The sequence below is a fragment of the Pseudorca crassidens genome, chromosome 8 (assembly GCF_039906515.1).
Source record: "Pseudorca crassidens isolate mPseCra1 chromosome 8, mPseCra1.hap1, whole genome shotgun sequence".
In the NCBI taxonomy this organism is placed as follows: Eukaryota; Metazoa; Chordata; class Mammalia; order Artiodactyla; family Delphinidae; genus Pseudorca; species Pseudorca crassidens.
In genome coordinates this window covers 39663956-40727204 of record NC_090303.1, presented here as the reverse complement: position 1 = coordinate 40727204, position 1063249 = coordinate 39663956, and the positions used below count along the sequence as shown (strand labels likewise).

The window sequence follows — 1063249 nt, the reverse complement described above, 5'->3', positions numbered from 1 at the left end:
CCACAATTAGACCCAAGGCTCCAAGAGAACAGGGACTTCATGTTACTCATGGCTGTATTCCTATCACCTCAGTCATCTCTGAGGGATGACTGTTAAAGGACTTATTAAACACATCCTCTTGTTAAAGATGCGTGTATGGACTGAATGTGTGTGTCCCTCCTCCCCAAATTCTTATGTTGAAGCTCTAACCCCCATTCTGATGGTATTGGGAGGTAATTAGGGTTAGATTAGTTCATGGGGGTAGGGCTCTCACAAGAAGAAGAAGGAGGAAAAGAAAGAGGAACTCTCATTCTCTCTCTCTCTCAAATCCCTTCCCTCCCTCCCTCTCCACTCACAGCTTCTTGAGCACAGTGAAAAGCCAAGCCAGGAAGAGAGCTCTCACCAGAACATGACCATGCTGGCACCCAGATCCTGGATTTCCAATCTTCGCAACTGTGAGAAAATAAGCTTCCATTGTTAAGCCAGTCTGTGGTATTTTGTTGTGGCAGCCCGAGAAAACTACAAGAACTTCAAATTACAACACCATTTAGTGATTTAACGCTTCAGGATTGGGATGTGCTTAGTAATAGCTAAACTAAATCCCTTATGCTGAAGTGGAAACTTATTTCCTCTTATTAAATTCTCTGTTCAGCAAATGAGGAAGTGCAGCTGCAGGTCTCAGCACTCATCATCACAGCATACCAGGCACTGTGTTATATGAGGAAGACACAAACAACATAGCACCCCCAATAGATGAAAAACGTAAGCTAGAAGGAGAGATATCCCAGCCAAGCAGCCTTTTAGAGGGGCCCTCCATGACCCACCCCCCGTGTTTCCCCTAACTCACTGTTTCTCTGGCATATTAATCTGCTTTATTCATCATAGGATTTAGCTTGTTTAAAATATTCCCACTTGTTTACATACAGGTCCTGGTTTTTGTTTGTTCCCTGACTCTTCCTTACCCACTACAAGATGTAACTCCAGGAAAATTGGGTGGGTCCTGGTGGTCTTGTTGATTATTTTATTTACAAACCTGCCTGGAATTGGACTGAGCTCAAACGAAGTATTCACCAAATATACACTGAATGAATACAGTTAACTAGAGGTACGTTCAAGGCAAGATGGGATCTGTTACGCTTTTCTATAAATCCTGTCTCAAACTGTCCATGACAAGGCCTAAAATTCTACTTTGTTCATTTACGCTTTCACCTAATTTCTGGCCTTTCAATATTTTGATCATTGTTTTTTCCCTTCACTCCGTCCTCTTCTTCCGGCTTTTTAAGCTTTGGAGCCACAGTACAAGCACAATATTCTCGTGTCTGTTCAGTGATTCTACTTCATCTTTGGATCACCTAATATAGTTTGGAATCAAGTGACATCAATGGGAGTTTTGCATGAATAAGGGTTGCAGATGAATCTGTTCAAATTAAATGGAAATTAAAGAGATGTTTTCAAGGACATTTGTTCTAAAAATTGATCTGCTTTATAATTAGTCTCATGTAAAATTATTTTTCAGTAGTCATGGAAATTGCCAGGTAGCCCACTAACGCAAATGAGTAAATTAACCATTACCTAGGAATTTATAAAACTCGGATGGGAAAGGCTTTTTTTAATCAGAATTTTTTTTGGTTAATATTTAACTGTTTATTTGTGAAAAGAAACATTGAGTTCTGCTCTGTGCTAAGCTGTGCAGTGGGCATATTATATACTGCACGATTTCTCTCACTAGATCTTCAGAACAATACTGCAACAGTGGTACTGGTGTCCCATTTTACAGTCTAGGAAACTGATAAAAAAAAAAGGAAAAGGAATCACCCGAAGTCACAGAGCCATCAAGTGGAGGAACAGAGCTGCAAACCGCCGCTCATATGACTCCCAGGCACCTCAAGACCATGAATAATTGGCTGCTGAATAATTGCTCAAGTCTGGTTTGAAGCACTTTCTAATGTGTAGTCGGGACAAATGTGACTACACAATAAACAGAACAGAGTTCCCCAAAGTTTTTCTTGAGGGAAGAACTTGATCTTGAAATACTAATAGATATCTGGAGAGGAAAAAGTTGCCAGGGTAGGTTTGAAAGTTTGAGAAATCCTGAAGGGAACACAAATCAATTTACGACAAAACAAAAGAAAGCAAATAACCCTTTGGCACTTATCAGAACCTTCAACGCACTAATGCTCTGGGTGAATTAAATCTCCATGGTGGTGGTTTAGAGCCCCCTAGAGATGGGGAAGGTGGGGACCTGGATTGAGACAGTACAATAAAATTTCCAGAAGTAGTTGATCATCTAACATTTTTCCCTCTTAGAACATTTTTAGGACTAAAACCCTATGGGTTACAGTTTGTAAAATACTTGCGTAAATTATTAGAGCAAAAAAAATCAGCAATTCTGAAGGAGTTTACAATGAGGGCTGCTAATTATACTGATTCAATATTACCATGTGAACACAAAAGATGCCCTTTTCGAATGCTCCTACACTGTTGGTGGGAATGTAAATTGGCACAGCCACTATGGAGACCAGTATGGAGGTTCCTTAAAAAACTAAAAGTAGAGCTACCATATGATCCAGCAATCCTACTCCTGGGCATACATCTGGAGAAAAACATGGTTCAAAAGGATACATGCACCCCAATGTTCACTGCAGTATTGTTTACAATCGCCAAGACATGGAAGCAACCTAGGTGTCCGTCGACAGAAGAATGGATAAAGAAGACGTGGTACATATATACAAGGGAATATTACTCAGCCACTAAAAAGAATGAAATAATGACATTTGCAGCAACATGGATGGACCTGGAGGTCATCATACTAAGTGAAGTAAGTCAGACAAAGACAAATATCACTGATATCACTTACATGCAGAATCTAAATTTGAAAAATGATACAAATGAACTTATTTACAAAAGAGAAACAGGCTCACAGACTTAGAGAATGAACTTGTTTGACTTGAGTCCTAGGCTTTGTGAAATTGACCTCAGCTACCTTTTATTGTGTCTACTTTTCCTTATGACTGTCAGTATGGGTTTAAAATTTATAAGTGATATTTGCATGAAAAGGATGATTCTTATTTCTTAATTTGTTTTGGTTGGGAAAAGATAATAGCATGCCATTGCCTGGGAAATATGAAGGATGCTAAATAATAGGCAGATAACTTTTGGAGAAAGTTATTTCTACAACAAAACTTAAGAGTATTTGACTGTGAACTTTATTTTTTAATGAGAGGCAGCATAGCACAATGGTTAAGAACATGGCTAGATTTGACTTCTTTGAACCCTGAATATCTTTGTTTTCATGGGCTCTTTCCTCCATTAAAAATTAATAGTAAAACTATAAAATTATATTGTTATATTTTAAGACTGTCTTGGCATAAGAAATCTGAAATTATATATTCAGTGTTATGATATTAGTTATATCATACACTTGATATTATACTTATTATCTACTTATTATTAAATTCATTTTTTGCTTCTGATTTTAAAAGAAACTTAAATTGAAACATTTTTTATGGTCCTCTAAAATATGGCAGGCCCTTGCCTCTATGTCTATGTGCCTAATGAGAAGTCAGCCCTGCTTAAGAATGTAGGTTCTGAAGCCAGACTGCCATGTTGCAAATCCTAGCTTTTCTACTTAGCAGCTGTGTGAGCTTGGGCAAGTTATTTTACTTTTCTGTGCCTTTATTTGTTCTTCTGCAAAATGGGGATAATTAAATACCTCCATCACAGAGTCGATAAAAGGAATGATCTCTTGTCAAGTGCTTAGATCAACGCTTGGCACATTCACTTTCTAGTAGGTTATACCAATTTATTTTATCAAATTAAAAATAGCTGATATTGGAGTTGAAGTTCTTTTGAATAGAAACAGGCTTCTCCTTGCCCAGGAAGACAAATAATAATAAAGAAATGTGTTGCATTCAGCTGAGAGAAGATGGGAGAGGAGGTGGACATTGAGAAGGATGACTTCCTGGGGCTACATTGCCTGATTCCAAACTTGCTTCGGCCATTTAATAGCTGTGTGATCCTGGGCAGGTTGCTTAATCTCTCTAAGCCCTGTTTCTACATTTTTGAAATGCGGATAAAAATAGCATCCAGTTTATAAGGTCTTTGTTAATTGAAGTGACCAGTTTATGATATGCTTATAATAACAGCTACATACTATCAACAATTATTTTTTTAATTTATTTTTTCTTTGCAGTACGCGGGCCTCTCACTGTTGTGGCCTCTCCTGTTGCGGAACACAGGCTGTGGATGCGCAGGCCCAGCGGCCATGGCTCATGGGCCCAGCCGCTCCGCGGGCTGTGGGATCTTCCCAGACCGGGGCACGAACCGTGTCCCTTGCATCAGCAGGCGGACTCTCAACCACTGCGCCACCAGGGAAGCCCAACAATTATTTTTATTTCTTAACTTTCTACCAGCTGTTTTGCACTTTAGTTCTCCCTTATTACTTCCACCTTTCCTTGGAATCCAGAGTGTTGGCCTCAACTCCATGGAGTGACAGCAGTAGCTGTAGTTGGGGAGCCCAGAGTAGCCTCCTCGATCCAAAGTGTGTAAGGAACTATGAAACTAAGGAAATTTTACAGTATAAATACAAATTTTTTATCATTAAAAAATTCTTTGTCTCCATTTTCTCACCGATCTCCACAAGCACAAATCCTTTCTTGATTTGTATTATCAATTTAGCCATTACTAAAATACAAAAGTGGTGGAGTGTGAGGAATGAGGATGTAAGAGGGAAATATTAAGTGTAACTTCCAATGACATTTGCTGTATACATCATTGGTTCTAAAGAAGAATCTCTGATGTATGATCATTACCAAGAGTGGCTGAAATGATGTTTAAATGCAAGCTAGTCAATCTTTTCAGGGCAAAATTATATTTGGGGATAAAAATTCATGTGAAGGCCTATATAAGTGTGGGACCCGTGTCAAGTATGAGTCCCCTCTTGTCTAAGGACAGAACTACTTGGCTGCTTCATAAATCTCTTCTATTCCCTTCTATTCTTCCACACTTTTAAGAATGAAAAGGCGTATGACACGTATGTACATTTGGTATTCATAACCTCATTCTAATGGTTGGCTTATGTTCAACAAGTCTTTAATTCAATGAAATGGCATATCTTTAATGGAAGAATAACAAAGAAGGGCAATTTGCATTTCCTGTTTGGTAAAGTGAATACAATATATAGAATTTAGGAAGTGACTGCTAATATTGTCAGGAGGTAGTTATATACTATTACAAAAGATTTGTTTTCCAAATAATATCATACATACAGACATAATTTTTAAGTCTTTAAAAAAAAGAGTTGTGAGTTTTATTTATTTTTTTAAAGATTTTTTGACATGGACAATTTTTAAAGTCCTTATTGAATTTGTGACAATATTGCTTCTGTTTCATGTTTTGTTTTTTTGACCCCAAGGCATGTGGGAACTTAGCTCCCTGACCAGGGATCGAACCTTCACCCCCGCATTGGAAGGCAAAGTCTTATCCACTGGACTGCCAGGGCAGTCCCCATGAGGTGAGAATTTTAAATCACAGATTGAAAATATGGGTACTTTAGGGTGAGTCTATGCGTGCATAGATAAATATACGAATATAAAGACATTTTTTAAATATCGGGAGAAAGAAAAATATTTATGACATTTGTCTATTCATACAAGTCTCTACAATTTGACTGCTTATTTTCTGTGGGTTAAAGAAACCAAAGATATGATTTCTTTGCTGTTTAGATGGAAAAATTTCATACACACTTCACAAGACAGACTGCATTCCCCCCCCCACCCCCGTATTATCTATTTTGTGTTAGTTAGTCGTATAATTTTCCTTTAGGGAATGGGCAAAAACTCGCCTTATTGGCTAAATATTCTTGTACTTCAGTACGTACAAAGTATAGCCAGAAAGTTTTACTGCGAGACTTAATCTAACTTTACTTCTTTTCATCCAATGGAAGATAAATGGCTTACGATTCTTCTTTTTTTTAATGGAAGTATTGTTGCTGTACATTTTTGTGGATTTTCCATTGAAAATTTCAGCAGTTCTGTTGATGTCACATGCTAACTGAAGTCCACATCGATTGCTCTTGATTTCTCGGAGTCTCATGTTTTGGTCCTGATACATGAAAGGGGCTCCAAAATGTTTTAATGGGAGGATTTGAGACAACAACCAGACAATAATCTGTCCTGGCTGAGAGGAAGGGCAGTGGAACATGGCAGCTGCATTTGCCTCACAAGTTTACTGTTCTTACGTAGATTTTATTTAAGGTGTCTTGGGACACTGATCTTCAACTCAGATAGAAAGAGAAGAAAAAAAAGGCCATAGTCAATATTAGAGCTATGTTAATTTAAATGTCTTTATTAGTTATATATTTTTCAAAAAAATGACTTGTTGGGTAGCTATTAAGGTACTAGAACTGATAAATGTGTACAGGGTCCTTTTGCAATAAAACTGCCTATGACTTGAAAAATAATTCTTTATGTTCTAGATTTAACATCACCTCCTCCATAAGTTTTGGAACTCAATTATGCCTCTGCTTCAGTTTTCCCAACTGTAAAATGGAATTACTACCTTCTCTGCTTTCTTTCCTGCCCTCAAATCCTGTGGAGTCCTCTGAGTATTGAGTTCAAATGAAAGCCCTTGTTTTAGTCTCGTTAAAGTATTGCAAACAGTTCCCATTGATAAAGGCTAATGTACAAAAAATATGTATGCATATTGTGATTGTGTCATTATTGAGCTGATTTCCAGCAAACATTCTAGATCTTTCAATTCAAAAGAATGCTGGAGCTTTGATATTTTGGCTCTTTGGTTAGCAGTGGGCATATGCCTAACAGATGCTTCTAGAAAAGGGCATTTCTTGAAGAAAATCATAAATAAGGCAAATATACATTCCTTATATTTAGTGAGTTGAATACAATATATAGACTAAAGGATGATGTTTATTTCAAAGACACCGCCATCACCTAAAGCACTTTCAGGTTTCATCCTTTGTAGCTGGCATCAATGCTGGCAGGATATTCTTATTGAATAATTTTAACATAAGGGAGTCTTTGAGTATGGATTTTCTTTGAAACAACTAAAACCTTTTGGAGGGCATCTTGTGAATAAAACAAAGTGGGGGCTTCCCTGGTGGCGCAGTGGTTGAGAGTCCGCCTGCCGATGCAGGGGACGCGGGTTCGTGCCCGGGTCCGGGAAGATCCCACGTGCCGCGGAGCGGCTGGGCCCGTGAGCCATGGCCGCTGAGCCTGCGCGTCCGGAGCCTGTGCTCCGCAACGGGAGAGGCCACAACAGTGAGAGGCCCTCGTACCGCAAAACAAAACAAAACAAAACAAAGTGGGTAATGTTGCTTTTGTTCAAACACTGATGTGAGTTTAACGTACTAGTATTGAGACTCATTCTGTTGTGTAACTCAGATGGACTCTGAAGACAATAAGAAAAGGGAATTCCAAAACTGTTAGCTGATGAGAGAATCGTTGTAGTGACTCCTTTAACTTTCAACATTAATACATGAATGGCAGTTAAGATGGCAGTTCTTAGGATATCGGGCTAAAGGCCAGGGAAACAAAGTATTTGGAAAAAATTACCATTATAATAGAAAATTCAAGTTGGCCGAAGCTTTGGAGCCTCTTATCACAATCTTTTTAACTTACAGAGGATACTTTTGAGAATCAGAAGAGTTAAGCAATTTAACCAAGTCCACAGATGTAAAATCAGAAACTGGGACTAGAGTTAGGATACCTGACACACAGTAGAGTTTTTTTCGCACCACTGCATCACGAATGGTGACAAGTTCACTGGGCTGTCTCTCAAAATAACAAAGCTTTGTAGAGGCAAATCTCTTGAATGTGTAATGATGTACACAGATAAGGGCTAAAGAATGCTGCATTTTTTTTATGTTAGGTCTCACCCCTTGAGCTTGTAAAAACAAATTTGAGAGCTTTAAATTTTTCTGTGCATTGGAAAGTCCTAGAGAGTTTTTACCTACGATGATGCATTCTAACAAACAGAACACTACTTTCATTTTATTGGATCATATATGTTTATTTGATATATATATAGTTTGAACTTTGCCTTTGGATGTTTATAGCAGAGGAAAGTAATTCTAATTTAATTATTCAGTTATGTTTATAGTTAATTTTCAAAGGAATTTTTATTGCTCAATACTTGCAGCCATTATAATTTTCAGTTTCTAAGTACATGAGCAAGAAATGTCACATTATCTTTCTTGTCATTAAATCAAGTTGCATCTGACTCCAAGCCTCTCCTTGTTTGGCTGGTAAGAGATCCAAATTCAGTCATTTTGGCAACATCCATCTGCCTCTCTAGGACCACACAGAAATCTACGTATTTAATAGGAAGACTGGAACATGGAAGAAGGCCTCAGTTCTTTAGTCAAATATGACTTTAGTGATATGCTCAATATCCAACCCCAGTTTTTTTCCTAAAAAATAAATTATATTTTAATTTTATTTTTTAGTTAACTTATTTAAACTAAAAACAAACAAACAGTTCTTTCATTTATCCCATCCCCATCCCCAGCTCTGGCAACCACTACTCTGTTTTTGGACCTATAAACTTAGTTTTAGGTTTATTCTTTTTTATGCACTAACACACACACACATATATAGTATTTGTCTTTCTCTATCTGACTTATTTCACTTAGCATAAGGTCCTTGAGTTCCATTCATGTTGTTGCAGATAGCATGATTTCATTGTATTTTACGGCTAAGTAATATTCCATTGTGTGTGTGTGTGAGTGTGTGTATACACACACCACCTCTTCTTTATTCATTCATCCATTGATGGACACTTAAGTTGCTTCTATATCTGAGCTATTGTAAATAATGCTTCAATGAACATGAGGCTACATATCTTTCTGAAGTAGTGTTTTGGTGTTCTTTAAATAAATGCCCAGCAGAACTGCTGGAACATATAGTAGTCCTATTTTTAATTTTTGAGATAGTGTTTTCCATAGTGGCTGCACCAATTTACATTTCCACCAACAATACACAATGGTTCCCTTCTCACATCCTCGCCAACACTTGTTACTTCTAGTCTTTTTTATAATATCCATTCTAACAAGTATGAAGTTGTATCTCATTGTGGTTTTGATTTGCATTTCCTTGATGATTAACGACGTTGAGCATCTTTTCATGTACCTGTTGGCTATCTGCATGTCTTCTATGGAAAAAAGTCTATTCATTTTTTCTGCCATTTTTAAAATTGTTTTTGTTTGCTTGAGTTGTATGAGTTCTTTGTATATTTTGCATACTAGTCCCTTATCAGATACATGATTTGCAAATATTTTCTCTCAGTAGCTTACCTTTTCATTTTGTTGATAGTTTCCTTTGCTGTGCAGAGCTTTTTAGTTTGATGTAGTCCCACTTGTTTATTTTTGCTTTTGTTGCTTTTGCTGCTTTTGCTTTTGGTGTCAGATTCAAAAATCATCAACAAGACCTGTGTCAAGGAGTTTACTGCCTATGTTTCCTACTAGGAGTTTTATGGTTTCAGGTCTTACAGTCTGTAAGTCTTTAATCCATTTTGAGTTAGTTTTTGTATATAGTATAAAATAGTATTCCAGTTTCATTCTTTTGCTTGTGGCTGTCCAATTTTCCCAATACCACACATTGAAAATACTCTCCTTTGCCCGTTGTTTATTCTTGGCTCCTTGTCATAAATTAATTGACCATATATGTATGGGTTTATTCTGTTCCATTGATCTATGTGTCTGCTTTTATGCCAATACCGTACTGTTTTAATTACTATACTTTTGTAATACTTTGAAATCAGGTAGTGTGATGCCTCCAGCCTTGCTCTTTTTTTTTTCGGATTGCTTTGGCTGTTTGGGGTCTTTTATGATTCCACACAAATTTTAAGATTTTTTGTTCTAGTTCTGTGAAAAATGGCATTGGAATTTTGACAGGGATTGCATTGAATCTGTATATTGCTTTGGGTAGTATGGACATTTTAACAATATTAATTCTTCCAATCCATGAGCATGGAATATCTTTCCATTTATTTGGTCTTCTTTCATTTTTTTTCACTAATGTCTTATAATTTTTAATATACAGGTATTTCACCTCTTTAATTAAATTTATTCCTAGATATTTTGTTCTTTTTGAGGCATTTGTAAATGGCACTGTTTTCTTAATTTCCTTGATTGTTCATTATTAGTGTATAGAAACACAACAGATTTGTGTACTGATTTATAACTACAACTTTACTAAATTTTTTATTAGTTCTAACAGGTTTTTAATGGAGTCTCTCAAGGTTTTTTATATATAACATCAGGTCAACTGCAGATAGTGACACTTTTCCTTCTTCCTTTCCATGGGTGAGTTATTTTTTCCTGCCTAATCGTTCTGGCTAGGACATCTAAAACTATGTTGAATAAAAGTGGCAAGAGTGGGCATCTTTGTGTTATTCCTGCTCTCAGAGGAATAGCTTTCAGCTTGTAACCACTGAGTATGATGTTAGCTGTGGGCTTGTCATACATGGACTTTATTATGTTGAGGTATGTTCTCTCTCTACTCACTTTGTTGAGAGCTTTGATCACAAATGGATATTGAACCTTGTCAAATGTTTTTTATGCACCTACTGAGATGATCCTACGACTTTTATTCTTCAATTTGTTAATGTGGTGTATCACATTGACTGATTTGTGGATGTTGGTTTATTCTTGCATCCCTGGAATAAGTCTCACTCACTTGATTGCGGTGGCGTATGATCCTTTTAACGTATTTTTGAATTCAGTTTGCTAATATTTTGTTGAGGATTTTTGCATCTGTGATCCTCAGGGGTATTGGCCTGTAATTTTTTTTCTTGTGTTTGGTTTTGGTATCAGGGTCATGCTGGCCTTGTAAAATGAGTTTGGAAGAGCTCCTTCCACTTCAATTTTTCTTGGAATAGTTTGGAAGGACTGGTATTAATTCTTTGAATGTTTAGTAAAATTTACCAGTGAAGCAGTCTGGTCCTGGATTTTTGTTTGTTGGAGGTTTTTGATTACTGATTCAATCTCCTTACTAATAATCAACATATGTTAAGATTTTCTATTGTATCATGATTCAGTGTTGGTAGGTTGTAAGTTTCTAGGAATTTATCCATTTCTTTAGGTTGTCCAATTTGTAAGTGATTATTCATGGTAGTCTCTTATGATCCTTTGTATTTCTGTGGTATCAGTTATAATATCTCCTCTTTCATTTTTGATTTTTTTTAATTTGAGTCTCTTTTTTATTGGTGAGTCTAGCTAAAGGTTAGTCAATTTTGTTTAACTTTTCAAAGAACCAGCTCCTAATTTCATTGATCTTTTCTATTTTCTTTTTAGTCTGTAAATTCATTTATTTCTGCTCTGACATTTTATTTCCTTCCTTCCACTAACTTTGGGCTTTCTTCTTCTTTTTCTAGTTCCTTGAGTTGTAACGTTAGGTTGTTTATTTGAGACCTTTCTTGTTTTTTTTTTTTTTATTTATTTAATTAATTTATTTATTTTTGGCTGTGTTGGATCTTCGTTGCTGTGCACGGGCTTTCTCTAGTTGTGGCGAGTGGGGGCTACTCTTTGTTGTTTTGGTGGCTTCTCTTGTTGTGGAGCGTGGGCACTAGGTGCGTGGGATCCAGTAGTTGTGGCATGCAGGCTCAGTAGTTATGGCTTGTGGGCCCTAGAGCACAGGCTCAGTAGTTGTGGCTCATGGGCCTAGTTGTTCCGTGGCATGTGGGATCTTCCTGGGCCAGGGCTCGAACCCGTGTCCCCTGCATTGGCAGGCAGATTCTTAACCACTGTGCCACCAGGGAAGCCCCTTTCTTGTTTCTTGAGGTAGGCATTTATCTTTATGAACTTCCCTCCTGGAACTGCTTTTGCTGCTTGCCATAAATGTTGGTATGTTAATTTTCTATTTCCATTTGTCTCAGAGTATTCTTTGATTTCTTCTTTGACCCATTGGTTGTTCAGTAGCATGTTGCTTAATCTCCTCATACTTATGAATTTTCCAATTTTCCTTGTGTAATTAATTTCTAGTTTCATAACACTGTGGTCAGAAATGATGCATAATATTATCTCAATCCTCTTAAATTTACTAAGACTTGTTTTATGGCGTAACATATGATCTATCTTGGAAAATTTTCCATGTGCCCTTGAGAAGAACATATACAATTGACCCTTGAACAATACAGTGGTTAGGGGTGCTGACCCTTTGGTGCAGCCAAAAATTCCTGTACAACTTTTGACTTTCCAGAAACTTAATAACCTACTGTTGATCAGAAGCTTTACTGATAACATAAACAAATGATTGACCTGTATTTTGTATATCTACATTTTTATTCATTCATAACATACCTTTTTCTTATTTTTTTGATATTTCTACGCTATGCAGTTCACCTGTGAGTTTTTCAAATTGTTTCAAATCTCCAAAAGATTTTCCAATATCTTTATTAAAAAGAATCTATATATAAGCGGATCCAAGCAGTTCAACTCATGCTGTATAAGGATCAACTGTATTCTCTTGGTTTTGTACGGAATGTTCTGTAAGTACCTATTAGGTCTATATCATTTAAGGCTGATGTTTCTTTATTGATTTTCTGTCTGGATGATCTATCCATTGAGGTAAGTGGGATATTATAGTCCCCTACTATTACTGTATTGATGTCTATTTCTTTCTCTAGGTCTGTTAATATTTGCTCTATATATTTAGTTGCTACTATGTTGGGTGAATAAATACTTAAAATGTTATATCTTCTTGGTGGATTGACTCCTTTATCATTATGTAATGCTCTTCTTTGTCTCTTATTATAGTATTTGTTTTAAAATGTAGTTTGTCTGATTAAATATGGCTATTCCAGCTTTCTTTTTGTTTCCAGTTGTATGGAATAACTTTTTCCATCTCTTCACTTTCAGTCTGTGTGTTTCCTTACATCTAAATGAGTCACTTGTAGGCAGCATATAGATGGGTTTTGCTTTTGTTTTTGTTTTAAATCCATTCAGCCACTCTGTGGCTTTAGATTGGAGAATTTCATCTATTTACATTTGAAATAATTATTGATCAATTTATGCTTACTGCCATTTTGTTAATTGTTTCTGGCTGTTTTTGAAGTTCCTCTCTGTTCCTTTCTTCTTCTCTTGCTTTCTTCTTTTATGATTTAGTGACCAAGCCCACTTCTTTTTTTTTTTTTACATCTTTGAGTATAATTGCTTTACAATGGTGTGTTAGTTTCTGCTTTATAACAAAGTGAATCAGTTATACATATACATATGTTCCCATATCTCTTCCCTCTTGCATCTCCCTCCGTCCCACCCACCCACTTCTTCTTGAAGGTAGGTAGTGCCAGTGAAAGGAATCTTTGTTAAGTCCTTCAAGAGCAACCTCCCTAGAAGTCCCGTGTACTCAACCAACCTCCCCCAGCTTCTTCCGTACTCTTGGGGTTTCTGCAAGGCCTGAGGCCTGGATCCCTATAAATCAAGGGTTCGGTAGTCTTCCATTCCCTTCCTTTAATGCTTCCTCTACCTTGCATCTTTCTCCATTCCTCTCTCTCTCTCTCTCTCTCTCTCTCTGTCTCTCCAATCTTTAGTATAACTCCTCCTAGTAAACTGAAAACAAAAGCTGGGGAGTGAGTTTATCTTCAGGTAACAAAAGGAACACAAATTCTGGTCACTTACTGGAATGAGGACGGGAATGTAATAGAAATGTCAAAGTAAAAATAATTCATGTTCTTTCTGATCCTTCCATAGCAGTGAAAATGAAACACAAATTAATATTTCAATAAATTATCCTATCACACATTCTGCCATGAATGTACATTGTATTTTGATCATTATAAACACTGGTATATAAAAATAATGGTTAAGCACAATTCTTTACTACTCCAGTATCCTATCATCAGAAGGGACTCTGAAGCTGATACAGTATCAATTCCCCATTTTATAGGAAATGAAACTAAGACCCAGAGTGAGACATTTTCATTCTTACCATCATATACTTTGGTAAAGTTAGTATTAACTCCCAGTGCAGCAACTTTGTATTAGAGAAATTCAAACACTTTTCCTTATCAATAGGAATAAATGACTCCAATGAAAACCAAAGAATTTCTTAAAGCACCAACACTGCCAAACTTGACAATAGTTTCAGAGTAATTTGCACATAGCTCTTCCCTGATACAGACTTAAACTCTAGTTAAAATCAATCAATAAAACATTGAATAAATGCATAGAAATATACAATTAATTTTCATTACAAATTACTTCAAATTAGAACATTCTTCCTGCCTCTCCACCCCACCTTATAGAGAAAGCAGAAAATCAACATGGATAGGCATGAAAAAATGAATTTTTTGTTTGTTTCCCTTTTTTTTTTGAAAGAGAAAGCACCTTTTAATTGAAACAAATATTCATGCAGTATAGGTCACAAAAATCCAGGTCTTACAAAAAATGCAGATAGGAATAGAAAATAACCACTTTTACACTGTCATCTAGTAAATCCCTTTACTGCAGCTGAATTATGAACATTTATAGGTAGTACCGGTGGTTGTGTTTCCTCTTTAATGATGTAATGATAGTTTGGGGGCCCCACTTTCTTACGGAATCTCCCTTACCTTTTCTCTAACCATGGCAACTAGGCGCAAATAACATACTTGATGGGTTACCCTCTTCAGAATTCCTTATAAAAAAAAGAGAGAGAGAGAGAACAGCAATTATTAAACTGTGGGCGAAAAAAAAAGTCAGAATTGTTAGGCCCATTTTGACATGAAATTTCTAATAAAACTGGGCAAAGGATTTTTGGGTTGGATAGCCAACCCAAACAAATATAAAATAACTAAGAGAGAAATTTTAGTACTGAATCTTTAGGTTACAGTAACACCATTTAAACAACTTTATATTTTCAGTTTTCAGACCCCAGGTCTTCAGTGTGAGTGTTGTACAATAATTACTAGCTGCATATTAATTTCCAAGGGGAAAAAAAACAGTTAATCCCTAAATTCTCATTATTTTGAGCTTTCTAAAATGGTTCCATCTTGTATATAAGGAGTTTAAAAGCAATTTAAGGGTTTGACCATCTCAGTATTATTAATGAAAAATATAGCTAAATGTATAGCAGTAGATCTTACTAAGTATCATGGCAAAGTAGTAGGAATTTTGAAATAAAATTGTATGATATATAGTATTTTGCTTCTCATATAATATTTTGATTAGACTACAGGCAATCACTAGCAATCACTCAGGGAGGCAAAGTTTTGGTAAAATTAATAAATGCTGGATATTTTGTTTAATGATGTCATTTTCACATGGAAGTCAATTTAAATGTGTAAAATATTCTGGAGTGTATCTATATAAACATGATTCATGAGGTTTCCCTTTTAAGGAAGGGTTGACTGAAACTGATTTTGGGTAACGTGTATCAGAATTAATCTGAGTAATTGTTAAAAGTTCAGATCTTAAGCAATTTTCTCATGAATTTTATTACTGCAGATTAAAAATTGTACCTTTTCATTCTTCTGTTTGGTGCAAATAGAAAACAAAATCCAAATTCCTCAATATTTTAAAACATAGTTTTACTCATTTAAATTGCTAGCATTGGGGCTTCCCTGGTGGCACAGTTTTTGAGAGTCTGCCTGCTGATGCAGGGGACACGGGTTCGTGCCCCGGTCTGGGAAGATTCCACATGACACGGAGCGGCTGGGCCCGTGAGCCATGGCTGCTGAGCCTGTGCATCCGGAGCCTGTGCTCCACGGCAGGAGAGGCCGCGACAGTGAGAGGCCCGCGTACCGCAAAAAAAAAAAAAAAATTGCTAGCATTTAAATGAAGTCACTGTAATTTCTCCCACTAGTAGAAATATGAATAATCAAAAATAATCAGTATAGGCCAGTCATATAAACATTTTGTCAAGTATGAACAAAACTGAATATATATATATATATTTTTTTCAGTTTCATAATGGAGATACAGAAACTAAATTTCTATATTGGTTAATTTTCATTTATTTTTTTACAAGTTGCACTTATAACAAGGAATATCTAGAATTGTATCTTTAGAAGTTAAACCATTTTGACATATATACATATTTCAGATATTAAATATAAATGTAAACATAATAAAAATTACTTCCTTTGGCCAATGGAATGTGGGCAGAAATGATAGTTTGACAAATCAGAAAAAAGCAAAACAGCATGCCCTAGGTAGCTGCTGCCCCTTTCGCTTCCCATCAGAAAGAAGACACATGAAGAAAACCTGAACCCACCCATCAGTCTGTAGCTAAGCCCAGCTGAATTGTAGCCTAATGCAGAATTCAGTGTAGTTCAGCTGAAGAACAGTGGACATCAATCTCCTAAACATGAGGATCGATGCTTCTTGTTGTATGCCAGTAGAACTGTGATGATTATACAGCATTCTTGAAACAACAGAATAAGCTTATACAGGACACTTACAGAAATGTGAAAAATAAATATACTGATGTATAAGTGTACATATATACAAATGAAATAAGTGTGTAAATCATCTGAACAGAGAATTAGTCCAATATACTTCTGGACTGAGTGTCATCCTTAACAGTATGATTTGGGCAAGTCATTGTGTTACTCATATTTCTCAACTGTCGTGCTAGTGTTGGATGGGGTAGTTTTTAAGGTCCATATACAGTTGATAAAGCAAGAACACCCTTGCATTCCAAGAGTAATTAAAAGTGCCAAAGATAAATATTTCATAAGTTGAGCGTCTCTAGAAAACTATTATTGCAAGTTACGTGTTATGATCATTAATTCATTCAGTGGTTCCTTTGAAACAACCATCCTGAGTCCAGTATTTATGCCAAGCACAACAAGGGATGAAGAGAAAGAGATAATGATGTGTTTTTTTTGTCTGTAAGAAGTGAAAAACCTAACAGGTGACATAATACAAAAAAGAAAAATCTAAGTGTTTTAAGAATATTACAAACTAAGGGCTTTAAGAAGGTAATCTCTTGCAGCTGAAGAGATTAGGAAAAGCTCTTGGGAGGAAGTGCCATTCACACTGGATCTTGGTGGACATGATTTCAACGGGAAGAAATTTTAAGTCATTTGTTGACTGAAGGAAGGGCATTGAAACAGGGCAGAACTATTTATTTGAAATGCTGAGGGTTTTTTTTCTTTTTCTTTTCTTTCAGTAGAGTATACTGTGTCAGGGACAGGGTAGATATATGGCTTAAAAGAGAGGTAGGGGATATATTTTGAGGATTTTGATTTCTATGTTCAGAAGCTTAGACTTTATCATGTACAGGATGATTAACAACTAAAAATTTTGAAGTGTGCACAGTGAGTGCTAGAAAGTTCCTATGGGTTATATGCAGGAAGAAAAGAGATGAGGAAGACACAAGGGGAGTTGGAAGCAGTTTTCAATGGGCCTGAGCTAAGGTGAGTGGGGGGGTAACAGGCATTTTACTTTTTTTTTTCCTCCAGTTTTACTGAGATATAATTGACTACAGCTCTGTGTACTTTTAAGGTGTAGGCGGACTTTTTGTTTTGTTCACTGTGCAAAAGCTTTTTAGTTTGATGTCCCGTTTGTTTAGTTTATTTAATCCCACTTGTTTATTTTTGTTTTTTCTTGCCTGAGGAGATAAATCCAAAAATATATTACTGTAACTGATGTCAGAGAAGTTACTACGTATATTTTCTTCTAGAATTTTTATGGTTTCAGGGCTTATATTTAAGTCTTTAATCTATTTTGAATTTATTTTTGTGCATATTTTGTGCAGAAAGTAGTCCTGTTTGATTCTTTTGCACATAGCTGTCCAGTTTTCCCAGCACCATTTATTGAAGAGGCTGTCTTTTCCTCATTATATATTCTTGCCACTTTTGTCCTAGATTAATTGTTCATATAAGCATGGGTTCATTCTGGCCTCTTTATTCTGTTTCATTGATATATATGTCTGTTTTTGTCCTAGTACAGTACTGTTTTGATTATTGTAGCTTTGTAGTATAGTTTGAAATCAGGGCACATGATACCTCCAGCTTTCTTGTTCTTTATCAAGATCATTTTGGCTATTCAGGGAAGGGGGCATTTTAAATACAAACCCCAGCAATGTGCATTTATTTTCTTTCAGGTAGTTAGCATATTGATAAGATAAAATGGAGTTACTAAACAGTGACTTTAAACTACTGCCAGATGATAAGAAAACAGCATTTTAAAAAAGGAAATTCAAGTATTAAAGTAATGTTTCTCAAACTTTAGTAGAAGAAGTAAAACTGTCGCTGTTTGCAGATGACATACTATACATAGAAAATATGACACTATCAGTAAACTACTAGAGCTCATCAGTGAATTGGGTAGAGTTGCAGGATACAAAATTAATACACAGAAATCTGTTGCATTTCTATACACTAACAACAAAAGATCAGACAGTGAAATTAAGGAAACAATCTCATTTACTGTCACCTCAAAAAGAATAAAATACCAAGGAATAAACCTACCTAAGGAGGAAAAAGATTTGTACCATGAAAATTCTAAGATGCTAATGAAAAAAACTGAAGACCACACAAACAGATGGAAAGATATACCATGTTTTGGATTAAAGAATCAATACTGTTAAAATAACTAAAATGCCCAAGGCAATCTACCAATTTAATGCAATCCCTATCAAATTACCAATAACATTTTTCACAGAACTAGAACAAAAAAATTTTTAATTTGTATGGAAACACAAAAGACCCCAAATAGCCAAAGCAATCCTGGGGAAAAAAAAGGAGTTGGAGGAATCAGGCTCCCTGGCTTCAGACTATACTACAAAGCTACAGTAATGAAAACAGTATGGTACTGGCACAAAAACAGAAATATAGATCAATGGAACAGGATAGAAATCCCAGAAATAAACCCATTAAATTAATCTTTGAAAAAGGAGGCAAGAATATACAGTGGAGAAAAGACAGTCTCTTCAATAAGTGGTGCTGGGAAGACTAGACAGCTACATGTAAAAGAATTAAATTAAAACATTCTCTAACATCATACATAAAAATAAACTCAAAATATATTAAATCCCTAAATGTAATGCCAGACACTATAAAACTCTTAGAGGAAAACACAGGAAGAACACTCTGCAATAAAGTGCACCAATATCTTTTTGGATCTACCTCCTAGAGTAATAAAAATAACAACAAAAATAAACAAATGGAACCTAATTAAACTTAAACTCTTTTGCACAGCAAAGGAAACCATAAACAAAACAGAAAGACAACCTACTGACTGGAAGAAAATATTTGCAAATGAAGCAACCTACAAGGGATTATTCCCCCAAATATACAAACAACTCATGCAGCTCTATATCAAAAAAAAAAAAACAAAAAACAACCCAATCAAAAAATGGGCAGAAGATCCAAATAGACATTTCTCCAAAGAAGACATACAGATGACCAAAAAGCACATGAAAAAGTGCTCCACATCACTAATTATTGGAGAAATGCCAATCAAAACTACAATGAGTTATCACCTCACACCAGTAAGAAGAGCCATCATTGAAGTCTACAAAGAATAAATGCTAGAAAGGGTGTGGAGAAAAGGGAAGCCTCCTACACTGTTGGTGGGAATGTAAATTGGTAAAATCATTATGGAGAACAGTAGGGAGGTTCCTTAAAAAACTAAACATAGAACTACCATATGATCTAGCAATCTCACTCCTGGACATATATTCAGAGAAAAGCATCATTCAAAAAGATACATGCACCCCGATGTTCATTGCAGCACTATTTACAACAGCTAAGACATGGAAGCAACCTAAATGTGCATCAACAGAGGATTGGATAAAGAAGATGTGGTACATATATACGATGGAATATTACTCAACCATACAAAAAGAACAAAATAATGCCATTTGCAGCAACATGGATGGACCTAGAGATTATCATACTAAGTGAAATAAGTCAGAGAAAGACAAATATCATATATCACTCATATGTGGAATCTAATTAAAAAAATAATACAAATGAACTTATTTACAAAACTGAGACAGACTCACAGATTTTGAAAACAAACTTATGGTTACCAAAGGGGAAACATGGGTGGGAGGGATAAATGATGAGTTTGGGATTAACATATACACACTACTATATATAAAACAGATAACCAACAAGGACCTACTATATAGCACAGGAAACACTACTCAATATTCTATAATAACCTATATGGGAAAAGAATTTGAAAAAGAATGAATATATGTATATGTATAAATGAATCACTCTGCCATACACCTGAAACTAATACAACATTGTAAATCAACTATACACCAATAAAACTTAAGTAAAAGAAAATATACATAAACATCAATGTTCATAGCAGCACTATTTACAATAGCCAAGACTTGGAAGCAACCTAAATGTCCATTGACAGAGGAATGGATAAAGAAGTTGTGGTACATATACACAAGAGAATACTACTCAGCCATAAAAAGGAATGAAATAATGCAATTTGTAGCAACATGGGTGGACCTAGAGATTGTCATACTAAGTGAAGTAAGCCAGACAGAGAAAGACAAATATAATATGATATCGCTTGTATGTGCAATCCAAAAAAAAAAAATGATACAAATCAACTTATTTACAAAACAGATACAGATTCACAGACATAGAAAACACACTTATGGTTAGCAAAGGGGAAATGAGGGGAGGGAGGGATAAATTAGGAGGCTGGGATTAACATATGCACACCGCTATACATAAAAGAGATAACCAACAAGGACCTACTGTATAGCACAGGGAACTATACTCAATATTTTGTAATAACCTGTAAGGGAAAAGAATCTGAAAAAGAACAGATGTGTGTGTGTGTGTGTGTGTATACATATATATATACACACACATTGTACATGTATATATGTATAATTGAAATCACTAGGCTGTACCCCTGAAACTAATATAACATTGTAAATCAACTATACTTCAATTTTAAAAATCAAAAAAAAAACTGATTAAAATTGGAAAAAAATGTTTTAATATGCATAAAATCACCTGGGGTTCTTGTGAAAAATGCAGATTTCTGGGCCTCAGCCCTAGAGATCTTGAAACAGTTGGTGTTGAGAGAGACCCAGAATTTGTAGTTTAATAAGTACCTCAACAGATAACAATGCAGGTGGTTTGCAAATCATTCTTTGACACTGGTTGGAATATATAACAGTAACAATAAAAGGAAACACTTATTGCCCACTTGGCTAAATGCATGTATACAGTATCTCAATTTACCCGTTTAGGAAGCCTAAAATGTAGCTATTAATATTATTTCTCAAAGTTACAAAAAACCAAGAATTAGAGGGGTTTTACAGCACTTTAAAAGTCATAGAGTTAATAAGTGATGAATTCAGAAGAAGAGTCAAAGACTGTCCAACTTCAGAACTCACATTGGATAAGTTCATGTTATTAAAGACTGTAGCTTTTGCCTCTCTTCTTATACTTTCTCTTTTCGAAACTTTCAACTGATTGGGACGAGTGCCACATTTAACAGGATTTTCTGATTAAATTTACTCCAGTAAAAAATTTCATTCCTAAGTAGAGAAAGACCAGCTGGAACATAATCAGTCATCATAGTGGGATGCCCTAGATATGAAGATGCCCATCCTACCAAGAATAATACATATGTGCATAGCAGTAATTCTAAAATAAATATAGGAAATTTCTGCAGCATGTGTTATTGTAACTATTTAAGCAAACACATAAGAACTTTAAAGTAGGACGTTATCATTGCCTAGAACATTTTTCTCTCATTTTTCTTTCTGTCTTAAAACTGACAGCTCAAAATAAATCCATCATCTAGAATTTGAAGCATTAATTATTGAAAGGAATGGTCCACAATAAAACATGCTAAAAGTCAGATTTAATTTATTCTTCTTAACTATCTCTTGACCTAAGCTACTATTTTTTTTTAAGACTGAAGGTCCAGTCATTTATCTACATTTCCTATGATAATGGAAGCAGTAGTAGCTTACGGTGTTTGAAGTAAAGGAAATGAGTTAAATATGTTATGTGCCACTATTCGGAGTACAATCAACCCAGAAAAGACTTTACAAACACACTGAGAAAAAGGCCTAAAGTGGGAATCATTAATAGATTCTTTCCTCCAAAAATTTAAGGAGAAATGAACTCAAAAATTTTCCAGAGTTGGAGAAGCAATTGATATCTGTTATCAGTTGTAATTTTCCAGTTTCAAATCCAACAACTGTTCATTGTTATTTGTTCTTGAAGATGGTGACTGAGAAAAAGGTGATGGTAGTATGTTGTCACTTTAAACTGATAACAGAATTTTTATTTGCTTTTCTTGTCAATGATATTCTTTCCAGTAGTTCCCTTGCTCCGCAAGTGAAAAGGATAGTGTTAGAAAAATTTCCTTTTAATTTCAGACTTACTAATCAAGGTCCATTTACAAAGTTTTCACTGTTTTTTCTAGGCCACGTAGAGGGAGCTTCTTTTATTTTTTTCTAATACATCTTTATTGGAGTAAAGTTCCTTCACAATATTGTGTTAGTTTCTGTTGCACAACAAAGCAAACCAGCCATATGCATACATATGTCCCCATATCTCCTCCCCCTTGAGCCTCCCTAGAATCCTCCCTATCCCACCCCTTGAGCTCACCGCAAAGCACTGGGCAGATCTCCTTGTGCCATGCTGCTGCTTCCCACGAGCCAACTATTTTACATTCGGTAGTGTATATACCTCGATGCTACACTCACTTTGCCTCAGCTTCGCCCTCCCACCCCATATCATCAAGTCCATTCTCTATGTCTACCTCTTTATTCCTGCCCTGCAACTACATTCATCAGTACCATTTTTTTTTTAAGATTCCTTTTTTTCCCCACATCTTTATTGGAGTATAAGTGCTTTACAAGGGTGTGTTAGTTTCTGCTTTATAACAAAGCGAATCAGCTATACATATACATATATCCCTAGATCCCCTCACTCTTGCATCTCCCTCCCACCCTCCCTATCCCACCCCTCTAGGTGGTCACAAAGCACCAAGCTGATCTCCCTGTGCTACGTGGCTGCTTTCCACTAGCTATCTATTTTACATTTGGTAGTGTATATATGTCCATGCCACTCTCTCACTTCATCCCAGCTTACCCTTCCCCCTCCCTGTGTCCTCAAGTCCATTCTCTACATCTGCATCTTTATTCCTGTCCCGCCCCTAGGTTCTTCAGAACCATTTTATTTTTTAGATTCCATGTATATGTGTTAGCATACGGTATTTGTTTTTCTCTTTCTGACTTCACTCTGTAAGACAGACTCTAGGTCCATCCACCTTACTACAAATAACTCAATTTTGTTTCTTTTTATGGCTGACTAATATTCCATTGTATATATGTGTCACATCTTCTTTATCCATTCATCTGTTGATGGACACTTAGGTTGCTTCCATGTCCTGACTATTGTAAATAGAGCTGCAATGAACATTGTGGTACATGACTCTTTGAATTATGGTTTTCTCAGGGTATATGCCCAGTAGTGGGATTGCTGGGTCTTGTGGTAGTCCTATTGTTAGTTTTTTAAGGAACCTCCATAGTGTTCTCCATAGTGGCTGTATCAACTTACATTCCCACCAACAGTGCAAGAGGGTTCCCTTTTCTCCACACCCTCTCCAGCATTTATTGTTTGTAGATTTTTTGATGATGGCCATTCTGACTGGTGTGAGGTGATACCTCACTGTAGTTTTGATTTGCATTTCTCTAATTAGTGATGTTGAGAATCCTTTTATGTGTTTCTTGGCAATCTGTATATCTTCTTTAGAAATGTCTATTTAGGTCTTCTGCCCATTTTTGGATTGGGTTGTTTGTTTTATTGATATTGAGCTGCATGTAAATTTTGGAGATTAATCGTTTGTCAGTTGCCTCATTTGCAAATATTTTCTCCCATTCTGAGGGTTGTCTTTTTATCTTGTTTATGATTTCCTTTGCTGTGCAAAAGCTTTTAAGTTTCATTAGGTCCCACTTGTTTATTTTTGTTTTTATTTCCATTTCTCTAGGAGGTGGGTCAAAAAGGATCTTGCTGTGTTCTGCCTATGTTTTCCTCTAAGAGTTTTCTAGTATCGGCCTTACATTTAAGTCTTTAATCCATTTTGAGTTTATTTTTGCATATGGTGTTACGGAGTGTTCTAATTTCATTTGTTTACATGTAGCTGTCCAGTTTTCCCAGCACGACTTATTGAAGAGGCTGTGTTTTCTCCATCATATGTTCTTGTCTCCTGTGTTGTAAATTAGGTACCCATATGTGCGTGGGTTTGTCTCTGGGCATTCTATCCTGTACCATTGATCTATATTTCTGTTTTTGTGCCAGTACCATACTGTCTTGATTACTGTAGCTTTGTGGTATAGTTTGAAGTCAGGGAGCCTGATTCCTCCAACTCCGTTTTTCTTTCTCAAGATTGCTTTGGCTGTTCGGGGTCTTTTGTGTTTCCACATGAATTGCAAGATTTTTTTGTTCTAATCTGTGAAGAATGCCATTGGTAGTTTGATAGGGATTGCACTGAATCTGTAGATTGCTTTGGGCAGTATAGTCATTTTCACAATACTGATTCTTCCAATCCAAGAACGTGGTATATTTCTCCATCTGTTTATGTCATGTTTGATTTCTTTCATCAGTGTTTTATAGTTTTCTGAGTACAAGTCTTTCACCTCCTTAGGCAGGTTTATTCCTAGGTATTTTATTCTTTTCGTTACAATGGTAAATGGGAGTGTTTCCTTAATTTCTCTTTCAGGTTTTTCATCATTAGTGTATAGAAATGCAAAAGATTTCTGTGCATTAATTTTGTATCCTGCAACCTTACTAAATTCATTGATTAGCTCTAGTAGTTTTCTGGTGTCATCTTTAGGATTCTCTATGTATAGTATCATGTCATCTGCAAACAGTGACAGTTTTACTTCTTTTCCAATTTGTATTCCTTTTATTTCTTTTTCTTTGCTGATTGCCATGGCTAGGACTTCCAAAACTACATTGAATGATAGTGATGAGAGTGGACATCCTTGTCTCGTTCCTGATCTTAGAGGAAATGCTTTCTGTTTTTCACCATTGAGAATGATGTTTGCTTTGGGTTTGTCATATATGGCCTTTATTATGTTGAGGTAGGTTCCCTGTATGCCCATTTTCTGGAGAGTTTTTACCATAAATGGGTGTTGAATTTTGTCAAAAGATTTTTCTGCATCTATTGAGATGATCATATGGTTTTTATTCCTTAATTTGTTAATGTGGTGTATCACATTGATTGATTTGCATATACTGAAGAATCCTTGCATTCTTGGAATAAATCCCACTTGATGGTGGATGATCCTTTTAATGTGCTGTTGGATTCTGTTTGCTAGTATTTGTTGAGGATTTTTGCATCTACATTCATCAGTGATATTGGTCTATAATTTTCTTTTTTTATGTGATATCGTTTTCTGCTTTTGGTATTTAGGTGATGGTGGCTTTGTAGAATGAATTTGGGAGTATTTCTCCATCTGCAGTTTTTTGGAAGATTTTGAGGAGGATTGGTGTTAGCTCTTCTCTAAATGTTTGATAGAATTCACCTGTGAAGCCACCTTGTCCTGGACTTTTGTTTGCTGGAAGATTTTTACTTACAGTTTCAATTTCATTACTTGTGATAGGTCTGTTTATGTTTTCTATTTTTTCCTGGTTCAGCCTTGGAAAATTTTACCTTTCCAAGAATTTGTCTATTTCTTCGTGGTTGTCCATTTTAGTGGCATATGGTTGTTTGTAGTAGTCTCTTATTATCCTTTGTATTTCTGTGGTGTCTGTTGTGATTTCTCCTTTTTCATTTCTAATTTTATTGATTTGCATCCTATCCCTTTTTTTCTTGGTGAGTCTAAGGGTTTATCTTTTTTTTTATCTTCTCAAAGAACCAACTTTTAGTTTTATTGATCTTTGCTATTGTTTTCTTTGTTTCTATCTTATTCATTTCTGCTCTGATCTTTATGATTTCTTTCCTTCTACTAACTTTGGGTTTTCTTTGTTCTTTAGTTGTTTTAAGTGTAGTGTAGATTGTTTATTTGAGATTTTTCTTGTTTCTTGAGGTGAGACTGAATTGCTATAAACTTCCCTCTTAGAACTGCTTTTGCTATGTCCCCTAGGTTTTGGGTTGTCGTGTTTTCATTGTCATTTGTTTCTATGTATTTTTTTATTTCTTCTTTGATTTCTTCAGTGATCTCTTGGTTATTTAGTAGTGCACTGTTTAGCCTCCATGTATTTTTTCTGTAATTGATTTCCAATCTCATAGCGTTGTCATCAGAAAAGATGCTTGATATGATTTCAATTTTCTTAAATTTTCTGAGGCTTGATTTGTGACCCAAGGTGTGATCTATCCTGGAGACTGTTCCATGCGCACTTGAGAAGAAAATGTATTCTGACACTTTGGGGTGGAATGTTCTATAAATATGAATAACATGTATCTGGTCTATTGTGTCATTTAAAGCTTGTTTTTCCTTATTTATTTTCTGTTTGGATGATCTTTCCTTTGGTGTAAGTGGGGTGTTAAAAGTCCCCTACTATTATTGTGTTACTGTCAATTTCTCCTTTCATGTTTGTTAGCATTTGCCTATGTACTGAGATGCTCCTACGTTGGGTGCATAAACATTTATAACTGTTATATCTTCTTTTTCGATTGATCCTTTGATCATTATGTAGTGTCCCTCCTTATCTCTTGTAACAGTCTTCATTTTAAAGCCTATTTTATCTGATACGACTATTGCTACTCCAGCTTTCTTTTGATTTCCATTTGCGTGGAATATGTTTTACCATCACTTCACTTTCAGTCCGTATGTGTCCCTAGGTCTGAAGTGGGTCTCTTGTAGACAGCATATATATGGGTCTGTTTTTTGTATCCATTCAGCCAGTCTGTGTCTTTTGGTCGGGGCACTTAATCCGTTTACGTTCAAGGTTATTATCGATATGTATGTTCCTATTACCATTTTCTTAATTGTTTTTGGTTTGTTTTTGTGGGTCTTTTTCTTCTCTAGTGTTTCCTGCTCAGAGAAGTTTCTTTAGCACTTATTGTAAAGCTGGTTTGGTGGTGCTGAATTCTTTTAGCTTCTGCTTGTCTGTAAAGGTTTTAATTTCTCTATTGAATCTGAATGAGATCCTTGCTGGGTAGAGTAATCTTGGTTGTAGGTTTTTCTCTTTAATCACTTTAAGTATATCCTGCCACTTCCTTCTGGCTTGCAGTGTTTGCACTGAAAAATCAGCTGATAACCTTATGGGGATTCCTTTGTATGTTATTTTTTGTTTTTCCGTTGCTGCTTTTAATATTTTTTCTTTAAATTTAATTTTTGTTAGTTTGATTAATATGTGTCTTGGTGTGTTTCTCCTACTGTCTATCCTGTATGGGACTTTCTGTGCTTCCTGGACTTGGGTGACTATTTCTTTCCCCATGTTAGGGAAGTTTTCCACTATAATCTCTTCAAATATTTTCTCAGACCCTTTCTTTTTCTCTTCCTCTTCTGGGACCCCTGTAATTCGAATGTTGGTGCATTTAGTGTTGTCCCAGAGGTCTCTGAGATTGTCTTCAATTCTTTTCATTCTTTCTTCTTTCTTCTGCTCCTCAGCAGTTATTTCCACCATTTTGTCTTCCAGCTCACTTATTCGTTCTTCTGTCTCCGTTATTGTTATTGATTCCTTCTAGTGTATTTTTCATTTCAGTTATTGTGTTGTTCATCTCTATTTGTTTGTTCTTTAGTTCTTCTAGATCTTTGTTAAACATTTCTTGTATTTTCTCAATCCGTGCTTCCACTCTATTTCAGAGATTCTGGATCATCTTTACTATCTTTACTCTGAGTTCTTTTTCAAGTAGATTTCCTATTTCCTCTTCATTTATTTGGTCTTGTAGGTTTTTACCTTGCTCCTTCATCTGTGACATATTTTTTTAACGTCTCTCTTTTTTTTTTTTTTTTTATGAGTGAGATTGTGTTCCTGTTTTACTGGTTGCTTGGTCTGAGGCTTCCAACACTGAAGTTTGTAGGCTATTTTGTAGAGCTGGGTCTTGGTGCTGAGATGAGGAGCTCTGTGAGACCTCACGCCGATGAATATTCCCTGGGGTCTGAGATTCTCTGTTAGCTCAGTGGTTCAGGATTGGAGCTCCCACTGCAGGAGCTACCCCCCAACCCCAGGCTCATGAATCAAGATCCCACCAGCCACGTGGGGCAGCAAGAAAAAAAAAGAGAATAACAAAGTAAAAAATAAAATTAGACTAGGAAAATAAGAGATATGTTAGAAAGAATGTAAAAATAAACATACAGATGAATCAACAACCAGAAGGTACATCAGTACCACAATAGTAAAACAGAGGAGGAGGGAAAAGAAAAAAAAAAAAAGGCAGAGGTGGGGCAGGAAAGGCCTTGGCTGTGGTGAGCGGGGCTAAGCAACAGCGAGGTTTGTGTGGTTTGTGGGGCCAATGCTTAGGACCCACAGGGCTGGAAAATGCCCTGGGAGCTGTGGGGGATGGGGCTTAGGCTCAAGGAACAGAAGGGGCCCAGGCATGTCTCCCTCCCCTTGTCTCAGAGGGCAGGGGACCTCACCTGGGAGCCCAGCAGGCTTCCTGGGCTCAAGTGGGTGGGGTAAATGCCTTCCTCTCTTCTCCTCTCCTGCTCCTCTGGTCTGGGGTCTAGGAAGTCCCCTCTCGCCTGCCACTCCTGATCTCCCCGGCCTCCCTCCTATGCCTCCAGGAACCACACTGCCTGGATGGGGCTTTGGAGGTGGGGGAACCAGCTTGGGAGCTCAGCAAGCTCCCCCACCCAAGTGGGCCAGGCGATCACCCTCCACTCCTCTCCTGCTCTTCCTAGAAAGTCCCTCCCACCTGCCTCTCCTGATCTCCCCAAGTTCAGGGGCACCAATCTTGTCTGGCCTCCACTTCTCCTCCCCCCCCTCGGTCCCCCTATGTCCTACCAGTTCATTCTAGGGTTCCTCCCATCTCCTTGGGGTCAGAGTTCCCCACCAGTGGCCGGCAGGCACCATAGTTGTGGGGAGATGCTAACTCTGCATTTTCCCACACCGACATCTTGATTCCTCAGGAGCTTTTATTTAAAGTTTATTTAGAACCAACTATGTCCCAGACACTGTGCTAAACTATATGCAGAGCCCTGGTGGGTACTCATTTCTCTGCTTTGCTTTCCATTTGTATCCAGCTTGCTGTGTATCTTCTTTTATCCTCCAGGAGCTTATTAACCCTTCAAGCATAAGGGAAAAATTAAAGTCTACTCAGTACCATGAACAGAAATTTTGATATATGATAAAGTATGTACATTTGAAAAATCTATCAAATGAGAGTGGCAGAATTTCTCTAATTCCTTTAAAAGAATCATTCATCAGAGGTGCTAGACATTTGGGGCTGACAGAAGATGTATCAGATAATCCTTCAAGATCCCATTTTACATATGTCCTCTGGTTTATACTTCAGTATAAACTTTTTGATTACTTGATAATGTGGAGAGAGCCTGGCAGTAGTTCTAGAAATGGAAGACTGAAAACAGGGTGCCATAGTTATTTACTTAGGATATGATTTTATTTATTATGACACCAAAGAGAATCAACTGACTGTTTAAAACCAATGTATAAATACGAAAAGCAGATACAAAATGAATACATCTAAATCAATATTCTTACATTTATCAAAAAAATGCATCAATAATAAAAAGAATATCCCACTCCTAGCAAAGAAATACAAAGTAATAAACCTAAAAAATGGACAGAAATTATATGAAAAATCTCTAGAAAATTATTATCTCTTTATGTAACATTTGCATAAATGAAGAGATAGCAGATGTGAATACCCAATATTGCAAAGATTTTGATCCATTCTAAGTGAATCCTATAAATTTAGCACAATTCCACTCAATATCCCAATTAGATTTTTCTTATAAAAATAAATAAGTGCATTTTCTTTTTGATGGAATGACTTTCTATCTCCAACTTTTGTTTCATTTTCTAGCAGCAACTTATATTCTTTAAGTGAATTATCAGCCTGCAATACTTGTTTTATTTTTTTCAGTTTAGAAAAATCTCTCTCAACCTCACGTATTCCTCAAGCTGCCATTTGTTTCCTTTTTCTCTTTACAGCAGTACTCCACCAAAGATTTGTCTATATTTTTAGTTTCCCTCTATCTAGTCTTTCTTCAATTCACCCTAACTCTCCACCAGAATGCTTTTATCAAGGTCACCAAGCAACATGACATCCAACATCCATGTTACTAAAACTAATTGTCCTTTCCCAGGTCCTTACTGTATTTGACCTGTCAGCCTCCTTAAACACAGCGAGTTGAGGCATGTTTTTCTCCTGACCTCCAGGATACCACACTCTCCTAGTCTTCCTATTTCCTTACAGTTTTCTTCCTCTCAGGCTCCTACTTATGGATCCTCCTCAGCTCCCTGATCTTTAAATTTTGGGGTGACTCCCAGTTTGGTCCTTAGATCTTTTTTCTGTTGATATATAAGTTCTAGGTGGTCTTATCTAAACTCAAGTCTTTAAATACCACCTACAGGTATTCTGAACATTCCCAAATTCATGTTTGCGATTGGGCCCTTTCCCTTGTTATCTGACTCATACATTCAATTGATGACTTGAAGCTTCACTTGGATGTGCATTAGGCATAGTCAATGGACAGTTGTCAGACTCAGCTCCTATTTCCATCACCTCCAAACCTGCTTCTCTCATAGCATTTCCCCATCTCTGTAGATGGCAGATCCATCTCGCCAGATACTTTGGAGACATTCTTGACATTTTTCTTTCCTTTCCATACCCTCCATCTATTCCATCAGCAAAGTCTTTTGGCTTTTTCTTTAAATGTATCAGATTCTGATCACTTCTTAACACATCCACTACTGTCACCCTAGATTAAGCCTCCATCTTCTCGCTTGAGCTAGAGCAAGCAAAAGCCTCTTAAAACTTTGCCATGGACTGCATGTTTGTGTCCCCTCAATTCATATGTTGAAACCTAGTGCCCAATCTAATGATATTAGGAGGTGGCGTCTTTGAGAGGTGCTTAGGACATGAGAGTGGAGCCCTTAAGAAAGGTATTAGTGCTCTTATAAAAGAGGCCCTGGGCTTCCCTGGTGGCGCAGTGGTTGAGAGTCCGCCTGCCGATGCAGGGGACACAGGTTCGTGCCCCGGTCCGGGAAGATCCCGCATGCCGTAGAGCGGCTGGGCCCATAAGCCATGGCCGCTGAGCCTGCGCGTCCGGAGCCTGTGCTCCGCAACGGGAGAGGCCACAACAGTGAGAGGCCCGCGTACCAAAAAAAAAAAAAAAAAGAGGCCCTGCCCAACTCTGTAGCTCCTTTTAGCATGTGAAGATACAACAAGAACTCAGCAGTCTACAACCTGGAAGAAGAGGGTTCTCACCAGAACCCAACTATGCTGGTACCTCATTTACACTTAAAGCCTCCAGAATTGTGAGCAATATATTTCTGCTGTTTATAGGCCACCTAATTTATGATGTTTTGTCATAGCAGCCTGAAAGTACTAAGATACTCTTCTTCTTGCTTATGACCATATTCCCCTGAAATTACTGCCAGTAGAGCAGCAAGCAGAATCCTTTCAAAATGTAAGTCATCACAGCTCCGCCCAAAATTTTGCAAGAGCTTTTCATCTCACCCAGAGAGATAAAATGTCACCACAGTGGCCTATAGGATCTTAAATGATATATTAGTCATCTATGGCTATATAACAACTTACCCCAAAACTTAGAGGCTTAAGACAAGAAATGCTTATAAATCACAATTTTTGTAGGTCAGGAATCTGGGGGCAACTTAGTTGGTTCCTCCAGCTCAGGGTCTCTTAGAAAGCTGTAATCAAGGTGTCAGCCAGGGCTGTTGTCTCATAGAAAGGGTCCACTGTGGAAGACCCACTTCTAGTCTCACTCAGGTGGTTGTTGGCAGGCTTCAGTTCCTTGCTGACTGTTGGATGGAGGTCTCTCCTAGTTTTGTCACAGTCCTCTCCTTAGGTCAGTTCACAACGTGGCGGCTGGCTTCCACCAGATCAAGTAAGCAAGAAAGTAAGAGAAGTAAAGCAAATTTAGAACCAGAGTCTTTTTACACTTAACTTTGGAAGTGATATCCCAGGATTTCTGCTTTATTTTCTTTACCAGAAACAAGTCACTAGGTCCAGCTCACACTAAATCGTTGGTAGTGAAACACTAGCATGAATGCCAGGAGGTGGGCATCATTGGGAACCAACTTAAAAGCGGCCCACAGCAAATGACTGCCCCTCTTCCATTACACATGTGGCTTTTTCTCTTGCCATTTTCATCTCAGTTGCTCTGCTTTAATTACATAGGCTCCATGGATATCCCATGGGTGAGCTATACCCTCTCAGGCCATTTGGGCTAGACAGGTTGAAGAGATTTTTGATTTTTAAATGTTGCACCCAAATCCTAAGAAGTTGTCTGGAGGATCAAGGATGGTAGTTATCTCATCTCAGCTTCATAGGAATCCACTGTTGTCCTGAAATCAGGAGCATGTTTAGTATCTTGCTGCTGAAACTAGGCTATGTGAAGTAGTACCATGAATTCACAGCATCGTGCATGATGGAAAGCATCTCAGAAATCATATGAAGCTGGCCTTGTAAACTGCAGGATTCTCTTGACCAGTTATGATTTTACCAGCAGGTAGGAAGTGAATCTCAATTATCCCAGAGCTTGTTCATTAGTTAAGATAAGAATGTCATGGTGGCTGCAATGTTCAGAATGATCAATAGCAACAAACAGACAAACCAAAAACCAAGAGGAAAGCAAAACTATTATAAAAGTTTACCAGGTTGAGCTTCACAGGACTTGAAGCAAAGGCTACAGACAACCTAGAAAGCCTGTGAACGAACTGAAAAGTGAATATGATAGGATAGGGGTAAAATATACCATTATTATAGAAGCAAGGCCAGAAATGAGTACCTAAATTGTGACTGTGAAATAGTACACATCATTAATCTGTTCTGATGGAATGGTGAGAGGAAGCGAGAAAGTCTAAAGGACAATAGTATTATAAGAGCTCCAGTTTGATACAATATCTTGCCTTTGTTCCACCAGCTCTTTCATTAGGAACTCCTTATAAAGGTTGGCTACATTAGCAGATACTCCTTCAGACAAAGATCAGGCTTTGTGGGTTTCCACGGAACTTTACTGACAATTAATAAGTATTAAATAATTAATTTCAACTCAGCAAACAATGACAGGATCTTCAACAATAGCACTACATTTTCCCATTACATTATCTACAGATAAACAAATAAAAAAAATAGTATGATTATTTAGAGTATATCTTTTTCACTAAGTTGCTATCTCCTACAAAACACTTACAGCGTATTTATTATGAACTCATATTTTCTATTTAAATATCAGGTAAAATTTGAGTATAATTACCAGTGTAACTATCAAACACTAAGAAAGAATACTTAAAGAGAAGTAATTTTACCATAATATTAAAAGTTCTAGACCTTTAAAAATTCTTAGTCTGTAAAAAGTTCACTGTAAGTTAGACTACTAAGGCAAACATTCCCAGTTGCTCTATAGCACATAAATAGTAAGGTTTTTTAATATTATATGGTAATGGAAAGGGGTCATGGTTTGGATTAAATGTTTCTAATGCTAGCTAATCATATTCAGAGTTCTCTTTACCTAACATGGTTCACCTGACATTTAAAAATGGGAAGAAATGCATCTAAATCTATACTACACGTTTGAAATTGATAGTTTATATTTGGTATAAAAGGGATAAAATTTATAGTCCTGAGTGACAATTTTATGTAACAAGGCATGAGAATGTAAAATTCCATTCAAATTTCCCTCTTATCACTATTCATGAAAACAGCATTTCTCAGCTGGGAAAGCTAACAGCGATATTACATGGTGACATTATTTCAGAAGAGTTGTCTACGATGCAGAATATCTAATTTTTTCACACATGAGTAAGGACTATGTAAAATTTAGCATTTAAGTTGCATTCTGTACACAATACTTTAAAGGGCAAGGGTAAGTACTTTTTGAAATAATATAATAACCTAAATTAACTTCAAAACAAAATTTAATATTCATGTACTTCTTTTCTTTCAAGTCTTTCCAAACAGCTTTTCCAAAAAGAATAGTATATCTTGATATACTAAAAATAACAAACACTCTTATTGCTGCTTTAGTAAAAAGGAAACTGGAGCATGGAATTGCATAAATGATTTTTCGAAGGGAACCCAAATAAAGTATAGGGGTAGAAGAATCATAATATAGCCACAGTATTCCTAATTTTAGTGCTTGATGCTTTTCTTTTAAATATTAAAACCAGTGGAACAGCCTAATAACATCATGTGCAAGCAAGGAAGATGTTAACTGCTTTGTTTTCACAACCTTATGGAATCACAGCTGATGCAAAACCATGCAATTTAATCCCCTGTATTTATGGACAAGGAAATTTAAATTTAGAGGCACTGTGACTTGTTCAAGGCCATCGAGTATGTAAATAGCACATACAAGAATCAAACTCATGTGTCCTTTATCCCTTATATAGTGCTGTGTCCACTATGATTAAAATGAAAGAATTCATTCCGGTTGCCAGATATCAATACTTTGATCCTTTATGTAATTAGATTAATGGTATACAGAGTTTTGGTTTTGACTTTAGTATGTTTCAAAAATAGTCTGCGCATGAGGCATTATACTGCACCTGCCTTTTATATTTAAGAGGTAACATAAGTTTAATAATCATTTTTACCTAATTCAGAAATAACAAGAAAATATTTGCTACTCTTCACAGCTGATTTTCCACTTATTTATTTTTTAACAAAATAGCCACCAACTCTTATATTCCTGCAACTTAGCCATCTAAAGCAGGTGTCAGCAAGCTTCTTCTGTAAAGAGCCAGGCAGTAAATGTTTTTGTAACTACACAATTCTGGTGTAACTCCCAGGGTTTGTAGCATGAAAGCAGCCACAGACAATAGGCGACTGAACGGAAGTAGCCATGTTTCAATAAAACTTTATTCACAAAAACAGATCATTGGCCCATGGGCTGTAGTTTGTTGACCCTATCTAAAGCATGGTGATTGCAGAATGAAGGACCAAGATGGTGATATGCTATGGCATTTCAGTTCAGGAGTATCTTAAGTTCTGTAATAAGAGCACCATCAAAGTCTGAGAGTTCTGGTTTTCCTAAGTGATATCTAGAAACCAGCTGAGTTGGCATAACTTTTAAAAAATAAAATATCTTGACCTTTCTCAGATTTCTTTTTTGTAATACTTATCTTAGTGTTATCACTGGCATCCTATTTTTAGGAGAGAATTAGACAATATACAGAGTTTAAACTTTTCTTTTGGCCATTTTGCACGGTTTGTGGGATCTTAGTTCCCCGACCAGGGATGGAACCTGCTCCCTTGGCAGTGAAAGCGTGGAGTCCCAACCACTGGAACACCAGAGAATTCCCTACAGACTTTAAATAACACATTATATTCCTTCTTAATTTGAACCTTTCCAAACCTTTGACCCTCACACCCATTTGTCTCATCACTCATTTTTGTCTCTTCAGAGTCCCAATGAAACGTCAATAAAAGAATTGGAAACAAACTAGTGAATGTAACAAAAAAGAAGCAGACTCACGGATATAGAGAACAAGCTAGTGGTTACCAGTGAGGAGAGGGAAGGGGGGAGGGGCAATATAGGAGGAGGGAATGAAGAGGTGCAAACTATTAGGTACAAAATAAGCTACAAAGACACATTATACAGCACAGGGGACATAGTCAATGTTTTATAATAACTATAAATGGAGTATAACCTGTAAAAATCGTGATTTACTCTACTGTACACCTGAAACTTAAATAATATTGGACAGCAACTATACTTCAGTGTTAAATAAAGAATTTAAAAAGGTATAAACTCACAAGTTTACAGAGAACCAGAGGAGTCAAATGATGGGCCAAAATTCTAAGCCCATTTTTGGAAGAAGGGAACCAGAGGGAGTGGTGTTGAGACAGATTAGTGGAGGAAGCTAAGTGTAAAGTACCTGCAGGGGAGGCCCTGCAGGGGAGAGGGCTGATCCCAGCTTCAGTGTGCAAAGTACCGGGAGACTCAGCACTTGAAGGCAAGTATCAGGGCAAGTTGACAAGGAAGTTAAGATGTGAGGCATGGAAGCAAAAATTGGATTAGAGTTTGCATATAAAAAGTGTAGTTGCCTTTTTCCCACTCCCAGAGTCCAACTGTCTCACAGCCTTACGTCCCTTCAATGCCTCCATAATTAGTAGGTACTGGACATTTACTTGGAAGTAACTGAGCCAGAGAAGCTCAGGGCTCAGGGACATCCAGTTTGATGGGGAGCTGGAGAGGAATGGGACAGAAAGCAAGGAGATCAAGCTCCAGTCAGCACAGTGAATTCGAGATCCTCTAGGCTTCCTTGTACCTTGTTCCCAGAACACCAGCCATAAAGCCCAAGAAGATGTCTCCTGAGAAACTAATAGTCCTGGAGAAGAAAAGAGAAAACAAAAAAGCCCCACGAAAGGACTTCCCTGGTGGCACAGTGGTTGAGAGTCTGCCTGCCAATGCAGGGGGCTCGGGTTCGAGCCCTGGTCTGGCAGGATCGCACATGCCACGGAGCAACGAAGCCCGTGCACCACAACCACTGAGCCTGTGCTCTAGAGCTCACGAGCCACAACTACTGAAGCCCGCACACCTAGAGCCCATGCTCCACAGCAAGAGAAGGCCCCGCAACGAGAAGCCCGCGCACCGCAACAAAGAGTAGCCCCCGCTCGCCACAACTAGAGAGAGCCTGTGCATAGCAACGAAAACCCAATGCAGCCACAAATAAATTAATTAATTTTTAAAAAACCCACTATGTCTTAACATATGAGGGTCTCAGTTATTCACCCTAAATTCTCAAACCTCAGACTAAGGGCAAGTGGATTATGACACGCTGGGATGATATGGTGAGAATAAAACATCAAACAATGAAAAATCTGGGTCCTAGAGCTCAGGATAAAGATCATTAAAATTGGAAAAGAAGAATATAATTATTCAATGTTAATTAAACACAATGCATCAAGTGGTAAGATAAGCATTTGAAACATGTACATACTGATTTAGTCTCAATGACAATCTTGTGGAATGATTATCGTTATCTTCAATTAATCAATTACTAAACTGAGACAAAAAAATACAGGTGAGTTGCTATTGTTATAAAAGTAATTTTCACAGGTTGTATATTGTTCCCAACGCCTTTCCAGTAGAAGGATTATATATGTCTGCTCCTTGCTGTATCATTTGCTATGCCTCCCTGAGGAAGGAATATACTTTTGCAGATCATGAGCATCATACTTGTTTATATGACTTACTCTAGACATATACATAAGCTATATTCAATTAGAAACTTCAAGAACAATCACATGAATTTGTTCTTGTTCTTTTCCTTTTTCCAGAAGATAGGATTTTTCTCCTTCAGCCTGGCTCCAGTATAAATAAAGCATGTGAAACAGAGTAGAATACATATGACATAAAATATAAGCAAGGAAGTAAAATTTTGTGTTGTAAACAAACAAACAAACAAAGTTCTCAAATCTCACTTCCCTGTCTCTCCTTTCCAATCTCTCCTCCCCACCCCAGCTCCTTTCAGCTTTTCAGCATTTTATTATTATATGTGGTTTGTCAGCTAAAGATCACCTGTTATTGCAAGAAATTCTCTGACACAAAAGCAAAAGACACCAAATAAAACATTAAAAACAAGAAAGAAAACTCCAGAATAGGAACCTAGAGGAAAGCCCTAACACAGGAAATAGAAGGATACTTACATTTAATAGCGTCAGAGGGATAAGAATATTTATTACATCTCCAAAATGGGAACGGAATGCTATTATAAAGGAGCAGTGATAGAATAAAAGGAAATCTCTTAAAATGAAAAGTATGACCATGACTATAAATCAAAGGTAGAAAGATAAAAAGAGAAAATCTCATAAATTAGAACAATGAAGCAAGAAGTGAAAAATAAAGAAAAAATAAAATCAAAGGATTGATCCCAAGTGACAAACATCCAACAAAGAGAGTTTTCTGGAAAGACACAAAAAAGAAGGAAGTTCAATTATCAAAGAAGCAACAAAAGAAAAATTTTGAGAAATTATAAATACTTAAAAAAAATTCATAAAGTGTTGAGCATATTTTAATATTTTCTAGTCTATAGTACTTTTATATATAAAGAATGGTTATAATAGAGATCAGAAAATGTGATACTATAAAATTTAGAGCAATTTTGAAACATTGACAAATGAAATGAATTATGTATAATGTAGGAGAGGCTAATTTTGATCTATTCTGCTTTAGTCAGATTGGAAATGAGAATACTGTATTCTGTATCATACTTTCAAGGGATAGATACTCCAAGGATGGAGTGATGGAATGAGTAATGGGCAATTTACTGTATCGGTTATTTACTGGTAGGTAGATTTGAAACCAAATCTTTGTGGTTTCAAACAACAATCATTTCATTTGTTTGTGATTCTGGAAATCAGCAATTTGAGCTGGGCTCAGCCAGGCAGATCTTCTGCTGGTCTTGTCGGGGGTCATTCATACAACAGTCATCTGGTCACTAGACTAGGACTGGAGACCTCCTTTATGTGTCTAACAATTTGTGGTGGCTAACATCTGAGCCGCTCTCATCCTCCCAGAGACCAGCCCAGGCGTCTTCACACGGATGTCTCAGATTCCAAGAAAGTGAGACTAGAGGCAACAAGACCTCTTTAGGTTTATATTCAAGCCTCTCATAACTTCACTTCTACCGTATTTTATTGGTCAAAGCAAGCTGCAAGGCCAACCCGGATTCAAAGCGGTGGAGCAACTCTATCTCTCACTTCTTGTGACGAGCTACAAAGGCACGCGCATACAGGGATGGGAAGAAGCTGTAACCATTATTTTTCAATCTGTTATATTTACTCCAAACCATGTCACATGAAGAATGCTTGAAAAAGTTAGGCATGACAGTATAGGAGCAGTACAGTACAGGAGCTATGGTCATTATTTTTGACATTTGAAGTGTTGTAATGTGGAGGGGACATCACTCTTATTTTTTATGGACACTACAGATCAAATGAAGTAAGTATACAGAAGTTTCAGAGAGTCAATTTCCGTCAAATACAAGAAAGAAGTTTTAAAACTTGTGAAATGCTCTATCAACAGGAAGGATTCAGGTGTATGTGGGACATATCTTTCCTGGGAGGATAAATTACCACAGCTGTGGGTTTAAAAATCTTTGGTTACCTTCCAACCTCCTGCATTTTTAACTGAGTTTATATTTGGCCTCTTCTGAGAGAAACACAACTAAACAACCAGGAGAAGGTTGCATTACCTAATCCAGTTGTACATTCGTTGCAGGACAAAAACAAACTCTAGCCCCAATAAGCAAGGTAGACAATTTCCTGGAGACTCTTGTGTTTCCTACTTCTCTATTTAGCTCTTACCTGGGACTGACTCTAGTATAATGGTGATACAGAGACACCTACATTCTTATGAATCCCTCCCGACTCATATAGCAACAAGACCTTTATAAATTTAGTCGCTGAAAGACCACAGAAAGAATAAAAGCAAAGGTGTCGATAAAAGATTAATTATGAGAAAGTTTTCAAATAGAATCATGAAGCCTGCAGGTATATTGGATCAATGTAAAAGAGAGGAACTTAATATACGCAGTAGACATTATGTTCAAAGTAAGAATGGGGTTCCTTCCAGACTTAGAGTTAGCACTGGATGTCATTTGATGTGGGTGTGTCCCTTTACTGAGGCGGCTTAAGGAATGAGGAGGGAACTGCTGGGCTGGAAGAATCCATGGATTCGTCCTGTGCCTTCCTCCAGCCTCGCTGGAGAGCAGACCATGATCAAGCAATGTGAATGTATGCTTTCCTGTCTGGGTTTTCCTATCTGGAAATCCCCTGGCTGGCACAATTGGCACTCATTTCCTTGCGGCATTTCTAGCAATGCAGATGTGTGTCCTACTACACCCATCATTAATTTTTTTCTACATCGTCTAAACTGGACTATGTCTAGGAAATTCATATTCTTCCTTCCAAATTCTTCTGGATTTTACTGTGGCAATCTTTGACGACTAGGTAACCCACATAGTGCCCTTTTCCCCAGCTTTCTAAATGAATCTCAAATTTGGACGTTTATATTTATATAAATTTTACTTAAATATATGTTGTATATAAGAAAAAAATTTATGTGTATTATATATAAAAATTGATTTAGAGACATAAATATATGCCCATATATATTTTCATATATATGCATAATTATTTCCAATTTCTCTTTATCTTATAAAGTTTTAAAAAGTCAAAATAAGGTTTTTAGGAGACTTTAAGTAGAGTTTCCTTCCTGGCAGCTGTTAGCTTTGGTATTTGTCCTCAGTTACCAACAACAAAAATGCCCAGCATTTTATTTATACTCCCAAAGCAGAAAAAAAAAAAATACTGGGATTAAAGTAATATGCTCACATTTCAATAACTTCAGCTTCTAATATATTTCTTTTTCCAATAGTTAACCAATCCTTGCTTAAAACACTTATTGCATATTCCTCAGAATCAGCAAGAACACCCCTCACTTACTTGAGAAATCACTAATTATTATTTTTGTTGATCCATGTTTTTATGTATTATTACTGATTCATATTCACATCACATTAGCGGGAAATAGATCAAGTAAGAGGAGAAAATTCCCTACACTTTTCCTCTAACCCCAAGTCTCAAAGGCCATTCCTGTTAACTATTTTATGTCCATCAGAATTCCCAGCTCCCACCACTCTGTTCTTTTATTCCTGTCATTAACTGGCATCGTGCCATACGTTTGGATTTTGATAATTATATATCACTGACATTGTTCCAGATCAACATACATAGCTTTCTCATTAATCTTAATAGCTTACAGAATATTCCTCTATTTTATTTATTGATTTCTTCATTGACAGACATGTAGGATTTTTTTTTTACCCTATTACAATCAATGGTGCAATGAACATAAACACAGAGGCACAAACTTACACTTTTTTTTTTTTACTATAGAGCATTATTTTTTAAGTGGAATTATTGAGTAATAAGAAACAAATTTACCTGTTATAAAAGACAGGTATATAAAAGTATCAAATTTGTACTCTCATCAACACGTTTTGAGAGTATCTTTTCTTCAATAATCCATGCCAAAATATTTTTAAATTTTTTAACTATGATGGGTAAAAAATATTAAAGTGGTACTTACTTAATTTTTAGTGGGAATAACGATTGCTACATAACCTTTGCCCATTTTTGAGTTGGGCCATCTTTTTTTGCATTGATTTTGTATCTAATGATTTGGCAAATTTTATATCTCTATATTTATGTCTCAACAGATCTGTTATAGTTGTTGCAAATGTTTTTCACCTGCCTATTATTTTTTCCATTTGTTTTTTTTTTTTTTCACACCTTTATTGGAGTATAGTTGCTTTACAATGGTGTGTTAGTTTCTGCCTTACAACAAAGTGAACCAGCTATACATATACATATATCCCCATATTCCCTCCCTCTTGCATCTCCCTCCCACCCTCCCTATCCCACCCCTCTAGGTGGACAGAAAGCACCGAGCTGATCTCCATGTGCTATGCGGCTGCTTCCCACTAGCTATCTATTTTACGTTTGGTAGTGTATACATGTCCATGCCACTCTCTCTTTGTCCCAGCTTACCCTTCTACTTCCCCGTGTCCTCAAGTCCATTCTCTACATCTGCGTCTTTATTCCTGTCCTGCCCCTAGGTTCTTCAGAACAATTTTTTTTTTAGATTCCATATACATATGTTAGCATATGGCATTTGTTTTTCTCTTTCTGACTTACTTCACTCTGTATGACAGACTCTAGGTCCGTCCACCTCACTACAAATAACTCAATTTCGTTTCTTTTTATGGCTGAGTAATATTCCATTGTATATTTGTGCCAAATTTCTTTACCCATTCATCTGTCATTGGACACTTAGGTTGCTTCCATGTCCTGGCTATTGTAAATAGAGCTGCAATGAACACTGTGGTACATGACTCTTTTTGAATTACGGTTTTCTCAGGGTATATGCCCAGTAGTGGAATTGCTGGGTCGTATGGTCGTTTTTCTTATGAAAGAACTCTGTGTGCTGTCTCCTAATCACATCCTCTTACCTGTTCCCACTCCACAGAGATAATAATTGTCTAGAAATCTCTTTTCTCATTTCTTGCTCTTTTTCATAAAATATAATTTTAGCACATATGTATGTATTCCTAGACAACATGTTGCTGAATTTTGCTTGTTTTTGAATTCTAAAAACATGGAATTGTACTGTTTATATTCTTCTGTATCTTGCTTTTTTCACGCAATGATATATTTCCAAAGTTGAATTCACGTTGATATTTGTAGCTGAAGTTCATTTCTTTTCATGTATTACTCTTATGTTCAAAAAACTGGCTAAACCCTATTTTTAATTATAATAGATGATCCATGTACTTTGTTGTGTTTTCTATGTGGGCGATCATAACACCATTAAGTAATGACTGTTTTATTTCTTCCACCCCAACTGCTATCTCATTCATTTTTCTTCTTTAACTGATCTTACCCAGCCCTCTCTACTAGGTCGTGTTTTGACAAACCAGCTCCCTCCTACTGAGCCCCATTTTCCCCCACCCTCTACCCTGAAATCCTTGATTTGTAATATTTGCCAGATTCAGTAATGCAAATAACCATAGCCATTTTCAAGCTACCAATAGTATCTTGGAGATGGGAAGAGGGAGAAGGCGTACCTAAAGGACTCTCTTTGAGCCTATACAAGCAGGGTCCACGAGCCCATCATACTGTAGGCACTTTTGTCTGGTCCCTAACTTCTTTTTATCATTGAATCAGATGATTGCTGTAAGTTTTTTTGTTCTTGTGGTATTTTTTTTTTAATAGATACCTTTGATAGGTTAGACAGTTCTTTTCTATTTCAAGTTTGCTAAGAGTTCTCATCATAGTTTTTTAATATTCCAGCAGGTTTTCTGTGCCTAGGGAGATGATTTTTTTCCTTCCTCCTTTACCTGTTAATATGTAAATGAAATTTAGAAATTTTCTTGTGCAGATACCCTTTATTCCCTTGGTAACCTAACTTGGTGATTATCTATTATCTTCTTTACATAATGTTAGATGTAGTTTGCTAGTATTTTCTTCGGGATGTTGTATCTGTGTACAAGTGGTAGTTTAACTTTATACATACTATTTGGCAATATAATACCCTTAGTTAGTCTTAATGTAGTTTGGGAAGCTTTTCTTCTTTATCTGGGTGAGTCTATACATGTTCTCAATTATCTGTTCCAGAAATATTTGGTAGAATTTTCCTAAAAAAAAAGCAGGTTGAGACTGGTGCCTTCTTTGTGAGAAGATTTTTAATTAATAATTAAATTTAATTAATGAATATAGGAAATTTCAGGGTTTTTGTCCATAGGTTTTAATCACTTTTGATAAGATTTTTTTCTAGGAATTTTCCATTTTTTGTGTACTTTTAATACTAATGAAGTATTTCATAGTGTTTACTACTATTTATCCTTTATTTTATCCCTAATTATGTCCCATTTCTAAATTGTCTTTTTCTTTTTTCTTTATTAGTCTTATTAGAAGATTGTACATTACATAGTTTTCTTCAAAGAACAAATTTTGTTTTTCTTGGTTGAGCCGCTATTGTAAATTTGTTTTTATTTTATTAAGTTCTGCTTGTATATTTATTATTTCTTCTATATTCTTTAGTTTTTATCTGCTTTTTAATAAATTTATTCATGGTGTACTTTAACATACGCAAGGTAATAAAAGTGGTATCATATATTTTCTTCCAGTACTTTTACCATTTCTTTGTTGTTGCTACTTACGTATTAAATCCAGTTGGGATTTACTTTTGTTATGGGGTATGTTATTTTTCTCCCAAACTGACAGTTAATTGTCTCATCAAGGTTTAGTAAATGCTTTCAAAGTTTGATATCCTCCTTTGAAAACCATATATTAAATTCCCCTCTCTGCCTGGGTTCTTCATTCCATGCTACCTAGCTAGTTATTTATTTGTCTTGTGGTAATATGCTCTTTTAACGATAATAGCTTTATAGATTATTTTAACTTTTAATAATAAAGTCCCCTCTAATTATTTTTGTCATTTTCCTACAATTTTCTTAGCTATTTTCACACACTTATGTTTCTTGATGAACTTTATTCCTTTTAGGATTTGGTAATATGTACGTGTGTTACAAAATTTACAAAAGGAAATACAGAGAAAAGCCTCTTTGTACACCTCTCTGCCAGCTCTTTAACCTCTTATTGGAGACAATTCCTCTTATTAGAGACATTCTATGCAATAAAAAAAACAAAACATATAAATATATTTTCCTTTTATTCTCATAAAATAATAGCATTTGTGATGTACTTTGCCTTTATTCACTTACTATCTTGGCCATTTTCTCAACATCAGACATAAGGGTTTATGTCTGATGAACTTCAGAAACAATTTGGCAAATTTTCAACCAAGTCTATATGTTCTCTCAAGCATATGACCAAATGCCATTTTCAAATGCTATTTCTAGCAACTTAAATCAAAGAAAGTAATATTTTATCATGTCGTATGAGGTCAATTTTTCAATTCAATCAAATAACAAATTATATCAATTTGTGGATAATATTCTTTAAAAGATGAAATATACCAGCTTTCCTGTTATCACATTGTACTGAGGCAGGAAATGTTAACTTAAATATAAACTTATATATATATATATACATATATACACACATATGTATACATATACATATTTTTCATAAATTTGGGCAAAGTACTTATTCTCTCTATGCTTCAATTTCCTCATCTTTTACAGCAAGTATGAATAACTGAGATCTCTTTCAGCTCTAAAAGTCTACTATTTTATTATATTCTCAAAGTAATTACTTCCTGTTAGCTCAAACACAGCAATGTATTGGAAGGATAATGTAAAACATCATTGCCTTTTCTGGAAGAGGTGAATCGTTGATATTTAAAAAGCTTTGTGATCATAGCAGCATCAGTGGCCTCAGCAGTAGCCAGCCATGGGCTGCTTAGCAAAGTATTGCCATTGATATGATTCAGCCTTCTAAACTTCCCTTCTCCCTGTCTCTGGGTTCAAAATTGCATGTTCTTAGGGTGGAGTATCTGGACTAGCTTGACTTGACTTGAGCCTCCAGCCACCTCTGGAACAAGAGGCCAAAAGGAGCAAGAATTGGAGCATTTCACTGTGAATTGAAGCTTTTCTGAAAAGAGAACAACATTGTTATGACTTTGGTAGCTGTATCAAGAGGTGTTTATTCATCCAATATGAACGGTACTCTGAGTATAATTCTGTATACTAGGCATATTATAGTTTTCATAATACATTAGGGAAAGAGTACTGAACACCATTATTAAGTACATATTTTGATTTCACAAGGGCAATTCAATTGTAAACACTAAATTTGCACTGCTTTATTTCTGTATACATAAAAATTCTTGAATTTTCTTTTCAGTTTACCTCCTTCTTGTTTGGGTGTGGGATTACTGCCAAAATGTAAGGTTGATTCCTTAAAAATATTTTAGAGTCTAATAGAAAATGAAGTAGTATTGATTTCACGAAGAAGTCAAAGATTTCTTATTATCTTACCTAATTTCTAAGATAATACATTCATGTTTGTTATTATATAGCTATTTATTTAATGGACATGGCAGTAGACTGAAAACCAAGGCATGTTACTTTATTTATCTACGAATGAGGACTAATAATTTTGACCTAAGGAAAAAAGAGACTGTAAGGGTTAAGTAATGTATTTAGAGGAACTTGGGAATAAAGGAAGTTGAAAAGGTGACATTGTAAAGGTTTATTCGTGGTCTAGCTTTTCCTCAATAGCTTTACCAGACTATTGCTAGTTTGTGAGCTCTCTAAGGGCTGGAATCAAATCCTTATCACTTATTATTCCTAGAAATTATGGCAAATACTCAATGTCTCTGTATTTGATAGAAGGAAAGTGGTACTAAGAGAAAATACAAATGGAATTACAATACAAAATATACTTAAAATGAGACTAATAAAGCCATAATTGTAAAGGTAAACTGGCATAGAAGCTCGACAGGAATGCATACACAGAGGAAACAGAATCAGGGAAAATGGAGGTCATAGCCCAGCTGGGCCAGACAACAGGCACACACAGAGGATTTGGCCAGCCCTCAAACTCTACTACCCTAGGTAACTGTTGATCATCTTCTTGTCCTTGCGCCAGCCTGTCACTCTCCTCTGATTCTTTGAAACCATACAGATTCTGAAGCCATCCAAGGAATATTTCTCTTTTATGGCTTTGAATCTTGAAATCATATTCGGTTGATATTTGACATACTTGTTGACAGCCTAAATGGATTTTTTAATAGTGTAGCTTAGATAGATCTCTCTTCTATTGTAGGGGAGCCAAAAATGTTTTTATGGCTAACTCTAGCTTAATAAGCAGCCACAGCTTTAAAAAATTCAACCATTTAATTTTTAATATGGATTGGTTCCTTTTGGTAATTAAAAACAAACATTTTGTAGAACTGCCAACATATTAATCAAAACAATATAGTGTTACGTACATCAGGCACTTAAATATGTTTTAAACCTTTCTGAGGTGGAACCATGAAATAAAATTAAAATAGATGGAAACAAGGCCTTTTATTGCTTATTCCCAGTATAGACCAAAGGTCATATATAAAGTTCAGTTATGGCCACAATAAACTTTAGTAGATTCTAAAGTTTGCTTGGGGTAATACATATCTAAATGTTGTGTCACTGTGTTAACATGTAGGACCAGGAAATAAAAGAACTATATAGCACTTTGGTTATGCAAGCCTCAGAGTTTTTGCCACTAGTCAAGGCTGATCAATGATGACCCAGATCTCTTACATTTTTCTTATTAGCAGCAGGGCGAATATGCTGCTCTTGGGTGAGGATAACAATGTAGCTACACCTTTTTTTGGAAACTTAGAGCTAGAAACTCTCTGTTTTAGCTGGAGACCAAATTTAAAAAGCCCCAAAAGAGATGTTTCTTTCTTTTATTTTCTGCCTAGAAAGCTAAGTAATTAGTATGCTCCCAGACATAAGGATTATCAAGTATAATTATTTCAAGGGCTTGAAATGGTTGTGCTTTGTGTAGTTCTATGCAGTGTGCTGGCGTTTCATTCACTTCTATTATTTCTGTACTGCTGGGGGTGTTCTAGAATTATTTTTTGCCATCTAACTGTTATTACATCAGTAAAAAGGAAATCAAACACTAGTTATCTTACATTGGTTTGTAATAAAAGTCAACATGTTAACACTTTTATCTTAATATTAACACGATGTGTCTTACTCTTTGGCTAATATCTTACTAACTTTCCAACCTCAAATCCTGATATATATGTATTTGTATAATATTTTATTATGCCATCCTTGCAGTTCTCTTGGTTTAATCAGATTCTTAGATTATTGGAATATTAAGAATGATCAGACAGCATATGGAACCACAGAAGATCCTGAATAGCCAAAGCAATCATGATAAAGAAAAGCTGGAGGCACCACAATTTCTGATTTCAAACTATATTACAAAGTTATAGTAATCAAAATAGGATGGTTTCGCCATAAAAACAGGCATGTAGATCAATGCAACAGAATAGACAGTCCAGAAATAAATATGTGTGATTAATTTTCAACAAAGGAGCCAAGAATATACAATGGAAAAAGGATAATCTTTTTGATAAATGGTGCTGGGAAAACTGGATATCCACATGCAAAATAATGAAACTGACCCCCATCTTACACCATACAGAAAAGTCAACTCAAAATGTTTGATTAAAGATTTGAACGTAAGATCTAAAACCTTAGAAGTCCTAGAAGTAAACATAGAGGTTAAGCTCTTTGACATTGGTCTTAGCAATGATTTTTGTGGATTTGATGACAAAACCAAAGGCAACAAAAGCAAAAATAAACAAATGGGACTACATCAAACTAAAAAGCTTCTGCCCAGCAAGGGAAACGATCAACAAAAAGACAACTTACGGAATGGGAGAAAATATTTGCAAACCACGTCTGATAAGAGGTTAATACGCAAAATATACAAGGAGCGCATACAACTCGATAGCAAAAAACCCAAATAATCCAATTTAAAAATGGGCAGAGAATCTGAATAGACCTTTTTTTCAAGGAAGACGTACAAATGGCCAACAAGTACATGAGAAAATAACATCACTAATTATCAGGGAAATTCAAATCAAAACCACAGTGAGATATCACTTTACACATTCAAAACGCTACACCTTCAAAAAGACAAGAGATAACAAATACTGGTGAAGATGTGGAGAAAAGGCAATCCTGGTACACTGTTGGTGGGAATGTAAACTGGTACAGCCACTGTGGGAAATAGTATGGAGGTTCCTCAAAAAATTAAAAACAGAACTACCACATGATCCAGTAGGTCCACTTCTTGGAGAACCTAGCAGCAGGACAGGAATAAAGATGCAGACATAGAGAATGGACTTGAGGACACAGGGAGGGGTAGGGGTAAGCTGGGGCGAATATATATATATGGTGAAATCACAATCTCAAAGAGAAAATCTGTAGTCCCATATTCATTGCAATATTATTGACAAAGGTATGGAAACAACCTAAATTTCTATAGATGGATGAACTAATAATGAAAAATTAATGAATTTGTGAATATGAATATGGATATTATTGGCCTGCCATTTGTGGATGAAACTGGAGGGCATTATGCTAAGTGAAATAAGCCAGACAGAAAAAGACAAATACTGCATGTTTTCACTATATGTGGCATGAGAAAAAAATAAAAATAGAGACAGAGATTAGAATGGTGGTTGCCAAGAGCTGGGGGTGAGGGAAATAAGGAGAGGCTGTTAAAAAGTACAAACTTTTAGTTACAAGATGAATTGGGGCAGATGATCTAATGTATAGCATGGTGACTATAGTTGACAACATTGTACTGTGTAATTAAAATTTCCTAAGAGTTGAACTTAAGAGTTCTCAAAAAACCAACAGAAAACACACAAATATGTGAATTAGTGGATGTATTAATTAACTCGCTGGGAATTGCTTCACAAAGTACACTATCATTTCATTGGTCAATTATACCCCGATAAAGCTGCAGAAAAAAAAAAAGAATGATCAGACATATTTGTCAATTCCACCCTTTCAAAAGGTTGAGCTGAGAAGGTCATAAAGGTCTTAATTCTGAACTTAATTTTTCTCAGTAAATAAATCTAGTTTAATAGTAAGTGATCATCAATTAAATGATGAACTCAGTGTAGTTAGTTCAACACACTGAATTCAAGAGAACATTCCCTCTGCTCAAAGACAATGCAGCATCATTAATTTTCAGAGAACTGATAAGTTCCAAGTGCCAATAGTTTGGCCTATATAATATTTACAAGTTTTAAGCACTTTGAAATAATGTGAAGATGCAGATGGAGTTTGGAATGAAACTTGAACTACCATATAGATCTGTCTGCTTCCTCCTGATTGTTAGTTTTTCCATGTACTTTTGCAGAACTATGAAGGTGAAGATCACTAGACTCTCATTTTCTTTATGTTGATGGAGCCACTGAAAGCCCCAAATCACCACAAAGTCAGGAAATGTGAACTGTGGTCGCTTTCCACAACCTATTATGAAATAAAACTGCTTAGTCTTCTTACCTTATGTGAGGTCTCAGATATTGATCTGGAGCATACATCATCAACAAGCAAACAAATGAATGTGGCCCTCTTCCCCCCTTTAGTCTCCATAATAATCAGCCTGATATTATAGCCAGCTACAAACTTCTTTCTGCCCCCCAAAAGATTAGCATAGGTGCGCTACGAAAAAAGTGTTTTTTATTATTATATACCATTAATGTTCAGTTTATTTTTGCAATGAGACTCTAAAATTACCTTTTTTTATAGGAAGATTTCCTATAGTTCTGTGTTTGGGAAATTCAAGTATAAACAGTAAGAAATGCTCCACCTGAAATACAATATACTGAATTTTGGCCGTTGGAATGTAAGGCCATTTTATAGATGCCACTGAACTGAAATGGTCTTTATTCACTGAACAAAAGATAAGACGTATTTTGCCAGTTAATGCAGCTCTTCAAGTAAAAACGTATAGGTTGATATAAGCTTCCATTTAAAATAAATTTTTGCTACAGCATCATTAAACATGTTCTTTAAACTTTTCATGTTTTCTTAAGAAATAACTTTATCAACTTTCCCCTGAAATAATCAGCCTCATTTGCAGCTGTGAACTAAGATTATTTATTGAGACAATTTGAAAATTCTTAAGAGTTTCTCTAAGGCCCCCAAAAGTCTGTAATGCAAAATACTATAGGATTTAAATGTGTTCTTTGTTTTACTATCACTCTCCGCCATTACAAAAAGTAACACAAATGCAAGCCAAAATCCAAAACTAAAAACCCAAAACAAATTCTGTCATGACAATATAGTTGTGGAACATGTAGAATTTGGAACACAGTAAACTCGGGTTTGAATCTCAGCTTTCCTGTATTACCTTGAACAAAATATTAGCTTTTCTAAATTTTAAATTTATATGTAAAATTCTGGGCAATGATAGTGTCAATCTTGGGAGATTCTTGGAAATATTCCATGATATAGTCTGTTTAGAAGAGCAGCTGTCTCACAGGAGACAGTGGTTTTCAGGCAAATGCTTGTTGGCTCTTATCAGACTTTATCTATTGTTATGAGCTGATTTATATTCCCCCAAAAGTCGTATTGAAGTCCTAATGCTCAGTAACTCAGAATGTGACTGTATTTGGAAATAGGGCCTTTAAGGAGGTGATTAAAGTAAAATGAGGTCATATGGGTTGGCCCTAATCCAATATGAATAATGTTCCTTCAAAAGAAGAGATTTTGACACAGATGTGTGGGCACACAGAGTAGAGAGAAGTCAGCTACCCACAAGCCAAGGAAAGAGGCCGCAGAAGCAACCATGATGGCACCTTGATATTGGACATCTGGCTTGTCTATCTATGAGGAATTAAATGTCTGTTATTAAAGCCTGTACTGTTTTGTTATGGCAGTCTTATATATCTCCCCAAATTTCTCCTCTTGTTTCAGACTTACTGTGTTGGACAGAAGGGCTGAGCTTATGACTAGGCTAGGCTGTGACCCTAGCACCTTATAACAGCCATAGTCATCAGGTACCCAGAGAGAAGTAAAGGTGAGAGGCAGAGAGAGAGAGAGTCCCAGAGCTGCCCTTTGATTCAGCCACTCTCTTTAATTTTGTGAGCTTCCCTCCAAACTTTTTTTCTTTTTAAGTAGGGTTGCAGTTACTTTTAGCTAAAAGAATACTGACTATTCTTTTGATTATTGTTATAAAATTGAACATATGGTTCCATGAGGAAAAAAGCATTCTTACATCAACAGAATTGACATGTTATGGGTTAAATTGTATATTCTCAGTCCAAAAAATAAGGTGTGTTGAAGTTCTAACTCCCAGTACCTCACAATGTGACTTTATTTGCAAATAGAGATTTTGCAGATATAATGAGTTAAGATTAGGTCATACTGTAGTAGGATAGGCCCCTACTCCAATATGACTGGTGTTTTTATAAAAAGATCACCATATGAAGAAGCAGAGACATGCAGGGAGAATGGTTTTTAAAGGCAGGCATCATTTCACATTTTTTAATAATACCAATGGGCTTCAATACAGTAGGTTTTCAAAAACTACTTGTTGAAGCTATTTTCGTATGAGGGTTCAGTTCCATGAGCAGTATGTCTTGTTTCAAACCTTGGATCACTACACTACTAGGTATGAGAAGAGTGTCTACCTCTTAAATTGTTGATTCTGAAGTTAGTCTTTACTTTTTCTGCTATTACGTTATTTTATTTCACTTTCTTATCATTTTTCATGTTATATTTTCAGTTTCAACATGCTATAATATTAATTGTATGAAATATCCAAATGAATGAGTACATTTCAGGTCTGTACTGCAACAGGTTTTTCTATCTGGGAATACTGTAGTATTGACAAAAATTACAAACATTTCCATAATTCTCTCAGATTCATAGCTGATAAGTTATATCTAATTAAGTAATGGAATAGCCTCTTATGGAATCCTTTTGGCTAATCATTGTAACTTTGTTCTTTATGAACAAAAGAAAATCATAATATACTAGGATTTTTTGATATCATAGAGATGACAAGTAATGATCACTTATCAGAGAAGAAAGAATATACATAATTTCACTGAAATGTTTATCATTTGGGGAAATGTGTTAGAAAATCTTTTACATAATGGGAACCTAAAAGTCCCTGGACTGAATTTCCGAAAACCAGATTGAGGTTTAACTGCATAGTAATTGTGATTTCGAACCAAATGACTTAAATTCTTAGCATCTCAGCTTCCTTTCTTATATATTATTTTCAAAGCATCTCATCAAGGTAAATAAATAGGAAGCCTTATTTTTCTCTTCTTTTAACAAGGTCTTATTCATACTTGTGTGTGAAGGTTCAGCCCTTTCTTTAAAATAAAAAATTTATGGCACAACTAGTCCTAAAATGAACATTTCAGCAGACATGCAACTAGTATGCAGTAGGGAATCTAGGCTATGGTTTCCTCACCTAAACATTATGTCCTAGTCATGCCATGTAGATTGAAAAACTGAGACATTTTTGCTTCCTTTCAAACTGGCCACTCAACTAGCATTCAGAGAGTTTTGCATTTGAGTCAAACAGATGCTAAAGGGTTGGGAAGAAAGAAAAGGAAGGAATCAAATCTACATCCACTGCAAAAGGAATCTAAAAGACTAAATGACTTGTTGGAAGATATTCTAAATTGCAGCTATTACAAGAACGACATTTTAAAATGAAATTCTACATCAGGGGTTCATAACCTCACATCCACTAACCCCTGGATCCATAAACAAATTTCAAGGGCTGTGTGAACTTGTATGAGGAAAAATTACACCTTTATTTTCATTATCCTCCAACTGAAATTTACATTTCCTTCAATTATAAATGCAGGCAACCAAAGTAGCACTATATATAATTTAATCACCAATAGAAATCAGAGATATTTAAAATCACATTACAGTTGTTGGTGATATCACCAGCTACTGTTTACGCTCACACTGTTTTGACAGTGATTTTACACATTGCTAAGTCTTGTTATTTAATGTGTTAATGGAGTCACACCATTTAAAAAAATTAAATAGCTGCATTTTAATATAATTGGCTTTGCTTTTTTTTATAATCCTATATGCTTTGTTTTATGCATTTCAAAACATCATTCTTAGAACTTAGTCAATAAGTGAATACCAAAAAGGTCCAAGACACAAAAAAATGTTAAGACTGTCTGATATTCTGTATTAAATTAGTATAATCTGCTAAGATTTGTGTTTTAAACCAATTTCAAGGACAAAGTAAAAAGAATTGGGGGAAATTTTCCTTAAAATTCTCAAAATGGTATAACAATGTCAATTTTAAAAAAGCACTATTGAAAAGAATATAAATGAAACTTATCAGTTTATGTGTATTATTAAATGGTGGGAGGGTAACTATCTTCCAATAAAGCATACTAATACAATCCTAAAATGCTGACCCTGTGCCAGAAAAGGAAAGCTTTCTTATCTCTCTCACACAATTTCTGTAGTATGAATATGTGTCTGCCAGAGAAAAGACAACACTCACTTTCCATTACTTTGACATTGCCTTTGAAGAGACATGTGTGAAAATTCTCTCACAGAGATTTTGATATATTTAACATCAACTTCCGTATTGTTTGCACATTTTTGTTGAGAAATTTTCTAGACACTATTGCCCTTGTGACGGAAATATACCAAAAAAAAACCAGGTGTCTTTTTGTAAACCTAAAAGAAAAAAAAAACTTTAAATGTAACATTGGGTTTGGATGCCCAAGAATAAGATTTCCATCAATCTTTACTCTAAGAGCATCTCTACTTCTAGAAAGAGATAACTGAAATTTTTCCATTTTCTTTTTTAATTTCTGAGGAATTATTGAGGTGTTGTTTTTTTCCTTGAGTTTTGCTTTTTTAAGTGGACATAAAACGTCTTTTATGTTACCATAACATTTGAAAAAACTCTATAGGCAGTGAGAAGTCACCAGATTAGTTCTGAAGATAAAAAGGAAGCATACTGAAAAACAAAAATAAGCCCCAACATCAATAACAAATTGATTGTGAGGTCAAGGCATTACAAACCTAATTCAAAAAAATACTGGGCTTTAAAATAGGGTAAATAAATATTATTTATTTTAGGAAAGCCATACTCTGTTACATAGTCATTTGCATATTAGTCCTGATTTGTACATGAACATGACCCTAATATCCTCTAATTTCTTTTTCTCTGTATCTATCTTTCTTGAACTTGTGGAGTGAAGTAAAGGGGTGAGGAAGAATGATAACAAGATATTTTAATCTTGCTTGAAAACTTAATGGTACAGTGCATACCAGCTCTTCTAACCATAATCTAACCATAATACACCAAAATAGATATTATGATAACCTTTAATCTCTCTATTGGGATTGTTTTCAAGGTGTGTTTTATGAGAGGTTAAACCAGAAATATTCCTTTTTTAAAAAATGGGGTAAATTAATTCAGAAATTATGAAACTAGAGCCACAGGTATTCAACCACCATCTAGTTTATATTTATTTTTCCACTTTGGGAAACAACGTATGAGCCACAAACTGACAATAAAATATAGAGAGTTGAACAACATGGGGTACCTTCTATGTACCATGAAAAAGATGTCACTTTTTGAAGTGTTAGTAGTTAAATCTTTTTCACCATATCTCTTATTACCAAATAGAAAGGAGTCTTGCAATTGAAGGCTACCCAGTATTCCAGAAAAAACTGACTCATAACTTAAGTCTTTCAGAAGTTTTATAGTTGGTCCTTCTATCTATAGAGAGAAGCATGTTTAAACAGTAAAGTTACAAGAAAGAACGACTGAATTGATCAATTTTTTAGACCTTGAGTGAACAAAAGGTTAAAATCTCCCTCTGTTTTTATGATCAGAAAGCCTTTTCTCTCTCTCACCTAGGGAAATTTAACTCGTTCATTAGCTTGTTAGTTATTCTCTGTTTGAGGATGCGTCATAAATTCCAACACAAATAAGGCAAGAACTGTAACTTTTGCTTTTCTTACTTTCTCTAAAACGTCTCACAATAATAATGGTCCTTGATGTTTGTATGAATCGATTCTTAACAAATGTAGGCTCTCCCTCATACATTATTTTATTCAATTCTTACTAAAACTCAGGAGTAGATACAGCAGTGTTCTGGAGCCAGCCTGTCTCAGCTCCTGAGACCCAACTGCTAAATTTTCAGAAATAAGTTTAATAAAATTAAATATTAAGCTATATAGCTTATAATCACATAAATTATATTTGAAACAAAGGTACTAAATACTCAAGACTCATCATTTCCTAATTACCACAAACTCTATCAATCAGGGATCTTTTTCGTCTACTAAGTAGCTATTATTAGCCTAACTTTATTAATGGGAAAACTGAATCTTGAAGAGTGGAGAAAGTAAGTGACTTACTTAACACAATAGGGACTGGAGCGGGGCCTCTAACCCCTATCTTCTCACTCTCGTTTTAATTTTTTTGTGTCAGTTCCATAAGCCAAAAATATTGAGCACTAATCAATAAGTGAAAAGCATTATAACTGGAAATTTACAGGGAAATCCCAACACCACCTCCATCCTTACTCTCAGATGATGACTTTTCTCTCCACTCCATCAAGAACATAGAAAGTCTCAGGAGAGAACGTACTCAAGCTCCCTCAGCCACGTGTGATCTATCTCCTTGCGTCTACCCCTCACCTTAGGTGAGTTATTTGCATCATTTGATAGTGAGGACTACTCTTCTCTGAAACACATCCTTCTCTGGGATTCCAGGATATCACTGTGGGCTAGTTTTTCTCCCTACCTTTCTGACTGCAGTGTCTCTCTTGCTTTCCTTCTCATCTCACTGACCTCCAAGTGTTGGGCTGTGACTAGGGAAGCTCACCATGTCTCATGGCTTTATAATCTGTCCATCTGTCTATTTATCCACCTTTCTATCAGATTTATATATCTCCAGTCCAGAAAGCTCCCCAGAACTCCAGATCTCTATCTCTCACTGACCTATTTGACATTTCCACTCAGATTTGATGTCTTAAATTTAACATGCCTTAAGCTTAAGACTGAGTTCCTGATATACCTGTCTGCTACCTAGTGCTATAACAGCTCTTCCTACAGTCTTCCCATTTCAGGCCCCAAATCTTGATTCTTTTTTTCCCTCATCCCCCCCAAATGCACCTAAAAGCCAATTCTTTCAGTAATATTTTCAAAATATATGCAGAATTTGGTTACTTCCCAACACCCCCGTTGCCACCACCCTGGTCTAAAGCGACCATTCAGCTCTCGTCTCGACTATAGCAAAGGCCTCTTAACGCACCTTTCTCTCTTCCCTTAGGCACCTGTTGTCTGTCACCAACACAGTAACCAAAGCGACGCTCTTAAAACTTGTCAGAACATGCCACTTCTCTACTCAGAACTTCCAATAACCCACCTCACCTGGAATAAAAGCCAAAATCTGTACTGGGATGGAAAAGGCTCATCGTGATTGTGGCTCGACGTCTGACTCCCTCCTGGTCCCACCTCCCCACGCCCAAGGCTCTCGGACCTCATCTCCTAACATTCTTCCCCTTGTTTATTCTGCTAGTCTTTGAAAACACCTGCCAGAGGTCTCTGTGTTTGTTTTCCCCTCTGTCTGCATAGGATTTTCCAAGTATGCTCATAGTAATGCTCTTCTTTACTTAAAGTCTTTACTCAAAAGTAATGGTCTCCCTGTGGCTTATTCTGGCCACTTTAAAACTCAACATCCCGCCTTCCCTACTTCAGTGTTTCATATTCCCTTCCTTTGTCTTATTTACTGTCTTTCTTAGCATTATCACTATCTTATAAAGTATGTTTAACTTATTCATCTTCTTTATGGAATATCACTTTCTGTAACATAATTTTCAGGAGATCAGGAATTTATTTTTGTCTTTCTTTATTCAGCATCTTATCCTAAAACTTAAAACAGTGCCTAATGTTACTCAATAAATGTCTGTTGAATAAAAGATTAAATGACAAGACAAGAAATATGGAAATTAGAGCCGCGAACTATCCAGTTATGCTTATATTGATATAAAGAAGGGAAGTTCAGCCAAGCTTCTCCAAGTTACGAGGTAGTGATTGTGGGTATATATACCAGGAAGTCAGGAATTCTGAGGTTTATTACCAGGTAATTCCAAGTCAGTTCAGGGGACATGGGCTGTAAGAATTTGTGGATCCTCACTTAAGCACTGAACCATTTACTTGATTTTTTTCTCCCATCCTGCTAACCTACTTTCAGACAATGTATTCTTTTCTGCATTGTAGAGTTTTATTCTCTCATGCCTTTGGCTTGAACATAGCCCATGTCCCGCCCACCCCACTTCTGGCTTTATATATCAGGAACTTTCAGCTTCACTGCTCTTTACTTTTGTCTCTTACATGTAAATCATAAGAGGTATAGTCCTCTAGTGGATATTTTTACAATTTAGGTAACTGGTCAGTCTAAGAATTGGCTGTCTTTGTTTCAGACACACTCTTAGAATATCATCTGGTACAATGGCAGTCAGTGTCTTATTTTACAAAATGGTTTCCTAGGGACGAACACTTTTTTAAAAAAAATGTTTAACATGTCAATTTTAATTGGAGACAAAATAATATGCTATTGACTCTCTCGACAAATCTCTATTTCAGGATTAATGGCTACTATCAGTAATTTGGATTTAACATTTTCCTCACATCTTTCAGAAAATAATGTCAGAAATACTGCTATCTCATCTCATGCATTCAGTATAATAATTTTAGGTTAATTCATGCAGTTGAAAATATTTACTAGTATTTATGCAAGAAAATGGAATATACAGAAAACCAAGACTGAGTCCTAAGGACTAACTCTTTAGCAGAGGCTATCAACAAGGAATGCTTGGCATCAAGACTGATGTATTCAGTAAAATCTAATGGCATAAGAAACATCATTATCATGTTAAAAATAGAACCATTATCACAATGCATGCTAGAGTGGTCAGTCATTCAACACATATTTATGGAGCAATTTTTATCTCCATACACTGTTCTAGGCACTATGCCACAAGTGGTAAACAAAATCCATAAGGTCCTTGCTTGTATGATACTTAATGCTGGAGGACAAGATGGACAATAAACAAGTAAATAAAAGAATTTCTGACAGCAATGACTGCAGTGAAGAGAAGCAAAGTCCCGGCTGTTATTCTAGATTGGGAAAGAAAGTCTCTCAGGGATAGGTATTAAGCAAGATGTAAATAACAAAATGATACCAGTCATGTGAATATTGGGGAGGGGGCAATATTGCAGCTTAGTGTAATAAACTTGGTAAATTTGAGGAAATTTTATGATAGTGTGACTAGAGCATAATGGTTGAGATGTAGAGCCTAGACATTTTAAATTGAGGATTTTGGACTATACTCTAGGTGGGATAGGAAACCACAGAAAGTTCTTAAGAAGAGAAGCAGCCTGATCTTACTAAGATCAGTTTGGTTGCATTTGTTGTAGGCAGACACAAGTGGAAGATGGGCTACAAATCAGTAGACTATCACAATTAGCAATCATCTAGGTGAGAAATGGAGGCCTAGGCAAGGAAGGTGTCAGTGGAGATGGCAAAAAGCGGGGAGACTTAGGATAGTTTTAGGGATTAAGTTGATGGACCGTGTTGATGAACTGTATTTAATAAATTAGAACAACTGCGGAGTAAGAAGTTTGGTTGCACCTAAATATTATTTGTTGTCTCACAATAAACTCTACACTTTTAAATTGTTCTGTTTTGCAATGACTGAAAACATGGAACCAACGGTACTCCAACTCACTTTTCAGCAGGTACAGATTTCAGGTTTGCCAGTGAGGGATTCTTGTGTGTGGTTTGGAAGTTGGACAAGGAAGAGGCATCGTTAATTTTCGGTGGGAGCTGTAAGCAGCTGCATGGCCATTGGAAACAGCAGGTACAGAACTTTCCCAGTGACTTTCAGTTTCCTGGGCAGCTAAGATTGGTAACAGTAGTCTCCTGCTTACTTCAATTTCATCCCTCCTTGGGGCTTTCCCAGACTTGCTAGTGGTTGTGTAGTTCTCTAGTTGCCTGAATTAAGTCATTTCCTGTATGAAATGCTTAGAGTGGTTAATATTTTCCTAAACAAACTCTGACTAATATAGGGAGAATAATCAAGAATTCTACTTTCTGGATTTCAAGAGAAAAAGATCAGAGCTGGAGATATAGAGTCACTAGTGTTTAGATAATGAACATGGGACAGGACAAGCTTCCTTAGTAGATAAAAGAAATAGGGCAGGAAAGCATCCTGTGGGTTCACATCTGCTGTCATCAAATAAAACAGAAGTTTTATTGATGAATAAAATAAAGAATACTGAGCAGGAGAGGTCAATCAAAAGGATACTCAGATGGGCATGGCATTATAAATGCCAAGGGAAGAACATGTTTCAACAAGGAGGGAGGTTACTGAAATCTAGAATGGTCAGGGGAGGTTTAATAGGAGAGGAAGGGCCTTGAAAGGTAAATCTATTTTGAATTAGAAGGAACAATTTTTAGCTACTTACTGAAGACAGCTAGAAGAGTTTGAGCATGGGAGCAGAAATGCTAGTGTATACAGGATCTTTGTGGATGGAGTAGGGTGTAAGAAACATGAGACCCAGTAGAACTGGTGAAAGTTATAGGTGGGGCAGGTTGTTGAAAAAAATAAGGTGAGGGCTCCCTGGTCGCGCAGCGGTTAAGAGTTCACCTGCCGATGCAGGGGACACGGGTTGGTGCCCTGGTCCGGGAAGATCCCACATGCCGCGGAGCGGCTGGGCCCGTGAGCCATGGCCTCTGAGCCTGCGCATCCGGAGCCTGTGCTCCGCAACGGGAGAGGCCACAATACTGAGAGGCCCGCGTACCACAAAAAAAAAAAAAAGAAAAGAAAAAAAAGTGAAATAAGCAAGAGGCTTTTCAATAGAAGACATTTAGTAGGTCTTGATGGCATTGATCATTGACATAAAATAGCTTGTTGGCAGTTTTAAGTTGGACTGATTAAGAGTAGGATAATATTATTGACAAAGAGGGAAGTTAGGAGAAGGAACTGATTCTGCCTTGTCTGTAAAAGTGGCAATTTTTTTTTTAACAGGGAATAATTGTCATTCAACAGAATCAGAGTTAAAATTCATTGAATAAAAATTTTACTTGGAAATAAATTGCTTTTCTCTTTTGCTCTCTTATTATAGAAGTTCCAAACTTAACGCAAAGTAGAAAGACTAATCTGATAAATCTATGTGTTTTTAAAATCCACTTCAACAAGAATCAACACATGCCCGATCTTGTTTCATTAAACTTCCCCTTCAGCCCCCAGATTATACTGATGCAAATCCCAGTCATGGTATCATTTAACCTATAAATATTTTATGATGTAACTCTAGAACTCGAAAAAAATCATAACCACGCACAACTGAAATATTAACAAAAAAAATCCCTTAATGTCAGTCCGATGTTTAGACTTCAGATTTCCCCGATTTTCTCATATTTCTTTGTTGGTTTGTTTGAATTAGTATCCAAATTATGTGGACAATTCTCTTTGGAAAAAACATGACGTGATGTTAATACCCACAGAAGAATATACATATAACATATGGGAAAGATACAAAGCAGATAATACAACAAATTATCTGAACCCCAAATCCCAACTCAAGAGCTAGAATTTATCAACACTGATGAAACTACCTGTTTTCCTCTCCCCTGTTCAAACCCTGTGCCACTGTATCAAAAAGTAGGACTATGCTTGATTTTATATTTATCATTTCCTTGCTTTACTCCTCTTTAAAAAAATAGTTTTACCACATATATATGTGTTCTTAAACAATATGTTGTTTAGTTTTACTAGTTTTTAAGCTGTAAGAAAATATCGCATACTGTAGTTTTCTTTTCACGCAACATAACATTTCTAAGTTTCGTCTGTATCGTTTTGCATAGCTGCAATTAATTCATTTTCACTGCTGTGTAATCCTTCATAGAATGACTATCATCGTTTATTTATCCACTCTCCTGTTTATGAACATTTTGTTTCTGTCTAGTATTTTTTCCTATTATTAACTATGTGTCTCCTATTACACATGTAGAAGAATGTCTATAATATTAACCAAAGAATGACATTGCTAGATCACAGGTTATCATCACATTCAACTATGCAAAATAATGCCAAATTGTTTATCAAAGTGATTATACCAATTAATACTCCCACTAGCAGTTTATTAGAATTCCCATTGTAGCACATCTTTACCAAAGCAAGAACTTTTAGAGTTCTTAAATTTTGCCTGTGTAGTTAGTAAAACCAACATCATCTTGATTTTAATATGTGTTTTCCTGAGTACTAGTGCAGTTGAAAACTTTTTGTATTATTTACTGTGAAACTTCTCTGTGAAGTATCAATAGTAGATCATCTATTTTTGTCCTTTTTCATGGGTTGACTTTTTATAATTATTAATGTAAAGCTTTAATCTGGTTATCTATAATCCTATACTATTAGCATGATTTGAAACACTTTCTGCGAGGTTGTAGATTCTATTTTCACTTTCTTTGTGGTATTTCTTGATGAACAGACATTACTTTAGAATCATTTTAGTGTTAGTGATTTTGGAGTCGCTATTAAGAAAATTTTCTTACCTCAAGCTTATAAAAATTATTTTCTGTTTTCTTATAAAATTGTAGTTTTACTTTTCACATTTACATTTTTATTTTAGCCAACTTTTGTTTGGATAATTCTGGAATAGCTCAATATTATTTTCTTTTAAAGTATTTCATATAAAACTTTACTGATTATAAAATAAGTACCATGGGCTAGACTCCCTGGGAAAGACTCTGAGTTTTTTTGACAAGAGGTTGATTTGGGGAAGAACATCTGTGAGGGGTGAGAGTAGCTGGACTGGGCAAAGGGAGAGGCTGAACGATGAGGAAATCACAACAGAGGTCTCAGTGACTCCAAGGAGGCACTCTGGAAGCCAGGCCATGCAGAGTAGTCCCAGTTGGGTTAAGGACCAGGGCTTTGTTCTGCCACATCCACCAGCCACCAGTGCAGCTGCTACAGGGGCTAAAACTTTAAAAAGGCAGCCTCCTTACACCAAAGGCAGTTCCCGGAGAGGGACTGAGGTCTGGGCCTTCAGGGGGCAAAAACCCCTGGCAGCTGAGGGAAGGATCACGCTGAGGGGCATACGAGTAGCACACAAGAATGTAAAAACTTTAATGAGTTTACAAAATAGGGTAGAAAATTATGTTCCCTGCTTTATCTCCAGTAAAAACATGATGTCAGAAACAGAGAGGACATCCAATAAATGTTGAGGGAATGAATGTAACGTGAAGTAGACACAAAGGGAAAATATTTCTATTCCCCCTAAGCTGTTTTGTATGTATTTGATGTATTAAATAATTGAGTATGCCACACTGAATAGACTCTGTTGAAGTCTACACTCCGATCATCTTAATTGGAAATTGTTGTGTTCAGTTGGATCCTTTGGTTGCACACAATGGAAGCTTAACTTGAGATAGATGATTGCCTGCCCTCCGTCCCAACTTATTCACCTACCTAATCTGCCTCTTACCATGTGCCCTCCACTGAACTGACCTTTTACTTTACCATTCAATTAAATAGCTATAAGATTTTGGTTGGAGTCCTTTTCCTTTCTAATGAAGTGTTATGATAATGATCATTAAGATAATTATTATCTTAATGATTATTGATAATTATCATTAAGATAATTAATTTTGGAATATTTCATTTTCATTAGTTCCATCAGGCCATGAATGTTGGTTTGCTTAAATACATGCCTCTCAATTAACGTATATGGAACACAATACTTGCCTGAGATGTTTCTTCTTCTTTATATGTGAAATTGATGTACCTGGGGGAATTTTTGCCATGTCATTTTTTAGTTTTTCAGGTAGCAGCCTACCTTAGATCACCTTATAGTCTATACTGAGAAGTCATGGTAAAGGTTCTTCTACAGTTGCTAACAAAGTTCTGTTTTAGAATTTGAGATAAGTTGGACAAATATGGCTAGATAGAACTTTATTTTTATTTTCCAAAGGAAAAAAAGGGACTTACTGAACTAGTGAGCCTTATGTGTTATGTTGCAGAGGAAAATACTTCTCTCTTAAGAGAACTAGCTGCTTTAAACTTGTGATAAATTTTTTAGTCATCTGAATTATACCTTCATTATAAAGCAGCTAATTTTAGTCTTAGGTATTGTTCAATTTAGCTTGGTTCTTTGCCATCCTCATTTTAAATTATTTTCTACCTACTAGAGAAAAATATCTACATTATTTTCTTAAGTTTGTTGTGCGTTCAGAAATGATTATATGTATCTTTTAAAAATGGTCAAGAATTCAAGTTTTATAGTACTTGAATAGGCTTTCTCCAATTTCTTTGAACTCAGAATTTTTTTTAATGCAATTCTTTTTTGTGTGTGGGAGGATATGGTAGAAAAGAAGTGATATACTTAGAAGAGTAATTACCAGAGGTTTTTTTTTTTTCTTTTTTGAGAATATTTTTATCCAAGACAATCAGAATTTTTTGATCAAGTGAGCATAAGGGGATGAGGACATGTAGGTGTGATTTTCCATGTGTCTGATTTCCCTCCATGAGACTGATGGCCAATACTCCCTACTTTGGAAAATTACCTCCTATCCTCATATGTACAGTTATGGGGGGAGTGGGTGAGCAGTTTGAGATAGTCTGTCTCTGTCCCTCTTGTCACAGTTTATCCATCCAAAAATGGGCATCTGACTTAAGTCTGGTTCTCCAGAACCCTGTCTCAGGATTTTCAGCATTGTCATCCAGAATACTGTTTGTCTCTTTCTACTGATAACTGTAACATGTAAAGTGTGAGCTCTATTTTGGCTGACCTGAAGAAAAGTGAAGAATAGAGCTCAAAGAAGAGCAGAGCTGAGAGATGCTGAGAATATCCTGTGACATTTGTATCCCTGTATCTAGCGGTTCCTCTCACCCAGGCACGTTCTTGTTCTTGAGTTCATGAGACACAGTATCTTACATTAATGATCTTTTTTGTTAGTTATGAGAGACGAAATATTGTTTATGTCACATGCAACCAAAAGACTCGGGCCCAGTATAATTACTGTTTCCCCAGCAGGCTCTAGATAGTAGTCAACAGGTTTCATTTTGAATTCCAACTATGGTCCCTATTGGAACTAGCTGCCTGGGATATTGGGTTGAGAGGGAATTTGAGGTATATATACCTGATTGAGAGAGAGAGAGAAGGGGGCATGATCATGTAGAACAGGGCTTCTCGACCTCACACAACTGACATTTAGAGGTGAACATTTTTTGTGGTGGGCTGTGGGCTGCTGTTCTATGCATTGCAGGATGTTTAGGAGAATCTTTGGCCTCTACTCTCCACCCAGTTGTGACAACTAAAAATGTCTCCAAACATTGGTATATATCCCCTAGGAAGCAAAACTGCCCTTGGTTGAGAACCACTGGTACAGGGATATTTGCAAGGGATGGCACAGTAGCAATACGTAAACCAAATGTTTTCTAAAGCAATTTAGATCACATAAAGTGTGCATCCAATTTAGCAAAGGGAAATTAATAATGGGTATTTATTTGTAAATTAGCTGCCCTTTCAGTTAAAAAGATAATCACGTGTTTACATATAAGCTAAAGAAATCCACAGAAAGAAAAGTACATAAGCAAAACCAAATTTTACACTTCTGTTGCTTTTACTTGGGCAGCCTGACAGTGGTCCTCCTTGACATTGCTGTCACTCCTGCGGGCAGCAACCACAGCCTGAAACTGCTCTGACACTCTTTTAAAAACGACAGAAGTCGAGAGTAGTGAGGGCCCTCATGTAGAGGAAAACTATAGAGGATGAAGCCAACACAGAGGAAAGCTGACCTGAGAAATGGGTAATACCGTTTGAGTCTGGGATCCAGCAGGAACTGAAGTCAGTATTTTTCAGATACTTGAGATAACATATCTCCCTCTCTGACTTAGACTGATTTTAGTTGTTCCCTTCTTTCACAACTCTAAAGGTCCTCAGCAATGCAGAAAAGTACGTCAAAGAAAGATCAGGATATAATTCTTTCATTATAAATTGACTTAGATTTATTTTGATGTTTGCATACCACAAAGAGAAGTTATAAAAGCACTGAAGATGGTGTAGTGAAAAAGTTTTATGAGGTAGGAAAATGAATTTTATGAATAGGATTTGTAACATATCTAGAGAAAATAAAATATAAACGTGCTTAGATATGGTTGACTGCTTTCCAGGAAAATTTTGCCATGTATATAATATATATACACCAAATTTAATAGCGATATCATCCATCATTATGGCTCTCGGTATGTGGCTCCTCCCCTTGCAATCGATGGGGAATTATTTCTCTATGACTCCTGCTGAAGCCTTTCCTGGGAGCCACGGTTTATACCATGTGACCCAATCCCCAGGTACAGAACCAATTAGACTAGGAATGGTCTTGAGGACAGTTCATCTGTATGCTTAATGATGTCTGGAGCAAAACAATGAAATTTGCTAAACAGATTCCCTCTTTTAAGGACTTGGACACTAGGTCCTGGTAGAATACACCTGTTAGAAATGTAAGTTGAAGCAGAAATGTCTCCCACAGAAAGCGGTTAGAGACTATGATGAACATATACAAGTTACAATGATAAAGAAGGAACCCAAGAATGAAGAGAGAAGGGTAGATTTAAGAGAGAGATCTTGAGACAAGACTTACAGTCAGGAGAAACAGAAAAAAAAGGAATGGCTCCCTAATTGCAGACTTGATTGTTTATGATTTTCTAGTGTCAGTTATAGGTTCATTCCATTCACAATCGTGCCACTTATCACTTGAGTGCCTCTCAGCTCCAAATTCACCCTTCAGTACCTGCTCTGCAATAATGGATTTGACATCAAGCATTTCTCCCTTACAGGAACACATATTAAACCATCAGTAGAGGGCACAAGAGAGGCACGGGGGGGAGGAAGAAGGCTGCTGACTCTGGGGTGCTGCCCTTTATTTTGTATTTTATTTTTGGCTCCTGCTGTGTGTTCTGTCAGTGGTGGAAGTGTAGGGATATCCACTGATACTGTCCCAGTTGTACCCCCAGAACTTGCAGTCCCTCAGTGACCACGCACCCATGGCTCTCTGGTGACCATCTAGGTGGCCTTCTCTCCTGGAACACATCATGTACGTAATGTTCCCTGCTCTGCGTGCTTGCCCACTGGCCTGCGCCTTGGACAGTTTTTCCCACAGCCCTGCCTATGAACACCAAGCACTTCAGGACTCACGGCAGTCCTCATGCACTCTGTGCACCTACTCCAGCATCGGCTTGTCTGTACACCTGGAAAAGCTGCTTCCCAGGGCCCTGTCTACACAGACACCACTGGCTCTAATTCTCCAGTGAAAGCTCCGCCGCTACTCCCTCTGTATACCCTTACTTAGGAATCTTGGCAAGCTGCGACCTTATATCCTTCTGTCTCAGCTGCTGTGGTGGACTATCTCTGACCTAAGTAACCTCACAAACTTTCCAGGAGGCTGCAACCACAAGTTCTCCAACGAGATTCAATGCCTACCTTGGAAATCCCTTGTCCAACCTTGTCCTTCACTGCATACTTTTCCTCTGCCCTTAATTAACCCATAGAGTTCTCTGTATATCCTTGTAGTTTCTCCCCTATCTTAATCATTCATTATACTAAAATTTGTACACACTCAAACTGCTGTGACTTTTTTCTCCTTATTGGACTCAGATGGATTCACCTTCTTTATAGTAAATTCCATTTCTCTCGGGCTAACTTCAATCAATTTCTATATCTTGTGATCACAAGAGCTGGATTCAAGCGGCCGGGACACACCACTTAATTCACTCTGAGATTCAGATGCTTCTGCCCTTTTCTTTGACTCCCACGGAATTTCATGAAACTGACCTCAAGGCCTAGATCTGACTGTACCTGCCAAGGTGTAGAACACTTAGATCAGTTTTGATGAACACAAGGTTTGACATATTTGTCAATAGTACCAGGAAGAGTTGTGCATACTATAATACTTAAACAACCACAGGAGAAGGGCAAACCTATATAATTAAGGTTAAGTGTATGTGGAATAACTGACTGAGAGAAGCTTAGTGTGTCCTTATTTCTATTTTAACTCTGTTCAGGTTCATGAATCAATGAGCTAAAGCAAAGACATACAGAAAGAGTAAATATTCAAACAGGATTTGCTCAAGTTTCCCCAGATGAATTGTTAGTCATGCAGGTTAATGTATCCTTTGAGAAAGCAAGTAATTTTCCTGACATACCCATATGCTCTGGGGCTGCAGGTCAATTCTTTCATTTAAGAAATAAAAAATGACAAAATACCTTCAATAATTATCAATGATTGATCTCATTAAGATGTATGCCCAACAAATTTCTGCAAAGTTAGATTCACAGACGTTGGTCCACTTTGGCACAGAAAACTTTGAAAGGTGGAGATTTGGAACAAAGCTCCTATAACATATCAACCCTTTCTATTTTTAAATATGCTTAGTCATTAATTACATCAACTAACAAGCTAAAAATTTGCTATACAATTTTTTTTTAAATTAGCACTGATATAAAAATATTCAATCATTTTAGGAAAAACGGATATAACACAATATTTCGGGGATTTTTATATATTTTTAAGTGATGTAGTTTATACTAACAAGGGAGAATTAAAAGTAGTCCGACAATCAATAATTATGTAATAATACTAGAAAGAGCAAAGCACAGTGATTTTCAGTATAGCTGACTCTTTAATTACAGGTAAAACATCTTACAGAATATGAGAAGATGAAGAGCATTTCTGCTTAGAAAATCTGAGTAAACATTATAGTGTGCAATCAATATGATATTTGCAGCACATCAAAAATTAGTACTGAAATATTAACTACCTCAAAGAAAATTATGGCTAGGTCATGCCATATTAGAGAGTGACGTTGAAAGAACTGATGAAAAATGTCTTTCTGCATAATTTACTTTTTCATAGTAAAATGTAAGGAAAAAGTTTTTAAAATGCCTTAAGAAATATTCTTGAAATAACATTTAACTGAGATCAACACTTCTACCATCTCAAGATAAAAAGAATAAAGGCATGAGCATTTTTGGTGAGAAGTGGAGTACCAATTTGGATTATCAGAGAAATTATCTCTCCTGAATTAAGCACACAGATATTATTTAACTATAATTTTAAGAACGTACCGAATAAGACATTTCTAATGCAAGTATTCTTGCTCTGAAGAGCACGCAGTATTTTGTGGGGATATTTCTTAACTTAAACATACTATTTACAAGTAGAATTACATACTTTGGGTATAAATCAAAGGTGTTCAGAAATTTTAAGTGTTCAACAAAGTTTAAATTAAAAAGATTGAAAGAAAACTCCCCGAAAAGTAACTACAGATTGTTAGTGAAAAATACTTGAATGCAAAAAGAAAAAAAAAAGATATTAGGGGAAAATATTAAATGTCTAACTCAGGCTCTAGATAAAAATAAACTTGTGGAAAGAACAAAATGAAAATATATACAGAAAGTGAAACCCTTATGCCTTGTTTTTTTATAATTGAATTTCTGGAGAGTATAGTTCAAGAGCTAATAGATGAGTTTGGGAAAAAGAACTCAATTATTCCTTAGAGATACTGAGCCAAAATTGAAATATTCAACATACGAGTCCAAATGTTGTCCATTCCTGTTCTTTTGAAAACTCTAAAAGCTTTTTATTTCCACAGGACTCTGGAAGGGTAACATCACACGTTGGTTAAGTGTACAGTTCCACTCAGCTCCACACCTTATTACCCGGCTGAACTTGGATAATTTTCTTAGCTCTCTGTACCTTAGCTGCCACCTGTAAAATGGGAAAATAACACCTGTCTTCTAAGGTGATGTATCAAATAATCGCATATAAAGTGGTTAGAACAGTGTATAACTCATAGTAGCCACTCAATATTATTAGAATACAGTCTGATTATTTTGGTTTTTGGTTTTTTTGCCGCTCCACGCAGCATGTGGGATCTTAGCTCCCCAACCAGGGATCAAACCCATGTCCCCTGCGTTAGAAGCACAGTCTTAACCACTGGACTGCCAAGGAAGTCCCTACAGTCTGATTTATTTAGTAACCTTTCAACAGCATTGATTTTTATACACACATGACACAGTGATAATTAAAGATCATAATTATCGATTCAATCAGCGTATTCATTCCTTCCAGAATAGTCTTATTTAATTTTTCATCATTCTATTTCACTGTTCAAGAACTAATAATGCTTCCCTACTGCATAGGCCATCAGAGCTAAGTTCTATTTGGATTCTAAAACTTCTGTAATTGAAGCCCATTTTACTTATTTGAGCTCCTTTCCTTTTTCCCCCACATTACATCGCATCTGTTGCACTTGAGATTACCCATTCTTTCCTACAAGTGACGTGGATTTGTTGATCTGTTCCATTGGCCTAAACCAGCTTTCTCTTTTCCATTCTTTCAGAAACAGTTCCAAAGCATTTCACTGAGTCTTTGTGCTTGGAATTCCCTTCCTCCTCATTCTTTAACCAGGAATATTTGAATACCTAATCTTTGCAAGGCCCTGCTAGGTATAGCAGGGAGTTAGCCAGCATGGTCCAATGATCTTTAGTGATGATCTGTAGAGGAGATGCACAATGAAATAAGCAACCAGACCATAATCGATCTGCCTAGATTGTTCTTGCCAAAGCTCTTCACAAGACCTGCTCCTCCTTCACTTTCAGGACTTAGCTCCAATGGTACCTTCTCTAAGATGGCTTTTTTTTTTTTTTTTACCATCCTGTCTAAAAACAGCACCTGTCCTACCTACAGTCAGTATCTGTCTCATTATCTGTTGAATAATTTTTATAGAATTTACATTATCTTAAAACGTCATTTCCACAAATGGATTTACTTGTCAAGAAGAGAGTTGCACTGTCCCCCAGCCCAAACCCCCAATTATCCATTAACAACAGTGATGTTGGTGCTTGGCACTGATATTCCTCAGCTCCAGTGTGGGTCTTGATGGTCACAAATTCAACAGAATAATTTCTCCACCCTTGCCAGAGTAAATGGTTCAGGAAAGGTCAGTAACCCAGACCTAAGCTATTCAGTGCAAGACATCCTCCTGGCCACAACACTACAGCTCAGAGTCCAATGTTTGGAAGGGGAAGGGAAGAAAAGATTTCTCTTTTGCTCTGGACGGTATGGTATACACATGAGAAGTCTGGAATTGCTGCAGCCGTTTGGCTGCAAATAGGGAAGTTTTATTTTTTCCTTTCCTAACTGTGTGCCTTCTATTTTCTTTTCTTATCCTACTACGGTAACCAAATCTTCCAGTAATATGTTGAATATGAGTGATGAGAGTGGATATTCTTTCCTTCTTCCTGATCTTAAGAGAAAATGATCCAGTCTTTTACCATTAAGTACTGTGATGTTGGCTATAGGTCATTGTATAGACGCTTGTTAGCAATTCAGGTGACTGTCTTTTATTCCTAGTTTGCTGAAATTTTTTTCCCGAATTGGTGTTGGATTTTGTTAAATTCTTCTTCTGGGCCAATTGATATGATCCATATGATTTCCTTTTCAGACTATTGATATTAATCTCGGGTGGCCTCGGCCTGCTGCGGCTTGAAGCATGGTTTCAGTTCCCAGCCAGAAACTGAGGTTGGGTCGCAGCGGTGAGAGCACTGAATCTTAGCCACTAGACCAGTGGTCAGTGACAAGGCCCTGGCCCTTCAGCTTTGCATAAAAGAATTCCCACAAAGACGGAAAGTGGTGATATAAGTAAAGTATTTATTAGGGAAAAAAGAAGTACACTACGTGTTGATAGACACATGGGCAAGCTCAAAGAGAGAGTCGCACCCTCATGGCAGTTTAAATCACTTATATGGGGCATTTCTTCTGGGTTTCCTTTGGCCAATCATTTTGATTTGCCTCGTTCAAAGCCCGTTTTTGGTATAGCTCAGGATTTTCCCATGTGTGCACGCACATCTCTTAGCCAAGATGGATTCTAAGGAAGAGGCCTATGGGTAGGTTTAGTCACTTGGCATCATTCCCCTTTTGACCTCCAAGGAGCCTTTCTGCACCATGTGTAGTCAGGGAGGTCACCTGACTTTGAGAATGAGGAATATGTGGTCTCTTATCTTCTATCTGGGCAGGGTCCAGCCTCCTCGTTCAATTGTCCTGTTATTCCCATCTCGGAGTATTGGTCCACAGGGAACGAACTCAAACCGTTTACCCCGGGGCCCGTCTGTCTCCTGCCTCAGTATGATGGATTATACTGATTGATAGTTGAATAGTTAACCACCCTTGTATATTCAGAGTAGTTACCACTTGGTCATGGAAAAAGTTCTTTCAATACTTGGTTGGGTAAGTTTCACTAATGTTGGTATGGAGGATTTTTATGTAGAAAGTCTTGAGAGACACTGGTCTGTCATTTTTTAGTACTGTCTGACTGTGGTATCAGAATAATTCTCTCATTCACAAAATAGGTTGGGAAGTGTCCCTTCCTCTTCTATTTCTGACACAGATAGTGTAAAATTTGTAAAATTGGTGTTAATTTTTCTTGAAGTGTTGGTAGAATTTTCCAGTGAAACCAGATGGTGCTGGTGATTTCCACTTTCCTCTCTGGGAGATTTTAAAATATGGATTCAATTTCTTTAATAGTTATGGGACTATTCAGATGATCTATTTCACCTCAGTTCAGTTTAGGTAGTTTGCAGTTTTCTAGAAATTGGTACATTTCTTCTAAGTTGTCAAATTCATGAGCATAAAGTTGTTTGCCCTATTTCCTTAATATTCTTTTAATGGCTATAGGATCTAAGGTGACATTCCCTATTTCATTCTGGACATTAGTGATTTGTGTCCTTTTGTTTTTATTGTTGTCAGTCTTGCTAGAGGTTTGTCAATTTTATAGACTTCTTTTGAAGGCCAACTTTTGTCTAATTGATTTTCTCTATTGTTCCCTTGTTTTTAATTTATTGATTTCTGCTCTTTTCTGTATTTCCCTCCTTCTACTTTCTTTGGGTTCCTTTTGCTCTTTCCTTTTTTCTAGATTCTCCATGTGGGAACCTAGAAAATTGATATGAGACCTTTCCAAATTTCTAAAGTAAGCATTTAGTGCTATATATTTTTTTCTCACATGGTTGTTGCTGCATCCCACATATTTTCCTATAATATGAAATTTACTTACTGAAATTTTCAGTTCTATATTTTCCATTTTCTTCTGCTGGTTCTTTTTTTTTATAACTTCCTTTCTTTCCTGAGTTTTCTCTTTTCATTTGTTTCAAGACAATTTATAATTGATCTTGAAGTATTTTTATGAACTGCTTTAAACTGAATGCTGGCAATTCCAACATCTGATTTATCTCATGATGTAAGTTGATTGTGTTTTTTCCATTCTACTTTTTATTTCCCTAGTTCTTACTATGATAAGTGATTTTTGCTTATACTGTATAAGTTTTGCTTGTATCCTGTAAGTTTTCCCATTGTGTTAGGAGGCTCTGGTTCCAATCAGATCTTTAAATATTCTATTTTAGTAATCATTCACTCTGTTTAGCATGCAGATTTCAGCCTAGTTTTGTTCCACTGACAGTTTAATTTTGTGGTGTTTTTTTTTTGTTTTGTTTGCCTTCATGGTTTTATTTTGGTCTTCTTGGTTCATCTTATGCTACTGCGGCTCTCACTGCTTCTTGCTGGTATTGCCTGGGGGAATGGATGGGATAGGGATTTAACCAAAGCCGTCTCCTTTGTGTTGCTCAGTACGAAAATCTCAGGCCCACAGGTTCCTGCTTGTGACATTCCACCACTATGGAAATGAAATCCCTAATGGATGCCTGTCCCCCACCCAACTGTAATTATACTGTAATAAAGGGACTCCTACTAGGAAAGCACTAAAGTGACTTTTGCTGTGAGAACTGTAGGAAAATGTAGAAGCAGCCATCACAGATCTTGTTTCCTAGCTTCCTCATAAGGGGCTTTAACATAATAAAAGGAGACAGCTATTCAGGGCATAATTACATGGGAGTCTCGAGATGGTTAATTATAAATGGTATGTATACGGAGAAAACTGACAGGGTGTTCACTGAAAGCTTGGTGGAATTTTATAGGAAATTTAGGAACTTACAACTCTCTAACCTCGAACTTTCTAGGATATAAAAACCTCAAGGCATATATGCTCAGTCTGAGCTTAGACCAATAACTAAGAAAAGTTCTGATGCGGCTCCAGTATTGGTTGTCAAAATGTCCTCTTTTAACGTTAAGTTTGTAATATAAGAAGAAAATTGACATGAACGTCAGGGTCCCTTGACCCAGTCTCCAATAAGTTACCCCAATATTGGGTGCAATGGTTTGAAGCCTGAATAGAAATGTTTAAGCCTATTAGATAAAGGAGTACAGTGTATAGTACTGCCTAGACCTGCCAGTAAGCCTGTTCCAGGTGTAGAATGAATGTATGGGGATATGGAGATGCTACAGTAGTTGGGAAAAATAAATGTCTGCTTAAATTTTGGAATGTATGATAAAAAAATGTATGTCCTGGTGGCATCTGCATTACTTGAGTGGATAATTGGTATAGACATAATATCTGAATGAAAATTCCTCCTAACCAGGTACACAAGAAAAGATATCTTCCCTTTGTCAAATGCTAAGTAGACAAGCAAAATTGAATCAGAATTACCCAAGCCAACTCAAATCAGAAAACATCAGATTCAGGTGTGTATTCGTGTTCAGAACTCATTGTATAATAGCCTGGTGTGGACAGTGAGGCAAGCCAATGGAATTAAGACACCAACAATAAATTACAAGAGACTTAATAACTCAGTATTCTCAATATCCTCACTTTGTGACATGATATAACCTATTCAACTGATGAATATTTGAACTCTCCCTTATACTGTCACAATCTAATGAGGTGGGACCAAGTCTAATGCAACTGGCAAAATTATAATATACTACACTGATGATATTATAATTATTTCTGAAATTGAGGATCAAACTCAAAGCAACCTTACTATGGTCATGAATCACATGATAATCAGGGATTATTGACTAACCCAACAAAAATCCAGAACCCCACATAGGCTGTGAGGCTCTTAAGGATTACTTGGATGGGAGCAACATATGGCTTATCACAGATCACTAAAAACAAATCGTTTTCACTGCCTGTCTCTCTGTATGAACCATGCCTATTGGAATTTCTTGACTTTTGGAGAATTCATACTCCTTGCTTTGGGATACTGTTGGCTAGAATCCTTAACACCATTGAAAGAAAGTCCATATTTAACTGGAAGCTTGAGCAAAAACAAGTGTTCTTAGAACGGCAGAAGGTTGTAAATCAAGCTATTTCTTTACGACTACATAGCCCTAATGTTGAAATGACATTAACAAGTGTTGGCCACCTACACTCATGCCAACTGGAACCTCTCACAAAAGTCTGTACCTACTACTACTACTTAATGGCAACCTATCTAGTCTTTTGGACTAGAAAATTATCAGATGCGGTTCTCTGGCATACTCCCTTTGAAAGACAGTTACTGACTTGTTATTGAGCACCTTTGCAGACAGCCAAAGTAAGTAAATGCTTAAGATTGTATTAAGACCTGAAATACCTATAACCATAGGTGATAGCTGGAAGGCATTCCAACAGAGGGCAACACCTAAAGAAGCTTCCTCACAAGATGGAAGGCAAATGGTATGTACAAGAACATGCTTTTTTTTTTCTGCAAGAAAGGGTCACTGCATTCATAAGCAAGTAGTCTCATTTCTCCTACAACCTACCGTAGAGCTGCCTGAGGACTTACTGATAGCTATTGCTTAATGCGCTTGCTTTTGACCGGGTGGCTAAAGACGCCAGGCAATTGGTCTGGTTTAGAGAGTGCAGTTCCAGAAGCATGACTGGGCCATGACTCAGTGTAAAAGTCAGCTACCCTGCAAACAGCAAATAGTAAAATCCTCATGTAAGAGCTGAATTACAGGCTCTGCTCCTTGCAAGGATAAAAGAACTGGGAAAAAAATAAAGCCCTACTATTTGGGTATACTGACTCTTGGGCTTGTAATTTGTTCTGCAATATGGGTCATGAAAAGGACCTTTATAAGGGATACTACTCTTTGAAAATCTCGATGGAAATTCTGAGATAAAATCAAAGTGAGGTATGCTGACACTTAACCAAAACAACCCTATGGCCAGGATCTGAAGATGATCACAGTCAAGAAGTTGACACTCTAGTTTGATCTCTTGAAGTGGCAGCTTAGGTCCATGACAGGAACAGACGTAAGGGAACTCAAGTCATGCAACCATGTGCCAAATGGTGATATGTACTGGTAGCCCCCACCAAAGTCAAACGTTTAACAACCAGAAAAGGCAAAGTCTAACGTTTACCCTTGCCAGCACATAGTGGGCTAGTAGATTACTTTCGCTTTTTACTTATGGCTGGGGGTAGGGAAGTGTACTTAAATGGACACTGACAGGACTTGATTCATGTTCCGGGTTTGGATTTCCATACCCAGTAAACTGAAGCCAATGTTGTTAATACTGTTAAAAGACTGGGACAAAAAGGAGTCAATGCTAATACTATAAAAAGACTAGGACAAAAAATATTGTACCAGTTTGGTCTTCCCAGTTACATTTCATCAGATCAACGCATTCACTTCTCTATCCACCTAATGCAGCAGTGGGTATAGAAACATCACTAACAATAAACATTTCATATTCTTTACATAATAACTGACATGGTCAATTAAAATATCTGTTTAAAATGATTGATGGTGACAAAAGATTAAAGGGCTAGTCTACAAACTTCCGGCCTTATATTTTGCAATTTAATATCAAGAGGTCTAATTATGGGTCTTCATTAGCTAAATTGTTATGAATTTGTGGTGAAATTGGGGAAAAGGGAATGAGGGAGGATACAGGAGCTTATATTCAAGACTTATATTTAAGCACAATATTTTTTCAATGCCAGAATTAGTAGTTCCTAGACTAGAGCTACTGTCCCAGAGCGTGAAATGCCCAAAATGAGAAATTATATCTGTTAATCTGAACCTACCTAAAAAAATTCCAAAGGGATGAGTGGGATGGATTATTTCTTCTCCATACCTTGCCAAGTTGGGGCTGATGGCTGTAAATGTTTTGTTGCCTAGTGAATGTGATAGTCCCATTCCGAGTATTTGTTCAATCTGACCCTCTGTAGGCAGAAATGGAATAAAGGAGATGTTTCATCTACCTACCAGCAATATGAAGGGTCAGTGCCTGAACCTATCTCAGCAGGAAAGGTTTAGATGAAAATTAATGATAAATGAAAGAAAAAAGAGATTGTAAACTGAGGGGAAGGAGTCAGCGAATGCATATAACAAAAGGGAAATGCTAATATAATTTTGGTGCCTTGAAAGAAACTTGGAGAAAAATAATAGCTACCTTAGATTTGACTCATATGCACTTGGAGGGAAGCACTCTGTTGAAATTTCCTCCTCATGTAAAGAACTAAGTAGTGAGGTGGATGGCAGCCATTCAACACATTCAGGAGTTGTCTGTGTACTCAAACTGGATAAAATGATAGGAGCTCTGACTATGATCATATGAAACAATATTAACATGGTTATGTATTTTGATTCTAATTTTCCGGGATGTGTCTATTACCAAAGAGACATGAAAGGAAGAAACTTACAGGGAATATTTACTCAGTGCAATCTGGAGAACACAAATTCATAATAATCTGAATAAACACTGTGAGGCCATTAATTGTGAGGGTAAAAGTTTGAAAAGGTGTTGAGATTTGCTCATGTAAGATTATCTGCTGCATGTCCCAACTGTCATAATATTATATATAAAAATAGGTAATTGCCCTGTTTTTGTGGGTAGAAATTAATATTGTAAAATTTAATAAAACTTAAGATAAAACTGATATTAATGCAACTAAACAACAATAAAAACATGTAACCCAATTTTAAGATTAACAAAGGACCAGAACAGATACTTCTCCAAAGAGGATATACAAATGGCCATCAAGTATATGCAAAGACACTAAAATCTAATCATTAGAGAAATGCAAATCAAATCCACAATGAGATATCACTTCACACCCATTAGGATGATCACTATAAAACAACAACAACAAGTGTTCATGAAGATGTGGAGAAATTGGAATGGTGGTGCACGGTTGGTGGGAATGCAAAATGTTGCAGCCGCTATGAAAAATAGTATGGAGGTGCCTCAAAGCATTAAAGATAGAACTACCACATGATCCTGCAATTCCACTTCTAGGTATACACATATATACAGAAGAGCTGAAAGCAGAATATCAAAGAGATATCTGTACACTCATGTTCATTGCAGCATTATTCTTGATAGCCAAGAATTGGAAGAAGCCCAAATATCCATGGACAGATGAATGAATAAAGAAAATGTGGTATATACATACAATGCAATATTATTCAGCCTTGAAAAAGAAAGAAATACTGTCACATGCTACAATACCATTGAAATTTGAAGACGTTATTCTGCGTTAAATGAGCCAGTAACAAAAGGACTATTACCATATGATTCCACTATATGAGATACCTAGTGTACTCAAAATCATGAAAACAGAAAATGGAACGGTGGTTTCTGGGGGCTGGGCAATGAGGCGGAAATCGGTATAGAGTTTTAGTTTTGCCAGATGAAAGAGTTCTAGAGATCTATAACAATTAAATACAGTTAACACTACTGAACTGTACACTTAAAAATGGTTAAGAGGGTGAATTTTGTATTTTTCTTTCTGCTACAATTAAAAATTTTTAAAAACCACTGATATTGATGTCAAATGCATAGGTAGATTAAGTGAAAACCTCCCCAGGTCTTTACATCGATGGAGGAGAATTGCCCTGAAGAAGATTCAGATTTGACTACTGATATATATATATATATATATATACATATATATATATATATTTTTTTTTTGGCGGTACGCGGGCCTCTCACTTTTGTGGCCTCTCCCGTTGCAGAGCACAGGCTCCAGACGCACAGGCTCAGCGGTCATGGCTCACGGGCCCAGCCGCTCCGCGGCACGTGGGATCCTCCTAGACCGGGGCACTAACCCGCGTCCCCTGCATCGGCAGGCGGACTCTCAACCACCACGCCACCAGGGAAGCCCTACTGCTATATATTTTTAGACTTATTATAGTTGTTAATCACTCAGTAAATGTGTACCATAAAGTACAGATAGCTGAAGATCAGAGATGCAAAAGAATTGTAAAGTTAGTACAAAAATACAAGAAAGTTTGTGCTAATGTAATGGGATGATTCAGCTGTCTGTTTAAATCCATACCAACTATTACAAAAGTACAAAATGTAATCTGTAGGACATCTTAATTGTGTATTTAATTATGCAGTGTTGTCAGACAAGGGAACAGTTAATGACTAATGGAATCACTATCACTTCTGAATCTATTATTTCACCATAATACATGCACATTTGACCCAAACTATATACTTTGTTTCCTACTACTACTAGGTTTTGTGGAATGACATATACACAGGAATAATTGTCATTTGTGGCCTGTCTTCCTATACCAAAGATATTTCTACTTTTTAGTTCTATTCTTCCTCTAAAGAACAGTACATGCTGATAGATTTTTTAAAAATTTGTTAGATTGAAAAAAAAAAAATTGTTAGATTGGGGCTTCCCTGGTGGCGCAGTGGTTGAGAGTCCGCCTGCCGATGCAGGGGGTGGGGGTTTGTGCCCTGGTTGGGGAGGATCGCACGTGCCGCGGAGAGGCTGGGCCCGTGGGCCATGGCCGCTGAGCCTGCGCGTCCTGAGCCTGTGCTCCGCAACGGGAGAGGCCGCAACAGTGAGAGGCCCGCGTAGCGAAAAAAAAAAAAATTTGTTAGATTTTAAGGAATATAGGGGAAAGGTCAATTCCTTTATTCGTACTAAATGATTAAAACTGGTATGATAGTTATTTTAAAATCTGATACTTCTTCCATTTATTATATAATTTTTATGACATCAACTGTAGAGTTACAGTATTCAATTATTATTGCCTTTTCTACAGCTACACTGAAGGACTTGTCTGTTAAGTTTATCTTAACGGTTTTGAGACCTTTATCCCAAGTTGGAATAGTTAGTACCATATTGGATAATAAATATTAACTATAACATATTTTAAAAAATGTTTTTTGATAAGATGCTTATTGAGCACATTGGGGATTTTCAGAACAGTTTTGAGGAAAAAAAGAACTGTTGAGTAAAAAGTGATGTAAATATTTCTACCAGCTATCTTACCACATATATAATTATTTGGCTATTTTTAAGGAAATAACACACACATACGTATAGATTTCGAGAAATGAAGCTATAAATAGTTGTCTATAGTCATTAACAACTCTTTTCCTCAAAAATAGCATTTTTAAATGTCTCTGCAAATTCTTTATTAATTTAAATGATGTTATAAATTTGGTGCTTTCCTGTATTTCTTTCTATTTTTGTGTACCTTCTTCAGTTCTCTAGTTGGTCCATTTGAATAACCATAAAACTTAAAGTTAGGAGAAACTGTCAAAATTCTCTCATGGGTTAGCTGTGAATTAGCCTCTGGGAAAGCCCTTCATCTCTAGGTTTCCTTTTTGTTTGTTTGTTTGTTCTTAGACTCCAGAGTGAGACATTGAAAATGTCAATGACTTCAATTTTTTTTTTTTTAAGGTCCTGGAAAGTTCTTTCAAATCAAATCTTACAAAGAAACAATATGCAAAAACAGATGAAAGTCAAGCTTCTCTGATCATGATGGGAAGGCCTAGAGGAACCCTGCTTACTTCTATTATCCACATTCCCCCACCCTTGTTTCCATTAAATCCCCACCCAAAGGGACTCTTTGAAATTACCAGAAATCCATTTACCTCAATTTGAAAAACCTATGGATTCAACTATTGTCAATTTCATTTATTGACTTAAAATCCCAAGTACAAAACCTAATTTACATGTCAATGATTCACCTAAAATCAGTCTAATATATTAGCAAATTTCTAATTATTTAAAGGAATTAAATAAGATGTCATTTCTAATTTGTCCCTGCAAGGTTTCAGGACTAAGTAACATAAAAATACAGCAATGTGATATTTTATATTTCTGTAGTAAGGGGGTCAGAGTTTGAGATACAGTAGCCTAGAGCCTCATAAATTAAAGTAGATCCCATCTTTTTGTGAGACAGCCAAGAGAAAGTATGAGATTCCTAAATCTCATACTCAAATCGTATTTAGTTCAAGTCAAAACAAGACTAGATACACAAAAGAAATATGTTGTCTTATTAAAATTCAGAACTCAGGTTAAGAACCCCAGTTTTATCAAAGCATTTAAATTTTAAATAATTGTTGAAAGGGCATTGTTACTTATTTTGTGTCAATGGCAATTCAGCAATATAGAGGAAAAAAGCACTTAGCCCAAGAAAGGTAAAATAAATGCAAAGGTGAAATAAGGTACAGGGATGCTTTGGGCAACCGTGCCATGAGTATTCTGATGCTCAGTTTTCATTTCCTTCATTAGACCCAGATGGTGCAGTTTCTCAACATACCTAGTAAAAAGGCAACAACAAGATGTTTACAAACTATCAGGCTTCCAGAGATGAAAATGTGACTGTTAATTGCAAAGTTCTATTTCCAGATGTTCAGATAGCTGAGTGCTTTTCAAACAGCACAAAAAGATTCACAGAATAACTCCAAGAAAGTAAAGTAAGGCAAGAGATTAAAAAAAACAAAAAACACCACTGAAGTTTGAGAAATATGAACCCACCATAAAGGAGTGGATATTCAAAAAATCTTGGTGATGGGAACATCTGGAAGATATGTAAAAGATGCACTAGGAAATAGAACAACCAGTTTAGGCTCACTTTATGAAAGATAAAGCTCATCATAATTTATTTAACTTGAATAGTAAAAAACATGATATACTTCTTTTATTAGGCCATCAGTTGTGAACACCAAGAATTCAACAAGAAGAAAACTAGTATGTTGGTTACTCGTTTTAATAAGTAAAATGATTCTCAGCAAAAGGAATATGATTCTTATCTTCTTTTTTTAAAGTGTTCCTATAGTTCATCATTCTTTCAAGAAAAAAAATTCTTCCAGTGCAGAACATTGCTATATCTTTATTTAAGGACAGCTGCAAATTTCTGTGGATATATATGTCCTATAAAATCAGATTCTACATATATATCAAAATTTTTCAGCAAAGACCATTGAAAAGCTTAATTTCTTCTGGAGCAGATTTGTGAACATGCTAAGAAGTCAAATACGGGTGGTTTTTGGAGCAGTGTAACAGGGTAATTTTCATAAACTGATCTCTAAACACTGCTGATCATATATCAATATTAGTGAAACATTTTAAAGTATGTACACCCTGTATATGTGTATTAATTTTGGTAATAAAGAATAAACCTGTACTTTTATTCTAGCATTCAAGCTACATTATAAAATATATATTATATATAATTTATATCTATATTTTAAAGGATTAAGTGGCTTCTGTGTTGGATGTAATACATCGTGGTAGGTATAACAACTAAACTTCAAAAGGATATCATAAAGAAAACTAATTTTGAGAACATGAGAGTACTCTGGATTAGCAAAGACTAAGTGAAATAAAATTCCAGAAATGAAAGGGCTCTCTGGGAGAGCTCCAGACCTCTAGCTGTTTCCTTTCCTGGGAGTATTTGCCAAATATTGGTATGAGCTGAGGTTAGCTTGGTTTAGGGAGAGGGTCCCTACTGGGGGGAAAGGGAAACCAGCAGAGCTTTAAACAACTGTACATTTTTAAATGATGGATTGATATTTGAGGAATCTCAAATGCATGACTGGCTTTCATCCTGGGATATTTGCTGACTTCTATGGTGGTGTGGGAAGCTGGGGACTGAGAAACATTTTAAAGGCAGAGTGAAATATTCTGTAGCCTTTGTGGTGCTTAAGAGAAAGTTCTCCTAGAGGGACTGCTTCAAATTCACAGTCATCTCTGTCTCTAGATATATGTCATATTTTGAACCTCCACAGGGTAGAAGTTTAAAAAGCTTTTCTCAAAACCTAATAATGGTGGAAATTAATCCCTCCCAGTGTTTCAGGACCAAGGAAGCAGAGATCTGCCAGGCTCTCAATCAAAAGCCAGATGAAGGTCTGACTGAAGGTCAAACTCATCCAGACCCAGCCTTTCTTTTTCTTTCAAACTAAATAATTTACTCCACTCATTTCTTGCTTGCATGGTTTCTGAAGAGATGTATGATGTAATTCTTAACCTCTGCCTGCATAGGTCAAGATTTGCTGTTTGTCTATGGTTTCTGCAGCTTGAACATGATGTCGTTGGTGTAGATTTTTTTGGTGTTTATCTTGTTTGATATTCCTTAAGCTTCTTAGATCTGTGGTTTGGTGTCTGTGATTGAGTTTGAAAAATTTTTAGCCCATATTACCTCAAATATTTTTTCTGATTTTTTTCTCCCTTTTCCTTCTGTTATTCTCATTATGTGTGCATTACACCTTTGTAATTTTCCCAGTTTCTGGATCTTCTATTTTTTGTTGTTGTTGTTCTTTTTGCCTCTTCGCTTTTCAGTTAGACAAGTTTTATTGACATATCTTCAAGCTCACTGATTCACTCCTCTGCTGTGTTCAGTCTACTAAACAGGCCATCAAATGCATTCTTCATTTGTTACAGTGATTTTGATTTCTAGCATTCCATTTTGATTCTTCCTTAGTGGGTCTATTTCTCTGCTTATATTACCCATCTGTTTTTGCATATTGTCAATTATTTTTTCCATTAGAGCATTTAACGTATTAATCCTGTTTTAAATTCCCAGACTGATAATTCCAAAATCTCTGCCATGTCTGCATCTGGTTCTAATGCTTGCTTTGTCCCTCTAGACTGTGTTTTCTCTAGCTTTAAGCATGCCTTGCAATTTTTTTGTTTAAAGCCAGACAAGATGTATCAGGTAACAGGAACTGAGATAAATAGGCCTTTACTATGAGGTTTTATGTTTATCTTCTAGTGTTCTTGTTATTACCTTTGGGCTTCCATAGAAACTCCATCTTAAAGTTGGTGTCTTTCACCTCTCTTAGTTGTAATCTACTGTTATTTTCTTAGGGTCTCTTGATGTGTTGGTAGGCATTGGGGAGATGAAGTATTCTATAATATTTTGCTTAAATCTCAGGTTTTTTAAAGAGGCCTTAATTTCTGGTATATGATTTTCAGAGTTTCTTAGCCTTTTTTTCCCTTCCCTTATGTAGACAGGAAGGCTAGCATGGCTGGAGTTGTCTAATAGCTCTCGCTCTAGGCTAGATAAGGCTTTGCCAAGGTAGTTTGCCTTGAGGATCCACCTTCGATATGGAGACCTGAAGGCTCTAGTCATATTTTGAAATGGTTATTTTCCTCCTTTTGCCATTCTGGAGCACAAGGGGACTTTTCTCTGATCTTTACCATGAGAATCTGGTGAGGATCCTGAAGGTAAAACTCATAAAAATGTGGGCAACCCCCCTAAGACTGTGCTCTTTTAAAATACATTAACTTTTTTATATTTAATAATGATTATATAGTGAAATTGTCCATTATAGAACTGAAACCAACATGTTTAGAATAAAATATAAAAATCCTCTTGGTCCCCACCAATTGCCATCTTCTCCTCAAAATTAACCATGTATCAGAGTTTTATGTGCCTTAGATTTCAAAGGCAATCATATGTTTTGCAAACAGTTTTATCTCTTACTTTCTAACATTTATACCCCTTGTATTACACACATCTTACGTGAGGCTTTAGATCCTCTTTCACTCACTCTCTAGTTTTGCCAAGGCTCCCACTGTTCACCCCAGCCACAGACTTCAGTGCTTCCTTCTTAATAATGAAGGTATGAAACCCTATTGATTCTCAAGTATTTAAAAACAAAAAGTTTGGGTGTGTTAGCTCACTATGGGAGACCAAAGGGTCATAGAAGTCACTGGCTAAATCTTTAGCTTAATTTTCCTCCCAGACAAGACTTTTTAAAGATAGTTCTATGAGACAGAGCAACTAATTGTGCTTGACACCAAGTGATGGCCAGCTCAGGAATGCAACCTTGTATTCGTTGTTTTTCTTTCCTAACTCACTCCTGCTTCCCTATGATTGTACTCCTTAAAAAAGTAGCAGCACAAGAACTTTTGCCTTAAGGTCTGCTTCTTAACCTAGGGTAAAACACCATTTTTTTCCTTTTCTTACTCTATTACATTGGCCAGGACCTCCAAAAACATGTTAAAGAAAGATGATAATTATATAGATTTCATGTATGTGAATTTTTCTTTTTTCATTTTCATTTGACTTCCTGCTTGTGATGAGAAGCCTGATGTTGATTTCTTATTTTCCTTTTTTCTTCTTTTTTGAAGGAATCATACACTATTAATTTTTTAAAGATTTTAAAACTCCTCTTTTTTACACATGATTGGTTTGGTCTAGGACCTGGGAGTTTCTTAAGTGGCCTTAGATCTTTGTATCACCTCCTACAGAGGGCTACCAGTGCCTTCCCAGGACGTGCTGTGTGGCTACAATAAATAGTTAAGATCTCTGTTCCCTTCCATGAAATGGGATGGTTATAGTGATTAAGTGATTTGAATAAGGAACTACATCAGAGGTGCTTTATTCTTACCTGGAACTGATAGAGATGAGATTCTGGATTCTGGAGCTTATATACTTTTCTGGGATGAGAATTTGGGGGAACTTGGGAGGGGATGAGAATATTTTGCCTGTGGAAGTGTTGTGAATTTTGGATGTCGGAGGGTGAACTGTAATAAATAGCCTCTAAGATATTCTATGCTTTTTATTCTGAACTTCCGTGTAGTATGTATCTATATATGTTTTTTTCCTTATATTTCAATTTTGTCTTTGATATTTCCTTTCCATTTTAAGACTTGAGTCTTTTCTTCATCTTGGGAAAATGTTTTTTAGCTGTTCTCTCTCTCATTTTCTTTCCTTCTTTTCAAATTTCTTCCTTTGCATTCTTTTCCTTCTAACCCTCTGGGGATGAGATGCTGTATTTTCTGAGAACATTATGTCTTTCAACTTGATAATCTACACTTTTTTTGGTTTCACTCTGTAGTCCAGAAATTTGATTTTATCTTGTATAGTACTATTTATTCTTCATCTACTTATGATTTTACTCTAGTAAATTTTTATTTTGGCAATGACATTTTAAATGTTTCTTGTTCATACATTGAATCTTTCCTATAATCCCATTTTCTCTTTTTTATTTTTCTAGGTACAGTAACTTTCAAACACTCTGAAAATATTATAATTCTTAAATTCTTTTACTTCTTGTATTATATTTCTTTCTGTGGGCTTAACTGTTCTATTCATTCACTTTGGTCTTTCTTTTTTCTGCTGTCAATTTTCCATGACAGATAAATCTTAATCATCTACTTTTGCTTAAGAAATTAATGGAATATATTGACTTTCATAAATGAAATCTCTAGGAATGAGCAAGATCTCTCTCTTCCATTTCTAATCTCCATTTCTTATAGGTTCTTTTTTATTTTCAGGCAACAGTCTCCCAGTAGAGAGATGGCTACAACAACTCCAGGTTAATATTACCACCTTCATTCCCAAAACACTAGCTTTACTTTTGAAAACTTCAGCAAATGCCCCAGAAAATAATTTGTTTAGCCTGATTTAGATCATATATCTTAAGTCCATTTTTGAAGAATTACCAAGGATATACACATTAGTTATAATACATTTCAATCTTAAACATAACATTCTTTTTAAAAATAGACCTCTTGCTCTTATTTCAAACTATAATATATATATATATATTTTTTTCAAAGCTTTAGGTTACATGAAGTCAATTACTTTTTCCAGTGACATTTGAAAGACAGATTCTTCACTTTAAAATTGCTCTTTCCCATGTAACTAAAGGCTTCAAAATTCTGCCTTCTGATACACAATATTATGAAATCGTAAGGAAGATTTTCGTTCTATTAGAATAAATACCAATAGATTGGACAGCTGTCTTGGTAGAACACAAATGAAAGGGTGAGGCCCTGTGAAAATGTAAAATGTTACTTTTTCTTTTTTACATCTTCTAAATTTGGGAGTTCATTTCTGAACATATATGGAATATTAGCACAAATGTAGAATATAAACTCTAAGAAGCAATTATTTTTACTGTGATTGTGTCATAAGCTCATATTTATTATAGTGTTTAGTTTGAGTCCTGCAAATTTTAAAAGACTACATATAAGTTCAAATTTATTAGTGTTTTGATTGAGCCCTGTAAATTTTAAAAGATTGCATATAACTTATGTCCTCAAGGAAAGGTTATTCTGCACAATCTCTTTCATGTACTACCAAATCTATAAATTATCCCAAACACCAATAGTAATAGATTAAATTGTATTGACATGAAGAGGAGGACTTGCCTGTTGGAAAGAGGAATATCTTAAGTACAAAGAGATCACTACCAACCAGTAAGAAGTAGAATAAAGAACCGTAAAGATCAGCAGGAACCTGGGATAACTGCATTGAAGACATGTAATCTAGAGATAAAAAAGCCTATTTCAGAAAAGGATCAAAGCCCTAAGAACAGAGAGAAAAACTGCAAAAGGAAAATTTGGGGAGGTGATCATGGAAATAAGCTCTCTCCTGGGTTTTGGCACCAAATGCTCAGAAATTAAAGTTTTACAAAAAGTGGAAAAAAAAAAAAAAGAAAGAAAGAAGCTCTCTCCTATTGGAATGAACTTGCTGAAATTTTGTTGCCTCATTCCAAAAATACTTCGAATACATCATAGAAGGGTTTCTTCAGAGACTCAATATATCTAACATCTAAAAGTTCTTCAGTTGAAAGAGGGAGAAGAAAGGATTTTGTTATGTAATGTGCCATGCTTGATTTGAAAAACTTTACAGGTCTTGAAATATCTACTGTGTATATATATAGGTTAAGAAAGGGGAAGACCTTCAAGATGGCGGAGGAGTAAGACGTGGAGATCACCTTCCTCTCCACAAATACATCAGAAATACATCTACATGGGGAACAACTCCTACAGAACACCTATTGAATGCTGACCGAAAATCTCAGACTTCCCAAAAGGCAAGAAACTCCCCACGTACCTATGTAGGGCAAAAGAAAAGAGATAAAACAGAGACAAAAGAATAGGGACGGGACCTGCACCAGTGGGAGGGAGCTGTGAAGGAGGAAAGGTTTCCACACACTAGGAAGCCCCTTCGTGGGCGGAGACTGTGGGTGGCAGAGGGGGGAAGCTTCGGGGCTGCGGAGGAGAGCACATCAACAGGGGTGCAGAGGGCAAAGCGGAGAGATTCCCGCACAGAGAATCGGTGCCGACCAGCACTCACCAGCCCGAGAGGCTTGTCTGCTCACCCGCCAGGGTGGGCGGGGGCTAGGAGCTGAGGCTTGGGCTTCAGAGGTCGGATCCCACGGAGAGGACTGGGGTTGGCTGCGTGAACACAGCCTGAAGGGGTCTAGTGCACCACAGCTAGTGGGGAGGGAGACTGGGGAAAAGTCTGGACCGAAGAGGCAAGAGACCATTGTTTTGGGGTGCGCAAGGAGAGGAAATTAAGAGCGCTGCTTAAAGGAGCTCCAGAGATGGGCGTGAGCCGTGGCTGTCAGCGCGGACCCGAGACACGGGCATGAGACGCTAAAGGTGCTGCTGCACCACCAAGAAGCCTGTGTGCAAGCACAGGTCACTCTCCACACCTCCCCTCCCGGGAGCCCGTGCAGCCCACCACTGCCAGGGTCCCGTGATCCAGGGACAACTTCCCCAGGAGAACACCCGGCACGCCTCAGGCTTGTGTAACGTCATGCCGGCCTCTGCCGCCGCAGGCTCGCCCCGCATTCTGTACCCCTCCCTTCGCCCAGCCTGAGTGAGCCAGAGCCCCCTAACAAGCTGCTACTTTAAACCTGTCCTTGGGGCTTCCCTGGTGGTGCAGTGGTTGAGAGTTCGCCTGCTGATGCGGGGGACACGGGTTCGTGCCCCGGTCTGGGAAGATCCCACATGCCGCAGAGCTGCTGGGCCCGTGAGCCATGGCCACTGAGCCTGCACGTCCGGAGCCTGTGCTCCACAACGGGAGAGGCCACAACAGTGAGAGGCCCGCGTACCGCAAAAAAAAAAAAAAAAAAACCGTCCAGTCTGGGTGGGGAAGAGACGCTCTCAGGCGACCTACATGCAGAAGCGGGGCCAAATCGAAAGCTGAATCCCAGGAGCTGTGCAGACAAAGAAGAGAAAGGGAAATCTCTCCCAGCAGCCTCTGGAGCAGCAGATTAAATCTCCACAATCAACCTGATGAACCCTGCACCTGTGGAATACCTGAATAGATAACGAATCATCCCAAATTGAGGCAGTGGAGTTTGGGAGCAACTGGAGACTTGGAGTTTGCTGTATGTGACTGACTGGTTTCTGGTTTTATGTTTATCTTAGTTTAGTATTTAGAGTTTATTAGCATTGGCAGATTTGTTTATTGATTTGGTTGCTGTCTTCCTTTTCTTTTTTATCTGTAGATATATATATTTTTTTCCTTTCTCTCTTTTTTGTGAGTGTGTATGTGTATTCTTCTTTGTGTGATTTTGTCTGTATAGCTTTGCTTTTACCATTTGTCCTAGGGTTCTGTCTGTCCGTTTTTCTTTTTTTTTTTTAAATGTAGTTTTTAGGGCTTGTTATCATTGGTGGATTTGTGTTTGGTTTGGTTGTTCCCTTCTTTCTTTCTTTTTTTCTCTCTTTTCTTCTGAGCCGTGTGGCTGACAGGGTCTTGGTGCTCCAGCCGGGTGTCAGGCCTGTGCCTCTGAGGTGGGAGAGCCGAGTTCAGGACACTGTTCCACCAGAGACCTCCCAGCTCAACATAATAACAAATGGCAAAAGCTCTCCCAGAGATCTCCATCTCAACGCTAAGATGCAACTCCACTCAACAACCAGCAAGCTACAGTGCTAGATGACCTAGGCCAAACAACTAGGAAGACAGGAACACAACCCCACCCATTAGCAGAGAGGCTGCCTAAAGTCATGATAAGGTCACAGACACCCCAAAACACACTACCAGATGTGGTCCTGCCCAACAGAAAGACAAGATCCAGCCTCATCCACCAGCACACAGGCACTAGTCCCCTCCACCAGGAAGCCTACACAACCCACTGAACCAACCTTAGCCACTGGGGACAGACACCAAAAACAGCGAACTTGCCGCCTGCAAAAAAGGAGACCCCAAACACAGTAATTTAAGCAAAATGAGAAGACAGAGAAACACACAGCAGATGAAAGAGCAAGATAAAAACCCGCCAGACCTAACAAATGAAGAGGAAATAGGCAGTCTACCTGAAAAAGAATTCAGAATAATGACAGTAAAGATGATCCAAAATCTTGGAAATAGAACAGACAAAATGCAAGAAACATTTAACAAGGACATAGAAGAACTAAAGAGCAAACAAACAATGATGAACAACAGAATAAATGAAATTAAAAATTCTCTAGAAGGAATCAACAGCACAATAACTGAGGCAGAAGAATGGATAAGTGACCTGGAAGGTAAAATAGAGGAAATAACTACCACAGAGCAGAATAAAGAAAAAAGAATTAAGAGAATTGAGGACAGTCTTAGAGACCTCTGGGACAACATTAAACGCACCAACGTTCAAATTATAGGGGTCCCAGAAGAAGAGAAAAAGAAAGGGTCTGAGAAAATATTTGAAGAGATTATGGTTGAAAACTTCCCTAACATGGGAAAGGAAGCAGTGAGTCAAGTCCAGGAAGTGCAGAGAGTCCCATACAGGATAAATCCAAGGAGAAACACGCCAAGACATATATTAATCAAACTATCAAAAATTAAATACAAAGAAAAAATATTAAAAGCAGCAAGGGAAAAACAACAAATAACATACAAGGGAATCCCCCAAAGGTTAACAGGTGATCTTTCAGCAGAAACTCTGCAAGCCAGAAGGGAGTGGCAGGACATATTTAAAGTGATGAAAGGGAAAAAACTACAAACAAGATTATTCTACCCAACAAGGATCTCATTCAGATTTGATGGAGAAATTAAAACTTTTACAGACAAGCAAAAGCTAAGAGAATTCAGCACCACCAAACCAGCTTTACAACAAATGCTAAAGGAACTTCTCTAGGCAGGAAACACAAGAGAAAGAAAATACCTACAAAAAAAAAAAAAAAAAAAACCCAGAATTAAGAAAATGGCAACAGGAACATACATATCAATAATTACCTTAAATGTAAATGGATTAAATGCTCCACCAAAAGACATAGACTGGCTGAATGGAAACCAAAAAAAAGACCCATATATATGCTGTCCACAAGAGACCCACTTCAGACCTAGGGACACATAAAGACTGGAAGTGACAGGATGGAAAAAGATATTCCATGCAAATGGCAATCAAAAGAAAGCTAGAGAGCTTCCCTAGTGGCGCAGTGGTTGAGAGTCCGCCTGCTGATGCAGGGGACATGGGTTCGTGCCCCGGTCCAGGAAGATCCCACATGCCACGGAGCAGCTAGGCCCGTGAGCCATGGCCGCTGAGCCTGTGCATCTGGAGCCTGTGCTCCGCAACAGGAGAGGCCACAACAGTGAGAGGCCCGCGTACGGCAAAAAAAAAAAAAAAAAGAAAGCTAGAGTAGCAATTCTTATATCAGAAAAAATAGACTTTAAAATAAAGAATGTTACAGGAGACAAGGAAGGACACTACTTAATGATCAAGGGATCCATCCAAAAAGAAGATATAACAATTGTAAATATTTATGCACCCAACGTAAGAACACCTCAATACATAAGGCAAATGCTAACAGCCATAAAAGGGGAAATCGACAGTAACACAACCATAGTAGGGGACTTTAACACCCCACTTTCACCAATGGACAGATCATCCAAAATGAAAATAAATAAGGAAACACAAGCTTTAAATGATACATTAAACAAGATGGACTTAATTGTTATTTATAGGACATTCCATCCAAAAAGAACAGAATAAACTTCTTTCTCAAGTGCTCATGGAACATTCTCCAGGATAGACCATATCTTGGGTCACAAATCAAGGCTTGGTAAATTTAAGAGAATTGAAATAGTATCAAATACTGTTTCCAACCACAATGCTATGAGACTAGATATCAATTATAGGAAAAAATCTGTAAAAAAAATACAAACACATGGAGGCTAAACAATACACTACTTAATAACCAAGAGATCACTGAGGAAATCAAAAAATACTTAGGATCCAATGACAATGAAAACATGACGACCCAAAACCTATGGAATGCAGCAAAAGTAGTTCTAAGAGTAAAGTTCATAACAATACGATCATACCTCATAAAACAAAAAACATCTCAAATAAACAACCTAACCTTACAACAAAAGCAATTAGAGAAAAAAGAACAAAAAACCCCCCAAAGTTAGCAGAAGGAAAGAAATCATAAAGATCAGATCAGAAATAAAGGAAAAATAAATGAAGGAAACAACAGCAAAGATCCGTAAAACTAAAAGCTGGTTCTTTGAGAAGATAAAATTGATAAACCATTAGCCAGACTCATGAAGAAAAAAAGTGAGAAGACTCAAATCAACAGAATTAGAAATGAAAAAGAAGTCACAACTGACACTGCAGAAATACAAAGGATCATGAGAGATTACTACAAGTAACTATATGCCAATAAAATGGACAACCTGGAAGAAATGGACAAAATCTTAGAAAAGCACAACCTTCCAAGACTGAACCAGGAAGAAATAGAAAATATAAACAGACCAGTCATAAGCACTGAAATTGAGACTGTGATTAAAAGACTTCCAACAGGGCTTCCCTGGTGGTGCAGTGGTTGACAGTCCACCTGCCGATGCAGGGGACACGGGTTCGTGCCCCGGTCTGGGAAGATCCCACATGCCACGGAGCGGCTAGGCCCATGAGCCATGGCCGCTGGACCTGAGTGTCCGGAGCCTGTGCCCCGCAACGGGAGAGGCCACAACAGTGAGAGGACTGCATACCACAAAAAAAAAAACTTCCAACAAACAGAAGCCAAGGACCAAATGGCTTCACAGGGGAATTCTATGAAACTTGTAGAGAAGAGCTAACACCTATCCTTGTCAAACTCTTCCAAAATATAGCAAAGGGAGAAACACTCCCAAACTCATTCTACAAAGCCACCATAACCCTGATACCAAAACCAGACAAAGATGTCACAAAGAAAGAAAACTACAGGCCAGTATCACTGATGAACACAGATACAAAAATCCTCAACAAAATAGTAGCAAATAGAATCCAACAGCACATTAAATGGATAATACACCATGATCAAGTGTAGTTTATCCCAGGATGCAAGGAGTCTTCAATATACACAAATCAATCAATGAGATAAACCGTATTAACAAATTGAAGGAGAAAAACCATATGATCATCTCAATAGATGCAGAAAAAGCTTTTGACCAAATTCAATACCTATTTATGATAAAAACCCTCCAGAAAGTAGGCATAGAGGGAACGTACCTAAACATAATAAATGCCATATATGACAAACCCACAGCCAACATCGTTCTCAATGGTGAACAACTGAAACCATTTCCTCTAATATCAAGCAGAAGACAAGGTTGTCCACTCTCACCACTATTCAACATAGTTTAGGAAGTTTTAGCCACAGCAATCAGAGAAGAAAAAGAAATAAAAGGAATCTGAATTGGAAAAGAAGAAGTAAAGCTGTCACTGTTTGAAGACGACATGATAGTATACGTAGAGAATCCTAAAAATGCTACCAGAAAACTACAAGAGCTAATCATTGAATTTGGTAAAGTAGCAGGATACAAAATGAATGCACATTCCTATACACTAATGATGAAAAATCTGAAAGAGAAATTAAGGAAACACTCCCATTTACCATTGCAACAAAAAAGAATAACATACCTAGGAATAAACTTACCTAAGGAGACAAAAGACCTGTATGCAGAAAACTATAAGACACTGATTAAAGAAATTAAAGATGATACAAACAGATGGAGAGATATACCATGTTCTCGGATTGCAAGAATCAACATTGTGAAAATGACTCTATTACCCGAATCAATCTACAGAGTCAATGCAATCCCTATCAAACTACCAATGACATTTTTCACAGAACTAGAACAAAAAATTTCACAATTTGTATGGAAACACAAAAGATCTCGAATAGCCAAAGCAATCTTGAGAAAGAAAACCGGAGCTGGAGGAATCAGGCTCCCTGACTTCAGACTATACTACAAAGCTACAGTAATCAAGACAGTATGATACTGGCACGAAAACAGAAATATAGATCAATGGAACAAGATAGAAAGTCTAGAGATAAACCCACACACATATGTCACCTTATTTTTGATAAAGGAAGCAAAAATATACAATGGATAATAGACAGTCTCTTCAATAAGTGGTGCTTGGAAAACTGGACAGCTACATGTAAAAGAATGAAATTAGAACACTCCGTAACACCATACACAAAAATAAACTCAAAATGGATTAAAGACCTAAATGTAAGGCCAGACACTATAATACTCTTAGAGGAAAACATAGGCAGAACACTCTGACGTAAATCACAGCAAGATCCTTTCTGACCCACTTAAAAGCTTTTGCACAGCAAAGGAAACCATAAACAAGACGAAAAGACAACCCTCAGAATGGGAGAAAGTATTTGTAAATGAAGCAACTGACAAAGGATTAATCTCCAAAATTTACAAGCAGCTCATGCAGCTCAATATCAAAAAAACAAACAACCCAATCCAAAAACGGGCAGAAGACCTAAACAGACATTTCTCCAGAGAAGATATACAGATTGCCAAGAAACACATGAAAGGATGCTCAACATCACTAATCATTAGAGAAATGCAAATCAAAACTACAATGAGGTATCACCTCACACCCATCAGAATGGCCATCATCAAAAAATCTACAAACCATAATTGCTGCAGAGGGTGTGGAGAAAAGGGAACCCTCTTGCACTGTTGGTTGGAATGTTAATTGATACAGCCACTATGGAGAACAGTATGGAGGTTCCTTAAAAAACTAAAAATAGAACTGCCATAAGACCCAGCAATCCCACTACTGGGCATATACCCTAAGAAAACCATACTTCAAAAAGAGTCATGTACCACAATGTTCATTGCAGCTCTATTTACAATGGCCAGGACATGGAAGCAACCTAGGTGTCCATCGACAGATGAATGGATAAAGAAGATGTGGCACATATATACAATGGAATATTACTCAGCCATAAAAAGAAATGAAATTGAGTTAGTTTTAGTGAGGTGGATGGACTTACAGTCTGTCATACAGAGTGAAGTAAGTCAGAAAGAGAAAAATAAATAGCGTATGCTAACACATGTATATGGAATTTAAAAGAAAAAAATGGTTTTGTAGAACTTAGGGGGAGGACAGGAATAAAGATGCAGATGTAGAGCATGGACTTGAGGACACGGTGAGGGGGAAGGGTAAGCTGGGATGAAGTGAGACAGTGGCATGGACTTATATATAGTACCAAATGTAAAATAGCTAGCTAGTGGGAAGCAGCCGCATAGCACAGGGAGATCAGCTCAGTGCTTTGTGACCACCTAGAGGGGTGGGAGGGAGACCCACGAGGGAGAGCTATGGTCATATATGTATATGTATAGCTGATTCACTGTGTTATAAAGCAGAAAGTAATACACCATTGTAAAGCAATTTTACTCCGAAAAAGATGTTAAAAAAAAAAAAGAAAGGTACACAGGGACACACTTTATGTAATCAAACTTAATGCTAATTCAGTTTCCACTTGTCAAATGCGGAAAACACTGCACTCTGAGGTACAGGCTAGAAGATGGATGTAATAAGAGTAAAAGATATCTTGACATGATACATTTAACACACTGCTTTAGATTACTGAGACATTGTGCACATCTCTGTTATATAGCAATATTTACTTTTGCTAATTGTGAGAGTGACTTACAGCCCAAGTCTGATGGACAGAAATGAACTTCAGCTAGTGAGTGAGATGACCACTGAGCACCCACATTCACTGTAGATTTGAGTTCTTGTCTAACATTTATAGTTTATAAAATCCTAACGAAGTGCTATAAAACTGTGTTTTATTGTGAAAAATGACTCTGGAAAGAAATCCAGCTGCTAGTGGTAGATATTCATTAAAAGTATTAATGTTTTTATCCATAAATTAACATTTTGGGTAAATTCAAAGTGGATTGTCACCTTATATGTTGGCTTGGAAATCTGAAGTTTTCAAACGCACCATAAGTTTTACATGAAAACAAAAATAAGTGATTTGTGAATCTAATTCAGCAAATGTTCTAAATAGTCAAAAATTTGTTCTTATTGTGAAAGATAAAACTTTAGTAAAGTCTGAAAAAGCAATTAACCCCTAGTAAGAAATATGTAACTTCAGAAGGAAACGTGCTTTTGGAGACACATATTTTAATAGCTGTATAAACAAACAGTAGTCCCATATAACACATGCATGAAAAGTCCAAAGATATCACTGGCATTTTTCAGTTATATGCTATTGCATTTAAAAGCATATATGCTTAGAGCTGTGTTCTCAAATTTGAGAAAGTCTCAGAGAGCACTTTACCAGAATATGAAAGCTCTACTGTATTTCACTCATAATTATCAGGAAGAATTCATGATGGAGTGGAAATAAAACATGATCCACCGAATCTGGATTCTAGCCTTGATATTGGTACCAGATAGATGTGCCGTTTTGTTCAGGGCACTTATTCTTTCCTGGGTGTGGATCCTTTCTCTTTTAACTGTAGGGGTGAAGGGTGGAGTAGTAAACTCAAGTGGGTCCCTTCTAACTCTAGGCTGCCATGCTTCCTCTGATGTTCTCTGTCTAAAAACTAAATACCAAGGTCCCAAAGTATCTGCAGGTGATTCTAAATCGTTTCAGCTGCTTCTCACTTTACATGCTGGCAGCACTACAACTAAAAAAAGCCTTTCTGTCACGAGATGAGTAAGCAATTGGGATCCATCTACTCTGCGAGCAGCCTGGCTCCTTTTCCCTGCCACACGCCCTCAGAGTGAGTGGGATGTGCCTGCCAAGCCAAACACGATGAAACTGTGGATTTGAACATTAGCCTAAAACACAGAAAAAGTTAAATGCTATGACAACTGTCTATGATTCCATCTACACTTTAACTATGTATTCAATGATAGTATTCTGTCCTTTAAATCCATTTTTGTTGTTGTTGTTTTTTTGTTTTGTTTTGTTTTGTTTTTGTTTCTTGCGGTACGCGGGCCTCTCACCGCTGCGGCCTCTCACCGCTGCGGCCTCTCCCGCTGCAGAGCACAGGCTCCGGACGCGCAGGCTCAGCGGCCGTGGCCCACGGGCCAAACAGCTCCGCGGCACGTGGGATCCTCCCGGACCGGGGCACGAACCCATGTCCCCTGCATCGGCAGGCGGACTCTCAACCACTGCGCCACCAGGGAAGCCCTAAATCCATTTTTATATTCAAATATTTCTATAGTGTTCCCCCTGCCACCTCAGCATTTTATCCTTGAGAATAGTGTTTGTGGCATTTTATCTGTGAAGAAATATAAGGAGGGGGAAATAATGGGTTTCATCATACAAATCACTGATGCTCTGTACTCATCTGTGACTCTTGTGACAGAGAATTAAAGAGGAGCAAGGCGTCTAGAGCTGGTGCGAACCCCATGCCTTCACCTAAAATTGCAAGAGAGGTGCTAAGGTCAAGTTCCATTACACATTTAATTTTAAAGGGCAGAGATTTTTACCATGTTCCTTGATAGCTAAGATGTTTAATCACTGAAATAGGCTGGGGTTTGTAGTAGGTTTCAGGTTCTGTTCACATGGGACCCCCTCTGAACCTTGCTTGCCTCCCCTGAGCAGACTCCACTGCTCTCTCCCAGTCCACATGGTGAACATGCACCTTAGCACCCACCACTTTTTTTTTTTTTTTTTTTTTGCGGTACGCGGGCCTCTCACTGCTGTGGCCTCTCCCGTTGCAGAGCACAGGCTCCGGACGCGCAGGCTCAGCGGCCATGGCTCACGGACCCAGCCGCTCCGCGGCATGTGGGATCTTCCCAGACCAGGGCACGAACCCGTGTCCCCTGCATCGGCAGGCGGACTCTCAACCACTGTGCCACCAGGGAAGCCCAACACCCATCACTTCTTGATGCAATCTATCTCCTTAGATGTTTGCAAATATGATGGAGCAGTCCTAGAGCAAAGACTTGTCCATTTTTTCTACTTTAGCAACTAAGAGCCACCTGTCACCTAGTAGGCTGTTATTAAATGCTTGTTGGATTGACCTATGAGTAATGTTCCCCAGATACTAGTTACATCCTCTGGAATTTCTTTGCTACAAGTTCTGCAACAGATGATGGCAGAACTTTGCCCAAGAAATTAATTGCCCAAATTTAAGAGGAAGTGAGGTTGCTTTTTTGAAAATAATAGAGAAAAATTTTATTCTAGCTAATACCTATTGTAGCTAATATTCAGGTAGAGTTTAATTCATGCCCAGCTATGTCCTAAATTCTTTACATATATTGACTAATTTAGTCCTTACTCAACCGTATGTGAAAGATGTCATTATTATTCCCATTTACAGATGAAGAAACTGAGGCCCAGAGAGGCTAGTAACTTCAGCCAAGTCATACAGACATTGGCAGAACTGGGAATCAAAGCCACACACACAGACCTTTTACAATGTTCCTGTTCTTAAACATTCATGCTATGGTTCTCTGGAGCTATATTCCATTGTCAGTCAGGTGGAACCGTAATTTTTTTTATATAAGTTATTTATTTTTGGCTGCTTTGCGTCTTCGTTGCTGAACACGGGCTTTCTCTAGTTGCAGCAAGCGGGGGCTACTCTTCGTTGCGGTGCGCAGGCTTCTCATTGCGGTGGTTTCTCTTGTTGTGGAACACGGGCTCTAGGCACACAGACTTCAGTAGTTGTGGCTCACAGGCCCAGTACCTCTGGCTCACGGGCTTAGTTGCTCCGTTGCATGTGGGATCTTCCCTGGTCAGGGATCGAACCTGTGTCCTCTGCATTGGCAGGCATATTCTTAATCACTGAGCCACCAGGGAAGTCCCAGAACCGTAAGTTTTGAATTAATAAAGCTGATTTAGTTCATTAGAATTGGAATACATCATTCAGAAGAATTCTTAATCAGCTATACTGGTTAAAAATATTCCCTTTGGTGTTGTCTTTATTATTTAAAAAGAAATAACTCTATAGGATAAATGTAAAGGATTGCCCCATTTAGAAAGAGGATTGATTTTGCAAAAAATCTTTTGCCATCGACTTTGGTTTGCAAATCTGAGAAAGTGTAATTACTTAGCTCTCCCACATAGTTCTAATGTAGCTAAGTTTGTTAAACCAATGAGCAAACTCAAGAAAGCTTTACATATTCTCATATGGCTAGCCACTTGTGATTTTTTACTTTTTGCATTGCCTTACTGACCTTCCAAAACCATATTGGCTGCCTTATGATCCTTGTCAAAATGAGAATAGAAGTATGATAATGTAGACTTCTGTGGTCCAAAAATTGAAAATAATCTAGACAGTCTTAAAAAGCTAGTATCTGGGACTCCCTGCAACCCACACAAGCAGATTGCTGCCTTGCATTTCAGCAGTGGAATAAATATATTATGAATCTAAGGCTGCCTTAAGAAATAGAAAAGAAGGCGGAAAAAAGGTTAAAAAGTAGACACATACTTGGCATCAAGCCCTGTATTGTAAAAACAGATTTTGAATCTGCTGGGTCCATAAGTCATTATAGTACTGAGCAAATAATAAATATGCATTTGTAGGGGAAAAAAAAGTAGTGTTAATAAAGCTGTCAGACTTGAGAGAGGCATTTCCTAAATTGTCAAAGCACTTCCTGCTGCTTCAAATTCAGCTTCTCTTTGGTAAACTGATTATTGCAAAAGAGTATCTGAGGATCTGACAGGATCTATAGCAGTTTTAAGTTAAATTTCTTTTCCCACGTAAGTTACATTTTCATTAATTTCATTAATTTGTTTTTGGCCTTTGAAAAAATAGTCAAGGTATATTTACTATACGTATAATAATTTATTAGGAAATGGAAATTTGAATTACAAATCCAGAAAGTTTCATACAAAATTCCCATAGATGTTGTATTTCATGCAGAAACTGTGCTGCATAATGATCATATGTGATGGATTATTTTACTTTACAAATTATTTCTCCACTATTGATGAGTATTTGGAGTTTACTCTAAAAAATTGAACTAGTACCTGTACTGAAAATGGCATTTGCAAAGGGTGATGTATTTTTAAACTGCTATACTTAAATATATTATCTGATAATAGTGTTATTTAAATTACTATATCTGATACAATCTTTTAAAAATAGATTACGCATACATTGATGAAATTAAGATATATTTGAATATAGTAGAATGATTTTTAGAAAACCTGAAAATCCAGTAGAGTCTCATTCCAGAAAATTTTGGGCAACTACAGAAGCAGGAATGGTATGTGTCCCATGTCACACAAATCAATTAACACTTTTGAACCTTCTTGCTTATTTACCTGTTGGCATTTTTTTACCTTATTGATTTATCTCTCCCTCTTGTTGTATGACTCTTATAATACAGGTCCCTACTTGCTTTTCTCTTAATTCTCTGGCTGTTTCTTCTGAGTCTTCTTTGCTTTCCCCTTCTACTCAACCTGTAAACGTTGATGTTCTTCTATATCCACAGCACAGATATCTCTCCTGAACTTTTTTGCAGATATTTAATGAAACATCTCCATCTCCATTTGAATAATTAATTTGTCCTTTTCCTCTTTCAAAAACAAAAACAGACCATGCTACCTATGCTCCTGGGGCAATGTTTCCTATATTTGATGATTACACCAATAGCCATTCCATTGTTTAAACCAGAAATGAGGGAGTCATCCTTTTTTATTTCTTTTATCTCTTCTACTCAGTCACCAGTAACTCTGTATTTTACCCTTCCAATATTCTCGCATATGTCTTATTTCTTTTCTCTGCATTCTCCCCTCATGCCAGGAGCAGCTTCCTTAAAGAAGAATCCAGAATAATACTAAGACTATCGCTTATAATACTTACAGTCCTATAACTGCATCATACTTTCTATCTCTGCTCATCCCGGTCATGACCAGATGTGAGAGCTTTCCAGGTATTACCATTCTACTTTCCTCTCCATGCTTGGTATCCACTCATCTGACCCAAGCACCCACACAGTCTTCTTCACAAAAACCCCACAACTACCAGTTCACCCACTGTGATTACAAATCTCCCTAGTACCTTTAACCTCCCCTTGAAATTTTCTTCTCTTCTCCTTGCCTCATGTAAACTCCAGATATCTACTGGGGTAACTTCTTCCTATTCTTAACTTGAGGTTGTTTTCTTTCTCCTCCTCCCAATATTCCTTGCAATCCATTACTTCAACTTCATTTTTTTCAGATTTATTCCTCTGGATAAGTTACTTCATCCTTCTCATTCACACTGTCATCTAACAGTCTTCCTTTCACCCAGCTCGTTCACTGAACGCTAGAACTTACCTAATAATTCTTCTCCCTACTCATGTCACTTTTCTTTCCAACTTCAATATGTACAAATCCTCTCCCCTGGTCTTTCAGTTTTCTGCCGTTCTCTTTTCCAAAGACCTTTTCATCCATTTTAGTGCTGCCATTACCTCTTCTGATAATATGAATAAACCTTGTTATCACTAGAAACTTTTAAAGTAGACTTAAAGTAATCCACTGTGAGATCAACAACTTCATTTTTATAGCTTTTCTATCAAATATTTCTATGGCTACAAATATCTGACCTCCGATATGTTAACTCCATCACTTTTCCAGTATCCATCTGCTTCCTAGATCAGCCTGGTTTCCATGGTCCATAAATAACATCTCGCTTTTGCAAATATTCTCAATTGGTTGTGTGGCTTTCCCTCTATTTTTCTCAACTAGTAGGTCTGGATGAGCCCTAACAGCTCTCCTTTCTGTATGTGAACTGAACTGCAGAATAGCTGTTGAGGAAATCACCCACCTGAGCCAAGGAGATTTTGCTGCATACGTGTGACATTCACATTTACAAATTTAACATGGTTAATTTAAGATTTTTTGATTTGCACTCAGTGTGGCCCAATAATCATATTACATCTCAAATAGACTTATTGCCCCACTACCTGAAATTATTTTATACCGCTATCTTGGGGCAAAAATTGGTTAACTCCTTTCCAAATCATTTTGTTTTTCTCGTGGACTCACAAGCTCCCCTTGCCTCCTTTGCAGCTGGAAGTAGTCATGTTCCTGAGTTCTGGGCAATGGAATGTAGGCAGAAGATATACCCATCACTTTGGGACCTGCCCCATAAATATCTTCTACATACAATCCTTCTCTTTCTGTGGGCTGAATGGAAAAGCACAGTGAGGACCTAGAAGATGGTGAAGTCACAAGTTGGAAAGAACCTGGGTCATGAGTGATTACGAAAACGATAACTTGTCTATCAGGAATATTCACATTGGTTTTGTGTACACAATAAATAGGTGGGGTTTTTTGTTATTTTCAGCTGCTGAGAAGTTGGGATTTGTTTTGTTATAATAACTAGTATTTATATTCTAATAGAATATTATTTCCTCCTAGTGTATGGTCAGGTAATATACAATTCATTAAGAAAATTGAAACCACCAGAAGCAAATTCTCTCCATTTTCCATCCCTAAACAACCTGCTTACATTAGTACCCATTTTTTCCTTCTTCTCTTTTGTTACAGTGGAATGATTAGCCCTCCTTGTTTCCAAGGACAGTCATTCTGCTAACGTTCTGTGTTCTATCCTTTATAACCTCTTTAAGGAACTATGGCCCCTCACTTAACTATCTCCATCTCACCCACAGCATCAATTTCTAGCTACATAGGATCTTTCACATTAGCATACAAACATGCTCTAATCCTCTAATAAAAACCCTGCCTTGGGCTTCCCTGGTGGCGCAGTGGTTGAGAGTCCGCCTGCCGATGGAGGGGACACGGGTGCGGGCCCCGGTCCGGGAAGATCCCACATGCCGCGGAGCGGCTGGGCCTGTGAGCCATGGCCGCTGAGCCTGCGCGTCCGGAGCCTGTGCTCCGCAACGGGAGAGGCCACAACAGTGAGAGGCCCGTGTACTGCAAAACAAAAAACAAAAAACCCTCCCTTAAGTCCACATTTCCTTTCAATTATAGCATTTTCTCTGACTTAACCAAACCTTTTCAAATACTTTCTTACATTTACCCATTTAACACTTTCCTTACATGCATGTTTTATAAATTTTGACAGTAAAGTGGGGTGAAGGGATTCAGAACACAGCAGAAAAAAAAAAACCACAAGAAGAAAATAATCATTCACATGTCTACCACCCTTAACGCTGATAACATTATGAAATTTATGATTTTACTTTTTAAAATAACTTTGTTTTTCAAAGTGATAAATACAAGTTATACAGTTTAAGTTTTGCAGAGAAATTATAAAGATGAAAGATTTGGAAAACAATCTCCAAATACACCTCCAAATACATCTGAAATTATCTTCATTTATACAAAGCAAACGCATATATCATTCAATACATGTAAAAATGAATGATATTTTTTATAGAAATGGAATCATATTGTACATATTATTTTAAATAAGATGCTTCATTTGAATTTTGCTATTAATATTTTATATTCTGCAAACCTATGACTTACTTCTTTTATAAAAATAATTATTTTCAATGTTGTTTACAATTGGATTTCTGTGGGGTTTTTTTTTCAGTTTAATGTTTACCACTAATTATTTTATGCTTTTGTCTTCATTTTCATCCTTCTCTTAATTTTCTGAATTTCTTTGTCAAACATTGTTTCCCTCCAAGAAGGGTGTTTAGGTTGTGTATTCCCTGATATTTTTCACAGCTGAGAATATATCCCTGTTGCCTTTATACTTGACTGATACTTTGGGCATAATATTGTTGGGTCACCCTTTTCTAAGACTGTTGTGGAAACTACTTCATTGTCTTCTGGCCTTGCAGTTTGCTAAGGAGAATTTTGATGTGAGCCTCATTTTCTCCTGTTGTAGGTGAGTTGATTTTTAAGTCTAGATGCTCTAAAAAGACTTCTTTAAAATACCACTTAAATAGCTGACTTAGAATATACGTTGGTCTTGACATTTCTATATCAAATCCTTGAAGAGCATTCTCTTTCAATTTTCAGATTTAATTATTTCTTTATCTCAGGGAACTCCTCTTGTATTAAATTTAAAAATAATCTTCTGTTCTAATGTTGAGTTTTTCAACATTGAGAAAAATTATACTTAATGTCAGCTTATCTTGCTCTATCATCCGTGTCCAATTGTTTCATTCTGTTTCTTTAAGCTTTTTTTTAAATCTGTGATTATTTCAAACACTTGCTCTATGTCAGCAATTTTATTTTTAGTTTTGTCATTTTTGTTCTTTGTTTCTAATTAATTTATTAATTCTATTATGATGCTTTAATCCTCATTCTCCCTTACATTTGCAATTCTTTTCAAATTAATTTTTATCTTATCATTTCCTCTTGGAGCTTTTTTATAGAAACCACATTTCTTAATTTGTTCTACAACGTGAAACAGTTGGGAAGAATTTCATTTTGTTCTTCAAGTAATGATTTCCTATTGGATGAGCTCTTTTTCTTTCTTCCCATGCTTTCTTTCTTAAGTTTTTTGCCATAGTGTATTTGCTTAGATGCCATGACAGTTAATTTTTCTTTCTTATTCCTGGTTGTGCCTACCTAGACACTACATTTGCTTGCCTAATTGTGAAAGTAACTTAGCTATTTTCCTGCAGTATCAAGGCCAGCACTGCTTTATTTTCTCCCTGAGATATGGTGTGAAGGCTGAATAATTGTCTCTATCCAACTTCTGTGGGACAGGGAACAGTCAAGAGGGTAGAGGTGGTGGTGTTACTTCTAACAGAATCTCTGCTTTTTCCTTTATGAAATTTTTATGTACACTACCAAGGTTTCCTCTTGTTAGTTATAGGCAAGGGTAAACTGACGTTTAGTGAGCTTATACAAATTTCAGGGCCCTTGTTAAGGAACATAAGGCAAAATTATGAAAATAAAATTAGGTTCAAGGCCTTAAAAGGGACTCATGTAAGTGAGTGAAACCTGAAGCTTAAGCTTTATTACCCTATAGTAAATCTGCCTTAACTAGGTGCTGCCTTAATTCCGTACCCACGTGATTCAAGATTATTTTTCTTATGCAATGTATAGTCCTGATGCCCTTCTCTCCATCAGAGTCACCTTCTGTTTTCTTTCTCCACTTTACATAACTCTACAGCACTTTCCAGATGCTGTTTCCTTTGTTTCATGATCAGAAGAAAAAGAGAGTGTACCACCTTTGGTGGCTTCACTCAAGATTTTGCCATATTGCTCGGGATTGCCTTTGCAAATGTCAGCATGTCTGAGTCAAGGTTCTCCAGAGAAACAGAACGAGGAAGATACATTTTTGATAATATACATATGAGGAGATATATTTTAGGAATTGGTTCACGTCATCATGGAAAATGAGAAGTCCTAAGATCTGCTGTCTGTAAGCTGGAGAAAAAGGAAAGCCAGTGGTATAATTCAGTCTGAGTACAGAGGCCTGAGAAATGGGGAGGCCACTGGTATACCCAGAGTCTGGAGGCCCAAGAACCAGGAGCTCCCATGTCTAAGGGCAGGAGAAGATGGACTTCCCAGCTGGAGAAGAGAAAGACAATTTGCCCCTCCTTTGACTTTTTGTTCTATTCGGCCCTCAGTGGATTGGATGAGGTCCATCCACATTGGTGAAAGCCATCTTCTCTACTCAATCTACTGATTCAAATACAAACCTGTTCCAGAAACACCCTCACAGACACACCCAGAAATAATGTTTTACCAATGCCCTGGGTACCCCTCAGCCCAGTCAAGTTGAAACATAAAATTAACCATCACAGGGAGGGGGACAGGATCTGTACCATGCTCTCTCTTTCTACTCTGGTATAGAGTCCTATACTTTTTCCTTTACCCAGTTTACTAATTTAGGTTATTATTGCTTGTTTGACCACTATTTATAAATTTTATCACGGGTTTTACTCTAGGAGACAAGAGATAGATTTTGTGAGGAATTTCTTAGGGTAAAATTCTCTATTCACTCCTAATCCTTCCAAACTGCTCCCATCACTCCTCTGCTCGCATCAGGGGTACAGTAATCTCCTTGTGGAAAAAATAAGCAATTCTTTGAATTTGTCTTTCTTGATCTCCCAACATAATTTACTAAGACTGTCCACTGGCTTTTTAAAAAAATATTTTCCCCTCTGGGCTTCCCTGAAACAAACTGCTCTTAATTCACTGGCAGGGATTTTGCTGTCTTTTGGCTGGATTCTTCTCCTTGTCTTCTGAAGGGAAGTTGCCTTCAGGCTACAGTCTTGAGCCATCCTCATTTCCTCTGCACTCGTTCATTCCTGGCTTACGTACCTATTCCCGGGGCTAAGATTTCCAAACTGTTATCTGCAGCATGAACTTCTACTTTGAGCTCCAGAAAATGAATGTCTGTCTGTGCTTAGATATTTCACAACTATCTGCAACTTAAGTAAACAAAACAGAATTTTACTTTTGTCTCAGATCTCTACCTTGCATTCCACGTGATTGTGCATTTTAGTAAACAGGAAAAATAAATCATAATCTTGCTCATCTATTTACTGTTGAAAAATAAAACAGATGTACAAAAGATATATAGGTACATAATATATGTACAATTTAATGACCATTAAATGACTATGAACAAAGTAAATACATATGTACATGATACTGACCCTAAGAAATAGATTAATATTAGGAACTTTGATGTCCTTTGCATGACCCTCTCAGGTCCATCTCCTACCCAACTCCCCCATGTAATCACAATCCTGACTGCTCTCGATTTTTCTTATGGTTATTGCATGTATGTAGGTGTCTGAATAAAACCATATATGTATATGTTTATATAAATATACTCATATATATATACCTTATTTTAGAAAAATTAACCAATGAAAATTCAATAGTGAGCTCTGAAGCTAACACCTATATGAAAATATGATATATAACAAAGACGGTATTCAGAGATCATTGGGACAAATCTATGGAATAAATGGCACTGGGACAATTAAGCGTATGGAAAAAGCTAAATTGGATTTCTGTACCACTCTGCTCATACAAAAATCACTGTTTATTTAAAACAAACACATAAATACAACAAGGCTTGGGAAACAGGGGTGGCACCCATTAGAACAGGAAGATCAAAAAAGATGTCATCCTCTTACACATGATGGCCATTCTGTCCACTGTTCAGCTATGATCAAGATAAGTGAGAAAAATAAAAATAAGGAATGGGTAACTTTAAGAAGGAAATACGGTTATTAAAAGAAAGGGAGGGCCTTCCCTGGTGGCACAGTGGTTGAGAGTCCGCCTGCTGATGCAGGGGACACGGGTTCGTGCCCCGGTCCAGGAAGATCCCACATGCCGCCGAGCAGCTAGGCCCGTGAGCCATGGCCGCTGAGCCTGCATGTCCAGAGCCTGTGCTCCGCAACGGGAGAGGCCACAGCAGTGAGAGGCCCGCGTAACACAAAAAAAAACAAAAAAAACAAAAAAAAAAAAAAAAAGGGAAAACATTCAACCAGTATTAAAGCAAAATTTTAAACCTAACAATTGATTTAAATGAGAAAGAGATAACCAAAAATTAAAACCAGAGACTAAAATTTGGAAAAGTATAAGACTAAGAATTTGTAAGTTAGAATAAAATAATACTCAAAATGAGGAAAATTTTAAAAGTCAGGGAGATATTTTTTAAGTGGTAAAATTGAGATACATCTGATAGCCAAAAGCTAAAAGATAAAATTGACAAATTCTTAACAATTTGAAGAAACAGAGTTGAGAGTTAACAGAAGAAAAAAAGTAAAAACAAAACAAAACAAAAAAACATTAGAAGGAGACAGGCACTGTGTATTATGGAAAGATTTTTTTTTAAATATTTATTTATTTAATTTATTTATTTGGCTCTGCCAGCTCTTAGTTGCAGCACTCGGGATCTTTGTTGTGGCCTGTGGGATCTTTTAGTTGCGGCATGCGAACTCTTAGTTGCGGCATGCATGTGGAATCTAGTTTCCTGACCAGGGATCAAACCCTGGCCCCCTGCACTGCGAGCATGGAGTCTTAACCACTGTACCACCACGGAAGTCCATTATGGAAAGATTTTTGAGGGCTCTCCAACTTCTTTGGAAATATCGTATTCTATCACGTATTTCATTTTCTCCACATTCTTTTTGGAGATGTGAGAAATAGAATCATTGATTGTCACTCTTTTTTATTTTATCTTTCATTCTACAGCACATCACAGAAATTTTTTATTTCTGGTATACTCTCATGCTTATATTGCCATTTTACTCTTTTGTTTTTCCTTTCCTTTAGAAGGGAAACCTGTTTGTCCATTTCAAGTCACCAAAGTTTTAACATTGTTTTTTGTACAAATAAACCCATGCACAAATAAAACTCAGACGGCAAACTTTTTACAGGTACTAAGCATAATTTATGTATTTAATAGGTATTTGCTCAACACTCAAGAGCAAGAAGTACCATTATGGTTATCTAAAAGCAAATTGAGATTCCCAATATAAGACGTTTGGATCTCTCTGTCACTCTAAGGCAGAATCTTTGAGGTTTACAAAGTGCTTGGAACACGGGAGGATTTGCTCCTTAAATCACGGTAAATCCGATTATTGCTGTTTCTCCTTCCAATCACAACTAATGAACACCTGCTCTTCCTATTTCTGTCAAGCAATGATGCCTCTGAGAGGCTAAGGCATGAATCTCACTCCTAGCAGACTTAGCCATAAAGAAACTTGCTGCGGCTCTGCAGGGCTCACGTCTGGGATCCAGGCTTCCCAAGCATCCTGCCCTGCACCCCGCCTCCTGCCTGCCGAGAACAAACAGGGGCCCTACGTCATCACTGAGAAAACTACACGAACTTCACCGAAACCTCTTCCCTTCCTAGTCAAGGAAGATGAAAAGTGCTGCCTTTCGGGTCCACTACCTATGCTCAATAGCATCTGCTCAATTCCATTCCCTTCCTACACACACACACACACACACACACACACACACACACACACACACACACGTATAAACTATATATTTAAATCCAGATGATGAAATAATATTGTTTTAGAGGTGGCAGATCTCTGTTCTGGACCCCTAAAACAATTGAGCCCTAAGGAAAGAGGGTAAAACACACACACACACACACACACACACCTTTCATTCTTTCAATCCCTTACTGTGGTGAAATCAACATCTTAAGGAAGAATTTCTGTGTAAACATGGTAGTCTTATCTGAATCCCTTTTGCATTGCATCCCCTCCTTTTGCACTACTGGTCCCACATCTGTAGCTCTCAGCGCCAATGTTCCACAACCGTTTATTTCTACAATTTCTCAGACTTTGTCACCTATATTTCTGTGGTTCTAGCCGCTCTGGATTCTACTGGTATTAGTGATGCCATCTGCGCCTGCATCGTCTACTCTGCTAAAAATTCTCCTGACTTTGACCCTTGTAAAGTATAAGGTCGTTTCTCTTTGTCTGACTGTATCTTTACTTTGAATATTTTCTTTGCTCTCTTCTATACTCTTCTCCTACTCAGAAAAACTGGGAGGAATAGTATGGTCCAGGCTGTCTTTTAGATGAAAGAAAGAAGCTTTCAGATCGCCTTTGACCCTCAGCCTTCTTTGATACATCTTGAATTGAAGCTTCAAACAGCATCTCCATTCTCCACTCCACCTGAAATGGCACAAAATTTTACAGCCTAACTCTTTCCTGCCCACTGCCCTGTAGGCTACGTCAAGAGATTCTAGTGTGCTTCCGTATTCAGCTAAATCATGAAAAGATTTTAATTAGAACTTAGGCTCATCAAGGAAAGCTTCCATTTTATCAGCTGACTTTCTTCTCTTTATGAAAAAAGAAATGGTGGCAATGTCTCCTATTAGCAACAAACTCTGCCGTTACCTAGTCTGATAAAACTCAGACAGGGCTTCTCTTGTCTTTCCTAAATCACCTATTCTTAGGTTTTTCTTTCTTCCATGTTAGAAAAAAGATTAAGCAGAAGAAAAAAACAATGGTAATTAGCTCTTTGGGATTCACGAATTACCTAAGACTTTGAAATTTTTGTTTTTATGCTAGAATAATTTTCTGGGTGACTAAATTATGTAATTTAGGTAGGTTTTTCTCTCAGAATTTTGCACTATCTAAAATGCATCTTCTGGCAAATGTTTAAATTTAAACTCAGTGATATGTTCCTACAATAGTCTGCTCTAGCCCTATGCTCAAAAATGCTACTATTCTTTTACTGTTTAGAAACATTTGAATGAAAATTTTCAATTTCCCCATAATTGTCTTAAAATCTAGAGCCCTAAAAGGGAAGATGAGTTTAAAAATCCATTAGCAGTTGGTAATTTCTTTTCCTTAAGTCTCAAAACTGTCTATGATATTAAACTATCTTGTATTAGAAGGCACTCTGCTATAACACAAGTTAGCACTGCTTTCATGTTCACAGGTCATTCCAATTCTTGTAAATTGCATAGAATAAACACTGACAATCATGTTGCTTTTCAACAACTGGGATTGAAGTTCTTTATCATCAGAAACCACTGAAAAATTCTTCGAACGCAAGTTGGGATGAGGGTATCTACTTTATAACATAACTGGGAAAATTACTCAGCTGTCTGGATGTACACTGAATGCAGACATTCTTGGAGAGCACCTCTCTGTTATTTCTTGTTCTATTAGTACTATTTTTGACGTTTCTGACCTTTAGTGTCAGAGAAAGTTCTCGTGATGCCAGTATTTGATCCATGTGCGCTGAAATTCAGAAGGAGACACAACATAAACCTAGCTTGAGAGAAGCAAAAATATTTATAGGTTTGAAAAGTTTTGCTGGTCTTGGCTAAACATTTTAGCTTTCGAAACCTAATTTACTAGAAATTAAATATGAAATATGTTAATACATATAGTAGTTATATAAGTATTTTATACTGCTTTAATATGGCTCACCTATGATATTCTATGAAACTCTGAAGTGATATTCAGAGAATGGCTCTCTCAACCCCCTGCCTCTGCTCACTGTATAAACTTTACCCCCTTATCTCTAACAAGAAATGACATGACATCATCTCTTTGCCTAAGACAACAATGTATCCTTTTGTTATAGAGAGGTTCAAAAAGTTAGCCACACTAAATATGATTCTGGTTTTTATTATGTAACAAATGACACAACCTGTATGGAAGACAGAGTAACATCTCTCTACTGCAGATAGAAAATGAGACAACTGGAACTTGCTGTGCTAAACTGCTGAGATCACCATCATGCATTATTAATTGAAATAAATAAGAAATAAAAGAAAAAATGACTTTTGCTCCTGCTATTTGAAAGGTCTGTAGTGCATTATCTAGTCATCAGTTTGTTTTTACCACATCATGCATCCAGGCTTAAATGATGTAGGTGACAAAAACTCTTTCTGACCTTGTCACTTTAAGTTTTTTCCCCCACCCCAGTGTCTGTCTCACAGTCATTAGAAACTCACTTCCTTGAATCTTGTATTCACAATCACAGAGCCTTGGGAAAAAAGTACAACTGCTGTCATTGATACGTTATTTCAAAATAACCAAAAATAATATGAGTGAATCTGTCACTTGGAAAACTTAGAGTTCCACATTCTGCTGGGTGACCTTGGAAAGAACACGTAAGTGATACCTACTAGATTTCCAAACAGACAACTGAGGTGGCCAATTGGGCAAAATAGCAGATTTTAGAAAAGAGAGGAGGAGCTGAGGAGAAAGAAGGAAAGGAGGAAGGAAGGAAGGAAGGAAGGAAGGAAGGAAGGAAGGAAAGGAGGAGAGGAGGAAAGAAAGAAAAAGAAAGAGAAAGTTCAATTTATTGAAAAAGCCAATTATGTTTTAGTAAACTTACTAGCTTTTAGACTAAAGTAATCAGTATTTTAAGTTAAAAAATGAGGAAATTTTAATCTCCCAAATAATCTTTGGTGATTTAAAAGTATTTCTGCAAATTCACTGACATTCCTTTTTTCAAAAGGAGTCTAATTTCCCTACCCTAGAATGTGGGCTGGACTTGGGAACCATTTTTAATAAACAAAATGTGGTGAAAACCAAGGCTAGGCCTCAAACAGGACACATTTTTTGGTATCACTTCTAGAGGAGACCAGTTGCTATAATATGAGGATACTCAAGCAGCCCTGAGGAAGGTTTATGCAGAGAGCTGAGGCCTCTCAACCACAGCCAGCACCAACTTGCCAATGATGTAAGTGAGTCGCCTTGGAACTGGCTATTTCTGACAGAGTCAAAGACACCAGATAACTTCTCACGTGACCAATATCTAACTACAATATAATGAGAAACATCAAGCCAGAACTGCCCATCCAAGCTGCTCCTGCATTCATGACCCGTATAAGCCATGAGAGTTTAAGAGTGTGTTGCTTTCTTGAGACTAAAGTTTTGGGGAACCAGACAAGGACATTACAAGGAAAGAAAACTACAGGCCAATGTCTTTGATGAACATAGACGCAAAAATCCTCAACAAAATATCGGTAAATTGAATTCAACAGCACATTCAAGGTATTACACACTACAATCAACTGGGATTTACCAAGGGATGCAAGGATGGTTCAACAACTGCAAATCAATTGATGTGATACAACACATTAGCAAAATGAAGGGAAAAAAAGCATATGATCATCTCAATAGATGCAGAGGAAACATTTCACAAAGTTCAACATCCTTTCATGATAAAAATCCTCAACAAAATTTGTGAAGAGGGAACATATCTCAACATGATAAAGGCCATATATGACAAGCCCTTAGCTAACACCATACTCAATGGTGAAAATTTGAAAACTTTTCCTCTAAGACCAGGAACAAGACAAGCCCCATTCTTACCATGTTTATTCAACTTAGTACTGGAAGTCCTAGTAACAGCAATAGATAATACTTAGCCATGATATACTTTCATTCTTTAGCATCTACCCTTTGACTTAATGATGGAGATAAATGTCTATTATATATATGTATATATATATACATTCTACTATGAACTTGGTTCTTATAGTTCTCTGCTTAAATTGCAAAAGAAAAATAATGTAATAGAAACAAATATGAATTCCTATTAAAGATGGCTTTAATATGACGGAATAAATAGTCTCAAGGGTAGTGCTCATTTCTCTCTTTTTCTTTTTTGCAGCTAATTCATTCAACAGACATTTATTGAAGTCCAGCTCTGTGCCTGGTAGTGGGAATGTAGCAGTGAATACTATAGACACTAAGGACTTTACAGAGAAGTTAATCTATAATGTATACAATTAATTTATGCTATAAAACAAAGAATTGGAGTGATTCAGCATATTCACATTGTAGCTAGCAAGAAGGCCCTCCACATTTAATCTCTTTGCCTGTGCTACTCAAAATTCTTGTCTATGAGGACGTACATGAGTGTGCCTGAATGGAAATCAACACACTGTTGCCTTCACTGCAAAAGTCTTACTAAGAAAAAAATAGCAACTGAAGTTAAGAGTGCGCCTCATGATATAGGTAACTTATATTCTGGTACAAGCTCCTTATCTCATCACGCACATTCTACCAAGGTCCTTATCTTGCTGTAGACTAGCAAGAAACAGTTTGCAGATGGGCAGCCAGTCTTCTGACCTCACGTTGGATTACACTGCTCTAGACTACATTCCAGCCTTATTAAGAGTTATCACCGGGGCTTCCCTGGTGGCACAGTGGTTGAGAGTCCGCCTGCCGATGCAGGGGACACAGGTTCATGTCCCGGTCCAGGAAGATCCCACATGCCACGGAGCGGCTGGGACCGTGAGCCATGGCCGCTGAGCCTGCGCGTCCGGAGCCTGTGCTCAAGGGGAGAGGCCACAACAGCTAGAGGCCCGCGTACCACACACACACACAAAAAAAAGGGTTATCACCTGTAGCTCAGTTCACAAAAGCTGTAATTTGACTGCATGCATAAGAAAAGACTAAATCTTAGTATAAAAGGTCCCTAACAAATCCCATTGAAGAGTATACTCTGGGGGCATAGTGCTTGTTTGTTTCATACCTGTCATGTGTGGTAGATGAAGGGTAAAATTTTACAACTATAATTTTTAGAGAAATGGTTTCTTTTTTAAATTTAATGTTTACCATTTTTCCCTTTCATCTGTATCATCCACTATTCCTTTTATCATTCTTTTCTAAGATTTATATTGGTTTCATATATAATAGGAAATTAGTTACAATGCTGATCATTAAATATCATGGAAATGGTTAGGGGAGAGAAATATCTAGGAAAATGCTTTCCTTTGCCTGGGGTTAGGGAAAGATAAATTTTACTCTTTTTGTTCTGTATTGGCATTTATGTCATTTTTTCGCTTGCTTTCTATAACAAAAACAATGTTTATTTAATATTATTTATTGAGAGTTCCAATTTTAAAAATTATATAAACGATTTTCAAATCATTTAAAGCAGAGTAGTATAAAGGAAAGTTATTACAGTGAAACATTTTAAAATTATTTTCCTTGTCAGTAGGTTAAGACACTAAAATTTTAGAGCCAGGATCTTAGGATTTACCTGGTCTCACCCTCTCAGTTTATACTGTATATATTTTTCCTATCGAAAACTCAAAGCCCAATGAGATTGGGCCAAAAGTGGGGGGAATGATGCTAGAACTCATCTAGTAGAGGTTTTTACCACTTCTTTATCGTCTTGCTGCTTGTTTTAGACATACTTTTATCAGCGTGCCAAATTTACATTCGATATCATAGTTGCTATTTTATTCTCAAAATCTTACACGATTTTCTTACTTTCCATCTGACTACCCAAAGGAACATGCTTTTCTCTATCATGAAAACACTATGAAGCTACAGAACTAGAAATGGTTCAGAAAGACCAGAGGCTGTTCTGACTCTGCACTCTCGAATCCATCACCTGGGTCACTAGTGCATAGTTGCAGGTGAATAATTAATGCAATTGAACTGTGCTCTGGTTCAGTAGTACCTGCATGTGTACCCGTTATTTCTCCTCTACACCTATTTTCTTGAATGTATAATCAAGTTACTAAAGAACAGACTATGAAAACTTTTTAACTGCTTGTTCCACCGACAATAGGTCATCAGTGAAATCCCTCACATTCTTGACTTTTTTGCAGAAGTTGAAATCTGCCTACCTTGGAATCATTTCAAGTGGCATAGGTTTGCCTCTTCACAGACTGCATGTTCCTCTCCTGGAGGTGCAATCAGCCACTTTCCTGCTCCTTTTTCTTTAAAAAATCCAGTTTTTATGCCCATGATTCCATGTCATGAGACTATCCTATCAAGTATCCTTCCTTGCTGCAGTTGGTGTTTGGCTCTCTCATCACTTTCTTTCATTCCTGGAAAATTTTAGTTCCTGGTTCATGGTCACTCTCTCCACCACTATTTCTGCCACACTTCTAAAGAATTTCAGTATCCACTTAGATGGTCCTTTCAATATCTTTGCCTAGAGTTCTTTGACATCCTTCCCTCCAATGCCTGTGTCTCCAACTATTCACTTTCAAGGTCCACGCCCTAAAGCTTGTCATTGCCAGGAACTACAGTCCCTCCACATTCCACTCACAAGCATTCTTTTTTCCCCCAGCAACCACATCCTGTCTTTCCAGTTCACTTAGTCTAAAATTCCAACTCCAACAATGGTCTATAACAACAATGGTCTATATAGGCTCATGGGTCTATAACCCATTGACTGCACCATCTTTGATTATCTCTCACCCATCCTCATGTTTCTACTTCTCTCCTTATTCTGCTTAAATTCCATGTTCAGTCACTATAATCACTCCCTGACCTCCACCCTTAGCTACCTTGACTTTCACTCATTTTCTCTGCTCTCTTGGCAAAGCCTGTATGTATCTGTTTACATCCAACTTGTCTCATTTTCCAGTCCTGCCCAGACACATACAGCTGAACACACTGGAGAAAAGCATACCACATGTCTTTAAATATGACTGCCAATGAGTTTTTCATGATGCCTGGAATTAACATTGTATTTCCCCAATCTAGTGTCTCTTCCATTTTCCTAGATAACTATTTCAAATCGTCTTCTCTCTCCTCAAATCTCCAACACCTACTCTTTCATGCACATTCTTAGTCCATGATGTAGCATGCTGTTTTTCTGAGACTAATGAAGCAACAGAAGAGAATTTCAAAATGCCCCAACAAATGCATATACCTAGACAGATACCATATATCTGTCCCTGTGCCTATGAACTGTGTCTATTGCTATAAACTGTTTGTACTCCAAGCAGTGATCAACCTTTCCACTTACGTGCTGGTTTCTACTCAACCACTCCAGCACATTGCTTTGGCCAATCTTCTCCCTCTGCTCCATCATTGTTTCTTCTCTGAGATTTTTCTCATAAACACAAAATATTCTCTATTAACTCTCACCTTAAAACAATTTTCCTTGGAGCTCTCTTCTTTCTTTAGATACTACATCAGATTTTTTCCATTACTTTACAGAAAAACGTCTCAGAATAGTCATCTTCATAGCACTCTCTAAATCCTCTTCCTTTCTTCTACCTTGAACTCACCTCATTCAAGTTTTCATGCTTCCAATTCCACTGAAATGACTCTTGTCAGTGTCACCAATAACCTCTGCATTGCTTCTATTCTTAGTCCCCATTTACTGGACTATCAATAGCATTTGACAGAGTTAATGGGTCTCTCATCCTTAAAACACTATCTTAACTTGGCTTCCAGTTGTCATGGATTTTCTCCTGTGTAACAGGTTGCTCTTCTCGTAAGCTTTTTTACGCTGGGCTCTCCTCTCCTTGCCTACCTGTAAACTTAGAGTGTTCCAGGGCTCAATCTTTGGACCACTTCGCTTTTTAAACAACATATTTTTTTCTCATAAATCTCAACCTTAAGATCATTTAAATCTTGATGAATTCTAAGTGAACATCTTCAGCCCAGACCTCATCCCTGAACTCCCAACTTGAACAACAAACTGCCTACTTGACCTTTACACCTGAACGTCTAATGGGAGTCGTCAAGTTCACATATTATAAAATGAACTCCTTAGGTTCTAACCTTCCACATCCCATTTCCCTGCAATCTTTATCATCACTTAAACCCATTCTTCCAGTTGCTCATGCCAAATATCTTTGGAATCATCCTCTGACATCCTCGTTCTATCTGTCAGTAACTTCTTTTGGCTTTACCTTCAAAACGTATCCAGAATTTAACCACCTCTCACCACCACTTTTTTTTTTTTTAAACCTCTCTAGTCCAAGCCTCCATTATTATTCACTCAAATTAATGCTCAAACCTTCTTACCGATTACCCAGCATCTGCCACGGGCCTTCTCACTCTGTTCTTATCCCAACTGTTAGAATGCTTCTTATAAGATATAAATCAGATCAGATCATCCTTCTGCTCATGATTCTTCAGAGGCTTCCCATCTCATTCCATGTACAAGCCAAGTCATTGGAAAAGATCTGGCCTTCTGTTAACACTTCTGGCCTCACCTGTTACAATATCTCACTTTCTCACTTTATTTAAGGCATATTAACTTGCTTTCTCTCCCTGAGACAAGTCAGACATGCTTCCACACGAGGGCCTTTCTTCTTGCTGTTTCCTCTGATGGCAATGTTCTTCTTAGGGACCCATATGTCACTTTTTACCTCCACCAGATCTTGGCTCATACGTCCCCTTCCCCAGGAAGACTTTTTGCAACTCTATTTAAAATTGTACCTTCCATGCATTCCCTACAATTCTTTCATTTTTTCCAGTAGCGCCATCTAATATACTATGTATTTCATATAGTTTACTTATGATCTGCATTCACTCACTAATAAACTAAAAGCCCTGTGAAAGTATGGATTCTGCTTTGTTCCCAGCTATATTTCTAGCATCTAGAATAGAGCCTGATGCAGAATATAAATATTAGTGGTATCTATGTTAATTATATTACACAAAGTAATGTTACAAAATAATGAATTAATGTTGCAAAATGGTTTTTTTTTTTTTACATTCATGATGGTATGAGCAACATATACTAAAAGTGTGTTCCTTTTATTCCTTTAGAGGTGTTTAGCAATGGGTGGTTCAATACAGAAATGATTAAGAATGGAGACACAGGGTCTTCTAAGACTGGGTAGATATGGCAGGCCAGGATGAAAATGGTTAGAAGGGGAAACGTGAGGACAATTAGGACACGAAAGGAATATTTTCTGTGGCTTCAGAGTTAAAGCTGAGAGTCAATCAATTCAGGTACTCACGTGGTGGGAAGATCAAGGTACGGAAGATAATTTTATGAGCTACCCACGTATCCAGTAATTCAGACCAAGAAAAATGCACAGTTTTATCAACACTTATAAACTAGCAGGAGCCAGCATTCACCTTTTAAATAAGGTGCTAAGGACTAGCAGTCACTGATGGGGGCATATAGCTCTTTACTATTTTCAAACACATTTTCACGTGTTCCCTTATTTGCCTTGGAAAAAGGCAAAGAATCATTTCAACTACAGAAATGAAGTTTAGAAGTTATGTGCCATAGGGGCAGGACAGGAATAAAGACGCAGACGTAGAGAATGGACTTGAGGACAGGGGAGGGGGAAGGGTAAGCTAGGACAAAGTGAGAGAGTGGCATGGACATATATACACTACCAAATGTGAAATAGATAGCTAGTGGGAAGCAGCCACATGGCACAGGGAGCTTTGTGACAGCTCGGTGCTTTGTGACCACCTAGAGAGGTGGGATAGGGAGGGTGGGAGGGAGACACAAGAGGGAGGGGATATGGGGATATGGTATACATACAGCTGATTCACTTTGTTATACAGAAGAAACTAACACAACATTGTAAAGTAAAGCAATTATACTCCAATAAAGATGTTAAAAAAAAAAAAAAAAAGCTATGTGCCACAGCTAATGTCGTATGGCTTTAAATGAGTAGAATTGGTATCTTAGCCAGTCTCTCAGTTCAAAACACTTCCCTTTGCATCATTCCCAGCAATAAGCCAGGCATCCTGATTGGGCTCAATCTACCCAGAGAGGAGGAGGGTTTCATCTCTAGGGCACAAAGTTGCTGTACGGCCATTGGCATGGGACATTCCCTTCCAAGGTGCCAAAGGCTCTTTAGTGTGGCTTCAGTGAGGCAGGGCTCCATAACTGTTCAACACACGGTACTGCTGCTATATTAGCCATCTACTGCACATAGCAATTTATCTCCACACATAATGGCTGAGAACAATAAACATTTATCATCTTTCAGTTTCTGTATTTCATGGTTTTGGGAGCATCATAACTGGGTGGTTCTGGCTTTAAGTCTCTCATGAGGTTTCAGTAATGATATTTGCCATCATCTGAAGGCATAACTGTGGCTGAAGGATCTCCTAAGGTTGTTCTCCCACGTAGCTGGCAAGTTGTTCTTGACTCTTGGCAAGAGGCCTCCTTTCCCGGTGACACTTCTTCCCCACAAGACTGCTTGAGTATCCTTCTCTAACAATACCTGGCTTCTCTGTAATCGAGTGATCCAAGAGAGCAAGGTGGAAGACGCAACGTCTTTTATTACCTAGCTTTAGACACCACATTCCATCATTTCTGCAGTAGCCTGTTGATTGCATATGTCAGCCCCACTTAATATGGGAGGGCCTAATAAAAGTGTGTGTTTATCAGGAGGTGAGGACCATCAGGGACCACTGTGGAGGCTGGCGCCCACAGCTGCCCGTGGGAGAACCAGGTCTCTTATTTCTAGCAAGAGCATTCTATTTTTGAGAGGATGGGTCTAAATGCTGAGGCCTGGATAAATGGACTTTTCTAATGTTAGAAAAATATTTAACGTAGCTGTTTATGTTTAAAAAATAGTTTTCAATTCATACTTCCCTGCCTGCATTCAAAATATATCTCAGCATTCAATTCTTCAGGAAGCTTGGCCACATCAATCAGAGTAAGAGCAAAACAGTGACAAGACGGGATCTCTCTGCTCACATCATAATAAAACATCTATTACTGGCACTCTGAGAGTAGTCATGGGTGCATAATTCTCATTAATTTCACATTAAATGTCCAGCAAGCATTACCTCATCATATAGGTCCTGTTGCTATAGCACTATCACTTCAACTGTTTTCTAATCAATTTAAGAGTATTTTTGAGCAGAAATAGTGGTGTAACCCAAGTAATCTGTAGATTTATAATGTAATTTTTAGGTTTGAGGAAAAAACATACACAATCCAATTGAACTGGATTGATTAAATTGAGAATTTCATAACTCTCAGGGAGTTAGTATTGTTTTTTACTCATTAACAGATAAGAACATGATTATCCACATTAGTAAAACAATTTGCTCAAGATCTAACAAGAAAAATACAGAATAATCACAATTTTAAGGCATCATGTAAAGTTCAAAATAACCTAGTCTAACATAAGTAACAGGTAGTCATCCAGACTAGCACTCAGCCAACTATTTCTGTAAAGGGTCTGATACTAAGTATTTTAGATCTGAGGACAAGGTATTCTTCCACAAGTACTCAAAGAGCCATGGGCTATACATAAATTAATGAGCATGGTTGTGTTCCAGTACAACTGTATTTATAAAAACAGGCAGATACCTGGATTTGACCCATAAGCCATGGTTTTCCAACCCCTTTTAGACTATGGCTCATACACTGGTAACCCAGGCCTACATGAAAACAATAGTAGTTGCCTTTGATTACTATCGAGTTCATGTGTGTGTGTTTGTTTGTTTTTTAAGAATGAAATCCATTAAGCAAACATGTTCTTGGAAATACAGCCATCTTACACTCTGTTGTTTCAAACTCAGTCAACTTTGAAACAATTGTGTTTATTGGCCACGTCCAAGTGCATTTGAGTCCAGTTCACAATTGGCTCAAAGGCCCTCTGTATTTGGGATCTCACTATCTCTCGAGGTAACTCATTAACCGATTGATTGTATTTAAATGAATTAATCACTACATCCTCAGCTCTCCCTTAGTATATTGCATTCATTTATCACATTTTATTAATTTTAATAGTATAGATACTAGTTTCTTCTGCCTGATTGAAACCTCTTTGAGACGTGATATTTTGTCTCATGTACTTTTTTACCTCTGCATCAGGTGCATTGTTCAGCATATAATACATGCTTCAATGGTTTTTTGTTGCTGTTGAATTTATGTCCAAGTTTATCTTCCCCTTTGAACTTCCTTCCATGGGCCTCTCCTGCCATTGGGAGACTAATATTCTAGTTATCACTTCCAAATCCAAACCGTGTAGTCATGGCACACCACTATGCCACTACCTTCACGTTTTCTCTCAGGCTAAATAAATTCATTTTTTCCGAGGACTCATCACAGGGCATGGCCTTTGGACCCTTCATGACCTTCATCGTCCATCACTGGATGTGCTCCCACTTGTTGGCATCCTTCTTGAGATGCAATGCCCACAGTAGCACTCTACTGTGCAGTAAGTCTTTATTTAGCACTTACTGCATGCCAAGGCACTGGGCAAGGCACTAGTAAGCCCTGTGCTGAACCAGGGCAAGTATAAGTGGTGCTTTATCTTTTTGCTTTTTCCTTTCCCTTGTAAGTGTTTTTTAAATATTCTGAAATTTAGCTCAAGATGGAGGATAAGACCCATGGTCTACCAGCACTGTTTCTGCACAGTTTTCACCCTTTGGCCTCTCCACTGGTCATCATACTGCATCCAATATAATGATAGGGGCTCTAGGAGATTTATTAGAGCCCTTGGATATTACATTTCTGGACCAGAGATAAAACTTTATTTTGCAGTTTTATTGAGATATAATTTACATAACATTACGCAAATTTAAAGGGCACAATGTGTTGATTTGATACATTTCTATTGAAAAATGATTACCCCCACAGTGCTAGCCACCACCTCCATCATGTCACGTGATTACCATTTTTTTGTGATGAGAGCATTTGAGATCTACTCGCTTAGCAATTTTCAAATATACAATACAGTATTGTTAACTATAATCACAATACTGTACATTAGATCCTCAAAACTTACTCATTTTATAACTGGAAGTTTGAACTCTTTTGACCAGCAAGAGATAAAACTTGAAACAGTCACTGCCCTCTTTTAGGCTCATTATCTATTTTTGACTTAAATTCAGCCTGGCAAGTAAAGAGTTTGTTAGATGCTACTGGGACTCTTTTGGAATACTAATGAAGTAAGATTCCTTCATCTGTAACACACGTGACTGACAGAATATATTAAAATTCTACAGATCCATAGAAAGGAACTAACAATCAGACTGACAGGCAATGATAAGACGATACCATTCACAGAAGAGGAAATGTGCATAGATAGTGAACCTCCTCAATGATCTGGGAAGCCCTGTAATACATATGTGGACACATGTAGTTACTTTTCACATGTATCTTATTTCCATTCCCTGGGTATTCATGTACATTAAGAATCTGATGCTAAAATTTGTGTTCCTGACACTTGTTCAGTTTTTTTCTGTACTGGCTACTCTATTTTCTTTTTCTATGTATTTCTTTTTCTGTGAATTTTAACTCAAGCCATCAAATTTTACTTCAATCTTTTCCCTAATCATAAACATACACACACACACACACACACACACACACACACACACATACACACACACATATACATACACAGAGTCATCTCTAATTTCTTTATTTCCTTTCCAATCCCCTTATTTCTCCTAACGAAAAGTTCAAAAGCACCAGCAGTACCCAGGAGACTTCCAATTTCTTATTACAAAGATATGTAAGTTATGTTTCAGCTCTCTTCTAGAAACATTCCAACCTTCAGCATTATAGAAACTCAATAAATATTTGCTACACTGCATTAAAATGCATGTTCATGTTCTTCATATGAAGTCATAAAAGAGGTAGCAGTGATTAGAGTTGATATATACCACAGGGTAGAGAGATACTTTCTTACTAGCTCAGCTATACTTGCCTCTTGAGTACCATTCACCAATGGGTATTTTGACAAGTTCTCTGACTAACATGAGAATTCTTCACCTCTCCCGTCCCCTAAGAATCATCCTTTCCACTTGGTTTCTCCTTCTTCCCAAGGCCTGGATCACTGTTTTACAAACTAATACTAATGAATCAGGAAACCAGTTTATGATTAGCATTTCTTAAATCAAGTGATACCTTAGCCGGAGTCCCTCCCATGCCTCTCTCCCCCAAAAGTAGAAGTTGAGTCTTGAGTATATGTGCAAGTGGTTTATCTGGGGTTTGATCCCAAGAAATAGTAGTCGGGGACTTAAGAGTTGTGAAACCAAGAAGAGAAAAACCAACCCCCAGGTGTGTTGTCTTGGTCATTACTACAGGCACCAGGGGCTAGAGCCCACCGGAGTGACTCTGAAAAGCCATGAGTCATGTGCCTCAGGAGAGGCATGGAAGAGGGATGGTTTTCCACTGGCTCCTATCCCCTCACAATCAAAGATACTCCGAAAATGAATTAATTACCTCACACTTTTAGTATCATGCATCAGAACAGTTGATGGTGTTCTCATCTAGTTCTAAGCAGAGGTGGTTGAGAAGCCCCATGGCAGAAAGCAAGAAACACCTGATGCAACCGAGGCAAATACTAGCTTCTGGTTGCACAGCAAAGACCATAGTAAATAGGTGGAGAACATAAGTCGCTCCAACACAAGTAAACAGAATAGAATAGGATGGGATGAGATGACAGGGGATAGGATAGATCAGAAAATACCAGATATGTCACAAGTAATAATGGCAAGTGTTATTTCATTAAGGTGGTATTTCAGTTCTTCCTCACATGTGTGTGCATGTGACTGTGTGTGTGTTACTGGATAATGAAGTAAAAAATATATTTCTTGGCTTTGGCCTGTGGTCCAAGTTCGAAAGCCACTTGGGCCAGGCTCTTCTACTCTTGCATGTATTGATACCCTGACTTTCCTCTCTAGAACCCAGACTTTTTTTCTTACTTCTTCTGTGATCACTTTATATTGAACCATCATAATGTCTAATAAACAGAACGATACAGAGCAGTTCCTACATTGTTCATCCTCTACCATTTATAACTGAGTATTAATTTGTAGTTTAAGCATCTTGAATCATGAACAGAAAGCATTTGGACTGGATGGTGGTTTCCCCAGGAAGTTAGGCAAAAGTTTTATATTGTACTTTGTTTATAGCTGAGGAACAATGGCTGCACCTGGGAATCTACTTATGAGAAAATCAATCAAATAAAATGTGGGCAATGCATTGAATTTAAAAAGAATTAAACTTCTGGAGTTTGAAACTGATCTCTATAAAATGCATCTCATTTTATGCATTTGCTTGATGCCCAGGGAGAGAAAAAAACTAAATAATATTTGGAGGCCTACAAATAAGGTACCATCTTAAAAAAATTCAGAGATTTGATTATTAGATGATCTTCCCTGATTTCCTCCTTCATGCAAGGGTTTTAGCTATTAGGATATTTTCAAGAAGTACAATGTTTGAGCACAAATGAAAGCACTGAGTTGGATCTTTCACCTATTATGGCATTTATGTTGAAAGACTGTATTAAGGCATGTGAATTGACAGCTTTGGATAAATTATTCAAAACCCCCTCTATTTTTTTTTTTTTTGCTGTACGCGGGCCTCTCACTGCTGTGGCCTCTCCCGTTCCGGAGCACAGGCTCCGGACGCGCAGGCCCAGTGGCCATGGCTCACGGGCCCAGTCGCTCCGCGGCATGTGGGATCCTCCCGGACCGGGGCACGAACCCGTGTCCCCTGCATCGGCAGGCGGACTCTCAACCACTGTGCCACCAGGGAAGTCCTGGGATGGAAGTTTCTATTTCATGCTTAACATACTTGATCTTATTGGTAATTCAACCCATCAAGTAGGCTAAAAAAACTTCATTTATGACTTAAATTTTTTCAGTCTTATAGAATAAAAATAAATGTATATACATTTCAATGATCGCCTCATCTTTGTTTGGTTTGGAGCATCTGCTCTGAAAATCTTGCATTAGTGAAGTCTAGGTATATAAACATTTAAACTATCATCTCAAGCACTAGAAGTCAAAATGAATTTACTGCTTTGGATTTTGACAAGCATGCGTCATTAGTGTGACATTTTCTTACTTAATCCTTGGCCATCCCTAGCTTTTAAATGAAATAATACTTTTTCAATTTCCATTTTCTACTGGCTCTAATGGCTTGAATGCTATTAAAGAGGGGCAGCCACTTCTTTGAAATGTGTGTTTCTGTTCTTGAAATCATTGACAGCATTACTCATAGACAGCTAACCAGTTTCATTCTAACTCTGGGTGTGTTGGTACTTCATCTGGTCTAATATTAAGTCAACTCATCAGGGAACAGAGCCAGAAGAAGTTTTGATAATGATGCAATTCTCTCTGCCGGGAAAGAAATAATAATTTGGAGCTAGAAAGACACATGATAGGGAAGCAGAGGTGGTGGGCGTGGGGCATGGGGAGGCGGATTAAACATGTTATCTTAAAGTCAGTAACGAGAATCCCCAGCTCCTCATTTTCAGTGGCTCCCTGTGTTGCTACAGGCCCACAGGAGGAGCACATTTATGTAGTAGAGAATGCCGCTACGAGCTCCAAATCCCTAGCTGGTGGTTCATGTTCATAAAATAGGCTGGACCTTGTGAGAACTAAGAAAAATCCTTTTGCTTCTTTAAGGCTCAGATTAAGTCAAACTCATACAGTCTACCATGATTTTCCTCCCAACCTTTTATCTGAAGATTGACTCCCTTCATATGGTAAGAAACCATAGAAGATTCAACTCAGAGAAAAAGAATATCTCCCTCCCTCAAAAACTTGTGTGCACAGGCTGCACCTCACCTCCTTTGTGGCTCCAAACCCCACCCCATCCTGTTCGACTTTCCAAAGGCAGAGAAGCAGATCTATGCTTACCTTCCTAGACTCTCCACTTGGAAAGAAACAGAGGAGACGGGGAATGCTGTCCAAATCCATAAAATTAATGATCAACATTTTTTTGGATCTTACCACATGCCAAGTGATGTCCTAAGCTATTTACATTTAATATTTTATTTTTATAACCCAAGAACTACTACTATTCTCATTTCATAGATTAAAAACCGAGAGTGCTAAGATTTGAGTAGAAGTCCACTGTCAAACAGCTTGTAAGTGGGGGAGCTGGCGTTCAAAAGATAAGCGTGGGGAGGTATCACACAAAGACAATGCTTTATTCACCTCCCTCTTCCCACCTCAAGCCGTGCCCTTGAGCCACGCGCCCCATCCTGCATACCACCCACCCACCTGTCCTCCTTAGGGCAGGGTAGGGACGGCTGGGAATTTGACTCACAGTAAGGAAGTCTTTAAATGTCATCATTTATTTAACTCTTGGCCTCTATTACTAATAGTCTTTCCTATGACAGAGTCTCTAGATTTCCAAGGAGGGAAAGTCCTAAGTCTTTGCGAAGGGAATCTGTTGCATTATGTACATTTACTGAGGTGCTTCTACAAACATTTCACTCCTGTTTGATACCCGTGTCCAAACATCCCGGCATCATGCACAGCTCATCATCTAAAATATGTATTCAGAGCCTGTGCCCTTGAGAGTTAGTGTCCTATGGGATCGCCTTACTTAGGATGCAATTTTAAAGAGGAGAGATATTTTTACCAACTTTGTTTTTACATTTGTTTCACTCTCCTGATGAACTTGTTTCTCCAAATATTCTCTAAGGACAGGAGAAATTAATAGTAATGAGCTCATTTGGAAAGCAGTGGGCTCATGATCATTTTGGCTTTGTTTACTCTGCTAAATGGTTCCTGCTCATTTTATTTTAAGGAATTTTGCTTAGGCAAGATGCTGAGCGCAGCAAGGTGGTTTTCACTAAAATAAACTTATTGAATTTTGGGGAGCCTCTGGGGCAAGAAAGGAAAGACAATTGCCTACAAAATGTGGAAGTGTTATCTTCTGGTAAAGAAGAACAGTAGGTATACGCAGCATCTAAGTGACAAACATGTACATTCCTAACTTCATTTGTACACCTGCCAAATTTCCCCAGCAGCTGTCTGCATTACAGCCATCTGAGCACAAATAGAACAAATGCAAAATTTCCCTGGCAACATGCATCATAACTAAACTTGAAAATGGTTTTTCTATGATCAGTTGGAAAGTTTGACAGTATGTATATTTTAGAGTGTAAAGTTTGTGGAGATTTTTATTCCTTTCATTTCATATAAACATTATGGTTTCCAAAGACAGCACATTTCATACATGGGGATTAAGATGGCCACAGTTTCTTTCATGAAGCAAAGTACCTGATATTGTTACAGAGACATTGGGTAGTAACAGTAACTTGACCCAACAATGTCAAGGAAATGAAATGATCACATATCACAGCTTCCTGTTCTCCATGCACACAGTTTTGAATACCTGGGTTTTTATTTGCTTGTTGGAAAAAGTTGGGGACATGGAAATGAGAAGATACTCTCTGTTGCTTGAGGAGATTCTCCAAGGTGATGTTCCTAGCCTCACGCGTGAGTATCTCGGGAGTTCGCTTACCCAATGTAAGCCTTGGAAGGTAGACTGTGGAAGCATCCCTGCTACTTCCGGCTTGTATTCCTGAACCTTCTCTTATTTATTCTGTTGCTTTATCTGTTTTGCCTTTCTGAGTTTACCCATTTGAAAAATAGGGGTGAGGACCAGCGTCTATGGTACTCAGTTATTCCAGCTGTTAGACAACATAACATGTGCAAAGTGCTTAGCATAATACTTGGAACATATTCCTAAAGAAAGGCAATTGATCTTCTTATTCGTGTGAAAGCTGGAGAAATTTCTTTATGAATTGATTTTCTTCTTTTTTTTGTGGTACGCGGGCCTCTCACTATTGTGGCCTCTCCCATTGTGGAGCACAGGCTCCGGACGCGCAGGCTCAGCGGCCATGGCTCACGGGCCCAGCCGCTCCGAGGCATGTGGGATCCTCCCGGACTGGGGCACGAACCTGCGTCCCCCGCATCGGCAGGCGGACTCTGCACCACCAGGTGCAACCACTGCACCACCAGGGAAGCCCATATGAATTGATTTTCAATGTTCAGAAACTAGGACTCATGTTCAAAGGGCTTACGAAGGGGCTGAGAAAGTGTCCTGAAGGCTCTAATGGGACACCCTGAAAATGGCAGGAGGTCAGGTTTTGTTGTATAGTGAGGCATGATTCTTATCATACAAAGAAAGCTTTGTCTTTCATGAAGGAAATTAGGCAGATGACTGTGTGTGTGTGTGTGTGTGTGTGTGTGTGTGTGTGTGTGTGTGTGTGTGTGTGTGTGTGTGTGTGTGTGTAGTGTTTGCTTTTGGCATTCGAGGGGGAAAGAGAATTCAAAAGCATGTGAAGGCAGACAGAAATTCCAAAATTCTAAGTCTGATCTCAAAATTTAAAGGACAGGGGAGTTGGGAACAACATTCAGAAACTGATTCTCCAGAGGACGAGGGGGAAAAGGCGGAGGAGTAAGACGCGGAGATCACCTTCCTCCCCACAGATACACCAGAAATACATCTACACGTGGAACAACTCCTACAGAACACCTACTAAACGCTGGCAGAAGACCTCAGACCTCCCAAAAGGCAAGAAAGTCCCCACGTACCTCGGTAGGGCAACAGAAAAAAGAATAAACAGAGACAAAAGGATAGGGACGGGACCTGCACCAGTGGGAGGGAGCTGTGAAGGAGGAAAGATTTCCACGCACTAGAAGCCCCTTCGCGAGCAGAGACTGCGGGTGGCGGAGGGGTTAAGCTTCGGTGCCGCGGGGGAGAGCACAGCAACAGGGGTGCAGAGGGCAAAGCGCAGAGATTCCCGCAGAGAGGATCGGTGCCGACCAGCACTCACCTGGCGGAGAGGCTTGTCTGCTCTCCTGCCAGGGTGGGCGGGGCTGGGAGCTGAGGATCGGGCTTCGGTCGGAGCGCAGGAAGAGGACTGGGGTTGGTGGCGTAAACACAGCCTGCGGGGGGTTAGTGCGCCACGGCTAGCCGGGAGGGAGTCCGGGGAGAAGTCTGGAGCTGCCGAAGAGGCAAGAGACTTTTTCTTCCCTCTTTGTTTCCTGGTGCGAGAGGAGAGGGGATTAAGAGCGCCGCTTAAAAGACCTCCAGAAACGGGCGCAAGCCGCGGCTAAAAGCGCAGACCCCAGAGACAGGCATGAGATGCTAAGGCTACTGCTGCCACCACCAAGAAGCCTGTGTGCGAGCACAGGTCACTCTCCACACCTCCCCTTCTGGGGACAACTTCCCCGGGAGAAGGCATGGCGCGCCTCAGGCTGGTGCAACGTCACGCCGGCCTCTGCCACCGCAGGCCCGCCCCGCACTCCGTGCCCCTCCCTGCCCCTCGGCCTGAGTGAGCCAGAGCCTGCGAAGCAGCTGCTCCTTTAACCCCGTCTTGTCTGAGCCAAGAACAGATGCCCGCCGGCGACCTACACGCAGAGGCGGGGCCAAATCCAAGGCTGAGCCCTGGGAGCTGTGAGAACAAAGAAGAGAAAGGGAAATCTCTCCCAGCAGCCTCAGAAGCAGCGGATTAAAGCTCCACAATCAACTTGATGTACCCTGCATCTGTGGAATACATGAATAGACAACAAATCATCCCAAATTGAGGAGGTGGGCTTTGAGAGCAAGATTTATGATTTTTTCCCCTTTTCCTCTTTTTCTGAGTGTGTATGTGTATGCTTCTGTGTGAGATTTTGTCTGTATAGCTTTGCTTCCACCATTTGTCCTAGGGTTCTACCCGTCCACTTTTTTCTTTTCTTTAAAAAAAATTTTTTTTCTTAATAATTATTTTTTATTTTAATAACTTTATTTTATCTTACTTTTTATTTTATTTTATCTCCTTTCTTTCTTTTTCTTTCTTTCTTTCCTTCTTCTTTTTCTCCCTTTTATTCTGAGCCGTGTGGATGAACAGCTCTTGGTGCTGCAGCCAGGAGTCAGTGCTGTGCCTCTGAGGTGGGAGAGCCAACTTTAAGACACTGGTCCGCAACAGACCTCCCAGTTCCACATAATATCAAATGCCGAAAATCTCCCAGAGATCTCCATCTCAACACCAGCACCCAGCTTCACTCAACGACCAGCAAGCTACAGTGCAGGACACCCTATGCCAAACAACTAGCAAGACAGGAACACAACCCTACCCATCAGCAGAGAGGCTGCCTAAAATCATAATAAGTCCACAGACACCCCAAAACACACCACCAGACGTGGACCTGCCCACGAGAAAGACAAGATCCAGCCTCATCCACCAGAACACAGGCACTACTCCCCTCCACCAGGAAGCCTACACAACCCACTGAACCAACTTTAGCCACTGGGGACAGACATCAAAAACAATGGGAACCACGAACCTGCAGCCTGCAAAAAGGAGACCCCAAACACAGTAAGATAAGCAAAATGAGAAGACAGAAAAACACACAGCAGATGAAGGAGCAAGATAAAAACCCACCAGACCTAACAAATGAAGAGGAAATAGGCAGTCTACCTGAAAAAGAATTCAGAATAATGATAGTAAAGGTGATCCAAAATCTTGGAAATAGAATACACAAAATGCAAGAAACATTTAACTAAGACCTAGAAGAACTAAAGATGAAAGAAGCAATGATGAACAACACAATAAATGAAATTAAAAATACTCTAGATGGGATCAATAGCAGAATAACTGAGGCAGAAGAACGGATAAGTGACCTGGAAGACAAAATAGTGGAAATAACTACTGCAGAGCAGAATAAAGAAAAAAGAATGAAAAGAACTGAGGACAATCTCAGAGACCTCTGGGACAACATCAAACGCACCAACATTCGAATTATAGGGGTTCCAGAAGAAGAAGAGAATAAGAAAGGGACTGAGAAAATATTTGAAGAGATTATAGTTGAAAACTTCCCTAATATGGGAAAGGAAATAGTTAATCAAGTCCAGGAAGCACAGAGAGTCCCATACAGGATAAATCCAAGGAGAAATACGCCAAGACACATATTAATCAAACTGTCAAAAATTAAATACAAAGAAAAAATATTAAAAGCAGCAAGGGAAAAACAACAAATAACACACAAGGGAATCCCCACAAGGTTAACAGCTGATCTTTCAGCAGAAACTCTGCAAGCCTGAAGGGAGTGGCAGGACATATTTAAAGTGATGAGGGAAAAAACCTGCAACCAAGATTACTCTACCCAGCAAGGAGCTCAGTCAGTTTCGACAGAGAAATTAAAAGCTTTACAGACAAGCAAAAGCTGAGAGAGTTCAGCACCACTAAACCAGCTTTACAACAAATGCTAAAGGAACTTCTCTAGGCAAGAAACACAAGAGAAGGAAAAGACCTACAATAACGAACCCAAAACAATTAAGAAAATGGGAATAGGAACATACATATCAATAATTACCTTAAATGTAAATGGACTAAATGCTCCCACCAAAAGACACGGATTGGCTGAATGGATACAAAAACAAGAGCCATATATATGCTGTTTACAAGAGACACACTTCAGACCTAGAGACTCATACAGACTGAAAGTGAGGGGATGGAAAAAGATATTCCATGCAAATGGAAACCAAAAGAAAGCTGGAGTAGCAATTCTCATATCAGACAAAATAGACTTTAAAATAAAGACTATTAGAAGAGACAAAGAAGGACACTACATAATGATCAAGGGATCGATCCAAGAAGAAGATATAACAATTGTAAATATTTATGCACGCAACATAGGAGCACCTCGATACATAAGGCAAATACTAACAGCCATAAAAGGGGAAATCAACAGTAACACATTCATAGTAGGGGACTTTAACACCCCACTTTCACCCATGGACAGATCATCCAAAATGAAAATAAGGAAACACAAGTTTAAATGATACATTAAACAAGATGGACTTAATTGATACGTATAGGACATTCCATCCAAAAACAACAGAATACACATTCTTCTCAAGTGCTCATGGAACATTCTCCAGGATAGATCATACCTTGGGTCACAAATCAAGCCTTGGTAAATTTAAGAAAATTGAAATTGTATCAAGAATCTTTTCCGACCACAATGCTATGAGAGTAGATGTCAATTACAGGAAAAGATCTGTAAAAAATACAAACAGATGGAGGCTAAACAATACACTACTTAATAACGAAGTGATCACTGAGGAAATCAAAGAGGAAATCAAAAAATACCTAGAAACAAATGACAATGGAGACACGATGACCCAAAACCTGTGGGATGCAGCAAAAGCAGTTCTAAGACGGAAGTTTATAGCAATACAATCCTACCTTAAGAAACAGGAAACATCTTGAATAAACAACCTAATCTTGCACCTAAAGCAATTAGAGAAAGAAGAACAAAAAAACCCCAAAGGTAGCAGAAGGAAAGAAATCATAAAAATCAGATCAGAAATAAATGAAAAACAAATGAAGGAAACGATAGCAAAGATCAATAAAACTAAAACCTGGTTCTTTGAGAAGATAAACAAAATTGACAAACCATTAGCCACACTCATCAAGAAAAAAAGGGAGAAGACTCAAATCAACAGAATTAGAAATGAACAAGAAGTAACAACTGACACTGCAGAAATACAAAAGATTATGAGAGATTACTACAAGCAACTCTATGCCAATAAAATGGACAACCTGGAAGAAATGGACACATTCTTAGAAACACACAACCTGCCAAGACTGAATCAGAAAGAAATAGAAAATATGAACAGACCAATCACAAGCACTGAAATTGAAACTGATTAAAAATCTTCCAACAAACAAAAGCCCAGGAGCAGAAGGCTTCACAGGCGAATTCTATCAAACATTTAAAGAAGAGCTAACACCTATCCTTCTCAAACTCTTCCAAAATATAGCAGAGGGAGGAGCACTCCCAAACTCATTCTACGAGGCCACCATCACCCTGATACCAAAACCAGACAAGGATGTCACAAAGAAAGAAAACTACAGGCCAATATCACTGATGAACATAGATGCAAAAATCCTCAACAAAATACTAGCAAACAGAATCCAACAGCACATTAAAAGGATCATACACCATGATCAAGTGGGGTTTATTCCAGGAATGCAAACATTCTTCAGTATACACAAATCAATCAACGTGATACACCATATTAACAAATTAAAGGAGAAAAACCATATGATCATCTCAACAGATGCAGAAAAAGCTTTTGACAAAATTCAACACCCATTTATGATAAAAACCCTGCAGAAAGCAGGCATAGAGGGAACTTTCCTCAATATAATAAAGGCCATATATGACAAACCCACAGCCAACATCGTCCTCAATGGTGAAAAACTGAAAGCATTTCCACTAAGATCAGGACCATACAAGGTTGCCCACTCTCACCACTCTTATTCAACATAGTTTTGGAAGTTTTAGCCACAGCAATCAGAGAAGAAAAGGAAATAAAAGGAATCCAAATCGGAAAAGAAGAAGTAAAGCTGTTACTGTTTGCAGATGACATGATACTATACATAAAGAATCCTAAAGATGCTACCAGAAAACTACTAGAGCTAATCAGTGAACTTGGTAAAGTAGCAGGATACAAAATTAATGCACAGAAATCTCTGGCATTCCTATACACTAATGATGAAAAATCTGAAAGTGAAATCAAGAAAACACTCCCATTTACCACTGCAACAAAAAGAATAAAATATCTAGGAATAAACCTACCTAAGGAGACAAGACCTGTATGCAGAAAATTATGACACTGGTGAAAGAAATTAAAGATGATACAAATAGATGGAGAGATATACCATGTTCTTGGATTGGAAGAATCAACATTGTGAAAATGACAACACTACCCAAAGCAATCTACAGATTCAATGCAATCCCTATCAAACTACCACTGGCATTTTTCACAGAACTAGAACAAAAAATTTCACAATTTGTATGGAAACACAAAAGACCCCGAATAGCCAAAGCAATCTTGAGAAAGAAAAACGGAGCTGGAGGAATCAGGCTCCCTGACTTCAGATTATACTACAGAGCTACAGTAATCAAGACAGTATGGTACTGGCACAAAAGCAGAAAGATAGATCAATGGAACAGGATAGAAAGTCCAGAGATAAACCCACACACATATGGTCACCTTATCTTTGATAAAGGAGGCAGGAATGTACAGTGGAGAAAGGACAGCCTCTTCAATAAGTGGTGCTGGGAAAACTGGACAGGTACATGTAAAAGTATGAGATTAGATCACTCCCTAACACCATACACAAAAATAAGCTCAAAATGGATTAAAGACCTATGTAAGGCCAGAAAGTATCAAACTCTTAGAGGAAAACATAGGCAGAACACTCTATGACATAAATCACAGCAAGATCCTTTTTGACCCACCTCCTAGAGAAATGGAAATAAAAACAAAAATAAACAAATGGGACCTAATGAAACTTCAAAGCTTTTGCACAGCAAAGGAAACCATAAACAAGACCAAAAGACAACCCTCAGAATGGGAGAAAATATTTGCAAATGAAGCAACTGACAAAGGATTAATCTCCAAATTTTACAAGCAGCTCATGCAGGTCAATAACAAAAAAACAGACAACCCAATCCAAAAATGGGCAGAAGACCTAAACAGACATTTCTCCAAAGAAGATATACAGACTGCCAACAAACACATGAAAGGGTGCTCAACATCAGTAATCATTAGAGAAATGCAAATCAAAACTACAATGAGATATCATCTCACACCAGTCAGAATGGCCATCATCAAAAAATCTAGAAACAATAAATGCTGGAGAGGGTGTGGAGAAAAGGGAACACTCTTGCACTGCTGGTGGGAATGTGAATTGGTACAGCCACTATGGAGAACAGTATGGAGGTTCCTTAAAAATCTACAAATAGAACTACCATATGACCCAGCAATCCCACTACTAGGCATATACCCTGAGAAAACCATCATTCAAGAAGAGTTATGTACCAAAATGTTCATTGCAGCTCTATTTACAATAGCCCGGAGATGGAAACAACCTAATTGTCCATCATCGGATGAATGGATAAAGAAGATGTGGCACATATATACAATGGAATATTACTCAGCCATAAAAAGAAACGAAATTGAGCTATTTGTAATGAGGTGGATGGACTTACAGTCTGTCATACAGAGTGAAGTAAGTCAGAAAGAGAAAGACAAATACCGTATGCTAACACATATATATGGAATTTAAGAAAAAAAAAATATCATGAAGAACCTAGGGGTAAGACAGGAATAAAGACACAGACCTACTAGAGAATGGACTTGAGGATATGGACAGGGGGAAGGGTAAGCTGTGACAAAGCGAGAGAGTGGCATGGACATATATACACTACCAAACGTAAAACAGATAGCTAGTGGGAAGCAGCCGCATAGCACAGGGAGATCAGCTTGGTGCTTTGTGACCACCTAGAGGGGTGGGATAGGGAGAGTGGGATGGAGGGAGACACAAGAGGGAAGAGATATGGGAACATATGTATATGTATAACTGATTCACTTTGTTATAAAGCAGAAACTAACACACCATTGTAAAGCAATTATACTCCAATAAAGATGTTAAAAAAAATTGATTCTCAGTCTGTTGTTCATTGATGTTGGATGACACATTGAGATGGAATTTGATGTGCTTCTAAACAGTGTTTGTTCTTCTACTAGAGGAGTACCTAGTTCTCTTTTAGCTTTTAAGTTACATGATCTTTTGGGTTTTGAAGTCACCTGATAGACTAGAAAATTGATAGACTTCAAAGCAGGCACAGCTAAATTTGAATTCAGCTACTCTTATATCACAATGGAATTTTAGTTAAGTCAATTGCTTTGAACTGAGTGTCCATGATAAGACACTGGGGGGCTTTATACCTATCTTATAGGATTTTTGAGAGAATCAAAGTGAATAATCTATGAAACACCTAGGACCACGCTTGCCTCATTGCAGATGTTTGAAAGAGATTATGTTAGTCTCTTTCCCTTTCATAATGGAGTTCTTGATGTTAACTGTGGGTTGTGGTAGCTAAAGAGCTTATGGACATGAACAAGAAAAGATGTTTCGTGTAAAAGAGCAATTGAATCAGATAATCTTAGGGGATGATGATTCAGTAAAGCCATTCACTTAGTAACACTAACTGAAACCAAAACAGGTACTAGGTTAGTTTCTTACATCCATCCTGACTGCCAGTCTGTACAAAAGCCCTCAAATAATAGGAAACATCTTATAAACAAGCAAACAATCTTAGAGAGAGTTGGCAGTGGTGCTTATTGTTCTTGTTACATGTAGGAGATAAAATGCAGATACAACCCCCTGTACACAAGTAATAAGCTCTAGCTTTATTATTTATTAAGTCAGCTCTAATCTGACTTAAAATGAAAGAGAAAAAAGAATTTTCTATATTTTGGTTTCAAATAAGACATTTAAATTACTGACAAAGTTAGATGTTCTTTTGGAGTACTTTTTTTTTTTTTTTAATAATGACACCTTACTATTACTATCTTAAACTTGTCTGTGGTACATATTTGTAAAAGGTTTAGAACTTCACAATCCTCCTAAGAGGCAGTAGAGAGGCCAGAGAAGACCACCACAATCTTGAGTTTTCATTCCAAACCTGCTGCAATTTAACCTTCTAACTTTGGCAAAGTGAAAACTTTTTGAACCTCTCTTTACACAGTCATTGAAAGTATGATCTTGATTTTCTGTTAGATCTCTTCTTCAAAAAGCGTTTCAAGGTCATATAAATAAAACAAACAAATCATTTGAAATGACTGCTCTTTGACAAGGAAATCACTACAGTAAAGTAGAAAATGTTTCCCACTACTGTGAAGAATCTGCTGTGTCATTTTTCAAAACCAGCTGAAGTGAATATTTAAGATTATTCATGAGACAATGTTTTAAGAAATACTCAATTAAAATTGTAATTTTATTCTTTCAAGTGTTGCAGGTTGGTTATGTACACGTTGACTCAAAATACATGTAAATTTAATTCTTTTATTTTAGACGTCACTGTTGAATAGCTTATCAATAAAACATTTTCCAAATCAATCTATGTTGAGTTTTCATATCTTTCTTTGTTTTGGTCATGTTAAATGTAGATTTTCCTATATGAGTTGCATATAGTAAGAAAATTATATTGTCACTACTAATAATACATATAAGAACTATTCTATAATCAATTCACTTTGGTTATTGGATTTATTCTTCTACTCCGTGCCAGAAGTAAGCTTACAGCTGGCATTGCAAGACTTTTGTTTAATATTAGAGGGCAAGTGCAATGGTTTCAGAGTTTGGTTATATGAGGGAAACATTAACAAACAAAATCAACGTGATTTGGAGCTTTCTAGCACTTAGTGGCAAAGTTCACTTTGAACTCTAAATTATTTATGGCACAGAAGGAGACACTCGGTAAATAACAGGAAAAGCTTAGAAATCAAATGCAGCTTGTGGTATTTGCTAACATTAACACTTGGGTTCCCAAAACCCAAGCCTAGCGATAATTTATTTACTCTGAATTACTTCCCAAAGAACAGTTACATTTCTGGTGGAAAAAAAAGTAGGACATTAGCAAATGACTGAAAAAAAACTTCACAAGGGAAAAGAAAAATCATTCTTCTGATTTGATGTTAAAGCAAATTGTACAAAGCTTCCAGGAATCTGAAGATATTTTTTCTTAAAACTGATGAATGCTTGACAAATAGTCTACCTTATTTCAGTATAAATTAACATGGCATGTGTCCATGAAATGCAATATACCACTACCAGGGCAGCAAACAAATACTCACAAGAAAGTTAGAAGTTTAGGTGTGTGTATAAATTGTTACATAGATGTAAGTAAGTACATTTTATATATGTGTGTGTGTGTGCGTGTGTATATATATGTATGTATATAATCTGAGAACGCTATTGACTAAAGAAAAAAAAAAACAATGAAATCCAAACACTTTGTGTCAACTAACATGAATTAGAGTCTACTTATTCCAAACCAAGTTAGAGTTATAGAAAAATTGATCTCTTGAATTATCTTTTTCACTTAATGTATTTCAGTATCCCCTATGGTATGCAAGTAATTATCCTTAGTTTTAAAGCATTATCTTTTAATACTTCAATAATTTTTATTTAAATTGGCTTCTACTTGTGGATTTCGTTTGACACCATGAACTTGAATCCTAAGGACTTGATCAACCTCCTTTTTCATGGAAGGAAACGGTCACAGATGATGCTTCCTTTTATTAAATTCAGTAGTGAACATTTTCATTGGCATCTGCTCCTGATGACATCTGGTTTATTTGTTATGTAACAAGGATTTTTTTTGTTGTTGTTAAAGTTGAAGTCATCATACTTTTTTCCTGGCATTTCCCTTAAAGTTTCACTATGCATACCTTCTTAAAAATTCAGTATTTATTATTTATACTGCTCAAGTTCATGGCAAACTCCCTTTAAATATAAATACCACATTATTCATTTTAGTTTCCAAGTGGTGGAGTCCAAATACAGTAATAACTAGAGCATGAGTGCAGCTTTTCCTTTTCTCATTCATCTTTGGGCTCTTACTCGGTTCCTTATTTTCCTTCTCTCATTATTTTATTTTTCTTAGGAATCTGGAGTTGAGTCAAGCTGACTGAAAACCCAGTAAACTTTCTGCTATGCAAGGCTGTTTCTCAAAGGAAGCACTTTATAAAAACTAAATCCCTATCTAAAGATGTGGCTATAAACAGTCCCTACAGACATGGATTGTGTTATCAATTTTTTGTTCCCAGAGGCAAGTAAGATCTGTTTCAGTGGGAAAACACTACACATTTTTGGTAGAATGCAACCATTTATAGTTGGGATTGGCAAGGGCACCCTTAGAGAAGATGACAAACATTGAAGGAAGGTAAGCTCTGCTGAATTTGCAATTTTGACCAAGGCCAGATCAGTATACACATGCCAGAATAAAAGGTACTTGATCAGGCAGCATTTATGATGGCATCTATGCATGTGTGTAGGTATGTATGTATGGCTTCTCCAAAAAGAGCTGCACATAAGTAGATCTGCATTATGGAATTGTGAAAGGGAGGAGCTAGGAGAGCAGGAACCCTACAAAATGGTAGGATAGAACCTCTTGTGACTTCATCATGACGGATTTCCTGAGGTTCCTCACTGGTGACAGGAAAAAAGAAGGAAGCAATAGGTATAACTGTGGGAGATTAGAAATCCTGACCCCTGGCTCCCTTAAATTTAAAGGTAAAGAGACCAGAGTAGAACAGGATGTTTTCAGAAAGACCTACTGGCAGGGAAAGTAAACTTCACTCCTAAAAGAAAATAGCTGTGAGGAAAGGTAAAATCTAAGCTGGTGTTTAGATTAAGACAAAGATCTAAGCAGTGAAAGTTGTGCGAACACAACTTTCGCTTGGAGGAGGAAGCATACCCCTGCAGAGCAAACGTTGCATGGCGTTATGTTTTATATTTGGGGAAATGGCCAAACATTGTGAGTAAAGGAAAGGAAGCACAACTTTAGAACCTGTGCTTGGGGTGCAGTCACTCTTAGAGTACTCAGGAATCTGCACCAGCATAGGCATCACCTCCAGGAGTTTGTGGACACCCTTTAGCGGTGTCACCTAGTGGCTGAAACAAACAATGGCACAATTGCAGGCATCAAGACTCATCTTGGCCTCTCTCTGTGCCATCACCCCATGCCTCCTTCTCTTCATACTACAGGATCCTGGTGATTCCTGCACCAGAAGGAGGTATAACTTGGTTATACCTGTGAACAGGATATGTGAACAGGATATGTGAACAGGATACCTGTGAACAGGATATGTGAAAACATGAGCAATCAATTATAAAAATAAATGCTATGTGACTATATCTGAATCCTGAGTTGATAGAGGAAGTCAAAGATTGAATACATACACCTTTTCTTCTCTATCTGCGAGAACACTGTTAATCCACTGAAAGGGCACGAGCAAGTGATACAGACACCATCAGCAGAAGGGAAACAGACTAAGAATGCATGTCCACGTAAGCATAGGCAATGGTGGAAAAGGAGACACGTTCCTGTCATTTCCATGCAACCAAAGGTTGATAACAAGCCTTGGGAGTGACTTTGACCTTAATTTAAAATCCATGTTAAGTTGGTAGAGATAAGCTAAAAGTGAGTGCATATACTACAAAGTATTTATGAGGCATTTACTCTTTAAAGTGTTAAACTAAGGACTCTGTTTTATTGGTAAAATTGCTTCAAATCCGTTTTTAAAGAAATACGTTTTTAAAGTTAAAATAAATAAAAATATGCTCTTCTCTAATCTAAAAATCAAATAATGTTGTAACTTTGCTCTTACCATTATGATTGGATAGCACCATACCTGGCTGTAGTGTTTCTTAACCAATTTTTCTAAACCAAAAAAAAAAAAAAAAAAAAAAAACTTGAAAGAATCTGGAAGTCTAAATTTTTAAAATAACAAATAATCAATAGTTAATATAAGTATATGCATGATTAGGTTCTCTTCTTGTTGTTGCTATTCTTAGTTATTTCAATTATAACTTTCAATTACGTACCTGATTTGGGGTTTTGCATTTTACCCAAGACATATTAAAACTCTGAAAAACCTTGCCAACTCCTGTCAACCCCACTCCTCAATTATCCATATTATCAGGCATTGTTTATTCAGAAGAAGTAAATTTTAGTATTTGCCTAATAAAACATAATTATGCAAATTGCCTCTAAAATTAAATATTCTCTAAAACCAAATATTTTGGAAATAACTATTCTACCATACACTTCTATTGGAGAATTCAGATTTAACTGAAAATCCTTCTATTTTAAAAGTCTCATCGTATTTTCTTTTTTTTAACCATTTGGAAATATTTATGGAGATGGGAGTAGTTTTGGAATAGGTGGGTGTTTTATTCCTAGTTAACTGTGAGAATGCAGCCGAAGAACTTAAGCTATGCAGGCATAATTTTTCAAGGTTTTTTTTTTTTTTTTTTTTTGCGGTACTTGGGCCTCTCACTGCTGTGGCCTCTCCCGTTGCAGAGCACAGGCTCCGGACGCACAAGCTCAGTGGCCATGGGCCACGGGCCCAGCCGCTCCGCGGCATGTGGGATCTTCCCAGACCAGGGCACGAACCTGTGTCCCCTGCATCGGCAGGCGGACTCTCAACCACTGCGTCACCAGGGAAGCCCTCAAGGTATGTTTAATGAAGTCTTCTTACCGCCCTAAATATCTGCTTCTAAAACGTGCAAAGTATTACTGGGACTAATTTAGAGAAATTAACAATGTGATAGAAATTAAATGATACTTTTGACAAGATAAAGACACCAGAGAATGAGAATTCTGTTCACATATCTGAAGTACAAATCCCAAGACTTAGAAAAGGAATACATAATTTAAAAACTAAAATGAGTTATTAAAAATTGTTTTTCAAATTTGAAAAAGTCAAATTTCAAAATAGCTCAAAAATGAAAATGTCCAACAATTTAAGAATTATAAAATTAGATGCTATTATGCTTTTTAAAAAAATATATGGACTAGAAACCAATGGAAGATTGAGTTTTAGCAAGGAATATTGATTTGATGTTATTGTTTTCTATTTTCTTTAAAGTCAACAGAGGTTTCCAGTGTAGGAGTATTTATAAACTAGAGAATAAAGTCAACATAAAATCAAAAGAGTTAAGAATTTATTCTTGAATTTATAAATGTTATTGTTCTTAAATGTCAATACTATGTGTTTAGCGGCAAAGTTATTTGAAACCAAAGGATCATTTAGAAACCTTCGTTTATGCATTTGTTGAGCAACAGCATTTTTTTTTTTTAAACGAAGATCACCACTGATCTTCCAGATGCATGAACAAAAGGGAACCTCTATTTGGCCTATTTGTTTTCTTAGATGAAAATAAATAAACTAACAATTGAATGAGCATTTCCCAATAACACTCAAAATTCCTTTCTGCAATATAAAGTTTAATGCCTTGAAATTAATATAGGCTATACCTGACCCCCCATTGTTCAATTCGATTTACTCTGCCAAATTGTGTGAGGTGGCATGTGCTACGTGTGTGAATAAATGAGAGGTAGACGAAACTTTTGTCTTTCTCTCAGAAACTCTCTAAAAGGTAGAAGACACATGCTGAGAACAAGAAAAAAATATCTATGCTGCGACAACTTTAAAAGAAATGCCAGATATTTAGAGCTGCATATGTTAAGGTAATCTAAAATATTACAAGCCAAAACCCAACAGAGGTCCCAGCAAGCAGTTACTGGAGAGCATAGAAAAAGTTACAAATACATATAAACATTTTGAAAATATTATTTTGCCCCTCTGCAGCTCTTTACAGATGCTAAGTGCTTTAAACTCCTATGTTATCCATTATTTCTTGCACCGATTGCATGATAAGTCACAATTCGTTTAATGACTGGAGGCAGGGAAACAAGTTTGGAATACATCAATGAATTCTCTAATAAACAATAAGATATTAAAAGCCCTGCATTTTCTAAGATTGCAAGGATGTTAGAGGGTAAAGGAAATATGAGGGGCGCGGCCTTGGAATTCCTTGGAGAGCTCCGAGTTGTTGAGAAGACTCCTAGAAGTCTTCTAGGTCAGCTATTATTCAACGCCTTCGTATCTATGTGGTGGTTAAAGTCCCCTCATCACTATCACACACCTAACTCGGCTGTGGATTGTGATTTTGATGAGATGATTGCTGCATATTTCTTTTATTCTCGTTCTTTCCTCCTTCAGTCAAACTAGCTTATTCTAATTCTAGCAAGTAAAGGCATTATCATTTAAGAATTTTGAAAGCTATTCACATTTATATGAAAAATAACTTCATTTTATTCAGTATATAGTCATTTTTCAGTATGTTATTAGTAGTCTATCAGTAATATATTGGTGTTTCAGAAAAAAACCCTTGCATCGTGTGGTAGATCACTGAAAGCAGAACAAAGCGAAAGCACATAGATCAGTTAGGTAATTATTGAAAAAAGTTCACATGAGGGGTAAGGACCAAAAGTTAGACAACAGTAGGGGGAATAGAAAAGTAGATGAAGGAAAAGATGCGAAATAAACCAAATAGAAAACCCGGGGTGACTGGTTAGATATGGAAGAGTGGGTCATGTCATTTCCATTAAGTGAAAAAGCAGATACAGACAGGGGAGAAGGCTGTCAAGTGAGAATGCGGAGGAGGCAACTTCTGGGCACAGTGAGTCTGCAATACCCGGGGAGCATGCCAGGAGGCAGCTGCATACCGGACTGCAACTTACAAACGAGATCGGGCTGTTCGTCAAGATTTGAGTATGGGGCGGTGCTTTCCCCAAAGCACCTTCCAAAGTTCTGACTACATAAACCAGGGAACTTGGCGGACTATCTGAAGTGACCTATTGCAATCCTTAAGTTTCACTTTAATATTTGTTCCGTTTTAAACATGTATATGGATTTGTGTTGGATTTTACATAAATTTTTTTTTTTCCAAATCTTAGGTAAATGTGTGAGTCCCAAAGATGCTCATTCTTTGGCACATTGTTACTACCCTACCTTAAAAGGCATGTATACACTGAGTCATGACAAGTACTTTGCAGTGATTTAAGCCTATACTCAATTCCTAGTTGTCAGCTATATGACCATAAGGAGGTTATCTTCAGCTCCAGTAATTAAAAATAGCAACGTCATGTAATGTAAACAAAACATCTACCATATTGATTTTTTTTGTCCTTTTGCTTTCAGTATGTAAAGCCCTTTCAGTAAAAGTCCTGAGTGAAAATATGAGTCAATAAAATTTGACTGGGAAAATTGAGTAAAGAATGAAAAATATTCTAAACCTAATAATAATATGAAAGTTACTGCTTCTGCTGTAAAATACTTGCTTATAAACTTCCCTAGTACAGCCTCATGAAAAGTTTTTCATCACAACTTTTAGATACTGCGATTTCAAATGGCTTACAGAGATGGTTTAACGGTCCCATCTGCTAGAATATAACCCACATGAGGACAATGGCCTTTATTTTAGTCACGGATGTTTCCTGAGCTCACAGGCATCTTGTAAGCAGGTACTAGACTTGTTAAAGGAACCAGTAAGAGACAGACATCATCTTTGTCTCAGTATTTCGGCATATTTCATCTCAGTTGAAACAATTCATGTAAACAATGATCCAGACTTCTTAGCAGAGAAAGGGAGAGTGGAAGGACAGTAGTGAGTCTCATCATTACCAAGTAGACAAGTAGTTCTCCTTCTGACTGCAGCAGTGATGTTTTACAGAGGAAAAGATTCTTAAATAAAAGGTAGTGAGTACCTTTCAGAGCCCATGAGCCGAACAAAATTTACACAAGTGTTTTTGCTTATCTGTTTGTCAGCCACACAGCATTTTAAAATTAAGACTTCAAACAAAAATCTTAGTTCGCCACTTCTCTTGGAAAGTGGAAGAAATGGCGATGCCAGTGTACAATACCTTTCTCATTTGGTAAAAATCTGCTTGCCCCGAGTGGCTCCACCCCCTACAAACCACGTGTGAGTGGGCTAGTTCCAACACAGTTCTCACTGTTATCTGATGCCCACTCATGAGGTTTACCTGGTGGACTACGCTATGTTACCCTTGTTTAAAAAACTACAACAGGCCTCAAATGGAGTTGCTTATGCCAAGCTTTACATCACCAAACCGAGACCTAAATGTAGTTCCAGCTCTTGCAGAAATGGAATCTTAAACCAATCAGTCAGGAATCTCCCAATCAGCAATAGTTAGGTAGCTGCCTAATAGATCCCTGCCATTCACTCAAGGAAAGGAACCTTGCAATAACCACTCAGATTTTTTGCCTGGAATTACTTTTTTGTTCCTGCTCCCTTCTGCCTATGAAAGGTTTTCCTTTTGTACAGATCCTTGGAACTCCTTTCTACCTGCTAAATTACATGCTGCCTGATTCTAATGGAGTTTTGCTCAAATAAACTCTTAACATTTTTAACATGCCTCAGTTTATCTTTTAACGCCCTTAGGCATTTGATGTGCCACCTTTCCCTTCACCTTTAATATCTAGTTCTCTTTACAAGAGTGGTGGGCTTAGGTGGGACATTAATGCTGTCTTTGTGCTCAAAAAAGTTCCCTCAAAACAAGGTTCCCTCCAAAGCAGAGCCTGAGGTTGGGTGTCAGTTCATTTGGAAGATAATGCCAGGAAAAACAAGTGAGAAACACGCAAAAGTAAGAGACCCCAAGACAAGCTCGTGAAGGAGGCTACTGCTGTGTGGGCAAATGGGACTCAGTCCCACTGGGAACCCTCTAAGAAACCACACCTCTGAATTGTCAGACCTAAAAGGACAAGGGAGGCTGGGACACTCATCAGGGGACTTCCATCCCTGATTGGATGAAAGTTGAGCTGGTGGATATTACTGGGCAGCACAGACTTCTGGGTAGAGCCCCCAGGATGTTTGCTTCCTTGCAGCAGAGTGTTCTCTGGCAGTGAATGATCAGCGTGTAGCGAACTTTTCAGAGCTGCAGGTAAACTCAGGTAGGATCTGGGGGATATGGCCCTTTTACAACCGCCTGTATTATGGAATTGCAAATGATCAATGTCTTAAATCTTTGCATGGGTAATAACACTACTTTCTACATTCTGATTTTTTCAAATTATTTTTTGATTGTATTTAATCTACATCAGTAGGAATAGGTGAATTTCCATAGGGAATATTATTTTATAGGGCTGGAACTTGGAGACAGTCCTTAGACTCTGGTAATATGCTGCCTATATTATACCAATTTTCCATTACACCAAAGACTATTGTTAAAGAAAAAATTATTCACTGACACTTGTTAAAGCCTGCTAAGGAAGACTTTACTGGGGGAGAAGCTGGGGGATAGGTACAGGAACTGTAACTGAGCAGGATGCTAGGGAGCCTTCCTGGGACAGACCTCCCTCACCCATGACCTCCAACTGCCACTTGTTTGTAGAAACACCTTAGCTTCCTAGGCCTCCTCCAAGTTGCCAAGGATAAATTTAATCAGAGAAGTGAGAAAATGCAGGAACAAAGGAAGACAGTCAAGCAAGACAAAATAATAATAATTTAGCCATTAACAAAGTCAAGGACCTTTACTGCCTCCTCAAGGGCTCTAAATAATACCCTGAGCCATATACTTTGAGCTGCTTTGCAGATACTGAAACCTCCACCAGGTGGAAGAAATTAATTGCATGTTGCCCACAAGCACATAGACCCCAGACTGGTTGGAACCAGAAGGTTCAGGATTTTTTAATTAAATTTATTTTTGGCTGTGTTGGGTCTTCGTTGCTGTGCACAGACTTTCTCTAGTTGTGGGAAGCAGGGGCTACTCTTTGTTGTGGTGCACGGGCTTCTCATTGCAGTGGCTTCTCTTGTTACGGAGCACCGGCCCTGGGCGCACAGACTTCAGTAGTCACGGCTCGCGGACTCTAGAGCGCAGGCTCAGTAGTTGTGGCGCATGGGCTTAGCTGCTCCGTGGCATGTGGGATCTTCCCGGACCAGGGCTCAAACCCGTGTCCCCTGCATTGGCAGGCGGATTCTTAACCACTGTATCACCAGGGAAGTCCCCATGATGTTGACTCCCAATTTCCTCACCAGCAACCAGTCAGAACAATGTCCACAAGCTGGTCACACACCTGGTAACTCTGCCTTACCCTGTCATTAAAAACCCTTCCCTGAAAGTCGTCAGGGAATTCAGGCCTTTTGCCCACTAGCTGCCTTGACTCCTTGCTTGGTGCCCTGCAGTAAGAGCTGCACTTTCCTTCACCAGAAACCAGTGTTAGTACTGATAGATTGGCTTTACTGTGCAAGCCAGCAGACCCGAGTTTGGTTCGGTAACAGAACAACTGCAGTGGAATTATACGATAGGGGAGAGAGATCCAGGGCAAGGGGCATTCTTGTTGAAGGCAGGCAGGGTAAACAAGTATCACCTGGGCAGTAGTGGGGGCTGAGAAACATGATTAGCTATGGAGTGATCAGCTATGGAGTTTGAGGAATCTGGCTAAACTGACTTAGCAAGATTCTTGCTAAAACTGGACGATGCAGAGACAAAGAAGTCCAAAAGTTCAGGCCTAGTTGGAAAAGCATTCAGGGGAGCCTGAAATTCAAGGAGGGAGTTTCTGTCGCTAAAATGTACTGAGAAGACCACCGAATTTATTAATGTCTCCCAGCTGTGTGGGTGGCAATAGCGATGCGTGAAACTCACAATAATAAGGGCTCTGGAATAGGAAAAGCACTCAAGTTAAAGATATGCTAAGTTTTCATCTGGCTGGCAACCTTCTTTGACTTGGGAAACTCTCATCTATGAATAAGAGGCCCGGAACGTCTTTTACACTGTAAAATATTTGCAAAGTACCTTAATTTCCCCCTCAAAACACCTAATAATTTTCATATGAACCAGCTTAAATTCATTAGCATTTGCCAAGCACACTCTTCAAAAGCTTCAAACTGGGACAGCAAACCAAAAGCAAAGGTAAGGCTCTGACCCAGCGGGTAGGGGCGGCTTCATTAGCCGACTCTATTCAGCTATTGCTCCCGCTGAAGCTGAACTTGTAAAGTGAACGTGCAGGAAAACGTGGGGCAGACATAACATAAATAATTTAACTTGAGAGAAGTACTCTAAACCTCTCATTTACAGTCACCTTTTATTATTTCTTATTCCTACCGGCCGAAGTAGAAAGTGTCTTAGGTGTCCAGAGAAGGAGAAAAAATAATTATTAGATTGCAAGCTTCCACAAAACTAAAACCAGGACTAAGCGTATCACCAGAAAGAAAGAAGTTACTGAAATCACCGTCTTCAGCAAAATAGGTCTCATCACAGCAGATGCTTTTATTTTTTTTCACTTTTTCCTTGCTAGAGTGGCATCACTCAAAAACGAATGAACTAAGAAATAACATTGCTCTCCCTTTCTTCCCCTTCCCCCCCATCAATTTATATACATAGGGTCCAAGGTGAGACTTGTGTACTGGATTCTGGTAATCCAAACGCATTTAAGTGAGGCTTAAGCACTTCAAATGTATCAAGGATTAAAGTGAGAGAACTTTTACTCTATTTTAAACGGCATCAACTTGTAGCAACAGCTCTGAACATGATTATTCTACTTGCCTGCCTCCTTATGTTAGTTTCCTCTTGCTGCTGTAACAAATTACCACTAATTTAGTGGCTTACAACATCACAAATTTATTATATCACAGTGCTGCAAATCAGAAGTCCAAAATGGGTCTCACTGGGCTAAAATCAAAGTGTTAGGTTCCTTCTAGAGGCTGCAGATAACAATCCGTTTCCTTACCTTTTGCAGCATCTAGAGGCCTCCGCACTCCTCGGCGTGTGATCTCCATCCTGCTGTAGATTCCGACGCAGCACTACAGCACCTTCAAATCCCTTTTTGACTCTGACCTCTGACCTCTTCTACTTTAAAGGACCCTTAGGATTACATTACACTCACCTGGATAGTTCAGAACACTCCATCTTAAAGTCAGCTGATTGGCATTCTTGACTCTATCTGAAACGGTAATTCCCTGTTGCTGTGTCACATAACATATTCACAGGTTCCAAAGATTAGGGGCTCATTATTCTGCCTAGCAGCTCCTCACCATTCCCTGGAGAATAGAAGGCAGCTACGCTAAATACAGACTATGTTTTCCTTCCTTTTAATATATTTTCTTCTGAAACAAGCAATGCATTTTATAGTGACTTGGGACTTGTTTTAGTGGCTGTCTGTTATTTACTCATTCAAAGATTATTGGGTATCTGATATGGGATGGCCCCAGGGGAACAGTAGTGATGAGGACCCAAGACTGGCTTTCAAAGGACTCACAAGTTTAATGAGAGAATCAGATAAGTAACCATTTAAAATACAAGTCAAAGAACTTTAGCATAGGGTCAGAGTCTTAAAGGAGCACAAACGACTCACCAGAAAAACTCATTCCAATGCATTCGAGACCAGGGTGGTTCCAGAAATCCTTCCGAATGGAGGTGAACAAACCTTGAGGAAGGGAATGTGCCAATCATTATAAAATCTTACAAGGTGCATAGTCATGGAAGAACATGGCATATCTAGTGAATAAGTAGAACAGTGTAGCTGGAACTACGTTTTGCACACGGGAATAAGAGGGAAGAGGATACAGGAAAGGTTGACAAGGTTCAGCTTCTGAAAGCCCTTGTGTACATGAGGGTTTTGAGCTTCTATCATGTAAAAAAGGGTGACTCAATAAGGAATATCATCTATTTCTAGAAAAATACAGTTGGCATCGTAGATGAAGGATTGAAGTAGGGACAAATAGGATTTTCCTGCTGTTGCTACTACTACTACTACTACTACTACTACAATTAATACTATTACATTTCCTTTGAAGCTGAAAGAAGTAATCTGAATGTTTGCCAATAGAAAATAATTTTGAAAATTATCTCTACTTAATCTTCACAGTAACCCCGAAACAGGCCTTATGTTTATCCCTATTTTGAAGGTGAGAAAACTGAGGCTTAGAGAGATTAATTTTCTCCTGAAACATATTCTGTAAAACAAGCAGCTGGGATCAAAATTTATACCTCTGTGCCCAGAATCCTCTTAAAGTTCCCAAAGGCAGATTTATCTTGAAGTTCTCACGCTGAATCTTCTGGTTATCTTACTGGCATGGGCCTATCCCCAAACTTGATGAATAGAGGGAGGAAGCAGCAACATGCTCAGTCACAGGGCAGAGTCCCAGAGCGCTGTTTCACTCTGGGGACCACCATATCCACCAGGACACAAGACGACACCCTGTGTAGCCTAGGGGAGCATCCACACTAATCTTGACCTCAAGTAAAATGAACCCCAAGAGATGCTGCTCTACTCCAAGCTTAGAGGCCATTTTCACCTTGGCCTACTGGCCTGTGGGTCCTGTGAGGACCTGAATGAGCTAGACCACAACTACTGGGGTCAAAGGGCTGGAATTCTCTGAGTAAACCACCTGGGATGATATCGCTAATATGCAGAATCTAAAACAAAAATGATGCAAATGAACTTATTTATAAAACAGAAACAGACTCACAGACTTAGAGAACAAACTTATGGGTACCAGGCGGGAAGAGTGGGGTTGGGGGAGGGATAAATTGGGAGTTTGGGACTGACATGTACACACTGCTACATTTAAAATGGATAACCAACGAGGACCTACTGTATAGTACAGGGAACTCTGCTCAATATACTGTAACCTAAATGGGAAAAGAATTTGAAAAAGGACAGATACATGCATATGTAACACTGAATCAGGTTGCTGTACACTTGAAACTAACACAACATTGTTAATCAACTATGCTCCAATATAAAATAAAAATAAAAAAAATTAATTCAACCACACAGAAAGGTTACTTTGGAGAAATTACATTGGAACATTATCAACGGGAGTTAGGAAGCCAAAATAAATTTTGAAACAATCAATTAAAAAGCTTATTCAACCATCCTAGAGAAAAGATTGTTATCTTTCTATTTGCTCTGTGAAAAAATATTACAAAACTGTTACCTGCAAGGAGAGGACCAAAGAGGATGCAGCCAAAAAGTGTAGGGAAAAACAGGGAAGTGGACTGGGCAATTAATTCTCTTTCTAAAAAGATATTTTGCTTTGTAATTTTGTATTATTATTATTTTTTTTAATGAGATGTCACTAAATTTTATGAGCTTCAGGACAAAAAGGACCTGGATCGACCCCGGACTACAATTATAATTTAGGTAGGAAATGAAGATCTGGACAAAGACCACAGGGATGATGAGTAGGGAAGGGACTTGATAAATATTAGGTGGTAGAGGGGATGGGACTGAGTGGACAGGTAGCAGTGGTATTTAGGAATGGTTGAGCCTTTCCCTCAATTCTCACTTCAGAGACCAAACTGGTGCAATTCACCTAGAAATTTGTACAGTAGGTGGAAAAGGATTTGTATTATTTTGGAGATTTTTAGTTCGATATGCCTGTGGCGTACTCAAGGAAAGTAAATAGGCAGCAAAAATATAAACTGAATTCAAAAACAGTTGAATTAGAGATACACAATAGGGAGTCCTAGGTGTATAGGTATATTTAAAACCATAAATTAGGTGATGTTTATGCAGTAAATATAAGGAAACATATATAATGAGTAAAACAGGGTTGGGGAAGGCAGTGATAGATGGAGAGAGAGAAGCCAATGAGCCTGGGCTGAAATTAAAAATATTTAATAACCTATATAAAAGTATGAGTGGATCAAAATATTTTAAAATTCCCTTTAATTTTTCAAAGAAAATATCTAATTCTCCAAAGATTTCTATCTATGTACCTATCTATCTAATATCTATCTACTCCTGGAATATATTCTGGTGTAAGTAATCTATCAAATTTTTCCAATGATTTTCAACTCACTTGTTTCATCTGATGTAGCTGTTGCTAGTTGAATAACTCTGGTCCTTGAACTGTGCTCTGACATGGGAACAACATCAAACTCTTCCAACAACTTCTTTATACGTTTGTAGTCATTAGTCAACCCTGAATGTGTTTTTTCTTAGAGCAATTGACTCAATGAGATCAACTGGATATCTGGATAGAAAAATGGAGTAAGAGAGAGAGACTTTTGAAACTGCTATGACTCTGCTTCCGTTTGTAAGATGTTAGACTATATTATTCTACTAGGATTTTTTTCTATTATTCTAGTCTATTATTATATTATGAATTTTTAACTTGTATTATTTTACGTGGGTTTTCTAAATATTTAATTTTTATACATTTAGCATTAACACATTTTACCACTAGTATTCTCTATTACTTTAGTTTTCTGTAAGTTTTAGAGTTTATAAAATTACTTACATTATTTTAACAAAACTCTCTGAAAATGTAGAATGGCGAGATATTGCTTTGAGGCTTTCTAAGTCAGACTTGGTAGTTGTTGTTGTTTTGTCTGTCTTCCAGAATGCAAAATTAATAGACAGACACTTAATCCTAATTTGGGGTTTTGCCTTATTCTTTCTCCCTCCTTCATTACTTCCCTTCTTTATTTTTTCCTTGCTTCCCCCTTTTTCATCCTCTTCTCTTGCTCCTTCCTAATAATTTAAAATAAACCCACTATTCAAATGCCTGATTTATGAATTCTCTAAACTTTTAATGAATTGAGGCAATGAAGCACCCAGGACCTGGTTTCTATCCCTATGCCCTCACTCACCTTCTCTGATTCAGGAGCTCCTTCTTTCTCCTTCTCTCTTCATGTAAAAGTCTAGTTACCCTGGAAAGCCATTTACAGATTTACCTTCTCTAGAGGATTTTTTAAAATACCTTCAACCAAATCACCTGTCCTCATTTGAATACATATCATATTTTGCTTACCTTGGTTCTTACCTTGGTCAATAATTTACTTAACTCTTCCAATAGATGTAAAGACACTTAAAGAAGAGATTGTATCATTAAAAAAATTCTTTAATTTCTTCAACCCCTTTGTAAAATACCGTGTACCTAGTCAGTGCCCATAAGATATCTGCTGAAGTCAGTTACACAAAATAAAATCAGAAATCATTTTCATCCAGAAAATTCAATGTAAGCCCTTACAGAACCCCCAGCCTAGTCTTTCAGTCCCCGTGATTCTATCATCCAGTTTGCTGGCATTCCTGGAATCTCTGAAATTGGTGGAATAATGTTCACAGCAACACCTTGGGGCCAAAGCACCACAAAGTAGAATGCTTTGATTCTTAATGACAACAAATTCCGCCCCCAAATACCCAGCCTCCTTTCTCCCTGACAAAAGACAGGTGATCTGTCTGGTACCCCCAGTGGATATTCACTGGGGTAGACTGACTGTCAATTGCTTGGAGAGTTCATTTACGGACAAAATCAGGGCAAAATGGCGGTAAGAAATGACACACTGAATGGTTAACATTTTTATTTCAAAAAAGCAGGATACTGTATGTAACACTTTCTGAGAAAATAATTAAGATAGTATAATGAAATGAATTCCATGTTTTTAAGCACAATACAGATGTATAGAATCCTTTAAGTGTGAGTTTATTCAAACTTTATTTAAATAGAATGCACTTTAATTGAGAGATTTAAGGGGTGATTTCTGCATTTCACAAAATAAAAGTTCTTCTGCAAGTTTGTTTATTTATTTATTTAAACTTTACATTCTCAACATATATTACAAGGGCTTAATATTTTAATTTAGAACATACGTAGTGTATTTGAATAGCTCTTTGGGCTAATATGTGCCAAGAAAGGTACATTGTCCTTTTTATAACCAATTAAAAACAAACTAACTTTGACACAAAAAGGAATGGGGTCACATAAGTTTCATCTTATTCAAGTAGAATACAGTCTGAGATTCAAAACAGATTCTTCCTTGAAAACTGCAGTTGTTTCCCATCCTCCTAAACAAGGACAAAAGAACAAAATGCAAAAAAATATATGTCATTCATTAATTCTCATTGGATTTAAATTTCCCCCTGCAGTAGAATACACTAAATATCTGAGTCTTTTGCTTTATTCTGGCTATAATCACATAAACTGTTTAAAAAATAAAAACTTTTAAAATTCTGTTTTCTTCACTTTCTTCCAGATATTTTCTCCTGCCACAATAAATTGACCAGCACTCTTAGCGTCAGATACACATGGTACACACATGTAAGTGGAGAAATACATTTATGTCCTTTAAAATTCCTGGATCTACACAGACACCTCCTTTCCTGTTAGAAGCATAGATATCCAGGTTTATTCTGGAATCTCTATTTATCTCCTCAGTGTATGGCACTGTTTAGCAAAGTACATATCTCTTTTCCCCTTTTCCTCTGACCCCTGCGATCCCCGTTTAATTTTTACTCAAGAGCTTCATCCACTGAAAACTTTGTACAACTACATCTGCTGTATTTAAAAGAGGTTGACTCAACAATGCAAACACTCACCCACACACACGTAAGAAAAGTTTCCATCTTCCAAAGCTAACATTATTTAATATTCCTATATACCATGGAGCTTTCAGTTTGGAGTTTTTCTTAAAATATATATCCTTCATTTGAAGCTGTCATAAAAATGGGGAGAACACCTTCTCTGATTTCAAAACCATCAAAGTAGGTTTTTAAAAACTACTTTCCAAACCCCAGGAGTAGTGTACTCGAAGGGCAAGCTCATCAGTATCTTTAGAAAATGAGTTGGGAAAAGTAAAATTTGATTCCTATTTGAACATTTATTATTGGTACCAATGAATCCTACTGACTGAGAATGTAACTACGATCATCACTAATTATGATACAGCTACAGTGAAGTAAAGCTGCATCCCATTATTTCAACGATTGAAGTCTGATAGGCCGGCTGTTTGATTTCTCTCATCCCACTGTCTATTCAACAGCTTTTCATTGCACAGACTGTTAAAAATGATTCACAAACTGTTGCTGCCTTCAAACTATAGACTATAAAAGGTAGCCAAGAAATAACGGTATGTTGTACTGAACGTAAAGTAATTAGTGGCTTCAGAATATGTTTTGACACAAAGCCTGCCTGCCCATTGTAGAGAATTGTCAATTTATGTGAAAATATTTATTACCTGTAACCATAGATACACAAAATCAATGTGTGTGTTATGTAACATGACATCAGTAATGCATTTGTTACTGCTTTGAGATTTCTTCTGGTCTTGATTACAGCTCTGCCAAATAACTTTTTTTTTTTTTTATTATACAAGGGCAAGTGATTGCTTGCTACATTTGCAATTGTAATGATAATTTTCCTGAGAATGTTAAATTATGTCTTAATTTATTCAAAAGATTTTATTTTCAAAGCAATTAAACTTATTGTTGATTGATATTTACCATCCAATGTTCCTGGAACACTAAAAGAATACGCTTTATACATAATCTTCCATTATAGCACAATGCTTGAGGGTAGCCATTTTACATAACAGCATTCAGTTGAGTCTTCAAATCAAAGAACAAAAGTCATAGCAATTTCACTTGAAATCCATAAATCCATGCTCAGGATTATGTTCAACAGAATCACTAAATGTTATTTGTAATTCAAAGATGAATGAATCAATAGAAAAATAGAACTGATAAATCATTAGTACTTTAATGCAGAGTGGAGAGAGAAACTAATAAATCATGCACTTCAAGCACTTGTTTTCCTTATGGCACGTTTGAAAACATAAAACATACAATGATAAGATGCAGGTCAATATGAATGAACAATACCAAATCTGCTCAGAATAGCATTTCATTTTATATCATAGGCTTAATGAAACACTTAAAAAAATACTATTCCATAATTTCTTCAAACAATCAGAGAATCCACCCAGGCCATGAAATACTTTAACAACAATCTAAGCCGTTATTTCCAAATAAATATTTGAAATGTCACAGAGATGGGAGTAGAGGAGGTGAGGGGGAGGGTGCAAATGCATGCATGATTAACTTCAATGAGCTCAATATTATTACAGGTATCAATTTATACTAGAAAGGAACTGATACAATCATTTACTTTCTCAAGTGTACTTAACTGACCCATTAAAAATTACAGACGTCTATACCTATAAATGACCAAAAAAGCAAGAAATCAGCCATTGAACTTTGATTGTGTTGTACGGCTTATTGTCTGTGAAAAGTGAGAATTTTAATTATAATTAATGGGTAGTTCACTCTCTTCCAGAGTTTTAGTCATCACAAAATTGCACATTAGAACCATAGATTTTCTCCACAATGCTTAATTAATTATGCATTAACCCATTTCTCTCAAAGCATCTTTTTCTGAATCTTTGGTGGGAAACACAGTTTATTAGGCACATAGTTTCAAACATCTATTTGGTTACTGTTGTGATTAAGAATTTTCTTCTAAATTCACATGCAGAAGGGAATAAGGCTTGCCATGTTAACATACTTTACTGCCAAGTAATATGTTTCCACTTATGTCTGGAATTAAAAACAAAACTAAACAAACTAAAAACCACTTCCTACTCCTTAGCATAAGAATACTTTATACCTGATATCTTAAATTCCACTCAGAAGCATCAAGATGTCGAAGAAAAACTACTTAGATACAGCAAGTAGACAACTATTTAACAAAACCTTTCAATTAAAAGCTTCTCCTCAACTCACAGGTCAAAGATCATTGATATACTGTTTGATTCTAAAGGGAAAAGTATAGCGATCTGCAATTATGATTATTGTAGCATTATTAAGTAGTGCTTATTAATAACTGGAATCACATTTCCCGTGATATTTCCTTTTTTTGTTATACAGGTTTTTTTTACAGGTTAGTAAATGGAAATTGGAGAAGGAATGGGTAGGAGACAAAAAAATTTATGGGAATGCATGCAACAAAAATAGGCAGTATCACTTCATGTAAACTTCTGCTTTCTTCATGCAAAGATGCTTATAAAAACTGAGACATTAAATTTTCTAATAGCTGGATTTTACATTAGCTCAGTAACAAAAACTGTTAAACCAATTCCATGATTTTGCATGAGCAGGAGACTTGAAATTGTTCAACGATTTCCAGCATAAGTGTTCCATGGCCCAATTATGCTAATTAAATCTCTAAGAATGAAAAGATACAGGATTATTCCTTGCTTCGGTTTCTTGTTCTTTTGATGAGGGAGCAGAACAACCCGGTTTTTGGAGGAGGGCCCATCAGCATCGGGGCTTGGTTCTTGTGCATAATTTTTATCTAGGGAAAAAAAAAGACAAAGAGGGTACAGTAATCTCCAGATACAACACCAATTTCTGAGAATCACTCTTAAGGTTAATAATATCCCCTGAATTACTGAAACAACACAAGTGTAAAATGTATTTTCAGAGTTTCTATTATTTCAAAAATATTTTTAAGGAAGATAAGGTATGTATTTAAACTATATTCCAATGCTCAGGGTGATACCAAGAAATTAAATTTAATTGAAACTACATTTTAAATATCATATTACTTCTAACCTCTCTTGTAATAACACCCCCAAATTCCTTGTTCATGCCACGTGATTATCTAGTATAATTTATTGACCATTAGTTATGTATTATTTACTTAAGATAGGAAAGGCTGCACCTTTATAGTATTCAGAATCCCAGTTATAGCCCAACATCAAGATGTACTTGATATCAAGGCAAGCCTTATTTACTCTGCTAATCAGATTGTTTCTCTCTTTCAATATGAACTGCAGGGCTTAATTTCAAAACAATCATTACGAATGAAAGTCAAAAGTTAGCCCGCATAAAAGGTCAGAAATGATGAACTAGCTTTCTAATTTGTTAATTAATTGGTAATAGAATAGAATCAAATATTGAAAAGCCTGCTTAAAACATTCTGAGAGACTGTTCTAGAGCTACTCTTTTTGATTTCTTTGAAATAAAACTACGAATCACCTTAAATGAGACACCTTAAAGTAGATTATGTCTGCAATTTTCTCTAATTCAAGCCTAAATTAGAGAAGACATTTTATGAATATATGCTATGCTCAAAGCTAATTGAAAGCAATTATCAAAGTGGCATTTTGTCTGTGACTTTAAGATACATTGTAAGATAATAAATGATTCTCATTATGTAATAAAAAGGTCACATCTTGCCTTTGGGCTAGTGACGCTAAGAGTTTTTCAAAAGCAATCTGAGACATTTTCTTTAGAGAACTGCGACTAATATAAGAACCATCGCTTATTAAATATCAGTTGTCATCAGCACAGCACCCGCATCAGAGATGAGTATTTCTTTCAAAAAGAAACACCACCTCATTAAAAGCTGCAAAAATATATCTCTTAAAGTGCATAGCTGACATTTTCAAGTTAAACTGAATATCCTTCACTTGTCATTGACTAATAGCAATGAAACAAAAAAAAGTGGATGTCACGTGGACACGATCATTAAAATCAGCACTGGGGCTGTTGGGAAATGGAGATTTACTTCACAGTCTAGAAAGACAGAACTATGTTAAAAATCAGGATAAATGAACAACTCTTTATTTAACTCTGTTGGAATCAGGTTATTCTGGGAAGATTCAGTGTTCTTTGTACTGTAAAGATAAATTGCACCTGTAAAAGGCCACCAGGCTAAACCAGCCTCAAACTGTCTGGATATCTGATTTCATTTTATTTTATTTTTCTTATCTTATGAATTGGGGAATCAACAGCCAGATAGTTAAGATGCTAGAATGCACCTATCTATGTAGATTGAAAAAGATCTCTACCAGATTTTCTCTCCTAATAATTCACTTTCAAATTACGCCCTACCTTATGCCATTGATTTTATACTCCTCTAGAGTATAAAACCTAATACACCATCATTCATTCATTTATTCATTTCACAAAATGTACCAAGCCCCTACTATGCCTCAGACACTGTACCATGAACCTCTAATAAACAAAGTACAATCTCTATCCCCAGTAAATTATAGTCAAGTAAGAAAGAGAAATTTAACAAGCACGTTCAATAGTGTTATAGATGCTGAAATACAAGGCTAAGCAGAAAGGCACTATTTTTTTTTAACGCTGAAAATAAAAATGAATCTTTTTATAAAAATATGTTAGTTTAAAATGAGTACCTGATGAGGCAGTTAACACATATTACTTATGTCATAACCTTAGATTCAAACAGAACGTAAGTAGCTAAGGTAAAAAAATAAAGATTTCTGATTCCCAGTTGCTGGACTAAATCCTTTAGAGGGTATGATGATATTAGGGCCTTTTGGAAAACAAGATGATTATTAACAAATTATTGTTGTTAAGATGTTGGAAGAAATATATCATTCTAGTCACAAAAGATTAGCATCAATTTATGACAAGGCATAGCCCAAATACCTCAACTTATTGTGTATGAGATTTTGTTTGCCCTTTGTATTTTTTAAGTTATTTGGATTTTCTGTGATCATAGCTATCTTTTTATTAACAACCCCTTTTAAAAGAAATCACGTGTTGCTATTCCTTTGAAAAATAGCACAGTATCTCATTCAGTGCTCCTGACACAGTGGGACCCTTAATCCATACTACTGACTGATTTGAATTCTAGGTTATAGTTTCAAAGCAGGATAATGGTCCTATTTTTAAAATTATCTGTAATCTATCTTCTTGGTTATTTAAGCACTCCTATGGTCAAGGTACATAACTCTTTCTTTAATTTAACATTATTTCCGTACAAAATGCAATCTACATCTTTCTGTCTGTTATTCATAAAAATGAGAAACAACTGGCTGTTTTCCTCTTAGGGGAGATTACATGGAGGAAACTCACACTCATAAGATGTCTAGTATGTATCCAGGCTCTTTGCATACTTTATGTCATCAGATAATTATAGGTCTTTGTATATTTGAGCAGAGCAAAAACTACTCCATTAAGGATGAGAAAAATTCCAGTCCAGGTGAACTGTTGGTACTGTAGTCACAGCAAGTCCAGGTGAGGTTTCAGAAAGCTGTAGAGACTTAAGTGTAATTTAGGTTCAGATGGCCTGTGTTGGGGGAACCTGGTTAAGGGCGCCTCACCAGGCGTGGGATGACTCACATGCCTGTTTCAACTCCACATCCTTATATTTTTATTACTACTTTTTTTTGAGAACCTGTTATCTACAAGAAAAACAATATGGAGTAAGGAGCAGATTTTATCCCCCAAAGATTTTATTATATTAAGTCTCAGCAGTCTGAAAACATGAACCAAATATTAGGTTCTCTTTGAGTGTTTCCATTTTTTTTGAGTCAGGTAGTTACTTCTTAGTTGTTTCTCAATGCATCAAATATTTATGGAGCATCAGCTATGGGCAAGGCAGTTTGCAAGACTGTTTAGTTTGGAAGAGAACCTGAGATTATAATTGAGAGAGAATTGTGGGCACTCATAAGCAATGGTGATGGGGCTCCCAGGAGCTGGAATGGCTGTACGAAGGTCGAAGAGCGTTGCTAAAAATGCAAGATAGATACTGTCAGAATTAGAATGATGTTCTATTAAGAACTCTTCATTTTTACTTATCATCTATTCCTTTGGAAAACAACAGCAGCAAAAGTCTCATGACTCTTTCTACTTCTGTCTTCCTATTTCAAATTAAGATTGGACACATCTAAAAATATAAACAGAAAAAAAATGATTTCAGTTTTATAATTATTCAATATGAAATAAAACTTCACATATAGAAACCAGATGAAGGATTATAAGGCACAGTTTTCTTGTTTCTATGACGTTGTCAGGGTTGCATGGTGTGATAGAGAGCTCCACCTCATAATTGTAATATGACCAATAATAACAAGAATAAAAATAACAAGATTTGGCTTTTACTGTGTGCTGAGTACTATGCTAAGTGCTTTATACACGTAATTCACATGCTACCTGTTTCATCCAGCTCTTTGAGTTGCTCTTGACAAAAGTCTACTCCCATAAAAGTAATATTATCAAAGAACATAGAATTGAAAAACGATGTCCTAAAAGGGATAGAAGAGAGGTTTATATCTTACAGTACACGGTGAACAGTGTCTAGTCCCACTAGACTTTTGTGTTCTCTCTGAAGACTTTTAGTCCAACTAAAATTGAGGAAGACTGGAAGGTCTTCCTGCACTCATTCTCCAAGCAGTATTTGGCCCAGCTCATTGCAATTTTCTTTCCTAGCTCCCTGTCTCTCAGCATCAACTATTCCTAATACTCTTCATTGTGAAGAGTAGTTATTTTTCTTCCTCATGTGATAGGAACACCCTACTTAACACCCAGTCCCTGAATGACACATCTACCGAAGCAAGTGCTTATCAAAGCATCCTGATAAGATTGGAATAAAGATGGATCTATTCTATCTTCAAGGAATTCTCATACCTAATATCAAAAGAACATTCTTTCATAATTTTTAAAATATATTATCTAATTTTACCCTCTCAACAACCCTGGGAGGTAGGTGTCAACACCCTTATTTTACAATACAGGACAGAAACTTAGGTTCTGTAACTTGCACTACACCACTCAAGTTGGTAAGTACAAGAGCTGGGTTTTGAAAGCTGACTCAAATCTCCCAAGCACTCCGTGTTAATTCCCACCTCTGCACTTCTGTGTCAATTAGTGCTTTGGAGAACCTTCCCTCAAACTTTGACCCCTGTCCTGCCCAGCTCAAATAACACATTATTTTGAAATTTCAAAGCACAGTGAGATAAAGGAGATTCTAAATGCCCCCTGAGAGGAAAAACAGGTCACTTACAGAAAAATAAAAATCAGCATGGCATTAAGCTTCTCAAAAACATGAGTGGTAGAAGAAAATGGAGAAAAACCTTCAAACCCCAAAAGAAAAGTTAATTTTATCTTAGAATTCTATACTTAGTCAATGGATTGATTAAATGCAAGGGTACAATGAAGATACTTTCATTCATAAAAGGTTCTAGAGAGTTTACCATTTATGTGTCCTTTGAAACATTTTTGAGTGTGTTCTCCAGCAGAACAGATGCGTGAGCTAAGAAAGATTAAAAAAACAGAGGGTCACATTGACAACACCAAATGCTGGTGAGGACGTGGAGCAACAGGAACTCCCATACATAGGTGCTGGGAATGCAAAATGGCGCAGCCACTTTGGAAGACAGTATGGAGGTTTCTTACAAAACTAAATATACTCTTATCATATGATCCAGTGTTTTCACTCTTGGGATTTAACCAAAAAAGTTGAAAACATAGGTCTGCACAAAAACCTGTACACAGACGTCTGCAGCAGCTTTTTTCATAACTGCCAAAACTTGGAAGCAACCAAGAGGCCCTTCAGTTGGTGAAAGGATATATAAACTGTGGTATATCCAGACAAAGGAATATTATTCAGTGCTAAAAAGAAATGGCCTATCAAGCCATGAAAAGACATGGAGGAAACTTAAAAGCATGTTATTAAGTGAAAGACGTCAATGTGAGAAGGCTACATCCTGTATGATTCCAATTATATGACAGTCTAGAGAAGGGAAAACTACGGAGACAGTAAAAAGATAAGTGGTTGCCAGGGTTTATGGGGGAGAGTGATGAATAGATGAAGCACAGAGGATTTTTAGGGAAGTGAAAATATTCTTTAGGATGTTATAATGATGGATACAAGACATTACACGTTTGTCCAAGCTCATAGAATGAACAACACCAAGAGTGAACCCTAGTGCAAACTATGGACTTTGGATGATTATGATGTGTCAATGTAGGTTCATTGATTATATCAAAGATACCATTTCAGTGGGGAATTCTGCTAGTGAGGAGGCTGTGTGTGTCGGGTGGTGGGAGGTATATGGGGAATCTCTGTACCTTTGTCTCAATTTTATGGCGAACCTAGAAGTGCTGTAAAAATTAAGTTTATTAAGAACAAGAATAACAACAAAAAGAGTATCCAACTGAGACCCAGGATGAGAGATCTTCAAGAAACCTAGGAAGAAACCTGCAGGGAAGGGCTTTTGCCATATAAAGAAGGGAGTGGGGATAATAGATTAATTGATACCATGTAGTTTAAAAAAATTAGAATTATTATAATGATTTTACAAAGAAAAAAGAGATTATAAAAGCTTTATAGGAAAGAGAATGTAATTGTGTGACAGTACTTAGTTCTACAGTTGACAACATTTTCATAATCTCAATCATTACATGTTTTATATTGATTTAAATAAAATTTTTCTTCAGAAGCAGAACAGCATACTGGTTAAAAATCAGACTGCCAGGGTCCACCACTTCCTATCTGAAGACTTTGGGCAGATGACTATAATTAATTTCCCTCATCAATACTGTAGAGACTTTGGGCTTCCCTGGTGGCACAGTGGTTAAGAATCCACCTGCCAATGCAGGGGACAGGGGTTGAACCCCTGGCCCGGGAAGAACCCACATGCCATGGAGCAACTAAGCCCGTGCGCCACAACTTCTAAACCTGTGCTCTAGAGTCCATGAGCCACAACTACTGAGCCCGCATGCCACAACTACTGAAGCCCACGTGCCTACAGCCCATGCTCTGCAACAAGAGAAGCCACTGAAATGAGAAGTTCGTGCACCACAACGGAGAGTAGCCCCCCCGCTCGCCACAACTAAAGCCCACGCACAGCAGCAAAGACCCAAGGCAGCCAAAAATAAATAAATAAATAAAATAAAGTTCCATTAAAAAAATACTATAGAGACTTTAATATAGTGTCCATTTCATTGGTTTCTTGTAAGGACTAAATGAATCAATGTACACAAAATGCTTAGAATGTTACCTGGCACATAAAAATCACTCAGTACATATTAACTATTATTAAGAGTTAAATGGAGTAATGTAAGAGTATTAAAAACCACTTTCCATAGCATAAATTAAGTAGAATATACCTAAAACTATGAAGTCAAAAAAATTACAGCAAAGCAGATTGTTTACAGACATGCAGTAAACAATCAGAAGAGGCAGCCAAAGAATCAAAGAGTGGACCTGGTGACACAGAAATGATGGGACAGAGGCTAGCCGTTTTTCTTGGAACGCTATACATTCTGGTTTTTTTAATGTGCACATATTATTTTGATATGAGTGTTAAAAAGATTAACAATGAGGGGACCTTCAAGATGGCAGAGGAGTAAGACGTGGAGATCACCATCCTCCCCACAAGTACGTCAAAAACACATCTACATGTGGAACAACTCTTACAGAGCACCTACTAAATGCTGGCAGAAGACCTCAGACCTCCCAAAAGGCAAGAAACTCCCCACGTACCTGGGTAGGGCAAAAGAAAAAAGAATAAACAGAGACAAAAGGATACGGACGGGACCTGCACCAGTGGGAGGGAGCTGTGAAGGAGGAAAGGTGTCTACACACTAGGAAGCCCCTTCACCGGTGGAGACTGGGGGTGGGCAGGGGGGAAGCTGTGGAGCCATGGAGGAGAGCACAGCAACAGGGGTGCGGAGGGCAAAGCGGAGAGATTCCCGCACAGAGGATCAGTGTCGAGCAGCACTCACCAGCCTGAGAGGCTTGTCTGCTCACCCGCCGGGGTGGGCGGGGGCTCGGAGCTGAGGCTCGGGCTTCGGAGGTCAGATCCCAGGGAGAGGACTGGGTTTGGCTGTGTGAACACAGACTGAAGGGGGCTAGTGCGCCACAGCTAGCTGGGAGGAAGTCCGGGAAAAGGTCTGGAACTGCCTAAGAGGCAAGAGACCATTGTTCAGGGGGGCACGAGGAGAGGGGATTCACAGCACTGCCTAAACAAGCTTCGCAGACAGGCGCAAGCTGCGGCTATCAGCTCGGGCCCCAGAGATGAGCATGAAACGCTAATGCCTGCTGCTGCAACCACCAAGAAGCCTGTGTGCGAGCACAGGTTACCATCCACACCACCTACCACCCCGGGAGCCTGTGCAGCCCGCCACTGCCAGGGTCCCATGATCCAGGGACAACATCCCCGGGAGAACACAGGGCATGCCTGAGGCTGTTGCAACATCACACCGGCCTCTGCCACCACAGGCTGGCCCTGCATTCCAGTTATGACTACTGTACCCTTCCCTCCCCCTGGCCTGAATGACCAAGAGCCCCCTAATCAGCCGCTGCTTTAAACCCCTCCTGTCTGGGTGGGGAACAGATGCCTAAGGGTGACATACATGCAGAGGTGGGGCCAAAACCAAAGCTGAACCCCAGGAGCTGTGCGAACAAAGAAGAGAAAGGGAAATCTCTCCCAGAAGCCTCAGAAGCAGTGGATTAAATCCCTACAATCAACATGATGTACCCTGCATCTATGGAATACCTGAATAGACAACCAATCATCTCAAAATTGTGGCGGTGGACTTTGGGAGCGACTGTAGACTTGGGGTTTGCTGTCTGCGACTGACTTGTTTCTGACTTTTATGTTTATCTTAGTTTAGTGTTTAGCGCTTGTTATCATTGGTGGATTTCTTTATTGGTTTTGTGGCTCTCTTTTTTTAAATTATTGTTATTTTCTATTAAAAAATTTCTTTTCCTTTCTAAAATTAATTTCTTTTTTTCTATTTTTTTTCTTTCTTTTGCTCTCCCTTTTCTTCTGAGCCGTGTTGCTGACAGGGTCTTGGTGCTCCGGCTTGCTGTGAGGCCAGAGCCTCTGAGGTGGGGGAGCCAAGTTCAGGACACTGGACCACCAGAGAACTCCCATCTCCATGTAATATCAATCGGTGAGAGCTCTCCCAGAGATCTCTGTCTCAGCGCTAATACCCAGCTCCACCCAACAGCCAGTAAACTCCAGTGCTGGACACCCCATGCCAAACAACTAGCAAGACAGGAACACAACCGCACCCATTAGCAAAGAGACTGCCTAAAATTATAATAACTTCACAGAAACCCCTAACACACCACCTGACGTGGTCCTGCACACCAGAAAGATAAGGTCCAGCCCCACCCACCAGAACACAGGCACCAGTCCCGTCCACCAGGAAGCCTACACAAGCCACTGAACCAACCTCACCCACAGGGGCAGACACCAAAAACAATGGGAATTATGAACATGCAGTCTATGAAAAGGAGACCCCAAACACAGTAAGTTAAATAAAATAACACAGAGAAATATGCAGCAGATGAAGGAGCAAAGTAAAAACCCACCAGACCAAACAAATGAAGAGGAAATGGGCAGTCTACCTGAAAAAGAATTCAGAGTAATGATAGTAAAGATGATCCATAATCTTGGAAAAGGAATGGAGAAAATACAAGAAATATTTAACAAGGGCCTAGGAGAACTAAAGAGCAAACAAACAGTGATGAAGAACACAATAAATGAAATTAAATATTCTCTAGAAGGAATCAACAGCAGAATAACTGAGGCAGAAGAACAGATAAGTGACCTGGAAGATAAAATAACAGAAATAACTACCTCAGAGCAGAATAAAGAAAAAAGAATGAAAAGAACTGAGGACAGTCTCAGAGACCTCTGGGACAACATTAAATGTACCAACATTTGAATAATAGGGGTCCCAGAAGAAGAAAAGAAAAAGAAAGGGTCTGAGAAAATATTTGAAGAGCTTTTAGTTGAAAACTTCCCTAACATGGGAAAGGAAACAGTCAATCAAGACCAGGAAGTGCAGCGTCCCATACAGGATAAATCCAAGGGGAAACACGCCAAGACACATATGAATCAAACTATCAAAAATTAAATACACAGAAAAAATATTAAAAGAAGCAAAGGAGAAGCAGCAAATAACATACAAGGGAATCCCCGTAAGGTTAACAGCTGACCTTTCAGCAGAAACTCTGCAAGCCAGAAGGGAGTGGCAGAACATATTTAAAGTAATAAAAAGGAAAAACCTACAACCAACATTACTCTATCCAGCAAGGATCTCATTCAGAGTTGATGGAGAAATTAAAACCTTTACAGACAAGCAAAAGTTAAGAGAATTCAGCACGACCAAACCAGCATTATAATAAACACTAAAGGAACTTCTCTAGGAAGGAAACACAAGAGAAGGAAAAGACCTACTATAACAATCCCAAAACAGTAAAGAAAATGGTAATAGGAACATACATATCGTAATTACCTTAAATGTAAACGGATTAAATGCTCCAACCAAAGGACATAGACTGGTTGAATGGATACGAAAACAAGACCTGTATATATGCTGTCTACAAGAGACACACTTCAGACCTAGAGACACACACAGACTGAACATGAGGGGATGGAAAAACAGAGTCCATGCAAATGGAAATCAAAAGAAAGCTAGAGTAGCAATTCTCATATCAGACAAAACAGACTTTAAAATAAAGATTATTACAAGAGACAAAGAAGGACACTACATAGTGATCAAGGGATCAATCCAAGAAGAAGACAGAAGAATTGTAAGTATTTATGCACTCAACATAGGAGCACCTCAATATATAAGGCAAATGCTAACAGCCATAATAGGGGAAATTGACAGTAACACAATCATAGCAGGAGACCTTGACACCTCATTTTCACCTATGGACAGATTCTCCAATATGAAAATAAATAAGGAAACACAAGCTTTAAATGACACAATAGACCAGATAGACATAACTGATATTTATAGAACATTCCATCCCAAAACAACAGAATACACTTTCTTCTCAAGTACTCATGGAACATCCTCCAGGATAGACCATATCTTGGGTCACAAATCAAGCCTTGGTAAATTTAAGAAAATTGAAATTGTATCAAGTATCTTTTCTGACCACAATGCTATGAGACTAGATATCAATTACAGGAAAAAAATCTGTAAAAAATACAAACACATTGAGGTCAAACAATACGCTACTAAATAACCAAGAGATCACTGAAGAAATCAAAGAGGAAATAAAAAAATACCTAGAAACAAATGACAATGAAAACACGATGACCCATAACCTATGGAAGGCAGCAAAAGCACTAATAAGAGGGAAGTTTATAGCAATACAATCCTACCTCAAGAAACAAGAAAACTCTCAAATAAACAACCTAACCTAACACCTAAAACAATTAGAGAAAAAAGAACCAAAAAAACCCCAACGTTAGCAGAAGGAAAGAATCATAAAGATCAGATCAGAAATAAATGAAAAAGAAATGAAGGAAACGATAGCAAAGATCAATAAAACTAAAAGCTGGTTCCTTGAGAAGATAAACAAAACTGAAAAACCAGTAGCCAGACTCACCAAGAAAAAAAGGAAGAAGACTCAAGTTAACAGAATTAGAAATGAAAAAGGAGAAGTAACAACTGACACTGCAGAAATACAAAGGATCATGAGAGATTACTACAAGCAACTCTATGCCAATAAAAGGGACAACCTGGAAGAAATGGATAAATTCTTAGAAAAGCACAATCTTCCTGGTTCTTCCTGAACCAGGAAGTAGTAGAAAATATAAACGAACCAATCACAAGCACTGAAATTGAAACCGTGATTAAAAATCTTCCAACAAACAAAAGCCCAGGACAAGATGGCTGCACAGGTGAATCCTATCAAACATTTAGAGAAGAGCTAACACCTATCCTTCTCAAACTCTTCCAAAATAAAGCAGAGGGAAAACCACTTTTAAACTTATTCTTGGGCTTCCCTGGTGGCGCGGTGGTTGAGAGTCTGCCTGCTGATGCAGGGGACACGGGTTCGTGCCCCGGTCTGGGAAGATCCCACATGCCGAGGAGCGGCTGGGCCCGTGAGCCATGGCCGCTGAGCCTGCGCATCCGGAGCCTGTTGCTCCGCAACGGGAGAGGCCACAACAGTGAGAGGACCGCGTACCACAAAAACAAAACAAAACAAAACAAAAACAAAAAAACTTATTCTTCAGGCCACCATCACCCTGATACCAAAACCAGACGAAGATGTCACAAAAAAAGAAAATTACAGGCCAATATCACTGATGAACATAGATACAAAAATCCTCAACAAAATACTAGCCAACAGAATCCAACAGCACATTAAAAGGATCATACACCATGATCAAGTGGGGTTTATCCCAGGAATGCAAGAATTCTTCAATATATGCAAATCAATCAATGTGATACACCATATTAACAAACTGAAGGATAAAAACCATATGACAATCTCAATAGATGCAGAAAAAGCTTTTGACAAAATTCAACATCTACTTATGATAAAAACGCTCCAGAGAGTAGGCATAGAGGGAACCTACCTTAACATAATAAAGGCCACATATGACAAACCCACAGCCAACATCGTTCTCTATGGTGAAAAACTGAAACCATTTACACTAAGATCAGGAACAAGACAAGGTTTCCCACTCTCACTGCTATTATTCAACATAGTTTTGGAAGTTTTAGCCACAGCAATCAGAGAAGAAAAAGAAATAAAAGGAATCCCAATCAGAAAAGAAGTAAAACTGTCAGTTTGCAGATGACATGATACTATACATAGAGAATCCTAAAGATGCTACCAGGAAACTACTAGAACTAATCAATCAATTTGGTTGAGTAGCAGGATACAAAATTAATGTACAGAAATTTCTTGCATTCCTACACACTAATTATGAAAAATCCGAAAGAGAAATTAAGGAAACACTCCCATTTACCAATGCAACGAAAAGAATAAAATATGTAGGAATAAACCTACCTAAGGAGACAGAAGACCTGTATGCAGAAAACTAGAAGACACTGATGAAAGATATTAAAGATGATACAAACAGATGGAGAGATACACCATGTTCTCGGATTGGAAGAATCAACATTGTGAAAATGACAATACTACCCAAAGCAATCTACAGATTCAATGCAATCCCTGTCAAACTACCAATGGCATTCTTCACAGAACTAGGACAAAAAATTTCACAGTTTGTATGGAAACACAAAAGACCCCGAATAGTGACAGTAATCTTGAGAAAGAAAAATGGAGCTGGAGGAATCAGTCCATGACTTCCGACTATACTACAAAGCTACAGTAATCAAGACAGTATGGTACTGGCACAAAAACAGAAATATAGATCAATGGAACAGGATAGAAAGTCCAGAGATAAACCCAAGCACATATGGTTACCTTATTTTTGATAAAGTAGGCAAGAGTATACAATGGAGAAAAGACAGCCTCTTCAATAAGTGGTGCTGGGAAAACTAGACAGCTACATGTAAAAGAATGAAATTAGAACACTTCCTAACACCATACTCAAACATAAACTCAAAATGGATTAAAGACTAAAATCTAAGGCCAGACACTATAAAACTCTTAGTGGAAAACATAGGTAGAACACTCTATGATATAAATCACAGCAAGATCCTTTTTGACCCACCTCCTAGAGAAATGGAAATAAAAACAAAAATAAACAAATAGGACCTAATGAAACTTCAAAGCTTTTGAACAGCAAAGGAATCCATCAATAAGACAAAAAGACAACCCTCAGAATGGGAGAAAACATTTGCAAACGAAGCAATGGACAAAGGATTAATCTCCAAAATATACAAGCAGCTCATGCAGCTCAATATCAAAAAAACAGACAACCCAATCCAAAAATGGGCAGAAGACCTAAATAGACATTTCTCCAATGAAGATATACAGATTGTCAACAAACACATGAAAGGATGCTCAACATCATTAATCATTAGAGAAATGCAAATCAAAACTACAATGAGGTATCACCTCACACAGGTAAGAATGGCCATCATCAAAAAAATCTACATACAAAAAAGGCTGGAGAGGGTGTGGAGAAAAGGGAATGCTTTCGCACTGTTGGTGGAAATGTAAATTGATACAGCCACTATGGAGAACAGTATGGACGTTCCTTAAAAAACTAAAAATAGAACTACCATATGACCCGCAACCCCACTACTGGGCATATACCCTGCGAAAACCATAATTCAAAAACAGTCATGTACCAAAATGTTCATTGCAGCTCTATTTACAATAGCCAGGACATGGAAGCAGACTAAGTGTCCATTGACAGATGAATGGATAAAGAAGATGTGGCACATATATACAATGGAATATTACTCAGTCATAAAAAGAAATGAAATTGAGTTATTTGTAGTGAGGTGGATGGACCTAGAGTGTGTCATACAGAGTGAAGTAAGTCAGAAAGAGAAACAGAATTACCGTTTGCTAACACATATATATGGAATCAAAAAAAAAAATAGTTCTCATGAACCTAGGGGCAGGACAGGAATAAAGACGCAGATGTACAGAATGGACCTGAGGACACGGGGAGGGGCAAAGGTAAAGTGGGACAAAGTGAGAGAGTAGCATTGACATTTATACACTACCAAATGTAAAACAGATATCAGTGGGAAGCAGCCACATAGCACAGGGAGATCAGCCTAGTGCTTTGTGACCCACTACAGGGGTGGGATAGAGAGGGTGAGAGGGAGTCACAAGAGGGAGGGGATATGGGGATATGTGCATACATACAGCTGATTCACTTTGTTATACAGCAGAAACTAACACAACATTGTAATGTAAAGCAATTATACTCCAATAAAGATGTTAAAAATAAAAATTAAAAAAATGAAAGGAAAAAATAGAGCCACAGACAATTAAAAAAAAAAAATTAACAACAGCAAAAGCAAAAATCCCTCTGCAGTGAACTGTCTTCCTCTCTAGAGCTGTGGTTCTCCTAATGTGGTCCACAAACCAGGAACACTGACTTCATTGTTAGAAATGCAGACTCCCAGTCCCACCCAAGACCTGAATCAGATTCTGCTTTGTAACAAGATCCCTAGGTGATTCACATGCATGCTTCAATTTGGGAAGCCCTGGTCTATTTGTCATTTACTTCTCTTTCTAAGGGGTAAGACCTATCAGAATCTGACTGACTAAACGAATGACCAGCACCTTCTTATACTCACCCCCCAAACATATGGCTGAAAGCTAATATCAATGGAACCAAATAACCTAATTTAACTCAAGTTTAATTAGCCTTATTGTTAATCTACTAGGTACCAGCTTATTTCAGCTTAGTGCTGGCGATTCCAAGTTGAACACATACTTTTTAAAACATAACTGAGGTGCACATAGTCAAATGATGGTAACACATGCAGTGGTAGGATGTAACACGCCTTGTGCTACGGAGATATTCTCAGAATGCAATGCGAGCACCAAACAATGCCATTAAGATCACGGGGGAAGGAGCGGACATAATTAAACTGAGTCTTAGCAGCATCACTCTGGAAGTGTAGCTTAGGGGCTGTGTGCCATAACAGAGACAGGGAGATCAGATGGGAGGTGAATAAAATAATCTAGAAAGAAGTAAAATGGATTTTACTTGCAGCAGTGGCAATGGGGATAGAATACAGGGCAGATTTGAGAGATAGCAAGGAGGTACAATCTGCAGGACATGACGGATGTGTGGAGTATTGGAAAAAAGAAAGATTCTAGTATGACTTTCATGCTTTTAAGCTTTGTTTGCTATGTGTGTGTGGTGGTGGTTTTTTATAGAAAGAGATGTATTTTTGGCAGGAGTGAGAACCAGGAAGTTAGTGAACTCTGTTGAGTGTGACATTCTAAAGGAGCTGCTTAGTGTCTTTGGGATATGAAAGTCTGGTGTTCAGAAGGGAGAACAGGTCTCGAGACAGATTTGGGTGTAACAATCCTATAAATAACATCATCCATTGAAAAGAGATTACTAAAGGACAAATGTGTATCAAATGTGAATATCAGACATTAGACTGCATAATGGGGGAACATGGACATATAATAGTGAAGTAAGAGTGAGATACTATGAAAGAATATGCAGACAAGTAGCCAGGGATGTAGGAGGAAAAAAAAAAGGAAAGAAGTACCATCATACAAACATTTCCAATCAATCTTCAGAGAGGCCTATTCTTCTTCTATTGAGGGTGAGACCTTCAAATTACAGGTATCTAGGCTAGGCACGCCTCCATTTGTCACAATCGTTTGCATATAAGTGATGTAAGCTACTAAACTGTTTTTATTAATTCTAAATCTAGAGATCATATTTGAGAGTTATATACTATAGGATGCTTATGCAATTTAGGGGTTGGCAAGCATTTTCTGTAAAGGTCTATACGGTAAATATTTTAGGCTTTGTGGTCTATGAGGTCTCTGCCACTGTAGCACAAAAGTATCCGCAGACTTAATGTAAATAAATGGATGTGACTGTGTTCCAGTAAAACTTTATGTATGGAAACTAAAATTTGAATTTCATGTAATTTTAACATTATGAACTATTATTATTCTTTTGATTTTTTTCAACCATTTAAAAATGCAAAATGTATTCTTAAGTCTTTGACAATGCAAAACCAGGTAGCTGTGCAGATCTGGCCCAAAGACCATTACCTGCTGATCCCTGATGCAATTACAGTCAAATACTGAAAATTGCATCTAGAATTATGAGGCATAAGGTGGAAGAAAGCAATTTTAATTTAAAATTATGACTTAATTGGTCAATCGCTAAAAGATGAATACAAGTGGAAATAGTTTCAAATGGCATGTCTTTGCTATACTGAGTGCCACCATTCAGAATTCCTTCTGTGAAAATTCTGAATTAGAACATATACTAGCTTTCCCAATTTTGGTAACATATCAACTGATCAAATTTGGCTTAAATGTTTAATCTCTTTGTTGCTTTGCACCACGGTGGGCTTAATAATACTGTGTTTCTTAGAAAGTCCATCAGTAGGTAGCATTTTCCTTTTTAAAATATTCTCCCCGTAACTAGCCAAAATTTTCTTTCCCTGATTCACCTCTTTAAGAGTTTATTATCACTGGATTTATTCAGCTAACTTAAAAATGAATGGGGTTTTCAGAGCAAAATAAATGCCATAAAATATCTGCAGGGAAAGCTTAATTTAGCAATTACCTGGAACATTAAAAGTTACCTAGCTTGATTCTGGAGTAAGACTGTCTCTTTCCAATAATGGAAACCATTTTGAATTCATGCATGTAGCTGAGCCATATGACAGCAGGAATAAAGAGCACGCTAAAATTTTCAGGTCCATAACTGCCAAAAAGCAAAGCAATGAAACATAACAATTTTCTAAAATCCCTGTGCCAGCTTCTTTATGATTCCAGCCATTATTTTCTGGAATGATAGTAATTTCCAAATTTAATGTCAAAGTCTTTGATCTAACATCAGATTCAAAGAAATCATTGTGAAGATTTACAATAACATCTCTAACAAATGGGTTTGAGAGGTTTACTTGCTGATTAAATTCACAGGAATTTTAAATAGGTATGGTAATAAGAAAAGAGAAACTTTCTCCTGAAAGTGATGGGCTATTTGGCCACATTGCATGGGAAATATTCATACCTGGATTTGAAATCTCTTTTAAGATATAAATTTGGTTCTCCTTTTATTTTATGGTCGTAAGTTGGTTACCAGGGAAGGTCAATGACATTTTTTAAAATGTTTTTATAATTTTCATGTCTTTACAGAACAATTATACCCACAACTTTAACACAGTCACTATTTTTCTTTTCCTAGGGTCTCTCCAAATATTTTGTCATGTGGCAAAAAAGAAACAAAAGCTTTAAAAATGAACAAAACAATACAAAAAATTCTCCTCTTTGACTATAACCAGAGAATATTAGCAATATATTCACAACTTATGATTCTACTTCTTCATAATATTTCATATATCCTTTTTTACAAGGTTTTTTCACATAGCATTGGGGTTAAGAGTATGGATTCAGGACATGAAGCAAGGGTTTGAGTGCCAGCTTGGCCACTGGCCAAAGGATCTAACATTTTTGAGCCTCAGTCTCTATTTACTAAATGAGGATAATGATACACCTACTTAAAAAGACCACTACAAGTACCCAAAGAGGCTATGCTTGTCATTTATATGCTTAATAACTGTTACCTATTATTTTTAACATACTTATGTTTAGTCCAATGGAAAATACATTTTGCTAACCTCTCTCCCATCTGAGACAACAAGGCTTTGGGGATTCCTTGGGTGACACTGAGAGATGGCGTTTATGGCCATCCGCCTTCTCTCTGAGGAGGCCAGAAGCACCTGGTAGGATTTCAGTCACATGCCGGGCTCCAGGTCTACCAAAGGAAAGACTAGAAAAAAATCCATGTCAGGCATTTACTAACCCCCAGAAAGTATGGGTGTTTTAAACCAAGGGAGACCAAAAGCCCATACTGACAACAATGAGAGAAGAAACTTCTTTCCTGACCCAATTGCTACTCTCAGCTAGATCCTTAATTATCTGGAGCATCACAGCGTTGACCGAAAGACTTTCTCATCAACGTTAAACTATTTCATGGTAATCTAGTCAACGTGTTGACACGTTACTCATAAAAAATTGCAATCCCATAATGCAATGATAATTGATATTCCTAATAATGTGACTAAGATATTGATTAGGGAGCATAATGATTTGAATTAAATTGGAGTAGAGAGGACAGAGCCTGAGTACTTTCCAAATTCTCCTATTTCAGATAATTGTTCCATCATTTATTCAGTTGTTCAAGCCAGAAACATGGATCATCCCTGGCATCTTCCTTTTCCTCCTATAACCAATCTATTACAAAGTCTGATCAATTTTATCCCTCAAATATTTTCTGTATCTCTTGACTGGTTTTTGGTCTTTCTATCACCACCATTCTAAGGCCTGAACAATTGCAGAAGTCTCCTGATTTGTTGTCTTCCCTTCCAATCTATTCCCCACCTACAATGATCTTATCACCATGCAAATCTGATCACATCACCTTCCTGCTTAAACTCTCTTTAGTTCCACCTGACTCTTAAACTAAAGCTAAAAATTCTTCCTATATGATTGAAGGTCCTGCAGCTCAGATTCCCATGGAATCACCTGCCTCACCCCACAACTCCCTTCCTTCTGTTCCACAGCCATCATGTCATCTTTCAAATCCTTCCTTGTAAACATCATGCTCCCTCCCACCCATGTTGTTCCCTCTGCATCGAACACTCTTCCCTCTGTTATGCCTAGTCATATGCTTCTCATCCTGTAGTTCTCAGGTCTATTTTGAGTTTCTTTGAAAGTCTTCTTGGATCTCCTCTGACAAGGTCAATTCTCTCTACTGTACCTTCTCTTATTACCATAGTTCCATAGTGTCACAGTTCACAGTACCATGAACCGTTCATTCACGGGCCTTACATCTTTCTTGAATTTTTATATTTGTGTGATTCTTTGAGTAATGAATACCTGAAAAGAGTTCAGAGATCATGTCTTTGTTTTGTTTTCTCTCCATTATAACACTCTAGGACAAAATTCAGCATGTTTATAAAGAAGAAATTCAGTAAGAATTTGCTGAAGGAATGAAGAAATCAATCATGATATGCTTGACTTGGACTAAATAATTGTACTCTTTTCTTAATTTTTATTTACTGATTTCAAAATCACATTTAATAGTAAATATCTGTTTTGTTTACCCCATGAAATTGTGACAAGGATAAAGCAATGTATAGGCATACCTTCTTTTATTGCACTTCACTTTATTGTGCTTTACAGATATTGCTTTTTTTTTTCTCTCTCTACAAATTGAAAGCTTGTGGCAACCCTCTATCAAGCAAGTCTGTGCACACCATTTTTCCAAGAGCGTTCATTCACTTCATGTATCTGTGTCACATTTTGGCAATTGTCACAATGTTTCAAGCTTTTTCATTATTATTCTATTTGTTGTGGTGATCTGTGCTCAGTTACCTCTGATGTTACTATTGTAATTGTTTTGGGGCAACATGAACTGTGCCCATATAAGATGGCAAACTTAACAGATAAATTTTGTGTGTTTTAACTGTTCCAACGACTGGCCATTCCCCCATCTCTCTCCCGCTCCTCGGGCCTCCCTATCCCCTAAGACACAACAATATTGAAATTTGGCCAGTTAACGACCCTACAATGGCCTCTAAATGTTCAGATGAAAGGAAGAGTCACATATCTTTCACTTTAAATCCAAAGCTAGAAATGATTAAGCTTAATGAGGAAGGCACGCCAAAAGCTGAGACAAGCGAAAAGCTAGGCCTCTTGTGCAAAACAGCCAAGTTGTGAATGCAGCGAAAAAGTTCTTGAAGGAAACCAAAAGTGTTACTCCAGTTAACACATGAATGATAAGAAAGCAAAACAACCTTATTGTTGAGGTGGAGAAAGTTTTAGCCGTCTGACAGAAGACGTATCAGCCACAACATTCCCTTAAGCCAAAGCCTGATCCAGAGCAAGGCCCTAACTCTCATTTCTATGGAGGCTGAGCAAGGTGAGGAAGCTGCAGGAGAAAAGTCTGAAGCTAGCAGAGGTTGGTTCGTGAGGTTTAGGGAAAGAAGCCATCTCCATTACAAAAAAAGTACAAGGTGAAGCAGCAAATGCTGATGTAGAAGCTGCAGCAAATTATCCAGAAGATCTAGCTAAGATAGTTAATGAAGGTAGCAACACTAAACAACAAATTGTCAATGTAGACAAAACAGCCTTACACTGGAAGATGCCATCTGGGGCTTTTATAGCTGTAGAGGAGAAGTGAACGCCTGGCGTCAAAGTTTCAAAGGACAAGCTGACTGCCTCTTGTTAGGGGCTAATGCAGCTGGTGACTTTAAGTTGAAGCCAACGCTCATTGACCATTCTGAAAATGTTATGCTAAATCTACTCTGCTTGTGTTCTCTAAATGGAACAACAAAGCCTGGATGACAGCACATCTGTTTAAAACATGGTTTGCTGAATAGTTTAAGCCCAGTGTGGAGACCTAACGCGCAGACAAAAAGCTTCCTTTCAAAATATTGCTGCTCATCGACAACGTACCCGGTCATCCAAGGGCTCTGATGGAGATGTACAATGAGACTACTGTTGTTTTCATGCCTGCGAACACAACATCCATTCTGCAGTCCATAGATCGAGAAGTAATTTTGACCTTCAAGTCTTATTATTTAAGAAACACATTTTGTAAGGTTATAGCTGCCATAGATAGTGGTTCCTCTGATGGATCTGGGCAAAGTAAACTAAAAACCTTCTGGGAAGGATTTACCATGCTAGATGCCATTAAGAACATACCTGATTGATGGGAAGAGGTCAAAATATCAACATTGATAGGAGTTGGGAAGAAGTTGATCCAACCTTCATATATGGCTTTGAGGGGTTCGAGACTTCAGTGGAGGAAGTAACTATAGATGTGGTGAAAATAGCAAGAGAACTAGAAGAACTAGAATTAGAAATGGAGCCTGAAGATGTGACTGAATTGCTACAATCTCATGATAAAGCTTTCACAGATGAGGAGTTGCTTCTCAAGGATGAGCAAAGAAAATGGTTTCTTGAGATGGAATCTACTCCTGGTGAAGATTCTGCGAAGACTGTTGAAATGACAACAAAGGGCTTAGAATATTACATAAATTTAGTTGATAGAGCAGTGGCAGGGTTTGAGAGGATTGACCCCAGTTTTGAAACAAGTTCTCTTGTAGGTAAAATGCTATCAAACAGTATTGATGCTACAGAGAACTTGACTGTGAAAGGAAGAGTCCATCGATGCAGCAAACTTCATCGCTGTCTTATTTTAAGAAATTGCCAAAACCACCCCAACCTTCAGCAACCACCACCCTGATCGGTCAGCAGCCATCAACATCCACGCAAGACCCTCCTCCAGCAAAAAGATTATGACTCACTGAAGGATCAAATGATAGTTAGCATTTTTTAACAAGAAAGTATTTTTAAATTTAGGTTTGTACATTCTATTTTAGAAACAGTGCTATTGTATACTAAATAGACTACAGTATACTATAAACATAACTTATAGGCACTGGGAAACCAAAAAAATTCATGTGACTTGCTTTACTGCAATATTTGCTTTATTGTAGTGGTCTGGAACTGAACCTGCAATATCTCCGAGGTATATCTGTAATATGTTAAAATCCTCTCATTTTTTTAAAGTCTTCTCAAATAACACATGTGCAACTGTGTTCTGACTATTCAAGAAGATAAAAACAATAAATTATTAAATTCTATTCAGTGTATTTTGGTTAAGTTTTTTCATTCAAATTCTTGTTTGAAATTGGTAACCCATCCTGGGAATATCTCTATGAAACACTGTGCCCTGTTAGTGGATAAGAAAGCTTACTCTTTAAAACTTTCAACAATACAGTACGTTGCCTTTTGAGGAAAAGCTCAGAATATGTTAGCCATATTTTCTAATTATAATACACAAAATCAGAAGAAATGAAGAGCTAGATAAGGTCTTCCACAAGGCAGTTTGTGGGAGAAAAGTCAGGCTCAGGCCTTATGATTCTACAGTTTGTAGCCACCAGAAGAGAGATCTCTAACTGCTCTGGAAAGAAATCAAATCTACATGCTAGTACGATGATGCACATCAACTAAGAGACTATTAACTTTACGCATTCTAGAGAAATATATTCAATTTTGAACCAGATGTAAATATAAATAAAATAACTATTGGTATTCTAGAAAGCTAATGACATAATTCTGTTAAGTGCATATAATTTTATCACTTTTAGTGTGTTTAGCAGTCCTGGATCACATCAGTATAAATGCATAAGGTATTATGTACTTAGTACATTTCTCATTTCAATTTTTGCCCTTTCATGTCTTTGGATATTGTGTCCACTTTGGGTTAGGAGTTCCTGTCAAAGAACAAATCTATGAGAGATGCTATATTCTTTGAGCTAAACTGAAATGAACTTTTGTAAATTAAAAATGAGTAGATTAATTCAGGTTTCACAATGAAAAATAAGAGAACAGTGTAGGTTTATTTCATAATATTTAAATAGAATGTATTAAAGAAAAGAGCTATAAAAAGGTAAGTATAATTGTAAATATAACCTGTTTGGGATAACTTTTAAAATATAATATAGTCAGAAAAAATTCTTTAAAATATTTTTGTATAAAATGCAATCAAATCTAATCAGTTTGGCATTAATTAAGCTGTAATAACACACTTCAGTATCTCCCCTAAGTAGTGTGATCCGCCTCCCCTTCATCCAAGGCGATTTGTGCGCATTACGGTGTCATGATAATTTTAAAACATACTGAGAAAATGACAGAGCTGCAAAATTAAAATAAATGATTAATGGTATTTTTTTTCATGTTTTGTACTAACAGGTATTACTGAGTCTTTAAATTAATAGAGCTGTCAAGCTCATGGGTGTTACAGATCGAGCAATGAACCAAAATGGAAATTATATATTCCAAAGACACCTAAAGATGACACTTTGGAATATTTTAAATTTTAATTAGTAGGTGCAATTGTTTTGTTCCCTGTAACCACTGCAAATTAATTGGAAATTAGTCACAACCAATCCTTTTTCTTAACAGTCTGAGATGAAGAGGTTGGTGCTTTACACCTTAACATTCTTGTTTGGGGGCCAGAAAGTGCATATGCAGTAAATTGCATTGTCAATTACCAAAAAAAAAGCTGTTGTGAAATTAGGAAAAAATTATGCACAGGTAAACAAAACTAATGAATGCGTAAGTAACAGGGGAACGGAACACGCAAACTAATGCCATTAAACACTAACGTGCCAGTCTTTGGGGAAAAAAGGCTTAGAAATGCAAAATTATGTAAGAGTATTTACCAGTGAAGTCTTAGGTAACAGGACGCTTTTAGTTTATGTTTTATTTAACTGCTTTTGGAGTCTCACTACCACTCACAGCTTAAAAAGTATACCCACTAGAACAGCAATCTGATTATCCAAATACGTCTCAAGATGACAGAAGACTGTTAGTTAATTTTCTGTTCCTCAAAATATCAAGATTTACACTCATGGAATAATAAATGGCAGTATTTTCTTAAGATTTATTCTTATTTTGTATTTAAGTATTAGGCAAAATGCAATTTCCAGGCATATCAAGAAAATATTCACTGTCTACACCTACCTATTAACAATTTTCCTACCGATAATTTATGGGTTACTCTTTTTCTTTTATCACTAAAAATACACGTTACCTTGCCTGCTTTTCTCCCCCTCTAAGCCATCAGAGCCGCTTAAGATTCTTTAAAAATGATGTGTCTGTCATCCCCAGGCGCCATGACAGTTCTGGAGGCTAACCATAAAAGGCCAAAAAGTGGGCAGTGTCCAATTCCTGGAAATCCCCACCGCTTCCCCAAAAGAGTCGGAATAATCCTCCTACTCTTTAGCCTAAGAAATTACCCAGCCCATAAAAACTAACCACCCCATCCCCATATTTCAGGGCTGCTCTTGCCTTTTGAGACAGACCGCATTCTGTCTGGGGAATCTGTATCTCTCTAAATAAATCCACTTCTTACCTAAAAAAAAAAAAGAGTGTCAATTTTCTCTGATTTCAATGGCTTAAGCAAGTACTACTACTTCAATGGTATAACTTACTTTGAAAATGCAACAACAGCTCAATAGGAGTTTCTTATTAATTTATTAATAAATATCTATTGAGGGTTAAAAAATATGGTGTGTCTGCAAAGGCAGCAAGTGTCATGTTTCAATAGCTGTGTAACTTTTAATGAGAAAATAATATACTTATAAAATTTTCAAAATAAGACTAATTTCCAGGAAATCAACCTGGTACATTAGCTATTATTTAATATTATTTCAACTTAATAGACTTAACACAAGGGTCTTGGGAGATTCAAGAGTTAGGTAACCTGCAGGTTTCATGCAGTATTCTATTCTGCATGAGTTTTAATATAATTTTCCTTTTAGATAATTACTAAAGATGTTAAATATTATGGGGAAATGATATCTTTTTTCCAGTATGAGTTTATCTGTGATTATAGGAAAACAGTAAAAGTCACTGCTACATTTCCTATAGCACTTTGGCTAAATCTCAAATAGATGTCATATATTATCCCAACATAAAATAACATGAGTTTAACTATTTTTTTCCTGTATGATTCAGGATAACAAGAAAGTCAGTCCAAACAATGAAAAAGAAGAAAATTCAGGTGCGTTATAAAATATAACAATACTTAATATACACCACAAAATAATTAATACTTCCTTAGTGTTGATAAATGTGATGCAAAGTAATTTTCAACAACCCCTCAATACTCTCTTGTGATTTGTAGGTAGCTGGTTTTAGGAATAAGGAAATAGTTCCAAGATTAAGTAATTCTCTGAAAGTCCAGAGGTCACTGATACAACATATATGAGACACTGGATTCTGGCCTTTATTTCTGTTTTCTACCCATTGGGATCTAGTTATTTTGCACAGTATTATTACTAAGCAGTTCTTTCCTCCCCTTCATATAGAAATCCCATAAAACACTGTTTTCAAGGAGTGAAAAATATTTTTAACCTCAGACTACTTTGAATTGCTGCTAATGGGCTAGAGAAGGGGACCATTTTAGTTGTGGATGCCAGCTTGCTCAAACTAACTTCTAAAATATTAAAACCTAGAATGGGTTTCAAATAAAAAGCTGCCATACAGAAGTTGTAATAAAATGGTTGAGATTCTATAATTAAAGAGTGGTAAGGCTTTGTAATTTCTAACCTGTTTTCAGTTCCCAGGTCTGTGATCAGTTAATCCAGGTAGTAGGTATAAGGAGACCCACCTGCCATAAAGATAAGCAAATTCTAGCTGTTTTCCTACTTCTCAAATTTGCCCCATTCTCCCCATAAATCTTTTAACGTTCTGTTTATATTTAGGATTTAGTAGCTTCTTTTCAGGAAACATTGTTCTAGCCACAATTTGCCTTTAAAAGTATTTATTGTATCTTTAGTAACCAAGAGAGATGTGAGCATATAAACTATGGAAACAAGTAATCTGTCTGATATCCTTGTACTTACTAATATAATATCGTGTGAAATTCTCATGCAAATGGTATTCCCAAGCAGAAAGAATTTTCATGATATTCAGCTGTACAAGTGAGTTGAAAGGGCTGTTAAAACAATCTCTTTCTGAAAATTGCTTAGTGTGCTTCTCAACGGTAAGTGCCCTATGTTTGGTTTGCTGTGGTTAGAGCTGCCAGAGAAAGTCTCACTGCCCCTGCCTGTTTTACACTCACTACTATGCATCACAGAAAATTTCAGAGACCTTGTATTTCCTTCTCTCTCAACTTTTTATCCTTAGGCAAATAAGCCTAATGAACTGATGACAGGTTTGGGAGTAGAAAAACAAGTTAGAAACAGTCCCAGTTTTATAACTCTTTGCTTCATGACCTTGAACATTCACCTAACCTCACCTCCACGGTCTAAAAGCCTCCCATACAATCACATAACTCGCTTGCAATACTCTTAAAATGTTTGCCTACAGACAAAGTAATCTAAAAAAACATCTCATGTGGTCATCCACATCATTACTGCCTAGAGAAATACATAAAACTTAACTTTATCTTTATAGGTGAGTAGAGAATCTCTGCCTTTCTGGTCAATTATTTTCACTCAAATAACAAGGTAAGTGTAGTCTCAACTGCCTAAATGCAGGACATAAAAATGGGAAAAAATTAATGAAGTTTTCTCAAAATGGATAAGATTTATAATTCAAGGTTTAGAGTAGTTCTCAGACTTATTTAGAATTTCTGTAAAATATATGTAAATGGGGACTGTACTGTGAAATCTGTAAGTTGGCAGATAAGTACTTCCGGCTAATAATATACCAATCTGATGGGGACTATTCATGCATATCTCAAAATGGCCATATACAAAATCTAAGAAGAGTGGTGGTGTTTTCAGTTCTAGTCAAGAAGAAGTAAGCACGTGCTGCCCTGTCTCTCCCACTGAAGGCAACTACAAACCCTGCACAGAATGCACAGAGCAGCTAACTGAGGATTGGTGAAAAGCAAATGACAGCACGTAGATTGGGGAAGGAAACCAGAGCATGAAGTGCCACTGAGCCAGTGATGACCTTTCTGTTTTTTCTCCCTTCTCATATTCCCCAGTCTGGAATTAAAGGCAGCTCAAAACCTGGAACTGTACACCAAGTACAGATGGAGAGCTCCAAGAAAAGTCCTGTGTTTCTGGGGTAGGAAATGAAGGACATACAGGGAGAGGTCAGAGAGGGTGAGAGAAGTATCTTGTGTCACTTCTTCCCCTCCCCCTCACCACCCCAATCTCTCCCATCCCAGTCTCCTGGCAATTCCATAGCAGTGGCAGGTGACTACAACTCCACTAAAGGAAAGCCCTTCTCTCTGGTCAGTGAAACTACGGTCCCAAAAGCATGGGCAAATACCTGCTGATTTTTTCCTCTCTTCATCCCCTTACCACAGGGCCCTGGAAGCAGATACTATATGAAGAAGTACATGGCAGTTCAGAGAAATGAGAGCCTTCTATTTCTAGTCAGAGGAGCCCTGGGAGTCAAAAAACATCAGGGAGATCCTAGAGTGGAGAGGGCCTCAAAAAGACTCTCTCTTAAAGTTGTATGTGATCTCCTGAGTTTATCCCTGAGCAGTGTATGCACAGATTTGACCTTATGAAGCATACTGACAATGCAGAGCACTGAATTAGGGGATAGACCACCACCCAGGTTCCAGATAAGCCTGTAGATCTTGTACATGTAGGATAAATCTAAATAACACTGCAAAAACTTTGAAAATTGAACTGACATTAGAACCACAGCTCACAGGCAGCAGACCCGGATTTGTAGCCTGAACCTAACTGGGTCATTTACCTGCTAAAATAGCAACAACAATAACAAATCAATATTCCCCACAAGAATTAAACAACACCTAGAGTCTAATAACATGATTGTATCATTGTTAGGATACAATCCAACATTTTTCAATATATGACGATCCAGGAAAATCTCAAAAACTCCCAAGGGGAAAGACAGCCAGTGATGCAACCTCTGAGATGATAAAAGTGTTGGAATTACCAGACAAGAAATTTACAGCAGCAACTATAACCATGCTCCAAGAAGTAATGGCACACACTCTTGAAATGAAAGGTAAGATAGAGACTGCCAGCTGAGAAATAGAGGATATGAAAAAAAAAAAAAAAAAAAGAAACCAACTGAAAATTTTATAACAGAAAAACTCAACGACCAAAATAAAAGTTAACTGCATGGGCTCAAGAACAGCATGGAGATAAGAGAGGAAAAAGTCAGTGAGCTTGAATATAGATGAATAGATAGTATCCAATATGAGCAATAGAAAGAATAAAGAGGAAAGAAAAAATTAACTGAGACTCAGATATTGGGCTACTACAGAAATATCTAAAACATGTCATCAGAGTTTAGAAGGAAAGGAGAAAGACTGTGGTGCTTAAATCAGTATCTGAAGAAATAATGGCTGAAAACTTCCCAATTGGGCAAAAGACATAAACCTACAGATTCATGAAGTCCAGAGAAACTAAAACAGAATAAGCTTAAAGAAATCCATGCCCACTCAACAAAATCAAAGTACTGAAAAGTAAAGACAAGGGGAAACATTCCTGAAAGCAGCCTGAGAAAAACAATGCATTACCTATTGCAGAGCAATGATTCACATGTGGACTTCTCATCTGAAACCGTATTATGTAAAAGACACTATGTGAGGTATGATGAGGAATTGAGGATGAAATCATAAAATGTTTACAATTAAGTCAGAAGAGCTGGACACATACATGCATTGCTGAAATACAAAGCTGTGCATTGGGATGGCATTAAGAAGATATTAACAGAGTCACAGGAGTATAAAGGATCAGGCAGTTATTTCAGACAAATGGGGAGTTAAAAGGTTTCATGAGGAAATTGTCGCTAAGTTTGGCATTGAAGGAAGGGATTTTATTTTATTTTTAGTATATATGCATTTATATCCCATCACTTTCCAGAAAGATTTTGAAGTAACTTATAAAAATATATATATATCCCAACAGCACAGGATAATTGATTCAGGCAAAATAATAAACTGTAGGTAAGATTAAATGAAAGAAATGCAAACCATGGGTCCTACAGAACGGCTGGAAGAAACCACAGATTTCCTGGGAGGCTGCTTGAAGGCCAGAAAAATGTGTCTATTTCTAAACCACAAAATAGGGGATGGAGATTGCAGGTACATAATTAAGCAGTATGAGTAGAAAGCTTTTGGAAAGTGGTCCCTATGAAGCATGGCTGGCTGATGGAAGCCTTGGGAGAATGATTTAATACCGTGACAAGGATATTGAACTCTACGCTGTGTGAAATGAGGAGGCAATGAACTTTGAGATCAGGGAGTTGGATGATCATAGTTATGTTGTTCAGCAGTAATTCTGGCAATGTGATGGATGGCTTTGGCTATACTGGGAAGCAAAACATAATGTATTAAGTAAAGAGAAAAAATGTAAATAAGGTGAAAAAGAACTGAATTCTGTTATAAATGGTAGAGTTGTAACTGATTACTAATACAAGCCACTGAGGGAGGCAACAAAACATCATAATTAAGGGAAAAGGCATTAGAGCCCACTGAATACCTCTAACTGTGTGGCCTTGGTCAAGTTGTTTGGCTTATCTGCTTCAGGTATTTTGTTTTTTTAATTTATGATATGGGAGTTATAATAACTTTACTGACTTCTTAGGGTTGTTTTGAGGATTAAATAAAAATCAATATGAATGTACAGAACAGAAACTAGTATATCATAAATGATGCTAAATATTGTTAAGCATTATTACCATGGTTTCTTCCAAACATCTCAACGACATCTCAGTGTTTTGTAAATTCAATTAGCCTTCATCTACATATCACTAAATTCCTGGGACTGGAAAATCTTACATTTATAAAATGTTTATTTTCTATCTTAATGTCCTGAGATTAAATTGTATTTCAGGAAATGATTTAAGATTAAATAACACTTTAAAATTATGATTATTTTAAATAATTACAACAAACACATAAGAAAAAATTTAATAGGCCCTGAAACACTGTTCCTCTTTTCAAAGAGCTTACATTTTAAAGCTGTGCTGAATATATTCTCTTTGCAAAAACGAGTGTCAAAATGAAGATAAACTCCAAGTAACTGCAGTGTCTAGGGCCATGGGAAAAAGATCCAGCCTTCCTAAGAGAGGGTACGAGCAAAGGCTAGGCAACTAGCCGATGTGTGAATCAACTAGAAGCTACAGCCAGAGAAGCAAAGTGGCATGCAAGTCAGAAAGCAGCATCTTATAGAACGGTCCACTCAGTGGAAATGGGGACTGAAGGAGGCAGTGGCTCTTAGTGCACTAAATGACCAAGTATCTGTTCCAAGAATACTAGGGATCACACTTAAAGCAGTAAGACTACCAGGCTTGGCGGGGATTGGCTAATTACCAGCTCAGGGCTGAGTTGAGTGTTGAAGGTATTTAATACTAGAGGCTGAGACTGGGCAAGTGGGTCAGAGTCCTGAGAAGCATTATACCAAGGAAGGTATTTAAAACAGGCAAAGAGAGACCAAAACACATGTAAATGCCTTCCAGAAGTTGCCTTGACTTCAGCTATCACTTTCATATTTTACCTGTGGTCATTTCACCATTTAGCTTATGATCTGTTTGTGACGTCCCTCCCATTCTCTACCACGTGGAAGAAAGTTTCAGGAATCCTTTCTGACTTAATCATAGACAAAGCACCCAGAGTGATATTGCATTACAACCTGTTTGGGATTACTTTTCATAAAAATAACACAAGTAGTAACTAGTACATGACTATTAATATTTCAGTGTATTAACAGAATGTAGCCTATACAATGTGTAAAAGTTCAATCGTCCTATTTCAGGAAACAGAAAGATTACATCTTTTAAGGTTGAGAAAGTATTTCTTCTTCGATACATTCAAAATTCTTTGCTTTGCGAATGTAATGAATAAAGATAACTCAAAATAACTTTTACATGTATGTATATATGAAAAATATGTGAATGAATTGCTAGCCAACCTACATTATGTTCAGTGAAAGATTTAGTAGAAAGCAGTTTTTAAAATTATTATACTACCCCAAGAATTATTTAAGAAACTCACGAATTCAAAATGCACATGGTGTTGGCAGCCTAATGATGTGTGAGGCACAGTGCTATGCTCTGCAGGTACAGGGATGACTAAAATCATAGTGCCTGACCTTAATAAGCTTACGTCTACCCAGAGGCTAGTCAGAAAAGCCGATAACTTCAATTTAACGTAGTTAGTTCTTTGATAAAGCTATGAAGCACTGGGGCTGCGCTTTTAGACTAGTTGGGGTCAGGGACGGGATAGAGTGAAGGGAGGGGTGATATTCAAAACAGAATTTATGGAGGAGTGGCAGCATGAAATGAATCTCAAAAAATGAGTTGTGTAACTCAACTAAAGAAGGAGAAAGGTTTATTTGGGCAAGAGGAAAGTATATGAAAATATGAAAAAGAAGTAAGCAATGATAGCAGTGAAACAGGAAGCCCGATTCAAACTATATTTTATCAGATAGAAAGTAATTAAATGTTCTAATTGGAAGAGTGTCGTGGTGAGATTAGCATTTTCCAGTGATCGTTTTGGTAGAAAAGTGAAGGATGGATCTAAATAGAAAAAAAAACATGGGGATGGGGAAAGATTGATGTGGCTATTGCTGAGAGTGAGGAGAAATGAAATGGGCCAAATCTAGGACAATGGTGGTAGGGATGAAAAGAAAAGAGTCCAGAAATATGCCATATTATCAAGTGGGCACAGTTAGTGAATTTTAGGGTATGGAGAGAAGTACAGGATGACTCTCAGATTTCTAGCTTAGGAAACACTGGGCTCCACTAACTCAATATGGGAAAGGGAGGAGCAGGGATTTTGGAATTGAAAGAAAAAGTCAGTATATGGTGGATGGGGAGGAGATGGAAGGAGGTACATGATGCGTTCATTTTGGTTACACTGAATCGGAGGCTTAGCATGGTCACTCCTCACTTAATGAAACTTTACTAGACACCCATCACTCAGAATAAATTGGGGTGGGAGGGCTGGGTGTGCAGATACAAAATGAAATCTGACCGAGTGTCTGACCTCCCATATATTACTGCTCTTCCTTGTCTCCCCCCTAAGCTGTTCATTTTTTTCTCCCCACAATGGGAACATATGGACAACAGAGTCAGTATGTTTGAAGCGGTCAGGAGGAAGGAATGGGGAGGAAGATAGGAAGGGGAATATAGTTAGGCTCTGGAGTCCACCCTAAAGAAAGGCTCTTCATGAACTGTTTCAATACAATGTCTTCTAGAATTAATTGTGTCTTTAGTTTGTTATGCTTGTTAACATAGCTAACTGTTAAATGGCTAAAATCCATCCTCTGTTAACTCAGTGACTATTACAAAACTGTGAACAAAGGAGTATCTAACAAGTTTCTGTTGACTATTTTATAGTGAGATAATTTAAAAGGTCCTAAAAATAATTACAACATGTGAAGAGACAGTTTTAAGCTTTTTGTTTTTCCTGGTAATTGGAACTTAGGATTAGTGAAATTTGTAAGTAAATATTATCTTATTTTTTTTCAATTACTTTTTTTATTGTGATACAATATATGTAACATAGAATTTACCATTTTAACCATTTTAAGTATACAGTTCAATGGCATAAGTACACTCACACTGTCGTGCAACCATCAACACACCTATCTTCAGAATTTATATTACTCTGATTCTTAAAAAAATATTAACTGATGTAAGAATCAAGACCCACTCATCACATGATTTTCTATTTTATATATTCCACTTAAAGAAAAGCAGAACTTCTGCTGTGCTCTAAAATTATATCTAGAGCAATTTCTTCATAAATTGAGTATCAGCTTATGGATATTTAAATTCAGCGAAGAATTTTAACATTCTACCATTTTTATGTTCTGTAAGAGAAACGTGTTATTCAGTTGAAGCAAAGAACACTCTTAAGTTCAACCATACCAACACTATGAATACTAAATACTCTCTTCAGTAAAAGTGAAATTTAAAGTTCAGATCTCCATGTGGTTCTAGGAAAAGAAGAGTAGGCCAGAATGCGAAATAACAATAACGAGCCATAGTCTAGTACAGTTCTTGGTCCACTGTGTTGACTGCAATAAATGTTTTAAATGAATAAGAGAGTTTACACGGAGAGAAAACTAAATAGTCGTTATATAAAAATTAGTAACTTAACAATTGTTTAGATCATGATAATTAATAGGTGAAACGAATATCGTGTTACTCGCTGAGAGAAAAGTTAACAAAAGAGTCATTAGAAGAGCTTGTGTGAAATAAGCTACAAGTATTATAATGCACTAATTACATTTTAATAGATAAAGACTTTTTAAAGCTAGGGAGAGGCAGTAAGTGATTTATCAAAGGTCATACTCTGGAGCGGAGGGTCACAGGGGATGGCCTGGGGCCTTCTCAGGTGGAGATCCAGCGTGGGGAGTAGTCATGAAGAGTGCAGACAGTGGAGCCAGGCTACATGCGCTTCAAGTTCTACTCTGCCACTTACTATCTGGGTGGAATCAGGCAAACTATTTAACCTTTGTCTGCCTCAGTTGCTTCATCCACAAAATGAAGCTTATTATAGGATTTCTGTGAGAATTAAATGTCAATACAGGTCAAGTGTCTCAAACTATGTGGCACAAACTAAAAGCTTAATAAATGTTAGATATTTTTATTGCCATTAATCCTTCTTGATTTAAAACATGGCACAGGGACTAAATTTCCCTTCTCCCTGAGAAGAGTCCAAAGGAATGCAAAGTACTCATGGAAGGTGTTCTGTTTCACTGTCTTTCATTTATTCTTTTGTGACCCAGGCTGAAGAAAAGTGACCTTTCATTAAGACAAGAATACTGCTTCTACCACTGCCACTACCATCCTGCAACATGACCACAATCACCACCACCACTGTGACTACCATCAGTGACAGCAACTCTACCAGTTCATCATTACCACCATCACCACCATCACCACTACCACCAGCATCATCAGAACTACCGTCACCATAAGTTTCACCACTTTTTCCACCATCACCATCGTGATGTTACCCCTAGCACCATCATCCTAATCTTTACCAACAGCACATCGTCACCACCACTGGAAACAACAAAAACAAGACCTTTAATATCCATGTGAGTGTAAACGTGAACTCAGAAGTGTCACTGGCAGAGTGAAGAAAAACAAGATGTAAATATATACATGCTAGTAAAAGGAGGAACAGGAATTTTTTTAAAGGATATTTGGAACCAAGTACAGAGATAGCAGTAGGCATAGGAAGTAGTCATTTTTGAAAGATTTTTTGACAAGTTTGTCTTACATTATTATTACATAATTAATGGATTTCACAAACTTAGGGTTCAATTAGCTAAAGGAATATACCAGGAGTAAACAAAAAGTCATATTTATGTGCTGTACACAAAGATTGAGCCAAACGCTTCAGAGTAAAACCAACAGAAAGGTAAAAATTAAGACTCCCATGTTATATGCTAAGCTGCGCTCTTTGAAATTGGTAGCTAACTAGTGGTTAAGAGAACGGGCTGTAATCAGAGTCCTGGGTTTGAGTTCCATTATGTGCTACATACCTGACCTTGAGTAAGTTATCTGACCTCCTAAGGACTCAGTTTTCTCCATCTGAAAAATGGTGATATCCGTTATTTAGAGTTTGTGTGAATATTTAATGAACACTAATATAATGTTGTATGTCAATTATTTCTCCAAAAACCCCCAACACCACTCACTTGCAACCATGTTAACACCAGCACTTAGCACAATGCTTGTATTAATCTAAGATTAAGACCTACCTACCGCTAAAAAAAAAATTTTTTAAAAATTAAAAAAAAAAAAAAGAACCTTGTCACTCCCTAAACACTTCCCCCTCCCAATTTTAACCACGGAGTAAATGGTACCCTCATTCACAGATAACAGCTACCCTCCATTCATCCCTTTCCCTCATTCCAATCCCTCATCACAAAGGGAACTCATTAACAACTTCTCCCTGTTTCACCTCCACAGTGTAGCTCAAATCCACCCACTTCCTGGCCCCTTCTGCTGCCGAAGCCCAGACCACTCTGATAAACCCCGTCTCCCGGCTGCTACTCAGTACAATCCATTCTCCACATAGCAGCTAAGGTGAACTTTAAACTTGTAAATCAGATGATACTTAAATCTTTCAATAGTTTCCTACTGCACTTAGAATCAGATGCTAATTCTTTACCATCATTTTTTCTACTTGATCTGTCCCCTGCCCATCTTTTCTACTTTACCTCTTACACTCTCACCCTACCTCTAAAAATTGTCGTTCCGTCATCCTTCTTACTGTTTAACATACTGAGCTTTTGACCCTCCTTTCAAAAAGGGCTCCCAGACTCACTTGTCTAAAGTAGTACTCTTCGGGCTTCCCTGGTGGCGCAGTGGTTGAGACTCTGCCTGCGGAGGCAGGGGACACGGGTTCGTTCCCCGGTCCGGGAAGATCCCATGTGCCGCGGAGCGGCTGGGCCCGTGAGCCATGGCCGCTGAGCCTGCGCGTCCGGAGCCTGTGCTCCGCAACGGGAGAGGCCACAACAGTGAGAGGCCCGCATACCGCAAAAAAATAAAAATAAAACTAAAAAAATAAAGTAGTACTCTTCATACTCCATCCAGTTCCTCTTTGTCATTTTTCATAACGCTAGTAATCAAAAGTTACATTTATTATGCGTCTGTTTATATTTATTAATTTATTTAATCTCCTATTATCAGAATGTAAGTTCCTTGAGGACAATTATATTATTGAACACATTCTATTCCATGTTCTATTATTCCTATGTTTTATTATTGATCATGACGTATATTATTGATCAGATTTCTATTCTTAGCGCCAAGAGAAGTGCCTAGCATATTACTGAAATGCAATAAAATGTTCACTATACAAATGAAATTTAGAGAGATCTGAATGTCTGAGTGAAATAATATCTCAGTATGCAGAGAACAACTACAATGGTCGTTTTTCTATAGAGAAGGAAGACCTCAAATCCCCAAGTGGAGGCAAAAGAACAGATGGGTAATAAATTCAGGGAGAAATATGTTTGACGATCCCATAAATATTTTTCTTATAAGTCCTTCTGAAATAAGTACAAGAAAGGTTAAGAGAAACTTTATCAATTTTGCTTAGTTCCAGAGTTTATAACTGATCTACGGTATCCAAAGATTATACTTTCGCTAACACAAACATTCAAATGCTAATCATTGCCAAAAAAAAAAAAAAAAAAAAAACGGTACTGGGTGATAGGTCCAAAGCTTAGGTATTGTGATTATTTACTTATAGGAGTATGTGATTAGTTAGTTATGGGAATATATAGTATCTGGGAAGCAAAATTGAAAGTGACAGCATTTTAATTACTCTGTACTCACGGTGCATGGGGTCTGCATCCATGGTTCCCCATCGATCTGCATTGGCAGAGACTTGCTAGTCCTGAGGAAAAATATTTCATTTTAAGTTTAACATGGAAATACTTGATACAACAGACTATATGTCCCATAAAAAATTATGAGACCAGGGAATGCAAATATGGTAATAACTGGGCTCTGCACTCTAGTTATCTCTTTGAAAGGAACTTCAACTTTTTTTTTTTGGCCACACCACGTGTAATGTGGGATCTTAGTTTCCCAACCAGGGATCAAACCCGCACCCCCTGCACTGGAAGCTCGGAGTCTTAACCACTGGACCACCAGGGAAGTCCTGGAACTTCAACTCTTGACTATTCATGAATACTTTGAAAGGTGTCTTAGTTACAGGAATGTTAAGAGTTTCCTGGTAACTGTCGTGATATAAACAAAAATTCTGGATGCCAAAAGACAAGTGTAGTGTTTATGTTTAATGCCACAATCAGAATTCCTACAGCCAAAAGGGCCTCCCTTGTTTTCATGCAAACCCACATTGTAAATGTGGAGAAAAAGTGTTTGACATCTCAGAGTTTCCAGTATCAACACTTTCATATATATAACACCAATTATATCTGTGCTATAATCTGTGGTTTTACGTTACGGTAAAAATAGACCTTTTCTCTACAGGTAAAATTTTGAAAAAATGTTTTTTGTAAAGATTTAAATGTAATACACATATAAATCTTACTTTACAATAATCCATTATTTAATTTATAGAAGCAATGGTAGACTTCAGTCCATGAAAGAATGTAAGTTAATGGTGCGTCAAGAGTGTTTTCATTGGGTAATTTGCCTAGTAGATACTTTGATGCTTCAGTAAATTAAACTGAGTGTGAGCCAGATAGAGGGGGTAGAATTTGTATGTTAGAATTGTATCCACGGTCTCAACAAAAGAGAATCAAATTCCAATGGACGTGGTAAGTAACGGTGAACCAACACTTTGTAAATACTGTCATTTTCATTATTTTGAAATATATCAGCATTAATCACTGATAACTTGAGGCACAGATAAAACAAACATGGTTATCAGAGTCTTGTATGGCTTTAATTAATTTGTAGTTATGCCATGTCAACCTCCTTTCTCAATTATAGAGAAAGAGCTACCTGATGACCACAGAGGAGCACTGAGCCAGCCGCCGCCCAGCACTTTTCAGTCCTGTGTATATTTGCCCCATCTCCATAGCTCCTTCCAAGCCAACCACCTCCAGCAGCTGATCGCTCAGATCTGAAAGAAAACAGAAACCTTGTAAATTACAGTGCACATGCGTATGTGCACAATTTCATGTCATTAGATGTTCTGGAAATGAAAAATGAAAGCTACTTCACAAAGAAAGCTTCTCTGTCTTGGATACTCTACTAAAAGTAACGACAAGATGGCCTACTTTTGAAACTCTCAGTTTAACCAGACCCTGAGGTGCTGTGGGAAAAGATGTGCTGTCAGCTTATTCTAAAACAAAACGGGAAGAATGGATTCTGAGCCAAATAATGCCAAAAAATATACCAGTAGTTTTTAACATCAACAAACTTAACGTTATTCCACATGTATATATGGAACGTTTTACATCCCACAGCAGACATTTGGCGGCAGCAAATACACATTTCAATACTATAAATAAAGTATGAGGATATGCTGTCAAACATGATTTTGTTAAATTACTCGAAAAAAAGACCTTAGAGATCATGGAATTAAAGTTTCTCAATTTAAAGATAAGACTTGAGGCCCTAAATCATTGAGTGACTCGTCCAAAGTCACAGGTAAACTTGAGCAGGATGTCAAGTTTTTCTTGAATTTGAAAAATAGAATTTTTTTTTTTTATGATAAGGAATGTGCTACCAAATTCTACTTGGGAGTAGGTTTGATAATTAGCACAATACAATCATATTTTTTTTTTTTTTTTACCAGAGGACAGTAAAAAGAGGCTAATAGTATTACATATTGCTTGTCGACTGTTTCCTAAGTGCCTGTCACTGGATTAGTCACTCTCTGTATATCACCTTACTGGCTCCCCCCCACCAAAACCAGTTTAAGACAAATATGATTATTAGAATTTACAGAGAGAGAAGCTAAAAATTAGAGAAGTTAATTTATTCATATTAACATACATAGGAAGTGACAGAGACAAAATTTGAATCCAATCACTCTGAGGCCTAACCACAATGCTGTATTTGATAAATGAGCCATACCAAAGAGAGATACTTTTAAAACTTATAGAGGTATTTCTCATTTAGGGAGTGAGAGTGTTCTGTGTGAGCTCCAGAGTCCCTTTTCAACCTGAAGACTTTCACTCAGTGGGAAAGCAGAGGAAGTACTAATGTCATAAAAGCCGACAGAGCACGGTCTCAGCACACAGCCCCTTTGCTTACTTATTTGGCTCAGAACGCCTGAACCCTTGATTTGAAGGTAACATTCTAGATGCACATATATGATCCTTTTCTATACTGATATTTTCACGTAATCCCATGTATTTTCAAATGTCAATAAATTGTTTAGTATTGTTTTAGCAGCAACAAAAGCTGGAGGGGGTGGCATAGAGTGGCACAGGGCAGGGCATGATGATTATACAGATAACCATGTAATAGCTAGTCGTAGCTGAGGGTGGACTTGAAGAAAAACCAGCATGTGTGTGTTGTATGTACTCCATTTTGTACAGAAAGCCCTCATTCCCCACTAATGAATCCATTTGAGCACGAAGTTCAGAGAAATAAATGATACATTTTCAGCGTTATTCAAATGTGTGGTGAATAGCACTTTGAAATCTCAAAGTTTGCTAGGCCCATGATCTTTGGCAAATTTTATATAGACCCTGAAAACAAAAAGTGTAACCAATCCACTGTATTTTTTTTTGAAGAGAACTGACTTAAAAAAAACGATTATTTTTTAAACTTTAAGCTCTAGCTGCAGCATGAGATTTCTTCACGTGGACACGATCATTCAGCTACCAGATCAAATGTTAACAAGTCCTAATAACCGAGAACATTCACCTTGCTGTTCTAAACCCTATTTAGACTCACTTCTCATGAAACTTATCCTGTGTTTCTAGTTTAAATTTATGTTGCCAAGAACAGATGGACAAGGAATGGAAACATATTCTTTCAGCTGTAGCCGGCACTAAAATGTGCTTGGCTCTATAGCCTGGGTGTTAATATACGCAGTTTTTAGATACATGTCAACCAGCAAACTGCACTGTGGCAAGCACTAAAACCCCAGATGTGTGTCTGGTGATATTTATAAAACAACAACCACCACAAAAGTGAAGTTCATATTTAGTATTATATATTTTCCACTGCTTGATAGGTGAAATGTTATGCTGATTTCTGTAAGGATCTGGTTGATGGAAACTATTCTACGAGAAATGAAATACTTTCTCACAAGAGAGTTAATCTGTATAAGCCCTAACTTCTCCATGAATCACAGGGATTGTCTACACCCACACCATATTGCTACTGTCTACCACCCTCCTTCTGAGTTTTTTCTCTTTTAATTTGTCTTTGTTTTTCTCCCTGCAAAAATGCCATGAAAATCAATTCTACCATTAATAATTGGTAATGAAGACATTTCTTACAGATTTAGAAGACCTAGGCTTTCAAACTTTCATGTTCTTGCTAACACAAAGAACTGTAGAGAAATGGTGGTCTATTTACTAGCTCTGGTCAAAGTAAATAAATACCATATTCCTTCTAATTAAGTGTTCAGAAAGAAAAGAAGTTCTAATTTGTGCTGCATGAATTTGCTCCCATAAACACTGACATTTTTTTATACAGAAGCCTGCAACGTCTGTGTACAATTGCTGCCTCTTACATACTGTCTTTGAGGTTAGGGTCCTGACTGACTTCAGACAAAGATAATTTCTATATAATTTTGAATTCTGTTTCTACATGCGGTATCATCTAGAAACATCAAAGACTTCCTCACGTCACATTCTAGCTAAAATTTACTTTAAGTGCAGGTCCCTGGGGATGTCATAACCAACCAGATTCACCTCCTTAATTGGTCTGCTACCTGGCTATTGCTTTCATACTTAAAAGTAGGAGTAGTGAACTACAGCCCATGAACCGAATCCAGACCACTGCCTGTTTTTGTATGGCTTGCAAGAATGGTTTTTACATGTTTACAAATGGAAAAAAAAATTTAAATGACATATTGTGACATCTGAAGATACATTAAATTCAAATGTCACCATTCACAAATTAGTTTTTATTGGGACACAGCCACTCGTTCGTTTAGGTTTTGTTTATGTCTGCTTTCACACTACAATGGCGGAAGAGAGTGGCTGCAGCAGAAATCACATGGTCCAGAAAACCTGCAATATTTATTATTTGGACCTTTAGAGAGAAAGAGCCAAACTCTGCTTAAGAAAACATTAACTATTTTGGGCCACTGAGTTTTTCACTTTAGTACTGCCACTATAAATCCTAATGGCATCACAGTGAGTGGCCTGAAAGACATAATGTCCGAGCACTCATTCCTCAGTGTGTGTATTGGTGCGTATGAGAGCTGCTCTCAACCATGGCACCTCACCACACTCATGCACTGTGAGGTTTCTTATAATCAGTTTGTTATCAATCATGTAATACCAAAGTTTCTAAATAACTCGGTTACAAAAGAAACTAGAGCAGCTTCACATTCAGCATTACGCTCAGTCATTGCATCTGGTTGGCTTTCTTGCGTGTGAAAGTAGAATCATAGATAGGAAGGCAGAAGTTGCATCTGGGCCAGGAGATGCAGGTGAGAGCTCCCCCTGGGGGTGTCATCCGCTGAGCACTGAGAAAGCCTGACCTCCTGATATTGGGAAGTGTGTCTATTCCAAGGAAGATAGTGCTTTTGATCAATTAATGATATGAGATATACTTCTGAAGGGGAAAAATAGTACGTTCCTGAAAGAGTTAGCATATCTTTCCAAATTGCTCCAGGGGTACAACAGAGGCAACAGAATCTGCCAAATTTGGTATTTTCATATTTAAAATAGAGAGTCTAGAAGAGGTACTTCAGAGGGAAGAAACTTAATGAAATAAGCAAAACTGGCATATGGTAGAGCAAGATTCTTAACACGGGTCAGTGACTCTGAATGCAGAAGAATGTAACTTTTTCACTAACATGTAATTGAAATTAAGCACTTCTTTCAATTATAAATTTAGGCAAGAAACCATAGTCGTAGTAGAAATATCTCTGACTTTGTCACTGACAGATATCATAGATATTTCCATATCACATTACAGTTGTTGCAATATTTCAAAATTCTATTTATAGTAATCTTTACTGACACCTTAATAATTATTGAGCCCCTCCCAGATTTCTAAAGGTAATTTATTAATATGGGAAAAGAATCTAAAAGAGTGGATATATGTATAACTGATTCACTTTGCTGTATACCACTGTAAATCAACTATACTCCAATAAAAATATTTTTAAAAGAAGCACATATATTACTAAATCAAAATCTTAACATTTCAATATAATTGATTTCCTTTGTAATCCTGCGTATTTTTTTGTGAATTTAAAAACATTACTCTGAGAGTCAGTAGATTTCACCAGACTGGCAAAAAGGACTATAATTCAAAAATGATAAGAAACTCTACTTTAGAGTTTAATTTGCCTTATGACTTTGTATATCTTTTCCTGAACATTGTAAGTGCTGCATTAGTGTTACACAGGGAATCAGGGGTATGAAACGTAAAATCTGAAAGTCAGGGGTGCGGTATAGATTTGAGAACACAGGAGCAGAACAGCTAATAAATGGATAATATTTATTCGTAGCTTAGGCTCTTCGTTTTTGACAGTTATACCCTGATAATATGTCTCATTATGTAATTGTTTCAGACTGCCATATGTAGGGAACAGAAGAGGATGCATTACGAACACAGACTGAATGTGGGTTGTAGCATTTTGGCATCTCGTTGAATATAGTGTGTACTGAAGGGAGAGGAATGGGGTGGAGGCAGGGCAGGACATACTCCTTCATGCATGGTGTCCAGCAACACGCTGCAACACAGGGGGCAGCTATGTCCTGGGGCACACTCATTGACTCAGCAAGGACATTTTGTCATCACCTAAATTGCTAATTGTATCACCAACAATTAAGTCCTTATTTGGCCAGGGCGAGACGAAGCTAGCTATAGAGTTGTACCTTCTGATTGTGGGTAGATTATATGCCTTCCAGTGATGCTCCTTTTATCTAGCAGACATTTGAAACATGCCTGAGGATCCAGAATAAACTTTTAAAAAGCCAAGGGATGTATGAAATTCCTCCATCAAAGCAAATGCTTCAAGGATTCTTTTCTAACATGTCCATCTATTGCCCGTTGATTTTTTTTTTTTAATAAATTTATTTATTTATTTATTTATTTATTTTTGGCTGCGTTGGGTCTTTGTTGCTGGGTGCAGGCTTTCTCTAGCTGCGGCGAGCGGGGACTACTCTTCGTTGTGGTGCGCGGGCTTCTCATCGCGGTTGCTTCTCTTGCTGCAGAGCACGGGATCTGGGCGTGCGGCCTTCAGCAGCTACGGCTCTCCGGCTCTAGAGTGCAGGACCGGCAGCTGCGGCTCACGGGCCCAGCTGCTCCACGATCTTCCCGGACCAGAGCTCGAACCCGTGTCCCCTGCATTGGCAGCCAGGCTCCCAACCACTGCGCCACCAGGGAAGTCCTGCCCATTGATTCTTAATTTAGATGTACTCCCCATGAACATAAATAGCTATTTTCCTCTACCTCCAAAAATTAGAAAATGCAATTAGCAAAGGGCCCGAGTGGACAGAGCTAAGCAAAAATGTATTAATATGAACTCTGTGTTTCACAGTACAAGTATATTTAAAGCAAAATGTTAGCACCTCAGGGAACCTACTATACAATTACAGGTCTATCAAGAAAATGGAGATTATGTATATGGTACGCCTACTATGAGCAGGCTCTCTTCTAAGGGATTGACAGGCATTTTTTCCATTTAAGACTCCCCATAATTCCTTGAGGCTGGTATTATTCTCCCCAGTTTATTGATGAGGAAACTATGTTACCAGTTCAAGTCTTCACACATAGTTGAAAATCTGGTTTTCCAGCTAGGTTTCTTGACTCCAAAATCCATGTTATTGTACATATTGACCACAGTAAGAACTAACCAATTAAATGTTATCAGTAATTGAAAGAAAAAATACTACAAAGAAATATGTGATAGCTTAAAATGGTACCATTAATAATCCCATCAGTAAATCATTTCAGATGCTGTCACCAAATTATAATACAGTATAAAACTCTCATTCACAATGCTACTCCAGTTCATGTGTGTGAATTACACTGTGAAGAGTCTATAAGAAGGCTGAGAAACACAAAATACTTTTTGAAAGGACTTCTATCCAAAGTAGTCAGAAAATAAAAACGAAAAAGTTTAGAATGTAGTACACAGACGGATTAAAGAGAGTTATGAAAATCTAGCAGTGTGAAATATCCCATTCTTTGCTGAAATCTGAAAAAATAAGGAGTTAAGGTATATACATAAATATATGTACAGCGGAATCACATGCCTGACTTTAAAAATGACTTTTAAAGAATAGATTTCATCATCTCTTTTAAAGCCATCTGTTTTTTAAAAACAACCAGCTAGAGCTGACTATAACTTCGTGTATTTTCATTCTAAAATTCGGAACTTCCCTAAATGGATCCAAAAAAAAAGTAAAGACCAGAAATCATAGTGTGGCATACTGTCAACACCTCTCTATTGTGACCAAAGTAGTTCAGGGCCTGCAATCACTTTGTTACGGCGTACTTGAAAGATGACCTTCACCTCAGGACACACAACCCAAGAAATCGTACGCATTTCATTCACAAGGCCATAAAGAGCCAGCTTAAAGACTTCCCACAGCAGTCTGTTACAACTGGCAACGTGGATTATCAGTAAATGTAAGCAGAGAGTTTATGAGCACAAGCTAGCAGTGAATCTGAACACTGCTGCTTCTGGGATCTTGAGTCAGTTTGTTCTCGTTAAGCTTGGTGGAGGGAGTGAAGGCTGTCGCTTGTTTTCTGTGTGAATGAGCCATTAGTGTGTGAGGGGATGTTTTCACAGCACCATGCCTCCCCTGCCCTCTTCCATAAACCAAGCTACTTCATGTGTCTCCTCATATTAGTGCCATCACTAAACAAAGCGAGTGCCCATGTATGAAGGCTGATGTCAGCAAATTCTGAGTTAACTTCTGGAGGGGCATCCTGCATCATAACACTGATGCCTGCTAAGGGGCTAAAGTCACAACCAATCCTTACTCTCCTAAGAATTAAGCAGTTCCAGGGCTTCCCTGGTGGTGCAGTGGTTAGGAATCTGCCTGCCAATGCAGGGGACACGGGTTTGAGCCCTGGTCCGGGAGGATCCCACATGCCGTGGAGCAACTAGGCCCATGCGCCACAACTGCTGAGCCTGCGCTCGGGAGCCCGCGAGCCACAACTACTGAGCCCATGCGCCTCCACTGCTGAAGCCTGGGCGCCTGGAGCCCATGCTCTGCAGCAGGAGAAGCCACTGCAACGGGAAGCCCACGCATTGCAACGAAGGGTGGTCCCTGCTCGCCACAACTAGAGAAAGCCCGCGCGCAGCAACGAAGACCCAACGCAGCCGATAAATAAATAAAATGAAAAAAAAAAAGAATTGGCTACCATCTTTAAAAAAAAAGAATTAAGCAGTTCCAACGATTAAGAAACAACTTAAAATCCAATTTAGTAGAGGGTAGTGCCAATATTATTTTACATATGGCTATGTATGTGATCTTTATATTCAATTTCCAGAAGCACTATGCACACCAGTATTTTATTGAAATGTATTACAGAATATAATAGTATAGATTTACTGTCGCCTTATTTTAATTTAAACAAAATATGAAACACACTTGTGAAAAGGTAAAATTTTTAAATCATGTTAAAACATTTGAACTAATTTATAAACTTAAGGCTATAAATTAAAGACAAAATATAATTGTGAAGAATAGTGATTTATACTAAAAGTCATCCTGTATAAAAGAGCTGGTTTGGATATCCAATTATACCTGGTAACATATAAATATTATACCCCTAGCAAGAGACTGAGGAACTCTAATACATTGGGGTTACTGTGCTTTCTCAGGCCATTTGCATAAAAGCACTGCTGGTCAGAAGTAAATCCTACTCTTCTGGCAGTCTGTCTTCAGAAAGGAGGCTACATAACTAGATAGAATGAAATTCAAATCTTCTTTGGAACTTTTTGATAGCGGTTAAAATATAGGATTATATCCTGAAATCTGGTGTCCTGCGGAGAGCCCTTGAAAACCTGCTGAGTTCAAGGCTCTGCACAACAGGAGTCCCAGTTTCTGATGAGAACAGTGTGGGTTTAAGGAGTTTTAATGTTTTGCAGGAGCAAGGACTCCACCCCAATTCCCACAACTGTGGACAGGGCATGAGGGCAGGACTGAGACAGGAACTGTGATGGCCTCAGGCACTAACAACACACTTAACATCGCCATTGCCTCGCCACTTAAAGATGAACGAACAGAAAAAAAAAAAAAGACGAACGCTTCTCTTTTATTTATTTATTTTTTTTGCGGTACTTGGGCCTCTCACTGTTGTGGCCTCTCCCATTGCGGAGCACAGGCTCCAGACACGCAGGCTCAGCGGCTATGGCTCACGGGCCCAGCCGCTCCGCGTTATGTGGGATCTTCCCGGACCGGGGCACGAACCCGTGTCCCCTGCATCGGCAGGCGGACTCTCAACCACTGCGCCACCAGGGAAGCCCGATGAACGCTTCTTGACTCATTCAAGTCAGAGAAGACACTGCTTCATTTGGCTTTTCATTCTTTTAGGCTTATGGTAGATTATAGACAGATGGGCCAACATCTTTAACAGGCTACCGGTTAACAAGTTAGTATAGATTTAAACACACCTGAATTCTTCTGTTTTGTACATATCCTCCCTCTTTTCTTTCTTATGCTGTAAGAGAATTCTGTTTCATGACTTTATAGCTACAGAAGAAGAATTATATTACATCTTGGATTACTAAATTGAATTAATGTTGACATAAGTAGTTTTATTTGGATGGCCTTTTTAAATTAATCCCATTTGTAAATACTTATAAGAAATTCAATATCCTTTGTCATGTCAATTACAAAGTTAGCAGAGAAATCCATTCCACACATGAAATCACTTAGAAGAGAGAACTTGTAACCTACTACTGTGTAGGAGATTTTCAGTGTCTATTCACCTCATGAGCTTATTAATCATGTACTGACAAGTTTCCAAAGAGCTTGAATTTTTAAAAAATAAAGAATAAGCCCTTGTTTGTAGACATGTTGAGGGATTCAAATAAGTACAAAAGGTCTCTGTGAAAAAGTTTTTCTTTACATTTTAAAAAGCATGTCATTTTATCTTTATAAAAGAACTACACTGATACTAATTCATCTTCTAGGAAATACAGCAACAACATTCATGACTAATAGTAACATGAAAAGCAGAAATGGAACATTCAAAGTATGTTCATCCCTAACAACACTTGAGAATGTAAGAGAAGTTCAAATGTAAACTTTCAGATTTCCAAACTGAGAAACTCAGGACTTTATCTCCCCTTTCAAGGAGTGCCTTTGGGGGTAGTGGAAGCCAAAACCTCTTTCATAGTACAAAATTTATGAATATAATTCATTCTTCTCCTACCTCCTCATATAAGAGATATATCCTTTTTAAAAAATAGTTTAAAGTACTACTGTGTTGATACTCTTGGTACAAAGAAAATTTATTCTATTTAGTAGTATACTTTTAAAAGTTATTTATTTAAAAGGGCTTCACTGTATTGGTCTTGTAGCCCTTCATACAACTGAACAAAAGCAGTTCTATGAAAGAAGTCTAAACTTGGACAAATCATAAAAAAAAAGCAAAGTTCCTCTCTGTTTTTATCAAATTTGATTGCTGCAGCTGTTCCCAGTTTCTGTATTTTAAAAATAGTCTTATTCAGTGCCTTGTTGGCTAAAGGCCAGAGTGCCATTAGAACATGTTGTACGGAAAACCTCTATTCAGTTACAGATACAGAAATATATTTAAGATCAGTGGGGGTCATCTGCAGCAAACACTTGGAAAGGAAAATAGAATTTGAATGTGTTTGGACCGATCGCCACTTTTACCCGATAGTTTAAAGCTCCTGTGCAGAACCTTCCTATTCATCTTTTTCCTCTTAGTTGGGTAAAAATGCAGAATGAGTATCAATTTCACTGGAAAAATATTATTAGAAAGTTCCATTCCTCAAATAGTATTTGTATAGCTGAGATTCACATTTCAAAGAATACCTACTAGTGGCTTCTGTTGGACAAGTTGGTAGGTATGCACCCATCCAGTGGAAAGGTACATACATATTACTGAGCAAACGTTAAAAAAGGATTTTCAACTTCTCTCTGATGTAGGCTACCTAACTAAGGTCACTAGGTGTGAAACAGACCCATGTATGCAAGGGAAATGAGCCTAGGGACTCATTCTGGACTGACAAAGTCATCCTCTTGGGCTTGAAGTATGTGGGGATTAGGTCAAAGAGTTGAATTATTTGGTAGAATTCAGAGCTGTACTCAGATATTCAGTTCTTTCCTTATTCTTTTTTCTTTTAGCAAAGGATTCAATAAAACTAGCATTTGGGACTAAACAGATTCATAATGGAATGTTAATTTAAGTTGCAAGTAAAAAGACTCTGTTCTGCAATGATCATCAATAAAAAGAAGAAATTTCTGAAGCCAAGGAATGAGAATAATAAGGAAGAATTAGAGAGCAGGTGTCTAGAGAGAACCCATGTGAGAGGAGAACTCTTCATTACGGAATGTATATCACTGACAAGAAGTTTACCTTTCTTGAAAGCTAACATGTTAGCTTTCCACAATTTGGGAAAGTCTGGCAGGAAACATGAATTTCTGGAGTCAGAGACCCAAGACTTTATTGCCCACAACACTGCTGTCAGCCCCCTGAACCTCAGTTTCCAAAAGGTGAAGCAAAGAGCATTTCCAGCTCAGAGTCAAAGGGGGATAGAGAAACTAGGTCAGCATTCTGCAGGCTTCTTGGGATAGGATTGGGCTCACTGTCAACCCAGGGGCAGAAGTAAAACCCAGACTCGTGTTATTTCCACAAGGAATGAGGATGAAGAGATGATGCCCCGGTGTTTCTGGTGCAAGACACATAGAACCAAAAATTCGGTGGGATTGAACTGGTATGTAGAACAAAGCTGTACCATAACTGGGCTAGGGGCAGTCTACTGTAAAGAATATCTTTATTACTCTATTAAGTTCATACAATAATTTAACCGTTACTCTTTATGAGTTTTCAAATAAAAGTAGTAGTGATGACAAAGTATACAATAAAATATACGATATTTTAGATCTCTGGGTAGAATATTAGAAAATAAGACATTTGTTATTTACCACATGCTTATTATAATCTCAGGAATAACAAAAACAAAAATGTCAAAACAAAAAATATCAGAGAAAAATTAAAATCATACATATCACTTGCTAAGCTAGGTGCTAAGGATACAGTGGGTGAGTAAAACATAAATAAACACTGAATACAATCTTTGGAAAGCAGAAGTTCACATTTCAGTGTAGGTTCAGAAATGAACATAGGTCTGGAGCTCCTAGAGGGCAACTTGCTACTACATGGGAGGAGCCATTCTGGCTAATAAATTGTTTGAGCACTTAGATTCAGCCATTCCTGAACCTTGCCAGTGATTTTTTTTTTCTATATGACCAAATATATACACTTTGTATCTTTCAAAATCATTTCAAACATTTAAAATAACAGTCTAGTTTTTTTTTTCTTTAATAGGTCTCTATTGGAGTATAATTGCTTCACAATACTGTGTTAGTTTCTGTTGTGCATCAAAGTGAATCAGCCATATGCATACACATGTCCCCATATCCCCTCCGTCTTGAGCCTCCCTTCCATCCTCCCTATCCCACCCCTCTAGGTCATCACAAAGCACCGAGATGGATCTCCCTGTGCCATGCTGCTGTTTCCCACTAGCTAACTATTGCGGTACGCGGGCCTCTCACTGTTGTGGCCTCTCCCGTCGCGGAGCACAGGCTCCGGACGCGCAGGCTCAGCGGCCATGGCTCACGGGCCCAGCCGCTCCGCGGCATGTGGGATCTTCCCGGACCGGGGCACGAACCCGCGTCCCCTGCATTGGCAGGCGGACTCTCAACCACTGCGCCACCAGGGAAGCCCCTAACTATTTTACATTCGGTAGTGTTATTTAGCCAGTTGAATTGGGTTTCCCTCACTTACGACTGAATGGCACCTGAGTGTCATGACTTCCGGTTCTTAGCATTGCCAGATTCACCCTCCTCAGTGTACTCTGGTGGTATCATTCTCCTTCCCTGACACATTTCATTGATTTGTATTCACTAAAGTGCAAGAACCTTGGCACTCAGCTAGCCATAATCTTAACTTTATTTCCAATGTTCCTCTATGCAAATTTTCACACCTTGTTCAAACTACTATTTTTCTGTTCCCTAAAATAGGTCCCATTGCTACTACTCTACTCCTCAGTATTAAGGAAAGCTTTTTCCTCTCTAACGTAAACTCTGTTAGTCCTTTAAGGTTCAGTTTAATAACACCTCTTCTGTAATGCTTTCTTTTATGTCACCAACCCGCCGCTAAATGTTATAAAAACACTCTATCTTTATGACCCTTTTGACACTCAACCCACACTGTGAGGCAGCAAACACAGTAACAAAGATTCACATAAGGTGGACCTGGAGTGCAAGACCTAGCAGTTAAAAAATGACACATTTCACTTTGGTCATCTCATTGCCTAATGGACTATATGAGAGCTCCTAACTGTTGAGCATAACCATTATCAATATTTTAGTCCAATTATGATTCCCCCCCACTACTCACAAAAGTAATCCCAATTTTTACATAGCTATTATGAATTTCCAATGATCTCATTTTGTTCCATCCTGATTAGGAATTTTGGCAAGAATTTTTATTTTCCTGGTTTAAAGTTCATCTTTGTATTTTGTTATATCATACATATTGTTTCAGAATAACTAACATTCATTGCTTATTTATCCATTCATTTCATGCTACAAAATTACACTGAATACCAAACAGATTCTCAGTAGATCAATATATGCCAGGTACTGTGGAAAGCAACTGAGACTGATGTGAATGATGTTACAGTTCCTAACTTCAAACAGGTTAGTATCCTTAAGAGAAAGGATAAAAAGAGTAAAAAAAAAAAACCAACAAAAACAAAAAACTGTAACGTAGTATACTTAGTGCTACAATAGACACATATTCTATGTCTACATTGACAAAAATGCTGAGTGTTTAATTCTACGGATGGTAGCTGGGGTGGGGAGAACTTGGATAGGAGAAGTTTAGGGGAAGTCTTTCTGGACGGATGATATTGATGGTAAATTTTAGTTTTCTCATGCTGGGTTAAGTGAAGCTCTTCCAGGATGAGAAAAGAGTATGGAAACACAATGACATTTAAAATGACATGGTATGTTCAGTGAATTATAAAAGTCTCCATTTTCCTGGATTGTAAGTAGCATGAGGAAGAGTTGTGAGAAATGAGGTAATGAGGACTCAGTCATGAAGGGCCTTATAAACCTTGATTGGATCCTTGGTTTTCCCTGCATTTGACTGAGGGCCAGTTAAAATTTCTAAGCTAAGTAGAGAAGTGATTACATTTAAAATTAAAAGTAACATTTAGGGAGTGATGTGGAAGATAGACTGCAAAGAAAGGAGGTAAGAAGCAGAGTGGTCAGTTAGAGCACCGCTGAAATAACCCTGGTGAGGGATGACAAAGACATAGACAAGGCCACGACCATGTGCATGGAAGGGAAAGTTGCGTAGGAGATAGCACTGGCAGTGTCGTGAACTGGGAGATGGGGAGTGTTGGAAGGAACGATGATGTCCAGGTTCATGCTCGTGATGCAAGCCGATGGTAATGCTATCAACCAAGATGAGGAAAGCTGGCGGAAAGCCAGTGGGAAAGCAGAGAACAGGGTGAGTTTGGCTTAGGATATGCTGATATCATGGTCTCTGTGGGACATTCACAAAGAGCCCTGTGAAAGTCCAGAGAGGACTGCTTGGAGAAAACATATCTATAGATATGAACACTATCTCTAAATTAACTTAAAATCTTAAAAGGTTGAGAATCATACACTGGTGTTTTGGAGTTTCCTGTTGTTTTGTTTTGTTTTTAGATCCCCAAATGTACAACCTGGCACACAGCAGACAATCAATAAGCATATGTTCAATTAGTAAAAATGTACTGTATTAAGTACGCTTGAAGCTTTTCTGATAGGCCTCTATAAGTCCTCCAAAAAAAGACAGACTCACCTTTGAATTTGTTTTATAATGAGTACTCGCTGGGAAAAAAAAGGCTCATGATTTTAGAGAAACATTCTTGAAGTGACAAACAACGTATTATTTTTGATTAAAGATAAATATTCATAGATTATCTTTTATATAGTAGTTACTTCTTACATTTACCCGGCTCTGTTTTGTTTCCCACATTTTTTCATGATTTAATACACTCATAGTATTTAAGAACTATGGTTAAGCCATTGTTAGATGAATTTTTTTTTAACTTGCAATGGAAGATTTCTTACTGATACAATTTTATATAGAGAGAAAAGAAGTCACAGAAGATAAATTAGGGTGTCTAGGGTTCTTCTCAGGATATTACATTTACTCCCTGCATCTCAAGCATACTGGTGGAAAGATTCTTTGGAATCTGGATAACTGTCATTAGTTAATAATGTCAAGGTAATTTTGAAAGGCAAAAGTTCTTCTTATCTAGCCATTTTGTTTTTGGAAACTCCTTTGTCATTACTAATTCTTCTCAACCTTCGACATGATTCAAAATATTGATAACTTCATTATTTTTACTGACTACTGTAAAGATTGAAATCAGTTGGCCACTTTCTTTGGTATATGTTAAATAGCATAAGTAAATTAGGACTAAGTCTATAATACAATAAAGTATTATATAACTACCAACTAAATGTTTTGTTTTCAAATGTTTCCAAAAATGATTATAATTTTTTTAACATCTTATTAGAGTACAATTGCTTTATAATGGTGTGTCAGTTTCTGCTCTATAACAAAGTGAATCAGATATACATATACATATGTCACCATATCTCTTACCTCTTGCGTCTCCGACCCACCCTCCGTATCCCACCCCTCTAGGTGGTCACAAAGCACGAAGCTGATCTCCCTGTGCTATGCAGCTGCTTCCCACTAGCTATCTATCTTACATTTGGTAGTGTATATGTGTCCATGCCACTCTCTCACCTCGTCCAAGCTCACCCTTTCCCCTCCCCGTACCCTCAAGTCCATTCTCTAGTAGGTCTGCATCTTTATTCCCTTCTTGCCCATAGGTTCTTCTGACCATTTTCTTTCTTTTTTTTTAGATTCCATATATATGTTAGCATACGGTATTTGTTTTTCTCTTTCTGACTTACTTCACTCTGTATGACAGTCTCTAGGTCCACCTACCTCACTACAAATAACTCAGTTTCATTCCTTTTCACGGCTGAGTAATATTCCATCGTACACACGTGCCACATCTTTAACCACTCATCTGTCGATGGACACTTAGGTTGCTTCCATGTCCTGGCTATTGTAAATAGAGCTGCAATGAACATTGTGGTATATGACATGACACTTTTTGAATTATGGTTTTCTCAGGGTATATGCCAGTAGAGAGATTGCTGAGTCGTATGGTAGTTCTATTTTTAGTTTTTTAAGGAACCTCCATACTGTCCTCCATAGTGGCTGTATCAATTTACATTCCCACAAACAGTGCAAGAGGGCTCATTTTTCTCCACACCCTCTCCAGCATTTATTGTTTCTAGATTTTTTGATGATGGCCATTCTGACTGGTGTGGGATGATATCTCATTGTAGTTTTGATTTGCATTTCTCTAATGATTAGTGATGTTGAGCATTCTTTCATGTGTCTGTTGGCAGTCTATATATCTTCTTTGGAGAAATGTCTATTTCGGTCTTTTGCCCATTTTTGGATTGGGTTGTTTGTTTTTTTGATATTCAGCTGCATGAGTTGCTTGTATGTTTTGGAGATTAATCCTTTGTTAGTTGTTTCATTTGCAAATATTTTCTCCCATTCTGAGGGTTGTTTTTTCGTCTTGTGTATGGTTTCCTTTGCTGTGCAAAAGCTTCTAAGTTTCACTAGGTCCCATTTGTTTATTTTTGCTTTTATTTCCATTTCTCTAAGGAGGAGGGTCAAAAAGAATCTTGCTGTGATTTATGTCATAGACTGTTCTGCCTGTGTTTTCCTCTAAGAGTTTGATGGTGTCTGGCATTACATTTAGGTCCTTATCCATCTTGAGTTTATTTTTGCGTATGGTGTTATGGAGTGTTCTAATTTCATTCTTTTATATGTAGCCGTCCAGTTTTCCCAGCACCACTTATTGAAGAGGCTGTCTTTTCTCCACTGTATATTCTTGCCTCCTTTATCAAAGATAAGGTGACCAAAAAAAAAAAAAAAAAAAAGATAAGGTGACCATATGTGCATGGGTTTATCTCTGGGCTTTCTATGCTGTTCCATTGATCTATATTTCTGTTTTTGTGCCAGTACTATACTATCTTGATTACTGTAGCTCTGTAGTATAGACTGAAGTCTGGGAGCCTGATTCCTCCAGCTCCATTTTTCTTTCTCAAGATTGCTTTGGCTATTCGGGGTCTTTTGTGTTTCCACACAAATTGTGAAATTTTTTGTTCTAGTTCTGTGAAAAATGCCAGTGGTAGGGCTTCCCTGGTGGCACAGTGGTTGAGAGTCTGCCTGCTGATGCAGAGGACACTGGTTCGTATCCCAGTCCGGGAGGATTCCACATGCCATGGAGCAGCTGGGCCCGTGAGCCATGGCTGCTGAGCCTGCATGTCCGGAGCCTGTGCTCCACAACGGGAGAGGCCACAACAGTGAGGGGCCCGCGTACCGCAAAAACAAAAAACAACAACAAAAAATGTCAGTGGTAGTTTGATAGGGATTGCATTGAATCTGTAGATTGCTTTGGTTAGTAGAGTTATTTTCACAGTGCTGATTCTTCCAATCCAAGAACATGGTATATCTCTCCATCTATTTGTATCATCTTTAATTTCTTTCATCAGTGTCCTATAGTTTTCTGCATATAGGTCTTTTGCCTCCTTAGGTAGGTTTATTCCTAGGTATTTTATTCTTTTTGATGCAATGGTAAATGGGCGTGTTTCCTTAATTTCTCTTTCAGATTTTTCATCATTAGTGTATAGAAATGCAAGAGATTTCTGTGAATTAATTTTGTATCCTGTTACTTTGCCAAATAAATTGATTAGCTCTCGCAGTTTTCTGGTAGCATCTTTAGGAGTCTCTATGTATAGTATCATGTCATCTGCAAACAGTGACAGCTTTAATTCTTCTTTTCCAATTTGGATTCCTTTTATTTCTTTTTCTTCTCTGATTGCCATGTCTAAAACTTCCAAAACTATGTTGAATAAGAGTGGTGAGAGTGCGCAACCTTATCTTATTCCTGATCTTAGTGGAAATGATTTCAATTGTTTACCATTGAGGACAATGTTGGCTGTGGGTCTGTCATATATGGCCTTTATTATGTTGAGGAAAGTTCCCTCTATGCCTACTTTCTGGAGGGTTTTTTATCATATATGGGTGTTGAATATTGTCGAAAGCTTTCTCTGCATCTATTGAGATGATCATATGGTTTTTCTCCTTCAATTTGTTAATATGGTGTATCACATAGATTGATTTGCATATATTGAAGAATCCTTGCATTCCCAGGATAAACCCCACTTGATCATGGTGTATGATCCTTTTAATGTGCTGTTGGATTCTGTTGGCTAGTATTTTATTGAGGATTTTTGCATCTATTTTCATCAGTGATATTGGACTGTAGTTTTATTTCTTTGTAACATCTTTGTCTGGTTTTGGTATCAGGGTGATGGTGGCCTCGTAAAATGAGTTTGGAAGTGTTCCTCTCTCTGCTGTATTTTGGAAGAGATTGAGAAGGATAGGTGTTAGCTCTTCTCTAAATGTTTGACAGAATTTGCCTGTGAAGCCATCTGGTCCTGGGCTTTTGTTTGTTGAAACATTTTTAGTCACAGTTTCAACTCCAGTGCTTGTGATTGGTCTGTTCATATTTTCTATTTCTTCCTGGTTCAGTCTCGGAATGTTGTGCATTTCTAAGAATTTGTCCATTTCTTCCAGGTTGTCCATTTTATTGGCATATTGTTGCCTGTAGTAATCTCTCATGATCCTTTGTATTTCTGCAGTGTCAGTTGTTACTTCTCCTTTTTTCATTTCTAATTCTACTGATTTGAGTCTTCTCCCTTTTTTTCTTGATGAGTATGGGTAACGGATTATCAATTTTGTTTATCTTCTCAAAGAACCAGCTTTTAGTTTGACTGATCTTTGGTATCAATTCCTTCATTTCTTTTTCATTAATTTCTGATCTTATCTTTATGACTGCTTTCCTTCTGCAAACTTTGGGGGTTTTTTGTTCTTCTTTCTCTAATTGCTTTAGGTGTAAGGTTAGGTTGTTTATTTGAGATGTTTCTTGTTTCTTAAGGTAGGCTGTATAGCTATAAACTTCCCTCTTAGAACTGCTTTTGCTGCATCCCATAGGATTTGGGTCATTGTGTTTACACTGTCATTTGTTTCTAGGTATTTTCTGATTTCCTCTTTGATTTCTTCAGTCATCTCTTGGTTATTAAGTAGTGTGTTGTTTAGCCTCCATGTGTTTGTATTTCTTACAGATTTTTTCCTGTAATTGATATCTAGTCTCATAGTGTTGTGGTCGGAAAAGATACTTGATACGATTTCAATTTTCTTAAATTTACGAAGGCTTGATTTGTGACCCAAGATATGATCTAACCTGGAGAATGTTCCACAAGCACTTGAGAAGAATGTGTATTCTGTTGCTTTTGGATGGAATGTCCTATAAATATCAATTAAGTCCATCTTGTTTAATGTATCATTTAAAGCTTGTGTTTCCTTATTTATTTTCATTTTGGATGATCTGTCCATGGGTGAAAGTGGGGTGTTAAAGTCCCCTACTATGGTTGTGTTACTGTCGATTTCCCCTTTTATGGCTGTTAGCATTTGCCTTATTTATTGAGGTGCTCCTATGTTGGGTGCATAAATATTTACAATTGTAATATCTTCTTCTTGGATTGATCCCTTGATCATTATGTAGTGTCCTTCTTTGTCTCTTCTAATAGTCTTTGTTTTAAAGTCTGCTTTTTCTTATATGAGAATTGCTAGTCCAGCTTTCTTTTGATTTCCATTAGCATAGAATATCTTTTTCCATCCCCTCACTTTCAGTCTGTATGTGTCCCTAAGTCTGAAGTGGGTCTCTTGTAGACAGCATATATACAGGTCTTGTTTTTGTATCCATTCAGCCAGTCTACATCTTTTGGTTGGGGCATATAATCCATTTACATTTAAGGTAATTATCGATATGTATGTTCCTATTACCATTTTCTTAATTGTTTTGGGTTTATTATTGTAGGTCTTTCCCTTCTCTTGTGTTTCTTGCTTAGAGAAGGTCCTTTAGCATTTGTTGTAAAGCTGGTTTGGTGGTGCTGAACTCTCTCAGCTTTTGCTTGCCTGTAAAGCTTTTAATTTCTCTGTCCAATCTGAATGAGATCCTTGCTGGGTAGCATAATCTTGTTTGTAGGTTTTCCCCTTTCATCACTTTAAATATGTCCTGCCAGTCCCTTCTGGCTTGCAGAGTTTCTGCTGAAAGATCACCTGTTAACCTTATGGGGATTCCCTTATGTGTTACTTGTTTTTCCCTTGCTGCTTTTAATATTTGTTCTTTGTATTTAATTTTTGATAGTTTGATTAATATGTGTCTTGGCGTTTTTCTCCTTGGATTTATCCTGTATGGGACTCTCTCTGCTCCTGGACTTGATTAACTATTTCCTTTCCCATATTAGTGACGTTTTCAACTATAATCTCTTCAAATATGTTCTCAGTCCCTTTCTTTTTCTCTTCTTCTTCTGGAACCCCTATAATTCAAATGTTGGTGTGTTTAATGTTGTTCCAGAGGTCTCTGAGACTGTCCTCAATTCTTTTCATTCTTTTTTCTTGATCCTGCTCTGCTGTAGTTATTTCCACTTTTATATCTTCCAGGTCACTTATCCGTTCTTCTGCCTCAGTTATTCTGCTATTGATCCCTTCTAGAGAATTTTTAATTTCATTTATTGTGTTGTTCATCATTGTTTGTTTGCTCTTTAGTTCTTCTAGGTCCTTGTTAAACGTTTCTTGTATTTTCTCCATTCTATTTCCAAGATTTTGGATCATCTTTACTACCATTATTCTGAATTCTTTTTCAGGTAGACTGCCTATTTCCTCTTCATTTGTTAGGTCTGGTGGGTTTTTACCTTGCTCCTTCATCTGCTGTGTGTTTCTCTGTTTTCTCATTTTGCTTAACTTACTATGTTTGGGGTCTCCTTTTTGCAGGCTGCAGGTTCATAGTTCCTGTTGTTTTTGGTGTCTGTCCCCAGTGACTAAGGCTGGTTCAGTGGGTTGTGTAGGTTTCCTGGTGGAGGGGAGTAGTGCCTGTGTTCTGGTGGATGAGGCTGGATCTTGTCTTTCTCGTGGGCAGGTCCACGTCTGGTGATGTGTCTTGGGGTGTCTGTGGCCTTATCATGATTTTAGGCAGCCTCTGTGCTAATGGTTGGGGTTGTGTTCCTGTCTTGCTAGTTGTTTGGCATACGGTGTCCAGCACTGTAGCTTGTTGGTCATTGAGTGGAGCTGGGTATTGGTGTTGAGATGGAGATCTCTGGGAGATTTTCACCGTTTGATATTACGTGGAGCTGCAAAGTCTCTTGTGGACCAGTGTCCTGAACTTGGCTCTCCCACCTCAGTGGCACAGCCTTGATGCCTGGCTGGAGCACTAAGAGCCTTTCATCCACACGGCTCAGAATAAAAGGGAGAAAAAAAAAAAAAAGAAAGAAAGAAGAAGATAATATAAAATAAAGTAAAATAAAATAAAATAATTAAAATAAAAAATAATTGTTAAGAATAAATTTTTTTTAAGAAATAAAGAAAAACAACAACAACAAAAAAACCGGACAGACAGAACCCTAGGACAAATGGTAAAAGCAAAGCTATAGAGACAAAATCTCACACAGAAGCATACACATATACACTCACAAAAAGAGAGAAAGAAAATAATATATATATTGTTGCTCCCTAAGTCCACCACCTCAATTTTGGGACGATTTGTTGTCTGCTCAGGTATTCCACAGATGCAGGGTACATCAAGTTGATTGTGGAGCTTTAATCCGCTGCTTCTGAGGCTACTGGGAGATTCCCCTTTCTCTTCTTTGTTGGCACAGCTCCTGGGGTTCAGCTTTGCATTTGGACCCGCCTCTGCGTGTAGGTCGCCTGAGGGCGTCTGTTCTTCGCTCAGACAGGACGGGGTTAAAGGAGCAGCTGATTGGGGGGCTCTGGCTCACTCAGGCCGGGGGGAGGGAGGGGTACGGATACCGGGCGAGCCTGCGGCAGCAGAGGCCAGTGTGACGTTGCACCAGCCTGAGGCGCGCCATGCGTTCTCCCGGGGAAGTTGTCCCTGGATCACGGGACCCTGGCAGTGGTAGGCAGCACAGGCTCCCCGGAAGGGGGGTATGGATAGTGACCTGTGCTCACACACAGGCTTCTTGGAGGCGGCAGCAGCAGCCTTAGCACCTCAAGCCCGTCTCTCGGGTCCGCACTGATAGCAGCAGCTTGCACTTGTCTCTGGAGCTCCTTTAAGCGGCGCACTGGGAAACAAAGAGGCAAGAAAAAGTCTCTTGCCTCTTTGGCAGCTCCAGACATTTTCCTGGACTCCCTCCTGGCTAGCTGTGGTGCACTAGCCCCCTGCAGGCTGTGTTCACGCCGCCAACCCCAGTCCTCTCCCTGGGATCCGACCTCCGAAGCCCGAGCCTCAGCTCCCAGCCTCCGCCCATCCCGGCAGGTGAGCAGACAAGCCTCTTGGACTGGTGAGTGCTGGTCGGCCCCGATCCTCTGTGCAGGAATCTCTCTGCTTTGCCCTCCGCACCCCTGTGGCTGTGCTCTCCTCCGCGGCTCTGAAGCTTCCCCCCTCCGCCACCCGCAGTCTCTGCCCGTGAAGGGGCTTTCTAGTGTGTGGAACCCTTTCCTCCTTCACAGCTCCTTCCCACTGGTGCAGGTCCCATCCCTATTCTTTTGACTCTGTTTATTCTTTTTTCTTTTGCCCTACCCAGGTACGTGGGGAGTTTCTTGCCTTTTGGGAGGTCTAAGGTCTTCTGCCAGCGTTCAGTAGGTGTTCTGTAGGAGTTGTTCTACACGTAGATGTATTTCTGATGTATTTGTGGGGAGGAAGGTGATCTCCGCGTCTTACTCTTCCGCCATCTTGAAGCTCCTCCAAAAATGATTATAATTTGATAACGTTTTTAAAATTTAAAAATTCTTTCTTTAAATTAGAAATAGGTACTTGTCATTATAAGATGCTAATCATATCCTCACATTGTTAGTTGTTAGAAGTATTTTATGAATTTTGAATTCTATTAAATGATGATTTATTTTTTCCAGATAAGTCACCATGCAAGAGGCACTTACTTATTACACATGGTTTTCAGCATATGTTGCAAGTTTATTTTAATGCTGAAGAGGCACATTATGATCAAAGCAGAATTCTGCCCAATTTAAACTGTTCCAAGCTATTTTCATACATTCACTCATGTAATACTGTAAGATTTACATTAAAATGAATGCTCCTCTACAATTAAGTGATTCAGTCAACATTAAAAAAAAAGGTGCAAATGTGTGCAACGTGAAAAGAAAAACCAACAGATGTGCGAATAATCTCTTCTTGCGGGCCAGTATCAGAAAGAACAGTAGCCCCACCCCCAAAAATGTTCCAACTTTTATTCTTTCTATACTCTAAAGTTTTCTGTGCCACATTAGAGGACACACACAAGAACATTCTCAGGATTTTCCCTAATACTGATAACTGGATTAGCCAATAATAAATTGGAATAAGGAGCAAATAATAAACTATAAAATCAATAATAGCACTTAGAGATGGATATATATTTTGATTTTATCTCATTCTTATACTCCTCTATTCTGACAATGAATAAATTCCAAGGGCAGCAAATGGTTCATCCATGTTTAGAGAAGTTTCATATGTATAAACCAGAAATATTCAGCATTAAAGCATTTAAATTGGAGTGAGCCAGCCAAGGATACAGTAACAAAAAGAAAAGCGTCTGATCCTAGAGGTCACTAAAGCTGTAGGCCAGTGCGTGCAGCTGTCCAGGTTGTATACCACGTCTCTCTAGGGTCACCATTCACATCCTTGTCAAGTGAATGGTATCTCCTCAGATTTTACAGAGCACATCCTATACCATCATAAACACTTGGGCGCTGGAAAATGTCGTGAAGCTGTAGGAAACGTGAAGAGGCTTATTTAGATGGAATAAATGAGGTGCAAGTGCTTCATATGGAAACTTGTATACTAAGGCCTAATATGTGCAAGCATGTTCAACTCTGACATGACATAAGGCTTAACTGTTCTGATTTACTGCAGCTCTTCTACACATATCTACAAGTAGCCCTCGGTAAACTGAACATTCTAAGTGTGTCTTATGTGTGTGCGTCTATCTAGACAAAAATGAGCGAGGAAATGATTAGCCTGAGGTTTCTGGTTAAGTCAGTGGCCATACTTCAGTCCATTACATGAGACCCATTCCCCACACACATTTTAAATTGGGAAATATAAAACTGCTGAGAAAATATATGGTTTACGATTTGGTGAAGAGTTAATATGATCTAAATTGTCTCATAAAAATCTTCATTGGCTCTTTGCCCATGAGAACTAAAAGGTTCAAGTTCTTAGAACTGGCTAAAAGGAGATTGTGTTTTTGAAATGTCATGAGAGAGCCAGTTCCCTTGTTATAACAAAAGGTTAGCTATTACTTTCCACACAAAAAAGGATATTAAAAGCAGGGTCATGGGTATGGGAGGGGAACATATGCTCAAGTGGATCGATTCAAGGAGAAAAAGAAATATATCAGGTGAATTGTTTCTGTTCTTTATCTCTGGTAGTTATTTTCATGTAACTCTTTGAAATTAGGGGATGTAGTTTTATTTGGAAAAATTTTAATCATTTGAATAAAGCATTCTGTGGGTGTATATATGTGTGTGTATCAGCCCACATCAGGTGTTTAACAAAAATATCATAGTCTTTATTTCCTGTTAATCAACTTAATTCTGTCTCCATTTTCCCATTACTCCATCTTCTCTGTAAATTCCATCTCAGGTATTTTAAAGAACAATTTCCTCTTTAAAGGTTGTATAATAGCCAGGAAAATTTGAAAACAGCCTCTCAATGTCATCTTGCCACTGTTATTCACAGTGTACATGTTTGCATTCTGATGCCATGAACATGTGGGACTGAGGAAACTTGTGGAGACTTGTTCTGGGGCTTTTTCCCAGCTCTTCCATCTGAGGACATCTTACCACCTTCTCAGGACTCTTCCAGGGAGCCGACTGTGGTGCTATACTGTTCTTAGGACACACCCACAGCAACCTTTTCCCCTGGCTGGCCTAGCAGAACCTCTCCTCTCTCTTTCCTTTCCCCTAAAAGTTCCTCTTTCTTTGGAACATCTCATATTATCTCTTCAGAGAGCAAAAGTCACAAATTGTTGGCCAGAGGGTTGAATCTGCTACACAGACTTGTTTGACTCGTACTATAACATGTTCTAAAATTTTTAATTGTTGCTAACATCTTTTATTAATCTCTCAATATTTTTTTGTTTTGTTTTGCGGTACGCGGGCCTCTCACTGTTGTGGCCTCTGGCGTTGCAGAGCACAGGCTCCGGACGCGTAGGCCCAGCAGCCATGGCTCATGGGCCCAGCCGCTCCGCGGCATGTGGGACCTTCCTGGACCGGGGCACAAACCTGTGTCCCCTGCATCGGCAGGCGGACTCTCAGCCACTGCACCACCAGTGAAGCCCTCTTTTTTTTTTTTTTAAAACCACTCAGTTGAAGTGTAATTGACATATGGAAGCTGTATATTTTTAATGTATACAATTTGATGAGTATGGAAATAAGTATACACCCATGGAACCATCACCACAATCTATGGCACAAACATCCATCAGTTCCAAAAGTTTCCTCCCCTCTTTTTTGGTGATAAGAACACTTCAGATCTATTCTCTTAGCAAACTTGTAAAGTATACAATACAGTATAGTTAACTATAAGCTCTATGCCGTACGCTAGATCTCTAGGAGTTATTCTTCTGGTACGTCTGAAACTTTGCACCCTTTGAACAACACCTACCTGTTTCCCTTCCCCTCCAGTCCCTGGTAACCCCATTTCTATGCTCTACTTCTATGAATTTGACTATTTTAGATTCCTCATATAAGTGGGATCATGCAGTATTTGTTCTTCTTTGCGTGGCTTATTTCCCTTAGCATAAAGTCTTCCATTCCATCCATACTGTCACAAATAGCAGGATTTCCTTCCTTTTTAGGGTCGAACAATATTCCACTGTATGTATATACCACATTTTCTTAATCCATTCATCCATTAATAAATATTTAGGTTCCCTCCATGTCTTCCCTATTGTGAATAAGGCTGCAATGAACATGAGAATACAGATACTGCTTCAAGATTCCAATTTCAATTCCTGTAGAAATATACCCCAAAGTGGAATTGCTGGATCACATGGTAGTTCTATTAATTTTTGAGGAACTTCCATACTGTTTTCCATAGTGGCTGCACCAATTTTTATATTTCCATCAACAGTTTACAAGGGCTGCCTTTTCTCCACATCTTCACCGACACTTTTTTCTTTCTTTTTTTTAAAAGAATAGCCATCCTAACAGGTGCGAGGTGATATGTCACTGTGGTTTTGATTCATATTTCCCTGATGATCAGCGATGTTGAACACCTTTTCATATACCTATTCTTCATTTATATACTTTCATTGGAGAAATGCCTATTGTACTTTTGTTCTGTTTTTGCTAATGAGTTGTGGGACTTCCTTCTACATTTTGGATATTTACTCTTAATCAGGCACATAGTTTGCAAATATTTTTCTTCCATTCTGGTTAACATTTTTTAGAAAATAAGTAGAGTCCACATAAACATGTAATTCTCAGATTCTTGAAAGATTGGAAGATCCGGCAACGCTGGGCTGACCTGCCCATCTTGCAAATCTCCTTGTCTAGTTCAAACAAGTTCCTGCCCAGAGTGTTTCACTTCTGGCCTCACTTGCCATTTGTGTCTTTGCCTTCTGAGCTTAGAATGCTAATTGTAAGAAGTCCCAGGCTGGAATGGGGAAGAGTCTTACTATATCCGTAAAACTGGGAATGGCAAAATACAGGCAGACAAGTCAAATAATACTATGTTGTGTACAAACTTTACAGAATGCAGACAGAGAGATGAATAGGCAGATAGATGTAAGCAAGAAAAACTATAGACTTTGAATAACGTAATTCCTGCTCTTTTATACTAACCAGGTGATAATTAATTTAATAATGCACATATTCAAAAGAAAAATGTGTGTACTAAATAAAAGCTGTCAATTCCTTAAAGAGCCGGCATTTCTGGGATGAATTAGAAAGGCATGGTATGTGTCCTCACAGAGATTCCAGCCTAATAAAGAGAGGAGGTGGTGTGGGGAATCCACACAGGCAAACAGTTCATTAAAACACCAAATGAGAAAAGGTGACAGGGATTAAGACAGGGCTAATTAGGTAGCTTGTCGGAAGGGAAATCCTTAAGGGAAGATTTCCCAGAGGAACTCACGTGTCAGCAACAACCCGAGAATGAGACTCAGTCAGGTGAACAGATAGGCAATGGTGGTCTCAGGCAGAGCCACAGCATGTGTAAGGGCACAAAGAAAGGTGAGATAAATCCTGATGCTTAAAATGACTCAGAAATTGTTCAATATGGCTGCAGCATGGAAGTTCAAGGGTTATGAGGGAAAAGGCAAATTAGGTTTAGAAAGTAAGTGCTGGGCACATGGTTTTATAAACTATCTTAAAGAGTTTGAATTTATGTTGAAGGGCTGTTGGCCCTCCATTGAAATATTTTACGCAGCAGAGAGCATAATCAGGTTTTTGGCACTGAGACCCCTCTGAAATCCAGTTTCTTCTATCTCTAAAGTGGAAATAATGTCATTTAACATGCTTGCCTTATTGGATTATGGCAAAGATCAAATAATATAATACATGTTAAAGTTCAGCAAACTCTAAGATACAAGTAAACCTCGTACTGAATAAAATTCACTTCTTTCAACTATTTTTGTAGCAAGATCTCTGATGGGTAACTAAATTTTATAAGACAACAGTAGTAAAGTACAACTTACAGCAGTCACTAGCAAATACTCAACTAAGAGAAAGACAGATATTTACAGAAAACATAAATATTAGGGTAAAAATGTATGAGATGGAGATTAAAGGTGTTGCCAAGAACTTTTTTTTTTTTTTTTTCGGTACGCGGGCCTCTCACTGTTGTGGCCTCTCCCGTTGCGGAGCACAGGCTCCGGACGCTCAGGCTCAGCGGCCATGGCCCACGGGCCCAGCCGCTCCGCGGCATGTGGGATCCTCCCGGACCGGGGCACAAACCCGTGTCCCCTGCATCGGCAGGCGGACTGCCAACCACTGTGCCACCAGGGAAGCCCCGGCAAGAACTTTTAATTAACCTTTTATATTGTTTCTCTTATTGGGTGCTGAAGACATTTATTGTGCTTTTTTGTTCCTACCACTTTTAAAGTATTCTCCCTATGTTTCGGGAATATAAAATCTGCCTTTACCAGACAGCAGAAGCTCACTTGCCCTGCCTTCCTTGGAGTCAGCATATGATTCATTAGCGTGTGACCCACATGATCGATCTGCATGTGACCCATCGCAATGTGATCCACCAGAGTGTGATCCACCAGGCTGTGACAAGGGCTTCGCCAATCAGGTGCACCAACGTGAGGCTTTGCTTTGGAATGCAGTGGCTTGAAGAAGGAGGTGCCAGGCAGAAATGACTGTGGCCAGGATGGCATGGAGATAGTGTTTCCTGTGGGAGGAGTGTCAGAGTGTAGCATCCTGCGTCCTTCATCTCTATGGTAAGGCATTGTACTCCTACACAGAAGCAGTGACAGTCAAGTTCCCTGTGGAAAAGTTAGGTGATGCACTTTGCCTGGGGTTCCTGGCAGTGCAGCTTTTAGGCCTGATTCTCTGTCCTTTTGAGAGACATTGGCGCTACTAATAACATTAAATAAATCCCTTCTTTCTTGCACAAGTTAGACTGAATCCTGTTGTTTGCAACTGAAAATCCTGATATATATGTCAAAGTAAGACTATGGTTTTATCCTGAGATGGCAACTTTTTAGTGCTACTGCATTATTGTACTTGGGAACTAGGGTGAGAGTGTAAATGTGGAACAAAAGGAGAAAAACATGCATCCCAATACTATATCCTCAAAGTAAAGTAAAAAATATTTTTAAAAATTGGTGTTCTTGGGCTTCCTTGGTGACGCAGTGGTTGAGAGTCCTCCTGCCGATGCAGGGGACACGGGTTCGTGCCCCAGTCCGGGAAGATCCCACATGCCACGGAGCGGCTGGGCCCGTGAGCCATGGCCGCTGGGCCTACACGTCCGGAGCCTGTGCTCTGCAATGGGAGAGGCCACAACAGTGAGAGGCCCGCGTACCGCAAAAAAAAAAATTGGTGTTCTTAAAATTTCAACTTGACTTATCAACACAATTTCTCATGTGATCCTTGAATATGTCTACAGAATTTTGTTTGTAAAACTCCACTCTATGATCATCTTAGTAAAGGTTTTTAGTGATTAAACATTCAAACCTTATGAAATCTGAGACCACACTTCTGCTCCCTAAGTTACTAATTGTGTGACTTTGCAAGCACCTGTCCCTTTGTTTGTAAAATGAAATAAAAATATCTATAAGACAATATATTCAGAAAAGCACCATGCTTGGTACAAGACAGGTCTTCAATAGTTGCTAGTATCATTAGCAATAAAAACATTTCATTTAGCTAGGAAAGCATTCCAAGGGTTGAACAGGAATAGTGAGTATTAGTACTTTAGATTCTAGACTGGGAGTGCAGTATTAGAAGGCCTTAAAAAAGTCAAAAGGCACAAAGACTAGTCTAGGATAAAGAAGTACAATACATTCTATTTTATCCTCATTTTTGAAGTAGGAGGCAGGAAGGATTAATGGAGGTTCAAGTTCTACTTCAAGCATCTTCCATCCATTTTACTGGATGACAGCGACTGCCAGAGAGCCCTGATTTCTTCCTCTTTATACTTCTTCTTCTTTCTTTCTTCTAAGTTATGGATTCATGTTTCTTTCTGCCTGTGTGTACACATATGCCAGCATTTTTGTATTGAATCAAAGAGTTCTAAACGGAAATGGTGCACTAATTTTAGAATATTTTGGAAACTGGCTTTTACTGCTTTCTTCTTCATTTTTCTGCATTCTAGCTTTATGTCTTTAATTTTGGAATACAGCACTACTAGGTAACCTCTGCAGCCAGCCTGATTCTCTAACTATTCACTGAATACACTGCTAGTGTTTGTTCAGCCCTATCCTAGTGCCCCAAGAGTTGTCAGAAATAAACAAAAGGACATTCACAGCCTTCTGGATATGACTAGTTTTAATTTTTTTCATTTACTTTCTTTCGCTTCTTCATTCTTGCTTTTGGATTCTCCTCTTCTTTCCACTTCATCCCTTAATTAGCTGGCTTCTTGATAGCCTCTATATTCTGCACAATGAATTCCTAAATTACCAGGGTAATATAATGGAATGCATTGTTTCCCTTTTTCTCCGTGGGCGCATGTATAAATCTCAGACAGAATGTAATTGTGGCCATATGCAGAGTGGAAAGTAAGCAGGACATGAATATAAACCTGGGAAACTAGTACTACTGATGAAAAAAACTCTAAAAACCATCATCACTCATCAATTTTTTAAATGTAGCTCATGTTTAAACATTTATTTGTTTCAAATGAGTAATGAAAGGCAGTTCCATCTCCCCCTAAACCAAAATTAAGTAGCATTGAAATTCCTTTTCATGGAGAGTTATTTCAAAATTAGGTATTTGGAAGGATACAGACACAGCTTGCAACTATAAAAACAAGATCAAACATTCTGATGCCCTTTCCCTACTTCAGTAGGACAGCAACTACATAAGTCTGTTCTCTAGAGTAATGATCTTGCCTCCCTCCAAAGGTTTTTTTTATCCCGTATTCAGGAGGTCATATCCAGTCTCCAGCTGCACAGAGCCCCACTCCTGTTAATTTAAAACGGGGGCTTCAGAGGTTCACACGCAGGAAAATCCGCTCCTTAAGAGGTAAGCTCTACCAATCTCCCATTTGAAGAAAAAAACGGAGAATTTAACTCTGAACGAAATAATCTATTTATATAATCTATCTTCACTAATCAGAAATAAAAGCTTAAAAAAGTTAATAAAATATCTTTGCTTATACATAGTTCAGTTTACTTCCATGTCTTAGTAACGGTTTTATTTTATTATTATTTTAGTAGGGGAGAGATCTGGTATTGTTATTTTTATCATCATTATCAACATCATCATCATCATTTTGTTAAGTTATCTGGCAGATACAGAAGGTTATTCACCCTATAGCTGTCTCATTTTTTAAAAAATGTTGAGCATTCATTGAAAAGAATGAAAGAAATCTGGTTGAAGATGCAGGTGCACTAATAAATGGGTGGTCTTTGGATTACAGTATTTATGTGTAGTATGGCAAAGCTGAACAGAAACCTAAATGTTATACATACAAAGTGGTACAACAAGAACATCTGTGTTGGGGGGATTGAACTGGCATGGCTAACACCTCCAGTGCCAGGTGCAAAGGAAATTTCAATACAGCTTGATAATCTTGACTGCTAGCATCTGCCTGCATCAGATTATCTCCTACGTTTCTAGTCCACCACTATCCGTTAGAGTATTTATGTGATACATCTGCTGGTGCAATGGCCAAGCACAAAGTAGAGACGCCTCCATTACCGGGGGCAAACGCCTGACTCTTTAACTCAACACAAAGGCAAACAGGAATTGTTTTCAGGATCAAGGGCAGCCAGCCAATTCTACGATACTGTTCAGCCGACAGCACTCCAGGAAGACGGATGCTTGTGGCCTTTCAGTTTAGTTAGATACACATCCATGTGCATAATCTGGAGAAGGTTAACTCTTCTGTTTAAATTTCTGTCTCTAAGTATTATTGCCAGGAAAAGAACAGAATTTGAACGTGTCGTGAGAATCGTAAGAGAGTTTTAATGTGACTTGGCGCGATGCGGAGTCTCTACATACAGCTCATTTCAGAATCAATCAGTTGGTGGGGTGAGGATGCTGGAGATCCTCCATCCAACAGTCTCCACAGCACGGAGCTTCACACAGAGTATGTCCCTCTCTTCAAGTCTTCAAATCTCACTTACCCTCAAGAAATGACCATGCCACCTACTGCTGAGAACCTAGAAGTCACTAGCGGGGCTGCTTCAACAGTCCACCATTTTAGAGCCTACACAAACCAGCACCCACCTTTTCCCCTTTGTTTCCTGTTGCAATAGATTTGTGGGCTCTTTATCTTTACAGAACAAGCCCATTGACACCTGCATTGTATCCTCACCTTTACTTGAATTTTCATGCACTCTCTCTCTCTCTTCACTGGACTCCTTGCCATCTGAATTTTAACCCACTCAGGATTCTCTCCTTAAAAGAAACCTCTATAGATGCTTGTTTCCCTATAATGGTCACCTTTCACCACTGCTCTCCTCTTTTTCAACTAAACATTTTTGTAAGTTTCCTTACCTTGTTCCCCTCCTACTCACCTCTCAAACCATTCAACTCTGGCTGTTTTCCTTAACATTTCATTAAAATTCATCATGTTGATTTCATAAGTCATCCTTTATGCTGCTAAAAATCAAAGGACTTCATCATCCTAATAGAGACATTGCAGCATTTGACATATATGACTACTATTTCTCAGGCAGTCACCTAGCCTCTGCTTTGTAACACACTCTCACGTTTTGTTTTGTTTCCTACATCTCTGGCCACTTATTCCTAGTTGCCTTTTCTCTCCCTGTTTCCTCTAACAATTAAAGGATGGAATTCTGCAAGGTTTTGTCTTGAGTCATCTTTTCACTATACTCTTTCTTTAGAGATTCTCATTCACCAACATGGCTTCAGTTACCACCATTTTGTAGCTGACCTACTCATTTTAATTTCCAGTTTTCTAAAATTCAGGCCGTAACAACAAACTAGTCATTCAGCATCTGAATTTGAATGACTCATAAGTACTCCAAACCCAACACTTCTGAAGTTAACTCATCATTCCCATTACCCCCCCAAATACTTATTTCTTTTCTAAAGTCTTCAATTCTTCCAAATTTCACTACCATCCACCCAATTAATTAAGCCAGATAACTTAAGCTGGGTTTTGACACCTGTCTTTCTCCTTCCTCAAATCTAACAATTACCAAGACTTGTCAGCTAACTTTCATAAATTAAACAAGTTATACATGAATATGTACTTTATAAAAAATGGCAAAAATGTCCATTACTTCCAATATTTGTCCATCTTTTTCTTTATCTAAAGGTAAAATTGTATGAATTTGGTGTATATTCATCCAAATCTTTTGTCTATTCTTTTATGTATTCATGTATGTACCAGTTCAATTTCAAATATATGATTAGTTTGTATGTCAGTTTTTTACCAAACAAAAATTACAACATACTCTGTAATTTGATTTATTCAGACAAAAACACGTCCTGTGGAATTATTTTTGTATATAAAGATTTGTCTCATTTTAGTTAATGCACAAAATACCACAGTATAAATGTCCCACTGTTAGACTTTCTTCCGTCTAAACTCAGGCTTTCTCCTTTTTCAATTATAATGCTGCAACGAGTATCATTGTACATGACTCCTTATATGAGTGTTTCTCAAGGTTGAAGAATAGAGATAATACTCCCAAGTAGTGTTGGGAGACAATTCTTTTCAGATTTCCCAATTTCTGTTTTGTTCTGCGCTATCTTTTCAAGCATAAATAGTGAACATTCTTGGAAGCTAACATGTCTCCCTCCAGAGCAAAAGGAAGGCATGCTTACCCTACAGTACAATAATGCTTTCCCTAAGCTCAGAGTTCTTCCCTATAATGTAACTCATTGCATGGGCAAATGTTACCCGGCCTTCTCTGAGTTGTCCTGTGGGAAGGACTTGGGAAACCAATGCAAAGCTGCCGATGTTCTGGCTACTCTATTGTTATGAGTATAAAACTATACTTCATCTGTAATTCAGGATTCTTGTGTCTTCCACCAGCATTTTTATAAAATGGTGGCAATGGCTATATAGTTTATATTCTCATCATAAGGGTATGGAGAATACAATCGTCCCCGTATTGTAGCCAATGATTTACAGCTTACAGTTTATTTCCAAACAGGAGAAAAATGGTATCTCACTGTTGTAGTTTGTGTTTCCTTGGTTATTAGTATAGTGAGGTGGTACATGTTTCTCTCCCCTTCTCTCTTTCCATTTGCTCCTTCCCAGTTACTCCTGATACTGTTTTTACTTTTGTTCTCTGATACCACCATCCTAGTCCAAAGTAACTGTAATAGCTTCCTAACTGGTAGCCTCGCATCATTCGGTCTCCCTCAAATGCAGAATGCAGATCTGATCACATCGCTTCCCTGCTTAAACACACTCAGTCTTTCTGATTATCCTTAGGACAAAACTCCAAACACTTGACAGGGCCAACATGGCCTCATATTTTCTTCACCCTGCTCACCTCTCTAGCTCTATCCGTTGCCATTCTTGTCATCATTTTCTACAGCAAACATAGCTTTTCGCTTTCTCAAATATGTCAGTGTTGTTTGGGGGATGTTCATCCATTTATGAAATCAAATGCAATATGCTATTTCGAATTCACGTTTTCAAAGAAATTTATTATTTCATGTTTTGGAAATAAGAAATAAAAAATGTGTTTTGGTTGTACATTTAACTTTTTTTTTTTTTTTTTTTTTGCGGTACGCGGGCCTCTCACTGCCGTGGCCTCTCCCGTCGCGGAGCACAGGCTCCAGATGCGCAGGCTCAGCGGCCATGGCCCACGGGCCCAGCCGCTCCGCGGCATGCGGGATCCTCCCGGACCGGGGCACGAACCCGTGTCCCCCTCATCGGCAGGCGGACTCTCAACCACTGCGCCACCAGGGAAGCCCGGTTGTACAATTAATACAAACAAAAAAAAGAAGTACAGGAAGAACACATATGGAAACGCTACATGGCAGTTATTTCTGGGTAGTAGGATCAGTACATATTTCTTATTTTATCAGTAGTTATTTTAATTTCTTTGTTCTTCCCTTTTCTGCAACAAACACATTTTACTCTATTAGTTAGAAATATTTTTCTCAAAATCTGTTTTTTTCCTTCTATTTTGCACTCTTCTATCACATTATTAAAACAAAACAATGAAATTTCAAATGTGGTACATGGTTCTACCTGCAAGAACGTAGCACAAATCTGAAAATACCAAGAGAAGATTAAGTGAAAGAACTGCTTCTTTATCCTCACCTAAACTAACTTTAAATTCGTAAGAACTAAGGAAACACAGCATGAAGTTGAGAGAAAAGTCTGTCGACTGCTTCATAGGTTTTAGCGTCACATAGTACTGTCTTGGCTTCCATTTATGTCTCCCACCCTCTCGCTCGCGCTCCTTTGCTCTTCCTCCCACTCAACACTTAATAATCACTATCCCAGTGCAAGAATGCTGCTAATCCAGTCGAAGGAGTTCATGGTGAAATGGAGGAGTTGATCTATAAACACCTACCCTCACTATGATGGCAAATGATAAAACAAAAGCATGAAGGCAATGATTATGATGAGAGGTACTAGTGGAGTGGAGTCTTGAGGAAAATGTGGACACTTGTTTGGTGGCTGAGGGATGCAGTGAGATTTTTCTTACAGGGAAAACAAAAAGAATACTGCAGGTTAGGGCAAATAAAAACAACTTCATTAAGAGAGGAACCTGTAGTATCAGTATGCATGCGTGACAAGTTGGTTAGTGACAAACCCGGGAGAAAATTAAAGTTCTGAGACACATTTTTCTCAAGAGTAAAATATGGATAATACATTAAGAACACCTCACAAAGTGCAGGCCCATGGTAAGCATAAATGTTAGTATTCTTTCTCTTCCATCTCTTATATGCACATCTCCTTTCTCTCAAATTCCACAGCAGTCTATGCACGAAGATGAGCCCACAATAATAAGGATGGTAATGATAACAATATAATCATTACTATTTAGAACATTTAATAAGTGCAACTGTTTTATATGTTTTACCTCATTTAATCCTCAAATAGTCCTGTAAAGAGGGTACTAGTATCTCCATTTTACAGATGAGAAAACTGAGGTAGAGTTAATTAACTGGCCTAGTTAATTAATAGTGGAGCTGGGATTTGCAAGCAGGCATTCTGATTTTGGATTTGAGGTCTTATCTAATACGATTAGTATTAATGTTACTTCTCTGTGTACTGAAATCATATATATATATGAAAAAAATACTCGGAAGGCCTATATTTTATTCACAAAAGTCAAACATTTTCAAACATATTTGTTTATACAATGCTAAGCTTGTTTTCTCTATAAGTGTGCCACTGTGTACATATGGCCTGGATATTATTTCTTTAAGCAGACTGATTTGCAGATTCACTCACAAATAGTTACCAAGCTCTTACTATGTGTCAAGCCTTGTACTAGGACTTTAAATGGTTGAAAACAATTAGATACCATTCCTGCCTTCCGGGGCTTTACTGTCTAACGAGGATAACAGATTATAATCAATACTATGAAGGAAATGAACAACATGCAATGATGGGAAAGAATAATAAGGGGACAATTTTGATTTTTTTCCTTTACCTTTTTAATCAGGTTGGAAGTTGAAGGTAAGGAATGTGTTTAGGAAAAAAATAGAATGACATTGGTAAAATATGGTGAATATTACTCAAATCTCAGCCATGCCTGATACTGTTTGGACTTTAAGCTTATGCTAGTGTATTGGTTATGTCATGAGTGAAAAATTTTGCTTAAAATATTATTATAAACACAAATTATAGAATGAAAAAGGTGGTTATGAAATTACAGACAGTATGTTACCACTTTCATCAATGAGCATGTGGGGGAGGGGCCTGGGGAGGGAGGTGTATGTTCAGAAAATAATTTGAAGGATTTGTACCAATGTTTTGGTCATGGTTACCTTTGAAAGATGGAATTATGAATGATACTGTTTTCAAAACTACATGTTTTCTATACATTTTATCAATTTTAAATATTACATTTAATTTAAAAAATCACACAACGTATTATATAAAAAAATTCTTCTGAACCTCTAACCTAGATTCTTATTTCATCTTGTCCACTGAATGAGAACTTGAAGGGGTTGAGAAAGTCATTTTTCTCTTTACATTCCAACGTATGCATCAAACAACAAGAGAAAAGGCTAGAGGGTCTCTAAGGCAACTTACAGATACAAAGCACATTGTATTTCTAAAGGATATATGGGAGGATTCTAAAGTACTATATCTGGATATTAAATTTTAAAAAGTGAGAATAATTCAAAGTTTTATTTATAAATAATATCATCTTTTCCAGTAATAATTTTAATAATTGTGAGCAACTGTCCACTGATTTTCTCTACCTTAATTAAATTTAATGCTTGGATTTTTGTTTGCTTCCTTGTAATATGGATTTTTTTTCTAGACACCAAATCTCTGAAGCTTGTACTCCAGTTGCAATCTCTACAATTTCACTTTTCCCATTTTCATTAACCTATAAGAAAAGCAATATCACAAATATTCTTTGTTGTTAATCTGGACTAGCAGTCTAAAGTATTTACAAATCTTTTGTGACCACTATCAACTTCTGAAATGATTAAACATACCAGGTTTATATAAAAGTCTATGATGAGAGTATCAGAGTGAGAAGAAGGGTGCCAGGAGTCAAGAAATTCAGGTGCCTCAAGAACCTAGAAAAGATCTATTTTTACATGCAGCACTGAAAAATTTATCATCACACAGTACTCTGCTGAGCGGGAAAAGAGTGGTAAAGATGGTGAAGTAGGAAGATCATGAGCTCACCTCATCCCACTGGAACACCCAAATTACAACTATTTGCAGAGTAACTATTGATGAGAAAGACTTGAAAAGCAGAAAAGACCTGCTACAACTAAAGATATAAAGAAGGAAGCACGGTGAGATGAGTAGGAGAAAGAGATATGCTAAAGTCAAGACCCATACCTGGGGGTGGGCGACCCACAAACGTGAGGATAATTATAACTGCACAGGTTCTCCCCAAGGAGAGAGCCCACACTGGGCTCCCCAGCCCAGGGGTTCTGCACTGGGAAGAAAAGACCCCAGAAAGTTTGGCTTTGAAGGCCAGTGGGGTGTACTTTTTGGGAGAGCTAGAGGTCTGTAGGAAATTGCGACTCCATTCTTAAAGGATGCACACAAAATCTCACATGCTCCAAGACCCAGGACAAAAGCAGTAATGTGAAAACAGCCTGGGTCAGATCCACCTGCTGATCTTGGAAAGCCTCTAGGAAAGGCAGGAGGCAAGTGAAGCTCATCTTGGGGACACAGACCATGGTGGCAGCTGTTTTGAGGAGCCTGTTCTACCATGAAGACAATGGAGCTAGCAAGTTCCATTTTAAAATCCTCTTCTAGCTTATTAGTACTGGGCCTGGGCCCCACCCACCAGCCTTTCTACACCAGTACTGGGACAACTCAGGCCAAGCAGCAAGCTGGATGAGAACACAGGCCCACCTACCATCAAGCCAGGACGAACCCTGGACCCCAGAGCCCAGGCCCTACACACCAGCAGGCCAACATCAGCTGTGAGACACCTTGGACCCTGCTCCAGGTCCAGGATCTGGCCCCACTCACCAGTGGGCCAATACCAGCTTTGGGACAACCTGGACCCTGCAGCCAGCCATGTCGGGAACTGGCCTGCTAACCAGCAGGTCAACACTAGATCTGCGACATCCAGCTCTGCAACCACCCATCTCAGGACCCAGTTGCACCCACTAATGCACCAGCACTAGCCCCAGGAACCCCTGGGGCTCCACGGACTTCCTCACCCACCAGTGGCCAGACAGCCTCCACACAAGGTAGGGTATGGCAACCACCCAGACCAGAGGCCAGCCATGCTTATCTGACTGACCACAGTAGTCAGCGTGCTATAACAGAAGGGCCCATGCAGCCCACATAGGGGGCACTCCTAGAGCATGCAGCTCTGGTGACAAGAGGGGAATGCACTGCTGGGATGCAAAAGACATACCCTACAAAAGTCCACTTCTTCATGATCAGGAAACATAACCAAATTACCAAATGCATAGAAATAAAAACAGTAAATCAAGCAAAATGAGGTAACAGGGGACTATATTCCAAGTTTAGGAACAAGATAAAAGTACAGAAGAACTAAGTGAAGTGGAGATAAGCAGTCTACCCAAAGAAGAGTTCAAGGTAACGATCATAAAGATGTTCAAAGAGCTTGGGAGAAGAATGGCTGAACAGAGTAAGAAGTCAGAAGTTTTTAACAAAGAGTTTGAAAATATAAAGAAGAACCAACAGAGCTGAAGAATACAGTAACTGAAATACAAAATACACTAGAAGAAATCATGAGTAGATTAGATGATACAGAGGAATGGATCAGTGAACGGGAAGCATAATAGTGGAAATCACTAAAGCTGAAGAGATTTTTCAATCTGCAAATCAATCAATGTGATAGAGGATATTAACAAATTGAAGAACAAAAACCATATAATCATCTCAATAAATGTGGGAAAAACTTTTGACAAAATTTAAGATCCATTTATGATAAAGCCTCTCAACAAAGTGGGTGGGTGGGGAACATATCTCAACATGGTAAAGGCCATATATGGCAAGCCCACAGCTAACATTATACTGAGCAGTGAAAAGCTGAAAGCATTTTGTCTAAGATTAGTAACAAGACAAGAATACCTATTTTCACTACTTTTATTCAACAGAGTATTGGAAATTCTAGCCACAGCAACCAGACAAGAAAAACAAATAACAAAAATCCAAACTGGAAAGGCAGAACTATAACTGTCACTGTTTGCAGATGATATGATACCATACATCGTAAATCCTAAAGATGCCACCAAAAAAAAACTACTAGAACTCATCAACGAATTTGGTAAAGTTGTAAGATACAAAATTAATACAAAGAAATATGTTGCATTTCTATATATTAACAATGCACTATCAGAAAGAGAAATTAAGGAAACAATTCCATTTATAATCGTATCAAAAAGAATAAAATACCTAGGAATAAATCTAACAATGGAGGCAAAAGAACTGTACTTGGAAAACTATAAGACACTGATGAAAGACATTAAAGAGAACACAAACAGATGGAAAGGTATACTGTGCTCATGAGCTGGAAGAATTAATATTGTTAAAATAATCATACTACCCAAGATGATCCAGAGACTCAGTGCAATCTTTATCAAAATACCAATGGCATTTTTCCACAGAACTAGAACAAATAATTCTAAAATTTGTACAGAAACACAAAAGAACCGGAAGATAGCCAAAACAATCTCGATAAAGAAGAAGAAAGCTGGGGCTTCCCTGGTGGCGCAGTGGTTGAGAGTCCGCCTGCCGATGCAGGGGACACGGGTTCGTGCCCCAGTCCAGGAAGATCCCACGTGCTGCGGAGCAGCTGGGCCCGTAAGCCATGGCCGCTGATCCTGCACGTCCGGAGCCTGTTGCTCCACAATGGGAGAGGCCACAACAGTGAGAGGCCCGCGTACCGCAAAAAAAAAAACAACCAAAATGAGATTATCATCCGACACCTATCAGAGTGGCTACTATCAAAAAGACAACAAATAACAAGTCTTGGCCAGGATGTGGAGAGAAGGGAAACTTCACATATTGTTGGTGGGAATGTAAATTGGTGCATCCACTAGAGAAAACAGTATGGAAATTCCACAAAAAATTAAAAATAGAACTATTATATGAGCCAGCAATTCCACTCCTAGATATTTATTCAAAGAAATTGATAATGCTAATTAGAAAAGATATGTGCACCATTATGTTCACTGTAGCATTATTTACAATAGCCAAGATATGGAAACAATCTAAGTGCCCATCTGTAGATGAATGGATAAAGAAGAGGTGGTATATGTATACAACGGACTATTACTCAGCCATAAAAAAGAATGAAATCTTGCCATTTACAGCAACAATGGACAGACCTACAGGGAATTATGCTAAGTGAAATAAGTCAGACAGAGAAAGACAAATACTGTATGATTTCACTTACACATGGAATCTGAAAACCAAAACAAATGAACAAATATGACAAAACAGAAACAGACTCATAGATACAAAGAACAAACAGCTAGTTGCCAAAGGGGCTGGAAGTGGGGGAAGAAGAGAAATATGTGAGCAAGATAAAGAGATACAAACTTCTAGTTGCAAAATAAATGTCATGAGTATGAAATGTACAGTGTGGGGAATATAGCCAGTACTTATGTAATATGTTTGTAGGTTGACGGATGGTAACTAGACTTATCCTGGTGCTCATTTTGAAATGTATAGAAATACCAAATTACTATGTAACAGGAACTAACACAGTGTTGTAGTAAATTATACTTCAAAAACAAACAACTCAAAGAGATCAGATTCACTGCTACCAGAGGTAGTGGGTCAGCGAGGAGGAATTGGATGATACAGTTATAAAATAAATAAATACTAGGGATGTAATGTACAATATGATAAAGGTAATTAACACTGCTGTATGTTATGTATCAATATGAAAGTTAAGGGACTGAACCCTAAGAGTTCTCATCACAAGGAAAAAAATTTTTCCTATTTCTTTAATTTTTATCTATATGAGATATGTTCACTGAACTTGCTGTGGTAATCATCTCATGATGTAAGTCAAATCATTATGCTGTACACCTTAAACATGTAAAGTGCTACATGTCAATTATATCTCAATAAAACTGGAAGAAAAATAGTCTATGATGAGGTCACAGGGGAAATTCCAAAAGATCTGGCTAGAACATAAATGGAAAACAGCAAAACAGATCTCAAAATAAGCTAAAAGAAATGTATACACAAGTCTTTAAAAATGGCATCACTCCTCCATGTATAGACATACGAAAATTTCCATTTATAGTTGAAGTTATCAATTTCCTTCTCTCCTTGTGAAGTCACCACAAGTTTGCCAGGTGGACTGAGCCTTGACAGAAAGTTATGCTCCTCTCAAGGCAGCTGATTCTCCATCATTTTTTTCCCACTTTCCTTTTCCTTTTTCCTCCCTTTATCCATTGAGGTCTAGGTGGTAACAACTTCACTGCATGGGATCTCATAGTCCTACCCATAGTACTTTGTAATAAGTCCTTTGTGAATAAACCCACCTCAAGGTAACCTTACTTGAGTGTTTAATCTGTCTCCTGTTAGGACCCTTACTAATGCACAAATGTTAGATTTCATTTGACTTTGAAATAAGATAAGTTTTATTTGGTAAGGTAGATTCATATAAACACAGATACACGTATCAGACATGGCTTTTGTTGCTAACACTGCAGTCTTCAAAGAGAATTTGAGCAAACAGAATGATCATTTTCAATATGAGTTATTTAATATTTACGTGTTCAAAATAGAGAACAGAAAAAGGAATGTATTGGTTTATTGAGAGGAAATGGAGAAAGAATTTGAAATCTTTTCCAAATGGATAATAAATCTGAGCTCTGGCCTAACTTAGCTATGACACTTGAAATCATATTTACAAGGTTAGAGTTTTAAAAAGTTCTAAATCTTGATCAAGATCATGTGTCTCAACATTGAAATCATTTTGAAAAAGCACTCGTTATATAAAAATATCACCCTAATAAAAAAAATTGTGAAAACCACAATGATATTTGCTCAACCTCGTAGGTGAATTTGTTGGTGGTCTAAAGCTGTCTGCCAAAGAAAGCTCTTTTTGTGCTGTAAATTGACCAAAGGCCAAATGCTAATGGGAATGAAGACCTGATCTGCTTTGGAAGTGGCTCTTGTCCATAATGAATCAAAGATGGCTTGAAGGAAGATAAGAGGAAGCTGATCATACTTTTGTCCATTTATGGAGATTCTACACGAAAATATTACATTACATCCTTTGAGAAAGTATTTAAACCACCATTCCTGGGACAGAGACATTTTTTTGTACAGCTTTATTGAAATATAATTCACATACCATACAATTCACCCATTTAAAATACATAATTCAATATTTTCAGTATACTCACAGATATGTGCACAATTACCATATTAAATGTTAGAACATTTTCATCTCCTCTAAAAGATACCCTGTATCCTTTACATATTGTCCCCTTAGTCCCTAATCTCCAAATCTCTGTCCCACTCTCTCCCCAGCAATTACTGATCTACTTTCAATATCTATAAATTTCCATATTCTGGATATTTCATATAAATGGAATCATATGATATGTCACCTTTTGTGATTTGCTTCTTTCACTTAGTATAGTGCTTTTAAGGTTCATCTATATTGTAGCATGCATCAATACTTTATTCCTTTTTATGGATGAATAATAATTCATTGCATGAATATACTATATTTTGTTTATTTTTCCAATGATGGACATTTTGGTTGTTCCCACCTTTTGGCTTCTATAAATAATGTTGCTATAAACATTAATGTGCAAGTCTTTGTTTGACCACGTGCTTTCATTTCTCTTGGAAATTTACCTAGGAGTGGAATTTCTAGGTCATAGGATAACTCTATGTTTAACCATTTGAGGAACTGCCAGACTATTTTCCAAAGTGGAAACATTTTACAATCCAACCAGCAAGGAACAAGGGTTATGATTACTTTACATCTTCTTCAACACTTATTATTAATCTCACCTTTTGATTTTAGCTATCCTAGTGGATGGGGAGTGGTAGTTCATTGTGGTTTTGATTTGCATTTCCTTGATCAGCAATGATGTCAAGCACTTTCCCATGTGCTTATTGGCCATTTGTATATTTTCTAAGGAGAAATATCTATTCGGAACCTTTCCTCATTTTTGAATTGGGTATTCAACTTTTTGTTATTGAGATGTAAGAGTTCTTTATATATTATAGATATAAGTCCCTTATCAGATACATGATTCACAATTATTTTCTCTTATCTGTGTGCTGTCATTTCACTTTCTAGATAGTGTTCTTTGAAGCACAAGTTTTTAATTTTGATGAAGTTTAATTTATATATTTTTTTTCTTTTGCTGCTCATGCTACTGGTGTCCTTTTTTTTTTTTTTTTTTACATCTTTATTGGAGTATAATTGCTTTACAAGGGTGTGTTAGTTTCTGCTTCATAACAAAGTGAATTAGCTATACATATACATATATCCCCGTATCTCCTACCTCTTACATCTCCTTCCCACCCTCCATATCCCAGCCCTCTAGGTGGTCACAAAGCTCTGAGCTAATCTCCCTGTACTATGTGGCTGCTTCCCACTAGCTATCTATTTTACATTTGGTAGTGTATATATGTCCATGCCACTCTCTGACTTTGTTCCAGCTTACCCTTCCCCTCCCTGTGCCCAAAAGTCGATTCTCCATGTCTGCGTCTTTATTGCTATCCTGTCCCCAGGTTCATGAGAACCATTTTTTTTTAGGATTCCATATATAGGTGTTAGCATACGGTATTTTTCTCTTTCTGACTTACTTCACTCTGTATGACAGACTCTAGGCCCATCCACCTCATTACAAATAACTCAATTTCATTTCTTTTTATGGCTGAGTAATATTCCATTGTATATATGTGCCACATCTTCTTTAGCTACTCATCTGTCGATGGACACTTACGTTGCTTCCATGTCCTGGCTATTGTAAATAGAGCTGTAATGAACTTTGTGGTACATGACTCTTTTTGAATTATGGTTTTCTCAGGGTATATGCCCAGTAGAGGGATTGCTGGGTTGTATGGTAGTTCTATTTTTAGTTTTTTAAGGAACCTCCATTATGTTCTCCATAGTGGCTGTATCAATTTACATTTCCACCAAGAGTGCAAGAGGGTTCCCTTTCCTCCATACCCTCTCCAGCATTTATTGTTTGTAGATTTTTTGATGATGGGCATTCTGACTGGTGTGAGGTGATACCTCATTGTAGTTTTGATGTGCATTTCTCTAATCATTAGTGATGTTGAGCAACCTTTCATGTGTTTGTTGGCAATCTGTATATCTTCTTTGAAGAAATGTCTATTTAGGTCTTCCGCCCATTTTTGGATTGGGTTGTTTGTTTTTCTGATATTGAGCTGCATGAGCTGCTTGCAAATTCTGGAGATTAATCCTTTGTCAGTTGCTTCATTTGCAAATAGTTTCTCCCACTCTGAGAGGTGTCCTTTCCTCTTGTTTATGTTTTCCTTTGCTGTGCAAAAGCTTTTAAGTTTCATTAGGTTCCATTTGTTTATTTTTGTTTTGTTTAGGTTCCATTTGTTTATTTCTATTTCTCTAGAAGGTGGGTCAAAAAGGATCTTCCTGTGATTTATGTCATAGAGTGTTCTGCCTATGTTTTCCTCTAAGAGATTTATAGTGTCTGGCCTCAGATTTAGGATTTAATACATTCTGAGATTTTTTTTTTTTTTTTTTTTTTTTTATGGTACGCGGGCCCCTCACTGTTGTGGCCTCTCCCGTTGCGGAGCACAGGCTCTGGACGTGCAGGCTCAGCGGCCATGGCTCACGGGTCCAGCCGCTCCGCGGCATGTGGGATCTTCCCGGACCGGGGCACGAACCCTTGTCCCCTGCATCGGCAGGCGGACTCCCAACCACTGCGCCACCAGGGAAGCCCTGAGATTATTTTTGTGTATGGTGTTAGGGAGTGTTCTAATTTTATTCTTTTACATGTAGCTGTCCAGTTTTCCCAGCACCACTTATTGAAGAAGCTGTCTTTTCTCCATTGTATATCCTTGCCTCCTTTATCAAAAATAAGGTGACCATATGTGTGTGTGTTTATCTCTGGGCTTTCTTTCCTGTTCCATTGATCTATATTTCTGTTTTTGTGCCAGTACCATACTGTCTTGATTACTGTAGCTTTGTAATATAGTCTGAAGTCCAGGAGCCTGATTCATTTAGCTCCGGTTTTATTTCTCAAGATTGCTTTGGCTATTTGGGGTCTTTTGTGTTTCCATACAAATTGTGAAATTTTTTATTCTAGTTCTGTGAAACATGCCATTGGTAGTTTGACAGGGATTGCACTGAATCTGTAGATTGCTTTTTGTAGTATAGTCATTTTCACAATGTTGATTCTTCCAATCCAAGAACATGGTATATCTCTCCATCTATTTGTATCATCTTTAATTTCTTTCATGAGTGTCTTACAGTTTTCTGCATACAAGTCTTTTGCCTCCTTAGGTAGGTTTATTCCTAGGTATTTTATTCTTTTTGTTGCAAAGGTAAATGGGAGTGTTTCCATAATTTCGCTTTCAGATTTTTCATAATTAGTGTATAGGAATGCAAGAAATTTCTGTGCATTAATTTTGTATCCTGCTACTTTACCAAATTCACTGATTAGCTCTAGCAGTTTTCTGGTAGCATCTTCAGGAATCTCTGTGTATAGTATCATGGTTGTGTTAGTTTCTGCTGTATAACAAAGTGATTCAGCTATATGTATACATATATCCCCATATCCCCTCCCTCTTGCATCGCCCTCCCATCCTCCCTATACCACCCCTCTAGGCAGTCGCAAAGCAGCGAGCTGATCTCCCTGTGCTATGCAGCTGCTTCCCCCTAGCTATCTATTTTACGTTTGGTAGTGTATATATGTCCATGCCACTTTCTCACTTCGTCACAGCTTACCCTTCCCCCTCCCCAGATCATATGGTTTTTATCCTTCCATTTGTTAATATGGTGTATCACATTTACTGATTTGTGTATATTGAAGAATCCTTGCCTTCCTGGGATAAACCCCACCTGATCACAGTTTATGATCCTTTTAATGTGCTGTTGGATTCTGTTTGCTAGTATTTTGTTGAGGATTTTTGCATCTATGTTCACCAGTGATATTGGCCTGTAGTTTTCTTTCTTTGTGACATCCTTGTCTGGTTTTGGTATCAGGGTGATGATGGCCTCGTAGAATGAGTTTGGGAGTGTTCCTCCCTCCTCTGTATTTTGGAAGAGTTTGAGAAGGATAGGTGTTAGCTCTTCTCTAAATATTTGATAGAATTCGCCTGTGAAGCCATCTGGTCCTGGGCTTTTGTTTGTTGGAAGATTTTTAAATCACAGTCTCAATTTCAGTGCTTATGACTGGTCTGTTTATATTTTCTATTTCTTTTGGTTCAGTCTCAGAAGTTTGTGCTTTTCTAAGAATTTGTCCATTTCTTCCAGGTTGTCCATTTTACTGGCATATAGTTGCCTGTAGTAATCTCTCATGATCCTTTGTATTTCTGCAGTGTCAGTTGTTACTTCTCCTTTTTCATTTCTAATTCTATTGATTTGAGTCTTCTCCCTTTTTCTCTTGATGAGTCTGGCTAATGGTTTATCAATATTGTTTATCTTCTCAAAGAACCAGGTTTTATTTTTATTGATCTTTGCTATCGTTTCTTTTTCATTTATGTCAGATCTGATCTTTATGATTTCTTTCCTTCTGCTAACTTTTGGGTTTTTTGTTTGTTTGTTCTTCTTTCTCTAATTGCTTTAGGTGTAAGGTTGGGTTGTTTATTTGAGATACTTGTTGTTTCTTGAGGTAGGAATGTATTGCTATAAACTTCCCTCTTAGAACTGCTTTTGCTGCATTCCATAGGTTTTGGGTTGTCATGTTTTCATTGTCATTTGTTTCTAGGTATTTTTTGATTTCCTCTTTGATTTTTGCAGTAATCTCTTGGTTATTTAGTAGTGTATTGTTTAGCCTGCATGTGTTTGTATTTTTTACAGTTTGTTCCCTATAATTGATATCAAGTCTCATAGCGTTGTGGTCAGAAAACATACTTGAAATGATTTTAGTTTTACCAAGGCTTGATTTGTGACCCAAGATATGATCAATCCTGGAGAATGTTCCATGAGCACTTGAGGAGAAAGTGTATTCTGTTGTTTTTCGATGGAATATCCTATATCAATTAAGTCCATCTTGTTTAATGTATCATTTAAAGCTTGTGTTTCCTTATTTATTTTCAAATTGGAGGATCTGTCCATTGGTGAACGTGGGGTGTTAAAGTCCCCTACTATGATTGTGTTACTGTTGATTTCCCCTTTTATGGCTGTTAGCATTTGCCTTAGGTAATGAGGTGCTCCTATGTTGGATGCATGAATATTTACAATTGTTATATCCTCTTCTTGGATTGATCCCTTGATCATTATACAGTGTCCTTCTTTGTCTCTTCTAATAGTCTTTATTTTAAAGTCTATTTCGTCTGATATGAGAATTGCTACTCCAGCTTTCTTTTGATTTCCATTTACATGGAATATCTTTTCCCATCCCCTCACTTTCAGTCTGTACGTGTCCCCAGGTCTGAAGTGGGTCTCTTGTAGACAGCATATATACAGGTCTTGTTTTTTGGATCCATTCAGCCAGTCTATGTCTTTTGGTTAGAGCATATAATCCATTTACGTTTAAGGTAATTATCGATATGTATGTTCCTATTACCATTTTCTTAATTCTTTTGGGTTTGTTATTGTAGGCCTTTTCCTTCTCTTGTGTTTCCTGCTTAGATAAGTTCCTTTAGCATTTGTTGTAAATTTGGTTTGGTGGTGCTGAATTCTCTTAGCTTTTGCTTGTCTGTAAAGGTTTTAATTTCTTCGTCGAATCGGACTGAGATCCTTGCTGGGTGGAGTAATCTCGGTTGCAGGTTTTTCCCTTTCATTACTTTAAATATGTCTTGCCAGTCCCTTCTGTCTTGCAGAGTTCTGCTGAAAGATCACCTGTTAACCTTACGGGGATTCTCTTGTATGTTATTTGTTGTTCTTTCCTTGTTGCTTTTAATATGTTTTCTTTGTATTCAATTTTTGATAGTTTGATTAATATGTGTCTTGGTGTGATTCTCCCTGGATTTATTCTGTATGGGACTCTCTGCGCTTCCTAGACTTGATTAACCATTTCCTTCCCAATATTAGGGAAGTGTTCAACTATAATCTCTTCAAATATTTTCTCAGTCCCTTTCTTTTTCTTTTCTTCTTCTGGGACCTATATAATTCGAATGTTGGTGCCTTTAATATTGTCCCAGAGGTGTCTCAGATTGTCCTCAGTTCTTTTCATTCTTTTTTCTTTATTCTGCTTTGTGGTAGTTATTTCCAGTATTTTATCTTCCAGGTCACTTATCCGTTCTTCTCCCTCATTTATTCTGCTACTGATTCCTTCTAAAGAATTTTTTATTTAATTTATTGTGTTGTTCATCGTTGTTTGGTCTTTAGTTCTTCTAGGTCTTTGTTAAACATTTCTTGTATTTTCTCCATTCTATTTCCAAGATTTTGGATCATGTTTACTATCATTACCCTGAATTCTTTTTCAGGTAGACTGCCTATTTCCTATTTATTTGTTTGGTCTGGTGGGCTTTTACCTTGCTCTTTCATCTGCTGTTTCTCTGTCTTCTCATTTTGCTTAACTTACTGTGTTTGGGGTCTCCTTTTCATAGGCTGCAGGTTTGTAGTTCCCGTTGTTTTTGGTGTCTGCCCTCAGTGGCTAAGGGTGGTTTAGTGGGTTGTGTAGGCTTCCCCTTGGAGGGGACTGGTGCATGTGTCCTGGTGGATGAGGCTGGATACTGTCCTTCTGGTGGGCAGGATTGCATCTGGTGGTGTGTTTTAGGGTGTCTGTGTACTTACTATGATTTTGGGCAGCCTCTCTACTAGTGGGTGGGGTTGTGTTCCTGTCTTAATAGTTGTTTGGCATAGGGTGTACAGCACTGTAGCTTGATGGTTGTTGAGTGGAGATGGGTCTTAGCACTGAGATGCAGACCTCTGGGAGAGCTTTCGTAGTTTGATATTATGTGGAGCCAGGATGTCTCTGGTGGACCAGTGTCCTGAACTCAGCTCTCCCACCTCAGAGGCACAGGCCTGACACCTGGCTGGAGCACCAAGACCCTGTCAGCCACGTGGCTCAGAAGAAAATGGAGAAAACAAGAAAGAGAGAATGAAAAAGACAAAATAAAATAAAGTTATTAAAAAATAAAATATTATTAAAAATTTAAAAATTAAAAATAAAAAGAAAGAGGAACCAAACCAAAAAACAAATCCACCAATGATAAGAAGTGCTAAATACTATACTAAAAAAAACAGAAACAAAAAAACAAACAAAAAAAAATGGACAGACAGAACCCTAGGACAAATGTTAAAAGCAAAGCTATACAGAGAAAATCACACCAAGTCCACCACCTCAACTTTGGGGTGACTCGTTGTCTATTCAGGTATTGCACAGATGCAAGGTACATCAAGTTGATTGATCAAGAGATTTAATCTGTTGCTCCTGAGGCTGCTGGGAGAAATTTCCCTTTCTCTTCTTTGTTCGCACAGCTCCTGGGGTTCACGTTTGGATTTAGCCCCGCCTCTGCGTGTAGGTCTCCTGAGGGTGTCTGTTCTTCATGCCCATCTCTGGTGTCCATGCTGATAGGGGCGGCTCACACCTGTCTCTGGAGCTTGTTTAGGCAGTGCTCTGAATCCCCTCTCCTTGCTCACCCTGAAACAATGGTCTCTTGCCTCTTAAGCAGGTCCAGACTTTCCTGGACTCCCTCCTGGCTAGGTGTGGTGCACCAGCACCCTTCAGGCTGTTCACGCAGCCACCCCCAGGCCTGAACTCCCTGGGATCTGACCTCTGAAGCCTTAGCCTCAGCCCCCAGCCCCCATATGCCCCGGCAGGTGAGTAGGCAAGCCTCTCAGTCTGATGAGTGCTGGTCAGCACCGATCATCTGTGTGGGATTCTCTCCACTTTGCCCTCTGTACCCCTATTGCTGCTGCTCTCTCCTCTGTGGCTCCGAAGCTTCCCCCCACCCCATCTCCACCAGTGAAGGGGCTTCCTAGTGTGTGGAAACCTTTCCTCCTTCACAGCTCCCTCCCTATTCTTTTGTCCCTGTTTTTCCTTTTTTCTTTTGCCCTACCCAGGGACGTGGGAAGTTTTTTGCCTTTTGGGAAGTCTGAGGTCTTCTGCCAGCATTCAATAGGTGTTCTGTAGGAGTTGTTCCACATATAGATGTATTTCTGAGGGAGGAAGGTGATCTCCATGTCTTACTCCTCTGCCATCTTGAAGGTCTCCTACTGCTGTCTTATATAAGAATTCAGTGCCAAATTAAGAAATCAAGATCTACCCCTATGTATTCTCCAAAGAATTTTATAGTTTTAGATCTTACATTCAGGTCTTTGACTCAAGTTAATTTTGGTATATGGTATAAGGTAAGGTTCCAATTCCATTCTTTATATGTGGGTGGCTTGTCCAGTTGTTGCAGCACTGTCTATTCAAAAGACTCATTTCCCCATTTAATGGTCTTGGTGCCCTTGTCAAAATCAGTTGACCAGAGACACATGGGTTTCTAATTTCTATTCCATTGATCTATATGTCTATCCTTATCCAAGTGCCACACTGTCTTGATTACTTAGTGCCTTATACTAAGTTTTGAAATTGGGAAGTGTGAGTATTCCAAATTTGTTCATCTTTTGCATGATTGTTTTGGTCGTCCTGGATCCTGTGCAATTCCATATGAATTTTAGAATCAGCTTGTCAATTTCTACAAAGAAGCCAGCTGTGCTTCTGACAGTGATCACACTGAGTCTATAGATTAATGTGGGGAGTATTACCTTTTTAACAATTCAAAATTTTTCAATCTATGAACATGAAATATTTAATTTAGAGTTTATTTAATTTCTTTCAACAATGTTTTATAGTTTTCAGAGTATTAGTTGAGGTTTGAATTTTGTTTAATTCCTAGTATTTTATGATGCTATTATTATATAAATGAAATTGTTTCCTTCATTTCATTTTTTTGATTCTTAATTGCAAATGTTGGAAATACAACAGATTTTTATATAATGATCTAGTATCTGACAAGCCTGCTCATTTATCAGTTCTAATAGTATTTTAGTAGATTTATAAAAATTCATAAATAAAAGATCATGTTATGTAAGAATAGAGATTTTTACTACTTTCTTCCCCAACTGGGTGCCTTTTATTTATTTTTCTTTCCTAACTGCCCTAGATGGAACCCCTAGTACAATGTTGTATAGAAATAATGAAAGTGGACATCCTCGTTTTATTTGTTCTTAGGGGGAAAAGTATCTATTCTTTCACCATTACATATGATATTAGCTGTGGATTTTTTTAAACAGATGCCCTTTATCATGTTGAAAATTTTTATACTAGTTTGTTGAATGTTTTTAATCATGAAAAGATATCAGAATTTGCTGAATGTATTTTTCTTTGTCCGTTGAGAAAATCATGTGATTTTTGGTTTTACTGCAGTGATACGATGTATTACTTTAATTGATTTTCAGTTGTTAAACCAACTTACATTCTTAAGATAAATAACACTTAGTCATGGTGTATAATTCATTGTATATGTTGCTGGATTTGCTTTGCTAGTTTTTTGTTGAGGATTTTTATATCTATATTCATAAAAGATACTGGTTTGTAGTTTTCTTTTCTTGTTCTGTCTTTGTGTGGGGTTTTGGTGTCATGGTAATACTGACCTCATAGAATGAGTTAGGAAGTACTCCCTCCTCTTTTATTTTTTGGAACAGTTTGTGAATAATTAATACTAATTCTTCATAAACTGTTGGATAGAATTCACTAATGTAGCCATCTGGGCCTGCACTTTTCTTTGTTTGTAGATTTTAACATTATTTTAATTTACTTATCAATTCAGATTGTCTATTTCTTTATGAGACAATTTCTGTAGTTTGTGTCTTTCTACAAATTTATCCACTCCATCTAGTTGATCTAATTTATTGGCAAATAATTTTTCATAGTATTCTTTTATAGTCTTTTTTTTTTTTCTTATGGAAAGTACTAATATTCCCTCCTTCATTTCTGAGTCTAGTAATTTGAATCTTCTCTTTTTCTTGGTCAGTCTGAAGTTTTATTAATTTTGTTGATTAATTAAAGAACCAGGTCTTGGTTTCCTTGATTTTCTATTATGTATTTTGCTAATTTCTGCTTTAACCTTTATTTTTTTCCCCTTCCTTTTGTTTACTTTAAATTTACTTTGCTCTTTCTTTTCCCCACTGTCTTAAGATGGAAGGTGAGTTTATTGATTTGAGATCTTTCCCCCTTTTAAAAATTACATATTCAACCTTATTACTTTTCCATTTTTTTCTAAGCACTGCAACCTACAAATATGGAATCTTTTGTCTTTATTTTCATTCATCTCAATTTCCCTTTTGATTTTTTTCTTTGACCTATTGGTTATTTTGGACTATGTTGTTTAATTCATATATTAGTGGGGTTTTCCAATGTCTATTGTTATCAATTTCTAATTTTGTTCCATTGTAGTCACAAAACATACTTCATATTATTTCTGCCTTTTAAATTTTACTGAGGATTGTTTTATGGCCTAGCATATGGTCTATCCTGGAGAATGTTCCTTGTGCTCTTGAGAAGAATGTATAGTCTCTTGTTAGATGGAGTGTTGTAGATATATTATATAGATATTTTTCTATATAGGTGTTTGTTCAGATGTTATATAGTAGTTCATAGCATTGTTCAAATGTTCTATTTCCTTGTTGAGCTTCTACCTGGCTGATCAACCATTGTTGAAAGTAGAGTACATATGTATCTGACTATTTTTGAATGGTCTATTTCCCCCTTAATTTCTGTCAGTTTTTGCTTCACGTATTTTGGTACACTATGTTATGTGCACATATGTTTATAATAATTATATCCTACTGATGAGTTGATCCTTTATCATAAAGTGTCCCTCTGTATCTCTAATAAACAATCTTTTTGTAAACTGTTTTTCTTTGTGATGTTAGTATAGTCACTCCAGCTGTCTTGTGATTGCTGTTTGTATATATTCTCCCAGTCTTCTACTTTCAACCTATTTTTATCTTTGAATCTTAAGTATGTCTTCTATAGATAGTATAGAGTTGGATTATGGTTTTTTAGTTTGTTTGTTCGTTTTTCCTTTCTGACAATCTCTGTCTTTTGATTAGGCTTTTAATCCATTCACATTTAATATCTTTTTTATATAGTTGGATTTATGTTTGCCATTTTACTTTTTTGTTTGTGTTTCTTTTGGTATGTGTCTCATATCTTTTTTGTACCTCTTTACTGCTTTTTTGCAAGTGAATATTTTTTAATATAGTATTTCAATTAATTTAATGATTTAATTACTTCAATGACTTTTTCCATTATATTTTCTTGAGTGATGTCAGTATTTGCCCTGAGCCCTACCACATACATCTTTATTTATAAGAATCAGTTTCAAATTTAGTTTAACTCAATTCCAGTGAGCCATAAAAGTATTACTCCTGTAACTCTACTCCCTTTTCTATCCTTTTGTGATACTATTTTCATATTATTTACATTATATATCTATAAATGTTAATAATATTTTAATATTACATTTAAAATTATTACATTATATAATTTACTGTCTTTCAAAGAAGTTGAGAGAAGAAAGGAGAGCAAATAAGTATAGGTTTTGCTAATTAACTTTATTTATAATTTCTGGATCTCTTCATTTGTTCCTGTGGATCAAGCTACTATTTGGAATTAACTTCCTAGCCAAAACAGCTTAGATTACTCACCTCTGTTGTATAAGTTTGCCAAATGTATCACATATGTGTATGTTATAGGTCAAACAATACATTACCCGTATAATGTTTTATACAATAGCTTTTAAAATCAGTTAAGAAAGGAGAAGAAATATATAAATATGCTATATTATATAGTTACATTATTATCTTTATTACTGTTTTTCATGTGTTCATGTGAATTCAAGTTACTGTCTGGGATCAACTGCTTTCAACCTAAAGATTTTCTTTAGTATTTCATATCATGTGGGTTTGTTAGCAACAAATCCTCATGCTTTTATTTGGGAATATGCTTATTTTGCCTTCATTTATAAACCATAGCTTTGCTCAATACAGAATTCTTAGTGACATTTTTTTCTTTGAGCACTTTTAGTATGTTATTCCCCCCTTTTTTTGGCTTCCACTGTTCTGATGGGGAGTCACCTATTAATCTTACTGGAATTCCATTGTAAATTAGAGTGGTTTTACTTCTTGCTGATTCCAAGATTTTCTCCTTATCTTTGGATTCAATATTTATACTGTGATGTGTCTGATTGTGGATCTCTTTGTGTTTATACTCCTTGGAATCTGTTGAGTTTCCTAGATGTGTAGATTAATGTTTTCAATAAATTTGGGAAGTTTTTAGCCATCATTTTTTTTTAATAGTTTTTATGCTTCTTTCTCCTTTCCTTCTGGTACTCCTATTATGCTTATTTTGGTGCGCTTGATAGTGTCTCATTATTTTTCTGCATTGCATTTTTCTTAATTTTTTCTTTATTCTTCAGATTGCATAATCTTTATCAATCAATTTTCAAGCCACTAAGGTAGCTCAAATCTACTGAATTTTTCACTTCAGCTACTGCATCTTTTAGCCGCAGTATTTAAATTTGGTTCTTTTTAAAAAACTAATTTCTACCTCTTATAGACATTGTCTGTGTGGACAAAGAATGTCGCCTGCCATATAGGTAAACAAAGGGTGTTCTGGCCATCAAGCCATCAGTCACTGCAGCCGCCCTGACTGTGCACCCTGAGGGGGATTCAGGATGGAAAAAAAACAAGACAGTTAAGGTGCATGCATATCAAAGAAATGATTTCAGTGAGCCCAGAAACTTGCATATTCCCATATATAGAAAAGTGCTAAATTCATCAACTTGAGACATCTGGTATTTCTTTAGTTAACAGTAATCTTTGGATGTTCTGCCTACCTGGTTTTTGTTGCAGAGACTCCTATATATCCCTTACCTCTTTGAAACAGTCCCTCAGAGCTATCTGAAAATCTGTCTCCCAGGCTTAAATCCTCAGTAAGTCTGCTGAATAAAATGTAATATTCAACTTTTAGGTTGTCCATTTTTTTAAATAGACATCTTTATGATGTAACATTGTCATCACACCTTTACTTCTTTTATCATGATTTCTTTACTTTTTTGAATATATTTAAATGGTTACTTTGAAGATTCTGTCTGTTGAATCTAACTTTTGGTTGCAATCACAGGCAGTTTCTGTTGTCCGCTTTTCCCCCCTTGTGTATGGATCATACTTTCTGGCTTCTCTGCAGTTCTAGTATATATATATTTTTTATTGGAAACTTGACACTTTAGATAATACACTTTGGCAACTCTGGGTACTTCCCTCTTACCCTAGGGGCTTGTTATTGTTATTTGCTTATTTATTTGTTTAGTGATTATTTCAGTGAAGTCAATTTTCCCACTACTACCAACCCCCCACTCCCACCCTCTAGCATGCAGCCTCTGATGTTTCTCCTCAGAGAACACAGACTTGGATACACCTATAATCACTCTGGGATGACAATGATTTTTTCAGCGTTCTCTTTGTCTCCTTCCATTACCACAATAAGATCTAACACTTGGTACGCTTATTTTGCTCTTATTTTCCCTGAGGCATGAACTGCTTGATGGACTGATCCAATCAAACTTGGGACCATCCAGAAAGATACTTCCTGAGATTCCTGTTTGAAATCTGTTCTGATCCAAGGAAGATACTTTCCAGATGCATCTATGCCTGATTCTCCCCAGCCAAGTACCCAACTTAAAGTTTAGTCTATATCTCCAATGAAGCTATCAGTCTCCTCCCAACTGACTTTTATCATAACCACCACTGTTTCTGAGACCATCCTTCACTCTAAACTTCTCCACATTATATTGCTAGTGAAGTCAGTTCCTGTGGGAAGAGATGTGGGGCGCTCTATTTTACAACATGTTTTTTTTTTTCCCCACTGCAAAATCTCTGAGCTACAGCTCTGAAGCAGAAGTGGGGACAATAGGATACTTCTCTCTGAGAAACACCTCCACTTTATGAGCTGAATATTCAATTGATGGGCCAGGGCACAGTAGTTCTAGCAGATTTTCTTGAGTGTTGCTTAATTTGTTCATTACATGACCTATGTTTGCCTTCCTTAGAACCACTTCAGAGACTCTGAATGTTCCCCTAGGATCATTTCTGAAGACTTAATTTTTTTTAAAACACTTTTTATCAGTTTCACTAGGGAGTGAGTCCACAGAGCTTTTTGTGCTATCATGTCAAAAGTGAAACTTTCATTTTTTTCTTTTTTTTTGGTTGAGATTTGGGACTGGATTTACATAATCCAGCCACATTTATTACTTGAAATGTTTGTCCTTTTTTACAGCTTGGATGCAGTCAAGCTACAGAACCAGATAATTATTATACATAGACATTAAAAAGAGAGTGACCAGTAAAATATTGTGATGAATTAGTTTTGATCAGGTTAGCTAAAGACAAAGACAATCACATGATCTATTAAGAGGAAGTGATAGAAATCAAGACAATAATAAAAATGAGTTAACTAAGAGTACAAATTTCTGTTTTCCCTACAACAAAAAAGACCTAAATTTATTCTCTAAAGTCAGCCAGGTTTATGCCTATGAAATGTGCTATTGTTACATGAAGGGAATTTATTTTTTTAGCAGAAGAATTCAGGCCATTTAATTTTATAATTAGTTTCTCTGAAATGAATTAGAAAAATATTACTCTCCTCCATACTTAATAGAATTTCTATTTATTTTTCCCTCCCCATGAGTCACTGATTTTCTAGTTTCTAGACTAGTCACTGAGTTTTGGTTCGAAATATCTGAAGTTCAAATTATTACTTGGCTATAGTGATCCAAGGATTGAAAAAATGTCTAATCACAACATAAATAACCTTTCAGAATCCCAACAAAGTATAATAGAAATGAAATAAGTAAAAATAACTCCCTACACACAGACAGAAGCATATCAAGAATTATTACAAATGGCTGAATTTTAGGGAAAAATGCTATTGCAAATATGTAATCCCTAGTTTCTCATTTTACCCCAGATTCTTAGATTTAAAGCCAGATTCCTTCATTATTTCTGACCTGATATGAAACACCACCTGGCATGTGAATGTTAAGAGGATCATATGTAAGCAAAATAGATATTTTCTCTCTTTCTGATTCTAACACTTTTTAAAGGCATGTAGATTATTTAGGTTTGAAATGTGAATTACAACCAAATTGATAAAGAGATAGGATGGTTTTCAGTATCGATTTTTTAAAGTAATTACACATTTAAATATTTTAATTGGCATTCCATAATTCTCTTTTAAATTTTAGCCTCATGACTTTTTCTTGAAGAAAGATTAAAATCAAGCCCTCACAAAGCAAATGATAATGTAAATATTTTTGTAATTATTTTATGATGTATACACATGTCAAACTGAATCCATAGTTCACCAAATCTATGTTGGCCAAATTTTCCAGATAATTAGCAAATATTTATCGATATCCAGTAGTCTTACTTATAATACATGAGCTGAATCATATGTGAAAAATACATTATGGCATTGCAATTAATTTCTATAATTACTTTTTTTTTTCTATAATTACTTTTTAGATGAAGAATTTCTGCTGTTTTTAACATTTACTTAGAATCATAAACTTTCAAAGCTGGTAGCTAATAGGTCATGTGGTTAAAATATTTAACTTTAAAGATAAGAAAGCTGAGGTCTACAGTTTACATAATTTATCTAAAGACCTACAGCTATTTAGTGAGGCATCCAGGGTTAGACTACAGGTTACCAAAGTCTTGGTCCATTCTACTTTGAACCCTACTATGCTTCTTTCATAACCTTGATGAACTCCTGTCCAGAAAATCTCACTTTGGAGGGTTTGAGATATTTATGGTTGCTTCATTCTCACTTACACCACACTGGAAACTGAAACTAGATTTACACTTTAAAAAAGGTTCCTTTTTCTTAAATTTTTACTCAATCATAATGGCTAAGTGCTTCAGTTTCAAAACAATTCCGAAATGTGCAAGCTACTAGAGAAATTTATGAGCAAATAGCCAAAAAAAAACTAGCCAATTTAAATTTAGAAAAATAGACTACAATAAAAATAAACAAAAATGATTTTTTAAGCTCAATCATCAGGAAATAAGAGTCAATTAAGTTTCCATTTCAAGTATGGAATAACTAAGGCTCACTGGGTTCTACCCTGATAAAATTACACAAGAAGGAGGGGAAAAAAGGAAGGAGGAAGAAGGGAGAAAGAGAATCAGCAATCTTTGTTGTTCCAGTCCTTTATGTTGTACTCCATGAAAAAAATATGCAAATACCAAATGCATGGAACAAGCGTGAATGATTTATATACATCTCATATAAATATATGTAATATTTATTCATTTCATTAAAACAGAAAACCGCAGGAAAAATAATGGGACACTTAAAACTTGAAGTCCTGTTAAAGTTTGATCTACTCTTTTTCACCTCTTGCATGGAAGATCACATCTGTCTTCAGAGTTCTGGACAACTATGTGTGCTACTGAAAAATATTAAGTAAAATAATTTAGCAAATTTCATTTGCTGTTGTTAGTTGTGTCTACCAAGAATATCATCAATTAAGACAGCATTTATCAAGCCACTGTCTATGCTGATTAGCTACTGTAAAGAGTGATTTGATCACTCATATTCTTTAGGCTCAGAACTCTCAATGTCAGCATCATAGAGAATTTCTGGTTTTGAAGACTAAGGTTATTATGTCATGTGCTTCTGTGGTTCACTAATTCCTCTGACAACAGGGTTCTCTGTAACTTATTTTTATTTTATTTTATAACTGATGCCTGTTTGCCTAGCGACCACAGGATAGAAACAGCTAGAGTGCATGCTACTGATTATTTCCTCAATTTGAAGGAAATAAATATAGAGGCTGACAACATTGAAGGACAACAACTAAGTTGCTAGTGGACATACTCTGGTACACAGTCCACTTCCCGTTGCTACATGTTCTATGTTGATGTAGAAAATGTACTCATTATTATTTTAATACTTCAACCTTCTGAAGTGGCCTGTCTCTTGTGACTGGGAGTTTCATCTCATTATGTTTTTGTAAAATTGCAGACTCTAATTTGAATAGACACTAAATTTAGTATGGGTAGTCCAAAAACCTCTTTAGAGCTATGTTGATAGCATGCTCACATAAGTGCATGCACACGCACGTGCACACACAATGTATAATACTACACTGAATGCATCATGATGATGGTTGTCCGAACAGCACTACCCACAATGAAAAGTAGCCTTACCCATAAGAGTAGAACTGAGCAGAAGTATAATTGGCAGATGCTTTTGTCTTTTGTGGTAATCAGAGAAATCATAAGAGAAAAATGAACAGTAAGGTTTCCCGGGACAAATGAACATTCAACCTCTGCCACTGTATAGAACGCATTAAACATTAAAAACATTTTTCTGTTTCAAAACTCATTACTTCTGTTACTTACAAAGAACATTAAAGCTTAAAACCACCTGACATCAGTTTTTTTTCTTTTTTGTTTGTGTGTATGTGTGTTTTCAAATATTTTCCTATGAATAGTGGCAATGAATTAAGAAGAAAAGCATTTAGGATAAGTTATAGTAAATTTGACCACACAAATTTCATTAAGAAATTGAGAAAATGATCAGTTGGTACTGAAATATATATATATACACACACACACACATATACACACATATATATGTGTGTGTGTATATATGTATATAGGTATGCATATATGTATGTGAAATTATATATACACACATGCATATATAATTTTTTTAGTATAATAATGAAGATTTTAAAGGAAGCTTAGACATAATGTAGTCTGGTTCCTACATTTTATAAAGGAGAAAATCAAGGTATATATGTGTAAAAGTATAATTTTATACTGTATATTGCACAAAACAGCAGTATAACACATTTTATATTTATCCCAAATAAATTTAGTTATTTTCTATATAAAAATCAGATTTGATTATTTATTTGTTAAAGGTGTTTTCTAATTTTAATCATTGTACCTTATTTCACTTGTTCATAAAATTTTCTCCTCATTACTGATATATATATATAAGAATATATATATGATATGTATATGCATATTTATGCATATATCATTCATTTATTTTGTTCTATGAAATTTACACCACGGTAGAAATGCAAGAAAATTAATTAATCCAAGGAGAAGATTCTCTGGGTTAATTGTTATGGCCTATTGCTTTATCAATAACTACAAAGTATATTTATCTTTTGTTCAATGACTGTCATTCATTCCCAAGAAGTGTGTTGCTAAGTGAAAAGTTCTTAAATAATTTTAAAAAATTAATTGTACTGAGAAAAATTATGCTGTATTCCATCCTAAGCTAAGATAAACAAATAATTTTCACTATAAGAAAAATATGTGAACTGAATAACAAAAAGAAGTGTATACGTAATTAATGGTAATTCAAAAGTAAATAAACATTAGTTTGTGCATAAACTACAATGTAATGAAATTTAATTTTCTTTGCCAAAAAAGCAGAGTAACTTTATAGTGAGAGATGGTTGGTGGAGGAGGTATGAAAAAGTTAGTTCTTGGAAAGTTCATTCTTACTGCACCATTTTTTTCCACCATATATATTTTTTTAACTCATACGGGCTCATGCTTCTTCTGCACTAAAACTAACTTAAACTCACAGAGGTTGGGGATTTTTGTTTCCATATATAAGGAGCTAAGATGTCAACGACTCTGTCTTAACAACAAGTAAAAACCTGAACAGACTGAAAAACTCAACTCTTCTTGGATCCCTAAGTGAGAGGAGAACACAGAGAAAATCGGTCTCCAAGACTGGAGAGACAGGCAAATGTAGGGAGTCTAGGCTTACTGGGGCAGAACTTAACTCACAAGCAAAAACTGCTGTGGGAAACAGTGCTGGGGTAGCAAAAGCTAAATGGTAAATTATGAATTGCTGGAGGCTCAGTGAGAACAACTCAGAAAGTTAAAACTTCCAGGGGCCTCCAGTCACAGGGGGTCCTTTGAATATTGTAAGATTTACCTCCAAAAACTTTACCAGATTCCCACAGTAAATATCGGAGAAAAATCCTGTTGGGCTCTGCACATGCAGGGGGTAAAAGGAACCATTTAAAAATATACCAGAGTGTTTTGTTTTGCTTTGTTTTTTTTTTAACATCTTTACTGGAGTATAATTGCTTTACAATGGTGTGTTAGTTTCTGCTTTATAACAAAGTGAATCAGTTATACATATACATATGTCCCCATACCTCTTCCCTCTTTCATCTCCCTCCCTCCTACCCTCCCTATCCCACCTCTCTAGGTGGTCACAAAGCACCGAGTTGATCTCCCTGTGCTATGCAGCTGCTTCCCACTAGCTAACTATTTTACGTTTGGTAGTGTATATATGTCCATGCCACTCTCTCACTTTGTCCCAGCTTACCCTTCCCCCTCCCCGTACCCTCAAGTCCATTCTCTAGCAGGTCTGCATCTTTATTCCCGTCTTGGCCCTAGGTTCTTCATGACCTTGTTTTGTTTTGTTTTGTTTTTTAGATTCCATATATATGTGTTAGCATAAGGTATTTGTTTTTCTCCTTCTGACTTACTTCACTCTCTATGACAGTCTCTAGGTCCATCCACCTCACTACAAATAACTCAGTTTCATTCCTTTTTATGGCTGAGTAATATTCCGTTGTATATATGTGCCACATCTTCTTTATCTATTCATCAGTCAATGGACACTTACGTTGCTTCCATGTCCTGGCTATTGTAAATAGAGTTGCAATGAACATTTTGGTACGTGACTCTTTTTGAATTATGGTTTTCTCAGGGCAAATGCCCAGTAGTGGGATTGCTGGGTTGTATGGTAGTTCTATTTTTAGTTTTTTAAGGAACCTCCATACTGTTCTCCATAGTGGCTGTATCAATTTACATTCCCACCAACAGTGCAAGAGGCTTCCCTTTTCTCCACAGCCTCTCCAGCATTTATTGTTTGTAGATTTTTTGATGATGGCCATTCTGACTGGTGTGAGATGATATCTCATTGTAGTTTTGATTTGCATTTCTCTAATGATTAAGGATGTTGAGCATTCTTTCATGTGTCTGTTGGCAATCTGTATATCTTCTTTGGAGAAATGTCTATTTTGGTATTTGGCCCATTTTTGGATTGGGTTGTTTTTTTTTTTGATATTGAGCTGCATGAGTTGCTTATATGTTTTGGAGATTAATCCTTTGTCAGTTGCTTCATTTGCAAATATTTTCTCCCATTCTGAGGGTTGTCTTTTCGTCTTGTGTATGGTTTCCTTTGTTGTGCAAAAGCTTCCAAGTTTCACTAGGTCCCATTTGCTTATTTTTGCTTTTATTTCCATTTCTCTAGGAGGTGGGTCAAAAAGAATCTTGCTGTGATTTATGTCATAGAGTGTTCTGCCTATGTTTTCCTCTAAGAGTTTGATGGTGTCTGGCCTTACATTTAGGTCTTTAATTCATTTTGAGATTATTTTTGTGTATGGTGTTAGAGAGTGTTCTAATTTCGTTCTTTTACATGTAGCTGTCCAGTTTTCCCAGCACCACTTATCAAATAGGCTGTCTTTTCTCCACTGTATATTCTTGCCTCCTTTATCAAAGATAAGGTGACCATATGTGCTTGGGTTTATCTCTGGGCTTTCTATCCTGTTCCATTGATCTATATTTCTGTTTCTGTGCCAGTACCATACTGTCTTGATTACCATAGCTTTGTAGTATTGTCTGAAGTCCAGGAGCCTGATTCATTCAGCTCCGTTTTTCTTTCTCAAGATTGCTTTGGCTATCGGGGTCTTTTGTGTTTCCATACAAATTGTGAAATTTTTTGTTCTAGTTCTGTGAAAAATGCCATTGGTAGTTTGATAGGGATTGCACCGAATCTGCAGATTGCTTTTTGTAGTATAGTCATTTTCACAATGTTGATTCTTCCAATCCAAGAACATTGTATATCTCTCCATCTATTTGTATCATCTTTAATTTCTTTCATGAGTGTCTTACAGTTTTCTGCATACAAGTCTTTTGCCTCCTTAGGTAGGTTTATTCCTAGGTATTTTATTCTTTTTGTTGCAATGGTAAATGGGAGTGTTTTCTTAATTTCACTTTCAGATTTTTCATCATTAGTGTATAGGAATGAAAGAGATTTCTGTGGAGTGTTTTGTTCTTTTTAACAAAACCTGTCTTGGGAAGAGAGGATGGACTAATTAGTCACAGCTTAACCTGCTGCAGTATTATTAGAGCTTAACCAGCCAGTGAAAGGGAAATACGCAACTCTAGCCCACTGTAGCCATTCTGAACCACCCAAGAAGGGAGCAAAAAGCAAAAAGACTTCTAAAGTTCACAGTCAAGAGAACTAAAAGACTGAGACATAATGTAGGACTATAGAATGCTCCCTTCCCCTTACAACTCACTACCACATTACTAAAAGCCAATTTATAGCCATTCCTTTTACTTGGTACATCACATCCTTCTATCAAGAAAATTTCACAAGGCATAGAAAAAGGCAAAAAGCAAAATTTGAACAGAAAGAGCAAGCATCAAAACCAGACACAGCAGGGATGTTGGAACTTTCCGACCAGGAATTTTAAACAACTGTGATTAATATGCTAGTGCTCTAATGAGGACAGTATGCAAGAACAGAGAACATAAGCAGAGAGATGGGAATCCTAATAAAGAAATCCCAAGGAAATTCTAGACATTAAAAAAGACAGCACTGTAGCAAAAGTTTTGAAAATGCTTTTTATTGCTTAACTGAACATAATTGAGGGAGGAATCTGAATGAAGACTGAAAAACACAGAACAGAATATCCAAGGACTGTAGGACAACTACAAAAGGTGTAAGATACATGTAATGGGAATATCAGGAGAAGAAAGAGAGAAAGGAAGAGAAGAAATATTTGAAACAATAATGACTGAGAATTTTTCCAAATTAATGTTAGACATCAAACCACAGATCCAGGAAGCATAGAGAACACCAAGCAAGATAAATGTCCCCCAAAACCCTATATCCAGGCATATCATTTTCAAATTAGAGAAAATCAAAGACAAAGAAAAAAATCCTGAAAGAAGGCAGAGGAAAAAAAACACATTAAACCTATAGAGCAACGAAAATAAGAGTTACATCCAACTTCTCCTGAGAAATCATGCAAGTAAGAAGAGAGTAGATAAAACGCCTAAATTGTTGGAACCCCCACCCCCCCACCAACCTAGAATTCTGTAACCAGCAAAATTACTCTTCAAAAGTGAGGAGGAAATAAAGACTTTCTTGGACAAACAAAAATAGAGGAAATATATTGCCTGTACTTGCCTTGTAAGAAATGTCAAAATGAGTTCTTTAGAGAGAAGGAAAATAATACAGGTCAGAAACTCAGATCTATACAGAGAAAGGGATGACCAACAAGAAGAAATAAGTGAAGGTAAAAGAAACACTTTTATTTTTCTAATTCATAATCAATCTAACAGATAACAGTTTGTTCAAAATAACTGCAACAATGTATTCATATATATGCTTATATGTGCTTATATATGTAAAATAAATGAAAGCAACGATAAAAGCGATGAGGGGAAGGAATTAGAATTATTTTGTTATTGTAAGGTACCCACACTATGGATGAAGTGGTATGGTTTCATTTGAAAGTGGACTTTTAATAACCACTAGAGAAAGTTAGAAAAAAAACACAACTATAACTGATATACTAAGGAGAGAAAATGGAATCATATGAAATGCTCGATTAAAATCACAGAAAGCAGAAAAAGAGTGGAAGACAAAAACAGGAACAAAGACCAAGGGCAACAAATAGAAAACAGTAATTAATATTGTAGTTGTTAATCCAACTGTATCAATAATCACTTTGAACGTCAAGGGTCTAAATGCCCTAATTAAAAGACAGAGCTTGGGCTTCCCTGGTGGTGCAGTGGTTGAGAGTCCGCCTGCCAATGCAGGGGACACGGGTTCGTGCCACGGAGCGGCTGGGCCCGTGAGCCATGGCTGCTGAGCCTGCACGTCCGGAGCCTGTGCTCCGCAACGGGAGAGGCCACAACAGTGAGAGGCCCGCGTACCACAAAAAAAAAGAAAAAAAAGACAGAGCTTGCCAGAGAGGATCAAAAACCACAACCCAACTGTATGCTGTCTATGAGAAAACCACTTTAAATATAAGGACACACAGATTAAAAGTAATTAGATGAAGAACAATATACCATGTTAACACTAATCAAAAGAAAGCAGAAGTAGTTATATTAATATCAGACAGAGCAGACTTTAAAGCATGGAAATTTTTCAGAGATAAAGAAGTGCACTACATAATCATATAGGCATCAATTCTCCAAGAAGATAAAACAATTCTTAATGTGTATGTGCCTAATAACAGAGTGTCAAATGACATGAGGCAAAAACTGATAGAACTGCAAGAAAAAATAGATGAATCCACTATCATAGTTGGAGACTTCAACACCTCCTTCTCAGAAGCAGACAGATCCTGGAGGCAGATAATCAGTAAGGACATAGCTGAACTCAACACTACCATCAAATCAACTGTATATAATTGACACCTACAGACTATGTCATTGAACAATAGAAGAATACACATTTTTCTCAAGATCACAGAGAACATCACCAAAGTAGACTACATTCTGTGCAATAAAACACACTTTAATTAAAAAAAAATCTTATTCTTACAACGTCTGCTCTCAGATCACAATGTAATTAAACTAGAAATCAGTAACAGAAAGATAACTGGAAAATTCCAAAGTACATGGAGAATGAGCAATACACTTCTAAATAATACATGGGTCAAAGAATTAAATGAAAATGAAAACACAACTTATTTCTGGGATTCAGCAAAAGCTGTGCTTAGAGGGACATTTACAGCATTGAATGCATACACTACAACAGAAAGATCTAAAATCAATAATGTAACTTTTCATCCTAAGAACTAGGAAAAGAAGAACAAATTAAATTTGAAGTAAGCAGAAGAAAACAAAAATAACTAGAGCAGAAACTAATGAAACTGAAAACAGGAAATCAGTATAGACAAATCTATGAAACCAAAAGCTGGCTTTTTGAAAAGGTCAATAAAATCAACGAGCCAGGCTAACTAGGAAAAAAGAGACAGGGTGCTAATTACTAATATCAGAAAATGAAGGAACGGATATCACTACAGATGCCACAGAAATGTAAAGAATAGAGGAATATTATGAACACTTTTGTGCTCACAAATTTGAAAACATCAATGAAACGGATCAATTCCTCAAAAGACACAATCTGCCAAAACTCACACAAGAAGAAATAGATGATCTTCCAAAACAGAAAGCACCGGGCCCACACGCGTTCAACAGTGAATTTTACCAAACATTTAAGAAAGAAACTATACCAATTCTATATTATTTCTTTGATGCAGAGGGAATACTTCCTAACTCATTCTATGAGACTAGTGTTACTGTAATACCAAAACTGAACAGTGACATTATAAGAAAACTATCACCATCTCTCATAAACTTAGATGCAAAAATCCTCAACAAAATACTAGCAAATTGAGTTCAAAAAGGTATTAAAAGTATTATACACCATGACCAAGTAGGATTTATCCCAGTTATGCAAGACTGGTTTAACATGGAAAAATCAATTATGTCTTGCATCACATCAACAGACAAAAATCCAACACCCATTCTTGATAAAAATTCTCAGTAAACTAAGAACAGAGGAGAGCTTTCTCAAGTTGATAAAGACTATCTACAGGAAACCTACAGCTAACATCATATATTAATAGTGAGAAATTCAAAACTTTCTCGCTAAGATCAGGTATAAAGATGTCCCCTCTTATCACTCCTTGTCAACATCATACTGGAAGTCTTTCTTAATGCAATAAAGCAGGAAATGGAAAAGAAATGGTGCACAGACAGGGAAAAAAGACATAAAATTGTCTTTGTTATCAGATGACATGATCATCTATAGAGAAAATTTGAAAAAAATGGCAAAAAAACCCCATGAACTCCTGGAGCTAATAAGCAATTACAGCAAAGTTGCAGAACACAACGTTAACGTACAATATCGGTTGCTTTCCTAAATAAAAACAATGTACAAGTGAAATTTGAAATTAAAAACAAAATACCATTTACATTTGCGCCCCCAAAATTTAAATCTAACAAAATATATACAAGATCTATATGAGGAATACTATAAAACTTCAATAAACAAAACTGACCAACTAAATAAATGGAGAGATATTCCATGTTCATGGATAGGAAAACTCAATATTGTCAAAGTATCAATTCTTCCCTAATTGATCTATATAGTCAATGCAATTCCAATCAAATCCCAGCAAACTGTTTTATGGATATTGACAAATTGAGTCTGAAGTTTATATGGAGAGGCAAAAGACTCAGAATAGCCAACACAATATCGAAGGAGAAGAACGACTGAGGTTAGAAAACTAATGTTACCTGACTTAAGGACTTGCTATAAATCTACAGTGATCAAGACAGTGTGATATTAGTGAAATAACAGAAAAATAAATCAGTGGAACAGAATAAAGAACTCAGAAAGAGACCCTCATAAATACAGTCCATTCATCCTTGGCAAAGGAGCAAAGGCAATACAATGGGGCAAAGGTGGTCTTTTAAACAAATGGTATTGGAAAAACTGGACATCCACATGAAGAAAAAATGAATCTAGACAGAGACCTTACACTCTTCATAAAAATTAACTAAAAATGGATCACAGTCCTGTCATCACAAGATGAGAGGACCTAGATGACCTTGGGAATACCATTTTTAGGCACAATACTGAAGGCACGATCCATAAAAGAAACAGTTGATAAGCTGTACTCCATTAAAATTAGAAACTTTTGCTCTGAAAAAGACTACATCAAAAGAATTAGAGGAACCACAGACAAGAGGAAAATATTTGCAAAGGACACATCTGATAAAAGACAGTTATCCAAAATGTACAAAGAAGTCTTAAAAATCAACAGTAAAAAACCAAATAACCCAATTAAAAAATGGGGCAAAGACCTTAACAGACACCTCATCAAAATGATATACAGATGAAAAATGAGCATATGAAAAGATGCTTCACATTATATATCATCAGGCAAATGCAAATTAAACAAACGATGAGATACCACTACACACCTGTCAGAATGGCCGAAATCCAGAACAGTGGCAACACCAAATGCTGACAAGTATGTGGAGCAATGAGAACTGTCATACTTTGCTGGTGGGAATGCAAAATGGTACAGCTACTTTGAAAGAGTGTTAGGAGGTTTCTTATAAAACTAAACACACTCTTACCATACAATCCAGCAATCATGCTCTTCAGTATTAATCCAAAGGAGTCTAAAACTTAGGTCTGCACAAAAATATGAACATGAATGTCTGTAACAGTTTTATTCATAACTGCTAAAACTTGGAAGCAACCAAGATGTCCTTAAGCAGGTGAATGGGTATATTAACTATGGTAATCCAGACAGTGGAATATTATTCAGTAGTAAAAAGAACCGAGCTATCAAGCCATGAAAAGCCATGGAGGAAACTTAAATGCATATTACTAAGTGAAAAAAGCCAATCTGAAAAAAGACCAGTGGTTGCCAGATATTAGTGGGGAGGGACAAACGAATAGGTGGAACGCACAGGATTTTTAGGGCCATGAAAATACTCTGTATGAGACCATAATGTTGACTACATGTTATTATACATTTGTTTAAATGCACAGAATGTACAATACCAACATGAATCCTAATGTAAATTATGAACTTTGGGTAATTATTATGTCTCAATGGAGGTTCACCGATTGTTAACAAGTGTACCACTCTGGTGTGGGATACTGATAATGAGAGACCCTCTGCATGTGTGGGAAGCAGGGGTGATATGGGAAATCTCTGTATCTTCCTCTCAATTTTGCTGTAAATCTAAAATTGCACTAAAAATATGTTTAAAAAATAAAGTCATAGAACAGGAGCCAGAAAACATTGTTGGGACAAAAAAATGTTTAACACAAGTTTGCCTCAAAACAGGAGGATTAACTCAAAGTGTTGTAAAAGATTCTTTCTCTTCAGTCCCTCACTTGGCAAATTCACACAAATCAAATTTATTTTGCATGATTTATTTTATTAGAAAATGTGACTTCCCACAAATTGATGAATGCATTTTTGCCTAAAACACTAATGTCAATATAAAACTTCTTATGGTCTAGTCACATAGTATATTCTTGGGGAAAAAGTCATTTCACTGTGATAAAAGAGAAATCTAGTCTGAAAAACGGTATATATTTTCAAAAGCTGTTGTGAAAAGTCATTAATTGAAGAATTATTATGTGAGGTAATCTGTAAAGTCAAACATCTTCCATAAATTAAGAAAAAGGAGAAATTAATGACACCAAGATAAGACAGAACAATAACTGAACTATTTCATTTGAAAAACTGGTATAACCAGAAAACTATTGTAACAGTAACAACTTTGCCACATTTCATATAGCAACATCAATTCACAAGTATTTTAAAATGTTAACTAAAACTTCAGAACAAACTTGCTAGATTAGTAGACCATCCTCACTACTCTTGTCCCTTTTCATTCTCTTTGATGTTTACTTTCCTTATTTCAGTTCCTATTAAGAACCAACCTCCTCTATGCAGTGTAGCTCTCATACATGCTATTACATCTGTCTGGAAAATGACCTTCTCCCTATTTCCTGCTAAGTCCAAATACTTCAGGGCAGTCTTCCTTCCTCTGTTACCAGATGAGACATGTCCCTAACGTGAAGATCTATTATAAATATCTTTACAACAATTAATTACTACGTAATTATTTTTATCTTTGTTATTATGCTGTAATCCTCCTGGAGGACATATATCAAGTCTCTGTGATGTTCATTTTCGGATGACAGATTGGATTAAACAGGAATGTACTTTTTAAGGACTATTCAGGTGATGCCATATTTTTTAATACTATTCTATAAAACTGTTCCATAAAAAAGTAATTTATTAGCATTTTAAAGAACTGACTATATCAGAAATTAATGAAGTAACATCTACAAAAGAATACTTTGGCATATTGAAAATTAATTATTATGTGTATATACATTTGTATGTATTTGCACATATATGCTATATCTGTGTGTATATACATATATGGGTATATATATACATATATGTGTGTGTTGTACATATATATGTTTATATATATAGTCTCTTGGTATGGAATGGAAGATAATTTTCTGCTATTCAGGAAAAATATTGCTTTAAACTAATTACTGTGTTATATTCTCTGACAATGCCTTCAGGTTCACTATACAGTAATTCTGATGACAGAAAAACATGCTTACTGGTTTTCAAAAGGAAAAAGAAAAACTTAGTTGATGTGCATTTATAAGGAGAAAAGTACATACTATTGGAAGTATATCAATAATACTATTCAGTGGGCTTCCCTGGTGGCGCAGTGGTTAAGAATCTGCCTGCCAATGCAGGGGACATGGGTTCAAGCCCTGAGCCAGGAAGATCCCACATGCCATGGAGCAACTAAGCCCGTGCGCCACAACTACTGAGCCTGTGCTCTAGAGCCTGTGAGCCACAACTACTGAGCTCACGAGCCACAACTACTGAAGCCCGCGTGCCTAGAGCCCGTGCTCTGCAGCACGAGAAGCCACTGCAATGGAAGCCCACGCACCACAACGAAGAGTAGTCCCTGCTCGCTGCAACTAGAGAAAGTCTGCGTGCAGCAATGAAGACCCAACACAGCCAAAATAAATAAATAATTAAAAAAATATTATTCAAATATCCCAAAATTATCAAGTCTGTCTTATAATGTTCAATTTGGCTGAAGCCCCATCCTCTGAGTTGGAGAGAAGTTGATGAGGTTTTACTGAATTTTCCTATTAGTATTCTTAAGAGTTCTTAGGAATGCTTTCATGCCACGCAAATCTGCCAGATGCTTAGCTCCTGGTAACCACTGCCCAGATTTTTCTGCTGGTCCACTCAAGCTAGCTCTGAACCACTTGTTCAGATTGCTGGATTCCTTCTGCATCCTTCTGCCTCTCCTTTAATTCCCCTCCCATCTATGATACAATTAAATAAAGATTTAAGAGAAGGGAATTAAATGAAGAAAAGCAAAAGGTTAAAGTGGATATTAAATATCCCCTCTTCCAGAACGCATAACTCTTGCCTCCCCAGGAAGTCCAACCTCTGGGCCTTCTTTATCCTCAATCCTTCAGTGCTTGGAAGTTTCAGAAGCCATGTGTCTTCAGTAGACAAATGACTGCTCAAAATCCCTTCCCTTCAAAGTCCAGGGAAGTTTGGGAGAAAAAAAGAAAGTTCTTTCCTTCGGGAGCCCAATGTTGCCTCTGTCTCTCTGTCTCTCTCTCTCTCTCTCTCTCTCTGTGTGTGTGTGTGTGTGTGTGTGTGTGTGTGTGTATGAAGCTGGTAAGATTAACAGTGTGACTATGCATTTACTATAGGAGAAAATTCCCATCCCACGAAACAGGGTGATCCAGACTCTGGAGACAAAGGTAAGTGAATCTTTAAAGAAGACCAATTGCTTCTCAAAATCTGTGTGATTGTCTTACTCTACCTGGCAGGTAGCATGCACTAAGACAGGATGAGCTCAAATTCCTAATTTGGAAAGCAAAACCTAACCCTTTAAGGGCACAGTCCTTCTAAGGAAGCACCCAAAATACATTAAGAAAACTTAATATTTACTGTGAATTGTCTGATTATTTTACTAGTTCAAGGTTTATCTCAAAGCCATGAAAAGGTACTTGTATGACTAAAAAGTGCTCTGTAAAGTGCAGCTCCCAGAATGATGAGCACAAGTGCTTTAAGGACAAATTCCAGGCTCCACTTTACAAGCAAAAATTCTTCACAAGCCCTAAGATGTCAGTTTCCAAGCTCCAACAATTTTAAGGTCTAGACTACATCCAGAGCAACAGGAAGAATCTGCTGGCCACTTAAAAACAGCATTTTGTCCTTGCCACACAGAGACAACTCAAGCTTATTATCCACGCTTGATATTTTGCTTTCGTGGTTTAAAAATGGAAGAATGATTTCTTGAGGTATCTTGGCTAGAGTTGGAAGACAGAGGGGAACACATGAAGGGAACTCAAGACAATGTGAGCCTATGTATAAAACAGGCTTGCCTTAAGCTATGAGCAGGCAAAGAAAGAAGAAAAGGAACATAGAAAGGAAGTAGTGGGAAAATGATTTTTTCAGACAATTCTCCACCCTAGTCTGGTTAGCCAATGACAAGTTGGACTATCTGAAGCGACTGAGTGAAGAGCAGTGTAAAAGTCTCTCTTTCTTTTTCTTTGTACTTTACATCTTAGCCAAGGGAGGATGCTCATATTTGCTGTTTTGTAAAGAATTCATGCCAATGTCTCTTCTTTCCCATACACTGGGTCCCAGAATTTCCTTTTTGATGTTCCTTTGAGTCCCAGGCCTCATTTGTCACCACTTTAAGTTGCAAACTTAACAAGATAAATGTTCTCACTTGTTCCTTTTGTCCTTTTGTCTTTGTCTACTTAGCAAGTGTGAGAGAGTGTGATTGGGGAAAAGTCCTTCCTCATCATTGGTTCATAAGCCTCAGAGGGAGTAATAACTATTCTTAGTCAGAGAGACTGAAAATAAATCCCCGAGGTATAGGTAATAACGTAGACATGCATTCCATCTGCTAAAATAATGTAGATATGCATGGTATCCACTGAAATAAATATTCTATGCTCCTCTATAAATTGCTTAAAGATGATGATCATTATCTAAGAATATGAAGTATAAGCTATATGGAGCTGGGAGGGGGGCAGGTAGTCCCAGAGGAAAATTACCTATATAATTAAGAACCAAACGTCAAGAAATAGAAACCAGAGTAGAGGGAGAGTGAGTGAGGTGCATCCGTAGGTAGATGGAGAGAAGAGTGCCCCCTACCTCTCTCCCTGCCCTCCCTGCTCCTACATCCAGAAAGGGAAAGAAAGCAGGAAATAAAGCTTCTGTTTGTCACTCCCCACATCACAACTGCACTCAACTAGACGAAAGGCTTGGCAAGGGCAATTTTAACTGTGATCCTCCGAGTGAGACGCACACCTAGTTTGGGTTCAAAAAAGGAACCCAAGATGCCTAGAAGGCATGGTACCTTCAGAGTACTCTTCGTCAGGCAAATAACAGCCCTTGTGAGCTACAAACCTCTGTCTGCATGTTCGTTCTTCTACCTTTCCTTGGGATGAAACTTTCCATCCTGGAGGAAAAGTAGGGAACTTTGTGATAGACTTTGAAATTCAACATATTACATAAACAGTAAAGAAAAAAAAAATCCTCTATTCTCCCTCACAAACACAGTCACATACATACTTGCCATTGTTAGGTAACTGGGGAATTAAGGATAAGGTGTTAACCACAGATTTAAGAGGAAAATAAATTTCATATACTATTCTCCAAAAGTAAGTAAGAATTCTTGAAATTTGCAAATACACATCTGTATTTTTTTGGTTCTTAGACTATTTGGAACTATCTTAGCAATATCTCTCCAATAAAATATTCCTCTTCTTGAAAACGTGAACCACACAATGCTAAGTGAAATACTTACTACAAACATTTCCCCAGTGTTTTAAATGCTCCAAATGCCAAATAAATTACTAGAAAAAAAGATAATGTTTTTGAAAAAAGCTTCATGTGAATGGATTGTTTATACATAGATTTAATATCTGAAACAAAACAATAAAATTCAGTTTTAAATAGCCTCATTATATTACACCACCCTATCCAGATTTTATCAATACTTACACCCTTGGAAAGTTACTTCCTATTGATATTTTTCCACTGGCAACACTAAAATCCCAAAGAAGATAGAAAAGGTGATGGAGGGGGTGTATTCCTAGTCTTATATCATTGCAGTATTCACTTTAAAGCAATGTAATCCTTTTCTGTTTCTGCCCCAACATTTCATAATTATGTCATTTTACAAGAATTGTGTAATTTACATAACCACCTAAATTGTCATAATTGCTAGAAAGTGCTGAAAAAGCATACGTTAGGCATTTCAGATTCATTTCTGCTCTCTGTTTTAAATGCACTTGAAATGCCTTTTGCATAAAAATTCTTTTGGTCAACAAAAAAGTAACTTGGGTTTGATTTTGAAGGAGCCATCCCTCTGCTCAAGCCGACTCCTCCTCTTCCTCCAGGAAGCCTTTGCCAGGTGGATGCTGAGGTTCACCTAAGTAAATAACTCTCTCATCTTGATTTTATGGAAGAGGAAACTGAGAGCCACAGAGATCAACTGACTCCATCTGAGTCTCACAGGTCATCTTCGCAGAGTCAAGGCTAGAACTCACTTTTTTTGACTTGCATATTTTGTTTACTGTCCCATACCTTTATCCACTGCATTTAGAAAGAGGAAAAAGGAAGGACAGAAGAATGGAATGGTCTCCCCACAGTTTTCTCAGCATGCCATTTCCATTATAATTATCTTAACCATCTGTTTTGCTTGGAACAGGCAAAAGAATTTGATATTAAGAAACTAAACTGTCATTCTGTACAACAGAAGAAAGGCTTCAGAGATGGGACCCTATTTCAGGATGCGGGAGTGAATGTCAATTTTATCAGGGGTTTCATCAACATCAGTGAAGTACAATGCCAGTATTTGATCACTACTCCCTGGAAAACTAGGGGCTCATAATTTCATTAATAACATTTTATAATTAAACATCATTGCAGTATATGGTAGTTGCTGAAAGTGTAATCAGGAAACCCTCTAAAAAGCTAATCTATCCTTGCATACTTAAAAACAATGTATTAATGTTTAGCTTCCTGAAGCTAATTTGGATGTTATGTGAATCTATAAAAATCTGTGGCAATATAAGTGATGTGCATTAATAGCAAACCACATTTCTGGAGTGTTTACCCCTTTCATGTGCACACATATATGAGCACATGCAGTGCACACAACACACAAACATACGCAAATTATGATACTACTAAGTCAGGATGAGTTCTGAAATAAAATAAATAAAAATGAGCTCATTTACTTATTTGATACTTTTTTTCAAATGTTACTGCAAAATATGCATTTTAATTCTGATTTTAAAATAGAATTTAAAGAGTGATGTCACTATTTTGCAGTTACTGACTTTTCAAATTATAGATATCATTTGAGGAACCAATAATACTTCATAATCATGATTTAAAATGAATTATAATTGTTACTTGTTCTGATGCTTGGTTAAATTGTAACTATCAACAAAAAAGGCAGCTTATCACTTCCCAAATAAGTAGGGAAGGCACAGCAATTTTCTTAGAAAAGTGAAGAGATTATTCAGTACAATTAAGGAAGAAAAGTAATAACAAACTATTATTTCTGCCAAAAAATTGGGAAAATATTAGCAAAGCTAAGAGGAACCAGAGACCCTTTGAACAATCATTATTGTTCCAGAACATATAATTTATCATAATGTCACTGAAGAAGAAAAAAGGAAAAAAATAAAACAATATATATTTTGATAAAAAGATATTCTGGCTGTTAAATAAAAATCAGATTGAGAATCAAATTTCACGTAGCTGATAAATGTAACACAGTTCCTGTAATTTTAATGAAATGATTTTAGAAATAGTAAGAAATCTTTATCTGAAAAAGAAAGTTCATAAAATGTTCTAAAAATCAAAGCAATTAAACTTTTCCCAACTATGAACTATGTACGAGAAAGAAGTAATTTAATTCCAGATTTCTCTTTTCTGACATAGTTATTAGCAAAAGATTTATCAACCTTATCAACTCAACACACTTAAGCCAATTTAGTTCTTATACCAGCAATACTAATAGCTTGATGAAATCTCAAAAACTGAAACTAAATGGAAAAAAGTTTTAACGAAAATAAGCATGTGGGTCACTAAACATTTTCAGAATATTGCATCTTTTTTTTCCCCTTCTGGTCACTTTTCTTATTTCCTTTCTTAAGTCTTAATGTAATATTTACCCTCTACTTTCTGAAATTTTTCTCAGCATGGTAGAAGACCAATAAATCAATCTGGTATACTAACCCTAGTAAACAATTTGGGGTATAGAGAAACAACTTTCTGAGGTTTCTTACATTTATTCTCTTCTTGTAAATAAGGTTTATTTTTAAAGCCATATGTAACATCCTGCAGTCTAGCATTACACTTGCCTAACATTTTTCTATACTAATTACTCATAATAACCTGTTACTCTTTTAAAAATATGTACATATGTATAGATATAAAACATCTATGTGTATATATTACTTATGTATAAATATAAAGAATAAAGTTGAAATTGACTCCAATGGAACAAGGAGCATGGACATGAACGCTATACTCAATTTGTCCATACTTTCCTCCTTCCCTATGTCCCTTCTTTCCTTCCCATTATTTTTCATTACTTTCTGGTTTGTGTATTGTTTTTTCTTCCTCCAATTCGACCAGCTGGGAAAACGCTAATAAATGAGGCACCTACTCTTTAAGGTAGTATGGTCAGTCCACTAATGTGCCTGTGTAGCCACCAAATAGTCACTAATGTGAGAAAATATTGTCTTGAGTAAGTATAAATAATATATACTTCATTTTTTGGGTAATATTTTATAATTATTCAAAGGATAACTTCTTAAAATACTATTTGAATTTCAATTCATATAAGGTTCATGCAGATATTCAAGATATTTTGAATAAGAATCAGAAACAGGTCTGACAGCAATGCAATAGTTTATATGAAGGAATCAACAATGTGATTATCTGAGATGTGGTACAAGCCATCAAAATACATCATTAATTTGGCAACAAAGGTTAGAAATTATCATCAAGTTCACCTTTTAAAGATGATATAAAGGTTTTTTAATTTCATGTATATATTTTTTATAATCATTGTAGTGTTCAGTGAATGTTAATCATTCATTCAATATTAAACACAAACATAGTCAAGAAATCTGTGGTCCCTAAGAGTTTATAATTATTAAAGGCTACTTGTTATTACTATGTATGCCATTGAAACCTAACAAAATAATTTATATTTTGAATATATCTATTAAATCGGTTGGTATCCTCTCTATATACAATCGTATAATAAATATCTCTCAGAGGTTGGTGAAAGAAAAAAGTTTCTTTTAAACCCATGAACTTCCTTTTATCAGAAATAAAAATTAGTGAAAACTGTTATTTTTGCCTTGGTTTCCATGAATGCCAGGGCTAAATTTCGGGCTTAACTATAATAACCTTTCTTGGAGTATATTTTCTGATTTAATAAGAACAAAACTCAGCAATGCTTATAGCAAATAACCATTCTCAAAAGAGTATAGGACAAAACGGTCGAGTTTTTATCTTCCGAAGGGAGCAGCAAAGTGGAATTGAACCTGAACTCAGGCAGAGAAGTTAAAGGCAACATGCTCTATGTTGGGTGTCTGGGTGGTGGTGGGTTGGTCCTTGAGTCCTCAGAACCTTCTGGCCCAATCTCCCTGGATTAGGTTGGTGGGCAGGAACATTCTTGGCATCACTGCTACTGGCCTGGAAGTTGCAGTGAGTTACAAGATCTGTACTATCCCCTGCTGATATTTTAAACCAGAGGAGACAACTGTCTCCAGGTACCAAACCCGACTGAAATACAGGAAGATAAGGATGATGTACCCACACCTGTGGTTTTTCAGACGGGTAGCTGTATAGAAGCAACCAAAGCGACTTAATTAACTTCACAATGACACAATGCTGCATTTTATGCAATTGGATTCATCACATTATGGCAGGAGTTTACAGAAGTTTTCCTCCTTTCAACTCTCTACCATTTTAATAAACTCTACCATAGAATAGGTGAACTCAGTTAATCACAACAGGTAATTCCTAGTAAAAGCATACGTCAAAGCAGTAGCTGGGTACTATTTGAGGAAAATATCAGTTGATAACTACATATTATACCTATGTATAAATGGTGATTAACTTTCAGATGCTTGTTGAAGTACCACAGGAATAACAGCCTAAGAAAGTTAGCATGCTTTGTCTTAGGTCTCAACATTTTTTTCTTTCTTTTCTTTTTTAACTTGTCAAAAGAAGACAGAGGCATATAGAGCAATGATTATATTACAGTGAAGAGGGATTTTGTTCTGTCAGCAATAGAGCTTCTTCCAAGGGAGACAGATGAATGCCCACTCCCAAAGCCTAACTTTGTAACTGCTTTTGCTGTTTGTTTCCTCTCATTCATTTTGCATCCATATTAGGCTTGCATCTGTTTATGTACTTGTCTATTATTCATCTACAGGATAACTGCTCAGCAGTCGTTACTTCCTTTCATATCTTTTCTGCATCTTTTGTTTCCATGGGTTGTTTTGGCAATAAAATCAAGAAAAGGGTACAAAGCTTATAAAAAAGTGCAGTTGGAACATCATGTTTTTACGGCTCTAGGAACGTTATTGCTGATTTCAAAAAGTTTAAAAAAATGTTAAAATGCATTCAGCAAAGTTTAAAGCTCATAGGTATGATAAATTTGAAAATTTGAGAGCAAGGAATTTAAAAAGTGCTTTCTAAAACAGCTCACTATTGTTTGATCTTGACACGGAAGACTGCCTTGTGCAATTTTCTGTACACTGTACATTTTCATACCAAAATCTCAAGCAATGCAGTCACAGTAATTCCTTACATTTATATAGCATTTCATAATTTTATTATGTGTTTATTCATCCGTTATGTCCTCTGAACCTTCTAGGTAGATAATCAGCATCTTCATATGAAGGCAAAAAAGGAGAGTAAGGATGTTAAATTATGTGCTAAGGTCAAAAGGTCAATGAATCTCTGGGCCTAGACTAGAATCTACATTTACCTGACACCCATCCAGCCTGGTGTGGGCCAGGAGAATCCTCACAATAAAGTTGCCGCAGGCTTCTTGTGTGCCAGTGGGAGTGAAATATAATTTGGAACTCTTAGATTATGTAAGCATAGTTCTTTGTGTGATTTTAAACTATTATTGTGTTCCCAAATTCAGTAAGACTCTATTGGTAATTAAGGTCCATTATCCCAGAACACAAAAATTTTACTTTTTATATCAGAGGGATAATGGATTCTCTGAAGCCCTTCCATTCACCCCAGAATGAAAACTTCAACTCTGTATGATTAATTTGGTCTCCTCAAACTACAGTGTTTCTTAAGAATCTGATTCAACATGCTAGGTTGAGCCCAACATAATGTTAGGTTATTTACAGAAAAAAAAATTGAAGGTACATAAAACCAATTCAAATACTCAAAAGCAAGACATCTGTAAAAACTCATGCATTCGGAATATGCTTAACACTCGTTTCTTTGTGAAAACTTCATATGTTTACATGAGATAATCTGCAGATTATTAGGAGTAATTGCTATTTTCCTTATTCAGATACTTGTTAATCGGTTCAATAAGCCTTCATGACTATGAAGAACATGAAGAACTACTCAAAGGCAACTGCAGGGCTTCCCTGGTGGCACAGTGGTTGAGAGTCTGCCTGCCAATGCAGGGGACACAGGTTCGTGCCCCTGTCCGGGAAGATCCCACATGCCGTGGAGCGGCTGGGTCCGCGAGCCGTGGCCGCTGAGCCTGCGCGTCCGGAGCCTGTGCTCCACCACGGGAGAGGCCACAACAGTGAGAGGCCCACGTACCGCAAAAAACAAACAAACAAACAAAAAGGCAACTGCAATGTTATTCCTTCAAATGCAAGGCCAATTAATCGTGACAATATTAAATTCCTTAAATTTTGATAACCACAATAAAAGAAACAATGAAAATCATGATAAAGTCCTTGTGTACTATTTAGGCTTGGTTGAGTTAAAAATGTTGAAAAAGACACACATAATTGGTTCTAACTACGGCAGGAATTTTATCCGAATGATGCAAAATATTCCATGGTTTGGGAAGCCTAAAGGACTTCTCAAATTGAAAACAGTACTAATTCTTTCATTAAATTCCAAAGACTTCTACTGGAGCCTATTACGATAGGTTGTGACTTCTAAAACAATGCTGAGATGGGGTCATTGGTGATGAGACCAAGTCTTCAGTTGGCCTGATTATTATGAGATTGAAATTTAGTAGGTATAGGGGATTCATATGAGATTGGAGTTTAAAGTTAAATCTATAGAGATATATGCATTTTACCACATTGCAGTTTATAGACCCTACAGGAGGAACATATTTAATGTTGACGGGAGATGTAATTTTAAAATAACATGATTACCTGACCAGCCACCATACATAAGTTGTATTTAAAACATTAATGGAAATGGAAAAGTGAGGAAGGAGAGAAGACAGCACAGCAGAGGTACCCAAATGTTCTATATGCCCCCTCATCAATTATGTATTGCTAATATACTGCCATTATTCAGAAAACACTTTTATGCTTAGGAGATTTCATTATTAACTCTCTCTGTTAAATTATTTCAACCTTCTACATCCCGTAGCTGCAAGAAAATAACAAAGCAATCCTGTAAAGCCAAGGTTCAGTTTAAAAGAATTTTTCGGGCTTCCCTGGTGGCGCAGTGGTTGAGAGTCTGCCTGCTGATGCAAGGGACACGGGTTCGTGCCCCGGTCCGGGAAGATCCCACATGCCGCGGAGAGGCTGGGCCCGTGAGCCATGGCCGCTGAGTCTGTGCGTCCGGAGCCTGTACTCCGCAACGGGAGAGGCCACAACAGTTAGAGGCACGCGTACCGCAAAAAAAAAAAAAAAAAAAAGAATTTTTCTTTGGTAACTAGTAGCACTTGTGAAAAATCACAAGATTTTAACAAGCCATTTGCACTGCATCCAAAATAACCAAGAAATGTCAATGTTTATATAGTTGCTTATTTAAAAAGTTATTATCTTTGGAGTGGTTAATCTATCATTCAGTGATAAGTGGCAAAATGATTTTATTTTGGCCCGTGATATCCACGATTCTTCTCAGAAACCTACGTTCATGCTTCCTCATTGTTATCAGAGCTGTCACTGTGGCACAAGATAACTCGTAAGAAAAAATAAACTACTTCCCTCTTTCAGTGCTCTCAACCAGAAATGCCAGAAAGTGCCCCTTACCTTTTGTTCCCTCCCAAAAGAAAGATCCTTGGTGAAAGGGCTTAACTTCTGCCATTTGGGTCTCCTATTTACTTTCAGCAAAAAAGAGACAAAAAGCAAGTGGTGAGAAGAAGCTGCCTTTGCCCTGTCATCTTGCTCTTCTTTGTTGTCTTTCAGTTGCTCAGTAACTAACTCTTGATAAGCTAAGTGACATGCTCAGTAAATGGTTACAATTTAGAAGGATTAATAGAGGTGCTATTTTTTAAAAAAACTTAATAAGCCAAAGAATGCTCTGGAAATTTTTATATGTGCCTCTTAGTGAATTTGTAGAATCTGTGAGTTAATCATTTCACAAACCTTTGAGGGAGGGTCTCTTCAAGTCTCTTTCAAGTAGCTATGACCACAGATATAGCCTTAATGTCTATGTGACTTTTGTCCTCTTTTTTTTTTTTTTTGCAGTATATGCGGGCCTCTCACTGCTGTGGCCTCTCCCGTTGCAGAGCACAGGCTCCGGACGCGCAGGCTCAGCGGCTATGGCTCACGGGCCCAGCTGCTCCGCGGCATGTGGGATCTTCCCGGACCAGGGCACGAACCCGTGTCCCCTGCATCGGCAGGCGGACTCTCAACCACTGCGCCACCAGGGAAGCCCTGTCCTCTTTTTTTGACTCTTGGTAATAAATGCCTACTAGTGGTTAGAAACTCAAGCACCATAAGGAAATGGTCCGAAGTAACTTAACTGCATTCTGACTTAGATCATTAATTAAATGTATGGATCCTTCTTGTAAGCTCACCTCATGAGCATCTAATTAAAGTAAATGCTCATTATTATTATAAATTATAACATTAATAATTCCTATGCACACTGTATATCAGATAAAAGCTCACAAAATAGAAACAATCAGTAGCCTGATTTTCACTTAGTAGGTCAAACATATAATTTTTCCTACCTAAGATTTTTACCTTAGCGTTTTCTTCCATGGTGATCCATTATTCTATAAAGGCTATCAAAATCCTGAATAACTTTGACCACGTGAAGGAGCCCTATGTAAACCCTAATATATTAAAATTATGTATGTGAATGTTGCGTTCCTAAACCCAACTCATTCCACTTGTGAAAAATGACATATAAGTAATATCCTATAACACTTATTATGCACGTCCTAAAATTGTCCTTAAGAAATAAGCTGACTTTTAAGCAGCTTATGCACACTTCAACAAGAAACAGTGCAAATTAAAAGGCTTTAAAAATTTAATTTAATTAAAAATGTTTTGTTTTAGCTATTTGATTTTTACCTGAAAGTAGAAAAGCAAAATAAAATGAATGAGTAAAAGTGATTTGCCTGAACTCCAGGGAACTTACAAATATATCATGAGAACATTTATGCAGACATAAGAACAGAAAGAAGGAGAGTGTTAGAGATATAACCTATGAACTCCAGGAGAAAATATTAAGAAAGAAACAATTTCACAAATATTATAAATGACTGCAAATTAATGATTAAATAATAAAGCATAAAGAAAATTCCTTGCAATAAATTATTTTTAGAAGTAACAAATATAAAATAGCTAGCTGGGATAATAGGACAAATTGCATTAGGTTGCTGACCTGCAGTAATTTATGTATTTCAATACATCTATACAAAAAGGCCAACATGAAGCAAATCAACATTCTCTGGTCCATATGTATTAGGCAGATGATGCCTGACGAACAAGAAAACCTAAGCTGATTTCATTTGATTCCATGAGTCCCTGACCTGCCTGCAGGCTGACATAATTTTCTTTCAAAGAAACCAGTCTCTGGTGGTTACCAGACTTGATCTCATCCAGTGGAGGATGAGTTCTCTTTGAATTACTGGAGTGGGGTGTGCCCTAGGATGGATAAATCAGCCAAACAGAAAGGCCTAACAGGGCAAAGAAGCAGTAGGGCACCTATCCTTACATTGTCCTGAAAACGACCTCAAGAATGACTTTCCACGAGGTAAGAGGTAATTCTGTCTCCACTTTGGTGTAGCTTATATCACTCACAGTAAAGGTCACAAATCATGACAGTTTTCTGTGCTTGAGAATCAGATTACTGTTTGTCTGAGAAGGAGCGGAGAGCTGGAGGCCTGCTTCTCTTAGGAATCTAGGTCAGAATTCATCCAGTAATGCCACCCAAGCCCTTCAAAGCAATATCTTACATTGTGGAAATACTTTGAGCAAATCCTGACGGTTGTTCATAAATTATATTACAACCTAAAGGAAGAAAAAGTTATTCTGTTCTTTTTTTGGCTCCGGCTTTTCATAAGGTAAGTTATAAAATTTAATTGGTGACCTTGGAGAAAGGTCATAGTTCTTAAATTCAACTATACCCTTCATAACTTCCAAGTCAATAATAATAACTGAAGATGATGTTAGTGTTTCTAAATTCAATACAAGTGTCAGCAGCAGTAAATATACAAGAACCACATCCAAATATATGAAGGCTTTATATCTATCTATCTATCTATCTATCTATCTATCTATCTATCTATCTACACACATATATACACACACATATATATATGAAGCTTTCTGGGTGTTCCTGAAATACTACAAATGTTCAGAATTTGCACTTCATGCAAATAGGAAGCAGACACGTATTCCTTAATAAAGGTGACAATATGAAGACTGGCGATCGGAAGAGGATATGATGGAGAAAGAATTGCAGCGATAGAATAATCTTTTTTAAAAAATGCAGTTTCAGACATTAAATGCAAATAAATGAGGAAGTCCATGAGCATTAAGCCTATTTTTAGGCAATTTACCTTTTCTTAGACAAAGAAAAAGAGAGATGGAAAAGGAGAAACTAAAATGGAAAAGGAGAGACTTCGAGAGAAATTTACATGTTGCTCTGAGGCTGTACAAATGTTGCCAAAGCTGTGCCCAGCACCTACTAATGTGTGGGAAACAGAATTGGCACTTAAGAAAGTGCTGTGTGCTGTGACTACAAACTCTGGAAACCTATTGCTCCTGTGGACAGAACTTTTAGTTCCCTCAAGGCACAGGCAAATCAAAGGAGGTGATGGACTGCTGATGAGAAACAAGCAATACGGAGACATTTAAAAATTCCCAGAGCTAGATGGATGTTTTTTATTTGCTTTTAATATCAAGTAACTAACTCAGATATCCTGATTTTTAGTTCATATGCTGAAATTACCAGCATTTCATCCACCTAAGACTTACTCAAAGTAGGCGAAGCACACTTTTAGCTCCTGATATGGCATTTCGTTTTCCAAAACAAACAGATTAAGGAATGTCTTCTGAAGCATTAGCACATCAAAGCACACTGCTATTCAAATACTTCATTTAGACAGAAAATATTCAAGTTGGATTATTTCCTTAGCACACTGCATCTGATAAATAAAAATCTCCCCTCTTAACATTACTACTGTCCTCCCAATAAAACTGAGACTACAATCACCTTTGACTGTAGCTTCTTCCTGAAATTAAGCCCATAATACTGTCAATTCTTCCTTTAACATGACGCTTACTTTGTCCTTTTTATTTCTACAGCCATTGCCATAATCTGAACCTAAACTGAGCGTAATAATTGATTTCTAGTCCCACCTTTGCTACTTGATACTGGTCAGACCTTCTAACTTTACTCTTTATTTATTAAATGGAGGAGTTGAAGATTGCTAAATCTAAATTTCTATTATTGATATTTTCCTTCTATATGCATAAGGTACGATGAGAGATCTTGTGGGTGATGGGGGAGCAGAGATCTACTTTACAAGTGCTTATTATTACATAAAGAGAATAAGGCGACTTCTGGCAAAATGAGAAAGACTGCGGAAGACATAAAGAGGAAATAGAACATGACCCAGGTCTTGAATAATGAGAAGAATGTTAAAAAGCTAGAGAAGGAAGTAAGAGTGAATTTACACACCATCATTGTGCTTGTTAATAGTTTTCTCAAAATTATTTTTTCATAAAATCTTTGAGCAGTGTCACTAAATACCAACCACTTATTTTTCCACAACTTTCATTACCTTTACTCACCTGTAGAGAAAGAGATGTAGGGAGCAATTTTTGAATGGAGGGAGGAATGACATTCATGGAAATGTCATAGAGGAGTCTTCCCAAAATTTGAAACTAATTTATCCATCGGATTTATTTATACGAGGTAAATACACACACACACACACACACACACACACACACACACTCACACACACACCATGATAATCTTTGGCAATAACAAAAGAAAAGGCTATCTGCTACAGCAAATATCCTACTGAAAACTCTGCTGAAGCCCCAAACTCTAATTATTATTACTTAGGGATAAGGTCTGGTAAAGAAGATTGAAATTTGACTGCAATTGATTAAGTAAAAACAACAACAAAATGACATGTTTTAATTACATCACGCCCTTTGGGGAAAAATACCACACAAACTAAAAGAAAGGAGATGAATAAGCCAGGTAAGCATAGGGAAAGGGGAATCCTAGAAGCTGGTGCTGGCCAAAAGGTGAGGAGACTATCCAACTGGCCTCCAATGTTCAAACATTACGGTTTTCTTGGCAAGACCAGTGAATTAATGAGTAAGAGTGCTTCAAGCTATTTTAACTAACGAACAAGTTTGCCAACAAAAATTATAATAATTTTACTCTCCATTTAATATGTCTTCGTGAAGAAAATGTACTGGCTAGATCAGAGTGAAAACAGATTTATTTGACAACTCTATCTCATCCTAAATAAGAACTGACATTCTCGTCATAAACTGGCTTTCCATATAACAAAAGAAAGAGGACTTCTTAAGGGACATTTCTTAGCTGGTTTGTCTGCAATGTTCACAACGGACTCAATGAGCCCAGGGATCTATATGTAACACTGTTTGAATTTTTTAAAATATCAGTACTGGTTAGATGTTAGAAAAATTCAAGTACGGTTTATTCCAGGAATGCAAGGATTCTTCAATATACGCAAATCAATCAATGTGATAAACCATATTAACAAATTGAAGGAGAAAAACCGTATGATCATCTCAATAGATGCAGAGAAAGCTTTTGATAAAATTCAACACCCATTTATGATAAAAACCCCGCAGAAAGTAGGCACAGAAGGAACTTTCCTCAACATAATAAAGGCCATATATGACAAAGCCACAGCCAACATCATCCTCAATGGTGAAAAACTGAAAGCATTTCCACTAAGATCAGGAAAAGACAAGGTTGCCCACTCTCACCACTCTTATTCAATATAGTTTTGGAAGTTTTAGCCACAGCAATCAGAGAAGAAAAGGAAATAAAAGGAATCCAAATTGGAAAAGAAGAATTAAAGCTGTCACTGTTTGCAGATGACATGATACTATACATAGAGAATCCTAAAGATGACACCAGAAAACTACTAGAGCTAATCAACGAATTTGGTAAAGTTGCAGGATACAAAATTAATGCACAGAAATCTCTGGCATTCCTATACACTAATGATGAAAAATCTGAAAGTGAAATCAAGAAAATACTCCCATTTACCACTGCAACAAAAAGAACAAAATATCTAGGAATAAACCTACCTAAGGAGACAAAAGACCTATATGCAGAAAATTATAAGACACTGATGAAAGAAATTAAAGATGATACAAATAGATGGAGAGATATACCATGTTCTTGGATTGGAAGAATCAACATTGTGTAAATGACTCTACTACCCAAAGCAATCTACAGATTCAGTGCAATTCCTATCAAACTACCACTGACATTTTTCACAGAACTAGAACAAAAAATTTCACAATTTGTATGGAAACACAAAAGACCCCGAATAGTCAAAGCAATCTTGAGAACGAAAAACAGAGCTGGAGGAATCAGGCTCCCTGACTTCAGACTATATTACAAAGCTACAGTAATCAAGACAGTATGGTACTGGCACAAAAGCAGAAAGATAGATCAATGGAATAGGGTAGAAAGTCCAGAGATAAACCCACGCACATATGGTCACCTTATCTTTGATAAAGGAGGCAGGAATGTACAGTGGAGAAAGGACAGCCTCTTCAATAAGTGGTGCTGGGAAAACTGGACAGGTACATGTAAAAGTATGAGATTAGATCACTCCCTAACACCATACACAAAAATAAGCTCAAAATGGATTAAAGACCTAAAAGTAAGGCCAGAAACTATCAAACTCTTAGAGGAAAATATAGGTAGAAAACTCTATGACATAAATCACAGCAAGATCCTTTTTGACCCACCTCCTAGAGAAATGGAAATAAAAACAAAAATAAACAAATGGGACCTAATGAAACTTCAAAGCTTTTGCACAGCAAAGGAAACCATAAATAAGACCAAAAGACAACCCTCAGAATGGGAGAAAATATTTGCAAATGAAGTAACTGACAAAGGATTAATCTCCAAAATTTACAAGCAGCTCATGCAGCTCAATAACAAAAAAACAAACAACCCAATCCAAAAATGGGCAGAAGACCTAAGTAGACATTTGTCCAAAGAAGATATACAGACGACCAACAAACACATGAAAGAATGCTCAACATCATTAATCATTAGAGAAATGCAAATCAAAACTACAATGAGATATCATCTCACACCAGTCAGAATGGCCATCATCAAAAAATCTAGAAACAATAAATGCTGGAGAAGGTGTGGAGAAAAGGGAACACTCCTGCACTGGTGGTGGGAATGTGAATTGGTACAGCCACTATGGAGAACAATATGGAAGTTCCTTAAAAAACTACAAATAGAACTACCATATGACCCAGCAATCCCACTACTGGGCATATACCCTGAGAACACCATCATTCAAAAAGAGTCATGTACCAAAATGTTCATTGCAGCTCTATTTACAATAGCCCGGAGATGGAAACAACATAAGTGCCCATCATCGGATGAATTGATAAAGAAGATGTGGCACATATATACAATGGAATATTACTCAGCCATAAAAAGAAACAAAGTTGAGCTGTTTGTAATGAGGTGGATAGACCTAGACTCTGTCATACAGAGTGAAGTAAGTCAGAAAGAGAAAGACAAATACCGTATGCTAACACATATATATGGAATTTAAGAAAAAAAAATGTCATGAAGAACTTAGGGGTAAGACAGGGATAAAGACACAGACCTACTGGAGAACGGACTTGAGGATATGGGGAGGGGGAAGGGTGAGCTGTGACACAGCGAGAGAGAGGCATGGACATATATACACTACCAAACGTAAGGTAGATAGCTAGTGGGAAGCAGCCGCATAGCACAGGGATATCAGCTCGGTGCTTTGAGCCCGCCTGGAGGGGTGGGATAGGGAGGGTAGGAAGGAGGGAGACGCAAGAGGGAAGAGATATGGGAACATATGTATATGTATAACTGATTCACTTTGTTAAAAAGCAGAAAGTAACACACCATTGTAAAGCAATTATACCCCAATAAAGATGTTAAAAAAAAAAATGATGGGGAAAGGAATCAGGAGTCACACAGATCTGGGCTGACTATTGGCTATACGGCCTCTACCACTTTGTAGCTGTCTGACTGAGCAAGTCAACTTAACTTCTCTGAGCCTTAATTTTCTCATGAGTAAAATGGATTTAATAATACCTATATTGAGAGTATTATGAAGATTAAATGAGATAATACATATATAGCACTTAACAGAGTGCCTGCACATATTAAGCATTCAATAAATGTCATGTTATTTTTATGATTATATCATAGTAACAGTTCAAAGGAGAGGGTGACATTGATATGTGCTAGTAAAACTGTTATTGCTGGTGAAAAGTTTTATATCATAAATCTTCTGATCTCATGTAATTCTGTATTATCAGATTTAATAATTAAACTAATAAAATTATTTCTGGAAAGTGAAAAAAAAAAGAAAAATTAAATCTAAATGCAATGGCTAATGTTTATTGGGTGATGATTATTTGCCAGGTAGCGCTCTAAGTACTTCACATCTAATCTTTTTTTTTTTTCTTTTTTTTTTCGTGGTACGTGGGCCTCTCACTGTTGTGGCCTCTCCCGTGGCAGAGCACAGGCTCCGGACACGCAGGCTCAGCAGCCATGGCTCATGGGCCCAGCCGCTCTGCGGCATGTGGGATCTTCCCGGACCGGGGCATGTACCTGTGTCCCCTGCATCGGCAGGCGGACTCTCAACCACTGCGCCACCAGGGAAGCCCCACATCTAATCTTGAAAATGGCTTTGTGTTACGAATTTAAAACCAATCTCATTTTATGGATGAGGGGACTGAAGGACAGAAACATTAAGAATCTTGCCCACCAGCATACAGGTGGCAAGTGGAGGAGCCAGAATTCAGAAGCAGCTAATCAAGCTTCTGTAGGCACATTCATAACCACTGTATCAAACTGCCTATCAGACTACCGAAAATGCCTAAATTCATCTTCTGTGCTAAGAATGGCATATAATTTACTATAAAACTATGCAACAAATTATAATTGAAAAGAATACATTCAGTAGCTTTTAAAATCAAGTTCTATGTTTTTGTTTTTTGGTTTTGTTTTGTTTTGGGCTAAGGAACTGGGAGTAACTTTAAGAAGTCTGGCACAGAGATCAGACACGTGAGTTTTGGGCCTATACCTTCCTCTGGGTCCCAGCTGTCTGGCCTTGGCTATCAGCACTGGATTATCTAACATTTCCTTGAAGGCCCATATTATCTACTCGTAATAATTGATTATTAACCACTGAAATAGCTACAGCTCCCTATTTCGCTATCCTTAATGCTCTTATGCCTGAAGTCTCTCTGGCAACCAATTTTTTTTCCCCTCCTGCCGGATTAGAGTTTTGAGTACGGTAATGAGGACAATGTGATGAAGTCTAAGTGTTGTGTTAAACCAATTAAATTCACCTTCTCTTAAAGCTGTTCCCCATTGCTGGGCTAAGAATTATTTTCAATCAACAAACTTGAAAAAGTTTTGATGAAAGATATAAACGTTGCAACAAAGATGAAAACATTCCCATATTATCCCTGAAAAAATAAAATAATTTAATTGGAGGTGTTTTAATGATTAAAATATTTTAATATTAATCACTCTCCTTTGTTACTACATTATGTGTATTGCTACTACACGTAATGCAATCAGCAGAGTCAATACATGTATACTCTTATGATGACAAAAACCAAGACACAGGGCTTCCCGGGTGGCGCAGGGTTGGGAGTCCTGCCGATGCAGGGGACATGGGTTCGTGCCCCGGTCTGGGAAGACCCCACATGCCAGGAGCAGCTAGGCCCGTGAGCTATGGCTGCTGAGCCTGTGCATCCGGAGCCTGTGCTCCACAGAGGGAGAGGCCACAACAGTGAGAGGCCCGCGTACCGCAGGGGAAAAAAAAAAAAAAAAAAAACCAAGACATAGAATTCAGTTAAAGACATATCACTCTACTCGAAGCATCCCCCTTGGTCCCTAACTAAGTGGGAAGAAAAGAAAAGCATAAAAAGGTCTTGAAATATTTTCAGAGACCTGTAAACAGGAAGCATAGCCAGAGGTTACTTGGAGACTTCTCTGCTGTTGTGAAGGTAAGAGTGAAAAACAAGGCTAAAATAATGCCCTTTCCAAAGACTTTCACACACAAAATAACACTATGGGTACCAACTTCTAGCTCCCAAACTTACCTCTCTCTACTAATCCCTTCACTGTAGTTTGTGAAAAAGCTCTGCTTCTTTATTGCATTATCCTCCCAGCTTTTTTTCCTTCTCTTTCCTTCATAGCTAAGCTTTTAGCACAGTTACTTGTGCTTTATTTTCTACACTTCCTCACCTGCCACTCACCCTTCTGTAATTGCATTCAAGCTTTGATCATGTGCTCTGACCCCACTGAATCTGTGCCTGCAAAGGTCACGGAGGTCCTACTAAGTGCGAGACATAATGCACATATATTTCAGTCCCTCTTCTCTTGACCTTTTGGAGGCTTGTGAACAACTCTATATTCCAGAAATTCTCTTGTTTCAATCTCTTTATCATAATGTCCTCTTATGATTCTCCTCATTCCTTATTTATCATTCCTTTTAAATCTTAGCAGAGTTTTTTCCATTATATTATTACACTTTCAAAGAACCAGTTTGTTTTATTTGCTTATCTATTAAATCTTTATTTTCTATTAAATCAATTTTTACTCTTACCTTTTATATTATTTCACCCTTTCATGTTTTTTGCATTTATTCTATTTTCCTAACCTTCTAAGTTGATTTATTAGCTCATTATTGTCAATCTTTCTTCATTCCTAGTACTTACATTATAGCTAGATAATTTTCCCTCTACTATTTGAGCTGACACTCGAATTTAATCTATAGCATTTTATATTTAATTTCATTCTAATATTTTAATTTCATTTTGATGTCTTAAATTTTCCAAATTATGGATATTTCAAGTGTAACTTTTTTATAAAAATATTTTAAGTGGGAGAATAAAATGATCTGCTTTATGTGTTTTAAGATTACTCTGGCTTTTGTGGTGATAGTGGCCAGAGTAGATGTTGGGAGGTAAACTGGAGGTCATTGCAGTAGTTTGAGAGAGAATGATATTTTTATTAGGATGTACATAGTGAAGACAGAGAAGGGGTGGACAGATACAAAATAAAATTGAAATTACAACAGACAAGGTAAGCAGCGGCATCATGAAAAACATTAAGAAAAAAGTGTGTAAAGGGTAAGCAAGGGCCAAGAGCAAGTACTTTCTCTATATGAGTCCTGCGCTCTCTGCTTTCTCAATATGAGTCCTTTCTAATTAATTAAATAATAAGAGTAACTCATATTGGGTCTAAGATTTCAGTTATCTGAGCCTGCACTAATGATTTCCACCTTTAACAAAAACACAGATATATTTTTATTATCTTAGTAAACAGACCTTAAATGATGTCAATATAAAATAATGACATTCTTTATTTGGAAGAGTCTCTGAATAGGAAAAATAAAATAAACCAAGGGACCATGACGAGTATAAGTTGACATGCATAAGAGTAAGAGAACTTTGTGAAAAGGCTTTATATTAATAAATCCTGTTCAACATTCACGTCTTTGAAAACCAATAAGATTTTATGTTAGATATCATTTCCTTGATATACTTGGTTGAGCTTAATTTTTAATGGGCACCCAGAACAAGAAGACTTCGTGTTTATGTTAGGGATAGGAAGACCGTGCTTGGCGAAGGTACTTTGGATAAGAAGAGGAATACAGATTCTTTTTGTTGGTGCCTTAAGATTTTTTTCAGAGTCAAGAATCAATAAAAAGTCTGAATTAAATACATTTTAGACTTGTTGCCCAGAGGAGTAATTAAAGATATATTTTCAAAGACAACAGATGCAATTTACAGACTGCTGAAATTAGGGTGAAATGCAACAGGACACTTTGTCCTATAGCTTCCTTGCATAATCCAAGAACATTTAATCAGTTCAAATCTGCCTGAATGGAAGAGAACAAAAATTGCTGGAGGGTGAAAGAGATGGGAGGGAACAACCCAGAGATGGCAATTGCTGCTGTAGCTCACCAATAGCAGCAAGTGTTGTGGAAATACACATAAGCACAATCAACTCTATGTACAGCAGAAACTTGGTCTTTGGTACAAAGAGGAACAGACCTTTCACTGTTGATTTAATTTGCCCATGTTACAAAATGGAATAATGACCCTATAAGGAATGAAAAAAGGATCCGTAGCTCTAGGGTGTGTTGCTTCAACCAGGATCCACCTCTCTAGAAAAAATGTTATTAGCCCTAGGAAAATCTGCTTTTAAATTATTATCGGGAGGCATTTATTTTAAACCAAGAAATCTTTGATTCTTAAAGCCTGATTCCAGTCCTGCTAATTTGTAACGTACATGTCTTATGTATTTGTCTATGACATTTGTTCAACAGGTTTGAAGCAACTATGTTATAGCACAAGGTTTTTTTCCCTTGAACTCTATACCATTCCCTGTTGAATGTGGTTTCAGAAATCCCTTGGACACCCTTCCTACCTTGAGAAATCCCCTGGACATCTCCTTCCTACCTTGAATAGGGTACAGATTCACTAATGTGCATTGACAGTCTCTTGTCCTGCCTAATGAAATTTTTCATTGAAAGAAAAAAGTTAAATGCAAACTCAAAACAGAAAAGTACAACTATGTTCAGTAATCTTTGACATATAAGGGCTATTTTATATATTTATCAACAAGAATTATTTTTTTAAAAAATGCAATATTGGCAATGTAACAAGGTCTGTTAAGTTAACCCCAATGAGATTTTTTTGTATTTGTTCAAAATACAGTCAATGTTCATCTAGTTAAGTGAATACATTTAAACTGTTCATTGTCATTGCATTTGCCTTATAACTCTGGAGCACCTAATACTGTCAATGGAAAGCTATGGGTTTCTCTCTTTTGGTAAGTAATAGGAATTTCTGATATTGTCACTGGAACATTAATATTAAAGAAATTTTAAATTGTTTCCTCCTATTTCTCTTTTCACCTTTGATCTAATATTAAATGGTGTGCCTTAATTTCACAAAAATCTTATTATGTAAAATAAATACATTTTAAATTGTTGAGCACTTTTATCTTCTTGGTTGGCAAATATGCATGTCCTGACTTTGAAACTTTATTGCAGATTAAAAACAGATTAAAACACACATACATACACACACACACACACACACACACTCACACACACACACACACACCCTTCCTTGAATTTGCTTAGGAAAGAAATCCATCAAAATAAATAATTCATGTTGGGATGGACTGAAATCTAGTCTTTTAGGAGGTGCCAACAGATGGTTTACATTTATAGAACGCACACTTGCTGACTTCCAAACAGAAATTAAAATTCATAAAGTATATCATTAGTACTCCTTATAAGCAGCATTATGTTTATGATATGAATTTGGATTTTCCCAGGTGAACAGTTTTCCATCATAATTTCACTAAGAAAAAAATGAAACAAACTGCTTTCTAGTTACTATTTTGTGTTACCAAGTTTAAAATTAAACCTTGCTGGTGATCATCCAGCAACACAAGCCAATGGGCTCAGAGCTAGATGAGGCTGTTGTTTTCATGACATTCAAGATTTCATAAGAACTCTTAGACATTTTTCATCATTCACACAATAGGCATTATTACAAATAATAAAATAAGGCAGCTTCTCTAGCTTTCAATTCTTATCACATCAGTTAGGTTAGGAACTTTCAACCAATATAATTAAAAGTGAGACTTCAGCTTATTAAAGGTCAGGCAACTAGGCATTTTTAGTTAATTTTAGCAACTCTTTGGTCTAAGTGTGGCCACATAATACCATGGAATTACAGTAACATTTCATTTTTGTGAACCTGACTACTAACCAAAATGTTAACATTTAACTCAGGTAAGGTTATGATTAAAACTTGCTTTAAGCCCACAAAAAGAGATGCTTTATCGCTCATTAAGATTTTGTCTACCCAAGAGAAAGGGGAATATTGTTAACTATGCATTTGATGCAATCAAAAGTCAAGAAAACCATTATAAAAAAAAATAGGTCTGGGACTTTATTCACTAAGTGCAGCTAATGGCTTACTTGATTAAATTAACTAAATAAATGACAAAGCTTCTTCAGAATGACTGCATTTACACGTGCAGAATGTAAGAAAATTAACTAAATGAACCGAGCAATTGCTAGATGATTTTAACCATGTTTTAACTGCTTTAAATTATGCAAGGAATTGTTTTCATTCTCTTCTTCAACATGTTGGGTTGCTCGATGCCAAAATAATTTAGACAAATATTTATTTACAGTGGCGAAAACCTGTCATTTCAGTAAAAAAAAGTCAAATATAAATGTTTTGGTATCATAGAAATAATGTTACTTTTCAAGCAATGTTTTCAAAACGTATAGCTAGCGCCTTCATATTTTTATGCAGACATAACTAAGTGCTAGCATGAATTATTTGAAGCAATGTAATATTCTCCCTTTGTAAACTTTAGATATTATATGCTCAATGGTGAAGGATGAGAGACGGAAGTTTTGGACACATCTACTCAAAACCACCTAGAGTTGAGTTGGTAATTTTTGATTTTTCAATGATTGACTTGATATGTTATTTAGGAATTAAAATAGACATTATATTTAGATTCTACTAGTCCATAATAAATTTAATATGTAGTATATACATGATCAAATATAAAATAAGATTGAGCAAGGTCCTCTTTCTTAAAATGGATGTAAGAAGAAACCAAAACTTATTTTATAAAACTATATTTTATTCTAACATAGAATATAACTTTTGATGTTTTAAAAAGGGATACAATAATCTGGTGGTATCTTTTAAATTTTAAGTACCAGGATTCCTTTTTAACTGTCTGTCTGATTTTTTTCAACTAGACATGTAGTTGAAAAGCTAATATTACTATATTCTTTTCTGAAAAGCAACTGGCATTAAATGTCCTTAGAACACAAAGCAGAAATAAATTCTTCCCTGTAAAGCTTCCTAATTAAACAACTTAAGAACAAACTGTGAGAATAAGTTTATGCTTAGTGAAATTGTGCTTAATATGTTACAGAAGACTTTGAATAAATCCTGAGTTTTGTGGTGAACAATTAATAACAGGGATTTATCTTCTCTGGCCTTAGGTTAAGATAGGTGTAGTGAGGGCAGAGGGAGCCCTCTGGAGAGTAACAGCTCCCCAGATGATAACACAGAATTGGAATTTTCAGCTTCACAAAATAAACTTAATATCCAATGGTGTTGAGTGGAAAGAGCTATCTCTCTTACCTTGCAGCATGGATGGAACCCAGATTTATACACTGTCCCTGGAGGAATGGCTGGGAAGCCTTCTGGGCTCAGGGTCAGAAACCTACTACAGGGCTATTGCAAAGTATAGTTCAAGCAGATAGAGGTGAAACATCCAGACAGGGACTGGATATGAGATGATGGACTCAGAATTCTGGCCAAATCAGCTCTTACTAGTCAGACCACATTAAACTGAATCAAACTATAGCTCAGAACACCAACTGGGCAAGCAGCAATGAACTAGACAAGGGTTACTGCCCTCAGACCCAAGGGAGCTAGAAAACACTTTATCCAACAAGTCAAACTTTCCCTTACCATCATGAGGTGAGTTAGGCCGCACCCCTCCCTTCACACATCCAGATGAGATCTGGAAATCTGAGGAAGGGGACAGGTGGCTAAGAACTCTGAGGGGCTAAACATTTTATCTTAGAATAACTGAACATTATGTAAAGAGATTCATTAAGTGGCATAACAAGCACAGTTTAAAATAGATAGGACTATATGTTTTCTTTCCTGCTACTTAGCAGATGGCAGTAAATTAGACTTGATTAATTATTGGTAAAATAAACTAAATGTCTTCTACATACCTGAGTAAACTGTGAGTTTGCAAGCATACAAAAGCAGGCAGGACTGTTAGGACTATCATGTTCTTTATTTTGCAATGACGTATCCTACAACTAGGTGAAGGAGGAAACCATGAAAAGACCAACTTTTTAGTATTCATATATTTTAACAGAAATCTCTCTGAAATAGCCATAACAAATATTCTCAGTTCAGACTTTTTACCTTAACAAAGCCCAAAGACAAATGAAAACACCTGCTTCTCGGGACCTCAGTAGGACATCTAGGGATGCTCCTGTTGCTTTGTTTCCCAGGCAGGAATCCTAAAAAGATGTTTATAAGTCCTGATCATAATTAAGGTTCTCACTCAGAGTATAGGCTCAACTATACCTGTGAGTGGCAGAGATCATCAAAGAACAGGGCCCAACCCTTAAAAAGGCCAAGTAGCTACTGTTTTTGCACTTTTGGGAACTCTGACTCACCACACTAGAAATCTGGCTACTCGTATGGACTGACTTTTAGAGAGGTCATGTGGAGAATGAGAGTCTCAGGACTACATGGAAAGGAAGAGAGGCCAAGCTGTCCAAGTGTCCCAGCAGAGGTGCAGGTGTGAGTGAGCCATCTCGGACGTTTCAGCCCATCTGTGCACCTAAATGATCATAGCCCCAGCCAACATCACCGGGGGCAGAAAAACTGCCAAGCTGGGTCCAGTAAACGCACAGAATCACGAGAAAAAAAATGCTTGTTGTTTTAAGCCACTCAAATTTGGGTTGGTTTACCATACAGCAATACGTAATAAAGCTGAAACTTTACCAGAAGTAGGGTTTTGCTGAAACACAAATCAAAAATATGTGGCATTGGGCTTCCCTGGTGGTGCAGTGGTTGAGAGTCCGCCTGCCGATGCAGGGGACACGGGTTCGTGTCCCGGTCCGGGAAGATCCCACGTGCCGCAGAGCGGCTGGGCCCGTGAGCTATGGCCGCTGAGCCTGCGCGTCCGGAGCCTGTGTTCCGCAACGGGAAAGGCCACAACAGTGAGAGGCTGGCGTACTGGGGGAAAAAAAAAAAATGTGGCATTGTCTTTGTCATGGGGACTGGGCAGAATCTGGAAGGACTTTGAGAAGATTGTTATGAGAGCTGGAAGGCTGCTTCTTTCAGCTTTCCATCCCCAGCTCCCATTATGCGACAGCAACTTCATCTTCCTGTCTCTGGTCCGTTTTTTTTCCCCAAGCCAGAGCTCATTCTAAAAACAAATCTGATGATGTCAGATTTAAAACCTTTCAAAGTAACTTCATTAGGAGTTGGATACAATTTTTCATTTTCATACCTGGTACTTTGTGATTGTGCTTATTTCTCTGGTCCTAGTCCTTAGTACACACTTTTTGGCTTTAGGAACTTTTCTCTATGTTTGGAATGCTTCCCTTTGTCTTGCATTCTCCCATTTTTTCTTTCCTCAGTAGTTTCAGTTCAGATGTTATTCATCTTACTCCTTAAACTTCCATACTTCTCTGCTACCCACCCCATACTGTGTTCATTGCTCCAGCTAACACATCTTTTTCTAACCCCCTGATATTCATATTCCTTTCATATTGTGCCTTCCAAATCCTTTCCTTGACTGAGCTAATTCCCAAATGTCCTTCTGGTACTTCATTTGGGAAATCTCTACCCACTTTTCCAAAGTTGAGTTAGGATCCTATGATATCCCATCCTTGCCCCAGTAACTGCATTTTTAAACTGTCTGTTTTATATGTATCTTTCCCCTTAGATTCTCACTAAATTGAAGACAAGAGCTATGTCTATTTCTCTCTACCCCCAAGGTTGAAAATAGTATCTGGCACACAGTAGGGTCTTTAAATAAATATATTCTGAATAAATGAATAAGTAAAAATGAATAAATGATCAAGCCAACTACTTTTGTACTTTTTCCTAAATATAATTTTCTTTCTGGCAAAGTAAACATACATAAAACGTCTTCCAATTTGTGGTGTTTATATGAGTTTTAGTGTGCTTCTTGCTTTTACTGCAAGGGGATTATATAGTGAGAATGGTGGTTAAAATAGGGGAGTTTGGGTTGTTGTTGAAGTACCCTCTTGCCCTTGGCCAAGATTAAGTAGGTAAATACTACTGAGTGCATGTTAGTGCTGCATAAAAGGCAACCTTCTCTATGGTGGTCTATTCTCTGTGCTCATTCAATTGTTATTTTTACAAAGCAAATAGCTATCAGTGTGTAGAGAAGCCATCAAGTTCTTATAGATGGTTTAAAAATACTGTTTTTAGTTTGTATGCCTTCAAATTGCGCTTAAATAACACAGTTATTTTTGACTGATTGATTCTAAGAATTTTGCTATTACAGCCAAACTATGACATTTTTCATCATATATTTTTAGCATTTTTAAAGAATGAAATGCTTTTCTATTTTTTAAAATGATTTTTCACTTTGAGTTTCAGCCAAATATCTCAAAAATCCATAGCTCCTAGAACTCAGAGAAAATTAGCAAGGCCAAATAAAATACATGTGGCTTACTGCTGCAGCTGTATATTTTAAAGAAAGCTAATATATCGACTGGTTCTTAGAAGTGCAATCATAAATTGCTGTCTTTGAAAAATGTTTGTAGCTATAAAGGCTAGAGATGATGTCATTTTGCTGCTACAGGTAAAGAGGTTTCTGTGTGTTCGACCTTTTAAGTATTTCTATTGAGATTCTAAATACCAATGTACCAAAATATATCCACCATTTTTTATCCAACATGTTCAAAATAAAATGACAACATTCCACTGTATCAATTTATATCTTTATATATTTTTACCCTCTGATTATTTTAATGGTTCAGTTGCCTTTTAATACACAAAGAAATATACATTGGTTTAACTAAATGGACAATGCCGTTCATTTTAATATAGACTCATAATTTAAAATCATCATTGTCTAATCAATTTCCTTGATATTAATGATCACCAGCAGCATTACAATACACCTGCACTTAAGCAAGCTAAGGTGCTTCAGTATAACTGAAGTTTTTGTGTTTTAATTTCTTTGTCATATGAACATTACCTTATATTTTAAAGCCAATTTCACTTGAAATATAGATTATGAACAAGTTGGTTTCCCTCTAGAGATATCTGTTGTATATGAGATTTACTGGTGCATAAGCAGATGTCTCTGCGTGTCTTCCAGGGTGTGGCAGATTAAAGATGCCACAATTCTTTGATGTTTTTCTTATCAAGTCTTAGAAGGTTCTGTGACTGTTTAAACTAAAAGACAACAGCAGAAGTGACACTGTGCCAATTCCTGGGCCAGCTCTTAGGAAAAACTGGCATCTTCCACCTCCTGTCTCTTGGAACTACATGGACCATAGATGGACCCACATCTACTCAGGCTTTCAGCCCTCTATGCTAAGGTGCCCAACTGAAGCCCAGAAAGTGAGCCTGGTCATGCCACAGGGAGCAGAAGAATTACCCACCAAATTACTGACCCACAAAACCATGAGTTTTAATAAATGGTTGCTGTTTTAAGCCACTAAGCTTTGAGTGTTTGTTACAGAACAACAAATAATCAGAACATAGGGTAAATGGTGTGATTCTCTGGGCTGACACTTCATTTTGTGATTCTCTTTCATGAAACTATTTCAGAACTATTCTACTAACTAGGTTACAATAGGCCAAACATCTAAATATCAGAAAATACCTCACTACAAGAATATATAGAAATATTGAAATAATTAAGTCCATAATTCCAGGGCTAAAGAAAAATATCGGGGTTGCCAACCAAGTATTACCCGGTTTTTCTATTTCTTTTGGAGATAAGTCAGGTCTGTTAGTTTCTAGCCCGTTGATCTAACCACTGAATAGAACTGACTTGTAGGTTTTAAATGTCTATCTTAAACATTAAAATAACACACACAAACACACACACACTCCAAATACTTCATTCATATCACCAGATTATAAAGTGTTTTATAAGTCATCTTGTAAAGATTCTGTGAACTAAGCAATGAATTCACCCACCACCCACAGGCAGCTGCTTCTGGGGAGGAATTAATCTTCAACAGCAATAAATAAATAAATAAAACAATGGAATGAAAAACAACATGTACATTTTAGTATTCATATATATGTATATAAATACAAAGAGATGCTTCAAGCATATGCAAGGTTACTGGTTTAGAATTCAAAATGAAGAGGTGCCCAAAGAATTCTCAGAATAAAAATGTAGAAACATGTAAGAAATTCTTCTTCTACTTGGTTTCCTTTAAAATTTAAAAATGAAGCTAGCACAATTTAAGAAACAAAATAAATATGTTAGAGGATGTAGAATCTTTGGGAATTCCTAGAATTACTAATCAGTTTTGGAGAAAGTTAATTTTGCTTTTCCTTTAAGAAAAACATGCAAATCTTCCAGTGGTTGAACAATTTAAAAGTATAACATTCACAAAGTATACAAAGTATAACATATTTAGAACACACACTGAACATTTGGAAAATAAGTTACTTTATGCATCACTTCTAACAGGGAAGGGGTTATTGAAAAACAATCTGAATATCAGAACATAAAGTATCTTTGAGTTTGATGGTCTCTCTATAGGCTGTAAGGGTAACATACTAGTTATCTATTATAGCAGCTTAAAACTGCAAGCATGCATAAACTCAGAGTTTCTGTTGGTTAGGAATTTGGGAGTGGCTTAACAGTATGATTCTGGCTTAGAGTTTCTCATGAGGTTGCAGCCAAGCTGTCATCAAGCATCTGAAGATTTACCAGGCTGATCTGCTTCTGTGATGGCTCACTCAAATGGCCATTGGCTGGATGCCTCGGTCCCTCACTGGTAGTCCCTTGCCCGGTAGATCTCTCCATAGGGCTACTTCAGCAGCCTCATGACACGGCAGAGGGAGGGATGAGAGAGAACGATCAGGGGCTTTCTCTGAATTCACCATTTCTCCAGCTCCACCACTGAGCGTCACGAAAATCAAACATATTCTCTCGAAGTGCAACTTCACATTCTGGCAGTGTGGGAGCAATCCAGGTCAAGGTATTAGCTGGATCAGAGGAGGACAACCAGCACTGAATTGTAGTTCATAGATTTAGAAACTTTTTGTTTAGATGCAATCCATTTTTCTTCTTTGTTTTACTTGTTAGGGAAATTTGGTTTTACTCCTGAGAAATATCGGGATGTGATTTGAATCTAAAATACATCTTAGAATTAGCTACATAGAGAAGGTTTTACGACACTTCTTAAGATAGGTCGCAAATATTTAATTATCTGTATTAAAAATTCTGTAACGTTCCATAAGATAGAGAATTAATGGGTAGGCACTGTGGAAAGATGGAAATATACTGACTTTTCTAATCAGGGGTCAAGGAATCCTACGCCTTTAACTAAGTTTATTATAAGGCTTTTATTGTTGCTGTTATGAGAGAAGGATATCTATCAATTTACCTCATGGGAAAGGGGTTTAATTTTCAAGATGTACGTGGATAAGAGAGGAAACAGAAAAGTAGAGCCGTCAAAAGTGATGCAGCTCCAGCATCGGGCTACTCTGTTTCTCTCTCACAGGCTGCACACTCTGTCTCTCATGGCATTTTCACTTTTTACTGCACATACGCTACATTTTCATCTCTTTCTCCCTCCTAACTAGGCTCTTCCGCTTAATCATAGTTTCTATTCCCTCCCAACTTCAGCTGGCCTTTGGTGTCCTGGCTGCTCTCACCCCTCTGTAAACCATGCATTTCAGCTGTTAAGGCACTCCTCAGCCTAGCTTCTGTGTTGTGTAATTTGGGTCAGGACCCCACCCATCCTTTCGAGCAGTCAGCTCTGACTGGGGCACACGTGGGCACAGGGGTTGCAAAATGCTGCCTCTTTAGGAAGAGACCTGGAAAATTTGCTCCTCTCAGCAGGGGTTTTTTGGTAATAAAGGCATTCATTCTGAGGCCTTGCCCAAGTAGTACAATGCTAAATAAATAGGTGAATAAATGGATACAATATTTTAGTCCTATCTCTTCTACTAATTTCCTATATGACCTTAAGGAAATATTTTTATCCATGTTTTATTTGTCAAAGAGAAATTAATTTTTTTAACTAAATAGACATATTGAAGGCTTATTTCTGTGAAGCTATGACTAAAACTTGTGGAGTCTTGAAAGATGCTTAAGAAGTCTTTACCTTCAAAAGTGATTAATAGGAGGGATGTCGCATGTAAACAAATAAATAAAATATGAGGTAGAAAGCGATTTTTTAAAAGAGAGAGAGTTTAAATATATAGCTATTCGGGTTCAGAGTAGAAGTAGATAAATCATAGATAGTAATATCTTCCTTAACTACTTTAGAGAAAATATTTCAACTGACATAAAATGGGTACAAGCTTGAAGGGAAAGGACTGTAGGGACAAGTTTTGAAAAGAACAGACTCCTATGGCAACACAGGCTCTCTTATGAGTAAACAATAATTTAGGAATTGATGACTGACCAAAAATTTTTTAAAAGCTGCCTTGAACTTTGAAAAATATTTTATAAGCCTCTCAGAACTTTTTTTTTAAAAAAGTCTATGGTCAAGTTTAAATTCATTTTCTTAATACTATAATAGATATCAGAACTTCCATTCAAAGGGAAAATAATATGAGAAACAGAACATGCCGTGGTCCAAGCTATGCTGCTTGCTGTTTTTATGTTCTTGTACAAGTCTTTGAATTTCCAAGGCTCAGTCTTCCTTAAAAACATGAAATGACTAGACCAAAGAATTTGAAGATCCGTGTACCTCTGTGATTCTATTGAATCTGATGCAATTAGTCAAACAGTTACCTGTCATTACAGAGGCTGGGGTGTGTACATTTTAGCACCATACCACAATTTAATAACAGGGCACTGAAGCCACAATGCCTCCTATTCTGTTCCATCGCTAATTTATCAGGGGCTAAAAGCAACCGAACTAAGGATCCCAGGCAGACAATGGTGCCTTTGAGGGGCAAGGGAAGCACCGTTTAAAGGGAAAGCATTACCATTCTAAAATAATGGTAGAGCACATGGCCTGAGTACTTTGAAAGAGAGCACTACAAAAAAGGTATTCTCTGTTTAAATGCCTCAAACACAAAAGCTTTTAGTTGGGATTTATAAGGAAAAAAGAAAACAAATTCCAATAAATTGGTTTCCTTTTGTTATGTACGCTGGTGCTGAGGGGGTGAGGATATAGGCAAACTATCATTTGCCAAAAATCTAACAAATACTATGTTTCTTATTTAGAACAAAACCTTAACATTTTGCTAATGAAGATAAAGAAAGCAGAAGAGACATTTTGGTGTTCTTGCCTGTTTTGGTTATTGAAAGATCATGCATACAACCATACCCCTTCAGTGTGTTAGCGTTACTGTTACATGTCTTTTGGCCTCTACTTTCCTTGACACTTCGATTTGAAACAAGTAAACAAGCATACCGTACTATACGTGAAGATGTGGTTTAATTTAATATGATTTGAAAGGCAGCAATGAGACTAAAAGGCAAATAACGCTTGCTAATTATGTCCTTTATATATCTTTCACAAACAACATATGATGATAGTGTATTTATTTGGAGAATTAGATGAATTAATGGTCTGTCAATTTAAAGAAATATAAAAGATATATGTGAAAGTAACCTTTTAATATCCAAATCAGGTTGGCACATATAAAAGATATATGTGAAAGTAACCTTTTAATATCCCAATCTGTTCACAGATTCTCAGTACTAAAGTTCTTTAATTATAAAAAATTCTATACAAATGCCAGGCATTATTACTGCCATATACAAAATAATAATATATGCAAAATTATTAGTTGGAAGAAAAATCTCATATGATAAAAAAGGAATGTGTTTTCTAAATCTATATACATGACCATAAACTATGAAAGAACTTTTAAAGATTTAGATCAGAAAAACATATTTTCCAATCATTTTTTGTTGAGATTTATGTCTTTGAAGAAGCCATGCACATAGTAGGTTGAAGATTACATTGTACAGTAGTTTCTTTATCTGCCACATTGTTAGGACCTCCTTCACTATGCCCATTTTCACTCTACTTTTGTTGTTTAAACAAGATGTTATCCACGACTGAGAACGTTTTTTTCTCTGACCCTAGTGTCTCCATGTAACAAAATAAGTGACATAAGGACCATGAGATGTTCATAGTGCACAATATTGACGTTTAACAATTTTTATCTTCTACAAATGGCTGCTGCCCTAGCATTCTTACATGAAAGATTCCAACTACAAATTCCTTGTGAATAATAAAAGATCTAAAAGGGAAAGATGAATATAGTTTGTAGATGGTAGTATTGAGATTGGGAGCCTATTTTTGGGGGCAGATAGAATAGATGAATGAATGGATGTTTCTGATAACAGGATATTTGGTATAGCAGAACCAGGAGATGAAGATAATGCAAGCCAATATGTTTGTCCCCCTATTAGTCTAAATTCATAACAAGGATCACAATTTTCCTCAATAGGAGATGTGATGATGTTTTGGCAATCTCGTTTCAGATGAGATTCAGTAATAGAGTAAGACCATGAAACTGATGTGCATGTGTAGTTTATGGATTCAGGTTGACTGCTTGATACTCGTAGCCAATATGTTTCTATCAAGCACTGTGAGCTCTCTGGTTTATCACGTTGTGCTTATAAACAGCAAGGCTAGAGTGCTGGGTTTGGGGTTGATTAGGATCTTACCATTCTGGTTAGCATAGAATCATATTATAATGGTGGGTCTTCATGTAATAAGGCATAGAGAACAGATTTTAATTGACTGACAACTCTACGTACAAATGCTGTGTATAAATTTTCATGGTAAAATTCATTTCTCTTGTTCTGAAAAGGCATGTTCTAAAATTGTACAGACATGATATTACTCAGTTGTTACTAGTAAGTGGTCCTACCTTCCTTTCCTTCCTTCCTTCCTTCCTTCCTTCCTTCCTTCCTCCCTCCCTCCCTCCCTCCCTCCCTCCCTCCCTCCCTCCTTCCTTTGCTCATGCTGGGGAGAGTGTGTGTACATTTGTATAAAGATATATCTGCATATTAGTAATTTCTTTTTGCACCCACAGATAAGCAATATGATAATATATGGAGTTAATTATTTTAAAATTTTACTTGCAGAATGATTTTTAGAGGGATTTAAATTATTGGAAGCATATTTATATTTCATCGTATTGTGGAAGACTGTCCTGGATTTGAGCATCTATGTCCCCTTCCGAGGGCTTGAGCAATGTACTTGCCTGCTTGGGTGCAGGAACAGTCCAGGATTTGAAGAGGTACCTGCCTGTGTGGTCACTGACTGCCCGCTTGCTCCAGAGTAGCTGCCCCCAAAATCTGACAGTCCCATGCTTCACTTTCTTCCTTTGGATCTTGGCACTGTATCCAGATGGTTCCTTGCAGGTAATATGCAATGATCTGTTCTGTTTTTGGCAATAGCCTCCAAATTTTACCTTACCTTTTCTCTTGTAATAACTAATCCTACCTTCTTATACCTGGCCAGAGTTTTTTTTTTTACTATGATGCATACCTCCTCTAATGTATAAAAGATCTTCAGTGATTTCTAGTCACCCCAATTCAGATTTGTTGGTACAGCAAAAAAGACCCTTTATGAACTGACTCCTGCCTACCTGACTTTACATTTTTTTATCACTTGATACTTTTTCTCATTAACGTCAGACTTCCAGTTTCTCATGCTGTGCTGTTTCTGCCTGTGTGTGTGTTACAAATGCAGCTTCTTCTACTTTGAATGGCCTTCTCCATTGCCTTAGATAAATTTCTCTTTGTTTAAAATTGAGATTAAGCATCACTGCCTCTGAAACTTCCCTCTACCACCTTTGGGCAGAAGTAATTAACACTTTTTACGTTTCCATTGCTTTGAATATACTTAACTTCCATAGTTTTGCTTTGTTTTATTCTGTTTTTAAAGGTGCATATCTTCTTGAATCTTGAGGCAGACACCACAGCTCATATATCTTTGTAGCCCCAATTCCTACCGCACACCCCGACACAGAGTTGTTAATCAATAAAAAGTCTTCTTATGAAAACTTGGTCAACTAATATTTAATCATAAGCTTTCTTTTCCCAGCGACAGAACACAAGGTACTTGGTTATAATTCAGCATGAGCCTATTTCTTCAGCTAAACCAGGCTTACGCTTAAATCTTTCCACATTTTCCCCCTTTAATTGCTTTTCATTCAGAGAGAGGAAAGCAACATTTAGCAAGCACTTAATTGCAGCATGTATAGAATGAGTCAAATGAACTCCATGTGTGTAAATTTTAATAGTTTCAATTCATGCAGGGTCTCTGCCTCTGGAACAGCCATACTTTCTCTGCCTCGGACATCTGACAGAAGATAAGAAACAACTAAGAAAAAATAGAGTTTCTGAACAAAATCAACTAGCAATTCTTAAGAGACATTACCAAATCCACAATGTCAATGATGTCCTGCCAGTAAAGATTAGAAGAATTCCAGAAGTTTGAAAACACATCTCCAAAGCTAGTTCATAATGATGATGAAGCTAATCAAATTTTAGGACAATGTCAATTGTAAGTAACAAACTAAACTGTCATTTAATCATGTCTTTTTTAAAAAAAATTTTTTTTAAATAGATTTATTTATTTTGGGCTGCATTGGGTCTTTGTTGCTGTGCGTGGGCTTTCTCTAGTTGTGGCGAGCGGGGGCTACTCTTCATTGTGGTGTGCGGTCTTCTCATTTTGGTGGCTTCTTCTGTTGCGGAGCACGGGCTCTGGGCTCTAGGCACGCGGGCTTCAGTAGTTGCGGGACACGAGCTTAGTTGCTCCACGGCATGTGGGATCTTCCCAGACCAGGGATCGAACACGTGTCCCCTGCACTGGCAGGCGGATTCTTAACCACTGTGCCACCAGGGAAGTCCCAATCATGTCTTTTAAAGTGAGTACTTTTCTAATTCTTCATTCATAAAGATAAATTTCTTTATTCTTTATGAATATAAATGCAAGAAGTTCTGAGATCTCATTCATAATTTTAGTTGCTAGCCAGAATTCTATACTATGGTACTAGACCTATTAGTATACAGAAAATATTTTGTTCTTTTTTTAATACTTAAAATTCAGAATGTATTAAGTTCATGTTTTACTGTGATGTAGTAGTTGAAGCTTGATTGTTTCTTAACACAGTTACATCTGCCTCCACTAAGAACTATAGGCTATTTAGTGACAGAAATTTTTTTCATCAATGATACCACACAGCTCCCTATTCCCTATAATAAAGGCAAGTAAACCTGTTTATCATTCTTGTTGAATTGTAGAACTACATATATTTTTATAACCTATCTCCTCCCCTCAAACTTCTTTCAACAGGTAAGGATTTCTTGACAATCCACTTTTTTCCAAAAAGCATTTTTTTAGTTTATAAAGACATGATAAAACATGAGTTAAATTACAGTAGATCTACATGATAGAATATTAAACACCACTGAAATTCTATTAAAATATATTTATGGTATAAAGTAGATGCCCAGGGTACATTTTAACTGAAAACTGAAATGGTGCTGACATAGGACCTTCTAGAACTTGGTGCCAAATGGTTATATCATATTTCATTAACATGCTTTTTTAGATCTAAGGCATTTTAATAATTTTAATTTAATAGAAGGGAATCCTGGCCTCACAGAAGCTACTGTGAAGTATATCTGAAAGGTGAGAATTTTAAACACAATCTGATCCCATGGCCTTGCCTCATCTGCACCTTGGTTCTTTGGGGGTACACTGGAATATATAATGGGTAGGAAATGGCAGAGGCAGCTGAGGCTGTGACACTTCAGGAATGACAGAGAAGGTTTCTTTGCAAATTTTCTTAAGATTCTTATGATTCTAATGTTATCAGGATCAGAAATGGAGAAAATGGCAAATACTACGTCCGAGCCAGGAAGATCATGTTTGCAGGTATATGAGAAATCACACCTTGAACTTGCTGAACTGGCTGGGAAGAATGTGAAGGTGTTAGAATTCTTGACATTCTCTAAGTGAGGCCTCTATTTGAGTTTTTACTGTTATAGTCCTAGATGGCTTTGGCCTGGGAGAGAAAGATTATAATACATTTATTTTTACAATATCTTTTAGTGCCATGTTTCTGGTATATTTCATACACTGAATGAATATACTAAGTTCAAATTCCTAATTTGAAAAGAACTCACTCAGGAATTGATTGTAAGAATATATTTTAGTAGTTAGGCCTAATTGGCAATTGCTATTATTTACTTCTGACCAACTATATATTTTCCCAGGAATAATAAAGTGCCCCTTGCACTTTTAACCATTACCCTATCCTATTTTCTTCCTTGCAACTTTTATCCTGCTTTTCTGTGTTTCCCTCTTAACCGTCCACCTTCTTTACACCCTCTTTCTACTCTCTTTACCTTCATTATTTTATCCTTGTAGAGCAGCCAAAGTCAGCCTTTGCTTGTTAGTCAGTCTCCATGGGCAAGTCCCTCAATGTTTTCACTGTTTACATGAAAGCATCCGAATGTATAGCAAATAGACCAGCTGGAAACCTCCCCACAGACAGACGCATCCAAACAGGAGGTTCCTTGATGTGTTGCGGTGGGTCAGGCTGGTTCTGCTACCAGAAAGAACAGCCCACACCCATATGCACTGCTGCTCCTGAGTGCAAGGCTTGCGATAGCATCCACACGGTCTGGGTCTCAGCCAACACTTAGCCCTTAGAACATACAGTGATACAGAAAGATGTGACGACGACAGAGTTTCGGAGTACTGTTTGTAGCATGCTGTTCTTTGGCATAGTTCTTCAGAATCGAAGAACACTATTTCTCCTAATTTCCCAAGACACATAGTTTATTATAGAATCAGTCTTAAGAATGTCTATAGATTTGGAGGCAATTGATCGATTTAATATTAAACTCAATATTTACTGTAGATGTCTTAGAAATTGTTTTGAAATGTTGCAACAGAGACGCCTACTTGAACAAACCACCTAATTTTTAGGTTTTTTTTCAGAGTGGGGAAAGAGGAATATTAATGAGACAAATACAATGATCTTTGGCTCTAACTGAAAAAATGTGGTGAAGATTTATCAACAAATGTAAAATATACTTAAAAACTAAGGCAAATATATTTGAATGCATTTTACAACAGGCAATTTCTGAACAAAACTAATATATTTGCATAAGTATGCATTTATATTACATACCATACTAAAATCCTGTTTAAAAATTAAACACTTCCAGCCATTTACACATTCTATTTTGAATATTATACATACAGGCTAATAACACACATTTAATCAGTAAATATTTTGTTCTAAGTCATGGTAACATGCCATAACAAAAAAAGGATAATACCATTAAAAAACACTGTCTTAGGTCTAGTTTTTAAAAATATCCCTGTCTTTATTTATCACTATACTTTAAAAATAAAAGAAAAATAAATAAGAAAAATTCCAAAAAATAACTCTCTAACTAAAGCAATTCTGTATGAGTAGTGTGGTTAGAGACACATATCTTTAGACCCTTCTAAGCAAATGCCTTGATAAGATATAAGTGGGACTTTGCAAATCTGTATGATTATTATCAAGGAAAACCCAGCAGTATTTTTCTGTCCTTTATGCTTGTTACTCTAGGGTGGTCAACCTGAACTACAAACTCATTAATTGACATTTCAAAAATGTACAAAATCAAATGCTATAGCCCAATCCAAAGTGTATGTAGCACTTTTATAAATCTGGCATACATTACAACATGGAACCACACGTATGTAAGGATGCTCACAGACAGTGAAGGAAAGGGAGACTCTGCCTTGACCCAAAAGCCCAACACAGGCACTGGGTGAAAAGCTGTATTCCTTATTCCAAGCAACCTCAGATTTTCAAGGCACTGCATTCCAAGAAAGTGATTTGGAAAATGAAAGAGTGAGCATTACCTCTCTTAACTCTCTTTGTGAAAGATACGAAATTGAATTCCAGAGACTGAAAGTTAATTATTTCATCGTCTACAATTTGAACATCTTGTATAAGAATGACTTCTTGGACTTTACTTTTGGCCCTGGAAAACCTACAAACTCTGAGAGATGAATGCTGTACCAGTCAAGAAAGGCTAGGTTATCCTGTTGCACAAAGAACCTAAGGTCTTGGTGACTTACAACCAAAAGGTTTTATTTAATTATTTATTTATCTATTTTTTTTTGCGATACGTGGGCCTCTCACTGGTAAGGCCTCTCCCGTTGTGGAACACAGGCTCCGGACACGCAGGCCCAGCGGCCATGGCTCACGGGCCCAGCCGCTCCGCGGCATGTGGGATCCTCCCGGACCGGGGCACAAACCCATGTCCCCTGCATCGGCAGGCGGACTCCCAACCACTGCGCCACCAGGGAAGCCCGAGGTTTTATTTTTTATTCGTGCTACACATCCAAGATGAATTTGTAAGTTGGCTGCATATTTCCTTCAATCTACCTGGAACACTGCTAGCCGTTGCAACGGCGGGGAAGAAAGGACATGCTAACTATACACTGGTTCTTAAAGGTTCTGCCCAGAGGAGACACCCACTACTTATGCTCATACGCTATTCGGCAATGAGAGTCTCATGTCACACCGGAAGTCAAGAAGTTATATGAGCAAATGTAACACTTTCTTCTATCAGGGGAAAGTCTGTGAACAATAATACAGTTTACCACAGATGGCATCAGGCAACATAATTTCCAGGAGTGAGATTGCCTGCCACGGTGGACTAAATCAGGGAATGTTAGTTAGACACTTGGATGGACTGTAATTCTGTGGTCAAGGAAAATGATCACAAATAACGGAACCATTGTGCCCCCCATCCTAAAATATTAGGGAGGAAGTGCCAAAATATCACACTATCTAAAAGTAGGCAAATGCTGTTCATTGTTAAGAACAGAGAGATGAAACATTAATTCAAGGAATTTCTTTATTATTGGCCCAGGTACATGAAAAAATTTCATTTATGTCTCAAGTAGACACGAGCTTGAAGTGAAATGGGTCCTAAAATGTCTTCTCAGACTTTGGCTCTTTCCTTGGTAATCCCAATTTTTTTGGATTCAGGAATCTTAAATCCTCCTTAGAGTAAATTCTCCAACCAGTCTTATAGGAATCTATAGTTTTCGGTACTTGAAGACCTAGACCTAATGGAAGCTTGAAACTGTTTCTCTCTACCAGTTTTTTTAAAAAAACATTTATTTATTTACTTATTTAGGCTATGCCAGGTCTTAGTTGTGGCACGTGAGACCTTTAGTTGCAGCATGCGGACTTCTTAGTTGTGGCATGCGGACTCTTAGTTGCAGCATGCATGCAGGATCTAGTTCCCCGACCAGGGATCGAACCCAGGTCCCCTGCATTGGGAGTGTGGAGTCTTACTCACCGGACCACCAGGGAAGCCCCTACCATTTTTGTTTTGATGAAAAAAATTTTCAGTGTAATTCCTTTTATGTGACCCAGATAAAAGTCCCAATTTTAAAATTTCATTCTCAGAAATTTTTATAGATTTCTAAATAGTAAATAGTAAATGGCAGGAATACATCCAGGTAAATTATTCAATGTAAGCAGAAAATTCTGCCATTGCTAGTAAAAAAATCACAAACCCTGTAAGTAGGCAACAAATATTTTGTTGCACTAAATGTTTTGCTTCTGTAAGCAGCAGACCATAATGTCATTTTAGACAACAAAGCAAACATTGGCACAGAGAGCTGAGAGCTAATCTCAGGAGTTTCAGATAGAGTACCTTCTGGAAATTGCTAGTAACATCTACTATTTACCTTATTTTCAATTTCTTCACAAAAGAGGCACAATCTCTGAGGGACAAATGCTCACTTTTGAGGTTTGAATGTTATGTTTATCAATGCAGTGGAAACAGTAGAAATTATGACAACTTATTCATTCTGTTTGTGAAAGGTCACTTTGGTCTAATATTTTTGGTTTTAAAAAGTAATTGTGAATGTCTTTTGGGAAGATATTAATTATAATGTTAAAGTTCAAAAGTCCTTCTCTATGAGAAGTTCTCTCTTTCACTGCATTTTCATCTATAGTGGATATGACATGATTCACTTATGTTGCCTTCTCTTTCTTCTGCTGGATCTTCCCTTGCAAAATGGCACGACACTGTCAGCACTGACTAAGAATGCAAAACAGGGTAAGCCTGTCTTTCTCACAGTATTTTAAGTGTATTCAAGCTGTGAAAAGTGTCGCAGCAAGGGCTTCCCTGGTGGCGCAGTGGTTGAGAGTCCACCTGCCGACGCAGGGGACACGGGTTCGTGCCCCGGTCCGGGAAGATCCCACAGGCCGCGGAGCGGCTGGGCCCGTGAGCCATGGCCGCTGAGCCTGCGCGTCTGGAGCCTGTGCTCCACAACGGGAGAGGCCACAACAGTGAGAGGCCCGCGTACCGCAAAAAAAAAAAAAAAAAAAAAAAAAAAAAAAAAAAAAGTGTCGCAGCAAAATTCCCATTCTCTGTCAGCTGAACTCTATTTGCTCATATTCATATCTTGGATTGACTACAATTCAAACCTGTATTTTTTTTTTTTTTAATAAATTGTCCCAAAATAAAAGGTATATTTCAGCAGTGTTTTGGAACTCCTAATCAGGGAACCAGTTTTTGGACAGATCTATACCATTCTTTCTCTGGGAGTATCAATACTTAAACCAGCAGGTGAAAGTACATTTTATTAAATGGCTCATTCAATTCAGATCCTGGGTGGTCTTACTTATGGATGAATTGTACTGCCATCCTAAGAAAACTATTTAACCTATCTGCACTTGGAGAGAGCCTCTGCATACCTTCTATCTGATTTCAGATGATGAGATGAGAGGTTTCTGGTTTTGAAATCAGGTTTCTCAGAGGTGCTGGTCTTGACAGTGGCTCTTACTTCATTAAAGAACGTATAAGATAAGTATGCAGAGCTTTGGCCACTCCTGATTTCATTTTGGGCCATCTCTGCATGATGCAAAACGCCAGATCAAAAATTAGTGAACTAGTGTTCTGGGCTTTCTGGATGGCTGAATCAAAGACTGAGAAAGCTCAAATGACTGTGTGTAAATCATTCTTTTTTTTTTTTTTTTTTTTGAATTAGAATGTATTGGTAATTTTTAAAAAATTTATTTTAATTTTATTTTTTGGCAGCGCTGTGTGCCAAGTGGAATCTTAGTTCCCTGACCAGGGATCGAACCCGTGCCCCCTGCATTGGGAGCACGGAGTCTTAACCACGACACTGCCAGGGAAGCCTCATGTAAATCATTCTTTGGATGAGAGGATAAACGAAAAAAAAAAAAGTTCAGTAGACATCTACTGACATGTCCCTTCAAATATATGTGTTTAAAAAATAATTTTCTTTATATTTAAATTAGAGATATTGTTATTTGTTGAATATGCACATTATTAGTTTAGTACAGACATTAAGCTTAGAAACAGCAAATCACTGAATAGTCTGGAAATAAAGCTTCTTTTATAAATTTGCTCACATAAAAATATAAAAACTCCTGAGAAATCATGTCAAGAAAAACAGTTTATCTGAGTCTGCAGGTGCATGATAAAAATATCTCAGTGCCCAACTTCTATTTGTACCTGCCAAGATGAAGGCAAACAGGGAAAACCATGAAATCTTCCCATGGTTTCTGTATTTCATTCCATTGTGCATTATCCAATGTCATCTTCTTTTCTCTTCACAGGATAGGAACTAATATCACATACCTGTGGCTGATTTATTCTCCAAGTCCTATGCCATATATTGCTATTTTTTAAAGAGTACTTATGTAAAATATGCTCAATAAAGAAACTTATAAAACAGAAAGAAAAAAATAAAAAAGAAAACATATGAATCACCTGACCTGTAACCATTCAAAATAGGTAATGGTAACAAATGGGTTGTCTTTCTAGTACTTTTTTTTTTTTTTTTTTTGTGGTACGCGGGCCTCTCACTGTTGTGGCGTCTCCCGTTGCGGAGCACAGGCTCCGGATGTGCAGGCTCCGGACGCGCAGGCTCAGCGGCCATGGCTCACGGGCCCAGCTGCTCCGCGGCATGTGGGATCTTCCCGGACCGGGGCACGAACCCGTGTCCCCTGCATCGGCAAGCGGACTCTCAACCACTGCGCCACCAGGGAAGCCCTCTAGTACTTTTTTCTTTGTCTACTCCTCATCTCTTCCTGGGCTTCCTTCTCTTTTCTATTTGCCTGTTTTTCTAGGTGATATCCTTCTGGCTTGCCTATAATCCATCCTCCACAGAGCAGACTGAGTTTACTTTCTAAAACCCTCTAGTTTAAAACCCTCCATGGTTTCCTACTTCACTCTGAATAACTTTCAAAGTCCTTATATGCTGTTCTTGCTGAATCTTTTACAACTTTCCTCTCTGACTTTGTACAGTCTGTTTTTCTGACTCTCACTTCTTTATTAGCGTTCTATTGCTGAAACAAATTAGCACAAACTCAGTGCCAAAGACAAATTTTTTTTTGTTTGTTAGTTTCTGCTTTATAACAAAGTGAATCAGTTATACATATACATATGTCCCCAATATCTCTTTCCTCTTGCGTCTCCCTCCCTCCCACCCTCCCTATCCCACCCCTCTAGGTGGTCACAAAGCACCGAGCTGATCTCCCTGTGCTATGTGGCTGCTTCCCACTAGCTATCTATTTTACGTTTGGTAGTGTATATACGTACATGCAACTCTCTCACTCCGTCCCAGCTTACCATTCCCCCTCCCTGTGGCCTCAAGTCCATTCCCTATGTTTGCATCTTAATTCCTGTCCTGCTCCTAGGTTCTTCAGAACCAGTTTTTTAAATTCATATATATGTGTTAGCATAAGGTATTTCTTTTTCACTTTCTGACTTACTTCACTCTGTATGACAGACTCTAGGTCCATCCACCTCACTACAAATAACACAATTTCATTTCTTTTTATGGCTGAGTAATATTCCATTGTATATATGTGCCACATCTTCTTTATCCATTCACCTGTCAATGGACACTTAGGTTGCTTCCATGTCCTGACTATTGGAAATAGAGCTGCAATGAACATTGTGGTACATGACTCTTTTCGAATTATGGTTTTCTCAGCTTATATGCCCAGTAGTGGGATTGCTGGGTTGTATGGTAGTTCTAGTTTTAGTTTTTTAAGGAACCTCCATACTGTTCTCCATAGTGGCTGTACCAATTTACATTCCCACCAAGAGTGCAAGAGGGTTCCCTTTTCTCCACACCCTCGCCAGCATTTATTGTTTGTAGATTTTTTTTTTTTTTTTTTTTGCGGTACGCGGGCCTCTCACTGCTGTGGCCTCTTCTGCTGCGGAGCACAGGCTCTGGACGCGCAGGCCCAGCAGCCATGGCTCACGGGCCCAGTCGCTTTGCGGCATGTGGGATCTTCCCGGACCGGGGCACGAACCCGTGTCCCCTGCATTGGCAGGCGGACTCTCAATCACTGCGCCACCAGGGAAGCCCCATATTGTTTGTAGAGTTTTTGATGATGGCCATTCTGACAAGTGTGAGGTGAGACCTCACTGTAGTTTTGATTAGCAATTCTCTAATGATTAGTGATGTTGAGCATCCCTTCATGAGTTTCTTGGCAATCTGTATATCTTCTTTGGAGAAATGTCTATTTAGGTCTTCTGCCCATTTTTGGATTGGGTTGTTTGTTTTATTGATATTGAGCTGCATGAGGTGCCTTGCAAATTTTGCAGATTAATCCTTTGTCAGTTGCTTCATTTGCAAATATTTTCTCCCATCCTGGGGGGTTGTCTTTTCACCTTGTTTATGGTTTCCTTTGCTGTGCAAAAGCTTTTAAGTTTCATTAGGTCACATTTTGTTTATTTTGTTTTTATTTCCATTTCTCTAGCAGGTGGGTCAAAAAGGATCTTCCTGTGATTTATGTCATAGAGTGTTCCGCCTATGTTTTCCTCTAAGAGTTTTATAGTGTCTGGCCTTCGATTTACGTCTTTAATCCATTTTGAGTTTATTTTTGTGTATGGTGATAGGGAGTATTCTAATTTCATTCTTTTACATGTTGCTGTCCAGTTTTCCCAGCACCACTTATTGAAGAGGCTGTCTATTATCCATTGTATATTCTTGCCTCCTTTATCAAAAATAAGGTGACCATATGTGCATGGGTTTATCTCTGGGCTTTCTATCCTGTTCCATTGATCTATATTTCTGTTTTTTTGTGCCAGTATCATACTGTCTTGATTACTGTAGCTATATAGTATAGTCTGAAGTCAGGGAGCCTGATTCCTCCAGCTCCGTTTTTCTTTATACAGATTGCTTTGGCTATTCCGGGTCTTTTGTGTTTCCATATAAATTGTGACATTTTTTGCTCTAGTTCTGTGAAAAATGCCATTGATAGTTTGATAGGGATTGCACTGAATCGGTAGACTGCTTTTTGTAGTATAGTCATTTTCACAATGTTGATTCTTCCAATCCAAGAACACGGTGTATCTCTCCATCTGTTTCTATCATCTTTAATTTCCTACATCAGTGTTTTATAGTTTTGTGCATACAGGTCTTTTGTCTCTTTAGCTAGGTTTATTCGTAGGTATTTTATTCTTTTTGTTGCAGTGGTGAATGGGAATGTTTCCTTAATTTCACTTTCAGATTTTTCATCATCAGTGTATAGGAAAAGAAGAGATTTCTGTGCATTAATTTTGTATCCTGCTACTTTACCAAATTCATTGATTAGCTCTAGCAGTTTTCTGGTAGCATCTTTAGGATTCTCTATGTATAGTACCATGTCATCTGCAAACAGCGACAGCTTTACCTCTTCTTTCCTTATTTGGATTCCTTTTATTTCTTTTTCTTCTCTGACTGCTGTGGCTAAGTCTTCCACAACTATGTTGAATAATAGTGGAGACAGTGGACAACCTTGTCTTGTTCTTGATCTTAGTGGAAATGGTTTCAGTTTGTCACCACTGAGAACGATGTTGGCTGTGGGTTTGTCATATATGGCCTTTTTTATGTTGAGGTAAGTTCCCTCTATGCCTACTTTGTGGAGGGTTTTTATCATAAATTGGTGTTGAATTTGTCAAAAGCTTTTTCTGCATCTGTTGAGATGATCATATGGTTTTTATCTTCAGTTTATTACTATGGTGTTTCACATTGACTGATTTGCATGTATTGAAGAATCCTTGCATTCCTGGGATAAACCCCACTTGGTCATGGTGTATGATCCTTTTAATGTGCTGCTGAATTCTGTTTGCTAGTATTTTGTTGAGGATTTTTGCATCTATGTTCATCAGTGATATTGGCCTGTAGTTTTCTTTCATTGTGACATCTTTGTCTGGTTTTGGTATCAGGGTGACATTGGCCTTGAAGAATGAGTTTGGGAGCATTCCTCCCTCTGCTATATTTTGGAAGAGTTTGAGAAGGATAGGTGTTAGCTCTTCTCTAAATGTTTGATAGAAATCGCCTGTGAAGCCATCTGGTCCTGGGCTTCTGTTTGTTGGAAGATTTTTAATCACAGTTTCAATTTCAGTGCTTGTGATTGGTCTGTTTATATTTTCTATTTCTTCCTGGTTCAGTCTTTGAAGGTTGTACTTTTCTAAGAATTTGTCCATTTCTTCCAGGTTATCCATTTTATTGGCATAGAGTTGCCTGTAGTAATCTCTCATGATCCTCTGTATTTCTGCAGTGTCAGTTGTTACTTCTTTTTCATTTCTAATTCTGTTGACTTGAGTCTTCTCCCTTTTTTTCTTGATGAGTCTGGGTAATGGTTTATCAATTTTGTTTACCTTCTCAAAGAACCAGCTTTTAGTTTGACTGATCTTTGCTATTGTTTCCTTCATTTCTTTTTCATTTATTTCTGATCTGATCTTTATGATTACTTTCCTGCTGCTAACTTTGGGTTTTTTTTTCCTCTTTCTCTAGTTGCTTTAGGTGTAAGGTTAGGTTGTTTATTTGAGATGTTTCTTGAGGTAGGCTTGTATAGCTATAAACTTCCCTCTTCGAACTGCTTTTGTTGCATCCCATAGGTTTTGGGTCGTCATGTTTTCACTGTCATTTGTTTCTAGGTATTTTTTGATTTCCTCTTTGATTTCTTCAGTGATCTCTTGCTTATTTAGTTTAGCATCGCTGTGTTTGTATTTTTTACAGTTTTTTTCCTGTGATTGATACCTAGTCTCATAACATTGTGGTCAGAAAACATACTTGATACAATTTCAATTTCCTTATATTTACCAAGGCTTGGTTTGTTACCCAAGATATGATCTATCCTGGAGAATGTTCCATGAGCCCTTGAGAAAAAGTGTATTCTGTTGTTCTGGGTTGGAATGTCCTATAAATATCAATTAAGTCCATCTTGTTTAATGGGTCATTTAAAGCTTGTGTTTCCTTATTTTCATTTTGGATGATCTGTTCATTGGTGAAAGTGGGGTGTTAAAGCCCCCTAGTATGATTGTGTTACTGTCGATTTCCCCTTTATGGCTCTTAGCATTTGATTTATGTAATGAGGTACTCCTATGTTGGGTGCATAAATATTTACAATTGTTATATCTTCTTCTTGGATTGATCCCTTGATCATTATGTAGTGTCCAATTTTGTCTCTTGTAATAGTCTTTACTTTAAAGTCTATATTGTCTGATATGAGAATTGCTCCTCCAGCTTTCTTTTGATTTCCATTTGCATGGAATATCTTTTTCCATCCCCACTCTTTCAGTTTGTATGTGTCCCTAGGTCTGAAGTGGGTCTCTCGTAGATCGCAATATATACGGGTCTTGTTTTTTTATCCATTCAGCCAGTCTATGTCTTTTGGATGGAACGTTTAAGCCATTTACCTTTCAGGTAATTATCAGTATGTGTGTTCCTATTACCATTTTCTTAATTGTTTGGGGTTAGTTTTTGCAGGTCTTTTACTTCTCTTCTTTTTCCTGCCTAGAGAAGTTCCTTAGCATTTGTTGTAAAGCTGGTTTGGTGGTGCTGAATTCTCTTAGCTTTTGCTTGTGTGTAAAGGTTTTAATTTCTCCATCAAATCTGAATGAGATCCTTGCTGGGTAGACTAATATTGGTTGTAGGTTTTCTCTTTCATCATTCTAAATATGTCCCACCACTCCCTTCTGGCTTGCAGAGTTTCTGCTGAAAGATCACCTGTTAACCTTATGGGGATTCCCTTGTATGCTATTTGTTGCTTTTCCCTTACTGCTTTTAATATTTTTTCTTTGTGTTTAATTTTTGATAGTTTGATTAATTTGTGTCTTGGTGTGTTTCTCCTTGGATTTATCTTGTATGGGACTCTCTGCACTTCCTTGACTTGATTATTTCCTTTCCCATATTAGTGACGTTGTCAACTATAATCTCTTCAAATATCTTCTCAGTCCCTTTCTTTTTCTCTTCTTCTTCTGGGACCCCTATTATTCAAATGTTGATGCGTTTAAAGTTGCCCCAGAGGTCTCTGAGACTGTCCTCAATTCTTTTCATTCTTTTTTCTTTATTCTGCTCTGTGGTAGTTATTCCCACTATTTTATGTTCTAGGTTACTTATCCATTCTGCCTCAGTTATTCTGCTATTGATTCCTTCTAGAGAAATTTTATTTCATTTACTGTGTTGTTCATCATTGTTTGTTTGCTCTTTAGTTTTTCTAGGTCCTTGTTAAACGTTTCTTGTAGTTTCTCCATTCTATTTCCGAGATTTTGGATCATCTTTACTATCATTACTCTGAATTCTTTTTCAGGTGGACTGCCCATTTCCTCTTCATTTATTTGGTCTGGTGGGTTTTTACTTTTTACTTTGCTCCTTCATCTGCTGTGTATTTCTCTGTCTTCTCATTTTGTTTTACTTACTGTGTTTGGGGTCTCCTTTTCTCCTTTTCGGGGCTGCAGGTATATAGTTCCCATTGTTTTTGGTGTCTGCCCACAGTGGGTAAGGTTGGTTCAGTGGTTTGTGTAGGCTTCCTGGTGGAGGGGACTGGTGCCTGTGTTCTTGTTGGTGGGGCTGGATCTTGTCTTTCTGGTGGGCAGGACTGCATCCAGTGGTGTGTTTTGGTGGTGTCTGTGAACTTATTGTGATTTTAGGCAGCCTCTCTGCTAATGGTTGCAGTTGTGTTCCTGTCTTGCTAGTTGTTTGTCATGGGGTATCCAGCACTGGAGCTTGCTGGTCGTTGAGTGGAGCTGGGTCTTAGCGTTGAGACAGAGATCTCTGGGAGAGCTCTCGCTGACTGATATTATGTGGGGCCAGGAGGTCTCTGGTGTGGTGGTCAAGTGTCCTGAACTTGGCTCTCCCACCTCAGAGGCTCAGGACTGACACTAGGCTGGAGCACCAAGACCCTGTCAGCCACTCGGTCAGGAATGTGGGGAGTTTCTTGCCTTTTGGGAAGTCTGAGGTCTTCTTCCAGCATTCAGTAGGTGTTCTGTAGGAACTGTTCCACATATAGATGTATTTTTGATGTATCTGTGGGGAGGAAGTTGATCTCCACATCTTACTCCTCTGTCACCTTGAAGGCCCTTCTCCTTTTATTTCTTAAATATGTTTCAGGGACCAAAAATGTGTTTGAGTTATACAAAACTGCATGTAGCTAAAAGGAATCTGTTAAAAGGCCTGTGTGGTTTAGATTTTTACTTATCTTCATTTTCTGTCTGAGTTCAGGGTTATGGGACCTGCAACTTCACTTATTTTTTTTCTTGGACACGGTTTTCTGCAGTAGTTTATTTTCAATACACGCTGTCAAAAACATAGAACTTACTCTTGTTTCCCAGTAAATAAGTATCTGAATCTTCAACCCTCCCTCTACCTTGTTTCATGAGCTTTATGTTCTTTTCTATAATTGGTTATTTTCTAACCAATCCTCATAATTTTAATTTATATCTATCCAAAGTTAGTGGAGGTGCTGGCTATGGAAGTAGAGTATTGGAGGAAAGGTAGGTACTAGCAGGTAGAAAAAGTAAAGGGACATTTTATAACAGTTCAAGACTGGCTACAATGTATAGTTTCTAGGGAGAAAAGTAGAGGAAAAAAGCCCCATGTAGAAAAGCCTAAATAAATGTAGAATTACATTTCTATAACAAGTCATTTGACCAATGTATCATAATATTCTGGAGTAGTTTTTGATTCATTTTAAGGACTCAATATTAAAAGGGTGATGAATAAATTACAGAATATATTAACCAAAGTTTTGGGGGAAAAGCCAGATTAGTTTCAACACAGAAAGCTAAATAAGGTTAACAAAACTACTAATGTGCTTCATTTAGACCAAAAACAACTACAAAGTGTTATCCGCATTTCAGCTCATCGTTCATTCTCATATTTTCTTTCTCTCTCCCTCTCCCTCCCTCCTTATCTCTCTCTCTCTGTCTCTCTCTCCACACCCACACACCATGTTATACCCATGGTGATAATATTTTATGAATCAAAAACTGAGTCACATGGTTTGACTAAATGGATAGGAGAGTATATGAGGGGTTTTGGGAAAGACAGAAAGGGGCCACAGTTATAAACTCACTTGGGGTTTACTTTTACACTTGCTACCTCTCTTATATTGTGTTACTACAGGTCTCCATGGGGCATACCCTCCACTCTTCACTCCTGAGAAGTATTGTCTATAGAGCTATTGTTAATAATTTGTGTTATAATTATTAGTATTACTGAGCCAAAACAGAAACAAAACATTCCCCAAAATCCCTGCATTTACAACCATAGGAAGAAAGTATTTTAAAATGGCATGATCCCCTATAATACAGGACCATAAGGTCATGATAATCGTATACTAACTACTTCCAAACTCACAGAGAAGAATATAATTGCCCTTTTATGACTGCCAAAAGAAATCTACCAAGAATTATAAAATATCTCTATGGTAATTTCTGAAGTCCACCAATATTTTCCAATCTTATGTGATGTAAATATTTCCTAATAAAATTAACTCAAGAAGAGTTTGTTTCTATTTTAGATGTCACCATTGTTTTAAATATGATAGCAAAGTACACCTTATTTGTCCTGTTTCACTTCTTTGTCCTCTAATCATTATTATGATATTTCTTAACTGGTCAATGATATGATTCACAGATTGATGCGTACAATGATACTGTTACAGTTACCCAGTGTATCACTTACTCCACATTTAAAAGCCCTTTGTGAAAATGATCATTTATTTTATTAGTAATTAGTAATTATAAACTTACCCGATAAAGTTAACTCTTCTATATATCTCTCAATACTTTCAGTCAAATTTAAAATTTTCTTGACTTCATATTTCATTCCTATATTAGACATTTCTTTTGTTCTTTAATACTTGTCCTTCTTGCCTTTAATCCTGACTTTCTTAGACATCCAGAATCCAGTTTTAACAAATATATCATTCATAGAAATGTCTCCTCTATGGCTCTACTCTTTTTTAATTTCCTGGTTTTAAATAGTTTTATTTCTAGTCTCAACAATGAACTTTCAGGTACCTCATTTCAACTAAAGCAAATGGTTGTTGAATTCAATGACTCACTCAGCAGAGAAACTCATTAGACAATAGTTTATCAAAGACTACATTTGTTTTGAACCAGATGGGTTTTCTTAAGGAAATCCTTTAACGGGATGCAGATTTGATTGGATTTTAGCTTTCCTACACTATTAGGCATCAGAGTTTCATATAACACATGCAGCCTGCAATATATTTGTATATACTTGACATGATTTTAATAGCCAAGGTTTTAAAAATAAAAGACTGTACTATTCTTCCTTTAGTTTATCTGTTTGTGGTATTTGAAATTTTATTTGTTTTAACACATGTATCATCTTATAAATATATTTCCAAAACCTAAAATCTGAGAATATATTTTAAAAATACAATGTTAAAGAATAACACCAAAGAAGATAATCTCATTTGACTAAGATACCTAGTTGCAGTGGAATAGGAATAGTTGATCCTAGAAACAATTTTCCCTTGGAAGTCAACCTCTTTAAAACCTCTATTTCCCATATCATACATATCCTAACAATTGGCAAGTCCTGAGATTTCTACCTAAAGAAAAAAAATCTCTCTCTACAGCTATCATATCCAGCCAAAGACATCTTCATCTGTTGCACAAACAACAGCATTACTGGTCTAGTTTATATCCTGTCTTCAACTCTTACCACTTAAATAAATCCATTCTCCTTAAAGCAGTCAGTATTTTTTTTTTTTTTTTTTTGCGGTACGCGGGCCTCTCACTGTTGTGGCCTCTCCCGTTGCGGGGCACAGGCTCGGGACGCGCAGGCTCGGTGGCCATGGCTCACGGGCCCAGCCGCTCTGCGGCATGTGGGATCCTCCCGGGCCGGGGCACGAACCCGTGTCCCCTGCATCGGCAGGCAGACTCTCAACCACTGCGCCACCAGGGAAGCCCAGTCAGTATTTTTTTTAAATACAAATTAGGGAGACTTTACTTATTGTAATAAGAACTAGGTAATTTGGGCCAATCCTACAAAGAGAACAACTAGTGCTGTTATATACATATGCATGCATATACATAAACATATTCATGTACATATACATGAACAGATTTATGTGTATGTGTGTACATGTGTGTTTATATGTATATATCCATCTACTTAAAGGCTCAGAAAGCTAATAAGAGAGAAAAGAAACTGGGCCACCATCTGACTATGGATGGAGATCCCCAGGGCAGGTGGATGACTTTTGCCCTGTGGGCTTTCATTCATTCCAGGAGGGGTGGCTGATAGAGTAAAGAGTGTTTCTGTCACACTCATTGGACTGAGTTCCAGGCCAGGAAAGTAGGTGGCTTGGGAAACACTCCTTTTCTTCATTTGGGACCCCAAATGGCAGTACTCTAGCAATAAAAGCCAACTGGAATTAGGCAGACTCTCCCAGGGAATCCAGTTCTGTTGTGATTCTCTCAGTCTCTGTAATACTTTATAGCAACAAATATGAACAAACTAAAGCCAAAGACAACAAAACAAGCAAATTTCACAAATATAACCTCGAATAAATAAATGCAGATATAGAAGAATAAATACTAAATGACTGAATTTATTTCAACATGCAAGTTAAACTATAATGTTTAGGGATGCCTTGTTAGGTGTTAAAATTACATGGAAAATCAAGAAAGCATTTATAATCAGAGTCAGGATAATGGTCTCTAATGCGGTGAGCAGTGGCTTGCAATTGAAGAGAGGACATAAAGGAATTTTCTGGGATGCTGCTGATGTTCTGTTTTTTGGTGATGTTTACACAGGTGATCACTCGGTGACAAATCACTGAAGTGTATTTTTTGTTGACACCTGTGTACATACATGAGTGCTATATTTTACCCTAAGACTATTAAAGTGTTTATTAGATCATGTTGTTCCCTACTGGAAACCTTCCAATAACCTGCCATTGTCTGTCTCCTACTCTCATCTGAAAATAGCCTGCTTTCCCCCTGCTCATTCCACTCTAGGCAAACAGAGTTCCTTGCTCCTGCTCAAAGAGACAAAAAAATTTTACGCACATCGGTCTCTGCACCTGAACTTCCTTCTCTTCCAGCAAGATACTTTTATTGGCTTGTCACATAACCGTTTCCTCGTTTTTCAGCTTAAAATTAATTGCAGCTAAGAGATGCATTCCTTGACCACTCATTCTAAATGCAAAGCCACCCACCAATTACTCTATATCACCTTGTTTATTTCCCTCATATTAGAAAGCTCCATATGATGAAGCTGAATTTAGAAGTTTTTGCATATATTTTTTATCTTTTACTTATTGTAAAATCTTTGCTATAATTTAAGATCTATGATGGCAGGTATTCTTTTGGTCTTTATTCTCAACACGAATGAATCTTTGGCCAAGAAAAAATATCTTTAAGATTCTTGAGATTAGGGACTTCCCTGGTGGTCCAGTGGGTAAGACTCCACACTCCCAATGCAGGGGGCCTGGGTTCCTTCCCTGGTCAGGGAACTAGATACTGCATGCATGCTGCGACTAAGAGTCCCAAAAGCTGCACCTAAAGATCCTGCATGCTGCAACTAAACATGCCACAATGAAGATCCCACATGCCACAATTAAGACTCGGTGCAGCCTAAATAAATAAATCTTAAAAAAAGAAAAGATTCTTGAGATTAGTCTACTAGACGATGGAAGTTAGGAGAAGCCTAACATCTCATTGTATAATTTGGTTATCATAGATATACTGCAAGGCAAAAAAGATATTTATTTATCCCAGCTATTTATCACCTGAGGACTGAAAAATCTGTCAAGTATTAGAGGGGATATACTATCATACACACAAATAATTTAATGTTGTAATGAAATCCTAAATTAGAAAATGGGCTTCTTCATTCTTATTTTATTTTTTATGTTATATGTCTGTAGTCTATACAGCTTCCTCTTGTAGAATTAGCATCACACACTCACACACACACACACACACACACACTGATACATACACAAACCTTAAGAAGGAGGTTGCAAATTTTCTTTTTCAAAAATAACAAATCAACCTGTAATTCTTCAAGTTAAAGGTAAGGTTTATTCATTTGCTTCAAGTTAAAATGACTAACTTTCAGATGAATTATCTTTTTTAGATTTTATTTATTTTTTTGAGATCTGCCTAGGCTGTCAGGGTTCTACATTTGGCATCATTACACCCAGTTAATATAAGATAGCTTATTTTTATAGTGTGGTGTTTTATAGATTTTTTTTATTGCACCATTAAGAGCATTTTGATTTCTGAAATATTACCACATTTTCTTGTCATAATACATAACATTCCACTGTCTCACTTTGTGCTAAGCCTCACAGCATTCACTTACATCCAGTTTTCTGCCTCGGAAGGCCAGGTAATGAGATGAGCTTCGAGAAAAGAAATTGCTGGTTTAGTATTGTTTTTTTTTGTTTTTTTTTGTGGTACGCAGGCCTCTCACTGTTGTGGCCTCTCCCGTTGCGGAGCACAGGCTACGGACGCACAGGCTCAGCAGCCATGGCTCATGGGCCCAGCCGCTCCGCGGCATGTGGGGTCTTCCCAGACCAGGGCACGAACCTGTGTCCCCTGCATCGGCAGGCGGACTCTCAACCACTGCGCCACCACGGAAGCCCACTGGTTTAGTTTATTACATTAGAGTCCAAGCAGATTGTTTTCTCTTCAAATGTTAGCCAAAGTTCAGTTCACAGATACTTCCCCTGGTAAGCAATCACTGCCAGTTTAGTGTCCAGCAGTGAGTTCATAAATGTAATTTGACTTTTGATTTTTAAAATGAGAAATAAAATGTCTATTTCAATATACTGTGAATTTTAATGGAAAATTTGTGGAATTTTTCAACTTCTCGATAAAGTAAAAATTTGTCCATTTATGACACGGTAGGCCTACTTTAAGCCTAGTGAAAACCGCTAAGGAATTTAGATTATTGACACTGATTAGCTTTGGCAATACTATAGAATTATTTCAAAGGTAGAAGCAGTCTCCAGTTTTGAAGTTTATACAGGTTATTACTGTATTATCTGTGACTATTCACTCAAAGTACATACATATCGCAAAAATACTACTTTAGATTCTGAACTTATTTCTTTTGTTGTTGTTGTTATTAGCTGTTATTATTTAGTTAACTTAATCTACTTGCACAATATTTTTGTTTTGTCTGTTTTTTTTTTTTTTACCTCATTTCTAATGATATTAAGTAGAGGTCTAATCTCTGGTAGTTAGGTGTGAGGTTGACATGGGGGACAGTCATGCAGTCATGATTAGAATGAACTGATTTTAAACACAGTGACCTCTCTCATGTATGTGGATATAGAGGGTATGTTCGGAATCACTGTTCAAATGCAGAAATTCAAAGCTTTCTGAACACAGAAATGTTTAACGACGGCATTCACTTGTAGATCTAGTAGTTTGTGATCCATCAAATGGCACAGTTGCCACTAGCTTCAGGGAATAGAAGGTCTTATTGGCAGTGTCCCAACACGTTGTGTCAGTGTAATTTTAAGATCCTGATTTGCTAACAATCCTACCATAGTACTGATCATTATAGTCTTTTCAGGTTTCTTATTTTAAAAGACAAATATTAGAAAGATGACTCCACAGTAATTTCCACAGCTTGACAAGATGACTAGATTGCCAAGTCTGTTTGACTTTATTTTTTCAGACATTCATATTTAAACTTTAACCTAAATGATTAATGTCAGTTTGTACGAGAAAAGCAGAGAGCAAAAGCAGATGAACTTTCGAGGGTTAAAGTGAATGGATAAGACCTAGTTTAATTCTAGGACTTAAATTTGAAGATTAGATTTATTCATCTAGTTGGCCTGAAATCTAAGTGATATTTTTTATCTTTTCCCTTAGAGGCGACAGTCCCAAGTAGGATTTAATTCATTCTAAAGCAGTTACATTTTTTGAGAAACTATTTACTTATTTGGAATCATTCAGTTTTATCCCAGTGGCATTGAGTCAGTCACAGTCCCTCTCTCCCTCTGTCCGCCCCCATATATATATACTATATATGTATTATATTGTCAGTAAAACAAGATAAAGAAGTTAAACAGACTAGAATCAACGAAAAGCTTAATAATGTATAAAACTAAAATAAAGTGAGCAAAAAGGGAATAAAAGATATTAGTTGAAAAGCAAAAGAGTTACTGGAGAAATTAATGATTCTACATTTGGTTTCTAAGAAGGGGCTGTTAATTAATGTAGCAAGAATTTGGCTGTGATTTGAACACTGATTTTTTATTTTGGCCAATATTTATAAGAATAAAATAGATATTGATATTGGTTATTATATGTTTATATTTCAGCTTTCATCAAGTGAAGTGAATTTTTTTCTCAGAATTTTTGGCTGGCTGGGTTGACAGAGCAAAGAACTAAAGTGAAATGTTCCCTGGATCCACTGACTCCATACTTCAGAACTAGGCCTGTGTTTTTGTTTTTGTTTTCTAAGAGTTATAATGTATACTGGAAACTACACTGGCTTTGGAAAGAATTGAGTTCTTAACCTCACTTCACTATATAGCCACTTTATGAGTTTGAAGTTTGAGCACTATTTTAAAAGCTGCATCAGTTGCATCACCTGTAAGGTTAACATTGAAGTATCCCTGTGATGTGCACAAAGTTTTTCCTCAGCTTCATGGGTTTCCGGTTCTCCCCTGGTTCCGCTGGTTTTTTTTCCCCCCCACACACAAATAATCATTGGGTTACTAACTGTGTACCAGGAACCAAGCTCAGTCCTGGGGAATACAAAAGGAAACAAAAGAGATATATTCCCTGCCCTCATAATTTTTACGGTTTAGTAGGAGAGAAAGGAACACAGTCCAAGTAAGCAGGCCAGTAATTAGCTAATTCTATTGTGACTTCTTGCTGAATGTCTTTAGCTCTTCAAATGTGTCCTCTTGCCCCACCAGAAACCTAGAATAATACAAACGTTTCTCTCCCTCTTTGGGTACCTAATTCATTCTCATTCTTCAAGTCTCAGCTTAGTATCATGTATTTTCTAACTTCCCTAATCTCTTCCACAAGCTTTGGAGCTCCTAGTATATATTTCTATCACCAGTACTTACCCCTATATACATATAAAATATGCTTTTAATGGCTATGCCATGATTAATATAACATTTTCCCTAAATCTGGACATTTACATAATTTCTCTTTATGAAATGAATATATTTAGATATAAATCATTTCTCTGCTTATTAGCTTGTAATAGATTTCTCTAATAATGTTTATTAAAGGATCTAAATCTTTTTTATAGTATATTGCTAATATTAACATGTTATTTAATGGTATAAAAATATATGTTCAGAGAACAGCCAACATAGAAATGCAATTTTTCTTTTAATCACAAACATCTTTGCTGAGTCTTGTAATAAAAGAGAAAGTAATATTGAGGCCTAAGCATCTTTTTTAACATGAATGAGGTGAGGATATGGAATTAGTTACAAGATGACAAACATTAAACAGTAGTTTAAAAACTATCAGGTAAACCTAGAAACAAGTATGAAACTGTAAATCTTAATATAGATAGAGGGGAAATGTATGGGCTACGTGAGGGAAGAACAAGGGAATATTAAACCTGATGGGAAACTTAAGGGGAGAAAACCCTTACAGGCTCTGCCAGGGTAGAATGAGGTCTTGTTTCTAGAATAAGCTAAAAATATGGGACACATTTTTCTCAGTTCCCTGGGTAGGTCTCTAACAATCTCTATGCTCTCTATTCTACTATAGATAAATGATTTGAGTTTCTTCATCTTAAAAATTGGCAAAACACTGCTTTCTTTGTAGGATTGTTGTTAGGACTAAAGGAAATGATCTGCTAGAGGCAGAGCACTCTCTCTCTTGTTCATCATGTATACTCAGGGGCTAGCAATGTAGTAAATCTTGCATACAATTCTTTTAATGGCTTAAGTGAAAGCAGATACCATACTGATTAATCACCAATTCCAGGCAAAAAGTGAAAGCCAGAGGGCTTCTTTTGCAAGATTTAAGGAGATCTAACCTTCTGTAGCCAGAGAGCAAGGAGAGCAAAGGACCAGGCCTGGCACTCAGTCATGAAAGCACTGGACTTCAGAGAAGTTTGGTTTCCTATTCCATGATCAGAACCCTGAGAGTTGCAATAGTGATATACGGTTACCTGGACAGATGCAATTCAGAAATTAGATCTCCTAGATTCTCTCTGGGCTTGTAAAAATTGGCTCTATGTCTCTTTTTACTAGATACTATTCTCCACACCCCAACTTGAAGATCATGTAGAGACCTGACAAGACGCAGGTTTCTTCTAAAAAATCCTGCCTTCCCTCAGGATTTGCTGACATTAGTCCCCCTGACAACTAGACAAACGTTAATGGTCAAATACCAGCACAACCAGAACAGAGATGCTATGGGGCTGCCAAGAGAGGAGAGGGGCTATCAGTGAAACTGCTGAAGGATCTGCAGGAGCTGGGAGAGTATGCACAGCATGGGTCCTGCGGGTCAACAGGTGATAAAATCTACATTTAGATACAGTAGTTAATTGATATGAGAGCACTCTCCTGTGATACAGAATTTAAAACCCTGGCACATATCCTAAGAGATGGTGTTAACAGCTGCCAGGATGGTTCTTGTAAGCCTGGAAAAATTTATGACCTATGCTAAGTGGGTGGAAATTCCAGAAGTGCCATGGGATATGAAGGAGGAAGAGATCAAAAGACTCAGTTGCCTGAGAAAAAATATATACGTAAGGCTAGAAACCCAACCAGCTAACTAGAATCTACAGGATAGCCCATCAGACACTCCATGTACCAAACAGTAATGAATGTGCTATGGAGAGGGACACATCAGTATCACTGAGAAGCTCAGTGGTAGCTGTCTTCTGTAGGCAGGGTAGGAAATGACACTGCAGAATTGGGATTCCTCATAAAAATGGGAATGACAGAATCTCTAAATAATAAATACCAAGAAGTGGCTCTTAATGGCCAGAAGAAAGGTAGGTGCAATCATTGCAATGAACAGCAACATAGGAGTGACAAACCTGGGGTATAACCTTAAGAAAAAAGATAGAGTAAATCAATAGAATATGGAGCCCCTAAATCGAGACAGATGGGCAGGGTGTCACTCAATTTATACAATGAAAATAAATCCTTTCTCTGTTCCCCTGTCTACCCTGCTCCTGTTCCCCAAACACTATCTCTTGCCCAGTTTGTAGATCTGAGTTGAGTCTCAGACTTTTGTGTGAAGACTATTTACTGAAGGACAGGGCAGATCTCTAAGACAGAGTACCTAGCAATACCATGAGAGCATGCGGCAGTAATTCCCCCAGTCCTTTCTGAAAGATACTAAAGGCCATTTACTCAAGTGACTATGCACTAGGCCAAGAAAAATATCCAGAACTTTTGAGGACTGCTAATTCAGAGTCAAAATTAAAACTGAGGCCCAAACTGATCCAACAGTCCTCCTAATAGAAAGAAAGCACATGGGAGGAACCTGGATAATAAATGGAGTTCTGGCCTGCAGCTGGCACATGGTAGTCCACAGACCCATCAGGTGGTCTTTTCCAAGACCTCCAAATGTTGTGTTGGATTGCACACCCTTGCAAACTGGCGGATCCTTCACATTGGTTTCTTGTCCTGTATATAAGAACTATCAATTAATGCCATCCACAAAGATTTAAAGAAAGCAGAGGTAGGAGTCTCTGGCATATTCTCTTTTATGACACCAGTCTAGACTTATTAAAAATAAGGGATGGATTATGGCATGTGACAGTGGAAAACTAAACTTGACCAAATAGTAATCTCAACTGCATTTGCTTTACAAGATACAGTATTTTTCTGGAGCAGAGTAACACAGCCTTCAGTGTGAGGTATGGAAAATGTATTCATTTCTATCTCTTTCAGAAAGAAGAATCAAAATAAGTTTAGATCCATGTGGAATAGACAACAGTAAACTACAGAGTCTTAGTCTGGGGCCCTGTTAACTCTCTTGACCACTGTCATAATGCATATGGAAGGACCCATTGAGTCATAAGCTCAGAAACCCATTGCAAGATAGAAGTAGTACACCTGGATCAGACATGAGTAGGGTCAGAAAGTATGGAAAGTTGCATGAAAAGGTGGCCCTGTCTCTACCACTGCTGGACCAGCACCTCTCCTTCAGCTCCTTTCTATAACTCTTAGGACTAGATGTCAAAGAAGGAAAAAGTTTAAGCAGGTTTCATAATGGTTTGTCTTGTTATGTTAGTATGCATCAAAATGGGCTGCTGTTCTACTAAAATGCTTCTTAAGGATGGAGGTAAAGGGAAATTCTCCCAATGAGCAGAGTTTTGGGAAGCGTACCTAGTCATCCTTTGTGTGGAAAGAGGAGTTGTGGAAGGCTAGAATTTAGATGGATTCATGTATATATGGACAAGGAGTTCCAAAGATGCTTGTGTATAGATTTAAAGGAATGGGAACAAAGTCTGAAGATCTCTGTATCATAGGTGAACACCCACCATAGAGGTTCCTCTACAATATAACCAGATAGACAGAATGACTCAGTTAGCTGATAGGGGAAACTAATCACATTGCCAAGGGACCCCTCTTTCAGCAAAGAAGTAGAGCAGAGGGCATATTATTGTGGAATACACTGGTCCAATTACTTCAGCTACGAAGAAAATGCTGAACTGATAGAAAAATAGAGTGCTACTTAAAGACTCAGCCAAAGTACCGATCAGGAGATGATACCCTGCAAGGATAAAGTGTCACCCTCTAGACACAGTATACATCCTAAATTAATAACTATTGTATGGTGCTTTGTTCCCAATACTTAGAATGCATGGATCTGAGAACAAAAGAAAGAAAGTACAAGTGGTCTTATTTACCCTCCCTCCTAATGACCCACCTTGGGAATCTGTGCTTTTCATCCTTGCAGCTTCAGGCTCTATGGATCTAGAGACCCTGGTATCCAAGGGGAAAATGGATGCTGCTACACAAAGGGAGGAGGGAACAATATGTCTGATGTTTAGGTTACTACGGGATTGTATCTTGATGCTTCCATGACCCGATTTAAGGAAAAAGGGGCAAGTACAGAAGCCATAGCCCAGGAAAGATGAGGATCTGGGCAAATCCGTCAGATAAGCTGCCTAGTTCAGCAGAGGTACTAGCTGAGTAAGAGGGCGCTAGAATGGTGGTGGTGGAGGAGGAGGGTAAGAATTATTGTGGCCTTGAGATCAACTGCTGCAGCAGAGACTTCTGTTAATCTCATTAACACATCTCTTGTAAGTTCCCCAGGAACTAAAGTCTGCCTTGAATCCTGGAGAAGTTGCCCGTAAGTGGGGCAAACTATAAGAAGCAATTTGATTGAGTGGTTCAGTGGGTAAATTAGATATTCTGCTGTACCATGCAAATCTGCCTTATGTCATGACCAAAGCACCCAGCTCCCATCTTCTAGGAATAATGGCTGCTGGCCACTTAATAGCTGCACCCCCATCCTGGGATCTGTCATCTATCCCAGGGAACTGACTCAATGATATCTACTCTCCCTTTCAGGAGGCATCTATTCAGAAGGAGGTTGATGGAAATATTCAAAAGCCCAACCGACAATCCAGGACAACTCAAAAGGGCTGTTCCAGGTCCTGGAGGATCACTCTGAGGTCTCAGTTACAATACATTTGTGGATCTGCTTTTCTGTCTTCCCAAACCTGACTTCCTCACTTCTTACACGTGTCACTCCTGAGACTCTTCTCCAGTAAACTTTTTGCATGAAACTCGCTGCCTCAAAGTCACAGTTTCCAAAGAATCCAATCTAAGACATCGGTACACCCGCATTAAACAAAATATATAGGGAGACAGATAATAGAATAATATTTAAGGGGATTGAAAATATATGTATAATTAAAATGTGACAAAAGTATCACACAAATCAAGTGTGTCAAAAATTTTGTCTTTTTGAGATAACAAACTTAATTGCATGCTGCTCATAAGAGACATACCTTAAAGTTATATAAAAATGTTGAGAATAAAGGATAGAAAGGGATTTGCCATGCAAAGATAACCAAATAAAGCTGTTTTTATCTATGTTAATATAAGGCAAAATCATCTTAAGGTAAGAAGCATATTTACAATAGGCGAAGAGGGATACATCATAGTGAGGAAAAGAGTAAACCAACGAACAATAAGAACAATGAAACCTTCTAAATATGCATATCCAAAATATGTATGAAGCTAAAACATAGCACTGACACGAGTAAAAACCAGTTGACAAAACTATAAGGAAAAATACATCAGAACATCATCATGGTGAGAAAATACCTCAATCCATAGCTGATAGGAATAGTAGATCAAAATCAATTTACTTTTAAAAAGCTTTGATGAACACATGTACATGAAATATGTGCCCAAGCTGATCATGCGGTGGGTCATAAAGGAAGTCTGGTCACATTTCCAAAGACTGAAATCTTTGACAGTATGTTCCTGACCACAGTGATATCAAACTAGAAGTCAACAACAAACAAAAATTCTCAAAACTATTAGAAATAAAGCAATGAGGCCCTAAGTGACCATGGGTCAAAGAAAAAATGAAATTAGAATCAGATAACACGATAATAATAAAATATCAAAATCTACATAATCCCACTAGAGCCATGCTTAGGAGGCAATGCAGAGCTGTTAATGCATATATTTGAAAAGAAGAAAAACTAAAATCAATCAGCTAAGAAGTCAACTAAGAATGTCAGAAAAAGAACGGCAAACTAAAACCAAAGAAAGTAGGAGAAAGAAAAAGATATTACAAAGGTGAGTAATGAAAAGTTGTGTCATTAAAGATAATTCCAAGGGAAAGAAAAAGTTCTCAAACTGACAAAAGAGGAAATATGGAGAATTTATATAACGTTATATATATTTTTAAGATAATTACATTTTCAAACATCATAAGAAAAACTTTGGGTGCAGATGGCTTCAGAGAATACAGTAAGATAATATACTCCTTAACCTGTATTACAAGGCTGGCATAATAATTTTAAGCTAGTTAACCTAGCTAACTAGCTCAATCTGGTTAACCTTGTTAATTCAACCTAAATAATAACATTATAAGAAAGTAAGTAGTGATGATTTTCACGAACATAGATGAAAAATTCTAAATCTATTAGTAGTAGTAAATTCAATATGGTGCTATGTAGAGAAAACAACACATCATGCCAAGTTAGATTTATTTATGGAATACATGGTTGCTTTAAAATTTGAAAATTAAAAAAAGTAATTCACAGAATGAAAAATAAATTTGTATGATTTTCTCAATACATACAGAACCAGAATTTGATAAAATTCAACACCCATTTATAGTAGAAACTTAGTAAACTAGAAATAAAGGGGAACTCTTTAGTCTAAGATGTATTTATAAAAGTATACAGCAAACATCAGATAAATGGTGAAATACTGAAATCCACCTTTTCACCTTCCAAAATCAATATCCATTATCACCACCTGCATTCTGTGTTGTACTGTCAACCTTAAGCAGGGAAAGAAGAAGAGGAAAATGAAAAGGTCTAAGAGTAGAAAAAGAAGAAATAAAACTGTCATCACTTATATCTGACATGATTACAAATATTTAAAATCCAACAGAATCTATGCATATACTATCAGAACTGATAAGTGGCTTCAGAAAGTTTTGTATCTGTATACAGTGACAATTAGAAAGTAAATATTAGAAAAGATACTATTTAGAATAGCATACCCAAACAACAAATATCTAGACATAAGACTACTACATCAAAAATTATAAATCATTATTATTATGAGAAATTTTTTTAAAAAGCTAAATCAATGGAAAGAGATAGTATGTTCATGAATTGGAAGGCACAGATTGTAAAGGTATTAATTTTCCCTAAATTCACCAATGCAATTCCCACAGTCCCCGCAGTTATTTATTTATTTACCTACTTATTTTTAGATTGGAGGAATTAACATGCTGATTCTAAAATGTGTAAGAAAAATTTAAAGGGGATGTTGTTCTTGAAAAATAAGACATTCATCAGGACAGTGTAGTATGAACACTGTCAAATAGTAGTATGAACGTCAAATAGACCAATGGTGTAGAACTGACAATGGTCAGAAAACTGTAGCTGTGAGTCAAATCTGGCTTGCTGCCTGTTTTTGTAAGTAGTTTTATTGTAACACAGCCATGTCCATTTATTTATGTATTGTCTTTGACTGCTTCTGTGCTACTGTGATAGAGTTGTGTAGGTGTGACAGAGAGCATCTGACCCCAAAATTTAAAATATTTGCTATCTGACACTAGAGAAGTTTGCCTATTTTTAGTGTAGAATATAGAGTCCAGAAATAAATCAATACATAAATGGAACTTGGCATCAAGATTATGTTACCACCAAGCAATGGGGTAGGAGCCTTTTCAACAAATAGTGCTATGTAAATTGAATAATGATATGCAAGAAGAAATTATTCTTGACTTCAGTCTTAAACCATGCACAAAAATCAATTTCATTTAAAAGTCAAACAAGTAAAGCTTCTTCAAAATAACACAGGAGATGTTAAAAAGATTTTTAAAAAACTAACTGCTGATAAAAAGCAATAATCAAAAAGGAATAAATTAATACACTGAACTTCAATAAAATCACATCAAGATGTTCTGATTTTCAAAAGGCATCATTAATAAAGAGGTAAGCCACACAGTGGGAGAATATATTTGCAACCTATAGAACCAACAAAAGACTCTAGTTCTTTCAAATACAAATACATAGCGAGCTAGCTAGATCGACCCAATAAGAAATAGGCAAGAGACTAGAGGATATCCAAATAGCCTGGTCACACAAAACAGTGCTCCACATCATTAGTCAATCAGTAATATGCATATTTAAAACACAATAAACCAGAATGGCCAGATTAAAAAGACTCATCATACAAAGTGTTGGTGAGGATACAGAGCCAATTGGAAGCCTTGCCTGCTGACTGGAGTGTAAATTGGTAAAACCACTTTCAACAGTATCTACTAAAGCTGAATATACACATACCCTATGATCCAGCAATTTTCATTTCTTAGTCTATACCCAGAAGAAATACATATCCACATCAAAAGACCTGTGCAATAATGTTCAAAGCATTTATAATAGCTGCACACTGGAAAAAAGCTGTATACTAATATAATGAATACACTTGAATAAAGAAAATAGAAATTAAAGAGCTAGACATAAATGAATATATGCTACATGATTCTATTTATATAAAATTTAAAAACTGGCAAAACATATTGTTTTAGAAGCCAGGATATTGAGGAGGACGTGGGCTTGGTGGGTAGAGTTCTGTGGGGTTGCTAATATTCTAATTTTTGATCTGGAAGAGTAGCTACATAGATGTGTTCACTTGTCAAAATTCACCAACTGTACAACTATGATGTGTACAGTTCTCTGTACAAATGTTATAGTACAGTAAAGTGTTCAGGTTTTTAAAAAGGATAACACATAGAAAGGCAGGGAGTAGGGAGTGGGAGAGGACATTCTAGGTATGTGGTCAGGGAAACCCTTTCCCAGGGGAGCATATTTTATCAGCAATCTGAAAGAAGCAAGGATGAAGCCACGTGAAACTATGTGAAGATCTAAGGTAAGAATATTCCAGGCAGAGGGAGTATCAGTGCAAAGCCTCTGAGATGGTACCACGCTTGGTGTATGCAATGAGCATCAAAAAGGTCAATTTGGCTTGAGTGGAGGAAGTGAGAAGGAGATGGTCACAGATCAGATTGGCTGGGCACATATTAAACTACTGAATGACTAACTTATGTGCATATTGACACTTCTGGTCTTAACATGATGTTCTTTGTTATCTGTCCATTACATATACAGAGCACATTGTAAAATGATTTAAAAAACCCTATCTACTAACCTTAGGGAAACAGATTTAAAATGAGGGTAATAAATGTGCTCAATTTAAGAGCTCATTCCTGTTTCATTCAATCTTTAAAGCTTTGTCCATCCTACACAATTCCTAATGAAGACAGAAACCATCAGTTAATCAAGAAAATAGCTAGACTGAGAAAAGAAGTGTTGATAAAAGCATAATCTGCTCATTCACTGATCATTTATGGAAAAAAGGATTATAGGCACATTTTATACATACATATGAAGGGTTTGTATAGAGATAATGCTAGATTTAAGACCCGACACCAGCAATAATGGAAACAGAAAAGCAGAAAATCATTCTTTAAAGGGACATACTATTCTTGGGATGCCCAGGCTCAGCGGCCATGGCTCACGGGCCCAGCCGCTCTGCGGCATGTGGGATCTTCCCAGACCAGGGCACGAACCCGTGTCCCCTGGTTCGGCAGGCGGACTCTCAACCACTGCGCCACCAGGGAAGCCCAGGACATATTATTCTTAAAGACAATTTATACTAGGGTAGTCCAAGAAGATCAGGCAATGACATTTGAGACAACTGAAACTTATTCTGAGGGCAAAAGAATATGAACAACAATTATACTTTCTACATTTTAAGAGAACCTACACATCCCACACTCCAACTCTGTGAGAATTTTTCCTTTTTAATTTAAAAATACTAGTGTCAACAGTACCAACACGGTAAAACAATACATGCAAGAACAATAAAAATTCAAAGTCTTGAGACCATCCAAAGAGCTTCCCTGAGAATTGTGAATGGCCTGCCATGAGATTATACCCCTTCTGCCTAGAAAGAGTTGTGCAAAGGCAGGAGGCTTTAAAGAAAATCACAAAACTCCGACTTTCCCCTTCTTACTGAGTCTATGTTAAAGAGCCGTAAAACTTGTTGACAGTTCTTGCCACATATATTGGCACAGAGTACCGGCTTGACAAGAGTTTTGCAGCCTAGCTGGGGCCCATGACCTGTCCCCTGTACTCTCTTAGAATTTATTTTCACCCCAGCAGGCAGCACCTCACAACATCGGTAATTTGTCAGGCAGCTTGTACTCTCCAGTACAGCCTACTTAACAGGGGGTTCTTATAAACATCTCTGTGAATCATGAGTAATGCCGCCAGGAGGGAAACCGAAATTTAAGAGCAGTGAGTACAATCTGAATTGATGGCTCAGGTGACTTGGTCTTGGCTGTAAAATCAATGGGGAGTGGTCGTGGGGGAACTTGCTTATTTGGTTCCCAGGGAATCAGTACTGTGGCCACCACCACAATCTTAAGATCTATGTGAGAAAGTGAGAGATGGAAGGTGTGCAACCAAAGGGAGTGCAGAAAGCAAACAATGTGTTCCATGATTCACCATGAGGAAGAGAGGAATGAATGAGCAGATGAGACACCAAGAAACTAAGCAGCATAAACAAAATATTTCAATCATCCCAACACCTGGAAAGAGTGAACTGTATATTAATCAACTTTCATTGGCACAAATATTTTAATAGGAATTGCCCCTTTCTTGGGAAAGGATGATAAATAACTGTTTTAATTCAAAGTTGGATCACAATGTAGTCAGTACTATACTCCTCATCAGATCTCATTTAAAGATTTCAAGTACTGAGAATTCTACTATTTAATCATAAAATAGTTTCTCAGGAAAGGAAAAATGTGCCATAATCTGAAGCAAGAGTCCTATTTATTTTTATAATTCTGTGGAGTCAGGATTAATTCTTAGAAGGGCTATTTTTTCCATAGCTGGAGAATGACCCCTTAACCTTTGCCTCGTCTCTCGCAAATGTGGGCCAAATATTAGAAGTGCTTCACATATTCTAGTGTGATAGCTTTGTGAATATCCTTAAGTTGATGAAATAAATATAAGACACCTTACATTTCTATAGTAAATTATTTGAAATGTGTTAAGATCCACAAATCACTCTATAAGGTAAAAAAAAAATTCCGAAAAGATTATTTTCACTTACATACAGGTTAGGAAACAGACTTTGCCAAGTTAATACGTGGTCTGAGGTCACAGACTTCTTTCTCTTTTCACCATAAAACTTATTATAACCATATTCTTATAGTCCAGAAAACTAAAAACTAAAGCCTATCTCTTAAGAAATCCACTGGCCTACAATGTCCACATCAAAAGTCTTTTCCCTCAGGGGCTGCTGACTTGAAAAGAAAGTAGGAGGCAGAAAGCCTGGATTGGGAGAGAATTCTGTGTAAGACAATTGGTGTGATATTATTTTGCGTGGTTTTTTTCTTGCCATGGAATATAACTTCTTTTTATCATACACCTCACGGGAAGACATAAAACCAAAACAGAAAAAAGTCAATACAGTATAGTCAACAACATGGTACTATAAACTTCAAAGTTGCTAAGAAATTAGATCTTAATTATTCTTAACACAAAAAAGAAATGATAATTGTGTGATATGATAGAGGTTTAGCTAACACTATGGTGGTGATCATACTGCAAAATATAAATGCATCAAATCAACACATTGTACAACTTAAATTTACACAATGTTTTATGTCAATTATGTCTCAACTTTAAAAATGAGAAAAAGAAATGTCAATACTGTCTTGGTACACAATTTTCCTACAGACCTCCAGAAGCTACTGTCTTCTGATCCATAAGTAGGTGTAAATGTGCTACAAGGATCGATCAAGAGTGAGCTGTTCAGCTGCTTTAGCAGGGTCACTCTGGGATGGGCCTTCTCATCTGAAGGAGGAAGAGTAACGGAATCTGAAGAAAGCATTATTCCCAAAGGATGACACGCAACGGAAAAAAAGGAAAGGAAGACAGAATGAAGAATTCCCTTCTACCTATTTTCATCTCTTTTTTCCCTTGAAAAATGGGATAATGATTTGTATTTTAGAGAATACTTTGTTCTATCACACTTTTCTCTACTGCTATTAAAACAAAAATAAAATTCCCCTTCCTTTCCTAAAACAATGCTTTGGTTCCCCTGGTTTTCTTTCTGATTGGGACTTTCCAAAATAAATTGTGTTCAAGTGATGCTTTGCTTCCATGCATCATTTTGATATCTGCATGTCTATATGTTTTTCCCCATAAGTGAAGTCGGTATATATACACACCTGCACAGATACACACTCACACACACAAACTCTGTCACAGCATATGCATGATCAAGGCATTTAATCTGAGTACTCACTAGTAAATACACTCTTCTATAAAGTGTGCCAGAGGTATTTAAAATGTCAGATTTTTTAAAAATTTAATTCAATTTTTATGCCTAAACTAACACATTTATTTCATTTTTTTGGTTTGCAATTTTGGATAACTTAACTTCTTGGCTTGCAATAGAAGTTAAATTTCAGTATCTACCATAAACAAAATATTCATTCCCTTCCTCAAGAATGAAAACACCTATTATAATTCCTTGTTAATTCCTAACTTTTGGATGAACATTTGGATGAAGAGTTTACAAAGATTACATATATAAAATATTCAGAAACCAAACAGCAAAAATAAAAATGAAACCAAAAAAAGCAATAGAAATCTAAAATAGTCTATCTTAACAAAACAAAAAAGATGAAGACCTATATAATCCCTCTAGAAAAAACAGGTTTCATTAATAAAAAGGACAGAAAATATATTAATGAAGAATTGTAAAATAATACCTAACTACAAAATTGTACAAAACCTCATATTCAACCTTTGACTCAAAATAGCATTGTTAATATGTCAGCATATTTTAGTTACATACGTTTAAAGTGAGACATACAGATTAACTCATTTCCTAGCTCTGAGAGTTCTTCAAATCCTACACATGTTTAAATTTGATTCAATTACTATCTTTAAAAAATCAAACAGCATCTTTCATACTTTTATACTGAATAAAAGATGCATTGACTCCTTGCTTCCCACTAAGCTCACTAGATATCCTGTACTTCAGTCTTAGTGAGTTTGCCTGGATGATGTTAAGACTACAATATAAGAACTCTTTGGAAGAAAGTGTTTATCATCAAGTATAGCAGGCTTGGCAAAACCATCCATGATTAATATATTATTTTATTACTGCTCAATTACTTACCAGATTTAAGATGAGTTAAGGTATTTACTTGCATGTGGCCATGGGTAGGCTTATTTCACAGCACCAACATGTTCAAATATGAGGTGATATGGCTTAGACCTATTTTCTACTGAAGTCACATTTTTGTGCATATGAATTTGCTTTTAATTTTGAAACGACATTTAGTCACATATCCCATGAACCTTTCTTGCAGTAAATTTAAAAATGGAATGTTCTTTGATATTGGTTGATTTTCTACCTCTAACTATTCTAAAAAGATATTCTGAAAATGTGAATGACACTTAGTATGAAAATGTATGATGTAATATTTTGGATGGAGAAGTATGTATTTTCAAACAACAGTAGGGAAGAAGTCAGTATGCTAAGGGCTTTAACTATCCGAACAGACATGGATTTAAATCATTGTACATAAAAGGATTCTTAAATACTTTTTGTTATTCGATATTAAAAAAATGTTTGTTTCATTCACAGAAATTGAGTTCTACAAATAGCAGCTGATTCTTTCATTAAATCAGAACCAAACTGCTGATTTCATTATTAATGGTTAGCTTTGACATGTTTAAAAAGGGTAGAAGATACTTAATAGACTTGTCTTCGACCTTGAAATGAACAACTGTTCAGGGAAATGGAATTGTTCAAAGATACATTTTCTTTCTGCCAATCTGTGAAATATAATTATTCTCTTAATGAATCTCTCAATGACTAGCACTCGTTCAGAACTTGAACAGGTAAAATATAATGATAATGGGAGCAGCTTTATAAATAAAAGGATAAAATGAGGTTGTTATTTTATATCATATTACGGGATGATTAGAGTAACAGTGCAGCATTCATCAGGCATTTGAACTTTCTCAAAAAAGCTCCCTGGGGGCTCATTTAAATTAGTTATGTTTATCTATAGAGATTTTTAGTCTTATTTCAAATGACTGTCACCTTACAACACTCAAGTCTCAATCTTTAGCTTACTCTAATTAACAGCTGTACTGTACAGTAGCCAATAGACATTGTTTTAGATACTACCTGAAACAGACACTAACCCGCCCCCCCCCAGTTTATAAATCTACAATTTATCCAAGGAAGACCAATATAACTATTTTTATTAAACCAGGGGAATAATTATTCAGTTTGGAGGGAATGGTGGTCTATATGAATCTCTATCAATTTCCAGAAGAACAGAGTTGGCTGGATACTGTCCAAGAAGCTATCATTTCTTTGTTAACTAGCTCTATACAATAAAAGACTGTATGTGTAAATACTAAATTCATGGCAATGGAACTCTAGTGGTTAGTTGTTTTGGTTAACTCAAAGGCACATACAGCTCAAAGATAATTAAGTAGATGGTGGGATTTGATTTTTTCAAGAAAAAAGTCTCTTTGCTCTCTGCTGGACGCACCTGGAAGCCTTCGGTAGTAAGACAAATGAGTGCAAGGAGTACCAGGTGCTAGACTGTGGTGTTTTCATTACATCCATTAAGGTAACCAGAAAAAAAAAAAGACATAAATAAAGAGGGGTAAAATAAAAGTTCAATATCTCTCCTGGCATGACATGAAATCTCTAAATAAGAAACCACTCCAAAAGTTGGTGCAATTAAGGTTTCATTCTCAATAAGATTATAGTTTTTCTTGGCTATTTTCTATCTTGATGGAAAAGAAAACATGGTTTTTAATACAAATAGAAAAAAACAGAATCATGACTTATATTTAACAATTTATGTAGCTGATTGCATGTTTTTTGATAGTTCTTTCATGTTTACTCTTTAAAAAAAATCCTCCCTAAATTATTTTCATATGTCCTGATTACAGGAAAATTATTTTAACTTCCCTAGGACACACCTATTACCTGAGCTCCAAACCATCACCCTCAATAGACAAAGTTACTACAGGGTTTTATATTTAGGACACTTCTGTGACAGCCCTCATATTTGGAAACTTCATGTGAGCACTATTTGAAAGATGCTCCACAAGTGTTAATTAGTTGAGGCCTATATAATCAGCCAATATTTATTTAACTTGGAAATATGTTTTATATTTCTACCATGCATAGGTTAAATTTACTAAAAATTATAATGCAGTTTTAGCCTGTGTAAATGACCTGCCATTATCTTCAAAAGACTCAGAATTGGATATTATGTTGGATTGGATATTACAGAAACAAGTAAGATGGTTGTTTTATCACTGATATTAGACATCAGCAACATAGAGAAAATGACCCATTAAAGCATTTCTATTTTACATCTTTCTCTGAAGTTACAATTAAAATCAATAGTTACAAATGCAGAAGAGTCTCAGAATAGTATTAGCATTTTGAAAATAAAGAAGGTATTCTGCCTCAGAAGTCAGAGAAGGTTAACAGATGAGCCTTAATTTAAAACCTCAAGTAAACAAATTCCTTTCCTTCTTCCCTTGCATCTATTAAATCGATTGCCAAAGCATATATTTTTTCAAAATGCAACTGCTACTAAAAACTCATTTTTTTTTTCAAGTTTTCCCAGATTCATTAGGCGAAAGCAAGCGGCTCCTTGTTCTGTCATTCCTACCTACCTGTTCTTTGAATTTTCTCCATTTCCCTAACTTCAATTTGCTTTCAAGAATAAACCTTTGATTTCAATGATCTCATTCACATATTAGAAAACACCACTTTCCTGTTTAAATGATTACTTACTTACTATATTATAACCAAAATGATCTCGTGGCCTTACCAATTTCACTATAAGAAGTTGAGAATTGTACTGCACGTCAGATTTTGTTTCTAGAATTATACTGTATGTCAGATTTTGAAAATTTGACTGTTGAACATGGGGTATTTGTCAATAATCCCAGCCACAGAATGGTATTCTACATAGCTCCAGAAGGAATATAAGAATATTCTGAAGACTGTCATCTGTTTTGTTACTAAAATATTAATTTATTCATATTTATGGTTTCTGTTTTCAAATTTCTAGGAGGCTAGCAGTTTCTGTGAAGTCTTTATAGTGTCATGACAAATAGAAATTTCATAAATGCTTCATCAAAATATATATGGTTTTATAGGACAACTAGGCCAAATATTAGAGTACATGATCTTATATTTTGAAAATGTATTTTTATTTTTACGTACAAGGAATATGTCTTGTATTTTCTAATTTCTTTTTACTTCTGTTTTATAAACTTTAAAGGCATGCCTTTTGTAAAAAAAAAAAAAAAAAGAGAGAGAGAGAGAGAGCTATCACATTAAGATATCCAGGTTATGATGCAATCTTCAAATGCAAACAGAAATTTTGATATTTAGATAGCTTTAACAAGTACTTGCTATTATTTGCATTATCCAGTCCTGGAAAATTTCAAGGAAGGTAGTTTAAAAACATACAATTAGAAATTCATTTTGAGACATCTCCTTAAAGGTTACTAGGTAACAAATGTTTGGATCTATGTATTTTCAACTAATGCAATTATCATGGTATTAGTATATGCATATATTTCTGTAAAATGCAACATCTCAAATGCCATGATCTTTTCTCAACAATTTTAACTTCCAGGTATAACAATGTAACATGAAATCCTTTTCTTGCTTCTAAATTTAATTGATTTAATCACTGAATTTAAATGCTTGGAAATTGTTCTGCTTGCTGGTGTCTGAATGCCAAATACATTATCTACAGTTCTAAGATGAATGTTGCAGTTATATTTAGACAACTTAAAACACTGCCTTCTAAATTACCCTAAATAACCCAGAGAAATGTCTAGAAAAATTGATAGTAGTGCATGACAAATATCCATTACCACCAACTTACAGGTAAGTATAACTTTTACAAGGAGTAAAAAGTGTCAGACTTACTATTTAAATGCTCTTTGTGCAATTTTCCAGGCAATAGAATGGACAGCACACATAAGTTAATCTCAGCTCTTCCAGAACTCACAATCTCCATTTTAAAGATGAAGACCTTGAAGCCAATAACCTGATTTTTCTTCAGCGGCAAAAGACATTCATCTTTGGCCAAGCTTTCATAGACATCAACTCATTTGTTCTCTTTGATCAGTTTGGCTTGGATTGACCTTTTTTTCTTCCTACTTCTTCAGAGTTTTCAAAACAATAAAGTCATTTGATATAGACAGAGTCCTTGACAGTCAATCAGATCTATAGTGTCTCCTCTCTACCTCCTAAAAAGAATCAGGATTTTAATCTTCCCCAGTACAGAGCACAGACATCAAATAAAGTGGGGTAGGGGTATGTGCAGTGTAAGTTTCTTTGGGGGGAACTTATACATAGTACATTTTATGCAAGATAATGAAGAACAAAAATAATGTGTTCACTAAGTATTCAAAATTGGGGCTATGCAAATTATACAAAGTGGTGGAATCTGTACTATTAGCCTAGTGGAGTTTTCTATACTTTAGCCTTTCTAGTTCCACCGTCACAATTTTTTCCATATCCATGCACTCCTCTATTATTTTTTAGTTTTGCCTTTTACTCCATTTTTACTTAAATAAATTTATTTCAAAAATAAAATTATTTAAAATTACAAACTAAGAAAAAAGCATTCCTTACCATAAAGAGAAAACAACTGCAATAGTACATATAAAAACTGTCATACTTTAAAATATTCATCTGGGTACTGCTTAAAGTAGCTCAATTTTCCATCAGTGTAGTGTATACTACACTTTGAGACATTCTGCCCAAAGAAAAGAATTTTCATTGGTAAATGGGAATTAAATCACTGAAAATTGCATGGACAATATCATGTTAATTAGTTTTTAAAATAAACTTTTCTATCTGTATCCTTATGTGGAGTAGACATGCACCTACTTAATGAGGTTTCAAGCAGGAAGTCCAGCTGCTCCCGACAGTACCGCCCTTAGCTTCTGGCAAATGTTTGAAATTCTACGGCTTGAATGTAATTACTTTTGCTCAGTGGTTTTCAAACTTTTTAAAGCAGTCAACCTTTTCTGTTTTTCAAATGAAGCAATATTTTTAAGACCAGTAAATTAAAGAGAAAATTAGAATTTTATTTGTGCAAATATATTTTACACGTTTAAATTGCTAACACTTGTGATATAGTCAATCTATGAGAATAACAGTTATTTTGATAAGGATAGTTGCAGTGTTATAGTGTTATATATTTTTCAATGATCTCTGCAGTTTGTTTTTATTGTATGATACTGGGAATATCCTGATCCAGACAGATATGTAATCATAAATGATACGAACTTTTTACATCTCACTTGGCAGTCCTGCACCATTCTGCATTCATTACTGGAAAATGGTATAGTTGGACTTGTATCATCAAAGCTTAAAACCATTAGAATGCCTAAAAACTGCTAGTATTACTTGAGAGGTCCTCGCTGTCAAAAAGCACGTTCACAGGTGTACTTTTAATATAGTTTTTCAACTTAGTTAATAGAAATTTACTTGCTGTTTACCTCAGATGTTAACTAGAAGTTTCAATTAGTCAAATTTACCTTATTCTGCATATTTAGCTGCAACTTTGTTTCAATTTTATCACTGGTTCTTTACCAGGAGTTGTGAGCATGTTTATATCCTACATCTCTGTTAAAAGTGCATTTGATATACAAACTAGTACAAGTGTGTTATTTTGGGCAGCTAGTTAACTAATGCAATTTTTTATGAGCAAAAACTTTTCTAAGGAGTGATTTCCATTTTCATAAAAAACATTAGTATTGTCACCTTGTTTTCACTTCCATTGATTGTTATGCACTCTTTATTGCTTGTGTCAAACAAAAGTACCTGAGCTTGCAGGCCTTTTAATTCCTCGTGATTCACATACACTGTGGTGGTAACGTTCCCCTTGGTACATCATGGAATATACAAAGATGTATTTTAAAATGACCATTGCAGAGCTACAGACTTTGCAATTAAGGTCATAGTTATTGAGTTGTTTTTTATTTAGATGTGTATATGTTTACAAACATATGTGTTTGTAAACATATCATTTTATCCATTTTATCCAAACATATCATTTTATCCATCTATCTATGGATCAATACACCCATCAGGAAGAAGAAGAGGAGGTGGAACCGGAGGAGGAAAGGAAGTTATTTTTCTTTCTTTTTCTTTTTTTTTGTGGTACGCGAGCCTCTCACTGATGTGGCCGCTCCCATTGCGGAGCACAGGCTCCGGACGCACAGGCTCAGCGGCCATGGCTCACGGGCCCAGTCGCTCCGCGGCATGTGGGATCCTCCCTGACCGGGGCATGAACCCGTGTCCCCTGCATCGGCAGGCGGACTCTCAACCACTGTGCCACCAGGGAAGCCCAGGAAGTTATTTTTGTCTGGTAACACAATTTGATGATTTGGGAATTGTCAGTATGACAAAATGTTTTTATAGAACACACTTTACAGTGTTTTTATTATAGGTTTTTATGTTATTGTTCCAAAATATGACAGAAATGAATTTAAACCAAGTTTTTACAGAACCTCTGAAGAACTGCAGTTATAGCTCAATGGAACACAGTTTGAAAAATAATGGTTTATCTGAAGGCTTTTATTTCTTTTAAAATGCAAATACCTCTACTTTCACCTGCAATCAGTCATTTATATATTAATGTGAACAAATTTATTAGATATCTTTCTGAGACTTGGATTTAATGCAGAAGAAGAGGAGGCAAAGATTAACTCAGCAACTGAAAGAAATGGGAAAGACTGAATATTAAGGCTAAGAGCACTGAAGATCTAATTTGCCTACTTTACAATTTTGCTTAAAGACCATGACATCTACATATGATACACCCATTTTTATTTCCAAAAGAAGTAAAACAAAACAGGCAACAACAAAAACAAAAGAAAATGACAAACCCACAAAGAAAGTGTCTGAATTAGATGAATGTGAGTATGTGTATGTTTCAGAACTGCACCTGTTTTAGAGTATTTTGCTAAAACAATAATGTAATTAAATTAATTACTTATAATTTTGATCAACTCGAATTAAATCAACTGTAAAATTTCCAACCAGTGAATTTATTAATTGAAGATACTCTGATCTTATGCTGTGAATGTACTCAAAGATTGTAAGCAAAAAAATTGTGCAAGAGTTCCAGTTTATGTAGGGTGAAGTATAAATGAGTATGTAATGCTCCAAACCTGATCTTGTACCATTGATCTATGACATTTTTTAAATTAAAACAAACTTGTAAACCTTTTTCTTAATTTAAATCCTTCTACTAAATTAAAAAAAATATCTTTACTTCAAGAATCTATAGTTAGGTATGCTTCCCCCATTCTCCCCACCACCAAAAGCTTTCTAAAGTTTATGGAAACAAGCATCCATTCTAATATAGTAAACATTCAGTTTAAACTTCAAATTTTTTACAGAGCTATATCAGAAAAGTTGCTAGTTAATATTTCAAGAAAGTACAACTTAAAAAGAAGAAATTTACATTATTAATTTGTTCATTTATTTACTTATATTTTTCCAAGAGTGAAGTTACTAATTTGAATCTGGGTTAAGAAAAGTTGTTGGACTAGAATTACAGTTCCTGTTATTTCATTCTAAAGGCCATACCTGTAACCATTCTGTGTAAACCTGAAAATATATTTAGATTTAAAATACTGATTGACCCTTACATTTAATACTATTGTCTTTGTGTCAAGAAATTGAAAACAAGATCAAATGATAGAAACATTTACCCATTTCGGGAAGGGATACATGCAGGTATTTTAAGTAGCAAATTTCTTTCATTTCCGATTATTAAGTGTAACATTTAAGAATTAACAGAATAAATGTGAAATCAAAACTTTGAAGCATTTTGAGATACTTTCAGCTATTTTGTTGTAAAATATATCAAAATGAAAAAATCTTGATAAAATTAATAAAAGACTGATTAACACAGAAGTCTTTTTAAAATATTCAGCTGATAAAGTCATTTTAAGCATTCAATTACACTGATCTTGAAATAAAACTAAACCCAAACTTACAAGCATAGCTGGTTTAGAGAGGGAAATAAAAGTTGAGCCAAATCAATTATAAAGCATGCTTTTGTTATTACTCATACAATGACCTTCAAAAACTCTGATTTCTAATGCTTTTCCCAATCTCTGTACTGAGAAAAATGTATCCCTAAGTCACAAACCCTGTAGGTTCTCACTTCATTCCTCCTTCTTTCCCAAGTTTATGGAAACTTGGTCCCAATAGTTTCATAGTACAAAGCAAGAAGACAGAATGGGAAGAGAGACCTTTTCCTAGGGTTATTTATGGGCACTGACAGTCTATACAATACTTCTGGCTGATTTGTGTGTGCTTCATTCCAAACGTGTATTCCTTAGCATACAAAGGGGGATGAGTGAGACCAACAGACAGCATGTCTGCAGTAGCTCCACAGTATACAGACACTTGTCCCGGTGGAGCACAGCCATGAGTTTTACAAACTTTAACATCTCCTTGGGCTAACATAGTTGGTGGCTGAGCACTGAGAATCAATTCAGATACATATCTGCAACGTCTACATGCAAAGGACATACCAAGTATTAATAGGCAGTGACCAAACAGAAAAATAAACCTAGAAATTATCATTTTATATATATAATATATGTAAAACTATTTTTTAACTATATGGACTATATTACTATATGTACTCATTGCTTCCTTAGGGATAGAAGCAGAGATTTTTTAGGTTTGGTCTTAGTATGGTCCTTGAACTAATTTTTAAACTTAGAAAATTTTCAGGAATCTTTTTAGAAATCTGCATTTACATTTAAATATAAATGCATTATTAATGTCAATAAATCCTAGAAATTAGTAATTATACCTAATTTCTCTCATTTTAAAATTCATATAGCACAAGCCTACTCATCTTTTCTACGTACTTCTTCAAAAAACCATTTTCCTCCATGTTTTCATACAGTTATATTCGTTCTGAATAGAAAGCATCTTAAAGCTATTTCCTACCACCACCAAGCCTATCAACCATCCTCACATTTTATTTTCTTTATTTAAAAAAATATTTATTTTTATTGAGCCCATAAGGCTGTGATCTCTTCATATTTTGCCTTTGCTACACTGAGCTGAGCCAATACGTTTTCTTGGCCATCTGAATGCCATCAAAGGTATTAGATAGATTCTGGAAGGTTAAAAAAAAATAGTATAGATACTATACATAAATTGGGGCATGATCAATTATTATAATACCAAAAGATTATAATAACAATTTGGTGTCTTTGTTTGTACAGTCTATCAACAAGAATTAGTTGTCATGTCCCAATGTGAAGTATAATTCAATGGAGTTGAAAACTGATCCACAGTTATTCTACCCTATTTTGTTAGTCCTTTGCCCTTTGTTTCCCAGGTATTCTACTTTTTAACTAAACTTCTGGAAAAATAGAAGCAGATAACCAAAACTGATCGTGGGATATTTTAAAATGCCATCATATATAATATTTAGGACAACAGTTTCATGTAAGATAGCTTCCTAATCATAGCCTGACTGAAGAAAGCCAAAAATAAAACTTGCAACACACCTCAGAAAAGCCTTAACTAGGCCCTTGTTATAGCAACTCAAACATCTGACCAAGATGATCACATTCCAGAATTTAATGTACAATACATCCTATATTATTATCCACTAAATACCCACGTATATTTTATTTTCTGTGTCAAGAGCTATACCCACAAAAAAGAGAATAAAGGAGAAAAAAATCCATGAAAATATAGCCAGTTTATACATGATTTTAGAATCTATTATATTAATCACACTTGCATATCTGATATAAAAAATACAACTGCATAAATATATAGAGTATAGTGCAATGGAAAACTCTTACATTTAAAGTAGTCTTTAAGAGCCGATTAAGAAGCAACAATTAAATGTTAGAAAACTTACCTTGACTTGCAAACTTCAACTCTTTGGCATCTGTGAGTGTGGTCCTTTTGTCAGACCCTTTTTTCTCTGTTCGGCGATGGCTTCGTCTTTTCTTAGACTCTCCCCAAAGATTGGACCCTCCATGCATGCTTGGTATATTCAAAATAGCAATTCCTTCCAGAGAGATGTTTATTAAATCAATCTGTACTCCATCACACTGATTAGAAAAAGGAAAAGAACAGAAACAATTTGATTTCATCTTTTGTACTTCCTTATCTTTTAATAAGAATTTTAAAATCTATAATCTTGTCCTTTCTAAATAAACCTTTCAAGAACACTTAAATGGTTACCCTAAAGGTCAATATAAAAGATAAAGCAACCAATAACATTTACCAGGCATCATAAATAGTCTTTAAAAATGATCAAATTAAATCATCAGTGTATCTCTGTTTACAGAAAACCTTCGAAAGGGGCCCAGTTTAGTGCCTGCATAATTAACCAGCTGCAAATTTCCAATGTGTTACAAAGAGGTTGATTCTGGAAAGTTTTGTCAAATTTCAGGCAGAAATTTTAAGGACTGCTCCTATTTAGAACACACTGCAAGGTACTATTGGGGGAAAATAAAGAAACAGAATTCATAATTAGGGCCTCATTTTGGGGGAGCAGAGAAAGAAATGGCTTAAGAGACTTTTGAAAAAAGAGATTCAAAGAGATCTGAATTACATTGAAGTGGCCAAGGATGGTTTCTTGAACTAGATTAAGTTCCAAGCACAGTGTCAAAGGCAACGAGAGGTATGGTTATCTAAATGAACATGGAGAACCAGGCAGGCTGAGTGAAGGAAATGCCAAGAGCAGCAGCAGTAAAAGGAATCTCCAGGGGCTTCCCTGGTGGCGCAGTGGTTGAGAGTCCGCCTGCCGATGCAGGGGATGCGGGTTCGTGCCCCGGTCTGAGAAGATCCCACATGCCGCGGAGCGGCTGGGCCTGTGAGCCATGGCCGCTAAGCCTGCGCGTCCGGATTCTGTGCTCCGCAACGGGAGAGGTCACAACAGTGAGAGGTCCACGTACCGCAAAAAAAAAAAAAAAAAAAAGGAATCTCCAACCCATCATTACTTTATAGCTGCTTTAACGAAAAAATGAAAAGTAAAATCAGTCAGCCAGATTTTTTTGTTTGCCTGGTGAGAAGACACCCTTTCACTATGCAAAATATGGAACACTCTACCAGACAATGCTTTGCAATACTCAGAGTGATCACTTTTTACATTTTTGAATTTTCCATACATTTCTACTGATGCGCATGTGTGGAAAGTGACAAGGCCATACTGTATTTTTGTAATTATGATTTATTTATTCATTTACTTTGAGTTTCCTAAAATGATACTTATTATAATACAGCCCAGATATTGTCCTCCCATTTTCAGTTAGACGTCAATATGAGCGGAGATGTCAATATGTAACACTATGCTTTACAAACAAACTTTGTTAGGGATATGCATTTCATCAGTTAAAGTATATCTGCAGCGGGATTGTTTTATTTGCTATATGTTTTATTACAGTAAAAAAAAAAAAAAGGTGGATACAATTTCATCATTCTCTTTCTCACCATAATCATGATTTTTGAAACTGGAAGAGAGAATCCTTCACCAAAATTACAAAAACAAAAAACAAACAAAAACCCTCTCTTTTTCTACATTTTCCTCATCATACTGAATCTAATACTGTATCTTGTTCACTAAAATATAAAAACTGTGAAATAAAGCAACACATCTTGAGCCTACTTGGCAGGGCTAGAAACAAATTCTAGAGAAGGTGCCAAGTTTTCATTCAATTTATTTCAACGAGGGTGAAACCAAGGTCTGGATGATGCCTTTTCTCCCCCTAGAAACAACTGATTTTTTTCCCCTTCTTTTCATGTATTAAATTAAGATGACTTCTTTTTACTAAAGAATTCTGCTCATGTGTATACTCACTTACTGCTATATATTCTAGATAAACAGATATTAATTTCATAATTAAAAGTAATCTTGTGTAAATACCCTGCAGGCCTCAATGAATCAAACACATACTGTGTGTCAGGCCTCCTACTGTCTTCAAGTGGAATGTACTGGCTGGATAATTAGATAGTACATATTTTTTAACCTTATTTGCATGCATATTATATCTTTTGCACACTGACAAGCAGCAGTAACAACAAAAGTCAGATTACCACAGGGAATTCCCACAAAGAAGTCTTCATTCCTTATAATTTGCAGCCTAAATTAAAATAATTTGATCTTTGACAAGGATGAAATGTCAAGCAGAAGGGGGTCCTCTACAAGCCACGGCCTGTGGCTTCTGAAATCTGCCTAATTTACGTCAGTCACTTCTTAATACATATTTAAGTATTACACGAAAAAGACGATAAATATGCAATCTGACACCTTTGGTATTTCCCTGCTGTTAATTTATAAAGGTCTGGCTTCCCCCAAACTGACTAAAATCATTTAAATAACAGAAGAATTGTGAAATAAGCTGGAGTTGAGGCCTGGCTTCCATTTTCACTCAATATTGAACACAGCAGGTAGTACACTAAGACAATTATTTGACTAGGCCTTCGAACCCCACTGTGACAAGTTACTTTCAGAATTAGTGAAGGAGTATTCCTTTGTTCATCTGCAAAAAAGGAGAGCATGTTGCAAATAGGCTTTTTTTTTTTTTTAAACTGAATTAGGGGAATCACATGTGACAACTGAAAAACATCAGTGTATACTATTATTCATGTTTTCACTCTTCAGAGTCTTGGCATGTGTAGTTTTAAGGAAACAGTAAGCAGCTCTGTGAAAAGTGAAAAAAATTCTTAAGAAATTCCAAAGAAGAAGGACCAATGGAGAACACTGGGGTTCCTGTGAGAGGAGGGCAGTGTACTTACATAAATACCTACTTATTAATAATTTGTTTCCACTAGTTCTTGACCCCAGGCTACCTTCCTCTGTTTGCTTTAACGTTATGTTCATTAGACTGGAAATTTCCAGTGCTGGCTTTGATGAAGACCAGGAGTTGTATAGCACACCAGTTGAGTGCATGGAAATAAAAGCTGAGGTGAAGGCTATGAAATATAAACAAGTTATAATACTGTGTCAGGTAATATTTTCATCCACTTTGAAGATTTATGATTTTTAAAAAGGTAGCTACAGAGAAAAAGAATATAAAAGCTTAAAAGCTAACAGCCTTGGTTAGTCAATAAATCCTGAATATTTTTATTATGTTGAAGAGAGGTCGTTAACGTATACTACTATGGGAGCTATTTTCAGAGTGCAATGTTGTGAGGCCATTGTCCACTCTTTTCAGTTTTGAAATGGAAGATCTTATTCTAGAGACAAATTTACCTAAAAGAATATGGTTTAAATTTTTCTTCCAATATATTTTAATCCTAGTTTATAAATACACCCTGCACCACATTACACAGAAGTGTTAAAGACAAACTTTTATATGTGAATTTAGTGTTTTAGATTCAGTTAACATGTCACTTGACAGAAATATTTAAAACATGTGAAGAACTTTGGAGAGCCATAAAAGTGTGGATAATATGATGAGATATGATTAATGATAAACTGTAAATATTTTTTCATAGTGAGTCTAATTCTATGCCCAGGTCAGATAAAAATTATTCATAATTTTACTTAATGAAACATAAAAACATTGCTTTGTTCATTGTTTAAAATGGTATGGTGTAAAATGACTTAAATATACCTGCTTTAGAAGAGTTTCTGCAAATTCATACATAATTCATAGGATAAAATTATTTATGTTTTGCAGAAAACTATAGCAGCAAACCTACAAATTAAAACGTACATATAAAGGGTTTAATGGGATTAGAAGGCTGTGGTATTCTATATTTTCCCAGTGATTAAGCTCCGTGCTTTCTGAAATGCATTTGAAAAGTATTACCCACAAATCACAGTGTGATATAGGGACCCAGAACATGCCTTTTAGGTGATTTTACTGTTAGCTGGCAGTCCAGTGACGGTGACAACAGTGCTGATTGCAGATAACTGCGAGATTATTTTTAGAGTGGAATGGGAGATAACTGGTAAAGGAGAGGAAGATGGAAGCACACTTGGAAAACAGGAATATTTGAAACTGGTACCATGTATGCACACACACAGTTGCTGAACATGTTGACAGTAACAATAACACTGCTGGTTCAAGATATCAAACATTGGGGCTTCCCTGGTGGCGCAGTGGTTGAGAGTCCGCTTGCCAATGCAGGGGACACGGGTTCGTGCCCAGGTCCGGGAAGATCCCACATGCCGCCGAGCGGCTGGGCCTGTGAGCCATGGCCGCTGAGCCTGCGCATCCGGAGCCTGTGCTCCGCAACGGGAGAGGCCACAACAGTGAGAAGCCCGTGTACCGCAAAAAAAAAAAAAAAAAAAAAAAGTTATCAAGCATTAGCTATAAGTATCAGCAGAAAAGCACTTTAATTTTACATGTTTCTCTCTTTCAGGAGATTCTGTGAAAGCCAGAAATTATTGCTGGAATATTAAATTTCTTACCAAAAGTTATCTTATTAAAAATAACTTGTGGTAACTAAAGAAGAGAAATTTCACCTGTGGTCACCATTCATCTGTCTCATTTCTTCCTCACTCTCCTCAGTAAGAAAAATTATAATGTATTTATCTTAATGAAACGGTAACAGTACCTCAACCCCACATTTCTTGTACTTTCCTGGAACAGGGAGGTATTTTTTTTGTTTTGGACTTGATGAGTCCAGTTTTTGATTACTAGGACCATCTTCGTTGAGGTCTAAACCTTTAATGTCTCCCTTCATCATTGTTTCTAGAATTTCATTGCAAAAAAAAAAAAATCACCTGGGAAGCTTTAGAAGAGAGGGAAGATCTTTTGCCTGTTCTTATCACACATGCGCGCACATGCGTGTGTGCACACGCACACACACACACACACACACACACAGAAAGAGGGCAGGGAGATACTTTTGGAGGTGATGAAATGTTGATGGCTTTGATTATGATTATAGTTTCATGGGTATATTCTTTTCTCCAAACTCATTAAGTTGTCTACATTAAATATGTACAGCTTTTTGTAGGTCAACTATGCCTCAATAAAGGGTTTAAAAAAGAATGTTCATTCACACGTTTCATTTCTACTACTCCAAGATGGTGTTTTGGTAGGGGTCAGGATAGGCTACGGTTCTCTAAATGCATGCTGAAAGACCGTCCAGGATGAATTTGATATAGGTGAAGCACAGACTAAGCTGTGAAAATCTGCCCTACCGCCTTTAATAACTCTGTGCTTTCCAGGTTACTGGGCAATCAGAATCTTATCTTTCAAATTCTGCTAATTTATTTTGTGTCCCTGACACTCTTCTTGCAATTTGTTAATCCTTGAGCTCATTTAGGTTTTGTAGAAATACTTAATCATTAAGACAAAGGTCAGTATCTGAGGAAATTCCTGGCCTTAAAATATACCACCCTCCCAAGTCTTACCAAACACCAAAAGACTCAAGTACTTTGGAGAATGGGCCATTTTATTCTCTCATGAACTTTGCCTGGTACATGGAACAAATAAAAAACTCATGAACTTTGTAAGCTTCAATCCCAGATGGTGACCTGAGATTCTCAGGTACATATCCATGCCCCAGGTAGTTTTATACAAACTTTGCTTTTAATATATTATCTTGTAAATTTAAAGCTTTTCATTTAATCTTTTTATTTCTTTATCTTTTGTTACAAAGTTAAAAGATAACTGAAATTCTTTTTTTTTGAGGTACGTGGGCCTCTTACTGTTGTGGCCTCTCCCATTTCGGAGCACAGGCTCCGGACGCGCAGGCTCAGTGGCCATGGCTCACGGGCCCAGCCGCTCTGCGGCATGTGGCATCTTCCCGGACCGGGCCACGAACCCGTGCCCCCTGCATCGGCAGGCGGACTCTCAACCACTGTGCCACCACACCAGGGAAGCCCCTGAAATTCTTAAAATTAAAAATTTCACCTTTGTTCATCTCTCTATGTATATATTTATATTTCGATTCTCCAATTGATTTGTTTCCTTAAATAATTTGGCAGCAAGCAACACAATTCTTGTTTTTTTTTTTTAAATCATGAAAGAAAATGCTCATATGTGTGTCTCTGCAATAGAGATGCAAGAGAATCTCTAAATCATAGGATTTTGACGAAGACTAAGACAGGTAATGGATGTGCATTGCTTAGCTCCAAGCATGAGGTATATTTAATAATAGATAAATCTTAGCTGTTGTTTTTATCAACTATTAGCCCGTGATATTAATATTATTCCAAATATTCACCTTTTTCAGAAAACAGCTTCCTAAATGAAAGAGAGATATGAGGTAAAGGGTCAAACAGTAAATGCTTTGTTTGGAAGAAGCTGTCATTAAAACATATATCCATTACTTGAGGTACTCTTGTACTGAAGTGGTTTTATTCTCTCATAGATTTTCAAACCATAGTTGGTATAATTTTAGGCCAGGAAGCAACAGCAAACAGAATCAAATTTCCAAACTGTTGTTTTTATTATATTTAATTATGAAGTAACCTTGAGGGTAGAAAGGCGTATTCTGCTAATGTGATAGACTGGATTCATTAAAAAGTGAGTAGAGAAGCAGATTTTACATTACCATCCTTCCACACACACACACACACACAAAACAAGCTTTAGAATTAAGATAAATTCATAAAATTATAACAGTATTTCAAGATATGCAACAATAGAATGGGGAGTGCACAGTGCTGTCTCTGATTTATAAATGCTACTCCAGTGGTGCATAGAATAAGGCAGTAAATGCAGAGCTGGGAAGACTTGGAGGGCATGTAGAAACATGACCCGAAAGAGCTCTTCTCAAGATGTAAAGCTCAGTGGAACAAAATCACCGAATTCTATCACTTGTAATGTTAAAATCAATGTTTTCCATACCTATTTTTATCACACGTCTTTTGCTATGTGACACAAACTTTTCCTTGGACATTTTTCGCTTTGTGACATACATAATGTTATACTATAGATCGATGTTTGTTTTTTGTAAATTGAGACTTTACTTTTTAGAGCAGTTTAAAGCTCATGGCAAAATTGAGGGGAAGGTACAGAGATTTCCTGTATACACCCTGTCCCCACAAATGCACAGCCTCTCCCATTATCAACATCCCCACCAAAGTGGTACATTTGTTACAACTGATGAACCTACATTAACACATCATAATCACCCAAAGTTTACAGCGTCCATTAGGGTTCACTCTTGGTATACATTCTATGGCTTTGAACAAATGTATAATGACCTGTAGCCACCACCATTGCATCACATGGAGTACTTTTATTGCCCTAAAAATCCTCTGTGCTGTGCCTATTCCTTCCTCCGTCCCCCTTAACTGGCAACCACTGATCTTTTTACTGTTTTCATAGTTTTATCTTTTCCAGAATGCCATATGTTCACATCATACAGTATGTAGGCTTTTCACATTGGCTTCTTTCACTTAGGAAAATGTATTTAAGGTTGTTCCATGTCTTTTCACAGCTTGGTAGCTTTTCAGCACTGAATAATATTCCATTGTCTGGATATACCACAACTTATTTTCCCATTCATCTACTAAAGGACTTCTTGTTTGCCTCCAAGTTTTGGCAATTATTAAATAAGTTGTTACTAACATCCATGTGCATGTTTTTGTGTTAACATAACGCTTTCAACTCCTTTAGGTATATAGCATGTATACTGTATGACTGCTGGATCATAAAGTAAGGGCATGTTTAGCTTTGTAAGAAACTTCCGAACTGTCTTCCAAAGTGGCGGTACCATTCTGCATTCCCACCAGCAGTGAATCAGACTTCCTATTGCTCCGCATCCCCACCAGCTTTTAGGGTTTTCAATACCCTAATAGGTGTGTAGTGGCATTTCACTGCTGTTTTAATTTGCATTTCCCTGATGAAATATGATATGGAGTGTCATTTCAGCTGCTTATTTGCCATCTGTATAGCTCCTCGGGTGAGGTATCAGTTAAAGTCTTTGGCCCAGTTTTCAAGACGGTTGTTTATTTTCTCATTGTTGAATTATAGGAGTTCTTTGTATATTTTGAATATACAAAGTCCTTTATCAGATATGTCTTTTGCAAATATTTTCTCTTAGTCTGTGGCCTGTTTTCTCATTCTCCTGACATTGTCTTTCAAAGAGCAGACATTTTTAATTTCAGTGAAGTCCAACTTACCAATTATTTCTTTCATGGATTGTGCCTTTGGTGTTGTATCTAAAAGGCATCACTATATCCAAGGCCATCTAGGTTTCCTCCTATGTTATCTTCTAGAAGTTTTAAAGTTTTGCATTTTACATTTAGCTCTGTGATCCATTTTGGGTTCATTTCTGTTAAGGGTGAAGAAATGTGAATAGATTTTTTTTTTTGGCCTGTGGATGTCCAGTCATCACAGCACCATTTGTTTAAAAAACCTTCTTTGCTCCATTGTATTGCCTTTCATCCTTTGTCAAAGAAGAGCAGACTGTATTTATGGGAATCTATTTCTTGGCTCTATATTCTGTTTCATTGATTTGTCTGTTCTTTCACCAATATCACACTGTTTTGACTACTTTATAGTAAGTCTTGAAGTCAGGTAGTGTCAGTCCTCCAACTTTGTTCTTCTCCTTCAATATTGTGTTCACTATTCTGAGTCTTTAGACTCTCAGGATAAACTTTAGAATCAGTTTGTTGATATTCACAGAATAATTTACTGGAATTTGGGGATTATATTAAATCTTTAGGTGAAGTTGAGAAGAACTAAAATCACAACAATGTTGAGTTTACCTATCCATGAACATGAAATATCTCTCTTAGACAATTTTTTTTCAATCTACATTCAGTGGTAGGCGAAAGTAAGGAGAGGTGCAAGAGGCTTCAGGGTATCCACCCTATATTCAACCAGAAGCCATACCTTAAATTTTTTTCATTTTTGCCTTTTACTGCAGATTTTCTTCAAGCATCGGTTTCTGAGGGCAGAAATGCTCAACATCTACTATATAATGATTTCTTAAATAATGAGCTTTGAAGGTAAAGGGAGGTCTTAGATGATTTTTATAAATATATATGTACATATAGCTGTATAAGTATATATATACATATATATATATATATATATATATATATATATATATAAAACATACACATATTTATCATCACAAATAGCAATCAAAGTGCCTATTGAGACCAAATCCTTTACCTCTTGTGATTATATCCCATTTCAGGGTTATGATCTGATTCAGTCATGAAGAGCTTTTTCTGTTCTATGACAATCAATTCTACCCCTAATACTTCAATTTATTTGTCAATCATGATGAGGAAAAAGTCCCAAAAGATTACGTTCTTAAATAGTACCACTTTTGCTGTTGTTATCATTAACAGTGAGTTAGAAAGCTGGGATAATGAAGAACCTATCCAGACCATTATTATGATTCTCTGTGGTCCATAACTACTTTTGTCTACCAAACTTATTACCCTAATATTTGCCACTAATGATTTAGGTCTCAGTAGACAAGTTATTTATTTCTTTTTAAAAAGAAAAGTGTTAAAGCCAGTATTTCTCAATTCATATCAGCTAGTCATTAGGTGTCCCTGTTTCATAATTCTGTTCCTTCGATTTGTCTTTACAACTTAACAAAATATAACTTTTCCTTTTTCTTTAACCCCTAAAAATCTCTCAATAAAACTAACTCATTTTCTATTATAACTTGTCTCCAAAATTTTTAGTCCTACAATGTCTATATTTTTGGTAGACGTATTTGCTCTAAATCTTTTTAAAGTGTATCTTTTCTAGCTATCTTTGCTCTCTTTCTTGGCTTTTCCACTTCCTACAAATGTAATGGGGAAATGGCAACCTCAGGAACTGAGAAAAGACCTAGTTAATGAATGGGAATGGGAATGGAAAAGTATATGTTTTAAACTTTATTCATAAAAGTAAGTACAATTTTAGTGAACTGTGTTTTAAAGGTTATAAGATATTGAGACCTGAAAATAATAAGTTTTTAAAAATGTATTTTGCACCTTTTTTTCTTTCCCTTCAAGTACTTCCTTTTATCTTACATTTTTCTGTCCATACTATGCCCACTGATTTCTAAAGTTGTGTTCCACCTCTCATTCTTTTATGCTGTATTAAACAACTCATACTCAAACTTAACTTTATATTAGTATTTCAGATGTGCTAGATTCTCAATGAGTGACAGAAATGACGTTTTAGAATCTTGGGTAAAGCTATATGAGTCGCTAAAATCCTAACTCCTTCCATGGGCTAGCACAACATATTAATAATCAAACTCAAGCCATTTCATAGTATTATAAAGAGAATTCATTTTCTTACTTCTATTTCTACAGATTCATGTAGCTTCTTGCAGGTGGCTGAGAAAGTTTCAGATGTGCCAAACTCAAAATACCAAAATTTGTTCTTCATTCTGAAAAAGGAAAGGAAGAAGCATCTTAGGCAATTATCAATAACAGGAGGGATTTTTAAAAATGGGGTAGGCCTGTCTTGTATTATAGGTGATAAAAAAGGTTTGAGGACACGTACCATCCATTATGTAATAGATGGTCACATAATTTTCAGAGTTTAACTGTAAGCATCAAATTATATGATTGTCCCAGAGGGGATTATAGGAATGTATTGATCTGACAGATTCAAGTATATCTTTGCCTTTTCTATAATACTGGTTGCTCAGATTTTGAAATATGGTTTTAGTGCTTATGATTCTTAGCTTGTTCTTAGACAACTTGATTTTAGACCAGCCACTCTGTAATCATAAAGAGAGAGAGAAAAAAGAAAAGTCTAGGCTTTTCATGAGGAAAAGGAGACCAAACTTAAATATGCTCAATTTTTCTAGATGCCTATGCATTCATTACAAATTATCATTATTAGAAAGTATATTAAAAAGAAAAAATAGTAGTTATCCATAAAGATAAAATTTAGTAATTTTTGGATAACTATTAATTATTTTTTAAAGATACTGTCCTCTGTTATACGAACAATAATGGGAAATTATGATACAGCATGAAAGAACTAAAGAAATAATATATTTTATCAACATACAGTTACAAAGAAAATATAGTTTAAACTATTTCAGTATTTAATCTGGAAGTAAGATGCTCAAAATTTATTTTCTCCCACAAATCAATGACCATATCTTTGTTTCTTTGTACCAGATAATTAAATTAATGATCATTTAATGTAATTTTACAAAGGCTGACTAGATTTTTATATTAGCCAGTAGTGGATTTAAAAATTCATTCTCACGAAAAGCTGCAGTTTTTAATTATACATAGTCTAACAAGCTATGACGTCCTCGATTAGAAGAAAATACAGGTAAAATGGGATACATGCTTCCTCACATGAAGGCAAAACAAAAAGAAATTTTTATAATGATATTCAAATATCTCTCTCACAACAAATTACTTTTTCCTTATAAACATGGATATGTACTTTTCACATTAGAATGTAAAACATTTCAACAATTAAAAAAGACACTTGGCAAGGACCTTACTGCTTAATGCAACCCTCTTACTTGTTATGTAAGATGACATGGAACCTAATACAGTGCTTATTATGCTGTGTTGTATAGAGTTCTCTGATACAAAATTACAAACTATAAAAGTAATCTTATCTATCTAGACATACCCAATAATATTTAGCCTCATACAAGTTTTTATTTGCTTACAAAATTTTCACTAGCCTTTCTTGCATTAATCACCATATTAAGGCCAATAATCTGAAAACCAAGATAAGTTTCATAGGACTCTAGCACCATGAATCATTATTCTTTTCTAGAGAATATCTCCTTGGATTATGGCCTGATTTAATATATCTGAGTAGACAGAAATAGATGATAGCTAGTTAGATAGAACAGGGCAAACATTTAACAGTAAGATCTGTGGGCCTGAGTTTACATGTAAGTTTATATTAAATTAATGCAAATAATGTACATTATAGAATAAATGTAGTTTTACAAATTTATACAATGGCTGAAGTTAATGGAAAATTTAGTTTATGGAAAATAAAAAATATTTTCCTATTGATTCATCATTATCATGAAAAATATATCATTCAGCATGATATGAGAGGAAAATATTGTTCTGTGTGAAATGGTCTCCAGACAATCAGAATAATATGTAGTATATGTTTTATTACTGTTTGGAATTGTCTTTCTACATTCAACAAGTTTTCTAATAATATCTTTCTGTTGGCCTTTTATCCAGACCTTCCTGGATTCATTTATTCATCCAGTCATTTATTCAACAAATGTTTAGTGAGAACATTCACTTCCATATGCTATGTTTAGTTCTAAAGATACAAATATGAACACGATTATCTTTGTCTCTATGAAGCTCAGAATGGTTAAGATTATGGGCATATAAAATAATTGAAAAGTTAATTCTCTAAATTAGATATGAGCAAAATATTGTGAAAAAACACTTCAGTGAATCACCTGCTTTTGCCTTGAGGGGTCCAGAAAGCTTTAGAAGACGAGAGCGTTATAATGGATAAGTAGAAGGCAAATAGGAGGAAGGTGAGACAAGTTCTGGTGTTTTTAGGAGTGCAGTGTGACTTAACAGATTGCCTAAGTATGGGCTAACTAGGGTCTTTTTCAGAATGGGTATGCCAAGTTAAGGAGTTTGGAGGTGATATTATAGATTTATAGGATGTCTAAAAGAATTCTGTTAGCAGTGAAGCGACATAGCTAGCTTTGTTGGATAAATAAAACTCATAGAAATGAATAATTGGGCTGGAATGGCGAAATGTTGGTGCTGTGGACAGAAACGTGGCTGTTAGAATAGCACAAATGAAAGAAAATTCAAGGCCTAAACGGAGAGGCAAGGAAAATGGAAAGGAGAGGCTGAATTTAAGAGACATAAATGAGGGAGAATCAATAGGAACTGGTGGTATTAGATTAAACTGATTTCTGCCATATCTAGGTTATCTCTAGAGGTATATGTGGGAATATCAAAGCATTACTCCAGCAAAGAAAGGGCTATGAGTCTACATTTTGACAGGTTCTGTGACGTAATGATGTAATGTACACTGTATCACAGTTTGAAAATTATATATATACATACATACATACACATATATGGCTTCTACATGCATGTAAATGGTTACTCCCTATTTTTTTTTTCGATTCTGTCCATCAAATTTCTTCATAGCTTAACCAGGATGATGAGGAGCTTGTATCAGCTAACCAAAATGTACTCATTTTAGCAAATACATCACAAGAAACAGAAATTCTGAGAATTTACATTCAGTCTTTATTCACCATATTAGTTAGCATTACTGCTCATGTGCAAAAGCTGCTTTAAATTCTCCATTATTACAACCATTTTATGTTTCACTTAGATAAATATATGGAGGTAATAAAAAGCACATAGAATCAGATTCCACATGACAAATTAAAAGCTGTTAAATTTTATTTTTTTTCAACCCAACTGGTCTTTAGGTTGTAGAAATGCAAAAAAGCACATTTAAGCGTGTATGCTATTTATTTTTATGGCTCACATTAGAAAATGATCCAAATAATTCAAACTCAGATTTGTCAGAGAAAACATATAGCTGTGGATTTTAAGAAAAAGGTAACTGGACATTTAACCCACTATGAAATGCTCACACCAGAGTCAAATTTATTGTGTTCTTACACAGGTTTTGTGGATACAGGTAAGATGACAAATGTCCTACAAAAAAAGTTATTCATACTGTTATAATTTTAAGCCATTAATATACTAAACCGTATTTCAATGAATTTAATTGTAAGTCTACAGGCTTCAGTTTAATATTTAAAGTGCTTGGCTACCAGATGGTCAGGTAAAAATAAAATTAGCTCCCATTTACCAGGCATTTTCTTAGTACCAGTAATTCTGCTTCTTTTATATATCTTCAGGAAAATGTGAACTATCAGAAATATTGCTCAGGCAAAACAATTATTCCTGTCATAATGAAATTTAGTTAATATTTAGTTCTACAAGTTCTGTTCAAATACGCATTTTAATTTCTAGCAATATATTTTCCTTGGAACTTTTCTTCCTGGTTTACAAAGGTTTTTCGTTGTTTTTTTTTTAAACTTTGTCTGCTAAGTAATGTTAATGCAGCAAACATAAAACAAAACAAACAAAACATGAATTGCCAGTGCATTTACCAAAAATAATACCAAAGAACCTAATTAGATATGACGCTCACTCCTAACAAAGATGCAACATAAAAAGGGTGAAATTGCCTCATTTACCTTACTGTAGAAAACTCTAAAGTCATAAACACACAGAAAGTTTTAATGCAATGAAATTACTCTTAAATTAAATGTCAACTTTTTCTCACAGGTGTGCTTCTTTTATTATTTTCATGTATTTAGTGATGATATAGCAGCTTTGGAAGACCATTTATATATGTATAAAACTGAACTCTTCTAATAGACACTTGAATCCCTTTTCAAGCATCCTTAACTGATTCTATCCATACTGTATGAATAACATGATCATCAGATAATAAAATCCTCTGACCTTTGTTTATTATTTATTTTTTATAAGTTTATTTATTTATTTACTTTTGGCTGCGTTGGGTCTTCATTGCTGTGAGTGGGCTTTCTCTAGTTGCAGCGAGAGGACGCTACTCCTCATCGCGGTACGCAGGCTTCTTGTTGCTGTGGATTCTCTTGTTGCGGAGCACGGGGCTCTAGGCGCGTGGGCTTCAGTAGTTGTGGCTCACAGGCTCTAGAGCACAGTCTCAGTAGTTGTGGCACACGGGCTTAGTTGTTCCGCGGCATGTGGGATCTTCCCGGGTCAGGGCTCAAACCCATGTCCCCTGCATTGGCAGGCGGATCCTTAACCACTGAACCACCAGGGAAGCCCCGATCTTTGCTTTTATTTTATTTTTAAATTCTATTTATTTTTTAAATTTATTTTTGGCTGCGTTGGGTCTTCATTGCTGCAAGCGGGCTTTCTCTAGCTGCGATGAGTGGGCTTCTCATTGCGGGGGCGTCTCTTGTTGCAGAGCACTGGCTCTACGTGTGCGGGCTTCAGTAGTTGTGGCTCACAGGCTCTAGAGCGCAGGCTCAGTAGTTGTAGCGCACGGGCTTAGTTGCTCCACGGCATGTGGGATCTTCCCAGACCAGGGATTGAACCCGTGTCCCTTGCACTGGCAGGCGGATTCCTAACCACTGAGCCACCAGGGAAGCCCCGACCTTTGCTTTTAAAATGAAAGCAAAAACATAATGTCCTAAGTAGCTTAGTTAAAATGGATTTTAAATGAATATTTTTTACTCATTAAAGATGTTTCAAAAATCTCATCATTTACATTACTTTGCTTCATTTTTGTCCTGTTATGAAAGCATTTCAACAGTCATTTCAAAACTGGTTTTAAAATTATTTTCTCATGGAGAACAATGTTTCTAACAATTCGATAACTTTATTTTAATACAAAATTTAGTCTTACAATTTGATGGAATACTCTAGAAACATAGCAGGAATTTTGAATTTGGCTAACAATAGTGGTGATGAGAGACGTGTCACTGTTGACTTACAGCAATAGGGTAAGTGTTTAAAATGGTACATTTATGTCATAGAACTCAATTCAGTTTTGTTTTTCATTGCCAAGAGACGTTACACCAGACATTGGTTATAGGGTTACTCATTTATTCCTAAATGTAGTGAGGTATTGCTCTTAATATGATTATATTTTATAAAAAGAACTACATTTTATTGAAACCCTCAAACCTATGTTTTTTAAAAATAGCAATTTATACACTCTTATAGCAAAAGAATAATGTTGATAACATTATTTCATAAGGAAGGAACATGGCTGTAATTACTACAGTGGGGACATTTTATATTCACACCGAAGACAGCAAACATTTTTCATGTTTGCACACCACAGGTAAAGACATATTTTTTTAAATGACATATAAAAATGCTTGTATCTAATGTTCATTCTTAAGGTATGCTTGTTAAGCACTCAAGAGACAATGAAACAGGCTACAGAAACTTCAGACAGAATCATAAAATATTCCACCTTGGTATGTAAAAAGAGATGGATATTCTAATGGAAAAGTACAAAAGCAGTAGTAATGCCATATTGCAGAGTCTAAAGAAGTATACATACATAGTAAGTCCCCAAAGAACAATGATAAATTAATAATTATATGAAATGTAAAACTAAACCTATAAAATGTTTAAATGGTGTCCAAGATGTTTAGACCTGAATATCTTTCAATAATAATTAGATCTCTATTATTAAAATAAGTATTTCATAATCATAAAAAGTTCTTTAAGAAAACTGTTAAGGAGATGAAATGAAATTTGTGAGAGCCATGTTTTCTGCTGTTACTGAGCATGGCACTGTCACAGGTAAACCCAATGAGGTTTAGAAGTCACTCACCCAACATCATACAGGAAGTGCAAAATGTAACTCAGGAATTCTAGCTTTTTTTCCATACTGTCTCTCATTAAATATAATAATGAATGCAGCATCACATGAAACTTTTTTCTAAGCCATAAGGGAAATGTTATAGGTGAGATGGGTGATCATCATTAAATTGTTCTTTTGTTCCTATTTCTACTTTAGAAGTTTTTTTTTTTTTTGCGGTACGTGGGTTTCTCACTGCTGCGGCCTCTCCCGTTGCGGAGCACAGGCTCCAGACGCGTAGGCCCAGCGGCCATGGCCCACGGGCCCAGCCGCTCCGCGGCATGTGGGATCCTCCCGGACCGGGGCACGAACCCATGTCCCCTGAATCGGCAGGCGGACTCTCAACCACGGCGCCACCAGGGAAGCCCTAGAAGTATTTTTAATCCCCCTCTCCTGATTATTTAAGTCAACTAAGGATGACAATGTAATCTAGCGCTGACGAACAGGACCTGAGAGATCTCCCATTCTGAAACAGAGACATGTACAATGGGAAAGCTAGGCCCATTCTTTCCCCTGTTTTTGCATGCTGTCAAGGAAGGAGATTCTAATTGGAAATGGAGCAGCCATCTTACCACCATGAAAGGAAAGGCAAGGGATACCCAGAGATGCTGATCCAGATTCCTGAAGAGAGTTGAACTTCCTAATCAGTCAATTCTGAAACAGTCCATTTCTGGATCTCCACTCATGTGAGATTTATAAATAGACTCTTATTACTTATGTTGTGTATTCTGTTACTTGTAGCCAAAAGCACACTGACAGCACTGTCTATTATAGTTCTAAGAGAATTTTCACATATATTATTATCAGTGAGATATTTGGAAAATCCAAATGAGGTGATATATTTATTATACAATCCTATTTTTCTAGGTGTGAAATTTGGTGGTAACTGAAATAAAGGAGTTAAGGTAGAGAATTTCTGTTCAGCATAATTCCCTGTGCTTATCTTGTGACTAGATATGCAAATATCACTGAATATGCTTTCCTCATCTGACTTGCTATCCCCTGAATTTTTAAAGAATTATTTCCATGTTTATATACTTGATATAATCTTGGGAAAAAACTCACAAAACATCCCTTTTTGAAGTGTCCCAAATTTGCAACTGATGCTTTTATCAGAGTCACAGACTAGTAAGCAGTCGGTAAGTTCATACTTCTCACCTTCCCCTCTTCCATATCCAAAAACTTAGAAATAGAGTCAGTGGGTGATATTTGAATTAATAAAATATACCACGATGTCTGAGATTATATACAGAAATATTTAAGGTAGAGTATTTCTCACTAATATAAATAGACACATGTAGAGCCTAGCCAAAATTGATAGTGAAAATGTAATGAAGGTTTGTATGCATCAATATAAAATAAAGCTCTACTTCTTTTAAAGGGATTATTGTATTCATAAATAGAAAATGTCCACAACACAAAAACTCTCTTCAGTATGTATAAAAACAAAAAGAGGAAGGCACCACAAATGCAGGAATTAGCAAGTCTCCATGCCTAACTCTGAACGTCAGGGGAAACTAGACTGTTCTCTCTAGTGGTAAAAAAAAATCATTTATCCAACGTTCTGAGCACCTACTCTAGACATGGTACAGTGATAGGCAATGGAATTACATTTGTACATAGGACAGAAGAAGTCTCTGCTCACGTTACAGTTAAATTTTAGTCAGGAAAAAATATACGGAATGATTTAATATCAATTGTGATAAGTTCTAAAAAAGGACGTTTATAGGATGCTGTTAAGAGTGAACACAATAAAAGGTAACAGCAAAATTTCTTTAAGGAAGGAAATTGGCCAGATTTTTCAAAGAGTCTAGGTAACATAGTTCCTTAACCCATCCTCCTTCCTTTGCTCTAATTCCAGTTACCAAGCAATGTGGAGTTAATTTTGCTTTCCATGGATTTTGATATGATGTCCTGAACTATGGAATTGTGTGTATTCTACTCTCTGGAAAGGAATCACCACCACTTTCCCTTGGTAACTTGAGCAAGTGATTAAAAGCCTGATCACTTCTGGGTGCCATGATAAAATGATGTTTTTCCATTTACTAAAAATGAGGACGAGACTGGACTATGGTCACACACTTAACATACTGCTCCCTAGGATGACTGCTGGAAGGCCTTCACAGGCAGCTGGGACAACTAGCTGGATAATAAAGTGAATATGTTGACCTAGACTGTGAAAGAATTGCTTGCGACATCCCCTCTCTTTCTACCATTTACCAATTGACTTCCTTGGTTATAATTGTCTCTCTCTCTCTCTCTCTGTCTCTGTCTCCCTCTTTCTCTGTCTTTTTTATTTGCTTTTACTGAATGTACTAAACCAATCAATTATTTAAGCACCAGATATAAGAATACAAAGGTTCTTCAGTGTTAATATATAGTTTGACAGATATTTAAGGAGCACCTACTTAGTTTCAGGGAAGTTAATTAAATGTAATAGTTCAGGTACACTTATAGTAAAAACAGCTCCAGTTTTCTGACCTGACCCATGGACAACTCTTTACAACTAGAATATGAATTAACTGGTAACTTTCTGCATTTGACTACGAGAAGGAGTCAACATTATTAAACAAATAACTCTGTCTGACGGCATTTGCTTTGCATGTTAAAATATTAATGACATCTGAAATCACTACACAAAGCGGTTTCAAACACAAGGAATTCAACATGTGAAAAAGGAGATTATACAAATAGTTTTGAAAAACACATCTACTTTTCATCACTGAAAGGCCAATTAATTCTTTTCTATTACTACCCTCAGTGTCATAGAATAATTTAAAATCAATAATTATGAATCATTAGAACATATTATACCTTGCTACATTTTAAATGTTTCTCCTAACCAATTTTTAGATGCTATGTTTTGTAAAACTTACAAAAATAAAGAAAAAAATTACACCTCTCTAGCTCCTTCACACATCATTTTCCTTACCTATATTCTGTGACGACTAACACAGCGTCACAACTTAAAAAAAAACTTCTAATAAAACTTGTTTCTATTCTCTGAAAACTAGTTAAGTGTTTTACCTTCTGATTTTCTTCACACATCAGCAGTCCTTTTCCAATTTTGTAACAAGAACCACAACTTTGCATTTTGAAAATGTTGTTCACCTTAAAACTTCTCTCACACTAGAATTACAAAATGGGGCAATCCTCCTTTTCCCAATGCTACAGAGGACTGGTTTTACACACACATTAATTATCTTGTAGAAAAACGATAAGAATAAGAATCAGACTACTTGAGTTATATTGAAAATATTGATACTTTTAATCAAACTGAAGAATTATATAGTCTAACATATGAATCAGTAAACCCATTATTATTTAGATTGCATTTTTTGTCACTGATTTATGTCCTGAGGGACCCAGATGACTCCCGGAAATATCATGATCTGTTTTTGTTTCCAGTCAAGATGCTATAATTTATATAAAATATTCAGGCTGACTTGTATATAAACTAATTGACAGATGTAGGCATTATTATTTGGAGATTAATCATTGTGCTGGTACACTCAAGTACATGTTGGGTAATTCTAAGAAACATTTCCTTTCCTTTTCTCTCTAGTATTATCTATTTTTTATTTTAAAAATAAGCCTAGCCCATATACTATTTTCTCCTGTTTGAAATTATGCCCAAATAAGCAGATAATAAATGGAGATGAATTATAGTTGAAGATATCTTACAAGATAAAACCTTTTTCAATTTGCATTACCATCAACAAATCAATAAACCAACATTTTTTGTCATACTAATATACTTAGCAACACGTTGTATCGCTTTCCAGAATTTAAATAAAAAGTCATCTGTATCTTTCACTTAAGAAGAACAAAATGATACCCTTGTTCAAAAAAGTGTATATAATCTGAACCTAGATACAGTATTGAAGTCATTTCATTCAAAATATTGGATATTTATAGTCGCTCATTTAGGTGACTCAGAGATGTTTCCTATTATGAACAGATTATAGAGATTGCAGAGGATAACTCCTTGTTATTTTTATCTATCGGTACGAAAACAAAATCTCTTGGAGGCTCTTTTTAGTAAGTCATCAAATGTAAAATAATCATAAGGTTACTCATACCTACATAATATGTTTCAGTGTTGCTAAATCTTGCCAGAGTTCATTATTATGGATTCATGGAAATACGTATGTGAACAAGAACACTACTTTTCTTTTTTTTTTTGCGGTACGCGGACCTCTCACTGCCGTGGCCTCTCCCGTTGCGGAGCACAGGCTCCGCGGCCATGGCTCACGGGCCCAGCCGCTCTGCGGCATGTGGGATCTTCCCGGACCGGGGCACGAAACCGCGTCCCTGCATCAGCAGGCGGACTCTCAACCACCGCGCCACCAGGGAAGCCCAAGAACACTACTTTTCATTCAGCTATCTCCCCCCAAATTTAGAACCTAATCATTTGAGACAGATGAAAACAAAAAGCGACTTGCTTAGGAACATAAAAGGGGAGACCAGAGAAAGGGATTTCTATTGTTTTTGCTCATTCATTCATTCAACAAATATTTACTGAATACCTCTTATGTGACAGGCACCGTTCTAGTTGCTGGTAATTCATTAGTGATGAAGTTCCTGCTCTTATATTGCTAATAGCTTTTATTTGTTTAAAGGTGAGATTAGATTGCCTATTATCACTTAGAATTGATGAACCACTCTCTCCAGTTCTTCTCATTCTTAGAGCAGAGCGTATATAAGATGAAAATCCAAAACAAATACAAAAAATTATAAAACATTTATACCAGCCAATTCCTGGACTAGTTTTCAAAACTAAATTATAATTGCCTTTATAATTAATTAAAGTATTATTGAATACAGTAGTAGATTGTTTAAATGGACGCAAATTCTTCCCAATCCTGTATGCAAGCCATTATGAAACGGGACTATGCCACATCTCCCTTCCAGAGGTAGATCTCTTTCTTCACCCCCCTGCATCTGGACTAGCTTTAGTGACTTTGACCAACAGAATGTAACAGAAGTGATGTTGTACAAGTTCCACAGCCTAGGCCTCAATGGCCTTGTAAATGCCACTTTCCCTCTCTTGGAGCACTGTCTTGAGAACTCCTTGTTGTGAAGACATCCAGAGTGGAAAATGATGTGAAGAGGAAGATCTAATAACCTAGTTGAGCCCAGGCCCAGCTCATTCACTAACTTATTGCATATGAAGAGCTGCCTAGTTCACCCAAAGAAGTAAGAAAAATAATAAACTGCTGTCATTTTCAGGTGCAAAGTTTTGGGGTGGTGTGCTGTGTAAAAATGGATGAAAGACACACAAACTTATCATATATCTTGGAACACGCTAACCACAACATACACAGAAGTCAGCAAAAGCTTCCATAAATTCTGCCTTATAGACTCTGCCCTACAGTGTAGTGGGAAAGACAGTAATTCCTCAAGCACACAAATATTGTGAAATTGCTATGGTACCATGGGAAGGAGGAAAAGTGGAAATATTTCATGAGAGGTTGTAATTCCTGGGAGGGAAGCACATTTCTGGCACAGGTGACTGTCAGCACAAAGGCCCTGTGGCAGAAAACATACCGAAAGCCACGTTAAGGAGGCCAAAGAACCTAGAAGAGAGAGAATGGTAGCTCAGTGTGAGTAAGTGCTGCTAGATTAGGGCCAGACACTTCACTGCAGAGCATGCTTGTCTTATGATGAATACTGGCAGCAGCAGTGCTTATACTGAATTGGTATGTCTTTATCTATGTGTATTGTTTCTTTTTGATGCAACTATTTGCTGCATGAGCATTCAGGAAGTGGCAACACAATATGTTCCTAAAAGATCAGCAGAGCAATGCTTGTATTTCATTGTTAAAACTCCTTGCATATCTAAAGCCTCAGAGCTGAAACTAAGTAACCTAAATAAATGTAATGATGGAAATGAATTAGACAGAAAAGAGCTCTGGTAATTGTGGTTGTATTCATCTTCCAATTGAACAATTTAGACTTTTACGTAGAAGAAAAGGAATATGATAGGTCAATTAAGTACGGTAATAACCGGGCAAATCAACAAGTCTCTGTTGTACAAGTTGACTCTGTACTATGTGGTCATCAATTTCATTAACTTAGTATAATATAAAGAGTATGCAAAATTCTGAAGGGGAGATAAAAATTCTCAAACTCTTATTGTTCACATAAAAGGAAAGTGTCAAGTGAAAAAGTAACAGCCAATTATTTCCAATCAGATAAAACTACTGAAATATTTCTGTTGGGAACAAAGTCTTGCTTTCCTCTCAGCTCAAAAAATACAGACATAGCAAATTAATATTCCTGGAGTTCCCCTCCTTTGCTTATTAGACTCACAATAATACTGCTAAGAAGGATGAGGAGGCATTTGGGGAGATTATTGGTTTAAGCAATAACCCCTTAAAGCAAGGCAAGCAAAAAGAAAAAAGAAAGAAAAGAAAAAAATCTGAATTCTTTTTGTTACATTCAATCGTCACAATAGAGTAATTTTGTCTCATCATCTATAAATCTATCATCCTGCTAATACTTCGGTTACATCATTTCATGTAGCACATAATATATATTAATAAGCTACTAGACTTTTTCTAATAATCTACTTTCCTTTCCACTTTAGATTTAACAATCATATAATAATCACTGTTCTGCTTGCGAATGAATCATATGCAATAGTAAGGAAATAGCTAAGAGGGAGATGCAGCCCGTGAGAGATTTAATCATAGGAAATGGCTGACTTTTTATTTCCAATAACCATCTGCACTCGGGGTAAATCAGGTGCTAATGAAGCTCAGGCCCAGGCTACATGGGAGCATAAATCTCAAGAACCAAAAGTCATGGAGCAACAGACTTCAGAAAAACAGAATTTTCTACGGCAATGTACCAAGATTATCATATAGAAGGTCACCATCTGCAAATGTGTCACATAAATGAATACATTTGGTAGACCTAATACCACTTTATGACACTGGCTATAAGCATCAAATATATATATACCTTTCTTTTGAAACCTGACCACTCTAAACTATTATGTTCATTTATGGTTTCCTCCTAGAGAGTCACCATGTTAAGGGCTGGAGTTCCCCATGCTAATTTTATTTTAATCTTCTCCAAAGTGACTTAGAAGTACTCAATACTTAGAAAATCAGTGATGGAAATAAACGGATTAATTGTGGAATCCCACTTTTAGAGCAGAAAAGTACTAACAGATTTTTTTTTTCCCCAGTGAATGAGGAAGCCAGATCTAAACCGGGTAGAATTTGTGCCAGACATAGGATTAGACTCAAGTCTTTTGAGAATCAACCAATATGACAATGTCTTCTAAGACTTTCTGTTTCTGTCATCATAATCCTCCACTTCAGGCCTCACTCAACCACTACTGGGGTAATACCCACAATATGGATCAAGACAGAAATAGAAGGGCAAGGACAGGCCACCATCTCCAGAATCAATCAAATTCTGTCACAAAAAAAGGATTCAAGTCTTGAGCACTTGACAAAACACTGACCTTTTTCTACATGCTAGTGTAAAACATGGATCATATCTATCCCCGTGATTATTAATGATTATATTCTTAACCCTCTGCAAATAATAACAAAAGCAAGGACCTGGAATCACAGGTAAAAATGAGGTGTGGGATTGCTAGTAACACTTGAGTCAACCTGAATTCCCTACCATCCCCAGCGTAACATGGCTTCATCATTCTCTACTTGTTACCACATATGCAGGAATTCTAGTGAAGTGCTAAAAAGTCTTTTCTCTCACTTTTGTAAAAATAAATTAGAAAACAACAGCCAATTAGTCTGTAGCTAGCTTTATGAATTACTGGGGTGGATACAAAGAGCAATGGTTCTTAATTATCTGTGGGTCATGGATACCTTAAGAATTTGATGAGTCATGAAACTTCTTTTCTGAAATACACACATGACACATATGTAAAGGATTATGCCTAAAATTTCAGAAGTTTTACAGTCTTCCTGAATTCTACTCACAGTGCCCAGAACCATGTAAATTCAAGTTACAAGTTATAACTATGGTCATATTTGCAACCTTGAGAACTGACAAAAATCTGAGGTGGTATGTATTATAAATGACAGACCTTTCATGTAAATTTCTTTCTTTTTTTTTTTGGCTGTGCCACACAGCTTGTGGGATCTTAGTTCCCTGACCAGGGACTGAACCCAGGCCAAGGCAGTGAAAGCGCCAAGTCCTACCCACTGGACTGCCAGGGAATTCCTTGTAAATTATTTTTAATTTCTTATTCAAAGTTACTTGGTACCAGCATTTATCATGTTTGATCACAATGCAGTTTTCAAACTGTGTTTTCCCATTATCTACATGAAATAAATTGATGGTTGTTTTCATTTAAAATTGAGAAGACAGGCACATTTTACTATTTCGTAGATGTGAGGACATGATATTAGATATGTAGTTATATAGTGTTTTACTATTCTAACAAGAAGTCACAAAATTAGAGTTGATTACATTTTATGAGTGGGTTTTAACCCTCAGTCTGTAATTGTGTCTCCCTCAAATTTACATTGCTGTATCCCAAACACACTGGCATTTGACTTATTAGAACCTAATGTGCTGTTAGAGAGGAGCATTTGTAAACATATCGTATTATTTCCACTTTGATCTGTCTTTTTCTCTCATTGATTTTAATACATAGCAAAGAACTAATAATCTTTGTTTCATTTTACAAATTATTATACCTGAAGCCAAATCCTAGTCTAGTCTCAATTCCACAAATAATATGAAGTGCAAAGCAATTTTATGGCATCTAATGTTGTAATTAGGAACATTTTAAAAATAATCAATTTTTACTAAAGAGAGATGATAGTAAAAGCTAAATATTAGTTCTGAACTTAAAGTTTTCTTCAAAGATTTCCTCTAGAAAGAAATATACTTTTATAATTATATCCCTGATTGTGTTAAAAATATTAGAAATTCTTTAAAGCAAAATGTGAAGGAACATATAGCTGGTGATACAGCCTATAATGCAAGTACATCATAACTTGTGGCAACAAGCCGCAGAGTTCAGAAACATGCCAAAACATTGCAGTCAGAAATCTCTGCATCCTTGTTACTTCGCTTCTGCTTGTTTTGTGGTATCTTTACCATTAGAGCAATGTATATATAGGAAGAATTCAAGACAATGGTAATTTCCTAAGGCATTTCTTAGAGCAATTAGAAGGTAACAAATGTAAGTTATGAATCTATTACTTTACATATTCACATTGTTTTAGGTGTTCATATACTACCTTAGACAAAATATAAATGGTAAATGTTTTAAAAATTATGGCTCTAGAAGAATTTATTCAAGTATATCCTTCAAATCTGGCCATTTAAGTTTTATTTCTATTACTTTAAGTCATTATTATCCATTGCCTTATTTCATCACACAATTTGATAAATATTCTCTCTTTTGGGAACAAGGTGTAATTATACTTCTTGCGCCCTTTATGGTGGGATGGGGCCATGTGGTGACTTCTGACTAATGAGATGTTAAGGAACACGGCGTAGGTCATTTCAGGACTGGAACATTTAATTGCCAAAGTAAGCTCCTCTGGAATTCTCTTCCCTTTTTTGCACATTGAATGACAAAGTACAAGTACATGGCTGTGCTATCAACTTGGATCCTTGACTGAATAGAGTAAACAAAGCTCCACTGTCCCTGCAAAGAGCTTGGAACGCGATGGAGAGGAATCTTTGGTGGTTTTCAGCCACCCTTAGTTTGGGGTTATTATCTTAGCATAATACTTCCTAACATGTGCAAAACATGCTCTAACATATATTTTCAAATATGTTGTTCTACTCCCAAACTATTCTCCAAAAGGTAGCCATGTTTTTGTTCATTTGTTTCAATTTGTGAAACAGTAACTGTTATATTGAATTAAAATGATTAAAGTGAGGTTTTCACAAAAATTAATTCCTGAAATTTGTCTTTAAATTTATTCTATAATTAGTTCTTTACTCAAAATAAAGTTTTACTTCATTAATTAAAATGCTGGTTTCATCAAGACTACTAACTTAAAGTGGAAATTTCTTCCCAGCCATAGCTAGTGGCTGGTGTAATCAGAATGCCTATGGTAAGGAAAGGGGAGGCAAATGCTTCACTCCTTTCTGACCTAGGACTTATTCTCTTTCTGCCATATCTTACTACCCCGTTCTCTGGCCTTTCTGATTTAGAGCATGGAGCAGGGGAAGAGATAAGGAGAGTAAGATAGTTATTAGTTGATTTGTACCACAGTGGGAAAACTTCCACTAGTGCTTTCTAGTTTTGTTGTAGTTTAAAAATTTGCGGGCTTCCCTGGTGGCGCAGTGGTTGAGAGTCCACCTGCCGATGCAGGGGACACGGGTTCGTGCCCCGGTCCGGGCAGATCCCACATGCCGCGGAGTGGCTGGGCCCGTGAGCCATGGCCGCTGAGCCTGCGCGTCCGGAGCCTGTGCTCCGCAACGGGAGAGGCCACAACAGTGAGAGGCCCGCGTACCGCGAAAAAAAAAAAAAAAAAAAAATGTGCTTCTCCCTTCAGCCCTTGCTTTCATTCTTCAGAGATTTCTCCCCGCACTGCCTTCCACCCCTTCCCCGCAACCCTGGAGATATTTCGACCATAGTCCCCTGACATGGTCAAGTGCATTTCCACTCCAGCTCATCTTGCCCTCCTCCACATCCTCTGGATGGCTGTCCATCTAACTTCCATTTCCTTGCGCTGCAGCCACTTTGTCGTTTCTGAAGGATCTAAAACAATCCCAAGGCACCTTCTGTTCTCCCCTCTGCGACCCCTCCTCCCGTCCTCACACAGCGCACGTATCTAACCCTCAGGCTGCATGTTTTGCCCTGGCGGACTCGGAGACCACAACGCTTCGGAGACCACAACGCAGTCCTCTGCTCTGCTATCAATAGCCCCTTCAGTCAGTCTCCTGCCCTTTACCTCTCTCAGATACGAATCACACACACCATGGCCTACAAGGAGGCAGAGACACAGAGACATTCTCCAAGGAAGCTCCTGAAACCTCCTCTCCCGACGCTAGGTTAGGTGGGTTTTGCAGGGGCTGACTTCACGAGGAGGGTAAAGAGATCCTGACAGCATATCTTCCTCCAGAGGAATCCACTTCAATAATTTTCCAGTTCATACCCATTGGCTCTTTTTTTCTTTTTGCGGTACACGGGCCTCTCACTGTTGTGGCCTCTCCCGTTGCGGAGCACAGGCTCTGGACGCGCAGGCTCAGCGGCCATGGCTCACGGGCCCAGCCGCTCCGCGGCATGTGGGATCTTCCCAGACCGGGGCACGAACCCGCGTCCCCTGCATCGGTAGGCGGACTCTCAACCACTGCGCCACCAGGGAAGCCCACCCATTGGCTCTTTTATACTTCAGTGTGGTAGACTATTTTAATAATTCACAAGTTGGTTCTGTATTAGCACCTCTCTTTGGACTGAACGTGCCTCAGCTGCAGCTCCCATTACAATAATCTGTTCCAAATATAAGTCGAGTTTTGCCAAATCCACCTGCTCCTCCGCAACTTCATCCCACCCCCACCCCCCAAATACTGACTAAACTCCTTCAGTGACTTCATTTGAATTTAGGATACAATCTAGTTAAGCCTATAAAGTCCTGTGTGACTGCTTGTCTTAACCACGCTGGGATAGTAAGAGCTAGTCATAGGGGTCTTCTTTTATTCCTGCATGAGAGCACTTTCTTGCCTTACAGCAGAGTAAGGGCCAGATCATTCTTCGTTGTGGGGATTGTCCTGTGTGTTGCAGAATGTTTAGCAGCATCCCTGGCCTCTACCAATTATATGCCGGTAGCATTTCCTCCTTGTGGCCGTCAAAAATGTCTCCAGACACGGCTAAACGTTGCCTGACGAAGGGACACACGTCTACCCATTGCCTTAGAAACTTCACGTAGGATACGTCCTTTGCCAAGGTTTCTTTTTCTCATTCTTCACCTAGAAAATTCTTACTCATCTTAGACTTGGCTGACCCAAACTAAATCAGCTCTTCTTGTTATAAAGCATCCCGTACTTCATTTTTCCTTTGTGACTAGACTGGTTTTGGGGTTTTTTTTTTTTTTTTTGGTTTTTTTTATTTAAATAATCTCCTCACCTTCCTGTCCACTTTTCAATGGTTGGTATGTGGCATACAACACACACCAAAGTGAGAACAACAAAATGAGTCCATTGCTAATGCAACTGAAGTCTGAGGAGAAAGCCAAGACTCTGCTGGGAGAGCCTTCCAGGCCAGTGTAACAGTTTTAATTTTCTTTTAGATACGCAATTTGCTGAATCCAAAGCTTTCGCTGATGTTTCCTTTTGAAGTGGGATAGATGAAACTGAGTAAGCAATAATAATAAGAGCTAGCACTTATTGAACATATACTATGTGTCTTATGTAAAATGATACATTCAATTCTCACAGTGATACTGCTAATGGTATTACCTTTATTTTACAAAAAACAAAACTGAGACACAGAGAATAAATTATTAGCTCAGGGTCAGGCATTGGTTTCATTGTTGAACTTCGCTCAGGCCAGGAAGAGACTTTTCTTCATTCTTTATACTCGCTGTTCCCTCTCCCTGAATTTTCTTCCTGCCAAACAATCACACGCCATCCAGGTCTCTATTCAAATGCCACCTTCTTAGAGAGAACTTTCTGGCTGCTATGTTTTTTTTTTTCTTCGGTACGCAGGCCTCTCACTGTTGTGACCTCTCCCGTTGCGGAGCACAGGCTCCGGACGCGCAGGCTCAGCGGCCATGGCTCACTGGCCCAGCCGCTCCGTGGCATGTGGGATCTGCCCGGACTGGGGCACGAACCCGCGTCCCCTGCATCGGCAGGTAGACTCTCAACCACTGCGCCACAAGGGAAGCCCTGGCTGCTCTGTTTAAAATTATAATCCTTGACCCTAAACTGGTATTCCCTGTCTTGCTTTCTTCTGTAGAACTTCCTACCTTCTGAAATACTGATGTACTTGTTGATTATCTGCCTCCCCAAATAGACTAGAAGTTCTTTGAGGAAAATGATTTTGTTTCATGACTATATCCTCAGTGCCTATAACATGTCTCACATTTGTTAAGTTCTCCATAAATATTTGTTGAATAAATACACAAATACATTTCCAGTTCAACGTGGGGGGTCTTAGTATTTGTTTTTTGTTTTTGTTTTGTTTTGTTTTTTGCGGTACGTGGGCCTCTCACTGTTTTGGCCTCTCCCGTTGCAGAGCACAGGCTCCGGATGCGCAGGCTCAGCGGCCATGGCTCACGGGCCCAGCCGTTCTGCGGCATGTGGGATCTTCCCGGACCGGGGCACGAACCCATGTCCCCTGCATCGGCAGGCGGACTCTCAACCACTGTGCCACCAGGGAAGCCCTGGGGGTCTTAGTATTTGAACCAGACCAGACAGCACAGAGACCTGGGTTAAAATACTGGCTCAGACTTGTTTCAAGAATGATTTCCTTTCAATTTTCTACAAATCAGGATACCAGCTGTACAAATATTACACAGAAAATCTAGGATGGGAGAGAGAAGTGGCTCTCTTCTACCTCTCTCATTTCTGCCCAGGGAGCTAGACTCCTAGGCAGAAAGCAGGTGGGTACCCGGCTTGCCCTTGTGGAAGGCTGCCACTTAAGGTGGGTCTCAGCTGGCACAGAAAATCCAAGACAGTTGTGGCTGAAACTGGAGGTGGACAGAGAGAATTCTTCATAAGGCATCAAAGTCACTTACTATGATAATGCACCATAATAACCATTTATATTTCTCAAAACTCTCTTTAATTTCATAAATAACCCAATCCATCATGCAGTATTTTAAATGTATTTTCTATATTTCTTGTCACAAAGATTATGAAAACAGATGTATACTTTCATCACAAAAATAACCTTACATCGGATGAAGATTTTACCAGTAGCCCCCCCAATTTAACAAAGTTACTAACTATGCAATTTTTCATTTTAAATTAAATCATAGGAATAATTTTCCTTTCTACCTAAACCCATTAAAAGTCCAATATTTTATAGCAGAGGTAACACTGAATGATTCACAAATTAATGAAACCATTGTTAACAGTGCTCTAAACTTTAGGAAATAGAATTATAAAAGCCTTATAAAAACCAAGACTGTCCCTGCCCCCTGCCCCTTTCAGCACTGTGTGTGTTGCTTATTCAAATCTAAACTTATGAAGACTTTTGTGCTACATAATTTTCTAAGGTGAAAAAGAAATACCCAGATATTTCCATGCAGGCAGATTGGTGAGAGGTTAATCGAATACTCCAATTGTAATGTTTCTTAAAGCAGAAGTGGTCTTTCTATAAATGACCAAACTTGGAAGAGAAAACTTCAGTTGGTGTGACAGTCTGGGGACTCTTCCTGGCCCCCAAAGCCATGGGGAAAATTTCCAGGAGATTCATGGCACAAGGCCGCCCATGGCCTCTGTAACTTAAGCCAATATTTAGGAAGCCTAAGTGATGATTGTCTGCATTATGCAGGTTCAGGTAATGATGTTATAGCACTTGGGTTACAATATAGGGGGTTCTGAACCACGAGAACCCCTAAATTTGAGACAATTTTGTGCCATGATATTCTCAGTTCTCTCTCAAGGGATTTTATCCTTTGACCCACTGTACAGAATTGTTTCCTAATTAGGCTCTTTCAAAGCTAAAAGGGACAAAAATAGGGCCGAGCAGCCAAATGTACCTTTTATAAATCTACCTCTAAACTTGTAGAGAACTCTAACAATGGTTTCATTAATTTAGCAATCACTCAATGTCATATCTATTATAATGTACTAAGCTCTTAAGAGAGAAAGAAAAAAGAAAATTGTTTTATTCCCATGATTTAATTTAAAATGAAAGATGAAAAATTGCAATGATGGTAGTCTTTTAAACTTTTTTGATTTGCTTTATGACTTAAAGTATGGACTTGCTTTTCTTGAGGGCCATGCTTTTGTCTTCCTCAGTGTATAGTCTTATCTTTCTAAGAACAGGTATGAAAACACTTAAGTGACTTTAATAAAAACTGGTAATATGTATTCCAAACTTGGTAACAAATGCAGCCCCAAAAGATGCATATAAAAACAGTGCATACCAAGACCACATACCTAACCAGGACCCCAAGTTATCGGTGGTAACAACGAAGCACCTTGTCTCCCATCAATAATCATGTACCTTACATTGGCTGGGCCCCTCTCCCGGATCCCTGGGATATTCCAGAGATTCTTGCAGGATCTTCCGGAGATTCTTGCCAAATCCAGTTCCCAGCTCCCATGGTAGGTTATGCTCCCCTTGCCATGTGCAAAACTGTTCACAGCCAGGGATTTTCCCTCTGAAGTGTCTTTGTAGATAGTACAATACTTTTCCTTCTTCACAGTGCTGCTTGCATGATGTCCTAAAATTTCTGTCTTTTCAGTCCACAAAGGGCTTTCCTGAATGGAAATGTATTGGATCTGCCAGACTACTCAGTGCCTCCTGTGATTCTGCAGTGCAGCTGAAGTATCTCAAAGTTATTCAGTCAGACAGTCTCAAGATAGTTTAGATTTTGCTCAGAATGGCCCAGCCAAAATTGTGTAAATTGTGTAGCTGCACAGAAGAAAGGCTTCTACTGAAAGCAGAAAATAATGAAAGACAAATGAATTTAATTTGACGCTCATGACACCCCTTTTCCTCCCTACTAATTTTGAAGCTGACCTCTTTATGAACACTGATTCTCTTTGGAGATTCAGTCATTTCTAGGGGAAGAGAATGACATTCTAATCCATTTGCATATGTAAACACAGTAAAAAAAAATATATATAGTAATGTTAATTTCTCAGTTTTGGATGTTTACTTCTTATTTTGGCAAATGTATTATGACTACCTAAGATGTTAACTTTAGGGGAAAGTGGGTAGAAGGTATATAGAAATTCTCTATGCCATCTTTGCCACCAAAATAAATATTTTACTTAAAAAAATTATTTAGTGATAGAAGTGATCTCCAGTAATTCAAAAAGTTAAATACACACTAGGGAATGATGCAATCAGTCCATATAAAGGACAGAAAATTATCTAATACCTATCCTAGATATACTGACTGTTTTCATTAGAGACTAACATCAAAATCCTCAATGGAAATATTTCTGTATAACACACTGAGAGATCCAGGGGAATGCATGCAGTGGGATACGGACTGAAAACTTAAAAACTCAAAAGGACCAAAACCAGCTCTTATTTTAAGTAAACTGTGTACTTGAAAACATTTACCTACTTATTTTCTTCAGACCTCCTTTTTACTAAGTGATTATGCAAACAGAATTAAGAAGGGGAGGAAAAAAAAACCCCTGTATTTGTTCTTGTCAATTGTAAATATTTACACATTTTGGTGAAGGAGAAAAACAGTTGTTAGGAAAGTTGGCTTGAAAGAATAGGAGGAAATGTTGGTTAAAAATAAAGCATAATGACATTGAGGAAAATGTCACCTGAGGAAGAATTTTTTTTAATTTTTATTTTTCACCAACATCCTTTTTTGAGAGTACTGGAGACAATTATGCCACATACACATTTTAAGACATTTTTTTCCCATTACAATAGATATCTTCATTTTCTAAATTTGTTATTTGTAAGTCGAATTCATTTCATTGGCTTCACTTTCTTGTCTCATTAAGCTAAATTCAGTGAGTGTTTGTTTTGAGCCCTCTTTAAATAAGAGCTCCTATTTCTTTTCATTATCTGTAAGTCGTCCATGTACAAAATCACTTTCGTTGCACCAACTTTCCTATTCATACACCACAGTTACTAGAAAGTGTAAGATGAAATCCATCATTAGGTGCCTCAAAGAAATTATGGAGTTGTTTTTTTCCCCACTTTCATTTCTTGCCCATACTTGGAAATTTGATGATTCAGGGAAGGAGGAAAGAGAGTGGGGGGAGTCCTGACTGATGTCAAGCGTCTGGCGAGTTGATGACTTCAGCTGGCTTTAAGCAATTGATTTTAATACAATAATTTTGTATTAAATAATACAATTGATTTTAATACAACAATCCTCTTTTAATCTCTTCTAGACCTATGTCTACCTCTGGAGACTGGACATTCCTCTCTCCTGATGACAGAATGTGCAGGTGTGCACCCTTAGGCTCAAGCGTTGTCCAAGGAGATGCTGTGTACAGGAGGTATATGCAGACTGAGGTGTCCTGCAGATGAAAGCTAAGCTCCTTACAATGCACCATGGAGCTGGGCGTGGGAAAAGAAGAGGAAAGGCCATTGCTGAGAGCTGCGGCCAGGGCCTCATTCTCTCTGCGCTGTCATATCCAGGTGAGAAACGTCAAAGAGTTGGAACCTGGCCCTCTATGTTGTTGTACCAAGGTAATCAGATACAGCCTAGTTTACTTAACATCCATAAACAAGTTGATGTTAAATAAAATAGATTAGATTGATTAGATTGGTTGGATTGATTTAAAAGTTTTAAATATTTAGATATAAGTATGGTATGTGGACCTCCATTTTACTTTTCTTCCAGGTCCTAAAAAACTCAGGAACAACCCTGAGAAGAATAATTCCAGCAACTAAGACTTATTGAATGGCTTCTATGTGTCAGACACTATGTAAAAAGTTCTACGTGTACTATTTTAATTCAGATAACAACCCACTGAGATAGGAACAATTTGTACACACATTTTAGAGATGAGAAAATGGAAAATGGAATCTATCTTATGAACAGATTTTCCTTTTAGTCACAGTTTGTAGGAATGCTTCTTTTTTTGGCATTCAGGAAGTAGATGTCCTCCCCAATTTCTTCCTGTATTTAGACATGGCCTAATCACAAACTTTTTCCCAAAATATATTGGTCTTAGAGGATTGGTGATGATGTTTGCCACAGTTTCAATTTCTTCTGTGCTTGAAGTGGGAGAGCATCCAAACTCAAGCAATCTTTAGCTTTAGTTACTGATTCTGCCAACTCTTTGTAATAATGCAATCTTTTCATTTTATCAGTGTGATATCTTTCTGAATCCTGAAGTATGTGTTTCACACGCGTTCAAATTCAGCCATCTTTCTTCTCCAACTAATTTTTACAAGACAATTTAGGCTTCGACTGCAAACAGCTTTCATATCAGATTTCACCTCTGACAGTCTGGTAGCAGCTGCCTGAATGGCTCTACAGACAAGGACAATGGAGTTGCACATGGATGCAGTAGGAAAGAGCAATTTAGAAAACGAGTGTTGGAGTACACTGTCTACGAATTTCGTATCCACAATTAATACAGTTCTCGTGTACAGATACACAGAAGGTAGCATTTTTGTCCACCAAAGTGTTATTCAGTGAGGCAAATACAACATATAGAGAGGAATATGCCTCTTATTCATTCATACATACTTTCCTTTTACTTTCTCATCAACCATCCCCAATGACCTTTTAAGTACTCGTGTACATATGCACACATGCACTCACACACACATAAACACACACATCCTAAAACATAAAGTATAGGCGGACTTATGCAAGAAAAAGGTTTGATCCCGTTCACAAAAGTAATTTCTGTACGTTCTATTGATAGGTATGATCAGTTAAGGAACACTTACTAAGGGAGTATTAAAACCAGAAAAACAACTCAGGAAATTAAGCATTTGGGAGGACCCAAAGGTATTTTTTAAAAGAAGAGTGTTTACAGTAGGAAGGATCATAAGGCTTGTGAGTTTTTATTGAACTACAGAGGGCTTTCCTCTGTAGTTCTAGATTGAGGAGAAATAACAGAAGGTGCCTGGGGGTTCTGGGACATGTTTCTGAGTCTGAATGGACAATGGTGTCGACTCTCAGCTATGGTCAGGCAAGAAACTGAATAACCTCACTCCTGTTCTGACTGCCAATTTGGTAACATTTTGGTACTTCTTAGCAAAAAGAACTTCCTTATTTCCTTTTAGAGTAGCCTGAAGAGTAAGATCTGTGGTAAAAACAAAACTCAACAGCAAAGTTGTTTTTCAGTAACAGTTCCTATTTATAATGGCTTATTTCACTCTCGGGGAAGAATATCTCTGGAGAACACAGTGTTTCTAAATATCATTTCATGTCTCCTTACCTCTTTTCTTTTGGGACTGATGCCCAGGTAGTTTATCTGAGGTATACCAGTTCCTGAAGTACTCAGGAAGTCAGAATTTCACACAATCATCAAATGAATATTAGAATCATTTTCAAACTTATGACTAATTCAATCAAGTATGATCATATTTTAGAGCACGTAATATAAAACCCAAAACCACATCAGTTTAGAAAGACAGGATTTTGTTCATTTTTCAGGTAGCAGACATCAGGAGGTACACAGTCCTTTGTGTTGGCTTCTCAGTGTCATCAGGGACCCAGATTTCTATCTTTTTGCTCAGTCATCATCAATGTGTGGTTTCTATGCCCATTGTCCAGCATGGCCTCTATTGCGCTAGCCCTCATATCAACATACCAGGCCAGGAAAATGAAGATGCCAAGGAGAGCAAAAAGAGGCTCCTTGCTAGTCAACCTTTTTTGCATCCTTCCTGAATGTCCCATACAACATATCTGTACTTGTCTCACAGGCCATAACTTAAGTCACACAGTCACATGAAATTGCAGAAGAGGCTGAGAAATCTAGTCTTTTAGCCGAATGCATCATCACCCTGAATTAAACTCAGGGTTCTGTTTCTAAGGAGAAAGGGGAACATGGCTATGGAGTGGTATCGTTTAACATAGCCTGTTTATAGAGGACATGCTAATTGGCTTTCATATTGATGTTATAATAAAGCATGTAGTTTGTTTATAAGAACCAAGATTGACTATACTGTGTGGCAGTCTTTGGTTACCATAAATCATGGACTGAGAGGCTTTTAAAGATGAGGTATGCACAGCCTAGCATTTCTGTAACAACCCACTTACTCATTTCTACCTTACTTTCAAGCACAAGATACCTAAATGTTAACAAATCTGTGAGGAATAGGCCAAACTGATCCATTAATTTATGTAAATAAACTTTTAGATAAGACACAGTGTCAATTTTGAAAATCAGTGTGATTGAATTATTAGTTGACTATATATCAAATACATAAAATAACAGCTTCTTAAAAAGCATCTTTCCTATTCTAGACCTAAAATTAATAAATAGTATTTAAAGGAAGGGTGAGAAATACATGTTGCTGGCCAAATTTGGCTTACCATGTTTTTGTGTAAATAAAGTTTTACTGGAACACTCAAGTGTTTACATATTGTCTGTGGTTACTTTCACTGTATGATGGCAGAACCGAGCGGCTGTGTCAGACAGTCTGACCCACAAGGCCTGAAATATTTACTGTTAGACTGATATTGAAAGAAATGTGCTAATCCTGGTAAAGGCATAACAAAATAACAGGACATACTGAATTTTCCTCACACTTAGAAGAGCCCACAGAACTCTCCTGAAAAACTGCTTATATAGCTGTATCATTTAATTATATAGCAGGTTCATCAGTTTTTACCTTGACTGTGACTTGTTCTTAAAGAATGACAAATTCCTTCCTCTTAAAAACGTTTACTCCAGTGTTTCTCAAATGGGGGCAATTTTGCCCACCAGGAGACATCTGGCAACATCTGGAGATGTTTTTATTTGTCACAACTGGGGCAGGGAAGTGTGTAAGAAGCTGCCACTGGCATCTAGTGTCCTGCAATGCACAGGACACAGCAGCACACCGTAACTATCTGGCCCTACCTGTCAATAGTGTTAATCTTGAGAAACCCGGTGGCAAGTGAGAATGTGAACACGTGGTTGCCAATTAGCAATCACGTCCCTTGAAAGAAAGTGTCCTGTGGTAGTCTATCTCAGTGGTGGTCGCTTTGCTATGTTCCCTTATCTTTTTTTTCTCTCTGAACTAAAACACCATTTTTACTTGCACTTATCAACTCAATGTTTTCCATTCATCACTTAAAATGTACTGCCACAATGTTTCTCACAATGGGTATCATGTTAAATGCTAGCTCCTAAGTTCTGCTCCGAAAGAGAAAAGGATTCCATGGCCAAAAGAACTGGGGGAAGGATGCTAATAATACCATAATATCACCACCTTGGAGATTCACCACATACAAGGAAAAGGCTCTGAGAAGTCTGGTGGTGAAGAAACCTATGAACTTTGGGCATGTGGATCCTGTTGGGGCAGCCAGTTATGGACAGAGCTCTAGAATAAATACAGTAGATCAGTGGAGCAAAGTGCATGCCAGAATTTTCTAAACAGTGTTCCCAGGATGACTCATTCCATCTTGGTCATCAGTGGGAAAAATAAGGATTCCTAAATAAATAAGTTTGGAGATTACTAGGTTAGACATAGTTTAATAAGTTTATTTATATTATAGCAATGGTTTTAGCCATTTTTATGTGACAAATCCTTTTGACAGTCATAGATCCCTTCTCAGCATAATGTTATTAAATACATAAAACAAAATGTATAGGGCTTCAAAGGAAATGAATTGTATCGAAGTACAATTATCAAAAATATAAAAATAAATGTGTGGCATATTAATGCAAGTATTTCTTTATTAACACATCAAATAAGACCTAGTAGATCTAATAACTATGAACATTTTGAAATAGGCTTGAGTATAAAAAATTTTTCATAATAGTTGCAACAACTATAATTTGATATGAAAACATCTGTGATTTTTATTTGGAGACAAGGTCTCAGGTATGGGTGTTACTCCTGGAGTTTTTGTCTTCATGCAAATTGAAGGAAATACTTAATTTCAGTGAGAAGTAAAAACTAACATATAAAACATCACAGAGCCTTTAAAATGTTATGCTGATTGTGAATTTCCAAGAGTGAGAGTTGTAGGACTTATGTGAACTTGTATATGAATACAACAATATGGGAACTATTAATTTATTTCAAAAACACAGTTCCACACGGTATGTGGGAAATTCTGCTCTGAACCTGGAAGCTTCTAATGTCATACTGCAATACTGCATTTACAATCATTGTTTTAAACTAGCATTTTGAAATCCAGTTCAACTCCATGATAACAGCTGTTGTTTTCTTTACTATTTCACTTTCAGAAATAAATTTTTAGAATTTTCTTTGAGCTTCACAGTTGTTCGTATGAAGTATCTCCATTTAAACTCCCAGGATAAAAGGAAAAATGAGTTGTTTCACACCTCTACATTTAGGGATTCTAGGCTGACTGTGACCTTTTGCCCCAACACATGACTATGTATCAAAGATGATTCCTTTCTAATTCAGTGAACTCATTCATCAAGAAAGATCTGTGGTGAGAAGGTATTTTTTGGCACGGGAATTGTGACACAACTATGTGCCATTTGCTGAAACAGTTGCACAGTATTTAGTAAAAAGCAAAAGATAAGTGAGAAAGAAAGTGTAAGTTGTCAGTCCGTGAATTACTGCTGCCCCTGGTCTACAGTAATTACAGCAAAGTGGTAGCTGACTGTCCCTCTGGTGAACTCCAGCAAGCATGGTTTTTTCAAGCTTATCAGCTTAACATGTACAGCTCCTCTCCCAGGAGGCCCAGTCTCTTTTAAATGATCAAATATTTTGATGGAGGAAATAAAGGACAAAAGTGCAGGGGGAGAGAAACAAAAAGATTATTAACATTAATTAGATTTTTGCAATTGTTATATTTAAAAGGTCTATATAATAGGAGGCTTCTATTTTTTGATTTCTCTAACTGGTGCTTGCCATTTTAGTGACAACTAATAGATATAACAGAAAACAGGCAGGGAGCTAAATTTTATACTGTGAAATCAAAATAAATTAAAAAATCAGAGAAAGCAGTTTTTAAGCTACACACTCAAATGACTGATCACCACTGCTATGATGTTTTAAAATAGTTTCATCCTCTCAAAAATCTCACGTGGTATGTGCTCTGTTATTATTCCCATTTTACAGGTTATTATTGTCAGATGGAGAAGTGTCCTTTTCAAACACCCACCGCTAGAAAACGGTGGAACTATTATTTGAAGGAAAATTCTTTTACAGATTATATAAAATGCTCTTGAAATAATGTTAAGTGAAACAATATGCAGTTTTTCCAAATTTTTGCTTTTAATATTAAGCAAATATACATAAAAACCTAGCTCCCCCCGAAAAAAAAAAAGACTGAAAGGGAAAATACTAAAAAGACAACAGTGCTTATTCCAGGCTGAAGGAATTATGGGTGATCTTTTTAATACTTAAAATTTTATGTATTACCTAAATTTTCTACAACATGTAAATATGGTTTTATTGTCAGAAAAAGAAAACATTATAAAGATAATTGTATATCTTTGAAAATTATAAGAATAAGTAGATTGATGAATGCAAAGTTCTCAACTGATTTTTTACTGATAATATGATTTTTAAAATTCTTTTAGTAAGGTGGGGAAAAAAGAATCACTGACGACTTTCCCAAACAGCACCATTTCAAAAACTTTAAAAGACAATAGATATGGTGATGACAACTAAGAAGAGAGCACAGAGATAAATCTGAAGCTTATTCAACTCTTTTCTCCCTCTGCTGCCAACACAGAATAGAGAACTTTTATATAGAATTTCAACTGTTGTCCTTTACCCCTTTGTTAACTCATTCTAAACACGAAGGCAAGCACTCTTGGGAGGATCATTTAAAACACTAACTGCCTTTTCATTACGGCGTTGTCACACCTTGCCAGAGTGAACAGCAAGTCACAAACAATTTGTTGTTGTTATTGCTGAAGCATGTCTTTCAATATTACTACTGATTTAAGAGTTGACATCTTTTCTAAAAGTCAGACTAACATGGTAGCATTTGGGATGAGCCCTCTTTTGTGTGTCTGCTTCATTCCTTTGTTGGAGTTCCACATTTTCTGTGTGTGGGATTGAAGAATCATGGAAAATTGCCACTTGTGTGATAAATTACTGTTTTCACCCATCAAACTTTGAAAATGCTCCATACGAGCCTTGCACGCCATTATGTTGTCCCATCTAGGACCCTTTGAAAGTCAGCAGGGTGCATCTGGCTGAAATTCAGTCAGGCGATTAAATTTATTCAAGCTTGGTGAACTTGAGAGCTTTCAAAAGGAGAGTAGCTGAAGGGATGAGATTATAGTCCTGACAGCCCTCTGGAAAGGTGTCTGACATCTGACTGCTCATAGTGAGGCATGATACCTGTTTCCATTGATTTGCAACAAAGTCTTTCTCAATAAGCATTTCCACTTAACATTTCCTCTCAGGGAACCCATGCAGTTGAAGATATTTACGAGTTGCTTTCAGCTTAAAAATAAATCACCTCTAATTCCTCTAAGCGAAATCAATCAAAAACCTGTAAAAAATGGACTGGTTGTTTGGTCGATTCAGGCAGAAAAGTAAACAGCACTTCAGCTTTTCTCCGCCATTAAGGCCTAAATGGCCTAGAAAGTAAATCAATATTTCCAGTCAGCCTTCTGGCTATTGTTTAGCCAGTAGATATGGATTTGCTCTGGCTTACTGCTCTCCTTCGGGACTAACCTATAATCCTCCGAGAGGAATAATAAGTTCGTTATCTAGTTCAGCTCTCTGTTGTACATTTAAATGGACCACATCCATCAATGGCCCTTGTTAAAGTTAAAAGATGAGGCATGCCATTCAAGTCCCTTTATAGTGAAACACTTCTAACATATATAGGGGGACATTATAACTGGTTGGCAAATGACCTCCAAACCCTAAGTGGGGTGCAGGTAGCAATTTGAGTGTGAGAAGACATATATCATAGCTGTTTCCAGAGAGAAAATACTACGTACCCATTTCTGAGTAAACTATGATATACACATAAAGCTATATGGTAACAGAATCTTTCACTATGCCTACTAGTCTTTCTTCAATATTTCTATTTAAATACTGGTGTGATTCCAAATGGTAAGAGCTATTCAGAACTTCCTTGTCTGCTGATGCTGCGAACCAAACTAGCTCCCTGTCGTCATGTCAGCAAATGAAAATCTCTCATACTTTTATTAATTTCACTTTAATAATTTGTTTTAATAGCTTGATAATAAAGTTCTTGAGGATTCCAGAAGAGGAGAATCTTGGGGAAAAGAGATTTCCTTGAAGAAATTAATTTTTACTTGTCGTTTTCAGCTTGATAAACTAAAATTCTCCTTTAAGTGCCATCCATGGCTTACCCTGAGAAAGATATAATGAAGGAATAATTTTTCTCTGAACTATTTTATACACTTAATTCTTACGTCATTGTATTGATTTCTTGATAAGAACCACAGAGAAAAAGATGAATTATAATCATTTGAAATTTCAAACATAGATATTTAGAGTGCACAAGACATTTCTTCAACAAAATGACAGCCACAACAACAAAACAGAAAAAATTCGGGGTTACTTTTCATGCATCCAAGAGTCACAGGTATCTTTCATTATATCTTGGTCTACATTTCATTCAGACCTTTTTTTTTTTTTTTTTTTTGGTGGTACGCGGGGCTCTCACTGTTGTGGTCTCTCCCGTTGCGGAGCACAGGCTCCGGACGCACAGGTTCAGCGGCCACGGCTCACGGGCCCCGCCGCTCTGCGGCATGTGGGATCTTCCCGGACCGGGGCACGAACCGGCGTCCCCTGCATCGGCAGGTGGACTCTCAACCATTGCGCCACCAGGGAAGCCCTCATTCAGACATCTTTTCCACAGCTTTATTTAAGTAAAATTATCACAACAAACTTGAGAAGGGGAAATACAATTATTTGAGTAAAATACTGCAGAAGAATTTAGAGGATGGAATAAGCATGCAAAATATACTCATTTAGGAGAGAAAGTGTACCAATTAATCGGTATTGATTTAGAGGAGGTAAAATGACTCAATCTGAGGAGAGGTTTTTGCTGTTTCCTTCTTTAAGAACTCACCTCTTCAATTTCTGGAATGTTTGTTTTAGCTTCAAATAAATTATATCTTAAATTAGACAAAATATTTAAGTCTTTAGAAATTTGTTTTTAGTAAAAATTAATTCAAGAAAAATCAACATAAAACCAGTATATATTCAGTTTGACATATTTATTATCTCTACTTGCTAGTTAGAGGTCTTTTTGTGATTAAAATATTAAATTTAGTAACAATATCACATTAATTCACTTCTAAGAATTGACAAAATTAATTTTGTATGGAAATGTATAATTTTATCTATTTTGTTTTTGCTGTGTTTTGTAAGTCTATGGTAAGAGTCTGACTGAAATTTTGCCACTTGAAAGTTGAGCCCACTTTCTCTCCCCACAACCTTTCATATTCTCCATCCCACTTGAGCGATGATGTTCTAAGGAGGATGGAAGAAGGTAAGTTGAAAGATAATGAAAAACGGCTGTTTTGTGTCTTCCAGACATGACATATGGATACTTAAAATTCATACTTCTAATTCTTAGTAATATACATATGTAAAGATAAAATGATTGAAAAATTCTAACAATGTTCTCATTGTAACACTGGATTGGAAAGATATAATAGGGAGAAACTCTAGTAAACATATGAATGAAAATTAGACAAATAATTGATTTAGAAAATTGAGTTGATTTTTATCTCTAACTGTACTTGAACATCTCTGTTAAAATAGTTATATTGGGGCTTCCCTGGTGGCGCAGTGGTTGAGAGTCCGCCTGCCGATGCAGGGGACACGGGTTCGTGCCCCGGTCCGGGAGGATCCCACATGCCGCGGAGCGGCTGGGCCCGTGAGCCATGGCCGTTGAACCTGCGCGTCCGGAGCCTGTGCTCCGCAACAGGAGAGGCCACAACAGTGAGAGGCCCGCATACCACAAAAAAAAAAGAAAAAAAAATAGTTATATTAAAATCGTTTGAAAATATACATAAGAGCAATACCTCCTAGTACATTTTTAATATAAATTTCATATGCTTCCTCAAAGAATATGGTATGAATAGCCTGACAGCGCCAAAGAGTACCTGACCACATTTTGTTTGTCAAGAAAGTTTTATCTATACTTTTGATATTAACTGATTTAGAAATTTTAAAGTATGTAAATTTTCTACTTTTATTTGCTTCATTTTATTCTGATGTCTGAAAAACTAATTTATATAGAAAATATTGCTATATTAACATGGTTGAATATGTCAGGCAAAACTTTTTAAGATATGATTGTAACCTTTATCTGGGAACTGTGAATACTAGATAACAGTGCTATAATAAGGTAGCAAGGGTCTAGTTTACTCTGTTATCTAGTTAATTTCATGATGTAATCACTCGTCTAAGAAAAGTATTCACAAAATACCTGTGTCCTCATAATTACCAGTAAGTGGGACATTCTATGTATTCAACGTGACTGTTGAAGAATGTATAAATAATTAATAAGTAAATTAATGTATATAAATTAGCAATTATTTTGTTTCTGTAACAGAAGCTTAGGCCATTTATCCATGGACCCCTTGGGTTTCACTTGGGCCTCAAGAGACACTGAGTGAATTCAGCAAGTGAAACAGATGTGGTGCTCTTATCTGCACTCAGGGAGTGAAGAGTAGTTGAAAATAAATGATTTGGGTCAAATTCTATTGGAAATTCCAAAACGCATTGGCAAAAAGTGGTTCCGATACACAATTACAACTAAAAAAAAAAAAGAATTCAAGGATATTTGATCACATTTAATTGACCAGAAAAACCTCTATTCTACACTTTAGGTACAGATCTACTTTGGGGTACAAATATAGATATTTTAGATAACTTTGGGCTAAGAATTTACCTAATTTTCCTATACAGGAGATAAAACTTCTACAGATATAGCTCTACCCTGTAAGTATTTTAATAAAGGACTTGGCAAATTTTGGCTTGCAGCTCAAAACAAATCTGTTTCTGTATAGCCTGTACATTTGTAATTGATTTGATGACAAGGAACACAAAATTTGAACCCCAATAAAGCAAAATGTTACTCCCTCAAAACAGAAAATCCATGCTTTTCATTAGTAAATATGTATTACCAATATAGCACTCAATAAATATTATATTTTAATGTTATCAGTAAAAATGTATGAAAATTTGCTTTCCTTCTTGTTACTTAATAATGTATATAAAATCCTTAATTTTGCATCTTGGCCTGAAACCCGTAAGTATTTACCATTTGGCCTTTACAGAAAAAGTTTGCCTACCCTTTTTTCAAGATACTGCTCTACTCCCTAAAGATCATAAAATATTTACATTGCTAATTTACCTGATACAACATCTTTGGGCCTTCATGTTTTCTGCGTTTCCTTCACCATTTATTTACCTGTCTTACTGGTCCACCAGTTGCTTATGGAGCAGCCACGGATAATGTTTTTATAGTCTCTAATGACTTGTTTCTAAATCAAGACAGGAAACTGTGACTACTATTCTCTTACAGAAAAACTATAAGCAAGCTCTCTGAAGTGACTTATATAACATGAATCTTGTGTATACCACCTCAGAGCCACATGACTAAGAACAATATGAGTCCAATGACACAGGCCAAAAGGAGATTATAGACACAGCTTTATGCTGAATTTTTAAAAAATGTAAGCACTTGTAAGTTCAGTTCATTTCTTTTTATCTTAAATAGCAAAATTAACCTTTTTCCATTTAATTCATAGTAGTATCTAGAAATCAGTGATGGAAAAGAAGATCAATTAGGTCATTTAGTTCCCTTCCAAGGTTCCAATTTTCTCATTCAGCATAATAACTTTGGCCTGTCCAAATTTATGTGACTGAAGAGATAGGTTTCCACAACTTAACTTGGGAGATATTTCTAAATCAAATTCATCTGTACCAAAGCATCATTAAAGACTTTGCTATTAGAATTATACTAAATTGTTCTGTGCTTAATTGCATCTCATTTTTCCTTTATTCCCCTTTGCTATCCAAAGCAAACTATTATTTTTTCTTTGACTATATTTTACACCAGCTAAGTCCATATGTATTACTGAGAAAGAATGTATCAGTAATGGTTTCTGTTTATTGTGTTGTTGCATAAACATCTGTGTTCCTTTGCTCAAACTACTGCGAAAAGGAGACCCCTTTGTATTAAAAATTACCACATTTCATAGGAAAATTCCTTAAATTCAGCAAGCATTCCAGGGGCTTATATACAACCTTTTCTAGCTTTATTTTTCAACATGTCAAACCATGAACACCTATGTAACTTGCACTTTCTTATACATGTGCATTTCCCTCCTGCTATCCGTTTCCCCATCAATGCTCACGTTTTGATTTTCTGAAACCTCAATCACATTGTGTTTTTTTTCCTGCAGTAAAGCACAGCCCCCCTACCCTTCATTGATTAAGTCTAACTCAAGAAATTCTGAGGATGCTAGGTTCCCCAGCATATCGTTCTCTTCTTCCTGCCCAATTGATGGATATCCTGTAACACAACCTTGAATCCAAAAATTAGCCGATTAAAGAAGTATTAAGAAAATCCATATATATGACTAAGTCAATCCATCAGTGTTTTGTTCAGTAGGATCACCTTTTTCTCTATAAAACACCACTGAGAAAATACCCCTGCCAGGAGGTAGTAATGAACTATGACCTCTGAGAGTGTTGCAACAGGAACTAATAACAAGGAAACATTTGCTATTAGAGCAAATAGACTCCTAATCAACATATTATCGATCCTTCATTTTTGTCAAGTTCATTTTGTGCTTTAAAAAATGATCCTACAGTAAGGCTTTAATAGGAAAAGTGGACTAATCTGATTTAAACAGTAAATGCTATTAATTATGAAAGACAGTCAATAAAAAGCTTGTTCTTCCAAACATAAAGGCAAATCTTACAGTGGCTTTGATTTATGGTAATGAACACAATGATTTTCACTAGCACCTCTTACTCCCATACCACCATTTGCTCTTTTCCGTGCTCACACATTAGAAAAATCTTTAATCTTTGTAATTCAAAGGAAACTTTGGTTAAAATTATTTCTTCATAATTTTATTACTACACTTTTTTATTTACAATAGATAAATCTATTATTTAATAGTTTGATACTGTTTCTGGAGTAAATGTAAGAAAATTTAAAAATCTGATTTTATAAAGATCTAGGTAAAGTTTTTAAAGTAGCTAATTATAAAATGTTGATGTTTGAATTTACCATGTAAGCTTTAAACGAGAATTCCAGCACTCTGAAATCCAGATGAAAACATTTTAAAGAACCATCGTGTCTAAATAATGTCTTACCATATGCACAAATATGTACCTTACCATATGTATAAATATGTACAAATTCCAAATATGCAATATTTTAGATACTTGGATCAATTAAAGTCATTTTTAGGTTGAATTAATTTATTATTCACATTTTCTGAAAGAAACCAAGATATGAATTATTTAACTGATAATAAACTCAGTGAATTTAAGATAAGTAAAATCCTTGAACATTTAGGCCTAACCTATTGAATTTCTCCAAGAAAAAGGGTAAATATTTCCCCCTAAAAATGACTTCACTGTAAGCAATACAAGCTACTCTATATATCACTTCAATAACATGAAATTTCTTGGTTATAAAATATGCATTTGAAGAACTACCTTCAATATAAGTTTTTCCACTGTGAGTCAGCAATATATGAATTAAAGTTTGCTCTCCTAGACTGTAATTAAGTGACTATGTCACCAAAGGTAGAGCAGGTCAACCTTACATATCTGTAAGGATGCTATTTTCGTCTTTATATGAAGAGTAAGTTAACTGGTTAGGAAATAGTATCTTTTAAATATAATAACTAAATGAAAGTAAAAACAAATTCCCAGAGTCTAGTCCGATTGCAAAATGTTACCTGAGAAATCCCAAATGTTATTCTAAATTTTACTGAAGATTTATTTATTTGAAAAAAAACAATTAGTGTCAAGGTGAAAATACAATAGCTTATTTTATAGGATAGAAGAGGCAGAGAAGTCTAGCTCTGCATGGTGTATAAGTGATCAAAACTTTACACAGAACAAATATTTTACGCCATTTTTCTCAGTTATTAAAAGATTATGTTTTCTAAGTAAAGTATGTTGGCTTACCATTAGGAATCTCATTAATTACGGATTCAGAGGCATTATTAGTTAAACCTTACATACCGGGATCTAGTACAAAGACAATACTCAAGCTCACCCCAAAGCAGGAAGAACCTCAGCTCTATGTTGTTATGGGTCAAAAGGCTGTTATGAGCTTTTGTTTGTTGATTGGGATTTTTCAAATAGCATAATATTTAACAACATTGATGACATGTAGGTCAAAGCAGAAAGCACATTTAAAAAGAATCAGTATTTTATTTTTAAAATGCTGTACGAACTGTGCTGTATAGTGCTTCTTGGTGCATTTCATACTAGGGTGACAAAATGCTTTAATTCACACCCAGCTCTTCCATAGCGGAAGCTGCCATGCTATGCAAGTATCTACTAAGTTGATAGAGTAAGATAACACTAAAGACCAAGGAAAGAATAAAACCATACAGGTTTTTCACTAAATAAAAGAAGCAGAATATGTTGCCCTGTTTTCTACATCTGACTGACTCAGAGCAGGGAGAATTCCCAACTCTGAACCGGGTTGAGAAATTGTCTACTGATCAATCCCCAAGCTTTTTATTGTAAAAATTACGTTACATGAAAATATTGGAGGGATATAATATTCTGTACAAGGAACTTTTCAAGTTTTCTGAGTTTTATATTTATTTACACAAACTGGGGGACAGAAATCTCCATAAGAATTATGTTTTCTTTCAATTTTACATAGGTAGTCAGAACATGACAAACTTTCTTGATGACAGATTACCTTATTAGCATTAATACTTGTGTATAAGTATTATCACCTGAATAGGGGATAAGAACTGCCAGTGCATTAGCTGTGGATGTTTGCTGCCCTCAGACTGTTTAACCATAGTGGTTGGCCTACTTTTAACATGTAGACTATTTGGGGGGCACAGAAGTTCTTGCACATTTACATCTTTCCCCCTTTCCATTACCCAGTCATTAGAATATGGGTGTATCTTCAGGTTCTAATGTGGTTAGTTAGCTCTTTGCTCCTTCTCTCCTTTTTTTTTTTTTTTTTTGCGGTACGCGGGCTTCTCACTGTTGTGGCCTCTCCCGTTGCGGAGCACAGGCTCCGGACGCGCAGGCTCAGCGGCCATGGCTCACGGGCCCAGCCGCTCCGCGGCATGTGGGATCTTCCCAGACCGGGGCATGAACCCGCGTCCCCTGCATCGGCAGGCGGACTCTCAACCACTGCGCCACCAGGGAAGCCCTCTCCTTTTAAGGTAGCTCATCTCTAGGCTATGCTTTCCTTGAGTTCTGGAGTCCAGAACCACTGTTGCCTTCTACCAACAAAGCTGCTTTTCCTACTGTGCCTCTTCATGGTTCATTTTCTTCAGCATTGCAGTCACATTCACCACTTTCATCACTATCATTGACCTGCATCATTACCACGATGGTCCAATGGACACTTCTTTGCCGTGTGTCCTCCCTTTTCACTACACATTTTCACTTTTACTTGGGTATGTTTTGTTTAATGCTGCTACTCTTTTGCTTCTTGGCTTTCATGTGAAAAAAGTGGATTGTTCTCATCAGCTAATCAAAGTATTTACTATTTGGCTGCTTTCTTATATCAAGTGTAATCTTTGAGTGTTCTACTTCTTTTATATAACTTTAATTGCTCTTAGTTGCCCAACCATTAGACTTTGTTTTCAAGGAGTTGGAAGCCTCATGTATTTATGCTCTTTCAAGATGAATGGGGGAACAAGAAGTCTGGTTACAGATAGCCAAAATTTTACTGCAATCTCTGAACACTCAGCATTGATATAAATATTGGATTCACTTCAAAGAATGCTTTATGCATTGCAGAAAATGTGACATTAGCACCATAAATTGCTCACATACTGCATGCAACTACCTAAATATCTACTTTGATCTCATCCTCTTGAATGATTTTGATCAATGATAATGACTGGTTGAAAGCTTAAAGATGGTAAAAAGAAGAAATGCCCAGTTTTATAGTATCCATTGTGAAACATTATGCTAAACGACATTTACCAATAAACAGTCTCCTATGTTTCCTATGAGCTGAGGCTTTGAAAATGTCCTTGCAAATACAAAATGTGTAATTAGGAAAATAGAAAGACACCTTATAATGAACATCAGTATGACTGGTACATGGTTCTAAAGGTATAATTCATTCAAAGGATGAGCAACTGACAACGCTTTGAGCACAAATTCACATTTATGATTTTGACAAATTCACACTATCATTTTGAAAATGAACAGTGAGGCAGAGCTACGACTACTTTCATAAAAAGAAAAACTAACTGGCATGTGTGAAGGCAAAACCTTGGACTCTGTGTTTATTACCATTTTGTTCTTCTCAAATAAGAAAATCATCTACTGAAGTCAAAGACTTAGTAGTAATTTATCTCTGATGAGCTAGAATGAGGGTGCAGACAGAATAGTGGTTAGAAACACATCACGGGAATGGAATTAGAAGGAACAGAGGTTGACATTTATTATCTGGAGTCATCTATGAAGTAATGTGAGCTTAGATTCTAACCCATAGCCTATGACTAAGAAAATGCAGGAACAAAAGGTAATGGTCTCTGAAAGGCCTTGATTTTGGAAGTCATTTAGGTTTCTAAGCTGGCTGTCAGTGGTGGGCCCAGTCTGAGTCTAGGTAAGATCTAGGGAGTATTTATTTAAGTACAACTATAGGAAGTCGTCCTGAAACATGCCTGCAAATCCTGCAGATCTAGGAATCCTACTCCCATTTACACCTGGTGGACACAGAAGAAAGGTATGATGAAATCAGTAAGAAATTTTGAATCAAGAAATATGAATCCAATGAGTTTGCCCTGCAATTTATAAAACATATAAATCTAAACCAATATTTTAACTTCTCTAAGCCTCATTTTCTCACTGGTAAAATGGGAATACCACCATTATCATCACCACCATTACTACTCCTGAAACAAAAGTACTCTCTAGCTTTTGAGAATATATCTGAAAGCACTTTAGTACATAAAACAGTATATTAGTATCTATTATTATAAATACATAAGAAAAATTATATATCCACCATGTTTTTGGATATGGATCTAACTATGGGAAAAAAAAAATCCAGCACTCCACTTGAGTGTTCAGTTCTTTCATAATTATCTATAGCTCTATTTTATGCCATCAACCTAAATGTTAGAAGTATTTATGATATTAGTAAATCCAGAATAATTATATTTTATCATTAACACTTAAGATTACTGAGTACCTCAATTCTAAAAAAAGGATATTTCTATAATGGAAACAAAGATGAACATTTAGACTCCATATTGAACCACACTGTAACCTTTAACTAATTCCACAGCCAAGTACTAAGGTTCGAGAAAGCAAGGAGGTTGATTACCATGATTGCACAGTGATTGTACAGTGACTGTCCTATACACTTACTCCCATGAAAAAGTGAGCTTTGATTTTGGCTTAAGAAAAGAGAAAACTTAAAGGTTGACAGTAATTTAATTGAGACAGACTATGGAGTGACATTCAAAGTGTGTGTTTCTAGAATGGCAAAGAAAATCTGCTTCAACATGGTGCTCTTTGAAAAATCCATTTCTCTTGAAGTTCTCAAAGAGAGACAGGACACGAAACAGATTATTTTGAAGCCTTTGAAATTAACAAAATGAAAAAATTTTTAACAATGCTCAGACTGCCAATTTTTTTTCCCTTTTAATAGGAGAGATACACGATGACAATATTAACAAAAAATTTAGATTATCATGAAAACAACCATGAATTCTAACAAGAATATTAGAATTTCTTTTCAATCTATTTTAAGGGAAGGTCTACACAAATATTTAAAAGACTATCAACATAAAAGCATTTGTACACTACAGTGTGTATAATAATAGTTTTCTAAAAATCCATTTTTAAATACCATATAAACCTCTTCAATTAAGTTGCGAGTCTAAGATAAAAACACCCTTTATGGTCTCCCTCAGAGTCAGGATCATGATTTTACTTCCTTCCAACTGTCAGTAATGCCAAACATAATGCATATTCAGTAAACAGTCAGAATAACCCACAGATTTCCTTGCATTATGTTTAATAATTTGTGACTCTCAGAGAAGTAAAGCAGTGATTCCTTAGAGAAATCACCCAACTAATCCAGTCAAAATTTGAGTACTTCAGGCCTCTTCTGCTGTTTCTACACTGGCCAAGTACAAGCGTCTACTCTGGCTTTTGGACAAATACTGGTGCCTGTACAGAAAGCACCATATTCTCCAGATATCTGGCAAGTAACAGACTTCATCTTGCCAGTGTAGAAATAGCATTAGAGCAAGACTAATTGCTGGAAAGCCTGTTCAGAAAGATTTGTCATTCAGGATGGTAAAAATAATCCCACTTTTCAGAGTACATTCAAACTTTTTTCTTAATTATCCAGTATTTAATAGAGATCAAAACATTTCCACTTCTACAAGTGAATGCATTTTATGCAATACAGTTACTTCCTTTGATTTGAGTTCAAGCAGGGGAGCTAAAACGAAAAAAAAAAAATTGTCTAGACTTACCATGTTTGTTCCTTGTGTAAGATGAAATTTATTAAGACTGAAATGTGTTCCATAAATATCTTATTGAAAAGTCGCAATGCCAAGAGGGAGAGATATTTTAGACATACACTTGAAAATACAGTAGAGTATAAACAGGTTAGACTGAAGTGATGGCTCTAGAGATGCACAGTAGAGGGAGTTTCAGGGAACCTATGTGGCAGGCCATCCTTGACCCCTTCTTAACTCAATTTGCTGCCCTGTACTAGAATGTGATATCTTGTTACAAAAATTGCCACCCAAAATGCCTGCTTGTAGCAGCAGTAGCCAGCACCTCTCCTGACTTTAGTAACCTGATTCTGCCAGTGGCCACATCTCTAACAAAACCCATTGCCTGTGATTATTTTAATTGTGGGTTCAAATTTCTGATTTTAAAAAAAATGTTCTCCCCTAGAGTTACAATCATAATCCAAAATGTCTTCCATTGTGCTGGGTCTAACTACCATAGTCTTATCAAAACAAAGTCCAGATTAAGCCAGTTTCTTTACTCTTAACCTTTAATGGTGATATGAACACAGCTATTGGATTTCCAGCATTTAGTATCCTTATCTACCATCCCATGAGTCTAAGAAAGCATATCTCTGATTTGTAACACGAGAGCCAACGTAACCACAGTAAATAAAAGAGAAACACGTTATGATGTTAAGCCATGTGCACTGCCTGGCATTCATTCAGTTCACTGTAGCTGAAAAAATAACTGTGGGGCTCCATAGCCCATTAACACAGTGTTAATTATTGTCATTGTCTCATCAGTGGTTTGTTTATGACAGCTCTGGCTGACAGGAATAGTGGGATGTTCTGTCAAGGGCATCACCTGATGAGATTTTTATTGGCAAAAGATCTTTCTTTCCTTTACTCAGCTACATTAGGGGAATCGGTGCTTCATTAACTCCAAACATAATCGCTTGCATTAGGCCAGTTTTAAAATGTTTTAAATAATTGGTATAATAGTCTCCTTCTAGCATTACAGTTAACCAATTCACTCTCTAAAAATGGAGACACTCTTCAAACTTTCTCAGCTCAAAAAAATTCAACTCCATGGCAGTGAAAGGGAAACACTGCCTCACTGGGGGAGACTTTCTAAATACTGATCGAACTTTTTCTCCCTTTATGTATGACACCTGTGACTGAGAGCAATTCCATAGGGGGAAAAAACCTATCTCAAGTGGGAAAAAAACCCCAATAATTTATATACACACACACATACACACATCCTGTTCAACTAATATGAATCACTGTCCTTTTTCTTTTTAATTGTGGTGAAAAGACTTTTAAATCTCCCTCAATGGGAGGGGGACTTCAGATTCCTTTGCAGGGACTGATAATTGCCACTTTCTCTTTAATTCTCTCTTCTTCTCTTTAGATATAGGTTATCTGAGAGAAGTAGATCTATTTCGTTTCTTGTATGATTTTAATGTTTTTCAAAAGAAGAAAAGACAGTAACATTCTTATCGTCAAAATTGTTTTATCACAGTTTACCAGTTTCTGTAAGTGAAAATATTTCAAGCTAAACTGAAGTTGCTTACAAATCAAATACACAGAATAATTTTAATTTAATGATAAAGATGACACTCCTATCCACATCAAATAACACCTAATTTTAATTCCAAGAATATATTTTCTTACTAACAATTTTTTTATTGGCTGCTAATTATATTCTTTATGACACTGGATGTGAATTTCAATATAAAGTTTAAGAATTTTATGTTTTTAATGATTCTGTTTCCTTATTTATGTCAATGGAGTCAAATTTGCTTCCCTGCATAACTTACAATAATGTTGTCAGAATATGAAATGTATGACTATGATAGTGTGTAAAAATAGTTATCAAAATGTGAGAGGTTATTATCCATAGCACAGACCTGGGCCATAAGCAGGTAAGTGTGCTAGTTAATTGTATATGTCAAGTTGGCCAGTCTATGATGCTCAGTCAAACACTGGTGTTTGGTCAAACAGCAGTTTACAGGCTGTTGTAAAGATATTTTTTTAGACTAACATTTAAACCAGGTGACTTGGAATAAAGTAGATAACCTTCCATAATGTGGGTGGGCCTTATCCAATCAGTTGAAGGCATTCAGAGAAAAGACAAAGGTCCCTGTGCAGGAAGGGATTCTGCTCTCCAGATTGCAACACAAATTCTGCCTGAGTTTCCAGTCTTTGGATTCATGACTGCAATGCCAACATTAGCCAAAATTCCCAGCTTGCTAGCGTGCCGTGCGAATTTTGTCAGCCCTCACAATCCAACTGCTTGAGGTAATTCCTTAAAATAAATCTCTTTCTTTCTCTCATATATATACACATACATACATATATATAATGTTTTTATGTATTTTATTACATGTGTTACACATATATTATAATATACATCCATCCTACTGGTTCTATTTCTCTAGAGAACTCTGACTAATACCTCTCTTATAAACTGAGCTCAGAATCTCTTCCCTGATAAGAAAATGTCTGACATTTTGGAGTAAGGTCTCTTATTGTGTCATCATCATTTCCTGCTCCAAGAGAGGAGGACAGTTCTGCCAAGAGATACCACGTCCTCCTTCCTCTAGCCTTATGCAAGCATGAAAGTAATTAATTCTCATGCCTACTTGAGTTGGGTTTGGCTTCGGCACAGCATGCTTTCCCTAGCAAACCATAATTGTTTCTGAATAATTGATCAGTGACGAACATTCAATTTTCTTTATCTTCTCTTCCTCTCATTCTCCTATGATATATTTTCATTGGGGAACCATTTTCCACTTTAAAAAGAAAGCCCCAAATGTAAGGCCTTTTAGTGATCAAATCAATTTATGATGCTTTCTGCCAATTCACATCAACTCCAATGCAACTCCTCTTGGAGAACTCTTAGAGAACGCTAATTAGTGTCCCACAGTATCCATTAGTTTTCAATAAGGAAGTAAACTCATGTAAAGACCTTGGAAACTACTTACATATGACTGCTTTGCCATCTATCTAATCACCACAGTGACTTGCTCTTTTCAAATATCCTTTGATAAAGACTGTTATTTAAACCACTGAACCCTACATGAATCATGGACTCTGCCAGGATAAAGACACCTAAAATCAGGACCAGTGACACTCATCTAAGCTTGGTTAATTTGCTTAGTGATTATATTCTTTACTTTTCTCTTATGTAAGATTACATTATAGTAGCACCCCACTTATCTAATTATTATAATTCTTTAGCCAGGAGAATGAGACCTCCTTTTAAGAAAGAAGAGATTCCTTTGAGGAAGATAGTTTTCAGAAAGTTCATCCATTTTATCATGTCAGAAAGAAGAGGGTGGCTTTTTGGCCAAAGGCATGCTTACTGTGATATGCAAAGCTGATTTACAAAGGTTGAATATCTAATTTCCTCTTAGAGTCAAACACAGATATAAGACCAAAAGTAAGAGTAGAATAGGCTAGAAACTGCTGAATGCTGATATTGTGAGAGGCATCCACACGCACTCTCACATATCTCCATTTAACCTACTGTTTCCTTCAGATGCAATGCCCTTCCTTCCTCCGCCAACATCTGAAATAAAAATGTTACCATTCCCTTTTCTTTATTGAATGCTATGCTATGTCATCCGTATCTTTCCAATGTGCTGTAACCAAGTGTTTAAAAGAGCAAATCCACAAATGGACTTTATTTCATTATTCATTCTCCCTAAGAGCAAATTAGCATATGTACTCAATTGCTCACTCTGCTATAAATTATTCCTCAAATCAAATTGTAACTCAATATTCAAGGCAATCTTTGTTGTGTGAAATTAACATTTACTGGGTAGTCTCTATATGCCAGAAACTGAGTCCAGTGATGAAAACAGAGGTGCAGCCTCATTTCATTAACAAACTTCCCAATGCAGTGGTTAAGATGAGACATAAAGGAGAAAGAGCTCTCTACGAAAAAAGTGAAAAAAGGCATTCTACATCAGAGCAATAAGAAGGACAAAGAAACTATGGCAGTAAAGAAATTGCTATCTTTTAGGAATAGATGCAACTACAAACTGGGACTGGCGAGGCAATGCAAGATTAGCAAGAGCAGTGAAGTCTCTACTACCTCTAACCTGCAGGGACAAAAAAGGAGACACAGGACGACCAGAGCCCAGGCAAAGTTTCACTCTCACCCTAAGATGTCATCTGAGGTGGTCTGCCCAAAGGAAGCTGGAGTCAGTGAGGAAAGCCACTTGCTAGGGATGCTGACTCAGAAAGCGGGAAGGAGAGAGAGCTTTAAGACTCCCCTTTACCCCTTCCTCCATTATCCCGTTATCAATAAAGTCTCCATTATCAATGACTCGCAGTGGCGGAACCAAATCAGATGCCAGGTGACACAATATACCTGAACAATTCAGCCCCCGATATACCAGTAGGAAAAGCAAAGGACAAGGAACTGATCTGAGAACATGTTGGGCCAGAAGTGGCATTAAGATTCTTCAGGTCTTTAAGGCTCACCTCATTTAATACTTTGGGAAAAGGACCTTACTGCGAAGGGAAAGAGGATGGATCTGGAAATATTACATTTTAAAGAAAAATACTGCCTATCCCGGATATAAGAAATTGGGAAACTCAGACAAAAGATTGGGGTCTGTGACTTGGTATACTCCTGGTCAAGACCACACTAACAGGCCCTATCTGTCTGACTTCCAGAAAGATGAAAAACTAGAAATAAATTTTGATGGTGACCTTTATTTCTTTAAAAGAAAAACAAGCTCTTAGGGTGCAGAGGACTGGCCCACTTTGGGGCTGTCTAAACCATTTCATTCTGGTAAATGCACAGAGTGAGAGAAACCTCCAGAAGATCCTAAACTTTCTGCTATTAAGCTAAGTGACATCTTGAATAATTCATCCATATGATATGAGATACCAGCATATTTGCATCTCATTTTGTGGAATTATTTAAGTAACATACAATTTCCCAAGTGTTATGTTACTAGGCTGAATGAAGAAGTAAAGAGGAGAAATTGTGGCTCGATCTATGTTTGCAGTTTTCAGGAAAGATCTATAGCAAATGAAAGAGGAACAGATTGCTTGAGGATACAGTCAAGTGAGTGACTATGGGTTCGGTACTGAACAGAAAACTTAGTTCAAGGAGATGCTGATAGTTTTGGGAGAAAATGCAGGAGTCGAGTACATGAGGTCTTTACGAGGTCAAAGAGCAGTTAAGGAGTGCAGGCGGGAGAGAGCTGAAAGGATAAGAACAAGTCAGAGATTGAGGGCAATGATATAGTTTACTGTATGAATATGACAGGGAGTAGATGAACACCATAGAAAGGATAGTTTTTCTAGTTCATAGGTTTCAGAAACTGTAATCTCAGGGAGCTAAAAAGTTGAAGCCAAATGGATTTGGATTCATCAAATGTATTACATGTTTATAATATCTGATTAATAAATAATCTCAAAAGTCTCACTGGTATATAATAAACATTTTGTCTTAAGTCTCACTCGTATATAATAAACATTTTGTCTTAAGCCCATGGGTCTTCAGTTTGACTGTATTTAGTTGATCAAGGCTGGGCTCACCTGGGCTACTCTGCTGCAAGGTGACTGTGTGGTGGGGCTTTGCTCCAGTATCTAGGTCTCTTCCATGTTGTTCATTCAAGAGGCCAGGCTGATGGAAAAGAAGCTACCTGGGCATGCTCTTCCCATTTTGGGTGACAGGAGCACAAGAGGCAAGCCTAACCATACAAACAAATTAAAGCCTTAACTCAATTAATATATGCTAACATTCCACTGGCCAAAATAAACTGCATGACTCAAACTGAAATTAATGAGGTGGAGAAAAATAATCCACCGTTTCTAATGAGTTGTATTACAAACTGATAAGGCAGAATCTGTGATTAAAGACAGTGAGTGAAGAATTCAAACGGTGATGCAATAAGAATGAAGACAAATACTATAAATCAGGTGCCTTGATGGTTCCTTGAGACTAAAGGGAAGTGAATGAGAGGTCAACAGACACCACCAACAAGGAGAGAGAGAATAAATAGAAGTAGGTAGTAAATTTCAAAGATTACCCCTTCCCGCCCTCCTCTAAAAGAAAACAGAAGAATAACAGTCTAGATAGAACAATAAGGCAATGTTAAGAATAGAAGCTCCCATCCTCTGGGAAGCAGCGAGAGGGTGTGTGTGACTAACTTTGTGTTAATTTTGCCCTCTGTATTTTCCTCGCAGGTATATGAACAGTATATGATCAATAATATATACTTATTGGAAAGGATGGGTATTGACACAGGTGGATGTTAGAGGGGAGAAAATCATCAACTCTAAAGTAGTTTTGTACTGAACACAAAATCCAACAAGTCTGGAAGACATCACTTTTCAATTCTTGGAGTCCATATTGATAATTATTAGTAACCAGGAGCTAACACTGTATAACACATACTCTAAGAAGGTAGAACACATTTTAGCGCATAAAGTTGTGAAGAAAGAATACAGTGGTTCTTGACAAAGTAAACATATCCGTCACTCAGAGTGCAGTGATCATTTGAAGTTTTGGTCTCTGAAGGTATGAGTGTTAGAGGAACTATGATTGGTTGGGACTTTGTAGAGCTAGGCATTATTAATAACCTCTGGGTGTCAGAAGCATTGGGGACAAGTCAATTATCATGGAAGTACTCAGAATTTTATCTCGGGGAGAGTAAGCACAGATGTAAAGAAATTTTTCAAATCAATAAGCAAATAATTATTTATTTATTTACTACTATATGACCAGTATGGTTTAGTTACAATAGGGAATATGGAAAGATTATAAAACAAAGCATTCATATTCACAGGTTACATCAGAGTGAATTTGACGACATTATTAAAGCTACCAGCCATTTAGGTGAACAGGAAATGTTTGGATTATCATACTGAGGGGAGGGCAAAATAGTTTGGGGAGGTACACCTAATAACCTTCAAAATTTATGGAACAATTGCCATTTCTAACTTATTTTATAATCCTATTCTTCTAGTTCACTGCATTTTTTTAATTTTAATTTTTAAACATTTTGCATTTTTGTTGTTCATTATTGCAATAGTCATTGAATTTCAACAAACACTATGATACTACAATGAACAAAATCCCATCCATATGCAAATCCTTTAGCTATTCTTCCATCAATTTTTCTGACATTTTAATCACACCAGGGCTGTTTACATATATATATATGTATACATATATGTACTTTATGAAAATAATCTTTCAGCAGAATCTTTTAACAGATTTAAAAATTTATAATAGCTGTATATTTTTATAAAGTCTGGTTATGGGTAACTTTCTATTCATTTTGTTCCAAATTCATTTCATGTGTACATTCATTCTGTTTCTAAAATCTTTTGCTATTCCTATCTCCAAGACATTTTTACTCAGCAAGACACATCTAAAATAAATTTCATCTACATTCGCTTATATAACCAACCATATTTATAAAAGCACATTTCTTTCAAGAATTATTTAACCTTTATCCATCATCAAAATGTTTTCAAGTCAAATCTTGAATATGATAGAAGCATAGTTTAAAATTATTTGGCTAAACAAAAGAGTAAAAATGACTGCAATATTAAAAGTACACACACAAGCGCACACATATGCTACATAAACAAAATTAAAAGAAAATTGACAAAATAGGAAAATATTTGCAATATATGAGGTATACAGTTAATGTCCTTAATATAGAAAGAGCTATGAAGAATGAATCATATTAAAAAATTGTACCAATAAAAATGATAAAGGACTAGACAACTCAGAGAAAGATACAAATGTACTGAACCTCACTTGCTTGTATTCAAACATACAATGAGGTACTAAAAATAAATTCATATATCTTTAAATGGAAAAAATATATTTCCTTAGTAACAATAGGAAGAGCAATAATAATGAGAGCACAGATACAGAAATAGAGAAGATTAATACAAATTCTCTGAGGGCATGACAATAAACATCGAGAAATTTAAAATGAGTATAGCCTATTATTAATAAGTCTTAGTGTAATCAGACAGTCTAGGACTCAAATTGTTGGTCTGCCATTTGCTTGTTATATAATCCCAGTAACTTACTTTGTGCCATGAGTTTAACTTACCTTTCTGTATAATGGGGATCATCATAACCACCTTACAGGATGGTTGTCAAATAAACAATAAACATATAGATCTGACAAACAATAATCACTCTTCAGGTAAAAACTGCTAGTATCTCATTATTCTCCTCTATCTCCTTATTTTCCTCTGGAACTAATTACACATACAAACAGAACTTAATATATAAAGATGTTAACCAAGTTATTAACTCTAACAGTAAAATAAGAGGATGCTGATTTAATACATCTTGTTGCAGTCATATGGTGGGATAATACACAGCCACTTCAGTATTATTACAGAAAAAATAATAAAATTATTTAGTAAAAGTAGTCAGGCCATACTGGTATAACAAAAATATCAGATTGTATAAATAATATGTTTTATTATCACGATTTTGTCTACATGTGTATGGGATATGAGTAAGAGCAGGTATTTATGTGTGTAGGTCGTGTTTGGACATGATATGATGTGTATGCGTATGTCACAGTGTGCATGTATAAGCACAGAGAAAAACCAGATGTCTATAAACATTCATTTATCCAAAAATATATAATGAATTCCTGCTATGAAGCAGATACCACACTAATTTCTGGTGATAAAATTCTCAGAAAAGACAAACACAAACACAAACTTGTATAACAGCAAACAATATATTGAGAAGACAGATATTGCTAGAATAATCTCATGAACAGATTTCAAATTGTAACTAGAATAATGCTACAAAGGCATATAGAAAAGCATGTAACAGGGACACTGACTTCTAAAAGGAAGTCAGATCAGGCTTCCCTACTAAAGACAGAATGAAACTGAAATCTGAAGGAAGAACAGGATATACACAGTAAAAACTGGATGAAAGATAGCTCAGAGAATGCCCCGAGTTGGAAAAATGCAAGGGACTTCAGCGTGGTTTTAATAGATAAGCACTGTATCCAGTGAGGCTAGAGGGTCAGGTGAGTGACAGATCCCACAGGGCTTACAGGGCGTTATTAAGGTTTAAGGAGGTGTTCATATAGGTGAAATGATCAAAGATCTGTTTGAAAAACATTACTCTGGCTACAGATTGAAGGTGAGCAACTCAGTGAAGAGAACGGTGAAGTTACCTGAGTGATGCAAGGAAGAGATTACAGGACCCTAGATCAGGAAGGGGTTGGGAGAAATAGAATGAAGTGATGGATCTAGAAGTTACTTATAAGGCAAAACTAAAATTATATAGCAATGGATTGGATACGGAGAGTGCAGAGGAAAGAAAATTGTAATATCTTCCTTCTGGAGTTACGAGAAATAAAAAACAATAAGTCACTTAAGTGCTCGGTACAGGGCCAGGCACAGAACGGGACTGATACTGAGTGCGAAGGAGCCGATGAAGGTGGTTTACAGGACCCTAAGTTGCATAATGAGAACAGTGCTGCCATTCACGAGCTGGGAAATGTTGGAAGAGCATCAAGTTTCAGAAGGAAAATTATTAATTCAGTTTTACATATCCTGACCTTGAATTACCTTCAAAATATGCAAGAGCAGATGCCAATGAGGCAGTTGGATAAATTAGCCTGGTTCTGAGATCTGGATTGTATATAGATTTGGGAATTACATAAGGGGTCAATAAAGTTAAAAGGGCCTAATAACAAGTCTTTAGCTATTCCAGATAAAAGGAGAACAATCCTGAAGAAGTGATAGAGCAGAAGTGGCTAGAGATATGGTATCACAGTAGCCGAGTGAAAAAAGAAGTGTTTCTAGAAGTATCCAACTGTAATGAATCCTGCAGGGAGCTCATGTAAGAGGCAGTTAAAAGAAATCTCACTGAAGAAAGTGACATGAAGGTCACTGGCACCCAGAGCAAGAGAGATCCATGTAGACAAGATTGGATGAGACTTGACTAGTGAAAACAGAAAATGTAGAGAACACCTTCAGCATTTTAGCTATAAAGAAGAGAGGCAATAAAGAATATTAGCTAGAAGGGCACACGCTATGCAAAGAAAAGAATTTGTTTTCTAATGATAGAGATTTGGGCATATTAAGAATGGAGATTTGCTCTTAGAAGTTAAAGGCTAAATCTACAGTAATCGAGACCAGAAATAAGCCCCTTTGTCGTCAATTACTCTATGACAAAGGAGCAAGAAGTGCAACGGAGAAAAGACAGTCTCTACAATAAGTGATGCTGGGAACACTGGGCAGCTACTTGCAAAACAATGAAATCAGAACATTCTCTAACATCAGATACAAAAATAAACTCAAAATGGATTAAAGACCTAAATGTAAGACCGGTCCTATAAAACTCCTACGGGAAAACACAGGCAGAACACTCTGATAAAAACTGCAACTATAGGGCTTCCCTGGTGGTGCAGGGGTTAAGAATCCGCCTGCCAATGCAGGGGACACAGGTTCAAGCCCTGATCCAGGAAGAGCCCACATACCATGGAGCAACTAAGCCCGTGCACCACAATTACTGAGTCTGCACTCTAGAGCCCGCAAGCCACAGCTACTGAAGCCTGCGCGCCTAGAGCCCATGCTCCGCAACAAGAGAAGCCACCGCAATGAGCAGCCCTCACACCACAACAAATAGTAGCCCCTGCTCGCCGCAACTAAAGAAAGCCCGCACGCAGCAATGAGGACCCAACGCAGCCAAAAATAAATACATTGAAAAAAAATCACAACAATATATTTTTGTATCCATCACACACACAAAAAAGCAAAAATAAACAAATGGGACCTAGTTAAGCTTAAAACCTTTCGCACTGCAAAGAAAACTACTGACAAAACCAAAAGACAACCTACTGAATGGAGAAGATATTTGCAAATGATATGACCAATAAGGGGTTAATATTCAACATATATAAACAGCTCATACAACTCAACATCAAAAAAACAAACAATCCTATTAAAAATGGGGAGAAGAACTAAATCAACAGTATTCATACTGTTTGAAATAGATTGTACATATTTCAAGTTTACAGGGTTACAATCTTTCACAGGTAATTCAAGAAAAAATTAAATAAATTCTAGTAAAAGATATTTCAATACCTAACAATAAAAAGATGAAGTAGATGAATATTAAGGACTAATGTGCATCCTTTCCAAATGTCTAGAGCTTGGAAAGTGAAAGCTCACTTAAGAGACTGGGGTGGGACAGGTCAGAGATAAGTTGAGTATAAGGAGTATGAAGGGCGTTAAGCAAAGTTTATTTACCCTCTGAAAGAAGAACAGAGCAGACTTTGGAAAGATTTTTAAATGTATTTGAACAATTAAAAGACAGATGAAAAGAATCCCATGATATCAAGAAGGCAGTTTCACTACTATGTGACATCCAAATTGTTCTGGAGATGGTACAGTATGGTACAGCTAAAGCCCACCCCCCCACCCCCTACGGCTCCAAAAGTCAGATACAAGGGTTTGCTCTCCTCTCTGCCAACGATAACGAGGGGCACTTGTTTGTCATTTAATTAATCTAAGCTTTAGTTTCTTTACATGTGTAATTAAAGAATTTTCCTGTATTATCTGCCTCTTACAACATTAAAATTCTTTACTTCTGCTACCAAAAGAAGAGTAAAGCTATGCTGCAAGAAAACAAAACAAAACAAAAACAAGAAAACACTGCTGCAACCTTAAGGATCTGTATAGCATGATATTATCAGAACTTTTTATTGTAGGTCCCTGGGTAACTGGAAATAAAAGCTCCACACATTCCTTGGCTTAATTCTGAATAGAGGTGTGAAATGACATTCTCCAGACTTAGGGATGTGTGAAGGGCACTTCACATTTCTGACAAGCTGAGTCATTTGACTTTATCCCCTGTGTAACTTTATCCATTAAAATCCTATCTCTTGTGCACATAACTTTACAACTACATACAATTTAAATACTCTGAATAAGACAGCTAGTCATTTTAAGACTTTTTAATGACATCTACGTTTAAACCAACAAAACGCTACAATAGAGTATCAGTAAAGAATGAGTTTAGAAAGCTAACACATGTATTTCTTGAAGTAAACATATTAAAATAAGCATGTAAAAAATAGTGAACGGATGACATATAAAGTAATTATAAGTAAATACATCTATTCTTTTCTGGAAGTTTTATTTTCTAGTAAGTATTAAAATTGGTTTGGCTTTCTGCAAGAAATAATGATTAACTTTGAGTCACATTATATTTATGTATTTTTAAATAGGGCTTTACTTTGATTTCATTATATATAAATGAATAAAATTCTGTGGTGCTTCTTCTCAGCTGTGTTTCATAGAACTAGGTAAATTCTGAAATTTTGGAAGAGGAATCCACTTCCATTCTTAACAATTATCTCTTAACTTTGTAAACTATATACTGTTTGAAAGTATATACTTTAAAATGTTCTTAAGATTATGTATCAGGATCAGAATATTGCTCTTAGCCTTAAATTCGTTCTTGAAGAGTTTAAATTAGTTCACTTCTATAGCTCCAAGTAAATTTACTCAACATTTCCTCTGGTGACCCACTGAAAACTTTTCTAAGCTGCAACTCATGCCTTTACTGGTCAAGGCTATGCTCTGCTCACCAGGCATCACTCATGGGATGACTTTCTTCCTTCATGCTAAGTATCCGATACTACTGCACCGTAACAGTTAACATGCATATCATTGATATGAAAGGTACATATATCTAATGGAAAGGACTAGGATCATAGGAACAGATATTATATTTTAGCTTTTCCAATAAAGCGCTCTATGACCTTGGGGAAGACATTTAAGTTCTCTGCTCCTCTACTGTTTTTAGTAAAGATTAAGTGTTTTCTGAAATCCCACTCCATCTAAAGTTATAGGATTCTACATTTTTGAGTATATTTATGATGATTAATTCCATAATATCAAAGATTTCCTTGTTTACACATATCTTGATGTTGTTATATGTAGACACTGTACTAGAATAAAACAAAAACTGTGAAATAACCAGCAACTTCAATATTCACATACAACACTTCAGGAAACATGACAAAACATACTGTTATCTTGGTTCAGTGAGATAAGCTATGAAATTTTTGAGTAGTAAGAGCCATTGGAATTAGGAAGTATCTACTAATTCAGAATATAAATATTTTGATATAGTTTCTCAATGTTTTCCTTGTTTACTTCACTTGGGAAACATTATTTTTGAACTTCAACAAAGAGATTTGATAAATAACATTTACAATGATTAAAAATCATTCACCACACAAATGAACTTATTTACAAAATGGAAGTAGAGTCACATATGTAGAAAGCAAACTTACGGTTACCAGAGATAAGGGGAAAGGGATAAACTGGGAGGCTGGGACTGACATATATATACTACTGGATATAAAATAGATAACTAATGAGAATCTGCTATATAGCACAGGGAACTCTACTCAGTACTCTGTAATGGCCTATGTGAGAAAGGAATCTAAAAAAGAGTGGATATATGTATATGCATAATGGATTCACTTTTCTGTACACCTGAAACTACCAAAACATTGTAAATCAACTATACTCCAATAAAAAATTTTAAAAAATCATTCACTCGGGGGCTTCCCTGGTGGTGCAGTGGTTGAGAGTCCGCCTGCCGATGCAGGGGACACGGGTTGGTGCCCCGGTCTGGGAAGATCCCACATGCCGTGGAGTGGCTGGGCCCGTGAGGCACAGCCGCTGAGCCTGTGTGTCCGGAGCCTGTGCTCCGCAACAGGAGAGGCCACAACAGTGAGAGGCCCGCGTACCGCAAAAAAAAAATAAAATAAAAATCATTCACTCGGGCTTCCCTGGTGGCTCAGTGGTTGAAAGTCCACCTGCCGTTGCAGGGGACACGGGTTCGTGCCCCGGTCTGGGAGGATCCCACATGCCGCGGAGTGGCTGGGCCCGTGAGCCATGGCCGCTGAGCCTGTGTGTCCAGAGCCTGTGCTCCGCAAAGGGAGAGGCCACAGCAGTGAGGCCCGCGTACCGAGAAGAAAAAAAATCATTCACTCAATTTAAGGAACTTTATAAATAATGATCTACAGTTCAATTTTGCTTAAAATTCTGCATCGGCATGTGACAATTGGGACTTATAATAAATTTTTCTGGTAATTATTTTACTTTGTAATGTGCATACTATACATTTATCTTGCCAAGAATGCTAGGAAGAAATTCAAAGTAAACGTCAGTAAAGCTATCTTTTCCAGAATTTTGGATGAGTAGGATGGTTTGGATAGCTGTGTCTTCTGGAAATTTGAGGGTATATAACATTCAGCAACAAAGGAAAGAAAACAAAAAACTTTTAACCTAGCTTGAATACAAACACTGAATATATTATGTACTCATTTGATGTTTTTTGAAAAATCAGGGAGTTACAAACATTAAGTAAACTTGGGCTTGATTATGCCAAGTCATCTTTGTTTATGAATGAATGTAGTTTTCTGCAGCACAGTGGTATTTGTAGCACCCCGTGTAGGTCTCTATGTCTCTGACTTAAGTACAGATTATAATGCTTCCAGATGTTTCCCTAAAATATGTCTAAATTATATATATACATATAAATGTACATATACCTGTGTGTGTGTGTGTGAATATACATGGGTGGGGGGACGGGGCAGGGAGGGAAAGATCTCTATGTTTCCTTTATGGCAGGGTATATAATCTCAATTCCCTCTAATTAAAATAATAAAGCATACAGTGCAAAGCAAAACAGTGTCTGATACACAGCAACTACTTTATAATTGTTGGTTATCATTATTACTGTTAAATAACCATGGAAAGTTTATATCAATCCACTCATTTATTTTTAATCTATTGTTCTGCTGTAAATACAAATAAACACACAAACTACTCTGAACTATGCTGAAGATGATTAGCTTTGGAGTAAAAAAACTCCTGGGTTTAATGCTGGGTATGTTAATTACTAGCTGTGTTAGATTCATTATCCTTGTTATCCCTCTGAACTTCTGTTAGATACCAAGTGGGAACAATAATATTTACCTCACAGATTTATGAGAAATAAATAAAAAATCAAGGTGATAAAAATACGTGAAATGGTCTAATAACATAGAAGGCATTCAATAACAGCTAGCTGAACCTGAAATCAGGAAATAAGGTTGCTTCTTGAACTACAAACATCTGTAAACACTCACAACATTCCAGGTCATATGTTCTGCATAGCTCATCGCAGAGACAGGACCCACCTCCATTAAGAAGCCCATCATTGGGCTTCCCTGGTGGTGCAGTGGTTGAGAGTCTGCCTGCCGATGCAGGGGACACGGGTTCGTGCCCCGGTCTGGGAAGATTTCACATGCCGCGGAGCGGCTGGGCCCATGAGCCATGGCCGCTGAGCCTGTGCGCCCGGAACGTGTGCTCCGCAACGGGAGAGGCCACAACAGTGAGAGGCCTGCGTATCGCAAAAAAACCCCACTAAAAATAGAGCTGCCATATGATTCAGCAATCCCATTCCTGGGCACATATCTGGAGAAAATTCTAATTCAAAAAGATAACATGCACCCCAATGTTCACAGCAGCACTGTTTACAACAGCCAAGACAGGGAAGCAACCTAAAAGTCCATTGACAGATGAATGGATAAAGAAGATGTGTGTATACACACAACACACACACACACACACACACACACACACACACACAATGGAATATTACTCAGCCATCAAAATGAATAAAATAATGCTATTTGCAGCAACATGGGTTGAACTATAAATTATCATACTAAGTAAGTCAAACAAAGACAAATATCACATTATCATTTATATGAGGAATCTAAAAAATGATACAAATGAACTTATTCACAAAATAGGAAAAGACCCACAGACATAGAAAACAAACTTATGGTTACCAGGTGGGAAAGGGTAGGAGGGGAGGGGAGAAAATTAGGAGGTTGGGATTATCAGATATAAACTACTATATACAAAATAGATAAACTACAAGGTCCTACTATAAAGCACAGGGAACTATATTCAATATCTTATAATAAACTATAATGGAAAATTATGAAAAAAGAATATATATATAGTTATAAATATATATAACTGAATCACTTTGCTATAAACCAGAAAGTAACACAACATTGTAAATCAACTATACTTCAATTAAAAAAAAAATTATAAAACGAAAAAAAATGAAAAAACAACTTTAGGAATATATATGTAGACATTCTACAATATTTTTTATCCAGTTCTTGTCAACTATAAAACTACTGAGTTTGGGAGATACAAACTTCAGTTTTGCAAAAGCTCAGATCATAATTCCTTTTTGGCTTTTAGTCGTAATGAAGGAGATTGTAATCATCTATTTGTTGATACTTGCTATGTGGCCAAAGACAAAGTGAAAAAAATGTTATTTGGTTTGGGCCTGGTGATCATCACTAAACTGGATGTTCTCTGTGAAACTGTGTTGAAATTATTCAAAGTAAAGATATTTAATTTGAAAACAATATTGGAGAAGCACTGATGGTGTTCTACAAATTTTAATGAAACCATGACCAGGAAGTGGTTCACTAACAATTGAATTAGATCTAGAGGCTCTTAATTAGCTCTAAAAAATGGCCCTCTCCCTATCAAGATACAAAGTATGTGAAAAAAGAGTGCTAAATATCAAATAACAGTCCAAAAAGTCCACCCTATGCTCCCTAACTGTGGTCTATGTGTTGCCGAAGAGATACATACTTGGTCAGATCAAAAAATGAAATGGACATTCTACACGGTACTTGGAACATGGGGTGGGGGGGGGAGGGAGGAGATCATGCAACTTCTTAAGTAATGTCGTGTACTGCAGCACTTTTACTTGACAGATACATTTGACACTTTAAATATATCCAAACTGAAACTTCAAGGGACAACCGTCAATATTTTTGCTTATTTTATATATTAAAAAAATTTGAACTAAAATGCAGCCCTAGGCACCGAAAACTGGTGTTTAAAAAAAGGTTCATATTCTAGACTTGCTACATGAGAGTAAAGCTCCTAAAAATGATTTCATGGGAGAAAAATATATATATTATCTACTCTATATCAAAGATGAATTTAGGTGGCAATATTTTCATTGTGATATGACTAAAAAATATATTTTGAATCTTGTGAAGAATCCTTTTCTCACTGACCCTCAGTCTTTCAAAGATAATATGCAGGAGGGTTTTCAGATTTCAGTTTCAATTCATTTGCCAATATATATTCTAGAAAATCACTTTAGAGAGAATCCAGGTAAAATACCTGTCTGCTTACTATAAATTCAGTGAGCAGACTTTTGGGGTCTCTGTCTCATTTATTCCAATACAGCTTTCAGAACGTTTTTTCTGTGTATTTCTGAACTGAATCACCACAGTAGATTTGAATGTGAAAGTGACTGCACTGTCCTTAATGTTCTACCTCATCCATGATATAAATTCAGAAGCCTCAGGTAGAAATTCTCAAAGACGTTGCATACTGCACACAGTTTCATTTACCTTAAACTTTAAATTTAGGCTTCAACTACATATGGCTAAGATGTTGATTTATTTCAATTCAGATATTAAGTAACTAAATCCTTATCTAGCTGATGAGAAAGAAGCCAATCACTCATACTTTACAAATGTATATGCTTGTTTTAATTTTTAAATTAGTGTCTCAGAATTTTACTTGTTCAGTCACTGAAAAGTCTCATGGTAGTTTGGAAAAGTTAATAACTCTAAAGAACAGGGACTCTGATATTCAAATGGCTTTAAATAGTGAAGCCTTGTATCTGCTAGTTACTAGCTGTTTGGCCATAAACAAATGACTTTTATAGATAGATATACAGACAGGTAGATAGACAGAATGATAAAGATAACACATTAAACAGGATTTTGTTCAGGCTTAATAAAATAATTTATGTGAAAAGTACTTAGTAAACTGTAAACGATTACATAATTTATCACTTGTTATTGACCTTTTTTTTTTTTTTCCAGTCAGATAAAGTAGAAAGTAGATATTTGTTCTAAAACAAGTTATTCAAACGTCTTGGGTCAACTGTCTCTAGAATTTCTGTTTAAAAAAGAAAGAAACATTTTGCCTTTCAATCCTTATCAATGGAAAAACATTTCACTCAATCTCAAAATATAATTTCCACTGATATTTTATTGGGTAGAGTATATTTTAAAAGCTCTAAAATAAGAATATTGTAATGGAAAACAATGTTTAGTATCAACATTGAATAGGCAAAAGCATACTCCTGTAATCAGACATACTTAGACATGCAGCTAAAGAAAATATACCTTTGGGAGAAACTCTGACTGCTGTTACTATTCTCAAACAAATGTGGAACTCAAAAGTACCTATTTCAGTGCTGATATTAAATGTCTCACCATGTTCCCATTATAAACCCTTCTTTTAGGAGTTTATAATGGGCCATAAAAATTCACTTCAGGCACTACTTAGCATCCAAAAAAGCTATTACAGCCTCCTGGGAAAATAATAAGAATATTTATAGAATGTATACATATAAATATTGATATATTATGTTTACTTATTTTTAAAAATGCACTTGTGACAACTAATCTCCTTTATCAATTTGCTGAATCGTATTACCTTCTTCAGTTCCATTAACCTAAAAGGAAAAATACAATTAAATTCAGTGTCCTTTCAATTGTTTCTAAATATGATTAATCTAGTGTCAACAAAGTACTACTTCAGAATTTGCTTGCTGGCCTCTAGAAAAATCAAGAGAAGGACCAATCCCCTTCAATGGGAATAAACTCATATATATTTTTTGAAGTTTATTTTTGTGTCGTTATTGTTAAGCACTGCCGTTGCAAAAACTGTATGCAAACAGAAACTCTGCTATTCTATTAAATAAATGAAGAGACATAATAGGAAATATATATATTGTCTTTAGATGATTACTTTAGAATCAGAAAAACTTGAAATTCATAAACATTTTATTCAGGTAAAAGACCATCCAATTTTCCCACAGTCACTCACATACAGTACCAAGGTAACAAAGAGAACTCCCAGGCTTTATTTGTTTCAAATATCAAAGGACCCTCTTGAAAAGAAAATGTCTTTGTTGTATTTTACGTGATAGTACAGTTTTAAGATTCTATTTCTCCCACAGGATATTTTTAATCTTAACTGCTAAAAAGTTCTCCCATTAAGACATTTTTAGTGCTTAAGGCCGTGTTATTCATGCATGAGTTTGGGCCATTAAAAATTCTATGGATAGAATAGAATCTTCAAAATCTAATAATAATGATGAGGATGATTAATAACAATACAAGGAATACTAATAGCAAGTACCTTTTATTGAGTACTTTCTATATCTCTGGTACAGTGTTAAAGTTCTTTATATTCATTATCTCATTAAATTACCAAAATAACTCTATGAGGTCAATGTATATTTTGATGGGAAAACAGGGCACTAGGGTACAAAATGACTGATACAGTATTGTATAGCTAAACACTGGAAAACGCTGGGACTCAAATTTTATTCTGAGGATAAAGCCTGCATTTCATGATCATGCTCTACCTACCTCTCTTCTAGAAGAACACCATTATGATTTGGTAAATTAAAGGTCCTAACAATAGCAACAGTATAGCTGATCCAAGGAATAGATGGATAACTAGATGACAAGACAGCCAGATGGCCAGACAGTAAATAATACAATATCTCTTTGTGATTTTCAAATTCATAATATTTTTTGTCATTCTAGAAATCAGTCTTTAAGTTTATTACACACCTTTGTATTCCAGTCTGAAAGGTAAGATAAAAAAAATGTCCTATCTTTAAAATAACTGTCGAAAAGAATAATGCTATTTACCTTTTGAAATCAGCAATGGAATATTAATTACATGAACACTAATAAAATTATCTGACATTTAAGAAGTTTTAAATGGCTTCATAACTCTTACACTTTTAGTCTTTACCAAATAGGTGCTCAAATATCATCTGGTCCATAATTAGTATATAAAAGCCAATGAATCTAGTTATGCATAAATTTTTTATTTAACTGTGTAATTACTCCTTAGTAGTTCATTAAACTGGTTTGGAAATATTTTGAAAGAATTAGTAATAGGTTTGCATCTTTCAACTCACAAGAATGTTATTCCATATAAAGCTGAACTAAAATTCAGAAAGGAGAATTTCTGAAAAAAGTTAACTGAAATCGTTGACATTTCACACAATGATGATTACATCTAAACCACTGACATACATTTAACATTTATAACTGCTCCAATCTTTGAATCTGGTACATGGAAATAAATTGAAAATAAAACTCTTGATCTCTTCTTCATCAATCTGGTTCTCCTATAATATTCTCCCCTTAATAAATGGTTCCTCTACTCTTCTAGTTGTTCAGGCCTAAATTTTAAAATTTACTACTATTTCTCTTTCATACCCCACATATAATCAATCAGTGAATCCCATTAATATCACCTTCAAAACATATCCAGAATCCAGCCTCATCCCATCCCCTTCACTCACCACCATCACTGCTTACTCCAACCAGCATCACTCCCTACCTAGACTTGGTGACAGTCTCGTAACTGGTCTTGCCACTTAAATCCTTATTCCCATTCAGTCATTATTCCATGCAGAAACCAGAGCTGACCTGGTACAACTTGCCAAACCCCACCAATCAGTAAAACCTAATGCTCATCACTATGAGGCCGTAAGTGGCCTGGATGTCTGCTCTTCTGTCTTCATTCTCCCCACTCCCATTTTTCCTCTTGCTCACTCTGCTCCTACCTCATTGCCCCCTTGCCTTGAATATACCAAGCCTGGATTTGTTCCTGGACCTTCATACCAGTTCTCCTCGCTGCTCAAAATACTCTTCCCTCCAGATCTTCTGTATGTCACATCCTCTTCCCTTTTCTAACTCTCTGCCCAAATGCCATTTAGCAAAAAGCCTTCTTTGACCTCCCTTATACAAAACAGTTAAGCTCCATCAACTCTCTATCTGGAATCTTTATTATATTAATATCCCAGGCACTCTGCTAAATGTATTATTTACACTATCTCATAATCTTCAGAACAATTCGAAGAAGTAGGTTTTACTCTTTCTCTTTCAACCAGAAGACTGGAGAAGTTAAGTAACTTTCTAAAATTTACACAATAATCTAGACATGTGGCTAAGATTCAAACTGGGTCTCCAGATTCTTCAGCCCTTGCTCTTTATCAACTACCCAATCCTGTTTATTCTTCAGAATTCTCCCCGTTTTACAAAGGGGGACATGACGGTGAAGAGTTCAAGATAATTGTTCAAGACCACACAGCAAGTAGATGGTAGAAAAGGGATTCAAACCCAGGTTGAACAAATCTGGCGATTACTCCCCTGCATCACACTGCCTTCTTAAGGAAGAGGAGACATTGTCACTACTGGCAATCAACATCTAAAGATAAAACGTGTTCACTCTGCATGTATTCTGGGTTTTTACTTACTTACCCAAGTCTCATGTAAGTAAATGATTATTTCAGTTCTATGGTTTGGTTGGGGTAGAAATATAAGAAAAGTATTCATATTATAAAGAACATTACTAATACTGACTTTATCTTAGAAATTATTTAGAGTTGCGCTTTACGATTCCCATTGATTTTTCCTTCTTTTACTGGCTAATTCATTCTATCCTCTTAATAACATAACTGCTAAACTTCTCATTTTTCAATGTCCATACTGGGCAACTGAATTAAAATTTCTCTAAAATAAAAACTAGGAAACCCTTTAAATACACCTTTAACCATAATATAAAGCATATTCTTTTAGAATCTTTGTAATGTACCACTGGCATTAAGGCCATAACACAAATTATCTTTTATTGCTTGTATATTTAGTGAAAGATAAAGATCGATTGTGCAATACATTTGTTTTATACATAAACCAGCCTTTACATATTTCATTGAATTTAATAATTATCATGGGTGAAAAATCCCATTTATACACTAGAATCAAACATAATCTAACAAAAAGGACATACATTTATAAATTTATACAAAGATATAGTGAGATGTACCTGGTCTATCTACATCCAACACACGGAACCAATCAGCTATAAACAATAATCTCATAGTCCCTATTACACATAAAGTCATTAAACTAGAACTTGGTTACAAGATTAGTTATCTCCTATTTTCTCAACATTTATCCAATAGCAGGAGAAAGAAGACAAGCTGTCTTGTGACAACATTCTGCAGTGTGTCATTAACATTATGCTGTAATCAGACTTGTATTAAAGATGATTACAAGTGTCTTTGGTGCCTAATAAGTATAGTCCCATATCAGCACACAAAAAGGAATATTTTACATCATTTTAAGTTAGTATTAGTAATAACAGTTTTACTCCATTCCTCTCAAAGCGTTCCCAAATAACAACATTTTCATCTGAATTTTTCTGCAATAGTTTGAAAAAAAAAATGCTACAAGTATTTAGGATTACTGAAATTGGACTTTTAACCTCAAACTCCTTTTGTTGTTGATTTTTAAATCTAGATTTAAGCCACCATTGTGGACATATATTTATATAAATAGAAAAAGGAATATTTGATTCAAGAGGAATATACCACAGACCAGTTTCATGTGTAGTCCTCATATGTAGTTTCATGAATTACCTACCCCAAATTACCTGTAGGCATTTGAGAAGGTTGTTCAGTCTACTTTTGGCAATACAAGCTCATTACAATAGAAATTTGCTATTTGTGTATTAAAGGGTAAAACTGGACTTAGAAATCTGTATACTAAGCTAAATGATTTGAAGCCATGCAATCTGCATGTGAGATATATGAAATCAAAACCTGATGCTTTACTATATAAATAAACTCCCCCTGGAATACAGCAGGAGGTCAATAAATGTTTGTTAAATGAATGTATGAATGGATGACATGACTTCATCGCAAAAGAAAGCTACCCATCACAATAATTAAGGGCACAGAGGGAAATAACAAGCCTTTGCAAAATGACTTGACTAAAAGATCTTACACCTTACCCCATCACCCCTCTGCCCTGCCTCAGTTTTAAGTGATTTCTTTTTTTGTTTGTCTGTTTGTTTAATTTTGTTTTTTTTGCGGTACGCAGGCCTCTCACTGTTGTGGCCTCTCCCGTTGCGGAGCACAGGCTCCAGAGACGCATGCTCAGCGGCCATGGCTCACGGGCCCAGCCGCTCCGCGGCATGTGGGATCTTCCCAGACTGGGGCACGAACCCGTGTCCCCTGCATCGGCAGGCGGACTCTCAACCACTGCGCCACCAGGGAAGCCCTAAGTGATTTCTTGATAATGAATTATTCCAGTCATTTCTCCTCAAATTATGAGTAAAGACAAACTATTAAGCAGATTACAGATCCTCATGAAAGCTATCACTGAGCGTTGAGTTTAAAGTTTGTTGAATCTAGTACAATTACTTCTACCAACTCTGTATTAATCAATACTACTACTGAAACTTTATTTTTACTTAAGGACAGTCATATCTCTAAATCCGTTTGTTTCATCATTGTTTTATTGTTTAATGACTGAAAAATTACCTGACCTTTTTTTTAATAAAAACATGATTTGAAACAAATCTATCTGCAGAAAGAAAAAAAAATGTAGGGATTCAAGGCCTGAAATAATTAAATATTTCTTATATCACTAAAAGGTATCATTTAAGAGTCTTTCCAACTTAAGGTAGTTAATTAAGCCTTTTCCTTATTCTTTATTTATTTTACTTTAATTCGATCTATTCAAGTTTCCATTAACTTGCATTTGTTTTGGCTTGAATTGTTTTATAATATTTTATTTGTTTGACAGTTTAGTTTGAATAACTCATATCTCCAATGTGAAAATTAAATCTGACCATAATGTTCATATAAACACTAAAACAATGCTTAATATAAATCGGTGACCACTTTGCTGTTTCTAATCATAAAGTTGTCCCTATGAAATATTTTATTATGCATATTTACATGAATCTTGACATCTTAGATCCAATTCTTCTCAAATAAGGATTGATTAAATGCAGCTGGCTAAGACAAAGGAACTAAGTACTTTCATTTCTCAAAAGCACTTATTTGAACAACTTTCTTGAAGTCTCTGTATGAAGGCTTTTCTGACTTGCTTATGATTTCAACTAAAATTTTAACTAAGATAAATTAAAATAGTTAAGCTTATAATAAATTACTTTATATACTATCATAAATAATAATAAATGTACTTCATATATTATTAAATAAATTTATACACCTATATTTCATTATTTAAATAAAATTGTTAAAGAGAAACAAGTGACCCAAAATGGAGTCACTTATGCTTAGCCCCATCAAGACTTAATACCTAACCGAACTGCAGTTTTGTTTTAGCCTCTCCTAGTAGAATTTTAAACCTATCAGTCTGGAATTTCCTGATCCATATTAGTGAATAATCTGCCTGATAAGACCCCTGTACTTCCTGTTCCCTAAGGGAAGGTGATCTTGTCTGAAACAATCTGTTCTTTACTTTTGCTAATACCCCTCTTGTCCAACCCTGTTTCTGCCTATAAAAGCCTTCCATTTTGTACAGCACTTCCCAGTGCCCTTCTTCTTGCTAGATAGGATGCTGCCTGATTCATGAATTGCTGAATAAAGCTGGTTAGATCCTCAAATTCACTCAGCTGAATTTTCTTAAACAAAATCTATTAACTTTCCAGCTTCTATTTGTTTTTATTTATATTTTCATTTGTTTTATAAATAATATTTACAGAATATAATTATCAGTCTTATTAAATAACTTGTATGCAACTTGTAGTTCTTTCATCATAGTATTGTTAGGAATGTTTTTTGCATGTTCCAAAATATTTGTGTCCAAGCAACATTTTAGCTGGTTAAAAATTTGGGGCCTCACTTTTTACATATTTAAGAATTTTGTAGGTAAATCTTCCTACTATCTTCTAAAAATGTATGCTTTTTGTGACAAGTCTGAGACCAACCAAAAATCTTTAGGATCAACTTGAAATTTTTGGCCCAGATACTCCAGAGAGTCTTTTTCAATATTTCAAACCTAATGTAATATGATATGTTTTCATGTCAGTCATTTCATTTTAAACTGTCTTTAAACACATTTAGCCCTTTAAAACTATAAATTCAAGTTTACATTCATTTCTGGAAATTTTTAAAAGTATATATTTGTATTTTTTTTATGTATGTGGTTGTTTTCTTTCAGAACATCAATTTTGTATTGGTTTATTCATTTGTTCAACTGGCATTTAGCAATAATAAGGACTTACTGTTGTTATGCACTAGGCAATGACTGTTCTAGACTCTGTTTTATAACCTTTTCTGTGTATGTATGTATGTATGTGTGTGTGTGTGTATATACATATATACATATATATATACATGATGGAAAAACTTCTCACTACAGTGTTATTCACTTCCACTTTTATTTCATTTCAGTTTGCTTTGCTTCATCAATTCTGTTCTCTGCATCCCTTACTCCTTCCATCAGTGCCTTTTTTGTGCTACTCTCATTTTGGCTTCATTTCTGTAATTGTTTTATATACATACATCTTCCATGCCTTTCTCAATTTCCCTCTTCCAGTTCAGATTTTATCTTTGTACGTCCTGAGATATTGAATTTTTCCCTTGACTTGTTGCACTGAGGCTTTTGATGGGCCTGGGTGAGTGGATGTTTCGTGATAATAAGACAGATGTGATTACTTTCTGCTCATGCAATATTTTCCTGGTGGGCTTTCTCAGCCTGTATTTTTCTCCCTTTTTCTATTCCTGTATCATTGTATAGTCTGTACTGGTACGTTTTCTTCATTATTCATCTTAAGTGAAGTATTTACTTCATTTGGACCATGGGGATGAGTTGGGGATTCTACTTCAGAAGAGCAGAGACCTTTTTGTCCTGATTTAGAGAAAGCTTGTTAGGGCAGAAATAGATATTTGCGTAAGCGTGTGCATGTATGCATTTGTGTATTACATTATAAACCCCCTCCTCCTTTAATCTTGATAGTTACTGATTCAGATTAAGGGAAGACCTGAGAGCAAAAGAAATTGAGCCTTGTAGCCAGAGACCTTCAGAGAATTAATAACCAGGACAGTTGTCTTGGGAAGGAAAAAATCTATTTTGATAGGAAATAGAGGAATTTTTGTGTTATTAATGATAGTAATTTATGAATGCTATGGATGTCTTTAATCCTTGTCACATGTAATAAATATCTTTAAGATATTTAACATACATATTAAAGATATTTAATAATCTACACTTCACCCTGGGATTTTTCTACTTTCTGATGGGCTCTAGAATACGTAAGAAAACCTATTTGGGGGAAATAACGGCAAGCCTACTAGTTTTAACACATATCCTTCTGGCTTCCCTTAGTAAACCATTGGATTTACTCATTCTTTGCCTTTTCTACACTTCTTACTTCATTCTTTCATTGTTGGGTTAGCTTAGACTGTATTCTGTTGTTAAAATATGCTAAGTCCTTTTTTTGGCTGATTTTGGCCCCTGGCAGGATGATGGTTAGCTTGCACTTCCACATATCAATGGCACCTTTCTGAGCAAAACGAAGTAAGACTCAGAACAAGACCTACGCTCTTATATCCTAATATACACTAATCTTTAAAAAATATTTCACATTCCCACCGCTTCTATTTAACATAGTATCAAAAGTCCTCCATAGCGATCAGGCAAAACACAAATAAAGGGCATCAAAACTGGAAGGGAAGAAGTAAAAGTGTCACTATTTGCAGATGACATCATACCATATATAGAAAACCCTAACGTCTCCACCAAAAAACTATTAGAACTGATAAATGAATTCAGTAAAGTTGCAGGATATAAGATTAATAAACAGAAATCTGTTGCTATTCTGTTCACTAATAATGAATTATCTGAGAGAGAAAGACAAAGAAACAATCCAGTTTAAAATTGCATCAAAAAGATAAAAAACCCAGGAATAAACTTAACCAAGGAGGTGAAAAGAAAGACCTGTACTCTGAAAAACTATGAAAAACTATAAAACACTGATGAAGGAAACTGAAGATATAAAGAAATGAAAAGATATCCCGTTTTCAAGGACTGGAAAAATTAGTATTTTTAAATGTCCATACTACCCAAAGCAATATATAGATTTAATGCAATCCCTAACAAAATAGCCACAACATTTTCCACAAAACTAGAATGATCCTAAAATTTATACAGAACCACAAAAGATCCTGAATAGCCAAAGCAATTTTGAGAAAAAAGAAAGTTGAAGGTGTTACACTTCCTTACTTCAGACTATTCTACAAAGTTATAGTACTGGCACAAAAACAGACACATAGATCAATGGAACAGAACAGAGAGCTCAGAAATAAACCCATGCACTTATGGTCAATTAATCTACAACAAAGGGAGCAAGCATATACAAGGGGGAAAGATCCTCTCTTCAGTAAGTGGTGGTGGGAAAACTGGACAGCTACATGTAAAAGAATGAAGTTAGTACATTTTCTCATACCATATACAAAAATGAACTCTAAATGGATTAAAGACCTAAACGTAAGACTGGAAACCATAAAACTCCTAGAAGAAAATGTAGGCAAGAACACTCTTTGATATAAATTGCAGGAATATTTTTTTGGCTCTGTCTCCTTAATCAAAGGAAACAAAAATAAAAATAAACAAATGGGACCTAATTAAATATAAATGCTTTTTGCACAGCAAAGGAAACCACTGACAAAACGAATACACAACCTACTGAATGGGAGAAAATATTTGCATAGGATATGACCTATGACCAATAAGGGGTTAATACCCGAAATAAACAGATCATAGAACTCAATATCAAACAAACTCAATTAAAAAATGGGCAGCAGACCTGAATAGACAGTTTTCCAAAGAAGACATACAGATGGCCAACAAGCAAATAAAAAGATGCTGAACACAACTAATCATCAGAGAAATGCAAATCAAAATGATGAGATATCATCTCAAACCTGTCAGAATGGCTATCATCAAAATGAACACAAATAACAAGTGTTGGTGAGGACATGGAAAAAAGAGAACCTTAGTACACTCATGGTGGGAACATAAATTGGTACAACCACAATAGAATATAGCATGGCCATTCCTCAAAACACTAAAAACAGAACTACCATATGATTCAGCAATTCCACACCTGAGTATACATCCAAGGAAAAGAAAATACTAATTCTAAAAGATGTATGCACCCCAATGTTCATAGCAGCATTATTTACAATAGCCAAGATATGGATGCAACCTAAGTGTCCATCAACAGATGAATGGATAAAGATGATGTGGTAAATATACACAATGGAATACAACTCAGCCATAAAAAAGAATGAAAATTTGCCATTTGCAACATGGATGGACCTAGATGGTATTGTGCCTAGTGAAGTAAGTCAGAGAGAGAAAGACAAATACTGTATACTATTGCTTATATGTGGAATATAAAAAAGTAAATGAATGCGGACGTCCCCTGCAGTCCAGCGGTTAACACTCCACACTACTCTCAATGCAGGTGGCACAGGTTCGACCCCCGGTTGGGGAACTAAGATCCAACATGCTGCACAGTGTGACCAAAAAAACAACAAAAAGGAAATCTTTGGTATGGCCAAAACATTAAGTAAAATAAATGAATGAATATAACAAAACAGAAATAGATTCACAGATACAGAGAACGAACTAGTGGTTACCAGTGGGGAGAGGGGAAGGGGAAGGGGCAATGTAGAGATAGGAGATTAAGAGATACTAACTACCATATGTAAAATAAATGTTACAAGGATACACTGTACAGTACAGGGAATATAGTCAGTATTTTATAATAACTTTAAATGGAATATAATCTATAAAAGTATTGAATCATTATGTTATAATTAAAAAGTGAACAAGTGGCTGAATAACAGGAATTTAATTGGATCAACCTAATCTTAAGGATAGACGTAAACTGTGCTGCTGAAAATGTTTGGAAATTCAAACTACTCTACTTCAACTCTCTGAAACCATTTCATGAACTAAAAGGAACAATCTGATAGCTCTTACATAGTAGACTTTTACATTATCTTCAGATAACACTAAGTATTTACCTTCTTTAAGGCAATGCTGTAGCAGCCTTAATCGTTAAGCTTTATCTATAATTATTAACCATAAATTTTCTGACAATATTTTAAAGATTTATACTTAATCCAATAATTAAATTGATTAAGTTATACATATATTACTAAAGTATTGATAAATTCTTGAGGAAAAAGATGTATATATTGATTTATATGAGATTGCTCATAAAAATTATACTGCAGCAAAAATAATTTATATGTATGTAATCATGGGAAGGCCACATGAATACATGGTATGAGAGATCATGTCTTTATTATGCTCTTCACTTGCACATTTATATTATTACTTATAAGTGTACGTTTTGCAATGTCTTGACATTTGTTAACTGTGAAAGGCTATGCCAGATATGCTTCAGTGGAAAATGTAAGTGCTTGCCCAGAAATATAAAAATGATGATGTCTCTTCTCCTAATAGTTACATATTTTTATTTCTGTTGATAAAAATAGACTTCAATATGCTTTCATATATGCAAAATTCCCAGTTTGCAAAATCCCTTGCAATTATTGGTTTCTTGCTAGTAGGTAAAGAAATTGCTACCATCAAATCAGAAATATTTCCCTTTGTAACTTTCTGTCCTTGTTGTTGCACTATGGCTCCTATAAAATGTTCTGTCACTCTATGAATTGTTACAATTTTCAAAGAGAAAGTAATGAGAAGTCCATATAATAACCCTTCCTTGAGTCATGTACTCATGTACCACCACCACGTCCTTTCAGTGAAATGGCTGCAAACACTACCAATGTGTGTGGCAGTCTTTTCCAAATGTCTTTGCTCTTTCAGGAAATACTTGTAAACTGATTCAGCCCCAAACTGTTTCCAACTCTTCTCTGTTTCTTATTCATGATTCGACTACTTCCCCAGGTTTGGTCTGTGGCTCTCATGTCCCCGAAAGATTTTCAATTACCCTTCATGGCCTTTGACTTTAATTCTACCCACTATATTTCTTGGCTTGCTACTACTTTTAAAAGGTATACACAGAAATTGACCTCTAAGAGCCAGTCAATTAACCATAATCACCCAAAGAAGGAATTTCAGGAGTGGTTCCCACGTGCTTCCACTCACTGCCAAAGTTTTGATTTCTTTAGCCTTGCTCTGATTTCATTTCCTCCATTTCCCTCACCTCATACTTCCCTTTCTATCTCTCCTCCTCCTTCCTTTTTTACAGTATGCTCCAGAGCCATTTTTCTTTCTCAAGTGACACATTCCAGATGTGCCATCTAGGAGGGATAAGGAAATATGAAGCCCAGAAACCAGTCCTAGGGAAGAAAATCAAATGCAGTGAATGGAAGGAACTCCAATAAGCACAGATAGAAAGAGCACATGAGTGTTTTGGGGATCTTCCCAGTTCCCACCTCTGAAGACTAAAGTTTTCTTTTTTTTTTTTTTAACGGTACACGGGCCTCTCACTGTTGCGGTCTCTCCCGTTGTGGAGCACAGGCTCCGGACGCGCAGGCTCAGCGGCCATGGCTCACGGGCCCAGCCGCTCCACGGCATGTGGGATCTTCCCGGACCGGGGCACAAACCCGTGTCCCCTGCATCGGCAGGCGGACTCTCAACCACTGCACCACCAAGAAAGCCCAACCATTACCTTCTTTCATGTATTTATTTTAATTTTATTTAAACATCTTTATTGGAGTACAATTGCTTTATAATGTTGTGTTAGTTTCTGCTGTAGAGCTGCTGGAAATACTGATAGCTGACAACAGCTGGGCAGGGAAGAACCTCTTAGGCCTACATCATAGCTTCTCCCAGGGAAGAAGATAACTGGTCAATCCAAGACAAAAAAGTTTCACCCTTTGTTTTAAGAATGATTCTCATGGACCATTCCTGCTCTAGAGCTCTCCATGGGATCAGCTGAAGCCTTTTTGAGATTTAGTTAAAATTCCAATTTCCAATCCAATTTCTTTTGTTCCCTCAGCAGTGTTGATACCAATGCATTTCCTGTAAACAAATCTCCATGTCAGAAATCTTTTTTCTAGGGAACTTGACTTGAAACTATAGGCTTTGGGGTCAGAGAAATCTGGGTTTGAAACCAAGCAATTTTAACTTGCTCTGTGACCTTTGGCTTTTCAGTTTCCTCAGCTTCTATCAACAAAAAATGGTAACATGAAGGCAATGGTATTGTATTTTATGAGAATGACACCATGGACTTGTGTAACCTGACTATCTGGAAAAAATGACTTAAGTGAAAAATTAAATAATATATTTAAAACACATCATTTTGCAGAAGAGATCCTCAATAATTAAAAAAAAATCCCTTTCTAACTTTAGAGAGGTTGAAGAAAATCAGAGGGCAATCAAGCACATATACTGATAATTAAAAACAACTAATTACAATTTTTGGAATATAAGATAGTCATCTCAGAATCAAAAGGATCTTCAGTTATTTTAACTGGACCAATAAACTAAAGCTAGACAAGCAGTTTGACACTGCTGAGTTATCTTTATTTTGACCAGGAAAGCTTACTCTTTGTATCAGGCAGAATAACCCCTACCTTCCCCAAAGTTGTCCAATCTTTTTATGTCCTCACCCCCTGAACCTATGAATTTGTGAGTCTACTTAGTCAAAAGAGCTTTGCAGGTATGATTAAATTTAGGACTTTGAGATGGGGAGATTATTCTGGATATCTGGGTGAGCTCACTATGAACACAAGAGTTCTTAAAAGTAGGAGGCAGAAGAACATCAAAGGGATATGTGACACTACAAAAGAGATTAGAAGATGTGATGTGAGAAGAACTCACATCACATCTTCCATGTCGTTGATGGATTTGAAGATGGAGAAAGGAGGTTATGCTGGAAAAGTCATGGAAATGGATTCTTCTCTAGAGCCTACAGAAATACCTTGTCCTTACCTTGTCCTTAACACAGTCTGTCAAAAGTATCTGACCTAGAGAACTGCAAAATAATAAAGCTTTGTGTTGTTTTAAGCCACTAGGTTTGAGGTAATTTATACAGTAGCAAGAGAAAACTAGTACAAACTTCATGACTCACAGTAAGATTCTCAAGAACTAAACCAGGTCTAGGTCTGATAAGGTTGGGAAAACAGTGAAAGAAAAACATAAATGACTGGACTAAAATATATTTGTTCTACGCCAATGGTTGAATAAAATCTGCATCATACTTTTCCCACTCTAAGCTTGTTCAGCCAGTTCCATTCTCTTGCCCTTCCAATGTGCCCTCTTCTCCCCACCTCCCTTCAAATTCACACATACACCAGAAAAGTGATGTTGTTCCCAGTCTATAAAACTATCACGTGGAGGAACATCAGAAAAGTTTATTTCCCTACTTTTGTTTGTTACTTTATTTTTTGGGGGGCTTAATATCAGCACCCAGTTATCTGAAATTAGCTCTTGATCTAGATTTTTAGCTCTTATCAACCCCTACCTAAGTTAACTTTTCTCTTCATATTTCTCCAGAAATAAGCATTGCTCTCACTTCCTTTTCGTTGTTGCTTATTCATATCACAAAGAAAAACTATAATCTTAACTAACCATCTGTTGATCAATCACAATTAAAGAAATCTCTACATTTGTATGTGATTTGAACATAAGACTAAGTTCTGGATAAGGAGGCAATATGCACAGGACTAAGTGAAGTCAGACAGACCTAAGTTCAGTTTTTGCTCCCCTGTTTGGTCAGTATCTGATGTCCAGAAGTTTATTTCAATGTCTAAGTCACAATTACCTCTTCTGAAAAGCAGGATACACTGACCCAACAGGGTGATTTTGACTACAGTAAATGCACTTAAAGTACTGTGGCAACTAAATAGAAAAATAAACTTACAGTTTATTAATAAATGATTTTTAATTATTTTTTATTACAAGAATCAATGAAATTAATAAATAATGCCTTGACAATGCTCCCAACATGATACTGAATGTCATATTATCTTCAATGGTTTATTTGCTCATGTCCACATATTTTTCTAATTTACGCTATTTCCCTTGTGCAAGAAAAAAAGTGAAATTACTTGCTTTTATCAATTGGAAAATTTAATTATATTTAAAAATAATATTCAATTTTCTATTGTAAATCATGACAGAAAGCAAGTTTTCTGAATTTACTTATGAGAGCAATCTCTGGAAATGTATTCCAAGCTCCCAAGAATAAGGTATAGTTGTAAATTTTTGGCACATATTGTACTAATATTTCTTTTCCGGAAATATAGGGCAAATGAGTATTGTTATTGATTATGATTTAGAAAAATATCAAAGAAAAGATCAACAGAAATTATCAGTGTTCTTCAGGCAGAGAGTATTTCAAATGGAATTTAATGCCTAACTGTACCCATTACATGTATTAGCATATTATTTAGAAATTGCAGAATTTAAAAAATTAATTCCCAATACCAATCATTATTTCCTATTTATTTTTAAGAGTACTGAATGTTTAACTCTGAGCAAAGACCATTATAAAATAAATAGAAGCTAAAAATTAAATTCATCAAACTAATATTTATTACAATAGTTGGATTTATTTAGCAACAGAATGGATATCACACCTCCTGTCTGGCTGAGGACTGAGAATTCTTGCTCCCTGTCTTCATAGGCATTTCTGACTCCTTGGATAGTTACATTGGCATGTCATCCACTTGGGGACAGGGTGCCATAAAGCCCTGACCGCTCTCTAGCCTTCTGTCAGAGAGGCCACCCTTTTTAAAAAAACACAGTGTTTTGTTTTTAAACTAAGTTTTTCATTTCACTCAGTGACTTCCTAGTGATTCATCTGCAAGTTGTATACCTATTTCTACAATAAAATTCATTTAAGGTAGTCTTGCCTTAGCTCAAACTCTAGGAGGCTGACCTTTGTTTTAAGTAGAGGGTTTGCAGTATTATATTATTAAAAGTACTGGAAAACAAAAAAGCGAGCATAATCCTTGAAAATATTTAATGGAATCTCAGAGTGAAATTACTTAAGTGAACTATTAATGACTATATCATTGTTAAAATGCTTTCACAGAATTTACTAAGACAACTAATTTCACCTTCCTTGATGAACTTACTCAGTTTGCATGTAGGCTTTTCTATCTCTTTTCTGATTTTCTTTTTGCTTATTTGTGTGTTTCTGCAGTAAAGAACTGCAACCTCAGCAAACCATAAATTTCACTTTTATACACAAAACACTTTTCTGGGAACCAAGACACTATGATTTATGGAGATGCATTTCATTTTTAAATATACAAGGGAGCTGAAACGATAACAACAGAAAAAACATCCTTATATTAAGACCCAGAAAAAGTGATTGTAATTAAAAATTAAGCTGGATTGATTCAGTAACCAAATCCATGAGAGTAGAGAATCAATTTTTACCTTACTCAAGTATTGCAGAATTAACATAAAATGACTTTGATAATCCTAAAACTATTCATGCTTTTATACTGATTTCGAGTTCCCTCCACATTTACTGGTTTCTGGATTAAAAAAGTAAAATTTAGTTTAAGCTGAGGAGCAATACTGACTCTACAGAAAATACGTTCCACTCTTAAAAGTATGCTAAACATATTCCTTAAAGTTTCTCATTAGAAATTATTTACTTAGCAAATGTGACTGCACATGCCAGCTTTCTTTAACTGATTTATTATTTTGATTGCATATCTCCCAAATACGTTTTCAACTAAGATAATTATGTTAATTGGCATCTTTAAAGGGAATCTTCAACACAGAGAATTGTCTTCAAGGTAATCTCTGGGGAGTTAAAATATTTTCAACAATTTATCATGAGACTTTCAAAAGTTAATTCCCAACTTACTCTATAACCCCCCAAATTGCCCCTAGCATTCTCCTTTAAGTCCTTCTTAGGAAATAAGAAGATTGTGCCTTAGAGAATTCTAGGGAAAGCATTTTAAAGGCAGAATTTATTGGCCTTTAAGTAACTGAAAAATAAGGCAAAGAAATTGAAGCTTAGAGTTTAATATTTTCCCCTCAGCATAGGAAAGATGAAATTACAAAATTAAGTCTTTTATTGCAAGATACCAAAATGACTAAAACCATTAATATGTGATAGTACCTAGATGGCAAAGCCTTATTGTCAAGCCTGAAGTTTGTGAAGTTTTTAAGTATTTTATTCTATAAGTATGTACCTAAATCAAATAGAAACTCAGGGATACTAGGACAAATTAATTCAAACTTGACAGATTGCTGATCCAACTTGTCAGTCTAGCACTAAAAGAGCCAGAATTAAGAAAGTGGGGCTCAAGCTCTCTGCCTTGGTATCAGGTACCCTGTCATTGCTTAGTGAGCCTGATGGATTCACATTAGTAAGTCAAGAGAGCAAAGGCAGTCTTTTTTTTTTTTTTTTAAAACAGTCTAACCAAACATGTGACATTTGGAAGAGGACTTAGTAGAAAAACCATCAAAAATACTGTTATTTTTGTATTCATGTTTTAAAAAGCAGGAAAAAAAAGTAAATGCAGACTCTCTTATTAAAGGGATACTATCAAGGGATACTATTAAAGGGATACTATCAATTTAGACTTATGTGTTACTGAGAACAATTTACTACCCAAACCCATTATACAGTTAACATAGTAATTTAGATAAAAACAGAAAGTGTAGTGAATCTTGCTTCCTGGAGTGACAGAGGTTGGGGCATGCGTGAGATTTCAATGAACTACACTTAGAAGTGGCCATGAATTATAGATGACAGCATAGTTAGGTGCATTATTTCATCTCAAATTAGAGCTGACATTGTGAAGCAAGATGTCCTTCTAGCAATCTAAGTAAGTGTTGGCAGCAAGAATAGGTTTCAATCTAGAAATATATTCCTTAAAGAAACAGACAATTAAGTATCACCTAATTATCTTCTCTATAGCTTTTGAAAGGTTAAAACTTCCATGTTCTAAAATCTAAGTAATGAGAAAAAAATACAGTGACCTGAATATACTCTCTAAACTTTAACAATTTCTAGGATTTTTTAAACGTTTCAAATCCTATAATGATGAAGAAATTACATAACAGTAGGGAAAGCCTTACTATTTTTTTTTTTAATCCAGGCTCTTTCCAAGGCAAGAGTGCCTTATATATCATTGAAAACATAGCCAGATGAGACTTCTCCAACTAAAGTGTGTTTAAGGGAAACAAACATGAAAGGGGGGTGTGGTTTTCCTAAGGTAGGCTTGCTTTTATTACATGTACTTATATCCAAACTGCCTCTTTATATTTATTCTTCATAACACTCATTCCTGATATAAGCTGATGTACTGTTAATATTACTCCTACTTCAGTAGAGAAGAAAATGAGGTTTTTACGGCATTTGCAAATGTTTGTTGAAGAAGAATTTCAATATAAAGGCAATAAATATTTTTATTTCTATTGAAAGATTATCATAGAATATGTCAGATATAAAATGATAAATGAAAATAATATAAAAATACCTGTATTCCCCTCACATAGTTCCCCTCGTGTCTCCACATAACCACTTTCTTTAGTTTGACATTTGTCATTTACATGAATTATGCTTTCTCTATACATGTATGAATCTCTAAAACATATAAAAAATTTTGCAAGTTTTAAAACTTTTCTGAAAATGTTTTCAGAGATATGTATTTTTCTGTACTTTGCTCTTTCAAATCCAGCATTGGGGTTTGTGAGATACATTCAGGTTGACAGATGTAACTCAGATTCTTTCATTATCATTGTTGAATGATATTCCATTGTTTGAATTTGCTACCACACTTTACTTACTGACCTACTGTTGACGGCACAGTAGGATGACTTGAATTTATCTTGCAAGTATAAACAATGCAAAGAGTGACATTTTAAAACAAGTCTCATGGTATACATATGTGAGAATTTCTCTAGAATACATAGCTAGGAACAGAAGTGCTGGGTCTTAGCATATGCACATCTTTAACTTTATATCTAACTGAAAAACTGCTCTTCAAAGTGTTTCTATCAACAAAAACATGATAGGCAGTGTTTAAGATTTGCCTTTGCTCCTCATGCATGCCAACATTTGGTATTGTCAGACTTTTAATTATTCTGATAGCTATAAAATGGTAGCTTTTCATTTCCTTTTTCTTAATTGAAATCAACTGAATAGTTTTTCTTGTGTTTACTGGGTATTCATTTTTCCTCTTTTAGAAATGCTGTTTTCATATCTTCTGCCCATTTTAATTAAAAAAAAAACTCACTTTTCTGTTTATAACCACAGAAAGCCTCTTCATATTCTAAATAATAATCCTTTGTCAGTTATAGACATGCTTTCCTATGGAGGGGGCGTGTTTCCAGGCACTCCTTTCTAAATAGTATTTTTCTATGCTTGCACCAATGCCACATTCCATATAACCTTAATTATCACAGCTTCTTAATACATATTGGTATTTGGTAAGAAAAACTCTCGAACTCTGTCTTGATTGTTTTTAAACATTTGCCTTCCATATACATTTTAAGATAAGCTTGTCCAGTTCCTTTCAAAAAATATTCTTTTAGGATTATAAATGAATTAAAAAACGAGGAGAACTGACATTTTGATGATAGTCTTCTTACCAATGAATAGGGTTTTAACACCTTTCCATAAATGCATCATTTTTTTGTTCTTGAAGGTCTTATGCAACTTTGTTAGATTTATTCCAATGTAATTTGTATTTTCTGGCATATCTGTAAATAGGACCTAATTCTCTTTCCTTTCAATTATATATGATAACTACCTGTTAAATATCAGATGGCTCATATTATTTCTAATAATTTGAAGGTAGACTAGTTAATGTTTTCCATAGAATCATGTATATGACAAATGACAAATAAGGACAATCTAGTTTCTTCTTTCCCAGTCATAATAAATTTTATTTTGTTTTACTTCGTGTTTTTGACTTACTGATAAGTTCTAGTACAGTGTTCTACAGAACTAATTAGATTGTAAGCATCTTTGTATCATTCCTCAATCATAAGGATGTACCTTCAATTTTCATCATTATGTATCAGGCTTGTTAGATTTTCTAATAGTTATTCTTCATCTTTTACTCCCAGTTGCTAAGAATTTTAATTAGTGGATACTTAATTTTATTTACAGCCTTTCTTTTTTCATTTTAATGAGCTATTTAATAAATTATTTTAAAACATGTTCACTTTTGATATATGTCTACTATAATATCCTAATTTTGAACCGCTCTTGTATTCTTGGGATAATCCAACTTGATTATGATGTAGTTCATACTTTAAAACGTATTTGTTTTAGGATTTGATTTCCATGTATTTTCTTAGAATTTTACATCTATATTAATATTTGAAATTAGATTTAATTTTCCTTTCTCATCCTGTCTTAGATTACGTTTATCAATATGTTCAAACATAAAGTGAGTGGGTAAGAGTTTCCTCTTATATACCCTCTAGTTGGTATGCGTGCTATTTAAATTAACACTTCCTTGAGTACTTGTTCAAAGTTGTTTTAAAACACATCAGTGAATGAAAGGGTGTATTAATTTTTAACTACTGATTTAATTACTTTATTTTATGTCTAATAAATTTTCTTTGGTTAACAGTTTCAAAAATTGTATTATTCTTGTAAATCGTTTTTTTCAAATGCACTATAATAAAGTTCTTTACTATAATATTATTTTATATTTATTATTTTTACTTCTGCATTTTAATTCTCTTATAAAATTCCTGAAATTCTTTATTATTTCTGTGTGACCTATCTTGCTAGAATTTTTGTCTTTTCCATAAACAAATATTTAACATGTTTTGAATTTAGGTTTTGTTCTATATCTTTAATACCATCTCTTACAAATATTTTAAGATATCTTCAAATTTATTTGAGTGTATTCTAACTTTTTAAGTTAAATGATTGGCTCATTAAATTTTTGCTTTTCCCCTAAAATAAGCATTTACAGCTATAACTTTCCTTTAATTACACAGTAACTCTATCACAAAAGTTTTAATATATATTTTCATTATGCTTCATTTCTAAATATTTTCTACTGTCCATATGACTACTTTCTTTGATCTACAATTTATATGTAATTTTGAATTTCTAAATAAGGGTTTTACATATTTTCTTTCTGTTCTATATGGTAATTGATTTCAATGATTAACTTTTTGTATGAAAATACAGTTTACATGATAATGATTCTTGAAAATGTAGCATCATTTACATATTGGTCAATTTGATAAACACAAACTGCCAATCCCTGTTTTGTATCTGCCTTTGTGTTTTCTATTTTTATTGCCTTTTCTAGGGATCTTTTATAAATCCTGTTACCTTCCTTTGCTTTACTTGACATTTATTTCCTTATTTTTTCCTTTACTGGTTTGGAAGTAGGGTTCTACTTCTAAAGCATACGGTAAACTTAGAACCTTTAAATCCCATCATTTCTCTCTCAACTCACATGTTTGAATTATACTTTGTTGTCTACTTCTCAGTTAGATATTACTGATTTATTCATCCAATGCTTATTTAGATATGTCTACTTTTATACAAATTTCTTTTCTTCTCACATGCTAAATCTTTTATTCTGAGAATACATTAAATTGAGAACTTCCTGAAGTGAAAGTTTATTGCAGATAAGCTCTCTTAGCTTTTGTAGATACATGTTTTCATGTGCCTTCTAGTGCCAAAATGTTAAGTCAGCTGATTTTCAAATCATGGGTTGACAATTACTTTCTCAGAAATGTGAAGATATTCTGCAGTACTCTGGCTTTTATTGTTGATGTTGAATAATCAAGTGTCCCTTGTGTTGTATTCTTTTGAAGATAATTTGTCCTTTCTCTCTGGCACTTTTAAGGTTCTCTCATTCTCTGTTTCTCTTTCTCTGGTACTCTGTAGTTTTAACTAAGATGAATCTGGAAGTTTTGTTTCCTTCTTTGTTTTTGTGTTGTCATTATCCTGCAAAGAATTTATTATGATTTCTGGATTCAGAATTTATGTTCTTTGTTAACTCCGCAAAATGTTTTTGCACTATCATTACCAATATTAGTTCTCTCACCTCTTTATTATCTACTTCTAGAATCCAATCACATGCTTCTCTAGTTAACATTTAATTATTTCTCATTTTTAAAATTTGTTTCCCCATGTGTTGTTCTATCTTTCATTTCACTAATACTATCTTCAGCTGTGTTCTAATATGCTTATTAATCCTCCATTGAGAATTCTTTTACAAATTTCAATAACCATATTTTATATTTATAGACATTGTATTTAGTTTGTTTTCCAGACTGATTGGTATTTTTTTAAATAATTATGTTTCTTTCTCAAGTTTTTATTTTTTTTAATTGTTAACCTTTAAAAAATACTTTTAATTTCTGCTAATTTTAGTATTATATCTTTTGGGAGTTTTTTTTCTTTTGGTATAAATCTGCTTCGTTCTGTTTCTCCTGTCTTTTGTTCATGACAATTTATATTCTCAACCACTTTTAAATTTTCTATTGTGACTTCTTATTCATTGAGGCTTCTTATTTTATGGGTGGGAACTGTACAAGTCCTACGTTGAGAGTTAATCTCTCCAGGTAGAATTTGCTTTTGGCTCTGCAAGGTAACCAGTGGTGATATCAACCCAGAATTACTTTAAATTCTCACCTTGGGTTTTTTTTATACCTCCAGAGAGTGTAGAAACTTCAGTTCCAAATTTGCAGGAAGTTCACTCTGTGGTTTTTACTTCTACATGAATTTTTACTGTACCAGCTTTGTGTCCAGGCTGAAACAAGTATCTTTTGTCATTTCTTCTTGCTGAGGATGGATTTTTCTTTCGACTCTGTCTTTTCATTCAGTTTAGAGCATTTCAAACGCTTAGCTTTGTGTGAAGGTAACCTTCTAACACCAAATTAAAGGGGTTGAGGATCTTGTCTTATGACCCCAATGGAACAGATAAAATGAAATATTTGAGAAAACTAAATTTTGTAGACATGCCCAAAGCAGCTTCACTTCCAGTTAAACTTAGATCACCAATTTTCCCCTCTCAGTTCTTGAACACTGAGAAATTCCCTCTTACTTGCAACATAGCCATGCATTTACACACACACATATATATATATATTTTTTTTTTTTTCGATACGCGGGCCTCTCACTGCTGTGGCCTCTCCCGTTGCGGAGCACAGGCTCCGGACGCGCAGGCTCAGTGGCCATGGCTCACGGGCCCAGCCGCTCCGCGGCATGTGGGATCTTCCTGGACCGGGGCATGAACCCGTGTCCCCTGCATCGGCAGGCAGACCCTCAACCACTACGCCACCAGGGAAGCCCCATGCATTTATATTTTGCATTTTATCATAGCTAGGCATTTATATTTTACCCAGCATTTTTAAGTGTTTGGTTTGAGGGTTTTCAGGACATCTATCCACCACAATGCCAAGAAATAAAAGACTATATTTAATTATTTGCATTTCTGACTTTGGAAAAGAAGTTTATAAACATTGGCTATTATATTATTATTAAAATAATTATTATAAATTATTGTATTATTAAAATAATTATAAAATAATTATACTTTATACATATAATTTAAAATCACCTCGTTCACTGCAAATACTCTCCTTTATATGCATATATGTTAGATGATGATGTCAACAATTTTGGTTATCATACTACCAAATTTTATAAATCCTTTTTATAGCTACAACTGTAGCAATTTGATAATAATGGTTCTCAACAATATTCATAATGATTACTCATCTGTAAGATGAAATAAAGTCACATGAGGTTTTAAAATTTTCCATCCCCAAAATTTCTAAATTTTTGTGTCAGATTTTGATATTGTATATGGTAGTTATAATTTTTAGTATTATTCAGTTGCAATGTATTAGTACTATTTTTTTCTTACTGATAATTTTATACTATTTTTCTTAGTAAAACTTTAATGTTATAGCAATGTCGTGTGTGACAAAAAGATAAGGTATGTGTTCATTAACAACATTATAGCATGGTTGCCAAATGCATACACTTTGAAGATGGACAGATTTTAAAGATGGATAGATAAGAATTCAGATGTTGTATCCAACAATACAAGTTTTACAACTTACCCGACCTCTCTTACCTTCAGTTCCTAATCTGGAAAATTTGGATACTAAATATTGTAGCATTAGGTGCTAAAGTAACAACAACAACAATAACAACAACAACAACGAAATAGATAACACTGGGCATTTACTGAACACTGCACTAAGTATTTGATATTGATCAGACATTTTCATTGTAGGAGACTACAAAGGAGGTCCTATTGTTACTCCCACTTTACAAATATATATGATGCATGTAAAGCCCTTAGCTTAATACTTACTACATTATAAATGCCCCAAGAAATAGTATTTGTTATTCTTACGTATTATTATAGCTAGTATTACTAACTTTAAATCCCTACAATTTCCATATAAACTCATGAATACTGTGATCTTAGGAGTGCTATTTAAAAAGGCATAAACATAATAAATAATATATTATCATATCTGAAATGCCCTAAACCACCACTGAATATACCTGTTTATTCCCTGTAGCAACTTCATTTGAGAAATACAATAATTAACTCTTTGGTTACTAAATAAAAAATGCTTCTTTTCCAATTAATGAGTGATAGAGAAATGGCATTAATCCTTAATCTATTTCAGACTATCTATCACTACCACTATTGTCCCCCACACCTCTGTCATTTGTATACTCTTAATGCTTCCTTTACTAGCCATCATGATGGTTCCTTTCTCTGCCTATAAGATCCAAGACTAATTTCTTTTCTGATCATTATGGTTACCTGATACCAATTCCTAGGTTTTCTTACACTAACAAAAAATGAATAGCAGAGTATATTTTGAAGGTCAAAATAATAAAAATCAAGGAGAGAAGGCTAATCTTATTTTTCTAAAGTATAGGGTCTATAAATTATGATCATTTTTATAAAAAGTATCATCTCATATTTTCCACGTTATAAATGAAAAAGGACTGTATTTATTGTTTTTCCTTCACTGAATGAGTCTGAAGTACTATAAAACATATCAAAACAAATACATATCTATTGGTTATAAAATGAAGGCATTTAAATTACAAAACATGGAAGACAAAAGAAAATAAAATTTTAATTAGAAAGATTGACTAATACATAGGATCACACATCTGAACATCTGAAGAATTTTAAAACTTATAGAAAACAAAGCAACTATCAACAGTCACTCACAATGTTAATCCTTGAATGATTCCTTACTTTAAGTTCGTATAATCATATAAACTACACTGGACCTTCATCAAGAGGACTATTTTCAGGGAATTGTCCAAAGATAAATGAGCATTTAGAATGCTCATTAGAAGTTATTATGGCCAATTTAATAAAAAATTCATTAAACATTCCCAGGAAAAATTTGTGAGGGCAAATTTTAGCAACATCTTTTAGCAGGTGACTATTCTGTACAGACATTTAATAGGAAAGAAAATTGGGAAAAAGTTCCCAAGTACTAATGCCCCAGCTGTACAAAAACTCTAACATCAACTCATTACCTACTGTAAAATCATTTCAGAGAAAATGGTTCTTAAAAATTTGAACTAATCTTTTCCCTAGCTTGTTTCTTAATTCTTGCTGTTTTTCTTTGTGGTACCTTGTCATGATGTGTCTTTTAAAACCTGCATGTCTTCTAGGATGACAAACTGTGATGAAAATAAAGAAGTAAATCCTCTGATCTCTTAATTTCCTGTATCTTCACAATATATTTTGGATACACTGTCTCAAAGACTGCCCACATTCCATTGCATTATTATGTGCAAGGTGAAATTAGTAATCATTATCAAAGCAAAAGTTGATCTATACCGAAAAAAAAAATCCAAGTAGAAATATCCCGATTTTGCTATAGTCTTTTTTCTTAGTTTGTCAACCATATTTCTTTTTATTTTTCCAAATTATTTAACGACGTTTTACTAGGACACACAAAATTCAGAAATATACTTAAATAAGAAGAACAAGCACAAAGGAAATAATGGAGAGAAGGCCATAATAATGGAGCCCAAAATGAGGCTAAAATGCATGAAGTTTGGCTTTAATTAACTGTGATTACAAGACTAGATAAATCATTTTTCATCTTAAAAGGTAGAACCTGTTTCCAAGGATCATAAAGAGAACCCTGCATCTTAAAAGGTAAAGTATCCCTAATGACATATATACATTAAACACAGCCACAAGTTTCATGTTCCTTATAAACCAAGGCATCTATCAAAAAGCTATTTTTTTTTTTGGTTAGAATTGTGATTTTCCAAAAAAGCAAGCCTAAAAGTAATGCCTTCTGTGAAACTCAACTACTTTTTGCTGCAGAAATTCCCTAGAGTTCAAAGTCCTATCAGAAGAGGATGTCTACACCGAATTGTTAGGCTTTTTTTCTTTTTACTTTTAAGTTAAACTTCAATCACCATAATTTGTAACATGAGGAAAAGCCATGTTTCACTGACTTCCTTGGCTGTTTAGCCTGTCTTTTATACACATGACAACCAAAATTGTCTCCAAACACTTCTAGCAATCTCCTGTTTAGTAAAGGTATAGGGTCTCTCCATACTTCATAAAAGGATTCCCTTTGAAGTCAGTTTGTGCTCTAAAAGGCATGGAGAAAATCCTGTCAACAGTGGACCCGAGTGCCATACGCACTTTTTGTATTTTGAAAAGCTTAACTAATGTACCACTCAAACAAAGTGTATTCTTTTCTAGGACAGTTATTTGTACATCCTTAAAACCACTTCTAAGATCCTCATCAAACCTTCCTGAGAACTTAGGTAAATTGGTTTACTTAGTTTTTTATCAGCTGCTCTATTAACTCCTTAAGAGTGATACAATAGGGAAAAGAGGTATAGTTTTCTTTAATAGAAACTTGCTTTGTTAGCTTTTACACACTCCACATATTACTTTAACACATGGCATGCAGCCAGAAACTGAGTGTTATCATGAATGCCAATTTAAAAAACAATTCAACTAAACATTGACAAATGATCAAATCTTTGACTAATGATATATACAATAAATTATGATAAAACACCAACTTCTATTCCATGTGTTCTAAGAGCTTTCTGTATTTCTCTCTTACCCAGCTTACCATTTGCTCAATTTGTATCTAAGGACACATGTGAAGTCCCTCCTCCAGGGTTCTGGGTAAGAATTTGTCCAAGGGCATGTAGAGGGTCAAATAAAAACAAGCTCATAGATATCATCTCCCACAGGTCAGAATGGCCATCATTAAAAAGTCTACAAACAATAAATGTTGGAGAGGTTGCAGAGAAATGGGAACCTTCCTACACTGTTGCTGGGAATGCAAATTGGTGCAGCCACTATGGAAAACAGTATGGAGGTTCCTTCAAAAACTAGAAACAGAGCCACCATATGATCCAGCAATCCCACTCCTGGGCATATATCCAGAGAAAATTCTAATTAAAAAAGATACATGCACCCCAATGTTCATAGCAGCACTATTAAAATAGCCAAGACATGGAAGCAACCTAAGTGTTCACCTACAGATGAGTGGATAAAGATGTGGTATATTTATATAAGGGAATATTATTCAGTCATAAAAAAGAATGTTGCAGCAACATGGATGGACCTAGAGATATTCATACTAAATGAAGTCAGACACAGAAAGACAAATATATGATATCACTTATATGTGGAATCTAAAAAAAAATGATACAAATGAGCCTATTTACAAAACAGAAACAGACTCATGGACATAGAAAACAAACTTATGGTTACCAAAGGGGAAAAGTTGGGGGAAGGATAAATTAAGAGTTTGGGATTAGCAGATACACACTACTATGTATAAAATAGATAAGCAACAAGGATCTGCTGTACAGCAAGGGAACTTATTGAATACCTTGTAATAAACTATAATGGAAAAGAATCTGAAATATATATGTGTATTGATGTATATAAAACTGAATCACTTTGCTGTACACTAGAAACCAATGAGATGGAGCAGGACCCTGTAAGGGCCCTCCCTGGTACACATTCTGTCCATGTCCCCTGTTTCTTGTCTGTAGAAAATAAGCTTCATTCAGCCCCCTTGACCTTTCCTGCATTCTAAAGGGCAGATTCAGACAGTTGCTAATCAGGGAAGGGAGGAAATGCAGAAAGAAAGGAGGAGCAGTCAATTACAGCCTTGGGGCAGGGTCCTGGTTCCTCCTGAAGGAATATACACAACATTATCTTTGAGCTCTTCTGTAGGAACTAAGGCCCCAACCCAGGTGGAAGATGGTAACTTCAAGCTGAACACAGTGAACACAAGATTCCTGGAACACCACCCTGTTACCTCACCACCAGCCAATCAGAAGAAAGTCACACACCCTGCAGCCCTCACAACAAATTTTGCCTTTAGAAACTTCTCCCTGAAAACCATAAGTTCAGGGTTTTTGAGCACAAGACACCTATTCTCCTTGCTTGGCCCTGTAATAAACCCTTCTCTGCTCCAAGCTCCAACGTTTTGGTTCGTTTGGCCTCACTGTGTGTGGGGCACACAAACTTGGGTTCAGTAACACTAACACAACATTGTAAATCAACTATACTTCAATTAAAAAAAAAAAAAAAAAGCTCATAAATTTGGCCTCATTAATGCCAGGCTCAATTCCAAAAGCTTCCAAAATGTGGATCATGGGTCGGGTACATCAATATATTACAATGGGCCTGAAAATTCACATATGCAGAAAAACAACTGTAGAAATACTATGTCGCACCTATATACACTGATAATTTTCAGAGATATTTATTTTAATTAGAGTATAAGATGCACTCATTTTAAAGCATTGGTATATTTATGTTACTTTGTATAACCTTATATTGTCTCAGTCACTGGGTACTAAAAGTACAACTACCAGCACATCCGGTTCTCAGACTTGAAATATTGAAAACCCTTCCAGATATGAACAGACCTATGCTGATAATCATGCAACGGCTACCACAGCTGCTTCTGTCACAGCACACCCACTGGCATTCTAGAAGATAAAACCCATTAGCTGTTTCTAAGCTTCTATGTGTATTAGAATATTTCCCTGACTTTGGTCATCTCAAGCAACACTAACTCTGTACCTTCACTGGAAATTTTAGACCATGTATCTGATTTTTAGTAAGCTCTTGACTAAAGAGATATTATCTAAAGCCTGACAGAGTGACACTGAAATTCCAAGAAACTTAGACCATCTAATCTCTTTAAAACACAAGAAATCCCTTTGTTGGATACTCCAATTTATGCATGTATTTACTTATCTGCTTATTCATTTCCTTATTCACCATATACTTAGGAGCACCTTTTGGGTGCAAGGACATACACTAAGTGTTGATGCTATGCTCATTAAGAATTTAGCAACTTAGCTGGAGATATACTATGAATTACAGAAACAACTTAGTACAACTTAATGTTTTTATATGTGTAGTTTAGGCTATTAGTGTTGGAGGAATTTGGAAGGGGAAGATCACACAGGAAGAGTGTGAAAAAGAAAACCATTATACAGGAGATGGGTTAAAGTAGACCTCTGAATGTTGTGCGTGATGTAATATATAGCTTGTGGGTGGATACGGGTGTAGTATTGGAAGGCTGATCAGCAACCTAGTTTGAGGAAGCTACAGGTTAAAAGATGCAAGCAAGAAAATACAAAAGGAATGGAATACTGACACTAGAATGCTTGCCTGTGCAAACAAGGTTGGTTAAGGCAGGAAAATCAAACACAGACAGTTGAAAAGACCTTGAATGCCTTACTAAGAATTCTGAAATTTCTGTTATGCAACAGGGAGTCCTAAAGTTTCCTAAGCATGATCATGACCTTTAGCTAAACACTTACACTTGTGAGGTGTCCAGCATTGTTTAAAATCGTTTGCGAATAATAACGCATTTATTCTTCACGATGAAACCGAGTAGGACCCTGGGCACAGAAGCCTTTCTCTGTGTGTCTCCCGTTTCTTGTTTGTAGAAAATAGGCTTCAGCCTCCATGACCTTCCCTGAGTTCCAAAGGGCAGGTTCAAAGAGTTGCTAATCAGGGAAGGGAGGGGATGGAGAGACAATGGAAGAGCAGTCAAGAAACAACCGTGCGGCCTTGGGGCAGGGTCCCGGTTCCACTTCAAGGGATACATATAACAATATCTTTGAGCTCTTCCACAGAACTAAAACCCCCAACAAATGGAAGACATTAACTACCTGATGAAGCCTTCTTCATTCCAGAGAGAAGGTCACAGTTTGATAACCTTGAAAATCACAGACGCTCATCAAGAGACAACCGGAGGCCAGATTAGAGGAATGCAGGCCCTGAACACACCCTGATCCTTAACAGCAACCCTGCCCTCCAACCACTGCTATAAAACTCCTCACTAAATCGCCCCCAGGTTGGGACACACAGTTTTTGACGGCACAAGCCCGCTGTGGTCCCTCTTTGCCTGGCAAAGCAATAAAGGTATTCTTTTATACCTCACTCGAAACTCTGTCTCAGATTTGATTTGGCACTGGGGCACAGAAGCTGAGTTTTCCGCATCAATAACAACTCTGTAAGGTAACTAATTTTATCATCCATGTACATGATACATAGTTAAAGAGCTAAGAAACTGAGAAGTTAAGTAAGTTGCCCAAGGTCCCAACTAGGAGAGGCAGGACTGGGACTCAACCAGGTTCTATGTTCTTATCCATGACTCTATCAAGTGAATGAATGAGCAAAACAAATCTTTAAGAAAATCAATCTGAGTGCAACATAAAGGTGTCTTAAAAGAACTGGAAAGGCTGGGAATGGACTTCAGTTAGAAGAATTTTCAGCAGTACTTGCATGGGGTAATGTGATTTAAACCAGAATTGGGGCTGTAAGTAATGGCTGAATGGGAAAAATTCAAGAGTCATTATGAACTCAAAAAACGGAATATAATGACGATACGATAAGTTAAACCATGTCACTTCTCAAAGAATCTATGTGTACAAATACACATAAAACATTAGAAGTTAATAATCATATCTTTTAAATGCTTGATAAAATCTGTTCTTTTAAAACTCAAACTCAGAAGTAGTTTTAGTATGGTTTTCCTAATTAGGAAATTAATTTTTGTTGAAAAGCAACAGCCAAGTGTTAAATGTGAAAATATTGACCACGGTTTGCTAGGTTCTATTCTACGTGGCGTTAACTTTCTGTTTGTGTAACTTCACATTTTACTGATTCCTTACAGCCGAAACTGTGTCTTTGTGAATTGTCTGTAAGCTTTGTGGGATATAAATTCCAGGTTATTTTGAAGTTATGCCTGTTTGTACCATTCGCCCACTCAAGATATCACACATTCTTCCAACCACCCCCTACACTTGGAACAGGAACTCAATTAATATACGCCAGGCAGGCAGGCCACCTTGCTCTTCTCCTTCAAAAACTCCTAAAAAACCATCTGTTCTGGGAGGCATTCCAGCTAAAATAACCACCTACTACTTTCAGTTGCCTGTAATCTCTACATCCACTTTCTTGAGCACAGCTGACATATTTTACCATTACAAAATCCATAAGACAAGATATTTTCTAAATATCTGATAGTGGTATTTAACCTCCCCTCAAACATCTACATTCCCTTAATGCATATTCTTGCAAGCTTTTCTTTCACGACAGATTAAGGAAATATCAGCTTCAAAAGAGTAAGAGAATTAACTTTGAATTTGTGTGTGGGCTCTTGGATCAAAATGTTTAGCCAACCCAGTTAGTTATTCTGATCTCGGTGTTGTGCCAAACTCTCATGGAGAACACTCAGTGCAACTATCTAATTGGATGCTTCATGGACATACTACATAGCGTAGAAAGTAAACAATGTAGTAAACTGTTTAATTAAATCAGTGCACTTCGATTTTCAAAGTTGAGCATGGTTTACTTTCTAGGCAACAACAACTAATTGTGATCTTATGATATTTTTGATGAACAGTTTCATAGAATAAAAAATAAAAATATGACAAGAACACATTTTATGATTATGCAAAAGAGATCCAACAGAGAATTTCTTCTAATTTTTGAAATATGAAATGCATGTATTGTCATCCTGGCTAATAACAAAATCCTGCATGCCTGTGAATCCCTACTACTTGTGTAAATATGCATAACTTTGTGGGGATGGCATTATCCAGGTTATAAACTAATCTAAAGACATGCATTTTTGACCTCTGCAAAAATCAGGCCTAGCTGAAAGATAAAGGGCCTTCTTTGTATTTCCAGAGCTGGGATTTACAGATCAAGAGACAGGTGTCAGAAAACTGAGAAGAATTAATGCATGGAAGCTATAGAATAAGGATACACAGTGGGGATTTCTGCTAAACTAGAAGGGCAAAGCCCTGGTATTGCTGGGTGGAAGTGATGGGTGACAAGATGGGAGCCAAAATGCTGGTAATGGAAAGACAAGAGATTAGATATAAGTGTTGGCCTCCTCATTCTTCAGGTCAACCCCTCAGAGTAGGAAAGGAAAATACCTAAGTAGGATGAGACAATCAAAGAACCTAAGAATAGCCTTGGGATATCCTACCTGTGGGTGGAAAGAACAATGTTTTCATAATTCTGTGCCCTACATGGCATAGGCTCAGTGAAGTAGCAATGGTGAAGGAGGTGTCCAGTCACATGGATCTGGAGAAAGCCCCTGAGGGTCGCAGAGACCTTACTGTGGTGAATAAGCATCTTGGAATTATAAGACCCTTCCACAACGTGGACTCAAAAGTGTTAAGAGGATGAAGGAGGAGGAGCCACAGATTTAGGATAAGTTGGTGGTTGAGTGTGTGGACCACTGAGAAAGAAGGCAGTTTACACAGTCCACAATCATGGGGAGCAGGTATCAGCCAGATGCCTAAACTACCAAGTGGGTCTCCACAGAGAATACCAGGGGAAGATGCCCGAGGACCGCCTGACTTCTGCTACACTTCATCAGAGAGAGAGACCACCTAATAGAGAGCAAAGAGAGGTTTTTCCTAGGTTAACAGGAAATGGATTATTCCCTTCGCATCCAAATATTGTTCTGGGAAGGAAAGCAGGCAGGACAAAGCCAGTGAATAGAGACTGATACCTAGAAAAACTGGGTTGTTAAATGAAAGAGAAAAAAATTTTAAATCAGAAAAGACAAGCATTTTAATTGACAGAACCAATTGTTTATTCCATCAGTGAGAATGGGGACTCAAAAACAAGATGAGATCAATAATAGAAATTAGGGCTTCCCTGGTGGCACAGTGCTTGGGAGGCCACCTGCCGATGCAGGCAACACGGGTTCGTGCCCCGGTCCGGGAAGATCCCACATGCCGCGGAGAGGCTAGGCCCGTGAGCTGTGGCCGCTGAGCCTGCGCGTCCGGAGCCTGTGCTCCGCAACGGGAGAGGTCACAACAGTGAGAGGTCCGCGTACCACAAAAAGAAAAATAGAAATTAAAGAAAGGCACTCTTTTGCACATGTAATTTATGATTGCTTTATATTTTACTGCTTGTATTAATATGGCTATTGTCAAGGCTTGTAATTTTTATATAATAATGTGAAATTAACTTAGCTACTCTTACCATTACCTCTAGCCCACAAATACTTAGAGATCATTAAAACTTCCACTGAAAGATAACAAGAGAAGTTTAAAATGTGTATCTTTTGTTTTTTTTTTTTTTTTGCAGTATGCAGGCCTCTCACTGGTGTGGCCTCTCCCGTTGTGGAGCACAGGCTCTGGACGCGCAGGCTCAGCGGCCATGGCTCACGAGCCTAGCCGCTCCGTGGCACGTGGGATCTTCCCAGACCGGGGCACGAACCCGTGTCCCCTGCATCAGCAGGCGGACTCTCAACCACTGCGCCACCAGGGAAGCCCTATAATGTGTATCATTTAAAACCCGTTGAATACCTACTGTGTGTTAGGCACCTGATAAGCAGAGAAGATACAAAGATGAATAAAGCATGATTCTTATATTTAAAAATTTAACATAGTAATTATTTCTAACAATATTCCTAATTTGAAGACTTTAAAGACAATTTCTACTTTTTTAAAGTTCTTTTTGAAGTCTTTCAACAAGTTTGTTTTGAAATTTATTTGGATTTATTTGGAAAGGTACACCTGTTTTCTGACTGTTTAGAAAATATTAATTATCACCATCAATAAGCTTGCAATACTTCCTGCCAAACAGAAAAGAGCATGCATGGCATACATCTCTGTGCTTAAACATCTCAAGATCACATAAAATAATGCATAAAAAGCAAATTTAAAACTGTAAATCAGCAGGCACATGTGTTTTATTATTTAAACAATAATGATAAGGGTCAAAAAATTTTCTTAGAACATAAAAACAAGCAAATAATTACTTAGGATAGGTTAACAACTTTATTCTCATATGAATTCCAAATTATTCAACTATGCATTACAAGACAATATTTATTTTGAAATTAAGGAAAAACCTGTGACCCTTGATCTGCAAATTGTGTCATTTAGTACAAAAGTATTTATGCTTCACTTCATTTATTAAGGCCCCAAAGAAGTATTTATATAGCAACTAACAGTTGGATAACTATTGTTTGCAAATCATTTTATAATACACTTCCTTGACTGAAATTTTTAGATAAGATGCCATTTGTCCAAACAGATATATCTATCTGAAGGTAAATTTAAATCAGAGCCCTATGAAGACAAAAAACGGACCAAATGAGACTGACTGAATTCACACTACACAATGAAAATCATCAATAGTAAATAAAAATGAAACAGCTAATATAAACTAATATATGCATGTGCATAGAAATGGAAGTAGTAACGGCTCATGCATATCACGGTTACTACATGCCAGTCACTGTTCTCTGAGTTTTACATTGACTTACATACTCCTTTCTACTCTCCAGGGTAGGAACTACTGTCATGCCTTTTTTTACAGAGAAGGAAACTGAGGCACAGAGAGGGCTAAGCTCTTTGCCCAGGGTCACCCAACTGGTAAGCAAAGAAGCCTGGATTTAGATTTAGGCTGTCAGGTTCCAGAGTGTGTCCTTGTCACCACTATAGCCATTTCAAAGATCAAATTAAATGGTTCTGGTACATACTGCTTTTCCTAACAAACGAATAAACAAAGCTGACACAGATACGACTGAACACTCAAGAGTATCTATTTCACATATTGTCCTAGTGCACAATTTTGTGTAACACACATAGATCTGAACTAGAATGTGTTACTTTTTGCATAGCATCTCAGTTTCTCCACAATTGCTCAAATTTCACACACTACTTAAGATGAGAAGTCTACTTAAATTCCTCATCCACTGTACAAACAGCACCCACTTTTTGAACGTTTGCTTTACGTCACTTCACTTTTGCAAAAGACCTACACGAGTACCTGTTCTCCCTAACCTAAAGAAAGCCTAAGAGGATTTTCACTTTTACAAAAAAAAAGACAAAAGCAAAAATAGCGTTCAGATTTGTTTTGCAGCAAGAAGCGGGCACCCTAGCCGCAGAGTAACACCTCCAAGCTCCTTCCCTGGGAACTGAACTCAGCATCTCAGTATCAAGTCACCGTAGCTTTAAACTGTGTGTGTGAGCATCTGTGCTTTATCTTGAATTATTTTGTGCATCCACTAGCAAGCCTCTTCGCTTTACGCTATTTTGGCTTACAAAAGATTTCATAAAAACGGTCTACTTTTGGATAGCGAGGGAAACCTGTATTTCTCAATTATATCTATTGTTTATGTCCCTATGTTCTAGAACTTGAGATTTCCCCTCCTTTCATATGCTCTGATATCTGTCCACACTCTTTTGAACATTTTCTCCATAGTTACAGTTTTCCATATATTCCAGGGGGTAAATTTCTTCTGTAAAGGACCAGATAGTAAATATTTAGGCTATGAGGATCACGTGGTCTCTGTCACAATTCAACTCTGCCCTTGTGGTTTGAACACAGACATAGAGAGCAGGAAAACCCATGAGCTTGGGTGTGTTCCAACAAAACTTTTTTCACAAAGCAAGCAGAGGACTGGAATTGGTGCGTGTACCATAGTTTTCCGGTCCCTAATATATCTTGCTATGCTACATTGGGAAGTGTTTATATCTTGTGCTGCCTTTTGGGAGGGAAGTATAATTTGAAAATGCTCTCCCATCTAGAGAAGCCACTTAATTCTACAGCATTCCCTGTATGTCTCTATTAATTTTATCTTCTCTTTTGACCATGATTTTTACTGGAAAATCATCTTGGGCCAGTTCTTGGATAGTCGGTATTTTCACAAACATTATCACACTAGATAGCTACAATAACCCTGTGAGGTGCCTGACCAAAATCATTCCAATTTACAGAGGAGGTTACTCCCACAACCAGGAATAATAATATAGCTTCTTCTTTTTTTTTTGCAGTACACGAGCCTCTCACTGTTGTGGCCCCTCCCTCTGCGGAGCACAGGCTCCGGACACGCAGGCTCAGCGGCCATGGCTCACGGGCCCAGCCGCTCCGCGGCATGCGGGAACTTCCCAGACCGGGGCACGAACCCGTGTCCCCTGCATCGGCAGGCGGACTCTCAACCACTGCGCCACCAGGGAAGCCCTAATATAGCTTCTTAATCTAAAGTCTCTGCTCGTGTTACTATATAACATAGTTTTTGAATTACACAGAAAAACCGTATGTGATTATTATCAGATACTTGCTACCTCTTAAATACTAAAGTGGTGTTCAAAAACTTCCTACTCCATTTTCCACTTCCTACAAATCACTTAGTACTTCTGACCTGCCTTCCTAAATTCCTAAAGAATTATTGGCCCCTGTAATGAGGACATCACTGTTCCTCATGCACTTCATTCAAATGATAGTTTTGACAGTACATTCTGATGGGGATAAAAAGGAAAGAAAGTGGTATTACTTTAGCTATATCCTATGCATTATTCAATTTAATGTAATCTTTTAACAATCCTGAGAACTAGGAATTCTGTTGTTATTCTGGAAATGTTTCTGTTGTTACAGGTGATAAAATGGAGGTAATTCTAAATAATTTGCACAAAGTTTCAGAGCTGGTAAGAAGCAGAATCAGAATTCACACGTTGTGTGCACTTTGTATGACATCAAGACATACCAGTTCCCAACCTCCAAATCGTCAATATACTTTTTCTTATGTAAACTCTGCTTAGAATTCTCTGTATTTCTTAATGAGGACCAGGAAAACTTGCTTGCATCATTTAAACAATAAAGTTAAAAATCACAGAAATAACTTCAATATGAGTTTTATTACTGTTTATGAGCTAAAGAGCTTGAAACATTCTGAATGAAATTAAAACACATTTCATTGGTGTGGAATCATGAACACTTGTCAAGTTGTTTTGTACAAAACTCTCCAGGTTTTCACAGCTATATAAAATCTCCCTCAGAGAAATAATTGCAGAATGAAAAAAAACCAGATGTGGCATTTTTGCATATTATCAACAAAAATATCTTTTTATTTTATCTTGCCAGTGTCTTACCACAACTGCATTTATGTTGTAATTCTGTACATAACATGTACAAAGAAAGTACATGACATTAGCAGTACATGTAATGGTCTCCAACAAGGTTTTCTGGTTACTTACAGTTCTCTAGAGATTACCTTTGCACAGGAACTAATTCTGTATGTTTCCTAACTAAAACCCCACCTTTCATGCTGTGCACTCAAAGCTACACCAAACTTTCTCCACTCTATTAAAAGTAATCGAATCAGAACGTTTAAAGGTATTTTAAATGAATGTGCACTGAACAGTCTCCAACTTGGTTCAGGAAATAGATTTAGGAAAGTTTTTAATACCCTGCAAACTTTAAGAGGAAATTACCTTTCGTTATTTAAAGCTAGAGAAAATTGGGCTTTAGAACTTTAAGACAATGTGCTATCATCAAGCCCAAGGCAATGAAAAGAGTCTTTCTTTTCAAAAAGTCACTGTTTTGCTTTTGTAAATTGTGTTTTCACTGTTGGAAATTCAAACACCATATAGTATTTTTTAGACTCTTACCTGTGGGAATGAGTTAATTTTGTGTAATATAAAGCTAAACTTGAAATGTAATCATTTGTAGTATCTGACAGCAATTTAAGCCCTCAACAATATTAGAAATTGAGGCTGCTAATATACATGCACAAACTGATTCTATGTGACTTCTGAAAGATTAAACTGCACACCCTTTGTGGACAGAGCAAGAAATTAAATTAGGATATGAATGAGTGCAGTTTTACTACGTAGATGTTCCAGCAAAGCCTAACACTATTGCTTTACTTGAAAAGTTAATCACCTCTCACGTTATTTTTTCAATTGTTAACCTTCCAATGAGTCATGCTAGCTTAAAATTAACTTGGTATATTAGCTGTATTCACCTGAAAGTTCACATAGAAACATATTTTATAGCTTTTAACTTTTTCAAGTTTATATAAAGGATTAAATATATTTTAACAAGCATCTACATAACTGACATGATTATTTTATTCTAATCTGAAAACCTAATTATCACCTTATTATGGAGGACAAGGAACAGCTTTAGGGGCAAATTAATGTATCCTATCAGTGGGACAGTTTGTCACTTTATTAAATAATCATCATCTTGGCAAATAAAATTGTTATAAGCTTCATGAAATGAAGAAAAGAGACGGGACCCCCCTCACACTATTAAACATTAAAATTAACTTCCCACAGGTTTCTAAACAGTTTACTACACTTTCACTGTGTTGGATCATAAAGTAGAAATGACAGCATTAAGTTCTCTTTATAACATACAAAGCAAACATATTTCACATCTTTTAAAAGTAAACAGATTTCAGACACTACACAGATATATCATATATTTAATTGTACACAGTTTAAAAGTATGCTGCATGTTACAATAACAAGAAATCATCATGTACTAGTAAAGATGGCATGTAAAAGGGCCTGCATCATTAAAAACTAATTGATATTATTAAGCAATTACCTAAAACACACAGTTGCCAATAATTTCTGTACATCAAAAAGCTTCTATGTGCTTAACAAATAACTGTTTTCCTTATTTTCTTATCTAAATGGAAAATTTAAGAAAATTATAATAATAAATATATGTAAAATAAGAGATTTGCTAAAATGCATTCTGAAGAAATACAGTATTACTTTTTAAAATATTTATAAAATGAAATTTTTGCAAGATCATTAAATATTCTAAACCAAAGAGGTATGTTGAAAAAGTCTTATAAATAATTAATGTATTATATCATAGTAATGCTATTTTTCCTAGCTTTAATTATCTAAGAATTTTTAATTAATTTTTAATTATTCTTATTATTATAATTATTATTTAATTATTAATATTTTAATTATTCTAAGAATTTTTTTAGAATGCCCTCAGTTCCAATAAGAAAACTGTTACAGACATTATGGCTTTTATTTAATTAGTAATGCTACAATTAAGAAAGTATCAAAACTCTGACTTTCAGTTTGACTTAAGTAATGTCCTTCCCACATCAAATTAAAACTGGTCTTGTCTATCAAATGTGATCAAAACCTCCTTAATTAGTTAGCAGGACTATGGTACACAAATGGCCTTTGACCTCTCAACACAGATTGCTCAGATTTTGGCTTTTTGTAACAAACTCTCAAGTCCGTTGGCCGGCATTCAAATAAAACTCAAATTACACTTTGCTAAAAGAGATGCATATTTACACAAGAGAAGGGCTACTGGTATAAATATCTACCTCTGCCATTAACGCAACACTCAGCAAAACAATTACTTTGCCAGTGTGCTTATTAAGAAAGGACTCTTCCCGCCTTGTCTTGAGCTCAAGGATTGCTGCAATGACTGAGTGCATGTAGGCCATCGCCCTCTGCTGGTTGGATTCTTCAACTTCTTTAAAGTACTTAGAGAATCTTTTCAAGACTTGCTTATAATGATGTCCTAAAGCTTCTTTCTTTCTGTAATTAAGGATCTATGGAAACTATATAAGAATTTGAACTTTAAACTTAATTCCAAGAATTCTAATAAAAGGAAGCTTTCTGTGAGGGTCACAATAAAGGTAGATTCTTACATTCCTTATCCTAAAAGTTAAAGAAACAATTTAATAAGTTAATATGCTTAAATAATAAATAAATGCTTCTGATAAAATAGTCTAAATAAGCAAATAAATAAAACAATCTAAATAAATGCTAAATAAATGCCTCTGATAAAACTATTAATAATAATGTATGCAATTACATATATTACTATAATTATATGTAATATAATTTTATCTCATAATATATGAAAATATAATTCACCAATGACTTAAGTCAGTGTCTTCAAAAAGCATAGTTGATTATAACAAGTATAGTTCAAAATAACCAAACCCAGTCACATAACCCAGTTTTCACTAATCTGGATTTTACCAATGCTCCAGTTTACAGATGATGGAGCAAAAAATGACTCTTATTTTACTAGCTGTTCATCTCAATCCCAGACATCCCACGTAATGCCATGCATCAGTAAAAGGATCTACTGTCTATGGAACTGACCTGGATATTCCACAGATAGATACCTCACATTCGACAAGCACAACATCAAATTCATAATCTTCTGCCCACATACCACCTCTTCTTCCTACATTCACCTCTTGGGTGGTGTTGCTACCATTCTGCTTTCATTCACCATTCCCTTCAACATCCACATTCACAGCCGTATCAATTACTAAATTTGATAACAGTAGTCACTCTCCTCTTCTAAAAATTCATTTCCTTAGTCTTATGTCCTTGTTTTAAACCCTACAGTTGTTTCATATTACCTCAAGGGATATAAGTTCCAGCTTCCAATGGGACTATTCAAGTTCTCTGTGATCTGAGTATGATCAACAAATCCCCTTCAATTTTCCGTTTCTTACATTTCAAACACTATCTATCTATCCATCCATCCATCCATCCATCCATCCATCCATCCATCCATCCATCCATCCACCTACCTACCTACCTGGAACTATTTATGGTTCCCACCACATACTGGTATGTTTTATGCCGCTTTACCTTAATACATGACATTGCTTCTATTAACTCCACAGTCACTTGTAAAGCATCTAATCATCTTTTAGAACCATGTTCAGGAATTATGTTTTCTACAAAGTTTTCCCTCGCACCACCACACCACCACCACATGAAAATTATTTTCTTCTTTGTATACTTAGGTATGATATTTTGGTTACTGCATTCATCTCACGTACTACACGTATTGTTTGCATGTATCTTTCCCCTACTAAGCCACAAACTCTAAGAGGCTGGAATGGTATCAAACTCATCTGTTACCCTGAACAATAAAAATATTTTCTGGTTAGTAGATATGTATTAAATGACTGTTCATCTGTACAGAATGGTTAGTAACTTGCTGCGTATGTATCCTAGAGAAGTTCCTTAAAATTCTAACTCTGTTTTCTAATATACAGAGTGGGAATAATAATAGTAACCATCTCCTAGGGTTGTGTATGACTTAAATAAAATAATCCAGGAAAACAATTTGGTAGAGTATCTGGAACACAGTGCAGCCTTTAAAACATACTAGTGATGAGTTTTATTATAGTACATTGTTAGAACAAAAGACAACTATTAGATTTATAACTACTCGGCTACAAGAATTCATAATGAAAATAAGATGGGTACTAACTATCGTGACATTATTTTAAGGGATCATGGTAACCCAAGTTTTTTTCCTTAATGCAATAATTTTTCTCATAAAGATTGATAAGATTAACAGATAAAGAGAAATCAATAGAGTTTTCATTAGACTTTGCATTCTTTCCCTCATATAATAGTTTCAGTTAGTTTATGTATATTTGAATATAGTTTAGATCATTAAGCACATACAAAACAGGCTAAAACATCTAGTTTGAAATGTAAAAAAGCTGATAATGTAAAGTAATTGAGCATGAATATAAATATATTTCATATTAATAAATTCACAGATTACATGAATTACAGGACATGAATGTTTCTGTACCTTAGAAGTTACAGAAACTACAAATGACCTTTGTAATTTGAATATGTCTTAAAAATTAAAGCAGAATGAATAAGAAAAAAGTTAATGAAAATAAATATGCAAAAAACACATGTAAAGAACTGATTAGGTCTGTGTGTAAAAACTAAACAAATTATGCCATCACAGTGAATAATAAACTTATCAGCAAATTAGAAGGGTGGCATAAGTGGCATGTGCCCTGCCTAGAAATAAATGGACATATAAAGATTTAAAGTTACAAAGGTGATAAATGTGGGACTGACTGCTTGCACTACAAACAGGTTTTATTATATAATGTTTTCTCATAGTATCTGTATTTTTACTACATTAAACAGATGCAATAGAAGATGAGGACCACAGAAATTTAGATGTAAGTGGCTTCCTAAACCCAAGAGAGTGAACTAAGAATCCTAAAGTCTATGAACAGCCCAACTCACTTTCACAATACGTGACGATTTTGGCAGAGACTGCTAATCAACTTCCATTTTCCTTTCTTTCTGTGTGTACTAGAGCCTCCCAGGCTTTAGGTGGGCCCATGACCCCACAGTGGGAGACCACATTTTCCTGAGCTCTTGTCTTGCAGGATGGCTGCTTCACTAAGTCATAACGTGAGCAGAAGTGACATGTGTGACTTTCAGTGGAGGAACTTGGTGACGATGCTGTAAGCAGTGGACATGGGTATGAGAAGACTATCTTTTGGGGGGGATAACCTCTTTCTTTCTCACCTCAGACAGAAACAGACACATCCTTCTGGTAGCACAATGTACTTAATTTTGCACTTAACTTCAGTGATAGTTTTTACCACATTTTATTGTGATTACATGTTTGGTTTGTCTTCCCCACTGGCCTGCAGGCTTTTCAAGGGCAGGAAGGATATTTAATTATTAACCTTATTTATCTTCCAAGCACTTTTACATTACAGACCTGCCTGTAGTAACTATTTCTCTCATGTTACACATTAAAAATAACGGAAAAAATATGAAATTGCGTTAAGGGTTTTTGTGTTAAAGTTGTGGGGTTTTTTTGTTTTTCAAAATTTGGTAGTAATCATTTTGTTTTTATAAGTAAAAGGATATAACTGTGTAAAACTGTAACTCTTTACTGAATAAATAATATATTAGTATTCTTAGAATATTAAAACATTGGGCCATAAACTAAGAATTGCTTAATTTTCTGAGGTCAATATTTGCCTAAGAAAATGATATATATTTGATGTGTATGCCTGAAACATTTCTATTTTGGTTATATGGTAAATCTATTTGATGATTAAACAGTTTCTTGAATACTTATACTCAAGTTTCCCTCAGCACTTAGAAAGATTTTCTGAGAAGAGCAGAGCAGAAACCTACTTTTAAAAGATGTGTTACACAGCAAGTCAAATAAATATTAAAATAAAATATAAGCTATAAACAAAAATCAGTGTTGAATAAATACTTCTTTTTCTGTTCCACGTCAAAGACAGAGAGGAGAGACAGAGAGAAACAGAAAGAGAGATCAGGAAAAAAAATCAAACCCAAAGAATACACATTTACTTAATTATTTGAAGATCCACATTACCTAATTATTTGCGGATTCAGGTATGCTAGACCCTATCCAATGTCTTTTATAGAATAAAATTATTTTAATGTAGATCGTAACTGCTTTTAAATTTTCAGAAAGTTTAAAAGTACTTTTATAAATGAGCTTAGGACTTGGACAGATACTTATATACCAATATTCATAGTAGCATTATTCACACTAGCTCAAAGGTGAAAAGAACCCAAATGTCCATCAACAGATGAATGAATAAACAAAATGTAGTATATACATACAACAGAATACTATTCAGCCTTAAAATGGAAAGAAATTCTGACTACAATACGCTACAAAATGCTACAATATGGATTAACCTTGAAGACATCATGCTAAGTGAAAGAAGGGACAAATCTGAACGACAAATATTGTATGGTTCCACTTATATGAGGTAGTCAGATTACAGAGACAGAAAGTAGAATGGTGGTTGCCAGGGACAACTGGAGGCGGGGGAGAAAGGCGAGTTATTTGTTTAAAGGGTACAGAGCTTTAGTTTGGAAAGAAAGAAAAGTTCTGGAGATGGGTGGTGGTAATGGCTGCACAGCAATGTGAATGTACCAAATGCCACTAAACTGTACACATAAAAGTAGTTAAAGTGGTTCATTTTTTGTTATATACATTTTACCACAATTAAAAACAAATAGTTAAAATACAAAATATCAAATTTTGAAAAAAATTCCCTAAAACAAAATAAACATCTGGCTTCAGTCTTGTGGCTTTAACAAAAGCCATATAAATGTGTTTACATAAATAAAAAGAGTTTTTATTCTGCATAAAGAATTCTACAAAGTTGTTAGGTTTTGTATATGATGAAGCTTACATTAAAAAACTGAAGTTTGAAAACTCTGAAAATTTGGAATTCTGAAACAACCATAATCAGATTTAAAAAGTAAAAATAGAAAATTCTAACAACTAGAAAGAACATTGGAAATAGCAATCAGTAAGATCTTCCTTTATTTTTAATGTTTTTATGGCCTAACGCAGTTGGCATTCTTCCCTGTGCACCACCAACTCCAACATTAGTTTCCTGTTTAAGTACTTTGCTCTTTATTGCCAAATTCCTTTGAAGGGTCATAAAAAATACATGCATTTTTTAAATAAAGCTTTTCTATTGTTTGAGATCACTTCAGAGACTCTGTAATATCAGAATTATGATTATAACATAAATTTCATGCCCTGAGTCCTTCAGGCCTCCACTTTTGATATTCACAAACCAGAATTATGAAATTTTCAAATCTACTCTCAAACTTTTGTCTCTGACATGAATTTCAAGTCTTTTGAAATTTAATAACTGAGAATTGTGATCCCTTCCTTTTTAACCCTATCATGAAGTAGTAGTTGCATTAAAATACAGTTTGGAAAAAGGAAGGGCCAGGAAGTTAAATCAAAATTCTTCAAGGAGGACTTGCCTGCTGGCGCAGTGGTTAAGAATCCACCTGCCAGTGCTGGGGACATGGGTTCGAGCCCTGGTCTGGGAAGATCCCACATGCCGTGGAGCAACTAAGCCTGTGCGCCACAACTACTGAGCCTGTGTGCCACAACTACTGAGTCTGTGCGCCACAACTATTGAGCCTGTGTGCCACAACTACTGAAGTCTGCATGCCTAGAGCCCGTGCTCCACAACAAGAGAAGCCTGCGCACTGCAACGAAGACCCAACACAGCCAAAAATAAATAAATTTATAATGAAAATTTGTTTCTAAGGATAGCGAATGATCCTTAGGAAGCAGCAATTGAGTGGATTCAATCTAATGAATAGAAACAGCCAATCTAAAACTCAGGGAAGGGCAGAAACAGCAAAGGACAGAGAAAAGGTCAAAAGTCAGGCCAGGAACCAGATCTTAGATCGCCTTGTAAACTAGTAAAGTTTGAGAAATTAATGAGTTTGATAAAGCAAGGTAAGTTAGCTTTTTAAAAAGATCACTCTCAAAGAAGTTGCAAGAGACTAGAGAAGAGAGCATAAACTCCCAGAATTCTGAGGATCGCTAACAATTATGGCTTGGTTAGACAGCAGAAGCAGCCATAAATAAAACTAAAAACTTAGTAGGAATAGGTAAGATGGTATGTTTTATGGATTAAGACAACACAAGGTTTAGAAAGAGAGTAACTGACAAATTCAAAGTCAATTTCTGTAGAGGTAAAAAAAAAAAAATCTATATATTGGATAGAGTGAGAGATCTTCTGTGACCTTAATGAGAACATTTTCCCTTCCAATGGAAAGAGAATCCACATCAAATTGGTTTTCATAAGGGAATGAACGGACAATGGGAAAGTGTATAAAACTTATTAAAAGAGTTTGGTTATAAACAGATTAAGCTGGATCAGGTACAGATGGAAAAAAAGGAAGATCAGGAGACTGATTTTTTTTCTCTCTTTTTTTTTAAGTATAAAGAGAAAACCTAGGTAGAACTTGACGGGAAGATGTTAGGAAAGAGCTTGAAATAGTAGGATATAGAAGATCTGGGAGAGAGGAATAAAGTATGCTTCAGGTATAGAGAAAGAGAAGATGGTGGTGGTATGGAAGAGATATGGCTCACATGAGGTAGGGATTGGCCCTAGGTTAACGGATGGCTAACTTATCTGTTATGTTAGAAAGGACGAGGGAAAGATGGACGTTGATGTAGATAGACTATTGGTTTGTGATTTGGGAGTTGGGTTAATCACTGTTTAACTTGTGGTTTCTATTTCTATCAATATTTTTTTCATTGCAGTATAAATCAGAATCATTACCAGGAGGAAAGGTTTGTATAGAGTGAGTAATGTTGGAAATGGGTGGTGTTGTGGAGGTGGAGAGAAGGAACTGGATAAGCAAATAGATGTAGGATTACCATTCGTTACTGAACACTCAGATAAGTTTGGTCTTGTTTTGTGATTTTCTGCAGTAAAGTTCAACATCCCAATGAGTTATGGGGAAGGAAGTCAACTGGGTAAATACAGAGCTAAGCTTTCGCCAATGGAAATCAGTAGAAGAGGAAATAAGTTTAGCTTATTGGCAACAGTGGTTGAAATAATAAACATGTAAGAACAGCATCAGGTATTTTCTAGTGAATGACACTTTCAGACCAGACTCTGTAAGGTAGTATTAAGATTTATGTACAAAAGAACAGGTTTAGAAAAAGTCAAAAAGAAAGTAAAAATGTTGTAACATAAGGATCCAAGTTTAGTAACTGATGATTATAATTGCTTATTAGTATGTACAGTGAACACAGCAGCATCTATTTCCCAATCCCCAATCACTCTGTTGCCATCTAGAGATCTACATGGTTCTAAGGGAAGTCATTTCCATCCTCTGGTGAAAGTGACCGGTCCAGCGGCAGGCATGTAACAGATGCAGAGCCAATAAGAGTGACAATCAGAACTTCCTTTCTCTCTTTCTCTCTAGACAGTGTGGGTTTGTAGTTGTAAATCTTGGAAATATTTGACTACTATAACCTAAGTCTGTCTGAGGACTAAGTTAACATATGAAGCAGGACAAAGACCAGAAAATAAAAGAAAAATGAAAGTAGGACCTAATAATTTTATTTATCTTTGGATCAAACTTGGCCTGAAGTTCAGGTAACCAAACACAGACACTAAGAGTTGCCGAGCATACATGTTGCAGGGGTCCAGGTCTGGCTTTATTAGAGGTCATATTCCTTGCCATTCACCAGGAATAGGAGTCTGCGAGAAAGGCCTTGAAGGTAAACTCAGACTCTCTAAGAAAAATCAGAGAGGCAAGGTGAAGACAGTGTGAGAGAGAGCGCTGACGTGTCCTGTGGGGGTTGTAGGCAGTGAGTGAAGAGGTCATAAATCGTAACTGCTCATACTCATCAGGAACTTGGTATTCGCTAGTCACTGTTTTTTTTTAGTTTAGTTTATTTTTTTTTTACATCTTTATTGGAGTATAATTGCTTTACAATGGTGTGTTAGTTTCTGCTTTATAACAAAGTGAATCAGTTATACATATACATATGTTCCCATATCTCTTCCCTCTTGCGTCTCCCTTCCTCCCACTGTTCCTATCCCACCCCTCTAGGTGGTCACAAAGCACCGAGCTGATCTCCCTGTGCTACGCGGCTGCTTCCCACTAGCTATCTACCTTATGTTTGGTAGTGTATATATGTCCATGCCTCTCTCTCGCTTTGTCCCAGCTTACCCCTCCCCCTCCCCATAGCTTCAATCCATTCTCTAGTAGGTCTGTGTCTTTATTCCCGTCTTATCCCTAGAGTGCTCTTCATCCACTGCTTCTTACGTAGAAACAACCCCCCACGACCAGTGCTATTAGTAACAATCCTCGTTACGTGATTAAAGATTTGGGGCACAGAAAGATGAGCAGTCTTTCAGAAGTCACACAACTGATTTCTGAACGGGAAGAGCCAAGATCTGAAGCCAGGAAGACAGGCTCCAGAGCTCTAACTAGCACACATACGTGTCTGTCTGGGGGAGAAAAGAATTTAGTCAAGGAGATACACGTAAGGCTTTTCAAGATTCCCTGCTTATTAGTTCTAAGTGCATGGTGAAATACAGCTCACTGCTTCATATGATATATAACGAGTGCCACTCCTAGCTGTTCGCATACACCACAAATATTAAGACTTTATAGGAGACATAATCCACCGGATTTTCATGAGTTGCAAATAGACGTTTGGATGTTCACACAAACTGGCCTGAGGACAGAACTGAGCCATCAACTGTGAGAAGATCATGAATAAATGCACAAGGTGGCCTCAGGAACCCTGAGGTCAATATTTTCCATATAGCTCTCCTTTAGATCTTACGGGTTTGGAGAGCTTAAGTACCATTTCCAAAGAAATATTCTGAATAAACAAGGTATTATTATTTAAATTTTAATTATTTCAGCTCCAAAGCTACTTCCAGGGACCATAAACCCAAGGGAATTTAAACCAGGCAGGAGTTGTCAGTGGTTAGGTGGACAAAGCATAGGAATGAGAAAATCAAACTGGTTTCATGTGTCAGTAAGTCAGTCAAAACATATTGCCAAGTTCTGATGCAGTGCCTACTCTGGATATAGCAGGTATCCATACAGCTGAGGTCCAAACTTTCAAACAGCAAATACTACATACGATGGTGTTTATACACAGAAGCTGGATAAATTCTGCTTGGTACCTTATTGCTGTGATCAAGGGAATTTATTTTGAACAGTCAAGCTACAGAAGTTTCTAAGGAGTAATCTAAAGTTGTGCTCCTTAAAGAGTAGCTCTTAGACCATGTTTTTCACAATTTCTAGATTTATTTAACAAAAATGAAGACTTCTAGACAGTACCTTAAACCTGTTAAATAAAAATATAAAAGGACAAAAACTTGTATATAAGTATACTATATATTTACCTATTTATATCTTATAATTATTATATACAGAGCTACATAAAGTTAAAAATTTATTATATGCTTATTTTTGACAAATATATATTTATTTTAAAATTTTATTTGTTTATTATTTATATATGATTTATTATAACAATGTTTATTTAGATAAAATATAAGTAATACGTAAACAAATGTATACATTTGTATTTATATAAAATATAATGTATACTTTTACCCTAGATGATAAGACAAAATGGCACCAATGGCCACAATTCACATGACAGAGTCATGCTGGTGGAACATCTGACACAGCAGGATTAGCACTGATGTGGAGGAGAGTTGCTCAGTTTCTGGAAAGACTCTATGCCTAGGATCACTGAAGCAGTTGTTCCTTCTTCAGAAGGTCTGAGATGAAAGTCATTAACCCAATAGAGTTGGAGATAAAGTGCCAGTAGTTGCCCAAAAATAAGAAGTTGTTTTTAAAATTTAAGTTGTCCTTTAAGTTACAGTAGCCTATTTTCCAAACCAGATCATTTCAGTTCTGTCTATAGAGATGAATCCGTTTCTATGTCACCTATATAATCTATCTGAAGATGATTATACATAAAATCTAGCATTCTGTTTGCCACCCTCACCAATCCTTAGCAAATTATAGGCACCCTATGATCAGGCCTAGCGCGGTGAAGATATGGGTGTACAGGACAGGTCTCAAGGTCAGCATCAGTGTTTAGCAGTAGCTGCTGTTAGTGAAATGCAACCAGCATTAAGATTACTGAAATGCTACCAGATGCAGAGGGACCCAGAAAATGAAGAAGACAATTGGGAATTCCAACAGAAGCTTTAAGTCAAGAACCAAAAGAAAGTAAGTGCCATAGGAACAAGGGCAGGACATGGAGAAACAAGGAGACATTGTAGAGGCACAGTTTACTCCTGACTGTGCATATGTATTAAGAGCATGAGCTTCTGGTTTTCCTACTATGAAGTATTATGTGGACAGTATTCACCTCCATAAAATGAAAATAGCAACTGTTACAGAGTAGACTTACTTTGAGGATTAAAGAAGACATCATATGATAAAAATGAGTTAAGGAGGTGGAAATGTTATTCCTAAATAAATAGTAGCCTTTATTATAATTGTATGTTGCAATATTATTGCCATTAAACTCTAAGCTCCTTTGAAACAAGAACCTAGTATTATTCATCATTGAATCCCCTCTGTGAACGTTATAGAACATGTTTTAACAGTCCTCCGATTGAAAAGTGTTATCTATATCCCCTCCCTTTGAATCTGAGTGAGCTTTTGACCACTTCAATCAATAAAAAGTACAGTGAATATGAAACTCTGTGACTTCCAAAGCTAAGTGAAGAAAATGTCATAGAGCTTTTCCCTGTTCTCTCAGGATACTAACTTTTAGAGGCCTGAGCTGCCATGTCAGAAGTCTGGCTATCCTAGGCCACCACACTTTGAAAATGCCTAGGCCACATGGAGACGCCATTTTGTAGGTACTTGTGATAGTTGATTTTACGTGACAATTTGGCTACAGGGTGCTCAAATTAAACATTATTTCTAGGTGTGTTTGTGAGAGTGTTTCTGGATGAGATTAGCATTTGAATTGTTGGACTCAGTAAAGTAAATTACCCTCCCCAGTGTGGGTAGGCATCACCCATACTGTGAAGGGTCTGAATAGAATAAAAGGCAGATGAAGGAGGAATCTGCCCCCTTTCCCCTGCCTCACCGACTGAACTGGGACATCTGACCTTCCAACTGAGATTAACACCATCTGCTCCCCTGGTTCTTAGGCCTTTGGACTCAGGCTGAATTACACCACTGCCTTCCTGGGTCTCCAGATTGCAGAAGGTAGATTCTTGGACTTTTTAGTCCAGCATCAGCCACCAGACATGAGAGTAACCAAGATTCCATCCACTAGCTATCAAATAACTTCCAACCAGCGAGTCTTCCCAGCTGGAGGCCCAGACATGATGAAGCAAAGACAAGCCATCCTTGCTTCACCCTGTTTGAACTGCTGACCCACAGAAGCTATGCATGTAATAAAATGATCGTTTTACATTGCCAAGCCCTCAAGTAGTTCATTATTTAGCAATAGTAAGCAAAACAGATTTTGATATGTGGAAGTGAATGGCCGCCACAACAAAAACAGAAAACATGTGACATTTGCTTTGGAACTGAAGGGTGAGAAGAACCTGGAAGAGACAGGAGGACACTGCCCAGCCTTAGGATACTGCTAGTGAGGGCTTGAACAATGTAGGAACAATCCTATGGGAGAGGGGAAGAAACTGAACTCATTATATGGTGGCAGAAAGCTTGCTATGGAGCAATAGTAAAGGGAATACCTTGGCAATTAGCATATTTTTGGCCCCTTATAAGTGTTTGTCAAATAAAATCTTTAAAAATACAATAAAGTTATAGCATGTCTGCTATTTTTCTTGCTAGAAGCTGAGGTGGGGAGGAAGAGATTTTTAAGATATTAAACTTAAAAATTCATAATAAATCAAGATTTTGTATTTCTACTTTCTAAGTCTCCTCAGAAATTTACCCATTAAGGAAATATTTTCTTCATATTTTAGGGCTACTACACAGAATTATGAGGGTGGCTTAAATAAGATTCCCTACTTTGTGAAAACACTGCTCATGTAGAAATACAAAGCAGAAAATACAAACTTCAAAATGCTGCATATTCAAGAATATTATCTTTCTCTTCAAAGAAAAATGTATGTGAGGAAGCCTGTTTTTAAAAAGTAAACCTACCATTCAAAGTTAATATTTTAGAATTATTATATTCAGTCAGAAAATAATGCTGAACACATCCTTATAAGAACGTGTATTCGAAAAGGAAAAGCATTAGTAACTAATGCTTAGGTGGAGCAAGAAACAATGGAGAGCACCTAATCAGTTCCAATTAGCCATGCCAGAGGATTACTTTCCAGGTAAAATTACCTTATAATGAGGTGATTAACCTCTTTGGAAAGAGTTCAAGATAGACTTACTTTATACTTAATATATCCTATATAGAAGTGGTATAATAAAGGTCCTCAAGGTTCCACGCCAGGGATAATTTCTAACAAGAATCAACAGATTTTATTCTAGAAGAACCCAAAATGCTTACATTATTGATGGAATAAATCGTAAAGCATCTAGATACTATAAATTAGGCATTTACACTTCATATCAAATTAACTAACTTATATGGAACTAACTTTATACTAAAGAATGTAACAACTGAACTCTAACGAATTACAAATGCTAGCCTCTAGATTATCTGCAAAATCAAAGGAAAAAACATTTCTGCTGTTCACACTGGTCAGTGTTACAGGCTCATTCCCCAAAGTCAGCTGTCCACTGTCTAATTACTTTAGTGGATCCCCTCAGCCCCCAGAGCACACCTGGTTCTTGTTACAGTTAGAGAGACTAATGCTAAGCCAGGGAGTAGGTCTGAACACAAAGGAAACAGAAGCTTCAGTGTTTTCAACACAAAAACACTTGGTAAATTGAGGACAGGGTTCTTAGAAACAGCAGCTTTAACTGCTGGCTAAGTTGGTTTTTCCCTTAAAAGTGATAATTCATTAAGGACTACTTGAAATTATATATCTATATATCTATAATATGTATAAATTTATATATTATATATATATATTTGCTGTCAGCTTATAATAAACAAGAAATAATTTACTTTTAATTTGATAATTATTTCCTGTAAGTTTCCATGTAGGCACAGGACCTATAATAATGAGCAGAAATTTTTTTCTTAAACTGCCTTCTGTTTAGTACCCTTCCCTATAAGAAAACACTGTATATCTTGGATTATTCAGTTGTGATTTTTCGGACATTTCTGAATTAACTACTGTTACTTCACAAATCTTGTTTTTTAATTTGGTATCCTAGGAAGTGGGTGTGTATGTATATAAAATTTTTGCATAAAACACTTGCAAATTCATGTAAAGCAAAAACACAAATCCTGGGAATAGAAAGGCAAAATCAAGGAAGAAAAAATTTAGAATATTTGCATGGAGATGATACTAATAAAATGTAAGTATCTTGCAAACAAAAACTAGAAATAAATGTTTCTTCTTCAACTAAATCAGAGAATATATAAGCAACCCTTACTTCAACATATACCCTTTAGAGCTCAACGCTCACCTTAACTTAGGAGTCCCAGAAAATACCCATCTGTACTGTTACAATGTAGACTTTTCTTTCAGTTTACATTCTTCTGCAGAACCTGTAACCATCTAAGGTTTATATGTAACCCCAAATTCATTTTCCTCATTTGCCTTAGAGAGTCAAAAAATACAGGGTCTAGCTGGATGCCCATCATTTAAAAAGAACTCATTAAATGTCTGCAGAATAATCAACCAAATCAATAGGAGACAGCAATGTTTTATCCAAACTTCAGGACCTTCACTGATCCTTTTGTTACTCCCCTGCAGTGTCAAAAATAAAGGAAAGAAAACAAGAGAGCAGGAATAAGAAATCTGGAGAGAATGAAGAAAAGACGGAGTGAGAGGTAAAGAACGAAGAAAAGTTACTGAATCTCTTCCTAATTTACCCTCCAGTTCTCATGCACTCTATTCCAAAGAACTATCTTACAAACATGATTTTGAACAGCTCGGACATAAAAGTGAGCATTATGGTTCAGTGATACCAGGAAATAATGCAGAAAGATTCAGGTGAACTGAATCCCTTGCATCAATGTGCACACAGCTCTCACTTAACCATATTTTCATCTGCTCAGATCAGACATATTTAAATGAGTCTCAACATACAAATGAAACTATATGGAGAGAATAGCATAGTTAGTAAATTATTTTAAAGGTCTTATATTAGAACTATATTGTAGCAAGAATACATATTATGAAAAGCTTACATAAATATGATAATATGAAAAGCTGAAACTCACAGAAAATGTATGTAGCATATACATACACAAATAAATAAATATGCATCACACATATATATATATGTACACACATGTATAAATCTATATATTATCTACCCATCTATTTATCTACACACTATATGGCTTATATGAGGATAATAGTTTCATCATCTGGAAAAGCTGACTTAATAACGCTTACACAAAAAAATTCAAGAAACGTTATTTAAAGGATATAATTGAGTAGTCATGCTAAGTGATAATGAAAAATGAGTAAGTTTCATTTTTAAAAATAGACCAAAGTTGGGTACGTACACAGAAAATAAAGAAATAAAAAATACCTTAGCTCATGGGAGTCTCATGACTATATAATTTTGTCCAAAAGGTCCCTGTACAATGTGAACAATTCTAATCAATAGAGATTTTATTCCGAAAACTTAACAAGACAGATGTTTAAACTTTTAATATCAAGAGTGCCATTTCCCTAGTTGGTTTATAAAAGATGGTACCATTTACAAATGTGGAAGTTTACAATGAAACATAATTTACATTTTTAAATAGAAAAAAATGCTTCACTATACAATAATGAAGTTGTCTTGACTGATGGATGCAAAAGTGAGGTCAAATGCCTAAAATAAAATGCCACACAGAATTTAAACACTGCTTGTGAAGATTTGAACATTTATTTTGTTGAATTGCAAGAATATATTGTGACCTGTTTTGACTAATAAATAATTAATAATCATTAAGAATTATTGCTAACTGATAAAGTTAATAATACAAGTGCTAAAACAAATCAATAAGTAAGCATTCATTAACAAGGCATTCACAGAGCTCAGGGATTTATATTGTAAAATTTTTGTTTGTTAACACTGCTGGCTGGAGTCCTTGGATATTAAATACAAGAATACCAGGGCTTCCCTGGTGGCGCAGTGCTTGGGAGTCCGCCTGCCAATGCAGGGGACGCGGGTTCGTGCCCCGGTCCGGGGGGATCCCACGTGCCGCGGAGCGGCTGGGCCCGTGAGCCTTGGCCGCTGGGCCTGCGCGTCCTGCGCGTCCGGAGCCTGTGCTCCGTAGCGGGAGAGGCCACAACGGTGAGAGGCCCCCGTACAGCAAAAAAAAAAAAAAAAAAAAAAAGAATACCAAAATACCTTTTAGTACCTAAAAGAATAGTTATTGAGGATCAAGACTCATTCTAGGCATATTTCAACTCTCTTTGTATTATCTTTTTTGGCACTATAAAAAGCACAAACTATAAAAATAGTAAGATATTTTGAAACAAATATACCACTTACTAATAAATAATGTAATGAATACATTTAGCAAGTATCTATTGAGTGCTCATTATATACCATGCACTGTGTAGATACTAACGTCCCAAAGAGTCTCATTCCATGATCTTAAAGCCTATTGTCAGAAAAAAAAATCAAGAATCATTCCACAGAATGAGTGTCATCTTAAAGGCATAGGCACATTTTCTAAATTCATGTAGACTAATTTAATTTCTTGAGTAATGTGCAGAGCACAGAATTTTTTCAAAATTAGGTTTTATTAATATAGTAACATCAAATTATCAGTCTGGAACACCAATTTTTCAGTTTTGTTTCTTCTCACACATTTAGAAGGCAAGGCCCTCTGGCATATCTTATATCACTACCTAGAGTCTGAGTTAAACTGCCTTATTTAAATTTACATATCTGTTTCAGTTTTCTAGTTGTAGATGTCTTCACAAAAAAGCTGAAAGTAGTACAGAAATAAGGCACATACCTCTTGAACAGAGGGCTAAGAAAACGATCTTTGTGTCATTCAGGGAGTTAGAGACCAGATAGTTTTTTGGGTTTTTTTTTGCAGTACGCGTGCCTCTCACTGCCGCGGCCTCTCCCGGCTGCGGAGCACAGGCTCCGGATGCGCAGGCCCAGCGGCCATGGCTCACGGGCCCAGCCGCTCCGCGGCATGTGGGACCTTCCTACCAGGGCACGAATCCGTGTCCCCTGCATCGGCAGGCGGACCCTCAACCACTGCACCACCAGGGAAGCCCGACCAGATCATTTTAAGTGATCAATGTGACAATGAAATAGTATCTTTGTGCAGTATTGCTAACCCTCAGTGTTTGCTAGCAGGTGTATTAAGTGTTGTGTATTAAGAATTTGAATTGGTTCTTTAAAAACAAGCTATGACTACAATATTAAAAAATCTTTGTAAACCACCGATACTTTTTCTATACTTAGTTCCATTTTGCATATTACCTATAAGTCCTTGTCAATGATACACAGATTTACACGTGGAATTCAACCATTTTACATTTTCTCCGAAATTATTATAACCCTTCATAATTATAATGTTAATAGATATTATAGTGTGTTTATGTACAATTGTTAATATCTTTTTTAAAAAAAGCAAGAACATAAAATGCTTTTACTAAATAAAACCCAGAAAGGTGTAATATATTTGAATTATGAGCATCAGTGTGATGGTAAATAGTAATAGTCAAGTTATATAAATATTTTAAATACCAATATTATGTAATAACTGGTTTTAAATAGTAGCATAGATACTTTAAGAATTATTTTTTCCAGCTTAAAACAACAGAAATATTTATTTAAATTCAGTTTGAAGACTATCTTAAAGTTTAGAAAGTTGAACAGCATATTTCCTTTTAACAGTTAACTTAGATTTACGTAGAAATTTGGAAAAGAATATGATATAAACCTCTCAACTAGCACTCTCTTAAGCACCACCGGAAAAATCATTATCTTTCCCAGTTCTTTCAATTTCTGTCATAAGAAGCATAGAGAGCAGAACTATATATTTTGGTAATTAATTTCCTTAAGATAATGTTAGAAACATCATGTTCTTTAAAATATAAATGAATTTCAAGGTGAGCATGCTAGAGGATAATATTAATGGCGTGTGATTTATTGTGACAAGAGATCTGATCTGAAACACCATTATTCGGAGTACTTAAAAAAATCCATTTGCAAATTCCTGAAAATATGAAAGTGCTATAGCCGAACCTATCTCAATGTTGAAATCTGGAAACCTGTCCTTGTAAGTATGAAACTGCTTGTGCACAAGCTTGGCATGTCTTCCTCATAGAAATTTATTAGAACATTTTCATAATCTGAATATGCTGTATTGCAGTTTAGAGAATTACCTAAATGCTTGTAACGCTGAGTGAAGACAACCTACAAAAGTACAGATTGAAATGTATATGGATAATTAACTTGGTGATGTATATAAATTTAGGGTTGATTGTTATCTTCAAAAACAGCTGGCGATAATTTACTGAGCATCCACTGATATACCTGGCATTCTTTGAACTCACAACAGAAACATGTGACCTATAACAATCTAGAGGGTGTTTTCTATGTTATTACTGTTCCAAATGAAATATCCCCTTTAAACTATATAAGCAAGATTTACTTGTGACTTAAATTTACAAGTTTCAATAAGATGTAATTTTACATCTTATAAATTCATTGGGGTATATAAACACATTAGGAAACACATTAGTAGTAAATGGCATCTAACCACATGTTGGGCAGTGAGCAATGTCATAAATTAGTACTGTAATTGAAAATAAAAACTTAAATAGATATAAGTAAATAACAGAAGTCTTATTAAAAAGAATTAAAATTATTCTGGAGAACAGAACTGATTACCTTTTATACTTGAGGGAGGATCATAAATACTGGCATTCTTAAATATAGGCTGTCAAATTTGAGCATCACCTAAACATACTGATACATCCTCCCTCCCCCATGTCTCTCTTTCTCTGTTTCTCTGGTTTTCTCCCCTCCCTCCTTCTCTCTTCTCTCCTCCCTCTGCTGAATAAGTTTGGGACAAAAATTTTCCCCCTTAAGCATTTCTTAATTCCTTTAATGGGCTTTTAAACTGTAAAACTCCTGGTGGGGCACACTGCATGCAGCATTTTTCAAATAGCATTTTTTTTTTTGCTAGAAACCTATTTTAATATATGAATATCAACACATGAATGCTTCACAGAATGGTACTGGGGTAAGCATAGGATAGTTGATTCTATAATATGGCTTTATGTGCATTAATAAATATGTTCATTTCCAGAACATTCAAGATGGGTCATCAAGTGCTGAAATATACTACAAAGTGAATATAATTTCATTGTTACATCAATTTTTTTCATAGACTTCATGAAATAAAATTAAATCTTGTAAAATGAAAGTGTCTATTCTAGATATAAAAAAACAGGTGCACAATTTTAATGAAATTACTTTTGACTTTTCATTTTGTAATATACATGGCATAAAATTCAAACAGTACAATAAAAATTCAGTATCCATCCCAAGCACTTGGTTCTCTTTTCCAGAAGAAACCAAAGTTAAAAGATTTTTGTGAATCCTTCTAAAGATATTATGTGCACATACACATATTCATTATACACTTTTTCCATTTTCCTTAAAACAAAAATCATAGATGTCTGAACTATGAAAGAAAGAGCAAACCACAGCATCATGATTTATCATTAAGGCAATACCTAAGGCACATTTTACAAATATGTTTTCATATGTCTTGCTAAAACATTTAAATAGATCAATATAATGAAAAATCAGATAGGGTCTCACTAACCATGAAACTATTTAATATGATGATTCTTGTATAAAGTAGTACACTAAAGTCTACAGTTAAGAAAAATCTAAAACAGATTTAAAAATACATTTCAACAGCATTTATTTATTATGAAACTACATGGAAGAAAACTATGTCAATCTACTAGTGTATGACAAAACTGAAATAAACATAAGAATTTCCAGGAGCAGTTGTCTTATGTGTTCTGTAACGTTTATGGTACAATGTCAATCTAGCCAAATACAGAGACCATATTGACTTTGAACAGTAATATATAAAGCACTTAAATAACTCTATGTAAATGCTGATTATGATTTTGTACCTCTGTGAAATGAACAGAGTAGAAATGCATATAACTGAAGCAAAAGATGATTCACTGCTTCTGCCCAATTTTTCCTGGCTAGTGGGGTGGAGATAGCCATATTTCCTTCTAGAAATGGGGAAGATAACAAAGCCAAAGCTTTCTCTACCTCCCTGAGTATCAGAAAAAAGTCAACACCTACATTTTAGAGGAAATAATTTCTGCCTATTTTGGTTTTCAAGCCTTTTTCACTGTGAAGACAAAGTCTTTAAAAGTAGTTTTTGTCAGCACTGATATTTCTCTGGTTTATTTTCCATTTAGCTGAGGCCCATATAGGACTGATAGTACAAAGATTAAAGGTCTTATATGATACCTACGCAATGTACAGTTACTCATCATGATCAAATCAGAGCCTCATGTTTTTCCTTGGGATTTAGGATGATCGCTCCTCATATACTTAGCCATGTAAAGACTTCCAGTATATCTTAATAAGGTACGATTTTCACCTCACACTTGAAATCTTTCTTCTCAGCACATAAGAATGGGCTTAGATATGACCACACTGTATTCCTCATTATAACCTCACTAAAACCTAACAAGAAAAATGAACACTTTTGTCTTAATATTTACACATACACCAAGCCTTATTCAGTCATTATATGTAAAGTGCTTTATACCATATAGTGATCTCTTTTATGACATAGTTCATCAACAGCAACCATAATTAAAATATGTTATCTTACCTACTATTGAATTTTTCTGGGTGTTTTTCTCTCATGATGTGGAATCTGTGAGCAATGGAAGCATCCTAAGAAGAGAAACAGAAACGAAAAATAAAAGTTTATGATCCTATTATCTTGTGGAAATAACGATTAAAAGAGAAAAAATTGAAGACTAATATTTTAAATTAACTTTTCCTAAACAATGTCATTGCAAAGAAGATATTCTGCTATTAGGCAGAAATGTGTAATCCACATAAATTCTGTGCAAGTGTGATTTAGTCACCATTGGTTACTTTTCATATTTACTTCTAGGAATTGATTTCTATTTAATTTTTTTTTTTGGCAGTATGCGGGCCTCTCACTGCTGTGACCTCTCCCATTGCGGACGCACAGGCCCCGCGGCCATGGCTCACGGGCCTAGCCGCTCCCCGGCATGTGGGATCTTCCTGGACCAGGGCACGAACCCGTGTCCCCTGCATCGGCAGGCAGACTCTCAACCACTGCGCCACCAGGGAAAGCCCTGATTTCTATTTAATTTATATATCTCCTTTAATAATTGGTTTTGGCCTCATGCTTAAAGTATGTTTAAGATAGTTCATATGAACATAAATGTCAAAAGGTAGTTGAAAATATTGTTACACAAAAACTAGAAGAATGGCTTAAGTGGAGAAATGATCAGGTGGAGAAGCTCCTAGTCCTTTGAGATTAATTATGGGTAAAAGTATCATTTGAGGGTGCATATCTAGTAAAGGTAAGTATAATATGTGGCTTCAAAGTTGGCTAAGAGTGTACTGGATGTGTAATTATTAACTGTTCATTCCACAAGTTACTTTCTGACATATCTTGCTTAATGGAGAAAAACAACAAAGGGAAAAATTTATTTTTGGAGAACTGGGGACAAGTGTAACTGAACTCTGAGACCTCAAATGCACCAGTTCTGCACCCTAATGGATGTTTCTCCCTTTTAGGAAATTCATTCAGAGTTTCTATGATACAGAATCACACAACGTGTGAGATTGGTAGAATACTTTGATTCAGGCTTTTCAAGTACAGACTGTTCTTGCTGACTTTTAATAGTTGGCCCTGTTATTCCAAGCAGGGAGATAATTTCCCATGCTTCATCTACACATGATTAATCACTCCAATGAGAAACTAATATATTTACCAGTAATCTCAAAGGAAATGGGGCTATTTTAGAGATTAACGGTTAATTTCGTTTCATAGTAGAGATAAAAGAAAAAGAAAAACCAAACACAAAGGAAATAAAGAAGTTGTGTATTTGAGAGAATCCTGAAAACACTAATCAAGGATTAAAAGTCTAATGAATGAAATGAAAAGGCTAATGTGCTTACTCATGCATAACAAAGCATGAGGCACAACAAGAGAGGGACCAATGCCCGCTGCAGATGGCAGACCGAGAGCTGCTTTTCCCTGCAAGATAGAGCTGATAGAACTCTAGTTTCTTCTGTACAATTTTATCCTCTAAAAATTGTTGAGGAATTGAATTAATCCACGTATAAAGGACACAAAGGTATAGATAGGTGCATACTGAAACAACACTTGTAAAATAAAAAAAGTTATTTAAAAATTCTATGGTTTGATATCCTAAGATATAACTCTGTTATATATGTGTGGTCAATTTCCTGGTTTGCTAAGTAAGAATATCAAGGTGTTCACGTCTATTGGCTCAACAGCTCTAAAACCCAGTCACAGAGTTTCTTCCTTTTTAAAAAATTCTCACTAATAAGTCATAAATATACTTTTTTGAGAATGTGCACTTGTCTTACTGTGGTACAAAATTATAGAAAAAATCTGAGTATGGTATATTATGTGGCATTATCATTAATTTTAAAAATCACTTATTTTGACTTTATCCCTAATCTGGTTCAAAATCAATCTGGAATACCTTATAATTAAATGCATACATCCAACAGACCAGTTAAATAAACAAAAGTAAAGAAATATGAATCAAGTACTAAGAATGAATGATCAATATTAGTTATCCACAGGGAGACTATCATTGAATTTACCTCTGCTTGAATTATTTGTTTCCGTAAGTTATAGCACTGAAACTTTTAAAAGCAGATTGTGTCGGATAATTTGCTTTATAAGCGTACACTTTTGCAATAAACAGATCTCTTCCTTTCCAAAGCAACACAAATAGTACAGAGAGAGGGAGAAAGGAAAAGAGAGGAGGAAGGAGGAAAGAGAGAGTATCAAAAGAAGACCATTTATGTAGACTAGACTATAACTGCCTAAATTCCCAGAAATACAGAACACCAAATGGCCAAAGATAAACTTAACCTTCGCTCCTCTATCTCCAAGACACTCCGGCAAAGAATCATGTAGGAAAGAGAGGGGAAAAATAAAAACTCGTGAGGAACACTGGTATGCCTTTTCCGTGTGTTGAATGGGTCCCACCCACAAAGAGAGAGCTGGCCTTGCTGACTACAGGATGGATAAGGAACAATGACAGCAGGTGTTCATTTGGATGAAAATTCAGACCAAATTCCCATGGGACCCTGTCCTTTTGGCATAACCCCAAGAGGCTTGAAAGAGAACTGCCAAACCCTGCAAACTTATCCAGCAGCCATATTTCAGGGGCACTAACGGGTCTCTAAAAAGAGACCAAACAAGAAAAAGCTAAAGTAATCTTGGTTTTTTACATAAACTTTGCACTTTCGGTCTCTATGCACTGCAGTTTGTAGGAAACAGAAATTAAATTGGCATCACTTTCATATCCTAGAACGGATAAACTTTGAATTTGGACAGACTTTCACTTCCAAGACTTGTGACTGTGAGCAAATTGCTTATTTACCATGAGTCACAGCTTCCTATCTTTAAAAGAGGATACTGATACCCCTTTATAGTATTGTAGTGAGATTTTCTGAGATTATTCTGTATAGCAATTGCAGTAGTGTTCTGTTATAGCTGGGGTGTTCATATATTCTATATCCATACTAGAATGTTACTTAAAGTAAAAAGAGGGTGCTAAAAAAGAGTTGAATTGCATAAATATGAAAGATGTATTTACTGACTCTCAATTTGGTTTTATTATTTCCTGAATTTATACTTTCGTTTTAATTTAAAAAATAAAATCAGATCTAAGAACTAAAACATATCCATCTTTATTAAAGTAAAAAAAATAAATCCCATTATGTTCATTTTCAAAGTAGTCTGTGTAGTAATTTGTATGTTACTTTATATATATGCAAATATGTGCGCGTGTGTGTGTGTATACACACACACACACACACACACACACACAGGTATACATATATCAGAGAATCAGCTTCTTAGCCACATCTGCCTTTAATACTCTGCACTGGTATTTTTCTAAAGACTGATTTTTTTCTTTTCCTGTAAGGGCTTATCATTGTTTTTTTTTTAAAATAAACTTACCCTAAATCCCCAAAATTGCATTTTAAGTTATTAATTTGAAAAACTTCATTATTTTCTGTGGATCATAACATTTTAAATTGAGAAAATAAAAGTGCTAGATACCTATATACAGCGAATTCTACTAAGAGGAGGACATTATCAATACTAATCTTTTTCTTGAAGTGTAAAATATATTTGCCTAAATACGTAATAGGTACTATATTTTTTAATCCATTTAAAGAAACTTTATCTGACAAATATTTTTACAAAACTTGCCAAATAATTTGTATTTCTGGAAACTGTATTATTATTATACCAAATTAAATATCTTCTCAATTCATTCCATTTTAGGATAGAATATAAATCTAGCCAATTACAAATAAGTATTATCAAGAGTTATTCCAAAATGCAATCACAGAATTTAAAACTGAACCTTGTATGCTAGGTGAATGAATTTTCATTGATTTCTTGAAATAGTTCAGTTCCTCCTTACTTTTGGATGGATAAATCACAACATCTTCCTGTGTGTGAGCTTTTTTTCCTTTAATAATTGCACTTTGCTAAGGAGCTTCAAAAGCTGAAGTTTGTGGTGTTTTACTTGTTGAATATTTTTAAAGATTTCCAACTGAATTTTTGAGGTATTATTTACATACAATAAAGCAATTTTAAGTGTACAATTAAATGTTAGACAGAGGTATCAATAACCACTTTCACAATCATGATATAGAAAATTTCCATCACCCCCAAAAGTTCCCTAAGGCCCTTTACATTTATATACACACAAACACACACACACGTATATGTATATGTATGCGTGTATGTGTGTATATATATATATATATATACACACACACACACACAAACACTCCTCCACCCTTAAAAATCACTGATCTGCTGTCATTATAGTTTGCCTTTTCTAATATTTCCTATAAATGGAATTTAAAAGTACTCTCTTATGTCTGGCTTCTTTCACTTACTATAATGCTTTTGAGATTCAGCCATTTGTTCCAGTGTCAGTGGTTTGTTCCTTTTTATTGCTAAGTAGTATTCTATTAAATAAGTATACCACAATCTGTTTATTCATTAGTTGCTGACATTTGGCTTTTATGTATAAAGCTGCTATGAACTTTTCAGCACAATTCTTTTTGTAGACATGTGTGATTATGTCTTTTGGGTAAACACTTAGGAATGAGACCGCTGAGTTATATGGTATGTGTATATTTAACTTTATAAGAAACTGCCACATTATTTTTCAAAGTACTTGTACCATTTTGCATTCCTACTAGTAAAGTATGAGAGTTCCAGTTACTCCACATCTTTACCAACACTCCACATCTACACTAACTCTTGACAGTCTTTTTAATTTTACCATCCTAATAAATATGCAGTGGTATCCTTTCTTGGAACCTTAACCCTTATGAGTCAGCACCATCTGCTTCGGCACAGAGGTCTGCCAACTCTGATGAAACTATACGATATGAAACTTCTGGTACAGACTTAATAAATGTTCCCAGTTCCATCCCAATTGATTCATCTTCACAGCTTTTAGTATATTTTCTCATTTATGCTGTTCAACAATTCCAAAATAGCAATGAGCAGTCTCTGGAAGTCCATTTGTGCATTCAACCCCACACTCACCGCACGCACAACCTCAAGGGTTTCAAAGAATTTTTTTTCTATTAAATTCCTCCAAAAGATATTCAGAGAATATGTGCTTAGGGTCTCCCTTGAAGAACTCTGAGCTCTCAAATTGATTATGATCTTTTTCTTTGGTTAAACTATACTTTAAATAAAAGTAATGTTAAAAAAATTCAATATATATAAAAGTATATGAAATGAAAAGTGAGTCTCACATTTCCCCAATTTTAATTCCTAGAGATAATAACCAAGACCCTTTCTCATGCATTATTTTGAAAACTGTCTATATATAAAGTATACATGTATGAAAATATATATGCACATATGTATATTTACAAAAATAGGTTAATATTATACAAACTGTGCTGAAACTGGGGTTTTTTTCACTTATAAATAAAGCTCAGACATCTTGTTATATCAGTAAACTGGTATTTTCCTGAAGTTTTTAATGTCAGGAACCTCTTCCCTTTAATGGATGTGCCATTATTTATGTAGCTATTTTCCTACCGGTAGTGGTTTGGGTTTAATATTTTGCTACCAAATTTGATGTTGTTTAATATTTTGATAACAAATTCTATACAACCTTTATGCAGCTCTGTCAATATTTCTTTACAACAAATACTCAAGTGGAATTCCTGGCTAAAAGTGTATGTAAATATTACATTTTACTATAGAGTGAAAAATTATTCTCCAAAAAGTTAACATATTCCCACTAGTAGTGTCTAAGATGACTGGTTATCATTAAGTTTATCAATTTCTGAATTTGACGGGCTAAAAGGTATGTCACAATTGTTTAAATAAATTTTCATTATTGTTGATTGAAATTGACTATCTTTTCATATGCTTTGTTCATATTTATTCTTATGTGGACTACCTATTCAAGTACATTATCCATTTTGTCTGTGTACATTAAGGAAACATTTATTTATATTAATAACCATAATGATAACAATGAATAATTAAATATTTACTACTGTTAAAGCACTGTTTTAAAAGCTTTACATGTAGTATTTCATTTAACCTCATAACAATTTTTATGAGCTATCTATTGTTACCTATGTGTTATGAATGAGAAAACTGAGGATTGTGGATCTTAGAATCATTCTAGACCATACAGGAAGAGGTTGTGGAATTAACAGTTGAATACAGGAAACTGCCTCTAGAACCCAGGCATTTTATGCTTTTTACTAGTGTAGACAAAGTCATGCATTGCAAATATTTTACAAGTTTGTTTTTTTACTTTGTTGTTCCTTGTAGAGTTTTAAATGTTTTTATTTCAGATATATCAACATTTTCTTTCTGAGCTTTGAGTCATGCTTAGAAACATCTTTCTTTTCTCCAGAATTAGGAATACTACTACTTTTTGTATGTTTTGGCCTTTATGACTTCATATTTTGCAGTGTAATATTTGAATCATTTTGTATTATTTTGGCATAAGAGTTAAGTAGAAATCTTGCCAAATTTTTTCCAAAGTACATATTATGTATATTAATAGGGTTTTTGAATAATTTACTTTTCCCTCTGTTTGAAAGACACAATTTATTACATAATAAATTTCCATCTCTGCATCTCTGTTACTCTGAACCAGTATACTAAACTATTTTAAATGTAGTTTTGTAATCAATTTTCATATCTGGATGGGCAAGTGTCACATTCCCCATTTATTTCACTCTTAAAAAATTTTATGGTTATATAGAAGATTTGTACTTTCTGGTAAAATGTGACATCATTTTTATTCAAATTACCTTGCTATGAATACCCAGCCAAAATCCTTTGGTATTGCAATTAGATCTGATTTGATAGATAAATTTTGGGAGAACTGGGATATTTTATAGTATCAGGTCCTATCTTTTAAAATATATATTTTCCTGCTTACTATGTTTTCTCATATGATTCTTAGTAGGCGCCAAAGTTTCCTTCATATTAAGTCCAATGTATTTATGTTAATTTCATACATATGTATCTTACTTTTGTATCTACTGTAATATACCCCTTTCTTATTTTATCTTTTTAACTGGCTATGTTTTATATAGAAAACATTTTTTTTTTTGGCGCGGTACACGGGCCTCTCACTGCCGCGGCCTCTCCCGTTGCGGAGCACAGGCTCCGGACGAGCAGGCTCAGCGGCCATGGCTCACGGGCCTAGCCACTCCGCGGCACGTGGGATCTTCCCGGACCGGAGCACGAACCCGCGTCCCCTGCATCGGCAGGCGGACCCTCAACCACTGTGCCACCAGGGAAGCCCAAAAAACATTTTGATTATTATTAATCTTTTAAACCTTATAATTCTGTTATTTTATGGTTCCTTTCAATTGATTCATATTTTTCTGGGAATACAGTCCTATCATCTATAAATAATGATACATGCTATGGCTCTGTTCAAACATTTCCATCTCTAAGTCTTTTTTTCTTATCTAATTGCTTTATATAGTACATGCAGAACAATACCAAATGGAAATGCTGGTATGCTTTTGCAGATTTAATTTAATGAGACTATATGCAGTATATTATTATTAATCAAAATGCTGGCTTTCGCATAGCACAGGGAGATCAGCTCGGTGCTTTGTGACCACTGGAGGGGTGGGATAGGGAGGGTGGGAGGGAGGGAGACGCAAGAGGGAAGAGATATGGGAACATAAGTATATGTATAACTTCACTTTGTTATAAAGCAGAAACCAACACACCATTGTAAAGCAATTATACTCCAATAAAGATGTAAAAAAAATGCTTTACTTTTGAGAAATTAAGTTTTTATCAGGCTTGGAAATGATTCATCTAGTTATATTTTATTAAGAGTTTGTCTCCCTTTCTTGATATATTTTTCCATACCCATTACCATCTTAACATACAGCATGTTAACACAATCTGACATGCTATGTATTTTTCTTTTGCAGCTTTTTAATCATCTTCTCCTCTTAAGCTTTGTGTAAGGTTATGTAAGCTCTATGAGGACATGACATGTTTTATTCATTGCCATATCACAGAACTAGATATCATATCATATTACTAGCCTAGGAAAGACCAAGCACTCAAATTGTGACTGACTGAATGAATGGACAAATGATTAAAATGACCACCAGATACTGACTGACAATGTGCATAGCAGAGAGGTTAAGAACTTGGACTCTGGAGTTAAAATGTCTGGGTTCAAGACCTGGCTCTAAAATTAACGGATCTTTGACCTTGAAAAGTTTCTCAGGATATCAGTGTTTCTAATTTCCTACCTTTAAAATAGGAATGATACTAATAGTACCTGCTTTATTATGAAGATGTGATGTTCTAATACCGGGAAGATAGCTAAAACAGCATCTGGCATGTATAAAGCAAGGAAATAAATGTTAGCTCTTATTACTATAGAAATATAGTTATCATTTTAAGATTCACATGATTTTCTCTTTTGGTTTATTGATATAGTAAATTAAATAAATTCCTATGTGCATTGGATGAAGTACCTAGAGACAGCTGTGCTTTGCTATTTAAAACTCTGTGGACTTTAAAAAGGCTATCCTGTGCATATGTGACACATTAAATAACAAACCCAGAGGGAACAACATACTGTAAAATTCACATATTTCTGTACTAGTACATATGAATACTGACTTAAAGAAAGATAGGTTAACACTACAAAGAACATGTTTTCCAAGGTTAGATTTTGAAATTTTAAATATGAGATTAGAGTCCCATAATATATTTACCATCTGCAATAAACAATCTTTGCTCTCCTGACAATCTTTACCTGAATGTCCGAATTACATAGTGTCCTCTCTGTTAATATATTATTTAAGAAAATTACACCAATAGCTACAAATGGGATTGTTTCATAGGCAGATTTTGTCAGATATTGATATTTATTGTGTTGGCTTAATAAAGGGAATCAGAAGGTTTCCATTTTTATGTTTCAGAATAGTTAATAGTGCATAGGATTTGTTCTTTGAAGATTTTAAAGAATCATTTGTGAATCGCTGGCCTGGTGGTTTTTGGAAGCAACATTATGACAATTTTTTTAAATTTCTATGATCTATTTAGGTTTTCTCTTTATATGTAAGTTAATATTTTTCACGATGTCATCTGCAGTGGGCTGAATGGTGGCCCTCCAAAGGTATCAAAACCTAATCCTTGGAACCTTGTAAAGTTTTTGCAGATGTGATCAAGTCAAGTATTAACATTGCTTGGGGCCGGTGACTCCTTTCTATCTTATTCTTTCTTTCTTTTAGAGTAGGAATGACTAACTGTTATACTATGCTTGTTTCATCACTGTTTAAAGCAGATAACTTGTTTTCTAGTTTTACAAGTTCACAATTTTTCCTCGGAATGCATAATACTGAGTCTCACCTATAACTGATTTTGATGATTTAAGAGATAGGATTTGGGACTCTGAGGTGATGATATTCAGATAAGACTTTTGACTTGAGTTGATAATATAACAGATTGAGACATTGGAGATACTCAGATAATGTGAAAACATTTTGCAAGTGGGACAGAATTGAATCTTTTGGGGTCAGAACGCAGACAGTAGTGGGATGAATGGTAACCCCTAAATATATCTGTCACTAATCCTTGGAACCTAGAAATGTTACCTTATATGGTAAACCCTTTGCAAATGTGATTCAACCAAGGATCACGAAAAGAGGAGATTATTCTGAATTATCCAGGTGGGACCTAAATGCCCTTACAAGTGTTCTCGTGAGACAGAGACAGAGAGAAATTTTACAGACCGAAGAGGATGAGGCAGAGACTGGAGTGATACAAGCACAAGTCAAGGAATGCTGGCAGCTACCAGAAGCTGCAAGTGGCAAGGAATGTATTCTCCTCTACAGCCTCCAGAAGGAGCACAAACCTGTTGACACCTTGATTCCTGCCCAAGGATACTAAATTTGGCCTTATAGTCTCTCTAATTGTGAGAGAATAAATATCTGCTGTTTTAAGCCACAAGTCTGGGGTAATTTCTTACAGCAGGCATAGGAAACTAATACATCGTCTATTCCCACAGTTTTTTTGAGAAAAGCATTATCTAACAATATTTTAATTTTGTCTGAATCCAGTTATTTTTATTCTCAATTCTAACTGCATTATTTTTTATATTTAACATGATGTTTGGAACCTGTAATTTAGCAAAAAGGCATATGAGAAGATTAAAATAGGCATAACAAATTCTATATGTCAAATACATACAGCGGGATGAAACAGTCAAACAGAATCTCTTGCTTGGACAAGAAAGAATTCAACCTTAGAAAACCCTGATTAGTATTTATTAACATTGCATTGGAGGTCTTTAGAAATGCAATAGGTCAAGGAAAAAATAAGGAAAGGTGTAAGTATTACGAAGAAAGAGAAAAACTATAATTATTTATAGATGACATAATGCCCTATATAGAAAATCCAAAGGACTCATTTGAGATCCACGTAAGTTAAGAGTTTAAAGAGTTATACACATATACGAATAGCATATAAAATTAGTAGAACTAACTACATTAAAACAAAGTAAGGGAAAATTAATCCCATTCACGATAACAACAATTACAAACATCAAGGAGAAAAAAAACCTACCATTGCAAGTCCCACAGAAAAAAATGAGAAGTACTGAAGGAAACAGAAGAAAAATCAATGGAAATGCATACCATCCTGAGCTGCAATGACTTAAGGAGTTGGGGTTCAAAGATGTGAGGGGTGGTAAGTTTCTTCTGAACTTGAGTACCAGTGGAAACAGGTGGACTTTTCTCTATTAGATTGCATTTACTGTCTCGGAACTGGTTTTTAGTATGTAGGTGTGTGCATGTGCATATGTGTATGTGATTCCAAAGGAACTCAGAGACAACAAGTTGTGTATCTGCAACTTATCCTGCTGTGAGTACTTTAGATGGAACCCATTGTGGACCTCTGTTAGTTAGCTTTGGATTACATTCCTGGGACAACCAGGGCATTTTTCTAGAATTAAAAACTCAGACTTAGAGATATACATGACTGAGAGCAAGAAGAAAGGTCTTAGAATAAAGTCAGTCCTTGGGGTAGGATACAGGATTTGCTAAATGGTAGACACAGATTCAAAAGCAGAGTTTTCAATGGGAGACTTTTGCAAAAAGTCTTCACTTTGAGCTGGCTTCTCGTGAATTACTTAATTTTTTAAATTAAGAAATTTCTTTAAATTACTTTCTCTTGGATGATGACAAATGTTAAATTTAGCATTTAGCTTAAATTATTGCATTCAAATTTTATAATACTCTTTAGTTTTCTTTTCTTTTCCCCAATTATTTAATGAAGTTGGAGAGAGTCATGCCACTCTAGGTGACCCTGTTGCAGAGGGAGGTGAGACTTGGAATTATAAGTGAGATGAGGCCCATTCCCACTTCAGCGTCTTTCCACTCTGTCTCCCATTTATGAAGAGACCCTTGGGGAAATGGCAGCTTTACACTGAAAGAAAGTACATCATCAGTATTCCATCAAAAAAGAGATGATATACACTAATCTGACAAGGTACATTTATCCTAAATGAAGGAAAGTTTATTCTCATTAAATGATTATCAAAAAGTCTTTGGAAAACTAACAGCCTCATGCAGAATACTGGGATAAGTAAATGGAAGCTGTTAAGGACTTAAGTCCTTCAGACAATGTGAGGAGGCAGTTACCAGACCCAGAAGAAGAGAGTTACCTGGAGAAGAAGGCCTTGAAAGAAAAAGACATCCAGTTGCAGGTGAGTTTTCATTGAGGTAAGCAGGAATATAAATACACTAACCGTATTTTCCTCCCTTCCATCTCCCCCTGGGGCTCGCAACTGGCCAAGCAAATCAGAAGGAAGAGGGCAAGAGGAATCTGATGTCTGTACAGGACACTGCTCAAGAAGAAAGAAAGATGGAGAAAGGCAGAGAGAGAATCTAGAGAGGCACACAAACAATCCAGAATGGAGGACTTAGTCCTAAAGATTCAGTGCTTACAGCAGAATGGAAAACTATGTATAAGAACAGAAAAGTCTAAGAAGCATAAGCACCAAATATATAAAAAATAATTGACAACTAAGATGTCCATTGACTATAAAGTATAAATTGTGTCTATATATGTATGTATATAATATACATATGATTACAAAATGATATATAAAATTTTGGATTAATTAAATAAAACAGTATTACATGGTACCTGAAAATAAACACTGAACTTTCTTATTTTAAAAAGCCACATGCCTGGCTTCATCAAATTTTCTGGCTTTATCAAAGAATGATGTATTCCACATAAATATATTACCACCATATGTTATACACTAGACTTTTAAACTTTATTAATTTGGGATTAAAAAGTATTTTATGAAATATGTAAATTTAACTTATAGATTAATTTAATATTTTATCTCATTGAAATTGATACATAGCATCACCTTTAAGCTACTCCTAATGGCTAGGGTCAACCTATTAAATATCACAGACTTCGGGTGAAGGGCTGTTCACTCTACACTGAATGACTCCAGACTGCTATGTTGTGGTGTTTCCTAGTTTTCTTAGGATTTTTCATTCCTTTCCTCTTGAATCATGTTAAACTATTATCTTTCATTTTTGCTCCAAAAAACAGGCCTGTCCCTAGCAGTTTCCTTCTGTTTCATAATCCCACTTTTCATATTTTGAGAAGAAATAGAACCTTAGAATTTTAAATATAGAATTAACCTCAAACACTGCTCATAACCTAGATGAGCAAAGTAGATTAAACAAAGCCAATACAGGTCTGGAATATGGTCAATAAGGATAAAAGGTGGTAGAAGAGTCTATAGTGTTCCCCTATAAGTGAATTTCAGGAATTCTGTGCATGAAATTACAGTTCATTACTATAACTATTCCTAAGCATTTTATTGTACTCAACTTCCTAGATTGCCATTTTATTCCAAAAAGCCAAAGCTATTTAAAATTATCTTTGATAAACATTACCGGAATGTAAGTATTATATTTTTCATCTCCTATAAATAAAAATCTGTTAAAATTGTAAGAGATTTTGACAAGAGTGAAAAAGTACAAATGAAAAGTACAAATGATTAGTCCGAGTTTAAATTCCAAAACAGAACACCCATACCTAAAATTATGTAGTAAAATGAGAAGATTTCACCTAAATTTTAACAATCTTACTGAAAATTCCTCCTGTTTACAGAGCAGAAGAGCTCATGAAACCAGACAGACTAGTTCAGGTCACTGGAAAGATGATTTGACTATAGGGAATAGAGAGACACAAGCCAAGAAAAGCACTTAAATCACAAGTCCTGATCCTGCTCTTTGTCACACACAATACATGGGATTAGCAGTGCCAGAAAACTTCTAGAACAGTTCATATTAACCTTAAATTCTGTGAACAAATTTGTAGAAAGAATAATAAACTTACTATACACTTACTAGTATCACAACTGTATGATTTCTATGGTCAAAATGCTCCCTTATATATAATTTTGTTTTACTTCACCATTCCTGACTGGTTTTTAACTGAAAGAAAAAAAAAACTAAATTTCTCTCAAAGTGCTTCTTTTGGTTAAAAATTCCTAAATTTGAAGGCCAAGAAATCTCAAATTTAGTAAACAGTATAGATAACATAATTGGTGACTGAAGTGTAATCCAAATGATTGCTTTTATAATTTCAGTTTGATTCCTAACAGGAAATGATGTAAGGAGATCTTGAAAAATCCATGAACACCATAATTCGAAAAGATACATGCACTCCCCAATGTTCACTGCAGCACTATTTACAACACCCAAGACATGAAAGCATCTAAATGTCCATCGACAGATGAATGAATAAAGAAGATGTGGTATATTTATACAATGGAATATTACTCAGCCATCAAAAAGAATTAAATAATGCCATCTGTAGCAACATGGATGGACCCAGAGGTTATCTTACTAAGTGAAGTAAGTCAGACAGAGAAAGACAAATATCATATGATATTGCTTACATATGGAATCTAAAAAAATGATGCTCTATTTACAATAGCCAGGACATGGAAGCAACCTAAGTATCCATCAACAGATGAATGGATAAAGAAGATGTGGCACATATATACAATAGAATATTACTCAGCCATAAAAAGAAACGAAATTGAATTATTTGTAGTGAGGAGGATGGACCTAGAGTCTGTCATACAGAGCAAGTAGTTCAGAAAGAGAAAGACAAACACCGTATGCTAACATATATATATATATGGAATCTAAGGGAAAAAAAAGGGTCATGAAGAACCTAGGGGTAAGATGGGAATAAAGACACAGACCTACTAGAGAATAGACTTGAGGATATGGGGAGGGGGAAGGGTAAGCTGTGACAAAGTGAGAGAGTGGCATGGACATATATACACTACCAAACGTAAAACAGATAGCTAGTGGGAAACAGATGCATAGCACAGGGAGATCAGCTCGGTGCTTTGTGACCACCTAGAGGGGTGGGATAGGAACAGTGGGAGGAAGGGAGACGCAAGAGGGAAGAGATATGGGAACATATGTATAGCTGATTCACTTTGTTATAAAGCAGAAACTAACACACCATTGTAAAGCAATTATACTCCAATAAAGATGTTAAAAAAATAAAAAAAGATACACAGTCTACAGTAAATATCACAAATGATTGTTGCTGCTGTGCTTACTACTCTATTAAACGTGTAAAATCCATAAAACACTTTAAGTTCAAAGTTAAATATGAATTTTTACCTTTATAATTATGTCTCTGCTATTCACAATTGTGGTTAATGAATCAGAGACTGTGGCATCACTAGTAAAAAATGAGCTTGTGAATAAAACAGAACGCAGGCCCACCAGACCTACTGAATCACAATCTGCACTTTTACCATCTCCCCAGTGTACCTGTGTACCCATGAATAGTTGAAAGGTATATTTCTACCTCAACATGTCTTTTCTGTCTGAGAAATACACACATTTTATCCAGTTTGATAGAAATAAAACACTCAAAAATGCAAAAAAAAAAAATGATGCAAATGACCTTATATACAAAACAGACATAGACCCACAGACAGAGAAAACAAAAAAATAGTTACCAAAGGGGAAAGGAGGCAGGGATAAATTAGGAGTTTGGGATTAACATATACACACTACTATACATAAAATAGATAACCAACAAGGACCTACTGTATAGCACAATAGTTCGTAATAACCTATAAGGGAAAGGAATCTGTAAAAGAATATATATATATATATATACATTTTATATATATATAACTGAATCACTTTGCTGTACACCCGAAACTAACACAACATCGTAAATCAACTGTACTTCAATAAAAATCCCTGAAAGCCCAATTAATAACACTTTTAGTAATAGCTAATCATTAGATCAGGAGCTCTCTTTCTATAGAGCCTAAGATGAGAACTAAAGAAAAGGTGTGCAGTTTATATAATAAAGACACAGAAGTTGATACCTTAGTAGCACGGGAATATTTAAATCAACTTTCATAGTTTTGGTGATGCCCTGATTAAATTACTCTAGTAGAGAAAATCAACATGCCTAAAACCTGATGTAAACCTGAACTTCTCAAGAGGTACTGTAGTGTTACAGAGCAGTCCTGGAAAGGGAAACCCTAGATATTCCCTTTCAGAGGGTTCAGATGGAGTCAGAAGGGACTACAGAGGTGAATATGAGTTAGTATAATAGGAAGATACCCTCCCCATGACCGACAAGAAAGAAGTCAACTCTTGTTTCACAGTTAAGGTGTAGGATAGGACCAGAGTCAATGATACCAGGTCAGGACCCCAGGGCATGAGAACCTGGAATACTGCACATGATGTTACAGCATAAGGACACAAGACAGGGACCATTTCCATAATATCTCAAATAAGGAATAATTCTTGCTTTAGCAAAATAAATCTAATTTGACACCTGGTGTATGATTACCAGTCATTAAACTGAAGGTGAGAATGACCAAGTTGATATGAGTGCACCAAGAAAATTGGAGTGAGACGGGGTGAAGGAAGATGTAGTGAAATGGGCAGGAGAAGGAGCTGAGGTGGACACGAAGGAAGAGGGGTACTGAAAGTTTGAAAACAACAGGATTTTTATTTACTGTCTGTAAGTAGGGAAGAGAGTAGTTGTTAGAATGAGGGTGGAAGTAAGCCTGCATGTAAAACAGGAGGTGGGGGGAGTCCCCTGGAGGACAACAGTGATGCTGGGAGATAAGTAGTTTAACAAAACCAAAAAGAGAACTAGTATGATTTTCATGGAAAAAGTATAAAAGTAAGGCTCTCTATAAAACATTCATAAAGTCAATGAATGCCAGTAGTCCCAATGATGCACCAAGCATTAGTACAAGGTGCAATTATATAGTCTTTATCCTATTTAAATCTATAAGGTAAATACGATGATAAAACAAAATACTGAAGGGTTCATCAGTTTGTATAACCTATCATAAGTCAGCAAGTTGGAGTAGCCATACATACATATATATATATACACACACACATACATATAAATAGTTTCTAGTCATGTAGTCCACTGTCTCTGGCCAATTGCTTCCAAAATGATTCTAGCTTTATTACAGGAATTGTTTCCAAATAAGATTATGTTCTTTATATCTGAAAAATGATGATACTAATTTGGTTGGTTGATCTCAGTAAGGTATTTGAAAGTGACAGCATATGTTTTTATTTGGTCTGTCTTAGGGGAAAAACTCATTGAAGAGTATTGCACTACGTTTCATGCTCTTTCCTCTTTCCTACTCCTGTCCCTCCACCTTCTCCTTCCTATCTATCTGTCATCACATAGGAAAGTTCCTTAGGTAGATTTCATCTTTTTTTCTATAAAATATTCCTTTCCTAGAACTGTACACCTACCCAAGGGATATGGTTCTAAGTGGGTAAAACTGGGCTGTGGCAGATGCTGCTTGTTGCCTTCCCAATATCTATTTCCCTCCTCTTTTTTTTTTTTTTGCGGTACGCGGGCCTCTCACTCTTGTGGCCTCTCCCGTTGCGGAGCACAGGCTCCGGACGCGCAGGCTCAGTGGCCATGGTTCACGGGCCCAGCCGCTTCGCGGCATGTGGGAACCTCCCGGACTGGGGCGCGAACCTGTGTCCCCTGCATCGGCAGGCGGACTCTCAACCACCGCGCCACCAGGGAAGCCCTTCCCTCCTCTTTTTAACCAACAGAACTCTTATTTCATCTGGCCAGCCATATACCCAGCTAATAAACAAGCAAGCAAGCAAACAAGCAAACAAACCCTAAATCCTCAGGGTTCCTCTTTATAGCAAAGAATGGTCATACAGATATAGTTCCTATCTACCCACCATCACCACCACCACCACCAATTTACTTGCAGGAAAGTGGATGTAATTCCTAAGAGGTATAAGCAGATAAGTTAAGGATAAAGGTCACTGCTGAAAACTGCAAGGGAAAAAATAAGGAGCCTGGTCCTTTAGAACATCTTGATGGCCACAGTAGCTCTGAAGTGACTTCCTCCAGATGTCCTCCCGAGAAAAGAATCCCCTAACTTGTAATTTTGTTATTGCTCCATGAAGCCAAACACAAAATAACGAAAAAATAAGGTGATACATTCCCTAGCAAATCATTCCTCTGAAAACACAAAGTCAGGGAGTCTGCAGATTCTGTAATGGTGATTGCTGGGAAATATTTAACTCAATAATCTTTCCTTATGCTTAAAATTACAATGTTATATTTATACAGAGACATGATTTCTAAGGGATTTCTGGAAAATTATCTGTTTTCACCTGATTCTTTTGCTAAATTAGATAGTTGGCTTTTTTGACAGAAACAGACAGATAGTCATATCTTTATTTCAGAATGAAAGGATCTATCTGGGTTTACTAGCCTTTCCTGAGGTTATGCAGCTCTCCAGAAGGGCAATCCGTGGCTCAGGGTGTGACTCCCTTATTTAACCCAGAAATATGGATATTCACTTAACGTTCCTTTTGATCACGTTCTTGTCAAGAGGTGTTTCAACATTAACTGCTGTTAATGCCATTAGCATATCATATTTCCTAAAACAACTAATATTATTCAGAAAATCAGGAGAAGCTGCTTGCATCCATAATTCTATTTGTAATCTAATAGTAGGTTTCATTTAATTAATGATGTATTTCCTAGGTGATGTTGGGAAACAAAATGATGTTGATTGGTAATTGTTAAATAAATACATCTGTCCTTATTATTTGTCCTCAAGAACAAATATAATGTTAACTGTCCTTTCTTGTAATCATATTTTCTCGAAGAGAATAAAAAATCATATTTTCTCCTTCAAGAGAATAAAATCAGTAAGTCAGTAGCTTGAGACCATAATCAGAGGCTCCTAATTTATCTAACTTAAGTTAGAAGAACCTGACTCCAAAATCACTCAGCAAAACTACCTCAAGCCTTGATGCTATAAAGGACATCATACAAAGTGACTACAGAACTCCCACATCAGTAAACTAGTACTTTAAAGAGGATAAAGGGCTATATTCATCACCCTTATGAATGAATAATATTGGTAAGTGAATTTGCAAAAGATTTCAGAGATAAAATTACTTTTCTTCTAATGTAATATAAAAATTAAAGTCTACTCAGTATCTTAAAAAAAATTAAAATTATAAGAGAAAGTAATTCCTGTTTGTCTGCTTTTTACAACTCCAAAAGAGGGCTGTAAGTAGTCTATTAAGGGCCTTGTGATGGGCAGCAGAGAAAGTAGCAATCTTTTCAACAGGTTTTATTTACTGAAGGCAGGAGCAATCCTACTGGGAAGGAGGGGGGAGCTAGAGTCTGGGGCGGAGATGATAGCTCTAGTTGAAAGCACTAAAGGAAAATCCATAAATAAAAATAAAAGAACATATCAAAATTGCTTCAGTAACATTTAAAATATTTGGTCATGTTTTTCCAACCTAAAAGTAAAGGCCTAATCCTTATGCAAGGGAAAGTATCTTGCATTTTGGCTTGTTTGAAGATAAGTAAACACAGTTGTCACATTTATTAGTATATTACAGATTACACAGACGTATAGAATTAATGAATATTAGAGACATTACTTTAATCTCTGCCTTGCACAAATCATGAACCCCTGTGAAGTATTCCTGGGATGTCCATAAGAAGAGAGGTAGTAAAATCTCAAACTCCTAAATATCTTCCACATGCCATTCCTGAGCAGTTATTACACACGATTCAGTACTGTGTGTCCCACAAGATTTATCATAGTGGCAAATAAAGACATATAACCCTTAAATCTTATAATGTATACAACACTATTTGTGATAGAACACAAACTGTTAACACACAAGGACTCACAACTTCCTCCTCTGCTGTTTGCCCACTGATTTTTTTCCCTCTTCCCCTATCTACTGCAAAAAGAAAGTTCAGATGCCTCTTAAACTGACTTTCTGGAGAAAAGCACTAAAAAAAAAAATTACATTTCTTATGAGATATCTAAAAGAGTCAACTTCATAGAATCAAACAGTGGAATGGTTGTTGGCAGGGGCTGGGGAGAGGAAAAACAGAGTTATTAATTAAAGGGTATAAAGCTTCAAACAAGGTGAATAAACTTTAGAGATCTGCTGTACAACACTGTACCTGAGTCAATAATATACTGGACACTTAAAATTTTGTTAAGAGGCTGGATCTCAGTGTTCTTTCCACAATAAAATAAAATAACATAAAAATAATTACTATCCCCAGAGGGGGAATACAATACACCTGAATGGGAATATAACACATCTGAAAGGGAATATAGTACATCCGATGCACACCCTGTGGGGGTGTGTCATCAAAAAGAGTGAACGGATCAAGAGAAGGCAACATAATGGAAGGGAAACCAGTGAGTGCTGTTGGAATTGGAGAGTTGAGAGGTGCTGGAGAACGGGAGTGGACCAACAATGTTCATATGAGTTGTGTTCAAGGGAAATGTGAATATAGATGAAAGATTCTGTTTTGGGTCATCCTTTAAATTCAACTTTGCTCCAAAATAAGCTAGTTGGTCAATAGTGTTTCACACACAAACTTTGACTTTTTGGACATATTAGACTTTCTCACTCTTTTTACACCTATGAAGGTGGGCTCATCTCCATCACAAACACAGCTAACCAAAGGAACTTTCCAAACATACCTGGTTCTCCTTCCCTCTGTTACATCACAGGTCCCCTTCCTCCATTCCAAGACCAGTCCCCTGACCCGTGCTTGGATCCTATCCCTTATCCATCTCTTAGGAATCACAATACATTAGGAGTTTATATCCTTTCTCTCCAGTACTTCATCCTCTGCTTCTTTATAGGCTCTTTTTCCATAACATTAAGATTCTTCAGGTATCTATAATGTAAACAAAAATCCCTTAACCTCCTGTGCTTGCAAAATACTGGCACTTTCGTTTTACCCAAACTTCTGAAAAATACTGACTAGAATTTCTGACTTCACTTCCTCACTCCCTCTGACCCTACTGAAGTCTGGCTTTCTACATCACAACTTAAAATTTTCAACTATGATTTCTCTCTTTGCTTTCTCTACTAACTTTTACTCCCTATCCTACTGCCATCTAGAGTGTAATTTATCACTCCATTATAACTGATATCCTCGATCCTGAGGCAAATTTGACTCTAATTTGTTTCCCTCCTTTCTTTAACACTCTTTCCTTGACTAGGATCAGACCAACTCCTAGTTTTCCTCCTATTTTCCAGGCCATTTCATCTCAGTTTACTTGGTTGCTCTCCTGCCTATCTCTTCAATAATGGCTTTCCTTGGAATTCTGTCCTCATATTCTTTTTTCTAACTCTACACAAGTGGGTCTGAAAAGGAAAGGCTACTCATGTTAGGGAGATGAGACTTGATTTCAAAAACAAGACACTACAGAAATGTTTTAAACAGCGCATCTTATTTGCATTTTAGAACAATTACTTGGACACTATGAATGATTTTTTTGGTGGGCTCAATGTTAGGAAGATATAAAATAACTGCTGAATTAGAACAGTAGTAATAGTAGTAGTGTGGATGGAAAGGAATATTCATGACATATTTAAGAGATAAATACTGACTTTGATGATTGATTGATTGAGTGCTAAGTAGGAGGAAAGTATCAGAAATGACTCGCTGGTTTTGGGTTTGAGTAATTTGATTGATATGGGGCCTCCAAGTGAGACAGAATAAGAACTGGAAGTTCATCAGAGATGACAAAGTCTTCTTTGGTCACAATGAAGCTTTTTGCTTAACTTTTCAGTGAAATTTAACATCTAGTTTAAAAAAGTATATACAGTGAATAAATGGACACAACTGTGTAACCAACATCCAGATTGAAAAAAAAATAGCACATTTGTGTAGTCTCCAGAAGTCCAGTCCCATCATAAGAAGTTGACTTTTAGTCCTATAACATTTTCTAGTGAGTGTTCACTTGACTCAAGTGTAGGTCATCCATAAAAATTACACACACACACACACAAAGAATAATAGCCTCACCTAAATATTATGGTAAAATATGAGATTTGACTAGAGTCACTGCCTATGTCTTTGAAAGGCTGAATGGCTAAAAGCCTATTTAAAGTTATTTCTGGCATTCATGAACTTATGTGCAACTATAATTACGTGATGGTGTGTGTTAATAACTTTTAAATAATTAAACAAACAGTGGACTAGATTGATGGTTAATGAGAATATTTAGAGTCTGTGTTAACTAAATATTAAGAAGAATATTAGAATCTCAAATCAAAACTTATGTGATACGGGCTTCCCTGGTGGCGCAGTGGTTCAGAGTCCGCCTGCCGATGCAGGGGACATGGGTTCGTGCCCCGGTCCGGGAAGATCCCACATGCCGTGGAGCGGCTGGGCCCGTGAACCATGGCCCCTGAGCCTGCACATCTGGAGCCTGTGCTCCGCAATGGGGGAAGCCACAACAGCGAGAGGCCCGCGTATCGCCAAAAAAAAAAAAGAAATAGGTGACAAGAAATTTAAGTCACCTGGATATTTCATATTCAATAGCAATACAAATCATAAAAATTATATATTTATAGTACATGGAAATAAACTTGAGTTGAAAAAGTAAAAAAATATTATTCATATTCTTTGTATGTTTAATGAATAGTTATAACCACAGTCAAATTTTGTAGAAGTAAAACTATCACATATACAGACATAACCATTTTCAATATATCTACTTTGAATGCTTAACCTATGCAAACACTTTTAGAGACATATTTGCCTAGTGTTGCTACTTCTGATAAAATCATTTTATATCAATGTGTTTAGCAAAATGGTTCTATGATTAAGGAGACATAAATGTTCAATTACATTTATTTGAATAAATTGCGGATTAAAAATGAGTTTCATGTTCCACATTGCTGTTTGAAAACTAAAAAGAACTTTCTATGTCTCTGGACTTAATTCACCATGAAAAGTTCCACATATAAAACTATCACTTTTAACTCTAGGTACAAAAAAATTCATCACAGAATTACATATTGTAGCTATTTACTCATCAGGGTAAATAAACAGAAATGTGATCTTAATCAAATGCCATAATCCAATACAAGATCTATAAATACATGAATGGGCAAAAAGTTCCAAGTATTTTGGCACCAACATATTAGTGTCAATCTTTTAAGGGCTTTGAAGGTTCAAACATATAAAAATGTTCTTCAACTAAAATTATATATTCTCCCTGCTTAGAGAAGATGTATGGCTAAAATATACTGTCTTATAAAAGTTTTCCTTTAAAGAATGAATTTTCTACTACATTCAGTATTTTATCTCATTTAGTATTTACCATTTAATCTTATATGGTAATGTGGCATTTTAGTTTATTTAGTGCTTTATAAAATAACAAGATTTTTGATGTCTCACTCAAAATGTATGCACAGCTTCAGACAAACCATATTTAATACTTCAAATGGGATAATTTTTTTTCCTGCTTTGTGCTGATTTTAATTCAGGACCCCACTATCTAAAAGAGGTACAAAATTTCTCAGTTTTTGCCAATGTAAGATATAAATTTAATCTAAACTTTGTTCACCTCTTTTCAAATAAACATTTATAAAAATGGTTTTCAATTAAGAATTATAACCACTTAAAATTAGTCTCATAAACAAAATATTATGGGGCACCTTGGACTGAAATGTTTTGCTAGGCAAAACATCACTGACTCTCTGACATCAAATATGCAAAGTGAACAGAAGAATGAAAGCGCGTATGACTTTCTAAAGATATTCAAAATTATACATTTGTAAAACAGTACTTTGCTTCCATGATTTAGTTAAATCATTTTCTGTATGTCAAATTATATGCTATTCTTTCGCTCTAATGTGAAATGAAAAAAAAATACAGACACTAAACCAGTATCTAGTACTACTAGTGTTTGCAAGCCTAGTGGATGTATGTGATATGGCTTCATGATAAACAGTTATCTTCCCATAATTAACAATACTGGTTCAACAAACAAACAAAAAACAGCTCTTGAGAAAGGCAAAGGTATTAAGAGGTAGTTTAAGTCAAGTTTGACATTATTCTCGATATCTACCACAATCAAATTATTTATTTTTGTTGTTTAAATGAAAAGTCCAAATACATTCCTATTATATTTCAAGTTGACCTGTGAACATCTAGATGCAGTTGCCACTAATTAGTGGCACCACAGAATCCAGAAACAAGTCTTTCCTGATACACACAATGGAAAAGACTTTAATAAGTGAATACCTAAGACTCTATAATACCATTACACAAAGAGAACTATAATAAGAGTCAACAAATGGCTTTTTAAAAATGTACTATTTGTCACTAAATACACTGCCATTATAACAAAAAACCTTTTGTGCTTTAAAAGGGTATGTTTCTCTCAGTAAAATATTTATGCTTTTATAAATTACCAGACTATATAGCTCATCCACAACAATTTCACTCTTGTTGCGTAAAATAGTAAATTATTTCTTTTAAATTATTAATTCAATAGAAAAAAGAATTTTTCAGGCTTATAGTCTTTTGAAAGGACAGAAAAATAGATGAAACAAAACCAAAATGACAATTTCAGCATTTAAAATTTACAAATGATAATTCAAACAAATGTTATGACATTTAAGATAATGAAACCCTTCATTTATTCTGCTATCTGGTATGAGTTTTATTTCACATATAAGGAGTCAGAACAGATGTCCAAATATTGTAATGCCAAAAGAGAGTTAGGGCATATCTTGATTAATACCCTCAGAGCAGCCTGTGGTGTCTCTTTAAAACTGGCATGCATTACCTCAAAACAACTATTTAAATCCATTCTAGGAAATATAGTTAGACAAAGCATTCCAGAGACAAAAAGAAAACAACAAAGCTCAGTATAATCCTTTTAGCAATGTGAGTTGCATCTTATTGACAGACCATTCATTGCAATCAGCAAATGATTAATTGCAAATTTGTTGCTAAATTGACCACACTCAAAAAAAGAGACAAGCTTCAGGCTACTGTTAAAGAGGAAAAACTTATGTTAAAAATGATTGGAGACTTTTTGCAGGGAATTAATTCTAATCAATATGCTTGTTGACTACACAGTAGAATAATGACTCCCTTAAATAGGAGAGGTACCCATTATTGTAGACATTGAAATTAATATTTAACCTACTGACTTGCAATTTTTTAAAATTTATTGAAGTAGCATTTTCTTGCCTTACCTTTAATAAATAGTTCATGTTTTCTAAAACATGTGCAAAAGATTTGTTTTCCTATTTCAAATGTAGATTGCAGACGTAATGCCCATATGGTCAAACTTATAATAACTGCCTGAAGCAATTTGTTCTTGGATTTTTAAAGATAAATCTCAGTGGCATATTAAAAATATAAAAGGTGATAAGACAGTACGATGGATGAGTATTTGTCTCTCAGTAACAAATGGCTTTTATTTCTTTACAAACAGAGCACCTTTAGGGTTCTTTTATTAAAATCAGAGTGTTTCAGGCAAAAAAAGAATGGTGCAGTGGTATATTATTATAGATACTTTGTTCAGAATGACCATTTTCATAAAACTAACTTTCAAAGTCATTTCTTGAATAAATATTTATTGAGCACCTACTATTGGCCAAACATTGTGCTTGGTTCCAAGTTGACAACATTAAATACACTTAGACCTGTGCTTAGGAAAATCACAAAAGTTGTACATCTCTACTTCCCTGTCTTATTTTTCTTTGAGCCTCACTGGGGATGCAACACTGACAAAGAGGCAGGAACAATACTCTGAAATTCTTGGGAACAGTAGAAGCAGTATTTTTTGCAATAAAACTGAAAACAGAAGATGAGCAGAGTTGCTTCAGATATTTACAGAAGTTCAATTACTACTAAAATTATGTCAGTGATTATGCAATTCTATTTTCAGGTAAGGTATCAAAAATCAATATACCTAATAGGAATGTATTTCTAAAAATGTGTGAGGGTGCTTCAAGATATAGACTGTACAAGGCAGGAGAGTGGTATGAAAAGTGAAAATCTTTAGTTTTCAACACTAGCCCTCCATGTTGACATTACATTATTCTTTTGGGAAAACTACACCAAACTCTGAATTCCATTCCCCACAATACAGAGAATGTCTTCTTTGGTCAACGCTATGCTCCTGGGTTCTTCAAACAGGGCAACTTAACAAAATGTGTCACTATATTCCCTAGTACACATCTAGACAGGCACAAGTGAGCTTAAAGAGCCTCTGCTACATAAGAGAACACCAAATGACCCAGAGCTTATAGGCAAGAATTGGAACATGGCAGGATCACCGAGAATAATAACCAGAGAAAACCATAATTCAAAAAGATACATGCACCCCAATGTTCACTGCAGCGTTATTTACAATAGCCAGGACATGGAAGCAACCTAAATGTCAATCAACAGAGGAATGGATAAAGAAGATGTGGTACCTATATACAATGGAATATTACTCGGCCATAAAAAGGAATGAAATAATACCATCTGCAGTAACATGGATGGACATAGACATTGCCATACTGAGTGAAGTAAGTCAGAGACAAATATCATATGATATTGCTTATATGTGGAAGCTAAAAAAAAATGGGACAAATGAACGTATTTACAGAACAGAAATAGAGTCACAGATGTAGAAAACAAACTTATGGTTACCAAGGGGGTAAGGGGAGGGAAGGGATAAATTGGGAGATTGGGATTGACATATACACCCTACTATATGTAAAATAAATAATAAGAACCTACTATATAGCACAGGAAACTCTACTCAATACTCTGTAATGACCTATATGGGAAAATAATCTAAAAAAGAGTGGATATATGTATACGTATAACTGATTCACTTTGCTGGACACCTGAAACTAACACAACATTGAAAATCAACTGTACTCCAATAAAAATTAATTAAAAAATAAAAATAAAAAAATAATCTACTGAAGGTATCGAAAGTTGGATATTACTATACATATGGTTGAGCAAACTGATGTTCAACAATGCTGGGTAAATCATGCAATGTTGCAAAATCAGTATCTGGCTTCAAATGGTATTCAAACTCAGCTCTCTTCTAGGAGACGGCTGGTTATCTTATTTACACAATATCACTGAGCGCTGAAAGAACTGCTGTCTATCACCAAGTGCCACTGAAGGAAGGACAACTGATGTTCTATCACTACTAAACCTCAAAGCAAAAGTTTGGTTGTACATTTAACTTTATTAATAAAAACATATTTTTACTTATTTTAGATTTTTACATCCCATTTGTACTGAATTAAATTCTTATACTTTTAAAATACATGGGAAAATAATCACGTTTTATTCTATTTGAAGGGTTTAGGTCAGTACAGGAATATTTTCTGTCAAAAGGCATGTAAGTTATATCTATTCCTCAATTTGTGAAAAGTATCTTTTAAAGCAAATAAACATTGTCTTGGTAAAGCAAATTTGCTGCCTTACACATTCTCCTTCATAGCATTTGTTGAAGATGCTTACCTTGCTTAAATGTCTTTAAAGCTCATTAAAATATATTCACAAATATGTGTTCCATTTTTAAAAACTGCTCTACTAATGATGCATTAATATAGCTAACTTAATTAACACAGTTTTATAAAATTATAGAGATACAAATCGAAAAGAAAAACAGCACAGGGAATAAGCTATTGAATTCTAAAAACTTGAAGAGTTTTTAGAGATTCAAACTCAGAGATTCAGAGAGTAAAATAACCTGTCTAAATGTTAGTGCTGAACCAGGAGTACAACAAAAGCCTTCTAAATTAAAATGCAGGCATTCTTTCTATTTTACGTTAAATCATCTGAATTAAAGTCACTTAATGTAACTTCAGGGAATTATCAATTTGTTGTGTTTGGAGTTTTTCTGCCTCAAAAAGCGTAAAATTCTATCAACGAGTACTAGGATTTATCCATAGGCATTTGTCAGCTTTTTGCTAGCAAGAACACACAGGACCAAACTAATTTGGATTGTACAATGAGAAGACATTCTTCCCAACAGACTGAAAACGTCAAAACTACTAATTACTTTAAATAGTGGTATATCTATATACTTGCCTTAATTAATACGTAAATGTATTAATTGCTCCCATGTGGGGAACAAATTATAATTGATAGGGAAGGAGAGGAATCACTTGGAGATGAAGCTAGAAAAAAACTGGATTTTGAAGAGAAAGAAAAGACATTTGTGTCAACATGAAAGGCTTTGACAATGTGAAGGTAGAGTTTTAATTTGATTTGATTGACGATTGAGTCCTCATCGTAAGTTCTTGAACAGAGGGAGGGGAAACGTATACTTAGAGATGGGCCTCAATCTAAAAAGACAGCTGTGACTCTGTTTTGGAAAGGTTACCTTATTACTACATGAATAAAAGGCTTTTACATGCTTCTGAAGCTGTAACGTGTAGCAAATAATGCTCCAAATGTATTTATGCTCAAACTTCCTTTTCTGTCCTTTTTACTGGTTTTTGCCCAGCAGTATAACTCAGTTTGATCCGAGACGGCATGAAGTAGTTGTCTGGGGCAGAGCATTACCAGCTCTGGTGGGACGCAAGGCTTCATTTGATTAAAATAATATATGGTTCCATTTTTTCAGTACGTTTTGCTCATTTGGAACTCTTCAAGAGAGAGATGGGTGAGGTTTTTTTGCTCCCACAATCTACAAAGACATGATTTTTATTGGCTATCAATATCACTTCTGAAAGATTCACTTTTGGTTTGACTCCTCTGTCTTCTGCTCCAAGTCTTCTTGAATACCAAAAATGAAAATAAGATATCCCAGATCAGGGATAGATTAACTGAATCATAAAGATGTAATCTCACAGATCATCTTGTTGGAAAATTTCTTTTACAAGCAAGAAAACTGGGGGAAATACCCTGAATGGAATGATTTGCAAATAGTTAATGAGCTGTGGCAGAGATAACTGTCTCTTGATTCCTAGTGTACACCCTTAGACTACATAATCTAACTTTAAGGCCTAGTAGTAAATAACTAAATCAAATACCTTCTGAAAAGTGAGTGGCAGAAGTTGCTCAAAGCACGGCTGAGTGAAGTTAAGATAAAGGATAGAACAATTAAATACTTTTCCACATACTGAAAACAGAAAACCTAAGAACTGCCAAAGTGGATCAGACAGCCAGCTCATCCCAGTGTTTTCTTTCTGGCCATGGCAGTAAGAAGAGGACACATTTCTTCTCCCACAGGTCAATCTCAAAATTGGAAAATAAGCTGAATTGAGACTATAACTCAACAGCCTGTTTGCCCCTGTGGAGTTATTATTCATGAATTTGTTCTAGCTTTTTTGAATATTTGTATATATTTTTGTTTCCCAATTTTATATGCTCCTATGAATATTCTTGACTGTTTATTTGCTATAAGTCAATGTTAACTTTTAAGAATCAAACAATGGCTTATTTTCTTGTATTTTTAGTTTGATTAACATCTTTGCCCTTATAACTTTACCGACCTAGACTACAAGTTATCTTAAACTTCAACGTTTTGGATAAAAAGTTCATAAGACTTTCATATTTTTATTGATCAACCTTTCAAATAAAATTATTTTACCTTTCTCTGCATTTAAAAATTGCTCATAGTTTACTATTAATTCACTTATTCAGTTAATTTTTAATATATGTTTGGTACCAGAGTAAGGGCTTGAGATAAGAAAACAGACATGATTGAAGAGCTCCTTGCTTTCCTGTTGCTATCGTAACTTTCCTAAAGTGGAATAATCAGAAGTACAAGAAGTAACTCTAGTAGCATTTTCGTATACTTTGTGAAATCTCAACTCCACCCTTTTGATTTTACTATTATTGTTAACAATAATATAAATTAAAACTAAATGATATATACTACTCCTAAACATAAGCAATCTAGAGGTATTGTAAGCATTTTGCCTGGAAGTGTTGGTCTGCGGACTGGCTGGTGGGCAGATGCTCAAAGGACATCAGGGAGTCTACTGGTGGGGATCTGAATACAGTGCGGAAAATTTTACTGGGAACTGGAGAAAAGAGGACCTGTGTTGTAGAGTGGTAAACTGTCTAGCAACATTTCTCCTTCTTGTTACATGTAAGATAGGAATGGTACCTAATAAACTTATGAATACAGCTGCGAAAATTTCTAGGCAAAATGTAAAAAACAATTTCACATCTTCCAGCTGCCTATAGTAAAATGAGAGAGAGAGAGAGAGAGAGAGAGAGAGAGAGAGAGAGAGGGAGGGAGGGAGGGAGGGGGGGGAGAGAGAGAGAGAGAGAGGTAGGGAGGGAGGGAGGGAGGGAAAGATGGAACAAATAACAAAGGAACTTAAGTTTTAAAGCAAAATTTAAAGAAAAAAATTAATGAGCCAGGACTTCATCGGTTTGAAAAAACTGTTTCTCATTTTCAGCCCCTCCCATCAAAAGATTCTCAAGAACTGGCTTCAGAGAGAAGATAAAATCCAGGCACTACAAATAACACATGAACTCAGGCTTAAGATCACCAAGTTGTTACTAAAATTGTTTGTTAAGACCTAAAAAATTTTAAGGTCTTGCTTAGTGGATCTTCTAAAGAGTCTTTATAGACTCTTTATAGACTTTCAGGTAATAGGGTTTTTAAGAATCTTAAGGGAATCCTCCCACAGCATGCTCTTAGGCAACCCAAGTTAGAGAAAAGTCTATCAGGAAGATATATAGGGGTATGGTCTGTTGTCTAGTGGAGTGGATTTATAATTTGACACACAGGAAGCATGAAAAGTTCTTAAAGGAACTCTTCCAATTGGACTGATGGGGACAGAGACAGTACAAAATGAAAAGAAGTTGTTGAAGCTCCAACCTACTATATGGGAAGGTAGCAGGCTGAGAAAACTGTTTAACAGAAAACATGGGCTATTTTTTTCTGGAAAAGACATAGTGTCTCAGACAGCAGAACGAAGAGTTAAGAGAATCATCTCCAGGAAGCTGAGCTAGGTAGTAAACAAGAAACTGACAATATGTGCTCTGCTGAATTTCAGAATTATTAAGAACCAGTAACTGCTATGTACTTTGCATTTGCTTACTTTTTGAATGGAAGTGTCTATGGCCTATTATCCCACACCATTGTATGTTGGGTGTGTATAGAGCGTAGAGATAATTTGTCTCTATAGTTAACAGATCTTTATTTCAAGATAAATCATACTCAAGGAGCTGTACTAGAGGAAGTGCACTCAGGAACCTCATCTATGCCTGCACCTGATTTAAATAACAAGCTTCTGGAATTTGAGCTGATGTCATAATCGATGAGGTTTTTGAGGGTCTTGGGAGATAGTATATTTTGTGTGTGATATGGCCATAAATTTGTGGGGGGGAGAGGGTGAATGCTGCAGCTTCTCTCAATAGCAGATGTCAATAGATTCTATGCCTATCTGATCACATGTCATACCCCAATGAAAGGTACAGTCTATTTCCATCTTTCTGAACCTGGGCCTAACTGACAGAATGCAGTGGAAGTGACAATCTAGGCCTTGAAGCTTCCACCTTTGTCTCTTGGAAAGCTGTTTCTGAAATGTGTGCTTTCCAGGGGACCCACCCAACCTCCAAGTAAGAAGCTCAACTAACTTGAGACCTCCATGATGTGAGAAGTGAGAGAAGAGGCCTTCCCACCCTGAAGGGAGAGAGATAAGTCAAGCATCCTGGAGGGAGAGAGAAAAGTCAAGTACCAAGGTACCAGACATGTGGGTGAAGAAACTGTTTTGTAATTGGATCCTCCAGCCCAGCTGCCAGAGCTAATGTCCATGAATCAGAGATAAATCACCCACTGATCACTTTCCAAATCCCTGCCCTACAAAACTGCGAGTAAGATAAAATTGTCATTTTAAGTCCTTACAGTTTGAAGTAGTGTGTTACACAACAATAAATAACTCAAGCCAAACACACCTATAGTATTCACTTATGATTCTAAAATACTTTTGGTAATAGTTGTTTTTTCGGGCACTAAAATGCAATTTATAAAAGTTGCAGCCTTACATGCAGTTGACAGAAATAAAAACATCATAAAATTTGACATTAGATTGACAACTTAATTCAAAGTTTAGTTTCCATTGCCTTGGGTTTTATAATTGCAGTTAAAAGGCCAGTACACAGTCCTTGAAAATATGATACGACCTATACCACTGCTCCCATCAAAGTGCATCCCAACTGCAAAAACCCTCTTGGTACCTGTACTTATCATTCAAAGCCCAGCACAATTCCTACCATCTTTGAAAAACCTTACCTAGTATTCTGACTCTCAGACTTCCTTTCTCCTTCACTTAAGAACTTTCTACTACCCTCAGCTTGAACTCCAATCTTCCCTTCAAGGATCAGTTTACTTATAGAAAACTAGAATCAATGAAAGCACCACTAGACAGCTTAAGATTTCAAAGGGTTTGTGCTGTTCTTTTGATTTTTTACTTTCACTCCAGCAATTAAGTTCCTGTCTTTTTTTCCCCTTGTGATTTTGTGCCTCTCCAGGATTTAATTTATGTAAGTGACTGTATGTTGTTAGTCCTTACTTTAGAAACATCTGCATGCTTGCACAAACTCCATATTTGTGTGACTATCTCCTCCAGGAACTGATCCATCCTTGTATATTGTGTTACCCTTAAGAGGAGATTAACAAACCTCTTGCTCTCTACTATAACACTGCATGGATTACTTACATATACTGATTTGTCACATACTTTGAACTTACGATCTATATTTTGACTCGTTTTTACTTAAGTAAAAGTGTTAATCATTTTATTAAATTGGGAGTACGTTTTAAGGAAGAATTACCTGCGGTATTCTTATTATAGAGTGATTTTCAAAGATTAATATAAATAAGATCATCTCTTAGATTTATTCAGGAGATCTGGAATGGGGTTAAAATCTGCACTCCAGATGTTTCTGGTCCAGAAACTATACTGTAAACACTGTTCTGTGCAATGCGGATGAGAGTCAAGACAATTTTCTAATAGTAACATAAAGCGGTGAGAGACTAGAGAGCAGATCCAGTTAGAAAACCTTTGCAAAAGTGCAAAGGAGAGCCACCAGAAGCCTGATCTAGACAGTGGAATTGGGGATGGAAAGGAGGGGACAGATGGAAGCTAAACTAGCTATTAATACGTTCCTGCAACTGTTTTCTATTAAAGCTGCCTTCAAAAAATGAAAATGCACTGTTGTAAGCACTAAAGCAAACAACCAAAAAGATGTTTTCTTAACTGGGAAATTATGATGTGCAGTTATGTTTGGTATCTAAATACAAATTCTGCATGTAGGCTGCATTTATGGAAGAACCAAAAACAACCACAATACACTGTATCGTAGCAGAAACAAAATAAACTAGCTGTACTTGGCATAGTAATGATAAGCCCTTTAAATTAAATCTTTATGCAGATTCTATTTCATACTCCAAACTTTTCATGGAGCCTGTGTAATTCTGATATGTAAACCAACAAATAGATATGCTCTGTGTATTGAGTAGCCGGTTTGGGCACCAGCTGGCTTGGCTGTATGCCTTTCTAATGGTAATGAAGTCACACAGCTGCTAGGACAATCAGCTGGAGTTCAGATTATCTCCAGCTAAATGGATATCCATTGACTAGCTTCTTATCCGGACTCATTAAACTTCGGTATTGACAAATGAAGAGTGCTTAGAGGTTTATAGCTAAGAGGTATCTAGAAATGAACTTGTTGACTTTTTTCCCCTATAGCTTTCTCCTTGTGATTCACAGGGTATCATTCATCTATTTGAGATGTGTGATTACTAATGTACTATAAAATTTTAAGTACTCTTCCATTACTGTTTTTAAAGTGAACAAATATTCCAAAAGCAAGTAGTCACATGCATCAATAAGTTGTCACTATATGAAAACAAAAGCATCACCAAAAAGTACTGTTTTTCTTTAAACCAAACAGAGAAAGACATGATTCTCAGGAAAAGTTTATAGTTGAACTGAAATTGACTTTTATTTAAAGACTCTTCCTTGCAAGTATTGTAGTGAATAATTTGCAAGATTTGACTGTAGCTACACTAGTTTACATGTCACAGCAAACTAAATTTCTTTCAACCTAACAAACTAGATAAAGTGTATCAATGTAAGTTAGTTAATTCTGTATGTAATCATCCCTTGAACATGCTAAAACTTTTTCAAATCCTCAAGGTAACAAGAACTTGAATTCAATACCTGTTACTCTCTAAAGGGCAGAAGCAGAAAACAAGCCTTCACATTACAGTAAAGCTCGCCAATGTTCTTCCTTTACCCCCTGCTGCAGTCAAAGCATAGAGCTCAGAAATAATATCCCATGTTTTGAACTGGTCAACTATTTATTTCACGTACTAAATTTTTTTGGTTTCATTTTGTTTCAGGATTGCCTAACCTTATTTCCCACTCTCATCCTCATCCTCCCTTATCCTGCAGACTACCTTCTACTTGTCACAAGTTCACTGCCTTTGTGAAGATGTTAAAAATGCTTAGTCCTCGGGGCTTCCCTGGTGGCGCAGTGGTTGAGAGTCTGCCTGCTAATCCAGGGGACACGGGTTCGAGCCCTGGTCTGGGAGGATCCCACATGCCGCGGAGCAACTAGGCCCGTGAGCCACAACTACTGAGCCTGCGCGTCTGGAGCCTGTGCTCCACAACGAGAGAGGCCGCAATAGTGAGTGGCCCCCCCTTGCCACAACTAGAGAAAGCCCTCGCACAGAAACGAAGACCCAACACAGCAAAAATAAATAAATTAATTAATAAACTCCTATCCCCAACATCTGAAAAAAAAAAAAAGCTTAGTCCATGTTTTCCAACTTCCACCTCCAAAAATCAGTTTAAAATTGCCTCCTAAATGTATATGTATATAATTATTTGCCTTGGAGTTTGATTAAATGTCCTTTAGCCTCTTCCTCTTCTTGAAACAGAAAACAAATCTTTAGCAGATCTTCCTCAAGAAGATATGGAAATAGAAAAGTGCTGGTGAAGTACAAATGTGAATGAAGCTCAAAACCCCAGTTTATTTGCTTCTTTACAATGTCCTCATATAAATTCTCTATCCTCTCTCTGATCTGCAGTGTACTTGTTTAATTTCTAGATCTCTTTACTGCTGATTCTAAAGACAGAGCAACATTCTTCCCCTGCCAGTAATGTGATTTAAAATGCTTTCGCTTTGAGCTACAGCCAGATACTTCTGTAGGTCTGCATCATATTTTCAAGTGTAAGTACTACAAGGCAGGACCTATGGCATTATTAAACGCATATTCTCTAGCTTACAGTGTGCACTAACACTATGACTAACCACACTTCCTGGTAACTCGGAATAAAGATTTTGGCAGAATCCTCGTATTAGGGAAGAACAAAATTCCAGGCCTTCCCCAAACCAATAAATGTAAACCCACCGCAGGACGGATGTTGTCCTGACTCCGCAGAGCATGCTCAGAGCAAGTCCAGACCTCCACGCAAAGTACATTTTGGGGAGGCAAAACGGCAAACTCCTACAGTCAAAAACTACTACTTAATCGTTTTTTAAACTTTTTAAAGGGAATAAATATGTCCTCTAGTCTCAAAACATTTACGCAAAAAAAAAAAAAAAAAGGTAGAAAATATGCAAATAAAGTGTCCCTGTATTGGCACAGCGTGACACCGGGAGTCAGAAGATCTGCTTAAGTCTGGGAATTTATGAGAATCACTTAATCGCTTCTGATTAGTAAAACAGGAGTTCAGATTTCATTCATTCACAAAACAAAGATATGCCATAGGCTGCGCAAGGCCCTGGAAACACAGAATTAGAAGTCCAATACACAGACCTCTGAGGAGATCACACCTGGGATGCCTAGGGTACCTGGAAATTCAAGATTCTGTTAGTAGGTGAATGGGTAGGAACATCATTACTCCGTTGGATTTTCCACACAAAAAAGATTTAGTGCTGACATCCTCTGCTATAGAAGTGGCTGTTGATATTCCTTGATATTCTGTTCTCTTCTGTATTTCCTAGCAGCTTAACCATTGACTAGTTCTGGCCAGTAGATTGTAACTGGAGGAAACAGGGGCAATAAGTATCACCTGTAACCAGGAGTAGTTACCTGTCCAGGATTCCTTCTTTTTGCCCTGTTTCCCACTCCATCTGTAGGCTGGATGCTGCCAAGGTGACACTGTACTTACAATATAGCACAGGTACTGGCTGCAAGTACCTGGGCTATTTAGAGGACAACTATCTAACCCATGGACAAGATATAACTTCTACTGGGTTAAGCGATAGAGATTTAAAGGCTTGTTTTTTTCTTGCAGCATAACCTAGCATAACATGCTTAATTCAAACTATATAATATTAAAATTCTCACTCACTGACATAAAAAATTAACATCAGTCAGTGCTTTTCATGACAATTCCAAAACCTAGCATCTTATTCTCTGGCCCTCAAAACGTAAGCATTTAAGCTCTGATATTTTCTCCAAGGAACGTTGCAATTTTAATGGAATACATAACTCTCCTGAGCATACTGTTAGAGATGCTCCTGAAATATTAAATGTGCCATGTAAAATCCTTAATGGTCTATTACTAATCAGTATTTTCATGGAGAATCCACATATGACTTAATGTTAAATATGTCAAGCCATAAGGTGTGTGAGCATGTTTTCATTTTGTACTTGCATAGAGATTTTCACAGTGTTCTTATTTTTGATGCCATTTGGGAGTATCTGTGGATTCCATGTCTTTGTTCACCCTTTCTCCTCAGGTATCCACAGAAGGCCATATGTTGAACCAACGTGGTACCCCCCGAAGTAAGTTTTCCTCTTTAAAATGCTACATTTTGCAGCATTCTACGTACCATCTATCTACATTCCATTATGTTGGCACAGGTCTGACCAACTTGCAAGCAGGCAGAATGCCAAACACACAGATGGTATGGGGGAAAGAGCCAAAAAAAACATGTGAATCAACTGTGGGTACTGATGGCATAATTCCCAGACATGAAAGTCCAAACACTTGTCCATCCTAAGCTTACAGTACATACTTACAGACACGCAGATTTGTCAACAATAATCTAGCACTGACAGATTAATTTTATAAAATATTTTTTAAAGCCACCTTTGGCTGCTGAGGATAGCTACGAGGCAATAACTCCACAAAGCTTGGTGTTCAATCTTTTGTCATTACCCAGGTGACTCTTCAAAAGACAAATAGGCAAGACGTTTAAAAAAAAACTGTTTCTAACTAAATCAGTTTTAAATAAATGGAAAAAGTGTATCTTGGCTTTATTCATATATACTGTGCAATAAAAACAGAAGACAAATGTCAATAAACTGTATGCTAGGACCAAAGACTGCACAGCAGGCTTCAAACTGTGGCTGTTAAATACTCATCTTTGACCCTTACGTCTGTGTGATCAAAACTGTATTGTTTTAAAACCAGTCAACTTTATTATCAGGATTGGACCTGTGAGCACAAGAAATGGACAGTCCATGATTTGAGGATCTTTAAATGGATCACCCACTTACAGAATGCCTTCCCTGCTGTCTTGGCAGTTTGCCTGAAATTTCTTAAATTATTGCCACTTAGTTAGGTTAAGCTATTTTATCTCCTGAAGGTGCCTGTTAGAAGGAAAATGTTTTATTAGGGAAAATAGAACAGAAGACTTTGGATTTGGGGGATAGATGAGGTGTAATTATTGCAGCAAAGGCCCTCAGGACCTAGTGGGAAAGACCCCCAGAATCCCTTCACCTTACTCATAAGCTGTACTGAGGACAATTCCTATTAAATTGGTTTTATAGAGAACATCTATTAAATAAGTTGATACTGAACTTCTTGAGGTTGAAAATAGAAAATTAATTCAGGACCTAGATAACGTATTTAATATGTTCAGAGTGAGTGAGTAATATATTTAACTCAGGTCTCTTGAGCCCAAATCCAGTGCTATTGTTATTATCCTATCATCCTGCCATTTTACAGACTTGAACTAGTTCGTTTATTTAACTTTTAGAGTTAAAGATGTGAATAGGAATATTATATTCAATTTTCAAGAGACCATTTATTAAATGACTACTAGCATGTAAGTGCAAGATTTCAAACGAGAATGGAGAAAATAAATTGTCCTTTCTAAGTGGCTGGTTAAATCATGTTACATTTCCATAATTTTCTTAAATTCCATAGCATATAGTACACACATTTAGTCTCTTCTATGATTAGACACCTCACTACCGTTTGAATCTTGATTCCAGTCAATTTATGTCCATTGTCTATAGATGTATTTTGTTTACCAAATAATGAATACATACTTCCAGTGTAACACATTCACGTTTGCAGAACATCAAACATAGTCACAGAAACTGGCGTTTGAGAAGTCTACTTTAATCCTTATTTTCCTACAAGATGGAATTATTTGGCTACATTTGATTACCAAAGAGGATTTGTATAAGTGACATATATTCAGAGCCTACCCAGAGAGTAAAGTTTTTGCAATCATAACTTTGTTTTTCTTGAAAGATACTAAAATGTTAAGAAATAGGTTTACTCTTGAAGTTTACTTGGATATCAGATAGGATTAGAATGCCCTAAGGTTGCTTGAATCTTCTAAAATTTCACCCTAAAAACTCAGTTTCTTTTATTTTTAATTTGTCTTAAAACATTCCTATAGATAGCTCAGATTTTAGAAAGTGGCTTACAGCCATTCCTCAAACAAAGAATCTAGTAGAGTACTTTACAGATTTCTCAAATTATAATTAAGGTATACAACTGGTAAAAACTGACTGTTTCGTCAATTTTCCCTACTAAATGTAACTAAGAGACTCCCTGTCCATTAATATATTGCAGAACTCAATTATAACACAGCTAACCATTACAGAGGTTCTGAAAGACCACAAATCATAAAATCTCCCTGACAGCAGAAGTTTACACACCAAAACCTGAAAACAGCTTATTTGCTCTGTGACAATTCATTTACTTTTTTTATTCCTTCCATCATTCAATCATATGGTCATTTATGCATTCACCAAGTAACTGTTGAGCATTTATTACATGTCAAGAACTGGGGCAGTTATTGAATACAAAGAAAATACAGTACGTAGCCAAAAGAAAATTCCTTTGGTACCAGATTCAGAATTGAAAAGATTATATAACTTCTGCAATGAATACATGAAAGGAGATGAGATTTTCATTCACGGTAGAAAATGTCATCCATTACAAAAGTGCTATTAATAACAGACCTTTAATATTTAATAGAGCAAAGTGATTAAGACAGAATCCATACTTTATTATTCTATCTTCTACATGTATTAAGTAGGTTTGACCACATTTGGGGGTATTACATGTAATTAAGAATAAAACTAAAAAACATTTTTTTAAATCTCTATAGGACATAGTAGATGCCTGTGTCCATTTAGAGCAATCATATTTATGTCAACAGCTTATTCTGCTTTTACTGAATGCAAATTTGTTGTATAATTTTCACTTTCTCACTAAAAAAATAACAAAATGAATTAGCTCTGTGAGCATGAGGGGACGTTTTTTGAGAATTTATTCACTTTAAAGACACAGTCACACAGTCTAATTCTGGAAGCAGTTAGGACAAATAATTATTACCTGTACTTTCCTGTTATACCAACACAATGGTTTTACTAAAACAAGATTTTTTCAACATACCTACTGGATTTTAAACACTATAGTTGAATGCCAATTTTTTTATCATGAGTGTTGTCAAAATTTTATATTGAAATACATTTTTTTACTAGGTTGTAACTGTTTTTACAGGTAGAACTACATGTTCATCTTTGTATACTCCTTGGGACGTGGCATAATGTTTCATTTAATAAAAGAGTGTTAAAATGAAACTAGAATGGTGAACATATGGATGATTTTCTAAATATAAAAGTCCTCTATGCAGTTACTATGTTCCACTGATTACTAGTGGTTAAAATGTTCTACCTGCTATTTTGTGCCTAAATTTGTTGGTTCTGCTTTTGAGCTACAGACATTTCTAGGCAGTTAATTACCAAAAAGTAATCTGATTCTTGTTTTAAAGTTTCATTTCTTTACAAGGCAAATTAAAATCTTTAAACTCATGAGATAAATTATAAATGTTAAATGTATAAAAGCGCCAATGAAAACCCTACTAATTAACATGAGAACTGATTATATTTCAGATGCTATTTAAATCACGCTTTTTAGTTCTAGCCAATGAAATACTCCTATAACATCTTTCTAAATTGTGATGTAAATAATAAACCAAACTTTGATCTTCTTTTAAAATTATGCAGGTACCCACCCACCGTAAAAAAAAGCTGTTTTCCAAAATTCAAAAATTTTAGTTCAGAATTGACAAATGAAAATACATAAGGATCACATTCCCACCTGAAAATAACTTAAAAAATAGGACATTAACTTGACTTTCTTAAAAGCTATACACAAGTAGAACTATCAACTGCATTATTTGAACAATGTATGGATATTTCCAACTATTACTTGCACTCCACAGAATTTGATTGTAACTGCAAGTAATCTTTTATTTAAATATCTGAATATAAAATGTATTATGGATTGGTAATCTAATTATAAAACAAGTAATTAAATATTTATGAGCAAAACATGCTTATCAGAATCTCAAAGATATTAACATACTGAGCTATTTTTTTAATCAAATGAACCTATTTTTAATTTTACCCTGTATTAAGTATAGTAATAAAAAGAATGCTCTGAATTAATTTTTACTACAACTTTACAAGAAAGGTGCTACTAACTTCCCACTCAGAGGTGGGACATTCCCTCAACAATAAAGATTTCTTAACTAATGGTTCTCATGTTTAGAACATTATAAAGTCAGTTAAAATATTAAAATCAGGTAACAAAAATTAAAAATGGGAACACTCATTATGACATGAATATATTGTTTCATTTTTTTCTATTTCATTAGCAATTTCAGGAAAATCATTCAACATCTTTGAGGAAATTGATTATAGCAGATTCTGTGACTATTTGCCAGGAGAATAATGAAATCAGCAGTGGCAGTGTTCAAGATCTCAAAATACGGAAGGGAGCTGTTTGCTTTGAGATGGATTGTCTCTTAGGTGCTCCTGACGGGCAGATCAGACACTCCCCCCCACCCCTCCCCCATTATTATGAACAAACCAGAAACTGATTCAAACAAGTTAACATGTTTAATAATTTAAAGTTATTAAACTATCTTTTCATTAGTCTATTAACTAGAATATCACTGTTTTCAAAAAGGACTTAGGCACTTTATCAAAAAATGTATGAAAGGGGGAGAGGGAAAAAATCAATAAATTTCACATTTCAAGCGTCTAATACCAAAGTATTCACACAGCATTGCTACAACCTGTGCAACATCTCAACCTTCTGCCTTTTCATCTAGAAATAAGAACTTTATCATTAAATTCTTTGAATAATTACGTTGGCTATTTTTCTTAAACCTACTTAGATTATAAATAAATGACATGGTTATTGCAGAAATGTAAGAAGATTTCTCATTTCAAATTGCTATCACAGAAGTCCTATTTTTTTAAAGGCAAAACCAATTGTTTTACAACACAAGTAAAAAACAATCTATCCACTCTAAGAATAAGTAAACTATTATTGAGATTCCTGGGACATAAAACAAAAAGTAATCCTCCCCCCAAAGAGCACATAATTTGAACAAAGTCACTGAACTAACTGAAAATACAGCTATAAAAATCAAACTCTACATATTCTTCCAGAGCCATTATAACAGTACTATCTTAAAAATACTTTCTTGCATACTTGGAGAATTCAATGTACTTTCCAAAATCTGTAATTTGCACTCGAGTAGTTTGGGTTTTAATTGAAGATCAAGAGTAAACAAATTAGACCCAAATGGGCCAGGCAGATAATGAAGATGCATGAAGAAAGCTGTGTGGGACAGATGCACACTGAAGAGCCCATTTTGTCTCAAGGGATACACAGAATCTCCTCCAGCTCAATACTGCCATGTAGGGAAGACCAGAGGAGTACTATCTCATCTTGTGATTTTCCAAGGGAAACACGAAATTTGAATTTTATACGGAATACTTCTGTTTAAAAAGTGTTTGCACTTTAAAACATTAAAAAAAAAAAAACAACTAAAAATAGCTCTTGGGGTTGCGGGGACTCAGGAGGTAAGAATTTTTTCCCAAAGAGACAGACAACCACACTACTATTGGAATATGAAGGTATGTGGCTCCCAAATTTTAGCATGTAGCAGAATCACCTAGAAGCCTTGTTAAAAATGCAGATTGCTGCATCCGTTGCCCGAAGTTTCTGATTCAGTAGGTCTGGGGTAAAGGTCTGATAATCTGCATTTCCAACAAGTTCCCAGGTGATGGTGCTACTGCTGCTACCCTGATGTACATTGTCCTATCTTCTTTTTTAACGAAAAGTAACAAATCTTAAGACTCCATTAAAATTTTTAAACGTTACTGAAGTAAAACATCAATACAAGTATTTACATGGACGTAACTTTTCATTTCTCTTGAATGAATTAAATTTTTAAGAAACTGCCTAACTTTTGGAAAGTGGCTGATTCACATAACCCATCAGAAATTAATGAGGGTTTCGGGTTTTGCATATTCCCTCCATCACTTAGTATTATCTGGCTTTTGATTACAGACTTCCTAGTAGGTATGCAGCAGTATATTACTGGAATTTTACTTTGCATTTTCCTAAAGATTAATCATGTTGTGTTCTTCATCTGCTTATTAGCTTTTAAAAATAGCTTTTTTGGTGAAATGTCTATTCAAGTCATTTGTCCATTTTATATATGGAGTTGTCTTATTATTCTTGGATGATAGTTATTTATATTATATGGATAAAAGTCATTTATCAGACATGATTTGCAAATATTTTCCCCACTATAGCTTGTCTTTTTATTTTCTTAATGGTGTCTTTTAAAGCGCAAGCATTTTTACTTTTATTGGACTCCAATTTATCAATTTTTAGTTCATGGGTCATGCTTTCACTACTGTGTCTAAGTACACTTTGCCTAACCCAAAGTCACAAAGATGTTCACCAGTTTTCCTCTATATTTTTAGTTATTATTCTGGATTTTGGTAACTTGTATCTTTTCTCGTATTTTCTTGGTCTAGCTAGATTTCATCAGTTTTGTTCATTTTATCAGAGACTAAATCTTTGATTGGTTTCACTGATTTTTTTCTATTACTTTTCTAGCTTCTATTTCATTGATTTCTGCTCTAATATTTATTATTTCATTCCTTCTGTTTGCTTTGGATTTAGTTTGGTTTCTTATGGTGGAAACTTACGTTATTGATTTGAGACATTTCTTCTCTTCTAATATAGGCATTTAAATCTATAAATTCCCTTCTAAACACTGCTTTAGCTACATCCTATAAGTTTTCATATGCTGGGGGTTTATTTTCATTCAGTTAAAAATACTTTAAATTTTCTTTGTGATTTTTTCCTTTGATCATGTATGATTAGAAGCATCTCGTTTAATTTCCACTATTTGGGGTCTTCCCAGATTTCCTTCTGTTGTAGATTTTTAATATAATTTTGCTGTGGTCAAAGCAACGCCTTGTATGTCAATATTTTTACATTCATTGAGACTTGTTTTGCAGAACAGCAAACTGTTTCTACTGTAAAATGGTCCGTGAGTGTGAGTGAGTGAACAGAATGTGTATTCTGCAGTCATTTGGTGGAGTGTTCTCTATATGCCAATTTAACATAGTTGGTTGACAGTGTTGTTGAAGACTCCTATATCGTTGCTATTTTCTGTCTAGTTTTCCTATAAATTACGAAGAGTGAAGGATCGAAAAATCCAGGCAATGTTGTTAAAGTTTTCATTTCTTCTTTTAATCTTTCAGTTCTTGCTTCATATATATAGGGGTTCTATACATTTAGAAGTGCATGTACATTTGCATCCTGTATTCCAAGGGTGCATATACATTTTTAAGTCTTATATAGTCCTGATGTACTGTCATTTGTCATCTTTAACACCCCAGTTCTCTTATGGTTACTGTTTGCATGGTATATCTTTTACTATTCTTTTACTTGTAGCCTATTCGTGCATTTGAATTTAACGTGAGTCTCGTATATAACATATAGACAATTGGTTTTTTTTTCTTTTTTTTTTTTTTTTTTTTGCGGTATGCAGGGCTCTCACTGTTGTGGCCTCTCCCGTTGCAGAGCACAGGCTCCGGACGCGCAGGCTCAGCGGCCATGGCTCACGGGCCCAGCCGCTCCGCGGCATGTGGGATCCTCCCAGACCGGGGCACGAACTCGTGTCCCCTGCATCGGCAGGCGGACTCTCAACCACTGCGCCACCAGGGAAGCCCGACAATTGGAATTTTTAAAATTTTATTTATTTAATTTATTTTTGGCTGCGTTGGCTCTTCGTTGCTGCACACAGGCTTTCTCTAGTTGCAGTGCGCAGGGTTCTCACTGCAGTGGCTTCTCTTGTGGCGGAGCATGGGCTTTAGGCGTGCGGGCTTCAGTAGTTGTGGCTCGCAGGCTGTAGCGCTCAGGCTCAAGAGTTGTGGCTCATGGGCTTAGCCGCTCCACCGCATGTGCGATCTTCCCAGACCAGGGCTTGAACCCATGTCCGCTGCATTGGCAGGCGGATTCTTAACTACTGCACCACCAGGGAAGCCCTATATAATTGGATTTTTAAAATCCAGTCTAACAATCTCTACTTTTTGATTTGGGTATTTAGTCCATTCCCATTTAATATAAGTATTAATAAGGCTGAATTTATGTCTGCTATTTTGTTACTGTTTCTTCTTGTCTAATGACATTTTACTCTTTTGTTTCTCATTTACTGCCTTATTTTGTGACAAATATATTCAGTGTATCAGTTCAACCTCTCTGCTGATTTAAAAAATGATACTTTTCTCAGTGGTTTTGTTAGCGATAACAATATGTATCTAAGCTTATCTAAATCTAATTCAACTTAATTCTGCTAAAATACAGAAATTTTGCTCCAATATATCTCCTTTTCCCCCTCTCCATTTTATGTTATTATTGCCATATGTATTGTTATAATCAATATATTACAATAATCTCTCTATATAATAATGCCAAATTATAATAATTGCTTTATACCATATTATGTATTTTAAAGTAATAGAACAAGAAAAAAACAAATTTATAGAAACTTTTATATTTACTCATACATTTATCATTTCCAGCAGTCTTAACTTCTTCCTGTAAATGAGTTATTCACTGGTGTCACTTTCTCTCATCGTGAAAGACTTCCTGTAGTACTTTTTGTATGGCAAGAAATCCTATATGAAATCTTTCAGTCTTTATCTGGAAAGATCTTTATTCACATTTATTACTAAAGGATAATATTGCTCAATATATTACTCTTATTGACGGTTTTTTTTCCTTGCAGTAGTCTGAATACATTATTCCACTCTTTTCATCTTCATTGTTTCTGGTCAGATGTCAGCAATTTTCTGTAGTCATTCACCTGTATGAGTTGTTTCTCTCTTGCTACTTTCAAGATTTTCACTGTCTTCTAATAATGTGACATATTATGGCACGTCTCAGTTTGATTCACTTAGTATTTATCTTATTTGCTTATTTGTTGATTTCCAGGATCTGTAGATTACTCTTTTTCATCAAGTTTTGGGAGTTTTCAACCACTGTATCTCAAATTACCCCCCGCCCCTCTTTCCTCTTCTTCTAGGACTCTCATTACCTGTATATTGGTATATGTAATATTGTCCCAAAAGTTTCATACTCTGTTCATTTATCTTCAGTCTTTTTGTGCATTCAGATTAGAAAATTATCATTCATCTGTTTTCATGTTCACTGGTTCTTTTTTCCTTCTCTTTTTACATCAATCTGCTATTGAGCCCTTTCATCTTTGTTACTGTACTATTCCACAATTCCCACTGCTTCTTAAATAATTTTTTCTCCTTTGATATAATCTATTCACTGAGTCATTATTTTCATATATATTTTAATTCTTTAAATAAAGTTTATTTTTTAACATATTTATAATAGCTACTTCAAAAACTTGGTCTACTATTTTCAACATCTGGGAAAATTCAGGCACTCTCTACTGACTTTTTTTCCCCTAAGAATGGGTCACATTTTATTTCTTTTTTTTTTTTTTTTTTTTTGCGGTACACGGGCCTCTCACTGTTGTGGCCTCTCCCGTTGCGGAGCACAGGCTCCGGATGTGCAGGCTCAGCGGCCATGGCTCACGGGCCCAGCTGCTCCGCGGCATGTGGGATCTTCCCGGACCGGGGCACGAACCCGTGTTTGCTGCATTGGCAGGCGGACTCTCAACCACTGCGCCACCAGGGAAGCCCCACATTTTATTGCTTTGCACATCTCATAATTTTGTTGAATACTGAACTTTTTAGATAATAAAACAATCATGGATTATGCGTTTCTGTTCTTAAGGCTATTGTTATTGTTGTTTTGCTAGTTTGTTTAACTAACTTGCCTGGACTAAATCTGTGAAATCTCTCTCTCCAGCAATGCATGATGTCCTATAATGTATCGTTCAGTTTGTTTGTATTTTTTAAAACCTGGCATTGTAATAGTCACCTTTGTGATCATATACCTCAGTGTTCCAATGAAGCTTGGTCAAAGTTTGTCCTCACCTACCTCGGCCATTAAGTTTTTTATTTTTTGCTGATAGATCTATTTGTGACCCAGATAGTACATTTAAACTTTAGACTGTGTTTACAAGTTTGTCCAGGGTTTTACTTCTTATAAGGCTCTAAGACATCTCTGCCACACAGACAGAGGCTCTACAGGCCAGAGACTGTGGGTTGCTTAGGACTATTCTGTTAAGAGCATGCGCTTAAGTTTTTGTCAACTTGTGATATATAGCAAGTTTACCAAGCCCTTTATGTCTGTCCCTCACATACTTCTCTGTCAAGTTTTTGGACACACTACTGGCCCGGCATATGCCATATGGGCTTGCACACTAAGTCTTAGAAAAGTACTAAATCATCCTTGTTCATTTGCTACCGAGCTGACCACTTTAACTGACAACACTTCAAATTAAATGAGCCACATTTGGCAGTGGCAGCAAGGCAGGCCCCTCCTGATTTAACTACCAGATTGATACAGCCGGGGAAGGGAGTGATAGCATATCCAGGCAATAATACGATAGACTTGAATTTTTCTTGCCTTAAGTTCAAATTTTTCTTGCCTTAAGTTCAAATTTTTCATGAATCAGCACCCTTCGCTTTATATTTTTGGTTTAATCCTAGAGCAAAGAACTGTTTGCTATTAAGTTTATCCAGCCTTATACTTGTTTTGGGGGTGAAAGGATTTATTGACCCCTCACTTGGTCATGCCATCCATTGACTTTTGATTGATTTATACAGGATTACTAAAAAATAAAATAAGTTTTTAAGATCAAGAAACCGACCTCTTTTTGTGCAGAAGAAAAAATTGAGACAAGAAAAAGTATAAAACTGACCAGATCTGAACTAATAGTTTTTGACCAAGTTGAATCTAAACCCAACTTTAACAGCCCCATACCATCTATCTCATTATGCTTCCTGAGCCAAAGGAGTCAGAACTATTATAGTCGATAGCTGTTGATGCTAAAATAAAAGATAACCTTCAATAAAAGGAAGCTGTGAATCCAGATCAAATGGATAACACCCTTTCCTCTCTTTGCTAAATAATAAATTCTCTTTAAAAACGTATTTGAAGGTAAAAACTAAGTTATCAGTCACAAGTTCTCTAAAAATCACTTAATTTTGATAACATCTCCTTTGACAGAAGGTATCATGGAAACCATCTGAGAAAAGAGACTTCCATTTCCCTTGTTCATGAAAGTTGTTTAAACTGAAGAGATTAGTCTTTCTAATAGCTGGTACAAGACATTCCACATGCACGCTTGTCACAGGTACAGCCTTCTTGATTGACAAAAAATAGGTTATTCCTCTATTCTGAAGAACTGCTTCCTTTATACAGTTAACAGTCCAGAAGGTAGACTTACTTACAGTAAGCTCAGGATCCCTGAGAATATCTGCGTTAAAACTACACTCCAAAACAAGGCTACATACAAAATATGTTTATATATTAGAACATAGTGTAATATGAATAATATCAATAAAACAGTCATATGCCATCTTGTTTGGATATAATTATTACATACAAATGTTCTCTGCAAATAATTATGAGTCATAAGATATCAAACTGCTGCTGAATATGTTTCATATGAAACACTGAATACTGCAGTAGAAAGACCTTGAGTTTCAGAGTCAGACTTATCAGCGCTTGAATCCCAACTCTACTACCTATTAGCTGGGTGATTTAGCCCTTCTCTGTTTTAGATTCCTCATCTTATTAACAAGGATTGCAATATTACCTATACTGTATTTCTCTAATAACTAAATGATACTACACTACATAGAGATATTTATTAAAGTATCTGACATTATAGACCAGAGGTAATAACTGCCCTTCTCTCTACATCCCCTAGCTCTGAATGGAGGCATGTAGGCATACTGAATAAACCGATTGTTCTGTACCTCCTCAAATAGCCATTTTGGAAATATCTCACACTGATTTAATAAGAGCTGAGAAATGATTGTCTATTAAATTTTTGTACTGTATATTTATTGTGTTATATTCAAAATATAAGATGCATTTCATATTCCAAAATAGTTTCTTAGGAAACACACTAGCAGTTTAAATTTAAGTTTGAAAAAAAGAAAAGCCAATGTTCTTGGGAAATAGCATTCCCAGTGAATTGGTCATAGTTCCTTTCTCTGAGTGTAGGTAACTGTTCTCACTCCTTTCTGAATTCCAGACAAGGGAATTGTAAAAATAACACTCTTTTCCCAAACATGAGCCAGGCTATTTGTTACTTGTGAAATCCCCAGATCCCACCTACATATTTCAAAATAGTTCATTCATTAAACTCTACTTTCAATTATCCCAATTTGAATGGTGCCATCTGTTTCCTATTAGGATTGTTAAAATATTAAGGAATTATTGTTAATTTTGTTAGATATGATAAATGTACGGTAACTGTATAATAATGCCTTTAGCAGTTAGAGACACATACTAAAATATTTACAGGTAAAATAAAGATGGCAAGACTTTGATAATTATTGAAGCTGCTTAAATGTACATAACCTTTATTTTACTCTTCTCTCCATTTTCTGGTGTAGTTGAACGTTTCCAGAGTAAAAAGTTAATTTTTTTTTTTTTTTTTTTACTATGGCTACTTTGTTTTTCTTTTTCCTTTTTTTTTTTTAACATCTTTATTGGAGTATAATTGCTTTACAATGGTGTGTGATAACATAGTTTTAACATTATCTCTAGTTTGGTGGTCCTACCATGAACACAAACAGCACAACCATTTCTAAGAGATTATAGAGGGCTGTCTACAGCCCTCTACAGTGAAGATACTGTAGATATTGCATTGTTGGATATTTAGGAACATTCATGGTTTCTACTTAACAGATGTCAGTAATATCCCTCCTACCAAGTCTATGATAACCAAAAATGTCTCCAGACATTGCCAGATGTCCCTGGGGAGACAAAATTACCCGCTGTTGAGAACCAATGCTTTAAGGGGCATATTGCTTTGCATCTACCTAAATTCTAATTACTACCAAAGGATTATAACTCAAAAAATAGCAAGAGTTAAACAAGAATAAGAAATGAAGGGGCTTCCCTGGTGGCACAGTGGTTAAGAATCTGCCTGCCAATGCAGGGGACACGGGTTCAAGCCCTGGTCCAGGAAGATCCCACATGCGACAGAGCAACTGAGCCCATGTGCCACAGCTGGTGAGCCTGTGCTCTACAGCCTGCGAGCCGCAACTACTGAAGCCAGCGCCCAGAGCCTGTGCTCTGCACGCAAGAGAGGCCACTGCAATGAGAAGCCCACGCGCAGCAACGAAGAGTAGCCCCTGCTCGCCGCAACTAGAGAGAGCCCGCACACAGCAACGAAGACCCAGTGCAGCCAAAAAAATAAATAAAATTAAAAAAAAAAAAAGAAATGAAGAATTTTGAGAAAGGCGTTACGGTAAGAAATAGGTTTTCGACTAAAAACATTTCTAAACGAAATAATTTCAAGTAATGTGTACTGAATGTGAGGATCTCTAAGAGAGCGCCACAATGAGCTGTTGCTTGAAAGTCTAAGTTGCTTACAAAGCCCAGGAAATAGTAGGATGGCAACCAATGCATTTTTCATCAATTTGCTTTGCTATACCTTCATCTAGAACAGTTCATCACAGAAAAGGAATGAATTTTAAACCTTCATACATAAAAGCCAAAATTGGTCACTGGTAAATACACACACACACTTTGATATGAGTAAACTGACTTTTAACTTACCTAGCATTTCACCTGTTTCTCCCACCATCCTTTTTAAAATATCAAGTGATAATGTTAAATATGGTTACTTGAAGAGCTAACTGAACTTACTCTTATGTATTTACAAAGCCTACAAGTAATAACATATTCATTTATTTGGCTTTTGAGGATCTTTATCTTATTCTAAATATACTCAGCATTTATGTTCAAAGATAGCCTTGAACTACCTTGAATATGCTTGCATATCTTAGCATTGATCTCTAGTTGATTTATTTCATCTCTACAACTACATAGGAAGCTCGTTTGGTTAGCATTGTCCACTGTATAAGGAAAAGCACTGGGAACAGAATAAAGCCTGAGTAAATACTTAAGACTTAAACTGAGGAACATTTTTCCTGTTTTGTAGTCACCTTAGCTTTTAGCGTCTCCATGGAAGAAAAGCCAAAATTAAAAAATAATAAAAGTAGGGCTTCCCTGGTGACGCAGTGGTTGAGAGTCTGCCTGCCGATGCAGGGGACGTGGGTTCGTGCCCCGGTCCGGGAGGATCCCACGTGCCGCGGACCGGCTGGGCCCGTGAGCCACGGCCGCTGAGCCTGCGCGTCCGGAGCCTGTGCTCCGCAACGGGAGAGGCCACAGCAGTGAGGGGCCCGCGTACCACAAAAAAATATATATATATATAAAATATAAATAAATAAATAAATAAATAAATAAATAATAAAAGTAAATATCCACAACTGCTGGTGAAATAGCAACTTTTGGCACCAGCAAATTAAGGTTAGAACGGATTTCAACTCAAAGTTTTCCTGGAATTTTTATACATGCCTGACTCTGTCTGAATTACTTTGGGGAGTTTCAAAGAAAGTGCAGGACAATATTACCGTAAATGTTATAAGTTTGATTCGGTTTAGGATATACTTTTCCCTGTTAACACCAATAATGCCAATTTCTTTGAATCAAACATGGCTGTAATTAAAATAAACATGTAGAAAATAAAGCATTACAGAATTAAAAGAATTACATAGTTCAGTAGGAAATTCAACCATGTAAAGCTATTTTTAAAGCATCAACTTTTATTTAACTCTCAAAGTGGAAAATTATCAATTCTTGCCATGCAACAACTCAATAAAAAGAAAATGTGCTAACTATGATCTTTTGCTGAGTGCCAGGTGCTGGCACTTAAAACTTCTTGCTATAAGAAAGTGAGATGGAAATTTTTAGTGTGTGAACCTTGTACTGTGTAATTTAAAATGGTCTATTAGTAGCCTCCCAAAAAGCATCTTTGGGTAAAATGAAAAGAGATACTTTAGCAAAAATGAACAAACTGATGGACTACAAAATTTTCAACAGTTAATATAAACTCTGGATTTTCTCTTTCTGTACATATTTGTATTTATTATCCATGTCAAAAATCTCAAAAAGCAGTCAGCACTACTTTAATAGGCTTTAATACTTTAATACTGCAATGCCACCTGCTCTCACCTTCACAACATGGCCCACTCGCTCAGGCAGTTCTTCCCCAAGGCAGCCTGCAGTGACCTTTCCATGCCTGAGTCATAAATCCCTAAACATAGGGGATGAAATCACTGACATGCTGCCTTACATATGCTGGTGTGAATGCACTACAATAATTGCTCTGTAATTACATGGTAATTACTGGCCATTTAAGTACATTTAAGAACAGGGTCAGTACTATGTAATCAAAGACTAATTATCTGATTATTCCTGTCTTTTAAACTGTAGGCTTACAAGATATAAAAATGCTAACTTGAAGTATAATTATGAAGTAATCCGTAGAAATGGTATTTGTATTGTGGTTCTCAACAGTAATTGCAGAATACCTATATTGTAATATATATTCTATAAAGTGATGACAGAAAAGAATCAATACTTTATACTAATAGAGCATAAATATGGGTAACCAAAAATATTATACAACTCATTAGAAAAACATGGGAATGGGGATATATATTTTACAAGATAGGTAATCAGTCTCTGAAATAGGAATTGTTATGGTTTACCTATAAAATACAGAATACTATTGTATCTTTTAATACTCATTTTTTAAACATCTTTATTGGAGTATAATTGCTTTACATTGTTGTGTTAGTTTCTGTTGTATAACAAAGTGAATCAGCTATACATATACTTATATTCCCATCTCTCTTCCCTCTTGCGTCTCCCTCCCACCCCCCCATCCCACCCCTCTAGGTGGTCACAAAGCACCGAGCTGATTCCCTGTGCTATGCGACTGCTTCTTTGCACATTACTTCAAAAAAACGTGATAGGGCAAATAACTGAGACAGGGATAGAGAAGTGGAATGAATACTATAAGGTCAAAGGAGACAAAGTTAAGAAATTGATCATTTGCACTGGGTTTTAGTGGCTTAATCCAAATGAAGAGTGTAGCTTAAATTCATTACTAACTGGTAGGACCCAAGTTGGAATCATTTATACACCCTCACTGTCTTCTCTTCCTGAAATTACTAAGTGACATAAGAACTGTCTGGATAACTATTTAAAATGGTACTGAAACACACTAAAGATATTTACTTAAAATTATTTTCAAAGCTTCAACCTTAAGTTTGGAAAGGGAATAATAAAGGATCCTCTCCTGAAAAGTTGTCTGATACAGGCTGAATTCAGAAACCTAAACAAATACAAAAACTGTGGAGTGGCAAGGATACCAGGAGAAGGATTTCATGGGATATGGTTTACATATGTGTTTGCTGAGGAATGGTGCTAAAAATTAATAATCTGTAAAACCTTTTAAGTAACTATTTTTTCTTTAGTAATATGATTAAAAAACCAATAATATGAGCCCTGAAATAAAGATCATGTTGATTCCATTACAAAGTAATTATGATGACATTTTGTATGTAATGTTGGCATGGAGCTCTAGAATGTGTTAATACCATCATTTGCCATGAAAAAATGTCTTTCAGCAATAGATAAAAATTCCTTCTCTAAAGGATAAGGCTGAGTTGACAGCATCCAAAGAAATGATAACGCTATCAAAATGGAGCTTGGTTACTTTCAAATTCTTTGCTAAATTTTTCAACATAGTCTTAATGCTACTATTTTTTAGTATTTTTCTATGTTCTGCCACAGCCCCATGAAATACAATATATACCTTCAAGTATTTTTGCATTTGATTTATTGATTTATGAGCCTTGATTTATATTGTTTTGCCTGCTATGTTCCTACTCCAAGGAATTCTACACTACAATAAACTGCAATCTGAAGTACTTTCAAATACTGTCTTGTATAGTTAGCCAGATACAAATGCATAGTCAAATGAAATGCTATTAGTAGTCACTTACGAACTTGTTAATCTTTTAACCTGAGCAGCTATTCATAAAGTGAAATCCAAAATGGACTGGGGTAGATTTATTTGATCAGCATCGATTAATTCTCTTATCATTAATGAAGTATTTTCTTTGATTGAGATCTCATTAAAGGTTTCTGTCTTATATAAAAACATCAATAATCCTTCAAAGACAGGAATGCCATTTTACTGAGACTATATTTTCTCATGTTGTAACCAAAACTTATTTATAATTGCTTTTCCAAAGTGAATCGTTCCACTGTTAATTTTTAAAATAAATTACTATACACTGTTTCATGAAGCATAAAAAATTGGGAGGTAATAAATATAGATCATGCATTGGGTAATGCCTTTGGTCAGGCTGAGGAAGGGAGGTAGTAAGCAATTAACATGGCTAGCCATTCTGTGTACACAATAACTCATCTCAAGTCGCCTTCTTCCTTGATCACCTGTCAACTGATACAGCCTACAATTTAAAATTCCTGTCTCCTTTATGAGAAAGGAAAGCTGAAAAGTGAATGGTATATATAAAATATGAAAAGATGCTTTAAGTGAGTTTACCATACAATACTGGGCGTCTCATGAACACATCCATGAGATCAAGCTACCCACTACATCAGGTTCCTGAGAAAAAATGTGCCATCACACAAAAGACAGCAAAGGTGGCTCAAACTCACTTCTTAACAATCGCACCATGAATCATTTATGTAATTTACCATTAGACTAAACCTCTTCTTTGTTTTCATTTTCCCCTACTAATTCATTGCTCTAGTACAGGATGGCGTTTCTCAGAAAATAAAGAAGCTAGCAGAAAATGTCATAAATGGATACAAAGTTTTCCAGCTCATTTTATCTAGGCTGTTTCCCCTATAAAGTATCTTAAGAAAATATATAGTAGAGCTAAAGAATCTAAATCTAAAGCAAACCATATAAAAACCTGCTATATAATATGGAATAAAAAGAAAGTAATTTTAGTCCATTTAATAGTCTGTCAAAAAATTTTTGCAATTATTTTTACATTTTTACACTGGCAAACGCATATAAAGGAAAGTTTATGTCCTCAAATGCACTTTAATCTATCCCTTGAAAAACTGCTACACTAAATGGAATATCCACTTTCACCACTTATATTCAAACATTCCACTGGAGTTTATAGCTAGAGCAATAAAGAAAAGAAAGGAATTACAAACATCCAAATTGGAAAGAAGAAAGGAAAACTATACTTTATTTGCAGATAACGTAATCGTAGAAAATTCCAATCCAACAAGCCCAACAAACAATTACTAAAACAAGATACAAAAATCAATCTAGAAAAATCAACTCTATTTCTATATACTAGTAATGAACAATCTTAAAGTAAAATCAAGAAAATAATTTTATTTATAATAGTTCCTAGGACTAAATTCTCAAAAATACATTTCATATAAAGGGGAAAACCTGTACAAAATATTGCTAAGAGAACTGAAGAAAGTCTAAATAAAGTGAGAGATAGTTTACGTTCATGGATTGGAAAACAGTATTGTCAAGATAGCAATTTTACAGAAATGTCCTATAAATTTAATGAAATCCTTATCAAAATGCCAGTAGTTTATTTTGGAGAAATTGACAAGATGATCCTATAACCTATGTGGAAATAAAAAGAACCCAGGATAGTCAAAACGATTTTTTAAAAGAAGAAAATTGAAAGACTTAAAACTTTCTGATTTCAGAGCTTACTAAAAAGCTATAGCAATGGGGAGTATGGTATTGGTATAAGGATAGGCACACAGACCAAGAGAACACATTTACGAGTCCCAAAATAAACCCTTACATTTATAGTCAACAGAATTTTGACAAAGACATCAAATTAGTTCAAATGGGGTAGAGGACAGAATTTTTAGCAAATGACAGTGGGATAACTGGATAACAATATGCAAAAAAAAAAAAAAGAAGAAGAAGAACTTAGGCTTTTCATTCAAAGCGTATACAAAAATTAACTGAAAATGGATCCCACATCTGAATAGATGAGTTAAAACTACTGAACTTCTGGAAGAAAATATAGGAGAAAATCTTCATGACCTTTGGACAAAGAGTTCTTAGACATGACATCAAAAAAACAATGATCCACCAAAAAATTTTTAAATTGGACTTCATTAAAATTAAAACTGTTGTACATCAAAATATACCATTCAGAAATGGAAGACAAGTCACAGAATGGAAGAAAATATTCAAACATATATCTGATAATGGGATTATATCCAGAATACATAAAGATCTCTTATAATCAACACTAAAGACCCAAGTTTTAAAAATGGAACAAAGATTTGAGTATTTAATCAAAAAAGATATATCAATGGCTAACATGCATGTGAATAAATGATCATTTGTCATCAGGAAAATACAAATTAAAATCATAATGAGATACCACTACACACCTACCACAATGGCTCAAAAAACGACTATATCAAGAGTTAGTGATGATATGGAGAAACTGAATTGTTCATGTAATGCAGGTGGGAATGTAAAATGGCACACAGAGCCCCTTTGAAAAACAGTTTCACAGTTTCTTAAACTGTTCAACAGGTACTTGCCAAACAACTAAGCAATTCTACTCCTAGGAGTCTATCCAATAGCAATGAAGATATATGTCCACACAAAGGAATGCATGTGAATGCATCATTATTTATGATACTAACAGCCCAAACTGGGAATAATCCAAATACACATTAATTAATGAAAGGATGTACACTACTTGATATAACTATATAGAACGCCACTCAATATTTTTAAAAAAATGAACTACTGATGTATGCTATAATATTAATGAACTTAAAACATTATGCTAAATGAAAGAAACCAGATGCAAAAGACTGCATATTTATGATTCTAATTCTATTAATGTTTATAGACATTTTTCCAAAGTAGACATACAGGTGGCCAACAAGCACATGAAAAAATGTTCAACTTCACTAATCAGCAAGGAAATGCCAATCAAAACCACAATGAGATATCACCTCACACCTGTCAGAATGGCTATTATCAAAAAGACAACAAATAACAAGTGTTGGCAAGGATGTGGAGAAAAGGGAAACTTCTTGATCTATTGGTGGAATGTAAATTGGTACAGTCACTATGGAAAATAGTATGGAGATTCCTCAAAAAATTAAATATAGAACCACCATAAAATCCAGCACTTCCACACCTGAGTACTTATCCAAAGAAAACGAAAACACCAATTAGAAAAGATGTGCACCCTTATGTTCCCTGCAGCATTATTTACAATAGCCAAAATACACAATCAAGCTAAGTGTTCATCCATAGACGAATGGATAAAGATGTGGTGTGTGTATATAATTTATATACATATAAGACACATAAAAATATATGCATATATATAATAGAATATTACTCAGCCATACAAAAGACAAAATCTTGCCCTGTGCAACAACATGAATGTACCTAGAGGGTATTATGCTAAGTAAAATAAGTCAGACAGAGAAAGACAAATACTGTAGGATTTCACTTATATATGGAACCTAAACACCACAAAAAATGAACAAATATAACAAAATAGAAACACAGTCGATACAGAGACTAAGCAGGTGGTTGCCTGAGGGGAGGGGTGGAGAGAGGAGAGAAATGGGGGAGGGAGATTAAGAGGTACAAACTTCCAGTTGACAAAATAAATGAGTCATGCTATAAAATGTACAGTGTGGGAAAAATAGTCAATAATTACATAATATCTTTGTATGGTGACAGATGGTAACTAGACTTATTGTGGTGATAATTTTGAAATGTATAGAAATATCAAATCACTATGTTGTTTACCAGGAACTACCATATTGTTGCAGATCAATTATACTTCAAAAACAAACAAACGGTCCCATAGAAGATGGCGGAAGAGTAAGACGCGGAGATCACCTTCCTCTCCACAGATACACCAGAAATACATCTACGCGTGGAACAACTCCTACGGAGCACCTACTGAACGCTGGCAGAAGACCTCAGACCTCCCAAAAGGCAAGGAACCCCCCACGTACCTGGTTAGGGCAAAAGAAAAAACTAAACAGAGACAAAAGGATAGGGACGGGTCCTGCACCAGCGGGAGAGAACTGTGAAGGAGGAAAAGTGTCCACACACTAGGAAGCCCCTTCGCGGGTGGAGACTTCGGGAGGCGGAGTGGGGGAGCTTGGGAGCCGCGGAGGAGAGCACAGCAACAGGGGTGCGGAGGGCAAAGCGGACAGATTCCAGCGCAGAGGATCGGGCCGACCGGCACTCACCAGCCGAGAGGCTTGTCTGCTCGCCCGCCGGGGCGGGCGGGACTGGGAGCTGAGGCTCCGGCTTTTGTCGGAGCGCCGGGAGAGGACTGAGGTTGGCGGCGTGAACACAGCCTGCAGGGCGTTGGTGCGCCGCGGCTGGCCGGGAGAGAGTCCGGGGAGGGGTCTGGACCTGCCGAAGAGGCAAGAGACTTTTACGTCCCTCTTTGTTTCCTGGTGCACGAGGAGAGGGGATTAAGAACGCTGCTTGAGAGAGCTCCAGGGACGGGCGCGAGCCGCGGCTAAGAGTGCGGAGCCCAGAGACGGACATGAGACGCTAAGGCCGCTGCTGCCGCCGCCAGGAGGCCTGTGTGCGAACACAGGTCACTAGCCACACGCCCTTCCGGGGAGCCTGTGCAGCCCGCCACTGCCAGGGTCCCGGGATCCAGGGACGGCTCCCCCGGGAGAGCGCACGGCGCGCCTCAGGCTGCAGCGTCACGCCGGCCTCTGTCGCTGCAGGCCCGCCCCGCACTCCGTGACCCTCCCTACCCCCCGGCCTGGGTGAGCCAGAGCCTCCGAATCAGCGGCTCCTTTAACCCCGTCCTGTCTGAGCAAAGAACAGACGCCCTCCCGCGACCTACACACACAGGCGGGGCCCAATCCAAAGCTGAGCCCCTGGGAACTGTCAGAACAAAGAAGAGAAAGGGAAATCTCTCCCAGCAGCCTCAGAAGCAGCGGATTAAACCTCCACAATCAACTTGATATACCCTGCATCTGTGGAATACCTGAATAGACAAGGAATCATCCCAAATTAAGGAGCCCTGTGGATGAAAGGCTCTTGGTGCTGCAGCCAGGACTCAGTGCTGTGCCTCTGAGGTGGGAGAGCCAACTTCAGGACACTGGTCCACAAGAGGCCTCCCAGCTGCACATAATATCAAACAGCAAAAATCTCCGAGAGATCTCCATCTCAACGCCAGCACCCAGCTTCACTCAACGACCAGCAAGCTACAGTGCTGGACATCCTATGCCAAACAACTAGCAAGACAGGAACACAACCCCACCCAGTAGCAGAGAGGCTGCCCAAAATCATAGTAAGTCTACAGACACCCCAAAACACACCACCACACGTGGACCTGCCCACCAGAAAGACAAGATCCAGCCTCATACACCAGAACACAGGCACTAGTACCCTCCACCAGGAAGCCTACACAACCCACTGAACCAACCTTAGCCACTGGGGACAGACACTAAAAACAACAGGAACTACGAACCTTCAGCCTGCAAAAAAGGAGACCCCAAACACAGTAAGATAAGCAAAATGAAAAGACAGAAAAACACACAGCAGATGAAGGAGCAAGATAAAAACCCACCAGACCTAACAAATGAAGAGGAAATAGGCAGTCTACCTGAAAAAGAATTCAGAATGATAGTAAGGTTGATCCGAAATCTTGGAGATAGAATGGACAATAGAATGGACAAATTGCAAGAATCAGTTAACAAGGACCTAGAAGAACTAAAGATGAAACAAGCAACGATGAACAACACAATAAATGAAATTAAAAGTACTCTAGATGGGATCAATAGCAGAATAACTGAGGCAGAAGAACGGATAAGTGACCTGGAAGATAAAATAGTGGAAATAACTACTGCAGAGCAGAATAAAGAAAAAAGAATGAAAAGAACTGAGGACAGTCTCAGAGACCTCTGGGACAACATTAAACGCACCAACATTCGAATTATAGGGGTTCCAGAAGAAGAAGAGAAAAAGAAAGGGACTGAGAAAATATTTGAAGAGATTATAGTTGAAAACTTCCCTAATATGGGAAAAGAAATAGTTAATCAAGTCCAGGAAGCACAGAGAGTCCCATACAGGATAAATCCAAGGAGAAATACGCCAAGACACATATTAATCAAACTGTCAAAAATTAAATACAAAGAAAACATATTAAAAGCAGCAAGGGAAAAACAACAAATAACACACAAGGGAATCCCCATAAGGTTAACAGCTGATCTTTCAGCAGAAACTCTGCAAGCCAGAAGGGAGTGGCAGGACATATTGAAAGTGTTGAAGGAGAAAAACCTGCAACCAAGATTACTCTACCCAGCAAGGATCTCATTCAGATTTGATGGAGAAATTAAAACCTTTAGAGACAAGCAAAAGCTGAGAGAGTTCAGCACCACCAAACCAGCTCTACAACAACTGCTAAAGGAACTTCTCTAGGCAAGAAACACAAAAGGAGGAAAGGACCTACAATAACGAACCCAAAACAATTAAGAAAATGGGAATAGGAACACACATATCGATAATTACCTTAAATGTAAATGGACTAAATGCTCCCACCAAAAGACACAGATTGGCTGAATGGATACAAAAACAAGACCCATATATTTGCTGTCTACAAGAGACCCACTTCAGACCTAGAGACATATACAGACTGAAAGTAAGGGGATGGAACAAGGTATTTCATGCAAATGGAAACCAAAAGAAAGCTGGAGTAGCAATTCTCATATCAGACAAAATAGACTTTAAAACAAAGACTATTAGAAGAGACAAAGAAGGACACTACATAATGATCAAGGGATTGATCCAAGAGGAAGATATAACAATTGTAAATATTTATGCACCCAACATAGGTGCACCTCAATACATAAGGCAAATACTGACAACCATAAAAGGGGAAATCGACAGTAACACATTCATAGTAGGGGACTTTAACACCCCACTTTCACCAATGGACAGATCATCCAAAATGAAAATAAATAAGGAAACACAAGCTTTAAATGATACATTAAACGAGATGGAGTTAATTGACATTTATAGGACATTCCATCCAAAAACAACAGAATACACATTTTTCTCAAGTGCTCATGGAACATTCTCCAGGATAGATCATATCTTGGGTCACAAATCAAGCCTTGGTAAATTTAAGAAAATTGAAATTGTATCAAGTATCTTTTCTGACCACAACGCCATGAGACTAGATATCAATTACAGGAAAAGATCTGTGAAAAATACAAACACATGGAGGCTAAACAATACACTACTTAATAATGAAGTGATCACTGAAGAAATCAAAGAGGAAATAAAAAAATACCTAGAAACAAATGACAATGGAGACACAACGACCCAAAACCTGTGGGATGCAGCAAAAGCAGTTCTAAGGGGGAAGTTTATAGCAATACAAGCCCACCTTAAGAAGCAGGAAACATCTCGAATAAACAACCTAACCTTGCACCTCAAGCAATTAGAGAAAGAAGAACAAAAAAACCCCAAAGCTAGCAGAAGGAAAGAAATCATAAAAATCAGATCAGAGATAAATGAAAAAGAAATGAAGGAAACAATAGCAAAGATCAATAAAACTAAAAGCTGGTTCTTTGAGAAGATAAACAAAATAGATAAACCACTAGCCAGACTCATCAAGAAAAAAAGGGAGAAGACTCAAATCAATAGAATTAGAAATGAAAAAGGAAAGGTAACAACTGACACTGCAGAAATACAAAAGATTATGAGAGATTACTACAAGCAACTCTATGCCAATAAAATGGACAACCTGGAAGAAATGGACAAATTCTTAGAAATGCACAACCTGCCAAGACTGAATCAGGAAGAAATAGAAAATATGAACAGACCAATCACAAGCACTGAAATTGAAACTGTGATTAAAAATCTTCCAACAAAGAAAAGCCCAGGACCAGATGGCTTCACAGGCGAATTCTATCAAACATTTAGAGAAGAGCTAACACCTATCCTTCTCAAACTCTTCCAAAATATAGCAGAGGGAGGAACACTCCCAAACTCCTTCTACGAGGCCACCATCACCTTGATACCAAAACCAGACAAGGATGTCACAAAGAAAGAAAACTACAGGCCAATATCACTGATGAACATAGATGCAAAAATCCCCAACAAAATACTAGCAAACAGAATCCAACAGCACATTAAAAGGATCATACACCATGATCAAGTGGGGTTTATTCCAGGAATGCAAGGATTCTTCAATATACGCAAATCTATCAATGTGATAAACCATATTAACAAATTGAAGGAGAAAAACCATATGATCATCTCAATAGATGCAGAGAAAGCTTTTGACAAAATTCAACACCCATTTATGATAAAAACCCTGCAGAAAGTAGGCATAGAGGGAACTTTCCTCAACATAATAAAGGCCATATATGACAAGCCCACAGCCAACATCATCCTCAATGGTGAAAAACTGAAAGCATTTCCACTAAGATCAGGAACAAGACAAGGTTGCCCACTCTCACCACTCTTATTCAACATAGTTTTGGAAGTTTTAGCCACAGCAATCAGAGAAGAAAAGAAAATAAAAGGAATCCAAATCGGAAAAGAAGAAGTAAAGCTGTCACTGTTTGCAGATGATATGATCCTATACATAGAGAACCCTAAAGATGCTACCAGAAAACTACTAGAGCTAATCAATGAATTTGGTAAAGTGGCAGGATACAAAATTAATGCACAGAAATCTCTGGCATTCCTATATACTAATGATGAAAAATCTGAAAGTGAAATCAAGAAAACACTCCCATTTACCATTGCAACAAAAAGAATAAAATATCTAGGAATAAACCTACCTAAGGAGACAAAAGATCTGTATGCAGAAAATTATAAGACACTGATGAAAGAAATTAAAGACGATACAAATAGATGGAGAGATATACCATGTTCTTGGATTGGAAGAATCAACATTGTGAAAATGACTCTACTACCGAAAGCAATCTATAGATTCAATGCAATCCCTATCAAACTACCACTGGCATTTTTCACAGAACTAGAACAAAAAATTTTGCAATTTGTATGGAAACACAAAAGACCCCGATTAGCCAAAGCAATCTTGAGAACGAAAGAAGGAACTGGAGGAATCAGGCTCCCAGACTTCAGACTATACTACAAAGCTACAGTTATCAAGACGGTATGGTACTGGCACAAAAACAGAAAGATAGATCAATGGAACAGGATAGAATGCCCAGAGATAAACCCACGCACATATGGTCACCTTATCTTTGACAAAGGAGGCAGAAATGTACAGTGGAGAAAGGACAGCCTATTCAATAAGTGGTGCTGGGAAAACTGGACAGCTACATGTAAAAGTATGAAATTAGATCACTCCCTAACACCATACACAAAAATAAGCTCAAAATGGATTAAAGACCTAAATGTAAGGCCAGAAACTATCAAACTCTTAGAGGAAAACATAGGCAGAACACTCTATGACATAAATCACAGCAAGGTCCTTTTTGACCCACCTCCTACAGAAATGGAAATAAAAACAAGAGTAAACAAATGGGACCTAATGAAACTTAAAAGCTTTTGCGCAGCAAAGGAAACCATAAAGAAGACCAAAAGACAACCCTCAGAATGGGAGAAAATATTTGCAAATGAAGCAACTGACAAAGGATTGATCTCCAAAATTTATAAGCAGCTCATGCAGCTTAATAACAAAAAAACAAACAACCCAATCCAAAAATGGGCAGAAGACCTAAATAGACATTTCTCCAAAGAAGATATACAGAGTGCCAACAAACACATGAAAGAATGCTCAACATCACTAATCATGAGAGAAATGCAAATCAAAACTACAATGAGATATCATCTCACACCAGTCAGAATGGCCATCATCAAAAAATCTAGAAACAATAAATGCTGGAGAGGGTGTGGAGAAAAGGGAACACTCTTACACTGTTGGTGGGAATGTAAATTGATACAGCCACTGTGGAGAACAGTATGGAGGTTCCTTAAAAAGCTACAAATAGAACTACCATATGACCCAGCAATCCCACTACTGGGCATATACCCTAAGAAAACCATAATTCAAAAAGAGTCATGTACCAAAATGTTCATTGCAGCTCTATTTACAATAGCCTAGAGATGGAAACAACCTAAGTGTCCATCATCGGATGAATGGATAAAGAAGATGTGGCACATATATACAATGGAATATTACTCAGCCATAAAAAGAGACGAAATTGAGCTATTTGTAATGAGGTGGATAGACCTAGAGTCTGTCATACAGAGTGAAGTAAGTCAGAAAGAGAGAGACAAATACCGTATGCTAACACATATATATGGAATTAAAAAAAAAATGTCATGAAAAAGCTAGGGGTGAAACAGGAATAAAGACACAGACTTACTAGAGAATGGACTTGAGGCTATGGGGAGGGGGAAGGGTAAACGGTGACAAAGCGATAAAGAGGCATGGACATATATACACTACCAAACGTATGGTAGATAGCTAGTGGGAAGCAGCCGCATAGCACAGGGAGATCAGCTCGGTGCTTTGTGACCGCCTGGAGGGGTGGGATAGGGAGGGTGGGAGGGAGGGAGACGCAAGCGGGAAGAGATATGGGAATATATGTATATATATAACTGATTCATTTTGTTGTGAAGCTGAAACTAACATACCATTGTAAAGCAATTATACTCCAATAAAGATGTTAAAAAAAAAAAAAAAACAAACAAACCAACAAAGTCACAGAAAAAGAGATCGGGCTTGTGGTTACCAGAGGTGGGTGTGGGGAGAGTGGGAATTAGATGAAGGCAGTCAAAAGGTACAAACTTCCAGTTAAAAGATAAATAAGTACCAGGAATGTACAACATGATAATTAACACTGCTGTATGTTATATATGAAAGTTGTTGAGAATAAATCTGAAGAGCTCAGCACAGGGAAAAATGTTTTCTCTCCTTCTTTAACTTTGTATCTATATAAGATGATGGATGTTCACTAAACTTATTGTGGTGACCATTTCATAATGTATATTATTCAAATCATTATGCTGTATGCCTTAAACTTACACAGTGCTGGATGTCAGTTATATCTCAATAAAATGTCTAGGCAAGACAAATTTATAGAGACAGAAAGTATATCACTGATAGTCTGTGACTGAAGATGGGAGTTGGTAGTAACTTCAAATGAACACTAAGAAACCACTGAACTGTGCACTTAAAATAACTGAATCTTAGACCATGTAAATTATACGTCAATTGCTATTAAAAAAAACATTAGAGGAATAAAAATGATACAGAACAGAAATTTGTTAAAATCCCTCCAAAAAAGAGCAGTAAACGAGGAACAAAGGAACAAAATTTCATGAGACCTATAGAAAATAAAGACAAAATGGCAGATGTGAAAACAACCATATCAGTAATTATAGAAATACGAAAGGACCATCACTTGCATCAAAAAGTAGAGATGGTCAGTCTGGATACAAAACAAGATCCAACTATATTCTCTCTACAAGAAACAGGCTTTAGATTCGAAGACACAAATAGGTTGGAAGCAAAGGGGTGACAAACAGTTATACCATGTAAATAATAACCACAAGAGAGCTAGAGTCAACATAGTAATATGTAAGAAAATAAACTTTAAAACATGAAATATTGTTAGAGGCCAAGAAAATGAGGTATCACATTAATAAACTATCAAACATAAGGAAGATACAATACTCATAAAGTATGCACACATAACAATAGATTCCAAGATACATAAAATAAGAAGCGACAAAATTGAAAGAAAAACAGACAATTTAACAATTATATTTGGAGAGTCAAATACCCCACTCTTAATATTAGGTAAAACAATTCAAAAATAGATGGCTAAAACAACACTACCAACCATATCGACTAAGTTGACATTTCTTGAACACTATACCCAACAGAAGCTACAGATTCTTTTCAAGTGCACAAGGAGTACTATCCAAGATAAACTATACATTAAACCAGTAAAAAGTATCAACAATTTTAAATTTACTGTAATGGGCCAAAGGATGCACTTCCACTACAACGACATGAAACTGGAAATCAACCACATGAGAAACAAAGAAAAGAGAAATCCTCAAACATTTCTTAAACACCACACTTCTAAATACCCATTGATCTAAAAGGAAATCATGAAGGAAACTAGAACATTTCTGAACTGAACACATATCAAAACATAAAAAAAAAGTATGGGTTGCAGGTAAAGCAGTGCACAGAGGGAAACTGGTATCTAAAACTATCATTTCTATAGATACAGAAAAATCATTTGATAAAATGCAATAAAACTCATCAGGATAAAAAAATCTATCAACAATCTAGCATTAACAAGGAACTTCCTCAGCTTTGCTAAAGACACTGGAATTTAATTGCTAAACTCAAATTTAATTGCCAAAGACTGGGTGTCTCTTCCTTAATATTGTAAACAAGGAAAGTATACCTACTCACTGGATTCTAGCCAGTGCAATAAAGTAGGAAACAAAAGAGAGAGAAAGGAGACTCATGGCTGCCTAAGGTTGGAGGTGGGAGCAGAGACTGACTGCAAGAACATGAGGAACTTTTGGGGATGACAGAAATGTTTTACAACTGTTTTATGCATATGGTTGCACAATTATATAAATTTAATAAAAATCACTGAACTTTACCCTTAAATGGGTTAATTCTATGGTGTGTAAATTATATATCCTAAATGTTTTAAAAATATTGCTGAGATATGAAAGTTGAGTAAATTACTTACATTATCCACAATTTAAAAATTTTTCATTTTTAATTTCAAAAAGACCCATGTAATACTCATTCTTCTTGACAGCCATAGTAATTCAGTAATAAAAGCTCAATCCTGGAGTTGCTATCCAGTTCCTCAAACAGCACACTAAAATGGTTTATACTTAGGACATGTCTTTTGGTCACCTTCAAATTACTGATTTGCTTCTACACTTAATCAAGATCCAGAGGTGTATATTTGACCATTAAATAGTCACAGTACGTGGACTGATTGTCTTTTAGGGTTAAACCCTTCAGGATGTAATACTTAGACTTTTAAATTATTGATCACAATATACTTTTAATTCTATGTAATAATTTGTAAAATAATTTTGAATAATCTCCTATAGCATGAATTTTCATGTGATAAGCAGAAAAAAACATCAAGCCCGTTTCCGTTATCACATCATTGGTTTCACTTAAGTGAAATATTTGATAGTATGCAAAAACCCTGGGTTTGCTCTTGCAAGGTGTAGGCCAATGACATTATGCCACAGTCAACAGTATCATTTGATAAAGGAATTTTCCCATACATCATTTTTGGGGTATAAAATTTACTAACCTTGCAGATGTTGTTATAATACTCTCAGCAACCGTGTGACATATTTACTATGAAAATGTGACTTTAATGATGCCTTTGAAATGTTGGTCTTTTCCTTGCCTTTGGCAAAAGTAATAGTAATCAATTTTGTAAACATTGTATTATGATTGTCCTGAAATAACTCAATTGGTTTACCAGAGAGGTTATTGTGTTTTGTTTGAAAATTAAGCAAAAGTTCATACCCCCAATTGTCAGAGACATCTGACCTAAAAAGCTCTAGGGTGAGCTACAAAAAAAATCATTAATACAATAAAATCTAATTTTAAAAGATTTTTATCTTCATAATTCCTATCATATCATTTTCTGTTTTGGCTACTTGTGCAAAGTCATCACACTTGTTAATTTGCTTCCCTGAGAATATTCAGTTTTACCTCCTACACCTGTAAGAGTTTGGTTCACAGTTTGAGTTACAACTTCATGACTGATTTCATCATATTTATATTCGAATGGTTTATTTTGAAGCTTTGATTAATTTCCAATGAACTGTGGATAAAACTCAATGTAACTGTAAAAATGACAAATGCATATTTAAAACACACAAGCAATAAATGCAAATAATATGAAAATATTAGGTGAAAGGAAATTTACCCTGTTATCTGAACATGTTCTAGGATAAACTGATCAACACTGTCCTTTTAGCATGCATATACCCTTTCAAATGCAACTATTTTTAGTAGTGTAATAGGGTATCTATGAAAATAGTAATTAATGTTATTTTCAAATTTGTGCAATACATGTGAAAAAAATTTCACTGTGGTTTCATCGAAGCCACCAGACACCTGGTTGACATTTGATAGGTTATAAAGATCCACTAGTGGTCCATGGTTTACACTTTGAAAAATACTGCATTAAAAATGTTGTGTCTCTTTTCTTCCAGATAGACTCATATTATAAGCGATAACCTGTCCAAAGATTTGTGATATTCCTTCATTCATGGGAACAGACAATAACTTAAGTAAAGAGCAATTTACTTGAGAATTATGAAAACGATGATTCGTTCATGTTAATGAACACTGAAATAAAAATGATTCACAAACACAGGTCAGTTATAGTACCATTTCACTTGTGAGGCACAGTGAAATGCTTCCAAACTGGATTAGAAGATTTGGCAGTGGCTTGGAGCCCAAATAGAAACGTGGGACTGTAGGAAATATACCTTGCTACTTGCTAAACATAACAAATGAAGCAAGAATGAACTGAGCCCACTGAGGGTAAACAAGTAATAAAAGATAAAATATCACTGATATTTCCCCATGAATACATGTATGGAATAACACTTTAAAGTAATTATTTGTGTTTTAGAGTTCTTATATTAAGAAACAATAGACTGATATTTAAAGAGAGCTATACATAAGCAACCTAAAGATTTAAAAATTTCCCAAAGTATGTAAATGACTTATTCTCTCAGCCACAGGCCACTGTTTTACATTCTATAGGATTTTCCCAATCACATCCACATTAACCTACTCTCAAATTTTTACCACCACATCCTCTTTTGTGTTACAGACCTGAATTTCCAACTCAATCAGTACCAGAGTGTTTCTGAAGTCAAAACATCTTTAATAGCCATGTCAACCTCAATTCAGATCCATCACCAGAATTTCTCAATTGTTCCTGTGGTCCTTAGCACACTGATTTCTAATATTCCCATTCTAAAAATCCTGTTCTGTTTCATCACATCATCACTGCATACCATGGAAACTGCTAGCCTCTGAACTCATTATTGGCCTCCCTGCCAGCACTTTTAAATACATTTTATTGGCTGAAGTCAGATTCTTCTTCCTAAAATACCATTCCTTTCCAATGTTTTTCCAAAATCTTCCAATGGTTCTTTATAGACTACATCTTAACTTCCAAACTCCTTATCAATTTCTTCATGGTGAACCAGACTGCTGTTTTTGAACTCTCACATGATCATCTACCTGCAAAAACCTGTCAAGTCACAGTGGTCACTCTCCCCTAAACACTGTTCATGCTACCTAAATTCCCCACTTCATAACTTTGCTCACATCATTCTTCTTGCCCAGGAAACTCTTGCATACTTTATTTTCCTATTTAATTCCTACATGCCCTGGAATAATCCAGGAGAAGAAGATTTTCCATATAATTTTACCAGTTTTGCATTTCACTACGTTGCTTGGTCACCTGAACCAAGCTGTAGCTGCCTCTCTCTTGCAGAGGCAAAAGATTCAGATATTCAAATATGAATATAACACTTCTGCCTGCCAGTGGTCCAGGCACACAATTGGAGGATTTTCTGTTGGGGAAGATTCTGCTTGGGACTATCTTCCTGAGACGTCAAACACGCCTCCCCTCCCCTCCCCTCCCCTCCCCTCCCCTCCCCCAGCAGATTGCCAGCTAAGTTACCATTGAGGTCAAGGTACTTCAGGAGATTGTGGTGCGCAAATAAAATGCCCTGTCTCTACAGCTAAACTGCTCCCAAATGTGTGTTTACCTGACTTTGCTGTGATGGCTTCGAAAAAAGAGTGGATAGGTCCACTGGAACTATTTAAGGAATCTGAGATAAAGATTTATTTGCACAGTTTCATGCTATGGGCCACAACACATTACAGGTCCACGTCATGTTTTATTCTGTCTTAAAAAGGTCAGAAATTAAACTAATTTCTAAATGCACAACGATGAACAAACTTCCATTTTATCAAGGCTACGGTACTTAAAAAGGGTTTGTTTACAAAGAAAGAACTAACTTTAGAGTTCATGGAGTCAGAAAACCTACCTGAAAGAATGGAAAAAAAGACTGAATTTTGATATTGCCCTCCCCCTTACCAGCTGCATGAAGATGAGAAAATTGACCTCCCTGAACCTCAGTTTTCTCATCAGCAGAAATGAGACAGGAGTAGCAGTGACTAGCTCACAGTGATGTGGAGACAATTAAATGAATTAAAATTTGTAAAGCATCTAGTACCAAATACGCTCACGTATAGTAGCAGCTCAATAAAAAGCTCATTATTATGGTAATAAATTTAAAACTCAAGATATCGCTAGCTCAGAAGGTAATGACCGGTTGTACATGCTAGAGAGAAAGCTCCACAAATTCTTTCTGGACACAACTGCATATACCTCAGGGATCTCAAAAGGACACAAAGAAGATTTTAAGTGTAGGACACCATAAGCATTTTTTTAAAATTTCATCTTGATAAAAAATAAAGATATTAACTAAAATTTCTTTTTAATATATTATTAAACACATTACATTGCTTTCAGGATAGAATTTTTACTTCTCTATAATCTAGCCATTAATTCTGAAATTTCAAATGACCTTGAGATAATTAAAAAATATTCAAGTTACAGTTATAAGATAACCATCAGATATGTAATCACATATATTTAGGAAATTTCAGCAGAACATCAGAAGAAAGTCTTTGTGTTGGTACAGGTTATAACAATGAAAGAAAATTCCTTCTATTTCGGTGCAGTCACTGAGAATATTAACTGACTAACCTCATCTAATAAAAATTACACAATATAAATTCTTATAATTTTGTATTTATAAATATTTAGCTGGTGGAAATGTAAACTGGTACGGTCACTATGGAAAACAATATGGAAATTCCTTAAGAAATTAAAAGTAGAACTTCCATATGATCCAGCAAACCCATTTCTGGGCATATATGTCAGGTAAATAAAAACAGTATCTTGAAGAGAGATCTGCACTGCCATACTTACCGCAGCATTATTCACAATAGTCAACATATAGACACAGTCTAAATGTCCATCTAAAGAAGATATGGTGTGTGTATGTATATGTGTGTGTGTGTGTGTGTGTATATATATATATACACACACACACACACAAATGGAATATAAAATGGAATATTATTCAGCCATGAGAAAGGCCATTCTGCTGTTTGTGACATGGTTAGACATGGAAGGCATTACACTAAGTGAAATAAATCAGGGAAAGACAAATACTGTATGATATCACTTATATACAGAATCTAAAAAAAGCCAAACTCATAGAAACAGAAACTAGAATGGCAGTTACCAGCAGCTGAAGGTCGGGGGAAATGGAGAGACATTTTTCAAATAGCACAAATTTCCAGCTATAAGATGAATTAAGTCCTGGGGATCTAATGTAGAACATGGTGATTATAGTTAATAACCCTGTTTTATACACTGAAAGTTGCTAAGAGAGTAGATCTTAAATGTTCTCACCACAAAAAGAAATAGTAATTATGTGACGTGGTGCAGGTGTTAGTTGACTCTATGGTGGTAATCATTTTGTACTATGTAAGTGTATCAAATAAACATGCTGTACATCTTTAACTCTGACAATGTGATATCATTTATATCTCAGTGAAGTTGGAATTTTGTATTTGCAAATGTGTAGTAGAACAGCAGTGGTTTTCATAAGCCTTGAAGATATTTATCAAGTGATATGTGCTTATAAAACAAAGTGAATAAACCTAACATACAGAATCATTTAAACAATACAAAAATCTTCATGATAGGAATTTAAAATTCATTAACACATGTTTGGAGTCACTCATTTTTGTGTATAAAAAATGTCAATAACATCTTTTATTCTCATGGACCCCTAACATAGCTGATACGCAAGCCAAATTTTTGTGTCTAATGGAAAACAATTCAGGTTAGTTTTCAAAGAATATCCAGATTATCTGGCACATTTATTATTTGGATTATACGGATAGTCAAAAATCCTGGGGCATGAAAATAGTAATGATAAAACTTCACACACTGTTTTTGATGGGAAAATTCTTCTAGGACAAGGGTGTTAATAAATTCCTCAGTAGTGGCGTTTTCTTTTATAGAACTCCATTTTTGCTTTTTAGGCCTATCACACTATTTTTTCCCCCTAAAAGTCAGTTCTTTCTTTGCTTTCTAGGCTTGCTCCCAAATGTCAATTTTCCCTTTCATTCACTCCCACTTGTATTTCTACTGTCAGATGCTTCTTCATGCTCGTGCCAAGATATGTATTTTTTTTCAATTCAGCTTTTGAGCATTTCCCATTTCCTTTATACCTGCTATTCCACCCTTTCTATCACCATCCCTTCTAACTCCCTCTATTGCTCAATGTTTTATCTCCTTCACAGATTCTCCTTAAACTGCATTTACTTCTACTCCTCTTTATGCATTCATGCTAGGATAGTCATGAGGACTGTTTATCCATATTTCAGTCTCCTTTCTCTGGGCACTATCAGAAATTAGGAGTGGACACGTGACTTGTTACAGGAAAAAAAACAGTAAGTGAACCAAAGTGATACATATCACTGTCAGTCAGATCCCTTGAAGAGCCTGTGTGTAATTCACTCTATCTCTTTTTTTGCTGCCACGGCAACCATCAACTTTCCAAGTTGTGGAGACAACATTCAATTATGGGTCCATGAATGAGGACGATATGGATCAGAGAATCCTGGCAACATATGCTGGACACACAGCTTGAATGAAAAATAAACTGTTTTTAATCCACTGAGACTTGGAGGGCTTTTTGTTACCACACTGTAACAGAAATTGTTATCTTATGGAGGATGTTATCATGATATTTTAAGTAAAGAAAAAAAACCACATACGACATTGGCTTAGCTGTTAGGTGTAGGATGCTATGTAGTGAGGAAACTATTATCAGAGGTAGTAGGAAACAAGGTGATGATTCACATTATACTTTGGTGAAAGTGGATCATGTACTAAATATCTTGAGCTATAAGAGAAAAAGTTTTAAAAAAAATGTAGGTACTCTGTGTCGGTTGTCACTGCTGGTATCTGGCAAGGTATTTCAAGGAAGAAATGAACACAAAAAAGAACTGGAGATTTTGCAATGAAGAATAAAAGAATATAAAGAGAGAATTCATTAGGGCAGGAAGAGGAAACTTCTCAAACCGTACAAGATAAAACTGAGACAGCTTTAGAGACACGAAAGCAGATTAAAACTCAGCTTTTGTAAAGAAAAAAATATGGATTTAGAGCTATTATTAAAAACTTTCAATTTATTAAACTGACTCAGGATAAGGCTGTGATTCAAGTTATAGTCTTCATGCACATTTTTAGAACCTCTGAAAGATTAACATTCATTAGAGAAGTCAGGCTAATGTGTGTGGCACATAGTAAATTCTTTTAATTGCAAAAGATGGCTCAAGGAAAAAAATGATTAAGGTTGAGTGTCTATAGCTGAAGTTTATATAAATAAAGTACCCTCAATTAAAAGGAACTCTGGGTGTAGGTAGTAGACCATGTTGCTGACTGGAATCGAACAGCTAGTCAACTAAGTAGTCAAAATATTTTAAAAAGCATGAACTAAAGGAGATAAGTGTAGAAGATTGAGATGACCGATGAGGCCCCAACAATCTATGAGTAGAATCTGTGCTGAGCAAACATATCATCTCTCAAGAGAGACCAGTTTCTAAATGCCTATCCCAGATGTAGCCAAAGAAGACAATGAAAAAGACTAAAGCAAAGGGACTGTGAACAATGGACAACGGGGTCCCTTCAAAGCAGAAAAAAGGTTTAATTAGCTTCCATTTCACATTCCCAGTGTTGGAATCCTCACAGTTATATGCTCAGCAACCTTTAAGAAACGCTAAAAAGCAGGCTCAGCTGGGTGACTTCCATTCTTTTCCTTTCTGGGAGCATGCACTGCGGTTATCCTGTTCCTGATTCACCATATATCAGGTGAGAAAGAGGGCAGACAATTGTTATTTTTAATTCTACGCTTCTAACTCAAGAGAGGTCACCCAAAGAACTGAGGTAGACTACTTCCTCACCTCCTGAAGAAAAGTCTGATTAGGCTGAGATCGTGGACTCCGACCAGTTTGGACATGACTGACTAGGAGTATAGGGTTAGCATCCTTGATCAGGGCACGACAGTACTGGGTGTGGGGCAGAGATTAAACTGAGTATTTTCTAACCAAAAGACCTGATTCTGATAATCACTGGACATATCCCTCAATATTCTTGTTCTTCTAACGGGTTACGGTAAAAATAAACTCCCCTGCCCCCTTGTAGTTACCTGTGGCTGCATACTTCCTTTAGTAATAAAATGTAAAACTCTTCCGTGCCAGCTTTGGGTAAAGGCCTTTAAAATCCAATATGAATTTACCAATTCCCCTGTCATAGTGAAAGGAGATGTTCCAGAAGGGGAAGACTCTATCAGCCTGAGTCCCCTGAAATAGCAGACCTATAATACAGTGCCTTTTGGACCATGAGGGATATATAACACATTAGCAAGAAACAAACCTTTGATTTTTTTTTTTTAAGCTCCTAGATTTTGAGGGTTTGTTTGCTCAGCATAACCTAGTCTATCTTGGCAAATATACATATTACTTTTATTTAACTTGTTATTCTGCTTTTACCTAGTAACTGCATCTGTAAAAAACTAAAGTCAAAAATAACTCAATTTTTTCATAGTTTTTCAAATCTTCTCAGCTATATTGCAATGTTCTTTAGAGGAAATATCACTTACTATGGTACTTAAGTAATATTCTTACCAACTAGGACAATTACTTGCATGTATATAGAAACCAAGGATTTGAATTGATTTTTACTTGAATTAATCTTTCAGTTTCCTTCTTAAGTGACTTCCCAAGTTCTTAATGACTTCTGCTGAGCATATATCTGGCTTTGCCTATCAAATATCCCTTCCCTCTTTTTCAGAATAAAATCTCTCTTTATAATGGACAACTTATCCCTTGTGACTCAAGTAGAAATAAACTCATCACCATCAGGACTACCCTTCTTTGATGCAATAGTACCTCAGGACACAGTGATTCCTTTAGGAATGAGTCTCTGCAGGGCTGGGCTTCAGGGGCATAGGACTTGTGTAATCAAAAGGAGCCTCACCATCAGGACGGCCTTTCAACAGCTTCTACTGCTTCATTCTTGAACTCTTAACTTTTGAACAAGTTAAGCTTTTTCTTTTCATTTTACACTGGGCCTTACAAATTATGTAGCCCATCTTCAGTGTATGTCCAAAACTTTTTCAATCAAATACTTCCCTAGGGTTTGCTGCTGGAACTGTGAGGTAAGACTGCATCTTTCTACTATGGATGTAGAATTTCAGGAAGTGATTTCTTCCACTAGATGGGATGAGTCTGTAGTAAGCAGATCTGAAAACAGAGAAACTGAATCCAGACAATACTGTCTGGACCCAAGCTAGAAAATAAATCAAAGATCAACTGAGCCACGGGACAGAATAAGTAATATGGTATCGATGACTGTGTTGAGCCTCCAAACCCAGCTTGAAGCCTGAAACACTCCTGGATCAGTTATTTAAGTCAACATGTTCCCATTTTAGCTTAAACTAGCATGACTGGGGTTTTGGCCATGTGAATCCCAAGCAGTCCTTAGAAAACATGTTTTATTTCTGTGTTGAGTCTCATTTGTTTCCCTAATTTGCTAAAATGTTCTTGGAAAAGCACTATACTTTGCATGAAGTAAGCTCTTTCCTGGTTAATTGATATCTGTAACAATCACTGAATGCCTGAACTTGTTATAGATTCAGGGCTCAATATGGAATGATACGTATGGAATAAAAATCTGGTTATGGGTTTGAAAAGTCACTAATTCCTTACTTTATTTCTTTGAATTTTTCTTACACGTACTCAGTGCAGATGGAATGCCGTACCTCTGCTTTAATGCTTATTGTAAAAATCTCCACATTCTCAAATAATCCGAAATAGACCTGATGCATGGAGTGCAAGGGAGAACTAACCTAATCACAAGAAATCAGGCTTTATCTTCAATTTATTCATTTCTGTATATACAATATAAAGAATAGACATCTACTCCTGCCTTTCAAACAGAAACGGTAAATGGAATAAAATGCAAATGTATGACAATTATATTATGATAATATGACTAACGTATTAAGATGGATTGTTAATCATTACTTAGCAAATTACCACTTTCGTATGGAGAAAATAATACCTTACATATATAATGAATAACATTACACTTGGACTAATATGGTTGTAAGTTAATTATAGACTACACAGCTGATTTAGTTTCATTTACCTAAGGAGCTGTTCTGACCCTGCTGCAGATTAATTACATCTTCAAGAATACACTCTCATTTATCATTGTCACTTGCAGCATTGTAGCTCTTAGCAAGTATGTAGGGCTTTTTTTTAATATTAAAAAAAATTCCTTAGCTACGATACATTTTGCAAGTTTAGTCATTAAAAGTACATGACAGCTAAAACCAGGTGAGATTAAATTAGTTATGGAACATTAGGAAAGTCCATGTCCCAGAAATTAAATGACTGTAAAAAAAAAATAAAATAAAAATTCTGTTAAAAATCATTCAAGTCAGACAAAGGCCTCTCCTACGTTTATAGCTTTTTTGGGGAAGATCCCATGCTTTGAAATACATGTACAGAAAATGTACAGCACATTATGAATTCCTTTATGCACATTAAGCAGCTTTTCAATATGCCTATTTTCTAAAATTGTTAGAAATAGTCAAAAGAATAACATGCTAACCTTTATACACATATAGAAAGTTTTGTTTAAATTATGATGGAAATTTTATAATGCTTGCTTTTCTCTAACAATGAGAATGTTCTTAATTAAATACGAGCGAGAAGAGGAACCAAAGAGATCTGTCTGTAGCCTGGAAGAGAGTGGAACATTTATTCATTCACAGTAAATGATCATTTAATTATCTATTGGGAAATGCTGTATGCTAATGTATGTGCAGAGTAGGCACACCTGAATAACTTACATTCCTGACCTCAAGGTGCTCAGATTCTAGGGAAAGACAGACAAACAGATGACTATAAAAACATGAAAATGTGATTAATGTTAAATAAAGATCTGTGAAGAGTAACATGAGGTACCAAAAAAGAGTGGCAAACCCACTTTGATAGCTCAGGAAAGACTTTTTAAGGGGAAAAGAGCCTGAGTTGATTATTCACAAATGGACAGCTGCTGACCTTATAATTTGCTAACTAGAAAAGGGTGGATATATTTGTGAGAAGTTAGTGGTCGGGGCTGGGGGAGGGATGAAGGGGATAGGTTTCACCCAGACAGACTTGATGATATGAGTAAAACTACAGATCACGAAGAAGCATTTTAGAAACTACTGGCAGTTTCCAAAATGGAGATGAGGCTGAAGATGTGTCAGGGCCAGAACACGATAAGGAGCTTGGAATTCATCTGTATGAAATAGTGGGCCACTAGAGGCATGGCTGTCTAAGCAGGGCATGGACCTGAAGAATTAGGACTGGAGGCAGAGAAGAACCACAAGGAAGCACTGCAATAGTGAAAATTAGAGGTGATAAGGGTTTGAGCTCCTTCAGGGCTAAAAAAAAAAAAAGGAAAAGAAAATACTTAGAGAATATTCAGATACAGAATCATCAGAAGTCCTCCATTAGGTTTGGAGATTTGTGAAACTCCAAGATGAGATCTATGTGAGTGGTACAGAGAATGCTGGCCTATTTTCCGATGATGTTTGAAATCATGGGGAATGAAATAACCCAGGCAGATACGGAGAGGAAAGAGGAGAACTGAAAAGCAGTCCTGGTAATCTTTCACAATTAAAGGGCAGATGAAGTCAGAAAAGCACATGAAGGTGACACATACTCAGCAAGGTGGTCAGAAAAGAATTATAAGTTTTGAGAGGGTATGGGGTTGAGGAAGCCAAAGGAAGTAAGTAAAGAAGTTCAAGAAATAGAAAGTGATTCAAGGTTAAATGAAGCAAAATATTGAGAAAGATAGTGTTACTGAACTGGTACATTTGAAGGTCAAGGGTAACAACAGACGGAGAAGTTTCAGGAACGTTAGTGTGTGAGACACTAAGTAGCAAGATACAAAGCCAGCCTGCATTGGTTCAGCAAATGCAAGATGAAGTGGGGACAACTAAAATTAATTGTTTTGGACTCAGAAATTATCTGGGAATAAATATTTCCTTTTTTAAATGTAATGTGGGTTTTGCACTTTCTTCTTTCCCCAAATATTTTATATTTTAATTAAATATTTTAAACACTGCATTGTATCATCTTCAGAGATCAAAAATTTGTGTCAATAATCAAAATCCACTATAAACTTTCTTGAGTGATAAAGAAAGTACAGGAAAAGTAACTCAAAAGTATTTAAGTCTACACATGAAAAAAAAAAGAAAAAAAAGAATACCTGGTGGGGAAAAAAAAGACAATTGGAAAATACAGCAATCAGTTGCTTAATGAAAGAGCAATACTTGAAAATTTATTAATAAAACACGAAAAATTTTGTTCAGTTTTAGATTCAAATTTCTAGTTTGGGGTTTTTGGTTTTGGGGGTAAAATCAAATTATAGTATTCACTGTCGGTTTTTATATGATGAATCTGTTTTGAAAAAATTCTCAATATTTTGCTTGATCCTTAATGAATAACTTATTTATCATTCAGTAAAGAGTAAGTTAATTATTTTTTAAATAATTTACTGAAGAGTTTAATGTGGCCTAGCCAAAAAAAGAGAACACTATGGAATCGTAAGAAAATGATTAGAACTGAATTTACATTGAAATTTTGTAGGTAAAATAAACTGCTGTGAGGTAAAATTATCAAGCATTTGAGATTAGCAATCTTTTGGTGACTGACAATTTATTCAAATACCGTGAATCTTTCTTAAGATAAATAACCTATTTCAGAAACAAATGTCCTATGAAACAGAATCTTCCAATGAAAGTATGAAGTAGACTATCCAGGAAAAACATATTATCCAATACAGCATTAATGTCATTATAAATTTCTTCTTGTCATAAAATGGGAACAAAACTTTTGAAAACAATGTCTTTCTATAATGAGAATTATAGGCTTTACTTATGTTTTCAATTTCTCAAATGTATAATCCAAGTTCCTCACTTAGGAAAACACATAAATTATTGTTGGCTTAATAACAGAATTATCTTTAGACCAACAGAATTTGGCCAAAACAAATTTAAAGTTAAGTAATAAAAGGGTGGTAGCTTAAAAATTATATGTTTATAATAAAATCATAGATGAAGTGGATATACAAAAGGAAATGAGATTTAAAAAAATAGATTTGATCATGTTCAGAGTCTAATTTTATTGATTTCAGGACCAGACCAAAAACTCTTTTTTTTTTTTTTTTCCCCTGTACGCGGGCCTCTCACTGCTGTGGCCTCTCCCGTTGCGGAGCACAGGCTCCGGACGCGCAGGCCCTGCGGCCACAGCTCACGGGCCTAGCCGCTCTGTGGCGTGCGGGCCCCCCCCCCCCGGACCGGGTCATGAACCCGCGTCCCCTGCATCGGCAGGCGGACCTTCAACCACTGCGCCACCAGGGAAGCCCCCAAACTCTATGTTCTTAACCAGTCTGTGATCATAACTAAATTTATACGGTTAAGATACTTCCTTTGTATCTTCAGTAAAGGCACAAGGAAATAAGTAATGTAAGAAAGGGCTAATAACTAAAGGAATTCTGATTGCTAACTATGCCACTAACTTGAAATTTATAATTATGAGAATTCAGTAGTCACATTTTTGCTACACTGGAGGAGTAAGAGGCTTTTAGTGACTAAGGCTGAAGGATATTAAATCATAACTATGCAAGTATCTATTTGATAGGACATTTGGGTGGTAATATAAATGGTGCACTAGAAGTCCACTAGTCTTTGTCAGATTTCTTCCAGACTCAGAGAGTAATTCCACAGAGCGCACAGACCCACTTCCAATTTCAGAAGTACTAATATGGAAAAGGTTTTAAATTTCATGTTGGCTTTCACTTTTTACACAGCGTGCGATACTAACTTGTTTCTGGATATGTTCTACAAAAAATGGAGGACCTTTCCAGAAGCCTTTGAAATTCTTACTGCCTTGTTTGTTTCTGCTCACAGTGCTGACGTCTGTGTTGAAGAGTATCCAAATTGGAACTTACTGGGATGATTAACAGCTGCTACAAAATCAATACTCTATGTAGGGAAAACAGAATTGGGCTAAGACAATCTTACATGAGCACTATTCTGTGGCTGAATATCTATCGATGTCAGCAAGCCAGATATAATTTATGTTAGTAGAAGCATTTCCATGGATATAATCCATGGGCTTTTCAGAGTCAGCCTCAGAGACCTAGGGGGTGGGGATTCATAGGTTTTAATTATGCATAATTATGCATATTCTCAGTTGCAAAGATGATCACTGATATACTTAGTGAGAAACAGGTTTACTTAAATCTTTTATTATTTTCACATTTATTATGGTTGAAATACTATGTCACACTATTGCTACTGCAGTCTAACTCAAAATGAGTCTTAAAATTTTTTCTCCACAAATTAAACTGAAAGGTAATACAGATGTTTGTGTATTTGGTTTATTATACACTGATGCCCCAATTAACAGTAAGGTAATGGCTGACATACATCCTAAAAATCCTTTATATCTATTTTTCTAGGGCTAAATATTCTTTATAATAATTATGCTCTTTATAATAACTTAATATCATAAATTTAAAATAACAAGATAAATATGCTGACAGTTTAAAGGGACAAAAATTAATTCCCTGAAACGTTACTTATTTGTATCTCTTGTAGCCACATTTAAGGGAAGATGCATGTGTGTAATGTTTTACGTCCAATATGCTGGAATTTACACTTCTTTCTGGCATGATGTTCATCTTTGTATCCACTGTAACGCTTATCCAGGAATTACAGCAGGCACTGAATAAGTATTTGTGGAATAATCTAATAAATGAACTCTTTTCTGACTAAAATACTAATCAGAACTAGAGTACTAAATGACCACGATGACTCAATATTTTAGAATTTTTTATACTAATGTAAGTACAGTATACACCATAAGTTAAGAAATATTTATTCAACAACGCCATTTATAAATCCTGGTAAATGGCCCATAAGAGGAATATTCTGCTGTTCTGTTCAACTGGATCCTCTACTAGGAGTACCTTTGTGTTCTAACACCCTTCCTTCTCTGACATTACACATTCATACTCTACTTATTGCAATATGGCACGTGTTGCTTGGGTGGATGATTACTCACACGACAGGAAAAAGTTAATGGTTAAAGGGACTTAAAATGATCCTTTGTGTATGTGAGGCAGCTATTATTAATTTGAACTATATTTGCATTTTAAATACATAATCTCTCTTGCTTTCTGTACTGGTGAGAAAAGTGAATGTTTTTCAACAGGGAACTCCCATGGAGCCTGGGTTCTACAGTTCCCCGATGTTCAAGTTTCCCACCAGTATCTTTTCCAGAAATTAACTCTCCAGCTCAAAGCCACAAGGACAAAAACATGAGAAGTCAGGGTCACTGTAGTTATGGACTGGGAAAGTCACAGTTATCAACAAAACCAGAAAGGTGAAAAGTAAAATTAATGAGCCAGTGGTCTTAAGGCTAACAATGAGGGCCTTGATAACTTTGGGATGCATAAGGCCAAATCGGCAAAGGGGAGATGGCCAAAGAGAAAGTGGAGCTGTTGCAAATGGAGAAAACACTAATTTGAAAAGATACATGCACCTCCAATTTCATTCGTGCACTGTTTACAATAACCAAGATATCGAAACAACCTAAGTTGAACTGATGGATGAATGGATAAAGGAGATGTGGTATACGTGCACAATGGAATATTAGCCATAAAAAGAATGAAATCTTGTCATTTGCGACACCATGGATGGACCTTGAGAACATTATGCTAAGTGAGATTAAGTCAGAGAAAGACAAATACTGTATGATCTCACTTGTATGTAGAATCTAAAAAAATAATACAAACAAAACCAAGCTCATAGATACAGAAAACAGATTGGCGGATGCCAGGAGAGGGGATGCAAAATGGGTGAAGGGGGTCGAAAGGTATAAACCGCCAGCTATAAAATAATTGTCATGGGAGTGTAATGTACAGCATGGTGGCTACAGTCAGTAACACCACACTGCATATTTCAAAGGTACTAAGTAAGAAAGTAGGTCTTAAAAGTTCTCATCACAAGACAAAAAAAAGAAAAAAATTGTGTATGGTAATGGATGTTAACTAGAGTTACTGTCATGTTCATTTTGCAGTGTATACAAATATTGAATCACGTTGTACACCTGAAACAAACATAATGCTATATGTCAATTATACCTCAATAAAGAAAGAAAGAAAACAAGAGGAAGCAAAGGCAACAACACTTGAAACAGAAGCCTTTGTTATGGTCTGGTACAGGCAGCCCAGAACAGATGAATTCACTGTGCAAAGTGCACCAAATAACCTCATACAAAACAGAAAATATTTTCCATTCAGCAGTGAAAGACCATGCACACGCTTAGTCACTTTCTATCATAGTACCTTGCATCTTTTCCTTCATAACACTTACCACTACTTCAAATTCATTTGTTTGTCTCACCCCCCCCATGAAAATGCAGACTGAATAAGAACTGAAGTTATGTCTGCTCTATTCTCCAATACTGATTTTCACTATAGTACCCAACGTTTAAAGAATGTCCAGCACATAGTGAACATAAAGAAATTTAAGGAAAAGATGAGAATGTATGAAACAAGAATCAACAGAATGGCAAGTATAATTTAGTAAAGTCTATCCACTTAAAATAAGCAAATAAAACCACATCAAATCTCAAATCATTATTAAGACAATTTTTATAAGAGGCAGGGATATAGAACAGGTCAGAGTGAATATCTGAAGGAGAATTTAAGCATCATGGTAGCAGGTTTAGAGACTTCGATACATTTGAAAAATCCTGTGAAATTTTAAAGATTGCCCATGGTCTTACAATATTTTGAATCACATTAAGAAGAGAAAGTATCATTTCCCTTTCCAAATCCCTATGTAAGAATGTTAATATCGTTAACATTTTGGCATATACATTTGCTGACTCTTTTATATGTTCTTAGAGACAAAGCTACATAAAAAACCGTTCATATTTTATCACCATCATCATTCTTAACATTTATTGAGCATCAGCACTAGATACTGTTTGTTGTAAGAGTTTTAAGAGCCCCTCACTCAACCCCCAATACTTCCTTAAGATAGCTATTATCCTCATTCTCTAAAGAATAGGAAAAAGAGTGCTTAATTACGGACAATTTGCTTTTGTGATTTACCATTATAATTTTGAGACCTCTTTTCCTGTTCAAAATGATAAACTTTTAGGTTGTTCCCAACTGTATGTCACTAAATATAATTGGTACAGTTTAGGCTTTTGTATTATTTACTTCTGCAGAATGGATTCTTAGAAATGGGACTGATGGCTCAAAGGGTATTCACATTTTAACAGATACAATCAAATTACTCTCCAAAAGATTAAATTGATAGACCCACCACACAATTACGAATGTGCCTATTTTTGTATACACTCATTGACATTAGATACTACCACTCTTTGTAATTTTCAATAATCTGAAACAAGATAACCCATTGTATAATTTTTCATTTCCTTATAAATTAGTAACAGGAATCTTTTTATCTGGCTATTCATTGTAATTTTCATAGTCTTAGTCTACTTTTCCATTAGATGTTTTTTATTAAGAATTCAACATTTTAATTTATTAACACCATGTTTATTACTTGTGTTGGAAATATTCTTTGACTTTTGTTAATGAGTTTTAATATATTTTTTTAAATGAAAGATTATGAAAAGTAATTTTAATTTCCTTTTCTTTTATGGGTCCTAAGTTTCTGGTTTGCCTCACACAGGTTTCTCCTACCCTAAGCAATATACTTTGATATTTTCTTCTAATATCTTATAAATGTATTACTTATATTATATTAACATTATCTTATACTATATATTAATTTATAAGATATAATTTGCATTTTTAATCTAGTGGATGTATATTTCACATGGATATGAATGCAAATATAAGTTTATTTTCATTCAAAAGAGTAACCAATTCTGTCACCTAATTTACTGTGCACTTCATTTTTATCCAATGATCTGAAATTTCAACATTTTACAAGTACTAAATTCTCTGCATATCTTTGTCATCGTTTTGGTCTAACTTTACATTATTTTCTATTCATCTATTTTTTGTACTATCATATTTTAGTTACATTAACTTGATAGTATTCTGCACATGGCAAGGAAACTGACCATTAAAGGATACTAATTATCTCAAAAATATAAAGGCATTTTTGTATAATTGTAAATTATCATTTATCAAAACAACTACCAGTAATCCTACTAGAGTTCTCAGTAGCAATGGACTAAATTTATAAATTAATTCGAGGAGTCTTGATTTCTTCCCACACAGGAACATGAGATGACTTATTCAGGTTTTATTTTATAACTCTGTATTAAATTAGTTTTCTCCCTATAAGCTCGGTGTCTTTCTTACTAGATGTAAACCTTGATACTTCATAGTTTTCTGATATCATTAACTAAATTTATACTAACAGGTAAATTTTTTCTTTTTTTTTCTTTTTGGTGGTACGCGGGCCTCTCACTGCTAGCAGTGGCCTCTCCCGCTGCGGAGCACAGGCCCCGGACGCGCCGGCTCAGCCGGCCATGGTTCACGTGCCCAGCCGCTCCGCGGCATGTGGGATCCTCCCGGACCAGGGCCCGAACCCGCGTCCCCTGCATCGGCAGGCGGACTCTCAACCACTGCGCCACCAGGGAAGCCCTAACAGGTAATTTTATAAAGGAAGGCTTCAGGGTCATTTTTCTGTATATTTATCTAGTATTTGGCAGCTTAAGTTGATTTACTAGTTTCATTTTTAGTTGATGCATATTTACTATATACGTCATCGTATCATCTTCAATTAACAATAAGCTTGTCTCTTGTCAATATTTATGACATTTAAATTTTTATTATTATTAGCTCACTTTTCTAAAAGTGATTAACTAGAGTGGTGATAGAAAAATCCCTGTTTTCTTCCTGATTTTATTTGGGATGCCTCTAGTATGCCACTACTACTATAATATTAACTATTAATTTGCAGAAAATGTTTTACACATTTTCAGTAGTTTTTAATTATAAAATATAGCAAACCTGGGCTTCCCTGGTGGCGCAGTGGTTGAGGGTCCGCCTGCCGATGCAGGGGACACGGGTTCGTGCTCGGGTCTGGGAGGATCCCACATGCCGCGGAGTGGCTGGGCCCGTGAGCCATGGCCGCTGAGCCTGCGCTCCGCAACGGGAGAGGCCACAACAGTGAGATGCCCGGGTACCACACACACACACACACACACACACACACACAAAATAGCAAACCTATTTTTTATTTAAATAATTATACTAACATTGACCCATTTTGACTTTATTGAAATAAACCCTACACAGTCAATAGGTTTTAGTTAAATAGAATACCTGAATTTATTTGCTAATTTTGATGTTTGCAACTGTTGTATTTATATACACATATGTATGCTCTTTTGGGGGGTTGTGTTTGAGGTACTGATACTGAGGTTTGCCAGCTATGTAAAAAGAATGGGAAAACATTCCATGTTAATCTATATTTTGGAACAATTTTTAAAATGTAAGAATTATTTGTTCTATGAAAAATCATTTGAAATGACAGCAGTTTTAATAGTTCTTTTACTACATTTGTACGTCTTCCTCTTTGGCTATGTGCTTAGAGAAATGGTTCTCAAAGTATGACCACGGATAGGAAATATTGGGATCACCTGGGAGCTTGTTACAACTACAAATTCTTGGACCCCAGCTCAGACCTACTGAAAGCCTGGGTTTGAGGATCGTCAGTCTGCATTTTAACAAGCCCTTCAGGTGATTCTGATACATGCTTAAGTTTGAGAACTACTGCCTTAAATTTCCTACCCCTTCCTCTTCAGCATATTTCAGCTTTCTTCATTTGGACAGACAATACTCAAATTTCTTCCACATGATAAAGTTTACTAGCACAGATGCACAGGATATACTCATAATTATTTAAATATTTTCCATAGCTGTGGTTATATTTTCAAATTTATTATGCTCTGTGTTTCTTTTTGTTTTAAAAACAAAAAACAAATTCTTGGAGAGACGAGTCAGCAAGATGGCGGAAGAGGCGTTTTCAGCCATCACCCCCCCACCCCCGCCTAAACGAACATAGATTTTGACAACCACTAAGGAATAGATAGTAATACCTTTGTTGGGAGTCGGGGAGTCCAGCGGAGAAATTCCAGCACACCACTTGAGCAAAAAATCCGAGATCAGACCCATTGAAGGGGGTAAGAACACTGTTCCCTTTACCTGCATGGCCTCTCCCCCAGAGTGGCACAGCTCAGTGCCAAGAGAGGCTCCACTAAGCCCGAGATTTTCCCCGGGGGTGGGGAAAGTGGGAGCGTTGGGAGCGAGTGTTCAGCTTCCCACGCCTCCAGGACGCTGCCCCAAAGGCCACTTCTTTCTTGCCTCACCGGGAATAGCGAGGGTCTCAGCACAAGCTGCGGTGTCGGAAGAGGCTGGGAGCAGGTAGGCGAGAGGACTCAGAGCCACAAGGGCCTGGACCTCAACAAGGGGCGCTGGAGCCTACAGACCAAAGCACGGACTCCTTCAGCAGGCTGGCGAACAAGCTGCTCTGGAAGCTTCAACTGATGATTTCAGCCCACCTGGCGCCTGCCACGCTCTGCGTGCCTCAGCCCGCCCCGCCCCCTGGCTGACGCGCCATGCGTGCCCTATGCGTGTGTGCCGCGTGGGAGGCCGAGCCCCTGCGGATTGCTGGTGAGCATGCGCGGACGGATGGCTCAGTTCCGCGGAACTGTCCGAAGTTCCCCAGATATGCGCATTTCAGGGCTCTGCCCTAAGGGAAACACACAGAAGGCTCTCAGCACCCACCCTGGCTTTGGGGGATGGAGAGAAAGCAAACAATGTTAAGAATGCCTCCCCCCACCTTCCCAAAGAGGGAACAAGAGGCGGGGAGTAGGTGCATCTATAGAAAAAATCCGACAGAGCCTCAGAATCCTTAGCTGCTACGGCAAGGTGTTTCTATGCCCAGGCCGGTCAGTAAAGACTGGAAAAGGTGACTGCTTTGTAAAATGCATACTATGGCTCTTGAAGCAGCCCTGTAACCTGGCCTCAGTCCTTCTTAGCAGTGGTCCCAGTGGTCCTGTCTCCTCAGGGACCCAGAGGGAGACATGCCCATCTACGTCCTTCCTATTGCCCACTGTGGATATTGAAGCAGCCTGTAACTCAGTGCCAGCCCCTCTCAGCTACTACATCTGGCAGTGTTTCCACATTTTGAGGTTTACACTTACCAACAGTCATTTGTGTTGTTCCCAACACTGTTTATGCCAGTTTTAGTCTTTATTATATCATTCAATTACCTATTATATAAATGGAAAATATGATTACAAAAAGAAAGTATTTTATATGAAAACGAAGATGATTTGGGAAGATTTGATATAAATGCAATTCTAAAACTGCTGTAGAATTATATATTCTTTGTTATAAAATCATATGTAAGAAAAATCATTATAAAAGATTTTTTAAACTATTGTAAAAATCTAGAAGGATTTTATACTGATTGCTTCACAAGTATCTTTTGAATTTTTGTTCCACTTAAAAGAAACTAAAAATGGAAATCACAGATGGTTTATTATGGAATGTGATTTATACAAGCAAACTTTGTAGAACCCCAGTCGATGATGCACATTTAAAGAAAGGACATGAGCTGGACCTATAAGAAAAAATTCGTCAATTCAATTATATTTATAGGTTTTAGGTTAAATGAAATATCCAAAGCTATGTGTACCTTTTTTATGACACTTGTTTTACCTTTTAATTAATGTCTAACTATTACCTCTCGTAGACAAACTCCTGCTGTACATAAATTGGATTTCATTTCCCGATTATATTCATTGCATCATTCAGTGGCCTCTCTTAAAAGGCAGACACCACACCTTGGCTTCCAAGTCTTCAAGACATGGCAGCAGCCACTTCTGCTACTGCCTTTTTTGTCATTCATTCCCACCTTCTATCTTTATGTTCCAGGCACACTGACCTTATAGGTCTTTGAACACAATGGGCCTTTTCTCTCCTTGAGCTTTTCACATACAGTTATACCTGCTTGGTATGCTCTTTCCATCTCTTTGGTGTCCACCTGATTTATGTGTATTCCATAGATCCTCTCTTAAATGTATCTTCCTTATATAGGCCTTCCTTGACCATGAGACCTAACGTTGTTGTCCCTTATTCTAGCTCATGGCAACTTTTGTTTTCTTTCACAGTATACATCATAAGTTTCCAAAAAACTTGTATTTGTGCATTTGTTTTTCAAGGCTTTTTCTACCATTAAACTCCAAGTTCTAATAATGAGGTGATCTCTTTTATTCACTTCTATAACTCCAGGGCCTGACCAAACAAAAAAGGTACTTAGTTTTTTTGTTTATTAAGCAAATGAATGAAGAATCAACAGTGAGGATAAAACTAATGGCATGTATGAATTTCATGGTGATGCAATGGGTGAACAATTTTCTAACTGTGATCTTTGAGATTATCTATAGTTATTAAAGTGCAAAATCAGAATGAAAGGTAGAACATAGCAGTTTTTCTTATTAACTTCTATAATCTATATAATATCCAGCTGTTAAGTTTCTCATGAGTATTCTCTCTCACCTCACAATAATATGTTTAGTGATTATATAGACTTTTTCTCTCTTGTTCACTGCCAACCCTCAAACGGTATCTGGCACATAGAAGGTAATAAATAAATGTGCTTTTTATTTAAGGATCACCACTGTAGATGAATACCTATTCTCAGATTTAATTATGATTTCAGAATTATTTCCAATTGTTCTGGCTAAAAGTGAAAGGCATTACAAAAAGAAATTAGCAGAAACTGGCTAGTTATTCACCAATTTCCCTTCTCTTCTTGGGCAGACAGAATTCCTTTCCCAGCTTCCTTACAATTAGGTGCATCTAATTGATTTGGATATGGCCAATGGGTTACAAGCTGAACATCTTACAGGCCTGGTCTATTAAAAACAAACAAACAAACAAACAAAAAACCACAAACGCCAACACTTCACCCTCTTTTGTTGCCCAACTGTTGAAATAGAGAGGGCTCCGTGTATCAAGAAGAGGGTGGAGCCACAAGATGGAAGGACCCTGGGTCAATGACTGACCAAGTGGAGCAGAGCCTCTCCTCAGAAGTCAACCCCTGCTGTCCTAACGTGAGGGAAGAACTAATTTTTAGTTGTTGTCAGACCACTAATATTTTGAGGTTTGCCTCACAGGTTCTCTAAAAATTTGAAGTAAGGTTTTATTTACACTGTAAATCACTTACAGTCAGTATATAAAAGGCAATCATTGAAATAATGAAAACAACACTGACAGTAGAGTCAAGTTTTGAGACCACCTTGTAACTAGGAGGTAGGAGGGTTCCTAGAGATAATTTCAAGTACAAATTATGTGCCATCTTAAGCTTGGCCCGTGAGCCATGGCCGCTGGGCCTGCGCATCCGGAGCCTGTGCTCCGCAACGGGACAGGCCACAACGGTGAGAGGCCCGCGTGCCACACACACACACACACACACACAAAAAAAAAGTTGAAATGTCCCCCTTATTCTTTCAATGCTCCAGTTCCACTGTTTCTTATATATTCAGGAATATATAAGCTTGAGGTACACAATTCATTTCTTTTTGTTGTTTGCTGGATTCACTCACTGGGGCAGAGGAATGTAAGTTGCTAAACAGAAGGTGGCCTGGCTGAGTGACAGCCAAAGCTTGAACTCTCTATAAGGTCTACTGGTCTGATTGTGACCCTGAGTGTTGATCCTCCGTCTTGCTGGGACAGAGGCAAATATCTCAGGGAAGGATGCTCTCCCTCTCTTCACACCTCTTCTTCCCATGTCAAACTCAGTGAAAGAGGCTCCAACTTAAATGGAACAGGACCCTTCTAAAGAAACGCAATCAAAATCTACCTTGTTTAGTTCTGTTCTACCTTAAAATCATAAATGAATGCTATTACATATTCTTGAATTAGGTCCTAAACCTTGCATTTCAAATTTAGTACTTCAATATATCCAGCAATTGCCTATCTAATGTAGAGTTCTAACAAAATTTTCTCCCCCTAGAAAGGTAGTTTTTGAACACTTATCAACTAAGCACCATTATTTCTCCAATGAGATTTTGGGCCACATCTATACTGAGTTTCGATATGTGTCTCTCTGCTTCTCCACTGAGTCCTTCCTCTATCATTCATTGCACTATTTTATTATAATTATCCAATTCATTTGTAACATGTCTTATTTGGTAAAACAGTTCTCCATTTCTTTTTATTAAAATTGACTGAGCTACTTTGTTATATATATTTTGGAAAAAGTTTTTCAAATTTGTCATAAAATCCAGCTCTAATTTTGATTACTTACAGGTTAAAGGTATATATTAATTTGCATATTACAAATTATTAAGCTATCCCATCTAAGAATAGAAAATGTCTGTTTATTCTGATCTTTTATGTCTTTGTAGAGAGTTTTAATGTTTCTGTTTTTAGGTCTTGTATATTCTTTATTAATTTTTGGATAGTTCTAATTTTTTGGTTCCTGTTTTTGTAAATGTATAGATTATTGCTTATATAATAGAATAATATTGACTATTTAAGTTGATTTTATATTTAGTAACTTTGCTACACTTCCTTATTTAGTCCTAAAATATTTTCAGTTGGGATATTATGTTTTGTCTTTACGGGGGAGATTTTTGGTCTTTTTTCACTCTATATTATTTATTTGCAATTCTCTTTACAATATTTTTATAAAATCAATTTTGCAGTAGATTTGATTAATTACTTTCAAAGATCCAGTTTTTGGTTTCACTAACATACTCAATTTTTTTTGCTCTTGTTATTCTTTGCTGTATGTCCTGTCTTATTTCTATTACAGCTTTCCTTTTCTTCATGTGTTAGCTATTTCCCCTTTTCCAACATCTTGAGTTCTGTATTTAATATTGGTTTGTTGATGCCAGGTTTCTCAACCTCAGCCCTATTGACATTTTGAGCTATGTAATTCTTTCTTATGTATTTGGGGGCTATGCTATGAACTGGGAGTGTTTATCAGCATCCCTATCCTCTACCCACTAGCTTCCAGTAGGAATCCTCTCTTAGCCATGGCTATCAAATGTGTGTCCAAACACTGCCAAATGTCTCCTGGGATGGAAAGGAAATAACTTCTGTTGAGGATCACTGAAAATTGATCAAAGGCATATAACAAACTGAGAACTATTCATTCAAGAAAAACTACTGAACCTAAGAGAAGAACACTGGCAATCTGTGATGTTTCAACCTTGAGCGGCTACCCTACCTTCCACCTCCATCAGTACTAAAGATCTACCAGGGTGGGGCAAGTTATGAAAGCAAGCAACTTTACTGTCGGGGGAGCTCACGTGACTTGGAGTGGAAGCTGGAGAAACTCCATGACCCAGAGTTATCCAAAATAATAGTGATCTCAGTGGCAAATGTAGCAGCTTGCCTCAGTTTGCGAAAGTGATTAAGGCAAGCAACTAACCAGCCAACTAGCCAGATATTCAAGGAGATCTTGAGAATGAGACAGCCATAATGGGCCTTGATATTCTGTCATATTCCTGGCTGTCTGAAAGGCTATATGAATGTACAAGGTCGCACATATGTTCAGGAAAGTCCAAAGAGGGCCATAGTTATTTATACATCTTTGGCTAAGTGAGAGGCCTTCTACATGAGCAGAAGAGACAAAAAGGCCAGCAGATATTAAAAGCTGAATCAGATTAATAATTGCCTGCAGTTTGTATGTGTTCCCCAATGAACATACAGGTTCAGTGGCAAAAGGATGAACTGTCTCAAGGTGTTTAAGCACAAACGTTGGTCAAGCATGCTGACACAGGAATGATCCTTAGAAGCCAGGATTAATATAAAAGCAAGAAGAAAAAACAAAAACAAAAATACTGAGGCATCAGTATATCCATACACTACAGGGGAGAAAGGCTCCTTATAATCAGTGGAGGGAAATCCCTAAGCAAACACAGGAACAAGCATAACACCTATGGGAGAATGCAAATCCACAGTTGTTATAATATATTATATAAAATCTCTTGTTTCCAACAAAAAACTAGCAAATATGCAGAGGAATGGGAAAGTATTTCACATACTTTGGAAAAAGCAAACAATGTCTCTGATGGACTCTAGATGTTGGACTTAGCAGACAAAGACTTCAAAACAGCTATTATAAATTGATCAAAAAAACTAATGTAAACTATGCTTAAATAATGAAGGAAAGTATAAGAACAATGACTATTCAAATAGAAAATATCAATTAAAGACCTAGAAATCTAAAAAAGAACCAAATAGAAATTCTTGAGTCAAAAAGTACAGTAAGCAAAATAAAAAATTAACTATAGGGACTCAAGACAGTGGCATTATTCATAATATCCAAAGACCAGAAGCAATCTAAATGTACATCAACCCATGAAGAGATAAACAATATATGATATATCCACACAATGGGATACTTACTACTCAGCAATAAAAGGAATACAGTATTCATGTAGTTCATATAAGTGAACCTCAAAACATTATGTGAAGTGAAAGAAGCCAGGTGCAAAAAAAGATATATTGTATTATTTCTTTTATATGAACTATCCATAAAAGGCAAATCTTAGAGGTAGAAAGATTAGAGCTTTGCTTGGAACTGGGGAAAGGACCCAGAATTGACTAGAAGTGGGCATGAGGGTTCTTGTCTTGGTGATGAAAACGCTCTAATATGGGATAGATTTATTAAATCATTAAAAGGTTTACTTAAAATGAATGAATTAGGTTGTGTGTAAGTTATTTGCCAATAAAGCTGTTAAAATATTGTTATTCATATCAAATATAAATAGAATTTTAATGGATCAAATGCATTACATTTTTCTTGCAAATAATAATAATCATTATCATAGTATTAGTAAAGATTGTATATTTAGCCTTCATTATGCATCATTATACGAGGCTCTTTAAATGTATAATCACATTATTTACAACTATGAGAGAGAAAATAATAACTACCATGATACGGGTAAATGAATGCACACTAAGAGGAAAAAAAAATTGCTAAAGGTAGCTTGACTCCTAAGTTCATGGACTCAACCAATGCTTTTTACAGTTTGCTAGTTGTGTATGTGTGCACATGCACATGCATAAGAGAGAAATGAGACATGATGTAAGACTAATATTGGGAAAATATGTTCAATGGAATGTAATGCTGTAGATAATATATTTTAAGACTTCATAATTACTGGGTAATATATATATAAATACAAGTAAAATTACTGTTAAAATTATTAATTTCTTAGGGATTGAAATTTCAATAACTCTTTAAATTGCCAAAAGATATTTTAATTTCGGTCTCAAATTTTTCAAGAAAGTAAGTGAAAAATTAACCTTTTGACTTATTAACCACTTGAGAATACTAGCAGCATTTTTCTTAGACTTTACACTAAACCATAAATTTTAAAATAATGTCTATAAATAAAAACCTAATAGGTTATGATATTATAATGTAGATTTCAAAATAAGAAAAAATTTGATGCATTGTTTTCACATTTTTAGTAATGTGAAACTGTAGCTTATACTCTAAAACTTATAACTACCTTATAAACCATTCTAAGCTTCATTTTACTAACACAAATGGTCAAGCCAATTACATAAAATATAGTTTCTTTCCTTTGTTTAACACATGAAAAAATCATCACTGATTCTCTGACTTTAAATAAATTCATAAGCTTTACTATTACCTATTAGAAGAGGTGCTTTGCTGACACAAAGATAAAATAAATTATTTATAATCAGTAAATCTTCATAGTATAAGAGTTTACATCAGTGATTATCCAGAACTGGTAAAAAAAGAATGGTTAGTGGAAAATCTTACCACGCCAATGGAAAAGTAATTATTGATGATACTGTAAGGCACTGGGTCTCCCTTCTCATCTTTGTCATTAGGTATGACTTCAAACTTCCACCTGTCCAACATGATTTCTGTGCTGTTTTCAATGTCTTTTAAGATTTTCATCAGATTCTCACCTTCATAACCTAATAAAAAAAAATTATCTTGAGAAAAAATATAACCAAATAACAAAAGCTATAATTATATATGTTTAAGCGTGTGAATATGTGTGTATCATTCTAAAGCTAAATAATGCATTTTAAAGCAAATTCTAACACAGGTTGAAGAATTAACTATAATCTTATTATACTCATACTAATATTTTATCTTTAGCTTTAATTTGTAACTCATATTTCGCTCCTGTGGGACAAATTCACAGTACAGCCAACTGCCAAATGAACATCTCTAATGCATACCCCTCACAAAACTTTTTATCAATGTATTTATTCAAAGTGGAATTAATGATGTGCTTTGGTATCATCCTCCTGTGAACTCTCCCTCCGAAAAACAGCCGACTTTCCCCTCCACCCAGTTGCTATAGTAAAAAGCCTGGATGCCATGTTACACTTGTCCCTTGCTTCTACTCCCTCTGCAGGCTTTATATTTGATAACACTTTTTTCCAGAAGCCACCCTCCCAAAATAATGGATTCTGTACAGTACCAGAGTACACAGTTCTCAAAACTAGCCCTACCGTAGAACGAGCATGGTGCACTATAGTTATTTTCATTTTTCTCCCCACAAGTTCCTTTTACCAGGTGTGCCCTACAGTAAATGTCCAACAAATCCATTTTTAAATAGATCTACTATAGATAGCCACGATGGCCAGAAAAGAAACTTGTTGCTTAATATTATACTTTCTCTTAAATGTACCTTTAGGTATCTAACATTATAGTTAATTAGGGCTGTAGCCTAATCCTGGCTGTGTTATTTACTTCAGTGTCTGCTTTTAAAATTCTAAACAGTTTCTTCCTCTGTAAAAACTTAGGTTTGGTGTGAGAATTAATTGAGAAAAAAAATGAGAAAATGCATAAAAGGTCTTAGTATATAAGGCAAAAGAATAGAAAGTTGTCAACAATAATACTGACAATGACATTAGAATTTGAAATGTACTAAGTTAAATAATCTTTCTAACTCCATACACATTCTTACAATGATATTTTGAGTAGCAACAATATTTTCATAGATTTTTTTCCGTGTCCAACTTCATTCTATATTTTAATAATTTATTTGTTGAACAAGAAAATGCCAGAGGCTATGAGTCCTCGTTAGATGTGTTAGCACACATAACTCTGGAAAAACCGATTGGATTAAAAGAAAAGGGAATAGGCACTGTAATACGGCAAGATTAAATTACATTTATGCTGTATTTGTTGAATTAACTTATTAGAGGGGCAAGGCAGCCAGAAACCAGGAATACGTATCTTGGAGCCTACCATCTCTTCTCACCTTACACAGGTCTAGAAACTAATTATGCACCATTCAATACACACAGCAAAAAGTACAACAAACAACGACTACACAGATATAAACATTAGAAGTATTAAAAACCATTTCAATAAATGTCATACCATATTTTATAGCATAATTCAAAAATTATGAACTTACATAATATACATATAATTGTACTCAGTGATAAAACACTGAATTGTTTAAACTACAAGAGTATAGTAATTAAGCATACTTATTTTTCAGGTGTTTCTTAATAGTTCCACCCTCATTCCCAATGTTTATTTTCTTTTTAATTTTTAATTTCTTTTAACGCCCCCCCAAATAAATTATATATATATATATATGTTTACCTATTGCATTGAATTAAAAACAGTTAAATATATTCACCTATTTTCCAAATTCTACTCTTGTTTGAAAATAAGTATGATCGTTTTAGATATAAATGAATTTATATACATTAAACTAATGTATAATATAGTATGAAAATATAGTATATTTAATATACAGTATTATACACAAACCCACTCAGCAGAAATATGAATAAATGATAATGCTCTAAAACAAACATTGAGCTTGTCCTCAGCTACATCTCAGGTTAATAGAAGCATTGTTCAGCATAACACCGGAAAAATGTAGGAACGGCAACCGACCAGGAGACAACATAATAGAATTGAATTTAATGAAAGAATTAATACAGCTAGATTAAGTAGGGTCAATTAACTTAAATTCTTTAGCACTGGATATGTTCTCAAAGTTTTTATGGCTATGTATGAAAAAGGCTGGTATCAATCAGTCTTCTAGCCAAGGAAAAATGGAAAGAGAGAGGCAATAAATCTATTTGGAGAATCATACCTGCAGTTCAGTGCTAATTCTCAAAGGTGAAGAATTCCAAATTGTAGTTCCCCATTTAACAAATATCTATGCCCTACTTGTTTAGATTTATCTGTGCTCAAGCTTGTTTAATAATGATCCATAACTATAAATAGGATTCCTGAACTCAAAGATTATATTTTTTAAAAAAAGATAAATTAAACTTACTAAATATGCAAACAAAGCTTGTTCCAGAAAAGAATGATGCTATTTTGCTTCCATTATTTTGATTTAAAGCGTATAATCACTCTAGGCTAAGCAACCAAATGAAAACGTAATTAGTATTTATCTTTGCTTTAATGATATGATGTTATCATAATGACTGATTGTATCTAAAATGTCATAGGAATTTTTACAAATTTAAAATCACATAAAGAAAAGCAACAACATATATTTGTAAGAGTGTGCTCCATGTAAAATTCTGCCTCCTACTCCCTTACTCTTCACAAAACAACATTTTTCTTGCAGTAAACTTCAGAATTTTGCTTGAGAGATTAATCATTGCCAGAAAAATTGCAAAGAGAATGTAAATTAAGTATTTTTTTCAAATGTCCTACAACATCTTATATTTGTACAGTGTTATGTTTTCCAAAATATGTAAATATACTCATAAAAATTAAGCTTCCAGTCAATAGATTCCAGTGATATTACGTGAACAAAATGATTATTGGTTGAATAAAGTAATTTCTTTCCCAAATGTTAAGCATAATGATAATTACTATAATTACAGGAAGGACTCAGCCCAGACACTGGGGAAACAATTTGATAGTTGGGTGTAAGAACCTCCAAGGCAGATACCATTATTTTCTTCAAGTTCTGATGAGGAGTCTTAGGCACACAGTTGTTAAGCAACTTGCTCAAAGTTAGACACCTGACAAGAAATAATGCCACCCCAGAGCATGTTTCTTTATTAGTAAACTCTAGCAGATCGCACCTCCATTTTCCTAATTGCTCACCTTGGGCATCTTGCAGTCCCCCTTGATACCTCACTTTCCCCAAAGTCCCTACCCAATCCATTGGCACGTTGTATCAGTCTATCCCTGAAAATGTCAGTGTGTGCACTTGTCTCATTTGTACTACCACCGCCCTAGCCCAGCCCATTTATCCTCTAAATACAATGGTAATCCAAATTCTCCTTTCAAAAACTATGATTCCCCACATTGCCACATTTTCTTAACAGTCTTTTATGCCCCCAAATTAACCTATTTTGAAAACACAAATGTCACTGTGCCACTCTGCTTTTGAAACTCTTCCAAAGTTTCACTGTGTACTTCAAAGTCAATCACATAAAATTTTTACCATGACCATTAAGACCTGCATAATCTGGCTCCAGATTCTCTCTCCAACGTCATCCTATTCACCCCGCTGAGGCCATACCTACCCACTGCCCCATGACCTCTTAGAGTTACATCAGCCTTCCTTCAGTCCTTTCAGTACAAAGAGCTCGCTCTTTCTTCCTCATATTTTAAATCCAGCTTAAATGTTACTTCCTCAGAGAGGTCTTCTTGACCATATAGCTGAATAGTTCCCCTTGGTTATTCTCTGAAAATACACTCTGATTCTTTCATATCCTTGACCTTATTTTGTAATTATATATTTCATTATTCAGTGATTTATTGTCTGTGTACGCAATGAAAATGTAACCTCCAAAAGGGTAAGAACCCTTTATTTATTTTCTCATTTAATATCCATCACCTAGAACAGTGCCAGCACATGCTAGACATGCACAAAGAGTTCATCATCAATATACACTTTGACATATACTATAATCCATGTGTCTTTGGCCACTGATAAGAATATCTTTAAAACTGTTTACAAGGAAATAATTAAAGGATGCCCTGAATGGAACTTCTATATCAATTTTGAGATTTAAGTCATTTGCCAGCTTGAAGCCAAAATAAAATTATTAATTTTCAAATATCAAAAATATTTCCAGAGGAATACGTAAGAAGCCACATGCATGATTCTCTTCCTTTTAATCAATACACGTATATTAACATTGGCAAATATAAGCATCTCGTAAGCAATGGTTCATTCTATCTATCTATCTATATCTATCTTTAGATTCTATACAATTTAACTCAGTATTTTATAATATTCTTCTACTAAGTTATATCCTTAATGAAAGTTACAAATATATCATATACCATGTTTTTAACTTGGTTTCAAATTCTGTCAAATACACAAATACAATGTATATACATCTTAGAGTTCACAAGTTGCCCAGGTATTCATGGAACAATTCTTCTCAAATTTTGTTGTAAATCAAGTTACTTAGGGAGTTTGCTTAAAAAAAAAAATCAACTGCCCGGGTCCCATCTCTAGAGATTTCCATTTAGCATATTTGAAGTAAGGTCGGTCCACTATATTTTTAACAAGCTTCCCAAGGGCTTCTGATTTACACTGTCTTACTAGACACTTTTCAAACTTCTCTGAGTTTAGATGCTAAAAATATTTAGGATTAGGTTCTTGTTTATTTAGCAAAATATGGTTTTCTTTTCTTTGATATCTTCTGGTAAGTTTAGCCTGTTAATGACACTTCAAATTATTTTAAGATCTCATCTTGAAATATTCTCCCTTTACTCACCTGTTCCATCTACACTATTCCATTTTCAGTTCCTTCAGTAATGTTAAGTGCCTTTGTATCTCTGGGCCTTTGGACTTGATGTTCCCTCTGCCTATAATGTCCACCCCCAGTTCTATATGGCTCCGTCATTATCCACCTATTAGGATTCTTCTTATGTCACCTCATCAATTCCTAGGTGAGGTCGTTCATTATGTTGATTATCATATGTTGATATCATTATCATTTATATTACTTGTCAGTAGGAAGTCTCACAATTTACACATGACTTCACGTTCCACTAGAATTTAAGGCTCCGTTGAAAGCAGATATTGTTTTCTTTCTATTCTTAACCCTGTACCCCAAGTGCAGAAGACACCACCTGGTGCAAAGTGGGTCTCAGAAAATGTGTTACCTCTTGTACTTATTCCTGGACAAGTCATTTGTTAGCCTTTCAGTTCTTTTCCTTTGTTTGTGATTTTCTCACACACTCAGAGATTACAAATGTGAACATTATTTTAGAGTTAACCCATGCTTATCTCATTTCTTAAATTGGAAACCCCCAAACCAAAAAGGGTTGGAAGCTTGCCTGCCCCATCAAGTATATAATTAGCACTCACAGTCTAACTCTTGGTCCACTATTTGTTTCTCTACTCTAGACGATTGTTCAAAATTATACTACATATCTGACAGCAATTATGTTTGCTGAAATTACATGGCAGCTGTCATGCAGTGAAGAAATGCTGGATTTAGTTTTTGGGGGAAGGGTGCTCTGTACTATATCTCTGTTTTTTAAGTTTTTTTTTTTTTTTTTTTAGCTATTTTACCTCCTCCCCATCGCAGGCATCTTGCTAGATCATTGCCGGTCCCGAGAGGCAGAATAGCCACTGGAGGATGCTTGACTACATTTGCCTTTTCTGTAGAATTGAAAAATTGAAATAAAATAAATTTTTGATCACAGACAGAACAACAATAAAATAAACACAGCTTGGCATGGAAGGCATTCCACCAGGTACTTATAAACATAAAACGTTCTATTTTATAGTTATATACAATTATAAATTGATTAATTTGTATGTATTTCTAGCAATTTATAAAACAAATAAATACCAAAATTCACAGAGTGACAGGAATTTTCAAGACTTATGCATGAGGAAAGCCTTTTAAATATGTTAATTCAGTTAAAAATTGTAGCGTGTTTGAATTAACTCCGTTGAAATTCTCAAGGATGCAGGTACATACAACACAGGAATATTCATACAAGGACGTAAGCAGAGTGGAGAAGTAGCTTCCTATAAAAAGTCCTTTGCAACATCAACTCGAGGTACACTTGAAGGAATAAAATATTTTGAAAGTAGTGGAATTCTAAAGGTTAGTAAAACGCTAACAATGGTTTTGTGCTGTTCTGTGTCAGAGTCAACGACGTAAAAGATTACCTGGTTTTGTTTGAGGTTCAACATTATACAACATAGTGTTTGAGTCCAGTAAAGATATTTGCCACTGAAATTCCACATGCTTTTGTTTGAATCACTGAGCAAATCTCACAAACATATATTAGTTTTCTTTATTCTTCTCCCTTCTCAGCCCTTCAAAGTAAGCATATGTGGGTGTGTAGGAACGGGGAGGGAATAGATTATGTAGGGATGTGCCACAGCGTACTAGCCAAGGCTTAGATTTTGAGGGCTAATGCAAACCAACAATATCCTCCTGTTTTCACTAAGATTCTTACAAGTTCTCAGATACTGTTCAAGCAACTCCTTAATTTTTGCAGTTCTTGAACTCTGGTTTTCTCCTTAAATATATTAATACTACTGACATTGTTTATTGGAAGGCCAAAGAATACAATTTTCCCTGTTTTTCCTGTTTTAAAAATGTTAGTAGGTTAAAGTCGTTAGATGCTTACCAAAAGTGTGCTGACAATATGTATTCATTTTTAATTTGAATATTTTTGAGAGTATGAAAAGGTAGAATATTCTCAACTGCATTGACTAAATAAAAGTTTGCTTCAATATATATAGATAGTAAAACTTCTTTTGAATCAATCTTTCCTTTTTATGAAGAGGCCTATTTTTAAAAAAGATTGGTCAATGCAGATCCAGAAATATTTGAGGGTTTATTAAATTCCAAGAGAAATGAATGAGAAAAGAGGGATTTCTAGTTACTTGTAAATTATTTTGTCAGTTAAAAATTTGAAATATAGACGAATAAATTAAGCCAGTAAACAGTGTGTAACATTCCAGATGTCTAAGTGTATCACTATGTACTTTGTTTATTTAATGCATCCACATCCAAAGATATGGATGCACTAAATAAACAAACAAAATACACAGAATTTAAGGTTACCACTCTCACCCCAGCTACGTTAAATGTGTGTCTTCATTACCTATGCAGTCCAAAATCCACCCCACAGTTCCATCTCCACCGCAGGCTAACACTCTGAAATCAGGAACATCACGGAAAAAGCTTAACCTGAAAAATAAGCACGTTATGGCACATGATTGATATTTCAAAATTAGGACATTTTTAGTTTTGTATATTTAGCATTTCATCTAATGAAAGATTTTGATTTTATTGAAAAACGTTAAATTCTTATGTAGAATGGAATTCTAAAATAAAAGTATTAACATGTCCTAAGTTAAACATTGTCATTATATACTCTATATTCTATAATAAATATATTTTTTCTTTTATCAACTCTAAAGTTAAAAAAATAAAGTTAATAAATTATAATAATTTTCATTAAGATATACTCCCATATGCGGTATGCAGTTCACATAATGCAGAGTGACATATACAAAATTGTTTCATTTACTAATTTTTATTGATAAACAATTCTTTTGAATAATTATATAAATGTGACCAATAGGTCAGTAAATATGTCTTTGAGAGTTTTCGCCTTCTCCATTACTGGGAGAAAATGATCAGACTGCATATGAGGTTTTAGCCAACTGTATTCAGTGTTTCCTTCTGACTGAATCTGCAACTAGAAGCCAGGCTTCCCCCTGTCTTTTGACCTGGCTGGCAGTGTTTGCCACCCAGGAATACTCAAGACTAATTGCGGGGTCAGCTGTGATAAATGTCCACTGCTTCTGCTGCTACTGCATGCAGTGTGCTTATTAATGCAACCTACCTTGGGGAAAATTACAAAGGCAGGTAGTGCCTCCAGTTATACAATCATACATGCCTATTTTCTTGTATATAAAAAAAAAAGAATTGAAATAGGACAGAATATTTAGAATGTGCCTCTTCACCTTTCTTGCCCCAATGGTAACAATATAATACAGTTGGCCCTCCATATCTACAAGTTCCACATATGCAGATTCAACCAACCAGGGATCAAAAATCTTAAAAAAAAAATCCAGGGCTTCCCTGGTGGCGCAGTGGTTGAGAGTCCGCCTGCCGATGCAGGGGACACGGGTACGTGCCCCGGTCCGGGAAGATCCCACATGCCGCGGAGCGGCTGGGCCCGTGAGCCATGGCCGCTGAGCCTGTGCGTCCTGAGCCTGTGCTCCGCAACGGGAGAGGCCACAACAGTGAGAGGCCTGCGTATCGCAAAAAAACAAAACAAAACAAAACAAAAAATATCCAGAAAGTTTCAAAAAAGCAAAACTCAAATTTGGTGAGCCGCAACTATATATTTACAAAACATTTATATTGTATTTACACCTATTTACATATCATTTACATTTTATTACGTACTGTAGTAACCTAAAGACGATTTAAAGTATGCGCAAACACTATGCCTTTTTATATAAGGGACTAAGAGCATCTGTGGATTTTGGTATCTGGAGAGTCCTGGAAACCATCCCCAGGTATTCTTGTGGATACCACAAGAAAGTTTTCTATAGGATTACATATATAAATGTACACATGTAAATTTTATCACACACATATTTTTAACATAAACAGGATTATGCTATACATCCTTTTAATTTATCCGTGTGCATTTTTTGACTTAAAAACGTCAGAGATCTGTGTCAGTGTACATATAAAGATTTATTACAAGTGAATATTAAATAGGGTATATAGTCTATGATTAAATAAGTCATTTCATGTACTTTTAAACTCTTTAGTGTTTCACTGTCACAAAAAACCAGGTATTGCAGTTAACATTATTTGAATACATTTATGTGAACAAGTGCATTATGTTCTGAAAGCTAATCTTCTATAAGGGAAATACTCCACTACAACATTATGATACCCTCTGAATGGCGCCCACTGTAGAAAATTAAGGGCCCACTTCCTTGAAACTCCAAAACACTACATATAAACAACTTTATGATGTTTCTTCAATAAGTGAAAACTACCATGGTGCTGTTATTGCATAATCACATGCCTGTTTACTAGTGGGTTGAACATATTTTTGTAGGTTTACAGATGTGTGACCTCCTTTGTGAACTGCATCTTTAAAGCCTTGTCCTTCTTTTCCATAAGTTGCATTTTATTATCTTATAAACTCTATGTATTATGAGTGATATTTTTATATAAATTAGCATCATTAGAAAAAAAATTTGGTTAATGTCATACAAACAGTGCATAAACATAATAGAAATGTAAACAAATCAACTAAAACCCCATCCCCTGATACTAAGAGCCATAAATATTTAGAACATGAAAATTTCCTGTATTTCCTCATGCATTGTATCGTGGGCATTTACCTTTCGTTAGACATGTTGAAATATTTTCTTCCAGACTATCACTGGTTAGTTTGCTGTTATATAAGCAATATAATAAACACCTATATACCAGCTGCCCAACCCAGAGAGTAGAATATTCCTAATAACTTACATATACCTGCGTTCTTTCCCTATAGCACCCCCTTCCTCGTTAACAAAGGTGACCACTATTCTGAATTTCAGGTTATCATGTGTATGCCATAAACAACACATTGTATGTTGCTTTTTCATCTCAGCATTGTTACTAACATTCCTCCACGTAGTAGCTGAATTTCCATCCACGTGTAGTTGAAGAGTTATTTCTACTGCTGTGTTTAATACCATTTATGCGGGTATGCATTTTAAAATCCATACAATGGATATTTGGATTGATTAGCTTTATGTTCTCATAAAAAATGCATTTTCGACAGTTTCTGGTGCTCATGGACAGTGACCACTTTTGCAACTTTACAATATCATGCCAAACTGTTTCCTATAGAAGTTGTACCAATGTAGGCACGTAAAAGAAGGTGGAAAAAATCTGTGCCGAGCCCATCCTAACACTTGTAATGTCATACTTGGTAATTTTATGTGTTTCCTCGTTTGTGAAATGCCTTTTCATATCTTTACTCCTTTTTTACTTGTTGATTTGTAAAAATTCTTTACTTCTTGATTTTAATCCTTTTGGGTTTTTTTCTCTTTCTTTGGGCAAATATTTCCTATAGGTTTAAAGTTTTTTACTTTCCTTAATGTATATTTTAACAAGTATCATTTTAGTTTTAATGTATTCAAGTTTATCAATCTTTTGATAAATGGCTAGCACTTTGGCCTCTTTGTGTAACAAACAATGTTTCCTCAGTGGACAGAAGAGAGTTCACATTTACTCTCCTAAAATTTCAGTTTTAATTTTTTAAAAAAATTATTTAATTTATTTTATTTTTGGTTGCGTTGGGTCTTCATTGTTGCACGTGGGCTTCTCTAGTTGTGGCAAGCAGGGGCTACTCTTCGTTGCGGTGCGTGGGCTTCTCATTGCGGCGGCTTCTCTTGTTGTGGAGCACAGGCTCTAGGCATGCAGACTTCAGTAGTTGTGGCACGTGGGCTGAGTAGTTGTGGCTCGCGGGTTCTAGAGCGCAGGCTCAGTAGTTGTGGCGCACAGGCTTAGTTGCTCCGCGGCATGTGGGATCTTCCCACACGGCTTGAACCCGTGTCCCCTGCGTTGGCAGGCGGATTCTTAACCACTTGAGTCACCAGGGAAGCCCCTTAGTTTTAATTTTGACATAGAAATTTTATGTGGTGATGTAAGATAGGATGGTGTGAGTTATTGGAATAGGATAATATATATAAAATATACACAATATTCTAGAGTGGTTCTGTCTAGTAGTGATCCCTTTTTTCTTTTCCCTTCTTCACTGCCTTCTTTCATCCCTCTGCCCTCCCTTTCTCTTTCTCCATTCCTCCTATTCTTGCCTCCTTTCTTCTGTCCTTTTGAGTGTTGTGCAACTATTTTTCTTTTCATTTTTAAATCCATCTTTTCATGTTTTGGATAATTCAGTTTTCTATCATGCAAGTCCATCATAAATCAAATTTCCATATATGGGTATTTTTCTTTTTAGAATCTGTTCTATTTTATTCATGAATTTGTCCATCTCTGAACCAGTACCACACTCTTACAACACTATAGCTTTATAGTTAATCTATGTCTCATTGAACATGAAATCTTAGCTATTATTTTTTTCTTTGCTTTACTGTACACATATTAAATTTAACTTGTCATATCCCATAAGGGTGAAAATAAAAACACACACACAAAAATCATAAATGTTTTAAAAAATTGCATTACATGAAGTCTATTGAGCAGTTTTAGGAGAAATAACATCTATATGGTGTTAATTCCTCATCCATGAATATAGGATTTTTCAATCAACTTATTCTTTAATATCCTTAAATAAATTACAACATTTTTTTGCTTGCAGGTCATTGTTAGATTTATTCTTGGTTGTCTTAAAGTTTATGTTGGTATCTTAAATTCTTAAATTGTTTATTAAAATTAATGTTTTTGTTGCTGGTATATATAAATATATTTGACTTTTATATATTGATCTCAAAAACAGCCACATTACTCCTCTTTTCTATTGCCTATATAATGTTTGTAGATTCATTTGGATTTCTATGTAAAGAACTATATCATATGCTAATAACAATGGTACTATTAGTGATCTTCAATCCTTATAATTGTTATTTCTCTCCCTGTCTTATTGTGCTGGCCAGAGCTTCAATACTTTATTGAATTAGAGTATTTATACAGAATATCCATATCTTGTCCCGGAATTTAAATGGAATACTTTCATAATTTCCCAACTTAGGATGATGTTTGTTGTACGGATTTTCTTTTCTTTTTCTTTTTTGAGCGACACCTTTCATACAGATTATAAAGTTTTCTTCTATTTCTGTTATATAGAATTTTTATTATGAATCAATGTTAATATTCTCTGCACCTTGTGAGATATTGAGATGATTTCATTTCATTGGTAATGTGGGCATATACACTTACATATTTCTGCATTATTAAAACATTCTTATAATACTTTCATATACCCAAATTGGACACTGTTATTAATATTGTTATAGAAAACTGGTTTTGCTTTGCTAACACTTTGTTCAGAAGTTTTTGTCTACATTCATGAACACAACAGACTATTTTTCTTCTTCATACCATCTGTAACTTTTTATCAAAATTTTTCTGTCTCATAAAATGAACTGTAGAAGATGCCGCCCTTATTTTCCATTTTTTGGAGGCATCTATATAATTTTGGAAGTTCCTTAAAACTGGTAGCACTTGCATATCAACTATCCAATTTCTAGTGAGTCTTTGATTTCTTTTTTTTTAATTAACAGGTATTAAATAATTGTTTCAATTCCTTTAATTATTACTGAAAAAGATCCTATTTTCTAATTCTTTCTCAATCAGTTTTTACCAATTACATTTCTGCTTTAATTTGTCTATCTCCTAAGTTTTCAAAGACCTTGTCACTGAAACCTACAAAAGCTTTTCAAATTAAGCGAGGAGCTGAAAAGTTTATCATAGAGCTGAAAAGTTTACCATAGTTGTTTCTGGTGAAAGCCTAACCATCCACAGGACTCACCATCGCTCTTCCATCCATGATGATGTTTCATCTGTTTTCTTTTAAAATTGTCATCTTTGGTTCTTCAGCAGCATCCTAACCCCAAACATAAACCCCACGTGACTCTCAGACCAGCTTACTCTCTGTAAGTTGATTGCTAAATGGATTGAAAAATTGACTTCTCTATCTTAACTTCTTAATCCACTTCATCCATGCAGTTTTCCCTGGAGAGTCATTCATTCCTTATTTCATTCATTCCTTGAATAGTAGCCTTGGATAATTATTTAATCATTCTGAGCTTCAGTTTTCTTATCTTTAAAATTAAAATAATACCACCTGCTTTGTTGGGCTGTTTTAAGGAATAAACAAAGTGTGTATGTAAATTACATGGTACTATCCAGAGGTTATTATTAATTTAATAATTTTATCTTTATTAAAAGTAGTAAACGTATTTCATAGGTCAGATTGCCACTCCTCTATTTTACCACCTCTCCCACCCACAGCATTCTGGCAAAACAGTCAGCAAGAGAATTTTCTAACAAGTGAAGCTGGATGGACATTGATGAGACTTCTCCTACCTCCAAGCTGATACTATTAGGAGACCTATTTATGGCCCTGGGGACAGTAAGTTCAGATGATAACAGCTCTGACTGAGAACAAACAAATGCAAGAGACGTGGAAAGAGTCAAAATGCAGGGCTTTATGTGACCATTGACTTTTCATTCATTAAGCTGCAAAGACCAGCAGATGTGAGGCTCCCACTTCATAGGTCATCCTAACGATGGGGAAGGTGAAGCCATGTGGAGCGTCTGAGAAGACTCCCCTTTGCGGAAACTTTAGTACCGTATACTGTACGTTCCACCTATCAATTTCAACATTTCACTTGAAAAACTAGTAGGTATGAACATTTTGTAATGAAATAATCATTCAGGGCTCCTGAATTTATTTTTGCCATTTTATGGAAATTTTAAAAAATTAAAACGATTTTTAAAGCAGATAATGATTCTTGAGTCTTCAGTGTTCGTAATTATAGCACTGGTTCTCCTAGAGAGTTTTCTAATTTATCCATGATAGCTAAATTTGAAAAAAGAACCTATGTTAATGTATGTTTAGTAGCTCTGTGTCCAATGCCTTCTTATCACATATGCTCAACAGTCACCACTATAGCACATCCTAAAAAAAAGTGGGTGGTAAGATTATAATGTTTAATACCACTAAAAGCAAGTCAAAATATTTCATCTAAGATTCAGAAGTCTACTTTCCATTTTAAATAAGTTTTAGGATAAAACTGATATAGAAAAATTAGTGTCTGACAATAGTATCTAAAAAGCACACTACAACAACTCGTTAAGAAAGAAAAACTGCAGTACTGATTCCATTATCTTGGAAAGTGTCTAATAATGAGATTTCTTAAATGACAATGTGTAGGAATTTCTTTTTATTCCAATAGCACATTTTATTATTCAAGGAAAATAAGTGATGCCTGCCATTTATATCTAATTTTGATGTATCAGATTGAGCATATAAATATACTAAATGTATGGCTACTAAAGAGTGTACATATTGTACATTATATGTTATAAAGTTATATTCTTTAATACTTAAAGGAAACCAATGTGCGATTGATAAATACTGTTAGCATAATACTCCAGAGTGAATACTCATTTAATTGTACATATTCATCCCTTTGTATTAAAGAAATACAAGGCTGAAGGATCAAAAATGATTTTATCATATGTCATCAACTCTCTTCCTCTTCTTCTTCCTCCCCTTTTAGAAAAAATAGTTTACTTAAAGAGCTTGCCTTAAGAAAGGTCTGCATTTTGATTTAAACATTTTGAGCCAGATACAGCATACTTATCTCTTATTATTCAGCTCAATTCATATTCACACCTGTATGTACACAGTTATATATTATTCTTACAGTTATAGGATTAGATGGCTTCACAACTGTCTCACTAAAATCAGGCAGAATTTTCTGGTCTGTGATGTTGCTATTGTTTATTAAACTTTTTTTTTTTTGGTCTAGAAAACCAATTCTTAATACCTTCCAACTCGTTTTCTAATACCCAAACTGTATCTATACATACCTTGGTGTCACTGATATTATTACTGCTGCTGCAGCCACTCTGACAAAATCTATGCATGAAGCAATTATGTCCCTCAAAATTTCTCTATGCTATATATTTAAAAAGGGATGGGGGATATGCCATCTTTTTCTGTGGATTTTGATAATGTCAGCTTCAAAGTGATGACTCATCAACTTTAATGTACCTTCCCCATCATTTCAGCTTAAAGTAAAACTAATTATAACTATGTCTTCCCATCTTGAATCTATTTTACCAATAAATTACAAAGTTTAGGTAAATAAGGAAGTTCACCTGTTTCAACGAATTTGGCTAGTCTTTTGAGGATATTGTATGAAGATGAATTTATACTGTTTTGGGGGGGCATTTAATGTAAACAGTGGAATGATTATAAACAAAATGTTATTTGGACTCATCATTATGAACCCAGTAAAATTTAATGCTGTTCTCATCATATTCAGAAAAACTTTCAGAGTATTTGAGAAAATATATATCCCAATGAGCCATTAATAATTGAAACTTTAATTTCATTATCTCTGGAAATCTCAAAAACATCTCGTACGCGTATGTGTATTTTAGAAGAAAAAGGGAGAGAGGCAGAGAAAAATGACAAAAAGAGAAAAGAGACAGAAAATGAATGAATATTTACTCTTGGTAAACCTATGATATTATGCCATTAAATAACTTCAGTATTCTCCTTAGTGTAATACAAAATAGAAGTCAATAAATAAGCTCTGTAAAGTAATCCAAATATTTGTTCCTTCTTTGAATGGTGCACATACTTTTTGGAAAATTAATGTGTTAAAATGAATATCAAATGCTTTCAAGTCATTTTTTTTTTTCTTTTTGCGGTACGCGGGCCTCTCACTGCTGTGGCCTCTCCCGTTGCGGAGCACAGGCTCCGGATGCGCAGGCTCAGCGGCCATGGCTCACGGGCCTAGCTGCTCCGCGGCATGTGGGATCCTCCCGGACCGGGGCACGAACCCGTGTCCCCTGCATCGGCAGGCGGACTCTCAACCACTGCGCCACCAGGGAAGCCCTTTCAAGTCAGTTGTGAGTGAATAAAAACAAAGGAATACTTAGTGAGTTTTATTTTATATGCATCAGATCATTCCACCAAGTTAACTTTAGAATGTGAAGAAGTTATTTTGAATTAATAAATACATCTAGACATCTATTTAAAAAAATTACTTTGACTAGAATCAAATACAAAAGAATAACTATGCCTAAGAAAGAGAGATACATTTCATGGAAAATCCATATACCTAGAAAAGTAATTTTATGAAAGATATAGCACCTGCATCAATTTGCTTATTTAATATGCATTTATTAACTACAACTGTGTATCAGGAACTGGGTTAGAGTCCAGAGATTCAAAAGCAAGATAAGAGTCCTTGCCGTCAAGTATCTTAATTGAGAAGGCAGACAAGAAAACATCTGATTCACATTGCTATGGGATGTTTTAAAAACAGTTAATGCAGAATAACTAGAAGAGAATAAATGCATTGTCAGAGGGGATGGGAAAGTGAATGGTCTTTCCATGCATCAAGTTAGTGAATAAAGCTAGTGAACAGGTTTAGAAAAGGGTGAGAAAATGAGTTTAGTATTAGAATGTGAAATTTGAGATACCTATGGGACATTAACATGGAAATGTAGACTAAGTCAAATAAACCTACATGGACAGAGAAATCTGAGATGGAAGAAGATAGTCGGAAGCAATCCGTGTACACTTGATGATCAAAATCATGAAAAGAGAATAAGAAGAAGGAACATAGAGTTGTATTGCAGCAAAGAAAACCATAAGGTTCCTTAAACAACTGAAAATAGGGCTACTATATGACCCAGCAATCCCACTCCTAGACATATATCCAGAGAAGACCATAATTTGGAAAGATACCTGCACCCCAATGTTCACTACAGCACTATTTACAATAGCCAAGACATGAAAGCAACCTAAATGTCCATTGACAGAGGAATAGATAAAGAAGATATGGTACATATATACAATAGAATATTACTCAGCCATAAAAAAGAATGAAATAATGACATTTGCAACTACATGGATGGACCTAGAGATTATCATACTAAGTGAAGTAAGTCAGACAGAGACAGACAAATATCATATGGTATTACTTATATGCGGAATCTAAAATAAATGATATGAATAAACTTATTTACAAAACAGAAACAGACTTGCAGACTTAGAAAACAAACTTATGGTTACTAAAGGGGAAAGGTGTGGGGGGATGGATAAATTAGGAGGTTGAGATTAATATATACACACTACTATATATAAAATAGATAATCAACAAGGACCTACTGTATAGCACAGGGAACTCTACTCAATACTCTGTAATAACCTATATGGTAAAAGAATCTGAAAAAGAATAGATATATGTATATGTATAACTGAAGCGCTTTGTTGTATATTTGAAAATATGTATAACTGAAGCACTTTGTTGTACATTTGAAACTAACACAACATTGTAAAAAAACTACACTCCAATATATTAAAAAAAAATTGCTGGAGAGAGAGTGGAGAAAATGGAACCCTCCCACACTGTTGGTGGGAATGTAAAGTGGTACAGCCACTGTGGAAAACAGTACGCAAGTACTTCAAAAAACTAAAAATAGAATTGCCATATTATCCAGCAATCCCACTCCTGGGCATATATCTGGACAAAACTATAATTTGAAAAGATACATGCACCCCTATGTTTATAGCAGCACTATTTACAATAGCCAAGACATGGAAACAACCTAAAGGTGCATCGATGGAGGAATGGATAAAGAAGATGTGGTACATATATACAATGGAATACTACTCCACCATAAAAAAGAATGAGATAATACAATTTGCAGCAACATGGATGCACCTACAGATTCTCATATTAAATGAGGTAAGTCAGAAAGAGAAAGACAAATACCATATGATATCACTTATATGTGGAATCTAAATTATAACACAAATGAACTTACCTATGAAACAGAAACAGACTCACAGACATAGAGAACAGACTTGTGGTTGCCAAGGGGGAGGGAGAGGGATTGATCGGGAGTTTGGAATTAGCAAATGCAAACTATATATATATATATATATATGTAACTAAATCACTTTGCTGTATATCAGAAATTAACACAACATTGTAAATCAACTATTCTTCAATAACTTAAATTAAAAAAAAAAAAGATCATGTTACAGTACAACAGACATGTACATGGATTTGCTCTTTTATGAGACTAAAACCTTGAGCAAATCTTAAGCTCCCTGATCATGAGTTTCCTTATTGGCAAATGGAGAAAATGCTTAACTCTTAAAGTGATAGTATTTTGCATATTCCCTAGCATACAACCAACAAATCACTATTATTATTATAAAATTAAGAAAGCATATATACATGAAATGAACGAAGTTCTGAGTGTGAAATTCTAAGAAAAAATGATATTAAAAGAAGTGACTAAGGAGAATGTATCCAGATATATAATAAGCAGCACCTCAGAGATAGGAGACATTGATTTTCTAATATCCAAGGGAGATGAGACTTTTAAGATAGGTGAAAACAGCTAAAACTACGTGACTTAACACTTAGCAATTTATCAGTGACAATAGCAATGTCAGTGGAGAGTAAAGTCAAAACCCCAACTGCACTGAAGAGGTGATGGAAAAGTGAAAGAATAGCCCATTTTATTAAGAATGTAGTTGTGAAGAGACAAAAGAGTTGAGAAGGTAAGTAGCTATACATATCCATAGAGATTTTTCAAATTAAAAATGAGAGTATCCTCAATTTCACATGTTGCTCATGTTTTTGCAACTCCACAATGACCTGGGAATTGTTTTTCTGTTTTCCTTTTGGTCTTGAACCTCTATCCTTTATCCATTCCTGTTGTAATTTGTGATTATTATAACACTTTCATCATCACACATGTTTTCATAAACTAATCCAAGTCATTTTAACACAGAGTAGTCATATGTTAAAAAGGGATTACATACTTGAGCTAAAAAGCCATTAGAATAGGAACAGCTCAAGATGTAATAATAAGAGGGTGGGAATAATAAATTAAGTATCAAAGAACCAAGAGGAACAGGGACCCAGAACAGAAGTTGAATGCACCTTATTTAGGAGGAGAGATGCCTCATCCAGTGAGAGGGAAGGAAGTCAGGATGGGTATGAATATCAATGTGTTCATAAGGGTAGGAGTAAGGAAAATAAGTTAAATAATTTACTTGCCATGGCCTCTGATTGATTAATTAGGATCAGGGACGAATACTGGTTTTGTGGAATGTGATGTTTAGAAAAATCTGAAACCCTCTTTAAGAAAAAATATGCAAAAAATGTATATAAATTTAGGTTTAGATAAATTATATATAAATATATAAATGTAATATATGAATATATACATAAATAGTTATTTAAAATAAGAAATCACAACAAACTGAAAATTTAAGATAGCTCACAGATATGACATCATATGATCTAGAATAAAAACATAATAATTAATTAGCTTGATATACTTAAAAATTTTCCATTTATTGGCTTTTCATATGAACAATTTTGAATAACATATTTATGAAGAGATAAAAAGATGAGATCAAATTGTAGATTTCTATAAGCTGATTGCCTCTATATCAAATTGCCTTAAACTTTCATGCTTCTTGAGTTTTAGAGTTTTAAATGCAAGAGCAGGGCATAATTTGAAAAAGTCCAGTTGGTATAGTACTATCCATAGAAATGTTAAAGACTTCATTACTTCAGTGACCTAAGACTTGAGTCTTACTTTTTTTTCCCCAAAAGGTCCCTTAGCACCTGTAGGATCAATAAGAGAATGACTGAATAATTTGTGAATGTGTGTGTGTGCATGTGCACATGCATACAACTTGACAATTAAGGCCTTCATTGTAATTCATAGACTATTAAAGTGTCTTTGAAAGCAATTATGATTTATGTGCATACCAAAACCAATGCAAAGCATATATTCTTATCTGTATGTTTCTTACATTAGTAAAACATGTATTTTTGTCATGATGATGTGCTCCACCAAACTCTGTATTCCAATTATCACCATAGGAACAAATAATTGAATCTTAAGCGCTGAACTTTTTAACTGAGTCTGTGATAACATGATCAGTAATGTCCAATGTTTTACCATCATCCAAATGAACTTCCAAAAACTTGATTGGGGGTCCACAAGTTGCATGCACTCAAATCATTATTGCAATAAATGAATTTTCTATTTAAAACATCTGATCACTCTAATGTAAAAACGGCATTACTGGATCTTTTTAAAGTTCTTCTTTTGCTAGTGGACCAAAATCTTAACAGCTATTACTTCACTTACAACACACATAAGAAAACTTGAAATTGAAAATGCACATTAATTTAAAAGTCACATTTGATCTAAATGAAAAATCATGCTTAAAAGAGTTCTATACAAAGGGATTTTCTGCAGTTTCAATGATTGCCTTCAAGCAGAGAATTCGCTATTAATTTGAGGCAGATACTGATGCTTCTTTAGCATTTTTGTGTTTATGGTTTCCACATGGTCAGTGATATCACTAGAGCTCCCATCACTGATAGTAAAGATTGATAAATATTTCATAGAAGTTATGTATTCATCATCAACACTTTTTAAAACAAAAATTCATAGAAATGCAGAACTTAATTTTTCATTTAATATTCATTTTCATTTTTGAGATATATTTGCTGAAAAGTTTTATTGCAAAATAAAAATGCATAATATAACACAATATTTATAAACTACAATGTTTAATTTGTAAGACACCAAGGAAGAGTATTCAAACTTCATTAAACGTTCTTGGCATGACTGCTCATCTTCTCTTCCTCACATATATTTCATGTACATCTAACCTGTGATTTCCCACATCTCCACTGACAATGCTGATGGCTATATTTGTTCCCATTTGCATCTCACAAGGAGAGGAGAGGCACAGGCCACAGCATAATGGACTGGTATAACAAGTATACCAGTTGGCCAACAAGGGCTTTCAGTGAACATTTATTTTTGTCTTTGAATTCTCTGTACACTGTATTTCACAAGAAGTTGTTGCTTATATGTGGGAAGGATTGGGAAGAGAAAGTTTTTTTGCTTTTTTAGATGAAATAATTATAGGTTAAAGTGAGAACTGTGTTCACTGGACATGTAAGTGTCTTACATCTGACTAGAGGATAACAGCAGAAGCAGGAATGTGCAAATTAGCTCTCAAACCCCTCAAGTTTATTATAATGTATCCATTAATAATAATACTTAAACTAAAAATACAAAATTCTTATGCTAATACTAAATTGAGTTGGATGCTGGGACACCAGGAATAAACCAGAAGAGTCCTGGGTAAACTTAATTATTATGGTCGCAGTAGTTTTAAGACCCTATGTGATTTGGCCCGTCAGTGCTATTCTAATATGCTATCTCTATCCATTCCGCTCCAGCCATGCTGGGCCTTCCTGCTAATGTTCCCCAGTCGTGTCAAATATTCTCCCATCATGGTGCTTTTCGTCTTGCTCCTCCCTCTGCTTTAAATGTGATTCTATGTGATGACCAAATGGCTTGCTTCCTCATCTCCTTCATGTCTATACTCAGTGAGTCTTTCCCTGCTCAGCCTATTTAAAATAACCATCACAGAACACTCACTACCAATATACACTCTGTTTACCTTCCCTGTTGACATGTGTACATTTTATTAGTTTAATGTGTGCCTTCCTCCACTAAGACCATGAGGCCAGGAAGTGATGTTTCTTTTGTTCATAGTGAATTGGCAGTGCTAAGACTTTTTCCTGACACCTGGTAGCCATTGAATTAATACATGCTGAATCAATTTATATTACTAATACTATTATATATATATTGATTGCTGTTGTTATTGTTAAACTACCATTTCACTTTTACTTAGTTGTTGAATCATTATTCTGTTTGAGTGTGGACTACATTCAATAGTCCACTGTTATTATTTCTAATTAAATTATAGGAGTATGTTACTACATTATCATTAATAAAGGATTCTGAGATAATCATCTGCTATGAGTTTTCTTATTTTCACTCATTAGTAAGATGCTGTTATTTGACTCCCTGGAGCTGACGGTAAAGTTGTGCCAGGGAGCTTGCTGGACAGGCTTAGATAATAATAGCAAACTGACGATAGTCAAATAAAATAGTTTATGATACTTATTAGAAACTTGCCTTTTGTAGAATAAAATAAGAAACAGGTAGAAGGATATACACAAATGCATTGGTTATTTCCAACAGCCAACTTAGGAGAAAATATTCTTCTAGAGTGTTCAAGGAATTTGGATAAAAAATCACCTCTAAACAATAATGCATGGATCTACAGTCTGTTACTGAGCTCTTCTTTTCTCTGTGAATTGAGTAACAAAAGTTCAGAGTTTTCAACATCTTTAAAGTAATAATCGATTTGTTGATGTTTGTGGAAAGTGACTATAGACTTGTAATGCCCAAAATTCTTTCACGAGGCTAGAAGTTATAGGACTTTTAACTGTAAAGCATGTTACATTTTGTTACCTGTATTTGACATGTTGATCTTTAATACAGATGCACATATCGCTTCTCAAACTCAGTCACTCCATTGATCAAGGCAGAGACAAAATTATGCTCACACATTTAATTCGGGGGGATTGCAAAATAATCTGCATCATATTTTATGATTAATCATTAGGACTGAAAGGGTCAATTGAGTGCTTTGTTTTTACATTAGCAAAGCAACGATTTTTTTTCCTGGAAATTTGCAGTAGAGCTGCATTGAATTTTGATGAACATGTTCTTAGCATTTTGAGGATTTTGTTCAGCTCTCTGACACAACAAGATTTCATAACAAGAGACATATGTAATATGTCATAGTTCTGATTCAAGAGGGTTTTTATTTAAGTAAAATATGGTAGAAACTTTGTTATATAAAATGATATTTTAAATTAAGAAAGTAATGAAATCTGTGGAATGTGTTATGTGTTTTCTAAATTACAAATTTATTTTAACAGGAGAATGTATTCCAAGGCTTTACTATGGAAATATGTGTGATACTTGGAATATGTGAATCTGTATGTTGACTGTTAAATTTTATTTTTTTAATTATATGTGTTTTACATTTAGTTCAGGTAGATGAACCCAAAGATTTTTTTAAAGCACCTATTTCACAAACAATTCATTGTTGTGACTGTTCACTATGCTGAACAATCTGGAAAATAAGTTACATAATTTAAAAATATTTATCTTATATATTTTTTCAATTCAATAAATACTTGTTATTTTTTACTTAAATATTTTAGGGATGATATGAGAAAAAGCCATCTGTACTTTCATGAAGCTGATAGTCAGAAGGGAACAACCAACATCACGAGTATACAAAAAACTTGATATTAACTTTTCATAAGTCACATTAGCATATGCAGTTGGTATAACAGCTAGAGATGTGCATATTTATTTTAATGTCGTGAAGGAAAAAAAATCTCATTCTGTGAAGACCAATGAGCGATATATGTTTTATATTTCATTTTTGCAACTAATTTATACCTCAAAACCATTCATTCAATTATATCATAATATGCTTCATCAGGAAGAAACAACTTACATGATACAGACTCTAGTTTCAGATACCTTTAAGCAGTCATTATCAGAGTGAGAGAATTTATGTAAAGAGATACAGTAAAGACAAACAAATAAACATCTATTTCTATCTTGAAAACAAAGATAAAAAGGGAAGTGACCAGAGAGTTTTGGTATTTACTAGATAATTTACACTAGGGATTAGCAGAGTTTCAATACATCAAGAAAAGCATCTAAACAAAATGTTAGAAAAGAAGAATAAAGATAGGATGAGAGAAGATAGGCATACAAAAAGATCTAAAAATTTGGTATGGTAAACAGGAACAATGGGGAAAAAAAGGAAATTAAAGGAATGAATAACTGCAGGCTCAGGGTGGCAGATAAAATATTTTTTAAAAAGTGTATCTATAGTACCATTGGAGAAGTAATAAACCAGGAATAGAAATGAAATTAAATCACAAATTAGAGTAGTAAAGAGACCTTACAGAATAGAACAACTTAGAAAGCAATACATTGAAAGGGAACTGCTGCAAAAGGCACCCTCTGCCCCCATGGCTGACCCAGGATCAGGGATGGCACAGCTAGAAACAGGGGTGGGAAGAGTTATGACACGTGAGGTCAGCTATGGGATTAAGTGAAGGATTACAGCATTGCCTGGCCAGGGTCCCATTTCAGAGGAGCTACCTGGGGGTTTGCCTCCTGGATAACAACTGAGGAACGGCTCTCTAACAGAAGTACACGTCTACCATTGGGCGTGCAGCCTGGGCACTGGCGTCAGATATAAAACAGGGCATTCTCATAGTTATCGAGATGAAAGTAGAAGTTCAATACAATTCCATTCAAACTCATACTTTAAAAACTCGAGACAATAACAACACATTGAAGAGAGTAAATGTCATTAAATTTTGAGAGAATAATTAGGGAGTTACATTATATAAAACAGTCTCCAGTGAGAATCAACAAATAGATCCATGAAGCAAAGGAAAGGGAAGCAACAGTCTAACATATATATTATTTCACCATATATAAAGTACGTCAAATCAGTGGTGAAACAGTGGACAAATGAACAGCTTTCGTTGGGACAGCTAGATTTCAATCTGAAGGAAAAAAATGTTCCATGCCTACATCATCCTAGTCTGTCAACGCATCTCTCAGAAAAATGTAATCTTTAAAGATTAAAGGTTAGAAACTGAAAACAAAATGAAAAATTAATAAAAGACATAACAATATTTCAGTAATTTTGGCTTGAGTAAAGGTTTTTCTAAAATATAAAGTTGAGAAATCATTCAGTGTAGAATTAGCAATGAAAATTTTATATATTTATATGGACAAGAAAAAGAACAAAATATACAAACTGAAAGCACACAGAACAAATGAGAAGAAAACACTTGCAACATATATAAAATGATAATATTTATACAATAAGATTTTAAAATGAACACAAAAAAGACAAATCAGAAGGAAAATAGGCAAATAAAAGAGCACACGTGTAAAACTGATAGCTAGTGGGAAGCAGCCGCACAGCACAGGGAGATCAGCTCGGTGCCTTGTGACCACCTAGAGGGGTGGGATAGGGAAGGTGGGAGGGAGGGAGATGCAAGAGGGAAGAAATATGGGGATATATGTATATATATATAGCTGATTCACTTTGTTATAAAGCAGAAACTAACACACCATTGTAAAGCAATTATACTCCAATAAAGATGTTAAAAAAAAGAAAAAACAGCATACGCTTTACATAAGAAATCAAAAGTTTAGTATATATAAGACAAAATGCTTGTTTGGAGCATCTGTTGGTTTTGCCTTATTTGACTGTGGGGAAACATGCTGCTGAATGCAGTTTTGGTACGTCTATCAAACAAGGAAACCAACTGCATTGACCCAAACAATGCGGTAGGCACGTGGCCAAACCTAGGCCTATGAGACACTTCTTTTCTAAATTTGAAAAATGTGAAACACAAAGATCACGATAGGTTGCTGGTGCAAAAAACTAATGCTTGTCTAAGAATTTATAGTAATTATTATAAATTTAATGGGGAAGTTACTCTAATTGTAGCATATCAATATGGCCTATAATACCTATTATATAGTAATTAATCTACTAAATCAGTGGTTTTCCATGCTGTCTCCACATAATCAGCTGGGGAGCTTTTAAGAAACTGAAGTGCCTAAGCCCACCACTCAGATATTCTGAATCTGGCTGTACTCCCAACACCTCCTTCAACCCATACCTATGCCCTCATAGGGAGTTCTCCATTCTCACAGTTTAAGGATAAAAAAACAGATTTACCAGTGCCTCTCCATGATATATCAGAAGTAGCTGGAGGTAGGCTGCTATGGCAGTACAAATAAACTGGGAATAATTTGAGGACAGAAAAGAATGCCATTTGACCTCTGTGCAGTATCTCAAACAATAAAATGTCCTGTTTACCTTTTCTGGACAGAGATGTTTAGAGTTTAGGAAACATACTAATTTAATAGTACTGACTAACAAATATTTCTTACACTATTAAGGACTCGGAAAGGATAAGAATGGAGAATTAGTGATGGAAGCAAAATTTATATGAGTGAATTTCTCAGCATGGACCCATAATTGGGAGTCTAATTGCTCCAAAGGAATGCCAGTTAGCAAGTTTTCTTAGTCACTCTCAGTGAGTGTTCAAAACACTCATGTTCATGTTGGTAGGGTTGGAAGCTTTGGAAGGGATAAACAACATGAATTTATCTTCAACAAGAAGAGTAGGTACTGACTCTGGAGTACTCAACTGTCATCAAATGAACCAATTAGTGAATTCCAATATGTTGCTATACCTCAAGGGAACCTAAGCCAGCTACTTAAGGGTAGCCTAAAATCCCTGGACCCTTTCCATAATGCAACTGCAGCCATTTGTCCTCACTAACTGGACATTTGTTCTAGCAATTGGATTTACTTTTCTTTCCCATTATTCCTGTGTCAATGGTCATAGCAAATGACTTACTGAATGCCTTAACCACTATCATAGTGTCTCCTTTCAAGGAATACCGTCACAGAGAAGGAAGAAAGACAGTGGGCTGATGCCCCTGTGACATAAAGGTCTTCTTATATGTTTTATCAAGGAGAAACAGTTGTCCATAGAACACTGAAATAACCTACTAAAGACTCAATCACTGAATCAGTGGGGGCACTTAAATGGTGTATGATCAAACAGCTATATCATGTGCTCTGAACTATACGATGCTGCTTTACCCAATTCACAAAACATGGTTCTGGGACCTAAATGTAAAGCTTGGTGAGGAAACTTACAATTACACTTAATACTCACTGTGAATCTTAAATTTATGTGTCAAATTGGCTGGGCCACGGATGCCCAGAAAGTTGATCAAGCATTATTTTGAGTGTTTCTGCGAGGGTATTTTTAGATGAGATTTAACATTTAAATCAGTAGACTTCATAAAGCAGACTGCCCTCGCTCATGGGTGACCCCCATCTAATCAGCTGAAGGCCTGATAGAACAAAAGGCAGACCCTAACCCAAGAAAGAGAAAATTCTCCAGCCTGATCACCTTTGAACTGGGATGTTGATTCTTCCTGGTTCTACAGCAGCTTGCCAGCCTTTGGACTCAAACTGGAAGATCAAATTACAGATTTGGATTTGTCAACCTCAATCAGCATGTGAGCCAATTCCTTATAATAAATTTCTCTCTATACATATGTACTATTGGTCTGTTTTACTAAAGAACACTGACTAATACATTCACTTTCAAATATTTTGCTTCACATTCCCTTGGTTTTGAACTCTTAGGGTTGAGATGTTTTAACACCAAAGAGGAATGGTAGCATATGAGACAGTAAAATTTTCATTGAATTGAAGCTAACACTTGGGCATTTTGAGGCTCCTCGTACCACTAGACTAACAGGCAAAAAGACAGATAGGATGTTAACTGGTATAACTGACTCTGATTCCCAAGGAGAAATTACGTTTGCTGCTATATAATGGGAAAAGGGAGTACTAATAGGACCTCTACTCCGATCATTGGTTTAGTTGTAAGGGCTAGGTTACATACAGTCACAAACAACCCAAAATCTTCATGGCATAATCTCACAGAGGCTTCTTTATCATCCATTCTACAGGGACGTGGGGTAAGCGGGGCTGGGGGTAGGGGCTCTCTCGCGTGGTTTTCACTCTGGCATCCAAGCTAACCAACAGGCCAATATTGAATACTGCTGGTCACTGTGGTAGAGGAAAAGAAAGAGTGGAAAATTTACTTTCTGCTCACAGTTTATTGTAAGAGAAAGCCATATAGCCACTCTTAATACCTAAGGTGAAAGGACTGAAATCAAGATCAAGTGCCTGGCAGAAGACCTGGAAATATTTGATAAACAGTACTAATACCGTCAGCTACTACCATGCCTGTCATTCAAGGCACACGAGAAACAAATTCAGCCCTATACAAGCAGTACTACCAAAATCTCAGACCTATCAGGCAAAAATATTTGAGTCACTACGCTGGGGAAACATTTCCAAGAAGCTGAGAAATGTTTTATGTTTCAGCTACAGTTTTCAATCAGTAGTGAAACCAGGACTATAGACTTTACATGTGTTTTATTCTTTGTATTATTAAGAATATCATTTAATGAAATTCATATTTAGAGTTAAATATGTAATTTTCTCATTACATTTCTGTATATTGAGACCAAATGGATGAAGGGAAAGGAGAAAATAGTCATCTCCAGAGATGTTTTAGAGAACCAGGACTGGAAGCTGGATATAGTAACAATCTGAGACTTGGGATTGTCTACATTTTAGGAGGATGTGTATTTTTGGCTACATATTTAGCAGTAGCAATATGTTGAATGGTATTTTTTTTCAACTTTTATGTTCAGAAAAGAAGAGATATTGGATAACTCAATGGTTGGACCGTGGTGAACACCTATTGTTTATTCCCACCGAGAATTCATCTTTCATCCTCAGGTTATATAGCATCCTCATTTGGCTTTGAGGAGACAAACAATTTAGATAATAGTCTTGATAGGACTGTTAAGTCAAGATGCTCCATCCCAAAGTAGCCAAGGCTGTGGCATGGGAAACAAGAGAGGCTAATAAATATGCTTCTCCTGGGGATATAAATTTTGAATATAAAAGCAAGAATACCAGAAACAATTGGAATCAATTTCTCTTAGCAGTAACTCCTACGGACTCTGTCTTTTTAGTCATAATTTCCTCAAATTGTCCTGATTCCTATCCTTTCTGAAACATAGTTCTTCATTTTTCCATTAATTATATGAGCTACTTCATCATTTTCCAGTAAACTCTATTTTGGATCATAAGCCAGATTATATTTCTGTTGTTTGTAGAAAAGTCAATCTAACTAATGCCATATTCAACTTTATAACTGATTAGCCATGCAAATAAAAATGACAAGGATATATTTTCACCTAGTATATTTAACAATAATAAAAATTACTGAAGATAGCCAATTTAAAGTAGGGCATGGGAAATAAAACATTAGATATTGCTGCTGGGATTATAATTTGATACAAACTTTTTGTATAGTAATTTGGCAGAACCTGAGAAGTAAAACTGAAAATATTTGAATATGCTTCTAAAAACAGATAAATTGATAGACATTAACTTAAATTATGCCAATTATTTAAAAGTACAGGCAATATAAATATTTCCCAATAACAGAATAGTTAACAAAACTATGGAATACTGTGCAGCTCTTAAAAACATTTAAACTGATCAATATCTACTGAACTCAAACAATATCCACCATATGCTTTTGAGTAAAAGGAAGCAAGTTGCAGAGCAGTAAAAAAACTACAGTCTAAGTTATATTAAAAAATCCATTTATCTATGCAACACATATATGTGTGTGTCTATATATGAATACATTGTATATATATGAATACATTCTATACATACAGTAGTTTTTATATTTATAGAAGTTCTTGGAGGATATGCACAAACAATTCACAATAATACCCTTGAGAGGTGGTAGTGCTTAAAGTGGGGCCCTTAACTTAATTTCTAAATAATATTCATTGTAGCGTGGAATTGTACAAGTACACTTATTACTTTTATTTTTCAGTATATTAAACTAGAGAAGATAATAGGATGGCTAACAGTTAAAGAGTAAAAGGAAACATGTAATAGATATTTAAAGTGGAGTAGGAAAAAAAATGAAATGAAATGAGAAAACAAGGCTAAAATCAAGGTTATTGCAATAAATTTACATAGAGCTACAAAGTGATTATGTTATTGATTATTAATTAATAAATGATATTGATAACAAATAACAGTCAGAGGACATATTATGTGGTAAGCACATTTTTATATGCTTCATGGGTAACACCCAACTTAATTTTATAACTAGCCTATGAGGCAGGTACTATTCCTTCATTTCACGGAAAAGACCATGACGACACAGGGTGGTTAAATGATAAGGTTTATAATTAGCAGAGTCGTTACGTATTTAGTTTAACTATAAAATACAAGCAAATCCTGGATTTACTTGGTCTGGTGGACCTACAGAGGTCTTGGAGTAGCTAAACTTCTTAATGCAAAATTCCTTAATCCTGCAGATTAAGAGCTACTTCTTTGAAGTTCAGAGAATACTAAAGAACAAGAAAAAGAGGCATCCTGACTGAGCTTCTGTGTTAATATCAAGACTTTACTTTTCCTTGTCTTTAACTAGACTGGAACGTCCAGCATGTGTCTCACCTAGCCAACAATCTGACCATGATCCTCTACCTGGTGGAGTCTGGAGTTTGACAAAAGCAGTGTTCTGAACTAAATTCCTGTGGTGAGCCTGCCTTCTACAGCAAGGAGTTCCACACATCATGGCTCAGCATTTGGAAACTAGCCCTGGACAACAGGTAGCAGTCAATGGAAGAAAAAGATGATTATAATTGTGGGAGCCTGTGCTAATTAATTGCATATTATTTACATTTATCTAACATGAGATACAATGGCATAAATTTTATTCTGAGCATTTAAAAGACAATTTTAACATTTGGTTTCTCATTTCTGAGAATAACCTAGAAGACTTATTTTAACCATACCGATTTTGTTTTTTTTAAAGAAGTTTAGTTATAGAGCTTTTCTCTACTTCATCTGGTCTAATGTTTACTATCATGTTGATAGAGAGAAATCAGATCAGTGGAAGAAAATGACATTAATTAGTTAACTAGGCCAAGTTAATGATGAATTATTTCAGTGCATACTTGTGATACCAAAAGTATATGTATCTGTTGAAAAATAATTGTATTTCACGACACCTTGCCTATTAATAAAGTATCTTATAAAAGAGTGATATGTATTAGAGTTTGTAAGTAGTAAGTGAAAAAATCATATTATGATTTCCATTCTTTGTTAATGAGAAGAATTAAAAAAAGGTTTTTTTTTATTCTGTAGTAGATCTATGTCCTATATTTAATAAACGAGAGCAGTTCTTCTAACACATAGATGGTTTAGTAATTTAAGGACCCAGCTAATATATGTGTATGTCTGTGGTGTGATTATTCTTATTAACATTACTACTAGCAGTATGAGAATTACTTCACAATATTTAGAAAGGAGGAAAATCTTATCGAAACAGGCCATTTTGAAAAACAGCACCTGCGTCAGTTTCTCTTATGTAGTTGATATTCAACGTTGTTTTGTCTACTAATCTGGCTGCTGTATTTGAATAAAATTACTTCTACGTTTGTCTGGCTGCTTATTTAATTAATTAGTGTTAAATGAATTAATGGTAATAATATATATAGGCTTACCCTGGCATTGGTCCATTTCCAGCAAGACTGTAAACCTGACGAGGATTTAGCAGATATTGGAATTTTCTGTAAATTCTATAAAGATGAAAATATGGAAGGAAAAAATAAAATTTAGTGATATTTTTATTCTAAATATGCACATGCGTTTAGAACACCCTCTATCCTGCTTTGGAATGTTATTTAGCTAATAGGAGTTCAAATTAATATTTTAAAATATCAGTATACAATTAGTTAAATATCTTCTCTTAATAGATCCTTGGGAAATTTACAGATTATTGGGCCAATGTAACAGAGATGAAAGTTACTTATCCCATATGTAAAATGGGATTGGACACTGTATGCATGAAAGTAAAGACTGTGACTTTAGCTGCTTAATTATTTCACATGAACAATCATCTTGATGAGCTAGATCACAAAATTGCTAAACGATTTCTACAGGCACATATTAAATAATTCATTTTTTTCTGAAAGAACTCAATCTTTGCATAACAAATGCAACAGAAATGTTTCTAAGTACACACACATCCCATATCAGAATTCTGAGACAAAATATTAAAAGTGAAGGAATATATTTGGTTTTTAAAATTAGTTTTTATATATACATGTGAAAATATTACTATATATCTTAACATATTCATATTATGTGTACTGAAACTCTCCAAATATCTACTTATATCCTCCCACGTCCTTGTGCAATACCCTCACATTCTAGATCTTGAATAATGATATCACCTAGCATCTCAAGAATGATCTTAGAGTCATTCTCAGTACCTCCTTTTCCCCAGCACCTAAAATCGAGGACAATTCTGCACCTTCTAACGGAGTAATGTCTATCATACCTGGTTATTCTCACTGCCTTACAAGTTCTCTCACCAGCTTTGTAAAAGTCTTGCCTATTCAGCCTTCTTCTGTACTTCTATTTAAGTACAGTCATGTTGTTTCCATGATGAAAAGTTCCTGTCAGTGGCAAGTTACTTTTTTTTTTTTTTTTTTTGCAGCATGCAGGCCTCTCACTGTTGTGGCCTCTCCCGTTGTGGAGCACAGGCTCCGGACGCGCAGGCTCAGCGGCCGTGGCTCACGGGCCCAGCCGCTCTGCAGCGTGTGGGATCTTCCCGGACAGGGGCACGAACCCGTGTCCCCTGCATTGGCAGGCGGACTCTCAACCACTGTGCCACCAGGGAAGCCCGCAAGTTACTTATTAAATATTTTATTATATTTAAAATAGTTTATGTCTCGTCTTTCTCCTCCTTCCTCTTAAACTTCAACCTCGCTGAATATCTCTTGGTTCCCTACCAAAACACCACACCTCTTTCCACACATCTGTCTTTTTTCTTCCTTCACCTGGCAAACATCTACTTATATCAGAACCAACTCAAAAGCTAGACTTCTGAGTCTTCAGAGACAATCATTTCTTCCTCTGAACTTCCATAGCACTTTTATTTTAAACATTCCTAGCTTAGCTTTTGCCTTGGGGTTACTGTAGTAAATCTGTTTACGTGTCTGCCTCCCTGTATGACCGTGTCTTCTGTCTCATCCCCAGTTCCTAGTAGAGACTGGATTCCCTCAAGTGTTGCTGTCTGAATGATGTGTGAACATTTTCACACCTGTTGACTGGTATGGGAAACTATGTGTGAATATATAATTGTTACCTTTTTCTGCTTATCTAATACATCGAAGAAGAAAACCTACATATTTTGAAAGGAAAACCTTGAATAGAATTCCATTATTTGTGAAAGATGCTTCTTATGCATTCCGGAGAATTTATGACTGCATTAATAATAGATCTCCTTTAAACATATTTATAATTCTTTTGACTTTGAACGGTCCCTGTGGGTGTATAAAGGACAAAGCATAAGTGGGTGTGCATATAGGAGCACTCAAATATCCTCCCTCTCCCCCATTAAATTTAATTTACTGATGACTTCAGTGCATCTATCTGTAGATATATATTTTTTAATTTAAAGAAAATTATTTTTATGTACTGGGAGAAGAGGGAGGCAGATATTCAATTAAGGGTCATTCTACATTATTAATGTTATCTTAATTTGAGGGGAATGTTTCCATTTGAAATATATATTTTTTCACTTGATACTTCATTTGTTTCTAATTTCAAACATGAATTTAAGTCTCATCTAATGCTTTGTGAAGAGTTTACTTCTTTTTCAAGATATCCATAATATATACAACTAACAAACTGTGAGTAGGAAAGGAGAAAATAATTTTAGCATCATTATTCATTTATATACCTAAAAGTGAGGCAACTATTCTCTTTAATAAAGCATTGTAAATATTTTATATTATTAAGTCACCAGTTATTTAAAATAACTTGTCTTATTTAGCAGAGTTAAAAGTATAACTATACGATGATAAAAGGGAAAATTTTTTAAGTAGAAATAATATTTTGTTGAATGGAAAATGACCATTCTTCATTTAATTGAAATGAAGCTGGAAAGTTAAATGGTAGGAAAGGAAATTACTTTTCAAAATTCCTTTATTCATGGAAACATTTCAATTTCATTATTTGGTGAAACCACAATGCAAATTTCTATTTTATTATCATAGCGTCTGTGTGAGTGCTTTTATCTGATTGCTCATTTTTTGGCTGGAATTAGTAAAGAGTTCTAGAAATTATTAAGAAAGGTACAACTGCATTTCTGTTTCTGACACTCCTTCTTAGAAGGACATAAGATTTACTCTTCAATGTGGTGATTTTCAGATTTTTATTAAATATTATGATTTAATCATTAATTTTACAAAAAGGAAAATTTTTTGTTGTCCACATGAATACTGAGATACCTGGTAATGCAGCTCATTGTTATTCTGATTAAATATACTGTGCTTCTCCAGGATATATGGCATCATGTTCTCCAAATGAACATGCAGAAAATCATTATAATATATTTTGTCTAGAAGCTGGATATAAATTCTGTTTCTAACTACTGGGCAATCATTTACCTGAAGTCACCTTGTTGACCATTTAGAGAACCAATTTTCATTCAACAGTATTTATGGAGCCATGTTGTATGCAAAGCTCCTTGTTAATGGCTAGGGGTGACAGGCAGGGTAGAGAGAATTCAGACACCTGAGATATGATAATAAAAATATCTACAAAAGGCCATTATTATATTAAAATTTCAACTGTAAAAACAAGGAGAGATCATACCAATATACATTGTTATACAGAGATGAGAGTAACACTTATTTCACATTAAAATTAGTGAACCATGAGGTATAATATTTTTAAATGTTTTTATACTATAAATTTAGTTTATCTTTTTACAGATATATAACATAGTAAATAAATGTGATTTTTAAAAACATACCGTTCTCCTTGCTTCCCACCACTTTTGGGGTTCACAAAAACTAAAAGTGGATGAGTACCAGGAACAGGAGTGATCTAGAAGAAAAGTTGAATACGTGGACAAATTATTTATATTATATATAAAGAGAACCCCCCCGTTATTTCTAAGTCGTGAAATGCCAATTAGCAAATTCAAGAATATGGTTCTTTTGTTCTGTAATGTGGATAGAGGATACATAGATAACAGATAGATCTAATTAGCAACATAATTAAATCCTGTGCTTTGACTCCATATATATCAAAATAAATACCCACTCCACTAAGAGGTGATTTTTCTAGCTAGGAATAGGGCAGAGGGGAAGGCAGCTATGAAAAGGGAATAACCTCTCAATAGCTAGGAGATGAAAACAATAGGTACAATTCGTGGGATCGTGTGTAAACCATCCAGAATAGAGCGGATTATGGTGGTAGAAAAGATTAGAAAAGAAAGGGATCAAAGTTTAAGTGAGCCCTACTCTTATAGACAATCCCTACTTTAGAGCTTTATAGCACATTTGGAATCCATCTTCCCAACCACTTGTAAACTAGAATCTAAATAAGATGGTTTGAGGCCACTTTCAGTCAGAGTCCCCATCTATACGATGTTTCCTCCATGCTTTCTTTTCCTGCTTGAGAAGAGATGCCAGTTAATCCAGTCTATTTGCTAAACAGGAATCCATTAAATTGACTGTGTCCCTATATGCCATGCACTGCTTTCATCACTATACATTCTCCTTTTAACCAAAAAAAGTGCCTGTCTTAGTGGAGCTTATATTCTGGTGGAGAAACAGACAAGAAACAAACAAATAAGGACTTCCCTAGTAGTCCAGTGGTTAAGAATCCACCTTCCAATGCAGGGCACATGGGTTCAATCCCTGGTCAGGGAACTATGATCCCACATGCTGCGGGGAAGCCCACGCACCACAACCAGAGAGAAGCCTGTGCTGCAGGGAAAGACCCCGCGTGCCACAGCAAAGATCCCACATGCTGCAGCTAAAACCCGACGCAGCCAAAAAAATAAATAAATAAATATTTTTAAAAAAGAGAAACAAACAAATAAATATACATTTTGTAGTGAAAAGTGTCACCAGAAATAAAGCAGGTAAGGTGCTAGCACTTCATCGGTTGGGGGCAGAAACTGTTTTTGATAGAGTGGCAAAGGAGAACACTTATATTTTACTTGAATTCAATGTTAAGAGGTAAGCTGTTTTAAATAAGAGTATTCCTATTCAGTGTATACCTATGTAACTCCCATCTAAACATAGTTTGATAAAACAATATTTTAATAACAAAAATATGCAACCAATGCAGTCCTCTAAATATCAAGTTGAAAAGTTTTAGATCAATTTACTTTTTGAAAGTAGAGTCAAAGTGTCCTTCATTGCTCTAGTATTTTTCCCTTAGAAAGTACCTGAAATATTTAATGAGAAGACTAAAAACAACCATTTTACCATATCAGGTTCTTCCTTTTGTTTAAACAATATAAGTTAAAATACCCTACCAACATATTTTCCTCCAATTCTTGTGAAATGCCATTTTTCTTATGAGTATAGGCACTGGGAAATTGTTGAAATCTTCACACTATATGAGAAGGTTGAGTAAAATATTCTCAATTCTTATACTCTTACCCAACTTGTTCCCATTACAATCTATTCTTTCTGACTCTGTTTTACTTCCTCTTGTAAAGAGGACACATGGGTTTTGTCCCATGTGTCCTCTTTACAATTTGATTTGTCTCTCATTCAGTTGGGAGATGAGATGGACAAGCTGGATCTGTAGTAACTCCTCAGCTCTTCACCCCTGAACTCCATGTGCTCAATCAGCTACTGGACAGAAAGTACCTACTAGCTTAAGACACTGTGCTATAAACTTGCAATGTGACTTCCCCCTCCCCCCATTAAAAGAAACACCAAAACACACCTCTGACTACTAGTATTCAGTTTCCTTTACTTCTCATTCTATTACAAAATCAGATAGAACTCCTAAAGTTTTCACATGCAAAAAGTAAGACTAACAAATGTGGATTTTAGTTGATTTTTGCATTTAATTTGAATTGTTATTCCTTATTTTTAAAGAGAGGGGAGATTCTCAAGGTAATTAAAATATTTTAGCAAAACATAACATCTGAATCCAAATACTAATTAGGATGATCGTCCCAAAATTCAATATTCAGTTTACCATTACATGAGATTACATTAAGTTCATTTGGGCAAATTTCCATATTCATTTGAAAATATATTTTGGAATAACTTTCAGAAATATTTATTAATTGAAGTGTTTAAAGGCATAATTATGACTTATCAAATAAAGGACAGTACCACGCTACAGAAAATTGTGTTCTGAGGAAACACTATTAAAAACAAATAAAGATCCCACTAAACTATATTATAATCTGTAGAGGATCTGAAAATATAAAAATATAAAGTATAAAAATATAAAAACCTAGATGTCATTTTTAGGGGTGAGTAGATGGATAATTAGATCAAATGGATTAGAAAAATAGGAGAGAATCTAGATAAAGAATTTAGGATAACGATGATACTCTACAAGTGATAAAAGTCAAGAACCCAAAACGGAAGTACAGGAAATAATAAAATCAAATTAGCCAACTTTTCCTCACATATCCCCTTAACATAAATTATGCTTGTAAAATAAGACTGTATAAAAATTGGAAACTTTAGATATTTATTTGTAAGTTAACAGGGACTGTGGAATACCCCTCTGACAATGATTCTAACAGATTAAAACACCTGACCTAATGTAATCTCCATTTAAGGAGTAGTATGTGATTCAATAACAAACCCACTAAAACTCTGGTTTTAGGGGATCATTTAATGGTGGTATTTATACAAGAAATGTCAAGGTTTCAGGCAAATCGGCATCGTTTTCAATGCTCATTCAAAAAGCTTTTAAATTCTGCTAAACTTTGGTACTATAAAAAGAAGGTCAATCTAGCAGAGTAAATTTAGGTGCCAGGAGACCAAAGGCAGCGTTTTTTAGATTTGAGAGCCAAAGACCTACAGTACTGCATAGCCATTTTCAAATCTACAAGTTAAAAATAAACAACTTCTGTGTTCACTAATAGTCCTGAAATAAGAAGCATCTTAGTGACAGAGACTGCAATTTGTCACTTAATTCTCATATTCCTCTTCATCCTTAGTAAAAGAACCCTGAGTTTTAGGATTGCCTACATATGAGGACATTCTCTTATGTAAACATAGTACGACCACCAAAATAGAGAACTTAACACGATTCTGGACTAGCTGCTTTTGTTATAAAAGCCATTATTGAGACAACTGGTGAAACTTGAATGGGCTCTAAGGATTAGACAGCACTAATGTATCAATTTTATATTCAAGTTCACTAATTCTCTTTTGAACTGTATCTAATATAGTCTTTAACAGGACAAATTTTGGTTTTTTACTTTCATACAATAATTCTGAAATAAGATATAAAACTCATTTATTTTGAAAAGTGATGTACTGTCATCCTAAAATGTCATATGCATTTTGTTATAGACTTTAGCGGGATGGGAAGCAGTTAGACAAAAATACAAGTATTTAAAAAATTCTGTTAGCCTAAAACTATTTGATCTTGGGACTAAATATTTTTATAGCACTTGAAGTAATTTCAAGTGGAACAGTATATAAAACAGATGAAAAGCAAATTACTATGTCTGAAGTGTGAAAGAATCCTGAACCTGTTCTCAGCTTCCCATCACCCCACTCTTGTGCTTGAGGCATCTCTACGGAGTCCTGGGCTTCTCAAAACAGTTTTTAAAAAAAAACATCGGGGGGCTTCCCTGGTGGCGCAGTGGTTGAGAGTCCGCCTGCCGATGCAGGGGACACGGGTTCGTGCCCCGGTCCGGGAAGATCCCACATGCCACGGAGCGGCTAGGCCAGTGAGCCACGGCCGCTGAGCCTGCGCGACCGGAGCCTGTGCTCCGCAATGGGAGAGGCCACAACAGTGAGAGACCCGCGTACCGCAAAAACAAACAAACAAACAAAAACATCAGGATAGGGTAATACAGTATAACAAAGAAAATACTGACGGTGGGAGAAAGTGTTCAGGAATATTTTACAGCATGTGTGGTACTTGAAATCTTGCAGAATGGTTATAATTAGGTGTGAAGGACACTGCAAGAGCAAACAGAATGGATTCTCCTCTATAAAGAATAGAGCTAATCACGTGAGATCGTATTTACTCACATAAAGGGGCAGTTTCAATCATATAGAGTAAACACTGAAGAATAGGACTTTAGGGTCAGACTGGTTTGGGATCCTAGTTCAACCATTCCTTTCTACAGATATGCTCTCCCTTAGTGCCATCAATACGCCTTTCACTCCCAAATTCATAACTGTCCTCACCCCTGAATTCTAGATTCACATATCTGTCTGCCTGCTCGACGTTTCCATTTGGATATCTAACAGCATCAGAAATTTCGTTCCAAACTTTATTCATCCAGATCCTTTTCCATCTCAGTCAATGGCAACTTCATCATTGCAGTTCCATGGGCCAAAGTTCTTGCGATGTCCCTACTCTTCACTTCTTAATGAGGCCTAATCCCACTATCTGACTTAAAATTATAGACAACTCTCAGCCCTGACACATCTTATCTTATTCAGTTCCATTTTTTTCATTCCATTTATAACCTAGCACATTATATGGATGGAGACATGGACTCATTTTAGAGGACTTAGGGAGTTAAAATGACAGTGAAGAGCTGATTATAAGAATCAACAGGCCTGAGGACTCCAAGTGGGCATACACACACACATCATCAAAGAAAAGGAGTTAATTTTATACACACTCTATACATTTCTGTATAGTGCATATATGTATGTTTACAGTATTGGGAACTATAAGGATGAGATATTACAAATAATAAAGGCAGTAGGGATAGAGAAAAGCAGTTGTGGTGGGGAAAACACTAGTTCAGTTTTAGATATTTCAGTATAAAAGTTCCCCTTTTTATCTTTTGCTAAGAGTATTACAAACTAGACTTTTTGGTTTGCAAGTGATGCTTATGCTTGAAAACTTTTTTCAAAGAATAATTAGGGACACGGTAACGTCGGCTTAATACAGTTTAAACAACAGTTCTGTTTTTTTACTTATTTGTTCACATGTGGATAATCATCTGTATTTTCACATCTATTGCACGTTAAGGAATTGTAGTTTCAATGACATTTGATCATATGTATTAAGTGTAAACCTATGGTATGAGCGATGACAAAGACGGAGTACCTAACCACCTCTATTTGAAGTCCCCTAGGACTGGGGTTAATTAATGAGACTCATCCTAAGGTTATACATGATCTATTACTTCCTCTAATTAGAAATAATAATCCTGATCATTATGCTGGTTAGCTGGAAAGAAGTAAGATGAATGTGCTTAACTATGATTAATAGTCTTTAAGTAGTGTAAATCTCTTCTGTCACTGAGTTATATGCAAACTGGGCTGCAACTCAATGCTTTTTTATGATATATATAATTTTTAAAACTTGCAGAAAGAATTAATTTTCTGTAAGAACTTTTTACCTTTTATGATAAAGAATAAGCATTTTATTATTTTAAAATTGATTACCACAACCAAAATAACTTATTTTTCCATTTTGTATGAAATGGTTATCCAATAATTTTATTCTCTTACCTTTTAAATATTTTCTCCCAAATTATGTGAATACCTATGTGCATCATATTTTAGTCCATTCTGCTGAGGTGAAACAGACCACTGCATGTGATTATATACCAATATTTTTTTAAGTAAAAAAATTTTAATGATGATGATTACAGTATTTACTTACTGCTGTTTTATAAGGGCTGATGTCTTCCCTTTGCTAACTGACAACTTTACCTGACACTTTTTTTTTTTTTTTTTTCTTTGCGGTACGCGGGCCTGTCACTGTTGTGGCCTCTCCAGGACTGGGGCATGAACCCGTGTCCCCTGCATAGGCAGGCAGACTCTCAACAACTGCGCCACCAGGGAAGCCCTACCTGACACTTTTATATGTCAAAGAAAGCTATGAAAAGTTACTATCTGGTTAGAGAAATGAAACACATCCACAGAGAAAGTTAATCACCTATTGTTTTTGATGTGACTAATTTAGTTGTAATAAGATTGAAAATTTTGGATCCTTTTTGAATAAAAAAGAAAACACAACTTATATTGCTATGTCAGTTTAAAGTCTTTAGAACACTCCGCATGCACCATTTTAATTTTGGTTCTGATGTCTGAGTGAAGTCAGATGTAACTACACAAATCTTAGGAAACTGAGACTAAAGCAGTTATAATTCTAGTGCATTCATGCTTTTTATTTCAAACTTTGCAAGAATGTAATAGTACATGGAAGAGCAAGGTGGTCAGAAATATAGCATTTCTGGACCTGTTAAAATTTGTTAACCAAGGAGACAGGGATTTTAGGAGTAAAACAAACTCTGAGTCACGTGGTCCTCATTCACACCTCACTAACTGTGAGGCCCTAGGAATAATTTGACTTCAGAACATCAATATGCTCATTTTTAAAGTGCTAATAATAATATTTATCATATGTTAGAGAGTTAAGAATTCATAATTATCTCATATGTTCATTGAGAGGTGTCACTTAATACACATAAAATATCATCACAGTGCCTAGCATATACTGTTTAACAAATGATGCGTGTTTCCCTTCCACGTTGAGAAGTATGTGCCTAGCCATATGTAAAATATACTTGAATTTTAAAATTAGGTTTCCCTTTTGTTATTTTCATTGCAGGAACCCAGAGCGACTAAAGATTTAAACTAATTGATATTGTCAATTGACTTATTAAAACTACAAATGTTGATTATTTTCCACTAAAAATTTCACAGGATCACTTAACAAACTAAAAGCTTTTGCTATCAAAATTATGAATAGATTTCATATTTGGGGCTTTCAGTGAGATCGCTTAACACCCAAGTATGCCTTTCAAAAGGTGTGGACACTGATTTTCTCTTTCGATAATTAACTTCTATACTCTCTAACCAATGTAAATAAATTTATTGTTCCCAATTTCCTCTTTTTACATTTGAGTTTAATAATTCATGAACAATATTCTATTCTCAATGTGTTTTATTATGTCAAAACAAAGCAGTAAACTGGTTATCAATATTTAAGCAATAATTATTAAATTTTCAATGAGATATTCAAAACAATGAAGAAGCAAGCATTTAGGCAACTACTGTGTGCTCTCAACTGTGCTTGTAAATTAAGAAATATAAAAGACATAATAACCCACAGAATCACAGATAAAATAATAAATAAAAAAAGATATAAAATCATGTATACTGAACACAACTATGTGACATAGTATATCTTTGTGTGGTAAGAGGTTGGTAAATTTTCTTGGAGAACATGAAACTTGAAGCCTATTCTTAAGGAAAGGAATTAAAAATTGGAAGAGAGAAACGTATAGGTAGGAAAGCAAAACAAAAGAACTTAATCCATAGATTAAGCCAAATTCTTTGATTGTGCTCATGTTTGACTGAGAAACAGAGGCAAATAATTACAATAGATTCAATCTGTAGGATGTCTTAAAATACAGATGGAAAGAAATGTTACTTTTGATGTCAGAGACCCTAGGGGTAATTTAGAGGTTTTTAAAGTACTCAAAACATGATTTTGAGCTACCTGTGTTAATTTAAACTAGAAATATACATGGAGTTTTAATTTCAACTTAAAATATTGGAAGATATGGATAAATTATAATAGATTTTATTAAATAAACTTTCTTTTTTGTAAAATTAATTTATTTATGGCTGTGTTGGGTCTTCGTTGCTGTGCGCGGGCTTTCTCTAGCTGTGGTGAGCGGGGGCTACTCTTCGTTGTGGAGCATGGACTCTAGGTGTGTGGACTTCAGTAGTTGTGGCACTCGGGCTCACTAGTTGTGGCACTCGGGCTCACTAGTTGTGGCTCACGGGCTCTAGAGCGCAGGCTCAGTAATTGTGGCACATGGGCTTAGTTGCTCCAAGGCATGTGGGATATTCCCAGACCAGGGCTCAAACCCATGTCCCCTGAATTGGCAGGTGGATTCTTAACCACTGTGCCACCAGGGAAGCCCAGATTCTTTATTTTTATTATTGATTTAGAAAAAAATTCCACACAAGTAGAGTTCATTTTATTATTTTCTGAAGACATTTTGTGAGTCAAAATCACTTCCAAATAGATATAATAATATGTGCGGAGAACGTATACGTAGAAATAAATAATGCATATGTATATAATAAAGGTATATATGTAGTAATAATTTGCCAAAACTTCAGATTGACACAAGATCTCTTACCAAGTTGAGTTTAAATGGAGATAACATCATAAATGATTAATCCAATCAGAATGTCACTCTGTCAATCAACTATAAAACTGACATCTTGATAAATTAATAAAAATGTTTCTGAAATTGTCAACTGAACAGATCTGCACATTAAATAAACGTGTTGATAGCTGGACATATGCCCTTCTAAGAGCATGGAAGTAACAAATATGAAAGCTACAAACATTTGGATTAAAAAAAATCATACCTGTAGGCCTTGTCCATCCACAGTAACAGAGTTGGCTCTTTGCATTTTGTTCTTGTCAATCACTTTGTTTGACAGCTGGAAACCACCCTTTTCCTTTTTCACTGTTGCTTGTCTTTCCTGTAAGGAAAAAATCTTTTATAAAAATACTGAATTGTTTCACTACAATGGGCAACATAGAGAAGAATTTCATGGCTACAAACTTGGGCCCAGGTTCCAAATTTGGAGTTTCTAGTGAATAATATGAAAGCTAATGTTTTCTACTGGCTCAAAATATATGATAGATGTATGATCAAAATATCAGTTAAAGAAAGGATGTGAAAGAAAACCAAACTGTATTATCCCTACGTACCCAATTATGACTCTGTTAAAAATTATTAAAGAACACTAAAGCTAATCATTTTCAAAAACAATGGTGCAGATAATAATACATGATTGTAATGTAAAGGATTTGGTACTGAGCACTGAAAATAATGCTTATAAATACATGCAATATTGAAAATGAATACATGATGGACCCTTAAGCTACTATTGATTATCAAGAATGGCACATAACTTAAAACACACATTCCATCCCAGCTAATTGCTACGTTCACCATAATAGAAAATTTTTTTATAGTGGTATTCTTCCTGTTTCTATTTCCTCTCTTTTCACTCTTTTCAACACAACCCAATAAACTTTTATCACCATTAATCCACTAAATCAGCTTTTATTAAAATCACCAATGACCTGCTCATTTGCGCCTCACCTGTTGGTCAGTCTTTACCTTCTCAATTTTTAAACACAGTTTGACAGAATTGACATCTACCCTCTAGAAAACATGCCTCAACTGGGTTCCGGGACACTTCTTTCCCTTAGCTCTCCTCTTACTTGACTAACTGCTCCCTCATAGTCTTTTTTGTTGATTTCTCCTCCAGCTTTATAATCTGTAACGTTTAACACTTGACCTCTCCCTTGGACCGCTCATCTCCACAATCTATACTCACTCCCTAGGTAACTTCATTTAAAACCAAGGCTTTCAATTTCACTTTGATAATGAAGACTTGCCTACCCACCTTAAAAATAAATCCCAAACTGGACGATTATTCACCACATGCATCATCACATGGTTTAAGCACCCGTTATTTGCCTTAATTATCGTAGCCATCACCTTAATGGACCAATCAGAGTCCATCTTTTGTCTCCCTACAGTCAATTTTCTATATAACAGCCACACTTATCCCTTTTTACTCCACTCCAGCTACAACTACGTCACCTTTGTTTCTTGATCACAACATTTGTGCTCTTAAAACAGGGATCTTGCAACCACTCTGAACTCTGCTGGACTGTTCTTGCTCCTGGTCATATGTAAGACAGGCTACTCTATTCCTGTGTGTGTGTGTGTGTGTGTGTGTGTGCACTGTTTCACATCAGATCCTAGATCAGTGCCTGATAAAATCCCCATAAATGAATGCGGAAATAAATTAATCTTAACACTAAAAAATCAAAAAATTTAAAGTGCCTGAAATATTGTGTTGAGAAGGACTCCTGGGGCATGTCTAGGTTTGTTGTGAAAAACTGTCCTGATCAATTAGCAATGTCTGCCATGTGTGCTTAAAAGTTTGAGTGCCACGTATTTCCTATCACTTATTCAGATATATATACATTTCTGTTCCTATATTTACATATATCTTGTCGATTACTTTTCAATTACTGTAATTTAGGAAAATATTTTAAGTGGAAATATTTTAAAAGTAAAGCTCTTTTTAAATATATTAGGGCCAGATGGAACAGAAAACGTCTCAGACCAAAATAAATGCTAATCAGTGTAGTCCTTTTATAGTCCTTGCAATTTCATGGTGCAAAAATACTGAATATATTTTTTGTGTGGCTGAAAATGGATGGTGTAATAGGATTCCTGAAATTCAAATTCTTTGGAAAATGATGTACTTTCATATAAGCATAATTTCTGGCAAAAATATTGATATTTTAAAAAACAGATCATTTTTTCTAAGCTTGCAAATAACATTTTGTCCATAGATAGTTAAGGGTATAATGCATAAATGAGTGAATTATAGGATGAGGTTTGGAATCAGACATCCCAAGTGGAATCCCATCTCTGCTACTTAAATACTATGTAGACTTAGAGAACGTACTCTTATTCAAAATGGAGTTAGTAATACCTATTTCTCAAAGTTGTGTATGGCTTGACAGAAAATGTATAAAGTTCTAATATTGTGCCTATATTAGTGTATGTGCTCAATAAATGAAAGTTATTGTGAATTATGTAAAATAGGTATGGTTCTTCCATTAGGGTGCTCATCAATGTCACCATTATGCAAAATGCTTGTTATATTTCCAAATACATATATATATGAAAAAATCCACTAGTTACAACAGGCATATGTTTAAATAAGTAAAGCTCAATGTTTATATTAGAAAATCCACAGCAGCTTGTGCTGAGTGCAAGCATGTAACACTGTTGGTGGGTATGGGAATAATTTTTTTCCAGATTCTAGCATGCAGGTAAATAAAACATGGAAACAATGTTCTATAAAAATCTATATTGTGAAAGTTATAACTTATCTTATATGTCTTATATTCTGCCATGTAATCCAACAATTATTATTTAGTATTTAATTCCTAAATGCTTAGGTTATAAGAACTAAAATAAAATTTTAGCCACATTGGAACTTGGTATTTGTGACCAGACTATTTATAAATGTAATTCTGGAAATTTAAGACATGTAAGTATATGTCTGTAAAGAGTTACCAAATTATCTATTAATATTATTTTATTCTTAGCTATGCATATAGCTAGGGAGAATCTTGTGTGGTGAGAATCTCCAGCTAACAGTTAGCAGTTGATTAAGTGGTTTCATGTCTCTCCAGGGAGTCATCCCTCTGAATAAATTGTGGATTAAACTAAACTAATGCTTTCTAGTAGCAACTGTAGCAACTGAAATATAAAAAGAAATTTTAAAACTCTAAATTGTGTTTTCAATTGATAAAACACAATTTTTAATTGATAAAACACAAAAAAATCAATTGTGTGTTTCAATTGATAAGATTTTCTTTCTGAAATCTAGACTCATAAGAGGTATATAACAAGTTAATAAAAAAATCTTCAGTCTACCCATTGGCAGGTGAATTTTATTATATAATCTGGATAATACTAAAACTTACATTTGTTTAAACACACACACACACACAATCAAGAAAAGCCAAGTGGTTTCTTTGAGGGAAATATGCTTAGTGGGTAGAATTTGTGGAATTAATCAAGGCTGACACTTTAAAAACAGGAGAGACTCATAATCATTTAATTTTTCCCATGGTTTTCTTTTTATTATACTCATTTGTTTTAGGTTTATTTCCAAATTGTATGGAAGTCTCTCTGAACTATTCACTGTATTCTACTTAAGCAGCATAAGCTAACAGGAGGGTAGTTGGATACTTTTTCCTATTTCCACTAAGAAAAATCTTTACTTCTTTCCTCTTTTATATGAGGGACAGGAAGGGTGAAGTAATTGCATCTTTGAAAAATCTGATGTTCACAAAAATTTCACTGGCCTCTTCGGGGGGTTAATTCACCCTGACTGACTGAGTTCTATGATGATATTTAAGAAAGTCACTTCCTATGTTGAAGTTACTGAAAAGTTTCAGGAAGAGCTCACCAGCATTATTCTGCACCTTTATTCAGGATAAAATTGCTCTCTAATAATAGGGGCAGTGCTTATCACTTCACCATCAGTTCTTTCTTTTTTTTTTTTTTAAGTTTTTGGGCTCTAAATCACAAAATAAATTACTTTGTTATAATTAAGGCAAATTTTATTCTGCTAGATAAATTATCCCAAATATAAAGAGTGGGCTTCCCTGGTGGCGCAGTGGTTGAGAGTCTGCCTGCCGATGCAGGGGACACGGGTTCGTGCCCCGGTCCGGGAAGATCCCACATGCCGCAGAGCGGCTGGGCCCGTGAGCCATGGCTGCTGAGCCTGCGCGTCCGGAGCCTGTGCTCCCCAACGGGAGAGGCCCACGTACCGCAAAAAAAAAAATAAAGAGTTGGAAAATGATTGCTTTAATCAATAGAAATTATTCAAACACTGAAAAGGGGTACTTTAACAAAAAAATCATGAAAGAATACAGAACATGTAACAACAAAATATAAAATACAATTATTGATATTTCAGCATTTTCAAATATCAACCATTTGTGTTTGCTATGCAGACATTTAAAATATAGAATTCAATGTTTTGTGATCCTTAGACTACAAGTAGAGCAACAGATCTTAACTGGGGAATATATTGTATTAGAATTCCAAAAGAATAATCATCATAATGAACAGAGAAGAAAAGCTGAAAGGCCAGTCACAGAAAACAGAAAGATGAAATAAATGAAATAAAAAGATGTCACTTTAAATATGTGCTCTAAAATAAGTCTTTTTCTATATCATGCTGATTCTCAGAAGTAGAGTATTTGTAAGTTGTTGAAAACTGCTTTCACAAAAGCGATGCTTACCACAATACTTAAGCCTGCAGTTATCGATCACTCACAAACGACAAGCAGCAAGTGATGATTACCTCAAGCACAGGGTTTTCTTCTTTTTGTCCAACCTCAGCATGAGAGACAGGCAGCAGCAAAGCACCGCTATTGGTACAAAGCCACAAAGGGTGGGGGTAGGCGGTGCTTGGCTGCCAAGAGCACCCTTTACTGGAACCCTGGAACTTGCTTTCTCTGCTACTGCACCGTGTGCCCAAATGGAGACTTAGCCCATTCAGCCACTGGATCTAGGCCCCAAGAATTTCCCAGGAACCCTAGAATTTTAACCTGAGGAACACATGGATATTCACAATATAAAAGATCTTCCTGAAGCAGGAGTGTTACCATGTTCATCTGGGCTTATACAAGTTATGAGCTCCAAGAAACCAACTTAATGACAGTTGCACCTTTAATTATCATAACCTTATTATGGGATTTGAACATTTTCCTGCTGAGAAACATTAATTCATTTCAAAAATGGCAAAGGCTTTAAATCTACTAGAAATCCTTAGAAGTTGCAGCGAGACATGGCTGAGTAGCAGTCTTGGTTTTTAGAAATACTTTTATAAAGTTTTAAACATAACTATAATAAATGATATAAAGATTTCCATTTCTTTTTAATCAGTTAAATAAGTACTTATTCAAAAACAAAAACAAAAATTACTTTGGGCAGAGACAAAAATATGGGCTTGGAGGCCGAATTCTAGCTCTGTCTCTGTAAAGACTTGGGCATGTTATTTACTATCTCTAAGCCATCATTTAATTAATCTATAAAATGGGAGGGTTCATGTGATGACAAATTGAGAAAATGTCAATGAAGGTACCAGCATAAATTAGGCACTCAGTAAATGGCAGTAATTTTTAAAATATAAAAAAATTGGTATGTTTTATCATTAAGTTTAACACAGGTACACTGCTTGGATTATAGTAAAGATAGGTGTTGTGAAGAAGTACTTTATTTACTTTATAGTATTTTATTTGTTTGTCCACTATGTCACCATAACTTGGGATAATTGTTGTGATAATCTGAGTCTTTTTTGTTTGTTTGTTTGTTTTTGTTTGTTTTTGTTTTTGCGGTACGCAGGCCTCTCACTGTTGTGGCTTCTCCCGTTGCGGAGCACAGGCTCCGGACGCGCAGGCTCAGCAGCCATGGCTCACGGGCCCAGCCGCTCCACAACATGTGGGATCTTCCCGGACCAGGGCACGAACCCGTGTCCCCTGCATCAGCAGGCGGACTCTCAACCACTGCACCACCAGGGAAGCCCAATCTGAGTCTTTTGCAGGAGGATAGAAGACAACAAACTAGACAGAGTCAATCCTAGTCTTAACGTACTTGCAGGTACTACTCACCAACTCAGCCTGAAGGTATAATTTATATCTTGATCCACAGCCCTGGTTTTCATACATCGCACATGATGTGCATATTCTCTCCTAGGATAATTTCATACTGAGTGTGAACCACTTACAAGATTTCTGTTGAAGAAATCCTGATTGGAAGAAATGAAATTTAGGAATGGGAAGGTCCATGTCTAAATCATTTGTTTGGGCTGTGTCTACTAGCATATGGTTGGGCCATTGTAAAATTCTGTATGAGTGTATGGACCTCAACCTTACTCACTCTCCATTCCCTTTGTAAACTATAATAATTGATGGCCACCATAAGCCGAAGCTTAAAAGCCAAGAGGTAGCTCTCTTGTATATTCATACTCATCATCTCTTTCTGCCAGTTGAGTTAAATGCTTAACCTAGTGATTTCTATGTAGTCCCCAAACTGTTTATTCAAGTTCTAAGTAGAATTTATTTTATTATTGGTACTGTAGAATTTAATTAGCACTCAAACTATTGAGTTTTGAATGTAAAATAAGTTATTTCCATGAAAAATTACTTGCATCCTTTGGAAAGGCACAATAAAACAAGATTGTGTGTGTGTGTGTCTGTGTGTGTGTCTGTGTGTGTGTCTGTGTGTGTGTGTGTGTAGGAAGAGCAGTTAAGTTGGGCTGGACACAATGACTAAAAGATTTGAGAATTAATAATAGAAACAGATTTTTTTTTTTACACTCAAATTGCTTTGCAGATGCCTGTGAGTTTTTCTTATACTTTAAAACAATTGAAAGTAATTGAAAGCAATTACTTTCATTAATAAACAAATATTTTTTCACAAAATAAGGAATGCTTTTGTTATACTTTAAAACAATTGATAATTGAAACTTATCAAGGGTGTTAAGGCTGTGCTATATGCGAGAAAGGGTATATGCCATTTCCAAATAATAGATGTATCCACATAGAAAAGCCCTTGATCCTATGTGAAAAGTTTAGCCAATGAATATACGTTTACATATTTTAAGTAAAATGTTTAAGGTATATACACATTTTTTCTATAAGTTCCCCTACATACACTTTAACCACATGTTCAATTAACCAAAAAGCAATTGTTCTTGATGGTGGTATATAAGGCTTCGTGTGTGTGTGTGTGTGTGTGTGTGTGTGTGTGTGTGTGTGTGTGTATTCACACAGTCACTCATGTATATATCTACACATGTGCTTAAAGAAATTTTTGGAACAACGTAGTTGAAAAAAGCTTATATAATGATTTCAGACACGGTAGAAAGTTTAAGTTAATGTAAACCAATACAGCTTGCCAAAACAAAACAAAACAAGCAAACAAACAAAAAACAGTACAGGAAGACTTTTAAAAACTTTACAGCAGACAAAGAGTTTTTCTTGACAAATAAAAAAAGCATGTTTTGAAAACAGCAGTTTTGGTCTCTTTATTCAATCTATAATAATACAAATTATTTAACTAAAAGTGGGAGATATTTTGAGATTAACAAGTCTAAAGAGAAAACTTTAAATCTCTCAGTTCATCATTTGATGAGCTATGATAGGGGCAAAAATAAACTCAAGGATCTTAACATATAAAGTTAATTCTCTGACACTTAAATAATTAGACTAAATAATAAACTTTCCTAATACCTTTGTCACCTGAGTGTGTAATTTAACGTCTACTTTATAATAATTATGATAATGATGGTATCAACTGACTTAAAGAATATAAAAACAGTTTAACATCTCTCTTAGAGTAGAAACATTATATTTCAAGCATAGCTCCTAGTATATTTGTAAGTATATCTATGGTTACAAAATGAAATTTTAAAAAATTTTAATGAGGCAGTCTACACTGATTAGAAAACGTTTCGGGGGAAGAGAGGTTATTACATTTTTGTGCAATTATGTTATCCTCTAAATAAATCATACTCATATAGTATTCAGATATTACAAGTAATATTTTCTAAGCAAGCAGATGCAAATTATAAATTTAGGTGAAAGAATACCACCTGAGGATATCCTTTAGAGATAACAGCAATTGAATGGGATATTGTCACAGAACAATGTGGAGGCTTTGCTTAATTAATTAAAAGGTAAAGTTAACACTTTACTGAAAATAAATGTTGCGGCAATGCCTACATTTATTTTCAAAATCAAAGTCATTTACTTTGTGACTATATTTTATTCCATTGACTTTCTATGCAATGTCATATGCTAAGTGATTAATGTAGACCTACTCTTTTAAAAGTGATGAGGACTTCAAAGTGAGCAAGAGTTTCTCAATTTTCTATCATTGAAAAAAGCTACATTTTAATGGCTTAGAGGAGTGAACTGTTTGGGTTTTCTGCAAGGTTTAAATGTGACAGATAGGAATAATGCTATTCTTATACACTGGTCAAAACTCTGCAAAGTAACCTTTATTTTTTCCTGCATACTTTGTGCCATTTATCTTCTTGTTTCCCTAATGCTTGTCACAAATGTTGATTATAAAGGCTGCAAGTCTATCACACATGAAAATACAAAGATCCCAATTTCAAATATCAAAATATGAGAAAAAATAAAGCCTACAAATTAATTTTAGTATGTCACTGATACAGCCCCAAATGTTCTTTATAACAATACGAGATGTATAAATGACCTATAATAGCAAGTGTGAAAACCTTTGCTTACGCACCTCAGGGACTGAAACTCCTGAAGTGGGCAGAGTCTGCTGAAAAAAGAGAAGCTCATATTAAAGCTGAACAAAAAAAGTCATACTGAAAACAAGTACCAATGAAGGTTCTTATATCACTACACACGTGTGAAATAAATGAATACATTACAAATACATTTCCTTGTCATAATTTTTCTGCTTACTTCCATTAATAAACCAAAATCTTTTCATGAAATGAGGAACATTCTAATGCAGAGGGGATTAGACTGTAAAATTACTTATCCAAAATACAATTTCATATACTTAAAGTAGACTAATCTTTGGCCAGCTTCACAGACCTCTCTACAATAATACTGATGTATTACATTCATATTTTGGGATGAGAACTCATCTCCAAGTTCCATTATCCTTCATAAACCATTCTTACTAATTTTTTAAGTTGCCCATTTACACAGCCCACCATTTCACTTTCTAGTCCAACTTTCAACCCTTTCTACAAATACTCAGTGTCTTTTGACAGCTTATGGTGATTTTATTTTGTGATACTCTGGAGATAAAAAATATATATTCCATTAATAGCAGTAAAAAATAAAAAGATAATTAAATAAGTAGCAAAATTTTACTTGAGAGTAATTATTAAAAGATTAGGTTAAATACACTAAAACCAGTCTTCATGACAGCATGTCTTCAATTACCCACCACCCTTCCTTTTCTAAGTCACATTGGGAAAGTTTTTTTCTGGCAAGAAACAGAGAAAAGGTTACCAAATTCCAAAAGCCTGTGTCCTGTGGGACTTTATAACATAAAACACAAATTTGGAAGAATAGGTGATAAATCACACTCAATACTAGATAAAGATTTTCCTTGGTTGCGGGGAGTAGGAAAGCTGGATGGGAAGCTAGTCCTTAGACATTGTGTGTCTCCAGAAAGAAGAGAGCAGTCAGTATATTTGAGTTTCCTCTCCTGGACCAAGCTATGTGTGTGAGACTCCCAAAATGAGAATGAAAGATCTGAGAGCACAGTTATTATTTACTGCCTTACCCAGTAGAACTCCAGGAAGGCAACAAAACACAAAAGAATAAATAGCTGCATGTGAGGCTTCATGGCTGCTTGTACAGATATGGAGTAGAAGGATCCAATGTACCCAAAAGTGGAACAGAAGGAGAAGTAGTCTAGGGCAACCCTAGAGAAAATTGAAGCGTCCAGGAATACAACTCTATTTGGAATATATTTCCAGGGGCTTCCCTGGTGGCGCAGTAGTTAAGAGTCCACCTGCCGATGCAGGGGACACAGGTTCATGCCCCGGTTCGGGAAGACCCCACATGCTGCGGAGCGGCTGCGCCCGTGAGCCATGGCCGCTGAGCCTGCGCGTCCGGAGCCTGTGCTCCACAACGGGAGAGGCCAAAGCAGCGAGAGGCCCGCGTACCGCAAAAAAAAAAAAAAAAAGAATATATTTCCATAATACAAGTAAAAAATTCTGCAGCAACAGATTTTTAGTAAAAAAAAAATCATGAAGTCTGGGAGGATGAACTCGAGTCAACTAACCCATTAACAGGAGAAGCCTATGAGGGCCATTGCTGTTGTTTCTCAGATGGATTGACAACAGGTTTGGTAGAACTTTCATTGAAAGCTTCTGATGTCAGTAATATTCTGGATTTCTGAGTCCAAGTCAGCCTATATAACACCTGGGGCAATGGGTGGTGGGGAAAATGTTTGCGTTTGCTTCAGTCGGGACCAGCTCAAAGCATTTTGTCAGCCTTCTTTCTTTCTTATTTCTTGGTTGAACCTTAGACCTAAATAAACATTTAAAGACATGAATGTAGCCCTTCCATCTTTATCATAATATACAAATATTTGATCTCCTCAAATCCAGATTAAGTGCCTTATCCTATCCCATCCCATTGACCAGGGACTCTCAAGCAATCAAACGAAGATGCCCATCGGGCAGTTTCTAGGGCATGAGTCTCAGATGCCTTCTGCCTTGGGAAGCGTCAATGCTCACTGTGCATATGTCTGTACAGAGCAAGTCAATAGAAAGCCAAGTGAAAAGGCTATAGTTACCAAATGATTCAGACTAACAACCAATTGCAGTGCAAGGACTTCAAATAGCATAGCTCCTATCTACCCCACCACTACCACCAAAAAAAAATAATAATAAATCAATCAATAAAGGATATTTTTGAGCTAATTATGGGCATATGATATAGACAGAATAACTACTGATATTATGGAATAGTTAATATTTTCAGGTGTGATAACACTATTGTAAATGTAGAAAATTGTTCTTATCTTAGAATGTGCCTGCTGATGTTGTGTCATACTACCTGCAATTTACTTTCAAAAGGTCCAACTTATTATATATTATGTGTATATTGTAAAAATGTATATATATGCATACATAGTCATATATATACATATATATATAAAGAATGATTGAAAAATAATAATTAGTTCATATAGGTTGAGGATATACTGTATTCACTGTATTTTGTTTGAGAATTTTTGTAATGAAATTTGGGAGAAAAACTGATCTCCCTTTCTAAATTTTTTATACATCCTTTTATTCCTAAAAGAGTGCAAAAATGTTTCTACAACGAAATAAAATATATGTGTGTGTGTGCGCGCGTGTGTGTATGTGTGTGTGTGTGTGTGTGTGTGTGTGTGTGTGTGTGTGTATTGGGTTGGCCAAAAACTTTGTTTGGGTTTTTCCGTAACATCTTATAAAGCAATATAGGTAAGCATCTAGGTTGCTGGGAAAAAGAAGCAGAGAGAGACAGAGAGGGACCATTTGAAAATAAACGATAAAAGGGGTTCCTTAAAAAAATAATGTTTCAGATGAGGCAGAAGTTCATATAGTCAGGTATTAGCCTTTTCCAAATCTGTTCATTTTGAGGGAGTGTCTAATGATGGAAAAAGAGTTCTGAGTTTTTATTCACAGGGGTTTCAAGTGCAAAAATGTACAGGGGCCAAGAAGGTAATACAAATGGGCCCAATGCCACGAAAAGGCAAAGACTGTGCCAAGTTGGATAATAAAAATCCCACTTTAAGACATCCCCCACAGAAACACGATGGGATGAAATTGAAGCCTGGCTGCCATGTTGCTACCACTTTCATAGAGAATCTGCAATTTACAGATAGTCATGTTTGCAGCCTTCGTTTTTCTCAGAGTAGTGGTGTTGTGAGTTATCTACAGAGAGAGTGAGCGAAATTGGCAGAGAGGTAGCAAGATGAAGAAAGTAAGAAAATAGTAGAGATTTTGTCACTACTTCTCTGAGAATGGGAAAGCAGCTGATGAGTAACAGGATCAAGCGAAATTAAGGGCTCAGCTGGAACTAGAAGTAATAAATATGTAAGAGAGAAAGCCACCAGCTCTGAGAATTTCTCCAGTAATCCTCAGCCGTCTGAGAGCAACACTAGAAATTCATTCCAAGAATAAGGGGGATGAAAAGAACATATATATGAGCTCACTTTCAATCAAGATATGTAGGCAAAGAGTATACATTAAATTAACATGCTCATCAGTAGCCTAACCCTGAGTTACAATAAGAAAACCACGGCATCTGGGCAAAAGAAAAAGAAGCAAGTTGAAAGAAAACAAATTCAGAAATTACATACTTCTTTTTTATTCTACCACGTATAATTTTTAAATACCTAGGATGAACAGAGTAAATGTTTCAGTTTTTTGAAAATTATCACGTGTGTAATTCTAAATGTAATGTATTTTTAATCAGAATTAATACAGGAAGTGTGTATTTTTTATTTAATCAAATGTGAGGTGTGACTACAGAGGAATGTGATTGATTTTATTTAATCAGTATCATTTTAATATTAAATAGAATACACAGTACAGATAATTAGTTTAAAAGATGCATTTGCCTTCAGGGCACTTATTAAGTTTAACCTAATATCAAGAATTTTTAAAAGTCCTATTATTCTTAAGTATTGAGATATCTCTTGTCTTCATATTTCCTAACATGTAATCATTTTAAATTGACAATTTAATTCAAATTGTCATAGGACAAAGAAAAAAATCTTTGATGGAGAGATTATTAGAGGTTTGACTTAGTTTAACTATAATAAGAGTATAGTACTCACATTAAAAGGGTCATCAGTTATTTCAAGAAAAATGAACAGAATTATACCTTCTACCTATATAAGGATGTTCATATTTTTTAAAAATTGCTTTCATGTTTATGGTCTCATTTAATTCTCCCAATAAAACAAGAAATCCCATTTTCCAGATTGGAAAACTGAGAATCAGAAAGTTTAGATGACTAGCCAAGAAAATTAAGTTAGTGGCAGAATCCAAATCTATTGCTTCCCTTTGCAGGCTTCATTTATTAAAAGAACAGCAGGGTTCAACAAGAACTTATTTTAAAAAGTTTCTTTTTAGCCATGTCTCATTTTTTAAGCGATTTGGAAATAAAATTAGTTTAAATGTTGATGAACACTCCAAATATTTAGAAACCACAAAGTATTACCGGTTCTGACAGGCTTGGATATCAGTATGGAGTAGCTGAATACAATAACTCCAGTGCCATGATAAACGTAAACTGGCCAAATAAAACTATTTAAAATAGCTTCTTTTCCTTATATAACTGGATATCCCTGGCATTAAAAAAAGTGAGAGACAGAAAAGCAGGTTTGGGAAAAGAACAACTGTCTTCCTAAAATGGTGCACTGCCTCAGTCTAAGAGGGGAAGCTGTTCCTTCCTCACACATGATAATAAAATGTATCCAGGGCATCTCTAGGTATAGAAACTAAATACATATTTGGTTTCCATGAATTTTATTTTTACATTGAAGCTTCATAATTTCTTTAACCTTTTATGATTTCACACATCCTTAAGTGTGTACACCCACACATCTGAACACAATACAAATTTTAAAAAGAAATGGATCAGAAGTGATTTTTATACTACTATTGCATTTATTAACATCTTTAATCAAAGGTTATTTCAGTGTATGACAAGTGTATCAATTAGAAGAAACATAAATTATTTTTCTTTTCAACTGGTCCTTGACATATCTAATAAATATGTGCGGGGGAGGGTTGGATTGGGAGTTTGGGACTAGTAGATGCAAACTATTATATAGAGAACAGATAAAAAGCAAGATCCTATTGTATAGCACAGGGAACTATATTCAATATCCTGTAATAGACTGCCAACAAACACATGGAAGGATGCTCAACATCTCTAATCATTAGAGAAATGCAAATCGAAACTACAATGAGGTTATCACCTCACACCAGTCAGAATGGCCACCATCAAAAAATCTACAAACAATAAATGCTGGAGAGGGTATGGAGAAAAGGGAACACTCTTGCACTGCTGGTGGGAATGTAAATTGATACAGCCACTATGGAGAACAGTATGGAGGTTCCTTAAAAAACTAAAAATAGAACTACCGTATGACCCAGCAATCCCACTACTGGGCATATACCCTGAGAAAACCATAATTCAAGAAGAGACATGTACCACAATGTTCATTGCAGCACTATTTACAGTAGTTAGGACATGGAAGCAACCTAAGTGTCCATCAACAGATGAATGGATACAGAAGACGTGGCACATATATACAATGGAATATTACTCAGCCATAAAAAGACAAGAAATTGAGTTATTTGTAGTGAGGTGGATGGACCTAGAGTCTGTCATACAGAGTAAAGTAAGTCAGAAAGAGAAAAACAAATACCGTATGCTAACACATATGTATGGAATCTAAAAAAGAACATGGTTCTGATGAACCTAGGGGCAGGACAGGAATAAAGACGCAGACCTAGAGAATGGACTTGAGGACACGGGGAGGGGGAAGGGTAAGCTGGGACGAAGTGAGAGAGTAGTATATATACTGACATATATATACTACCAAATGTAAAATAGATAGCTAGTGGGAAGCAGCTGCATGGCACAAGGAGATCAGCTCGGTGCTTTGTGACCACCTAGAGGGGTGGGATAGGGAGAGTGGGAGGGAGATGAAAGAGGGAGGAGATATGGGGATATATGTGTATGTATAGCTGATTCACTTTGTTATACAGCAGAAACTAACACAACATTGTAAAGCAATTATACTACAATAAAGATGTTAAAAAAATAATAAAATGGAAAAAAATTAAAAAATAAAAATGCCATTTTAGGACTTAAAAACAACATCCTGTAATAAACCATAAGGGAAAAGCATATGAAAAAGAATATATATATTGAATATATATATATATTATATATAATGAATATATATATAACTGAATATATATATATATAAAATTGAATCACCTTGCTGTACACCAGAAACTAAAACAGCATTGTAAATCAACTATACTTCAATAAAAAATTGTTTTAGAAAATACACATATTGCAATCTTATCCAGCATCCTTTGCCTAACCACTTCTCACTGGAGCCAAATTCTGAAGTTTGCACCAACATAAATTGAAAGATAAAAAACATTTTTAACTGAGATGATTTCACTACTCTTATAACTGCTCACAAAAATGTTCTATTCTTACTCTTGTTACTGTGATTGTTTATGCATATTTGCAGAGTTTCGTTCAGGAGATACTGAAGAGAAGGGCGTGTGAAGCTCCCTCCTTAAAAGCTCCCTCAACATTCACGTCTCTGTCCAGAAAGAAAGCACCTTGAACCGTCAGGCAAAGTACAACGGACATTTGGAGACTTAGGTGGTGCCAAATGTTTTCAATAAAAATGTTAAAAATATGTTTAAAAGCGATATTAAAATCATTTCAAACACAGATTTCTACATATAAAAGCAATCAGCAAGAATAATGTTATTGTCTTGCCTACTTGATTATCTAGTGACATAAAGCCATTAGAAACGTTATCCTACTTGGTTAGGTCTCGTAAAATTTTCAGAAGGCAATATGGTTACAGAAGTGTTCTTCAATTTCTTTCTGGCTGTGATCCACAATAAATATTTGTATATTTACACACTTGTAAAATAATTTCACAAAGACCACTTACGCAGTGTGTGCCACTCTCTGATTATTCTCTTTTTTCATTTCTATTCTCCTCTACTTTACTTCATTATTTTTCTTCCCATTCCTTTTTTGAAGGTATAGATCCCCTAAATTTATTTCATACCTCACCAATTTCTTTTGGGGGAGGGGGCGGCAGCACAAACATAAAAGATAAGTTTAAAACATGGGATTCAGGGTAAGGCAGGTATTGCTTCTGACACTTGCAGGTTCTGTGACTTTAGGTAAATTTCTTAATCTCTCTAAGTTTCTTACTCTCTTCAAATGTAGAGGGAGTATCATAATTATACCTACCATTAGAATTAAAAGGATGTCTAGCTAATAAGTTCTCAATAAATGGTAATTGTTTTATTAACTGTAGAACCCAAATATTTCCACTGCCTGCTTAGGGCTCAGCAAGAAAGGACTGACGGCACTTTCTTCATCTGAAAATATTTTTGTTGCTAATAAGGAGGGACCCCACAGATTTATCTTTTAGTGAAAGCATCTATGTGAGGGCTATTAGAAGAGACAGAAGGAAGGAAAGGGAGGGGGTGGGGAGAAGAGATCAAAGCCAGAAAGCAATGAACCAAAAGGAGAGGGGGAGCGGAGAGGCTTAGAAGAGAAGAGGGTGGGAAGAAGACAGTTTCCTTAATCTTACAGACTGTCTCTTCCAAAATCTGAGCAAAGGAAACAATGAGTAAAGGAAAGATGGGAGTCAATATTTAGACCATGGCTTTAGTTTTGTGTTTGAAGTACTGCAAAATTCTTAAATATCAGATTCAGATAATTCCAAAATGCATTTCAAAATGAAACATACATGTCATTATTTTTTCATATTATTCTTTAGAACTCTTACTTTACAAATAGATAATTAAGAGTTACCTATTTATGGGTATGTGTGTGTATATATAATTGTTTGTGAATTTTGGGCACAGGAGTCCAAATGCAGTCGGTGGTTTGAAATAAAAAAGCACCCAAATAGAATAGATTAGTGCCTACTGAATTTACATTCATAAAATGAATCAATAATACTCCCTGCTATGCCTATTTTTTCTCTCAACAAATATACGAACCTGTTCTAGAAATGTACCATTGTATCGTTAGTGTACCACTGCTTTCTAAAATACAGAAAAATCACTGAAGGTAATGAAAGAATATTAAAAATAATATTTAGAATTAAAGTATTATGCTGCTAAGTTTTCATTTTCATCAATCTTGGAAAAGACTGAATTTAAAAACTAATAAGTTATAATGAGATTTGTTCTCATCCTTTGCCCCTCTAAATATCCACTGATCTCACACCAAAGCATTTTCTAACCAGGTTAAAGTCCAATTGTGTACTCACATTAGGCTTAGATTCAATTGACTTAAAATTTTACACTGACTGCCAGTCAACCTTATCATGAACTTTCATTATGTGCATGTAATTAATTGGGTCCAACGAACAATATCAGTACTGAGTTATAGACTCTTTTCCCCCGACCATATAATTAGAATATAATTACCCACAGGATATCAGAATGATGCAAAACCTTTCCTCTAAATGCGCCCTCATTAGGAAACAAGTCTCAATGTACATTTATTCAATCAGTGTGAATTAATTAAAATGTTACTGAAATAAAAGAGGGCAGCGATAAAGAGTATCTGATATCTATTAAGACTATCACTTGAGATCTGCATGCACAGTTTATATTTAAACCCATTTAGCTCAAGTAGGAGCTTTACCACGTAATGTTACATATATCCAGTATGCTAGGAAATCTGAGTAAATGAGTCAGTGTGTGCCATTGTTTTTGAAGAGAACATAATACACAATGAATACAAACATCTTAAAGAATCTGGGTAAAATTCCAAAGGCCCCACCACTCCCTGATGAACCTACAAATTTGTTACCATCAAATGGAACATATTTGGTGGACAAAAGTCATTTTTACTTGAAGTAGTCAGGTAATTAGTTGTTCATCTCATACCGTTTTATTACAAGTCTGACCTATTTATTCTGATCTGGCTTAGGACATGATAGTTGGGAAAGTCTAGACTTACCAAAGCACTAACTACTTTTTTTTTTTGTTAATTGAGAAAATAGCCTCAATTACTCAGGCTAGATCAAGTTATTTCAATCGCATATTTTCTTTAAGCAGAAGATTCCTATGCACCTAAGAATATATTCTTTTTAACAGTATGCATGGTATCACACCACACATTCCAATTACACAAAACATGGAAAAAATAGTAAATGCATAAGGAAGCCATAGGACATATGATCCATGTCCCACGGGAAGCTGCTGATTCACATAAAATCATTCTTCCTAAAAGCTATTTATCTTGGTTTCTTTAAACCTGTCATATTGTCATATGCAATAACATTTTACTGAATAAATTAATAAATAACCATAATACAAAGGAATACTCAGCATTATTCAAGAGCGATATCATAAACAGTAGAAAAAATTTTAAAGCTATGTAGCATCTCTGTATAGTAAGATATACAGAGAATTTCAAACTTTCTATGTTGTTGCATAATTCTTCAGACATCTTTAGCTTTAGAAGTAGGTTTTATAAAACTTTATTCTGGTAATCAAAATTTGGTATTCATACTTATAAGTAAATATGCAGTGGAAATTCTGCATGAGCTCTAAGATAAATGAAACCGTCTACAAATTACTCTTTTTAATATATGCTTTAGAAGCAAACTCCAGCCAATCTGGCAATTATTGCTAATTATTGCTTATTTTTTAAGAAATTTTAACTCCATAAAGTTGTATATTCTTAAACGTTCTGAATGTATGTTATATTTACAAAATGGTATAATGTTTCTTTCAGGTATTAGATTGGTCTTAGGCAAGACCAAAAACTGAAAGAAATAATGAACTCACTCTTGCTAAGCAAGAAGGGAGATTACTGCAGACAGGTTTGATTTATTTTGAACATGAAAAGTTCTTTTAGAACTTCAGTAACAAAGACATGCAACTATAGTTCCTTGCTGAAAATGCTGTGATTTGACTAACATTAACTAAAACACCACATTTACTAATGGTAATCACCACAAAAAGAACAAAAAAATTTCTAATATAATACGAACAGTTTTAAAATTGCATCTTGTAGTAAACATCAATTTTCATTTTCTGAGAATTAAGAGAGTATTTATAATATTTCACATGGACTACTGTATTACTTAAGCTATATTTTTAAAAATCTGGTTTTAAATATAATTTAATATCCAGAGGAAAATGTCTTAATTCTCCCCAGAATTTTGAACTGTTCATTTAAACTCTCTAGCTGCAATACCACTTTATTTTAAATATTAGGCATTTTACAGTACCATCTATTGGATACTTTATACTACTGCAACAACATAACAATCACAAGCTTTTCAAAATTTAGTAATAAGTATAAAGTACTTCAAATGCTACTCCAGAAACTAAACACAATGCTAATTTGACATTCATTAATATTATCTCATCATTATACACTTTAAACTCAATTTTATTAGCCTATAACAATAAAATTCAATTATCATGGGTTATCAATGATTTTAAAAACATAAGCTTCCCTGTTGCATATTCATTTTGATTTGTAGTTAATATTTATATCACTGTCTGATGTATTTTCTTCTTGACTCAGGAAAAAGAGCGATGACTGTTGGAGTAAAAGAGCTGACTAAATGTTATTCATTAACTCAGGAAATATTTGTTGAGCACCTACTTCATGTCAAATTGAATTAGGTGTAGTATGCTGGCTTTCAGATCTCTGTGGGATACCCAAGAGGAAATTTACAACATCATGCTGAGTATTCGGATCTAGAGGGTTTAAGGGAGAACAAGCTTAGATATATTCAAAGGTGGTAATTGTAGCCATGAAATTGTACAAGGTAATTTATACAGAGCATAATGCCATTAGAATATAGTTAAAAAATGGAAACCTAAACATATTTAAGAACAGAAAGAGGTCTAGGAGTTTAGCAATACGGATAGTGTGGCCAAAGAGGCAGAAGAAAAGCTAGTAGAAATGTCTTAGATGACAGACATATGAGACCAGACATTTCAAATACTGTCAAATGCTGCAGGGGATTCAAAAAAGATCATTCTTGGGAAGGATGTCTAGTAGATGCTTCTGGTATTCCAAAGCAGATCCTTAGTTACCTGGCCAGGGCATCTACCCTCAGCTGCTCTGAGTGTCGAGTGCTGAGAACACCCATCTGTCCTATTTTCTGCAGAATTAGCCTTTGCTCACTGCAGCAGGCTCTCCAGGGAGCACCACGTATCCTGCAGGAGGCCAAGGCTAATAATGACTGACACGGGTTACAAAATGCCAGCCCCTTGTTTTAAGTTGAGAAAAATCCTATGGTATGATTTTGTTCCAGAGCCCCCAAGGTTTAGGCCAAGGCTTAAACTCTCTCTGTGACCACCTCTTTGCTCAAAGCCTGCCTCTTTCCTCTTCTGCTTCCTCCTCCCTTAAAGATTTTCTTTTTTAAATAAAGAAACATTCCTCTCTTTATATATCACACATAATTAAATCCCCAGTTCATGTTCTACTCCTTGGGAATCCAACTAAAAAGAGCGCCATTGGATTTAGGATGGATGGCCAGAATAGTTTTAGACTCATTTTACAGTCAGAAATTAGAATAATGTGGGTTGAAGAGGAAGGAGGAAATTTGACACAGCGAAGGTATCTTTACACCTGCATATACTTATGGCTACATTAAGAGGCAGGCAAAGACCACATCATAAACAAATATGGAAAATAACACTGTACAGGAGAAAGAACAATTCTTCCTCTGGTATGGGTTCTTTGACAGACAAGTAACTAAGAGTATAAACAGAGAAGTTCAAGCGCTGGACTCAAATTACAGTGTTGTCAAATGCTACCTAATATGAGCATGTTGGACTACACCTTGTTTGAGTTTTTTTCAATTGGAAGCTCACAGATCAGTATATTATCAGATCGTGACTAATGCCATAAAGGGAGAAAAATGGGGAGTTCTAGGAGAGAGAGGGGCAGAAAATGCTCAAATGAAAGAAACTGGAGGAATGTAGGCCTTGGATGACTCAAGGATGTTGGAGAACTGGTAACCAAATGAAATAACTTGAGAATATTGGTGGTTGGGATGAAATAGGAGTAATGTCATAGGGAATAGAACACTAGGTGATCAGCTGTATTCCTCCAGAATTTGGGTTTCCTTGGGCAAATGAGAAGGAATTGGTGAACGCTCCTATGAGTATTAGGAACAGAATTTAAAATGATAGATTTTACCATCTAGACTGAATAGCAAGGAGTGGGCATGGAGGTCTCCCATAGAACTAAACTATCCTTATTCCATATAGAGGGAAAGAAGGTTGAACTAAGGAATGAACACAGGATTGAGTCAAAAATCACTTCACTATGCATGAAACTGCTGTATGGACAAAAAGTTATACATAAATGAATTCTGGCTCAGGTTTCAAGTGAAATTTGAGAATAGACAAGTTATATTTAATAGTAAAACAGAGGAAAGCACATATCTAAATACTTCATGAGCACCACCACTTCATCTGGAATCATTAAAACCACAAAGGTTACCTTTGCAAGGTAGAATTTATTCTTAAGTGTCTAGTGGTGAAGGGACTGATTTTTACTGAACTCAAAATTTAAAACTTAGAAGATGTGAATGATATAAAGCATTTATTTCTACTGTAATGAAACCAGATCTGGATAATTGCCCTGCACTAACCCCAATCTTTCTTTGGGGGGTATAAGCAGAAATACCAACACAAAGGTATACTTGGGAGTTTTTATGACAGTTTGGGGCCATTTGGTCTTACCAACGTTTAATGAGAATAGCCAATTTTGTACATCCTTGCCAACACTGAGTACTATCATTTTAAAAATATTTGCCAAAATGGAAGGAAAAAGTTTATTTCATTTTTCAGTTTGATAGTCTTGAATATTTATAAGCTTTAGGTTTTAAAACTATTTTTTAGTTATTTGCATTAATATTACAAAACAGGGCTTTTTTTTATAATGCTTATGTTTATCTTGATTTGTAAATTTTGGTCTTTACCATTTTCTAAAGAAACTTTTGATTGGCCAAGGCTGTCAACCTTTTATTTCTCTTTTTAGGAAAAAAGATAAAAAGACCTTCTAAAGGCAAAAATTAAATCTTCAATCCATGTTTGATTTCTTTTGGAATAGGTATGAAGCAGAATTTATCTTAATTTAGTTTCCCATATGGTTATACGGTAATCTCAACTCCCCTAATCTCCACTAGCCCCTACCAGATTTGATATGCGACCTTCATCATATACCACACCATTACATAGAGTTCAATATGTTTTAGACTTTCTACCAGTTCTTTATATCTCCTAGAGCCACTATTACATCATTTTGATCACTGTAGCTTTAGTAAACATATTCTTAACATTAGATAAAACAGGTCTTTTCTTACTACTCTTCTTTCTCAGAATTTACGTTTGTGCACATTTATTCTTCCAGGCAAACTTTGGAATAATTTTGTCAAGCAAAAAATATTACATGGAAATTGAATTAAGTAGATGAGTGAATGTGAAGAAATGTAGGTACTTTTTAGTTCAACTTGATTTTCTTCAGTATACTTAGACTTAAGAGAATACTTTTAATTTTTTGTTTAGGGGTAGCAAGGTCTCCTTCCACCTTGTTTTCATTCTCCTTTGTACTATAGGAGATTTTCTTAACCTTCTCCTCCAAATACTGATTCAGTTGTTCTCAATGCTGATCTTTCCCTATGCAGATACTGATACATTTTAGTTTCTGATAAGGCTTTTACTTTTTTCTCTCCATTCTTAACCTTCTAGATATCCCTTTCAAATCAGTATACTGTGAAAGAGATGTTTTCTTTAGTATTCTTGGTCATGTAAATTTATTAACATTTTCATCTGCTTGCTGCAATGAATCTTCCTGTATGACATCCTTCTAACTTTTAACTGCTATGCATGTTTCTTTGTTTTCTTGTTGCAGAATTATTACTATTTTATTTTGGCAATAGGTACTTATTTACACTAAAATGCACTTTGGCCATAAGCCATCAGTCTGCATGACAGTTGTTATAAAAAAGCAAAACCAAAGGAAACAAGTGCTATACCAATTATAGCAATATTATTGAAGTGTAGTCCTGTACCAATACAATTTCACATTGAAGAAATTAATCTCGGGTCTTCGTAATAACAGTAAGAAGAAAAAAGTGTTGCTCTAAGTGGATGGTTTGTTTTTAAGTTGTGAGTCTTCACAACTTAAAACAATTGTCAAGCCAATATTTCCCCCCTTTTCCAAAGGCTACTAAGAAACTCAGGGACAAATTTGCAAACCACCTCTGTCAACTTTTTAGGATACTGTGATATGAATTTCTAAGTCTAACTTAATTTTGGCACAAACTTATTATGTTTTATATTGCTGCTTATTGTATATTCACATAAGCTGCCTTGAAAATTGTTAATAATTTGTAGAATAACAATTCACTAATAGATAATCTTGCATCCTCACCTTTGAATCAGACACATATATGATATCCTTTATTTTGTTTGAGTCTATTTTATAGATTTTAAATTTTGAATATTTTTAATCCTTCTTTAGATAATGCTTATTTTTGTCTACATGTTTTAGATCTCTATGACATTTTCACTTAGCTGAACTTCCAGTTTATGTCATATTAGCCTTTTGTTTTTCACCTTCTGTAAATCATGACAAAACCAAGAAAGTACATGTTTCTTTCCTTAAAAAATTATTATAACTTGCTCTGGATACAGCAACATTTTAAGCATAAATTATAGAAACTTGTAGGAATTTTTTTTGGCCTATTAAAAAATAAACTAAAACTTCTATTTAGAGTCCTAAAAATAGAATTCTATCATATTCATTAGGTAAAAAGTATCATTAACCATGATATATGAACTTTTTCTTTTATATTAGATCCTGCTTATGGGTATACACATTCTATATAATATAGCCTAGGTTAGCATAAAGATGGGCTATAAACCAATAAGATCAATCTAATTAAGACAATGTAACAGATAAATGGTTCATCTCACAATGCAGATGATGGAATCATCACTTAGTGATGCTGGGCCGTTTTCAGATTTCTTTTACTATGTGCCTTTAAGGTATATGTACATGGAAGACTATGCCCAACCAAAATGGATCTACACATATTTTATAAACATTATCGCTCTTTAGTGCTGAATATATCCTTCATTGGATTTTGAAGCAGAAAATGATAGGTAAAAAAATAGAAGAACATTAAGAATTTAATTCTACATACTTAAAAAAATAAATAAAAAGTAGGTATCCTTTATGTATAATACCATGAAATTGAGTCTGAGTTAGAGTTTCAAAATATGGGGGAAAAATGAGATTCCTTCTTGCCTATCATTACTCTGATGACAATTATGAATTGATCTATAATGAATATTAATTAAATGAATATTAAGTAATGACATTGATGAAACATTATTGAGCACTGACAATGTGCTTTATCCCACTCTTTAGACAAAAAAGAAAATTGCATAGGCACAAACCCATGGTACCTTACATAAAGAATTTTCAAGAAAATAGATGACTTCAGTTACTATGGTTAAGGTTAAAGAGGTAAATGGAAAAGAAGAGTGAAGCAGCTGAAATGGATGTTAAATAAAACCTGAAGCTCAGTGCAGCAAGTCACAACCTTAGCCAACTGTTCACACCTCTCCACCAGGCTCTCCTCACTTCTGGGAGCTCTCTAACTAGTTCAGGAAATAAGGTTACTGAGAATTCAATATCCAACTTTCAGAATTATAGAGAATTCGAATATCTCCCTCCCTCTTTTAATTAGCTGATGTTTGGTATTGAAGTTGTCATTATTAACTGTTGCTGGTTAGGGTTAAGTGAAAGATAAGACAGGAAGAGGCCATAATCCTTGGACCCTGAGAAAGAAATGCATGCTATACTTCCACTCCCTAACAGGCCCCTGACATCACTGAGGAGTAAACACATGCTCGAAGGAAAGATTTAACATACTCTATGCTATTTAAGACTTACCATATCTACAATGAATAATTTAGTAGAATTCTTATAATAGTGGAAGAGCAAGCAAGATCGGAAGAAGAGGAAAAGTTAATGTAGACATATGGTTCTCTGAGGGTGTTATACCTAGAGATACATAGATTGCTGCTTCAGCAACACCATCACTTGGCCAAGTTTACAGAGTTACAGTAAAGAAGAGAGAGAGGTAGAACTGGAACCATCTGAATCAGATCTAAAGACTATGTTTAAAATTTATATTTTCTCAATAGTTTTGTTTTCCTTTCTCTGATCTAACAAGTTTTATCATTTATCTTGCTGGCATTCTTAAAGGTTAATTTAAGGTAATATAGGGTATTATAATAAGAGAAAGCATTCCAGGAAGAACACACCACAATTGGTCCAAAAGAAGCACAATGATGAACATATTCTTTGTTTTATATCACTTCCTGCCAATGAACACTATATTTACTGTATATTCTGATAATATTATGTCTGTTTAAAAGTAAGATAAAATAATCCCACCAAATTAGTTTTTTAAATGTTTAAATAATTAATAGTTTATTGTAAAACTAACTTTTGGCTTTAGGATTCATTTCAAGCACTGTGTTCCTGATTCGGAGATGTGTTTACAGTACAGAAAGAACTAAACAACTGTGAAATCTGACTCATTTGAACAACCAAATAAGTACATTTTGGGAAAAAATGATACTTTCCAGTATAGATTAGAGAGTAACTTGGAGAAGCCACTCTTCATAAAGATGTTCACTAAGGTGTTATTTATGAGATTAAAATAAGGAATTGCAAACATGCTAAATATAAACACTGTTTCAACTGAATTATAATATCTTCAACTAATGAGATATTATGCAGCCATTAATAGTGATGTTACATAGTATACAGAAATACGTAAGCACTTAATGATATCAGTTTAAATGTAAAAACAGGGTGTCACATGATATGTCAAGTTTAATTACAAAAATGCCAAAATATACATTTAAAAATCAAGAGGCAAACTTTAATAGTGGTTCTATTTATACATTAATAATGGTTCCTATATAACTGTTTTAGAGATTTTTAAACGTTTTCCTTTTCAACTTATATTGTTTTTATAAATTTTATTTAATAAATGCATAGTTCTCTTTTAATAAAGGGTTAAAATTCACTTTCTGGTTCAACATAATGCTTACAATAGTAGTAATATTAGATGATATCAACTGAGAACTTACTATATTTAGGCATAGTTCTAAGAAATTTTCATGAATTAATTCACTTAATTCCATTTTCCAAATGTAATGCATAGGAACAAAATGCTAATAACTTGCTTCATGTCGTAAAACTAATGAAAAAGCCAGGGCTCAAAAACACAGTATACTGCTAGCCTTAATTGGGTTGAACCAATTCACTCTCACACTTGCAAAGTATGAACAATCTGATTGCTTCATGTCCTTTCCAAACTTAGGATTTTTAATTATCTTAATCATCCTGATGGGTGTGTAGTGTTATCTCTTGAGATTTAAACATGTGCTCTCCTGACGAGTAAAGATGGTGAGCATATATTCATATGTTTATAAGTGATATGTGTATATATATTTTATTCAAATGTTTCTTTAGATCTTTTGCCCTTTTGGATTAGATTGTTTGTTTGTTGCTTATCATTGGTTTATGTAAATTATCTTTATACTCTGGACACAAATCATTTGTCACCAGGCTGTAACCACTTGAAATAACTTGCCTACAAATCCAGAGTTCATGTTAGAAACTTAAGTTTCTGGTCTTCCATCCTTTCTGGCTATCACCATCCCATGCTTACTTCTGCTTTCTTTCTCTTCAATTGATCTTCCATACTTCATTTCTAAAACTTTTCATTGGGGTCTCTGAAAACTTTGCTCAAAACAAACTAATTGTTCTCTTTCTTTCTAAGTCCCTGCCACTAGCTCTATAACACTTCCGAGGTTGCTCATTCTCTCAAACATTACTTGCTCTATTTTTTTGATCGTTTTGTGTTTGCTTGTTTTTGTTTTGTTTTTTATGGACTAGCTTGGCTTTGCATTAAAATCATCATTCTTCCAGCCCCAAAGTAGAAACTCTTATCATTTGAGACTCATGGAATCTAATAGTTCTCTCCTCTACTCTTATTCATTACTGTGATACAGCAACCTTTCCACCAAGACCCTGTAATTATCCCAGGTGGTTTTATGGACAAGATGAAACAGACCATGCCCAGAGTTCGTTGACCTCCTAACACCTAGCGAACCTCCTCTCTGCACACCAGCTGAGCCACCCAGATCCACGGCTGCATAATGGACTTTACCATCCTCTGCAACTAATCTATTCTGAAATCACATCAAACCCTAATATTCTGCTCTCTGCTACAATATTCTCTCCTGTTTCCCTCATTTTCTTCCTCTGTTGGTGTTTTCTGATGATTTGCCTCACAACCCAGTAATTATATTCTCATATCTCCTCTGCTCCCTGCTTTAAATTTATTGTAATTCACACTGTTAGCTGAATTATCTTTCTAAAACAAAATCTGATCATGTAGTCTCTTATTTATACTGGATAAAGCCCAAATCCTTGACAAGAAAGGTCAGGCTTTTCACCATCTCAGACCTTGTCTTGCCTGTCTCTCCACACCTCACCTTTACTAATAAGACTTAATAAACATTTTGCTGTTTCAAGATCTCACTCTGTACTCTCTTATTTCTGAGACTATTCATATAAAGTTCACTTTGTATTTGCTGGCCAAATTCTTGTTTTATTCAAGATTCAGCTCAGGCATCATATCTTCAAGAAAGTTTTCATTTACTCTTTGAATTACACTCAGGATAGATGAAGATTCTCTTCACTAAAGCCTCAGTAAGTTAATACTTACCTCACCATAATATGTAACCTCCCTGCCTGTCTGGCCCAACAGACTTGAAATTACAGTAAATAAAAGAACTGTGCTTATCTGAATTTTTAGCTCCAGTTACTTTAATAAAAGCCATTGGAAGGAAGGAAGAAAGAAAGAAAGAAGGAAAGAGAAGAAAAAAACAGAAGGAAACTGGCACTGCAGATATTGTAAATAAAAATAATGTACATTGATTATCAGTAATGATCTTAAAAATTCTTTAAAGGCATAGTCATAACAGTTATATGAAGAGTGGATACTTAAATGTAAAAAACCCAAGTTTAAAGTAATCAACATTACATGATGTATTTTATCAACTTTACTAATATATGTTGATGTAGAAAATTATTAATAATTAACCCCTTATTTACAGACTAGAACCTTGCTTTTAAATTATAATGTAAAATATTTTATAAAAAGAAAACTAAATCACAGAGCTAAATATAATAGAAATGATTTTAATGATGATCTGCTTTTGCTGTTCAAATATAAAATTTAAAAAGCTACTTCTTCATGAGACATCTCAAGTATTCATTTGTTGACAGTAGCAGAATTAATTGAATAAAAGCCTAACCCAAATTGAAGAATCAGTATAAAAACACATGTAATCACAGAGACCCAGTTAGCCTGATAATTAAAAAAATACATAAAATTTATAATGAATGTAAGACTACACCATGGCTCTAGAGAAGTTGATCAAATATACAGCTTCCACTATAAAATTATTCTGAGAATCAGAGGGACTCTATCTAGCTTATTCTATTGATTTCTGGAAACTAAAAAAGTTATATACTAACAAAAATAGTTTTAAAGTACTAAATGAGGCTAAATTTTTCTAAATTTTACTAATTTTTTCTTACAGTGAAGAAAAATTTATGAAAAGGACAACAATAGACTTATAGATTAGCACACAGAAATAAACACACATCCCATCATCATGTTCAAATGTCAGTATAAATTGAACTCTACTCTTCTCAAGGATAGAAGATAAAACATGATAGTAATAAGGCTCATAGGGTTCGAAAGATAACAAACCATGATAAACAGAGCAGAGAGGGACTTCTGTTAGGTAATGAAGGCATCTCCAAAAACATACCTTTTTTGTTACAACGAGGGAATTTCATATAATTTTTTTAAAGCCTTTCAGTGCACGCTGATGACATAATGGCGAGTCCAAATTTAATTAAAGCAAATCTGTGAGGGACTAACACAACATGGACCAAGTCTGTCTTGAGTTAGGGGTAAAACTTGGAACATAAAGAAGTGGGCAAACTGCATGCTCATCAGGTCATGTTTTATGTGAAACTGCTACAGTTTTTTGCATTGACATTTGATTGGGATTGGACAGCAGAGATTTCTGAGTGTGATCCAAAAAAAGAATCAGGAATGCATTTTTGATGGAGTCCATCAAAGGCAGAACATCCGTTTTGACAATCAATTGGTAAAGGTTAATGGCCTTTTCTGGAAATTAAGTTGTTGATCAAGAGTCCTGACTGATTGCATTAGATTCACTTTCTACTTGTTTGGAGGTGGGATGAGCTATGCAATACCTCTGTAAACAGTTCAGAATTATCTTCAATATGGCAGTAAATAGACTGTGGTTCCAATCATTTTTTGCTGGAAAATTCTCAAAGAAAGCATTATAAGTACCTAAACATGGTCACAAAGAATCTTGATAAATTTTAAGCAATGAAGTGTTTTGTGATAGTACTCTTAAAATATACTAGAAGCCAACTGCAACTCCAGAAATCCGTGATTATATTTGATGTATGGAATCACTGATTACATTTCTATTTTAATTTCAGAGTAGTTGGTTTTAATCCATTTTTGTGGCCATAAGCACCATCAAGACAAATTATTTGCGGAATCCTATTTAATTATTTGTGGAATCCTATTTTAGTGCATGCTTATAAAAGCAGGTCATCAGTGCAAAGAAGATGCTGACCTTGCTAATCTTCATAACAGGTGAGCACGTACGTATTGAATCATTAAAGTTAATAAGTGTTGAGGAGGGATTGAGGGATGAAAAGAGAGGTACAGAAATTTTAAACAATAAATAAATAAAAATAATACCTGAAGAGATGTTCTAAAATATAAGAAGACTGCTGCTATGGACCTCGACCTTAAAGTGTGTCATTAAAATGCTTCAACCAGCAAAAAGGGATAATGAGTTTATATTGCTCATTGAATAGCCAATTCCTGACCACAGGATCAAAAGCAAGGGATAAAAAACTTCAATAAAATCTTATGTCTTAAGTTCTTCATTTCACATTTTCTAGAATAAGCTAGAAATGATATTGATGACCACTCTGCAATAATTGAGTTTGAAACTCACCTGCTCTTCTCAGAGAACATGATCATGAAAAACTCATATTATTTGTGAGGACTATTTTCCTTCAATGAAAATTTAAAAATTTACAGCAGGTGATACAGTGTGAAATCATTCCTGGGAAGTTAATGAGAGTTCACAAATTGAAAAGCTTCCCGAGCCCATCAGTTGTAGCATATTAAGCAATTTTGTGTGCAAAACAACTTTATTAATTTGTTTAAAGTTTTAGTATTTAAACAGTTAATGATTTTAAGAGTCAATGTACTTATTCCATGATTGGAAAGTAAACTTTAATTTCTACTTAGCAAGGCAGCAAGGTAAAGTGATTTAGGCTAATTTATTGACATGTACAAAACCACAAGGACTTCAAAGAGCAGGTGTACTTAGAGAATTACAAGTAGTTCAAATCCTTGATTCTAGTGTGTAAGGTGGTGTGTGAGGGATTAGACGGGTTGATCCAGTTAAAGAGCCTTGTTTACCATGCTAGAGAGTTTGTCATTGATTTAAAATACTTTAAATATTTAAGAAGGAAAATATTTTATTGTATTTTTTAAAGTGGATCCAGGGAGTAGTATCGAGAATGCAAAGAAAAGAGGAAATTCAGAGATTATGCTATTAGTACTAGGAGAATGCTGGAGAACAATTTTTGGGTGACATATGAGACAGTTACAGTTGGGCTGAAGAAAAGAGAAAGAACATCAGAATAGGCTGTCTAATGATTAATTTGATATTCAAGATGAGGCACCAATTATAATTCTTAGGTTTCTGGCTTGGGAAAGTTGGGGAATGAAGGTTCTAGAGAAGGCAAATAGGAGAAGGCCTATATTGGGATTTGGAGAAAGGGCAGAAATGATGAGCTCAGGGTATGAGCTCTGGGTCTTGGGTTCCGATCGTTCTTGGGTCCCGGTCCTGAATTGTCACTTCATAGCCATGTGACACAGGAAATTATTTAATCTGTTTGTCAGTTTCCTCATAGGTAAAATAGAGATAGTTACAATATTTACCTTATGGTGCCGCTGTGATGATTAAATTAATTCATACAAATCATTATCAATAACTGCAAACCCTTCATAATCTCAACTGTTTGTTACCTCACTCATTCTTGTAAATTGACACCAAAAACCTTGATTCCAACAATCTTTTTTTTTTCCCTTTTTTCCCGGGCCTCTCACTGTTGTGGCCTCTCCCGTTGCGGAGCACAGGCTCCGGATGCGCAGGCTCAGCGGCCATGGCTCACGGGCCCAGCCGCTCTGCGGCATGTGGGATCTTCCCGGACCGGGGCACGAACCCATGTCCCCTGCATCGGCAGGAGGACTCTCAACCACTGTGCCACCAGGGAAGCCCCCAAACAATCTTTGATTCCATTGTAATCCACAATGTATTTTCCTAACACCCCTTACTGTACTTCACTCTTCATGTCCTTACTTCCTTGTTTCCCAGCTTAATTTCCATGGCCAATCCCTATAATTACTCCCTTGCTCATACTCTCAACTCCTTTGCTTCTCTCTCATTTCATCATATTGGGCAAAACACAGTCTCATTAAGGCTGCCCCATGCCTATTCTACTCCTGGGCCTAGAACGTAACTGGAGAAATATGACTGAATATGACCAGAGAAATATACCCATCCAAGCTGACTGATCTTGTTCTAAATCCACAGTTATTAACAGGAAGAGACTTTTCATTATTCCCTGGCAATCATATGGTATTTCTTGATGCACGTAGCTCCCACTCTCCCAGGTGACTCATGTGTAACTCATTCCTGATCCTCAAAACTCTCATACCGTCTTTGCTCTTAGCAATGACCCACCTTCCTACTTTTCTAAGAAAATCTAAGTGTCATATCTTTTTTCCATTGTTACCCCCTGAACACACCAGTTAGATTGATTGTTCTTTTAAACATGTAAGTCAGATCACTCTCTCTTTTGGTCAAAAGCCTCTAATGGCTTCCAACTTCTTTCACAAGAAAAGCTAAAGACCTTAGAATAGCCTAAATTGTCCTACACATATGAAAATCTTAAGACGTATTTCACCTTCTCTACTAGTATTCCCCCTGCAGAAGGAGACCCAGTCACTAATTTCTTTGATGCACTTCAGCTATGTCAGGCTTCTCCTGCCTCTGAGTCTTTGCTTGTCCTTCTTTGGTGACTCCTCTGTCTACAAAGTGCTGGCCCCAGAGAGCCACATCGATGACTCCCTCACATTCCTCAACTCTTTACTCAATTATTTCCTTGGTGAACTCTTAACTACTTCTTTTATAATTGTAGTTCCAGCATTTCTTCTCTTCTTTTCCTACTTTAATTTTGTCCTTTAAGCTTTACATACCACCAGTAATTTAATATAACCAGGTACTAAATACTGTACTTATTGCTTTGTTTATTGACTATTTCACTCCACTGGAATGAAGACTCTATGAAGGCAAAGATTTGATTTGGGTTTTTACTGTTTTTCCTTCTACTGTTAATACTACTGGGTACATACTAGACTGCTCAGTAAATAAGTTGCTGTGATTACTTATAATAATGATAACATATCAGGCACGTAAACAACATGGAACCTCCAGGTTTCAGCACTTGAGATTCAGAATAGGAGGAGGAACTTAATATAAATTAATACAGTAATGAAATAAATAAATATCAAGATCCTGCTGGGAAAAATGTTAAGAGCAGAAAGCTGTGGCATGTGAGGGCAGGGCGTACGGATGAGCCAACATGGGGCAGGTTGAAATCTTGAAAGCTAGGAAAGATATTAAAAGGAAGTATCCAGAGAAGCAGAAGAAGAATAAGGAGACGATAGTATAATGGGTGTCAAGGTAAGGTAGACACTCATGAAAGAAGAGGTGGTTAGCAGTGCCTAATACTTCAGAGTATATAGTACCAAGGAAATGATAACGTAGCAAATGTCGAGCTACAAATCATGATAAATACCACAGGAAGATTTAATGAGTGAAAATAAATCTTCAGAATCAAAAGTATCTACAAAAGCAATGAAAGAGTTTGCAAGATTGTTAGAGACAGGACTATTCATTTAACCCATGTTCTTTACCTTTGATTCTCTCAAAGAAAGCAAGGATGGAATAATAAAAGAATGTATCTCATGTTTGAACTTATAAGACCAGAGGTTGATATAAGTAGGCCAAAGAAGTAGTCTCACTGAATTGAACAGGGCTTTATACCTAGATAGCTGGATAATAGAATGACATAATAGATTTCTTCTTATAGTTAAAATCTGAGCACAAGGATGCATCTAAAACAGTAAAATTACTACACTTCTTAAAGATAATGCAAATATATAAAAATTTTATAAGTTCTCTTTAAGAAAACACTACAAAAGAACATAATACCAAAATTCATCTAAAGTATTTTAATATGGCTCTCATTATTTTTAATTAATCTTATTTACTACAAGATGTATAATATATCTTACATGAAGAAAGGAAATTTAGAATTAGTTACTGCTCTCCTCAGCCCCATGGAGGTATTTACTTCTGCTTTATATTTGCAGTTTGAGAAGAGAGTTTTCTTTTTTTTAAATAAAGGAATTTAGATACAACCAGCATTTTACAGATAATTACAAAATGAATCATAAGTGGGTGCAAATTGAGTAATTTGATTAATTTCTAAGTTGACCTTTAGAAAAGTATTTGTCTAACATTTCTTACTTGTTGTATTTTTATTATATCAAACTGAAGTTCCAGCTAGTTAACTTCCATGTTGTTTTAAAAAAATGAGAACTGCATTATAGATATGATAGTTTGTTTTGTAAAATAACTGTTTCACTTTAGGAAAAATTTGGATTTTGAAATGTAATATGAATATTATCTTTGAATAGCTGCTTCTCTTTCTATCAAGATTTGTTCTTTTCAGGATTACCTCACTTACACATTTTTCCCTTGTATATTTATTAAATCAAGGAATTATTTTGCAGGTAAATTTATTGTTCACTAATGAAAGATAAAATACACCTAATGGCAGTGCGTAACTCTCTTCAAGGTGTGTGTCCTCATTCTAAGTAGCCTCTGACTTAGGTGAAAGACCTCCCGACTGCAGATACATAATGTGCATCTCCAGCAAAACTGTCCATAAGAATAACTTCATTATTCTGGGAAACCACATCTATAAAACGTGTAAAATGTGGAAGTGTTCTTCCCATACAATTTCTGGTAACTACAGCATGACTAAGTGATAAAACCTGAGTCAGCTTCAGTTACAGCATACCTTACTAAGACGTTTATTGTGCCACGAAGGAAAAAGGAAATACAGTGGGCAAAGGGGTATTTTCTGAAGCCATGAGGTATTTTAGGTCTATTGAGTTCTGCCTTGATCAATGGAAAAATGATCTCTGGAAGCACTGAGTGGTAGAGTGTACCAGTTAGTCACAGACACCCCCAGTTATAGCAGAATGATGAGAAGGAAAAACTCACCAGTACCACTGGACAAATTGCTGTAGGTGGTAAAATATGGTCCTTCAAAGGTCCGCAGTCACATTCAGGTTTCAGATGAGAAGCACATTTATTATGCAGCTAGGAAAGGAGAAAGAGGACACTATCAAATTTTGCATGGCAACAGCAAACATGAAGCAGATTATATTTTGCCCAAGATACAGCAAATATATTTAAAGAATTACAAGAACAAACCAACAAGATCATAAAGGAATTCATACTACATTTGCCCTTATATATATTCTACCTTAAATAAACTGTTTAGCAACTTCTGTGACCCAGCCTATATATTTTCCAATTCTCAGAAATGTTTATATTCGAAATGTGCTTTAGGTTTTCTACCAAAAAGCCTGATTTCTTTGACAAACACACATTATTGTCCATTACAGTCCTTCCTTGGCTTATCTGTCAGCATAATCTTGAAACTACTACGCACTGTGGATGCTTTTTTTTTGACCCTCCTGTTTTCTCAAAGTCATTCCAAAGTGCACAGCTCAGTATGGGGCATAATTGATCCCATCATTAGTTTTAACTTTCTAATTCAATATGTAAATGTAACCAAAGATTCATCTCAGTAGGAGCAGGATATAAATATAAGAAGACGATTATGATTATAAAAATTTATATTTATCAGCTCTACATTAAGTATGTGTATAATCATGTAACATGTTATTTCCTTTTCTACATGTAAAAATCTAAGCTGATATTTTTATCAACCTTGTCACAAGTTTAAATTAAGGTGTTATAACATAGTATATTAAATAGTGATTTTTTAAAAAATTGAGATGATAATTCTTATTGGAACCATACAGAATTGCTAAAGTAGTAGTTGTTTAAAGGCATCTAGGGGTATATCTGCCCTCCACTCCCTATCAGTTTAATATAAATATCCATACTTTAGAAAAATGATACATATTAATAAAATAACGTCTTGTTCAAAACCAAAAAGGAGCTGCTTCATTTTTCAGTTTTGAATCCAAAACCACCCCGTTTACGTCATGATTACATTAATTAATTTCCGCAGCAAACCTACCTTTGTAACAGTTAATTAACAACCAACCATAGGAGTCTAATGGGGTTGATCTACTGTTAGCGATCGTATAGCTCACCACTATTGAAGGGGTATTTCTGTCGTCCTTGAATCTAAAACATCTGTCACGTCCTGCCTTGGAGTTAAGGCTACCTGCACAGTAATTAACTCACACTAGGCCACATTACATGAAATAAAAGTATCTTTACACATTCATCAATAATTAGCAGTTCTGCTTCTCCGTGGATGTAAACTCCTTTTGAAAAAGTGGTTTAATCTTATCAGGCATTGCTGATCTTTGTCAAGAGGCAGGAGGTATTGAAGATAAAGAAGCAGTTGAAGTCACATGCAAAATAGGAATAAATTAACAGACACTCACTTGGCAAATGCAAAGTTTCCTCCAAACAAAATCAGTGACTGGTTTAAATATATTAATTTATTGGACTTAATTTTCTTAGAATAAATCATGGCCCTGAAATTTTGGATTTAAACCAATAGATTACCAAGTGTTACAGGTTAAATTGGTCTTTCCCCAAGTGATTTCCTAAATCCTGGTACTTGTGAATATGAACTCATTTGGAAATATCTTTGTAGATGTATTCAAGTTCAGTTGAAGTTATACTGAATTAGGCTGGGTCCTAATCCAATGACTGGTGTCCTTATAAGAAGAGAGAAATCTGGACATAAGGAGACAGATATGAAGGGAAGAAAGCCATGTGACAACGGAGGCAGAGATTTGGTGATGGAGCCACAGGCCAAGGGACACCAAGGACAGCCAAGGATGCAAGGCTCTACGAAGAGATATAAGAAAAAAATTCTGTCTGTACACATTGAGAAAGTACTGATTTTCACTCTTGACTGCAGTTAGTGAAGCTTTACATGCAACTCTGAAGGACAGAGATGCAGGGCACTGACCACAGGTACATAAGCTCAGGGCCTCAGCCTCCTCCATGCCTCCATACCATGTGTTTCTAACAATCTACAACTGATATGATAAGGGATGACTAACCTCTCTATACAGTTATTTGATGTAAGTTATTTGATGTTACCAGATGTAAGGAAAGATAACAAAGATAACATGAATTTAATGACAGCTTTTTGGCATTTAGGCTAGTTTCCCAGCAGGGGGGAAAAAAAAGGAACTGAGGACTCAGGTAGAATCACACAGTTGATAAGCCAAACAGAATGTGTGTGTAAAGGGTAACTCTTCGTATTGAGGTTGGAGGGTTTCAGAGCATAGGTACCAGCAAATGGTGCTATGAAATACTGCTGTCTGCAGAGCTAAATAAAACCAGCATGGCATTGTCCATTTTGATTGTCACGTGGTCCATATTCCCAAGTTTTGTCTAGGCAGCTGCAAGGCAGAGTCTTGCAAGAACCTAGGCATATAGCAGGGTCTACAAGGAGGTCAGTAACCATATCATCATCAGTGCAACAGGGAGACGCAGTGCAAGAAAATTCTCCTCCCCAAGAAGTCTGTATTAACTAATAATGTGCAAGGTGCCTTATACTTTTATGAACACTGGAGTCTGGCAGCTGTTATAGTTGGATGTCCATCAACATCATGAGATTATTTACAACCAGGAGTGTCAAACCAGAGGACACCATGTTGGAAAATACTGATCATTCCACAAGGTGTATAGCAGGTCTAGTGCATTTATCATACTGCTCAGAGACATACTTGAGGACAAAATATAAAACGTGAAAGCCAATGAGAAAATGCTTATAGTTCCCAGGACTATTTATCAAGATTAAAAGTGAACCTCATTTTTGCTGTGAAACTAAAACTTCTGCATAAAGTCTCTTTTTTTAAAAAAGAGCAAATATCAACAAAATAGAAACCATATAATAGAATTTAAAAGGTACTTTCCCCCAAAACTACCCCAAAATGGGTTATGTTCTGTTTCTTGATTAGGTGGTGGCTACACAGGGTGCTCATTTGTGGAAAACTCATTGAGCTCTACCCTTAAGATAGTTATACTTTTCTGCATGTATGTTATTTTTCAATAAAACTGTAAAAAGGAAAAAAAAAGTGAATATAACCAGCAATAAAAACAAGTTGCTAACACTGGTCACCACGACATTTTACAGAAAAAGACACAGCACAGCTGAGTCCTTCTCAGTGTCAATAAGATACTGAAGTCTGACAATTGTCTTAAAGATAACCCAGATCCCAAATCAGCAAAACAGAAAAAGCCTCGTCAAGAAGAGAAATAAACTAGAACACTGATGAATCCTGCCTCTTAAATGAAACGGCCAGTGAAGCCCCAGAGAAAGGAAATCGTTACCTTTTTAAAAGTGTTTTTATTTTTGTTCACATTTACCTCTGCATTTTTAAAGAGTAAGGCATAAAAATCTCAGGTCGTTATTTTATTATATGTACAGAAACGTCCATTCATGTTAAGGGAATTGGTCCCTTACCTAGGAAATTCATAAAATATAAACCAGCTATTCCTGGAAGTGAATTAAATACTTGGAAATAATTTCAGAGTTTATGACAATTTCCAATAGCACCTAATTTAGAGCCAGGTCTATGTTTATTGAAAACAGCTGTCTCAATTTAGGAAGAAAAAGAAAATGTGTGAATGATGTGTGTGTGTGTGTGTTTACTGGATGGAGTTGAGAAAAGAGTGAAGGCATTGTATTGAGAAGAAAGCAATGTAATCTAAGAAGTCAAAAGGGAGAAAAATAGAAAAAAAAAATTTCATAAGAATTTGGAGTCAAAAAAGAAATAAATCATTTTCCTACAGAAAAATGAAGTGACCAGATTTAGAGGTACATTTGCTGGTTTATATACATTTTTTCTAACATTTTGCCATTTCAGGGTGCTGCCTTAATGCTGGCATTGGCTAAAGCATGAACCTTTCTATTTTAAAGGCATCGGAAACCTTTAAACATTATTGTTAGGAGTTATTATTTTTTTATTTTTTTGGGGGGGTATTTGCCTCACTTTTTTATTTTTTAACATCTTTATTAGAGTATAATTGCTTTACAATGGTTAGTTTATGCTGTATAACAAAGTGAATCAGCTATATGTACACATATATCCCCATATCTACTGTCTCTTGTGTCTCCCTCCCTCCCACCCTCCCTATCCCACCCCCCCAGCTGGTCACAAAGCACCGAGCTGATCTCCCTGTGCTATGTGGCTGCTTCCCACTAGCTATCTATTTTACATTTGGTAGTGTATATATGTCCATGCCACTCTCTCACTTTGTCCCAGCTTACCCTTTCCCCTCCCCGTGTCCTCAAGTCCATTCTCTAGTAGGTCTGCGTCTTTATTCTGTCATACAGAATGAAGTCAGAAAGAGAAAAACAAATACCGTATGCTAACACATATATATGGAATCTAAAAAAACAAAAAATGGTCATGAAGAACCTAGGGGCAAGGCAGGAACAGAAATAAGGAGTTACTATTTTAAAAGAAGTAGCAGCCCTACATGATACCAAAAGTCAATAATCCACAGTCATCGTATAAGCTTTCGTTTGCGAAGCTCAAATGACATGTATCATCCTCCCATCCTGCGAGTCCTGCCTGACCGCGTGTATGTTACCGCAACCGGAGCAAATGATAACATGTTTTAAATAGAGGTTTTACATGTCAAGAAAATATGTTCATGGCAGAAATGAACAGGTATAAACAGTGTGATCTTAAGAATCAGAGAACGTAAGCAAGGGGAGGAGGAGAGAAGCAATGATGACATTCAGCCCGGCTGATTGAATTATAAAGCCCAGGGGAAATGGTTGCCTAATGGTAGAAGGTAGTTTATGCTGCTCTCACTTAGGATTTTTCTGTTTTTATTTTTTAAGTGGTTAGATTTACAGAAGGAGATAAAACCCAGTTCTAAGAGCCTAACATTCTATCTACATAATGGCAAATAGTATTACATCAAGAAGCCACAGGTTCTGAATAAAAAAAGGGTGCTAAAATGGTTTTTTTATCTTTAAGCATTTGTCTACACATTCTTGTATATCTGATGCAGATTTGAGTATTACAGGATGATTTAAAAAAAAATTTTAAATCATGCATTTAAAATTCACTATTTAGCAGTAAGAAGAACAGTGTTATCAGTCATGAAAGTGAATTATCGAGGACCTCCTCGAAAGTCAGCACTCCATCAAGATTTAGGGTTATTAGAAGAAAAATGTGTATACTGGACCCGGAGCTGGATGAGATTGTAGTCTAACAGTGTAGATGACGCTAGCATGCAGACGTGACACTGCTGGACAGCAGTTCAGTCTTTCCTTTGGTGTGGAATAAAAGCCTAGAAAGTGTTTAGAAAATGGCAAACATCATTATCAAGGAAAATTTCAAGGAAAATGTGGAACTTAATTTGATTCCTGAGGTATAGTCAAAATTTGAGGTGGGTGCCTTCAGGGGCAATACTAGAGTAAGCAAAATAGGGGGGAAGCATGGCTTTCCCAGAGGCCTGTCAACAGACATGCTCGGCTACAGCAGGGACTGGGCATACAGGGGACTACTATATACGTCATGTGCTTAGGTTTGGGTCGGATATTTGGAGAAGTAAAAACCAGGTTGAGGTAGGAAGAGGTGAGAGCTGCATTTATTATCACAGGACTATTATAGGTTGCTGAAGGTGGCATATGATAACAAACTAGTATTTTCAGAAGATGACTCTGGAGGTGGTTTGCAGCCTGTGTTATAGGAAAAGTACCTTCTGTTAGGGAGATAAGCCAAGATTTCTGACTCTAATCTAGTTAAGAGGTGCTAAGAGCCTGCACGTGGGCTGTGAATGGTGAAGACAAAAAACTCAAATCTGAGAGAGATATTTTAAGGGGAAAACTTCAAGTCTCAGAGATAGGTTGGATATATGAAATAGAGGTGAAAGACAAGGATAAAGGAGATTGACTTCTGTTTCCAATGATTGCAAACCTGATGTTACCATGTCTGATAGAATACAGCTGGAATAGCTGTTCTTAGTGAATATAAATAAATCAGCTTAGTCTAGGATTTAGTGATATTCGGGACCACATGGTTCTGGGTGCTTTTAGAATATGCAGGTGCTATTCTTAGACTGGGCGACTACAGACCCTTCCAGAAGTGAGTAAGAGATGGCATGAGTAACATTCATGGAGTGCCCTCTGTGAGCCACGGGATGGGTTTTGTGCCCTCATATGACATTTTAGCTAGTTTTCACTATGATAATAATTGTTCTTCCATAAGCACTAGTAGGTATAGGGCCTTCCCTGAACACAATGACATACATTTTTTTAAAAAATCCATTTAATTCTTACAAAAATCTTACAAAATAGGTATCATTAAGTCCATTTTACAAATTAGGAAGCTGGCCAAAGCTTTTTACATACTTGGCCCAAGATGGTACAGCTACTATCTTACTGGTTGGACAGAGACATTCTTAAGAATCTGGTCAGTCTAACTTATGACTAAGTTAAAACTCAAGCCATTTCCAAAAGTCATATGTACAAAGGAAGTGATGGCATTTGGAAAACCACTGAAATGAAGCCAGGTTTCGTTATCTTTGTTTCTCTCTGCAGTCTATTCCTCACGGACTCCGTTCAGATAGGTCTTACTAAAGCTCAGCTTTGACGGTGCCATATCCCATCGCAACTTCTGCTAGTTCTTTGCTATATTAATAGCACCTTCTGGGAAGCATTAAGACATAAGAAAGTAGATTCAGTTTGTTTAAAGGCAACCAGTAGTGTAAGTGTCAGTCAAAAGCAGATCAACTTTATACTAAAATTTTCATACAATAGTTCAGGAAGAAAGTATAATTATACTAAATATATAAATGTTTAGAGGTAAATATCCTCTGTTTAACCTAGGCAAAAAAAATCTATAAATTAATAGACAGAGTCTTATAATTGCTTAACATTAAAAACCAAAACAGCACAGAGGCTGAAGTTATTTTTAAGAAGGCTATATATATTCTTCTGGATACGTGAGGACTTATATAAAAATATCAAGTCTTGTTTCATGAACCAAACACCCACAGGAACCCCGGAGATCATGGTTTACAGCAAATCAGGCTAAAGTTAGCCAGAAGCCTCGGGTCTTGGGAGAGCTTAGTAAGAGGGCAGCCACTTTTCCCTGACTCTGCCTTACACCCTTCAGTGGTCCCTGGTTAGCCTGTGTCCTGAGTAGAACTCGGGATTTAAATACATTTACAGCTGATATTGTGCTTTGCTGTAGTGACCAAACAGTCATCTTCATGTACACTCTGATCTTTTGTTAAGAATAAGATGTTAGGGACATCCTGTCTGAACTGAATTAGATATGAAATCCTTAGATTTTAAAAAGCAGAGTTTATCCACAGGTAGCACCTTCTTTCCTATAAAAGGAAAGGCCTAATTTCTTACAACACTAGGAACAGGATCAAGACCAAATATAAATATGTAACTGGAGAGTGCCTGGGCTAGAAATACAGATTTTGGAGTCACAGATGAGAGGAACCACTAAAACAAAAGAAAGAAAACAAGAAAAACAAAATGGAATATAAAACAAGAAAAAAATCTCAAGATGCCCTGATTATCAATAAGACCGTTAGCAATGGTAACTTTGAGGAGAATGATTCCCATAGAATGAGAAGGGCAGAAGGTATACCTCATAGAGATTAAATGGGGGAAGGAGAAGAGGAGTCAAGTAAAGAAACTTAAAATCTCCAAAAGCTTTTCTATTAGGAAAGGTAGCAATGCATAGTTTTATTTAATTTTCTTTAAATTTATTTATTTTTATTTTTGGCTGTGCTGGGTCTCTGTTGCTGCGCGTGGGCTTTCTCTAGTTGTGGCGAGAAGGGGCTACTCTTCGTTGCGGTGTGTGGGCCTCTCATTGTCATGGCTACTCTTGTGGCGGAGCACGGGCTCTAGGTGCATGGGCTTCAGTAGTTGTGGTGTGCGGGTTTCAGTAGTTGTGGCTCGCGGGCTCTAGAGCATAGGCTCAGTAGTTGTAGCACACAGGCTTTGTTGCTCCGTAGCATGTGGGATCTTCCCGGGCCAGGGATCAAACCCATGTCTTCTGCATTGGCAGGCAGATTCTTAACCACTGCGCCACCGGGGAAGCCCAGGAATGCATATTTTTAGAGCGTTCTAACTTTAAACACATTGTTTTTTTTTCCAAGAAATAAAAATAGGAGGGGCTTCCCCGGTGGCGCAGTGGTTGAGAGTCCACCTGCCGATGCAGGGGGCACGGGTTCGTGCCCCGGTCCGGAAAGATCCCACATGCCGCAGAGCGGCTGGGCCCGTGAGCCAGGGCGGCTAAGCCTGCGCGTCCGGAGCCTGTGCTCCGCAATGGGAGAGGTCACAACATTGAGGGGCCCGCGTACCACAAAAAAAAAAAACAGGAAAGAAAATAACAGATCTAAAACATTACACTTGAAATGTATGAAGGAGGGCTTCCCTGGCAGTGGTTGAGAGTCCGCCTGCCGATGCAGGGGACACGGGTTCGTGCCCCGGTCCGGGAAGATCTCACGTGCTGCGGAGTGGCTGGGCCCGTGAGCCATGGCCGCTGAGCCTGCGCGTCCGGAGCCTGTGCTCCGCAACGAGAGAGGCCACAATGGTGAGAGGCCCGCGTACAGCAAAAAAAAAAAAAAAAAAAAGAAATGTATGAAGGATGGCAAAATAACTTGAAATACAATGAAGAAATAAATTCTGATATTCTCTAACTTCAGTTTATAGTAAAGATATAATTAATGAAAGATGCACTTTATGGGGAAAGTAAGAGGAATGGGCTCCTATAAGATCAGAAATAAAACCGAAATATTTTTATAGATGCTTAGCAAGAAAAAAAAAGAAAACTAATATTTTTTAACAGCCCAAATTTTTTAAAAAATGAAATAGTTTTGGTCTTCTTAAAACTGAGAACTCAACATGTTTAAGTAATTTCTATGTGTAATTTAAAACATTGTTAGACGCTTTATTACAATAACCAAATACTTCAAAAAAATAAAACTGTCTTTCATAATTGAGGAAATTTCAAATGTAAATATAATTTAACCGAGTAATAGCTGAAAATGATTGAAGAAAATGTGTTCATTTTTAAAAAGTACTTAATTGTACTTTTGAAATGCAAGTCACAGTTTGTTTTTCTCATTATCCTGTGTGTATGTGTGTGTGTGTGTTTAAGAAAAATTTTTAAATGGCGTGTGTGTTGGGAAGGGGTGTTGAGGGGCACTACAGAGAAACGTATCTGCTTAACTGAAACAACGCTCCCTACCGTTTTATTCCCACAAAAGCAAGAATAATTTGCCCTGTAACAAGATGACTCATACACTAGCTGTAAAAAGAAAACACAACTGATGGGGGAAAAAACCCAGCCCCATAAACGTTTTTGGACCAAACTGTAAAAACTGGCTATTCTTAAAAATGTGCGTTCTAATTAATTTCCAGAAGTACAACATGAAACACTAGAGGTACCATCTAACAACTGCATTTATTCCAGAAGTTACTTGAAGCAGCTTTGACAATTAAGCAAACTAGGTAGAGTGCTAAGATTTCCTGGGAAAGACCAAGGAACCTCTCCTTTCTCGACTGTCAATACCATTAATGACTAGCGTTTACATCCGTATCTGTTATCCCTCAACTTATGATAATTAACTAAAGGAGCAAGGCAACACCATGTTGTAAAGAAGGGTTAACTGAGTTCTTAGAAGCACCAAGATCTAAAATATGGACCACCTGCATCTCTACCTAGTCATGTGGTCATTGATGATTTGCATAGATTTTTCTTGGTCTTAGTGTCCTCACTATAAAATTAAGTCTTTGTACCACATTATTCATTGTGCTACCCTTTTTAAGCCCATAGATTCTATGATTGGAATAAATTTAGAACATGTAGAATAGAAAATTTTACCAGAAAAGTGTTTTCGGGCAGAGGGATAGCTGAGCTCTACCCAGTCAGTATCCCAGGCTCACTGCCCACCCACAGCCATGGTGTCTGGTTACCTTCCTGGCAGCTCCTAGAACTCCATGGAGTACAGATTGAACACCTTATGACAGTATTATCTCTAAGGTTGTCACTAGCTCTAAAATTCTCGATTCTATGAGGACAAATCTGACCTTGACATTTATCCCTTTGGGAGCCACACATGATATAAGAGGCCCCCATGAATTTATGCTAACTTGGACTTAGTCTAAAATTCAGGATGGCCTTCCAGGATAGGACTCATCAGAGAACATGGGATATACCATCTTCATCGTGAGTGAATGCTAGAGATTTATCCTTCGATGTTACTCACTGTGATCTGACACCAAACACAATGCAGTCCTGTCAAGCCCTGGTAACATTTAACCGTTTTGTGGCACTTATCACACTTGGTTGGGCAGTTGCCTTCAACCCAGTAATGACGCATCACCTAGAACACAACAGAAGCACCGTGGTAAGAGGAGGCATCCATAAACACCACCCTCAAAAAGCAAGCATGGCCACACACTTACATCAGTGTTCTTCTTGGACTTTACGTAAGTCTTGATGCAAGAAGGAGGTGCTCTAGCCACGCAGCGCTCATGGACTGTGTACTTGCAAACTGAAAGGAAACATGTACGCAAATTCAGAGCTAATCCTGGTCCTGATTGCAATTTTATACAGAAAGAATGACATTAACAGAAGCTCGTTTCATAGCCACTGCTCCCTAATCAATCCAATCAGCCACATCAAGGAAAAGTCCAACTCGACTGTTTTTACCATGGAATACAAAAGGCCAATTAGTACAGGAAATATTATGCATGTGAAGAACCAAGACTCCTCTATCATGGCAATAGCAGGAAATGCTTAATTAAATCAGGCCTCACTCAAATTTTTCACAATAATTCCCAGATGACAAACATACTAAAGACAAATTGATGACTGCCAAATGGCTTGGTGTCATTTGCTAGAAGGAAGAGATCTATATTTTACAAAGTATAGGCATGAGAGCAGCTGGCAGGCATGGGAATAAAAGCCCATGAGTTTATGCTATTTTGTCTATTGATTTATCTAAACCTTAAATGGCTGATTAGTCTATTTCCAGAGAATAGATTTCATCATATGCCAGGCCTTCAGTTAAACTTCATCCCTCATTGCCATCGTGGCACTGTTTGTCCAAAAGGAACAACCTTTGCTGGGCAGCATATTGTATATATATATGCAAAATTTTATATGTATCTGCAAATATGTATAGAAACACATGTACAAACATATATATGTGTGTGTATATAAAATGTATAATGTATATAAAAAACCAACACGTACACTTTATTGGCATCTTTAAACTACTTCATGGCTTGATTCTCAATATAACTCAGGGTCATATACAGATATTCTTTAATAAAACACTGGTTTCAAATTAAGAATTCTAAATGCATAAATACATAGAATAAAAATTAAGTAAAAAACAACCAAGCAGCTCTCTCCATATAATAAACAAAAATTGACCACTGCATGAAGTTAGAATGAAAATATAATATTTATATAGTAAAACTATTCCCAAACATCCACTTCTGTGATTTCCTTTGGCAACACTGAGGAAGAAAATGCAGTTTCTCTTCTCTTCCACATTGGCAATAATGTTGAGTATTACATTTGCACACTAATCAGTTAAAATCTGTGAGCAAGGTTCTCACTCTTATATGATATTGCCTATGTTATTTGAGAATTACCATTTTGTTTCATAAGCTCCCATCAATAGACAGTACCATGAAAAATTATTTTCCTTAAAAATAATAAAACTTTGAAAACAAATTGCTTCCTTTGTACATGGAGAATGTTCTGGTACAAACAGCCTTTTAAATGTGGCCACTAGAAACTACCCTCTAAAGCGGCACGAGGTAATTTTATGTAACTTTATTGAAATCCTTAAACACGTAAGAAATCACTTAAAAGTGTACCTACTATATGGTTTTTAATGTAAAGTAAAACATCTGAGAGAAAGGCAACTCCCAAATATGCTACCAAACAAGCTGTTAGCTAAAAATAATATCTGAAAGTTATGTATTATATGGAAGCCAGGTAAAAAATTAGATTTAATATAAATGCACGAAAATGGGATATGTCTAATGAACTTGACAATTTCAGTAACTCCATACACTGCAGAAAAGGGCGTGGATGGACAACGTGCTGGACCAAGACAAAGTCACACTTTAGTGAGGAGGACTCAATATTCCCTCTGTTTTTTTTTTTGGCGGTACACGGGAGACTCTCTCTCAACAGTGAGAGCACTGTTGTGGCCTCTCCCGTTGCGGAGCACAGGCTCCGGACGCACAGGCTCAGCGGCCATGGCTCACGGGCCCAGCCGCTCCGTGGCATGTGGGATCTTCCCGGACCGGGGCATGAACCCGTGTCCCCTGCATCGGCAGGCGGACTCTCAACCACTGAGCCACCAGGGAAGCCCTCCCTCTGTTTTAGCAGAGGCATCAGGGAATGCAAAAGTTCCTCAGGTATACATGTTGTTTATTTAAAACTTCTTAAGTGCCTTTTATGAATTGTTACATATACTACCAGAAAGTACGCCATAGAATAAAATAAATATTGTAAAGATAAGTGTACCAAAATAAAAATAATGGCCACAATTCATGAACTGGCAACACTTTGGGTTCTAATATCCATTAACCATATATTAGATTTTCTTCGTTATAGAATTAAGAATCATGTGCCTGAGGTATAAGATTAGTGTGTATTCCTTGTGATTTCTTAGTTTGAATGGAAACTGATAATCAATCATCTTTAAAAGACTGAAAGGAATTAGCTCATAATAGGAAGACAATGTGAATAAAGCGATAACTTAGGGAGGGAAAAAAGACAAATATGCATAAGATATAAATATGAGAGACCAATGGATATTTTCATAATACTCCCAGAAGAAATGGGAACCATGAATAAATTAAACTACAGTGGAAAAAAAATGGCTAGTGAATTGGGAAATGTCCCTATTTCTTTTCCAAGAAGAAGGTTTTCCAAAATTGAAGAAAGTTAAAACTAGAGTGATCTAAACCTTCAGAAACATACTTCAGGGAAAGATAAATCATAGGTACGGGAAGGGTCAGGTGATTTCTTAACTCCGTCTACAAATAGGACTATTCCACGAAATCAATCGCTTCTCACCAGAGGTGATGACATCCGGGCAAAGCAAACATACTCACAGGAGCAGCAGAGGCCCTGCTTCCCCACGCCGATCAGCATGTTCAAGCAAAGATTGCAGTAGGCAGGTTTGTTAAAGTGCTTGAGTCGCCACACATGCTGTCCGTCATCCTTCACATTCTGCACGGGACGCAAGAGAAAAAGATTTCACTTAATGAAGTAAACAGTGGAATATGTAAGTGCCAATAAAATTCAGAGCTGGACTGAAGCATTTGAAGACAATCTGTTATTTCATCTCTGACTTTCTCCAAGATTGCCACAGAGTCTAGAAAACCACATGTGCTCTAGTGGAATGAGATCCTGCTAACAAATATCGGATGCTATAGCAACCCACAAATTCTTGCCTAATATCAACAGTTCAACAGCAGGTCCCAACCATCATAACTGTCCGCCAAACTGAGAACTCCTCAGAACAGAGGCGTGTTTGCCTCACCTCTGTATACTTTAGTCCTAGCACAATTCCATAAACAAATCAGTGAATAAAGGAAGAGAAAATACTCTTGAGTGGAAGATTCTGAGAGATGAAAACCTTGACAGAATATGTTAACCCTTGCTTAATGGTAGGAATATGCAAATTTCATGATGGTGGTTAGCTCTTATAAGGAGGTAGAAGGGTGGGATGGGATGGGAAAGAATGACACTTAAAAGTAAGTTATTCATGATATTCTGAGGCTTCAGTTGGGGGATTCCTTATATGTTATAATTGACGCTAACATATTTTTGTATGTCTCAAATACAAAATTTAAAAACATAAACTTTTATAAGGCTCTAATTAAATTATTTTGCTTCTCTTTTACAAAATATGAATGATTTTAATCTCATGGAAAGATGGCAAAAATATTAAAACTATATTACTGTATTTATTTATAATAGTCTCTACCATTATTTGCCACAATAAAACCTTGAGTTCAATTAATTCACATTTTAGCAAAACGACTGTAATTATTATTTATTCTTCTAAGTAAAACTCTATATAATATTATAATAGCTATTCTCTATTAGATACATTGAAGTAAAATGAAATAATATGATGCTTAAGATTCCTTGCAAGGAGGTGAAGATATTAAATGAAGTTATTATACATCATTACTTTTATTACCATCATTTTCTGTATTAACATGTAGTCCTTGTACATCATATACCAAACTATATCAAACTCAGATTAATTTTAGACATTATTTATTGGTATTCTATAGAAACCACTGCAGGTCATGGTTTTTTAGGTTAGTCAAGTTGCCATACTTCTTAGAACACGTTGAGCTAATACTTTTTTGAGCACCTATTATGTGCTGGGGCACTAATACAAATTCTGTGGTAGTGAGACAGTACAAACATGTCCAGATCATTTTGTTTCTCTGGATAATAAAATATTAATAATCATGCTTCCTAACTACTTTTTCCTATTCCCTATCAAGAGATAAACCACCAGATCTGAAGTACCCAATTGAATCCACAGTAACTAATTCCTACATTAGAACCAGAAATGTCAAATTTGCATCATAATATGAAACATTAATGAAAATGCATTCTGGGAGATAATTCTCCATGGGTCTCTTGAATTTCTGCACATTTTGTAAGCAGAAGAACTGTCCTTTTCTCCAAGTTATCTTTTCAAAGGTGTTTGAATAACATACAGCCTTGCACAACAGAGATGTGCAGAGGGCAGGTTTCCTTACTGTCCGGTGTAATAAAGATAATTTCTCCCTTCTAAGCAAAGGTTTAGCAAGTTTGTTTACTGCGTATTATAAAAGATGTAGTTTCCCCAAGCCAGGGGTTCTGAGCTCTGATGCTGTGCAAGGCAATTACTTGGACCTCTCTCCATCACCCCTAAGAGACTTCATGGGCCAGGAGAACTAGCTCAGATGTGAAGCTCCTATTGCTTCTTTGCTGTGAGTAAACAAGTTTTTGTTTCTGACCCAGGCACTCATGTCCTCTGCCAGCACCCATGGAACTGTGGCAAGCTCACTTGTTCACTTGCAGGTAGGGCAACTCTCAGACCCTTCATGGTTCTTGACAATGCTCAGCTTCATTTTCCTGCCAAAGAACTAACAAGTTCTCAGCAAAAGCACTTCTGCAGAAGGTGCCATGGAGGGGACATCAGAAGACAATGGTGTTTCAGGGGTTTTTTTCCAAAGCTTAAGAAATAGATTTTATAGTAATTTCTGAATCCAGTTCTGGTCTGCTCAAGTCATATGATTTCTAGTATCTTTATTATGTGAATGGAATGCTTTATATATTTGTTTAATTTTGCTATAGCTTCCAAACTACTATGTTTTAAAATTTCTATTCCTTCAAATAAGAGTAAGATACCCTGATGTTAAAAGTTAAAGAGGTTAATTTTTTTAAACATATTGATAAAGTTAGCATTAAGTATTAGTTTAAATAATTAGATTAATGCTTAAAAAGACATTTTTAAGTGAAAAGGAGAAAAGAAAATTTAATTTTCATATGTATTACTGTTCTCATAAGCCTTGTCATTTTATTTTTAAATGAGTGTCCATTACATGTGAATAAGCCTTCTCTTGTTGAAGAGCACATATGGACTAAGTTAGCTGGCATTTTCCTTATCAAAAAATAAACAAGTCTGAACGTGGGTGTTCTGTCAATCAGAACACTTAGCCATGTTACAGGCTGCCACTGATGCACAAATCCATTACCCCGACATAAAATGCTCTACCAAAAAACAAATTAAATCACTTTATAGCTCTTAGCCGGATACATTGCCAGAATATTCAGAGGATGAAATATGTATGTGACTTCAAGAGAAGAAATTGAAACCAGGAGCCAACTACTTCTAAGCAGCGCAAATTAAACGCCAACGCTATGTATTTTCATGTCTTGTCTTGTTTGTCTTATTTAGATGGTAAACTTACTGGGGAAGGGGGAGACTCTGTCCCTTACTATATTCTATCAGCCAGTAGAGCATACGCCTCTTAGTACTTCTACTGCAAATAAATATTTATTGTCATAGAGAGGAATTCATTTTTATAAAAAAGCAATGAAGAGGGAATCTGGAAGGCTTGATTCCTGGCCTCTGATGAAAATGTGGATAAGCCATTTCACCTTTCTTATTTTCCTCTCTAATAAAATGAAAGTAACCACTTTCCTCACCCAGGCCATGGTGTGAGGTTTCATTATACAATACCTGTGAAGTCAATTTAGCTCCTCAGAAGACTGGTGTTATATAAACAGCAAATATTATTACCGTCATTGGGTTGAGCTGTGTAACATCCCAGTGTTTCAGCCAAAAGATTTGAGAAGGATGTTGGTAGGTTTATGATACTTTATTTCATAAAAGTTGTGTTCTACTGGTTTTTACATTACCAGACATTATTCTTAATGAAAATTTATTCCTGATATTTAGTAAACACTGTATTTTATAATGAAGCAGTTCAGTTCTGTGCATGTGTCAGAGAAACGTTTAATGAAACACAGGCAAATTAACACAGAGAGGGAGTGCCAGGGTCTTCCTCGCCTTCTAATCCCTTGTAAGTCAAAAGGAGGCTTTGAAGGGACGAATGCTGTCTGGAAAATACTGAAAACTATTTCATTATCTTAGTGATTTCTAAAGTATTAGTTTTTTCTGTAAATACCTCAAAGATTGCAGACAGTGTTCAAGTGAACTAGGGCTGTTATAAATAATATCATTTTTTTCGAAGGACCTCAAGGAGAAATTTCACTGATGTCACAGCCAAAATGCTCCCATCCCCCTGCCTAGCCAGGTCCCTGTTTCAACTGACCTCACTTATGACACATAGAAGAGCTAAGGTCGCACATGGATTCCAACTCAAGAAATAAGTGCCGTTAAACTACCTTACTTTTCTGTTCAAGGTCTCCCCAAAATTATAATGATAGGAAAGAAACTGTTCTTTTAGACAAAAAGATGAACTATATCAAGCCTGAGGAAAGAGAATGCAGAAAGAAGTTTTAAAATTCTGAGTGGAGCTGCAATCAGCTGCCCATCTCCAGATCCCACTTTCTGAAGTCAGGCTCAGACCCTAATAGTCTTAAGGTTCAAATGCCATTTCAACTGTCAGTAGCATCACGTGGTTATTTTCCTTGAATGACCCAGTGTGGAATCTCAAGAATTGTTGCATTTATCCAGCTTCATAACTCCTTTCTAGATTGTGCAAACAGCAGAACAACATCTTAATCAAATTAAATTTTAAAAAATAGAGTGTGAAACATTAGTTTTCCAAATATAGCTTAGTCTATTAAGAATACATCATCTTCTGCTTTCCATCATACTCATCAAGGGACACATTTCATCAGAAATCAGGAAGCAAACCAAAGAATTACTTCTACTTTATTGAATCAGGCAAAAAACTGTATCCTAAAACATTTCAATCAATGGCAAAGTTTAAACTATATATAGGGATTAAAGACCAGGACTCTGAGAACATATAGTGAAATCAACATACATAACCTTTCAAAAATCATACAGGCCAGATTTGGGCCCAACAATCCAACACTAAGAAGTGAAGGTATCCTTATTTTAAGCCAGGCTCCTATTTAAATGTGTATTCCTGTTTTTATGATAATATGAATTCAGGAATTTTCCTTGAAAAACCTAATAATGATCCAAGATTACAGATTTCAGGAACTGGAGCATTACTAATTATCCTGTTCATCGAGGAAAACAAATGTTTGAACTGAGAGGATATCAGGAAAGGAAAGTGATATTCCTGACTAATTTCTTTTTACATGTCCAGATAAGATGACTGGCAAAAAAGTGACCTAGTTAGTTAATAATCAAGCCAGGGTGAAGGCCAATTTGATAACGTTCACTACCACTCTACTATCTCTTCATTAGTCCTTATGTCTTGCTGGGGTGGTCTAATTGAGCTAAATTGAAAAAAAAAATCAGATTTCTCTTTCCAAGATAATTTTAAAACAGTTAACACTCATTCTGTTTGTACGACAGATTAATGATAGAATAACTTGGGGGTCAGCAAAACTATGGCCCTTGGGTCAAATATGGCCAGCAAGCTATTTTGTAAATAAAGTTTTATTGGAACACAGCCCTGCTGTCATTTAGGTGGTGTCTGTGGTGGCTTTTGCACTGTAGTGGCAGAGTCTAGCAGTTACAACAGAGACCTTATGACCCACAAAGCCTAAACTATTAACTTTCTGTCCTTTTACAGGCAAAGTTTGCCAATCACTAGAGCAGAGTTTATTGCTAGATACAGTTATTTAAAAAAGAAAATCATTTTCCTTCAAAATAAGATTTTTTTAAAAAGCAATTCTTCACTGAGATGAATGCTGAAGGAAGAATGAGTAAGTCTCAGGCATAAATTTTTCATTGTAATCAAAATCACATATGCCACCCAAACACTCGATTTTACTTCAGATGTAAGAGACTATACCATTTCATACTGGGTCTCATGAAGTGTGAAGGACTTCTTGTAAGAGAAAGGAAATGACTTCTACTCCCTAGCATTTGATAAAGAATTAGGTTCTGATAAACTACAATTCTGATCCTAGCACCACAATGGGTATTAGGTAAAATAGAGTACTTTAAAAAATTCTGTTGATGGAGAAAAATGAACTACAATAAAATCACAACTGCTCTGCCTTACATTGCACGTGAGGACTGCTCTCCCAGGGCAATATTCTTATCTGGGTAATTGGGCTAATACACCACGGTCACTTTCAAATACACTGTGGTATTTAACATGCACTATCAATTAGCATCTACTCCCTGAGCTCATAATTGACAATAGACAAGAATATACAGGACAACATAACAAGACAGGCCTCACAATAAATGGCTGAATTCAACCTAAAGCTTCTAGATTTCCAATCTTATAAGCAAAAGTGGGGGGCGAAGTAGAAGGGAATGACACCATGAATCAAATTCTCTACAGGTAATAACAAAACACATTTACTGCCTACAGAAAAGGAAATAAATCTCAATTACTAAAAAAGGCCCTCATCACTCAGTTGTCATTGTGTCATTACTGGTTTGTAAAACACCTACCATGCCTGGGAATTAAAAAGCTGTTTTTAACAAATAGATGCTCTGATTTGTGATCATAATTACATAGATTTTCCATCTTATTAAAAGCCAATTTTAAAAACATTATTGACTTATTCTTTTTTTAAGAAGTGAAGAAAATACTCTCAGAATTGTTCTTCACAGGGGAACCATCCAACCTCATATCCAAGTTGATCTACAAATGTTAAATAATGTAGCCCTGCCATCTAGTGGCCATCACTGGGAACAAAACTTTGGAACACAGCTTGGGTTTCTTTGAAACCCTGAATCGATTTCTCCTATTAGCTCCAAAAAAAAATCTTTTAACGAAAAACATAAAATATAAATCTAAGAATATGAATATAAAGTAAATTATGTATCATTAACCTGATGGACATTAATGGCAAAGAATTGTCATTCCGTTGAAATAAAGTTACTGCTACACTAGAAACTGATGAGGTACATTGTATTTGTTTAAAATATTTTTAGTTAAATCCACATAGATTTGTGGACTATATTTACCAATGCTATTTTCATAATTTCACAAATATATGTATTTATGAATAAAACTAAAGAATTTCTAAGTAATATTTTCCAAAAGAAAACATTATTTCAAAATCTTTCTGTGATATTAAAAATATAGATGACTATATCTCCATTACTTACTTCTTTCATTCTCTCATGCAAGAATTTCCATAAATATTTAGAATAAAAACATTTTATCTTTAAAAATATAAAATTCCCTTTGGGAACCATTATCAATAGTATTTCTTGAATAGTCATTTGTCAACTATTTTTCAGTATAGAATATACACCAAACCTTACAAAGTTAACATTTAGTCAGTTTTCTTTCTGTTTTCTCCCAACAGTCTGATTTACATATGCTTTTGACAGAAGGTATATTAAACAATAAACACATATTTATGATACAGAGATATAGTAAGTTATTACAAAAGATACTAGGTTATGTATAGTATAAGAACATCAGATACAGGAAGTATTGCTTCATTAATTTGTAAAATGTAGAAATATGTATCTATTAACAATAAGGTCTATATTAACTTTGTTTTAATAAATTATTTACTTTAAGGGTAATTTCCTATTTATCATCTATTAGTAATTTTTCTTTTCCTTCCTCTGACCATGTCTAAAATCCCATGGGCCTCATGAAGGCTAAGATTAACCTGAATGTAAACGAATTTGAAGATCCAGGTGAACTGGAGACAAATTCTACCATCTGAAACCCATTTATATATTCCCAAACCCATATGTAAATATGTACAAACCTATTTTTATATACTCTCACATGTTTTACAAACACAGACTGCAAGATCTCTTGAGAACTGTCTTTAAAAAAAATTGGTGTCTTGAGTAACTGTGGTATAGTCTTGAATCTGAAAAATCATTATTGCTGGTAACAGGAAGCATGAAAAATGTGGAGGTCAGCAGCAAAGTGGTGGACATTACATTCTTGCATCTCAAAACTCTAAATATTCTGTGTGTCAGGGTGCTCTCCATCAGTAATACTCTTTGAATCTAAGTATAAATTTTACTATACTCATGTTATAGTTAATTCTTATTTATTAAGCTAAGTATAAAAATCTAGCATTGACTCATTGGATTTTTAAATTAACTATTACTAAAATTCACACGAAGCCGGGGCAGCAAGATTTGGACTCTAAGTCACTATCATATCACATTCTGATCTTATATGGATCTACTTTATTCCCCAAACCACCAGTTTTAAATACCACTGGAGGCAATGATATAAGAGAACTTCGACAGGCTTAGAAGGAAGAACGTTGACAGACTGTTGATATGTAAGGAAAACATTTACACACACACACACACACACCACACACACATGCACACGCACACACACGCATATATACTCAACTACCTCTATATATAATTGGCTCCCCCAACTATGGGTTTGGTTATTAATAAAATAGATCATCTTCATGGGGAAGGGGAGCACAGAACGCAATAATACTGGGATGTTTCTTGCATTAGATAAAATAAGGTCAATGTTTTCTTTTAACAAGATTGCACTTTAAATAGTGGAAAAAAAGAGAGAGATTATGTATTAAATAATACGGTAATACCTAAAAAGAATTAATATATTTGTGGCAAGTATTACTATACAAGGAGTTATTGTCAACTTGTACTGTGACATACGTATTAGAAGCAGGCACTCACTATATACTTAATGGTAGAAAATAGCCAGATGAATTTATAATCAAAATGTATAAAAGAGAACCCCACTGACTTACCACCAGGCCACCCCCTCTCTGTAAATGCTTACATTTTCTAAGCCCAGGAGCACAAGAAGTGGAATTGTTGTCATGCCTCCTTGAATCCATTCCTCCAGAGAGACTGTTCCATCATGATCATAGTCAATTTCTTCCATCATTTCATGAAGAATCTGGAGAAGAGGAGATGAGGAAAAACTTGAAATAAATCAATAAGATAAGTTTCATATGACACAACAAAGTATTGCACTGAACTGGTTATGATAAACTGTGACTAGCAGCTAAGTAGAGAGTTGAGGTAAATATCTAAATAACTCGGTACCATGTTAATCCTATCGAGCATATAGTAGCTTTGCTATGATTTCAAAACCCTGACTACTTACACTGATCAGCTTTTATAAATAAACGCTTAACTTATTAATATTTTGTCACTGGATGGTACAGCTTAAACAAGAAGGTATCTCTAAGCATGAAAGTGATCTTTAATTGCTCTCTCTAGATTACTTTAAAAAATTCAAATATATGCCAGACAATGACAGACCAAATTAACTTCACGGCAAAGAGCTGAAATAATTCTTCGCTAAGTAGTGTGGGGAGGAGGAATTAAGTTGCTTTTAACTGCCTATCAGAACTTAATGGAGCCAAGAAGTTAAACAATCAAATAATTTTTTGATTAGATTTCTTTTCTAAGGAAGACTTGCACAGAGTGTCCTAAAGTGTTCTCCGTAGTGTCTGTTTGTAATATATTTATCTCTCGGCTGCATAGCGCTAATATTAGCCGTTAATTCGAAGGGTTGTTGTGAGGTCAAAGGTGCTAATACATTATAAGTATCTTTGAAGAGTGTCTAGCATATATAGTAAGTGTAATATAGGTGTTGTTAGTGTTATATTAGCAGAAATTATATTTGCTAATATATATTACCCAAACATATTACCCCTGGCTGCTGGGAAGGCAAAGTACCTCCCATCTAATGGCACCAAAGTGGCAAACATGGTAGAATGCAGTGAAGGAAGTAACTCACCACATTTATCTAATATGGAGCTTTTAATCAACTTGAAAAAAGAAAGAAGTACAGAGAGCATTAGAAGAAAAATTTGAAAAGGTGCAATAAATGGAATAACTTGATATGTGGACAGAAGTATTATTTGCCTCAACATCCCTGAACTTAGTGGATTGGTGTCTTTCCTCAGCAACTTTTTGAATATCAGATTATTTTCCTTCATTGAAACAAACTTATCTATAGGTAGCGGAAAGAGACTCTTTGGAACAAAGTGATGTTGAAATAATTATTTCAACACACTCAAAATGAAAGACAAGGGAAGTCATTTAGAATTGGGCAAAATGGCATAAGGTCTCATTAAAAGGCCCTCCCCCTTGAAGACACTCTGATGAACTAGCAGAAATGAACAAATGAGGAGAGAAGTAAAACACAGAGTGTTTGTTTCAGAGGGCTGATACTTTCATACTGTACTTAATAAATCTAATGGTAGAACCTGGGTTAGTTTTTAAAAACTCCCTTCGAGGGCATCTCAGTCTACCCTGAGCCATCAACCTGAAATGTACAATTCTCTTCAGTTATTATGCAAACTTACCAGGAGTCAGACAACGTGTACAAATGTACACATGTGTTTAAAATGGGGAGAGCTGCTGAATCATCAGGCAGGATGAGGCAGTTACTATGACAGCAAACAGCCGTCTTTTATCTTTACTCTTTATACTGTCCACAGAAAGGGCAGACTTGTCAGTATGTGTCACAAATGACTAATAATGCTATATAGCTTTTTATTTGTATTTTCCAGTAGGTATTTGTCCTAATTAGACTGCCCAACCACTAACTGTTCCTTCTTCAGCGCATCCAGATCCCTCTTTTCTCAAACTCCCCACCGCCAAATATGGTGATGTGGTGGTGCCTCCTTCTGCGCTCCAAGCTGATTGAAAAAGACCCCCTTCCCTCTATTACTCCAGTGAGGACAAGAGCCTTGATTGATAGGTGACTTATATTCACATGAACATAAAAGTGCATGTATCTTTTACATTTACAATGTTGTGTTTTACATTAACATAACCAGAAAAGGCAGCAGAACTTATGAGTCCTTTGATTTCAGTGAAAATAGTATTAAGATGAATCAAACGGTATTCTTAGAATTAAATACGTTACCATCTACTTTATTATTTCATATGCATGCTGCAATTTTGTTAATGATACCCGCCACTCATCATGTGCACAGCATGTGTGTTTCCATGTTCAAAAATAAAAAAAGGAAAAAGAAAAATCAGCTGAGTTAAAACTTGGAAAATCCTAATCCCAGTAAGAAAGGTGCTCTCCCTTTCCATGACATCGCATTGACTTTGTTGTACTTTAACCGCATTAGTTTGCAAAGCAAGGGAAAAGCTATCAGACCTCTCCTATCACATAATCATGCCATTACCTTGCTGTTGACTGCATAAATGTGAATTTATATGGTTAAATAGGCTCTTTGAATTCATACAAAATGTAAACCATTTACATAAAATTGATTTGTATTTACTTAATTAATGTACAATATGCTAAACTTAGTTGGTTTCAAAGAGAAACTAAAATCAATAATATTCTCCCCCAAATATTCCTGTGGCCAAAGTAAAAGTTGTGAATCATGTTTGTTTTAATACACATTTGAATAATGTTGTAGCTTTGGTATAAATCTATTGAAAATAAGAGGTTTTTAATGCTCTTATAGGCATTGTTAGATACTATTTCTTGAAACAATTTGATTAAAGTTTCCTAGCTCAATCTTTAACTAGCTGCAGAGTTTTGGGCAAGTAACTAACATTTTGGGGCCTCCCAGCAAGCCCACTCCTGGGCATATATCCAGACAAAACTATAACTCGAAAAGATATATGCACCCCTATGTTCATAGCAGCACTATTTACAATAGCCAGGACATGGAAGTGACCTAAGTGTCCACCAACAGATGAATGGATAAAGAAGATGTGGTACATATATACAATGGAATATTACTCAGACAAAAAAGGAATGAAATAATGCCACTGGAGCAACATGGATGGAGCTACAGATTATAATACTAAGCGAAGTAAGCCTGACAAAGAGACAAATACCATATGATATCACTTATATGTGGAATCTAAAATATGACACAAATGAACTTATCTACAAAACAGAAACAGACTCACAGACATAGAGAACAGACTTGTGGTTGTCAAGGGGGAGGTGGGTGGGGAGGGATGGATTGGGAGTTTGGGGTTAGCAGATACAAACTATTATATATAGAATGGATAAACAACAAGGTCCCACTGTATAGCACAGGGGACTATATTCAATATCCTGTGATAAACCAGAATGGAAAAGAATTGAAAAAGAATGTGTGTGTGTGTGTATATATATATATATATATATATATATATATATATATATATGTATATATATATATACACATTCTATATTCCCCAAATGGGAATATAGTTTTATATATATATATATATATATATATATATATATAACTGAATCACTTTGCTGATTCAGTTATATTTTTCTACTGAATCACAGTAGAAATTAATTTCTACTGAATCACAGTAGAAATTAACACAACATTGTAAAGCAGCTATACTTTAATAAAATAAATGAAAAAAAATTGGGGGTCTCAATTTCCTCATCTGTAAAATGAATAAAATAGTAGTATCTACCTTGTAGAGTTATGAGCCTTAAATAACACATGCAAAGATAACAGTGCACTGTGCATAGTAAACCATCATTAGTGTCTTCTTAATCGCCTTCATCCTCTTTTAGATTGAATATTTTAGCTATTTCCATATAAGGAAAATCATGGCGATCATAAAAAACATGTCAGTTCTGACTTTTTTGTGGCATGGTATGATCTTAGCAGTGTCATCAGCAGCTTCTGTTCACCTACACCTATATTAGACTACCATGCAAATTAATTTCCATGAGGAAGAAAAGCAAAAGTTATTATTACTAAGGGCTTCAGAAAACCACATATACTTTTTCTTGTTCAGAATCCACTTCAGCTATTGATTAGAAATAGTAATTTAGAGTTATCAAAAGACATATACGCACTATTATATATAAAATAGAAAACTAATAAGGACCTACTGTATAGCACAGGGAACTCTACTCAATACTCTGTAATGACCTATATGGGAAAAGAATCTAACAAAGAGTGGATACATGTATACGTATAACTGATGCACTTTGCTGTACACCTGAAACTAACACAACATTGTAAATCAACTATACTCCAATAAAAAATTTTTAAAAATCAAATGCCAGTAATATATTAGGATTGCAAAAAAGATGAAAGAGAAAGGGGTCTTCTAGAATGTAGCCAACAGTTAAATCATTCCTATACCTACTGGATTAAGTTCAGTGACGTCCCATTCAAGGTACTCTGCCACATGCATCATCTGACTGATGATATTTTCTAGTTCCTGGAGGAGAGGGAAGGGAAGGGGAGCGAGGGAAGGAAGGAGAGGGAAAATGAATACAAGGTCTTAGTAAGTTCTTCAACTTTGACTTACAGGAATTGATTTGTTCAACATGTAGCTCAAAAACTAAAGGAGTGAGATGATTAATTTTACATAAAAAGTAAACATATACCTCTGCATTTTAAAGGCCTACTTAACTATACATAAAAGAAGAGCCTAAATATACATTCCTTTGTACTCTGTCTAGAAACCTTCACCAGGAGAGGGCACAACTATACAAAGAAAGGTTTTCTTCCAGGAGATTTTTAAGAAAATTTTTGTTTGGAAAGCAGCATCTGATGAAAGTAGGAACCTGCATATTTTCACAAAAAGCTGTGATTTTTAAGTACTGAGTATCCTGACCCCACAGCTTGAAAACAGGTGTGGAAGGGTGGTGGGAGGAAGGGTTTGAGGGCAGCTGAGAGTTTTATTTTTATTCTGATACACTGAGAACGTATACTGACGGTTCTAGCCATTTACTGGTAAAATTTGCTCTGCTAGAGGTGCGTTCAGGTTAAGGTTTGGAGGCTAAGTGCATGCAGAGTTTATTTTATGAGGGGATAGAATTTTAGTCTGAATATTCACATTCTTCTGCTCAACGTCAAGTCTTTGAAGAACTGCTGGTTAATATATATGCCTTGGCTAAATAAATTATAACATTTTTTCATACCGATTTATTTAATGTTTTAATTTTTCTGTATCTTCAGAAAAGATTAAACATACTTTGTGAATGCTAATAATTTTAAGGGTAGTCCGTCCATGACAATTAAAAGCGGTATTTCATAGTATGATAATTTAAAATATAAGAAATATAAAGAATAAGGCTTGAAAGTATATTAATAAAATTTATTCTACTAAAACCTCTGATCTAATGTACGTGGTTAATATGCATAAAATGAAGAAGAAAATATAGTAAAAGAGGGGTTTTTTTTTGGGGGGGGGATTCATGGATCCCTCTGAGAAGCTGATGAAAGCTACACTCTCTCTCTCCAAAAATATATATATGAAATCATGAAAATGTTATATAACACAGGTCATCCCAGAAACAATGCAAATATAAATGTGTTTATTACAGATGTGAAAAATTTTAAACACTAATCCCTTGCAATTAGAGGCTAGAATTTGTGTGTGTGTGTGTGTGTGTGTAACTAATCTTCCAGTTACTTTATCTTTGCTTATATATGCCTTAATGGTTTGGAACCGTTAAAGTCTCTGGATATGTTTGGAGGAACAGAAACTATTTTTGGTGGACTATTGTGTACACATGTGGTACTAGATAAGTCATCTAACCTCTCTAAGTTTCCTCAACAGTAAAATGGGTATTCTAATAGTACCTAGTTCACAGAGTTGCTACCAAGATTAAATATGCTGTTATATGAAATACATTTATCTTATCTGGCACAAGTGATCAATAAACATTAACTAGCATTATTAGACATACTGGTCATTTCTCAAAGTATTAATTTTCTTCTGTTGTGTCTCCAGTATATGAACATAGCCTTTAAATTTCAAAGACAAATGATATCAGAAGGTGCGCTTCCTACCTGACAGTGAAGGAAATATCCTGGGGTAGTAAGTTATATGGAGAAAATCACAGAAATTAAATCCAGACCTTTATTTTAAAAAAGACTAATTTAATCATAAACAAGCTTATTTATCCTCAGCTCATTGTTTAATATTGGGAATATAGTTATAAATATTGCTAGTAATCTACTATATGTTAACCAAAAAATGGCCAGAGACCAAGAACAGCATTTGACTAAATTTTCTACTCAGCTGCCAACCCATGGCTAAGAGCCTAGTAAAGAAACATTGTTTTAATTTAATTAAAAAGAAAAAGAAAACAAATCTGCATTAAAAATATAATTTGCATTAGTGTAGTCAGAAATGCTACAATGAGCATATTGACATATGTAGAAGAAATCTAAACTTCTAGCCGTGAAATGCTACCAGAAAATGAGCAAATGTATCATGTTGCTTAATATTCCTAAGTGGAAAACTGAACACTACTAGGCACTTAAAAATAACAGCATTTGAAAAATTAGAAAGACCCTAACATAAGAAATCCCACAATCACAGCATCAATTCAGATTGGTGGTCATTTCCTAGAGTAGGAATTATATATTTTTATCTCTCTCTGGAGAAACGAATGCACCATTATCCTACTCAGTGTTACATAAATATGTCTCTAACTTCACTGCTTTGCTTGTAACAGTCTGTTTGAGTTCTGCCATGGAGAGACATATCAGATGATGAGAGAAACTCATTATCAGAAATAATGTTTATTTTAATCAATATTAAATATATCAAAACATTTCTTTTTACATGTACCTATGTACTTCAAAATTTCCATAATGTGACTCTTACTCTTTTGTTAATATTCTTATATTACCTTCATGGAACAGGACATGATATAATATACAAAATGTTAAATAGAAAATACATCATTGGTGGAAACTCAGATGGATATACTCAGGAGGCCCTGATTTGAGAACTAAGAGTCTAACTTCTCCTCTGAAAACTGTCAATGATTTGCATATACTACAAATAAAATAAACATTTAATTATTACTTTCTGTGAGATGGTATTTTTCTTCTATTGGTTTTTATGAGTAAAATTATAGATAGAGTGCAAGTTGGATTTAAAATCGGATGAGAAGGGAAGTTTGCCAAAGCAGTTTTAAATATAATTACCCATTTCATCAACATATGTGAGTAAAAGTACTTAAAAAGTGGGAAAATAATAAAATGATTGAATCAACTTCGTAATTCCTTTAAATTCTACCTGTATTCTTGATATTTTCCTATATATGTGTGTACATATATATATATACACATATATATATATACACACACACACACACACACATTTTTTTTCTTTTTAGATCAATGGTCTCATCTTTCTCTTACATTTTATTCACACAGGGTTGAAGTCTTTTTTATCTTTCTGTACATAAAAAGTCACTTTTTTGTAGTAAAATTATTCAATAGAACAACTGTAATCCTAACAGTTTCCTCAGAGCACTTGCTTTCAAAAAGTCAGATGATAAAAATGCTGTGTGAGTGCATGGAAATTGTATTGTATCTTCTGTGGTAATAGCTATAAATTTATTCATTGCATTTTTCAGAACAAACTACTCTGAAATTTTCACAGAAAATTTGAAGAAAAAAATTACCGAGCTGTCCAGGAAGCCATTTCCATCCGTGTCATAGAGGCGAAACATAACTAGAAATAAAAGAGGTGTTGAAAAAAAGATTATAGGTGAGTAAGATCAATGCTAGAATAAGGCATATTCTTTAAAATTTATTTTCTGTCAAAAACAAATACTACTAAATCCCTCCCCTCCTCAAAGCAATTGATTTTGGGACCATTTCTCAAGCTTAAAGATGAATTAATCATTAATAAAAATACTGGATATCAGATATAAATTCTACCAATTTTTGTTATATAGCTAGAAAACACTAAAAAGTGCTATTGTTTGTTCAAATTTGTATTACAAGATCATTAAATGGAAATTCAAAATAACAGAAGAGAAGGAATTCAGAGTCTGAATATTAAAGGACAGAGTGGATAAGAAGAAATAACTAATTCAGAGGTCTGGAAATCAATTATAATTTGGAATCTACCATCCACTGTTATGTGAGCTTAGTCAAACGCTGTTTTCTTATCTATAAAATAAGGATAATCACCCTGTCATAAGACACACATTTGTTAGGGATAGGGGTTAAGAGCTACAAACGACTATGCATAAAATAAGCTATAAGGATATACTGTACAAGACAGAAATATAGCCAATATTTTATAATAATTATAAATGGCGTATAATCTTTAAAAACTGTGAATCACTATGTTGCACATCTGAAACTTACATAATGTTGTAAGTCAGCTGGATATATGTATATGTATAACTGATTCACTTTGCTGTACACCTGAAACTAACACAACATTGTAAATCAACTATACTCCAATGAAAATTAAAAAAAAAAAAAGACACATTTGTTGTGAAAGTGAGATGATACACACAAAGGTGTATCAAAAGCTGTAGGTCACTACACAAATATAAGCCATTGTTTCAATTAATCCTTAAGCAGTATGGGAAAGGAAAAATTACTGCAAAATAAGGGAATTTTCCTGATAGGGGATGCAAAGACATAAATGGCATTATTATCATGGGTATAATGGTGTATTTGTTTAAATCGGAGATGTAGTTTCATAGGGTAACCACTCTTTGAACTAATCAAATGAGGAAAAAGACACTATTGGCTCTGTGCTAGGGAGCTCAGGAAAGCAGGATGGCAGAGGTCCATGCCTGGCCTGAGGATTCCCTTGTATAATTCACACACCACCAGGAGACTACAGAAGAGGCTGCAGGTGCCGTTTTGAGATAAACAGAGAAGAATGACACAGCTGTAAAAATAGAGGAGTGGAAATGAGGGTTTGTGTTGGGTTTGTATAATTTCCTGGAGAGTCTTGATGTCTGAAGTCTATAATATCAACCAAAGACATTGACAACTAGGAGACATAATTATGCAATGACCTTAATCTGTAACTCATTGTTATTTTTATATTTAAAAATAAGTATTATATTTCAAAAAATCTAAGATATTTATAAGATGCAAAACTAGTCTGCACATCACTAAAAGGAAAAAAATGCTGCCAATCTAGCTAACGTGTTCTATTCACTGTAAAATGGAAACAGACTTTAAAGATGTTGAAATGTAAGTGGAAATGTATACCTATTGAATTAAAGGATAGAATGTTAGGTTTGCTAAAGAATATAAATATCTTGATTTGCAAACCATGATAACTGTTCTCTGTTATATATGAAATGAGAATAAAATTCAGAAAGAAAGAAACAAACAAACAAAAAAACTTACCACAACATGGATACTAAGCATTTCAAGATTTTCTAGCATAGCATAAAATGGTAAAAATACCTTTTTAAGTGGCAAAAATTCATACACCATTCAGAGAAGGGGTTAAGTACCAGGAACAAGGCAAGGACTTCCAAAACCTAACTATATTTTAGAATGAGGGATGCTTGTGACTCTGTTAATCCTTATTGGAGTAAATGACTGCTAAACCATTTCATACAGCTCAGGTATATGGACATTCACCTATGTCTACTGGTAAATCTTGTTGGAAACATGAGCTCAAAGATGTACACACAAGTGGGGTGGGTGTGTGGTACCTGTCATTCATTTTGGGCAGCATCTGAAACATCTTCCTAAATTCTGAAAGCCAGACTTTATAAAGCACAATAACAGATGAAAGGCCAGATACCTTCCTTTACTAGCCTGACTTGAAAATAGGGTTTGCACATGACCCAGCCTCTACCAATCAGAAGCACAAGCCCAGATGATTAATCAGATGCTAGTGATCCAAGAAAAAAGGGGCTTCACAGAATCCATGCTGATGAGAGGCAGCAGCAACAGCAGTAATTGAAGAAAGGGGTGTGTGGTAGGGATGGTAGCACTGAAAGGTGCTCTGTCTGTCCACAAAGAAGCAGTAATGGGTTGTCATATGTATAAGAAAAGAGTTATTAAAACTATCTTTACTTACAAATGATATGTTTGTACCATTAGAAAATTCTATTGAATCATCAAAAAGAATTGGAACGTATATGTATACATAGTTCATATATATATAAGAATTTACATTATGTATATACGTATTAGAACTTATGTAACTGATATGTTATCTATATCTTATTATTAGAACATATATCATATGTATTATATCTTATATTAGAACTTATATAACTATATAATTAGATCTTATATAACATATAGGGTATATGTTTTATATTAGAAATTATATAATGTATAAATATTAAGACATGTTTATATATAAATATACATAAGTATATGTATTTAGTGATATGGTCAGATTAAAAAGTCAGTTGCAGTTTTACATACTACTGAAGAACAATTAGAAAATGAAACATAAAACATATCATTTACAATAACATGAAAAACCTAAATATATAAGATAAATTTATCAAGAGTTGGACAAGACCTCTGTGCAAAAAATATAAAACTTCATCAAGAAAAATTACAGAAAACCTATATAAATGAAAAGATGTATTATGTTCATGAATTGGAAGATTCAATATCATTAAAATGTAAATTCTCCACAGATTGTTCTATATAACAGATACAATCTCAATAAAAATACCAGTAGCTTTGTTTTAAATATTAACATGGCTGATTCTAAAACTTACATAAAAATAAAAAAGACTTACAATACCCCAAACAACCCTGAAAAGGGAGAACAAATCAGAAGGATTTACATGACCTGACTTCAAGAGTTGCTAAAGATCAAGTGAATCAAGATAGTGACATGCTGACTAAGGGCTACACAACAGAATAATGGGAAATAGGAATATAGATAGAGATCCACACACTTATGGTCAACGGGGACAAAAGCAATTCAATGAGATAAGAAAAGTCTTTTCAAAAAATGATGATGGAACAGTTGGATGGATATTCATATAAAAAAAAGTACCTTGACCCTTACTTCACACCAAACATAAACATTAGGTCTAACAGAATTTTAACTTTAAAACTAAAATTTTTTGAAACTAAACTTTAACATTAAATCAGCGTTATAAACCTTCTAAAAGAAAATACAGGACAATATCTTCATAACCTCAACATAAGCCAATATGAACCATCAAAGATTTTTTAAAAATAGGTAAATTAAACTTCATCAAAATTGGAACTTATGCTCATCAAAAAGAAAAAAAGAAGACTATTAAGAAAATAAATAAGCCAGCTGCAGATTTGAAAAAAAATTTTCAGAACACATATATCTAACAAAGGACTTGTTTCTACAATATATGAGCAAACCCTAGCTCAGTAATAAAATAGCAAACAACCCAATTAGTAAAGAGGCAAAAAATCGAACAGATGCTTCAAAAATGGAAGAGAGGTGAGTAGTCAGTCATAACAAAGTACTCAACATCATCAATTGTAAAGAAAATGGAAATTTAAACCACAATTAGAGACCATCATATGCCTTCTAAAAAGACTCCAGAATTCAAGTTTTTTCCCCAAGACCAGTCTACCAAAGCTGCTTACCTTCTCAGCCTCTCAGGTGCCTAAGAATTTACAGTTTAAAAATACTGGCAAAAGCCTGGCTCCCTGCTCCCAGAAATTTAACCCACAAATCCAACTTGCCTTGATAATTTCCTAAAATTTACAAACAGATTTTTTTTAAAAAAAATTGAGTTTAAATGTTCTAGTTGTTTCTAGCAGAAAAGTTGGTCTGAGAACACTTTACTGTTGTATGAAGTAGAAGCCCTAGTATATTTTTATATTAATTTCTACACACATTAATAGGAGTTAATGGCTATCTATAAATCCTGTCTAATTCACCAAGGAACAAAGTTGGAGAACTTTAAGTTCTAGTTAATAATTATAGCAATAATAAAAACAGTATACATATATTGAGCACTAAGTATCTTGTAGTCTAAATCTCACCAATTATAAATCAATGATAAAACTTTCCTTTGATTCCGATGCGAGAGAGGAATTCTAGAACTTTAGTTTTCAGAGGTAAGTCTACTTTCCTAATTTAAAATTGTAGTGGGGTCATGCAAAACAAGAAATATTGAACACACATAGTTACATTGCCTTTCTATTGAAGGTCCACTACAGTAACAGTAAGGGATGAAACAGGCATAAACCCACAAGTACAAAGAAAACGTGAGAGGAGACAAGAAAAATAAAATTTTAGAAGCTGGAAAACATATGGTGTCCGATGTAGAAAGCTGAGAAATATAGACGTAAGCTGGTGGTAAAGAGGAGGCGCAGATTCACACAGAAAAGGAAACATAATCTTCATGAAAAGAAATTAGACCTTTAAACACTACCCCTCACGGCTTGCACCTGAGGGTATGCCAGCCCTCTACCTTAAAGAAGACTGGATCTTTGAGCTTTTTAGCAGTCAAGCGACAGGGACTCTGAGTTCAGGGTACTCAGGCATTCTGATGGTAGGGGTCCAATACCAAAGAGTGTAATCATGTGAAAATGGATATACTGAACATTGAGAAATGTTAAGTCCCCTTGCTCATCTCTAATGAGTCAGACTTAAACCTCATCTACCCACCCACCTACCCACAACCACCAAGTAGTTGTTTCAAAACGAAGTAATTTGGAAGAAACCAGCAAAGCAGGGAGACGGGAACCTTATAAATAAGAGGAAAGATTCAATCCATGAATAAGAATAATAGCAAATAAGGATGGTGCTGACAACAAAAAGGATTCTCTGTGAAGTGAAAATTATGCTAGAAAGAGAAAAAAAAAAAAAAGTCGTCCTAGATGTAGAAGATGTACCAGATGTCAAATGAAAGACATAAAAGAAAAGAAGTTGGAAAACAGGAAAATTAAAAAATATAATAAGTCAAAGTTCTGTCATGGAGTTTGAACATCTAATAATAGTGATTTCAGAAAGACTGAACAAGTAAAATAAAGGAGAAGGTAACTAACAATGAAAAGATGAAGGAATAGATGGAGAGCACAAGTTTCCAAACCAGAATTTATGGTGGAGGATTTAGGAATTAGTTAGTTATACAGGAATTAAGAAACTAATCAAATAAAGAGAAAAAAAAAGCAGTTATTAACACCACAGAAAATAAAAATTGTTTGGCTTGGTAAGCCTATAGAACCTTTCCCTTTTAAAAGCATATCTGAATAATACTGATAAAATTAATAGTGATCCTCAAACATTATAATAAGACTATTTTTTCCTTAGAATTTAAAAGTAAAGTTAGTCTCCAAGGTCAAGTGAATCACTGAACAAAGAGGTTTTATTTTTAAAACCAACATATAAGGATATAGATTTTTAGGTGCAAAAATAATTTAAGCCCAATATTAAAATTATTCTGTCAACATGATAGCTTCCAAAGGTGGGTACCTCTTAAAAAGTTACAAACCAGTTTAACCCACATTTTTTTCTATTTTTATGCTCATGCAATTACACTTTATATAGAAACAATTATGTGCCCACACATGAATTTGGTTAAAAGCTCAAAGGAAAGGCACATTACACAATATGAGGGCAATTCTTTATATCTAGAATTTGTTTCTTTTCCAAAAGATGTGCAAGTTTTTAATCTATTTTCCCATAGAATATGTTTTTGTACTTTGTATAATATGTTATTGATATGAAAATATTATTATGGAAATTGTTTTAAAAGATTATAAAGTATATATTTTAAAAAGCATTTAAGCCAGAATTTGTTTAACTCACAATTTTTTACTGTTTTATGTATTTCAAGACCTATCTAATAAACCACAAGGGCAGAGGTGAAAATCATTTGTTTGGAGTTTTTTACATCTAATATAATGGTGTTATACTTTCTTCTTTTCTCCACAGAAGAAACAATAGGGCTTCCCTGGTGGCGCAGTGATTGAGAGTCCGCCTGCCCATGCAGGGAACATGGGTTCGTGCCCCGGTCCGGGAGGATCCCACATGCCGCGGAGCGGCTGGGTCCGTGAGCCATGGTCGCTGAGCCTGCGCGCCCGAAGCCTGTGCTCCGCAACAGGAGAGGCAACAGTGAGAGGCCCGCGTACTGGAAAAAAAAAAAAAAAAAAAAAAAAAAAAAAAAGAAACAATAATCTAAACAAGGAAAGGCAGCTTTTCAAAATAAAAAGGGCACCTATACAGCAGGTCAGAAATCATACATTTTAGTCACAGATAGCTAAACTGGTGGTGTAATTAATAACCAGTCTCTCTGGGCTTTAAATGTTTCATTGACAATATAGGAAGGTTAACTAGATGATATTTGAGGACTTTTCAATATTAAATTTCAGTGGTTCTAAGATTAATACTAGACAGAGCTGTAACTTTAACATACAGGGTAGTCCTCATTATCTGCATGTCAACTGTGTATTTTTCTGGACATTTTCCTATTGATTTCTTTTTAGTGATATATTTTCAGTAACTGTAAGCTAACTTAAAGTTATTCTAGCTAAGTCATTAATAATTTGATAAACTCTAATCCCAATGTGAATGCCACATTTATACTTTTAAATAAAAGTATAAATTTAGTAATATTTGATGCCTTCAATAATTCACATTATCTTCCTCTTGTCAAGCACCCATAGACTTCAATACAGTTCCATTTAACTAGCATTTATTGAGCATCTATCTTTTGAAAAACACACATATATAAGTGGTAGGTGCTAGAGTGGGAAGTTACACACAGTGCAATGGTACAAGGAAGGAGAGTAAAATAATCTGATTAGAGATGGCAAGAGGACTCATGATGTGAGCTTAGGCTTCAAGTGTAGACTGGACTGGATCTGATATACACTGGGAAAGATACACACCCCTAGCAAATGCACATTATAAGCAAAGGCATGAAGGTGGAAAAGTTCAGGGTTTGTCTGATAATTAAAAAGTAGATTCATATGAATGGGACTTTTTTGTGCAGGTCATAGCCAAATGCAAGACTGGCCAAGTAGGTTGGGGTCAAATTGTGGAGCCAGATTAGTTTATGGATGCTAAGTTAAGGACTTACTTTGATGTATTATTCAATAGGGAACTACAAAAGGGACACATGCTTCCTGAGTCAGAAGAAGAGGAAAGAACAGGTATAGAAGTTGACAAGTTTTAGGCAACATGAGAGAAAGCTATAAGAATTTACAGCTAATGAGTGAGATGATGATTAATTAAGTAGGTGTTTGAAGTAACAAAGCATCTGAATGAACCTTTAACTAGGAGAAGTCAATGACCAGAGAAACACTGAAGGCACTGAAGGCCAGCTGAGGTTTTGAGAAGAGTTCTAATCCACAGAATTATATTATCATTTCACAAAATCTCTGGCAGCTCAGTATATGAGCAAATAAATTGGATGTTCAAAACTAAGTGAGAAGGAATGATTGACCTCACGAATTACGGGGTCAGTCTACATTTGAAGGGGTGGGAGGCCCAAAAGCAGCAAGCAAGTTTAGGAGGAAGTGAAGCGGTCAAGGGGCAAGAATTCTTAACTTACTTTTTTTTTTTTTTTTTTTGCGGTACGCGGGCCTCTCACTGTTGTGGCCTCTCCCGTTGCGGAGCACAGGCTCCAGACGCGCAGGCTCAGCGGCCATGGCTCACGGGCCCAGCCGCGGCATGTGGGATCTTCCCAAACCGGGGCACGAACCCGTGTCCCCTGCATCGGCAGGCGGACTCTCAACCACTGCGCCACCAGGGAAGCCCATTAACTTACTTTTATTTCATTTAACATTCACATAAATGTGAAGGAATTTATGTGAGCAAATATTGGTTCATTTAATTCTCATAGCAAACATACAAGATAGACATTATTATGATCCCAATTTTACAGCTGGGGAAGCTGAGGCCTGAGAGGTTTTAACAATGTGCCTGGGTCACTCAGATAGTAAGGGTCAAAGCTAAGATTCATTCAGTTAGTGAAGTGAAGGGTCCAGGCTCCTGCGTACTGTGCTATGCTATATTTAAACTCAAAGCAGAAAAGTAAAAAGTTACGTGAGCTTAGGCTGTGGTCAAAGCAAAATACTAGAATTTAAATTTATAGAATAAGAGCAGTCTTTGGGAATTAAAAGACTTGGGGTATTGCAACAAAAGTGGGTGACTGAAATAAAATGGAGTTGAGGTCACAGTATTTGAGGAATCTAAGGAGACTCAAAGAGGGATGTATTGAATGGCTCTCCATAAAGTACTGTAGTGGGCTTAAGGTGAAGAGGGCAAACCAGACCTGGTACAATGTTCTTATCTATGCACCTCGATGGTTGGTAACTTCCACCAAGACAAAAATAGAATTCCTCCACAACTTCAGGACACACACACATGCACGCACACATACTTTCCAAGGGTTCGTGGGAACAGGTAAATAAATACCTTCTACTTGACAGGGCCTCAGCACTGGCAAAGACCACAGGGAGGCATTAGGATTGAGTCAAAGACTGAGTGAAGGAAAGCAAGTTGAAGAAATGGCATATAATCAGTGGAAAGTTCAAAAGCGTTTGTTTGTTAGTTTCCTTTCAATGAAAAAAGAATGCTTTATTCTAAACATTTTGTGAATGCCTGGCAGAAAAGAGAGGTGGGGGAGATTAGAAGGGGCAGTAAGCACTGAATAGATTTATAAAACATTGTTTTTTGGGGAAAAAATATTTAAAACATGTCATTAATTTATCTAATAACCCAGGTAAAAGAACGTATCAAATAATGTCACCATCAATTCCAAGAACAATTGTAGTTTCAGATGAATTATGTGTGTGTGTGTGTGTGTGTGTTTTCATTGGACTGAAGGAACTGCATAAACCAATGCTTCTCAAAATGTGGTCCCTGCAACATCAGCATGACCTGAAATGAAAACTCTGAAGTCCTATTCCAGGCTTGCTGAATCACATATACTCAAGTTGGGGCAGAGCAAGCTGTGTGTTCATAAGCCCTGCAGGTGATTCTTATGTGCGATAAAGTTCAAGAACCTCTGGCCTAAGGCAACATGTCTGTACTCCTTTCTGCTTAGCTGCTTAGAAATTGAGATTCAAAAACATCACTCACCTGCAAAAGTTAACTATATTAGATGCTTGATTATATCTACTTCTGTGTTAATTTTAATTATTTTCTTCTCTTCTTTCCTCTAGTATATATTATGTTTAATAAGTCATAACCATTTTGGAAATATATATTAAATGAACAACCATTAGATTTCTTTAAAGACATTGAAAAAATTTTAGAATCTATAACTATAATATACTATATGAATGTTAGGAATTTGTAAACGCGCAACTATAGAAGGGAAAAATGTATAAGTACATAGCTAAGAAGCTGGGCGAAAGAAATGGATTCTGATTTAACTGATGTAGGAAAAAGCCTGGCATTTAGAAAACAAACCAACAAACACAAGCTCCAGATGAGTAAGGACCAGGTTAAGGTCCTCCACACTTGAGGAGAGTAGAGAAGAAAACTAGAACAGAGCTAGAACCTTAATGAGTTTCTGAAATTGAAATGCATTTTCTTTCAAGAGTCTGGTGAAAATCACAGAAGTAATGCCAGGTGGTAACAAGTCTGTCTATGCAGGAAGTCTAAAGAAATGAATGGTATAAGCTCGAAAAAGAGCTGGAAAACTTAAAGAACCGAGGGAAGGAGATTGATAACACTGAAGAGAGGTAAGTGGCAGGTCAGGTTCAACTTGATTCATCAAGTGTTTCTGAATCACTCGTGGGTTAACATTATGGCTGGCAACTGTGGACGAGGACTGCTGAGACACAGATTCACATTGAGAACTTACAACATACCTCTTAGGAATTCTACCTTAAAAACAAAATACTTGCAGTTGACCTAAAAATAATTAAACTGGATCACAAAGACCATGTTGGGGAGAAGTAATGGTGTCTTTATTTATTCTCAGACCTGGAATAGAATCTTTGTTTTGTTTTGTTTTTTTGCGGTACGCGGGCTTCTCACTGTTGTGGCCTCTCCCGTTGCGAAGCACAGGCTCCGGACACACAGGTTCAGGGGCCATGGCTCACGGGCCTAGTCGCTCCGCGGCATGTGGGATCCTCCCGGACCGGGGCACAAACCCGTGTCCCCTGCATCAGCAGGCGGACTCTCAACCACTGCGCCACCAGGGAAGCCCGAATCTTTGTATTTTTAAAATCATCCCAAACACAGTCCTAATAACACCTGAGAAAACTTTCTCTCTGGCCATTACTTCAATAAAAATTCACTAAACATTAATATTTATTTTGGAATCAGAGAGATTTCTGTAGGTTCTTAGGAAAACAAATAAATCTTGAAATGCAAATATTCAACATTTAGAACTAATAAATATGTATTTAAAGAATGATGTTAATATGGTTTATTCATAACTTAAGCAGGTGTTACTATTAAATAATCATATTACATTAAATTCTTTATTAGTAAGAGAAATATTATCGAAAGTTACTGTTAAACTAAACATGCTACCCAGTCATAATTCTGAGGTGTCACAATACTCTACATTTACTTTAGAAATGTCAAATTTAGGATTCATTATCTTTACTATCATTTCAGTAGCAAAAAAAATTTAATTCATTTTAATGATATCTAATACAATCAGGTTAATCAGCTTATTGAACAAACCATCAGCTCTGTATTTAGCAAGGGCTTTGGAGATAGAATAGATTATTAAATGACGGGGCTTGCAGTAAAGGTTTGAAAAATATCTTCTTGCCTTGCAATGAGTACAGTTTGCCACCAGAGAGAGCTCAGTTACTGTATTTTATTAAAGGGAGCACTTATTTCCTTTCAACTAGATTGAAATTCTCTACCTGAAACGCCTGCTACATGGTAAAAGAAAAAAACGCTATTGTTTAATTATTTATAATATTCAGTCAACTTCTAGAAATGAAACTCTCATGCTTGGCATTTAAGAAATTATTTGTCCACCGCAACGAAAGTTAGTGCAGAAGGTTTCAAGGAAGATTTCCAGAGAGAAAGGCTCAGGTTGCCTGTGGATAGTGAACCCTTTTTCTGCTTAATGGGAAGACCTCCTACATACTAGAAATAAGTGTATTTTCAAAACAACACAAAGGATACTTTTCAATATCGTCTGGTTACCAAACTGAGCAAATTCAAAAACAAAAACCATCAATTGATAAACATGCTCAAGAAATACTCAGTAATAAATGGACCTTGATCAATAATAACCTAAAATTGATAGATTCTTAGTATCTTTTAATTGTCTGATTTTCAATTGGAGGATTTTTTTATAATTATTAACCAAGGTCACTTTACTTAATAAGAATGTAAACAACCACAGTATATACAATTTTTTTTTTTTTTTTTTTTTTTTTAGTATATACAATTTTAAGTTTGTCAATATCCAGTCATATCCCCCCACCCCAACCGTGATAAGTAAACTAAATGAAGAAACACATACACTCCAGTTTATCCTCAGGTCTTCCTCTTTCAAGGAGAGACAGGTAACAGACAATATCCTTCAGGTGGATTACTTCTGGGGAACACGTATTTGCTGGAGAAGTACGGGGAGAGGTGATGGCACCTTTATTCATTCTCAGACCTGGAAAAAAAGATTTGTCTTCATATACTTAAAAATATTCACAGTGCTCTCAAACAAAAACCAACAAAGGAAATAGAGAGATAATGCCTAGACCATGTAGAGAAACTGTATACTTCTGAGGCGTGAAATAACCAAATTCTTCGGTCTCTAGTATAACAGAGACAGACATTCTATGATTCTTTTAAGTAATGGAGAGTCCTTTGGGATTTGGGGACATAGGGACTGCTCTGCCTACTCACTGGATGGTGTTTGGGCCAGAATCCTATCGCCCAGAGTTAGCTGGTAGACAGATTTCAAAGCATGAAGAACTACTTTCCTATTCCACTTTTCTCTGCCTTAGGCAGTGACAGCTGTGAATCAGCTGGGAAGACTGAAAAATGGTCTTTCACAAAAAACTGAAGAAATGTGAGTCTGTCCCAATATGATTTATATATTGATGGTCAGGAATCATTCATACATAAAAACATGTATTTATGTCAAACGGTTGCCAGCACCGTGAATAAGACATCCTTTTTGCCATCAAGGAATCTGCCCATGAATAAGAGAGAAAGAGAACATAAACAAAAATCTGGATAAACATGACAGATTTAATTAGAGAGGTAAGAACATACAACTGTAGTTTGGTTTTAATATGGTCCATACTTTATTTATTACATCCATTCATTGTGCCTATTCCAAGACAAGGGTAGAGAACCCGAATATCTGTTCACAACAGCTGACGACTGCAGAGTATCTGATAATTAAATCGAAACTCTTTCACAATAAATAGTTCCATCTTATAGAGAAGTCTCTGAAACCAGATCATATGTATCTGACAAGACCTCACGGTAAACCCCAATTATTCTTTGAGGTCTATTTGGCCATATAAAAGGTATGTGGGTTAGATGGCTGATGGGCTGAATGGCTACTTGATTCCTAATTAACCAGGAGTTACTGGAATGCAGGGAATAATCTTAACCAAATACAGTTCTACAAGCCTGTCATTCATCTGGCATTCATCAGCACACCTCCACCTGACCACATCTCTTGCTCTGGTCTATCTCTTTCCATGTATAACTTTGATTGAACACCTGTGATTTCCTTCAGCCATTTCAAGATATCCAGGAGTATAATTTAATGCATGCTGAAAAGCCAGCAGTTAATTAGTTTAGTAGTCACAACGTTACTACTAATAAAATGTACCATTTATTGAATGTACACTATGTGGCAGGAACCATGCTGGGCACTTGAACATGTATCATTTCAGTTAATTCTCCCATTAACCCTGTGAGGGGAGATTGCATTAATCCCATTTTACAGATGAGAAACAGGCTTAGGGAGATGAACTGCCCAGCGTTTCATAACTAGCAACTTTATCCTTTTTATTCTACACTAATAGCTTATAGATTATTTTTGTTCAAGGCCAATAGTAAGGAAAAGTAAGAAAAACAGTTTACATCTTAATCCAGCACAAATAACACACACACACACACACACACACACACACTAGGTTTCATAACTGTGCCAATGTTTTCTGTGTTAACCTATTCTCTTCTTTTTTATTCCATTCTTAAAATTCTGTCAAAGACCCCTTAAACTGAATTCATTACCCACCATGGGCCACAATTGACAGTTTGAAAAACAATGCTTTACATCTTTCATTTTTTTACCAAAGTCTTCTTTATTTCAAATACATCTCTATGCTTCACATTGATTCCACTTGTTTATAGTTATTGAAAAAGATACATATATATATATACACATATTATAAATGGATTTCCTCCCTTAACAAAAGTGTCACTGTATATCTGATACAAACTAACATAGTCACTTTTATAAACCAAAGGCAGAGAACAGAAGACAATCCTGAGCTTTGAAAAGAAAATACCTGACTAATTCTAACTAATCATCTAAAGCCTAGCCAGCTGCAGAAATAAGCAGTTTCAACTTATGATAAAAGACATTTTGGCACTGATCCTTCACATGACCATAACTTCCAGACTCAGAGAAACACAGCCCTTGAATTATGGTTGGATAAACTATGACCTAACCCATCCTGCCTGATGAGCTAATCCTCTCTTCTATGCTCCCCGCTTATGGTACTGAAATGATTTAATCAGCTTGATTTAACTCTTTTATACAAAAACTCAGCGTAAAACAAGAATAAAAAGCATGTATCATCACATTCATTTGAAAGAATGCCAAAAGGTATACATTTGCACTTATATATATTCACTTATGATCATTTGTATATATAAAATGAAGGTTATGGTATTTCATTATCAATTTTCATAATACTAAACACAAACATTTGGAAAATATGAGTATCATAATTTTGTTTGCCTTTCCTGTATGTAATGTACATACTGAATATGAACATTAATGTATAATTTCAACTTAACACTACTTTTGAACAAGAAACATGTTACTATACTAAAATTATTTTGTTTGACAAAATGAGTTGACTATTTGCCATTTTCTGTTCATGAGAGGTTGTAAACAAAAAGTTGTATCATGCACTGAACTGTGTCATAGTTTAACATTTAAAAGAATTTAAAGGTTATTTTAAAAAGAAATTATGGGCATGTATGACAACACACAATGAAAAACTAATCAGTTTTTCCTTAAGTGCAATTTCAGCTAAATTTGAGAGGTAAAACATATACTTTTCACAATGATTTATAGGGTGCATCAGAGAAAGAAAAATAAAATGTCAATGAGCTTTTCCACAATTACTTTACAACAAAACAATTATAGAGCTGGACCACTAAATCTTGACGTGTTGCGTTGAAAAAGCTCATAGGTTTGTTTCAGCTCCTAACCCCCTACCCTAGATCAGCCCACTTTCTCTTAAGTGGTGAAAATGTTTCCTTATATTTTCACTTAATATTTTGAGAGCAGGCCCTAGGGCCTCAATCTGTCTTCAGAGAGGTTGTTTTTACACCCTATTCTACCCTTTCAAAAATTTTTTTTTCCTGTTCCTAAACTTGGCTATAGCTCTTTCCCAGTATTTACCTCCCTCTAGGAAAGTTCACTTCCCAGAAGAAAAGTCCTTTTCCTTTTAAGCAGTTTGTGCTAAGGCTTATACAGGACACACGCGAGACCATGTAACTGGCAAACAGGACATAGCAAGCCTGGTTTCTTGGCTGCAGCTCCTCAATGAAACGAGATGGTAAATGGAATCTTACACTTCTCTTTAGCAGTAATAGCCTCTGAAGAAGAGGTTCAAAAGTCTACTTCCCTTGGGACTTCCCTGGTGGTGCAGTGGTTAAGAAACCATCTGCCAATGCAGGGGACACGGGTTCGAGCCCTGGTCCGGGAAGATCCTACATGCCCCAGAGCAACTAAACCCATGTGCCACAACAACTGAGCCTGTGCTCTAGAGCCTGCGAGCCACAACTACTGAGCCCACGTGCTGCAAATACTTAAGTCCACGCATCTAGATCCCATGCTCCGCAACAAGCCACCTCAAAGAGGAGCCCGCGCACTAGAATGAAGCGTAGCCCCCGCTTGGCACAACTAGAGGAAGCCCCCGCACAGCAACGAAGACCCAACACAGCCATAAATAAATAAATAAATAAATAAATAAATAAATAAATAAATAAATAAGTAAGTAAGTAAGTAAGTAAGTAAATAAATAAATAAATAAATGAAAAGGTCTACTTCCCTTTAACAAAGGCCATTTTAACCCATCCAAGCATCGGTGAAACTCTCCTTAGAATTGGAACTGCACATGAAGCTAGGTAAAACACAATGTGTTTTTTTTGTTTTTTTTTGCCTCAAGTGGTCAATAGCTCAGAAGATCATGTGACTGACATCCAAATTTGCAGGTTCTCTGACTTGCCCAAGGCTATGCTTCTTTAAATATTTCCCCACAAAAGTGACCCATATATACCTATACACATATAATATATATTACAAGGTACAACAAAGTACAAAGTAAAGTGAAAAATAGGCAAAGTAATTAGAGTCTATTAGTTTTATTAGGAATAATTATCTTGTACTTCGATGGCATTTTTCTGTTTTTATGATGATTATATATATGTATATACACATATATATATAAACATTATTCTCTTCAAAGTTTTAACTACAAAAAGAGTTAGCGTTAGTCAAACTGAATATTGCCTACGATTATCACATTCTTCAAGCACACGATTTTCATTGTATTCCAATACAGACACTCCATTTCTTAAAACAATGACCTAAAACGTTTTATTCTAATAGATACTTTTAATTCTAGTCTCAAGGTTCAATTGTTAGCAAATCAGTTTTGGGTACATGTTCAATTACTGCCTCTGCTCCAGTTTATTTTATTTTCAAACACTTGCATTCCAGATAATGAAAACGGTAGCGTTATCTCCACTGTTTCCCTTCATCTATTAAAATGAAATATTCAAAACTGTTATTATTACTATGAAATAATGATACGAATTAAAATTCTAAACTTATAAGGCAATAAAACACTCTGGCAATTTGGTTTTTCCATTTCTTTATACTGGTTCAATTTGCAGAAATTTAACAGGCTTATGAAGCAATTTGTCACATAGTGTAGTCACATATCATACTTCCAATATTCATATTAATAGTCATGATGAGTAGCACAGATAACCAAGAATAACAACAGTTACTTCATATTATCACACATTTCATGATTTTTAGACAACCTTCTAACTATGCTTGTCTTAAAATAATATAATTTAAAAAAAAATTTTTTTATGCTTACACAAACCTGCAGCAAGATGAGATAGCCTGGGTAAACTAGATTGTGATTCCTCATAAAATGAGGACAGGCAATGGATACAGTCCTTGACAAGAGACTAGGGCCAGCAAAATCCCTCTAAGAACATCATATGGGTTTCATCTTTTTGGCCACTGGCAAAAACCTGAAACAAGCAATTATAAGGAACAGGGCTTGAAGCAGGTCTTTGGGGGTGATGTTCTAGGAGCAGAACAAACTCTGCAAAGGAGCAAGGCTCCTGGCTGTGTGCCAACAACACTGACCCTGCAATTCCATCTGTGAGAGAAAACCATTGTAAAGCAATTACACTCCAATAAAGATGTTAAAAAATAAAATTAAAAAAAAAAAGGGTGGAAAATCAGAGACTAAACTACTTATAGTCACATAGCACTCCCAGGAGTTCAGAGTTGAAGACAGGCCATCTAACTCCAAACTTTGAGCTCTTTTCAAAAGCAGTAAAAGGAAGACTTGCTCTATCAGTCCTGTCCAGTAAAATATTCTTCAATGATAGAAACGTTCTATGTACACCTTGTTCAATATAGTAGTATTAACCACATATGGTTGTTGAACACATGAAATGTGGCTGGCGTTTGACTGAAGAACTGAATTGTTTTAATTGATTGTTAACTAACTTAAATTTAGATTTCAAAGTTACATTGGGCTGGTGGCAACCATAATGCAGGTGACACACTGTCTACAGGCAGAGAATTGAGAGTTGGTTGAATTACTCTGTTTCGTGACTATGCCTAACCATGGGAATTAAGCCACCATATGTGAAAAGAAGTCATGCTACCAAAATTTGTATATTTGTCACATTAAAAAGAAATTCCAATAATACTCCTTAAATTTGACTGTATTCTTTCAGGATGTATGACATCTTAGTGGAAAAAAAAAACTATATTGAATTTGACCTTTATCCTGTGTTTGCAAACTAAAACACAGGAAAATGATCTGTTTAATTAATAATGGTAAAAGTTGGCATTCCTAAGGTACCTAATGCATTACGTTTTTGAGTCCCACAATACCCAGTAAGATACATATACTTCTTATCTCCATTTCGCATTTGAGAAAACAAAGACCAGTTGTGCATCCACAATTCAAAAGGCAGCCTGATGTGGGATTTCATGCTTTAAGTATAATTTTGTGGGGCTAGAGAGAGAAAAATAAAGCAGAAAAATCTGTCTCCTGCCTCTCAATAAATGACCTTTTGTTTTAAGGGTCTGGTTTTCAAGACTCTTGATAGTGCATACATTATTTCATAAACCTTTGGAAGGAAATTAGAAATCCTAGCCATGGCTGAGAGCTCTAAATTCATCTTCCATTCAGATCAGTCCTTGGGCCATCCACTTAATACACCCATGAAAATACATATTTACCAAATCTTTACCTGCATTTTCTTATGGGAAATGGATTATGAATGATTTTTCTTAACTGTGTTTTTTAATAGGTATACAACTAACATATCCTTTATAAACATAAACCAAAATAAATATTAAGGTCCTTTAATATTAGTCATGTAAAACCAGGTTCCAGGCATGTAAAACCAGGTTCCAGGCATCGGAGATAAAGTACTGAACCAAGGAGATGAAAACTCCCATTTTCATAGGGTTTTTCTTCTAGCAGATCAAAGCAAATGCTCAATACCATAGCTCATTTTCTAGCTTGCTACTAAGTAGTTTTAGAGCATAACACAAATTAAATAATATTATGATTGATTTGAGTCTCTGTAAAGTACTAAATACCTTATTGCCCTCATGAGGATCTCAAAAACTGTAAATAAGTATTTGTTAACATATTATGCAAAAATCTTAAGATAACACTATCATTTAATATGTAATTAAGATGCAATTCAAAATACAAAACCCCTTTATTTTGGGTCAATAAATTTAATAGCAAAAATGAACACTTTGAAAACCAAAATTTTACTTAGCATATTCAGACAGAACAATAAAGAAACCTATATAATCAAGTTCAGTATATTCAAACCCATTTAATAATTAAAGAGGAGATTTGGGAGAAACTTTTCTTTTACCGACAGTAATTTTATCATCAATGGAGCCTTGAAGTTACAGAGTTTTCTCTGGTTTCAGGGAAGGATTTTTAGGGCTTTCAGGGTTTCAGGATAAAAAATTTATTGGAGTAAAATAATTTTTAGATTACTACTACTACTAATGATGATTAGAAGTCTGAATTTGGTACTATAGAGGCATAAAAAATGTAATGGCTGACATACATAAATGCTTATTGGCCAATGGATAGAAATTCTTGTATCTTTATTTCTAGGGCATTTGTATGTAGGTATATAAGCTGCACAGACTATAATTGTTATTATCAATAAAGCATATCAACAGTGATAAAAGCACAAATATATTTGAAATGCCCTACTGTGTGCCAAGAATCTCCGCATCTCATAGCTACATAAGTTTTGTACTCTGTTCAATTTGTGTTTTATGGAACCTGGCCTGCCCTTGTTTGCATGGTGGAAACTGAAGGAGCTTATTAGACACAAAAGGCCTATAAAGCTACTTTACACTACACACACACACACACACACACACACACGCACACACACACACACACACACATTTTTACTATCCTTAAAACAGTACTGATAAGAGTAATACTTTCTTCTCAGCACAGTTAATGAAGTATGTTTCCTGGCAAGAACACTCAGTAAGGTCATTTGGCAAAAGAACATTTTCCCGAAGGTTTAAGTACTTCATTTTCATTGCACAATTTTCTGTTCTTAACTTGATTAACTTCCTTATGGACAAAAGGGCATTGTTTCTCCTTTTCTGTCTAAAAAATGCCATTGTGGTATGACTCTCTGGTTGTACAGACAACATGAAAAGAGCTAAACACCATTACTGATATTGTAGCTTCACAGAATTCACTAACCATTGCCACATCAAATGAGCAATGAGAGGGGACCCAAGATAAAGTACCTGAAGTTTTTCAGAGATAGTTTTTATTATTCTCAATCTTAAATATCTTTGGGACTTTTTTTTTTTTTTTGCGGTACGCAGGCCTCTCACTTTTGTGGCCTCTCCCGTTGCGGAGCACAAGCTCCAGACGCGCAGGCTCAGCAGCCATGGCTCACGGACCCAGCCACTCCGCAGCATGTGGGATCTTCCCGGACCGGGGCACGAACCCGCATCCCCTGCATCGGCAGGCAGACTCCCAACCACTGTGCCACCAGGGAAGCCCTGGAACTTTTTTATATATCTTTAGCCTCATCTGTCTTCATGATAGCTTCCACACCACTGACAGTGTAATTATTTTCTGGCTTACATCCTTTTCATGGCTCTCCAATTTCTTCTGGATAAAATTCAAAACACAGCATGATGGACAACACTCGCTACCATCGGGTCCTGGCTACCCACCTCATCTCTCCTCCAGTCATGTCATCTGTCCCAGCCCAACTGAGTCAAGGCACAGCCCCAGATCTCTCAAGACTCCCCAGAAGTCTACCTTCCTCCACTCTCTGAAGGCAGTCAGGACTCTAATCCTGCCAGGATTGCTCCCCCAACTCTACCTCCAGGCTGTGCCCAATACTTCCAAGGTCATGACTACTATCTACTCTGGGACCATCAAAAATGACCTTATGACCCTCATCCCAGTTTCAGTCAGTCATGAGAAACCTAGGACTTTCAGTCATCCTCAGCCTTGACCTGCACTTTCTATCTGATTCATTTTTGACAACAGCATTCATTCCATTTGACGTGCCACAAATTTTTATTTTTAGGAGTCTTTCTCTCACCACTAGAATGTATATGACTATGGGAGGGGTAGCTCTGTTTTGCTCACTGATGTACTCCCAGTAATTTGAATAGTACCTGGCACATTGTAAGTGATCAATAAATATTTTTGAATGCATAAATATTGAATGTCTTAAAGTTTGTGCACTGTCCTTTGATGGGACATGATTTTAAGATTTAAACAGAAATTGTATATGTTGCTTTCTCTTCTTGGAACTCCCTTCTAATCCACTCCTTCCCATCCCTCCCACTACCTCTACCTGGATAATTTCAATTTATGGTTAAAATCTCAGTTACATGCTCCTGACACATACAGCACAGCACTTGTTTTATTGTAGTAAAACTGACCACCTATCTGTTTTTTTCCCTGACTCTAAAGCATCCTCAGCTTTCTTGTGGAATTCCTGGCACATAATGTGTTTTTAAAAATGAATGGTTGGATGCATAAATTAAGGAAATAATAAAATGAATAATTAAATGGTACGACTGGTCAATTCACTACATGATCTGATTTAAACGGTGCTAGGAAAATCTTCTCTTTGTGTGCTATAAAACAACTAATAAGAAATAACAAAAACTCTTACACTGACCTATGGTTAATAAAGGATGTTCCTATTATAAAGTCAATGTTTTGTACATTGGGGAGCCCAACAGGAATATACAGTATGAGTGTCTGAACCAGTTAATAAATCACATCACATTCTCTTCTAATTGCCATATTCTTAGAGAAAGTAATTGTTATTAATAACTGCTGTTAATTGCTATCCTACACAAAAAGAAAAACAATTTAGCTGAAGAGGTTTAATTCCAGGAGTTTCTGTGTGACAACTGTCAAAGGTGGGATTTGGAGAGAGGCAGGGATGTCCCAGCTAATCTACAAGAGGCAGATGGTGGGACTTTAACAAGGGTGACAGGGTTGCTTCCCAGCTACACTCTCTAGGTATCCCATCTTACTGATCACTGCATCCATAGCATGGTACACAGCATATGCTCTTGAATTAAAATGAAGCATTAGCTGAGACCTGAAGGAGCTGGGTTTTGCTGTGAAATAAGGGCAGAGGGTACATCATGCAGAAAAGCCCAGAGTCCTGAGTAAGCACAGCAGGTTTTAAGTCACAGCAAACAGTTGGATATGAAAAGAATCTGGGTGCATGGGGCAAGGAGACAGAGAATGAGGACGGTAGGCAGACTCTATATGCTGCATGGCATTGGCTTAATGCTATGGAACTCAGATTTTATCATCTTCTTAACTGCACTGTCCAGGCCCTGGAGTCTCTGTAAGGTCACTTCAGGAGGGGGTGTCTCCAGAGGCAGGGGGAAGGCAGAGTGACTAGGACTCCCTGTACTCAGACCTCTCCTGCACCACCCTCAAAGCAAAGTAACTCTGCTTTAATCGGCTTTAAATATCAAGGATTTATGTTTACTTGGGAAATAAAGGTTTAAAAAACATTCCACAAGGTGATTGTGAAAGTCTGCACTTGGGAACCCATGAATAATATCATCAGGCTTCTGTGTTAGAAAGAACATTTTCCAGATGGGAGGGCAGGGCCTGGCTGGGAGTCAGGCTAATTGATAGTCTAGGACACAAACAATGATGTATCAAACTGACGCAGGCAGAATGTTTGAGAAGAAGTTACAACGAGTAATAGCATTTTGTGATTAACTAAACCTAAGTAGTGAGGCAGTGAAGGGTAGGAAGGGTCTAAGATTTTAGGGTAGGGAAATTGATAAATACTCAGGTTCCTTTCAACCAGAAAGAAGATAGGAATAGAAGCAGAGTTGGGTAGAATATAATTATTTGACTTTCCAAACCACTTAGTTTGACTCCTTATGGAGCACTCACTCAGATGAAGGGCTCCATCTGGAATATAGTAATATGCATTCTCTGTGAGCTGAATAAACCGTTTTGGGTTGTGTGGGAAACAATTGAGCATTTTATTTTAGACAGCACCTGTTTTTTTGTATGATGTGAAAAAAAAATGGCATCTGTTGAGAGTGAAGGGAAAGATGAATAAACTAAAGGAGGTTTAAAAAGTTTAACCTGATTGATCTAGGAGACAGTATCAAGAATAAATACTTTTCAGAATAGATTTTTTTAAGAGCTGAAGAGGTGTTAAGGCCATGTTAATACTGGGTGTTAGGAATGTGTAGTGACAACAGCCTGCATGCATATTTATGAGATTTCTCCCTGGTTATGCTCAGTGCGCAAATAGCAGGGACTGAAATATGGGATCATAATAGTGATCATGGTTGAGGGTTTGTGAGCCACTTGCGGAAGAAAAAAAGGATTCCAAATAATTAAACATTTCTGTAAAGATAACAGTTCAAGTGATAGATTCCAGGGATGAAGGTAAGATCAGAAATTGGTTGTTGGACTAGCAGAGAGGTTTAGGATTAGGGATTTGGGATTTACAATGAAGCAGAAAAGGTTATAAGAAAGCTGGAAAGATGGTATATTGGGGATATATTTAAAAACTAAAAGACCAACATGGGAACAGCAGAATTAATCATCTTATATTTAAATAGGGGATAAGAGGCACTTAACGGAAACAAAATGTTCCAAAACAATACATAATCCACTACATGAAATGCCAGATGGATCATTAGGTTCAACAAAACACAACTACATACACACTCATAACTTTTATACCTATTTATAATTATTTTTAAATGTTTTATTCTATAAACACTAAATGCTTTACTTTTACCAAATATGTGATCATTGTTCATTAACAAGAATAACATTTTTTTCCCTTTAAAAAGTTTGTCTTCGGGCTTCCCTGGCGGCGCAGCGGTTGAGAATCCACCTGCCATTGCAGGGGACACGGGTTCGAGCCTTGGTCTGGGAAGATCCCACATGCCGCGGAGAAACTAGGCCCGTGAGCCACAGCTACTGAGCCTGCGCGTCTGGAGCCTGTGCTCCGCAACAAGAGAGGCGGCGACAGTGAGAGGCCCGCGCACCGCGATGAAGAGTGGCCCCCGCTCGCCACAACTCGAGAAAGCCCTCGCACAGAAACGAAGACCCAACACAGCAAAAATAAATAAATAAATAAATAAATAATTTTTTTTAAAAAAAAAGAAGTTTGTCTTCTTATTGAGAAACCTTTATTGTTCAATTGATGTACAGAATCAAGAATGGCTACCATATTCCTGATGGTAATGTGGTAATGAAATATGTGAACTCTCAGAGCAGATAAACAAAGCAGATTATATAGCACCTCTTTATTCAAAATTAATTTGTAATTTTTTTCAACCACAAATACATCTTCCGTAGATAACTTAGATTATTGCAAAGCAAGTTTCTAGGAATAAAAATCTATTTATCTTTCAGTTTCTGAGTCAAGGCTACCCCAGGCCTTGAAAATTTTATTACTGTCCAGGGTTCCTTATTTCCCAGAATAAAAACCACTATCAAAGGTAATTCTGAAAATACACAGGATGAGAAACAGTCCTACAAAGGACACTATGCACCTATGTCAAAACATGGAGGCCACGCTTTGAAAAGGCATCACAGTTTAATTTATTATTGCTGCATGAGGGTTATGCAGCCTATCTTACAATTCCTTTCAAGTAGGTCTATGCAGGATGTGTGATTGTCCCAAAAGAAGTACAATTTGTTATTCCTTATTTTTTTTTCCCATTTTGAAACATGGTTTGATCTCTACTCCTTGTAAATTTGGTATCTTCTACGTAGTACTTACTATGTGCTATCTGAAGAAAGGAGGGTTTGAGGTTTGAATTTCTTATAAAACTACCAAAGTAATTAGATTGTCTCTTTCCTCCAAGTGTGACATAATTAGTCTGAGTCTGTTGACTCAGAGAGACAACATATCAAAAAATGTTCCCCCTTCTTCCTCAAGACAGTATTTGTCTTCTTAAAGAAGACAGTGTTTCCCAAGGACAGTATTGCTTCATATAAATTTAAATAAGGGACAACTTTGTTATTTCTAAGGAATATGCAATCCATTTATAGCATGAAATGGAGAACACAGACGTTTTCATTTCTAGATCCAAGCAAAAACCTGTCTCATATAAAAATTTTCAGCCCAGAACACTTGTAAGCTCTGAAACCACACTTTAGGACAAACTAAACGGAACTCATTCAGAGAAAACAGCAAGTGTGGGGAGTCCTCTCAGTTCATGGTATAAGGGGAATCATTTCAGGAACAAAAAATATATGATGGGTAAAGGTTATAAGCATATTAATTGCTCTATATTTTGAAGGGATCATCTGTTTTAAAAAGCTTGGACCAACATGTGATTGCTCGAGGAAAAATATTTTACTCCATTAACAGAAAGGGAAGCAGCACAACGTAAGGCTTAATAGTGTGGACTCTTCATCAGATTGCCCAAGTTTTGTTTCTGGCTCAATCACCTATTTCTTAATTATATGTTTTAAGCTTTTTATTTATTAGAGTGCTAATTAGTAAAATTCTCCTCACCTCTTTACCCACACTTTGATATTCTTTGTTGTGATGCTAGGACGGGAAGTCTCGACCAGAGGCTCCCACAGGACACTTAATCCCCTCTCAGGGGATCTGTAAGGTCAAAATGCTATCAGTGATGATTCTGAGATATCATTTGCTTTTTTCACTCTCATTCTCTCATGGGTGTACAGTGGACTTTCCAAGGGGCTACTTGACATGATACGGCAACACAGCAGCGGATGTGGTTATTCAGCAGTCTTCTATGAAGTTGGATGTTAGTCATTTGCAACAGTGTGAAATAATGTCAATCTTCTCACTAATTTTTTTTTTGTTTTTGAAAATAGTCATTTTTCATAAAGATGTTATTTTTGTCAACATCTGAGGGGACGATCATTGTAATTTCTAGAATGTGTCATCTTTAATATGGTAAATAGAAATAAATACCACCCATATAAACAAGAGCATTTTGGGGTCCTCAATAATTTTCAAGAGCCTAAAAGAGTCCTGAGATCAAAGAGTTTTGGAAACACTGCTGTAGACTATATTTCTCCATTGCCAGATGGAAACCTGTTGGGTTCACAGGGGGCACTAGAGAGACAAGAGAAGGGAGGAGGGAGAAGGGACAAGTTCCTGCTGGTCTACCTGCACTTATCTGTTAGATCTCTCCAGCATCTCACCGTCCCAGCATCTGGTGCCAGTAGCAAGGCGCTCTAGTCTCGTGGCAGCTTACTGCCACACCAAGAAGGCGCAGTGAGCTCCCACAATTCAGTCCTGCACAGACCATGGTGATGCTGTAAGAGGTCTGACTTCCAGGGCTGCACACTCCTCCCTGAGCTCCTGAGCTATCAGAGCCAATCAGGAAGGATCCCCTCCACAGGAGTCTGACAGTGAGACCTGCCAGGCAACACCCACCCCCCAACACTGCCTCCCAGCTCCTAGAGGTCCTCCTTCCAAGCTTCTGGGTTTTGAAGACTCCAACCCAGGGGAGGCATCTGCTTCCTGTGTTTCTACCTCAGTGTGTCTCAGTGCTCATCTTCACTTTTTCAACTCTCCAACACTGTTTAACCAGTTTCCTATTGCACATTTTCTAAAGTAATATAGTGAGATTTCTATTTTCCTGACTGTGTGGAGAGTGATACAATTAGTGACAGGTAGTAATGCATTAGGCATCTCTAAAAAGCTACACCTAATGAGAGAACCAACCATCTCTATGGTGACAAACTGAATTAAGTATCTAAGAGAAAACTCTAAACTCTGTTCTGAGTTTACAAATCTAAAAATGTGAAAGTATATTGGTAATTTGAACAAATGATATTAAATACTATGTTTTTACATAACTTCCTTGTGACTACATATATTTTTATATATATATATATATATATATACACGCATATATATATATATTCCAGTCATTTAAAAGAGCACTTTCCTATATTTGATGGAAGTATCTCTTAAAATTATTACCTAAACATAGACTTCTAAGACATTGAAATGACAAGTGATGAATAATGATAAAGTATAGTTTCTCTAATGTTTAGTTGCACAGTCTTAGTATGAAAGGATAAATCCTGCAATAAAGGTAATTTTTAAACAAATCATCTCAGCTTACAGAGAACTTATAATGATTTTTCCCTTTGAGGTTTTTGCATTACATACATGTTTAAAGTAAATAATTAAACTTACCACCTGAGAGGAGAGCAGGCTTACTTTTTACCATTGGACTAGAATGAGGAAACTTGTTGCTAAATGACATGAAAAGGTGTGTTGTGAAATCATCAGGGAGCTCGGCTTCCAGGAATGTCTTCATAAATAGCTTGAAACCTTCAAAATCTATTGTCTGGAAAAAAAATGTAAACATATATTTTAAGACTCAGCCAATGTTAAGATTCTGTGCTATGCTCAAAATCATTAGTAGGAGACATGACCTCAAACATTCTTAAATCCAAGCCTACAAAAGGAAGGTAACTATTTGAGAAGTAAATCGGGCAGTCAGTCCTAGGTTGACCCTGGTGAGTAGATTTGTATGTCTTACCTGAAATAATGGAGCAGGAAAACCAGGAGCTTTTCACTCAGACATCTCTATTTCCACAGTATCTATGTGGCCTTAACATTTTTACTCTTTGAAACTTAATTTCCTCCTCTGTAAATTGAGTATAATATTCCCAATCCCGTAAAGTTGTTATGATGATTAAATCAGACAATTATGTGAAGATGCCAATGGAGAGTCATGAATACTCAGAAAGAAAGGTATTTCTCTCATCTCCCTTCTTTGTCTGAACATTGTTTTCGACAATTGGAGAAAGTGGTTGACGTGAAAGTTTCACCCTAACACCAAGACGAATGGATATAAAATTCTAAAGTGAAATTCTAAATCTTCCTATGCAGATTTTCAAAGAAATCTACTTCACGATCCATGCTCACTCTTACTCATTGCAGGACTATAAAAGCGTCGACATTTACATGCAAAGAACCATTGCTACTTTGGGAATCTCCATGTCCACTTGGGGAAATGGTGATGGGAGCCACTTTTATCCTCAAGTTAATGAGAGGATTTCACAGGAGCTACTAGGAGAGCTTGCTTTCTCCAAGTAAATGAGGACAGTGGGCCAGGATCTGACTCCTGCCTGGGAAACTGAGGACAAGGCTACAGGTACTTGTAGACAAGAAAATGGTATTGTACTGGGCTTGGCTACAGGTACTTGTAGACAAGAAAATGGTATTGTACTGGGCTTGGCCAACCCTCCTTGTGACTGCAGGGACAATAATGCATAAATGTTGCCTAGGAAATAGCTGTAGACCTCATGGAAGAGAAGGCCCCTGGAGCTGTGCTGGATACTATCCAGTAGGCCATTTGAAGGGACTAGGAAACCTACAGAGAAGAAACTGAGATAAAGCCGCATCTGTCCAGATCAAGAGACTGCAAGGGCTATAGGCCTCATAGGAAGCCCTTGAAGGGCACTTTTTTTATTACCCAGTTTAACGTAACTGACATGAAGCTAAAAATAAGGAAAAAATAAAACTTGGCAGATTAATGCTCCTAAATTTTTACAGAATCCTGGCAGAGGAGAATAAAATTAATTCCATAAACTGATATTTTGGATACAAAAAGTCTATTTTTCCTATGTAAAAATATTGGGATAAGGTGGTAGAGAAAAACTAATTTTATTATTGTACTGTTTTGAATAAACCTAAAAGGGAATCAGACATACAGGGGTATCATTAGGAGAAAGTAAATTTTTGCAGATTAGATCACATGCCCTTTAAGTATATGTACTGTGTATGCTTTGGTACCTAACATAACCTCAAGTTAATACAAAACAAAACGAAAGACGTCACTTTATTTATTAATGGTTCCAAGACTCTGTCTACAACTTAATCTGACATTTTTGGTTAAATTTAACTTATTCTTGTTTTGCTTACTAATTCTCAGAAGGGCACTTCAGATGTTTATATTGGTGGCGGTAAAAAGACTTCATTTCCTTCCATATTTAATGAATCACCTCCACCACAGAATATTGTAAATTCTACTAGAGGATTGAACCACAAAACTAAAAACTGTGAATAATATGAATATATAAAGAATAGCATCAATTAGCAGAAGTACTTTCAAAAAGCAAATTGCCACAATGAATGAAGCCAAGGTTTCAAAATACACAAATGAGACCAGAAGCCAGACTAGTATATCCAAATAAGTTGCCTTGAGCTGGGCACCTATTCTTACTAATAGGATTCCTCAGGATGGCATATCAAAAGAGAAGTAATCCACACTCAGCTGGATGAGTGACCAACACTTGTCAATAATCTTCAACATGTAAGAAGGTCTATGGGGAACGCAGGAGTTAATGCTATATGCAAAGTTATAGGAAATTTATATGGTAAATATTCACAAGCATTGTGATTAAAATCAAAGTTACTTATAGTTGCTTTTCTTCCTGTACCCTTTTGTAGTCAGCACTGTGTTTCGAAACATAACAGATGACAGAGCATGGTTTTGAAGTCAGACTACCTAGATCAACTCTCAGATCCAACACTTTCCAACTGTGTGACAGTGGGCAATTTATTAAGTTCTCTGTGCCTCAAATTCTTCATCTATAATACCAACCTCTTGATTTGTTAGGAAGAATTCCAAATGGTATTTGACGAATAGGCCTTAAAACCATATTAACTTAAATGTTTCCATTTGCATTTAACAAATCGTTACATGGTTCATTGTTTTTTGGTGGGTGTTTTTTAAAATTGTCGTTGTTTACTTGTTTTTCACTTTTTTTTGTTTTGTTTTTTGAGAAACCAGGTAATAAAATGTGAACAAAGACTATAATTGCTGAAATTTTTTTCTCTGAACCTTCCTTTACAATAAGATTATATTTTAAAACAATTATTTCAAGCCAAGGGTTTGATATGGGAGCAGGAAAACAACAACAACTAACCAAACAACCAACAAAAACAAAAACAAGGACTCCAGAATAAAACGATTTTGTTTCATATTCCAATACCTCCACTCACCACCTGAGTGATTTGGGGCAAGAAACATATTTTCTCTTTTTAAAGAAAAATCTGCCACATGCCAAGCGTGATAACCCACATAGGACCTCCTTGAAATTGGTGCTTGTGATTTCATGATGAAAACCAGAAAAATAGGCAACCAAAAGGAAGAAGTGAACTTAATGCATGACATCCCTCTTAATAAGGAATACATTTCTCCTTGGTTCTTCTTTTTTCAGATCTCAGGAAAACTTTCAGAATTTTCTCCAGTGTTGTAGCTCTCCCTTGCTCAGCAATCAAAAAATAGCTTAGTTTTATTATCTGACATCACTACACCTTAATTTCCTCCACGTAAGATCAACTGTTCATCATTGCTGCCTAAACGTAATAATAAATTGACGTAAAGCACTTAACGCACCCTTGGACACATAGGATGTAAAAGAAATAAAATAGTAAAAGAAAAAAAGGAATAAGTAAAAAGAAGCTCTTGTTTGAGGTTAGATGGGTTTTTTCATTATCTTAATTTGCCCACCTCTTTATTGGTCCAAGAAACTAGAATTTCATTGCATTTTTCCAAATCTAACCCTCTGTTTTTGGGGTCTTAGATATTTTGCTGTAATTTTTCTGTGTCAGGCAACATTGGCAAATTACTGCCTTCAGAAAGCAAGCCTTTAAAAATAGATTATCTTACTTTAAAAAAAATAAAAACTTATCATAGACATAAGAATAGAATAAAGATTTCCCTAGTTCTTAAATGATTTCCATGAGATGATGTCATCCTATTCATGACTGAAGTTTTACTGATGATGTCAACTTTTTCCTCCAACTTCTTTACATTATTGGTGGCAGCAAACTTCCTTTCTCTTACATTTCCTGTCATTACACACAGCTTAAAATGCTGCAAACCCAAAACTTCTTCAGAGCCAAAAGGCAGCTGCTTCAGTGTTTCAGATTCACTGAGGAATTAATCTTCAATGCCATTCCTGGTTAACCCATTTTTTTCTTATTAGCAAAAGATTTTCCAATCCTTTCTAAAATTCTATGCTGTCCAAAGTACCAAACATTTCTGTAAGTGGATAATGTCCTCAATCTATACATTTTCCTTATCTCATGATTTAGCAGAATATCTTGAAATTTAAGTATCTTATTTTCTACTGCTATCATCTAGCAGCATTAGCATTGGTTTTTGAAGACTGTGACCTTTAAATAGAATGAGATCATTTATATGCATAGCAATCGAAACACTAATGAAAAAAGTAGGGTCAGGCAATTGAATGAGTGTTCAAAAATCGAACTGGCTGTAAGCTCAAAGACAGATACATCAAATGATGTTTAAAATTTTGAAAACTGCTCTTTCATTTTTTTTTCCTGAAGGAACAGGCACAGACTATTTAGGGAGATAACACAGAGAATCTGTAAAGAATACAAACTTGGGAAGCTGCTCAGAGGTTGTTGCCAAGTTGGCACAAACCCAAAAACACATTTCTATATGCCTTTCATTACTATATCTGACCATCTGGTTTCTTGGTGTTTAAATCCCTGCTAATACTAAAGAAATAACTCTAGTATTCATCCAAGTAGATTCAAAGTGAATGAAAATAAATGTCGTCATTCTATCATTACTTTAATTTATTTTGGCAGTCTTGGGATGAAGAGTTTCTCATATTCAGCAAATGTTCATCATGCATACATCCACTTTGTACTGGGCTCTGTTCTCAGTGGTGTGGTAAAAATGTTACTGATATATGCAAAACTCCTTCCACCAGGAAGCTTATCTTCTAATGAAGGGAATAAGAAAAAATCCAAAATAAACAGGATAAAAGTACCGTGTCTGAAGGTACTAAATGTTGCCTAAAAAAATAAAGAAGGAAAGGTTTATATATGGGGGAGGGGTGTTTACAGTTTTAAATCTGAGGACTAGGAAATGAGAATTGGTTCTTTGAATAAAGATTTAAATGAGATGAGGGAGAGAGCTTCGTACATATTTGGAGAAAGAACATTCCAGATCAAACAGGTGGTGCGAATATCCTGAGGTATTAAGATGGTCCTGTTGTAGAGGATTTGCTGTAGGAGCTAGTGAGGAAAAGCAGGGGTCCCGAGCAGGACTGAGGGAGGACTAGAGAGATAGGATCTTTGGTGGTGTGTGGATGGGGGCTGATCCTGTAACATGTACTAGACAGTCAATAAAGCATTATGGTTTTAAGGTAGAGAGGAACAGTTACTGGAGGGATTGCAGCAGGAGATCACATGGTCTAACACATTTTAACAGGATCATATGACCATAATAGGATCATAAGACTCTTTTATATAATAGGATCATTTTATATAATAGGATCTTATAACTTTTATATCATACAAAAGATTGTCCAATTTTCACACTTTCTAACAAACTTGTATACACAGCTGATTAATAAGTGATCTTTAAAAGAAAAAAGGAATCGTTGAACTATTATAGATTAAGGTACTAGCTAAAACCATTCACAAAGAAATGACTTTAATTCATTTACCAGCAAGTATGGACTGAGTACCTGCTATGTGTACAATACTGTTGGCTACTGGGCAAAAGAACTCTGATCAAATGAGGTAGGCAGTGACTTAAATTAGAGGCTTTCTTTCACCATTTCCATTTCAATTCTGCTGTCTAATTTATATCATTAACTAATTATATTAAATTGAACATTGATGTAAAGGTCACTGAACCAAAGTATATAAATTAATATGTAGCATGGCTAACTTCCTGAGATTTCAAATACATATTTTTTTATATTAAAATACTTTCAGAAGAAAACTGTGCACTTTAAATGTCTCATTGTTTATGCTTATTTTGTATTGCAATTCATTGTTCATTACTTCAAATTTCAGAGAGCTCCTTGATAGTCTCCTAAAACTGCCATGGAGAAACTTCTGTTAAAGATAAAGAGTGAAAGTGAAAGTGTGAATTTCACACTGGATTTTTAAAGCTTAGTTTTGGCAAATGAAATTATTTTTACTTCCTCAGAGGTGCATAATTTATTAGTTGTACTTGTCTTTACCTAAAACTAACATTTATTAAGTCTCAGTAAAGAGAAAATTAGAAACATGTTTTTCAGTAAGACGATAAATGGCAAGAATAACAAACAATGCTACTCCAAGTTATTTTAGTAATTATGAAATACAAATAATGGATTAGAAGAATTTTAAGCAGATTATTTTTATCGTGATTTTCAGTATATCTTGTGATCAAGAGTCTGTATCCAACTACATTTTGTACTTAGCAGGAATCCGTCCTACTTTCACAGAGTAGGACGTTGTCTTGCCTATGTTTCAGTGCTGTCACTAGAACTGCTGTGAGCTGTTACTGAGGCACACACCATATGCTCTAAAAGTTATTTCTCCTCAAAAACTCAATAAAGATTTTGGGAACAACTATGCATATATAATTTTCATTAACAATGTCAGTTTTTAATGACTGCTTACTTGCATCTTTATTTTGAAAGAAAATTTCCAAAGGGAGTTCTCTTAATGAAGGTATGTGTGCAGGCAGAATTACAAGTATCTCTTCTTCCCTGCTAGACTATAAGATCCAACACAACACTGCATCACATAGTGCTTAAAATAGTGTCTTTTACATTGTAAGTCCTCCTTATATATTTGAAGTATGGACACTGGAATAGCAAAAAAAGAAGAAACAAAATAGCACAATTTCACTCAATTACCTCTTTGTAGGAAATCTAGCAACAAAGAAAACTGATTCAGGTAGGATGGTAAGAATTTGTGAAACAGAATAAATAGAAAAAGCTTCTGAGCAGGAATATACTGTTTCACTTAATAAATCTCAAATGAGATTATTTTAAAGTATAATAGCATATGGTTATATATTTAATGTTGTAGATTGAAATAAAATAAAATCAATAAAACTAATGATAACAAAATAACCAAAAATTTGGAAAGGTTTCAAATATATACTATCCTATAAATTCTATTCTTTCTAATCCATCAAGGCCCAAATATACCAGGGTTATTATTGGGAGAAAAATCAAGATGGGAAGGTGTAGAAGGCAGACTAGGAAATACTCAGCCAGCATGTGAGAGTGAGGGATTGACATTTTACAACTGGTAAAGACTTAAGAATTCAGGGCTTAAGAATTCCCTGAGTTGAAGCATTTTGTCAGCAATTTGAAAATATATTTAATAGTTTGACACTTTTTGATAGCAAAGATCATCTTAACCATTTCTATTTCTCCCACAGGTCCAGATACAATATCCAGTATATAACATACATGCAATAAATGCATTTGGGACACAACCCAATTATTTTTGTTCCAAGTGCTTTTCTCACTTTCTGTATATTTATCTCTCACCAGTGCATGCTTTTATGCCAAACTCTTTCTTAAAGCCTCCAATATCTCCTTTTAATCTTCATAGTTAGTGATACACTCTATTATCCATAAGTGGAAAAATAAAATTAGGTGTTTGCTTAATATGTTTGTTGCACATAATGGAAACTCTCTAAATGTTATTGTGTTCCAGGAACTGCACTAAGTATTAATATGTTATGTGTATGCTATACTTCAATCCTCACGATAACCCCTTAAGTAAATGCTACTAACACTCCTATTCTATAGACAGAAAGCTGAGGCTCAGAAAAGTCAAGCAAATTGCCCAAAGCCAAAAGCTCCTAGTTAGTGCCAAGGATCTAAATATTTCTGACTTCAAAGGTTACTATGTTATAGTTAATCAAAGTATAATTCTATAGACAGATTTTTATTTTTCAATATTCATACCTAGTACAACTGGTTTATCACCATCAAATGTATTGACTAGTGTATCAATAAACTAGCCATTAGAGAAAAAAGGAAAATAAAATAAAGTATAAAAATAAAAAGTAATGGCATAACTATCTCTACTCAGTTCCACAATCTTGAAAACTGAGTTGACTGTAACTCTTTTTGACATACTAAGTGTAACCTATTACTTTTTTTTTTTTAACCTATTACTTTTGACCATATATCTGCAATGTGTTCTAACTCTGCCCCCAGCCTCTATTACAATCCCAAATGCCCTCCCAGTTTTTGTCATTTGATTGGACTGCTTCAATAACTCATACCTGATCTTCTCTTTAACTTAAGCCTGTTGTTCACATTGGCTTTAGAAGTATTTTCCTAAGTGGAAAATTTAACTCGTTGATCTTAGGAATATCATTCATGATTTCCTTTACCTATTAAAAAAACCCTTAAAATCCTTAGACACTCTAGGCCTTTCTACCTAAATCTCTAGATTTATTTTCCCCTAATATCCTTAACTGTACTTCTGTTCAAAAAAACTATTCCTATTGATGAAAACACACAAACAGAAACAACATACAAACCTTAAGATAAGTTTTAGTTGTAGCAAGCACCTAAAGAGTTTGCTCTACTTGTCCCTGAACAAGTGAAAAAGATCACCTGAAGATCCCAGCGTCACTTTTTCTCTAACCTGATTTTTAACTCATATAAATTATTTAATAAATGTTATGAAAGAAATGAAAGAGCGACCTACACAGAATGTTTAAATACTGCATATCAAAGTTAGCTGTTATGATTAAACTCAGGAGAGTTACTAGTTTATTTTTTAAATTATTTAACCTTGTTTTTAAAACTCATCTGTAGAGAAAGCAATTGGAAGCAATTAGTATAATTATATTTTATATACCCTAAATATTTACCTATTGTTAAATTTCTGTATATTTATTACAGAACACTAAGGGAGAAATGGATCAACTGTGACATATCAACTGTAACAGACATCACCTAGCCACGTGAAGCAGTCAAATCATTAATCCAAGTTTTCGATTTAGGATAGATGTAGCAGATGGTCCGTTCTCAAATTCTAGATGTTTTCAGAGATATAAAATAGTTTGTTTTTTTTGTAAATGTTGAGATTTGATCCTCAGTGCAATTAAAAGAAACCTGCAAGAAGTTATTCAACTTGATTTGTTTAATTATGACATAACTAATTAATCTCATAAGTATCCATGCAAATATTTTCTCAAATTGTTGGATGTGGTTCCATTCTATGCAAGAGCAATTCTCTGAGTATCAAGGCATAAAAACTGAAGCAACATGGCGAAATAAAAGTTACTATGTATTTAACAATAAGTAATGCACAGGCAAAATAGGGTTAATAACAATTGTAGTGGCATTTTATTCTTCAATTTGCTGGTACGTTTTCAAAACTGTTCTGGTTGTAGCTTTGATAAGAGCAGGAAGATGACTGAAATTGTGCTGATAGTAATAGGGAAGAGAAGCAGAAATACTGGTTAACATGTTACATCCATTCCTTGCTAACTAATTGTCCTGGCATTTATGCAGTTGTGAGAGGTGGAGCAAATACAACAGACACCATAACTACTGCCAGGACAGCGCTCTGGATTACAACCAGGCCTGATAGGGGAAGCAAATCCCATGTCATGTCCTCCACTCATATCTCACGGTAGAAGGAAATTAATTTAGTGTTGGGAAAGACATCAGAGTGACAGCGTTATATTTACTACTTTATAGATGAGGAAAGTGGGGCTCTGAGAAAATCAAGGTTACAGGATTGGTTGGGGTGTGTCTCAGATATTCTCCCTTTCACCTTTCATAAATTTTCCAGAACTTTCATATGAAATCGTGTTGCTCCTTACAGCGTGATTCACAGCCACTGCCTCAAAACATCAATGGAACACCTGGCAGACAGAGACTTAAGTATTTTGCATATACTTTAGAATTTAACCCTTTTAACAACTCAGTAGAGACAATACTCTCTTCATTTTATAGGTGAACAAACTCAGGCTAGGAGAGATGAAGTAACTTGTCCAAGACCTGCTCATATGTGGCAGATATGGATTTGAACTCAGTTCAGTTGGAAACCTAAGACCCCTAAGACCACGTTTTCTCTGTTATACTTTCCAGGTGCTTTCTTTAATGGTAAAGGTTGAATTTGGTTCTGGAAGTACAATTATAGCTTACAATACAAGGGTGTTTATATCATTGCTAATAATTATAATAGTGTCAATACCCTTGTTAAAGATATTTAAAATATACATTAGGCAGCAGCACTACAAAATGTAGGTTCTGAAATCCCAGGTTTCTTATTAAGGGGTTGAAGCAACTCACTTGTCTGAATAACACAAACCCAGTACAGAGTACTGAGTACAAAGATAGAGTACGCCCAGGGAGCTATGAAAATTTAACTCAGCCTTAGGCCAAGAATCATCTAATGACAGGAAATGTAAAAAGAAAACCCTACACTCACAGAACACTGATAAACAAAGAACACACACAGAGTAATAAGTATGCATGCCCTCATTCTTTTTCCTTTTGGCTACCCTCAGCTTTCCGCATTCTTTCTACTCTGCAACTGAAATTGCTTCCCTACTAAACAACTGCACATGGAACAAAGGCTGAGCCAGGAAAAGGAAGGAAGAAGCTCATTCTACTGACCCCAAGAAAAGACGCTCATCTGCCACCAGTTTTCAAACAGCCTGGAGCAGGGATGAAGGTTGTGCAGAATGGTGTGTTTGTTGAGTAAGGTGTTCAACAAATGCCCTTTAAAAACTAGGGCCTGCTTAATAAAAGCAACCGTTTACTCTGAGGGGTTGCCGCCTAACAACATCAAGCTCATGTAGACTGTCTTTGGGGGAGCTAGTAGGTTTCCACAGAGGTCAGGGATGAGATCAGGGAAAGGCCATCCTGTGAAAGGGGCTGGTAAAAATCATCACGGTCAATGAGTTGCCATTTCAGTTGTGCTTCATCCTAGGAGACTGTAGTATGTAGGACCAGTGTCTAAGTCAGTCAAGATCATTCTGATGTAATCAATTGTACTGGGACATGTTGGGGATGAAACTGCAGTGCTTGTTGTCATTGAAACAACAGGGAAACTTGTGAATAAGAAGCAACTAGTACATAGCCAGTATTGTCCAAGGGAGACAATGTTATGGTTTTAGGCAGCTCATGCATTTTAGTAAGATATATTCCCAGCAGGATATAAACATCTCCATTTAGAGAACTCAAAAATGTGTTGTAATTCTAGGGATCCAACAGAACTATGGACCTAAAACTTCCTTGACAAAATGGACTTTACTAGGAGAGACTGGTTGAAACAACAGATGGATTGCTCTTTTTCCCAGGAGGGCTAAAATCAAGAGCTTTTCACTCATATTTTCTTCACAGATTCTAACAGCACTGTAGACCAATTAAAAAGTCCTTATCCATCTCATTTAAAAGCAATTATTAAATCTCCCACTGTAAAATAATAAGTTAAGACTTTCATTAAATAGATCATTTTACCAGAGCCTGATTCTATTTCGGTGAAATTAGAAAATTAAGTTCAAGAGTCTCCAAAACTGAAGCCGGCACTCTGGACCCTTTTTGATTCTACTGAGGTATCAGCTCCTCCATTTGAGTCTTTAATTTAAACAAATATCTGTCACTTACAACTTTATAAGTATTACAGTTAATATTGTATATTATAAGAATCTTATTGGCACAGAAGTATAGCTCAGTGATACGGATAAGAAATTCATAGCTCACATCAGAATAAAGAAAGAAAAGACAGATTTTAATAGAAAAGAAAATGTCTTACTTGTTTAAGAATGTCTTGTTTCTGCGCATGCAAGGAAAGAAAGAATACGTGCGTTAAGGTAAGATAATTTATACTTATCATCTCATATTGCTGATAATTTAACTAAAAAGTCAAGTTTACAGATTGATTTTAAAGCAGACCCTAGATCCATGGGTCTAAAAATGTGGTTCGAAAATAGCAGCTTCAGCATCAGCTGGGAAACTGATAAAAACAGAGAATTCTAAGCCCCATTCCAGAAACTAAGGGGAGGAGGCAACAACCTCTGTTTTAAGAAGACCCCCCCAGGTGATTCTGATGCCAGCTAAAATGTGAGAATCACTGAATCAATCAATCTTAGAATGTAATAAGCAAACAGTTCTAATTGACATGAGATAATAATGAATAACACATACAGTATAATTAAAACCTTCCAGAGAAGAATGTGAAAATATAACAGTACATATATAGATAAATTCGATTATACTTATTCCCCACTCCTATTTCCTTCTATTAGAATAACATACCCAGCCTCTCTCCACCCCTTTAAAGACAAATATCTTTCTATACATAAGCCACTGCTTAATTTCTTCCCATCTATTTAGATGTCAATGAAATAATTTGGTGTGGAATTTGGAATCCAGGGAAAAAATATTTATATATGCAATGCCAAACTGATTCTTTCTCATACTATAAAATTCGACGACTCTCATGAATCAGTTACATCTGAGATGTTCTGAGTGTGTTTTACTATGAACCTTCTCACAAGGACTGGATGGCCACTACAATCTACCTGTAATCATATTCTTTATATTGTCCACATAAGATTAGGTGGAAACTAATAGGTATCTCTTACCTTGTTGGGCATGAGTCAGTAATAATTATGTGCAATGGAACAATGCTATGGTCATTACAGAAGCAATGTAATGCTTGCAATGACATGCAATGTCATTCAGTGCATGTGAAATACCTTTCCCTTCCCCTTATCCTTCTCATCTCCTCAAGTCTTCCCTCTCATTCTAATGGCCTAGCCAATTAAGTGAAGAGGAAATGTCTTAGACTGGGATCCCAGACAACCAGATTTTAACTACAGTTATTGTCACAAACCTAGATGGTTAATCTTGGGAAAGTCATTTTACTTTTTTTTTTTTTTTTTTTTGCCGTACGCGGGCCTCTCACTGCTGTGGCCCCTGCCGTCGTGGAGCACAGGCTCCGGACACGCAGGCTTAGCGGCCATGGCTCACAGGCCCAGCCGCTCCACGGCATGTGGGATCTTCCCGGACCGGGGCACGAACCCGTGTCCCCTGCATCGGCAGGCGGACTCTCAACCACTGCACCACCAGGGAAGCCCCATTTTACTTTTCTCAAGATGAGTTTCTTTACTTAAAAACTTTATAATCATATTTGTTTGGTTATCTCAACACCTTTCTCAAGTTTTTATTCTTAAAGAATCTTTAAAGCCATTGTTTAAATTTATATTTTATGAGTCTGTCATTTATTTCCTCATAGGAATTAAAAATAAATGAGTCATCCATATATTACACAGTATTTCTCCTCTATTCAAATAGACTTAAACAGGTCACATTTTCATTGGATTAAGCTTTTATACACAGAGCTTTTATAATTCAGTAGTTCAAGTGAATCATAAGAAAAATAATGCATCTACTATTTAAGCAGCTTTACTTTGTAAAAGGGAGAAGCAATTTTAAAAGATATTTAGGTTGTTTTCTCTTTGTAAATACATTTTATATGGATGATACAAGCCACCTCCATTTTAGAAAACAAAGTATTAGTCATTTACTCCAAAGCAAGACTAGATTAATCACTTTTCTTGTACAACTGAACATCAGTTAGGTAGTCACTCATCTATGCCTACTTTGGGCTCAACTTGACCAGTCAATAGAGAGTGGTAACTGCACATGTGAGTTGACAGTATGAATTATTTCCTATTATTAAAGTAACCTTTTATAAACTTGATGAAGGCATGTACTGAACAGAATCGCTAGGCTTTAAAGATTTATTTCTAAACACTGAATATTCCTAAATATTTCCTATTGGCTTTTGTAAAATACATACTAGTGTTTAAAAGACTCATAAAAACTTAAAATTTTTCTCCTGATGGGAAAATACCTATCAGCTTTAAAATCTGAGAGTGATTTCACTCTTAAATTAGAAATACTTTTGGGTCTTAATGAGATCTAACTTTTTTGTTTCTCAACTGTTCATTATTTTAATAATGCACTTGAAGAGCAGACCTGTGCACTTATGGAGAGGTATTACATTATTGAAAAGGCTGACATCATATGTGTGTCTAACAATGAATCTAGTAATTACCTCAATAAATCCAGTACATGGTGACTGATAATCCCCATGAAACATATAATATCAGTAAGACTAAGTCTTGAGAGTCCTTTAAATAAGAAATAATTGAAGCAAACAAGATCACATTCCAACTGAATTTATAGCCGACAGCTATCTTTAGGGGGAAAAAACTGTTTTTCTCTCTGTCTGTAGATTAGATAACATGCATGTTTTCAACTATGATTGGGAAATGTAAATATTAATGAATTTTTGGGGTCTTACAGCAATTCAGTAAAGCTGTCATCTTTACCTTTCCAACCCTGCTTTCTTGGTCTTGGAGATTTTCAGTTCTACCAATTTATCTGCCAACATTCTTTCTCTCACTCTAAAGCATCTAGGAAAATGAAATGTGAGGAAAATGTAGGCCAGATGCCTGCTTTTTTCCCTCATGATATAGGCAAATGGGAGTAGCTTTAAATTGTCTATTTTCTGCATCATTTGTAGGCACTAAACATTAACTTTATTTTTTAAAAAGAAAATAAATCTTAGGTTAAAGAGCTTTAAAAAGTATAATTATGTATCAGAATGTAGACAGAATAAAACTATGGAAGGAAAAATAGTAAATATTGGAGTAAGAATAGTAAGTACTGGAAATACTAAAAGGAAATTATAAAACAATATGAACATTTTGAGGTCAGAATTTAGAGATTCGGTTTTGACTAAAATATTAGTTCTATGAATCCCAGAGAAGTTAAATATTAAAGATAGCCAAGAACTGTGCTTTTGTAAACATTCAAAACCACAATGGTAATGAAAACAAAAAACAGATCACGTTTTCATCAGCAAACAAATCTGTCTAATGAATGGCTAGATAATACATCCAGGCAAAAGAGTCTTCTACAAAGGGCAGTTTCTTTTAGCTCCCATACAACCCAACTGTCACTTGGTGAAGCTGCAAAAGAACTTACAGCAATGATGATCAAACGTTTAACATGTAACATTTCTCAGCTAACCTTGTCTTAAAGACAAGGTTATTAACAAATAATTAGGGAGGGAAAGACATTCATTCAAGCAAGGTGCTTCAAAGCAACTGACAGGACATAAAGTTTTTATAGGGAGACATTCATAAGCTTATTGGTAACAGGCTAAAACAAGATAAGGAGAAAAAATTCCTCTCTTTGTATCCAAGCCTGCTCTTTAAAGTAAGAGACCACTTATATCCATCACGGAATCTTTCTTCAGTCAAGGGAATACTGCCTGCCCCATGCCAATGTTCATTTGGGGTTAACATCTGTAGGTCATAGAGTGAGAGTCAGACACACTTTCTCTCCCGTTCTATCTAAAACTGTTTCCTGACTTTTAGGAAAAGAACCTGGCATGTATTATAAATAATCTATACACTTCCAAGCACACAATATAGAAATGTTCTTTTCATTAGAAAAATGCTTTTGGGTGAAAAAAGTAGTACACCATTTAATGTATCTTCCAGAATAGCATTTCATTATGAATTTCATTTTGTATATGAATATCTATTTCCAAGGACTCTTTATTAAGAAATCTCTCCTCCAAACATCTATATGAAACTTAAATAAAGAAAAAAGGTTTTACCCCTTCAGGATTATACTTTGCAAGCACACCATTACCATGGAATTCTTCAAGAACGTCTTTTAATTTCTTTGTAGAATCTGTAAGAAATAGAAAACACACAAATTATTTATATATGCTACTGTGGTTATATAATACAGTCCAGAAACAAAGACTTCTTAAAATATAAATAAATATCACCAGATTAATTAAATTTTACGACAAACATCCAAAATGTTCTTTACCATTTTTGAAGGGCTATCTAATTGGAAAAGGCAATCACAAAAAAAGAAACAGGGGCACTCCCTGGCAGTCCAGTGGTTAGCACTCGGTGCTTTCACGGCCCGGGGCCAGGTTCAATCCCTGATCAGGGAACTAAAATCCCACAAGCTGCACTGCAGGACCAAAAAAAACCCAAACAAACAGGAAAAAGTATGTTTTGACCAAGAATGGGGACACTGCCTAGTTTATACAAACTAATGTGCAAATAAATGAATAGGTAGTATGCTTCTTCCCTGTTTCTTTTGATAACATAACTTCTAAATTAATGAAATAGTCTTCGTTTTTTAAAAAAAAATAGGTATTCTTTGTTAAACTTAACAATACACAGTGCATTTTTCAAGAATTAGTCTATTAACTAATAATAGCCCTGCTGAATAAATAAGAAAAATAGAATCCATTCAGAGGCAAACTATAGATCTTAGTATTTTGCAGGCATTTTCAGAGAGAATTTTCTAAACATACATAAAGTTCAACTTATTTTATATCAATTAAGAAAAAAGTTTAGATATGTTATGAAAAGTATTTTAAATTATGTTTTGTCAAAATCTTTATAATTTTCAGGAGTTTCATCATATTAAGATGGTAACAAAAGAATCTTGAATTAATGCATGAAATAATGTCACGGAAGAACACAAATATTATGAGACTTAAAAATTATATATAAATATAATAAAATATATGTATTCAATCTACTAACATAATGTTCTCATAGTTATCAAAATATAATTTTCACTAAGAAATCTCAGAATTATATATTTAAATGAGAGGAAAACAACACCTAACAAATACTGCTGTCATTTAAATACTCAATCAGTTTAAATAACAGTGATAAAAACAGCTTGAAATTAAAATGTGGGAAATAAAAGATTTTTAGTTTCCTATTAGGAAACAGGGCACGGATATTATTTCCTAGCATTTGAATATAATCTTTCCTGACTACCTCCTAAGACTCAGTGATTTTTGAATCATCATAAAACAAGTTCCAGTTCCCAAAAAACTAATTTACAAATGAGCTTTTGAAACACTCTTTAAAAATTCACTCTTAGACGCCCATCAAATGCATCATGCCTGTATTTTATAAATTATACTTTCATTTGTATTTATAAATTTGTTTCTTTATACCGCAAATTCTGTTTAGTTTTATATGTATGTGACTGTATTTTTTTATTGTGATAAAATTCACACAACATAAATTTACCACTTTAATAACCATTTTAAAGTATACAATTCAGTGGTTCATTAGTATATTCACAATGCTGTGCAACCATCACCACTATCTGTTTCCAGAACATTTTCTTCATCCCCAAAAGAAACCCCAAAACCCTGGACTTTTCATACAAATGGAATTATATAATGTATTGTCTTTGTGTTTGACTTCTTTCACTTAGCATAAACTTAATGTATGTTGTAGCATGTGTCAGTAGTTCATTCCTCTTTACAGGTAAAAAATATTCCATTTTATGAATATACCACATTTTGCTTATTCATTCATCAGCTGATGTGCATTTGAGTTGTTTCCATGAATAATGATGCTATGAACATTAGCGTATACATGTTTTTGTTCAAATATGTGCTTCAGTTCTCTTGGGTATATGCCTAAGAGGAGAATTGCTGGGTCATATGGTATTTCTATGTTTAACGTTTTGAGGAACTGCCAAACAGATTTTCACAGGGCTGTACTATTTTACATTACTATCAGCAACGTCTGAGGGTTCCAGTTTTTCTGTATCTTTGCCAATACTTGTTATTTTTTAGTTTTTTAATTAAAGCCATCCTATGGATATAAAATGGTTTTGATTTGCACTTGAGTAGTCATTTACTAATGACTAATGATCTTGAACACTTCTTCACGTGCTTATTGGCCATTGGACCATTTTTTAACTGGGTTGTTTGTCTTTTTGTTGAGATTCTCTGGGTGTGTGTGCGTCTGTGTGTGTGTGTGTGTGTGCGCGCACACTATAACGTGCTTGAAGCCCGTACAGATTCCTATATATAAATATTTTTCATTACATATCTTGCCAGCACTTTCAATACTGTGATCAAGGTTTATTTGTTATTCTGTGTCCCTTGCTAAATTGAAGGTTTCCCTATGGAAGACAATGCACATTTTCATTTTTGCACAGCATTCAATTTATTACAAAGCTGAAACAATAGAATTGCAATAAATATTGGGATTGAAATAATCACAGCTATTCCTAAAATACAACAAATTACAGTAATTGCTTTGATGTGCACCTTGGCAGAAACTTATACTACTTCAGAGACCAGGTGCTGTATTAAAAAGAGACATGAAGCTGACTCCTTACTCCCAAATCCTTCTCTGGGGATGATAAAGCACTATTCTAAGTTAGCAAAACACCTTTTACTTCCTCTTGTTTATAGATGTAGATTCAGACCCTTCTGTACGTACCTACAGAGACATACATATATAGATGTGTAAATTCTGGAATAATATATCCCAATAGACTATTTTAACCATAGCTTGGCTCCATGATAAAACTGAAGGGGAAGAAGAAAAATTTGGTTTCTTATACACAGGACTTCCACAGAACTTCACAGATACCACCTGAAGATGGGCTTTTCATTTCACATATGCATAGGAATACACAATCAGTAATCATTTATAAATGCCCTGGAGAAAGCAACAGTCTTCAAAATTATTCACGTCACTTTTTAACAGTTTACTGGTCATAGTTTACACTGGAATATTCTTAGTGGGAGACCGCTAGGAATAAATTAATGAATTAAGAGCCAAAATCTCTATTTCTGTGACTGCATTTTCCATGAGCTGAGGCTCAGTGATGATCTTGGTCTGGGACAATTTAAGAAGCTCTGATTCATATTCAGATGAATCACCATCAACTCAACTTGCTCCTTTTCCAATTCTCAAGTTCCATTTTTAACATCTTGACATCTGAAGTTTACCCACAATCCAATTCCCACTTCACAATCTAGTTTAGAACCTGGAGCCTTATCTTGCTCTTCTATTCATGTCCCAGTAAACTTTTTGGGTCCAACCTCCCTGAGACTAAAGTCTTGACTTTTCCAGCCAATCTTCTATAGATGGAGATTGTACATGGAATATCAGAGGGTTCCAGATATCTTGCCTTAGCCCTGTATTATTTAAACAGAATTCCCTTATGTAAACTGTCTACATATCTGTTTGGATTCCCAAAGTGCACTGGATTGTGAAATACCTACTGCTGTGTTCTAGTATCTTTATAGGAACACCCACTTACTTATTTTGTAACTCACTTGCTTTTCTGGATTTGTTCCTATTACCTATCAACATAAACATTCCTAACTTTTGATTATAATCAACTGTCTGTGCAAAACATTGGGCGGGAATTCCCAGCAGCCCAGTGGGTGGAACATTGTGCTTCCACTGCAAGGGGCATGGATTTGATCTTTGGTACGGGAACTAAGGTCCCACAAACCACATGGCTTGGCCAAAAAACAAAAGCAAAAGTACACTGGGGCAGCAAAGAGAAGAAAGGATGCATAATTATGTCCAACCTACCCTCTAGTACAAGACATACCAAGGAAGTGACACCTAGATGAATAGATAGTAGTTGAGTGAAAGACATAGTTCCAGTCATATTTGAGCTAATACTGGAACTTCAAGTATGAGAGCACAGTGACAGATTCTGGGCTGAGAAATCCAAGCAGGAAGCCAGACAGGCAGGCAGCTGTGAACTGGGAGATCAATTCACTGCTAATACGTATTTGTAATGGGACAAAGGTCCGGCTTCCAAAAAAGATTGGCAACTGAAATGCCAGGCAGCCAGGTTAAAACAGCTGCTTTAACCCTTGGGATAAGGGATTAGGACAGATGCTCAGCACAAACTATTGGGTCTCCTAGAAAGCAAAGGAGGATCATGATGAGGCAATTCTGAAATAGAGGGCTAATTCCAGAGTCAACAATGCTTGCCTTGGCTACTAGGGCAGAAAATTTAGAGAAGAACACTGGATACCAATGGCTGCCTTCTGACTAGCATAACCATCTTACGAGGAAGTAACTTAATGTTATTAACCACAACAAAGAGAACAGGGTCATTTTAGGTTGTCTTTTCCATCACTCTCAGCATCATCTAAAAAGTAAGGTGGTAGTAAGCCCAAAAGCAGGAGTAATTCTGTTGAGCAAACACTTTTGATATATGCTGAAATGGAGGAAATCTACCTGGGGATTGAGAGAGGAGATTCTGGCTTGTCTTTCTAGCACCTGCTCTAGTGCATGAGTCGTCCCAGAGGTCCTCTGAAGTACTCGCTCCCTGTGAATCCCCTCATGTCTGGCTGAGTCACATAATATCCAATGCCATGAGAGTTAAAGCAGCTACATTTCAGAAATGTTCAGTTAGGAATATTCTGAATGTGTACATGGTTTTCAAGGAAAATTTAAATCCTTTCATATAATTCTGACATAAAAATAAATTGAAAAGTGTATTTGGCAATGATTAGAAAATAGAAGAATCAAGCTAATGGGTCCCAAAAAATGCTACATAAAAAAATAGAACACTTTTAGTTTACTCCCTATCTCTTTAGGTGTCTGTTGCATCTTGAATAAGCGTCCCTTGTGATTTTACTGCCTCTTTGCTTCTTTATTCCAAAAAACTCAACATGTGTTTGTCAGATTAATTGCAAAGGCCCCATGGAGTAATGGAAAGATGTAAAGCCAGATAAATTTGGATCTGAGTCTTGGCTCCAGAACTCTTGGCTGAATGTCCCTGGGCATATATTTAACCTCTCTGTGGCTCAGTTTTCTAATACTTGAAATTGGAATAATGATACAGACCTTGAAATACTGTGTCTAGCAAAGTGTCTAGTGCCCAGTAGATTCCTGTTCCTTTGTTCCATCCTAAACAGACTTCAAACACATCATCATCATTCAATATTTCCTTTGTTTTTGAATTGAAGCACAATTGGCATCATAGATGTCTCAAAATATGATCCAAACGTACCTACAGATATTTATTTTCTGTGCCTTCCATATTTACAATTCAATATATAGACATCCAATTCCCACGGTATCTCATGATTCCAGAGTCCTTCCTTTTCTCATTATGTTCTTTTTGCCCAGCATTCCCTTCAATGTCAAATGAAGTTCAAGCACAATATATGCCATAGTTTACCTGCCACCTTGTCTGCAAAACTTCTCAGGGCCACCTTCAACTACAGCAGACAGCAATTTGCCCTGTGTGAAACTCCTCATAATAATTCTCTTAGAATCTATACTCGATTTATGCATTGAGTACTGTTAACACTATGAATTAAAGTTTGCATGTGTAGAGTGTTTTGGAGATTGCAAAGTGTTCGATCTTCTTATGTCATTTAAAACTCAAAATTGGGCTTCCCTGGTGGCGCAGTGGTTGAGAGTCTGCCTGCCGATGCAGGGGACACGGGTTCGTGCCCCGGTCCGGGAGGATCCCACATGCCGCGGAGCGGCTGGGCCCGTGAGCCATGGCAGCTGAGCCTGTGCGTCCGGAGCCTGTGCTCCACAACGGGAGAGGCCACAACAGTGAGAGGCCCACGTAGCATAAAAAAAAAGAAAACTCAAAATTACCTTCATCAAACTTTCTTCCCATTTAAAACATAAAATCAAGGTTAAAGAAGTCATTATTTATTCAAAAATCACACAGATAAGAGATTAAGGTACTGATCCAAATTCTTGTATATGACATAAATCTGGTCTCTTTATGTTAGAAAAAGAACGAATAGAATTTTCCATTACAGCCAAGTCTTCTTCTTTGGAGTCCATGACTTTTGTTAAGTTAGTCCAGAGAATTTTATTACTTATTTTTCTAGTACATAGAAATATTCTCTTGCTTTTTTACCGACTTAAATTAACAGATGAAGGATATATCTTCTATGTATACAAGAAATATAACAGGAGGGGTCAAGATAGTGGAGAGAAAGATTCTGAGCTCATCGCCTCCCATGGGCACAGCAAAATTACAACTATTTACAGAGCAACTATAATGAGAATGACCTGAAGAATAGCAGAAAAGATCTTCTACAACTAAAGATATAAAGAAGGAACCACAAAACTGTGGGAGGGATGGAAATGTGGTATAGTCAAGAACAACAAACTGGAAGGCAATCACAATTGCAGAGGTTCCCCCCAAGGAGTGAGGGGTCCCACAACAAGCTCCCCAGCCCGAGAGCCCTGCAGCAGAAAGCCGAACATCTGGCTTTGAAGGCTAGAGGGACTGGCATTCAGGAGAACAGAAGGGCTTTAGGAAACAGAGATGCTGCTCTTAAAGGGCAAAAGCAAAATCTTCACATGCTCTGAGACCAAGGGCAGAGGCAGTAACTTGAGAGGAGCCTGGATCGGACCCATCTACTGATCCTGAAGAGCCTTTTGGAAAGGCAAGTCCCCAGTGTCTCACCCTGGGGACACAGGATGGTGGCAGCCAGTAGTTTTACCACCCAAATAACAGTCATAGCCACTGTGAGAAGATTATTCTATTCCAACGGTTAACAACAAGACTATCAAACTTATAAAATTAATTTGTCATTTTTAAAAATAACAAGTTTTTAAAGAACTGACTGTAGATTGATAATCTTGTCCTTTTTTTTTTTTTTTTTTTGCAGTACGCAAGCCTCTCACTGCTGTGGCCTCTCCCGTTGCGGAGCGCAGGCTCCGGACGCGCAGGCCCAGCGGCCACGGCTCACACGCCCAGCCGCTCCGCGGCATGTGGGATCTTCCCAGACCGGGGCACGAACCCGTGTTCCCTGCATCGGCAGGCGGACTCTCAACCACTGCGCCACAAGGGAAGCCCAATAATCTTGTTCTTTATCTGCCAAAGTAAACAGTGCCATGGGTCCCTGTTTCAGTGAGGACATTGGGTTTCCAGGGAAAACTGAGAGCTTTGACAACTTGAGAGAGGCTACCAATGCCTTTAATCTTCATGTTACACGGGACCATGGAAAAGTCATCTTTTACTTCTCTTAACTGATTGATTTCAAAAGTTTCCTTCAAAATCTAGACTCCCTAGCAGAGACTTTTTTCCCCTTATCACAAAGGATATTTGTGGCCTAGAAATCTTTCCTGTGCCCAGTCAGAAGCATCTTTGCAGTGGCTGTTTTAACCCTGTAGTAATAGGGTTGTGTTAGCTGCAACTGTTTTAAAGAAGAGACTTTTCTAATATAAATACTGAACTAGCATTCATGTGCATAACATATGAGCACAGATCTTCCTCAACTTACGATGGGGTAACGTCCTAATAAACCCAATATAAGCTGAAAATACCATAACTCAAAAACGCATTGAAGGGCTTCCCTGGTGGCACAGTGGTTGAGAGTCCACCTGCCGATGCAGGTGACACGGGTTCGTACCCCAGACCGGGAAGATCCCACATAATGCAGAGCGGCTGGGCCCGTTAGCCATGGCCGCTGAGCCTGCGCATCCAGAGCCTGTGCTCCGCAATGGGAGAGGCCACAACAGTGAGAGGCCCACGAACCGCAAAAAACAAACAAACAAACGCATTGAATACACCCAACCTAGCAAACATCATAGCATAGCCTAATGAAGATGTGCTCATAACATTTACATTAACGTATGACTGGGCAAAGTCATCAAACGCAAAAACAATTTTATAGTGAAGTATTGAATATCTCATGTAATTTATTGAATATTTACCGAAAGTGAAAAAGAGAATGGTTGTATGCGTAGAGAATGGTTCTAAGTACATGGGTTGTTAACCCTTGCAATCCCATGGCTGACTGAGAGCTACCGCTCACTGCTGCTACCTGGCATCATGAAAGAGTAACGTACTACATATGGCTGGCCTGGAAAGAGATCAAAATCTAAAATTCAAAGTACAGTTTCTATTGAAAATATATTTCTTTTGCACCACCATAAAGTCAAAATATCATTAAATTAACCCATCGTAAGTTGAGGACCATCTGTAAATGATACAAAATTAAATTTGATAATTAACATTTCCCTTAGCTATATATAGTACTTAAAATTAGCAAAAGAGCTTTATCTTTGTCTAACCAAAACAGTTTTGTTTTTAAACCAGAGGTACTCAAACCTGGATCCATCTTACGATCATCTGAGTGATTTTTAAAATACACTGATGCCTGGGCCCAAAACACAGTGATACAGATTGCATTGGTCTGGGGTGGATCTCAAGACATACGGATTTTTAAAAAGCTCGTCACATGATTCTCATATTCAGGTAAGGTTGAATTAACCATTGCTCTGATTCTTAAAAAAGATACACAAAGAAACTGAGAGTTAATCAGCAAATTTTTCCTGCTATATTTTCCTATATATGTATATATATTTTGTCTGGTTGTTGCTCAGTGGGCTTCTATCAGGGAAACAAAAACTTATTACAACATTTTATATAAAAATTTTTCTACTCTCACCTCCGGTCACAATGGCAAAAAATAGTATTTTGAAATTCCAGAAGTTGACATTGCTATTAATGCAATTTTTCAGGTGATACAGAAGATGCTCTACTTAAATTGTAGTCAGCAGCAGAAAAGAAACACCTACAGCAGTATAGAATAAAACATTTGGAGAACTAGTCATCAAGAGACAGAAGTTCACATCTACTTGCGTGAAAATTTTAATAAAACTACCAAGAGACTGAAAAAAAAAGTAACTATTGTTTAAAAATAGTCACACTGTAGCACTTTATATGCTAGTTGAAATCTATACACTTGGATTTTAAAATACACCCTAGGAAGAATATTCTAATGATACAACTACACTAGGAAAAGATGTAAAATAAGCTCTTAAGGTGTCCTTAGTATAAGTTTCCTCTCCACGTGTTCTTGCAAGTTCTTGGGATCATTGTTAACTTGAAAAGACAACGGCCATAATATCTTCCAGAAAAGGGCTATACACATTGCAGTAGCTAGCTACGTCTATTTACCTGGAAAGACAACTATTCAATTCCAGAATAACTTGATCTGAGACCATGAAGAAAATCTCCTTTCTCCTTTTAATATCATTATTTGCTGATAATACTCTTAAACGACTAGTCCTTAAAACACTTTTATGCGTTTGCTATTATTTTTTCCCTTCTTCATCGACCTATGCTTAACCTTTTGATGTGTGCATCTACTGCAATGCCTTGGACAAAATATCTGTAGGAGTGAATCTTAGATAAACAAAATATCTGAGAATTTCGTTAATAAACCTAAGCCAGCTGGACACTGTCCTAAGAACCCGTGAAATAATTTATATTGCATGCATATTGTAATGTATAGGAAATTCACCAGGAAAATATATGCTCTCATTTGAGCCACTCATCTATACAATAACAAAAAGTTGATATGGAAAACAATTTTAATTAAGAATTTTAGGACTTGCCCGATGGTGCAGGGGTTAAGAATCCGCCTGCCAATGCAGGGGACACGGGTTCAAGCCCTGGTCCAGGAAGATCCCACATGCCACTGAGCAACTAAGCCCGAGCGCCACAACTACTGAGCCTGTGCTCTAGAGCCCGCGAGCCACAACTACTGAGCCTGTGTGCAACAACTACTGAAGCCCGTGCACCTAGAGCCCGTGCTCCACAACAAGAGAAGCTTCCGCAATGAGAAGCCCGTGCACTGCAATGAAGAGTAGCCCCCTCTCGCTGCAACTAGAGAAAGCCCGCACGCAGAAACAAAGACCCAATGCAGCCAAAAATAAATAAATAAATTAATTAATTAATTTTAAAAAAGAATTTTAATTGGTGCTGAATTGCCTGGTTAGATTCAGTGGAGTGCTGGCAAATGTTTAACAACTGCTGAGGGTACAGAGTGCTGACTTGAAATGTTTGCTGATTTAGCTCTTATAAATATTCCCATCATGGCCATTTCAAGCCTTCAGTATGACATCGTGAATGTGGAGTTGGGAAGAGACGATAACATTGGACTCGTATGAGCAGTAGTTAATGAACTAATAAACATAAAATTTTATATACTCTAGGGAGAAAGAACAAGTCTTTCAAAACAAATAAAGATAAAGGGCATAAACAAAAGCCCCAGCTGCAAGTGTGCAATTATTCTCTCAAATATTTGAGAGGCATGCATTGAGTTTAAAACAAGTATTATTCTAAGTATCTGGAATACATTATTGCACAAAACCAAAAATATTCTGGCTCACATGGTTTATAGTCTAGTGCAAGAAGATAGAAAATAAACATAATACATAAATGTTAAAAGATTTCAACTATTGTGGAAAAATAGTACAAGGTAAAAGGGATTATCAGCTTGCAGGACAGTTTGTGATTTTAAACAAGTTTAGAGGAGACTTTTGTGAAAAGGCGAGACTTGGGCAAAACACTGAATCTAACTTATGTTTTAAAGGATGCACTCTGTTCACATAAAGCTAATGAAATCTGAATAATCTTTGTGCATTATACCAGTGTTTTGATAGAATTTTATAAACCATATTTATGTAAGATATAACCATCTGCAGCTGGTACATGGGGCCTCCTGTACATATTTTTTGGTAAGTTTCTGTGAATCTATCATTACTTCAAAATATTTTTTTAAAGGAGTACTCTACTGTATTGAATACAGACTGCAGAAGACAAGGATAAAAGCAGGAAAATAATTATGGAATTACTATATTAATCCAGTCTAGAGATATGACTGTGCTTGAAGGTATTAGTGATGGAGCAGATTATTTTTTATTATTAATTTTTATTTATTTTTGGCTGCGTTGGGTCTTCATTGCTGTGTGCGGGCATTCTCTAGTTGCAGCGAGCAGGGGCTACTCTTCATTGCGGTGTGCGGGCTTCTCATTGAGGAGGCTTCTCTTGTTGAGGAGCATGGGCTCTAGGCTCACAGGTTTCAGTAGTTGCAGCCTGCGGGCTCAGTAGTTGTGGCTCGTGGGCTCTGAGCTCAGGCTCAGTAGTTGTGGCTCACGGGCTTAGTTGCTCCACAGCATGTGGGATCTTCCCAGACCAAGGATCAAACCCATGTCCCCTGCATTGGCAGGCAGATTCTTAACCACTGTGCCACCAGGGAAGTCCCCTTTTTCTTTTTTTTTAAATTTTTTTTTTTTATTTTGACAGATTATTTTGAAAGCAGAGCCAAAAGGGTTTCCTGATGGATTGGATATGGGTTGTGAAAGTGAAGAGTCAAGAGGATCCCAAGGTTTTATGTTTGAAGAACTGGATAAAGAGGAATGGGGAACACTACAGAGGGAGCAGGCTTGGGATGGAGAGTTCTCAACTCTAGTTTTAGGGATTTTACAATCGAGAAATCTATTAGACATCCAAGGGTAGCAATCAAGGAAGCAATTATACATAAGTGTGGAATTCAGAAGAGGGTCTGAGCTAAAAACCTAACTTTGAGTGTTATTTGTATAAATGATGTTTAAATCCAGAGGTGGATGATACCATAGAGAATAAATGTAGAAAAGATACCAAGGACTGAGACATGGAACACTCTGAATTTCAGACATCAGGAAAAGAAGGGGAACATGCAAGGAGACTAAGAATGAGTATTGAGTGAAATAGCAAGAAAACCAGGAGAAGCAAGTGGCATGAATTCAGTGTCACATAATGTCAAGTAAGATGAGGGGCAGAAACTGATCACTGGATTTAGCAAGAAGAAAGTCATTCGTGTCCTGTCAAGAACTGTTTCAGTTTAGTGCTGAGACAAAAGCTCTATCACAGTGAGCTAAGAGAAAATAAGATGGGAGGGGTGGGAGGCAGCAAACAGAGGCAACTCATTCAAAAAGATCTGCTACAAATGGAAGCGAAGAATTTGGAGCAGTAGCTGGACTGCAGGAAGTGGACTCAAGATAATTCTTTAAGAGGAGAAAAAAGAAAACAGCATGCTGATAGAAATGATCCAGTAGACCGGGAACAATTGAAAATGAAGGGAAAAGAAGGGAAAGCCACTAAAATGGTGTCCTTAAGTGGATAAGAAAGAACACAATCTCATTCACAGCAGGAAGTCAGAAGGTCTGGCTTAGGGTGCGGGGCATGGACAGTTTACCTAAGTGAGATGGGACAATATATGGATTCATGTGATGCGGGAGATAGATGTCCAGTTGGTGTGTGTAAAGTTTTCCTCTGATTACTTTAGTCAATGGAGGAGAAAGAAAGGCCATGAGCTGAGCAAGGAGGACAAAGGAAAAGATGGTGATTTGAGGAGAGGTGTGAGGTGTTGAAAAGACAGCGGAAGTGAATGGACAAGGGAAATGGGGCATGACTGTCAGGCCACACGGAAGGCTAGTCAGCTATAAAATAGGGGGAGAGTTAAAATTAACTAGGGTTGTGGTTTGTCCATCCAAGTGCTATGGAGTGAGAGGGGCAAGAGAGTTACGGGGGGAAACAAGGAGACTATTTCAATGACTTCTCATGGGGCACTGCCCTCGGGTGTTAGATCATTACTTCAACTCAGGAAGAGTCCCCTGTGACTCCTCTGGTCATCCTCTTCAGTCTGAGAGAAAAATTTTGGGCAGTTACTGTGCTTTTCAGAGCTCTATGCCCTCTACTCAGACGCCAACCTGCTTTGTACCAGCCATAATGGGATATGAAAGAGAGAAATTGGTACTTCAGGTTATTTTCTATGTGTGTTTCCCCAGAGCTAACACTACCTCGGTGGTTCTTGTCTTTCTTTTTGTCCCCTTTCCTTCAATTTTTCTCCATTCTCTTAAGTGGCCAATTATGCTTGGACACATAACATTCTGTTTAATAACTGTCTTTTCAGCCTTCCCCCTTGTCCAGAGGACAAAATAGAAAGCTCAAGTAGTTAAGGTCTACGTAGACCCATCATTGTTAGTAATGAAAAGGGTTATTTCTCTAGAGAGGCATAAGCCTCTTGTCCCTTTTTCCACCACCCCTGCTCTTCCCTTCCTTTCCGACGACTCTACCCATGCCAGCACACACTCACTCCGTTCATTTTGGAGAGGCTGAAAAATAACAGGAAGATAACTGACACTTTCTGTTCCTTGACAACACTTTATAACTTGTATGGTTGAAGTTACATATTTTTTCCCCACTCCTTGAACTTAAAGTCTGCTCTTTTATTCCCTATATTTTTTTCTTTCTTTTTAAAAGTTATTTTGAGTCATTTATTAGATTCAGTGAGGGTAGGCTTTACAAATTGAATTCACTGTATTTTTCCAGAGAGATAGACTAGATTTATATATATATGTGTGTATATATATATAGTTGCAAGAAATGATCATGCAGTATTGTTCAAGTCGTTCCTTCACAAATATGATGTGGCATCTTCAAACTAATGAGCTCATTTTCAACTAAATATCAAGATGTTTAGATTCGCTAGTGCTAATTAACCACCATTCACTATTTGTGATGACAATGTTGCTATTAGTAAATGGGGATGATAATAATAATATCTTCCTTGTGCTTCTGCTGAGATTAGTACCTGGTGCACATTAAGTATTATTATATTAACTGTGAGCCCTTATCCTCATTTCTGCTGTCAGATTTATGCTGAGCTCTGGGAAATTTTTTTTAACCATAAACTTAATTTCAGATTATTATCAATTTTCATTTACTTTTGCATTTTCACTAGATGCTTTAAACTTCCTATCTGCAACAACAACCAAGATACAATGTAAAATGATTTCAATTAAAGTTATATTTAAATTATCAATTTTGACCTTGTTATGGAAAATTCACTTTGATAGGCAATAGCATTAAGTGCAGTCATTATATGTTTCAATCAAAATATTTAATGAAATGCAACTATGAGTTACAATTTTAAATCTGTACACCATTAAAAATCTTGAAACCCACACTAGTTCAGAAGATGAAAGTTTTGTTTTACTTTTTAAGTTCTTTTGTGAGTTGCAAAACATTTACTGAGGAATCAGACATTCTGGAAACAATAGTACATTCTGTAGTCGTAATGATAATAATATCCCGTTTTAAGACAATACAAAATTACCAACATTTCTAAGTAGTTTCTGACCATAAAAATTGGCAGCTCTCTGTACATTTACCAACAAACACAATATTATGGAACCTGGAAAAATAGAAAACTATTTACTTTGCTGGCATACATATTTCAAAGAATATAATTTGTTCACATAGATATTTTAAAGAACGTAAAACTCCAAAAGAGTGTCCCCAAGTTTTAAATTCAAAATAGACCTCAAGGAAAAGGAGCATATTTATCTTGTGGCTTTCTGTACCCACACTCACCCATACCATGCCTCTGGAGGCTGTGAAAGCTTTAACGTGAAAAGGCGGGATGTAACTATACATGGAATTATTCTAGACCCTGGTTCTCAGATGATCTGTAGGAGAGTCCTCTCATAAAACAGACCTCGATTTTGTCCCTCTAACACTGAGAGATTAGAAGACACAATATTTTAGGACTCTTCCAGACACAACAGTCTATGATTCATAATTTAAAACATCTCCAGATACCCTAGAAGGATACTCAGCTCCACACCCCCTAAATATCCGCCTCCTAAATATTCCCATCTCTAATTCTTACTTCTCTTAAGTCTTATCCAACTTTCGAACAGAAAGTTCAGATTGAGGAATCTGGAGATGTCTAATCCCACTACCAGATAAACTGAAAACAGGAGAAAGCAGCAAGAATTCCAGTTCAGAAAGGAATATGTTTTTCTGGCATGGCAAATTCTCCAGGACATTAGAACCTCTAATAATATTAGTACTGGTATTATAATTGAGAAATGTATTTAGAATTATACTTACTACTCTGAAAAGTGATTGGCTTTGATTAAGTTCCCTTCAGTTGACAACTTTAAGCTGAGGAATTTACCTACCATGAGACAATCAATCTTTATATGTTTACACATTATCGATCAGAGAGCAGACTGAAGATGAAACACTGTGTTTGGATACTGTCGCTTGGTTTTCTGAATATCCCTATCAGGCAGTGTTCAGAAAGGAAATTTATGGTGGTGGTGGGTTTTTTAATGGTATCTCTCACAGTCTACATCTTACATTGGTATATTTGCTATAATGCTTCCAAGAAACTTTGCCATAATTTGTGATCAAATTTTTAAAAAATGCTAATACGCTAATAAATGAGCTGGCTATTCTAAGTGAGAGGATTTCTGATGCAATTTAGCTATATTCCAGCCATTTACCTATTAGGATAAAGGCTTCTCCCACATTGTTTAAATATTTCTGGAGATCTAAAAAAAGAAGGAAATGATAATGGTGATAATTTTGTAAAGGAATTTAGTTGCAGAGCACTCAAGATGGTTTAAGGACTGTGTACCATTGCACAAGTTACGAATCAGAAATAAGAAGATGAATGAGGCTGTAGCAGCCTCCCAGGGAACTGCAGGAATCCACTGATCAAGGTGCTTCTATCTACTACAGAGAAAATTCTCGGTCATTTTGGGGGAGAAAAAAAAATACCTGCCAGGAACACAAAGGCTGCTGAAAGTAAGCTAACACGGTTTGTAAGTTTCTTAGGCTGCTGTAAAAAATTACCACAAACTTGGTGCCTTGAAACAACAGAAGTTTATTTTCTCATAGTTCGGGAGGCCAGAGATCTGATATTAGGTAACTGCAAGGATGGTTCCTTCTGGAGGCTTTGAGGAAGAATCTGTCTCATGCCTCTCCCTTAGCTTCCAGGGGCTGCTGAAAATCCTTGGCAATCTTGGCCTTGTTGACCGATCTCATTGATGTCTGTCCCTGTCGGAACACAGTCTTCCCCATTTCTCTGTGTCTTCTCTTCTGCCTTTTATTTATTTATTTATTTATTTTTTAAATAGATCTTTATTGGAGTATAATTGCTTCATAATACTGTGTTAGTTTCTGTTTCACAACAAAGCGAATCAGCCATATGCACACACATGTCCCCATATCCCCTCCCTCTTGAGCCTCCCTCCCATCCTCCCTATCCGAGCCATATACGTCATCGCAAAGCACCGAGCCCATCTCCCTATGCTATGCTGCTGCTTTCAACCAGCCAACTGTTTTACATTCGGTAGTATACACAGGTTGATGCTACTCTCACTTCTCCCCAAATTTGCCCTCCCACCCCATGTCCTCAAGTCCATTCTCCATGTCTACCTCTTTATTCCTGCCCTGCAACTAGGTTCATCAAAAACTTTTTTTCTTTTTTTTTTTTAAGATTCCATATATATGGGTTAGCATATGGTATTTGTTTTTCTTTCTGACTTACTTCACTCTGTATGACAGGCTCAAGGTCCATCTCACTTCAAGTAACTCAATTTTGTTTCTTTTTATGGCTGAGTAATATTCCAATGCACATATGCGCCACATCTTCTTTATCCATTCATCTGTCGATGGACACTTAGGATGCTTCCATGTCATGGCTATTGTAAATAGTGCTGCAATGAACATTGCGGTATATGACACTCTTTGAATTATGGTTTTCTTAGGGTATATGCCCAGTAGTGGGATTGCTGGTTCATATGGTAGTTCTACTTTTTAGTTTTTTAAGGAACCTCTATACTGTTCTCCATAATGGCTGTATCAATTTACATTTCAACCAACAGTACAAGAGGGTTCCCTTTTCACCACTCCCTCTCCAGCATTTATTGTTTCTAGCTTTTTTGATAATGGCCATTCTGACCGGCATAAGGTGATACCTCATTGTAGTTTTGATTTGCATTTCTCTAATAATTAGTGATGTTGACCATCCTTTTATGTGTTTGTGTGCAATCTGTATATCTTTTTTGAAGAAATGTCTGTTTAGGTCTTCCACACATTTTTGGATTGGGTTGTTTGTTTTTTTGATATTGAGCTCCATGAGCTGTTTGTATATTCTGGAGATTAATCCTTTGTCTGTTGGTTCATTTGCAAATATTTTCTCCCATTCTGAGGGTTGTCTTTTCGTCTTGTTTATGGTTTCCTTTGTTTGCAAAAGCTTTTAAGTTTCATTAGGTCCCACTTGTTTATTTTTTTAAATTTCCATTACTCTAGGAGGGGGATCCAAAAGATTTTGCTGTGGTTTATGTCAAAGAGTGTTTTCCCTATGTTTTCCTGTAAGAGTTTTATAGTGTCTGGTCTTACACTTAAGTCTTTAATCCATGTGGAGTTTCATTTTGTGTTAAATGTTAGGTAGTGTTCTAATTTCATTCTTTTATATGTAGCTGTCCAGTTTTCCCAACACCACTTATTGAAGAGGCTGTCTTTTCTCCACTGTATATTGTTGCCTCCTTTGTCATAAATTAGGTGCCCATAAGAATGAGGGTTTATCTCTGGGCATTCTATCCTTTACCACTGATCTATATTTCTGTTTTCGTGTCAGTACCATACTGTCTTGATTACTGTAGCTTTGTGGTATAGTTTGAACTCAGGGAGCCTGAATCCTCAAACTCCATTTTTCTTTCTCAAGATTGCTTTGGCTATTCGGGGTCTTTTGTGTTTCCATACAAATTGTAAAATTTTTTGTCCTAATTCTGTGAAGAATGCCATTGGTATTTTGATAGGGATTGCACTGAATGTGTAGATTGCTTTGGGTAGTATAGCCATTATCACAATATTGATTCTTCCAATCCAACAACATGGTATACTTCTCCATCTGTTTATGTCATCTTTGATTTATTTCATCAGTGTTTTATAGTTTTCTGAATACAAATCTCTAGCCTCCTTAGGCAGTTTTATTCCTAGGTATTTTATTCTTTTTGTTGCAGTGGTAAATGGGAGCGTTTCCTTAATTTCTCTTTCTGATTTGTCCTTGTTGGTGTATAGGAATGCCAGAAAATTCTGTGGATTAATTTTGTAACCTGCAACCTTACCAAATTCATTGCTTAGTTCTACTAGTTCTCTGGTGGCATCTCTGGATTTTCTGTGTATGGTATCACGTCATGGGCAAACAGTGACAGTTTTACTTCTTCTTTTCCAATTTGTATTCCTTTTATTTCTTTTTCATCTCTGATTGCCGTGGCTAGGACTTACAAAACTATGTTAAATAAGAGTGGCGAGAGTGGACATCCTTGTCTTGTTCCTGATCTTAGTGGAAATGCTTTCAGTTTTTCACCATTGAGTATGATACTTGCTGTGGGTTTGTCATATATGGCCATTATTATGTTTAGGTAGGTTCCCTCTATGCCCACTTGCTGGAGAGTTTTTATCATAAATGGGTGTTGAATTCTGTCAAAAGATTTTTCTGCATCTATTGAGATTATCATATGGTTTTTATTCCTTAATTTGTTAATGTGGTGTATCACATTGATTGATTTGCGTATATTGAAGAATCCTTGCATCCCTGGGATAAATCCCACTTGATCATGGTATATGATCCTTTTAATGTTCTGTCAGATTCTGTTTGCTAGTATTTTGTTTCAGATTTTTGCATCTATGTTCATCAGTGATATTGGTCTATAATTTTTTGTGTGTGTGATACCTTTTTCTAGTTTTGGTATTAGGGTAATGGTGGCTTCATAGAACAAATCTGGGAGTGCTTCTCCCTCTGTAATTTTTTGGAAGAGTTTGAGAAGGATCAGTGTTAGCTCTTCTCTAAATGTTTGATAGAATTCACCTGTGAAGCCATCTGGTCCTGGACTTCTATTTGTTGGAAGATTGTTAATTATGGTTTCAATTTCATTACCTGTGATAGGTCTGTTTATATTTTCTCATTCTTCCTGGTTCAGTCTTGGAAAATTGTACCTTTCCAAGAATTTGTCCATTTCTTTCTGGTTGTCCATTTTATTGGCATATAGTTGTTTGTAGTACTCTCTTATAATCCTTTGTACTTCTGCATTGTCAGTTGTGATTGCTCCTTTTTCATTTCTAAATTGCTTGATTTGCATCCTCTCCCTTTTTTTCTTGATGAGTCTGGCTAAGGGTTTATCAATTTTGTTTATCTTCTTAAAGAACCAGCTTTTAGTTTTATTGATCTTTGCCCGGGTCTTCTTCATTTCTATTTCATTTACTTCTGCTCTGGTCTTTATGATTTCTTTCCTTCTACTGACTTTGGGTTTTCTTTGTTCTTTCTCTAGTTGTTTTAAGTGTAGGGTTACATTGTTTGAGATTTTTCTTGTTTATTGAGGTGAGATTGTATTGCTATAAACTTCCCTCTTAGAACTGCTTTTGCTGTGTCCAATAGGTTTTGGGTCATCGTGTTCTTGTTGTCATTTGTTTCTATGAACTATTTTTTTATTTCTTTTTTGTTTTCCTCAATGATCTCTTGGTTATTTAGTAGCTCACTGTTTAGCTTCCGTGCATTTGTGTTTTTTACAGTTTTTTTCCTGTAATTTATTTCCAGTCTTACAGTGTTGTCATCAGAAAAGATGCTTGGTACGATTTCTATTTTCTTAAATATTCTGAGGATTGATTTGTGACCCAAATGTGATCTATCCTGGAAAATGTTCCATGTGCACTTGAGAAGAAAGTGTATTTTGTAAAGTTATTTTTTATTAAAAGGTATGTTAGTTCAGATTCTCTGAGACGTTCATGAAAGACACTGGAGAGATATCTGTGAAAAATAAAAGGGACTGGGCATAGACAGGGAGAGCCTTTAGATTCTAAAGCAGGTCTAGCACTTGGGAAAGGAGACAAGAAGATGAAAACTGGGTAGGCAGGCCTCAGAAGTGATGAAGCTCTGAGAAAGTAGTGAGCTCCCGGTTGGCCCCCAGGCCAACACCACTGTGGTTGGTTACTGCATGGGAGCAATCCAGGGAGAGAATGGCCTCACCATCAATACTGTAGTAAGTCCAAAGCGTAATGCTAAATGATGAAGAGGTAGTCAAAGCTCAGTGAAAAGCTTTCTGTCACCATTCATCAAAAAGTTTCAAGAAGAATTCAAGAAGAAGGAAAAATCTGCAAACAGCTCTTTTGGTATATCTAGGGTATGTCCTGCTCAAGGACATCCTTCCAGGATTGTTGATTTTGAGATAACGTACAAGTGATCTTTACATCTCCCATTACCACTGTTACTGTTACAGCCAGGGGTACTGACAACCTTGAAGGCATATTATATGATATGAGTGATGCATTATGTGCAGTGAGGTGCTAATGGAGATGACTCTGCTCTAACAAAGGATTAGTGAAATGGTCCTGAGAGCAAGAAGGTACTCATATTAATCAACTGGGCTTTAAAACAGACCTCATGCCTAACAATAAAGTATGGAAAAACACACTGTTCTATACTTTTTTGGTAAACTTCCAAAAGTTTTATGAAGAGAACTAATGAAACACACATCTTGGGTCTAGTATAAGAGCCCAGATTTACTACTGTGAACAGTGAAAATGTTGCAGAATTGGTTTGTATGCAATAGCAAGAAATTACAGCAAGAAATTCATTCAGTGTAATTATTACTGTGAATTCAAAGAAAATATAAATACTTGGTACAAATCTCTAAATAAATTTTAGATCATGCAGATAAAAATAATTTGGCAAAATACCTGAATAAACATAGTCTGCCAATTATTCTTTCAACTAAAAATGGTATACTACGAGAAAAGTGAATAATTCAACTTGCACCTCCAATAATCAAAGCAAGTGCTTTTCCTTGGGACAACATCTTTCTGTGTCAATCAGAATTACTTATGCATACTTCCTATTTTATTACATAGAACATTAAGAAGATGCACTCAACAGCAATGATTTAATTAAACTGATTATTTGTAATATTTCTTCAAGGACATTCTTAAATAAATAAATTTAAAAAATAATTTGACAAGTGCATGTGATCATGACAGGAATATGAGCATCTCATATTATATTATCACCAGTTTAATTGACACAAACAAAGGGAATGGAAACAGATGCGGAATTCGAGTTTTAAGCCTCCTATTGTTGTGGTCTCTGGCATCAGCTGGTAGTTAACCACCACCCGTTTCTGGAGTTAAAAGAGCCAACAAGACAAAACTGTCCACTAGTTCCATGTACTTGGACATGGTCAAACCTCAGGCATTTATTCCTGCCTCTCTCCCCGCTTCACCAGCCCCCTTCTGCTCATCCTCCCCCTTCAGCAAGCAGCAGCTTTGGCTACATCTTCCACCCCACTTTTCACTTCAATCAAGAAGTCTGCAAGAGTTTAATTTTAAAATCTACTTCATAGGGGCTTCCCTGGTGGCGCAGTGGTTGAGAGTCCGCCTGCCAATGCAGGGGACACGGGTTCGTGCCCCGGTCTGGGAAGATCCCACATGCCTCGGAGCGGCTGGGCCCGTGAGCCATGGCTGCTGAGCCTGCGCGTCCGGAGCCTATGCTCCGCAACGGGAGAGGCCACAACAGTGAGAGGCCCGCATACCGCAAAAAAAAAAAAAAATCTACGTCGTTTCTTTGTTGTTTTTGTTTTAAGGGTTATTTTTATTTACTGCATCTGTAACTTAATCGTTCTTCAAGTTTCTGCTTAGGGGGAATAGGTAATTCGTACCTAATACTTTACACAGCAGTATCATTATATACTACACACATATACACTAATAAGCTCAAAAAGTGCTAAATAATTAAGTGTTAAATGATTAAGTAATTGGTGCATGAGTGCTTTATATTATGCAAAAGTCTGTTGAGTTTTGTATAGGTGCTTCAGTATTTATTACTACTTTGGAAGATTTGGTTGGGTGTTTTTATAGGCTGGGAATGCATGTTAACTTTCCTATTAAAAATAATGGCATAGAAGCTTCTACTATTTTAAAAAATCAATAGTCAACACATTTTCAATAATGGATTTGATTCAGATAATGAGGGATGAATACATTACACCTACTAAGTAGAAACAGAATGTATAAAGTCAGTGAATTCAAAGTAACTAAAGAATAACCAAGAAGGTAATGAGGAAGAGACCACAAGTGTGAGAAAAGCCAAGAACAGCATTGGAATATAACCCAGCCAATTGGAGGAGTCAAATAAACCTGTTCTAAGTAATCAATAATGAGGAACAGAGAAATGCATAAACAAACCATCTATACCATAGAAAACTTCAGGAGATGAGTATGGGAGGGCTTCTGCAGTGGACAAAAGATGAGATCACCAGGAGGTATAAATGAATCTTGAGTAAAAATGACTATACTGTCCAATAACTGTGGGAAATTCTTTTGTGTTGCAACCTGTCAAACATCATGATAAAATCATGTTTATACTAGACAGCGACGTTCTCATAAACCCATACTGCCTCACAAAATTTTTGTAGTGTGCGCTGCAAAGGAGAAAAAATAAAGGACAGTAAGCTCATTTTCCTGACAGTGTGACTTTTGTAAACTGGCTTGTGTTACTAGAATGTGTGACAGCCAGCTGCCTTGTTAGTTTTTTGGCTCTGACTTGCTTTAGTGTTATCTGCTCTCACCTACAGAATTGGGAGGAGTATAACGACAAGTTACAAGTCTGAATGTGCATAAGAGATTTACAAGCTGTGGAGAAATCATCTTGATGTTGTTTTTATGATAGGAAGAACCTGAGAAAGACTGGGAAAGTATCTCCTCCAAAGTTAAAGTTAAATTAAGAGAATTCCAAGAAATTAAAATAAACTTCCATTATTACCTAGGAAGAGCTTTACCTAAGGCACATTATTCTAGCACATATACAACTATAAAGAAAATTCTAAATTGTTTGGATATTTGTTTCAGTTAAAATCTGAAATTATGGACAACCTGAGAAGAGGCAGTGTGAAGCGGAAAGTGTGAAAGATTTTAGGTTTTCTCTTATTCGTATATTACTATTATTGTCATTTTGCTATGGCATACTTACTGGTTTTGCTTGAATGTTACTCTGAATGAGGTTATCGGATTACCTTTTCAACAACTGTCGCTTTGCAACTGTTATTTAAATCTTGAGCAGATTATAGTTGAATATCAATTACCCTTTTTTAAATTTAAGAATCTATGTAGTCATATGCAAGAATCTTTTCCAAATTATTAGATTTTCTAAGAAAGTCTGAATTAACCAAGACAGATGGCCAATTACATGAAATTGGCAGCAAATTTATCCAAATTCATAATATAAAAAACAATAATTTGTTATTGTCTTTAGAATTCTGCGATTCCTTTCCTCCCTTTCTGTCACAGATTACTTTACATGCCCCGGCTCTCACTGCCCCGGATGACATCATATTAAGTGGCATGTGTCCCTTTGCCATTAAGATTTTCAAGTATGAAGGCAAGATTACTGTATTTTTTATGACTACATAGATAATAATGCCCATTAAAAAAAAAAAGAATGCACTTAAATACAAAAAGATAACCATCTATAATGTCTCTATCTGCAAATGACTATTATTATCATTGTGATATCCTCCTGGAATATTTTCAATATGCATGTATAAATACATAGTTATAAAACTGGCATCAGAAGTTATGAAAAATGGGATTACAGGTTACATGGCATTTTTCAAGGTGCTTTTATATTTAACGTATTTTAAATATTCTTTCATGTTAATAAACATATATCCAAACCATTAGTATCACTAGTATTGGCTGAACAGAGTGTCCTTGTTTGTGTTTCATTTACTAATCTCTTATATTTAAGCACTGAAATTATTTAAAATTTACATTAATGTTAAAAGTATAATAAACATGATATATACACGTATCATTACACCATATTTGGTTCCATCCTTAGGATAAATTCCTGAAGGACACATACATGGGTCAAAGGTTTTATATATTTTAAGGCTTTTTTTTTTTTTTTTGCCATACGCGGGCCTCTCACTGTTGTGGCCTCTCCCGTTGTGGAGCACGCGCAGGCTCAGCAGCCATGGCTCACGGGCCCAGCCGCTCTGCGGCACGTGGGATCCTCCCGGACCGGGGCACGAACCCGTGTCCCCTGCATCGGCAGGCGGACTCTCAACCACTGCGCCACCAGGGAAGCCCTAAGGCTTTTTTTACATCACGCTGATTTGCTCTTCAGCAAGTTTGTACCAATTTAATTTGTCATAACAGTGTGTAAGTAGAAGATGTTTGTTAATGTGTATAGAATCTGTACATGATTCAAATGTGGTGCAAATCTACTTGCATTCTAACTACATTAATCACGTGCTGAAGTAAAAATGACACATTAATTTCAGATTCCACATTGCTATGAATAATTAAGTAGACGTAGGTATTACTAGTATATAAATTCTCTATTTTTTCTTGCATTGTAGCAGAGTGATTACTCAGCATCATGCTCTTAAAGATTATCAAGATAAAGGCATTGAAGAATAAAAGTGCTCTCAAGTGGAATGAGCATAACATTCAGAGTTTGGAGACCTGTACTACTAGGGCAAATATATTCCTTGGACCTAATTTTTCTTATCTGTACATAAAGATGATAGATTGTGCAATTTGTAAGTCTTTTCCCGTTGTAAAACACTCTGTATATGCTACATTGCAAGCTGCATTAAGCTAATGACCATGACTTACTTTCTTAATTTTTCCCATAGCACCTGGCACATAAAGTACTTCCATAAAAGTCATTTTTATATGCTACACAGATTACATTAAAATCTCTTTGTAAATGAGTATGCCAGCTGCTTATTAACCAAATCTCATTTCATAGGATTGTATCAAAATAAACTAAGAATTGATTTTACAGTATTAATTACTCTATAACCCTTTGCAGATGGAACCATTCTTACAAGTTGCTTGATTTTTTTCCAGAAAGTAAAGAGAAAAAGGTTGCGGTCCCATGTAACATTTACTGATACAAAATATTCAGTCAACTAAGAAAGCATTTGTTTTTATATTTCTCGCCTTCAGCTTAAAGAGAGAATTGAAGAGGGAACTGGCCTTTAACTTCTACTCTTGTAGAGATAGCTCTGCATTTTCAAGGTATGTATTGCTTCATTTCTGTGACTTTTAAATATATTATGAATTAGTAGAAAGAAGAAAATATTTGTTTTTATTTTTATGTCAATTGCTTAAATTAACAAAGGGAAATTGAAAGGTTTAATTAAGAGACATAGCTGCCCTGTTTTAACATTATTCTATTACTCTATTTTTAATTATGGAAGTAGTATGCTTATAATCATCATTTAAGAGTAATATGGTTAAAGTAACTTGATAAAAATATTCGATCAGTACCACAGGGTATAAAATAAAAGTAAAGGCTCACCCAAACCCCAGAATTAACTATTTTCACCATTTCTATTCTGCTTAGTGATTTCTGTTTCTTGTCACAATATCTATTTATTACCTGATATAAAAGAGCTATGTTTTATATACACCTCCCCCAAAACACACAGATCTATTCAAAATTTTACTGGTTATATGACTAGCTTTAGTTCTCCTGATTGACATTTTATAACTGATAACTGCAAATAATTCACTAAAACTCTATTTCTTGATCCTTCAGTTTCAAAGTATCTGTTGTCTGCTCTCTGTGAAGTCTGGGAAAATTGTTTGGCCTACAATCTATTTCTCTATTCCTTTTTCCAACTTTTCTTAACCACACCTTTATGTTTGCATTTTTATTCTGTGATGGAGATTCCTCCTCTATAATTAAATTTGTGGTTGGGCGTATGGCCAACTTAGATGTAAAACTGGGGCATGGAATGCAAGAAAGTCATCTGTGCTAATTCCAAATTGGGACACTTAAATAGTGATACACCTTCTTCATGCTTTGTCTTCCCTGTTTTTGCCACCTGGAAAATGAACAGGACCTACTCCCAGCCTAAATGGCAAGGCCACAAGATAAAAGTACTCTGTGAAGTAGAACCACCCAAAGATCTGGAACATGCCCCACGTATTTTGTGTAGGAAGGATATAAACTTCCTTGTTCTTTAAATCTCAGAAAGTTTCGTCTCTCTGTTCTCCCATCTTAGCCCACCGTAACACACTTCAATATTTTGCCTGGTTTTTTATTCTAAAATTTCAAAACCACTTAGCATTTATAAAAATAAGCATATAATAGTATAATTTACTTCTTAACCAAACAGTGTGATTTGTCCCTGAGGGAAGGAGCTGAAAGCTAAATTAATCTTATGTCACTTGAAAAAGAATGTTTCAAGCATCAAGTAGATTCCATTTTCTTATATTCAATCAACAGCTCAAACCATGCCACACCTTTTAGTTTGCATGGTATTTTGAACATGATATTTTTATTTATCAATATTTTTTCAAAATTCCTTAATGCCTTACTTTATTCTGAGTTTTTACTAAATGAATACTAGACCTTATATCTCTCTGTTATTTTGCCCTTTGTGTAAACTGGATCCACTATTTACAGTCAGAGCATTAAGGTCTTCTTCAAATATATATTGTATTACTCAACATTTTTTTAACATTGGCATCATAATTTTAATTTCAGAGATGTTTTCCTAATCTTTGTTTCTATTTCATCATAAATTTTCCTGTTTTGTGATGAAACATTCTCTTAAATCTCACTAACAATAATACTTACAAATGCTTTTTTATAATATTAATTAAACCTATACTTTAGTGGAAAATTAATATTTTTTCAATATTGGGTCTTCCTAGGATGAATATGAGATATTATTCCTTTTATTTATGTCAGCTTCAATAAGTTTTCATAAAACTTTCTAACTTTCTCCATTAGGTGTTATACATATTTTGTTAGATTTATTTTTAGGTACAGTATATTTTTGTTGTTATTTTGAATGACATCTTTTTTTAAAATTACATTTTCTGGTTGCTGTTTTCGGAACATAGAGCTTTTTTCTATATTTATCTTACATCCAGCACCTTGTTACTTCAATTATTAATTCTCAAAATGTGTTTATAAAATGTTTGAATTTTTTCCTTTATCATTAATATTATTATTTTTTAAATTACAAAAGCTGTACAAATTAGTTGTAAATAAATATACAAAAGCAATAAGAAAATGCAAGCAGAAATTTTCTCCACCCTCCCTTGGGTTAATGTATATATTTTTACCTTTCTTCCAGTTTTACCGAGATATAATTGACTTACAGCACTATGTAAGTGTAAGGTGTACAACATAATGATTTGATTTATATACATCATGATGACCACAATAAGTTTAGTGAACATCCATCATCTCATACAAATACAACATTAAATAAAGAGAAGAATTGTTTTGCTTGTGATGAGAACGCTTAGAATTCACTCTCTTAACAACATTCACATATAACATACAGCAGGGTAAATTATATTTATCATGCTGTACATTACAGCCCTAGTACTTATTTATCCTATAACTGGAAGTTTGTACCTTTTGGCTGCCTTCCTTCAATTTCCCCTCCCCCTTACCCCTGCTTCTGGTAACCACAGATCTGATCTCTTTTTCTATGAGTTTGTTTGTTTATTTGTCTGTTTGTTTTTGAAGTATAATTACCCTGCAACACTACTGTAATTCCTTTCACACAATTAGGTGATTAGTATTTCCATACATTTCAAAATGATCATCACTGTAAGTCCAGTTACCATGAATTTTAAATATAGATAACCATATCATCCATATACTATGATAATTTGCTCCTCCTATTCCAACCCTTATATCTTTTGTTTCTTTTCTTATTTTACTGACAAGGACTTCCATTATAATGTTCAACATAAGTAGTGACAATGGACATCCTTGCTGAGTTCCAGATTTTAGAAGGAATACCTATATGGTTTTGCCATTCAAGATGATACTTATATTGTTCTGTTAAATACTTTTAATCAAGTTGAAGACATTTTTTGTTTTTCTGGCTTATAAAAAATTTTTAATCATGAATATCTATTGAGTTTTATTAAATGCTTTTAATGTTTCTTTTTCAACATGAATCTCTTATTGTAAATTGAAATTAACTGCATTTTAAGTGTCAAAAACTCTTTCATTCCTAGAGTAAATGTAGTGAGATTAGGATATACTGTATTTTTTTCAATTATCACAATCTATTGACTTGTCCTCCTCAGCCCACATTCTTTTTTTAAATTTATTTATTTTATTTATTTATTTTTTGGCTGTATTGGGTCTTCGTTGCTGTGCATGGGCTTTCTCTAGTTGTCCAGAGCCGGGGCTACTCTTCGTTATGGTGCGCGGGCTTCTCATTATGGAGGCTTCTCTTGTGTGGAGCACGGGCTCTAGGCGCATGGGCTTCAGTAGTTGTGGCATGTGGGCTCAGTAGTTGTGGCTTGCGGGCTTAGGTGCTCCACGGCATGTGGGATCTTCCCGGACCAGGGCTCGAACCCATGTCCCCTGCATTGGCAGGCGGATTCCTAACCACTGCACCACCAGGGAAGCCCCCATACATTCTTTTTTGTACGCTTCTGCTTTGTATGTTGTATCCTGTAATATATTCTTTGAATGGTTACACTTGAGATAAGACTATACATACTTATATTAGAAAAGCCTAATTTTAATAGAAAATCTGAACAATAAGAGAGCCACTGAACACTTTAAACATATTCACCTCCCTTCCAAATTATATGCTATATCAATTAGTTTTAGTTATATATTTATTAGTCATCATAAGAAATTATCATGATTATTTATAGACTTAACATTGGTTTAACTTTCTGGTATTAATCTTTTTCCCAGGGCAACTTGGCTTCTTTATTCTATTACCCATCCTATGCTAGATTTTTTCTTTTTTCTTTTTTGGACTTCGGGAATTTTCCACGCTTTTTGTGAGTTCAACAACAATATATTTTAATGCATGCTTACTTTTTAAAGATGTCTCAATATGGCTAGACTGCCACACTGATGAAAGAGTCTCTCATTCTTTTACTAGAGCACAGTTGTCATCAACTAAGGTTCTGGCTGTGTCACAGTAACATGTCCTACATCCCTAGGTAGTGTGAGATGAAGGTACCAATGTAATTTCTATGAAAAAGAGCAAGAAAGAGTCATCTAAATATTCTGAGTGACTTTCATCTCTATTTTCCATTTTCCCTTGGCAGTTTACACGTATTTTATCATATGATTATCATATCAAAGTCTCAGAAAAATATACAGTAAAAAGTAATAGCATATAAAAATACGATACTTCAAAGATTTAGAAACAGCTAATTGGCTTTTTAAAATCATTTTCAGGTATCTTATTCTTAGTATCTCAAGAAAAGTATAAAAAAATGGCAAAATTTACTAACTCTAGGAAATGGTTTTGGTCTTGCCTTTTCTAACCTTGCCTTGTCATTTGATTTATTTTTAAGTAAAATATTTTGGTTCTAATACTGACTCATTCCATCTAGGTAGTTCATTAAAATCATATATGTATCTATATGTGTGTGTGTATATATATATATATATATGACATAAATATGTAATAGAGAACTGAACTAGAAATCCAAGGCCACCTGCATCAAAAACTTGTGAGAAAGAGCACATAACAGGAAGAGTGTGACACAAAGAAAGTTAAGCCCACTTTTCCAAGCTAAAATTCTGAAATAGAAAATCAAATATTGAATCATAATCTCAAAATATACAGACACTGTACATTCAAAAAATCATAAGATTATTTCTGAAATACCAGATTAAGGTAAATATTTATCTTACTTTCCAAAATTTGGGGTAACTCAAATTTATCTGAATAGTATTGGAAAGTGCAATATTCAGATATGAAAGGAAGAAGAATTTTTCTTTTTCGCTACAGCTGAAAGACCTATGGATAAAAGAACTTACAACTTTTTGTCCCATAAGCTCCAAGAATTATTTACGAAATAGTTTTTGAACTCTTTGGCTGAAAATCATTTGGGAGAGTCATCTGTCTTTTTTTGCTCTTCATGACATTTCTAAGCAATGGTACAGAGATCTCCTGTGTTACAAACTTCACAGGACGCGAAGGTCAGAAAAATTTTCGGTAATACACACACACACACAAACATATACCCTTACAGTATTACAGATTGTGAAAAAATTCATGGCTAAGACTGAGGCTGGAGCAGAACAAAGACACACCCCAGACCCCAGGGACACTGCACGGAGTAACAAGCCACAGTAGGACACTGCTGGGAAAGAGAAGGATAGCCTTCCTGTACCCTGATCCCAAGCAAAAGCTTGCTGCTGTTGGAGAAGGAGCAGTTCTAACGCCCTTTAGAACTTTGCCTGGATACTAAGCAGAGGTATGTTGCCTTTGGGGTAAGGCCAGGAAAATTTAGAACCTTACAAGCCCTGATGATCAGGTATACAGAATCTTTCTCAGTCCGAGGACACAGCAGATGATAGGAAACCCTCTGCTGTCATCCCCATCCCACCTAAAGCCATGTGTATTAATCATGTCTTGGTTTTCTGTATTCTGGTGCTTTGGTATCTTAGGGCCTTGCTGAACCTGGAGGGATGGTTCCTTTCAGGGTTAGCTAATTCCTAGAGAGAGTAAAAGTCTTGCCTGTGAGTGCAGCTTTCATCTCAATCCAGAGCTTATATCCCAACTACGTCCTTAGTCAGGCTCTCACTCTGGACCACAATCCATCTGCTCTCCTTACCCCAGAGCCAAGTACCAGACAACTAGGGACAGGCCCGATGACAGCCTGCTGAAATTATTCAAATTAACCAATCCTAAACTGGCTTACCCTGCCTCATCCATTCTTTCCCACAGAAATCACAATAAAGGCTCTCACTCAAGTTTTCTCCTCACTCCCTCTGTCTCCTGATTGACCCTGGTGCTTCCCCAAGTGGCCCCTTGTCACAGGGTGTGCCCCCTTCTCTTAGGATCTGTAAGTGCAACAAACTATCTGCTCAATTGCAATCATTCCCTGATCTGTTGGCCTTGCCACACCTAATAATAATATAATCTATTTTTTTACATTAATTTTCATCAGAGTATTGTTGCTTTACAAGGTTGTGTTAGCTCCCACTGCACCACAAAATGAATCAGTCATACACATACAGATATCCCCTCCCTTTTTGGACTTGCCTCCCATTTAGAATACCACAGTGCATTAGGTAGAGTTCCCTGTGCTATACAGTACGTTCCCATCAGTTGTCTAATATATTTTTAGAAACACCTTACACCAAGTGACACATGACAGCAGTCTACATCTGACGAGTGGGAGGCAGCAGAAAGTTTCATCTGTGCCACAGGTACTGAGCATCTGCTGAAAGATGGCAGTGGAGCAAGGACACTGAGAAAACAACCTCAGCATTCCAGACCTGACCTTCAGCAAAATAAAGCTGCAGTTTACTACTGGGGAAATTTTTTTAATTCAACATTTAAATTTGAGATAATGGTAGATGTATATGTAGTTCTAACAAATAAGGCAGAGAGATCTCATGTGTTCTTTTCCTACTTTTTCTGGGCATTAAATCTGGGCATTCTATCCTGACCATTGATCTATATTTCTGTTTTTCTGCCAGTACCACACTGTCTTTTTACTGTAGCCTTATAGTATAGTCGGAAGTCAGGGAACCTGATTCCTCCAGCTCCGTTTTACTTTCTCAAGATTGCTTTGGCTATTTGGAGTCTTTTGTGTTTCCATATGAATTGTAAGTTTTTTGTCCTAATTCTGTGAAGAATGCCATTGGTACTTTGATAGGGATTGCACTGAATCTGTAGATTGCTTTGTGTAGTATAGTCATTTTCACGATATTGATTCTTCCAATCCAAGAGCATGTTATATTTCTCCATCTGTTTATGTCATCTTTGATTTATTTCATCAGTGTTTTATAGTTTTCTGAATACAAATCTCTAGCCTCCTTAGGCAGTTTTATTCCTAGGTATTTTATTCTTTTTGTTGCAGTGGTAAATGGGAGCGTTTCCTTAATTTCTCTTTCTGATTTGTCCTTGTTGGTGTATAGGAATGCCAGAAAATTCTGTGGATTAATTTTGTAACCTGCAACCTTACCAAATTCATTGCTTAGTTCTACTAGTTCTCTGGTGGCATCTCTGGATTTTCTGTGTATGGTATCACGTCATGGGCAAACAGTGACAGTTTTACTTCTTCTTTTCCAATTTGTATTCCTTTTATTTCTTTTTCATCTCTGATTGCCGTGGCTAGGACTTACAAAACTATGTTAAATAAGAGTGGCGAGAGTGGACATCCTTGTCTTGTTCCTGATCTTAGTGGAAATGCTTTCAGTTTTTCACCATTGAGTATGATACTTGCTGTGGGTTTGTCATATATGGCCATTATTATGTTTAGGTAGGTTCCCTCTATGCCCACTTGCTGGAGAGTTTTTATCATAAATGGGTGTTGAATTTTGTCAAAAGATTTTTCTGCATCTACTGAGATGATCATATGGTTTTTATTCCTTGATTTGTTAATGTGGTGTATCATATTGATTGATTTGCATACATTGAAGAATCCTTGCATCCCTGGGATAAATCCCACTTGATCATGGTGTATGTATTAAAGTTCTGTCAGATTCTGTTTGCTAGTATTTTGTTTAGGATTTTTGCATCTATGTTCATCAGTGATATTGGTCTATAATTTTTTTTGTGTGTGATACCTTTTCCTGGTTTTGGTATCAGGGTGATTGTGGCTTCGTAGAATGAATTTGGGAGTGTTTCTCCCTCTGCTATTTTTTGGAAGAGTTTGAGAAGGATTGGAGTTAGCTCGTCTCTAAATGTTTGATAGAATTGGCCTGTGAAGCCATCTGCTCCTGGACTTTTGTTTGTTGGAAGATTTTTAATCATGGTTTCAATTTAACTACTTGTGATAGGTCTGCTTACATTTTCTAATTCTTCCTGGTTCAGTCTTGGAAAATTGTACCTTTCCAAGAATTTGTCCATTTCTTCCTGGTTGTTCATTTTATTGGCAGTAGTCTTTTATAATCTTTGTATTTCTGCAGTGCCAGTTGTGATTTCTCCTTTTTCATTTCTAATTTTATTGATTTGCATCCTCTCCCTTTTTTTCTTGATGTGTCAGGCTAAGGGTCTATCAATTTTGTTTATCTTCTCAAAGAACCAGCTTTTAATTTTATTGATCTTTGCTATTGTTTTCTTCGTTTCTATTTAATTTGTTTCTGCTCTGATCTTTATGATTTCTTTCCTTCTACTGACTTTGGGTTTTCTTTGTTCCTCTTTCTCTAGTTGTTTAAAGTGTAGGGATAGATTGTTTATTTGAGATTTTTCTTCTTTCTTGAGGTGAGATTGAATTGGTATAAACTTCCCTCTTAGAACTGTTTTTGCTGCATCCCATAGGTTGTGGGTTGTCATGTTTTCATTTTCATTTGTTTCTATATATTTTTTTATTTCTTCTTTGATTTTTTCAGTGATCTCTTGGTTATTTAGTAGTGCACTGTTTAGCCTCCATGTATCTGTGTTTTTTACAGTTTTTTGTTTTCCTGTAATTGATTTCCAATTTCATAGTGTTGTGGTCAGAAAAGATGCTTGATATGATTTCAACTTTCTTAAATATTCCGAGGCTGGATTTGTGACCCAAGATGTGATCTATCCTGGAAAATGTTCCATGTGCACTTGAGAAGAAAGTGTATTCTGCTAATTTCGGGTGGAATGTTCTATAAATATCAATTAAATCTATCTGGTCTATTGTATTATTTAAAGCTTGTGTTTCCTTATTTATTTTCTGTTTGGACAGTCTGTCCATTGGTATAAGTGGGGTGTTAAAGTCCCCTACTATTATTGTGTTACTGTCGATTTCTCCTTTCATGGTTGTTAGCATTTGCCTTATATATTGAGTTGCTCCTATGTTGGGTGCATAAACATTAATAAATGTTACATCTTCTTCTTGGATTGATACCTTGATCATTATGTAATGTCCTTCCTTATCTCTTGTAAGAGTCTTTATTTTAAAGTCTATTTTATCTGATATGAGTATTGCTACTCCAGGTTTCTTTTGATTTCTATTTGCATGGAATATCATTTTCCATCCCTTCACTTTCAGTCTGGAAGTGTCCCTAGGTCTGAAGTGGGTCTCTTGTAGACAGCATATATATGAGTCATGTTTTTGTATCCATTCTGCCAGTCTGTACCTTTTGGTTGAGGCATTTAATCCATTTACATTCAAGGTTATTATTGATATGTATGTTCCTATTACCATTTTCTTAATTGTTTTGGGTTTGTTTTTGTTGGTCTTTTTCTTCTCTTGTGTTTCCCCGCTTAGAGAAGTATCTTTCGCATTTGTTGTAAAGCTGGTTTGGTGGTGCTGAACTCTCTCAGCTTTTGCTTGTCTGTCAAGGTTTTAATTTCTCCATCAAATCTGAATGAGATCCTTGCTGGGTAGAGTAATCTTGGTTGCAGGTTTTTGTCTTTCATCACTTTAAGTATATCCTGCCACTTCCTTCTGGCCTGCAGAGTTTCCACTGAAAAGTCAGCTAATAACTTTACGGTGATTCATTTGTATGTTATTTTTTGATTTTTACTTGTTGCTTTTATTTTTTTTTTTTAATTTAATTTTTGTTAGTTTGGTTAATATGTGTCTTTGTGTGTTTTTCCTAGGGTTTGTCCTCTATGGGACTCTCTGTGCTTCCTGGCCTTGGGTGACTATTTCCTTTACCATGTTAGGGAAGTTTTCAAGTGTAATCTCTTCAAATATTTTCTCTTCTTTTCTCTTCTTCTTCTGGGACCCCTATAATTCGAATGTTGGTGCATTTAGTGCTGTCCCAGAGGTCTCTGAGATTGTCTTCAATTCTTTACATTCTTCTTTCTTTATTCTGCTCCTCAGCAGTTATTTCCACCATTTTGTTTTCCAGATCACTTATTCGTTCTTTTGCCTCTTTTATTCTGTTATTGATTCCTTCTAGTGTATTCTTCATTTCAGTTATTGTGTTGTTCATCTCTGTTTGTTCTTTAGTTCTTCTAGATCTTTGTTAATTGTTAAACATTTCTTGCATTTTCTCAATCCGTGCTTCCATTCTATTTCCTTGATTCTGGATCATCTTTACTATCATTAGTCTGAATTCTTTTTCAGGTAGATTGTGTATTCCCCCTTCATTTATTTGGTCTTCTAAGTTTTTACCTTGCCTCTTCATCTGTGACATGTTTCTTTGCTGTCTAATTTTTTTTTTTTTTTTTATGTGTGGAGTTGTTTTCCTGTTTTACTGGTAATTTGGCCTGACGCTTCCAGCACTGGAGTTTGTAGGCTATTGGGTAGCGCTGGGTCTTGGTGCTGAGATGAGGAACTCTGTGAGACTTCACTCCGATGAATATTCCCTTGGGTCTGAGGTTCTCTGTCAGTCCAGTGGTTTGGACTCAGAGCTACCACCATAAGAGCTTCCACCCAAACCCATGCTCACAAATCAAGATCCCGCAAGCCCTGTGGGGTGGCAAAAAAAAAAAAAAAAGAACAATAACAAAATAAAAAATAAAATCAGACTAGAAAACTAATAGATATGTTAGAAAGAATGTAAAACTAAAAATATAGATGAATCAATAACTGGAAGGCACATTACTACCACAATAGTAATAAAGAGGAGGAAAAAGGAAAAAAAAAAGGACAAGGGAGAAGGCCTTGGCTGTGGAGAGCGGGGCCTGAGCAAGACAGAGGTTTGGGCAGTGGGCAGGGCCAATGCTCAGGACCCACAGGGCTGGAAAAGGCCCTGGGGCCTGTGAGGGGTGGAGCTTAGGCTCAAGGAACAGAAGGGGCCCAGGTGTGGCCTGAATCCCTGATCTCAGAGGACAGGGGACTTCACCTGGGAGCCCAGCAGGCTCCCCGTGTCTGAGTGGATGGGACAATCGCCCTCCACTTCTCTCCCGCTCCTCCTTGAGGAACCCTCCCACCTGCCTCGCCTGATCTTCCTGGCTTCAGGGGCACCAATCTTTCTGGCCTCCACTTCTCCCCCACCAACTTGGTCCCTCTACATCCTACTGGTTCACTGTGGGGTTTCTTCTGTGTCCTTGGGGGTTAGCATCCCCCACTAGCGGCTGGCAGGCACCCTAGCTGTGGGGAGACGCTAACTCCACATCTTCCTACGCCGCCATCATGACTCCTCCCCTACTGTTGAGTTTTGAGAGTTCATTATATATTTTACATAGTGGTCCTTTTTCTCAGGTGTTTTTCAAGTATTTTTCCCAATGTGTAGCTTGTTGTTTCTTCCTTATAACAAAGTATTGCACAAGTTTTTTATTTTGATGAAATCCATTTTATCTATTTTTCCTTTTATGCACTGTGTTTTTAGTGTCAAGTCTAACAAATTTTTGCCTAACACTAAAGTCCTAAGATTTTCTTCTATTTGCTTTTCTCCTAAAGGTTTTATATCTAAAATATAAGGCTGAGATTTGAGTTAATTTTTTAATAAGATTTAAAATTTAGGCTCATTTGTTTGTTGGTTTCTTTAAATAAAAGATGCCCAATCACTTAAGCACTTTTTGAAAAGCTCTTTTCTCCATTGAGTTTTCAACCTTTTGTCAAAAATTAGCTGGACATAGTTTTTGTGGGTATATTTTGGTGTTCTCTGTCTCCAATAATCATGTCTCTAACCTGAAAATACTACACAGTCTTGATGACTGTGGCAATACAATAAAATCTTGAAAGTGAGTAGTTTAATTCCTCCCACTTTATTCTTTTTCTAAATTGTTCTGGCTATTCTAGTTCCTTTACCTTTTCATATAAATTTAGAATAATATTGTCTATATCTACTAAAGAAATCTTGCTGGGGTTTTGATAGTAATTGCATTCAATCTGTATATTATTATAGGGATAATTTCTATCTTTGCTATGTTAAGACTACCAAACCATGAACATATCTGTCCATTTACTTAGATTTTCTTAGATTTCCTTCATCTGAATTTTTACTTCTGAGCACATAAGTCCTGTGCATATTTTGTTAGAATTATATCTAAGTATATTTTTGAGTAATTATTAAGGATATTGTTTTGAATTTCAGTGTCCATATGTTCTTTTCTAATTCACTGAATTATAATCGACATTTAAATGTTTCTTTTATCCTGAAAACATTATAAACTCCCTTAATAATTTTAAGAGTTTTAAAAAATGATATCTGAGGATTTTCAACAAAGACAACTATGTCATGGGCAAACAGCTATAGTTTCATTTCTTCTTTTCTAATCTATACGCTTTTTTATTTCCTTCCTTCCCTTATTGCACTGGCTAGAAATTCAAACACTATTTGAATTAGAATGGTGAAAGTAAACATACTTCCCTTGTTCCCAATCTTGGGGAAAAAACATTTGTCTTTCAACATTAAGTAGAATGTTAGCTGTATCTTTTTTGTAGATGTTCTTTATCAAGATTAGAATATTCCTTTTTATTCCTGTTTTCCTGAAAGCATTTCTTTATGATACACATTTAATTTTAAAAAATGACTTTGTGCACTGACTGATAGAATTATAAGATTTTCATTCTTTAGTCTGTCAAAATGGTATACTGTTTGATTTTCTTAATATTGAACCAATCTGATATCCCTGGAATACAGCCAAACTTGACTATAGTGCATCATTTTACATATTTTGCTTGCTGATATTTTGTTAAGATATTTTGCATCATATTTATGAGGGATGTTGGTCTATAGTTTTCTGATTTTGTACTGTCTTCATCTGATTCTGGGATAAGGGTAATACTAGCTTCTTAAATGAACTGCTATTTCCTTCCTTCCTATTTAATGGAAGAGTATGTATAGAATTGGTGTTATTTCTTCTTTAAATATTTCATAGAATTCTCCAATGAAATCATCTGGGTCCAAGGATTTCTTTTAGGGGAGTTATTAAATCATGAATTCAATTTCCTTGATAGTTATAGGGCTATTCAAACTATCCACTTCATATTATGGAATTTATGATAGTTTCTGGTTTTTGAAGAATTCACCTAAGTTGTCAAACTTACGTGTGTAGAGTTGTTCGTGGTATTCCCTAATTATCCCTTTGATGTGTGCAGGATCTACAGTGGTATCCTCTGCTTCATTCCTGATATTGTCAGTCTGTGTCTTCTCTCTCTTTATTTTGTCACTCTTTCCAGAGATTTGTGAATTTTTATTGATCTTTTCAAAGAACCAGCTCTTGTTTTATTTTTCTTTATTTTTTTTGTTTTGTTTTGTTTTGAACTCCATTGATTTCTGCTATCTTTATTATTTCATCCTCCAACCTTCCTTTGGATTTTATTTGGTCTTGTTTTTCTAGGTTCTTGAACTGAGAGATTAGAATATTTATTTGAATTTTTCCTCTTTTCTAATATATGCATTTAAGTGCTATAAATTTCCCTCTCAGTCTTCATTAGCTGTGTCCCACAAATACTGTTATTTGCATTTTCATTAAGTTCAATCTAAATTTTTATTTCCTGTGGAAGTTCCTCTTTGACCCACTGTTTATTTAAAAATATGCTGTTTGGTTTCCAAGTGTTTTGAGATTTCCTATTAGCTTCCTGTTATGGATCTCTAGTTTGATTCCATTGTGCCCAGGGAATACAATTTCAATTCTTTTAGATGTGTTAAATTTTGTTTTATGGCCCAGGATATGGTCTATCTTGTTGCATGTTCTATGGGCACTTGAAAAGTGCCATGTAAGTATTCTGCTACTGTTGCATGGAAAGTTCAATAAAAAAATGATTGTATCCTATTGGTTGATGGTGTGGTTAAGTTTTTTATATCCTTGCTTTTTTATGTCTAGTTGTTCTATCAATTTTTGAAAAAGAAGTTTTGACGTTCCAACTCTAACCACAGATTTGAATATTTCTACTTACAGTTCTTTCAGTTTTGCTTTACACATTGTGAAGCTAATTGTTTGCTGTAAATACATAAGGACTGCTCTGTCTTCTCAGTAGATTATTCCTTTTGCTATTATATGATGTGCCTCTCTACTTATGGAACTATTCTTTGCTCTGAGTCTACATTTTCTGATATTAATTTTTCCATTCTTATTTTATTTTGATTAATATTTGCATTATATATATGTATTTTCATCTCTTTACTTTCAATCTGCCTATATCCTTATATTCGAATAGAGTTCCTTGTGGACAGCATACAGTTGGTCATGATTTTTAATCTACTCTGGAACTATGTATGTTTTAATTGACTCACTTAGACTATTTGTATTTAATGGCTTAAGTCTGAATTTTTGTTTTGTTTTGTTTTCTCTGTTTTTGTTTCTCCCTTTTCTTTCTCTTGTCTTCTCATGGGTTACTTGAACATCTTTTAGAATTCCATTATGATTTCTCTTTAGTGTTTATGTTTGTGACTGTATCCCTTCAAGAGGTTTTAGTAGTTTCTCTAGGAATTATACTACACACATAAAGGTTATCATAATCAACTGGTGTCACCATTTTGCCAGTTAAGTGAAATGTAGGAAACTGACCCTCTTCTACATGGCTTTACCCTCCCCTGTTAATAATATAATTGTTTTAAATATTTCTTCTCCATACATTTACTTTGCCAAGAGAAAGGAAAATATTTAGAAATAAAAAGACTTGTACTCAAATGTTCAAAGCAGGATTATCCTTAATTGCTGAAAACTGATAACATTAAATTCACAAGTAAACTCATAAACAAATTGTGGTACATCAATACAGTGAAATATAGCAGCAGAAATAAGAGTCAACTACTGATGCAAGCAATGAGGATGTATTCAAAAGCATTATGCTGAGTGAAAGGAGAAAAGAAAACAACAACAAAATGAAAACAATATATGACTCCATTTTTATGACATACTTAAAGAAAAAACTATAAAGACAAGAATCAAATTAGTGGTACCATGGGCTGCATGTGGTAGGTGTGAACTGACATAAAGTGGGCTGCAGGGAAGGAACTCTATGAGATGATGGAAATTGCAAATTAAAAATTCAAAGCAGTTAAAATCATATTACTACATGTCTAAAGTACTTTGCAAAATGATTTCATACATTATCTCACGTAATCATCATATGAACTTTCCTACATAGCTCGTGCTATCCTTTTGTTATTTAAACCTAATGAGACTGCAGCTCAGAGAGAACCTACAATTTCCCTAAGGTCACTAATCTTGGGAAAGTTAGTAGAGACAGTAAAGCAGCAATTGGACTGACTAATCATATCCTATATTCCTTACATGAATATACTATGCTATGCTAGTATATGATTTTTCAAACTTCACACCTCAAGCAGAATAAGTGTTGCATGTAAGTAAAAAAAATCCAACAATATGTTTTAAAGGCTGACATTCATGGGTATGGCCATGAGAGCAAGAAGGTTAAAGAGTAAAACTGAGGGACCTAAGAAAATGTAAACCAGTCCTTGAAGAGAGACAATAAAAGCACAGGAAAAGCAGAATAATCAGCTTTATTTTGCTGATATCTATAAATATGTTGTAAGTAAAAAGAAAAACTATTTGGTGCATCTTAAAAATTGTCTTTAATCTGCTTTTCTGAAAGGTTCATAGAGGTTGTTTTCAGCTCTAACATAACACATCCAACACTTTCCATCAGAAATTAAATATGAGCACATCTGTCTCCTTATTGGTTATTCTTCTGTCAAATGTTCCAAAGCAATAAAAAATGGACAATCAGATGAATCACAGATCAGAGGGCAACTTGCCACTTTAAACTGTCTAAAGAATTTTCTGACATTTTCAGTACTGTATTACTTAAAATAGCCAAGTAGGTGGGTGTGGTGGTTATTACTGTTCCAGGAATAGATTTGCTTACAAGCGGCAGGAAACCTTGACAGAATTCTGATTGATAGTTGTACAGTCATTCACCTTGTTTCAAACCTATCATTTGCTTTGCCTTCCCAGGGCAAAATGTTCTAACAGTCACCATATATGAGAATGAACAAGTGCCGAGCTTATTCATGCCACTCTAATCCCCAAATCCAATTAGCATTCAACCTTGTCATGTAGCTACCCTTCTAATGCTTTTTCAGCTACATGCAGGTCTGTGGCTCTGATTAAAAACAGTGGGTGGCCTTGATCACTTAAGATGCTTCTTATAAAATCATTAAGAGCTCAGCAGAGAAAGAGGATGAGACCAAATAGAAAGATGGAGACTACATAACAGTCCCAAAGAAATCCACATTGATATATACCAAGAAAGACATTCTCATCTTAAACCATTCAATGACAAGATTAGACGAGGAAGATGGAAAAGCAGACAATACTCATATTTTTGCAATATGAACTTGAATAATACAATAGAGGGAAGAAAGAAAACATAATTTTCTACTATATGCCTACTATATGGCTACTATATGCCATATACTCTTCAGATTCATATTAATTATTTCATTTATCCTCATCATGATCTTCTGAGGTACCTATTATATTCTCCATTTTACAAAGGAGGTAAATAAAGATCAGAGATGCTAAACAACTTATCTGTGTCCATGGATTCAATAAGTATCAGAGAAGACTTCAAATCCAGGTCTCTCTGATCCTAATGACTAAGCTATATTTTAGGAGGTTTTTTGGGTCTCCCAAACCTATCATTATATAATTCCACTTTTTAATTTATCAATTAACTTCTCAAAAACTACATTCTCTTTTAATCATATTACTGTATCTTTGAGATATCTATTTGAAATGACTTTCTCTCTACAATTATGTATAAGTACAAGATGAATTTGTTAACTGCCAGGAGTGAAAGAAGGATCCTGCCCAATTACTAAAACAAATGTATATAATTTTGGGAATCATTGAAAAAGGACTGTTAGAGAGAAAACTTCATTAGGTAATAAAGAATACAATGTAGGGCTTCCCTGGTGGCGCAGTGGTTGAGAGTCCGCCTGACGATGCGGGGGACACGGGTTCGTGCCCCAGTCTGGGAAGATCCCACATGCCGCGGAGCGGCTGGGCCCGTAAGCCATGGCCACTGAGCCTACGCATCCGGAGCCTGTGCTCCGCAACGGGAGAGGCCACAACAGTGAGAGGCCCGCGTACAGCACAAAAAAAAAAAAAAAGAATACAATGTAGCTATAAAGAAACAGTGAGAAAGGTCTTTCTAGACTGCTAGGGAAACAGTACCAGTTAAAATAGGCTGGTAGACTCAAGTCAAAAGATGAACACTAAGGCAAACAAACAAACAAAAATCTGTTGAGCAAACTTTAAAACTTACTTTATAAATGTAATATCAGAATACTTTGGGTTTGCTTAATATACTGACACCTCATCTTTTTGCAAAATGGCTTTAAGGAAAAGGCATCGTATCTACAGAATTATCATTAGGCCCTTCATACTTCTTCCTTGCAAATACATTTAATTCAATCCACTAGAAAAATTTCCCCCATAGAAACATAATATTGATCTCATAAAAAGAAATACTAGGGCTTCCCTGGTGGCGCAGTGGTCAGGAGTCTGCCTGCCAAGGCAGGGGGCACGAGTTTGAGCCTTGGTCTGAGAGGATCCCACATGCCACAGAGCGGCTACGCCCGTGCACCACAAGTACTGAGATGCGCCCACCTGGAGCCTGTGCTCCGCAACAAGAGAGGCCACCGCAGAGAGAGGCCCGTGCACCGCAGCAAAGACTGGCCCCCACTCACTGCAATTAGAGAGGGCCCGTGCACACCAACAAAAACCCAATGCAGCCAGAAATAAATAAATGAAATAAATATATTTTTTAAAAAAAGAAATACTATAGGGAATTATTTCCATGTTAAACTGAATTTCTTGAATTCAGCAATTAAATGAATTTAAAGAAAACGTTCTTTCAGCAGAGCACGGACATTCTAATTAAGGAGAAAAGGAAAGCACAGGTATGAGAAAATATATAAACGACACAAAAAGTCAGGTGAGACAAAATTACCAATTGAGATGCTTGACAAAGGACTGCACATACTAACCATACTTGTGTATAATATACATCTTAGAGGAAGAGGAACTGAAAACATCAGAGACTAGAGCTAGAGAAGCTTCTTAGAATTGCAACAGGAAACAGTGCATTTGCTACTCTGCATAAATACTGTACTAAATTTTAAGACAAATAATGGCAGTCATTCTGGCAAAACTATTGAAAATGCATTCTATAAGAAATGGTGAAAATGTGTCTTGGGATTGGTTCAAGATGGCGGAATAGAAGGATGTGCTCTCACTCCCTCTTGCAAGAACACCAGAATCACAACTAACTGATGAACAATCATTGATATGAAGAAACTGGAACTCACCAAAAAAGATTCCCTACATCCAAAGACAAAGAAGAAGCCACAATGAGATAGCAGGAGGGGCGCAATCACAATAAAATAAAATCCCATAACTGCTGGGAGGGTGACTCACAAACTGGAGAACACTAATACCACAGAAGTCCATCCACTGCAGTGAAGGTTCTGAGCCCCACGTCAGGCTTCCAAACCTGGGGGTCCGGCAATGGGAGGAGGAATTCATAGAGAATCAGACATTGAAGGCTACTGGGATTTGATTGCAGGACTTCGACAGGACTGGGGGAAACAGACTCCACTCTTGGAGGCACACACAAAGTACTGTGCTCATCAGGACCCAGGGGAAGGAGCAGTGACCCCATAGGAGACGGAACCACACCAACCTGCTAGTGTTGGAGGGTCTCCTGCAGAGGCGGGGTGTGGCTGTGGCTCACCATGAGGACAAGGACACTGGCAGCAGATGTTCTGGGAAGTACTCCTTGTCATGAGCCCTCCCAGAGTCCGCCATTAGGTCCACAAAAGAGCCAGGTAGCCTCCAGTACTGGGTTGCCTCAGGCCGAACAACCAACAAGGAGGAAATCCAGCCCCACCCATCAAAAGACCAGCGGATTAAAGTTTTACTGAGCTCTGCCCACCAGAGCAACAGCCAATTCTACCCACCATCAATCCCTCCCATCAGGAAACTTGCACAAGCATCTTAGATAGCCTAATCCACCAGAGGGCAGACAGCAGAAGAAAGAAAAACTACAATCGTGCAACCCGTGGAACAAAAACCACATTCACAGAAAGAGAGACAAGATGAAAAGGCAGAGGGCTATGTACCAGATGAAGGAACAAGATAAAACCCCAGAAAAACAACTAAAGGAAGTGGAGATAGGCAACATTCCAGAAAAAGAGTTCAGAATAATGATAGTGAAGATGATCCAGGACCTCGGAAAAAGAATGGAGGCAAAGATCGAGATGACACAAGAAATGCTTAAAAAAGATCTAGAAGAATTAAAGAACAAACAAGCAGAGATGAACAACACAATAACTGAAATAAAAAGTACACTAGAAGGAATCAATGGCAGAATAACTGAGGCAGAAGAATGGATAAGTGACCTGGAAGACAAAATGGTGGTATTCACTGCTGTGGAACAGAATAAAGAATGAAGAGAAACAAAGACAGCCTAAGAGACCTCTGGGACAACATTAAACACAACAACATTCGCATTATAGGGGTCCCAGAAGGAGAAGAGAGAGAGAGAAAGGACCTGAGAAAATATTTGAAGAGATTATAGTCAAAAACTTCCCTAACATGGGAAAGGAAATAGTCAGCGATGTCCAGGAAGTGCAGAAATTCCCATACGGGATAAACCCAAGGAGAAACACACCGTGACACATAGTAATAAAATTGGCAAAAATTAAAGACAAAGAAATATTATTGAAAGCAGCAAGGGAAAAATGACAAATAACATACAAGGGAACTTCCATAAGGTTAACAGCTGATTTTTCACCAGAAACACTACAAGCCAGAAATGAATGGCATGATATATTTAAAGTGATGAAAGGGAAGAACCTACAACCAAGATTACTCTACCAGGCAAGGATCTCATTCAGATTCAATGGAGAAATCAAAAGCTTTACAGACAGGCAAAAGTTAAGAGAATTCAACATCACCAGGCCAGCTCTACAACAAACGCTAAAGGAACTTCTCTACGTTGGAAACACAAGGGAAGAAAAGGACCTACAAAAACAAACCCCAAACAATTAACAAATGGTAATAGGAACATACATATCGATAATTACCTTAAACGTGAATGGATTAAATGCTCCAACCAAAAGAAACAGGCTTGCTGAATGGATACAAAAACAAGACCCATATATATGCTGTCTACAAGAGACCCACCTCAGACCTAGGGATGCATTCAGACTGAAAGTGAGGGGATGGAAAAAGATATTCCATGCACATGGAAGTCAAAAGAAAGCTGGAGGAGCAATACTCATATCAGATAAAATAAGACTTTAAAATAAAGAATGTTACAAGAGACAAGGAAGGACACTACGTAATGAGCAAGAGATAAATCCAAGAAGAAGATATAACAATTATAAATATATATGCACCCAACATAGGAGCACCTCAATACATAAAGCAACTGCTAACAGCTATAAAAGAGGAAATCAATAGTAACACAATAATAGTGAGGGACTTTAACACCTCACTTACACGAATGGACAGATCATCCAAACAGAAAATTAATAAGGAAACACAAGCTTTAAATGACACAATAGACCAGAGAGATTTAATTGATATTTATAGGACATTCCATCCAAAAACAGCAGATTACATTTTCTTCTCAAGTGCGCAGGAAACATTCTCCAGGATAGATCACATCTTGGGTCACAAATCAGGCCTCAGTAAATTTAAGAAAATTGAAATCATATCAAGCATCTTTTCTGACCACAACACTATGAGATTAGAAATCAATTATATGGAAAAAAAGTAAAAAACACAAACATATGGAGGCTAAACAATACATTACTAAATAACCAATAGGCCACTGAAGAAATCAAAGAGGAAATCAAAAAATACCTAGAGGCAAATGATAATAAAAAAACACGACAATCCAAAACCTATAGGATGCAGCAAAAGCAGTTCTAAAGGGAAGTTTATAGCTATGCAAGCCTACCTCAAGAAACAAGAAAAATCTCAAATAAACAATCTGAACTTACAGCTAAAGGAACTAGAAAAAGAAAAACAAACAAAACCCAAAGTTAGCAGAAGGAAAGAAATCACAAATATCAGAGCAGAAATAAATGAAATAGAAACAAAGAAAACAATAGCAAAAATCAATAAAATTAAAAGCTGGTTCTTTGAGAAGATAAACAAAATTGATAAACCATTAGCCAGACTCATCAAGAAAAAGAGGGAGAGAACTCAAATCAATAAAATTAGAAATGAAAAAGGAGAAGTTACAACAGACACTGCAGAAATACAAAGCATCCTAACAGACTACTACAAGCAACTCTATGCCAATAAAATGGACAACCTGGAAGAAACGGACAAATTCTGAGAAAGGTATAATCTTCCAAGACTGAACCAGGAAGAAACAGAAAATATGAACAGACCAATCACAAGTAATGAAATGGAAACTTTGATTAAATATCTTCCAACAAGCAAAAGTCCAGGACCAGATGGCTTCACAGGTGAATTCTATCAAACATTTAGAGAAGAGCTAACACCTATCCTTCTCAAACTCTTCCAAAAAACTGCAGAGCAAGGAACACTCCCAAACACAGTCGACAAGGCCACCATCACCCTGATACCAAAATCAGACAATGATACTACAACAAAAGAAAATTATAGACCAATCTCACTGATGAATATAGATGCAAAATTCCTCAACAAAATACTACCAAACAGAATCCAACAACACATTAAAAGAATCATACACCATGATCAAGTAGGATTTATCGCAGATGCAAGGATTCTTCAATATATGCAAATCAATCAATGTGATACATCATATTAACAAATTGAAGAATAAAAACTGTATGATCATCTCAATAGATGCAGAAAAAGCTTTTGACAAAATTCAACACCAATTTATGATAAAAACTCTCCAGAAAGTGGGCATACAGGGAACTCAGCTCGACATAATAAAGGCCATATACGACAAACCCACAGCAAACATCATTCTCAATGGTGAAAAACTGAAAGCATTTACTCTAAGATCAGGAACAAGACAAGGATGTCCACTCTCGCCACTATTATCCAACATAGTTTTGGAAGTCCTAACCATGGCAATCAGAGAAGAAAAAGAAACAAAAGGAATACAAATTGGAAAATTGTCACTCTTTGCAGATGACATGATACTACACATAGGAAATCCTAACGATGCCACCAGAAAATTACTAGAACTAATCAATGAATTTGGTAAAGTAGCAGGATACAAAATTAATGCACAGAAATTTCTTTCATTCCTATACACTAACAATGAAAGATCAGAAAGAGAAATTAAGGAAACACTCCCATTTACCACTGCAACAAAAAGAATAAAATACCTAGGAATAAACCCACCTAAGAAGACAAAAGACCTGTATGCAGAAAACTATAAGACACTGATGAAAGAAATTAAAGACGATACCAACAGATGGAGAGATATACCATGTTCTTGGATTGGAAGAATCAACATTGTGAAAATGACTATACTACCCAAAGCAATCTAAAGATTCAATGCAATCCCTATGAAATTACCAATGACATTTTTTACAGGCCTAGAACAAAAAATCTTAAAATTTGTATGGAGACACATTGGTATCTATAGTCAAATAGCCAAAGCAGTCTTGAGGGAAAAAAACAGAGCTGGAAGAATGAGACTCCCTGACTTCAGACTATGCTACAAAGTGACAGTAATCAAGACAATATGGTACTGGCACAGAAACAGGAATATAGATCAATGGAACAGGACAGAAAGCCCAGAGATAAACCCACACACCTATGGTCAACTAATCTATGACAAAGGAGGCAAGGATATACAATGGAGAAAAGACAGTCTCTCAATAAGTGGTGCTGGGAAAACTGGACAGCTACATGTAAAAAAATGAAATTAGAACCCTCCCGAACACTATACACAAAAATAAACTCAAAATGGATTAGAGACCTAAATGTAAGACCGGACATTAAAAAACTCTTAGAGGAAAGAAAACACAGGAAGAACACTCTTTGACATAAATCACAGCAAGATCTTTTTTGATCCACCTCTTAGAGTAATGGAAATAAAAACAAAAGTAAACAATGGGACCTAATGAAACTTAAAAGCTTTTGCAAAGCAAAGGAAACTACAAAGAAGAAACAACCCTCAGAATGGGAGAAAATATTTGCAAACAAATCAACAAAGAATTAATCTCCAAAATATATAAACAGCTCATGCACCTCAATATTAAAAAAAGAAACAACCCAATCCAAAACTGGGCAGAAGACCTAAATAGACATTTCTCCAAAGAGGACATATAGATGGCCAAGAGGCACATGAAAAACTGCTCAACATCACTAATTATTAGAGAAATGCAAATCAAAACTACAATGAGGTATCACCTCACACCAGTTAGGATGGGCATCGTCAGAAAATGTACAAACAACAAATGCTGGAGAGGGTGTGGAGAAAAGGGAACCCTCTTGCACAGTTGGTGGGAATGTAAATTGATACAGCCACTATGGAGAACAGTATGGAGGTTCCTTAAAAAACTAAAAATAGAACTACCATACAACCGAGAAATCCGACTACTGGGCATATACCCTGAGAAAACCAGAATTCAAAAAGAGTCATGTACCACAATGTTTACTGCAGCTCTATTTACAATAGCCAGGACATGGAAGCAACATAAGTGTCCATCGACAGATGAATGGATAAAGAAGCTGTGGCACATATATACAATGGAATATTACTCAGCCATAAAAAGAAACAAAATTGAGTTATTTGTAGTGAGGTGGATGGACCCAGAGTCTGTCATACAGAGTGAAGTCTGAAAGAGAAAAACAAATACCTTATGCTAACACATATATATGGAATCTAAAAAAAAAAAAAAAATGGTCATGAAGAACCTAGGGGGTGGGCTTCCCTGGTGGCACAGTGGTTGAGAGTCCACCTGCTAATGCAGGGGACACAGGTGTGTGCCCTGGTCCGGGAAGATCCCACATGCCGCGGAGCGGCTAGGCCGGTGAGCCATGGCCACTGAGCCTGCACGTCCAGAGCCTGTGCTCTGCAATGGGAGAGGCCACAACAGTGACAGGCCCGCATACCACACACACAAAAAAGAAACTAGAGGCAAGACGGGAATAAAGATGCAGACCTACTAGAGGATGGACTTGAGGACCTGGGGAGGGGGAAGGGTAAGCTGGGACAAAGTGAGAGAGTGGTAGTGTATATATAGATATATATACACTACATACACTGCCAAATGTAAAATAGATAGCTAGCGGAAAGCAGTTGCAGCACAGGGAGACCAGCTTGGTGCTTTGCGACCAGCTAGAAGAGTGGGATAGGGAGGGTGGGAGGGAGGGAGATCCAAGAGGGAAGAGATATGGGGATATATATATATGTATAACTGATTCACTTTGTTATAAAGCAGAAACTAACACACCATTGTAAAGCAATTATACTCCAATAAAAATGTTAAGGAGGGGCTTCCCTGGTGGCACAGTGGTTGAGAGTCCGCCTGCCGATGCAGGGGACATGGGTTCGTGCCCCAGTACGGGAAGATCCCACATGCCGCGAAGCGGCTGGGCCTGTAAGCCATGGCGGCTGAGCCTGAGCGTCCGGAGCCTGTGCTCCGCAACGGGAGAGACCACAACAGTGAGAGGCCCGTGTACCACACACAAAAAAAAAAGTTAAGGAAAAAAAAGAAAAACTAGAAATAGAATTACCATATGATCCAGCAATCCCACTACTGGGTATATACTCAGAGAAAACCATAATTCAAAAGGACACATGCACCCCAATGTTCATTGCAGCACTGTTTACAATAGCCAGGTCATGGAAGCAACCTAAATGCCCATCGACAGACGAATGGATAAAGAAGATGTGGTACATATATACAATGGAATATTACTCCGCCATAAAAAGGAATGAAATTGAGTCACTTGTAGAGACGTGGATGAGTCTAGAGACTGTCATACAGAGTGAAGTCAGAAAGAGAAAAACAAATATTGCATATTAACGCATGTATGTGGAACGTAGAAAAATGGTACAGATGAACCGGTTTGCAGGGCAGAAATAGAGACACAGATGTAGAGAACAAATGTATGGACACCAAGGGGGGAAAGCGGCAGGGGGTAGGGGTGGTGTGATGAATTGGGAGATTGAGATTGACATGTATACACTGATGTGTATAAAATGGATGACTAAGAAGAACCTGCTGTATAGAAAGTAAAATAAAATTCAAAAATTCAAAAAAAAAAAAAGAAATGGTACGTGGAACTTCTCAGATTCAGAAAAGACAAAACCATTGGAATGGGATTCCTCACTTCATCTTGCCTTATCAGGGAGTGTCATTCCACCACTACTGTCCCAAACAAACCCTCCTGCCTCTTCTCCCTCCATGCCTCACTTGTGGTATTCAAATACTACATTTTCTCTCCAGCTTCCTGAATGTACTGACTCTGCTTTTGCCTTCTGTGTCTGGGTTTCTGAACCTTGCTAGGATATTCAGCTTTTAGAAATCAGGGAAGATTGTATGATTTTTAAAGTGTCACTCAAATATTTTGTATTCTTAGTACTTAAGAGTTTTTTATGAAGATTATTAATATTGCTTGCCAGAATGAGAGAGATGTACACACATCTCAGGTTTTACAAAAAGTGTATGTACAAGTTTTAAAAGCAGAATTATGATAAGATTAACAATCTCCATGACAAATTCTTGTATTACGTCTAATGTTACAATTACTGTCAAAGTGCGGGATCTTGCCCCTAATTTATGTTCCTTTTAAATCAAGTGTTTGCTATTTTATTACAAATTAAAGACTATTAAGATGATTTTAAAAATTTCTATACTTGGTTTAATTTCCAGCTTATAAAATTATTGCCACTACTATAACTGCAACCTAATTTTAAAGGAGCAATCATTTCTACAATTCTTTTTTGCCTCTCTTATTTTTCTTTTGTTATTAATTTTACAAATGCAATTATTTTTGTGCAAATGTCCACTGCAGTCAGTAGGAATGTGGGACTACAGCATTTAGGTTGATAGACCCATTAAAATCTAGCCAGCCTAACATTAGCAAGGTCAATAGTGTAGGTATTTGGCTTATCTCAGCCTATTTTGTGAAAAATTTGCAAAATATTATTTTTAATTTCTGTGAACCTCTTGGAATATTTTTAAAAAATCTTTCCTTATTATCATTCTTAATATAATTAGTTTAAAAAACAAGGTTGAAATTTTACCAAATTCTGATAGATGAAATTATCATTCCATAGTAATATTTCAAATATGTGGAGAAGTTTAAAGCATAAAACCATGAACATCTGTGTACCCACCACACAGACTTAACAAATGTTAAGATGTTATATTTTTCTTCAGTTCATTTACAAAACTCAACACAAAAAATTACAGATTCACCAAAGCCTGTATACACATTCCTCTCAATCCTACCTGGAAATAACCAGTCCTAAAACTGAAGTGGATCTTCACCATCCTGATTCTTTTTACATTTGCTGCATGTTTATTTATTATATTTATTTATGTATCCATATACAGAGAGACAGTAAATATTTAATATTTACATAAAAGTTTTTATTTTTGTAAATTTTTTTAGCATAAACATAATGAAAAATCTTAGAAGTGACAGTGCTGAAAAAATAAAGCAGAAAAGGAGGGTTTGGAGTGTGTGAGCTAGGGGTAGTTTGCAATTTAAATAGAGGAATGAATGTAAGTCTCCTGGAGAAGGTGTCATTTGAGCAAACATTTTAAGAAGCAGGAGTGGTTTATTTTCCTCCTCTATTATTACATTGGTTTGGATCTCTCAACACCAGGATACAGCTTTCCTTATTTTTATTAATGCTTTTGCTTTTTTCTTTTATCTAACATTGCTATACTAGCTAATTGTGTCAGTACGTTTATGTGCAAGGAGTGATTATAACTTACCTAAATAACTCCTGCCATTATTTTAACTTCACCCTGTCTTGTTTGTTTCTCATTTCCTTGTTTTTGGTTGATTTTAAAACATCAAATGGCTTTCTTTTTCTTCAAACTTGTTAGACACCGTCTCCTCTTCATTACTGAATTAATCTGTTTGAATTTATTATGACTGCTTTTTAATTAAATTTATTTCTATCACCTGGTGTATGGGAGTGTGTGTAGTACGTGTGTGTATGTCTTATCTATCGTGATTTTTCTTTGCTTTATATCTTTAGAAAACTAGATACCACTTTTTAACTTGATTAGTCTTATATGTTTAATACAAATAATCAATATAATTTTTCTAACAATGTCTAAAATAGTTCAATTTTTCTATTACTTTTCCAAAAGAACGTTAGCTTATTTCAGTCACAAATGAAGATGTCCCTTATTTTCCTTGTAACTACTGTCTAGAAATTTAATACTTTCTTTTGAAACTTAAAAAAAATTACTTGTTATTAATTATTCCACTCAATAGTGCATTAGATTTACCTCTTGTATTATTTCTTCACACTGAGTTCACTTTTTGTTTTTGGAGTTTTTGTTAGTAGTTCTTTCATTCAGGGACTTTTTGTGCAAAACTTTGAGACTGAGTATTTTATTTGCTTATACTCTTGAAGCAATAAATATCAATTTATAAAATTATACTTTAACAGTTAATTTTCTTGAGCATTTTCAATTATTTTTTCATTGTGTTGTGATATCTCTCATTGAAGAGGATGTCAGCCCCTAGTCATTTTAAAAATAAAGTCAGGCATAGCTTTCTTTTAGATAAACTGTCATTTTGTTTTCAATTTTTGAAATACCTAATTTATCAACACTAGTAAGCTTTTGTAACAAAAGGGTGTGAACTTATAATTCCATCTTGATAAGTATTCCAAGGAAATGATCCCTATGCTTCATTTTGGTTCTCACAATTTTTAAGCCTATAACTTCCTTCCAAAGTAATTTTACTAAGAATTCATAGAACTTGAATCTCAAGTATATTTATATCTTTTTAATTAAAATATATCCTATATTTGTAATTATGTTTTAAAAGAGCTAGCTTTTTAATTCAAAGTGAGGTTCAGAAAGATCAAAAAATGTTCTTTAACCAATTCATATCTGAATGATTCTAACTAATATCCTTTCACATATGTATAAGGGATTATTGCCTAGCATTGTACTATATCTACTGATCATATGGCTATAGATCCTATATTAAAGTTCCTGAAAAGAATCTGGATCTTATACATGTATAAATTAAAATGCAGTGAAGGTCATGACACAATACCTTGTTCTTCATTAACTAGTTCTGTAAATATGTGATTCTAAATAAAAGGAAAAGTAAACACAAACAGACAACTTATAATTATTCTCTGCTTTATAAAAGCCATATGAATGGCACCTACAGTGCTATAGTTCGTAAGAGGAAAAATTTTAAATATGACATTGTACTCATGTTCTTAATTCACATGGCATTTCCTTGGTTGATGTATAGTGTTCCTCCCATGCTTTCCCAGGGTACCTTGTAATTGTCACATCTTATTTTCTGTAATGAATGGCTGTCATATTTGCCTACTTGGTATTCATAGGCTGCCCTCTCTTTACCGGTGACACACCAATTTCCTTTAAGAATCCGCATTGTTCCTACTCTCAGACTGTGTTGTTCCAGAAGCCCTCCCTATTGCACAGCTACAGGAATAACACTATAATCGAGGCCCAGACAATGAAAGCCACAGCACTCCTGGCGATGAGAAAGTGAGCTGAGACACCATCTAGCATCATCAGCTCTAGGATTTGCCTGAACAATTAGAAACAATGACAGCTCTTTCTGCCAGATTTGTAACCCAGTAAAGTATTCATCAATCACTGCTCGAATCATCCTGCTACCAGAAGAAGAGATAAGGATGCTTTTGGAGAGAAAAATCAGAGCTGACTGATGGAGGCGCATTCCTGAGGGCATGAAGCTATGCCCAAAGCTTTAACGGTCCTGTAATTTTTCAGTTAATTAGGTAAATTCTCTCTCTTTCTCTCATTCTCTCTTTTGTAGTAGACAAATAGAGTTTAGTTTCTCTGTAACTGCAGGAGTTTTACCTCACAGATCATATAATTGCCTGTTCTCTCCTCTGTATCACCCACTATATTATGTCTCTTGAGAACAGAGATGATGCCTTGTTAACCATTTTATGTTCAGTTTCTATCATAGTGTCCAACTCTAATAATTAAAAAAGAACAAATGATTTTTTATTCATTTTTATAGTTATAAAAATGCATTCATTTTATGGTTATAATACCAGTTATTATTAATTTAAAATAATTAATAATTTTGTCTATAATCCTGAGTTAAACATCTTGAATTGGCACAAAATAAATATTATTTTCCTTCTACACTGCCCCATGGGGGATTATTATGAACAACTGGATTATCAGATTAGAAAAATAGTTATCAACTATGGTGTCAAATCACACTGATGAGGTAAGATCAGTATTAATGTGTATCAGAAATGAGATAAGTGACATAGAAAGGGATGGTGTTGAAAGTCCTGGAAATGCCTCATAGCTCACATCCTCTCATCTCTGCCACAGAGCTCCTGCATTCCAGAATTATATTATCCAACAAATATGGTAAGAAACATTTGGGTATTACTGCTTTAGAGAATCTTCTTAGAACAATAGTCCTTTTTTGGTTTTGGTTTTGCTTATGAAATATTTCACAGTATGAAAAACATGCCCTCAAACTAGCTTCAGTAATTGTAGTATTTTGTCATATTTGTTTATCTGTCATTTATCTGTGTATTTACGTATTTTGGTGTTACTTTATAGTGTTATAGACATAATGACACCTCACCTATACATTCTTCATCATGCAACTCCTAGGAGTAAGGATAATGACAATGTCACAATGCCACTATGACAGCTAAAATAACTGACAATTCATATCTAGTATCTAAACCATATTCAAATATCCCCATTTGTCACAAAAATGCCCTTTGGAGCTTCCTTTTTTAAACTAGATCCATGCGTTGCAAATGGTTATTCAGTCTCTTTATTGTAGACTAATGGGATTTCTGCTGAGTAATGTTTCTATGAATGAATAGACCAGATTATCCTTTCCTGAACGTTCCCCAAAATACTATTTCCAAAAAATGTTAATGTTTACAGCACAGAAAATATTACTATGAAACAAATAAGTTCTTAAAGAAGAAGAGTTCTATACAAAAGTAATAAATAATTAGCAATACGAAGAGGGCACACGGGTTAACAAGCTGGGGATAGCTGTAAAAAAAAGATTCTGAGCTATTCAAGTCATGCATAAATACTACTAAATGTTCATCACCCTCCACTAAAACGCTTAAGAGTTCAAAAGAAATGTAGTAAGACTGAATTTTAAGAAAAGGGAAAGAGAGATTGCAACCCTAAATGATTTCAAGGACAGTATAAGGACACTGAGCTGGAATCAGTAGCCAGTGAAGGAGTTTTGTACAGGATGAAGACTTGATGAAGATAATAATTGGGGAAAAAAATGAACATAGCACAAGACATTACAAAAATGAAGTAAAGCATGGACATAGGCTGTTACAGCAACCCAGGTAAAAACTGACAAGGGTAGAATGTTTGCTTTTAATTCATAGGCTTCATTTTGCCAGGAAAGGCCAAGAGACTCTTCAGAAACGGTGGAAATAACTACACTAAGATACAGGTATTCCAGGTCCTTACACAAGACATGTCACTAATTAGCTGTGTGGCCTTGTATAACTCAGGAAAAGTACCTAGACCTCAAAGTTCTCATCTGAAATCTAAGGGGGCAAAATAGATGACAACTAAGGTAACAGCTCCAAGTTCCTCTTACTTCAGGAATGAGTGGCTCTGCCGTATCAAACATCCTTCATACACACTCAAAGTTTCTTAAAGTTTTCAAATGATGTGGATATAAAAGCACTTATTTTTTAACGGGAGTTAAAGAGAACTTTAGAAACAAAACTTGAGAAAGTGTTAACTTTAATGTAGGCCAAGTTTTCTCCTAGCATCCTCTTTATAGCTATTGTGGAAAAGTGCAATAAAACTAAGAGGCAAATATAGATCAGAATATCTCATAAGAAAGTCTATATAGAAATTTAAGTATTTTTACTAAATTATTTATAAATAATTGTTTATATGTAAATACTTCTTTGTATGTACAATTCAATTGTGATTTAATTTGCAACAGTATTAACTATTCACCCATAAGCACTAGGTTTCTTGCTATAAGCGAGGGGTTAATATCTGATATTTCAGGCTAAATACTAACAGAGGCCATATTTTCAAGGCCATATCAAAAGGAATGAGTGAAATATCAAGTTTAAGATTTCAAGTTCAACTGAAGCTAGGGCGAAGGAGTGTGTGTGAATTATATGGGATGTGTCATCACCCCCAGGAACATGGAGGTCTTATTTTACCTTCCACCCAAGTAAGAAATGTAGGGTTTTTGACAGCAAATATTCTAACACATCTGGGATCCTCTCATAAGTGTTCATTAGTAAAGAATGCATAACAGTAGGCATTTTTTTTTTTGCCAGAAAGTATTTCATTCTTAGGTTTTAGAAAATATGTTTTACAAAATCAGCTTGAATATATGCCTGACAAATAGATATCAAATAAAAATATATAGTAATTTAGAGCCAATAATGCAGCAGAGTTTTAGGCTGTAAAAGGATAGGGAATGAGGAACATTAAAAACAGTAAATGTAGTTCTTTCCTCAAGAAAATTCTGATATTGTTCCTTTAGATTACATGTATGAAAGTGAGTAACAGATCCTTTATTCAGCATCCCGTCATATTTTAGCAATGTCAGGGTGCTGCATTAACAGGAACAACATGTCTACGTAGATTTCTAATATGAAACTTCTAGGATTGTCCTTACTTTCCTGTTTTCCACTAACTCTGGTGCACAAGCAAACCACTGTTAAGTAACTTAGGATCTTGTGTTAACTCCTTTAGATGACTGAATTCCACTTTTTTTAGTCCTTTATTTAAGGTTTTCCTAGAGAAGTGAAAGAACGTATCCATATTGAAAACATGAATGACTTACTATACTTAGAAACTTGCCTGAAACTAGGAAAAATGATTCTCCAAGGCTGTATTCAGAGATCAGTGGCAGAAGCTCCCATGTCGCCACTCTCAAAAAATGGCAATGACTATGGAACAAGACAAGCAAGCTATGGTCTGGTTTCTGACACTCGAGTGAAACCTAGTCACTCCTGACAATTAATCTCTATCCTGAGTGAGTATGTCTCATCCTGAACTGGTTTTCTCATTGTGATGCTCGGCTATGTTTAGGTTATAACATTCTAGGACAGCACTTGCTGTCATCTAAATATAACACAAGACACAAAGGTGTGTCACAAAAGTTAGTTAAAACTTTGTAGTAGCCACACTAAAAAAAAGTAAAAAGAAATGGGTAAAATTAATTTTAATAACTTATGTAATTCAATATTTCCAAAATATTAACATTTCGACATGTAATTGATATATTAAAAAATGAATGAATACCTTTATCTTACTAAGTCTTTGAAATGTAGTGTTCATTTCATTTACGAGCAATTAGAGTAATGATATTACACATGTTCAATAGCCACACGTGGCCCGCAGCTACTGTATTAGACAATATAGTTCTGGAATGTTAAGGTTTCAAACGCTTTAAAAACAGTGCCAAGCAGAGTGCCATGAGCTTGAAGATTTTTAAAATGCTCTTTGATTATCATGGTATAACTAAAAGCTGGAGCTCTGGAGGCCCAGAAGAGACCTATTTGAAATACGCTGCATTTCTCACTCTCTATTAATACAATCCTTGTAAAGTTGTGTTGCTTTAAAACCAAATAGTGAGGGATGAATTAGGTGTTTGGTATTAACATACACACACTACTCTATATAAAATAGATAACCAACAAGGACCTACTGTATAGCACAGGAAATTCTACACAATATTTTATAACAACTTATAAGGGAAAAGAATCTGAAAAAAAGATAGATATTGATATAAATGTATGTATAATCGAATCACTTTGCTGTACACCTGAAACTAACACAACATTTTAAATCAACTATACTTCTATTAAAAAAAAATAGTAAGGGCAATTTTAATAATATTTAAATTGTTCTCAGTGTTTAATGGTAAAGAATTATAACTACGAGTTATACAGTAAGAACAGTACATACTTTTAAATATTGGCTCTTCTAAAATAAAATCCATGCTTCTCATAAAGTTTTTATTATTCAGATACTAAGTCCTTTTAATAGTTTTTATTTATTCTATATTTATAAAAGTGGAAATGGAGAATGAATAAATCCTATCCACTCTGAATGAAAGAATATTCAAATTAGCTATGTAATTTGTTAAAACAGCCTAAAATCACAATTTCCTAAGTTGATCATTTTCATCCCATCACTTATCAAGTTTCTAAAACTGGGGCTTCACTGTTGTGGCCGCTCCCATTGCGGAGCACAGGCTCCGGACGCGCAGGCTCAGCGGCCATGGCTCACGGGCCCAGCCGCTCCGTGGCATGTGAGATCCTCCCGGACCGGGGCGCGAACCCGTGTCCTCTGCATCGGCAGGCGGACTCTCAACCACTGCGCCACCAGGGAAGCCCCACTGTTTTTTATTGTGGTAAAATACACATACCATAAAATTTACTGCTGTAACCATTTTTAAGTATATAGTTCTGTGAATTAAGTACACTCACACTATTCTGCAAGCATGACCAGCATCCATCTCCAGAACTTTTTCATTCCTCCCCCAACGACATGACATGTTCTACCCATTAAACATTAACTCTCCATTCCCTTCTCATCCCAGTCCCTGGAAATTATCATTCTACTCTCTGTTCCTAGGACTTCGACTACTCTAGGTACCTCATGTAAGTGGAATCATACAAGAGATGTCTCTGAGACTGACGTGTTTCACTCAGCATAAGGTCTTCAAAGTACATCCAAGTAATAGCAGGTGTCAGAACTTCCTTCTTTTTAAGGCTAATATTTCTTTCTATATACAAAACACGTTTTGTTTATACATGCATCATTTGATGGACACCTGGGTTGCTTCTACCTTTTAGTTGTGTGAAAAATGCTGCTATGAACTTGAGTGTACAAATATCTGAGTCCTGGGCTTTTACTTTTATTACCTGTCCTAAGTTTGTGGACCACTTATCTTTCCTATTTTTCTTTCATTAAGATGGTGGCAGATATTTCTTTCACTTTAAAATAAGATAAGGGACTTCCCTGGCACTCCAGTGGTTAGGTCTCCACGCTCCCACTGCAGGGGCACGGGTTCCATCCCTGGTCGGGGAACTAAGATCCTGCAAGCCACATGGAGGGGCCAAAAAAAAAAGGTAGTAAAAAACAAAATAAAATCAAATCTCTCCTCTTTGTGCTGGTAACATACACAGTATTTTTCCTAACAGAACAGATAAATTTATTCCCCCGAAAACTTAAATTTTATCTGCCCCTTTTTCCCTAGTTCTTATTCTACTATATTCTTTTAAGGTCATCATGCTTCAATATTAAGTCACTGCACATGTAGAAATATTAGCATAATGAATTCTGAAAATTAAAAATATCTGCAGAATACTCTAACCTACAGCTCCCTGGTTCCCAGATAAATTATCCCAGTTTCACATTTTGGTTGGAATTTATCTTGTCACATACTCTAGGCTTCAATCTTTCAACTCTCTTCACTCTATTAGTTCTCTCAGCTCCCACATGTGAACTATTCTTGGTATTAAAAACTCATTTTTAAAGCAATACAATTTCAACAACTAAAATACCATGTGTGCTTGGTTAGGTTAAATTTAGCCTTGTGAAATTGCACCTTAGCAATTTTGCAGCATCAGTAAGTGCTTCTCCTATCACCCGTTCCGTTTTATCCCCAATCCACAACTCAGATTCGATTGTAATCTCTTCCCCTCTAGTAAATACAGCTTTGAGGACGTATGATCCAAACCCTGGAGAAAAATTAACACAGTCATGTACCAAGTATGATCTAAAAATAAGAAAACAAAGCTCATGAAATCTTGAGAACTGATCCTCAAAGCAAAAGCAGACTGTTCTCTTACTTTTGTGACGCCATATTTAAAGTGTTCAAAGACTTGTGAGAAGCATATGATAATCTTAATAATAACCAGAACTATTCCAAGGACCTTGACTTCCTGAATTTCTAACACATTCAATATTCCTTACTTCCAGCTATTTCTTTTAGCGAGCCTTAGTAGGAGAGGAAGGGAAATATAGATGAGCAGATGTAAATAATGCAACATTTAATTTTTGCCTCAACTTCAAAAGAAAACTACTCTCGTATTTAGTACACCTATCAGGCATATTTCCTCAACTTTCCCAGCCAGGATTGCTCTTGGGAACATCATGCTACCACATAAATGAAAAGCAGTGAGAGAGAAAGAGAGATGACATGGAAAAAATATAGGCATACATGTATTGTAGCCACTTTGAGCCAGGATTTTTATTATTGTGGCTGAAGATACTCTCGACAGTAAAAATTTCTTCAATACTATTTTGATTAATAAAGGACTAACTGATTTCAAGATCACAAAATCTTATATAAACGTTTGGGTATTGGTCTCTGTTGTATTCATGTATGAATGGAACTGTGGTTGGGTTTAGAATTTTGGAGTCATTTTCCACTCAACATTTAACTAATGTAACTTTATTTTCTTCTGAAAACTGGTTAAGAGAGAAATCTGAAACTAGATCAAATGTCCTTACTTAGAAATCACCTGCTTAAGTGCTTATACATGTTTTCTTTATCCTTCAAATTTAAAAATATTATGAGAGTATTCTAGGTAAATGTTTCTTTTCATTAATCCTATCAACCCCTTTGGTCAGTAGACTTATGTCCTTCGTCAGCGCAGAAAGGCATATTCTAATACATAATTAATTAATGTTTATGATCAATTTCTTCTGCTCTTTTATTCTGGCATTTCAATTACATACAGTATTTTATAATTTCTCTAGTCTTCATATTTACTATTTTCCCGGTGTTCTACATTATTTAAAAGAAAACATTATGAATTACACATGAAATATTATGAACTACAAATAAATACAAAGGGCTATAATCAGAAAATGGAGGAATTAGGAAGGAGGGGGTCCATTTTTGTTTGTTTGCTTCTTTGTCGCTTTCTTGTTTACATCTTGATTGCTGCTGCGTATCTGACTAGGGCTGCTGGTTGTCATTCACTGCAGGGCAGGCATGCAGGGCCCACAGTTTCCTGTGCAGGTATGAAATCATCATTCAGGGCCTCCCACTGCACATTCTTCTGACACTGGAAACCTGCCTCCAGCTCCTCCTCTCCTCCCACCCTAAGCTAGTCAAGTTCCTCTTCCAAGGTCCCCTTACCAGGAGGCCTCCCTGTGGGGGTACAGCACTTCCAAGATAATTCAAGCCTGGCCAGCTTTCACTAAATCCATTTAACCAAAGGGAAACTCACATGTCCCTGCCATGCCAAAAGATGAGGTATAGGTTGCCCCTCGTCTGCCTCACTTCTTCCAGCCACTCGTTTCATGATTATTTTTCCTCTTGCGTTAGGCAGGTGCCTGGCACATGAACAAACCTACTGCCTAAGACAGGATCCTAACAGAGAGAAGCGTGTCTTAATCTCTTCTTCCACCATTCTGATCTCTAGGAGTGGTGCTCTTGGACACCCAATCCCCTGGCTTTAATCTTGGGGGTCAAAGGACTTGAAACCACAGAACTACCCACCAGCTAGGCTCAACACTCCTCATCTCCTTCTATCAACAGCAACAAAAAGGAGTCATGAGATCACAGACTGTGTACAATCATGAAAATAAAGGAAGCAGTTGGGAAAATATTGTGAGAGACAAATCCCTGGACCAGATTTATTGGACACCAGAAAATGGATAAAATATAACCTTGGGTTAAACTGCAGAAGAAAGGTGCAGATTTTAAATATAAAAGGCTTATACTGCAGGCTGTTATAATATACTTTTACTGTCTATCTGTAGAGAATAGCAACAGAATCCCTCTGCATGCTTATTAGGCATTATCTTTATGTTCCTTTTCATTCCCCACCAGCTTGACATTTTGCCCCAAGTTTTTCTGATTTCTTAACCATGTTGATGGTTGGAAGTTACTGAACCTATCATTGATGATTGTTTTTTGGTGTCCATCTGTTGTAAGGCAGAAGGAATGGTGAGTACTAGTCAGAATAGCAAGTGAAAAAAGAGGATGGGCTATGTAATCAGACAGACCCAAGTTCCATTTCTGACTACGTGGTAAAGCATGCCACCCCTCTAAGCCTTAATCTTATTAGTCTGGAAAACAGTATAAATAATATCTCCTAGGTTTAATGTAAAGACTAAATAAAATAGTGCAAGCCAAGGACATAGCACACTGTTTTACATATGGATGTATGGTATTATAGGATGATACCTACATTCTCTGTGAATGCTTTTATTGTAACAGCAAAGACAAACACACAAACAAAAAAGAAACCTCTGAACAAACATTGCTTATAACAATAATGTCTGCAAAAAACAAACAAACAAGAAACCTCTGAACCAAAAATGCCCTCTAGGTAACCCGACATATTTATGCGAATATCATTCAGGGATGAACTCCTGATGAGAAGTATGACTTTATGTTCTATGCTGCTGATGGGACACACTTAATACAGAAAAGCTCATGGACTACTGACACAGTTTTCTGTCTGTAATGTGCTCCATTTCATATTATGCATCAATATTTGCCTTTTTATTCTCATTTCAAATCCTTGCTAAAGTTCAGACCTAATTCCAATTTTTCAGATTTCAAGAAATACCTAAGGGCTAAGAGTATTATGAAGTTCATCTCCAAGTTCCTTTAATTTGATTATAATCTCTCTCAGGGATGGAGACCTTCACTTCTGAGGATATTGGTTTACAGCTGTATCGACCACACACACATATGTAAGACTAAATGCCACTGAGAGACCTTAAGTCATTTGTCCCGCTAAGAATGCATCTCATAGTCTAGTAAATGTTTCAAGTTTCAATTTGTCAGTCATAATATATGTCTAGCTACATTAGAATAACAATTTAATTACAAAAAGCACAGGTACAATATTTGACTTTAGTTAAAAAAAGATGAAATCTAGTCAGATATTATTACTATATTTTTAAAAAATCAAACAACCAAATATAAGTAAAAACATAAAGGAGTCTAAGGGATTAAGTACAACAAAAATGATCAAAGAGAAATTAGTAATAAAAAACTGAGCAAATATTAGATTTTGGTTTGCAAAGTTTTAAAAAAATTTTCTTTTTTGAGGTGTCTAATATCTATGCTTCTACAATAATATACTGATTTTAGAATTTGAATCAGAAGTAGATATGTTAATTAACATACTTTTTTTTCCCTTTTTACTAGGGAAATACATGTTTTCATCTATAATAAGCACAAATGACACAATGTTTAGATTATACTGTCAAAACCAATTGTCTACTTAGTGTCTATTCCCATATCCCTGCCACAGATATTGACAATAATGATACAGTACAAAGTAAAGTCTATTTTTAATCAATTCTCAGTAAAATATAATAATACAAATGTACGTGTGCATGCAGAAGCACACAGATTATGGCATGATGCTGATAGCAAGAATCAATTCTGGTAACAATAACAATAAAAAAAATCAGTAGGCGTCGCATGTATCTGCCAAGTCTAATTCTGAATTGCTCTACTATGTGCTAATATAAAAGAAAGCAACCCAGACACCAACTGGGAAAAACTCCAGATTTTCTCTTGGGTATACAAATCATGACTTCTGCTAGGAAACTGTGATAATACCAATGTTCTAGAAGATCAGAACATGAATTCTTAAGAGCCTGAAACCTCTATAGGCTCACTGAAGGGCGGCCCTTAACAACTAAACACACTTGTTTCAAAAATATCAAGGGAAATTGGGCCATTGTCACAATCCTCCTACAAGGGACTGTTGAAAGTTATTTTCCAGAAATAAAAATAAAATGGCTAAATTCAGGGGTGGTCTAATTTCTATTCTTTATTAATTCTGCCCCCTCTAACTCATGCAGTTCTAGAACCTTGAACCAGCAGGTTATGATGAGAATGCCAACCAACGTACATCAAAGGAGAGCAATAAAGAGACAGGCGGGGTGGCCTCCTATGCTCCCCAGCAGTGTGGAGAAACTTAGCCTATTAGAACCCTGCAGGTGCCCCCTTCTATTCTGCCTCCTGCCCTCTTGCCACAGTGTTGGAAAACTTCTGGGTAAGGCTGTGGGTAGAGAATGTGAAGAAAGGAATTATAAAATAGCTGCAACATGAGGGAAACAGAAGCAGAAGCAATGGCTGTCTGGTGAAGAAAAAGAACTAAAGAAAACAATTGTCTCCAGTCCAATTATTGTATCAGTCAGGATTCTAAATCCAACTTTTAGTTGTCAAGTGGAAGTTTCCACTTTGCAAGCGAGGAGAAGGGAATGATGATAAAGACAATAGCATGTAAATATTGTTGAAACAATATTTGGACTACTGTATGCTCAAAATCTATGTTATTAGGGATGGTACTATTTGAGGCACAGAGAAAATAACTATAGATGATGGTACTGTAATGATGTGCAGAAACAAAAAGTCAGACATATGTGCCTATTACAAAAACAGGCATAGTTCTACTGCAGTTTAAAAATGAATATAATGTAGCAAATATTTAATTATTCATTAAAAGAACTGATTACATCTAATCATTAGGATATTTGCTCTTTCCTTTATTCTACTCCTCTGCCCACTTTTCTCTTCCTTTTGGTTTCCCTTATTCCATTCCCTACTATTTCCAGATGCAAATGATTCATTCACTTTCCATATTTGATTTCTTTTGACCAATATCTTCCATTTTTGTAATACATACAGAGTACCTAGTGTATATGATACAAAAGGGGGATAAATGGACATAGAGGCATTGACTTCCAGTTATACGTATTCTATGTTGATAAACTAATTGGTTTATTGACCAATAACAATAAGTGGTAAAAATTATACTTACTAGCCCTATGTCCCTATGACATATATACTATAATCATCTACATTTTACAGATGGGGAAACTGAGGAACAGAAATGAAGCAATTTGCCCAAAGCTGCTTAGTTTGTAAATCAAAATTCAAACCTAAGCAGTATAATTCAAAGACCACATTCTTAACCACTATATCATATGCCTTAAGAGTGTTAAAAAAAAAAAAAGTACATAAACATTAGGTTAAGTCATTACATGAAGAGTGAAATGAATGGTATAATCAATATATGTAATAAATTCTGAAAAGACAGAGATTAGGACAGGTTGAAATATTCAGTGAGAAAACCCTCCTCCCTCACCTGATGTAATGTTTGGAGATCTTGTGAGGAGGAGAGAAAGGTAGAAAAAGAAGAAAGAGAAGAAATAGAAGGTAGGAAGAAGAGAGAAAGAAGTTACCAAATTTTTTTTCCACCCTTTCATCACACTGCCCTATGCCAGTTCATTATAGAAATTACCTAGTACCTTCAATCATCCATCCTCTAATGATTCTCTATGCTTTAGGGCATGCCTGGTCACCTTCTATATAAACAACAGAGATTCTGGATCAACAAAAAACCTTTTAAACCCAGTTTAAATTTGCCCTTTTTTTATACACCATCCAGAAAATCCTACCCCTTTAGTATAATAATATGCAGGCAATCTTGTATTTTTTTTTAATTTTAGAATTTTATTTATTTTATATACAGCAGGTTCTTATTAGTTATCCATTTTATATATATTAGTGTATATATGGCAATCTTGTATTATATAACATCGGGATACAGTAGTGTTTCATTGTTTTCCAAATTGCTTATACCACACTTCATTTCGACTTAGAGTTGACTGTCTCTATAATCTAGTCCAGTAAGTGCTAAAATCCTAAAACAAAGCAAAACCAAAACAACTTGGCAGTGGTATTTTGCAATGCCTGATATTATAACGCTTGGAAAAATTCCCTTGGGTTGGGCATTTTAAAGCATTTCAAAAAAAAATTTTTAACTGCACATATAATCAGGAAATAGTGTTTATCATTTATGGTTTCCAATTAGCTAAAATCTTATATTAAATAAGCTTGTTGAAAAATTCAAATTATTTCATTTCAAAGACAAGCACAAGAAAAAAGCAAACATTCTCAATGAACTTATAGTTGATCATTGGGTGGACAGATGGAGAACTTTTAATGTGAGTGGATTGTGCGTGAAATGTTATGGGGGATAGTGTTCTTTCCTTGATATGACTTTTCTATTGGGTTTAAGGCAAGAAACTCTAACAAAGTTAATCTAAAATTATTAAAGAGATTTATCTCAGAACTAACACTTTGAAAAGTCTAGAACAAAGTATGGCTCTGTTGTTAAGTCAAGCTAGACCAGGAAAACTGCAGTGAATCCACTGAATACTTTTTGACCCAAATTTCATGGTGATAACCTCAGACTAGGCATTTTAGAAACATCTCATGTATTTGCAATAAGTATGCTAAGCTCTCTGTACTCTCTGTGAACATATTCAACCAGATTCCAGAAAGGTCTACCTACACTTAATTACTGGGAGATATTTTTAAAAAGAAAAATAAAAAAGGTCTATTCACATTCTTCATATCTATGTCAATAACATACCCATGACTAAGAAGAGGGGAATCTTAAAATCAGAAAAGTTTATTTTTGTATCAAAAGTTTACTTTTGTTTATTTCTGAGTATCCTATCATGTCCCTTTCTATATATACAGACTAGAACAATTTTCTCTATCTTAAGTTTAATTAATTAATTAGATTCATATTTATTGAGTGCCCACTGTGTGTTAAATGTTATGTTCACAAGTTGGATATGTATCTGTGAATTCTAAAGTTATGGAATGATAATAGCACAAATTCAAAATGCAACAACCTAATGGAGTAACAGAATTGTGTTTTAATTTTTGTTTTATTTTGATGGAACAGAAGGGAATCAAGAATTCAATTTTATATCTGTTAAATGTGAAATGTCAAGGAGACATCCCATTGAAGTTGTCAACTAGACAGCTGCATATTTAGAGCTGAAGTTGAGAGGAGAGGATTCGGTTAGAAATATACATCTGGAGGTCATTGTCACACACATTTCATTTAGAGGAAATGAAAGTTGAGTTTTAGAAGGTAAGTGAATAGGAACAAAATATATGCCTCTTTGTCCTAGTGATTATTTTAAACTGGCTGTTTTTAAGAAAGAATAGACACAAGTGAAGCTCTGAAAACTGAGTACAAGTTATTTTTTGGTAACAAAAAGAAATTACATTTATAAGAGAAACCTCCATTTGTAAGGGTTTTTCCCTCACTGTACCAGGAATAGGAGGATGACCAAATCTCTAGAAACTGTTACCAACGGAGAAAGCATCAACTTAAATCTGCAAACCAACCTTACCCACGTTTACTGTGTTTTACCTCCCATAACTGAGTCCCCACTCCCAACATCTTTTCTCTTTAGCTGAAGATGCTATTTAAGGTGATGGCTTCAGCCATTTCAGAGATCTACTCAGCTTTCCTGGGTGTCTCCCACATATATAGAAGGTGACCATGTTATTAAAATTTTGTTTGCTTTTCTCCCATTAATCTGTCTTATATCAAGTTAATCATTACACGAGCCAAAGAATCTAAAAGGGAAGATGGGAAAAGTTTTCATCTTTAAGCTGGCAACCCACAAAGGGACCTTTACTGCCCAGACACTGCTTGCTAAAAGACTACTGCAGCTGAGCGATCTGGGACCTCTGACAAAAGCCAGAAAAGGTAAGAATTCTTATGATGTCAGTTTCACAAATCTCTGCCTACAGGGTCTGATGAAAGTGGGAGTCCTTTCCTTTTTCTAAATTTAGATTAGCAGGAGAAAACACTTGTGAAACTAATTATTTGTGTATATCGACTTTGGTAATAATTTCCTATGAGTACTCTTGTTTTCTATTGATGGCCCAGAGATGGTCATTGTTTGGTGTGTCATTGGTGTAAGGAGGAAAACCACAGGTCTGATGAGGTTTCCCTTTCATCTTGTTCTGTGTCCTGATAGATTGCCTTTGTTTCCAGTGAGAATATTCTCTCTGGTCTCCAACAACCGGAGGATGCACATACTGGCATGCATTTGGTGGATAGCTGAACAGGCCATGGAACCAGTAAGCAGTATTCTCTTTGTCCAGCCATGACAGCTCTCAGGGGAGTTTGTCATAAGGGGGTTCCAGTCCATAATGGGCCTTTGTCATTTCAACCTTTGTTGTTTTGTTAGTCCTGGAAAAGTACCATTCAGGTAGCACCTGTACAATGTCACAGATTAGTGGGTCTGTTGCTGGAGGTACCTCATATTCTCCTGGGAACCTGCAGATACTGTTTGCACTACACCATTCTTAACCGCCCGTGACAAGGAAAGTCCTCGCTTTCTGAGGCTAACTTTGCGAGTGAACTTTCTGGATCTTGTGAGGGCTGCACTCTTCTTGTGGTTTGCCTCTTACACCCTTAGTCAAGCCACAAAAAGGCATATTAGTTTGAATCACTATTGATACTAATAGATCTTACTCATCAATGGGCAGACAATGGATCTTTTGGATAGGACTATTTTTAAAAGGTTTTTAGAGTGCTCTCATCCTGCACAATTCTTTTACTGGTACCTACAGAAAGATCAAATTGGAAAGAGGACAAAGAATTATTAACAGCTGGCCTTAGGAGTTCCTTAATGGAATGAAACAACAAAAACTGGACTTAGAACAATAAGTAAGGCCAACATCCAACGTAAATTCCTTTCTCAAAATCTCACCCCATCTGCCTGTTTTAACTTCCCTTTTCTTACAAGATTTATAGAAAGCACTCCAGCCTGATCTCCAGGACCTTGGTACACAGGTTAGTCATGTAAATACTGAAAGCCAGAAGAAAAATTTAGCAGAAGCACCTGGGACAGGCAGTAGGGCTCACTTTACTGTTTCTTACCACTCCTCCTGAAAGGAGCAGGACCCTGTGGGACCCTCCCAAGTACAAATTCTTTCCATGTCCCCTGTCTCTTGTGTGTAGGAAATAAGCCACATTTAGCCTCCCTAAACTTCCCAGGGTTCCAAAGGGCAGATTCAAACAGTTGCTAATCAGGAAAGGGAGGGAATGCAGAAACAAAGGAGGAGCAGTCAAGAAACAAACAGTGCAGTCTTGGGGCAGGGTTCTGGTTTCTCCTCAAGGAATATACATACCAGTATCTTTAAGTTCTTCTTAAAACTAAGGAACTAAGGAACTAACGCCCCCACCCAGGTGGAGGATGGTAACTTCAGGTTGAACACAAGATTCCTGGAGCACCATCCTGTTACCTCACCACCAACAATCAGAAGAAAGTCTGCACACAGTGGAAGATAATGAAGACTCTGACCCCCTCCCCAAATGACTCTCCCTTTAAAAAGCTTCATGGTCGAGCAGAAGCCTCAGAGTTGGTTTTTGGACATGAGTCCACCTTCTCCCCAGGTCGCCGGCCTCTTGGATAAAGCAATCCCTCCTTTCCAGCCAACACTTGCCTCTTGAGTATTGGCTTTTGAGCTGCAAGGAGCCAAACCTGAGTTCAGTAACACTCCTACTTCCCAAGCCTCTGTAATCAGGCTCTGCCAGCTTCAGACATTTCTACACAATGTCCTCTGCAGATGTATCCTGAATTCCCATTGCAAATAATTCAGGTTCCCTGGACAGCTGCAGATCTTCAAAAAACTACTGAAACCAGAGGGTGTAGTGTGAAGGAATCATTTCATTTTGTAGATCAGTATCATCAGCTTCCTGAGGAACCTTTATTGAAATGGATTATGAGGGTGCAGTTGATCCTTGAACAATGCAGGGTTTAGGGGCACCAACACCTCACACGGTTGAAAATCCATGTATAATTTACTCTCATCCCTATTTGTGGTTCTGCTTTCATGGATTCAATCTACTATAGATTCTGTAGTACTACTGTACATATTTATTGAAAAAAATCTGTAATAAGTGGACCCATGCAGTTCAAACCTGTGTTGTTCAAGGGTCAGCTGTTGTTACCGAGTCCAAGCTCGCTCTGCTTGCCGCGTGGCAGGCCGATGAATTGGAGACGAGGTGTTGAGGCAAGGAACACGACTTTATTCGGAAAGCCGGCAGACCTCGAAGACTGCAGACTAGTTATCTCCGATAAACCATCTTATCTGGGTCTGGATGCCAGTTTCTTTATAGAATTGGAGAGGGAGAGGAGGTGAGGAAATAAAGTAAAAGGGCCATCAGCCTTGCGAAACATCTGGAATGACCAGCCTTGGTGAGGGAATGTGTTAGTGTCTTTTGTCTTGCAGCCATTTGCTGGTGGGCAGGGTTCCCTGAGGCAGGCCTTTATGTAAGATTATAATAACAAAAGCAACGAAAAGTCAAAGAAACAGATCCATTGTGGAGTCCGATTTAGCTCTTCCCTGTTACACTATCCCTTGTTTGGGAGCCCTTTCTTTAGCTTTGAGCACTGCAGAGCAGAAGAGCACATTTAGGTTGATACAGAGCCGAGATCTCACTACTCCGGTCACATAGTAAATGCTGTAATTAAGGGGTCCCTTTCACAGGAGCATCTGATATAATCTTATTGTTGCGAAACCGAAAAACAGTTTTGGGAAACCTTATTAAACTTGCTGTCTCAGCTTCCCCTCATGGGTCTTACAGATGCTAATAAAAACATTAAGTTAATTAACAAGAGAATGAGAAGAGGCCAAGGGGAGAGGAAAGGGACTCTTCCCAACACTGGAAATTTTTAAATGATAATTAAAGAATAGAGTGAATAAATTGAATATTGATTGGGGCAAAACAAAGAGGAAACAGAAAGGGGAGAATATGAGGACTCATCCCAGCAGTGTAGACATCTTTAGATGGTTATTAAGAATTGGATAAATAAAATGGACATTGATGGGGTTAAAACAGAGGTTTTGATACAACACAATCAAAGGTTGAGTGGGCCAATAGGGACCTCCTGCTGTTCCCCCAACGTTAAAGGGCCCCAAACTAGTTTACTCTATTTACCGCAGCTTGAAGAAATTTAAAAACTAGAAGGCAGAAAGCAACCATTTGGGTCAGTAGTTAGGCAGGTGAGTCAAGTTAACACTGACAAAAGGGCCAAGGTCCCTTGGCTCAATTCCTTTCTGAGTACCCAAAGCTTTTTACACAGGAGTGAGTAAAATGGTCCCGAGGTGAAGAAAAAAAAATTTCCAGGACTCTACAGGAGACCCATGCGCTGTGGCACAAAAGCCATTGGTGAATGTGGGTAACAAATGGATTGAAAGACTATAGAAATGCAAGGGTTGACAGGATCCTAAAAAACTGTAATGTTTAAACAGGCTTTATGTAAAGAATTTGTGTGAACTTTACCTGAATGCTTTATGGGAATGGATATTATGTCTGGGCAGGAGCACTTCTCCTACTCGGTATTGTGAAACCAAAACATGCTGATGTAGTCCTAACTATATTCTTATAGATAGGATGTAAGGGTTGATGGAATGAAGTTCAAAGTTTGTAGTGTGGAATAAAATTCATATTTTATGGCAAAACATGAAAAAATTAAACACAAAAAATTATTCTCTGACCTTTGGCCTCCTCTCTCCTGTCTATTGTGCATTGTGTATCTGCATTACGCATCGACCAAACCTCCGCATCAGCAGAAATACCTGCTCAACCATAAAGAGCAACATTCTCCTGGCGCCAACAAAACAACTCCTTAAAAGATAACATTCCTTCTTGATCTTGTAAGGGGTCACGGTGACCCGCCACTTTGCACTGGCAGATCTGCATTGTGTAAACTGTCAATAATATGTCGTCTAATGTGTAGCCCTCTGTTTCAAAACACTTATATAGCTGCTTTGACTTCTAGCTGGTAGAACAGTTCTGGGAGCATTCTGAGATCCTGCTGCAGGGTTACAATCCTCAATTTGGCTCAAACAAAACTTTCCACTTCTTTCTTAGACCGACTGATTAACTTTTCAGGGACAGTATTAAAAATGGTCTATTTGAACAAGCTTTATGTGAAGTGGTTGTGTCTCTTCTACCTGACTGCATTATGGGGATGAACACTGTAGCTCACTGGAGAATGTATCCTCTACCTAATATTGTAAAACAGAAGGCATGTAAATCTAAGCATTATTAACTGGACATGTTAAAGGGAATCAACAAAACTGCCTGAGACCACATAGTGTGGTGTAGACGCTGCAGGCTGATTAATATTCAAGGCTTGATAGAAGCCAGAGGCTTTCCCCCCTGAAGTGAATTGGTCTAAGATTGAATTATGCACTCAGAAAAAGAACACCCAAAGGCCTTTGTTAGAATGTTTTATCCAGACTTTACAAAGGCATAAATCTTTTGGTTTCCACCTTAGCTGGAAATCTTCAACACGATATAATAAAGAAAATTGAAGATAATTTAGTTGGGTGGGTCAGCCCTTGATACTCAGTCTGCAGTCCAATTCTTTGAGAATTTGCAAGTAACCATCCAGTCTGTCAAATCTCCACAAGGCCAGAGGTGTGGCTCCACAGGCAATTCAAAGCACTACCAAGACCCAAACCTCCCCTACTCATCCCAAAATGCCTGCAGGTATTGGGAGATTAGAAACAGAATTGTTCTGCACTTGAGAGAAAAAAAAAAAATTCAATGGTAAGTACTCTAGACCTCTGATAATAGGGAAATATGCCCCCAAAACTCCATCATGGGAAAAAAAAAAAAACCTGGATACTTTCTCTGTGCTTTTCTGATGTAGATTTTTCCACCCCCTCCTGTTCTCTAGGACCATTCCTTGAAACGCAAATTTTAGGGAGCTGTTTCTCATCAAAATAAATAAATAAATAAAAGGAGGAGGACATTTGGAAACTGGGCAAGTGAAAAATCTTTTCCACAAATAATAGTAACTATACAAGGTCTCTGTGTCTGTCTATAAGATTATTTGTGTCTATATATGTATACTGTAGATATGTGTTATTTTTGTACAACTGGATGGTACTGCCAACATTAATTTGTAAAAGAGCTCTATTTAATTGGGTTGAAGGCAAGCATTTATAAGGATTGGGGTATTCTAAAATTCTCAGAAATACAGAAACTAACTGAAATGTTTTTCAAGTTCATATGATGTAGGATAATCTTCGATAAATAAAAGCTAGTTGAAGTTTGTTGGCTTAATTGAAATAGGCATGTCTCAGAGTTATAAGCATTAAATACAATGCATACAACTTTTATTTTGCCTGAGTTTACTAGTCAAATAAATTCATCTTTTATCTTTTACAAAACTTGTCAACAAGAAAATTAGCTTGAGATGATGGCTGACTTTGTCTAATGTCTCATGAAGTTTTAACGAGTAATCTAAACACAACTGTTGGAAGCAAGTGATTTAGATAGATGTAAGTAGGATAAGAGTTTTTAGGTAAGCCTTTTGCAATAATTATGTTTTAGGGTAGGTGTACTTAAAAACAGCTTCCAAATATTTTTGGTAACTTGAAACTTTAGAGTTTTGCTAACTTAAATGATGGACTTTACTAACATCTAAAAAACATTTCCAAAAAGATACACAGGAAAACTGAGCAACTCTCCAAAATGACCCAAGCCACCACCTTAAATACCATTTCAAGTTAAAGACAAAAGAAAGATGTTGAAGTAGGGGAGGCCAGTTATGGGAGATTACCAGGAAAAGCACAGTAAAGCAGGGTATATTTCTTATTCAGATTTAAGTTGGTGCTTTCTCCAGTGACAAGAGTTTCTAGAGATCTGGTCATCCTTCTCTTCCTGGTACAAAGAGGGAGATGCCTTTACAAATGAAGATTTCTCTTATAAATGTGAATCTCTCTTACAAAAGGATAACTTTAACTTGGTTTTCAGAGCTTCTCCTTTATCTGCAGTTTCTTAAAAATAACCAGCTCAAAATCATACTTATGTTGAAGCGGTATATTTGGGTATGGCATTTCTGTTCCCCCTCATAGTTAAAGAATAATTAAATAGGTGAGGGACTACAGAATGGGGTAAGGGAGCTTATGAAAGGATAAGTATAAACTACCAAATGACAAACACTAGTATTAGAGCCTTCTACCATTGTTCTTACAAGCTCAAAACCACAAATTAAAGACTTGAAGTTCTGATTATGAAGGTTTATTTCTAGGAAGATTTTTCTTTCATCTCAGAAATCAGGGATGTCTTCAACTATAATATTTTTCTACTCAATATTTTAAGTATAGTTGGATGATGTAATCTATTCTCAGCTGAATTCACCAAGGATTTAAGCCAATTTATATATTTTTATTGTGTGAAATAAAATTCATATTTTATGGCAAAACACAAAAAATTGAAATATAAAAAATTTTTCTCTGCCCTTTAACCTCCTCTCTCCCCACGACTGTGTATTGTGCATCTGCATTATGCATTGACCAAACCTCCCCATCAGTAGAAATACCTGCTCAACCTAAAGAACAATATTCTCCTAGCATCAACAAGACAGCTCCTTAAAAGATAACATTCTGGGACTTCCCTTGTGGTGCAGTGATTAAGAATCTATCTGACAATGCAGGGGACATGGGTTCGACCCCTGGTCCGGGAAGATCCCACATGCTTTAGAGCAAATAAGCCTGTGCACCACAACTACTGAGCTTGTTCTAGAGCCCGTGTACCACAACTACTGAGCCTGCGCTCTAGAGACCGTGTACCGCAACTACTGAAGCCCGTGCTCCTCAAAAAGAGAAGCCACCGCAATGAGAAGCCCACGCACTGCAACAAAGAGTAGCCCCTGCTCGCCATAACTAGAGAAAGTCCGTGTGCAGCAAAGAAGACCCAAGGCAGCCAAAAATTTTAAAAATTAAAAAAAAGAAGATAACATTACTTCTTGATCTTGGTGGGTCATGATGATCCACCACTTTATACTTGCAGATCTGGATTGTGTAAACTGTCAATAATACATCATTTAATGTATAGCCCTCTTTTTCAAAAAACTTATATAACTGTGCTTTGACTTCTAATGGATGGGCACAGTTCTCAGAGCTTTCTAAGATGCTGCTGCTGGGTTATAATCCTCAATTTGGCTGAGATAAAATTTTCCATTTCTTCCTTAGATCAACTGATTCATTTTTTTTGTGGACAACTGTGAACAATTCATCTCATAATTTAAGAATTAAATTTATATCTACTTATGTCATTTCATACAAGTATAAAGAGCCTAAAATATCTTTGTACATTAAAACTAAGTGGAAAAAAAACTGTTCAGAAACTATAACTGAGAGAGCAATGCAATCTCAGTACAAACTAAACTTAAATTAGGTAGGACAAAGAAATAACTAAATTAAGGGACAGAATATTGAAATATGTAGATAAGCTGCAAGATTTAATTTTTAATTGATTTTCATTTCTTGTATCTTCAATTATAAATTTTTATTCCTAAACCAGCAGATTTTTAAAGTGTTTTCTCAAAAATAATTTATCTCTGTGGTCTACTGAATATATATGTCATTATATATATAAAATATAATATATATTACATGTAACACATTTTATACATACACACACACACACACACACACACACACACACACACAGAGAGAGGATACTTTTGTTGCAACAGAAATTAACCTTTGGGGGGAAAAACAGTTATTATAGCATCTTACTAAAGGTACAAAAAAAAAAACACAAGGACACAAGATTTTATATTTTAGTTAACTTCAACTGAGAAAATGTAAAAAGTTGACAATACAATGTCAGAGATAAATTTTTAAATTTATGATTATTTTCTTAACTGAGAAAAAATGGTGATGTTTAAAATCAATTACCCCTAAACAACTCTCACAAAAATAACTAGATTAACAATCGAGAAGGAAGTGAAACTAAAGGTATTAAAATTTTCCCTGTTTTTCCCTGTATTAAAAGTATCCTGAGAGAGGATACTTTTGTTGCAACAGAAATTAACCTTTGGGGGGAAAAACAGTTATTATAGCATCTTACTAAAGGTACAAAAAAAAAACACAAGGACACAAGATTTTATATTTTAGTTAACTTCAACTGAGAAAATGTAAAAAGTTGACAATACAATGTCACAGATAAATTTTTAAATTTATGATTATTTTCTTAACTGAGAAAAAATGGTGATGTTTAAAATCAATTACCCCTAAACAACTCTCACAAAAATAACTAGATTAACAATCGAGAAGGAAGTGAAACTAAAGGTATTAAAATTTTCCCTGTTTCTCCATATTTTGCAGATTACCTGCAAAGAATATATATGGCCTTTAAAAATAAATTTTAATTCCTTTAATTGCTCTTACTCCCCAGTCTATATTAGCATAACTGTAACCACATTGACTTTTCTTTTAGTTGCATAATCTTTTTCTCCTCATTTTTTTCTCTCTAAATAAACAGAAGTGATAAATGAAGTAAGATTCCATGTCTGAGAATGTAATAATTTTAGTTTTGCCAATTAAGATACTAATTTTTCTCTAGGATACTAATTTTCTCTCTCAGGATTATGATAAAGAAAAACAGTGATTGAGGGAAGAAAATAGGAATGAAGTAGAATGAAGAGGGAATACAGACTGAGAAAAAGGGAGGGTGAGAGATGGATCAAATTTAGTTATTTTGGAGAAGAAAATAAGCAGCAAAATATCTTCATTACTGATCAGAATTCAGATATTACATTATATAGCTAAAAAAATTATTAAGATCCTCAAAAGTTTCTTCATTAGCCTAGACTTGGAGAAATTTGTATATATGGTTTGATGTGTAATTACCAAGGCAAGTTACATCAGAGATTAGAAGACATATTAAGTTTATTTACACCTACTATTTTTTAAATTACTAAATTGATTTAGTCTTTGTCATTTAAGATCACATTAAACTTATAACAACGTCACTTAGGACCCTATTTTTATTGATTATAAAAATCATAATTTTAGACTTTTCAGTTCTCATGATAAATGACCTGTTCCACATGGATCAGTCCCAAAAGAAACAGCTTGTTTGATGGATGTATAAACTGGAGACAAACTAAGAAAACTATGTACAGGTGAGCAGAGATACTACAGAACAGTCATTCAGCTGTTGTCCTGCATGTTTTCCTGGGTGGTGGGAAATACATGGCACCCAACAGGCTTGAACTGAAGAGCTCCTCTCTAGAGCAGGATGGTGTTTCAGCTATACCAGGCTGTTCATTGGCTGCTTCCTAATAAGGCACTGCCACCACCCTCCAAAAATACTTTTTCAAAGGTTCACAAGTTAAACAAGTGAGGCAGGCAATTTCTTCTTTCCTTAAAATTAACGCTCTATTCGAAACAAAAGTAAAATCGAATTCCTACCTTTTGAAAACAAAAACATAACTGAATTCTTACCTGTACATTACAGCAACAAAGGCTAGACTGTGAGGTGGAGGACTGAAGGAACACAAATACAGAGCTATCCTGGGCTTCCTGACTAATTCATTTCATTTTTGTCAACTGCATTAACTCTCCAAATGCAAACTTCCCTTTGCCCACTTACTGGATTATACCTTCAACATTTCTTGTTACTACCGTTGCCTGAGGCAGCCTATCTGATTTTACCTACCCTGCTCAGGGGCTTGCACAGAGCTGTAGTGTTAAACTTGCAGTAAAAAGGAGTCAAGCCTTTAAATGCATACTCCAACAACTTTGGCGGACCTCTTCATATTTCTCCCTACTAAAGCCTGGAAGTGGATTCTGCCAAGAAGAAATGTACCTTCTCCATCGAAGCTTCTGCCCACAATCTCTGATTTTTTCATGAGTCTCTTACTGCTTTCAAAGTGACTCCAACTCCCTGCCCATCGGAACTACCTCAAGGCTGCCTTAAAAGGTGTACTGAAAACACATGGAAAATGATCCATTTCTCAGCCCAGCAGCCTCCAAGAAATACCAACTTTATATTTTGTCTTCTTAGCCAGAGCAAACATGTGCCTCCTTTATGAATAATTTGAACTTCCTAGTCCCTTTATTCATTTTTCCCCTTCCTATTCTCATTCCTGTTGGAGAGCAATTTTGTTTGTTTACACTTTGTTTTTAAACTAATGATCACCCAAAGGATAACATATAAAGAATCAGTACAGCAGAGTGATTAAATGCATGGATCCAAGACACAGTCCACCTGATTTGAGCCATGGCTCTATAATTTAATACCTCTATGATCTTAGGCAAGTTATTTAATTTCTCAGAGCTTCAGTTTCCTCAACTGTAAAATGGAGATAATCATAATAATTGCTGGCCTCATAGAGCTGCCATGGGGATTAAATATGTTAAACCATAGGCACTTAGAAAAATGTGACCAAAGTGAACTCATGATAATCTCTTTATAAGTATTAGATAGTATATTATATTTGCCATCCAAGATGTGTTCTGAGCATTAATAAATATCAGCATGCAAACATCTGGCTTGCTTTAAAAGTGCACCATTCTGAATACTCTAAAATAGACCCAAGGTCTGCAATGAGCTATCTTTTGTCCTCATGGGATGAAGCCATGAATAATAGCTGATCACGACTACATAGGACACCAAAATAATGGTCTTGCCAGCGTTGATCCTGTGGAACTAAGGCAAGATGGAGCCAAGACACTACAAAGGGCTATAAAAAGAAGAAGCAAAACAGGAGAAGAAAGGGCAGAATAGATGAATAAATGTTTTGTCTCCTTCTTTGTACTCTAGGTATATTTTTGATCAGACACTAGTGGTGTTACATTCTTTGTGAAACATGGACTGTTCCCGAGCACCCTTTAAACATTGTATGGAGTAATAGCATGGGAACAGTTGGAGAAGGCATTGCCCAGGATTTTTGACGTTTTGTGGAATGCCTACACCTACATCAAGCATTCTATAGAAAGTTCCAGAAGCTTCCACTGTGGCATTTAAACTGACACTAGAGAGAGATATAGCATTTTAAGAGAAAAGTACTGACAACATGGAGTCATCTTGGACTCTGCAGTGAACCTGAAGAAGAAACATAGGCTTTGAAAATGCTGTGTCCACTCCAAAGTTAGGAGCAAGCTATATTATGTGGAGGGTGTGTGTGTGTGTGTGTGTGTGTGTGTGTATGGATATGTATATATGGAGGAGAATCTGGAGAAATCTTGAGAAAGTGGCAGCATCTCTGTATATTGAGCTCTGTGCTATCAGTAGTTTAGAAAGCAAATTTTCATTAAATTAGGAAATGTTGAGATACATATGCTAAGTTCTTAAGCACCTGGGCAAGAGAACATAAAATAAATATATGCAATTCTGTGATACACTAGAAAGTTTTTACAAAATATGCTAGAGAGGATGGTTTAGGAAAAGAAAGCCAGTTAAGACTCAAACAAGACCTGGTAGGAGCAACCACATGGCCCAGAGCTAAGCTCTGCCAGCGATCAACCTCTCCAAGATGTCTGGATATCTCTGTGGTTTTTATTAATTCAAGGGAATCAAGAAAAGTCAGAGGTTATGGAGAACCAGGAAAAAAACAGAAAGAGTTGAAGGAGGAGGGATCATATATCAACCCATAAGATACGGCTAATTGAGAGCTGAGATGTTAGTGGACACGTTAGGTGGCTGAAATAAGAACTTCCAAACCTCACCACATGCGTAGAGGTGACACCATGGGCAAGCTATGGGATCCACTTCAAAAGGACACCACACCACACCAGTGCAAAAGGACACACCAGTGCAAAAGGACACCACACCACACCAGTGCAATCGGGAGGAATGCAGAGCACAGGCTATATGTATAAATTATGTTTCGAACGGATTCTTTCCTAGAGCTGGACAAAATGACATCCTATTGGATCTGACTGGGCTTCCTGTAATAGAGTCCTATTGGTGCCCCTAACTTGCAAGACCCTGAGAAAAGTGTAAAGAGTCCAAGGTGTCTGCACTAACAGAGGAAGAATTCTGGACAGAGTCTCAGGGGACTACTATTATTTAGTTCATCTCTGGGCATCACTGTCCACATTTCCCTAGAAAGACTATGGACATAACTCTCAGTGGTCTAAATGTACAAGGTTCTGTGCACCTGGGCTGACTGCACTGAGAAGCCCCTGCACGTGAACGCAGCACCTGTTAAGCAGACTAATGTTGCTAACTAAGGTCAATTCCAACTTCTTTTAGGTATTGCCCTATTCTTTACCTCTTACAGGAGAGACTGACTGGCATCTTCTCATGCTCTCCTTACATGCCTTTGTGCCAACTTGTATGGTCAGTTAGAGGTCAAAAATATCATGAGAGCAGTTCCAAATATTTCAGCCTACAGACTACAGTGAAAAGAAGCCAAACACAAAGTACAAATTTTTTGGATACTGAAAGTTTTCAGATACCCAAGGAACTGAAAAGAGTAGATGAAAGGGAAACTACAAAGTAGGAGAAAGAGTTCTTTCATTTAATGTGGAATTTGGACTCAGAAACACTGAAGCAACATACAATTATAGGACACATGGAATTTTACCAGTGATCAATTCACAAATGTCTGTTTCTCCAAGATGGATTCTTTGAGGGACTACATTAAGGAACTCTTAAGTTAATGGTATTGCTTTTTACTTCTCAACTCTATGCTTTTTAGATCACACTGGGAGATAAGGTAATACAAGGGAAATTAGCAGAAAACTCAATATAATGGTGATGGCAGCCAATAGTGGAAAAAGAAGGAAGAATTCTGAAAGGTTCCCTTCACCAGAGAGCAACTTTGGAAATAGCAGAAATTATCATTCAATGGAGCTGTACCATATAATAGTGCCTCATAAATGACCTATGGAAGCAGTCACTGCTGCTTCAGAAATACTTCCCAGAGACGCTGAGGGCAACACCTGATGTCTTTGACACCCAAGAAGAGAAAAAAGACTGGAGATCATTAGAGTACAAGTTTTCTGACCCCAAAGAGCCCAAAATGTTTAAGACGTTTAATTTTTTTTAAATTCTGCCACCCGTGAAGTGAATACGAGGGGAGTGGAAGGGAAAATGTGCCCTCCCAGAAAGGTTTATTTAAAATAATTCAGGCTCATAAGTTTAAAAAAATGTATGCAGTATTTTTTCCCATCACAACCAGTTAATTTGATATTGGTAACAGGGTATTTCAGTAATCACATCAAATCATATCCCACCAATAATCAGAATATATCCTTTGTTCTATGCTTTCTTTGGGATTCCTTTCATTACAGGCTACCTCCTTGAATATCTTCTCACTAAAGCAGAGCTTTTATCAGTAAATTTCTAGAGAAAGACTTTCATTTGGCAAAAATTTAAAAATACCACTATTAATCTCTGATATCCATAGGGAAACTATAAACGAGAAAGATTTGGCAGAATTGTGTAAACATCTGGAGGACTCTCCTCTCCAAGTCAAAGCCGTGGCTACCAACATTTTACTCTTTTCCTGATTTTATTTTTCATTTGAGAGTTTTGATTTCCCACTGTATTCAGTTTGGGGGCAGGTTTCAAGGGACAGTGAATTATCCTAATCTAGTAAGAAACTAAGCCTTAAAAAGGTCTAGAAGTCATTTATCATTTGGCAGCTGTAGAAGCTCAAACAGAAACACATTCTGCTCCAAAGGCACTTATGACATGGGGCAGGACCCTCAACGTTCATTCAGTTGCAAGGAGTTCTGAAAGCATTCAGCAAAAGGGGTGACTTTGCCTGGAGTGGAGCTATTTGTCGCTTTCTCCCAGATCCTTCCTTTCTGTGTTCATTCTATAATATAAAGCACTGAAAAATAAATTAATGGTGATTGCTACTTGTAAGAAAAAGGTGTGTGTGTGTGCATAAATGTGTTTTAAGAAACTAATTTTTTTAAATAAAATTTACGAATTAAGCCTATTTTTCAGAGTAGACTCTAAAATACCTGTAAGTAAATGGGTTCCCCTTCATCCTCCCTGGATGAATACAGGAAAGTAGGTGAGTCTCCTAGCTTGAAAAGTAGGGCACAAATAGGATGGATCTGAAAACCCAGTGGTAGGGCACAGGGAAAAAAGAGGGATCAGAGACCAAGATGAGGAGACTTCTGGGCACAAGTCTGAGGCTGCCTTTATACAGAATGAAAGGCAACCTGGTGGGAAAATAATGTGTTTTCATCAACTTCTGGGCTACTGATTATGGTGGTAAAGACTATTATAAGCTTATATTCTTTGGGAGACAATTCTCAACGTTTCTTTCATGTTTCTGCAGGTTTTTCAAGCAGGGGCACAGACTACTTTTTTTTCTCTAAACTATCATTTCAAGGATGTTTTTGGAGTGAAAAACCTTGAGAGACACTGATTGTGACCCTCTGTTGAGCAAACGGAAGGTTTGTTTACTGTCTATTAAAAAACATTCAGCTTCCCTAAACTTGGAGTTCTCCTATGACTCAACCCACTGCTTGTGCAAAGGTTACCTGGCCCTTTTCATCTTTCCCTGTGAAAACTAAAGTAGGGGGCTTCCCTGGTGGCGCAGTAGTTAGGAATCCACCTGCCAATGGAGGGGACACGGGTTTGAGCCCTGGTCTGGGAGGATCCCATGTGCCGCAGAGCAGCTGAGACCGTGCACCACAACTACTGAGCCTGCACTCTAGAGCCTACGAGCCACAACTACTGAGCCCGCGTGCCACAACCACTGAAGCCTGCACACCTAGAGCCCGCGCTCCACAACAGGAGAGGCCACCGCGGTGAGAGGCCCGTGCACCGCAACAAGGAGTGGACCCTGCTTGCCGCAGCTAGGGAGAGCCCGCGTGCAGCAACAAAGACCCAACACAGCCAAAAATAAATTAATTAATTAAAAATAAAATAAAATAGGGAGCCAATAAAAGCACGAGGTACATGATGTTTTCTGTGACATGATAAACAAAGTCCTCTTTCTCTGCCTCAGGAGTCTTGCATCTTCTAGCATCATGACGCCTCAGCAAGCTAACTTCTTACACTGTAAGTAGGGTAAGATCTCAGACCGCTACAGTCTTGGCAATGTTCTTCCTTATAAAATACATTTTTGGGTATGAGAAAATAATCCTTGCACCTGAAGATGCCTAGGCAAGGCTCTGAAAGAGGCCGTAGGATTTGACGAGAAACTGGAAAACTGGGCCACAAGAAGTAGGAATGTATTTCTCACATAATCTCATAGACGTAAACGTAAAATTCAATAAATAATAAAATTAGAAACGTGTACTTGGGAGAAGCAGAGATACTGAACTACAGAAAAAGAAAAGAAATAGTAGACAGATAACTCAGAACATTCTAATGATAATAACAATGAAAGCAATAATTAACTTACATATGGTAGTTAGCATTTTACAAAGCATTTCCACACATATTATTTTATCTGAGTCTTACAACATTCTTGTGAGTAGGTTTTATTATTTTCTTAATTACACAGCAGAGAAAATTAAACTTTAGAAAGGTTATGTAACTTGCTAGCGGCCAAAACGAATACATTAAGTAAATAAACAGTAGAGAAGTACTTAAGAAAACTGAATAAAACCAAAACAAAAATCTAGATTTGGCCATAAGCTCAGAATCTTTCAGCACCAAGTTTTTCCCTTTATATGCTGCCCTCCTTGTTCCCTATAAACATGTCTTTTTCTCTTATGTGAAAGAACAAAATCCCTCTTTTTATTCTATTAACTTTAGATATGATCTTTCCTCTTTTTTTTTTTTTTTCACGGCTAAGATTCTATAATTGTAGTTTAGGTATTCTCTCTGCCTCTCTTCTTTTCCACTCGGTTAATATCTTTACTTTCTCCCAATGACTGTATGTCGATAGACAATGTTTTACTAATGCCATTCACAGATCCATATTTTATGACTGTTGCTGAATTCTTCAATCTTGCCCTCAGTGTTTATACACATGTCCATGTGCACACATACATGCTCAGACACAAATAGGTACATATACCGACACATACTTCCAATTCTTCCCTCATGTGTCACTTTCTTTCATGCCTCAGCACATGCTCTGATATCTAATTGGAGTTTCTCTGCTTTTTTAACCCCCATTCAATACTTTCAATTAAAATTACAATTCCACTCCCCTTTCAATACCTATCCACACGAAGAGTTAAAAGCGCTTGGAGAGTCTTGCATAGATTTTGATTCAAGATAGTGACATAGGAGGCTGCTGAACTCACCTCCTCCCGTGGACACACCAAATCTACAGCTACATATGGAATAATTTGCTCTGAAAGAACTCTGTAAACTAGGTGAACGTGAACGACCCCTACGCATAGGGTAAACAAGAAAAAACCAACATCAGAATAGGTAGGAGAGGGCTTCCCTGGTGGCACAGTGGTTGAGAATCTGCCTGCCAATGCAGGGGACACGGGTTCGAGCCCTGCTGTGGGAAGATCCCACATTCCGCGGAGCAACTAGGCCTGTGCGCCACAACTACTGAGCCTGCGCGTCTGGAGCTTGTGCTCCGCAACAAGAGAGGCCGCGACAGGGAGAGGCCCGCACACCGCAATGAAGAGTGGCCCCCGCTTGCCACAACTAGAGAAAAGCCCACGCACAGAAACGAAGACTCAACACAGCCAAAAATAGTTAATTAATTAATTAATTAAAAAAATAAAAATAGGTAGGAGACGCTGAGGCACAAGCTTGCCATGAACCCCACCCCTACTGTGGGTGACACACAACTGGGAGGGAGCTCACAACTCCCAGCTTCTCCCTGAGGAGCCAGGGGTTTGAACCCCACATATGGTGCCCCAACTTTGAATACTTCCACCTGAGAGACGGGCCCCCAAAACATCTAGCTTTGAAAGCCAGTGGGGCTTGTGTCTAAGAGACCCACAGGCTATAGGGAACTGAGAAACTGCTCTTCACAGGCTCAGGCGGACTCCCTGTGGCTAAGCCCCCAGGTCCAGTGCAGAGGCAGCAGGTTAAAATCTGTAATGCTCAAATTTCAAAATGAGAATATATTATGTATTGCTTATCAGATGTCTGTACATAGATAGAGAGATATAGATACAGGTACACATTAATGTGATCAATACCACAGGGAGGAGATCATGGAGTGATACAGAATTTTAAATGAGTAAAATGGTTTCTTCCAGGAGAAAGTATGCAACATTTTGTGTAGGAAAGATGTCCAGTCTTTCCATTAAAAAGGACTACTTGCTTATCTTAAAAGCTGTGGCCTGAGGAGCAAGTATCTAATTTAATACACATCTAGGGGCTGACTGCAAGACTCTGCAGAGGCAGGCACCACCTTTGCTCTGTCTCCCCCTGCCTCACTCCAGGTTGCTTAATATACCAGAAAGGAGCTTGCACACAGGTCTAGTGCCCCAGCTTTTGCAGCTGGGCCCAGGGGATGCATCCCTTGATTAACTGGCTCTGGTGGCCAGTGAGGTTTATGTTCTGGGGTCCCACAAGCCTGTAACAGAGAATCCATTCTTAACTGCCTGATCCCCAGGGCACAGCATAGAGGCTACAGAGTGAAACACACAGTGTCTCAGAGAAAGATGCCTATTTGCAGATCATGTACCAACAGGTACATCACTCATCATCAAGAAAATGCCAATCAAAATCACAATGAGGGGACTTCCCTGGTGGCGCAGTGGTTAAGAATCCGCCTGCTGGGGCTTCCCTGGTGGCACAGCAGTTGAGAGTCCGCCTGACGATGCAGGGGACACGGGTTCGTGCCCCAGTCCGGGAGGATCCCACATGCCACGGAGCGGCTAGGCCAGTGAGCCATGGCCGCTGAGCCTGCGCATCTTGAGCCTGTGCTCCACAACGGGAGAGGCCACAACAGTGAGAGGCCCACGTACCGCAAAAAAAAAAAAAAAAAAAAAAAGAATCCGCCTGCCAATGCAGGGGACACGGGTTCGAGCCCTGGTCCGGGAAGATCCCACATGCTGCCAAGCAACTAAGCCCGTGTGCCATAACTGCTGAGTCTGCACTCTAGAGCCCGCGAGCCACAGCTACTGAATGAAGCCCACGAGCCTAGAGCCCGTGTTCTGCAACGAGAAGCCTCCGCAATGAGATGCCACACACCGCAACAAAGAGTAGCCCCCGCTAGCTGAAACTAGAGAAAGCCCGTGCGCAGCAACAAAGATCCAATGCAGCCAAAAATTAAATAAATAAAAATTTTTAAAAATCACAATAACACTTCACACCTGTCAGAATGGCTATCATCAAAAAGATAAGAGATAACAAGTATTGGCAAGGATATGCACAAGAACCTTGTACACTGCCGATGGAAATGTAAATTGGTGCAGCCACTATGGAAAACAGTATGGAGGGTTTTCCAAAATTTAAAAATAGAACTACCATATTTTCCAGCAATTCCACTTCTGGGTATATACCTGAAAGAAATAAAATCAATATCCTAAAGAGATATCTGCATCTTCATTTTCACTGTGGCATTATTTGCAATAGCCAAGACATGGAAACAACCTAAGTGTCCGTAGACAAATAAATGGTAAAGATAATGGTAAAGACAGATAAATGGTATATAAATGGCATTTAATATTTTATATATAATTTTCTTTACAACTTATTTGTATACGTATATAATCTACCCATTAGAAAGAAGGACATCCTGCCATTTGTGACAACACGGGTAGACCTTGAGGGCATTACGTTAAGTGAAATAAGTCAGAAAAGAGAAAGACAAATACTGTAAAGTCTCACTTACATGTGGAATCTTACAGAATTTAACTTACAATGAACAAAATGGTGGTTCCCCAAGGCAAGGGGCCGGGGGTGAAACGGGTAAAGGTGTTTAAAAGGTACAAACTTCCAGTTATAAGTATAGCAGAGCACCGTGACTATAGTTAACAATGCTGTACTGTATATTGGAAAGTTGCTAAGAGAGAGCACCTTAAAAGTTCTCAAGAAAAAGAATTTTACCTGTGTGGTGATGGATGTTAATTAAATTTATTGTGGTAATCATTTGCAATACATATCAAATCATTATGTTGTACACCTAAAACAACGTTTTATGTAAACTGTACCTCAATTAAAAAGAATCTTGCATATATAATATCCGGAGTAAGTATTTCACTGCTTTATCATCGTTTGCCATGATATTTGTCTCTCTGAATAGACTAACCTCTTTGATGGAAAGAACTACGCTATCCATTTCTGTATTACCTAGAACCAAGCATAATGCCTAAGAGTGAAGGGTACTCAGTACTGTTGGCTGAATAACGACCAGCGAGTAAAATTAAGTCCGTCTAAGTCTGCAGACTCATATTTGTGTGTGTGTGCGGCACTTCCTGCTGTAATGTGGGTGGTGGCATCTAAGGAAACTTCTGGCAAATCACAACCTTTAATCTACAGCTGAATTAAGGATGAAGTACATAACTTAATCTGTACGAATCTTTGCGATAACTTTTGTTACAATTTGTCATACCAATATTAGCAATAAAAACAAGAGTAATTATTTATAGGTGGGGAGCACTGTCCTCCTTCTATAAGATGAAGAAACAAGCTTAAAGTGATTGTGATGACTTGCTTAAGGTTCCAAGGTAAATAGTAGGTTATATTTTATTTGTGTGATACTGTCCACATTAGTAGTTTTCACCAAGTAGTTCAGTCTCCCCCAATGCTGGACAGACAGAAGGAATGCATTTCTCTACTCCCTTGAAGTTAGATGTGGTCATGTGGATTGCTTTGGCCAAAGAAACGTAAGCAAAACATTATCAGGGAGAAGCCTTAAGAGCTAGCACCCAATGCACAAAGTCTATTTCTCTGTCACAGCATCTGCCAATTTTAAAGTTGATGACTGCTCCATCTGACTGGGACTTTTGATCAAGGATAATGTGAAATTAAACCATTTGCTGATTCCGATTTGGAAATGTAATAGGAGCAAGAAATAAACTTCTGTTTGGTTAAGTCACTGAGATTTTGTGAATTTTTCAATCACAGTCTAATTTGGTCCACTTTGACCAAAATACTTCACAGAAGTCCTAACTTCACTATTAAAGTTTGTGTGACCATAAAACTTAATTTAAGGTTTTGGGGCAAGTTTGAGAAGTTGAAAAAGATGTTTAAAAATCATTGAAAATGATATATTTTTAGGATACTAAAATAATGGAGACTTAGACATTCATAGTTATTACTTTCTTTTACTACTGCAGATTTAGGTATTGAAAAACTTAAGGTATATGGACCCAGAGAAGCCACCAACAGGAAATTCAGTCTGAAGCAGTACAACACATAGGAACTGGAGCCAGAGATGAGGCGAAAGAGATTATGCAGCCAACATACATTCCAGAAATAAAATCTGGGTCAGAGCCAGGAACTGCCGAGCTAATCAATGTGAATCAGAAGAAACAGGGTCGGAAATGAGAGACATGTATTATCTAAAATAGAGTCAGAGATCCTGATTTCAGAGAAGTGTCAGGGAAAATCAAGACGTTCCACATAAGTAGTATAACTGAGGAGTCATAAATCAAAGAACAAAAAGTCCTCATTTGATATTAAACCACCACAGTCACCACCATCATGAGCCTCATCAAAACAATAACTGATTGAGTCCTGAGCACTTCACAGGCCTCTTCACACTTAATCATCATTGCAATCCTAGGACAAAGGTGAAGAAAATGAGGCGCACATCACGGTACTGGAACTCAAACCCAGTCTAATCTAACACCAAATTATGTGTTCTCAGCCACTAGGTTAATTGACTCTGTGCCATTTATTCTTCTGTCTTGTACAAAGAGAGTAATTAAGTGGCTTGGCCTCCCAAAACAGAGTCAGTGTACAATAACAAAGGGCCTAGGACAAACTTAAGAGCTAATCCCAGTGGGACAAATTAGAAAGAGGGCTAATATGTGATCTAAATTTGCTTAACAATAAATTGAATATGCACAGGTCAGGAGGTCTAGTCTCTCCCTCCAGTCTCCTTAACCCATCATGTATGGATGAAGCACAAAACACATCTCAAAGACACAGATCATCATGCTAGAGGGTGGGGTTTCTTGGGAGAGGAAAGCTACTTAAAATGGCCAAGCACTTTACCAAATTTTTTATTATAATTGCTTCCTGAGTTTATTCTCCTCTCTTTTCCCTCCTATGTTTTTCATAAGGAAGAGTGAAGGAGGTTCCAGAGACGGGAGAATAGCAGCGTGGGGAGAATGATGATAACTGCTCACGGAGGTTGACACAGGATCCCCGCCATGTAGCAGGATAAGGGAGCAGAAAGGTGTTCTGGGGCCAAAGCCATAGTTAGAAGCTCTGCTTCTTTGCTTTGTCCTGTGTACAAAAGCCCTTTGAGAGATGGCTGTAGCTGATGGAGATTCTAGATTCCCCTGGGTTCTAGATTCCCCTATTTTAGAAACACGATTACCAATCTGTTTATTAACAAAGTGATCTCTGTAAGAAATATAAATGAATTACTACTGTTTCGATCTTTGTTACTGCTTATTGTGCCACAGCAATAGGCCAGGCAATGTGCCTGACGGAGATCATCTGCCACCTCTAAGGCTTATTGTGAGAATTAAATGAATTAATATTTGTATATTATTTAGAATAGGGTATACAAATCGATTATTTACGATAATGATGATTACTGTCTCATTAAATCTTACAACACTGTGAGGTAGAATTCTACTTTTCCAGGTGAGGAAGCTGAGGCACAGGTAGTACATGTAAGCTTCCCAAGGTCCCAAGGCTAGTAAGTTGAAGTTGGGGCTGCGGTTCAACACTGTCGAATATTAGTTTGCCTACAAAGCCTGTGCTCTTTCCACTAAGCCACACCACACGCCTCACTTCAATGGAAGAAACTGTACACTAGGTCCAAATATTAGGCATGCTGGTCCTTATTGAAAAGAACAAGTCATCAAATAATTCTGCAACTCTCTACAATGCCAGCTGCTATAAAAAGTATGCAATTTATGAGAGTTTGGAAGTGTTCCCACTGTAATAACATAGTATTTTTCAAAAATAATGTACACGCTATATAACACGCTTTGTATACAGCAAATAAAAAGCTAATCCTAAGTGACGATACGTGGGCAGATAATGAATCACTTGGAAATACTGTGTAGATTTTACATAGAAAATATTGTTATCCATGAAAAGATTCCAGGAAGCAACGACAAACTAATGGTGTGATAAGCTCAATTCTCTACACGGCAGGAGTGAGAGCTGTCCGTCTTATCACAACAGTTTGGATGACTTTTTATGAAGAGTGGAAAAGAAAAGGATACTCCTCTCCCACATATCAATGGAAATGCTCCCCACAGACGGACTCAGCCTGAAACCCTAAACAGGAGCATGGGCTCAGCACGCTGTAGGCAGCCACAGCAGGCTTCACATTAGCTGCCTTCAGCCTTTGTGGAGACAACACAGATCCGAGGCTGCCAACAGCACCAGAAGCTTCTACCTTGTGGGAAGAATGTGGTCTTATAGCAGAAAAAAAAGACATTGGCTCTTAATGCTCTAAAATGCAGCACTTTTTAACTTGATCGTCAACAATATGTTCAAACAGCCAACATAACACACTCACTCCCTCTCTATTAAAATAATAATCGTAAACAGTTATATAACTTGCAACTCACCAGGCACTGTTCTCATTACTTGGCATATATTAACTCATTCAATTTAATCCTTACAACATTCGACATTATTTATTATTTTTCCCATTTTACAAGTATGAAAATTGGGACACAGAGATGTTATATAACTTGAAAGTCAGACATCTAAAATATGGTACGACCAGGATTTGAACACAGCTGTCTGATGTGCTACCTGCCTAGCCAGGAATGCTGTGCCAACGTCCTTCTATTTTTCCCCCAATTAATTATGAGGAAAGCCTAGAAACTGAAACAATATGTATAGTTACAGGGTGTAATGGACTAAAATTTGTGTCTCCCCTAATGCATATGTTGAAACCGTACCTCGCAGTATGAGGGATCTTTGAGAGGTAAACAGAATTAGATGAGGTTCTTAGGGTAGAACCCTGATGAACTGGATTAGTGCCCTTATAAGAATCCCAGGAGAGCTTGCTGCTCTTCTCTTGCTCCTTCCACCATGTGAGAATACAAGAAGTTGGCAGTTTGCTGCCCCAAAGAGGACCTTTACCAGAATCCATGCTCACACCCTAATCTCAAACTTCCAGCCTCCAGAACTATGAGAAATAATTTTCTGTTGTTTATAAGTCACCCAGTCTATGGTACTTCGTTATAGCAGCCTAAACAGAATACGACACGATATATTGTGGCACTTGTGGAGAGAACTCAAGATCAGATAACTTGAGAAAAAGATCTTTATGGTATTATTTAAGTCCAACACTGAATGATTTGGTTTTGTGGGTAGGGGTTTCATGAACTCATTCATCTCAACCAAGAATTTGACGACCCCACCCCATTCCCCAAAAGCGTATAGAACACTTATTTGAAATATATCAGATATAATCTTAGCATGCTGCAAATTTAAACTTAAATTAATAACTTTTTAAAAATTTAGTCATTTAATACATAGAAACAATTTCTTATGGAAAGTTACAAAACAATTACAATCTAATATATCACTTTTCTAATAGACTACAGAGGGATGTCACTTTGCCAACACTGCATTGCAACATGAAAAATCCGGTCCTTAAATGCTGCTGATAAACTGATCACATGTACTGAATAGCATGGAAAATATACCACTTTTATAATCTTCAGGATAATAAGTTTGTTTTCTGTTATGTTTTGACAATGGCAATTCATTACACAAAGATCCATCTAATCATAATATTCTTTGCTATTTAATTATACAGGAAACTTCTTTGAGGATTCGGTCTAACACTCTTCACTGTTGTCTTGGTTATTTAAAAAAGAGTACCAAGTCTAATGATCATGGAATCAGCACTATTTATTTCCTTCACAGTTAACATGTCTTCTCATAAGATCCATTTTAACCATGTTCTTATACTCACTGTGTCACTACTCACTACCAACTTATTGAATGCCCATTAATCTTTGTCTCAAGAGGTTAGAACTTTTACATTTATGACAATTCTTTTTACCACTTGTCTTAGGTATTTCTGCAAACCTATTACTAAATCAAGCATTTTAATGATATAATTAAATGTACCTCCATATTCCTTAGCCAAAAAAATAAAAGTGGCAGCCTGTAATATATTTAATACTTTAGTATTAAATTCTGTTTATCAGTTCAAATGTAATTTGACTATCTAAGCAAAAGTTATTGTAAATAATAATTTAGCTATTATGGCAATAATTTATCTATTTTATACTAGTGCCTCCACAGGCATGTTTCCTGTAAGTACCCGAACACTGGAAAATATATTTTAATAATCCAGCTAAATTTAGCATAATCTAAACCAAACCATTATGTTTATTTTACTTGGGAGATTATGTCACCAAATTCCCCTGTCCTTCAAGTCAAATTTTTAGAGCTAAATTTTAGAACTGTCTCTTTCTGTCTGTCTGTCTCTCTCTCTCTCAATTCTCGTAATTTATTATTGCCCAAGTTCTCTTCCACTAGTTTTAATGATGTAATATTTGAATCTATGCTTTTCTGGTCATCATTCTCCATCCACGTTTTTTTTTAGTCTATTCCAGTAGCCCACTGGCCTAATTTCAGTCTCTTTGTCACATATACTATTTTCGTATTTGTAAATTAAGCTGCTTGGAGCATAGCATTGTTCATGTCGCCCTATGCTTAACATTCTACAATTACTCTTCACTGCCTAACTCAAGTTGAGCATTGTATATTTAAATTCTATCTCATTTTTATAGCCTTACCTCCACTTACTCCCTTAATTTGTAGTGTGGCTAAATGTAGCTCATCCCACTTCCTCAAATATATGCTAAATTTTTCTTTTAATTTATATCATTTTTTCTGCATTTACCATGAATCTATTTTTTAAGATTCATTTCAAATTCTACTTCTTCCATGAAGCCTTCCCTTTTTCCATCTCTAGCTGCATACTATTGCCCTACAGATCCCTAAACTTTGCTTGTAGCACTTAGATATTTCACCTAGATATCGTTTATCCTAGAGTTGTTTATCCATTAGTTTCTAGCCTTCATTAAACTGTGAATTCCAAAAAGGGAGGGTCCATATCTGTTCATATTTGCATCTCCTACAGTGCCAAGCAGAATACTCTCCCTAAAGAAGATGTTCAGACATATTTACTTAATTATTGGATATATCACAACAGTAAAGAGCATATAGAAATTACAAAACATAGGTAAGTCATTTTTTAGCCAGTTTAGAAATCACTGAGTATAAACATGCAGACAAGAATTCAGCCATTCTGGGATAAATTGTCTTCATGTGATAAGTAGATGAATTGTGCTTTCAGTGGCTCAAAACAGTTTTTCAGTATAAGGACCACATTTTGATGTCAACAATTTCTGATTCTCCCCTCCATTTGATAGTTGCTGTATTTTTATCATTATTGATGGAGAAAACTTACAGGTTACATGGGTTTGCATCTCCCTTACAAATACCCACCAGCACTCTGATAACCTCACCCAGAACACTTCAGCTCTCCAATTAGGAAAAGTCTGGAAAACCTAAGAAATTGGCCTCTTCAGACGATATACATTGTTTATTAATGTTCCTGACTTATATTATGTACCCCGTAAATGTGTTATTATTCACTCACATATCTATTTCTTATTATTCCAATCCTCCATTTGAGTTTAATCCTTTTCTCTGCCTCTTCATAATATGATTCAATTCACTCCTGACACTTCTCTCCTACATGACCCAATTCTCTGCATAAGCATCTCCAGCTGTTCCAGTTTTTGCCTCTTTCACTATTGCGTGCTATTGGTTCTTTTTTTGCTTTCCACTTCTTGCATTTTATTCTCTAACACTAACCATTCTTATTACATTCCCTGCATATTATTTTTTCTCTACTCATCGTGCTCCCAGGCTTTTGCTCCCTCCTATTTATTAGTTGCTTCATTTTCTCTCTTCAATACCTTGACACAGTTGCTACCCAAATTTATTGTTGAAACTCAATTTGTGAAACAGATGTATTTTTGAAAATCCATGGTAAAAAAAATAAATAAATACAATTTTACTGTTTATGTGTAAAGAAGCTTACCATATTAAAAAATTGCATACTATAAAGTGAATCACCATGGCCTATCTTTTGTATCAATACACACACTAAACAACGTGGTGTAAGATCCTACACCTTCTCTTTCTTTTACAACCTCTAATTTCAGTGCCATGATGTATCTATGACTTCCTACTCCCAATCTTTTTGAAATGTTATGCAGGAAAAAAAAAAAAAAATCTCACTTTTCCCCTTACTTCTGCTTATCCTTCTTCTTGGTTACAGACTCACCAGTCTCCATTCTCCCAAACTATCTTATCCTTTGCTTCACATCTATTACAGCGGGAGTGTTTCCAAGTTCACTTTTGCATCTAAAGTTCTAGTTCTTTTTCTTTGAGATCTAATGTTCAATTTACGTTTACGTTTTCCTTTTTCTCATGCCAAACTGGTAGTCTCAAGTTCACTTACTTGAAAACACAAAAGACACACCTGTATTTATCCCAATGCTGAATGGGATTTATAATCTGTTTTGGTAAGTAAATAATTACGTTGTTTAGTGCAAATACCAAGTCAAATCATATTATCAATATGAATACTTACATTCAGCATATTTCTGAAGCTGGGAAAATTCTGAGGGGCTGAGATGGACCCATTTTTCCTGGTTTGTCATGGTGGTGGTGAGGAGATCTCTTACATACCAGGTGAGAAATTCTTTATTCAGATGTTTGGCAGAATTTATGCTTCAAAGTTTCCACATGGCATGTTTCATTATAAAATACCTCAAGCTTTCAAAATATGCAATCTGTCAACAATGAGACCACTGTGGATATGGGTTTGTAGTTTCAATAATGTATTAAAGCACTGCAGAAAGAAAAAGAAAGATTGAAAGATTAGTATCATTAAACAAAGAAAAAAATTGACAAGTTATAGAATGTTAAAGATTTTTAATCCCTAAATAATATATTTCAGTTATTTTATTTTGCATAATAATCTTTAATTGCTCACTCTAATGGCATTTTATACACATTTTCTAACACCAAATCATAGAAGAAATATGATTAAAAATACAGTGTGAAGAAAATTTTATAAGGTCTAGTTTCATACAAGGAGACTTTTTTTTGGTTCAGTTTTTTAAACTTTGCTCATTCCAAGAGCAAAGAAGGGTGTCATTTTTATCAATCTAAACTTATCAATTTTTTAATATCTAAACAAATGTTATGTTTAGACCCAGATTATTAAATGAAGCTAAATAAGCTCTAAAGTTCCCTAAATATACAGTCTGCTAGTCTACCAGCTTTCCAGCAATGGTTTGGAATGGTCATCAGTGGTAGCACATATATTTGCAATTATGCAAATCAATTTGGGCAGGTTATATAAATTGGGGTTTTTCCCCTAACAATTAAAAAAAATGATAATTTTAATTTTACCATCTATAAAAATCTCAATAAAATTTACCAAATTAAAGCAATTCCAAATGTCTGACAGACTTTCATAATGATAGTAGACGGAACTACTGTGAATCATGCTTAAAAATAAACCCCTAGGTTGTCATGGACCTACATTCACTGCTACATCTGAAAAGGCAAACAAAATGAAAAACCATCTGGTTTCAACTTTTTATCAGAGACAGTAATCAATTGCTCAGTAACAAAGCAGACTGGCACTGTAATCATTATAGAAACTAAAATATTTAGAAACAATTATTTAGATAATTTATGAAATTAAATGACTGGAAGGATTATGCATATAGATGTCATTACCTAAAGGCATGGTACCTGTATTTGGCATTAGTGCCTAACCTTTTTTCGATATCTATTTACTGTTCTCTATCAATCCCACAACCTCACTGTCATATTCTGTCATCTTATCCTTAAGAAAAAAAAAACAAAGAAACTCTTGTTGGTCTCATCTCTTCAGGGTTCCTGCAATCAGTTTTATAAGGTGGTAGTTGGCTTTTTAAATGGAAAAAAATGCAGATACTGATGCATTAACAGAGGCCAAATTGCTAGGTCTTTTTTCTTCCCAGGGGATGCACTTACATCACAACCATGACTTTGTGGAAGCAACACAAACTGAAAGGAATAAGAACATGTGATGGATATTTCTTTGTGCTTTCCATCCAGTTTCTTCCTGCTGATTTCATCCTTCACATGGATTTCATCCTAATTCTTTGCTTCTCCCCAGTTACATGCCATTTTGGTGGGACTATAAAAAAAGGTGTTCCGTTCTCTCCTATCCAAAGGGAGACAGATGATTCCGTCACATTTGGATCATTAGACTCCATCTCATGGGGCTTTAAATGTTGAGTGGAGTTATTCAAGCACAGTGTGAAAATAGCTCTGGTCTAAATGATTACAGCAATAATAGGATACCTGTCCCTGTCTGAGTCTGACTCTCCAGGTATCTTGTCACTTTTAGAAGTAAGTACCATTATTTTAATAAGGGATTAAGTGGGCCAGAATCAGTTTCTGTTGCCTGCTATCTAAAAATCTAAACTGATGATAATGGTGGTTCATTTATTCATTCAAAAAAAAAGTGTTTATTGATCTCCTATGTGCTAGAAAGCATTCTAGGCACTGTAAATACAACAAAGATCAAAACACACAAAAGACGAAAATAAGGCTAATTCCAACAATGTGTCAGTTCTACTGAGAGCTTACAGTGTGCATGGCATTCTCCTAACAGCATTCCTGTGTTGGATCATTCAACCTTCACCGAACAACTCTGTGAGGTGCTAATAGTGTTCCATTTTGACAAATGAAGAAACTGACACCGGGTGATTAAAATCTGATAGATATGACAGAGACTGCTAGAAACCCACCCAATATCCATTCTTTCTTTCTTCCTTGGTAACAGAACCCTAATTTTATTAAATGAAAATATATCCATCTAAACAGCTATATTCCTCAGGTTCTTTGCACGAAGAAGTGGCCAGTGAGATGTAAGTGGATGTTGGGTGAGATATATAGGAAGGTTCTATTTGAGGAAAGAGCTAGCAAGTGCTCTTTTAATCTTTTTTCTCTTCCTCCAACTTCTTACCTGGAATGTTGACATACTGGCTGTGAATTCAGCAGTTTCTGATACTAGTGAGATAACTTTTGGAATGGAAGCCATGTGCTAAGACTGAGAGAGTCCCATAAAGTAGACCAGGGGTAGGCAAACAGCTGACTGCAGTAAACATTGGCCCACAATCTATTTTTGTAAATAAAGTTTTATTGGAATACAGACACACCTATTAGAGAAACCAGTAAGCAGCCAATTTTTGAAAGGATTTCAATGTCAAACAAAGAGGTTTGGGCACTATTCTAAAGGTAGTAAGGAGCAATGAAAGAACACAAAAAAGGCCAGAAACCAGATTACTTTGGGAAAATGTCATTTTGGAAAAATATCAGTGTCTTCATTCAGATTCTTTCTCTTTCACTTGGATTGTGATAGCTTCTTAGCTGGTCCCCTGAGCTCTCTCCTTTCCTTAACATGGCCTACCCCTTACCACCCATGGGTAGTCATGAACTGAGATGATTCCAGAGGTCTGTCTGATAAATTACCAACAAGTTAATTAATAAATTAGAATACTAATTCATTACTTAATTAACTATAGTTTTCCACCTGGCTACCTGTGCTGAAATTTATTAAAATTCCCCAGTTAATTTAGTGTAAGAAACTCAAATTTAAAATGACTGGTTGGGCTTCCCTGGTGGCGCAGTGGTTGAGAGTCCGCCTGCCACTGCTGCAGGGGACACAGGTTCGTGTCCCAGTCCGGGAGGATCCCACATGCCGCGGAGCGGCTGGGCCCGTGAGCCACGGTCGCTGGGCCTGCGTGTCCGGAGCCTGTGCTCCGCAGCGGGAGAGGCCACAACGGTGAGAGGCCCGTGTGCCGCAAAAAAAAAAAAAAAAAAAAAAAAAAGACTGCTTAACTGACATCCGTCAGATCTTTAGATGAATGCTATCTTCTCAGTAAAGTCGCACCTGGTCATTCAATTTAAAATTTAACATTCCTACCCACCATCCCTCCATCACACTTTTGTTTTGAATATAACATCTTATTATCAAATATTTAAGCTATTTATATTATTTAATATTTGTCTCCTCACACTAGAATTAGGGGTAACGTTAAGTGGTTTTAAGCCCTGATGGGATTCCACAAAAAGAACAAAACAACTAAAAATACGTATTGAGTTTGCCCTTGATAGTCATCTGAAAGTACGTGTTCGATTTTGTGCCACCATCCTCTCGTGGGCTCTAAGACACACATCCCATGAGACGAGGGATTTTTATCTGTTTGTTCAGTGTTATTTCCCAGTGCTTGGAAGAGTGCTTGGTATATATAAATATTTATAGAATGAATTCACTTAAAGGCTTTTTTCATAATGAAAAACATGGGTAGGCGAGTTCGAAGGAGCCCCTGAGGTTGATAAAGAGAAAATGGCTCATAAGGAAGGAGTCAGGAACAGAAGTCACTATGGGTTTCACTTTCCTGAGAGGCCTCACCCCTTCCCTTCAACTGAATGGACATAAACAAAAGAAGTTGTGCTTAGAGATACAAAGCTTTTACAGTTGAAAAAGAAAAAAGCTTTATTTCACAGAATTTTTATGTTGGGTTGTGAAATATAACTGACTTTGTATAAATGAGAATCATTCCCAAGGAATGCCATAATTGAGATGTCAGTTAAGCAATTAATAATAACACTTACACATGAGCATCAGGACAATATTTAACTTATTTGTAGATATTTAACAAAAACACTACTTAGCTTTCCTTTATTTAGCGTGATCTTGTCGACGTAGGTCTTTTTGTATCAAGAACAGCATTTCTGGATTGATCTAATGCATTTGCATTCTAGCAAGAGGTATTTAGAGAGTAATGGCATCCCTGAACCATGCACAGTAAATTCTCTGGTTCTTAGATTTGGTTAATCCCAACACCCATATGCTTTGAATAAAACTTCTCATCCTTCTCCTAATGGGTGCCTGGAAGCCTTTGGTTTCTCACAATTCTGGTAGTTCTCATCATATGACATGCAGCCAGATAAGAAAAAAATTAAGGGTGGGGTACAAATGGAGAAGGTTCTCCTAATCAAATCTTTTAAACTAGTTGAACTAACATATCATAAGTCTGTAAAGAGAAATGTTGCATGTGTAATATTATATCAAGAGCCACAGCTATTTTCTATGCCTCAGAAGGAGATAGGAATGATGGCAACATTTCCTTATAGTCTCTGCCTCTTTATAAATGTATAGAAAGAAAATGAGAGTATTCAGTTGAGATTCCCTATGATGCTTTCACAGACCTCCTGTTCCTCTGCAAGAGGTTTTCTTTAGGCATATAAAATGAAAGCCAAGAAGAATCCACTCTGCTGGCTGTTGGAGTGCATTCTCATCTAGTGAATGGGTGTGCCACTTCAGTGAGTTGGTGGCAGGAAATAATTATATTGGAGGAGTTGGAGAAGGCTCTTTGGCCTATTGTACCTGGACTAAAACACAGTCGCCATAGTTAGTAAAGGAAATCAATTACCTCACGAATAAGGTACAAGCAATGTCTAGATAAATGGATCTGGCCGGTTGGATGCACTGTATGTTAGTCACATTAAGTGTACATTTCTAAATATTTATTCAAAGTCAGCATGTGATGACTCCGATCATTGAATAAAGTTAATACACACTAAGGCACACTGAAGACTCTATGTATATGAATTTAAGGTATTAGGATGACTGAAAATATTTACTGGGTCTCAAGGGTCATAAATCCCCAAATATAAGGTAACCCATGGAAAAATCACAGAAGTGAAAAAGGATGAGACCCAAAATATCAATCCTAGAACCTCTGGAAGAAAAATAGGACGAAATTAAATGGAATATTACTGTTATCACTTGATTTATAATTATTTGTTCATTTATCCATGAAAAGGAGTCTAAATTGAGACCCAGTGACATACTAGGGACTGAGCCAAGTGCTGGTGATGTAGTTATAAGTAAGACAGTTCCTGGATCTTGTTTGGGGGAAAGATCCACATTAAACAAACCAACTGCACAAATAAATAATTATAAACTGTGATAAGTTATATGAAATACAGGTAATGGAATTCTATGAGAGTACAAAAGACAGCCCTGATTTAGATTAAGAGATTCAGAGTGCAATCCACAGAAAACTTTTATTTAAATTAAATCATAAAAGTTGAGTAATAGTTATAAACTTGAGTGAGAGGAACATTCTGAGCAGAATCCGGAAGTGAGGAAACAAACAAACAGACAAAAAAATAGAAATATTAGAAGAGTCCAGAGAAGGCAAGTATGACTGGAGCCTGGTGAGCACGAGGGAAAGAGGCACATGATTAGACCACAGAAACAGGTAAAAGCCACATTATGGACATTCTTAGAGGCCATACTGAGGATTTATCTTAAGTAAATTATGAAGCCATTGACATATTCTGAGGAGGAGATAAACATGGTCCACATATATTTTAAGAAGTTTTTTTCTTATCAGTGGATTGGAAGGTGACAGGAATGGAAGTGGGAAGGCCAAATAGGAGGCTATTCCAGTAACTGGATGACAGCTGGTAGTGGCTTTAACTAGGAACGTCATAGTAAAGATGAAGGTAAAAAGCCAAACTCAAGATACATTTCTGTAGCCAGATCTGATAATGAATAGGATACGTTGTATGCAGGATGAGGGGATCAAGAATGGCTCCTATAGTTCTGGCTTGAGCACAGGGTACAAAAAAGGTGGAGTTTAAAGTTCCTAAATACTAGAACAGTATCAGGTGTGAGAAGAATAGAAAAATCAGTATATTTGTTTTGGGATGTGCTAAATTCATGAAGACACATCTAAGTTTAAAGGATTAGTAGACAGTGACATAGGCCTAGGGTTAATAAAAGAGACACAGAGGTATGATATTGTGAGCTGTCTGATACAGGCGATGTTTAAAGATGTGGAAGAAATACATAAGTTTGCCTGATATGGCAGCCATGAAGCTGTGCTACTAAGCTCTGCCTTCAGGAAAGAACTTGCATTCAGCTGCAAAGAGTACAGTTAACTGACAGCCTCGAGCTCTTCTGCCTTTAGAATACATTCAGCTTTTGAACCAAGGTCATACTTTTCACAGGTAGAGGTCAGTGATTAAAGATGATGGATGCATGAGGGTCATGCCACTTTTGTCCAATGGGGGAATCCTTTAATGATCTCTATTTGCTCCAGAACACCCCAGTGGACCGGCTGAGACTCTGTCATGTCTGCATTATAATCTGAAGCTTTTCATAACCAACCCTGCATCTCCCACCTTCTTTCTTTTCCCAGATATTAGTTCTGCCTCATTGTTTGAAGGCTCTTTTTGCCTGATCCTGCTTTTCTTCCTTTTTATCTTTCACAGGAATAATTTCCGGATAAGCCTTTGTAACTGTAACTCCACCAAAGTCTTTGTTTCCTGGTGAAGGATCCCATGTGTCAGGATCCCAATAGGAAACAGACGGTACCCTTAAAATGAATAAGTAGGAGTTTAATAAAAGGATTATTTAGCAAGTGTGGACAGAGGTTCAAAGAGCTAATAGAAGCTGGTGCAGTATCCTGATCTAGAAAAAGCTGGGAACTTACTGACCCTAAGCTTAAAGGGACTAGGGATGTTGCAGCTAAGAAACCCCAGAGTATACAAGATCATTTGATAGGAGCCATGGACTTAGGTAGCAGGATGTATCACTCTTCGAATGACTTAGCTGGGCAGGAGATGGGAAAATAACTTCCCTCATCCTGTCATCTTCCAACTCTCCAATATCCTTCAGTGCCTCTCACTGACCAAACCCAATCATAAGCCAGAAGGCAAAGACAGCCGTTGGTGCAGTTTATATAAAATTGCCCCATGAGTCACAGAGCAAAATGGGAAGAGGATACATAGGGAATCTGAAGGGACAAATATGAAATATGAAGCACATCTGCAGAAAGTGTGTGGTATGAGAAAGTGTGCCCAGGACAAAGCTCCAAGGAATTCCCATATTAGCAATTAGAAGTGGAAAAACACTGGAAAAAAAAGAAGAAGAAGAAGAAGAATATGGTGTCAAATAGACTACAGAAGAGGAAGAAAAGAATCCTTTAAAGAGAAGATAGAAGGCACTTTTCAAAAGTTGCTGAGTATTTAAATAAGAAGAGAATTGAAATATCCAAAAGCAACATGCTGGTCACTGGTGACCTTAGCAAAACAATTTCTCTGAGGCCGAGCAAGCCAAATTGGAATAGGTTGCATGGTAGAATTGAGTCTGGGAAGACTGTGAATATCATCAACTCCTTGATAAGTGTGATTGTGAGGGGGAGTGGAGAGCTAAAAGTAGCGATGGAGAGAAGAATACGGAACCAATAGATTTCGTTTGTTTGTTTCTTTGTAGGAATCACTGGAAAAATTTGTAAATTGAAGAGAAGAATTTATAGTAGGAATGGTTCAAGCTTCAGGAGAGAGAAACTGACTGCTGTTTCAAAGACCTTAAAAAATAAAAAGGACTTTAAAAGTCCTTAATAGAGAAGTTCCATAAAATATCTGAAGGCCAAAATTAATCTTACCAATGTGTACAGATGCAAGTGGTTTTATAGATTTGGTGCTTAGAAAATGGAAGATTTCTGGTTGATGACTTAGGTTTTCACAATTTTTATGTCTCTATGTATGTTATTAGCTGACAGATTAGTTAGGCAATGATGGGGGAAGAGGAAAATAACAGTGGGAAGATATGAAAAAATTACATACAAATGTCGTAAAGTGAGCTCACTAAAGGCATATAGTAAAAAGAGCACGCAGAGTTAAAAGCTAATGTGATATTGCTATCCATTAATTTAAAACTATAACAGCCTGATTTTAAATGATTATAGACTAAGGCAAATAAAGGACAATTAATCACATTCTTAACCTACTGCTTCTGAATCCGATAGATCTGTATACTCATTCAAGTTCTGAGCTGTCTTTCCTAGGTAAAGCAATTCACTTAACCTATCTAATTCCTTTTTCATGAAAAGTGGATCATGCCGCCCACCTCCCAGAGGTATTAACATTTAATGAAATAACATGTGCACGATGCATAATAAATAAAAGATTCTCAATAGAGGGTATTTTCTCCTTGCTTGTGTAACTAAGGATTTAAGATATATCTATAGTATTTAATTTGAACATACATATAGTATGCATATGGGGAAAACAGATTAGAAGTCTACAAACCTTTCAGAAGATTATGGGGTGGCTTAATATAAGGTTCATAATTGTGTTATTTCTGAACTCTGCTGACACTTCTAAGGGAAAGCTTTCACAGTGCAAAACAGGGAAATCTATCTATCAAGCTTTGTATTGTCTACATTTTGTAGTCCCGGTTTTTAATTTGGATTATTATTTTATTCTATTCTTCTTAAGAAAATTACTTTAAGTGAATTTTCTCTTTCTTTCCACACACGGTTTTAAGGAGGACACATCTTAGAATAAAGAACATAAGGTGAAGGGAAAATGGTGATTATGTACTAGGTAGAACTTCTCTCAGTGTGAAATACTGAGTGTAAAGTGCCCTGAATGTAAAGTACCCTTCTAGAAACTTGCTATACTCTTCCAACAGGTGATGTCTGTTTCTTCCCCGTGTACTTGTGAGTACCTTTATGACTACCTTTTAATCAACAGATTACAGTGGAAGTGATACTCTTTGACTTTCTAGAAGAAAGCCCTAACTAGTCATGTGAGGAGACCATTTGGAGACACCATGCATAGGTGTACAAGCCAACAGTCTAGTGAAGTCTCAGTCAATAGCCAGTATCATCCCTCAAGTACGTGAGTGAAGATGCCTTCAGATGATCCCACCCCAGGCTATCAAGTAGCCCCCTTCTCCAAGCTGGCAGTCTCCCCAGATGAGGCACCAAATAGAGTGGAACAGAAACAAGCCAACCCATTAAGCCCATTCTAAAAGCCTGACCCACTAAATCCATGAGCACAATAAATGGTTGCTTTAAAGCACAGAGTATTTTGTGGTTTGTTATGGGATAATGAAAAGAAGTAACTTAGAGCAATATTTGAAACATACAAAAGTACAAAAAACTGTTATTCTACCATGACGATGATGATTACATTTTCACGTATGCTCAAATATGAAAAATGTATATGAGTGTATGTGGGTTTAACTTTTAATTTACCATTCTTACATTATATGGTCAAGTTCATATTGCTATGTATTTTCCATCTCCCTCTGAAGAGAGGAATAGAGCCTTTGGGAGTTGAGTATAAATAACATAGGTTTTCTTCTAACTCTGGACTTTACAGCAATGGATTGCTGAAAGACTGAGAATGTTGGAGCAAAAAATAAAAACCTAGCAGAATATATTGGAAAAAGGCAAAGATCCTGAACCCAGAAAGAGAAAAGATCCATTTCGTATGCCATTTTTTTTGTTGTTATATTTTGACAGGGAAGAAGGCCTGTTTGTATCTTCTATAAACATTTTCCAAATACAAATTTAACCCCAAATAAGGAGGAGAAAATGAAAAAGAATAACCCTTTCCTTCCACTCTCAGAACGGGATACTGATTAAGGAAGAAGGCCATTAAATGGCTTTTTTCAATCTATTTGACCTGGGACTTTTTCAACAGGAACAGATACTTCCTAGAATGTTGATTATTGTAAGTTGATAAATCTATCTTTACTGTTTTCCATGCCTAACTTAAGAAAGCAGAAAATCACTAAAAATAATTCTTCAAATATTAACTGTTCCCCTGAAGAGCCTCTGATATAATACATTCAGATTTTGTATTGAATTAAATATGCATGTGTTTACAATCTTCTTCTATTAATTAAAAAAATAATAAATTCAGTCTCAGGCATTTCCTGGAAATTGATGATTGCTGGTAAGGAACTAATATCTTGCACACCTTTACTCCCTAGAAAATAATCAACTTTAAAGATGTTATTCAACTTCAAGTTACAGTACACAACTGCCTAAGGAAAATCATTATTGAAGTACGCTAGGGGCCTTTTTACTAAATGAAATTTGATGTCTGCTCTGAGAAACTAGTAATGCTTGCAGTAAATCCACAGTATAAAAACACAGAGCTGGATTCAATTTACAGACACAGAGATAGATGACAGCCATAGAAGAATATTAAACATCTTTTAAAATTAGCGATTTTTTTTAACCATAAACTACAGAAACTTCTAGAAGTGAGCTTGAGAAACTTTTGGAATATAACCACTTTCCTCTAAAATTTATGTAAAAAATGGTGATTAGTTTAAATTTCACATGACATTCTATAAGCAAAATATACACTGTCTCCATCCCACTGGTCATTGCATTATGAAACACCTATATGCCATCTTCCTTTATTCATTTGTCCTAGGCCTTCTCTATTCCATTATCAGCACTGAAATCAAGGTACCCTTTCTAAAAATCCATCAGCATTTGTGACTCCTACATATGACATATATAATTCAACATATATAATTCAACCATAAATTCTAAACTGGCTAAGAGAACACTATTTTAATAAGGTAACTTTGAAGCTATCAATTTTTTGCTTTGCTTTGCTTTGCTTTAATAAGGTAACTTTGAAGCTGTCAATTTAAACAATATTTAACTTCCTTATATCCTATTCACATCTTGGGCAAAATGATAATACAAATAATCTCAGGAGGGTTAAATATGCTGTGGAAGGGCACCATGCTTATTATAGTGGATGACTGAAAGAAGAAGGATTTCTTTCAAAAGAACAAATCAACTAATGAAATTAGGCTATGGTCTATGTTACTTGTCCTAAAGAAAAAAAATGTGAAAGTTTTTATAACCAAAGAAACGTAAAAAAATGATTCTAATTCTAAACTAGAATAATTCCTTGGTAGAAGCATGATGTAGTATAATGCATTCAAGAGAGCCTGTAGGACATCCTTCAAAAACCAGAAACAGTGACAAACTGAACCATATTACAAAGGTTTTAATGTGGGTTTCTAAAAAAAGAGACTGAAATTAAATTACTCTTTCTGAGAAGAATTCAAGGTGTGAAATGAGGTTGTAATATTTTAAATCAGGTCTAACTCAAAAAAGATTGAGAAACAGTAGCAGCTGTTTGGAGATCAGCAAAGAAATAGCACACCTCAGCCTCTCATGGTTAGAATGGCCTAAATATAGCAGCACTTGTAAATCCAGGGAGAGCTTAAATCAGCCGTGAGATCTACTTCCAACTAACAGATTCCATCTTCAAAGTTTTTTCAGAAAGAATATATTCCTTCCACTTAATCACATAGTTTTGATCTTGAGATATTTGTTACAATTATGTTTCTGTGACATACTCAAAAAGGAGGAAGACCTGGAAAGTTGATTCTGTAAATCTGTATTTCCATTGACCAACAGACATAGCTGACTCTCAACAGAATTAAACACATACACACATACACTCACATACACAAACACACACGTACACATTCTGTCAGAGACTAACTGAGCATTTTGTTTTCCTGAGCTATATAAGTCATTATATAGCTCAGATATTTACCCAAAGTTTTTTTGAATATAATGTTTTTGGAAAGATCAGATTCTTTCCATCCTTAATTCACTGTTCTCATTTTCATTTCTAAATATTAACACCCTATTTAATTTTTATTGGATATGACTTACGACAAAATTTTCTTTCTTTTCTTTTGAAGAGTGTCTCAAGTGTACTTTAAAAGATATTTATCCTGAGAACAGGGAATAAGTAATAAAAACATAAATTTTAATGTAAAACATGCAGAAGACAATATATAAAAATATCATTTTATAGAAATATGATGGTATTTAGTGTCAATGTGCTAATTTAGATGATGTAATGAATACTAGTAATTAAACTTTTCCTGAACCTATAGTACAACTGAATCTCTGAAGCACGTATGTCTATCAGTTTTAATGATAGAAATAATGCTGTAATCAAATATGAAATCTGATAGCATTCAAGATAATTTATACAAGGGAACTCATAAATGAACAAATTTCAATTAATAAACTCTGCCTTATTAGCCTCCTGAGGCTTAATTTCTAAGAACTGAAAAATCCCAGATTAAATTTTAAAAACTGTCTCGTTGGAATATAACACATAGATCCCAAGATGTCCTTTGAAAAAATTTTCTCATTGAAATACAAATAGAAAAGTTCACAGTAACAACTGATCTTTTTTCTAACTGTAAGCATATATTATTTTCAATCACACAAACGCACTCACGTCTTTTAAAGTCCAGATATTAACACTGCTGTGTATTATTTCTAGCTTCCTTTATTCTTTTACTGTGTTTGCAACATACACACATATACATATCTGTGTGTGTATATGTATATATAATGAACACTGTATAAGTACCATTTTACATGTTTTGTTACTTTATATAATTTTTATCACATTATCTTTTTCTGTAACTTGCATTTTTTCAGTAAATTCTTCCATAAATAAATATATATATGAATATGTAGCTCTGATTCGTTCATTTTTACTGCTGTGGAGCAAAAGCATTCATTGTACATTGCATCAAAAAGAATAAAACACCTAGGAATAAATCTAGCTAATGAGGCAAAAGACCTGTACTCTGAAAACTATAAGACGCTAATGAAATTGAGGGAGACACAAACAGATGGAAAGATATACCATGTTCTTGGATTAAAGAATCAACACTGTAAAAATGACCATACCATCCAAGGCAATCTATATATTCAATGAAAGTTCTATCAAATTACCAGTGGCATTTTTCATAGAACTAGAACAAAAACTTTTTAATTTGTATGGAAACACAAAAGACCCCGAATAGCCAAAGCAATCTTTAGAAAGAAGAAGAGAGCTGGAGGAATCAGGCTCCCTGACTTTAGCCTATGCTACAAAGCTACAGTCAGCAAAACAGTATGGTACTAGCACAAAAACAGACATACAGATCAACAGAACAGTATAGAAAACTCAGAAATAAACCCATGCGCTTATGATGAATTAATCTATGACAAAAGAAGCAAGAATACACACGAGGAGAAAAGACAGTCTCTTCAACAAGTGGTACTGGGAAAATTGGACAGCTATATGTAAAAGAATGAAATTAGAACATTCTCTAACACCACATACAAAAATAAACTGAAAATGAAGTAAAGACCTAAATGTAAAACCGGATCCTATAAAACTCCTAGAGGAAAATACAGGCAGAACACTCTTTGATATAAATCGCAGCAATATTTTTTTGGATCTGGATCCTAAAGCAATGGAAATAAAAACAAAAATAATCAATTGGGACCTAATCAAACTTACAAGCTTTTGCATAGCAAACGAAACCATAAACTAAACAAAAAGACAACCTACAGATTGCAGACTAGGTGACCACCAAGGGCTTAATTTCCAAGATACACAAACAGCTCATATAGCTCAATATCAAAAAACAAACAACCCAATCAAAAAATGGGCCAAAGACCTAAATAGACTTTTCTCCTAAGAAGACATACAGATGTCCAACAGGCACATGAAAAGATGTTCAACATAGCTAATTATTAGAGAAATGCAAATCAAAACTACAATGAGGTATCATCTCACTCTGGTGAAAATGGCCATCATCAAAAAGTCTACAAATAATAAATGCTGGAGAGGGTGTGGAGAAAAAGGAACCCTCCTACACTGTTGGTAGGAATGTAAAATGGTGCAGCCACTAGGGAGAACAGTATGGAGGTTCCTTACAAAACTAAAAATAGAGTTACCATATGATCCTGCAATCCCAATTCTGAGCATATATCCAGAGAAGACTATAATTCAAAAGATATATGCACCCCAATGTTTATAGCAGCACTATTTACAATACCAATACATGGGAGCAACCTGAGTGTCCATTGACAGATGAATAAAGAGGATGTGGTATATATACACAATGGAATATTATTCAGCCATAAAAATGAATGAAATATGCCATTTGCAGCAACATAGATGGACCTACAGATTATCATACTAAGTGAAGTTAAGTCAGACAAAGACATATATCATATGAGATCACTTATATGTGGAATCTAAAAAATGATACAAATGAACTTTACAAAATAGAAATAGACTCACAGACATATAAAACAAACTAATGGTTACCAAAGGGGAAACTGGATAGGGAGGGATAAATTAGGAGAGATTAAAATATACACACTACTACATATAAAATAGATAACCAACAAGGACCTACTGTATAGCACAGTGGAAAAGAATCTAAAAAAGTATATATATATATGGAATCACTTTGCTGTATACCTGAAACTAACACAACATTATAAATCAATATTTCAATAAATTTTTTAAAAAGTATTCATTGTATGAATGTACCAAATTTATTCATCTAGTCTATTTATAGAATTTAATTTTATGACTAATTTTTCATTATTAAAAAAATAATGCAATTGGACATTTTTGCATGTATTTTCCGGGCACATAACTATACATGTTATATAACTATATATAACTATATATATATATAAAAAACTATATATATATAACTATATATATATATATATAACTATACATGCAATTGCTGGATTGTAGAGTACCCTTCACTATATGGTGCCAAATTCCTCTTCACAATGAACTTACTTTAGTGAGCTTATTAAGTTTTTGCCCATGAGTGTGAGAGATACACTGGAGGGTGAACCCCAATGGGTCATGCCCTTAGATAATCCCCTCCCCTTAAATCTTGGTGGGAGCTGTGACTTCCTTTTAACCAATGGAATATGACGATGGTCACTCCCTTGATTAGGTTTCATTACATGCCAAGAGGTTTTGTAGATTGTAAAAGTCCCTAATCAGCTGACTTCAAGTTCATCAAAAGGAAGATCATCCTGAGTGGACTCAAACTAGTCAGGTGAGCAAGCCCTTTGAAAGAGGGTCTAGAAGTCAGAGACTTAAAGCAGCAGAGTCTCTTTCTCTCTCTGTTCCTGGCTTTGAAGAAGCAAGCTTCCATGAATTCTACAGCCTCACAAAAAGAAATTCTGCCAACAACCTGAGGCAACACAAAAGTAGATCCTTCACTAGTCAGACCTCCAGGTGAGAACGTAGCCCTGACAACACCTTGATTTCAGCCTTGTGAGACCCTGAGCAGAGAATTTAGCTAAGTTATGGATCAGGAATCTGGGCACAACTAAGAGATACTAAATGGATGTTATTTGAAGTTGAAAAATTTGTAGTAATCTGTTAAGGAGGTATGTAAAAGTAATACAATGGTTACAAGATGGCCCATTATTTTTGTTTTAGTTTACGTATTTCAGATTCTAGAACACTTAGCACCTTCTCATGTGTTCCTTGGCCAGTTATATATCCTTTCCAATAAGCTACTTATTTACATCATTTTTCCATGTTTCTACCGGGTTATTTTCATTTTTCTTTTTCATATATAGGAGTGTTCATATGAGTTTATTGCTTTAAGTATATCTCAGTTTTTGATGGTAACTTTATCATCAGGATTTTAAATTTTAATTTAAGTGTACATATTTTTATTTTATAATTTATTATACATTTTTAGTACCACATGCAATTCTAAATATCTCAAGAGACAGAAGTCTGGAAAATATAAATGTCCAAAGCGAATGAATCTTCTGTTGTATGGGTAATTTCTTACTTGACCTGTGACCTCTTAAAATTAATACTTAAAAGATACTAGCGCTCAGTTATAATTAAGGTTCATACTCTAGGGATCTATAATAGCATTTTTTCAACATAATGCAAATGAATATTCAAGATTGTGGTAAGAATTGGGACTATGAAGTAAAACTGTTTTCTAATATTGGCCTACAACACTATAAAAAAAAATACCCAAGAACAATTCTTTAGGTTCTTTTGTTTCTAATATATCTTTTGTTTCCAATTGCTCCATAAGATGCTGCTCCAGAGATCGTCCACAGATCCCAATGTTCAAAAATAACTACAGTTAAAAGGACTTTGAAGACCAACAGTAATATAGTCAAAGAACTAGCATGATTATACTCTTCTCATGCTCGTTTTAGGATATGAATATATATCTCCTGAGGAAAGTAAAAATAGAAAGTATGTGTATACAGAGATAGGAATACAGGTAAAAGCAATGGAAGACATACGTAAAGGTGTACAATCAACTACATTAGCTTAAGATCCTGCCCTGTGGAACACAAACAAAATTTGTTAAATGAGGTGGCAGCTTTGAAGGGAGTATAATTACTTGGCCTGCAAAATGTGTGTTATAATTAGGTGGCAGAGCACCATGAGGGATATTAAGTTGTCATGGTGTCAGATGGCAACAGATCAAGGAGTGAGAGAAAAGAGAAAGAACCACTAGAATAGCAGTAAGCCAAGAGATATGAATAGGAACCTCAGTTAATGACCAAGAAACAGCGACAAGGCAGATCATCAAGGGAGTTGATAAAAACTAGCCAGAGTAGATAAGGTGCAGATTTTCAAATCACACAGTCATCAAGTGACAAGTGCATGTCACTGTCGTGGGCTCTGGGGGAAATAAACATGATTAGGCAGTGTTCTTGGATCTCAGTGACCTCACAGTCTATTTGGAAAGACAAACATAAACACATTCACCTTTATATGAGGCACCCTGGTGAATAACCGTGCTTTGGAAGTACAAAGGTGGGAGTGATTCTGACTGAGAAGATTAAGGAGAGCTACAAAGAGGAAGTGCACAGTCCAAGTCTGACCTTGAATTACATGTTCACCAGGAGAGAGAGAACATGACAGAGGGCTTTCCAGGCAGCAGAAACATTGTGATCAGCAACCAAGAGATGATACAGGCAGAGAGGACGGTTGTGGGGTATGTCAGGAAGAGAAACCAGAATCTGGGCAAAAAAGAGATTGGTGCCTGGACAAGACATCTGAATACCAAGAAAAGAAGAAGGTAAAGGGGGGCAGTGTCAGAGCTGGGTCTCCTTGTCAGTCTTGGTAATAAGATTTGATTCCTCAGTCATATGTGAAAAGACATCCTCGGATGGGGAGGGGGGCGTGTCCTGGAACCAATCCCCAGGGGATACCCAGGGACAAGTGTATACTGTCATTACTTTATTAAATATATATTTGTTCAGAGTCAGAAACAGACTTGTAAGTGAGCCAGAAAAAAGATAGGAAAGTTTGACTTCAAAAGATGAACCAAGAGAGCTGAAGTACAGGGATCACTGCTTTTTATCTTCAGCCTGTACAAGAGTGGAGGAGGTAACGAGTGGGGTACGATGCTGGGAAAGACATTTTGGGTTTTGTTTGTTTTTTTCATCATTTTAAGAGTTCACAAATTTCCTTCTCCAATCTTCTCCTACCAAACCACTAAAGATTACTGCTCCTTTAATTGTGGAATCTCTGTGTTGTTTAATAAATATCTTCCTTTCTCACCTCCTTTCCTGACTAAATGCAAACACCTGAAACAGATTAAATGCACATCTTGCAATAGCTGTGTTAGATCCAAGGATCCCATTTATGTTATAATGTCACTTACAATACACTCTAAGGGCACCCAAAGAGATGCAACATATAGCCAAAGTTGTAACAAAGGCCTAGTAGCAGAAATTTAGGTGATTTCAATAAACAGCCATATGACCAGAAAATTGTACCAAGAAATAATTTGATGACATCTTATTGTTTTGATGACATCTTACTCATTTTCACCATCACAAACAAAATGACAACAAGAAACAATTTCATTAACTACAGATATATGGAAAAAGCAGCTTTATATTTTCATGCTTAAATGATACATTCTAACAACAATGTGCCAGGTATTTCCTTCTTTGACTATAAAGGACAGCATAATAAATACTTTAAATATCATCTATCATTTCTGTCATTTTAGAAATTGTGAAATTTTCTAACTTAAAGCACTCAGTTAAAAATGCTTTACATTTTAGATCTCTAAGGGAGTAAATATTTTCTCACCAAACACAAATGTCACTCATTCTTGATAATTCATTGCCTCTTTTGCAACATAATTGCTTTATGGACAAAATCTGAACTCTGATAACAATCATACACATCTATACTTATCTCCCATTACTTATTTCTTTGATATGTGTGTATAATGCCTAATAATTTGGTGCTCAGTAAATTACCTTGTGAAGGGCAGACAAAAACTGAGATAAGTCAGGAAGAAAATGATTTTTAAATGGTATTTTGGCATCATTTTCTAAAGACAAATATTCTATTCTTTTTATTACACTGTAAAATTGGATGATAGGTAAATCCCGAGGGATGAGTATTTCAGTGAAACAACATTAATCTAGAGAAATGTTTAATTGGATGCTTTTACTGTTACTTATTTATCAGTTTTATAGTTTCAAATGGCATAGTTAAATGTTATTTACATTTAGAGGATCACATACAATTATCTCCTTCCTTGACTTTTTCCCCTCAGGATATTAAATTGTTCATGGACAGTGTCAGGGGATCTTTGAACACCCTGTTAATATGTGCAAAATTGTGTGACTATGTGCACAAACTTAGAAGAGAAAATTCATAGATTTTGTGACATTCTTTAAAGGTTCTAAGATTCTAAATATTGACATCACCTGGGAATTTTAAATGATGCCATATACTTCCTTCATAAACAGTGAAGGATACATTACATCCCTATATTAACTATATCCTGGTAAGAAAATGATTCTTAGCAGTGATGAAGGACATCATTGCAGGGGAAATTCAAACTCAGAATTCAAATTCAGGATGATTTTCCCACAATTTCATTATATTTCAAGGTAGCTGGCATATGTATATAATTATAGGCCACTGAAATTCTTTGGCCACAAAATCTAGTATATGACTCATATAAATGTACTGGGTTTTTCACTGTTTGTATTTTATTTATTTATTTTTTTTTTGGTGGTATGCGGGCCTCTCATTGTTGTGGCCTCTCCCATTGCAGAGCACAGGCTCTGGACGCGCAGGCTCAGCAGCCATGGCTCACGGGCCCAGCCGCTCCGCGGCATGTGGGATCTTCCCGGACCGGGGCACGAACCCTTGTCCCCTGCATCGGCAGGCGGACTCTCAACCACTGCGCCACCAGGGAAGCCCTGCTTGTATTTTTTATATGTTATATTTCTCAGACTCTGAGGCAGCCAATAAAATGTACAAAAATATTTCTGCTCAGTTATACTTTCAAATAAGTGTATTAAATAGATTTTATAATATAAGAATATATGCTTAAATGTTTAACTTTCAGCTTAATCCATATTTAAGAAATTTGTGATATGGTTTAAAAAATGAAAACAGTAAATGATCAATAAATAGAAAAATATAAAAATAGCTAACAATCATGAAATGCTCTCTATAACCTAGGTACATGTTTAACCCTTTATATTTATTTAGTGGTTATAACAACTTTCTGGTGAGATAATATTATTTCCATATTTCATATAAGAAAACTGAGATGAAGAGTTTAAGTTATTTGCCTCGAGTCACACAGTTAATGAGTGATGGAGCCAGAATTCAGATGCATGGGGACCAATGGAGGAACCTCCTCTCAGCCAACTGTAAACACTAAATTTTATTGCTACCTTATAGACTAAATATTTTATTTTATATTTAAAAGTCTGGGATTCAATGGGGAAAAAAAGCAAAAGGAACAACTAATGGGCCCGCATCACTTCTCTTTACAAATTCTTTTTTTTTTTAACATATAGTGCAGTTGTATCTCCTCACTCACCTTTACAATTTTTGTATATTTGTGTTTTATTTCAACCACTTTAGTTCTATTGCCTTAAATGGATTACACAGGTCACACAAATCATTAAATTTACTTTTGTTTTTTTCTGTGCTTTCCCTCAGGGAAGATTATTTAAAATAATTTTCAGTAGAACTCATTTTCTATTAGACACTACAAGAGGTGATGATAAGAGCACTAGCACAGAGTCAGGAAATGCAAACCTGCTCATGGCACTGAGCCCTAAGGAAATGCTTAAATTATTTTAATAAAATTACTCTTTATTTTTATTTGATGGTCCAGAAATGCTAAAACACTTTTAATTACACTTCTTTTAGTTTTAGTGAAGTTGTGAAACTTTTAATATTTATCAGACATTTGTAATTTTTTGTACATATATGAATAGGCTCTTCTTTTTCACTTTGTCCATTTTCCCACCAGGATGCTGTTTTCTTAATATTTTATACTAGTATTAATCATTTGTGTCTCATGTGTTGTATTTCTCTCATTTAAATTTCAAAAATACTGGGTATAGTTTGCAATTACAGTAAAAGGAAAAGCACTAGATCATTCCGTGGCAGGGTTCTATGGTCTGGGAACATAAGGAGCGAAGGGAGCCACCTGACAGACTTTGGGGGGACTTTGTTGGCATTTGGGGAGACAGCTGAGCAATGGGTGCTGAAAGGACAGCTCCTACCTGCCCCACTGCAGTAGTACAGCACCTCTGCAGGGAGTCTCCCCCTCGAGCCCTCACCCTGAGTGGAAAACCTTCCAGGCTGATGGGGATGCTAAAGGATATAAAGTCAAGGTGAAGGATGAACCACAGAGAAGATGTGTAAGGTTATCTGCTAAGCCTGCTGCTTCAAAGCCAGAGCCCAAGCCTCAAAAAATAAATAAATAAAACAGAAACAAAACTAATATTATCTCCATTAAAGTTACATATTTTAGAATATAAAACTAAAATTTCACAACATACTATTTAATATGAGAAAATGGGAAAATCACTTCAACCCCAAGAGGATTGATATTTACTACATACTTATGGTTGTATAAAAACTTTAAGAATATTATAATATGAATCAAAATATAATTTTAAAGTTTGAGGTAGCATATGTTAAAATTAAAAAGATACTAAATTAAAAGTGGGACATTGACTTTGCAAAATTAAAGTTATTTAAGAATTTTTATCTTAGTTTAATTTGGCTACAGAAGTTATTTTATAATCATCTTTATTTTATATAATAGATAACGTTTCTGTAGGTATTCCTACTTGTTCTTAAATCACTTAAATGACAAAGCATATATATATATATATATATATATATGTATATATAAATTCTTAAAATGCTAGGAGATAAATACAAATAGAGTTATGTATGCCTGGTCATTAGAGAAAAGGTTTCACAAAAAATGAGGTATTTGAGCAGAATCCTTAGAGAAGCACTAGGAACTAGCCAGGCTGAAGGAACGATATATATAAAGACAGAAAAACACGTGTATCATCTAAGGGTGTTATAAGCCAGTTAACAGGACTAAAGAGAGGCTATGCACAAAGCGGTGATAGATGATAACTGGGGGAAAACATGGAGTCAGATACCAGGTAGAGGCCTTAAGATGTTATTCTTTGGGCAATCGGTAACTCTTGTAAAAGTATAAGTAGGAGAATTTCATGGCTTTATTCGTATTCCAGACAGAACTGTGCTGGCAATGAAAATAGAAAGGTGAGCTAAAGGCAGAGCTGCTGGTGAGGCAGCTTTGCAGAGGTACAAGTAGAGCTATGTAGGGAGAGACACAAAAGTCATTGTGGTGGGGATGAAGAGGAAATGGCAAATTCTAGAGATATTCTAGAGCTAAATCTGTAAAGAATTAATGACCTATTGATGAACTAAAAGATGATCACAAACAACCCAGGTGAATAGTCATTCCATTAATGGGACTCTGGAAAAGCAATGGATTTATGTTATGGTTAATAAAATGACTTTAATGAAATTACCTTATATTTTTGAGACCTGTGAGTTTCCGTCTTTGCTTATTTCCAGTCCCTGTTTCTCCTACTACAGCTCCTGGCTCCCTTGCTACCTGAGTTTAGCAAACCATGACATAATTCCCATTCAGAAACAGCTCACACAAGAAAGTCAGAAAAATTAGTTTCAATTAAGTTTAGAATACAGATGGCACCTAAGTTTTTAGTTACATTTGAATTTATTGGGCTCTCCCTTAGATATAATAAGTCCATTTCTAAAAAGTAAAATGAGTAGCTGTCAAAGAAATTGACAGTCATCAAAATAAATCGTCACATGCAGAATGTTCCACAAGTATTATTTTAAGTCTTCTGAAGAGCATCCTCAAATAAAACGACTTTCATTCATTCATTCATTAGTAGTAAATAATCTTCTTGATTGACAGAGATGGAGACTGTCATGTGCTAGTACTAACTTTTGAGCTACAACATTATACAAAGCTTGTGGAAAGTAAGCACAAATAGGAAGTCTAAATTATTTTGTAATAATTATGAATAATATAAGTAAGTATTAAGCCTTAAAATCACATATGAAAGTAGCTCAAATGGAGTTAAATGATTATTTTGATAGGGCAACAGTTCTCAACCTGTGACAATTTTGCCCCTAGGAGATAATTGGCAATGTCTGGAGAGAGTTCTGATTAAGACTGTGGGGTGGGTGTGGGGACACTTTGACATCTGGTGGGTAAAGGCCAGGGATGTTACTACACACCCAGCGTTGCACATGACAAGTCCCAAAGAATTATCTGGCCCCCAATTTTTTTTTTTTATATATAGGTTAGGAACTTTTCCTATCCTTCTTTTTTTTAAAAAAAAAATATTTATTTATTTATATTTGGCCATCTTGGGTCTTCGTTGCTACACACGGGTTTCCTCTAGTTGCGGCGAGCGGGGGCTACTCCATTGCAGTGTGTGGGCTTCTCACTGCGGTGGCTTGTCTTTGTTGAGAAGAACGGGCTGTAGGCACATTGTCTTCAGTAGTTGTGGCACGTGCCCTCAGTAGTTGTGGCTTGCAGGCTCTAGAGCACAGGCTCAGTAGTTGTGGCACATGGGCTTAGTTGCTCTGTGGCATGCGGGATCTTCCGGGACCAGGGCTTGAACCCATGTTTCCTGCATTGGCAGGCCGATTCTCAACCACTGCGCCACCAGGGCAGTCTTGGCCCGGATGTTACTAGTAGCAAGGTTGAGAAATCCCGTTACAAAGCACTGCAATGTAAACTGGTGCTTTTTACCTATTGATATGCATAATCCTAGGTGAATTACTATTTTTATGATGCTGGTGACTATTTTATAGGCCACTTAATTATTTGAAGAGAGTGGTCCTGTTTCTTAATGCAGTCACATAAATTTATGAAATACTTGCAGAAAATACCCATTTTCTACTTAAACTGTCTTTCTGAAATGTCATGTATCTTGGGTTTCAAGCACTTTAAGAACTAATTTCCAGCAGCATAAAGAATATATTAAGGCCAATATTTTTTGGCTTTCATTTTAAAAAAAATAATACATTCTTGAAATGTGTTTTATTTTATAAGATGGTACTTGCTAAATTACTCTTTAAATTTAAAAAGTGACTTTGTGCTTTCTGAAATTGGAACACTAATTTTTCAAAGTCATTTGCTTAACAGTGTTTGTGAAAAACAGTAATAAAGCTCTGAATATTTATAAATTAAAAGCAAATGTAATTAACCTAGATAAATATCTGAAATGAAACATATTTTCTCCTTTACTTTTAATAGAATATGAAACTAACTTAGGCTTCTGTTTACTCCTTTGAGAATCATCCTTATTAATAATACCAGCAGAGATGAGGAAATACAGTTTCTTAGGATATACATGCAAGAAGCACTAGCACTGAGTCCTTGACTGATGTCTAATTCTGAGATATCTGCCAAAACAATCAAATCAGCTATCCAGCTATCCAGATATCGTTAACAGAATAATAAGTAAGGTATCATCAACAAAGGATACTGCAGCGTTTCTGAGGTGTTACCGCTTGGATTTATAGCTGATTTCAAATTGTACGCAACGTGATGTAGTAACAAATTATGAGATTTGGAATCAGACAGGCCTGGATTGAATTCTGTCTTTAACATCTCTGCATCTCCGTTTCATCATCAACATGTAATCTCCATGTCTGTGGACTTTGTTCTGGCTCTCATCTGACCAAGAACCCTCCTGAGGTCAGTCTTTCACTGACAATATGTGGAAGGTGTTGTGATAAAATACAGAAGAAACTACTGCACACATTTTCCTTTAACTTCCCCTTGGCCACTGCTTCCGTAGCTCCCCCATGCTTACCCGTCCCCTCTGAGATGGATTCTCACTTTAGAGACCTTCTAGGCACAGCAGCTCTGGCTCTGCTCCCAATCTCATGCCTTCCTCCCATCTTCCTTTAACTCTCCACTTTACATTTATGAACCATTTCTCTTCCCTTCAACTTCTCTATTTTTCCATTTTCCAGTCTCCCTCTTTAGAAGTGGGAAAGAGGGTAAATCCTCCCTTATATGTGATATGAGAAAACAGTACCTACAGCAAGAGATTCTTGTGAAATTAAAGTGAAACCCTAAGAATCTACCATAGTCTCTGCTGCATATTTCAGCACTCAGTCAATGTTAGTCAATTGTTAGCTCCTTGCTTCCTTGCACAAATGCAAATTCCAGATACCTTAAGGAAGATGAAGACATAAAACAATTCCATGAAGACACTGAAAAAGGAAATCCTCTGTGTCTTATAGGTAAAGATAGAACATTTTTATCAAACTGCAAGGACAATCCTTCTAGATATTATAATCTAAACATTGTCAGAATTCTTCATAACTTGATGTTATAAATCCTTGCGACGACAATCACTAAAATAACCAAACCCACAGAGATGAGCAATGGCATCTTGTCAAAGTGAATATTATATACAAAGTAAAAACAATCATGTTCCTCATCAAAACGAGTAATGAAAAACTAAAAACAGCCCATGTAATTCTTGGAAAATGCAATTAATAATTCAGTCTTGGTTTTTATTTCACATTAGGGCCCACCTTAGAGACTTAGAGACTTTATCATGTTTTGACAATTAAATACTTAAGGCTTAACTGGGTCCATAATTTCCTGTGCATTTTAAAATTTAAAGGTTTTTTTTTTTTTACTAACTCATTTTATCACAATTTTGTAATTGAGCATACATTCCTCCCAAAAGAAAACATTCTTTCCTCTTGTAGGAAAATGTTTAAGCTGCAATGCTATTTCATAGTGTTGTTATCAATGCCCATTCTTTTTTTTTTTTTTTTTTTTTTTTTTTGCGGTACGCGGGCCTCTCACTTTTGTGGCCTCTCCCGTTGCGGAGCACAGGCTCCGGACGCACAGGCTCAGCGGCCATGGCTCACGGGCCCAGCCGCTCCGCGGCATGTGGGATCTTCCCAGACCGGGGCACGAACCCACGTACCCTGCATCGGCAGGCGGACTCTCAACCACTGCGCCACCAGGGAAGCCCCTCAATGCCCATTCTTAAATGAATCAATCAATTCATATCAATTAAGTACTTCACTCTGAAAAAATATGATCATCTCAATAAAAGCTTTTCTGAAAGTTTATTCTCATTGAATTATATAGAAGTAGTTCATTAGTAGCAAAGAATATATACATACATTTACTGTATATGGGCATTTCTCTGTTCCATGCCTAATTTATCTTTGAAACAATTATATACACAAAATATATTCATATTTTTAAATTAATTATGCTTTGCATTTATAATAATTTGTTTGTATCTAGTCACTATCAATGGATCATGACACAGCAATAAACAAACAAGAGATAACCCACTAACGCTCATGCTATGTCAGATCTAGTTTATGATTTGGGAGACAATGTTAAATGTTTTATAATCTGGCACTTATATTACACACTCTTTGACTGTTCTTCCACCTCTCTATTTTCTAATTTCCTTTATCAACTTTTCTCCCTTTATGTAACACCTTGACCCAGAGTTGTATCTTGGGGGTCTTGGTTTTACATACATTTTCCCTGAGTGACCTCACCCACACCTACGGATCCACTGGCACCTACATAAAAAAGCCTTCTAAACTTATCTGAACCCCTAATTCTCACCTGACATCCAAGCCCACAGAGCCATATATTAAACTGAGATTTTCATCTAGGTATCCCACAGATAACTTACACGAAGTGCTCTCTCCACTCCCCTGTTTAATCCCATCTTGTAGCTTCCTATAACCTGCACTGTAGGTACACAAGCAATTTTGTAGACATTGAATAAATGAGTGAAATGAAATAAACACATGAAATAATGAGTTAATTTTTTAGAAAATATTTTGGCCTTCTATTGAGAATATTTTCCCTACCATCTTTGAAAAAACTCTTTTCCCATTTTCTCTAATTATGGAAATCCTGACATAGACTAACTTAAGTCTGACCTTGAGAAAATTTGTCTCTAGGTTCCAAGATTAACCTTATTCTGATTTACTATCTTTAAGGTCAGTCCCATACAGCTTATTATTTATTTATAAAATGCTTGCTGTTCTCTGCTTTTGGTAATGTTAATATGCCTAAACGCTTGGTATGCTAATACTGTCTAGAATTTGGACTCAGAAGGATTAGGCTTCTTGTTTTTTATAAAACATGCTTAGTATAGTGCTGAAAAAAATTCTTGGAACACACAGATCACCCATCTATCAAATAACAAGCATTCAGTGAGCCTTTACTAAGTGCCCAGCACTGTTTAGATTTTGTGAAAATATTAACATATTTATTTTAATTGCTACGTATGAGAAGATATAAAGGTGGATGGCATGGTGCGGACAACAGCTGATCATTATCAAAATGAATTTTAATGTTTACCCATTTAGTTTCTGTACTTTTACCTTAAATGACCTTTAGAAGTTTGAAATGTTAACATTCTCTAACGCTTTTTGCTAAAATTTCTATCATGGATATGGCACTTTGCCAAAAATAAGCTATCATGAAGACAGGACTGAGATTCTCAAGAACATTCACCTCCCTAAGTTCTTTGCGAAGCAAAGGGCAAATGGTGATTCATTAGATCTAAAAATAAATATAAGTTTGCAAAGGATGAAGAGTTGAGCATCATAAGTCATTTCTGCAGTTTAATAAAAGAACTATCATTTATTAATCTCCTCATATTGTTCATTACACAAATATGCTACCTATAAAGTATACCTATTTTTTCCAATGAAATGCTGATTCTAAATAAGAAAATGGTAGAACCGGGGTAACAAATACATGATATACCTGCTACCACTAGACACTCAAACAGCCAAGATAATAAATAAATAATTAAAATATTTTACCGTTGAGTCAAGAGGCAGGCTCAGACATTTCCTCCGTACAAAGCACTGGAGGCAAATACTACCAGTTGATTAATGTTGGCATATGTAATGAAACCTATTTCTTACCTGCTCTAAAATCACAGAATTTACAGGAAGTAGCTAGACAAAGTGTCTGTCATATACTGTATTATACTCCAAATGCCCAGTACAGTTACTGATTTAGAGTAGGTACTAGATAAATGTTTGTTGAATGAATAATATAATTACCGGTGAATATTTCTATAGTAGTGACATCATCATCACTGTTTAAAGAACCCAACTGGCTCCAAAAATTATGAAAATGAACTTCGCATGTTTTGCTGCCATTAGTTATTTTCAGAGTTGTGCCCTCTATAGGTGCCTTTTCTCTAAGACTATTCTAGCCTTACTCCTAGCTCCCAGCAAAGAAACCTGCTTATTAAAATATTCACGTTATAAATAATACGTATTTCTCTGAGAAGCTTCTTCAACTTTGAAATAGCCAATATGAAAGGCATTAAGAATCCAACATCTTATTTGATAATCAACAGAGTACGAATACAACTATTTAGTGACAATCATAACACACTAAAATGCAATCCCTTGCCTCTAACGCCAAAATGTAAGTTCAAAAAAGTAATCGAAGAGTAGAATCAACTACAAGAATTGACTCATGTAATGGAAAATTCAAATCACCCTCAAAGACAAATACCCTGGCTCAGCAATAGAACTTTCTAAAATCTCTGTTAAACTTCTTAGGAATCAAATATTATCTTCAGGAAGTTCTTGTTTTGGAAATTACTTTTTGGCACATAAGGTCAACACAGACAGCACCTCTTTCTATTACCCCTCTGCAGTCTTCCATTCAAATACGCAATCCCTCAATTTAGCCATCTTTACTTGTTCTGGTACAAAGGACAAATAAAAATTTTCACATTTTGTTCTTAATCATGAAAGTATCCTGTTTAGTAGTACCATAATTAACATCTTAAAATATTTAATGTATTAACACCCTCTACTCTGATCACAATGACAAAGTAAATAGATAAGGCAGGAAGATAATAAAGCTGCTATAAATTTAGAACGTTACTCAAGTACAGCAAATAGTAAAAGTTCAAATACATTAGTTTTTTTTTAACAATATACCTAAGATTTTGGTGGGAAATGTTTCAAATGGAAAGAACAAATACAAATATCACCAATCTAGTATCAACTGTCCCAATCCACTTTTTATATATATTCTTTATATATACACACACATGCATACACACATTTATATATACATACATATGCATATGCACATGCTTTTCCATGACATGTACAACGATATAGTTAATTTTGAGCTCCACTATTTCTAGGCAAAGTTACCCTTACAGTCCAAAATTATAGACTCATTACTACTGAAGATCTCTGAACTGAGTGAAAATTATTTAAAAGTCATTAGGTTTCTTTAAAGAAATATAATTGGTAGAACTCAGTAATGGCAGTATTTATGTATTCTATTAGTAAGTTGATTATAAATTATTACATAGGTGGTTAGAACACAGATATAGAATAATGATATTTATTAAGTAGTCAAAATGTGAAAAAAACCAATGCTGAGTTACTAAGAATGAATCAAAAATATACAGTGGTGATTTAAAAATAGTTTTAGTAATAGTATTTTTTTCTTTGAATAAAATTCTACTAGTACAGTCAATGTATCAGAGGTTGAATTTCTCTAGTTAAAGATAGAGATGTATCCAGTTACCCTGCCATATGCGCATGCACACACACGTTTGTCCTTGGGAAACGTGTTTTGAAAACGCTCAAAAAATAAGGACCTGAGTTCCTCTGCTCTATCTCTTTAGTTGCCTCATCCACTTCTCTTTAATCAGGATTTATTTTATCACAACTGATCTCATGGATCATTTCGGTGGACATGCATTCACTATGACACAATTTTTGTGGAGAAAGGTTTGTTGATACAGCTTAGCATTGGAAACAGGATATATTTTCCACGTTTCAAATTCAATCCATTAAGGTAAACAATATAAACATACTGTTTTCATTCGTCTTACTATGTCAGATGCGATTAATGTATGAGAATTCCAATTTTCTTATCTACAAAATCTCACCACGAGATTATAATGAGGAAAAATACTACACTAATTTAAAGTGCAGTAAATAATACACTATTAATATATAATACTAAATATTAACATATGATACTATGTACACATATATGATTTTTAAAAAGTAGGAGAGTATTGCTACGAAAGATAGCAGTCATCTGAAATATGGCTTTTTTCAGTAAAAACTGAAAAAAAGTAACAATTGCAACAAAATTTACTGTACCCTGAGCTTGGAGGCATTATTCATAATCAACCCCCCCACATAGATTTATTATTAGATACATTAAAAAACTTAGATCACACAGTCCCCTGCATGTAAATTTTCAAGTTGTTCCTCTAAAATAAGTATGAGGAAAAAATAGCTCTGCAATATCTTCCCTTCCCAAACTCTTTTTTCATCTTGCTAGGTTAAGGAAAAATAATTAAACAATTAGATATTTTGCATAATGCCATAGCATCTTTGCACGGTAAGAGATTTTTCTTCTGTTTGAGAAAATAATACTCATTACCTACAAAGGAGTTTGATGTGTCATTAAGAATTTCAGTGTGATGGGGTCAAAATGAATTTCCCTGAAATCCAGGACAGCATACAAAGAATAAGATAATTTAACAACAGTTCAATCAACGTCGTATTACAAGAAGTGATTATAAAGAAATGACGCTGTCTCTACAAGCCACAGACAAAATAAGTCCGTTCCTCTAAAACTATTTATCATCTAGGACCTTCTATTCTTTTTCAGACATCCTCACTGAATGCCAAATGCTATTTTTTTTATTTTGCAAGGGAAATTCTGCTTCCTGTATCTGCTTGTACCTTAAAATCTAGGAATACTTTATTCACTTTTTAGAAGTCATCATGCTTTTTTTTTTTATTAAACCAAAGATAACTCAACAGTATATATTTGAACTATACCAGTTTGCACCCCTCTGTAAAATAAAAAAGCTTTTGGTAACTACTGGTTGGTATAATGTCTTATGTTTTCACAATTACTTATTTGTAAAAATAAATAATGCAAAACTATCAAGACCACCATCAATCTTTTTGCTCAATAATTGTCAATAAAGGTCATTATGAAATTTATGTGAATTAATATGTGCATACATGTTAGATTTTGCATACACATACTACATCCTTATCTCAAGATGACCTGTATTAGGATAGAAAGAAGTGATTTTTCCTAATACACTATTAAGTATCATTCAAGTCAGTAATAAGACCTTTATAACTATCATGGCTACATTTTTGCGTTGAGTACTAAGAGTCAAGCTAGAACTCAACCAACTTTCCTAAACTTTCCTAAACAAGCTAGAACTCAACCAACTTTCCTATTTCTTAGGTTTTCATGCTTATTTACATCAGTGCTACCAAATCAGTTTTATATTGTTGTTTTTTTAAATTATAAGTTGTAACAAATTCAACTCAATATAACTTACTTGCATTTCTGGACTTGTCTTTTGTGTACAAGTGATATTGAAATTGAACTATATGATGCTCTGTAGGGTCATTCGATGACATGGGCATGTCTCCTTAACAGTCAGGCTACATACATATTCTATACTTCAAGTCCACTATGCCTAGCACTACTATAGTACATTTGATGTAAATGTCTGTAATCAATTGAATCAAATCATAAATAAAATTTTAATCCATATCTCAAACCACGTTTCTCATACGCTGTGTATTATTTAATGAAGATTAGTAACATCCACCAAATTCTGTTTTTGAAAATAAAAACTAGTCAATGTCTGCCATTTCAAGATCTCCATGCTTTTTCTGTGCTTAGAACTGTGTTTAGTGCTGGAAAGATAATAAGAAGACATTAATATTTTTAGACTTGCATGTGAAAAAAATATAGTCAAAGGATTTACATGACCACAGTTAATTAAGAGGGTTATTTTTCTTATGAAACAATGCTGGGGATGCTAGGGGAAGTTTCATAACTACCGAATATTGTCACTGCAGTCTCCGAGAATTCACATATATGATTTGCCCTCTACAATATTATTGCTGAAATTTGGCCAAATTTTTTGGTCTCATCCCTACTTAAATATTCTTTTGAAAAATTCTGTTTGGGGCAATCACTCTGGCATTGCACTTCCGTCACCCTTGTGCACAGCTTGTGCTGGTCTGCATGTGTCAGTGGCTTATAACTTATATATAACTTCTTTTGCTTTGGAATGTTTTCCAGAAAAAAATCAAGCATATGATAGACTAAGGTAACTTCAAATTTAAAAATTTTCCCAGGGGATAATTAAATAATGCTCCACAGTGCAGATAACAGCAAATAACAAATAACAGCACCTTGAAGCTTTTGAAAATATGCTGGTTTGTTATGAGGAAAAATCACATATAGGAGAATTAAATCAAAGCCCAGCTTTGAGGGACTGATTATCATTTTATGACTTTTTGTTATCTCTAGTGCCTAGTTTATATAAGTATGTGTTCAAAAAGAATTCATACTTGTGCCAATTTTTACAGAAGGGCAAAAACAGACTTTTCATTTTGTTTAACTTACAGTGACTTTGGAATTGTCCAGTAAGAGGGAAAATGCGCCAATAACATTTTATCAGTGAAATATGCACATATACAAATACAGTCTGTCAACAAACATTCTTTATGTCTGTTAAACATATGAATATATAAATCAAGCTAACCAGAAAAAATTCATGTCAATAATAACCCAGAAGTTAACACTTCCACCTTTTTATTTTATCTGCATTTATAAATAGTAGTGCAGAGTAAAACTTGTACCAATTGTTCTTTCTCTTTTCCAATTGCTCTAATGTTCCTGCATTGAAGCTTTAAATGATGTCAGCAACTAGGTTAGTTATATGAGTATACATTTTACTGCAAAGTTTATAAGTTGGTGGAAAGGCCTTATAAACTACATTTTTATTGGGTGTAAAAAACTCAGAGATAGATATTATTTATATTATGTGATCTATTAAAATATCTTACAAACTAATTTTGCTTTCCTCTTATTGAATTCATTTTGTACCTTGCATATATTTTAGCTTAGGAGCTGTAGGTCATAAGATTCCCCCCAAGCCGTTCAACTTCATATCAAATGCCAACAACTATTTAAACATCACCATCACCAAAATAAAACCTATAGCTGTATAAATCATTCTATTTTAGGGCTCAAAAATCCATGCTTTCTTTGATAAAGAATAAATGATATATTCACGGTCTCACGTTACCAGACAGAATAATGTATCATACAGATTCCTGATATATTTGTTTTTATTAAGGAAGTACTGTGTATCAAGGCTCACAGCTCAAGGTAATATAACTCTTTCCAAATAATGACAAATAAAAATGATCTATATTAATGTGGTTCAAAATATTCATGACCTGAGGTAAAGGATATTATCCTGTTTAGATACCTGATTTGTCTATGGTTAGTTAGCCAGGCCTATTTAATGAGACAATTTAACATGACAAGCTTCCACTCTTTGCATTCAGTAAATGACTGTGATCAGATATATCACTTGAAAGAGAGACTGTTTCTATGACTTCAGATGGGAGTTCACCCCCTAAGTATAAAACACTTAACTCTTTTCCAACTTATCTGGATAGTTTATACTTCATCTTGTCAGAACATCTAAAATAATACTTTCATTCTGTCTATGTATTTATGTCTTTAGAAGGTTCTAATACAAATGGCCAAAACTTTTTTTTTTAATCTGAAATGACCTAGGGCTATAAAGTCCAAAGAATATGCCTATGATCTTGAATATTTATGTTAGTAAACGGACTTGTAAAACTCCTTTCTTTTATCCAACAAAAATGTTTACAATAACTACCTTATAGCTGGGACTAAAAATCAAGCAAGGGTATTCATTCTTCTCCAAGGTAAATTAACCCTATGTTGAAATAATCCTGTCACATGAGACTTTTGTATGACAAGTCAAAATTCTTTCGAAGTGAAACAATCCAGAAACTGTCAATGTAAGTAATAAATGACAATTATACGCCCGATCCTTGTTTTCTCTCATAATAGGATCCTACTTTTTAATAATTACATTTAATGGGCCCGTGAGCCATGGCCGCTGAGCCTGCGCGTCCGGAGCCTGTGCTCCGCAACGGGAGAGGCCACAGCAGTGGGAGGCCCGCGTGCCGCAAAAACAAAACAAAACAAAACAAAAAACTACATTCTTCAGAATCCTTATGAGAGTTCATGACTGGGGGACATAATCTCTATTGAAGGATCAAAGTGACAATTGTAGGCAAGTGACATTTAAACTAAATCAGCTAAACAAATTCTGGAAAATGTGGTTCCAGCCAGAGTGTATGGTAGTAAATAGGAAGACTTTAAGGTAAGAAAGAATTACACTTTTTTAAAATAAACTAAAAGCTAGCTATTGTTCCTAAATGCAGTTAAAGAGTGCTAGAGTTGCTCAAGGTCAAGCTGGAGCAGAACTGCATCACAAAGGACTTACAGACTGGGGTAAGAAGTTTGGATTGCATTCTAATGCCATAAGAAGCGCCTTGAAAGATAAAATTATATGTATAATAATAAAATTAATATTCATTTAAATAAAATGCTAAAGTATCAAAATTAAAAAGGTCTTTAGGAGCCTCATATCAATCTCATAACCTTAATCTAACCACTGGTAAAGCTTTGTGTATACCTTTTCTTTGCTGATACAACCTCATCATAAATAGGGAATATTGCTTTTCTAGTAGTTGTTTTTATTTTTTAAAGATATGATCTTTATGTAAGTCAAATCATTAAGCTGTACACCTCAAACTTATACAATGCAATATGTCAATTATATGTCAATAAAACTGAAAGAAAAAAAGATTTGATCATAGGCTACACATTCTACAATTTACCATTTTTACTTTAAAAGTAGAATAGACATACAGGTGATTCTAACTCATTCTTTATGACATCCACAGAATATTACATAGTATGGAAGTATAATTTACTCAGTAATATCTCTACTGATGCTTATTTGCTCTTATTTCCAGTGTTTTTGTTTTTTTTGTTTGCGGTACGCGGGCCTCTCACTGCTGTGGCCTCTCCTGTTGCGGAGCACAGGCTCTGGACGCGCAGGCTCCGGACACACAGGCCCAGCGGCCACAGCTCACGGGTCCAGCCGCTCTGCGGCACGTGGGATCTTCCCGGACTGGGGCACGAACCCGTGTCCCTTGAATCGGCAGGCGGACTCTCAACCACTGCGCCACCAGGGAAGCCCTTATTTCCAGTTTTATACTATAATAGATAATGCTGCAATAAAAAATCCCTACAATATTTTATATCCAAGTATCTTTACTGAATAAAAAATAATGGAGCTGTTGGGCCAAAAATGATGAGAAATTTGAATTTTAATAAGTTATGGCAAAATGATTTCCAAATTCTCCCCAGTATTTACAGAATTGCTGATAACTTGCTCATAAGAGAGCAATTTCACTACACCCTTGTCAATACTGGATGTATTGAAATGTTGTTAAATTTCTCCAATCTAATGGGTGAATTCCGGACTATATTACTGTTGTTGGTAGTTGTATGGTCATCATTTTGTTTCTGTGACAACAATTGAGATTGGGTATCTTTTCACAGGCTTAGATATCAGAATCACATTTATAAATTGATTGTTCTTATCCTGTTGAATCATTTTTATGGCTCTGTAACTTTTTTAAAATTGGTTTTTGTACAACATTGAATATTAGCGAATTTAACACTTTCCTCATTTTATGAATAAAATGTATTTTCTCCCAACAAATCATTCATTTTTTAAATTTTAATTGATACTTTTTTCATAAAGGTGTTTTAAATTTCTATATAATAAAACTGTCAAAATAACATTTTGCATGTTCCTTGAGAAAATATTAGGAGTTAAGGGTGTACACAGAACTATTAAATCATACACTTGTGTCTACATTTGGAAACAGGTAAAAGGATTACTAGGTGTCATTTCAGTATAGTGGCTAGGTGTTGTATACCAGACACACCCTAACTGGAGATTTTCTGACTTTCTAGGGTTGTGTACCTTTGTTCAACTTCCTATTTACTAATGATCAGGATATGCTACAACTACATAAGAGTTAACTTGCAGAACTGACTGAAACGCTGATGATCCTTCTTTAAGAAAATTTTAAATGGTTTCTGTCCAAGAGAAATGCAAATGACTTCTAGACCAAAACTCAACTGTTACTATTTATTTTCTTGAATGACTTTAACCACATTTGTATCATTTCTTAAATTCATTTCTTCATTCCTTTAAGTGACGAACTCTGTAAACCTCACATCGTCTAATTCTCTTTTGAATTAGTCCGGGCATTTTACAAATTTGTTCATTAATTGATGATGAATAAAATCTTTGGAATGTGGTCATTTTGTATTTTTATGAAAGTCATATTTTTAACAGAAGTTTCCTAAGCAAGAAATTTTGGTGGTCTCAAATAGAGTGATGAAAATAAAGAGTAGTGGATTTTGCAGGTTAAAAATAAATAAATATGAATATATTTGAGTATAAGGGAGAAAGAGGAATGAAGGGTGAGAGAGAGAGAGAGAGAGAAAGAATGAGAGTGAATAAGTGATGGAAGGCAGTCCACACGAAGGGGAGAGTGTTTGACAGAGCACAGACTAAGACCTGAGATTCCACAGGAGGACCAAATCTTCCTCTCTCACACTAGCAGAAAGAAGGAGGGGTGGGGATGGAATCATGTTATAATTTGGTAGGCAGTGTTGAAATTCCTGTTTTAATGTTTGAATTTCTGTTGTATGTTTCTACATGAAATATGAGTCATGACGATCTGAGAGTTGGATGAAAAGTAACGGTTGAAATTTTAAGAAGAATGGAAAGGTTGTCATTTTTAAGCATATAAAAACAAGCTTTCCAGAAAAAAAATTAATAGGATTATTAGAGTGAAGTACTTAGTGTGTATATATATATATATATATATTTTGATATCCTTATTTATTTAACTAATACTACATTGTCGTACAAAAGACAAAAGGCTCAGGGTGGTCAAAATTACAAAGACATTGAAATTATTATCTAGAGGTGAAGAAAGACAAGTGTTGCGACCAGCAGGCCAAGAGGTGACAAAATGAGGTGAGCCAGGTGGCCATGGAGAAGCCACGCCCTCCCTAAGGGATAACTGCTCCTCTCCAGTAGGTCACTGCTTCAAGAAGGGAGTACACACACCCAGGATATCCAAATCTGCTTTCCCAAAGGATGACAGACACACAGATTTCCTGGTTTATACATATCAGAAACTCAGTGTTTTAGGAACTTCAGGTTTGAATCTCTGAGGTTAGAAGTCAGGCAAGTGCTTTTCCTTGAAGAGTGGGGATGACCAGGAGGGGACACCTGGGGGACTGCTGGGAACTTTCTGTTTCTTGATCTGGGTTGGTTACATGGGTGTGTGCAGCTTGTGAGTATTTCATGGAGCCATACACTTAAGATTTGTGCCTCTCCTCTCAGATAAAAAGGTAAAAAGAGAAAAGCTATACATATATGTGTGTGTGTGTGTGTGTGTGTATGTGTATATGTGTGTGTATATATATATATATATATATATATATATATATACACACAATTTGTTTGCAATGTATTAAATTTATCCTCTCCAATTACGAAGGCTTGATGAAGCTGGGAGCTATGTATGCCTTTTTGCTCCCCTTTAGTACCTATCACAGTGCTAATATTTGATTAGATGATTACTAATGACTGCTGGTAAACAATACATAACTAGAATATACAATATATAGATGTAAGAAACATTAATAAATTCAAATTTTCTAGTTTCTCTGAATAAATATTTAAGATGGAAGAATACACACACACAGATAGAGATGTTAGAGACAGATATGAGAGTGACAGAGATGGAAAGAGAGACAGAGGTACAGGCAGAGATAGAGATAATCTGCCGGGCTTTTCTAGGAGTCTGTACTCAAAGATTTGGGGTTTCATATTAACCACTGTGACCATTTGTACTTTTGAACAAACTGGAGAATCACTTTTTGGAGACCTCTTATTAGAAGAGGTGACCTGAACCTAGATGTTTAATTGGCATTTTGCTCACACCAGTAGACTGAGTAATTCTGCAAATAATACCTAACTCTGTGATATCTAATTAAGCCCCTACTCAATGCTTTAGCTGGATGGGGCCGATGTAAATGTACAGCCTTTTCACTTTTAGCCCTATTCTAAACACAATCATACCCAACAAACCAATGAATCAGTAGAATAAGATACCAATAATAAACAGATGCTCTCATCACAATTCTGTCTTTTGTCACAATTAGAGCAAGCTTCCTATTCATGTCATTACAGAAAACAGAATGGAAATGTCCTTTTAGGACAAAGTTTCCTTCTAGGCCAGGGGTAAACAATCTTTTTCTTAAAGGATCAGAAGGCTTTAAGGCTTAGGCTTTGAAGGCCGAAAGGTCTCTGTTGCAGCTACATAACTGCTGTTGGAGTGCGAAAGCCGCCACAAACAGTACGTCAACAAATGACTTCAGCCATGTTCCCATACATTCTGTTTACAAAAACAGGCAGACCTCTCCTTTAGGAAAACCTGGGAGATTTTTGTTTTTGTTTTTTGGGGTTTTTTTGTGGTACGCGGGCCTCTCACTGTTGTGGCCTCTCCCGTTGCGGAGCACAGGTTCCGGACGCGCAGGCTCAGCGGCCATGGCTCACGGACCCAGCCGCTCCGCGGCATGTGGGATCTTCCCGGACCGGGGCACGAACCCGTGTCCCCTGCATCGGCAGGCGGACTCTCAACCACTGCGCCACCAGGGAAGCCCGAGATTATTTTTTAATATAATTATTTATTTCTCTTATATCATGGTATCTATTCTTGAAACAGAAAGAAGCAGAACCATTTAACTAGCAAGTCTTCCTCTCAGCACAGCAGTACTGCAGGGAAAAAAAAAAGTTCATCTTTGAATAATCATAGATTCCAGATTATTCTTTATGCCCAGGCAGCCCATAAATTATAAATAAAATGGACATAAAGCCATGTCAGGCTGACCTTCTCCTTTACCTTAGAAAGTTCTCACACAGGTTTTTAAAAGGTCTGTACTTATCCTGGTCTGCTTCCCAAATATGGAGATAAATACGTTCCCTGACAGCCTGACTTTTTCTAAGGCAGCACTCAATGTATCACTCTCCTAGAGCACATTTTCCAAAACCTGACAGAAACATCCCTGAAACCTTCAGAGGGGAAAAATAAACCCTCATCTCAGGCTGTGCAAATTACCACCAAGTATAGCCATGAATAAAATAGGAATCAATCCTGATTCATGTTTTTGGAACATCCTAAAAAACGGCAGCTCAGGCTCCAAAGGCCAGTGCTCAGCAGAACTTAGACCACAGGAAATTAGGCAGGAAACAGAAAAGATGTTAAATATTCTTTTCTTATGACACTTTTTTCTTTTTTTCAAGAAGCCAATTATTGGAGATCTCTGAGTGGAACAGTATTAAGCTTGATGCTTGGCTACTTCTCCTAAGGCTGCTTCCTTCAAATTATGTATAACTGAGGGGAAAAACACCCCCAAATCTCCAGACTGATGACCTGGAACACAAAAGCAGGGCCACTGTTGCCAGAAGGGCTTAGTTAAATGTACTCAGTTCCTGAGAGCACAGGAAAACACATTAGCAATGATTGGTTTAGAAGACTGGTGACTTGAAAGCTCCTATCCTTAAGGAAAAAGATCTGGGACAGGTAACTTTATGTTTCTTGATGGGGAGTAGAGCCAAAACCAGTCTGTGTGAGAAGGAAAAGAGAGAATATGTACAGGTGGCTGAAGGAATTGCCCACTTACGTTGTAGTCATTTGTTCACAAATATTGGAAGCACTATGGATACTCTACAAATAAATTTCCTATGTTCAAGGACCATTGTGTTGTTAATATAAGAAAGCAACATGCAGGACTACAGGAGCTGATAAGGATATATGTCGAAGTACACAAAAATGTGGCGGAACAGAACCTGGGTTTGGGGAGGGGGAAGGGCTGAGTAAGAAAGGAATGTTTACTACAGAGAGAGATTAGAACTGGTCCTTGAAGAGATGAAAGAATTGAGACAGGAGGAAACCCTGTGGTGGGGGAGGAGTCTTCAAAAAGAAGAAGGAGAATGCATTCTAAGGGGAAGCATGCGAGAAGGCTAACGTGGCACCTAACAGAAACAAAAGGTGTGCTCTGAAGCGGTTAAACGTGCCTCTGTACATACAGGGGGCATAGCGGGAGGCTCACAGAATCATCACAGAAGCTGTATTAACTGATTGCCAGCTTTGTGCCAGGGGCCGTGCTAACAGAATTTCATGAATTTTGACTTTAAAACAACCACGTAAATGAGTTGCTTTTATTAACCCCATTTGTAAATAGAAAATTGTAACTAAACAACTCAACCCAAATCACACAACTGGTAAGTGCTAAAGTCAGAATTTAAACCAGGCAGTTCCTAAGGACTGTCTTATACAGTGTGGCAGGTTAAGGAGTACCAACAGATTTTATTTTTTTTTAGCCTGAATGCCATCCCAAGGTGAACCTACAGCTTATTTAGAAGGAAAAGGGGAGACACTGAACTATTTTGAGCAAGGACACGAGAAAATCAGAATCTTATACAGAAAAATTGATACTGAGGATTTAAAAAGAAGTATAAAGCAAGGAATGGATTGAACGTGAAGAGACCACATAGCAGGTTAAGAGTACAGGTGAGTGAAATTTAAGAGTCTGAAATTGCCTGGTAGGGGGAAAAATGGAAAAGAAGGAAGAAATGTGAGATACAAGACGGGAAAGATCAAGAGATGGAACTGAGTCAGCTGATATGGAAGCTGAGAGGGTACTAGGAAGAGGGGACACTTCAGTATGACTGAGTCTGGGATCACAGGAAGGAGAAAGCTGGGAGAATGAAAATAAACTCAGTTTTAATAATATTCTTGAGGAGTCAGTGGGATAATAGACAGAAAATCCTAGTAGGCAGATGAAAATGGCCCACAAAAATAACAGCAAACCCATGGAACCCTGCTCCAATTTTCTCTCAACTGGTGCCAAGGCACTGCCTCTCTATGACAAATGACAGAAGCTTAGAGGTCATTTTGGACTTCTCCACCTCGTTTCCTCATGTACTCATATCCTGATTGTCATAAGCACTATTCACTTCATAAATGTCAGATTTATCTTTCTCTCCACTTACACTGTTACTGCTGTAATCTAGGCTAAAATAATCACTAATCTTTATTACCACAATGGCTTGCTAATGGGCTACTCAACGTCCATCTGGTCAACCTGCAATTCATCCTATACACACTACAGCTAGAGTAACCTCATCAAAACAGATAATGTGGTCCACGTATCTACACCTCCCTTATATCATCAGTTATGTCCAGCACTCTAAGGTTAAAGACAAAACAGCCTTGTACCATCTGTCTCCTCTTTAAACCCATACATACCCACTCCAAACTACCTGGACTTCTTTCAGCCCTCAAGTTTGCCATACAATACAGCCTTCTTATATGCTTTTCTACTCTTGCCTTATTATCTAGTTAATACCTTCAGACCTCACTTTATTATCGCTTCATAAAACCTTTCAAACCCTCTTGACTAGCTCAAACAATACTGTTATATTTGGACCACTCATTTCATGTGCAATTTCCGACTTATTTGTACTGGGGTTTAATTTGTCTTCTCTGTACTTTAACACCAACCACTCACATTTTGATCTGCTTCAGTCTGACTTTTGCTCCATTACTTCCCTGAAACTGCTCTTTGCAAAGTCAACCAAGACCTCTCTTCTCCCATCCTGTAGTCAATCTGCAGCCATCTCACTGGTCTTCTCAGTAGCAACTGACACATTTCAATAGCCTCTTCTTATTGAAACACTTTCTTATGTGGCATCCTGGAAAGTACATTCTCCTGGCTTTCTCCTGCTGCCGCTTCTCACTTACCTTTGCAGATTCCTCCACCTCTTCTCTACCCCATGAAATGCTGGTTTACCCCAAGCCTCAGCATTGCACTTTCTCTACCTACATTCAATCTCTAAGTGACCTCTCTTGGTTCCAGGTCTATAAACGAAGTTCACTTTTTTTTTTTAAATTGAGGTAACACTGATTTATAACATTATATAAGTTTCATGTGTACAACACTAGATTTCTATTTCTGTGTACCTGTACCGTGATCGTGACCAACAATTTAGTTTCCACCCATCACGGTTGATCCCCTTTACCCATTTCTCCCTCCCTTCCAATCCTCCCCCTTTGGTAACCAGTACACTCTGTTCTCTCTGTCTCTGTTTTTGTTCAGTTTGGTTTGTTCATTTATTTTGTTGACACTGACATTTTTGTCTCCAACAACTTCCCTTAATTTCAGCCTTGTTTATCCAACTGCCTCCTTAATAGCACCTATTGGGTATATTAAAAACATTTCAACAAACTATTATATACAAATAGATAAACAACAAGGTCCTACTGTATAGCACAGGGAACTATATTCAATATCCTGTGATACATAATGGAAAAGGTCATGAAAAAGAATATATATATATATACACACACACACACACACACACACATATATACACATATATATATATAACTGAATCACTTTGCTGTACACCTGAAACTAACACAACATTGTGAATCAACTATACTTCAATTAAAAAAAAATTTCAAATGTAATATGTAAACAGAAGAATGAGACATTTTAAAAATAAATATAAAATAGTACGTTATTTAAATTAGCACCCATTCTCTATCACTTTCCACTTGCCCTGACTTACCTTTCTTCATGATACTCATATATAAAATTATATTATATATTTAATTTTTACTTTCTCTCTCCTCCAAGAAAATGTAAGTTTTTGAATGGACTATTTTTACACTGCATTTCTGATGCCTAGAATAGAAACTAGCACCAAGCAGGTGCTCAAGTATATTTATTAAACTAAATAGTAGATCATTAATATCAATCCCTCTCACTAAACTATAAAGTCACTGGCAACAGAAATTATTTATGTGTTTGAATAGCATTGTTTTCTGAGTGCCTGGCAAATAATGGTCAATAAATGCTTTTTGACTGTTTGAATAAATAGAAATACTATCATAGTAGTGCAGTCTTACCCATGACAAAGAAGGATAGAGTTGCAACAGTGAGTGCAGCTATCAAAAATGGCAAATGCTGAAGAGGCTGAAGATGACAAGAAATTATAAAAGGTAAATGCACCTGATAATTCAGAAATTACTAATAAATTTTAAGGCCAACTGTAGTATAAGTGCATATTGACAGCAATTATGATTGTCTAAGGTATTAGTGGGACGTACAGAGACAGAAGACCCCAGGGTAAGAATTCTATAGTAGATATTATTCTTAACACCTGGGTCTCCTTCACTGTCCCTGCCAGTGTTGATATTTCCTGCACCATTAAATCAACTGGGACTCTAATGCCTCTTTTCCCCACACTTAACCAGTCCTCTATCCCAATGGCATTTTAAATCTGAAAGAACTGACCATCTTCATTTTTATCTTTGCGTGAATAAAGAGCCATGCATCTGAAAGTTAGGAATTAGGTCATTGCTTAGAATGCAGAACGCTGCTATAAAGTTAAGTTTCAAAGTTGGCTGCATGTAGGTAGTGTTTGAGCCCTCTTATTTAAATACTGAAATTAGGAAGTATAAGTAAATAAGAGCAGGTAACTGTCTACTGGCTTGTCAGAATTTTTTTAAACTTAATGATTTCTGTAACATTTAACAAGACTATATAGCTTGCACTCTAGGGGGTATGATATGGATAAAGAGGAACACCATGGAACAGCAAGCGCCAGGAAGTGCTGACGTTATACAGGAAGTGTCAAGGAATCTATGTCTAGCTCAGTGAAGATCTTTTGTATCACTGACTCTTATCTGGTCGAAAGAAAAAAAATCTGGTTCAGATTCTAGCATTGGCAAGAATTAGCACCACGACTCAGCTACATTTGGCTTTCACTTCTATTTACAATTACACTAGCAAATAATCCTTGCAGAGAATAAACACAGGATTAAGAATGCAGGTAAGTAAATGCTCCCTGAGGCTTTGTGTTATTCCACACAAGGGCAGTCAAAGTTCAATACTACCAGAACGCCGTGCAGAGGGCGGAATCCTCCCAGTTAACACAGTGCAGGACCTGGGATTTTGGTCTTTTATCACCATCTAGGTAGGGGGCCCATGTCAGCACTAAAATGCCAGCCCTCTTCGTTTTAGTGGCATTCTTGCTGCACCACAGATAGATACTTCTATCTTCTCTTTCTGGTGCTTCATCAGGCCAACCAAAGGTAAAGTTCAGCAGGTCTGGCTCTAGCCTACCACAAACCCCACTTGGAAAATCGCCTCCAGCCCCAAAATAGATGGGAGAGGAAAGGAAGCTCATCTCACAAATCGGTACTCAGTTTAAGAAACAGAATTGCATATTAGCTAACAGGCAATGAACACTCCTTGGGTAGTAACAGACCACCACCATTTTGCTCAGTGTATAAGAAAGAACAAGTCTTCAGAGGCATCAATGGATAGTTTGTAATTAATCCCTTGGCAATATAAAGTGGAAAGTGAAAGAAAAAGACTCTTAAAATAAGAAAATAAAATCCCACCCCCAACCGACAAAAACAAAAACGGTGGAACGAGCAGAATCTGGACAAGTAAGACAGAGGGAACCTTGACCTCTACGACCTCTGCCACCTTCAGCTCAGGCCTAACAAGGAATTCATTTTTCAAAACTGAAAATTAGTTTTCCACTTTTTTTTCCTGTTTGGCCTAGAATAAATATTATACAGAAATACATTAACCTCTTTCAGTGATGTATAAACCCAATAAAAAAGAGAAAAAAAATCTAGCATATGCGTTAACGATGTATCAGCTTACGAGAATTTACCTAATCCTAAAATCTAATAGTTTCCCAGGTTGAAAGGCTTCTCTTTCCACACAGTTTTCACTTCCTTGTAAAGTTACACTTTTTCAAATCCCACAAATAAAATTAATGAGGGCACATACTATATTATGTTCTAAGCAAAATGACTAACTGTACTTTTTTTAGGTCACAGCTAACTTTATTTATTTATATTGCTTAGGTAAAAGTACACAGAAGAGAAATACTAGAAATTCAACCGTTTTTTCAGGGACAACCTCAGTCTATGATTTCTGAAGCTACACGTAAGTGAAAAATCCACACTTGCAAAGTAGACTAGTGTACTGCTATGAATAAATCCACTTAAAGTTAAAGTTGACATGAATACTGTTTCCCCCCAAAAATGCCTTCATGTATCTTCTTAGTTGATATCTGCTTCTACGGAAAGAATGGAGGGTGGACAGGGTTATGGGAAAGCAAGAATCTGAACAAGTGACCACTCACTCATAAATTGTGCCTAGAAATCACAATGAAAGCTTTCTATAAGAATTTTCCCACATTTCTTATAATAAGTATTTGATGTGGCTAAGAAAAATATTTTCTTTCTGTCATTGGCACATCATCATTTAAATGAGGCTCTGAGAAAGTGACTAAGCACCGCGGAAAACAGACTAGGTTATTTTCTATTCTCTCCACATATGTGACCTCTTAGCTTTCTGTTTACTTCCTATAAGCCCTCAAAGTCTCCGTGCTTGTTCTTGTCAAATACTAAAAACAACCCTGATCCTTTTCCTTCTTTATATGCAGTTTCACAACTGAATGCCAATAATCAATCCACAGAATGTGTCAAAAATAAAACAAATGCCTAAATCTAACATAAGCTGCTAAACTTGGAGAAATAAAGCTCTAATGACTACACTTGGTCAAATTAAAAATAATCTCATTCTCTCACAACAGAATCACGTGATTATTATCTCCAGAATGAGCAAACATATTTATTATTATTATGTATCAAGGGGAAAACATATGCTGAAGCACAGACAGTTGTTCAGAATTAGTAAGAACCATACTGAAAAAAGGCAGAGAGGAGGTAAGAAAGAGTAGCTTTCAGAGAATCAAGAATAAAAACACTGACCCAGAGAGATGCTTTACAAGTTAACTCATTGTCCCTACTCAAAAAAGAGGCATTTTCAAAGTTCACTTATTTATTCAGTGGTTTTTTTTAGGTACCTGTTTTGTACCAGCTACTGTTCTAAGCCCTGAGAAAATAAAGAACTCAAGACACAAAGGAACACAAGCAAGGTGAGAAAGGAACACTGACAGGGTATTTTAAGCAGCTTAATGTCAAAGGAACACTGGATTGGAAGAGGATAGAGTGGCAATAGACATTACTGAAGAGATAAAGAGGGGCCGTGTCATGGAGCTTTGTCTAAAAGCAAGGGTACAGAGAAGGTGGGTGGCAATGGGAGAGAGGGTTGAAGTAATTGTGGATATTAATATTTCTTACATTAAAACCAAATTTAATTAAAATATTTAAATGCCAATACAAAAAAATGTAAATGACACAAAGAGGAAAAGGTTACAGATACTCAAGCACTTCTTTTCTTAAGGAAATATAAAGTACATGTGTGGCAGGGCTTTATGCGAAGGCTGCTGTGGAGAATGGCAAGGGAAATTAAACATGGGAACTCAGAATTACCAAGGCCAGACTAAGATGGGAGATCACAAATTTATGATGACACTAGCTTTCATGGTTTTGTGATTTTCAATAGCATTCAATACCCCAAGTGAAAAAGCAAAGCCAGAATGCTCAATCGAGAAAAGGTAAGGGAAGAAAAGAATACAAAGGAATAAAGACTTGGGCAAAAGAGTTATTTAAGTTGTATACTAGGTCTTGCCTGGATAGTACAGCAAGGGTGAATGAGAAAAGAATCACTAGAAGAAAACAAGGTAGTTCAAGGTACTGGAGACTGGTGGGAGGTAGAGAGAATGAGGTGATGATTGTTTCATGATTCATCATTTCAAAGATGATAAGTTTCAGGTAATATCATTCCATATCAGGAATGGAGTCACTGGCCAGTGGTTAACACGGAATAGAGTGAAATGTCTAAGAAGGTAAGGTGGTTAAGGAATTTCTGTACGGTATTAATTGACTTGTCAACCTATATACTTTAATCAATCATAATCAAGACAGGGGATATAAAGAAAAAGTGTCATCCAGATTTCTAAATTTGAAAGAGTAATAAAGAAGATGACAGATGATACTAAAGAGGGTAGGTGATGATGATATATTGATAAAAGGCAAAGCAAATAAAACAATGTATCTTGTATAAACTGTTTTCTTATGACATATCCTGAACTGCTGAAGGGAGTCACACATTGAGGTAAATTTTTATCATTGTAAATTCATAACTCAAATAGCCCCCCAATATTATCCAGATTCTAGTAGATGTCTCTGGTCAGTAAATCCTCCAACCCTGTCCAAAAACTTCAAACTTTCTCCACTTTGTACAAATTCTATAAAGCAAATTTAAATTCCAGAAATGTCCTCAATTTAGCACTACAAAACACGCACACGTATTCAGATTGCTCTTTTTCTCCTTCCTTTCCTCTTTCTTTACAGAGAGTGTTACTCCTGGTCAAAGTCAACTCATATCCCTTATGTCTTTAAACCAATTTAATTCCACATTCTGTAGTACCCATCAAACATTCCCTTTTAGCTTCTATATTTTTAATTATCTCAACTTCTCATACATATTTAAACATGCTCAAAAAGCTCCCACTTTATGAGACAAAAAGTTCCCTCAAAATTCTATTATTCTCCAGAACCAGCTCTATCTTTTTTCAAAAGCTTCATAGACAGATTTTTTGAATGGGTCACTCTCTCCATTTCCTGAGCTCCTACTCAATCCTTAAAACATTTTCATTGGGGTTTCACCCCAATCACATCATTAGCTAAGATCAGCAATGATCTCTCTGTGTTCAAATCCAAGGATTTTTTTTTTTCATTCCTCATCTTAATTAACCTCTCAGCAATATCTGGCAGTGATGATTAATTTGTCTTTCTTATGGGAGGTTTTTCTCTGGTCTTTGATATACCACAAATCTGTTATTGTTTTCCTCCTCTGTGACAATTCATTTTCCTCCTTCACAATCCCATCTACTCTAATACACTCTGAAATACTAGAATTCATCAAGATTCATTCCTAAAATTATCTTCTTTCTCATTCTACATTATTTTTCACAGATTCTTATCTATTCCAAAGGAATGGATTATCATCTGTATCACAAAATTTATACATCTCTTTCCCTGTTTGCTGCCCTCATCTCTTTATTCATGTAGCCAACTGTTCACCCAAGAGTTATGCTGGATGAATGAAAGGAGTACTGGTTTCCACAAGAGGGTAAAAGAATAATGCTTTCTAAATATATCTTTGTAAATGCTTTTATTGTCCTTTATTTTGATAAATTCCAAATTTCCCTCAAGATCCAACTCAAATTCTAAATTATCCGTGATTAATTTTTGTCTCTTATTTCCTCATCTCCTATAGCAATCTTACATGTAATCCTCTGCACCTACTTTTACTGCTGCACGTAGCCCATTGTGTTATAACTTCTATATCTATGTGTCTTCCTCCAATGCCCATTTCAGGAGTTACTTAATGTTAGGGCCACATTCTATTTATAATTTTCTTCCCAGAACTTACTAATCTGAGGTATGCTAGATGCTTGAAATTTTTTAAATGAATAACTGAACGCCAACAACGAACAACAAATTGTGTTCTGGGGTTTTCAAAGATAATAGATGCTCCCAGAAGGAGAGATTCTATAATTAAATAAGGTCAGGGAAGTTTGTACTAAATCCCACTCCTAGGGAGTCTAACACACACTTGCATCTGAAGAACTATAAGAAGTCCTTAATATAGAAAACTATTTAACTTTAATGTTTACATAAAGAAAGATTTCTTCCCCTTTTCTTCTTTTAAAACACATATTAGTATTCCTCAAACATTTTTTCCTTATGTCTTGCGATAGTTTGGATTTTAACTTATTAGGATCAGCAAAACAGATGTTAAAGAACCAGAGGGAAAAAAAAAAAAAAGAACCAGAGGGTATGGTACATCCTCTTTACCCAGCATGCTCCTCAATGGTAAGACACAGGTGCTAATTCCTTCAATATAGCTCTGACTCATCTTTTATTTATTTATTTATTTTTAAATTTTATTTTATTATTTTTTTGGCTGAGTTGGGTCTTCGTTGCTGCTCGCGAGCTTTCTCTAGTTGTGGTGAGCGGGGGCTACCCTTCATTGCAGTGCACAGGCTTCTCATTGCAGTGGCTTCCCTTGTTGCAGAGCACAGGCTCTAGGCATGAGGGCTTCAGTAGTTGTAGCATGCGGGCTCAGTAGTTGTGGCTCGCAGGCTCTAGAGCGCAGGCTCAGTAGTTGTGGCGCACGGGCTTAGCTGCTCCGCGGCATGTGGGATCTTCCTTCTTATTGTTTTCTTTTTTTTACAAAGTTATTAATTTCAAGAATTTAACCATATAAAATAGAAAAATTATTACAGCCACACTGAAACCATTATTTTATATATTTTTTGAAACTGCTCTTATAAAAATAATATTGTTACCTAAAAACCAAATGTGCCACCAGGCACTTATACAGGTAGCTTGAATGACAGAAGCACTAAGAGCTCCAAGACACAATCCCCACTTGAAGCTCAAACAACTTACCACTTTACCCCCACAAAATATTGTCTAATACAGTTTGGATAGAGTACATTTAAAACCAAGGACCCGAAACAAAACAACAGTCCTCCTCTGAATGACTTTTCTGCTATGCTTTCTTCAATGTGTGACAAGGAAGGAACCTCTACTTGCCAAACAGAAAGTTCTGACATATGGTGTGGCAGATAACATTATATAACAGTAAAGAACCCATCCTGGTAATCAGAACTCTTATTAAGAACAACAGGATAGCGAAGTGACTCATCAGCTTGTGTGCTCTTTCCCGATTCTAGTAATTTGGGACAAGTGTGGGGAAGTTACAGTTGTTTATGTGCAGCCCAAAATGACAGGCAAGAGGAGTTACTAAGCAACATTAAGTACTTGCATTTTTCTAATCTTTTAAAGCTGCCACAAGCTGAATAGTCCTGTAACATAAAGGTAAAGGGAAAAGCAATGTGGGAGTCATGTTTTTGACTGAATGAAAATGTTTTGCTCAATAATTCTGAAATTCTGATTCACCATGAGTTCATCTTTTTTGGTTTTAAGGATTACTTCAAGGGTATAATCCCCTTCTACTCACTGTCAACACCAGAAACCTGCTCTATAATGAATAAAAGCATGGCTGGGGGGAGTAGTTCCTATGAGTCTTGAAACCAGTCTGTCCTCCAGTAAACAGGACCTTTGTTCTCTATTTCAGCTTTTTGTTTCTTTCATAGCACTTACTACTACAACAACAACAACAAATCATGTTCTTGCTTCCTTGTTTAGTGTGTTTGCTTCTGTGTTTTTCTCTTTCACTGATGTGCGTTCAGTATTGTAGGAACTTGCCTGTTATTTCACTCTTCCTTCCCTGAGCCTGGCACCATGCCTGAAAATAACACTAGCCCATCCATGACTGAGGGATGAAACAGAATACAGTGTCATGGTGTTAGTAGTTCTGTTTCTTAAGGTGATGCTTTTAATAACTATGCCTATTGAACCTTAAATTTCCCAGAAGTAGCTGAGGGTTGCTTGCAATCTCTAAAACACACACTAGGAGAGGCAGGCAAGTGAGAATTCTCCAGCTCTTATTTCTTTTCATTAAGGAATCAGCAAAGGGATTCCTTGGTCGAAAGCTCAGGAAGAACATTTCCTTACATCCTCTGTCTCAGCAAAACAAGTTGCTGAATAAACTACAAACTCATCTTTTGTGCTTGAAGTCTGTTTTCAGGGCAAGGATCCTGCAATGCTTCTCCACAGCACCTCTGTTTCTTCCTCCTTTCCAGTTCATATAATTCAAAAGGAGCTGACCTAGGTAGTAATAAATGTCCTCACAGAAGAGGTCACATTTTCCCAGTCTGCTTGGGTACAAACAGCAGAGTAGTCAATATAGATGAAAACAGAAGATCATTTCGTACCTTAAATAAATGATAGCTGTGACCAAATTTTAAGAAGAGGAAGAAAACTAAAACCCTAATAAGAGGTTTTTCATTTAAGAGGAGGGGAATTAAAATTTCTCAAGGTTGATTGTGTGCCAGCCACTCTCCTGAGGGGTGTTTTCATGTGTTATCTAATTATTCTCTGTTAACTGTTATCATTCTTTTGTAATTCAATAAAACCCTTTTGGGCAAAAGAGTAAGTAAAGAAGACACTATATAGAGGGTGTTTATTGTAACATTTAATAGATTTTATGAGTCATATTTTTATTAATATAAAACTAAAACGAAAACTACTTATAGATTTAGATTTCATTTAGAACATTTTCTCTGCTACTGATACTTCCTTCTTTACCTGAGGCAATATCCCAAATTAACAGGAAACCATAAATAGCTAATGGGACTTCCCTGGTGGCACACTGGTTAAGAATCCACCTGCCAATGCAGGGGACACAGGTTCAATCCCTGGTCCAGGAAGATCCCACATGCTGTGGAGCAACTAAGCCCGTGTGTCCCAACTACTGACCCTGCGCTCTAGAGCCCGCGAGCCACAACTACTGAGTCCACATGCCGCAAGTACTGAAGCCCGCGTGCCTAGAGCTGGTGCTCCGCAACAAAGAAAATCCACCTTAATGAGGAGCCCACGCACGGCAAGGAAGAGTAGCCCCCGCTCGCCGTAACTAGAGAAGGCCCACGCGCAGCAACGAAGACCCAATGCAGCCATAAATAAATAAATAAATAAAATTTTAAAATAAATAAATAGCTAATACTTTTGCTTATTTATTATGTCCCTTCTGTTCTCAGCCCCTTACATGATTAAATCATGTAATTCTACGAAATGGGTATCATCTTCCTTTCTCCCTACTTTTCAAAGAGAAATCTAAAGCATGGGATTTAAGTAAAACTTGCTCAAGGTCATACAAGTAGTAAAGATTTGAGGCCAGGCAATCTGAACACAAAAAATAAGTTTAAGCTCTATATCACAGTGTCTAAGAATGGAATGATGAAATTCAAACGAGCATCTTTGCATACTGAGAAATTATACACGGAGTCAATTTCTCCACACCTTCATCATGAATCATCAAAACACGGTACAAGGGCTTCCCTGGTGGCGCAGTGGTTGAGGATCTGCCTGCCAATGCAGGGGACATGGGTTCAAGCCCTGGTCTGGGAAGATCCCACATGCCGCGGAGCAACTAGGCCCGTGAGCCACAACTGCTGAGCCTGCGCCTCTAGAGCCTGGGCTCCGCAACAAGAGAGGCCGCGACACTGAGAGGCCTGCGCACCGCGATGAAGAGTGGCCCCCACTCGCCGCAACTAGAGAAAGCCCTCGCACAGAAACAAAGACCCAACACAGCCAAAAATAAATAAATAAAGAAAGTGATTTTTTAAAAAAATTAAAAAAAAAAAAACACATGATACAAGCTGAGATTCTTTAAATGTAATTGTACTTACATTACAAAAGAAGGCCTAGCTACCTCACTGGGGTAACCTCATCCTGAGATTAGTCTGTTGATGGAATTTCAAAGAGATTTTAAATAGCTACCACACTTTTCCGTCCATCTGTCCTTTTCCTGGTTATAATTTCATATTTCATAACTAATTCACGTGGATTGGAAAGAGACTAACATAGAATTATTTGACCTAAGATGACACCTTTAATAAAGATATTGTATTTTGGAAAACCTTACATGACGTCTATCCAGTCGCATTGTTATAATACTTGAATACTTACTGAAAGAAATTTACAAAGTCATTAATAAGTAAAACCCAAATTATCCCATAAACGGAAAAAGGTTCTTTTGGGGGAGGGGAAATGGGGATTGATTTTTCCCACCATTTCTTCATTTTTCTCTAGTGGTAGTCAAGTTTCTAATGTCTGCTCACTGATATGACTCAATATTTTTCAGCTATGACTGAATCAAACTCTCAGGACTTTTCCTCAAAAGAAATAAGAGTTCAGGAAACAATTTACAAAAAGCACTGTTTCACAACTTTATTGTCCCACAGAGCAAAACATCTTTAATGAACAATTTATGCTAATATTCGTTTTTCCCCCTTAAAGATACATTGGTCCAGAAATTAGATATCACTAAAAGTTTCAATATTATGATTTGGAAATAAGTATGCCATCTGTCATATTCTAAAACGTTATCTCCTATACTCTAGATATGCAATACCAGAGAGGGTGACAAATGTCTTTTGAGTAATTTTATACTAATTATGAGTTCAATGTATTAAAATATACTATGTGGCTCAGACCTTTTAACTTGCATTTGAAAGACCATTCTCTAGTCTTTTTGGGGGGTAAAGCCTGTGAAAGTAGAACTCCTTATTTCTTCAGAGAATTGAATTAGAGCTTTGAATTGTTTATAAAAGAAGTGTTTATTGAACTCTAATAATGTATTAGACACTAGGCCCAGCACTGAAGTCCCAGAGATAAAAAAATATTTTGTTTCCTTCCTCAGTGTAGATAAGATTATTTCAACCTTCTGTGGCATATTCAATTTTAAAGTCAAGCACACAGTTCAGTGGAACCACAGAGAAGGACAGTTGGGCCAGTGGTAGAATACAAATAGAATTCAAGAAGGTCATGATGCTAGAGCAGAAGCTTAAGGGATACAGATGCATCATCAGGTAAAGCCTAACAGACTGAGGGCAGAGGGATCTGGGTGTCCAGAAAGAAGTTATAGAGACAGAGATAGGTGTAAGCAGAGACAAAAGAGGTGAACAAATAGCTTGCACCGTAGCTTATTTCCAAATCACATAACAAGCCAGTGATAGTTAAGAGTAGACTTGGAGCCTTTTGGTTAAAAGCATGGGCTCTAGGGCCAGACTGCCTGGTTCATGTCCCAGCTCAATTCTAATTTCTAACTGTGGGTGGTAAGTCCTTTAACCCTCGTACGCCTCAGTTTTCCCTCTTATAAAATGGAAATAATGATGATAATAGGATTATCACATACGAGTGTTTTCAAGATTATATGCCCAAGATGCTTATACAAGCAACTGGCATGTAGTAAGCACACAATAAAGTTACTATCATTATTTTTAAACTATGAGGGCAAGAGAGCCAAAGCACCACATTCAAAAACCAACCCTTGAAACTAACTACTTCTAACCTCGACCTGCAGTGTCACAAATGACAAGAGAAAAGAGAAAGAATCAGGCTGACAATGTGAATGTATTTGCCATCCAGATCTATGACAATAATAGCTCAGTAGCATCAACTTTCCTTATGGAGCATGTACAAAAGTATAAATATATTTTGATTTTGAAGATGAGAGCTTTTGTGCTCCTTGATCTGTAGTGATTGGCTTATTGCCAATATGAAATAACTGAGTCAAGGACACTGTTTCAAATTTACAATGCAATACAGACTCCCTGCTAAAAGGCAAATTCTTCATTTCCAACTGTTGACTCAGATAATACTTGAAAAAGAATTTCATCTGTTTAAATTTAGCATGCTGAGAAAGACCAATCTTAAAATATTGTTTGGCTTATGCCCATAACATTTTCATTTTATTCCTTGTTAGTATTTGTCTTCTGTGATAAGACGACAAATGACAGTATTCACGCTATTCTCCTTAACACTCGAATTTTACCTAAATGAACTATTTTGTTTTTATCCTCACCACTTAAAGATGGCCTTTCATTTCCTGGCAAATTTTCAGAAAGTGATTATGCAAGAACCAGTAATATTTCCAAGCACTGTTTTACCTCTTCAGTCATCATCTGGCCTTTCTCCCTACTTTCCTTTGAATCATCATTTTTCCTCTTAAACACACACACACACATACACATACACATACACATACACACACACACACACACAAAGGAGATTATCTGAAAACAAGCTAATCTAATTTTTATAATCAGACCTATGTAAGGAGATATTCTGAGTCTCTGCTTCATGTGTGTTTTTAAAAATCTCCACCCCACACATAGCCCGAAGAGGCTGTTTCCTAGAGTCCCTTGGAACACAGAATCTGGACAAGTTCTCGTCCCAGCCTCCCGCCATGCGATCTCTTTATTTTACTCCCACAATAACTCCATCATCTTTCGTCCCAGCAAAGATGCCCCAGCTTTACTGCCAAGGTTCACGAAGCCACAGCAGAACACTGAAATTGTAATTGCAAAGTATGCCACGTTTGGATCTAGAGTCAATTTAGGCTCCTATGTAGGTAGATCCAATCTTGGGTGTCAGTACAGCTGGGAGTTCTCTCCTGACTGATACAATTTTTCAAGCACTCTCAACCCACGCCATCCGCAAAACAATAGGCTCATTCCACTTGATCCATGGTAGAGTACCATCTTAATAAAACAATGTGGCAAAGTCACTAAGAGTTAGAGCTAGTCACACTTGGGGGCTAATCCTAGCCCACCATTTACTAAATATGCTGTTTTAGGTAATTTGCTTGTTCCCTCTGGGGTTGAATTTCTTATAAATGGGAGAGCATGCCATCTCCCTCCTGTAGCTTTTATCCCATAAATGAGAAAACATATTTAAAGTGCTTAACCTTGGGAGGGGCAAGACAGGGGAAGATACAAACTACTACGTTTAAAATAAATAAAATACAAGGATGTAATATACAGTCCAGGGAGTATAGCCAGTATTTTATAACTTTAAATGGAATGTAATCATAGGAATATTGAACCACTATGTTGTACACCTGAAACTAATATTGTAAATGAACTACATTTCAATTAAAAAACAAAGTGCTTAACCTAGGGCCTGGCATTTGTGCACTCACAGTAACTAGGAACTAGTCATGCATTGTGTGGTGAGAAAATCATACATGCAAATAATCCAAGGAGTTATCAAGGAGTTGCAGTGGTAACCAGTCAATACCTAAGGGTGGGGACTTCCCTGGTGGCGCAGTGGTTAAGAATCTGCCTGCCAACAGAGGGGACACAGGTTCGAGCCCTGGTCCAGGAAGAACCCACAGGCCATGGAGCAACTAAGCCTGTGTGCCGCAACTACTGAGCCTGTGCTCTAGAGCCCGCGAGCCACAACTACTGAGCCCACGTAGCCCAACTACTGAAGCCCGCACACCTAGAGCCCGTGCTCTGCAACAAAGAGTAGCCACCGCTCACTGCAACTAGAGAAAGCCCGTGCACGGCAACGAAGACCCAACACAGCCAAAAATAAATAAATAAATAGATAGATAGATAGATAGATAGATAAAATACCTAAGGGTGAACAGGTGTATGGGATTCTTACTTGAGGTCATATTTTAGGTTGGTGTTTTACAAGAGAAAGAAAATGCCATAGATAGGAGAGGGGCAATAGGAAGACGTTTCTTCAATAGTTTATCTAGAGCTTCCTGCAGACAGATGCTTCTAAGCTAAAGGTATTACTCTTAAGAGAAGAATGCAAGAGTATCAAGCATACATAAGCACAGTTCTGTTCCAGTTCTGTTCCTGTAGCCAGGAAAATAAGCATCCAGGAAATGATATTCTTAAAATGTCATTTCAAGCTTATGTATCAACATCACAGTCATGATTAGTAGGCAGAATTAGACGGAGGGACCAGCTGATCTTTGTCTGGCTTGTCTGGCCACAAGTCTTCCTTCTTTCAAGTGTGCAAGGAAAAGCATGAGTCACAGGATACTCGTCTAGTTCAGACACTGTTCCAGCAAAACTTACCAATGTTTTAAACTTTAAAATAATTACTTATTTCAAAAATGGTTTTGGAAATCTTCTCCTCAGATATAACATGAGGTTTGTTTACCAGCAGGACAACCAAAATATGAAGCCAAGGTATTCCCGAAACTCAATGCCACCTACCTAAGTTTCTATCTTTAAAGAACTTCTGACAAACTCCTATCCAACCTAAATTCTTATCAATTCCAATCAGGCTCTCAGCCTGATTTTTCTTCTCTTTAGCTAAATTCTTAAGGTTCAGGTAGTGATTTATTCTAGAGTAGCAGGGAACTGCTTGCAAACTCACTCCAAACATGTTCTTTTAGTCTTTGTATAGATGTTTCATTTTCTTTTTTTTTGTTTGTTTTTTTGCTAAAAATTTTAACCACCATCATGCATGCACTATCATAACAAATATATCCCCTGGATTACATTTGACTTGGTGATTTACTAAGTCATACGGACAGTTTTTTGCACCAAGAAATTATGCATGTGTGGAATGGGTTACCTTTAAAAAGTTGGATATTTCAATAATAACACAAATATATCTGGAGATCTCCAAGATGAGTAGGCAAAGTAATTCGTATTATATTCAGAATATGTTTTTAATAAAATAATCAAGATTAGGTGGGTTAGAAAAAGATTAACACAACTGAAAACTGAAATAATTGGAGGAGACTGACCTTTAGTTTCCTCTTTTCTAATTATGGAGAATTTCAGATTACTTTGCATTTCACAATAGTTGTTTCCTAAGTTTTGACACCCTTTTAACCTATAGAATTTATGGAAGTACACATGAAAGTGTTCAGCTAAAAATCCTGGACTCTGTTTTAGATAATCTCTGTTTTTCCATTAATGTTTCTTGGAGAAAACTATAGTAATATAGTATTTTCTTCAGTGATCCTGTGGCTAAGTCTAGTATTTTTGTGACATATTCTTTCTGCTTAAGTGATTCCCGTTTTTTTCTCCATTATAAAAATCTAGTCAGTGTAAAAGAGGACCTGGTTAGAATTACCCCAACGTTTTCAGATTAATTATTTCTAGTTTCCTTCCTGAAGAAGACCTTTAGTATTCTGCCTGCATTCACATTCATTTGGTCATTTGCTTTACAATGGGCTGGCCTTTGCTGACCTGTTTTTACCTCCTTTTAAAAGTTGGTTATCTGCAATTTGAGCCACCAGTAGAAGTCATTTTTAAAAAAGTTTTTTAAGCCTCACTTTTTGCCAGTGAACACCATGCAGCTTGTTTCTAAGTATAAAGCCATCTATGTAAAAAAACACCACTTAGAAATCACAAGGAAGGCACCATTTAGCAAGTGGAGGAGATGATTGCAGTAGTAAGAAACTGGGGGAATCCTGCACCCACTAAAGAGTACTTGAGTGTTTATCATAACATCAGTCTCGCCTCGACTGTTGCCTAGCAATTATCTAAAGACCTACTTCACATTTTATTTTAATTTAATGAAGTAAATCAAAGACTTCTGTTTTGTTTGATTGCTTCTTTACAGGTTAGGAACAAGTCTGGAATGAAACTTAATTAACTGGGCATTTGAAGATCTAAGCCAACCTGTTTACAAATTTTCTGTTGAAAATGCAAGCTGCTATCTGTTAGTAACTTTCAGAAGCCCACTCTTGTAATTAAATCTAGAATGCATGTACCAGTTTTGTTGCCAAAAATCACCAAGAACAGGGTGCTTCTTGCAGACCTAACCAACAAGCGGTCTCTGTCTGCCAATAACTGAGAGTAACTCGACTATACCGTAACTAGGACAGGAGTCAAGGAGACAAACCGATTTAATATCTCATGGAGAATTCAAAGCTCTGCTTTTCTAACTTTCCTCACCATTTCTTGTCAGCTTCCCTTCCCCCGCACTACATACCCAGAAGCCACTCAAACTGCCAACCGTGTCGAGTTGAACTTACTGCAGTGTGATGCAGGCGAAGGCTAGGCACATCTCTGAAGCCAGAGCAACTGCTTTTCTGGAGAGGAACTGGGACTAGCCAGCTAGCAGGATCCTTTCCAATTCACACGCTCCGCTCAGTCAGGAGTCCCCCTCACGGCTCGGCTTCCCCAGAGGAGTGGAGCTTCAAGAACTCTGCTCACAGCACCTCCTCCTCCTTACTTCCACCCCCTTCCAGAACACACAGCCCATTCTAACTAGTGTCTGAGAGATGGAAATCGATTTCCAGTCAACCACAAGGGCTGCCTGCAATCCCCCGGTTCCTGACAATTTGCAACTCAAAAACAGCGGAGGCTGAAAGATGTAGGTTTCCGGAGCCTGAAAGTCAGCTTTGGCAGTCCCCTTCCCCACCCCTCACTCCTCCCACTTCCCCCCTCCTCTATCGCGGCCACCTCCAGTCTCCCACTCAAGCTAGGTATCAAGAATGATTATTTTATTATCCAAACCAACAAGCATCAGGAGGAATTTGTCAGAGATGAAATACCTGTTGTCCATGACTAATGCTCTTCTCTCCTGTCTTTGAGTCCTTGATTGATATCAAGATGCGCTGATATTGGAAATCTGTGCGTGTGTGTGTGTGTGTGTGTGTGTGTGTGTGTATGTGTGTGTCGACGAGGCAATCCGCCATGCAGCGGCTGCAAGCAACAGCCCTGCCTATCTCTGGCTGCCGCTTCTACAGCTGCTATTGCTACTATTGCTGTTGGAACTCAGGGGAAATGAGACAGGGAGACAGTGCTTTACAGCTATTTAACTGCTGGACCAGTTATAAGACATGGGAGGAGACTGTGCAGGTGTGACTAGCTGTTGTTGAAACATTGAGCTTGATTCACGGCAATTAGTACCATTCAGGATACAATTCCCCTCCAACAGGAAACCTGATACCTGTCTCCCCTCTCCCTTCTACTAACTATAGTCCTTGATGGGTCATTTTGCATCAAACACCTGCCTAACCCACTTCTAGCAACTGTAGAAGCTGCACACTCTATTTCTATATTAGAACTTGGTAACCTGGGAACAGGTGATTCGGGGATGGATGAGGATGAAGAAGGAAAAGTATGGGGGAGAGTAAGTGAATATTAAAAGAGCTGTATGTATGTCTAACCAATTAGGGCACAGATAAAAATGCAAATTTTGAGCTCTGTGTGTAAAATAATGCATTGGGGTAACAAAAAGGCAAGTCGGTAAATAACGATGCCTGTTTTACAAAACGTGTGCAAAGCCAGCTAGTTATTCAGGAGCGTGTTTAACAGCTTAACTGCAGAGTATCTTGATACAAACGTGCCTTGGTAGCTCTCAGCTCCCCTGTGTTACATCTAGTGTGATTTCCATGTGTTAATATCACCGTCAGCTACAAATTCTGGTGAAATCTACTGGTTACCACTGCCTATGAACACTCCCTTTCTTCTTATTGGTTGCTCATTCTCTGCCCTGTTATATCTCCAGATTATTCTCACATAAGGTGGTATTCAGAACTTACAAATTAAAGACGTTCTCCAAACCCCCAGAGACAAGAATACTTCTTAATGACTAACGTGATTTGCTTTAACAACAGTTTGTCTTCATGTTCTTGTTTCTGTAATAGATCAGGAGACTACAAACAATCCCTCCTAAATAAACACACACACACACACACACACACACACACACACACACCACTTAATTGAATAGTACTATTAATCCACTTTCAGCATTCAATTTTCTGAGCTAAAAATAAACTTAATTCCTTTTGATTTTATTAGTAATGAACACCTTTAAGTATTTCTGCCTTGCTCTGAGCAATTTTCGTATTTGCCATACATTCTTCCAGTTGTTAGGAACTGTATAGTCAGGATTAAACTGAACAGGTGTTAATGCAGAAAAAAGAAAGACCCTGGAAACAGAGAACCCAGAAGAAGGAAAGGAACCCAAAAGGATTAGATAATACATCTTTTCCTGATCTGTTTACCTTAGAAAATCACTGCCTTTAGCTAAACAAAGGCCAGTTAACATGCAAAGCATTTCTCAATTATCCAATAAATATCAATTGACCAAAACCAACCTATTTACAATTGTAACAGAAAAATGTTTTCTTTTAAAAATCATGCAATACAGTAAATTGAGAGTATCCAGAACTTTTTTTTTTTTTTTTTTTTTTTTTTTTTTGCGGTACGCGGGCCTCTCACTGCTGCGGCCTCTCCCGCTGCGGAGCACAGGCCCCGGACGCGCAGGCCCAGCGGCCATGATTCACGGGCCTAGACGCTCCGCGTTATGTGGGATCCTCCCGGACCGGGGCACGAACCCGCGTCCCCCGCATCGGCAGGCGGACTCTCAACCACTGCGCCACCAGGGAAGCCCTCCAGAACCTTTTAAATGTCAAAATCCTAATGAAATATGATGTCAAATAGCCTCATATTTTTGCCTCAATTTTTGTCTATCAAATAAGTATTATACAACATACAATCGATATTAAAAATATGAAGAATAACTTCACATTTTCATACTTATATATAACGGAATGTAAGAAAGTAGGCAAAAGTAGTGTACACTAGAGACACATTTGACACAGAGGCTAACTTTATCCATAGGTGATGTGATGTGAAGGATTATCCTGCCCTTCGAATTCCATAGTTTGGTATTTTGGCTTTACTTTTTTTGGCTTTACTTTTACTCTTATTTTAAAATTCAAATATATTTAGGAAGAACAGTTACAATTTAAACATTCTTGAGAGAGAGAATTTATTAGTTACCTTTATTACAGACAAGCAGGAAACTAAACATCCAGGTTAGGTAGAGAAGGAAAAACCAGGAAGTACTGAAATAATTGGTCAAGAGCATTTCACACCAGTTTGACTAGTTTTTAAAACACTGTTTATAACATTATTGAGATTTAAAGAAGAAACAGCTTTCTTAACAAAACTATCACACAGTCCCTGAGGTTTGGTAACGGAAGAAGAAAATCTTCAGCTGGGGATTAATGGCTGACCCTTAATCTCTGACTCCTGCCATTCAGGATTTTCCATTTTGTAGGAAAACTTATAAATCACTGCTTTATAACCCCATTCTCATTGCTCTAAGGTGCCTAAATTTTCAGAAACTTCATAAGGATCATTGTATAATTAATCAATCTAAAAAAAATAGTGATAGAAAAATGAACTTGCTCTGTAAATTCCCATTAGTCAACAAAATCCACAATTTATGGGACTATAGAAAGAAATAATTTCTTAATTTTCAACTAAATATCTTTTATCATAGAAACATGTATTCCCAAACTAAATTCCATAATTTAATAATATTCAATCACTGAAGAAAAGCCAAAGGTCGGTAAACCTACAACGGCAGAAGCCCTGTTTGTTTAGTTCACTCATGTACCTCTGGAATCCATCAAAGTGCTTAAAATATGATGTGTGCATAGCAAATAGATTTTTAATAAATGAGAGAATGAGTAAATGAATTAACCTCTGAATGCAGGGCATTGGGAAGATAAGTGAACTGGGAATAAAGATGTTTAAATTCTCCCAGCCTCTACTCGGCTGGTAAGTAACTGTGGCACTTTAGGCAAGTGACTCACTTCTTGTGGTCTCAAAGCATCCTTTCAGGCATATCACTCACAGACTCCACAACACTGTGTAATAAATGTCTGCCTCCAGTATTCCTCCAAAATGTTTTTTCTACTATACAAGTTCAATCAATAAAATTCTCTAGAATCTCATTTCCTGAGCATTTTACAAATGGTAACATTAGGACCCATATAGTCTCTAAGAAACACATGGTTTTCCCCCACTTTTGACTCTCAAATCTGCAACTAGTCTCTTGAGTACCGGACCGCACACTTAAAGAAAATAGAATGTTACACATTTAAGTGTGTGTGTGTGTGTGTGTTTCTAAAATAATAGTCCTGAATCAGCGATTACAAGCAAGGCCTTTGTTGACCTTTTACAAATGGAAATAAGCTAACAAACAAACAAAAAATTATGAGAAACAGAGCTTAAATAACAAAATTTCATAGATTACTTACAGTAAATATAAATCCATATTCAATCACAGACTTTCATGTAAACTGGTGTTTAAAAACACCTTATGTTAATTTTATTCAACAAACATTTACTGAACATCAATTTAGTGCAAAGCATTGAAAAGAGAAACACAGTCCAGTCACAGCAACTGCTTTTAAAGGACATATGGCCCTATAAAGAAATGTATTCCTACTTTGTAATTAAAATTTTTTGATTTAAGTATATTATGTTTCAGAAAAATAAAATAGCTCAAATTTATATCAAACATGATTTAAACCCTAGCCAAAGTTGACTTAAATGATGAAAGGAGAGCTACTTCCTAAATTGAGCAGACTGTCACATGGGAAATTTTCCACTGGTTTCCAATCCATGACTCAGTAGATGTAGGCTGGGAGGTTGGGGAAGATCCAGAAAAGATAAACTCTTATGGAACTACCTTTAAAAAATAATAATCGTAACATGTTGGATATGGATAGGTCCTTTGACCTCATCTAGTCCAATTCTCATATTTTATAGGATAGGAAACTAACATCTTAGTTCATCATGGCTTATTGCTGGGACGGCCAGTTACCAGTTTCTCCACTGGCGAGGAATAGCACAGTATTAGACATGCAAAGCTCTGGCACAAAAAAATCATGCTTTGATTCTCAGGTATGTCAATGACTAGTTGCATGGTCTTGGGAAAATTACTTTTCTACGCTTCAGTTTTCTCATATGTAAAATGAGGATAATTTTTTTCAGCTTCACTGAGGTACAATTAACAAAACTGGAATATATTTAAAGTGTACAGTGTGATGATTTGAGATACACATACATTATGGAAGGATTCTGACTATCAACTTAATTAACACATCCATCACTTCACATATTTGATTTTGTGTGTGTGTGTGAAAACACTTAACACTTCTATACTCTTAGCAAATTTCAATCATACAATACAGTCCTATTGACTATGTCACCATCTTATATATTAGATCCTCACAACGTATTCATTTTAAAACTGAAAGTTTGTAAACTTTTACCAGCCTCTCCCTATTTCCCCCACCCCCAGCCCATGGTAACAATCATTCTGCTGTTAATAGTGCAACTTTTTTTTTTTTTTTTTTTTCCTGTGGTACGCAGGCCTCTCACTGCTGTGGCCTCTCTCATTGCAGAGCACAGGCTCTGGACGCGCAGGCTCAGTGGCCATGGCTCACGGGCCCAGCCGCTCCGCGGCATGTCGGATCTTCCCAGACAGGGGCACGAACCCGTGTCCCCTGCATCAGCAGGCGGACTCTCAACCACTGTGCCACCAGGGAAGCCTGCAACTATTTTTTTTTTTTATTCCGTATATAAGTAAAATCATGCAGCATTTATTTTTCTCTGTCTGGCTTATTTCACTTAGCACAACGCCCTCTAGGATCACTCATGTTGTTGCAAATCATAGAATTTCCTTCCTTTTAAGGCTGAATTATATATATATACACACATATATATATCAATCATATATATGTCATATGATATATACATTTTTATATATATGTATATATCATACATCCATCCCCTGGGTAAGTGCTGAGTGGTGGAGGCCACAAAAAGGAGAAAGCTCCTGTTGGATTAACACTGCTGGCAGGTCATGGGTGGGACTCACAGTGACCTCACTGCTGACTCTTGCAGTGCTCCCAGTTAGTGCTGCTTACTGGAGTGAGAGCCACTCCCTGGTTCCGGCAGGGTACCCATCAAAGGACACAGGATAGGAAGTCTAGGATGAGAAGTGCAACTCAGAATGAAGGCCAAGGAGAAGCAGATGCTCTGCAGCAGCCAGAAAAGGTCCACATGCTGAGGTGGAGGCACATCCTGTTATGTGTGGGCATATATATATATAATTTTCTTTACGTATTCATTGGTCCACAGGCGCTTAGGTCGTTTCCATACCTTGGCTATTGTGAATAATGCTGTCATGAACAGGGGAGTAGAGATACGTCCTCAAGACCATGATTTCCTTTCCTTTGGATATATATACAGAGAAGTAAGAATGTCAGATCATATAGTAGCTCTATTTTTAATTTTTTGAGGAACTTCTATACTGTTTTCTATAGCGGCTACACCAATTTACATCCCCACCCACAATTCACAAGAGTCCTCTTTTTTCACATCCTTTCCAGCATTTACCATTTTTCTTTTTGATAACAGACATCCTAACAGGTGTAAGGTGACATATCATTGTGGTTTTGATTTGCATTTCCCTAATGATTACTGATTGTTGAGCATCTTTTCAGGTTTGTCAATTCTGTTTATCTTTTCTCTATTATCTTTTAGTCCCTATTTCATTTATTTCTGCTCTGATCTTTGTTATTTCCTTCCTTCTACTAATGGGATTAGTTTGTTCTTCTTTTTCTAGTTCCTTGAGGTGTAAAGTTAGGTTGTTTATTTCAGATCTTTCTTTTTTCTTAATGTAGGCACTTATCACTACCAAATTCCCTCTTACATCTGATTCTGCTGCATCTCATAAGTTTGGTATGCTATGGTTCCATTTTCATTTGTCTCAAGTTGTTTTTGATTTTTCCTCTGATTTCTTTTTGATCCATTGGTTGTTAAGGAGTATGTTGTCTAATCTCTACATATCTGTGAACTTTCACTTTTTCTTCTTGTAATTGATTTCTAGTTTTATACCATGGTGGTTGAAAAAAATGCCTGATGCAATTTCGATCCTCTTAAATTTATTAAGACTTGTTTTGTGGCCTAACATATGATCTATCTTGGAAAATGTTCCATGGGCATTGTGAAGGAATGCTAGTGCTGGAATGAATGTTCCATGTATGCTTGTTAGACCTATAGTGTAATTTAAGTCTACCGTTTCCTTACTGATTTTCTCTCTGGATAAGCAAACCATTATTGAAAGTGGGGTACTGAAGTCCCCCATTATTATTGTATTGCTGTCTATATCTCTCTCCAGATCTGTTAATATTTGCTTTATACATTTAGGAACTCTGACATTTGGGTGCATAAATATTTATAACTGTCACATAATCTTGATGAATTTGCCTCTTGATCATTATATAATGGCCTTCTTTGTCTCTCGTTGCCATCTTGGCTTAAAGTCTATTTTGTTTGATATAAATATAACTACCTCTGCTTTCTTTGGCTTATCTGCATGAACTCTCTATTGGGTAAATCACTTATCTCTGTTTCACTAAGATCGGTTTCCTAAAGATTTATCTTGTTCTTTTGTTTGGAACATATTCCCATATTTATTCGTTTTCCTTGTCTCTCCAAGTTGGTTTCTGAACATTAGATAAGACAGCCACCTCTCATAGTCTTGACAGACTGCTCTCTTGTAGGAGATAAAGCTTATCAATCAGTCCGATCCAAGCTACGGGTTGTCTCTCAATCCTTTGTGATTGTCCAAGCTGCAGTCTTTGTTCTTAGTGGTTCCCAGTATTTGAGAGTGTTCCAAGACCTGTCAGTGCCCCAAGAGGGATGATGGCAGTCAGCACCTAGATGCAGGGTAATTAGAAGCCAGATCCTCAGCTAGCAGCTGGGAAAGTATGCATTTAAGCCTCCCCCAGGGGAAAACTGGCAGATGGGCATTTTTGCCTGCTTCTTCTGTGCCAAGTATGGGTGTAAACCATGGTGTGCAGGTGGGGTGCTCCTGCTCCCATTTAAAACTGCTTCTTTAGGGGTTTCCCTGGTGGCACAGTGGTTGAGAGTCTGCCTGCCGATGCAGGGGACACAGGTTCGTGCCCCGGTCCGGGAAGATCCCACATGCCGCCGAGCGGCTGGGCCCCGTGAGCCATGGCCACTGAGCCTGTGTGTCCAGAGCCTGTGCTCCCCAACGGGAAAGGCCACAACAGTGAGAGGCCCGCGTACCGCAAAACGAAACAAAAAAAAACTGCTTCTTTAGAAGACACAAATAAATGGAAAGATATCCTGTGCTCATGGATTCAAAGAATTAATGTTGTTAAAATGACCATATTATCCAAAGCAATCTACTGATTAAATATAATCCCTACCAAAATCCCAATGGCATTTTTCACAGAAATAGAACAAATAATCCTAAAATTAATATGAAATCACAAAACACTTCAAATAGCCTAAGCAATCCTGAGAAAGAAGAACAAAGCTGGCACTGCACTTCCTAATTTCAAACTTTATTATGAAACTATATTAATCAAAATAGTAAGGTATTGTCATAAAAACAAACACATAGATAAATGGAACAGACTAGAGAGCCTAGAAATAAGCTCATGCATATATATATAGTCAGTTAATTTGCAACAAAAGAGCCAAGAATATACAATGTGGGAAGGATAATCTCTTCAATAAATGGGGTTTGGAAAACTGAACAACTACATGCAAAAGAATGAAACTGGACTCCTTTCTTATACCATACACAAAGATCAACTCAAAATGGAGACTTGAATGTAAGAACTGAAACCATAAAACTTCTAGAAGAAAACATAGGGGGTACGCTCCTTGACATGGTTTCTGGCAAATATTTTTTGTATATAATACCAAAAGCATGGGCAATAAAAGCAAAAATAAAAAAAGTGGACTACATCAAACTAAAAGCTTCTGCACAGCGAAGAAAACCGTCAACAAAATGCAAAGGCAACCTATGGAATGGGAGAGTACATGTACAGACCACATATCCAAAAGGGGTTAATATTCAAAATATAAAAGATACTTACATAACTCAATAACCAAAAAATAATAACTCAATTACAAAATGAGAAAAGAATGTGAATAGACATTTTTCCGAAGAAGAAATACAAATGGTAATAGATATGTGAAAAAGTGCTCAACATCACCAGTCATTAGGGATGTGCAAATTAAGACTACAGTGATGTATTATCTCACACCTGTTAGGATGTCTATCATCAAAAAGACAAGAGATAACAAGTGTTCATGAGGATACGGACAAAAGGGTACCCTTGAGCACTGTGGATGGGAATATAAATTGGTGAAGCCAGTATGGAGAACAGTATGGAAGTTCCTCAAAAAATTAAATAGAGAATTACCATATGACCCAGAATTCCCACTACTACATACAGATCCAAAAAATGAGAAGACCATCTCAAAGAGACATCTGCACCCCCCGTTCATGGCATCATCATTCACAATAGCCAAGATATGGAAACAACCTAAGAGTCCATCAAAGAATGAATGGATAAGGATGCAATGTATATGTATCTATCACGCATACATACACACACACACAGTGGAATCTCATTCAGTGGTGAGAAAGAAGACAATACTGCCATTTCCAACACCATGGATGCACCTTGATGGCATTACGCTGAGTGAAATAAGTAAGACAAAAGAAGACAAATACCGCATGATATCACTTATATGTGGAATCTTTTCTAAAAAGTCAAACTTATAGAAACAGAGAATAGAAAAGTGGTTGTCAGAGACAGCAGAGTAGGGTGAGGGAAATAGAGAAAAGTTGGTAAAAGAGTACAAACTTTCAGCTGTAAGATGAACAAGGTCTGAGGATGTAAAACATGTAAATGTAAAATGTAAAACATGGTGACTACAGTTGATAACACTGTATTGTGGAATTGAAATTTGCTAAGAGAACAGAACTCAAATGTTTTCAGTAAGTTGAATGAATGAGTGACTGAATGAATGAATGAATAAAAATTGAGGTGATGAATGTGTTAATTAACTAGATGGGAATCCTTTCATTTAGATACACATATCAAATCACTACAATATACACTTTAAATGTTATAATTTTACTGTCAATTATATATCAATAAGGCTGAAATTTAAAACAAAATTTAAATAAAAACTACGAACTTATATACAAAACAGAAGTAGACCCACAGACATAAACAACAACCTTATGGTTACCAAAGGGGAAAGAGAGGGGAAGGGATAAATTGCGAGTTTGAGGTTAACATACACACACAATTATATATAAAACAAATAACCATCAAGGGTCTATTGTACAGCAAAGAGAACTATACTATACTCAATATTTTGTAATAACTTATAAGGGAAAAGCATATTAAAAAGTGTGTGTGTGTGTGTGTGTGTGTATATATATATATATAATCACTTTGCTGTACACCTGAAACTAACACAGCATTGTAAATCAACTATACTTCAATTTAAAAAAAAAGCAAAAAACAAACAGAACAACAAAAACTACTCTGTTTGCTATAGTCCTGTTGGAGTTGTGAATGCAAGCCCCATTGGCTCTCAGGGCCAGGTGATCTGATGGCCATGTCCCTCAGGTGCCTATCATAAAAGTTGGCACCCAGGGTATGTGTACAAGCTACTTCAAGAAAGATGTGAGTGATGCGGTTTTATATAGTTGGAGTGCACTAGAGGGAAAAAGCAGCAGAAGTGCCCACTGGCTCCCTCTGGCAACGTGAAGGATCACAGCCAGCCCCGAGAAGCATGCAAATTAGAAGCAGGATGCTCAGGCAGTATCAAGTAATGTACGTAATAAAGCACCTTCCAAGAAAAGACTGATAAATGGGTATTTTTGCCTGCTCCCTCTGTGCTGAGCCCTGGGGTGAGAGTGTGGCTAGTGCCTGAGTGCCTGTTAAGAACTGCTTCTTTGTTTCCTATAGCCCTGCTGGTCTTGTGGATGCAAACCCCTTTGGCTTTCAGATCCCTTGAGTGGAAGCCTTAAAAGTTGGGGCACAAGATGTGTGTTTCAAACCATTCACTCCTCAGGGAGAAGCTGAGAGTTAGGATTCCTTCCCAATTTCACAGCCCTGTGCTATGAGTGGGGTTTATGGGGAAAGTATGTCTCAACCTTTTCTACCCATTTTGATGTGGGTACTTTCTCATTCACCTGATGTGGAGGAGTCACTCAGCTAGTTTCTGGATTTCTCTCAGCTCTGTATATGTAGCTGCTGTACAATTGGTGCAGCCATGAGAGGAAAGTAGTTCAGGAGCCTCCTATGTTGCCATGTTGATCCCTCCCAGAATGAGAGAATAACAGCACCTACCCCATAAAGTGGTTTAGAGAATCAAAGAATTTGGCACATGTAAAGTACACAGCACACTGCCTGGTAGAGTTCTAATGTGCCCACGCACATGCATTCCTGTGCATGCACACACACACACACATTCACAGGCACACACATTCACACACACACGGACTATCAGTTTTGTGATTATTACTTCTCTTCATTGGAGTCATAATTTATGAGGTTAATGTTTAAGTAAAAGACTTTCCAGTTATTTAATTTTTTTAAACGAGTAACGATGGTGGACTCTGCATGATTCACTTAGGGGCAGCAAGCACATTGCTGACCTAAGGAATTCTCCTTTTTAAAATCAGGGAGAGTTCCTCGTCTACTTCAAAGAAGGTAAACGGTGTTAAAGAGGTCTGATGGAACAGTGATAACATGAATTACTGAAGAAACCATTCAATCAAACTTTATAAAGCATCCACAGTACGTGAAGTCCTAAGCTACATACATACTTAAGGAACCATAGAAAATGCAGCAAAACACGATTTAAAGCACAAAACAGAAAGCCTATGACAGAGAAACTGTAGTATTGAAACTGAAGTTTTATGTGGGAAATTAGCAGACTCCAATACAGCCTAGCCATTCATTTGGCTGTCTCCATGATAGATGTAGATTACACCATAATTCATTTAGCAATGGCCATTCACATAGTCAATTTCAGGAGAAATTCCTGAAAATGGCCATATTTTATATTGTATGATCTCATTTTATTATTTAGACCAATGGTTTAAAAGAAGACAAAGCATACATATTCTTTCATGACTGTGTTTTTGTTCCTAAGAAACCAGATAGTAGATTTAACTAATTCTCCTTTGTCTTCTCTAACCCTAGAAGAGCATCCCATCATTCTCCCTAATACTCTAGAGGCCATTTATTTGTTTGTCTTTCGCTGGACTTATAGGCCAAATTATATTTATCTGCACACAGCCTACAAACAGAAAGCACTCAAAGATTTTTCAATTGCACTGATACAGAGTTGTAACAAATAATCCTTTTAAATGCCATTTTTGAAAGAGAATATAAGCCTTCATTTAACAGCTAAATATTTATAACTGAATGCCATAAATTTCAAGATAATAGATACTTTAGCTTTAGCTATTTAACTGGTTAAATATGGTTTATATCATTTACAGTTTAGGAAAGACTGCCTTAAGTTGGGGGCAGAGCTTGAATAGCTTTCTATTGTATCCTTTATGTGATTAAACCTTAAATTTTTACTAAACTGAAACTTAGATTTCTGTAACTTCTAGAATGGCAGGTAACCTGAAGAGCCTGTATTAAAATTTGCAACAGTAATTATATCCACCTGCATTATGCATTAAAAATGCACACACATATAAATTGTTTTGGGTGAATTTAACAAAGCACCTCATTGATAAGACAAATGCTATACGATCATGAAAATTTTAACAAGATTCATTATCTTTATATTCACTACTGTGAAATCAGCCATCTGTGGTTGTATCTGTCCTTGAAGTTAGTTTGAGAAACTGAGGGTGTATTTTTTCAATTAACCTTCTCAGTCCATACTGACTGAGAGATAAATATAAATATTAAAATATTAAGTATGTACACAAAATAGAGAAGCTCATTCTAAGCCTCAAACATGTTTTTTTGTTTGTTTCTTTTAAACTGAACTCTTATTTCTTTGTGATAGATTTCTAGTCTATGATTTCCCTGCATCCAGCTTGAAGAGTTTGAAGGAGGGAAAGGATGATCATGTATGTGACCTGCACACCCCAAACAGCTATGTCTATTAAACTCAACTCATTTCACCCTACAGTGAATCATTTCTTATCTTCAGATTGTAACCATACTTTTAAATGTCAGATTCTCAAAAAACTCAGCATAAAGAAAAGATCTCCTGAAAGAGGGGGTGTTTTGGTGCACTGTTGTCTTTTTCTAATCATTCTTACATGCTTTTTATAGCCTTGGCATTCTTCTTATATATATCAATATCAGGTATATGTTACATTACTGGGATTCAGCTTTGTCGATCTTCTTAGAGTATTATGGGGAGAAACAGAAAGAACAATATTTTTCATCGTAGATTTACTAGTTACACCCAGCTCAATGTTTAGAACTAAGATTTCTTGGCCAGTATGAAAAATTAAATTTGCAAATGGGCTTCATCACATGCCAGCTTGCAAACTAAAAATAAACTGCATAATTAAAAGACAATGACTAAATATATTTTTAAAAATCAGTCACTTTTCCTCAGTTGGCATGACCTGAATTCAGGCACCATATCTGCCCTGGATGATTTATCTAAAAATGGCTTTTGAGGTTGGATAGTTCCGTGAAGCACTGGTACATAAGCATCTTTACATCAACGGGAATTGACGTCAAACTCTTATGGAAAATTTTTCACATATTATGATAATCCTGGGAAGCTGTGATGTCATGATACTTCATACAAACAAAATACATGATATTGTTTTAACAGCAGGGAAACTAACACCTATAGTAAGCAAAATTTTTCTTGGAAAGATTTATTCAAAAATACTTTTTAAAAGGTTTGATAGAGCATAAACCTTTATGTTAACTTTTTGTCCACCAAAATATATTCATTTTCAATAAGAACAAATCCTTTTCCAGTATTCTAGGCACTAATCAAAGAGCTATATATTACACCACGGCACCTCATTTAACAATCAGAACTATCTTATGAGGCAGATACTATTGTTACTTCCAATCTTCAGATGAAGAAACAAAGTACTGAGACCTTAAGTAGTTTATCCAAGGACCAGATTCAGTGATGAGTGATGGCAAAGGCACTGGAACTTTATAAGTTGGCTGCAGATGTCATATTCTTAAGCTCTGCAATATCGCTTCTCTACTTCTAACAGGTAAATATCACTTAAGATATGAAATCAGAATGCTTACAGCAATATAACAGATAATTGATTAATCTCTGTTTAATCAGTTCAGGATGTTATTAACACTGGAAATGTCCGTAATTTATATTAACTTTAAATTACTTGGAAGTAGATTTCTTGACAATTTACTATTTTAATTAAACTACAAATTCAAGATTCCTTACATTTCTCATGTTAAAATTTATTTCAAGCATATGCATATTTATTGTAACTGATAGTCTGTAGCAGATATATGTCATACCAAGGTAAAGAATAATTAATAGAGCCATTAATTTATGCATTTTAATAACTATGTTAAATTTACAATGCATACATGTAATGGAACACGGTACAGTAGTACAGGTAGTTTCTCTGTGGCTCTCCCTCATTACACTGTAAATTCAGTGAGGGAAGGACTATATCTCATTTGCCTTTGTAGCTTTAGTTCTTTGAAAAAAAGTTGGGATTAGAAACATTGCCAAAATTATCACAGCATCAATAAATGTATTTGTGTAAGGATCTGTCCAAATGCTGAAAATACTTTAAGCAGTTGATTTTACATTATGTAAATGTTATAATCTGGTGTTGAAAAGTAAGTATATTTTCCTTTTGAGGGCTTAGGATAATTATACAGTGTATTTGTTGTTTGTTTGCTTAATATTTGTCAATTTCACTAACTTGTAAACTCTATGAGAGGGAGGATTATAATTTTTTTTTTTTAACCGCTATAGCTCCAACACTTAGCTCAATGCCTGGCAGATGGTCACTCAAGTTTAATGATTTATTAATTTTATCTATTAATTACCCACATCTAAATAAAATTAATAAATTCAGGAAGAGTTGGTAAGTCTTTTTTCTTTGTTTCCCTTCAAAAAACACACTGTCTTTTCCAAGTCTAAATCATCTTAGAAAGATGTGTATGATCACCTGAGGCTTTCATGAGTGCCTTAAGCTACAGGATAAATATCTGGGTACCATGACCCAGAGAAGCCAAGTTGTAGCAACACTATATTTCATTTAACCTAAGATAGGAGACCAAAGATTCAAAATAAAAGTGAGAGTAAGTAACTGAATTAATGGACCATTCTCTATTACTCATTTTCTGACTTTATTTATACAATACATTGGAATGTTGTATGACACTAAAACAGTGTATAGAAGCCATAAAAACGAAGGGGTTGGGCTTCCCTGGTGGCGCAGTGGTTGAGAGTCCGCCTGCCAATGCAGGGGACACGAGTTCGTGCCCCGGTCCGGGAAGATCCCACATGCCGCGGAGCGGCTAGGCCCGTGAGCCATGGCCACTGAGCCTGCGCATCCAGAGCCTGTGCTCCGCAACGGGAGAGGCCACAACAGTGAGAGGCCCGCATACCAAAAAAAAAAAAAAAAAAGGGGGTTGGCTATCAGGCTAAGTTCTTTGGCCTATGATCAAAACACATCTGAGTTTTGATTTTTGGACTGGTTTTAGTTTCTGCTTACTCCTACTTAGCTCTACTTCCCTGTCTTTTGGTAAAAAACTCTGGTTTTCCTTTGGAAACAATTTTGTTGCAATGTAAAGAGACCCTGTTCCTAAGGTAAAGGGACCTAAGTTAAGCCACTCGCATTCTCTCCCTAGAAATTTGAGTTTCCCAAATGCAGTTGATAATTCCATTAGAAACATCTTCAAATCTTTCTATCTAGATCTTCAAGTCAGCCTGTTTCCTAACCTTTCTAAGCCTGGTCCTACTGTGGTTTATTTTAGTTTATGAACCACTTTATATTTGCTGAATGATACTATCTTGCATCAAGCAGCCACAATCTGTTTAACTTTTCTGCAACAAGCACATTAGCAGCTAGATCAAGCAATGATGAAACACTCAGAATGTGCATCAGAAGAATGACCTCATTGGGAGAATGGTTAGGGTGATTCACCTGGTGATCATGAGTAGAATGTATTAGAATAAAAAGAGACAAGCACCAAGAGAATAATACAGGATGCTATTGAAAAGTTTACATGACAAGACAGAACTGTCTTAATGAAGTTAAAATGCAAGGTATTTAGTGTTACATAGAGTCAGCCACAAAATTCATCATTTTTGTTTTTTCCCTAGCTACAACTGAGTAGGACTAAGTAGATGCCAATGTCAAAGCTAAGTATTTTAGTGGAAACCAGTTGAGTTGTCTGCTTCCTCACCATTATCATTCTCATGATTTCAATGGTGGCTCCAGGCTCTATTTCTTTTGTAGAGTGCTAAGTGTCCCGCATATATGATGGCCCCTCACTTACCTATCTCTTCCCTACCTACAAACCATCTCTTACATCTCCTTGTACAAGAAATTCTTCTCGGTTCTCTTTAACTTGCCCCTTCTTGTTTCAAATCACTGTCCCTTATTTAACTTGTCAAAAGGTCACTACTCTCATTTCCTTAATAGACTATTTCAGACTTTACGGTTCTCTTTGAGACTCCCACTTTGCACGACCTCCTTACTCATAGCAAATGACCATGTCTTCCACTTCATCAAGAAAGGTGATGCTATCAAGCATTCTGCTCAGCTTCAGCCAGACTTACACATAATGTTACAAGATATAGGTCAGTGAGTCTTCACCCCACCATGCTGTCACTCACATTCACACTCTTAACTCAAGATGTTTCCTCTGTCCTTTCAAAATTGGTCCCCCGTGACCCCTTTTTGCTTTGTTTGGGTCAAGCAACTCTTGCTTTCATATCGAGTTCAGGTCTCCTCTCCTCTAGAAAACATACAATTTATCCTCCTGTTAACTCTCATAGCACCTGTGCACTCAGCAATTCTTGTACATTTCACCTTATATATAAAATGCCTATTAGTTTCCCTGTTACTCCAACTAAAATATGTAACTTCTTGAGGTTAGGCATCATACTGATCATAATATTCATTATTCTTACACATGGAAATTATGCCCTGCCTGCTAGATATGGTGCTAGGCATTATAAATACAGAGATGAAAGATACATATTTTCCTAACATCAAGAGCTCACCAAGCAATTCAAAGACTACAGATGAAGGTGATAGCAATAGCAAAAGTAGGGCCAGGAGAGTAAAGAAGGGTATGATGTAAATCAAACCAAATAAAAATGGGAAGAAAGTGACATGGAACTTTTCATTAGGTACTTGACATTTGAGGAGAATTTGCAAGGATGAATTGCTAAATGAAATAAAAAGATAGTCTCTTGACTTAGAATGTTATCCTTGATATATAAAGAGCGTGGAAGTTGTCACTCCTCTCCTCACATCAAGACAAACCTGAACAAATGGAAATCAATGGCTTTTCTTGTAACTATCAGAGATTTGAGGTCACAAGGCAAAAATACCATCCAAACCTGGAGACACAAGCAAATACAAAGAATCACAGCTGTGATCAGCTTACCAGCAGCAGAAGCCATATATTTTGAGGCTTTGTTGAGAATACAGCCTCATATATAGTTAGCATCACTATGCATTCTTGGTAGATGGAAACTTTTTTCATTATGTAATGGCTCTCAGTCTCTAGTAATTTCCTTTGTTCTGTAGTCTACTTTATTTGATATTAATATAATCATTCCTGCGTTTTTCTACTAATATCTACAAAGTATTATTTCTTTTACTTTCAACCTCTGTATATTTAAAGTAAAATTGCTGTAGATGAATACTGTTGGATTATGTTTATTTTAATCTGTCTTTTAATTGTTGTATTTTGACTATTTACCTATTAGTAATTATTCACATGTTAGATCTTAAGTATGACATTTTATTTTTCTTGTTGTTGGTTTCCTCTTTTTCCCTTTTCTTACATTCCTATAGGTGACTTAAAAATTTTTTTAGGACTTCATCTTGATTTATTCATGGTGTTTTTGAGTATATTGTTTTGTATATGCTTCTTAGTGACTGTTGCAGGTATTACAATATATCCTCCTTCAAGAAAGTTTAAAGATCTTTTCTTTAGAATGCTTTACCTTTCTCACTTTTGAAGTAGAATCTTAAGTGTATGCTGACTGACGATAATTTTGTTTTAGTTTTCTTTTGTCTGAGAATGTCTTTATTTCCTCTTCATCCCTGATATTTATTTTCATAAAGAATTTGTGGTTGACATTTGTCTTCCAAAACTTGAAAAATGCCACGTACTTCCTTCTGGTCCCCATAAATTTCAGATAAGAGGTCTACTGTCATTCAAATTAGTGGTTCCACTATAATTAATGGGTTGCTTCTCTGTGGTCTTTTGAGAATTTTTTCTTTGTCTTTAGTTTTCATAAGCTTAATTATAATGTGTCTTTGATTCCTTTGAGTTTATCCTTTTTAAAATGTAACTTAGCCTTAGTTTTTAGGTTTATGACTCTAACCAAATTTGTTAAGTTTTCAACTGTCATTTCTTTGCATATTTGTCTAGTCCCACTTCTGTCTTCTCTGCTTCTGCGATTAGATGATGGGAACGTTAACTTGCATTGTAAATTTTTAAAACTTTATATTTTCTGGCTGCTTCAACATCCCCACAAACAGGCTATAAGCACCCCACCCAGATGATAAGAACCAGTGTGATAAGGCATGCTCCTGCCACAAATTCCCCTTTTCACTTTCCTATGAGCGAGACCTAGCGACATTCAAATGCACCAAAGAAATCTCCTCACAGTTTCTGTTTGTGTACACCACCTGACCCCCCAAAAAAGGCGTTTGTCCACAGGTCCTTGCTTTCTCTCAGCTTGCCACTGCTTGGTTGAACTCATTCCCTTAGGGTTCCTCTCATCTGGCCCCCTGTGGCATGTGGTGACTCTCTCTAAGACTTCAGAATATATTATCATTAAATGTGTGTGTGCGTCTGTGTGTGTGTGTCTGTGTGTGTGTGTCTGTGTGATTCTTTTCTCCTTCTACATCAAGCATCAAGTGTCAATACAGGCAATTTTAGAGTTTCCTGTTGCTGGAGCTGCTGGGAGATGGATATGTCTACTTACCTGCTTCAATTATGATTTAGATCTTGTGCATCCTGATTTTACGCAAGATGGGGAGGATGGTGGTCTCCTCCACAATGAGTGGGCCCTAGGCTTTTGCCCTCTGTCCCCTGTATTCCTATTACGAACATATCTCTCAAAGTACTATGTCTAGATTCTATGATAAGAGGAACTAATGGAGTCACTGGGGATTCTGAGAAATCTAATTAAATAAAATTTTATTGCGGAAGTCCTTTCAACTTGGCAACAAAAACCTATTTAAAATTACATTTATATATAAAAGTTAATGAAAATAGATATACTAAAATATAGAGTAAGTCTTTCAACAAATATTTAGTGAGCAACTATTATTTGCCAGGCACTAGTAATTCAGAAATGAACATAAGGCCATGGCCTCATGGAACGTGCATCCCAGTAGGTGAGTTTATAGAAATTTATTTAGTAGCAGTTATGGTAATGTAAGGACTCATCATATACACAAGAAATATTAACCATATAAATACCTAGTTATCCTAGCAATACTCTAACTATATCAAAATTTTCCCAGTATTTTAATGAAACCATTAGCCTCTCAAAATAATAAATAAATGTTCTTTTCTCTGTTAGATTATTAAAATTTCCTTGACCACACAAATTTCTTTGTATGTTATTGAATTTCTCTGTTCTTTCAAAGCAAACCTTTTTTAATAGAGATATACACGGCTGGATTAATATCCTCAGCGCTTCAACACACTCTTCTCTGTATTCTGTGCTCTATGTGTCATTTAAACCACTCTTAACAATGTCAGCAAGGACCTCTCTTTTGTCAAATCAACTCACATTTTTTTCTCTTTACCTGAATTACTAATAGTTTCCCCAATGCATACCACACTTCCAGATTTTCATACATTCTATTAATCCTGCAAACTGTTACACTTTGTAACACACATTACTGGTTATGCCACCTCCACGGGCAAAATCTCCCAATGCTTTTTATTTTAATTAAGTTTTCCCCCTGACTTTTTTTTTTTTTTAAATAAATTTAGTTTATTTATTTATTTATTTTTGGCTGTGTTGGGTCTTCATTGCTGCGTGCAGGCTTTCTCTAGTTGTGGTGAGCGGGGGCTACTCTTCGCTCCAGTGCATGGGCTTCTCATTGTGGTGGCTTCTCTTGTTGCAGAGCATGGGCTCTAGGTGCATGGGCTTCAGTAGTTGTGGCATGCAGGCTCAGTAGTTGTGGCTCGTGGGCTCTAGAGTGCAGGCTCAGTAGTTGTGGTGCACGGGCTTAGTTGCTCCGCAGAACGCAGGATTTTCCCGGACCAGGGCTCGAACCCATGTCCCCTGCACTGGCAGGCGGATTCTTAACCACTGCACCACCAGGGAAGCCCCTCCCAATGCTGTTTTAACTGAAGTATAGTTGCTGTACAATATTATGTAAGTTACAGGTGTACAATATAGTGACTTACAATTTTTAAAGGTTATACTCGATTTACAGTTATTATAAAAGATTGGCTATATTCCCTTTGTTATACAATATGCCCTTACAGATTATTTTATACATAATAATTTGTACCTCTTAATACCGTACCCCTATATTGCCCCTCCCCCCTTCCCTCTCCCCACTTGTAACCACTAGTTTGTTCTCCATATCTCGGAGTCTGTTTCTTCTCTGCTACATTCACTAATTTGTTGTATTTCCCAATGCTTTTCATATCAGTTAAGGGACATTCAAGAATTAGAAACCAAGCTAGGCTTTTCAAACGTAGATTATTTACTATAAATAATTGGTTACTCAGATATCAAAAGGCTAAAGCAAAAATGGGATATAAAAGAAGTAGTTGAGGCCCCTACGACTTGAGAAACAAAGTCCCAAAAGTATCACCAGAAACTAGGAGTTCAACAAAGCTACTGCGATGATGACCAAGGGGCTTCCAGGTGGCATGTTGGAACCTGGCTGGGGTTTGGCGTAAAAGAACAAGAGGTGAGTGAATGAAGTGGAAACTTTATGGGTAATTCTTGGGCCACTTTGGAAAGTGCTATGTGGCTGGCTCTAGAAGTACCAATCAGCACTAGAGCTGCTACAGTCTGCTGATGCTGAAAGGATGCTGACAGAAACTACAGGCAGAAAGACAGTCCCTCCTCTTCTCTAACTTTCCAATCACACACCATTGCTTCCCAGACAGTAAGGGAATTTCAGAAATGGAGTTTGCAGATTCCCATTCTAATATCACAGAGAATATTATAAAATTGGTGAACATGGCAATGAGAAACAATAACCACCAGAGTATACTTCACTTATGATAAACCTTTGCTTCCAGATTAATCATCTACTAAAGCCATCACCACTTATTATTCTCGATTAGATTATTCTCTATCACCTGAACACACTTAAACTTGCCATTATGCACATCATATAATGACAACTTCGTATCCCTGGAGTACTCTTCCTGTTCTCTCTTTATCACTGGAAATTGTATCTATCAATCCTTTAGGTTCTCTCTTAAATTTGATTTGTCTATAAAGATTTTCTTTATCCCCAGAGTTAAATTTTTATTCTTAGCATAGTGCTTCGCATATAGTCTTTGGGAACTGTGTGTTGCATGAATAAAGTGCATTTTCAAGCTACATTTGTACCTCTCTCAAGGTTACTACATTCCTCCTTTTTCTTTAAATAATTATTGTGCTAGTTTTATCAGTTTACAAGTTCCTTAAGGGAAGAAATGATGTCTTACTCATATTTGCAGTCCCCGATGTTAAGTGCTCATCCATTGATGGAATTTCCAAAACTGATGTATACAAAGAGAAGAAAAGAAAAAGTTCATATATTCACAAACGTTAATTTTAGGAAGACAAAATTTCAACTAGCTTCAGAACTCAATTTTTTTTTCAGTTTTTCTACTTTCCGCTTTTCTGCTCATTAATTATAATTAATATTTAAGAGAGCAAACATACCTCACTTTCAGTGGCCCCAGAAGTTTCTCTATTCAGTTGACGTTTGAAAATTGCTAGGCACTGGCTTTGTTACTTTTTCTTTTATCAATTATGGCATATAAGTGAAGAACTGGGAAAGGCTGTCTCCCTAACAATACAACACCTCAGTACATCCTCTCCGGAATCTACCCCTGACTCTGTAGAAAAAGGATGTTCTGTTAGTAGTAATTTTTCTTCATGGCATCACAAAAAATGACCACCTTTCTGAATCCCCTTTCATTGTTTTATAACTGCACATGATCAATGTGCTCAGGAAAAAGTGAGCATTTAAAGTACCTGTCAGCTCTGGATTCAATAAACAAGGTTTCAGTATTTCAACCTCATGAATAATTTCAACTTCCATTTGATCAACAGAAAAATAGTTTCAATTATTTTTCCTTTTTAACATCTCTAACACTCAAAATTACTAATTTAATAAATAAATCACAGGGGATGAATACTACTTTAAAATTTTTAATGACAAATCTTATTTATTTATATGAAAATATGCTAAAATACATTTTAATATGCTAAATAAGCATTTATAATAAGAATAAAAAGTAGGCTATTTATAAATGCAATTATCTGATAACCTGCCTATCAATTCTTTGCATACAGAAGTGCTTGGCATGCTGTAAGTCATCAATATGATCTCATTGAATTAAAAATTCATTTTCATGTATTTATTTTTCAGTCATTGTTGTGAGATTAAGCTACTGCTTTTTGAATGTGTTGATTGAGGACCCCAAAGTAGACAATTTATAAGCAATAGGAAATCATTAAATGCTAATTTTAAGAATAATCAAGAGTGAATCTTTTTATATACATCCTACCATAATTTGTTCCTGTTTATATCTCTAAAATATAATCTGCATAATATAATAAATTTTGTCATGTAAAAATAATATGCAAAAAATGGGCATATTTCTGAATGAATACTCAAGCAGATGAAAAACAGACAAAGCCAAACAATTACAATAAGAAATGTCTGTTTCAATCAGTCCCCTTAACTTGATTTAAAACTCCATGTGGTATATTGATCTGTACTTGACATCTGCCCAAGTTTTTTAATTCAGTGATTTTCATCAGTGACTGAAGCAAACAAAAAAACCCCACATAACAGTATTTGTTTGCAGTTATCATTTTATCTACAGCGTAATGTTACATCTGGAGTCTTGTGGTTCTAAAACCATGTTACGAATGCTAAGACAAGGCTTAAAGCCAATTTGAGTTTTATTGGACAAGAAAGCATTCCAGTGCCTTCTTTATTCCGGACACATCAGCTGACAAATCAGTGGTGACCAGGGTCCTGTATCACTGTGGGCTTTAATGAGCTTGCAAATGGGATCTCAGTTTAAAGTGGCTTTGGCAGCCTTATCGATCTGTGAATTCACGATGTTTTTATAGGAAATCTCCAAAGAAGGAAGACAGCATTTATTGTGAACTGTGTAAGACATGTGGGTGTGTCACACTGAGTGTTTTTTTTTTTAAACCAAGGAGAAAAATTAAATTCCTTTTACAGCAACAGCAGGATGAACTCTGTAGGTTTTGAATGGACTGCAAATGAGTCTCACCAAGGCTCAATAACACGCCTCAAATATGAGAATATCTGTCAAGGTTTTTTTTCTAAAAATATCCTACCATGTAATTCCTGACAAAAAATGTTTACATAAAAATAATATAATGAAACTATTACATGCATTCTTGACCTAAAGTATTCATGTAAATCTTTCCATTGGCTGTTTATAGTGGGGTTTGGTCATCATGAATAAGAGCAATAATTCCATATAAAAACAGAAAATGAGGGAGTCAGTGAATGTAGAACAGTGTTCTACATGCTCTTTATAAGACCTCTAGAGTATATTACATGCAGAATATTCTTTCTTTGCTGTAAGGCTTTAAGCAGGCTAATGACATTGTGAATATTTAAGAGGAAAAACAACATGTCCTCTCTCTTCTCTTCCCCCTCTTCTGTCCTCTTCTGCCTTCTTCTGTTCCCTTCCCTTCTTTCCCTTCCCCTGACCGTCCCTCCTCCTCTCTCCCTCCCTCCCTCCCTCTTTACCTTCCTCCTTCCCTCCCTCCTTCTCCATTTCTGTCCGTCTCTCTCCAAAAAATTTCACGGAACTCATATTTGACAGGAAAGTGCTTCTCTAAACAAGTCACTTCAAAAAAAAGGATCTTACTTAAAATGTAGATTCTAAGTCAGTAGGGTGTGGGGACTCTTCATTCCTACAACATGACCTGCTGAGGCCTATATTGCTGGTCTGTCAACCACACTTTGAGTAGCAAGAATATAGGATTCATTCTGAGAAATGTTAATCTAGGCAAAAGATAATGGGCAGCCAATCAGGGAATGGTGTGACTATAAAACAGGAGAGTGGTTTTTCAGAGCTATGAGCTTCAGTGATAAGCAGTATCTCCAGGTATTAATATGGTTGACAAGAAGAAAGATGATATTATTAGCAGAAAGAGGTGTCAGTATTCTCAGTGGATTTGACCTGTAAAGCGAGTTCCATTTGGGCATGGTTGAGGCATCAGCATGATCCTAGGTGAAGACCCTTAACCAATAGTTAGAAATAAAGTTTTTAGTGGAGAAGAGAAGTCAGACTTGTACCTCTCAATTTAGTTAGTGTCTAAACATGATAGTGGAATGAAACAAAAATGGTTGAAAAACAGAGCTTAGTAAACACACATTTTGGAGGTGGGTAATGTAAGAAATGTCACAGAAGAGACAGAGAAGGAGCTATCAGAGGTAGGAGGATAACCACATATGAAGTGCCTGAAAAGAAGAAAGTTTCAATCTGGTGCTTTCAGAAAATACAGAGAACTTGAGAGTACAAAGGATAAGAAATACATGAAATGATTTTATTTGCTAGTTAAGAAGTCTTTTTTTTTTTTTTTTTTTTTTTTTTGCGGTTCGCAGGCCTCTCACTGCTGTGGCCTCTCCTGTTGCGGAGCACAGGCTCCGGACGCGCAGGTTCAGTGGCCATGGCTCACGGGCCCAGCCGCTCCGCGGCATGTGGGATCTTCCCGGCCCGGAGCACGAACCTGCGTCCCCTGCATCGGCAGGCGGACTCTCAACCACTGCATCACCTGGGAAGCCCAAGAAGTCTTTTTAAAAACAACTTGTGGAGTATTCAGTATCAGATACCAAAGCGTAGGTAAAAAATAGAGATGAGTCAATGAACCTAGCAGGTATAGAGTAATTAAAAAAAAAAAAAAAAAAACAATGAGGAGAAAAAGAGAGACTGACTGAGAGGGTAACAAGGTTGAAGGAAAGATTTCTTTTGTTTTGCTTTCTCTGCAAAGGGCAAGCTTCAGCGCACCAGCTGGGGACTGTACAAATGAGAATGAAGGAAACTGATGGAGAACAGTTCCTGTAAAAAACTGACTAAACTGGATCAAAATCACAAGTGAACATACTCCACCTGAATGAAGAGGAACTCTTATTTCAGGAGCAGGATGGAGAGGAGGATGAAGGTAAAAAAAGTGTTTGGAAAAATAAAAAAAAAAGTGTTTGGAAGCTTCTACATGTTACAACAGGGGGGACCAGGGGAGTGTCAGACAGGTATTTCTAGAGTGCACTTTCTGTTCCTTTGTCAGTCCTTAAATGTCCTGCATAATTTTGATTTGTCTATACAGATCATTCTTCTACTCCCTAAAGAAAACATGAAAGGAAGGAAAAGAGGAATTGAGAGGGAAGAGGTCACAGTTTAGGGTTGCATGTAAACATAGGGCAAGCCCATCTCCCGGCTCAGCATCTTTTCCACCTTCTTTTGGGAGCAGATGTAGACTTCCCTTTGGGAGACTATCCTTCGCCCATTTTGTGTGATCCTGCTCAAACTGTTACTCAGACGCCCAAGTTTCCAGGTCAATAAAACTTGCCTTGGGGCTTCTCTGGTGGCGCAGTGGTTGAGAGTCCGCCTGCCGATGCAGGGGACACGGGTTCGTGCCCCTGTCCGGGACGATCCCACATGCTGCCGAGCGGCTGGGCCCGTGAGCCATGGCTGATGAGCCTGGGCGTCCGGAGCCTGTGCTCCGCAGCGGGAGAGGCCACAGCAGTGAGAGGCCCGCGTAACGCAAAAAACAAAAACAAAACAAAAAACTTGCCTTTCCAGGAATATTCTAGGAGTATGACACCAGGATAGAGGATGATTAAAGTAAAATCATTCCATTTGTGGGATTTATGGGAGACTGGCCTTTAATTCCTATCACTGAGCTCCTTGCCCTCGTCTTTGTTCCTCCCATGATGTGAAGGTTTAACTCTGAGTCTAATTTTCTTCTTTTTCTTTTTGTATTCTTTTTAAACATACTTGCTCAAAATTGGTTTTGCAACCACAGAACCTTACCTAATGCAGTACTAAGTACTGGAGGTGACAATTTGACTTACTTGGTAGTTTCTTACAAGCAACAATAAGAAATATTTAATATAGATAAATAGACTTACTCATTCTTACTAGAAAGATGACTTCAAACCTCCAGGCAGTTAAATGTTCTTCTTGCATGCTTTTCTAGCATTCTGTGTGCATACCTTATATCATATTGAATGATATAAAGTCGCCTTCCCCACCAAATTTTAACTCTTCAAAGCTAGACTACCTCTTCATTATATTTCTGTTCCATGCATTTAATTCTGTGGCAATCAAGTAGGTGATCAATAAATATACATCTTTCCCCAGTATGAAAGCGTCAGTAATAGATCAGATCTTTTTTCTGTATGTTATAAAGAGTTAGTCTCAATACTAAAATCATCACTTGCACTTATATTTGATAACATATAGTTAGTGGTTTGTGAAATGTCCAAAACTCCCTTAAGTGTTTTATTCTTAACCTTGGTGGTTAAAATGTTTTTCTCTGTTTAAAATCTTCTTTATGCAATGCTCAAATTCTGAGAAAATTTAACAGAACAGACAGCCCTGAAGGAGTGGCAATGCTGACATATTCAGAATTTTCAAGAAAATTTTAGCGCAATCAATATTCCTGTATCTCAGAAATCTTTAGCTGGTAAAAAGCATATGGTTATTAAAGAAAGGTAAATACATGGTTCCATTTTTCTAAAATAAATCAAAATTGGGGGACAATGTTGATTAATGTGAGCAAGTAGAATGATGAGCCTCCCATGTTAGTGTGCAAAAATTAATGACTCCATGCTCAATTTTGTCTTTCAGTAGTTTTAGAAAATTATGTGATAAAATACGATTTTACCTTTATGGAAATCTATTTAAAATTCACTTTGGAGCTGGTTAAATATCCCCTTATAATGACTTTCTGCTAAAGTGTTATGAAACTCACTTTTATTCTGATCATTATTTTTCATCCCAAATCAACTGGACCTGACTTCTTCCTTAGATTACTGAGCATCATGGTAATGACATTATTATAATGATTAGATGTACAATTATCCTACATTTTCATCTTTTTATTATTTCACATAATATATCCAGGGCTTTTACAACACAATACTATCAATGCATTAATCTACTGATTTATTACTAATAGAGTTAAGATAAAAGTAAATGCCATCTTTCTGTTTATATCAATAAATGCAGCTTAATTTTTACACGGATTCAAATCCTTTTTGAATATAAAGTTTATATGGAGGGACGGTTTCCTAAGGAAAGATGCTCCCCCCCTTTGAAAGGAAGAGAAAGCATGCATCTATATTTATAAAAATCTAGCTAGACTGTATGGTTAACATAATTGGGCAAGTCAGCTCCAATCACTGGACAATCATGCTCACATGTACATATGGATGTAGATTTTCTAACTCCAAGTTCACTGCCGTTTCTTTCATGACATTCCAAAAAATATATATAATATATATGTTCTCCAAAACATATATGATACATATAACATACATTATCTAATTTATCTCATTTGTAAAATAGGAAAATGATTAATACCAGCTTCCTAGCACTGTTGCAAAGATTAAATGAAATATTTATATAATATGCCTGGACAGAACCTGACACAAACAAGCAATAAATAAGACATTTTTTCCTTATCTTTTCTTTCCTCTACTGTTTTCACAGCCTCTCTCTCTGCCCAGCTATAGTATATGTGAACGTACATACAACACACTAGGACCTGAGGAGGCACATGTGTTTATACTCACACAGATGCAGTGAGTGATACAGAAATCTATGGACATGCTGCATATTGTCCGTAACTCTTCAACACACATACAATTTCAAATTGCTTAAAAATATGTTTATGTTGCCCATTTCCAAAAGGCCGTGAAAGGACTTTTAAATGTACTTTTAGAAATGACATCTAAGAGAGAAAACAGAACACAAAGGACCATGATTTAAATACTAGATGTGAGGAAGACAGAGTTATATTTTTTCATGAAAACTTATGAGATGAATTACTTATTCTTGCTCAAAGCAAAGGTCAACTAACTTCAACACGGCATGGACAGTGGGAATGATTACAAATGGAATTGATATTGTCATGAAAATTGCATCTGTTCAAGCACATGTAAAAAAATTAAATTATTGAATCAGTGGTGCTTTATATAATGAAAAAAAGAATCTTAGCTTGAGATTGTATGGAGGAGGTTATATGAAGAGACTGCCTTATCCATAAAAGAATACAATATGTGGTTTTACATGATTTTTTTAAAAAAATAAATAATTTTCTAAAATATTAATTTAAATCAGAATTCCTATCACGAGGTTCACAGAATTAAAGGGTACTTAAATGGATTTCGTGGAGAGTGTTCACTGTGGAAATTTTATGCATAATTTATAAATATATATAGCTATCCATGGAGATAGTTTACAGCTATAATCTAAGAAATTATTTAAAGGGCATTATATTTTTTAAAAGAAATTAATTCACATAGCTATGTTGTTGTTGTCACAAGGATTAATAAACAAGGGAGAAAATCTGAAAAAGAAATTAATATTTGTTGTATACAATGTCAAGAACTTCTAGTAGAAAAGAGAAATTCTAATTTTTGTAGTGTGTCACCTTCTTATTTTACTAAGCATCTTCATACTGTTTCAGTTTGTTATGCTTAAACCTAAAAAGTATAAGGTCTGCTTAGGTATCTAAGAGCCTAGCAACAAGAAGATTGTTATAAGCCATTTGTTACTTTGCTTGTAAAACAAACTTCTTTACATAGAAACGGAAAAACAAAACTGTTCTGTTATGAACCTTTTATGTTTCTGGCATTCCACTTGTTTCTGGATCAATTATTGTTTAAATGTAAATTTTTACCTAATAAGATTTATTTTTGCATGCTTAACTTTTCGAAACATACGGAAAATATGTATATATATATTTAAGTGTTATCCTTGTATTAATACGATTATTCTGAGCACACTGGAGTCAAATTAATGTAGTTATATGGCATATAATAGTAGGTACTGAATAATACCTATATAAGAAAAACACTCTTCTATGTTTACATATGTGAATAGCTTTAAAATCAAACAAACCTGAAAATATATGTAGGTGTGTATCTTAATTTATATGACATATAGTTTATCATGTACATTCAAAGAGAAGTTGGGGAAAAGCAAACGTTGAAAGAGATATACTAGACATAAGAGAATGTTCTCAGTTCCTCCTATTCTTCTTTTGTCCAACATCTCTTACTTTTTTTCCTTATATCAATGAGTTCAATAATCCCACTCAGCCCATTATCATTAATCTACTGCTTTCACTGCAGAACCTTTCATACTAATTCTTATTCTTTCCCATTCACTGGCTTCCACATAAAATAAGCATATTATGAAGAGCGAAAGGGAAAAATACTCCTCCCAAGGGTCAAAAAAGAATAAAGGATAAAAAGTCATTTGTTCAACCAATGCATCTGAAGCAATTCTCTTTACCTAGGTAGCTTACAAATCTAAGTATAACATATTGAGAATTGTATTTTCTTCATCTGAAAGGAAACTTGTCAACAGAAGGCAAATAATATTTATGGGGCCTAGAAAATGAGATTCAGTAGGAAGAATGTATCAGAGCATCGGAAACAGAATAACAAAACTGAGATTACAAACACCCTAATCTTATCCCCTTTCCATCTTCACTATTTTTTTTTCTAATCTGGACTAAAAGATCATTTACTTTAAATCCACTCGTTATGAAAATTCTTAATTTTTCCCTCCTATGTTTCTACTGAAATTTTATTTTTAATTTCAAACTTAGCAGTATGGCATTTAAAATAGTGATCTGGCAAACCGATCCTCTCGCACCCCCTCACCCTGCTAAAATATATTAAGTCTCCGTATTAACTACAACATACAAAAAGTTTAATGCGCTACTGGGTTCATTAAAACGTGAAGGAAATTTCCAAACTGTAAAACAACAACAACAAATATGAAGTTTAACTTCTAGCAGAGGTAAGAGACAAGGAAAATATAAAACATAACGTGTTTTACCTTAAAATATCAACAATCAGACATCAGTATGCTATTTACAGGTCCCCCAGGTATCTGAAGAAGCTGAAGCTTGCCGCATGAACTTCAGGACCCATAGCAAGGTCCCAGAAATGTTTATCCAATTGACTTTTGATATGGTACAGGCATCAAGGTTTTTTAAAACTCCACCAGGTACTTCTCTACTGTGCAGCTAAGGTTGAGAACTACTTAGTAGAGCAAAAGGATCCTTCAAGTGTGGTCCCTGGACCTGCAGCACCAACATCACCTGGGAGCTTGCGAGAAACACCGATTTCAGCCTTTCACACCAGCCCTGCTGAATAAGAAACTCTGGGGGTGGGGTACAGCAATTTGTGATTTACTAAGCCCTCCAGATGATTTTGACGCTGCTCTAATTTGAGAATCACTTTATCAGGGGATCAAAGAAGGTTTTCCAAAAGAAGTTTTATCTATTTTGGGACTTCACGTTTTAAGTAGGAGTGAAGAGGGAAAATGACGTAGGTCTGCATTTCTGACTCCTCGACCCCCAAGTTCAATTGTTCACAATGTGCTGAGATGCTGCATTTCTAATAAGATGACAACTGATGTCCATGACACTGACTATGAGAACAGTCTTTTAATAGTGGGTGGACAGCATTTCAGGGAGATGAGCATCGAGGATGAGAGAGTTTGGAGAAATACATTAAATGTCAGGTAGAGAGTTATGAGATGAGGCTAAAAAATAAAAAGTAAAATTATGCAAAGCCTTGTAAGAAACACCAAGGTGGTGAATTCTATCGTAAGTTATGGTAAGTCATCAACAGATTTAAGCAGCGTAGGGATGTGATTAGATCTGCATTTAAAATAATCACTCCAGCCACTGAATTGAGAATAAACTGCAAGGAAAGAAAAAGTGAAAGTTAGAAGATTAACAGAAGGGTATTAGAGTCATCCAGGTAAGTGTGGTGATTTTATTGAATTATACATATGGTGACAAGATAAGCAAATGTGGACACGTTTGAGACATATTCTGGAGGAAGAACCAAAATCAATAATTATTGATATGTTAGATATTAGGTAAAGACAAAAGGAGATATGAATAATGCATATATAATGAAATATATTAAATGTGAAAGTATATAATATACAAAATATGTAAAGTAGGTACCTACTAGATAGCCAAGTGGGGATAATGAGTTAATAGTTGTCTATACATGTCTGGAGCTCTGAAGAGAAGTCTGAGTTCAAGATCAAACGTGGGTGTCACTTGTATGTAGATATTTTAAAAAATACATTGAAGGACTTCCCTGGTGGCGCAGTGGTTGAGAGTCCGCCTGCCGATGCAGGGGACACAGGTTCGTGACCCGGTCCGGGAAGATCCCACATGCTGCGGAGCGGCTGGGCCCGTGAGCCATGGCCGCTGAGCCTGCGCGTTCGGAGCCTGTGCTCCGCAACGGGAGAGGCCACAACAGTGAGAGGCCCGCGTACCGCAAAAAAAAAAAAAAAAAAAAAAAAAAATACATTGAAGCTGTGGGGAGAGTATACAAAGAGAAGCTGGCATACAATTGAGCCTGAATGAAGTCTAAAATTAAAAGATTTTCTAGAGGAAGAGCGGCCAACAAAGGAGGCTTAAGAAAAGAAGCCAAAGAGTTAGGAAGAACTCCCAGAAGACTATCAGGTTATAAAGGCAAGAAAAGAAACTGTCTAGAATAATGTAAGACCAACACTGTGATAAGCTGTTGAGATGTCAAATAAATTTAGGACTTGGAAGCACACATTTGATTTAACAATGAAGATAATTTGCAGGAGCAAGTCCAATGCAAACTTCAGGGTAGAAATCAGATTTTTTTCAACTGCAGTAAGAAGAGAAGTAGAGAGAACCCTTGCAAACAGTTCTTGTCAAAGTTAGTGCTTCTCAATCTCTTTTGCAAGCTCAATTCTCTTTTAATTTCTTAAATGTTGGGATTCCTCTCTTTGAATTTCATTCTACACACTTTCATAAGTTATCTGAACTATATCTTTTCCTTTAAGCAAAACTTTGACCTCAGAGCTATTTCGTTACATTCACCTAACTTCTTTCCGGAAATGGATTTCTATTGTGAAATTCTCAGTGGTACTTCAACTCGGAGTCCTCACCCCAAATAAACACACACATTCTTGATCATCATCCTTTTTTTGTGACTGGCAACAGCTTCAGTGAAGTTGCTCAAGTCAGAAACTTGGGAGTTCTCTTTAACTTTCTAGTCTTTTCCATGACTAAGTACAAACATTCAGATGTCCTGTTGATTTTTGTCTCTCTTACCACTCTACCAAGGATTCTATTCCTATGCCAGTCTTTTTTTTTCAACCTGTATGATTTTTTTTTCAATCTTTCTTTTCAACCTTTCTTTTTTCAATCTACCTCAATTTTGTTTTTCCAGTCTACAGTCCTCTTCCTCTCACAATTTACTCTCCAAATTAAATGCACTACTTGAGTCAAATTTGATCATCTTACTTCCCTTTCTTGAAATATGTTGGTTTCTCAGTGCAACCAGGAGGAAATCCACAATTCCTTAGCAAAATGAACAATTTTTAAAACATCACTCCCCCTTGACAATCTACTCAAACTATATCCTACCACTTCCACTGCCATACAAAATTCTTAAACCATAAAGCAGCCAGTTTCCCAAAGTACTGTATTATTTCTTTCTGTTTTTACACGAATTCTTTCCTTTATGCTCAAAACTCTTTCGGCCACACCATCTGAAATTAACTAACTCCTACTCATCTTTCAAAACTCAGTACAGGTATAATTTCCCATATTAACTGAGCTTTTGGCCCATCTCCCTTCTCCAACCCCTGCTGGCTAGGCATCCTCCCCAGGTTTGTACTGTTTCTATTATAGCACTTTTTGAAAATTGTAATTGTGTGTTAACTTGTTTGTCCCCTTGACCAAACTGTGAGCTCCTTTTCTTTGAAGCACTAGTACTTGTCATATAGGAGTAATTCTATTAATGCTTGTTAAGGAAATGGGTGAATACTACGTGTGACAAAAAATGGTTGCTTTGCTATTGTATTAAGAGTCAAAAAGAACATTGTTGGGATTAGAGAATTATAAAGTTACATAGACCTTAAAAACTTTTTAACATATACTTTGTTGTAAAAGTGGGGTGAAATTATTAAGTCATATAGAATGGTTTAAAACAAAAAATGATAGTTGGAGACAGATGATCTTGATTCAAAATCCAACTGCAATGTAACAGTTAATGACCTTGGGAAACCATTTAACCTAAGTTTGTCAGTTAAGAGATTTAATAACCTCATAGGATGATGTTATAGACTGAATCTGTCCTCCTCAAATTCATATCTTGAAGACCTAACCCCACCTCTAGCGTGACGATATTCAGAGGTGGGCCTTTGGGAGGCAATTAGGTACAGACGAGGTCATGAGGGTGGGGCCCCATGATGGGACCAGTGTACTTAAAAGAAGAGGAAGAGACCAGAGCACTCTCTCTCTCCCTCTCCACCATTAGAGGATAAAAGAAGGTGGCTGTCTTCAAGGCAGGAAGGGAGCCCTCACCAAGAACTGAATGTTTGCACCCAGATCATGTAACTTCCCAGCCTCTAGAACAGTGAGAAATATTTATTGTTTATGCTACCCAGGTTCTGAGATTCTGATATAGCAGCCTGAATGAATTAACACAATGGTCAAGCTCACAGGATAGTCAGGCTTTTAGATAAGATACTGCATAAGAAAATGATTTATGCTCTCCATTGCTTTTATCAAATATTGGTTATAATTTTGAAGACCCAGGTCATGAAGCTATTGAAGAGGCAGAACCAGGACCAGAAATCTAGGTTCTACAGGTTTGGTTTGGGCATAGCACTGCTTGGATCTCCTAGGTTTCCAGTGGGGCCATGTGGGCCTAGAGTGGTCACAATTCATCTGCTCTGGCTGTAACTGGCCTTTTCCATTTTCCCAATGTACTATACAAATTATAACACTTTCTAGTTGTGCACTGACTGCATCAAAGTTAGATATCACTAGCTTACAAAACCAGTCCCCCTCCCCCAGCCCCACTGCCCACCAATGGTTTGTCCTGGTTGCCAGGCACTGACTGCTTTTAAAGTAGAACTCTAACAGGGTTCTGGGCAGGCAGCTGGAACCCTGAAGCTACTGGCCAGAGGCAGAGCTTCAGTGCCCTTCGGAACCAAGGAGGGCCTGTTTATGGTCATGAAAATGTCTTTCCAACTACTCCTGCAGCAGCTGCACGGTACTCTAATGGTTTTATCTGAATTATGGATACAAGGCTTAAGTCTCTTTGAGCATCCCTTGAAATTTTTGGTTTATGCTGCTTTGATCGATTGTACAGTAAAAAGTTGATGCACTTTGAGGGAAAATGACCTAGCCAAAGGATCTGCTGCCTAAAGGATAGAGTATCTTGAAGTCAGTAGGAGGAAAAAACTCATTACATACACCTTCGATGCCCTTGAACCATCTGCAGTGGAGGCCAGTCCTCTGATGCTGTAAACTCTGTGTCTGGCAGAATTTAATATTGATGTGAACAGGTCTAACTTTTCACTGGGGGATAGAGTCAACCTTCTTGACTGAGAACAGAAAAGCCAGTCCTATAAAATTTTACTTCATGGAGTGATGATGGCTTATCTTGAAGACAGTCAAGGTCACTCAAAGCCATCAAAACTACTCCATTCCAAAGTGATTGAGTCCAAAAACATCTTAAAAACATCTCAGAAGACTGTAGAACATCAGAGGGGAACATTTAATATTATTCATGTGAACATTCAGCTTCAGGAAAATCTAAAGCTGCTTGTCCAAGAATATGTTAGCTGGAAAGAAAGAGTGCAGGAGCTGAAGGAACAAAAAGGGATGCTTTAAAACTTCAACACCCAATGAGAAAAGAAGGGCAGTGATAAAGATAGCCAGTTAAAATATCTGACTGAAACTGTGCTCAGATGACATTCACAGATGATGCATATGATCATGAATATACAGGTAATAACCATGTAAGTATCTGCTGTTACAAATACTATAAGTAGAAGGCATATCTGAAGGTGGACATCTCTTAATTTGATTTTAGGTCATTAGAGTTTAACTACTTAGAAAGAACTACTAGAAGTTACATTGAAGAAGCAGGTATGAGATGTGTGTCGTCTGGAGGAGAGTAATACCTGTAATGTGGGAAAAGTGATTACTCTAAGAGAGATATTAAAACTAAGGTTGGCAAAGCTCAAGTGATAACAAGATGTATCAAAAAATATAATTCAAAGTATGTTAAGACCCCTGTCCAGTAACTTTAAGAAGCATGATTGCTTTGACAGAGGTGCAAATTGGATAGAGACTGAGAGATTAACTAAGATAATTGCCATTGCCATTCATGTGCAGGATACTTGACACTTTTCAAAGAATTTCAAATACAGTGATTTATGTAGCAGAATCTTTCCAAAATCAAAATTAGTTTTACCTCTTCACGACTCTGATGTCCACACAGTAAAAGACTAAATTTGTTAAAAGACTGAGTACTGTTACAGTAAAGTTGATTACCATCACACCTATATGCTGTGATTTAATTAGTATCACTCAATATCTGGTAAAGATTTTATGAAGCCTTTGTTAAAATTCAAACTCTGCTGCCAAGTAGTAACATATTATAGGGGCCCAAATTTTTAGGGGACGTGAAAGTGAGCTGCCCATTAATTCCATTTATCCAAAAATTAATATGCATTTTCTCTGTACCGGAGAGGCTACATGAATAAGACAGCTTCTCAGCTTTTAATTAGAAGTTCTTATCCTCTAACAACATTCCAGTGCCTGTACAAGAAATATTATTGTAACATCACAGACCAAAGTAATTGCATAAAAATACATAGGCTCTCAGAGAAGAGAAAGATAAATATACCCATGCGTGCAGCACAGCAGATGTTAAGATGAAGTTTTGGTTGTATCTGAAGCATGGAGACTTCACTTAGGTAAAAAAAGGGAGAAAAGGCTTTTCATGGAAAAAAAAATATACAAAAGGCAAATGAGCAGAGAACAAAGTTAAACATTCTTGCAGCCTTCCTTCTTGTCTCTCTCTCTGGCTTCCTGTAATTCAACCTTCACAATTCCATTGCAAAAGGAATGAAATCTCTAACCTGAGGCATGCCAATCATATGCTAACATGGGCTATCAAAGGCCCAAATCTGAATTTGTGAGTCTCTTAGTTTTCTAGTTTCATGGTTGAAATTTCCTGTTGTTAAATGTATTGTCTTATTAAATATTTTGCTTCATTTTTTTAAACAAAGATGGCATAAGAAACGTTAAAAAATTCTTAGTCTGTTTCAATGCCTCCAAAAGTTAGTTCCCAGACAAACTTTGAAAATTGCTGACACTCCTTTTTTTCTTTCTAACTATATTATTTCTGAAGCTTTTTGGAAATGTCCCAAGAAGAAATGTGTGGAATGCTGCTTTGACCCACTTAAAGAGTTATTTATCTTGTGACACCTTTGGGATGGTAAAATAAATAATGTTGCCTAGTATTGGAGACATTTTCTTATACAGCCAACTGTAATATAAAGTAGAATACCTTAAAAGTGAGAATTGGGGAGCAAAAGAACATGAGGAGAAAGAAATGGAGAGATTAATTCCAACCAAGGAAGACTGAGAAAAACTACAGGAAAGTGTCTACAAGGATGGGGTGGGATTATGAATGTATTTTCTGAAACTAGCTATTATTCACCTAACAATGGTCCTGATACTCTTTCCTCACATTACATATTGACATATATTGTGTTTTGTAATCTCCTCTTTTGTACATGAGACTGTTATGATTTATTACCATGCCTATTTCTATATATTACAGATTTTATACCTGTCCCAAAATATTATACATATAAAATGCCTAAAATATATAATTTGACAATAAGGCAAATAGTCTCATTTATAGAGTTATACATGAATAGGTGAATATAACATACAGTGAAATTTCAAAATTAAGTTCACACTTTATAGTTGCACAGAAACTGTTAAACTGTAGAATCTGTTATTTTGTAAACGTACAATTTAAATGCACTGTTTTGAAACCCTTATACAACTTCTAAATCGTTCTTATATTATTCTAACAATTTTGGTAAGAATTAAGTCAACATCCAGTCAACCCTGGCACCTATATCACTGTACCCATCAGCATCCCCAACTGCTGTGATAGGCATTAGTTTCCCTTCCATCTGCAAAGTTCTCCACGATGTAACTAAGAAGGTCTCCAGGAGGTACCTGTGATCTCACGAGGATGGGCTCTTCGTGAGGCACCCTTACATGAGACATGGTAGTTTAGTTTTAGACAAAGTCGATGGCAGATGGTGAACATGCAAAAAGGAATTGAGTGGTCTCCTAAATTGTTAAGCACCCCCTGTTAAAAGATAAGCTGAGCACATTTAAATTTTCAAGAGTTTATTTGAGCATACATCAGTTTGAATTGAGCAGCATGAAACCCAATGTAGTTAAGAGTGCTCTACCGAGAGGAATCAGGGGAGACCTTTTTAGAGAGAAAATGAGGAAGGGAAGCAAGGACATTGAATGGCTAAATCTTAGACAGCTGCCTTAAATGGGAAAGCCTAGTTGGCTATTTGTGATGGGTTGTTCTTGGGTTTCATCTCCTCAGAGCTGACTGCATTGACTCTGACTTAGATTTTGGTTTGCTTACATAGGCTACCGAGGCATTAGAGCCACCTCAGTCTAATGGCCTTCCTGTTTAATTACATTAACACCCCTCTCCACCAATACCTCTACACACACGCACACCCCTTCCAGAAGATGTTATTAAAATAGCAAAGAGAGAGAGAGGGAAGGTGGGGGGGGGGGTGGAGAGAGAGAGACAGAGAGAGGGAGGGAAAGTCAAACCCTCAGGAAATTTGTTTCACTATTTTAAGCCAAAACTACCTGATTTTCTTCTTTAATGACTGGTTTTATCACCAAATGTCCCAAAGATGCCATTTCCATTTTCTTAAAGTAAACTGCATTTTCATTACTTCAGGGTTTTCAACTCCAGCCTCTTTGTAGATCATCTCCACATGAGTACCGTGCACATCCTTAGCCAATTTTTATCATCTCATCTCCTCATATGTGAATAGAGCTCTTTTCATGATGATTCCTGCCACCTGCTGGGCGCACAGCTGGATGTTGTTGCCGCATATTGTACCATGGTCTCCTCGTCCTTAACAAGGAGCTTCTCTGGAGAAGGAACATTTAGGTGGGCTAAAATTCTAGGCATAAGGAAATGTCCCAGTTCATATCTCAATAAATAATCTTTATTCTTACATCAAAAGCCAAGAAAGAACCTAACTACATAATGCCAAAGTTTCAATGTGGACATTGTTTCTGGGATTAATTTCTTTTTGTGGAAAAATGACTGATGTTGATTCAGTATTTTTTTGGTTATTTTGTTTGGGATTCCACTGAGTTATATAGATCAACAGGAAGGCAAGCTGGATGAAACCTGACATCTTTACAAATGTATCTTCACATTTAGGAACAGTGAATACGTTTCCACTTGCTCAGATCTTTTATATAATTTAGTCAAATACTGTAAATTTCTTCATAAAATCCGTGCATCTTTACTGACAGGTCTATTTCTAGGTATTTTATAGTTTGTTTTTTTTCAGTTACATTATCTAATTGCCTATAGCTGGTTTATATGAAAACTGCTGATTCTGACAGAATGATTTTACACCTGGGTCATGACTCTCTTGTTTGCCAGTGTAGTAGAGAGATTTTTAAAAAAATACGTTTTTCATCCTTTTGGGATATTTTAAGAAAATGAGAGTTATATGCCTTTATTCACTCAATCTGCCATCATGATCCAGTTTCCTGAATAATATTTTTAAATTTGGGGGAGGAAACTAATTTGGGTGTTCACAGCCCTACAATCCATTAAGGACAACATAACTCATTTGTAACCTAGTAACCATTTTTGTTACTCAATTACACATTGTGGTGCTAGCTGACTAAGTAACTGCTCCAAAATGCCCACCTGAAAGAGGTCACTGGAAATCTCAGTAATTTAAACATTTTAGGTCTATTCTTCCACAATCCTTGCTGTCAAAAGAAATGAAAAGCTCCAAAGTTAGATTTTATCACTGAAAGTAGAAAAGAATGCAAATATAAACTTGTTTATATTGTAATTTGAGAAAATTTAATCTATATATTACTTTATTTAATAGAGCAAATCTAGCCAAGGAGTGAAAATGACAATGACAATTGTGATTTTCCTCCAAAACTTCAATTGATACTGACTAGTGTGATACTATTGTCACTGTCATATAGCATTGTCTTTTTATTCATTCTAAAGTTGATGTGAATACTGTATGCTTAGTACTGTGAATCCACTTATCTTCTCTACCCAGATTTTGAAAGTTATAATAACAAATATTTCTTTTGCTGTCAAATCAAATCAAATATAAGGCATTGATAAATTTTTCATTACCCAGGATCTCAGGCAGAAGGGCTCAGGACAAACACCAGACAACATGACATCCCAACTTAAAGATTTATTATATGTTTTAATTCCACACACTCACTTTCACACCTGACAATCCCATTCTTAGAAGTGATAGTTATTTTAGGGGTTGTATGGTTTATTTAATGTGTGTTCCAGCTTAGAAATTATTTTTTTAGCTTCTTTCTTTATTGCATTTTTCTTTGGCATAACTCTACTTATATTCGTTTTGTCTTTCCTTTTATTCTTGAATTTTTATCCTATTTTGAAAATGGCCTTGTGTTTCACTTGTTTTGTAGATTACTGTGCATGCAGGTTAACTGCTTGTTTGTATTTGTTTTCTGTTTTAAATATTTATTTGTTTCGCTGTGTCGGGTCTTAGTTGCGGCACGTGGGATCTTCGTTGCGGCTTACGGGCTTCTCTCCAGTTGTGGTGCACAGGCTCCAGAGTGTGCGGGCTCAGTAGTTGCAGCACACAGGCTCTCTAGTTGTGGCACACGGGATCTAGAGCGCACGGGCTCAGTAGCTGCGGCATGTGGGATCTTGGTCCCCCAACCAGGGATCGAACCCACGTCCCCTGCATTGGAAGGCAGATTCTTAACCAGTGGACCACCAGGGAAGTCCCAACTGCTTGTTTTTTACATAATAAAGTTTTATTGAACAGCATATTGACTTTATTTCCATATCTCTCCTTCCATTTTCCACTCAAGCACTTCCTGCTGTAGTTCAGTAAGCAAAACCTTTCTAATTTAAAAACACACCATTTGGAATTCTAGGCAATGGTCCTGTCTCTCAAAGAGTTGTACTCACTAACTTGATGAAAATATACCTTTCTTATTAACCTATATATCTCCAACGTGGCAGTCACGGAGATGTGCCATGATGATGCAAGGATAGACTCCCTGTCCAGCTCTGGAGACTGTGGTTCAGATGACAGCTTCCACTTGTGAGTCTTTCTCATTCACCACAAATTTTGAGCCAAGGCCACTCTTTGGATGCAGCGGATAGTTGAGTAAACTGTGGTACAAAGGTTGTGTCATTTCTGCTTAACAAAGGACTCTTCTAACAGGCAACGTTTCATTCAGACCTCTCTGTTGGATTGGCAAAATTTAATAAATCCAAAATCTGGCCTGGAAGTTTCTCCTGCAGAATCCTGCTTCTTCTCCCCCTCTTTATTTTACAGGTGTTACTCCACAATAAACCTCTGTAGCCCTTCTGAGTAGATCCTCAGCATCTACTTCTCAGAGGATCCAAATTGCATAACATGAAAACACATTAGTGCAGGCTACTGAATTATGACATTTATCCACTGGGTAAAAACACTTCTGCTCTAGCCTTGATATCATGTGGGATGATATATTTATGAGTCCTTTATAATCACAGTCTCACCAACCGTACAACCATTTGTCTAGAATTGTAAAAATATACTTGTCAATATGAATAGTGTGTGACAAAGTCTATAATCATCGATAATCATCAGTTTGGTTTATTATATTAAGTGTGTAATGGTTTACAAATTTTTCTGAGGTACTTCAGACCCTCAAACATGAGAAATAAATTATACATCCATATTATAAGTTCCCCTATTTCTACAATTTCAGAAATGAATATGGTACTTTCCAGTTCGAAAGGAGCTGTTTTCAATGTCATTCTGCACTTCAGCTGCAGAAGTGTAGAGGACATCCTATTTTACCTTCAAACAACAGCAGCAACAGCAGCAAAAGCACAGCATTGCTTTTTTCAAAGATCAAAATTACTTTAACATTTTATGTTTTGAATAAAATGATTTATTCTCGGGTAGAGAGTACATGTTTACATTAAAAAGCACAAGCTTTTCATCATGGTCCTAGCAAATCCAGTTTTTGATGTAACTCACTCAAAATATAATGAAACATCTCTCTGTGTCTCTTTAGAACACATTAATGTTTATGGAATTCCTTGTAAGTAGATGTAGGTGTAGGTGTGCCTGTAGGGGTGTGTGTATGTGTGTGTGTGTGTATGTGTACATACAAAATAAGACAGTACTAGTAGCAAGGCTAATAAATGCTCCTACAATTATTTCAAGTGGTGGTTTTCATTTTCCATCTTATTTTCAACAAATATACAAAATCTCACAGATGCTGATGTATACTCTATTTTATTATTTAGGATTCTATTGGTTTCAAGTGATAGAAATGCAGGTAAAATGATCTTAGGCCAGATGTGGACTACGGCCTCCAGAACCAAGAACTTGTGAACCAGTTGTGCTCTCTGCCCCTCTTTCTGTCTCTCTTTCTCTCCATTGCTCATCTTTGCCTCTCTTGGCCTACCTGCTTTTTTCATAAATTCACACTGGATTGGGGGTGGGTGGTATATTTGTCCTTGAGAATCAGTTACCTTACTAAAATCCAAAGGCAATTGTTTGACAACTGTTTGACATGCTAGGGAGTGATGGAGCAAGATTTGATTGGCAAATAAGCATGCTCTAGAGCTCCTGGTGTTAACGTGTGCTCTATACCCATTCCACAGCTAACATGTATCAAAAATTTTTTATTCTTCCTTCCAGTAGGTAAAAGATTTATTCTAATTCAACCAATATTAATAACAATCTACCATACTGCAGACACTGCATTAAGCACTGGAAATATGTGGATAAATATAGTATAGACATTTCCCTGAGGTAGTATATAATACAATAAGGAAGAAAAAATGTAAAAATAAAATAATGAAAATGTAAATATATATGATATTTGCTATAAGAGATTTATATGTAAAACTTTACATTAGTAAACTTGATTACCTTTAGGAAAAAAGGGTAGAAATTTGGGAGTAAGGAGAGATTCTACATTGAGATGATGCCTGATGAACATTTAGAAGAATTGATGTGTTTAACAGTTGAATTTTATAAATAAGAACATAAAGTGCTAAGGCATAGAGTCACAGAATAACACAGCACTTTGAATAATTGTAACTATTTCAGATAAATGAAGAAAAAAGCACATGAGTAAGCTTAATAGATAGAGTTATATGGATAGCCAAAGCCAGAAAAAGAAAGATCTTATAGGTTATGAAAAGGATATTGGAATTTATTCCAACATAATTTAAAAAATTTAAACAGGAGTTGGGTGAGCTAGGGGCAGTGAAAAATTTTTTTTTAATTTTAATTTTAAAGAGATCTTGCTGGCAAGAGTATGTAGAAAAGATTCATGAGTAATTAACTGTTGGCCATTAAATGAGATCGGGGGCAAGGGGTATAATTTCTTTAACCAAATCAGTGACGCCCAAGATTGAAGACTAATGATAGAAACCTGAGCATCGTTTACAGCATGAGTTCTAAGAAAAACGCTTTAGAACAGACCTTAACTCAAACAAACAAAACAAAACCGAAACACTTGTCTCTTAATTGTGGTTTAGTGATGGTTTGTATTCATCACATATACATACCACCTAGTTGTCATAAGTAAATATATAATTTGATTCAAAACACAGAAAAAGAAAATAGAACTGAGTGACAGTAGCATATGTTAACACCACTATCCATGTCTATTAAATTATTATAGGCCTAGCATCAAAATAATAGAAAACATTATGAGAAAACCTTCTGATCAGTTCTAAAGTCATGTATTTGACTTCTCAATGCTCTCCACGATTTGGCAGCACTCCCATATATTAAAAACCATTTCCAACTCACGCTCCGCAGCCACACTCGAAAATGGCCACGCCCTTCTCCCGCTTAAATGCTCTATTTTCTTCCTGACTCCATACATTTAATTGTATTTTATCCCATCATGATATGCCTTTCATTCTTCTATCAACACAACTATATCCTCCCAAATTCTCAAGGCCTGGTTCGAGCTTTTTTCTTCCACGGTGATTTACTGTAACAGCCCATGCTAATCATTTCCTTCTCTTATTTCCTAGGAGTGAAGGAGCAAGATACAATTTAGCTTTTAAATTTATCTCCCTTGTTAGACACAGCGCCTTGATGGAAGGACTGTCTTAAAAGGCTTTTTTATATTTCACATAGCACAGTACTAAAGGCATAGCAAAATTTTGCTAAATAACTTTTCAGTGATTCATGCTGGTGATATCAGAATGGCTTGGCATCATTTTGCTTGTTCAAGGAAAAATCCTAATTAAACAGCAATGGTAGAAGTTTTTAAGAGGATGTTCAATCAATGTCGCATACTCCCTGAGTTTGTGCTACTTCTATTAGAAGAGAATGACCAGATGAGAGATCAAGCTGAATTTTTTTCCTTGACCCCATTCCACGATAACCTCAGGCAGTCTAATTAATTTTTAATTTTCTTTCTTGGTCACCTCAAGTACAGGGATGTTGTAAAGACAAATAACTGAGAATTAGAGAAGGAAATACTTCCGTTTGATTGCTAACACAATTTTGTTAAAATATACCATATAAAATCTATGTTACAGAACATTATATAAAAATAAAATGATAAAAGATTCTTAATAGCTAAAGCCCTTTAGAATTTCATCTTAAGGACATAATATGCATAAATTGTACTTTTTACAACAGATTCTGACACATTTCATTCATTCTACACATAATGCAAATTTTTGCAGGAGCCAGTTATCTGAAATGAATGAATTTTAGTGATATTCCTCATAGTAGTTATTGGTTCAGTTGAACTACTGAATGAATACTAACTTTAAGTTTTAGACGGAAACTTCAGCTGGTTATCTACAGAATTTTTTTTTTTTTTACATGAAAGATGGAGACAATTTTAAATGAAAAATTTAATCTAAATGTGCTAGGGAAAAAATCTAAGAGGATTGAAAAACTCCCACAGAATGTATACAAACTATTTTTACCCACATCACACCCTAAACAAGAAGTGCTTTCTAACTTTAGAAAATGTGATCGGACTCATTTAAGGTGGATGTTTTTCATAATTTTTTGTTTGTTTGTTTGTTTTTTGGTTTTTGGTTTTTTTTCATAATTTTTAAAAACTACTATAAAAATTATTTGACAATTTCAGAGGATTTGGGGGCAAAATGTAACTGTAGAGCTTAAAAAGACTTGAATTATCTTTGCTGGTGAACAATCTTGTTTAAAATGTAAAAATCAGTAAAGTATATAAAACTAATGAATTCCACTGGAGAATATTAGCCAGAAAAATAATTAGAGCAAAAGGTATTTGAGAAACTGAGAGGGAGAAAGACAGACAGACAGACAGGTGTAAGGTTAGTCCAAGGTAGGAACCTACTCTATTAGTTGCTGGGGATCTGTGAATGGAATATTCTTCTTTCTGACAAAGGCATGGAGAGGAAAGTGTGGCAGCCCACTCAGCCATATTCCACATATTAGAGAAATTCAGAACTGAAATATCTGTGCCCACCCTCTGCTTAATGGTACTGACAGCAGAGAATTCACAAATGTTTCTATTATTCTCATATCTTTTTATCTCAGACAAGTTTAATCTCTTTTCTCCCTTCCATTTTCCCCCACCAGATACTGAAATACATATTAAGATAATAAAAACAAAAAACAACAAAAAACAAAAAGATAATAAAAACAAGCTTTCCGTTGACTTACTCTTATCATGGTCAAGAAACACAATATAACAAGCCTGCTCTTAGATGATAAGCAACAATTAGAATGTGAACAAGTAAAAAAGAAAAATGAGCTCCTAAACTTGAGGCTTTAGAAAATTTTATTTGAAAGATCTTTGACTTATTGTGTTTGTATGTGTGGCTAACTGATTCAAGCTACATGTAATAGTGCTCTTTTCACAGTGAGAAGTAAAATATCTGTGATAATTACCCATTCGTAGCTCTTTTTAATATAGAAGATGAAACTAAAATCATAGGTTCTCAAGAGAGCTCTTTTGATTAAAAAAATTAATATATCCTCTACCTTTGATGGCTGGAAATAAAAGATTCTGTCTTTTCCCATTTACCTTCAGGGGTTTTTGTTGTTGTTACTATTTGGGTTTTTTTTGGTTTTTAGTCTTGAATTATTTAGCCAATAATCAAATCTCAGACGTGGAAGTGACTTGAGTATCATCCACTCCTTTCTACTATCCATTGCCTGAATTCTACCTATAACCTGACTGAGAGACAGTTATTTATTCTTTACCCAAAGATTTCTTTGTGGTGAGAGTCAGGCCCCTTTCTTTGGGAAAGCATGGACTAAATTAAATTGACCCTGCTGAAATGGAAGTAAATTTTTAGTATCCATCTTATAAATGCAATGTATGGTATCCTTTATTTGAGCATACATTTTTATCAAAGAACATAAAATTTCATGCTTTTAGCATATTCACCATACATTTTCATCATTCAAAGAATGTGATGTATTTTGTTCTCACAATAATACTATTATTCTGGGCATTTTCTTATTATGTACTGTCAACTATTTTTTTTAACTTAAATACAAGAATTTCCATTAATTTTTGTAAAACACTAGCTCTTTATTTTGACTTGTTTTCCATGTGTCAAAATTATTTTGATTGTTCATTCCTCACCTGAACTTTGACTGTCCTGTCCTGCATTCTGCCATTTGTAAAAGAATTAACAAAAACTCTGATAACAACAACTGTGCAAAGAACAGATGATGCCGGAATCAAAGCAAGGGTAGACTCTTGGTGTTACCATCAGTCCTCTTTAAGGATTCTTGAATCATATACAATGTAAAGACAATTAGGGCCCCAGCCTCAAGTGATCATTCATTTAATACACTGTTAAGATCTCACACAAAAAAAGTAATTCTAATTCCTGTTGAATACAAATATGCTGGAGGAATGGTAAAAAGGAGTGATTGCAGAAACCCTCTGACTATAGGAAACTCTGGGTTATTTGAAAGTGAAAATTTATGGGATCAATTGGTCATTAAGTGCATTAACATGATTTGGACCTAATTAATGCCAGTGATTCCTCTAGTATGACTTCATTCATTCATTTCTGAACATTTAAAAATTTTAGCAAAAGGTAGCTGCTATTAATAATAATTATTATTATTACTATTATTTACGATCAACACTACTATCACTAGATGCCCCCCAAATCTGGGAACTTCAGCACTGAACAACACAGAGAATTTCTTTTTCTGACAAAGTACAATTTGTGAGAGGGAAACAGACAATGTAGCAACATTTGTTTGGATGGTATCAAGCCGTGACGAATGCTTTGAAGAAATAAAATATAGCAATAGGAAAATGTAAAGTCTTGTAGTTGGAACAAATTTGTTAAATAAAATTAAAAAGTGGCTTATAATGCTAAATTGCTTAATAAATGTTGGTTGAATGAATAAATTAAAAAATGAACGCCACAAGGGAAAAAGGAAATGAATGAATGAATGATTTGGAGGAGAAAAAGACAAATAGGACAGAAATCATTCTCAAAATGCCCACCCATCAATCTCAAAGAGAATGCAGATAAAACTGCCCCTCAGAATTTCCTGTCCATTCCCCAAAGTTGCCTTTTTGTGACTTTTCCCCTGGAAGGGCTTTTCTTGTTTCAACAGGGAAACAAATCTTGTTGAGAACACACTGTGTATTATTCCTAGACTCTCTTCCAAAAGATGGCCCTGAACTCCTCCTGCCACGGAGAGTATTTATAGATCTCTCTCTGGAGTGCAGATCAGCTGTTTATAGTAGGCTAACACAGAACACAGGGCAACAGGAGGTGTCACAGGGCTCTTGAAACATTTTTGTGTAAAGCCCTAAAGTGCAATTTCAAATGCAAATCTAAATGAAAAATAATTAGCATTTTCTTTCCTTATCCCAAGGAGTCAGATCATGTAAACTATTTGTATCAAAATGAAAAAAACAAATAAACCCATGCTCCCTAAATGACAATTTCAGTCATTGGAATTAATTTCTCAGTTGAACAACACCTGCAAGTTGGATTGTTCTTTTGCTGTTTCTGTTCAACTCAAAATATTTTCTGACAGATGGTGATATAGCAATAAATGAGGCCTGTGTACTTCAGAGGCCGGAAAGTGCCTGGGCTCATGAAATAAATATCATAAATAAATATATTTTAAGGTGTCCCTATGTTTACTGAGCTCTGAGATCGTAGAGGAAAATATCTCATTTATATTGCAGAAAATAAAATTTCCTACGTCCTTTCTTACTTCCTCACAATACTAACAAAAGACTTATGGTGTATTCCTGGCAGAAAATTCTGGCCACAAGATATCTGCTTTGTGGACACTAAATATAGTACTTTTTAAATGGTTATTTGGTTTAAAATTTGTAGGTGAGCAAAAATATCTAGTCAGTTTTCCATTTCCTAACTACAAGACAGAATCAACTGAATTTAGGGCTTCCCTGGTGGCGCAGTGGTTAAGAATCCGCCTGCCGATGCAGGGGTCACGGGTTCAAGCCCTGGTCTGGAAAGATACCACATGCTGCAGAGCAACTAAGCCTGTGTGCCACAGCTACTGAGCCTGCGCTCTAGAGCCCGCGAGCCACAACTACTGAGCCCACATGCTACAACTACTGAAGCCCATGTGCCTAGAGCCCGTGCTCCGCAACAAAAGAAGCCACCACAATGAGAAGCCCACACACTGCAACAAAGAGTAGCCCCGGCTCGCCGCAAGTAGAGAAAGCCTGCACACAGCAACGAAGACCCCATGCAGCCAAAAATAAATAAATAAATAAATTTATTTTTTTAAAAAAAAACTATAAAAAAGAACTGAATTTAAAACAAACATTTGTGAAACCAATTAGGTTTATTCAAGAAAAAAGAAAGGAAAAATAATTAAGCATATTAACATTAAGCTTATGAAATGCAATACTGTATGTGGAAAAATTCCTGGATTCATGAAGGCCTTTTATTTTTTCTTTAAGTCACAGTCATGCCTAAACCTGCTTGTAAAAGAACACTGAATGTAACTTTAAGGTAAATCAAGATGATATTGTCTTAGTAAAATAATGACAGACTACTTTGCCTTAGGAACTGGATGTGACAAAAATCAGTGTCTGGAATGCTTGTCATTCTAGTCACAAATGCCACTTTTACCATGCACTGCAAATAAACTAAGGCTTGATATATACTCTAACATACATACTAGAAAAAAGTTTCCATTTTAAATTTAATATTTTTTTAAACGTTAGGATTCCTTGTGTACTATAAAAGCTATTTGATGTAGCTTAAGCAGGCAAAATGTAATAAATCAGAGTCCGTGTATAACAAAGATTTTGCTGTCCTTTTGCCCTAAATGTATAAGCAGATTTTATTTACTTCCAGAAAAATTAACTAAAACACTTGCTTTTTAAAGCCTAAAGAAAGAAAAAGAAGACAGTACTTTGCTGCCTTCTAGTTCTGACTTGCTACAAAATCACAGAACTTAAATAAATTTAAAACACTAGGTGAGGGAGTAATCATCACATTAAAATGATTAATAAAATATAGGACTAATACCCTATGAGATCTGAACTATATATTTCTTAAGATTTGAACTGCTTTATGATTTTGATGCCCTAGCTTTCTCAGAGATTACCAAAAAATCTACTGTTGCTTAAATCTTCAGATAAAAAAACTGTTCTCAGGGTACTGAGTTTTAAGTTTGTTTACGTCTATAAGAATTTCTAAGGAGAGACATAAAAATAAAATTATTGTAAAATATATCACTTGGATTACAGAGAAGAATAAACACAAAAGCATGTAAGTGTATGTTTCTGTATGTGTGTGCGGGGAAGACTGTAGAAATTAGGTTTACTTTATATAGGATATAGGAAATCTAATGCTTGTGTTATTATATGATAAAAATAGGTTAGATGAATGTATTGAACAGATTTTTTAGTGATATACAATATGCTCTGCTAAAGGCTTACTTTAAAATAGAAACTATAATTTGCAAGGAAATTATGACTCATGGAAACAAATCTCTTAAAGCAATCAATTTGACTTTTTTTTCACTAAAAATACAACTCTGAAATTCTCTCCTCTTGAAGCTTTTGCATATCCAATAGACTCTGATTCTTTTTCTTCTCTGTATCTATGCTTATCTATGTTTAATTTTTTCAAATGCTAATTGAAGCATATTTAAAATGTCTTCTATTGAAATGATATTTATTTTCTTCTTTGTCTAGATGGTGTATAATACAGCTACATAAGTAGAATTTAGAAAACAAAAGTTGTTTAGTTTTCTACTAAAAATAGTATAACTGGGGGGAAATGTTATAATCAGATTATGTACATTTGTGATCTAATACAGAGATTTACACACACAAATATATATATATATATATATATATATAATGTTGAATTAATCATATCACTTCTCAGAGAAACTTCAGGCTGTTTATAGATAAATATTATCCATGTTCAAATTTTTGCAATTATTTTTCCCAATTGTTCCAGATAGATACTTGAGTAATACAAAAAACATACTTGAGTTTTTGCATCAAATAATATACTCAGAATAACACACCCTTTGCCAAGAATGTTTGTTTTTCTTTCAGCATTTCTAGCACCTAACGATACAACATAAATTTACAATAAAAGAAACAGTGTTTCGATAAGGTTCATTAAGAATTTTGTAATTAAGGTAACACAGTGTCCATCTCCATGATTACAGCTCCTATCACTTACCTGCCTGTCATATTCCCTAACGGCTGAATATGAAAAGTAGACTTTTAAAATCAAGATAGGTTATACCTTTGTTTTTCTTTGTATAATCAACCATATCTTACAAGGAAGGAATTCCTCTACAGAGTTTCTATTTGGCTCAGATCAAATAAAAAAGGCAAACATCACTGGGAAAATTGCCATTTGTCAACTGTTGCATGTCATATCATGTGGTGATACAGTTCTCTACACAACAAATGTCAGAATGCTGACACTCTACTGTACAAACTAAAGTACACAATTGAGCATAAATAATCTAAAAATATTGGCAGCAGTACATTTCTAGATGAATGGAGTTAGTGATGACTAATATTTTCTTCTGAAGGCTCTGGTACACCTTTATATATTTTCTATAGGACATCCTTAGTGGGAGCGGAACAGAGAACACTTGAGAGTCAAATTACTTTTAAAGTTAACAATGAAAAAATGATTTTGAATCCTTGCTTAATTAAAAATGGAACAGTACAAGAGGGTGACTCATTTCTATCATAAGGAGCTGAAAATTAAAAATTAAGCAATATCCTAAAAGTATATGTGCAATATCCTAAAAGACTGATTCAAATACTACCTCACATAAAAACCTTCATATAGATCTCAAAGCTCACTTATTTATTTAGACTACTCATTGATATCACAACACTGTCCTTTCTTAAATGCAAAACAAACAAAACAAAAAAGCAGGTAAAGAGAAGGGTATTTATTGCCTCAAATAGCTCCTTATAATGGTAAAAGAATTGCTTCCTTTCTAACCGACTGAAAAGTTACAGGATACAGTCCTCAAATATTCAAATCTCACCTTTAGAGAAACATAAATGTGAATGGTTTCCTCATCCAATTGTGATTCAACATTCCCTAATCATTAAGGTACTAATTTATGCAAGAAAGTAGGGGTCCTAATATGTGTTACATTTTTTTTTTAAATTTAATTTTATTTATTTATTTTTGGCTGTGTTGGGTCTTTGTTGCTGTGCGCAGGCTTTCTTTACTTGTGGTGAGCGGGGGCTACTCTTCGTTGCAATGCACAGGCTTCTCATTGCGGTGGCTTCTCTTGCTGCGGAGCACGGGCTCTAGGCATACAGGCTTCAGCAGTTGCAGCATGTGGGCTCAGTAGCTGTGGCTCACGGGCTCTAGAGTGCAGGTTCAGTAGTGGTGGCGAACGGGCCCAGTTCGTCCACGCCATGTGGGATCTTCCCAGACCAGGGTTCGAACCCATGTCCCCTGCATTGGCAGGCAGACTCCCAACCACTGCGCCACCAGGGAAGCCCATGTGTTACATTTTATTCGGAAATATAGATGACAATTCCTCTTACTAGGTAGCTTAGAGTGACTAGTTCTTGCCATAATGTTGTCATAGTGATAGTGACATCAATGTACTTCATGGTAATCAGTGCAGTGATTTATCTGAGAAAATATTAGTGCTGATTCCTGATGTGTTTTACATTTTAGAATGCTGAAAAATATACTATTTAATATATTACAGGTAAATGGGCTTTACTTAAGTAAAGCAGACCAAAACTCTAGACAGATTGATTGATCCATGTATCTGCAAAATGTACATTAAAAAAAAGCATCTGAATGGGTAAAGGGGATATTAATGAACAAGCCAGGAGATCATGATTAACCGGTTGCTAAGGAAGATCCTGCTCTCAAGTGCCTTTGCCAAACACAAAAGCTCCTCAAGTCATGGGCTCGGTGTAATTATTTTGTTAAATCCTTTTTAATTTCTTTGGACTCCAAAAGTGATATGGTGGTGACAGTCCTGAATTCTGGATTCCATCCCTCACAATCTTGGCAAAACACTTTCAGTCCTCACCTTTCATGCCAAAGGGTTGTTACTGAAACTTCAGATGTTGTACTTGGTAGTTCAATTACCTCTTACTCCAATGCCTTGCAGACTAATGTCACAATAAGCAACAAGAAGAACATTGGCAGAACCCCTCTGAGATGAGAGGAATCCCCCGTTTTTAGGTCACCAGCACATTAAAAATGAAAACAACATATATAAACAAAAAGGGTTATAATTTTGTGTTATTTAAAATGGTTTCTTTTTATAAACGATTTTAACATCAAACTGTGATACAATAATTAAGCTTTTCACACAAAATTATAGGATTTATTTTAAAAATGATAATTCATAATGAACTGTGGATATTAACCAGTAAGGGATCCCATGCTGAAATTTGGAAGAACATTACTCTCTTTTCCAATCCAGGCAGCGAGTCTCTGTAACTGATTGTGCAGCCTCATTCTTAGACCTTAATGCCTTCATGCATGTGTGAATATGGCCAGTCATAATGCTTTATCTATGAGTAATTAATCCTAATTTAAATAAAGGGATATCAGAGGCACTCAGGGCAAAGTAGACCTTACCATACCAAAATTCCAGACTCAGAAGTTTTATTTGTTGTTTTTTAAATTTATACTTTCTGGTCTGTGTAAAATCTAAACACGGGGAGGGGGAAGGGTAAGCTGGGACAAAGTGAGAGAGTGGCATGGACATATATACACTACCAAACGTAAAATAGATAGCTAGTGGGAAGCAGCTGCATAGCACGGGGGATCAGCTCAGTGCTTTGTGACCACCTAGAGGGGTGGGATAGGGAGGGTGGGAGGGAGACACAAGAGGGAGGAGATATGGGGACATATGTATATGAATAGCTGATTCACTTTGTTATAAAGCAGAAACTAACACACCATTGTAAAGCAATTATACTGCAATAAAGATGTTAAAATAAAATCTATCAATTTTTGGAGGATAAACTATGAAAACCGCAACTGGATTACTTTCAGTTAGCTATTTGCTTCATTAATCATTCTCATTGGTTGGACTCTAAAAAGTAGCATTGCTTCTTTGCCAGCCTTGTAATTTCACTTCAAAAACGGTGACTTACACATGGCCAAACACGATAATCTCTCTGCACTGACAGGAATATCTTTTAGTTGATTAAAAAAAACGATGTGTTGGGCTTCCCTGGTGGCACAGTGGTTGAGGGTCTGCCTGCCGATGCAGGGGACGTGGGTTCCTGCCCCGGTCAGGGAAGATCCCACATGCCGCGGAGCGGCTGGGCCCGTGAGCCATGGCCGCTGAGCCTGCGCGTCCGGAACCTGTGCTCCACAACGGGAGATGCCACAATGGTGAGAGGCCCGTGTACCGCAAAAAAAAAAAAAAAGGATGTGTTTACTCAGGGCTCTGTTAATAAAGATAGATTTCATAGAGCTGATTTTGATTCAGTATTATTAATCAAGGGTTTTATTTCCATGTAGGCAATTTCACAAGTCACAGAATTGATATTTGCAGTTTTGAGCATTTACTTTATGGCATACCATCTCAGACCGGTTTAGTGTGGAGGGACTGGAGGCCAAAAGCAATACTGAATGTTTGCTGTCAGTAGCCTGTTTGCTCACTATATTTACATCTATAGAAACATACATATGAATATATTCATACTCTTGAGAAATCATCATAGATCAGAGCTTCCCAAATGGAGGCTATTTTGCCACCCAGGAGGCATGTGCCAATATCTGGAGATATTTTTGTTTGTCACAACTGGGTAAGAGAGGGTGCTACTGGCATCTATTAGGTAGAGGACATGGATGGTGCTAAACATTCTGCAATGCATAGAACAGGCCCTCACAACAGAGACTGACATGGTCTCAAATGCCTCAAATGTCAATAGTGTCATGGGGTAGAAACACTGCTATTCTCTCACACACACACACACACACACACACACACACACGCACACACGATACATAAAACAAGCTGATCATCATGGCCACATACTGTTGCTCAGAAAAGCAGATCAAATAAGTTGCATCTTATAAAATGTTAATGTATCAAGGTTTAATCTTAAGCATGGTATGTGGTGAAACATCCCAATTTTCAGACACATGCTCAGGCTACCTCAAAACCAGTACCAGTACTGGACACTGTTTCTTATATGTTGTCATTAAACATGTGGTTTGCTGAACTGAGATGAATGTATCTTGCTGCAATACATACCTACTTGGGAAAGTCACCATACTTCCACTCAGAAAGACTTGCTAGACAGTACAACCCTAAACGATGCATGATAGCCTGTTTACATTGTACACATGCTCTGTCTGGATGGCTAACCATATTGTCCAGAGCATATTTTCAGACCTATTCAGTAAAGTCTTCTGGATGCTGCATAAGAGCATAGGCTCGCTTTGTTTTTGTTTTGTATTACTAAACATGTGCCCAGGAAAACATTTACCACCCAGAAGAGATCAAATCCAAGATAACACACTCTCTCTGGTAGGAAAAAAAAAAAAAGAAAAAGGAAAAGAAAAAGAAAGATTAATTCAAAAAGATTTGAGATATCAAGACTGCACAGAATGTTTTATCATAATTGGTATATCTGTCTTCTTTAGCTTAAAAATGATTATTTTCCCTAACTGCATGTTTTCTTACTTCTCATCACTTTTTCTCCCAGATTGTCCTATCTTATCCTTCAATTAGCAAGCATTCACCTAAAATACCTGATATACTCCATAAAACTATTCCTACAAATAATACTGGAAGTAGTTGAGGGAATTACTAGGCACTGGTATTGCAGAAGAGAACTGTCCAATAGGACTCTCTGCTCTGCAGGAAATTCTCTTCTGCACCCACCAACACAGTCACAACCAGTAGCACGTGCCTACTGAGACCTAGAAATGTGGTCAGTGTACCTAAGGAAAAACTTGTTCAATTTTATTTTATTTAACTTTGACTAGGAGCTAGTGTATCGAAGAGTGCAATTCTAGAATACCGATGCCTCAAAGAAACTGAGGTTACAGGGAACAGATAAAACCGGTTTGAACAGAAGGACAGAAGAAATACTAAGACAAAAAAGGAAAATGATTATGATGAATCAATGCCTATAAGAGTTTAATCTTCTTTTGACATTTAGGTTTCTTTGACATTTATGTTACACGGCTTTATTGGAGGTAGAAATGTCTTATCTAATTTTTCAGCAACTTGATGTGACTTATTTTTGCTTTGGGGCAATTCTAAGAATTTAGAAACTTCAGATTTGGGTGAAACATTCCTGTCATTGATTTATAGTAAAAGAAAACGAACTACATGTTTTATGAGATTTAAAGATCTTCTTGATAGAGGAACAGAACACATGGACGTTTGGATAGATGAAAGGGAGAAGTCTGCTATTTAGCACTCCAGAGGAGAGATGGCTGCCAGACAGGGACACAGAAGAACTGCCCTCTCCACCACCCCAGCAGGTATCAGCAAGCTATAGCTGTAGGGGATAAAGGGGAGAGAGTCAGCGAGGCTCGGAGGGATCCCTGTGGGTTGGCTAATTTGGATGATTTTTCAGGCTCAGGGCATAGGGGTGGTCCTCAGTTTTGTCTGGTTCCTGACCCTGAAGCAGTTAGCATGCATGCACCATGATCCTGAATGTGAGAGCCTGATAAGGGAGGTGGTTGGATTGTGGACTTAATCAGCCACTCAAGAAGCAGAACTGACCAGCTTTTAGTCAGGTCCTGAAAACTGGGTCAAGACAGCGCAAAAACAAACCTCTCTTACAGTTGACCTCTTGTTGTCTTGGCATCCGTTTCGAGTTCAATTATCTGAAGAATTCCAGTAGCCCAAGTAGCAGAGGAGACTTTTACAGAGTGGCATATAAATGCCCCTAAACTGCCTAGGAAAACATTTTATTATGGCAGTCAGAAGGAGGGAGACAAGTAGAAGTATAAATAGGTCAACCGTATCCAAGTTTACTGTCTATATGGCAAAAACAGATTTGAAGTTTGGGGGTCTCTAACAAGATCATGGTGGACTTGTAGGGTGTGTGACAGTATGAATTATGCAGTTTTTGATAATAATATCTTGGTGTATCCCTTGAGTCAAGGTGGTAGGTACAGCAGTTTTGTTGATGGAGAGTGTGAACTGCTAGTTCAGCAAGGTATAGGTGAGTCGTACTTGTTTGTAGCCATGGGGAAGGGGTGGTTTTGGTGGCCGTAGACACAGGGTGGGCACTTGTGGGGGGCAAGGTAGAGCGAGAAGGGAAGTAGGAGTAGGCCCTGGGGAGTGGGAGGTCCAACTGAAGGGTGGACCAATGTGAGGAAGTTACCTACCTGGGGAAGAACGAATTTCCATTAATTTTTTAATAGCACAGAGAGCAGTAACCTTTATAAGATTTCCCTTTAGGTATGCAAGTATAGCTATAGAACAAGGAGCATACCACAAGCTAAGTAAACAGCAAACGCAGGAAACACAGAATCCCTAACGTCCAACAAAAAAAAAACAACAATAACTGTTTCATGTCAGCATCTTAGGAGAGGCAACTGGTGGGTGTGGCTGGTATGGTGGTCTCAGTGTCCAGGGAGTAGTTGTCTCTGTCACAGGGTGCAAAGTCATTTCCAGTGGAGTCGTCTTTGGCCCAAGTAGTGTCATCAAGGGCGATACCTTCTCAAGAACAAGCTCCTGGTCCAGGGCAATGCGGTTTGGGATATGGCACTGGGGGTATCCTTTATAAGTGGATACCCACTCAAGTTAACATGGGTTTTGTTTTTGTGGCTCTGTGGTATTATAACAAGACTGAGCTTCTTGTAAAGTATCAAGGTGATTTTGGTCCTGGGAGCTCGACTTATAAATATCTTTAAAACAAAGGCTTCATGGGTGCACAAGTAGCAAAGATGACGCTTGCCTCAACGAAGTTGCTATCATTGAACCGAAGCACCAGAACCCAACTGACATAATTAAATCCCTGATTAAGGGTGGCCAAATCTAAAAGCTCCCAACTGTCCAAGATTCTGTCCAGATGGGTGATGAGAGGGATTCTACTGCAGATAGTTTTTAAATCACATGGCCTGTTTGGGGTGCATCTTGTTAATAGGATGGCACGTTTGTCAATTAAAATATCTGTGGCTGAGCTTTGAGCTCCAGCATAGCCTACAGGCAGGCCCTCCAATTTAGGCAATTACCATGGGCCCTCTGCCTCAGTTGTTGGCTTGGTTGGTAATGGGCAAGCCAGTGAAGACTTCAGGTTGTAGGGGTGTGGGCTCCAGCATCTGCTAAGTTTGGTTAAAACGATGGTTTACTTGGAGTGTTGGAGCCTCTGGACTTCAAACCAATGAACGCATCCAGACCAATAGCAATGAGACCAACAAAATAGTGTGTGGCTGCACTTGATAGACGTTTGCTGTTTGATGTCAATCCTTCTCCGGCTTGTATTATTACCAATGAAGGCTTGTCTGGCTTCATCATTATGGGATATGGTGTTGATTTTATTATTATCTCCTAATGTTATCTCCATTTTTATTTACCAAGTCCAGTTTCCTAGCTCCCTAGCAGCCCACACTGTCTGAGGGAATAGTCCTGGAAAAATAATTTTAATTTTCTGGAGGGAATCAGATGGAGAGCCAGGATTAATTATCTACCCCTCATAATCTGAATACTGATGAAGATTTTTTGAGTGGTAGAAGTTTAGGCTCAAATGAGTCACATGTCAGATGGGCAGGTTCCTGGCCCATGGGACAGTCTATGGTTAATGGGTCCCAGAAAGGTATGTACCCTACATCTGGCCTCCAGCGCTATGGGGGTGGAATGGCAAATTTTCTGACTCTTGGGCCCTGTCCTTTATCATGGACATACCAGTTAGCAGATGGAAAGCATCACTGAGCATCAGTTATGATGGTGGCAATGCCACCCATATAGTCTATGAAGTTTCACTGCTGTTCCATCAGTTGATCCCAAGGGACTCCCCAGGTAGCTAAGGTAACTGGGAGAAGGGCAACCTCATCCAGCAGCCTGGCATCTGGCAAGAAACTGAGGAGAGGAGAGACAAACCCCTCCTCCAGGTGGAATATTCCAGAAGGCCCAGGTCTGGTTCCATTCTTTATCAAGGAGGTCTAAGTAGAGGTGCTCAGATTGAGGGGGGCTGCATTTATGACCCAAGGCATAATGGGCAACTGGGTATAGAAAGTCACAGCCTCAAGGATCCATCAGAACCACAATTTCTAGGAAAGACCAGTATGTGGCCAGTGATTTTTGCTCTAATGGTGTAGAGCACAGAGCCAAGGTTGGTTTCTATCATCAGAAGCCCAAAGGCAACCTATGGCCTTCATAAGAGTCCTGAGACTCCTGGAGGTGTGAGAAGAGGTCGCTAAACCTTCTGTGGTGAAGGAGCCTCTGAGGAGAGTAACACGAGTGCCTGTCATTTTTTTTTTCTAAATCAGTGTTTTTAATAAAGGGAAATGTGCTTCTGAGAGAAAGTAACTGAGCTTGTTGGTTTGTAGTCCTTTCAACAATACAACCTGATTATTTAGCTGAGAGTAATTACTGAGATCAATACCATTCAGTGACTTTCTGTATTTAGGCAAAGAGAAGCCTCACTGGTGTTTCCTTTTAGAAGAGATACATCCACTGAGATGAAAGGCCCAACTCGATTTTTCATGAGATGCTTGTACTTTGATTTTCATTCTCTTCATGTCGGCATGCCTTGTGAGACTGTGTTTTATTGCAAACCTTTTGCACCAGCCAGCATATTCACACATAAATGGGTGCTTTTCCTCAGGCAGAGAGAAAATATGGCTCTTGAGACCAAGCATGTTGCATAGCTCCCACCATCGTCTTCTCTTGGACACTGACACACATTCCTTTCTGGGACACGAGTTTTCACGTGTTGCTTACCCTCACCTCTCTGCTTGAATGTTTTCTGGCATACTTCACATGTTATTTTCTTTTTAGCGGGTTTCTCTCAAATGTTTTTGGCACAATGAACATCCCTTTTGACATAACGTGGCTCTCGTAGACTTTTCTTCTCATCCTTTCAGACTGCCGGGTGAAACAAAGTGCTTGCCATTTCTTTCCGGGTTTCACTTGAACAGTGATTCATTTTTCTGCTGGCACTGATGGATTTCTAGCTGCTGATGTTCTTAAAGGTCTTCTTACAACCTTCAAACTGGCATACGTATTGTTTTTGCTGATTTTCATGTTTGCACGCAAAATGTTTCTTCAAGCTTGATTTTGTTGAATTTTAATTTTTTTATTATTATTTTTTTTTGCAGTACGCGGGCCTCCCACTGTTGTGGCCTCTCCCGTTGCGGAGCACAGGGTCCGGACGCGCAGGCCCAGCAGCCATGGCTCATGGGCCCAGCTGCTCCACGGCATCTTCCCGGACCAGGGCACGAACCCGCGTGCCCTGCATCGGCAGGTGGACTCTCAACCATTGCGCCACCAGGGAAGCCCTGAATTTTTATTTTTAAAAATGTTTTTGGCCTCACGGCGCAGCTTGTGGGATCCTAGTTCCCTAACCATGGACTGAACCTAGGCCCCCGGCAGTGAGAGCACAGAGACCTAACCACTGGAGCACCAGGGAATTCCCTTGTGTTGAATTTTTAATCACAACCACTCTCTGAAGAATAGCTGTTCTCCCATGTGGATCAGGATGTGGCATCTCCCAGGGTAGTCCCTGGTGATGGCTTGGCTACACTCTTCATTATCACAAACCCATGCCCTCTCCCCATGTGCTTGCACAGGTGCATATCTAGCTTTCAGGCCTACTGCGATTGCTCTGGAGTCTGGTAAGGAGCAAAAGAACCTCCTGGGGACCACGGGGAGTGGGGGAGGGAGCAAGGGAAGGGGTGGGGTGGGGCTGGGCTACTGCCTATCTCAGTGAACAGCATCTGCATAGAACACGTCAGTGACAGACAGGAAGGACACTGCCCCCGAAATCAAAGCCAGGCACCCCAGGGAGCACCGTGCAGGGCCAAGAAGACAATCACACGTGTGGCCCCTTGTGTTCACCATGTTCAGGCAGCCAAGACTCTGGCCAGAGTGAACCACTCTGGACCGACCCCACATACTACCCAGGTGTACATCCTGGAATGTTTCCCCGTGGGGCCTATCGATGTTAATTTGGACCAGTTTTATAGCCTTTTGTTGGAAGGGGCCCCATTCAAGGCGGGCTGATTAGTAAGTAACAGTATCAGAGAGAGTAAGTAGAATCTCTACACGAGGACTATATTGCCTCCAGAATGCAACACTGACTAAACGATGCTGGAGTTTTATGTCCTTAATGAGTGTGTTAACAAACGTCCTTAAAGGAGGATGTCATCGCTGGAATATCATATCCGTGCTGATGGAGAACAGTGGATGCAGTTAGATGTTGTCTGCAGAGATTGTGTGCAATTGCAAAGAGGTCCTTACTCTAGAAGGTGGCTGGAAAAGGTGCATTGCTTCCCTTGGGGTGAAGGCAAACTGACGCTGAGAGGCTGTTAAAATAGGCACTGAAGAGAACATATTAGCCAAACCTTTTACTATCAAAATATTTACTGGTTGTTAATTGGATGACATCAGTAATTTTAATAATATCGGGTATTGGGAATGGGGACCTTAATGGATGGGACCGTAGTATTAAAGTTGCAGTAATCCACTGTGAGGCATTATTCTTTTTTTTTTCTTCAATTTTTGAAGGTTTAAGAACAGGCGAATTTGCCTATAAAATGGAGAGGCGGTGGACATAATCACCCCTTTATTAATTAGGTCTTATATGAAGTTTGAGTTCTTGAAGGCCCTGTTTTAACTTAAATTGGACCACTTTAATATTTTAACTGGGTCTTTTTTTGTCAAGCCAGTTTCTAAGTGCCAAAGACTTTACTTAACTTCAATTTATTACTCATTATTTCAGAGTGTCTATTTCCAATATAGAATATTTTAGGGCAATAGATATTATGACTATGGGAAACTTAGGCAGGACTATAACATAAAATAAGGACTACCCTTTTTTCCTGTATTTTATGTTTAGTTACTCTCCTAGGGTTATAGGGAGTTCCATGTTTAAATTTAGTAGGATCTTCTGATAAAACTGTAATATGGGATCCAGTATGATTAAATCCATGAAGCTTTGTCAACTGGTGCATTTTAGCAGTTGTTAAAGTTAATTTAGCACCTATGCTGTAGAGGCAGAAAAGGCAATCAGCACCCTTTTTATCTTTTTGTCATAGAAATTATTTTAGTAAATTTTGGATTTTCACTTGTTTTAAGTTATGGACCTTTGTTTAAAAAATATTATACACACACACATATATAATTCATTTTTTATTTTCTCCCTCTGTATCTAGGTTTTTTCCTTTCATTCCATTATTTTCCCTCTGTTTTGGGCTTCTAGGCACCTATGCCTGTGTTTTCAGTTTGATAACTCAGTGTGAAGCATGTAGGTGGTTATAGGAAACGAGGGGTAGGGGCTCACGGCCTGCCTTTAGGCAGCCGGCTCTTACTCCAGGCCTTCCCAGTCCACCACTAGAGGACTAGGGTTTGCAGCCTCTCCTTGGGACAGTGCAGTAAGACCCACTGTCAGAAGTATCAGTCCCTTCGCATGTTATGTTGGGGCGCTTACTAAGGCCCAAGCACAATGGTTAGTGGTCTTGTATTATTTAAGTAATTGGATACCTGGCAGGTGTTCTGAAGGGGGTTGCTGGGATGAAATCTTTGTTTCCTTGAGCCAGAGGGCCCCTCCGGATTACATGTTGGGTGGCTGGTCTTAGAAGGTGCAGCCTGTGATATTCCTGACAGTCTAGGGAGCATAAAGCTCTCTGTGGACAGCAAGGAGATACGCACCAACAAAGAGAGGTAGCTGCTACCCACACCTGAGCAACATCAAAATGACACCCAGCTGCCGTTTCTCTCCCATGGGGGGAGCCCAGCCAACATCTTCCTGCACAGGAGTCCCCTGAAACACACAGACCAACCAGAGTTCTGCCCCAAATAATGATGAAGAAACACCACCACCATCAAGGAGGGTCCCCTGGAATAGGTCTCTGCCAAACACAGACTGTGACTAGAAGCAGAACCAGCAAATCTTCCAGCCTGGAAAGCACAGCTCAAGTAGCCTCAGGCTGCAAGACTAAAGCCCAAGCTCAAATTCCATCCCAACTGCTCTCCCTGTGGTCTGGAGCCAATTAGTGAGCCAAGAGCAGCTCGAAAGAAGTTATCCAAGAGTCAGTGGTTGTGGCCATAGTGCCAACTGTATTATAAGACTTTAAGAATTCTTTTGATGGCGGGATACAACACACTGATTCATGCAGATGAAAGGCTGAATGTTTTGTTACTTAACGCTACTGAGAGAGATGGCCGCTGGGCAGGGCCACACAGGGAATGACACCCAGGGAGGGGGTCACAGCAAACTAGAGTTGTGCGGTGCAGCTAGGTAGGCAGCTTTGGCAAGCAGTGTGGGGTTAGTTAGGTTTTGCAGGCTCCCTGAGGACTGGCTGATTTGAATCATTTAGTGTAGGGCTTATCCCTAGTCTGGTACTTGCAGTGATTGGGGTGATGCCACGTGGCCCAGAGTATGAGCGCCTGGTCAGCGAAGTTAACTTTTCATAGCACATGGTGGGCTCTAGCAAAGCGCATCCTACACTCAGAGGCCGACAGCAGCCGCACTGAAAGGCTGAAAGCCTGGCACTGGATAAATATCCAGGTCCCTTCACAATTTATAGGCACCTAGAGATCTAATTTAAAAAATTTGTTTAATGATTGACAAAGGCCTATATTTTTTTTCCATTTCTTGGCACATAAACTGCATGTTTACATTAGGCACAATTTTCTTAATTACTTTTTTTATAAACATGAAATACTGGTTCATTTGATGAGATTCTTTCCAGAATTTTCTAAAATTCCAATAAAATACAGAGAAATGATGTCAGCTCTTAAAAACCTCCCATATGAGTGTTCATTTTGAAGCCTTAAGAGAGTTACTGAATTTCACAAAGTGCTATATTTGTAATAAACCTGCTGACTAAGGAAATCTTACCACAGATTAATTCAGCAGGGTTAGGCAAAAATAAAATATCATAGTTTCCCTACTCTTGGTCAGTTTTTAAATGTTTTTAAAAAATTAACAGACACACTCCAATAAATGTAATTTTTAGGGTTTATAGCAGCCAAATTAATATAGCAACCCAATATAACATTAACAGGCTACTACAATGATTTTATGTAGAGTTGTGTAAAGTAACTTCAATTACATATTTCATACTGCTCAGCAATCCATCTGTGTTAATCTAGAAACTTCATCTCTCAATTTCCCCAATTATTACTTTAATTTTTTTTTCTCTTTCCCTCCTTCCTCTTTCTTTCCTGTTACATTAGAGGCAGTTTTTCTTTTCCTATCTAGGGTAACTCCTCCCATCTGTGTGTTTGGACCCCATTATAATTTTTCAGGAGTATTATCCAACTTCCCTTTCCTGAATATTCAACCAAACCTTCTCAACTAGATCTTTTCCATCTATATGGAATTATTCCTACGCCTCTGTCCCATATCATCCTTACTTACAGCCCTATCTCTCTGCCATTCCACTGTTAATCTCTTTTAAAAAAATTATGTTTTGCTGTCTTTGTTTATTCATCTCCTATGCATTTACTAACATAGTTTATGCCAACACAGCTTTTGTACCATTTATTTATGGAACAATCCTTCCTAAGGTCATCAATGACCTCCATTTTTTGGCCCCATGCCAAATCTAGGGGACTTTTTAGTGCTCATTTCATTGATTTCTCGGCAGCATCTGGCACTGCTGTTTACTCTTTCTTCTATTACCCTCTTACTTTAGCTCCCATGATGCAATACTCTTGTACAATGCCAGAATTAAAGTACCTGAGCGAAAGCAACATCAGTAGGAATTTAAGAAGAAAAGAGATGAAACACATCACCAGCAAACCTGATTGTCCAAAGATAATCATGTGATTGTTGCATAGACTATCCATCAAAGTCCCTCCTCCTTTCTTTAGTAGTAACTGGACATAATATGCCCAGTTATATTACATTTTTCAGCTTCTCTTGCAGTTCGCTGTGGCCATCTGCTGAAATTCCCTCCAAAGTTAGGTAAGAAGCACTACAATGGTCCTATGAAACTTCCCACATATCCTGCTCTGTGCTCTTACCTGTTTCATGGGGGCAAGTCGAACATGGCAAAGATATAGTCAGCTCGGATCTCTGAATGACTAAGTGAAGCAGAGATAACCCCCTTTCACTGTCATAAACATACATCTCCTTGGGCTGGAAAATGTTCCCACAGACTTTAATGTACATCAGAAACACCTGGAAAGTTTAACACACATTGCTGGCCCTCCACACCAGAGTTTCTGATTCAGCAGATCTAGAGTGGGGCTCGAGAATCTACTTTCCCGACAATTTTCTTTCTTATACTTTGAGAAGTGCTGTCCTAGACTGCTACGCAAAAAGAAACAAAAGTCTTTTATGTCTTTTTTCAGCCATTAAATTCGGAGTCTATTGCTAAAGGACTTAAGCTTCCCCTATCTAATTCAGAAATGATTATGGAAACATTATCAAAATTATCTTATTTTCATGCTGGTACGAGTAGCCAATTTGACACAAAATACAACAACCTTGGAAGCACATTGAGTGACCGGGAAATGGGTCAAATTGTCTAAGTTCTCTGTTTTGTCATCTTCCTACAGATTGTCCTATTTCCCCTAAAACTGACCTCCAGCTTCTAGGCCACAATACCGTCCAAAGATGCTCAAATGTGTAAATAATTAAGGAATTAAGGCTTAGAGCAGAAGAAATAGGGAGACAAAAAATGGAGGGGAAAAGGTACTTCACAAAGCAACATGATTGTGAATTTTGAAACTAAAAAATATTTAGAAAAATAAAATTCATTCCAAAATTTATTTGGTATTTTTGGGTGGGAGTATCTGGGGTGGGGGGAAGAATGTGTATGCTATTTGGAACCAGGATACAAATTACAAATGCTCTCCAGAGAGAATGGGTATACTGGAGAGGAGTCAGCAGAAATGGTCAGTGATTCAAATCCTGTAACTGAGCAGATGAGAAACCTTGGACTACTGAGTTCAACCACACGGGGAGTGATCTAGACAAGCCCTAAGATCCCAACCAGATTTGACAATCTGACTCTGTTGCTGAACTGCTTATTTTATAACAGGGAAAAGAATAGATCTTTACCATCCTGCAATGACACATATATAGTAGGCTGAAAGCATTTTTGATGGACAGATATGTTTTTCATGACATTTAACTAGAATAGCGAGAGAATTCCATCCTTAAACCTGACATATTTCAGTTTAAACGCCTTGGATTTTTTTTCTTTTTTGGTGGGGGAATAAAATTTGAAGCTTGAAACGGAAAGTTGAGACATGCTGATTCTTATAATTTCCAAGTAGTACAGGAAAGGGAAGAGAGCTTCCTTCTTTAAAGACAGTTTGTATGACAGCTTTACTAATATTTAGTGTTTAAATTTGCCTCGGGTTTAGGAGATGCTTTTATTTAATTATCTTCTAAATGTCCTAAGGCCACTTAATGCCTGAACATAGGTTTTCCCTTTCCCATTGTGATTCTCCATCTATTTCATATAACCATGATTGAGTTATTTAAATCGACAGTCTCTTTATTGGATGACATTCAAGACACCTTAAATTTTTCAAGAAACCATTCAGACAAAGTAAGGACTCCTTTACTCCTTCTCTCCTTAGGTTAAAAGCATAAACCCTAAAGAAACAAAAATATTGGGTTTTTTTTTTACTATTTCTTTTTTTAAAATTTTATTTAGTATTTATTGTTTGGGCTGCACTGAGTCTTTGTTGCTGTGTGTGGGCTTTCTCTGGTTGTGGCTAGTGGGGGCTACTCTTTCTTGCGGTGCGCGGGCTTCTCATTGCGGTGGCTTCTCTTGTTGCGGAGCACGGGCTCTAGGTGCGTGGGCTTCGGGAGTTGCTGCACTTGGGTTGAGTAGTTGCGGCACGTGGGCCCTAGAGCATGCGGACTTCAGTAGTCGCAGTGCGTGGGCTCACTGCAACTACAGTGAGTTGCAGTAGTTGGGGCATGTGGACTCAGTAGTTGTGGCTTGCAGGCTCTAGAGCGCAGGCTCAGTAGTTGTGGCTCATGGGTTTAGTTGCTCTGTGGCATGTGGGATCTTCCCGGACCAGGGAACAAACCCATGTCCCCTGCACTGGCAGGCAGATTCTTAACCACTGTGCCACTAGGGAAGTCCCAAATATTGTCTTTGTGTTATCAAAGATACTCTAAATTTTGCTCCTAAAAGTATATCTTATAACTTCTCATCATCCCACGTTTCTCTCCCGTTTGACTATTACATGAGAAAACGGAAAAATTTCCAAGCAAGAACAAAGTGTGGCAAGTTAGGCAAACCAGAAATTGAAACAATAAAATGAGAAAACACCCACCAAGGAAATCTAAAGTTAATCTGATTTTGTAAAGCAGGAAGAGAACTGACAGATGACCACTAAAGTCACTGCACTGTACAATGTATTATAGAAGCACATTCAATGGAAATAAAAGACACGAGAGACTAAACTCTCATGTTAGGGTGATTTCTAAGGACATCAGAGCCCAGAAAACCTGAAAGTAATATGGGAGGTCTGATCTCAAGCCCTAACTGTTCTATCCCACATCTTACGAGATTGATTCGTTTACGGAGTGAACTAAATTTGATGGAAATGTGTTCTGGAAGTCTCTTTATTTTTAAGCAACTATTCCACTTGTCATTCCTTTTTGATCCTTCCCTGCTCCCTGATGGAACATTATACAAATCTCATAACTTCCAAGTCACTTCTATTTCCTCTTCAATCATTATGACTCACTCTCAGTCAACTTTATTCAAAAGATCAATCCAGTCTAAATCAGAGCTTCAATCTCTAATTCCATTCAAAGCTTGTTTCTCCTCCACAACTCAAGACTGGCCCATGGCTCAAAGTCTTCCTGTGAGAAAAGGCATTTTTACTTATCTTTCGCTTTCCTTTATCCTCCTCCTCCTTCCTTTTCTGCTTCCTCTTGTACTGAGGTGAGAAAGGGGGAATTGGAGGAAGAGGGGCAACAGTCTTTCCTTATATTTTTGTAGTCAGGCCTTTGTTGTCTTTCATGACAGCATTCCTATATGTTTGCTCTCTTAGGGCATACGTGTGGATTTTTCAGAGGGCCGGGGGGGATCTCCACAATGCATAGGATTGTAGTGTGGAAGCTAGGCTCTGGGGACTCTTGTCGGTAGCTTCCCTCTTTCACGGGGCACATTTAAGACGACTTGAGCTGGGCTACTCTATTCTGCATCCATTGGCCTATGAACCCTTGTCATTTCCAACAGCAGGAATGCAAGCCACTTCACCCCCTCAGATCTCTCTGCAATGGTGGACTGTTCTACCCTTTCTCCTACCCACAGAAGACTCCAGGCAATAAACAGGCCTAAGTCTTCATGTACATGAATGCTTCCCCTCTGCCCAGATTCAATTAAGCAATGTCTCACGTTCAACTACAAGGGAAGTTGCAAGATGAGGCTGAGGTTTTATGCCTCTTAAAGCATTCAACCATGGTGTGCTGCAGTCTGCTTTTCTTAGAGACACTGCCAGTCTCTGTACGCTTTTCTTAGGTCACCTTACCTTGGGAGGGAAAGAGTCTCCATGTCCCAGTATTCTCTTCTGAGCTCCCGGCTCAACAACCCAGATGAATTCCCTGTCTCCATAAACTCTTCTAGACCTTATTTAGGCTGAATGGGATGTGAGCGTGAAGGTCAACAGAACCATGTTAAGCGAATATGAAGAAGCCTATGGCACAGCACCTTCTATCTTATCAAAGCAACAAGGAAGGGTCAGAGGGGAGGCAAGTCCATTTAAGACAAGGGATCTGATTTGAGGATGACACACCAAAAATAAGCCACATGGACTACGATCACTGCCCTCACTTACCTCCAGAAAAGAGGACTGGGTGCTGTGCATCTGCTTGATGGCCTCCTCTAAAGAATTATCGTCACGTTATATACACTACTAAACGTAAAACCGATAGCTAGTGGGAAGCAGCCACATAGCAAGGGAGATCAGCTCGGTGCTTTGTGACCACCTAGAGGGGTGGGATAGGGAGGGTGGGAGGGAGACGCAAGAGGGAGGAGATATGGGGATATATGTATATGTATAGCTGATTCACTTTGTTATAAAGCAGAAACTAACACACCATTGTAAAGAAATTACACTCCAATAAAGATGTTAAAAAAAATAATTATTGTCACAGAATTTTCAGCTATTTCACCCCACTAATACTGATACTCAATCATTCTAAGCCTACAGCACTAGACTTTGGAATGATCTCATACCCCAGTAAGCACTGTCATTGCTGCACAATCTTGTTAGAATTACCTTGTTGACAGTGTTAGGTCCGTTGTGCAGAGAAGGAAGCAGAGCACTTCTGGGTTGACGAGTGCTATCGGAGGTCTAATTCGTGAAGGGTTGCTGGTCCACTGGAGCAGGTGGTCTCTGCTACGGAAGAAGTGTATTTGATGCTGAGTTTGTGAAAACCTACAACGAATAAATATTTTCCCATCAAAAAACCCCAGCAAAACAAAACCACACACTTACTGTGCCATCTTTTTTTAAGTACTGTAAGAATTACTTCTAACTACTTGACACTCTAAAACAAGGGAGCAATTTCTGCCTACAATGATAAACTCTGGAGCACCATCTGAGAGCACAGAAATAGAACACTTAACTTCCTGTTACCGAGGTGTTGTGATATTGGACAAGTTACCTAACCTTTACCTGAGTTCCCCAGCTGGGCTGCTGTATTAATGTCCTAGGAGTGCTATAAGAAACTACCACAAATTCAGTGGCTTAAAACCATGCAAAGTTATTCTCTTACAGCTTTGGATGCCAGAAGTCTCAAATCAGTTTCCCTGGGCTAACGTCATGGTGTTGACAGGGCTTGTTCCTTCTAGAGGCTCTAGGGGAGTATTCATTTGTTTGCCTTTTCTAGCTTCTAGAGGTCAGCTGCATTCATTGGCCTCACATCACTGCAACCTCTTGTTTCCGAAGTAGTGTCTGCCTCCTCTCTGATCTCCTGCTTCCGTCTTTTAAGACTCCTTAAAAGACGGACTACAGCCCACCTGGATGATCCAACTTAGTCTCCTCATCTCAAGATCCTTAGTTAAATCACATGTATAAGGTCTCTTTTTGTTACCAGGTATCATTTACAAGTTCTGAGGATTAGGATGTGGATATTTAGGAGGCCAATACTCCGCCTACGACAGTTGCTTTAAGGATTAAATTAGATAATATACATAAAGTACCCACCGTGTTGTCTGGCACATATTAACACTCAGCTCAATGTAGGAGCTCAATTAATGTTCATCAAGTGAATTAAGGGGATGTATAAATCTCATTAAATACTAACACTAATTCTACTTAATTAGTTTGAGAAACAGTGGTAGAGACACAGTTGTTTCATATCTAACTGGTAAGATAAACAAATACATTTTTGAATATGTGTATCATCTACCCAAAGATTGTAGTAAAAATGGTGAATTTCTGTGACTGTTTATCAGAAACTTCTATTTTTTTCTTTATAACATCTATGCCAAAGGATAAATGATAATCTGTATATAACATTTATTTTAAAGACCACATATATATAACTTATCTTTTTACCACTTAACTTGAAAAAAGTTGTTGAAAATGTTTCTCTCATAATCATTTTCTGAAAATTGAGTAACTAGAGGATGTATGCAGGAGAGAGATTATTTTCTCATACACAGGGAAGAAGTATACAGTACTACAAACATGCATGCAGATCTCTAATAATTACGAAAATAGGAAAATATTTTTTTCCAGTTGGACTTCATATTTTAATCTGTGGTATTTTTATGTTCAATGAATATAGATAAATTCATAAAAACACATGTTTCTTAAAATGAAAGCAATGACAGCCTTTAAATAACAACAGTATTCTAACTATGATTCACTTTCAATTATACAGGTTAGAATGAACAATTTAACTTGGTGACATGTTTACAAACCAGCAACTCTAAATTTATTGTTTTTAAGATGTTTGTCATTTAAACTAATGTCCTTGTTAACGAATTATTGATTGAAAATAAGAACACGTGGTATTTACCTGTTATTTCAATTAGTCACCACGTATATATATTATATATATTATATACATATATAATATATATATATACAATTTTGTTTAAATGAGCACACTGCCCAATATAGGATTCTAGATTTAGAGATATCTTTAAGTAAAAATATTCAAAATTGTTGTTGCCTGTTTTAAAAAAACCTCATTCAAGAATCCAATTTCTTTTTAAAATTGAGGTTGGTAAAAGTTATCTAAATAAAATTGAAATCTATATTGGTTATCTGATCTACAAAAATTAAGAGCAGAGTTCACATACTATTTAAATACATACTGCTGTCCCAGACATTTCCACTAGTTCCAACTGTCTACACTGTAAGTCAATTTAGTTGTTTTGAGAGTTGGTAAATATGAGCACCCTACATTGTTTACAAGCTACATTTTTCCATGATAAGGTCAAATGATATATTTTCACCGAAAATACTAAAGGCTTCAGGATGGGTACCACTCATTAAGGATGGCCTTTCTAGCATCACTGGCTCCTTTAGGGTTGATGTGTCAGAAGGTGATGAGCAGGTGGACTCTGCTTGTGCAGGGAGAGGACCTGCCAGGTTGGAAGCAGCAGTGGGTGGAGGCCTCACCCAACTTCTCACTCTGCCATGGCCAACTAAATATGACCACAAATGCTTTGGCCCTCTTCCCATTAAGAACTGGGGTCTCGCAACCCTGCCCCTTAATATGGGCTGGCCGACGACAACTGACCAATAGAGTTTGGCACAGTGAAACTATTCCAGTTCTGGGCTTAGCTTTTAAGAATGTGGGCAGCTTCCACCGTGGTCTCTGGGAGCCCCAAACGTCCACATAAGTAGTCCAACTACCTTGCTAGAGATAGTATATGGTGAGGCCCTAACATTGCATGACAAAAGAAAGGAAGAGAAGCCCAGCTGAGCCCAGCCCCCCAGCAATCCCCACCAAGACGTAAGGCATATAAGTGAAACAGTCTCAGACTCCCCAGTTCAGCTTAGCCAACAGCTGAATACCACCCAGTGATCCAAATCATTTCCACAGGGAGCAGAAGAACTGTCCAGATGAGCCCTACCTGAATTCCTGACCCCCAAAGCAGAAGACATATTAAAGTAGTTGTTTTTCTCACCCACTAACCTGTAGGGCAGTTTATTAGGACAATCGGTAACCATAACATCTCCTTAGTAAGTCATGCTGACTTTAGCATAATTACCTTATATGTTTGAAAATCATCTTTGTCAAGCCATGTCACCAGATTTAACTCCAGAATGGGACACACTGTCTGTTTGCAGTGGCCACAGTGATGAACTGTGGAAATGAATGTCTCACCACTTGCACAGTAAATCTAAACTATGTAATGTTACAATGAGCATGCAAAATCACTCATGTTCTGCTTTACAAGGTCTAGGAGAAACTGAGAAGGGCAGATGTGTCAGTGTATATGTCCTTCAAAATCAGGGGCTCTAAAGCAGATCAACTGGACTTTCCTCTTTAGAAAAGAGCTAACACTGACTGTTCAGTCAGTTAGATTCAAGACCTTAGAACCATTTTCAACTACTGTATTGCTCAAGTAAAATTAATATCAGAACTCTGTAATATCTACCATTTAAAAAATCTATTGTAAAATCTTTGCCTAATCCCCATTTATGGGTTTGATATCTTCACTACCTTTTTCATAGTTCCCCAAATTCATTCCACTAATACTTTCATGATATCGTTTTCTACCTTAAAACCTTTCAATAATTCCTAATTATATATGATATTAAAAATCAACTTCTTATCCTTGTTTTCATGTCCTTCCACAGTTCTATAGTATTTTCTCCTGTCTACTCCAAAATTTACTTTTTTTTAAACTGCTGGTCAGAGACTTCCCTGGTGGTCCAGGGGTTAAGAATCTGCCTTCCAATATAGGGGACGTGGGTTCAGTCCCTGGTCAGGGAACTAAGATCCCACATGCCGCAGGGCAACTTAAGCCTGCACACTGCAGCTACTGAGCCTGCGTGCTCTGGAGCCCATGCGCCACAACTAGAGAGCCCATGTGCTGCAACTCCTGAGCCCGTGAGCTCTGGAGCCCACGCACTGCAACGAAGAGCCTGCATGCCGCAACAAAAGATCCCGCATGCTCTAACAAAGATCCCGCGGGCCACAACTAAGACCCAAAGCAGCCAAATACACAAATAAATAATAAAAATAAATAAATAAACTGCTGGTCAGTAATATTTAACTGTGGTAAATAAGATCCAATCCTGAAGAGGTAAAAGTTACATTCTTATATCTGCCCAGGTTGAAGGTAGAATGATAGAGTTGAAGAGGTAAAACGGGCTCACGTCCATTGGCTGCTTTCAGATCACTGCCATGGGTTTTAAGTCAATTGAGAAACTGCTTGATGGGCCCTCTAATGGGTATTAGCTCATATATCACAATGACAGACTTATGGACCAAGGAAAACTACAGGAAACATTTCCCCGTGGTTAAAATATCTCTACTAAGAGCCTTCAACCAATCAGTAAATACCTCCTGCTTCTCTCAACCTACCAGTCTCAACTGATACTCTGTTTTGTACAGCTCAACTTTTTTTTTTTTTTTCGCTTTACTATTATAGAGATCATTTATTATTTGGTAACTTTGGGAAACTTTTCAATTGATAGACATTCATATGCTTAACATCTTTAACATTTAATTTTTAATTTCAAAATGTTTAAGACTCAAATGAAAGGGGAAACAAACAGTCTAAAATCCTTTGTACACTCCTAGGAAATAAAAAATATGTAGGAAAAAATCAAAAACCTATTTTCAATATTTTTATATCAATTATATGTCTATAGCTTTAAAATGTTTTCCTCTTGGCTGTTTCCTTGCTGTCATATTGTAGAGTAGTGGTTTTTAAACTTTGGAGTGCATTGGGATGATCTGATATACATATTTAAAATGCTGGTTCTAGAGCCCATTCCCAAAGATTCTGATTAAGTAAGTCTGGCATGGAACCCAGGAAAAGATGTTTTCTTAGGTTGGCTTCAGGCTACTTTTTTTTTTTAACATCTTTATTGGAGTATAATTGCTTTACAATGGTGTGTTAGTTTCTGCTGTATAACAAAGTGAATCAGCTATACATATACATACATCCCCATATCTCCTCCCTCTTGCGTCTCCCTCCCACCCTCCCTATCCCACCCCTCTAGGTGGATACAAAGCACGGAGCTGATCTCCCTGTGTTATGCGGCTGCTTCCCACTAGCTATTTATTTTACATTTGGTAGTGTATATATGTCCATGCCACTCTCTCACTTCGTCCCAGCTTACCCTTCCCCCTCCCCGTGTCCTCCAGTCCATTCTCTACGTCTGCATCTTTATTCCTGTCCTGCCCCTAGGTTCTTCAGAACCTTTTTTTTTTTTTTTTTAGATTCCATAGATGTGCTAGCATACGCTATTTGTTTTTCTGACTTACTTCACTCTGTATGACAGACTCTAGGTCCATCCACCTTGCTGCAAATAACTCAATTTCGTTTCTTTTTATGGCTGAGTAATATTCCATTGTATATAAGTGCCACATCTTCATTATCCATTTATCTGTTGATGGACACTTAGGTTGCTTCCATGTCCTGGATATTGTAAATAGTGCTGCAAGCAATGAACATTGTGTATACAGCTCATTTTAAAACCACTCAAACCAAGCCCCAATACCCCGTAAAAGCTTGTCATTATTTCCTCAGATTGAGAAACTCCCAAGGTTTGCCTGTGGAGTGTCCTCCCTTGCTACATCAAGCTAAATAAACTTGGCATTGTATTACTACAGATGTATCCTTGGTAGCCTTTGGCCAATGGGCTTCAAAACTACCACTAATGAAACATGCAATCTTGGCCTATTTACTTAATAGTCATGAACCTTATTTCTCTTTCCTTGTATAATACTGGTAATATTTATCCCATAGTATGTAGTGAGGTTTAGAGACAATATGGAAAAAGTACCTAGTGTGATATATACTAGATAGTAAACATTAGTAGATAGTGGGTAATCATTTTATTGGTATATTTAAGTTGTTTTTAAAAATACAAATTGTACCTAATAGAATTGGCAGTGCTCCTGATATAACTCCTGGTTTATTTCTTTTAAATTCAATTTTCGTAGTAGCCCATGTCTGGGAATATAAATCTGAATGAACTGTCAGACAGGGACATCTTGAATAGGGACAACTAATGCTAATTTGGAGGACTGAATAGAATGTTCATAGTCTATTGGCTTTTGAAAACTAGAACTAAAACTGGACTCAATGACCTTTCAAAATTTTCTGTCCTTATTAAATCATGCATCTAGAAAAGAAAAAGTCAGCATCCTGCATTCTTGATGTGATCAGAAATTGATCAAGATTGTGAAAGATGAATAAAAGGGAAGCAGTGTGTTTTGAGACAAACGAGCAAAGTAATTTAATAAAATGACGGTAAGGTAATGAGAAAATGCAGAGATTTTCCAATTTCCTGTTAAGAGTGTATGCAGTTTCAAATTATAATTAATTAGGGAGGAGGCCAGTGCCAAGGTCAATGCCCTAGGAGGCAGACTCTGAGACTGACACTTGCTTGCATGTGGTGTATTGAGCAGCGCTCTTCAGAACAACAACCAAAAGAGAGGTAAGCAAGCAGGACTGGTCAGAGGAAACAGACAGACTGTGAAAGGGTGACCACAGAGGACTGACCTGGTTCCCTGGGGGGCTCTGGAGTTGGCGTTCCCCTTAAGAGATTTCCCAAATTGAGGCAAGCGTGCTCAGCTTTTGTTCCCTTTTACTCCTCCACCTGTTGTGGAGACAAAGCTCCCTTTGGCAGAAGGCAATTCTTGGGGAGGGTTGTGAGCCAGGAACACCCTCAGCTGTGGAGGGAACTAGTGCATTGTTTCTAAAGGGGGGTCTATTGAGTGGACCTTAACATCCAGTACAGTAAATTTACAAATTTATCTACTCCTGTGTTTTAGGACATATTATCTGTCTTCAAATGTCTTCTATTTGCCCTTTGAGGAAATAAAGTAAATATTAATTTAAGACTTATTGAGGAAAGAAGTTTGAATGAGTCTATATTATCAAATGCAATAATAAGACATTCTTAAAATAACTACCCCTTCTCCTTTCTGCATGTAGATTGTTGTGCTGCGGTTTGACACCTATTTTCACCTCGCTCTCCTGTATTTATTCTTTGAAATATTAAACTAGATTTACGCGTGGTGAGGATGAACATCTTCAGAACTGGGTTGCTCATGCCTTTGTTCTTTAATCACATTTTTGGTGGGTTCCTATTTATTATTTTGTCAATAGCATAACAGTTGAGTTCTAATTTTGCTCTTCTTATTATTCAAAATTGGTAGAAGGCTGCCTGAGACAAGCAATTTGCCAAGTGCAGCCACTGAGCATTCAACTGCTAGTGCATGGAAGAAAGGAACAGCTTCAGAGGTGCTTGTGTGAGACATACATCACATACCAATTTATGAGCTGAAACTTTCCCCAAATACATTTATTTGGTTTCTACATGAGACTGTTACCATTTGATTAATTTATTTACCTGGTGATATAATGTAAAACAACCATGTAGGATATTTGTATTGGTTTTGTTTTTCCTTCATTCAGTTACTGAACGTCACCTCAGTGGTGATCTATGCTAGTCTGTTTCCTGCTGCATATTCCTATTTCCTGATCCATAAAGGCTATGTCTATTACTTCATCAAGCAAACATGAACATTTAATAAATTATTTTCACGTGTGAATCACATGACTAGGTACCAACTTCTTTTATAATAAGAAACACTATTTAATAATGTGCTCCATCCATTTAGATTTTTTTTTCTTCTTTCAGGCACCAGTGTCTGTGATATCTCCTTGAAGTCTTGTACCATTTATGAGGAATGTTACATAGGTAAAGATAAAATGCTTCCCTGCAAATATTTAAAGTATATATTCTGAAATAAAACACTTTCCCTAGTAAGACAGTAGAACTACGACATTCTTGGAGACAAAGAGAGTAAAATATGAGGCTAACGTTCAGCTGAAAATGATGGCTTGAGATGACTGATATGGTCTTAGCATGTAACCTGTGCTTCATTCCACCCCGGGCATTGCCATTCTTTTGTTCTGCCCATTGGAGTCTTCACATTTACCGTGGAAAGCTCAAAGACCATTTTAACTTATCTGCAGGGATAGTGCCGTTCATTTTCCATTCTCTATTGAGACTCTAAAATCTCTCAATGAGTACCTTATTTTATGATCTCATTGAGCCTAATACATCCTGATGAGTAATCACTCGTGCCTGTGGAACATCTATGTCACTTCCAGTAAACCTCTGAAGGGTAATATCACCCTAGAAATGAGAAAAATGTGTCCACAAGCCATGTGTACTATTTGAAATGCATAAAACTCTCATTTTAAAACAAATTATCCTTGTTCATCCTCTTTTAAAAGATAAACAGAGGATGTGTCTTTTCTGTCACGCTCTGTTTTGAGTGTGCTGTTCTGATTTGCCCATTCCAAGTTAAAGAAAATGGAAATAAATTGATATGTCTTGGAAAGTTCTCTGACCTGATATACCTGATGAACAAAATACTGTGATGATTAAAATTTTCAAGTTTATTAAAACCTATTCATTTTTATTCTCTTTAATGTGTATGTATTATGTTATAGGTCTACAACAAATTTGGTTGCTACTTTTAAAACTAAGAATCAGTGTTTTAGACATTAGCATGACAGAATGCCCTTTTAGAGTTTAGAATAATAGGATATATCATTTCACTAGAACCTTAAGAAAACTTCAAGAGGTACCCATTTTATAAATGAGGCCTCAGCTCAGACAAGTTAATAAGTAAACTGCTTGAGTCCACAGTACACGACAGGTCCAGAGCTTAAACTTTTGATTCTCAGTCCAATTTCTTTACTCTTAACCATGGTACCTTTATTTATTGAAATGCACAAGGTCCATTGGCCTAGTTGAAAGATCCATTGTCTATGAAAAACTAACTAAAAATTTCAGCTTACCTAGCAGTGGTAGGTAAGAGTACTCAGAGTTAAGCGTACTGAAAGTTAAAGAAGGAAGAATGACAAATAGTAGTCAATACATGGATTTAAACACATGAGGCAGCAACATCTGTTTAAGAATTATAATTCTAAACACCTAGAGACAATAACATACCCTAGGTTCTCCTAAGTTTGTTCATTTGACACGTAGAAGGTGAACATGAACTAGACTATAGCAAAGTTCCAGAGGCCTAGGGACTTTGTTTGCAGTTCTATCCCTACTACATAAAACAGTACCTGGCACATAGTATAATATATTGAGTGAATGAAAGAATTAATAGCTTTTAAACAGCCAACCTATGGAATAATTTATTAAAAAAAATAGTTCCTTGGCAAATATGAGATTAGATCCTTGGGCAGGAGGAAAAAATAAAAATTCTACTATTTTGAAATTACTCATTGAAGGCGGACTTTGATCATAAAATACAACCTTTGTGCTCAGAAAGTGTAAATCCTTGATTGATGTCTAATAAATAAATATCATAGAGCTAAGTTAATGAAGAATGCAAACTGGGGAATCTATCAATGAATTTGGAGTGATTTTTTTTTTAACTCTTAAACACTGAGGAAAAAACTAATGCCTCTGGTTTTAATTAACATTTCTTCTTGATGGTTTACAATTAAGCTAAAAAGACCAACAGGAAAGTCTTTCTTGGGGGGAAGCAAAAACTGCAATTTATTCAAACAATTATCTTATTGGTAAACACTTATTTCTGAGGCTCAATATTCTGACCTTTAGAAATGTCTACAATTTACGGACTGGTAATGCTTTAAAATAATTCTGTTTTTATTTCTGAAATAAAATACTTCCCAAACTCATTTTGACAGAAAGTCATTTGACAATCTTCTGTGTGACATTTTTACAATTAGTCTCAATTACATATGAAGAGTGAGCTGTTTGCCTCATCAGGTAATAGGCACAAAGATTAATAGAATGTTGTTGAACTGAAATGGACCTCAGATAACCTGGTAAAGCCATTTTACTTTTGCAAATGAAACGGAATGAGATCCAGAAAGCTGACGTGACTTGCCCAAGGTAACAGAGTGAGATACTATCAGAGCCAGGATTGAAATGCAGAACCCCAGCCCATTTAGCAGCAGGGGACTCAGTCGGTACAGAAGCATGGTCCTTAAAAAACTATGGAATAGTTTTTCTCTCGATTTAACCCATTTTGACAATTTACAGGTAGCACTGTGCCACTAAGTGCTGTCTAATGATAAGAAAGCAATGAAACCCCGTTTTCTCAAAGAAAAGAGTACCTCATACTCTGCAGTTATCTCTGGCTCCTCTTTCTTTCAAGTACTATATTCATCCTGTCACTGCCTCCTTTGAGGCTACTTATATATGTCTATCCAGAATCCATTCTCTTTCAAGATTCACCGACCTTGATCCAAACTGCAGCCGTCATTCATCTGTTTATTGCAGCAGTCCTCCTCTGTCTGGTCTCCCTGCTTCTTATCCTACCTTCCTGTGTCTGTTCTCTAAAACAAGGTAAGTCAAGAGGTTTGTATAAGGCTGAAAATCTTTCTATGATTCCTCATCTGTCTCTGAATCTAAACCAAAGTCCCTACTGTAACCTCCAGGTTCCATGTTAATATTCCCTGAAAATTCAAGTCAAAGAGATAGAGACGTGTGTGTGTGTGTGTGTGTGTGTGTGTGTGTGTGTGTGTGTGTGTGTGTGTTTATTGGGAGTGGACGGCTCTCCTCCAAATTCATATTTTCCACTTCCAAAATCCCACCGTTCTCAGGGAGTTGCCAAACCCTATGGCCTCAACAGAACTGCTGGGACATACAACCAAATTCACTATCTACACAAGAAACACTATGTAGTATTTTTTTCCCAGTGTTTATCAAGTTGTAGCCTGAATATAGCTCAAGGGAAGTTTCAGATCCTTGGTGGCTAGAAGCAGGTATTTGAGCCAGGGAACTGATGTGGGTCTGTTCTGAACTAATAGTTGTTTACCTCTCAACCCAAAGTCTGCCACGAGGGCAGCAGGTTTTTCTATGAGATTAAACCATTTAACATCCCATTCAAGGATGGTCTCTAAAATTAAGGGCAAAAGCAACCTACGAAATGGGAGAAAGTATTTGCAAATCAAATACCAGATAAGGCGTTAATAGTCAAAATATAAAAAGAACTCACACAACTCAATAGCAAAAAAGAGAAACAAAAAATGATTAAAAACTGGGCAGAGGAACTGAACAGACATTTTCCAAAGAAGAGATACAAATGGCCAACAGGTATATGAAAAGGTACTCAATATCACTAATCATCAGAAAAATGCAAATTAAAACCACAGTGAGATATTGCTTTACACCTGTTAGAATCACTATCATCTAAAAGACAAGAAATAATTGTTGGCAAGGATGTGGAAAAAAGGAACCCTTGTGCACTGTAGGTGGAAATGTAAGTTAGTGCAGTCACTATGGAAAAAACTACAGAGGTATCTCAAAAATTAAAAATAGGACTACCATATGATCCAGCAATCCCACTTCTGGGTATATATCCTAAGGAAATGAAAACAGAATCTTGAAGAGATATCTGTACTCCTATGTTCATTGCAGCATTATTTACAATAGCCAAGATATGAAAACAACCTAAGTGCTAAGTGTCTGTCAATGGATGAATGAATAAAGAATATGTGAGATTTTATATATATAGTGCAATATTATTCAGCCATGAGAAAAGATATGCTGACATTTGTGACAATATGGGTGGAACTTGAGGGCATTAAGTGAAATAAGTCACACACAGAAAGACAAATACTGTACGATATCACTTATATATGGAATCTGAAACAGATGAACTCATAGAGACTAGAATGGTACCAGAGGCTGGGGGTGGAGGGAAAGGGGAGATGTTGGTTAAAGAGTGCAAACATCCAGTTACAAGATGAATCGGTTCTAGGGATCTAAAAGGTACAACTCGGTGGTTATAGTTAATAATACTGTACTATATACTTGAAAGTTGCTAAGAGAGTAGACCTTAAATATTCTCACCATAAAAAAGAAATAGTAATTAGGTGATGTGATGCAGGTGTTAGCTAACACTATGGTGGTGATCATTTTGCGATATATCAGTGTAATAGTACTATGTCAAGTATATCTCAATAAAGCTGGGAAAACATAAATGGGCAGCCTTTTATTTTTTCCCATAAAACAGCTTCTGAAGGGAAAAATCAGTTGAAAAAAGAGACCTTATTTGGGCCGTATCACCCTTTTGAGCCAAGACTCAGCACGCTTATGGGGAGGCCATGCAGGTATGAGGAATGTTCTACAAAGTCTCTCACTTTTCTCCCCTCATTTCTACGTCTCTGTAATGTGTTATATCTGTGACTAATGTGGAAAAACTACAGTTAAGCCTTAGGTAGAAAATGCAAATGACAAAGAGAGGTGCAAATCAGGGTGTGGTTGCTGTAAGGATCTCGTCCCCACAATATTTCATAATCAACGGTGCCTTTGGTGTAAGCATTTTTGTTTCTAGTTGGGTTCTATTTTAGAGTGTCAATACCCCTCAGAAAGGCACCGTGCAACTGAAATGTTATCTGAATGAGTTTATCCAGCCCTTTCTTCTCCATCAAGAGGGAAGAAAGTAACCAAAATATGGGGGCAGGTGTAGGCAGGTACAGGGTGGGTGGGATGAGAACCTAAAGGAAAGTGGGTAGTCTAGAAGGCGGGTAACTATTATTCAATCCATTGTACACATCTGGATACTAAGGCTGAGAAGCTAGCCTGCCAGGCTACTAAGTGGTGAAGGCTAGGTATGCACCTACCTAAGGCTGACTCCAAAAATCCATACAATTATTTGCTAGACCAAAGTCAAGTTGACCTGAGGGTTAATTATGTTTAATGTTATCAAGCTGCCTACCTTTCCTTTGCTCTTTCTCTCCTAAAGGAATAATGGACAAATACAATGTTATAAACAAATCACAGCAGATAATTTTGAAAATGAAAGGCAGTATCACTTGGTAGTTCAGAGCATTAAGTAATCTTGGGCTAGTTGTCTCTGTTCCTCATTTTTCATCTGACAAAAATGAGATAAAAATACTTACATCCCAGGGTGGTTGTGAATCAAATGAGGGCTTAGAATACTGCCTGGCACACAGAAACCATCCAGGGAAGGCTTTGCTATTATTGGAGTTATTGGCTTCACTTCGATTCTACATCTTACTTTTTCCCCAACTGATCAGAATGTCTTTATTATTTTTATTTTTACTTATTTATTTATTTTTAACATCTTTATTGGAGTATAATTGCTTTACAACGGTGTGTTAGTTTCTGCTTTATAACAAAGTGAATCAGTTATACATATACATACGTTCCCATATCTCTTCCCTCTTGCGTCTCCCTCCCTCCCACCCTCCCTATCCCACCCCTCAAGGTGGTCACAGAGCACCGAGCTGATCTCCCTGTGCTATGCGTCTGCTTCCCACTAGGTATTTTACGTTTGGTAGTGTATATATGTCCATGCCACTCTCTCACTTTGTCACAGCTTACCCTTCCCCCTCCCCATATCCTCAGGTCCATTCTCTAGTAGGTCTGTGTCTTTATTCCTGTCTTACCCCTAGGTTCTTCATGACCTTTTTTTTCCCCTTAGATTCCATATATATGTGTTAGCATACAGTATTTCTTTTTCTCTTTCTGACTTACTTCACTCTGTATGACAGACTCTAGGTCCATCCACCTCACTACAAATAACTCAATTTCGTTTCTTTTTATGGCTGAGTAATATTCCATTGTATATATGTGCCACATCTTCTTTATCCATTCATCTGTTGGTAGACACTTAGGTTGCTTCTGTGTCCTGGCTATTGTAAATAGAGCTGCAGTGAACATTTTGGTACATGACTCTTTTTGAATTATGGTTTTCTCAGGGTATATGCCCAGTAGTGGGATTGCTGGGAGAATGTCTTTATTTTTAAGGGAATTTTACTTTAATTTTGGGGTTAGTTTTGTATTTTTAAAAGTATTACATATTTGTTTAATAAAAGGCAAAACTGTTTAAGTCAGAAAATTAAAGTGCTTACGTTTTTCCTCAATACCACTTCTCACTCAGATGTTACTATTGTTTATATGCATATATAAATATATACACAATTCTTTTTAGTCATTTCCATTTCTTTTCCTGAGTTGTGACTTTGCTCTTCGCAATTTCTGGCTATCAGTGACCATGAAAATGAACTCGAAACACTGCCCATCTTACAACAAACTAGCTCTAACGACAGATTTAAATGTGCAAAAGGTGCACCTGGAGCATATAGTGAAGCACCTGGGTGCACTTCTCTCCATCTGCAAACTCCCATGTTAGGATGAAAAGAAAGGTGTTTTTCATGCCCGGCGAGGATCCCAAAAAGGAATAAAATATTCCTAAACTGGCACTCCTGAAAGAGTGTGAACCAACAGCAAAAAATCTCAGCTGCAAAGCCTAGGTCCTCGCTCTCCCCGCCCATTTTGCCCTTCCTCCACCCCAGACACGTGCTAATCCAGGTGCAACCTGTTTAAAATCAACTCCAAGGGCAGAGGCAGCAAGTGAGAGGGGCAGGGGACTGGGGTTGTTGCAATGGAGGGGGTGGGAAAGGAGGAGGCTGCCTGGGTTGCCTTGGCAATACAAAGAAGAAAGTCAAGAGGGAGGGATTTATATGGTGATGATAATTGCATTTGCTAATTGCATCTATTGTGCTGACCTGCCTGCTTCCCCAGTTCTTCATTCTGAGTCATTAAGCCGTTCCCAGAACTTCCCTAAGCAGTGTTATCGCCTTCCCATCTACTTTTGTCGCCTCTCCCAGTCCCCAGGCTCAGTTACCAGAATGCTACCTTTGCCAAGGCACTGGGGAAGGCTCTGGTGACTATGCAAGGTTTTAGAGCTCCTGTAGGAAAATATCTCCCTGCTGGAGTTTGCTGGAATATTGCTTGGTGCTCAACCACAGCATGGATTTACAACTAAAAAAAGCAGCTGAAAAACTAGAGAAAGTAAATCTGAAAGAAACTGCCCACAGGGAAATGCAGGCTGCAAATAATTCGCCAGGGTGGTGGGGGTGGTGGGGAAGTGGTGGAGGGTGGAGGGAATATTGAGCAGTTCACTCTGGAATCCAGTGTACCTTCAGTTGGAAAGGTGCCTGGACAGGGCTTGGAGATTTGTTCCCTCACTCCCCCTGGTGGGGCTTTCATCTTATGACAGCAAGAATCTGAGAGGCTAAGCACATCTGAATACAACAGTACCTACTGTTAATAATGCTTTCTTATACTCCCTCATCACTGAACTGAAGTATTAGCTTCCATCACTTCGCAGGTGGTAAAAGTCAACAAAGACATTACAAAGCATGCAGCTGCAACTGCTGTGTGGACACATTCAAAAGTCACACAATATATTTAAATATCTCAAAAGTAATACGTGTGAGATCCATGCTGAAGTAAGTTGCTCACAGTAATGCTTTTCATTTCTAGACATATTCACTTTTCCCTCTGATCTTTATTTACAAGCAGAGCCTAAGAACTGGCCACCTCTTCAGTCTATTTTTGTTTCCCTTAATTATTTTTATCTCCTTTGATTTAAACATTTGCTCTCCCAGGTTGTTCCATCTCTACTAATTTTCTAAGAATAAGATTTCTATTTTGTTCCAACTCCTGCATTTTAACAACAGACCTCTTCTGAATTCTCACCTGGTGTTTCTGTATTTCTCAGGCACTGACGCATTTCACTGCTCAGAAATCAAATTGGCTCCCGCAAGGCTGTAAAAGGCAGGTCAGGCCGTCTCTAGGCTGCTCAGTGTCTATCATCCTGTTTTGCATTTGGTCATAAAGCATGGCAGATTTATCTGAGTGGAAAATTTTTTCTATGGAAAAGTTTAGTCACTGTACATATTGGAAAAACATTGCCTGCCAAAGAGCAGATTCCACACCATTCCTAGTCTTTGGTCTCACATCAGTGTTTTTCACTTTTATAAGCCTATGAAATTCCTTGCAATCATCAGTGATGGTATGGGGAAAGGGAGAAAGGAGGCGGCTTTGGCTGGGATCCCTGATCATTTTGATGGATTTGCTATAAATATATCTGAAACCTAGGCCCATTACAGGCTCTGTGATCCTGAAACTGCGTTCATTACTTTGTCTTTGTATACTGTCACAGTATTTATCAATACGGGGTGGTTCATCATGCTGGAATTGGGAAGGTGAGCAGAATTTGCCACCTCAAAATATGCCTCCCTTGGCTTAAGGGCTATTTTAGGCTGATGATTTTTAAGAAACAGCAGACAGAAGAAAACCTCTGAAAAACGAGTAGAAATGACTCTTTTGTAAGAGAAATTTACATCTATAAGGGACATTTTCTAAATCTCTAGCAGCTCTTACCAGTGGAGAAGGCAAGAACTTAAAACCTGCTTAACCACCATTCCCTTCATAGCCTTGCTGGCTGGGTGTCTCCTGGTCACTTCCCATAACCTGCCTCCCTGCCCCCAACATCTTTCCTTTGTCTTTAGCTGGAGGAAGCATTTAAGGTGCCGACTTCCGTCATTCTGAAGAGTTACTCAGCTTTCCTGGTTATCTCCCATGTATACAGGAGGTATATATGTTATTAAACTTCTGTTTGTTTTTCTCCTGTCAAATCTGTCTTTTATTACTGTGGGGCGGGAGGGGGTGCAGGGAGGGGTGGGTGGTGGTTCCAGCCAAGAACTGAGAAGGGTAGAGGGAAAATTATTTTTCCTACCCTTCAATTGCAAAGCATTTTCCATTAGATTTCAACACAGGTCTGAATCTGCCTGGCTGCCATGGTTGTTTTCTTACTGACACAAAATGTGGAGGGGGTGGTGGTGGTATGAGGATCCTCGATGGTATTCCAATGGTGCCCTAAAGGAACAAATGGAATTCAACTTGCTGAGAGCTTGGGGGACAGTGGCAGAGTCCCTTCACACGGGTCCTCTAGTGGCAAATATTAATAGAGGAGAGGGTCAGAGAGGAGGAAAGGAAACAGCAGACTATGGTGGCTGACAGGAATGGTTCATGAGCCCACATGCAAACCCCTTAAGATCTCCCAAAAGTAATGGAGGAGGACTTTTTTAGGAAATGAAGGTCCTGTATTAGTAATTGAGGATGACATGTTAATTAATTTCTATTAATGGTAATTAATCTGTACTCTGGGAGAACAGAAATGGCAGAAAAGTGAGTTCTGTATTTTCAACTGTAAATTGACAAATGTTTGTGAATGAATATGTATTGTTTTGACTCTGCTCTAGAAGTCTGTAATGTTCCAGTAAACAAGACAGACTTGGTCCTTATAGATGGTAAACAAATTATAACAAGAAAGTAGGTTAATTATAATTGGGATAAGGGATACAAATAAAAAGTACGTGAAAGTATATATTTGGGGAAAACCAATGCAAGCCTCAGGTGATGGGATGTGAGGCAGGCAAGGGAATCCTCACTGTAAGCAACATTCAGTTGAGATTTGAAGGAAGAACAGAATAAAAGTCGGCTAGCTGAAAGGAGTCTGAGTTGAAGGATCATTTTGAGTAGAAGAAACAATAGCTGTGATGATGCCAAGTGAGGGAATTATGTGGCTGGTCCACAGAGAGTGAGGAAAGTTGGTGCTGACTGCAGTGATTAATGTTGGCAGGTCCAGGTTAACACAGGGCATGTTAAGAATTAGAGGTTTTTTGTAAAGTAGTGATGTCTTCATGCTAAATATGTATAAGTACTCAAACCATTTATTCCCTCAAATATTTATTCTCAAATACCATATGCCAGGCTAGATCCTATGGCTAGACCCTATCATGGAAAAATGAATCACTGTTTACTATGTACTCACATTATTTTTAAAATGTGAGAAAAAAGTGTTGTAAAAAAAACATACGAACTAACACAACACTGTAAATCAACTATATTTTGAAATAAACTTTTAAAAATTAAAAAATTCTTTTTAATATATGGTACACCTAAAACTAATACAACATTATATATCAATTTATATTTCAATTTTTTGAAAGAAGACATAGAATAGTTTATGATTTGAGAATTTCCAGGAATTCTGAGCAAACAAGACAGATGAGATTTCTCCTTTAACAGAGTTTACATTCAAGGGGGGGAAGTTATAACTAGTAAAAAATTCATAAAAATCAAATTAACAGTAGTTTATTAATGGAGAAAATAAATCATGATGTGATAGAGAAAAACTGAGTAGAAGGGGCTACTTTAGATAAGATGGTCAGGAAACTCCTCTTTGAGGAGGCACTTGGGCTGAGACATGATATGAGAGGAAGCCAACTATTCAAAGATCCAGGAGAAAAGCAACCACTATGATCCTGAGATGGACAAGAGCTTGTCCTCTTCGATGACACAGGGAAGACTAATGTGGCTCAGAAATAGTGAGCGAGAGAGTGGTATTATAAAAAGCAGGCTGTGGAAAAGATTACGGCTTTTATTACGATGGGAATGGGAAGTCATTGAAAGATTCAGTGGAAGAATAATGCTCTTGTTTTTGTTGTGGTCGTCTAATATTTCTCCAGTGCTGATACAGTATGGATGAAAAGGGAAAAGAATGGAAGCAGAGAGACCAACCTAAAGGCTATTGCATTGGTCCAGGAAAGTGAAATGGAGCAAATATTAAGAGTGGTGGTGAAGATGGGGAGAAGTAGACGTGTTCTAGCTAAATTCTGGAGATTAGAAATGGTATAACTTGTTGATAAACTGGGTTATGGGGAGGAGTAGAAAGATGATGAAGGTAGATTCCTAAACTGATAATGGTGCCATTTCCGGAGATAAGAAAACTTAGGGGGAAATAGTAAGAGCTCTGATTTGGACATGTTAAGTATGATGAATTTTAGATATTTGATGAATATGTCATAGGAGAGGCTGGACATTAATCTAAAGCTCAAGAGGAAGAAAACAGTCAAGAGTCAAGTCAACTTTATAGACCGGGGTCCATGGGCAAAATTTGCTCTAAAGATATATTTTATTGATTTATATAGAATTTTATTTTGTTTTAAAATAGTCATCAACATTTAAAAATTGGGAGAATTCACAAAAAATGGGATCTGGTAATAATAGCTCTGCATTCTCACAAGATTCTAGTGACCTGGAGCTGAGTAATGCCTGTGCCTCTCCTGAAGGGCTTTTGCCCTTCCATCTGCCACACTCTCCACCACTCCCCACTGTCTCTTCTACAATTAGTCTGAGTGTCAATTGTCATTGAGAATTTTTTTCTAGTAGAAAAATAATTCCATTTACTCATGTCTGAACCAAACAGGGAGAAAATAGGTAATCCTGAAGACCCTGTTTTATTTGTATCCAGCCTGCATGATTCTTCTTATTCATCTGTTTCCTGTGAGACACTTACAGGTAGTGAAATCAGATTTCACAGCATAGAAGAGAACGGGAATGTAGACACAGGGCAAGAGAGGGCCCCGTCACAGGGTTCAAGGTCTTGCCACTTTCCAATGATGTGAATCTTCCTTCAGATCCTATCAGGAAGGGAGGTAGCAGAAGATGAGAAGAGAAAGCAAAAGAAAACGGACATCAAGAAGGCAAGGCAAAGAATAGCAGAGGAAGACTGGTATTGAAATTTCCCCAGAATGAATGGAAAAGATGAAGTAACACACACAGACAAACACACACACACACACAGCAAATGGTCCCTCAATGCCTACTTGAGATTACTGAAGGAGGGCCACAATAAGATTTTGTCATGGTTACTAAGCTCATTATAGAGCTCATGCTATTATGGCTTTGAACACTAAAAAGACAGTTTTAGAAAAATAAATCCTCTCCTTTCTGACATAATGAAGGAATTTGGTGTTCTGGATAGTCACCTACCCTAAGGAATAAAGTGGCCCTATCACCCAGGTTGATATACCATATACACCACAAATGTATTTCCACAAATTTATGAAAAGGATGACTAGTCATGCAGAGGACGTAGCTGCCTCCATAGTACCCACATCTTAAAATATTTCCATCACCAAGCTGTCTTAAGCATCAAACTTCTACTATTCCTTAGACTTAGACTAGCCTAGCCAAAATAAAGTACAGATATTCGACCTTGACATTCCACACACTTTCAACAACATACAACTATCAACTGTCATGGTAACAAAGGCACGTGCAAATGTGAAGGGACTGGATGTTGCCGGAAGATAAAATAGCAGGCAACAGCTGCCTCTGCGTATACTGTTTTGTGTGCACGCACGTTTTGTGTATTATGTAAGAAGCTGTAAGTGTTCTTTTATTAAATGCATATCAGAAAAAACGAATGTAAGCAGTAGAAGATAATGGGTCATATCTGATTCAAAGCCCAGCTGGCCTGGCCACCACCCTATCAAAAGACAGCATCTGTTCCTTCTCCCCACTGCACCTGTGCAGTCCTGAAGATGGCTTTGACCAGGAGCATACAGTGGAGAGGATGCTGTGCCAGTTCTGTGTGCAGCCTTGAACTGGTGTTGACAGCTGCTCTCTCTTTTTTTTTTTTTTTTTTGTGGTACGCGGGCCTCTCACTGTTGTGGCCTCTCCCGTTGCGGAGCACAGGCTCCGGACGCGCAGGCTCAGCGGCCATGGCTCATGGGCCCAGCCGCTCCGCAGCATGTGGGATCTTCCCGGACCGGGGCACGAACCCACGTCCCCTGCATCGGCAGGAGGACTCTCAACCACTGCGCCACCAGGGAAGCCCAGCTGCTCTCTCTTGGAAGCCAGCCACTACATAAAAAGAGTGACTACCCTGAGATCACCATGTTGTGAGATGTCAGAGCCACATGGAGAGGCCCTAACAGATGTAATGCCAGGTAGAGAGAGGGAAGCCAAGGGGCACCTAGACACCACACCTGTGAGTGAAGAAGCCACACTGGAAATGGATCCTCTGGTTCCAGCTGCTCCATCTGATACCAAGAGGGTCAGAGACACACTTCCCGGCTGAGACTTTCCAAATTCCTGATGCACAAAATTATGTGAAGTGCTACATATTTGATACCTCATACGCCCTTAATAAATTCTAATAACCATAGTAGAAAACAATTATTTGCATAGTTCATTACAGTTGAAAAAGGATATAAATTTAATCCTTAAAATTTCTCTATGAGGTAAAATTACCACTTTCACTTTATCAGTGAGAGTTTAGAGAGTCAGAGAAGATAAATCATGGACCTAAGATATCACATAGCTGTGACAGAAACACCACCTGGTCTTCTAATTCTAAGCCAGATGCCCATCCACAGCTGTCCTCTAGAAAAAAATAATTTTCCCTTTTAGGCATTGATTAGACTATGGGACTGTCTACACTAGGAGAAAAACAGCTAATCATCTCTCTTCCCTTTTGCACAGTATCTGATTTTACATTGTAGGGAAAGGATTTCTGAGTATCATCCCTATGATTAATCCATGAAGCCCCGAGCTAGCATTTATTTCCATGATAAACAGAAGGTGAATCAAGGACAATTTCTTCTTTTCAGTTAAGTACTTTGTGTTATAAGAAATATGATTTAAACCAAGTCAAGTCTCTAATTAGGACCAATCATGCCTAAATTATAGTAACAGAAAATGGATGTGTAAACATGTATACATTCACATACATATCTATATTCACTTAAGGTTTTCAATAACAAACTACGCTTTTTCACATTATGTATTTATTTAATTTCAGTCTGATTCTAAAACCTCTTGAAAAGCTTGCTTAGCCATCATTGGAGATTTAAATAACATGGAGGTGGGCAAAGACAGTCCCCTACAAGGCTCTTCACCCCGAGACACTCAAGTGCATACTCAGCAGTGGCATCTCCTAGGATTTACTTGACTTACATCTCCTAGGATTTACTTGACTTTCATCTCCTATTGATTTACAAGTCATGACTTGTGTGATGTCATCATTACTGAATAATAGCAGCCACTTCACAGCTTTCCTCTAGTTTTCACACCCTTCCCCCCAGATGCTAGCTGACAGCAGTACCAAATCTGGTATAAACCATACCCTTCATCAGCAAACATACTCTTGTTCCTGGTGGGTGGGGCAGGGCACCGAGAAAGAATCACGCAGAAATATATATACATATTTATGTAATATATATGAAGCTTTCTAGTTCATGCATAAAAACTACTGGTCAAATTTCCCCCAAATTATATTTCAAGATAGGACAGATATCGTAAATGATCATGAGCGTTTTTTTTTTAAAACGCATCTTTATGTAGGTATTACTCCTTTCGAGTACCGAAAGGAAACTTCGTGTCTCCTTGGCATGAAGTATCATGCAATTAGGGAACGGAGACGGAGGGAGGAGAGATTTAGCATTAGTGGATTCTCTAAAAATAATCTCAGTTTGAAAAGATTGCAACACTTTGTTCTAAGGATACATGAATGATAGTTACTTGATCATTGTATTTAACCAAACAAAATCATACATTTTACAACCTCACTGTATTAAATAGGGCTAATACAACTCATATGTTGCCCTCTAAATTATTACATTTCACCCAGTCCTTTCAAAAAATATATTACCTTTTTAACAAAATATTTTCCTTTTCTGGGAAAGCTTTTTTTATCCACGGCCTCCTCCCCCTTTCCAGCCCACACACATGCACATCCCAAATGGGAACTGAGATATTTTACCACACACTGGCTTTGCAATTGCTTTCCTAGCCTTTCTTTGGTGTCTTTTTCCATTCTTCCAGTTTCTAATATTCTTTAAATCTCAAAACCTCAGATTTGTTTGCTCAGTTGTGAGCTCATTCTCTAGAATTCCAACATAAGTATAGGTCCTTTTAAAAAAATAACCTATGTGGAAGTCATCCTTTTTGTTCTTATGTAATACACACACACACACACACACACACACACACACACACACACATACATATATATAAAACCAAACTAAGTTTCTCGTGCCCGAAGTACTCACGCTCACAATACTTGGTAGCAACACTATCCTTAAAGCAAATGAGGACAAGGATAGTTGAAATCATTATATTTATATTCCTATTCCTATTCTTGGCATAGTGGAATACTAAGAGACCAAAGCCACTAAACCCAACCTACTACTTATCTACAGAAAAACCAGCCAAATCCCAGTTATATAAATAAAGTGAACACCTATTGTATTTGGAGCTTAAACATAACAAAAGAGAAGTAATTCCAAGTCAAATAACTTGTGCCAGTTATTTTTCTAATATTTGTACGGTTATGAGATTGATATCTTGTGTGTACTTTTCTGGGATCTTGTTTGAAAGAGAAAGCAAGTAGGTCCTAGCTTAGACCATTTCTTGACGTCTTGTCTCCTACTCAGCTGATGAGTATCTATCATCACTGAGACTATATCAGTGGGCGTTAACCTTGGCTGGAAATGACAGTCACCTAAGGATCCTTTAACATTTACCAGTGACTGAGGCCCAACCTAGACAAGTTAAGTCAGAAACTCTGGAGGTGAGATCCGACCTTCTGTATAGTGAAAAAAAACTTCCCAGATAATTCAGGGCTAGATCTACTGAAGCATCCTCATTCCATTATTTTTTTTTAAAAAAAGGAAAACAATTATTGCCAAGGTCACACACTTTGACATTCTAGGATTCAATATATAAAACTTGGTGATTTGTCCCACAGCTGCTATAGCGAATGGTCTATAGTCTTGTAAGGATTATAAACTTAAAACAAAACCATGGTGCAAAGATAATCCTTTGGAGCCTATTAAGCCATGAAACCCAAGTCTAGATTTCAGCTGGCAGTCTGTTTCAAGCAGGTATGGAGGTGTCAAAGGTTAGGCAGCCCTGAGGAACAGCTCTCACCTCATATATAGGTTCAACAGAGCAATCACAATGAACACAGCTCAAGAAGAAAATGAAGTCCTTCAATCAATAGACCCTACTTTCAGATAAGTCATCATCATAGTTGAGGATAATGACTGGGCCTGAATGGATTTTGAAGGACAGCCAGACTACAAATATACAAGTCCTGGACTGTGTGGAGAGCTGGGCAAAGGAACCAGGAAAAGAAAGACCGGGGTTCCATTAAAATGATTTCCCTACATTAACAATTTTTCTAAGCCTACTTTTATATTTCGGAAAGACAAATCATTCATCATTCTGCGTTAGGACTAAGGATCTCTGATTTGCCAGGTTATGGACACTTAAAATGTTCAGTGTTTGACCAAATTATAAGGTTCTGAAATTAAGTGTCTTATCTCAGGAAGAAAAATATAACCTTGTATTAAAAAGTCATCAATCAAACTTAATATACTTAATTTTACCTATCCCAAAATTCTTTTCCTAGCAGGCATAATAATATTTGGTTCCATTAAGAATCAACTGTGAAAAAAATTTTTGCACCTAGTTACAAATGTTCTATATGGCATGGAATAACTGATTCTTCTATTTTTGGTTCAGTTAAGGAGCTTTCTCAAAGGAGATGACTGCAGTGCATTAAAAGAAATCAAGTAGGGCTTCCCTGATGGTGCAGTGGTTGAGAGTCCGCCTGCCGATGCAGGGGACACGGGTTGGTGCCCCTGTCCGGGAAGATTCCCACATGCCACGGAACGGCTGGGCCCGTGAGCCATGGACGCTGAGCCTGCGCGTCCGGAACCTGTGCTCCACAGTGGGAGAGGCCACAACAGTGAGAGGCCCGCGTACCGCAAAACAAAAACAAAAGAAATCAAGTGAAATGCCTTTCCTGAATCAAATTAACGCTAATCTGTTGGAGTCTTAATAAAGTTGTGATAGCATGAATAGTTCATATATACTGAAATGCAATAAGCAGTATTCTCCCTGTACTTTCCTATGAATTTCCTACTACTTGCATCCTCACTAGTAATAGCGATCCAAGGATTAGTCTTGGATGTACTGGAGAACGTCCTGCTTTAGAAACAAGGACATTTGGTTCCTGATTCTGCTTGTGTTATAATATATTCTATGAATTCCAGTAAATTATGAAATTACTACCCTTTAAATTTCTCCATCTTTTAAAAGGGAGCAATATACCTTATTTCTTTCTGAAGACTTTTGTGAGACTAGTACACTCTGATGAGACAAAGGGCTTTACAAAGCACCTTAAATATTTGTAAAACTAAGTATGCTCAGCAACGACTTCTTCTTTTTGGTACAGTGTGGACATACAGTTTGTGAAAGCAACTTACATGGGTACAAAGATGCAGTAATTCCTTCATGTGTGAATTATCAGTCTCTGGAAAGATAGACACTCTTAACCAAAAGGTAATTATGGCTGTAAATGGAGGAGGAAGTTAAGGGAGGCGATAAATGCTTGTCAAATGGTAGCGTCTGGCTTCACAAAGAGAAAATAGATGCAGGAATGACGATGATGCCCCTGTTGTCCAAGGGTAAACACAGTAGTAGACAGAATCAGAATGACCCACCAACAAGGTCAGGCTCATGGCAAAAGTGATTCTGTGGAGAGCATGAGGATAGCTATTGAAATGGATCAGCTCTTAGGGTTTTTTCCAAAGACAAGATTTTCCTTCCTCCCAATTACTGAGCTAATTATTTCTTCTTTAATTAGTGTTACTGGATGGCTTGTAAACAATATTTGATGCCGTCAAAGAAGCAATTATAACAGATTTTCTTCACTCAACTGGGAAACTAAACACATTCTTGGACTGAACTAGGTTTTCTCCTTTTGTTTGAAAAACACTAAGAAATTAAACTTCTTTGAGAGGAAAAATAAATTTTTTACTTATTTATACTTTGTATTAAAATGGCATGTATAACCCAATTTTTATTAAACATTTTCCATCTATGTATTGCTAGCTATCTATCCATGTGTTCTTCTCTTGGCACATATGAGAGAAATGCATGGAATTGTGTTAATCTAATTTTTAACAGTATTTACTTGCATATAAATACCAGATAATCTTTTACTTTTTTCATTTGGATTTGATGCATTTTTAAAAATAGCAAACATGCATTATTTTTAGAAAATAATAAATTCATTTTGAAAACATTATTCAAATATTTAAATATAGGCATAACTGTTATAGTGGGAATTCTCAAGGACCTACTAATGTGTGGTAGTTTTGTTTGTTTTAATCACAGTAAGAATAATGTAGAAACTCAGATTTTATCACTGACAATAACATATGGTCTCTGTCATGGTAGTCTATATATTTGTATGCAAATTTATTACCTGAGACAGTGCTGGAAACTTTGAAATATGTTCACAAATAAGAACATGATTGAGTAACAAATTCAAGACAGCAGAAGAAATCCTGTAACTGCTGCTTTGAAGCTATACTTTTTTTTCATTATTTCAGTTGGCATTAAAAAATTGGTATTATTATCATTACCCTATCCAATTGCTAAAACAATCTTTTTCCAATTTTTGTAATTCACTCTGCCTGAAGAGGTTTAAATTGCAAAAAGATTAAACTATAAGGTACTTAAGAGTGGGTATCATGCCTCATTCAACTTTATCTTTTCTCCTAACAGAGAGGTGAGACCCTCTAAAGCACGGCAGGGGCTCAATAAATGTTTGAAGAGTGAATGGGAGAAGCATGGCTCTTGCTTTCTTGCATTCCTACTAGGATGAAAAGAGCCGTAATGTAATCTACTGACTTCCTATGTGATCGAGACAACATGGGTTTTGAATCAGACAAACCTGGACTTGAATCTTGATTTTCTCATTGAATAATACCTAGTTTCTCTAAGCTAGTGTTTCTCAGTCTACCAAGGGGCCAATAACCTTCTTTTTGTGTAGGATTGTGTGAAGATACAATGAAATTGAGATGCAAATCCCAAATAGCTCCTGGCACAAAAACTGCCAGATGGAATAATATTTTTTTTAATTTTTGTTAAGCCATTCAAATAAAGAATGACTACATGATCTGGTTTGTGAAACTAGATGAATGTGGGCAATATGACTAAATCAAGGGGATACAGGACTATTCAGATCTGAAGGCTGAGATGAGGAGAGGGAGGAGTGGTAGACAGACAGTGAGTTCAGACTGGGACAAGTTGAATTTAACATTTCCGTGAGACTTCTAGATGGTCTAATTCAGGAAAGAAGTCTTTATTAAAGATACAGATTCAAGGATCACTAGAATCTTGATGATAACTGAAGTCTTGGAAGTGATGTGCTCACCCATAGAAAGACTTAACTTTTCTTTACCTTTTCAGTGTTATTCACTCTTTTGACAGATTGGTAAAGTCTATGAAAGCCTTAAGTAAATCATTGAAATGTGCAGAATTAAATAAATAGGGTCACAAAGAAAACCACTTATTAAAATACAATTACCAAAATATTTACAAAACACATTTGAGTTATGATCACAGATCTGCCTCTTTACTAACAAATCAGTAACAAATTCCTGTGGAAAACCTAATAGCTACTGTAATTTCAAACTAGTGGTGGGTATAAATGATATATTGGGTATCTACAGTAACTGTCATGTGATATAAAAATATTCAATTTCTATTAGTCACAAAGATACAGGTACTGTTACCACTACTGTGGTTTTTGCCTACCTTCAAATTTTAAACTAAAGGTTAATGAATACAGTTGTAATGCTTTTTCTTTTTTTATAAATTTATTTATTTATTATTTTTGGCTGCATTGGGTCTTCGTTGCTGAGCCTGGGCTTCTCATTGCGGTGGCTTCTCTTGTTGCGGAGCACGGGCTCTAGGCTCATGGGCTTCAGTAGTTGTGGCTTGCGGGCTCTAGAGCGCAGGCTCAGTAGTTGTGGTGCACGGGCTTAGTTGCCCTGCAGCATGTGGGATCTTCCTGGACTAGGGCTCGAACCCGTGTCCCCTGCACTGGCAAGTGGATTCTTAAACACTGCGCCACCAGGGAAGCCTTGTAATGCTTTTAAATCTTATCCAAATCCATAGGTCCCCGTGAATTATAAGAATGGCTTTTAGGTCTGTGAACTTCAAGTTAAGAATACCTGACTTGGACTGACAGAACCCTGGGGAGAACTGATCCTTAAGGGGGACACATAGGAGAAGCAGCTGTCAGTTAAAGAACTTAAGAAAAGGAGTTGGGAGGGGAAAAAAAAAATCAAGAGAGAGTGGTCATCTTGAAGTCAAGATAGAACACAGTAACTACCAGTAGGTGGTGGCCAATGCAATGCAATGCTTGAAGGAGATCAAATCAAGTTTGAAAAGCAAACAAGTTTAATAAATAAGAAGTGATTGGTGTTCCAATGCTCCAGTCTCTATTAGCTACACAAGAAGAACTCAATGCTCATTTTGAGCACAAAATAGAACTTGATATATTTAATAAAAATAATTACTCAGGTAATTTTGACCACATACCTTAGACATTGCAGATATTTCAGAATAAATTATAATTAAAACAATTCAAAAGTTAACAGAAGGACATTTATAGATTATTGTGCTCTATGTTACATCATACCACCTCTATGTGATGGTCACATGTTTGTATTTTTAACTAAATTCACTAAATGTATAATACATGCACCTGAAAAAAAATCCACCACTGCAAAAAAGTTCAAACATAAGGATCTCTCCTGAGGTAATAAATTCTCCTCACAATGGCTATGCCTGTTAAACATCTGTGTATTCTTTAAAAAATTTTCAATGCGTATAAAAGCATACATACATAGTAATTGTATATTAATACGTATATAGACCTTTTTACACTAAAAAGTACAGTATAAACATTTCTCTACCTTTTACTTTTTACTTAAGAATATATCTTAGAGATAAACTGTATACCTTTTAAAAGTTATTGCATAGTAATTTATTAAATGAATGAATGCTTTATTCAACCAATGACCTATGGGAAGTTAAGTCACTTTCAGTGTTTTGTTATAAAAAAAAAAAGCCCTAATATATTTGCATGAAACATATCTGAAAATCTATCTGTGGCCTAAATTTTGAACACTAAATTTTCTAGTTAAAAGTTAGATATGAATTTCTAATTTTTATGGCTATTGCCATATCACCCCTCTGTGGTCCTACCAAGCTGCTCTCCCACATTCGTACGGTGTATGAAAATTCCTGCCTTCCCACACCCTTATCTGTGTACTATCAAAATGTGCTTTTGCCAGAGTAACAGGATAAAAACATCTCTTTGTTGTTTTAACTGCATTTATTTAAATGTGAGTGGGACTGAGCATCCTTTCCATTGTTTAGAACACATCTAGACGACTAGATATCCCATATCTAGACGGCTGAAGTAATCTGAATGAATGCAGCTGATCTAATATTTAGGCTATTTTTATAACAGGTTCAAACACACAATCCTATTAAAGCTGCTTCAATAGCGTGTTCAAGGCACATAAAATGACAAGATTAGAGTCCATCTTAATTTCCCTCTTTCTCTCACACCCCACATCCTTTCCATCAACAGATCCTTTATCCAGCATCCAAACTCTTCTCATCACCTCTGTAGCTACGCTTTAGTACTATAATCAACTCCTGCCTGGGTTATTACAATGAATCACATTAATAGATTCCATCTACTCTGTCCTTTCAAGCCTGCATTCTATTCTCAATACCCATTAGAGGGATCCTGTTAAAATGTAAACCACATCAAATCCACCCAAGTAAAAGCAAGAGTTTTTGCAATGGTCTACAAACCCTCCAAGAGCAGGGCCTCTACAGGCCATGGGACTTCATCTGATGCTTTGTCTCCTGCTCTTCTGCTAAGGTAAGGCCCAGCCACCCTGACCTCCCGGCTGTTCAGTAAGCATGCCATTAGGCTCAGAAATTTAACAATTCTTAATTTTCTTTACTCAGACAATTAAAAAAAATAAAATAAACTGCATGGAAAAGACTGAGAAAGGAGAAGATTATTGTTAGCAGGGAGTGTTTCATTTGGAAGTTTGGTTTTGAAATCAGGAGTTTGGAATACCTATTCCTTCAGAGTGACACCATAACTGTATACTGATGGACATGGAACTCTCATCCTGATTTTATAAAATACAGTTCAAAAATAAGTAAATGGGAGTTATGTCATTTCTAAAGATGGTACAGTGTTCATTAACAAGTATAGTCGTGTCATGTGATTCTCAGCTCCAGTTTGGGAAATTCTGATAAGAGAAGCACTTGTAGTCCTGAGAAGGAGGGGTTAAGAAAGGACTCAGATATTTTACAGAGACAGCCTGTTAGATACGTCCCAAAGATTGTCAGGAGAACCCGTAAACAATTAAAATGGTTTTCTTTCAAGACTCATCAAGCCGTCCAAGGGCGGAACACTCTGAACGTCCTCTTTGCTGCTAGCTGCTACTAGCCAATCTAAAAAAAAAATTACTTTTACCAAATCATCTGTATTTGTTTTCTTTTCTCTCTCATCTTTTATGTGAATCATTCTGCTCTTTCTCCTTTGTTGGATGAAAACAATCTATTGATTGATATAACTTATATACAGGTGAAAGCATTTCCTAAAAATTAACTATATGTTTGAATTATTCTTTGGAAGTGTGTATAACAACCAAAACTTTCATCTCCAGATGGAAAACTTGGATTTACTTTTCTAAAGACTTCTTTATATGTACTTGTTGATTTAATTTTTTGTCAGTAATATCCAAAACCATTTTAAAAGAATAACAGGGGCACAGAGCTCTGCTATTCATTGTGATATATCAGGTTTCCTAGTTTGCTCTCTTACAGGAGTTTGTAGTCCAATGGGAAATAGACTAAACTAAAACCTATATCTAGTTTAACTGAAGTTCAATTTCTGCTGGCATTGAGGAGAAACCCACTTTGTCCCTATTCCTTCCCTGTCCCATTTTGAACAGTTTGTGGGGTAGAGAGAGTAGATGAATGATGGATCTCAAGGATGGATCAATGGATTTAGGGCACATGTGAGGCAACATTTGGAAGATATACAGCTACAGCTGGAGGGTAATGTGAGCCCACTCAGTGACGTGATGGCAAAGGTTAACAACTGGCCCTGTAGGTATTTTTGATGTGGAACTACTGTATTAAATGCCTAGGATTGCAAGAGTTTTTTTTTTTTTTTCCCCCCTAACTCTCAATGTGCTTGAGGTCCCATGTTAAGAGTTCAAGGGTTGAACTTCCAGGAGAACTTTCACCTTTCACTGATAATAGAAGACGTGAAGACAAACAAACGAAAACAGTGTGATAATTAACCAGCAGAATGTGACTGCTGATCTAAAAATTCTGTATCATTCTTAAATGAGCAGGGAATCTAAGTGCCAGTAGAGGCTGGGAAGAAATAGTAAAAAAGAAGGGAGAAGGAAAAGAGTGACTGAGGGGGAGAACATGGAGGAGAGAGATAACTTGGTAATTGTTAGCAAAAGTGGCTGATTTGGTGAAATGAAACAGAAAAACATGGAAGAGGAAAAATATCATACTCATATTATTATTAAATTTGCTTCCAGTATCACCATATTTGGAAGAATTAAATACTGATATAATAACTAAGTCAATGTTCATACTGTGCATTAAAATACATAAAAGCTTGCAAAAATTTAAATGTGATAATTCTAAAAACTATATGCTCAGGAAATTGATAAGTCTCTTTGGACAGCTAAACTCAAGGTTTTTGTGTGCTTTAAAGTTTTAAATGAAGTAGTCATACAACCATCTACTTAAAATAAGAAATTAATCATAAATGATATGTGAATAATCTCAATTTCCTGAAAGTTCAACTGTTAAATTACAAAACAGTTCCTCACTTTCATTTTCAATGCTCACTAGGAGATAATTACTTTTATCTTTATGCATTTTTTCATGAGTAGGCCTCAGAATTTTTATAAACAGTTTTGAAATCTATATTAAATCTCCCACTGCCAAACAGCTCTAGGACAACAAAGAAGAGATGGAATTTCAAAGTATTTTCAAAGGTCTCTCTAAACCCTGTTTAAAAAAATGTATTCCACTTTTTTTAGTTTCTATCACATCTTTTAAATAAATGGCATATTACCAAAGCAATGAATTTTGAAATGAATTATTCAGCAGTGAGTTTGGAAATGTCCTGTTTACTGTCCATTCCCATTTCAGTCATTACACGGTCCTAAATGATGTTGGAATGTAAGTATCACTGATAGAGTTAAATTAGAATATGTATGTGCCATCCTCATAATTAAAAATCCTAGTGAGTACCAGAGAGTTACTGTCTACAAAACAGGGAAAGAGTCTATCCCTTGATTATTTGCACTTATGAATGATATAGCCAAGGAATCATATCAATAAACAAATGCATAATGACAAAAGAATTTAGACCTTACAGAGTATTATATGATGTTCAACAATACAAGCTAAGAGAAAAACAGAATATCCACAGCTGAAAGTTAAGAAAGATTTACATATCCACATATTTCAGTAATTCTTTGTAATGTAGTGGACTGCTTTTTCATGTGCTGATGAGGGAAACTAAATTAAGCCTTAGAGGAAAATCCATAGTGACTTGAATAAATGGAGATGAGAATGTAAAATATGTGGTTAAAAGGCAAAATGTGAGAGCACTATTAGGAAGAATAGAGAACAAAAGAAAATTAAAAGGAGGACTCAGTGACACAAGGATAGTTTGAAGATATAAAATGAGATTACATTGGAGTATTCTAGAACTGATAGGTAAAATTGATAAATATATGCAAAAATTACGATAAACCTTTTTCCTTCCCAATTTTTAAGAGAATCAAGACTAAATCATGTAATTTGACTAAATCATGTAATTTTTTACTCCCATCCTTCTTTCCTTTATATCAACTTTTTTCAATCTTCATCTCATACATTTCTGATGTCTTCAAAACTTTCTCATCAGTTTCTGAAATTCTACCTTCTAAGTCACTGAGGTTTCTCTTTCTTTAAAAGAATTTAACCAATAAATGATAAAACTGCCATTTATCCAGCTAGCACTCAAAAGACTGCTCTATCATTTTTCTTCCTATGTATGATTGAATGTTAATTTTAACTATTAAATTCTAAACTATACACTAAAAAAGAACTATCAGAAAGAGAAATTAAGGAAATAATCCCATTTACCACTGTATCAAAAAGAATAAAAAACATAGGAATAAACCTACATAGGGAAGAAAAAGACCTGTACTCTGAAAACTATATGAAAATGATGAAAGAAATTGAAGATGACACATACACATGGAAAGAAATACCATGTTCTTGGATTGGAAGAATCAATATTGTTAAAATGACCACACTACCCAAGGCAATCTACAGATTCAATGCAATCCCTACCAAAATACCAATGGCATTTTCCACAGAACTGCAACAAAAAAATCTTAAACTTTTTATGGAAACACAAAAGACCCCAAATAGCCAAAACAATCTTGAGAAAGAAGAATAGAGCTGGGGGAATCATATTCACTGACTTCAGACTATACTACAAAGCTACAGTAATCAAAACAGTATGGTGCTGGCACAAAAACAGACACATAGATCAACAGAACAGAATACAGCCCAGAAATAAAACCATGCACTGTGATCAATTAATCTACGACAAAGGAAGCAAGAATATTCCATGGAGAAAAGATAATCACTTCAATATGTGGTGCTGAGGAAACTGGACAGCTACATGTAAAATAATGAAATTAGAGCATTCTCTGACACCATATACAAAAATAAACTCAAAATGGGTTAAAGTTCTAAATGAAAGACTAGATACTATAAAACACCTTGAGGAAAACATAAGCAGAGCACTGTTTGACATAAATCTCAGCGATATTTTTTGGATCCACCGCCTAAGGTAAAGAAAATAAAGCAAAAATCAACAAATGGGACTTACTTAAACTTAAAAAGGTTTTGCACAACAAAGGAAACCATCAACAAAATGAAAAGACAACCTACCAAATGGGAGAAAATATTTTCAAATGATATGACTAATATGGGATTAATATCCAACATATACAAACAACTCATACAATTCAACATCAAAACAAACAAACAACCTGATTTAAAAATGGGCAGAAGAACTGAGCAGACATTTTCCAAAGAAAAAATTTCATATGCAGACACATGAAAAGATGCTCAACATAGTCAGTCATCAGAGACATGTAAATCAAAACCATAATGAGGTATTACCTCACACTTGTCAGAATGGCTATCAACAACAAAAAAATGTTGGCAAGGATGTGGAGAAAAGGGAACCCTTGTGCACTGTTGATGGAAATGTAAATTGGTGCAGCCACTGGGGAAAACGTATGGAGGTTTTTCAAAAAACTAAAAACAGAACTACCATATGACCCATCAATTCCGCTCCTGGGTATGTATCTGAAAAAAACAAAAACACGAATTTGAAAAGATATATGCCCCCCAATGTTCATAGCAGAATTATTTACAATTGCCAAGATACGGAAACAACCTAAGTGTCCAACAACAGATGAATGGATAAAGAAGATGGTGTGTGTGTGTATACACATACATACAATGGAATACTACTCAGTCATAAAAAGATGAAACATTGCTATGTGCAGCAACATAGATGGACTTGGAGGGCATTACACTAAGTGAAATAAGTCAGACAGAGAAAAAAAAAACACTCTGTGATATCACTTACATGTGGAATCTAAAAAAAATACAGCAAACTAGTGAATATAGCAAAAATGAAGCAGAGTTACAGATACAGAGAACAAACTAGTGGTTACCAGTGGTGGTGGTGGGGCAACAGAGGAATTGGGGACTGGGAGGTACAAACTACTTGGTGTCAGACAGGCTCAAAGATGTGTTGTACAACACAGGGAATATAGCCAATGTTTTATAATAACTGTAAATGGAAAATAACCTTTAAAAATTGTATAAAAAATAAAGAAATATCCCATAAAGAAGATGCTCTATCATTTTTCTTCCTTTGTATGATGGAATATTAAATTTAAGTATTAAATTCTAAACTGTATATTAGCACATTAGAGACAATTCAACTTGCTAAGGAAAAACTGATAAAAAATAAGTGCAAAATTAGAATATTATAGGACATTTGAAAAATGAGGAAATTTGAAAAACTCATTCTCAATCTATCTATAGTTAATGACTCAGTAAAATTATTCTCACTGCCTTTTAAAAAAAATCACTGATTGTTTTTAAATTACTTTAAAAGTTTCTCTTTTTCTTTAACTACATCAGTCTTTACTGACCACTCATTGTTCAAAGGACAGAACTGAGGTCAAGTGTTACTGCAAGCAGTTTTAGAAATACAGCACTAGATGTCATCTAAAATTGATTGGAAAGACAAACCAACTAAACAACAGTCCACAGGATGGAGTAGACAGCAAAGGATATATCTGAGGAAATCACGAGGTAATCCGATTGTGAGAAGCACAGAAGCAGAGGGACAGCCAGCAGGAAGGAAACAGCGTGTGCCTTCTATCCAATGGATGGTAAATCAGGTTAACTAACTGCAAGGAAATGGCATTACTTTTAGCTCTAACTTAACTTCACTCCCAATATATGTGTTCTTGGAAAATCTGTACTCATATTCCTATTCTCCTGGGTAATATTTTGGAGATTTTTTCTTTAATATCTTTATTGGAACATAATTGCTTTACTATGGTGTGTTACTTTCTGCTGTATAATAAAGTGAATCAGCTATACATAAACAAATATCCTCATATTTCCTTCCTCTTGTGTCTCCTTCCCCTCTCCCTATCCCACCCAACTAGGTCATCACAAAGCACTGATCTGATCTCCCTGTCCTACGTGGGTGCTTCCCACTGGCTATATACTTTACATTTGGTAGTGTATATACGTCTATGCCACTCTCGCAGTTCACCCCTGCTTACCCTTCCCCCCAACCCCGTGTCCTCAAGTCCATTCTCTACGTCTGCGTCTTTATTCATGTCCTGCCCCTAGGCTCTTTAGAATCTTTTTTTTTTTTTTGGATTCCATATATATGTGTTAGCATACAGTATTTGTTTTCCTTTTTCTGACTTACTTCACTCTGTATGACAGTCTCTAGGTCCAGCCACCTCACCACAGATAACTCAATTTTGTTTCTTTTTATGGCTGAGTAATATTCCATTGTATATATGTGCCACGTCTTCTGTATCCATTCATCTGTTGATGGACACTTAGGTTGCTTCCATGTCCTGGCTATTGTAAATAGAGCTGCAATAAACACTGTGGTACATGACTCTTTTTGAATTATGGTTTTCTCAAGGTATATGCCCAGTAGTGGGATTGATGGGTCATATGGTAGTTCTATTTTTAGATTTTTAAGGAACCTCCATACTGTTCTCCATAGTGGCTGTATCAATTTACATTCCCACCAACAGTGCAAGAGGGGCTCCCTTTTCTCCACACTCTCCAGCATTTATCATTTATAGATTTTTTTGATGGTGGCCGTTCTGACCAGAGTGAGGTGATACCTCATTGTACTTTTGATTTGTATTTCTCTAAAGTTTAGTGATGTTGAGAATCTTTTCATGTGTTTGTTGGCAATCTGTATATCTTCTTCGAAGAAATGTCTGTTTAGGTCTTCTGCCCATTTTTGGATTGGGTTGTCTGTTTTTTTTGATATGGAGCTGCATGAGCTGCTTGTATATTTTGGAGATTAATCCTTTGTCAGTTGCTTCATTTGCAAATATTGTCTCCTATTCTGAAGGTTGTCTTTTTGTATTTTTTATGGTTTCCTTGGCTGTGCAAAAGCTTTTAAGTTTCATTAGCTCCCATTTGTTTATTTTTGTTTTTATTTCCATTTCTCTAGGAGGTGGGTCCAAAAGGATCTTGCTGTGATTTATGTCATAGAGTATTCTGCCTATGTTTTCCTCTAAGAGTTTTATAGTGTCTGGCCTTACATTTAGGTTTTTAATCCATTTTTAGTTTATTTTTGTGTATGGTGTTAGGCAGTGTTCTAATTTCATTCTTTTACATGTAGCTGCCCAGTTTTCCCAGCATCACTTACTGAAGAGGCTGTCTTTTCTACATTGTAAGTTCTTGCCTCCTTTGTCATGGCTTAGATGACCATATGTGCGTGGGTTTATCTCTGGGCTTACTATCTTGTTCCATTGGTCTATATTTCTGTTTTTGTGCCAGTACCAGACTGTCTTGATTACTGTAGCTTTGTAGTATACTCTGAAGTCTGGGAGCCGGATTCCTCCAGCTCCGTTTTTCTTTCTCAAGATCGTTTTGGCTATTCAGGGTCTTTTGTGTTTCCGTATAAATTGTGGAATTTTTTGTTCTAGTTCTGTGAATAATGCCATTGGTAGTCTGATAGGTATTGCATTGAATCTGTAGATTGCTTTGGGTAGTAGAGTCATTTTCACAATGTTGATTCTTCCAATCCAAGAACGTAGTATATCTCTCCATCTTCTTGTATCGTCTTTAATTTCTTTCATCAGTGTCTTAAAGTTTTCTGCATACAGGTCTTTGGGGGAGATGCTAGTCAAACCAGTACACACTTAATGCTCCATGGTCCAGAAGTGCTCCCAAGCAGAAACCCAGGTGATTATGGGCATAATATATCTGTTTCCCCTCTATTAAATATCCCTGTTCTGCCTACTGTACAATATTGAAAAGTTTTTTCTTTTAGTATATTTGGTCCAAGGTTTCAGTTGTTTAGTGCAAAAGGGCTAGTCTGCTACTAGTTACTACATCATAGTCCAGAAGTGGAAATTTCTCTGAATACATAAAGTTTTAAAAGTTTTAAGTAAAAATTCCAAATGTAATTATTTTTGATATCTCAGTAGAAACTTCTTCTAGGTTTTGGCTGTGGAACCAACCTAAACTCAGGAGGACACCAAATTTTGATTTTCCTTCTCTGACATTTTGATTCCTTTGTAAAAAAACCCAAAAAACTATGTGCATCGGGTCCTCTGAGAAGGAGATGCTGAGTTAGGAGAGTTAGGAGTACAACAGATTTGTTGGCGAGTTATACTAGTGAAAGGAAAGAGGTAGAAGCAGGATTGGGAATGGGGAGCCATCAGGCCCTAATGCAGAAATGATGAATTCTGACAGCTCAATACGGAGGAGGGAATAGCCCTCAGAGAAGTCCTGCTTTGGATGGAAATGACTGGGCCTCTGTACCACAGTGTTTTGCAGTCAGTGACTGGGGCCACCACCAGAAGAGTGTGATCTTAGCTCAGAAGTGGAGGCTGGCCTGAAGGAGTTAGCACCTGAGGCTGATGGCACAACCACAGTCCTTCCGACTGGTCAATGAGTCCTTTCTTGAAGAAGAGCTGAGTGGCACATCTCCAAATCTGCCACTGTCCTCCCCGTGTGCCACATGAGTCCACTTATCCATACACATCTGGGGAGCCCTTATCCAGAATTTGAGTGCCCTTGCCTTTGTGAGGGGACACTTAGAAGGATGATATGAATGTGGATAAAATATGATCCCTTTCACAGTGGTGTCTTTCAGGTCTTCCCAGAAATGGAATCTTTTGGTAGATCAGCATGCTTTACCCAGAATACTCATTCATGCCCACTGCCCTGAGCTTTTTAATTCATTTATCAACTGTCTGCCAAAGCATTTCTGGCATTTCTACTTGGTGCAGCAAAGCCATCACTTTCTCGTACCATCTCAGCAGTAAATTTTAGAGTTCTTCCTGTGGTGTTAAATCCTATATCTCAAAAGAGGTCCCAAGGCAATAAAGGCACTCTTATCCAGTCTTATATGACCGTCTTGATCAAGCACCCTCAAAATTGAGTCCTACTTGTACTCTCCCAGCTCCTAACAATACTTGGCAGCTAACCATTATAGCTCTTTTGAAATATAGCCCTTTTTCTCCCTTAAGATACGTGGCCTATTCCTAAGATATGCTGTTACTTATCCCTTGTTAGTGGCTTGAAGACAGGAGAGGAGGTAAGGCTAGGTCCTCAAGTTAACCCCTGTTGTTTTGGCTGGGAGAGGTTTCTGCAGTGTCTTCCCTCACAGGGAGATCGCAAGCTCTTAAAAGGGAGAACTGGCCACGTATGCAGACTCTGAGGTTCACCAAGATTCCATGCATCAGGGTCCCAGGTTCTCCCAACCAGGGTCATGACCTTGGCACAACAGACCTGCTCAGCTGAATATTAAAATGTCACTGAAACTTAAAAACTCTATTAAATCCTTAGTTTATTTTCTCTTCTCTCCCCCTGCAGGAGATAAAGCCCTCTGGCTCTCACACTTAGTTTTCAATTATTTGTTAAAAGCTTTTAAACTTTCAACATCTTTCAGTTAGGGTATCAATGAAATTTAATTTCAATCAACAGATTCAACTGACCTTGTATGCATTATTTTCTCTGTATTTGCACCAGTGACGTGGTGAAATTTTAGTAACCAGCTACCAGCTTGAGCTGGGACTATCCATGCCCCACAGTCCTCCTGACATATGGTTATCATTTCCAGCTGGGCAGGAAGTGATCCAGTTCTAAAACTCCAGTTCTGGCATCGAGTCCGCTAAGAGTCAGATAACAAAATGTTGTTAGATGTACAACAGTTATATTGGGAAGACACACCTGAGAAAGGAAAGTGGAAGGAGCAGGATTGGAACGGGGTAGTCATCAAACCATGGTGTAGCTCAAAGAGCCTGCAAAACATGAAATGAACTGGAAAAGTTCTGAGCAGAAATGACTATGTCCTGACGTCACAGTCTTGCTCAGTCATTGGCTGGGGCCTTCCTGTAGAAAGCATGTCTTCAGTTCAAAAGCTGAGGTGGACCTGACGGAGTTAAAGCTAGAAGGCTCTCCAAAGTCCTTGCGGCTAGACAACGAGTCCTTGCTTGAAGAGGGATCTTGATGCACTTCTATGTCTACTGTAAGTAGCTAAGTAACCAAGTAATTGAATGAATGAATGAATGAATAAAATAAAATAAATATTCTAGCAGCAACAATGATTTCACTAGTAAAGCAGCATGTCCTGGGTAAGTCCATGACATACCGATAACCAAAGGTCAGTTCAGGTTTTTCTTCCAGGTCATGATATGAAGACTTTGGGCAATGATGTATAGCAGATCTCCAAATGTTAATTTGAGAAGCCTGGGTTGTACTGTGAATTAGAAGCCAGTTTCAGAGTGATCCATTAAAGACAAGTGCACCATTGACTTTGCTGGATATGAATAACCCATATGTAATTCGGTATCACAAATGCTTTTTCCAGCTGTACTTTATTGAAAGTACCACCCTTTGCACAAATGCCATTGTTTTCTGTGGGGAGCATTTATTGTGCTCTGTATATAAACCAGACCTACTTCAACTCCTCACAAAGTCATAGGACACAATAACTGGAGAGATTAGTAAAGACAATAAATTCATCCAGAGAGGATGCAGCAGAAACACGTAAGAAGGACAATTTTAAAGTACAGTTGACAGTGAAAAGACTGGAAAGTACAGTTGACAGTGAAAAGACCGGTGAAAGTTTGGTAAAATAATAAACCTGTGGTAGGTGGAGAAAAAGTAAGGACTATTATTAAGAGTGTACAAAATCCACTTTCAGAGACTAAGCCCAGAAATACAGAAAGTATCACAGATTGGGAAAAAACATTAAAAAAACAAATCAGTTAGAAGTTAGAGGATATTAGATATGAACTGGAGATTCAGAGAAACAAAAGGGAGTTCCAGATTGAAATCCTGTGTTACATTTGCTAAGGCAGGTCTACTGCAAGGTAATGAAGATCGTGCAACTATTTAAAGCAGAGACAAGCATATTTTCTACATCCTTTTCCTTTTCTTTTCCCAGGGAGTAGATCTGAAGGAAGGACAGTGGAGAGACTGAGGAATCATGTTCCTAACTAGACAAAGGGAGAGCTCTTCACAGAATTGGTCACCAGAAGTAAGCATGTTTGTGTTTATCTATGTATATATTTTATTCTTTTTTTAACATCTTTATTGGAGTATAATTGCTTCACAATGGTGTGTTAGTTTCTGCTGTATAACAAAGTGAATCAACTATACGTATACATATATCCCCATATCCCCTCGTCTTGCGCCTCCCTCCTACCCTCCCTATCCCACCCTACGTGTATTAGAGAATTCAAAATAATTTGCACAAAAATTGGAGCTAGGCACTTCATAGAAGGCTAATATTAGCAGATTTTTAAAAATCTGATATTGCAAATATCTGAAACATCTCTTCAATTCCCATGTTGTAATTTTATGCTCTACAAGCAATCTTCTGATTATAGCTTGGCTTTTCTAGATTTTGTCCAGAGAAAGAATGCATATAGGAGCTTAGTCCCTATACAGCAGCCTTTATAGTCTTTAATGTAAGCCAGTAAATCAGTGTTCTTGTTACAGACACTGGTGTTTTTGAGTTTAATTTGATTTCATCTGTGAGAGATAGATATAGCACCATCTGGTATGTGCAACATCAGGTTTCTGTACCTATGTAGTTGAAGGCTACACTGTGAGATGAGTTGATTTCACAAAGGTAAGAGCCAATTTATAGGGGCCTGTCTGATAGGCACACAATCCCAGATCCCTCATTTACTGTGAGATGAATCTTTGAAATTTTCACCTATACTATAAATCGTTATTAGAATCTTTTAGAACTTCAGCTCTATGAGTGCAAGCAACTTTGCTTTATCCACTGAGGTATCCCAAGTACCTATAACAATGCCAAGCATAAAGGAAGCAATTTTACATATTGTTAACAACTCACTCTCATTAAATAAAATTGTTCCTATGTATAGTTATAGTATAAGTTTTAGATAAATTTAGATTTCTATAAGTAATTTGGAATTATGGATTTATTTTCTTTGTACACTTGAACGATTCCTAGGGATCCTGAAGCATAAAGCAAAACACCACTCTCTATTCTAGAATTTATGACAAGCAACATATATTGGCAGCTGTTAAATTAACAGTTAACATTACAACCTATCTAAATTTATCTATTTTACTATAAACTGTTTATTTTCTTCATTTGTATTTTTAGCCATATTACAATTTCTTAAGGATGGTGAAATATTTCCATATTTGATAGACTATTTTCTCTAGAGAGGAATTTACTAGGTGTTGAGATATTTCACGGGTAAAATTATCATTTTCAATACAAATGGAAAAGTGAGTATAACCAATTCTTGTCATACGAGTGAGTGCAGAAAAAGGTTTGGTGCTTATAAAAGCTGGAAAAGTTAGCTTCTAATTTTCTGTTTTTCTTGCAGTTATAAAATGCTTCAGAATTCTAATGTACAATATGATTTCAGATATTCCACTGTAACATACTTGAAATCAAGTAAAAAAATATTTACACTAGTCACATTGTAAATGGATTCTGAGAGTTTAAGTGTCATGATTTTCTAAATATTTAAAGACTAAGCTACCGTTCAAAGTGAAGTACTCTCAAAGAAATGAGTAAAGTACAGAGTCAAAAAGTGGTGGAGGGGGTTAAAACCAGAGCATAGTGCTGGGCTGTCATGGTGATTGCTTCTGATTGCTCAGTATGGTTTTCTCACCTGCTCCTTCTTCTAGAAAAGACTCTTAACTCTGGTTATAGAGTGAGCCCAGTGCCTAGACATACTCCACAATAATGCCAGGCACATGACCCAGCAGGACCAATCAGTGCCCTTCTCTGGAATTTTTATAAGAATATTGGGGGTTCAAAGGGGAGATTAACTTCTGCTCTAGAAGGTAATCTACATAAAGTAAACTTGGAACTTGGAGCAGCATTTTCTCAAGCCACAGGGCAGAAGTTTGTCAATGGGAGGAAGAAACACGACACACAAACTAAACAGAAATAAAAAAGGAGATCAAGAGAAGGGCAGGTTGCAATGAAACTGATTTACAGGGGCAGATTTTTGAGATCTGGGGTGTCAAGGAGGCTTTTGATCAGTCACTTAGTCTACTTGGGCTGCCATAAAGAAATTCCATTAGTATTATTTATAGGTATTTATTTCTCACAGTTCTGGAAGTTTGGAAGCCCAACAGCAAGTGTTGTCAGATTTGGTTTCTGAGGAGTGCTCTCTTCCTGGCTTATAGATGGCCACCTTCTTGCTATGTCCTCTCTTGGCCTTCCTCTTCTTCTTATAAGTCCCCCAATCAATCTAATTAGAACCTCCTCACCCTTATGATCTCATTTAAGCTTAATTACCTCCTAAAAGTCCCATCTCCAAATATCATCACATTGGCGGGGTACAGATTCAACATTTGCATTTTGTGCGGACACAGGTTAGTCCCTAGCAATCACAAAGTGAAATGCATTTCTTCACTTTTGCTTGATCTTTCCCACATGAGTGCCTTTCTGCGGCTGTTCCCTCCACTTTGCCTGTTTAACTGTTATTCATCCACAGCTCAGTTCATCATCATTTCTTCATGGGAACTTTCTCTGACGTCTATGATTAGGTGAAATATCCTTATTACACTCTTATGTTCTCATACTGTCCCATGCTTTTCTTTTGGAGCACTTTCATAACTGTCAGGTTATTTGTGCAAGAACTTGCTCCAGGTCTGTTTTCCTATTTTATTCTAATATTCTTGGGGTCAATGACTGTGTCTTATGTGCTCACAACTGTATCAGCAATATTATCATAGCTCCTGGTATTCTGTAAGTAGTAAATAGCAGTTTCTTGAGTAAAAAGATAAATATGAGACTAATCTGGTTATGAAATAAAAGCCCAAGTATTTTCCAAGCAGAGGTAACAGCATATGCAAAGACTCTGAAATAGTTAGAATCTTATCTGAATGAAGGAGCTATGAAAAAGGAAACTAAACTAACACACATTGTTAATTAACTATACTCCAAAATAAAATTTAAAAAAGGGGCTTCCCTGGTGGTGCAGTGGTTAAGAATCTGCCTGCCAATGCAAGAGACACAGGTTCAAGCCCTGGTCCGGGAAGATCTCACATGCTATGGAGCAACTAGGCCCTTGTGCCACAACTACTGAGCCTGCAAGCCACAACTACTGAGCCTGTGTGCTGCAACTACTGAAGCCTGTACACCTAGAGCCTGTGCTCTGCAACAAGAGAAGCCACCGCAATGAGAAGCCTGCACACTGCAGTGGGGAGAGGCCCCCACTCACTGCAACTAGAGGGGGCCCACACACAGCAATGAAGGCCCAACGCAGTCAAAAATTTAAAAAAAGAAAAAGAAAAATGAAAACTACATTGAGTGAAACATGGAGGGTGAGGAGGGTGGAAGGCTTGGAAGGGATCTGATTCTGCAGTTTCTTAATTTTTCTGTGAGGGAATTTTGTCTTTTTTCCTAAGAGAAATGAGCATATGTTGAAAATTTTTAAGCAAGAAAATGGCATGCTTTGTTTCGCATATTATTAGAGTCTTTCTGGCTCTTAAGTGGGAAATAATTGGACAAGAGCAAGATGGATATAGGTCGAACAGAGGGGAGGTCTTCTAAGAATCTAGAAAGGAAATAACTGAAACTGAACTGAGGTAGTGACATGGAGGTGGGAAACCAAGAATATTAAAAGGTGCTTGAATGAGCACATACAATAGTTTGTATTTAACCTATAGTAAGGCAGTCCAATATTTTGATTATAACAGGCTAATGCTCCCCTTTGTAAATAATGTCAATTTCCACTTATGTCAAAATTACTCAATATATGCTGTTATGGTTAAGATAATTTCGTGCCAAGAAAATATAAATGAGGGGTAGCAGTAATAAATGAATGGAAAGTCAATGATTTGCTATTAAAATCCTTCAGGCATTCAATTTTATGGAGGCCCTGCAACCAGCTAATAAAGTAACCAATTCATAAAAATGTATAAACGCACTTCATAATGTTCAGGGTATGCTTGCTTATATCTGGCTGTCTTAATAATAAATTCCAGAGCTTAAGTCAATAGGTATACGAATTAGAGGTATTTTGCTGAGGGCTTTATTTTATAATCTTTTTATAAAGTATGAAATGCTTAATTCCATTAAACAAAAAATTCAGTGTGAAGCTTATAAAAATTCTCAATAATCAGAAAACATTACTAAAGTTTTTGAAGGACGGAAGTTGTTTTGCTCTTTCTTTTGTTCTTCTATTGACTTTCAGTCAACAGTTGGGTGTCAGGAATTTGCTTATTATTTTAAAATTAATTTGAATAGTAATTAAAGACTGGTAGAAAATATCTGCATAATGAAATATTTAGGTCAAGATGGGTGACTGAATACTCAGGTTTTTCTCTACTCCTTTTGAAAAACATATTGAAAGGCCCAAAATAAATACTAATAAAATAATACCTGTGCTAGTGACCTCAGAAGACTGCAAGGACTTAGTAAACAAGAGAACTGAAGGATTAAAGGAATTGACTGAGAGCTAAAAGGGGTCAGTATGATTGTGAAAATTAGGATAACTGACGAGTTGGTAAGTCCATGCCGCCCAACGACAGAAAGCAGCTTCAAAGGTGAGTTTTCATAACAGAATCTTGGAATCGCCATCAGAAGGGGACTGAGGACTGTTTGCTTTATGTAGTCTGCCAAAGGGTGTCAAAACAACTACTCTTATTTTCTTTCTCTAAATGCTGCTGGCTCCAGTGTTTGCCATGGCTTCACCAGGGGAATAAAATTCACCAAATGAAATGTAGACGTTTTGATGTGGAAAACTCTAAGAGCATTGGGGTTGTGGAAGTAGAGTACTGCCATAAGAAAAAGGGGATCCCAAAATAAGAAAAGAAACTATGAAAAGAAAATTCACCTAGTCATGGTCCTAAAAGTCTTGCTTTACACTTCCACAACCACTTTAGAAAAGTTTCATTAATTTCCACAAAAATAACCTGCTAGAATTTTGATATGGATTGTATTAATTATATAGAGAAATTAGGAGACAAATCACATCTTTACCTTACAAGCCTTCCAGCTATGAGTATGGTATATCCTGCCATCTATTTAGGCTTTGGTTCATCGCTATAATGTTTTATAGATTTCCACTGTAAAGTTCTTGCACATATTTTCATGTTCATTCCCAAGTACTGCCTATTTCTGATGCTAATTTAAACACTGTCATTTAAAAATATTTTCTATTAATTGATCTTATTTTGGAAATGCAATAGGATTTTATATATTGACCCTTTGTCTTGCAATCTTGGTTAATTAACAGACTAATTTTATCTCATGTAGATTGTTTTCGGTTTTCTACATATACACGTTGTCCACATCCTACAATGAAAGCTTTTTTTCCATTTTATTTTCTATTCCTATATATTTATTTCATTTTCTGGCTTTGTTGTAAAAATTAGGACTTCTAGAAAAATGCGTGACAAGAAGAGTAAGAGTGAGCATCTTTGTACCCTTCCAGCTCTGGAGGAGAAAGTTTTTGAAATTTCACTAGTGCATATAATATAGGCTGTAGGAATTTGTGGGTATGTTGTATCTGATTGAGAAAGTTAGTTTTTCCCCAGGGGTGCTTAAGAGGATTTTTTTAAAAAAATAATGTTTCACTGTTCAATTTTATCAAGCGCTTATTCTGCATCTATTAATAAAAGCATATGAATCTCTTTTTTTATCCTACAAATACGTAAAGTACACTAATTTTTGACGGTTAAACCTGCCTTGTATATCTAAAATAAATCCAACTTAGTTTTGATATGTCTTTTATATATTGTTGCATTTGTTTTTTATTGTTGTTGTTGATTTATTTGTATTTTAGCATCTATGTTCACTAGAAAGATCAGCCTGCAAATTTCCTTTAAGGTCTTTGCCAGGTTTTGATCTCAACATTATGCTGGCCACATAAAATGAATTGGGAAGGGGCTTTCCTGGTGGCACAGTGGTTGAGAGTCCACCTGCCGATGCAGGGGACACGGGTTCGTGCCCCAGTCCGGGAGGATCCCACATGCTGCAGAGCGGCTGGGCCCGTGAGCCATGGCCTCTGAGCCTACACGTCCGGATCCTGTGCTCCGCAACGGGAGAGGCCACAACAGTGAGAGGCCCGCGTACCACAAAAAAAAAAAAAAAAAAAAAGAATTGGGAAGTACTCCCTTCTTTTCTATCTTGTATAAATTGTATAGAAATTATTTCTTAAATTCACCAATGAAGTCCTCTAGTCTGTTTTCTTTGTATCATGCCTTTTAAAAAACAATAGAACAGCTCTATAGAACCATAACTCATATTCCACTACCCATATAAAGTTTGCAATTCAACTTTTTTCTTATATTCACAGAATGGTACAATAATCACTACAGTCAATTTTGGAACATACTGATCACTCTGAAAAGAAACCCCATATCCTTTATCCTTCCCATTTATCCTCAACCCCTACAAACCTAAGCAACCACTAATCTACTTTCCAACTATACAGATTTGCCTAATATAGACTTTTCATATAAACGAAATCATAAAAAATGTGGTCTTTTGTGACTCACGTGTTACACTTAGTGTAATATTTTCAAGGTGCATGAACGTTGTGGCATGCATCAGTATTTCATTAGTTCTTATTGGCAAATAATGTTTTCCTGTATGGATGTATATACCACATTTTATTTAACTGTTCGCCAGCTGATAGACAAGTCTTTTTTAAATTATTTATTGACTTATTTATTGGCTGTGTTGGGTCTTCACTGCTACATGCGGGCTTTCTCTAGTTGTGGACAGCGGGTGCCACTCTTTGTTGCGGTGTGTAGGCTTCTCAGAGCGCAGTCTCAGTAGTTGTGGCACACGGGCTTAGTTGCTCCGCGGCATGTGGGATCCTCCAGGACCGGGGCTCAAACCCGTGCCCACTGAATTGGCAGGCGGGTTCCCAACCACTGCGCCACCAGGGAAGTCCTGATAGACAAATTTTGAGTTGTCTCCATTTTTTGGATAATATGAACAAGGCTGCTATTAACAATCATGTACAAGTTTTGGTATAGACATGTTTCCAATTCTCTTGAGTATATACCTAGGAGTGGACTTGATGGGTCATATGGTACGCTTAACCTTTTGAGTAACTGCCAAACTCTTTTCCAAAGCAGCTGCGCTATTTTAAATCCTCACCAACAGTGTGTGAAGTTTCCAACTTCTGCCCGTTCTCTACAACTTGTTATTATATGTTTTTTTATTATAGTCATCCTATAGTGTTAATTGATATCTAATTGTGGTTTTGATTTGTGTTTGCCTAATGAATAATGATGTTGAGCATCTTTTCATGTGCTCAATGGCCACTTTTTGGAGTAATGTTTATTCAAGCCCTGTGTTCATTTTTCAATTTGGTTATTTGTCTTTCTTGTTGAGTTGTAAGAGTTCTTTATGTATTCTGCATATGAGCCCCCTATTAACTATATGATTTGTAAATGTTATGATAAAGGGATTATGCTCCAAGAAGAGGCAATAGGACTAAATGTTAGTATACCTAACAACAGAATTTCAAAATACTTTCAGCAAAAACTGAGAGACTCCATATATGGTGTAAGGCCTAAAAACAGAACCCAAAATTACATGCTAAAGACATCTGGTGAAATCAAAAGGTTTTTGAATGCTCTAACTGCCAATTCTCCCCCTGGACTCTGATACCATGTATAAGTCTACAGTCCAAGGGAACCAGGCACAGTTCTTGCTTATCTCCAAACACCTGCCTTCAGTTAGGTAGGCCATAGAACTATTCAAACAAGCCAAACACATCAACCACTGGAACAAGGGGTCATCCTACCTTCTTGATACTACAAAGCCCTTGCTTGTTCACCCTTCCCAAGTGTAAACCTGGCTGGTCTGGCATGGTGTGCAGTGTCTTCCTACTGCATGCTGTGACTTTATGTGACTAATAAACTGCTTTAATCTCATCTTAGTGTCACGTGTCATGTGTATGGCCATCCCCTTAACCTAGGATGGAACCCCTTCCTCACCAGTAGGATGAATAGGAGGCATTTAAAACAGCTGGCATAATGAACAGCACAACCCAGCCACAACCTAGGATACTTGGTTAGCTTTAACGAACTGCTCTTGGCTCACGAACTTGCTCTGTGATACACTGAAGCCTGCCTGGGACAACTGCTGTCACGTTTCTCTAGTATATATAAGTGCTACAATTATACAAATGCTCGTGTACACTTTGTTGTCTTCTTTGGGTGTTGCCAACTCTACCAATCCTAAGATATTCTCATCTCTAAGGTGAGAACTGCTGTTAAGTGACTCTACCCCATATGACTCTCAGGTTCAGACTGTATTTCGCAGGTCATCTCTGAGGCTCCCACTGTTAAGGCAGCAATGACACAGTGCCTTAATCAATCTAAGCTTGAGTCCTGCTTACCAAGGGTCAGGCTAGAGCTCTCCAGTCACTGCATCTAGCCCGGTGACTGTCACTGGATGCCCGGTGCAGCCATTCGGATAATTTTTTGTCATTGTGCACCTCTGAGATAGGGAGATGGACCAAGTATGGTTCTCTGCGAAGTATGCAGAAATGGAGCCCACTAGCCCAGGGAGAATTATGCATGGAACCAGGTTGTTTATCAAGGAGCACTGTTGTTTAGGCAAGAGTAGTATCCTTGCCCATCTTCCACGCTGCTACTCCTCTTGCTGTTGTCACGAGCACTGACACAGTGGTGATAACAGGCACATGAAAAGATGTTCAACATCGCTAATTACTAGAGAAATGCAAATCAAAACTACAATGAGGTATGATCTCACACCAGTCAGAATGCTCATCATCAAGAAGTCTACAAATAATAAAATATGCTGGAAAGGGTGTGGAGAAAAGGAGACCCTCCTACACTGTTGGTGGGAATGTAAATTGGCACAGCCACCATGGAGAACAGTACAGAGGTTCCTTAAAAAACTAAAAACAGAGTTACCATATGATCCAGCAATCCCACTCCTGGGTATATATCTGGAAAAGATAAAAACTCTAATTCAAAAAGATACCTGCACCCCAATGTTCACAGCAGCACTATTTCCAATAGCTAAGACATGGAAGCAACCCAAATGTCCATCAACAGATGAATGGATAAAAAAGATGTGGTACATATATACCATGGAATACTATTCAGCCATAAAAAGAATGAAATAATGCCATTTGCAGCAACATGGATGGACCTAGAGATTATCATACTAAGTGAAGTCAGACAGAGAAAAACAAATATATCACTTATATGTGAAATCTAAAATATGATACAAAAGAACTATTTACAAAGCAGAAACAGACTCACAGACATAGAAAATAAACTTATGGATACCAAAGGGGTAAGGAGTAGAGGGAGGGATAACTTAAGAATTTAGGATTAATAGACATAACACTGCTATATATAAAGTACATGAACAACAAGGCCCTACTGTATAGCACAGGGAACTATATTCAGTATCTTGTAATAAACTATAATGTAAAAGAATATGAAAAATAATACATGTGTATAACTGAATCACTTTGCTGTACACCAAAAACTAAAACAATCTTGTAAACCAACTATACTTCAATAAAAAAAAAAAAAATTAAAATCCAAAAAAAAAAACAAACCCAGTGGTAACAGACTTAAAAAATAAATGGGAATTTATTACCCGAGAAAGGTGATATTTTAAATAATTAGAAAGCATAAATTCCCTCATAAACCCTATGGGAAAACTGAATAGGAATTTGGGGTGAGGGGAAATAATGTGCAGTTTCGTTAACTCCTTCCTTAGGCAAAGCAGAATGGGATCAAACTTTAATATAAAAATTTGTAACCATAAAAATAACAGAGAGGAAAAGAAACTTAAAATTAGATTGAGGAGATTGTTTCCAGGACAAAAATGAAACTCAAGAGTCATACAAGCACACTTAATTTTGACTGAATAAAATTTAGAAATGTTTAAACAGTAAATGATATTATAAACAACAAAGCAAAAGTCACAAAGAATAACTAAGAAACAAACGGTTGCCAATGTTAACTTCCCAAAATTAATCTGCGGAATTAGGCCTGAACTAACAAGAATAATAATAAGTTTAGCTGGGGATGTGGTTGTGTTGGTTTGGGGGTTTTATTTTGTTTTTTTTTTTTACCTATAGTATTTTAAGGCCAGTCAATATTTATTGAGGTAAACATTAGGTTACTTTTATAGATGGGTTATATTTCATAGCATATAGAAATGATCTTTATTGTTTCAAAAGTCCACCTGATCAGGTCCAACTTCAGTTATAATTTAAGTAATAATATATCAATTAAGTAAATTAAAAAATAATAATTATATGATCTAATTCTAGAAGGTTTAAGGAAATAAAATTATATATTGTAAAAATTACAGTAAAGCCATCTATATTCTGGAAACAGTATCTTAGAGTTTATAATTGTATAAAATTTCAAAAGAGTAAATGCAACTTCAATTAAGTAACAAGTTAAACCAAAAAGGGATCTATCAGAATTAATTTAAAGACAGAAAACAAATCAGATTCCTTCTGAGTGTGTAAATATTTGGGATTTGCCTGCTTTAAGCCTCAGTCAAACCTACACACCACCCTGCATCCCTGAGAATTCACATCTCACCCCTCCTACTCTCTTGAGGTCTTGATGAGAGAGAGAATAACCAAACTCCCTAGGGCCACTGCCCTAGGCCTCATGTAGAACAGCAGAAACAAAGGGGCCACTTGGAAAAAGTTGGATTTAAAACTCTAATTCAGCCAACTTTTGCCTGTTGTGACCATTTTCTTTCCTTAGATCATTGAGTTTTCTCTTGGTCGATATTATAGCCAACAAACTTTCTTGAGCTATTTTCTCATGGGAATTGATCCACCTTGTGTTGAAGGAAACGGAATATCCAGTTGTTTCTCCAGGTCTTTGACCATCTTTCTGTAGAAGTTAAGGTTTTGATACAAAAGGTTAATGTTTTCGTAAACTATGTAAAATTTCTCCTCCATTTCTAAGAAGTAAATTCCCTCCTCAATTGATTTTCTGAAAAACTGCATTTCATATTGTTGATTTAGCTCTGGCAGCGTCTGGAGAATCAAGGGAAGCTTTTGAATCTCTCTTCCAAACTGTGCATTTTCTCACTGCACAGAAAGATGGCTGTTTTGTTTGGGAACTTTTAAAATACTCGTTCTTTCTTTCATTTAATTTTATTTAAGGAGACATTTAAGTTAACAGCATCAATGAGATTCTTCAAATTGACCTCTAATAATCTTGGTTTCCATTTTTGACATCCTTTTTGTCCAATGCCAGCTTGTCATCATCTGTGCAATCTTCTCTAAAGACAGCAGGTAAGTTTATCATCTTAAGCACAGATTCAACCTGATTTTTTTTTTTTTTTTTTTTTTTTTGCGGTACGCGGGCCTCCCACTGTTGTGGCGTCTCCCGTTGCACGCGCAGGCTCAGCGGCCATGGCTCACGGGCCCAGCCGCTCCGCGGCATGTGGGATCTTCCCGGTCCGGGGCACGAACCCGTGTCCCCTGCATCGGCAGGCGGACTCTCAACCACTGCGCCACCAGGGAAGCCCCCAACCAGAGATTTTTAACTGGTTCACTTTAGAGCTGACTTCTTGTTCCCTTTGTGTGTTGACATTTTCTGTTATTTTTTTTCTGTTCCTTCAACTTCTGTACTCTTTTCCTTTCAGCATCTTTTTGGGCAAGCAGCTGAACATTTTCATTAAAGACATTATTTCTTTCTGATTTTGTTCTGTAGTCTTCTGAAATGACTTTAAGATATTTTAGGCCTCAGTCACTTGAGACTGGGGAGTTTGACACCTCTTTTGAGTGACTGTGTCTGTCTTTTAAGACTAGCCATCATTATCTCATGAAGTGAAATTTTTGGTGGACTCTTTTTTCTGTCCTTGATCGAGAAGATCTACTGTATTCCACAGGGAAAAGGTAGACCTGTTTGCATCTCTACTAAGTGCTGCCAAACACAGAGTTTGTAACTCCAGGTAACTGGCTTCCATCACAGGTGACTCCAGGGCTTCAAAGGTGTATGTAATGGGTCTAACAATCTAACTGACTTTTCGTGACTCTTCAACTCAAGCAGCAAGTCTCATGGTTAGCTCTTTTTTTCCTCAAAGTACATTGTCTTTTTATAACAAAAGCAATCAAAATTTCCAAGGGAAAAATCAAACACACTTGAGGCTTGTGTCTATAATTGAGACAATACCATCTGAGCACTCCACAGCTGCCACAAGACTGGCTGGAAAGACATGTTTGTGGCCATTGGCAGGTCAGGCCTTCCAAGGCTCCAAAAGTCACTGCCTCTGGCCTCTGGACTACAACTTCCTGCCTAGAATCCTGTGAGTACTGTACCTTAAAACAAGTGTCTAACAACTAAGACAGACCATCAGTGGGGCTATGGGGCAAGGAAGGAGGGCAAGTTTATAACCTAGTACTCTTTAATTTTGTTCTGGTCGCTGCACAAGTAGAAAGGGTTATTATTTGTAGTATACTGGGGGAAATGAAAAAGTCTGATTATAGCCAGAGAAGACCAGCCACAGGCTGTGACCCACAGGTTAACCATGGGGATGTAGGCGGAACCATGCCATAATCAAACCTATAGAACTAAAAATGAATTAAACTGGGTTTCTAGTTCTGTTTCTGACTTGAAAACCACAACCAATATGAGGAACACAAAGCAGATTATAAATTATCTTCCTTTGGAGTATTCTATTTAAGCCCCACTATCCTATGAGGTTGGCAATCCCATGAGGTTGAAAATCCTAACAAGTCCATCATCCTATGAGGCTGTTAAATCTCTCTTAATGGATAAACTTACACTTGGACAGGTTAAATGGCTTGGTCAAAGACACCAACTAGTAAGTTGCAGGGTTTGATTTTTAATAAAAATCAACTGACTCCAAGTTTAGAGTTTTTAAGAAATACTTCTACATATAGACAACCTACTCACCCATCCTCCACTATTAAAATACAGAGCTTGGTAAACAATGTCTATAGGCCACGAAACTCAAATATCCTCTAATCCCATTCTTTTCATCTTTTTAATACAGCAGTAAAGTGTCTATCACATGTATCATTCATGCATCCATTTGATGATCCGTAACGGAACAACTCCTATGTGACAAGTACTAGGGTTACAAAATAGTCTGGTCAAGGAGACAAGCAAGTTAAAAGACAGCCAGAACATACCGTGAAAAGTGTTATCAGAGAAGCTAGTACAAGCCTAGGGAGATGGACCAAAGGCTCAGTACCATGGAGAATGACAGTGAAGTGAGTTTTGAAAGAAAAGTAGAAATTAGTTAATTCCAGTGCTAAGACCAGAGGATAGAGTGTTCAGGGTAAAGAGAACACTACATTAAAGAGAGTCAAAAAATTGCCCTGTGATTTTCAAAACCACAAATAGCTTTATATTTGAAGCACTGCACCTGATGACTAGAGTGACAGGATATCATTTGAGCACACTATCATAGAGCAATTATAGTAAAAACCTGGCAAGGACTTTTGATTTTCCATCTAATATGTAAGGAGCTTCTAAGTCATCACTCCAGTCCTCACACCAAAAGAAGCTGGAAAAACTGAAAAAGTATGTTTTGAAATATGCCTAGAGCTCCCTATATTTTTTAACAAGAGAACTGCCCTCAAGAGAATCTATTTTACCTGAGCCTAACTGTCTGGGGTTTTACCTAAGCTGAACATACCTGGAGGAAGGGAAATATGCAAATATAGCCTTTTCTAGCCTTTGATATGGGGGAGGAGAAATATCCAACTCAGGCTCACTAAAAGACTGAGACCTAATCACAGGCATACAAAATGCTTCCCCTTCTTCCACACCTTACTAGGGCTCTTGTATAGTAGTTAGGGATTACAACATATACACACAAGTCTCAGACCTTATTTAAGGACTCTAGACCCAAAGAAAACATGGAAGATAAAAACAAGGACATTAAAGGAAATTTAGCCTCTGATATCACAGATACAGCAAAGAGTAAACCCAGCCTAACTCCTAGCCAGTTAAACATAAAGCTAACAGCCTACCTCTGTTCCTTTAACTTGATACAGCATGTCTGACTTTTAACAAAAAGTAAAAAGATGTGCTGAATGCCAAAAAACCCAGTCCAAAGAGACAGAACAAGTATCAGAGCCAGACTCAGTTACGGCAGAGATGCTGGAAATATAAGGCTGGGAATTTAAAACACCTATGATTAATATGCTAAGGGATATAATGGAAAAAGTGGACAATATGCAAGACCAGATAGGTAATATAAGTGTTTCAAATGCTAAGAATTAAAAAAAAGATGATACAAATACAAAAGTGAAAGACTAGCCATCACTACCAATCCCATGTACATTAAAAGGATAATAAAGGAATATTATAAACAACACTATGCTCACAAATTTGGTAACTTAGAAGAAATTGACCTTTTCTGAAAGATGCAATCCACCAAAAGTCACACAAGGAGAAAATAGACAATCTCAATAGGGCTAAATGGATTAGAAAAATTGAATCACTAATTAATAACTTTTCAAAGATAAAGTACCTTGCCCAGATGGGTTCACTGGTGAATCTACCAAATATATAAAGAAATGATACCAATTCTCTACAGTCTGTTCCAGAAAATAACAGAGGGAACATTTCTTAACTCATTCTATGAGGTCAATATTACCCTAATACCCAAACCAGGCAAAGACATTATAAGAAAGGAAAACTGCAGACCAATATTTCTCACAATCACAGATACTAAAATCCTTAACAAAACATAAGCAAGTCAAAGTCAACAATGTATAAAAAGAATTATACACCGTGACCAAGTGGAATTGATTCTAAGTACTCAAGTTTTACTCAACATTTGAAAATATTTACATACTTTGAGACTATTTTTCTATGTGAATACACACATAAAATTGTTATGAATTCCATTTTATCATTATGAAGTGTTCCTCTTATTATCCACAAATGGCTTGAGTGGAAAATACGGTGTGGCTTTAAGTAATGAGATTTTTTTTCCCCCATATGTGCAGTTTGAAATACAGCTGAGTCATTTGAAATGAATTACTCAATTTTGCCTATTATTATACCAGAAGCCTTGATTGTACATGTTTATTGATATAGTTGAAATCTTCAAGTCCTCTTGTAATTAATGTTTTATCTTTATTTCAGAAAGAGACATGTGCATCCTGCAAGGGGGGTTTGCTAATATTGGACCAATTTTCTTGTCAAGAATAATTAGCAAAGCTAATAAAAGACAAATAAAACCTTATTTTTAAAGGCATCAGAGAGTTACCAAGACTAGTAAGGACTTGAGGAAATAGTTAAGTGGTAAGAAGAACCTTTCCACTTCCCCCTCACATGTTGTAATTTTTTGAATTTTTAAACAATGTTAAGAAGACTACATATTTGCTTTATTCAATATCTTCGAGTTTAAAGCTATTTCAATATTATCCTCTTTATATTTCTAGAAATAGTTTTCCAAATTTCTACACTTGTGTCCTTAAATGTAAGTATTGATAAGAGTCTCTAGAAATGTAAAATCTGGCCATAGCAAATCCACTGCAAATGTACATCGAAACAATGGGAATTTTAAATTGATAAGGGGGTATATAATCTTTTCTACATATTGGCCTCACTTAAGACAGGAAATCTAATCAGAGATAAAGTTTCTTAGTGAGACAAATTAGAAATTAGGGCAAATAAACTGTCATCACGTCTAAATCTTCTGTGAGTGCAAGCTTGTACGTTTCCTCATGGGTTTCATATGGAACTGCTCTGCACTGAAGAGGCAGACAGGATTAACTTGCTGTCAAACAAGGAATGAAAAGTAATCCTTGTTGACAACGCGTACCTGTTGTGAAGGAAGCGACGACACTTTCTTCTAAACACTCAATTTTCCAAATGTTCCTTACCAAAATCTTGTGTTTTCTAAGAAAAAATGTTTCATACAGGCCATTTCTCAGTAAGGAATGTTTTAAAGAGTCTGATAAAGATATGCTAATGTGATACCTCAATTTACATATGATTTGCTTATATACTTATGGCATATTGATTTTTTTCTAGTGAAAAAGATGCAGGTGGGGAAATTTAAGGTATGCACATCTGTATCTTTTATAAGAGATGCTTTTTTCCTAAGTTTTGGAAGAATACTACCGTAGTCCCCCTTTACCTGGGGGTGATACATTCCAAGACTCACAGTGGATGCCTGAAAATGAGCCTAGTACCAAACCCTACGTATACTATGTTTTCTCCTATAGGTACATACCACTGGTAAAGTTTAGTTTATAAATTATGCACACTATGAGATTAAAAACAATGATTACCAATAAAATATAACAATTATAATAATACACCGCAATAAAAGTTATGTGAATGTGGTCTCTACTTCTCTCAAAATATCTTATTGCACAAATGTAAAGCCTTTTCCATCTTAACTGAGCATTTATGCACTGTGGCTCTACTTTTTCACTTTGAGGTGCAACAGCAAAACTACCATGAATTTCTTTTTCTTTTGCCACAATTTCACAGAAGACTTGTTCTTACTGTACATCTTAGCAATCTCAGCACATGATTTTTTTCCTTATCTCATTAAGTCGAGAATTTTCACTTTTTCACTTTATGGCTTCTCTTTGGCATAGCTAAATTACCAGCACCACTGCTCCTGTGCATTGGGGCCACTAAGTAAAATAAGGGTGACTTGAACACAAGCACTGTGATATCAGGCAGTAGATCTGACAATGAAGATGCTACTAAGTGACTAATGGGCAGGATATGTTGGACAAAAAGTTGATTCATGTCCTGGGTGGGACAACATGAGATTTCATCATGTTACTCAGAATGATGTGCAATTTAAAACTTATGAGTTATTTATTTCTGGAATTTTCCATTTAATATTTTTGGAACTCGGACCATGGAAAATGAAACCTCGGATAAGGGGAGACTACTGTACTCTAAAATAATGTACCCTTCTAAGTATGTTTTATTACATGATGTAACTCAATTTGACATGTCATAGTAACAATATATCAGGCTGAGGGTATTTTGAAAAGAAACATTCTTGTTCAAAAGACTAGCAATTCAAGATATTTAAAATACACACTGTGCAAGATTTGGGACATTTTTAATCTCAAATTTGTAACAAAAGTCAGTAATTGTGCCACACTAGCTTTTCATAAATAAATGATTTATCCTATTTACTGTTGGGAAGTAGTATTTGTACAGAAGGTCAACACTGATTTTTAGAATAATTACATGTGTTTCAAGATATTCTCCAGCATATATAAGTGCTTTGACTATACACACAGTTTTTCTCCCATTGAGACCTTCTCTCTACACTGAAGGTTTATCATTTTATTAAGTACACTTTAGATATTTACCTGCATAATGAAACATACAGAAATGAAGAGTTAGCCATGACTTGTTGACAAATAAGACCCATCAATTTGCTGCCAAGTTCAATTTTGTAACAGAGTAATAACCAGTTTGTAAAACAATAATCTGGCTGGAATTGACTTGAACAAACATTTAGTTGAACAGTTCTTCATTTCATCATAGAGTGGGAAATGGGACCAGAGAAATCTACACTTGTCCAAATTCTTAATATTAGTGTAAGAAAATATCAAATCTGAAATCTGGGTTCCTGTGTGTCTGTATACTGTACCTCACACACAGTCCTTTAAGCATGTCAATGTCCTCTCTACTGGGGAACAAAGATGCCATTGAGAGTGAAGAAGAGAAGTGGCCCCAGGCAACCACCAACAGTTTCATTTTCAGCATAAACAATGTATTTTTGAAAAAGGAACTAAAGTTATGTGAAGAAAGACCTGAACCTGGATTCAAAGTCAAAAGTAAGTTCATAGGCACTTGTTACTCTGTTTTTGGCCCCAAACAAGTCACTTTACAACCCTGGATCTGTTTCTTTTTCTGCCTGCTTTCCTTCATAAGGATGTAAAAGTTAAATAAGACACTGAATTTGAAAGCTCCTTGAAACATGTAGAGCGCTGAAGTGTGAGGCATTAAGGAATTGTATGAAGCGTTCCTAAAGTTGGGTGTGACTGAGTTGGCAAGTGTGGACCCAAGAAGCAGGCCTAGCTATTTACCTCAATTTCCAATGTGTAAAATATGTATAAATTAAAAATTATATTAATGATTTCATTTAATATATTGTATATATTCTAAAGAGGGTTTTATTTCTCTCTTAATCTCCTTAAAGCCTCTCACAGGGACCTGCACATAGCAGGCTCACAGAAATACTTCGTTTACATTGTGTAACATATATTAATTATATATTCATATACAAATAGAATTGAACACTGTTTTAGATTTATTTTATACAATCACTCTTGAATAGAAAAATGAAACAAACTATGAAGCATGAGGAAAGAAATGAAAATATAAGAGAGCTCATTTTAGACCCCCAAAGGAAATAACTATAGGCACGATAAATATTGAAGTATATTTGTATTAACCTGTACACACCATAATAGCATCTAAAACCCAAAGTGTCTATATTTCAACAGTTGTGTTTTGCCTTTTACAAATAGGGTATCTGCGAAACCTAAACACATAAAAATATAATAAAGTAATAAAGATATTTAGATTATAAGAGAACATGGAAAGTAATATTAATAAAGTGTAGAAAAGTAACATGAAGCTTGAGTTCCAAATACACTGCTCAAGTAAAAACTAAATTATTTTATTTTAGCATATCTGTCAGTGAGAAATTGTTCAGTTAATTTGCTTCTGGAGTAAACGACCATGCTGATGTTCATCAAATATTTAGTAATAAGTTATAGGCTCCCAGATATCAATGATTTGGGTCCTTTTTTGTGAAATATGTCAACTTGTAAATTTGTTACACTCTATGCAATGCATTGTGAGGGAGCTGGTTCTTAATTTCAAGGAAAAATATGGAAACATTTATATTTTTCTATTTTTACTAACAAAATATTAAGCCATAATATCCCAGAATATATCACGTAAAGTTAGTAATACTAAAAATCAAAGAAGCTCAAATTATATTATGCATTATTTTTACACATAGCAATGTGCCTGTTTTGGGTGAGAGCAGAGAGGGAATACACCTAACAGGTGAACTTACAAGTACTGAATAGTGCACACTAATTTATATGGAAATCTTTGGGGAGCCCTTTGAGGGAAATTATTTTTAATGAAGTCCATAATTGACATTAGGATATATACAGATATATTTGATAGACTTGGAGGAACAAACAGAAACCAAACTGTAGGAAACCAATGAGATGGGTAACAGATTTCTCCATAATGGAAAATGTCTGGCATAGAAAGACCAGTTTAGCATCAGGATTGAGGATAAACGTTTTAGATTGGGATTGGTAGTATTGAGAACCAGAATCAGACCAACCCAGCAATTTAGTGAGTATAAATATGTCTGGGAAAAATTATTCATTTGAATCGAAAGAACTATCCTAATAAATTCTGTAACATGAAAAAATGTGTGCATATTTTAGAAGGAGAGATTATAAAATCTCATTTAGTAGCCCACAGATTTCAAGAATATTAGGAGATAAAATCTATAAATATAAAGTAATGGTGGCAATTTAAAACTATTTAAGAAATATTTTCCTTTTATGGATTAAAAGGGCAGAATAAAAATTTATCATTTTCAATATAATTTTTTCCTACAGATTAAAATTATACGTAGAGATTACAAAAGGACTCTGCAATAAACCTATAATGAATTTACTGAGGTAGGGATGATAGTATATATTTAGTTTTACTTGTTCCTGAGGTTTTATAATATCAAGTATTTTTTTCCTTTTCCCTCTTTTCCCTTTCTATTCTCCTTCCACTCCTCTATTGCACGTCCTTTTCCAACATTCAAAACTTCCTTATTCATCTCAAGAATTTCTAGTTAAATCATAACATTACTGCTAGCCTTCAGATATGCATAGCAACTTTGTAGAGAACAACAGTCTCACTAGACATAGCTTCTCTTGCTTGGTTGAGGAAGCAAACTAAAGAAAAAATAAGTGAATATACACGATTACTGAGAAACCAGTTGAACACAAGTATATTTGTCATTTTCATACAAAATGGTAAACACAATGAACGCGGTTCAAGGATTCACGTATTAACAAATCATTTACTCACTGACCATTGAGACAGATGCCTCAACTAAAAATAACACAAAATAGAGAAAAATACCTCCCACTATACTAATGATTGAAAATTTAGAAATACTTATGTTCTAAAATTATTTCTCTTTAATCTAAGATTAAAAGCATTATGAATTTAAATTTTTACTGTGTATATATGATGTAATAATATAATGAATGGAGACACATTAGGATAAAATGGAAAATCTGTAAAATCATTTGGCCATATTAATGAATTAGGAGATCTAACATGAAATAGACAGTTAATACCCCACCATGAAAAGTGTGAGGCTCTTAAACTGCATATTATAAGATCCCATACAAAGTTCCCCAGTATAAGTATATATATAAGAAAAAAATCTATACACCAAACAGTAATCTCTGGCACTTGAAAGTACAAGATATTAAGGAATAACATACAAATGTGCAAATAGGAAAAGAAAAAACAAAACAAAATGGAATATAGTATGCCCTTTTAATGTCATCGTGTACCTTTTCTAATAAGGATCTTTTCATTTTCTAGGACCCAAGAGAATGTATCTGTTTTTTTACTTTTCTATATATTATTTAATTGTAGTCTACAAACTGTGACGTTACATATTAACTTGTGAATTTCCATCTGGTAGACAAGACTAGCCCAAAGGTTATGGATTTACTGCCATGTAACACGGTAACCAGGATTGTACCTAATTAACAATCTAACCCTTACAACATTCTTCTCCTACTCTTCCTCCTACTCTTCCTTTACCTTTTTTTTTTTTTATATCTTTATTGGAGTATAATTGCTTTACAATGGTGTGTTAGTTTCTGCTTCATAACAAAGTGTCACACACAAACATATGTTCCCATATCCCTTCCCCCTCGCGTCTCCCTCCCTATCCCACCCCTCTAGGTGGTCACAAAGCACCGAGCTGATCTCCCTGTGCTATGCGGCTGCTTCCCACTGGCTATCTACCTTACGTTTGGTAGTGTATATATGTCCATGCCACTCTCTCACCTTGTCACAGCTTACCCTTCCCCTTCCCTATATCCTCAAGTCCATTCTCTAGTAAGTTTGTGTCTTTATTCCTGTCTTACCCCTGGGCTTTACCTTCTTATACACCTATAAATTCTCAGCTTCTCAAATGCTCTTGGAATAAGCTTTACTATTTTCATTTTAGTGATTTCCTCATTAATGGGTGTTAAACCTTTGACATTTTATTGGGGTGTAGGGCGGATCCTTACAGTTATTTCCAAGTGCCAAAATTCCAACAGTACTTTAAGCTACCCCCCATTCCCCCCTTTCACCCTTGCTCCTGTTCCTGTTCTCCCCAATTCTGTTTTCATTTTGTTTCAGGTGCTTGATCAAGTTTGGTTCTGATTCTGGTCTGTGTATGGCCAATAACTTATTTCTAACTGGGTAGCAGCAGTGATTAGGATTCTAGTTTTACAATCTGAACACCTGACAATATTTACTGAGGTGATGGGGATTTTTTCTTTTTCAGTCATGTGAGAGATGATAGATAAACTGGTTATTTAGTTTTTTATTTTGTGTTATTTTCTATTTGTGAACTTAACTCAATGAAGAAAACATTTCTTGCCCACTGAAAGGAGAACAGCCCTTTGAGACAGCAGTGATTTTTTGTAATTGTTTTGTGTCCATTTTTAACTTGTGACTGAGGTTGTAAAAACGAACCTGCAAGCTCTACATATCTGTGTGTTTATAATTAGGAAACACCTGTACCTCTTGATATGAGTTTGAAATTCTTCCTTCTTTCATGTTATAGCAATATACCGAATTATAAAATCTCTTAACTTGAAGGGGCTTTGTTTAATTAGCATAGAGACTAATGAAGGTCACATAAACCAAGTATTAGGGAACCCAAGAATTAGGGAAACTTTGGGAACAAAAACAACTGAACTTCTAAAACTTTACGCTAGTATTTTAGGAATTGATAAGTATTATTAATTAAGAATTAATAAATATTCAGTACCATTTTGGTATGTAAGCTTAACATAACATCCAATATTCTTACTTAACTTAAGGACCTGGACAAATGTTAAATCAAATAATTAATAAATAATATTTAGATACTTCATAAAATATTAAGACTGAATTTTATTTCTGTATAAAATTAAGACTGAATTATATATAAATATTTACACACATATGTATATACACACCTTTTTTATTACTCTAGTATGTTAGAGAGTGGCCATTCTTGGTGGCCAAGTTAATGAACATGCCCATTTAGTCAATTAAGAATTAATAAAAGGGGTGTGGTTATCAGTAGGTAGCACATTATTTTGCTCAGGATCCTTTGCTGTCTGTCAACATGCTTGGCATTAACAGTCAGTTACCAATCCCTACCTTCCAGTTTCCTCCTTGCAATAGAACTTACACTGACTGAAAGTTATAATTAATATTACTTTTTGAGATTAGACCAGGAATTATAATGGCATGGAAAAAATGACTCTGTATGTATGCGATAAGTTCTTGATTTTAAGAGAAAAAAGAGAGTAGTTTTCTCCACAAGTAAATTTGTCAGGTCATTTCAGAATATACAAAATCAAGTAAAGAGAAACACTTGAACGTGTATAGCAAGTTTTAGAAGGTTTGAGAGAAGCTGATTTTATTTACCTTGGAAATAATCTGCCTGCAAATAATAAATCTAAAAAGAAGCAAAGAAATATGTGAAAAATTTGGCACAATGTTAGTATTGATGACCTTATCAATAATACATTTTAAAAGGAGCTTATGCATTTTTAATTGCCACATAATAATGCAAAACTGAATTTGGATATCAATTAATATGACAAGTATGTTGTCATTTCTTAACAAGGGGTATTAAAACAGTATGTCCAAACGTCTGCATTTTCATGCCTCATCAGAATAACTACATAATTTTCTGTTTTTCTGTTTTGACTCTGTCATGTCCTTGAAATTTAAACAATGAAGATGTATTGCTCATATCTGAAGGAACTGAGGTTCCTTCTCTCATGTTTACTTAAAACATTATATTGCCACATTGGTTAATTGTTCTTAGGCACCGAGGAGTCTATTTTAATCAAATGACGAAATCTTGCTTGCTAATCTTTTTTGTTTTCCTTTAAATCAGATGCTAAACGTAGTCGGAAAAAATGCATGTCTTTTATATCTAAAACTAAGTTTAGAGTTCTCAGAGAGTTTCTGGGAACAAAACAGGCTTGTTTTTTCATCTTAATCAAAAGGGAGATAGAAAAAATTAGATTCATTTGATAAGCTCCATGTTTCTTGGCTAGCTTAACACTATTATAAAAGATGCATGGAAAGACATTTCAAACCAAAGGATGATTTTATACAAGTAAATTGTGAATTATATAACTATTTTAGAGATTTTACAATTTTCAAAATGGACTTGAAAGCCCTAAAGTTTTGTCAGTGCCCTCGCTGTCCTTAATATGTTCTCAGAGGCAACACTGATAAAATTCTTATGAAAGAATTATTCATTGCGCCCCAATGAATTATTCATTGCACTCCTCTCCACACTGATATCATTGATTCTGTAATAAATTAAGTACAGTCATTCAGACTCATCTACAGATGTTTTCTGCTTTTATCTCATGCTTGCCTGAAGGTTCTATATAGAATATAGAGAAATGCTCGTCTTCAGCAAAGAAAGGTATGCTAGGTCTCCTGGAAAGCAATAAATAAGGTGTTTTAAAACTACTGATACTTCAAGGAATAGACTCACAGTTACAGGCTCTGGAGCTGAAACCTGCCGTCATTTAGAAAACTGTCAGACTGTACCAGGAGATTCAATCTGGATAGCTAGGCTTTTTTTTTCCCCCAAATCTAGAAGCAGAAAACTTTATAGACAGCTGACTTAAGACTAGGTAAAAGAATTCATCCCATTGGGCTGAATGAACTAAGAAGGGGAATTTGTGGTTCTTTGCAATATTACTGATTTAATTTCATTGTTCTATTTTTCTGATGGGTATATAAGTAAGCTCATTCTCTTCCTCTTAATCTATGTGTATCCTCAATTTACTAGTCTCTTTTATCCCTCATATTTCAGAAACATATTCTTCTGAGTGTCTGCACTTTTCATGAAAATATATTTGCAGAAGTTAAATAAAAATCGCTTATCCTTTTACTAAGGTCTAATTGGAGATATCAATGGTGAATCCAAGGTCATACCTAGAGTGTCATATTGGGAATGCTGCTCATTTAATCAGAATATGTCAAGCTCACGTTTAAGGAAGAAGCTCCCACGTGCAGTCAATGCTCACAGGGGCCTCTCAGGTAAACTAGCCCGCTTACCTCTTACACATTTCTAGCCTCACCAGTAAGGAAGGTCCTTCCTGACAGACCAGAGACCTTAACAGATTTTATATACCTCAAAGAAAGTAAAATTCACCAAAGTTTACAGGAGAGACTTTATTGGTCTTGGTTTCCTAGCCTTGGTATAAAAGAACAAACAACATAATCTTGTAAAAATCCAAACGGAACTTCTTTATGAAAATTTCTAGACAGATTTAATTCTCCAGTAGATGTTCAGTAGTTACTCAAAATGGTGCAAAACTGGGTGCTTATGGAGACTTAAATTGTCAATAAACACCTCTTACTGTAACTATACAAATAAGTCATCCAACCATAATGTGGTCAACCTTTGTGACCAAGAACATTCTTTAGAGACTATTTAGCAAAATGGGGGGACTATTAAGAAAAACTATCCAAAATTTTGAAAAAAGGCTAAAGAAAGTACATGATGTTCTTTCAATGTCGTACCAGAGTACTGTTTTCATAGGTTCAGTCGAGGGTTATTAAATTCTCTAGAAGAATGTACCTGTGATTTTTGTTGTGATGTACCATCTAATTTGAGCTCAAAAAACTAAGTGACATGGTCACTTGGAGATTTCTGTCTGGGAGAAAAGATATGCCCAGTGGGATTTTATTGCCCTGTAAAACATTAACAAGTTTTATATCTAAACTAGAAATCTTCTAATATTCTCTTTTTAAAAATGTATAAAAATACTCAGTTACACTGGTAACTACAGTTTAACTCCTACTGGTTCCTTCATTAATGAGTTAAAAATTCTTTGACATGTTCATTCTATACAAGAGTCAAGTTATCGAAAAATATGCTTTGAGAAGGTGAATTTGACATACTAATTTCTGTATTTTTTAATGTTTACATTGATTTTATATTACTTTGTTACCAGAAAAAAAGTCCCAAAGAACTAAATTATATTGTATCTGATATAGCAAAGCTAGTTTTTGCAGGGTGGGGGGATACATTATCTCTTGTTGTAATATTTTAAGACGAGGAAATTCCATTTTTTTCTTCTTTCATATCTAAAAATAGTCACAGTTATTTGGTATTGAGCACCCAGTCCACCCGCAATATATCTGAAATACAGAATATAGATTCAAGATACAGTGGTATTAGGCGATCTCTCAGATATGCTTAAGGGCACTACTGTTCTCTTGCATTGATCAGAAGTATTTTTACCCTCCCTGACACTATTGGTCATGTCTTCTTACTAAGCTTTGTGGACTAGGTCTGTCAGGTAGTGGCAGTCTGTAAGTGAATGATGGAGAAGAACAGACACATCAATGCTATATCCTAAATACTCTGAAAACAGAAACTCAGCACCACTTTTCCACCTTTTCCTACCCACACTCTGAACATTCCCTTGAAGGAAAGGGCTACATTCCATTGTCCTACAAAATACCCTATTACAATGGAAGCCCAGTTGCATAAAGGCAATACAAATTTTCTTAGAAAAAATTTTATACTTTATTTTTATGTTACTTTGGGTGAAGCAGAAAAGAAAACTCTGAATAAAAATGGATTTATCAGAATTTTACTTCAAGTAAGGATTTCCTAAATGGAAAAAGAAACCTCATCTTTTGCTACATTCCTGTTGCATTTGTGAGTACAAGACTGAAGAAAAAAATTTTTAATATGAATTCTCTGTGGCAATGAAATTTGTCACTTAAAGAGAATTCAATTTTCAGACAAAGTAAATGCATCTTAGGTTGCTTTTGGTTTTGAAGAGTTTCTAATTCTTTCTAGTAATTCTTTTTTTCTTGCTGACATTTTCAGTTTGCACAAATTGTACCAACCATTAGAGAAATTTTAAGGATTTCCAAAAAAGTAGTGTTAGGCCCAGCAGTCTTTTATGGAAGGATCTTTATACAGCATTTAAAAGTTTGAAGAAAAACACAAGATAATTGTCTATCCTACCTTCAAAGGATAAACTTAGGAAAGAAAAGTAGGCTGTGTTGAATAGTGAGATCATAATATGTTGATGCTGTTTTTGAAATTGTAAATTGTTCTGAGGTTTCAAAGATATTGGTTAGCCTGTTTCTAAAGGGCTAAAAGTTTCTGAAATAAATTCTCAGATGAAGAAATTCTTGTTTGGAACTTTAGAGAAGGAAGCTATTAAACTACAAGAAGATTAATTTAAATGTGCTGATTCATTAGCTAAATTAATAAAAACCAGCTGTATTCATTCTAACAAAATGACTAGAATGAAATGTCCAAAAAATACGTGAGATGTGCCAACATGAAGATCAGTATAGTCATTTGGACACTGTATACATTTGCTCTCAGCAGGACACTATCACAGGTATTTTTATATCACAGAGATTAGGAAGCATTCCACCCCCAAAAAGATCAAGTACAAAATGAAGTGACTGGAGGCCCAGTTGCATTCTCCTATAAAACAGAGGGACAACAAGTGCCCTAACACACTCCAGAGGGAGCCCCCCACTCAGAACTCCCACACTTTTCTTCCATTACATTTCTCTGTCGGTTACATAATACGCTGTAGATATTTCTGTTACTTTATTTCCCTCCTTCCTCTTGATGACTGCTGGCTCCACTGAGCCCTTTAACTTGAATGAATTTGACAATAAATTAGCTGTATATTTTCTGCAATCTATTTCCTTTCAGCTGGTTTTTATGTTTTCTGAAATAAAACTCTTAGAAGGAAAATGTCTCATGTGACTTATTTAGCTGATTTTTATGCATGAATATGTGTATGTGTGTATATGAAGAGAATTTTACTTGGAAAGAGTACTTCTTCAATTTAGAGAAGTAGCTGTATGTTAGACAATTCTAAAAACATCTTATGCCTCCATTCTTTTATGACTTTATCTTATCCATCTAGGCAAACTCAAAAGCATAGGGGAAAAATATGTTTCTAATGCACCAGAGAACATTTTGGCCTTAGATTTAAAATTTCCAATTCAAGCAATAGAGAAAGAAAGAAAAAAATGGCCCCTAAGGAATGGATTGAAACTGAAAAATAATTCAAAGGAACATTTGTTTTGGTTCTTAAATCACGTAGTCACACAAAAAAAGAAGTCAAAGTAGAAGAAAAGAACTTGTACAATTATTTTAATGCAATTTGCAGGAAATATTAGGCTACTTTCAAAGACTAGACATTTTAAATTTGCAAAATCTAAATGATCCTGGTATTACTAATTCCCTATTGTGTTTTATTCTCATTCCTACTTATACTTCTATTTAATGATTTCTTTTAATAATGATTATTATTAAGGCATACTTTAGAAAAAACGTAGTGCCTTAAAGTATTTAATGGCAAATAGTTCCATATGGCCTTTCCCACACTTTTCCAATTTATTTTGTCAAGCGGAAAATAGTTATGCATGTATGGATATAAGAAGTTAAAAGCCTTAAGACCAATACCTTTGCTTAGAGGAAATTTAACATCTTTATATTTCAATCCTACATACTTGTTGCAAATCACAGTAATAAATGCTGTCAAACTCATACCTGTAATTAAATATTTTACAGGCCTGAAATATTACTTGCACTTATCCTCAAGTAAATCGCTATTTTATTATTTTTTTATTTTTTTAAACATCTTTATTGGAGTATAATTGCTTTACAATGGTGTTAGCTTCTGCTTGATAACAAAGTGAATCAGCTATACATATACATATATCTCCATAACTCCTCCCTCTTGTGCCTCCCTCCCATCCTCCCTATCCCACCGCTCTAGGTGGTCACAAAGCACCGAGCTGATCTCCCTGTGCTATGCAGCTGCTTCCCACTAGCTATCTATTTTACATTTGGTAGTGTATATATGTCCATGCCACTCTCTCATTTTGCCCCAGCTTACCCTTCCCCCTCCCCGTATGCTCAAGTCCATTCTCTAGTAGGTCTGTGTCTTTATTCCTGTCTTGCCCCTAGGTTCTTCATGACCATTTTTTTTTTTTTAGATTCCATATATATAGGTTAGCATACAGTATTTGTTTTTCCCTTTATGACTTACTTCACTCTGTATGACAGACTCTAGGTCCATCTACCTTACTACAAATAATTTTGTTTCTTTTTATGGCTGAGTAATATTCCATTGTATATATTGCCACATCGTATTTATCCATTCATCTGTTGATGGACACTTAGGTTGCTTCCATGACCTGGCTATTGTAAATAGAGCTGAAATGAACATTTTGGTACATGACTCTTTTTGAATTATGGTTTTCTCAGGGTATATGCCCAGTAGTGGGATTGCTGGGTTGTATGGTAGTTCTAGTAAATCGCTATTTTAAATTATATGTATGTGTGTGTCACTGCATGATACAGACACATATGTATATGCATTCAACCATAAAATGACAGAATTCTCAATTCATCTACTAAAAAATAAGGTGAGAGGAGACAATTATAATAATTTGCTTGGGGAAATGGAATCTAACATATGAAATAATTTGCCTGAAGTGTTGACATTTAGGAATTAGTTGGTACCATTACTGATAACAATATCAACAATATGCTGGTTTACTAAAAATTAATATATCTGAATTTTACCTATTTGGTAAAAAACTACTTAGTATACTAATGGCCTCTCTTGGGCAAAATAGTCTGATAATTCAGAAAACAGAGAGGCAATGGGGAAAAAGCTTTTCTTTTAGATACTGGTAAAAAGAATATGCTCGTTCTTGAATATATCAAGGGATAAAATCATCTCTTTAAGAAAATAAATAGGGAAGGATGGAATACATGTAAATACAATTTTTTAAGAGCTCCTCTTTTAATCAAACTTGTATTACCATCTTAATACTTGGCAAAAGATACCACAACCCACAGAGCGGAAAAAACATTTGCAGTATATATATCTAACAAAAAAATGACATCCAAAACAAATTTACTATAGGAGAAAGAAAGAAAGTCCAACAGAAGAATGTACAAAAGACTCAAGCAGATATTTGCAAAAGGTACTATTTAAAAAGCCAACAAATATCTGAAAAGGTATTCCTTATTGTTACTTATAAATCTCTAGATTGACTAAAATGTAACATACTTACAGAAAAATACAACACAGTAACAGGAATGATTTGCAACTATTAATACATGCAACAGCATGGATAAATTTCACAAGTAAAATGTTGAGACAAAGAAGTCAGAAACAAAAGTGTACATAATGTATGGTTCTATTAATAACAAAAAAGGCAGAACTAATCTAAGCTCTTAGAAGTCAGGATAGCAGTTATCTTTATTGCTGGGGGTATTAAGTGTAATGCGGTACCCAAGAAAGATTTCTGGTAGCCTAATAATGCCCTGTCTCTCGACCTGGGTGCTAGTTCCAGTACTGTGTTCAATTTGGTGAATACTCATTGAGTTTGACCCTTGAGATACGTTCTTTGCTTGATGAAAGTTAAAAAAATGAAAGCTTGTCTTCTGAACATTTCTATGAGAATGAAGAAAGACAAAATATTGTGGAGAGAATTATATTTATGAAAAAATAATATATAAAACTGTTTGTAACTCTTACTATTTCAAAGATAGCTCTATGATAAACTTCTTTGAAACAAAGTTTTCTTTTCAAATAATTATCATTCATAATTAAAATAAAAATCAGAGTTTTACTGTACCTGTATTTGGTTTTAGTTATAAAATATATCAATATATAATATAGCAATTAGCAGTGTACCTACATTTAAAAAAAAAAATTGAAGGATTCATTGTGGTTGGCCCCATTATATCCCCTTCAGTTCACTTATATGGCCTCTGGTTAAAACCATATGAATCATGGTGGATGACGATGTAAAGAATGACAGTGTTATCAAAATGGTAATCTTAATTAAAACTGCCGTGCCCCATATGGAATAACTCAGATTAGCACAGTCTTTGGCACTTAGCATGCAGCAATTGATTTGGCAAAAATTTCCTTCTTGAGCTCCAAGATGGGGAGGCCAAAAGCAGTTTGCTTTTATATGTTAAGGCCAGCAGTACAACTTCAATGTAGAACTCAGATTAATTCTCTTCTTCTATCATAATATATCCACACAGACTTTGATTTTCTTTGATATGCCACACAAAATCACATATGATGTTCTTATATGTGGTCTACAGAATATCACACACAATTTACTATCAAAAACACCATATTGATCCTGGTGAGCAGAATGTTACAAGTATCCTAGATAACCTAACAATTCATTGTCAGAATCTAAAAGATATTTCTTGGAGCTGGCTTGCAACAGCTTGTGAGATCCAAATGTGCATAGTTCTTCACAAGTACACATTTTGGAATGCCCCTTTGATAATTTGAAATCAGTCATGGTGGGAGTATTTCCATGAAAGAATTTACATATCTAAAAACCGCTACTTTTTTTTTTTTCCCTAGAGAGCTGATTGTTAAACATTTACCAGTACACTACTGGAGAAACTCTACAGATATTAAGGGGTTTACTGCACTGGTGAAATTTCGGAGGTCTGGATGACAATGTTCTATGACGTTTTGGGATATCTAAGATAAAAAGCAAGTCCTTTACATTGTACTTCCTGCTACAAAAAACTAAGACAACAGTTATAGGCCTTTCGAGATTTCCGAAGTAGCATATAATACACTTGAGAATAATATCCTAGCTCATTTATCACAAGCTGTGAATGGTTGCTAGCTGAGAGTAGATCCCAAAGGAAAAGAGGGATCTGAAGCAAGTTCTAAACTGCCATCCATAAGCTATATGTTACTGAGTTACTAAGTCATGTGATCATGGGTTATTTCAGAAAATCATCATGCAATGGAAATCAATTAATCAGGACAGAACTCAAGAAGTTCTAAAAAGCACAAGAAAATTACATACATTAAATCATTTACTCCACATCAAACCTTATGCCATAGATACTATGACTTAGAAAGTTTTAAAATAAAAGGAGAGAAAAAGCTACATGAGAAAATCATGAAAAATAAATAATGGTGAATTATAATTTTCAAGCAAAGTACCATTCACAGCAAAAAGCAATAAATGTGGAAAGAAGTCACACTCTAATATAAGCAAGTGTGTACATTACAAAGGCATAAGGATTAAAAACGTGCCAACAGTGGAGCAATAACATTATACATCTAGTGAAAATGAGCCCAAATTCAGTCTATGTACCTCTAACCAGTAATAATCAAGTATCAACAAACCAAAATGAAAAATCACATTCTACACAAATAACACCCTCACTATAGTTTGATGACAGAGAATGCAGAGGCTTTAAAATAACTTGAGTAAAGAAAAATAATAATTCACCACATAGCAGCATATGATCTCTCACACTATCATGTCACTTCCTCCCTGTCAAGAGGCTTATGGGAACGAAAGCAAAGGATGAAAAACCACAGCAAAGAGAAGAAGGAGCCTAAGCTATTGGTGTTATACTTGCTTTTTAAAAGGAATTTAAAATTTTTGCTCATTGCTATTGCTTTGGAGTGATTTATAGAGCAATGAGACAATCTGGTTTTTGAAGGTTTGGTAGAATTCCTTTGTGAAACCATTTGGGCCTGGTACTTCTGTGATAGTTCCTTAATAATTTTCTTGATTAGGAAATTGCCCTATTGAAGCTACTGGGGTTAATTCTGTTAAGCTGTATTTCCCTAAGAAATTATCCATTTCATTGAGGTTTTCAAATTTGTTTGCATAGAGGTCTGCAAACTAGTCTCTTTAAATTTCTTATGTTTCAATGGCTATCCTTGGTATTTCTTAGTTTGAATATTTATGCCTTCTTCTGTTTTCTCTTCATCAATTTAGCTAATGGTGGGCTTGTTTTATACCATATATCCATCATGAATGAAAAATTTATTGTATTTGCCTTATGATCATTGTGTGCTTCTTTAATCTAGAAATTCATTTTCTACCAGGAAATCTATGAATATGCTTCATTGCTAATGTGGTTCAAAGGAGGAAAAAAATCATGAATTAAAGAAATGTCAAATTCTATAATATAAATCACTGTCCAGTCCTGATTATAAAACAAATAAAACTCTTATTAAAATATCAGTAGAAGAATACTACTTAACACAATTTATAATCAGATGATAAAAATCATGCTAAATGGTAAAAAAGAGACATTTCTATTAACTGAAAAAGTACTGTAATAACTACTGCTAGGAATACTTTTATTTAACTGAAAAGTGTTAGCTAATATAGATTAGAGGAAAAAAATAAGAGCTAAAATATTTAATCAATGGGAGCACTATTAAAATCTCACAAAGTAAATCAGTGATTCTAAAACTTTTTTGTGCATCAGTCTCCTTTGGGAATCTGATAATTATTATTCTTTCCTGGGGAAAAAATGCCATATGATCTTCAACGTTACAAAATTTTGTATGAAACATATTTTATCACTTTAGAAATTCAGTTATTATTTATATATAATACAGAAACAGTATTACAAAGACATATTTTTCCTACAATTTTTTTATCAAAAAGTTGATTACCACATCAGAAAAAAGGAAATTAATACAAGTTATACAATAAAGCAAAAGTAAAATTTAATTATAGTCAAAAGTGATTTTCAAAATAAATATGCTAAAATGAAGTTTAAATAAGTATTTGAAAATGTGGAAGAGTTTGAAAAATGGCAATGCACATGTAATTGTCTCTATTTAACCAGTATTGTTTTTATTTTAATGGTCATACGTGCTGAAAATTCAGACTCACAAATATAAACGGGAACAAAAAAATATCAAGGATTTCTTTGATAAAGAGGTCTAAACTGAGGAATATCAGAATTCTCAAATATTCTTCAAGGTGAATTTATGCTATAATTGCCTTTGGACTTATGCCAATAATACCTATCTGGGTTTGAAAAGTGCTATTTATTTCTGTAAAGAAACAATTGAGAAACCACCTTCAAGTGTGAGGTAATCTGAGCAGGTAACCCTCAAAAGAGTTTTACAATGTTTCCAGGTGACTGAACATTTTAACTTTCAGAGACAATAAAAACCACTGTCATTCTAGATCCCTACATTTCTAACATATTTAAAAGAGATGTAGAATATTTTAAGAAAATATCAATACCATGCCCACACATAGGTTAATTAATTTGAAATCTCATTAAGTTAATGTTTTTTCTAAACATATGTAAAGAGAAAATTGACTCAATAAAGAGAAAATATGAATAAATCAATAACTGCAGAAAATGTTGAAAGAATTAAAAAATTACATCCAAATAAAGCTCTGGGATTATATAACTCACCAGTGAGTTCTTCCAAGCTTTAAAAGAACAGCTAATTGCACATTATATAATTCATACATGCATTTTAAAGTTTTTTAGGTTAACAGTGTATCTAAAACCTAATTTGGGTGATGGGAATTTATTATACATATGTATAAAGAAATTAAAAACTGAAATAGCTGAACAATCAAACCTCACAAAATATGAACTGGTAGACTACTCAGCATAAAACTGACCAATATATCTTACCTTATCCTTGACAGATATTTATTATTACTATCTAATCTAGCATTTCTTATTTACACCAACCACTTTTTGATTTTTAATCTACTTTTGTCTTAATGACTTCTTTTCTCTTTGTAAGCTCTGAATTCAAATGTCTCATAGTGAGAAGAGATAAAAAAATGTAAAACTATTTGGGGTAAGTCAACATCCATTACTGATCACCTAGGTTGAGTACATTTTTTTCATATAGGCTCCACATACACAAAGCATGGATTCAAGCAATCAATTACATATATGTTTAAAAAAGATTGTATAGGAACAGTAAGATAAATATATATGTTAAAATCTTACTTAAATTCTAAGCAACTGAAATCAAACACCATGATTAACGTAGATTTAGCCTATCAACTAAATAATAATGTTATATAATCACTACATTATATCCCAGGTGACTAGGAAAAAATGATCATGATAACCTTAATAGATGTCTGTCTCTAGCAAATTCAATTAAACTGTACTTAAGGGCTTCCCTGGTGGCACAGTGGTTGAGAGTCTGCCTGCCGATGCAGGGGGGATGGGTTCGTGCCCCAGTCCAGGAAGATCTCACATGCCGCAGAGCGGCTGGGCCCATGAGCCATGGCCGCTGAGCCTGCACGTCTGGAGCCTGTGCTCTGCAATGGGAGAGGCCACAGCAGTGAGAGGCCCACGTACCACAAACAAACAAACAAACAAAAAAAACCCTGAATTTAAAATTATTTAGAAAATAAAAAAGAAATCCCCTTAAACTACAAGCTAATATGATACTAGAATTATTCACATTAAAATTAGAATGTTGATGTCAATGTTATTTTAAAGTCCTTCATTTGGTACATCTGGCCAAAAAAAATGTTTTTTTAAAAGAGTGTTGTACCAATGAAAAGAACGAATCTATATTTTTGTTCTGTTTTGTTTATGCAAATGTTGTTTGGGTTATTTTGCCTAGTATATCCAAAGCAATAATTTGGAAAATTATAAAAATTAAAATTAATGATTTCAGTAAAGTGGATGTGGATGAAGATCAGGGCTGGGAAATGATTACCTACAAACCAAATCAGCCTACTGACGGTATTTGTTAACTTTATTGGAACATAGCCACGCCCATTCCTTCAGGTGTTTTCTATGGCTGCTTTTGCAGGCAGAGTTAGAGTAGTTGTACGAGAGACTCTACAGCCTGCCAAAGCCTAAGATATTAATATCTAGCCCTTTACAGAAACATTTGCTGACCCCTGACCAAGAGAAAATATTTGATCATCAAAAATTTTAACCAGCAATTAATAGTTCCAGAAAGAAATAACAAAGAAAGATACAGGGAGGGAAATTTCTCAGACTTGAAACCTATGGGTATTCAGACTGTAAGGGCTCTCTGATTACTCCACATAACACGGGAAGAAAAACACCACAGCAAGTCAGGCAAGATCATAGTGACACTTTAGACCTGCATTCAGATCTCCTTTCCAGAGAAGGAAAAAGATTACACACAGAATTTGCAGGACATTTCTAAAGATAAACGTAGAAAACTAAAAGCCGATGAAATAATTCCAGCCTATGACTCTATATATTTAATGTAAAGTCAAGTCATGATTAGACATATAAGGTCTTTAAATGCTTTACTTCTGATCTCTTAGAGAATATACTCCACCAAAATTAGGAAGTAAGCACCAAAAAGGAAGACATGAGATCCAACAGGGAAGTCAGAGGAAGAAAATTCTCAGGATGACGGAAAAAAAGTAATGTTTCAAAGCCATATGTGCGGTAGGCTTTGTGGAAAACCAGGTCACATGGGAGCAGGGGGACAGAGAGGTCCCAGAGGGACACAGCAAGGGAAAAACAATAAAACTTATAGATGCATATGAAGTATTGGGCCATACTGAAAATAATTTTACAGTTCTTTGTAAGCATCTGGGTGCTGACTTAGTGATAAGTATATAGAATAAAGCAACTGAAGTGAATGAAGTAATTCCAAGATAAAGAAAAACTCATAACAGAAATGAAGCGTTAAACTGACCATTGTGATGCTTACATTTAGATGTAACAAACCTTGTCAGACTGCTCTTACTTTTCACACTCTATAGGGACTCTGAGGATAATGTGTTTTGTTATGTACTGCAAATTTGTTGATGGTATCCTTTATTGAACAGAAATTAATTTTGCTGTAATAAAATGTATCAATTAAGAAAAATGAAGTGTTAGTATCTTTAGTATGTCAATTAAGTGTGAGAGTTGACAATGGCTCAACTGCAATATCTGCAAAACCATAAAAATGTAAACACTGAAATCTGACTTAACCAGGAAGTTGGATATTAGTATTTTAGGAATATGTCTACAGAAGTAGAGTCCCAAAGGCAAGATGAACTCTACAAGCTAAATCCTCTTCTATTATGTAAGTCAATAAGTAATGTCTAACAGTGAAAAATAAAGACAGAGCTCTATAAACTACATTAGTTAGAAACGTGGAGACAGTTTTTAAAAGAGGAAGATGGAGGCATAAAGGAAATAGTAACTGGGAAAGGAAAAAAAAGGGGCATTTTTATTACCAGCTGTGTATTACTATTAGAGATTTAAAAACAAAAGATCCTTTTTGACACACCTCCTAGAGAAATGGAAATAAAAACAAAAATAAACAAATGGGACCTAACGAAACTTCAAAGCTTTTGCACAGCAAAGGAAACCATAAAACAAGACCAAAAGACAACCCTCAGAATGGGAGAAAATATTTGCAAATGAAGCAACTGACAAAGGATTAATCTCCAAAATTTATAAGCAGCTCATGCAGCTCAATAACAAAAAAACAAACAACCCAATCCAAAAATGGACAGAAGACCTAAATAGACATTTCTCCAAAGAAGATATACAGACTGCCAACAAACACATGAAAGAATGCTCAACATCATTAATCATTAGAGAAATGCAAATCAAAACTACAATGAGATATCATCTCACACCAGTCAGAATGGCCATCATCAAAAAATCTAGAAACAATAAATGCTGGAGAGGGTGTGGAGAAAAGGGAACCTTCTTGCACTGCTGGTGGGAATGTGAATTGGTACAGCCACTATGGAGAACAGTATGGAGGCTCCTTAAAAAACTACAAATAGAACTACCATATGACCCAGTAATCCCACTACTGGGCATATACCCTGAGAAAACCATAATGCAAAAAGAGCCCTGTACCAAAATGTTCATTGTAACTCTATTTACAATAGCCCAGACATGGAAGCAACCTAAGTGTCCATCATCGGATGAATGGATAAAGAAGATGTGGCACATATATACAATGGAATATTACTCAGCCATAAAAAGAAACAAAATTGAGCTATTTGTAATGAGGTGGATAGACCTAGAGTCTGTCATACAGAGTGAAGTAAGTCAGATAGAGAAAGACAAATACCGTATGCTAACACATATATATGGAATTTAAGAAAAAAAAATGTCATGAAGAACCTAGGGGTAAGACAGGAATAAAGACACAGACCTACTAGAGAATGGAGTTGAGGATATGGGGAGGGGGAAGGGTAAGCTGTGACAAAGCGAGAGAGAGGCATGGACATATATACACTACCAAACATAAGGTAGATAGCTAGTGGGAAGCAGTTTCACTTTGTAATAAAGCAGAAACTAACACACCATTGTAAAGCAATTATACTCTAATAAAGATTTAAAAAAAAGAGGATTTGTCAATTATGATTCAATAAAGGTGGAGAAAAAGTAATGTAAAATAAAATAAAACCAAAACCTATTATTGCTTAAGAATGCAAGTTCTATATTTAAAAGACCTATGTATAACCTGAACTTGGCCACTTACTAACTGCAACTCTGGGTAACTAAATAAATCTGTGTCGATTTTTTTCCTTCTTAATATAGGTATAGTAATAACAGTAACTACATGTGAGACATAATAGAGGGTAAATGAACTAATACAAGACATTTATTTTAAAAACATATTTTACTTTGCTAAAATAGCAATTACAGTTTTTAAGTAATAAATATAAATGAGAAAGCAGTATCTTTACAATAGATTTACAAACGAATAATCTGTATTAGTAATGTCTAAGACTTATACAAAGTGTCACCAAACTGAAAGAGAAAAATTTTGAAAAATCCTGAATATGAAATCAGTCTATTTAAAATTATTATTAATTCTAATAATAAAAGCTATGTTTTCACGCTGCTGAATCAAGCTATTTTATTTGGAGACAACTGCATACAACGTCTTTATGAAGAAGGTGAATAGAACAATTTTCATAAAATTTTATAGATACTTAGAAGACCACTGGTCCTTACATATTCTTTCTTAGGGAGACAATGTTAAACTAATATATAAATGAAAGAGAACTAGGGCACCTACCAGGCACCAGTGGGGGACCACAGACACCTAAGGGGACGGGAGGAACCACCAGCAACTGGGTAGGACGTCGGGCATGGGGGGGAGTGAAGGAGGAGGAGAAGTGGAGGTGGAACGGGACTGGCGCCCCTGAGGGGCGGCTGGGGGAGGAGAAGGGATCCAACACCTGAAGGGGGAAATTGGGGAACCATTGGGAGGGCACAGGATCAAAACGGAGCGTGGCCATGTTTCCCCTGCCCACTTGGGCCCCCACGAACCTGCTGAGATACTGGGCCTGATCCTCTGCCCACTGAGTACCCCTCCAGCTGCGCAGGTCTTGAGGGAGTGGGAGGGAGAGAAGGAGGAGCAAAAGTACAGGCTGGACCTCCTGTGGTGGGAGCTCTGAGTCCAAACTGCTGGACTAAACAAGAACCTCAGACCCCAAGGTGTATCAATTGGAGTGAGGAGTCCCGGAGGTCCTCAACTCAGCACCAAGACCCAGTTCTATCCACTGCCTGCACTCAACTCAGCACCAAGACCCAGCTCTATCCACTGCCTGAAAACTCCAGTGCTGGATGTCTCAGGCCAAACCACCAGTAAGACAAGAATACAGCACTACCCATCAAAAAAAAAAAAAGAAAAAGAAAAAAAAGAAATGACAAAAAAAATGTTACAGTTGAAGGAGCAAGGTAAAAACCTATAAGACCAAATAAATGAAGACAAAATAGGCAAACTACCTGAAAAAGAATTCAGAGTAATGATAGTAAAGATGATTCAAAATCTCGGAAACAAAATGGAGAAACTACAGGAAACATTTAACGAGGATCTACAAGAACTAAAGAACAAACAAACAGTGATGAACAACACAATTACTGAAATTAAAAATACTCCAGAAGGAATCAATAACACAATAACTGAGTCAGAAGAATGAATACATGAGCTGGAAGATAAAATGGTGGAAATAACTGCCAGGGATCAGAATAAAGAAAAAATAATGAAAAGAATTGAGGACAGTCTCAGAGACCTCTGGGACAACATTAAACATTTGGATTATAGGGTCCCAGAAGAAGAAGAGAAAAATAAAGGGTCAGAAAAAATATTTGAAGAGGTTACAGTCGAAAACTTCCATAACATGGGAAAGAAAATAGTCAATCAAGTCCAGGAAGCACAGAGAGTCCCATACAGGATAAAACCAGGAGAAACACGCCAAGATACATATTTTTTTTTTTTTTACTTTTCATTTTTAAAAAAAATTTTTAACATCTTTATTGGAGTATAATTGCTTTACAATGGTGTGTTAATTTCTGCTTTATGACAAAGTGAATCAGTTATACATATACATATGTTCCCATATCTCTTCCCTCTTACGTCTAAGATACATATTAATCAAACTTTCAAAAATTAAAAACAAAGAAAAAATATTAAAAGCACCAAGGGAAAAGCAACAAATAACATACAAAGGAATCCCCATAAGGTTAACAGGTGATCTTTCAGCAGAAACTCTGCAAGCCAGAAGGGAGTGGCACGACATATGTAAAGTGAAGAAAGGGAAAAACCTACAACCAAGATTACTCTTCCCAGCAAGGATCTCATTCAGATTTGACGGAGAAATTAAAACCTTTACAGACAAACAAAAATCAAGAGAATTCAGCACCATCAAATCAGGTTTACAACAAACGCTAAAGGAACTTCTCTAGGCAGGAAACACAAGAGGAGGAAAAGACCTACAAAAACAAACACAAAACAATTAAGAAAATGGTAATAGGAACATACATATCAATAATTACCTTAAATGTAAATGGATTAAATGCTCCAACCAAAAGACAAAGACTGGCTGAATGGATACAAAAACAAGACCTGTACATATGATGTCTACAAGAGACCCACTTCAGACTTAGGGACACATACAGACCGAAAGTGAAGGGATGGAAAAAGATATTCCATGCAAATGGAAATCAAAAGAAAGCTGGAGTAGCAATTCTCATACCAGACAAAATAGACTTTAAAATAAGGACTATTACAAGAGACAAAGAAGAACACTACATAATGATCAGTCCAAGAAGAAGATATAAAAATTGTAAATATTTATGCACCCAACACAGGGGCACCTCAATACATAAGGCAAATACTAGCAGCCATAAATGGGGAAATCGACAGTAACACATTCATAGTAGGGGACTTCAACACCCCACTTTCACCAATGGACAGATCATCCAAAATGAAATAAATAAGGAAACACAAGCTTTAAATGACACATTAAACAAGGTGGACTTATTTGATACTTATAAACAATAACATAAACAACATCCAAAACCAACAGAATACACTTTCATCTCAAGTGCTCAAGGAACATTCTCCAGGATAGATGATCTCTTGGGTCACAAATCAAGCCTTAGTAAATTTAAGAAAATTGAAATTGTATCAAATACCTTTTCCGATCACAATGCTATGAGACTAGAAACAGTTACGAGAAAAAATCTGTAAAAAATACAAACACATGGAGCCTAAACAATACGCTACTAAATAACCAAGAGATCACTGAAAAAATCAAAAAAAACCTACAAACAAATCACACTGACCACACGACGAACCAAAACCTATGGGATGCAGCAAAAGCAGTTCTAAGAGGGAACTTTATAGCAATACAATCCTACCTCAAGAAACAAGAAACATCTCAAATGAACAACATAACCTTACACCAATTAGAGAAAGAAAAACAAAAAAACCCCAAAGTTAGTAAAAGGAAAGAAGTCATAACGATCAGATCAGAAATAAATGAAAAGGAAATGAAGGAAACGATAGCAAAGATCAATAAAAGTAAAAGCTGGTTCTTCAAGAAGATAAACAACATTGATAAACCATTAGCCAGACTCATCAAGAAAAAGGGGAGAAGACTCCTATCAACAGAATTAGAAATGACAAACAAGAAGTAACAACTGACACTGCAGAAATACAAAGGATCATAAGAGATTACAACAAGCAACTATATGCCAATAATATGGACAACCTGGAAGAAATGGACAAATTCTTAGAAGAGCACAACCCTCCGAGACTGAACCAGGAAGAAAGAGAAAATATAAAGAGACCAATCACAAGCACTGAAATGGAAACTGTGATTAAAAATCTTCCAACACACAAAAGCCCAGGACCAGATGGCTTCACAGGCAAATTCTATCGAACATTTAGAGAAGAGCTAACACCTATCTTTCTCAAACTCTTCCAAAATATAGCTGAGGGAGGAACACTCCAAACTCATTCTCTGAGGCCACCATCAACCTGATACCAAAACCAGACAAAGATGTCACAAAAAAAAAAACTACAGGCCAATATCACTGATGAAGATAGATGCAAAAATCCTCAACAACATCCTGGCAAAGAGAATCCAACAGCACATTAAAAGGATCATACACCAAGATCAAGTGGGGTTTATTCCAGGAATGCAAGGATTCTTCAATATACGCAAATCAATCAATGTGATACACCATATTAACAAACTGAAGGATAAAAATCATATGACAATCTCAATAGATGCAGAAAAAGCTTTTGACAAAATACAACACCCATTTGTGATAAAAAAAAAAAAAAAAAACCCCTCCAGAAAGCAGGCATAGAGGGAACTTACCTCAATATAATAAAGGCCATATAGGACAAACCCAAAGCCAACATCATTCTCAATAGTGAAAAACTGAAACCATTTCCTCTAAGATCAGGAAGAAGACAAGGTTACCCACTCTCACCACTATTATTCAACATAGTTTTGGAAGTTTTAGCCACAGCAATGAGAGACGAAAAAGAAATAAAAGGAATCCAAATCGGAAAAGAATAAATAAAACTGTCACTGTTTGCAGATGACGTGATACTATATGTAGAGAGTCCTAAAGATGCTACCAGAAAACTACTAGAGCTAATCAATGAATTGGGTAAAGTAGCAGGATACAAAATTAACGCACAGAAAACTCTTGAATTCCTATACAGTAATGATGAAAAATCTGAAACAGAAATTAACGAAACACTCCCATTTATCACTGCAACAAAAAGAATAAAATATCTAGGAATAAACCTACTTAAGGAAGTCAAAGACCTGTATGCAGAAAACTATAAGACACTGATGAAAGAAATTAAAGATGATACAGATGGAGAGATATACCATTGTCTTGGATTGGAAGAATCAACATTGTGAAAATGACTATACTACCCAACGCAATCTACAGATTCAATGCAATCCCTATTTTTCACAGAAATAGAACACAGGCATTTTTCACAGAACTAGAACAAAAAATTCACAATTTGTATAGAAACACAAAACACCCTGAATAGACAAAATGATCCTGAGGAAAAAAAACAGAGCTGGAGGAATCCTGGACTTCAGACTGTACTACAAAGCTACAGTAATCAAGACAGTCTGGTACTGGCACAAAAACAGAAATATAGATCAATGGAACAAGACAGTAAGCCCAGAGATAAACCCACACACAAATGGTCACCTAATCTATGACAAAGGAGTAAAGGACATACAATGGAGAAAAAACAGCCCCTTCAATAAGTGGTGCTGGGAAAACTGGACAGCTACATGTAAAAGAATGAAATTAGAACACTCCTTAACACCATACACAAAAATCAACTCCAAATGGATTAAAGACCTAAATGTAAGGCCAGACACTATAAAACTCTTAGAGGAAAGCATAGGCAGAACATGCTATGAAATAAATCACAGCAAGATCCTTTTGGACTCACCTCCTAGAGAAATGGAGATAAAAATAAACAAATGTGACCTAATGAAACTTAAAAGCTTTTGTACAGCAAAGGAAACCATAAAAAAGACAAAAAGACAACCCTCAGAATGGGAGACAATATTTGCAAATGAAGCAACTGACAAAGGATTAATCTCCAAAATATACAAGCAGCTCAACATCAAAAACAAACAAACAAACAAACAAACAAACAAACCAAACAACCCAATGCAAAAATGGGCAGAAGACCTAAACAGACATTTCTCCAAAGAAGATCTACAGATTGTCAGGAAACACATGACAGGATGCTCAATATCACTAATCATTAGAGAAATACAAATCAAAACTACAATAAGGCATCCCCTCACACCGCTCAGAATGGCCATCATCAAAAAATCTACAAACAATAAATGCTGGGGAGGGTGTGGAGAAACGGGAACCCTCTTGCACTGTTGGTGGGAATGTAAATTGATACATCCACTATGGAAGTTCCTTAAAAAAACAGAAATAGAACTACCATACAACACAGCAATCCCACTACTGGGCATATACCATGAGAAAACCATAATTCAAAAAGAGTCACGTACCACAATGTTCATTTCAGCTCTATTTACAATAGCCAGGACATGGAAGCAACCTAAGTGTCCATCAACAGATGAATGGATAAATACGATGTGGCACATATATACAATGGAATATTACTCAGCCATAAAAAGAAACGAAATTGAGTTATTCGTAGTGAGGTAGATGGACTTAGAGACTGTCATACAGAGTGAAGTAAGTCAGAAAGAGAAAAACAAATGCCATATGCTAACACATATATATGGAATTCAAAAAAATAAAAATGGTTCTGAAGAACCTAGCGGCAGGACAGGAATAAAGACACAGACGTAGAGAATGGACTTGAGGACACAGGGAGGGGGAAGGGTAAGCTGAGACGAAGTGAGAGAGTAGCATTGGCATATATACACTACCAAATGTAAAATCGATAGCTAGTGGGAAGCAGGTGCATGGTACAGGGAGATCAGCTCAGTGCTTTGCTACCACCTAGAGGGGTGGGATAAGCAGGGTGGGAGGGAGATGCAAGAGGAAGGGGATATAGGGATATTCATATGCATATAACTGATTCACTTTGTTATAAAGCAGAAACTAACACACTATAACACAAATATACTCCAATAAAGCTGTTAAAAAAAAAAAAGAGATACTCTATGAAGATCAGCATTTTGGGTAATTTTAGAAACGTTCCTAAGAACCTAGTTTTTTCAATTCAGCCTCTTAATTAGACTTCATACTTTCTTTGTTATATCTTTATATTGACTATTGTATATTAACAGCCCTTTTGAAACAATAAGATATCCTTCCCATTGTACCATTAATATTTATTAAAAATTATTGGTTATAAAAAACATTACTAACCTTTTGATGAAATGGGGGAGAAGTGTTTTAAAAATTTGCATACATATCTAAAAGCTTGGTCCAGAGATAAACACTTAAAAGTGTGTGAAATTGTTCTGAACTCTAAGGAAAGCAAAATAGTTCATAGACCTCCCTCTTCTCCCTCCAAATAGAATAATAATTATGAATAGAGATTGAGCTCATAGCAACCATTAACTTTCATTGTAAATTGAGGAATTTAACCACCCAATGTGTGACATCAATGGGATTTATAGTCTCAAAGTAGTTTGCCTGAATACACCCAACAATACCACACTTACACTTATAAAAATGTCCTGGCATCTTGGATATAAGGTCTGGAAGAACACGTGATCTTCTTTGCTGGTTCAATCCTGCCCTCATCACTACTGTGTGCACACCCAGTTAGTTATGATCCCCTCCCTGGCTTAACTGCAAAAGCACCCCACCATTCTAAGGAGCCAGATACATTTTAGGATTTTCTGGAGAAAACAATGATATAAAATTCCACATTTTTTCTGAATAGCTAGTCTTTTAAAACAGACACAGTACATACCTACTTATATGGTATTTTAAAAGCATTTCCAAAGGTTTCTTTTTCAAAACACTTCAGGGAGCAAACAGAGGGGCATAGTAGGGATAATTTAGTAGTTCCCTAACAGAGAAAAGAGAGTAACTGGACATAAAACAAGCTTTGTTGGGAAAACTTTGCAGAAATGTGTATACAGTTGATTGCTAGGGTGGACTAGATATGGTGGGATGATCCTGATTGGTAGGACACAAAATGGGAGAGCAGAGGCATCACAGGGAAGTAGAGATAGCATATCAGAATGGTTACAAGCCCAGTCTGGAGCCCTGTTGCATGGATTTGAATTCCACCTCTGTCACTTACTAGCAGTGCACTGAACAGTTGATTTACCCATCGTGTGCCTGAGTTTACTCATCTGTGTAATAGAGACAATGCTAGTACCAACTTCTTAGGATTGCAGTGAAGAATAAATTGACTCCTGGTTGTGCTTAGAATAAGAGAAGCTTGCAGAAAGAACATCCACATGGGCAACCAAAGGTGTAATTTTCTTGCTCCTCAATTTGGCCCAGGTCTGTCTCCGATTATTTCTTTTTCCCCAGATTTGCTGCACTGGGGCCTTTTTACAGATTATTTCACATCTGCGTGAAATACTTCATGCGAAAATTCGGGCAGAGGGTTGACCTCCCTCAAAGGAGGATTAACTGGTAAATGATTGCCAAGCACTTGGAACACTTGAAGTGTTCCAAAAATGTTGCTTGTTAATTTTCCTCGTCCTGAGAAGGGCCAGCTGATGACAATTCTAGGCTGAAGTATCTCATGTCACATAAATACCTAATCCAAAGTTGTTGTGAAATTTCCAATTTGCAAGTGGCCAGAGGGCACACGAAGAAGACATTCACTGAAGAGCAGCACATTCTGCACCTGGCATAAGATTAGCAGCTGCTTAAGGAAAATGTTATTTCCGGCATTTGGTTTTCAGTTTGATTTATTTTTTCACATCTGACTGGTTAAGGGAGCCTCACATAGCAATCTTCCTGTCATATAAGAAGATCATATGGTGAAACACAATATTATCTAAGAAAAATCTGCCAGATTGAGACTATGGAAATAAATTAGATTTTTTGTGTGTTTAGTACGTCCTGCAGATGACAGCACATTCACAATTTTTATTGTATTATAATCCTTTAGAAAAGATACTTAATGGTCCCAAAGGCATCTTCAGCAAAAGTACAAGGTGAAATCTAAAAGGAGGCAGTTTTCATGGAATTGTTAATTGCACAGGAGTACCATCGAGAGATAAATATTCATAAGTCATTAACAAATTCCAGATCAGTTCATGATTATTCATCATGAGAGCACATGTACTTGATTTTATATGAATTATTCATTGGCTTTGTTTATGAACATCTTTAACTGATTAATGGCAAATCTTGATGAATATTCCTGAACTGTTCAAACCGAAGCATAGATCATAATGAATGAAGTCATGCATTGCTTTTCAGGAGTGTGAGATGAATAGCTGGTACAGGAAGAAAAACAAGAAATTGCAATGGTTTTGCAAATATGTCTGGTTTGGAAATCTGGGGGCTCAGCTTTTGATTAGTAACACATTGACAATCAACATTCCACCCTTTAAGCTATGAGTCTTGGCTTCAGCCTCCAAAAAGGTGACGGAAGATGGTGCCAGGAAACATGTCTCAAGCACTTTAGAGTTTCTCTGGTCCATCTTTCTGAAACCAGGACTTGTAGATCATGCATTTAAATAGCTTCTTCAAATATGGCATTTAATTCTAATTTACCCAATAATATTATTTTTTATTTGTATTATACTGTGGTAATTACTGTATAAATTAACATGAGATTTATCCTAATATATTTTTAAGTGTATAATACAATATTATTAACTCTAGGCATGAAAGCGTACAGCAGGTCTCGAGAATGTATTCAGCTTGCATTACTGAAACTCCATACCCATTGGTTAGAAGCCTCCCATTTTCTCTTCCCTCCTGTCCCTGGCAACCACCATTCTGCTCCCTACTTCTGTGAGTGTGACTGCTTTAGATATCTCATAAAAATGTAATCATGCTGTATTTATCCTCCTGTGGATGGCTTATTTCACTTAGCACATCATTAAAATTCATCCATGTTTTCACATATTGCACAATTTCCTTCTTTTTTAAGGCTGAATAATATTCCATTGTGTGTTTATACCACATTTTCTTAATCGAATCATTCACTGATGGATAGATTGGTTTCCATATCTGGCTATTGTGAATAGTGCTACAATATGGGAGTGCTACTATCTCTTTGAGACCCTAATTTCAATTATTTTAGATAAATACCCAGAAGTGAGATTGCTGGATCATGAGGTAGTTTTATTTTTAATCTTCTGAAGGACCTCCATACTGTTTTCCATAGTGGCTTCACCATTTTGCATTCCAAAAGATGCAAACTGGTACAAGGGTTCCAATTTCTTCACATCCTCAACACTTACTGTCTTTTTCCTTTAATATCCATCCTAACAGGTAGGAAGTGATACCTCACTGTAGTTTTGATTTGTATTTACCTAATGATTAACGATGTTGACCATCTTTTCATAAACCTGTTGGCCATTTGTATTTCTTCTTTGGAAACATGTCTATTCAAATTCTTAGTTCATTTTTTAATGCTACTGTTACTTGTTTCAATCTATTGATTGTTTCTTTTTCTGTGGTGAAGATTTTTAGTTTGATTGGAATATTTAATATTGTTAAAATGTCCATACTACCAAAAGCAATCTATAGATTCAATGCAATCCTTATCAAAACTCCAATGGCATTTTTTATAGACACAGAAAAAAACAATCTAATCTGTATTTGGAAGCACAAAAGACCCAAATAACCCAAAAACCTGGAGAAGGGAGGACAAAGTTGAAGGCATCACACGTCCTTGTTTCAAAATATATTACAAAGCTACAGTAATTAAACCAGTATGGTATTAGCATAAGGAAAGACATTCAGACCAAAGGAACAGAATACAGAAAACCCAGAAATAAATCCACACATTATATGGTCAACTGATCTTCGATGAGGGTGCCAAGAGTGCACAATGAGGAAAGGCTGGTCTCTTCAATAAAGGGTGTTTAGAAAAATGTATATCCCCATGCATAAAAGTGGAATTGGACCCTGATCTTCCACCATAAACAAAAATCAACTTAAAATTGATTAAAGACTTAAACATAACTCCCCAAACTATAAAGCTTCTAGATGAAAACGCAGGCAGAAAAGCTTCATGACATCTTGGCAATGATTTCACACATAAAACACCAAGGTACAGGCAACAAAAGCAAAAATAGGCAAAAACTGGAACTACACCAATAATATTCTTGACCACGAAAAATAACCTTATTTTTTCATAAGAATTGAAGTTTCTTGATGATAGATTATTTTAAAGCCAGTAAATGAAGTACATTAAAAAAATGGAAAAATTAAAAGAGAAAAGAGTCTATGTTTTTTTTTCCTATGTTAAAACTTAGTAGAATCCTGGCATATATTTATGTGTATTCATAAATCAATTTTCACATATATTTTTCTTATTTCTGTATTTTCAACCTGACTTCTGGCATACCAAGATATTTGTACTAAAATAACATTTTATGATGGAATTGGAAAATAACATTCTCATATTATTAATTCGAATGACACTAAAATACTAAAGGTAAATTTATTTTGTGGGACAGGCTTGAGTTAGAGTTTATTACAAAGTTATTATTAGAATACTCTATTGAATCAGAGCAAGTCATAGAATGAAGACAGATCCTTTGGGAAGTCTGGATAATAAAATGCAGTAGGTAGTAAAACCAAGTGAAAACATGAAACAAGGCATCTAGGAGGAACATTTTATTGATGTTAGATATATTACTGTTCTTGATTTTTATATTTTGAAAAGCACAAGGGATAAATCACAAGCCATAAGGAAGAAAGTTTCCCTTGTATCCATGGCTTACTTCTCCTAAAATTTTTGTGGATGCCCTGAATCTGGTAAACTGCTTGACAATTCCAAAAATCTAAGTATATTCTGTTTAAGGCCAATCAAATTGCCACACCACATCTCTTGGTATTAATTTTATTAGGCTAGAGATTCCCAATCAGATTATACATTTCAATCATCTGTATGGATTTTTGAACACTCTGAATGAGAATTTTTGAGGGGGAGATATTATGTATGTTTAGGTTAATATGTTCCACAGATGATTATAATCCCTTACAGTAGTATCCAATGTGTTCATACCATAGGTGGTAGACTGTTTTCATTATTGACCTTATTCTCCTCCCCACCCAGTGTCCATGTCTTTTGACCTAAAACCAAACAGTACTCTCCCACCCTTACTATGGATTTGGGCATAAAACTTGCTTTGGCCAGTAGAATATTAGCAAGTGTTTTAAAAACAGAGACTTGAGAAGTACTTCCAAGCTTTCAATTGTGCCCTTGCATGTCTGTCCTCACTAAGAGAATATGCTCAACCCAGACATTTAAGGGCACATGGAGCAGAGTCAGTTGCACCAGTTTTCCCATAGCCAGCCTACATCAGTTTATAGCTGGTTGATTCCCAGACCTGAGAATAAGTCCAGCCAAAATGAACAGAACTCCCCAGCTAACCCCAGCTAAATCACTGAACTGCAGACTCATGGTCTAATAAATGCTTATTGTTTTAAGCCATTGAGTTTTCATGTATTTGATAATTCAGCATTAGATTGTCCAAAGAAAGTTGATACACCATTTTAAGCAATAAATTATTTTAGCTTGATTCCAATTTATAGCTCCAATTACAACTCTGTGGAAAAGGCCAAAGTAGTGTAGGAGAGTTACAGAAAATATAGTCAGGTGATGAGTATATTTAATGAGAAATATTTTAACTTAGTGATTTTGATCATTTGAACCACAAAATATGATTAACACATGATACATTGGTAAAAATTTTAATCCCTTATCATTCCATCATAACTGCCACAGAATATCCATTGAGTCTAATAAAATCTGTATCTAAAAAACGGCTAAAATCTGTATCTAAAAATCAGCTAAATAAACAATGGAGTAATGTGTAAAAATTTTAAGAATCATTTTATTCATTGATCTATTATGTTTTAAGAATAATATTTTTGCTATTCTGCTGTATACAAATATATGTGAATTATGATATACATATGCTATATATGTATACATATATAGAAAATGAAATAAATAGCATAAGATAATAATAATGATAAAAAATTACTGTCCAACCTCTTAAAATATAAACAATCTTAATATCAGAAAGCATATTCTCTATTATATAACATGCTATTTGATTGATCACAATTGTTTTCCAAGTTTTTAGAAACTAATATGTCATGAATCTGTTTGGCTATAATTAAATATTCCTTTATTTTTCAATAGCATATTAATGAGTGATACATTTGTGTGTACGTAGAAAAGATATACTATGAATATAGAGATGCATTATACAGAGATGACACATTGCATATGGAGAGAAAATATATCATGTATACATTATTATGTATATAGAAAAGAGAAAGATTCAAAACATAGCCAAATATATTCCATCTAGAGAGTAAAATAAGGAACAGGAATCAGAAAAAAAAAGCTGAGAAGAAAAAGTCAGAGAAGAAGAAAATCAGAAAAGTATGATGTTCTGTAAATTAGAGAAGTCAGAACGCTTTTCTATTTATGGACTTAAGTGATCTCAGCTTTTCTCATGACAATGCAAAAGAAAAAGAAAAGGCAAAAGAGATGAAAAGAAAGGAAAAGGTATTTTTATAGCTAGCTAGGTCTGAGTGGTATTAAAGATTTTACTAAAATGTCAGTTCCCATTCAATATCTATCTGGCCTCACCTACACTGTTCTAGTAATGTTGGGAGACTCTGGGAACACCATTAAGTACTGGTAGATGAGAAATTATTGAAGTATCAAGTTGAGACACATGATCTCTTAAGTCAAAGAGAAGGTCATTTTGCCATCAGTGCTAATAGACAGAGAGACCATGTCCTGGGCAACATTTTCTGTCCAATATCCTATCAGAATAATCAAGCCATTTTCCTTTTTAGTCAGTTTAATACAGGTTTTAAAAAACAGTTTTTTAAATTTTTATTTTAGGACAAGCTGCAAGCTTCATTACGTTTAGACTGAGGCAACTCAAGTATTAGGAGTCTGTTTTACTTGATGGTATCAGGCTCCGACTGTCTTATTCATTTTGGGATTGTCTCCTCAGGGCTACATATTTTAGCATCAACCACTATTGCAAACTGAAGCAGGAAGGTTAAGAGGCTGCAGAAAAAGGAAAGTGTAGAATGAAGTATATAAACACATTGTGGCAGGGCAATTACACCCAAGCCAGCAGAATCGTGGTCAGAAAACCATTTATCTGGCTCATATCTGGCTTATTCAACAGGCAATGTGTCAAAACAGGTAGATATGTGGAAGAACTACTGTTAACTGGCTCTCAGAGCAAATAATGATGGAATTTAGGAAAACAACACTTGTTTTCACCTATGCATATGCTCCTCAGTAATTCTTTCCTATAAAAAAATCTCCACCACTCCTCCTTTTATTTCCCTACTTGCCCCAGTATCATAATTCTCTAAGTTTTTTTTTTTTAAATTCCCTTTCAAGCACTCTTCTTCATTTTGATTTTTAAAAATGTTTATTTCAGGGCTTCCCTGGTGGTGCAGTGGTTGAGAGTCCACCTGCCGATGCAGGGGACACGTGTTCGTGCCCCGGTCCGGGAAGATCCCACATGCCCTGGAGCAGCTGGGCCCGTGAGCCATGGTCGCTGAGCCTGCGCGTCCGGAGCCTGTGCTCCGCAACAGGAGAGGCCACAACAGTGAGAGGCCCGCGTACGGCAAAAAAAAAAGTTTACTTCCGGCTTCATAAATAACAGTTTCAAATAACTGTATTTACATTTGTGGGCAAACAGAATACATGGTCATGGACTAATGTAAGTCATTTTAATGAAAAACTTGAATTATCACAGTATAAACTTGTCATGCTTTAATGAAGTCAGTTGATTCAATTCATTTGATGTTTCTAAATTATCTGGGCTGTTACCACTTTGCTCATGTGAAACTGAGATACTCAAAATTTCCCATGTTACCATGAATCTTTTCTTGGATCCACTGGGGTCATACTCAGACATGATCTTCATGGTTTACTTAATGCCTCTTTTAGGATTATTAGAGATTCTTGCAGTGTATTCTCTTTTAAATCATTGTCTTGCTCATATCCTTTACAAAAAATAGAGCCATATCTGAAACTGAGCTGGAGTCCAGGGTCAAGGTGAGAACTTTAATGTTTATGGGGCTCAACAATGCTGGCTTAAATTCTATAGATTTTTAAAGATCTGGATGACATAAAATTCTACATTTTAAAAACATATTTATTTTTATTTATTTTTTGGTTGTGTAGGGTCTTAGTTGCGGCATGGGGGATCTTCGTTAAGGCATGAGGGATCTCTTTTGTTGCAGCATGGGCTCTTCGTTGCAGTGCACTGGCTTCTCTCTACTTGTGGTGTGCGGGTTTTCTCTTCTCTAGTTGTGGTGTGCAGATTCTAGAGCACATTGGCTCTGTAGTTTGCAGCATGTGGGCTCTCCAGTTGAGGCGCGCGAGCTCAGCAGTTGTGGCACGTGGGCTTAGTTCCCTGACCAGTGATCGAACCCACAACCACTGCACTGTAAGCTGGATTCTGTACCACTGGACCACCAGGGAAATCCCAAAATTCTACATTTTTATGTAAAGTTATGCTTTATTGAATTTTGCATATGACTGGATAAAGATTCTTCTATCTTGAAAATAGTTTAAGAAAAAAAGAGAAAACATTTTGAAGCAAAATAATGTAACCTATTTTTGAAAAGCACTAAAATGCTCTTACCAAAAAAAGAAAAAAAGCATAAAGTTTGCTGAAGAGAAGGAAAGTTCAATCATAACTTTTATAAATTTTTAAAATAAATATTATGCTTTTTAGAAATTAAAATATCTCTGTTATTTAAAAACATGTATACTCCCAGTTATATTACTTACAAGCCAAGCAGCTTTGGGAAAGTTACCTTGTCCTCTTCTTTATCTCTAAAGTGGGTTCTCATATCGAATTGTATAAATGAAAAACTATACATGAAATTCCTCATACTTGAGCTGAATAAATAACTACAAAGAGAGCTGTTCTGTGCTATTAGGCTCAAAGAAGCACTTATGGTGCATCTATTATCAGCAACATGAAAACAATTTAGGGGGTTTATGAAAACAGTTTATTGGGCCTTTTATCATATGACTTATAACAATGTTGTCAATATTTTTAATCAATTTTAATTCTCTGTTTTTTGCCATCTATTCAGAGAAAGTGACATTTTAACTAATACCAGAAGGAAGGAGGTGAGTGAGTCCTCGCATACTTGAAGAAAAGAGCCGTCTATGAGGGGGAAAAATTTAGAGTTAAGACTGTAAACGAGAGCATGCTGGTGTATTTCAGGAACAGCAAGAAGGCAATTGTTGCTGGAACAAGTAATAAAGGAGGAGCTTAGGAGGACATGAAAGAGGCTAGGGAGGCTAGATCATATATGTCTCATTGGCCTCGGTAAGGAAATTACAATACTTTGAGGAAAGTATGTAACTTTCCTTAAACTTAATATGAATAATTCATTTATGGCAGCATGAGATGTCAATATACATGTGAAAAAAATTAAAGAAAACATATTAAATCACCACTTCTAAACCACTGCCGTAAACATCTAAGTAAAACTCAATCACGTAATTTCTATATTATCCTGTTATAATTTTAAACTATTCTACTACAGACCGACCATATAGAATCTGAGAAGAAATTCATCTAAACTCTTACCAATACAATAAAGACAATTTAAAAATCTTAATTTCAAGACAAATACAGTGAATAAGTTATTTTTAAAATGGGCAATAATTAGCATATAAATTTAATATAAATGATACCATAGGAATATGACTGTCTAATATCAAAAAGTAAGAATCAAGTCATTATTAGGAAGTTCTTTTCTTCTTTCCACTACGATAGCACCATGGACAGTGACTAGCCAACACCAATAGTTAAGCCCAGGCTGTTGGTTAATATGGAAAATTCATAAATACCACCAAGGTTTTTAAAGAAGACTCAACTACATTATAAGGTTTTGAGGCAATAATTAAAATCAGACATTTGATTTAGTTCCTAAGCTTCAAGATAAAGCATAGTATAATGTAAAGAAAATTGATCCAGGAATAAAGACAAGTATTTAAACATAGATCTAAATAAAGTTCTAAATACAGAAAGCTAGGCTATCTTTGGTAAGCCAATTAACATTTCTGGAGTTCACTGTATTCATTGTAAAATGGTGAGATGGAAAGAAAATTCAGGAAATGTTATCTTAGGTCCTCTCTGCTCTAAACTTGAATAATATTACCTAAAAGTTGTCCTATACACTTGGATGAATGCAACCCTAATTTACATACCCATGCCACTGATATAAACTTCCAATGCTTTCAAATCCACTCAGAAAGAATGTCTAACACAAATAACTGCTTCAATATATTGAATACTGAGCATCAACTATATGGAAGTTAGAGAAGAACCAAACCAAGCTAACTTGGCAGTATAGAAATTTCATATTGCACATAAAAAGATCAGAGGCAGAATGACTGCCTTATTTAGTGGATACATAACATCATAATGAGTCAGTCTTTCTATGCTTTTTCTCTGCCTACAGGTATGTTGACCAATTCTTTTATGCTGGCTCAACTTATGTTCCCAAAATGAGTGCCAAAATTTCAGGTGTCACAAAAGAATCCATCAGAGAGAAGACTTTTATTTTGCCTCTACTTTTCCTTGATATCAGTGAGAATAACAGTCTTTTCCAGAATCCTCCTTGCAGATTTTTCCTCATCTCTACTGAGCCAGAAGTGAACCACATGTTTGAGCCATCAGCATGAAAACTGAATTATAATCATAGGCTTAGCTGAACAAAATTAGCCCCTGGTATGTACATTCTGAAATATATGACCTTCTCTTTAGTATATGGCTATTCAGTGCCTGTGCAGAGTTGGAGTTCTGTTAACAAGAAAAATGAGAAATGGCTATAAAGTCTACACAGGTTCTACCCCATTCTGTATTCTTCTCTCTATGCAAGCTGACATTGACAGACATGTGCAACTGCTTTGCAATGAGGCATCGTTTAGGAAACTGACCATCTCTTAATAGGAAGACTCTTCATCCATGGCTTATTCAAACGCTTTTGAGTTTTATCAACTATGAGCATCACTATTATATGACTTTAGATTAACAAATATGATTAATATTTTATTAGTGCAGTGCTTATAACTCTAGTTCAACTGATAGTTTGTTGACGAGTATTGCAACCACCCTGTTTTATATGTTTATTCCACCAAATTTATCCCAAAAGCTTATTAATAAACCATGACATTTCCAGTCACTCTCATTTGCTATTGAATGCTAAATTGTACCCAAAAATATTTACTAAATTATCTTTTACCAGGTGTAACATTATCTTACCCAAAATGAGATTTCTCCTTATAATTCCATTTTATCATTTCCCTCAATCCTAATACCCCTAAGATCTACATTTTAAGTTTTCTTAATGCTAATAACCCTAAATCCTATGATTTAAATATGAAGTGCAATTGACTTAAAATATTAATGCAATTATTCACTTAAAATCTTTTTCAAATCATCATAAGAGAGTACGCCTTAGTTTTCTTTGCCAGCAGAGTCATTAGCACCTGAATAACATAAAAATTTTCAAGTAACATGCGAAATGTGAAATTTTACTTTCCAAAGCAAAGTCCTAAGCCAATGAGGAGGTATTAAGCATTATTAGCCTTACTTTATCAGTGACACAGGGCACCAGATTTGCCACACTAAAACCGGAGACTGAGAACAAGGTCAACCTGAGTATAATAACCAACTCTATTCTTAATTCTCTTAGTCACAAAAATATGATTAATACAGCAAATGCAGGCTTGTTACCTGATTATTATCCCTTCTGGGTATGACATAATTCTGTCTGTCTCTTTACAAATATATTCCATGTGTGATGTTGATCCAGTGCTCTGCAAAACACACCAGGAAGGCATTAAAGTCTCTTTGCTCAAGAGAAAAAAATCATTAGATTTATGCAAGCACTGAAAATGGAGATTTATATTATTAAATGCCATAAGCCATTTTAGACAGGGTTCTGGTTTTTCCAAGTACGACACCATAATTGTCCTATGAGGGAGACAAAGAATGGGAAAAACAGTGATTACTTGATCCTTCAAAGGGCAATGGCTCTTGGATCTATAAAATGGATTACTGTATGTTAATTTTCTGATGATGTATTTTGGGTTTATTTTGTTTATTCTGCATTTTGGGTTATGTTTTGTTGAAGATATGCAATATGAAAGGTTGTATTTAGTCCCATAAGTTGGGCTCAGTTCTATCCTTAGTGTCAAAGTCTAAAGTCAATGGGTAATTGCTATGAGAACGCTGCTTCTAACTTCTCCATCATGGAATGCATTTAATATGTTACAGTTTCTGAAAGTGGGGGAAAAGACAAAGACAGAAGTAATGAAAAAATCTGAAGACCCTCTAGATCACCAGGTATGCATTATCTCTATTTATACCGCTTAATATATAGTGATTGCATTTTTAAAGAAGCTCAACTTCCCTGTGAAAGGTCAACCTGCCACGGGTAGCACATCCTTAGTAGAACCTAGTGCTTCAAGACAAGTGACACATATTGGCAGAATAATACCAAAGGGTGGACTATTATCACTTGGAAGCATTTCTCAGAGGGTTAAAGACAGGTTGTCTCACTTTGTGAAATCTGCACTTATGGAGTTAAGTTATTCACCTTGAAAAATCTGCACTTATGGATTAAGAACTGCCTATAAAACTTTTCTGTATGGAAACAATGATTTATTAGAATCCTGAAAATAAGTTCCTCAATAAAATTATGAATAACACTTTATAATGAACAAAACCTATGATTGCAATATTAGGCAGAAATAAGTTATTTTCGGGAAAAAATTTACAGGAAATTGTAAATATGAAGGTAAAGTAGTATTCCTGTTTTACACAACAGATTAAAGGTCACAGGCCTAGAGATCCACAGCCATACTAAAAAGTCAATTAAAGTTCAACAAAATCTACCAAAATTTCATAGCAGTTGTCCTTCTGAATTTGATTTAGCAGATCACTGGGTGTATACTGTAAGAATTCAAGTGGATTTGTTGATGTATATACAAGTGGAAAGTCACTATCTAAAAACAAGGTAAAAATTCAAAATAAAATAATAAGTGAATAAATAGACAAACATAATTCTTATGAACACTGAAATAACGTAATTAGGTGGGGTTTGTTTATAAAACGCTTTTTCTCTGTAAAATCAAAGGTTTCTGTAAATCAAATGTTCTGATTTTTAAGTGTACTTTTCCCATAAAAAGTTTTAAATTAACTTTGCTTTTGATTTTTAAAATGTTTTCTATTGATTTTTTAAAATGTAGAAGTAACAAATAAATCTAAGGAAGAAAACATGAATCACCCATTACCAGTATATGAAAAACTGTCTTTTCTCTGATTATCTTGTAGGAAACTAAAAAATGCTCTAAGAAAAATGTAACATTATTAACCATTACTGTTTTGTTTTGGCAGAAGACTGCTCTATCCAAACATGTGGGGCTTCTTATAAATTATTTTCTTTGGTAGATGTTGAGGGTTTTGAAAAGATCAACAGTCAATAAACTCAGTTAATTTAATTTACATTTATCAATTCATGTACTTCACTTGTTCATTCATAAGCCGCAAGTGGAGGTTTCTCTCACCAAAGAAGATATGAGAGAACTGACTACCAAAGAAGAAAAGCTGGAAAGCATGTGACTCCAAAAGACATTTTGTTAACATTTCCGTTTTCTAAATAACTAAAATATATATAAAATTATTATGAGATTTTTAACTGTAATTACTATTCCAAATGGGAAAGAATCACAATAAATGAGAATCAAGTTATTTTAAAATAACTGAAAATTAAATAATTGAAGAATCGTTTACCTTCTAATATAGATGAGATTTATTTGAACTATTTCAGTTCTACTATACTAAGAAAACATATGGAAAAATCTTTAAACACACTTTTTTCCAGGTCTCCAAATTTCTCAAAAATTATTCTTCATATCTTACTGTGGCAAGATGTAGCTACAACATTGATATAAATCTATGTATTTTTACATTTATGGCAAAGCCACAGTATAGTTGTCACTTTATGCTTTTATTAAATTGAATAAAACTGTAAATTATTAACTAACGGTAATAACTACTATTCATTGAGGATATTCTATGACAGACTATACCAGGTACTTCACCTACAGTTGAAGTCACAACAAACCAATGATATGGATAATGTAAGAGGAAACTAGAGATCAGAGAGGTAAAGTGATTCACCCAAAGTCATTCCATTGGTCAGAAACAACCAAGTTTGAACCCAAGTCTATCTGATTCCATTCTGTACTCTCAATAATAATTATGTATCACCTTGCCAGCTAATACTCCTGCCACTTTCATATCAAGCAATGTAATGGATTATAAAAGAAAAAAAGAGTTATGTTAGAAATCTGTTTAAGAGGCTTTGTTTAAATTTCATTCAAAATGTTTTGTTGGCATAACGTGAAGCCACACTCCAACTACTGATAGAGGTTTTATACGAGAGAATCAGCTATACAGGGCTAACATTTCTATCATTTATTATTTATATATTGCTTTCCTCCAAAAGTAATGTGAGGCATTTCTAAAATTGACAAAATTAAGACACTTGTAATAGTTTTTAACATCCTAACTAATGTGACAGAGTAAAGACTGGCTGATCCTTGAATTTCCTAACTCAAAAACTAACAAAATTAATTGACGAGGATATCTGGGTTGTGTGTTTTCCAGAAGCAAAAGGATCCAAATGCACTGGGGAAGAATTCAAAGCTCAAAAATATCTCAAGAAAGGATAGAACATATTCCAACCAGGTGGTGTAAGCCCTGTAACAGAACTCCTGACAAACTGCCAGTTCCCAAACTGAATACATAGTTCTAACGTAGCACTGTTGACCCTAACCCACTCCCACCTTCCCCTACACAAACACTGGCCCATGCTCAGGCTCTTGGAACACCAAAGAGGACATACAATTCATATCCCTCAAATAAAATGTTAGATACAAACAAGTCTTAGATAATGTAGTAAAGAGAATTAAGGAGAATTTAACCATACCGTATCAGGAAAACAAAACATTAATAAAATTGTTCGAGTTAGAAATGAGTGAAAGGAGAAAAGAGGCAGAATGACATCTACTCACAACACTCTAAGAAGGTAAACTAAAGACCACAGAGTGATGAAATAGTCAATTTTGAGATTAAACAAAACCCAGACACACAAAAATAACCCTACTAATGTTATGGTTGTTTCCACAGAAGAATTTAAAGACAGCATATTTTTAATGAAATGAGATATTAAACATGAGATGATTAAAGTGCCAAATTAAATGAGTAGGAGGATTTTAGACTTACAGGAACAAAATCATGAACCAAGCCAACAATACTACAATACAAAAGCAATGAGCCTGAGACAAGAAAGTGAATAAAAATGGCTGAAATAAAACGGCACAAAGAAAGGACTTAAAAATTACAGTGAATGCCAAACAGTGGAAAAAGAACTAATTAAGACAACTAGAAAGAATATAGTGGGTAAGGAGGACACAGATTATCCACTATCAGGATAATCTGTCTCTCTTTGGTAGACCACCCAACACATGGAAGAGAAAAAAATTATTAAAGGCTATGACAAAATAACATTTTCTTCCAATGAAGGAAGAATTAAATAAGTATATTGAAAAGGCATGTGGTGTTACTAAAAAAAACTGATTGGATTATTGAGGAAACATTATACACTGAGACACACCCTGGTTAAAATGCTGTTATTTTCAAGATAAGAAAATAATTTTTCAGGTCACTGCACGCAAAAGTAAGAGGGAGAGAGGCTGTGGGGAGTGGGAGAGAGAAAATCAGACTAGTCTGAAAATCAGACTACTCTGATCAGACTAGACTTCTCATCAGTATCCAATATCATGAGACAAAAAACTAAAGACTGAAATATTCCAGGGGAAAAATAACATGATCCAACTTTTTTATCCTCAGTTTAGCTGTCCTTACAGTATAAAATTAATAGGCAGATATTGCTAAACTGAGAATAAGTCAAGGTAAATAGAACATATGATCCCGTGCTTAAAAGATAAAATGTGATGAAATTCAATCAATTTAGGAATTAAACTTTAAGAGCCAGAGAACGGCTCACCAGACCCAATTTCTTTCCATTTACCACAGTCAGCCAAAGAAATGTACTAGATTGGGGTCAATAAACTTTCCGAAAAGGGTCACATAGCAAATATTTTAGGCTTGGCAGGCTTTAGGGTCTCCGATGCAAGTATTTTACTGTGCTATTTTAGTTAAAATTAGCCAGAAAGAATACGTAAATAGATGGGTATGGCTGAATCTCAATAAAAATGTATTTACAGAAACAGCATGTTGTATGTGGCCTGTGGGCTGTGATTTGTCAAAGCATGGGTTAGATGCTGGCCACTTCCCTACTAGCCTGGGCTGCTAGTGAGGAGAGCTAGAGGAAAAGCCTCAGTAACCCACCAAAGAAATGCATTATGAATGAGAAATAAATCTAGTTTTAATCTGAGATTTTGGCTTTTTTTTTAAGTCAGCATAATCCACTGTGTCCTGCATGATAAAAATGAGAGTGTGAATTGGTGCAAACATTCTGTAAAGTAAACTGAACAGTAAGAAGAACACAGAGATCCCAATGGTGAAATGAGATACGGTTTGATAGGTGTGTACACAGCCGTACTTTTAGTAAGTGTAACTAAGTGTCCAATTATCGTCATCAATGTACGTTAATTAAATCCGTAGTAGAGATTATAATTTTTAAATAATTCTAAATGTTTATATTATTATATTCTGTAATTTCCAGCTATAAACTGCAAATCATTACAATTTTTAGCCACCTGGCCATAGGTGTATCACTGTGATAGTTAAATTACAAGGTGATATGTTGAAGAAAACCTGAGTCACTGAAATTTTCATCTGTTGTGTCATTAATAATTTCCTACTACGTTGAAATATATATGATGTGGTGAATACAGTAAATGTTCTCTTTTACTAACTAGTTAGGGATATGAGCATTGTAGTATATTTAAATGTGTTTGTTGCGTTCCTACTGATTTTTATATTTTTTCATTTTAGACTCGTTTCATAGGCTCTGTAGTTAACTCGATTTTTCAATGTTTTTGTTAGATTCTGGTAAATCTACATCCGAATACTTATGTGAAAAATTTTATTGAAAATACCCGTTCTCTCACAGTTCCTCATTTAAAGGACAAGTACGTATGTTGAGCTGTACTTATTCTCCTCTAGGACTGTTAATATCATTGCCTACTCTATCTTAAACAGCTTTCTTCTCAAATGCAAGATTACAAATTGTATAATATGTGCTTCACTTTTAATTTGTGTTTTCACTTATACTCATAGGAAATGGAGGTGGAGAATCAATGTGGTAATCCAGTCTGGCTGGTGGAAAACAAATTCCCTCCTTAATTGCTTAATTCTTCATTTACTTTGTTTAGACACAGCTAAATTACACATAAATGAGACAGACAGTCATGGCCATGTTAAGGACATGTGGTTTTGTTTGTTTCTTCAGGGTAAATTACTGACATTCAGAACTGGCTGCAACATAAAAACATCAGTGAAGCAATTACTATACAATTAACTTTTTTTTGAAACTCAAGCAGGATACCCTCAGATATTATTGATGGAGGCTGCTAATTCTGATACTCCCTCTGGGAACTCTCACCAAATAAGGTGTATTCAATATGTCTTCAATCTATACTCAGCAACAGCAGTAAAGGATATATTAATCTAAGACACCTCCATAAACAAATCAATGAACCGGAGGACTCAAGCAAATTTGTATAGACCTTGTTCCAGTAACACATTTCACTGGCGGTACTTTTAAGTATCTCATTAGCTGTCCATTTAGGATAAGACATTATCTTTCCCCCCAGGTGGTTCACCCTATGTGCTCCATGGTGACAGAATGTCATTATCAAGCTTGCAGGGATGCACAATCCTTTAGCTACACTGCCAAAAAGGTGTTCCTGCTAATGCCAGAAGCCATTCAAGTAAAACTTCAGAATTATTGGTTTTCCTGTGCAAGTTTTGAATCTTAGTTATCAGTCTCTTTAGGTTTTTAGCATGATGGAAAGAGTACCTGATAAAGCACTGGTTTTCTTCTTTTATAGACTGATCACCAAAAATTTTAATAATAAAAATCATCATAATGTATAAATTTGTTACAAGGAAAAAAATTACATGTACTTGAGGTATTTTTCAAGGGATGTTCTCAGTTGTTTTTCTTTTTTCACATGAAAATTGATGCTCATGAAAGAAGTGACAGTTATAATTATCAGTCCACCTCCTCACACATGAAAGCTAGTAAAGATGTAAAAATTAGAGATGGCACCCTTATTACAGCATTTCAGTACAAAAGCAGGGATGAGCATCAAAATTAGATGAGAAGGGGCAGGGATCTTTTATTTCAGGTGGAACTGCAGGATGAGAAGGCATTATCGTCATTATCCTGGGGAAGTTATTCTTCAAATATGTGTTCTTTGAAAACATATAGGTCTCAGGGATTTGGATAACAATTTTGTCCTTAACGCTGCAGCTACTAGTAAAGCTACTCATAAAGCAATGTTGAGTTAAATTCCTTCAGATTATTTTTAAAATAAATTAAACTACCAATAGAATAAGAAAAAATCACATGCCACTGAAAAAAAGGAAGACTAGGAAAACCCAAAAAATATATTGTCAATACAGTAATGGTCAGTTCCTGGTCCTATTATGCACACCTGCAAAATATTTTTCTTCACCCTACAGTCTCTCTTTAGAAAATGTGTGATTTGGTTATCTCTCTAGACAGAAAAATCCAAATTTATTTTCAGCTTAGATCTTACTAGCCACTTCTTCCCCAAACTAATACTAGTTGAGCAAATCTGGTATTTTTACCAACAATCTGCCTCAATAAATGGGACTACCATTATCCTATTTACCTAAGTTACAATATTGGGAGAAATCCTAGATTCTTCCCTAATTCAACTTATCCCCTACCATCCAGTTGACCATTTTAACTCCTAAGTATTTGGTGAGACATGAAATAATAAAGTGACCCTAAAGCAGCGGCTTTAGGTTGCCTGATTAAAAAGCCAGCTCTAATTTTTAGTGTTTCTAAAATCTTGAACAAGTTACTCAAACTTTGTAAAGATTAATTTCCTCTTTTTTTCAAGTGAAGATAAAAATAGGTCTAACCTTATATGGCTGTCATAGGATTATGTGATATGATTTACGTAATAAATTTGCCACCAAACAGATCAAATAATAAGTACTTAAAGTGTTATCTGTAAACATCATCAGCAAGAGCAGCAGAAACAGCATCACCATCCTCATCAGCAACACTATCATCAGCACCATCGTCCTTATCATAATCATCATTTTGAATCTATTCCTCTCTCTATGCACACTTCCTCTGTCTTAATCCAATCGCTAGCTGCTGACCTTTGGTTGATAGGACACACTCCTATTAGCCTTCCTATTTTCAAACTTAACACTCTTTGAAAGTGATTTTTTTAATGAAAACTGATCATGTCTCTCCCCTACTTAAAATATATCAATAGCAAAACCCACCTCTTGAATACACAAGTTTTGATGGTCGATCATTATGTGTCTCACCTGACTCATCTCACATACTCCATCTATTAAAGAAACTATATTCCGGGTGTTTCAGAAGTGCAAGCACTGCTTAACATGAAATTCCATCCAGCCACAATCTCATCTTCACCTGAAGAAAACCTGCTATCTTTCCCTCTGGGGGGCTCTCCGTGTTCCCCCAGTATACATGTGTGCTTCTGTGTTTCCAAAGCACCCCGTTCATACCTCTCTCATTCACGTCACTGTCTTGTAGTAAACTGTCCATCTTCCTAAGTAAACATTATGCTTCATAGTGGAGAGACTATACATTATGTATATCTCATATCTCTAGTCCTTGCACAGTGCCTTAGGCATAGCTGAAACATACATGGATGGGAAATGAATGCTGTTTTTTTCAGCATTCTTTTTGTAAAGACTTCTTGTTATCCTTGATCTTATTGTCTCCAACAAACTACATCAAATTATTACAAAAACCTACAGATGTGACATTCTCAGTGACTTACACATCCAACCCCAACCTCTTCTGAAGCCACTAATATGCATCAGCTCCCAATTTATTTGTTCTCTATTTTCTCCTTTGTCTAGTGCACCTCTACATTATTTTGGAGTTGATCTTCCAAAGACAGAGGGGGAAATTCATTTACTCTCTCAAACTAAGACTTACCTATCAGTGTTTTTCTCCTGCTTTCCTCCTATTTGCTTTAATATACATTACTATTTGAATTTCCATTGCATGCACACAGGAACACACACACACACACAATCTTCGAGTCTAACTTCCTCCTCTTTTCTGATCTGACCCCCCTCTTAAATCTATGGCATTCTTCACTGTTTCTTCAGGTTGCAATGCTCTCATTCCACCAACTTTACTGGTCGAAACATTACCAGTAAGACACACAACTCTTAAACTCATGCTGAAAACAAGAACAAAAACTTTTCAATTCCTATTGCAATTATGTAATTGCAATTATGTAATTTTCCTTAGGATCCTCAGAGAAATTTGTTATTCTCTTAAGACACCTAGTATGTTCTACTTTTGACATTAACTTTTCAGCCTAAATGAGCTATCTACTTAAACTAGCTCCACCATAAAAAGAAGGCCAAAAATGTTATTGTACTTTAGGCCAAATAAATTAAACCTTGCAGGGTTTTTAATTGTGTATTTTATTGAAAGCCATGGATAAGCAACTTTGCTTATTACTGGAAAGCTGATGTAAATACTTCAGGTATTATCACTGTTTGACTCAGAGTAGTGGAATACTTTCTTGCCTTTTCTCTTGGCATTTTGGGTAACAGCGACTTTTTTTTTCTAATAATACTATAATCTTTTTCTGCTGTTAGTGGCAATTTTCATCATGTCAGTATCAGGATGCAATTGTTCTGTAGTCAAGGTATCATTTTACTACTCATAAATCATGACATAAATTTATCTCTCTCTTTCAAGTAGATTACTGATTTCATTTAAAAGTACACATTAGGGCTTCCCTGGTGGCGCAGTGGTTGAGAGTCCGCCTGCCGATGCAGGGGACACGGGCTCGTGCCCTGGTCCGGGAAGATCCCAGATGCCGCGGAGCGGCTGGGCCCGTGAGCCATGGCCGCTGAGCCTGTGCGTCCGGAGCCTGTGCTCCGCAACGGGAGAGGCCACAACAGTGAGAGGCCCGCGTACCACACACACACACACACACACACACACACACACAAAAGTACACATTAAAGTAGTTGATGAATATCTAATCAAAACAAGGGTTCATGCTTCATGTGAATGAACACAACATGAAGTCATGCATCTAGGATATGATATAATAGTATTGCACATTATTAACATGTATTATTAGAAAGGTCTGGAGTGGGAGGTTGAAAACCTGAGGCCATTTGTAAAGATGGGCTCATCAAGGTGGAAAGTTTCTTGATTTAGATTGCTGTAAAGAGGAGTCTTACATACTACCTGAATCAATTTAAACACATTGGACATACAAGCAGAAAAGCTTACTTTTGGTATTAACTTCACTTTATCTAGGATTTCTAATCTTTTGATAGCTATGAAATTACTTTTTCTTTTAAAAAAAAGTACACCCAGGGCTTCCCTGGTGGTGCAATGGTTAAGAATCCCCCTGCCAATGCAGGCGACACGGGTTCGATCCCTGGTCGGGGAAGATCCCGCATGCCGCGGAGCAACTAAGCCCACGTGCCACAACTACTGAGCCTGCGCTCTAGAGCCTGCGAGCCACAACAATGAAGTCCATGCAGCACAACTAGTGAAGCCCACGCACCGAGAGCCCGTGCTCCACAACAAGAGAAGCCACTTCAATGAGAAGCCCGTGCACCACAACGAAGAGCAGCCCCCACTCGTCACAACTAGAGAAAGCCCGCGCACAGTATCAAAGACCCAATGCAGCCAAAAAACAAAAAAAAAGTACCTCCATTCTTTTAAGTCCTATATGCCAGAGATATCTCTTGAATATTCACGTGAATTTAAATAACTGGCTTTAACAATTTGGAGCAGGGGGGAGCATAAAATTTTATCTTTAAACAAGGGCTGGGCATCAATATTTTCTAGGCCTAAAAACTACATTTTTGGAGACGTAATCTTGCTAAACATGATTATTCTGTTTCTTAAAAATTATAAACTATTTCTTTCCAAAAAGGATTTTGAGGTTACTTGATCACATTGAAGCCATACCTGCAAACATACCTCTGCTTTAGGTATGTTATTTTTTTTTAAATTTTATTATTATTTTTTTAACAGCTTCATTGGAGTATAATTGCTTTACAATGGTGTGTTAGTTTCTGCTTTATAACAAAGTGAATCACTTATACATATACATATGTCCCCATATCTCTTTCCTCTTGCATCTCCCTCCTGCCCACCCTCCCTATCCTACCCCTCTAGGTGGTCACAAAGCACCAAGCTGATCTCCCTGGGCTTTGCGGCTGTTTCCCACTAGCTATCTATTTTACGTTTGGTAGTGTATATATGTCCATGCCACTGTCTCACTTTGTCCCAGCTGACCCTTCACCCTCCTCGTATCCTCAAGTCCATTCTCTAGTAGGTCTGCATCTTTACTCCTCTCTTGGCCTTAGGTTCTTCTGACCACTTTTTTTTTTTTTTACATTCCATGTATATGTGTCAGCATACGGTATTTGTCTTTCTCTTTCTGACTTAACTTCACTCTGTATGACAGTCTCTAGGTCCATCCACCTCACTACAAATAACTCAGTTTCGTTCCTTTTTATGGCTGAGTAATATGACATTGTATATATGTGCCACATCTTCTTTATCCATTCATCTGTCGATGGACACTTACGCTGCTTCCACATCCTAGCTATTGTAAATAGAGCTGCAATGAACATTTTGGTACATGACTCTTTATGAATTATGGTTTACTCAAGGTATATGCCAAGTAGTCGGATTGCTGGGTCGTATGGTAGTTCTATTTTCAGTTTGTTTTTTTGTTTTGCATTACGCGGGCTTCTCACTGTTGTGGCCTCTCCCGTTGCGGAGCACAGGCTCCGGATGCGCAAGCTCAGCGGCCACGGCTCACGGGCCCAGGCGCTCCGCGGCATGTGGGATCTTCCCGGACCGGGGCACGAACCCGTGTCCCCTGAATCGGCAGGCGGACTCTCAACCACTGCGGCACCAGGGAAGCCCCTATTTTTAGTTTGTTTTTTTTTTTTTAAGATGTTGGGGGTAGAAGTTTATTAATTAATTAATTTTTGCTGTGTTGGGTCTTCGTTTCTGTGAGAGGGCTTTCTCTAGTTGTGGCAAGCGGGGGCCACTCTTCATCGTGGTGTGCGGGCCTCTCACTGTCGCAGCCTCTCTTGTTGCGGAGCACAGGCTCCAGACGCGCAGGCTCAGTAGTTGTGGCTCACGGGCCTAGGTGCTCCGCGGCATGTGAGATCCTCCCAGTCCAGGGCTTGAACCCGTGTCCCCTCCATTGGCAGGCAGACTCCCAAGCACTGCGCCACCAGGGAAGCCCTATTTTTAGTATTTTTTTTTAACATCTTTATTGGGGTATAACTGCTTTAAAATGGTGTGTTAGTTTCTGCTTTATAACAAAGTGAATCAGTTATAAATATGCATATGTTCCCATAACTCTTCCCTCTTGCGTCTCCTTCCCTCCCACCCTCCCTGTCCCACCCCTCCAGATGGTCACAAAGCACCGAGCTGATATCCCTGTGCTATGCGGCTGCTTCCCACTAGCTATCTACCTTACGTTTGCTAGTGTATATATGTCCATGCCTCTCTCTGGCTTTGTCACAGCTCACCCTTCCCCCTCCCCATATCCTCAAGTCCGTTCTCTAGTAGGTCTGTGTCTTTATTCCTGTCTTACCCCTAGGTTCTTCATGACATTTTTTTCCCTTAAATTCCATATATATGTGTTAGCATACGGTATTTGTCTTTCTCTTTCTGACTTACTTCACTCTGTCTGACAGACTCTAGGTCTATCCACCTCATTACAAATAGCTCAATTTCATTTCTTTTTATGGCTGAGTAATATTCCATTGTATATATGTGCCACATCTTCTTTATCCATTCATCCGGTGATGGGCACTTAGGTTGTTTCCATCTCCGGGCTATCGTAAATAGAGCTGCAATGAACATTTTGGTACATGCCTCTTTTTGAATTATGGTTTTCTCAGGGTATATGCCCAGTAGTGGGATTGCTAGGTCATATGGTAGTTCTATTTGTAGTTTTTTAAGGAACCTCCATACTGTTCTCCATAGTGGCTGAACCAATTCACATTCCCACCAGCAGTGCAAGAGTGTTCCCTTTTCTCCACACCCTCTCCAGCATTTACTGTTTGTAGATTTTTTGATGATGGCCATTCTGACTGGTGTGAGATGATATCTCATTGTAGTTTTGATTTGCATTTCTCTAATGATTAGTGATATTGAGCATTCTTTCATGTGTTTGTTGGCAGTCTGTATATCTTCTTTGGAGAAATGTCTATTTAGGTCTTCTGCCCATTTTTGGATTGGGTTGTTTGTTTTTTTGTTATTGAGCTGCATGAGCTGCTTATAAATTTTGGAGATTAATCCTTTGTCAGTTGCTTCATTTGCAAATATTTTCTCCCATTCTGAGGGTTGTCTTTTCGTCGTTTATGTTTTCCTTTGCTCTGCAAAGGCTTTTAAGTTTCATTAGGTCCCATTTGTTTATTTTTGTTTTTATTTCCATTTCTCTAGGAGGTGGGTCAAAAAGGATCTTGCTGTGATTGATGTCATAGAGTGTTCTGCCTATATTTTCCTCTAAGAGTTTGATGGTGTCTGGCCTTCCATTTAGGTCTTTAATCCATTTTGAGGTTATTTTTGTGTATGGTGTTAGGGAGTGTCTGATTTCATTCTTTTACATGTAGCTGTCCAGTTTTCCCAGCACCAGTTACTGAAGAGGCTGTCTTTTCTCCACTGTATATTCTTCCCTCCTTTATCAAAGATAAGGTGACCATATGTGTGTGGGTTTATCTATGGGCTTTCTATCCTGTTCCATTGATCTATATTTCTGTTTTTGTGCCAGTACCAGACTGTCTTGATGACTGTAGCTTTGTAGTATAGTCTGAAGTCAGGGAGCCTGATTCCTCCAGCTCCGTTTTTCTTTCTCAAGATTGCTTTGGCTATTCGGGGTGTTTTGTGTTTCCATACAAATTGTGAAATTTTTTTGTTCTAATTCTGTGAAAAATGCAAGTGGTAGTTTCATAGGGATTGCATTGAATCTGTAGATTGCTTTGGGTGGTAGAGTCATTTTCACAGTGTTGATTCTTCCAATCCAAGACAATGGTATATCTCTCCATCTGTTTTTATCACCTTTAATTTCTTTCATCAGTGTCTTAAAATTTTCTGCATACAGGTCTTTTGTCTCCTTAGGTAGGTTTATTCCTAGATATTTTATTCTTTTTGTTGCAATGGTAAATGGGAGTGTTTTCTTAATCCACTTTCAGATTTTTCATCATTAGTGTATAGGAATGCTAGAGATTTCTGTGCATTAATTTTGTATCCTGCTACTTTACCCAATTCATTGATTAGCTCTAGTAGTTTTCTGTTAGCATCTTTAGGATTCTCTATGTATAGTATCATGTCATCTGCAAACAGTGACAGCTTTACTTCTTCTTTTCTGGTTTGGATTCCTTTTATTTCTTTTTCTTCTCTGATTGTTGTGGCTAAAACTTCCAAAACTATGTTGAATAACAGTGGTGAAAGTGGGCAACCTTGTCTTGTTCCTGATCTTAGTGGAAATGGTTTCAGTTTTTCACCATTGAGGATGATGTTGGCTGTGGGTTTGTCATATATGGCCTTTATTATATTGAGGAAAGTTCCCTCTATGCCTACTTTGGGGAGGATTTTTTATAATAAATGGGTGTTGAATTTTGTCGAAAGCTTTCTTTGCATCTACTGAGATTGTCATATGGTTTTTATCCTTCAATTTGTTAATATGGTGCATCACATTGATTGATTTGCATATATTGAAGAATCCTTGCATTCCTGGAATAAACCCCACTCGATCATAGTGTATGATCCTTTTAATGTGCTGTTGGATCCTGTTTGCTAGCATTTTGTTGAGGATTTTTGCATCTATGTTCATCAGTAATATCGGCCTGTAGTTTTTTTCTTTGTGACATGTTTGTCTGGTTTTGGTATCCGTGTGATGGTGGCCTCATAGAATGAGTTTGGGAGTGTTCCTCCCTCTGGTATATTTTGGAAGAGTTTGAGAAGGAAAGATGTTAGCTCTTCTCTAAATGTTCGATAGAATTTGCCTGTGAAGCCATCTGGTCCTGGGCTTTTGTGTGTTGGAAGATTTTTAATCACAGTTTCAATTTCAGTGCTTGTGATTGGTCTATTCATATTTTCTATTTCTTCCTGGTTCAGTCTCAGAAGATTGTGCATTTCTAAGAAATTGTCCATTTCTTCCAGGTTGTCCATTTTATTGCCATATAGTTGCTTGTAGTAATCTCTCATGATCCTTTGTATTTCTGCAGTGTCAATTGTTACTCCCCCTTTTTCATTTCTAATTCTATTGATTTGAGTCTTCTCCCTTTTTTCTTGATAAGTGTTGCTAATGGTTTGTACATATGTTTTTAATAAAACTCATTTTAATCTCTCCTTTGTGGTAAATGTAATTTTTTCACACCCACTGTAGGATAGATGCATTCATTTTTTCAATTAATGTGTACTATATGCCTTCCACATGCCAGGCATATATTAAATTCTATCTCAATAAATGGCTGAGGCTATAAAGTAAGACACTGGTTAAAGGGTACACTCTTCTATTGCACCTTTTATCTAAAGGGACTCTTTCATGGGGTTCTTTCCTAAAGTGAATTTTCCAACAGAAACTTAGGAAACACCAACCTCTAATCTCACTCAAAACCATATGAGGGAATGCAGAGTCAAGATGGCAGTGTGGGGGCTTCCCTGGTGGTGCAGGGTTTGAGAATCTGCCTGCTAATGAAGGGGACACGGGTTCAAGCCCTGGTCTGGGAGGATCCCACATGCCACGGAGCAACTAGGCCCGTGAGCCACAACTACTGAGCTTGCGCATCTGGGGCCTGTGCTCCACAACGAGAGGCCGCGAGAGTGAGGGGCCGGTGCACCGCGATGAAGAGTGGCCCCCGCCTACCACAACTAGAGAAAGCCCTCGCACAGAAACAAAAACCCAACACAGCAAAAATAACTTATTTAATAAACTCCTACCCCCAACATCTTCTTTAAAAAAAAAAAAAAAAGATGGCAGTGTGGGAAGACATGGAGTTCATGTCTCCCCACAACTAGGGTGGCTGCCAGACGCTGGTGGGAGACCTTGAGGCCTAAGGGAACGAGAGGAACCCCCAAGCGAACTAGTAGGATGTGCGGGGGCTGAGGGGGGAGGAGAAGTGGAGGCCGGACAGGACCAGTGCCCCTGAGGGGTGGCTGAGATAGTGGATGGGTTCCCACGCCTGGAGGGACCCTGGGGGCTCAGATGGGGGGAGTGTGCCCAGTGTTTCCCCTGCCCAATCAGCCGGGGAAGTCTGCCCAACTCTTGGCCCAGGCTGGGTCTTCCACTTTCAGAGGCCCCCTCCAGGCCGTGTTGGTCCTGGGAGGCGTAGGAGGGAGGCCTGGGAAAAACAGGAGAGGTACGTGGGAGGGGCCCTCCAGGATGGGAGGAGGAGGAGCCGAGGTCTTTTGCCCCACCCACTCGAGCCCAGGGAAGCCTGCTGAGCACCCAGGCCAGGTCCCCTGCCCTCCAAAGCCCCCTCCAGACTACGTGGGTCCTGGGATCACAGGAGGGAGGCCCAGGGGAGAACAGGAGAGGCAGGTGGGAGGGGCCCAACAGGATCAGAGAAGCAGGAAAGAAGCTAAGCCCAGGAAGTCTGCTGGGCTCCCAGGTGGAGTCCCCCACCCTCCGAGACCAGAGGCAGGAGGCACCCCTGGGCCCCAACTGTTCTTGAACCTAAGACCCATCCCCTATCCCCCACACCCCCCAGGGCCTTTCCCATCCCTGTGGGTCCTAATCAGAGGCCCCACCCACTGCCCAAACCCCACCCCTGCTTAGGCCCTGCCTTCCACAGCCAAGGCCTTTTCCAACTTTGTTTTTTTCCTTCCTCCTGTCTTTTACTATTGCAGTTCTGTTTTACCTTCCAGTTGTTGCTTCATTTTTATTTTTATATTCTTTCTAACAATCTGTTAGTTTCCTAGTCTAATTTTAATTTTTACTTTGTTATTGTTCTTTTTTTTTTTTTTTTTTTTGCCGCCCCGCGTGGCTTGTAGGATCTTGGTTTATGAGCTGGGGGTTGGGCCGAAGCTCCTACGGTGGGAGCTCTGAGTCTGAACCACTGGACTAACAGAGAACCTCAACCCCAGGAAATATTCATCAGAGTGAGGTCTCCTGGAGGTCCTCATCTCAGCAACAACACCCAGCTCTATCTAACAGCCTACAAACTCCAGTGTTGGAATCCTCAGGCCAAACAACCAGTAAGACAGGAACACAATCCCACTCATCAAAAAGAAAAAAAAAAATGAGATGGCAAAAACATATGTCACAGGGGCTTCCCTGGCGGCGCAGTGGTTGAGAGTCTGCCTGCCAATGCAGGGGACACAGGTTCGAATCCTGGTCTGGGAAGATCCCACATGCAGCGGAGCAACTAGGCCCGTGAGTCACAAGTACTGAGCCTGCGCATCTGGAGCCTGTGCTCCGCAACAAGAGAGGCCATGATAGTGAGAGGCCCGCGCACCGCGATGAAGAGTGGCCCCCGCTTGCCACAACTAGCAAAAGTCCTCACACAGAAACGAAGACCCAACACAGCCAAAAATAATTAAAAAAAAAAGAAAATAAAGCTTTTGCACAGCAGAGGAAACCATAAACAAGATGAGAAGACAACACTTAGAATGGGAGAAAATATTTGCAAATGAAACAACAGACAAAGGATTAATCTCCAAAATATACAAACAGCTCCTGGAGCTCAATGTCAAGAAAACAAACAATCCAATTAAAAAATGTGCACTAGATTAAATAGACATTTCACCAAAGAAGACATACAGATAGCCAAGAGGCACATGAAAAAATGTTCAACATCACTAATTATTAGAGAAATGCAAATCAAAACTACAATGAGGTATCACCTCACACCGGTCAGAATGGCCATCATCAAAAAATCTACAAACCATAAATTCTGGAGAGGGTGTGGTGAAAAGGGAACCCTCTTGCACTGTTGGTGGGAATGTAAATTGATATAGCCACTATAGTATGGAGTATGGAGGTTCCTTAAAGAAACTAAAAATAGAACTACCATATGACCCAGCAATCCCAGCAATGGGCACATACCCTGAGAAAACCATAATTCAAAAAGGGACATGTACCACAATGTTCACTGTAGCACTATTTTCAAGAGCCAGGACTTGGAAGCAACCTAAATGTCCACTGACAGATGAATGGATAAAGAAGATGTGGCACATATATACAATGGAATATTACTCAGCCATAAAAATAAATGAAATTGAGTTATTTGTAGTGAGGTGGATGGACCTAGAGTATGTCATACAGAGTGAAGTAAGTTAGAAAGAGAAAAACAAATACTGTACGCTAACGCACATATGTGGAATCTAAAAAAAAAAAAAAGGTACTGATGCACTAGTGGCAGGGCAGGAATAAAGACGCAGACAGAGAACGGACTTGAGGACACGGAGAGGGGAGGGGGAAGCTGAGGCGAAGTGAGAGTAGCATCGACATATATACACTACCAAATGTAAAACAGTGGGAAGCAGCAGCATGGCACAGGGAGATCAGCTCTGTGCTTCGCCATGACCTAGAGGGGTGGGATATGGAGGGTGGGAAGGAGGCTCAAGAGGGAGAGGATATGGGGATGTATGTTTGCATACGGCTGATTCACTTTGTTGTACAACAGAAACTAACACAGTATTGTGAAGCAATTATATGCCAATAAAGATCTATTTAAAAAAAACCCATATGTGGAATAGTTCTTTGTGTATGACAAAATTTCAGGGAATAGTGGTATAGTTTTTCTAAAATCCAAAACCACAAACTAAACAAACAGAACCACCCAATTCTGTTGGATAATGTTTGAAATCTCAATAATGAAGACTCTTTCATTTTGCTTGATGAAGGTTAAGGTCTTGTGTAAAAACATATTTCATAAGAGATACTCTAAATTATGAAGTCATGCTGGTTTCTGCTACTCTTTATTTATATGTATATTATTAGTCACATTTTATACATGATTCTATCTCCATCTAAGACAAACATGTCCCAGAAATTCCCTCAGGGCAAATTTTGATAGAAGCTGTTTGGTGAATACATGGTCTCTGCCCCAGTGAGGAATTATCACCAGAGGAGGGAAGTGAGGAACCGAGAACATTTCTTATGCTTCACAATTTGATCTAGACCTGTTCTTGGCTTAATAACTTATTTATACAGACACCTCAGAAATTTCCTTACAGCTGCATTCTCTAAATTAAACTAATTAACTTTCCTGAGAAGGCCACTGTAAAAGAGCTTTGTCTCCTTAAGGCTAAGGATGATGTACAAATGTGTATTGACATTCAAACACATTCATCAAATCAAAGGCAAATACAATTAACAAAAATACCAAGTGATTAAATAGGAACCGTCATCCACATTCTTGAACTTCTACTTAAGCCAGAAGTGAAACAGTCTGTTTCATATCCACGAAAATTGCTATGGTGATAAATGTGCAGCAATTTAGGAATCAACTTTTAATTAGATTTCCTCACTTTTTATTCCTTTTATACAAAATCGTATTTTTCCCATGTGTTTTTATGTTCTCTATATAATTTCTTTATACCCTATTTTTGTTCCTATATTTTCTACTTTCAATGTCTTCAGTAGGCTTTCCATCACTTAGCTGTTCCATCCAAAAATTGTTTATGGATCCAATTTTCATAGTTTATTTTTCAGTGTAAAGAGGGCAGTTGGTTTGGGGAGTACTGGATCTTGTAACTTTTGCTACATTAGAGTAATGTAAAAAATATGGATTTAGGAATTCAGTTTTATTAAAGGAAAGTTTAATATTTTACAACATAATATTTGAGTTTTTAAAAATTCTAGCTATAAAATTCAAGATACATTTAGCTATAACTTCAAAGTCGATTCAACCAAATTTTACAATGTTTTGAAAATATACCTGGGAAACATAATATTTTAGGTCATCATTTTATAATCTTAAAGTTGCTTAGAATTTCTCTATTGCTCACCCTACCTGATGTACAAAAATTTACTTCAGGTTTTGACTACTTGCTAATTAAATATTCTGGAATCCTGATAATTGTATTATTATGTTTAGAAATTGTGATAAAGTAAAATATCTTGATGCATATCTTAAAATTCTTATTCTATTCCCCAGCCCCACTCTGCCACCAGTAACCCAGGACACCTAATAATATTTCAACAGACTTCTACAGACTATAAAGAGCTTCATTTACTCACTACTTAACTGGTCCTCCATAACCTTGCAAAGTTTATAGAATTTCAGTTACATCTGCGAGTTTTCCCCACAGCAGCAGCTAGTGTAGGGGAGGAAAAATCATTTTCCTTCTACCCTTCTAAATTCTTGCCTGAGACACCCCCTATAACTAAAGACACATGAACAGGAGAAAAATAAGCAGAAGTTTAATAACATGTATAGCTCCTGGACACATGGGAGAGACCTAGGAGAACTGAGTAACTCTCTGAAATGGCTCAAGCCACCACCTTAAATACCATCTTCAACTAAAGACAAGAGAAGATGTTGTGGGAGGGCAGTTATGGGAGATTTTCAAGCAAAGCACAGTAAACAGGGGTATGCTGCCATGCAGATTTAAGTCTATGTCTTCTCCAACGATAAGTTTCTGAAGAGTTTGTCATCCTTCTCTTCCTGGTACATAGAAGGAGACACCTTTACAAATGGAGATTTCCCTTATAAATGTCTCTTATGAAAAAGTAACTGTTACTGGTTTTCAGAACTTCTCTCATGTCTCCTGCTTTTTAAAAATAATCAGCTCAAGATAATTCTTATGCCAAAGAAGCATATTTTGGGGTATTCTGGCAAATTCTGCTGCCCTTCACTAGATTAGTGTTTTGTTGATTAACTAGAGGATGAAAGTTCGGGGATGAAATTTTGTTCTCCTTTTATTGCTATTACACAAGCATCTCCAGTGCTTTCTGATAGAAATTTTATAAATTCATCATTTATATTTACATCCATACATATTTATATGTTACTTCCTAACAGTGTGCCCTAGTATAAGGCCAAATATCTATAACAAATTCCTTATTTTAAAAAATTATATATCTCCAAAAGCTTATATATATCTATGACTATATTTACATTCATTCTACCTTTCTGAATGAATGTACCAAGCATGATTCCAAAGGCACAGAATCTTAAAGATAGTTTCTCTGAATTGGTCCTGGGTTATGCCTTTGGTTCTCTGATGTGATTAAATTTAAAGTCAGTAATAACCCTGCCGAAAAAGTGGATAGTAGAAATCCATGGCTGCAGTTACAAAACAGTTATACAAATTTCACCTATAGAACTTTTAATTAAATGTCTAAAGACACAACTCTTGGTGACCAAGTATTTGCTGCTGTAGAACATGTTAGTAAAAATGAGGAGAACAACAGGGTTGTTTGCCTCCTTCTACTTGTGCTGGAAAATGTGGGTAAGGAAAATAGTGAGCTCAGGGATTTAAGTTTTTAGCACAAGGACCATATAAGAGACCTTAAATTTTGTGACTCCTTTTATTTCCTTCAGTCATCAAGATTTCTGAAAACCAAACTCTAAGTCTCATTTTATAGATCACTGAATTACAACACAAATTCAATTCTCAGCCTCTCAAAGTTTCTTTTGTTAAAGTTACCATCATGGTTTGGGAAGTAATAAGACCTTGAAAACTGGGACAGAGACTTATGGACAAATTCCACTGAAGCTAAGGAACTTGAAGCCACAAATTCTACCATGGCCGCTTGGCCAGTAGAAGCAGCCCTTCGAACCCTGCAGAAGAGATCAGTTTTCCCTGACCTAAAGAACTTGTAATGGCTATCCCGGAAGTAGTTGCCTTGCCAAGGGTGCTGATCTTCTTTAGAGCTACCACTAACGCTCTCTTCTTGCTTCCAGACTTTATAATCAAACTCCAGTCTCAGTAGGCTATAGAATATGAGATACAAAGTTTGATTGATGAGATAGTGCCACACACACAAAAAAGATTGCATGATTTTACCATTTATATCAATGGAAACCTAGGAATATGTGTGGGACTAGGGTAGAAGAAATGTAATGTTTGGTTAGGTTAAACTCATTGACATGCTGATATTCTAGATCCAATGTAGTAGTTTGAAGAGTTGAGAATGGTATGTGTTTGGCTGGTTGACTAAAATATGGACCAAAGCCAATCTCTATCAAATAAAACTGAACTGCCGTATCTTTCTTACTATAATGTAAAGGCAGTTAACCAAAGGCTTAGTGTGACTGGAATGGTAAAGTGAATTTACCATACAAGACCTTCTTACCAACCTCATCCCTTAACTACACTCCCTAGAGTCTAAAAGACATTCTCTTAACCAAGGCTGTGAGAAAAATAATGAAGGGAGTCCCTCACCTGCATCTTTAAAGTGCTCTACTGAGCCCCTTCTTTGTAAGCCATTTTTTATAGAGGAAAGTTGCTACAATCAAACAGGAATCTCTAAATACCATTAAGATCCTGAGGGGGTTTCAGAAGCCAGGTGGTAGCACATAATTGTCAAGCACAAGGTGAACAGATTTATTTGGTTAGACACTGAGTCAAAACATTCATCAGAATAGTCTCATCCACAGAGATCTTTGTATTGCCTATGGGATCATGGTATCCCTACAACTGAAACTGATGGGCAGCCTATTAAAATCTTATTTGATTTCTATAAGGGGAAAACTCTAGCCTATACCTCTTCCAAATATTTTGATTTGGTCTGAGACAGAGCCCAGGTGTAATTTTTAAAAGCTTACCAAGTGATTCTGTCACATATCCAACATTGGAAAACACTGAGTTAAGCTATTGATTGTCTTCCTTTAACCTTTATAGGAACTGCATATGAGTAGAAAGTTGACTGATGTGAATGTCACTAGAGTGATTCCTTCCACCTGCTCTAAGATAAATGAATAAGCAGTGAAAGAACCTTGGGCATACAAGATACAAGGGTGAAATACAGATATGGAGATAGATAGATAGATACATACATACAAACATAGATTTACATTTAGGTATACTACACCTTACAAATGGAATATATCCCCTTGAATGAGGCTTTGTACTCCTGACTTGTATCGATACCTCTAACAATATAGATGTTTTGATTACACACAAATAATGGGTAATATATGTACATAATTTTGGAACTGGAAAGTTTTAATTAATATGCTATACACATGTATAATAGTATAAATGTTGCCATATTTGAAACCTTAGAAACGTTGACAAATGAAATAAAAAATGGAAAACATAATGCAAATGATTAAAATATAAGAACATAATCGGTAAATGGGTTTGTGATGGTTACTAAACTTAAGATAAATTAGGAATAGTGCTACCTGCCAATACGTAAATAATACATATATATTTTAAATTGATTTATAATAAATAATGCCTGGCATTGAGATGTGCTCACCTTGCCTTACAGATTATAATTTTGTCAAGTGAGGTAATTTTAATGATTACATCAAGAATGGGTATTCTGACTCATATAGACAAAATAATTTCCTCTAATTTGATATTTCTAATTTCTACAATGTTAAAATTTACCATCATTTTACTACCATTCACTTTCTTGATCTCTCTCTCCCTTCCTTATCCAGCTTAAATTCTAAGGTCAGTCATTATAAACACTTCCTTGCACCTCTCTGACTTTGTCAAATTTGCCTGGCTTATCACATCCAATTTATTAACCCCTGAACACTTGCAGCTGAATGTGGCTAGAGGGAGACACATGACCTCTTGACTGATTCCACTTTTTTTTTTTTTTTTTTTTTTTTTTGCTGTACGCGGGCCTCTCACTGCTGTGGCCTCTCCCGTTGCGGAGCACAGGCTTCGGACGCACAGCCTCAGCGGCCATGGCTCACGGGCCCAGCCGCTCCGCGGCATGTGGGATCTTCCCGGACCGGGGCACGAACCCGTGTCCCCTGCATCGGCAGGCGGACTCTCAACCACTGCGCCACCAGGGAAGCCCTGATTCCACTTTTAATATAAGACCATTAACCTCAAATACACTGGCCCTTCATGCTTCCATGCAATTATATTATATTTCCAAAAACAAATATTCCATAATTTCTTAATCCCCAATTCTTCCCCCCCCCCAGCCTCAATCTAAGATAATTATTTTGTATCCTACAGAGAGAACTGAAACAATCAAAAAAGAACTCCCACACATTCCCATCACCACATCCCAGCATCTGCTCCTATGTTCTCTGCCTTATTGTCTGCTTCCATAAGTGAACAATAATGGGACAAGGTGGAATGTGGTCACTCTGCTTTAAAAAAACAGATATTATCTTAGTCCTACTGAATTGGAGAAATAAGTTAATTGACCCAGATTTTAAATATCTTCAATGAGTTCATTTAGTTACATAAGAACTGTGATGTGAGCAGCAGTAAAATTAAGTAATTTACCATAATAAAGTGGATGTACCCTTTGCTAAGACACTTTTCTTAGATAACTTTCTGTAGCTTTTCTATTAAATCTGCATCTGATTCAGTCTCAAATATTCTTGTGAAATGCCTCAAACCAGTAACATAGCACAGCCTGAACGTTTTAAAAAGCTCAGAGTTTCACCATATTTGTGAAGACCTTCAGTAGAGATGGTGTAACTGATTAAAAGGCAGTAACTGACTGCACAACCATTGTTTCACATGTATAGTTAACGGCAGTAGAAGGCAGGCAGAACAAGATCAAAACCAACAAACCAAGAACCAGCTAACAGTATTGTCCTCTGTTTGCTGGTGGCTAATCAGCTTTTTCCCTACCCTTTACCTGAGCCACTTATCTCTGTGGTAGCCATGGAGTCTCCTTGGTAACGCTCTTTTTGTGTGACCCAACAGGCACAGCCCAGATCTTTTCCCCAAGCCGTTTGGATTGTCAGCTATCGTTACCATACAATTTTCCAGCAGTCCATATTGTGTTGTTTTTGGCCTAAAATAATCCAGGATATAGGAAGATCCTAGACAAAAACTGGAGGAATTTACAGTTTTGAGTCCAGTCACTTAACTTGAATCAGATAAAGCCATTTCCTGTTTCTAAAATGTTTAATTCACTAATATATTCATGTGATCTTTGGAAGGAAGCCAAAGATGGTATTGTCCTCCTCTCCATCTCTTTTCCATATAATTTCTTACATATAACCAAAGATAGACATTTTTCAACAACATTGGAGTAGAGTAGACTCAGGGGTAATAGCAATTAGCTACTTCCCAAGACGTTATGAAAATGATACAATTGTTTGTAACTGGATTCAGATATTAAATGAATGTTCCTAAGAGTAGTGCCTCCTACAGAGCCTGAAGCCATGGCCCTGCTTAAACCATGTCAATGAGTAAGATACGGGGGAGCCCCCTGCCAAGGAGAACATTAATGTAATGTCTGAGAATGAACTGAGGAGGGCAGAGGAATCAATCATGACAGTAGGGCTTGATACATTTTATAATAAAGTTATGAAATACTGTGGAAATTTAGAAAGTAGAAGGAAAATTATTTCTGGAATGGGATGGCTTCAGGAAACAAATGACAGCTGAACTACGAACCACCTACTGGAAATATTTTTATTATGTGCAAGAACACAATACTTCCATGTAAATACAAGCTCAAATAGCTATTTAATAGCTTTTTCCCTAGTTGGGAAGTTGGGGATGCAACAAGAATGCATGAGTTGTCCTGGGCTAGTTTGCCTTCCCTCTACCCTGCTTCTACGTCTTATTCACAAAATGACCAGTGAGGCAGGGGGGCATTGAGGGTTTTCTGGTCTGCAGGATGGGGTCAGAAACACGCTAGAGGTAGCTTTCTATTATCAGACTACTGTCAAGAGACCCAAAATTTATTGCAAAGAAGCAACTGATTTTGATAAAAAGAACTATACATAAAGGTGGGCCCCTAGGTAAACTGTTTATAGATCTCTGCCAGCCATGTTTTACTTTTTCCTCAGCCTCAACTCTAGAATGCCTTAGCTATTATTAATCTGTTTTTTGGGCAATGCTGCTTTTTAAAAAACACCCCTGCAATAATGTTTATGTTTACTAGATGTCTTATGTTTGTCTTCCAGACAATGGGTATATATACACATATAACCAATAGATTAGAGAAATAGGCAGGTTAAATAAGTTAACCAACTGGTAGGTCCTTGGGTTTGGGAGTGCAAATAAAAAGACTTTACAATAGAGTCACATAAAAACAAAGCGGTGTTCTGTCTCTAAATAAGCAGGAGATCCTGGAAGAAGCATAAAACTAAATAGACATGGGTATGAATTCTGTCAACCTGTGACCTCAGACATGTTAGTTAAGCTCCGTGAATCTCAATTTTCTTATCTAAAAATAAAGATAATGCCAACTATCTTTAAAAATTATTGTAAGCATTAAAGACGATATTTATAAACCATCAAATACAGCGCCTGGGTCTTCCCTGGTGGCACAGTGGTTGAGAGTCCGCCTGCCGATGCAGGGGACACGTGTTCGTGCCCCGGTCCGGGAGGATCCCACATGCCGCGGAGCGGCTGGGCCTGTGAGCCATGGCCGCTGAGGCTGTGCGTCCGAAGCCTGTGCTCCGCAACGGGAGAGGCCACAACAGTGAGAGGCCCAAGTACCGCAAATAAAATAAAATAAAATAATAATAAAATAAAAAAATACAGCGCCTGGTATTTCATACATATTCTCTATATATTAATGTGCATTGCAAAAGCTAACATTGTTACTAGGCTCAGGCACTCAGTGAAGCTGCATATTCTATACAAAGAAAGAGCTGGGAACCAGACACACATTAAGCCCCCTTCTGGTGAGACACTAATAGCCTAATGGAAATTACACTCAGTTTGAAATTACAGGACTTGGGTTCTGACTCAGAAATTACCACCTACTAATTATTTGTTTCCATAAAAATACTTAAACTCCTTGAATCTAAGTGTTGCCCGTATGAAGCCAGTAGTAATATACCTTAGTAACACTGTAAGTATAAAAGAGATGCTTGTAAAACAGAGTGTATACTGTGTAGTGTAAGAAAGATGTAAAAAGTATAATAATATCTAAATTTAACCAATCATAGAGCATGTCTTTTGGCTAAGCAGAAGTATGAAAATCAATGAAATTCTTAAAATAACCTCTTATTGTAATCTATTGCTGCTTGTCATCATGGGGAATAAAAGAATACATACTCTTGATAGGTACCATGTAAAAATAAAATTCAAGTGACCAAATCTAAAAATGAAAGAACAACATGTAAATATATGATTCTAAGACTCATTCTGTCCCCAGATACCCTTTTCATAATGTAGCACTGTCGTGATCCTTTGTACTGAAATGACAAACATTTTCTCATCCTTGAAACTTATTGTGAGTAATATGTTAATAAATTCCCAACAAATCTATTCTCTAGTTTACATATTAGGGTCTCCAGGATCTTTTCACACTGAGAAAAAGTTTACTAAATCAGCTCTAATGGAAGATACTGAGAGAACTATATTGTAAATTAATGACTGGAAACAAAATCTTCTCCTTTCGAAGACTGAGTGATGATAATCCACTTTTGCTGGTCTAGAGACAACAATCCAAATCACTCCACGATGAAATCACTAAGGTAAAACTGAAGGCTTTAAACTAGAAGTATTCCTAAGAATAGTGTGTTTTAATATTCATAATTTGCTTTGGTATTTCTATTTAAATATTCCTATTTTAAAGTCAATATTTTAATGAAATCGCACTTCTTTTCTTCCTACAGAATCTTTTAAATCTGATACTCTGTGGTTGTAAATGTAATAATTAGCTTAATTTTTCATTCTTGGAAATGTAGTGAAAGTGGTTGATTATAACTCATCTAAGCATGTGTGATAATAGATATGCCTGGTGCCCTGAGCAGACAGAAGGGAAGCCAAGAAGCCACTGTGGACATATCTCCATGTAGCTGGGGCGGAGGGGTGCGGGGGAGGATTTCTAAGGAAAAAGGAAAGAAAAAAAAGTTTAGGTTTATTGAAGTTGAAGAAATTACTCAGTTTTCAAAGTCACCAGTGTAGCAGAGAATATTCTAGGTAACCCTCCTTTCTTTCACAATTTTTATTTTATTATGTTATTAGTAGTGTGTGTAAAACTATTTATCTATATGCCTACTAGGAATTTTATAATTCTTTTGAACACGTGATTTGTCTTACTTCTTTAAATGAAATAAAATTTAGTCCTCTAATGGAAACAAAGCTTATTTCTTATTATTTAAAATAATTTTGGAATCAAAAAAGTCCTTTAAAAATGTATTCTTTGAAAAGACCAGTCTTCATAGGAATATGAACAGAGTATGAGTGCCTCACCTCCTGGAACCACCATGAAGTGTCTTCCCTCAGGGGTACAGAATTGCATGTCCATACAATTGCATTATGGGTGGTTTTGCCCTTCTTTGGAAGCATCTGGTAGAGGCCGCTTCCCAGACAGGATATTGAACAAGAGTCCTGTTCTGGTATGACAATAACCACAGGCGGGTCCTGCAAATATTCATTTAGTGATAGTGTCTGTGCTTAACTCAATATAGCCTTGTTGTCACTTGTCAAGTAAATCCAAGGCACATAGCGTGTATTGAATGCCTGATAGTATCTAAGTGTATCAGTCACGCTTGAGTAATCCCAAAGGTTTAATTTGAAGAGAGGAATGGAAAACCTGCATTGTATAAAAGTTGGGGATCTAGGACATATGTTCTGGAAATAGGAAATTGTAAAATGCTACATACAATTCCTCTCCTTTTTTGCAATTTTAATATGTTACTTTATTTGGTGTATGAATTAAACTAGAAATAAACTTTTATTTTAAGTAGCATAAAATATATTTAATTTGATCTCTGGATACTTGGGTTTGTTTAGGGCAATGGTTCCCAAATTTATTATAATTATACTTCAGAAACTCTTAATTTTTATTTTTTTATTTTCTCATGTTTAAAATGAGATTGCTTTTCTACTCATAAATACCTCACTTTTATTTTTATCTGCATATGGTTCAACCTTTTTATATTGTTGTTATCCTTTTGTTTTTCTCTCCTGAAACTAAAAATAATATTCTAGAACAATGGAACATTTTCATGAATGTTGATATCATATTTTCAACAACCCTTCTCCACTCCTTCCTCCCCATCATTCAAAAAATGATTGGGCCTGGAAGTCATTTTAAAAAATGCTCCAATACCAAAAAAAAAGGTTCTCTAGTTGCTGTGAAGTGTGATCAAGGAAACTATAACACAAGGAGTGAACAAGGAAAGGAATACTTGAAAACAAGGGAACAGATTAGGATATTAATATTTCAGTCATGTAATCCATGTAATTGTTGGAATTAATACACTTGGCCATTGGTTTTACAGTGAAATAAATTTTGTGTTTGTTTGAAGTATTACTTAAAATAATAGAGAAAAGAAAAAAATAGTGTTAAATTATGTATCACTTTAACCTCAATGATATAACATCTGGCATACGTGTGTATTATGAATATATGCATATACTTATCAGGAGTAATGAGTGAGCAGTGCTTTCCCTTCTCATCTTGAGTATCACATCTGTTGTGTTGTTTAAAATAATTAACTTCCTTGAATACAGAATGTTGGTTTATGCAAAATAATTCTAAAATATCAAAATAATTTAATGAGCTTCAAAAACTCAAAATTGTCAATGACAATAGTTATATCACTCTGTTTCAAATTTTTCTGCTTATAATTTTTTGTGGATAGATGAAAGCACTTTGTTTAAGAGGAGGCAACTTCAGAAAGACATCAGAAGGAGAAGATTCTTTCCACTGCCTCCTGAGAGTCTTGGCTTAAGCACTGGGTCCATCAACAAATGGAGACTTGTTTATCTGTAGAATAGTTTCTATCATTGTTGAATAAAACAGTGCTCTAGGAAGGGCAGAATATTGCTTAACTGCTTGCAAAATGAAGTTAGAGCTCTGCAATTTATTGGATAAAAGGATATGATGTTAGTCAATCCCTGGGCTCTAGAACTAGGTTAAGCTATATTAACTCATCACTGAGAATTTTTTACATTCCCTGATTGGTTGATACGTTTCCTACGTTGAAAATTATTCTCCCTTTGAATTTAAAGGCCTTCTTCCACAGCCTTCAAATATGCCAAATTTCTGATCACTTTTTGTCCATTTGTCAATGACTTGTATCTCTGGAAATTTGAGAATATACTTTTCATCCATGCTGTTCAGAAATTCCAAAATGATATGTACTGGAGCAATTATTTTTTATTCATTTTAATTGGAAAGCAGTGGATACTTTTGATCTGACAACTTATGTTTTTCAGCCCTGAAGATTTTTATTTTAATTTGTGATTTTTTTCCCTGTCCATATTCTCTGTTTTCTATTATTTAAATAGCTAAGAGATTAGTGTTGTACTTTCTGTACTCTAGATAATTTTGAAGAGGAAATAATTCCCCAGGGATTTGAAGAATGTTTTGTCAGACACAGAACTTGCTACGTGTCTTGAAACAGGTGATAAAAGGCTTGATGATTGGTGGTAGAATCATGTAGACACATAGTGGTGGCAGAGAGGTGAAAGCAAATGCAGATCAGCACGCAAATGAAAGAAGACTGAAGACAGCGGACAGATTTACTTTTGATGAACTAGTTTTACAGTAGATTAATAGGAAGGATGGTTCAAAAGAACTATTATGATCATACTGAAGAGGTCCTTAAGCTCAAGCTCCAGAAAATATTTTACCACGTGCAAGGGGAAGACAGTGATTATTTTTACTGGGGAGCAACATGATCGAAAGTACTTTTAAAAGAGCAATCTGATTGTGTTGAGGCGGAAAGATAGTAGAGAAATGAGGTAAGAGGCAGTAAAACAATACAGAAGGCCTTCACGTGCAAAATTGCTGCCTTGCTTCGCTGTTTTCTGACAAGTACAGTCTCCTCATCTCTTCGGAGTCCCCAACACTCTCCTGCCCTTTGTTCAAGCTGCAGCCTGGCTCTGTGAGTCTCTTATCCTCTTGACTCACCAAGTGATATCTGACAGTCATTTCAAATCTAGCTCAACTCTCAAGTTCCTCCACTTGCTCCTCATGACCACCCTCCCCCCTTTGATCACATTTCTCTTTGTGAATACATCTATTATTGGTACCTTTATCTCGAATAATTGTTACTTGTTTCTGAACCTGTTCCTCTAGACAGTCCTGAAGACAGGAAACTGCTTTCGTCACTCACATGCTCAGAAACACTATTTGTGAAATGTGAGGTTAAGTAGTAATGGCAAGGTACAGGCTGTATGTCTGAAGACTTTACTTACTCCTGGATGATTTAAGCAAAGAGTAAGAGACAAAGCATGTAATTAGATTCCACTGTACTACCTGGACAAGATAAATCATAATCATGACATCCTGAACATTGTATACACTCTGACGCAATGAACTGTTGAATCAGTATTCATCAAGTTTAGTCGTACAAAACTCCAATTACCTATGTGAGAAGTATATTCTATACAAAACTGCAGAGACATAAATTAACCTGAAAGCATTTAAAACAACATGGCTGTCTGGGCGATATAATACAGCGCATACAACCAAGAGCTAGTTAAGCAGGTAGGAGCAGAACAAACTGCTACCCAAATACCAATTTTTCAATACTTATCTAATCACAAATAATGTACAGCTCGAGATGGTAAAATATCAATTAACCTTAATGAAGCTGATCAGCAGAAAACAAAACCCTTCCTAATAAAATGTCCATAAAGGCATAATTAATAAATTAAATGTAATACAAAGACGGATTCTATAATAAAATTCTTAAAAATGGTAAAACAGCTTTTTAATCAAGTTATTTAAAATGTTATTAGGTCATATTTGAAACATACAAATATCATATATGTATAATCACATATGTAAATTATGAAGCTTAATAACAAAATAAACATCCCTCCCAGAACTCACCACCCAAACTAAGGTCTAGAGCATTTCCAACATCCCTTGCTGTGATCTATATCTTCCTACCCCCTTCTCTGCACAGTACCAACTGATGAGCAACTATATGGAATTTTATATTTATCATTTCCTTGTCATATTTTTATTATCTTTATCACATATAATATGCAACTCTATCTTTATCACATATAATAAGCAACTCTATGGGACATATACTTTTTACTTTGTTTCTGAGTTCTCTGAAATATTATTATAGCGTATGTTGCCATCTTTGACTTGCTTTTTTTTTTTTTTTTTTTTTTTTTTTGCGGCACACGGGCTTCTCACTGTTGCAGCCTCTCCTGTTGCGGAGCACAGGCTCTGGACGCGCAGGCTCAGCAGCCATGGCTCACGGGCCCAGCCTCTCCGCGGCGTGTGGGATCCTCCCGGACCAGGGCACAAACCCGTGTCTGCTGCATCGGCAGGCGGACTCTCAACCACTGCACCACCCTTTGACTTGCTTTTTATACTCACAAGTGTTTCTAAATTTCACACAAATTGGTAATTGCTGCTGTTGTTCATTCATTTGCACTGCTTATAATATTCATTCTCCTAAAAATGGGCATTTTAATTGCTTCACACTTTTTATTCTTGAGAGCATTGTTATGAATGTTCTTGTTGACTGGTGGTCAGGTATAAGAATCTTTTGAGGGCAGGGAATGGGTGCAGATTAGAAATAGCATTGCTGGATCCTCTGGTATGTGAATATTTAATCTTACAAGACTTTGCCAAATTGATTTCCAGTGTATTTCAACCATATGTAAAAGTTGCCATTGATTCACATCCTTGCCATTAGTTAACATTTTACGAAAATATATTCAAATACGGACTATGCATTAAATATATTAGATCCTGGCCATTATAGGGAGTGGAAGGGAATAGAGTAAAATTAGAGAGTCCGGCTAAAAGAAGTAAAAATAAACTAATAAAAAGAGAGGTTGCACTTGACAATAATATAAATTATATATTATGTGTAAGTTATGTATATATAAAATATAAAAATGTAACATAAGAATAATAAAAATATGCCATGAAATGTAGAGAATAATTCACTCAGTGCTTGAAACTGAGCTAGAAGAATTAAAGCAGTAATGAATAAAAATTAATTTGGTTAACTACAAAAAACTAGGTTTACACTTATTTTTCTCTGAACTTTGAAGATATTATTCTCAGATCTATCACATCCATTATAGCTGTTGGCAAACAACTGTCCGTCAAATTGGCACTCCTTTGAGGAGATTTGTCTTTTCTAATATTGTTTAAGATCTGCTTTTATTTTTTTTCGATTTTGTGTTTCCCTACAATAGTTTTAAGCATCGGTTACTTTTACTCTATCTTTCAGCAGTAATAGAAACGATCCAATGGTCACTTTCTGAGATATTACCTTTCTTTCATTTCATTTATTCTGTCCTTTTGGGATTTAAATTAGATATATATTGATACCAGGACTTCTATTCTCTAAATAGCTAGATCTCACTTTTATTTTTACAATCCCCTCGCTTCTCTGTGCCATATTGTAATTTCTTCAGATCTATTTTTCAGTTTACCAGTATCTCATTAGTTTTGTCTAATCTACCTTTCAAACCATACACTGATTTTTTAAAGTTATTTCAATAATTATATTTTTCTTTCTTAAAGTTTATTTTGGCTCTTCCAGATATCCTAATCATTTTGAATAGTTTGTTTCTCCTTTTTATAATTTTATGTTTTTTATTTAAATATTTCATAATTATTTTATATTTTATATATAATGATTCTGAAGGGTGGCACCCCAAAAA

General features: G+C 36.3%; 1 protein-coding gene and 1 pseudogene across 11 annotated transcripts; both read right to left on the bottom strand.

The window, feature by feature from the left end:
- Nucleotides 1-151751: 151751 nt before the first annotated feature.
- Nucleotides 151752-949435, bottom strand: DGKB (diacylglycerol kinase beta). 11 transcript variants are annotated; one of them, XR_010945490.1, is made up of 27 exons: nt 865561-865868; nt 807559-807819; nt 713458-713534; nt 709573-709593; nt 698191-698344; nt 683462-683602; nt 671741-671790; nt 668455-668529; nt 664139-664258; nt 655859-655976; nt 653180-653268; nt 652981-653097; nt 642721-642819; nt 617118-617153; nt 608605-608721; nt 600051-600124; nt 596728-596802; nt 572921-573006; nt 571365-571454; nt 565640-565800; nt 472619-472683; nt 353881-353971; nt 343566-343761; nt 192371-192491; nt 191234-191294; nt 153685-155533; nt 151752-152250 (listed from the first exon to the last, which is right to left on the bottom strand). XR_010945490.1 is itself a non-coding variant. In XM_067746239.1 (27 exons), the coding sequence occupies exons 3-27, from the start codon at nt 807626-807628 to the stop codon at nt 155426-155428; spliced, it is 2412 nt and encodes an 803-aa protein (XP_067602340.1). In that variant the 5' UTR covers nt 807629-807819; nt 933865-934023; nt 949309-949435; the 3' UTR covers nt 152521-155425. The 11 variants fall into 11 exon arrangements, 10 of the variants coding, with proteins under 10 accessions (XP_067602340.1, XP_067602341.1, XP_067602342.1 ...); XM_067746239.1 differs by lacking the exons at nt 151752-152250; nt 865561-865868 and adding exons at nt 933865-934023; nt 949309-949435 and having other exon boundaries at nt 152521-155533; XM_067746240.1 differs by lacking the exons at nt 151752-152250; nt 865561-865868 and adding an exon at nt 866083-866219 and having other exon boundaries at nt 152521-155533.
- On the bottom strand, nt 924097-924718 carry LOC137228696 (transcription factor IIIA pseudogene; annotated as a pseudogene).
- Nucleotides 949436-1063249: the final 113814 nt, after the last annotated feature.

Bases quoted from the DNA above. Each gene is read 5' to 3' on its own strand.
- DGKB (XM_067746239.1), bottom strand. From the start codon at position 807,628: ATGACAAACCAGGAAAAATGGGTCCATCTCAGCCCCTCAGAATTTTCC. The intron at 683,603-698,190 runs GTAAGTTTAATT...CTTTTTTTCCAG, and splicing joins GCCTGCTCTCCTCTCAGGTG to GTCTGAGAATGAATAAAGGT. The intron at 596,803-600,050 runs GTATGTTTTTAA...TCATCTTTATAG, and splicing joins GGTGGGAAGCAAGGAGAACG to AATTTACAGAAAATTCCAAT.